The sequence below is a fragment of the Falco cherrug genome, chromosome 1, assembly GCF_023634085.1.
Source record: "Falco cherrug isolate bFalChe1 chromosome 1, bFalChe1.pri, whole genome shotgun sequence".
NCBI classification, from domain to species: domain Eukaryota; kingdom Metazoa; phylum Chordata; class Aves; order Falconiformes; family Falconidae; genus Falco; species Falco cherrug.
In genome coordinates this window covers 126,662,121-127,766,350 of record NC_073697.1, presented here as the reverse complement: position 1 = coordinate 127,766,350, position 1,104,230 = coordinate 126,662,121, and the positions used below count along the sequence as shown (strand labels likewise).

At 52.1% G+C, this 1,104,230-nt stretch overlaps 56 protein-coding genes and 1 long non-coding RNA gene across 155 annotated transcripts in view; 31 read left to right on the top strand and 26 right to left on the bottom strand.

Moving 5' to 3' along the window:
- CCDC57 (coiled-coil domain containing 57) overlaps positions 1-33,286 on the top strand; it is a 42,589-nt gene extending 9,303 nt beyond the window's left edge. Inside the window, exons 3-14 of the mRNA XM_055697822.1 lie at positions 2,731-2,873; positions 4,267-4,467; positions 6,379-6,541; positions 7,449-7,583; positions 11,329-11,515; positions 14,352-14,452; positions 16,682-16,708; positions 18,157-18,382; positions 19,051-19,187; positions 24,809-24,931; positions 25,293-25,515; positions 32,883-33,286. Of these exons, the coding sequence (XP_055553797.1) occupies positions 2,731-2,873; positions 4,267-4,467; positions 6,379-6,541; positions 7,449-7,583; positions 11,329-11,515; positions 14,352-14,452; positions 16,682-16,708; positions 18,157-18,382; positions 19,051-19,187; positions 24,809-24,931; positions 25,293-25,515; positions 32,883-33,106 (1,890 nt within the window). The 3' untranslated portion in view covers positions 33,107-33,286. The remainder of the gene's footprint in view (positions 1-2,730; positions 2,874-4,266; positions 4,468-6,378; positions 6,542-7,448; positions 7,584-11,328; positions 11,516-14,351; positions 14,453-16,681; positions 16,709-18,156; positions 18,383-19,050; positions 19,188-24,808; positions 24,932-25,292; positions 25,516-32,882) is intronic.
- Positions 1-81,452, top strand: part of FASN (fatty acid synthase) — a 101,376-nt gene extending 19,924 nt beyond the window's left edge. The window contains exons 2-44 of the mRNA XM_055697817.1: positions 36,736-36,804; positions 42,519-42,665; positions 43,467-43,619; positions 44,922-45,095; positions 45,911-46,111; positions 46,541-46,663; positions 47,321-47,436; positions 47,690-47,824; positions 50,508-50,967; positions 51,313-51,500; positions 52,262-52,451; positions 53,861-53,955; positions 54,373-54,507; positions 54,798-55,001; positions 56,638-56,753; positions 57,230-57,405; positions 57,758-57,949; positions 58,238-58,318; positions 58,413-58,601; positions 58,916-59,095; positions 59,319-59,522; positions 60,770-61,080; positions 61,231-61,620; positions 63,570-63,734; positions 63,930-64,048; positions 64,150-64,304; positions 64,641-64,844; positions 65,819-65,969; positions 66,469-66,647; positions 67,987-68,106; positions 68,257-68,379; positions 70,423-70,646; positions 70,948-71,149; positions 71,625-71,776; positions 72,263-72,354; positions 72,507-72,658; positions 72,940-73,182; positions 74,657-74,845; positions 75,374-75,601; positions 76,071-76,291; positions 76,868-76,966; positions 77,085-77,336; positions 78,411-81,452. Of these exons, the coding sequence (XP_055553792.1) occupies positions 42,539-42,665; positions 43,467-43,619; positions 44,922-45,095; positions 45,911-46,111; positions 46,541-46,663; positions 47,321-47,436; positions 47,690-47,824; positions 50,508-50,967; positions 51,313-51,500; positions 52,262-52,451; positions 53,861-53,955; positions 54,373-54,507; positions 54,798-55,001; positions 56,638-56,753; positions 57,230-57,405; positions 57,758-57,949; positions 58,238-58,318; positions 58,413-58,601; positions 58,916-59,095; positions 59,319-59,522; positions 60,770-61,080; positions 61,231-61,620; positions 63,570-63,734; positions 63,930-64,048; positions 64,150-64,304; positions 64,641-64,844; positions 65,819-65,969; positions 66,469-66,647; positions 67,987-68,106; positions 68,257-68,379; positions 70,423-70,646; positions 70,948-71,149; positions 71,625-71,776; positions 72,263-72,354; positions 72,507-72,658; positions 72,940-73,182; positions 74,657-74,845; positions 75,374-75,601; positions 76,071-76,291; positions 76,868-76,966; positions 77,085-77,336; positions 78,411-78,548 (7,548 nt within the window). The 5' untranslated portion in view covers positions 36,736-36,804; positions 42,519-42,538 and the 3' untranslated portion in view covers positions 78,549-81,452. The remainder of the gene's footprint in view (positions 1-36,735; positions 36,805-42,518; positions 42,666-43,466; positions 43,620-44,921; positions 45,096-45,910; positions 46,112-46,540; positions 46,664-47,320; positions 47,437-47,689; positions 47,825-50,507; positions 50,968-51,312; positions 51,501-52,261; positions 52,452-53,860; positions 53,956-54,372; positions 54,508-54,797; positions 55,002-56,637; positions 56,754-57,229; positions 57,406-57,757; positions 57,950-58,237; positions 58,319-58,412; positions 58,602-58,915; positions 59,096-59,318; positions 59,523-60,769; positions 61,081-61,230; positions 61,621-63,569; positions 63,735-63,929; positions 64,049-64,149; positions 64,305-64,640; positions 64,845-65,818; positions 65,970-66,468; positions 66,648-67,986; positions 68,107-68,256; positions 68,380-70,422; positions 70,647-70,947; positions 71,150-71,624; positions 71,777-72,262; positions 72,355-72,506; positions 72,659-72,939; positions 73,183-74,656; positions 74,846-75,373; positions 75,602-76,070; positions 76,292-76,867; positions 76,967-77,084; positions 77,337-78,410) is intronic.
- A 1,551-nt stretch (positions 81,453-83,003) lies between these two features.
- On the top strand, positions 83,004-111,942 carry DUS1L (dihydrouridine synthase 1 like). 4 transcript variants are annotated; one of them, XR_008730032.1, is made up of 14 exons: positions 83,004-83,504; positions 85,802-85,910; positions 86,423-86,473; positions 88,208-88,320; positions 89,082-89,164; positions 89,337-89,440; positions 90,422-90,566; positions 91,195-91,291; positions 91,653-91,741; positions 92,485-92,651; positions 93,233-93,270; positions 95,973-96,048; positions 96,218-96,327; positions 111,924-111,942. XR_008730032.1 is itself a non-coding variant. In XM_055697733.1 (13 exons), exons 1-13 carry the CDS (start codon positions 83,268-83,270, stop codon positions 96,528-96,530), a joined length of 1,461 nt encoding a protein of 486 aa, XP_055553708.1. In that variant the 5' UTR covers positions 83,095-83,267; the 3' UTR covers positions 96,531-96,750. The 4 variants fall into 4 exon arrangements, 1 of the variants encoding a protein (XP_055553708.1); XR_008730031.1 differs by lacking the exon at positions 111,924-111,942 and adding an exon at positions 98,192-98,315; XR_008730030.1 differs by lacking the exon at positions 111,924-111,942 and adding an exon at positions 96,429-96,750.
- On the bottom strand, positions 105,208-116,803 carry GPS1 (G protein pathway suppressor 1). Of its 3 annotated transcripts, none has more exons than XM_055697766.1 (14): positions 116,651-116,757; positions 114,058-114,150; positions 111,945-112,126; positions 110,543-110,707; positions 110,226-110,361; positions 109,983-110,060; positions 109,518-109,578; positions 109,036-109,121; positions 108,423-108,517; positions 107,270-107,375; positions 106,848-106,928; positions 106,593-106,730; positions 106,220-106,354; positions 105,208-105,477 (listed from the first exon to the last, which is right to left on the bottom strand). In XM_055697766.1, the coding sequence occupies exons 1-14, from the start codon at positions 116,681-116,683 to the stop codon at positions 105,403-105,405; spliced, it is 1,464 nt and encodes a 487-aa protein (XP_055553741.1). In that variant the 5' UTR covers positions 116,684-116,757; the 3' UTR covers positions 105,208-105,402. The 3 variants fall into 3 exon arrangements, with proteins under 3 accessions (XP_055553741.1, XP_027657128.1, XP_055553752.1); XM_027801327.2 differs by lacking the exon at positions 116,651-116,757 and adding an exon at positions 116,334-116,472; XM_055697777.1 differs by lacking the exon at positions 109,983-110,060 and having other exon boundaries at positions 116,651-116,803.
- A 59-nt stretch (positions 116,804-116,862) lies between these two features.
- On the top strand, positions 116,863-125,042 carry RFNG (RFNG O-fucosylpeptide 3-beta-N-acetylglucosaminyltransferase). Its single transcript, XM_027801282.2, has 8 exons — positions 116,863-117,477; positions 118,216-118,264; positions 118,783-118,885; positions 119,273-119,426; positions 120,405-120,493; positions 120,584-120,749; positions 122,130-122,215; positions 122,431-125,042. Exons 1-8 carry the CDS (start codon positions 117,085-117,087, stop codon positions 122,495-122,497), a joined length of 1,107 nt encoding a protein of 368 aa, XP_027657083.2. The 5' UTR covers positions 116,863-117,084; the 3' UTR covers positions 122,498-125,042.
- Positions 125,043-125,710: 668 nt separating this feature from the next.
- DCXR (dicarbonyl and L-xylulose reductase) lies at positions 125,711-129,101 on the top strand. Its single transcript, XM_055697796.1, has 8 exons — positions 125,711-125,847; positions 125,915-126,012; positions 126,152-126,306; positions 127,405-127,447; positions 127,774-127,873; positions 128,038-128,102; positions 128,207-128,324; positions 128,809-129,101. The coding sequence occupies exons 1-8, from the start codon at positions 125,790-125,792 to the stop codon at positions 128,910-128,912; spliced, it is 741 nt and encodes a 246-aa protein (XP_055553771.1). The 5' UTR covers positions 125,711-125,789; the 3' UTR covers positions 128,913-129,101.
- Positions 129,098-134,537, bottom strand: RAC3 (Rac family small GTPase 3). The gene is made up of 6 exons (XM_055697806.1): positions 134,379-134,537; positions 132,107-132,178; positions 131,712-131,829; positions 131,019-131,081; positions 130,334-130,493; positions 129,098-130,216 (listed from the first exon to the last, which is right to left on the bottom strand). The coding sequence occupies exons 1-6, from the start codon at positions 134,411-134,413 to the stop codon at positions 130,086-130,088; spliced, it is 579 nt and encodes a 192-aa protein (XP_055553781.1). The 5' UTR covers positions 134,414-134,537; the 3' UTR covers positions 129,098-130,085.
- Positions 134,538-136,079: 1,542 nt separating this feature from the next.
- Positions 136,080-146,652, bottom strand: LRRC45 (leucine rich repeat containing 45). Of its 3 annotated transcripts, none has more exons than XM_055697715.1 (17): positions 146,433-146,652; positions 145,930-145,991; positions 144,989-145,059; positions 144,491-144,669; positions 143,642-143,773; positions 142,980-143,092; positions 142,364-142,422; positions 142,162-142,239; positions 140,951-141,086; positions 140,568-140,645; positions 140,283-140,394; positions 140,046-140,116; positions 139,065-139,157; positions 138,366-138,458; positions 137,317-137,490; positions 137,080-137,227; positions 136,080-136,686 (listed from the first exon to the last, which is right to left on the bottom strand). In XM_055697715.1, the coding sequence occupies exons 1-17, from the start codon at positions 146,650-146,652 to the stop codon at positions 136,490-136,492; spliced, it is 2,016 nt and encodes a 671-aa protein (XP_055553690.1). In that variant the 3' UTR covers positions 136,080-136,489. The 3 variants fall into 3 exon arrangements, with proteins under 3 accessions (XP_055553690.1, XP_055553696.1, XP_055553703.1); XM_055697721.1 differs by having other exon boundaries at positions 143,642-143,770; XM_055697728.1 differs by lacking the exon at positions 142,162-142,239.
- On the top strand, positions 146,641-148,101 carry CENPX (centromere protein X). Its single transcript, XM_055697809.1, has 5 exons — positions 146,641-146,764; positions 146,862-146,913; positions 146,980-147,033; positions 147,229-147,317; positions 147,404-148,101. The coding sequence occupies exons 1-5, from the start codon at positions 146,651-146,653 to the stop codon at positions 147,416-147,418; spliced, it is 324 nt and encodes a 107-aa protein (XP_055553784.1). The 5' UTR covers positions 146,641-146,650; the 3' UTR covers positions 147,419-148,101.
- Positions 148,102-150,413: 2,312 nt separating this feature from the next.
- On the bottom strand, positions 150,414-199,221 carry ASPSCR1 (ASPSCR1 tether for SLC2A4, UBX domain containing). 2 transcript variants are annotated; one of them, XM_055697751.1, is made up of 16 exons: positions 199,074-199,221; positions 198,933-198,988; positions 198,025-198,136; positions 193,279-193,379; positions 185,580-185,637; positions 184,692-184,765; positions 183,409-183,847; positions 176,558-176,697; positions 174,021-174,102; positions 173,073-173,139; positions 172,098-172,160; positions 171,732-171,784; positions 154,199-154,250; positions 153,441-153,510; positions 152,925-153,115; positions 150,414-151,562 (listed from the first exon to the last, which is right to left on the bottom strand). In XM_055697751.1, the coding sequence occupies exons 1-16, from the start codon at positions 199,191-199,193 to the stop codon at positions 151,549-151,551; spliced, it is 1,692 nt and encodes a 563-aa protein (XP_055553726.1). In that variant the 5' UTR covers positions 199,194-199,221; the 3' UTR covers positions 150,414-151,548. The 2 variants fall into 2 exon arrangements, 1 of the variants encoding a protein (XP_055553726.1); XR_008730033.1 differs by lacking the exons at positions 150,414-151,562; positions 152,925-153,115 and adding an exon at positions 159,410-159,534 and having other exon boundaries at positions 153,435-153,510.
- A 6,693-nt stretch (positions 199,222-205,914) lies between these two features.
- Positions 205,915-214,410, top strand: NOTUM (notum, palmitoleoyl-protein carboxylesterase). Its single transcript, XM_055700600.1, has 11 exons — positions 205,915-206,740; positions 207,035-207,087; positions 207,194-207,289; positions 208,169-208,229; positions 209,119-209,177; positions 210,639-210,741; positions 211,512-211,703; positions 212,050-212,150; positions 212,249-212,396; positions 213,007-213,054; positions 213,166-214,410. The coding sequence occupies exons 1-11, from the start codon at positions 206,025-206,027 to the stop codon at positions 213,470-213,472; spliced, it is 1,884 nt and encodes a 627-aa protein (XP_055556575.1). The 5' UTR covers positions 205,915-206,024; the 3' UTR covers positions 213,473-214,410.
- A 5,233-nt stretch (positions 214,411-219,643) lies between these two features.
- LOC129735265 (uncharacterized) lies at positions 219,644-224,435 on the bottom strand. The gene is made up of 2 exons (XR_008730687.1): positions 223,276-224,435; positions 219,644-220,059 (listed from the first exon to the last, which is right to left on the bottom strand). It is a non-coding gene; the product is annotated as an uncharacterized LOC129735265 (long non-coding RNA).
- On the top strand, positions 220,054-223,285 carry MYADML2 (myeloid associated differentiation marker like 2). Its single transcript, XM_027801332.2, has one exon. It carries the CDS (start codon positions 220,626-220,628, stop codon positions 221,532-221,534), a length of 909 nt encoding a protein of 302 aa, XP_027657133.2. The 5' UTR covers positions 220,054-220,625; the 3' UTR covers positions 221,535-223,285.
- Positions 224,436-225,761: 1,326 nt separating the features above from the next.
- On the top strand, positions 225,762-232,098 carry PYCR1 (pyrroline-5-carboxylate reductase 1). The gene is made up of 7 exons (XM_055697684.1): positions 225,762-225,924; positions 225,996-226,066; positions 226,165-226,344; positions 227,234-227,455; positions 227,932-228,024; positions 228,430-228,593; positions 228,694-232,098. The coding sequence occupies exons 1-7, from the start codon at positions 225,858-225,860 to the stop codon at positions 228,851-228,853; spliced, it is 957 nt and encodes a 318-aa protein (XP_055553659.1). The 5' UTR covers positions 225,762-225,857; the 3' UTR covers positions 228,854-232,098.
- A 1,630-nt stretch (positions 232,099-233,728) lies between these two features.
- Positions 233,729-239,748, top strand: MAFG (MAF bZIP transcription factor G). 7 transcript variants are annotated; one of them, XM_055697666.1, is made up of 4 exons: positions 233,729-233,752; positions 238,102-238,163; positions 238,251-238,646; positions 239,231-239,748. In XM_055697666.1, the coding sequence occupies exons 2-4, from the start codon at positions 238,128-238,130 to the stop codon at positions 239,288-239,290; spliced, it is 492 nt and encodes a 163-aa protein (XP_055553641.1). In that variant the 5' UTR covers positions 233,729-233,752; positions 238,102-238,127; the 3' UTR covers positions 239,291-239,748. The 7 variants fall into 7 exon arrangements, with proteins under 7 accessions (XP_055553641.1, XP_055553615.1, XP_055553649.1 ...); XM_055697640.1 differs by lacking the exon at positions 233,729-233,752 and adding an exon at positions 233,788-233,928; XM_055697652.1 differs by lacking the exon at positions 233,729-233,752 and adding an exon at positions 234,513-234,733.
- Positions 239,749-242,598: 2,850 nt separating this feature from the next.
- Positions 242,599-259,158, top strand: LOC102059738 (ethanolamine-phosphate cytidylyltransferase). 7 transcript variants are annotated; one of them, XM_055697553.1, is made up of 21 exons: positions 242,617-242,773; positions 242,844-242,981; positions 243,513-243,617; positions 245,542-245,612; positions 245,712-245,784; positions 246,266-246,364; positions 246,816-247,052; positions 247,296-247,376; positions 247,495-247,659; positions 247,757-248,171; positions 249,349-249,510; positions 251,399-251,465; positions 251,956-252,040; positions 253,071-253,115; positions 254,526-254,664; positions 255,299-255,381; positions 255,531-255,608; positions 256,235-256,300; positions 256,563-256,628; positions 257,113-257,201; positions 257,883-259,158. In XM_055697553.1, exons 1-21 carry the CDS (start codon positions 242,678-242,680, stop codon positions 257,971-257,973), a joined length of 2,451 nt encoding a protein of 816 aa, XP_055553528.1. In that variant the 5' UTR covers positions 242,617-242,677; the 3' UTR covers positions 257,974-259,158. The 7 variants fall into 7 exon arrangements, with proteins under 7 accessions (XP_055553549.1, XP_055553528.1, XP_055553521.1 ...); XM_055697546.1 differs by having other exon boundaries at positions 255,531-255,623; XM_055697566.1 differs by lacking the exon at positions 253,071-253,115.
- Positions 259,159-259,233: 75 nt separating this feature from the next.
- Positions 259,234-260,938, bottom strand: ANAPC11 (anaphase promoting complex subunit 11). Of its 2 annotated transcripts, none has more exons than XM_055697610.1 (2): positions 260,730-260,938; positions 259,234-260,549 (listed from the first exon to the last, which is right to left on the bottom strand). In XM_055697610.1, the coding sequence occupies exons 1-2, from the start codon at positions 260,836-260,838 to the stop codon at positions 259,960-259,962; spliced, it is 699 nt and encodes a 232-aa protein (XP_055553585.1). In that variant the 5' UTR covers positions 260,839-260,938; the 3' UTR covers positions 259,234-259,959. The 2 variants fall into 2 exon arrangements, with proteins under 2 accessions (XP_055553585.1, XP_055553591.1); XM_055697616.1 differs by having other exon boundaries at positions 260,409-260,641; positions 260,730-260,887.
- On the top strand, positions 260,902-265,872 carry ALYREF (Aly/REF export factor). Its single transcript, XM_055697596.1, has 6 exons — positions 260,902-261,231; positions 261,489-261,620; positions 264,164-264,311; positions 264,415-264,478; positions 264,650-264,830; positions 265,592-265,872. Exons 1-6 carry the CDS (start codon positions 260,998-261,000, stop codon positions 265,604-265,606), a joined length of 774 nt encoding a protein of 257 aa, XP_055553571.1. The 5' UTR covers positions 260,902-260,997; the 3' UTR covers positions 265,607-265,872.
- A 153-nt stretch (positions 265,873-266,025) lies between these two features.
- ARHGDIA (Rho GDP dissociation inhibitor alpha) lies at positions 266,026-276,486 on the top strand. Its single transcript, XM_055697624.1, has 6 exons — positions 266,026-266,166; positions 272,660-272,869; positions 273,283-273,366; positions 273,972-274,048; positions 274,228-274,291; positions 274,751-276,486. Exons 2-6 carry the CDS (start codon positions 272,680-272,682, stop codon positions 274,948-274,950), a joined length of 615 nt encoding a protein of 204 aa, XP_055553599.1. The 5' UTR covers positions 266,026-266,166; positions 272,660-272,679; the 3' UTR covers positions 274,951-276,486.
- A 3,748-nt stretch (positions 276,487-280,234) lies between these two features.
- P4HB (prolyl 4-hydroxylase subunit beta) lies at positions 280,235-289,692 on the top strand. Its single transcript, XM_055697425.1, has 11 exons — positions 280,235-280,445; positions 280,756-280,962; positions 281,755-281,888; positions 282,108-282,245; positions 285,171-285,275; positions 285,561-285,686; positions 286,132-286,332; positions 286,994-287,114; positions 287,332-287,513; positions 287,963-288,049; positions 288,630-289,692. Exons 1-11 carry the CDS (start codon positions 280,289-280,291, stop codon positions 288,714-288,716), a joined length of 1,545 nt encoding a protein of 514 aa, XP_055553400.1. The 5' UTR covers positions 280,235-280,288; the 3' UTR covers positions 288,717-289,692.
- A 2,440-nt stretch (positions 289,693-292,132) lies between these two features.
- On the top strand, positions 292,133-294,454 carry PPP1R27 (protein phosphatase 1 regulatory subunit 27). Its single transcript, XM_027801328.2, has 3 exons — positions 292,133-292,623; positions 293,743-293,893; positions 294,154-294,454. The coding sequence occupies exons 1-3, from the start codon at positions 292,437-292,439 to the stop codon at positions 294,275-294,277; spliced, it is 462 nt and encodes a 153-aa protein (XP_027657129.2). The 5' UTR covers positions 292,133-292,436; the 3' UTR covers positions 294,278-294,454.
- Positions 294,455-294,574: 120 nt separating this feature from the next.
- Positions 294,575-296,745, top strand: MCRIP1 (MAPK regulated corepressor interacting protein 1). The gene is made up of 5 exons (XM_055697436.1): positions 294,575-294,651; positions 294,739-294,792; positions 294,862-294,980; positions 295,068-295,166; positions 295,281-296,745. Exons 2-5 carry the CDS (start codon positions 294,785-294,787, stop codon positions 295,343-295,345), a joined length of 291 nt encoding a protein of 96 aa, XP_055553411.1. The 5' UTR covers positions 294,575-294,651; positions 294,739-294,784; the 3' UTR covers positions 295,346-296,745.
- A 4,943-nt stretch (positions 296,746-301,688) lies between these two features.
- GCGR (glucagon receptor) lies at positions 301,689-312,273 on the bottom strand. 2 transcript variants are annotated; one of them, XM_055700185.1, is made up of 14 exons: positions 311,949-312,273; positions 305,319-305,480; positions 304,920-305,016; positions 304,670-304,777; positions 304,324-304,445; positions 304,129-304,235; positions 303,798-303,951; positions 303,574-303,694; positions 303,431-303,491; positions 303,117-303,186; positions 302,866-302,954; positions 302,632-302,770; positions 302,470-302,511; positions 301,689-302,377 (listed from the first exon to the last, which is right to left on the bottom strand). In XM_055700185.1, exons 1-14 carry the CDS (start codon positions 312,249-312,251, stop codon positions 302,081-302,083), a joined length of 1,872 nt encoding a protein of 623 aa, XP_055556160.1. In that variant the 5' UTR covers positions 312,252-312,273; the 3' UTR covers positions 301,689-302,080. The 2 variants fall into 2 exon arrangements, with proteins under 2 accessions (XP_055556160.1, XP_055556155.1); XM_055700180.1 differs by having other exon boundaries at positions 303,574-303,733; positions 311,949-312,266.
- Positions 312,274-314,230: 1,957 nt separating this feature from the next.
- Positions 314,231-321,457, bottom strand: SLC25A10 (solute carrier family 25 member 10). The gene is made up of 11 exons (XM_055697387.1): positions 321,325-321,457; positions 318,869-318,988; positions 318,585-318,699; positions 318,454-318,502; positions 318,033-318,074; positions 317,539-317,582; positions 317,002-317,072; positions 316,805-316,897; positions 316,467-316,544; positions 316,321-316,377; positions 314,231-315,491 (listed from the first exon to the last, which is right to left on the bottom strand). Exons 1-11 carry the CDS (start codon positions 321,412-321,414, stop codon positions 315,390-315,392), a joined length of 861 nt encoding a protein of 286 aa, XP_055553362.1. The 5' UTR covers positions 321,415-321,457; the 3' UTR covers positions 314,231-315,389.
- A 258-nt stretch (positions 321,458-321,715) lies between these two features.
- MRPL12 (mitochondrial ribosomal protein L12) lies at positions 321,716-325,645 on the bottom strand. The gene is made up of 4 exons (XM_055697397.1): positions 325,274-325,645; positions 325,103-325,186; positions 324,847-324,978; positions 321,716-322,088 (listed from the first exon to the last, which is right to left on the bottom strand). Exons 1-4 carry the CDS (start codon positions 325,628-325,630, stop codon positions 321,972-321,974), a joined length of 690 nt encoding a protein of 229 aa, XP_055553372.1. The 5' UTR covers positions 325,631-325,645; the 3' UTR covers positions 321,716-321,971.
- Positions 325,646-325,737: 92 nt separating this feature from the next.
- HGS (hepatocyte growth factor-regulated tyrosine kinase substrate) lies at positions 325,738-336,589 on the bottom strand. 3 transcript variants are annotated; one of them, XM_055697365.1, is made up of 21 exons: positions 336,464-336,589; positions 335,948-336,032; positions 335,466-335,541; positions 334,818-334,910; positions 332,741-332,864; positions 331,294-331,346; positions 330,662-330,730; positions 330,350-330,474; positions 330,033-330,111; positions 329,847-329,945; positions 329,379-329,474; positions 328,979-329,017; positions 328,751-328,894; positions 328,391-328,604; positions 328,036-328,208; positions 327,738-327,878; positions 327,482-327,659; positions 327,269-327,402; positions 326,841-326,957; positions 326,395-326,490; positions 325,738-326,317 (listed from the first exon to the last, which is right to left on the bottom strand). In XM_055697365.1, the coding sequence occupies exons 1-21, from the start codon at positions 336,498-336,500 to the stop codon at positions 326,210-326,212; spliced, it is 2,280 nt and encodes a 759-aa protein (XP_055553340.1). In that variant the 5' UTR covers positions 336,501-336,589; the 3' UTR covers positions 325,738-326,209. The 3 variants fall into 3 exon arrangements, with proteins under 3 accessions (XP_055553340.1, XP_055553347.1, XP_055553355.1); XM_055697372.1 differs by having other exon boundaries at positions 328,391-328,601; XM_055697380.1 differs by lacking the exon at positions 325,738-326,317 and having other exon boundaries at positions 326,465-326,585.
- ARL16 (ADP ribosylation factor like GTPase 16) lies at positions 336,589-338,131 on the top strand. 2 transcript variants are annotated; one of them, XM_055697408.1, is made up of 5 exons: positions 336,589-336,711; positions 336,882-336,939; positions 337,036-337,149; positions 337,442-337,557; positions 337,785-338,131. In XM_055697408.1, the coding sequence occupies exons 1-5, from the start codon at positions 336,623-336,625 to the stop codon at positions 337,954-337,956; spliced, it is 549 nt and encodes a 182-aa protein (XP_055553383.1). In that variant the 5' UTR covers positions 336,589-336,622; the 3' UTR covers positions 337,957-338,131. The 2 variants fall into 2 exon arrangements, with proteins under 2 accessions (XP_055553383.1, XP_055553388.1); XM_055697413.1 differs by having other exon boundaries at positions 336,590-336,711; positions 337,472-337,557.
- Positions 338,132-339,071: 940 nt separating this feature from the next.
- TMC6 (transmembrane channel like 6) lies at positions 339,072-347,831 on the bottom strand. Of its 12 annotated transcripts, none has more exons than XM_055697230.1 (21): positions 347,628-347,831; positions 347,314-347,432; positions 346,906-347,037; positions 346,640-346,798; positions 346,417-346,522; positions 346,223-346,319; positions 345,878-346,147; positions 345,373-345,563; positions 345,140-345,284; positions 344,720-344,875; positions 344,356-344,531; positions 344,132-344,213; positions 342,919-343,016; positions 342,642-342,735; positions 342,284-342,408; positions 341,775-341,850; positions 341,384-341,517; positions 340,820-340,996; positions 340,554-340,632; positions 340,299-340,377; positions 339,072-339,795 (listed from the first exon to the last, which is right to left on the bottom strand). In XM_055697230.1, exons 1-20 carry the CDS (start codon positions 347,681-347,683, stop codon positions 340,306-340,308), a joined length of 2,544 nt encoding a protein of 847 aa, XP_055553205.1. In that variant the 5' UTR covers positions 347,684-347,831; the 3' UTR covers positions 339,072-339,795; positions 340,299-340,305. The 12 variants fall into 12 exon arrangements, 9 of the variants coding, with proteins under 9 accessions (XP_055553205.1, XP_055553211.1, XP_055553219.1 ...); XM_055697236.1 differs by having other exon boundaries at positions 339,072-339,339; XM_055697244.1 differs by having other exon boundaries at positions 345,878-346,132.
- A 988-nt stretch (positions 347,832-348,819) lies between these two features.
- On the top strand, positions 348,820-351,179 carry SYNGR2 (synaptogyrin 2). Its single transcript, XM_055697346.1, has 4 exons — positions 348,820-348,987; positions 349,243-349,480; positions 349,743-349,882; positions 349,990-351,179. The coding sequence occupies exons 1-4, from the start codon at positions 348,880-348,882 to the stop codon at positions 350,185-350,187; spliced, it is 684 nt and encodes a 227-aa protein (XP_055553321.1). The 5' UTR covers positions 348,820-348,879; the 3' UTR covers positions 350,188-351,179.
- Positions 351,180-351,498: 319 nt separating this feature from the next.
- Positions 351,499-354,673, bottom strand: TK1 (thymidine kinase 1). The gene is made up of 7 exons (XM_055697357.1): positions 354,574-354,673; positions 354,205-354,236; positions 354,025-354,138; positions 353,845-353,938; positions 353,411-353,500; positions 353,212-353,331; positions 351,499-353,091 (listed from the first exon to the last, which is right to left on the bottom strand). The coding sequence occupies exons 1-7, from the start codon at positions 354,637-354,639 to the stop codon at positions 352,933-352,935; spliced, it is 675 nt and encodes a 224-aa protein (XP_055553332.1). The 5' UTR covers positions 354,640-354,673; the 3' UTR covers positions 351,499-352,932.
- Positions 354,674-354,675: 2 nt separating this feature from the next.
- On the top strand, positions 354,676-358,208 carry AFMID (arylformamidase). Of its 3 annotated transcripts, none has more exons than XM_055697331.1 (11): positions 354,676-355,123; positions 355,233-355,323; positions 355,413-355,517; positions 355,592-355,640; positions 355,805-355,890; positions 355,964-356,036; positions 356,378-356,475; positions 356,795-356,873; positions 357,161-357,249; positions 357,489-357,593; positions 357,770-358,208. In XM_055697331.1, the coding sequence occupies exons 1-10, from the start codon at positions 354,803-354,805 to the stop codon at positions 357,548-357,550; spliced, it is 1,053 nt and encodes a 350-aa protein (XP_055553306.1). In that variant the 5' UTR covers positions 354,676-354,802; the 3' UTR covers positions 357,551-357,593; positions 357,770-358,208. The 3 variants fall into 3 exon arrangements, with proteins under 3 accessions (XP_055553306.1, XP_055553313.1, XP_055553300.1); XM_055697325.1 differs by having other exon boundaries at positions 354,788-355,123; positions 357,114-357,249; XM_055697338.1 differs by lacking the exons at positions 355,964-356,036; positions 356,378-356,475 and having other exon boundaries at positions 357,114-357,249.
- Positions 358,209-358,660: 452 nt separating this feature from the next.
- Positions 358,661-362,648, bottom strand: LOC102052250 (uncharacterized). Of its 3 annotated transcripts, XM_055697304.1 has the most exons (8): positions 362,389-362,648; positions 362,096-362,179; positions 361,314-361,687; positions 360,683-360,868; positions 360,390-360,527; positions 360,047-360,239; positions 359,543-359,610; positions 358,661-358,874 (listed from the first exon to the last, which is right to left on the bottom strand). In XM_055697304.1, exons 1-8 carry the CDS (start codon positions 362,618-362,620, stop codon positions 358,680-358,682), a joined length of 1,470 nt encoding a protein of 489 aa, XP_055553279.1. In that variant the 5' UTR covers positions 362,621-362,648; the 3' UTR covers positions 358,661-358,679. The 3 variants fall into 3 exon arrangements, with proteins under 3 accessions (XP_055553279.1, XP_055553269.1, XP_055553287.1); XM_055697294.1 differs by having other exon boundaries at positions 358,725-359,610; XM_055697312.1 differs by having other exon boundaries at positions 358,725-359,610; positions 361,314-361,402.
- Positions 362,649-378,903: 16,255 nt separating this feature from the next.
- On the bottom strand, positions 378,904-381,407 carry SOCS3 (suppressor of cytokine signaling 3). Its single transcript, XM_055700914.1, has 2 exons — positions 381,312-381,407; positions 378,904-380,829 (listed from the first exon to the last, which is right to left on the bottom strand). The coding sequence occupies exon 2, from the start codon at positions 380,760-380,762 to the stop codon at positions 380,133-380,135; it is 630 nt and encodes a 209-aa protein (XP_055556889.1). The 5' UTR covers positions 380,763-380,829; positions 381,312-381,407; the 3' UTR covers positions 378,904-380,132.
- Positions 381,408-382,811: 1,404 nt separating this feature from the next.
- Positions 382,812-417,138, top strand: PGS1 (phosphatidylglycerophosphate synthase 1). 8 transcript variants are annotated; one of them, XR_008729955.1, is made up of 11 exons: positions 382,817-383,572; positions 388,342-388,531; positions 389,658-389,735; positions 390,841-390,940; positions 391,656-391,845; positions 392,205-392,383; positions 393,302-393,835; positions 398,066-398,214; positions 400,551-400,693; positions 401,149-401,276; positions 402,516-404,171. XR_008729955.1 is itself a non-coding variant. In XM_055697185.1 (10 exons), the coding sequence occupies exons 1-9, from the start codon at positions 383,211-383,213 to the stop codon at positions 400,668-400,670; spliced, it is 1,809 nt and encodes a 602-aa protein (XP_055553160.1). In that variant the 5' UTR covers positions 382,814-383,210; the 3' UTR covers positions 400,671-400,693; positions 402,516-404,171. The 8 variants fall into 8 exon arrangements, 4 of the variants coding, with proteins under 4 accessions (XP_055553160.1, XP_055553154.1, XP_055553145.1 ...); XM_055697185.1 differs by lacking the exon at positions 401,149-401,276 and having other exon boundaries at positions 382,814-383,572; positions 391,656-391,810; positions 392,263-392,383; XM_055697179.1 differs by lacking the exons at positions 401,149-401,276; positions 402,516-404,171 and adding an exon at positions 417,005-417,138.
- On the bottom strand, positions 402,320-440,863 carry DNAH17 (dynein axonemal heavy chain 17). 2 transcript variants are annotated; one of them, XM_055697201.1, is made up of 80 exons: positions 440,508-440,863; positions 439,559-439,752; positions 439,100-439,292; positions 438,914-439,013; positions 438,736-438,821; positions 438,443-438,568; positions 437,980-438,135; positions 437,816-437,899; positions 437,245-437,433; positions 436,895-437,011; positions 436,408-436,676; positions 436,095-436,290; positions 435,807-435,953; positions 435,357-435,465; positions 435,026-435,129; positions 434,782-434,922; positions 434,221-434,364; positions 433,789-433,971; positions 433,428-433,685; positions 433,166-433,335; positions 432,681-432,903; positions 432,486-432,602; positions 432,278-432,364; positions 431,881-432,033; positions 431,075-431,323; positions 430,725-430,847; positions 430,149-430,496; positions 429,980-430,071; positions 429,673-429,799; positions 429,297-429,449; positions 428,706-428,831; positions 428,432-428,539; positions 428,159-428,290; positions 427,509-427,669; positions 427,244-427,400; positions 426,718-426,822; positions 426,054-426,211; positions 425,336-425,474; positions 424,618-424,845; positions 424,320-424,457; positions 422,938-423,070; positions 422,565-422,692; positions 422,293-422,441; positions 421,829-422,111; positions 421,499-421,672; positions 420,306-420,513; positions 420,044-420,209; positions 419,379-419,496; positions 419,091-419,238; positions 418,634-418,725; positions 418,292-418,453; positions 417,975-418,139; positions 417,622-417,813; positions 416,894-417,160; positions 416,188-416,349; positions 415,382-415,615; positions 415,034-415,198; positions 414,826-414,921; positions 414,516-414,733; positions 414,089-414,296; positions 413,662-413,777; positions 413,111-413,303; positions 412,759-412,994; positions 412,334-412,456; positions 411,376-411,580; positions 410,845-411,009; positions 410,557-410,697; positions 410,237-410,407; positions 409,924-410,046; positions 409,494-409,687; positions 409,234-409,382; positions 408,950-409,077; positions 408,065-408,292; positions 407,307-407,498; positions 406,413-406,592; positions 405,888-406,070; positions 404,640-404,822; positions 404,245-404,388; positions 403,484-403,709; positions 402,320-402,697 (listed from the first exon to the last, which is right to left on the bottom strand). In XM_055697201.1, exons 1-80 carry the CDS (start codon positions 440,847-440,849, stop codon positions 402,450-402,452), a joined length of 13,428 nt encoding a protein of 4,475 aa, XP_055553176.1. In that variant the 5' UTR covers positions 440,850-440,863; the 3' UTR covers positions 402,320-402,449. The 2 variants fall into 2 exon arrangements, with proteins under 2 accessions (XP_055553176.1, XP_055553184.1); XM_055697209.1 differs by having other exon boundaries at positions 437,245-437,412.
- Positions 440,864-442,611: 1,748 nt separating this feature from the next.
- CYTH1 (cytohesin 1) lies at positions 442,612-461,047 on the bottom strand. 5 transcript variants are annotated; one of them, XM_055697146.1, is made up of 13 exons: positions 460,972-461,047; positions 451,565-451,647; positions 450,439-450,503; positions 449,598-449,664; positions 449,270-449,388; positions 448,837-448,917; positions 448,596-448,708; positions 448,374-448,522; positions 448,161-448,272; positions 445,110-445,186; positions 444,723-444,794; positions 444,192-444,346; positions 442,612-443,978 (listed from the first exon to the last, which is right to left on the bottom strand). In XM_055697146.1, the coding sequence occupies exons 1-13, from the start codon at positions 460,991-460,993 to the stop codon at positions 443,900-443,902; spliced, it is 1,194 nt and encodes a 397-aa protein (XP_055553121.1). In that variant the 5' UTR covers positions 460,994-461,047; the 3' UTR covers positions 442,612-443,899. The 5 variants fall into 5 exon arrangements, with proteins under 5 accessions (XP_055553121.1, XP_055553113.1, XP_055553128.1 ...); XM_055697138.1 differs by lacking the exon at positions 460,972-461,047 and adding an exon at positions 456,552-456,914; XM_055697153.1 differs by lacking the exon at positions 460,972-461,047 and adding an exon at positions 453,632-453,656 and having other exon boundaries at positions 445,110-445,188; positions 448,160-448,272.
- A 77-nt stretch (positions 461,048-461,124) lies between these two features.
- USP36 (ubiquitin specific peptidase 36) lies at positions 461,125-472,057 on the bottom strand. 3 transcript variants are annotated; one of them, XM_055697112.1, is made up of 19 exons: positions 471,846-472,057; positions 471,244-471,526; positions 470,936-471,157; positions 470,067-470,177; positions 469,713-469,812; positions 469,008-469,075; positions 468,518-468,588; positions 468,024-468,106; positions 467,580-467,691; positions 467,140-467,280; positions 466,720-466,820; positions 466,287-466,425; positions 465,338-466,018; positions 464,543-464,670; positions 463,465-463,824; positions 463,024-463,193; positions 462,496-462,666; positions 462,116-462,231; positions 461,125-461,822 (listed from the first exon to the last, which is right to left on the bottom strand). In XM_055697112.1, exons 1-19 carry the CDS (start codon positions 471,846-471,848, stop codon positions 461,499-461,501), a joined length of 3,384 nt encoding a protein of 1,127 aa, XP_055553087.1. In that variant the 5' UTR covers positions 471,849-472,057; the 3' UTR covers positions 461,125-461,498. The 3 variants fall into 3 exon arrangements, with proteins under 3 accessions (XP_055553087.1, XP_027657045.2, XP_055553073.1); XM_027801244.2 differs by lacking the exon at positions 471,846-472,057 and adding an exon at positions 461,897-462,024 and having other exon boundaries at positions 471,244-471,838; XM_055697098.1 differs by lacking the exon at positions 471,846-472,057 and having other exon boundaries at positions 471,244-471,838.
- Positions 472,058-473,260: 1,203 nt separating this feature from the next.
- Positions 473,261-484,505, bottom strand: TIMP2 (TIMP metallopeptidase inhibitor 2). The gene is made up of 5 exons (XM_055698951.1): positions 484,072-484,505; positions 476,076-476,176; positions 475,883-475,991; positions 475,409-475,533; positions 473,261-474,986 (listed from the first exon to the last, which is right to left on the bottom strand). Exons 1-5 carry the CDS (start codon positions 484,196-484,198, stop codon positions 474,786-474,788), a joined length of 663 nt encoding a protein of 220 aa, XP_055554926.1. The 5' UTR covers positions 484,199-484,505; the 3' UTR covers positions 473,261-474,785.
- Positions 476,208-484,061, bottom strand: LOC129734703 (uncharacterized). Its single transcript, XM_055698940.1, has one exon. The coding sequence runs from the start codon at positions 481,569-481,571 to the stop codon at positions 480,258-480,260; it is 1,314 nt and encodes a 437-aa protein (XP_055554915.1). The 5' UTR covers positions 481,572-484,061; the 3' UTR covers positions 476,208-480,257.
- Positions 484,506-488,975: 4,470 nt separating the features above from the next.
- On the bottom strand, positions 488,976-492,814 carry CANT1 (calcium activated nucleotidase 1). Its single transcript, XM_055699727.1, has 4 exons — positions 492,717-492,814; positions 490,430-491,069; positions 489,982-490,185; positions 488,976-489,519 (listed from the first exon to the last, which is right to left on the bottom strand). Exons 2-4 carry the CDS (start codon positions 491,046-491,048, stop codon positions 489,149-489,151), a joined length of 1,194 nt encoding a protein of 397 aa, XP_055555702.1. The 5' UTR covers positions 491,049-491,069; positions 492,717-492,814; the 3' UTR covers positions 488,976-489,148.
- An 86-nt stretch (positions 492,815-492,900) lies between these two features.
- On the top strand, positions 492,901-499,206 carry C1QTNF1 (C1q and TNF related 1). Of its 2 annotated transcripts, XM_055697057.1 has the most exons (5): positions 492,903-493,343; positions 493,461-493,629; positions 496,991-497,147; positions 497,244-497,389; positions 497,782-499,206. In XM_055697057.1, the coding sequence occupies exons 3-5, from the start codon at positions 497,005-497,007 to the stop codon at positions 498,330-498,332; spliced, it is 840 nt and encodes a 279-aa protein (XP_055553032.1). In that variant the 5' UTR covers positions 492,903-493,343; positions 493,461-493,629; positions 496,991-497,004; the 3' UTR covers positions 498,333-499,206. The 2 variants fall into 2 exon arrangements, with proteins under 2 accessions (XP_027657093.1, XP_055553032.1); XM_027801292.2 differs by having other exon boundaries at positions 492,901-493,629; positions 497,935-499,206.
- Positions 499,207-500,489: 1,283 nt separating this feature from the next.
- Positions 500,490-505,010, top strand: ENGASE (endo-beta-N-acetylglucosaminidase). Of its 2 annotated transcripts, none has more exons than XM_055696936.1 (14): positions 500,490-500,679; positions 500,879-500,955; positions 501,057-501,258; positions 501,513-501,661; positions 501,778-501,935; positions 502,045-502,193; positions 502,376-502,541; positions 502,973-503,076; positions 503,301-503,409; positions 503,613-503,686; positions 503,892-504,046; positions 504,148-504,250; positions 504,344-504,458; positions 504,590-505,010. In XM_055696936.1, the coding sequence occupies exons 1-14, from the start codon at positions 500,573-500,575 to the stop codon at positions 504,992-504,994; spliced, it is 2,073 nt and encodes a 690-aa protein (XP_055552911.1). In that variant the 5' UTR covers positions 500,490-500,572; the 3' UTR covers positions 504,995-505,010. The 2 variants fall into 2 exon arrangements, with proteins under 2 accessions (XP_055552911.1, XP_055552905.1); XM_055696930.1 differs by having other exon boundaries at positions 500,491-500,679; positions 503,514-503,686.
- A 950-nt stretch (positions 505,011-505,960) lies between these two features.
- RBFOX3 (RNA binding fox-1 homolog 3) lies at positions 505,961-694,680 on the bottom strand. Of its 16 annotated transcripts, XM_027801296.2 has the most exons (16): positions 693,492-693,654; positions 664,161-664,304; positions 609,073-609,189; positions 545,276-545,320; positions 530,978-531,459; positions 515,194-515,445; positions 513,875-514,012; positions 513,319-513,372; positions 512,731-512,823; positions 511,514-511,574; positions 511,190-511,243; positions 510,765-510,897; positions 510,155-510,194; positions 509,505-509,566; positions 509,105-509,183; positions 505,961-508,068 (listed from the first exon to the last, which is right to left on the bottom strand). In XM_027801296.2, exons 5-16 carry the CDS (start codon positions 531,077-531,079, stop codon positions 508,024-508,026), a joined length of 1,113 nt encoding a protein of 370 aa, XP_027657097.2. In that variant the 5' UTR covers positions 531,080-531,459; positions 545,276-545,320; positions 609,073-609,189; positions 664,161-664,304; positions 693,492-693,654; the 3' UTR covers positions 505,961-508,023. The 16 variants fall into 16 exon arrangements, with proteins under 16 accessions (XP_027657097.2, XP_055552951.1, XP_055552942.1 ...); XM_055696976.1 differs by lacking the exons at positions 664,161-664,304; positions 693,492-693,654 and adding an exon at positions 694,663-694,680; XM_055696967.1 differs by lacking the exon at positions 664,161-664,304.
- On the top strand, positions 681,741-690,068 carry ENPP7 (ectonucleotide pyrophosphatase/phosphodiesterase 7). The gene is made up of 7 exons (XM_055706311.1): positions 681,741-681,981; positions 683,089-683,234; positions 684,093-684,713; positions 685,521-685,734; positions 687,043-687,111; positions 687,736-687,827; positions 689,898-690,068. Exons 1-7 carry the CDS (start codon positions 681,741-681,743, stop codon positions 690,066-690,068), a joined length of 1,554 nt encoding a protein of 517 aa, XP_055562286.1.
- CBX2 (chromobox 2) lies at positions 694,390-699,813 on the top strand. The gene is made up of 5 exons (XM_055697071.1): positions 694,390-694,561; positions 694,648-694,691; positions 695,256-695,321; positions 697,162-697,231; positions 697,706-699,813. Exons 1-5 carry the CDS (start codon positions 694,490-694,492, stop codon positions 699,053-699,055), a joined length of 1,602 nt encoding a protein of 533 aa, XP_055553046.1. The 5' UTR covers positions 694,390-694,489; the 3' UTR covers positions 699,056-699,813.
- Positions 699,814-706,552: 6,739 nt separating this feature from the next.
- On the bottom strand, positions 706,553-709,375 carry CBX8 (chromobox 8). Of its 2 annotated transcripts, none has more exons than XM_055700569.1 (5): positions 709,223-709,375; positions 708,774-708,817; positions 708,508-708,573; positions 708,343-708,433; positions 706,553-708,160 (listed from the first exon to the last, which is right to left on the bottom strand). In XM_055700569.1, exons 1-5 carry the CDS (start codon positions 709,289-709,291, stop codon positions 707,321-707,323), a joined length of 1,110 nt encoding a protein of 369 aa, XP_055556544.1. In that variant the 5' UTR covers positions 709,292-709,375; the 3' UTR covers positions 706,553-707,320. The 2 variants fall into 2 exon arrangements, with proteins under 2 accessions (XP_055556544.1, XP_055556545.1); XM_055700570.1 differs by having other exon boundaries at positions 708,343-708,409.
- A 19,967-nt stretch (positions 709,376-729,342) lies between these two features.
- CBX4 (chromobox 4) lies at positions 729,343-734,135 on the bottom strand. The gene is made up of 5 exons (XM_055700469.1): positions 733,852-734,135; positions 733,724-733,767; positions 732,857-732,922; positions 732,112-732,178; positions 729,343-731,577 (listed from the first exon to the last, which is right to left on the bottom strand). Exons 1-5 carry the CDS (start codon positions 733,918-733,920, stop codon positions 730,252-730,254), a joined length of 1,572 nt encoding a protein of 523 aa, XP_055556444.1. The 5' UTR covers positions 733,921-734,135; the 3' UTR covers positions 729,343-730,251.
- Positions 734,136-755,400: 21,265 nt separating this feature from the next.
- Positions 755,401-789,062, bottom strand: TBC1D16 (TBC1 domain family member 16). Of its 10 annotated transcripts, none has more exons than XM_055696701.1 (13): positions 788,929-789,045; positions 781,702-781,840; positions 781,403-781,612; positions 779,718-780,345; positions 765,462-765,659; positions 764,486-764,633; positions 763,251-763,418; positions 762,409-762,557; positions 761,551-761,685; positions 760,247-760,433; positions 758,931-759,110; positions 758,244-758,390; positions 755,401-757,622 (listed from the first exon to the last, which is right to left on the bottom strand). In XM_055696701.1, exons 3-13 carry the CDS (start codon positions 781,578-781,580, stop codon positions 757,377-757,379), a joined length of 2,364 nt encoding a protein of 787 aa, XP_055552676.1. In that variant the 5' UTR covers positions 781,581-781,612; positions 781,702-781,840; positions 788,929-789,045; the 3' UTR covers positions 755,401-757,376. The 10 variants fall into 10 exon arrangements, with proteins under 10 accessions (XP_055552676.1, XP_055552685.1, XP_055552640.1 ...); XM_055696710.1 differs by lacking the exon at positions 788,929-789,045 and adding an exon at positions 788,654-788,869; XM_055696665.1 differs by lacking the exon at positions 781,702-781,840 and having other exon boundaries at positions 781,403-781,641; positions 788,929-789,062.
- Positions 789,052-802,473, top strand: CCDC40 (coiled-coil domain containing 40). The gene is made up of 20 exons (XM_055696652.1): positions 789,052-789,190; positions 789,477-789,602; positions 790,311-790,424; positions 790,894-791,062; positions 791,264-791,418; positions 791,918-792,001; positions 792,090-792,309; positions 793,146-793,303; positions 794,145-794,267; positions 794,651-794,772; positions 795,516-795,759; positions 795,867-796,049; positions 797,353-797,598; positions 798,354-798,567; positions 799,144-799,313; positions 799,437-799,528; positions 800,108-800,228; positions 800,885-801,073; positions 801,321-801,479; positions 802,095-802,473. The coding sequence occupies exons 2-20, from the start codon at positions 789,504-789,506 to the stop codon at positions 802,338-802,340; spliced, it is 3,108 nt and encodes a 1,035-aa protein (XP_055552627.1). The 5' UTR covers positions 789,052-789,190; positions 789,477-789,503; the 3' UTR covers positions 802,341-802,473.
- Positions 802,474-803,050: 577 nt separating this feature from the next.
- On the top strand, positions 803,051-810,273 carry GAA (alpha glucosidase). 2 transcript variants are annotated; one of them, XM_055696495.1, is made up of 19 exons: positions 803,051-803,441; positions 803,820-803,965; positions 804,323-804,488; positions 804,887-804,983; positions 805,066-805,185; positions 805,339-805,457; positions 805,596-805,727; positions 805,887-805,997; positions 806,174-806,287; positions 806,421-806,505; positions 806,629-806,746; positions 807,097-807,230; positions 807,349-807,500; positions 807,753-807,901; positions 808,010-808,151; positions 808,368-808,466; positions 808,648-808,812; positions 809,275-809,427; positions 809,892-810,273. In XM_055696495.1, the coding sequence occupies exons 1-19, from the start codon at positions 803,067-803,069 to the stop codon at positions 809,949-809,951; spliced, it is 2,637 nt and encodes an 878-aa protein (XP_055552470.1). In that variant the 5' UTR covers positions 803,051-803,066; the 3' UTR covers positions 809,952-810,273. The 2 variants fall into 2 exon arrangements, with proteins under 2 accessions (XP_055552470.1, XP_055552478.1); XM_055696503.1 differs by lacking the exons at positions 807,753-807,901; positions 808,010-808,151.
- Positions 810,274-810,756: 483 nt separating this feature from the next.
- SGSH (N-sulfoglucosamine sulfohydrolase) lies at positions 810,757-814,501 on the bottom strand. 2 transcript variants are annotated; one of them, XM_055696546.1, is made up of 8 exons: positions 814,373-814,501; positions 813,960-814,120; positions 813,624-813,729; positions 812,927-813,077; positions 812,505-812,661; positions 812,190-812,271; positions 811,901-812,104; positions 810,757-811,558 (listed from the first exon to the last, which is right to left on the bottom strand). In XM_055696546.1, the coding sequence occupies exons 1-8, from the start codon at positions 814,458-814,460 to the stop codon at positions 810,999-811,001; spliced, it is 1,509 nt and encodes a 502-aa protein (XP_055552521.1). In that variant the 5' UTR covers positions 814,461-814,501; the 3' UTR covers positions 810,757-810,998. The 2 variants fall into 2 exon arrangements, with proteins under 2 accessions (XP_055552521.1, XP_055552529.1); XM_055696554.1 differs by having other exon boundaries at positions 813,960-814,117; positions 814,373-814,495.
- On the top strand, positions 814,459-822,777 carry SLC26A11 (solute carrier family 26 member 11). 4 transcript variants are annotated; one of them, XM_055696524.1, is made up of 16 exons: positions 814,459-814,920; positions 815,142-815,334; positions 815,524-815,609; positions 816,523-816,602; positions 817,430-817,572; positions 817,854-818,029; positions 818,184-818,256; positions 818,633-818,683; positions 819,031-819,091; positions 819,462-819,517; positions 819,624-819,764; positions 819,891-820,018; positions 820,445-820,544; positions 820,833-820,966; positions 821,315-821,387; positions 822,184-822,777. In XM_055696524.1, exons 1-16 carry the CDS (start codon positions 814,459-814,461, stop codon positions 822,276-822,278), a joined length of 2,052 nt encoding a protein of 683 aa, XP_055552499.1. In that variant the 3' UTR covers positions 822,279-822,777. The 4 variants fall into 4 exon arrangements, with proteins under 4 accessions (XP_055552499.1, XP_055552491.1, XP_055552506.1 ...); XM_055696516.1 differs by having other exon boundaries at positions 820,830-820,966; XM_055696531.1 differs by lacking the exons at positions 817,430-817,572; positions 818,184-818,256 and having other exon boundaries at positions 820,830-820,966.
- A 621-nt stretch (positions 822,778-823,398) lies between these two features.
- RNF213 (ring finger protein 213) lies at positions 823,399-878,445 on the top strand. Of its 5 annotated transcripts, none has more exons than XM_055696481.1 (66): positions 823,399-823,729; positions 828,565-828,893; positions 829,423-830,109; positions 830,751-830,920; positions 831,639-831,797; positions 832,073-832,266; positions 832,479-832,759; positions 833,926-834,197; positions 835,256-835,444; positions 835,974-836,172; positions 836,873-836,928; positions 837,219-837,372; positions 837,865-838,020; positions 838,665-838,763; positions 839,574-839,696; positions 840,081-840,261; positions 840,870-841,043; positions 841,324-841,482; positions 841,772-842,367; positions 842,661-842,826; positions 843,456-843,673; positions 844,238-844,378; positions 844,585-844,746; positions 845,204-846,344; positions 848,055-848,248; positions 848,642-848,794; positions 849,488-853,072; positions 853,522-853,658; positions 853,981-854,076; positions 854,534-854,652; positions 855,230-855,352; positions 856,070-856,155; positions 856,952-857,099; positions 857,487-857,622; positions 858,053-858,241; positions 858,705-858,844; positions 859,248-859,402; positions 859,745-859,957; positions 860,344-860,525; positions 861,310-861,430; positions 861,541-861,641; positions 861,910-862,089; positions 862,664-862,827; positions 862,923-863,025; positions 863,735-863,849; positions 864,734-864,944; positions 866,216-866,406; positions 866,718-866,846; positions 867,667-867,777; positions 868,021-868,263; positions 868,925-869,006; positions 869,617-869,651; positions 869,969-870,063; positions 870,795-870,954; positions 871,271-871,451; positions 872,268-872,362; positions 872,933-873,184; positions 873,496-873,628; positions 874,332-874,415; positions 874,792-874,972; positions 875,097-875,298; positions 875,446-875,523; positions 875,830-876,027; positions 876,847-876,936; positions 877,043-877,221; positions 877,747-878,445. In XM_055696481.1, the coding sequence occupies exons 2-66, from the start codon at positions 828,690-828,692 to the stop codon at positions 877,898-877,900; spliced, it is 15,405 nt and encodes a 5,134-aa protein (XP_055552456.1). In that variant the 5' UTR covers positions 823,399-823,729; positions 828,565-828,689; the 3' UTR covers positions 877,901-878,445. The 5 variants fall into 5 exon arrangements, 3 of the variants coding, with proteins under 3 accessions (XP_055552456.1, XP_055552448.1, XP_055552460.1); XM_055696473.1 differs by lacking the exon at positions 823,399-823,729 and adding an exon at positions 826,021-826,126; XR_008729856.1 differs by lacking the exons at positions 823,399-823,729; positions 870,795-870,954; positions 871,271-871,451; ... (9 more) ...; positions 877,043-877,221; positions 877,747-878,445 and adding an exon at positions 826,021-826,126 and having other exon boundaries at positions 868,925-869,116; positions 869,969-870,062.
- A 6-nt stretch (positions 878,446-878,451) lies between these two features.
- Positions 878,452-890,256, top strand: ENDOV (endonuclease V). Of its 6 annotated transcripts, none has more exons than XM_055696606.1 (9): positions 878,452-878,587; positions 879,053-879,224; positions 880,409-880,543; positions 881,025-881,064; positions 881,167-881,279; positions 881,390-881,458; positions 882,114-882,239; positions 888,826-888,902; positions 889,950-890,256. In XM_055696606.1, the coding sequence occupies exons 1-9, from the start codon at positions 878,544-878,546 to the stop codon at positions 889,975-889,977; spliced, it is 804 nt and encodes a 267-aa protein (XP_055552581.1). In that variant the 5' UTR covers positions 878,452-878,543; the 3' UTR covers positions 889,978-890,256. The 6 variants fall into 6 exon arrangements, with proteins under 6 accessions (XP_055552581.1, XP_055552573.1, XP_055552563.1 ...); XM_055696598.1 differs by having other exon boundaries at positions 889,947-890,256; XM_027801295.2 differs by lacking the exon at positions 878,452-878,587 and having other exon boundaries at positions 878,618-879,224.
- A 16,288-nt stretch (positions 890,257-906,544) lies between these two features.
- Positions 906,545-910,396, bottom strand: NPTX1 (neuronal pentraxin 1). The gene is made up of 5 exons (XM_055700839.1): positions 909,893-910,396; positions 909,606-909,813; positions 909,073-909,317; positions 908,780-908,959; positions 906,545-908,637 (listed from the first exon to the last, which is right to left on the bottom strand). The coding sequence occupies exons 1-5, from the start codon at positions 910,337-910,339 to the stop codon at positions 908,416-908,418; spliced, it is 1,302 nt and encodes a 433-aa protein (XP_055556814.1). The 5' UTR covers positions 910,340-910,396; the 3' UTR covers positions 906,545-908,415.
- Positions 910,397-925,958: 15,562 nt separating this feature from the next.
- On the top strand, positions 925,959-1,085,229 carry RPTOR (regulatory associated protein of MTOR complex 1). 4 transcript variants are annotated; one of them, XM_055696290.1, is made up of 35 exons: positions 925,959-926,663; positions 940,634-940,736; positions 943,939-944,021; positions 970,458-970,616; positions 977,147-977,293; positions 984,573-984,748; positions 991,370-991,429; positions 1,002,056-1,002,156; positions 1,003,094-1,003,238; positions 1,012,882-1,012,957; positions 1,016,678-1,016,779; positions 1,020,504-1,020,587; positions 1,022,019-1,022,129; positions 1,027,345-1,027,419; positions 1,028,037-1,028,102; positions 1,028,734-1,028,925; positions 1,030,185-1,030,325; positions 1,032,305-1,032,422; positions 1,033,832-1,033,972; positions 1,034,418-1,034,576; positions 1,041,258-1,041,376; positions 1,047,530-1,047,633; positions 1,048,619-1,048,802; positions 1,050,618-1,050,728; positions 1,059,153-1,059,258; positions 1,061,637-1,061,751; positions 1,062,211-1,062,335; positions 1,063,631-1,063,735; positions 1,067,754-1,067,801; positions 1,074,399-1,074,505; positions 1,077,447-1,077,574; positions 1,077,660-1,077,746; positions 1,080,324-1,080,440; positions 1,081,022-1,081,151; positions 1,082,689-1,085,229. In XM_055696290.1, the coding sequence occupies exons 1-35, from the start codon at positions 926,502-926,504 to the stop codon at positions 1,082,755-1,082,757; spliced, it is 4,056 nt and encodes a 1,351-aa protein (XP_055552265.1). In that variant the 5' UTR covers positions 925,959-926,501; the 3' UTR covers positions 1,082,758-1,085,229. The 4 variants fall into 4 exon arrangements, with proteins under 4 accessions (XP_055552265.1, XP_055552274.1, XP_055552282.1 ...); XM_055696299.1 differs by lacking the exon at positions 1,067,754-1,067,801; XM_055696307.1 differs by lacking the exons at positions 925,959-926,663; positions 940,634-940,736; positions 943,939-944,021 and adding exons at positions 953,228-953,480; positions 954,047-954,186.
- A 1,310-nt stretch (positions 1,085,230-1,086,539) lies between these two features.
- Positions 1,086,540-1,091,841, top strand: CHMP6 (charged multivesicular body protein 6). The gene is made up of 8 exons (XM_055696277.1): positions 1,086,540-1,086,673; positions 1,086,996-1,087,105; positions 1,087,950-1,088,037; positions 1,088,624-1,088,710; positions 1,088,826-1,088,891; positions 1,089,156-1,089,236; positions 1,089,949-1,090,003; positions 1,091,524-1,091,841. The coding sequence occupies exons 1-8, from the start codon at positions 1,086,611-1,086,613 to the stop codon at positions 1,091,574-1,091,576; spliced, it is 603 nt and encodes a 200-aa protein (XP_055552252.1). The 5' UTR covers positions 1,086,540-1,086,610; the 3' UTR covers positions 1,091,577-1,091,841.
- Positions 1,091,842-1,104,230: the final 12,389 nt, after the last annotated feature.

The window sequence follows — 1,104,230 nt, the reverse complement described above, 5'->3', positions numbered from 1 at the left end:
GGAATCTGATCTTATTTTGCAAAGGATGCCATTTGGCTGACGTGTTTCTTTAAATTTCCCTTTTGCTGTACAAGTTGTGTTAGGGGGACCTACCACAGGCCAGATGATAGGTTTCATTCAGCGCCTTTTCATCCTCATTAGAGCAAAGAAAGGTTATGCAAGGATTAAACTCCTTGTATCGCGTTTAAAAAAGCCTGTGACAATACAGTGTTTCCATCAGTACCATTGTACTAGTGTTACCTATATCCCCTTGTAGGAACTGCTAGCTGAATTTGATGCAGAAATTAAAAAGAGAGAATGTAAGTTTCAAAAGCAGACAATTTAAATGAGTGACTTAGTTCTGTCCCATGAAGTTAGGGTAACTCATTTTTAAACTGTTACCCTTTACTCATAGAATGAATGTGGTTATTATAATACCAAGTCACTCCTGTGTGAAACACATGAAGAGATGACTCTGTTGTTATTGCTGTTTTTCCTTCACTTATGTATTGAGCTAATTGTTTCCAGGATAGCAGGAAGCAGGGGTATTTGTGTTATGCATCTTAATTCATAGTGACTGGCTTTTTTCCTATACAACCAAAAACTATATATAGGTCTTTGAAAGGCTTGTCTCATACTTGTAAGGCTAGTAATGAGTAATTCACTCTTCCAAAAGCTGTATTCTCTGCTTGTACTGTCTTTGCTAAACATCGTCTGACATTACTTGGATGGTTCTCTGGTGCCTGTGTTCGCTTGCTTCAGCAGTGGTTTAACTGATAATTCAACAAACCGAGGTGTATAGGTAGAGGGGGAAAACCTCTCACATGAAACGAACTGATAGCACTGGGAGAAGCAGACTGGCTTTCAGAAAGGGGGCTGGTATGCCTAAAAGATTGGCAAGTTTGTGGACCGATGGGCCGAAGCCAGTTGTGTGAGGTTCAACACTGCTCAGTGCCGGGTCCTGCCCGTGGGTCACACCAGCGCTACGGGCTGGGGGCGCAGCGGCCGGGACGCTGCCTGGCCGGAAAGAACCTAGGGATGCTGGCTGACTGCGGCTGAGTATGAGCCAGCGGTGTCCCCAGGTGGCCAAGGTGGCCAAGAGCATCCTGGCTTCTATCCTAAACTGTGTGGCCAGCAGGACCAGGGCAGTGACCGTCTCCCTGTGCTCGGCACTGGTGAGACCACACCTCGAATCCCGGGTGCAGTTTTGGGCCCCTCACTAGGAGAGGGACACTGAGGTGCTGGAGCGAGTCCAGAGACGGGCAGTAAGGCCGGGGAAGGGGCTGGAGCACAAGTCTGGTGGGGAGTGGCCGGGGGAGCTGAGGTTGTTCAGCCTGGAGAGGAGGAGGCTCAGGGGGTGGGGGTGTAGGTGGGGGTTGGTCATCTCCCAGATAACAAGTGATAGGACAAGAGGAAATGGCCTCAAGTTGTGCCACAGGAAGTTTAGATTGGATATTGGGAAAAAAATTTCTTCACTGAAAAGGTGGTCAGGCATTGGAACAGGCTGCCCAGGGAGGTAGTGGAGTGACCATCCCTGGAGGTATTTAAAAAACATGTAGATGCAGTGCTTAGAGACATGATCTAGTGGTGGGCTTGGCAGTGCTAGGTTAATGGTTGGACTTGATAATGTTAAAGGTCTTTTCCAGCCTAAATAATTCTATGATTTTTGTCTAATAAAATAAATTACTTCTGCCTACTTCACCTTGCCAAAGGCTTACTAGGGTAGCAAAAGGTTGACTGGCCATCAGTGTTATCCATGGGTTCTTGCATCTTGAAAGTTGACACAACTGGAGTTTAGTTTCTGGTTTTGTTATCTTGTCTTCTTGATCCTTCTTTAAAGGATGCTGCTGTAGCAATGGATGTAAAAACACTGTCATCTTGCAGTCTTCACTATAAAGATAGCATGAACAACTGCTGATGGCTCAGTATGAACAAAGGAACCACAACTGCATTATACTTACTAAATGTAAATTTGCACATATTGCTTACTCTGTGAGATGCAGTGTAACTCTGATAGTACTTCATAAGAAACCTTTAATCTTTCAAATTTTCAGACCTGAGTGCTTGATTAGGTATCTCTGTTTCAGTTTCCAATGCTGCTTGCAGCTGTATCTGCATGTAATAGCTCTCAGTAGGCCTTATGTGCTAGAAACTATTATCTTTTTCTTTCTTTCTGAAACATACTATCTATATTGAGTTGTGTATTTTGTGTGTGTGTGTATATATGTATTATTTGCACCTGAATTGGTGGTGGAGGTGTTAAGCAAGGGAAGGAGAGGTCATACACAGTCATTTCCCCTGTGTATTAGTGAGGCCAGCTGCTGGGGAAACCAAGAAGTGACTGAATAAAAAACTATAAAAGGAACTTTAGGCAGAGATAGGAAGGGGTAGTGTGCAGGTTTAATGTTAATGTAGGTGATAGGTGAGGACAGGAATACAAAATGAATGTTTAGCAGTAATGTGGGAGTAGAAACATAAATAACAGCAGATGTTATAGCTTATGGGGAAGGTGTTTTAAAGTGCTTTGTTGATGTAATGCTTATACCATGCAAAATGTTAATTACAAATTTTAAAAAAAACCCCACAAACAAAAGAACCACCCAAAAAAAAATCTACACAACTTTATTATTTTGTTTGATTCTGGAGCTGATGTTGTCACTTCAACTGTATAAGGGCTCCGGATCTTTTAAAAAATTAGGTTATATCAGGCTGTCATTAGAATTCTTAATTCTTATTTTCCTCCTTTCTAAGGTGAAGCTGCTGACCAGAGAACAGGAGGCCCTCAAAGAGACTGGAGTGCAAACACCAGAATCACAGCAAACAGCAGAATGTTTTTATTCAAGACTGGAGGAAGAAAATAAGTTCAATGATTTTGTTGCTGTGAAAGATACTTGGTATTGTACACTTTTGATTATGATCAAAATAAACTGCTTTTTACAGACTCTACCACTCCATAACACTTTCAGTTTACTTTTCCACACATACTCTAATTTTAGCAACAGCTTGGGATAGTGTACGTGAATTAATTGATCTAGTAATATATATTGTTATGACAGAAAGAGGTAGCAGTTTGTATGAAATATTTCCAAAGTTGCATGGATCCAGGATAATTCTGCTACACTTTTTCTGGATGTAACCTGTCTCACTTTAAAAATAGAATTTTATCTTAGAATTTTTAATGGTTCAGTGGTACCTTCTGCCTTTACTGCAAAAAGGAGTAAATATAATGAAAAAATTAGTTCATCCCACTTCTAGAGTGTGCAGCTGGTTTTGGGATGTCATATTCCACATACTTGGCTTGCATCCTGTAAGTCCAGTTGCTTCAGTCACAACTTCATACTTTCTCAAGCTTCTACAAACAGGTTGTAAATATAGTGACTGAAAATAACTCATTCAAATGAGAGTATTATTGGGGGTTTTATCTTTTATGTTTTTACTCATGGCTAATTCAACCTTAAGAAACAAGACTTACTCATAGTTCAATTTCTGTTTCTTCTGTTTTATTTTAATCCTTTATATCCAAAAATTTGGTTATATTTTGAAAATTTACATGTGGGTCAATTTCATAGAATAAGAGCATTATACAGCTATTACTTGCATGTCTCCTTTTTTATTTACTCTTAGCTTTGAGTTTTCTATAGGTGCTATTCAGTGGCTTTTTTTCTAGTAAGTTGCTTCTGTCTGATTTTAAACCTGGCCTTTGTTTTTGTGTGAGTGCATGCTCAGGAAATTAATCTGTGAATGGAAACTGAACATTCAAGGAAGCATTTTTGTTCCATGGATTCGTACAGTCTCATACCTGGGCCATAGCTGTCTTTCAGTTGTTCAATTACTGTGAAGAGTATTTTCAGTATGGCAAAAAAAGTGTGTTGAATAGAGTAGCTCACCTATTAAAATATGAGTAATCCTAAAAAATCTTCAACCTAAATTTTTAGGATCACCCTTATCCCATAATTAGGTGAAATACTGTTCTTCTTTGTGCTAATCACAAACTTAAAGTTCTGTGATAAATTGGAGTTAAACTCTCTGCAGTGGTATAAGAAAGATTCAGCTCTGGTTCTAAGTCCAACTAAATAGTGGCATTCTTAGTTTGAAAAACAACTGCAAAAGACCTCCTCACAACCTGTTCCACTGACAAGCGGATATTGATTTCTGTTTCCACTGTTTCTGACAACGATTCTTTGAATTTGCTCAAACCAAGCTAATAAAGTAAATCAACAGTACTAAAAAATAATGTGCTTGTGTGGCTTGAAACCTCACTTGATTTTGTCTCTCTGCATACTCTAGGCATGAAGAACTAGCTCGTGCTGCCAAGGAAAAAGATGTGATGCCAGCTTCAGTGAAAGAAGCCCAAGTCAGTCAATTTAAAAAGTTGAAGAAGCAGATTAGAGAACTGCAGATGAGACATAAAAGTCTGGAAGTTGAGCTGTGCAGAAGAGAATGGAGTCATAATGCTTGTTTAAGAGAGAAAGATGCTCTTATTAGACAGTGAGTAACTTGAGTTATCTTGTTTCATAAGCTGCGATGAAAGAAATTCAGAAAATTATACTTACTGGTTTTGTGCCCAACTTAGGTGAAAAGTTCACAGTAATTCATGGTTAAACATACCACACCTGGAGTACTGTGTCCAGTTCTGTCCTTGCAATTGAAAAAAGACACGGACCAACTGGAGAGAGCCACAAAGATAATCAGAGGGCTGGAGAAACCTGCCCTATGAAGAAAGCCTGAAGGAGTTTGCTCTTTTCTCCCTGGACAAGGTTCAGGGGGACCTCTTTACAGTTTTCTACTACATACAGATGGCTACAAAGAGGATAGAGGCACTTGTTTCACAAGGAGCGATGTGGAGATGACAAGGGTCCATGGGTACACGTTGCACTGGGAGAGGCTTCATCTCAATGTAAAAAAGAATTTATTTTTTGTTACAGTGAGAACATCTGCCCCAGGGACATGGCAGAGTCCTCATCACTAGAGGTTTTCAAGACACAATTGGACAGAGTACTAGATAATCTCATCTAGGCTCCCTTTCCCCTGAAAGTTTGGACCAGATGATCTTTCCAACTTGGGCTGTTCTGTGTTCTATATATATTAGTAGTAGTGCAAGAAAATTTGTAGAAAAATGTCAATATATGCATATAAACATTAGTTGTATGATTGACATTATCAAGAAACATCTCCTCAAGGTTTAACAAGAAAATGAGGTCACATGGAAGAGAAAGTATCTGAGAACCTAGAGGAGCAGCAACACACCATAAGAAAAGAGCTTATTCATGACCAGCCTGGAGGGAGGCAGCTGCCAGTCCAAGGCGGGCACTGGAAACTAAAGAATTGCTTAGGTGGCCTGCATTTTGTATGGGTGGAAATGCGAGGTTTGCAATATGCATTTGGATCATGAAAAAGTCCCTCTGAGCTCCTAATTTAAAAGGAAAAAAAAAGTTATTGAACAGTTTTATATCCAAGATTGCATCATGTGCTTTGTTAATTGTCTTAAACAAGTATGTATTAACATGGGAATGGGGTTGTTCTTGTATGTAGACTTCAAGAAGAAATTATAGCACTAAACCCAGGCCAAGATTCTCATCTGATCAAGATTTCTACGGAGTCTGCCTCTAAAGAATTCCAAATTCAATCAATGCATAGACAGGAAGAGAAGTTGAGGCACAGCTGGCCAAATTTCAGAAAGATGCAGAATGGTAAAGAAGGCTAAGACTTTTGTCTAAAGTAATTTACAACCAATCATAAGACTATCCTGAAGTCCTGACAGCTTTGTGTTTTAAAAGCTCAGCCATGTAACAATTTAACCTGTCCTGAAAGCCCTTACATTCTGAATATGAGGTTTGTCTCATTCTGTGCACCTCCTGTCTCATCTCTTTTTCCACAGTGTGTTTTCAATGTATGTATATGCAGCAGCCTTTGATCTTAGGAATTTTACCCTGACAATCCAACAACTTTAGTTCCTAGCTCTTTGTATCTCATTTCCTTTATCAGCAAATTGGAAACATGCTGTGGATGGTATTGCTGAGAGTGGAATTGGTGTTGAAGAGCAGCTCATGCTGCTTGAACTGAGGGGACCTCCAAAGCTGATTCTAAATACCCATACAGATGAACCCTAGGAGACTGCTGAGCTCTAAGCAATTAAAATGCTTTTGTCCAATAAAATACTTGAGTGTGATAGGATAGAATAGGTATTTGGAGAACAGAACAAGGAAAGAAGATGAGGACAGCAAATGAGGCTGAGATTAAAAAAAAAAACAAAAACAAAACCCAAACCAAAAACCTCAAAGCAAAATGAACACCACCACCAAAAAAACAAACCAACCAACAAACAAAAAAAACCCAGCCCAAACCATCCTCAGTATTTATCCTGCTGAAATCTCAACAGCTTTGCTCTGTGTATTATAGATATCAACAACAACTGTCTCTGGCAGCTGAGCAAGAATGGATTCTGGAACACAGTAAAATGCAAACAGAACTGGACTGGCAGCAGCTTTGTGAGAATGTTGGAAGTAATCTGTATCAGAAATCAGAGGAGCTAACCCAAAGCCTGTCTTCAGCAAGAGAGCAGGTAAGAATTTGAAGTTAACACTGCTTAGGAACTATCTGTTGCATAAAGACCTATGGAGTTTTTCCATCATGGTGTTTCTCAGGGGAGGCATGACTTCAGTCATCTTCAAAAATCTGTAAAACAGTAACTCTGGATTGTGCATAGCAGTTTTCTGTATTGTGCACAGCAGTTCATCAAATATATTTGATCAGAGATCAGATTAATTTTCATGGACAGTCTCTAACAGCAGCATTTTCTCCCTTGTAATGAAGTCAAGTCAGCTTGAGGGGTGCCACTGCTTTTCTCTTGGCATTGTAGCAGAAGAAAGCTCTCTCTGAGGAGGCCCAAAAAAGAGTTTCAGATCACAGTACCACTTGAATTCTATCAAGGGAACTATATTAGTCCTGGAAAACTCAGAGTAGTTTTGCATGGAAAAAAAAATATTCTTAATTTGTGAAGTGTACAAGCTTCTGTTTCTGAAAAATGAAATACATGCTTATTGTTCAAGACTGTTACACAATGGGCTAACAATAATTCCGAATGACTAGTTGCCTAGTAAAGTCATGGGTGCAGAGGAAACACTTGTTTATTAAGTTCAGAATGGAGGCATTTACTCTGGTGTTTTATTTTACCATTGTCTTCCCAAAATGATTCATAAGCATCAGTAGGTGTAGCATAGGAGCACATCTGAAAGATGAATTGACATTGTCCATTTTACATAGAGAAGATGAGACAATGAAGCCAAATGATTTTTTCTGTGAAGGTGTTTTTTGTCAGAGCCAAAACGGATATGCTTTAAGTCCTTGTCCTGTGATTTAAAATATCTGTTTATTTCCTTCCTTTCTTTCCTTTTTTTTTTTTTTTTTTTTGATCTCTACACCCTTTGTCCTTGAGATACTGATGTCCTGTGCTTTCTCTCCCTTCCTAGGTTGAAGCTGATCCACAGAAAACAGACCACAGGTTGCATGAAGTGAAGACTGTTCTTTCTGCTTTGACTGCTGAGAGAGAACAGGCAATACATGCATCCTTTAATCACAGTACTTTACCTGAAGGGGAGAAACAGGTTAGGCAACACTTAATATCTTGACTTGAATTAATTCACTTTGAGATGACAACTTTATGGGGCTTGTTTCCACTGGACTTTTTGTAAGCAGTTCATGTGTTTCATATGTTTAAATCAAAATATAGACATATCTAGCCTGGAATCCACATAGATCAGGTGTTACAGGCTTCATTATGGCCCTGATCCATTCCTCACTGGCAAAAGGAGCAAGCTGGATGTAGACATTTGCTCCAAAACAGGATAATGTACTGTACTGTCATGGCACGTCAGAATGGGAAGAATTAATTTCTAGAATGTTCCTGAGGAAATTTAGGGTAGATTTTAAAGTTGTAAAGTTAAAATTTTGAGGCAGTGCTTCAAAATATCAATTTGCCAGATGGTAAAATAATGTCTTTTATTTTACTATCACAAACTAGTTTTCCTTTCATTGCTGCTTATTAAAATGCATTTATTTTTAAAAGCCATTCAAAATTGCAAACGTAATGCTGGTTTGAAGCCGTGCAGAAGGATAATTAATTGCCAGTAGAAAATTGTCTTTAGTAAAGGAATGAAAGTAGAGACTGTCCTGCAGTGCACCCTACTGGGCAGCTAGATGCTCAACGGTGAGCTGTTAAAAAGAGTTGTTAGCAGACCTTGCTGGTAAGAAAAAAGCAGTATCAAGCAAGCCTAGTGGTTTCTGAATGCAGAAGGTGTTGTATTCAGAAGGATACTTCCTGAAAACAATTTTTATAATAAGTTAGCCAAAAGTAGACTGCTAGCAAAAACTTACTGTGGAGCAAGTTGTTTTTCAAATTTCAGTTCAAACTGGACTGATTTGCATATTGATTGTTGACATACCAAGAGAATCAGGGTGGGAGAGGGTTTCTTCCTTTACTGTTCACCTTCACTGTTGTCTTCCACTGTTACTGCCTGTACTATTCTTGGCCAGACTTTGTTTTCATTGTTACAGTTTTCTTTGTGTTAATATACTCTGCCTCTGTTTTGCGCTTTTGGCCTGTAGGATAAGCAGTACCGATCTCAGCAAAATCATTTTTGTCTCCAGTTTTTGTGAAGGGCCATTGTTTAAAAAACAAACAACAACAAAAAAACCTATTATTCTTACCAGAACCTTTTCTCTTAATTTTTCTGTACAAAATGAATTGTTAACAAACAGAGGGGGGAAGTGATTACAAGTTTAAAATAGATTCCTTAAAGAAGGAATAGTATGTTGTCTAGCTTCTGGTTTAGACAACTGAGGCAAGAAAGATTAAAGTTTAAATATACCCTGGTACAGTATCTTGAGCATGCAGGTCCTTTCTTCACATTGGTCTGGGACCCCATCAGGGTGCTAGAAGTATTGCAGTAGTATTACTTGGCCTTTAATTAAGCTTTAATTAAGCAACAGAGATATGAAACACACCAGCCTGGAAAATCTTGCTTGTATGACTCGCATTTTGAATATGACTTAGGTCATGTCTGCGTAAGTGGAGCATGCTAATACCATACAAGTGCACAGATAGGAAAAGATTGCTTACGGTAATTCTGGATGATTATGCAGTCTTCTGTCTAGACCCTTTTCCACTAGCAAAAATCTGGAACAGTTATATTTCTCATGTTCATGTGTGTGTTGCAGGTTGAGATCAGGTTCTGGGCCCCAAAATTCAGACAGGCTTGGGTGATGCTTCACACCTTTTCAATCTCCCTTTTCCCTCTCCTCACCTTAACAGCCTTGGACAGATTGTAAAAGTTGAATAAAGATTATCCTCATCTTCTGCATACTGTGTTCTGTTAGGGTAGAAGGAGCCACAGCAGAAAGAGGCTGTAGGGCAGCTATTGTTTTTACGACAGAGGAATTTAATTTGAAGGCCAGTTAGTATTCCAGATCACAAGCACAGAATAGACTTATGACTGGCAAAAAAAAAGAGGACTGAAGAAAGTGGGGAATGATGGAGAAAACAGAAAAGGAGTAGTGTTTGAGGCTGTGCAAGGCATAAATGTTGAGACTGAAGTATTTTGCTGACACGTCCTATGCCCAGGGCCTCATGGATTGCCTTTCCCTCTCAAGAGGCAGAACTGCTGCTTTGCAACAGTTTAAGGTTAGGGTTGAATACAAAGAAACAATATTGGGGCTCAGAAACATGAACTAGCAACATTTGATACAAATATTCCAGACACATTAGATGGTCTTTTCCTTCTCAAAAACATCTGGTCTGGATGGTCTGCCAATTAGGATTGATTTAGTGTATATGCCACATTTGCAGGGCTTTCTAGTGTTCCTGTACCAAATAGTATCTGCATCTCTTAAATGGCTAATGACAAATGTTTCCATCAGCTAAAGAGGGTTTTACAAGGGTGGAATCTAAACTCTGCATTCTTTCTTTGGATGAAACCACAGTTAGATTAGACTGATGGCAGTGTAGTGTAACTTCTTTAAAAACATTTGCAGTCATGCTTCGAATGAAGAAATGGCAGAAGGAAATAATGTCAGGACCCTAAAATCCTGGTCTTTATATCCTATTGGTTCTGCTAGATTTTTTTCCTCAAGATTGTACTAGAAGTTCAAGTGACCAGTGTTCTTGAATCAATGTCTGGGTGTTTGTGGTTTTTTAGTCATATTTGTTTTTCTTTTTCTTCCCTCCCCAAAGTTGCAAATTTGGAAATTAAGGAGGCACTTGAGAGGAAGCGTTTCTGTATTTGTCCCTTTCACTTTATTTTTCCTAAACATATGTTGCAGACCGTTGTCAAGAATTGGATTCTGGAGCTAGCAACCTTTGTTGTAACAGAATAAAGCAGTTCTTAACATGTGGTCTAGAACGTTTCCCATTCTTGTCCTGATTAGGCCATCACTTCATTCACGCAGGAAATGTTTAGTTTTCCAAACTAAAACTTCAAGATAATCTTTAAGGCTGTGTGCAACCCATGAAGAAAACACTGAGTAATTTCAAAAATTTGAGGAAAAGACTGCTTCTGGGACGCATTACTCTACAAGCGAGCTGCTCATATTTTACTAATATAAATTTATTTTTTTTTACAGTAGTTAAAGCAGCTTTGGCAACATGGATTTTTTCAGCCTCTTCAGTTCTGGAATAAGAATGTGTCTGCTCATCAATTCATACTTCCACCAATATAATTCCAAAAGTCAGTCTTCAAGGCCTTTGTGAAGGCAGAGCTTCAGTCATTTTCTGACGAACATTCCACTTACACTGTTTGCTGTTAGCTTATCTGTAACTAATGTGCAAAAGGAAGACACTGCTACTTATTTTAGAATTGAAGTGCTTAGGGGTTTTCTAGATGTTGTCCATTGCCTGGGCTGTCTAGATGTAATCCATACACTCCTTCCCCTTTTCCACATTAGCGAAGGATGTCCAGCCTCTTTATGTTCTTGTGAACAAATTATTTCCAATGACGCTTTCAAGAATTTGGCAGGTGAGAAAGAGGACTTCTGTTGAGCCAGTAAGTTCTTTAAGAAGATGAGTTACCCACGTGTGGTGGAGAGAGAGACACAGCATGCTTCAGAGAGCAACACTGGTAAGGCAGAGCCACCTCTGTGGCGTGCCTTCTCCCCCATCTTAGATTCTCATCATAGCAACTTTTTCCCTGGCAAATCCCCAGAATAATCAGATTTCTTTCTTTTCTTCCTATGGTTCTTTTCTCCCAAGTCTGTTCGTGGATTGAAAGTATTAGGATCTCTGTGTTATGTTGTGGAGAGAATGTGTGTTGCTCATTAATGAAGGGTTGTTATTGTGTTGTACTTTTTATTTTACAGATACTTCAGTATGATGGTGAAAGTTCTCTGAGCAAAGAGATTCCTAATTTGGAAATAAAAAAGCTGCAGGAGCAGAATGCCAACCTTCGGGCTGCTATTGCACAAATGAGGAAAGAAATGGAGAGTCTTGATGAGCAGACGTTGTCCTCTCATCCTCCAACAGAAAACAGACAGCTTGCAGAGCAAGGTGACAGCTCTTGCCACAGAACTCTTAAGTTCAGTTAAGGAAGTGTAGCAGTCGTGGTCACAACCTATGAGGGCTACCCATTCCATGGGTGTGTAAAGATCATGATTGTGTGGTTCTCAGGATTCCGCAATACACAAGTACATAGAAGTCTGAGATTCTAAGAATTCCTTTATTACAAATTACTACAAAGCTATTATTAACAAAACCAAATACACACACACACACACAGAGTAAGTCACTACAAAATTACCACTAGGAAAGCAAATGTCTCCCTCTCTCTCTCTCTCTCTCTCTCTCTCTATATATATATATATATATTGAAAGAGTAAAGCAAATATGTGTATATTACAAGTATTACAGAATTCTAACTAGTGAAGCAAGTAGTTGGAATCATAGAATCACGGAAGGGTTTGGGTCGGAAGGGACCTTAAAAAGTCCATCTCGTCCCAACCCCCCTGCCACGGGCAGGGACGTCTTTCACTAGACCAGGTTGCTTCATGCCCTGAACAGCCTAGCCTGGAACACTCCCAGGGTTGGAGCATCCACAGCTTCTCTAGGCACCCTGTCCCAGTACCTCACCATCCTCATTGTAAAAGATTTTCATAGGAGAGGTACTTGAGCCCTCTGGTCATTTTCATGGCCCCCCCTCTTTAACAGGTCCATGTCTGTCTTACCTGTGCTTATGCCTATAAATATATTATGTGAGATGTTACTGGTATGACATTCACCCAGCTGCTCCCAGAAGTGGGGCTAATTGATGATGGGGGGGAAAAAAGGTCTCACTTCAAAGATGGTCCACATCACTGAATCCAGAGACAGCCCAGAGTCCCCAGTCAGGGTCTGGTCTGTCTGGGAGATTGCATGCAGAGTAGGTCTTGCAGAGGGGCTCGTTTTGCATAGGTAGTGAGTTAACTTTTTATACCTTTTTGGTGTAGATATGTAAGTGGGCATAGGGCATCAGTTCCAGGTACAGTTTTTGCCACCCTTTGTTTTCCTGGAAGAAAGTTCAGTTGTCACAGTTTCTTTGTCCTGCCTACTATGGCTGAGTGCTAAGGAGATAACCTTCTTTGATAGCATGTTTACTGAGCGGCATCTACGTTGGCTCTGTCAGGAAAGTAGAAATTAAAAAACACCTTATTATTAAAAATATGTAAGGCTTTCAAATGAATCCCTTTATCAGATACTGTCACACATTAGGTGATTTTTAGCATCTCTTAGAAATGTTTCAGCATATCGTGTCTTGCACTCGCATTTTTACTTTTTTTCATTATCCTTCATGGGAAAGTCGAAGCTGATAACATAAAAAAACTCAGCCCAAAACTGCAGTAGGTATGTCTATTACAACTAGATACGTTTTGTAGTAAATTTCTGAAAATTTAAGTATGGTTTTGATTGGATCTCATGCAGGCCTGTTTAGAAACAAAACTGGATTTTTTCTTCATAAACATTCTTGTGACTTTTGGAGATCTGGAGAGGAGAGGAAAGGATATCGGCTGTAACTTGGCAATGAAGTAATCGGCTCTGATTTGTTTTGCGTTTTTAAAAGAAGAAAAGGCAAGGTATAGCTTTTTCAAGGAGATTTTTTCTTCTGTGGAACGAGTAGCCCTGTGTTTAGCACCTTTTACAAGTTATATAAGTGCAGGTAGATAGCTGCTTTATATATCTCTGTGCCTCATCCATGTAAACATTTAATTTCTAATTGCTTCAAACTATTCTGGAGCCACCATGCATTGTTTTCTGTATTTCAGAAAAAATAAGATGGGTTTGTTGAAAGCCATTTTGTTGTACCAATTGTTCTGCTGTCATTATGCTTCTCTATTTTCATTATGCAGTGAGACTGATCTGTGTGTTACCAGTTTGCAGAATTAGTTTTAAACTGTTACTTGTACAGTAGAGTGAAATCACAAGCTGATTAAGTGTGCAGGCGTTTTTAGTAAATATAGGTGTATTCTAGTTTTGTTGATAATGAGACATTAATAACCAATTAAAGCAAGACCTCTGTTAATTTTAAAGAAAAAAACAAATTCAAGCATGTTTTTTTGTCACAGGCAGATAAAGTTAGTCCACTGTTTTTTGAAGACATTACAGTCCAGTAAGTAAAAGATTTATTGCTGCTAGAGTTTAGCAGCGTCCAAGAGAAGCAATAATCTTTGTCACCTGAAAAATGTAAGTTTTCAGAAATGTATCATCCTGTTTTTTTTATGGCTGAAATAGTTTATTCAACTAAAATAGTCTTTCTTATATTCTTTTAGAAAATGTATGGAGATTATGTTCAATCACTAAAAGAGATTATAATGTTAAATCTGAAATTTTTAAGATATAAACTTGGAGGGGCACTTCTAGTTTCTAGCAAGTCATCTGTTCTTTCCCCTGACTTGTCCATATACATCAGTATGTTCAAACTCACATTTTTACTGGAACTAAAAGAAGATTTTTTCAGGATTAACTTCCATTTATTGCTGATTTTTTTTCAACTGTGATTGAAAGAAGCTACTGTGTCTTAATTATTCTTGTTATACTCAGTATTGCCAGTTTCCCAAGAATGATTAAATAATGCAGTATTGGGAGAAATAAAAACTTCTCTGTGCTCCTTACCCATGAATCAACCTTTGTAATGCGTCTTCTCTAGTCACTTCTGTATTTCGTAGCTGGCTGATGTTTGCATATGGTGAGACTGTACTATTTTTTCCGTTTCTTCAGCTCTGTTTACAATATATCTACTGAAGTGGTATACATGTATATTAATGAGACAAAGTTTTGAAGGAGCTGTTGCTATGAAAGCCTAAACTCTGTATAAATACATATATATTCATATTATACTTTTCTTCTCTTTTAGGTTCATTGTGCACAAACAAAATTTCAGCTGGAACCACTCTGAGCAGTATCAAAGTTGGCTCAGCTAACCTGGATTGTACAGAAAACCCAGACACAGAAAAGGTATGGAGAGGTTTAAACTACCTACAATATCTGTATGCATATGTATGTGTAATTAAATACACTGCATATTATTTTTGATTGAATAAATATTAGAAACTGAAGCAATAAATGCTTATGTGGTCAATTAGTAATGAGTATAAGTTAGATAAGATCCAGCAACGTGGTTTTTTTCGGCCAAACTTATGCTCATTCTTTCTAGGGAATAAATTTTGACTAGTCATTCCCTGGCACAAGTCACTCCCGATATTTCAAAGCCCTTCTTGATTTTTTTCTTTTCCCCCTCCGCTTAAATTGCTAAACTGCTGTGTATCACCTCGTCGAGTTTTCCATTGCAAACCAAATTTAGTCTTTTTTAAAAATACCATTAATCCTTCGATACGCCTTGTAATCAGGTGGATGGCGATGAAGCTGCAGATGCCGTGTCATTGCTGGGTTCTGACGAGAAGGTCCTGCCAAGCCTGGGCTGAGATGGACGCGCAAGCGGCACCGCTCGCCGGCCCGGGGAGGGGGGGGGGGGGGGCGCCGCTAGGGGGCGCCGCAGCTTCGCCGGCCCCGGGCCCCGCGGAGGCGCCGATCCGCGGGGTCCCGCCAGGCACGAGGGGACACTCCCTTGCTCTGGGAACGTTTTTACTCCGTTCCAGGTTTTACAGGTGTTGTTGAAAGGGTAGGAACGGTATCGGCATTAAAGTGTGATGGAGGCGTCTCTCGGAAAAATAATAAAGGAATTGAAAACAGGGACAAATATCTCATGCTACAGATGTGCTGCCCTTCCAGTTTCCCAGCAACTTTATGGTGTCATAAACAGAGTCTGAAGTAAGACAGGTTAAAGTACAATTAAAAAATAAGGGGTTTCTAATTTTCAACTAATCTCTAAAATCTATCAATATCTGTTTCATGCCTGAATCTTACTGTTAAGACACACCAGTGGCTATCTAAGTTAAAGAAAATTTAAATAAAGCTAAGTAATAAATAAAGATGAGAGGTGCTGACTACATTAAAAGCTAAGAGCTTTAAGAACTGAAGCGATATCAACGTTTAAATAAAACTTTGGAGCCTTGGGAACCTTGTGTGGAAACGTGCACAACCCACCAGGCACAGAATAATTTTTAATCTTAGCTGTATCTTTTTGCTGAATATAGAAGATTTGTTTGTTCCTGGTGTCAAATCATATTTAGGAAACCATTGCGTGCCAGTATAGACCACACAGATTTATTTTTTCTCTTTGGCCACTTCCAGAAGTAGGTGAAAACTGTATTTTATACCAACTATACTTTTCTGTTGCAGAAAATGTTTTACAAACTACTGCCCAAGATGCATCTCATTTTCTTCGTGTTTCTTTAAGTGGAGATGGAGCCTTAAAAGAAAAAGTAGAAAGTGGCTTTGCCTTGGAGACAGTAAGATAGGAACTGAACATTCTTTGTGCCAGAGGTTACTCCTTTGCTGCATAATGCTAAAATGTAATTCAATGCTCAGGGCTGAGTATTGAGAACAAGAACGTTTTTCAGGCAGTGATATGCATCTTCAGTGTGAAATGCTCAATTACTTGTTCTTTAAATGTATAGGCACATAGGAAATAGCAGATGTGCAGGCCAAAACTTGAACATAATGGTGGGAGCTGTAGTTACTGCTATCTTCAGTGATGTTGAACTATCATTTCCTGTCTGTTTCTGCTGTCTGCTTTGTTCCTTCTTCCTTGGTACATAACAAGCCTTCTTAGGCACAGACCAGCAGCTGGAAACAGCCCTGAGAATATCTAACAAACAACAGGCAAAACTTCATTAGAATTCCTTACTGGATTTTCAAAGTGCTTATCTTTTAATGTTGTTCTACACTGTCTATGTGCTTCTTACATTTATTAATTGCATGGTAAGGATGTACTTAAGGCCACGATGAATTACAGTCAAAAATATTTCTAACTTGGGGAGTTCAGAGTCTGTTGAGCAAAAATGATAACTAAACATGGGGATGTAGATGTGAAGTCAATAGAGAGCCATAGTGATAGTTTTCTTTTTTCCATTTAATGTAACAGTGATTCTGGGACCATAACCTCAAAAAGATAGACTCCACAGCTAAAATTTAGCTAAAGAACAAGAGGAAAGCTTACAGTGGAAACTAGTAAAATAGGCATGTAGACTTTTGCATGTATGTGTATCAGCTCTGAGGAGAGTTTTTCCTCCCACCTTCTTTTAGTCCCTGTTGTTTCTGTGTTTTCTCTATTTTGTATTGTAGGGTTTTACTCTGGACATGGATCTAAAGGTAAAAAGATTTCTGGCTTCCACTCCTAACTCTACACTTTATAATCTGTCACCTGAAAAAAAAAAAAAAACTTCTAATGCTCTTGAATGCTTTTCTGAAAAGTTCAGGAAAAAATGAAGTTTAAGCAAATGGTATTCCTGCCGCAGCCACGTGATGTGCTTTTGCCTCTTGGTACAGTGAAGATGGTACATAGTGCAACACCCCATGGTGCCATAACTGGTCATTTGCCTTGACCTCTCCTTATGTTAAGCCTCATTGGGTTACTTTCACTGTTCATATGATGAGGGTAGAATGTAATATTTGGGGGCTGCTTATATTAATTGCTTTGATACAAATTGCTCTATGTACACCATTTTTTCTTCCACGTTGTTGTCTTTCTTCATATTTTTAGATTCTAGTTCTGCACTAATTTCTCCACCTTTATCCTCCATAGTGTTTGTAGACCTGTATGCTTTCTGCGCATGCTCTCAAGGACCTCCTCTTTTATGATAAAACTATCCAAATAAATAAGAGAACAGGAGTTGCATGACACACTAAGGCAATGGTGGCTGGTTTTTTTGTCAGTATAGGTAGCGCTGTTCAATATATACTTCTTGAATCACAGTGTTCAGGGTGATCTAGTTGAAAACTGATTGAGATTGCGCAGTTACAGTATAGTTAGTGCACTTCTAACTAGTTTGTTTATAAAAGAGTAAACATACAGATAAGCAATAGTTTTGTAAAATTATTTTAATGTATGTGTCATATTTAGATACTTGTGGCGATGCATAGTATTTTCAAAGTCTATGGGGAGATGATTTGTTCAGTGAATGCTGAGTATTTAAATGGATATTGAAAAATCTCTGTAGTAAATGGGCTGAAAGATGACATATAGCTCTTGAAGAATATATAGAGTATGTAGCTCTTGAAAAACAAGGATGTGATCTATTGGGTAAATACTTTATCATCATGCATATGTGCCAGTGGACTCAGGTTTGCAGAGACAAAACCCATTGTAGAATCTTTACTTTTTATTCTGCAGCCTTTCTCTTTTAAAGCAATGTTTTAAGTCCTATCTGCCCCATATGTGCGTATGCACATGATGATTAGATAAAGAAGGGTTTGTGGTAGCTTGCTATCTGTTGTAAAGTTGGGTTTTCCACATTTTGTCTTAAAATTAATTGCTCTCTAGTTTACAGTTGTATGGTGGTTATTCTATGTATTATTTTACACTTAGAGTTTACAATATGTGTGGGAACATCCCAGGCTATTATAGTGTTTTATTCCATGGTTTAATTTGCCCTGTATTGCTAACAAAATCTTGAAAATGTACCCTCAAAAATGGGCTGTAGACTTCAACTTCACACTTTTTCTTCAACAGGCTTCTAATGTGTGTTTGTACAAATTTCTAAACCTGCAGACCACACTTTCAAAATATTCTTTATAAGGGGCTATCTGGTTCTTTTCAGGGGCCAAAACACAAAATTCTTGAAGAAAAGATAAATCTTGGACAACAGTTACCTGATACAGGTCCTGGTGTTGGTTTTCAATATTGTGTCAGCTGCACTGTGCAAGGAACACAAAATAAACTGAAGGAAGCAGTGAAAAACATCTCAGTTCTGAGCCAAGAAAAGCAGCAGCTGATTGAAATGGGAAACAAACTCAGGGCAGAACTCAGAACAATAGCAAAAGAAGGTAAATTTATTCTACAGAAGAGTGCTAGCTTATATATTTAGAATAAAACCTGGGTACGAGTTCATCCTTTGAGCTGGAGAGAGCTGGGCTTCAGTATGAAAACAAAGTGCTGGACCTTACTGATCCCTGATCTGCATCGTTTGAGTGAGACTGTGGTGCTAATTGTTGCAAGTAAGATTACCCTGTGGCAGGAGGTACTAACATAGAACAATGAGAGTCTGTAGGCAGTAACTTTTTGTTGATTAATGTTTTAGGTGGACTCCTTAGTGCTTAGATGTCAGTGTGGGAACTGGAAGTCAAACTAAACCACCTTTAAAGAGCAGAAAAGAGGTAGTTTATCTCTTGGAATAAAAACAAATGCTTTATAAAAGTGGAAGAGAAAGCAAAATAAGCTTACTATAGAGTAAACTTGAATCGGGAGTGTATATATAATGTAAGAAGATTTCACTGTGGACATTTAAGTTCCATGCAACAGTTGCTCTGGCAATGAAGCAAAGGGAAAAACACGAGGCCTGTTTCCGCATAGTATTGAATCCCTCTGCAGTGAGAAGGCCTGTGTTCTGTGGTTCATTTATATCCACTGTAAGTGCTTGCTGGGAATGTAATATTGATGACAGAACAACAAAACAACAGAGAATGCTTTCCTCAGTATTTTCTCTCCTTTGTAGGACTTTGGCATCCTGTTAGCTCTAAGCGCTGCACGATTTGTATTGACTCTGGTAGTCTTTTTCCAAGAGAGCTTGTCGAAAGAATACAGTGTCAGCTGTCAGCTTTAAAGCTTCTACAGCACAGGCTTACAACACAGGTAATGGTATGCTGTCTGAGCTCTAGTGATAATGAGCAGTTAAGCCAGTTCTGATTCCATGAATATAACTTTCTTTAAAATTCTGAATTTAATTGTCTTCTACTGATTTTAGCTCAAATCTTCTTTGGTACCTTGGAAGATTGCAGAGAATAATAGAATAACCTGAGCTGGAAGGGAGCCATGAGGCTCTTCGAATCCTGACTCCACAGAGGGTAAACTGAAAGTCAAACCATGTATCTAAGAGCGTTGTCCAAATGCTTCTTAAACACTGACAGGCTTGGAGCCATGACCACTCCCTGTGAAGCTTGTTCCAGGGCTTGACCCCCCTCTCAGGGAAGAACTTCTTCCTAATAGTGAGCCTGAATTTTGCCTGATGCAGCTTTAATGCCTTTCCCTCACATCTTATCACCATACCAGACAGCAGAAAGAAGAACATCAGCTCTTCCCTCTCTCCTCCCTGTAAGTGCAAACTTACTTAGTGTGCACTCAACTGTGTCCAGGTCATTGATAAAAATCAGAACTGGACCTAAAATGGAGCCCTGGTGAGCACCACTAGTGACTGGCTGTCAGCCAGACATTGCCCCGTTTACTCAAAGGGCTGACTTCAGAATTAACCTTTTTAAACATGATTTTCATCCAAGGAATTTCAGAAACACTTGTTTTAATGCAGCATAAATGTGCAATCCTGAATTACGAGTTTCATAAAGCTTAGTTTTAAATGGGTAAGATAGACAGTTTGAAGGATTTGCAGTATGTTCTAAGATAAACTTGACAATGATTGATCAGTGAGCATATTTCCAAATATCCCCAGTGGTGGGGTTTTAAAGCACCCTTGTCCAAATTATTGTAATAGCACATTTTCCATATATGAAAGCAGGATATATAATTAATCTTTCTCTTATCTTTTGTAATTAAAACTCAACTTTTAATAGTTATTGCAGCTTTCATCAGAGACAAGTGGATAAATCCTGGCTCCCCTGGTAGTTAGTGGCAGACCTCCCAGTGACTTTAACAGTCAGGATTTCACTATGTACTTTGCTTAATTGATCAGCAGATTTGTTCCTGTGAGGATTGAGTCAGAGCAGCTGATTGTCGTTGTAGTTCTGAGGGCAGTAAACAATGTTCTTTTGGAAAAGGTGGGGTTGTTGCTCCAAGGTATAAAACTCCAGTGGAATTATTAACCAAGTTCAGTTGGGGAAATACTTCCTCTGGGCAACTTATTCCAGTGTCCGAGTACCCTCCCAGTAAGGAAGGTTGGGGGTTGGGGTTCCCCCCCCCCGCCCCGACCATAATGCTTAAGTGGAGTGTCCTGTGCTTCAGTTTCTGCCTGTTGCTTCTCATTCTGCCACTGCATACCACTGAGAAGAGTCTGGCACAGTCATCTTTACCTCCTTCCACCATCCCCATCAGGTGCTTATACGTGTTGAAAAGGTCACTCCTGACCCCTCTCTTCTGGAGGCTAACAAGGCCAGCTTACCCAGCCTCTCCTCCTATGTCAGATGCTCCAGTTTGTTGATCATCTTTATGGCTGTTTCCTGGGCTTGTGCCAGTATGTCCATGTCTTTCTTGTACTGGGGAGCCCAAAAGTGGACATGGTATTCTGAATGTGGTTGCACCAGTGCTTGGTAGAGGGAAATAATCCCCTCCCTTGACCTGCTGGCAGTGCTTTTCCTGAGGCAGCCCAGGATGCTGTTGGCCAAAGGGCTCATGAATGCATTGCTACCTCATGTTCAACCTGTAGTCCACCAGGTTTCTTCTTTCTTTTCTGCTGAGCTGCTTTCTGAGCAGTCAGCCTCCAGCCTGCTAGATTGAAACTGCAATATCCTCTGATTTTGGGGAAAAATCAATTGAATTAAAGCTAATCTCCTTTGGAAGATCCTGTTTATTTTTAATTCTCTCTTTATGCATTCTTATTTCTCTGAACTGAAATCAAGAACAGATTGAGAGCCTTTTTGTGAATTACTAAGGTTCATCCAGGAATATGTAGGAGATTGAAGTTTGATGTTTCTCTTTTTACATACTAAGAAGTGTGTTATATGAAACTACACAGGAGATAATCCTATCGTGCTGTCAGGTTGCACTAAGAAATTGCACCTGTCAGTCATTTACTTGAAAATTTTACCATCTGAACACATTCTAAAAACATCTTAAATGTTTTTATATCCAGACACATTCAACAAAGATAACACGTATACATTTCGAGTGTGCGATCCTGTGGTTTTCTGAGCCTTAAATTATCACTGATTTCTTCAGATGTTATCTGGCTGGCCTAGATGTATTACAAAAAAAATGAAAAAGTGACCCATCTGGCCAGACAGTTTGAATGCCAATGGTGAGCTTCTTAAAAGAGCCAATGGAAGTAAATTCTAATAAATATTTCATTTTTCTTACGGTTAAGAATGGTTGTAAGAAAAAAACCCCACATATTAACCTCTGTAGTTGCTTAGAATAAGTGCCACAAATTAGGTAAATGAAGGTTAAGTGATGCAGCTGGTACCAATTTAACCAGTTGTATATCTGGGGATGATGCACTTTCAATTTGCAATCTATTTTCTGCTGAAAATAGATTGTTTTTTTCCTGTGAAGTAAAACAGCGTTGCAGATTAGCCATGTAATTATACCCATCAGGGTTGTTAGCTAGACTAATTACAAAAACTTCGGGATCAGTAAATTTAAGAAAATAGTGTAAAATGTTGAAGTGCAAAGATCATCCAGCAATTAAATTTGAGGACAAGTGTTGACAGGTTCAAGTTCATTGTTCTGCTATCAGGTCTTTAAGCAGACAGTTAACCAGCTGCTGCACAGGATTGCTATTCTCTCGAAGAAGGAATAGCAGTCAAAACAAGTAGTACTTGTTTGGAGGCCTCAAACATTTGAATATGAAAGGAAAAAGCTCTCTAAGCATCCACAGTATGCAGCAGTATTTGGGCCAGTAAAGGCATCTATTTGGGGAAGAAAATGGGTATACATGTTTCTTAGCTAGGGTGAATCTACCAGATTGAATCTATGACAACATTTTGGAATATATTCTAAGGGAACCTGGCAGGGAAGAACTTTGTGTTTGGACATCCTATCACAGGTGCTTGAATTTATCTCAGCTTGCTCCTAGCAGAAGATACTCAACAGGAGGGGCGCTCCTGTGTGATAGAGAAAGGTTGCCTGAAGTCCAAAAGGCTAGGCTGTGAGAGTCAATTAGAACCAAATTTGAACAGATTGCTGGAGTGAAAATAAGTCCCTGTTCTTCTTTACTCCCAGTAGTCAGGGAAGAAGTTTTAAAGGTTGCAGTATGAGCAAACATTGTAAACCATCCATCAGACCGTGATAAACTGAGAATGCCATCTGCTGTACCTTTACAGAGCTGAGGGAGACTTACTCTTCCTTAAATAAGCAAATAATCTAAGATAACAGAAACTGAGAACTGAGACAGGTCCGTCAGGTAAGTACATGAGCTGGAGAATCTGGTATATTTTACCAGATTTATATAATCAAGTCCTTTTGACACCAAAATACTAATTAGGGCATACCATACTGAAAGCCACCTGGGTTCCAAGGCTAGGAGGGCTCAAATTATTTGAGCTCTGTGAGAACAGGTCTGGGAACGCAATGTTATTTTGCAACTCTTCATTGACAGTCTGAGAACCTGATCAAGACCTGCCACAGCAGCACTGTCAGAAGAAGTATTAACATCTTGTGGTAGCATGAGAAAGGTCCTCAGAGAAAAAAAAATGGGGAGCATTAAATAAATAGCCTCACTGGCATGTCAGTGATACATCTAGGGACAATGATGTGGGCTACTTCTGGAGCAGACCTTAAACTTCTTGTAAAACTCCAAGGTGAAGAGGTCAGTTTTGGTCCTGGGTGACAGTCCTGAGCACATGATCCTGATCTCCCTCTCGTGGGGTTTCAGAAGGAAATAAGTAAGACAGCTAGTAAAGTGTGCAGGAAGCCTAGGAAGTGGTCTGCTAACAGGTGTGGGACACCTCAGAGTGCTTGTGTGTCTACAATGTAATTTGTGGGTATATAGATATACTTGTGGATATATATGTGTGTGTGTGTGGATAGATACGTAATTTATTCAGGATGCTTTTGAACATCTTATTAAAGTCACAAGCTTGGCATGCTTTGTTCACTTGAACTTTCTGTTCGATGAATTGTTTCTTAAGCTCCTAAACTCCAACACTGGGAATAATATTTACAAAGCAGATTAGGGTCCAGCAAAGCATTTGAGTAGAGCTTTTGTAGCCTGCTTGATTCATCTGTGCACTCTTGGATCAAGGTCTGAAAAGGATTAGCTAAATGCTTGAACTAAACTTATGTAAAAGTGATTTCCAGATCTGGGCAAAACTGCCAAATTCAAATGCACATTTTCCACAATTTTTTTTTCCTTCTTCACCTCTTTAGATGAGTTGTGAAAGAAAGTTAGCTGACTTTTAAACCAAGATCAGTAAATATTCATTGCCCATCCATCCCAGTCTTCCCTTGCCTTATTTTTAATGAGCTAAGTACTGTTTGCTGTTTTTCTGACATCTCATGCCTGCCATAATCTTTTTAAAATCATTAAAGGTTGTTCTTGCTTTTGTAAGCCTAGATAGATTTTGAAAATATGTGTCCAGGGTTCTTGAAGAGGCAGCATTTGACTGTGAGTTTCCAGATGGTGTGCTAAACTCCAGGAGTAGTTCAACCACTTTAGCTCATGGATTGCTTGGAGTTCATGGTTGAAGTGGCTATCACTGAGGATCTTTCCAGCTCTGGAACCTTTGGGATCATCCCTGTTACTGCTGGAATTTGTCCAGACTGGAAAGAAGGATAGCTCTTCTTATGTGTAAGCTGTTCATCTTCTATAGTCTCATTTCAGTCTGCTCTTTACTCGGATCCTACCTGCTGAGTCTTCAGCTCCTGTGCTGAAGCTGAGCTCCTGGCTTGAGCTTCCAAACACTGCTATGCAAGTTTGGGTGTTTTCTTCTAGGTAATCACTCTTTCTAGCCAGGCTACATTTGCTTCTGTGTTCAAGATTATGACCCTTACCAAAAACTGAGAGAAATTATAAATACCTAAAAGAATTTCAGTTACTTTATATGATGGGCTTATGGTTTGTTTCTTTAGTCTTAAATATGTAGCAGAAGACTCTGATGTCTATTTTCACCTCCTTTTAAAGGGCTGAAGCAGTTCACTTTTCATCAAGTCTCACTTTAATTAGTAAATGTTGAAAGCTAGTGAAACTTTGTGGGGTAATTAGGGGTTTTTTAGTTGCTGACAAATTACTTTTCAATAGCTGCTTTATTTTGTTTTTTTAGGACTTCCTTGGAAGTTTTTCTTATGTAATCTAGTAATGGGAAAAGACAAAAGTGAAGAATGACCCTGACGATATAAAATAGAGTAACAAGCAGGATGGTAGTCACAGCAGCAAGAAATGTGGATTTTGAACAGATTTAGTAAGAGGTTTATTAGGAGGATATTTTGCCTGTTTGACCCTGTTGTTGATCTGAATGGAATATAATTTTGTTTAATATTATTTCTAACTGGTTATTTTAAATCTAGCAGGGTAACAGCAAACTGAGCTATAAATATATTCTTTTTAGAGACCATGAGGTTTTTTGTGTTAATCTGATATTTCATATTAGGAGCTGCAGTATGCAAAGCAACAGCACCCCTCAAAGATCTGTTCTCTAACTGCCTGCCCTAACTTAAAGAGAGAAAAAGCTCCCAGCAGCTGTGGGGGAGAAACAGAATTACCATCCACGGAGGTACAGTGCAGTTTTATCATCAGTGTAATTTGCTTTCAGTTGGATTTTTCAATTGCAGCTGCTCAACAGTCATCTCCTGAAAGACTTAATAATATATTTAAGTTATGCATTGTTGCCATACGGAACAGTATTTGTTCACACTTTATAAACTAGAGTTTCTCAATCACTTTCATGATGTTGTAATTAATCTTTTTGTGCGACCTTTCAAAATGAAAAATAATGATTTTCTTTTGTCTTGCATCTTGCTGAAACCTTCTATCTTTCCAAGACCAAGGCACTACTATGAGATTTAACCAATTTTCAGATGCCTTTGATGTTAAAAGTATTGTATCTCTGTAAGATTGTGCTTGAATTTGAACAGGTTCAGCTGGATTTCTCTATTGAAAATCATGGGCCAGAACAACGAAAGGCAGATACATCCTCAAAGGTAGTTCAAAGTCAGCCACTCAGACAGAGTCCTAGTCAAGCCCAGCAGGTCCAGCTTTCTTCATCTACAGCACGTCATTTCTGCCAAGGTATTTGGCAAACTTTACAAATGGGATCAAGCCCTTCTATTCTCAGTCCTCAAGAGAACACTGACCAAGGTAAGCATGCTTTGTAAAGCAGTTGCAGTATTTCACTCTTCTGGAAGAACCAAAGTATGGTAGTGGATTCTGCCTCCTTCCACTAAACTGCTACTGTTGTTGCAGTCCTGTAATCAGAATCTGAAAGATCTTAATGAATTACTTGAAGGGAGTTTCATTGTTGCCAGCAGGAGTGAGAATTAACAGGAATGCCTACATGGTGCTCTGGTTTTAATGCCATTGTTGCAAATACTTCTCCCCTTTTATTGAATACTCCCAGAAAATGCAAAATACCGTTCTGTTTTGACATAGTCTAAAACTTATCTGGGGCAGATATGAAAGTGTCTGTCTGAGAATTGCATGCTTCATGTGTTGCCAAGTGACAGTTAGATCAAATTATAATTTAGCAAATCATTGCTTAATCATTATTTTTGTGGCAGGTTAATACCTACAGTACTGCTTGGTGTCGTAAGACCTAAAGGCCAAAAGTGAGATCATGGGCATAATGTGGTATATGTTGTGGGCACACAGGGAACTAGGTATTGTTATTCACTAGAATTTTATAGTTCAGTGCAGCAAGTTGTAACAGAAAATAATAAAAGCAGAGAAAAATTCTTATATGCAAGACAGCATCCTGATCTTACATGTCAGTATCAGGGTTAGGATGAGAGGAGAAGGTGAAACCTAGGCCATAGACTGAACATTAATCAATGTTATACTTCTACAAAAAAGCACCACATGTTCTTGGAAACTTTAGCAGGAGCAGCATTTGTAAGATACGAGCAGTGAAGTGTAGCCTCCTCACAGGTGAATTGTAAAGGAGCTTTTTAATGGTAGCCATTATGTTGAGTGTGTATTGCAGATGAATGTTACGTCTCCCAGACTGTTGGCCTGTTTATGAAGTAATTCTTCATCAGCAAAACTTTGGAAAACTGTACTAACACCTGCTGTGGATGGGACAAAAACTAATGGCCTCAAATTATAATACTGAAAAAAACTTTAGGAATGGCTAATAATGGAGTATGCTCCCCAGGACTGTAGGTTTTTCTGTATTAAATGTCTCTATAGACAAACATTTCTCCAGAATGTTCCAAGTAAAGGTGATGTTTATTTTTTAGTAAGTAGTGTAGCTTTCAGTAAATTATTTCTAACAGTGTTGTGGGGCTCTTGTGAGTTGTCTGTCTTTTGGTTTTGATATTACTTTTATCACCATCATTATTACTGAGATCTGATGGCAGCTGTGGGGTAATATGGCAGCCATTTAGCCTTTTCAAATGAGCTTTGTATTAATAGTGACCTGTTACCATTACATAGATACTCGTGTGCTGTTAACCACATACCAGACTGCAGGAGCAAGAATGCAACCAGTGGGTTAAGGGAAGTGGTTTGTTCCCTTCTATCTGGTACTTGTGCGGCCAAATCTGGAGTACTGTTTCCAGTTTTGGACCTTCTGGTTTGACAAACTGTGAGTCCAGCGCGGAGCTACTAAGATGGCTGGGGCACTGGAATGTGTTACATGACAAGAGGTTTAGAGAGCTGGCTTGTTCAGTGTGGAAGAGAAAGAGTCAATGGGTGGTCTGATTGCTGCTTTTTAACTACCCAGTGAGGGATTTTGGAGAAGGCAGAGCCAGACTCTTAAAGGTGCACAGTGAAAATAGAAGAGGCAATGGACACAAGTTGTGTCAACATACATTTGCAGCAGGGAGCAATGAGCACTGTGACATTTCACCCAGAGGTTCTTTCCAACCCACATTACAAATATTTTTAAATCAGTGTATAGACGCAATGAACCATATTAAGCAGCACACAAGAAAAAAAAATATTTAAAAGGGCTTCCAAAATGAAGAATGGATTATAAGTGTATTTATTCACAACAGCAGTGCATTGCAGGGACAAAGCAATGTGCGTTGACAGACCTGTAGGACTGGAATGGACATAGTGCTGACAGTCATGATTCAGTGCTTTTTTCGTGGGGCTGGAACTGAAATAGGAAGAGTATTTCAGGTCAGGCCTATATTGACAGGATAAGCAAAAGGATGTCTTTGAAACATTACTGATAGTGCCATGTGGTTTCATGCTGCTGTATGCATGATGCAACACCACTGGCAGCCTTACAAGGACACTAGTTTCTTAATGTCTAGAAATTTCCAGCCACCATTGCAAAACTTACTGTACAGTTTTGGGGATCTAGAGAATAACAAAAGGGAAAGATAATACTGCCAATGTGAAGCAAGTGAAACATCAATAGGGGGTGATATTTTCCTGAGAACAGCTTTAATTTGATCTCTGCATCCAGATTTATCATAAGAACACTGGAGCGGAGCTTTCTTACTTAAACATACAGGCCCTGAAATACTGCGTTGCAAGAATATTACTTGTAAAAACTTTTATGTTGTTTAGCTTTTCCCTCCAGAAAACCATCCAAATGGTCTCCTTAATTCTACCAGACTGAATTCTGCATTTCAGAAAAGAAGAATGTGAAAGCAAAATCTTTCCATTTTTGGAAGAAAGTCACCTCAGAGCAGAATATACAAGATTTTCAAGGAGTTCTGCTTCAGATTTTTAGCACAGGCTTGCGTTATTTTTCATGCCTGAGCTATGGAAAAATAATTACATCTTGCCTGTTTAAAACAACTCACTTGAATTTAATACATCCATCAAATACATGGTTACAGTGGGCTGAACTGTCATTAAGACGGAGTGACTCAGTACAGGGCTTTCAGATATGTGACGCGCACATAGATTCGAAAGCTCAGTAATAAAAAATGATTTGCAATAAAGCCAGCAAGTTAGCTTACTTATTCAAACATTTCTTTTGCAAGTTCAGCTATGTACAAATCTGTCACACCAGTAGCTGTGTTCTATGTGTATTTCTGGTGAAACAAACTACTGTAGTGTGAGAATGATTTTCTAAACCTGTTGAACAGCTTATTTTTTTTTTTCATGTACCAAGCAGCCTATCGGGACTTAAAATGCCTGGCATGTCAAGTAAGCCCTGCAGTTTGCTGTGTTTCCAACATGCAACACAGTTCAATGACTTAATATGTTTTGGAGTGTTTATGATGACACGTTAACACTGAATTACTGAAGTGGACTGTTATATACTTTATTCATTTCACCATCGAATTCAGAACTTGTGGAACTTCCAAGCAAGTCAGAAGGCTGTGAGATATTTTAATTTTCTCTCTCCTTACTGTACCTGCTGATTTTTAGTTTGTACTGCAGGAATGAGATGGATTTAATAATTTCTATGTTAATTAGAAAGAAAGGGGTTAAAAGGAACACAGGTTCCTTTTTAAGGTGTTTTTACTATTCTGTATAATTGAAAGAAAAAGGTACTGCTGCAGAGGTAGATGGGTACAAACCACAAAGATATTAAAAGCATCAGTGTTGCATAGACTGTACTAGTTACACAGGTTGCATAGCTACATAGACTGTACTAGTAAAAAATACACTTCTGTATTTCTTCCCTTTTTATATGCCCTGTCCCAGAGGTTAAGGGCAGGTGGTAGACTTTGGCTGGTGATCCATGTCATATGCACCTTGAATGTTGATGACAGAGCATCCTCAAAGAAAAGCTGCTTGTCAGAATAGTATTGTGCTTTGCTTTGAAACTCATGACACACGTATACAACTGTGTGATTAGCTTCTGTACATGCTGCCCGGTATCTCCATTAACCCGTGGGCTATAGGGCCTTTTTTGATTTAAGAATAAATGTTAGGCAGCAGGAGGGGAAGCTTTGTAGAACATTTAGAAAACTGGAATTTATTTTTCTTCAAGTAATTTAGCTTAATGAAGGTTGTGCTTGCTATTTGAGACTCTAGTTTTTCTGGAGAGAAAGGCAAACATCACCTATTACAGTTCGACTGTAAGGCTGCATTTAGAGTGAAGCCAGTACTGTGAAGGGTGCCTTGTCCTACCGTGTGAAAAGCTCCTGATCAGCCTCTTGTCTCCTTGAGTCAACAGAGGCTGGGGTCAGTGCAGAGCGAGTAAGAGCATAAGGCAAGCTGTATCTGCACTTAGAATGTCCCTGCTAGTCACTTGTTTTATACACTTTTGTGGGGTGGATGGAATGTATTTTCTGTGCCAGAGGAGGGCTCAAGCTGTGGTGGATGGTCCCACTGGACAATTTGAGAAACCCCACCTCCACAGATACTCAGGACTGTCCTGGGCATATTAATTTGAGTGTACATTGTAGCCTAACAAAGAATGAAATTGAGCTGCTTTGAAGCAAAGTAACTTTTCTGGTTTACTATTTGAACTTAGAGAGGGGAGTTTCTTTTGCTATATTTCTTGTTACTTGCAAAAGCTCTGTGGTCTGAAATTCTACACTTTATGGATCAAAAGTTATCTTAAGTGTTTCCACACTAGACAGAATTTCAACAGCTTTGACATCACTGACAGTTCTAAGAACAATCCATGTGGGTAAAAGGCTGGCCAGAGAAAGAATCTGGTAAAATATTAACAAACAAGAAGAGTGCTCTGGCTCTGGCTTCATTCTGGCTCCAGTCAGAAAAAGACTCATGATTTCTTTTCTGTGTTACATAAAACTTCATCTTTGAAGTGCTTCACAAATATTAACTAATCCCCTAGTTAAATTTTCTTCACTTAAATGTTCTTCTGCTGAATAGGAACTTGTTTGAGTTGGTGTTCCTTCAGAAGCACTGTTAGCTGGAAGGAAATATCCAGTGACAAGTTTCTTAAATGAAATTTTCCATCTGGGGAAATTCCAGTTTGCTCATACAGTATGTCTACCTGTATCTCTCTAGTTCTGAAAAAAACTATCTGTGAATATTAATTTATGACTGTAGTTAACACACATCAAATAAAAGATATGTTAAGCATTTCAATACACTAAAGGTCCATTTTCAAAAGCAGCTTAGGCTCTTAGCTGTGATCTTACCAGCTCTTGTTGCCGAGGTCACTTCTGAAAGTTAAGTTATAGGCTTGTAAATTAGGTGTGCTTTTTCGTTGTTTGTTTGTGAAAACCAAGTTACTGCATTTAAATTTTACTGCATAGTGCATATTCCTGCTGATTTTATTTAAAGTGCTTCACACCTGTGAACAGTTCCATGCAGAACATATGCAGGTCCTTATTCAGTGTTCCCTTAGAATATTTCACTTTAAATAGCATTTCTAATACTGAAGTGTTGGTTCTTCATCTTTTTCTATTTTGTAGAGCTAAGTCTACAAGTTTGCAATTTCATGGGCTTAAATTTCTGTGTTAACACGGATTTTTGACACTCCAAAACCTTGCAACAACCATATAGGATGCTTGTGTTCTGTGGTATTGTTCCAAACACCTAAGTAGCCTTTACTAGTTGTAACTGTAGTGTCTCTACTAATGCCAAGAGCAAGCATACAGAAGACTTCAGAGAAAGGGACACATGTGATGCATTGGTGCTTGGTTACTTTGCCTTCAGATCTACAGGATTAGGGCCTCCGTCATTATTTCTGAAAGTCATCCCCTTGGTGAATACAAAAGACCCTTCCAAACCGAGGGAGTATTTAACAAAACAGACTGTCTGTGTGTTGACTGTATGCTATTTGTGGATCTGCTCATTGCTGTTACTTCGACCACAAACAAGAGGTAATCCTGTTCTGCTGTGGCTCCTGTTCAAGCAAAATGCTCTTTGAGGCCATATCCAGTACCTTTCAGACACTGCTGCCTCCATTGTTCTAAACTGGTGATGTTGTGAAATTCTGCTTCATTATCTGCTAGATGTGGTAGAGGTCTAGGGTAATGCATGCTAATGGTTAAAGTCCTTTTTCCAGGCAGGAAAATACACGCAAAGGTCTTCCATGGGCTCTAGCATCCTGTCATACCTTCTACATCTGTAGGTAGCCACTAGGTGGCAAGCTGAACAACGGGATCTCGCATCAATGGCACAGGAGTCCACTGAGCTTTTGCCACCTGTGGTAACAGATGCCACTAGGCTGACTCGGGCAGATTTTGCACACACGTGAGTGAGCAGCTGGTCCAAGCTAAGCCTGAACATAAAAACTATTTTGAACATTGTCGTGTTTTGACACTAGCCATGCTTTGCATAGAGATATAAACTCTCAATAGATCATTCCATAGTTCAAGAATATTTTGTATTTCCTGCCATGCAGAATTCTGTTTGGACTTTCTACCGTGTTCTGTTGACTGTGGAAATTTTACTTATCCTACGAATAACTTATCTTTATCAATTTTTATACCTTATATTCTTGCTCTGTGACTGGGACTGGGACCTGGGACTGAAGCCTGCCTGTCATACTCAAAAAATTCAGCTAGTACGGAGTGCTGTATGTATGTGTATGAATGTAGTATGTGTTATCGCATGTATATTATGACTACTTCTGCTGTCTGCTTTGGCTCTCCATATAAAATCTAAAGCTAAAAGCTCAATGCCTTGAAAAATAAGGATTAAGTGCCTGGAGCCAAACACCCATACATACTACCTATAGCTTACAGTAAATACTGTGATAGACCAATTCCACTTATCTTACCTAATGAAACTTGTAGTAAGACTGAAGTTCAGTTAGTTGGAGATAGTGGTTTTCAGACAATTATGTGAGAAGCTGCAAAATGGACTCTTGATTGGCATTAAGACCAGTCTCCCTGCTTCCCAACCAAAGGTATTACTTTTTGAGTTAGTCCTGTCCAATACACATGGATATTTTGGGCAACAAAAACGAGGATTTCCACAGTAGATAAATGCCTGCCTTTGTGAGAGAGGATAAAAAAAAAAACAAACCCAAAAAATGATGATAATAGTAGTACAGCTTTGTCAAGCCCACAGAATTGCCTTTGGGCCCTTTGGATCATGCATATCCAAACACGTTTTACTGCAGCTTTTATGGCTGCTGGTGATGTCTTGAAACTGATCAAACTATTGCAGCCAACTACTTTATCACTGTTTCACAATATGGGAACAGGTAGGCCTAACTCTGTGTTGTGTTGTCCAGTGTGTTGGTATTGCCTTGGTTGATATGTATCTTCTCTCACAATGGAGAGCAGGGTAAACTTGTAAAATGTGGTGTTTAAAAACAGCTGAACAGACAAGTAGTGTTTGCCTTGAACGGTTACACCAGCCCCCCAGCTGTCTTCTTTTCTCCTCTTTTAAGCAGCCTGGTGCTAACGGAGAATGAACAGGTACAGGTGAAGCGAGGATTGAGCAGGAGATGCTGCTATGTTTTATACCACCAGCGTAGCAAGCCTTAGTGGACAGTTCTGTGCCTCCTATGTACAGAAATGGTTCTGTTAATATAAGACTTCCACAATGTGGCACTATGGCAACAATGTATTTAGAGAAAAAGAGTAAACCAGTTCTCTTCAACTATTCAGTCTCATAATTAAACACAAACATAAGTATGAAGTATTTTTCTTTCTTTTTTTCATCAGTGAAGTTTGCAGTTATACATTCAACTGAGCGATCTGAAGAATCTCAGCAAAATATCAAAGCCAAGGATAAACTTGAAATGCCAGCTGCAGATTTGACAGTCAGAGGAACCAGGCTGGAAGTTCAGCAGAAGCTAAAATCCAGGAATTTATCTTGTGCTCATCCCATAAACCCCAAAATCTCTTCTAACATGGCAAAAATCCGCAACTATAATATTAAAGACTGATATCTTTCTTGGCAGCAAGTTCCAGGTCCATGCCTGCTGTTAACCTACTTCAAAATCCATGAATCTGATCTAAATATAGGCTTCATTTTTGTGTGTTGAGTTGGGACAGTTGCAGCCAGAAGAAAGAACAAATACCCTGTTTCATACTGTAAACCCTAAAATACAGGGTTAATCCATGTACATCGTGAGATTAGTCGTCACTGCTAATACTGATTGATTTTAATTATATATGTTAAATATTGCTTGCATCATGGATTTAGAAATGCCCAGTTAATACATATGTAAAGCCTTGTGCCTTTAGGCAGGGCTTGCAGGTCTTTAGCAAATATTTTGTTGAGAAACTGTAGATGTGATTTAAGCTTAGAAGTGGGATGCCTCAACCAACTTGTTTACTTATAATTAACAATGCAACCGTTAATCCTGTGCAGCTATCTTTCTACTTGAAAGAAAGGGGTTTGAAGAGATTACACCTGAATCTATATTTGATTGTCATCTTCCATAGCTCTTTCCACTTGTTCAGACAGCATGAGAGAGTATAAAAATAAGCTTCTATTGTCACACCAGTAATTTTTCTTTGACAAGAGATTGTGTAGAGTTTAAAGCAGTGGAAAACACATTAGTTAGAAACATTTGGAATCATACAGAAGCACTGTAAGAAATAAGTCTTACAACAGATCAAACTAAAAGAAAACCTGAATGAGTTGTGATCTAACAAGGGATGTCTATGTAACTGAATGCGTCAGGACACTGAAGCAAGTAATCAGTGTATTTTTGTAACATTTCCAGTAATGCTGAGCTGTCTTGGGATATTACAATTAGGAACTCCACCTATGAAAAACGTGAGAAGAAACTTTTTTACTGGGAGGATGGTCAAGCCCTGGAACAGATTGCTCGGAGAGGTTACAGTCCCCATCTGCGGAGATACTCAAACCCCAACTAGACGTGGTCCTGGGAGCTGTCTCTCCTTGGGTTGAGGGTGATCTTGGACTAGGTGATCTCAAGAGGGCCCTTCCAACCTAAGTGATTTTCTGATTCTGTGGGTGGTATCACTGAAGTGAACAATACCGTTCAGTTGCTGCTAAAAATGTGTAAGATCTAAACAGGATTAATGAGGGAAGAGAGCTGTTTGCCCATGAGCGCTCTTTTTCTGGAGCGCTTTTCTTTTTAGAAATGCTTTCCTGGTGCTTTTTGCGAACAGCTGCTGTCTTTGGTATCTGCCAGTGTGGTAATAATCATTGTGAGAATTTGAATAATCATTTTTCTAGTCCCTGCTGAAAATGTTTTACTTCAGTGCAGAGGTGCTATGACACTATAATCGGATGCTAAATCTGCAGTAAATTTCATTGTGATGTTACCAAGCCAATATGAGGCCTGAGAGACCTTGTGAGCTTCTAAATCATTTAATTACTTGAAAATCCTGTTATTGGATTCAACATTTAACATTGTTCATGAGCCGGAACAACATGATGCATTCCCCTGAACCAGGCCCTGAATGGGCTCTTTCTGTAGCTTAGAGCATAGTGGTTTCTAACAAGAACAGGAATTTTGGCCCAGATCATACCAGTTACAGCTCTCTCTGGTTATTTCTAGAACACAACGTGTAAATTCCAAAGTTCTTAATAGCTGTATATTGTCTTGAAAAATATTTTTAAAATTTTCAGTTCTGTTTTCAATATTGTACTGTGGAGATGTGCTATATTTCAGTGCTGTGAGATTCTGTGCATGTACAGGTACTGGAAGCAGTGTTGCCTTGGAAAGCGCGTGGTGTGTTCAGTCATGTTTGTAATGCTGCATCTGAGCCCAGAAACTATTACTTTTTATTCCCTGTATTGTGGGTATAAGCTCATGGGCTGCAGGCTTCAGAAATGCCTTTGTGTAGGTTTCTTTGCAGGGTTTTAGTTTTTTGTTTGCTTATTTGAGGGGTTTTGTTTTTTGGTGGTGGTGGGGTTTTTTTCTGTGGTTGTTTGGTGTGTGTGTCCATCTTCTCTTTCCCCCCCCCTCCGCCCCAGTATGTGTGTCACCTGGCATGCCCGGTCATGCAGCCCTCTTGCCAGAAACACAACTTTAATTTATTCAGTTTCCCTGAGAAACAGGTTTCCTTAAGGCAACTGTAGGTAAGGGAAGATGATAACTCTTGATTGTTTCATCTGCTTTACTTGGGATAGGAAAAAAAATTAGTAGTTCAATCATTGTACCTTTGTTTCAGAGTAACTAGAAGAACGCAGTGTACCAGTAGGCTGAAAATTAACAGTGTGGCTGTTAACAACGGGTAACAGGGACACGCTGCCTGGATCCTGTGTCCTGTGGGGGGAGGTTGTGCTCGGTGCGTACAAAATACAGGGGGGATATGGGGGCATATTAAGACCAACGTGTTCAGCTAATTGGGGCGCTTTCCGAGGGAGGCGGTGGCGAGTCGGCCGCGGCTGGGTTGCACGGAGCTGCGGCCCGTGCCGGTCGTGGTCGTTACCGCGGGGTTAAACAGCTGCGACAGCGCCGAGGAACGCTCGGGTAAAGGCGCAAGTTGCGCGCAGGGGTCGCGCTGCCGCCGCACCGCAGCCCGGGCACCGGGGGCGCAGCGGGAGATGGACCTGGGCGGAGTGCGACTGCGCCCCGGGCCCGCGGCTGCCGGCGGGGGGTGGGTTTGAAGGTTTTTTAATATTTTTTTTAGTAGCAGCCGAGGGTAACACGGAACAAAATTCAGATGTGTTCGCTGCTCCGCTTTAACGCAAGGCGTGCGAGTTACCGAGAAGGTGGAAGCGCGGCACCCGCGCACGGAGCGACCTCTCCGCCGTCCTGAGGCGGGGTGGGTGCACCGCGGAGCGCAGGCCCACCCCCTGCGTCGGCCCGCCCAGGCCTCGCTCCGCCGCCGCCAGTGACGTCGGCGCGACGGGCCGGGGCACGGGGCAGCTCATCCGCGGCCGGCGTGCCCGCTGCCCGGGGGTAACCCCGGCCCCGCGGGCCGCCGGGGTGAACGACCGTGGCCGCCGTGAAGCGCGGCGCGCTGCACCCGCCTCCGGCCCCTCATCGCCTCATCGCCTAGCAACGCCCCACGGGCCACGCCATTGGCGGCGCCGCGCCCCCGCCTACACGCCGCCGCCTCCGGATTGGGCGCCGGGCCGGGCTGCGCGACCAGCCCCGCGCCCCGGCCCTTTGTTAGCGGCGGCCACCGCCCCCTCCCGACGGGCCGCGTCACCACCCCCACCCCCCCCACCCCCCCCGTGCGCGCACACGCGGGACGACGGGAACGCAGAACGGTCCGTGTCCGCGGCGGGTGGGCGCCCCCCGGCTTCCCCCCCCACCTCCCCCCTTCTCCGGGCAGGCCCGCCCAGCGCCAGGCACCCCCCGCAGAGCGCGGCCTCCGGGGCGGGGCGGGGCGCGAGGGCTTGGCCCGGTGCCGCGGGCAAAGGGGCCCGCCCCGGCCCGGCCAGAGCCCCCTCCTCCTCGTGAAGCTGCTTCGGCGGGCAGGGGCTGGCATCACCCCGGGGCCGGCTCGGGGCGGCCCTGCCCCGGCTCTCATTGGACTGCGGCAAGGAGTAAACTATCAGCCCATGTGGCGTGGCCGCTGGAGGTGGCGACTGCTTAAATAGCGCTGGGAGCTAGAGGGAGACAGTGAGAGGGGAGCGCGGAGCACCGGCCACCGCAGCAGCCCGGCTCGGCGCCAGAGTCTTCTCGGCACGAAGCCTTCCGCCCTTGCGCAGGTACCGGCGGGCAGTGGGACAGCCGCAGCCTCCGTGGGCCGCTGCGGCCGGCAGGCGCACCGGGGAGGGTCCCTCTTGCGCCGTGCGGGGCCTCGCAGGGGTTCCGCGGCCAGGCCCGTGTCTGCCGCACGTTCTGCGGCCCGGCGTCGTGGCCGCCGTGGGTTCCCTGCTGTGGCTCAGCGCGGCCGCGCCGAGGCGAGCCCCCCCCGCTTCCTGGCGGTGTGTATCGGGTTCCAGCCTCCCGCTCCGCCAGCCCAGCGCGGAGCGAGCCTGAGCAGCTACGTTGTGGTGCTGGTGCTCGGCCATCTTGGCGGCGGGCGGGGACCACGCCGCCGCGACCCCTCATCGCCGGGCCGGGGCCGTCGCGGCCGCCGGGAGCCCTTCCCCGGCGGGGGGCGGCCCCGCGCTGCCGCAGCCCGGGCGCCGAGCAGCAGCGGGGAGCAAGGGGCCGCGCTGGCCTGGCAGCGGGGCCACGGCGCTACGCCGCCCGTCGGGCCGGGGGGGGGCAGGGGAGGGGGTGCGGCGTTGGCTGTGGCTGGGGTGGTTCGTCGGTGGGCGCTGGGGAGCCGTCTCCGAAGCGGTGCCCCTGTACTGCTGAGCTTCCTTCTTTCATCTGGATGTAAAGCAGTCGCCCACGCGAGGTAGCGCATCGACCGGGCCCCGGCCTGGGTCCGTTGTGCTCCGCCGGGAGCGGGACCGGCACCCCCGCGGCCGTGTTTGCGCGCGGAGGGGGGGGTGTCCCCACTCCCTCCCTGGGGGGGCCTTCGGGGGTGCCGGCCGCGGCGCTCCCCGGCCGAAAGCTGCGCTGTGTACGAGGTGGGCAGCGCTGCGGCGGCGGGTGTCAGCCCGCGGGGGGGGGGGGGGGGGGAGGCTCGGGGGCGTCCCTTGTAAAACCAGAGGGGAGGAGAAGCCCCGGCTCTCGAGGTTTGCATTTCCCTGCCGGCCCCGCGCTCCCTGGAGCGGGCGGGGGTTAGCGGTGCGGTGGGGGCGGCTGTGCGGGAGGCGGGCGGGCACGGGCACGTTGCGGACACGATGCAGCAGTACTGAGGGCTTCAGTGTTCGTATAAATCGGTTGTGGCCATTTGGGAGCCGGCCGAGCTGCCTTGGTTCCAGGAGCAGCATCTAACCTACTTCTCTGGGATAACGGCGCTGCACCCTGCTGCGTCCCCAGACCAGCAGGGCGCTGTAAACGCGAAAACAGGCACCGGTTTTCATTTCTTCTGCGGCCAGTGGGACAAAACCAGCTTGAAACAGAAAGAGGCAGTTAAGAAGTCTTCGTTAAAGCCGAACTATAGCATGTAGATCAACGGTAGCCAAATGCTTTTGTTTAAAAAAAAAAAAAAAAAAGCAGCCTGTGTTTGCCTGCCTTGTAAAAAGGGCTTTCGGAGGCAGGTGTTACCTCTCTGTACAAATGAAGTGAAGATGTAATGATAGTTTTAACTACAAATTTCAGAAATTACAGAAATTAGGAAACCTGGATTATGACGTTGTCATACTGAAAAACCAAGAAAGCAATCCTCGTTCCTGTGCTGGAAGGATGCTACGGAGGAGTCATGGATGTTTCATTTTACAATAAGGGGACTTTCAAAAATGGTAAAGATTTAGACTGCCTAGAAAGAGCATCAGAGTTGGCTTTGAGGATTCTATCCCACCATGATGACAGCTATCAAAATAACAGTGAAATAAACGTTGTGCTCCTGTCTGAAAAGGAAAAGTGTACATCAGGCAAAACAAGATTTGGGTTTTATTTGTTGTTTCTTCTTCTCTTCCTCTCCTCCTCCTTTCCTCACAGAACTTCAGGTGGACATAGGTACAGTAGAATAAGAAAAGCATTCTCTTATGTGGTTGGCGAGTTGGGTATGAGTGGGAGAGGAAATCTGATTTTACCTTTGCTTTTTTGTTTTTCTTGTCTCTTTTTCTTTCCCCCTCTAAAAGCTCACAAGCTTAATGGACACAGAGATATTTTTGTAGGGAAACAGTAGATTAAAAGTTTTGTTTAAAAAAATTATATGTACAGCTGCCAGGTGTGGTGGAAAACTCATTAATACTTTTTGTCTTGATAACGTTTTTGGTGCTGGATTAGTGAGGTACTGAAAGACAATTGTTTTAAATGCAGTGGAGAGCAGTATTTCAACAAGGGTAACCTTGGTAACAGCATTAAGCTAACATCACACCAATAGGTATCTAGTACACAGAGAAAAAGATTAAGAAGGTGTAATGTGATTGGAGAAAGGAAATTGTATCAATAAACAAACCAACCTTGTCAGATGGCTAATGTGGGAGGCAGATAACCAGAGCACAGGTATGAAGTGATGAAAGTTGTTACTAGTCAATAATACCAGAAGGGATTGTTAGTTATTACCGGTCACAGACTGAATGAGTCAGCAGTGCAATATTATTGCTAAAAAATATTGTGTAAATCCAGTGAGGTGGTAGTTTACGCTTATCTGGGGTGTCTGTCAGACTGATGGGTGTGTGGGGGGTGTTGCTTCTCTCCCCCCACAGTTAAAAATATAGGCTGTCTGAGAAGGATTCACAGAGTTCAAGCCATGCAAAACCATGGGGAAGCAGGGGAAAAAGGATGCTGGATCCAGCAAAATACAGCCTTAAGAAATCTGAGAATCCTGCTTGTCCCTTTCTGTCGTCTTTGTCTCCTTTTTTGACCTGTTGCTTGTGATCACCTTGCTCATCAAATGTAGTAGGAACAATCTCTTCTGTGTATTTGCTGTACTCCAATCTCCTTTAAAACCTCTGTAGAAACAATTTTTTTTCCTCTATCTGTGCTATGTCTTATACTTAAAAATGTCAGTGTGCTGTGTGTAGTCTAAAAATGCTCTACAGGAAAAATGAGTCTCATAATATGTGAAATACTGTAATATGCCATTTGGAGGTAAAGTAAATCAACTCTAAAATGGTTTACGTACTTACTTCCTGTCAAAGAAGAGCAAGGGCATTGTTCGTAGCCGTAACATCTACTTTAAGTCATCCTGGAATAAAAAGTGATTAATATTAATGATTTTTTTTTCTCTTTTCACTCTTGTTTCCACAGCAAATCATTGCTGCTGTCTGCTGCTAGATCTGTGTTATCTTAGACGTAGGCATTTGGAGCTCTTTCTGTAAAGTCTAAATCTCTCGAGTTCTTTGTGCATAAAAATTCTTAAGTTGTGACTCTTCTTTACCCGTCCACCCAGCTAAAATTAACTTCTTGGCTCTTGTTCTAAATTTTGATTACTGCAGCATCTTTCTCTCCACATTTGACACAGTCTTGCTCAACTATGTTCACAACATGTTGGCAAAAACTGCTTTGCTGATAAATTCCATTATTTCACTGCCTCAGAAGAACGTTTTGTCAAGGTTGGCTGTACCTGGATGGAGTTTTTCTGATACTCCAGGGAAAGATGTGGGGCAGGAAGGAACAATCCAGGAAGTGACATTTTGGTCCCCTGAAATATGAATTACATTGCTTTCCCTAGAGATCATTGGCCACATAGCTGAGTTGAATCATTTTAACATTATCCCCCTGTGGGTCTCTTGTCTGACACTGGGACTGCAAGCCCCATGCCCGAACTGTTCTCTGTCCCGTGCACGGGGCTCCCACGAGCATGGCCATGCCGTGGCCCTCGCTTAGCGATGGCAGTGGCAAAATTGACTTGGCCCAGGCTGGTGGGTGGCACTGAGAGGCGTCCCTTCAGAGCAGCGTGGGCCTGGCACGTTGCTGCCAGCTTCAGTTTTGGGGAATGGCTCCTTGGCGAGGGCCTTGTATGCTTGGCTCCTGGTGTTTCCTTTCCTAAATGCATAACCCGCTTGGAACACGAGTGCTCTGGTCTGGGTGTTTGGCAGGAGACTGGGAAATCCAGAACATCCTTTTGGGAGCACTTGTGTGCCTGCTCCCAGAGGGATGGACTGGGTGAGGCAATCTGCTCTTCTGCTCCAGTCTTGCATAAGTCTGGAGTTACCCCGCAGATGTGGCGGGTGACAGCTGCAGAGAGGAAGGGTAGGGGGAACCGGGGCGTCGTGGCAGGGCAGTGCTGGTGGCTCTGCACCCCACTGGCAGGAGGGCCCTGTGCCTGGGCAGGGTGTGCATGGGGAGGCCTGGTTCTTGCTCGGAAGCATCAGGAACTCCTGAAAGAGGCCGAAAAACAATGCAGAAATTAAATGTCTTGGGTTGGAGAAACAAGTACAAAGCTAAGAGTATCCGTTGGAGCTGTTTTGTGGAGGAGATGGTCGAGCAACAGCAGCAGTGCTTGAGCAAGGCACCTGCGCCATGGCACTGAGGAGCATGGTGTGTGGTGAGGGCAAACATTGGGTCTTTTGTGGCAAAGTTTCTCCTTAAAGTTTAAGGCAGACTTTTAGCTACTTGAATAGCCAGTTTTCTCTGTGGTTTTCACTGGTTAAAATGCCACACATTAACCCTAAAGAATGTTTTGCCTCTGCTTACCAGAAGAATTATTGAAGGAGCTACTATGAATGCTTGCTACCTCTTCTGTTCATGCAACCACTTTTATTTATTTATATTTTTATATATATATAAATTAACCCATATATATACACAAATATATATAAAAATAACCCATATATATGTGTGTGTGTATATATATATGGGGGCTTCCCCCTCTGCCCTTAACTTGTCTACTTAGGATCTGCAAACTATAATTTGAATTTAATGGAGACGTCAGGTTAATTTGCTTTCTCTCTGCTTCATTGTTAACATTTTTTGTGTTATAGAAAATAAATGAGTGTGACTCATAGACTAGTGTCTCTTGGTGTTGTGATCTGTATGGATGGCCCGTGATGCCACATTATGCAGCATGATGTTGTCTTGTGGTGTTTGAGATTGGTGTCTTAGAATGCAGATTCCTTGGGACAACAGATAAGGTTTTTCATCCTGTCTGGAAACCAGATCGGTTCTGCCAACTCGTAGGTTAAAGCCCCACTCTCTATCACATACACTCGGTTCCCCCTTCCCAGTCCTCTACACATGTGGCAGTGCAGGGTCCAGTTGGGAAACACTTTACAAGTAGAACTTACTTCTTGTTTCATGTATTTAAAATGATGGTAACTTCCATTGTAATCTTCGGGCTTTTGTGTGGGTTTTTGCTTGTGTGTATGTTCTTTGGGTTTTTTTTTTGAGGGGGTGGTGGTGGTGGGTCATTTGGGGTGTTTTGTGTGTGTTTGGTTGGTTGGTTTTTGTGGGTTTTTGTTAATGGGGTGTTGGTTTTTTTTCCTTTCCTTCCAACAAATGTTCTGATTATTGATTCTTAAGTTAGCATTTAACTTTGGAATGATTGTAGAACTTGTTTGGCTACCTGTTAGGTTTGCCTTGTAATTACGTATTTTACTATATGTATTTCATAATTTCTCCACCCACCTCTGCTCCAGCATGTTCATCTTCTCTGCTGACTTCAGAGGCTCTGCATTTAGCAGAGCTAGACCTGTTCACTCTCTAGTTGTCATGTAGAAACTGGTGGTTCTCGGAGCCCAGTGATCCATTGAGGATCAGTTTTTCTCATCCTCACTGACCCCATGTATCTTACAGTTGATTTGGTTAGTTGGGATGTCTGTCTCTCTTAGTAGAAACTCCAAGGGCTGTTCCCGTGTGGGTGTTTCTGCTGCAAATATGCCTGTTTGTCACAACATGTCAGGAAGACAAGAGACACGTGTACTCACCTTCTCTGTGTGAAATCTTACTAGTCTTACTGCTTTGTGGATCTCAGCGACAGGGAGAAGTTCAAAGATGGAGGACGTGGTGATTGCAGGCATAGCAGGAAAGCTGCCAGAATCGGAGAACTTGCAAGAGTTTTGGGAGAACCTGCTTAATGGAGTCGATATGGTCACAGAGGATGATCGGAGGTGGAAGCCAGGTGAGTGCTTATTGTCTCTGCTTTTGGAGCTCCACGTCCTGAGTGTTTCAGAGGAATTATTCTGTGAAAGGAAAGGATTCATCAGATGCAAAACCCTGCCAGAGCTTCTGAATTCACTTCTGACAGATCATAAAGAAATTCAGGAACAGAATGCTTTTATGAAGTTCTCAGACAGTGTGTTTTATAACGTCATGTCCTATGCAGTACTAGCTTATAGATTAATATGTAGCTTGCTCCCAAACAGAAGAATACTGTGACAGGGCAGCTAGGCAAGGTTAATCCTGTACCTGCTGTTGATAGCTGTGGCAGTAAGATGGCTCTGATGCTTTTCTGGGTTCAGAAGTAGCACAGGGACTCCAGTCCTGTGGTTTATGGCTTTTTACAATGTTATTTTCTGTCTGATTGTCTTTCTGAAGTGTTCAGCGCATGTATGTCAGTTCAAGCTAGTGATTTGCAGAAGTGAAAAGTAGCTTTTGTTTTCCTTCTCACTGGTGAGTGACTGGAACCGCTGATTTGGACTCTCTTTATGTGCTTGGTACAACTTTCCCAAGCAAAAATGCTTAAACCAGATAGATGTCTTTTGCTGCCATATCCAGGAGAGTCTTACAAATGACAGTTGTTTTTGTTAATGCAGCATTCTCATTTCCAAATGAGGTTCAGAGTTTGGTAGGCAGATATCTGTGCAGTGGTCTGGGTACTGCAACAAGAAATTGGCTGTGGTTGTTCTGTGCTTTTGTGTCATCTGGTGGCTGCTTCAGAACTGATGTATTGTGTGATGCAGTGTTGAATTTTTCTTCACAGGAATTTATGGACTGCCCAAGAGAAATGGAAAGCTCAAGGATATAAGCAAATTTGATGCATCCTTTTTTGGGGTTCACCCCAAACAAGCTCATACGATGGATCCTCAGCTTCGCTTGCTGTTGGAAGTTTCTTTTGAAGCTATTTTGGATGGAGGTAAGCAGCTGGACGACTGAAGAGGGAGAACTGTGCTGTATTGTCTCTGTGCAGCAGGTGCAGACATGTGCTTGTGTGATGAGATCTCTAATTAAAGAGAAAGCCATCGCATTAGAGAGCAGGCCATGGAACTGGTACGGTGTTTAGAAGAAAACTGTTCTCTAGAACTCAAAGTAGGAAATCTGTGTTGACTGCCAGCAAATCTCTACCTGTATCATATAGTCCAGTCAGTACAACAGAAACATTTAAACAGTTAACAGTTCTAGAGCTTTTGTGTGTTTTGCTCTGATCTAATATTCTGTAATAGATCCTGTTGTTAAAGGCATGGCTGTAGTGCAAAAGGAAGATGTCTCTGTTAGAATTCTCATCCATGTTCTAAAAGAATGGCAGATAGCCTGATGTATTCCTGTCTGTTGGCCAGGTTCATAGAAAAAATTTGGCATTTGATGTGCTTCTATAGAAGGTTTGCCCAGGAAGCGTGCTTTCAGAAATTGGAGCCTCTTTCCTCCGTTGCTACCAGTGTTCTGGGCTTTTGAGTTCTTTACCTGCAGAACCAAAAAGTTTGTTCTTTATGTTAATCAGTTTCATGTCTGAACATAAGAAGCACATGGGAAAAAGTTGGAACCACCTCACTGGTACTGACTTACTAAAATTAACACTTGCTCCTCTGCTGCTGAGCCTCAGTCTGGAGGCTTGAATATTCTGCTTGTCTCTAGGACTCCTGAAGCACAGAGAGGAACCAGCAGAGACGGCTGCAAGCTGAGCTTGCTATGCAGTTTTTTAGAGTTCTTTCTTGTTCTGGTTGTTCGCTTTTGTGCTTAAGAATTTTCCCTTCTGTCTTGTACTTCAGATCTGGGCTTTGTCTGTGGTTACAGGTAGATACTTATGTGCTCACATGACATTCCAGGTGCTGTGATTTTTCTCCCCTTTGGTCTGCTCCTTTTCTCTGCACTGGAAGTCAGCTTTTAGCTTCTCTGATCAGTGTTTCTGTCTTTCATGGTCCATATGCTTTTTGACGCAAGACTAGCAATGCTCAGCGAAGCTGAAAAGCTGTCTCTGGTCACAGTATGTCTTTGCCAAAAGGCAGCACCAAAATTCTGGTGGCCTCTTGCAGTAAGGCTTGTAAGGTCTGCAGCTGAAACAGATAGAAGATAACTGTAGGTAAGGGAAAAGTACTGCAGGCCAGCCGAAAGAGACAGTAAGTAGTATTTCATGAGCTGGTGCCAGCGTACTTGGCGTTTCCCCAGTTTGCCCCTTACTATAAGTTTGTCGGCTGTAATCTACCTTCCAATATCCCCACAGGTATTGATCCAGCCACCCTCCGTGGCACAGATGCAGGTGTATGGATTGGTGCCAGTGGGTCAGAAGCTGGTGAAGCCCTTAGTCAAGATCCAGAAGAGCTTTTAGGATACAGTATGACTGGCTGCCAGCGTGCTATGTTTGCCAACAGGATTTCCTACTTCTATGACTTAACAGGTAAGTGCCCCCAAAACTGTTGATGCAATTTGAGCATGATTGTACCGTGGTTTCTGTAGAGGAGTGGGATGGATATGATGTTGTAGACCCTTTTGGGATGAGAAAGTAGCATGTAACTACTGTAAGGAGGCATATGAGAAGCAGAAAACTTAACTGTGATAACACTCACTGTAAGGCTTTGTCTTAGTTTCTGGGCATAGCTAGCATTCATCTGAAAGGTGATGATGTCAGGAGGCCTCCATAAAAAGGCCTAGGTCCTTTTCAGACCTTAGACTGCTGTTTGGTGTCAAGCTATGCAGAAGTCTGCTAGCCCAGAGACAAACTTACTGGAACAGTTGGCTTTTTTTTGAGTGAAGTGGGAGAGCCACCAGAATGATGTGACTGAAGGCATAGACGTGGCATTGAAGAGAGCAGAGGAGGGTGGGCCTTGTTCCCAAGAGCAGCAGAGAACAGAGATAATGGCAAGGGTGGGACCAGGGAGGGGGAGGGATATTTGTTGCTGAGAATGGGGAAATGAGCGAGACCTGCATGTGAAGCTACAATACCTCTTTTTGATGGAGACAGAATTTTAGAAATACCCTTAAAGCCACACTTTACATTTTTCCCCTCCATACTTTTCTCATCCCTTGTTAGCTGGTAAATAGGCAGAGATGGTGATTCTTTTCTCCCCTTGTATCAGGATTACCTGTTATGTTCTGAAGCAACTCTTACTTAATTTTTTAAAAATATGTTTCTCTCGTGATCCCATCCTGTAGCAACTCTAGGAAATAAAAGCTGGTTTTTACCGGTTTTGTTTTCACTTTCTGTTCTGTAAGGACCAAGCATAACTATTGACACAGCCTGCTCCTCTAGTCTTGTGGCTCTGGAAAATGCTTATAAGGCAATTCGTCATGGACAGTGCAGTGCAGCCCTGGTAGGGGGGGTCAACCTTCTGCTGAAACCCAACACTTCTGTGCAGTTCATGAAGCTGGGTATGCTTAGCCCTGATGGTGCCTGCAAGGCTTTCGATGTTTCAGGTAAGGCATTAGAACAAAAGGTGGTCATGTTGTCTGAGAGGAACTTACTGTGGAGTCTGTGACCAGATACTTTTGTAATACAGCAAAGAGCCAGTCTTGTAACGGTCCTTAGGCGCAGTGTTTGGGACGTACCCTGGGCCTGATCTGTGGTGCATGCTCCACTGAACCTGGAAAACTAACTGTGGGGAAGAAACTGTGTGGTTCATCCCTTAGCCATTGGGGAAAGGAAATAGCTGTCTCCTGATGGAAACTTTCTGTCATAATTTGTGATGAGCAGTGATCCTTTCTAGGACATTAATTTTTTTTGAAGAACTGGCTGTGTCATACTCTTAAGTGGTTTGCTGTAAGTCATATCTCAGGAATGAGAACGTTACTGCATGGTGTTCTGCCACTTTATTCAAAAGTGACTTGTTCGTTCTCTGATCTCAGGAAATGGATATTGTCGCTCTGAAGCTGTTGTTGTCATTCTTTTGACCAAGAGATCTATGGCTAAGCGCATCTATGCCACAATAGTCAATGCTGGAAGTAACACTGATGGCTTCAAGGAGCAAGGTAGGCCTTGAGCCTCTGAAAAGTGACATGTACAGAACTGTTCAGTCTAGAGTCTTTGTCATCAAAAACGGGCTGTTGTGGGGTACTACTGAAGTGTGAAGGTTTTTTTACTGGTTGATTTTTCTTTTTCTTCTTTGGTAATACAAAGTTCAGGACCCCATTTTGTAAAGAAGTTGAAGGAGACAAGTGGTGGTTTCAACTGTACCAAGTAACAGGAATGTCCTGTTGTTAGTTTAGCCTTCCTCTGGACATCTCTGCAGTAATTTCTGCACTGATGTTAGGAATGTAGGTGGTTTTATGACTGTAAGGCTCTTTCCCTACTGCTGTCCCACTTTTCCCACTCTCCAGTTACGGAAACACCAAGTTCATATGTGCTGCTTGATCTAGACATGTCCTAGTATTCTGTTAACCCGTGTCTTTCCACACTGGTCTAGCCCATTGCTTCAGGTCCGTTTCTGGTTCCTCTGCTTTTCCAAAGAGCCTGGGAGGTTTATTGTGTTTGGTGCTAAGGACATTGGTGTAAATCCTGAAAAAGTCTAGCTTTGGGTTTTGGTTTTTTTGGACCTGGTAGCCCCAAGCAGTTGAAAGGGTGCTAAAAAGGGTGCTAACATGAAATATCTGATGGGAGAGAGGAATTGACAGCAATTTTGGTCCTAGGTGTGACATTCCCATCTGGAGAGATGCAGCAGAAGTTGGTCAGATCTTTGTACAAGGAATGTGGTATCAACCCTGCAGAAGTGGAATATGTTGAAGCTCATGGGACAGGCACCAAGGTCAGCATGGCCCCTTTGGGTTTGGAGGGGTTTCATCTCCCTTATTCCCTTTGCATCGCTTGACATGCTTTTCCATCACATTATTCTTTGTTTTTCCAAAAGGAGCTGTATGTCTCCCATCTGTCAGTTACTACAATATGTACTACTTTACCACTTTTGGATTTTGCCAAACATCTTAATCTTTCCAGGTTTCTCTTTTGTAGTGTGTTTTGGAAGCGCTGGCTAACAGCCTTTCTGATCCTCTTTCTGCTAGGTTGGAGATCCACAGGAAGTAAATGGCATTGTGAATGTTTTCTGTCAATGTGAGAGAGAGCCGCTGTTGATTGGGTCAACCAAGTCAAACATGGGTCATCCAGAGCCTGCCTCTGGGCTTGCTGCATTAGCCAAGGTAATGAGTGGCTTGAGAAGGAAAACTGGGGGGGTGGAACATGACAGTGTGTGGGTTATTTAATGTCTGTTTTAAGGAAAATTTGCACTGATCCAGGGTAAATATGTTCACTAGTAATGAGAAGAACTTGGGTGATTCTCATTAATTATCTACTTCTTGCTTCACCTGTAAATACTTTTAAAAGCTCAGGTGGCTGTTCTGCAAGCTGGACACAGATGCCCAGGTGGCCTTCTGCTGCGTGTGTGCAGAAGTGTGCACGTGCACTCACACAAACCTTAGTTCCCCCTTCCTACTGAATTCTACAGGAGCATAACTCTGCTTAGAATAAAGGCTTTGGGGTCACTGTTGGTTATCCTTACACTGCGCCTTCCAGCAGAGCTCTGCTGTAAGTCATCTGGGTTTTGAGGAGCGTACAAGTAGAGGGACTTAAAACATTTGGAGTAGTCAGTGATGACCAAAGATAAAAGGCAGAGTGGGCTGTCCATGCCAGTAGGGTAGCTGATCCTTCTGGCTGTTTGTCAGGGGTATATCATTTCTTTCTCTTCACTTTTATGCTGGCAGGAACACAGGTGAGTTCTTGGGGAGCTTGAGTAACTGGTTGTCTTGGCAACCAGCCTGCTCACTACTGCTGTGGGCAGACCATCGGATTGGCTCTGGCTGCTAAACTGCTTAGCAGAGCGCTAGTTAATGTTCACACTTGGTTGTAAGCCTATTACTGACAGCCTTAGGACCATGCAAATTGAAGTCACGTACACTGTCACTGCTAGAATTTTAGGCTCTTTAAAATGGTTATTATGACCTGAATAGATACAACTTGCTGTGAATAGTATCACCTACAAATAAATCACAGAGGCAGCAGTGTCTGTCTCCCTGTAGAGGAAAGTTTTACTTTTTTGAGCACCACATGTCTCTGACTGACACCTTCTTAGAAGGAATGATAACCGAGTCACAAAATAAACCTCTTCATGCATACAGTGTTGTACATTGTAAACAGTTTTAGTGCAGTTCTGCCGTGATCTGTCAGGACAGGATCATAACTTTGAGATACTGTTTCCCTATCTGTGTTTCTTAGAGGATGCAGAACTCCAAAACCAAGGACCACAATCTCTTTTTGAAGACTTCTCTGACACCATGTTTTCTGGTTGTTTTTTTTAAATCAGTTTTCTTACTTTGTACTGGAAGTTACAGCTGCAGGCAAGACCCTATGGCACCCATCATACCTGCTAGAGTACAGTTCTGCTATGCTTTTGTTAAACTGTGTTAGGTCTCGTTTCCAGGCCCCTGAAGCTTTGGGAGGATGTTAGAAGCTCTGTCTCTGTTCTCGATTCTTTGGAAGTTGTGCAGTACTTGGTATTTTAAGATTGGGAAGTTGATCAGAGTGGCAGATCAGGCGTCCTTGAGACCAAGCCAGAAACTACACTAAGCCCACTGTCGCTTAAACAGTAACTGTCTCGAAGTCTGCTGTTTTCATAAATGTTTTCTTTTGAAATTCCATGAAATCCTCTTATATTTGAGATATCAGTTAGGAAAATAGATCTTGAAAGTATCTGATTTCAAACTTGAGGAGAATCCATTAATTATGTTGATAGGTAGGAAAGAAACCAGGTCTTGCTAAGGCCACTTTAGTTAAATTCTGGTATGGGAGGGAAAATTCACCTGCACCTTTGAACTGCTCAGCCTAATAACTTGCTGACTGTGCTGTACTCTCTTAACTTGTGTTACAAACCATGGCAGGCTTAAAAGTATGAATATGTATGCTGTGTAAAGCAACAGCAAGTTTGTAGTGCATAGTATTGTAGGTGTAGGACAGCGTGCATGAAAACATTTAGACTGCAACTTTAAGCGTGCTGGCTGGAGTTGAAGTAATGCGTTTATGCTGGTTGTTCTTCCAGGTAGGCTGTCATGTCTGATAGTCAACTTGAAAGAACAGTTGCCCAACCAGTATGTTTCTCTGACCATTTCGGGGTGATGAAGGAACTGCCAGATGTAGAGAGCGCAGGGTGTTGGCAACTGACTTTGTAGTCTGTGATTTGCTGGACTTGTGCTTCAGAGGAGTATGGGCTTGGTGTCGTGGGCTGTTTGTAGGATGCTGCTGAGGGAAGGGAGCTCCTCTTTTTTTTGACACAGCTGTTCTAACTCTCATCCTGCTTCTGTACTTCCCTTTGGCTCTGCCAGTTCTCACCATTCTGTTCTTCCTGCTTTTTTGGGTCAGGAAGACAACAAATGGGTGCAAAGCAGCAAGCAAACTCCTTTACCAATGCTTCAACTTGGCTCTTCTCCAGCAAAGGCAGAAACAGAAGCATTTGTTGTGATAAGGAAGAGCATGTGTGGTGTTGTGTGACTGGGCAGAGATGAAGCAGAGTGTAATGAAGGGACAGGAATCTAAAAGGGGAGAAGGAAGATGTGATACTTACAGTAGCCAGGCTGCTTTACCAGCAAAACTGCATGGCTTTGCAGTTAGAAAGGGTCTGAACGCTGAACTTAAAGCTACCACCCTGACCACTGCTGACTTTCCTGCAAGGAGTTAGGGTTTGCCTAGATGAACATCAGTAATGCTATTCTCTGAAGTGTCCCTTAGAGAGCTGCTTTAGTGTATTCTATGTGGTCATTTGTAGTAAAACAGTAACAAAAGAATGTTTGTTACAAGGAAATGCAGAGCACAGAACACTGCTTTTTCTTCCAGGTCATTCTCTCTCTGGAACATGGGCTATGGGCTCCAAATCTTCATTTCAATACCCCAAATCCAGATATTCCTGCCTTACAAGATGGCACTTTGGAGGTGGTTTGTAAACCAACACCAGTGAAAGGTGGCCTTGCCAGTATCAACTCTTTTGGCTTTGGAGGTGCTAATGCCCATGTCATTCTGAGGCCGAATGAGAACAAACACCAGCCTCTTGAGACTTGTAACGTGCCAAGACTGGTTCAGTTTTGTGGCAGAACCCAGGAAGCTGTGGAAGTACTAATTCAAGAGAGCAGAAAACATGGAGGATGCAGCCCATTTGTAAGCCTGCTCACCGATATCTCTGTGGTTCCTGTGTCCTCCATGCCCTACAGGGGCTATGCGCTAGTTGGCACTGAGAGTGACATACAAGAGGTTCAGCAAGTTCAAGCGTCTGGTAGACCGCTCTGGTACATCTGCTCAGGTAGGTGTGCAGTGGGTCCAAGCTTCTGCATTCCTCTGGATCTGGGGCTTGGGCAGTTGCATTCTGTGCTGTAATGTAGTTTTCACTATAGCATGAGGAAATATCTTGCAGCCCTGTGATATGTCTAGGAGATTCATGTTTCTTGTATTTTTATCTGATCTTCCAACTTTGCTATCTTCTGGTGATAGTAAAGTCCAGGAGAATAAAAAACAGTGCCTAATTTAGGGGATAATAGAAATGTCAGTGTTCTGCTCTTGGATAGAATTCTTTCACTGCCAGAGCAAGTGTGTGATGTCCTTTTGTGGAGTGTTACTGAAGCTCCCTTTCTCCCTCCTTATTCTGCAGGCATGGGGACGCAGTGGACAGGTATGGGCCTGAGCCTTATGAAGCTGGATTTGTTTCGCCAGTCTATATTGCGCTCAGACGAGGCTTTGAAGAACACAGGCCTAAAGGTCTCAGACCTGCTTCTGCAAGCAGATGAAAACACTTTCGATGACACTGTCCATGCATTTGTTGGACTAGCTGCTATCCAGGTAAGACTCGGATGGCTGGTGGAGGTCGTTATGGACTCAATCCACATAGGCGTACTCTTCTAGTGTGCCTGGCCCTTAACGCTTTATACCAATTAATGAAGCTTGTTCTGTGTAATCAGCAAATGGCAGCTGTTAGAAATACCTCTCTGATAGGAGGGAGCGTGTTGCACCCTTAGCAGTTCAGGGCTCTGCCACCTGGAAGATGCTTCGACAAATACTGAGCTAAACTGATGTGTGTGTGTATATCTGCATGGGGCATTTTCTCCTTTTAAGACACTAAGGAATGTCTTTAAGTTTTATGAAGGTGTTTGTGCCAAGAACAAGGTTTCGCTGAATGCCTTCTAAAATTTGTTCTGCAAGTGAACTAAAAGATGCCAAAGGAAGTCTCCTAATTCTGAGTGTCAATGTGGGATTCGTTGTTTCTTGATAAAGTATAGAGGTAGAGCTTTAAAGGTCATCTGGAAGCTGGTCTTGCCTCTTGCTTTGTACAGACATGCTCTTGACAACCTCCTGTTGTTTGAAATAGCTTCTTAGTGGAAAGCTGCATAGTGGAGAGGCCCAGACAGTACTGGAGTCACACAGTGATTCTTGGAATTGCTTTGAAATGAGGCTGGGGGGAAAAAACCGCAGTGAGGCCAAGAAGAATGTACCAAAAAGACCTTTTGCAATGTACTCACTGCTGCTGTGTGCAATATACTCACTTTGGGGCCCGATAGCTGCTTACACTGGCATGGAATCACTAATCCTACTTTTCCTTGCAGATTGCCCAGATTGATCTGCTGAAGGCTGCAGGTCTGCAGCCTGATGGGATTTTGGGCCACTCAGTGGGTGAACTAGCTTGTGGCTATGCAGATAACTCCTTAAGTCATGAAGAAGCTATTCTTGCTGCTTATTGGCGGGGACGATGCGTTAAAGAGGCCAAATTGCCGCCGGGAGGAATGGCTGCTGTGGGTAGGTATACCCTTTCCAGAAGAGTGTACATCCGATCTCTGTATAGCATTGGGGTAAAACTGGGCTCTGAAATGTGTTGGCAGAGACAGTCACGTCTGTAAAATTTTGGCTACTGTTGCCTCTTTCTTTTGATGTGGAAAACATTATTAAATATTGAAGTTGATATAATAGTACTAATTTCTGACTGGAATGCAGCAGAATTTTGGTAATCCATCCAAAACTAAGTGGAAACAGAGATTTATTGATGGGTGACCAATGACAGAGGCCTGATAAGTAATCTCCTTGAAAAGAGAGGTGAAAAACTTAAGGCTCTTGTTTTTGCTCTTGAGAGAGATATGTGTGTGCACATGCACACATTATATATACATATTTGCATTATTTTAAAAAAAAAATAATCTGATTGTCTGCAAGAGTAGTGAGATGCAAAAGCAGTAATCCACTATTATGTAGTGGGCAACTGGCTAGTGGTATTTAATACTGGTAGAACTTAGATGAGCCTAATTGCACTTAGGCAGAAGCTTTCTCCTGAACAAGCTTAGCTCAGTGTTTCTGTAAGTGATACAGCTTTGCCCACTATGGAGTGAAATTTTGAACTTTGGACCCAGCAGGTTTTCTTTGTGGTGTAGCTTCATTGGTAGCATTACTATTTTTGTGTTTCTTAGTGTTGGATGCAGTGGTCAGTTAAAAACTGAAATACTTAAGGGAAAAGCTGTTGTAGGTCTAATGCTGTGTGTTTGACTAGGTCACTTGTTACAGTCTGAGACTTCTTACTTTTAACTAATGCTGTAAAGGACTACCTACCTAATTTAGCTTTTTTTCTCCTTTATATTAAATACATGACAAGCTTATCGCAGAACTTACCTTGGAGTGCTGCATATAATACGTTTTTCATAATCTGATGTTTGATTCAAATTCTTCCTATTGTATCCATTTAATACATGACGGGATGCTGCATGGGTTAACCTAGTTTAAGCCACTAGATTTGTCAATTTCTATGGTTATTTTGTGGCTCTCAGCTTCCGTGAGTCAAGCTCATGTGTTGTCTCTCCTGTTCTAGCTCAGGTTGCTAAGGTCAAGATGAGGTAACCGATTCTATAGCTTCTTTGAAAGCATGTGGGCTTTCCCCTGCCCCATCCCTTAATGGGCTGGTACAAAGATTCAGTCATCTGTTCTTGTTCTCATTCAATAGAACAGTGATAAATGGCATGTTGAAGCCCTGAGATAAGTATCCTTAGCTCTTGCAGAATCACTTTTGGGGACAAGAGTGGATCTCTGTCTCTCTCTTAAGAACCTTTGCCAGTTTTGCAAAACGCTGAATTAAGCACAGTGATTCTGTGGTTAAGATTGCCTCCTGTTACGAGGCTCGCTGCTAGAAATGCTTGTGTTATCCTGAGGGCTTCCTTCTGCAGGTCTGACATGGGAGGAATGTAAGCAACGCTGTCCTCCCAATGTGGTACCAGCCTGTCACAACTCTGAAGATACTGTCACTGTTTCGGGGCCGCTGGTGAGCAAGGAGCTGATACGGTGCATACGGAAGTGATTGGGACCCATGAAGTTTGGGTTTGAAGAAAGCATGAAGCTGAGTTAAAACTCAGCTACTCGCAAGGGGGAGCAGGACTGAAGGACGGGAGGGGACATGGTGCTTGCGTAAACGCTCAAATGTTCTGTGAGAGGACATGATGTTAGTGCCTCAGTAAGCTAGTAATAGAAGATCTCTTACACTGAATAGTCTTACAAGTCTTACAGCCATGAGTGTGATGAGTGATAAATTACAATGCTGAGATAACCTCATCCCAGATATGATTCCCCTTAGTGGCAAGTGATGAAGGGCGTGGCCGGGGGGAAGGAGTGCAGTGACTCATACAGGTCCCAAATACATTGTGAGCTTTCATTTTGAGTTCACTTATGTTCCCCTTCTTAGGACTCTGTGACTGAGTTTGTCACCAAACTGAAAAAGGATGGTGTATTCGCAAAGGAGGTGCGCAGCGCTGGAGTGGCATTTCATTCCTATTACATGGCATCTATTGCGCCGGTGCTGCTTAGTGCCCTGCAGAAGGTAAAGCTGCCAAACTGTGGCTCACATGGTTGCGCTCGGGCACCTGGATTTGAGTATAGGTGATGTTGAGCTCAGGAGGGTCTCTCTCTTTAGGGGGACAAGGAAGTACCTTAAGCATGTAGACCTCTGTGAGACCTAAGGTTTGAAGTCCTGTGGCCTCAAGGAGAAGGATGTCTTGAGTAATCAAGCTGAGAAAAATGGCCTGTGAAAAGGAGGGGCTGCTTGCTTTTGCCTGCCTTTTCTGTGACATGTAACTCTTCCTCCTGTGCCGCCTCCTTGTCTGTCTGTAGATCATTCCACACCCTAAACCTCGTTCAGCACGATGGATCAGTACATCAATCCCTGAATCTCAGTGGCAGAGTGAACTGGCTAGGAATTCCTCTGCAGAGTATCATGTGAACAACCTAGTGAATCCGGTGCTGTTCCACGAAGGTCTCAAGCATGTTCCGGAGAACGCTGTTGTAGTAGAGATTGCTCCACATGCTCTTCTACAGGTATTATGTTTGATTGTGTCAGCGTAATATTATATTGATACGCTGCTGTAGGAAGGAGATTGAGGGCCCAAGGACTAGGGAACAGTGCTGCATTTTTTCGGTTTTGTGTTTTAGGTGGGTTTTTTTTTTCTTCCCCCTTCTTTGTTCTGAAAATGCTTTCTCCCTCCAGTACTTTTGAGTCTCTCCCAGTTTTAGCATTTTATTGATGGGGTTTTTTTGTGTGAATTTTCATTTGGTTTGGGCTTTTTTTGGGGGTGGTGTATGTTAATCTTAAAATCAAAGCAAAACAGAAAACCCAAAACCCCAACATACTACTGCTTCCCCATCCAAATATTCACATTGTTGCCTTTATTCATTGCCATGCACACAGCAGAGTCGGCTCTCTGGACTGTGCGATGAGTAAGAAAAGCATTTCACTGGATCTAATGGATAGTGTATGTGAAACTTGGGATGGGGGGAGATATTCAAGACTAACAGGTTTACTCTATGAAAAAACTGTTATCACCATCTATCAGCTGATTTGGTTTGAGGTTTTTGTCTTAGAAGGTGGTGTCTGGTAGTGGTGGTTCCCCATCTTCTCCTAGCCCAAGTAGCCTGAGACCACAGGAGCTTGCTTTCTTCATGAACTCCTTTCTCCTTATGATCATTTTGCCTTTCTCCCCACCTCATAAGAAATGATCTTTGTGGAATTAGGTCCATAATAGGGAATGCAGAACAGGAGGTATATTAGGATGCACTTGCTTAGCAAGGTCAGTGCTGCGGTTTTGTGCCTGTCCCTGAAGTCTCAAGGACTAGTCTTTACTTGGTTTGTGGCATGCAAGAGGAGGAAAGTCTTAAAAAGAATCATAGTTACTTCTGAATCAAGTTGAAGAGTTATACAGTGCTGCTGAGTTACAATCCAGTGTATATTTATTGTGTTATGTTAGTCTTATTTATGCTTTGAAATTGATGTGAAGGGAGAATCAGAGCAGAGCTTTTAAATTAGGCAGATATTTTTCTTAATAAAAAGATAATGTTAAAACCATTGTACAATTCTGGGTTCTAATGCAAGTGACTAAAGACTTTATCAGCTGGGTGTGAAAGTGTTCTGGTTTTCTCTTCCCTCCCTTCTCCCATTTAAAGATGGTGGGATCAAATTGAAGAGGAGATACAAGATGGGTCAGACATTTTTTGATTTAATAGCTGTTACTTAGAAAATGCGCTGGGATGCTTCAGGCCAAAAGGGGCTGCTCCTGGAGTAAGGGCCTAAGCTGTGTGTGTGCGTGTGTGCACGTGCGCACAAGTGGGAGGCTTGAGAGGGTGATTTTGCAGTTCTTGAATTTGATTTTGCAGCATTGATTGAATTGCAGCATTTGATTCCATTTGACAGTCTTGCTTGGGAAAGGGAGACTTGTGTGTTGGCAGAACTGTATTAATATTACGAAGGTTCCGCTTTACCAGATGCGCAACTTCTTGGTTTGCTGGAATGGTATTGTGCTGTTCTTCTTCTTACCTGTTAAAAGCGTACATTCTAGCACCTTAACACAGAACTCTTGGCACAGAAACAGAAGTGGCTTGAGATCTACAGAGAAAAATTCAGAGACAAAGTAGTAAGTAATGCCTTCCTCCAGTGATTTATGGACTCTTATCTGACCAGGCTATCTTGAGGAGAACTTTGAAACCAACTTGCACCATTCTACCTTTGATGAAAAAAGAGCACAAAAATAATTTGGAGTTCTTCCTTATGCAGACTGGAAAGATTCATTTAACTGGGTAAGGAGACTAAGGGGAGAGGGTGAGTGGGGTATCAGTTAGGAGATAATTCAAGTCTCTTCTCTAGTATGCAGGATTGAAATACTCCTTCAATAAACCTGGAAAAATTTTATGGGCTTTACATCTGTGCTTTACATATTTAACATGCTCACTTATGAAATGTTGCCTTTGGTTAGAGACTGTTCAGTCTGGGAAGGTGCCCTTTAAAGAGGCGTCCCGTTTTAGAAGGCCTAGGAACCTGGAACTAGCTCTTGGAAATAAACTTTGCATCAGAATTCTAGACTGTTAGAATTACAAATTTGGCTGCAATAAGTGTTTGTGGTACTCCTGGAGAAATCTGACGTGGAGCCCAAGGCCAGTTACTGTCTGACCTCTAAGTGTTATGTTCAATTCCCGCCCCGCCCTCCCCCCCCCCCCCTTTTTTTTTTTCTACTCCCCTGCCTCCCTCATTGTCTTGATCTTTTTTGTCTTCCTAGGATAAATGTTCTTGGAAATAACTTGTTCCCACTTGTGAAATACCCTGTTCCAGTGGGAACACCCCTTATATCTCCATACATCAAATGGGACCACAACCAGGACTGGGATGTTCCAAAAGCTGAAGACTTTCCAGCAGGTTCCAAAGGCTCTGCATCTGCTTCAGTCTACAATATTGGTGTGTTTGCCTGTTTGGGGGTTTTTGTTGGTCTATCTCTTTCCTGCTTTACCTCTGCATTTCCTTTTTTTTAAAACTAGGAAAAGGATAGTCAAAGCCGTATCCTTGAAGCCACTTCCTGAAGCTTAATGTTTGGATTGAAAAAGACTGGACCTGATTCTGAAATGGGATGAGAGAGTGTGAACAGAGCAGGAACTGTCTTGGTTCAGACTCACAGTAGTTTTGGGAAGTGTGCGTTGCCAGGCAGGGTAGTTGGGGAAACAACTGGAACCTCTTACAGACATCAAGGGGGGAAAACCTTTTTTATTAGGGTGTTCCTGGTATTTTTATTCTGCTCTTTATTCTTTGACAGATGTGAGTCCTGAGTCTCCTGACCACTACTTGGTTGGTCACTGTATTGATGGCAGAGTCCTGTACCCAGCGACTGGGTACCTCGTACTGGCTTGGCGAACTCTGGCACGGTCTCTGGGTATGGCTGTGGAGCGAACAACTGTTATGCTTGAAGAAGTCACAATTCATCAGGCGACTATCCTTCCCAAAAAGGGTGAGTGAGGAGTGCTGGTATAACTGCAAAACTGCATAATGAAGATGAAGGGAGTGGGAGGAAAGAAGTGTGAGGGGAAAATTAGGAGGAACATGGGAGAAAGAATATAAAGAAGAGAGTGACACGACTGAACAAAGAGGTTAATTCATACAGTCAAGTAGCACGTGTTATAGTCATCTTCATTACGTGTTGTGCACAGTGAGTCTGGAGATGGTGAAAGAAAGCTCTGCTTGCAGATGGTAGCAATGAATGACCTCACAGTCCCTTCTTCTGCAATGTTTCTTGCAGGATCAATACAGCTGGAAGTCAGACTGATGCCTGCTTCCCACTGCTTTGAGGTGTCAGGGAATGGGAATCTGGCTGTGAGTGGTAAGAGAAAGAAGAGTATGTGTATGCACTGTCATGCTAAAATCCGTTATTTATGGACACTGATGATTCTTATTCTTGCCACTGTGCCCATCAGGGAAGATTTCCCTCCTAGAAAACAACACTGATCTGAAGAACTTCCACAACCAGACAGTGGACTTCCGGACTCAAGTAGACATGAGCTCAGACTCTGGCCTCTTGAAAGAAGACATTTACCAAGAGCTGCATCTGCGTGGCTATAATTATGGACCAACTTTCCAGGGTGTTCTGGAATGCAACAGTGAAGGTGAATTTACTTTCTATAGAAGAGTGATACGCATGGTTATTGTAATGATTAAATATTTGACCTTTTAATTCCATTTGTGTTGACAGTCCACCTGATTGTCAATTTGTGTGGTAACTTTACTTTGTGTGATAATGGAGAGCAGCTACAAGTTCTGACAGGGCATTGGGAAAGCTGTTATCCCCAGTGTAGAACTGACTGTTGGGAGTTTACAGGGGGAGCTGGGTACATGCAGCAGACTTTGCATTTGATAAGCAGTGGCTTCTGGCATCTGCTGAATAACAGAATCAGTGAGGCTTCCTCTTCTTCTTCTGCAGCAAGCAGAGGGAAAGTTCTGTGGAATGGGAACTGGGTGACCTTCCTTGACACCCTGCTGCATGTGATAATCTTGGCTGAGACTGGGCGCAGTCTGCGCTTACCCACCAGGATTCGCTCAGTGTGTATTGACCCAGTGCTGCATCAAGAGCTGGTGTGCCAATACCAGGACAACGTAGAAGGTAACGTCTCTCATGCTTGGGCTTTTTCTAGTTGCTTTGACTGCTGTGTGGATGAATGTATGACTTCTAAGGAAGAAGGATGGACTTTGGAGGGCCCTCTTAGAGTCTCCAAGCTGTTCTGCAGCTTCTGTAACAGTCTGACATAGCACTGTTCATCTGATCACCTTGAATAAAATACTTACAGTGTTTTGATACAAACTTACTCTTCTTTCTTATCTTTCAGCTTGTGATGTTGTTGTGGACCACTGTCTTAATAGCCTCAGAGCAGGAGGTGTTCAGATCAATGGTCTTCATGCTTCTGTGGCACCACGACGACAACAGGAACGGATCCCTCCCACCCTGGAAAAATTCTGCTTTGTGCCCTATACTGAAAGTGACTGTTTGTCTTCCAGTGTCCATCTTCATACCTATCTGGAGCACTGCAAAGGTAAAGTGGAATTGTTTTCTTGTCACATGAGGGGAATCTTCCAGCCTGACAGGAATGTCTGAGGGAAGCTGTTCATACTACTTCAGAGCATCCAAGAAATAAAGTATTGGTCTCTGTAGAGGACTTCAGCAGGAGTCTTGTGTCTGTACGCTTGCTAGAAGCTAAGAGCTACTTCTGCCTGAGGTATCTCTAGAGTGTGCGTAGGAGTAAAGCCATGAGGAGGGGCATCTACCCTTCTATAGCAGTCAGTGCAGTGTTGGATGGCACAACCTGCTCTGCAAGCAGAGAGGCATAAATCATAAGGGGAAATCCAGCTTGATGGCTACAAACACTTGACAGGAGAGCCGACTTCCTCAAGTCTTTAGCTTTCTTGTTTTGTTTTCCCCTGTGAGCTGCCAAGATGGGTAAGCTGACATGTCTGTTCCCATTTGGTTGTGGGCACAAGACCATATCCAAGGAGGGGAAAGTGTTTTAGTGAGACATGCAAAAAAAAATCGGTGTTTGCTGCAAGAATAGGATAGGAGGGCTTAGTCTATTGTGAAACTGGTAGCCTAGTACAGTGCTCTTTGGATGGGAAGATACCCACTCAGCTCATCGCTTTAAGTGCCTTTTCATCAAAGGGAAAGGAATTACTGTTTTTTGAAAGTTTTTACTCCAGTGATGAATTTTGCTCTATCTTGAGACAGCAGTTTTGTCATTCTACATTGGTAAAGTGTCTTCACACTCATCCGTTGATTTGATAATAGATTTTAAAGGTATCTGTTCTTCTGCAGTGTCCCAGTACTGTCTCCTGAAAGTTTTTTACATATGCTGTAGTGGGATTTTATTTTTCATAATGCTGTTTCTGATTGCAGCCAGGATGAACTATTTTCCTTCTGGTTATAAAGCAAAAAAGCACGGTAATACTTTTGTATCTGCGGAATCTTACAATTTCCCTCCACAACTCCCTAAATCAGTCAGAAGTTTTCTGTTAGTTGCCTTCTTCCAGTCAGTCTTGCCACAGGTTATTTGGGTGGTTTAGACTGTCTTGCCACAAAGCCCACTTGTTTGGGGGCTGCAGCTGCTGCACAGAACGTAGTCACATGAATGTACAGGAGCGTGTACGATATCTTTGTGGCTATGCTAATGATAGGAGATTCTGTAATTTGTGGTGCTGATCAGCTGATGTAGCAAATGGAGGCAAAACCGAAAAGAATCATCTTTGGGAAAATCTGACTCTTCCTTTCATTTCCCCTTCTATTCCACAGATCTGATCCAGAACTTACAAGCTAAGGTGGCAGTGCATGGGGTCAAATTAGTCATCCCTGGACTAGAAACTGCAGTGCCTGCTGCAGAGTTCTCACCCATACAGAAGGGTCTTCAGCATATCCTTGCTGAAATCTGCCGTCTGGAACTGAATGGAAACCTCTATTCCGAGCTGGAACAGATCGTAACTCAAGAGAAAATGCACTTCCAGGACGACCCTCTTCTCAATGGATTGCTAGATTCTTCAGAGTTGAAGACTTGCCTGGATGTGGCATTGGAGAACACGATCAGTCACAGGATGAAGATAGTAGAGGTTAGCTGGAAGCCCAAGATGGGACCACAGCTAGTGTTTCTAGGCCTTCCTCTAACCTGATCACATACTTCTATTGTTCAAGTTATAATTTTGGATATCGTTCATGTTTCAACTTGGTTTCCTCTTTTCCTTCCCCTTCTTTTCTCACAGGCTCTTGCAGGAAGTGGACATCTGTTCTCTCGTGTCAAAAGTATTCTGAATACTCAGCCCTTGTTGCAGTTGGAGTACATTGCCACTGACCACAACCTGAAAAGTCTTTCAGCTAGTGAAACAGAGCTACAGGATGCTGGAATCTTCTTTAGCCAGTGGGATCCATCTAGCCTTCCCTCTGGAAATCTGACCAATGCTGACCTGGTGGTATACAACTGTTCCACAAGTGTTTCAGGGAACACCACTGAAATTCTCTCTAATTTGGCAGCTGCAGTGAAAGAAGGAGGGTTTGTTTTGGTACACACCCTCCTTAAAGGAGAAACTCTTGGAGAACTTGTCAGTTTCCTTACAAACCCAGATCTACAGCAGAAACACAGCTTCTTGAGTGAGGTAAGCCTCCTGGAAGGGACAAATACTTTATATTCCGGAGAGTGCTGTTTGCAGATGCTCTTGTTGAGCAGACATCACTTATATTGCTTTCCACTGAGACCCTATGCAGGAATATGTAATAAAGAGCTCTTCAGAAGAGAAGAATTGTGGATTTCCACATATTAGGTTGGGGGAGTGAACTGTGAGTTCAGTCAGGAAAGCCTTTCTTAATGCATTGGAAATTATTCATTGTTGTTTGTATATCTACGTAATCTGTATGAAAATACTGAATAGGATAATTCCTTTATAGCTAAAACGTGCTGCATTGTTGGGTAGGGCACAGCTTTATCGCTGTAGGATCCTAAAATGCTTGAGTATCAGAATCTCTCTCTTCCTTTTGATATCACTGCTGGGAGTGAGACTTTACAAACTAGTTAAGTTCTTCTAACATTGAAGTGCTCCCTGAAAGGCAGGCTTTTCTCTTGTAGTCTTTCGTCCTCCTTCCTTCCCTTCCTCCACACTTTATCTGATCCCATAATGACATACAACAAAACAAGCCCTCAGAAGGGGCAGGGGAGCAGGGTATCTGCCTTATCTGCAAACCAGTATATTGTACAGATGAACTAATGCCAATGCTGACACAAGAGGAGGAGAGTGAGTGGCTAGGGTAAGGATGTGAACTAGGACATCACCTTCTCTTGGCAGCTGTTAGACTAAGCAGTAATGGGAGGCTGCCCCGCTACAGAACATAGGCATTCCTCCTGATCTGAGGGGCTGTAGCCTCTCGGCTCTTTTTTTGGAATAAGAAGAGAGCAGCACTTCTAATGGCTAAACTTCTTTGTTTATAATTCCGGAGTATGGTGGGGTTGGATTTTGAATTCTGCAATTATATGGATTCTAGCTCTTCACCTTCTGCAGAGATTTTTTTTTTTTTTTAAAGGGTATTTAAGAAGAAAGGATGAGTCTTCGGCTTTGCATCTGAATGCTACTGAAGCTGATGGCTTAAAACCTAGATCTTTCATAAGTGTCAGTAGCCTGGTATTAGCAAATGCCTTGGAGAAGATACATGCAAGTTGAATGCACCTGCTTTAAAGAAAACAATATGACACGGGCAAGAGTAGGCAGGACTTCATATAGTTTTTAAAGTTTTCTAGGCAGGGATACTGTCCCTAGTTCCCAATATAAGGTATCATGCTGTAAATTGCAATGGAATTGTTTCGTGCCTGGCATAAAAAACAAATGGATTTTTCTGAGAGCCTGCAGCCATCTTTATTTCATGCAGACTGTAGAGCCTGTTTCTGGGTATGCCATACATGCACATTAGTTCTCTTGTTCTTCTGAAATGCTGTTGCACCTGTACATGTAAGTTACAATGATTCTTCCCTGCTAGTGTTTGCTGCTGCTTCTCAGCCCCCTGCAGCTGAAGGATTTGGGTGACTTGGTTTTTCATGTTTCTTCTGTCCCACTTTACTTTTGCAGACAGGGCTCATGTGACATAAACTGATAACATCTAAACTCTGTGTTTCCACTTCCATTATTTTCTGTGTTGGCATCTGTATGTTGTGTTTGTGGAGTTGTGCCTTACCACTGGAATTAAGTTCTAGACACGTTCAAGTACGCTGTGGGATTGCCAGCATGATCACTGCTGGTTTTTGCACACCTGGTAGTGTGGTGAGACTAGTTCCCTAACCAGGGCTTCAAGATAATTGTTCTGCTGCTTTCTGAAGGTCCTTTAGGGAGGAAGGAATAATCTAGACATAGATAAAATACTGCTAATCAAATATACTTCTACTGAAACAATACAGAACAGATGCCAAGATTTCAAGCAAAAGCAAGAAAGAGGTGGGACAGTGCCTGTTGTTCCTGGTGAAGCCATATTTGAGGAGACTCAACATGAAGTATAGACGTGACTTGTATTTTCATTTGACTTTGGACTTTTCTGTTAACTGTTGTTTTACCTGATTTGACAGGCACAGTGGGAAGGCTTATTCAGCAAAGCCTCAATGAATCTGGTTGCCATGAAGAAATCATTCTTTGGCTCAGTTATTTTCCTATGTCGCCGGCAAGCCCCTGTCAAAACACCCGTTTTTCTGCCAGTAGATGACACCAATTTTAAGTGGGTTGAATCCTTAAAGGTGAGAATTCCTGTGTCCTGGATACCTGCATTTCCAAATCACTACACTTTCTAAATGAGATATATTTAGCAGTGTTGAAAGAAGTGTGTGTGTGTTTAGTTTTCTTAAAATACAAGTTTTTCATCTCTGCCGTGCCGTAAGGATACAAGGGCTATTTCCTTTCTGTGGTTTATAGTAAAACAGTTTGTCCTGTAGGAGGTCTTGGCTGACACATCGGAGCAGCCTGTGTGGTTGACTGCCACCAGTTGTGGGAACTCAGGAATTCTGGGAATGGTGAACTGCCTTCGCCTTGAAGCAGAAGGCCACAGAATCAGGTATGTAAGCATGCCCTTGAGTCACAGTTGGAGATGAGATACTTCTGTGATAGGCCTGAAAAGAAGCTATAGTAAAACAAACAAAATGACAACTCTTCTAGGTGTGTGTTCATTTCCAACTTGAACCCTTCATCAGCTGTTCCACCCATCAGTCTTTCTTCCCTGGAGATGCAGAAGATGGTTCAGAGGGACCTGGTGACGAATGTCTATCGTGATGGAAAGTGGGGCTCCTTCAGGCATCTCATGGTGCAGCAAGGTAACGCCTTTGAGGTCTGAGGATCGCTTACAGGGTCTTGAGTCTGAATGGACTTCAAATAGAAAATGAGTAGCTATCATTCCTACGATTATTTTTTTTATTATTTTTAATAGACAATTTGGAATTCTCCTGCTCCAGCTCACAGTGAACAGTAGCATGCTCTAGTGCCAGCAGAAGGAATGAGCTATTAGAATATGGGTAGTAGTATAGGGTAAGAAAGGTCTTTCTGGAGAGAAAGTTGGGGAGGAGGCAGCAAATACACAAGGAATTTACTCATTCTGGAAAGTGTGTGCCTGTGTTAATGTGTGTAACGTTCTTTTATTGTTCCTTCTGCAGCACAGCCTCAGGAGCTGACAGAATACGCCTATGTAAATGTGTTGACTCGTGGAGACCTCTCATCTCTTCGCTGGATTGTCTCCCCACTTCGACACTTCCACACAACTAATCCTGATGTTCAGCTCTGCAAAGTCTATTATGCATCTCTTAACTTCCGTGACATTATGCTGGCTACAGGAAAGCTTTCTCCAGATGCTATCCCTGGTGAGTTACATTTTCCTCTAGTGTGATTTTATTTATGTATTGCTGATCTAGAATTTATTCACATAATCTCCTGAATGTTAGTTATGCACTGGATAAAGTGTATACAGGTTGATTTAGCAAGAAAGCATACTTTTGGAACAGTAGTATAGCCCTGCTGCAGGGCTGTATTGCCAAAACTTGTAAAAGCTCTATTTCCAGTTGCAGTCCCATTTCCCATATGGCAAAATTAATAAACCTTGCTGTGAGGAGACATTACTAGCCCCATTGCATAGATATCAACTGTGAGGTGAAACAACTTGATTGATGTTCCAGAGGTGGGCAAGGCATGTGCCAAAGTGAGAATGTCAAAAGTCTCACGCTGCCGTGCTACTGGACATGCTTGGCTTTTAGGGGAGAAAAATGCAAGGTAAAGTAGTCTCCTGCCTACAAAATGGAGGTGATAATATCTTGTCTCATAGTGAGTTAAGAATTAACGTAATGTCTATTAAATGGTTTTAAAGCATATTAAAATGGTTTTAAAGGAGAGAGAGGGTGGAGCATGTAAGTAGTGCGTTTGGAGATTCTTACGGGGCTGGGTTTTGCTTCATGACTGAGATTAGTCTCTGCCAAAAATGGGCATTTGCAAAAACGAAGGTTTCAGAGTGTGTTTCCCTGTGATCACCCTTTGAAAAAGAATGATATATAAACTAGGAAGAGGAACAAAATCACCTCTGAAACAAGATGTTTCCATGAAATTTCACAGTTGAAAATTAGAAACTAAAGCAATATCATCAAGAATAAAGAGTAAGATTAATGAGACAAAGTCCTTTTCCACTATTCTTGTAGCAAGAAATTAACTGTGGGGACTTACGAACTGTGTACGTAGTAGACAAATCCCAGCACATTTTCTGTCTCTGGGGTTCTAACTTTCAAGGACTACTTGCAGTAAATTCTTGACCAAGGAATTTTAGTGAAAAATGCTAACATTCTTTCAGGTAACTGGGCTTTGCAGCAGTGCATGCTGGGCATGGAGTTCTCAGGACGGGACCTGGCTGGAAGAAGAGTGATGGGATTGCTGCCAGCAAAGGGTCTAGCTACAGTGGTAGACTGTGACAAGAGGTTTCTATGGGAGGTGCCTAAAAGCTGGTAAGTCAGTTCTCTTTCCTGGTTTGTGTGTGTGAAGATTTGCCTTCCTGCTCAAGTCCTGCCAGCCCTGATCTGACCAGAGTACTGCACAATGGGTAGCTTCCCTTCTGGGAAACAATAACAGAGCTATAGTCTTACAAGCAGCTGTAGGATTTGGTTTAGATTTGCTGCAGGAGTTGAGCACTAGTTTTTCTACAGCAGCTTGCACAAGGTTCTCGTCTTTTTCTTGGGCTCTTAGCTCCATGTGGTTCAGTGTACACTGGGATTTTGGTATTGTTTATGTCACTGGTTAGTTATGGACATATTTTTGTGGAAGGATGAAACTCTTGGGTGTGCTTGGCATCTGTGGTGGTCTGCTGTATGATTGGGAACCACTTACACTTTTGGTCTATCTTGGCAGTTTAACCTTTCCATTGCAGAAAAGCAAATTTCATCAGGAGAATGTAGTAGTCTTTTTTGAAGGCTAGAAATACCTTCTCTCTTTCACTTTGCTTCTTAGGACTCTGGAAGAAGCAGCTTCAGTGCCTGTGGTTTATGCAACTGCTTATTATGCTTTGGTGGTTCGAGGTGGCATGAAGAAGGGCGAGAGTATCCTTATTCACTCTGGCTCAGGAGGTGTGGGCCAAGCAGCCATCGCCATTGCCCTGAGCATGGGCTGCCATGTCTTTGCTACTGTAGGTGAGTACTGAGTGCCCAAAATTACAGGAAAAAAATAAATGATTCCATGATTCTTTAAATGCATATTTTAGGCTGGAAAAGACCCTTGAGTTCATCAGGTCCAAGCGTTAATCCAGGACTGCCAAGCCCACCACTAAATCATGTTCCTAAGCATCACATCTACGCATTTGTTGGTTTTTTTTCAACACATCCAGGGATGGTCACTCCACCACCTCCCTGGGCAGCCTGTTTCAATGCTTGACCACCTTTTCAGTGAAGAAATTTTTCCTGATATGCAATGTAAACCTCCCCTGGCACAACTTGAGGCAGTTTACTCTTGTCCTGTTGCTCGTTACCTGGGAGGAGAGACCGACCCCCACCTGCCTACCACCTCTTTCCAGGCAGTTGCAGAGAAGTGGTAAGGTCCCCCCTGAGCCTCCTCCTCTCCAAGCTAAACACCCTCAGCTCCCCCAGGCAGTCCCCACCAGACTTGTGCTCCAGCCCCTTCCCTGGCCTTGCTGCCTGTCTCTGGACTTGCTCCAGCACCTCAGTGTCCCTCTTGTAGTGAGGGGCCCAAAACTGAACCTGGGATTCGAGGTGTGGTCTCACCAGTGCCGAGCAAAGGGGGACGGTCACTGCCCTGGTCCTACTGGCCACACAGTTTGGGATAGAAGCCAGGATGCTGTTGGCCACCTTGACCACCTGGGCACCCTGCTGGCTCATATTCAGCAGCTGTCAGCTAGGCCCTTTCCTGCCAGGCAGCTTCCTAGCTGCTCTTCACCATGCCTGCAGCGTTACATGGGGTTGCTGTGACCCACATGAAGGACCCGGTACTGAGTCTTAATATATGCAATCTGCTTTAATAAACAGAGGAAACGTGTGCATATTTATATATAAAAATATGTGTTTGTGTAGAAACATTTTGGTTTTTTCCAGTATGATCTCTTGTAACTTTGATCTAGCTTCTAGACTGAGGATGGTAAATACAGTTACTGGCTATGTGCTTGAAACTTCCACAGCACAGACAAATTTATCTACCCTTGTACACTATGTAATCAGAAGTATGGAAGAAGATCAAGGCTTCTTCATTTTAAATTCAGTAATGTGACCAAAGAATGCTTATCCATTTTAAGGCTTGTTCTGTTCATGGTTCTTTTTCTAGCTTATAAATGATCAGTAACAACTAGGCAGCCTTTGTCCTAAGGCATGATGCCTTTTGAAACAAGTGCTTGATGGCTGCTCAACCTCACAGTCCTTGGGAAAAGATGTGCAGAGGAAAATGAGCTGTTTCATCATTTGAAGGGCTGGGGGGGCGCAGGGAAAAGTACTGGCATCATTCAACCTGTCTTCTACTTAACAGGTTCTACTGAGAAACGTGAATATCTCCAAGCAAGGTTCCCACAGCTGGATGCTGATAGCTTTGCCAGCTCCCGAAATACTACCTTTGAGCAACACATACTGAGAGTTACACATGGAAAAGGTAAGTTCAAGGACTATTTTTTCCTTCTTTTGTCAAGTTATGCCACATTATGCAGTTGCACTTCCTAAAGACAAAAAGAGTCGCTGGAAAATAGGGTTAGGCTCTCAGCAGATTGAGTTTATGAAATAGTTGCTTCTCCTTTCGTTGCAGGTGTCAACCTCGTGTTAAATTCCTTGGCAGAAGAGAAGCTGCAAGCCAGTTTGCGCTGTCTTGCTCGACATGGGCGCTTTTTGGAAATAGGCAAATTTGATCTGTCTAACAACAGTCAGCTTGGTAAGATGGGGCAGGCATTGGGAAATACATCTCATTAGGTTTAAGCAAGCATGACAGCACAACCTGTATGCTGTCTTAACACAGGCTAGTCTTCAAATTCCAGCTTTTAGCTGGAATACTTGTTCCACTTTTATCACTAACAACTATGTAGTCTTTTCAACAAATGCTTTCTTGGAGAAGCATGGCACTCAGTATTTTTCTGGAAGCCTGCATAAAACACACAAAATATGTAAGCTGTCTTTCTTTAGAATCAGTGTACGATATCTTGCCCACAAAGTGTTCAGATAGTAAGGTAGTAAGAAGCAGCATTCATTTCACATGGTACTGTTTGCCACTGAGTCTGTTAGCTTGCAGATTCCATAGATGTGTTGGACTTGACTTAAAAACTTTTTGGGATATAACACATGCATTCGTAATAGATGAATGCACTGTAAAACTCAGCAAATGAAGTTCATAGCTGTACAAGCTGCGGTTTTCCCCTCTGTTCTGGGTAAACTTGATCATTAGTAGAGTGAAAATAACTGGAATTTTTCAGATAACTACGGAGAACCTGATCTTGAGAGAACCTTAATCTGTTGTTTCACTAAATATCTGTGCCATTTTGAATAGGATGTGATGGTTCCAGTTGGAAGGGACCTGCAATAATAGTCTAGTCCAGCTGCCTGACCACTTTAGGGCTGACCAAAACCTGAAGCATATTAAAGGCATTTTCCAAATGCCAGGTAAACATGGATAGGCATGGTGCATCAACGACCTCTCTAAGGAGGTCTGTTTCAGTGTTTGATCACCCTTTTGGTAAAGAAATGTTTCCTAATACCGAGTCTGAACCTCCCCTGACGCAGCTTTGAGCCATTTCCTTGCGTCCTATGGCTGGATGCTAGGAAGAAGAGATCAGCACCTCTCCCTCGAAATCCCCTCCTCAGTAAGCTGCAGAGAGCAATGAGGTGGCCGCTCAGCCTCCTCTTCTCCAAACCAGAAAAACCCAAAGTCTTTAGTAGCTGCTCGTAGGACATGCTTCCCAGCCCCTTCACCAGCTTTGCCATCCTAGATGTGTTCAAGGACCTTCACACTGTTTTTAAATTGAATGGCCCAGAACAGTACCCGGTACTTCAGGTGAGGCCAAACCAGCGCTGAGCATAGCACGACAGTCCCCTCTCCTGACCAGTTGGTGATGCTGGGTTTGATGCACCCCCAGCTATGGTTTGTCCTTTTGGTGCCACGTCTCACTGCTGGCTTCTCTTGAGCTGCTGCCCACCAGCACCCCCAGATCTCTTTCTGCAGGGCTACTCTCCAGCCACTCCTCTCGCAGTTTATACCTGTGTCTGGCATTACTCAGTCACATGTGCAGAATCTAGCATTTATTCTTGCTAAATTTCATGTCATTGATGATTGCCCAGTGTACCAGTCTGTCAGGACCCCTCTGCAAGGCCCTTGTCCCTTGAGAGTCAACAGCACCTCCCATTTTTTGATGGCATGGGAAAGATTAACCTGATTTCTCTTGGGTGGAAAAACCCGTGGTTTTGAATGTTATGACATGATGTGTTAGTGAAAAATGACAAAAATGTCCTCCTGCTGTACAATGATTGCGTATAGCAAGTGTTGGCAGTCTCCTTTCTCATTCTGATTAAATTCCAAAAGATCCTAGCATCATGAAAAACTTCCTACAAGGAAGAGTTGCCTGTGGAGTTGGACAGGAGATGCACGAGATTCTAGCTCCTGTGTGACTCTTAACCCAGCTATCACTAGACACAAAATGTCCTTTTTAGTGTCAGACTGACCATGTTATAGGTTGTCCTCTTAACACACAGTTCTCATTTGTGGAGTTTGTTAAACTGGTCTGATTGATTATAAGAGAACAACCTAATACAGCATTTAGAGAGTACATGCAAGAATGAGTTTGCAAAATGTAGAATTCTAGCAACTAAAGACTGTTTTACTCCTCAGTCTATGCTACTGACCTACACAGAAATGTTTCTGAAGCAGAAGATAACTCTCCTCTGAAATGTCAGCAGCATCCGATCATAACCAAGTTGCTTTTTCTAGGAATGGCTCTCTTCCTCAAGAACGTGGCGTTTCATGGGATCCTGCTAGATGCAATCTTTGAGGAAGGAAACAGAGAGTGGGAAGCAGTATCAGCGTTGTTGACCAAAGGCATAGAAGATGGTGTAGTGAAGCCCCTGAGGAGTACAGTGTTCAGCAAAGAGGAGGTAGAAGCTGCCTTCAGGTTCATGGCACAAGGAAAGCACATTGGCAAAGTTATGATCAAGGTAATGAGATAATGACTTTGATTCTCTGATGCACCTGTCATCTTCTGTAGGTTGGATAATTAGATCCAGTTCAAGTTGAAGTTGCATAACTAGGGCAGTACAGAGTTACCGTTTTTACCGTTGACATTGTAATAAATGTAACTGTCAAGTCCGTCACTCTGATTCTACAAGGGTCATTCCCATTGGCTGGAGAAGCATAGCATGGAAAGATAAGAAATGCATTGTGTATCTGATCTTAACTGCTTTTTTCTTTTTTTTTTTTCTTTTCTTTTTCTTTTTTTTTTTTCTTTGTGGTGGGAAGGTCCAGGAAGAAGAAAAGGAACATCACTTAAGAAAGTCTGAACCAGTTAAAATCTCTGCTGTCTCCCGAACCTCCTGTCCACCTACCAAGTCTTACATCATCACAGGGGGCCTAGGAGGATTTGGGCTTGAGTTGGCTCAGTGGCTAGTTGAGAGAGGAGCACAGAAGCTTGTACTGACATCTCGTTCTGGCATACGAACTGGTAAGCAAAAGTCATAAAGGAACAGGGAACGTGACTGTCTTTCAACATGCCTCAATTTGTAGTTTTCATTTTAAAGTGTCCTGTCAGCAAATAATAATGTCATGATCCCTTCTTTCCTCTCATGTACTCTCACTTCAGACAAGTGTTGTCACCTTTATTCTAAAGGAGGAAGTATCTTTTAATTTGACCTTCACTACTGTACTTTTTTTTTCTCCCTCTCCATTCTCTTGACTCCATCTTGATCTGTTTATGGTATTTATGAAACTCTGGTGATTTCTATCTACTATTCAAGTTTTGTCCAATTTTTCTCTTATAGCTGAGTGAGGAACTATTTGGCTATTTGGTCCCTATCTAGTCAGAACAGCATAAGGAGCAGGTTACCCAAACCTTTATGGTTTGAATGCTTCATCCCAGGCACTGTTCACCCCTTTTTTTTTTTCTTCTTTTTTTTTCTGTTTTTGGTTGGTTTTTGTAGGCTACCAAGCTAAACGTGTTGGAGAGTGGAAGAGACTGGGAATCCAAGTGTTGGTATCTACCAGTGATATTGGAACACTAGAAGGAACACAGCTATTGATAGAAGAAGCTTTGCAGCTTGGCCCAGTTGGAGGCGTCTTTAATTTGGCTGTGGTAAGTGACAAAAATGCTTAGGACTTATAAGAGGTGGCAGCCATTCAAGTGGCTTTTTTACTGAAAGCAGTCAGGCTTCATACAGTTTTAGATTGCCTCTCTGTGTTTCAAAGGACACTTTTCTTTGGCCTTACCTGGTGACTAAAGGCTTACAGATCTGGCCCCTTGACCTGGGAAGCAACAGTATGTGGCTAGCAAGCTCAGTTCTGGGAGAAGATAAAAGTTGCCCAAGGGCCCTGGTGAAGAGAAAAATCCCATACAGAACTTCCCAGTTGAAGGCTGCAGTGGCAGTGCTGAAAAGAGCAGACTTGCCAAAAGCCATGTTGTTCTTGTCATATTTCAGGATATTCAGAAATGCATTGTGTAGCGATATCCTCTCATATCTCAAACCATGTAGCAACTTTAAATGGAGAAACTGGAGATACTGAAACTGCACCTTTTTTTTTCTTTTTTTCCTTCTCTTTTTCTCTACCTGCTCCCCAATAGGTTCTTAGAGATGGCATGATTGAAAATCAAACCCCGGAGTTATTCTGGGAGGTCAACAAGCCCAAGTATTCAGGCACCCTTCACTTGGACTGGTAGGTGTCTGTAGAACGGACAGATACAAACTGCTCTTACGGTCCCAGAGCTGATCAAACTTGGTCGTTTTAGTCTTGCAGTAGCCTTTCACAGTAACACATAATTCGCAGGTTTTTTCTGATGGGGTTTCTCTCTCCCGCTCTGCTCCAAGGGTGACTCGTAAGAAGTGTCCAGACCTGGACTATTTTGTTGTGTTCTCCTCTGTAAGCTGTGGAAGAGGAAATGCTGGGCAAAGTAATTACGGCTTTGCCAATTCTACCATGGAGCGTATCTGTGAGCAGCGACATCATGATGGACTCCCAGGTAAGATGACTTCACACACTGTGCAGAATAACCAGTCTTGCCAAACGTGCAGAGAAGAATCGGCTAACCAGAAATTTGTGTACTTGTCTGGAATGATAATGAATGTTGAAGGCTGTTTCCTCTCCTAGCTGTTACCCTGAGTCATTAATGTGTGAGTGAACGCTGACCATTTAGCAGTACAAAGGAAATACAGGCCTTCACTTCGCTGTTTAACTCTTCTGTTGCTGCCATGTGCTTTAGTTAGTTGCCTTGTATGTTCTTTCTTCTGATTTCTGCTCCAGGCCTGGCAATCCAGTGGGGAGCCATTGGTGATGTGGGCATCCTTCTGAAGACAATGGGCAACAAAGAGATTGTCGTGGGGGGAACCATTCCCCAGCAAATCAGCTCATGCCTGGAGGTGCTTGATACCTTCCTGAATCAACCTCATCCTGTCATGTCCAGTTTTGTCCTAGCAGAGAAGGTCTCTGTGAAAACTGAAGGAGGCAATCAACGGGATCTTGTAGAAGCTGTTGCTCACATCCTGGGTAAGTGCTCTCTGACAAGCACTGCTAGGCAGTGTCTACTGTCCCAGTGCCTTTGGAAAGCAGTGGTGCTGCCATAGGCACTCTGTTCAGCATCTCCTCCTGATTTCCTGTGGGGGGGTGGTGGTAGTGGGGGTAGTTTGGGTTTTTGTTTGTTTTTTTCCCCCTTTACACTGCTCCCTATCTCCAATAATTGATTTGTTTCTTCAGTATGGGCTTTTCTGCCTTGGTGTGTTTACATACAAGTGCACACACATAGACTTCAGTGTCTTGGGTTTTGGTTAGAGTGAGCTGGTGCCTTTCTCCAGCTGGAGAATCAACAGGAACGGCCCCCAAGAGCAAAAATCTGGAACAGCGCGTAACAGGGCAAATATGTGGCTGACTTTCCAAGTACTATTCCAACTTCAAAACGTTCACCTTAGGATGTCCCCATGCCACAAAAAGTAGCTTTTGTGTGCTTAGTGACTAACTAGCAGTGGATTTTCTTACCAGCTCTGTTTGTCATCCCATGTGAAATTTAACCATAGCTTAACTGTGTGTTACAAGAGGTGCTGTGTCCTGTCTTGTTTTGAATCTGTTTCCTTTTACCATTGTGTCCCCTGTTCTTGTGTTGAAAGTGTCAACTCTACTATGTCCCACTTCATTTGTCTCTTTGCAGACAGAAGTATCTACTGATCCTTTGTTTTCTACAAAAAGAGTTACTGATAAATTAAAGACAGTCTCCTGAGTATTACTTAAGGAATTGTGTGTGTGGTAACTGGTGGCAGACCTGACCTCAGAGAACAGATGTGGCTTTTAGAAGTCACAGGAAAGTGTCTAGAAAATTGTACCAGCTGTAGGGTTAGTTTGGAAGGAGAGCTTGTGTGAAGATGACAAAGGGATAAGCTGGTAAGAAGCCTGATGGTGGGAAGGGTGGCAACACCGGGGCAGCACAAGGTGGAGGAGGGAAGGAAGAGCTGTAGATGCAGGTGTTATTATGAGAGGGCTTTTACAGGTATGGAAAGGGTGAGTGACTTGAACAGTGTGAAGATTGAAGGGTAAGAGGCAATGAAGACTTGAGGAATTGCCTCTTCCTCTAACGTGATAGACTGTTTCATCTCGTAGCTGAGGATTAGTTACATTAGTTACATGCGGTCTAAGACCGCAGTTTCAGTTAGAGCCTCCAGTATGTGAAATTCCTTTAGCTGATTATTTTGGACTTGGTCTAGAGCTGAAGTGATGATGTTCTGGGACTTAGGTGTATCCCCCTGTCATAAAGGTGTGCACGTTTAACTTGTACTCTTAAGATTTGATTCAATATGACCAGATGTGTTGAAGAGGTGAATTCTGAAATCATTAGATGATCTTAAAAGGTAATTCCCCGTAGCTGCAGTTTATTTGGGTTTTAGGAGAAAGAAGAAAATTGAGAAGACTGCTGGAGTGTCTGGAGCTGAAAAGAAATTGGCCTTTTGTTAGTGTGCTTGGTTTTTTTTCTCAGGTGTCCGTGACGTGAGTAGTCTGAATGCGGAGAGTTCCTTGGCAGACTTGGGCTTGGATTCCTTGATGGGAGTGGAGGTGCGCCAGACACTGGAGAGAGACTATGACATCGTTATGACCATGAGAGAAATCAGACTCCTTACAATCAACAAACTGCATGAACTTTCTTCCAAGTCTGGGACAGCAGAGGGTATAGTGTCTGCATTAGGGTTGCTTCCAGTCACCTGAGTCCAAATAATTAAGCTCCCAATCTGTTGCTTTCATCTCTAGTGACATAAGCCTCTATCAGATCATGAAATAAGGTTACAGCTGAAAAGCTTTTCAGTGACAGACAAGTCACTGCAGTGCATTGGTGACTAGGACAGGCCCATCAGTTCTGGGGGCGGGATGTAAGAAAAAGTGTGAAAGTGGCTTTCTTGCCTGGCTAATACCTGCCTGCACGAGTACTCCTGTGCAGCTGTGTGCAGGGTTTTATTCAAGACCTTTTCCCTGTCAGAGGAATAAACCATGTAATGTCATGCTTGTTGTAAGCTAAAAGCACATGCGGTTGCTGCAGAGCAGCTGACAATAGGGAGATCTCTCTGTCTGTGCCCTGATGATTTAGTGAGCCAGTGGGCTTATCCAGAGCAGCCCTGAGGTTCTCCTTTAGGACTTGGGCTGCATGGCCGTGACTGATCCTGAATCTAATTGTGTCTGTCTGGTGTGCTTTCCTTCAAAGAGATGAAGCCATCCCAACTGATGAAGACAGGCCTGGGTGAACCTCCAAAACTAGATTTGAACAACTTGTTGGTGAACCCAGAAGGGCCAACGGTCACCCGTCTCAATAATGTGCAGAGCAACGAGCGCCCTCTTTTCCTTGTTCACCCCATTGAAGGATCCATTGCAGTTTTCTACACTCTTGCCTCTAGACTTCATATGCCCTGCTATGGGCTCCAGTGCACAAAAGGTATCCCAGTTCTTTAGCATCTTGAATTCATAAACGTAACGTTCTGAGTTGTAGTTGCCTTGGACAGAGAGAGCTTTGTTTCTAGATTCTTAAACTCTGTGGATCAGCATCAGTACCTACAGTCTGCGCCAGGGTCATGTCAAAGATCCGCAGGTAATGAGAAGTACTGGGTTAGGCTGAAGAGCTTGTGTATGTGGAAACTGAACAACTGGATGTTGCTGTCAGTCAGAGGGCATGGAGTCCCTGCCATCTGATAAGCATGCAGGAGAAAAAAGGCATGCTGTTCTACCTGTCTTTGCAAAGCAGGAACATTCCTTGTCCAAAATGTAGTTGCTAACTATAATTGAGACACTTACCTTCAAAATAAACCGAATGTTTCCAGCAGGGTTGTTTCTGAGTTCATGAAAATGTAGTTGTCTCTGCTAGTGCCTTTTCACCGGGGTCTTTCTAACTTGCTTCCATGTTGTAGCTGCTCCCTTGGACAGCATACAGAGCCTAGCAGCCTACTACATCGACTGTATGAAACAGATACAGCCTGAAGGACCTTACCGCATTGCTGGATACTCTTTTGGTGCCTGTGTAGCCTTTGAGATGTGCTCCCAACTGCAAGTACAACAAAATGCTTCCCATGTACTCAACAGTCTGTTCCTCTTTGATGGGTCTCATTCCTTTGTGGCAGCATACACTCAGGTAAGAGATACAAAGAAAATCATCTGTCTGGGGCCCGTCCTGTGTCATCAGGGCTCATGTTCTGGGAGCTTATTATTTTAGACATGAATTGTCAGAAAAGCTGACAAATGTTTCTTGACAGAGGATTTGGGAGACGGTTGCAGACAGTGGTTACTTAGTGATGGCTGAAGGGTGGAAGCATATGGGTGGCGGTGGTCTTCATTAACTGGCAAGGGCTAGGACACAAATGTTGCTCTTTCTATGACAGATCATACTAATGTGTCTTCTGGAAGATCCTGGAGCCTGCAAGACAAGATCCTCATGTAGGGGTGCTAGGAAACCTTGCTTAAGCCTTCCTTTCCACTTTTGTTGTACTTTCTAGAGGATGCTAGGCTCTTGGCAATTGCCATCTGTGGATTTGCTTTTACATCTGCCCTCAAGGGATCTTCCTCCCCCACCCCAAGCTTCAGTCTGTCTTTTTTTCTTCCCCACCCCTCCCTTTTCCCAGTTCAGAGGCCTTTGTTACGTAATTTTTATATCTAATATTCAAGATCAGGCATATCCCTCTCATTCACATTTTATTCTTTTCTTTTCCAGAGCTACAGAGCCAAGCTGAGCCAAGGAAATGAGGCTGCATTGGAGACTGAAGCATTGTGTGTCTTTGTTCAGCAATTTACAGGCATTGAATACAATAAGGTAATGTTTCCTTTTTAAAATCTCTTTGTTGCACAAGAGGTGTGTGCATTTTTTGTTTGACGGAGACTGACTCTCAGATACTGAGACTAATGGGGGAAAAAAATTTTAATATTTCCAGCTGCTGGAGGTTCTTCTGCCCTTGAAAGATCTGGAGGCTCGTGTGAATGCTGCTGCAGACCTGATAACTCAAATATATACAAACATCAATCGTGAAGCACTCAGATTTGCTGCTGCTTCCTTTTACCATAAACTGAAGGCTGCTGACAAGTACATACCAGAGTCCAAGTATCATGGGAACGTGACGCTGATGCGGGCAAAGTCTCAGAGTGAATATGAAGAAGGTCTGGGTGGAGACTACAGACTCTCTGAGGTCAGTCTGAGATCCACTGGTGACTGTTCAGGTTCCCCTGATATCTGGGGGAGCAAAAGGAAAGCATGGAAAAAATCATCCTTACTGAGGGAGAAGGGACAAAACCTACCTAAAAGAAGTTACCATTCTATAGCTATTGTGCTCTAACAAGAACTAAAAGTCCCGGAAAGCAAATGAGTTGATTGGTTCCAGGCATTTTCTCAGGGCAGTAAGGGTCAGGAGAAGGTCTAGTCTCTATATTGGAATAAGTAAGCATTTTCTGTAGCTGATTCTTGCAGCTCTCTAGATAGACTTTAGATAATAAAGATGTCAAAAGGTAGTAACTTGACAGAAGTAACTTTTAGCCTCCTTCTTTCACTGTCTTTAGGGGTCTCCCTAAAGTTTGTCCACTGCATGAGGGCAGACTTCTGAAGAGCAAGAGTCAGCCCTCTGACAATAGAGGCGGCTTTTTCTTAGTTACCTTTTGTGGATCACTTAGAAGTTAGTATGTGGGTTTCTTGTTGGCCTAAAAAATGTTAGCCCCTGTTAACGTAAAAGGGTTAAGTGTCTTGCATTATGATACAGATACTAGGGAAAGGGAAGTGATTTTCAGAATTACCTTCCTGCTTCTGGCATCTCCTGTCCCTTAGGACTTTTAACTTACATTCATTATTGATACCAGGCTAACTTGTATGTTATTAAATTTACATAATGACCTTAAAGGAAGATTCATGGTGGTGGGAAAAAAGATTAGGTGGAGGGGAGCATTATTTGGTTTTCTGAAGGGCTTGGAAGTAGCTACTGTATTGTTCATTCTTTGATATTGTAGGTAAATTCTGTTAGTATCAGGTTGATTGGCTTCCTGCCAGGCTGTCAAACCTATCATGCTTTAGTAGTACACTGGTTCCAAATAATACCCTGCAGCTGGTCTGTGAAAATGTATCAGAGTAAAACTGGTGCTGTTATCAGCTGAACTTGATAGAGACAGTGGTGTAAACTATAAGTAACTTAAGACTGACAAATCCAAAACAGCTAGATGACCAGCTGGTTGTAAATTGTGAATGTAATTTTTATTTCTTACTTGTATTTATGCAGGTATGTGATGGGAAAGTATCTGTCCATATTGTTGAAGGCGATCACCGCACCTTATTGGAGGGAGATGGCGTTGAATCAATTATTGGGATCATCCACAGCTCACTGGCAGAGCCACGTGTCAGTGTCAGAGAGGGTTAACTTCTGATTACTGTCAATGGTGAAGAAAATGCCAACAACATTCCTTGTTATGACAGACCCCAAGGAACTCTTCCTGTTGTTCAACATCTCATCTGCTCTGCTGCCAGAACTGGGAAGTCTAGCTGAACTTCATTGGTCTTTTCTCTCTCTTCCTTGCTCACCTCTTCCTTTTCCACCTTGTATGGATTCTTTCTCCTCCTTCCCTTCCCATGCCTTGTTTTCCCCTCGTATCCCTGTCCATGTTATGCTAGTGCTGTGACTCTCACTGCACTGCTGTGAGCCCACTGATAGTTGCTTCCTACACCCTTGGCAGTATGAAATACTTAGGAGTAGATTTCTCGTGCTCAATATTGTTTTGTCTTAACAGTATTCCAAAGGGTATGTGATAGCACTTGTTGACCAAGCCCAGTGAGCGGAGAGAGGAACTGCAGCTGATTTCGGAGATAGCTTTTGTCTGTGAAGAATCTGTCTGTAGTTAGGTCAGAAAGAGAATTCCATTGAGGCTTTTGTAACTATATTTTTTAATTTGATATATTCTAAGTATTTATTGTGTCAAACCAGAGACTTCTTACTTGGTTTTAATTTATCGTGGGTTATAGGAGAAAAGAATCATCCCTTTTTGAGGGGAAGGTTTATTCTACAAGGGGAAGTTGCACATTTGTTAAACCAAAGTGCATCTTTGGAACAGTCTGGTTTCTTTTGGTTTGGGTTGGGTTTTTTTCTTTCTGTTGCTCCCAGTTCCCTGCCCTGTTCAGAAAGGAAAAGGCAGAAGGGAGGGTTGTTGCCATCACCCACTCTTTTGAGGAGAAAGGGGGTGGAGGGGAAGTGTGGATGGTTTGGCAGATACGACTGTATTGGACAGGCTTAACTTGGGTGTGATAGAAACAAGCAAAGCTGTCCCTGGGCGAGTACTTTGTTTATATTTGTGCAAGGTTCTGTGCTCTGCTGTATCAGAACCTCAGTAAAGTATTAAGACTACTGCTTTACTTATTCTCTCCCACCTCCAGTCTCACCACCCAACCAGACATTTGGAATGGGGGCAGGAATAGAATTCCTGAAGGATAACTGAACAAATCCTCCTACCCTTGCTCTCCCATAACCAAAGCTCAGGCAAACCTATAAGCATCTGCCCAAAGCCCCTGTATATTTTGATTAGCACAGGCTTGCTTAAGCCTTGTGTATTTGTTTTCTTTCTCCATTCTTCCTTCCTCCATTTCTCTCAGTAATGAGACTGGAGAGCCCACGTAAGTTAGCCAAGTAATCAGTTTGATGGTATGATTTTAAGATACAGTACCTTTTTAAGGGAAACTTGCATAAAATTCAATTAAAAAATTTCTTGCCTTTGCTATGCTGGATCTGTCCTTTCCAAAATCAGTAAATCCTTGCTACACTTATGATACAGAGGAGACCTGGGTAGCTCAAAGCACCGACTAGGAGGAGCTATTGTGCCTCTCAGAACTGCTGTAAAACCCCAGTTCTCTCCATCTTTATCCCCCAGTGAAGTATCCTGGTATTACAGGAGCATTCCAGTGACAGGAATGGGTGGTTCTTCACTGCAGGTTCTGACCTAGTGTCTTTTGCTTATACTACCCTCTGTTGATAGTGGCTGGGTTAACTGGTTTTAGCCTTATAAAGTATTTCTTTTGTGAAATCTGAAATAAAACCAACATAATGTCAGCTTAAAGCATTTCCAAAATAAGTCTTGTTGTTTTGGGGTTTTTTTAATACTTTTTGGTCTGAAGAGTGTCTCTTTTTTTTTTTTTTCTCATTGGCTTTCCTAGTATTAAACACAATTGGTCACTGGTTGGCTTTTTGTCTTATTCTCTACCACCACTACTTAATCCTGTGTTTCATCTGGAATCTCTCATTTCTTGGTATAAAGCAAAAACTGCTGCTGGCATATCTGATTTGGAGTCTGTAAAAATAATAATAAAGAAGACTTACTATTCTGGAGCATGGCTTCTTGGTTGCCATGGTTTTGGTACCTTAGATACAACCAAACCACACACCCACAAGATTGAAGTGGAAACTCAAATTCTAATTCTGGCTCCATTGTTGCAGTTTTGGACAAGCCATTAATGTTACTGCCTCAGTTTCCCCGTCTGTAAAATGGGACTAATAGCATCTACCTCAAGGTTGTTGAGAGTGTTAGATAGGCAATGGGTATAAATGCTATTACATTGTTAGGTGTGATGACTAGGTGTTAGGTGGTAACAGAAGAAGGGAAGTGGGTAATGTGTGAGGGTGAGCTGCCTCACAGCGGCAAAGACTCCCATACTGGAGAGTGGCTATGTGAGCTGAGCTGGGCATATGTGCATACTGTGGGACTGCATTAGATCTACTGTATGCTATCCATGCACATCCTAGCATAGAATACTACATAAAACAAGTGTGGTCTGGTTGGTTGGTTTGGTTTAAATTTAACTACTGGCAGTTGTAGTGAGCATGAAAAAAAAAGTTGAAAGAATCCTACTTGCCTTGGTTGTATTAAAAAACGAGAAGGAAAAAGAAAGGGTTGATTAAACTTTAGCACAGAACTATTGTACCTGTTTGCTTAAACTGTTTAACAAGTCTGAATGGGCTATATTGAGGGAGCAAGGACTGATGCTGTTCCAGCGGTCAAAGCAGAAGTTGGACGAGTTCTCTGTGTAAACATAAATGTGCATGGTCTCATCTAAGCAAAACTTGAAGATACTGGTTTAGTAATAAAAGTTCCTCAAGAATTACTTACAGCCTATATGCTCTCAATGTTCTTGTGGTTGTTATTTGAAAAGCAGAAGATAGTTTTGGTGTTTTTTTTTTCCCCATTAACTGTCTTAATTATGAGCTGCTGCCCTGTAACCCATTATGTAACTGGCTGCTGAATACAGTGTGCCAAAAATAAAAACCTTGTTAGTGCTGGTACTGGTTGTTGTTTCTCAGTAGTCCATCAGATAGACATAGGTAGAACAATAATACCATAATGCAAAATCAAATACTGCAGCTGCCTGTGTGAGAAGGCAAGGGCAGAAGCAAAGTCCTTCACATCTGCCCTTCCGTGTGAAACTGAAGTGGGAGTCGCTTGTCAATCACTGCTTTCCATCCTTCTGCTCAGCTAGCTCCTTAACAGCTTATCTGCACCATGCTGCTCTTAATCCTGAAACTGAAAAACACACTCCCCTGTTGGCCCTATAAACTTATTCAGGGTCACAAACTCACATTGCTGTTCTGAAATGGTGTGCAGTACATCTTACATCTGCAATACAGCCTTAATAGGAAGAGTAAGGTCATAAGGCACATAGCACACGGTCATCAGCATTACAGCTATTATTTTCTTTATTCTACTACCTTCCTGAGGGGAAAGAAATATGTCAAGAGCTAAAAAAATAGAAGAAGGATCACAGTTTAACAGAATGGGTGACTTTTAAACAGCACTACCAGACAGCAGAAATAGAGAAGCTTTCTGGTGCTGAGACAGAGGTCACGTAAAACCCAAAAGATTTAAGGTAGAATAGCAATAAATGAAGCAGGTGTTTGTTTCTCTTGTAATTAGTTAAGTTACCATAAGTTAAGATCAGACACCTTGCTAGCAAATCAAGGTCAAAAGACGGAAGAAACTCAGTCTGGAGCAGTGGTGTAATTGGAAAGGGGAGTGTTGGCGGTGGGCTGGGGAGGCTGCTTGTTTCAAATGGCCCAGCTGGTGGTTTAGTCCTCTGGGAGGGCATGGGATATTGAAGAGAATCAGAAGAGCTTGAAACTTGGTACTCTTTCTTGCAACAGGGGTCATCACAGCCATGGGAGCTAGATTGCTGGGGCGGGGAAACGCCAGCTTTTACAGTGAGCTGGAGCTGTGACTGCTGCTAGGGGCCAGGCTCGCACAGGTGTGCTGAATGGCTGGACTGTACATGCAACCCTGCCTGCTGCTTGTGCATAGTAAGTTTTTCCATTTTGAAAAAAAAAAGCCTAAGCCCCTTATGACTAAAGTCACGTCGATGCTCTGACCACAGCCGAGACAGAGGATTTTTGCCGTCCTGAGCGGCAGCGGCCGATGCAGAGGACCCCGCCCCGAGCGCGGCCCGGCGGCGACCAGGGCCTTTATGGAACAGCACGGCCCCTTCCCACCCCTCTGCCTTGCGTTGTACCGGCAGTCCCCTCGGTCCTGGCTCCCGGGCCACTCACCGGCCAGGGGATGGTGTGGGCGACCCGGAGCCCTCCCGGGGCCGGGGGAGCTCGGGGCCGGTTTGGCCGATGCTGCATAGGCCGCACGCCCCGGCTGGGGCCTCCTCTGCCGGCTGAGGCCCGTGGGGCGGCCCACGCACCGCGCCGTGTCCGTCGCATCGGCGCGGCGCGGGTCTGCAGGGCCTTGAACCGGGACCGGTGCGGGGGATGGGGGTCCGGGCACCCGCAGGCGCCGCGGAAGGAGCCTGTAACGTCCCAGTCCGAGGCCGCCGCCGCGGCGGGGAAGCGGGGGAGCGCGGCCTCCCCGTCCGCACGCCAGACCCGCCGCTGCCCGGCCACTCCCGCCCGCGGCCGCCGCCGGCCGCGCCGCGGTTTCCGGGGGGGACGGTGCGCAGCTGCACCGCCGGGCCGGCCGGAGCGGGATGGCGGTGGCACCGTCCGGCCGCTCGGTGCCCCGCCAGGGCCTGGCCATCGCGCCCGCCTCCGGGCCTCAGGCGGCGGCTGGCAGCCCCGGGACGGCGGCGCGGGGCGTCGGATGCCGCGGCGCTGCGCGGGCGGGCGATGCCGAAGCTGCGCGGGGAGGCCTTCTGGAGGGAGACACTGCGGAGCGCCCACTACGTGGTGGCGCCCATGGTGGACCAGAGCGAGCTGGCCTGGAGGCTGCTGAGCCGCCGGCACGGTGCCCAGCTCTGCTACACGCCGATGCTGCACGCCCAGGTCTTCCTCAGGGACGCCAACTACCGCCGCGAGAACCTCTACGGCGAGGCCTGTCCCGAGGACCGGCCGCTCATCGTGCAGGTGAGCGCTGGGACCCCCGGGGAGCGGCCCCGGCCCGGCCCGGTCAGCCCCGGCGGGGCAGCGGCGGCCGGGGGGAGCTCCCCGCTACCGGGTGGCGCTGCAGAGGCCCGACGGCAGTGCCAGCCGTGCCCGCCGCCGCCCCGTCCCGGTGAGCAAACCCGAGCGTTTCCACCTGCGCCAGGTGAGGTTTCCAAATGAGTTCAAGCTGGTCGACCTCACCTAGACTTTAAAGTGGTTATACGCAATGGCAGAAATCTCATTTTTTGCACCCAGGTACTGCTAGCAGTGCTTGGCTCATGAGGATAAGTGTGTTTTTCTGTCTATCCCTTGTCTGGCAAAGAGAATTTGGTGTCTTAACCGCAGGGGCCTGGGGCACTGGACTTCTCACAGAGTGTCAGTCCACTTTTTTTTGAGTCCCATCTTTTGAGATAGATGGCAGCTGCTCTTCTAGAGTCAGGGATTCTTCCAGGTCTGATACTACTCTGGGAGCACTGCAGCTGAGTAGTTTTCTAGAACCATGGGCTCAGTACTTAGCTATAGAAAAAGGAAGTTAAGACACACTTTTAAAACTTGCGTTGCTTCTGCTTCTTGAGTACAGTGTGAGGTTCAGGTACTTCCCTCCACTCGTCCCAAAGAGGGAGAGGAGCCTGTGGGGCTGGAGAATAATGCAGGGAAAGGCAGTTGGCACAAGCAGAGGAATGGTGTGGTTTCCACATGTGGAGCAGTGAAATGGATGAGGACTCTACCCTCAAAGAGATGGTCTCCCCTGGCAGAGGGGAGAGATGAGAGAAGTCTGTGAATACGATTGGCTTGAAGATGACAAATGGGATACGAGTGTTAAGTGCAGTGATAGTTATAAACTGCAGAATTCATTACTGTGGGATGTACTGGATACTGAAAGATTACAAGAGTTAGAAAGCAAATGGAGAAGAACTCTAGTGAGGGTCATTAGGTGCAGGAAACGCCACTTCTGCTTTCAGAGGCCTTGAAGATGCTTTGCAGCTTCTGCTGTGCCCTAGATATCTGATGTTGACTGTTGTTAGAGGAGGATGACATAGACTGTCTCAGTAAGACATAGTCTGTCTCGGTACAGCTTTGTGTGTTCTCCTTTTTCCGTGGGAGGTAGTTTCTTTTGCACAGAAAAATAGAGGTAGCAGAAATTTAAATAGTCTTAGAAAGCTATTGAGTCTTTTGAACACAGATCTTCAGTAAGCTGTGTGTTCTGGGTGAGCCTGCCTGAAGAGCCTGAGTTTCTGTGAGCTTGCTGTGTTACCCTTCATCCTGCTGGCTACTAGCACAGAACTAACTAGATTAATCTTTGGATTGACCCAGTACTGCAGTCATTACTGAGTTCTGCAGTGTTTCTGGGTAGGCTTGGGGTTTGGTCACAGACTCTTGGAAATAGAATCTGAGTCCAGCCTGCTCCAAGGGCTTTGTTTACTATGTAAAAATCCTCACTGATGGGGCTTGGTTGGAGGCTCACTATTGTTTCAGTCATCTCAGAGAAAGCAGATGCCTTTTTCTGGATTTAGTTGGTGTCAGCCATTATGAATGTGGTGCTCTAGGGTTTAAGTAACACCACCTGCTCGCATGTTTAAGTCCGTATTATTTAAAAAATGTGAGGGAGTTGGTTTTGTTAATATGAATTTTAGAAAATCTGTTCAAAAACATAAATGAGAAGAATAGACTGACTCTGTCCTCTTCAACAAAGCAGTATCATATTAACCTAATTCTTCTTAATAAATTGATTTTTGCACTGGCCTTTAAATATAATATTAATTATATTTAAGACTGAGTGTTTGACTAACAGCCCAATGTGTCTATTTCACACTCCACTAATGTGAATCCATTTTGGAGGCAGTGGTTCTTACTGGTATATACAAAGTTTAAATTGTCTGAGGACCCAGAGACAGCACAGGTAATTCTTCTGCACCGCCTTTGTGTATTAAAAAGCTACAGCTGTTTGTTCTACAGGGGATTCTAAGAGTTGTTCCCTCTTATTCTTGGGTACTACATGTAAAATACAAATATTTCTTTGCCTCTTGAATGCTCATCTTTCTCATTTTATTATTTGAAGGCTGGGGATCTTTAGCTGGTGTTGTTTAGCTTTTTTTTTTGTTTAGCTTTTGCTTGTTGGTTTTGGGGGTTTTTTGAGAAATGATGTTTGCTCTTATTAATGGTGCATATTATGCCTGTTTTCTGTAGCAAGCAGTTGTGTCATAACGATGTCATAATGTGTTGTCAGTACTTGAAGGAAAACACTGCCTGATTATTCCACTTTTCTTTGTCTTTCTCAGTTCTGTGCCAATGACCCTGAAGTGTTTGTCCAAGCAGCACTGTTGGCTCAGGATTATTGTGATGCCATAGACCTAAATTTGGGTTGCCCCCAAATGATTGCAAAGAGAGGTGCGTGCAAATAGGAACCCTGACTAAACAGAGAAATAGCATGTTTCAAGTGTGAATGCTGACAGTAAAACATCAGGAGGACCAAATTAAGCCTTGGAGGGGGGAGCGGGGGCTGCAGTGCTGGTGAAGTCAGACTTAGTTACGCGAACAAGTAATGCTTTGTAGTACCTAAAGCAAAAATTAGATACACTAATAACTAATTCCAAATTCTCTTGAGTGGCAGTTCTTGTGTCTAGAATGTCCTTCAGAAGAAGTATTTTTAGCTGTCAGTGGCAATGTACCAGCCTTTGGGAGTAGCAGTGAAAGTAGGGTGTGGGGATTCATTGTTTATCCTGTAAATCTGGGGTGGCATGGGCAACAGAATGATCCAACTCTCCCAGTTTGGGCAGGACAGAGCAACTCTGTTTCTGTCAGTGAGGCATGACTGTCTGGATCTTTGTATGTGAACGTTTATGAAAGCTGTATAATTCAGAATCTTCTGTACAAGTCTGTTGTATGCTTTTTTATTATAGGTCACTATGGAGCATTTCTGCAAGAGGAGTGGGATCTTCTTCAGAGAATGAGTAAGTCTTTAGAAAGGCCTCACTTCAGAGAGGTTTCACTTTGAGAGGGAATGGGATGAACTCATCGTTGAGAGGAGGTTTAGGGATTTTGGGGGAAAGGAGGTGCAGCATGTTTCTTTGAGGAGGGTTGTGTTTGGGTTGGTTTTTTTTCTTACTGTATTCCAGTGGCACCCTCAAGATACTTGGTGGTATCCCACTACAGACTCATGCTAGATCTGCTCAAAGGCTGCAGTACCTGCAACAGACTGCAGGTGAAAGGGGGTCAATTAAGTCCTAATCTAATGATGGTTTAGTGGCTCTCCAGCTCTAGAAACACTAGAACTTGCAGTGCCTTACTTCTTCACTTTGAAGTTCTCGGGTGCCGGGAGTTATGTTCCTGCTTGAAGCCACAGTTGCCCTTTTCTGAACAACTCAGCATACTCTTCCTGTCCACACCACAGCAAGTTACACCTCCCTTCTCCAAATTTGTGTAGGATGTTTTCAGACTATTGGTAGCAGTTGTGAATAGTATCGTGTTTTTTTTTAAGATATACATTTAGAACTGATTTAAAAAGCAAGGGCTTGGTTGTGGTGTGGAGCTGAGAATGTGCATTCACCCCACTTCAAAGGAAGTGTCTGAACCATGAAGTTAGAGAGTCTGTTTGCGTTCCCTGTGGTCCAGGGAATCTTGAATTATGTTTGGCACAAAGACACTGCTGAGAACCTGGAAAGGTAGACAGTGCTTCCCTGCCCAGCACATAATGTGGTTGTTAGGGTGCTCTTAGGAGTGAAAGATGCAAATCGGGACAGCCTCAAGGTGAGAAGGGAACCCAGATCATCTAGTTGGGCGAGAACCCAGGCTGTCTAGTAAGAGAGTTGTCTTACTAGGCTGTTGTCTAAAAAGAGAGCAAAGCTTCCTCTTCCTCCTTCTCCCCCAGCCTCATTTAAAATGATGGAGTACTGTTTTCTGCTTGCACCTGTATACACCTTGTTTGCTCCTTTGAAAGTGTGATAGGAGCTACCTATCATTATTGCTTCTAGGATTTGGATTAGAAGACAGCAGGAACTTCCTACATTATACATCCAGGCTCTGGAAGAGAAAAGAATTTCAGGCATGCTATTGCTCAGTGTTTTCCTGTTGGCTGTCTTTGTTAGCTCTCTTTTTAGTAGTTTTCCAATTCTATGCACTGTGTAAAGACTGGGAGTTTAACATGTTCTAGATTTCACCCTGACTCTGTAACCTACATTTACTACTTAACTGGGTCCACAGCCTACCTCAGTTGATAAGCCTCTGCTTGCCATGACAAGACTGTACTTGTCATGGTTATTTGGGTGATAATTTGGAAAGAAGCAAAGCATCTTTTGTAGGAAAGGTGGACAAGTGAGTGTTAATGTTGTTGGCAGAGTAGGAGAGTACAATAGCCTGTGTCGAAAGTAAACCTGTTTCAATGATTAAGATTTGAGGGGGGTTGGTCCTTGAAAGTGAAGGTTTGATGCACTGCAAATATTAGGGCTATTAAATGCTGACTATTTTATGCCTTATTAGAATGTGGATTTTGTGTTTCATCTTTTACTGTTACTTGATTAACCTATGCAATAAGGATTGCAGAGGACATTGCTGATTGTTTAAGCTGTGAGAACTGCATAGCATTAACTTTTCAGGCTTTTTCCAAACCCAGTATCAGATCTTGAGGAGAGCAGGCACTTTTCATAGCATTGTGCAGCCCACTTACCTGTCTTTTCAATCTTTCCCAGTTTTACTGGCTAACGAGAAGCTCTCTGTTCCCATCACATGCAAAATCCGCGTTTTCCCAGAAATTGACAAGACAGTGAAGTATGCACAGATGCTGGAGAAAGCTGGCTGCCAGGTAAGGAGGCAGCTGCTCCCTGTACTGTTGCATTGGACACATGTCTCTGTAAAGCATCTGATGACCAGATCCTGGTATACTGTGGAGGTGAATAGGCTACATTGTTTTACAGACACAGAAAAAGGGATGCAGAGAGATTGTGTGTATCTGCAATCATAGGCAGCAGTTTAATAGTATGATATGGAAGATAACGTGATTTCAGAGTCTTTCTTGTAATCAGTGCATGGTGCAGCATCCTTCACTGTGGTTGAGCATCTCAGTCTAACATAGTGCTGCAAGAGGCAGTGTGAATGTGTGAAACCCACAGGGCTATAGAAAAAAACAGTATCAAAGATGACCACCACTAGTGAAGAAATAGGCAGCCTTCTAGGATTTAACTCCAGCTAAACTGGAAGAGACAGTCTGTAGTTAGGGCTAGTGCAGACAGTATTCAGGCCTTCTGCTGAGGACCAAGCCAGATCAATGTATCACAAATTCCAAAGTGAGTCACAAATGTGAGCCAATGCAATAAGAGATCTGTATGTTCTCCCAAAACACAATCTTGTCATGCTGTGGAATAGCAAGCTGAAAGAAGCCCAAAACCATGCCATGGTAGGTGAGCTGCTGGTATCTTCCTGTGATACCAAAGTCCCTGCACTGTTGAAATAACAGTGGGAATTCAGTGACATCCATGAAGTGTATGGGGTCAAAGGAAATTTTTGTCAGTGGATTTGTTCCAGTGGTTCATACACATGGAAAGTAAATGTAACTTTCTGTTCTAGCTGTTGACTGTGCACGGCCGTACTAAAGAACAGAAAGGACCACTTGCTGGTGTGGCATCTTGGGAGCACATTCAAGCTGTCAGGTTAGTGAGCAGTACCAATCTTTGTGGATTTCTGCTAACATGCTGTGAAGGTAGATTTTAAGTGGAGTGTGCAGCGGCATTGAAGAGCAAACAGACCTGTATGAGAGGAGTAGAATTTCTGGGTTGACTCTTAACTCTCATTTTTATGCATCTGTTTTGTTCACTGGTATAGAAAAGCTGTAAGCATTCCTGTCTTTGCAAATGGAAACATCCAGTGTCTCAGTGATGTGGAAGAATGTATCCGTAAGACAGGAGTGCACGGTGTCATGAGTGCAGGTAAAGAAAATGAACTTTTACTTAAAATATATGAAAATACCAACAGTTTCTTACTCTCCTAGCAGCCCCATATACATTTATTAAAAGCTTATGTCAGACTGACTTGAAACAACAGCTTTGATTGAAAGCTGAGTAGCCATTCTCTGTCCTCATATACTGGCCATCTCTTACCAGGACCAGGCATTACTTAAGATTTGTAAGAATTGTTATGTTGGACTTGTAGTATCATTGAGTGGACAGCTCAAATCTAATTATTTGACAAAGGCGTATGGGACTCCTGTTGTCCTGGAATATTTTCATGACATCTATTAATCAATGGAATGTTTTTCGAATAGATCTTGCAGCAGTAAGTGTGTCCGCTAATTAGTATTCCTGCACATGGTTCATGTGGAATGGGACAAGAAAGAATTGGCATAACTTCCTACAGGAAGAGCTAGGATAGACATCAGAAGAAGCTTCCAATCACTCGCACAGTTAAAGCAATGAAACATTTTTTTTGGGGGGGGGAGGGGATTGTAGAGTCTTATTTTTAGAGAATACTTGTTAACAAAAGCCTTGTGAAGCTAGTAGAGAAAAGCATAGTGAGAAGCAGTGTCTGTAAACTTAAACCAGAAACTGTGATTACAGACATAAGGTAAGACACCCATTGCCCAAGTATTTAACTATTAGGCAACAAAAGCAGCGATTTATCTATTTATTAATTTTTTTACTGTCTTGTGTCAAGATTGGATGCCTTTCTGACAAATGTGCTTTAGTTAGATATGAGCTGTTTGGCTCAATTAAGAATTGTATAGTGAAATATAGTATCCTGAGATCAGGCTAGAGTTCAGTGGACCCCGTGTTCCTCTTTGTGAGTACATGGGTTATGTGTCTGTGTCAGGCTGGTAGAATCATAACAGAGCTGATAAGTTCCAGAGCCTAGATTTTGTTTTCTGTTTCAATCCTGAAATGAAAGTTTGAGTATTTCTTTTCATTCCCTAGAAGGTAATCTTCATAACCCAGCTTTGTTTGAGGGCCGAAACCCATTGGTGTGGGAGATGGCTGAGGAGTATCTGGAGATAGTGCAGAAGTACCCTTGTCCATTGTCTTATGTTAGGGCTCATCTCTTCAAGCTCTGGCATCACACGTGAGTATCTCCAGAGAACTCTTAATGTTTTCAGGGCTCATCCTGCTAAGCAAGTGTCTGACTTTTCTGGACAAGGATTTGTTTGGCCAGAATTAGTATGCCACAAGTTTTCTTTTCTGGACCTGGCTGGAGAGAATGCGGGCTGAGGCCTTTACCCTTCACTGTTTATCTGGGAAACAGGGCATGGGGAATTAATAAGTTACCACAGGATAAGCTAGGGTGGGAGCTCACAGCACGTCAGCTACTATGTAGTAATTGTCCATATGCACACATGCACTTCATGGCAAACATGAGTTAACGAACTCCTTGTTCATTGTGAGGCAAGCTGTCTTGCATTTATTGTGGAGTAAGAGCATGGCCATGGGCAGTTACTGAGGAGCAGCTGATGCGCTGTACATTCGTGTTAGCTTATCTCAAAGTACCTTGGTTGTGTGCCAGGTATTTCTTTGGAAAAGAGGAGCAGGTATGTGTGCTTTTCTGTGGACTTACAAGAAAGAAGATAAGCTTCTACCAAAGGCAAGTGCAGCAAGAAACATCTATAAAAAGCTTTTATAAAGACATTTTTAGTTGATCTCCTCAGTCTAGCAATAATGAATAAATCTGATTTGATGTTTGGGATTTGCCTCAGGCTTCAAGTTTACCAGCAGCTGCGTGAAGAATTAGCAAAAGTCAAGACTCTAGAGGGCATTGTAGATGTCAACAGGGAGCTGAAACTGCGATGCCAGGTACCAAGATGGGCTCTAATCTCCCAGAACAATACTGTCCATGCTTGATGGGAACTTGCCATGTATGTCATGCAGTTGATGTCTATTAATCACTTCATGGGAACTTTGTGGCTTACCAACCTTGGTATTGGTAGTTTACTACAGTAGCAGCCTCCTAAGCCTGAATGGCTTTACGTGGGAGAAAGCTGATTTAGAAGTTAGAAATCTGCTTCAGTTCATCTGTCTTAGAGGTTTTTTGCCTATAGTTAACTGTCAGTAACTGTTAGTTTAAATTCCAGTTTGTGGTGTCCTGGAGTTTGAGGTATTATTTGGAGTATTTCCTGAGAACTCCAAGAAAACTGACTGTAACTCTGTGCTGCAGGAAGAAATGGCTAATCAGAAGGAAGGAGAAAAGCCAAAAGAAGGGTTGCCTTTTTTCCACTGGATCTGTCAGCCATACATCAGGCCAGGGTGAGTTACTTTAACATGGACAGATACCTGTGGGCCTTTCCCACCTATAGTATCAGTACAGAGCCATCCAGCCCTGTTTAGGAGTTTACATTCATTTGAAAATAAGTGAAGACTTCTTTCCTGGTTATTGCTTTGTCATGGAGATGTTGCTTATTATATTCATCTCCTTTAGATCCTCCTCAGATTTTTCTCTCTCTGGAAAGTAAAACCCAAGAATTCCATTGCAGATCAGAAAGAGAACCTGATGTGCAAGAAATATGCTTCCTGACAGTACTTTATTGTTATATGTAGCACAAATGTTGCTGGTAACTGCCCAGGGTAGCAAAGATGGGAAATAAATTGTATTCTGTAAAGGATGCATGTGTTGTATGGACAGCCTTTTCAGATAGGTTATTCCCTTTCTGTTGTGAAAATTGGGCTGAAGAAGAGAACGAGGGTGTCAAGATTGGTATTTAAGTAAAACCTGGGAATAATGGGTTAACAGGTGCCTAACTAATTTAACTGACCAACTTTCATTGACTTTCCAACCAATATATCTGACAGCGTGTCTGTTATTAGCAGCCAATGTCAACCAAAATGTTAGGTTTTTCTGTTCCACTTCTCTAAGGGCAATGACACTTCCTTGTAATTTAGCCATGATGTAAAAGTTTACAGTTTACCTGGATTTCTGTAAACCAGAATAGTGGCCAGGGAGCACCTGCTTCCTCCCTTCAGCCAACCTACAATGATATTCATTGTTTCAGGCCAAAGGAGAGATGTAAGGAGAATGGAGCCAGTGGGACTGAAAAAGGCGTGCGAGGGAAACGTGCTCTGGAAGAGGAGGAAGATGGAAATTCTGAGCTTCTGTCAAAGAATAAACAAAAAAAGAAGTTAAGAAATCCAAATAAAAGCTTTGATCCATCTTTAAAACGTAAGTTACATTTATTGGCATAAATGCATGGAAAGTTGCTGATACCACATTTGACATAAATTGCCACTATTTGTTTTCCTCATTCGTGTAGTTGTAGAAACCTCTTTAAAAAGAGGGGGGATTATTGGGAAATTTCAGTAGTAGGCAATGTGATTCAAATTATCTTAATTAGTAAAGAAAGGATCAAAGTAGTAGGTCACTGATCCACTATAAGCATCTTTTTAAGATCAAAATGCTTTACAGACTAAATTGTAGATGTCACTAGTATTTGAAATTGAAATTTCCTAAGCATTTCAAGCAGATGTCCTCCTCTTTTACACTTGGCTTGAGGATTAAAATTTTCTGTTTGGATTTAGCTTAGAGGCACTTCATAACATCACAGTATCTTTACCTTTGCACTGTTCTTTGAGGTACTGTATTTTTGTTTCAAAAAGAGTCTCTCTCTGGCTAGAAAAGACCCAAGCTTTGTCTGAGCCTGGGTTTTTGTGGGGTTTTTTTGTTGCTTTGGAGGTTTTTTTTTTATTTTTCCACATAAAAATAGCATTGCTGAAATCAGGTCTCTGTTTCTTTCTCTTTTCCAGCCAAATATGCAAAATGTGATCAGTGTGGGAACCCTAAGGTAAGTCAGTGCCAGTGTCCATTAAAGTATTTCCATTAAATGGAAATTAAATGACCATGTAGTGGTCAATGGCTCAATGGAGATGATCAGTCAATGATGGAGATCAGTGACGAGTGGTGTCTGTTGGGTCTGTAGTGGGACCAGTATGGTTTACTACCTTCATCAATGACCTAGCGGGATCAAGTGCACCCTCAGCAAGCTCACAGAGGACACAAAGCTGAGTGGTGCAGTTGACATGCCTGAGGGACAGGAAGCCATTCAGAGGGATCTGGACAAGCTCGAGAAGTGGGCCACTGTGAACCTTATGAGGTTCAACAAAACCAAGCGCAAGGTCCTGCATGTGGGTCAGGGCAGCCCCAGTATCAGTACAGATTGGGGTACAAAGGGCTTGAGAGCAGCCCTGCGGAGAAGGGCTTGGGGGTCCTGGTGGGTGAAAAGCAAGACATGAGCTGGCAATGAGGGCTCGCAGCCCAGAAAACCCACTGCAACCTGGGCTGCATCGAAAGCAGCGTGGCCAGCAGTTCAACGGAGGGAATTCTGCCCCTCTGCTCTGCTCTGGTGAGACCCCCCTGTCAGAGCAGTGTGTCTGGCTCTGGAGTCTTCAGCACAGGCAAGACACGGACCTGTTGGAGTGGGTCCAGAGGAAGCCACAACAGTGATCAGAGGGCTGGAGCCCCTATTCTATGAGGACAAGCTGAGAGAGTTGGCATTGTTCAGCCTGGGGAAGCGATGGCTCCGGGGAGACCGTATTGCAGCCTTTCAGTACTTGAAGGGGCCTTATATGAAAGACAAATGTTTTGAGCAGGGCCTGTTGGCCATACTTGGGCAAAAGCCTCTTAACTATTAACTGTAACCAATCTTTGAGGTGAAGGTGCTGCATAAGAATCACTAACATGAGGTTCTTTGAGATCATTTGCCTGCCTTTCCAAAAAAAATGTGCCGTCTTACTGCTGCTGAGGGTATTTATTGCCAAGACAGTTGAGTAAGCTAGATGAACTTCCTGAGATCTCTTGGAAACAAATCTCCAAACTTCCAGTGATTTCACATGTATATTCTACTGTGAAATTAAAAGCAAAATCCCTCTTTACTGGGGTTAGTGGGGGTGGTGGTTTTCTGCAAGAATTCAGAATCTGAGTAACTGGCGTGGTGATTGGTGTACTAATAGAAATACTTTAAACAGCATCGCAGTATAGTCTGTACTGAGCATTGAGCAGCAATCTGCAGCTCTCTTTTTTTGTTGGGTTTGGATCTCTGCCCTGAATCAGAACAAGCTTGAGTACCTAGTCGTTCTCAGCTCTAGTTCTGCTAGCAGATTAACACCAACTTTCATCATTAGCAATGTTAAACAAGGCAGCTCTTTTCCAGGTTGTGTATAGCATATATATTTGACAATTTATATATGAAACTTTAAATATTTGATATTTGAAGAGAGTTCATTGGGGTTTTTTTATTAGGGTTTTTTTGGTTTCTATTGGGGAACACAACTGTTTCCTTGACAGGGAGATATTACTGAGCTCAGTGAGCAGAGTGTGTTTATTGCTGCTAATATATACCTGTACACACAGACATACAAGCAGCGTGTAAGATGCAAGGAGTAATTTTTGTGTTGTAGCTGAAAGATCAGCATTACAGCTATGGGGTGGGGAGACAGGGACACAGCATGTGGTGTTGCTCTCTTTTGTAACATTTGCAGCACCTTAGAAATAGGCTGGGGCTCAGTTTGGAGCTGCAGTTACAGAAGAAAATATTTTTCTTGCTGTGTTCATTATTGGGAAAATGGAGCATTCACCTGGCTGGCTTTCAAAGCCCTCCTGTTTCATACCTAATCCAGGTGACACAGCTTGGTGTGTCAACCATGCTGGCTGAAGGTGGGCTTAGTCTCTCTCTTGTTTTGCTCTTGCATCATTGTGATGTTGCAGGCAGCCCTTGAAATCTTGTGCCTGGGCCTATATTTTATTTTTTTTATTTTCCAAGCTAAGCTATGTCGTAGAATGGGGAGAGAACAAAAAGAAGCAAAAAAAAAAAAAAAATTCAGCCAAGGACTCCCTAAACATGAAGGATTTTTTAATTGGGCTGGAGGGAGACACGCCTAACAAAACTTGCTTCTCCAGATCGCGAAGCATGTGTGAGCCAAAGCACCACAGACACCCAGTACAGTATAGCCAAGTTGTCAGCTCTCCCAAGGCTCAAATGCTGCTGTCCACTAAGGGTCTTATATTGTATTTTAATATATATTCAGGTATATTTTATGCTGCAAGTAGGGAAGTAATTGCTGTGGTAACATTTGTTTTAGGCATAGTTACAGATGATCGCAAGCATGTCAGGCACTGTTTCACATACTGCTTTTGCAGAGAACTACAGCACACTCACACTTGTTCCAGAGCACTTACGGCACTTGCCTGCTTGTGTTGTGTAACTTGGGCTGCCCCACAGATTACTGATGTGCAGAAGTGGAATGTGGAATTTGTTTGCTTGTTTGCAGTTTTTGTTCTCAATGTACAGTTGATAGCTGGGGCTCCCCCCGCCATGTGCCATCAACTCTGTCATCTTCATTAGACCAAGGTGTGACTGCCTAATCTACGAGTTCATGGGGCTTTTTTTCTGTAGGTCTGAATGTGCAGAGCTGTATTGTTGCTTATTATAGTAAACAATAATTCAATTTTCACCAATACAAGCTTCTTTACACCCCAATTTCAACCCAGGGCAGTAAATGTGTATTTAACATGTGCCGAGGATGCTGTAAGAAACAAGCATTCAAGGAGACAGCAGACTGTCCAGGTGAGTGCAGCTCTCCTCACAAGCCACTGAGCAAATGTCTCATCTCCCATGTATATTCAGTACCTTAATCTTTGGTTTAGGGGGGAGTGTGTGTTAAATTCAACTTACACAGCTATCTCAAACTTCATAGTACATTTTTAAAATCTGCTTTTCCTTCTATGTATGGTAGTTCTTCTGCTTCCAAACCCTTGGGATGCATAGTTTCCAGCCTATGAGGACCCCTTCTTTGTAACTAAGGAATAAGCTGTTCTGTTTACCAGTGCGGTCATCTCATTTCAGGTTCGTGTTTTGTTTTGTTCCCCCCCCCCCCCCCCATCCTTGCTTCTTCAGGTCATGGATTACTTTTTAAGACCAAATATGAAAAATCCCTTTCCTGGCAGAGTAGTCAAAGAGTAACTCAAAACCCAGAGATCAGTCGGAGAGGAGATGTAGATGTGGGGGACACTGCTGTACTGAAGGAGGCTGGTGACAGTGCAGTGTGAAGCTTTGGAAGTGAATAGTTAAAGAGCTCCTGCCAGGCCTCTGCTTCCCTGGGCCAAAGAACATGCCATCTCCAGCTCACCATCAGCTGTGTGAACTTGTTCCACAGGTTTATTTTAAGTTCTGGAAAAGTTTTATTTAAGTAAAAAGCTGCTTACTCAGGGAATTACCTGCATTTGAAATAAAAAGGATGCAATTAAATTTCTCATGCTGTGTTTTCAAGACTGACAGTGCTGCATTTTTGGGTGGGGGGCAACCTGTAGAAGCTGCCATCACAATCAGCCTCTTGTATGTTCATTAACCCTTTATGTCCTGTTTTTAATACTGGGGAAACAATTTCTTGTATTAGAACAGCCTTCTGGTACACTAAAAATAGGGATGTCAAAGACTTCTCTAATAGAAAACGTCATGTTTCTCCGAGTTTCAGTAGGCCATGTTTTCAACGCAGGAAGCAATCTACAGCACTTTGAAAAAGTGAATGTAAAACTATAAGCTTTTGCTATAACCACATGGTTAATACACAATTATTTGTTTTAACACAGTATGACAAAGCTTTACAGTCTTCCATGAGCCAAAGGTTGGGGGAAAATGGAAACTCTTATTTTAATAGAGGGTTGTCTGAATTTATATGCCAAGTTAGAACCAAGTTCACGAACCTCTCCCTTGACAAAGACTTGTACTTAATTATATCATCATTCTTTCTCCTTCCCACCTGATATATTCTGTGAGCCATGTCAAAACCACATGCAGGTTTACACATGCAAGACCCCTGCCTGGCTTTTACCCTCTTCCCTGTGGGCTTTGTGTGTCTCCTAAGCACTCAGTCAGTGTAGCTTGCCAGCATGCAGTATGCTGTACAGAATGCCAGCAGCAAAAAAGAAAAAAAAAATAATCAATCAATCAGCACTGGTATGCAGCTGTTCAATAGACTGAAGAAATGGAAGCCAAGCCACCCCAGGCTTAAGCTAGAACAAATAAAAGTTTAGCTTGCTTTGACAATTTACCTCCCTCTGGCATTTACTTCACTGCATGCTTAGTGACTGTGCTGCAGAGCATGCGGCTGTTCCCTGCAGAGGACCTGTGCTGCAGCCTGCCCTCGCCCCTTAGCACCATGAGGGCAGCAGGTCTCTTCACACTGCCTTGTCACATGGAGCCTGCTGAGGGGAGCAAGGTGATGATGCACTGTGGGGCCAGTACAACAGTCTGGCTGTGCCTAGTCTGGCAAAGCTAGCATGTTGTGAACAAGCCCTGTGTAGGACCAAAGCCTTTAACTCTAAAATTAGCAGGTCTTTTAAACTACTGTTCCTCCAAAGGGAATGGAGGCAGCAGGGGGAAGCTCAGGGGGTGGGGGGAAATGAGTAGGAGAAGGAAGAAACAGCAGTTATGTGCCTGGGTCCTGAGGAACCACTCCAGCCCATCTAAGCCGGCTTGCCTGCTACTGAGAGCCAGGTCTGAGGGCTGTGGGTCCCAGCTGTGCCACTGCCCAAGGACCTGCTTCCAGCCCACCAAACCACTGCTTCACACAGGAAGATGTGGCACATGCTTAGAAGCGCGGTCTGCTTGCTAGACTACACCAGCCTGTTTTAAGCCAGTAAGTTTGCCTCCATGGAGGCAGGTTTTATTCATAACTGGTCTTAATTATTTTTTTTTTAATTTATTCCAGGCTGGTGCATAGCCCAACGTTTTTCTAACAGCCTACTGTAGCACTGTACTGGCAGTAACAAGAAACTATGTTGTGGTCTAGCTGTCAGTTTTATAATGAAATAAAGCAAGCAAAATGCCAACACCATGTCTAGCAAGGTGACCATCTTATAGTATGTAATGTATTCTGAGTGGATACTCCGTGTTACCACTTTCTGGTCTATAGTTCTGACCCACTGATGGTTTGAGGGTTTGCTGGGCGAAGGGCTGCTTCATTTCACAAGCAAAACAGCTTATCCTATTTCAGCTGGTGCTATGTGTTCTTGCATTCAGCCTGTGCAACACAACACCTACAGACTGGCGCCGATTTGGTGTACCTTGCCCAAATGTAAAATAAAAATAGATCATTTGGCATCAATGCTGGACATGGTATAGCTGTTTTGAACACAACTGGGAGGACAGGAGCCAGAACACTTTTATATTCTTTCCTTGATGCCTCATCTGGCTGACATTTATTTTCCTAGAATCCCAATGGCAGATATTCCCTTTTGGAAGTTACGCTGGGTCTGAAAGGAAATGAGCAGGAAGCCCAGCACAGCAGGTGTGCATAAAGCGCTGGCAAGGTGTCTTCTCAGTGCATAAGGGCTCTTGCCATGGAAAAGAAAGATTACTGAACTGTAATAAATCATAACCCAAAAGTGCCCCCACAGTCAGGAAACCATGCATTTCTGAAAATAGGGAAGACCTTTCCCTGCCCCACCCCCAATCAAGAGAGGGGCTCAAGACTTTTTTTTTTTTTTAATGACAGAAACACAGCATTTTAAGGAATCGGGAGATAACAGCATGCCCTGATTATTTTATAAACAACTTTTAACATGTTTGTTTTGATGGCTCAATAACCAATCCCCATGTGTGTGTCTGTGTGTGTGCATGCATACAGATGTACACATGCACCCTTGAGCCCTGGCAAGATCATTTCCTAACCTGCATTACAAACTATGCTATAGTTTACAGTCATAAGCTCATACATGGACTGGAACAGTATGCTCACAAAACACCCGTAACTACTAGTAGCTGTAGACTTACTTAATCCATGGAGAAATGTTCTCAAAGCATTAATAACAGAGAGCCCATGAGCAAGATTAACAGATCACTAAGCGGAGCACCATATGTGAAGCAGAGGCTGTGGCCTGCCCTTACATCAATCACCCTTGTGCTCACTTTCTCCCATTCTGAGTTCACCATTTCCATGCTGTTTCTTCAGGCACCCTCCCTGTCACATGACCACCTGCATCTTAATTTGTCCATTTTTGGCCATTTGTCTACATGTAGCTAGCTTCTATCTCGCCATTCCCATTAATTCACACCAAGTCCTCTAGAAGGGCCACAAGAGGCAAGAACTTCATACTCATTTGGAGGCCAGACTCAAATGCTGCCTAACATCTAGCTATGGCTTTCTACAGATAATGACAATAAAAGTAGTTCAAACTCTCGTACTGAGTCTTCCCATTTCATTTGCTTGCTACTTTAACAAAATATTTTCCATGATGTTCTCGGAATAGCATCTTCCAACTTTAATCAGCTTGTTAACCAAGACTTTCATCAGCTTTCATAATTTCTAACCACCCTTGTATTCAGATCAAGTTTAGACGCTAAGCTGGGTAGGTGTTACTCTAGCTCACCTTGTGAATTGGAACTAGCACAGAAACCGAGGGGGAGGAAAAGGGTGTGGCATTTACCAAACAGTCCAGTGATTAGTGTGGGAGAACCAAGTTTACAAATGCTTCTCTGCCTTATTTAAAGATGGAAGCTTGAAACCACATCTCCTGCCTCCTGCGGAAACGGACCACTTCTTCCCTTGCACTGGCATACACTTTAAAACTGTCAAATAATTCAGAGTTCCCTGGTCTGTTTGAAAAGCTGCTCCTCTAATGAAAAGCTAGATGTTCATTACCATGGAATTTCAGACTGCTTACCTGACCCATTCCCGTTTACAGTTTCCCAGAAACATCAGAAAGCTCAGCCATTCTCCTGCTCACTGCGCCAGAGAAAATTTACAAAGTCAGAAAAGGCATCTGCATGAGAAACATCCACTGTTAGAACGCAGTAGTGGACTGGTGCTGTGTGAGAGATTTGGGTTATGTTCTTGACCACACAGTGGGATTTTAGAACACATCTCTCGAGTACAGAATCACTTACCACTGTGAAGAAAGAATCAGGCTGGCTTTAGGCTCCTAAGTTCAGGAATGGCCTTATATTTGGGAATGCTGATTGGACACATTTCTATACAGAATCAGTGTTTAAAGCATATTCGTCCCCACCCCCTCTCCCAAGGCACTGATTAATAGGCAATGCAGATAGATACATGCTTGTCTTGTTAGCTTCTGTCCCATGACGTGGCAGAAGACTGCAGCGCTCCTAATGCAGGACTGGAATACTGTTCAGTCAGGCACTGCAACACAAAACTCCCTTTATGCATCTAGCTACAAGTCACCATGCTAATGGAAAAAAAAGTTTCAACCTGAACTTTCAACAGACATTCTAGAATATTATAACCTTGGTAAAGATGACCACTATATCAGTTTCTTAATAAACAGTGCTTGTGAATGAGGAGGCACTATTGCAACATGAGCAAAGCCAAGCCATTTGCCATTCATGCTGGGCACACCTGCACCTACACTACCTAGGGATTACTTTCAGGCTAGGCAATATACTAATTATCCTGTTTATCTCTAATAAAAAAAATTGTAGCCTGCCAATTCAGCAATGTAATGTCCTATTTTGTTTGTTTCACAGGCCCTCAAGAAGATATACATTATTTAATTGTAATGGGAGTAGCGGGAGGAAAGGCAGTGCTCTGCACATAGAATGATGGTGAAAATGATCCTCAGTCTCGAGGTTTGAGGGAGGTTAGATTCTTGTATCTAAATCCATTTTCAGAGGCACACAAGAAGAATTAGTAGTAGTTCACCTAACAAAAAGAAAACCAATGGCCTTTATTTGGCAAAGAGCTTATAAGATGAGATAGCAGAGAATTTTTTTTTTTAAAAAAAACCAAAAAGTACATCCAAACAAAGATTGAAAACCCTGGATCTCAGCACATATTTACAGGGTACAAACTTTATGTACACATAGACTTCACAGTTAAACTACAGGCACATGGAGTATAATCATCAAAGCTATAGCTGCGCAAGTATTAAAGGACTGAAACAGCTGTATCTATGGGATCAAGGACAAGAAGATTACCTAGCCTGATCTACCACGTAAGACAGATTTTCAGATCTTGCCATTTGAATTCTTGTTTGAATGAGACCATCTCTTGCTAATGCAGCTACCCTTCAGTCTGTAGCTTTTAGTAAGTCTGCTGAAGGCTAAGCTTGAATTCTTTCTCTGTCATCAAGAAATTGTCTTAACTTGCATTATGACTTTGTACCAAACTTCTAACTACTGAATCTCATATATTTCTTAGAGGTTGACATAACCTATTAGCCAGTTTCTGTTCCCTATCTAGTTAATTTAGCCTGATCAAGTTATCCTATAAGGTAATCTTAAGCTAGGTTTTTCTATCAGAACCTATGAAATGTTGAACGGAATTCAGATCCATAGAACAGAGAAGCCAAATTACTATCAGTTGAAGTACAAAGCTCATTTGCAAAGCACAGAGTAATTCATCCCTTACACCCTGACAGCATCAGAGATAAGCTGAAGTCAGTTCCATACCAATTTGGTATTTTTCACCCTACTGCAAATTCAGCTGATGGACTATTGAAAAAAATGAAATGCTGACTTGTATTAGTCTCAGCTCTCACAAGGGGGTAGCACAGAAAATACTAAGAGCACTGCCCTGTGGAGCACACTGCTCCCCAATTGTCATCTGCTTCACAGAAAAAGTAATGAAGGAGATTGCATAAGAACCTTGAATAGCCAAATTAAGTTGGCTGAGACTTTACTCTTAAAAAAAATAATTTAAAAATGCTTGACCAGTCTATGCATAATGAGTCTTTGTCAGAAGCATCGTTGCCATTAACATTTCCTCATTTGTTTTTCTAAGAGTTTATATTACATCGCACATATCAGAAATAATACATTATTCAGCGGCAGATTTGGGAGTTGTCCAGAGGATGGAACAATGCTGAAGATTTCAACTAAGTTAGGAAGTAACGCTGAGACCATCATGGCAGAGTCCCAGATACCAACACACAGATCGTACATGCATGGCACAGGGCAAAGACAGAATTCTATTACTTTCTCCCTCATCCACTGAAGTCTCTCAGATGACAGTAGCCCATAGATGCTGCTGCACCCAGTGACAATCCAAGCCACAATGTGATCTCCCCTTCTTATAGGCCTCCCTCTACAAATCTTAGCAATACAGACCACTATGTTGGCCAAGTTTTGGCCAAATATTCACCAATTGTCCCCAACTACTCCAACACAAATCTCACAGTGGCAGTTTTTACATTACCGCTAAAGCTAGTTGTGCTAGTTAAAACTGCCTTCACCAAAAGAACCAGGTTCTTTCCAACTGTTTTTCCTTTATCCCTAGCCAGGTCAGGTGTATGATTTCCACTGCATGACGACACCATCAGTTAGGGCCTACCACCACCATCTCCTTCCTTGTCAACAAAATGGTGCAGCATAAGTTAAAGAAATCCACTTAAGTTCCTCTGAACATATCCTAGACATACCAACACACAACTTCATCCACTGCATTACCTTGCTGGTTACAGGGAATCACAATTCATTCATCACTATCTTCCCATTTATTACTTGGGAAATTACCTAGAAATTTAAGGTAAGAATAATATTTCATTGGAGGAAAATGCTTATCAATGCAAGTTACAAAGAACTATACCTGTGCTGTCTTTTATTTCCTAACTTTTGGACTGGTGGGTAGTTAGGACTGAAGCAGGCATTGAACAATGTCTAAAAGAAATATGACTGGACAGGCCTGACTCACATCTACAAGCAACAGTAGCTTATTTCACAGGCTAAAGGAAAGAATTACATGCCGATAATTCCATACAAAAGCATACACTATGCTTGAACAGTGCCTATGAACTAAGCAATAAAAGACAAATGCCCTATCTGTCCAAAAGAGGTTGTAAGCATTGTCTGGAGAGACAAAACTCATCGCCTTTGCCCCAGCTACGGCACTGCCTCGGGCCACAGCAAGAGCTGGAAACTACTGTTGCCACCTCGTGGGCTCCATGCTGACTGCTAAAGGATACTCTCTTCCAGCCACCTCCCACGAGCAGGCAAGCACTAACTAGTAACTGGCAGAGCAGACTCTCAAGTCAGCATGCTGCAGACATCCATTTACAACTGAGGATTCCTCCAGCAGAAAGCCTCTAGGAAGGAACAGAAGTAATCTAATAAAATCAAGAGTGTGGAAGCTGTGTGTAAGCAAAGATAGCCGGCTTACATGGTGCACCTAACTGGGTTGCAAAACGATCTTAACAAGAGCAGAGCATAAGATCTTATCCTTAGAAATGGTGTCAGCAGCCCATTTTAGGGAAGAAAGTACGTTTAAGTAGTATTACCAGGGCTGGATGACTTTCCTTCAGCATGAGCAGAAGGCATCGAAGTGACTTTCCCAGCATTTCTACAGGGATGTCCAGGACTCATCTTGCCTTTCTCACTAAACTGGCCATCAGCGATACCTGACTCAAAGTTCTTAATTAACTAGCTCTCTCCTTTCTCCCCTCAAAAATGGGTTTCTTCTTCCATGCCAAACAGAAGACATTTAACCAAAGACCTCACAGGAGCTACTGCTTCCATTTTCAGCACCTAAGTCATAAAAAGCATGGAAAGCCAGAGGGAAAGAGTACTGTTGCAATTTAACAGCTGTGCAAACACAGTCCAGGAACTTTGCTGTTAGAATGTTCCCTCAAATTGCACTTTCTTCACAGTTCATCCAAGCCACATCTCCAACCAGATCAGAAAACAAAATACAATTGCCTACAAAATGTCATCAAGCTTAGCAAAAAATGAATGGCTTGAGATCAAAATACCTAAACCCCAACTTTAACACAAAGCTCAAAATACTCAGAAGCTTTTTAATCCTGCTATTTAATGCACTAGACATAACAACTTACTAACAAAGTAAAAGGCGGGGAGGGGGGGCACGGGGCAAAGCATTAACACATTAACAGTAACATCTGTAGTCAGTTGCCAGACCAGCCAGGGCTGGAACAAAATTCTTAAGTTTGCCTTATGAACTAGATGAATGCAAGGCTGCAGTGACTTCAGAAAATTCAGTGCGTATCTCCTTTCATTAACAAAGAACACACACATCTGGGCTGCCACCTTTAACCCCTTTATAAAAGAAAAAGCAGAATAAATGCATCTGGAGAGCGGGCACCTAGACTGGCTGCTTTCAGCTCTTCCACAGGACTTGAGTAGTATTTTATGTCATTTATCCATGCTACCAGAAGCAACTGCTGCACATGTTGGGAAGCCATCACACACTACGGCAGTAAGACTGGACAAACAGCAATATTTGCATGAAGTAGAGATTTACTGCTATGGTAACACTGAACCCCAAAGCCAGGTCACGCACAAGTGGGAAACACATCAGGGAACAGGTCTTTGAAAAGAGATCAGAGAGAAAGAACCTGGATCCAGGTAAACATAACACCCTAAAATAAAGGCCTGTGACTGCATGGAAGCACTGCCATGTTTTCTGGTGTAGGTGAAAAATCATTAAGAGTTTCTCACAGGAAATCTCTCCTATCAGAACTCTACCTCCATAATTGAGAGCAATGCACTTGTAGGTTTATCTGGAATAAACAGAAAGCTAAGCATTGCTCAGAATCAAGGCAGTATTTTCAGGCCAGCAAAACTCATCTTAGATCATGCCTGTCCATTCAGCTTAACACTATTTTTGCAGCTTTGAAACGAAAAACGAGTAGCAGCTGAAAAACTCTCAAATCAGCATCTGTATGAATAACCTGACAGCTCTTTCAAGTGGTGGAAGAAGGAGAATAGAGAGAGATGTTCTACCAAAATTGAAATGACGACCCATTGCAGGGATGCTGTTTTTAGAAAGAATTTCTTTTCAAGGAGAATTGAAGTTATTGGAATATTCATATTATCCACCATCAGCCCTGACCCTCTCAATCCGAGCAAGAAGTGAGGGAGACAGGGACAGTTTGTGAAGCTCAGCAGTTAGTGGGTGAAACACTGGGTAGTCCTGGAGGGACCATTTCTTTTGGTAGTGCTTGAAGTTTTTCACATGTTGGTGCTCATCCTGGACTGGCTGTTAGCTGGAGTAAGCTCCCCTTGGCTACCTTCTCTTGGAGGAGACTGCAACAAGACCAAAACACATCCTAGTTAGTGATGTGTAAATATGCTGCACAGTGCTTCCTGAGAGACCAAATGAAGCACAGCAGGATAGCAGCAGGGGGAGAGCATACCCCCAACTCATAAATAATGATGGCTTTGCAAAAGTGTTGTGTTTACAACTTCTGTAGTTACAGTTCATGAGAATTGTTCCTAAAAAAGTAAAACCGGAACTTCTAAGCCACTCTATTTACCATGTACAAGGTGCTGTTGGCCCCAGAAGTGGAATCCTATCTGGCATGTAGTGACCACAGAGATTAATACACTACAGAATTTAACACATTCTGTAGCAGATGGCCTATCCTCCCCTAAGGGCATTCTTTTGGAACTGCATCATGGAAGGAATACTCCAAGCAATTCATGCATTTTTTACTTCCTCTACTAAAAATAATCACTTCAAACAATCTTTCTTTTGATAAGAGATACGTGTATCAAGAATTAGTTGGAATGCATTAGTTAGAATCAACCCAAGCAGATAAACTTCAAAGGACATTCTGTGTTGTACAAGCAGGTCAATGTATTAGCTAGAAACACTTGTTCCTTATATATTCAGTATTTACTACTGTGAGAATTTGTCCAGTCGTGGGCACGCCAAATCCATTCCCCTCCAGAATCTTCAATTAAACAACTTCTATAGTTTCAGGTTTTTTTAAAAAAAATTAAAACCTTAACACTGTGTCAAAGCCCACATTTAACATGCCCATACCTTGACATGTATCTGGTTGCGGAGGACTGCAGCTCGCAGAATCATAGCTTTGGCACGTCGCTGAAACTCTTTGCCCATTAGTAAAGATTTCTCAAAAGTTGTGCTGCGCTGATCTACATCTCGAGCATAAAGAATCTGTAACCAACACAGAGAACTGTACACAGGAGCTAGGACAGGGTTGCACAGTGGGAAGCCCCTTCTGCACAAGGGAACAAAGCTGAGGTATCACGGAACCTGAGTTTACACACAGATCAGCCCTACTGAGAATACGAGTCACAACAGATGAATGCAATTTTGAAGCGTCCCAGGAATGGAGAGTTTCTGATCTTAGTACAGCTGTCCAGTCTATAATCTGCGGCTCAGATGCACTCACCTTACTGTGTGAGTCTATTCTGGCATTGATCAGTCCCTCCAGGATCAGCTGAGTAAGTTCATCTTCCAGAGCAGCCACTGTGGTATTAAAAGCAGTGGCCATCTTGCGCATATCTGCCGATACGTAGGGGCTGAAGTACTAGGAAGAAGAAAGTATTAAGTTGCCAAAGGTACTCCCTGCTCTCCAAAAAACCATAGAAAAAGCAATTACAAAGAGATGGCCTGTCTCACTGCTCAGGATTACAGGAACAATTACCTGGATAAGGGCACGATTTCGAATCTGAGTATAAAGTGTCCTGACATGAGGTGCAAGGTACATATCCAGCAGCAGGTTGTCCTGTGCAAAAAAACCCACATCAGAACCCGAGAAGCAGCCTTGAAAAATATATATTCCTATGTTCTGAAACATCTATGTGTATATACTTAAAACTTAAGGATATTACGCTACAGCAAGACAATACCATAAAACAAGACTGAATACAAGAACTAGCAGTATATTAAAATATTTACTTCTCCCCACCCTCCACTGCTAAATTACTCCCAATTTCCATTCATCACATCAGGAGACAGAAAACACAGAAGAGCTTCATAGCTACTTTTAACAGTCACTGCTTCTTACAACAGGCTAGGCAAAGGGAACTTTTAGGGTCTGTTCTGCACTGCTCCCTTGCAGCTCACCTTCATCTCATCCAGCATCTTCAGGCATGAAGCATATTTAGATTCGTAGAACTTGAAGATGATGTCGCGAACCTGTGGCTCCAGCTCCAAAAACAATTTGAAGGAGCTACAGATAAAGATGATAGTAATCAGACACTGGAACCCACCACTTAAATACTCCGCAACCTCATCACTCCAAGTTGCAAGGTTACAAACTCTCACTGTCATTTGAAGATTCCAAGAATTTACTCTCCAACAGGCCAGCTAGCCCATTTTCAGCAGGGCTGGTAAAACAGCAAGATGCAGCACAGCATCAGAGCTGTGGTGAAAGAAGGCAAAAGACTTTTGATAAACCAAGCACTAGAAATGTTTGTCCACACAAAACAAAAAAATGAGGTGGAATAGGGCAAAATCAGGATCTACCAGAAAACATAGGTCACATCCATGAATGCACTGTAGTCTGTGCTGGCCAGCTTTGTGTTCCCTTTCACAGCCTTCACAAAGTACAGCATGCCATAGGTAGGTTAGGCATGCAACTGTCTTGGCGCTCTCCCAATTCTCCACCACAGATTTCTGAACCTTGGGATCTCACTCCATGAATCAGCCAATACAAGTCAGGCTAACAACCCTTTTTCCACATAAATTTAAAATCTGTGCTTCCACACACTTAGCTGACAAGAATTCAGTATCATTGTAATTCAATCTGTGACACACAAATATCCATTTTCTTCCAAAGACTAATTCTCTTAACCTTGTATATATCATATTAAGCTGCAAGTTGTATTAACAATTATTACATTTTATTAATATGATTAACGTACACCAGAACAAGTGGTAACATGAAGACATGTTATCTTACAGCTGCCTTCCGTAGAGCTCTTACCCTCTGATTTAATATCTGGTATGGACTGCTGATGGAGACAGAAAATTGGGCTATGTTGATGCTGGATTTGACCCAGGTTGGAAACTTCTGTTATGCTACCAAAATTTCAGCTGTGATTAACCACTGTGTTTTAGACAGTGAAACATCACTTAATGCTAAAGCCAAACTAGGGCTCAGTGATTCTTCCTCTGCTATATGAGAAAGCTATTACGGCCACCAGAATCCACTCTCAACCAAAATCCCATGTCCCAAAAGATGTCCAGTACAAACTCCCCTCAAGGCATCGCCTACCTGCTGGAGATAACATTTCGTTGCAGTTCCTGACGGTCAAAGGTAGCAAGGGCACAGAGACCACCATACACAGCCACATTGCTAGGAGACAGCAGCTGGGAGGGTGGCAGGAGAGAGAGGGGGAGGGGGGGGTGGCGAGAGGCGGGGGGGGGGGGGGTGGCGAGAGAGAGAGAGTGCAGGGGTGGGAGAAAGAGGTTGGGATTAAGTATTATACCCCAGTCTCTCATGCAGTGACAAGATTAGCCCTTGTTAAATTTAGTGGAACCACTCAGTGTGCTCTCAGGCCTTCACCCAGAGCCTGAGGAGTGACTGATCACTGCTAAGAGAGCAGAAACCAATTCCAACCAACAGCCAGTCTTTTGATTGAGCTACACAGATATATAAATCTCACCGGTAATTCCTACGTGATCTATAGTAGATCATTTAAAGAACCCAAGAAGAGAGACTTTTAAAAAAAATAATATAAAAAAACCCCCAACCACTCGGTTCACAGCACCACCAAAATACACAGGAGCACTGTGAAAATAACTACAATATCTGACTTTAACAACCTAGTACTGAGAAGAATTACATCCCCTCCAAGACTTGCACACAGCTCCCTCTTGGTCCTCACCTCAGGGAAATCACAGTGATCAAATGATGCCAACAAGAAACACTTTGCTGCCTGTTTGTACTTCCGAGCAGCTAGTTCGGCCAAGCCTAGGAACCAGAAAAAGTTAGTCCTTAGTTTGTGATAGCATACAAATCAGGAGAAATTGTAAGATCTGGAGAGTAGGACAGGCCTCCAAACAGTCGCTAGTGCCTTCACTATTGAAGCGAAATAAGATTCTCTGACTCCTATCTAGTGTCCATTGAACTACGCTGACTCACACTGGCATCCTCTCTGAAGAAACTTGGGGAGAAGAAAGAAATGGCAAAAAAAAGTCAGCAGTTCCATCTCATCAGCTTTATTAAATTTTGCATTTCTGATGAGAAAATACAAAGTCCGTCAAACCTGAGAGAAAAAAATAAACCAAGCACACACTGTTGTCAACGAGCCCTACAGACAGCTAACAGGCAGGGCAGACAATACAGGAAGCTGAAGGATTCACTCACCTGCTGCACATTTCAGTTTCGTGAGAATTGCTTGTGTCTGGCTGTCTCTTTCTCCTCTTTGCTAAAGGATAAGGAAAAGCAGTAGTGAGCAAGCAACATAAACCCCATTTTGATTATAACTGTCCTTGGGATACTACATCCTAATAATTAACTTGCAAATCTCAACAGAAAGATAACTTCATCTTATTTGTTTTGGGAAAGAATATGGCAAGAATTGAGGATGGGAATTCTCTCTGATTTAATAGTGAGTCATATTTCCTGCACTCATATCGTGAGAGAAAAGCAACAATGAATCGCCACAGAAATAGTATAGCAGCCAAGGAGGCTGGATTAGAGGAAGAACAGACTGTTAGATGGAGTCTTACAGGGAGCAAGTTGTAAAGAGGGAAAGGAATAAACTGTCTCACAAATTTTGGAGACAGAAAACAAGGGAAAACTCATGCAAGTTAAAAAGCAGGACCTTACTTCTGCGATTTCTGGTGTAGACTCAGCCTTGCTTACATAGCTCAGAACATGAGACCAATTCTGGAGGTAGACACTGACCTGTAGAGAGCCAGAAACAGTGTAGAATATGCATGGATAAATGGTGTTACTTAGATAAGCAGCATCATTGCAGACACAAAAGGTGTAACCAGAGCAAAGTACAGGTGGACTTTACAGCAGGTATCAGAAAACACCAAGTACTATTTTTCCTGCAAACCTTCCTACCTTGATAACATTGAGGCACATGTTGATAACATGTTTAGCACTGGTGCAGTAATCACGGGCTCGCGAGTAACACTTGAGAGCATTGCTGAGGTCCCCACAGTCAAGGTAATGATCACCTAAGTCATCGTGGCCTCTCCTGGAGCACAGGAATTAAAATACCAATGAACTGTGTGCTCAGAAAAGGACACTGTCAGTTTGTTCCAAACAAGTAACTCAACGCACTGACCTAAGGCACTCAATGCAGTTGACATCCTGTGTAAGGTGCCTGGAGGAGCAAAATGCTCTTCCTTGCTCCAGCAGAGCCTTCTGCATCTCACCTGATACTCTCCTTGATGGAGTTCCCTTTGTAATTTTTCAGATCTGTGTCGAGTTTCTCCAGTTTAAGAAGAGCTTTTTTGCGTGTAGCTTCAACCCAAGCTGTGTCAAGAGGAGGGGGTTCAATTCCACTATCAGGGACAGCATCAGGTGTATTCTGCAGTTCTCTGAAAGAAAAGAGTTTAAAGGGGGCTATTATGCTGCAAACTTTTCAAAACAGAGGTCTGTTAAAGCACCTGGCCCTGTTACCCTAACAAACAGTACTGCATACACAAAATAGACCAAGGAGAAAACAAGGATGGTGGGGAAAAAAGATGATGACTGCTAGGATTTCCAGTAAGAACAGCAACATAAGCATCACAGATGTCTACAGATCTTCTCAAAATTATCCTACTGAACTTCTGCAGGTATTTTATTAACAAGTCAGTCATTGCTAGTTTTAAAGAAACAACCTGCTCTATAAATCCATTGAAAGTAAGTTACTAACAGTGCTGCAATGAAATATTACATTCTATAAAAGTATTTAATAACTCTAAAGAGTCATTGAATCCAGTCAAACATCTGTACACGCAACACAGGGTGCACATGTTCATGAGTTCTCTCCCCAGCTGTACTGCAATGGCTTCATAGCAAAGCTATACTGTACAGATACTATTCAACTTCATTTTCCATTCCGCTCAGGTCAACGTATCTGCTTACATTGAGCTCACTTTCTAATATTGTAAATGGAAAGATATATTCTGAGTTTTATTGTTTTGTGGGTGGGTTTTCTTGGGTTTGTGTTTGTTTTTTTTTTACCAACAGTTCTTTTCACATATAAGAAAACAATGAACAAACATACTGTCACACATAAGTGGTAAAGACTCCCAAGGCAAAACAGAAAAGCAATCAACAAATATGCATAGCAACAAAAATAACACAAAGATAGAAAGTAGGGATGGATAAGTAAAGTATCACAGGCTACCTTTAACAGCAAACCTCTTGTCAGCGGGGGTGGGAGGGGGAGGGGGGGAAAAATACCAAGGCAAGGCAAACAGTTAGGTAAGGTTTTCATTTATGAACACAAAAGCATCTAGAAGAGGCTTTGTGTCCATAATCTACTAAAAAAGGACAACCATGTTCATTAATATTTGAAGCAGTCACAAGGACTAAACTCTCCTCAGTATCTAACTGTAGCCTTTTAAAACACTGAGACTTCAGAATCAGATAATGTCTTCTGTGTTTAATCTTTTAAAAAAGATTAAACCTTAGGCCTGAATACACACATTTCATTGCTATCAAATAAGGGCAAAGGCAAGTTGCATAATGAACACGCTAGCAATACACATGCACCATCCCCCACTGTGGCACACTAGTCTTAACTCAAACAAAAACTCTCCCCAGGTTCCCATGATCTCTTAGTACCTGGTGGCCTCAGACAACTTTCTGTGGATTTCTTCATACACATCAACATTGAAAGTTCTCTGGACAAATGACAGTGCCATCTTGAGAGCTTCCACCCGTAGCTGTGGGCAGTGATCAGCAATAAATTGTAGCCGTTCAATTCGCATCAGACCACTGTAGCTGGATGCATACTGCTCCAAATCCTGCAAACAAAACCTGGTCTTAGAAGGAAAAGATGGCAACACTAAATCAGGCTACAGCACCGTGACCTGCAAAGTGTTTCCTGCAGTCCTGACCCCTTCATGGAGGGCAACATGGCTCAGACAAATAAAAAAGCAGGTAAGATTATTCCATTTCTGCTTTCTTCAAACATTAGCAACTTCCTCAGAAATATGCAGTACATTACAATTTACATATTTTTTTATTTCAGTTGTGATGCTGTCCATTAAAGCTAATCAGCTCACCCACTTTAAGCACCCGTTACATTGCCTGTTAATAATTGTGTCAAGATTCCATCATTTGAGCCAAAATTTCCTAAATCAGAAAACCATTCCAGATGGTTTTTACTTGAAAAATAGCTTCCATATGACAATTTGCGTTCTTTTGCTCATACTAATTTCTTACAACATCTTATTTGAGAACAAATAGGGTCTCTTACTCTTGAGGAAGGATCTGAGGTTTAAATTCTGAACACTTAACAGATTTTAAGCCTTGTCTGGGGGTGGAGAAGAGAAGCACAAAATGTCTAGTAAAGATACCATACCGCACTGCAGGGAGATCTCCTGAAGACAGAAGTACATGTGCAAACTACTGTAGCAGAATGTTCAGGGCAAAGTCAGGCAGGAAGAAAACATTAGATTCAGGCTGCCTGTCCACACTTAATATGCATCCTGTGTCATGTCTGACTCCCTGACCCTCATACGTCTAAATTAAGATATGACTACAAATGTCACAGTAGCATTTCCTAACGTGATTGTTGCCTGATTCTGTGCAAGAACAATCTTGCTCTGAGATTGATACAGGACTGTGCACACTGAAAATCTGTATTTAGGATTCGTGCTTATTTGCTACAGAACTTGAAAAATACAAAGGCAGGAACATTCTTTCTTCCACAGTTTCATGCCTGACGGTGCACAATACTCCTGAAAATCACGGAGTAATTTCATTTTACTCCTCAGCTCTTTGAATGTCAAAAGGGAATTATGGTCCTTCACATCAGTTAGGGTGAAAAGAAAGTCACTAATTTTTGTGGCAGACTTAGATAACATAGTAATAACAGAGGCGTAAAGGTCACAATATAATTGCTTCCTCACTCTAGTTTCAGAACAGAATTGAAATGCAATGAAATCAAACAAGGTATCAGGTCATACGCTGGAAAAAAACAAAACCAACCAAAAAAAACCCCAAACCAAACAAAACAACAACAACAAAAAAAGGGCTCTGCAGTAAACACAATTAACCGTGTGACAACTGTTAGAAGGCACAGGGACAAGAGGAACAAATTAAAGCTTCAGAGGTTATGTGAGATCCAGAGCTTCCCAACAACGCTTTATTTTGCAATTCTAATGTTGCTTTAACTTTTTCCAATTAACATATTTGTTCTCTTCTGCAGCACCTACCTCTCACTGTTACAGAGATGACATATAAAAATTGGCCAAAATCTCAAATCATTAACTCAAAATTGAAGAAACTGCTATAAGTAAATAGTCTTCTGTAACTCTGTGCCTCTACAGGGTTTTAGCCAGTCTCCGGAGGATTGAACAATGAAAGAATTCTGTACTTAAAACACCTGAGCCTTGCTCCTCAAAGAACAAGCCTCAAAATAAAGGAACGATGTCTCCGCAAACAATGAAAGATGTACAAACTATTTCAGAACAAAAGCTGTCAAACAGGCAGCACACAGCAAGTCACAGAACAGCAATTCCTCTCTCATCTCGGGAGGTGCAGTAGAGGTCAGTACGTGACAAGGAACTACAGAAAAGATCACTGCTATTCTTACCCCACCTTGCTTTAAAGAGAATCAATCTCTAAATCACAATTTGACAAGGAGTAAAATGAGAGAGCTTCTCAAAAGCCTTAAAGGAAGAGGCCATGCCCAAGAAAGGTAACCCACTAGCCCCCACCCAGCACATACCAGAGTGGGGTTCTCCACCACATAGTTGATATCAGGTGCATTTTGCTGATCTTCTTGTGGATCTACATCAATCTGCATGGGCTCTACTGCACCCTGAAACAGCAAAACGAGGTCAAAAGTAGCTTACTACACTTGAGCAGGAAACAAGCATGTGATTCAATCTATTAAGGACTTGCTTAAATACAGATTAAATGTTAAAAATTAAAAAACATTCCTCAGTCTTCAGATGTGTTTAGGACCTTTCTCTAGCAACACCAGTACTCAGCATGATGTTTTGTCTAAAACAAGCTGCACTAAGGCTCACCATTCGCACAGAGCATTTTATTTTGTTTGGTACATTATCAAGCAAGAAAGTGAAAGGGTCAATAAATCTGATTCCGCAAAGTATCCTGAGCATGCACGCTAAATTCCAAATGACTTTCCATTTCTCTCCCTTGAGCAAGAGCAGACATTAATACTCCACTCAAGAAGCTCCCAAAGTAAAAAAGTACCCAAAAAGCTCACCAGAACTTTTCAAAGCTACTTTAATGCTTAAAAGTAGTATTTGGGGGAGGGAAGACAACAACAATTTTTAGAAGTATTAAAAAAAGTAAAGAACAGAATGAAGAATGGCAATTCCACACTTTCTACCAAACACTGGGAAAAAATTTATCTGCACTAGAAAAAGTTACCATTAGTTGAACTATCCTACTATAGCTATCCGAGTCCAACTGTTTAGGGAGATTCCCTTTTTCAGGAACAACAGAATTTTATTCTCCCAGTATAACTTGCACTGCTTTGACCCACATGAGGAATCATACCAGTAGAGTGACCTCAGTACAACTGCATCAATTCAATACCTGCACAGGTTCCCATTTAAGACCAATTTACTATGCAGTCCCACAAACAAAGTTGGTATGCTAGCACAAAATACTTCTCCTCCTCCTGGTCAAAAGTGTGCTGAACATTCCCCCTCGGTGTTACCAATTCAACCTCAGGAAAACCAAGTTGAATGTCTTCTTATAAAATGCCAAATACACACAGATATTACCTGTTTGGGGTAAATTGCATAAGTGGACCTTAGAAAGGACAAAAATGACAACACCTTGCCCCCACCAACACCAAATTATTTCCATGTTTTTATTGAATTTGCTGTCTGTTAAGCAATCAAAGATTGAGGGGTTTGCATGTTGGGTTGGTGGGGTTTTTTGGGTTTTTTTTTTGATGAGGAGGAACAGGGCAGACCCAAATTTCCTAACTCTAAAAATTGATGCATCTTGTATTCACCCATGGCCTATTTATTCTTTCACTGACTGGTGCGTACCAAACACACACATATTTCAACAATGGCTTGAAATCTCCCAAAACCTGAAGCAAAAGCAAGCATACAAAAGTACATTCCCTAGTTTGTTACTCTCTGCATGAAGGAAAGGGAGGGAGGGTGCAAAGAAGAGTTTGATTGTCCAGATCACCACTCAGGAAAACTGCATAAAAAACATTTAAGTCACCATATATTGAGACCATTACTTTTTTCATTTTTATCTACTTTATCTCTTTTCTTACATCAGAAACACTGTGTTGGGGTTGCTTTTTTTTTTAGGTTGTTTGCCTTCCATAATAAAAACCTCATAGGGACTCCTTAGAAATCAGCGTTACAGAAACTAACAGCAACTCCAGCTGGTGGAACAAAATTATTTGTGCCCTGCTACACTGGTAGGCTGTAGTCTGCACTTCTCTCAACTCCCAGACATGGCAAAACACAAGGGGGCTGGAATTCCCACCAAGACATGCCAAGTTCTGACATTTTCAAGACAACTATTTTTGAAGCAAGATGCAAGGTTTACTTAAGAGCTACTCATAAAGCAAATAAAACAGTGCTCACTCCCCAACATTCTCTGAGCCCTGCTGGAAGGTACTTTATAAGGCCTCATACAAGCTGACAAGCTGGCACTCAGCACTCAGGCTGAAGTCTCCTGCTGTACTCGGGAGTGACCTACTGCTGGAAGGGATGCAGTACGGATCTGTTACTGATCAAAAAGCTGAGCTGGATGCTGAACTACCCCACATCCTACCCCGAGTTTCCACAACCCCACGCACTGACAAAGAACCCTCTGGCTACTAAAGGTAAGACAGGCAGTCAACTCGCAAAGGGATCACCTGTGCGGCTACTTAAGGTCCGGGCTCAGCATATCAACCGACCCGCTGTGGGCTCCTGCGCCTTTTCCCCCGTGCTGCAGACCCTCGGCTCTTCTTCATCCGCCACCTCGTTACACCCCGCTCCGCTACCCAAGCCCTACCTACGGCACACGTAGAACTCGAGAACCACGCAAGAGGGCCGCCGCGGCGGCGGGGGACGCTCGGCTGGGCGCTGCCCCTCCTGAACGGCGGCCGGAGCGACGCAGGCCCGGCGAAAGGGCGAGCCCGGGCCGGCCGAGAGCGGCTCCCTCCCCACAGGGGAGAGGCGGGCGCGGAGCCGAGGGGCAGGCCGCACCGCGCCACCCGAAGGCCACGGCGGGGCCGGGCCGTGCTACTAGACACAGCGCGGGAAGGAGGTCAAGCGCGGCCGCAGCAGCCCCCAGCGAAACAGAGGTGGCGGGAGGCAACGGCCCCGTACCTGCAAGTTAAAGACCTGGACGGGCAGCGGCATCCTTCCCCTCCCCGCCGCCGCTTCCGGTTGACCTCCCCACCTCTCCCCCCTTCCGCGGCTTCCACTTCCGGGTCGCGCGCGCCGCGAGCCCGCATCCGACAGGTGAAACCCTTAAAGGGGCCGCGGCCCGTCTCCCCTGCTGTCGGCGCACCGGTTGGCGGTGTGGGCGGGGTGGGACTGCGGGGCTCTCGCCGCCTGTGGGGCCCGGCCGCGCTCGCTGGGGCGGCCTCCCCCGCGGGTCAGTGCTGCCCGGGTGCGGCCGCCGCCGCCTTCCGGAGCGCGGCGGCCGCCACCGGCCGCTGCGGCGCGGGGAGAGGGCGGCCGGGCTCCCGGAGCCGCTCGGCTGCCCGCGGGGCCATGAGGCGGCCGCGCAGTGCGGCGGGGGCCGGCAGGGCTGCAGCATGAGCGGCTCCTGCCTGGGGCTGCGCAGGGCCTGCTTCCTACTGTCCCTCGGCGCCGCCGCCCTCCTGCTGTTGCTGCTGCCGCGGGGTCAGCCCCCCGCCGCGCCCCGCCGCCGCCCGCCGCGCCCCGCTGGGCCTAGCGGGCCGCCGCGGGCGGCCACCGGGGGCAGCGGCCTGCCCGGCACACGGGCGGGCTCCCGCGGGGGGCCGGGGACCGGCGGCCGCGGCGGGGGCCTGGGCGGCAGCCCCCAACCTGCGCGGAGAGGCCGCCCGACGGCCCGGGAGAGCCTGGAGCTGAAGGACATCTTCATTGCCGTGAAGACCACGCGGAAGTACCACCGCAGCCGGCTGGACCTGCTGCTGCAAACCTGGATCTCCCGGGCCAGGGGGCAGGTGAGGCCTCGGCGGCAGGCCGGGGGCTGCGGACCTGGGTCTGGGCCTTGCCTCCCAGGAAGCTCACGGCCGCCTGAGCTAGTCAGTGGCCGGCAGGGCTCAGTGGTCCCAGCAGAAGGTTTGCTGGCTTTTGTGTCACTGGAAAATAGTATGTGGTACTGAAAGAGCCCCTGTGCTGATGCGTCTAAGCCAGTGTTTTGGTGCAAGTAGTTTGGCAACTTTAGGTTTTTTTCCACAAAACACCATAGAACTCATTCCCTTGTTTGGGAATTTCAGTCTGTCCAAGCATGTTAACACAATTTTGTCCAGCAGCTGGGACAAGGCAGTGTTACCACATGGCACTTCCCACTGGCTTTTATTCTTTCCTTCTAGCTTGCTTGACAGCTTGGAGGACTCCTAGCCAGGGAGAAGAGTTGAAGCTGCAGGGGGAGGTACTCTGAGAAAGACAGTCGTTCCTGTCTGGAGATTGGTTGACTGTACCCTGAGATGAGGAGAGTAAAATCTTGGATGCTTTACTGAGTTGAGGCTCTCCTGGTTTGCAATACGAAACCTTATCAAATAAGGCAAGGGCTGAAGTTGCTGGGGTTCTGTCCACCACCAATCCCTACCCTACTCCCAGCAGCTACTGTGAAATAAACTAGCCAGACAGAACATTCAGAATTCTGACTGCAACTGAGCAAAATCAAAATTAGTTTCTGAAATTCCTAAATGTGAACACACTGCTTTTGTCTCCCACAGACGTTTATATTCACAGACTGGGAGGATCGGGAGCTACGCCTGAAAGCAGGTAAGCTGTGTACCATAGGCACATACTGTGTCTTATAACTGAGGTTTGTTTCTGTTGTGCTTTCCCTAGAAATCCTTATTTCATGCTGTACAAGCAGTTAGGGAAGTTAAGGTGGAGGAAACGGAGAAAACTTCTCCTTTCACAGGAGAATATGCTGTTCCTATTACCACCTGGACAAGATGCCTGGAACTTCCTGAATACAGGGTTCACCTACTTCCTTCTCATTAGTAAGCTTAAGTCTATCTGGTCCAAAGTTATATTAGGTGTTTCCTTTGCATACAGTCTCATGGCACTATTTATATACCCTGCACTCACACATTTGTATGTACTCTACAGCTTGCATGCCATATGCATAACCCATGAGCCCTGCCTGTCCTACAGTTTGCTCTTACATGTGTGCACCATATGCACTTCAGATGTACAGTATTAGTGCCAAATATGCACTTCTTTGTAGTCTCTTTTTTTTGGACTACACATGCTTCTCAAACCTGAAAGGGATGATCTTTGTATTTTTCTAGGGGATCATATGATCAACACCAACTGTTCTGCTGTCCATACCCGGCAAGCTCTCTGCTGCAAGATGTCTGTGGAATATGATAAATTCCTGGAATCTGGGCAAAAGTAGGTGAAACACATTGTTCTGATTGACTTTGTTTCTTCCACTTCTGTGTTCGCAGGAAACTTGAGTAACCTCCTCTGCTCCAGTAAGGGATGCAATATTAGCTAAAATGTGGTGACAAGCATGGGGAAGGGAGCACAGCATGAAGCAGAGTTGATAAATAAGTATCATCTGAGAGGTGGAAAGGATGATCACCTAAAGGGGACTGTTAATTTCAGCTTCTTTCCAAAATTAGGATCTGTGGGTGCTTTCAGCTTCCAAATTCTGTCATTCAGGACAATTGGGAAATACATTCTGCTCCAAGGCTGAAAGACTGAGGCTCAGCTGTAAACATGTAACTCATTTTTTTGTCACTGCTCTGCACTAACTTTCTTAATTTTTGTTTGAAGATGGTTTTGCCATGTGGATGATGACAACTACGTCAACCCTCAGACTCTTCTGCATCTCTTATCTGCCTTCTCACACAGCCAGGATGTTTATGTGGGACGACCGAGTCTGGACCATCCCATTGAAGCAGCTGACCATGTCCAAAGTGATGGATCAGTAAGCAAACTTTGCAGTTAGTCTGAGACATGCTGACCACCTAAGCTTTTAAAACCTTGAGAGTTCATAGGATTCCCCCCGAGAAACAAGTGATTTAATCTGCAGACAATGAACCTGGCACTGATCACTTTCAGAGACAGGGTGCTGGGTTAAATGAACCTTTGATCTACCTCATATGCATATGTACAACAGAATTTGTCTGTTTCTTGTCCTTTACTTACCTGTGTTGGTGATCTCCCTCATGGTAAGGTGAGTAGGGCCTCCCCGCCTTGACTCTTCCTTTTCCTTTAGTGGTTTTGGTGGAAGTGTTCCTTGTTTTGGGTTTGGTTTGTTTTGAGAGTGGTATCACAGTGTCAGCATCTTGAACCAACCTCAGATGGGTGACAAAAGCTTTCTTGGTATATAAAGCATTTCCAGTACTGAGTGGTTACTAGGTTTTCAAGAAGTGGAAGCAAATATACCTCTGTCATGCTAAAGGACAAGTTCTCACTAGGCTGCCTGTACTGACAGGCCTAAAGAGAAATCAGTTCACTGGCCAGCAAGTCAGTTACAAAGCAGCGTGTTAGGGAAGACTGCACAACAAAGTAGTCTTCTTGGTCCATTAGTTGGTTTGGCTCCATGTCCACCTTTGATTTCCACAGGAACACTGAGCTGGCTGTGACCTTTGGCTAGAATGACCAGGGGACAGATGGAATTGGGTAGGAGTAGGACTGTAGTGTTACGTTTCATGTGTGCTGCCTCAGTTGTGCTAATGTGATGGTTCACCTGGTGTCATTTCCAGGATAGAGTTTCATTTGGGAGAAAAGCTAGGTGGGCTTTCAGCAGCCTAAAGAAATAGGAATTAATCTGTAATCTTGTTCTGACTCAAGTGCAGTATGTGATATCCAGTAGAACCTCAAGTTTCCTTCCCTACCCAGCCAAATGGAAAAAGCTGATTATCAGTAACTACTATGTGTTTTTTTTCTTGTTGCTCTTCAGAAGACAACCGTGAAATTCTGGTTTGCCACAGGTGGAGCAGGGTTCTGTATCAGCAGAGGTCTTGCCCTGAAGATGAGTCCCTGGGCCAGGTAAACACTTTTCCTAGCTAAACTCCACCAATATGTGTTTGGTAGTCTTTAAAGCATATTTCGTCTTGTCTCCTATGCTCTGTCTCACAGCCTGGGCAACTTCATCAGTACGGCAGAAAGAGTGCGTCTTCCTGATGACTGCACTATCGGCTATATCATTGAAGGGCTGCTGGAGGTAAAGCTGCTGCACAGCCCTTTGTTCCATTCCCACCTGGAAAATCTGCAGAGACTACAAGGCGAGTCTGTGCTGCAGCAGGTAGGCCTAAGGCTCATGTTCAGTTCCTGAAATTACACATCAGTCTGATCAGAAAGAGTACTCCCCTTAGACTTAGCGCTCTTCAGCAAAGAAGGATGTCTACAGAGTTGCTCAGAGCTGTGTCCTGTCCAGTTCCTTCATTTAGGTAAAAAGTGTACTTTCTGCTCTAGCCAGTTAGGTCCTATAGCTGTCCCCTCCTTTGGGGACACATTCTGCTATGTTAAGGTGGTGTTCCCCATCTCCTTCTAAACTCTGACTTTCTATGAGTCCCTGTAGCAGCAAGTGTAGGAGGCAGTATTTAGTTTGCCTGCCATGCAGGAAAGTATTTCTATCTTTGCCCAGGAGTCTCAGTCTTAATTCGTGCTGTTCAAAGACTAGTTTCACAGCTATAGCAAGTACCCCTTCAATAACTAAGACACAGTTTAAATGTTTGATCATTTTTAAGATTAACTTGTCTGAATCTCCAGAAACTTAATCAATGTTTCTTAGGAAAAATCAAGTAGTTTTTTAATTGCTGGGATACCTTTTTACTTACGGGCAGTAGATGGAGCCATAAGGCTATCCGGAAGCTTTGTCTGCACTTCTTGAAAAACAAGTGCGGTTTTGCCCCTACAAACTGTTTGGTTATATTTCCTGGCAATTCTATTAGGCAGCAGAATTGTACGCTTAGGGCCAAATTCCAGTGTGATGTAATCTCCTTCATGTCAGTGAATGTAACTGTAGGCTGAACACAGCCTTTCAGGGGTGATCATTGTGTCCCTGAGACTGTAACAGCTAACCCAAAATCTACAATTAGAAAGAACTTATATTTTCTTTTATATTTTCTTTTTTATTTTATCTTGTACCTGGCACCTGAAAATTTCTTAATACAGTGCTTGTGTGGAAGAATAACAGAGAGTTGGAGTTCCAGGGGTCTAAATTTTGTTGCCGGGTTTGTCACCTGGCAGTACTTTGCATGCTGTCTAACATCCAAACGTTTCTGCTTTCTCTCTGTGCTAAGACACTACTCTTGCAGACTTCAGGCAATGGCTGGTGAGGATGAACATATGTCATTTAGTGAAGGTACAGACTTTAACAGGATTAATGCCTTTACAAAGCTTACAGTTGTAACTCATCTTGTCCTTCAGGGCAATGCAACTTTCAGCTCCTTCATTTATTCTTCCACATTGCCTTTAGATGAGCAGCGGTCCATTTGATAGCTACTATTCAGTGCCAATACTGCTTATGTAAAAACTAACCACAGTTTTTCAGATGTGATCCACTGTTCAGATTAGACAGGGTCCTTGAAGTCTTTCTGCATACCTCATTAATAGTCCTGCTATCCCCGCGCTCTTTTCTGCACTAGTGTTACAATTTCTGAATATTTATTTGCTTTTACAGGTAACCTTGAGTTACGGGGACCCTGAGAACAAACACAATGTTGTGAGTGTGGGAGGAGTGTTTGGCCTTCAGCAAGATCCAACGCGGTGAGTGTCCACTTCCAAAACAAGATCTCCCTACCTTGTTCGTGTTTATCAACTGCAGAATGATCAAACACACTAATGGGGATATTTTCTCATGTCACTGTGCCAGAGGCAGGTAGACCCACTCTCTCAGCTCCACTAGACTGCTGTACATCCAATGCCAGTATGTTCCTTGTATGGAGAATTCTAGTCTTAACTTTTTTTTTTCTTCTTCATAGATTTAAATCTGTCCATTGTCTGCTCTATCCTGACACTATTTGGTGCCCTGCTAAGAAGATGTCCTAACTCTTGACTGGTTGTTGACGCCTGTATCTTATCTCGTTTGTGTAAGACAGGAGTTGTTGTGGACTTTTGGGTTTGGGTTTGGTTTTTTTTTTTTTTTTCCTTTTCTGGGAGACAACCAGAGGCATCTACAAAGGAGGCAGACTCTATTTACAAAAACAGAGGTGTGGTTTGTTCAGCTGCAGCCTGGGGCATTCCAAGAAGAATCTTTGTTCTTTTGTCCAGTGGCTCTTTGTAAAACGACTGCAGTCATACTTGTGTAAGTCACTTTACGCTTTCGTCTGTCATGTGAATCTGTGCTTGGATACATCCTAGGCAAATGCAGCGCTGGGAATGACAGCATTCTTACTGCTGTTAGAGGCCATTGTCTTGAAGCTGGAGTGCCGTAGAAGACTGTAGTCCCCATGGTGACAAGAGAGGGGAAGTTTTCATTCACCTTTCTTGGGAACAGTATTACTTAAGAGCTTCTGTGGCCTGCCATATTAAAACCCCACCTGTGGGCCAGAATAGGGTCTGTTTGGAAACACCAGAAATCCTGGAATCACTAGGGTAAACGAGGCTGAAAGCCTTTGTCATGGGGAAAACCCTGTGTTAAGGGTAAGCTCATTCAGGACTGGATAAGTTGCTTACAGTGTGCATTCTCTCCTGTAGTCCATGTGTACCTCCCATGGAGGTGTTTGTCAGACTTGGTGCTCTTACCAGCTGAATTGCAGTAGCTGTTGATTATAATGGTGGTCTGCCAGGTCCAAGACTGTTCCCTTGATATTTGATACTGAAGAAATATTTGCCAGACTAGATGGTAATCATTTCTCCTGCTTTGCCCACAGCAGGTAGTATGAGCCAGAGCATGCTCACTGGTCAATGAAATGTGCCCTGTGTCTGAAGTTGTGCTGTATCTTTTGCTGCCTGTGAGGCAGGAGGAATGCTAGATAGCTGTAATGCCCCAAGGAAGTTTTCAATGGTATAATTTGAGGACCTTTAATTGTATGATTGTGGTTACTCCACTTCAGCTTCTTCAGATAAACTTATGATTACCTTAAGGACTAGATCAGTGGTTATTTTTACTCTACTTCTTCACGTTTCAGTAAATAGTTCACCCCATCAGTAAAATGCAGACTGCACACTCACACAAAGGCAGAAGTTCAATGCTGTAGCAGTATCACCTGCTGCTGCTTTTTAAATAAGCTTAGTTTTGAAAGTGGAAGAAATGGGGCTCCATACACTTCCTTTCCTGTTAGCCCAAATTTCGGCCATATGCAATCCCTACCTGACATGAAGAACAGCATAAAAAAAAACAACTTTGCAAAACCACTCTTTCACAAAGTCTTCAGCAAATACTTGCTGGTTTAGTGCTAAAGTCTGAGACGGAATTAAGAGGAGAATAATAGAGTGACATTGCATAACCTGGAATGATGATTAATGGCTAGAATGTGGACCTAGAAAAAGTTTCAGATTTCTAAATAGCTGTGCTGAGCTGTACTGTGGACTTCAGCTAGTTGCTTAACTTCCTGCTGTTTGAAAAGTGGTGTAATGTAAGCAAATGCCTGCAGTGTATTCAAGTATGAAATTTAGCAGAGGTGTCAGCCTCCTGAAACACACTGTTCCCCGCACTCTATTTTTAACACAAACCTTTCAGCATTTACCTGGGTACACTGTTCTCTCTGCATGATTCTAGTGAATTCCAGTGAGAAGCAAACAAGCTGAGTGCTACTTACTGCAGCTCGTTCTTAAATTTCTCCTTTCCTTCTTATCTACTGAAGTGGCTATGAGGTACGGGAATAAGAATGTGCAGGCAATTGGATCTAAGTCCAGCTAGTACAGTGGCTGTTCTGTGACAAGTACACCTGTAACACAGACAGCCTGTTACAGAAAACAGGGGGACTTGTGGAACAGTGGGTTGTGGTATGTTCTACCTCTGTATTGGGTCTTCTGCTCACTAGAGCTGAGGCATCCTATGGTTTAATGATTTGTTGTTAATTGCTCTGGAGATTCCTGGTATCTATATAAGTACTTTAAAAACAAAACAAGAACACTGGTTATGCTCTTGTTTTCAACCTCCTGTAGCAGAAAGCTGTGAAACTTCATGAGTTCTTGATGAGATTTTTGTCTTCGAACACTGATAGTGAGCTATCCTCTTGGAGCTTTTCTTCCCCTTTCACTAGTAGCAGCCCCTTGTAAGGTACCATAGACAGCATGGACTGGGCAGTGATTATGTGGCAAACTGCAGTTCAAAAAGGACACTGCTTTTTATGGATGGTAGCAAAACCAAGTAGTAGAAAGTTTCACACTGTAGTCACTGGTCACCCAAACTAGGTGTGCCAAAGAGGCAGTATGCTCTGAGTTGGCAGGGCATTTACTAAACTGGAAAAGGACTACATTCTCCTGCATGGCAATAGGGAACCGTTCCATGTGTCCAAGCTTCTTTTTAAGGTTTCTTGTGTTGACAATGCAGTAGGCTGTGTGGATATATCAGGATGCAGCTTTTTAATCAAGCTACAGTTTCACACTTAAAGTGATTCTATAAAATAAATATTTAAATATGTCAAAAGCTGTGTTTTGTCATGTTATGGACCATAAACCTTCCTGTCAGGCTGTTGTGATGCCAAATGGCCAAAACCCACATGTGTTACATGACTTTACTGTTCAGGGGAACAAATATGGATGTGATGGATCATTGCAGATGATGACTTAAGAGTGAAGTAGAAGAACTAAAATAAGGAGTAAGTTAATTGTTGTTAACTTGTCTTAGCACTTCTGTTTCTGCACTTACTAAATGTGCCATAGAAGCTCTTAAATTTAGGAAAAGCAGTAGTGGGCTGGGCTGGGTAGCAGCACAGACAGGCCTGTTGGCAGGGGGCTGCCCTGGCCTTGTGCAGTGCCGTTACCGGTGGCCCCGGGCTACCCCTGCCCCGTTCCGTCGAGCCTTCCAGCGCAGGGCCGCGAGCAGGCGGGGCCGGCTGCCGATGTGCCAGGCACCGACGGAGCAGGGCGGCCGGCGGGCTCCAGCAGTCGCCATCAGGGCCTCCAGCAGCCGCCAGGGCCGGTCTTGCCCCCCGCGGTGAACAGCCAGGTCGCCGTGGCCTCCCGCTTCGGCCCTTCGGTGAGACTCGGAGCCCGGAAAATTAACCTCTACGTGCCCGCCCCTGGCCGGGGAACCGGGGCGGCTTCTCGCCGCGACCCCCAGGGAGGCCCAAGCCCACTCCTCCCGGCAGGTGTCTCAGTCGAGGAGCAGCGCCCAGGCCCCGCCGCTAGGCCCGCCCCGCTCCCGGGCACCGCCCAGCCCGCAGCCCGCAGCATGGAGTCGCACCTCAGCTTCCGCGGCCGCCGGGCCCTGGTGACTGGGGCCGGCAAAGGTGGGCGGCCGGGGGGGACCAGGCCGGGCCGGGCCGGGGGGCCGGGGCTGACGCCGTCTTCCCGCAGGGATCGGGCGCGCCGTGGCCGTGGCGCTGAGCAAGGCCGGGGCCCGCGTCACCGCGCTGAGCCGCACCGCGGCGGACCTGGAGAGCCTCGTGCGAGAGGTACCGGCCGCCCCGGCCCGACCCCGGGGCGCCCGGCAGTGACCTCCCCTGCCCCCTCCCTCCCCCCCCCCCCCCCCCCGGTAACCCTCAGCCGGGCCCCCTCCGGCGCCCCGCCCCACGGAGGCCGCCCTCCCCGCAGTTCCCCGGCATCGAGGCCCTCTGCCTGGACCTGGCCGACTGGGAGGCCACGGCGGCGGCGCTGGGCGCGGCGGGGCCCTTCGAGCTGCTGGTGAACAACGCGGCCGTGGCCGTGCTGCAGCCCTTCCTGGAGGTGACGCGGACGGCCCTGCAGCGGTGAGTTCCCGGCCCGCGGAGAGGCGCGGGCTGCTGCGCCTTGGCAGAGCCGTGGCCGCCGAGCCCGCGGCGGAGCCTCCCAAAACCTGGTCTCCCAGGAGAGGAAAGGGAGCGGGCAGCGGCGCCCACCGTTCCACTCGCGGCTGTGTGCTGGTCTCTGCGCCCTGTTCACCCTGTCACCGCCCCAGGAGAGCGCGCCCAGCGCTGGCCATTGCGGTAACGGCATAACCAGAGCCTGCCCATCTGTGGGGCAGAGGTGAGGGGCACAGGCCACCCAGCCGCCACAGCACAGAGGGGCTTTTTGCTGCTCCTCACACCGGGCTCCCCATCTGGCCCCGACTCGGTCTCTGCTAAGTTGAGAGACCGTTGTCAGACAAATCGGATATAGAGAAGATGAAGCCAGGTAAGGCAGTAAAAAACTGTCACGGTGGGAAATTAAATTTGCTTACTGCAACAACATGATATTTTTTTTTCTCTCAGAAGACCTGTAGTTCCAGTTCAGGGGGTAAACTTTAGGATACAGGATATGGTGAGTCTCCTTCCTCTGAGAAGGTGGGTCATGCTTTGACCCTACATCAAGAATGGCTGTTGTGGGTCTATAATAAGGGATTCATTTGTGACTAGAACGTAAAATGTACGGATTCTACTAAGGCTGTTCCACAGAACTAGCAGGTAAAAGCCTGACCAAGGAAGGAAGGATGATGTGGCAGAGGAAGAAAAGCTGCTTCTACCTATCTTACAGCTACTTTAAAACTGCATGAAAAGTTTGATTGACTGAAGAGTCACTGGCCAAGGCCCAGGGGTTACTGTTTAATAGAGGAATTATGTTAGTCTGCTAAAGAACAGAGTCCTGCTAGAAATGTGATGATACACGAGTGCACCTGCAAATCCCCCCTGCACACTAAACTAGCTTTTATTGCCAAAAGCATGCCTAGCCATTCCTGCTAGCCAGTTGGCTTGGTGTTTCTGTCCACATTCTAGAGTATCACCAGTGTTTCCAGGATAACAGCAGCACTTGTCCTCTGCTGCCTTCCAAAACAACTGCTCTCTGGCCTGGCCTCCAACCATCCGTAACTTTTAAATTTGATTTATTTGTAGGTCTTTTGATGTGAATTTTGGAGCTGTGCTTCACATTTCCCAGGTGAGGAAGAATTGTCATTGCAGTTGTCTCCTCGAGCACCAGTGACTGCATTGTTCTGCACAGCAGAGATAAGTGTCTCTGTGGGGGCTAAAGGGACTGCAATCCAGAGTTAACCTGACAATTTGTATGTACGGCCCCTCCGCTCTCTGGCTTTGACTCACTCTTCTAAGTGGGAGGCAGTGAGGACTTACCTCCTCTGGATGTTTTTGATCTTTTGGCTACCATAACACCCCAGCAAGATTCCTGCTGAATGAAATGATGATTTCTCCTATTAAGATTCTGGCATCCCTTTTTTGTTTGTTTGCTCCCCACCCTGTCCCCCCCAGATTGTTGCTCGACAGATGATTGCACACGGGGTGCCAGGTGCTATCGTAAACGTCTCTAGCCAGGCATCTCAGCGTGCTCTGCAGAATCATGCTGTTTACTGTAAGTATGTGTAGCTTTAGCAGTGCTCCTCTTGTTTTTGACTAGCCAGAGACCCACAGCCACCAAAGCTGCCAGCTGCCAGTTCTGGGCAGTGAAATACTTCTGTGCGTTCCAGATCAGGTGCTATGCACTTACATGCCTCCTGTTCTTCCCTTCTCTTGAAGGTTCCACAAAAAGTGCTTTGGATATGCTGAGCAAGGTAATGGCAATGGAACTGGGACCCCACAAGGTAGGATTCTTGCTGAGAGAGAGAAAAGCATCAAAGCTGAACCTCTTAGAGTGCATTTCCTCTCAGAGCAGTCTAGTTAGATTGTTTGCTGCTCTTGGTCCCAGATTAGGGTGAACACTGTGAACCCCACAGTGGTTATGACTGACATGGGGAGAATTAACTGGAGTGACCCTCAGAAATCTGCTGCCATGATTAATCGGATTCCACTGGGAAAGTTTGCAGGTCAGTGGTGTAAATTTGTTGCCAGCCTGGTCTCTTTCGTCATATCCAAGCCTTACCTCTAACTGCCATCACAGCCACAAATACCTTGCTGCTTTTGTGGGCAGTCACAGCTCTGCTGAATGGCTGTGACTGAATTCCCAAGGGATTTGTTGAGGACAGGGGAAGAAGTCAACCTCATCTGCCCCCTTCTACAGCCTTCTCATCTTAGGACAACTGAAATGCACTTACTGTACTGTTCATAAATATGACTGGGAGGGGACCATAGGTGCTTGCTGTGAACTAAGTATCATTTGATCACAACAAGGACTTTCTGATGTCTAGTTCCCAGCCACACTGTCCTGTGCACTGCATCAAGCGGAGTTTGGGGGCAGAGATTTTTCCCTGCTCCAATTACACATAGAGGTCAAAGGCATACCTTTGGGGATGCTTGTTTTTCTAGTATGATTTGAGGGGTGCATTAGATGTTCTCTGTGTTTGATTCCAGAGGTGGATGATGTGGTGAACAGCATTCTCTTCCTGCTGAGTGATAAGAGTGCTATGACAACTGGCAGCTCACTGATGGTTGATGGGGGATTTCTTGTCTCCTAAGATGACATCTGTATTTCACACCTGGCCTTGTCATACTAGTACTGCATAGATGTAAACTCAATAGAAAACAGTGACACAGACCCAGTCCTGCTGGAGAAGAGGGACAGCAGGGCTGGAACCTGTATGAGAAGTGAGGCAGAAAATTACCTTTAGAAGGCTGCTATGTAATAAAGCTCACATACGCCGTCATGGAGAATGTTTATTGCACCAAATAAGGTTTTATCTCGTCACTCTACATGATGATTAGAAATTGGACCTGTCTTTCTTCCAACCCTGTTCCCCCCCCACAACCCTTCAGAAGCTCTCCCTATTCCATCCAAATCTATAGAGCCCACCTGCACTTTAAGTGGGAAGGGAAAGAAGAAGTTAGCAGACTCCTCATTGCTTCCTTTGCTGTCTTTAGTAGAAAAAAAACAAAACAGAGGCAACAACCACAGCCCTGCTCTGCAGAGACTGGATCTGGGGGGGAGGGGGGAGGCGCTGCTAAGGACTGATGCGGGGGAGCAGCACCACGCTGTCCTAGGGTTTGCACACACGAAAAGGCAAATACATTGATTGCACAGAGCTGTTTCACTCACAGAATTTGGCTAGTACTCAGTAAAGCACCTAATGATTAGTTCTTCAGCTTTGTATCTCACTTACTTCCACCCCTTCCGGGGCTGGTTATGATTTCTTTTAACAGTCTCAGGCACGTATCTGCTAGAGCACCAGTTTGTTTACTATTAGCCACAGTAGGCTGGGCAAGGAGACCCTACCAGTCTCCCACGGCTCTTGTCATTCAGCACCACTCATACTAGCTCCCACCCCACTCCCACAAGGATCTCCACCACCTGTTTCACCTGCAGGTTGAAACCAGGTGTTTCCAGGACAGAATGAATGTCTCAGCCCTTTCAGCTCTGAGTTCAGGAGAGCCAAAACAGCCTGTTGCCCAAAGGAGCTACCTTGCCTTCCCCATAGTACCTCCCCTGGGGGCTGCACAGCCCCCAGCTAGTCTCCTGCCCCCGCTGCCCCTTCACATCAACACTGACGTTAAATCAAAGAGACATTTAAAAAACACTGACTTCGTACATGATGAAGGGCCCTACACATCCCAGCCCCCTCCAGAAACACCCAGCTAATATGCAATCTGTCAGAGGACGACAACATGCTGAGCCAGCACCTAGGCCACAGCCCTCAAAACACGGTACACTTTTTGCCAGGCTTCTTCACAGGCGGTGGGCAGAGCACAGCCCGGATGGCTTCATCAAACACCGTCTTCAAGCCCCGCTGTGTCAGGGCAGAGCACTCGAGGTACTTTACCGACCCTAGGGGAAAGAGAGCTCCAGCTCAACCACTCTGGTACTACCAGGACACGCTGTCCCTCACCCACTCCAAAACAAAAAGCTCAATGCCATAGAGATCTGCCAGCACATGAGACTCACCAATCTCCCGAGCCATGGCTAAACCTTGAGGGTAGGTGATGGGGGCCAGTTTCTTATCACGTAACCTTTCAATGGTGTCCTTATCATCCCTTAAGTCCAGCTTGGTGCCAACCAGGATGATAGGTGTATTTGGGCAATGGTGTCGGACCTCAGGGTACCACTGAAACAGAGAGGTGTGGTAAGAAAAGTAGCTGTAGCAGTAGATGCAACCACGAGGATGCATTTACTATCAGGAACAAGGATTTTGCTACTGTCTGACATGGTGGCAACACCTAAACAGGAGGCTTCCACCTACAGTTCTGAGTATGCTCTGCAGAATGAGCATATTATTATGTAATTATATTACATATTAATATGTAATATTATTATGTAATAATAAAGGCACTGAGACATGGAATCATGACAGACAGTGCCAGCCAACTCTGCACACAGCACTTCCCTTAACTGTATTTTAGCTTCTAGGACATACCTTACCTCCTTTAAGATGCAGACTCAAAAAGGCAAAAACATAGGCCACAGAAGCCATGAATGAAAAGTAGGCCCCTCTTAAAACCTGCAGACTATGACCCTCCCTTATCAAAACAGGACTGCTAGAAATTTTGGGCTTGTAGGTGTGGTGCTGGGTGGGGCAGGGGACTTCACTGGTTCCTCCCTTCCACTCTCATCCAGAAGGAGAATACTTTACCTTGGCTCTGACATTCTCAAAGGAGGCTGGACTCACAAGGGAGAAGCAGATCAAGAAAACATCCTGTGCGGAAAAAAAGAGGGTCAGCCGTGTAGAGAGAAACAGCTAGACATAATGGAGGGAGGGTGGAGAGGGAGCCTTATAGAGGTCAACCTCCTCACACAAGCAAGGACTGTGGCTGTTAAATTCTTCCCCATTAACAGTGCTAAACCAGAGGAGGGAGGAACAGACTTTGAGCATATGACTTCTTCTTTTACAGTACTGGGGGCTCTGCATGTGAAGAGCCTGCGACCACAAATACCTTAACAGTGCTATACGCTTCACCCCTGGTAGGGGGGCCACGTAAGAATTGCTACAGCCAAGGAAATGCTGCTAGTGCAGCCCAACAGCAAGCTGTGCTGCTGAGAGAATGGGAATATGGAACATGGCTCGGCTGCATGGCAGCCCCACACCATTCCTTTCACTTGAGTCTCCCTATGGCACACATACATGTTCAAACACTTGTTATGAAGCAGGGACTAGAACAGGACCATCTCTTAGGAGAAATCCAGCTGTGACACTTCTTAACCAGAATAATGGCTGCAGCTGCAGGAAGTTAAGACTTTCCTCAAAGGAAAGAAGCCTGGCTGTCCTTGGGAGCCTCCGTGTCTCCAAGAGGGAGCAGTTACAAGCCAGTCCAAGCCCAGCACTCACCGTCTGTGGATAGGAAAGAGGCCGCAGTCGGTCATAATCCTCTTGCCCTGCTGTATCCCAGAGGCCTAGGTTCACTGGCTTTCCATCTACCATGACATTGGCAGAATAGTTATCAAACCTGCCAAGGAAGAGTCCCTATCAGTGACAGCCTTGTTGTGACCCACACATCTCTTTATACAAAATCCAATGGAGTGGTGAATCAGGAGAGGACACTGCCACACAGCTCCGGTAGGAACAGTCTGCCCTGGTCACATACACAGCCATACCACTAGCATCCTTCTCCTCTGTGAAGTCCACAGTCTGATCTGGGACAGCCTTCTCCTCACCTATAAAACCAGCTTTTACACACACATACATAGAGCAAAAAGCAACTGAAGCTCAAGGCTGTTACTCACACAGTGGGGATGTATTCTCCAGGAAAGGCATTTGTGGTGTAACTGATCAGCAAGCAGGTCTTCCCTACAGCTCTGCAGAGGATAAGAGCGAAAGGTGTAAAGAAGGGTACAGCAGGAAACACTGAGGCAGTAAAACTCGTCCCCCCACCCAAAAAAGCGATTAGCTGAAAAGTTATCCCATGAGAAAATGAACCTGTAGCAGGCTGGAATCCTCCAGCTGTCAGGAACCAGGCCTAAACTCACAATGTGCACCCTGCCTGAGCACTTACCTGATCCTGCTCTCTCCCACTACCACCGCCCCCCTCCCCGCCTCAGCCTCAGCAAAACATCAGGCAAAATATAGCTGTTCCAGGAACCAAAAGAGAGAAAGTAAGTTAGGATTCTGTGCTGGGCTCAACACATCCATAGTAACTTAGCAAAATGGGTAAACAACGAGGTGACAAAAAACCGTAGTGACATGGAATTATTCAAGCTTCTTCAGACATGGGAATTCAACATCAATAAATACAAAGGTGGAAAAATAAGTATCCATGAACAAAAATGAACTTTCAAATGGACCACTGTCAGTCTGGAAAGTGATCAATGTAGATCGCTCAAAATACCAGCTCAGGGCTTTGCTGAAAGCAGGTGGGATTGGTCAGTGCAGTGTTGGCAGCCGGCAGGGGTTGGGCCTGCCTGGCAATGGTGTAAGCATATCAACTTTAGTTAGCCCTATAGCATAAGGGAAAAGCTTAGTTATAAGAACAGAGGAGCATAAAAAACCTCTTTATCCCTGTGAAAGTTGCGAACTGCAGACAACCTTCCAGAGAAACAGATCGCAAGTGCCAGTGACAGGGCAAGCAGTTAGGTGCCTGAGGGAAGCTGTATAGCCACCAAAGATATGTACTCTCTACCAAAGCCTGTAACAGTGACATAAGGAAAGACTTCAGGAGTAAGCAAGAGGCCCCAGGGGACCCCGCAGTACTGCACCAGGCTGACTGATACAAAGCACAGTGAGAACCGCTATAGTAATCCACACAGCTTTTCCCCTGGACCAGATCCTCTCTTTTGGAGAACAAGGAGGTTGTACAAGGAACCGCACGCTGACCAGACCGACTTTCCTCCTGATCAGCAATCCCCCTACCACCAAACACAGAAGTCACGCAATTCACAAAAAAGACACACATCTATGAAGCAGTGTTTCAGTATCAGAGTTCATTTAGCCTCTGCACTGTCAATTTGATCTTATAGCCAAAGACCGGACTGCAAACGTTCAGCCGAAGCCCATCTCCAACATGCTGCGCTCCCAGTCATTGCTCTCCCCTCCTCAGTATGGCTGTGCTGTTTTGGTGGGTGGCTCTTTCTCCCGCTCCCCTCTGTACCCCCACAGGCTAGCACCTGGAAGGCCTTGCTCCAAATGTGTACTTGAGGGGGTGGCAAGCATGGGAAGATGGAAAGACCAGTTGCTGCCTAAGACCGCTTCACATTCAGTTCTCTGAATCTCATCTCTGTGCTTGCTGTGGCAATCAGAAAAGCAAATAGGAATTGTGAGGAAAAATACACAGGATAAGCTAGAAGTTACGAAGCATCATAAATCTACTGCATGCCTGCATCTTGCATGCAGACGTGTTCCCAGAAAAAGGCACATAGGAAAAGCCTACAGACAGCAAACAGGATGACAAGAGGCACACGGTGCAACCAGAAACAGCATCGTGTGTCAACTCAGAGCACAAACAACAAAAGGAGATGTAAGAGAACCCTGCGAACGTCTAGGCTTTGAGGGAGGGTTTTGTAGAGGGCCACACTCGGATGACGAAAAATAGCGGGGCACGGGCACCACAGGCAGCAAGGGGGCAGGCCGCGGCCTCCACGAAGCGGCGACGGTTCCCAGAGTTTACCAACTTGAGGAGGGGGAGGGACGCGCCGGCCGCCGCCACAGCCCGCCCGGGCCCGGGCCGGCTCTCCTCTGCTAGGAGTCGCCGGCGCCAGCCGGGCCTCGCCTCGCCGCCCCGACAGCCGCCCACCCCGGCTCCTCGCCCGCCGCCGGTGAGGGCTCGCAGCCTGGGCCCCCGCGGCGCCGCCGAGCGCCGCCCCCCCTGAGCCCCGCGACGCTCCGGGCCGGGCCGCGCCTCCCGCCGGCGGAGCTCGTCCCCCGGGCCGCGGGGCGGGGCCGCGCCGCGCCCTCCCTCCCCGCCGCACCGCTGGGCCCGGCCCGGCCCGGCCCCGCTTTGTGTGGCCCGCGGAAGCCCGGGGCCGCCCTGCCGCCCCCCGCGGCCGCCGCGCGCGCACTCACCCGTCGCCCACCACCACACACTTGATTGCCTGCATCTGCCCGCGATGGCGGCGCCGCCGCGACTCCGCCGCAGTGACAGCCCGCGCGGGCGGGGCGGGGCCGAGCCAAGCCGAGCCCAGCCGAGCGCGGCCGAGCCCAGCCGAGTCCTGCGGCGGGGGCGGGGCCACCGTGGCGTCGGGCGGGGTCTGCCGCCGGCCCGGCTCCGCGCCCGCCCCCGGGGGCCGCCGCAGCCCCACGGCAGCCTCATGGCCGCGGCCGGCGGGACCCCCCCGCGAAGGGCGCTGGGAGGGAAAGGCGCAGCGCGAGTGTAGCGCCGTCCTGCCCACCTCCCCGCTGCAGCCAATCCCCCCTGCTCCTCCCGGCCCGAGCAGCCATCGGCCCGCTCCGGGGCCCGGCCGCTGGGCGCGCTGCGACGGCACCGCGGCGCTGCTCGGAAACTCGCACCCGCCAGGACGAGGCTTCGAAACCCGGCTGCATCTCACCTGCCCCGAGCTGCTGAGCAGCGAAGATACAGCAGCAAAACCCTGCACACGGGAGGCTTTTGGGTGCCGCCTCCTCTCCCGGTGCTCCGCCAGGGACAGCGACAACTCGTGTCGCGAGGAACAGGCTTTGCTCTTCCCTCCCCTGCTGCCCAGCACCCGCAGACCGCCGCGCTCAACACCGGCTCCCTCCTCCCCGTGACTGCGCGCAGGTCCCCGGCTCTGTCGCCGCGGAGCCGCCACCTGCAGCCACACGCCGCACCCCCCTGTAACCACCCCCCAGTTCCAGGACAGACGCGGGACCTTCCTGAGAGCAAGCAGCGGGAGGCCCTCCCTCTACACCAAGCCAAACATCCAGCTTTTTACAGCCCAGTGTTACGGCAAAATGCAGCAGCTCTTTATTAAAAAAGCAGAGCAAAACCCAGTATGAAAAATCACAAACATAAACCAACCAGTTCACTCAAAAGTTCATTTTCCAGTTGCCTCTTAAACCATGTACCACAAGTTCATCTCCCCCACCACACTCTCACTGGAGAAACTAGCAGGAGGCTCTTATTGTGCTGCCCTGACAGAGGCCTCAGCTGCCCCCCATTCAGACCTTCACATCCCTTCCCTTTCTCAGGCCACGTGAGGACTCGTGGTGCTGGGAAAAGGAAGCACCTTCTCCCCTTTGCGCTCTGAGAAGCAGCTCCCCAGCGGTGAGTCACAAGCACCTTCTCCTGGGTAAGGCCCAGAAAATGGCACTGTCTGCTCCACAATCCTGAGAAGCCAGCAGGACATTTTTGCCATCTGTCATACCGGAATGAAATTCGAATGCATTTTAGCCACAAGAACTCCAGCCAATGGTTGCAGTTCACAGTGAGGAAGCACAGATGCTGACCCCCAACATCCCACCCCACCCTTTCCATGCCAGTCAGTGTGGTATAGGCTTGAACCATGGCCAAAGCCCAGCTGCCCAACATGGATACGGACAGCCACTGCACAGCAGTCTCCCTCTGCGTAGCTGTTTCCATACATAACAAATGCGCATCTACCACCCATTGCTGCAGCCAGAGCTGTGGAAGGTAAAAGAGCCAAAGTGTGCCCAGCCAGCTGCTGCTTCCATCTGTAAGCAATGGGTATGAAAGCACAGCTGGGTAAGATCTGGTGTTTGCAGCAGCTTCAGGACCCCATAGGCAAAGGAAATGGCACCCACCTACACAGAACTGTAAACACTGGTGTCTGTCATTCATCAGGTTTCACTGTTAACAGCCCTGGCATCCAGACAAAAGACTTCAGAAGGAGCGCTGCCCAGGGAACATACAACCCCCGGTAACACAACAGGGCATGCCGACAAAAGAGTGGTGCTGTATAAAAGGACACAGAAACTAGTTCAAATGCAGTAGCAGTGCAGGGGAAGGGCCCCACATAATGAACTCAGATCCACGAGCCTCTATCCTAGCCCTGGATGGTTGTTTCCTCCTCTCCTTTATGTGGCTGGGAGCAAGAGTTCGGAAGAGTAAGAACAATTTTCTGTGTTTTCAAGCCTTTGTGTCACCCCACTCTGACAAACTGTCCCACTTAGAAGAGGCTGTACCCGAGTTGCTCACCCTCTTCCTGACAGCAGATATCTGGATCCCTTAAGCCACACTCTTATTTCCTAGAACTGTGGGTTCCCAAGGAGGAGCCCTGAACATATGCCATGATGGCATTCTGCAAGAAACTTGCTCGCTGGGCCTCTTCTTCCCTCATCCTGGAGATGTCAGCCTCTTTCGTTCTCAGCTTCTCCAGCAGCACAGAGATTTCACTTTCTTTGTCCAGCAGTGCCTCACGGTGAATACTTGATAGGGCTGTGAAATAAGAGCAGCATTCGAAAATTAGGGTGCCCTAGAATAGACAGAACATGTTACAGGCAAAGGCAACAGAAGCAGGATGATCACAGGCACACGAGAGAAGCTGTATGAGACAGCATGAGAGGTTTTGCCACAAAGAAGATGTTACACTTGACTGTGCAGGAAATCCAAACACTTTGCTTGCTGTGCAGCTCTGGGTAGTTATCTGAGTCTTGCTCTCTATAAAGTGAGGACAAGAGTCCCTGCAGATACATCAGGATGGAGGGTACAATTCACAACTGTACGCACAGGCAGGAAGCACTGCTGTCACCACCTGTAAGTGCAGCTCACTTCCAGGCCCAATGCTGGATAACTCAGCGTTACCACTTGAAGCATGAAAAGATCCATCACCTTTCAGCTGTCTTTCCAGGGCTGCAATCTTCTCTCTCAGCCCATCCTGTGCTGTGCGTTCAGCTTGCAGGTGTCCAATGTGCTCTTGTAATTCCACTTTCACTTTATTCACTTCTGTCACTTTCTCCTCTTCCTTACTCTTTAGGTCCTGACACACAAAGGAAAGCCCATGAATAACCAAACAACTTCAGCAACTTGGCCCTGCGGTGACTGCATCTCTACTCCAGTCCAAATTACCTGCTGAAGTTCCTCTAGCCGCCTTCTGAGTCCATCAGCATGCAGGCTCAACTGATTGGCTTTGGCTTGGGCTTCAGCAATCATTTGTTTTTGCTTAATGCAGCAGTACTGAGCTTCATTTCGTGACTCAGTCATCAGCCGCAGCTTCTCTTCTAGGTGTTCTAGCTGTTGCCGCTGTAACACACAAAGGAAAATAGATCAGTTCCATTCCATTCCTGCAAAGGGACTCTCAGCTTTTTGTTGTCAACTGAGCAAACCCTTGGTTGAGTCAACTGGCACTGAAGAACAAGCACAGGACTTAGCCATAACAGATAAGGCACTTCGCCCTTGCATTCAGGGGTAAATCTAAGCTGCTTTCTGTTGCCAGTGAAAACATTCTGGTGGAGACGCTGCAAGGCCAATTCACTCACTGAGAAACAGAGGCATGTCCTTGGCAGAAGCACCAACGCCACTGCCAACGGTTACAACTAATGCTCTACCTTCACTTCCTCTGTATCCCAAATGGCTCTGAAGCACTGCTACACGCAGCTAGGCAACTGCTGTGTCCCACCACACACAAAGCAGCTTTTATACATTTGTAGCTCAGTAAAGCATTTTCTTTTGTGATGTTACATGTAAGTAAACACTTTAATAGCTTTGGTGTATTTTCCTTACGCCTTGTTCCCTTTCACAGGATGTTGACTTCATTGCCATTTTCACAAAGTTCGGTTCTACAGTGACTTTTAAATCCGGCAGCAGAGAAATTTCTGCAGGTGGCTACTAAATCCAGGGAAAGGAGCAGCCCATGAGAGCTGCTGTTAAATAGAAGGATTCACATCAGTTCTGTTACTACTGGGAAGCACGGAGCAGGTGGGGACAGTGGTTATGTTCTGGAGACAATTCAAAGCAGCCTTTTCAGAACTCCTTCCTCAGAAATCACACTACTTGCAGGCCAGTGAAACCCAGAGCAGGGAGTTACTCATCAGTTCCCCAAGACAAAAACATAGGCTAGGCAGACAAATTCACTCCTTCCCACAGAGGCAGTGTCCACAGACAGGTCTTGTTCTTACCTCCTCCAGCCGTGCCTGATTCCGGACTTTCATTAACTCCTCTTCGGCATGGCCTCGCTCAGCAAGTGCAGCTGCTTTGACTTGGTTCAGCTCCTGCCACAGAAACATGAAAGATAATTCCAGGCAAGAGAACCTGCATCCCTGCAACACTGACCAGAAAACATTAGCAGCTTCCCATTGCAGACAACAATGTAACACAGCTGTCTCTCTCACTCAGGGGCAGAGAAAACAAACGTAGGCTACATAACCTCTTCTCGCCCCAAGACTGACATCTAAACTCAATGAGAATTTCAGTTATATGAGGGCAAGTAATGGGTCAAGCTTTCCAAAGACAGGGGAATAGGAGAAGGCAGTGCTGGATCTAGCTGGGGGACAGATAAGGAAAACCAGGCTACACTACTGGGAACCACATGGGAAACCCATGAAGTCAAATCCTGGTAAGAATCTGACCATGTTCAATGGGATCTTCAGTTTTGTTCAATCAGATTCTAGAAATGTCTCCTTGGAACCTTCTCCTTCCTTAGTCCAAAGCAGTGAAAAATAATTTTAGCTGGTGAACTGCTATTTCCTGTTCCTCCCTACAGCACATGACAATCTTTACATAGGCCAGCTATGGAAGATTCCACAAACCTCCTCTGGAAGCCTTCTCCTGCCACTGCTACCTGAGCATTCCAAGATGCCTGGAGCATCCATTCTCACCTCCTCCAGAGCTATCCTGATGGCCTCCAGCCTCTGGATCCTGTCCTGCATGGAACGTTCACTGGTCTCAATGTGCTGTGTCATATGACCCACCTGCAAAGCAATAGAAACCATTTAAGCAAGTGCCAGAAACCCACTTGTCTCTCCAGGCATAGCAGCACGGCCATTTGGCATGAGATAGAGCATCCTCTCAGTAACCCATCTCCCACCAAAGAAGAACTCTTACCTCCCTCAGAGATCCACTAGGAAACTGTCATGCAGATAGAATCTGCCCTCTAGAAACTAGGAACTTCAGACAGAGATCCCTTCCAGGCCAAGAGGAAAGGTACAGAGTCCAAGCTCTGATCTTCAAGTGGTATTGAAACACCAGAGGTGCATTTTCTAGTTGTGTCTAAAATCTTCCTGGCCTATGTCTTTTCTTACAAGATTTCAAAATCTTCAGAAAAATCTATACGTATAACTTTATTTTTGAGAGATTCTACACGTCAATAGACACTCCAAAAGAGAATTGATCACAGCCTCTTGTCCTGTCCACACTCAGACAGAATCCCCCTGAAACATAACAGAGAAGGAACTGGCAAGCTGAACCCTGTTAAAGGACTGGTTGCATACAGCATGTATGCCTCAATTTCCTCTATTAAGGCATCTTTGTCAGCGAGCACCACAGGACTGCTTATTCAGAATTACCTCTATGCATCGCAAGCCTGATGCAAGGGCCAGCCTCCAAGCCTCTTTTGTAGAATCATGTACCACTCTGGTCCATACTCTTGCAAGCTACAAAATCTTACTAGCTAGTAGAATGTCTTGTCATCTCTTCAGCTAGGCTTTGGTTGTAAAAATGGCCTATTATCCCCACAGTTAAGACCAAGTCCACTAATTTTTAAACTTGTTTAAGAGTAGCTGACAGCAATGACCTCCAGTTGCACCTGCATGTCTGGATCAAAGACTAACCTCAGTGTGCTGCAGAATGCCCATTCTTACCTCTTTTACCCGAAGGGATTCCATGTCTTCAAGGCTTTGTTTAAATCTTTTCTTCTCCATTTCCAGGTGTTCTGCAGATTAAAAGCAGGCATATTGCAATTACAGCATTCATGCCACGCAGGCTATGTCTATACTCTATCACAAACACTTCTACCCATTCTCCTTGGCTGCCTTGCACCCATGGACAGCAATCCCAACCCATAGATGTCCATGTGCCGTTTCTGCTCCTCCACTCACCCTCAGCCCGCATGGCCCGCAGCTTCAGCTCTGCTGTTCTGTTTGTCAGGTCTTGTTTTACCTGGAACAGCTGATCCTGCTGAACTTTGCATTTCTTCTCCAACTCATCCACCTACAAGGGAATTACCACCACAAAGGATTTTCTCTTCCTATTAGCAGAGAAAGTTGGCTGTACAGAAAAATCAGCAGACACACAAACAAGGATCAAAGTAAAGAATGTATAAACAGAGCAGAAGTAAACCATGTCCAAACTCCCGCTTCTCAGCCTTGGACTTGCTTTCCTACCTGGTTTCTAAGAAGCAGATTTTTCTCACTGGCAGCAGACAACTCATGCAAAAACTTGCCTTCCCGAACAGCACCTTCCTGCAAACAGAGTCAAAATTAAGAACCTGTACTCACCTTAGTTCTTGCACTGCCAACCTACTCCATTCAACACCACATCCAGCTAAATCCCACCTACCCCATAAACACCATGGCTCCTCTTCACACCTAGCACTCACCTATCTCATCCACACAAGAATTTTTGTCATGGTAGCTGTGGTTAACCGGCTACCTGATGGTTGTAAAAGTCATGCTTGCCTACCCCATTCAGCATCCCCCAAATCTACACAAACCAGGCATGACCTGGCACCCTACTCTCAAACCTGACCAGGACTTTTCCAGCTGACCTGCTTCTGCTGCTGGAGCTCCATAAAGTGGCACTCAGCCATGCTGGCTTGTTCCTGTTTTACAGCATTCAGAAGTTCTCCCAAGTTGTGCACCTTCTGCTCAGACAGAGCCAGGGCAGCTTCAGTCATCTGCAGCCTATACAGAGAAACACTTTCCAGAGCCCTTTATAAAGGAGACGCTTCCAGTGAGCTCTCTGTGCCACACAGTACATGATGTTAATGCATATTTGGCAGTGGATGCCATCAGGCTTGCTAAATGAGGTATTTTAATTCCTGCTAGTGGAAGGTATCCCTGCCCATGGCATGGGGGTGGAATTAGATGATCTTTAAGGTCCCTTACAACCCAAACCATTCTGTGATTATTTTTTTTTGTTGCCCCTGGGAAAAAGACACTGCATATCTCTGCGCCCAACAGCCCCTGCAAACCACAAGTGACCTGGGACTTCTCAGAGCCTGGTGATCTGGTGCCTTGTTGCATTTTCCCCATGTTGTCTTCCATGAGCTGTTTTCCACACCTGGACCACTCCAGGATTTGCCCACTCTCACAGGAAAACAAAGCTAGCTACTTTACACCACTACAAGGTTGTTTACAATTAGGGATAGAATTTTAAACACAGGTAGCAGGAGTGATTTGCTTAATCTGTACATGAGGGACATGACCACACTGAGGCATGGCATGATGGAACTACCTTTACCCAACAGAACAGAACAAGCCAGGCTCATCGATGTTTGAAGTCTAATCACTGTCATGTGCACATGGCTTTACACAACCTAACACTTTTCAGGCAGCTCGACCTCATTTTTTCTAAGTGTACAGTCTTACTGGTCAGGTTCCTCCATAGCTGCAGTGGTTCTCAGAGGATATTGCCAACTGCCAGAGGAAGCAGGTACATACTCTTGCCAGGCTGTGAACTGTACAAGGAACATGTCCCCATCCCCACAATCCTTTTTTTTTTTTTTAAATCTTTTCACCCTCTGTAATTCACTTGCTTTTACACCAGTGCACTGTAATTTTACTTAAAAGCAAGCTAAATATCTAGCACGGCAAACCCAAAGGCCTGATCTGACCATAATTTCTGGATGCTACTGCAGAACTAAGCGAAATAGTAAGCCAGGCGCTCTACAAGATTATCCCTTTTCTGAACGGTTCTGCTCAGCATTGCCTATACAGCACAGAACAGAGGGAAGGCTAAGGTTTTTCTCCTCCATACTTGGCTTTCAGTGAGTTCATAACAGAGTGCTGCTCATCCAATGCTTCCTGCAGCTGGCTGACTCGTGCTGCAGATATCCTGCATTTGGGGGGAAAAAAGAAAAGAAAGAAGGGAGGGGAAACCCAAACAGGTAATTTTTACCAGGAAATGGAGAGGACCCAGTTCTTTCAAAGAGCAGAAAGCATTCAGAAATACAACTCACCTGCCACTCCTGGCTATTTCTTCTCTCTGCTTATCTATAGTGTCCATCAAATCCAAGAACTGTGAACAAGGCAAACATCAGTAAGAAAACTAACTGCATCAGCTTGAAGCATTTACATTTCTCATCTTTCTCTTCCTAGTGACAGCTGAAGACAGGTCAAGCTGCTCTACTGAAAGCAAGCAAACTAGAGGTTTAATGGGTTCATCAGCATATCTGACTGAGGTAATCAACTATAGGTACTCTGCACCATTAAGTGTCAGAAGAAAAGCAGATATATTTCAAGGTTTTTACCACTTTGAAAACATCAAACCAGTTGCATAAGAACATAAAGCACAAACATGGATGAAAAAATCACTAGAACTCCTCCAGAATCCAGAGCGAATATGCTCAGCAGGGCATGTTTCCATACCCATACTGCTACAGATTTGATTCCTGGGCAACCTAGCTCAGAGGAAGGACCCAATTTACTAAACTATGCTGTGTGCCCACCCATAAAGATGCACCTGCAACTTCAAGTGCACAATAATCCTGTCACTGAGTGTTTCATGGGGACACTGAGGGAAAGCGTGGGATTCCAGCTGCCCCATTTGAACTGCCAATGTGTAAGATTGCTGACCTGCTTGGTCTTCTCATCCTTCAGACTCAAAACCTCCTTGCCGAGTACGTATGTTCGGTTCTGGGTCTCATTCAGGATAGTCTCACGGTCTTGGTTGTGATTCATGGCTTGTTCTGATGCAGAGAGAGCAGGAGAGCATGCACATGTTTCTAATACAACAGAGCAGCAGGCACTGCTGGAAGATGTAGCACTCGGGATAACACCTGGCTATCAGAAGCACGAGGACAGCAGCCCTTCTCAGGCTGGCCCAGGTAGAGAGACTGCTCCCACCTTACAGACACAAGGTGGGGCGGGTAGAACCAAAGAGAACAGTGTATATGGGGTTGTCAAGACCTCAGCCTCAGGAGAGCCATTCAACTCCACCGTAGGTAGGACAACAAAGGACATGCTGCACTGACCATATCCAAACTTGGCTACTCAGAGGCAAACTAGAGTCTCAAGTTCTCCCACATTCACATGACACAATAATCTCTAGTTCAATCCAAATTATTTTTTACCTCTTGCTGGTTAAAAGTAACGCTTCCAACTTAACACCATGTAAATGCTGTTGAGAAAGGGAGGGGAAGAGAGCTAGCTCTCTTCTGGAGCAGCAAGTGTCCTAAATCCCTCAAGTGGTGAAATGGCAGTTACTGATTCTTTCCTGTGCAATAAGTAATACTTACCGACAGCTTTCAGGATGTCACTAGGAACGTTGTTCCCAGCCAGCTCCAGCCTCTTCAGGGTCTTGTTGCTGTGCAGACAGTTCAGCAAAGCTCGGCCACCCAGAAGCCCAATATTATTCCAACGCAAATCTACTAAGACAGCAAACTTTCACCCCGGTAGCCACACATCTGCTGAAAAGCACAGGGCTCGAGAGAAACCATGCTCCCAATACATCTACAAGCATAGCAAACTGATCCCAGATGGTCTCAGCACAAACACAGATGAACACTATCTCCCTTTTCAAGATGCATGAGTGAGAGAGAACAACAGACAAAGCAGGAAAGGCAAGGATGAATCTTAAGTGCAGTGAAGCGCAGGAAGCCATCACAGTTCAAAAAGTACACAGATTAGCCTCTTTTCATCTCTTGAGCCTTCCTTCCACCACCAGAATCTCCCGATGAGAAAGAACTGGCACCAAGAACTGTGTTTTCCTCAAGGAAATTCTGGCAAAGTTCCTTACTAAGGGCAAAGCAAGTGTGAAATCTGAGTCTGGCATGAGGCACACCAGCAGCACCCATACATGGTAATGAACCCATTCCCTCCTCCACCAAGAACTGTTCTTCTCCAAGCACACAATTCTTCGTCTGCCAGTGTGGTTCCAGAGACTCCAGTTACAGTTCCCACTCTCCAAAGGCCATGGGGATGTGACCTTCTCCCTGCATAAAGCCTGCAAAGCACTCCAGACTGACAGGAATTGGGAATGACACTGACCAGCTAGCAGAGATCAGGGCAGGCTGCAACAAATCTGAAGATGTATGCATGTGCACACACATATATATGTAGGTGGGCAAAGAACTAGTCACTCTTACCCAGCTCCTGAAGGCTGGCATTTTGTTTCAGTGCCATGGCCAGATCTCCAGCCCCTTGATGGTTGATCTGGTTATTGCGCAGGTCTAGTTGCTGAAGAAAGTTGTTTGCTCCCAGTCCTTGGCAGAAAAAGGAGAATCCCTCCTCCCACACACCAAGGCTGTTCCATTCCAAGATGAGGCTAGGGAAAATCAGACAGGATGGGAGTTCAAGGAGTAAACAGACAGTTGCAAGAGGTCAAAGGACACCTGGATCACAGTACACATTTGAACATCCAGCTCTGCTAACTGACCCAGTTTCAAAGAGCAGGATGGTGCTAGGGCCTTGCATCCTCTAAAATGGCACCTCTAGTTCTCACTCCTTAACCTGTCCCATCCCTTAGAAGAAATAGCACCACTTGACATTCCTACTACCCCAACAAAAAACACCCTCGGCCCTTTTCTAACGTTGTGCACCATCTGGCAGGAATAACAGAAAGACAGGTAGATACAAGTTTTTACCTCCTGATGGATTTGTTCTGCCTAAGAAGTTTTCCCAAAGCCTCAGCTCCCACGTTTCGCAGGTTATTTCCCTGAAACAAAAGTCCCAGGTGGTCAGTAGGCTACGCCCTGCCCCAGTCCAGCTATCCCATCAAACACCACCAGCTGCACCCCAGCTATAATGCTGATTTCAACCTGCCAAAGATAGTTTACATAACACTTGTTTAATGTATCAGTCAGCTTTCCAGAAAATGAAAGACCCCGGGGGGAACGGTGAATACATACACCGCTAGTCTTACGAGGCATCACGACTGGGAGCTCACAAAAATCACAGAATAGCACAGGATCTGCACAGCCCACGATGGGATGGAAAATGCTGATTCTAGGTAAGCAGAACCACTTCAACACAAGCCATTAAAAAGGGCTCAGCTAGCACCAGCACAGATGGGAAAGAAAGGTGTAGTTTGGGACCGTAGATTCAAGGGAATAGCTATGTGCCAGAGGCATACAGACAGGAAGTCACTCTTGCAGTAGAGTGATCATCATTTCTGAAAGTGGGTGCTTAGTTCCAAGCCCAGAGTACCTGAAAGACGCAGGCAAGCTGGATAAACTCTACAGAAGTGCAAATCAAACAACTAGTAACTCACTGATTACTGCAGAGACCCAAAGGAAAGTGTACATGCGCCTCATTTGACCAAGGGATAACCATCAAAAACATATACGGTCATAACTTCCTATCAAAACAGAGTAACTAAATTAAAACGGGTAAAGACGAGCCACAAAGTAACTTTGGAAAGTCACAACATGGTGTTAAGGAGGCCAGGACTGAGTTACTCGGGAACAAGAGCTTTGCAGAAGGTACGTCTGCAGAACGCCCTGCAGCAGGGCCGCCTCAATTGGGACCCAGCTCCCGCTCCTGCTGCCTTCCCGCCTCCGCCTCCACTCTGTTCGAACAGACTCACCTTCAGATCCAAAGATTTGACTGAGGTGTTGGAGCACAGACCATGCAACAGAAGTTTTACACCTGAGTAGAAAAAAAAATAACCTGCGGGTTGCTGCTCCCGCCTGGGCACCGCCTGCGCGCGCTGCGGAGGGAGCGGCTCCCGGCGGGGCGGGGCGCGGCTCCGGTCCGGGCAGCGGCGCCGGGGGGAGCGCAGGTCACCGGCACCTCCCGGCGGCCCACGGCCGCACACCCCCGCCCCCTCGGGGTCGCCCCTCGCACTTCCGACGTGTAGCGGCCCGGTGCCCAGGTCCGGCCGGCTGTCGCCCACACCTCCCTGCACCGGCGGCCGCCGCCAGCCCTGGCCGCCCCGGCCCAGCAGCGGTGGGCGTGGGGAGGGCAGCTCCGGGGGTCGCCGCCCGGCGCAGAGGCCCTTCCCCCGGCCGTGCCCGGACCCCCCTCGGTCCCCCCACCTAGCCCGGCGTGAGGGGGCCGTCCGCCGGGGGAAGAAGCCACCGCGCCCACCTTCCTCGCAGAGGCCGCAGTCGCCGAGCGCCACCTCAGCGAAGGGCGCGGCGCCGGGCAGCAGCCGGCCCAGCGCGCCGCACGTCTCCAGCGAGAGGCTCTGCGCTGCCAGGTCCAGGCGGCCGCGGCCCGGCGCCGCGCCGAGCTCCCGCAGCCGCCGCAGGACGGCCTCCTGGGGGGCCACGCAGAGCCGCGCGTAGGCCCGCCGGAACTCCTCCATGGCCGGCGGCGGGCCGGCGGCGCCGCTCCGCCCCCGCGCCACGCGCTTCCGGGAGGCGGGGACCGGCGGCGCCATGGCTGAGCGGGGCGCCCGCGCCGATGGCTTCAGGAAGGTGCGGGGGAGGCGCTCAGCCGCGGGCGGCGTGGCGGGGGGGAACGCTCGGCCCCAGGCTGCCCCCGCCCCGCTCATCCTCTCGCTTCTCGGCGCAGGAGACCGTGGACCGGCTGCTCCGCCTGCACTTCCGCGACGGGAGGACCCGAGGTACCGGGGCGGCGGCGGGCGGGGCGGGTAGGGCCCCCGCCCCCACTGAGAGCTTTGTCGTTGCAGTTAACGGCGACGCGCAGCTGCTGATGGCGGAGATGCTGAACGTTTTCGTCCGAGGTGAGCGCGCCGCACCCGGGGCCAGCCTGAGCAGCCGGCGGTGCCGGTCCCGCCCCATCCCCCCCCACCCGCACCGGGGCTGCCCCCCCCACACACACAGCCCGGCCCGCCGGGCTCCAGTTCTGCCCCGCGGCCGCGCTCCCGAGGACCCGGCCCCCGAGGGACCCGCATGACAACGACACCCCCCCCCCCCAGAGGCGGCGGCCCGGGCAGTGCGGCAGGCGAAGGCACAGGAGCTGGAGCAGGTGGACATCGAGCACCTGGAGAAGGTGCTGCCCCAGCTGGTAGGTGGCTGCAGGGCCCCCCTCCTCGGGAGAGGCGGTGGGGGGGGGCCGGTGATGGTGAGCCGCCTGCGGGTCTCCCCTTACAGCTGCTGGATTTCTAGCGGCCCCCGGTGTACGTGCAGCTTGCCAGCGGAAGATCCGGGCCTGACAGTGAACATCAGGCTCATCCTCAGAGTCTAGCTCTGGGAAGAACAGTCTCGACTTTTTCTCTCCCTGCTGTTTTGCCTCCCTCTCCTCTCTCCTTTACCAAGCACGACAGAGCACCAGGCAACCGCGCTGTCCGCTGTCGGTTGTGAAAAGAGGCTGCCGCACACTTTTTTCGGCCGGCTGAGCATGTCAGTGCCTTCTGCCTTGCTGCCTTCCTTCTTTCACAGTAGCCTGCACATTGCAGCTTGGTGAGATGCTGTTGCTTTTTTAGCTAATGTGAGAAATGGGTGCTTCTTCAGAGATGCATGGAAAGAGCTAATGGGTGGAAACATCCAAACTTCAGGATCTCATCGCCTCAGCAGGCAGCTGTGGCAGAACCTTTAGGTCCAGCTCCAAGCCTGTCTAATGAATAGGTTAACAGGAGCTCAGTCACGGGCTCTTGCCAAAGGCAGGTAACTGATATTTATTTTATAAATAAACAGTGCCTGTCCCTCACTACCTTCCAGTATTTCTCCAGGGCTGTGACATCAAAGAATGCTCAGAACCTTTTAACTATTTGATAATTCTCAGAAGCTGCTTCCCCTCTGCTATAAATTTGTTCTCACAAAGAAACATCAATAAATTAAAACAGAGTCTCCCTCCCTTGTGTAGGCTTTTTGCTGCAATTAATCATCGAAAGTCAAGTTGCTTCAAAGACTTGCAAAGTTTCCCCCTTACCCACCCTCTTCTCTAAATCTTTGTGGGACGAAAGGAAAAAGGACAGAATAACAAACAGCATGTGTGAGAATCCCACATCATGGGACAGCCTGGCCCCACAGTCAGCTGGGGGGCCAGGGTGGGGGGGAAGCTGTGAAATAAGAAACCTTACACATGTAGGCAGGACCCACACAACTGAACCAGCTTTGTTGGGAAATATATAGCTGGCTGCATGAAAAGCAGCTGACACCAGTCTGTCTTAAGGATCACACACTCTGATGCCGGCTATCCATAGTCTTTATGATTAGTAATAGCCATTTTTTCCCCACATTGACAGCTGTAGCCAGCAGTGGCTCAGTAGGTCACTGTACTCTTTCAGCCAAGAGCTATCAAGGTCATTGCTTGGGACGCCAGCCACTTGGAAACTTCAACTAAAACTACAATTTAATACACATTCTGATGACAGTACCAGCTTAAGCAGTGCCCCATCCCTCTGCACTGCAGCTTCTTTGCCAAGACAGCTGTTTGTGCAGCTGTACAAAGAAACCAATGAAGGAACTGACCTAGTTCAGCCTTCAGCCCCACAACCATATGGTAAAAGACAGCAACAGCAAAAAAATGCAAGTAATACTACCTCTGAATGCCCCAAAACCCCAGGGACGAGTTCAGCTACTACAGCAGAAGTGACAGTGAAAGAAATCCAGTTCATGAGGTATCTGCATGTACTGTTCCATTGCAGGATAGGAATCCTTGAGGCAGCTACCTTGGTGAAAAGTCTGCAGTTTTAAATATTGGAGCACCTTGTCCCTCTTAAAGAATTTACTCCTACTTTCTTGCCTTTTCCAGATTTCGAATCCTCGTATCTCCCCCCATTCTGACTCCTACTGACACACAGGTCTCTGAAAACTGCTGCCCTAAAAAGGCTAGAGTTCACTTCCCTGACATACCTGGTCCATACACAACCATTCTTGACTGAAGAGGATCACCAATGTGAGTGTTAGTAGCAAAGCAGCATTTTAATAGCAGCAGCAGCTAAAACTAACTTTTCTTTGCAGAGGGAAAGGGGAATAAGACCTCTAGTCTAGCTACTGAAGGTACCAAATTTTCATTCTCTTGAAAGAGAAGTAGATTAAATCGGGTTTGATGCATAGCTGAATTACACAAGGGACAAGCACGAGCAGAACTCACTGAGATAGTGCACATTGTTAGCAACAGAAGTCTCCTAATCCTCAGCCCTGTACTTAAACCATGAAACTACCCCAGTAATAATGCTGCTGCTTGTGTCCCTAACCTTTTCCTTCTGTTTTCCCATATCAGGTACTTGCAGACAATAGTTATGGTCAAAACTGGTGGAATCAAAGTAGCTAAAAAAATCACTACTATTTGATGTCTATTTGATGTTGCCTGTGCTCTTAAAAAAAAAAAAACAACAAAAAAAAACCTAGTACATCTGAAAGCACATTACAACTTCCTACCAACCAGACTGCTTCTGTTTATTGTAACACTGCAAATCAACAACACTAGCACAAGCATATCATCACCTATCATTAACCATGGCTATAAGCTGCCCCCTGATATATCCTGCATAAATTCTGTGAAATTAATAAGCCTGGAATAGCACTCAAACCAAGATACAGATAGTCCTATGGAGCATAGGCTCACCCCACACTTCATCCACTGAAGTAATAAACTTTAAACATTATTTTTAATATGTTTTGTTTTGCTGTAGCATGTCTTTTATAGCCTGTCAAGTGCTGGAAGGGCTTGCTTTCCACAGTAAGGATTTAGAGCAGCAGCTGTACATAGTGCTTCTGCATTCTTCACTGGCAGCAGCCGCACACATTCCCTGTTTATGTTTGGGTGTCATATAAGAAATCCATCAACAGTTTTGCTAAAGCATTCTGCTCCCTCTACTCTGAGTCTCCTTTTTCCTCTTCCACCTTTCTTTCATGCCTCCCCCTCCCTCTGAGTTTCTTCAAAGCATCTGGGAGCATTTGGAAGTAATTAGACCTGAAGGGAAATGTTGGCCAGGCTGGGAGACAATGACAAGTGCCAGGAACCCTGGGTGCCCTTTCTAGCCACTTTGAAGTTCATTCAGATGGTACAAAGCTCCATTTTACTTTGTTGAAAAAAAAATGGGAGGAAGGGAATGAGGCATGACAGGCCCATTGAAAAGGGAGCAGGTTCCTGTGAACTGACAGAGAAACTGAGTACTGGGGGAAGAAACATATCAAAGAGACCGACAAAAAGGCCTCCTATGGCCACTCTGCTTTATTACATCTACAAACTGTGCAGATGCACATGTAGTTCAGGCAACAGTTGTATATACAGGGAAAATGGAAAACATGTTATTACCGTAACATGGAACCCCAGCTGTCCAATGTGAATCACTGATCCATGGAGAAGACTTCAAATAAAATACAGCACCATGGCTACTGTGGCACTATAGAGTTCATCTCCAGTAAAAGCACAATTCTAACCAACAATATTCATCCCCATACAACATCTGCAGGAGGCGAAGATCTGGACTAGGGCTTCCCTCTGTACGCTAATTGCAGTGCAGAGAACAGCTGCTCCACTGTTGAAACATTCAGACCATAGAAGTCCATAGATGGAAGGTCACATGAAAAGACCCTTTTACTGGTTGTTTTTTTTCCCTTGCTGTAACTGTAATTACTGATGTTAATTACATGTAGTGAAAACAAAACACAGAGCTTGGGGCAGAAACAAACTCCACATGCATTCCATTAACAGATACCTGTGCTCTTCGTTAACAAGATTCTGGTGATTGAAAACAATACAAGTGCAGCAGACGAAGAGGTTCACAGGAAAAGCCTATTTGAACTGTTTTAAGTGACTTAAGCACTTCCTCTTCACTCACCTTCCAGCCACCTATGCTCAGAATTATCAGTAGCACTAACCCCAGCCAGCAATAAGCAGAGAGAAGTCTTGCTCTAGACAGCACTTAACTATTCAGTTTTACCTATTGGATTGTATCTTTCTGCTAGAATTCAAGCAGCCAGACTCAAGTTATGTCTGAAAGTAAAACTGGGAAGATTCGAATTTAAAAATATGGATAGAAACAAAGTCCTTCATAGAAAGAATATAGGAATTTTTTCCCCCTTAATTCTCTGGTCATATTATTTGCATGCAACAAACCTTAAATTTAACCTCTAACCTTGCTTCTGTAGTCACAAAGACCACAAATAGGACTTCCACTCCTCCAAAAGGCGCAACTGGCATCTGAAATAGCAATTTTCTATTTATAACTGATGTTCATACAGATTAGATCTCTCCAGCACCACCAACAATTTCTTACGTATTCTAAGTAGGTTCATCAGAAAAGGGGCACAGCTGACTGCTCACTGCTCCAGCAGCCCAGAATGTTTCATCTCTTTCCACCTACAAAACAAACATAAGAGCATTAAAACACTTAACCATGTAATTTGCACTGTATTGTTTCTCAATAACATGATCTGGTTGCTGAGGGTTCTATACACCTGTGCTCAGGCAACAGTTGGGTAGCGCATAGGAGCACTTCTTAGAGAAATGGAATAATGAATTTTGGAGTGGGGAATTTCATCCTACATGTTATTAACATGCATGTTAGAGCATGTTATTAACCTTCCATACCACCTATTAACAGGTAACCTGCACAGGTAGCTGAGAGTTATTTCATACTTTATCCACATAATCTTTACTTGGGAAAGAAAGTTCTACGCATAAGTGAAATGCTTTGAGCATACTGGAAACGGGAAACAGTAAAGATACTGTTTCCTGCATGATCTGCATCAGTATCCTGATACCAGTTCTAAACCAGACCGGCCACAGCAGGGAAACACACCAACCTACTGGTCACAGCCTTCCAGCGATCATTTCATACCTTATGCTATGCTTGCTGGAGCTGATGGCCCTACAGTACCTTCCACAATCAAATACTAAAATTCTCATTCAGGAAGTTAACATTTGGCATTATTAGCCAGGGAATTCCACATAATTCTTCCTAGTTTTATTGCCATTAAGGGGGTTGACTCGACATGGGATGTGGGGTTGGTTTCTTTTTCTGTTTGTTTTTTCCCTCCTCTGCACTGCATCAAAAAATTAATATTGCCAATTGTTTAATTCCTGAATCTTTATCTAGTTACTTTGAATTTTGTATGAATTCTCATATAAAACCACACATAAGCTATTGGTTCTGAGACTAAAAATAAGGTTGCAGTTTTCCAGTCATGGGTAACCAAGAAAAAATTCATAATGGAAACTTGTTGCAGTCTTAACTATGGAAGACCACTACTGGTTTGCAGCAAAGGTCAAAATCAGAAAGATCGACTAAAGAAAAAAAAAAAATAATCAAGAGAAAGCAAAGCACTAAGACTATACCAGCAAAGGGAAAATAACAAGAGATTTAACAGATGACATGGGCCCTTGGTAAGTAGAGTATCAAGCCTATTAGTATTGGAACTACAGCAGCAGAGTTAAGAATGCAGCATGTGAAACCCATGACACAGTTAAGACTGCTGCAAGCACATGGATTAGACATCAGACTCAATGATGTCCAGATCCTGCATTCAGATACTTCTCCAGTGAGAGCTGAGGTTTAAGTCACAAACTGTTTTGTGATTGACAAGCATCAAACCCAATGTCCTCCAAACTTTACGTTGACATCTTCAAGAATATTGTCAGCATCCAACACATTTGGCACAGAGAAGCCTGCCTTTCTGGGGAGTTCAATATGAGAAGAGCTCTCCTCTGTTTTTATGATACCTGACAGCTTCAGCCATTTGGGTATTTTCCCAGGGGCCCTTCTCAACACCTGTGAAGAAGCTTCATGCACACTTGCTGGTTCTGGCTGCTCACTGGTCTTCCTGTCACTTCCCACTTTTGGTTCAGATTTGGATGGAATTGCTGATTCTAAAGATGACGAGGCAGAAGGAACTAACGATTTGGACAGACATCTGAGGAAGAAAATAAGCAAGTAGAAATAAGCTTGATTTTTTCATAATAGCCATAATAGTACCACCACCGCTTAAACTTTTAAAGTCAGATTGAAAAGGCTCTTCGTTTTCATTATCAAAGCCCTACGATTCACTTGATTTAGTCACCGAAATCCTACTTTGCAAAGAACTCGCAAAGCTATGAAGTTAAATATGACAGTATGACTGTTTCAGGAGAAGTCCTTGTATCTTCAGAGCATGTTTCGTTGTAGCAAGACGGGCTCGTTTCATGCTTCCCATCCCTGAAACACTCACCCATTTGCAACTCTATTCAGTCCCAGCGTACCTGGCTACTAATAAATCAGCTGCGGAAGGGGAAACTGCAGAGCTCAGCAGGTCCGATTTCAGGTAACAATCTGTTTAAAAATTAAACCCAAACACTTGTTTGGTAACAGAGACACATCACTCACCACAGAATCATGTAGCTTTCGGCTCAGCAAATACTATAGTAAATCTCCACCACCTTCCCCCAGCTGAGACAGGACACTTTTAAACTATGACAGTTTCTTTCACAACTCAAGGTGCCCTATTTCATCATTCAGACCTCAAGATCTTGACTTTTTCTTTCAGTGCGCACTGCATCTCAGAAACTTTCTGTGAAGCCAGAGCACGGGAGAAACAGAGATTCTAAGCATATCTTAGAAGTGTCAAAGAATCAGAGATTCAGATCTGTTGTCCCATCTCCAGCCAGTCCACTACAAGAGGAGGTCTGTTTCATAGTGTTTCATAGTCATTTGTCTAGTTAACATTTTGAACAACAGAATTTCCTTCTACAGAGTTGTTATTCTATCATTCTTGTCCCCATAATAGACGCCTACTCCATAGCCTAACAAGTCTCAGAAGAAAGGTGCTATGTTTGCATTTGTGCTCAAGCTAACTGACCCAGCTAGCTCTGAAGAGCTTCAGCCATTCAGAACGGGAACATTCACCACTTCTTGAGGACCACATCTTTTGTCGGAGGAACTCTGAACTTAGGAACAGAATTGTTTTGGGTGTACTATAGGAGCTATACAGTCAGCTGAAGAAGAGAATAAATTCACTCACCCCTGCTCTCCTCAGATCCAAAATGAATTACAGCAGTTGGAAACAGATTAGCCTGCAGCAAAAGAGGAAAAGAAGGGATCACTGATTGTAGATGCTTTCACAGTTCACTGTGAACATCAGAGACAGGTTAGACAGCTACGTACAAATTCACAGAGTTCAAGCTGAGGTCACCGAACCACCTATAATTCAGAAAAAGCTAAAGTTGTATAGAGCACAGGGCACCTGGAATAAGACAGGAAGCAAAATTCTATGATCTATTCAATTACATACAGATGACGAGACCTGTACAGCAAGTGCTCATTGAGCTGATGACCTGTCATTTGTTTTCCTCTGTCCCCGTATCTCAGGCCATTATATTTCACCCACATTCTCCACTGCTGAGCAGATAACGTAAGTACGATTAAGAATCTTCCAAGACCCGAGTGGCTGATAGCAAGAGAAGGAAAACCTAGCTACATCCTCAGAAATCTAGTCTAGATTACTCTATTACATTTACACCCTGTCTCTAGTTGGAATTAGTCTAATTTTAAGACCTTTCTAAGATGCAGTCTATCTTTTTATAAGTCCAGCCTGAATTCCTAGTTCCTACTTGTCAGAATAATTACCATATTCAAACTTTTTTTTCATCCATTTAGCTCATTATGTGACCTAGCTAACTGTAGGACTGCCTTTTTCATGTCTGCATTTGTCAGTCTGATGATATTTATTTCATCTGTAAATGTTATTAATTATTATTTTGTATTTATATATCTACCTCCAAACCAAATAAAAATAATGAACAGTGTGGCCAGAATTAATAGCAGCCAAACACCAGCCTAAGTGATCTATGTTTTTCAGCAATTCCTCAGACTATTATTTGAGATGTCAGCCAGCCAAATCATAATTTAGCATGTGCTTTAATTACACTGTATGGCACACCTTAAAACCGCCGCCCCCCCTCCCAGGACATGAAGCACTGAATCGAGTGAAAGTAAGTTAAAAGTATGTGAATTGAGTCTGTGATCTTGTAAGTACTACCTCCATACAGAAAGACCTATGATAAAAGGATAGTGCCACAGTGCCTTGGCTGACCACATCAATGGAGAGATGGGAGACGCTGCCTGTCTCATTGGGAATAGCCCCAGAAAGGCATGCACCGCACTACCTTCAGCCTTATCTCTTTGCCTACCTCTTCAGCACTCAACAACAAGCAGCAATTTCTGGCCAAACACATACACAAAAAAAGCCCCATTAAACAGAGTTCCCATTAGCTCAACCTAAGAGAACAAATTCTTCCTTCTGCAACTCAGAAGTGCAATAAAGCCAGAGTCAGCTTTTGCCACTGCACCATTAACTATCACTCCAGAGAGAAGACAGACTCTGCAGGGGGATGCAGGGGAGAAAAAAAACAAACAAAAAACCAGGGAAAAAATAAAAAAAGAAAAGGAAGGAAAAGGGGCAATGTCTACAGTCCTAATCAGCAGGCCTGGTTCCTCTTTCAACCTGTTTGTACATTTACCACATTGCTTTACACTTCAGTTTCCCCCATTCTAAGGTGTATATCCATCACACAGGAAGAATGAGATGGCAACTGATGTCTCTCAAGTTATTCAAATGTAATGCACCAGATAGTGGCTGGCTTGTTGCAGTTCACTTGTTATTCTCTGATAACAAATAGCAACAAATCAAAATGATGAAGCTTTGTGTTATGCTTTTAATTATGCCTAAATACTCAACACAACCCAAAGCTTCATTGCTTTACACTCAAGTCTCTTATGTCATGGCTAAATAGCTTTATTCAACTACCTCTGCATAAATATATACTGAATAAAAGACAATACAAATATGAATTATGTTCAACATACTACCACATTAAATGACATTATACTGTGGAGAAGTAATTTGTCAGTAGCTCAAATCATGAATAATTCTAAACATAAAAGAAATTATGTTCAACTAGCCCTAAATAATATACAGGATCAGATTCAAGCCAGTAAGAAACAATGATCACAATGTAATAAAATTCAACACCATAAGAAATGAAGATTCATGAACAATTAACACAGACATAAAACAGCTGTATTGTAGAAAGAAAGAGTTTAAGCATGCCAATTAGAGACCTGGCTGTCAGAGGAAATTGAAGTAAAATCCTTAGCTATTGAATCCTTAGATGCTGAATAAACATTACTTGGGAAAATGGAGTCTTAGAAATGCCATGCAGCCCTAAGTAAAAAAAGCAAGCAGGAAAGCAAGCATTAAAGCAAACTAGCAAATGTTGACATTTACCCAGAATTAAAAAAATAACAAAGATCTTTCAACTTCGGTAGTTAATATTTCTAAGGTCAATAATAAGGAATGAAGGGTTTAGAGAAGGAAACTCAGAGATCTAAAATACAATTCAAGGATTAAACCAACAAAAGTTACAATAAGAAGTTCAGATAAAGGAAGTCCCTAAAATAATTAATTGGGCAACCCATTATTAAGATCAAGGAATCCAATTAAAGGAGAGAATTTCAATGACTTCTTTGGATCAGTTTTAACATCAGGGAGACTTGGAGAAGGGCAACTGTTCTCGATCTGTAACAAACCACAACGCGGGTAAGACCCTAAGCAGCTAAAAGGACAGAAATACCGAGCCATGTCAGTCATTGCCACCACTGAATCACTGACCAGCTGGGGGTGGAAATAACACCTGAAGATTGCCTAGTCCAAATCCCTCTGCTCTGCGCAGGGCCAGGGAGATCAGGTTTCTTTGGACTCACAGTCCCACTGGTTCAACTGAGGAATCACAAAAGCAACTGCAGGTGAGCGAGGAGGGTACCTACCTACAGAGCTTGCTCTGCCACTTACAGCAATTACAGCATGACACCACACCCTCAAAGAAATTAAAGCACCAGAAAAACTGGTGCTGGAACTAAGCAATACCTTAACAAGCACTACATCACCATGTCCAGATGGTACATCCAAGTGTTCTCAAGGGACTGCAGAGTAAGAGATTGAAAGCTTCATGCTAAAAAGAGACACTGCAGCAAGCACGGGCTTGTATTTTTAAAAGGGTTTGAAGGTGATATGTAGAAGATTAATATAATATCGTGTAACCAGCTGTATCAGTAAGGATTCTGAAAGAAAAGTATCATACTTATTACTGGAATACCATCAGTATAATATACATAAAGAAAAACTAGTCGAAACAATTATTTTAAGCTTTTGGAAGGCCTTATACTAAGAGACTGGTAAAGAAACCAAATCATCATAGTGTAAAAGTAGTAAGTACTGTCATAGCCAGAAACTGTACAGAAAGTGTTGATTAATGGTCTGCATTTACCCTGGCAAAACAGTAACACTAAATTTCTCACCTTAATCCAATAAACAAATAAATAGCTAAATGCAAGCAACTGCCCCTCTTTGTATCATCATTAATGCATACTTAGGAATTGTGCAAGGCAGACTGCCTGCTCCTGAGTTTTCCTGAACCTCTGTTGCCACCATCAGCACAGTCAGGATACTGTAATGACTGTCCTTGGACCGGATCCAGCCAGCAATTACTAGAACTCAAAGGAAATCTGATCTTCACAGAGTTGTCTGTGGATTGCTACCTAATACAGAGACCAATAAAACCGTATTAACGGGAGGCAAAATGAAACAGCTTCACCTATCTTCCTGACTACAAACTTAAAATGAGTATGCGGTATTAAAAATGTTTTGACACTAATCCAAAGGCTGTAGGAGCCTTTCACATACAGTACGGCCTACATCATATTAGGCTGCTGGAGCATGAGACATTCATCAGTCTACTCCAAGTCTCAACTCCTGCTAAAGTACCCAGGCATCTTCACATCCTTGAACTGACATTTTAGCAGAAATCATTATTTATTAGGTCTTTTAACATTTCATTCCTCAATCAACATGGCCTAAGGTTGCCTGCTCCAATCACAAAGACAGCTCTCCATAAACTTTTTTAATTAAAAAGTACCAGACACTGTTTAGAAACCCCAGAGAAAACTCTTGCAAGAGCTTTGATGTTTCCGCTGCATTCGTCTGAAGGGATCCCTCTATTTTGGAAATGGGTGCCTTAAATAGCTCAGCTCCCCCCCCCCACACACACACACAGTTACACTCAAGCCCTTTTACACACAACATCCTTTTCATGCCAGCTGCAAGTTGGAAAATGAGGTTTTTGTAGTGTGTTAGTGTTGGAATTTTTTAATAACCTCCCCTCTCTTTTTTTCCCCTCCCAACCAATTATCTTGGTAAATAATTAACATTCTGAAGGAGATAAGTAAGCATAGCATCTCAGAGCTCAAAGCCCTTTAGTTCAAAGCCCTGCCCTTTTCTCGTTTCCCTGCTGCCACCACTGAAACTTCCTTGTCAATCAAGCTCTGGGCACACACATCAAAGCTTCATGTGGGAATGGCCCCAAGGGGTCAGAGAAAATTCATGGCAGGGCCTGCAAGAGGCACAAAGAGAAAAAGAGAGTGAGAAACAGAGCAAGAGCTAGACAGACACACTCAACCACACAAACGCACAGACAGAATGTGCCCCAATATAAACATCTACCCTATTTACTCACAGGTTGACAAATAACCATAGTTCCAAGTTTCAGGATCCACATCCACAACCATTTCCCACTGCTGGCAAAACTTCAGTCCAAATGTTTCAGTTCAAAAATCTTTACATTGAAAGAAACTTAAAGGAACTAGACAGCAGCTCACCAGTATACAGAATGCAGCCTCCCTCCCGTGGCTCATTTCCCTGCATCCCTACCCTTTCCTGGGGTCAGCCAACACAGGGTACCATCTTGCCAAATTTACATCTAGTAAGTCCTTTTTCTTCAATTCAAACAGACTACTGGCTCATTCATACAACCCTTTGTCTAGCTTCCTTTGTGCAGAATTCTCAGGTACCATCCCAGTTTCAGTACTTACTGAGGGCTTAGTACAGAAAGCAGCTCGCTACATCTCACCCATCACCCCAGGAATTCTCTGGCCAGTCACTGGCAGGACATAAAACTGTCTGAGATTTTTTGGTAACAAAAGTATTTAAATCAGCACCAATTTCACATTTTAAAAAAAGCCAGTGGAATGATCCCACTGGCCAAGGAATGTCTTGGCACAAAGATGAGAAAGCTTTATTAGCTACAGTCCAGGAAAACATACAAACCCAAAGTTGGAGCCTTTAGTATTCTCTAACACTGCTAAGAACGCAAGGATCAAACACTGGGCAGACCAATACCTGAAAACTATACTGTCAAGTCAGCTGGTATTTCCTCATTTGTGGTTGTTCCAACGCATATATCAGTCTCTCTAGAAGAACTCTGCAGTTCTTAACCTCACTGTACAGGATTCTTGTAAGAGTATCTGTGAATCAAACCAGATTTAGAAACCTCTTAGACTCAAACTGAGCCTGTCAGGTTGACCAAAAGAATCATACGCTGTTTGAAACAAATATTCAAAAAACTCCATTCAGTTATATGTGAAGAATTACTACAATATGAGTGAGTCAACAACTAGTTACTATACTCAAATATCCAGCATTTCTCTTCCTTACTCCTTTGATTTCCAGCCAAAGATATGATGCCATTCTGACTAGGAAAACAGATGCTATAAATCTATCAAATTATAATGTTCAAATCACACTCTGTATGGCAGATTTATGAGATACAGTTAAGATTATCATTTTTATTGCAATAGCACCTAGAAATCCAATTGAACATGGTGTCCCATTGTGCAATTAAATGTATGTAATAAGCAGCAACACGCAATATAAATAAAAGTGTAAGACAGTATGAGGTTTTGGGGTTTGGGGGTGGGGTGGTACAGATGAAAAGCTGAGACCTAAAGAGATTAAATAACTTATTCAAAGTCGCACAGGACGGCAAGTAGCAGAAACGAGAACTAAGCATATAAGTCTCCAGAGTCCCATCCAAGGCCTTAATCACAGGACAGCTTTCTTCTGCAGGGATCAGAAAGTCACTGATGAGGCAAGAAGTGGAGGAAGCCAATGTCCTCCTTATTGTCCTCCCCATTTAAGAAGCATCACTGCAAATGACCAGCTCCTCAGATTTTAAAAAGATCTAAGTAACACAGCTTCATCAATTTACTTAGTTACAGTTGCTGAAGTTTAAATGAATGCTTTCCATTTCTGAAATCTGAAGACCAGCCTGTTACTCAAAGCCACATCTAGTCTGAAACTATGCAACTAAGTAACTGAAAGTTTTATTTCAGACAAGCACAGTGCAGTTGCTCAGACACCATAGCGGTGAGCGTGGTTTATAACAGCAGGGCATCCTGGCTGTAGAGTGGTATACTGGGGCTACTGCATCTTGCATTCCATGATAAAAATATCTACACTAGAACAACATTCCCCTGTGAATCCAGCTGCGATACACCAAGAGAAACATTTCTGCTTTGTTTTACTGCATGTTTTAGTAACTTGTTCTCTAGAGCACAGAAAAGATTTCAGGCAGGACCCTCCCCAAACAACGTCTCAATACGTCCTCCTTCACTAGGTATCTCCAGACATACATATTCAAAAATATGCTAGAGTACTACAAAATACATACACTATTACTAGGCAGTTATTCTGTTCACTGACAGAGTGACACTTTCAGACCAGACAGAGACTGCTGTCTAAGGGGAACTTGCAGCTGCCAGATTGAGAAGCATTCTTTCCGTTACATGATCTGAAAAGATTAGAGTGCCACAGGTCTGCTGTTAGTTTGATGTTAAAAGATGAATAAGAAAATAAGCACTTCAAAGGAACACGCGCATGGAAGGAGAAACACAAGCTACCAACATGAAATACTGCATAGTACACACACCCCAAACACATAAACTAGCTCTTGGAAAATTCAATCGGAAAGCTGGTGGATCAAAAGCTTCTCCAGCAACACTGCAGAGCATCGCTGAAACAGAAATAAACACTACAGTCATGGTGAAAGGGGCAAACTGACTTAGTGGTTCGTGTTTATAACCTGAGAACAAAGCTGCTCAATGTGGACTGCAACTGCCAAAGATGATGGATATTCTGCAGCCAATACGGAGGAGGTCTGACCCAGCTAGAGCAGGGGGCCTTTAAAATTCATCAGGCAAAGATAAGATTTGAAAGCACTACTCTGAGCAAGCTACTTATGAAGGAATCCAGGTATAAAGATCATTCACCGAGCCCCTGAGCTGTGATCAGCAAGATCTGGCCTCCCAAACTGACAGTAGAAAACATTTTGGGCAGAATTTCCGCTCTAAACCCAGTCACACAAGGCAGGCGCTCATCTGAAGCACCTAGCCTTACTCGAAGTCAGCAAGAGAAGCAAGTATGGACAGACTCTGCAAGCACAGTTAACAGACCCCACAAGACAAACAGGAGGTAAGATTGCTACCAAAGTCTAGCCAAATGAAAAAATCCTGAATGGCTAAGTAAAGGGCTAAGCCTTCATACAGGAAAGGAGAATGCCATCCTCTGGGCTGGATGAATTTCACTATTAATTACAATTTTCTTTGCTAGTGAGTGGAATAACCACAAGGCTTGCCACTGGAAATACCTCCGACGGACTGACTCTGATGAAGTAGTTTTTCCTGAAATTGCATTCAGACTCTTGCCAAAAGCAGAGAAGGCTTCACACTGCTCAATTCGTAGCTGCCTTTGCTGAACAAGCGTGCCAGATGTATTGCCCAAACTGGCATTAACAAATAGGATATGGAAACAGAACCAAAGGCAAAGAAAGGAACAAACAGCTCCTCTGGATTTCTGCCCCACAGTATACGCCAGAGGAAACACTCGGTGCACTCTAAGATCTAATTAGAAGATCTAAATATTTATGTGGAAGCCTGTGGATTCCTTTAGCTCCTCTGAAGACAGATGATGGCCTTCTGCCCTCTTTGCTGCCTTGACTTTTCCACTGGCTGGTATTCTTACTTCCTGCTAACTCTTTCCTAGCATTAACTCAGCAATCAATAATTTTTTTCCACTAACACACCCCAGATACGCACTAAACAAGTGCCTGTTTCTGGGAGGAGAAAGAAGCAAAGAAGCAACTCTGAACAGCTCAGCTAGCCTAGAAAAACACAAACAAGCAACTAGAGCTACAAGGAACCCAAAGCCAAGTGCTACAACAGGGAAGCCTGCAGCTGATCAGTTCTGGAGAGCACAACATTATAAAACACCTCAAGGGACATGAGGATAAGCAAGCCAGCAAAAACAGCAATAACAAAAAAAAAATCAAAGCAATGCCTTGAAGTCTTTATGGGTTCCAAAAACTCCACATCGCTGCCAATCTCTGTGCTCACTATACTGTAAATACACACATATTTTGAGAGAATTCACTTCAGACAGTTCCTTCAGCCCAAGTATCTTGGCAAGCAAGTTGACAATATTTGTCTTTTTTCCTGTTTTTGATTGCAACGTAAAGGTTTTCCCTTCATTGTAAGCAATCAAATTTAATGACTGTGGTTCCAATCTTATCAGCTTGAATTGATTGAGAGGGTGGAGAGCACAAGTGTTGATAATATGGTACTCCACCATCTGCAGTGACTCCTGTTATTGGCTTCAGCACAAGTTTCAGTCATTTATAAATATTTGAATGCTCAAATGTGCTCACATTACTGCCTCAGACACTATCCACTTTTTCTTATAGACAGCACCAAGGCAGCCTACAGAGTGGAGGATAGCCTTCTCCTAACTTAAGACCTGGAAAGCTAGGAACAATTCTGTGATTCCTGTCTGACATTGGACAAGCAATCGCAAATAACCAACGCCCAACCATATCACAGGAGAAGCAACTCTACCCTCTATGCTAGCAGAGGGTGGGGTTGTGATACCATCAGAAATCGTGCTGTCTCCATGACAATAAGTTCCTAAAGGATCCAGGCTGGCAGTGGTCAACATCCAGAGCACTGTGCCTGACCTCAAACAGGCTTTGCCTCTGACAGTCTCTGCAAAGACTGTAAGTTTCTAGAAAATACCTTTGAAGTTCATCAAGAGAATTCCCATATCCTTGGAGGATGCTGCTAAAACTCCTTATGTACCAGGGCATTTCTCAAAGAAAAGGAGAAAACAGAAGGCAATTAAGTAGCCCGTGAATAAACTGAAGGGAATAAATAATTGGATGCTTCTCTGCCACAGTCTTACTTAAAAGTAATAACAACAGTCCACTTAGGTTTTGACATGACAGCCTCACATATTTACGGAAGTTATGAGGTAACCTAGAAAACCAGGACTGCACCATGCAGAAACCATGAGGCAACCTCTACTCCTTTACTCTTTAGTTTTCTTAACTATTTCTCATTTTCTGTTTCTCAGGAGTTTAAGTACCATATTTGGGGGACAAAAATGTGAAAAGCCCCTGAGAGCAAAAGGAGTACAAAACACATTAAAAAACGGAAAAGCATTTACAGAACAGGGTAATTGGAAAAAAATCTCATGTTTGAAAGTTAGGAATTCTAAGGCCCATACAATTTCAATTATAACTCACAGTTATCACTGATATAATTAGATTTCAGTTCAATCTTCCTTATGATTGCCTTTGCTTCCTCTGAAAGTCACTTTATTCCTGAATAATGAACACAACACTCCAGAGGCGTTCTACAAAGTGCCTACAGTCTACCTCTATGTTATCTTCTGCTCAGGTAAGATGTGCATGAAAGAGTGAACAGCCTGATAATATGAAAGTTAATGTTGAAAAATCCAGAACAGTGTAGAACATGGTGGTACCTGTTTTAGAAGACCTGTTTTGAAGAGAAACACAGGCTTCTAGTCATTTAAGAAATATCCCATTAAAATCAAGTGTCAGGTTACATGCAGGCATCTTTGCAAGGGAACCACTCAGGTGCAAAGCATTCCAGCAGGCTATTGCTAATACTAATGACACAGAGCACCTGGCACAAAAGCTGTAAATTTTGGTAGTTACATAATATAACCTGACAGCCTTGAAGAGCTGTACTACTAATAAAGGTAACCTCCCTCCTCAACCTTTCACATGTCCTCCAAAAAAAAAAAAAAACCCACCCAACAAAACCACCTAAAACCACCCCCAAAAAAACCACCAAACCTCAGAAAAGCTTGAGAAATTAGCTGCTCTATTATTTTACCCATGCTCCCTTTTCCCTACGATGTCCACAAGAACTGCACACTCCACTGCACTTAATTCACATTTGCATCCTATGTACCAAAACACAACATTATTCCAGAACAAGCTCTCACACTATGGAGATGCTGAGTAGTGGAAGGTCACCTTAGCAAAAAAACTCCTCTTCCACCAGCCCGAAAGCCACACGTTTTATGAAATACCTTAACCATATGCCTCCTCTCTTTACAAAGCAGCTGTCTTTTCATCTCTTTCCTTCCAGATAATGGGAACAGAAGGGCAACTCTGTCTAGGGTACAAAAGGATTCCCTTCCACAGACCACATGATGCCTGAAAGGGGCAAAGTCTTCACCTAACCCACCCATACAGAGCCTGACCCCAGCCACTGTGGGACCACGCACCAGAGCCAGCTATGCACCCCCAGCTCAGCAGTGAGCGCAGATACTGACCCACCTGGGCTTATTCCCAGATGGAAGATTTCATAGTTTGGAAGGTGATGCTAGAGAGCAAGTGAGAAGCGGTGAGCAAGTCCTGTCCCGATATCAGAAATACCACCTCTCTTACTCTGGTCTGGGCCAGCGACATTTGTACTGAGGCTCAGGCAAAGCAGCCCTATTAGTAACAGCCGCCTACAAAAAGGGCATCCAACAATAACACAGTTGCCAGGGGCACGAAAGCCAAGGCAGCTTCCGCACCCATGTCTTCCCGGAGAAGAAAGCCCCCTTCAGCCACTGCCAAGCACTCAGATCTGCAGCAGCAGAAGGCGAAGCCTCACCAAGCAGGAGACGCGATGGCATGGGGCCTTCACTGACTCAAGGCAAAAATTAAAGATGAAAAAGGATTTACACTGGTAATGGGGAGCAAAGCTTCACCCAGAATCAGCCGACCTAAACTGGGGTAAGGCACCATCCTAGTAAGTTAGAGCACTGTGGTCTCGGACAAGCAGTACGGGTAATCAGAATGGTATGACAAGTTCTCGGCAGGAATTGTTTTTTTCCTGTTTGATGCTTCATCCAAATAAAATGTTTATAAACACACAGAATCATTCCTGCCAAAACAGACCATGACCTAAAAGGGCTGAAGGGCGCCAGGCTACACAGCCACTGGCATTAAACAGAGCTCTTGCAATCTGCAAGCTCTTTTTACATAATAGCCATTTTACACCCAGCTGCATCAAAGGCTTCAATGCACATGCTGGTGTGCCCTTCCCCCAGCACACATTCCTGGCAGCACAGAAGCCACTACCCCACAAATCTAAGACTTTAAACAGACAGTGAAACACAGCCTCGTCCAGGCACACATTTCTTTCTGCTCTCTCTCTTCACCCCGCTTTATCCTTCCAAGTCACCTCAGCACCTTGCAGCCTTGTTCCATCTTACACTTCACCCTGAATCTCTTTGCTCCTCAAAGCATTTTCCCTGCTGTTTCTTGCCAATCTAGTGACACATGTCTTCCCTTATTGCTAAACCTCTACTCTGCTCACCTCATTAGTGTTGTTAACCTCAAGCATTTGGGTAAAATCATGCACTCATTTCCAGTGCCCTAGGGCCCTGCAGCCAAGGCTAAAGACTCCCTGAATATAATTTGATTAAAAATACGTATTTAAAAAAAAACAAAAAACAATGGATTACAAAAATGCTTTGGTTCTTTCACCATCAACTCAGTTTTGCAAGTCAGCTGTGATGAATTGGATGGATTTCCTTAATTCTGGGAATAAACTTTTGAAAACAATAGCATTTGGGAATGTCACACCACATGTACAGCAAAAAAATCTGTAAGGTTAAATATCTATAGCTGCATACACACTTCCAACCATCTGAGCTTATCCCCATAGATGGGCTATGAGAACAGGCTACAAGTATACTACAAGTATAAACTTTGTAAAGTTTATATACTCAGCTGCAGAAGGGAAAAAAATACAAAACTCAAAAGTGAGTTCTTTATAAACTCACCATGAACTTCAGCAAGGTCTCCTCCAAAAAGAGTTTGCTTGGGTCCATTGGCATAACTGCATCAGCAAACTGTTGTACAGTGTGCACAACATATGTGAACAAAACCTTTACTTTCACGATGCTGCCCTTCCAGCTCAAACTACATCCCTGAAAGGTTATTTTCTTCAGCCCATCACTACCACCCATTACAAGATATTACCAACCACTTCAATTTGCATGTTATGAAACTCTAATCCACTTCAGTGAAGACACCTGTGCCTGCAAATGCCCGTTATTTAAAATGTTTTTGTTTATCCAAGCCATGTAGAATGGAATAGATAGCAGCCCAGGTGACAGATGTGAGAACAACTGAGGCAGCAGTCTCTTCAGCTGACTCAGCTGTAACCAGCAGCTATGCACCCACTGTCTAAATTACTCAGATTAAGTTCCTTTAAAAGAACATCTACCTTAAGGTTTTCAGCAGAAATGTCTCAAGAAAGAACAAAAATTAGTACACAAAAAAAAAGCTTCTGCAAGACACCTGGTTAGGAGGAGTTTGCAGTGCCCTTATTGTTTCACATACTCATTTTCCATTGCCTATATGTGTCACCACTTGCACAGTATAGAAGAACACATCTCATACTTCGCATCTTTTTTTCCACACATGTGAAATGCTACACAGGATGTCACATAGCAGAGGAAAATCTAACTAATTCCACTGATCTTATCAGCTGTTTTCTCCAGAACTCTGAGGCTCATACAGTCTGTTTTTTTTCTTTTTTTTTTTCCTCCTTAAGATTAGAAGAATTATATATAAAATAGTTCTACTAATGAAATCATAAAGCTGAAAAAAGCCCAAAAACTTAAACATGTAACAGGCAGTAAAGTCACAAAGGCTTAATTATTCCAGGATATTCAAAGAAACAAGTCATATACACCAGTTCAAACCCTCTGCTACACATGAAATTTTGTGTACCATTTCATGTGTATTAGTCCATTATCATTCAAACTATAGGGTAGTTGAGTCCACATAGGAATTGTTGTTGGGTCCAGTACACTGCCAAGTTAGCCTGGTCAGTCCACTTCCAGCAAGACACAAGGACATGAGAACAATTGTACGTGGACCAAAAGCCCATTCAGCCCAGCCAGTATCCTGTTTTTAACAGTGAGCAGATGCACAGAAAAAAGCATCCTTGCTCTTTGCTTATAGGTGATATTTTCCCCTAATACTATGAGGTAGCAATGATTTTCAGTTCAAAAGCTTCCTGACATGGTTTCTGTAAATTTAGAAAGTCTCTCAAGTAGATATTTTCCTTGAACTCATCCAAATTTCTCTGGAACCAGTATATACTTTCAGTATATAGCACCCTGTGATAAGGAATTCCATACTTCAGTTTTCTGTTGCACGAACAACTACCTACTTCCATCTATTCTAGTTCCTGCTTGCCTCACTTGATGCCCCTGTCTTGTACTGGAGAGACTAAGAAATCAACCCCTTCCAGCATTTCCTTGATACGTTCTTTCTTTTCCAGTCATGCCTTTTGCAGGCTGACAAGCCCTAGCCTACTTGCCTTTCTTTATGCAGGAACCATTCCAGATCTCTGATGAGCCTTATTACCCTATTCTGCACCTTTATCAGTTCCTTTTTAAGGTGAGAGACCAGATCTGCACACATTATTCAAGATGTGAGCAAACCCTGGTTTCATAAAATGTCACAGTGATGTTCTTTGTTTCATTACCCATTTCATTCTGAAAACTTTGCGGGATGGAAAGGAGGTCATTTGGGGTTTGACTACAATTCAGTAATGAGCTGATGATTTCATCACCTTAAGACTTTGCTTCAGAGCAGTGACAATCAACCCAAGAGCTCACTGAGATACATATGAAGTTCAAATTCTTTTTCTTTGCACACATCACCACATTTACCTACGCTGAACACTGGTTAAGAAGAAAATGCCAAGTCATGCAACTGTTAAGCAATGTGATTAATAATCTCTTCATAATGTCATTTTACAATCCCTAAAAATACTTCAAGCATGAGATTTTACTTGCTTTCCACATTTGGCAAATAATTGTAGTGATTCTGTATACTTAAGATTATCCTTAAAAAAAATCCATTTTTATTTACTTATGCCCAAATTCACAATCACTTTCAAATTACAGTTTAATTAGATGACACTGATTACATGCATTTAAAAAAGAATTCTTAAATCAGGTATGGAATTGCCACCCTTAATCTTAATTGGATGTTGTTGTGATTTTGTATTGACACAGAGGAAGTGAGAAATGAGAAAAGTGATTCCTTAGAACAGCCAGTTTGCAGGAGAATTCCCAGCTTTTGAGCACCATATCCTGAACAGTCACAGTTTCATACTGATGTCAAGGCTTTGCACCTTTGCTCTGTGACACAGCAAGCACTTCAATCTCAGGGAAGCCACTACAAATTGAAGATGTTCAACACAAAAATTGACCAGGTTCTTCATCAAGTTGTGGTTTCTGAAGGAGTCTAAAACACCAGGCTGTAAGGCACCTCGAAGTCTTTACAGAGCACTAATTTAACACATTTTTATGTTTCAGGTTGCTGCCGTGAGGAATGAATTCCACAGTAAATGTCACAACTAGGAAACTGGGAAATTGCCACATGTGTAACAAGCACAAGCAATGGTGCCAGGTACAGAACAAAGACTTTAACACACCAAATTAAAATTCCTGCCATAAAGTTTCTGATTCAAAGACAGGGAGATGTTGTTTATTTCTGTGGTGTCTCACTGAACAACTTATGTCCCAGGAGACATCAAGAGAAATATTAGATGTATGATGAGAAAGATAAAATAGAAGAACAGTATTGTGGGGCAGGCAGGGGGTAGGCAACAAGGGGCAAATACAGGTAAGCAAAGGATTTTGAACTTTATTTAGAAGATAAACCAAAGCTAACAGTGGAGACCAGGACAGCATCAGAGGTCAGATCAATAGGAAGCAGATGTAGGTCAGCAAAAAGAGTGCTGCATTCAAGTCCACTGAAAAGGCAGAGAAACCTCCTTTTCTTTGTGGAAATAGCATGGTATGCAAAGGATTTAGAACCTAACTGAAAAAGAAGAAAAGAATGGTCACAGGAGATTTTAAGGTGGTACAGACAGGCACATGAGCGGACAGGGTATTTTTCAACAGTGGCAGAAAACAATGGAAGAAAGCAGTGTCAGAAAGGTAAGTACCTGGAATTCAAAGAAGTCACAAAATATCCAATAGAAAATGAATGGAAAATAGGACAAAGGTTCATTACAGAGGCAGATTTTGAGTCTCCAGCACCTAGGGTGTACTTAAAACAAAAAAAAGTGCCCATCTTAAAAAAAAATTAAGTAGTACCAAAATTTGGAAGTCCATGAGATTCTAGAGGAAGATGTGGCATATGGGGTGGGGGAGAATATCACTTCCCACAGAGACACTCTAAAGAAATCAGGACATTTTGTAGGGACAAGTCTGAAGGCTGAGACAGGAAATATGAGAACACATCTCAGCCAAATCTTAGAAGACAGAAAACCACTCATTTTATGCAGGGGACCTCTGTTGGCAAGAGCTACAGAGACACCATGCTTTGGAATGATGAAAAAAGCTTTTCAAAAAGCATGTTAGAAAATGTGTATAAAGGAACTCTAGGTGAGGGATGTGCTCAGACATGACAGCTTAGGAGGAAAAAAAAAGGGGGGGGGGGGGGCGGGAGGAAAAACAAACACCCCCCCCAAGACAGAGAAAGGCTGAGAGTAGCATGCACGTGCCATGCCAGACCAGTCTGTGCTAGTCACACAGGCTGCTTCCCTTGCCTCAGAACTGCTAACAAGTACAGAACATTTTTTATTATCTGCTGTTCCTCTGAATGTTTTCCACATGTATCACTAGCAGTGCAACCATGGCCAGTTTCCCCTTCATGGGATTTCTCAGAAATCTAAAGACAGGATTTGTCCCTTGCATTTCCCAGCATGGTTACCGTGTGTGCCTTCAGACAGTGTTTTGCATGGCAGACATGGGTGAGATGGCAGTCAGAGGAAGCTGGGAGAATAACCTTCATGCCCAAACAGCAAAAATCTCCCAGCTTAAAGACACAAAGTGCTTTCCACTGGTGTTTTCATTATTAATTGAAATATACAAAATGGCTTTGAAAATAAAAATCATTCTCCCCACCCACAATGACATCATGTCTTACCAACACATACACTGTCCCATTCCTGCCAATGGGAGATGCACAGCCACACACACCACACATGCAAACAGAGGCCATGGTCAAGTAGGGAGTAGGAAGGCTGACAGAGCAGTCCTCAGGCTGTGAAGCTGGGTGGAGGCCAAGAGCTACTGCACAGCAACCCCTGAACCACAGAATAAAACAGGGCCATGATCCCCAAGAGGCACAGGACTCCCTAGGAAGCTAAACCTGTCACAGGCATGGTGACAACACAAGGAACTCCAACATCAACAAAACCGCTCCCAAAACTTCAAATTTCAACAAAGAATTCTTAGCAGGGTATTAGGAAGGGGAAAGACTTCCCACTGTGAATACAGAGATCCACACTTTGCTTCCCTGAACATTCAATAGTCTAAAAGCAGCTGCACGTGAATCTCTTCCACATGGCCTGATCAGGAAGTTGTGGAATTTGGAAAGCTCCATTACAAACAACTTCAGAGGCATGCTAATCCCTACCTAATTCACTGTGCTGCCTGAAAAGTCCCTTTCTCTATCCCTCTCCCTGCCGCAGCCCTTCTGCTCCCTTGAGGGCATCAAGCAAAAACTCTCACTACAGTCTGCTTGACCCTTTACCCTTCAAATGATTTCAGTGCATCATTCCAAAAACATCCATGAAGTTCTGAATAACAGCACATTTTGAAGAGGGTGAGTCTGGGGCAAAGACACTGGCAAAATCACTCAATCAGTCTCTTAACACGTGTGTGATTTACACAGCCAAGAGCCTCTGGCCAGAGACTTCAAGACCACCTTATCTGACATTTGTAAAAAATCTCCAGGAATCCAGGAATCCAGATCTGAAACTAAATTTCAGCCTTTGAGAAAAGTTACACATAAGGAGTACATACTCCTCAATGCACAAGCTGGCTTAAAATAAATTCTCATATAGTGATTATCAAAAAGGTCAGATTTTTGTCTAATATGGCCTCTAGCTCCTGCTGTAGAACTTGAAAGCAGTTACTTGTCCAAACCCAGTCTCACATCTCTTACTATACTAGTCCAACTAGACATGTAATAAACTCACATTAGTTCAGCACCTGTAATAATGTTTCAAGGTGAAATACAGTTCAGATTTTGTAAGGCACTGAGTGCATGCATGAAACAATGTGAACCCCCCAACCCTGCCACAATATGCCAGTGCATATTGTTGCACAAGGTGGACCTCTTCTGGTGAAGAGCTTGTGCTCCAAAACACCTGGTTCCATTAGTCTTGGCTAAGCAGAAGCCTACAGGGATCACAACATTACACAGCTTCATTTAAGAAGGTGAAGGGGAGCAGCAAGTCAGAATCACAGAGCACATATGAGTCCTTACCTCAAAGAGCGTCAAACTTTCATCGTTCAAGATGATTCTGGGAGGTGCAATAACTGAAGTTAAAAAACAAGTTACAAAACAGGACCACCCAGCAACCAAAACAATAAATACAGCAGGTATGTGAGGGATTACTGCTCTTTAAAGGAGTGACACATTCACAGTGCCCACACACAGGCTTCTTATTAGGTAGAAACATAATGTGGCTGAACGAGCAGGTTACACCTTCTCTGTGCTCCGAGGCTGTATTTAGGGAAGGAATTCCTCCCCAGGTCATACATACCTCGTGGCATCACAAGATCCCATATGCACCACAGCTAGGAATCAGCTTTGTAAAGTAAGGCCAAATATTACCAACAGCACACTCACACAAGTAAAACGGCAGGTCTGTATCTGCAAGGTGGCTTCTTACAAAGTCTCTCAAGATGCCAACTATGAAAAAAGGGAGAAAGGTTTGCTGAATTACATTTGTTTCTCCAGACAACAGGGAAAAGGCTAACTTGTAACAGCAGAACTGCTCTCTACAATGTCTGTAGGCTGTCTTTTCCTCAAAAGAACACTGTTACTATTACAAATATCCTGAAGAAAACCCAAACAAACAAAAACCACTTAGACATGCTGGTGGTCCCTTAGCAACATCTAAGGATGCCAGTGAAGTTCTTTCTAGGAAATCCAATAGCAGCTGCAAGATTTGCAGAGACCAGCCAGGTGAGATCTGGTAACCAGTTATTAGTTCTTGTTCCATACAAAAGTATCAAAAAACTTGTGTGGGTAACCATCACAGGCAGCCGAGAGTAACAGGATCTCCATTAACAAGAGTAAGGGCTACTTGGCACATGGTCTGACCGCCTTTTGTGGACTGACAAAGGCAGAAAGGTTCGTCCCCTGTTATTACAGTAGGTAAAGCTTCTTTTCCTTCTTCCTGGTTTTGTTTTGGATTGGGGAGGGTGGGGGTGGGGGGTTTTCCCCAAGCCTTTTTAAGCATTAACATAGAAGTGTTCAAATTTGTCTCAGTAACATGCCATTTGGACACAAACAATAGGATATCTAATGGGACAGTTTCCTGAGTACAATTATTTTGCCATCAAGGAGCCTGCCAGTTTCTGTCAAGTAGTCCTGGAAATAAACTCCCCTTAACTAAGTTAATTACCCCAGATTCTTTACTCGTCCCATTCAGGGGCCCTACAAAGACAGTGTAACTAGCTACTGCTGCTTTTTCAGAGCAGTGTTACTTCCTTGGACAAAAGAAAGATCTGTCCAGAGCCCTCTTTTCTGTCATGCAACTAACTGATGATGAGAGAGGTCAGCTGCAGCTAAGCAGACTGAGGCGGAGGATGCTCTTACCAGTTTCAGTAGGACAGAAGAACCCCTGTAGAACATGACGGTCTGGAAAATGGACTCTCAACACCACCTAAGTCAAAGGCAAAGTACATTAGGTCAATTGTTTATGACTGTTCTGTAACACCTGTCCTTGGCTCAGGATTTGTGAGCAAGTTTGGTGGGTTTTTTTCAAATGGGAAGATTTGAGGTATTAACTCTACAGGAGTAGAATAGCACACTGGCTAACAATTACTGCGCAGCTCCTCAGAAAACACGGGCTCTCTGGCTTTCAAAGGCTGTAAGAGAGTTGATCTTATAGAAATAGCCTGATGCACAATGCAGCAGCACTTACTGAGAGAGCAGGAGCTCCCTGTGCTAAGTGATACACAAGCAAAGCAGAAAGTCACCCATGGACAGGTACAGACAGTGTATCAGCACCCTGAAGTGTCCACAGCAGCAGCAATCCTTCTGCCATATGTCAGAAGCAACTCATACCATTCTATTTCCAGCACTGGTCAGAAAGCACTTAACCTGGGAACTTTCCCTGCTCCCTGCCCCCAAGTCACCAAAGACAAAAACTGCATTAGAATCATATTTACAAAGCAAGATCTCCAAACTGTAACACCTTATCATTTAAATTGTAATGAGATACTATCAAAATGTACGAGTCTACAGAGGAGAGGCAGATAGGAAAGGTCAGTCATACAGACCAATGTGTGCACAACATAAGGGTTTTGAAACATCTGGAACAGAACAGGAGGAACCATATTGCCTGCTACTCAACCATATCATTACAGGACAGCTGATTTTACATGGTACAGCTGTTATGCAAGTCCCACAAACAATTAACAGGGACAGGAATTTGCTAAGTCTTCCGTAGCTCAAGACCCTGTGGACCACAACTGATTCCCGAAGTTACTCAACCCCCGAGTCTGGGCTAGCCAGAAGGACTGGAAAAAGAACAAAGGTTACCTTTGAGTAACGCTCTATTTTTTCCTTCAGCTGAGCCTCCCTCAAAGATTTTGTCATTAGTGAAGCTTCTTCCAGGCGTTTCCTAGATACACAGGAAGAAGACAAGCTGTCACTTCTGTAATTTTAAGTTTTTATTTTATTAAGAAAACAAAAGGTCCAAGAGGGGCTGATGGGAAATGTTCAATTGTTCAAAGTATCCATCACAGCATTTTCCCTACCTCCTGTGGTTCCTACGCCAAAATCTCATATACGGAACTATTGAGTATCAGTAATAATACTGTATAAAATTACTCTTCTTGTACAAGTTTAAAAATAAACTCACTATAGCAGATGCTAGAAAAGATACTAAGAAGAGCAGGGGGATGTTTGTTTAGACTACTCAAGAAGAGATGGACTTATTAATCCAATAAAACAGATATTAAAGTTGGACATGATTACTCCAGAGAGAGAGAAGAGTTACTGAAGCTGAAAAACAATGCTGCCACAAGAAATTAATGGGTATTAATTAGCAACAGGGAAACAAAACAAAAATTATATGTTTCAGATCATTCAAGAACAGGCACTGTAGACTGGTGTTTTAAAATGAGTAGTGGATGCAAAATAAAAAATAATCTACCTGCATTTATGATGAAAAATTCAAGAAAAGTTACATATATGTTTTTCTGCAAGTAAACAAATAAGCTTAGATCCAAAAGAGCCCATGTTCAGCTTTAGTCCCTTTTCCTTGTTTGCACTTAATTTTGAATAACAGACGTACCAGGCTAGATTTCTGGTGAAAAATTTGATCATGTAATTCTGCACAACTATTTGCAAGTTAATCTCTTATGCTTATACTTTGAAGGATCTCTTTCTATTTTTAAGAATCATCAAGGTGTCTCAGGAGCAGCTGGTGAATGAAACCACTACAGGCTTATTCACCAACTGTACCCAGAACTGTCAGCTGGTTACATCACATTCCAAGATGCTGTGGAAGTGCCAATTCATTCTGAAAAGCAAACACACAAAACTAACCCGCTCCATTCCTTCTTTGTGTACCAACTGCTGATTGATACCAATTCTCAGCTCTTCATGAAGTCAGAATTAAATTTTAATTGCATCTAAAATATTGCATTGTATGCAGCTAGTTTTTGGTAAGATTCACCAGCTGAGATCAGAAGCCAACTGGTATCAGTTTCAAGTGAAACTTGCCTTTATTTTTATCCCTGGCTGTGAGGGGAAAAAGGATAACAAGCATCAGCAAATTTGGAAATTAGGTCTTCTTGTGAGGGGGCTGTATTCCAGTAACCCCCAACCAAATGATCCTACATTTGTACCACTAAATACTCCAGACCCACAAGCAGCAGAGCAATTTTCAGGCCAATCTGTGTACTCATGTGGATTTCAGTGGCCTGTGGGGGAAAAAAAAAAAAAAAAAATCAGCTCTAAGTAAATGGTTCAACTCTGGCTTGGTTACAGTGTAAAGTAGGCTGTTCCACAGTCTCCAAGAATGCTTGTAATGTTTAAAGAAACGTTACGATCCACTTAAAGGAATTTAATTTCATGATAGTTTCAAGGAACATACAAGACAGCAAAACGCTGCCGTGATAGGGAGGCTACCTGAATTTTTAGTTCAGAACTGGCATAAGAGTACAGTAGAAACATTAATTTGACAGCAAGCTACTTGAACAGTGAGACGCATAGTTACTCCAGCTTCCTATACTTCTTCCCCTCTTTGTGTGTGTTCCAATGAAATCATGTCTTGATTTGTGGCTAAGCTGGATTTTGCTTTATTTCCATTCGGAAAATATCTCCAAGTTGGCCTTTTCTGATGAGGTCTAATAGAAGGTTAATTCTGTTACTTAAAATATAAGGTGTTTCCTACTGGCTGAAAATGCTACTGGATACTATTGAAGTCAGTGGGAGTTACTCTTATGAAGCTGGCAAATTGCATTCATATATTTGTCCATCACAAGTTACAAATTGCATCCATTCAATTCCTAATAGTTAACATGAAATCAGATCAAAACAGGTAGCAAGAGCTCACTGCTTACTTTGGGCCTCTAGCAAATAAGAGCAGATCTAACACAAAGGCTGTGGCTTCTCTTTCAGAAGAGAGGACAAGGAAAGAAAGAGAAAGAGGTGGGGTGTTAAGTGGTTTTGAATAACTCCCTGAAATGCAGAACGTGGGAAGGAAACTTTCTCTTAATCCTTTTTCAGTGAGAGCCCACCTCTGACTAGCTTGAGGGTCTCAGATAAACTTACCACCACACAGGCATCACAGACACTTCGTGATGAAATTTTCAACGTCCAAATGAAACCATTATCCCATGCACAAATGCTCAACCCACTCACGCAAAAACATAGGTTCTGTCACAGAAACAGGATATAGCCCCTGAACTCAAATGGTACAAAGGGTAGAGATTTCCAGTGCCAATCATTAATTCCACACCCAGTAACATATCTACAATCCAGAGATCACAGCCAGCTAGTGCATAGTGTCACTATGCTCCACAAAAGGATAGGGAGCAATCTCAGCTGCCAGCAAAAAGGGAACTTGCCTCTCATTCTGCAGCTGTGCCAAACGTTTCCGTACATCATCCACTGTGACTTCAAAAAACTCATCAGGAAGCTCTTCTGGGTCAGCAGGAAGCGGTTCTAGCAGGTCTAGGTGACATACAAGTGGTTCTCGTTCTACAAGCTTTGGCATAAAAATAAGCTTTGGTTAATTTTACATGCATTGCTTTGCTTATGCTATAAGGTTCCTGAAAAAAGTAAAAGGACAGTATCTGCAAACTGGAATGCAATCACTAGTGTGAAATTCATGTCACTAAGATCAGAGTAATGATATAGAGGTTGTCAGTGTTGTCATTCTTTTAAGCTGAAAAAGCTTGGGACACAATTCCTCCCAACAAGCAGTAGGAATCCACATTGTCGGATGAGCTGCTCTCCACTGTCCATATAGCCGTATAGGAAGCCCCGGATGATAACCTCAGCAGTTATCTAACTTAAGGAGAGAGAACTCCTTTCCAGGCAGTGCCTGTGGAATCTCGTCACTTACAATTCAATGATACTTTGCAGATGAGCCATATTTCATAGCTAGTAACATAGCTGTTACGAGCTTGTTACAAGTACTCAGAAATTACTCCTATCCCAAGACCACAACCTACCTCTCTCTGCTCTGCTCCAAACCTCTCTAGGTATGTAACCACTTCCTTACCATTCCACAGGCAGCATACAACTTACACAGGTGCTGCTCTTCATACTACAGACTATAAACTGCCCTTTAAGTTCTTCAGCTGCCACGCACTCCTGGCTCATATCATATCTTCTGTTCTCTTTGCTCCACATTTGCTTGTCACAGAACAAACGGCACTAGTTCCCAACCAGGGCTCTCTCCATTTCTTCTTACTCTAGAGAGCAATCCTGTTTTGGTATGGTAGTTTCTGACCTGTTGAGTTCTCTGAACTGAGCCACTGCAGGGTTTCATTGTATGCATTTCAAATTTTTAACCTGGCTTCTGGTGTGCAGAAAGCTCCCTTAGTGAAAAACTCTTGTTTTGCACTCACAAAGTACGGAGCACTGAAATCAGCCTTTGTTGCAGGCAAAGCAGACAGAAGTGAGGGAAGCAGTTCACTGTATGCCTTTTAGCTGCTATAAAGGTACTTAATACATTTATTTGCAACTTTCCCTCCACCCCAGATGCTGAGGATAGGCCGTTCAAGCAGCACATAGACCTCAAACAGCCAACACACTCCTCTCACCTGCACAGCTGGGCACAGGCAGCCTGGCCGCTCTGCTCCCCCTGCCTCCAGAGCCCAAAACTGGGAGCTGGGTCTCATGATGGCAAACCTTCCAGCACAATTGTGTCCTGGTCCACAACTCTGGTTGCAGTTATTAAAAAACAAAAAACCAAAACCTAACAAACCAACACCAAAACCCCCAACCCCCCCAGCCTATTAGACAAACAGCATTTGCTGTGTCTGAAGGGAGGATGACATTATGTATCCCTCCCAATTTAGAAAAAGTTAGATACTGGCTATCTTCCCTCACATCAAAAGCAGCAGCTGTATCAGTATGTGAATATAAACCGCCACTAGAGTCAAATGCACAAGAGGCAGTTACACCTATTGGCTCTTGAACAATTCAAACTTCTTAACTCACAGAAATGTTTAAACGCACAAAGCCTGAAAACAACAGAACTGTGTACTGCAGGCTACAGGAGATGCCAGGGGTGGGGGGAAGCAGTCCATGGCTGAAGAGCCCCATGAGAACAGAAACTTTGATAATGCAGTATTCCTTTAGTCTGCTGTCAGCCTAACACAGCTCTAGGCTCTGTGAACAAACCTGATGCCCATTTCTTCTCCCCTTATTCCCTCATATACTCTTTCTGATCCTAATTAATGCCCAGATGTCCTCCCCTTCATCTGTTCCATCCCTTCTCCCTTCCCCCAGGCACAGGCCCCTTGGGAACAGCAGTCTGCCTCAATTGTCAAAAGCGACAACACAAATTACAAGGCAATGTTCACTCTGCTTGTGGGCACTAAAGGGTAATTTGGGAAATTAAAAGAGCGAGGTTGTGTGGGTGGGACCCTTGGCTACTTTTAGAAAGTTGAGCAGGGTCAGCTCTAACTAGCGGGTGAAGGAGCCTGATTGCAGCTTTCCTGGGGCACAGGGGGAGGAATGCCTAGCACTGCAGGAGTGATCCTGAGTGTGCAGAGCCACCCTCTGGGAAAGGGTCTGTTGCACAGTGGTCCAAACTGGTGCCCGCAGCTGGACTGATAAGGTCAGACTGATGTCAGAGACTACAGGAGAATTAATCAGGCCTCCCAATAACCAGGTATACTTCCATTTCCTTGAACAGGATTGCATTTCATTTCATTCTAAACACACACATACTGAATATAGACTTCTTCCAAAAAAAAAAAATCCAACACCCAAAACCAAGAAGAATGAGCAGGCATACCCTATGGCACGTTGTAAAGGGTGCTGGGATACAATGGAGAGAATTCCAATGTCTGCATTAGCAAATCCTAAACTCAATGTTTTGTATTGGCTCAAGCAAGCACTTCAGCTAATCCTAACAGTAGCTGGATTGCACAGGGAAAGCAACCGTCACTGCCCAAACTGTGCTAGTAGCAAAATACTTCAGCCAAGACGTCAGAAATCATGAGACAGCAGAAAGCAGACATATATTCCAGTCCTTAGTTTTCACCTCTCTGCTCCAGACTGTTGTACGTTAGAACTGTTGTTCAAGCATTGCTTTCCTGACATCTTCATTCAAAAAAATGGGTCTCCATTACCAACAAAGTACTGCAAATGGGCAGTCAGGAACTTCCCCTCTAAAGCTGTTCCCCAGCCTACCAGAGCCACCTACATGATGCAATACAAAATTCACTACTTCCCAGACATAAATGCCTTATTCTTGACCTCCAACTTACATCCAGTCAAGATGTTCCCATTTAATTCTCTGCAGCATACCTGTACTGGCCCCCTACAGACACACAGCTACCTTTTAGCTCCTGAATCTATAATTTTACCTGTTTCCCCAACTGACACTGAATGCTGAGTATTTTAACTTCCAAACTAAGACACATTACTTAGCTACTACTTAACAGGAAGAAACACACTTTTCCACACAGAAGAAGGAGCAGATGTATGTATGTCTAACAAGACTGCAAAAATACACAATTAGAATAAGAATTCTGTAATATTACATTTTCAACTAACTCCCACCAACAGAGTGAGAACTCTGGAGAGAGCCGTAATGAGCAAGCTTTTGTGAAACATAATTCAGGTGGTTTAGACTTGTTTTTCAGAGTCTCTGCAACTCAATTCCTGAATTGCACAACAAGGTCTGATATAAGAGAAGGGCAGCACAAGGTGTCTACTATGCACTGTTTAGCAACCAAAAGACATCCAGCATTTTGCCTCTGAGGATGCAAAGACTGCCACATCATAACAATATCATAATATCTCTGCTGCCATGTGTTTAAAACCCCATGGAATCAACCATACATCTTGCCTCCTTACAGGCATAAGAAACACCCTTCAGAGAGAAAGAAGTATCCATTCTGGTTGCTCTACCAATTCTCTCTTCCCCCAGAGACCAGCAATCATCCTGTTCCTCTTTCTTCATCCATTACCATTTGCTCACTTAGACATTCCAATCAGGCATCTCTCAATCGGAGTACTCTCAATATAGCCTATTGTGTCACCAACAATCCCAAAGCACAGACAGAATGCAAACACTACCCTTCCACGGCAATTTACCAAAAGGAGGCTACCAGGTATACCAACTCGCTTCCCAGAGCGCCACACGTCTAGTATTTTCTGCAATTGTGACAAAAGGTAACTATCTCCTGTAATAATAAATGGCCACCATATGGCAGTTTCTACCTCCCATTACCTAAGTCTGAAGGAAAGCAAGCTGTGCATTTTGCTGTCATATTTCTGTCAGCGATACCTTTCAGATGCTGCACTATGGTTTGTCCCCTTCATTCTTCAAAGTCGCTACTTCTGCTACCAAAGCTGAGATGTTAGGCACTTTTCACCACCAGGCTGAAGCCATCTATTCACAGCAGTGTCTACTAGGCAGCTACGTAACTGCAGTCTATGTGATAAAGCCAGGTGTCAGGAAGAATGCAGTTCACTCCGTGGTCAACACCCCAGACCTCAACATGCAGGTAAGCTGAGGAAAACTTTTATTTCATTTTAAGTGAAGTAGTGGCTATGGTGCTTTCCAAGCAGCGAGCTCTGCCTGGAGACCCACCTCCTCCCCACCACCTCAGGGAGCTCTAATCTCATGGGGAATCTGGTGTAAAGTTACCTTCTAATAATTAATGTTCTGACATCAAAGTCAGCATGCAGCTGTCTGTAAGCCATCTTTAGCCCAAGAAACGAAGGGACGCCGGCACAGATTTTATCCAGCCTCTCTTCAGCTTCAAAAACCACACACAGGCAAAGCATTAATGGGAAGATTCTTTTACAAAAATGGACCTTTGATGTTTAAAAATAATTTGTTTTGTTTTGGGTTTTTTCCTCAGGACTGAAAAGGGACAAAAAGCAGATGCCATGTGGCTAGCCCTGCTCTGCTGTTGCTGCTGAGAGCAAGGAAAGCGGAGGATGGCAGGAATGGAGGAGGGAACAAAATGTAATCAATCAGCAGCAAAAGCACCAGAGATCAAAGGGCTTGAAAGCAGCCGTCAAAATCACATGCTGTTTAACACAAGGGCTGACCCCCCCCCAACGAAATCTGCAGCTGCTTCCAAAGCTGCTCTCAAACTGGAAGGGAGGCTGGCTCCAGAAGTGCCTCTGAGTGGTTTGAACTGGACTGCAGTTCTGAGAAAGATGCCGCACCATGAGAGTCCCCAGACCACCACTGCTCAGCTCTGTGCCCAACAGCACAGCTTCACATTAAGCTGTAGCCAATAAAATGATAAAACCAGTTCTGTCTCTCCAGCCAGCACACGGAGAAGTGCAAACAGGACTGGTGAAGAATACCACCACAAGCCCTCACACTTGCTTCCTTCCTTCTTTTTCAAACCAAATTGAAACTCCTCCTATTCAAAATCCTCATAGGTGAGAGTGTGATTGATGCAACATGTTAGGCTGGACAAATCACCAAGCTTACTGTTTAGTTCTCCATGCTCAGGGTCTGTTCCAAAAGGTTAAACAACACTGATTACATGGACCCAAACATGTTTATAATATAACAAAATATTCACCACTAGGTTGGCACAGTCTCTTTCTGCTATGTTTGCAACTGCTCCAGAGTCCTTCCAGGGTCTGGCTTCTGCTCCTAAACAATTCAGAAACTCATCAAGAATGGACTGCAACCACAAAGAAGTCGACCAAGACAGAACCTCTACATCAATGTGGGAGCATACACATAGTCTTGCTAAATTCCTCCTGAACTGAGCTCCCTTTAAATCTCATCAGGCATCCTTTCTTTCTACTACACAGCTAGATCAGAACCAGTGATAAACACAAAACCCCAACTTCAGGAGGTACTAAAGAGTGGGAAGCAATGAAGGGGAGCTCTGATCTTTTCTTTCCATACACAAAGTATATTTACCATCATTCACAGGCCATCTTATGATGGTGTCACAGCATTCTTGAGCCATCAGTTCTGGTATCTCTACACGGGCTAAAGCATTTTTAATTTTAACCAATACAGTCTGACTTCAGAAACGTCAACAATCATGACAGATGTTCAATTTGTCTTTCTGGGAAAAGGGTTAGAGAGAGGTAGACTTTCTTTAAGAAGCAGGATATTTTAAGAGCAAGACAGAAAATATTTCTATATGCAAGCAGAAATAACAGAAGAAAATGGATGGTTTCTGCTTCATCTGCAATACTAAGAAAATTAAGACTCAGAAGGGATGGGACTATACTGAAAGGAAGAGGTCCAGACCTGTTTTGTTTTGGGGTGGTTGGTTGTTTTTTTTTCAAGTATCAAACTCTTGGCAAGGAAGATGCAACTGTAGCTGAAAAACTGCTTTCCTTGATCTATACCCCATACATTCTACCACCCATGCCACCAAAAGAGTTAAACTGTAAATCAGAGTGAGCACAGGCAGAAGGAACTCTGAGGAAGCAGATGTCAACTACCACTAGCATGGGACACTGCTTTTACAATAGCTCTACTATGGAGTTCCACATTCCACAGAAAGGCTAAGATGAGAAATCCGAGCACACCTTACAACCTAAGAGTTAAAAATTCTGACAGTCTTTCTCAGATCTTGGAAGCCATAAGATCAAGTTGCAACAAACCTATTAAGACTGCTTCTGCTCCTATGACAATCCTACAATAAGCTAGCAAAGTTATCCCTTTCCATATGTAAAGCTCTACCAAGCTTATACCTTCTGTTTGATCTGGGAGAGAAGTCAGTCACAAGAAGCAGTAAACACCTTCAGAGTATTATAAAACACGTCTGACCAAACTCTGCTCATCTTTAGCAAAACTACACAGCAGACAGCAATTTTTTAGGAGAAGGACAAGTACCCAGGGCTTAGGTGACAAAACAGCCATCTGTTAATAATGAAAGTTGCATGGAATTTGAGGCACAGAGGTTGAGGCTCTTCTGGACTGTGCTTTCAATGCAGTTGTGTTGCCTCCACTAGCACCATTCATCAAGGATACCGAGATTCAAAGCTTTGCTCGCCTCTGGACAGCAAATTCTCTGATTCCCGTCCTTCATATTTCCTATAGTAAACTGTTCAAAACGCAGTACTTCATAACTGAACTCTTGGCAGTACTGTATGTCACCAAGGCACCCAACCCTATATTATGGGGGAAAAAAAAAAGTCTTAAATATGGAAATATCCTTCTCCTTGTAGGAGCTCAGCATCAGTCAAGGCATGATAAAAAAAAAAAAAAAGTCTTCATTGCAAACAATTTTTCCCTTACCTGTTCTTGCTCCTTTTGCAGTTCTTGGCTGTTCTTAGACTTCTTTGGCTTAGAAGGGCCTCCAGGGCTGGAAAAAATTGTTGGCAGCTTTGAAGATGGCATATCTAACCCAAAAGATGGTGCAGCTACAGAAGAGTCCCCCAGATGCTGTCCATCTCCAGAAAAAGGGACAAATGGGGTAGACTCAGGCTCTGAGGAAGGCTGCAGCTCCTCCAAGCTGGCATCAGATTCTCTAATCGTGTCTTGCTTGTCTGTGCAGCTGTTTAAAGACATGGCCACATCCCTGTGGTCCAAGTCCTTTGGGAATGTGTTTGCTTGAGGTACAGGCACATCCACTGCTCCTTCAGTAGAGCCTGGCCTTGCTGGCAGCTCATTACACTGCACCATGGCACCCACAGCTTCCTCCTGACCAGATGAACTGCATTTCTTCATGACAACTCTTAAAGACGACACCAAAAGGAATAAAAATAAAATCATTCATCCTAACAGTACTGCCCTCCCCATTCTCAACGTGACCATGACACAAGACGACAGCTAGACTCAAATATATCCCTAATTTAATTATCTGCTTCTTCCAGACACTCCCGAAGAACAAGCTCCAGTTGCTCTGAAGCTAGGGGTGGGGGGTCGGGGGCTTGTGCAAAAAAATACTGAACAGGAACTACCCGCTCCACAGGAAGAAAACTGCCTTGCAGGAAAAAACAGCAGTCAGTTGTAAAGCACAGCTCCTAATCACTCCTGCCTTCTGTATATACTGCAAAGAACTGGCTAGAAGATCACAGAAAGGCTGTCATTGTCCCCCACCTCACCCACCCAAACAGTCAGCAGGAGGTACTGCAGGGATTGGGAGTTCAACATCTGAAATCCAAAGCAAGTAAGAATGAAGTGGTAGATGATCATCCTCTCAGACTTTTAATTGTCTGTTTCACTCACAGGGGGAGAAAGAAGAGGGGAAGAAAAGATGGGGGCAAAAGAAAAGAGGAGGGGGGGGCCAAGAAGAAAGAGAAAAGGGGCAAGAGAAAAGACAAAAGGAGGGGGAAACAAAGAAGCCCCTTTAATGTACACATGACCAGTCAGTGCCAGCATCTGCAGCTGTGGAAAGCACATCTGGGCAGCAGTTTCAGATAAACAGGCAAATGCAATAATTACTGAGTGCCACGATGTTTGTGTTTTTGAACTTTTTTCATGCCTTTTTTTTTTTGTTGTTGGTATTTGAAACAAGACAAATTCACCACCAGAGTGGAAAGGAAAAATAAACGAGTTCCAACTTTGCTCCTCCCAACCTGATGATGGCACTGCCTCCAGTCAGGCCAAGTGACTTCAGTGTTGTCTTCTCTAGGGCATCTCTTCCCGATATCTGAAACAAAAACAGAGGAAACTAATTATGACAATTGCCTTCCTTGGAGAGGATTTAAAGTGCTCTTTCTAGAAAGAAGCCTGTTAAAAAAACAGACCACACAACACCACAAACAGCTGAAAACACACTCCACAGTTGGAAATGAGACCTGAGTCCATCTGTATTCACCTGTACTGCTTTACCAAATTGACTGCTTACCGAATGATCTCAAGGGAACATGCTGTACATGTATTTCCATCCCATACACACATCCAAATCAAATCCAACCTCAGCAAAGCATTATTTTTATGTCAGAAGTTAAATCACAGGCAACATCTCAGAGCTGAAAGATGGCTGATTTTATTACATACACCTTCCATCTGCTTGTAATGACCCGTTCCAGAATAAAGATGATCTGTCCACAGAGGTCAGTGGAAAGTGAACGGGACAGCTAGGGAGAGCAAATTCCATAATACGCACATACAAAATATCAGACAAAACATTAATAGCAAAAGATCAAAACAGAGAGAAAAGCAAATATTTATTAAAATGAAACCACTGTTTTGACTCGAGCTTTAAAAGAAGTTGGAAAGAAAAACACAAACAGGTCATTGAGCTCATTTTATGGGCTCAGAGGTCTAAACGGCCCAGGGTTATGTTCCAAGAGAGCTTTTTTCCATACAGACACGTCATGCTTTGAAAAGACCAGCATTTTTCTACTTCCCTTCTCAAGAAAGTTCAAAGGAAACACTTTCCAGGTTGGACAGCAGAGCTGAGTTTCTTATTTTTTAGGGACAGAGGAGAAGAGACAGTTAAGACGACTTTGCTAACTTACCTCATCTCGCATGTAAATACAGACTGGAGAGAATTCACCATGCTGTTCCATAAACTCCCTGCAATAAAGAGCAAAATACTGCAGCATCTGTAGAACAGCCTACCCCCTCCAAAACCAATGTAGAGCAACAGGAAGAAGTAAAATTAGCTAGCAACACTGTCCTCCATATTCCTCCAGTAATAATCATTACACAGTTCACAGAACTGGTATTAAGACATTAGGTAAAGAATTTGCTCTAATGCATTCACTGTTCCTTAAGCACAGACCTGAAAGTTTGAAAACAGAAGAGAAATAATTAAAGTTAATTCTGAAATTAGTTGATCTTACTAGATATATTTGACCACATCATTATTCATATGCTCAGTACCCGATCCAGAACATGATTTAGTAACACTTGGTCTTTTTAATCCCTTATCTAAATTAGTTTATTACAGTTCAGACTGTACTTTCCTTGGGGACAGGTCAGTTTCTTTCCATGTATGGACAGCAACAAACACAACAAAATACTGCTCTAAAGCAAATAATCTGAGGACAAAGAAACTGCCTGCCTTAGTATCAGACATATTAAAAAAGAGGGAAAAAAACAAACAGCAGAAACTCTCAGATTCTGGAGACCAGGGACTAAAAGCCAAAGGAAAGGCTGCTGCAAACAAAGTGAAGATCAACCCACATCTAAGCATTACAGTGAGGCAGAGCATACATCAGCAATGACGCAAACTGCTGACTGTCCATCTGCAGAGGAAGACATAAGTGAAAGACTCTAGCACAGAGAAGGGGGAAAAAACAGTAAGATGCTACTCTTCCCATTTTCCTCTAGATAAACAACTCTTGTGGCATTCAAGTAATAGAGAAGCTTTATTACATACTCACTTGCTCAAACACAGAAAACAGGCATGGAAAAGACAATCACTGCCTGTCACAGCAAGTCTCGGTTCTCTTCCAACCAAGATCATGCCATTTCAAAAGAGAGCACATATGGAAAACCCTACCACAGGGTGTTCTTAATGGAAAAATAAAAACCAACCAAACAAACAAAAACAAGGACTAACTTTTAGCAAGCAAACCTCAGATGTCTGTAGAAAAGCAAAAAGCCTTAAAGAATTAACCAGTACCTTACACTGAAGCACTGAAGTCAGTGAATTAGATTCAACAGCAGAAGAAACTCTGTTTCATGTTGGTCTTCGCTTCAGCAGCCAAAGTGAAACGCAAACCAAAATCAGCTGAGAATGTGGTAAAACATGAGATTAAAGAGAAGAATAGTTTGCTTCTCCCCGCCAAGCACACCAACTGCAAAAGGTGATCAGGAGAACACTCTATCCTGAGACAGCGGTGGTTAGGAAAGATGACTGGCTGAAGACTCACAAGCATTTTTTTTCAAAAGTTTTAGATTCAAAGTTTCAGACCAATTTAGCAGGGGAAACTATAAAACAAAAGGTGAGAAAGTTGGCCCAGAATACTGCCTATCAATACAATGAGAACTGATGAAATTTATCCTTCTTTGTGACACTCCGGTAGCTCTTGTTAGCGTGTTCTGTCCTGAGCTCTCCGTCACTGCAGTTGTACCAGGACATCCCTTGGTAAGGAGCTGAATATACCATCTGTGCTGCAACAGCTGTTTTATCTTCAAAAGCAAAACAGCTTAAATTCTTCCTCATGGTAAACTCCTTGATCTTCATGTTCTCTGGAGTCCAGTCTTGATGGGGCAGTAATGGCTTTCCCCTTTGCCTCACCTCACCCAGAAACAATCACCCATCACCTGTTACTTGAAGAGAAGCCACCTCTCTGCAAATCAGCTAATCCAACCCACCTGAAGCCCAGTAAAGCAATACATACTTGCTCATCTCCTGAGGCCTCTGACAGCAGAGGCTGAAGCAAGTCCTTGAAGTCAGCTTGTCATTTCAGGTACAATTACACTGGTGTTGGCTCGTGAACTCATGAGGAGCCTTGCAGATGACTGACTTACAGGGTTATGTGAACACTCGCGCTTAACTGCCTCTTCAGTCACCAGATTCTAGTCTCTACAACGAACTTCACAGGAAAAAACAAAACCCACAGGACCCTGGCATACTGAAAAAAAATCCAGTATTTTTCACTGGAAAGTTTTGGAAAGATAGTTCTACTTCATTTATCTGCATTGTTTGTAACTCTGCAGTAGCAGTCAGCCACACATTCTCCTAACTGTATTTGCAAGACATTCATCAACTTGGTCTCCAAGTGTCACAAAATTTAAGCAGGAACTCAAACTACTTACATCTAGTGCACCACTTACACCTATAGCTATCACTTGTACCTTCAGGAACCCATCCTTCATCTTGTGCTTTGATTTATGAGCGTCATCCCTGGGGGACGGAACAGGGAATGACTATGAGAAAAGGATGTCAGTGACCCAGGCTGGGTTCATTCTGACTTTTCCTGGAAAGGTGCTCAATGAATGGAGTTCCACTACTGAAAACATTCTGCTTTCAGCATCATGTAACTTAAACATAAGTATTTTGGGATGCAGAATTACCAGACACAAAGTTACCTCCAGGGTTTATGTAGAAAAAGATCCCTTAAGTAACAGTCAAAATCCATTCAGTCAACCAAGCACCTAATTCTGAAGTGACTATGTACGTTACCTAGTATGTCTCTACTGTGGCCACACGAACTACTGCGGTTAGCAAGTCTTCTACTTCACAGCTGGAGCCCACAAATAGGCATGCAATAACCCAACCATTATGGAGAAGCCACCTTAAGGCAGGGATAACATTTTCTCTTTAGATAAGAAGGAAAGAAAATAACCCTTGACACTTTAGCAATCTGCTTGCACAGCAGAAGGGTCTGCATACCCAAATGCTTCTTACTACTTTCAACGCAGCAGTTCCAATAATCTTAAGTAGCATCATAGCGCTCAAAGTTACCTAACAACAGCAGCTTTGCCGGTATTATCTTACGCAGTCTTTCTATTATGTCCAAAATAAGTCACAGAAGAGCAGCCTAGAAGAACATATATACAATCAATGTATTATATTTTTACATGAATCTGTTTAGCACAGCACAAAGTGACAAAACAAACTGAACAGGGAAGAAGTCAACCAGCCTACAGAGTAGAAAATGAAGGGGAAGAGCCATTAAGTTCTGGGAAAATTCATCAAGCACATTTACCTTTAGACTGAAAACTCAGCTCCAATGAAATGTAAGTGAAATAGCTAGAACCAGAAGTCACTCAGGATTGAGAGCACCACCTGGAAAATTATGATGCTTAATCCTTCAGTAATCCTCAAAAGCAAGACGCATCAAAGATTTCTAGCTAGAGGATGTGGGGGAGCAAACCTGTTAGGCACAGACCAGAACCAAGACTTCTGTCTGGTTTAATTGTAACAGTCTATCTCCCATCTTGATCAAAAGGTTAAAACCTAAGCCTTTCTAAATAAAGTACACAACAGCACGGTGATATGGGACAAGGTGAGTCACAATGAAACCAATGAAACCAAGAAGCTCCACTCAATAAGGTTAGCAAATCCAGAGTAACCTGTAAAACCAGTCCTGAGGGTCAGGGGTCTGGTTTGAGGAAGTCAGGGACTGAGAACTACTTCCAGACCAGCTGCAACAGATCACAAGGGGTTTGTAGTCCTGAGGTACCATTCTCTCAGAACGCTTCTCCAGCCACCACAACAAATCCCATTGTGCTGAAAGCAACAGGCATACCCAGAGCACTCAAATTATTACATTCAAGCTTCATATTATGAAACACAGTTAACTTCCTAACTCAAGATGAGCAACCAAAACAACACTAGACAAATAGTCTGCCACTATTTGTGTTTCTGCAATTAGTTATTATCTCTCAAGGACAGAAAGCCATGCACAATGCTCTGCAGGAATCAAGAAATTAAGTTCCTAATATAGAATGAGCATAATTTTGTGATTCAAGGCCCAGGCTCTGACCTCCCTCACTCCTTTTGCATCATTAACCGAGTAAGCTCTAAAGGCCAATGCTTGATGAGGAAAGGCAGAAAAAAAAATTCTTGTCTCTTGACTGGAAGATCGGAAAAAAAAGCACCTAAGAGACTACCCTTAGCACACCACAGCAGGCTATGCGCACTCAGACTCTTCCAGACAATCCAGGGGAACTAGTCATCCCTACCTTGTTGTCAATGGTTTTTGCTTCCACTCAGGATCAGCTATATCCCTACAGAAATCCTGAACAGAAGTGCACAGAAGATAAAGGACTGCTGAGACATGGAGAAAACAGCCCAGAATCACAGAAAAGGCAGACGAAACAGCCCAGAAGAATAAAAAGCTTGAACCTCAAGCTGGCTGCCTATCAGGAAAGGTGGATGGCCACCATTTAGGAGGAGAGAAACCAAAGCACAATGGAACACATACCCATAAGAGAGGAAATCAATTTGACTTACACAACCCAGTTTCATTCACCTTTCCAAAACTGCTTTCCACTTCAAACCAAGCAACTCTTTGGATTGAAGAGTCTTCTAAAAATGTATGGAAAATATCTGAATTTAATGAATGATACCACAAAAGTAGCAGAGTCACAGTCATTGTCAAAATTGTCTTCAAGTGTCCAAACTACAATCACTTCTATGTAAAACAGTCTACGAAGCTGCTGAAGCTGCCAGACAGGCAAGAGTGGGAGACAGAACAGCAACAGTTCTCCCAGGCCTCATGCTAAAAGGGTATACGATGCTTGTGCCCTCAGCCAGTCTCTGCAGAACAGACTCCAAGCAAAGATCCCCCAGAGACTTATTTTTGTATAACTCTTGGAAGCCAGCAGGCTCCTCCTCCAGCTGCTGTTAATCCATTACATGCATTCACTGAGGCAAGCACACACATCAAACAAACTGTCATTTCTTTGATGTGCTGTTCTTCAGAAGGGGAACGGCAAGCAGATTAGATTCCTTCATGTAGTGATCTGACAGGGCCTGTAAACATCTTGTGCAAGGACTGCCTCACGCTGAGAGGAGGAGCAGCCTTTCAATAGCTTCCAGGCTTCTTTAGACCCAATTAGCCAAGATGGACGCTGGAAACCCAGGGGAAATTCCAGTGGATTTAGAATACTTCCCCTCACGCACTTAGAGCAGCTGAGCATTCCAGGAAAACATCTCCAGTTGGAAAGTCAAAGGAAGGATTCAGCAAAAGTCAACAACTAGCCAACTAGTTAGTCAACTGAGTCAATACACACCAAAAAGCAGCACAGCCCATGAAATCTATATGGACGGCTATAGGTCCAGCTTGTTTTGTAAGTCACACAGCCTCTTTGCTGCTTGTTGAACTTCATCAAAAGTTTGCAAAGTCCATCCAAACATCTGAGCTCAGCTTCCAGAGGGCAGAACAGCTGTGCCTTATGAACTGAGTTAACAATGCTCAGCACACTGTAGCAGTCAGAAGCTTAAAAAGAGCAGCATGTACATTAACTATTAGTATTACTGTGACCTGTAACAAATAAAACCACTCCAAATGAGAAATATATAAAAAGCTCAAAATTTAAACCGAAGAACTAACTATCTAATGTGTGAGAAAGCCACACAAAGTCTATGTGTCACTATCCATAATTGCCACCCCCACCAGTCTAGCAATTCCCAAACTGCAACAGGCACTCTTCTCCTCCCAGAGGGCACTAAGAATATAGTAAGGTATGAGAGGGGCCCTAAAACACCTAGGAAAATTATACCTAAATTTTCCTGCCTACCTCTTTCCTCTATCAAAAGAACAATAATTATTTTCTCTCTAATATTTACATGAAGACTGTCCCTTTGGACTTCAGGGTAAATGCCACAGTGTAGACCTTGTCCCTGGACCACTGAAGATGAAAATAGAATGATAAGTAAGACTCATTCCTATAGCTTTAGAGTTACTACACTACCTCAAGCATTTCCTCAAGCTATGGTTTGATGACACAACATGTTGAGTAGAAAAACTGACATATGCCATTCCTACCCATCCATGGCTTCCTCTTTTGGATCCTTGTTTCTAGACATGCTACACTTCTTGTCGTAACTGCCTATGAGAGACAACCCTTAACTGGGCTAGGAAACCTATCTACCTGAAAGATAACCTAGAGAAAATACTATTTTTCAGTTGAATCAACTACTTAAGCCAATTCCCCACAAAGCTGCATAGAAAGTAGGAGGGAAGTTAGACAGGAGGGCAGGAAGTGAGCATGAACTGTTCAATCCCCTACTGTAACATGGAAGATGCCCCCGATCCAGATTTGCTCCCTGGGGCCAACATTAGTCACTCCTTCGATCTTGCTATGGGCCAGTCAGGGAGCGAAGCCAGCAGAAAACTAACAGCACATCATTGGGAGGCTGGAAGACTTAGTTCCTTCACCCTGGAAACAGCTCCAGAGCAACTCCAGTCACACAGTTCAACTGTGCAACCCTGACTTAATGAGATAACAGCCAACTCAACCCCAGAACCATGCTGCTTAAGCTATTTCAGTTGCAGAGAGGAACAAGCAACTTTAAACTTCAGTTAAAATAATTTATGCTGGTACACATTAGTCTAGTACTAACACAGACCCATAACCAGTACAGTCCATCATTTCGCATTCTATAACTGTACCCTAAAAGGTTAAGCTTGTCTGAATGCTACTGCACCATCACCCTTACTACTGACTACTCATTTCACAGCTTTTCTAGGACCACAGCCTTGGAGACTTGAAAAGTTTTGACACAGAAAGCTACTGTCTCCTTAGATGAGTATTTAATTGGTTTGAGAAATTAACAACAGTTCCTATTTGCACAATACCTTGCACAGCATCTGTACAGATGAGCAAGAGATTCAAATGTGACACAGGAACTAGCAGAAGGTGAGGAATGTAAAAGAAAGAACAAGCTAGAAATATAGGATCTGAAAAAAAAATTGTCAAGAGAAAGGTAAAGACAACGACAATAGAAAAAATGAAATTTGGAAATTTGTTCAGAACTGAACGGCTGTCACAGCTTTAAGGCTTCATCTTTTAAGCTATGACAAAAAAGCACTGTCTTTGGAGAAAAGTTTATTAGTTTGACATTTCAAAACAATATAGTAATTTTAAGTCAAAACTAAACACAAAAGTAAGCACTGAACGTAGACTGGACTAAAATAATAAGATTTCTAACCCATATATATTCAATGAATGTAGGACCAGAAATTCCTCCACTTAAACAGGATCTAATCAGTCTTTTCAAGATTCCACACTGGAGCTCTCAGCAGGCTAGATTTCCTTAAAGAACTTGCACAACAGCAAGCCTCCCAACCAACAGCAACTTGCTTAAGAACGAACCCTCTCCACCACATGGAACCACAGCACAGAAATACTGGTGATCCAAGATAATCTAGGCTACCATCTCAACTCTGGCAGTAACTTGACTTCAAACAAGTCTGTGTAAAAGACAGGTGCAGTAATATATCCAACTATAGTTTCTTCCTAGCCTTAAAAGTTTGTTATCAATTTATGCCCTGAACCAGGAGTGCTACCCCGGGATTAAAAAATAACAATGAAAACTACAGTATCTGAAAGAGCAAGAAAAAGGCAAACATCTGTGTTGTAAAGGAAAAGCCAGTGTCAAATAAATGCAAATTCTACAAATCTGCAGGATTTAATTGGATCACCAATTAATTAATTACAATACAATTAAATTACAATTAAATTAGTAACAACAACTAATTACTGTCATGTAGAGATCCACCCAAACAAGTATTTTTTCACTGCATTGCTCACCTGATCTTCGCAAAATGGTCAAGAAGTTCCCACAAGGTCTTTTGACAGAGAAAGGTGTCCTGTAAACGGGAACCATCATCTAATTGTAAGGCAATCCGAACCTATAGGAAATACACACTGATTTAGTCTGAGAATTACATGAAAACTCTTTTTTCTTCACAACTTCTTTTAATCTTTCAATGGTTTCTAGAACTTGCTATCCAAAAAAACATTACTTCCTTCTAAACACTTGCTGCAAATTATTACATTAGTCAAAAATGCAGAGGGGTATTCAAATTATTATTTTAGAAGTAAATATTTAGAATAGTTCTATTCTGCTGTGATTGTGAGTATTATATATGAGGATCTTTGTAGAGACTGTGTCAAAGGCCTTACTGAAGTCCAGGTAGACAATATCCACTGCTCTCTGCTTACCTACCAGGACAGTCATTTTATCATAGAAGCTTATCAATTTCGTCAAGCACAATCTCCCCCTTGATGAATCCATGTTGGCTACTTCTGACAATTTTCCTGTTGTTCATGTGCCTGGAAACGGTTCCCAGGATTAGCTGTTCCATTACCTTCCCAGGCATTGAGGTGAGACTGACCCACCTGCAGTTCCCAGTGTCGTCCTCCTTGAAGACAGGAGTGACATTTGCTTTCCTCCTGTCTTCAGGCATTTCTCCCATTTGCCATGATTGATCAACAACTATCAAGAGTAGCCTTGCAGTGACATCTGCCAGCTCCCTCATCACTCGTGGGTGCATCCATGAGGGCCCATGGACTTACATATGTCCAGTTTGCTCACATACTCCCTGACATGATCCTCTTCCACCAAGGGTACATCTTCCTTGCTTTAGCCTTTCTCTCTGGGACCTGGGATTCCCAAAAGCCAGTTTTGCTAGTAAAGACTGAGGTAAAGGTGGCATTCAGCCTTTTCCATGTCCTGTGTAACCAAGTCCCCTGCCTTGTTGAGCAACAGGTTCACATTTTCCCTAGTCTTCCTTTTGCTGCCTAGACCTTCTTGTTGTCTTTGATGTCCCTGGCCGGATTCAATTCCAGTTGGGCTTAAGCTTTCCTCACTTCATCCTTGGATGTTTGAACAGGGTTTCTCTAATCCTCCCAGGTTACCATCCTTGCTTTTACCCTCTGTATGCTTCCTTTTTGTGTCCAAGTTTGGCCAGGAGTTCCTTGTTCATCCATGCAGGCATTCTGGCATTTCTGCCTGACTTCCCCTTCACAGGAATGGACCGCTCCTGAGTGTGCAGGAGGTGATCCTTGAATATTAACCAGCTTTCTTGAGCCCTGCTTCCCTGCCATATCCTGAACTGAAACATACTCAGAAAAAAGCCAGAAAAAAGCTAATGTCCCAAATAACATGTTATCACAAGCAATCAAGATGTTCCGTTTCACACTAGCTGAAACTTTACAGTAAGGGTCTTTGCTGCTATATAAAATGAATTCAAATTACCCAGACAGGATTGATGCAGCTGCATAAACTAAAACACCAACACAGAGCTCTGTCTACGTAAGCATCAATTTGCAGAACTTCCCTGGGGCAGAACAAACAGCATACTTGCACATCAACACAGAGAAACAACAAACACAATCCAAATCTATCTGTGAGTTACTAAAGACCTAACCAACTGTCATCAGTCCAAAGAGACTACATGTGTAACTTGCAACTCTCTAATCCTTCCTAACCACCAAATTCTGACATACAATTTAAGAGAGAATTAATCAAAAATCTCAAAAATAATTCCAGATGTTCTGTTATCAAGTTCTTAAACACCTGCAGAAAAGGGCAAAGGACAGCTAGCTGACTATTCTAATAGTCCTTTTCCAACTTGGAATACAAATGTTCACATTCATTAGCAGGTGCTCATGTAGATCCTACATGTTCTTCAGACAACTGCTCCCCCCCTCCCTCCCCCCCCCCCCCAAAAAAAAAAAAATTAAATCCAAGGCATTTCTAAAATGAACATATGCTGAAGATGGTCCTGAAGAACTTCAAAATCCTGATGGTCCCAAGGGAAAAAATCTAGTAGCTGCCCAAGAGATGGAGAATGGCAGAGCACTTCAGGTGTTATCTTTTAGAGAATATGCAACCTTCTTTTTCAGTGTCTAACTCTTAAGTTTTCCCAATTAGCTTACCCATACAAAGAAAAGCTGAAAAAAAAAAATCTCCATTAGATAGCATCTAGTATCTCTAGTCAACCGTGGTTTTCTGAAGCGCACAGAAATTGGCCTTAATCAAAAAGTCTGAGAAGGACATAAAGCTAGGACATCAACATGAAGCTTGCTTTAACTCTGGATTTTTATGCATCCCTCCCAACAATCTCAGTGTATCCTTGATGCACATGTGAGCATGGTAGCAGGGAGAGAGAAAGAGAGAGAGAGAGAGATGGGGAAAAAAAAGACACTACAATGAACTGCGATTTCCTTGGAGGAAGTGTTTGTCATCTGTCTCCACTCCGACGAGTCCTTGCAGGACTGCAAACTGTGATCTGCTGGAGACAAGAAATTTTCTACACAGAGGAAACAGTGGCATCATCAACAACTAGCCAACAGAACCAAGTCATTTCATCACACCGCTAACACAGCGTCCTGGTTTCTCCCACACTGGAGACAAGCCTTAGATTATTCTCAGCTACAGCGGAGTGATGACAGCTGACATCACCATTCTATAAGAATCCAGCCCAGAAATTCAGACTACCAGTTGCATCAGTTTTTGGGCAACAGTTCAAAGCTAAGCATGTCACGAAAGTCCTATTCAGTCAATTAGAAAAGTCTTTGTAAAACTCCCAGGCTCTATATAAAATAATAGAGACACCAGTGCCAATTATCTTCTAAGTTTACAAACATATAAACCATAGGCTAACAACTTTAACACTAGAACTGTATTGATGGTACCCCTAGATCACCTGACATCACAAGGGGAATTTATTAAATATTTCACTGAAGACCTGTCTTACAGGAATCAATGACTTTTACATGTGAAAGCAAACCCAAAAGCATTCTATTTTTGAAGTATCAGATTCACTGAACAAACTTGTGATTTATTGAAACCCATGTTCTGTCTCTAGGGGTAGCTGCTGCCAACACACCCCAGGAAAGCACACCTACTTCCACGCATGTTATCTCAACAAAAGAGACAATTACAAAAGGCACAGAACCAAATTCATCCCAACATTACTGCAGCCAGCCTGTATGATTTAAATCTGCAACTGCTACTATATTAGAGCTTAATGCTAGCATCAGTTCTAGTCACAGTTACCCAGCTACTTTAAACTTCCTACAGTATTTGACACTAGTTCGCTGTGGCAGGGAATTCTTTTGGTCAGTTGTTGTGTACAAAGTATTTTCTTATACTGCCTATAAAATTCTTCCAAGTGAAATCTCTGCTCTCAGTTTATGGGACAGAAACTCCATTTAGCCTGCACTTTTCACAAGCATATTTGCTTTATCTTCTCAACTCTGTAAAATAGCAATGAGCACTCCAAAGGAAGCCTCACTTCTGTAGATTCTTCTGTTGAAATACAACTAAAATGGTAACAACTTAAAAAAACTAATGAAAGTTTCTTTTGTGATCTAAAGTAGTGATTCCATGTTATAACCCCTCCCCTACAGTGCAAGGTCCTTCTCACCCTTTCTGGTATGCCACATACTACCTTTGTGGAGAAAAAAATAAAACATCATCACTGGTTTCCTTCAGTACAATACCTCCCAAACTGGATGCAAATGTCAGATACCATTCTAATAGAAACGCTTCCCTTTGGAAGACAAACTCCATGCCATTACAACTTCTTTTAACTGAACATTTTAAGCAGGTGCTACCAGCTTGTGGTATTTTTTTAACTAAATACACTATTTGGAGCACAAACTTCTTTCTACCACAAAGTCAGAAAAAAATCATTAGTGCCAAAACAAAGCACATGGAGGTTTTACAGGGAAAAACATGGACATCAGTGACTCCCAAAACTATGTTGCACATCCACAGTGAACTAGAGCAGAGATTCCAAAACCTTCTCACGCTACAAAGTTTACTTTTCAATGTATAGACAAAGTTTCATTACCAGGCTACTTAAATAAGATCATACCTCATTTTTACCACATTAAATGTTCACGCTCATTAACAGCTATGCACCATTTTTTAAATTATGCTTCCAGCTCTTATAATGACATGCATAAAAGATTTTTAAATCTCCTAAATGTGACAATAATTTCTACAGAACACTGCATCTGTAAGCCCTTTACAAATTATACTACATAGGGACATGCAGCAACTGCTGAACACAGCACATGTCACAGAAAATTCTGAAGCTGGGCAAACAGCTTTGCTGTGAGCAGCAATGCTGGGAAAAAAGCAAAAGAGAATCCTCTTAAGAATTTGAGATTTAGTCAAAATCCAGAGGCAGAAAACAGCAACTGAAATCAAAATTACAAAAGGGAACTGAGTTAGTAGCTCAACTGCTGAGCAGTCATCAGTGATATCTAACTTCTTATATGCTCATGACTACTTCTTTTTCAGAAAGATCTGCCCATTCTCCAGCACGCAGCTGGAACTCCACCATGGCACAGGCTGTAGGCAAAGACTTCGAGCTACCACGTTACCACGTACCATGAACACCTCAACCAATCTTTGGGTGGTTTTCTGCTCAAACATTGGCCAAGCCTAACCATGCTCTTGCTCATTAGATCTGACAAGATTGTATCCAGCACAACCAATACCTGAACAAATCAGGTCACACTGCGAAATGAACATACCGTGTTTCCAGTTCCCACTCTGTTACAGACTGGCACCATCTCCAGCTTGGCATTGTTGGGCAGTCTGGCAAATCTCCACTGTAAAGAGAGATCCAACACACTCCTCTGAAACCTGAAGAAGAACGGAGCCCATGAGGACACCGGGAACCATCCCATGCCATTCCCAGATACTTCAGGGACTGGCAACAACACAAAGTCCAGGTATTGAACAAAAGAATTCCCCACAGGCTGACTAGAGGCCACAGGGCTCTGATTCAACAACGCACAACTGGTAACGTAGAAAACAGTCACTGATAAAAATTGTGCCACATATCAAAAAAACCTGCAGTTCGTAGAGGTCACAGGTAGATACTAAAATATACGTTCCCCCTCAGGCCTTAGGAGGTAAACAGCGACCGAACGCATACCCAGACCTGGTGTTCACCACTAAATCAGAAGGTACTTTTCTTTACTGCCACTCAAACACCATCTTGACCACAACGCCGTAGCAGCCCCCGGCCCGAAGCGCAGCCCCGCAGGAGCGCATGTGGGGACGGGCACCGGCCGCGGGAGCCGCTCGGGGCCGCGGCGCCTGTCCCAAGGCGAGCGGGCCGGGTCACGGGGCACTGGGAGACTCGTTTGCACAGAACACCTTTGCGGGGAGCCACCTGCGCCGAGCGCGGCCGCGGGCCCTCGCCCCCGGCAGGGCCACCAGGAACCTCCCCGCGCGGCGGGCGGCCCGGCCACGGCTGAACCGCGGAGCTGCCCTGGGCGGCGCGCCGGGACCGCGGGCAGGCCGCGGGCAGCAGGCGCGCACGGCCCCGAGGAGACGTCGCGGCCGGGCCTGGCGGGTCCTCTGCCACCGGCGGCGCGGCCTGCGGGAGGGCCCGGGGCCGGTGGGGCAGAGAAGGCCCCGCGGTGAGACTCACTTCAGGCCGTACTCGCCGGGGCTGCCGCCCTGCTTCCTGCAGACCTCCTCGAGGATCTGCGGAAAGAACAGAGGCGTTATGGGCCGGCCCGCGGCCCTGCTGCCGCGCCGCCGGCCGCGGCCGCCCCCGCCCCGGACCCACCTGGAGCAGCACCGTGCCGGGCCCCACCCGCACCGTGACCCAGCGCCCGCTGGGAGCCAGCACCGACACCACAGCACCCCCCCCACCCGCCGCCGCCGCCGCCGCCGCCACCGCCGCCATCTTCCCGCCCGCCGCCGCCGCGCCGGCCCCCGCGCGGCCGGGGCGGAGCTAGGCCCCGGGCCGCCCCCGCCCGCAGGCCGCGCCCCGCCCCGCCCCCACCCACCCCCCGCCACAGGGCGCACCGGAGCGGCGCGGCGGGCGGCTGCGGAGGTGGAGCGGCGCCGGCCAGTCCCGGCCTGCCGGGGCTGCGGCGGGATCTGCATGCCCGCGGCAGCCCGGCCTGCGCGTTTCGGCGGGCGCGAACGGGCCGTGTAGCAGCACCGGCGCTTGCGGGAGCGGGGCGCCGGGCGGGCGAGGCAGCGTACGGCTGAGGGCGGCCGCCGCGTCCCCGGCTGCGGGAGCGGGGCGGGGCCGGGGCCGCTCCCAGCCCCGTGGGGAGAGCGGCCGGCGGCCCCGGCCGTGCGCGGCGCGCTGCGGCCCCTCGGTGGTACGGGGCTGTGCACACCCGCCCGGCCACGGAGGAGATAAAATGCGTTTCTCCGTCGTACATGGACTTTGTCTGGCAACGCACGGAGCCATCCCCCGGTGTGAGCCCGCCGATCCCGCGAAGGCAGCAGGGCCCCGGTGCCCCAGTACCCCAGTACACAGCGGGGCCTCGGTACACAGCGGGGCCCAGCGCACAGCAAGGGCCTGGTACACAGCGAGGCCCCAGTACCCTGGTATACAGCAAGGCCTGGTGCACAGCAAGGCCCTAGTACCCCAGTACACAGCAGGCCATGTAGGCACCCACCTGTGGGGCTGAGCACTCAATGTGATAGATTATGGCAAGAAGTCTCTTCTGCGGATTTAAGCTCTTGCGTCTTTACCAGGTAGTGATGTCATTGAATAATAACTCTGAAAATATCTACAGGAAAGGTACTCCCCAGAAAAACAAAAGCTATTGCAACAACCATGTCTCAGAGGGAAGAGGGGAGTATCTGACTACGTTTCTGCTGTCAGATGAGTGTCTAGACAGTGTCACAATCAGGACACCACTGGTAAAGTAAATTATAGCATCCTTCAAAAGCTGTTTCTTCTGGCCAAAAAAAAAAAAGAAAGGAATAATGTTGATTTGGGCGTGTTGTGATTAGTGTTGTAATCTGGGCCATTCGGATGAGGCTAGGCAACGGGGGAACCAAGATTATGTTAAATTTTACCTCACAAAATGTCTCAGAGACTTTATTACATTATGAGCTTCCCCTTCACTCTCAGCACCGCCTTTCCAGTGTTGAGGGCGCTCTCAGAGATTCAGCTACAGTCTGTTTTGTGTGCTATCATTAAAAAACTTTTAGTTTGGGTAACCACTGGAATTTATTTAGCCTAAGCTGTTACCACATGCCAAATACTTTCTCTACTTCTATATTTATCATATATGTTAAGTCCCCACCGCCACCCCCAGCACCCACAAAAATGTCTGCTTTGCTTGGCTTATAAAGGAAAAAGACCCTTTTAAGGAAAGACATTTCTGTAAAAGATAACACTTGCTCATTTTTACAATATGAGCAGTGAGAGGGAAGGGAGGAAAAAAAGAGAGGATGGGAATTTTAATGATGGAGAGACATCCCCTTGCTCATGCATGTGGATTCCTAAGCCCACCCAACACTGTAACCGCTCAATAAGATGTAGCAATAGTAATAAAGGATGTCCTGGTAGATAATGCATTGTTTAAAAATATCACTTTAAGATGCCTTTACATTTGTCCTTTCCATTCCACTGGGAAGTATCATTGTCATATCAGTTATGCAGCTACAGCGTTCACAATGTTGGCATCCCAGTCCCTATCTGTAATTCCTAAACACATTCAAATGGTTTAAGTCAATGTGTTTTATTTTTGGAGCTGGGATGAACAAGGGGTACATATGGCCAATTACCACAGAACAGCTGATTGGTAACTTGTCAGTCCACGTCAGCTCAATGACTTTCAATCATATGTCAATACCCTGTAAGTTGTCTGTGTGCTCTTTTTTTGTTCTATTTTAGCTAATCAGCTATGGAACTTTCTGAATATAAACATGATAGTTACATATACAGAGGTATTACCACCATCCTTGTGTTGCTTTTCAGTTCTCAGCTTATGTAGTGAACTTTGTTCATACTCTGACATTCAGCATTGCACAAGGAGGTTATGAATTACTGTCCTCTCGAGGATGCTCTTTACTAGGAGAGAGGCCCACATCTTAGGACAGCTTTTTAATAAAAACGGCTGCACTGGCTCACACTTAGGTAATCAGAACACTACCTCTGATGGCAACTGGGAACAGCAGTAGAGCAGGAGACTGTGATTATATTTTTGCCGGTATTGACTTCCAGTTTTCAGCAATCTTCATCTAGACTTGACAAGTCAGAGGTGGTGTTTTTACATCTAATCGTATCTGCTGGATCTTTCTTACATGTTTTGAGCCTATCTGAGCTTTTGACATCTGCAGGATCATGGGGCAATGGATGCCACAGTTAAATTGTGTTGTATGATAAAAGTACTTAATTTTGTTTGGTTTAGAACTTCTTCCTTGGTGTTCTCCAGCTCTTATTAAGAAACAATCACTAATTAGTCTCTGTTACCATCTCTGTAATATTCACAAGTCTAGAAACATACCTCTTACAATTCCCTATCTTTTTAATCGTCTTTTGCTGTCAAATATGTGAAGAGGCATGAGGACTCAAGGGCAAGATTGTTCCAAAAGTTGACACACTTGCCTACAAAAGGGTGCAACAAGTATCTATGGTGTGCAAGTTCTTATTGGTCTTTAAAACAGGGTAGAGATCCAAAGCTCTGCAAGTATCTCACACAGAATTAAGATATCCTGTCCTTCCACTCATTAATATGTATGAAGAAGAAGAAACAGTTACAATGGCCACCTTAATGCCAGTGATTATTCAGCTGCTGAGCTGGTGAAGCAGCCATTCAGTTTCAAAAGATAGATTTTGGGTTTCATGGAGCCCAAAAAATGGGTCTTGTTTCTGGATGGGTGGTAGCTCCTATTTGATGTCTGAAGCAGGCAGCTGTTTCCTATTTTGCATATGGAAGTGACACATCCCTTAAAGAAATACTGCTCCTGTTAAAAAGACACTGATGTAATTCAAGCTGAACATTTCCAAGTTGCAGGATTAGAGAGATGAATCTAGTTTTTAATGGTATGTCATAATCAGAAAGTTGCATGGAGGTTAAGGGTCACATTTCATAGCCAGAGCCACTTCTAATCTCAAATATTTATCTGAAATTAGAAGCACCAGGAGAGAAAGAAGGGGGAGGTAGCTACAACCTGGAGTTCATTAAAGTGCTACAAAGAAAGAGGAACTTATTAGGGAATAGCTGAAAATACCCATAACAATTTGATTTCTGACACTGTCAGGACCAAGAGGATGCCTACAAATCTGCCAGATAAGCCTCAGCAAAACAACACCCACCATACTAAAACTTTTCAAAAATTGCATTTTATTAGTGATTACAGTGAACAAACTGTAGAATGACCTTTCCCTAAAATCACCTTTAGGCAGCTAGTGCTTTGCCTTAGATACATATCCCTGGCATTACACACATTCGCATTCTGTAACACACGCACACAGAGAATAATGCATAAATTTGCTTCTCGATAAACCATGAAACCCCACACACACACCCTTTTAATTTTCTTTCAAATGGATAGGAAATTAACTGTGAACATCTAGAAATATGTTATAACGAGTTCCAAAATATCATACAGAGCAATAGTTGCTTATCACAGTAACGACAATTCTGAACAGTATTTCCTCCCACCTGTACCAGCGGTGCATGCTACTGATCATGCCTAGTCCTGGGGACGTTCAAGAGGGTGGTTCCTACCAGAGCATCACCCAGCACACGTTAGGTTGGTACAAAGGATACAGACAAGCTCTGTCGCCCTACCAGAGTTCCTATACCTCCACACACCAGTGAAGCTGGAAGAGATGGCGGTAGGCCGACTGTGCAAAAGCAGGATTGTATCTGTTGGTGAGTGCTCTTCTGTGAGGTAACTCACACCACATGCACACACACCCATTTGATCAACACAAGACCCCAGAAGCAAGCCAGGGAACTTCAGCTCAGCCAGGGCTGCAGAGCTGCTTAAATCAGGCATGAGAGGTAGCTACAAAGGGAAGACATACCTGTGGCACAAGCCCTTGCACAGAACTCTGGGTGTAATCCTCTCGTTTTCTGAGAGGGAAACATCAAAAGGGAAAGTCCTGGAGCCACCTTGGTCCTGGCAGAGCACTAGGGAATTCCAGAACCATCTCATTTACTATTGTATGGCATAGTCCAATGTACTTCAACATACAGAACCACATTAGGACATACTGGAACGTATTATGTGGGATATTTCATTTTAAAAGGTATTAAATTACAACTCCTCCTTTAACATCTCCTTTAACATCATCCCCAGTCCTTAAAAAAGCCTCCTACGTGTCTTACTCCTACCAATAAAAATGTCCAATCTTCAGTGCCTGGCCTGAAGTCCAGAAAGAATTTGGAGTCCAATTCTTTCTCAGCTTTCTCTGAGCTTCCTTCCACACTGAGCCCAAACCAATGCAATCCGGTGGCTCTTAGCGAAACAGGAAAACTTAGTGAACTTCTCAGGCTGAAGGACAGTATTACAAAATTCTTTAAAATCTGCATGCACTTGGATGTTCTCTCGAGTTCAGTATGACAAAAAGTTGAACTGTACCAGATTTAAATGTCTAAAAGTAAAAAAGCAGTCTGTCATGCTGTAACTCACACAGCCTTACTGCTTAACAGCCCCCTTACCCCTTTGTGACAGGTAACGCAAACATTTTGCTGGGCTTTGGAAGGATGACAAGTAGGAGTGCTCTGAAAGGAACCCTTCTCAATTACCTGAACCAGGAGAAGTAAGAAAGCTGAAGGGGGCTCAGTAAAGCCAAGACAGGCAGAAATTTAAATTTCTTTGCTTCACCTCTTTCGACAAAGGCCCAAAGATCTGCAACTTTAACATGCCACATTCGGTCACCCCTTAGTGCATCACCTGGTAGTACCAGCTGGTACAAGGTGTTACAGAGTCCAGTGACCGCAGACCTCCCCAAAGGGAAGGGGCGCAGCAGCCAGGAGGAGCACACGCCTGTCAGCGAGGAACAGCAGCCTTCTGGCTGAGGTAGGGTGGGGTTCAGCAATCTTACCTGTCCTGTTTTCTTGCTGTAGCCAGAGTTGTTTATGCCGACTGTTCCAGGGATCCTAGAGCACTCCTGCGGACTTACTGATTCACCCATTCAGACTTTGCGCAAACTACTTGGTTTCCAGCTGCACCTCTGCTCCAGCAGCCGGGCACACTCTCTGACTTGCTGTAACCAGCCCTAGTGATCAAGCGCTCATACCTGTCCCCATCAGCGAGGAAGGGATGTTTAGGCCAGTGCAGAAAGAGATACGACAGTGCAAAATTGTGCCAGGACCAAAAACACATCAGGGGGTGAATGTAGTGTGTGTGTGGAGGAGCATGTTCAGTTTAGTGGCTTTTCCCAGCTTAAAGATACTATTGGTATTATCAGCACTTACATAAAACATTTGGAAGTAAAAATCTGAGGACAGAGCTAAGATCAAGACTACACAAGAGTAGCTGAAAGATTGGAAAAAAAACCCAAACCAACATGGCAAGCAAATGGCAAAACCACAAGCTGTGTACATAGGAAATTCAGAGCTGAGGATACACTTAAAAAGGTACATGCTATGGTCAAAACGTAGTTGCAGCAGCTGTGCAGCCTTAACTCTTGCTCTACAAAAAACGTTCTCCATTTACTATTTTAACATCATACTGTTTTCACCTTTTCTGTTCACAGATCAGTTACATTCCCCAGTAAAGATCGACCGTTTCCTTCTCTGGAGGGCTGTCGAGGGGCGTGAGCCGTCTATTTTGGTATCTAAAGGAAGACGGAATTATTCAAAACGTGGCGTTTTCTCTGGTTTTCCTTGTTTTTTAACACCGAGGTCTGCGGTAAGGAAGCATTTCTGTGACATTCCTCGCTCTCGCAGACGATGGGCACTGTGGCAGCAGGGACTTCACACCGCTTTCCCCGGCGTTCTTCCCGCCGGCAGCGGGCACGTCCCACCGCAGGGGACTCGGTGGGGGCTGCCGGGCGTCAGCCTCGCGGGCTGCGGCGCACCCCGAGGCGCGGAGTCTGCGACCCCGGGGGGCTGCGGGCGGGGCGAGGGGCTGCCGCTCCTGGCAGGAACGGAGCCCGGGGCGCACCCGCCGTCCCCCGCTGCCGGTGTTGCCTCCACGGGCAGACGGGGGCCACCGCGTCCCCCCGCCCGCCCCGCTCACCCTCGGGCGCTTGGCGGGCCGGCGCCGGTGCCGTGGCCCAAGCGACTGCCTGCCGCCTTTCCACGGCTCCCGCGGGCCGGGGCCCGGCACGGCGGGGCAGTCCTCCCGCCCCGCCCCGAGGGGCTCCTCCGTCACTCCCGGGCCGGTCCCGCGATCCCGGCCCCGCTCGGTGCGGCCCGAGGGGGGGGGGGGGCGCAGGCGCACCGAGCGGGGCCGGGGTCGCGGGACCGAGTGCTGCCCTGGGGTGGCACGGCCCGCGAGTGGGGCGGGCGGCACCGCCCACGTGGAGCCGGGGAGGAGCCGCCGTCGGGGACGGGGCAGGGGGGAGGATGGGGGGGACAGGGACTGGGGGCGCCGGCGCGCGGGGGGGGGCGCCGGCGCGCGAGGGGTGGCGATGGCGCGCGGGGGGGAGGCGGCGGCGCGGGGGCTGCCACGTGCGAGTCGTCGCGCCCGCGCGGCCTGGACCCCGCCGCCGGCCCCGGCGAGAGGCCACTCCGCGTCCCCGCCGCGCTGCGGGCGAAGCTGGCGGGCGCCATCGGCCGCGGCCCCGGCGCCGGCAGGGGCGGCGATGGCGGCGCCGGCGGCTGGGGGCGTGCGGCGCACCCCGACGGAGCGGCCCGCCGTGCCGGTGCGGCGCGGCGCAGACCCCCCGCTCCCTCCGCCTCGCTCCGAGGGGGCGGAGGGCAGGGCGGGGGCTGGCCGGCTGCTGCCCCACGCGGCGCCCGGGCTGGCGGCGCCCCCGGCGCGCTCCACGCGCACTCCGTGCCCCTCTGTCATGCTCGCCGCCTGGGAGCGGGCGGCGGGCTCCTGCGCCGGCAGCCGCACCGCCGAGCCCGCGCCGCCGGCGCTGTCCTCGCCGCCCACCGCCGACCCCCGGCCCCGCGGGCGGCGCGGCGGGGCGCGGCGGAGCACGGGCGGCGCTGCCCGCCGCCGGGGGCTGGCTGCCACCGCAGCGAGCGGCGGGTGGCGGCGGGCGGCGATGGGCACGGCGGCCGTGCACCTTCTGCTGCTGCTGGGGCTGCTGCACGCCGGGCCCGGCGGCGAGGGCAGGAAGGGCTGGCGGCGGCGGGGCCCGGCGGCCCGCGAGCGCGGCGAGGCGGCGGCGGGCGAGAGCTTTCCGCTGGACTTCACCGCCGTGGAGGGCAACATGGACAGCTTCATGGCGCAGGTCAAGAGCCTGGCGCAGTCGCTGTACCCCTGCTCGGCCCAGGCGCTGCCGCACGACCTGCGTCTGCACCTCCTGCACAACGCCTCGGTCACCTGCAACGACGGCAGCCCGGCCGGGTGAGTCCCCGCGCCCCGCCGCCCCCCGGCTCCGCCGCCGCTCCCCGGCTCCGCCGCCCCGGCCCGGCCCCGAGGGCTGCGGCGCCACCGCGCGGCGGCGCGCGGCGCGGCGGCGACAGGTGCAGCGAGGCCTCCCGGGCGGCGGCGGCGGCGGCCCCGCGCTCGGCCCGGCCGGGCTGGGCTGGGCTGGGCGGGAGCGAGCGCCGCCGCCCGTTCCGCCTCCGGCCCTGCGCTCTGCCCCGGCACGGCACGGCCCCGTTAACGCCGCGCTGCCGCCTGTTTGTCTGTCCGCAGCTACTACCTCAAGGAGTCCAAGGGCAGCCGGCGGTGGCTGCTGTTCCTGGAAGGTGAGCCCCTGCGACGGGAGGCGCCCCCCGCCCGCCCCGCCGCACAGCGGCCCCGCGGGGGCTGCGGGCGGCGGGCGGCGCGGCTGACCGCGCTCCCCCCCGCCAGGAGGGTGGTACTGCTTCAACAGGGAGAACTGCGACACCCGCTACGACACCATGCGGAGGCTCATGAGCTCCAGGGAGTGGCCCGCCACACGAGTGGGTGAGTCGCCCCGACGGCAGCGGAGCCAGCCAGGCCAGGGCCGCTGCCCGCGGCACCTGCACCCTCGCAGGCACGCGGTTGCTGCCCTGCGGCCACTGGCACAACCTCGCGGGTGCGGTGGGGCTGCAGCTCCTGCTCCTGCTCTGCTGCTGCGTGCCCTAAGCAGGCCAGGAAAGCAAAGATGCACAGGTGGGGCCGGGTGTGCGGCTCCTGCTGGCAGCAGCACCAGCTCTCTGTTGAATGCATGCGTGTACTCGCAAACCGGCTGGATCTTCAGAGTTGTGGTTTAGGTTTTTTGGTTTTGAAAGAGACTTTGTGTTTCTCTTGATCCGTTTTGGGCCTCTTAATCACCTTGTCAGGACTGAGACACTTTATCACATGCTGCACTGCTGTGGGTGTGTTTGCCTGGAGTGGGACTGACCTTGCGTGCACAGGGAGAAATGGCATTAACTGTCTAGGCTTTTACCTGGAGCTGCCTGGTTCCACCTTTTCCCCATTTACAAATGCATTGCTTAACCAACCACAGCGCTTCTCTGTGTAAAAGCATACATTCGGTCCTTATAAATGTGTATTTTGGAATTTACCTGCTAGGATTTGGTTTTTTGGGAAGTGCTTAATTTTAAGTATGTGTCACAGGTTCTTTTCTGTACTACAAGAGACTTCTACACAGGCTTCATCTCTAGCATGAATGAAATTCTGAAAGTCACATCTGCCTGAGGGCAAATTTAGAAATACTCCTTCCGCTTCCCTTACCAATGTTTTTTCATCGTGGATGTTGGTTTTCTGTGTGGTCAGATCCTGCATGAGGCTCATAACGGTTTCTCTGAAGTCCTAGACTTGTCATCTGTACATTTCTTGTTTCTTTGTGCCCATCTGCAGGAACTGGGATCCTGTCGTCACAGCCAGAAGAAAATCCCCATTGGTGGAATGCAAACATGGTGTAAGGAGGGGCAACGAAGGGAAACAGGTTTATACCTAAACAGCATCTCCTGTCTTTCAGGCTAGCAGGAATGCTGCAAAGACTGATTAAGGCTGACATTTGCGGGAGGAAATTGTGTTTCCTCATTTGTCCTAGTTCAGCTCTCTAACAGGTAGTGCTGGCAAGGCCTGGAGAAACTTAAGTCCAGTCTCCTTGGAGTTGTGGGGTGATCTAACGAAGTAAAACGGGGGATACTGTAGAGAGCCTTCTCAGCTGAAGCGGCAAATACTGTTGGGAATGGTGGGCTGATAGTATGTTACACATTTGCCAGTTGTAGAGGAATGCAGAGCAGCTTTCTAGTTCAAGGAAGAGAAATGAGAAAGACATCAGTTTATATATGGATTTATATAGGAGGGAAAAGCAGAAGCAAAGGGTGTGAATTTGCCTTCTGCAAGCCGGAGACAAAAATGGGAAGGTAACTTAATTTCTGCAAAAACCTCCAGAGGTTGCAGTCAGCATTTACACTGCATTGACAAGGTCTTCTCATTTTTCATGTGAAAAACTGAAGCACAGAGAGTTTCCCTGTGGCAGGCTGTCCACATATCAATGGGACAGCTAAGAGCAAAATCTCGGCCCATCGTTCTGTCCACTGGGGTCAGTGCTTTAGTTACATTGATAAAACCCACATTATTTATTGATTTAACTCAGTAAAACTACCAGTGTTCAGGAGAAAAATCAAGACAGTTATAGTTGTCAGTTGGTGTGTGAGAAGGTAAGTTGTCTGACTGGACAAGAAACCCTTCCCTTTTCCCTTCCCCATGGTTTAATTTTCTTCCAGTTACTTGACCCTGTACTCACCCCTCCTGGCATGTCAAAGGAACATCAGTACTCACACAGCTCTCTTTTACAGATTCATCCCTTATTGCTCAAGTGATGTTTGGAGTGGTGCCTCTTCCAAGTCTGAGAAAAGTGAGTGTTGCTGATGGGTTGTTGCTGCCCCAGACATCACACATTAAAGGATATGGCCAGACTTCTGTGAAATTACGTGAACCAACAACAGGCTTTTTCTTGCTGAAGGGCAGGAAAGAATATCAAGCTACTTCCAGATAAAACATCCTGATCTTTTCAGCTCAGGCTGTTTTGACATAGTTCAGAGCCACTGCTTGCAGAGATGTTACACTGATGCAGTATGCAAGGATTAGAGGAACAGAATTCCTTTTAGATGAATCTTCAGGTTCCCGCACACAGCAAATTAAATGGTGTAGCTGAGGAACCATGGTTTGTTGCATGCGACTTAGGCTTTGCTGCTCTGAGAGGCAAGTGCAGTGCATTTAGTTTCAGACTTCTGTCGGGAGGACATTTGGCCTCTGAAAGGAGCCGTCATGTGTCAGGCAAAAGCTGTCTGCAGGTTTCTTTGGGAAGCAAAAAATAGTTCGTCTTAATACATGCATTGCCACTGGCTGTCATTTTCATGATGACGGAACTCTGGGAGTCTGCTTAAAGGAGTCCTCTTCCAGATAGAGCTGGATTTCATGCAGATGAGTGTGTACTTCCCTGGGTTTCCCTACTTAAGCAGGATTGGTGTCTGGGTGCAGTAATATCTATGGAAATGCTGGAGGCTTAGTTTTCCTCCTGTCTGTTTAGGAAGAGTTCTTTTTGACCGGCATGGAATTACTGTTGATAACACGCTGCTGTAAACAAAAGAATTTGGCCTAAGATGCTGTGTGATGTGGCACTGAAGAGGCCCAAGGCTAACACTTTTCTTTGAGCTGCTCTGTGAGTTCTGGCCTTACACCAGGCGTTGTGCCACTTGATGTCTCTTTTCACTAACTCTTATACTGGGAACTGACCGCTCACAGATGCTACAGATACATGTTTTGTCGCAGTACGGGACCTTTTTACTTCATCACAGCTGCTTATGATCATTCCTATGAAGCAGTTACACTTCAGCAAATGTGGCTGCCTTTCGGTGATGCTGAGGAAGTCGCGGTCTGCATAGGTGTAATGTTTTGTGAAACATTGCTTCTCTGAATTGGCTTTATGAATTGGCAAAAAAAGGGCTGCAGTAAGCTGGAACTGAGATTCCAGGTGGTGAGAAGGTGTGTTTATTCCTTATGTATAGAGAAAGGGTCTCAGCACCTGCCGCCTTGTTTTCCTTCTCTAAGTTTACCAGTTCTTAAGCACTGTTGTGGGAAGGTGTGCCTGTGTTTCTGTGTGTTCTGTTCACTCCGTGTTCACTTCCTCTCAGGGAAGCTCCTTTTATACGAGGCACTGTATCTCTTATTAGAAGTACCTGATACAGATAGAGAGAATGGGTCTGGTTTTAGGTTCATAAACCCTTCATAAGGTTCACAAGCATTTGTGGAGAGGAAGCAAAAATCTTAGCCTGTACAGGAAACAGTTTTGTTGATACTGAGCTATCTCTTCCAGATGAATATGCCTTCATGGGAGCACTGATCATTCAGGAGGTTATAAAGGAGCTGGTGGGAAAAGGTCTTGGCACTGCAAAAGTGTTGCTGCTAGCAGGGAGCAGGTAGGTATATACAAAATTTCCTGTGGTGAAGACAGAAGATTTCCACAGGAGAGGGCTGTTAGGGAGGAGGTGTCAGCAGCTCCTGAAAAATCTCTCCTAGGGGTACAGTAAAACTAACACCACAAACCTTGTATCTCTTTACAGTTTTCTCCTTTAAGTGGTACAACAGGGGATGATACAATATTAATTCCTCGACTTTTGGTCCAGGTACACTTAGGAGAAAATAACAAGGTAAAAGCTTTGCTAGAGCGAGGGAGTGTGTTCATTCTTCCCTGCATCAAAAACGCTGGCTTCTGTTGCATGCCTCTTGAGAATAGATTCGGGACATCTGAATTAAAAAATCAGACTCACCTGGTGCAGTTGTTCCGAATTGTGCTATGTTGTGCAAGGTTATGGTACGCTCAGCATGTGTTACACAGGGGTGTAATACAGAAGTTGCAAAGGGTCGATTTGTCTCACTTCAGATTCTTTCAGGTTTTGAGCAGCCAAATCGCTTGCAAATGGTATAAAACATACATAGCTCCCAGAGGAAAGAGTGAGAATAGGATTTGGTGTCTGAAGTATCACACTGTTACTCAGCACTGGCTTTATCGCTGAGCATTTTGTAAAGCAAGGAAATAACTCAGTGACTACCAAGGCAGTAGTGGATTGTCCTGTGGATAGATGAGGTTGTTTATAGGGTGTCGCTGCTGTGAGGGGATGTGTGTGCTAGCCAGGCATTTAACAGCTGTGTGTGCTTGCCGACTGCAGTATTAACATTGCTCTTGCAGTGCTGGAGGGACGGGAGTGCTCCTCAATGTGGATCGAGTGGCAGAGCAGCTGGAGGAGATGGGTTATCAAGGGATTCAGGTTCGAGGCTTGGCAGACTCTGGATGGTTCCTGGATAATAAACAGTATCGCAGAACTGACTGTATTGATACCATAACATGTGCTCCAACAGAAGCCATCAGAAGAGGAATAAGGTACAATCAGATGCTCCAAAGTACACTTTCATAAAGGGGTTAGAGTGTGGGAGATCTCCTCCTCCTTTGTCTTCCTTCATTTTGATACTTAGAAGACTATTTGTCATCTACATCACTTGTTTTTCAATGATTTTATTGGAAAAGACAGTAACTTAAAATTAGACGTGCAAAAGAATGTGTGCAAATGTAGATGCTCTAAAATGTGTTGATGGGACAATGTAGCCAAGAAAGAACTCTGGTGTCAATAGGTTGGAACTATGATCAGAACAGGAATAGACTGGAATATGGAAAGGCTGTCATTAAGATTGTGCTGTGCCTTTCATTCTGTTAGTGCTTTATCTTCTAGGTATTGGAATGGTATTGTTCCTGAACGCTGTAAGCTGCAGTTTAAAGAGGGAGAGGAGTGGAATTGCTTTTTTGGATATAAGATTTACCCCACTCTTCGATGTAAGTATCAGAGGAGAGAGATAAAATGGTTTCTAGGGTTTCTTCTGTATGCTCAGCTAACTTAGAGCAATCCCTTTTCCAAATGTTTTGTCTTCTAGGTCCAGTCTTTGTTGTCCAGTGGCTCTTTGATGAGGCCCAGCTTACTGTAGACAATGTACACCTCACTGGCCAGCCTGTTCAGGAGGGGCAGTGGCTCTACATCCAGAATCTGGGTAGGGAGCTGAGAAGCACCTTGAAGGATGTGACGTAAGTATTTTAGTGGGGAAAACCTGGCACATTTATTTATAAGAGACATTCTTACCCAGCATCCTGGTAGCATTTCACAGATCCCTCTGCAGAAACAAGTGTGGTAAATTTGGTAACTGTTAGTTCGTCTGCATTAAGAATCTTGCCTTTTTCATTTCTGGATAAGTGCAAAGTAATTTATCAGCTAGCCTTTGTTATCAATAGGAATGTGGATTTTTTTCCTTCCTGCCTCCAAGGTGAGGTCTGAGACTCCTTGCCATTGTATAGCCATTAACCTCACAGGGATGTTTTGAAAAGCACTGATCATAAAACGTGCAGAGAGTTGATGAGACAAGAGGAGGAACCATTAATGCGCCTTACTTCCTCCATGCAAGAGCAGGCATTCAGGAGTCTCTTGTTGCAAATGTGCAGTGTTAGGCAGGGTGGAACCCCTTTTCTTCTGGGTGGTTTCTGGTCCAGTCGAGTTTTATATCACGGTAGTCATCGCTGTTTCTAAAAATCTTGCAAGCGGCAGCAGAAATTCCACCCTCTACCTAGTGCAGAAGGTTCTGTTTAGTAGGAGTTACTTTGTCCTTCGAAGACCTAATCCATGTTTCCTTTTTTCCTTTAGTGCTAGCTTTGCTCCTGCCTGTTTGTCTCATGAGATCATTACACGCAAGTGAGTGCTTTTGCAGATTCTATGAAAGACCAACAGGGAAAACAGTACGGGAATTAACCAGCTGTGGCAGCCTGACCCCTCTGATACAATCTGTACGGTTTGTCTTTTCAGTCACTGGACAGACATCCAGGTGAAGGGGACATCATTACCCCGGGCCCTGCACTGTTGGGATCGGAGCCTACATGAGAGCAACAAAAATGGGAAGGCACCTCTGAAAGGCTGCCCAATTCATCTGATTGACAGCTGTCCGTGGCCTCACTGCAACCCCTCGTGCCCCACTATCAGGGACCAGTTCACAGGACAGGAGATGAATGTGATTCAGTTCCTCATGCACATGGGTTTTGATGTTCAGAAGATGGCACAGCAACAGGGCCTGGAGCCCAGTAAACTCCTGGGGATGCTTAGCAGTGGTAACTAGGAAGGGGCCTTCAGAGGGGCAGAGAGATTAGCTCAGGAGGAGACTCTAAGCCCTTCTCCCACACTTTCTAATCTTCTTCCTTACGCTCATGCAGGCAGATGCAAGCTCACACCCATGCATGCTCAAACCTGTACATACCCACGTGCTCCCACACTCTTGCACACTTAGGATGTGTCAAGAAAAAAAAAAAGGCAAGTTCTTGGTTACAATATTTGACTGGAACTCGTTACCTCCAAACTCCAGGGCTCAGTTTTGGCCATTCACATCCTCTTCCTGCGTTACACAAGGCAATCTGATACAGGGAGTAGCAAAGCCATAAATAGCAGCAATGAGAACCTTCCCCAGATCTAGGACTTCTTCCCTTGCCATGAATTTTACATCACAGACTTGATACAAGTGATGAAAAAAGCAAGCACTGGATTTCTTTTGTCCAACTAGAAGTGAAGGGATGATTACATGACTTCCTGGAGGCCAGCATCTCATGATGAGTCAGAACATACAAACCCAGGACACATGCTAGGGATGGACACTCTTGTACTCAATTTACTTTCGTATTATTTTATAAAATAATGACTTTTTTATTACTTTTTCTAAACTAAGCAAGAAATATAAATGATGTTGTTTTGTAACGTATTTTTTTTAAATAACGAAGAAACCTCTTGCTACTTTGGCAATGTGGACATATTTATTTTAATATGTAAAACGCTATTTATAAGGGCTGACCAGAGAACCATACTTACGTCTTTGTAAAGTTGTATATGCTGCTCATATGGATGGGTTGTCCTTATGATCACTTGTGCCTGGGAGAGGGCTGAGGGTGGTACTGACATTTTGTATTAATTAGACTTCTGTGTTCCCCTTGCAGTATGCTTTGTCATTGTTTCTCTGATGAAGAGGTTGTAATATGAGGTCTAAGTACAGAGATTTTTCACCCAGCATCTGATGTCTGCGTACTTGCACAGCATTTTTAGCTTGACTGTGATTTGCTAGGTATTCCAGGACATTGCATTTTAAGATGCAGGGAGATCTGTTTCTGCAGCAAAGGCCTCTGCTCTAGTGAGGGGAACATTTGATCGGACCATGTGGGCTGCCTTAAGATGGGGAGCATTTGGAACATGAAAGGCAAGAGAACACAAGACAAGCACCAACATATTTCTATTCTTCTAGTCATTCGCGAACACACCCACCTCAAAGCATGGAGAATCCCCTTGGATGGTCAGGGGAGGAGAAAGGAGGGACCAGGAATGTGTGACTGAAGCTGGAGAGAGCGAGGGACAGCTCTTCGGGGGGAAGGCACGCAGGCAGTTGCAGAGAAGCTGTGCACTGCAGCATCTTGCAGCTGCGTAGACAAACCTGCACAAGGAGCGTGATGTACAGCCGTTCAGCACACGTTCTGGATACCCACTTTCGCATTTGCTTGCACTTGTATAACTGGTTACACAGTGTGTAGGCCACAGAAAATGAGGGCCTCGTTTTAGAAAACTTCCCTGCGCTTTCAAGATAGGTCTTGCCAGGTTAAAACGGTGGTGCCATTTGTAAGATCCATTGTCTTAGGTGAGTAAATGCAAAAGTGAACAAAACCGCAACCATTTGGTTACTTTTTGTGGATTTTAGCAAAGAGTTGAGCCGTACCACAGAGGAAATGAGCCATCCTGCTGTGCTGCGTGGGTTTAGTACACATTTAAGGTAAAAAAAGTAGCTAAAGAGAAAAGGAGCAGTGCTCCCAGGAGAACTGAAATGCAGGAAAATTATCAGTGGAGTTGTCCTATGATCAGTCTAGGGATTACTGATACCCTTTATGTTTTGATGACAGATATAAAAGTAAAATTGCTCTGATTAAATTTTTCATGGCACTAGGTTGAGAGGCTTTTTTGGTACAGATGATGTTTGGAAAGGCATACAGGAAGCTGGGATTCCTTTGAGGGCTGGAGTCACATGGAGTCAGTCAAAGCGCCGGTACTTGTGCAGGTGCTGGAATTTCTGCCACACGCTAGTTGATCGGTTGGGACTGCCAAGGGGAACTGCTGTGCCTACCGGTTGTTCATGGGATGGTGACACACGCGACGATGCACCTGTAGATGTGGCAAGTCCCCCAGGCTGTGCCCAGTGATGCATTGCTGCTAGGAAACAGTACAGTATAAATACCAGTTTTGAATTTGGAATACTTTTTGCAGAGCTGGTTACCTGTATATCTAAAACATTCATTCAAAGGTTAATTTCTAAAAGGCAAGGAATGTTTGGAGGGGATCTTTTCCTTGGAAGTACAGGAGAAAGTCCCTGGGAGTCAGGGATCGTTCTTCTAGATTAGTATGCCTCTGCAATGGCCTTTTATAACAGGTAACAGGGAGAGGTCTCAGAAATATTTTAAAGGAGGAACTTGGCTAATTTATTAGAAAAATTATACAATGTGGTTGCAAGTCATGGCTGGAAACTGGAATCTGTAACCGAGGAAATAATTTCCAGTTCTATACTTCTTGTACTTGTGCAATAAATACAATTTTCCCAAGCCTCTGTAAAACTGGCACTTGTCAGTTTATCCCCAGTGACATCTGCAGTGTGGAAGGCAGCGGCCAAAAGGGCAAGACTGGAAGAATTCAGTACTGTGTGTTTGTACTCTCAGATCTTATGACGAGATGTGATGCTTTCCCTCTGAGAGGGAAAAATTGTCTCCAAATGCATCGAATGGTTGAGCTAGAATTAAAATGCAACCAGGAAGTCAGCAGCTGGCAGCAGGATGTACGGACCTGCGCTGCACGGCTACCGGCCCAGGCACGGGCATTGAGCCATGCCAGCAGTTTCAGCCCTGAGCCAGAGGGCAGGTGCTGGGTCTCTGCTCACTGCGGGGATCACTGCTGACACAGCGCCTGAGAGACACTGGCTCTCGCCCTGCTGCCCCGCACATTAGCCCTCGTGCAGGAGGACCACCAATCTGATTGAGTAATGCACACCAAACCCAGCCGTGACACAGTGAGGTCTGTGGACAATTCCATTCTGCTGGTCCCACCACCTGGAGCCCCAAGCTGGACTGGGGGCAGTGGCAAGGGGAAAGTGCCACCCACGCTGGCGAGATGGCTGCTCTGAGGAAAGGTGTCTGTGGAGGCTGCTCATGGGGACAGGTTCCTTGGACAAGCAACTGGAATCAGCATTAGTACTGTGAAAACATAGCAAGAGGATGGTAGCAGCAGTGGGACAGCATTGCTGCTGCCTCAGTTCTGCAGTGCCTGCTGCAGCCATGCAGCAGATGATGAGGCTCTTGTTCCCCACACTAGCCCCTGCTACTGTGTCCTGCTGGCAGTGCACCTCCTGCATGGAACCCAGGCTAAACATCTGGCCAGTTCTGTAGCCGTGGTTTCTTCTGCGCCAATCAATGTCTTGCTTTGTAAGATGCTGTGACTTACCCTTTAGGAGGCACTGGTCTGATGCATGGGCATGTACAGGGCTTCTCAGTGTTCATCTGAATTGCAGAGCTGCCACGCCATTCACCAGCAGATGTCTGTGGTTATGGGTCTCCTGTCAGAACAAACCTTAAACTGTGTCAGGATCTCGAAGGAGTACCATAACTGCTGAGGTGATGGGGTGCAAGAAGTGGTGGTTTCTAATTCATGACCTTCCACCTGATAACCTGCTTACATGTTTCTAAAGTGAAAAGAGAATTTAAGTGCTTTGGCAGCACACCTGTGTGATGCTGGGAAATGAGCCTGCTGGCAGCACCTGAAGGGTCTGGGCACCCACAGAGGCCGGAGACCTGCGCATTCAAATTCAACACTCACACAGATGGTAGCAGTCCCTCTGGTGCACCACTCCTGCCCACTCTTCATTCCGGGAACCGTTGCCCTCAGCTGATGCCACCTCCCGGTGCTGAGGGCTCTCTGGAGTGCTGCTGTTTCTCATGGGAAGCGAAAGCCCAGCAGCAGGGCCAGCTGCTCGGAGTCTAGGCACCACCGATGGGCCACAGGGCAGCTGGGGGTGTCATGACCATCCAGCCCATGGCACCAGGACCTTGCAAGCAGTCGTCCTCAAGCATGTCTTGACAGGGAGCATCCCCTTGCTTTCTGCTCATGAGTGCATTGGTCCCTTGGTCAGGCAGGAGGTGATGCAGCAAGTTTCAGCATAAGCAAGAACACAGTGGGCTATAAACTGTAAAACTGTTCTTCTTCCATGACTGTGGAGTTCAGTGCAATGCCTGACTGACTGCCAGAATGCAAGTACCGAATAAACTTTTCCTCACTGACCCCACGTAGCCAGCGTGGTACGCTGCAGCCCAGTGCTGCAATGGGGGGTGTTGCAGGGGGATCAAAAGGGGCATCCTGCTAGGGCTTAAAGCGAAAAATTATGAGTGTCATCTCAGCTGTGTTTAGGTGCAGCAGAGCATCACTGATGGAATGCTGAGTCTACACAGGGGCAGCAAAGCAGTGTCCCCACACAGGATGGGTCAGAGTCCAACAGCAGCCACAGCTTTGCCTTGTAATGCAGCCCCCCTGTTTCGCAGGACGTGTGGCAATACAGACAGGGACACACTGCTGCTAAAGTCTGGAAAACTTCTGCTAGAGGTGAAGGATTAACATCACAGAGAGTCAAGAAGGGCAAGACCTCAGGGTGAGAGCACATTCACCTGGATCTCCTTGGTTCTTGCTGCATTTCCTGGCTGTTGTGATGTTAATTGTGCAGCTTGCACCCCAAATGAATGCAGGTCTTCTACCTTTAGCACCAGAGGTCATTTTAAGGAACATGGGAGCGATATTCATGAAAGAGACATCGAGGTTACAAGATGGTGACAAACCTGAAGGTAGGCACATTTTATCTTAACATCCACAGAATTTGTACTGTTCTGGTGCGAATCATTCCGTAAAGTTATGCCTGGCCTACAAAACGCTGACTGTGAGCTGCTGGAGTGCTGTAGCCACTGCTTTCCACCGTAAGCAATCCTGCTGTAACCCGTGTCTGTCTCCATTTGTCTCTTGTCTTAAGCCACAGCTGGATCACAAGTGACTTGCAGCAGCAATATGAGCTTAAATAGTTCTCGTCCAATCCCTCAGCCCTGGCTGCTCTGTCAGTGGTGCTGCTGCATGGGTACAACTGTGCACATCTGCAGCATAAATCAGACCAGCAATGGTTCCAGGTTAAAAATAATCCCTGTCAGGTGCATGTTTTCTGCTGTTCCTTTTTTTAAATCTGAGATTAGTGTCCTGATCCAGCCTGCAGAACAGTTGTGTAGGCAAGAGGTATAAGAGCAAGGGAGGGATGGGAAGAAGCAGCCAGAAAACAGACATGCTGCGTCACCTCCAAAGCTGATTTTATCCAAGCAGAGACTCACGTAAAGGCAGCGTGAGCTGCTGTGGTCGCACGTCCCAGGTGGTGGTCCTGCCTGCCAGCAGCACTGGTGCCAGCAGACCGTGCAGGCAGTGCATTGCTGAGAATGTGTGCTCTTCCAGGGGGTCCGGGAGCTTTCAGCTGCTTGAGCTCCCCAAGCTGGCCCATCTGAGTCCCCAGCTGCAGCACAAGGACGGGTCATGGGAGAAGGAGGAGCAGTGTCCTTCACCTGGACAAACCAGGCTGCCCCTGAACTGCATGCTAAGTTTATAAATTGGAGCAGACACTCTCTTTTGTCAGCTCTTTATAGTGTCTGTCACCACGTGTGGCAATTCATTGGCAGGTCACACATCATTATGCTAACATACAAATAAGAAACAATGATATTAAGCAATTATTACTGTTACCAAGCATGAGGGTCGATTATAATTCCCAGTTGGGAAGTTGCAGACTTTTTATCAGCACAGCTGATGACTACCTTGAACTGCTGAGAACAGTTTTAGGGCTCTGGGCTGAGCTGGCCCTCAGTCGTGCTGACTCCCTGCACCTGCCCAGGGCTCCTGGGATGATCCTGCTTCCATTCTGGGACCAGCTGCAGGTGAGGAGTCAGCAATGCTGCCATGAGGTAAGTAAGGAATTTTTCTACTGGGCTGTGTTTTTCATTTTTCCCATTCTGAAACTACATCAGAAATTTTCTTTGGGGCTTTTAGAGTTAGAATTAAGAGACTTCTGGGCAGAGACCCAGTTGGGGGAAATGTATAGCAAAAACGGCTACCTGGGAAAGCTTTGATCCAACAAGAGGGAGGGTTTGACACTGTGCATTGAAATCTGTGTTCCAAAACAAAGTTAAGCATATCAAAGCATTTTTTTTAAATTTATTTCAGTTGTGTTTGGTTTCAGCATTCAGAGATACAAGAATAACTGTTTCCCATACAAGTAAAACAGATACAGGAAAAACTTTAAGGAGATAGTGAGGACTGGCACTCGAAATCTTGACAGCCGCTTGCTCTTACAAGTGCTCAGGACACAGCATGGCCTTTCACAGCAGGTGAACAAATGGAGCAAAGTGAGTCAGCTTTTATTGTAGCCTCTGGCCTAAACCCTTTTATAGGGCTTGTGATGCCTCTGGGCTTGCACCCTGGCTCAGGGGGCTTGGGGTCTGCAGCACTGGGCTCCTGCTTGTGCAGCATGGCTGGATCACAGCCCGCTCCCACGGGCAGCCCCATGGCACGGGGCAGCTGCTGGGGGAACAGCAGCATTCTGGTGACCAAGTGCACCTAGAGGAACAGCAGAAGGATAATCAAGGGCCTCTGGTGGAGCTCACAGTTTCAGTGTTAAATAACATCGGCTTGCAGCAGTTGGGGGGGCAGGACTCATTCCAGCACTATTAATATAGCCCCTATTTATACTCCTAGACTCCTGCAAACGGCACAGCAGAGAGCTACAGCTGCAGAGCTAAAATGGAATAAATGTCAGCCTCCAGGGAGAAAGCAATCCTTTCAGCCATCATGCAGGAAAGGAGATGGTGAAAGGACAGAAGCTGGGGCAGGTTTCAGACCTGAGAAAGAGGAGCAAGCTGATCAAAGCACCCTGAGTTTGCAGCCAGTGGGCAGAGCCAGCCAGCAGCCTCCCTGCAGCCAGCAAGTCTGTGCGGAGAGGCTGCCAGGAACACATGCGCAGCCTCACAGGCAGCCCCTACAGTGCTGGTGGAGACAAGGTGGGGGTTTGGGCTGCTGCTCTACGGATCCGGTACCAGGTGTGACTCAGGGACAAAGGAGCAGAAGCCTGGAAGGACATTTGGTGGGGGGGAGGCATTAAGTGCATTGTCTGCTGGGCTGGGAAGATGATGGAGAGCACAGGAGGGCCATATCTGAACACCGCTGCCTTGACATCCCCTGTGGGAATAGCTCGTTTGCTGCAGATGACGTTTGGATGTACCACGTTCAGCCTGGTAGTCCATCAGGGGGGATTCAGCGCGGCCTACGGCACTTTCTGCATGTTTGTCTGGACCTTCTGTTTTGCTGTCACTGTCTTCATCATCACCTGCGAATTCACACATCTGCACAGCTGCCTGAGTATTTCCTGGGGAAACTTCACCGCTGCTTTTGCCATGCTCGCCACGCTCATGTCCATCACGGCTGCAGTGATCTACCCACTTTACTTTGTCCAGCTGGGCTGTTACCCCATCGGCTGTGAGGTGAGAGACTTTCGCATTGCAGCCAGTGTCTTTGCGGGCCTCCTGTTCATTGCATACACCACCGAGGTGTTCTTAACCAGGGCAAAACCAGGACAAGTCACCAGCTACATGGCCACCATCTCTGGGCTCCTGAAAATTGTGCAGGCCTTCGTGGCCTGCATCATCTTCGGGGCGCTGGTGAACGACAGCCAGTACAGCAAATACGTGGCAACGCAGTGGTGCGTGGCTGTCTACAGCTTTTGCTTCGTGGTGACGGTGGTGGTTGTGGCCTTCAGTGTCACAGGTAAGACTGCCTTGCTGTGGTTCCCCTTTGAGCGCTCTGTGGTCGTCTACACCTTCGCGGCCGTGCTGCTGTATGTGAGCGCAGCGGTCATCTGGCCGGTGTTCTGCTTTGACAGCAAGTACGGCTCCCCCCAGCGCCCCAGCCTCTGTGCCAAGGGCAAGTGCCCCTGGGACAGCCAGCTGGTGATTGCCATTTTCACCTACGTGAACCTGCTGCTCTATGTCGTGGACCTGGCATACTCCCAGCGCATCCGCTTTGTCTCCCACCTCTGAGATGCAGGTCTCCTGCTGCTGAGCCATCCCAGCACCATCAGCAACAGCAGTCGGGGATGCAGTGGGAGATGGGATGTGGGGAAGGGAGGTGCTGAGCAGGCATGTGCGCAAGAACCATCAACCAAACTTCAAGGTTAAGACTGACTGGACCAGCAAACTATCGACCTGTTGTGGGTGTGCTGCAGCTGATGCTGGGAAAAACCCATTCCATGTTGCTCATCATCTGCCTCAGCCACCCGCTGCCAGCGCAAAGAAACAACACGACTCCAAGTATGCAAAATGGCCTTTCATCTCCAGGTGGCAGAAGTGCTTGCCGCTGCAACAGCAGGTCTGCAGACTACCAGATTACTGAGCCAAATATTAGGAAAGACACCAAGGATTTTGAAACTGTTACCAGCGCTTAACCGTAATCAAGTGACTACCCAGGAAGTGGGAAAGTTAAAAGCTGCATCAAGGAACATCAGTTCTGGAGATGAAAAACAGTCCCTCAGAGTTTGGGTTAGTTTGGGCTATGTGGTGAGACACAAAGTGCTTGCAAGCGTGGGAAATTCCAGTCAGGATGTTTCTGAGAAGAACATCATAGTTGTAATAGCATTGCGAAGATTACCAGTCCTTCCCCTTCCTCTCCTCTCCTTAGCTGTTTAGCCCAAAAAAGAATATCCTCAAGCATGCACCTTGTGGGGAAGCATGGGATACTCCTATTTAGCAAACACGGAGTCACTACATAAGTGAAAATTTGCAAAATTGGGGCTCTTCTGCCAAGAACCAGGGTGCAGAACAGAGCCAAACTGCCAAATAGCCGTGTGTAACTCGACATCTTTGCTTGAGCAGGACCTGAAGGTACCTTGGCATGTGCTTTGCCCCAGTTCATATGCCACTGTTTCTGTATACTGATGTCAAGAATTTGTTTTTTTCTGGAAGCTTAAAGATAAATTCTGGAGGGAGGGAGGAAGGTCATGCAGAGATGGACTGATCTTGCAGCGCTGCACAAAAGATCAAACTGGGCCAGGGGGGCACAGACGGGACAGGGTGCAACAAAACTTGCATATGACGGTAAGGCACTGGGAGCGCTGCCCCAGAGCAGATCAGGCATTAGGATTTCTGAGCTCTTTGTGTCACCAACCAGCTGCATTTCTGTGACCTGTCCCTGACAAAACACACACTTTGAAGTCCCACATTGCATAGCTCAGATTTCAGGCTTAATTGGGAGAAATGTTCTTCATTTCTGATCCAGCGAAAACCAAAGCAGTCTGAGTACTTGTGCAGAAAGCATACAGACTAGATAGGTTTGATTAAAATTGAAAGTAGCTGTCTTATTTTTATTAGCCGATTTATTTTTAACCAAATTAAAATAAAGCTGAATGGCACTTACATACTACATCTCCAAAGATTTGTATACTTTTGTCTTGCTCTCTGCACAGCTTTTCTTTCCCCAGACGCAGCTCTTCAGCTTTCTGCCAGAAAGCACAGCTCAATTTATTTTGGTTATGAAGCCTGAATCCAGCCCCAAAAAAGTATATACACAGGATGGCTGAGACCTCTGGCTGACATTCTTTGTAGCAGAGTCACTCAGGAAAAAGGAAGGAAACTTACTTTTCATCAGTGCTTTGTATGGGGTTTGAAAACCAAAGGGAAAAATTGTTGGGACAGAATGCGTTGGCTAATTCTGCTACCAGGTAAGAACCAGCCTTTAGCAGTGAGAATTATTAGCCAGAACCAGTATCCAGCATAAAATACCTACCAAACAGCCTTCCAAGGGCGGGGGGGGGGGTGTCTCCCCTGAAAGTCCCCATCAAGGGCAGGAGGTCTGGAAAAGAATGGTCCAGCAGGAGCTTGCCTAGCTTGTCCTAGGGTAAGCCCCAAGCCTTTCTACTGTACATATAAACCAGGACATTAGAGAGCTTTATTTCTTGCCACACAAACAATTTGAGCAGTTGTACAAATAAGAAATGCTGACTTGGGAAAAGGAATCCATTTGTATTGGAGGTGGTGGTGTACAAAGAGAGCAATTGCACACAAAAGGCACCTTGAGCATTTATGATGTATTCTTTTTAAACCCATCAACCTGGACAAATTAAACTGTTTCACACTTGAAAATTACTTAATTTTTGTTATTACAGAGCAGTAAAAATCCAACAGGTGACTGTGAACCATTATGAATTCTGTTCTAAAATTCCAACCTGCAAATGCAGGAATATTGCTTTACGAAAGCACCTTCCTATGGGCTCTGGGGGGCTCTGAGGGGTTGCTGGGTGCCAGGGTGAGGAACGTGGATGGCAGGTATCCCCAGGCAGGGCTGCTCATCCCCAGAGATGGCTCTGCAGGTCTTTTGGGCAGCGAGGTCTGCCAGAACGCCCCTCAGCTGGTTAACGCTTTTTTCAGCTGTGCATTTGCTTGCTTTTTGCTGTGAAGATTTTGCAAAGTAGGAGCAACTAGTGGGAATGTGGTATCTGCTCATGGCACAAGCTGATGCCACTCACACGCTGTCAGGGATGAAGAGAAAGGCCCAAGGCAAACAGGTAACTGGGAAACAATGGGGGTAAAATGGAGTGCCTTCACAACGAGAAGTAAACAGAATTTAACATGGAAATCATGATACCACTGACTGGAAGAGTGGAAAGACAAGTCATTGCCAAGAACAGTGTGTTCAGATTTAGCTTTCTCATCTGCCAGCCAAAGACTGAGCAAAAAATGTTAGCATGGTCAAAATGGCAAAAAATGATTGTGTGGACAACAATCCACTCTTTTAGGAGAGAAAGAAAAAAAAAAAACCAACCTCATGCTTCAGTGGTTAAAACACTCACTAACCATTGGAAACTATGAGATTACCCAATCTAGGACGGAGATCATCAGATACCTGCTTAATACGATTTTAACAACCAACCCTGTAACGATTCAGTTAATTAAGAAAGAGAGAGATTTCTATTTCCAGAGCTCTCTATTTCCAGAGCTTTTCTTTCCCCTTAATAAATCATGATCAAGTAACTTGCCATGAAACAGGCGCCAACGTTCTCACTGTTTTGGTGAAGCGGTGGCAGAACGTGCAGGCATTCATTTGGAATTGCAGGTTTGTGCTGCGGGTTTGTGCTGCAGTCGGTGCAAAGGCCTCCAGGGGATCCCGGCCCGACAGAGAGAGAAAAGACCTGGATTTAGAACGGGTTGGGGTCTGGTTTGGTTTGGTTGGGGTTCCCCCCCTTCTCTTTCTGAAGACTTGGGTTCAGCATTCCCCAAAGACAACCTTTAAGAGCACTTATCCGCAGGAGTTACACCGAGATTTTTTTGTCAATAAAGGAGTAAGGAAAAAGCCAAACGGGGGGATGGGGACAGGGACAGGAGGCAAGAAAAAGAAACCAGCGCAGTAAGTCGACATTAGGAAAAGATACGCGCTGCCTGGTGCCCGCGGTCTATAGCGACGTGTTTCAACGCATCTTTGCCTCTGCACAGCCGGTCCCTGAGGGAGTGCGGCCGCGGCCATGCGGGACCGTGCCCGGGGCCGTGCAGGGCTGTGACCGGGGCTATGCGGGACCGTGACCGGGGACGTTACGGGGGCGCGCCCCGCCCGCCCCCTCCCGCAACCGCGGACCCGCCCGTTGCGCTGACACGACTTGCCCGGTTATCGGGCCACCAAAGCCCCGTCCCGGGGCAGCGGCTGCCCGGGCGGGGGGAATGGGGCCGGGGCCGCTTCCCGGAGAGGCACCCCCGGAGCCCCTCCCCGCCTGCTGCTGGCCCAGGAGGCGGCGGCGGCGGGAGGACACGACGAGGACCGAGGACCCCTTCCCGCACCTGCCGCGACCGCGCGGCGCTGGAGGGGCCGCGGCATCGCGGGAACGTCCGGGGGAGCAGCTGGGGGGCCCGCCCCGCCCTCCCCGCCCTCCCCGCCCTCCCCGCTGCCGACAGGCACGGCGGGCACGGCGGCCCGGGAAACGGGGGGCGCTGCTGGGGGGCAGCCGGGAGCTGGCGGTCCAGCCCCCCCGCCCCGGCCGGCCCCCCCCGCGGCGGTGCCCGAACCTTCCAGAACGGCGCGCGCCACCAGCCAGCGGCTGCGGCGGGAGGACAGCGCCCCCTAGCGCCGCGGCGCGGCACCGAGCGGACACCGGCGGCGGTGAATGATGCAATACCCGCTGCCGGTTGCCCCAATAGCTGGCGAGAGCCGCGCTGGTGTCCCCGCCCCTCGCCCCTGAGTGGCGGAGAGCCGGAGCGGCCCCGCCCCGCCCCTCGCCGATTTGCTGCGCGCCGGCGCCCGGCGCTGCTCCCCCTGCGGCCCCACCTCCCTGCGCGGTGCGCGGCCACGTGGCCGGTGGCCGGCGGCGGCGGGGCTGAGCCATGAGCGTGGGCTTCATCGGCGCCGGGCAGCTCGCCTTCGCCCTGGCTAGGGGCTTCACGGCGGCAGGTGGGCGCAGGGTGCGGCGGGCGGGAGGGGGGCGCGGAGCCGCCCGGGCTGACGCGCGGTGCTGTCCGCAGGGGTCCTGGCCGCGCACAAGATCACGGCGAGCTCCCCGGACACCGAGCTGCCCACCGTCAGCGGGCTGCGGGTGAGTGCGGGCGGCGGGCGGGCGGGCGGCGGCGCGACCCCGGCGGGCCGCCCCCGTGACGGCGCTCCCGCTTCTCCCCTCCCCCGCCCCCGCTGCAGAAAATTGGTGTGAACTTCACGGTGAGCAACAAGGACACGGTGAAGAGCAGCGATGTCCTGTTCCTGGCCGTCAAGCCGCCCATCATCCCCTTCATCCTGGAGGAGGTGGGCCCCGACATCGAGGCCCGGCACATCGTGGTCTCCTGCGCGGCCGGCGTCACCATTAGCTCCATCGAGAAGGTGAGGGGCTGCGGGGGCCGGGGGCCCGCCGGGGTCAGAGCCGGTGCGTGCGGGAGCCGGCGCGGAGCCCCCGCAGCCGCCCCGCAGCGGCATGGGGCACGGGCCTCGCTCGGCCCACAGCGGTGCTGCAGCTGCCCGGCTGCTTCGGGGCCCCGTTGCCCGCCCTCGTCAGAACAAGCTGTGAGAGCCTTGGCGCCAACTCTCCCCGCCCGAGGTGTTGTCAAGTCCCTTTCCGCTCAGCAGCGTTGGGCTGTCTCCCAGGAATTTCTGCAGACGTTGTGCTAAGTCTCTGCGGGAGCTGGTGTGGGAGAGAGTGGCACAGGTTGTCGCTCCCAGCTACAGCCTTGCCCACCTTCCTGTTTGTTGGTACTGCCTAAGACTTGACACTTAAGTTTTGGCCGCATCAGCTTAAAGGAGGACGTTTGGAATATGGGAGACTGTTTTTCCTCTGCATGTGTTGTTGGTCTTGCACATGGGGAGCCCCTTCCTAGACAGCCTGTTTGGTATGCCAGATATGCACTGAAGCTTGTTTTTCTCTCTTCTTTCTTTGTTTCTCTCTCTCTTTCGCTCTCTCTCTTTCGCTCTCTCTCTTTCGCTCTCTCTCTTTCGCTCTCTCTCTTTCGCTCTCTCTCTTTCGCGCTCTCTCTCGCTCGCTCTCTCGCTCGCTCTCTCGCTCGCTCTCTCGCTCGCTCTCTCGCTCGCTCTCTCGCTCGCTCTCTCGCTCGCTCTCTCTCGCTCGCTCTCTCTCGCTCGCTCTCTCTCGCTCGCTCTCTCTCGCTCGCTCTCTCTCGCTCGCTCTCTCTCGCTCGCTCTCTTTCGCTCGCTCTCTTTCGCTCGCTCTCTTTCGCTCGCTCTCTTCTTTCTGTCTCAAATAATTTTCTGCCCTAAGAAACTCTCTGCCTTCTGCCCCACACCAAAAGTGATCAGGTGCATGACCAACACGCCAGTGATTGTCCGGGAAGGTGCTACAGTCTATGCCACCGGGACTCACGCGGATGTGGAGGATGGGAAGCTCCTGGAACAACTGATGGCCAGTGTAGGCTTCTGCACTGAGGTGGAAGAGGACCTGATAGATGCTGTAACAGGGCTCAGTGGCAGTGGCCCTGCGTATGTATGTGCTGCTTTCTCAGCTTGTGGCGGTCTTGGGGAGAGCAGTAGGCTTTGCATATGGTGAAAGTCTATGTGACTTCAGTTTGTCATTTCTTGTTTTTTTCATCACTCACATTCATGACAGGACAGGTAATTCTGGTATCCCATTTATAAATGCTTTGGGTCAACAACAAAAGTCCATTACCAGTCAGACAAGTCTGAAGTCCATAGCCAGCATGCATTGTCCACATGTCCGTGTTGCAAAACGTGGGACTGTAGTTAGTACAATGCAAAAGCTGAATTTCTCCCATTCCCCCACCCCTGAGCTGGAACTCGTGGGAGGGAAGCCTGGTGTGGCCCCCATGCAGTAAAGGGGGACGTTTTTGTCAAGTGATAGGAGTCACGGTGTAATCCTGGAGGTCTGGATTCTCTGCTCACTGAGACTATCAGTCTTGGAGTAGAGCCTTTCGGTCACCCTCTTCCTCTGTCTGGTTTCAGGCGTTCACTGCCCTGGATGCTCTTGCAGATGGGGGAGTGAAAATGGGACTTCCCCGCAGGCTGGCTGTTCGACTTGGAGCGCAGGCTTTGCTGGTCAGTGTTTCCTACTCCAGAACATGTTTGAGTCTATGCCTGCTCTGTGCAGAGTATTCTGCATGTCACAATTTGAAATTATCTCAGTCATTTTACTGAATCTACTTTAAAAAACCTGTTTGCTTTGACTGCACGCAGTTTCCCAGTGAGGGGATGTGGGAAGTGTCTGCAGCAATCTGCTGGTGCTGATGGTGTAGGAGCTGGGGCCTGGGGAACCGTGACTCCTCTGTAGGCCTTTTCAGCTCTGAAAAGTGTTTTAGCAGCCTGCTGATGGCTCTTGGGCAGGAGCCCCAGTTTTGCCCACTGTGAGTGTTAGGTGCCGCTTTGTGCAGTGGAGAACAGGAGTATTTGACAGCCAGTTCCTCAGTCAGAGCTCTGTCAGATGTTTTCTCTTCCTCGCTACAGGGTGCTGCCAAAATGCTGTTAGAATCTGAGCAGCATCCTGGTCAGCTGAAGGACAACGTCTGCTCACCTGGGGGAGCCACCATCCATGCCCTGCACTTCCTGGAGAGTGGTGGCTTTCGCTCACTCCTAATCAATGCTGTGGAGGCTTCCTGCATCCGGACAAGGTGGGTGCCTAGGAAGTCCTAAAGAGCCTGAAAAACTTGCGCTCCATACTCCCTGTCTCTTCCTTTTGCTATGTCTTTCTTTCTCACCACCCCATTGCAGGGAGCTGCAGCATCTGGCAGACCAAGAGAAGATCTCTGCAGCAGCCATAAAGAAGACCTTGTTGGATAAGGTGAAGCTGGAGTCTCCTTCTCTGTCTGTGGCACCTGCCAGCAAAGTCAGCCTGTTTACCAATAGGAGCTCCAGCAGCAAGAAGAACTGACCAGACCACGGTAGTCTGGCCATGCTGAACATGAGCCTCCTCCATGCCCTTTCCTTCTTGTCTAAGGAAAAATGCTTACTCTGAATGTTGGTGTCCCCCATACTCAGCACTTGGCTTACAGCAGCTGTGGAGCAGTGCAACGCTGTAGAGGAGGGTCTTTAACCTGTAGTGGGGTCAGTGCAAACTGTTCCTGGCATTGCTGTTCTCTGTTGGGCAGGGGTGTACCATCATTGGAGCTTCGTCAAGGGCATTGTTTGTCCAGAAGGCTTGCATAATTCTAGGACTCAGGCAGTGTTCAAGGTGTCCCGTGCAGAAATGGTTGCTAATAGGATTTTAAGAGGTTTCAGAATGCCTTTTGGTTTCAAAGGTTTGAACCAGGCCTGGATCTCTCTTGCTTCATCTTGCATCTGGTGTCAGAGCTTGTGTCTTGTTGCTGTCTTTCTTTGCTAGAGCAGATGCTGCCACACAAAAGCAGTGCTGGGTGTTACACTAGAGGCTGGGCCCTAAAGCGTCTCTCATAAGGGACCAAAGTGCCTCTGCCCCATCTCCCATCTTGCTTGACTTTGAGACAGATGGTGTGAACCTCTGGACCGCACTCTGTTTCTCTCTTTGGTGGCTGCTCTGTCTGGTTTGGGGAACCATGAGCTGCTCTCACTGTTCCTCCTTCACTGCTAGCCTTGCTTGGGTGTTTGGCCAGGTGGTGGGGTGGGTGGTCAGTGCTCCCTTTTTGCTCTCTGACACCTCTTCGTGCTCTCCATGGGCAGAATCTGTTCCCATGTGCCTATGGATATCTCTCAGTGTCACTGTGCACTGCGATGCTCTCCCTGCTCTTTTCACTGCTCCTGGGGCAGCTGGGAGCAGAGCTGAAATCAAGGACAACCTCCTCCAAAGAAAGTCAACTTCTTTACCGTTTCCTTAGACTCAGGAAGGGTTTTTTACCTTGGTGCTGAGCTGCTGTGTGGTAGCAGGGCTCTTCCTCAGCACCCTTCCTTGCATCAGGCTGTACCTCCTTGGACTGCAGTGTTGATGCCTGTTGACAGCGGCTGCTTCAGCTTGTGCAATCCAGCCGTGTTGTGGTGGACTGACTGTCCCTCCACAACAGCATTTCTCCCAGCAAAGCCCCTGGGCTGGTGAAATCTCCAGCACAGCAGCCAGCCCTCTGTGTCACTTTATATTGGCACAGTTATGTCTCTGGTATTTTCTAGACAGTTTCTTTTTCGTTACTGTTTTTCTGAAGGTGTTGCACTGCTAATAGCTAGAAGGGGAAAACACCTAGAAAAAAGTTCAGGGCTGCTTCATGCAGTTGTGTCCCTAGTTCTTTAGAACAGAAGACTGAAGGGAAACACTGAGTCATCTGATGTGACTTGTGGCTCAGATCTTGTCCCATGTCACCTAGCTTGTCCTGCATGAGACCTCGGAGGAAAATCAGTTCCAGCTTGGCACAAAAGAAGCTCAGGAAGGACTTCAGAATGCCTGATGCCTGTCCAACAACAAGCACTTGCTTGGTGAAACATGCAAATGACTACACTTGTGCAGAGGAGAAAGACCCTTGCTTTTCTGGTCTGGAGAATTTCCCATCTGACTTAAGTTTGTGAGCAAGAAACAGCAGTGAAGGATGGGGGGTAGGAGCAGTGCCTTCTGCCCCTGCAGCTCTACTTGTGAGGGAGCTAATCTGGCCAGGGCTGTGGTAGCAGCAGGTGGAGGGTGGCCCTGCTCAACCCTTCCTGCTGGCTAGCACAGCCCCGAGTGCCAGGCCAGGCGTGAGCTGGCACTGTGCAGTGTCAGGACAACATGGCACTTCCCTTCCCTGGGCCCACCAGGGAAAGGAATCGGGGAGGGTTGCAGACAAAGGGCAGAAGGAACCAACGCTCTGATCAGACAGAAGGCAGATTGCAGCCTGTCACCCGGAAGGCCAGTTAACCGTTCCTTCAGGCACAGTCTTGGAAGCCAGCCCCAGAACAGCAGCAAAGAGAAGGTTGTATCTACTGTTTTCTATGGTATCTTTATAGCCAATGTCCCTGCGTGGCTTCCGTGCCTCTCCACATTTCTCCCACAGCCTGAGTCCATTTCCAAGCCAGAAAACTGCCCAAGGTGTGCAAGCTGCCACAGCTCTTCAGCAGGGCTGCCATGGGAACAGCATGCTGCAGGGGGTGGGATGGACTTGGGTGGGTAACTTGTACTGTGCTCCACCTTGGGGTGTAATGCAGGAGGGATGATAAAAGGGGGATGTTTAAGATGGGCTTATTGTCTCCTGAGGAATCCTGGATGTGCAGGCGATGCACAAAAAGCATTTTGGTATTGATGCAGAGGCTGCCAAAGACCACCTGGAAAAAAAACCCAATCTAACACCAAGGAAAGCTTGGAAGGGTGTGAACAACAGTAGGGAAACAACTCGTTAAGGGAGTAGGGGGTGGAGGTCCCCTGAGCCGAGGGTCTCCAACACTCAAGGAATGTTGGACACTGGCGAGATCAAACGAAAGGTTAGTTTGTATGAACTAAAGACTGGTAAGAGGGAGCAGCCTGCTGAGGGGTGAGTAATGGCCCCGGAAGCAGCAGAGTCAGCAGGAATCTGCAGTAACTGGGGGACAGGGAAACATGCAGGGGGAGATTGCACCCGCTGACTCAGTTCAAGGTCAGAGGCTTGCCCCTCCGTGCTTGTAAGGAGCATGTGTGCAAATTTACACGGCAAACGAGTCTGACTTTAATAAGGGGTGGTCTGCACTGAAGGATAAGAATAAAAGAGGAAAGCAAGTGCCATTTTAGGAGGGAATAAGAAAAAAAGCAGAAGGGACTTCTGGATGAGTGCTCCTACAAGAAATACCCCGTTGGCAGGCCCAATGCTGGATCCAGGACTTGTGATGTCTCTCTCCCCCTCTACCTCCACTGCCACCCCCCTGCCCCCTTCTCTTATTCTTTTACCTTTTTTTAGTAAGTAATGCAAGGCATAAAACTACATGCACAGCAAGTGATAAGCATTTCTGCTGCTCGGTTATCTACCAGTGAGCCTGACTATGGAATACAAAGTCTTTGTTTACCTGTGGTATTGTGTATACTCTGTTCCAACCAAGAAAATCGGTGAATCTGAGTCACTCCTCCCTCCTTGGCAGGATGTGACACAAAGGTGCTAGTGATGTTAAAGCATTTTTAGTGTTAGGCTTTTGGCTGGTAGCAGGGTACGACCCTATAGGCATGTCAGATGCTTACTCCTCTTCCCTCTTTATATAATAAACCGCTTCTCTGACAGAGTGCTGCGTTTGGTCTGGGTATGTCTCTTGCCCCTGGTAGCAGGCGTTGGGTCCTTGCTGCCTGCAGTGAGTGTGCTCAAGGCTCTGAGGATGGTTTGTCTGGGTGTGGGACTGGGAAGTGCACTGGCCTGTTTCTCCTTGTCATCCAGGGTCCCTAAGCAACAACACAGAAGTTGTTCTAGGGCCCTGTGTGACCAGTTTGCAGAGATTTAAAGGGAGGGGAGAAAGCCCAAGAATCCTAACCCTTTAGGCTTTCTAGTGGTTCTGCCACTGCATGCAAATTCCATGGGGGGTGAGTGGATGCTGCATGTTCCTCCCTTTCCCATGTCCGAGGCTGTGAATACCCTGCACAGGCAGGCCAAGCTAGAAGTGAGATGGCTTAACTACTGGCTGATGCAAAACAAAAGGGTGCATTGCAGAAAGACTTTCCACTTGGCTGATAAAAGTGTGATGCAGAATAAAAGGTAGGGTGGCTAAGCCTGAGCCCTTATGCAAGGGAGGCTTATGGGCTGCCCCAGCATATCCCCAGAGAGGCAGAGCTATAGGCGAACTTCCCAGATGCTTGTAGACCTGTAACAGCTGGCTGCCACAGCAGATGGCAAAGCCAGCCTGCCAAGGGCCACAGGAGCCCCACAGAAAGAAAGTTTACATCTCCTGCAAGAATGGCAGAGCTGTTGCTGAATACCCAGGGCCCAGCCTATTTTCTCCTAAGGAGCACGCTTTTGCCGTTATGCTACCATAACTCCTGTATACCCACTTCCATTTCTGCACCTTCCACTTGTCCCTTGTCCTCTGCTGTACTCATCAGCCCTGCTTTGCTTGTGCACAGCAGTAAATGCAGCAGGCGCCAGTATCGCCGTGTTACGGACTCACAGCCGGAGCCGCACAGATGGGAGCGCCCAGAGCAGGGCGGGGGGCGGGCAGGGAGCACTGACAGCAGAGGAGCCAGCCCCGGTCTTAACACTTTTCAGCCAGCGCTTGCTTCGGCACTGGCACCAGGGCCCCGAGAGCGGCTGCAAAGCGCTCTAAGCGTTTTCGGCGGAGACTTTGCTACTCCTCCGTGCGGTTTCAGCAGCTCTAAGAAACTGTGGATGCAGCAAAGAGGGAGCGCAGGCTCTCCTGGGGGCGAGGACGCCTGTGTGCTGCTGGCTGCGCCGGGGCGGGAGCGGGAAGCGGGAGCGGGGAGCCGCGCTCTCCTCTGCGCTGGAGCCAAGTTAAACCGCAGGACGCGGAGTACCGAGCACACCCCTGTGGGGACAAGCACCCCCTGCTCCTGATGCGCGGCTGCTCCTCGCAGTGCACCACAACACGCGTGGGTGCCCGAGGAAGGGAGCTACACACCCCCGCTACCTCGACAGGTGCCCGGGACGCCGGTTCCGCCGCGGCAGGACGTCTGGCAGCGCGCCAGGCGGGCAGCCACTGCCAGAGGTGCCCAGAAGCCCCCGCCCCGCAACCGGTGTACCGGCGCTTTAGTGGGGCAGCGGGCGCGGCGGCTGTGTCAGGGCCCGCCCCGGCCCCGGAACTGCTCCGCGCACGGCTGAGGGAGAGGCACGGCCGGGGCCAGGGAGTCCCCGCGGCTCCGGGCTGGACACCACCCCGCCGCCGCCGCCCCTTTAAGACGCCGCCCCCGACAGAAACGTGCGTCCCCCTTAAGGTATGTGGCCGCTGCGCCGGGCGCTTCATGAATGGAGCCATGTGACCCAAATATCACGTGACGCGTCCGTGAGCGGCGGCGGTGGCGGCTCGCGGCGTCCCGTGGATCCTGGTCCCTCCCAGCGCGGCCTCCCCGCCCGGCCCGGCCCGGCCCGGCCCCGGCGGCTCCGTGAGGAGGTGAGCGGCACCGCTGGCGGCTGCGGCGGCGGCGGGCGGCGGCGGGCGCGGCCCGGGCGGCGGGCGCGGCCCTGGCACCGGGCGGGGCGGGGCGGCGGGCCGGTCCCCGGGGGCGGGCCGGGGCGGGCGCGGCGGGCCCGGGGATGCTAGCCGGGGCTGGCGCGGGGCGGCAAGGCCGCAGCCGCCGCTGACTCACGGCGGGGGTTCCGGGCCGCGGCCGCTCCGGCGCCGCCCGTCGCGCCGCCCGCCCCTGTCCCCCGCCCCGCCCGATTCCCCCGGGCAACAGGTGCGCGGCTCCGCCGGCCCGGGGCCCGGCCCCGCCCGCCGGCGCGTCCCGCCCCTCCCGCCGGCCTCGGTCGCCGCGCGGGCTGGCTGCCCCCGGGCTGGGCCTGCCCCGCCCCTCCCGGCCGCTCCGCCCCGGCTCCGGCGCGGCCCCGGACTCGCTCCCGCAGGGGGCACAGGCGCAGCCGCGGGCGGGTGCGAGGGCCTGGCCGGGCAGGCGGCCCCGCGGGGGTCCGCAGCCCCCGGCCGCCGCGCCCTGCTCCCGCCGCCTGCTGGCCGCTTGCTGCGCGACTTTCGTCCCGACCAGGGGGGCCGGGGGCTCGGGAGCCACCAAGGCGTCTCAGCCGTCCCCGCGCGGCGGGACAGCCGCCTTTCCGCTGCCGTCGCCGTTGCCGGCGGGGAGAAGGCTGGCGGCCGAGGGGCCACCCCGTCGCCGGAGCCCCGATGGGTGCGAGCCGAGGCTGGGGGTCTGCCCGCTGCCGCAGCGCCCGCGGAGTGGAGCAGGGTGGGCTCTGCCGTGGAAGTGAGCCCTGCAGTGGGGCTGCGGGGCGGGCTGCGGGGCGGGCTGCGGCGCCGGGCTGGCATCGAGCGTCGGAGCGTCGGTGTGCGTGTGTGTCTTGCTGCCCAGAGCTGGGGGTCTTGGCGGCCCGGGTTGCGTGGTTTTGAGCTGCACGGTTGGAGGAAGGGGAGGCTGGAAGGGGGCTCTGAGTGCCAGCTCTGAACAGCACTAAAAGCAGGTGGGTGGGCAGCTGCCTGGAGCGAGGAATTGCTGTCAGAGTGCCCTGGGTCGGTGCGAGCTCACTAGGGACTCGAGGGGAGACGGGGGCACAGGAGAAGTGCTGTCCTGACTTCGTAGGTAACTGGGGGAGTCACCTGACTCATCGGGATTCCTGGGAGGGCTGTGTGAGCTCATTTGCCAGAAAGCAAATAAGCAGAGTGTGACATCCACAGCGGGAGCATGAGTCCTGGTGCAGTGTGCTTGACTGTTGCCAGCAGACCACCCTCCTCCGCCTGCCGGGTACTGTGGGGCCTGTTGGGGAGCGCAGCCCCTTCCTCTCCCTCCCAGTCCCTCCCTCTCTCCCTCCCTCTCTCCCAGCATGATCTCTGGACCAGCCAGCGCTGGAACGGGTGACGTCACCGTGTTTACATGGGGCTCGTGGCATGGTTCTGCCATCAGGAATGTGGAGAATGGGGCCTGCGTTGAATCATGCACGGTGCTGTCAGCTCCCTTGTGCTGCCTGTGAGCTGAGGAGAGAATTGGCTGTGTTTGTGCTGAGTTCAGGCCTTTTGAGCTCTGGGGAAATATGTTGAGGTTGCATTTTCTTCATTGCAGTCATCGCGTTTGACACTTTTCAGCGTGATCTTTCTTCAGGAAGCTATCGACAGTGAGCAGTCGGCAGTCTGGAGAGTTAGGCCAAGTATGGTCTCTGTCTTGGTGCCAGTTCTCTGGGTGTCCTCTCTGTAAAGCTGCCAAACAGCTCTGTCTCTGATCCTTCAAATGGGACCCAGACAGTAGCCAACTAGTCTCTGGGTTGTTCTTCCCATTCTGCTGACTTATGTGTTGCTGTGTCTCATTTTGATCCCCTCAGGAAGGGGGACGAGGAGAGGTAGGATCACCAGGTGCTTTTGGGGATGGTCCTGTTACAGCTTCGAAGGTTGTTGTGGGAGGCTTCTGCCTGAGGATGTTGGACTCCTCTGGGTAAAAATGCTTGACTCTTTAAAGTTCAAGAGAAGTTAAATTGCTGTTGTCAGGGTCTGGGGCCAGCCTCTTCTCTTGCCTGCTGATAGCTCTCTCACCCCTGTCTCTCAGCTTTGGCAGAAGTCATGGTGAAAGGCAGGGATGAGTCGGTGCCTTCACAGCGTCTGGACAGCGTGAGCAGCCCTGCTGGTTCCTGAGCCCACCCCAAGGAGCTCTCTTCCCAGTGCAGTGCCTGATGCAGCACATTTGTTGCCTTGTTTTGTTTCAGCTCTGCTGTAACAAAGGAAGTTGAATGCTTGCCAGGCAGCTGGAAATTCTTTAGTGCCACAAGGCAAACAAATTTCTCTGGTCCCTCTGACCGTACCTGCTCTTGGTTCCCTGCACTCACCACAGAACAGTGGAGAGAGGTGCTGCCGGGCTGATGTCACTGGTGTCCCCAGCTATTCCCTTCCTTCTCCCCTTTTCCCAGGAGCCATGTTGTTTGCCCGGTAGGAGCAGAGGAAAGAAATACAACAGTATGGAAGAGTGAAGGCTTGATTTTATGAAGCAGTTGCTTATGTGCTTCACTGCAGCTACCTTCCTTGGATGGCAAAGTGACCCTTTCTATGCAGCCAGCACTGTCAGGTTGTAGCAGGCATCTCATTGGAAGGAGCATTGTCCTCTGGGTATAAATAGCCTGGCTCCTGGCAGGCTGGAGGCTTTGGGGACGTCTCTGCTGGTGTCCTGGGGAATGCTGACCCCGTTCACCTCTAATAGGTGGTGGATGCATTGCGGGGAGCCTGCACCACCGCTGCTAGAAGAGTGTAAATTTGTATTTGCTGAGTTGTGCATCTGATTCTTGGCTGTAACTGTACATCAGTGCCTCTTGTATTTAGCAAAGCAGCAGCAAACTAAATTGTTGTTGACTGGCACTGAAGAGACGAAAGGTACAGAGGTGTTTGTGGACTGTACTTGCGTGGGAATGCTTGCCTTGCTAAGGAGCTGTGTGGTTCCTGGCTGTTCAAGGTGCAGCAGTGTCTGTTGGGCAGTATCTGAGCAGATTAATTCACTGGGCAGTGTAGCAGCACTCTGAACTAAAGCCTGAGGGGAGGAGGTACACAGGGATGGAAACAGGAGTTTGGGTATGAGTCACTGTAAAACCAGGCCTGGGAATTGCTCTTAACCAGTTCTGAGGTCCTGTCTTCTGTGGCAGTGAGGGTGTCCACTCTCCTCTGGTTCTCTTCTCTGTTTTCTTATGACATACCTTTGCTCTGAAGATAAGGGAGGGAGAAGGTGGTTCTGGGCCCTGGCACTGCCAGGTACCAGGCAGGACTTTGTGACAGAAAAGACCTACAGCTGGGCTCAGCTTTGTGTGACCGGGAGGGGTGACGGCTGCTGAGGCATCAACCCATTTGTGATGGGATTCCAGCATGCCCAAATGCTTCCTTGTGCTGCAGTATCGGGTTGTTCTGTTCCTTGGGAAAGGTTGGATGCAGAACCTTGACTTGAACCTGGATGTGCTGGCTTTCCTGGGAAGCAGAAAAAGTTTGGAGAGGCGTGAGCACAGCAGTAGTGTTCTCCCATCCTGCAGGCTGCCCAGTGAGGCATGTTGTGGAGGCAGAGGCTTCACCTGCACTCCTTGCCCAGGGTCGCCTGTTCTTGAGCTGTACTGGTTGCCTAGGATGTGGTAGGACTCTTGTCCTGGGGAGTTTCTGGGCTGTGCTTGGGCACCTGTTGGAAGGGTGTGTCGGAGAGACAGGCTGCCTTGCTCTGCTTGGGAGTGACAAGGATGAGGCTGGGAGCAAGAGGCGCAGAGTGCCAGCATGCTGAGTCAGCATGACTGGCCCGGAGCAGCCATGCTCTGGACCCAGCCTTCTGCCTGCCAGGCTATTTTTGAAAATGTGGCTTCCGTGTATTCTGACTCCTCCTAGTTTTTTTAATTTCCCCCACCCCAAGTAAAAAAACCCAAACAACCCAGCATTGCCACAAAGTGTCTGTGGGAGCAGAGGTGTGGAAGGGCAGCAGTTTCTGTGCAGGGACAGAATCTGCTGCTTGTGAGTCCAGCTCAGCTGGGTGCTTGTGAAGCCTCCTCTGGGGAAGGAGGGGAGTGGGATGTGCAGCAGCACGGGGCGTTGCTGCTGGACTCTGCCACAGGAATGTCGCAGGCTCTGCTGTGTCCTGGGGGGGCTAACCTGACCTTCCTTCCCTTCCAGAACCTGATTGACAAGGCTGTCGTGTTATGACGACCCCCAACAAAGGAAACAAGGCCTTGAAGGTAAAGCAGCAGGTGGAGGAGAGGTGCGGGTGGTGGGTGCAGGCACCCGCTCCAGGTTTCACAAGCGTGTGCTGCCTTCTTTTCCAGGTGAAGCGGGAGCCAGGTGAGAATGGGACCAGCTTGACAGATGAGGAGCTGGTGACCATGTCTGTGCGGGAGCTGAACCAGCATCTACGGGGCCTGTCGAAGGAGGAGATCATCCAGCTGAAGCAGCGTCGGCGCACATTGAAGAACCGGGGCTACGCAGCCAGCTGCAGAGTCAAGCGTGTTACCCAGAAGGAGGAACTGGAGAAGCAGAAGGCAGAGCTGCAGCAAGAGGTGGAGAAGCTGGCCTCTGAGAATGCCAGCATGAAAATGGAACTCGATGCTCTCCGCTCCAAATATGAGGCTCTCCAGAACTTCGCCAGAACCGTGGCCCGGAGCCCTGTGACCCCGGCACGGGGGCCTCTCACCTCCAGTATGGGGCCCCTCATCCCTGGCAAGGTTGCTACTACTAGTGTCATCACAATAGTGAAATCCAAAACGGACGCCCGGTCTTAGTGAAGCGAGCATTGCCTGAGCTTGTCTGTGCAGGGCAATTAGGCACAAAACCAGCCTGGAATCCCCAAAGCACAAACCCTCCCCACATGGGTCCGGGTTCCTTCTACTTGGCCCAGGACTGGCCTGCTGATCACTCCAGTTTTATCTTGTTGTGTCCAGATTGATATGAGCAGTGGTGATGCGTCCCTTGTCCTGTGCAGACAGAACCTCCCACCCAGCGGTCTGTAGCCCTCGGGCACCCTTGGGACAGACTGTGAGATCTTGGTTTTCTAGCCAAAGAAAGTCTGTGCAGCGTGGCCGATGGCAGGGCAACAGAAGGGCTTGGGAAGGTCCAGAGGGAGGCTTTCTTCTGGGGGCTGGGAACCCTAATTTTTCCGGTCACTTCCAAAGGCTTTATTTCATTACTTTTCAAGGTGGTGCATCTCGGTGCCTGACTGCCAGGTGCCTGAACCTGCTGCTTTTGTCTCATTTGGTGCCCGTAGTTGCAGTTGGGGTGTTCTGTGTAATAGGTTTTTATTCCTTTCTAGGTGTGCCTCTGTGCCCTAGCAGTGGGTTTCCTTCAGACGTCTGTTGTGTTAGCTGTGTGAACTAGCGGTGGTGGAAAGGAAGATGCTGTTGTGCCCTGTTGCCTCTGCCCCAGCGATGAGGAAGGAGCCAGGACAGGGCCCTTGCAGGGGCCCAGCACCCCAGGGGAGGGGGGGAAGGTACCGTGTTGACTGCAGGCCGGTTTTGTGCCTAATGTGTTGCACCGAACAAGACCAAAATCACTAGTTGTTCCCGTGTTTTGAGGGTATCAAGTGTCTCTAGTGTGATGGTTTACACAACCAGTTTATGTGGTTAAATAGCCCTTTATTTAAAGAGAGAAACATCATTTTAAGAGTTATTAAATTATCTAAGTTTAAAATTAAAATCGGACAGAAGAGAGAGCGTATTTATAATCAGCTTTTTTATCTGAGAGGGCGAGAATATTTGACCATACAAATGGGGAAATATTCTCGGAGACTTTGCTAGTTAAAAGTTAATAAATAAATAATTTTAAAGTTTCTCATGAACCTCCCGCAAACTGTTTGTGGCTCTGAGGTTAGTTTTTATAAAGAGTTACCAGACTTTATTTATAAAACTTAGAAAAAGACAAAAAAAGAGGCAAGTCCTGTTTGATATCTTTTTGCAATTGTACCAAAAGTGACTTATTCTTGACCTTGCTGGCTGCCGTTGTGTCCCCTTGTGTTGCACTCTCTGTGCTCTCTGAGCTCTTGCGTGGCGCTGTGGTGTGGTGGTGCCAGTGGCTGCCTTTTCCATGTGCTGTCGTTTCATGCTGCTGTCATTTTCCCTAAGCTCGACTGAGAGATTGAGTTGGAATCTCTCTGAATTCTGCAGAAGGATTCTGGCACACAGGCAAAGGTGCTACCATTCCTGAAGGCAAAAACGCATGTCTGGTGCAACAAAGTAGTGATGCCTGCCCAGAAAATGCTTCTCTGCAGGGGCACGCTGCAGGAGCAGGGGCAGCTTGGGCCTCTTGCTGAGCAGCTGACACCGGCTAACTCAGTTACGTGAATGGGGAAAACGTTGCGCTTTCCTTCCTCCAGCAAATCTGGTAGAGAAGTAACACAAAGGAGAATTGTCCAAGTTTAGGAGGAGGCTGATGGGATTTAACTCTGAAATGGGATTCTGTGGTCAGAACTTGTGTTGCTGTTGCAGCTTATCTGACGGGGGGCAAGCCTGCCTGCCTTCCGGGCAGCATGGGGCCAGCGCTAGTCCTTAGTGTCTGCATATTACTGAAAATTAAGCTGTGGCATGGTTACTGTCTTTCCTGGTGCAGCTTCTGTCTATGGATGTTGGAAGAGTGCTTAGATTTACAGCTGTGTGACACAGCTGAGAAGTTATTTGTGGCCAGGCTCCATTTCCACAAACACTTTGGTCCCCCTCTCCCCTACCCAAAGATCTGAGCTGATTACTGAGTTGTTTTAGAGAGCAAGACATGGGGGTGAAGTCCCTGTGATCTGGCTGCTGAAAGTCTCCTGAACAGAGAGGACAGACCAGGATGGCACAGTCTTGTGGGGAGGTGTGGTTTGCCATACCGGGTGGTTTTTTGTGATGTGTTTCTCACATAGTTGAGCTGATACTGCTGTCTTCTGGGCTGAGCTGCAGGTAAACCTGCTGAAGGCTGCAGTGTGGCAGGAGAGGAGCAGATAGCTGGTGGGGATTTCTTTTCGCAGGGTGGAGACTGGCTTTGCTCTGAGTGAGAGTTTAAGGAGGAACTGTTTGGGATGCTTTTCCCAGTGAACTTCCTGAACCAGAGGCAGGTTAGAATATTGACTCCAGGCTTCCCCCTCCCAGCCCTGGGTTGTCTCTCCTCTGAGCTGAAGTGTCTGACATGCTGCTTCCCAGCCATTCACTGGGTGGGCTACAACACTGAGCAGCACTTGGCACAGAGCTCTGGACTCTAACCTCTGTCTTCCAGCTGGTGACATGGTGCCTGGAAGAGGTGAGATGCTCCAAAATGCAGAAACCTGTGGTTGGTTGGGGTGTCAGTCCCAGCCCTGTCCTTCCTGGAGCCAGCCTGAGATCGAACCTGGCTAGAACACCATTCTGAGCCCAGCCAGAGGCCCGACCTCAGCAGGGTGAGCAGCCAAGGTTTTGTGCATGGGGCTGGCCAGGAACTGAGCTCTAGAGGCTGAAGGCTGCGGTGTGAGGAGGGCCCCATCAACAGGGCAGGCAATGACAGGCATGGTGAACTTGCTTCCGCTGTACTCTGCAGCCAGGAATGTCCCTGTCCTTCCCTTCCTGCTGGGTGGCAGCTGTGCGGTTGCTGCTAAGAGGCCACACTGCTTTGGAGACGGTGAGTCAGGAGGATGGAGCAGGTGGCAGCACTGACTCCACCAGATGTTAATGATGATTCTTCTCCCCTGCGCTGTGCTCACTAGCTTGTGGCCTCAGCCTGCTCTGAGTGGCCGAGCGTGTTTGAGATGTGGTGTAGGGGGGGCAGGTGCAAAGCCATTGCTGAAGGGCACCTGCGTGGTACACAAGCTCCGCGGGTGCCAGGCTGGAGGTCCGCAGGGATGTGGTCCCCAGTCGTGAGTGCTGCTTTCCCACGCTAGCGCGTTGGTTTTGTTCTCAGTGATGTGTTGGACCCCCAAGTGATGTATTTCTGCGGTGTCCAAGGAGAGTCCCGTCCTGCTCCAAGAGCTGGTCCCCTGCCAGCGGCTTCCCGTGCCCACGAGGTGGCCCCTGCCCCGCGCCGCCACGCTGACCCCTCTCTCGTGTATAGTGTTCTGGAGTGTGATAGTTCTTGTTCCCGAGGTGCTCGTCCGTTTGGTTTCCTGCTGTGAAGGGTGTCGTGTTTTCTTTCTCCTTTTCCTGGTGCCCTCACTGTGGTGGCTGGGGGGTCCCGGCCCCAGCCTGCGCCCGGGCCCGGTGTGTCCTGTGGTGAATCGTGTGAAGGTGCCGCGGCTGCTCCCGGGCTGGGCGAGGGCCGGGCGGGCCGGGGGCCCGAGCGGGCGACTGGGTGGAGGGACGCGGCCCGGCCCCTCCGGGTCCCCTGCCCGCCTGCCGCGGCGGGGGAGGCCCGGGCCGCTGGCGGCCCCCCCCGGGCTCGCCCCGGGGGAGGTTTGCTGGCGGCTCAGCCCCGGGCCCGGTGGGGCGGCCGGGCCCGGCCCGGGGCTCCGGGGACTGGGCGGGGCGGGCGGGCGGTATTTATTGCTAAGTTATTGCCCGGGGCGGCGGGCCGGGCGGGCGTTATTTATTGCTGTACATAGTGTCCGTCCGCGGCCGCCGCTGTTTTGTACGTGACAATAAACCGCTTTCAAACAGCCGCCGCCTGGCGCTTCCTTGGGGCGCGGTCCGCCGTGGCGCGGGGGGGCGCTGCCGCACGTGGGGCGGTGGCGCCGGAAGTGGCGCACGAGCTCTCTGGCCGGCTAGCGGAAGCGGCGCGGCCCCGGGGCGGCAGGCGGCGGAAGCGGGGTGCTTCTGGGGTGATGGCGGCCGGCGGCAGCCTTAGCCGCTCGGAGCGGAAGGCAGCGGCGCGCGCCGAAATACTTCAGCAGGAGGAGCAGCGTGACCGGCGGAGACAGGTATGGCCTGGCCCGGCCCGGCCCGCCCCGCCGCCGCGGGCCGCCGTGACCACCCGTGTGTACCGGACAGGTGTCCCGCATCTGGAGGAAGCCGCCGGCGGAGCGCAGCCCCGAGGAGTGCCAGGTGCTGGCCGAGAGCGAGGACATCGTCCGGGAGCTGGAGCGGCGCCGCAAGCGGCGCGAGCGGCTGCGCCGGCGGCAGGAGGAGGTGGGCGGCTGGGGGAACAGCGGGCGCGGGGCCGCCGCTCGTCGCTGTGGGAAGCGGGGAGCAGGCCGCGGGCGGGGAGGGGAGCCCCACGCTCCGGGCGGGGCCGAGGCCACCGGGCTGGCGGCAGCGGGGCCTCGGTGAAACGCTGCTGCGGCATGTTATCGGGAGCGCCTCTGACCTGCGAGGCTGTGGCCTCCCGAGCCTGCTCTGCGCTTGTCCCCGCAGCAGTCGCGCTTCCAGCGGTTGCCAGATGCGCGTGTGTCCCGAACACGTGCGGTTTTCTGTATGTGTGCTGTGTGGGCACGGCACCTGGCAGGATGGGTCTGCACATTCTGCCATCCAGGAAGCTCTCCCTTGATCTTCTATGGGCAGCCCCCACCTTCTTTTATTTAGAAACCACTTCTGATAATGTTTCCACTGCTGTTTCTGGCAAGGCCCGTATTAAAACTTCCAGGGATCTTCCTGTGCCTTCCAATTCAGTGACGCATTGTATCTCAGAAACATGTGAACTTTCTCAGTTGTATTTTCTAGGTATGTGATGAGCCAGAGGAGTTAAAGAGAAAGGCTACTGAGCTGGCTGCTGCTGTTCGGAATGCCAAGCACCTTGTCATCTATACAGGAGCTGGGATCAGTACGGTAGGATTCTTTGGGGGTGAGCAGCTGTAGCTTTGGGAGCTCCTTCAGGAGTGTAGCAATGTTGTTTGGACTATTTTTATGATTTCCAAATGACTACATGATGTGTGTTACGAGTCTGGGATGCCGTGTTAACACTGCTGCACTGCAAACTGCAACGAAGACAACTGCTAGTTTGCATCTTGGGGTTGTGCCTGCTGCCTGAGAGATTCTGAGGCTGTGCCACCTCTGTGACTCTCTGAAGAATGTGCTTCTAAAAAAAGATTGCTAGTCTTACTTCATTCCAGTTAAATCCAGTTGGCAGCCAGTTATAGGTGGTGTTGCCCAGGGCTCAGTACTGAGGCCGGTTCTGTTCCGTATCTTTATCAATGATCTGGACAAGTGGATTGAGTGCACCCTCACTAAGTTTGCAGATGACACCAAGTTGGGGGGGAATGTTGATCTACTTGAGGGCAGGAAGGCTCTGCAGAGGGGTCTGGGCAGGCTGGACCGATGGGCTGAGGTCAGTTGTGTGAGGTTCAACAAGGCTCAGTGCTGGGTCCTGCCCATGGGTCACAACAACCCCATGTGATGCTGTGGGCTTGGGGAAGTGTGGCTGCAAAGCTGCGCAACAGGAAAGAGGCTGGGGGTGTCAGTCAGCAGTCGACTGAAGATGAGCTGGCAGTGTGCCCAGGTTGCCATGGAGGCCAACAGCATCCTGGCTTGTATCCTGGCCAGCAGGACCTGGGCAGTGATCCGTCTGCTGTGCTCAGCACTGGTGAGACCACACCTTGAATCCTGTGTTCAGTTTTGGGCCCCTCACTACAAGAAAGACATTGAGGTGCTGGAGCACAGCCAAAGAAGGGCAATGGAGCTGGTAAAGGGTCTGGAGCACAAGTCTTATGAGGAGCGGCTGAGGGAACTGGGAACTGGAGAAGAGGAGGCTAAGGGGAGACCTCTACAGCTACTTTCAAGGAGGTTGTGGCTAAGCGGGCATCAGTCTCTTCCCCCAAGTAACAAGCAATAGGACAGGAGCAAACAGCATCAAGTTGCACCTGGGGACATTTATATTGGATATTAGGAGAAATTTCTTCACTGCAGGGGTTGTCAGGCACTGGAAGAGGCTGCCCAGGGAGGTGGTTGGGTCATCATCCCTGGAGGTGTTTAAATGACGTGTAGACGCGGTTTAGTGGTGGGCTTGGCAGTGCTGGGTTAACGGTTGGACTCAATGATCTTAAAGGTCTTTTCCAATCTAAATGATTCTATGATTTTGTTCTGTGATTCAAGTCTCTTCAACTACTTTTGGTGTAAAACCTAAAACCAATTTAGCTAATTAATGTTGTCTGTGTTAATGGACAGGTAGGAGTATCTGATGGTTATCAGAACTTATGACAGTTTAAGAAATGTTTGGTTTCGGTGGCCTCTGGGAAAGTGGAAACCTGGTTCTGCCTCTTGTCACATGATAAACTTTGTCTGAACTCTGAGATGGGAACCTTATTTTCCTTTTTCTTCCTGCTAATACGGAGCAGGGTGTATGCGTACGACAAGTATTTTTGCTAAAGAATGCTGAGTGCAAGGTACCAGAAATCAGAGTCTAGGGAAAATAAGGAAAGGTTCAAGAATCGAGTTTTGTGTAGGGAAATGGGAAGTACCAAGGGTCAAGAGTTCTGGAGGGAATCCCTCGTGGTAAAATTTGAGAAAATAAATACTGGAGGTGAAAATGAGAGCTGCAAGGTAGAAGAGGTGCTAGAGAGAGGGAAAAAAAACATACGAAAAAGTTTTCCTGTGATTAGAGAGCTGCTGCATTAGAAAACTTGAAGTGAATGAAAAAGCATGTGTGAACGAGGTGTATCTGGCTCTCCTGAGTGAGACTGGGTTGATGTGTTTGTAGACAAGAGGTATGAACCATCCCATCAGGCATTGGTATTTTTCTGTCCTGGTAACACAGGCAGCTTCAATCCCAGACTACAGAGGCCCTAATGGCATATGGACGTTGCTGCAGAAGGGCAGGAGCATCAGGTAAGGAGACAAATTCTGATCTGTGTAGCAGAGAGCTGATACTGAAAGAGAGACTAACGGCAATTCCACCTTTCCCCCCCCGCCCTTGCTTCTTGTCAGGGCTACAGATCTGAGTGAGGCAGAGCCCACACTCACTCATATGAGCATTGCCTGCCTACACAAGCACAATCTGGTAAGATATTTTTTTTTCCACACATCACTTGTGTTCCTCTAAGTATAATAAGTAAAACCCAGCAGGGGAAAAAACCTTTTAGTGATATTGCCTAACCACTCTTTTTAGTTGGGTAGCTACATACCCTTGTGGGGGAAAAACATCTGTGCTCACGTGCAGCTTCATGAGGCTAGCTCCACACCATCGCTCTGGTAGTTTCTCCCCTGCTGCCTTTTCTTTAATACCTTGTATTTGCTTCCTGGTGAGGCTGGTCTGGGGACTTGGCTGTAAAGTCAGCCAGACCTCATAAAGCTCTGTGTAGCAGGTGGAGTCTTTTCATTTAGTTTTTGTAAAGGTCTGTTTTCCACACTTCCCTTCTGTTGGTTCTGCTCTGATGTACGGGGCTGTTTGGTGTGTACAGGGACATGTGCATCACCTGCATTTGAGTAATAACTTTTGGTCTTCTGTGTGTGTGTTAGCTCAATTTTTTATTATCTTCAAGGTGCAGCATGTGGTGTCTCAAAACTGTGATGGGCTGCATCTGAGGAGTGGGTTACCCCGAGCAGCAATATCTGAGCTTCATGGAAACATGTACATAGAGGTGAGTGGCCAGAACAGGATAAAGTTACTGTCTAGTGGCCTCACAAGAAGATAACAAACTATTTATGTATTGCTAGCTCCAGAAGAATTAGTACAAGGGCTAGCCTCTGCTTTGTTCCTATCTTCAGGCCATCAGGTTCGCAAGCAAAGTGTTCTGTTCAGCTCTGTAGCTTTTTCTCTACTTGCTAGAGCCTTCTGCTTCTGACTGCTCTTCCCCAGACCTCTGAAATCCCTTCTATCACATAGCCAACAGGCTCCCTGTAATTCCACTTGCTAGTCAAGGTTTTCCAAACTTCTCCAGCTTACCATCTGGTCCCTGATGATGCCTTCTGCTTCCAGTTTATTGTCTCCCAAAAGTGGTGGTTTTCTTCTGAGAGAAGTGGCTGGCTCCTGGCCTTTCACAGGCTAGATGCTAATGATATAACGGGTTTTTTATTTTTGTCCTGCACCAGGTCTGCACTTCCTGTACACCCAACAGAGAGTACGTGCGAGTATTTGATGTGACAGAGCGCACAGCCCTGCACAGGCATCACACTGGCAGGATGTGCCACAAGTGTGGGGCACAGTTGAGAGATACAATCGTCCACTTTGGGGAGAAGGGGACGTTGAGACAGCCCCTGAACTGGGAAGCAGCAACAGAAGCTGCAAGCAAAGCAGATGTGATTCTTTGTCTGGGTTCCAGCTTAAAGGTAACTTTAGAGACTCGGTGAAGATTGTTAGCAGCATTCCCTCTTGGTGATACACCTTGGTGCTGAGCAGTCTCCTCCCAAACAGACAACTGTAAACTCTGGTGTCAGGATTCGCCCACCATCTGTGGTAGTCTCTCTTCCTCCCTCTTTCCCCTCCTGGTAATACATTCCTTTTCCTCTCGCTGATACAGTTCGCAGTTATGCGTACCTTTGGCTGTACTGACAGCCTCTGTTCTGTGGCAGGTCTTGAAAAAATACCCACGTCTTTGGTGCATGAGCAAGCCACCCACCCGTCGTCCAAAGCTCTATATTGTGAACCTACAGGTGAGAGCCTTTTGCCCGGGGTTGGAAGGGTTTGGGCTGAACGGCTGCTGCTGTGCGGTGAGCCTGGCTGCCTGGGAGCATGCAGGGGCCCCAGGGCGGCGTCTGGGGTTCCGGCCAGGGGGCTGCTGGCCCGTGCGCAAGACGCCCACAGCAGCGGCACTGGTGTCACCCTGCAGTGGACCCCCAAGGACGACCTGGCTGCCCTGAAGCTGCACGGCCGCTGCGACGACGTCATGCGGCTGCTGATGGCCGAGCTGGGGCTGCAGATCCCGCGCTACGACCGGTGAGCGGCGCGGGGCCACCTGCCCGGCGGCGGCCGGCCCGGGGGGTGGCCCGGGGCCGCCCGGCAGCTGCCGCCACACTCGCCCCTGTCTCCGCAGGGCGCAGGACCCCATCTTCGCGCTGGCCCAGCCGCTGCGGCCGGGGGAGGAAGGCACGCACTCACGGAAGCCGGTGGCCCCACCGCCGGGCGCCGAGCCGCCGCCGCGGGAGGAGCCGCCGCGGGAGGAGCCGCCGCCGCCCACTTGCCCCGGGGGCTGGCTGGGCCGCGGCTGCGCCAAGGGCGCCCGGCGGAGGAAGAGCCACTGAGGGCGGGCGGGGCCGCGGCCCAAGATGGCGGCGGGGGCGGGCGCGGGGCGGGGCGAGGCGGGCGGCGGCCCCGCTCGCTCGGCTGCGGGCGGGCGGCGCCGCCGGTGACAGCGCGGCCATGCTGCGCAACGGGGCGGCGGGCGGCGGCGGCCCCGCGGCGGGCGGAGCGGCGGTGCCGCGGCCCGTGCGCGTCTGGTGCGACGGCTGGTGAGTGGGCCGGGCGCCGGGGCCGGGCGGGCTGTCGCGCTGGCCGGGGAAATAAACGCTGTTGGCTGCGCTGGTGCCTCCGGCTCCTCTGTGATCGCGGCGGGCCGGGCCGGTGCCCGGGCCCTACCGCCGAGCGCCGTCGGGCAGGGCGCGAGGTCGGGCCAGGCGCCTCGAGGCGGCGGCGGGGAGCGCGGTCACCGGGGTGGCGGCGGGGCCGGCGGAGAGCGGCGCGGTCCCGGGCCCGCGGGAAGGTCACCCCCTGCAGCTGCGCGGCCCGGCGGCCCCCTGGGCTGAAGCGGGGCCGTTGTCTTTCTAGCTATGACATGGTGCATTATGGCCACTCGAACCAGCTGCGCCAGGCGCGGGCCATGGGGGATTACCTGATTGTCGGAGTCCACACGGATGGTAAGAGGTTTCCTCAGCTTCTCCCCCCGCACTGCCTGTAGAGCTGCACGGCACCGTGACCCCCGGGAGCACAGGGACGCCCCGGCACCCCCAGGCTGCCTCCTGCCTCCCTGCCAGGCGTGGGGGCTCGGAACGAGAACCGTGTCTTTCCCGGGGCTGCCCCTTCCGCGCTGTCCGGGACGAGGGTTGAGGCTTTGGAGCTGGCAGCTGTTGCCTCAGGGGCGATCCATACTCCAAACCGGCTGAAAGTCGGTCTGGTTTTGTGGGTGTGAGCTGCAGAGCTGACACTCTGAAACAGGTTGCAGTGTGGAGAAAACTCTTTTGAAGCCCATCTGGAAGTTCAGTGCTGGGAACAGACTCGTGCGCATGAAGGTGGATTTTAAATGGGTTGTCGGATGCGTGTTTTCTACCGTGAACCAAGAGTAGCATGAAGCTGCTGTTTATAAGGGGAATTTCCCCTTGGGGGCTGCTGGGAGGCCCAGGTGGTCCCGTTGCCCCCCACCCCACAGGAGGTGTCGGCGCAGGGAGGCACTAGCGCCTTGTGCTTTGCGAGTGCGTTCCAGGGCCCTTGTTACATGCTTAGGAAATGTAACAGAATTAAAATTTTTTCTGATCTATTTGGGGTTTCCTTTTCTACCACAAACCAATTCCAATCTGAGAGTAAGCCTGCAGTGAAGTTCACCCACCTGTGAAATGAGTGAGGCTCCTGTAGGTGAGAGTCTTTGTAGCTGCAGTACATGCTTCTAACCGGGTTTTTCTGTTTCTTGCCCAGAGGAGATTGCCAAGCACAAGGGCCCCCCTGTCTTTACACAGGAAGAGAGGTACAAAATGGTGCAAGCCATCAAGTGGGTGGATGAGATTGCTCCAGGAGCTCCCTATGTCACCACACTGGAAACCCTGGACAAATATAACTGTGACTTCTGTGTGCATGGTGGTGAGTGGTATTCTGAGGTGATAGTTGTATTAACACAGTACCCCTGGGGCTTGTGTGCTCTTCATTTCCCTGCTGCAAACCAAGGAGCGTTCTGGCTAGGGTTAGCCATCAGGGCTACTTGGTGTGCACAGAGATCTGTCTTGCCAAACGCCTACACTGGGCAGTACGGCTACTTCTGCTCTTGTATTCTGGAGAAATGCTTCTGTGTGCTAGGCACCCTAAAAGCATCCAGATCCCTCAGTTTTAACTATCCCTTTCGCTTACAAAGGTGAAATGCATTGTCTGATGGTTATCCTGAGGCTGCCCTTAGCACTAGCAGGAATTGTGCACAGGGGAAAGTCATTACAAAACTTAAATGTGAAAATGCTGTTAAAAAGGTAAGTGTGCAGAAATACAATCATGTTTATATCTGCTTATCCTGGGATGAGATCAGATCTGAAAAGCTTCTCTCTCTTTATCCAGCTGATAAGCTGTTTGAGGGCTTAGCTGACTGTGTGGTCAGAGACCTAGTTCTTATTATGAACACATTTCAGTTTACAGTCACGGAAGAGCACCAGTGTTCTGAGGAAACATTCTTGCTTTTGTACTCTGTCCCTTTCTGGGACTGCTGCTTGTGTTCGTGCAGCCTCAGCCCCTCCTCCCTAGCCCTCTGAAGGTATTTTATTAGTTTAATCAGGAGTAGTCTTTGCACCCATTTCACGTATCGTTCCTCATCTGATCCCAGCCACCTGTTATCGATACGCCAAGTATTTCATTAAATGTAAATAAATCGTTAATCTTCTGTAAGATAGATAGGCTTTTTCACGTGGATGGGGTAATTATCGAATTCCTTGGTAACTGCCTGCTCTGAATGTGTTTGAGGTATGTGACCCCTTACCAGACTTGGTGAGAGATTATGGCAACAGAGAAGTGCTCGTGGCCTTTACTCCAGTTGCCCTGCATTTATCCCCTCTGCCAAATCATTCAGTGCTTCTCCCTGAATAATGCCCTTGCGTGCTGTAGTTTTGCCAGGCTGTGTTAGTGCAAAAGACAAGTTTTGAAATAGCTAAGCTTAACCGGGAAGGTGACAGGCAGCAAGCCTGCTGTTTCTGGCTCTCTCCTGGTGCACAGAGCCATGCTTGCAGGATGTTTTCTGTCCCTGTGCCCTGCGATGAGGGTATGGGGTTTTAGAAGAACTCCACTGCTTCCCTGAGCATGCCACCCGGCTATGAGAGAGGGTGAGCTTGTGAGCTGCCACCTGCGCTGTAAACTGGGTCTTCTGGTAAGCAAAAGCCAGCTTAGGTTTTCACTTGCGAAGATTTCATGCTATCACTAAAAGTATGTGAGAGGTGGTGTTAATAGAGTGAGCTGGGAACTGTGCCAAAGATGAACAGGAATTAACTCTGTAGAAGGGTGCTTGGTGTCACTGCAGAAGTGCCATCACTGAGGGGAAGAACTGGCTGTTGGAGGACTGTTTAATTGACTGAAAAAGTTGTAACAACGTAAACCAAGAGCTAAAACCAGTTCTAGAGAAGTTAAGGTGCTTTTTAACACCAAGGGTGATGGTAGCTGTTAACTGTCATTCAGACAATAATTCATTCATGCCTGCTGCTGGATTCACTACAAGGGCAACTGGCTCAGATTTTCGGGACTGTCTAAAAAGTGGACCAGATGGCTAATGGTGTTTAGCATCCAGGAATGTGCCTGTCTCCACAGACAGGGTAGTCTTGCAAACCCCTGGTGTTTCCATGGGTTGTGGGATGTATCCCTGTGTATGTGCAGGGATTTGGATTGCAGGAGTTCTCATCTGGTTTATGTGCCAGACATGTTCAGCTGCTGCTGTCGTTCTAAAATGGCTTTCATGCAGGAAGGCTTGGAGTGCAGTTCTGAGGCTTTTCTCTCTCTGTAGATGACATCACCTTAACGATAGATGGCAAGGATACCTATGAGGAAGTGAAGACAGCAGGGCGATACAGGTAACAGTTTACCTTCTTATCCTGTTTTGGACAGAGCTTCTGGGAGTTTGTGCCCTGAAGGGAAGTCAGGTGAAACACAGCTATATTCAGGTCACACTTCTAATTTTGCTGTAACGTGTGTCAGAACTTCAGTTGCTCCCACTGTTTTGGCTTTGGGAAGTGTTGCAGACCAGCAGCTGACTGGCAGGGCCTTCCTGCTCCTGGCAGATGCTGGCTCTGGTCTTGAAGCCTCCCTGGGAGTTAGCTCTGTTGGGAAGTATGTGCAAGGTAAGTTTTCCTCGCATGAGCAGTTGCTAAGGCATGAAGAAGATGCAGAGGCTCTGCAAATGAAAGCTGTACTTGATTATATCAAGAGCAGGTAGAAGGAGGACTTTCTCAGGACTGCCCCTGGTTTGGATTTATCAGGTGTTGCAGGTGTTCCTGTGGTAATGGTGGGAAGAGGCACATGCTTCTGTGGCTTCTGCTTTATCCTTTGCTTGTCTCCCTGCAGGGAATGCAAACGCACCCAAGGTGTGTCCACTACCGACCTCGTTGGCCGCATGCTGCTCATGACTAAGGCTCACCACAGCAACATAGTGAGTCAGAGGCTTTGGGTGGGAGTTTGAAGTCCAGGGCATATGCCAGCTCTTCCCTTTTGCTGTCCCAAATGGCAGTAGAGCTCCTGGGTCTGGCTCCTGGGTGCACAGAGAAGTGACAAGCTGATTACAGGCAGTGGCAGCAAAACAACCTGCTTATGTTTGCTTAAGCCTGTGTGAGATTGCAGTGTGATCTCAGCCCATGCTGCTTCGGAAAGGTGTGGAGGGATAAAAGCTTTGATCCCTTGTGACTGGCGTGGGCTTCAGGAACATTATGGGTACTACAGGCGAGCCTATGGCTTCTCCCAGGGTGAAACTATGTAGTACAGCCACGTTGATCTGTTGGCCCTGTGCTGCCAGAATTGGAAAGTCCTCTTCCTTCCCACTGAGCTGCATGCTTCTGCCTTCTGCTGTCTCTAGTCTTACCAGACCTTTCTTGAATCTCCTCAGCTCACTACCTGGTAGATAGCTAACCTAACTAAAGGAAAATAAAATAAGTAGTTTGATGTTGGTTAATGAGTTGAATTGGCTTGATAAACAAGCAACCTAGTGGACGGAGTCACCTAGATAACAGCTGGGATGAGACAAGGGGCCCACAAGAGAATTCAGGAGTTGAGGGATATCTTTTAATGTGCTGAGCTGTTATACCAGCTTAGCTGTAATATCTAAGTTCACGTCAAGGTCTGGCACAGTGCTACTAGTTGTCTGCAGAGATCTGAGCCTGGCTCTAGTGGAGTGTCTTTGGAAGAAGGAGGGACGCTGTCCAGGCAGGGGTTACATAGTTGAGAGAGGATGTAGGTATGCAAGAACCACAGCTGCTGTGCGTTGCCAGACTGGGATCAGATAGGGGCACGTTTCATCTGACTCATGCTGGGACATGACTGGTTTAGATATTAACTGGTTTGTCAGCATTCAGTGCCAGGGATCAATGGTGTGCAGTCTGAGCCTGGGCTTCCTAGCACTTCTGCCATATGCAAGCATGTTCTTGGTTGGATGAGCTTAAACATTTTGACTCTTTATCTCCCTTCAGGATGAGGACCTAGACTATCGGAAGCACACTGACAACTTTGGGAAGGTAATGTGAGTTCTGGTTGTGGACGTCTGGTTGTTGTCCTGTCTGAGAAGGATTCCCGATGTGTTTTCTGGCCTGTGTTGCAGGCTTGGGTTTTTTCCCCTCACATTTAGTAGTAACGTCAGTAAATGTCTGCTGCCCCTGTGAAGTAGCTGCCTTAGTCAGTCAATAGACAGGTGTGGCCACACAGGGCCAGCGAGTGAACTGTCCTTCAGCGGCACCACAGGGCTGCTGCACCCACTGAGACTTTGCTGTTTTTCTAGCTTGCTTGTAAATTATTGCTGCTTTCTTTGGGACCCAAGTGCCCATAGTTCCAGCCTAGGAAGAGCCTCCGTGGATGCTCCTTTTAGTGCTGATGTTTTTAAAGGTGTTGCATTAGGTCTGGGAAGCATTCACATAGCAGGCACGTAGCTAGCATGCTGTACTGCAGATTTCACGTGGTTGATCTTCAAGTAGCAGAGCAGTCCTCCTGGGGTTCTCTGCTGTCGTGTCCAGCTTGTATCTTGGGCTCTCTCTACAGAGCTATCGGCCCCTGGGCAGGGGTTGCTTGTTGTTCGTTTTTTTTTTCTCCCTGGCTGTTGCATTGTCCCTCAGTGAGCACCTGGACCTACAGCTTGAGTAAGTCCTTTTTTACACACAGGGGCTTTGCTCACCAGGCTGAATCATCCTCTCTGTTCCCCACCATGTTGGGTTTTTTGAGCAGGCTTTATGGGGCTTGTTGGTCTGGCGTGGCTGTTTCCTGGTGCTTGGCTTTGGGGAGAGTGTCTGGGCACCAGGTACCCTGCATGACCCCTGCCAGCTGAGCCCCCTTCTGCATGCTGCCGTGTGTATGGCTTGCCCTGGTCGAGTTGCCTTTGTTCTTTCAAGGCTGGTAGACCAGCTAGTTTTAGGGGAGCAAAGCAGGTGCCGGAGCGGCTGACTCGGTGGCTGTTTCCAAAACTGCCACGTGGTGGGGATAAAGCTCCGTTTTCTGTTTCTCCGGCGCTGGGATCTGGCCCTTGCTGGGGGTGTGGGCGATCCCCTCCCGGCTAGGCACCCGTCAGCCAGGTCAGTGGGTAGCTGCCTGAAGGCTTGAGAAGAGTGTAGGTAGGTTGTGTGTTGTCTCCCTTAGTAAGCCTTGCCTCTCCTGGAACTTCGAGACTGCCCTGTTGCCTTCCTCCTTCCTGAGCTTTCTTCTCAGCATCTCCTTAGCTGGCTGTTGAGGGGACTATTTAGACTGTTTGGCAGAACAAAAAGGGGGTTTGTGAGATCACATAAATGTCTGGTGCCAGGAATTTAGAAGGTCCAAGCTGCTAAGAGTTGTGATACTTGGTAGCAAATTAAGGCTAGAAATTGCCTGCAGCAGTGTTCTGTGTGTTGGCTAAACCCCTTCCCAGAGCCTGAAAAGGAAAAGTGTGGCGTGTGTTTTCCCAGGGGCCAAAAGGGCACAGTCCCTGGACTGGTGTCTCACAGTTCCTACAGACATCTCAGAAGATAATCCAGTTTGCATCAGGGAAGGAACCACAGCCAGGGGACACGATCATCTACGTGGCTGGAGCCTTCGACCTGTTCCGTATCCTTGACTCTTGTTTTGTCAGGAAAGTAGTTGTTTGATGTTTTTGTGTTTTGAGGCAGCAGATTAAGATATTTGCCTCTCTCCCCTCCCCCCCCCCCCCTTCTTTTTTTCCCTGTATTTCTCTCTGTATGTGAGGGAGGACACAGGAGTTCTTACTGTCAGTTTCTCAGTCACAGGACACTGAGAAAGGAGCTATAGCTCCTCTCTAGAGAGATTTGTGGCTTTGCAGGGTTTCAGGAAGACAGTTGGACATCTCCATGCTCTAGTGATCACACTGTAGTCCCTCTTGAGGACTGGCTGTCGTAGAAGAGTGACTGCACAGGGCAACTGGAGCAGACACTTTGTCCCTGCGACAGTCTTTGAGTCCTTGTGCCAGAACACCCGAAACAAGTAGAAATTCTGGACAGAGGCAAAGTTGAGTCCCTATAAGGTGGAGCTGAAAAGATGTCTGGCTTTGCCCTGAACCTCCAGAAAGTGGAGCCCAAGAAGGAAGAAAGGCCATAGGCAGAGAGTAACACAAAAATAAAGTCCTTGGGATTCCTGTCTCCCACTGTCGTTTTTCGGTGCATCTGTCTGTGTCTTCTTTTCCCTCTTTTCAGTGTTAGCTTCAGTTCCTTAAATAGGTCTACAGATATTGGGCATGTAGATTTCCTGGAGAAGGTTCACCAGCTGGCAGAGAAACCCTACATCATTGCTGGGCTGCATTTTGATCAGGTCTGTATATAACATGGTCCAAAGACAGAGCAGCTTGGCCCCTGTTCTTTCTGAAACAAGCAAGCTGTGCTTGTCAAAACAGGGTTTTCATGTTGGGAGAAGGGCATTGCTTTGTGTCTCTTCTGATTGTGCCTGGTGCTTTGCTTTAGGAAGTAAATCGCTACAAAGGGAAGAACTATCCCATCATGAACATCCATGAGAGAACACTCAGTGTCTTGGCCTGTAGGGTAAGAGTCTGTCGGGTAGGTGCCTCTGTGCTGTTCCAGAAATTGCCCGGAGCTGTGTGGCGTTCACCTGAAGCCAACAATTTTGCATGAGTTCTTTGGCATGCACTGAGAAGGCAAAGACAAGGGTGATCGTTTTGGCTACCAGAGGTGCTGGCGTGCTCTTGGGAAGGATTGCTAGGCTCCTCTCATCCTGGCTGACCTGAGCTGTTGAACTTTTCCATCTCCGTTCCACTGGCACTGAAGAGGCAGGATGCCTTGCAGAGCACTGCTCTATTTGTGCAAAGACAGATATGTTGTAGAAAACTCTCTGCTACCTGCATCAGGGGAGAAAATACCTGGGAATGAAATGTGGGGAGGCCCAGGAATGTGTGCCCTGAGAAACTAACTTTTGGGTTTGCTTATAGATGCACTACCAGAAAGCTTATACTTTAGTGGAGAAAAAAGATGCTGTGTGACAAGCAGTGACTACTAAACCCACTTTCCTGTTCCCTTATTTGAGTTCTGAACTCTATAATCAGCTGACCTGCTCAGGTCTGTTTGGGAAGCAGGCTGGCCTCTGTTTTGGGGTTGTGTTTTTGTAGGTTTTGGGGTTTTTAAATCTGGACTCTACCTGGTTTCTTTTCTAGTATGTCTCGGAAGTGGTGATTGGAGCCCCATACGCTGTCACTGCTGATCTGCTGGATCACTTCAGGGTGAGAGTCTTGGCATATAGATGGACGTGAAGGTGTTGCTGTGTGATGTGCTTAGGGAGCTAAAGTGGTGCAGGAAAACACAGGGATGTAGAAGAGAGATGGTCCTGCTCAGCTGGATTACAGGGAGTTCCAGATGCCCTGCCAAGCCTGGTACAGGAGAGGTGGCTTTGCTCGTCTCCAGGCTGTGCAGCAGTGAGGGCAACACAGGGAAAGTTCCTGTCATCTTTTTGGATCCTGTCAGTGACTTTATGTCCTTCTCCAGGTAACACTTGTATGTCACGGGATGACTGAGGTGGTGCCAGACAAGGACGGTTCTGATCCATACGAGGTAAGCTACTAGCTGATGTTGTCTGTGCTTCTTTGTCAGTATTTCATAGATACAGCATGCTTGGCTTTGTGTTCCTGAGCTGAGAATTTGTATTGCAGAGGATGCTACCCAAGCAAGTCCTTGGCAGGTGATGCTGGTTTTCATCCACCCCTGCCTGAGGGCAGCTACTTGGAGCAAAGCTTGTAAATTATTCAGCACAGCTCTGTTTTTAGTCACTGTTTTATTTTGCCTGTTTCTGATGCTTTTATGTCAGAGTGAGAAGCCCTGTAATCTTTGCTCTATGCCAGTCCTGGGCAGCTCCCATATACATTAAGCTTTGCTTTCAGTAATTATTTATTCTGCCTCCTAGGAGATCATTTTGTATTGTGCCTGGCCAGGTGCCCACAGGGACCTGCCGTGACTTCTGCTCAGCTTTCACTACTGAGCTGTAGACCCAGAGGTCCTGCGTGTTTTTCACAGCTGAGTTTGCTGTGTTTGTTCACAGGAACCGAAGAGACGTAGCATCTTCCAGCTGGTGGACAGTGGCAGCAACCTCACCACAGATTTGATTGTGCAAAGAATCATCAAGAACAGGTTGGCTTTCTTCTTCATCTTCCACTTCTGTTGCATACTGTTCCATCCAGCTTGGCGGAGGACTAATTAATAGGACAGGAAGAGAAGGGGTTATCTAAAGGCACAGAGTCAGTTAACTGGTCCTTCATCTTTCATAGTTTGGGCAGGTTACTTAGATGTGGATGTACTGGACTCTACAGGAAAAGGAACAGCTAAACTCTGCTGTCAGAATGCGCTTTGGAGCACGTTTTATTTTTCTTCCTTCTCTATTATTGATAACATTTCCTTGATGTATTCTTGGGGAAGGAAGCATGTTGCTTCTTTCAGAGCTTTGCTCTTTTAGGCCTGAGCCCTTCACCTGCAGTGACCTTGGCTCAGGTCAGCAATAAACTAGATTTTGCTATTACGGCACTAAGTGGTCTGTCCCAGGACAGACCAAGCTCAGAACAGCAGCATCTTCCACAGGGGGAGAAACAGGTGTCTGACCAGTGTGGGAGCCTGGAACTTCAGAGTGACGGTAACAGCCGTGGGAAGCTCTGGGTACTGACTCTTGAAGAGGAGTCCAGGGGTTACTGGTGAGGTTTCTGAAGTACTCTTAGGACAAAGCAGCGTAGGAGGAACCAGTGCTCCCATGCTCCAGGTGCTTTTAGTCTACTAGAGATGGATGGATGAGAATCATGTGGCATTTTGTGATTGATGCAGGCTGGAATTTGAAGCTAGGAACCAGAAGAAGGAAGCAAAAGAGCTGGCTGTGCTGGAGGCCATGAAAAGACTGGAAGACGAGAAGCACTAGGCCAGCAGAGTGGACACATGGGTCACAGAGTGCTGCAGCCTCACCCTTTTGAGAAGCAGACAGCTCTCTGAGGGGGGACCCCGAATGGGGACACTGCTGCTGGCATGCAGGATGTGCTGTCCTACCCTTTTCTGTCCTAGCTCCTCCTGCACTAATTATGCAGCTATAATGAGTTGGGATCCTGCTGCCTAGTTTTTCCTCAGTTAATCAGCGCCCATCCCCTTTCCCAGGAGAAGAGTTGGCAAAAGAAAAAAAAAAAAGCAGTTTTAATTATAACTAATGTTTTAACATGTTGATGTGCTTTTACCTTCTGCCATTTCTGGCTTTTAGTAGGAGGGAAACGGAGCAGCTGCCCAGGCCCTCTGGCCCTCCACCTTTGGCTGTCCTGACCAGTCTGCATTCCAGGGTGGCCCTTTGGGCAGTGGTGTAGGGTGGCTGGACAGGCTGGGAAGAGTGGCCTCGGCCTTCCCAGGGAAAGGACATGGCACCTGCAGTTCCTCCTGTGAGTTTTCGGTTAGGGACACCAGGCCATCGGTGTGCTGGCTGCTGCAGGTCCTGACGGGTCCTGTGCTTGGGGGTTCGCTGTGCCGCCTCTCCCAGCTGCTGCCTCTGCACAGATACCAGACCCAAAGCTACTTTGGGTTTAGCTGGATAAAGCCTCTCTCCGCTGTCACTGGGGCCAGCAAATTGTTTGCTGCCCCAGTAACAAGCAGCAGTATGGCACCTGGCAGCACAGGGACCCTCGATTTTGTGCTTTCCCTGGTGGGTTGAGGCGTTCCTCTGCACAAGAGGAGTGGGAACTCTGTGGGCTTTTGCCAAAGGCTGTTCCTGTTGTGAGGCAGTAGTGCCAGGTGTTGCATGTAGGCCTTGCTCGGAGCTCTGCTTGCTGCTGCTGCCAGAGCCCAGCTTGTGCCTGACGGTTACCCAAGGGAGGGACCTTGTCAGCTGAAGTCTCATGGTGGCTCATGAGGGCTGACATGCAGCACACATGCCCCTGTGGGGAGGTGCGGGGCCTGAAGAAATGGGTGCTGGGCTGAGCCCCTTTCTGCCTCTTACATTCCAGGGTGCTGTGGTGGGTGTCCTGGGCCGCTCCCTGCGCCATGTTGTACAGTCTTTCCGTGCCGGTTCTGTTGTCCTCTCTGTTGTAAACTTATGTTGCTGATCACTAATAAAATGTTGAAGAGTTTTGTGTGTTGGTCTCTTTGGGGCTTGAGCCTGGGTAGCAGAAGGGGGGCAGACCCCCCGCTGGAGATTCTTCAAGCAGCAGCTTTTCCCTGGAGCTGTGGGTGGGAGCCAGGAAGACACTGCTGTGCCCACAGAACAAGCATGTTGGCTTTGGAAAGCCCAGTCTGAGCGCTGGGGCATGTTGGGTTTGTTCTGGTACAGGGGATAGGGATCACTCTGGCTAGAAGCCATTTGTTCTCCTTGTGGGAGGAGGTTTTTTCCTGAATCCTCTAGAAAATTGGTCTAGACAGTGTGAGGGAGGCCTTAGCTTTACTGTGTTTTGGCGTTTTATGCTTTCTGGATTCTAAAACAGCAGCACAATTGGCACTGGAAAGGTGAGTGTCTCAGCAGTTCACCAGGCAGGTGACCATGGTGCGTGCAGAGGGTGGAGGTGACCTGAATTCTGCTGCTGGCTTCATGTATGCCAAAGCAGTGTCTGCGAGCAGTTGTGGTGGGTCTGTCCTGCTGCCTGGAGGGGCTGCAGTGGGGTCTGATCAGCTGTGGAGTGTGGGGTCTCATGGCTGCGTAGTTGCTAATCCCAGAGCCTGTGTTCATTACCGAAATGCCAGTACACTGATGTGTTATCTGTGACGAGCCAAGACACCCACCCATTGGGGAGCACTCCCTGCCGAGCACCAGGCTGGAGTGACTGCAGAACCTGGAGCCTCCTGCCCTCCTTGATGGAGCCCCTCGGGTGCCTGCGGCAGGAACGGCAGCCCCATCCCCACGATGTGGTGAGCACAGGCGATACTGCGTGTCTGCTCATCCAAGGCTCCTCACAGACGGTTGCCCCTGCAGGCCCAGGCAAGCCCTTGCTGCTGCTGCTGCTCTGCTGCTGTGTAGAGGCTGCTTCACTGCATCTCCAGGCAGGACCAGGGTTTTGCCCTCCCTGACCTCCCACTGCTGTTGGGCAGCTCGGGGACCTGCCCCAACCAAACCGGGCTGGCAGGACCGCAGCGCTCCGGGGCCACCGCCTCCATCGCCAGGCGGAGGCCCTGCCCTCTCGGGGCGGTGGCGCCCGCGGGGAAAGAGCCGCTCGCTGCCCGGGCCGCCAAGGGGCTCTGCCCGCCGGGACCGGGTAAGACTCGGGGCGCGCCCTGGCATGGACCCTCCCGCGCCCCGCAGAGCCGTCCTCCGCCGCCGCGTCCCCCCCGCCGCGAGCACCGACCCCGACCGCAGCGGGACACGGGACACCGGAGAGGCGGTCGCACGTTTATTGAGGGCGGCCCAGCCGGGAGCGCGGCCGGCGGCGGGAACCGGCGCCAGCCCCCCTCGCCGCCGGCTGGTGTAACGGGCCATCACTCCTTGAACTTCCACTCCTGCCGGCACATGGGGCAGTGCTGCTGGACCTGCTGCGAGTTCAGCCACTTGAGGATGCAGTGCATGTGGAAGCAGTGCGAGCACTGCCCCCACACCAGCGGGCAGTCGTCGCCGGGCACCTTGCCTGCGGCATGGACAGGCCGTCAGGCCCGGCGCGGACGGACCGCTAGGCCCGCCCGCCCGCCCGCCCGCCCGCCCGGCGCCGCACTCACAGTCGGGGCAGCAGCCGTTGAAGGCCATCCGGCAGATCCCGCAGTTCTCGTCGTTGGCCACCCACAGCCAGGAGGCCACGCCGTGCCAGGTCCGCACGCGCACCCGCATCGCGCTGCCACCGCCCCGCCGGAAATCCCGCCCCCGCCCCCAAGGCCCAGCGCACAAGCGCGCGCGGCTGCCGCGCCTTTGCCGCTGGCCCCGCCTTTTCCGCTTCCGGCGTCGGCACAGCGCGGCCGGAAGTGCAGGCCCCGGAGCGGAGCCGCCATCATGGCCGACAAGATGGACATGTCCCTGGACGATATCATTAAGCTCAACCGGAGCCAGCGAGGGGCTGGCCGGGGCGGTGGCCGGGGCGGCCGGGGCAGGGGTGGCGCCACCCGCGGGGGCGGGCCCGGCCGGGGCGGCGTGGGAGCCGGGCGAGCGGGAGGCGGCGGCCCCGTGCGGAACAGGCCGGTGATGGCCCGGGGCGGCGGCAGGAACCGGCCCGCGCCCTACAGCCGGGTAGGGAGCGCGGCGGGGCGGGTGGGGAACGTGGTCGCTCGACGGGCTTGGCGGCGGGCTGGGGAACCAGGCCCGGGCCGAGCGTTCGGCGCGGCGGGGCGGGCGGCGGTGGGCTGGGGCGGGGGGACCGCGGGGTGGGGGGCGGGCCCGGCCGGCGGCCCTTTGTCCGCTCCTGGTGGGGGGTGCGGCGTGGCCGGCGGCGGCCTGTGGCCCGCGGTGCCCCGGCGCCAGTCACCGAGGTCCTGGTTTCGTTGCAGCCGAAGCAGCTCCCCGAGAAGTGGCAGCACGACCTGTTCGACAGTGGCTTCGGGGCGGGGGCCGGCGTGGAGACCGGCGGGAAGCTGCTCGTCTCGAACCTGGACTTCGGTGTCTCAGACGCAGACATCCAGGTAGGGGCTGGGGAGCAGCACCGCTGGGTACGTGGGGGCGGTTCGCCGGGGGTTTCATTCATAGCGTCGGGGTGGGGCACACATGGCGCCCGCGGGAGCTCCGCAGGTCCCGCTGCTTTGTGTGCCCGTAACGGAAGATCCTCGAGTGAACTAGCTCTGCAGGCGTGATGGGTTTGTGCCACCAGTGTCTGTCCTGCAGCGGTTCTGGTCATCCTGAGGGGGCTGCGATTTAGAAAAACTGCTGTCTTCTGCAGAGCGGCAGCCAATTACATTGTGAGTGACTCTGCCGCAGCGCACGCAGGAAGGTGCTGCTGTTTGTCTGCATCCAGCTGTGACTGGAGAATTTACAGTGAACTGTGTGAACTCTTAGGTCTGCATAGTTGCAGAAGTTTGTAACTGCACCGTGTGTATACCTATGTGCTCTGCATTTATGGGATCCACTCTCACAGCATTGTTAAGGTCATGTTCTGCTGAGCATTGAGGTGTTCCTGTGGATGCATCCATTGGTATAGCTGGGAAGATTTATTTGTGGGGGAGAGCTCGCTTGCCTGGTGTTGTGAGTGGTTTAGTCACTTAAAGAGTGACCCAGGGAAGGGGGCGAGATGCACCATCACACCTAAGCTGCAGCATCTGTGGTACCTGGTGCATTAAGTCTTCTAGCCAAGTTACTTGTGGTCGTATCCCTTGTTTCAGGGATCCTTGGGTGAGAACCTGCTGGATTCTTTCAGTTGGGTGTACGGTACCATCCGTCTCTGTGGCTGCGCAGGTCGGGAGGGGTTGAGGCATGGTGCTCCCACCTGGCCGTGAGGACATGGTTACGAGTGGGCAGCAAGTTGTGCAGAAATAAACGTTTGCAAATACCAGGTGCGTTCCCACTGAGGGCTCTGCTGGCGTGGTTATGCTGCAAAATGCTTCGTTTTAAATCAGCTTCTGGTCCTTGCCAGGGAAAACCAAACAACTTTTATGCTTTCTTCATTGGTTAATTCATTCCAATTCCTCTACGTGCTGCGCTGGCTGCGCCTGGGGAATTGGAAGTGAGCTTTTTCAGGTCACCTAGTTACTGGGTAATATGCTTAAAACCACCTCTTTTCCTCATATAAGTTCAGATTTGGTTTAAATAAGTTTTTTTGTTGTAGTCAGGCCCTGATGTTAAAAAAAAAAAAACAACAACAAAAAAAACCCACCTCAGTTTAACCAGCTCCTGCACTTTGTGCAGCAGTTGGGATTCACTTTTCCACTGCTGGCTTGGGCTGAGGTATGGACAAAACCTCCACCTATGATTTATTTAGCAGCAAAGCTGACCTAATGACTTTGCACCTATTTGTTACTACCCATCACATAATTTAGTGCTGCCTCAGATGTGGTGATTGCTTTCTTTGTTTCTATGCTAATTGCGTCATTAACATGGTACATCGCAGCTTCAGTGGTGTACAGGCAGGAACCAGTGGCTGGAAGGAACTTTGAATGCACGTTGCTCTTGGAGGAGCTGTGCAGCATCTCTCCCTGGGCATTCACTGCTGCTTGGGGGGAACCCATGTCACCTGCAGGGCCAAGAGAAGCTGGCTCTGGAAAAATGGCTGAGCACCACCTCACCTGTGCTGCGCCCTGTTCCAGAAAGCTTCTATTGAGTGCCATGTAACATTTACCTCTGCTGAATAAGCACAAGGGAGGAGCTGGCCTGCAGCCCTGCCTGATACACTTCTTGCTTAGGAAGTGGGAGAACATGCATTGTGCTCCATCAGATGCTTGGGGCAGTAGTTCACAGAGACAGCTGCGTGGCAGTCGGGCTTTGCAGCAGATACTGTAGAAGGTGGCCTGTCCCTCTGGGCACTCGGCAGCTCTGGTGTAGGTGTGGAGCTTCTGAGGCATGGGGTATAGCAGAAACTGGCAAAGGCAAGGTGTCCTTGTTGACTTTGCAAATGCAGCACCAGTGAAACAAAATTGATGGCTCCATTGCTGCCTTTTCACTTCCATCCTTTGTGAAGGTAAATGACATACTTCAGTAGAGGACTTTCCTAACCTCAATTTTTGGGTATATTCCTCATGGGCTGTGTTTTTAAATTGCACCTTGTCTAATGAAGATTTAAAAGACAAAAAATAGAAATGCACAGCACAATGAAACTGTGATCATCTCATGAATCCCTGTGTTCACACAGATCATTTCTCCTCTATGAAGTGGATTAGGGTCTGGATTATTTTTAAATAGTCACCCCATTGACTCAACCTCAACAAAAAGACCTACAGTTTCCCTGGGAAATGAAACAGGTCAGCATCCCTTAAGCCTGCTTCGCTGGCTATGAATGTGCACCATGCAAGTGATGAAGTCCTGCCTGTTTTTGCCACCTGTGGCAACTTTCTGGAACACTTCTGATGGGCTTGTGCTCTCCTCTTTCATCAGCGCTTTTCCTGAGTTGTCAATGATGTTTTTGAAAGGCACCTGCAGTTGCTGAGACTGGCTGTGTATGGGGAGCGGCCAGCGCTGTCTCTTGGCTGTGCACTGTTTGCAGTGCTGATAGATGTGTACGCTCTTCTCCCTCTCTTAGGAGCTCTTTGCAGAGTTTGGGACCTTGAAGAAGGCAGCTGTGCACTATGATAGGTCTGGCCGCAGTCTAGGGACAGCAGACGTGCATTTCGAAAGGAAGGCAGATGCTCTGAAAGCAATGAAGCAGTATAATGGAGTCCCCTTGGATGGTGAGTCCATGTGGCCATCCCCATAACGCGCTTTGCTGGCTGGCTGGAGCAGCCCGTGTGCCCATGTCCCCGCGCACAGGCTCACAGGCTGCTCTTCCTCCAGGGCGTCCCATGAACATTCAGCTGGTCACATCACAGATCGACACACAGAGGAGACCAGCACAGAGGTGAGATGCCGTATGGCCATGGGAGTCACTGTGCCTGGTCGGCGTGGGGTGGGAACATACTGAGCCCCTCTCTGTGCAGGAAGCATGGATCCCTCTCCTGTTCAGCAAACTTCTGCCTCCTGTGTGGGTTAACTGGAACGTGCTAAACCAGTCGCTTTTTAAAAATCACAGTGTAAACAGAGGTGGCATGACCAGAAACCGTGGTGGTTCAGGAGGATTTGGTGGTGGAGGAGGCAACAGGCGAGGTACTCGTGGTGGAAACAGAGGGAGAGGCAGAGGAGCTGGAAGAACTTCCAAACAGCAGCTCTCCGCAGAAGAACTAGATGCACAGCTGGATGCTTACAATGCCAGGGTAAGTGCTGTGTGGGTGCTGTCTGCAGGCTCCCCACAGCATCTCATTCTGGGAAACACTGGCAGCCTGGAGCCAGCCGGAAAGAGAAAGCATTTTCTCCAGGTCACTGGAATAAAACAGTCTCCCTCTAAAGCTGAGCAGTACCTGGGTCCAGTAGTTGGCTTTACTTTTCAGAACACTTTGTCAACTGCTGTTACTGACAGCCAAGAAACAGCCCCTTCCCCAGCTCCCTGGGGCCGGTGTAGGGCAGGCTGTTTCAGCACCGCAGAGATAATGGGGTGCAGAAAGGGGAAAACAAAGAAAAACCCTGGGGTGCTAGTGGAGGCAAGGCCAGTGACACTGGTGGCAGATACAAGTCCTTACATGTGGAGCCATGTGCATTGTTTGCTGCTTTCAGAAGCAGCTCAGATGTCTCTGCCATGGCCAGATTAAAATTTCAGTAGAGGACCCAGGTCACGTGTATGCGACAGCAGTGGGGTCTGTGTCATAGGAATAGGATAGAAGGGAGGTGAGAGATGGAAGAAACGGAATGAGCAGAATTTCAGAACAAGATCGCATGGGGAGGGGAAGTGCAGTGGGGCAGTTCGCAGTTGCACCTCTGTGTGCTGTGGGGGGGTCAGCTGTGCCCAGGCTGGCACCAGAACGGGCTGTGGCCCGATGCGCCGTCCCTGGTGGGCAATGGCTGTGGTCTGTGGCAGTGTGAGGGCTGGCTGGGCGGATGGCGTTGTGGGGTGTGCGGTGACGGCTGCTCTCTCTTCCAGATGGATACCAGCTAAAGCAGCGGGCACCGTGCGCAGGGAAGGACTCCGATCTCGCTCCACGCTCCCTGGCAGGGGCCGCGGCTGTAGCTACTAATACTGAGGACGGGATTTGTTTTACTTTTACGTTCTGGGATAGGTTTTAAACTCCTGTAAAGGTTTTTTTTAATTCTGAAGCAGACCTGTTTTGTACCGAGTTATTTTTGGGATAAATTTTACTGGTTGACTGTTGGGCCGAGGTGGCTTTTACACCTTTGCCGTAATAAAATAGAACCGTGTCTAGAGCTGTGGACGCCTGCTCCGCGCCGCCCTGCCCGGCCCGGCCCGGCCCGCGCGCGCCTTCCCGCGCCCCGCCCCGCGGCGCTCTGCCCCTCCGCCCCCGCGCTACCGTCCGGCCCACCAGCGCGCGCGGGTGCCCCTCGCCAATCAGCGCGCCGCGCCGCCGGCGGAAGTGAGGCGCGGGGCTCTGCCTGGGATAACGGGAAGTGACGGGCGTGTCCCGGAAGTGCGGGGGTGCGCGGGCGGCTAGGCGGATCCCGGCGGCGTTGTCACCGCAGCGCGGAGAGCGAACAGGGCCGGTAGGGCGGGGGCAGCGGGCGGCTCAGGGGGGCGCGGAGGCCCGGCGGGGGGAAGGGTTCGGACGGCGGGGCCCGGCCGCGTCGCGGCCGCGGGGTCCCGAGCGGCCTTGCGCGACCTTCTGAGGGCCGGAGGCAGCCGTTGTCCCCGGCGGGGGCCGCAGCGGTGCGGAGCACTCGGGCTTGAGGCCGCAGCTGGGACGAAACACGGGCGGCTGGGGTCGACCCGCGCTCCTCGGAGGAGCCGGGGCTGCTCCGCGCCCGCCCCCGGGTTTCCACCATTGCTCGGGCTGCGGGGGGCGGCAGGAGTGAACGGTGGGCCCTTTTCACTTTCTAGGCGTCGGGAGGTGCGAGCGCTCTCGTTCATCTCGAACAATTTTTCCATAAATAGTTTCTAGTTATGAAATGAGGAACATGGAAGTAACTTCCTCGGGGTCGATTTCCTTCTGTGTCAGAGTAATTAAGGCGCCCGGTTTATCCCCCTTAATGCTGTAGGGTGCATGTTAAAGCAGTTGAGGCAACGTGCGCAGAGACTGCAGCTTGGTTCTTGCAGGAGGTATCACTTCTTTCCTTCCTTCGCAGCCCTGCTAGAAGGATGGTGATGCTTTCCCTGGCCCCACAGGCTCTTTGCAACAAGTCTAAAAGTTGGAACTTCCTTTTCGTAAGAGAGAAGAACTCCCGGTTACAGAAAGTGGTCAAATGGTCGCCTTGAGGGTTTCGGGACTGGACCAGTGCTTTGTTGCTCTGGACGTCCAAGTGTCCTTCCAGTGCAGGTGTTCTTGTCTCGTAACTGCTGAGCAGAGATGGTTTTGTTGTAGTGTTCTGCTATGGGGATGCATGGCAGTATGTACTGATGGGTCACACTTTAGGTGGCACCCACAACTGCAGCACCAGGGTCACCACACAGATGGCAACTGCAGCCAGGCTGTGGTCTCTTCACCCATGTAACTCGTGTGCATCCTGGGTGTAGGACTGCAAGAACTTCTAAAATTTCTGAAGTTAGGAGCATATGAAACTATCTGGTCATGCCTTTGTTTGGTTTTGCTCTTGGCGGTTAATGCCTTGTAGGTGAACTGCAGTGAGGGTTATATCACGAGGCCTTCCCTCCCCCCCCCCCCAAAAAAAAAAACCCCACAAAACAAACAAAAAAAACCCAGAAAACACCACCAAAACACTCATTTTTTCAAAGTGCCTGAAAGGCAGCAGGCTGTTTCCAGAGTCCATCCCCAGCGCTGTGAGCAAGTGGCAGGGATCAGGCAAGACAAGAGTTCTCTGGGATGGTGTTACAAAGCATCTGGTGCAGGGGCGTTATCTGGACATCCCCTCAGCTCTGCGTTCCCAGGCAGTGTCAGAGGGCAGCACTCGGCCTAAGGACTGTCAGTCACCAGTTCCTCCTTTGCCGCTGATGTGCCCCCCTCCCCACCGCTGCCCTGGGAACCATCCGAGCCTGGTTTCTCTCTGATTCAGCCTCCCAGGCTGCTGTTGTACATGTGGAGCAACAGCACAGCCTGAGCCGGTTTAAGCACTGCTGGCTCCCTGTCCTTGCAGCGTAGCAGCATTTGTAGCTACATAGTGAACTAGCTACATCAGCGAACTGATCTGGCTGGAAAATAACCCTGCAGAAATGCTTATTAACTGGATCAAATTCCAACAGAGTTTGCTGCGCAGCTGCAGCAGCTTTCCCTTGCGCCATAGGGGAAGAAGGAAGGGTGGGGACCGCTCGAATTGGCACTGATGAGTGTCCACGGCTGCGCTGTGGCCTGAGGGACATCCGAAGCCAATTAGCTCATCAGAAGAGATTGACTAACTGGTTTCACTAGAGACGTGGGATCTTCATCCTGGGGTATGAAGAAGTTGCTGTTTACCGCTGTCTGCCTGAAAAGTTATGTTTCTAGCAGTTTTTCTGTCTGGCGGAAGGTGGGGCTCTTGCATTTACTGCTGCTGGCTCCGCGGTCATGCATGAAAAATGCTGAGAAAATCCAGGAGGAACTGCTGACTTGAGGAAGCAGTGAAGACAGCTGAGTGCAAATTCCCAGGCAGCAAGTGATTCGGCCTCCCGCTGTCACCTGCAGGCTGATCTGCAAGGATCTGAGAGGAGCCCCGGGCTGTTTCCCTAGATGTCTGCATGGCTGGGGACCCTGCCTTTCCGTTAACTTGCTTTCAGGCAGAGTGTGGGCTCTGCCAGTGATGGCAGAGTTCACAGCAGTTCTGTGCTGTCTCACAGAGCAGCGGGCCTCCCAGGAGCCACGGATGCACCAGCTCCAGTGTTCTGCGACTCAACTGAGTCTTGAGAGCCAGAGAGATGCCAGGCAGAGGTGCTGGGCAGAGCACCCAAGTGTCAAAAGGAACTGAAGAGGAATTTCCTTCCAAACAGCTCAGAGCAATGCCTGAGGTCTAAGGTGTTGAGCTCCGGTAAGGAGCCCGGCTGTGGGTCAGCAGTGTAGTGGGAAGGCTTCTGTTAAGGAGCTGAGCCCTTTGGAGGGCTGTGTTGCACGTCCCTGCTCCTCTGCGTCTTGGTGTGTGCTTGCTGGAGGTCTCAGCATGGTGCAGATGGAGTATGTGAGGGCAGTTCTCTCCGGCAGTTCACATGCGATCGAGTTCCTTGGCTTTGCTTTGTCTGGCAGTGTGATGGCTGGTTTCTCAAGCACCTGGAAAAGCTCTGGTTTGCTAATCAATCATGAGCTGAAATACACGCTTCATCTTGAGAAGCCTGAAGGGCAAGGTTGAGGCCCTGGTAAAACTTTTGATGCGATGCGGAACCTCCTTCCTCTCTGGCTGTGTGTTTGGAGCAGGATCCACAGCAATGTGACCTGCGGTGATGAAATGCAGCGCTCTGTGTGGGAGGGGGTGGCCAGCCTCAGCCTGGCTACACTGCTGGCTGTGTCACAGGGTGCCTGTCGACCCCCACGGCTGGCTGGGGCGCAGGGACCCACTCACCTCAAGCGCTGCAGCAATGGTTTTGGCACAGCCTGGTCAGAGATGTTCTTCTGACTGCTGCTCCTGAGGCAGCCTCTGGGAAGAGGTGAAGTGGTGTTTCACCTGAGCTTCCTTGGAGAGCTGAACCCTGGCATGGCCTGAGTGGCTGGTTGGAACAGTGCATTGTGTTGGTCTGAAGAGCTGTTTTCCATCTTCAGTGAGCTGCCATTGTTTTAGAGATCCTGTAAAGACTGGGGTAGTTCTTGATTAATTTGTGTGGTGGTGTGCATGATTGTTTCTTTTGCTCTGGATCACAGGATTGAGGCTAGAGGCATAGGAACGCAACCGAGGAGCTGGGAGTTTGGTTTTTTGGTTGGCGGGTTTTTGTTGTGGTTTTTTTTCCCCTGTGCCCTCTATGGCATAGTTGTTGCTAAATATCTGTGGAAGCTGTTACTGTAACAGAGCTGAGGAGGACTGGGTGTTGGTGATGTGGGGGAGGAAACTGTTGCCCTGTCTGTTGCATCTGGAAGTTGGTTGCCAATGAGTGGTAGCTCTATACTTGGCTGAGACCAAACTAATGGATTTCTGAACTGCTCAGGATAGGATGCCTGGTCCTGGAAATGGGCTGCTATTTCAGCTACTAGAAGTCACAGAATCATGGAGTGGTCAGGGTTGGAAGGGACCTCTGGAGATCATGTAGTCCAACTCCCTGCTAAAGCAGAATTAGTACTGTTTAACACTAAGGCTGCTCCTGTGCGGAGTGGAGAGATCTTCCAGGCTGGACCCTGCTGTTGGGAGTAGCACTGTGGCTGGCACTGCCCTGTTCACCTTGCAGTGCTGATCCTTCACCTTCTGCACAGTGGTTTTGGTGAGCTTTGGTTGTTCGAGGGGAGGCTGCCTGGCAGCCTGTTGCTTGCAGGTGCTGATCAGGCCATTTGTTAGAAGTTTTGTCTGTGCTTGGTCTGAAAGCTGGAAAGTGGGGTATGCACACCCATGGATGTTAATGCCGCAGAAAGGGACCTGACACCATTGAGGATATACATGGTTACTGGTGGATTGTCCGCTGTATGTGCATCTGTTTATTATATTCATGCTTTCAAAGCAGGCTCAGTCACAGAGGGTTTGGGAGTCAACAGAAGTCAGTGACTTGGGACTTCAGTTCTTTAATGCTCTCACTGAAAGTCTGTCAATTCCATTTCCTGAAAGCTACAGGTGTCTGAGGAGGAAGGTTCACGAGTTCATCAGCGTAGGGAGAGAACGACCTGTAGTGCTTGGGAGGTGAAATTAGCCTGGAGGTAAGGCACTGCAGTAAGGGGATCAAGCAGTAGAACAAATGTTTGAGTGAGTGTTCAGCGCTCCTGGGAGTCTTCAAGGTTGGAGGCTTTTTCAGGCAGGAGCCCAAAGGAAGTGACTGGGTTTGATATGGAGGTACCAGGGTGAAATCTAGTCAGTTGTTCATGTATGACATGAAATTAAATGGCCTTTTGAATACACATTTCCATGATATTCAGCACCAGGATATTGGAGAAGGCTATGCAGAAGGGCCAGCTGTTTGTTATAAAGTGGAGGGGTCAGTACTGGAAGTTGTTGGGAGTTGTAAGTGCGAAGGTACAATGGGAAAGCTCCCCTGCATGGGCACGTTCGTGCCATGCAGGGACAAAGCCCTTGTAACAACCCCAAAGTGTCCCCCCTACCTTTGTCTGGTGATAAATCTCAGTCAAGCCTTAGTACCCAGGAATACTGCTTGCATCCACTGCAAGTACCCTACCCCCAGGACACCCTGGGAGCCTTGCCAGCCTCTCTGGGGAAGCGCTGCCGGCCCAGGCAAGGCAGCAAGTCCATTCTCAGGTTTGAGAGTGGGCAGGGAGTGGGTCCCGATGGGGACTTGGCAGCAGCTCAGTCTCAGCACTGGCTCCCTGGGAGCTGGGGCCAGCACATTACCCAGGAATGCCGGCAGGTGGGCTGGTCACCAGTTCTCGCTCCTCCTTTCTTTTTCTGTCCTCTGTGTATTCACTGACAGGTCTACTGTAGCCTTCTCTTCTGGCGGAGGTGTGCAAAATTTCACTTTCTGTTTCTGTCTCTTTTGCCCTGTTCCCCAACAAATTGTTCATAATATTTATGGCTAAAAATATTAGTGGACCCTGGGTGACACCTCCACTGTTCTGCTCTTACAGCCGTTGCCAGGCTCAAACTGGCCATGGAGCCGGACTGGCTCTGGCATCTGCAGAATTGACCTTGCGTCACTGGAAAACGTGCTCTGTAAACTGTGTGTGATTAATGTCAGCGCTGAGGTCTTTCCCAGTCTGGGTAGAAATGGAATAACTGAATTGTGTGCTATCATGTCAGTTAAATACAGGCTTAATTATGATCTACAAGAACCTAAAACTTCTGCTACAGGTTATACTAAGTGAGCTAACCACCATCCGTTCTTTTCGTCTTTGAGCTAAGTGCATTGTCTGTGTTTTGTTGTATTTGTAGCAAATGTTGTCGTTCTTGATTTATTTGGATAGTAGATGCCAGAGCAGAGAACGCAGTTCTGCAGTTGGTTGTGAATCGTGTGTGCTAGCACAGAGCTCCAGGTGAGAATATTGAACAGGATGCAGGAATGCCAGATAATGACAGAAACACCTGGATCCACCAGCTGATCATTTGTGAAAGATTCTGCTTGTACAAAAAGCCTTTCAAAAGTGGTTGCTGAAAGAGGGTTTTGAGTCTTAAGAGAGTCCAAGTTGATACATGCCATAGGATGACCCTTAGAACAGCACACCCTGTGAAATATCAGGAATTACTGAGGATGTTGTTGGCTTTTATGGAGGTTTTTAGTGGGGTGTTGGCATCATCTGTCACCAGCCTCAGTGTGCAGCTGGATGTTTCCTGGTTAGTCTTGGACAGCTGAGCCAAACTCCGTGCATGTTTAATCCATTATCTGTTTCACTGTCTGTGTGTGATACAGATCTTTGAAAAGGACTAAGTGTGAGATCAGCTGAGCCAGGTGTCTCATTCCACTCCTTCAAGGCACCAGAGCAAATTGATCTGAATGTGTTACTGCAAGCTCCAGATTGCAGCAGGGGCTCCTGGCTTTTGTGCCCCAGCCTATTCTTAGTTAGAATTGTACGCTGGAAGAGCAGAGCTGAGTTGAGTTTATTCTGGGCTCAGGTTTATTATGAGTGAAAGCTTCCCCTGGTTGATCTTGTGGGGGAGGGTGTTTTTTCTGGGCTTGGGGTGTAACCTGTTCCGGCTTATGAGTAAAGCAGTGAGGCTGAATTTTTCCTCCCTCTGGCATGGCCCTCCATGGGCTGAATAAGAGACCTGGCCTACTGGAGCAGTCTGCAGGGGCTGCGGGCCCTAGGCAGCATTGTGTCCCCTCAAGGCCCCCCAAGGACAGCCCACGAAGGGCCCAAGTGAGAGAGGGAGTCCACGGGAGTCATGGCAGAGCACTTCAGGGGAAGCCTGGTTGGTACTGACGTGCTGCGCTGTGGGAAGAAGCCTGCAGAGAGAGATTGTATTGGGGCTGAAGTATATTCAGCACACATTTCCGTGGAGTAGGTAGGTGCAGTTACACTTCTCCTCCTCACTTCAGTATAACTCGCGTGTGTGAGGATGGCGGAGCAGGAGCCGACAGCAGAGCAGCTGGCCCAGATTGCAGCTGAGAATGAGGAGGATGAACACTCCGTCAACTATAAGCCACCTGCCCAGAAGAGCATCCAGGAGATCCAGGAGCTGGACAAGGATGATGAGAGCCTGCGCAAGTACAAGGAGGCGCTGCTCGGTGCCGTCACTGTGACTGCCGGTGAGCCCTAGGATGTGACTGTGCCTTGCTCAAGCCAGAGCTCCACTGGTCACCCCCAGCCTTGCCCCTGCTCCCACGTGGGAGCTTTTCTCCTCCCAGCTTTTTGTCCTTGGGCAGGAGCACAGTCAGGAGCATAAAGGCATGTGTCATTGCTCCCCCCACCCCACCCCACCCCCGATCTCTGGCCCTTGGAGTAAGGTGCAGGGACAGAGGGGTGGCACTCTGCCTTCAGAAGGGGATGCTCCTGGGGAGATTGTGGGCTGGGCCTAACACAGCAGGGAGCCCAGACCTTCACGGAGGGGTGGTGTTCTCACTGCTTTTCTTGCTTTTCAAGAAGTGCCCTGGAAGGAAAAGGAGTTGTGTTGGTTGGTGTTAGGGATGGGTGCTGAACAGCCTTTTCACTTGTCTTTTAGATCCCAACGCTCCAAATGTGGTGGTGACCAAACTGACTTTGGTCTGTGCTACTGCTCCTGGCCCTCTGGAGCTGGACCTGACAGGTGAGCTAGGAAAGAGCTCTAGCCCTTCTCCCAGATCAAAGCTGGCTCAGTATGGAGCCTGGCAAAAGGCCCCACAGGAGCTCCGCTGGCGTGGTGGGCAAGCCCTCCTGTGTCAGAAATGCCCCTGTGCTGGATGCAGAGTGAGGCGCTTGGGTCCCTGGAGGGTTCTGTACTCTCAGCCCAGCAGCTCTGTCTCAGCACCCCTGTCACAGCAGAGACCTTTCCTTGCTGGCCCTAGCTCTGTAGAGGTGTGAGCTGCTGGGCCGGGCAGCCAGCTGTCCTCAAGCCTGCGCAACGGTGCTGATGGCAGCTTCGCCATGGTGACACCCTCAGAGCAAACATATATGAAGGAACATTCTTGAATTAACTGCATTGCTGCACTGTGGTGTCATTTCACAGGGCAGTGCTCGCCTGCCTTGGGTAGCATGGGCAGTGCAGCAAGGAGGGTCCTGTCATGCAAAAATGAAAGGATGAGCTGCGTGCTGTCCAGGCAGTAAGGGTCATCCCCTGCTACTGCAGATACTGCCTGATCACCTCTTGCAACTTACATTTTTCCCCCAGAGCAATACAAAGGAACTCTGAACAACCCTCTCCCTTCTTTTTAGGTGACCTGGAGAGCTACAAGAAGCAAGCATTTGTGCTGAAGGAGGGTGTGGAATACCGAATAAAAATCTCCTTTAGGGTAAGAATTCAGATCTGAAAACTGAAGAACGAGTGGAATGCCAGGCTGCAGCAATCCCAGCATTGGGAATACCTGAGCCCTGAAAAGTGGTGTGGCGGTGGACATTGTCTACTGCTGTGGGTGGGGTGGGCAGTGTGTCTAGGAGATGCCTGCTACAGTCCTTGCTTGTGTCTCCGCAGGTTAACAGGGAGATTGTGTCAGGGTTGAAGTACATTCAGCACACATTCCGGAAAGGTGTGAAAAGTAAGTGCTTCTCTGTGACACGGGTACTGCGCTGTGTGAGGGCTTTCTGCTCCTTCCACTGTGGTGCCCCCACAGTCCACCATGGGAGGAGTCAGTCCTCAGGCATCCCTGTGCTGCCAAGCCCGCAGCGATCTGTAGAGGCTTCTGGGTCTGCTGTGGGGTGGCAGCCTGTGGTGCCGACTGCACCTGCACCTCCGGGCTGAACACGTAATCCCCGCCAGAGCGCGGTGGTGAACAGGCCGCTGCTGACAGTGGTGCTAAGGTGGGGGGACCGTTCCCCACAGGAGGACTGAACAGTTCCTGGAGCAAATGGAGCTGTTAATGTGGGTGACGTTTTTGTTCTCACAGCTCCTCTGTGGGTTGTTGTAGCAGTTACAGACCTTTCATTTGCTTTATCCTTGCCCCAAGTGCAGGGGAGGCTCTTACACAGCCTCCATACACCTCTTTTTCTCCTTGTAGTTGACAAGACTGAATACATGGTTGGGAGCTATGGCCCCCGAGCAGAGGAGTATGAGTTTCTGACCCCCATGGAAGAAGCCCCTAAGGGCATGCTGGCGCGGGGCAGCTACAACATCAAATCCAAGTTCACAGATGATGATAAGACTGACCACCTGTCCTGGGAGTGGAACCTGACCATCAAGAAGGATTGGAAGGACTAGCCCTTCCCAAGGCCAAACCCCAGAGAGCGTGAATCAGACAGTGGCTACCGTAGAAATCCCCCCCTGTACCAAAGTGCTGACATTGGAACCCTCTTACCTTTCACCCCCCATTATAATTTGACCAGATTGCTCAGTTGTGTAATGTGTCCCCTCCCCAGAGAATTGCTGAGTGCATTGACCAAACCGTGCTGTCTGCATCTGGTCTCCAGCTGCCCGCCCCAGGGCCGTGCCAGGATGCCCTCCCAACGCAGAGGTGGGAGCGCTCGCTCCCACCCCAGGCCCTTTGCTGCTTCTCACCTTCCTTTTCTCTGGCAGGTGCTGAAGGGGAGAGACTCCTGTGTTCTGCGTGGGGTCCTGTGCTTGGCTTTTCTGTGCACAGCTCAGGGTAGCTACTGTCTCCAAGTAGCTGAAGAACTTTGATGCCAGGCAGCTATTGAATCCGTTTGTTGGCTAAAATCATGTCTGGCCTGCCTCTCTCCCACCCAGTCAGTGTCCTGGGAGTACTGGCAGCTTCATTTGTGGATGTTCCCTGTAACCATGATGCCTTAATGTGTAACACGTATCCTCTAGGGAGGGGGCCCTGCCCTTGTTACACTTTTTAAATGCCACCCACCTTCCCCGTTTGTTGGCATGGCACTCATCTTGGTCACACCCCTCCATGGGTTATTAGGAAAGATTCACAACTTCCCGCTTTGCTGCTGGTCCGTTCTTCACCCGAGACAGGACGTCTCCAGAGGGAAGGGTGGTGTGACATCCCAGGTGATGCCTGGCCACCCTTCCCGGTGTCCAGGGAGCTGGCGTGGCAGGACCTTGGCCCCCTTTGCATAGGGCTCCAAACTCTCTGGCAGCCTCAGCACCTCTGAGGAAAAGAAGGGGCTGCAAGGCAGGTGGGTGCAGTAGTCACCGGTGTTGCCATCACTTCACACTTCTTATCGCAGCCAACGTAGCTGCAAAGCACTGAAATTCCAGGACAGCACCTGCCCTCCTGGCTGTTTTGGGCTGAGGATGGACTAGTCTGTTTCTGCAGCTGCTCTCCTGAGGCAATCAACAAAGAGCTTGCAATGGACAAGTATTCAGAAGCGATTAATGCCTTATGTATCTGTTCTGCCTTTAAAATCTGTGCCTGGCCTGTCAGTATTTATTGCCTTGACACTCGACTCCCCCTGCCCCGCTGTGCCCATCGCAGACCCCCGCAGCATGCCAGCCTGCCAGCCAGGGCTGCACTGACACGGCCCTCAGGGCAAAGGAGCCCTTGGGGCCCGTCAGCCCCTGAGGGCTGGGCAGGCATGTTCCAGCTCCGCAGCCCTCTTATCTGGATCCTACCACATTGAGGTCGTATTAGAACTGGGACCAAGTACATGTGGCTTTCTTGTAGCTACGTCTTTGCCTCTAACTCTCCCTTGCCCTGCCCCTAGAGAGGTTTTTGTTAATTTGATTTGGTGCATATTGTCTGTAAATCCTAGACCCGGGTTAACAGGTTTGGAATCATCGTCTGCTTCTCCTTTTATGACAGTTAAATAAAAACTTCGAACTGACCATCCACTCTCTGTTCTGGTTCTGTTCTGGAAATTCCTGGCTCTGGGTCTTTGGCAGGAAGCAGCAGAACTTCTGTTCCACAGGGAATTTTTGCCAGCAGCTGGGGTGGGAGAAGAGCAGAATTGCTGGGCTTGCAGAGCTGTGGAACGGGGTATCTGGGGCAGCCTGTGCCACAGAAGAGGTAAGAGCCCCCTGTCGCTGTGTTTGTCTTCAGGACCTATCCCTCGCTGTTCACGCTGTTGCATTCCATGCAACTACGAGGGAACAGAAGGGTGTGGGGCAGCGAAGACAGTGGGTCTCTGAGCCTTGGCCTGCCTGTGTCGCACCTGCTTCAGCTGCAAGCGCAAAGTGGAATTCCTGTGCATCCAGAGGAATGAGGGAGGCGACTGGAGGGGAACAGTATGCAGGAGAGGCAATGTGCGATAAGAGCCTGCAGATGTTTACAGTGTCAGGCATGTTTGTGTTAAGGGTAAGAACAACGTAGCTGAGAAAAGCTTTTACAGAACATACTGCACTAGAGAAGCTGTGGAGGAGATGGCTTGGGTGCTCCTGATCTAAAATACTCATGACAGTAATGGAGAATTCTGAATACCAGAGGGAACCTATGGAGCCAACAGCACAGGCCCCCTTTCTTCTCAGTCCCAGGAAAGTTGCTGCACGTCCTAGGTGCTGCTGCTAAAGTAAAGGACACAACTCAGAAACTGCAAGAAAGTGCAAGGGCTGGGATGAAGCCCCCTCAGCTGGGCAGGAGCCACCAGCACACCCGGGCAAGGAGCAGGCGTGTGGCCTGCTGTGAGCTGTGCCCAGTTGCCTGCCTGCATGGCCCTCCCTGTGGCATGAACACAAGGGCAGCACGAAAGCAGGAGCCCGGGGCAGGCGTCACCCTCTGTCATTTCAGTTAAGAGTAAGCCCAGATGTGCTGATAAGTGAACAAAGGCTCTCCTTGTGCTGGCCCCCAACAGCCGCTCTGAGGGCAGTGGCTGTCAGAGTGAGATCCCGTCTGATGCAACTGCCAGCTCTTTGGCAAGTCTTTCCAAACACTGCATACAGTGCTTCTGTTAGATCGTTTGTGTGATAGTGGGATGCCTTGGGAGGGGTACGCAGGACAGCTGAGACCTGCTGTAACTCCAAGGACTGAGGGGCTACAGCAATCATTTGCTGCCCATGTTTTCTGCAGAACACGGTCCTGCTGTGGAACAGGCCGGGCTCTCCTGCCTGGCAGCTGGGCCCATGAGCACACACTGGCACCAGCAACCCAAGGGATGCCCAGCTGCACTCTGGCTGGATGAGTCTCACCCGTTATGGCTTCCAAGCAAAAGCCTCAGCCCCTTCCAGGCAATGCACCTGTAAACCTCCCATTGGAGCTTGTGAAGGAGGGATCCGCACCACTTTTCTAGTTGGGCAACTGTTTGCACTGCAGAAGCTTGGTCTGATACAGCTGCCTCAAAGAAGCAGAACTGCAGCTCCACAAGCACAGCAACTTTCACCTGCATGTGCTGAAGGGCAGCTTGGGAGAACCATGGCCAAGGGGAAGGGGAGAACTTGTGAATTGATGCTGTGTGCTGCTGCAGAGCCCCGGGTGTGGGCCTGGACCTGCTTGTACTGGCAGCTGGTAGGTATGGAAGTCAAGTGAAATGCTGCCCCAGCTGACAGGCCCAGCAGGGAGCAAGACACCAGAGGAGAGGTGCTGCCACCACAGAGGGCAGGCAGTGCCCTGTTCATGACCTTTCCTTTGGCAGACACCGCAGCACAGGGATATTTAAAGAAAACAAGAGAATTGTGCTCTGTTTGTGGGGTGCCAGAAGGCAGGCAGGATCCCCAAACAGCACCAAAAATGAGGGGAGTTGCAGCAGCTGCAAGGCATCAGCGAGCACTGCCAACTGTGCTAAAGTTGCCGAGCACATCTACTGGTGGCCCAGAACCATGCTGGGCCCCGCTGCCCCTGCTGAGATGTGGCAATGTGGCAAGACAGCTCACCACCTTCGGCCTCAGAAACCTGCTGGCAGCAGGATGTGCCACTTCCCCTTGGCTGCTGGCTCAGCCTGCCTCTGCCAGCATGTCAGGCAAGGGTTTTCTGGCAGGAGCTGCACTGGCACAGGGTCTGGCCCTTTCAGTGGAGTGTGTCGCTGCCGAGCCCCTCTGGCAGGGCAGTAAGTCAGCTCGCTCAGGGCTGTGGCTCCCAAGCACTCCCTCACCTCTGGAACCACACAGGCTTCAAGGTGGCCGAGCATGAACGCAGAATCTTGTTCTGCCAGCAGCTGATTCCCCGCCCTGGCAGCCCAACACACCTGTGCAGCCCCGGGCAGCGGCAATTGGGCAGTGGCCACTGCACACACGCTGCTTCACTCAGTGCAGCTTTGCCATCTACAGTCTCACTGGGCACTTTCTGGGCTTGAGTAAGGTGCCTGATTCTGCACGTAGCCAAAGCTCCTGAACGGACAACCGCTCCTCATAGCACTTGGGACAACCAGGTTACCTGTGGCAAACTGGCAGTGCACCTCACTCTGAACACCACTGGCCTAGGGCCAGCCCCCGCAAGGGGAAGGTGAAGAGAGCAAAGAGCAGCAGCTGTGCTTTGCAGGCAGCCACTGAGCTGGCAAAATCAGCAGGGTGTGGCCAGGGAGCCCGGAGGGAGTGAGGCCCTGCTCCAGCACTTACCCGGCAGGCAGCCTGTGCATACAGGAGGTGCCTGCAGCAGCCCCACCACCACCGCCACCGTTGCAGCGCAAAGCTGCAGGCAGTCAAAACCCAGCTGTCTTCTGCCCGGGGGCACAGGGGCACCCCTTCCCCTGCCCAGCTTTGGGAGCAGCCAGGACCTGACCACCGACCCTTGCGCTGCACCAGGAGGTGCCAGAGCAAAGCAGGGAGAGTTGTGCCATGGGGCATCCCCCTGCCACGGTCACGAGACTCGCTCCTCGTGGGTACCTGAGCAGACACTGCATAGAGCCACATGCTCTGAATGGGAGCCCTCTTGCCACGGGCTCCTGCTCGATCCTGGGGGGACGAGGTGATACCCGCGCCCTGCCTCGAGCGCGCCACCGCATGGCTGGCCTCTCTGAAAGGGTGGGTGTGCCGCGAGCCCCCGGTGGGGCCGAAACACCCGCCTTGAGCTCCCCCCGCTCTCCACCTCTGGGGCAGCTGCACAAAACGCGGTGAGGCTGCCCGGTACTTTACGCCAGGCTGGGACCGGGCCGGGGGCGCGGGGCCGGGGCACATACGCGGGGCAGCGCCGCGCGGCTGTGGGGCTGGGCCCGGGCCCGGCCCTGAGCGCCGGCCGGTGCCCGTGGAGGCGGGGCGGCCGCGACGTGTCCCGCAGCGTCATGTGCCCCGTGTACTTTCCCTCCGCAGGCACCGGAAGAACCGCTTCCCCTTCCGGGCCGGGTCAAAGGGCGGCGGACGCGGCCCAGTCAGAATCCACCACGCGCATCTGGCCGCGCTCATGCGCACTGCCCGCCCGTCGGGGCCGCCCGAGTGCCACGTTCGAGGGCAGGCGGCCGCGTGAGGCGGTGGCGCCGACCAATTGCGGGCGACGCAGAGCGGAACGAGGCCAATGGCGACGCGCGGGAGAGGAGCGAGGCCGACGGCCAACCCGCGGCGGTGGGGGGCGGGTGTACCCCGATCTCTGGCGAATAGGAGCCGCGCGGCGGCCGGGGCTGCGGGCTGAGCCAATGGTGGGCGGCGGCGGCGCGGCGCGGCTGGGCCAATGGGACGCGGCGGCGGCCGGGGGAGGCGGGTTTATAAGCGGAGGTGGTGCCGCGACGGCACGCCTGCCTCGTCCTGTTCCGTCCCGCCGCCATCAGCCATGGCGGGAATCCGCGCCGTCCTGGCGCTGCTCTGCCTGCTCCTGCCGCCGCCCGCCTGCGCCGCCGCCCCCGAGGAGGAGGACGGCGTCCTGGTGCTGCGCGCCGCCTCCTTCGAGCAGGCGCTGGCAGCTCACCGCTACCTGCTCGTCGAGTTCTGTGAGCGCCGCGGGGCGGGCGGGCGGCGGCTCCGGGAGGACCGAGGGGCCGGGGCGGGGGCGGCAGGAGGTGCTGAGGGACCAGCTTTCCCCGGGGTGGGGGGGGCGGCCGTGCGAGCACGGGTTGGGCTGGACTGGGCGGGAAGGCCGCCGGGGCGCTGGGCCGGGAGGGGGCCTGCCCGGGGCGGGGGGGTCGGCGCTTCCCTGGGCCCTGCCCCGTGCCTGCTCGCGGTGCGCACCCGGGCGGGCCGCCGGGGCGTCGGGCCTGGGAGCGAGGGGACTCCGGCCGGTGCTGATGCCCCGTCCCGCAGATGCCCCGTGGTGCGGGCACTGCAAAGCACTGGCCCCTGAATACGCGAAGGCGGCGGCGAAGCTGAAGGCAGAGGGCTCGGAGATCCGGCTGGCCAAGGTGGATGCCACAGAGGAGTCAGAGCTGGCGCAGCAGTTCGGCGTGCGTGGCTACCCCACCATCAAGTTCTTCAGGAACGGTGACAAGGCCGCTCCCAAGGAGTACACAGGTGAGCGGGGTGGCTGGCCCTGCGCCTGGGTGCAGAGGGCAGCGACGTGGCGGCAGGCCCTTGCACCTGGCCCTGTGCTGCTGTGGCTGGACAAGGTCCACTGTGACAGCAACCCAGGGAGTGGCACTACAGCAGGCAGGCTCTGGGTGGGTGTTGCACTTGGGGTGGTGAGGATCAATTCTGCCTTTAACAGGCTTTCTCACCTAAAGCTGGGGAAATTCCTAATAATGAGATAAAGCAGATGGAATTGGTTTTGTGTAGAAAAGCAAAGCAATCCAAGCATCGTTTTTTGCTTAGCTTGACTTCACTTGAGCTGTGTAGCACCCAGAATGGAAAAAATGCTTCGGCAGTTGAGTAAAAGGGAAAAATCAAGATGTGAGATAGAGGTGCGAGGAAGACAAAGACAAGCAGAACTCAGTTAAACCAAGCCATGTTGTGCTGGATGCTGAGAATAACATCCAGAAAACTGATTTTGAAAGGAAAAGGTGATATATTTGCAGGGGAAATATTAGCATCTTTGAGAAGTGCTGTATTGCTGGTCAAAGTTTAAGAATGTGCCTGGGCTAGGAGCAAGAGAAGAATGGATTCCTGGGAGCCCCTTGTACCTTGACTTAACAATTGGGGATTAGCTTAATTACACTAGGAGTGAAAGTAAGAGAGTTGCATAAGTGATATCTGTATTTCTGACCTCTCAACCAGCTGCTGAACAGTCTATCCCAAAGCTTAGGGGTTTTGTGTTCTTAAACTTAGTTAGGGTGAAAGTGAATCAGTGTTCTTATCTTTCTGGTGTAGCTGGCAGAGAAGCAGATGATATTGTCAGCTGGCTGAAGAAGCGCACAGGCCCGGCTGCAACTACCCTGACAGATGCTGCTGCAGCGGAGACATTAGTGGATTCCAGTGAAGTGGTTGTGATTGGTTTCTTTAAGGTAGGGTTCATGTTTCTGTTTGAGACGCTCTTGTACATGTCTAGGGACTTCCCTGCTTTCTGCCCCATGGGGACCTGACAGCTGGGGAAGGCTCTCCATGAGTTATGAAACACTTGCTGTCCTGCCTTACTTGATCTTCCAGTTCTTTGGCTGGTAAGCCCTGGGATGTTTGTTTCAGTGTGACGTGTCCCACATGAGACACCTTTCTTAATTCTTCAGGATTTGATGTCAGAGGCTGCAAAAGAGTTCTTGTTGGCAGCAGAAGCTGTGGATGACATTCCTTTTGGGATTTCCTCCAGTGTCGATGTCTTCACCAAGTACCAACTTAGCAAGGATGGCGTGGTTCTCTTCAAGAAGGTTGGTGCAAAGCATGAGCACCATGCTTGAGTCTTCTGCCTCTTCTTACCTTTTCTCTCAATTACTCAGAGTGAAATGAGGGCAGCCCTGGATGAAGCAGCAAGAGATCCTGTGCTGTCAGTCTGATTGTTTCCAAGCCTCAGAGCCTGGTGGGAGAAGGGGAGGGAGCCTCCAGGCCCTTTGAAGTGTTGGATCCCCAGGGCCCACAGTCGGCAGAGGGCAGGCTCATCAGTCTCCTGGCCCAGTGCTGCCCTCCCAAAGACACTGGGTGCAAACTGTTGCCTCACTCACTTCCCCATTTCTAATATCTAGCTGCAGTGCAGTAATGCTCAGCACAATCTTTAAAATATTCATGGCTGTAACTTGTGAGGCTTCCTGTGCCCCTCCCCAGACTTTAAAGGTCTTAAACAGAACAGTAGCCAAGTTCTTGATGGCTTGCCATGATGCTCTGTGTTTGATTGTCTTAGCAAAGTTGCTTTTAAACATACCCAGTGTTGAGTTGACCTCTGCTGCAGTCAGCTGCTGGCTGCATCCAAGAGTTCTTCAGTCTTAGTGCTGTGGGTTCTGTGGTGCAGTGATTCCAGCAAAGTTACTAAGAGGATTTGCTGTTCCAGCTGACTCGGCTGAGGCAGTTGGATTGTGTGCAGGGGAATGCTGGCCATCTACAAAATCAGAAATAAACTTACTGGTGTCTTTTACTATTAAAATCAAAGTCATTTCATCCAAGGGATGAAATTCTAGGTTTGAGAAGGCAAGCGGAGGTTCCTTAGACTTGGTGGTGCTGCACACTGCTGCAGTGAGGCAGGACAGAAATCTGCTTTGGGTTCATACTTAATAAATCTATAATCAGTCATTGGTCTGACCAATGTAACCCAAGACAGGCTGAAAAGTTGAATGAATTCTTACTTCAGTCTTCCATTGTTCAGCTAAAATAGCATATTTTTATCCCAGTACAGCTCTGAAATTGTAGTTATTTTTATGATGCTAGAAGCTTGTAGACTTAAATTTTAAGTCGGAGGTCCCTCAGATCAGTATGGCTGAAGGTGCAAGTAAATTATCTGGCTGATGAGTTCAAAATGCTAGGGTTTTGCAACTAGAAAAGTTGGGGTGGGTAAAGTGAGCAGTATTTTGTTCTTGGCTGTCTTACTACCTGTATCTTGTTCTTGCCACCTGTGTAGCTTTATGTAGTCTTTCTGTATACTCTATTCATGGCTACTACTAGGCTGAAATTGCTGTTTGCGGGGGGGGGGTTTCACAGCTTTTGTTCATGTTGTTTGGCAAACAGCGAAGTCCAAATAGAAATGCTCCTCTAAAACTGACCATCTCTTTGGGGCTGTGGGGAGTACCATTGGGCTGCGAGCAGGTCCGTGTATGAGGGTGCTTTGAAATGGCTAGGTTTCAGCTAGGGCTTCCAGCACTGACAAGTCATTACCCTGGGTTACTTCTACACTTTCTCATGATTAGCTGTCTGTAGAATGGACTTGTATTGATTTGATCTGAAACTATCTTTAACCCTTAAGTCCTGTGAGCTCTGTTAACGTTTCCTCCACTTCGGAAGAACCAGGGCCGTGGCAGGACCAGTCTTTAGCAGTAAAGGAGTTTTCAAGATATTTTCCATAATCAACTTGGGTACATCTGGAATGAAAAGCAATTCTGTACCTGGCAGCTTCTGTCAGGTGTGTTAGGAGTGAGAGGAACCTTGGTCTGAAAGGCAGCTCATGAGCTGCTGGGGTGCTGCAGAAGAGCTCTCCTTTACATGGAATAAGGAAGGTGAGATGCCTTTCAGCTTGTGAAGGTTGTCTCTGTTTTGATGCAATGTCATTGTAGTGCTGTGGACTTTCAGATATGTCCACTCCAAACCCAGGTGGAAATGAGGACCAATGGTAACTGAATACCAGGGCATGAGTACCAGATAATTTTACCAACAATTATGTGTTTGGAGTTTGGCTCAGCTTCCTGCAGTTAGTTGGGTCTAAATGGACAGGGTTTGTTAGCTAGGAGTTCTCATCTTGCTCTTTATGTGAGTTCTTCAGGCTTGCAAAGACCCTCAAAACTGTTCTGAAGGTGCTAAGGCAATGTTCAATACACTTTTAATTTCCAGTATTAAGTGTTTTGCTCAGCTTTTCTGCTGAGACTGGTATGCTTCCTGTAACAGAAGGTTATCTGAGTGCACACTTGCTTCTGCCAGTAACTTGAGTGTTGCCATGCCATGGGACTGCTGTTATCCTGCACATCCTGTCTTTAACCTTGATGGTCCTCTACAGCTGTTCCTTTTTGAGGCTGCCAGAGAGGGTTCCAAGAATCCTGGTCAGGGATACAGGTGATGCCCTAATATAAAAAGGGATCTGGCACATCTAGTGTGATGTGTGCATTAAACATGTGCTGCTGTCTCTAACAATAGAGACTGAAACAACCCTGCACTGCTGAGTAAATTATTGTTTACTTGCAGTGGATATAGTGGGCTTTGTCAGGCTTCTTTCATAGTGCTGGTTAAAGTGTGTGCATCTGCCTCAACACTGCTAATTCCTGCAGAGCAGAAAGCTGCAGGTGCTCTGGTAGCTTCTTGCTGGTCTGCCTTATGCCTCCTACAGAGCTGTAAGGCAGCTCTTAAAAGTCCTTGGTGACCTGTTTCACAAATGGCTTCATGATTGTGCAGAACAATTGCAGGATCTAAGCTGATTCTCCTGTTGCCGCTCACCTTGTGCTGCTAGGGGGTGATTTAAGGCTTTGCTTGCCAGGAAGACAAACGCCTTGATCCAGATTTTATGTGAACTTGTGACCTTGTTGAGAGGTGGAAGTCTGCTCTGAACAAGTGCAACTGAGATCCACTGGGGGAGTGATGCTGGTGCAAATGCATCTTATTTCTTGGGAGATATTTGTATGGGGTATGGGAGTGTTCTAATGCAAGAATATCTGTTTTTGCAGTTTGATGAAGGCCGTAACAACTTTGAAGGGGAGCTCACAAAAGATAATTTACTGAACTTCATAAAGTCTAATGCCTTGCCTCTGGTCATAGAGTTCACTGAACAGGTAGGTCTTTAGGTACTTGATAAGGCCTCTTCCTGCAGCTGCTGTATGGATATAAGAAAGCTTAAAGTGTAGATTGTACGGTCATGTTCTATCTTGGAGCTGACACTAGTTTAGGGGTATGGAGAAGTGTGAAGAACACAAGGAAAAAGAGGCATAAGCTTGCTGTTCAAAGCAGTCCTGTAGTATTGGAGGCTCCTGTGGTCTAGTCAGAATAGCAGAGCCAAGCTGGTCTTGGCACCAATTTACCTCTTTTCCAAAAATAAAGTTTTATTTTCTGCTCCTCAGACTGCTCCTAAAATCTTCGGAGGAGAGATCAAGACTCATATTCTGCTGTTCCTACCAAAAAGTGTGTCTGACTATCAAGAGAAACTGGACAACTTCAAGAGTGCAGCTGGAAACTTCAAAGGAAAGGTGAGAAGGATTTCTGGGATGATGAATTGAGTGACCACCTCCTGCAGAGAAGTGTAGCACTGTATCTACATCCACTTAACAGCTCAGGAGGAGGACTTGAAGCTAGCTCTCTCTCTACCTGTGTCTCTTGATAATAGGCGACTGAATCACTTACTGGCTTACACACTGGCTTGCACAGCTGTTGAAGGAATGGCAGTTAACTCCTGACTTTCCTTTGTGTGTATATAAATCTGATTCTGCCTTAACATCAGTGCCAGGTCTGTGTGCATGCTGCTTGAACTGCTGTGGCTCCAGCATGTGTGCTCTGACAGGGTGCCCTCATGGTGGGCTTGGAGAGAGGAACAGGGGCTAGTTCAGCTACTACTTGTGCAAGTCTGTGTGTAAAGTATTGATAGCCAAGAGGTACTCTTCTTCACCATACTGCCTTTGACTTTTTCTTCCAAAGATCCTGTTCATCTTCATAGACAGTGACCACAGTGACAACCAGAGGATTTTGGAGTTTTTTGGCCTCAAGAAAGAAGAATGTCCAGCTGTACGTCTGATCACACTGGAGGAAGAAATGACAAAATACAAACCTGAATCAGATGACCTCACAGCAGACAAGATCAAAGAGTTCTGTAATAAGTTTCTGGAGGGCAAGATCAAGGTAATGAAGATAAATGCTGCTGGTGGTAAACCTAGCTAAATAAGTGTTAAAAAAAGAAATCCTCCCTGTGGGGAGCTGTGTGAATTAACTGGAGAAAAACCTCTAAACTAATTTACGGAATATCTAGCTGGCTTTGTGCTGAGAAATAAAATGCAAAACTACTGGGGCACGAAGCCTGTGGGAAATACAGCTGTGTACTGGCACCTTGAGCAGTCAGAGCCTGCTCTTCCTGCTGCTTATGGTAACTGTGCTGTTTATCCAGTTGCTCTTCCTGCCAACAATCTGTGAAAAGTGTGAATGTGTGGCACAGTTTAAAGAGCTTTCAGCCCTAATCTGCTGGAGGTAGCTGTGTGCAACTTACTCCAGTAGTGACCATTTAGCTAAACTCAGTCCCGTGGGAAGGATACTGTCAGTGATAGTTTCCTTCCTACAGAGCTCCATTGCAGTTCTCTCTGCACAACAGCACCTGTTATTTCTACTTGGTCAGGGTTGGAAGGAAACTTTAAGCAGAAGAGGAAGTGACTGATTCATCTGATTGCTCATAACCTATGACTGAGGCACTGAGGGGGGTAGTTAAACTTTGATTTTCCAGGATATGTGATTGCATGCATGTTCCAAGCAGCTGTGTAGCAATCTCTCTGATTTTTACTTGTTACTCCAGCCCCACCTGATGAGTCAAGATCTCCCTGAAGACTGGGACAAGCAGCCTGTCAAAGTTCTAGTTGGGAAGAACTTTGAAGAAGTTGCTTTTGATGAGAATAAGAATGTCTTTGTAGAGTTCTGTAAGTATCTTTCAACAGCTTATTCTAAGTAACTGGTGTGAAAGGAGTGCCAAAATACTGCATGACCAAAATTAGGGAGGAAGCATCTTACAGAACCTAACTGCAAAGGTAGTGCCTCAGTTGAAAAGATGTGTGAACTGTCTGGTGTGGGGGCTGAGGGGGAGCGATAGCAACTTGTTAGGTTGTTGGTGCTAGCTGTGTTTTTTGTAATTAACAGATGCCCCCTGGTGTGGTCACTGTAAGCAGCTGGCTCCTATCTGGGACAAGCTGGGAGAGACCTACAGGGACCATGAGAACATTGTCATTGCCAAGATGGATTCTACAGCCAATGAAGTAGAGGCAGTGAAAATCCACAGCTTCCCCACACTCAAGTTCTTCCCTGCAGGCTCTGGCAGAAATGTAAGAAGGCAGCTGGCCTTTATACAAACTGCATAACAAGGGAGCACTGGAAATGCTTAAGCTGCCTGCTGGAGTTCTGTTTCAGACAAGGTCTTTGGGAGGGCTCCCCACTTGATAGGGATGGAACACATAGAATCTACAGGACATCTGAGACCCTTTTTGGGGGCTGGGCTGTAGGAAAGGGTTTGGTGGGGGTGGGAAGTGGGAATGGGGAAAAGAGGGAGCATAGCAGAGGACAGTGTGCTCATCTGCAGGCTATTCTTCCCTCGCAGTGATGTCTGAAGTCTAGTGGATGAGCTGTTTTCCTTCGTCTCATATGGGTGAAGGTGAATTTTCAAATTCCGTTTTGCTTGGCATGTTAACTCTTGCTTAGAAAGAATTCTCCTCTCCAGGGTTGTGGTTCTGTAGGTGCCCATAACAATTATCTTCATACTTTTTTTCCTGTGTAGGTAATTGATTATAATGGGGAGAGGACACTAGAAGGCTTCAAGAAATTCTTGGAGAGTGGTGGTCAGGATGGGGCAGCAGCAGATGATGTGAGTAATATGAATGCAGTACTCTGGGCCTTCAGAATATGGTGTGTGAGTCAGATCTGATGCTGTGCTTGAACCCTCAGTCCTAAGATCCTGGGTTATGTGGCAGGGAAGGATATTGTTGGTAAACAAAAGTGCCCACACCACAAAGTGTGACCCATTCAGTTGCACCTGGCTGGCTATTGGCCTGTAATGAACTCCTCTTAGTGAGAACACTTCAGCTAGGTGTGAAATCAATGTTCTTGGGAGGCTTAAATGCAAATGCATGGAAACTGTTAATGTTACAACCTCTGAACTTGCACAGGCCAGCACCTGGGGCTTAAGCAGTGTGAGGAACATTACATATGCACTATATCTAGTTGGAAGCTCCTCACCTGCTGGGGGTGGAGGGTGTTGCAGGTGCAGGTACCAGCTTCCAGGGGTTCCTAATCCTTAATGTCCTTAAGAGCTCTTGGTAGAAGTCTCTGGATGTTTTGTTAATGTGGCAGCAGAGAATAGCAAACAGATTAGTGGTACTGCTCTGTGCTTGGTTTTGGACCTGCCTAATGTGCCAGAAACCAGTAGCTGTCTCTAACCTATACAGGATCTGGAGGACCTGGAGACAGATGAAGAAACCGACCTAGAGGAAGGTGATGACGATGATCAGAAAATCCAGAAGGATGAGTTGTAAAGAGAAGGCTGTACATCACCCAAAAAAATCAGACACTAAATTGGCTGCTGTTATGCAGCCCAGTGAGTCAGAAACCCATTAAGATTTAAAGCAGAAGGTGAATGACTGGAAATCCAGGGATTGGCTTTTAAAGTAACACTTTACCCTCATGTGGCTGTACACTTTGACTTGATCTTTTCTTTTCTTTTCCCTTTTGAGAAGGGATCTGTCACTAGGTAGCCAGCCCAGCCAGCTGGGCTTTTTTTTTATTGTGATGTACTTTTTTTGTACACAGCTTTTGTTTGAAGTATTCTGTTCTGGGTAGAAGCAGATTGTGAAGCGGTAGCATGAGTTCAACAGCCCAACATTCTGGAGCCTTGCCACTAAGATCTTCCAAGAAAGCTCCCCACCCCTTTTTTCTTTGAAAACTAAAGCCCATAGTTGATTTCTGCACCTGGCAGGGTCCTTAATGGACTCTGCTGTTCTTCCCTGGAATCAGCCTTCAGTATATGCAGGGGAAGAGGCAGTAAGCCTAGGCATCACCCTGGTGGAGGCTGTATATGAAGGTGCTTCTTTCATGCTGGCCAGATGTTTCCTTTCCCCTCTGCTTTAAGACACTTGGAAATGACTATTTCAAACACCTGGAAGGGTGGAGTACTGTGTGCACTGGCTGTGGCAGGCTCTGAGGGTGGAGGTGATCACTGGCTCACCAGTTTAAACCAAGACCTAGCTGTGTTGCCATCCCTTTGATCAAATGCAAGACTGTTTTGCAGTCACTTTCCATACATTATTTTGAGTGGGTTGGCCAGGCAGGTGGTGTGGGAGGGCCTGATAGAACAGATCAAACAGGACATTTGCAATTACTGGGTTTTGGTGAGGAACTTGAACAGGGGAGTGCCTCAAAGGCCTGAGCTGCATCAGGCTGGTTCTTAGCATTCTGCTACAATAATATTGGAACTGAATTTGTTGGCCAAATAAAATTGAGATTTTAATACTATTATGTTTGTTTAACTTATATTCGTTCTACACTGATAAATTTGAACTTGACCTAAAAGAAGGCCAGAGTTCTAAGGTGATTCTCAAGGCAGTCTGCCAGAACGACAAAGCTGACAAACACACACCAAACTTTTATTAAATACCACTTTTCTTGAGAGAAAACATATTTTCTGAATGCTTTGAGTTTAGCAGGTGGCTTCTGGTACCTTAACCTGAGTAAATTTTGTGTTGCATAACCTGTAAAGGAAAAATGTGAAGATGACCATGTCCTGACCAGATTAAATTGGCTTGTGCAGGCAGACAACCAGCAGCTCTATTAGCAGTGAGGGGACAGATGCTTGAGCTCTGGGAATAAGTAGCTCCCCTTGCCAGCTGGCTTGGGGCAAGAGGACCTCATTGCTCTTGAGCAGTTAACCAAGGAATTTGCCTACAGGGAAACCTGGGGTAGCCTGTAGCTCTGCTAGTCAGGCTCACATGATCCAGTGAGCTACACTGCTATTTCCAAGCCAGTCACTTACTGCTGAAAATATTTCTGTAAGAAAATATGCTATAAATGTCACATGGGGTGGTCTGGTGAAGCTAGAGGGCAACGCTGGAGGCTATAGGTGTCTGTCACTGAACATGGGTGCACTGGGTTTGTAGCACAGGAGTGCTGCATGACATGTCTGCAGCTCCAGCCTCCTCCTGTGGTTGCTTTGAGAGCAGAGCCCTGGCCCAGTGCACACAAACCTGTGCAGCAGTGCTGGGGCTGAACAGGCAATTGCTGACCATGGGATCGGGAAACAGTGCCTGCTAATCACAGGCAGTAGTGCAGTTGTGTTGTGTTTGTGTCTGTTACCTGCAGTTATGTGGAGAAGGGTCTTTGAAGATGCCTCCCTCCAAGGCTGTGACCTCACATGTCTGAAGGCAGTCAGGGGACTTGTCCTTAGTGTGCCGGCATTGCTGTGCCCAAACAGAGCAGGCAGCGCTAGTGGCTGGTGTCAGGGCTCATTAGTGGGAGCTACCTTGCATTTTGGGATGGGGAGGAAGAGAGCATTGCTGGTAAGGAGTTCCCCTGGAAGGTAGTGGCTAGGACTCAGCTCAGAGATTCATTTTGTGTAGCCAGTTGAAGTGTAAACAAGGCTGAGCTCTGCAGTGGTTCTCTGTGTATGGTCTAAGACCTGCCTTGCTCAGCTCAGAGGAGGGGGACTTCTCTCATACACTAAGGCTCCTCCTGGCAGAGCAGGACTCTATCAGTCATCTTGTGTACACAGTTAATTGCTGTTCCAAGAAAGCAGGCTAAAAGCATTCTGTCTTTGCAGCAGATAGCTCAGCCTCCTGTCATGTGGTATTCTGTCTGATGTAACCCTGAGCAGAGATGTTCAGCAAAAAGATCAATACGTTTGCCAGAAGATAAACAAGTGCAGGCAGTTCTCAGGTGTGTGGCTGACTGAGTGAACTGGAAGGGGTTCAGGACAAGGGTCTGCTATAGTAGGGGCAGAATTAAATCTCTGTGACTCCTAATGCAGGACAGGGATTTTTCCTGACACTTGCCTGGACAATCCCTGCCAGCACAAAACAGAGCATGATATGATCACATATCTGAAATGACCAAATTTTGATGGGAAAAATCATGGAGGTGCAGTTGTTGCTTGCATCCTTGATGGATCTGAAAGATTTCTCTGTGGTAGATGATCCATTTGAGGCCTTATGATGGCTACAGCTGGAGAGTAACAAATGCAGGAATTGTCTGGTGGTGGTGCTATTCTGCAGCTATTCTGAGGCTGTTCTGCAGAAGCCGGCCCTTACATAGCAGCTGGTTCCACGTTTGAAGTAGGATGACAGGTATTGTAGGCTCCTGGTTCTGCACTGGTATCAGGAGCACCAGCAGCACCTCTGTCCTCGCAAGGGCACAGATGATATCTGACATGCTGGTGGTGTTCTCCATGCTTAGCTGTATGCTGTCTCGCAGTTGTGCTGGACACCACAGCTCATTCTGCTCCTCTCGGGTTGAATGATGCAACTACAGGAAAGTGACTTAGCGCTGAACGTATTTGGCACCACAGCTCTGACATGTCTGCATTGTGCTGGCTGGTTGGTACATAAGTGGCTGGTTCCTCTTGCTGGGTGATTGTGCTTGTGTCTTTTCCCTGGTGCCTGTGTGTGTGAGAGGGCTCACTGCTGGGAAGTTCTGCTTTCAGGCCCTTGGGCTCCTTTGAAGGGCTATCCATGCAAAAGCAAGAGTAGATCTGACCCCTTGGACGGGAATATCAACAGGTGGATGGTAAGATGAGACACCAGCTCCTGCCCAAAAGTGGGAGGCTGCAGGCTTGGGCAGCTCAATTACGAAGTATCATGGCAAATAGCATGAGCTGCATGTCCTCAAAATAGCCCACAGGAGCCTATATAATGCAACGCCCCTGGAGAACGATCAGTCCTGGGCCAACGGTCTGTGGGTGAACGGCGTGCACCCAGTGCCACCTTCTGCATGTGGCATGGGAGTGTAGGGAGAGCCCGGCGGCCACTGCTTCCCTGCCACCGAGAGGGACTCCCACCCACTGTGGACACAGACACAGGCGCAGAGGGAGTGCAGTGGTGTGGGTGCCATCACATCTCTGTAGCAAGGAGGGACCTGACAGGCAGAAGAGGAGAAAGCAACGCTTTGAGGCCAGCAAGTGGCAGGGGCAAGCACTGAGCAACTCCAGCTGCTCCTACAGCCCCCATGCCTCTGCTCTTCCTCTGCAGCGTCTGAAGGCTGTGATCAGCATGAAGGACTATTACACAGTCTCAATGCCCCGGTACAGTCGGTACGCCCAGAGACTGAGAGCCTCACGCACTGTGCACTTCCCCAATGACATCGTCTTTCAGGACCACATCAGGCAGGGGGACCTGGAGCAGGTGGGCAGATTCATACGTGCCAGGAAGGTGACACTGGATACCATCTACCCTTCTGGTGAGTGCTGCCAGTGTTGGCATAGCTGGAATCTGTGTGGTGGCACAGCTCAGACGGGCCATGAGGGAGATGAGTGAGCTGTGCAGCCAAAGCTAGGATGTGGGCCACCTTCAGCAGGTTGATGCGTTGGAATCCAGTTGTTTTCCTCCCTAGGGAGGAGTAGTGTCCCCAGTATTGCCAAGCAGGGTCCAAGAGAGCCCTGTGCCAGTATGCCAACATCTTCCCCTCAACAGTGTGGTCAGCATATGCTGCAGGAAGGGAGGGAGCTTGCCCCCTGGGTCATTTCAAGGCAACAATGTACCTGAAGTGTGATGGGACCTAGAAAAGCAGCAGTGAGCACAGGCTGATCCATGGAGCTCTGAATGGGACAGCTGGACTCCTGCCTTCCACCTCGGTTTGGGGGAAGAGTAGGGAGAAACAAGGCTCTGCATTTTGTTCCTGCTCTGTCCACTTCCCACAAACACTGTTCTCTCTTGCACGTCCGGATCCTGTGGACTTGCGGCATGTTTGTTTGTGTGGAAGGTGTTGTTATATTTGCACCCAAACTCACTAGCAACTGTTTATGGAATGCCTTGACCCATACTGGCTGGTGCAGAGCCCACTTTTGTCCCTTTCCTGTGCTTGGCTTCAGCTTCTGGTGTCACATGGCCACAGAGATAGAATCTCAAATGACCCTGCACTTCCTCCTATCCATACTGATTGCTTCATTACTTGCTCTGTAAGGAGGTTCCAAAACTTGGACAGAGCAGGGCCCTGGAGACACTCCTCTTGTGTCCCGATGCAAGTCCTGGCCAGGACTCTAGGCAGGTTACTGGCTGGCAGCTCTGCAGGAGAGGGCAGCTCCTCCTCCCTTAACCTGTCCTGTCTGGCCCGGTGGGGAGGTGGGTCCTACACCATCTTAAGTAGGGTATTTATGCTGTAGAAGGGGAACAGAAACCTGTGGCAGCTCCTCTTGCTTCCTCAGTCTTTGTTTCATTCCCCAAACTCATCTTCCTGATAATGAGGGTTTGCTGGCACCTTTCTTTCCTGGGCTGTACTGGTAAGCTCAGCATTATGAGTCCTACCCGAGTCCAGGGCTAACAAATCCTTTTCCAGGGTTAACAAATCCTTTCTTTCTAGGCATGGCAGCCCTCCATGAAGCTGTGCTTACTGGAAACTTGGACTGTGTCAAGCTCCTGGTTAAATACGGTGCTGACATCCACCAAAAAGATGAGAATGGCTGGACACCCCTGCACATGGCCTGCAGTGACGGCTATGCTGACATAGCCAGGTAAGGAGCACCTGGCCTGGGCTGCGACAAAACACCTCAGCACTGCAGAGCCCAGAGAACCACAGCCGGCAGTGACAGGGCTGGAGCAGGCTGCGGGTGTCACCTCCTAGGAGGGTGCCCAGTACCTGCAGTGCATGGGGTACTCCCAGGGTCTTACAGGACCTGAACATCCCAGCAGTGGGGTTTGCAGGGCCCTGTGAGCTGAGAGGGGCTGCCTGGCAGGCTGTGGCCCTGCTGGCTCAGCTCCCTGTCTCCTGCAGGTATCTCATCTCCCTTGGGGCCAGCCTGGAGGCTACTACTGATGCTGGGGAGAAGCCTTCAGACCTCATCGACCCTGAGTACAAGGACCTGTTGGAGCTCTTCCAAGCCACCACGATGGACTGAGGCGGGGCACGACGAGGAGCGGGTCTCGAGGGCCTCAACGGGCCGGGGCAGCAGGGCTGCACCGGGCCTGAGCGCCAGGCCTGGGCTGGGCCTGGGCCGGCGGCCGGGCGGGGACTCGCTCGGCACAGCGCCTCGGGAACCACTTTGTACTTGTCCATTAAAGGATCTGGGACACCGCCTCCGTCGGTCCTTGCGCCGGGGCCGGGGACCTGGGAGCTGAGGCTGCGCCTGGGGCCGGGGCTGGGCGGCGGGTGACGTGGGGCCAGGCGCACAGCGGGGGCGGGGCCATTGTGGCGCTGGGGCGGGGCCGCGCCTGCGCGCTACGGCGCTTCCGTCGCGGCCCGAGGGCGAGCGGAGGCGGGAGCCGGGCCCAGGTGAGGGGCGCGCGTTGCCATGGTGACGGGCGGGGGGCGGCCCGCGGCCTAGCCCCGGCCTGGCCGCCCTCTCCTTTCTCCCCGCAGCCGCGCCGAGTCGAGCCGCCGCCGCCGCCGCCGCTGCCCCGCCGCCATGGCCAGGTGAGCCCTGCCCGGCCCCGGGCCCAGCCGTGGCCCCGGGCCTGGCTCAGCCCCGCGCTTCGCTTTCAGCTCCCCCGTGTCCCGCGTGGTCTACAACGGCAAGCGGAGCGGCGGCCCGCGCTCCCCCGGCGCCGGCAGCGAGATCTTCACGCCGGCCCACGAGGAGAACGTGCGCTTCATCTACGAGGGTGAGCGAGTCAGGGGCCGCGGGGCTCGGCGGGAGCCGGGGGGCTGGCGCCACCTGGGCCGAGCAGGCTCTCACCGTGTCCCCGCAGCCTGGCAGTGCGTGGAGCGTGACCTGCGCAGCCAGATGGGCTCTGAGCGTGGCCTCGTCGAGGAGTACGTGGAGAAGATGCCGAACCCTAGCCTCAAAGGTGAGGGGGTGGGGGCACCCGGCCCCAGGGGTCGCCGGTCCGGGGAGCCCGTGGGGCCGGGAGGGTGCTGCTGTGCAGCCTCTGCCGCCAAAGTCTCTCCTGTCTTCCCTGTAGCGTTTAAACCTGTCGATCTGGGTGATCTGAAGAGGAGGAACACACAGGATGCAAAGAAGTCCTAAGGCGGGTCCTCCCTGCAGATCGGCCAGTCTCCTAAGGTCCTCAAGCAGATTTAATTTGAGATTTTTGTGTTGATTTCCTCCTCTGGTCTGTACTCCCAAAAGCCTGTGGGAGAGCCAGTCAGCTTTGGGGCTGGCTCTGAAGCTACCTGAAATCAAAGATGCTCAGGGGCTTGCTGAGGATGCCCAGAGCCTGTTGCAAAGGATTCCAGTCCCCCACTCATACCTTCGTCTGGCCTCAAGCTGTCCTTCCCCACTTCACACTGGTCTCACAGATCTCCCATTCTCTTTCCATCTCTGCCCCTGGTGCGCTGAGTATGTGGGCTCCCTGGGCTCTGGTGTGCAGCAGGGCAGAGCAGAGCGGTGGCTTGTGTTGTCAGTAGAGGCAGCGCTAGTTCTCCACTCCCTTCTGTGCACCAAGGATCCACAAGCAGCACAAGGGTGGGCCAAGGGGAGAAGGAAGGAGAGTTGGTTCTGCCCTTTGCCTTGGGACAGGCAGGCAGCTCTGGTTCAACACCCTTCACGCAGGTCACACTCTGGCTGTTCCTTGCTCCCTTGTGGGAGAGCTTAATTTGTACCTGGGCTGCTAGTGCTTAGGATTCACTAATGCTGCCAGAGCTCTTCAGTCTGTATCCGAGGCTGGATTTTCTTTGTGCTTAGATTGGGCCAGGTCCCTGTGGTGCTGGAAGTGGAGCTGCTCCTTTCACCCTGCACATGGAGAGAGACAGGGTGTCAGCATTGGCTGCAGCCCTGTGAGGTGGTGGGGAGGGTGCTGGGCTGCATTCAGCCACCCCCCAGCCTCAGTGCTTGGGCAGCTCCACGGGAGGTAGCAGCAGTGGGGGGTAGCAGTTGCTGACTGTGTGGAAAGAAGCTCATTGGCATCCTTGGCTGAGCAGCACTGTGCTGGTTTATACTAACACCATTTTCCAGTTGTACACCCTTGGAAGAGATCTGGCCTCCACAGCTGGCAGAAACATCGCTGTACGGGGGGCTGCCATAGTCCGTGGAACTTATATTGGGGCAGGGGGCTTTTTTGGGACCCTCACTTCTGGCAAGGCTTGGGTGGTTTCTGCATCATGGCCTCTGAGCAAGGGAGAACGACTGTGCCATCCTCACCCATCTGAGCAGAGCAACCGTGCAGGCTGTGGGGCTGCTCTGTGTCCCCAGAAAACCGTGGGGGAGCGGTGGGAGTAGCCCCCTGCCTGCCTGTGCTCTGAGCTGGCAGGAGGGGGGCTGCTGGGAGCTCTGCCCAGTGCAGTGGGCTTTGGGAGGGGTGCAGGGGGAGTTGTGGCTGCCATTACCTTTCCTTTGTTTTGTCGTTGAGCTATACTGTTCCCTTTTTTTTGTTTTTCCTGTTGTCTGTCACTTGAGGAGTGTTGTAAATAAAAACTGGTGTCCTTTTGGGTCTGCGTCTGTGTGATGCTGCCTGTCACAGCCCCTGCTCTGTGGCTGCCTTGGCCAGGTGCACAGCTGACCCCTTCTCTGTTTGCTGCAGGGATTGTGTCCGGCAGTGGAGCAGCATGCAGGATGCTGCCCGTCTGCTCCTGATGGTGCTGGTGTGCTGTGCATGGCACTACAGTGGCCCGGGAGAGAGCTGTCTCAGCTGCCGTGTCCCAGCGAGCTGTTCCCTGCCCAATTCCCCCCTTGGTTCCTTGGCTGCCTGTGCCTGCTGCTCCATCGGCGCTGGCCTGTGTGCACCTGCTGCCTTGCTGGTGCAGGGCCCTTGTTCTTCCCTTTTTTAGACTTCAAAAACGTTCCTATTTTATTGTTGAAGCCCTGCGTTTTCCATTTTAGATTTCAGTCCTGGCAAGAAAGTCCAGGGCTTTCCATGCCTTTTCAGGCCTGACCAAATCCTAAGAAGTAACAGAGAGCAGGAGCTGCCTCTTACTTTTATTGCTCTTTTTTTTTTTTCTTTCTTTTTTTTTTTTTCCCAGAAGTCATCTTGCACTTGCTCTGGGCTCTTAATTTCACCGCAGGCATGTGCAGCCTGGCGCTGTGTCCTGGTAGCACAATGCCCTTGGGCTCTGGCAGCCCTCCTGCGAGCCAGCATCCTAGGAGCTGTCGCTGGACCAAAGATTTAAATGTTGAGACTATTAATACACTCGTATCCTTTTCCCTCCTCTGCTTTAATGGCATTTAAACTATACTTAGCATTGCTAGAATTTCTTCTCAAGTGCATCTCTACACTTAGCCACGACCCTGTTTACCTCCCATCACCAAAACATTCCTGGGGCATGCAGTGTGCCGTCTGGTTCTGGCACAACGGGACAGTGCCTCAGCTCCTGTTGCTGCCAACTCTGTCAGAGCCACCCCTGGGCCCGGTCCCTTGTCCTGGTGCTGCCAGGCCCCACTTCCCAGTGGCTGGTGGGAAGTGAGTGCCCTTGGGGAAGCAGGGGCAAAAGGTGATGGTTACCACTGGCTGTTCCCGTTCTTCTTCGACTTTTCCGGCAGGACGGGCCCCGTGGTGTGCCCCATGTCTGAGCAGCATGGCAGATGAGTGTGGCTGAACTGGCTTGAACCCCTGAGCACATCCGGAGCTGTGTGTCCTGAGGGGATGGGAAGGGGCTCCAGTGGGACCGGCAGTGCCGGAGGAAAGTGCCCCATCCCAGCCAGCTGGCTGGGGGACCCCTGTGGTGCAGTGCCCGGGGGGGGGGGGGGGGGGGGGCGAGCAGGACGGGGCTGCACACATCGGCAAGAGCTGCCCAGACATGCCGGGAGCTGGCCCTGCGCTGCTGGCACAGCCGAACCGCAGCAGCCCCTGAGCAGCTTGTCTGCAGGTTGTGCCCCTGGGCTCCAGCACGTAGAGCTGCAGTGGGCTGGCTCAGTGCTCCGATGCCGGGCAGAGCCGTCTCTGCCTGTGCCTGGCCAGGCTCACAGCCTGGTGTGGGACAGGCTCTGCGGTGCCCCTCTCCCTCTCCAGGCCAGGCAGGCTGTTGGCCAGCTGCTGCAGAACCCGGCACTGTTCCCTGCGGCTGCACCCATGCTGCAGATCTCTGCTAGGGCTGTCCTGGGAGCTGCAGCAGTATTCCCGACCCCCCAAGGCATGTACCGGGGTTCCTGCAGCCCGACCCCGCCGACCTCTGCCTTGTTTTTCTGTTGGCTTGGGCACTGTAAAGCTGGAGACAAAGCAGTAGCTCAAACTCTAATGAAATGTCATACAAAAATCATTCTATAAACAGGCAATTTTTATGAAGACTAATAACAAACCAGTGGTGAGGGTTGTGAGGTGGCGCACAAGTGTGGAAGTCAGGTGGCGGTGGGGTGCCCCTGCAAGAGGGGGAGGCTGCAGGCCAGAGAAATCAGGCTGTTTACCTATAAAAATCAAACTCGACAAGGGATTATTTTCCCTGTGACTCGGATATGGTGCTTATCATTAGATTAAATGGTGGGAGGAAGAGAGGTATGTGTTGTATCATTGAATTAAGCAGTGGGAAGAGGGAATGGCAGCAGGCAGAATCTACTTAGAAGACCAATTTGTGGTGCTCAATTCCCTTGATAAAGTGGGAGTAATCCTGTGAGGCGCGGTGGCCCCAGGGCGCCTGGCTGCAGCCACGGGCAGGCCAGGTCGGGCAGTGGGTGGCGATTTATTGCTCCAGCCCCATTCTGTGCCTTGGGTTTAGCCCCACAGCCAGGGACTCGCACTGCAGCTGAGTCTGGCCTCAGCCCCCCCCAGGCACCTCTAAGAAAAACAATTTTTGTGCTGAGGGTGGTGCAGCACTGGCACAGGCTGCCCAGAGAGGTGGTAGATGCCCCATCCCTGGAGACATTCGAGGTCACGTTGGACAGGGCTCTGAGCAACCTGATCCAGTTGAAGATGTCCCTGCTTGTGTCAGGGGTTGGACTGGATGACCTTTAAATGTCCCTTCCAACCCAACCCATTCTGTGATTCAGTGAGTCTCTGCCTAGGGCATGTGGGCTGGTGGCAGCGTCTTCATTCCACCGGTCACTGGGACCAGGCGGCTCCCACCAGACAGCTGAGATCTGTGCCCGTGTGTGTGCGCATTGTGCAGGCTGTGCACCCCAGGGTGCTGTCAGGGTGCACGCAGAGGTGACGGCCACCGTGGGCAGTGACAGGCCACAGCAGGAAGGGGTCCCCCAGCCCCAGTTTTCACTGTGGCCCCAGCAGGGTCCCCGGGGCAAGGGGCACAGACAGCTTCTTCCACCCCCGTGTGTCCTGGGGGGTCCATATATGCTGGGGAGCCACTGGCCACAGGTCGGAGCTGCTAGCCGGAGCACTGAGGGGACAACCAGGGCACAGGGGCTGCAGGCTCAGCCCTGTGGCATAGGCAGTGCCCCAGCTTCGGGGTGGCAGCCAGGCTGGCAGCAGGTGCTGCAGGGATGTGCTCCAATGGGCCCTGGCACGGGCAGACATCTGGTGCTTGCACGAGGCTGCTGCCCACCGGCAGACACCGTCCCTGCTTGGGGCTGTGCCTGGTGCTGCCAGCTCTGACCCCCGGCCAGCCCCAACAAGGACAGGGATGGGGATGGGGATCTGCTGCCACCAACACAGACCCCTTGGGGTGCCAGACCCAACCTGCGGGCAGGATGGCAGGGCACGACAAGGGGCTGTGTGGGGGACAGGGGGCCATGGGGCTGTGGGGCACAGCCACAGAGGACACAGGGACACCCTGCAGGCTGGCCAGGGGTCCCCATCACACTGTGGTGCATGTGGGACCCTGGCACTGCACATCAGCCCTCCTGGGCAGGGTCTGGGCGTCTGGTGCCTTTGATGCTGTGGGGCCAGCCTGGCTCCGGCAGGGTGTCACGGGAGATGACAGTGGGGTGTTTCCATGGCAACACTGCAGCAACAGGCGCAGGGCCCGGCGCCGGGCGATGACCATATTTACCTTCCCAGAAACCGCTTCGTGCTCTAGCAATTTGCCTCAATTAGGCTCGTTACCACTTCAGGAGGCCGCAGTGACGGCAGCGGGCCGTGGGGGCCAGCAGCTCCGTGGGGGCTGCCCTGGCCAGCTCCAGCACGGTGGCTCTGGGCAGGGTCTGTCCCTGTCCCCATCCCCATCCCAGTCCCTGCACCTGGGGGCCCAGGCAGACCCCGACCCCTGCGCTCCCCTCTCCTTGCCTGCTCAGCCCCACAGCAGTGCGCTGCCCCACGGCACTGCTGCCACAGCCTCGCAGCTCCCGTCCCCGTGGCCAGACCCCTCCGTCCCACGTCCTCGCTGCCTGCAAGCACTGGCCCCCAGATGCCGGCTCCCCACTCGGCTGGGGCAGGCGGCGAGTTGTCAAGTAAACAGAGGAAAATTACTGCGTGCTTGGTGTGGCGCTGAGCAGCCAGGGCCGGCACTGTGGGCATGCCCTCCTGGTGCCATGGCCAGCCTCACTGACGCCCTCGCAGTGGTCTGGGACCACCCACCCCCCAGACAGACAGTGTGGCTGCTGCTGTCCCTCATGCCATCCTGCGTGGGTGGGCATGCCTGGAGCCATGACAGTGCAAGTGATGCTGGGACAGGGTAGGATTTGGTGGGCAGCCCAGCGCTACTGTTTACTGCATGGGGCTGCCGATGGCTGCTGGGGCACGGCTCCAAGTGTTCGCCCCGCTCATCACATACCCTGTGCCAGGCTGCGCATGAGGTCCAGACAGCCAGGACTCATCATCTGCTTGGGGCCGGGCAGGGCTGGCTGCTCTGGGTGACAGGCAGTGTCCTGACCCAGGGCCCATGGGTGGCAGGGGGTCACAGCAGGGTGGCTGGCTGTCAGCTAGGGTGTCCCCTGCTGGGGACATGCACATGCCTAATCCCTGCACACCAGATGATTGTGGTGCCCAAAGCCGCGGCATCCGGGCTTAGCATTCATGTGCGCAGCACAAGCCTCTTAGGGTGCTGGCTCGCCCAGCTCCCTCCCCACCACGGGCAGCCAAGCGGTGGGCCTGCGGCACAGGGGCACCCACGGCCCCGCACCCCATGGTGCTGCTCACACTGGGCAGAGCTGCCAGCAGCGGCTGCCCAGCCGGTGGCCTGGGCCAGCTCCCAGGAGAGCTGGGGTGCCAGCGGGCAGAGCCAAATGATTTAATTAAGGGCTGCTGGCAGTGAGAGGACAGAGCCAATTAGCAGCCAGAGGAGAGTGTGTGCTGGCGGGGAGCTGGAGCCCCGGCAGCACGGCAGTGGCTGCTGCCTCACTCACCTGCGTGGGGCTGTGGGGCAGGCAGCAGCAGGCAGCAGGGCAGGCAGCAGGGCTGTGGGGCAGGCAGCAGAACTGTCTTCTGGTGCAGCCCATCCATGCCGGGTGGCCCAGCTCCCCATGCATACCCATGGGTGCTTGGGGGCGCAGTCTGGGGCCACAGCATCCCTGGTCCCCACACCCCAGACAGAGAGGCACACACAGGCAGAGCTGGCCCTGCAGCCCAGCACGGGCCCACACCTATTTACAGTTACAACAGATAAATTACAGCACTGCGCAAAGGGTCTCAAAGGCGCATGAGGGCAGCACCACAGGATGAACCCCCACCCCCCACCCCCACACAGATTCCCCCCACCCCACAGATCCCCTCCCCACAGCAGTCCAGGTCCTGCTCGCCATGCCTCACCCGCAGCTGGCCCAGCTGCATCCATTGTCCCGTGCACATCTGGCACGGCACAGCATCCTCACCGGGGTGGGCAGGGTCCCACACAGCCTGCGCAGTGCCCAGAGGAGGACGGGGCTGGGGAGGGAGGCAGTGGCTGCCCCAGCCAGCTTGGCCTGTGGCAGTGGGGCTGGCACAGCGCTCCCACTCTGTCTGTGGGCTCAGAAGTGGCTCTCGGCCGTGGTCTCAGGGAACTCGTAGCAGTGGTGCCGGTCCCCCAGTGGGAGGTGCTCAGCGGTGCTACGGCCGGTCCTCTCGAGGTAGCGGGTGCCGGGGTGCGCAGGTACTGGGCTGCGCCCCAGCCCGTTAGCACAGCCGCTCACCAGCTGGTGCTTCTCGCAGGCGCTGCCGGCGCCATTGCGGGCACTGGGTGCATGGCTGTAGGTGTGCTTGTACTCCTCCGCCAGGTCCTTCCCCAGCTTCCACCGCTGCCACCTCTTCAGCAGTTCTGCCTGCACCTGTGGGCAGCCGCTGTCAGTGTGGCCCCGTGCTCACTGGCTGCCCGAGGCCTCCCCCCACCAGCTACCCACTCGCACACCATCCTGCTCACCTCCTTGTTGACGAAGCAGTAGAGGATGGCCACCAGCATCCCCTGGGCAGGGGGAGGAGAGGTGTGATGTGCATGGCCAGACCCTGACCCCAGCCCTGGTCTGGTCCCTCCTGAGACAGAGGGTCTCTGCAGAGGGCCAGTCCCGCGTGGGGCTGGGCTTACCTGGAAGGAGCTCAGAAAGAGGTCAAAGAAGAGCTTGACGTAGCGCAGTGTGCCCTGGGCATGCTCATCCGTGACAAAGGCAAAGACCACTTCATGGATGCCCAGCAGCGGGATCAGTGTCAGGGTGGACTTGGCCAGCCTGTGTAGAGGGGTCCTGTCAGCATGAAGGTATACACACACGCCCCAGCGCAGGCACCACAGGCCTGCAGGGCGGGGGCTGTGCCCACAGCCCACCTGAACTTGTAGTCAGTGTAGCGCATTTGGTGCGCACGGAGCTTGGAGACGAGGATCTGGATGATGCGGATGAAGATGAAGAAGTTGATCTACAATGGAGTGGTGAGCCATGAAGGGCAGAGCTAGGCAGGGCAGGGGCAGGCAGGCCAGCTCAGCCCCAGCCCAGGGCAGCCCCCCTGGCAGCAGGCTTGGGGCCCTGGCAGATGCTGCGTGAGGAGCTGTGGTGGGCAGAGCTGCAGCCCCAGACTCACCAAGATGGCCAAGAACACAGGGAAGCGAAGGATCCACCAGAAGCCCATGTTGTTGTTGGTGGTCCAGCACCTGCAGAGGGGAGGGATGGGGACTGCTGGGCAGCCTTTTGTCTGGGCAGCTGCTAGAGCCTGGCCTGGCATCAGCAGCCCCAGGTGAGCAAATGCCATGGCTTGGCAACCTGCTCCTTGCATGGGGTGATGGTGTGGAGCCTCTCCGGGGCTGTCACACCATCCCCACCATGCCTCAGTGTGTCCCACGTGCACCCACCCCTGCCCTGCACACTTGCAGACCTGCTGCATGGGCTGGTACTCACTGGATGTTTTCATAGAGGAACTTCACGATGACCCAGGGGATGAGGAACAGCATGGGCGCTCCTGGAGGGGAGGCGGGCAAGGGGCAGGTGAGGCACGGTGGGGACAGGGTCAGGGGACAGGGAGCCAGCCTGCCTGCACTCACCCCAGCCAATGCACAGGTAGAGGGTGAAGTAGCTCCTCTCAGAGAAGACGGCCACCACCAGGAGGTTGTGCAGGTAGATGCCCTCCACCAGCAACCAGCAGTAGTTGGCCACGATGCCATACTGCATGAAGACCGTGGCCGCCCGGCAGCCTGCAGCTGCCTGTGGGCAGCGTCAGGGCTGACGCACAGCCCATGCCCCCGGCCCCACCAGCCCCGCCACTCACTTCGTCGCTCAGCCAGATGTGCACGTTGTAGTCGTCAATCTTGTCGCTGTAGTGGGTCTTGAGGAGGGCGTCGATGACCAGCACGGAGACACCCTTCAGGATGAAGGAGGCGAAGAGGTTCATGTGGATGTAGTTCCTCATGCAGTGCAGCTTGCTGCAGACACGGGGAGCTGCTGTCAGTGTCTGTGCCCAGACCCTGGCCATGGCCCCCACCTGCCCCCCATCTCCTGCCCCTGGGCTCCTAGCACAGGTTCTACCGGCCCCCCAACTCCTGCCCCCTGGAATGGCACGCACCTGCCCCCCAGCTGGGCAGCCATGCCCACACCCCTACCTGAAGCCCAGCAGCAGGGCCAGGGCGAGGAGCAGTGCACACAGTGACACTGAGTACCCCACAGTGTACATCACCTTGAAGCTGCCGTAGGTCTTGGCAAAGTTTTCCTGGAGAGGGAGGGAGAAAGTGAGGGCAGGGCAAGGCAGGGCAGGCAGGGCAAGGAGCCCCACACTGGCTGCCCTCCAGCTCACCCACCTGCACCTTCAGATCCTCTGCGTCCAGCTCGCACTGCGTGGCATTGCGCAGGGACTGTCCCTGGGGGCCCATTACCCACTGCCCATCTGGCCCACAGGTCTTGAAGACATGTCTGTGCTTCACTGCGAGAGGAGCAGGCAATAGGGTGTGCTGGGCCCCACAGCCACCACTGGCATGGTGTGCTGCCTGGCTGTGACCGCCTGGAGCAGTACATGCACACATGTGTGTGCACACAACATACAGGCACACCCACACGCATGCACACTGACGCACATGCACACCCACACACATGCACACTGACCCACATGCACACCCCCATGCACACACGCACCACCTCGACCGTTACCTTTCTGGTACCAGGGCAGGAACCAGGGGCAGGGGACACTGGCAGTCCTGTTGGGCAGTGTGTCGGGCCAGCAGGAGAACTTGTCGAAGGTGCGGTTACAGACCAGCTCTGCGGAGGGACAGGACACGGTGCCACCTACGCGGTGCCACCCTCGGCCTCACGACACCCACGAAGGGAGCCAGGAGCCAGACCCCATGCCGGCCCCTCTGGCCCTGGTCCCTGTCCCACAGGGACCCGCACTGGCTCTCACCTGTGGGTGTGGGCAGGCGGCTCATGTTGCGCTGGCACTCCTCACTGTACGCCTTCCAGCTCTCAAAGAGGTAATCTGTGATCTGGGCAGAGGGGCCCTGGGGGCACAGGGGAGCATCACTGCACCCTGCCCCCCAGCTCCAGGACGCTCCAGGACAGGCATGGGTGAGTGCAGGCTGACACGCCGTGCAGTGCCTTGCCATGCAGTGCCATGCTGTGCTGTGCCATGCTGTGCCATGCCATGTGGATGGCAGGGCAGGCAGGAGAGGGCACCGGCTGCTGCACCACATGCCGTGGTGAGGAGCTGCTGCAGGCAAGGGTGGCCCACCGGCAGCTCAGGGGTTGGCAGCAGACCGGGTGGTGGGACAGAGCCCCATCATGTGGGACGTCACATCCTTACCTGGCAGCAGAGCAGCAGCAGCAGGAAGCTGAGGAGACGTGGCCGGGACATCCCTCCACCGGGCTGCAAGCTGCATGGGGAGCAGTACAGGGCACCTGCCTTCCTACCAGCCCTCAGCAGCTCCTCTGCCCTGGCAGCGAGGGCCATGGAGCACGGGTGACCCTGCACGAGACACCAGGTCATGGGGGCGCAGGCGACAGGACCTGTCCAGGGCTGAGCCAGGGCACGCATGGCCTGGTGCAGGCGGGCATTGGAAGGGAGGCCACCCCGGCACAGAGCCGGCCCTGGTCACAGAGCCATGCTCCTGTCCCCGTCCTCACCCGACCCTGACTGGCTTTACCGTTCAGCTGTTTGTTTGTGCGTTTTCCCGCGAGGCAGATCAGCTGCTGAGTACCTGCCGTTCGCTCCCCAGGACAGCACTGGAACTGTGGCCATGCCACACCTCTGCCCACTAAGCCAAACACCCCAGCTCCTGCTTGGCCAGAACACAGCCACATGCAGGACACCACCCCTGCACAGGGCAGACCCTCGCACCTCCCTAAGGCAACATCGCCCCTGACGTCCTTGTGCACAGACCCAGGTAGGGGGTCACCCCACGCTGGTGCTGGTGCTCAGCTGCACATGGGTGCTGATCCCTGAGACCCCAGGACCCCTGGTGGCCAGCAGGACCCCTCCTCATGCCTAAGCATCTTCTTAGGGCAAGGGCTGGTGCCTGGGCTGCCTCCCCTCCCCACTGCCTCCACGCCGCTGCCGCTTGGGCAGCACCGATTTCAGATCTGCTTCCAGTGGTGGAAGGAGCCTGGTCCTGGCCCTGCAGGTCTCGCCGGTGGTGGCACCCACCCAGGGATGGAGGTGGCCAGGGAGCTGACAGCAGCCCCACCAGGCAGGGACAGGGATGGCTGCCAGCCCTGCAGCAGTTAACCATTAACCCGCAGGGATCCCTGGCTCAGCCCGCGGGGCTGCCATGGCCCCAGGACCAGCTCTGCCTGGCCCTGCCACTGTGGCTCCATCACCCCCAGCTCAGGCGAGCAACATGGTGCCTCGTCTGACACGGTGCCCGGGAACTCCCACACAAAGCCTGGCTCACGAGGAGCTGTAATTCCCTCCATCCCCCTAAGCCGGTTATGGGGCTCCTGAGCAGGATTTCAGCTCTTCCGACAAGGGGCCATTCTGGTGGCAGCCCCATGGCACGGCCATGTGGGGTGCCAGCAGCTGAGCTGCGGGGACGGGACAGGACAGACAGCAGTGCTAGTGCCACTACAGACACTACAGCATCATTCCCCCAGCTTCCCCACCAGGCACCCGCCGGAGCGCCACGCGCCCCAGCCAGCCACTGCTCCCAGGGCTCGCCGCTCTGCCCATGCCTATTTTTATCCCTGGGAAAGTCGTGTTTCCTCCATGCAGACCCACTCACCATGTCGCAAGCAGCTGCCTGAGAAGCTCATTAATCAGTGTGGGGCTCCAGATGCAGCTCCTGGAGCTGGACCTGCCGACGCGTGCCTTATTTAGACACTCCTAGGACAGAAGGAACTGTCTCCTGGGACAGTCCTCACTGGGTGGGCTCTGGGAACAGGGACCTTCAGTAGGAGCCCACTGGCCACCTGCCCACACCAGCATCCCTGTCCTTGTTACCCCACTAACCCCACACTAGCATCCCTGTCCTTGTCACCCCACCAGTCCCATGCCAGCATCCCTGTCCTCGTCCCCATGCCAGCCCCACACAGCATCCCTGTCCTTGTCACCCCACCAGTCCCATGCCAGCATCCCTGTCCTCGTCCCCATGCCAGCCCCACGTCAGCATCCCTCTCCTTTGTCACCCCACCAGCCCCACACAGCATCCCCACCTGCCCCATCCTGCCGCCACCCACCACCCAGCCCTGTGGGAAGGCCCCGGTGCCCGGCCCCTGCCCTGAGCATCCTGGCCCAAGAGGCAGTGCTGCTCCTGGCATGGTGGGTCAGCAGCGATTCGCTGCCAGCCCCTCTGTGCAGCCCAGGAGTCAGCTCTGGGGCAGAGGTGTCGCTATTTTTAGCTGCCTGCGATGGGATTTAGCAGTGGGGAGGCCTCTGCCCCAGACTCCCCCCGGGCTGGCAGCAGCTCCCCCGGCCCCCGGGCCCTGCTGCAGCCAAGCTGGGCAGGCTGCACTGGGTGAGGGGTCCTGGCACATGCGGCCGTCACGCTCCTGGCCTCCAGCACGGGGCTCCCCCCGGCACAGCGGGGCCCTGCCTAGGCCCTTTGCCCCAGCTGCCCACAGCCGCAGCCCCGCACCAGCCCCCCCACTCCTGTGATGCAAGGAACCCCCGGCAGCATGGCCAGCCCATGGCACGCTCTCAGCGATGCAGGCTATTTCCAGCAGACACGTGGGCGTGCAGGAGTAGCTGTGGACCACTTGTCCCTGGTTCGCCACAGATGGGCAGTAGCAGGGAAGGAGTGGGGGCCCTCCACAGTGGCAATGGTGAGGTCTGGGGTGGCTTGGACCACCAGCAGCACTGAGCACCTCCCTGGGAGCTGGCACTGCCCAGCATCAGTGCCTGCAGTGCTCAGAGTAGTGGTCGCTGCTGGCTGGAGATGCCATGGCCACTGGTGCCAGAGCCCCTCTCAGCCATGCCCACTGCCAGAGGCAGCACCTTTGGGGTGCCTCGACTCCATGTCACCACCTCCCCTCACCCTGGTGTGCCCGACCAGCTCCCGGTGCCACATTTTCCTGCCCTGGCACCCAGCACCCAGCTGGGCCAGGCTTTGGGGGGCCTCCCTGCCACGCTGAGCCGTAGGCACTGAGTAGAGGTTGCCCAGCATGCAAGTGGGTGCATCTGCTGGGGCTGTGCCATGCTGCAGTGGGTGCACAGGGGACTTTTGCCCCACGCTGGCATTAGGCAATGTGATGTGTTCCTGTGTCACAGCTCTGCGGCTGCTGACTCCCACGGAGGCTGGGCTCCAAACACCCAGCGCTGCTCCACTGCTGCAGCCACAAAGGGGAGACCTCACGCCTGTGACGGGAGAGGAAGAAAGAGGAATCGGCCCCTGGACAGCTGCACCTACACAGGGAAGGGGTCAATGCCAGCAGCCCTAGTGCTGGGGGTCCAGAGGTGTCAGACATAAGCCCCATCATCTACCCTTGTGTAGGGGGAGTGGGGAGGTCACTGGTGCCTGTGTTTGTGCGCTGAGCCCTTCCCAAGCCAGTGGTGCCAACTCCTGCAGTGGTGGGGGCAAAGCAAGAACCCGCTCTCCCCCCTGACCAGCTTCCCTGTGGCCCCTGGCCCTGCGGCAGCCATCGGCCCAGGGTGTGCTGGCAGGTAGGGGGCTGGGTGCACAGCCTGGGGGGGGGTGATGGGGTGAGCTGAGCACCAGGGCATGCTGCACTGTTGGGCTGCTGCCACTGCTGCGGCATCGTACCAAGCCATAGGGAATGGATGGGAACAGGTTTGTGTCAGGATTTTGTCCCCCCACCCATGGGTATGCAGCCTCTGTGCTGTCTGACAGCAGCTCTGTGCTGGCGTGGACCCCCATGGACAACTGAGTGCCCAACCCTGCCTGGGGGAGAGGCGCTCTCCTCCTCCCGTCCAGGTCGGCTTCCCCTGGGGATTTTGCTGCCCTGGCCCCTCCGGCTGGCACCCAGCTCTAGCTGCCATCACACGTGCAAGGGAATGAGATCCACATCTGGGATCACTGCGGCTGATTGCCACATGGATCAGCAGCTCGGCGAATCCTCCGTGGGGACACTCATGGGCATATGCAACGTGACCCAGAAGCACCCGGGCACAGCCATAGCACTGCACAAGTGCCGGGAAGCTGGCACAGCCCAAGGCAGCCTGGTCCCTCCACGGAACTGGGCTGGGAGCATGGACTCCCTGTAAGCGCAGCCCTGCGCCCAACACACCACTTGCGGGAGGTGGTGCGGGGGGCTGCATGCCCTCCAGACACAGGGGTTAGCCCCCAGTGCACTAATGCAGTGCTTTCCACGGCTGGCTTTGGCTTTGAGCTCAGAGCTACAAGCCAGCACGGCAGGGGCTTCGGCACTTGGCAAGGGAGGGGACGGTGCAGGGCCAGAGCTGATGCAATGCCAGAGCGAGCCTGGCCCTGCAGATGCTGCTCCACTTTCCACCCAGGACCACAGCAAGCAGGGCAAGTGGTGGGGGGAGATGGCGGCAGTAGGGAGGCCTGGGAGGTCTGATCCACACCCTACGCTGTGTCCCTGTCCCGAGCTCGGGATGCCTCCCGCGACCCACCTGTGACCCACGACTGCTCCAGTCCTCCCCCGTGAAACGAGTACCAGGAACTTTGGCAGCAGAGGAACAGCTGAACTGCCTGGAGCAGCCCTCATGCTGCAAGACCGCAGCTCGTTTGCACAGTTACATGATTATGGAAATGCTGAGCAGTGGTACACGGATAGAGCCGACGTCACCAGGCACCAACAATGTCAGATTCTGTGTCACTTTGGACCAAGAAAACCTAAACCAACCCCGACAGCATTTTCGTCAACAGCAACACAGGATGCAAACAGGACAAACTCTTTGCATCATCTCCATGACTGCCTTGCTACCGAAAGGGATGGCCAAGAACACCTTCCACAGCTGCCCAGTACCAAAGAGGGAATGCCGTCTGCAAGCACAGCTGAGTAGGGGTCAAATAACCTTGCTGCCTGGCAGGCTCTGGCAAGGGGATGCTGAGCCACACAGCACCTCAGTCCTGGCTTGGGGAAAGGGGTTTTTCTTGTTCACTTTGCACAAAAATCCATGAAGCACAGGAGGATGGTACAGGAGACAAGGCATGACACGTGTGGTTAGCATGTCACAGGGGAAGCACAGGACTGGGAAAAGCCAAGGAAAAGGTCAGCACAGACAGGCGTGTGTGCATGCATGCATGGACTGGGAGCTCAGCACCCGCCTCCCCAGAACAGCTCATGTTGCAAATGAATGCTGTGGTCATCATGGAGCTGGGGACAACCTCCCGGTACCCCACCAGGCAGCAAGCCCAAAGCTGACGCTGCTGAGGTGCAGATGTGCAAGGGACATTGCACACAGCAGCTCATCCTGGAAAGGGTCCTGGCATGGTCCCTCCCTGTCCCGAGGCTCCCGCAGCACCTGGGCATGGCCAGCCACCAGCTGTGCCGGAGGCAGGAGGTGCCATGGGGTGGCACTTGTGCCCAGCCGTCCACTGGTGCCTGCTGCTTGCAGCCATGTTCCTCAGAGCTCCTGAGCTGGGGTAAACAAGGACGGGGCTCTGGCCAGGGCAGGGCCAGGGCCAGGACAGGACTCAGGACAGGGCAGATACAATGGAGGAGCACAGGGGGACAGAGCAGAGTGACCACCACATACCCCCTGCATCTGGCTTGCCCAGATCCTGCCCCTGCCCGGCACAGCAAGGTGCATGGAGCAGTGCTGTGCTTGGTGGCTGGTCTCAGCCCTGCACTGCTGATTAGGGCTTATGGTCACATTTTTTCATTAAGTATTTTTAATCCACATTTTGCCTTTTTTCTGTTCAGCCTTCTCTCTTTTCCCCTCTCCAGGCAACAGAACATTAAAAAAAATCTGCACCGCAGCATGCAGAACAGAGCAGGGATTGGTGGGAAGGGACAGAGCTGGCAGCTAGGGCAGCACTAACATGCCGAGGAGGGGTCCTGCAGGTCCTAAATTTTCCTGCTGATGCACAGATAAAGCCAAGGAAATCACAGGGGCAAGCACTGAATTTGGCATGGGTCAGGACACCCACAACACGTGCTGCTGAGCGCTGTGTGGGGCAAGGCGGCTGAATTACAGGGTGCGGACGCATGCTCGGCAGCGTTGGCTGGGCAGCAGCAGAATGCCCCGTCCCCTGCCCGTCCAGCCACCGCAGCTCGAGGGGAGCTGCCCTGACGTCGGCGTGCCCCCCTCTCCTTTGCCACCCTGAGGGAGCAGCCGGGCTGGGAAGCACAGCGCCAGGCAGAGGGGATCGCGGCAGCTGCTTTGGAGATGCGCTTGCAACGACGAGGGCGGCAAGGTCACATACCCAACATGTCCTGGTTAAACAAAGCCATTTACCAACACCGTGTTGACACAGCAGAGCTTGGGACAGAGTCACAAAGGGCACTCGCAATGGGCTCCTGCAACACCCGGAGAGCTTGGGGAGTGCTGGGAAGGCTGGAAAAGCGTCCCCTGCTTCTGCCCCTCGAAAAGAAACCTGCAGGCACTGCTGTGCCCGCGGCAGGGAGACCCAGCGGGCACCATCCCAGCGAGGGGCTTCTCCAGGAGATGCTCCCAGTGCGCCAGAGCCCGGCTGGTATCACTTGCCTGGGGCTCACAACAGCCACGGCAGCATCCGGGGGTGCCGTGATGCCCAAGGCCAGAGCCCCTCCCCAGGGACGCCCGAGGCAGCGGCTCAGGGGGGAACGGGCACAGCCCAGCTGGGACCTCCCCGGCCCAGGACACCCCTTGCCGAGGGGCTCAGCCCCACCGCGGCCAACGCCCAGCACCGGGCGGCTCCGGGAGCTGCTGCCCCGGACTCCCGGGGGATCCAGCCGCGGCCCCGGGGATGCGCAGCTGCGACCCGGCTCCACATCCAACGCGACGGGGCGGGCGGCATCCCGCCGGACGGGGAGCCCCGAGACCGCGGGGACAGGCGCTCCACTCCCCCCAACCCCCCCTCCTTCCCCATACCTGTCGGGGCTGGGCTCGCGGCGGCTCCCGGGCGCATCTCGGTGCTGACGGGGACCGGGACCGGCGCGCTCGGCCGCTCCGGCGAAAACTTTTGCCGGAGCCGCGGTGGCGGTGGCTGTGGCGGCTGGAGGGGAGGGACCGGCGCGGGGGGAGGGACCGCGGGCGAGGAGCCGCGTCCCGCCGGCCCGCTCCTCCCGTCAGCCCGGGGGGGGCGCAGCCCGGTGACCCCCGCCCCACCCGTAGCCGCCGGTCCCGGGTGCTCGGCGCTGGGCACGGCGCGGCGTTGCCCCTGCGGCACCGCATCACCGGCGGCCGCACCCGGGAGCTGCGTGGCCGCCGCCGCTTGCCCCCGCCACTGGCTTCTCCGCCCCGCGCCCGGCCACCGGCTCGGCTCGCCGGCGGGGACGGGGTGGGCGGAACGGTGCGTGCAGCCGGCCCGCACCGACCCCCCAAAGGAGCGGGACGGGGGTTCCCGCGGCTCCGGGGTTCCGCTGCAGCCCCTGCTGGGTGCCGGCGGGATCCCCCGGCGCCAGCGAGGCGGCGGGGCCCCGGGGCTCCCCGGCGGTCCCGGGGGGGTTCCCCGGAGTCGTTTCCCGGCGTCATCTCCCCGCTCCGGCCGCGGGAGCGGGGCTCGCCCCGCTCGCGCGCCCGGGCAAACTGCAGCCACGCAGCCGGGAGCCGCCGCCACCCCCTCGGTCCGGCCAGCGGTGGCGAGTCCGTGTCAGCCGCGGGCAGTCCCGCCGCTGCACGGTCGGGCACGCGCACACCCGGCAGCTAGCGCCCTGGGCCCCGCCCCCGCCCCCCGGGTGTGGGGCTGAAGCGTGGCCTGGGCAGGTCTCCCGGCCGCGGGGGTGCCAGCAGCCCACCTGTGGGCCGACGGCCGTGGCGGCTGTGCGGGCGGTGGCAGCTCAGGGACACCGAGCATCCTCCCACCCGGACCCCCCGCACCAGGTTCCTGCTCCGCTCAGCCACCCGTGCGCTGGATGTCCCGTGGGTGCAGACAGAGGGTCTGGGCCACCTAGGCACACACTGGGGCTTGCAGGTGCCCTGCCAGCACCAAGAGGGGGTCAGACCCACGGCTGCCCCCTGGAGACAGCCCTCACACCCCTCTGGGTCAGGAGGCGGCTGTGGCGGTGGGAAGGATCAGAGGCCCCCAGCCCTGCCTGGTGTGGGCAAAGGGATGACCTGTGGGGAGCCCCCCGAGGCAGCAGGGCCTGGGGCTTGGCATGCTACCCCGGGGCGGGGGACAGGCCTGGGCCAGAGGGCAGGATGAGCTCAGGAGGGGCCAGCCAGCTACTCGAGTGCAAACACCACTGGCAACAGGCTGCCGATAGTCCTGAGGCCTCTCGTTTTCCGATGCTCAGAGATAAGAAATGTGCCCGAACTGTGCAGCTGCCGGACGCTCTGTGCTCCAGGCTGTGTCTGGCACATGCTATCCTGCTGGCGCAGCTGTGGCACAGTTCAGCTGCTATAAGGGACATGGGAAAAGCACATGCAAGTACCAGAAGTGCAGCAGCTCAGGGAGATGGTGGCTCAGCTGGAACATCCCTGCTGCTGGCTGGCACAGGGCTGAGCAGGGCTCCATGTTGCTGGAGGGCAATGGCTGGCTGGCCGGGGCAGGGCCCTGCAGCTCCACCGCTCTCCTGCTCCATGCTGGGTGCCTGTGAGGGCACCAAGCAGTGCCCGTTGGCCCTGGGAGCAGGGCTGGGGTGGCTGGGGGCATGGCCACCACAGCCTGGCAGCCCCCAGCCCCTCACAAGGAAAGCAGGCTCAGCTCTCCCCATGCTCACCTGCCCGTGGCTCTCACATGGGGCCAGGCACAGGAACAAAGCAGTGATGCCAGCCAGCATCATTAGACTTCGTTAAGGTGACGAGCTTTCACTCCTCTGCTGTCCCAGGCTGGCTCTGTTCCACCTGCTAGAGCCCAATTAGCATCACATCCAGGAGGCAGCTCCTGCCAAGAGGCAGAGGCTGGCACCCTCGGCATGGCTCTGCCCTGGTGCTGCCCACACAGCCGAGGCTGGGCACAGCTCAGAGCAGGGCTGGTGTGGGAGCCCGGCCTGCAGCTCCCCACCGCACAGGGCTGGGAGGCACTGGGCACATGTGCCCTCGGGGCTGGGGACATAGAACAGGGTGAAGACCTCCCTGCTTGGCATGGTGCAGAAGGGGATGAGCCTTGCTCTCCTCCCTCCACTCCCGGAGAGCTCAGCCTGAGCCCTTGTGCAATGGCAGGGAGCACAGCATCCTCCCTCCCACCGCCCCCCAAGCAGGACACCAGGCCCTGGACTTGCACTACTGTTTATTATAATACATATTAAGGTCACAGATATTCCAGTTCTTTGATCCCTTGGGGCGACCACGCACAGAGAGTGGTGCACAGGGCAGAAGGGCTGGTGCCTGCAGCCCCCACAGGCAGGATGGTGCAGGGTGAGGGAGGGCCATAAGGCAGCCTTGACACACTCAGGGGCTGGGGGTCTGCCCCAATGTGAGGGGCTGAGGAGGGGGTGAGGCTGCAGCACAGTGCTGGATGGACACCCTCACTCAAGGCCAGGGCTGGGGGCCGGGGTGAGTGTGCTGTGGGTGAGTGCCAGGTCCTCGAGCAGGTGCTGCCTGGCCCTGGCTGGGGTGGGGGTCAGCGGCACAGCTGCCAGCCTTGCCCTGGGCAAGGGCAGGCCAGGAGAGAAGGGCTCCAGCCTGCACCTGGCCAGCAGCGCAGAGTGGCCCAAGGGCTGCCACTCCCCCCTGGGGTCCGTTCTCTGTCATCATTGGTACGAGGCACAATCCCTGAAGAGCCCAGCAGCCGTTGGGCGCTGGTGAGTTTTGGCTGAGCTGAAGCAGGCGGTGGTGGGGGAGGCCAGGAAGGAAGCAGAGCGGGGATGCCAGGTTGTGCTGATCCCAGTGGAGGAGCACACAGGGCCAGAGGCACTGAGGGAGGACAGGCCCTCACAGCGCTAAACCTATGTCTCCCCCTCCTGCTTGCATGAGGGGCTGGGAACCCGCCAGCTGCCCTGCTTCCCCCAGCGTGTGGGGGACACTGCAGCGTGGTTGCTGGCCCACCAGCCCCATAGGCTCTGTGACCAGGCAGAGAGGCAGAAGGGCAGATCCTCTGTTCCCGGAGGTGCACAAGGAACAGGGAAGAGGGAGGTAAAGACAGAACTTGTGGCCAGGAGGGCACAAGGAAGATAGCAAAAAAAACCCAAACCAACAGTGCAGAGGGGACAAGGGGCCCAAGACTATACCAGAGGTAACAGATGCTGAGAATAGGGGTGACAGGAAAAGGGAGTCTGGGACTGCCTGGCCACAGACACTGGCAAGGCACAGGAGTGGGGATGAGGGGTAAAGGAGCAGCACTGGCCTTAGACAGTAGAGAGGGGTTCTGGGATCTCAGCAGTGACCTGTATGCTCACCCCCCTGGGGTGAAGCAGGGTCTGTCCCTCCTACTCAGGTGATCACTTTGATCCCAAAATATTTGCGCAGCTGTTCCAGGAAGACAAAGGTGAGGATGGTGTGAGGAACTAGCCGGATGGCAGCAGGAACAAAGCCCTGGAAGGGGACAGCAAGAACGGGGAGAGTCAGCGTGTGCCTAGCCCTGGGCTTCCCCATCAGGGCCAAGGGTGCCCGGCAGCCCAACCCACAGGGAGCAGCAGGAGCTTGCAAGCACCAGGGAGTGGTTCGCTGGGCATGCAGCATGGAGCTGGGGCCTTGGTGGCAGGCAGAGACTACCACGGCAGTGAGGGAGGCACTGCAGCCATTGCTGTGCACACAGATCTCAGCATCATGCATCACCCCTCTGCCCCCAAACACATCAGTGCCAGCATCACCACTACGTAGACAGAATCTTGGTAGAAGCCTGGGTCAGATCCCACAGCCCCCAGTGCAGAAGGGGGTTGGACGCTGCCTGGGGAAGATGAGCAGACAGGCTGTAACAGGGAAAATGCCTGACTGGCAGCATCTGGAAGAAACTTCAGGCGTGAAACCCTTTTCCAGGAGCCCTACCAGCAGTGAGACTGGACACACAGGTGACTGCACCAAGCCCAGGTGCGTAGGGTGCAAGAGCTGACCAGTGTCTGCTGGTCAGTAACATCCAGCGAGTGCTGGAGCACTGCTGCCTATACCTGCATTCCTGTTTGGGAGCCCAATGGGTACAAGAGGGCAGCTGCTGCAGTGCGCAGACCCAGGCTGCAAGCCCAGAAGAGGCCATGGCTCTTAATGCCCCAGGGCCAAGGCAGGGGCTGGCAGATGAAGGCTGCCAGCAGCAGAGTGTGGAAGACTCCTGCCCCAGAGCTGTTCTGGGCCTTAAACTCTGCTCCCAGCCCAGCCCAGCCCAGTCTCCTCCGGCTCCACCCCATCCCACACAGCCCCAGCTAGGTACCTTGTAGAAGGCGAGGGGTCCGAGCTTGGCAGTTTCCATGGCACAGTGGGTAACACCCTGGAGTGAGAGAGACAGAGATGAGGTGGTGCTGGGAGGCAGAGGCCAGTGTGCGAAGGGAGCGGAGGTGGGCAGGATGGGCTGCTCACCCGGTACTCTCCCTGAGAGTTCATGAGGCGGGTCTTGAGCACATCCAGGGGCTGGCACAGGAAAGTGGCACATCCGCCCTGGGGAGAGTCAAAGAGGGTCAAGCAGCTCTGGCTCACAGAGCAGACCCAGGTGCCAGCAACTGCCACTGTCACTGGAGAGACCCAGAGCCCTGCCTGGGACCAGCTCCAGGCTGGGAGCCCCACAGGAGCCTCTGAGCCCAGCTCTGCTTAATCAGAGCCCTAAGAAGCACCTCTGGCAGCCTCAGCCTGGGGGACCTGAGCCTGGCTGCAGGCAAACCCCATCCCAGTCCTGCCTCCCCGCACCCAGCCCTGCTCACAGCGATGAAGCTGGCCAGGAAGTGAGTGAAGATGTTGTCCGACAGCAACCCAGTTGTGAGAACCAGCTGCTTGGCCTGGTCGTAACAGGACAGCTGTGGAGACACAGTGTATTAGTGAAATGTCGCCACTCCTCGCCATGCCAGGAACTACCCCTGTCCTTACCCCAGGCACCTACCGCCCAGCAGAGCTGTCCTACCTGCCCAACAGTGACTAGGGCCCCTCGGCTGGATGCCATCGTAGCTCCGGAGAAAAGTTTCTTTAAGCCCTCTGTGGACAGACAGATTGGGATCAGCAGAGTCCTGGGACATTACTCACACTCCCTCCTCCCGGAAGCCTCCTTCCCTGCCTGGTCTGTGTCCTGGACTCCTCACAGAACAGCAAATAAGCTGCAGGAAAGAAAAAACCTTCAGCACAGCCCTGCCTCCTCCCTGCTGCTGTTCATTCCCCTTCCCACCTGCTCCCACCCTCTTGTGCTTCTTCACAGCAGCTCCTGCAGGCCTCTCTTTTTTTTCCCCACTGGTGTACGGGCAGGCTGCCAAGCTCTGCCTGGCCCATGCCCCAGCCAGATGCATAGCCCTCGGCTCCCCTGGAGTCACGGGCCCCACGGCCACCCTTCCATCCCCTCTCCCTGCCCCAGCTGAGCAAGCACCCGCGGGCACCCCAGCCACGGCTCCCCACTGCCAGCAACGAGGCAGCAGGCAGGCTCACCCTGCCCTGGCTGGCACAGCCTCACCTTCCTGGAGGACGCGGTACATGCCGTCCAGGGCATGAGAATAGCTGGAAGGAGCGAGAGGGGAGGATGTCAGGGTCGGAGGCTCCCCAGCACCGGCAGCTCCGAGCAGGCAGCGGCGGCTCCCGGGGCTGCGGCCTGGACCCCGGCCCCGCCGCCCCCGGGCACGGGGCTGTGCTGCCGGTGCGGTGCTGCCCCCCCGCGGCCACACGGACCCCCGGGGAACCCGGACGCCCTGCCCCGCCGCGGCCACACGGACCCCGGGACCCCAGACCCCTCCCCGACCTGCTGCCCCGGCCCCCTGAGAACCCCCACCCCTCCCGACCTCCCGCTGCTGCCCTGGCCCTCCCGGGAGCCCTGGCCCCTGACTGCACTGCCCGAGGCCCCCCGCTCCACTGTCCTGACCACCCACCCCGGGAGCCCAGGCCCCCCACCCCACTGTCCTGGCCTTCCCAGGAACCTGAGCCCCCCAGTCTACTGTCCTGGACCCCACTCACTTGCGGCGCAGTGAGGGCGGCTGCTTCATGTCGTTCTGCATCCTGGAAGGCAGAGCACCACGGGCTGAGGCAGAGGTCAGTGCCCTGCTGCCCCCCTCAGCCCCAGGGACCTGGGGCAGGGCTGCCCCTGCTCAGGGCAGTGGCCAGAGGCCCAGCAGATGGATTGTGTTGCCTGTTTGCAAAGGGACCAGAAAGCTGCCTCCAGCCCCATGCCCCCCCAGACGGCCATGCAGTGGCTGGGGGCTGTCACATCAAATGGCAGAAAACAACTGGGTACAGAGCTCCCCGCCAGGACCAGGCACTAACCAGTGGCAGCCTGGTCAGGAGAGCAGTCCGTAGCCTGGGGAGCACCCCACCATCCCCATCGCTGCCACCTGCCAGCCACAAGCCTTCTTTTTTACCAGCAGCACCCAGAACTGACCTGACATTCACCATGTCTGCTGGGGTCCCCACGAACCCGCCGGTGAAACCTAGGGGCAAAGAAGACCTGGGGTCAGTGGGCTCCTCCAGCCCAAATGAGCCTGGGGCTGAGGGACCCTCTCCCTCACTCACCTCCCACTGCACCCAGCAGCACTTTCTGGTAGAAGGGGGGAGGGCCCTGGCTGCCCTGGCCCAAGTGGTCCCTCGCGGTCTCGTAGATGGCAAAGCGAGTCAAGGAATACGTCATCTGGAGGAGGGAGAATGAGCTGCTGTGTCCCGCTGGGCACCAGTCCCTGTGGCTCAGGGCAGCCTGTCAGCTCCAGCCCAGCTGCCAGACAGTGAGGGCAGTGCTGCACAGCAGGAGCTCCACGCTGGCCCTGGGGGACCAGAGACTGTCAGGGCATGGTGGCACTCACCTGCCGGCACAGTGAGGCACTGAGCCCGTTGTAGAGAGCCAGGAAGCCGTCGGTGCGGATCACACGCACTGCCATCCCCATCATCCGCATCTTCACCTCCTGCTGGGTCTGCAGGTGGACCTGGGGCAGAGTCCAGCAGCATCAGCACACCAGCCCAGTGCTGGGGCTGGGTAGAAATGGGACAACACAGGGCAGCAGAGCAGCGATGGCTGCTCGAGTGCTCATCAGGATAACTTGTCAGCACTCGCACAGGAGATTCTGTGCAAACAGCAATAGCTCCAGGCTCTCCACGCCTAAGCAGTACTTGGGAACTGGCCCAGCCCAGCACCAGAGGGGTGGAGGCTGGCAGGAGAAGGGGCAGTGCTGTGGAACCTGCCCTCAGTCCCTCCCAGGTGCTTGCCCGCCTCAGTGGCCTCAGCAGCACGCCCCAACATGAAGTGGTAGCCCCGGGCCACATCGGGGCAGGGAGGATCCAGAAGCACGTGAGCAAGCAAGCAACTAGTGTGGGTTTGCTTGATGGGACCACAACAGGATGAGTTAATTCAGGACCTCTTGATGGCCTACAACCTTGTCATGTGAAATGGCAGGCCTCTAGAAGCAGCTTCCCCTCCTCCCAAGCCACAGGAATTGCACAGGCAGGAAAACAACCCCGTAGCTCTGAAGCACTCCTGGCCACAGCCTGGGCATTCAGGTGCTCCCCTGCCCAACCCCAGCAACCCAACACTTCCCACCACCACCAGAGGAAGTGATAGTGGGACTGCGAGGGCTGTCCGGGACAGAGGAGCTGTGCTGGCTGGTGCCAGAGCACGTTCTGAGCATAACCACCTAGCCCCACACTGCGAAGATCACATGTGAGTCAAAGGCCCCAGGAGATAAGGAGAACAAAGGGCCGCTGGCCAGGGACCAGGCCTGGCTCCCATTAGAGAAGCCCCAGCATGGTCAGAGCGTGGGACACACAGCGGGACGCTGGGAACAGCCTCTGCCTCCTGTGCAGGGCAGCAGTGGGGGGCAGGGAAGGGGCCTGCCTTTAGCCCCAGCAGGTGGATTTTGGATGTCGGAGACCAGAGCTTGTGACATGCTGGGAGCTGGGTGAGCAGCTGCCAGGCAGCGCAGGGCAGGGGGACCAGGCAGGCAGGGCACAGCTATGCCAGAAGTGCTCTGCTGCCTGGCCACCCCAGGGCTGCAGGCAGGCGGACAGGGGAGGAGCTGGTCAGTGCTGTGGTCACTGCCGCAGGGCAGGCAGTCCCTGTGGGCGGCCAGTGGCTGCATCCTACAGCCGGGCTGGCTGGGGCCTCCCGCCGGGGCCAAGGTCCAGAGGTACAGCAAAGCGCCCTTGGCCCCGTGCCCTGCCAGACCCCGAGGCCCCTTGTGCTTCCCCATGCCTGGCACCAGTCCCCACTGTGGGCGAGCTCTGGGCCAAAGGCAGGTCTGTGTTCAATACTCAGGTGCAAACCCTCGGGCAAAACCAGATGACTGGCCTGGGCTCAAAGCCACCGAGCACATGGGGGCTACGCATCCACAGGGGACAGTGCATGGGGACACTGCCCCAAAGTCAAACCCATCACACTGGCTTGGAGACAGAGGCAGACCTGGCGGCATATGCCAGCCTAATTCCCCTTCTTAGTGCCTTGCCAGGCCGTGCTACACAAGCCCCCACGGGCTGCCAGCCACCTCCGATGGGCAGCCGTGGCCAGCCGGGCACGGCAACACGCCGAGCACCGGGACGCGGCGTCCCCCCGTGCCAGCGCTGGCTCCTCCGCTGGGCCCGCGCCCAGCGCGGCTTCCCCTCCCTCGGTGCCGTGCGGTGGGCAGGGGTGCCTGTCCCGAGCCCGTCCCGCAGGCAGGGCAGGCCCCGGCCCGGGCTCGCTACCCCCGCAGCCCGCCCGGCCGCCCCGCCCGTTGTGCCCGGCTGCGCGCGGCGCCCGTGGTGCGGGAGCAGGATGCCGGGCCGCCCGCCGCGCCCCGCCGGCACCTTGGCCGGAGGACACGGATCCAGCGGGCCCGCGTCCAGCGCCGCGCAGGGCTGGCCCGGGCGTCCTCCACAGCCCCGCACCGCACAGCTCGTGGGGCCGGCACCCCGGGCTCCCACAGCCCCGGGCCGTATCCCCTCAGCCCCACACCCGGCCCCGGGCCCCCCAGCGCTGTGCCCCGGCGCCCCAAGTCGCCTGCTCACGCGCCCCCGCACCCCCCCCACCCCCCAGCCCAGGGCTGCTCCTCGCGCGCTCCGGCCCCTCACAGCCACAAACCGGCCGCCCGGCAGCCGTTTCTCCTGTTCTCCACCGCCGTTCCCGCCCTCCAGAGCCACCCCCGGCTCCTCAGAGCCGTTCCCGGCCCCCAGCCTCTCAGAGCCGCGTCCCCCCGGCCGCTCCCCTGCCCCTAGGCGAGATTCTCCGGCTCCCCCGAGTGGCTCATCCATCCACCCGGAGCCACTCCGGCCGCCCCCCGCCCCCCCGCACCTTGAGCAGGTCCAGCGGGTGGGTGCAGCACGCAGCCCCGCACGACGCGAGGCCGCCGAAGTACCAGCGCGACACGCGCCGCTCCGCCATCGGCGCCGCTCTGCACGCGGCCCCGCCCCTCAGCCCCGCCCCCCCCCCTCCCCACTACCGGCGGGGGATCGCGGCACCGCGGCTGCCCCCGGGCTCCGAAGAGCCGGTTCCCGCTCCGCAGACCGCGGAAGACGCCTCCCCCCGCTAACGGCCGGGGCTGCCAGAGCTCCCCGGGGGGGGCGACACCAGAACGCGGCTCGAGGCGGCGGCAGCGCGGCGCGGCGGGCGTCAGCAGCGCTGGTACCGGCTGCGTGCGCGGGGGCCCGGCAGCATCAGGCAGAGCTGATTCTGGAGAGATTAATCGTTTTACAGCGTGGTTTTTTTTACATTTATGAAGGTAGAGTTCATTGCGATGCCAGAACTAGGCAGCAGCCCCGCCAAACCGTATGGCATTCTTGCAGCGGATCACTGCTAGAGAGCATTCCCACCGCACAGCCAGGGGATGCCTCACACTCAGAAGCACCGGACCCCGGCTCCGGCAGCAGCCAGTGCCTGGGCAGGTGGCAGCGAGGAAGGCTGCCATTGCGCCAGTCCCTCAGTGATGAGACAGGGGCCATCTACTCTAGAACCACAGTCCCTCCAGCTGCCTCCAGCGCTGCTTTAATCTTCTCTGCTTCGTCCTTGGAGGCATTAGCCTTGATCTCCTGCGGAAGGGACTCCACCAGCTTCTTTGCCTGCAGGAAAGACAAAGTACGAGACTTGTAAACTAGCTTTCACTAACTGGATTAACAGATTTAGAGCCATGAGCCTGACTTTTGCATAAGCAGGGAAACTCACTGACTGGTCCCAAAGCCAAGACTTTTTACTTTAACTACAGCACATCCTGCTGGAAGATGTCTAAACCCAACTGTAAGTGGGGGCCCATCCACTTTAGTCCTGGAAGGCCTTTTTCAGCCAATGATTGCCCACCAATTCCTCCTACCACAGGCATGGTGCATCCAGATGCACAGCCCCAGTCTGAGGAGCCTGGGACACACAGAGCCACTGCAGCAACCTGCTAAGGCAGCTACTGGCCTGCCTTGGCTCGCCTTTTTTCAGAGCGAATGTTTTGGGTTGCATATTTTTGCCAGCAGGGAGGAGAGGCTGTCTCAGGGTTTGTACACAGCTGTGCAGGAATGTGCTGCACTGGGTAAAAAAAAAAAAAAATAAAAAAAAAAATTTCCCATATGGACTATGCTTAACAACACAATCTTGATACTTTGACTTTTTATACAAAACTATCGATACTATGCAGTACTGCAAAATTTAAGGCAAGCTGAGAAGCTGTTGAACTGATTTAAAGGGACTTCGGGGAGTACTGCTGCAAAAAAGGGAAGGGAGCCCAGGAGGATAAACCCTGCTGCAGTCAGATGCGCTCTCTCTCACAACCCAGCAGCAGCAAAGCTATTTGGCTCCTTAAAAAAAAAACCCAGGGAGGCTCCTACAGTAAAAAGCTGCTGCCAGCTGTCTGCCATGTGGCACTGCAGGTATTTTAGCACCCAACAGATTGACCATTGCTGACAGAAAGAAGGTTTTATTGTTTTAATTCACGTTGGGCTCAGTGACTATGTATCCATGGTGGCAGGAAACACTTTTTCCACTAGGGATGAGAAGGTGTAGCTGTGCTGGCAAAGCTCAGCAGGGCAGGCATGCCTTCACTCCCCAGAGCCCAGGACAGCGTCCGGAAAGGAGCTTTTCTGGCTTGCCAAGATGAGGACAGGCAACACAATCAAAGTTATTCATTTAAGAACCTTGCTCACTAATGTGTAACTTCTGTTCTAAAGCAGCCACAGTCAAAGGCAACAGCTGCTCACAACACCCAGCAGGAGGAAGAGCAGGGCCAGAGCCAAGCTGGACCCACGCAGGAACACCCACTGGGCAGAGAGGCAACGCACTTCCAACCCCAGCTGGACTGTATGGGAATGAAGATGCGAGGCAAGTATCTATTGGGCCAGCTCTGAACAAGTGTCCAGAGGTGCAAATGGACTCGAGTCCAGCTTGTGCTGACAACACGCCTGTCTCATCAAGCGGTCGTTTCTGCAGGACTAACCTGTTTGAGTCACATCAGCACCCAACGTCCCAAGATTTTACTAGCAATGCCTTTTTGCAAATCATTTACAGCCCTACAGGACAAGAACAGATTCCCTGCAGATCTCATTAAAATCACCTCAGTTGGATAGCAATAAAATCTATAATAAAAACATTATCACCTACATTTTGAATACAACCCCTGTAGACAAAACCAACTGTCAGGAGCAGTTTTGCGTGTCTGTGTGTGTGTATTTTACCAACAAAATATCAGGTCGGGTAAGTCACGCTTGACAAAGTTTATCCGCAATAACCTGCATCTACCAACCTTTTAACTGCATCAGAACTGTAGCCAGGTTGTCTGACAGGTTCCACATGCTAAGCCAAGTTGATTTAGTATTAGTTCTGCAGACAGCTTTTAATTACCTGATCGTGTCCGCTACAGGGTTTTGGTATTTTAATGTTTGCTTGGGACTGATAACGGATCAACAACTGTGAGACTAACCAAACTGACAGTTAGTTATCCCAGCAGGCCAACGAAACTCATGTCTCTGCTACCAGAGTTTCTCTGTTACCGAATTGTCTGCTTTGCAATATATCAATACAAATGTGTCAGAAGATTTTCTGCAATTCCTTCTGATATCCCAGGCTTCAAATAAGAGCAGATCTACAATGCTCAACATTTCTTCCTTGCAACTACGTAAACAGACAGCTACTATTATCCCCAAGATATGAAAGCATCACCCGAGGAGAACCAAAGTGTGTTAAATACTTCTGCAGTAGCAGCTCTATCACCCATTCTTTGTTCTAAACCTATATCATGGTTCAAGGGCATGAGCTCAGATGCTGCACAAAACTGTGAAAGGCCCGTCTCATCCGAGGAAAAAGAGGCATCACCTACAAAAAGAAGAGCTCTGAAAAAGACTGGAAGTGTGGATTGCAAGACACGTGAATTGCAGTAAATCATCTAAATTCAGAAACGTATTGGCCTTCAAAAAAGCCAAGGAGAAGGCAAGCCAAATCTGTCTGTAGCAAGGAATCCTGGCTACTCCCAAATTCTACAAGAACGCTCACAGAAGCTCCTGAGTTTGGAGATGCTGAAGCTGGCTGGCACAAGGCACTCTGAGGTCATTGCCTCCTTCACCGCTTCTGCTAGGGGCTCACTTGGTGGCCATGCAGCAGAGCAGGGAGGGAACAGCAGTCTCTAAAAAAACCAGGCAAACAGATGCGACCGATCCCTGCTCTACACCTCATCCACATCTTTGCACTGAGGCGTGTGCACTGGCAGACTGTTCTAAACGCAGAAATCCAGGCTTCCCTTCAAACAGAAAATTGAGGCTGCCGCTTGCTACACGCTTCGGGACCCATCTGGGCCTGGGGGCGATGCAGTAGGGTGGCCAGAGCCTCGGGCAGCCCACTCCTCACCTGCACGAGGTTCACTCCTGGCACGAAGTTCTTCACCTCCTTGATCAGCTTCACCTTGTCAGCAGGCTTCAGCTCTGTCAGCCGGACAGTGAAATGTGTTTTCTCTTTCTTGAGCGGGACACCTTCCTCCTCCTGGAAGCAGCCAGAACTCGGTGAAAGTCCAACAGCCCTCCCCCCCCCCGCGCGTGGGGACCCACCAAGCCGACTCGGAGCCCCTGAAGCCCAACTCCCGACCCCTCCCCGCAGAGCCCGGTACCTGCGGAGCTGCTTGGGCGCGCTGGAAAGGAGCAGCAGCAGCCGCCGCCGGCATCACCCCCACGTCCGGGATCTTCAGCGTCTCCTGCGGGAAGAGCAGCGGCACCGGCGGCCAGTGAGGCGGCGCACGCGGGCCGGGCCAGGCCGGTATGAGGCGGGCCGGGCCACCCACCTTGAGGAGCGCGTTGAGGTCGGCCACCTCCAGCAGCGTCAGCCCCGCGATGTCCTGCACCAGCTGCCGCACCTTGGGCGAGTACTCCTTGGTGGCCGTGTCCAGCGGCGCCTCGGCCAGCACCTCCGAGCGCCGTGCGCGGCCCGTGCCCAGCGCCCGCAGGCCAGCGGCGGGTGGCCGGGCCGCGGCCCAGCGCAAGGCGGGCGACAGGCGGCGGGGCAGGCGCGGCGGCAGCGCGCGGGCGGCGGGCAGCATGGCGGCCGCAGAGGACACGGCGGCGCTCTGCCCCGCGCTCGATGGTCCCGGCAGCCCCCGCGCCGCGTCGGGCCGCTCTAGGCCGCAGCGTCGCGCCTCCATGGTTGCGGCGAGGCGGCGAGCAGACGGCGCTCTAGCCGCCAGGTCCGCCAGGACTCGTTCGCCCCGCCAGGCCGCGACCCTCGCGCCCCCAGCACACCAGGCCGCAGTTCGTTCCCAACACTTTATTATCGCCGTTCGCGCTCGGACTGCCCCGTGCGGAGCGAGGGAGCGGCCGTGCCGCGGGGACAGGGCCTGGGCCCGGGGAGATGGCGCTGGCGGGGAGGGGGCTCAGCTGGGGCGGGGTGGGGCGAAGCGGGGCTCTGCAGCACAGCCCCACCGGGCCCGCGGCAAGGGGGCCGCAGGCCGCACTACCCCCTGGCTCCTCCTGGCACGGGGGTCCGCGGGCTGGCAGGGCAGGGCGGGCAGGGCCAGGGGGCAGCCCCAGGCCGCGGTGCCGGAGAGCTGCTCCGCTGCGGCCTCCCTGGCCCGGAGCCGGCGGCTGGAGCCCCACAGGCCCAGGGGAGCTGCGCAGGGCGCGGGGCGGGGAGGGCGCGGTGAGCGGCTGGGGTACAGAAGTGTTCGGCGTGAAGAGTAGTGTTACGCGGGACACCCCCTCCCCCCCGCACCCTGCGGCGGGGATCAGTCAAACGAGATAAGCTGTGCCTCTCCGCTGCCCGGCGGCTGCTGCACAGGGGCGGCCACCGGCGGGGGCTGTTGCTGCGGGGGGGCCCCTCCAGCAGGTGCCATCTGGAACAGATAAAGTGGCTTCATCAGCGGACATGCCGCCCCGGGGCCCCAACCCTGCCGGGGCTGGTGGCACTCACCTGTTGGTAGAGGGGCTGCTGCCCAGGCAGGTAGGACTGCTGGGCTGGCAGGCTGCTCAGTGTGGCTTCCTGCGCCGGCAGGGCAGACAGGAGGCTCTGCAGGAGCGAGGGGGTGGCCGTCAGAAGGGCTGGGGGATGTGGGGCGGCCACAGGGCAGGAGGTGGAGGCCCACAGCCTTCAGCCTGCCTCCCCTTTTCACAGGATCGCAGAATGGTCAGGGTGGGAAGGGACCACTGGAGATCACCCATTCCAACCCCTGGCTAAAGCAGGTTCACCCACAGCAGGTTGCAGTGTTGCATCCAGGCAGGTTTTGAATGCCTCCAGAGAAGGAGACTCTTCCCCACCCCTGGCAGTGCATGCCTTGAAAGGCTCCATGGGCTGAAGACCACTCACACCTCATCCCCCCCAGCACCCAAGAAGGGGCCTGTGTAGCAGGGGGTGCTCACCTGCATGCCATAGGGCTGGTAGCCCATGGAGACTGACTGGCTGCCCATGTAGCCCACAGCACCCGACTGGGGGGCCTGAGAGATGGCCGGGATGCTCTGCGACTGCGAGGCTGCGCTCTGGGGAGGAGAGGCCAGTGAGAGGTGGTGCAGGCAGCGATGGCTTGTCTCAAACCAATGCCCCAGCACCACTCTCCCCACTCCACTGGAACCAGGGTGTCTTCCTCCCTCTGCACCACGGGAAGCTCTGAACTGGCTCTGGCCCCAGCCCCAACCCACTCCCACAGCGAGAGCAGCCGCAGAGCCAGAGATCTGGGACCACCCAGCCCTTTCTCCCTCCCGCTCAGAAATTCCATTGCCGGGATGGAGCGAGTTGCACCAAGCCCTGCAGAACGCCACAGCCAGCCACGAGCTGCTCTGCCCTCGCTTGCCTGGTAGCCCTGTGTTGGAGTTGGCTGGTAGGATGAGTACGCCGGGGTGGTGGTGGGCACCGCCTGCCCCTGCTGAGCCGCCTGCCCACTGCCTGTTCCCGGCTGGTACATGTAAGCGTTCACCATGCTGGGATCTGGGGTGGAGAGGTCAGAGATAGAAGCAACCACCTTGCCCTCAGCTCCCACCCACGTGGGAGCAACTGGGTGACGTACCTGTTCCCGTGACGGGCATTGCGGTGTATGGCCCCGTGCCCCCTTGTGCTGCCTGGTTCATATATACACTGTGCATGGGAGAGCCCTCCACGGAGCCAGCCGGGCTGAAGGTGCCAGGGAAGCTGGTGGGCCCGGAGGGCTGGTAGATCACCCCACTGGCTGCGGGCATGGCCTGGAGCTGTTGAGGGAAGAAAAGGAAGCTTTAGGCCACATCCCCTGGGACCTGGCAGGAGGGTCTCTGGCCCAGCAGCCGCACCTGGGCATAAGGCAGTGAAAAAGCTGGCATCTGGGCTCTCATCTGGATGGTCTGCTTCTGCTGTTCCAGGCGCATCTGCCTCTCCTTCTCCTGCTCCTGGAGTCGCTGGATGGCCAGCTGACGCTGCATCTCCAGGTACTCCTGTGGGAAGAGGGCCATGACAACTAGAAGCCAGGACACCACAGCATCCGCTCCTGCCAGGGCAGCTGCCCCTGCCAGTCCTGGGCTCGCCCAAGGTGCAGGCAGGCCTGCTGGCTGACGCAGACCCAGATACCCTGGAAACTCTTCCCTGCCTCACCTGCTTCTTCTGCCTCATGATCTCCAGCTTCTGGGCCAGCTGGATCTGGCGCTGGCGCTCTGCCTCCTCTGCTGCACGACGCAGCTTCTCCTGATGCTCCTCCCGCAGCGCGTTCAGAGCCCCACGTGCATCCCGGATCTGAGCCAGTTTGTCCTGCAGGCCTTCGTAGTACACTGGGGAGGGAAAAGCCAGTCTCAGGGACCCTCTCAGGCCACAGCAGTCGGACCACCTCTCCCTGCACACTGGCTTCTCTCCAGAGAGACCGTGTCACGGGAATGCCAAACCCTGGCCCTGGGGAAAGCCCTGGCAATCAACCGCTCCTCCCCACGCCCACAGCTGGGCAGCTCCCACATACGCCTGCGCTCATCCAGCTGGTTGAGCAGCTCCAGCAGCTGGGGGTGCATGTTGTTGATGGACTGGAAGAGGGACAATACAGCCGAGTCATTGGTGATGCTGCGGCCCCGCATGTGGTTACTCTTCATGCGGTTGACAAATGTGGTGACCGCATTCTGCAGTGCCTTCAGGAACTGCTCGTGGTTCTCCTCAGACTCGCCATTCTGGTATTGCTGCTGGAAGGACAGGGAAACCAGTCAGCCTCAACTCTCCCATGCTGTGAGCCACCAGCAAGCCTGCAGAACTGCGTGTCAGGGCCAAGGGAAGCATTTGTGCACTTCTCACCCCTCAGAAGCTGCCATAGTGCCAGGCCCCCTCTTACCTCAACAACACCAAGTGGGGCAGGGTGGGCTTCCCCAGGCTGAGCGGCTGGCTCTGTGAGGGACAGAGGTGCTGATGGGGTGGGGCTCTTGCGAACTTCCTCTTGTTTCTTCTCCCAGTAGTTGCGGTTCAGGTACCGAGCCAGCTGCCAGAAAGAGCAGGAAGATGAGCATCACAGCCCCGCGGGGAGTGAGCCTGTGCCATGGACTAGTAAGGCCTGAATCCTTACCTCTGGGTCAATGTCCTCAGCCAAGGGAGCAGAGGAATTCTGGAAAAAGACAAACAGGGAAATCTGGTTCAGAGAAACCAGAGACCCACAGCTCGCACACAGACGTGATGCTCAGACCTGGTTACACACAACCACCAGTGCCGAGCATCAGCAAGAGCCTGAAAGGGGACAGCCCTCTCCTTCAGCCAAACACATGCTGCAGCTACTGGAAGCAGCAGAGGTACCTAAATGCCAGCTGAATACAGACCTTCTTGCTGAAAATGCAGCAGTGCTGCGAAAGAGCAAGGGATTGAACGAGACAAATCTCTCAGAACAGGAATTAAATCTGACGCGGAAGACTCAGGCTAGGAAACTGGCCTGTGTCCAGCCACTTCGTGTTCAGGGGCTCCCATGAACGTACCACAGATGGGGAATAGAGCGTGCTGACTGGGGGAGCTGATGACGTGACAGGTGTGGGCTCAGCCTTCGGGTACATGGAGTAGGTAGTTTTCTGCCTCTGCAAAAGAGGGAAAAAACAGTCAACTCGGGGACTGTCCAGACCCCTCTAAATCACCCAGTCAGCAACAGCCTGGGTAGATGAGGTTCCTAGCGACGGCCAGGCATGGCCGGCAGACCCAGCCTCACACTTTGTGTGGTTCCCGCAGGCCAGCATGCCCAGGGCTTGCAGCTTGGGCACAGCCTGCTTCCAAGATCCGCAACTGCAACGCAGCATGTGCCGGGCTCCACTTCCACCCTCTCATTCCACAGGCCCTGCAACTTGCTCACACCAGGGCAGGCCTAGAGATCTGTTACTGGAGAGCAAGGAGATGCCCAGCACATCTGGGCTGTATGGCAACAACCACTCCCAGATGCCAAGCAGGGCACAAACCATTCTCTCCTTCTCCTCAGCCTCTGACTGAGACAAGGCAATAGCTAGTTGGAGCTCTTCCTCCTCTTGCAGAGCTGTCTCATCACGCTTTGGGGGAAGCTGCAAGTGGAATGATGATGAGGTGGTCAGTAAAGGGATTAACAAGCTGGTCAGGATCACTGGATCACCTACAGGGCAGCCACTCACCTGGGACTGCTGAGAGAGGGGGCTGGTCAGGTACTCAGGGGGCAGTTCAGAGGTGGCAGCAGCTTTACCCTCAGCTTTCCTGTAGTCAGAAAGAGGTGACAGTGCAGACTGAATGCTCCTTCCTCCGCACTGGAGCCCCAGCTCTGCACAACACTACAGCTGTAAACCCCATTCCCAGGAAGAAAGGGAACCCAGCCCTGCCTGCGCAGCTTGGGAAACCCTAGCTCAGGTCTGCAGAAAGGTGGCTCCACACCAAGCTTCTCCCCTCACAGTCCCAGCTGTTGGAGGCAAAGAAACACACCACAAAGGGTACTGACTTGTTGAGATGCTCGTAACAGGGCTCGCACACTCTCACTTCCTTCTCAATCCCAAACTTGGGGATGGTGGAATACTTGGAGGAACATTTGCCACAGAATATCTGCCCACAGGCCCTGCAATGATGCTGCAAAGGATGGGAGACATCAGTGCGGTAGCAAGACACTTCTTCACCATTAGACAGCATCTCTCAGACACTCCTGGTGTTTCCCTGCCAGTGGCCAGGGAACACAGCCCAGCACCAACACACTTCCATGCAGGCTCAGCGGGACGTGCAGGACCAGGGAATCCAGAGGGGCAGCAGTGGCACCCACCTTCCGTGTCACAACGCCAAACTGCACTCGACATCTGTGACACTCCTCAGCATCGACCCAGTCTGGAGCCTGTCAGGGTTAAGGAAAATTGCATAAGAAGGGGAAAAGATGACTCAAGGAGAGTCTCCACAGAGCCTTTCAGGAGCTCCTACAGCTAACCAAGGTATTCTTATGAATGGGGGAGACTGGAAGCATTTGCAGCTCAACAGGAACTATGAATTTCCACAAGTTATTTCCACTCACATTCCTAGAGACTGTGACGCTTTCCTAGTCAGCAAGAGATTTTCTAGGAACATATCTGCACAGCAATCACTTTAGCAATGCCCTGCTGCCATGTTCAGACTGCCATGCTGGGGGAAGGCCACCAAAGTAGGGTAAGATGTCTCTTATAGATACACAGAGAGAACTCCCTGTCCTGGTCAGTTCTCCCCCTCCATGTGGTAGTTTTAGGTTAACTTGCTGTGCACCACCCCAAAACTGCCCACATGACAGCTGGGAGCAGTATGTACCCAGTAAGGCCACTAATCTGCATGAAATGGAAGAATGCAAGAATGGAAGGCTCAGTAGGAAGGGGACAGGAGATGGAAGGTCTGTCCTGCAGTGCCGACTCCCTCCCCACTACCAGAGCTCACCCTTTCAGCAGCGAACATGGCATCGCTCTCTTTGAATTCCGGGAACACGTGACCTGCAGGAGAAGTGACAGTGTCCTGTGTGAAAGGGCTCCTCCGGCACCAGAAGGCCGTGGTGCCTACAGCCTCATGCCACAGGTCTCAGCCACACTCATATCCAGCTCAGCTCACCTACCCTGACCATTATCTTACTCTGACATAACTGGCAACAATCTTCCTGCTGCAGGAGGCCAGAGGCCAGTGCTCACACAGTCTGGCTCTCAGCCACGCTCTCAAATCACAGAATGGTTGGGGTTGGAAGGGACCTCTGGAGATCATCTAGTCCAAGCCCCCCTGCTAAAGCAGGTTCACCTACAGCAGGTTGCACAGAATTGCATCCAGTTGGGTTTTGAATGCCTCCAGAGAAGCAGACTCCACGACTTCTCTGGGCAGCCTGTTCCAGTGCTCTGTGTCACCCTCAAAGAAAAGAAGTGTTTCCTTACATTCAGATGGAACTTCCTGTGCTGCAGGTTGTGCCCTTTGCCCCTGGTCCTGTCGCTGGGCACCACTGCAAAGAGCTTGGCCCCATCCTCTTGACACTTGCCCTTAAGATATTTGTATAAAGTGACAAGATCCCCTCTCAGTCTTCCGCAGGCTAAACAGGCCCAGCTCCCTCAGCCTTTCCTCATGAGGGAGGTGCTCCGGTCCCCTCACCATCTTCATGGCCCTAATGGGGACATGCCCCATTGATTTCCCTTATACACCTGTAAGGGACATCAGGGCCCCTTGGATAAGGCTTATTTCTCAAGACCTTGAGCTGACGATGGGGGAAGAAAAGGCCGCTGCGTGGGCAGGCAGGGCTCTGAGGCCCATCCCCTATGAACAGCAAGAGCGTAGCAACACCAGCTCCGTGGGCGATGGAGACCTCCAGGCTTTCCCACTGCCCGTGGAGGTTCTGGTGCAGAGAAAAGCAGAGACGGCAGCACGTCCCTTCCCTCACAGGAAACGCTGCCATCCCAGGACAAGAGAGAAAGTGCCATGCTGACACTGTCAGAAAGCAGGAGCATGGACCCATCCCAGGAGGACTAATGAAAGGCTGGGAGGAAGGAACCACCCTGCTGTAAATTCCTTCCCAAAGGACACGCTGATTTGCTGCCAGTTTCCTGAAGAACATTTGCAGCTCCTGCTTTTCAGGTCTCACTGCCAACCCTTAGCTGCTAGCAGGGCTGGAGGCCCACAGCAAGGCAGCCCCCAGTCCTGGGACAACAGGGCTGTCCTCTCTCTGCAGCAGGATTCAGTCACTCCAAGAAGTTAATTGGGTATCGGGCACCAAGAAAAAGTTCAGTATTGTAAGTCCAGATTTTGCTGATGCCAGGCAGGGTCCTGACACCCATTCCTGCTCCTGCAAGGCTCCTCCAGAGCATAGCTGCTCGGCCAATTGTCCACCCACCTTTTCCCACAGAGTCCTCACCTTCAACCTTCATTATCTGATAGGTGTCCTGCACCACCTTGTACTTGGGCTCATTGCGGAAGGCATGAGCCCAGGCCTGGATAAGGTACAGGATCTTACTGCGGACACTTGTCTCCACTTGTCTCTGTGCAGAAAGGGAGGAGAAAAAAAAAATCTGAGAAAAAGATCCCGAAACCCCAAGGATGGTGTGAATCCCCTAGAAGAGAAGCCAGAAATACCATTCAGGGGAAGAGAAACTTTAGAGCACTTGTGCAAGGTAAGAGCTGTCAGAAAGCTGCCATAAGGACAATTCACAACAAGGATGACATACTCCTTCAGCTTCCCCACTTCTGCCCTCCAGCACAAACAAGAAAACTTCCTTCAGAGCAGCATGGAGAAACTCAAAAAGGGGTGTGGTTATGATGCTTTGAGAAAACACCCACAAAGACTTGCACAGCTGCTCCCCAGGGCAGACACAAACACTGGCCTGCACAACATCTTTGTTCACCTCCTCACAAAAGTTGCTCGTTCTGCACTTGTAAAACTGTGGGACCTACAGCTACCCAGCTGGGCAGAACAGCAACAGTCTGCCTCACCCGAGGACTGACAGGGCACCACAAGCTCACAGCCGGAGGGTGTTGGTGCCAGACTGTCAATACCTCCAGCCTGGGAATACCCAACACTACTCAGGATGTGACACAGTACAGACAGCTGGGAAGCCTGCCCTTTGGAGGCAGGGGTGGTTGTATCACAGTTCAAGGAGGTGGAGGAAACTTGGCAAGCCTGTTCAGATCCCAGCCAGCCTCCGAGAGCAACCCTGTCATCAGCTGACCAAATCATCACACGTTCACATGACTGGCTGCTCCAGAAATCCCCCAGGAAGCAGAGGAGCATTGTCAAGCTCCAATTTCAGCCAAGAGCTCAGCCCACACAGCATGACTTACTGACAGTTCCTGGAGCTCCCAAATTCTAGAAGATCTGGCAAAATCCTGCATTCCACAAGTCACAACCCTGAACCTCATCAGAACTAAGACCATGTTACCAGCACTAGGCATTCACAAGCAGCAAAGTTCCATGTGTAGGAGGAGAATGGATCTGTGGCAGTTATGAAACTACCAAGGCAAACTGGAGAGAACCACAAAATCTCTGGATCTGATCTCCTCAGCGCCTGGAATAGCTGCACCTAGCCATCACATTACGACAGCACTCCTATCTGAACAGAAGACCCTGCATGGAGACTGAAGCCAGCCCTAACAGGAAGGTCACAGGAGAGAGACACCCTACTACAGTGTACAAGATGATGGGACTCGCACAGCTCATTCACCAAATAATCTGGGTCATCTGGTTGTCTGCTTCTGGCAGAAGACAGAGGCTGTAAGGAAGGAACAGCACTGCTCTAACAAGCTCTTGTCTGGGCATTGCTGTTCTGGGGCTGGGAGCTGGAGACAGAAGTTCCCATTTCCACTTCAGTTGTGGAAGTGTCCAGAGCAAGGACTTACAGAGCTCTTACAGGTATGTTATATCAAACCTGCAAGTGATAGCTTCTGGCAACAGCTTGTCAGTGAAAACAGCCAGGTTTACATCCTGCAAAGCTCCTCAAACAATTCCACAGGCCAATGAAATGGCCATGATAAAGGGGAAGCTTCTGCCAGTTTTTACCTGGTGCTCTACCTTCCTGTGCGTGTCTCGCTGTGCTATGGGAAGGCGATTTGCCTCACTGCTGCTTAGGTCCTTGGTGAAACTGCCAGACCATCACCTCTCTTTTTCCTTTGCTGTCTCAAGCCAAGCAAAGCGTTGCACCCAAGAGCATTTACCATGAAATGGTCTAGGCCTTTGCAGCGTATTCCTACCCCACTTCACAATACAGCCAAACGTGACCTCTGCTCTCACATCTTCTCTCCCTCACAGGCACTCCTTAGTTCCCTACGCTCCTTCACATCATGCAATACAGTTTGCTCTTTTCTGAAACACATTTCCCAACACCTTCCCTTCTGCTCTTTACGCAGAGGGAACGAAAGAGAGGACACATGCATTTTCTCCTTCTTCTGCTTCTTTTCCAACCTCATTCAAAATCAGTAGTAAACCAAGATACATTTACCTTGAGTATTTCCTTCAGTTCCTCCATAGTCTGTTTATTGGCCACCTCATCATGGACTGTTTGGCCACAGTTTTTAACCACCGACTCCATGACCTACAAAGGGCAAAGGACACCGTTAGCCCACCACCTTCTTCCTTCTCTGTGGCCTGTGGTGAGTCCTAGCACACGTTACAGGTCACTGCAGCCAGCACACCAAGATGGGGGCACTATTTAAGCTCTGAGTTGCAGCAGCCAGCACACCAAGATGGGGGCACTATTTAAGCTCTGAGTTGCATTAGGGCAGTGTCAGTCAAGCCAGAGAAGTCCACATCGCCATGCTGGAGAATAAGCTACCCTTCAACTTCATGGTGGCCTTTGTACCTCTTCTACGTGGAGACAGACCCCCAGGGACAGTATCTCAACTTCCAGCTTTGCATATTCCTAACACTGAGGTGGAATTAAAGAATGAAGACCATGGGCTGCTGATCGGTCACAAAACCTCTCTGCTAGAGCCAGGAGGAGGCAAACTCCAAGCTGCAACTCCGATGCTCCATAGGCAGGGAACACTGTGCAGACTGCGCAGCCCAGAAGGCAGGTTTATAAAAGATGGGAAGTTCCCTGGCCTGTGAGCCAGGCCCCTGCAGTGCTCACGGTTTAGGCTGACGTTACCTCCAGTGCATAGAGTGCCACATGGGGATTCTTATCGTTGACTTTCTTCTTGATAGCGTTGACAGCATATTTTGCTCTGGGTAAGGAAAGAGAGTACACGTCCTCAGGCAATCAAGAATCCCAGGGGAGATTTCAGCTGCTGCTGAACGCCTGCCAACCCCCACCCTAACAAAGGGTAGAGTTAGCTCATGGTCTACGAGATTCCCCCAAGGCAAACCCCCCCCAAGGGAAGAGAAGGAATGAGCGCATTCAAGCTTCAGTTTCTCTGAGGATTTCAGGCCAGAGGTAACCTGCAACTCCTGAGGTCAGGGAAGTATGTCAGCATATCTGGTGGCACCATACTGCCTTTCCAACATTTTTCTGAAAGGCAGTAACAAGATGCATGCTACTGCAGGCTGACCAGTCTGAGACTCTCATGCTTCACCTTGTGAAGCCAAGGAGGGCTGTGCTTATAGTGCATCCAACAGCCAAAGAGCACTTACTGGGTATCTCCCTGACGGATCATGTCACAGATCTGCAGGATAGATTCCCAGTCTGTCTCCAGCAGAAGCTGGCTCGTAGCCTTATCTGCAAGGAACGAAACCATTAGGCTGCTTTAGGCAGTACTGCATATCTCGGCTCTGCTCCACCGCTGCCGATGTGCTCCCGGGACAGCTCCCACAGACTCCGGCGATGCCCCAGACGCGAGCACTCGAGGATAAAAATCCCGATTTTTCGCGGAACGCGCCAGCTCTTCCCCTTCCGACACCCCAGGGCACCCGGTAATCTCGGACCCGCCGCCCCGGTTCCTGCGGGCCGCGGGCCCCGTACCGCCCGCCCGGGCAGCACTGAGCCTCGGTACCGGCCCGGGCAGCGCTGCGCGCGCCGGCGGCACGCAGCCCCGGGCCCGCCCGGCTGCCCAGGCTGAGGGCTGCGGCTCCCGGCCACGCCGAGAGGCAGCGTCCCCCAGCCCAGCCCCCGTCCCACCCGCCGCGCCGAGGCGAGGCCGCGGCCGGTACCGAGGAGCCGCTCGAAGGTGCCGCCGCCGCGCCCCATGGCGTCCCGCCACCGCCGTCGCCGCCGGCCTGGCCTGGCCCACCGCCCCTCCGCGGAGCGCTTCCGCTTCCGGCTTCCGGCGCGGGGGGGGGGCTCTTTCCGGCGGGCCGGGCCGCGGCGGGATGGCGGCGGCGGGGAAGCCAGTGCCCACGTGCCTGCTGCTGGGGGCGGCGGGTGGCGGCAAGAGCCTCCTGGCCAGGCGGCTCCGCCATATCCAGCGGGGCAGGGGGCCCGGCGGGGCGGGGGGGGTCTGGGGGGTGGGCGTCCGGCCCGAGGGGGCCCGGCGGGGCGGGGCGGGGCGGGGGACCCGGGCGGGCAGCGGGCCGCGGCCCTGTCCCCTTCCCCTTCCCAGGTACCGTCGTGTCCTTAACCCGCGGCACAGCTGAGCGTCGAGGAGGCGGCCGCGGAGCTGGGCGAGCCCCCGGCCACACAGCCCACGGTAGGCAGAGCCCGGCGGGGGCCGTGAGGCAGCCGGCAGCCCCGGGGCGGCCGAAGGGCTCTGTGGCACGCCCGTACCGAGCCCCTGTCCCGGCAGGTGGGCACCAACCTGACCGACCTGCGGCTGCCGCGGAGGGTGACGGTGCGGGAGCTGGGCGGCTGCATGGGCCCCATCTGGCCCAGCTACTACGGCGAGTGCAGCGCTCTCCTGGTGAGCGGCGGCACCGGTACCCCACGCCCGGGCGGCAGCTGAGGGGGGCCCCGTGGCTGCGCTGCAGCCACCCTGTCCTGAGCCACAGCCTCGAGGGACAAACCGGGCCGGGCAGGACATGTGTGCAGGGAAAGGGGCACCCCGTGGCTGGGGTGGGGGCTGCCCCAGCTCTGCTGCAGGGAGTCGGGCCCCTCAGTTTCGCCCCGGTTGTGCGATTTCCCTCCTCTGTGCCCTGATCCAGCACAGGGCACCCTCGGGCACACCTGCACCGCTGCTCTCCCTTCTCCTCCAGTTCGTGGTTGATGCCGGTAACCCCACCCAGGTGTCATCGTCCTGCATCCAGCTGCTGTCCGTCCTCTCTGCAGCGCAGCTCGCCTCTGTGCCGGTGCTGGTCCTCTTCAATAAGATGTGAGGAGGGGGCTCAGCCTGGAGGGTGGGGGGCATGCTGAGGGGCTGCAGTGGCTCCCGCATTGCTTCCATCGGGTGATGCCCAAGGAAGTCTGCTGCATCCTGGGGAGCAGCAGCTGGCCCCCCCAGGCTGGCTGGGCCTGTGGAGACCCCCCAAGCCGGGGGCTGGGCCAGGCAGGAGAGCCGTTGCAGTAGCCTAACACAGCCCCCCCTCCTCCCAACTGCAGTGACCTGCCCTGCTACATGTCACGGGTGGAGATGAAGTCGCTGTTCCGCATGCAGGACATCATCTCCTGGGCCACACAGCCCATCACGATATTGGAGACCAGCGCCCGTGATGGCACTGGTTTGGCTGACGTCCTGCAGTGGCTTCGGGCCACGCTCGGAGATCCCCGCTGACCCAACCCTGCCTGGTTGTCTGTGGCAGCCCAGGCAAGTCTTGTCACCAAAGGAGGTGGCCAGTGAACAGCTGCCCAATGTGGGGCTGGGCACGGGGCCCACATGGTGTCACAGGCCGGTGGCAGACAGAAGCCCTGTGGGACTTCACAGTAAAACTTCCACAGTACTGTCCAGATTGGTGGCTGCCCTGTGCTTGGATAGAAACGCCAGCCTTTCAGGGAAGGGATGAGCAGGAGCCTTAGAGGCCAGACTGTACTGGTACCTCTAGGGACAGGGGGGATGGTCATGGGGCTCAGGGCGGGGGGGGGGGGGGGGCGGGGCTGTAGCAGTGCCTGGACTGGGCTAGGCAGGACTGGGGCTGGTAATGCCTCCTGGCTTGGAAGCCAAGTGCAAGTGGGGCTCCTGACGGCAGCTTTTGCCTCAGTGGCCTCGTGCCAGCCAAGGCACAGCAGGGTGACCTGGGGGAAGACAGTGGGGGGCCTGGGTGGGTGTCAGGAGCTGGGGCAGGCTGTGCTGCAGGGATGCCTCTGTCAGGGACATCTCATGAAGTGCAGCACTGTGCAGCTGCTCTCTGGCAATTGCTTAGGTTTGAAGCACGGCTGGGTCCGCACAGAGAACCTGGCCCGTGCCTGCACCAACAACACGTGCCTGTCCACACCGATAGCCCACACTGGCAGCCCAGCCCGGTGCCCAGCCGGCTGGCAGCTCCTCCCCTGGCGGCACGAGTGCCAAGTCAGAGGGTTACTTGTGGCTGCCTGGGCCAGGCGCAGGCTGCAACGCAACCCTCTCTGGCTCTGTTGTGCCACAGGGGCACAAACGGCTTTCCAGGGCCAGGCCTCCTGCCAGCATGCCGTGGTGGAAAGCAGCTCTCAGTGCTGGGGGCTGTAGCCACGGCACAATGGCGAGTGGCTCCCAGGGCCAGATGCCATGAGATGGCAGTAGTCCTCACTCCTTCGGCATGGGCTGAGCTGGGCTCTTCCCGGGGCAGCCCATCGGCAGTGTGGAGAAGCCCGAGCACACACTGCCGAGTCACCACCCCTAACAAACACTGATGATAGCATGCCAAACCTGCTTGCCTGCTTCCAGCCCAACTGGTCCAGGCACAGGCGGGGAGCTCTCCCGAACAGCTACACTTTAATGGGCCATGTCAGCCTGCAGTGGGGGAGACAGAGCCTTCAGGTTCCTCTGCCCAGCTCGGCACTGTGCTGGTTTCTCCAAGCCTGTCCCGCTGGCAAGCGCAGTGTGCTGTAGGGCTGCTGGGCTGGGGCAGGCTGGGTGGCCTCGTTCATGGGGAAGGTTATCAGCCAGCAGTATCTCGGTGAGCCAGGCACTGGGCTGGAGCTGGGTCGGTGCTGGCAGCTCCCAGCTCTGGCCTTGCTGCTCCTGGGGAGCACAAAGGGGGCTTCAGGTTCTCTCCAGCTGGAAAAGCTTCACTGTCCCCAAGGGCTTCTGAAAACGGCCTAAAGCTGTTGTCAGCACTGGCTGGGGCGTTCACAGAAGGGAGCGTTGTTCTCTGCTAACAGTAACCACCCACGGTGAAGGGCTGTGCTGGCAAGCCAGCCCTGCACAGAACCATGCCCTGGGACGTGACAGCAGTCCTGGCCCTGGTCCTGCTGCGCCTGTCATGTCCCGAGCAGCTGCAGGCAGTGGGAGCATCCCCATGGAGCTTCTGGACAGCGTGCCTCAACGGATCCTTGACCCCTGCAGTCTGGAGCAAAGGATCTTCCCCAGCACCCCACAGTCCTGCTGATCCAACACCACGCTGCGATGGCTCAGAAAGCTGGATATGGTCCCTGGCTGTGAGCCGTCCTGTCCTGTTTCTTCCTTGGGCATCTGACACTAAGAGGGCAGATGCAGTCCTTGAGACCCCCAAGTGTCTGCTGCCAGGGGCAGACAGCACTGCCCCACGCTGAAAGGGGAGTGGAGGCTCTCTAATGCTCCATGCCCCTCCTGTTCCCTGTCCCAGTCCTGCCCCCGTCCCCTTCCTTGTCCCTGTGCTGGCTCTGCTGGCAGCAGTGCCATGCCTGCACCACAGTAGCGCCAGGGATCCAGCATCCCCTGGGACAGACCAGGTACTGGGGCAGCCCAGCCATCTCCCCACCACGCTCATCCCTGCATCCCCAGATGCTGGCTGAGCAGATGAGAGCGAGAAGTGAGACGCCTGGCTCACCCCATCATCTCCTGCACCTTCCCGCTCCCGGGCACATGACATTCTGCTGCAGCAGGGCTGGTCCTGGCAGTGCCACTCCCGCCAGCCCAGCTCCAGCAGGGAGCAATGTCCATGCACCCTGCCAAGCTCTGAGCACCCTGGCAGCCCCCTCTCCCCTTCATGCATGCCTCACCTGGCACTCAGGCGTGTCGCCCTCTCTGCTCATAAATGGAGTGAAGCTTCTGAATGAGAAATACTTTATCTTCTCCTTCCTGCAACAGCAAAGACATTGCAGTGAGCAGCTGTGGGATGTGTTCTTGCCTGTCCAAGGTCAAAGCGCTGTTGGGGCTAAAGCCTGAATCCAGCAATCCCGAGGCTGGACCAGGGAGTGGAGCAGCTGGGACTGCCAGGATGGACCAGCCAGGGGGAGCAGAGAGAGCTCACGCACGTTGGCAATCTGCTCCTTCAGCAGGCGCATGATCCTCTGCTGGCCTCTCACCACCTGGATGTTGAAGTAGGTCACAGCTCTGCAATAACAGGCAGGATGGGATGGTGGCAGCTAGAGTGGGAAGCTGGGGGATGCTGTGCTCCCGGCACCAGGCCAGGGCACAGGGCTCTGAAGTGACACCCCTGTTCCCAGCACCCTGCTTGGGGCTGTGACAGCAGGACCCTCAAGGCACAGGGTCGAGGGTTCAGGCTCAGGTCTATACTCACAGCAGGACCCCAGACACAAAGAACAGGAGGAAGGGGTTCTCCACCAGGTGCTGGAGGACCCAGGCGAGCCAGGTAATGTTTGGGTTGGACTTCTCCAGCACTTGCACCCAGGTCTTCCCTGACTTGTAGATTGTTTCCAGCCCCTGGAAGGGACCACAGGTTTCTGACGGCTGAACCCTGAGTAGACAGACCGATGGGGCAGTCAGAGGGATGGGCAGCCCAGCAGCCCCTGGGCCCAGGGTACTGCCTGGCCCCAGAGATCCAGCCCTCTGGGCACAAAGCCTTGCCTGCCCCACCCATCCCCAGTGGCTGGATGAGGGAGTCCTCATCTTGTCCTGCATCAGGAACACCGGGAACAGCTAGCAGAATTAGGCACAGGCCAACCGCTGCTACACTCTGTGCAACGACCAGCAGCTGGGCAGCATCACCCTGCCTGGGGCACCACTGCACAGCCCTGCGCTGGGCACAGTGTGCTCCATGTGCTGTCAGGGCTGGGAGGCACGGTCCTCCTCGCCATGCAGCCAGCGGTTCTGTGCCCCCAGCTGTGCTCTGGCAGGTACTCACGACCAGATGGTGTAGGAGAGGAAGATAGCTGCACCCAGGAAGGATGGGAAGCACAGCAGCGTGATGAAGATGGTACTCATGTGAGATGCTTGCCAGGGCTTGCTGGGGGACTGGCAGTTCTGCATCAGGCTGGTCTGCAGACAGGGAGCAGATTCCTGCATGCCGCCTTTCTCCTGGGAAGCAGCCCCCACCCTCCTGTCCCATCCCTCCCATCCACCCGGAGCTGATGAGCTTGGGGACACCCTGTCCCCACACCTCTTCCCTCCCACAAGGACAGCACCACGCTTTGCACAGTGCAGCACCTCTGCTGTGGCAGGGCACAGCATGCCCACAGGGCTGCCCGTCACCGGGATGCATGGGGAGCTGCAGGGTAGGGGTGGGCCACTCATACCTTTTTGATATAGAACAGCAGCAGCAGCTTCAGTGTCTGCACAGCCGGCAGGAGTGGTGCAAAGAGAACACCCAGCCTGGGAGAGAAGGGGGAAGACGAGGTCATCCCAGGTCTGAGCCCTGCAGGAGCCTGCGGTAGGCAGAGCTGGGGGAAGTTGCAGGGCACCAACACCAGCTGTGCTCAGGCTTTTGGAAAGCAAAAAGCAAATGCCTGATGCCCTGTGCCAGGTTTGCTGTGCAGCCTGGGCTGGGGCTGGGCAGTGGCTGAGATCTCCCCAACCCCTGGGGTGGTTGTTCCAGCTCCCAGGTGTGTTGTGAGTGGGAACACAGCAGCACACACAGGGGTCCCCTCCCTAGGCAGGGGGGGTGCAAGGCCAGGGGCTGCAGAAAGGCAGCGATGGAGGTGGCAAAGCAGGGGTCTAGCAGCCAAGCAGACAGGCTGGAGGGGAGCAGCTCCCCTTGGAGCAGCAAGTGCCATTATGGTCTGGAAAAACAAACGGCTGCACGTACACCGGGGCCTGCTCCTTCCCCAGAGCTTTGGAGGGGACTAGCTGGGTGGGGAACACTGGACTGGTGCTGGGATGCTCTGCTGCTGATCCCCCCGTGGCTCTCACCATGCTGCCAAAGCCAGACCACCCGGGCCAGCATGTGGGTTGTGGCTGTAAGGTGCCAGAAGGAGGCACTGTGACTGCCAGGCCACCCATCTCCCTCATCCCACCCATGCAGGGCTGGGTGTGGCAGGGGTCCTCCCACAACCCGGCTCAGAGAAACATGCAGCTCCCCGGGCCTGGTCCCCGCCAGCACCTGGGAACCATGAGGCATTTGCCAGCAGAGGAACGAGCCATGACAGGTAGGAGACCTCTCACCAGGTCAGGGTCTGCCCGTAGATCAGCTCCAGCACGTTTCGGGCAATGTCAAACTCGGGTCTCTGCTTCCTCTTCAGCCTCTTCTCCAAGATCAACCTGGGAAGGAAGCACAGTTCTGCTCCAATGCTGCTGCTGGGGGGGGGGCACTTGGCACCCCATCTTCCCCCTCAGATGGTGGCAGAGCCTGGCGCACCAGGGCAGCACCATCCAGGCAGCGGAGAGCTGAGGCCGTGCTGGGGATGCCATGCTGGTGGGGGGACACCTCCTGGGGCATGTTACCTCCAGACCAGCTCCCCGAAGAGCATGTCCAGCAGGGTGAATATGAAGTCCATCACCACAAAGCGATACAGGTCCTGCCCCACGCATGTCTCCCAGCACTGGGGAGACAAGTAAAGGCGGCACAGAATCACAGAATGGGTTGGGTTGGGTTGGGAGGCACCTTACTTAGTCCCAAACCCTGTGCCATGGGCAGAGACACTTTCCATTAGACCAGGTTGCTTCAAGCCCCATCCAGCCTGGCCTTGAACCCTCCCAGGGATGGGGCATCCACAGCTTCTCTGGGCAATGTGTGCCAGTGCCTCACAGCGAAGAATTTCTTCCTTATATCTGATCTAAATGTACCCTCTTTCAGCTTAAAGCCATCTCCCCTTGTCCTATCACTACACACCCTTTAGGTCTCCCCAGAGCTTTCTCTTCTCCAGGCTGAACAACTCCGCCTCTCTCAGCCTGTCTCCATAGAAGAGATGCTCCAGCCCCCTGAGCATCTTGGCCTCCTCTGGACTCGCTCCAACAGGTCCATGTTCTCGTTTTGGGAGCCCCAGAGCTGAACACAGTACTGCAGGTGGGGTCTCACGAGAGCAGAGGGGGGGACCTGCTGGCTCTGCTGCTTTGGATGCAGCCCAGGATACAGTTGGCTTTCTGGGCTGCAAGCACACGTTGCCGGGTCAGGTTGAGCTTCCTGTCAACAACCACCCCAAAAGTCCTTCTCAGGGCTGCTCTCAATCCATTCCCTTCCTAGCATGCATTTGTGCTTCGAATTGCCCTGACCCTGTGCAGTACCTTGCTTGGCTGTGTGGAACTTCATGAGGTTGTCACAGGACCACCTTTTGAGCCTGTCATGGCATTCAGCAGGCAACAAGGTCTCTCCACCCCCATGACTTTCCTGTGGACCCCATGGGGTGTAGGGGCTGTGGGACCTTTTCCTCCCCTGCATCCCTTTCCCCAGCTACCCAACATCTGGGGTGCTCCTGGCTGGCTGGTGCCCCCCTCTCCCCAGCAAAGGAGCAGATGGTGCCTGCAGTGCTGTCTGGCAGACCCCCAGCTGTCAGACCCCTTCCACTGCTGCCCACTGGTGCCATGACCACAGCCTTGGCTTTGCTCCATGCTCCCTGGGCAAGGGATGTGGATGGCATGGCCCAGCCGGCTCATGCTGGCGCTGCGTGTTCCTCGCACTGAGCCATGCAGAGCCCAGCCCCAGCATGGCAGTGCTGACCTCCTCCATCGAGCAGACAACTTTCCGGCTGAGCCACTGGTAGCAGAGCAGACCGAGGACCACCATCTTCAGAATGAGGTTCCTGGGGAGCAGGAGCAGGGCCAGGAGCCCCTGAGTCCTGGGGACAGAGGGGCTGACCCCATGGATGGGGTGTCTGGCCCCAAAGCCTCTCCCCACACTGCAGCTGGGGGTGTAGGACATTCCCTCGACCCCAGCCAGCCTACCTGCAGATTGCCACATAGACCTGTGCCACAGGGGAGTCCTGCTTCTCCCACATCGCCAGCAAGTTGTACAGGTGGGGCATCAGCATGTTGAGGAGAGACACCACAAGGGGCAGGACCAGCAGGATGGCTTCCTTCTGCTGCTTGCTGCTGCCTTGTGCTTGTTGATTCTGCTGAACCTGTTGAGTGGGTACCAGGGTGAGCACATGGCCGCTGTACCCGGCACCCTCAGGGAGGGCAGCAAACGCTGAGGCCAGGGGAGGAGCTGCAGTGGGGCTGCCCCTACCCCCTGGGGCTGCTCTGGTCAACCTCCCCATAACCCAGCCCCTCAGCAGCAGGGCAGGAGATCCCAAGGGGCAGCACTCACCACGTGCATGTGCTCTGAGAAGTAGAACACAGCCAGCACGCAGCCCAGCACAGTGCTCAGCGAGAGGGCCCAGGCCAGGAGAAGCACAGCGGAGTGCCTCAGGCGCTGGCAGAGGCTCAGGGAGTGGGAGTGGGACCGCTGCTCTGCGAGCAGCTCCTGCAAGAAAGCAGTGCCAGTGCTCCTGTGCATGCTCCAGGTCCAGAGCAAGGGTTTGTCCCACTGCACCGAGATGGGACCCCAGAGGGCTGATGGAAAAAGCACTGGTGCAGGGTTGGTGTCAGGGCATATTTGCAGCTGCAGGGCTCCCCTGTGCAGTGGGGAGGAGAGGGGTGCTGAGCCCTGGGGTCTGGACTGGCTCTTGTGAATGCCTTCACCTGCCCACTGCATGGTGCAGGGGCCAGCTCCAGCCAAGGTCCTCACCTTCAGCTGTGTGCAGATGTTCTCACACTGCAGCTTCACCGAGCGCTTCTGGATCACCTTGAAGTCCCAGGCACAGAAGACTTTGACAGCCAGGTCCCCCGTGGAGCTGCCCACACGGTAGCTCTCCCCAAAGGAATGGGACATGCTGCAGTGATGGGGAGGGTATCAGGGGGTGCCTAGGGGCTGAGCGATGGGGGGGATGACTGGCAGAGCCAGAGGTGCTGCTGACCCACCTGTACACTAGCAGGATGCAGGTGATGAGGAAGCAGACCCCAATGCTGAACACGTAGGCCAGAGGCATGTTGTATGGGAGTGGAGGGTCTGTGAGAGGGCATGCACTGCTATTGGGGCTGGAGGTGCAGGGGTTGTTGAGGGTGGCGTTGCTGTAGTAGCCATAGTAGAGCAGTGAGTGAGTGAAGTAGCCCTGTGGGAAAGTGCACAATGGGGCCCACAGTGATCTTGCCGGTGCCCATGGCTCCATGCCCAGCCTAGCACATCTGTGTCAGCTGCTGGAACATAGGGCCCTGGGCTGGGACAGCACCAGGCACCCCCTTCTGCACCCACAGCATGGTGGTCCCAGGGACCTGGCTGTGCGAGGGCAGGATCCGGGGCATTGCCATGGCAGGGGATGTAGGGCAGGAACCAGGGCATCACTGTAGTGGGGATGCAGGGCTGGGCCCCAGGCTTGGAGCTCCTGGCCCAGTGCTGTGCTGGCACTGGTGTGCTGACAGTGCTTACCGCTCCTGTGAGAAGCTCGAGGCTGGTGAAGGGCTGGGGGCTGGCTGAGGCAGGGGGATATGCAGCCTGCAGGGCTACCACGAACACCAGGAGGATGAGGAATGAGATGATGTTGAACATAAGGAGTGTCTTGAGGAAGAGGAAGTAGGAGAGGACACTGGAGCCAAAGCGTCCACTGATCTGCTTCAGGGCATAGCGCCAGGGCTGCACAGCAGCGAGCAGGGAGAGGAGCCTGTACCAGAGGCCTCGGCAGCACTGGGGAGAGAGAGCCTGGGAGAGCACCAGCGCCAGAGCCTGTACCAGAGCCCCTGACAGCTGATGTGCAGACCCGTGCCCCAGACTTACAAGGACAACATAGTCCTTGGACCATCCACAGGGAGAGAAGGAGGCCCGGTGCTGGGTGCACTGCCGCAGGAGGCCCCTCTGCCCGCTCAGCTCCTGCCTGCCCAGCAGAGAGGGATGTTGGAGGGTGGAACAGTCCGGGCACGGCTCTGGCTGTGGGAACCCTGCCTGGCTGAGACCAGTGGGAAGGGACCTACCGGAGGGTGCGTTTCTCTGCCAGGCTGAGGGGCACGGTCAGCAGCATGTGGCCGCGCTGGCTGGGCGAGAGGCTCAGCAGCTCTTTCACCAGCAGGCTCTGCTTGTCTGGGAGCACAAAGGGCTCAGTGGGATGCAGCCAGCCAGGACACAGCATGCCTGTCCCAAACACAGTGCGGGGACAGTGCCTGACACTGCCTGCTCCTGCTCCCAGGGGACCCTCACCTTCCAGTGTGGCCCTGGCAGGGTCAGTCTCCAGGTCATACTGCCGAAGGCTGGGCCGTGCCGCATGGCAGAGCTGCTGCAGCGGTGGGCGGCTGCTCCGGCGCCGCAGCCGGGCCGTGCGGTTGTAGTACTTGGAAATGATGGCCCCGCGGCTGCGCCCTGTGGGTGAGAACAGGGCAGGGGTTGGGTGCTCCCACGAGAGCAAGGCAGATGGGAGAGCTCTCCCGAGCGGCTCCTGGGCCTGGGGAAGGGCAGCTGGCAGCTACCGATGGTGCGGCTGGGCATGTTGGCGAGGATCCGCAGGGAAGCGGAGGAGTAGCTGAGCTGCTGCTCGCCCTGCTCAGGCTCCAGGCAGGCTGTGGCACAGGCGTCTGGGGGAGCCAGGAGGGCTGGGTGCTCTGGCAGAGGGAAGGCAGGACGCAAAGCAGTGAGAACTGGAGCACCCATGGCTCCAGTCCCTGCAGCCCCGCTCCAGTGTGCACTCCTCCAGAGCATCCCCTTCTCCAGGGACGCTCTCTGTGTCCCCAGGGGCAGGTCTACCCTGCTGCCTGCACTGCCAAAGGTGTCAGCGGGCTCCTGTATGTGCTTTGGCTCAGGCAGGGTCTGGGACAGGAGATGGCCCTGGGCACACATGCTGTCCCTGTCCCACCCCACCTGCAGCCGCAGTGCTTCACCTCTGCCCCTTGCCTGCATCTCCAGCTCCAGACCCGCCTCCACCAAGCTGCTCTGCTCCTGGATGAGTTGGTGGAAGGAGGTGTGCAGGGCTCCCTCGTTGTCCGGGCTTGGCTCCTGCCTGCAAGGACAGACTCACTCCCCTAGGGCTGCGCTAGGCACAGGGGCCCGAAGCCCACCTGGGCCTCCCTGCGGCTTGAGGGCTGCTGCCCCCCCGCGGCGAATCCCCAGCCTCATGCCACTGGGGCTGCAGCATCCTGGGGGCCGTGCATGCGGGGGCACGGCACGGGCAGCAGCAGGGCAGACCCACACTCACCCATCGCTCTCGGTGTCCTCGGTGACGTGAAGGGCAAAGCAGGGCGGCTGGGACATCGTGCTGGGGCCGAGCGCTCCCTCCAACCGGCCACCGTGCCACAGGGAGTAGGCGTCAGCCGTGGACCCTCCGGGCACCCCGACTCTCCCGGGGCCCACGGGGTGCTGCCCACCGCCGGGGCGGGGACGCCAGGGGCCGCGGGTCTACACCCAGCACCAAGCCCGGGACTAACGGCGAGGCCCCCGCGGCCGGGCGCTGCGGGGCAGGAAGGAAGCGCGGGCGGATGGGGGCGCGACGCCGGCTGCGAGCGGGTCCTGCCCGCGCTGGGGGGGGGGGGGGGGGGGGGCCGCTAACCGGGGCAGGGCGGGGACGGAGCCGTTCCGCGGCACCGGCAGACCCCGCAGCCCCGGGCTGGGTGAGGTCGCCCCTTCCCGGCCCTGCGGCAGCCCCGAGGGGCTCGAAGTGGCCCCGGGAGCAGGGAGACACCGGGGAGGAGACCTCTGTGTGTCCCCCTGCCAGCGCCGCCCGGGGCCACGCGCCCGGCTCCCAACCGCCTGCTCCTTCCTCCCCTCCCTCGTCCTCCTCCGCCGCCCCGCGACTACAGCTGCTCCGGGCAGGCGACGGCCCCGGCGGGACTCCCGGCCCGGCCCCCACCACCCCGGGGCTCGCCCGCCCGCCCCGGTACTGAGAACCGACAGAGCCACGTCCCGGGGCTCCCACCGCCTCCACCCGCTCCTGGCACCGGGCAAGCGCTGCGGCTCGGCGCGGGTGCGGGGCCTGGCCCCGGCCCCCAGCGGGACGGGCGGGGAGCACCGAGCACCGACACCCACCCCCCCCACCCCGCCCCGCCTTCCTGCCGCCTCCCGGTGCCGGGCGAGGGGCGACGGCAGCGAACCCCGTAGAATCCCCCCTTCCCCTCCGGTCGCGCTCACCGGGACCTGCCGCAGGCCGGGCCGTGGGGCTGCGACCCGCGGGCTCCGGGGCTGGACCTGACCCGTCCCACGGCGCTGCCCGGGACACCACAGCCACCGCACCGGGGGGAGCGGGGTGGCTGTCGGCCTCCCCCTCTGCGGGGCAACGGCGGCACCGGAGGGGCGCGAGCAGGGGTCGGCGCTGCGTTCTAGCCCGGGCGGGGCGGCCCCGGTCCCGCCGGCCTGAGCCAGCCCCGCTCCGCCCCGGCAGGAGGGACCGCCCGGCCCGCTCCGGGGCGGTGCCGCGCAGGAGCAGCGGGGTGCGCGACGGCGCGTCCGACGCGATGGAGGGTGGCAGCGGCGGCGCGTACGGGGCGGCCAAGGCCGGCGGGGCATTCGACCTGGGCCGCTTCGTGCAGCAGCCGCAGGTCCTGGCGCGGATCGTCAGCGCGGTGAGTCGGGCCGGGCCAAGCGAGCTGCGCGGGGCTGCAGCGGGCCCCGGCCTGGGCCTGGCCTTCCCCTCCGTTCTGCCCGCCCGGCCTGGCCTTCCCCCCCGCTCACGCCCGCCCTGGGACCTGGCGGCCCGGCCCGGCCCGGCCTTCCCCTCCCACCCAGCAGCTCGGCTCCGCCCGCCGGGCACGGGCAACCCTAGAAGGGGCCCCGCCGGCCCGGTGCCGCCCGCCAGACACCCGCTCCCACCCCTGCAGGTCTTCGCCCTGGTCGTCTTCTCCTGCCTGGTCGGGGAGGGCTATACCAACATCCCCAGCTCCTCGCAGCTCTTCTGCATCTTCAACCACAACGAGGACGCCTGCCGCTACGGCATCGGCATCAGCATCCTTGCCCTCCTCGCCTGCATCTTCTTCTTCATGGTGGACATCTACTTCCCCCAGATCAGCAACACCACTGACCGCAAGTACCTGGTCCTGGCAGATCTCGGCTTCTCAGGTACCAGCGGTTGCGGGGCAGGGCTGCACCTTCTGCAGCTGCTACAATGGCTGCCTTTGCCCCGTGACGTGGCTGCCAGTGCCTGGTGAAGGGCGTTGCTCCTGCCTGGCACACTGCCTGCAGGCCACGTGCTGCCAGCTGAAAACCCTCCAGGCCGGGTGCCTGCACTGGCATCTGGCCCCCCACCGAGGGCAGCAGGACCTGCCCTGGGGACCAGCTGGGAGCAGCAGGTCGCAGCCCTCACGCCACCTTCCTCCTGCAGGCCTCTGGACGTTCCTGTGGTTCATTGGCTTTTGTTTCTTGACCAACCAGTGGGCCTGGACGCAAGCCAAGGATGTGTACGTAGGGGCTGACTCGGCCCGCGCTGCCATCACCTTCAGCTTCTTCTCCATCTTCACCTGGGTGAGTGAAGCCACAGTGGCACCCAGCCTGGCCCTGCCCGGCTCTGGAGGGAGTGTGGAGGGGTTCCCAGGGCAGCCCTGACATGGCCGGTCCCCTTGTCTCTCTAGGGCCTCCTGATCGCCTTCGCTTACAAAAGGTACAAAATGGGGGTGGAGGACTTTGCTCACAACTATGTCGACCCCACCCCAGAAGTTTCGACTCCCTACTCCAGCTACCCCAACATCAGCCACGAGAGCTACCAGCAGCCACCTTTCACCCACACGGCAGAAGCCCCAGAGGGTTACCAGCCCCCACCGGTGTACTGAGCCCCTGCCCGGTGCCCCGGCAGGGATGGCTGTACCAGTGCAATTCTCTTCTGTCGGGTGGGAAGGGAAGGATCAGTGACTGGAAGGGGGAAGGTGGGGTGGGAGGGTGGCAGCTGCTTTGTGTGAAGGCCACCAGGTCTTGGTGCTGGGGCGCACAGGAGGGGCCTGGTTCTGGTGGTGGAGCTGAGCTCTCTGCTACTGGGATCCAAAGCCTGGTGTGTGGTGGGTGCTTCAGCACGTAGCGGGTGATTTGCAACTGCTGAGTGCAGCCCTGTGGCTTTGGAGAGGGTAGGGGTGCAGGGCTGGCCTCAGTGGGGCTGAGCTCCAGGCCTGGCCATTGCACCCTTGGGGAAGCAGCGGGCTGGGAGGGTGGTTTGTACTCCCCAGCTCTGGCCTGTCCTGGTATCAGTGCCTTTCCAGCCCCGCCAGCTGCAACCCTTCCAGTGGCAGCTCTTGCTGCCATAGCACAGCCAGGTGGTCCAGCTCCTGCCTGCTGCAGGTTGCCCGTGCCTTCCTCCCTCAGCTGCTGCTGGGTGAGCTTGATGCCAAAGCCATCTTCTGACTATAAACTCCTGTGCTGCGCCTTCCCACAGCCTGCACTTGAGCTGCTGGTGCTTGGATGACACTGTTTGGGATCCACAGGAGCAGCAAGTGCTGCGATCTCTCAGCAGGGCTATAGCTGCTCCAGCTGCCTGAGGAAGGTTCCAGAGTGCTTTCCCTGCAACTTAGTACTCCTCGCTTGCACTAGCCTCTGCAGAAGCGAGGCCACCATCCCACATCCTGCCCGCTGCTCTCAGCAGCACCTCTTGCAGCCCATGCTCCCAGGTGACCCCGGCTGCCTGTGCAGGCTGGCTGACTCAGGTTGTGTTTGCTGCTGCACCTGTCATGAAGCTCTTCCCAGCAGCTGTGTGTGGTATGTGAGCTGTTGCTGCTGGGGCTGGCGTTCAGATAGTTCCTTGTCACTGTAGAGATGGAATAAACTTTTTCACCTAGCCTCCATGTGCCTTTTGTCTTTGGGAAAGCAAAATGGGGTTCCTCCTCTCTCCCCAAGGGGTGGGGGGGTTCCAGGCAGGGAAGTGGCAGAGCAGCCCTAGCCAACTGCTGCATGGCAAACAGCACGCTCGTGCCGGTGGCTATTTTTAGGCCAGCCCTCCTGCTCCTCACAGTCTGCGAGGTTGGGGCAGAGAGCTCTGACACCACCCTTGTGACCAGCCATCCAGTGCAGGCTGCCATTGCAAGCGATAAGCCTGAACTGTTTGCACACTGTTCACTACAGGGAAGCGTTTTTGGAGGGTATAACACACACACAGACAATTTTATTAAGTTTTTATTAAACTAAACCTGTAACAGCGCTGCCTTCCCTGTACCTAAGGGGAAAGCCGAGGCCTGAGAGTCAAGCACTTGTGAGTACTACAACTGTTATCACACCAAGTAACATGGAAGGAGCAGGAATTTTCAGATGGCTTTTTTAACCTTCTAGGGAGGTGCTTCCTCCCAGCTGGAGGGTGTAGGCAAACAGAGCACTGTATCTGCACATGGAGATCTGTGCCAGAACTAAGAGCTGCTGCTTGGAGCTTGCAGACATTGGCTTACAGGGAAAAGCACTTTTGCAAGAAGGAAAAAAACCCAACAATAAAAATCCAACCACTTTCTAGAAGCCAAGTCAAGCAAAGCGGGAAGAGGATCCTTCTGTCAACTTATGACAGGAAGAATCAGCCTTGAGAATTTTTGGAAGGCTCGAGAGGGAGCAAGATACATGACTAGAGCTGAGAACCATCCACTGACAACAGAGACCCTTTTCCAAGTAGCTGCATCTTCACACAGTAGCCCAAACCTTTACAGATTAAGTCCTGAGCCTCCAAACCCTTCACAGGTAACTAAGCATTGAAGCTTGGACCTGAGCAAAAACATCCCAATTTTGGAGACAAGGCCCTTCCTGGAGTCAAGTCTAGTTCTTCCAAAAGGACTCTGTCTTAATGCAGAGACTACTACTAGACTACTGCTAGCCCTTTTAAAATTCAAAAGCTAGGAAGAGCCTACTGTCAGGCCATCAAGTCAAACCTTCCTTTCCTCCTCTTTGTTTCAACAAAAATTTACAAGACAGTTAACACAAGTAAGTGTAACAGCAAACAGACAATTTTCACACACAATTGTTCAAAGGGGCTGCTGAGGGCCAGGGTGCTGCTACGTGCGTCAGTTGAAAAGTTGTGCCACAGCTCTATGACAAGGGATGGGTTCCCTCCTCAAACTCCGTTATAAAAGGAAGTGGGTTTAACACACTAAGTTACTGTACATTGTCTTAAGAAACCTGGAATTTAGCAACAGCGCACAAGAGATAAAGGGTTGCATTCACAGGCAAGTGAACCAGCCGCTGGTGCAGTCCTGAACATACACAGACCAGAACAATGGTCAGCGATGGAAGCCCCCCAGCCTGTCTCGCTGTAACAGTTTTCCAGGGCCTGTTTGCATGGCAGCATCAGTAACTACAACTGTCTCTCACATGTTCTGAGAGAGGAACTCACTTTCAGTCATGCTCCTGCTTTCAGCTCCCCTGCCCCCGGCATCAGGTCCAGTTGATACTCCTTTTTACTGGCACTTGGTGCAGAGGAACAGTGGCTTGGTTTGACAGGTAGAGCTAAGACACTTAACAGTTTTGCTAAAAGCAGAGGAAGCCAGATCTGGCATCTGGGAGCCACAGCATTTACCTTCCTTCCTCTCATGTTTCCCCATGCGGGAGCCCAGCAGTCAAGAAGCAAAGATCTTCCAGGAGGCCGCCATATCCAGTTGCTTCACCCCCATAGGCATGTTCTCCTTGTTTTCCAACCCAGGCTGCTGAGGCCTCTTGCAGAAGTAGCAGGTTCGGCAGACAGAGTGGTACTTGTCTGCTCCTCCAATCACTTCAACCTGGCAAGAAAATCGGGGGAGTCACTCTGCAGAGTTCAGTTCCCCTGAAGGGATCCCTCTAGACTAGCTGGGGTGACATGGTGAAGCTACTGAAGTGCTTTCTGTTCCAAGGGAACTCACCTCCCTCTCTGCTCCCAGCCTCTTTGTGTAGGAGGCTTCTCTGTAGCACTCCATGCACACGGCGTTCAGCTTCACCACGCTCTCTGCCAGCGGCACCAGGTTCAGGATGCTCCCAAAGGCCTGTGCCAAGACAGCAGGGGTGGGTGGATGGATATGAGGATCCTAAAGCAGCTGCTGTACTGAAAAATAAGTGTTTTACCTTTCTCTGAAAAGTCCCATCAAGAGCAGCAACAATGACAGTTTTCCCAGCATTGGCCATCATCTCACAGAACTCCACGATGTCTGGGAACTAGAAGAGGTACAGAAACAGCGTCAGGAGGAAGAAGGGGCAGTGCTTCCCTCAGGATCCAGCAGCACACACCCAGATAGCGGCATAGGGCACAAAGAAAATTAGAGCCATGTTGCCTATCCATGAAACTCACTCCAGTCCCACTGTCCTCAGCCTGCAGGGACTCAAGAAAGGGAACGGTTTGACTATACAGGCATAGTCCAGCAGCATCAAACTGCCCTAGGGTATTTCCTTGCCCCGCTGCCACCCTCTTGCAAAGGATTCAGACCTTCATCTGCACAGAGTGCTCTGAAGAGACTGCATCCTGCAGAGCCCCCCAGGACCTGACTTAGCCATGCACTTACAAACTGGCCCTCATCAATGCCAATGACCGCAGAGCTCAGTGCCTCCTGGTACACGTCCTTGAGAAGGCAGGCTGGCAGGGCCTCCATGATGTTCCTGCGGGGAAGGGAAAACCAGAGGGTGAGCCAGGCAGCCCAGCTGCTGGGCCTGCAGGTGTAGGTCCTCCCAGCCCACGGACTCACTTGTCGTGTGTAGAGACGCCAGAGCTGCAGTAGCGTGTGTCCTTGGTGTACTTCACCAGCAGGCATCGGTGCTGAGCGAGCTGGAACCGACGCACCCGCCGCATGAGCTCCGTGCTGCAAGAGACCACAGTCAGTGGGCTGCGGGCCCCAGCCCCCTCCTTGCCCCCTCCCCCGGCCTACCTCTTCCCAGAGAACATGGGTCCGAAGATCACCTGGGGGCAGAACCACGGGCGTCAGCGGGCAGAGCACAGCCTGACAGGGGCACCGGCCGGGCGGCCCCTGGGGCACTAGCCCGGCCATCACCCTGCCCAGCTCAGCACCAGTTCTGGGAGCCCCAGCACCCCACCCGGTGCCGCTGCAGCCCCTCGGCGTCCCCGCAGCCCGGCCCCACACCAGCCCGCCCGGCAACCACTCCGCACAGCCCAGACACCGCCGCCCCACTACCGGCCCAGGCATCGCAGCCCCGGCGCCCCACTCAATGCCAGTGCCTCGGCGCCCACCGCAGCCATAGGGCGCCCGCCCGGTGCCGGTATGAGGCCGCCACGGTACCTGGATCTGCCCGCGCGGGCGGCTGGGCGAGCCGGGGTGGACGCCGGGCACCGTGAGACAGTTCATGGCTCCGACCAACCGACCGACTGACTGACTGACTGACTGCCTGCCCGCCCGCGCGCGCGCGCCGGCCCGCCGCGCAGCCCAATCGGAGGAGGGCTCGCGCCCACGCGCCCACGCGCCGTCCAATCGGAGGAGGGCTCGCGCCGCCGCGCCACCGCGCTGGCTAATGGGGGCACAGGCGCGAAAATTCTTATTTCCCTCCACGTACCGGACCGCGCTGCTTTCCCGGCGTGCACCGCGCGCCCGCCTGCTCACCGGCACGTCCCCCAGGTATCGCCCAGTCAGCCAGCCAGGTGGCCCCGCCTCAGCCCCGCCCTTTGGGAGGCCAATGGAGGCGTGGCGGCTCCGCCTCCGCCTCGCCCCCGGAGCAGCCAATGGGAGCAGGGCAGCGCGGGGCAGCCGCGGCGGGATCGGGATCGGGGTCGGGGTCGCGATCGGGATCGGGCCCGGGCGCAGCATGGGGGGATGGCGGGACATGCCGGCGGAGGTAGGGGCCGCGGGGCGGGCGGGGCGTGGTTCCCGCCCGGGCGGCGGGGCTGGGGGGCCTCGGCCGACACCGGAGCCGCCCCCCGACGTAGCCCCGGTGCCCCCCGCAGGCGCTGGAGGAGCAGTACTCCCCTAGCCGCTGGTCCCCCCGTCTGGGCACGGACGCCGTCATCCAGGCCCACCTGGCGGCGACGGCGGCAGGTGAGGGGCGGGCGGCCCCGGGGAGCACGGGGCCGGGAGCTGCCGCTCGGCCCCCCGGCCGTGCCTCAGGGGCCGTGTCCCTCCCACAGGAACGCAGCGGGCCCGGGACGGTGCGCAGACCTCGCTGCACGTCCCCTACGGCGACGGGGAGGGGGAGAAACTGGACATCTATTTTCCTATGGAACCTTCTGGAAGTAGGTGCTGGGCAGGTGGGGGTGGGGGCAGGCAGGGGCCTGCCCCCCTGCTTACCCCGGGCTGTGCTGCGCAGCCTTCCCGGTCCTGGTCTACATCCACGGCGGATACTGGCAGTGCCTGAGGTGAGGTGGGCTGTGGGCAAGGGGATCCCCTACGAGGGAGCCCCCTGCCCGCTTTCACCACCTCCCATCTCACGACACCTGCACTTGCCCTGGGCATGCTGGGTCTGATAGGCCTCCCAGTACCGGGAGACCCCAGCCCCTGGCTAGCTTCTGTTCCTCCCCAGTAAAGAGGAGTCGGGGTTCATGGTCCCCCCACTGGTGTCGCAGGGTGTGGCGGTGGTGGCGGTGGGTTATGACATAGCCCCCAAAGGTAAGTGTTGCCCGGCAGACATTGCAACTGCCTGTGCTGGCCCGGCACACTCCTGACTCTGCCCTCTGCCCAGGCCGCATGGACACCATGGTGCTGCAGGTGCGGCGCAGCCTTGCCTTCCTGGTGGAGCAGTACCCCGGCATCAGGTGGGCTGCAGGCACCTCCCAGGATCCCTCTGCCCCACCACTACAGCTGCTGCCAGGCCTTCTAGGCAAACTGTTCCCCGCCCACCTCACTCCCTGGGAGGTCTGGTGTGTGGGTATGGCTGTGGTGGCAACAGCAGGGGGCACATGAGCCCTGTGCTGCGACAAAGGCTTCAATGTCTGGGTCCAAGCACCGGGCAATGCCTGTAGCTCCCTTGTTACTGTGTGAGATGTCAGTTGATGGGCTGGCAGATGTGTCCCAGCTGCCATGTTTAGGGTGCGGCGCAGAGCAGCGTGTCCCCAGGCAGCAGGCTCTGTACTGGCTCACGGCTCCTTCTCTCCAGAGGCATTTACCTGTGCGGACACTCAGCAGGGGCACACCTGGCAGCCATGGTGCTGTCCACGGACTGGATGGAATATGGAGTGGTGCTGGATATCAAAGGTAGCGCCGCTGTGTCCAGGCGCGGGAGCTGAAGGATAACTGGTGTCTGCACCTGGGACGAGCCCGTCTCTGCTGCCCGTACGGGGCTGCAGGGCTGTAGAGCCGAGGGAGAGGAGTTGCCCCAGCCGACTGCAGCCCATGTGCTGGCAGTGCAAGACTCTGGGCTGCTGGCCGAGCTGCCCTGGGGATATGCATGTCCTGCGCCCACAGCTGCTCGCTGAGGCCTGGGGATGTGGGTGCCAAGAGCGTTCCCAGGCACGGGGCTGTGAGAGCAGCCTGAGCTGCAGGCCCCCTCACCCACTGGCACCTCTGCCTCTAGGAGCTGTGCTGGTGAGCGGTGTGTACGACCTGGAGCCCATCCTGCACACCTATGTCAATGATGTGCTGAACATGAGCTGGTGAGCCTGCACGCTGTGGGGACAGTGTCCAGGAAAGGGCACAGGTGGGCTGCACACACACGTGCCTTTGGCCAGTGCCTCTGCAGCCCACTCTGCCCCTGCCCGCACAACCTGCCTGCTCAGTGGGGCACTGCGCAGTGGGTGTGCACCACCCAGGACGCGGGTGCTCTGCAGGCAAAGACACCCTCTCCCTCTCTGAGTAAGAGGCTGCGTCAGCTTCCACTGTGGTGTCTCCTCCAGGGAGGTTGCCCAGAGGAACAGCCCTATGCTGTACATTGCTCCACCAGGGCCTGCAGCTGCGGCCTGCGAGGTGCTCGTGGCTGTGGCCCAGCACGACTCGCCGGAGTTTCGCAGGCAGTCACAGGAGTACGGCCAGGTGAGCTGCAGGCACTGCCCTGCCCAGCTCCACAGGGATGCTGCTCCAGCTGGCCTGCTCAGACTGGCTCAGCTGGGATGGCGAGCTCATGTGCTGTATCAGAGCAGTATTTCTGCTGCTGTTGAAGATGAAAGCAGCTCAGGGGAGGACGCTAGTCCTTGCTGAGCCATCATTCCTGCTGCCCTGTCTGAGGCAGACGAGGGTTGGGGTCCCTCCTGCCAGCACCACTCTGTCCACAGGCCCTGCGTGCAGCCGGCTGGTCTGTCTCCCTGCTGGATCTTGCCGGCATGGATCACTTTGACATCATTGAGAAGCTGTCAGAGGACAGCTATGTTCTCACGCAGGTAGGGGAAGAGCTCCCATCCTCCCTTCACTCACCAAGCACAGCTGGGGTCAGCAGCCTGGGAGGGCTGTGCCGAGCCAAGCTTCCCCCGCGCAGCAGCTTTGGGGCTGGCTGTCATCGCCAGGAGTGGAGAAGTGTGGCCAGGCACCACTCACAGGGCTCGGTTCCTCATCCCAGGTGATTCTGAATATGATTTCAAGAGCTTGAGATGGCACTTCAGGAGCAAACCAAGATGTGAGCCACAGCCCTGCATGGCAGCAACAGGCAGCCTGCGTGCACCCTGCCCTACTGCCCTCCTTGCTCCAGCCGGCTGGGTCTTCTGCGGCATGGGGAAGCTGCTACCTCTAGACACCCTCTGTGCCCCCTCCAGCCCAGCCAGCCAGGCAGGGGGGCACAGAGCAGGGGCCACCAGGTATTGGTGATTATCACCAGGGCTAGCATTCCGTTGTGAGGGTGTTTCTGCCAGTCTGGGACACAGGGGGCTGGCAGGCCTGAAGGGCTCTGGCTGGATGACTGGGTGATGAAGTTTGTTCCCTCTGTGTCCTGGTTTCAGCTGGGATAGTTATTTCCTTTAAACTGCTTATTGCCAATACAAAATAAAATGGGAATAACTGCTGCCTGGGTGTAATCTGCTTCCCAGGGAGCTGGGGCTGTGCTAAGCTGGCGAGTACACATCAGCCATGGCTGCTTGCAGAGACAATTTCCCCTTCCAGTGCCAAGCTCCCATCCTGCAGCTGGGCTCTTCCATGCCAGCAGTGGGGAGTGTGCCACTGAGCTCGGCCTAGCTCTTTGTGTGAGTAATGCTGGGGGCTTCCAGACCCAGAACGTGGCAGGCTTGGCAGGCAGGAGAGCCTGGGGAGCTCACCTGCAGCTGCAGGGAGGCTGCAAGGGCTCAGGGTGATGGAGGAGCGGCTGGCAAGCTGTCTGGGCCAAGTGGGGCTCATGCCCTGGGACGTCCTGGCCACACACAAACTTCAGTGCTGCTATGTGGTGGCCCCAGTCCTGTGGCTGAGATGCTCCCATGTCCTTGGGAGCAGTTGTCCCTCAATGGGGACTGCTTGGCTGTGATAATGTCCCTGCTGCACAGTCAGGAGAGGAGCATGCTTAGGAGAAAACATCCTGCACAGCCACAGCACTGCCAGAACATGTTTATTTTGTGCCCCGACCATCCCTCAGGATCAGTCTCCCCACTGCTGCATCCTTGCACATGTGGTGCCCATAGGCCAAGCACAGCAGGTGGCCTTTGGGGCTGGGGGTGTCTGGCTCTGCTTTTGGGTGCTCCCTGTGGGAAGTTAAGAAGCAGAGCTTCTGTAGAGGACCAGAGGATGCTCTGAGGATGTGTTTGCTGGGTGACTAGTGAGGCAGGGATGCTGTCTCAGAGGGGTCCAAGTGGTGGTGTGAGATGTGGGCTCCCCTCTGTCCCTCTGGGTATGTTCTGGGAGGTGCATGCTCCTGCTGCAGGGGTGGGCTGGAGCCTCCCCGGGGCTGGGCTCACACTGGTTTGTGGGGATGGATGTTATGCTGCAGCCAGCTGGGAACATGCCTGGAGCATGCTGTGACTGGTACCAGCCCCCTTGCTGCTGACTGCCAGGACAGGGCTGGGACAGCTGCTCCAGCCTGCCAGCTTGCCTGCAGCACCCAGGGGAGGCAGCTGCCCTGGGGCTGGGGCTGGGAGGATGCTCAGGCTCCCCCTGCGCTCGGAGAAGTTGGCCACAGTCCCCGGGCCAGCTTCTCCTGGCACTTTCTGGCCACAAACTCCAGCTTGTTCTTTGCGAGCTCAGTGTCACGGGCCGAGACATCGTGGTGCCAGACCGCACGCACAGTGCGTGCTGACCAGGGGAACAGCAGGACACTGACAGCTTGGCCAGTCTCGGCCACCTCCTCCTCACTTACTGCCCGCAGCTGCTCGCAGAGCTCTGCAGGGGACGGCCAGTCCCCCCTGATGCTCACCATCACAATGTTTGTCTCCACCGCCTTGAGGTTGATGGAGCAGAGGGGTGAGTTCAGCTCCTGGATGCCTGAGGGGAGGCAGGGGCAGTAGGTAGGCTGTGAGCACAGCACCCAGCTACCCAGGAGAGGAGGCTGCAGCACAGCCCAAGCCCTGCCCCAGGTCCCAGCTGAAAGAGGTGCCCTTGGCCCACCCTGTGCAGCCCCAGGCTCACTGTGGGCTCTGCGGGGACAGGCATGGCATCATCCCTGCACTCCACCCAGGCAGGGACCCCAGCGGCATCCTGGCCTCGCTGCAGATCCAGCACAGCTGCTTGGGGAAGATGCCTGCACCGCTGTTACCCCGGCAGCGCTGGGAGCTGTGAGCCCAGGGGCCGTGGGGCAGCAGTTCAGGCCGGGCCCCACCCCCGAGCTGTTGGGCAGGGCAGGGCTTGGCTGTGCAGCAGCTGCCGGGCAGAGTGTGGTGTCAGGCTGTGAGCACTGGTGTGCCAAGGGGCCCCAAGATACCTTCAGCAAAGCGTCGGGCGTTGTTGTGGTCTCTGCGCAGTGTTGCCTCCATGTGCCCCAGTCCAACGCGGGCAGCGGCTGCCAGCACGCCTGCCTGCCGCATGCCCCCACCCAGCAGCTTCCGTGCACGCCAGGCCTCATCGACGAACTCCCTGCGTCCAGCCAGCACCGCACCAGCCGGGGCACCCAGGCCCTGCAGAGCCATCAGAGCAGTGACTGGAGCAGCTCCGGGAGGCTGCCCCTTTTGCCCAGGGGTGCCCCCACCAGTAAGGTGGGTGCTCAGTCCCCAAATGAGGGCCAGGCCCCAGTGGGCCCTGGGGACTCCCTCCCTGTGTGAGCACACCTTGGAGAAGCACAGGGACACAGAGTCACAGTGCTGGGTGATGTGAGCTGGCTCCACGTCCTGAGCCACTGCCGCGTTCATCAGCCGTGCCCCGTCCATGTGCACCCGTAGCCCATAGCAGTCAGCAAGCCCACGGACCTGGGGGGAAGCAGAGGAGCAGCTGGGCTGGGAGGGACACCCTGGTGTGGCTGGTGCCAACATGAGCCACACTCAGAGCTCCTCAGCAAGGCGTTGGCATCACTCTGGTGCCATCCTGCCACCTGGCAGCCCAGCTGCTAGCTGGGGGGCCCTACCTGCTGGAGGTAGGTGAGGGGCAGGACCCGGCCCCCCGCCGAGCTGTGCGTGTTCTCCAGGCAGATGAGCTCGGGACGCAGGTGGTACCGGCTGCCATGGGCCTCGCGGATGGTCAGCTCCAGCTGGTCCAGGTCGAAGGTGCCATCTGGCAGGTCCGGCAGTGCCTGGGAGTGGACGCCAGCAACCTGTGCATAGGGCAGGGCAGAGAGCACAGCTGATGGCGGACAGTGGTGGTATACAGGGGTACAGTGGTGGTGCATGGGGGAACAGTGATGGTGCACAGGGGACTGTGGTTGTGAATGGGGGGATGGCAGTGGTGCATGGGGGTACAGTGGTGGTGCATGGAGGGACAGCAGTGGTGCATGGGGGAGATGGTGGCAGTGTGTGTGGACATGGCGGTGGTGCATGGGGGACAGTGGCTGTGCACAGAAGTCCCGGCCATCATCCCCTCCATCCCTCGCACCGGGTGGGCTCAGCCCCCACTCGTGCCCCAGGCTGTGGCTCGGGGCGTCAGCAGCCGGGCAAGGGACCCTGCGCCCAGCCCGGCGCCGGCAGCCAGCGGAGGGCAGCAGCAAGCCGCCCTGCCGGTGCCGCCACAGCCCGCCCCCCCCGCCCGCCCGCGGCACCCACCTGCGCGGCCCCGCCGTGCTCGTAGAGGTGCAGGTGGGCGTCCCGGCCCAGGAGCAGCTGCCCCCCCCGGCGCTGGCAGTGGCACATCACTGGGAGGGAGAGGGGCCGTGAGGGAGGGGGCACTGCGGGCAGCACGTGCAGGAGCCCAGGCAGGCTCAGCCAGGGGCCCACGGGCTGCCCGCGCTGGTCGCTCCGATGCAGGAAGGCTGGGCACGCAGCAGCGCGGCCTCCTGCGGGCACGGGGCGCCCGCTCTGTCCCAGAGGTGCTGGGAGTGTCGGCTGGGGGCTGCCCGCAGCGGCTGGGGGGCACGGCCTGCCCTCCCTGGTGCATGCACACGGCAGGTCCCATGCAGCACACAGCATGCAGCAGACCCCTGCTCACAGGAAGGCAGGGATGCAAACCGGGTGAAGGTTAGCAGAGCAGAGGCTGAGTGTGCAATGGGGTCAAGCAGGCCCAAGAGGGGGTTGCTCTGCAGCAGCAGCAAGTGGGGAGCAGCTCCAGGGTCTGAGCGGGGTCGTGCTGCTTCAGATTTGAGGTGGAGGGGGCTGAGGAAGGCGCAAGGAGACGCACCTGGGTCAGAAAGGGCTTGCTGCCCACAGCTCTCCCCTGCCCCGGGCAGCTTCCTGAGCAGAAGCGGGGTGCTCCCTGGGACCCCAGGGAGAAGCGGGGCTGTTCTTGCCCCCTGCACCCTCCATGGGATGGGGACATAGACCTGTCCCCAGGTGGTGGGCTGGCCGCCCCAGGGTGTGGGGAAGGAGGGCTGGCAGCCCTAGGCACTCACCGGCAATGAGGTTTGCCATCGTGACCGTAGGCACAAAAAGAGCCTCCTCCATCCCCAGGATCCCTGCGGCCAGGCGCTGCAGCTCTGCAGGGGGAAGAAGCAGGGGGGGTGTCTTCATGGGGGGCGTGCCGGGGGGCTCGGTCGGAACCCTGCAGGCCCAGGCTGCCGCCCCCAGCCCCTGCTCTGGGCTTCCCCATCCCGGAGGGGCTGGGGGCAGCTACAGGTGGGGACCCCACCGGGGGTGGGGGGGCGGCCCTCCATCTCTGCCGGGGAGGTCCGACCCCGCCGCCCACCGTTGACTGCTGGGTCCTCCCCGTAGTCATCGTCGCCCACGGCGGCGCGGGCCATGGCGCGGCGCATCCCCGCGCTGGGCCGGGTCACCGTGTCGCTCCGCAGGTCCACGGCGAGCGGCGGGGGGCAGCGGGGCCAGGGGGGGAGCCCGGCTGCACGGCCCCAGCCCCGGCCCCCGCCGCAGGCAACCGGCCCCCGCCGCAGCGCCGCGCCCGCGCCCCGCACCGCCAGCATGCCCGGGACCGCCCCGCCGCAAGGGCTCCCGGGCGCGGTATGCGGGGGGCGGGCTCGACCGCCGGTCCCGGGGCTACGGCTGCTGCTGCCCCTGAGACCCTCCCCGTCTCTCCACCTCGTGCCTCTGCCCCCCCACCCACAGTACAGGGACCGGCGGAGGTGCTGGGGCACACGGGTGGGTGCTGCCCCAGGCCCCCCAGGTCCCCCACCACCCCTCGCTCTGCCAGGAGCGCCCACCCTGCCCGTGCTGCTGGAGGAAGTGCCAGCGTGAGGCTGCCCGTGCCCACTTGGCCAAGGATCTGCAACCATGGTACCGCATGCCCAACAGTGGTGGCTCCTGCCACACTGCTCCCACTGCTGGCAGGAACAGCACGGGGTGACCTCGCTGCTAGGAATCAGCTCAGACTTCTGGGTGCATCTACCCTGGAAACAGCTAACGCGCTGTCCTGTTGTACTGCAGGCAGGCATGTGCTGCAGCAGTGCTGGTGTTGCCCATGGGCAGCTGCGTAGCTCTTGGCACTCTGTGCCTGCACCAGCTCCAGGGGCAGGGGGGCACATGCCCAGTGTAGCAGTAAGACCCCCTGCCTTGCCCCTTGTTGGGCTAGACCAGACGGAGGCCGGTGATGCTCTGCGGGGCAGACCAGGCCCACAGCCATAGGGATCTGCTGGGAGAGCCTGGGCCATGCCCCTCGTGCTGCAGGTGGGGAGGGGGACACAGCGCTGCAGCACTCTGCACCTTCCCTGGCACGTGCAGGGGGAGTGGTGGGGCAGGTGCGTTCTGGTGCCCTCCTTCCCTCGAGGGCCCCGTGCTGCCCACCCCTGCCCACTTGGTGCATGTGCTGTGCTGCTGCCTCCACACACACACAGCCACCCTGACAGCCTCAGTCCAGCCGCCTGCACCATGGCCCTGCTATGCTGCTGTCTTCTTCCTCCCTCCACCACGTGCCACCACATGGCCTCGGCCCCCCAAGCCCTCCCCCCATGTGACACCACCCTGCAGCTGCCCCGGCTGGCTGCCTGTGTGCCTGCCGCCCTGCCTGTGCCCCTGCATGCAGGGCCTCATTGTCAGCTCCTGCTGCAGCCTGTGTTGTCAGTCCTGCAGATGGGTGAGCCATAAACAGCCCTTTACAGAAATGTTTTTCACACGCAGGGCCACATGTTAACAGTTTTTCTTTATTTACTGCCTCCATTTCCTCTTTGTTCCAGGAACTTGTCCTCCAACTTCAAGCTGCTCATGATTAGGCAAAAAGGCCTCTAATCTCCCCGATCTGATTTACCGTCACTGAGAGCAGGCGCTTCCCGTTACTGGCCCTGGACCTGGGAGCATGGACAGCCGAGCTCTGCCGGCTGCTGAGCCGAGCCTCTCCTCCCCAAAGCTGCCCCGCTGCACGCGCTGCCTTCCCAGCAGCTTCCTCTTCCAGTAAGCGCTGGGCAGCCCAGCCGGTTACACCTCAGGTGAAGGGCTAGTGGGGAAGTGCAGCCATGGGGCCCTGGGCTGGGGACCCCACCATGTCTGGGGCAGCTGCCCTGAGGCAGGGCAGGCTCCGGAGCTGCTCTCTCTGCTCCCTCAGGAAGGGGCAGCCAGCTGGAGCATCCCTCAGCCATGGCCTCCCCAGCTGCTCATGGCAGGGGCAGCTGGGTGGCCATGGGGTGCCCTATGGAGCTGCCAGGCCAGCTGCTGTGCAGTGCCTGGTGTGGGGACAGCGCCCGTGCTGGCCTGTTTCAGAGGCCTGATGGGGGTGGCTCAGGGCTTTGCACTGCGCAGCCCCCCCACCAGCCCCGGGAAGGGTCAGGAGTCCATGCAGGGGGCTCCTTCACTGGCAGGCAGCCACATCCCTCGCAGGACCTTGCAGCATGGCATGGCCTCCTCTGCAGAGCCCCACATTGCCAGCCCCACGCCTTTCCCCTGGGGGGCCAGGCTAGGACCTGGCTCAGGGGTCTCCCGGGCCATGGTGGAGGCTTGGTGGGGCCAGGTCTGGGGCCTGTGGAAGGGCTGATGGCCACGTGTGGGGCTGGCCGAGCCATGGCTGCAGGCGCGTGGGCAGCGGGAAGGCAGTGCTAGCACCTGGCCGGCGGCTGGGTGGGGGCTTGGCCAGCGCCGGGGGGCTCGCCCAGGGCCGTACTGAGCCACGGCTCCCACGGCTGCCACCTGCCCGTGCCGGCCCCACCGAACGTGCCGCTGCGGTGGGCTGAGCTCATGCTCCAGCCGTGCCTCCCCAGGGCTAAAATTAGCAGCGAAGCCTGGCCGGGGAGCGGCGCCCGGGCCCTGCCGCGGCAGATCGGGTTTCCCCCCTCCCTGCCACAAGCCTGGCAGCGGCCAGGGCGATTCCCGGAGCCGGACGGGCTCCCCCTGCCCCCGGCCCCACCGGCAGCCCTGTGCGCAGCCGCTGCCCGGCCCTGCCTGCTCACCCCGCCAGCCTGACCCCCAGCCCTGCGGCTCAGTCCGGGTGCGCGTCCCCTCTGCGGGCACCCAGGAGAGGCTGTGGCTGGGGGGAGGCACGGTGGGCAGCACCAGCGTGGCAGTGGCCCCTCGGCCATCGCTGGGCTGGGGCGAGCTGCCTGTGCCCTGGCACACGTGGCTGCCTCTGCACTGGTGGCTGACACTGCTCCCCCATCCCGGCAGAGCCAGCATGCTGCTGGCTGGGCCGGGCAGGGGCTGCGGGTGCAGGAGTGTGGGTGGTGCAAGTGGTGCCCTGGGTGTCCTGTGCTGGCTGCTGGCTGCAGGGCTGCCAGCGACCCTGAAGTGTTCTCCATGAGCTCAGGGGTGTTTTCCTGCCAGGCTGCCTTGACCCTGTGGCTGTGCTGCTGGCACTGCCTGCGCTGTGGGCTGCCATAGCTTGTCCGTGTGGGCTGGGGCTGGCTGGCCTAGAGGGCCCTGCTCCCATCTGGGCAGGGGGGAGCCACCATCAGTCATCCCCGGAGGGGTGGGAGCTGCGGAGCCAAGTGATTTCCTACTGTTGGGAATTGTGGAGCAACGCCTGGAAGTGCTGGGATGTGCTGGGCTCCTGGCTCAGCCTGCCCAGGGGCACAAGCCAGGCCCCCAGCGTGCTGTGCTGTGCCATGGCCAGTGCCAGGCTGTGCTGGAGGTGGAGGCAGCACCGAGGCACCGGTGCTGCCCTCTCTACCGGCCCCAGTCCGCTACCGTTGCAGTGTAATGGTGCTGTTGACATGCTGGGCTGGGCTCCCTGGGGCACATGCCAGTGGCTGCTCCCACACACAGCATCGAAGTGAGTCCAAGCCCAGAAGGAACCCTTGATGGCCCTGCCAGGACACAGCCGGTGGGCACTGACCCAGTGGGTGGCACTGCCCGGAGGAGGGCTGGCAGGGCTTGCCAGCACGGTGTGAGGGTTGGCAGCACCGGCAGCATCACCATCACTGCAGCCCAGGGCCAGCTGTGCCCCACCAGGCACGGTGGGCACAGCCCAGGGCAAGCAGCAGCTGGTGGCCTTGGTTTCTGGGCTGCCCGGGGCTGCTCCGGGGGGGGCCGGCAGGGCACCGGGGGTCTGGCAGCGGGGACGAGCTGAATGCCACGTCCCGCCGGGCCAGCAGCGAGCCCCGCATGGGCCGGCGGAGTGCCCGCAGCCCAGTGGATGCTGCCGGCCCCGGGCAGCTGGTGGGAGGCGCGGTACCGGCCGGTTCCCCCGTCCTCAACCTGCCGGCTGCTGGGGTGACCCCTCCCTCCGCCGGCAACAACTTTTCCAGTAAAACCACCACAGAAATCCCGGCTTCCCGACAGGCCCGCCCCTCAGCCGCCGGGGGGGCGCGGGCCGCCCTTAACCCTTCCCGGCCCGGCCCTGCAGCCGCCCCGGGCCCCCTGCGCTGCCCCGGCCGGTGCCTCCGAGCCCGGCGCCGGGCGCCCCGCGGAGCCGCGCAGGGGGCTCTGGCCACCCGGCCCGGGTCAGCGATGCCCCCGCTCACGGCAGGGCTGGGGGGGCCCGGCGGGAGGCAGGATGGCGGTGCTAGAGCGGCCTGACCCGCCGTGCACAGGCAAGCAGGGCAGGAAGAGAGCTGTCACGGCCACGGCCACGGCCCCGGGGAACTGCTGCACCCCATCCTGCCCCAGTGTGGTCCGGCTGCTGCATGGGAAGGGACCCCCCGAGCTCATGGTGTCAGCGGAGCAGCGGGCTGCCTTCCCAAGGTGCAGCTGACGCAGTGGGAGCAGGACTCAACCCCGCCGAGGGGCTGGAGGAGCATGCGGAGGGCCAAGGAGCCGAGAACCTTCTGGGAAAAAAGCCGCCCTCCAAGGGGCACCCCAGCACGGCCCGGTCCGGCCCCTGGGGCCACGGGGCAGAGGGGCAGCCAGGGGATTGTGTCCTCAGGTGGGATGGGGTCCTGCCCGTGCCTGGCTGAGCAGGACAGACATGCTGGGTGATGCTGGAGCTGGCTTGGGGAGCATGCAACCTGAGCCCCACTCACAGCAGGCGCCCACAGGTGGCCCTGGCGATGGCTTGGAGGTGCATGTCCCTGGGCAGAGGTGCGGGGACGGCTGGGCTACTCAAGAAGGACGGGGAGAGGAGACACTGCAGGTGGGTGGTGAGGAGGGAGCAAAGTGTTCTCAGTGCATGGGGCACAGTGGCTTTGGCTGAGTGTGGGCAGATTGGGGTGCCATTGCACCCCATGGGGTGCACCCCGCAGCAAGGAGCCGTGCAGGAGCCTGGGGGGTCCCCTCGCTCCTGAGCCCTGGTACTGGGAGCAGCTTTTGGGGGCAGCCTGGGAGAGCACTGCTGCCGGTGACGGCCCTGGGCCGGTGGCTGTGCCTGCTCCGCAGGGCTGCTCCTGCCAGGTGGCAGACCCAAGGCTGGCTGGGCACCGGGAGCTGGGGTCCGTGCTGGGAGCTGTACCGGGCTGTCCCCAGCTGTACCCTGCCTGCCGCCAGCCCTGGCCCCACACTGGCTGCTGCACTGGCTGAGCCAGGGCTGAGGTAAGTGCTGTAATTGTTTTCTCTGTGGCCCAAGATGAATAATTGAGAGGTCTTTGAGGAGAATTAATTAGCCCGTTTATTGGCAGTAAATGCTTTTCTCTAGATGATGAAATAGATCCTGAACCACACATGGGGCAGGCAGATGCAGGTCGCTGAGGCTGCTCTGGAGCTCGCTGGTGCCAGGTCCGTGGGCCAGCCAAGCTGGTGCCCTGTTTGCAGTTTGCAGCCGTGAATACCTCTGGAACAGCCCCCGGCCAGAGCTCTGCCCACAGCACCATGTAGCACAGAGGGGCTGGCTGGTGGCTGGAGGCAGAGGGGCAGGAGTGAGCCACAGAGCCCTTTGGCTGCCTGAAGCTGTCAGCTGAGCAGTGCTGCCCTTCTGAGCCAGCCCTCAGTCACCATTGCTGCTACTCCAGTGTCCCCTTGTCCCCACCAATTACTGTGGTGGTGCAATAAGAGCAGACCCCAGCACTGCAGTGTGGGAGCCCTCTGCCCCACACCATGCCCCGTGGCTTCCCGCTCCCTCCCGGCTCATAGCCTGTCCTGGGTGCTCCCTCCTTGTGCAGACCCTGCTACATCTCCTTCCTTGTGGCTGCCAATGTGGTGCCAGCTTAGGGCTTGTGGACTGCACCTCCTCCGCCCCCTCCTTCTCCTCCTCCTCCTCCTCCTCCTCCTCCTCCTCCCCCTCCTCCCCCAGGGATGAGGTGAAGGGCCCTGCATGGCCAGAAATGCTTAAACAAGGATTTCCTTGTTGCTGCACGAGCTGTTTGCCTTGCTCCCAGGCCAGCCGTTAATGAGGCTTGGCAGGAGGCACTGGCAGCCCCAGCCATTGGATTTCTATAAATCAACCTGGTGCTAATGCATGGGGCTTGCTGGGATGGAGCTGCTCAGCTTTGGTGCACGGGACCGCAGCCTGCAGGCTTGCCAGCACTGCGTGCAGCAGAGCAGGGGCCGAGCATGGGCATCCTACCCTGTGGGGCTGGGGTTGCTCTGCAACATGGAGGCATGAACGTCACCCCAGTCTCAGGGCAGTTGGATGAGCAGTTCCTGGGCTTGGAGTGCCACAGCCCAGTGGGGGCCATGGGAGCCCCTCTGGTCTTGAAACAGCTCCTCAGGCAGTAGCAGGCAGCATCCTGGGCATGGAGCATCGTGGCAGGGTGGAGAGAGGTGGGGGCTGAGGGGGCTGCAGCTGCTTCACAACAGGCAGGTCGGAGTGGCCCCTCCAGCTGTTTGTTTCCAGGAATGGCGGAAAGTGTAAAGCAAAATAAAGCAGCTCTCCACAGCCAAGGTCCTGCTGTGTCCTGATCCTTCCCCACGCCCCCACTCTCTTTCCCCAGACCTGGAGGGTGCTCAGCACGCTGGGGTGGCTTTGCCTTGGGGTTGGGGGCCAAGGCTGTGTCCCCTGCACCGGGTATGCTGCACGCCCAGCGTCCCCCTGCCCTGGGGCAGCTTCAGGCATGCAAAGCAGAGCAGGCAAATAGGCAAATTACCCAGCCCTCTGGGAATCATCGCTACAGCTGTGGCTGGTGACTACCGAAGGCAGGGCAGCTGGCCCCTGCCGGGAAGCAGGACCATGGTGGCAAAGCTGGCATGTGGGCCCTTTGCACCGAAGCTGCCTGCAGCAGATGTGCCCAGCTGCTGCTGGCACAGGGAGGCTGCACTGGCTGCGAGTCGTGCAGCCCCCAAGTAGCGTTGGGCTGCCCTGCCCAGAGCAGCTACCCCTTCCCAGCCAGGGACACAGGCTGTGTAGGGCTGTGCACAGCTGGGACCCTTGCTGGGGTGCTTGGATCATGGCATCGAGGAGATTTATATCGAGAAGGACCTCCTGGCAATGGGGTCTCTCATGTTTTGCTGCCAGCAGCCCTGTGTCCAGGAAAGGAGGTGCCAGGAAGTAGGACCTGTTATCTCTGTTTTCCCACAGAGATGTGCTCACCTTGCCAGGGCTGGCCCTGGGGGCCGTGGGCAGCCAGGCTGTTTGCTCCCTCACCTGCAAATGGTTTGTTTGGGGCAAGCCTGTCGCCCCCACGCTGCCTCGCCGAAGGGCAGCTGCAGCGGCCACAGCCTGGGCTGGGGCTCACTTTCACTCACAGTGGTTCCTGCTGGCTTTGTCTGCCCGATGGATTTGTCTGATCAGACCCCATCACCTCTCCCGTATGCCAGCCACTGTGTACCCCCACTCCAGCCCCCAGGGCCAGCCCTGGCGAGCTGGCAGAGCCTGAGGCAGAGCCCCCAGGGGGCAGCGGGCTGGCTGGGCAGCAGAGGCTTTGAGCAAAGGGGGTGTGTGGGGCTCAGCTCAGCTCTGCCCCAGCTATAGGGATCAGTGGGGCTGAGGCTCTGGGGAGGCTGTTACAGGGGGGATGTGGGTCTGTGCGGGCAGGGGCAGCAGCGGGATGCTGGAGAGAGCAGTCCTGGAGCATATGCTGGGTCCTGGCAGGCCGGGCTGGGTGTTTGGCAGGGGCAGCCCTCCTCCGGCAGCCCCCTTTACTGGAAAGTTTCCCAGAGAGGAGGCTGCGCCGGGTGGCTGGCTCTGGGAAGAGCCGCCAGTCTAAAAGGTGATGTTTCAGTTCCTGCTCTGTGTGCTTCCCCCTTATCAAGAAACCCCTCTGCTCTCACTCTGAGAGTTTCTGCAGCGTGTGGAAACCGAGAGAAGCCCCAGCCCTGGCACAGCCCCGCCGACTGGCTGGGCTCCTTTGGGGTCACTGCCAGCTACTGGGAAAGTCCTGGCCCCCCAGTCCCCTCCTTGCCTCCCCTCCAGCTGTAGCCTGGCTCTGGGGCTAGAGCAGCACATGCTGAGGCAGGCCCCTGGCCGGTGGTGTCCCCCCAGGTCAGCAGTGTCCCCCTGCAGTGACACCCCAGCAGGATGGCACCATGATGGTGGACACAGCAGGTGGGTGCTTGCCAGGAGCTGCTCTTCTGTCCATGGCCACATGCCTCTGCTCTGCCAGCACACCCCACTCTGCTCCTGACAGCCTGGGGTGCTGCCAGCGCTAATGGGGGAGGGATGTGCCCGGTTGTGGCAGAGGGAAGATGCTGCTGCTGAGATGGTGCACCCACTGTGGCTGGGACCCACCACTTCCCCTCTGTTGGCACCTGTTTGTGGGTGCGACTGCAGCTGGGGCTCCAAACCGCAGCCGACCAGACCACCGGTGACAGCCCAGCAGCAGCTGCGTCACACAGTGCTGAGCACAGCCGGCACTGGCGAGACCACAGCCCCGTGTGCCATGTGCTGGGACTTGCTTGTAGCTGGGGCAGCCGTGCGGGGCACCAGGGTGCACAGCTCTGTGGGTCGGGGCATCTGTGCCACGCTGAAAACCCAGGCTGGTACTGGCCCCCTTGCCGGCTCTGGCAGCTCACAGGGCTTTTCTCAATGCCGTGGGCAGGGACCCTCCCCACCAGGGTGCCTGTGCCCCTTGGCAGCTGCTGCGGCAGGGCCAGGGCTGGCAGCAGGAGCCCCGGCAGCAGGCTGTGCAAGGAGAAGGGACCTGCATGGCTGGGAGGGCATGGTGGCCATTCCATACCATTCCAGAAAAGCCCCCGGGGCAGAATTCTTGGCAGGGATGATTCATCATCCACTGGATGCGATTACTTGGTCTATCCAGTAAACCCTCTTCAGCCAAGCAAACCAAAGGGGCAGCAAGTACCACTGGGCCCTTGCCGCCACCAGCACTTGCTGTGGGGTGACAGGGCCACCCTGAGCCCTGCAGGCAGCACCGGCGGTGCCAGCTGAGCCAAGGAGGGCCAGTGGCAGTGGTCAGATGAGAGCTGCCGGGCAGTGGGGAGGTGGGTGCCAGGCATGGAATTGCCTCCCTGGCTCCTGTCCCTGCAGGGGCCTCCCTTGCCCCGGCTGCCACCCAAACCTGGCACAGGCCAGGGCTGCGGCCAGGTGCTTTGGGGGCACCGTCCCCCACCAGCGAGGGCATGTGGGACAGCCCTTTCCAGGAAGCGCATGTGAGGGCAGCCAGGCTGCAGAGTTCCCGACAGCAGCTCTGGTTTTAATAACAGCAAATCAATGGATGCCCGATTCCGGCCAGAGCAAACTCCAGCGCTTCCTTCCCTGGCCTCCCTGGCCCCTGCCTTCTCTGCAGGGCAGAAAGGACCAGGATGGGAGATCCGACCTGGTTGACTGCATGTGCATTTCTGAGTGCTGATGGCCCTGCACCTGTCTGCCCTGTCTGCTTCACCCTGTCCCAGCTGTGCTGCCTGCACCCCGGCATTGCCTGGCTTGGCTGCATTGCATGGGAGGGGATAGGAGGGGATGTTGGGGGTCCTCGCTGCCCCTGCCCAGCCCCTGTCTGTGCCCATCATGTGCAGGTGCTGCTTGCAGGGCTGCTCTGTGGCTGGGCATTCCCAGCTGCTCCCAGCTGCTCGCTTCCCCCAGCCCCATGCAGTGATTCAGCCCCCCTTCCCCACGGGGTTTGCACAAACCTCCCTGCTCTCTTTGTGCTTGTTTTGAGAACAGATTAGTCATGGCTCTTAGCTGGCTTCCAGCAAACTGCACAACAGCACCATGGAAAAACGAGAACAGCAAAGTGATGACTCAGCAGGGCTCACACTCCTGTGTCCCCTGGGTACCAACTGTCCCCTGCTCCTGCATGGCCCTGGGCACTGGTGGAGACCAGCCAGTGGATGCAGCAGCTGGGCCAAGGCAGAGGGGCGATGCAGGGAAAGAGAGCCCCAGGGCAGTGCCTGCCTGGAAGCAGCAACGAGCAGGGGCTTGGGGCGGGGCGGGGGGGGGGGCGGGGGGGGCGGGGGTGCTGGCTGGCCAGGTCCATGGGTGTGATTGAGTGCAGCCTCCACCTTGTCCCCAAACCCCCTCCTGTGGAGGGTCCCCCCCAGCCAGCCAGCATCTCACCGCTCCAAGTTCTCCCTGCCACTTGGGTGGCTGGAGCATCCTGGTGCCAGCAGCTCCAGCTCAGCACCCCAGGAAGGCTGTGTGGGTGCAGGGGCTACCACGGTGCAGAGAGGCTTCTGAGTGCCTGCCAGGCTGCAGCTCCACTCCCTGGAGCTACATGGCTGGGGATCCCCAGTGCTGCGGGCTCAGCAGGCACCCCCAGGCACCAGGGCCCTTGTGGCCACACCTGTGTGCCAGGCTGTGCCAGTGACAGGAACTCCTGGGGCGGGCCCTTACCGTACCTCACACCTCGCTCTGCAGCCCTTTATTGCCCTGCCTTGGCTGGCTGCCCGGCAGCACGGTGTGCTGCCAAGTCTTCATGCCAGGTGGTTTATCGTGATCCCATGGCGCTGGACACCAACTGGTGTTGGCTGCCAAGGATGAACAATGTAATTGCTGGAATTACAGTAAAGTGCTCCCATTCCCACTCATTAAATGCTGAATCGGGGCCCTTGGGTCCTTGCAGGGAACATCTGCTCCAGCTGTGCCCTCTGCCAGCCACACGCCCTGTCCTTGCCCAGCATGGTGCTGCCTCCACCCATTGCCCCCAGCCTGGCCGGCTCAGGCTGGAGCTGCTCTCTGCTGATGGGCCCTGGGAGCTGTGGGACAGCCCCACCAGGCTTATGGGGACATTTGGGGCCCCTGGCATCGTGCAGCGGTGGGGAGGGGGAAGGCACGCAGGGCTGGACTGGGAGCAGCAGCGCCAGCCCCATGGATGCAGAGTCCCACATCCAGCAACCCTATCCCCAGCTGCGTGTGCAGTGTTGCCACCGCCTGCTCCTGCACTGGGGCCGAGGCCAGGGCTGATGCGAGGCCAAGGGATGCTTCAGGGCTGGGGTTTGGCACCTGCCCACAGCTGCTCTGCCAGGGTCATCCAAGGACTCTGCACTATGCTGGGCAAACACACCAAAGGCAGCTGGCAGCCTGCTGCCCGGAGCACCCATGGGGACCTCCCATGACATGCCATCGGCATGCCTGTGCCCAGCGGTGACCACAGCCAGCAGCAGGTGCCTTGCCACTCCCTGCAAATGCAGGTGCAAGAGCAGTGCGGGCCAGGGCCTGGGTCACTGGTCAGGGAGCAGGAGACGGCTGACCCAGGGGAGGGTGCAGGATGGCGTCTGCCCATGTGCCAGCATTCTCAGCCCACCCTGGACATGGCCCTCCTGGGATGACACTGGTGGCGCTTGGCAGTGGGACCTTCCAGCTCCGGTGCAGGGGCACATCTGGGGCTGCAGGACATGGCCCACTGCTGTCCACCCACCCGGCAGCCCCGGCGCTGGGCTGCTGCTTCCTCTGCCTTGGCTGTGTACCCAGCTGCGGGACGGAGCAGGGGGGTCTGTGGCTGCCATTGCCACAGCAACGCGGCTTTGTTTGAAACCTTCCTCTGAAATGTCAAGCTTTTGGGTTCCAGCTGCTGCTGCTGGGATGAAAACTTCCTCTCAGGCTGTGGAAACACACTGGGGTGGGTGTTTCCACTCTGAGCATCTGCCTCCATGTGAGCAGCAAGATCTGTGCCCTGTGCCGTGGCTGGTGGCTGTAGGGCACCGGGCTGAGACCTGGGCAGGCGCTGGAGTGGGCAGGGGCAGCGGGGTTGTGGGAGAGGCTCGTTCCTTGCAGGGTCCTGGGGTGAAGGGTCTGCATCTCTCAGTGCTGGCTGGGAGGGCAGCAGGACCCCCGGCCCAGCTGATGGGTGAGGGGGAGTGATGGGCTGGTGGATGTGGCTGCTGGGTGGTGGGGCCAGGGCAGCGCAGCCTCGCAGAGCTGCTGATGGAAGAAGTGAGGAATCGGCAGCTGCTGGCTCCCTCTGAGCTGACTTTGGATCTGGCTGGAGAAGCAGCAACAGAGAGGGGTTTCCATGGGGACGTACACAGGCATCCCAAAATACACCCTGGCTAGGGCATGGGGGTCCCACTGCAGCCCTGCACTCCCCGCCTGCTCACAGCCCTGCTGGGGCAGGGAAGAGCCAGGGGCCAAGCCAGGCATGCAATGAAGGGGCTCAGGGCAGCCCCCGTGCCTCCACCAGCCACCAAGGCTCTGCCTCCTTTGTGCCAGTGGATGGGTGACCGCTGGCTGAGCTCCTGCCACGGCCAGGGATCTCATGCCACCCCACAGGGCCAGGCTGTGTGCACCTGCCCGGGGCAGAGGGGCAAGACCAGGGGATGCTGTGGGACCAGGGGACTTCCATGGGCCCCGGGGATGTCAGACTGCAGGGCTGCACATCCTTGCCTCTCCTCCAGTGCGGGCAGCCATCACTTGTCCCAAGCCTGCAGCCAGGGCAGCCGGTGCCAGCCTTGGTCTGTGCCGCAGATCCTGAGCTTGTTCTTCCCGGCAGCATGCTGGAGAGCAGATGTCTCAGTCCCTGTTCCCAGCCATCCCCCTGGCCCACAGAGGAATTGCCATGTAGGAAGCAGGTGGTGCCATTTACAGTAAGTCCCCAGCTGCTGCACAGCCCTTTCCTGCATCCTACTGGGAAACGTGGCAGTGGATGTGGGAACGTCCTGGCGTTGTAGAGCTGAGGCAGGAGGAAGTGGGCGAGGGGTGTGCCACGAGGTCGGGGTGTTTGTGCTGAGCTCCCTGCCTAGTTCTGCCACTGTGGCAGCTGTTGGTGCTGCTGCTCACTGCCACCTTCCTCGGGTGGCGGCCGAGTCCTGGGTGCAAGGACAAGAGAGGCTGGTGGGTGACCAGCCCCTCGGGTGACAGCCCAGCCAGCCCAAGGGGACACCCATCGGGTGCCCCATGGGGTGCCACCTCCCTCCCACTGAAGACTGTGGGTCATGCCTGTCCCCACGGCCAACTGGTCCCATGGGATCTCTTGGATGGGCCAGCACGGGGCCAGCGCCTGCACTGCAGCCTGCCCTGCCTGCACATCCTGCCTGCAGGGAGCCGGCAAGGCCCAGGTGGGACAAGAGCGTTCCAAGCTGGAAGGTCCCCTCCTGGCATCGCTACTGCTCCTGTGAGGGGACGGGGCTGCTCTCCACACACTAGTGGCTGAGGACAGGCTGCTGGTCCCAGTGTGGGACTGGGGTGCCCTCGTGAGTCTGTGCTGCTCCCCAGGGATGGCCTCTGGCTGTGCCCGGCCGGGCTTCGCCGCACAGCTGGGGTCCCTGCAGCAGAGCAGTGGTGCCCTGCTGGCCTTGCCGGCTGCCGTTCTGCCTGCCCCCCTGGGGCTCTCTGCCTGCCACAATCACAGGCTGCACTTGTTTCCTGTTTTTGGGTCTGCAGATGCTGGTACGCAGCAGAGCAGGTTTCCTGCACCCCCTGACCCCGCAGCATTCGGGTTTGCCACCCTGGCGGACACTTTCTTCTCATGCCAGTGATGCGCCAGCAGTGTGGTGGGAAGCATTGGTGGCTGCCCTGTGCCCCTGTGGGGAGGATCTGGGCAGGGCAGGGGGTTCCACAGGCAGCAGGGGAGCTGCCTGTCCCTGCCTGACCACCCTCCTGTGCCTCAGTACCTTGGTGGGCTTTCGTGTGGCCCTGTTCATGCTTGCCTTGCTCCACACAGCCACCATCGCAGTGTGGAGGAGGTGGTGGCACTGGGGACAGGCTGTGCTTACAGCTGCTGTGAGTTCTGCTGGTTTTCAGCCTGTGGCTCCCATGCTGCCTGGAGAGGTTTGTGAGCCAGAGGTCTCCCCACCTGGGAGGCAGCTGGGAATGAGCCAGATCCCACAAGCTGGTCATGCATGGGTGCACAGGGCTGCAGTCACCTAAAGGTGTAGTCACACCAGGTTTGGGTTGTTTGTGCTCAGAGCAGGTGAGCGGAGCTTTTGGCTGACCTGACCCATCCCATGCCATGCCATGCCATCCCATCTCATGCTATCCCATGCCATGTCATGCCATGCCATGCCATGCCATCCCTTCCTATTCTGTCCTGTCCCATCCTTTCCTTGCTGGTGCCAGCTCAGCCCCAACACAGAGGAAAGCCTGTAGGTGGCTTCAGCCTCCAGCTGTGTGCTGCCCGTCCAGCGCCGGGAGGACAGGGCCCACGGCCACTGCCCGGCACAGGGTGTTGTGCCAGTGCCAGTGCCTGTGCTGACACTGGTGCCTGTGTGGTGCCTGGTCCATCCCAGTGCTGGTGTGGCACAGCAAGGAGACTAGATGCCCTACTTAGCTGCTGGGTTACCTGGCTTGGCTCACCGTGGCTGCCTCTGTGCTCGCTGCCAGCTGGTCCTCAAGCTGCCCCAAGTCCCCCATTGGGGGTGCTAGCTGACTGCCGGAGTGCTCCTGGCCAGGCGGGTGGGAGCTGGGGCCTCAGGGTGAGCAGGGCTGCAGCACCTGCTCAGCCCCAGCTCAGTGGGCAGCCTCACTACACCTGCTTGGTGCCCGACCCCAGGAGACATGGAGTGGACGGAGCTGTGGGACAGCAGTGTCCTAGTCCCGCTCTTGTTGCCCCATTTGCTGTCCAGCTCCGGGCACTGCCATGCAACGTAAAGGTCTAACCACAGCTGAGAATGCCTTCCCCATCCAGGAAGCCTCTGTGGGGGTGAGCTCAGCTGGCCCCGGCCCCAGCCGCAGGGCAGAGGGGAACTGGCTGCCTGTGACATGCTCGATCGGCCACTTACGAAACATGGGGCCAAGTCCGCTCGGCTTTTCTGGAGAAGGCGAGAGGTTTGTGAAACCTTCAGCAGGGATTTGCCCACTGGCCGCCGCGTCACTGCTGCTGCAAGGTTGGGTTTATTCCAAGAAACCCGTGGGGTTGGCGGAGCTTCCCGGACTCTCAACTCAGCAGTGGGTTGCAGCATCGCTGCGGCCTGAGCAGGAGGGAAGAGGCCCCCGAACAGCAGCGCAGACACCCGGGGCCCTTTTGGGAAGCGGCAAACCAGAGCTGCTCCCACAGGGATGGGGGAGCTGGGCTCTGACCGGGGGTGCTGGGCAGGGCTGCTGCAGGCACCCTGCTCTGCCCCACCGTGTGGCGCTGCAAGCCCCCTCACTCTGCCAGGGGGTGCTGGGGTGCTGAGCCCCCCCAGCCCCCGGTTCTCCATCCCCTCCTGTGCCTTGTTCTGCCCTGCGAGGCTCCAGGCGCCTCCCTGGGTGCTGTGAGCGCTGCAGGGGCAATGCTCCCTGCCTGCCGGGGGCTGCTCTGCCCCGCGGTGCTGCTCCCACCCAGTTCCCTGGCATGGGGCTGGGAGTCACCGGTGCTGCCAGGAGCCCTGACGTCGGGGATGTGCCTCGGCAAGGCCTGGCGGGTGGCCACCCGCGCACATGGACATTCTTCACATAGCTCTGGCGGGTGCCTGGGCAGGCTGCATGGCGCTTCCTGGCAGCCTGTGAGCCACAGCCCCAGAGAGCAGCACCAAAATAGATGCTGGGACCATGCCGTGCCTGTGGCCTGAGTGGGCACATTTGCCATCCCTCTGCTCCAGGGTGAATCCTAAGGGAAGCCTTTCCCTAGCAGCTGGGGTTCCCTGGGCCCGAGCACAGTGCGTGATGCCTGGCACAATGCCTGACACAGTGTGGGGCTGGGGGTGCTGTGCTGGAGGGGCTGTGCAGCACAGGGTGCCTGGGCACAGCCTGCTCCTCGCTGCCCGGGGCTCTGTGGGGTTGCAGGGGGCTGGACCTCTCCCAGGAGTTTCCCCTACTCCCCCTGAATGCAGCTCTCCAGCCAGGCACCTCATTCCCCTCCAGGCAGCCTGAACTGCAGGTTCATTCCCATGGCTGGTCCACTCTGAAGAAGGCAAGAGTAGTGGGCCAGGTGCTCCTGGGGGCTGGAAGACCCCTGGGGGAAATCCTCTCCCTCCTCCTCCTTTTGTACCCTTGGGCATCTGCTCCGGTCCTGGCTGGGGTCTGATGGGTGGGGGTCTGCACAGGACAGCCCTGGGACAGAGCTTTTGACTCTGTATTATGCAGGTGAGCAGGACCTCAGCTTCCCTGCTTAACCCTCTCTGCATTCCAGCTTAACCCCTCCTCCCGAGCCTGCTGCACCTGCAGCAGAAGCGCCACAAACCCTTTTCTACCCCAGTGCCTCTCAGTGTCCTGTTCGCGCAGCTCTTCACTCATCATGCACCACCTCCACCTTCCCCTCCTGAAAGTGGGCTGGGGGCAGGAGGGGCACGCTGCAGAGCATGGCATGCGTGCTGAGAGGGCTGCACTCTGAGCTATGCCACGGGCCAGTCTTGGCCACCAACTTGGCTCCTCCAGGCCCAGGGCGATGGGCCGTGTCCCACCATCCAGGGACCATTTGCAGCTGCACCATGCTCCTGAAGCCAGGAGCAGAACCCATCCCCGCAGTGCCTTGTGGCTTGGCCCGGTAAGCAACTTGCAGGGCTTAGACATACCTGAGCGCTGGGACAGTGCTTATGCACGCCGGGCTGTGAGTCACTGCGGTGGGATCACCCTGGCACAGCGAGCAGCTCCAGGAAGCCAGTGCTTATGTGGTGTAAACACTGTCCCGGCGTTGCAGCAAGGGCAGCATCCAGGGAGAGACATGTATTATTGCCAGGGGTCTCAAGCAACCTCAGGGGTGCAAGGGAGAAAACAAACCAGATCTGAGGTTTTTAATTAAAAAATAGTGCTCTTTATTATAAATTATGGAAACATCTCCCTTTTGAATATAAATATAAATAATATGTGCAAAGTTTCATCTGAGTTTTGTTTTGGTTGAATTTTCAAGCATGTTTTTGCTCAGCCCTCGAGGCTGGAGGTGAAGATGGAATCTTTATAAAAGACAGTGATTCACGTTGGCCTGTAAACATCCCTTCGGTTAAAAAAGAAATAAAACTTTAAAAAGCCAGAAAAACCCAACCACTTCTCCAGGCAGACGCAGAAAAGCACTTGCAAGACGATGTGCTCCAGGGGATATTCCTGCCACGTTCCTGCAGGAATCGGTGCCCCCACAGAGCAGTGTGGCCAGGGTCTGTGGGAAGCAGCCAGGCAGAGGAGGGGTGCAACGCTCGGGGTAATGGTCCAGCAGCAGCACCAGGTCCTCAGGGTGTGCCTTGCAAACGTAGTCTTGCTGGACTTTCAGCAGTGATGGGACACGCTGTTTCCCCTCTGGCTTCATGACTTGTCACCGGACTGTTATCACTCAACGTCACCAAATGATGTGCAGTGACCCAGACCATAGGGCAGGGAGAATATTAAGGCTAAGTCCCCTGGAAAATAGCAACGAGGGGGAAAGGCAGCGACCTGGTGTGAAAGGAGCTTCCACCCACAAGGAGGCAGCAAGAGGTAAAGTACAGTACGGGCAAAAAACACTTTCCCCTTAAAACTGAGGAAAAGCGATCAGGCACTAGCTGGACTCAAGTGCTTTCCATTCTCTAGTGGTAGAAGGGGCTCTTGCCAGGACACTCCCCAGGTGTGGTCCCACCGCAGCAGCGGGGATGTGGCTGCCGGGGTGCATATCGCTCTGCGCCACGGGTGCCATCCTGGCTGCCCCAGCCCACGGGGGCTTTGCCAATGGGCTCTCCCCGGCCGTGACGGGGAGGCCTCTGCACTGGGTGCACTGTAACATCCACAGCCCGACCGGAACAGTCTCCTTCCCCATGGAGAGGGCATGTCACGCTTCCTCAGGGGGTCTCCCCCCAGCACCAAGGGTGCCAGGCAGTGCTGGCTGCAGCCACAGCCCATGGTGGCTCGCTCCAGTCCCCCTCTCCCTTTGCCAGAGGGAGAGGCTTGGCGAGCCCTGTGAGTTCCCGTGCTGGTGGGGTGTTGTGCCTGTCCCCTGCTCTTGTGCTTGTAGCGTGTAATCTCGCTCCGCTGGTCCCTTAGAGAGGGGCATCGTACTGGTCCAGGAACTCCTTAATGGGAGCCGGCAGCTGAGTCATCTTCTCGTAGGAGTCCAGGTGCCCGTTGACAGTCTTGCGGCAGAGGTGCTGGAGGGTGGAGACGCTGGAGGAGAGCGGGCGGCTCAACACCAAGGGGATCTTCTCACCACCCGAGTAGATGTAGTAGGTGCGCTTGGGGTGCAGGCCCCCCCCTGGCTGCTCGGGGACTGCACAGGGTGCGGGTGGCATGTAGTGATGTACCAGCTTGAGCACGCAGTCGAAGCGGGGCACGGGCTGGCTGCTGCGAGGGTCGCTCTGCAAGGAGAAGCTGCCTCCCTCGCACTGGATGCGCAGGTTCTTGGTGCCAGACTCTGTCTTGACGCTGAGGGTGAAGAAGTGCCGCTGGTCCGAGCTGTCCCTGATGAGGAAGGTGCCGGCCGGCTCGGTGCTCAGCAGCAGGTTGGCCTCACCGCCCGTCACCGTGCTCCAGTAGAAACCGCTCTCCTGCAGCTTGCGCACAGTGTTCACCACCAGCTGGTACTCGCTCTTGGAGCTGAACGTCTTGAGGCGCAGGCTGGTGTCGAGGGGGCGGCTCATCCCGGCGGCGGGGAACTTGCTGTGGGTGACCATGGCGCAGGGAGCCAGCTTTGCGCGCTCGGGGTGCTGCTGCCGGGAGCAGCTGCTGCTACACCATCACCTGCGGCGGAGACGGCAGTGAGCCACGGCACCCCCGGAGCCCGCCTCTCCCCTCCCGGGAGCGCCGGCACCCCCGCTCCCTGGCTATTGCCCTCCTGGGGGCACTGGTATCCTCGGTCCCGGGCCACCACGCTCCCGCACGGGGCACCGGCATCCCCCGAGCCTGGCTCTCCTCTCGCCGGGCAGCACTGCCTCCGCCGGTCCCCGGCTGTCTCACTCCCTGCGGGGACACTGGCATTCCCGGCCCCCAGCTATTGCCCTCCCAGGGCACCGGTATCCCCGGCTACCACCCTCTCCAGGGAGCGCCGCACCCCCCGCTTCTCGGCTGTTGCTCTCCCGGAGCACCGGCATCACCGGCTATCCCACTCCCCGGGGAGCACCGGCATCCCCGGTGCCGGGCTACCCCTCCCGGTGGGACAACCCGGTCCCGCTTCCCGCTCTCGGCGTCCTGTCCCGTCCCTCCCACCGCGGGCAGCGCCGTACCTGGGGCGCGGGTGCCGGAGCCGGCCTCGGCGGCGGCAGTACAGTGGGGCCAGTGCACGGGGGCGGACGGGCGGCGGAGCTGCCAGGGCCGCCCGGGGAGGCTTCTTATAGCGGGCGCAGAGCCCGCCCTCGGGTTCCTGGAACTGCGCGGCTTCTTGTAACGCTCCCCGGCGCCCTGCCGCCGCCCCGCCCGGCCCGGCCCGCCGCCAGCCACCGCCGGCCCATTCCGGGCAGCGCGGCCGCCCCCTCCCGCTCCCCTTCACGCTCTTTCCTTCTAAGAAGAGGAGAGTCCCGGCCGGCCCGGCCGTGCCCCCCCCCGCCCTCCCCGCCGGGAGAACCGGCTTCGGCTTGGCTGGGCTGCCCCGAGCCGGGCTGCGGGCCCCCCCCGGCAGAAGGGCTGCAGCCCCCGGGGCCGCGGGACACTCGCATCGGGGTGGGAGTGCTGCCGGCGGGTGGCCACCGCAGAGGGCGGCAGCTGGGGAGCGGGAGTGCCCCGGGAGGTCACTGCAAAGCTGCCCCTGCCTCTGCTGGGGGGCACCCGGATCCCATCCAGGCAGAAGCACGGGCTTGCCCCGACAGGGTGGCTTGGGCCTGGCTGGCAGCGTGCACCAGAAGGGGGCTGCCGCGATATGCAGTGGGGCAGTGGGTTCAGCATCCTCACATCATGGGCCTTTATTTCGAGTACAACACGCCAGGCTGCTGCCAGCATCTTTGGAGCCCTGCTCCCGGGCAGCCATGACCCATGAGGGTGGCAAGGGACAGTGGTGGCAGTGGCTCCAGCGGTGCCTGTGGCCAGCAGCTGGGGACCGCACTGGCTCTGAGAGCAATGGGATGGTCCATGCGCTTGGGGCTTTGGCACTGGGCATGGCAGAGGGCAGGGGCCGAGGCGCCTGTCTGCAGAGCCGTTGCATGTTGGTGGGCAGCTGCTGCAAGGTCGAGAAGCCGGGGCCCTCCTTCCCCTGGCTGGGTGCCCTCCAGGCGGGTGCGGGCTCTGTCCCGCAGGGATTTCCTCATCCCTTTGCCCTGCCTTGGGTCTGGCAGCTGGAGCTGGCAGCCACGGTGCCAGTGCCCTGGGAGTGCAGCGTGTCTGGCCTAGCTGAATGGGCAGAGATGGGGGACCGGGGCCCCCCTTCCCCACCTGGTTTCTCTGCATTTTCGTTTGGCAATTGTTAAGTTTCAACCTCAAAACCAAACCACACTTTGTCAGTGGATTTTATTTTAAATAGTTTAATTTGCCCTGGAGGAGCTGCCACCGCCGCTGCTGCCTCTGCCAGTCAGGAATAAACACCAGAAGAGCAGTTCTGGGAAGTGAGGCTGCGGTGAACCAGCTGGTCTGAAATGCAAACGAGCTCTGGAGCTCTGCCTGAGGCAGGAGTGGTAAAACCCGGGGGAAGGGACGGGGAGGGAGGCTCCGGCCGGGGGGCGGCGGCTTCGTGCCCACCCCCCCCCCACCCCCCCCATCCCCCCGCAGCGGGACGGGCTTCCCGCAGCCGGGGCTGGGCGGCAGCACTGCGGCTCTGCCGGCCACAGCGGCGGGATCCCCCCCGGGGCTCCGCCTCGCCCTGCCCGGTGCGGGAAGCCACGGGGACACGGCGGGGACCCTGTAGCTGTAGTCCCCGGGCCGGGGGAGAGGCTGCCGGGACGGCGAATAGCGGTTCCGCCGCGGGAAGGAGCCGTGCCCTTCCCGTGGGAGTCGGCCGGGGCCGGGGATGAGGCGAGGGAGTCGCGGGGGGGCTGACGCTGCCGGGACGGCGGTCAGGTTCGCGGGGCTCGGGCAGCGCCTTCCCCAGCGAGGACGTCCCACGTGGGCGTGGGGAGACCCTGGCCAGTGAGCCCCCCCCAGCCCTCTCCCGCGCCCCCGCTGGCAGCACCCTTTGCCTTGGGAGCCGCCTCGACACGATGGGGACCGGCAGCCGCGGCGAAGCACGGCGGCCTGGGCGCGGCGGACACGGCGCTGGGCCGGTGGCCGCGCCGGGGCACCCCGGCAGCAGCGGCCTCGGGCCGGGTCAGGCCGCCTCGCTAGAGGGTCCCGGCCAGGGGACGGCCGCGGGCGGCCCGGAAGCGGAAGCGCGGGGCGGGCGCGTTGCCATGGCAGCGGCCGGAAGCGGAATACCCACGGGGCTGATGGCGGCGGCGGCGGGGGGCGCGGCCCTGTGGCGGCGGCTCTCGGCCTGGCTGCCCCGGGGCCGCCTGGGCCTGGCCGCGCTACTCGGCCGCCTCTCCGACCGCTTGTCCCGCGGCCGCGACCGCCGTGCCCGCAGGTAAGAGCAGCGCCGAACCCAGCCCGGTCCTCCCGGCGCGGCGGGCGGGGGGGGGGGCGCGGGCGCTCCCGTGGCTGCGGCCGGGCCGCGGCGGGCGGGAGGCCGCGACCGCCTCCGCTGTCGGCCTTGCGTTATCCGGAAAGGCCCGGGCGGGAAGCGCGCTGTCCCCTCGCTCGTCGCTTCTCCTTTCTGGGCGCGGTGCTGCCCGGGGGGGTTCTGCTCCCTCTGTGTCCGACCAGCCCCGTTGAAAAGGCAGCTGAGGCGCGGGAAGCGCTGTCCCTGCCGGTAAGGGACCCCTCGGCTTCCCCCGGGCCCGGCGGTTTCGCAGAAGCAGTTGCCATTTTCCACAGTGAATCAGCTGCGGAAGAGGCTGGTCAGGGTTGCGGCTCATCCTGCTCCTGAAGCTTGCGTTAGGCTGGCACTCTGCTCTAGCTGTCTGTTTGCCCATGGGACAAGAGGTGGACTTGATCGCTGCCTTTTTTTTTTTTTTTTTTAATTTACTTTAGTCTTTCTTTCAGGTGCTGAACGATGTTATGCATTTGCTAGGCATCACTTTCCACCTCAGCTATGGCAGGTGCCGGTCAGCTGCCAGAGTGGCATTGGCGGGGTTTTGGGTGTTAGGCAGAACCCACCCCAATGGGTGACCGTCCATGGATGGCGAGATCCCCCCCCACTCCCCATCAGAAGAGAGATGAGAACAGTTCTCAGTCCCATCTGTGCTGGGGCTGCATCTGGCATGAGAGAGGTGTGGGGGGAAGAGGGCTGTGCTTTCCTGAGGCAGTCACCATTAACGCTGGAGCAGGTGAATGATCAAACTGTGTGCAGAGGGTGTTTTCACCCTCGTTTTAAACTAATCTGAGTGGGCTGTTGCAGGAAGGAACGGGCCTTCATTCCTCTTCCTGACATCCCCCTTGGGCAGCCGCACAGTGAGGCACAGTGAGTGGGATCCAGGAGCTGACTCTGAAAATTGCTCAAACTCCCCTTCCTTTCTGTCCTTCCCCGAGGTGCAGAAAGGATGGGGAATGCGCAGCTGCAGGGGGGTGGGTCTGCCCTTCTTGATGCCAGACCAGGCGTGTGCTGTGCCAAAGGGAATGCACAGCTGCAGCCTCGGACTGTGGTTCCTCCAGTCAGTCGTTCCGTAGCTGTGCTCCCCTGAACAGCTTCTCCTCTCCTGATTTTTGCCACTGCGCTGCTGCCTTGGTTTCGCTGGTGCTGCTACTTTTTTGGGGCTGTGCGATCAGGCATGCAGTTCTGCTAAAGACAAAACATTGAAACTGGAGATTATTATCTTTCTGTAGAACCGTGCCCTGATCGGAACTGTGTCGGAAGTGATCAAACAAAATGCTTCAAAGGAGTCTTCAAAAACAAGTTTTTCCCCCCTGGTCTTTAGGCATCACTTTGCATTGTACTTGGTAAGAGAGCACTGGAAGGATTCTGTGTTTTGTTTTAGCTAGTACAGTGCCTCATACAATCTTCTGCATGAGTTAAACTTATTTTTGTAAAGGTGGCATCTCTTGTATCATGGCATGCCTTCACTCTCCTTTTCCCTCTGGATGGTAGATGTGCTGTTGTCTCAGAGCCCTGCGTTAGCCCATGTTCTGCTGCATGTTCTGGCTTAAGCCAAGGAAATTATTTTCAAAACTTCTCATTTGTCAGTGTTTTTAGCATAGGTAAATTCCTAGACTGAGCCCTGGAAAGAGACAACAGAATTAAAAGACCAGCAATCTGTAATCCCCCTGTGTGGGTGACGTATGCGTGGGTGAAAGGACGGCACTGTATCCTGCAGTTTCACTTCGCCTCTGGTTCTGCAGATGAGGTTTTACAGTGAGTAAGAGTGTTTCAGCTCCATCATGAGCATCATGAGTTTGTGGACCAAAACCACAAGTTTTAAAAATAGAACAACAAAAAAAATCCCTTGTTTATATTTAGGGTCAACTTTTTTATGCAGGAAAGATTTGAGGTAGTTCCTTCTAGTTCTTTTTTCTCTTTCTGGTTAATTTGATGACGTGGAGTACATGAGAAGGATCTCCCACCCCCCCACCCCGCCTTCTGTTTCTCTGAAAGCTGGTTTGTCAAAGTATGGAATTTTGATGATTTCTTCGTAATGTTACATGGTTTCTGATTGTTGTGTGTGCACAGTTGAAAGGATTCTGTTGTGCTTGGGTACTCGCTTGAGCTATTTTCGGTTACTGGTGGGTAGAAGCTGCTGCTTCGATAGGTGATTGCTGTGCCATTGTTAATGTTATTTGGAGCAAAATACTGATTTATTTGATAATTATAAAAACCTTAGGCTATCAACACTAAATAAGCTCTGAAAGTTCAGTATTGAATTAAAAGATCAAACAGTGTAGATACACTGTAAATTGCATAGGCAATAAAAAATCCAGAGTATAGAAATTGTGGATATCAATACAAGCATAGAATTGATCTGAAGGCTCAAACCAAATAGCGCTGATGACGCAGATTGGTTTTGCTCCCTCAGCAGCACCAGGAAAGAACCGCTTGAATAGCGCCTAGTCTAATCCATAAGCCTGAAACGTTCAACCACATAGAGTGAGGATGCAGTTTAACTTGCAGTTTTCATGCTCTGCCAGAAAGTGGTTTCTTGGAATCATGTTTCTGGAAAGTGGCTTCTCGGCCACTGTACTGGCTTCTGGAGGTATAATTGGCCAGGATTGACCAATGGAACAAATATGGAAAATACTTATCTCCTCTTGCTGATAAATTGTTAACATAAAATGCATAAAATTTGCCACTGTTCCTTCACTGGGACTAATTCCAGAGAATGTAATTTGTAATCTGCAGGGCTAGGTTGCAGCCCCAACTTTGTTATTGCTCTGCAAGCTGTATACGTTGTTGTTTTTTAAAAAAGTATTTTTGGGTGCTAGTCTGAATTCACATAGCTCGATCTTCCTTGTTCTGTTTTGCTATGCTCACTTGGTGGTAACATAGCAGTGGGTCTCCGCTCCCTGTGTGCGGCTTGTGCCTTGAGATGGCAGTTGAGCAAAGATGCACAAAGGTCCTGCTCAGGTTCTGTAAAGATGGGCTATAATGTGCTTGAAAAACAGATTTCTTATATTTTTCTACTTTGACTTTTTAATTTTTTAAACATCTTCTATGGAGTATTTCAATTGTTTTTAACAGCCTTCTATCGGTAATTTGTATAACTTCTGGGTACCAGGTCTTAGCCTGGTCTACATGATCTGTTGAAACCCGCCATCCTAGGAATTCTTGCACAGATTGACTCAGATTTCTGTTGTGATGAATAGTCGGTGACAAGTTAGTGGATTTTCCAGGAAATGCAACTGCCAACTTTTTGGCTTCTGCGTAAGGGTATTCAGAAACCTTGTGAAGATCCAGTGTTTTATCATGAAGCAAATAAGTGAAATCATCTTCCTGGAATCCGTGGTCGTTTGAGCTTTGGATTGTGGTAAAACCTAAAAGTTCCTCATAACAAATTCTGGTAAAGGTCATAATTGAGTTACTTCATGGTACGTGGCAGTGGCAGAATGCATCAGGATTGGTCACAAGATGGTGGCTGCCTGTTGGCCCGAGGGACCTGGTGTTCCTCTGGGAGGAGACCAGCCACCTTGATTCTGTCCTGACAGCAAGTCTGACTCCTGTGAGTAGAATTTGCAGACCGGGACGTTTTCTGTCCAGTTTGGGGATGTAGTTCAGTCCCTTGCTCGTCTGCTCCTGGATCTCACGGGAGTTGCTACTGCTAATTGTGCTGAAATGTGGTTTTGTCATGTGGACAAACTCCTACCAGGAGTTATTGTATGACTTGATGAATTTGCATGCATGAAATCTCCAGGGAAGAGATGCCATTTGCTTCTTGACACCCCCCTAAGCATGACTGTTAGCAGTAAAATGGTTTCTTCCCTGAGTGACTTAAAAGGAATTAAGTTTGTTCTGAAATTTCTTTTTTAAAGCATGAGCTTCCTGCTGTTTCCCTTACAGTTACTTTGAAGTTAGTAAGAGAAGTCTTGACCTTCTTGTAGTGCTTGTGCAGAATGCAAGTGGCATTGTTGTGGAGGGCTACCTCGTATTTCTCAGTTGTGGTTCTTGGCATGTACCTGTTGAAACACACTCAATCCTTTGGTAGCTCGTTCTGTGGGTATGACTTCATTGCTTTTGCTAGGACTTGCACTCCAGCACTGTGTGTTGTAGGTCTTTTTTTGGGTAAGTTTGAGGGGTTTGGTCATTTTTCTGTTTTGTTAGGGAACGTGTTTCCTGCAGCTGTGCTTTTTAAAACATCTTTACCTGAAACAGAAACAACTAATCTTTAGCCCAGCTGAGAACTAAGCTGGATGTGAAAGTGACTGTTGGCTGTGGCAAAGTGGCTGCATGTGATAGACACTTCACAAGTAACTGATTACAGGTGTAGCTGGTATTGCAGCAGCAGTGCCAGGCATCTGAACTGCGGGTGTTTGGGAGAGTTCCATCCTCAGTTTCTTCAGCTTCCAGCATGTTTCTTCTCCTGTGTTCCTGTTCTGATTAAAGTTATTTCCTCTCACCTCCTCTGCCAGCTAGGGGAAGGAGCTGATGGTGTTAAGATCTGCTCTTCCACCTTCTGCCTGTGTTTTTTCTATTTATAGGTTTGGCTTTGGTGATTCAGCTGGGATTAAGGAAAGGGAAAGGCATTTCTGCCATTGTGGATCCTTACAACGTATTGGCTCTGGTGGCAGCTTGCTCTTTACCTGCTTGGAGACTGCTTTTGGGAAGCAAAGGTTCCACTATAAATAATTCCTCTGTCTTTCTTTTCACAGATCATCATGGCTTCTTCTAGCCCCATTGCTTACCCCTCCTGTTCCTGTGATCACAGCCCCACCATGTTTGCTCTGTCCCGAAGGAGCACACAGGTTCCAGTGGATCAGGAACCTGGTTCCAGAGTTTGGAATCTCCAGCTCGCATGTCAAGGTGCTTTCATCCCCAGCTGAATTCTATGAACTCTTGAAGGTAAATTGTGGGTTCCAGGTTGTGGGAATGGGTTTTGGGGGCTGAGAGCTGCAGTGGTTATGGAGAATCATAGACAAGTTGTTAGGAAGGAGCATCTGCAGGTTACTAGTCCAACCTTCTACCTGAAACATGATTGTTGTCAACACCAGGTCAGGCAGGCTTTGTCTAGCTGAGTCTTGAAACTGGCTGAGGATGGAGGTTCTGCCTCTGGGCGAGCAGTTCCAGTGCTGCGCCATCTTAGTAGTTTACAATTTTCTTTCTGTCAGACCTGAACTTTCCAAAGCTGTTTGTGGCTGCTGCTCGGCTGTAACTACCAAGAAGAGTTTGGCTCCGTCATCTTTGTAACTACTCTTCAAGTAGTTGCAGGCTGCAGATCACACCCCCTCAGCCTTCCCTTTGCAATGTGAAACAAGCTCAGCTCCCTTGGTCCCTCCCAAAGGTTTCTTAGGTTGCTACAGCATGAATCCTGTAATACTGCATCTCTTAGGGTAAGTAGTAGGGCTGTGGTGAGAATTTCTTTGTTTAGCTCAGTCACTTCAGTCTTTTCACAATGCATATTTAAAGCAAGTTCCAGTACTTTTGAAACATGATTTTAGATCACCGTGGTGAGCTGTTGGAGAACAAGGCTTGGGTGGGCTACGAAGGCAGCAGCTACCACCCCTTGCGGTGTCAGTGGTGAACACAGGGGAAAGAAGGAGAGTTCTGTAGGCAAAGGTCTCTAGTTCACAGGATGTGATACAAAGGATTAAAGCAGTTGCAGAATGAAAGCTGAGATTGCCAGTACTGATACAATGCCAATGTTGCAGCTACTGCATGGTAACTGCTCTTGTATGTGATAGTTTTAGCTGCAGGGAACGTGTTCCTCAGCTTTCCGGAAAACATTGATTTCTTCCTATATTTTTGGATGCAGCAGTGGTGCTGATGTTGCTCTGTAAGACCTGTGCGTTTTGCATCTTTGCTGTCGGTGTGTTACCCTGTGTCTTCCCTTCTAGAAGGCAAGGGAGACAATGCTATGATTTGGCTAAAGTGATTCTCCTTGGGGGAACCAGTGCTCCTCTGTGGTCTGGATAATTAGCTCGTCACAGAGACTGAGGATGAAGCTGAACTTATTTTCTGCTACTCTCAGGTGCAGATAAAAACAGCCAAGCAGCGAGTGGTCATGGCTTCACTGTACCTGGGGACGGGTCTCCTTGAACAGGAGCTGGTGAGTGTGGAAAGGGTTTGGGAAGGGGAGAACGTGAATGCAGAAGGGAAAGGCCTGCCTTTGCAAAAACCATCCTGTTCCTGCAGGTGCAAGGGGTATGTGTGAGGTGCAATTTGTGAGCTTGTAACCTCCTTAAAGCCTTCCTATAGGGATTCACTTTACATGTGTTTTCTCCTCCCCTTGGGAGTTTTCTCCAGGTTCCTGGCTGCATTTGTGTACTTGCACATAGAGTGGGGGAGGGAGGGATTTGGAAGGGGGGTGCATGGAGTTTTTCTTTAAGCCTAGTACAGAGCCATGGAACTACTGAACTTTTTCATGGGATGAGCCTGGATCTTTCAGACTGTTAGAGGTTACTGGTGTAGTGTTCAAAGGGATTTTGTAGAACTGGGATTACAGGTAATTTTTTTTTCTGGCATTTTTCTTGAACATGATTAAAGTTGTATGTATGTAGTGCTATGTTTTTGTCCTCCATGTACAGTATGCAGATTCAGTATTAGCTTTCTGCCTTTAAGACGGTGGTCAGTTTTGCTTCATGTTGTTTGCCTTTTCTGTTTCTTGTTCTTGCCTCTAGAAGCAAAAGCACTACCGAAGACCTTTAGAGAGAAGCCTGACCTTGGCCAATTTCTTATGTTAGAATGCAAATTTCACAGTAGAATAAAGATGGACAGTGTCCTGTGCAGGGTTTTGCTGGCTTTGTCTGGGCTTGTACACAAGATTTGAATTTGCATGTGACAGACAGCCTTGTAGTTAAGCAATAAAACTGCCTCTGCATCATTTATGAACTCCTACCAAGGTTTTTCTTTGGTAATGCAGGTCTGTGACTTGGGAATGATGTTCAGACTTCTGCTAATATTAATTGCTATTCAGAGGTCTGAAGAATGTGCACTTGTAAAATTGATGCCCTTTCATCTGTTGCTTTTGGCTGATAGGGTAGGATGCCAGTCTGACGGATGCAAAGTCTAAACTAGCAGTGTTTTGCGTGAGTAGGAAAGACTCATACTAGGGTATAGAAGCTTTCATGGCCACCAGTCTCCTGGCTGCTGAATAATTTCCTTATAAAGCTTTATTTGCTTTCTGTAATGAGTAGAGAAATCTGTGTCTGCAGGTGGATTGCTTAGAAGAAACACTGGAGAAATCACTGCAAACAAAAGGATCGTCGAACCTCAGAGTTTCCATTCTTCTTGACTACACCAGGGGATCTCGGGGTAGATATTACGATGCCTTGCTTTCTTCAGAGTCTTAATTTGACAGTTTGGCTGGATAAACTGTTCTTTTTCAGAGAGAGGCTGTCTTGACCAATTGGACCTACTTGCTTAAATCATACACTTTTCGAAACTGGCCTTTTGTATACCAGTTACTACTTGTTCCCAGAAAATCTTCAAGCTGAGCAGCTTGTCTTTGGAAAATAGGTGGTGGGAACAAGAAGAGCTGAACCCTACTCTGTGCAACTTGTGCTTTCTTGCTTAGTTCACTTGTCAGTTCATTTGCCCTTATCCATCATGCTCTCTCATACTTTAATTTTTAAAGGAAAGTGGGATTTGTTGGAAGTAGCAGTAAACTTACTCAGAAACTTTTGGGGTGACTCTTTGTAGAATGTGTTACTAGTGCTAGGTGTGGCTTGATTAAGAAGCTTGAATGGTGTCAGACTTGCTCAGCAACTGTTTCCAAGGCCTATTTATCAGTGAACTTACAGTTCTGGATGTTGATTTCAATATTGACATAGTGCAAATGAAAGAGATTAAAAAAAAAAAAAAAAAGAAAAAGAAAAAAAAAACAAAAAAGGAAAACACGCTGAGTGCTAGCAGATGAGGTGGATGCTCATTCTGTAACCAGCTTCTAGCTGAGGAGCTGTGGTGCCATGCCATGATGCATTCCCTGTCTGGTGTGATCCTGAGTTGTGAAACTCCTCTTGTCTCCCAGGTAGGAAAAATTCTCGGACAATGCTGATTCCGCTGCTGCAGCGATTTCCTGATCAAGTCCGTGTGTCCCTCTTCCATACCCCAAACCTGCGTGGACTTCTCAGGCTCCTGATTCCAGAGCGTTTTAATGAGACCATTGGACTGCAACATATCAAGGTCTATCTCTTTGATGATAATGTGATCCTGAGCGGGTGAGTCCTGCCTCTTCAGGCCCTTGTACAGTTCATTTAGCTGAGGTTGTGAGGCAAGGTATGCATGCTACCAGTGTTGTCTGAACTTAATTATTTGCATCTGGTCTTTCTGTAGTGATCATATCAGTGCTTTTCTGAGATGGAAGAGCAATGACAGCTCTTCCACATGAGATTCCCACATGAAAGAGAGTCTTTCTCAAAAAGAAAAAAAGAAAGATTTCTTGAGATTCAAAAGGAAATGGCAGATTTGTACTTTAATCTAGTTATATGCAGAGTGAGTTCTCTAACTTGGGCTGGAGTGTTCAGGATCATATGCCTATGCTCTGTCCTGGAACTGAACTCTTCCTCTTTTCTCCTAGCGCAAACCTGAGTGATTTGTACTTCACCAATCGTCAGGACCGCTATGTTCTCCTGCAGGACTCTCCCGAGATTGCAGACTTCTTCACAGAGCTAGTGGATGCAATTGGAGATGTGTCTCTGCAATTACAGCGAGATGATACGGTCCAGATGATGGAGGGGATGGTACATCCGTACCAAGGTAGGAGCAAGTTGTCGTATGTGGTTGGCTGATACGATCCAACAGAGAAGAGCGATAACCGGAGTTAAGGATGACTGTCTGACCATTGTTTACAGACTGTGCAGTGTCCCATTTATGTGCCATCCATTATTGTAATCAAGATTGCTAGAGTTTTGAGTCTGGATCTATTGGAGTGTTCCTGGCACACCGACTATCTATCACTAGCTAATCTGTATCTGGCAGAGTGTGCAAAGGCTAGAAGTTCCTCTGTAACTGTCTCATTGCTTCTTCGTAATTCTGCGCTTATGACCTTAAACAAGAACTTAAATTCCTTGAGAGAGGTTCTTTCTATTTTTTATATTAATGGCTATAATTCTAGGTGTTGTGTGTGTGCGTATTCTGAAAGTTTCATGGATGTAGTGCTGTTTTTGGTAATTAATATTCTGTAGCTGAGTATTCTGGGAATCAAGTGAATATTGGATTAGGAAGACGAGAACAAGCAAGTGTTGGAAGTGGGCAGTGAAGGGCATCTGTCTGTCAGGCTGATTGCATCATAAGTTTTTGTTCTGGCCTTGTGCACTGCTGTGTGATGTAAACTTAGACTGTGGGCAGTAGTTTTATTTTGCATGTTCCAGTTCATTTTTGGTTACCATTTTAGCTTTGCTCTGGTCTTCTCATTGCTCAGTGGATTTTGCAAGCTACTGTTTTCTAAGTTTCTTACCCCTCTTAAAGCTGAATATTTTTCTTCTGCAGTGTAGCTTTTCTAACCTTAAAACATCTGTTTTTGACACTTAGGGAAGAAAGTTGTGTGGTCTTTGTGTTAGCTCCTTTTTGTTCTCTTATTGGTGCGCTGTCAGTTGTTTTTCCTGCTACATAATAGGTGGTGCATAGTTCTCTACCTTTAGGTCTCAAACACAATCTTTTGTGGTTTTCCTGCAGGAGACAAGACTGCTTACTGTGAGATAGCAAATCAAAGAGTCATGGAGGTGATCAACTCTGCCAGGACACGACAAGAACTCCTTCATGCAAAGACTTTCCATAGCAGCCAGCAAGGCAGCTCCCTGTTATCCCAGCAAGGCTCTCAAGCATCTGGGGGTCTGAAACCAGAACCTGACACCTGGATCTATCCCTTAATCCAAATGAAACCTTTTGGGATTCAAATAGATGAGATGGTCACAGAGACACTGCTGACAGAGGCCGAACGGGATGCCAGGATATACCTTACCACTGGCTACTTCAACCTGACACAAGCTTACATGGACCTCATTCTGGGCACTAGGGCTGAGTATCGGATTCTTCTGGCCTCACCGGAGGTGAATGGGTTTTTTGGTGCCAAAGGGGTGGCAGGTGCCATCCCTGCTGCCTATGTTTACATTGAACACCAATTTTACAGTGAGGTCTGCTACCTCCACCAACAGGAGAGGGTCCAACTGCAGGAGTATTCTAGGGCTGGGTGGACTTTCCACGCTAAAGGTAAGATGTCCATTTCCCAAGAGGTCTTGTTCAGAAGGTGTTTGAGACTTGCATATATTTGGATTGTGCAACTAGTTAGGGGATGGCTGGGTGCAGTGTCTAGACTTTCAACTTCCAAAATACTCATCCAAGGTTCAAACAGTTTCTGTAAACCTGGAAGGTATGGAACACTTAGGGGACAGTTGTGCAAAGTTGTGTCTTACCTCTAGATTTCTGATCCTGAATATAGTCCCAGACATTATACAAGAATTGTGTCTGTGGTGATAGTGAGGCAGTGTCTTGATGTGAAACTTGATGTGAAAGAAAAGGAAGCATCTGGATGTATTTATGATCACATTAACAGTTGCGATGCAGTTTCTTGTGTCTGTCTTGCCAGTTTAAGCAATAAGAAGCAATGACTGTGCCAGAGACCCCAGGGCAGCATCTGCAGCAGGAGCAGGAAGGGAGCTTGCTTGTGGTGGCTCCCCAGTGGTCTTGGACACCGCGTTCTCTTGGCAGCAGATCTTGTGAGGATGATGCAGGTGTTGAGGAATGTGTCTAGCTTCTGTTTATGGCATACAGGAAAGTGCAGCATAGTGAATAATGGCACCCATGTGCCTTCTGGTAGCTGGAGGGGAAGTTGCTGAGAAATGAATATTGCTTAACAAGTGTAGCTAATAATAAACAAAAATAATTAATACTGCCATCATAGTCTTCTGCAGAAGACCCCTGATTCTGTCTTGCTTGATAGACTGTGTACAACTGTCACAAGATTCATGCCACCTTGACCAAAGCATGCATGTTTTCCCCTGACTGGTTGCTGCTGGCTGTGTCTCTTAAGTTTTCCTTCAAGAAAATGCACTCCTTGGCAATTATGTTCTGTTTTATACACAATAGTAAGTATTTGATTGCTCAGTAGTAGATTTTGTTAATGCAGATAGCTTAGGAAGTCTACTTAATTGAGGATATTTTTTTTTGAGGACTCGATGCATGTGACACTTCATAAATATCGAGGTTCTTACCGTCTTCCCATGCAGAGGTGCACTAGTGCAGCACCTCACAGAATGACTTGATCTCATGGTCAGGCATGGCGCTCAGCTGAGCTGAGATGGCTTTGCCATGTTCCACAGCATCTTCTGTTAATCTAATCTGCAAGCAGAGCTCTGCACCAGGTCACTGTGTCACTTCCTGTGATGGCTCACAGGTCCCCTAGGACAGCTCTATTCCTGTAAGCAGTACCCAATCTGGCACTAATTAACATGCAAGTTTCCCCAGCCAGGTTTGCAGTCTGCTGAGGGGCATTTCCATTGTTTGCAGCACGTGTCTGATTTGAATGCTGGAAGGATGCAGCCCCTGGGACTCCTGCCTGTTCCTGTTCCAGAGTTCTCCCGTTGATTGTTTAAGGAGACTAGCTGTTAATGATTGTGGGAATGCCTCTATCTGGCCTGCTTCCTGCAGGGCTGTTTGAAAGAAGGTTCAGAGGTGGTAGGGAGAGAAAGTTGCTGAGTAGGCCTTGTCTTGACTGAAGAAAACACACGAGTGTTACTAGGCTGCCTCTATGTCGAAACTACAAACCTTTCTAACAAGTGTTGTACCTCTCCTGTGGTAAGATCGGTAACTCTAGTGCATTAAAGACCTTATCTCAATCCAGGGCAGCTTGAAGGAGGTGCCTGCCTGGCTGGGAAGTCCTGTGTGGCCTGTCTTCCAGGAAGCATGTGCTCAAGCGATGCGTGGTTTGCAGGTTCCCCCTCTTGCTGGGTACTCTTGACTCTGAGTGGGATTTTGTGGTTTGGCATGGATGGAGCTGGAAGGCATAGGCTGCTTTTCCAAGCTACCAAAGCGCATGTGGCAGTCAGTCCCGTTTTGGGTCAGCTGTGCCTTCTAGTGGCAGTGCTTTGGCTACTGTGTGCTCTATGGTGTTCTTTTTGGGAGAGGGACGCAAGACCTGAGCTGTTCAGCAGCTCCCGTGCTCGGCAGGAGGGACAGTCAGAGATGTTTGCTGCCTTCTTTCCATTTCCTCTTCAGAGCGCTGGAAGGATCAGCTTGTAGCTCCTTTCTCTGGCATGCTTTGCCCTTTGGCACATGTTTGATTCACCCGGTTTCCTTCTGCAGGAGTCATCACACTGTGTGTGAGAGGACAGGACAGAAGAGGGAAAAGGGGGAAGCTTTGGAGACAGATGAAGGGCAGTTGTGTACGGAGTCCAGCTCCTGGAAGAGGACATGAGATCCCTGGCAGCAAATAGTGCCCATTAATACCTCCTTCTCAGGCTAAGACAAAAGACACCCTTCAGTCTCCTGTAGGATCTAGCTGATTTACACAAAACACCGTGACTGTTTTGTAAACCCTTCCAGCTCCTTTTGAAACATTTTGTATCCTCATGCACAACTTCCTGCAGTGTGCATTCCCACCAGGGCTACAACTGTCCTTAGGTTTGTTCAGTGCCAGAGCAGTCATAGCAGGGTGCTGTGCAGCCATTGTGCATGTGCGAGTAGGAAACGCAAACCTTTTCAGTGGGAGAGGTGTTTGTGGGTGTAACATCATGAAGCCTACCTGCAGCAGTGCACATCTGTCTTCTGCTGCGTTTCTGGGTGTGGTGGTGTCGGTGACGTGGGGGGTCCCTTCCATGGAGGTGTTGGGTGACAGAATGCCGGGCGGGCAGGTAGCTGTTTGCCCCAAGATAAACCTGCATTACTGCTATTGAATGCTGGCTGGGAAACTGCGCTTCCCCTTTCTGGAAAGGTGAGTCACTGTTTGAGCAGGTCCTGCCAGGTGGCCATAAAGCCAGAGACACTGTAAAGGCTTTAGGGCTGCTGCATGTATGCTTACAAGGAGCGAGGGAGTGTGTTCCTGTAGCTGCTGCCCAGGCAGAGCTGTGGCCCGCTGTTGAGAGCCTTGTGCTGGGGCTGGGCTGGGGCACCAGGCAGCCCCTGGCAGCTGTCCTGTTTGGTAGCTCTCCAAATCTCTGTGCCACTTGGGTGCTTTTTTACTGCTCCTGGAGCCCCACCCTGTGTCGGCGAGCCTGCGGAGGAGCCAGTGGTGCCACTGAGCAATGCCAGCTCTGAGCTGGGACCTGTAACTGAAAGTGGGAGTGAAGCTGCTGAGTGTGTGCGATGTGGGGGTGGGGAGGAGGTTACAGGAACCAGTGGTGAATAGGCAGCTTCTTACTCAAGGCATTCTTGGAACTGCTCTGGGGTTGAGTTAGGAAACCTGCTTCTATTTTAAGGACTAGGTGGTTTTTATGCTACGGTTTCTTTGTTGTAGTCTTTGTGTGACTTGCAGCAGGGATAAGCCTGGGACCTGCTCAGCACTGTTCTAAGTGCTTGTGCTGTGCTAAGTGGAGAGCAAACACTTCTTGGATCCATTTATACATTGGGAATGGCTGTATAGACTCTTTGGCAATAGTCCTGGCTCTCCTGTGGTATCCCTGTTCTTTCCTGCTGTGCTACATGGGTGTGCCTGAGAACAGTACAGTGCTTCTATCTTGTGCTTGAAAAAAAGTCTTGGGTTGTATCATGCTTGCTTTTGTTGTTGCACTGGCAAAGTTATGTGTGAGCTGCAGTTGTGAGTGGAGTCTTGCATCCCAGCAAGTTTGATTTCATCTTTGGGTGGCTCCTCAGGAAGTGAGTGGGTGTAATAATTTGCACTTCTCTTACGAGTCTTATTTCATGTGAATTCACCTGTCAGAGCAGGGAGATGCCTTTTTATGTCACTGTCCTGCATAGTCTCGGGAAAGGGCTGGCTTACTGTGCAACTGAGCTGCTTCCAGTTCCGGAATTGACTGGTCAAGGCCTGGCTTGTCTGCTGGGTGCTCTGGTGCTTGGTATAGGTTTTCCTTTATTGGAAAATCTGTTTGTCTTATTTCAGTGTTTCTGAGATACGCTGTAGTGCAGAACCAACCTCTAACTTGGTGATAGTGACTCACTTGGAATTATTTTTGGGCCCCTCCATGCAGTGTATTTAAAATGTTAAGAATGTGTCCCTAGGGTGGCACTGAGCATGCTGCAGCTCCCCTCTTAGGAGCACACAAGGCTGGACAATGCAAGCTCTGCAAGGGTACCCCAAGATTCATACAAAGCTTTACAAGACATGCTAGACCATCTGCGAGGAAGCTTGCTTTGTGTTGTGTGTGATCTTTTATAGTTCCTGTAATCTAGCATGTTTAATTCATTCTAAGTGAAGTGATGGTGTGAGGCTACCCTGCTCATTTCCTTTGTCTGCCACGCTTCCTTTCTCCTCCTGTTTTCCTGCAGGCCTCTGGCTGTACCTGGCAGGAAGCAATCTTCCCTGCCTAACTCTGATTGGGTCTCCTAATTTTGGATATCGATCAGTTCATCGTGACTTGGAAGCTCAGGTTGCGATAGTGACAGAAAATACAGCTTTGCAGCAGCAACTCCATCAGGTAAGTGGCTGAGTACAGGAGTTTACATGGATGTTGTGCTTCTTGGTCACATAGGGAATGCTGATGACGCAGTTGCAATAAAAACCTACAGCCACAATAATTCAAAACCTTCTTGAGCACAGGAAGCCTCAAGGAGCTGTCAGTTAAGTGACTATTGATGAGATGCCTTCTGCAAATGCCTGTTTCTGGGAAATGGAGGCCATAATGGGAAAGAACATGTGTCCCCAGTGAACTCGAGTATCGGGCGTGCTCAGGCTCTGGATGCTGAGAGGCATAGTATTCAGAGAGGATCTGCTGGCTCTCCTTTACTCACTTATCATACAGCACGTTCTTAAGCCTTGTCCCCAGTATTTGGGCCTTGCCAAGGTCACACCATGCTCTTAGGATAATGAAGTCAGGCCCTTTGAATCACTGATCTTGGACTTCTGGAGGAATTTGCTTCTCAGGTATTTGTAGGAATGCAAGTGTTGATTGGTTAGCTTTTGGGTGGCTGCCCACAGGCTGAGCAGGTGAACAGAGGTGGGTATCTTAGTGTAGTTTCTACAAGAGGAGGATTTCTGGGCTGGTTGGATTGCCCATGAAGTTATATGACATAACATAATCTTGAATAGACACAAACATTTTTCAGTGGTTTAATGTTCGGTGTCCCGCTTGTTTGGTTTGGTTGGTTTTTTCTTTTTAATTAGGCAGCTTGGACTGCTCAGCACTTTTGCCACTTCTTTAAATCCTGTCTGGTTCCCCAGCTGTCTCAACTCTGAATCTTCTGCTGGAACTGACTGTCCCAATTAGTTTCTCATGTAGTGCTCTGATAGAAAGCAGATTGGTTTGGTGCCTCTGTGTGTGACTTAGGGATCTCAAAAATGTGTTCTTTAAGCCGAGTCCTGGCATAAGAAGGCACAGTTGTCTTTAAGATCAATGGGAATTGCCCTGTTGCATCAGGGCTCTTCCACAGGATGAGTCAGAGTATATCTAATCAAAAACGGTTCTATTACTGGAAGAGTTGGTTGAATATTTCAATTCATATCTTGCCTCTGCTTGTTTCTAATGGAAGGGGAGAATCAATGAAAATATGACAAAGGAATTCTCTCAAACAGTGCTGCAGGGATCTTATTTAAAGGGCTTTAATCCATTGCCATTTGCTGGAAGCTGATTTTGAGATTGGCTGTTTGTTTACTGTTCTGTGATCTTTCTTCAGAAGACTTAATACATTACTGGTATGCTGCCATGAAATCACTTTGGCTATGTAACATTCAGTTCCATTTTAAAAATGTGTGATGAGATTTGGGAAGAAATTTGAGTGGCCTGGGTATCTTTGGATGCTCCACTGAATGAACTGAACTTCAGATAACTGGTCTCTCTTCAGTGATTAGACAACTTCGCTGTATCAGATGATCACGGTGCAGAATCTTCATAGCATGGCTGACTGTAGCTCTTGGAGCATTGGGGTTTCTAAAATTAGACTGATTTGGCACAACAAATGTCTTCCTTCTGTTGTTGGTTCATCTTTTTGGTGTTACTTTCCAGTGCTTGGCTCCTGCTTCCCTGTTGCACCCTGAATTTAAACAGTGAAGAGTATTTTCTGTTGTTTGTGACAGCTTAGCTAATGAAAAAAAAATTATGAACAGACTTACAGTACATGGTCTGCCCCTTGTTTGCCTGCAAATCTAGAAACCTGACTGGCTTTGGTAAGAAAACCACTTCTACCTTTGATCAAACAGCTGCTTTCAGGTGCAACTTGAGCATGTATTATCATCATCATCATGACGGTTCATTTCCTCCTTCAGCAGTATTGTGTACACAGTGGAGAAGCCTAAGTGTTTCTGGTAACTTAGTTGAAATTGTGACTGCATATTCATTTCAAAACACAGTGCTTGAGCTATGTCTAGAAAGAGCTGCATAAGTCAGTCTCTTGCCATTATGGTAAGGTTTCCTTTTCTGGCAATTACAGCGAGGGATTCAGGATTTTTCTGAAACCAAAGCTTGGCTCTATTGCAACCGTGGGGCACAAAAAGGCAAAACCTTCTACCTTTGCTCTTTGTAGAGTTTGAATTGCCAGCACTTGAGGCTCAGTTACTGAGCGCACTGATCATCACCAAAAGGTGGAGTGCTGCAGCATGCAGGTGTGGACAGATCCTGTTGTAGCTCCTTGGTGGCTTAGTTGCTCTGTGAATTGCGCTGTATGGAATGCAACTCTTACATTCAGGCATGTGGCAGAAATGATGCATCCTTTTGGTAGGATCCATGGCCAGTTTTATCTGAGAATTTGCTTTTCTTAAAGGCTATTATATAATGTAACACTTAGGATTTACTGGGATAATGTTTCTTTCCCTGTATAGGAGCAGGAGCAGCTTTACCTCTGCTCGGGTGTAGTCTCATCATCAACATTTGAGCAGCCAAATCGTTATGTGAAACTGTGGGTGAAGCTGGTAACACCTCTGATCAAGAATTTTTTTTGAAAGAAGAAAAATTGCTGCTTTTGGTGAGTTTTCAGCCATTCTTATGGGGAATTTATATTGCACTGATGGCATTTACTAAGTGCAGTACTCTCTGTCATGTGGAAGAAATAGATGATGGAAACATAGATGATGTGGGGAAAAAACCAGGCATCTCTCTTCTTCTGGGATGCTTGCCACTGACTAGAATCATTGCTCAAGGCCTATATTGGGTTTCATCTACTAGAATTTCTGGAAGGGTCAATGAAAAAGAACCCATACAAGGGTATTTCCCGTGCACAGAAAAAACCCTTCTGTTTCTGAAATGTCCCTTTCAGAGTTTTGTGGAGAGGGATGGTGTTTATTTTATCTTGACCAGCTAATAGAAAACGTTGTTGGAATATTTAAAATGTTTTGTCATCTTTTTATCTGATCAGTGCTTTGCTTTAACCTTGTAGATGTTGGCTAACAGGGACGGTTGGTTTTTTTCTGCTTTGTACAGTGTCCTGGATTTGCCTGGCTGTTCAACTGCCTGGTAACTGGAGCCCCTTCTGAGCTTCATGGAATTGCTCTTAGATTATTAATTTTTTTTTCTGTGCTGCGCACATAGCCCATGCAGTTGACACCCAAGTATGTGCCCTTGATGCTGAGTGTTCACACATCCATTTTATTTACATAAACATGGCCCCCATCTCTGGGGTTGTGTATCTGACCTTTTCATATTAAGATGTGTTATTAGTGTCTTCCATGAATTGTGGAGAGAGCATGAGAGGACTTTTGGGTGCTAATGTGATTTTTGGATGTTACTTGCTGAAAGCTGGAGGTTCAAACCATAACATGTCCTGCAAAGGTGTTGATTGGGAAGTCAGATAAAAATGTATTAGAATGCAGGCTCAGGCTACCCTGTGAGTTTAGCTAGTGGAGTGTGTGCAGGGTGTTCCGATATTGTATTGCCAGATTTCAGGCATCTGAAAAGGCTAAAAGTAAGTGTGAAGCTTAATGGGAATTTATTCTAAATGCTACTAGTTTATAAAGAAACAAAGAGCTCTACTTGCCTCCCCTTGTGGCTTTTCTTAACACTAGCTATGAGGGAAGTTTTATGCAACTGTATTTTAGAACTAATTGTTCAGATATTTCATGGGGTGTGATTTTGGTGAATTATTTTATGCTAAAGGGGGCATTGGCTTCCATCTGTTGTCCAGAGCAGATCTAATCACCCTAATAGGTGTTAACTGCAGATACACATTATTTGTTGTGAAAGAAGGGGCAGAGTATAACCTAGAAACAGAAAGAAACACACCTTAGATACTGGTCTGTTTGCAGCTGGAATTTCTTGTGAGTTGTGCAGGTTGAGGTGTTGGTGAACTGGGCCAAAACTGCACCTTTTGCCTTCCATCTGGTCTAAACAGATACATGCTTCCATGCAGGAATGTGTCATGCACACAGCTTGATGAATTTCTGCTCACAGTTAGTACTGAGCAATCAGACAAACAGCTGTGGAAAGAGAGCTATGAGAAGGAAAGGAATCCAGAGAGTTGCATGCAATTGTTGCGTTTGGCTTCCTTTGGCGGTCTGGCTCTCAACCAGCACTGTATCAGAAATCACCAATTGAAAACCAGTATCCGTCATGAGAAACTCCATGTATTGTAGGGGCATGACAGCAATTCCAGCAGTGTTTTTATTTTGTTTATTGATAATTTGTGCTAAAACAGTTCTGGTACAATCAAACTTAGACTAAGTTACACAACTTGGAGAGTTTTTTGCAAGTAAAAGCATTTGCCATTTTCCATAGTCCTTAAAAGTTTAGATCTGTAAGAGCAGAGCAACAGCAGCCAGGATCCACTTAGCAGCTTTTTCTTTTGTTTTTAGGTTAAAGGTCCAGATGTAGGTGGGACCTCGCATCCGTGTCTGATAGACAGGACATTCATAGATGTTCTTGGTGTCCATGCAGTCCACAGGGATGGCTCTGATGAAGATGACTGGCATCATGGGCGTCAGTTCCTTCAGTTGAGCATCTGTGATCACACCAGAAAGGATGTCCCATCGAGCACCTGCAAGATTATGAAATTGTCAGGGTACCAGTTCCCCAGTGGCTTTTTCACTTGGAGGGGGCTGTTTGCATAACTGCTAATGAGTGGGAAGGAGTTGCTCTAGCAGCACAGTTGAGGATGGAGTGTGAAGGTTGGGTAGCCATGGCTTAGTAGTCATTAGGGCTAACATGTTATCATCTCACTGTGACTCATGAATGCATTTTGCCTTACTGTGTGTGGGATGTCTAAATACATTCTGTCTCCTTTCCTCCCTTCAGCATGGGTTTGCATGAAAGTTGCGCAGCTGAAGGTAGAACTTAGGCCGTGGTGGGAACTACAATAAGCTGTCCTAGGTGGTCTGTGTTCTCATTTAAGTGGACCCTGTCAGTGCTCTTCTGATACTGCCATCTCATTCCCCCTAATTTTTTAGCAGTAATTATTTTAGGTTCTGAGTTTCCTGATTTGTCTTACTCATACATTGAATAAGACCATAATGTGTTTATTCACTAGAACCATGTAGCTTCTGACAACCCAGGCCTCATGTTCACGATAGCAGTCTGAATTTCCAAAAAAACCCCAGTTTCTGGTTTGTGAAACTCTGCTTGTAAACTGGATGGGTGCTGCCCTCAGCTGGTGTGTGTCTGATGTTAGTGAGGAATAAAGGCTGCGATGCTTGGAGCTTTTGCAACATGTACAAATTCAGATAAGCCAATGAGTACTAACACATGCTCTGTTTGCAAGAATTTTAAAGGCTGAAATGGGCTTTCTCCATGTCTGAAACATCTCATAAAAGATGCGGGTTTTTACCTTCCATGAATAATCCATGCACATAGGAGCCTTCTTTGGGTGGAGCTGTTATATCCTCACGGTTTTTCTTGGTCACTTCCACTGAAAGACACATCTTGTCCAGTGACCATTTGTTTTTTCTGGCTGTGGACTGCATGATAGCAGTGAGGAAGGACTGGGGATTGAAGAATCCTGCCAGCCACACTGCTGCAGGCAGCACAAAGTCTGTTGTCCAGACTTCCAGTTCCTGGAAAATAAAAACAGCAAAGTAATTTAGAGTGGGGCATGGCCTTTGAGTGGCAGAATACTGCTTTGAGATAGGATGTGACAAAAAGCTGATGCTTCGCTGTGCCTAACACAAGGTTCAGGTAATCTTCTAGATAGGGAGATTAGGATGGAGGCAGTCTGTGATGAATAAATAGATTCCACTGCAGCAATGAAACTTAAAATTTGGATTGCAGTAAATACTGCTGCTATTTTTTTAACAAAGCCAAGCTTTAAATAGATGGTTTTATTAAATATTTTTTTTTCTTCTAAGACATACAAAGTTACGATGGGGTTAGCTAATGTTATTTTGAAACTGTGATGTACTCTAATGGTGAACCCATTTCAAACTTCTGCTCTTGTTCTTGGGGTAACAGGCCGTTTCAGGTACTTCAAACTGCTTAAATTAATATTGAAAAATAAATGAGTTATCACCTCCATCATGTACAGTGGTTTCCTGGTCTTCTGTGGTATCCACTTGCTCCCTAAGCTTTAACTTTCACAAGAAATCTGCTCACCTTAATCCGAAGGAGCAGGTCTGCAAACCAGGCTCCTAAACTAAGAAGAGAGGGATAGGCATAACGTGTCCAGGATTCAGGAACATTGCTGTGGAAGAGAGCGTTTGCCAGCTCTTCCATATCCGATGTAATTGTTAGCTCTCCCTTTAAAAAAAGAGAAAAATCTGGGCAGTTTTATCTGCAGAAAACAAGACTTATGGAACTATTTGATTTCACACTTAGTATGAGGCAGGAGGCTGGTACTGTCTGGCCATACACAGCACAGGGGGGTCTGTAAGAGTCACGAGCAAGGGTAGCCAGGTGCTTTGTACAAGACAAGGTTTGGAATGAGCAACAGCCATTTGCAAATCATTTAGCAGGGAGAGGTGCTTTCTAGGCAGCTACCTAATATATACCTTTAGTCCTAAATCTAACTCTTCCAAAGAGCGCCTGATTTCCTGGATCAAGATATTCATTCTTTCACATTCCTGCAAGGCAACTACAACGTATGGAGTCTTGTTCACCGCTTTTGCCATGATCTCCACCATATTGAATGGCTCCGGCAGCCTTTCAATAATCTCGCCTAGAACTGACTTCACCTGGAAAAAATATGCCATAGAACTGCTCTTACCTAAGGAAAAATGCTGTGGGTTAACAATTAATCAACTTGGTAAGATTTTTTTCTTTTTCTGCCTTCGTGTTTTCCTGTGCTTCTTCCTCTGTTACTAATACTCTGTTATTTTCCTAACTGCTCTTGGAACTTAAAAAGCCGCAGCTCTTTTTCAATTGCCAAGAAGTAAGAACTGAAGCCACAGGGGGCTGTGAAATTAAAGTGTAAAATCTAGGGAGTCAGGAGGAGGACTTTTTTTTCTTTTAAAAAAAAAATTATCTGTATTTTTAGTAGTTGCCATCCTGAATGGAAGTTACTAAACATGTTCCATCTGCTGAGGATGCAGCATGTGAGCCACGTTTTGCCATTGGCACATCTCGACCCCATCCAAGAGTAACGTTTCTGAGCAGTGCTGACTTTTGTAACTGCACCATACGTCAGGATGGAGCAAACACAAATGGCCAGGGCAACATTTCAGCTTCTACCCTTTGGGTTTCTCTGAGCTGCTGGAGGGGTGCAGCTAATGGAATGGTCTTATGATCTGCATGACCAGCTGCCTGCTTGTCTGGGATCTAGATTGATGCAAGAGCAGGGAAGAGGGGAGAGCACTGCAGCTGGGATAGGGACAGAGGCAGCTGTGGCCTGTGCTCTGCCTGCCCTGGGCTGCAGTGGCAGCGCTGCCTTCTCAGCGGCTGGAGAGCGGTGAGGCATTTGCTCATGTTCAATTACATTACCAATGCCAAAGACTGGAAAGAGCCCGGTCACAGAGAAACCAAGCACAAATACACTTAAATAAAAACTTGACAGGCGTGTCCATCTGAGCAGAACCTGCAGTGTTTCTTGTGAGCTCTGTGTTAGCAGCTCCCCCTTCTCCAGGCTGATAGCTTGTAGCGGTAAGTTACTGGGCTAGAACCACGTCTCTGTGCATTCTGCTAAGAAGTCAGTTTTTGCTACAGGTCGTATTTTCCTATCCATTGTGTGTGGGCTCATATCTGTTCTACCCATCTGGCCTCTGAATTGTTCATTACTGTAAAGAGGCAGAAACAATACTTGCCTTTTCCTCTTGGGAGACAGCTGAGCCTCCTCCAGCATCTAATTCTTTGGGTTGCAGTTCCAAAAGTGTCTGAAAAAGCCTGTCCGAAGTGACAGTCAGGAAGCCGATTTCTGCATTGGGGTGAAGGCCGTACAAGCAGGGGCTCTCTGGTGGCAGGTTGTCATTGATGTATTCGTGGTAACCCTAAGCGCAGGGCAAGTGCTGATGTTAGTTTAGCAACTATGTACAAAGGAGTGAGAGTTTTGCTCTCAACCTTGAAAATGTCATTGCTTTTTGGTGGTGGCGCTTCACAGCTAGCTGGCATTGCTTATTCAAGATGTTATTTTACTCATGTCTTACCTAAGTTTTTCCCTTACTACCCTGGCCACAGGAACTGTTTTTGCAGTGATTCTGCATGTTTCCACAGGATTGAAACTTTTTGTTCCCCTATGTTTTGCCTTGGTTAGCATGAGGGAACTCTGACTAGTGAGCATTTATTCAGAGTGGTGGTTTTCCATAGCAAATTGCAATGTTAATCTTCTTTACCTTGTAATCCAAACTGGGAGGGATCAAAAACCCTGGAGCTAAGTACACTTCCCCTTCCAGCATCTCCGCACAGATGTATTCGCTCAGGTAAGTCCGACACAGCCGGTGGTCCCAGTCATCTGTGATGTGCCCTCCATACGTGATTTCACCAAAGAGGTACCGGAGATCATCCCATTGTACCTACAGGGAGAGGCTCACTGTGGGGTTTCTGTGTGGCTCCCCAGAAGTCCCCTGCAGCCTGGGGCAGCTGTGCATGCCTGTAGAGCTGCAGGGCCATGGGGCAATGGATCCTGGGTTGACCTGCCCAGCGTCCAGGGAAATGACAGACCCTGGACCTGCAGAGGCCTGGTGACAGAGTGAAGGGGTGCAAGACAGGGGACCTTGTCTCAAGGTTGTTGTGCATTTGTCCACAGACTTCACCTTGTCCCAGTATGGACACAGCCATCCATACTTTGAACCCCTGTCATCCCGTCTTTACTCAGATCAGCGCTGGTCATGTCTGTAAGGCCAGGTGGAAGCAGGACTCTCCTAAGGGTGAGACCTCAATCCTACTCATTGCCTCTTCATTCTTGGGGTAGGCTTTGCCTTTTAGGTGGAAAGTAATGTAAAAACAACCCAACAAAACACCGAGGCATGAGCCAGAGCAGGCACTTGTCCCAGCCTGGTGCTAAACGCTGCCTTTCCACCCAGCTCAGCCATACTGAGGACTCTGCGCCTTCACCTGCCACAGCGTGCAGGCAGCTCCCTGGGGAGGAGGGGAAGAACTACCGGCAAAGCTGCGTTTCCTCAAGGGAAGGCATTTGTGCAGCAAAATGATGATGATTTTTTTTTTTTAAAGTTTGATTGTCGCAGCATGTATTATACTGAGGTATGGTCACTTTATAAGTCTCTTACCTTGGAGTTCACCTCCAGATAGTTGTACAGGATGTTAATTGATATGGTCAGGTCACCGTTATTAAAGGGATAAGATCGGTTCCAGCCCTGAGTGCCAAACTTGCGCCGCTCAGCCACCACTGTGTGGAAGTAACAGAGTGCAAACAAGATGCATTTGAACTCGATTTCTTGGCTGCACATCTCTAACGTGTCCTGCAGTGGAATAAAAATGAGAGTGGGTTTGCCAGTGAATGAATGAATATCGTTATTAGCCATCCCTCTATTGGAGGAAATTAACAGAAGATGGCAAAGAAGAACTGAAGGTTTTTGTTTTGTTTTGTTTTTTAATAAAGGCATAAAGTTATCTTTTGAAGATTTGCTACTTGGTTAATTTTTGCACTTACCTGTTTGTAAAAAGATTAGGAATACACACACACACACACACACAAACAGCCCGCTGACAGTCGAGGTGGCTTGTTTGGGCACCAAGCTGCCGCAGCTTGACCTTCAGCTTTGGGGAAAAGTGCCCGTAATTCAGCACCCTCCCTGGTTCAGGAGTGCTCGGGCACCTTGGTTACCCCTAAAGCACATCTGGACAAGCGGGGGCTCTGGGCACCCTCTGGAGGATGTGCCTAGGAGGGGGCACAGTGTGCCTGGCTGCAGTGACGCCCCCAAAGATGCTCAGCCCGGGGGGTGAGCCCAGTGGGCTGACCCAAACGGTTGAAAGGGACCAAGGGTGGCTGGCAGCGGGGGAGCGCAGCATGGTGGGCTGAGGGTACCTGGGTGAAGAGGTCGAGAGCTTTGTGCAGGTTGGTATGCATGCCCATTGGCGGCTCGTTGGTGATTTTGATGGCATTTTCCAGCAGTCCCTGCGGGATGATGTGTTCCTCGGGGCTGAGGGCTGGCTCTGCACTCATGAACAGCCGGTAGTCGGCGTGGCTGCCCAGGCTGTACTGCTCCACCAGCTTCTCCAGTGTGCCCAGCCACCGGGCCACGAGGTGGATGTTCTGCAACAGAAACCCCTCCTGTACTGCTTGGGCTGAAGTACAGCCTTGGGAATTGCTTGTTCCCCCTCAAACTGCTGTGGTGGCTCCACACAGAGCAGATGCAGCACAAGGCACCCAGCTAACCCTGGCAGTGTCACTGCCACCACATGGGGTACACCATGAAAAACTGTGCCCCCATTGCAGGGCCACCATCCTCTTTGGACGGCCTCCCACACTTTTGCCCTCCATTTGCTGTTGCCGCCTCTTACTCAGGGGCCCATCTCCAGTTCCCTTGGCATAGGCCAGCAGTGTCTGGTGCACACCGAAGGTCTGTCTGTCCCGCATGCCCCTGCGCCTCCTGCCTTGCCCGTGGCAGCGCAGTGATGGTAAAGGGGCCATTGTAGCCCAGCCCTTGCTGCTGGCAATGCGCCCTGGTGCACTCAGTTGCTGGTAGGGCCCCGTGCGCCCCGAGGGGCGTCCCAGTGTGCCCAGTTGCTGGCTGGGTGGTGTGCCCCGTGGTGTGCCCGGTTGCTGGCAGGGCCATGCGGTGTGCTCAGTTGCCGCCAGGGCCATGTACCCCAGTGTGCCTGGTTGCTGGCAGGGTTGTGCACCCCATGGTGTGCCCAGTTGCCAGCAGGGCTGTGCACATCGCAGTGCACCCCAGCGTTCCCCACGCACCTGCAAGATGACCCAGTGCCCCTGCACAGCTGCCACCTCCAGTGCCTGTTCTGCCACAGGCTCCTGGCTCTGCCCCAGCAACACATTGTGGATCTTCCCGTTGTCGATGGTGAAGTTAAGCTTTCTGCCTGGGGAAAGGAGGAAACCGGCACAGCTTGAGATGCCTTTTTCGTTACATTAGTACAAAGATGGGGCTGTGCAGCTCTGGCCATTTGCTGCTCAAATGAGCAGCAGCACACAGCCATCATGGGCTGGTGCCAGCTGAGGAGAGGGCAGCATCTCACCCAGGGCCTCCACTTCTTTCAGGGGGTCAACACCAGGGGAGAGAATGAAGAACAGGGGCGTGGAAGGACTGCTCTCCTTGTACACCTTGGAGAGCTCAATGCTTCTTCCTTCTACAAACTTGCTCCCCATTTTCTCTTCCACAAAGTTCCTACAGAAAAATAAAACCATAACGTGAGTTGGGAGCAAACACAGTCACTGGGCACAGCTGGCTCTTGCTAGGGAGGAGCTGTGCTGCACACTTCGGGCAGGCACTGTGCACCTGATGGCATAGGTCATCCTGTCCGGCCGCATGCACCGCAGCATGCACAGCTTCTGCAGGGCCGACTTGTTCTTCCACTCCATGGGGAACACCTCCTTCTCCGGTGCCTTGGACTCCACAAACTTTCTCCATCTCTTTGCTGAGCCCTTGATGTCACTGTCCAGGTTCTTGAACTCTTCCATTTCCGAGAGCACCTTCAGGTCCCGCAGAGAAGGGCTAAATCATTGCTGGGCTCTGCTTGCCCTCAGGGACCCCCAGGTTGCGGGGGGTCCCCACAGAGCTGTGTGCACACAGGGACGGTGCTGTGCTACAGCCAAGCCCTGAGGGGTCCTGCAGCCCTGCTGCACTGGCCAGGCAGGCTGTCAGCCTTGCCCTCTGCTGGGGGCTGCGCTGCCATCGCCTCACACAGCGGGCAGCTGCGCGGACCAACCTTTATGCCACCCCAACCTTGGGGCTGCAGGAAGTCCACGGGGGACGTGACGCCAGCCTTGGATGGGAAGCGCAGAAGAAAGTCCAGCTCCGCTGGGTTCACTTCTTCCTTGATTGCCAGGACCTGGCAAATTGAGAGCACAGCGTCACAGCTGCCCCAGCACACACAGCCTCGGTGTGAGGGTCTGTGCTCCGGGCAAGAAGCTACTGAGCTTGCAGCAGCAGCACAGAAGCAAGAGAACAACCCATCTAAACCAATGTAAACTCACACACAGTATTGTATAACAGCAGCCCTGAACATTTGTGTGCATTACCTGGAAGGCAACCTGGGCCAGGAAAATGAGTTTGTCTCTCTCCAAGAGTCCCTGTGCGGTATACGTATAGACTGAGTAGGTGATCTCATCCATCAAGCTGATCACCCTTTGCTTGATGTCATTGTTGGGGGCCGTGTGCTGAATGGCTTTCTCGAAGACCCTGTTGAATGCCTGCAGAAGATCCAGGCCAGCAGCTCAGTGCCTGGGCTGCTGGGCATCTTGTGAGTTAGCAGCATAAATGTTGAAACACTGAATCTCTGAGATCCCCCTGCAGCCTGTCCTGCTCGTACAAACCAATTCCCTCTTTGGTCCGCGTCTACCTTGAGTGAGAACTGGTAGATGGGGTTGATCTTGTTGAGGTCACTCAGCATGAAGTACAGCAGGGATGCTCGCTCTGCCACTGGCCTGTAGTTTTCTCTAGTGACATTTATTTGCACTTCGGTGACTTTAGCTTCTTTCACCTAGATGCACGTGAGAGTGGGTGTTATCCTGGCACGTGCCAAAGCAGCACCCCACCTCCTGTTGCACACCAGGTGCCCAGTGTGGTCAGGGAGAGCTCTCCCTCTGCCTGCAGCATGGCAGCACCAGCGCTGGGGCAGCTTGCTTACTTTTTCCTCAATTTCCATGGCTGTGCACTTCATTGTTTCCAGGTTCTCCAGCAGTGCCATGTCCTCTAGGAACTCCCCCGTGGCAGCAGACAGCTGGGTGAGCAGGGAGTCCTCCAGCTCCTTCAGCTTGATCTTGAACTTGTTCTGGCTCTTTGTGAGGTTTGCCTACAACACCAGCACCCCAGGGAGAGACACGTGTCATTCCAGAGACCGTGGTGAAACTCTGATATCAATTGCTATCTTTTTCATACTGTCATCGAAGCAATGCAAAAGGAGGGTGGATGTGGCCTCTCCCGGGATGTGCCGTCGCCCCTAAGCAGCAAGCGTGCCTGTGGCAGCGCCAGGGTGCACAAGGCAATGGTGGTCCCACAGCCCCGCCCATGCAGACAGCAGCTCTGATAGGGACTCACTCAGCTCTCGATAAACAGCAGTGAGCTCACTGAGGTGAGACCTCCCTGCTCCCGGCCAGCAAGGCCTCCGCAGGCCCCCTGGGCCCCTCTGCTACTGCCTTGCCGGCAGCCTGGTTTGTACCTTCAGGGTCTCCAGGTCTGGCCGCTCTTTGGCCACCACAGCAGCCAGGAGCTGGTCCTCCAGTCTCTCTCGGGTCACCAAGAAGTTGATCAGGGTGCACTGTGCCTGCACCTCTGGCTTGTAGTGAGCATTGGAATATTTGGTGTGCAGAATCAGGCGGAAGCGTGGGTGATATTCCACTTCTTTATCTCCTATCCTAATGTATCTGTGTAGTTAATTAAATAAATTAATTTCTGGACACCTGGCTGTAATTCATCACAGACAGCTCTCAACCCATGTGCTATTCCCGGCTGCTTAATATTGTATTTCTCTGGTCGGGAAAAGGTGCAGCAAGGGCAGAAGTGCCAAAACAGCCCTGGCAGGACAAAAGCTGGAGGAGCAGGAGTGGAGGGTGCCCTGGCCGCAGTTCCCTGCTGGCTCCTGGGCTGATGCTCCTTGCAGGCTCCATGCCTCAAAGCCAGGGGAGGGGAGCGTGGGTCCCCCCTGGCAGCCCCAGAGCCCATCCCTGCAGCCCCAGGGGACCCCCCCCTCGCCAAAAGTGGGGATGTGGCCAGGAGGGTTGGTGGTGTCCAGGGAAGGCAGCACTGCTGGTGACCAGGCTTGCAGTACCGAGTGGGGTGGGGAGATGGGGCAGGGCATTCTCAGCAACGATCCCATCATGGCATACGCTTTCATGTCTGCCAAGAAAACCCTTCTTATTGCAGGTGCACCAGGGAATGTGTTCTTAAATCACTAAACAAACTGTACTCTGTTTTGTTCCAGAACAGTCCAAAACATCACATCAACTACAGGTGTCCCCACTGATACTGGAGAAAACTGGGAGATGTGGCCAGAAGCCAGGGGAAGGATCAGGCCCCAGCTGCTGTCACACAAAGGGGCATAAATCAGTATTTTTGAGCAGTAGCAGTTGCTCAGAGCAGGTGAAACGCCTCGGCACCAGAGAACAGGGTGTGCTGACCTGCCCTTCTTGGTAGTGTTCCTCCCCAACAAGTGGTCCAGCACTGGCTCCACCGTCTCACCAACATCCTCTATCAGCAGCATCTGTCCTTGGGAAACTGCCTGCTCAATGATGTCCAGATAGCTGTGGCCAAGAGGGGAGGGAGGCTCAGTGCGGGGCAAGCGTGTGCACGCTGTGGGGAGCTCGGGCAAATGCCCTCCAGCCGCTGCACCCCGGTGGGACCCCTGCGGTTCTCTGCCAGCCCTGGTCCCTGCAGAGCCCATGGAGGTGGCATGTGTCCCCATCAGTGCTGCTGCCCTCAGGTACCCCATGTCTGATGAGGGACGTGGGTGCCCTGGCTCGCAGCACCCCACGCCGCTCCAATGGCAGGGGAAGCAGGACTGGTCCAGCCCGAGCCTGCAGCCATGCTTCACCACCCAACCCACCTCCTCTGGCCATGGCGGATGACCCGCAGCTCCTCCCCATATTTGTTCTTGATCCACTTGATGCCCTGGAGCTGGGCATCCACAAGCAGGGGGCACTGCTGGGTGTTGCAGAGGATGGTGGCATTCTCGGTGGACGTGCGGTCACTGGGCAGCCCCTGGCTGCTCCAGGCAGACACGTCAGCAGCGTCAGTGAGGAGGCTGAGGGGGTCCAGCCCTGGGGTGATGGGGATGGGCACCTGCCAGGGAGGGATCGTTGGTTACCTGGCCGCAGGGGAGCGGGAGCCCATCCGTGCTGGTGAGCATGGGGGGAAGGAGCCCCAGGCACCTTGGGACAGGAGCTGTGGCCACTCACCGCCAGCCTGCTGAGGAAGGGGATCCAGTACTTCTCCAGCAGCTCAGCCCTGTACTTCTTGGTGAAGTAGCCAACGTAAGAAACAAAGGCGGAGACCAGCAGCACATCTCCGCACAGTGTCTTCTCCTGCTCTCTGAGTGTCTTCACCGACTCAGCCCAGCGGATGTTTTCAGATGCCAGGCCCCTGATAAGCCTGGTGGGGAGTAGAGGAGATGGTGGCTGCTGTGGTGCCACCGCTCCCGGTGCCGTGTATGTGCAGTGGGGGTTCGGCTGTGGTGCCCCAGGATGGCTGTGACCAAATGCCCTTGGGATTAACCCACCTCTGCTTGGGTGGTGGGCTGCCCTCACCTGGGGTGCACAGCTCCACAGCTGCACATAACCCCCCAGCCCTGCCCCGGAATTTCTGGCTCAATTCATACTCAGGATTTTTTAATTTGGGGAGGGCATGGGGGGACTCTGGTGCTTCCACAACCCCTCTGTCATTGTCACCAGGCAATGCCAGGGAGCAGCAGACGGCGCCAGTGCTTCTGGAGCCAGCATTTGCATGGTACCTGTTTGACAATGTGATGACTCTGTTGGTTGCATCAGCCTCCTGCTGGCATTTGATTTTTTCAGCTGTAGCTTTCTCAAATTCTGCAGTGAGAGCTGCCAAATTGGTGTTCAGGTCCTTCAAAAGACAACACATCTATGGTTACCTCCTCCACACGGCGCAGCTGCAGCAAGCTGCCGGGCCAGCAGAGAGCTCTGCAGCCCTGAAGGAGCTTTGCAGCAGCCCCTGTCTTGGCAACACAGCTCTCACACCTGGGCTCCAGGTTATATGAATTATAAGCATCTTCCTCGCTCATTTTTGGCTTCTGGCCGTGACCCACAGCTGAATTGCTGGTGGCTGATGGGGTCATGGTGGGCGCCAGCCAAGTGAAACAGCAGCTGCGGCAGCTGCGGGGAGGGGGGCATGCAGGGAGGGTGGCACGCACTTACTGTGATTTTGTTCTTAATGCAACGGAGCTTTTCTTGTGCCTCTGCCAGTTCGGCGTTGGCCTCTTCCAGTGCCCGTCTCTCGGGTTCCGCCTCGCAGAACATCTCGTAGAAGTTAACAACGTTCAGGCACCAGGAGCACAGACTTGCGGCGGCGGTTGACTTTGGCTTTATGATGTCTGGATGAAAACTGGGGTCTGACCGGTAGGGCCTGGAACGGGACAACGTGCTGCGGCTGCCAGTGGCCCCGTCCTGCTCCCCCCAGGGCTTGGGCCAGCCAATAGACGGCTAGGCAGGAGAGCAGAGCTAACGCCTGGATCCCACTCCTGCCCCTTGAACCTCTGCACTCAGTGGTCTCTCCTGGATGCCCTGCCCAGGGAAGCCCAGCAGTGGGGGGCTGGGAGGGGGCAGGAACTGGCCATGGACTCACTGAAATGCCTTGAGACAGGCCTTGGGGATGTGCTCCTTGTCAAACTTTTTCAAGGCATCCAGGAAAGTGTCTACTTTTCCCATCATGACTTTTGCTGCCTTCCAGCTCTTATCCCTTGGTATCTTGCCCTCAGGGGCCATCAGAACCATCACAGCTGCCATCACATTCACCACCAGTTGAGGCGGGGACATGAAGGACTTCAGGTCAGTCAGGTTGTTCTGGGGAGGGACCACGGGGCTGCTAAGCATTGCCCCAGTGTGGAGACACCAGCACCAGCCAGGGAACTGCTTCCCATGGAGGGGTTGCCCACCTTGTTAAGTGTGTTGAGGGCCTCCTGGGTAGCTACGAGCGCTGGCTCTGCTTTTGCCAGGTCAAGCTCGCAGGCTCGCTGCTTCTCAGCCACGTTCTGGGGAGGTGAGGGGATAGGATGGGGTGAGTGGCCAGAGCTGATAAGAGCTTGTGCTGCCCTGTCCTGTGTTGGACCCTGGTGTGATGGGTACCAACTCAGCACCACGCACCATGTTGATGGCCTGGACCTTCAGCTCCTCCTCATCAGCAATGGCTTTCTCTCTGCTGACCTTCTCCATCTCAGTTCCCACTGCATGGATCAGTTTATCTGCATCCTCGTTCTTCTGCTTCAGCTCTGCCTCCTGCACTGCCAGCTTGGCTTTCAGGCCATCCACCTTGATAGGGGCAGAAATGGAGCAGATCAGAGGGTTGACCCTGCCAAGCTCTGCCCAGCCTTGCAGCGGTGGCTCAGTACGGCTCGGGGAGCTTGCAGCCACCGTGACTGCCCTGCAAGGCCATGCCTCACCCCGCTGCATTGAAGTGGCAGCAGGTGTGATGCATAAGCTATGGGCAGGCACCTGCAATGCTGTGCTCTGCAGCTTCATCAGCCCTTTCTCCAGCCTCTCAAGCCTCATGGTGATCTCGCTCCTTTTTTTCGACAGCAGGTTTTGGTAGAGCTTTATCTGCTCCAGGAAGGTCTTTGGAGTGGTGTAATTATAGCGTTTCTCCATGGCCAGGTAGGTCTTGGACACCTCCTTAACGCTCATGTGGACGTAGGACATGAATTGGCTTATGGAGACCTTGACCTTGGGCTGCACCAGGAACACAGACAGTGAGTCACTGCACTGTGGGGACATGGTGAAATGCTGAGGTGGAACCAAACCTTCCCGCAGCGTCGGTTCCACAGCCAGCCACAGAGGCTGGGAAGCAAAGTGCTTTTCATTAAACAGCATAATGTGTGGCTGAGAATTGTAGGTGATCACAGCACTAACATCACTGGTTCTTAAGCCCAGCTCTGATGCTGATCCCTCAGATTAACTGGGGCTGCACTGGGAAAAAGCTGCTCTTTCCAGGCTGGTTTTTTGGTGGTGTTTTAAGGACAAAAGGAAAATGAGGAAAGGTTTGTCCCCACCTGCACAGTGTGGGGCTGCAGGCTCTGAGCCTGGAGCCAGCTGTGAGCTTACTCCAGCCCCCAGCCCAGGCTCACTGCCTCTAGCACCCCTAAGTCACACCAGACGCCCAGCCCTGGCACGCTGCAACAAGGAGAGCAGCAGAGGTGCAGGTCATTCCCTAAAGCAGCGTCATTTCCCCAGCCCCCCAGGACAAACGGCTGTGCACAGGCATGATGTGACATGACATGCACTGAGCAGGGGTCCCAGCTCACCTCAATGTCCCCTGTTTCCTCCAGGAACCTTCTGCTGACAGACATGAGCGCATCCTCTGGCCACTCGTGGAACCAGTCGATGGCTGTGCACTTGACCACAGCAGGGAACCTCCTCGCCCGCACCCGCAGGGTTGATCCCATAGGGGAGAAGCAGAGTATGACCTGGGGCAGAGCACCACTGCTGAGCAGGATGTCCCCTCTGCCAGGGGCCGAGCTCACTCGTGGGGCAGCAGGACCGTCACTGTGGGTTTCACATCACTGCAGATGTTCTGCTGGAGATCAGGACTTTGCCTCTCTCCCATTAATTCCCTTTCCCAGTATGCAAGAGATGGTCTGTGACTCTGCATCTTCTGCCCCTCAGCGGGGCTTGGGTCAGCACTGGACCCCCTTTGGTGGCTGCAGTCAGCTGCTGAGCATGGTACCCACACTGGCATCCCTGCAAGCGCCCAGTGCAGGCCAGCACTGGCTCGTGGCCGTGGAGGCTGCTCACCCCCCGCTACCCTAAGGGAAGTAAATACATGGGTGCGAAGAGCTGTTCCCCCGGGGCTGGGGCTGCACTGTTGGCTGGGGAGCCTTTGAAAACATCTTCCGCCCAAAGCCACCACCATGTAATGAAACCGCAGTTTTCTGTGTCCTGTCTGCAAATGGGTTTTGGATTAGGCAAGTCAGGAGTGCTGACAAAACACCCTGTTGAGTAAACACCCACCTTTAAGTGGCGCCTGACTTTTTCTATAAATAATTTCCAGCAGTTTTCCCTTGTATCTTGCAATCCAAGGAACTTCACTTGGGGCTTCATGGCACTGATGATGTTTTCCAGGTCATCATCTTGAAAGAGCCCCAGCACCTCCCCGGACGCCAAGAAATCATTAATTAGGACCAGGAATGATTCTTCAGCAACCTGGGAGTCTGTCATCAGAAACACGATGGGAATGTTCTTCATGGCTGCCTTGATGTACAGGGAGGCAAGATCCAGCTGGGACAGGGGAGAGAAACCATCACCTGCCAGTTCAACCCCCAACCTGAGCTGTTCTCCAAAGTGACAGATGTGGTGCAGACCGGTGCCCCTGGGCCACCCTGGGAAATCAGGAGGGTGCCTTTGGGAAGGAGCCTTTGGGAAGGTGCCCGGTGCCAGCTGCTCTGCTTGGAGACGGGGCCAGCTGCGGGGCTGCCTGCACGCCACCTGCCTCACGAACGGCTCCTGCCTATCCCTGCCCAGGGAAACGCTGCGGCCCCTTGGGGCAGGACTCATGGCTGTGCAGAAAGCACTGAGTGGATCACACAGTGCACAGATGCAGGGATAAGAGGAGAGCAGAGACCTGCGTGCCCAGCCCAGCCACTGGAGCCACTGCAGGGCTTGGCATGGCGCCGTGTTTGCAGGATCCCTCCCGCAGCAGGCGGCACTGGCCCAGGGGGCTGGGGGAAAGCTGCTCTCACCTTCAGGTCCGGGATGCCATAGCCTTTCTGCAGCGTAATCTGAAACACACTCATATTGCTGATATAAGCTGCCAGCCGTGCCAGACTCTGCTTCCCGCTGCCTCCCACCCCCACCAGCAGCGCGTTGCCCCGGGGAGACTCTAAGATCCGACTAATTCTGCAAACATGAGACACTGCGTCTTCAAAGAGCACCTGAAAAAAAGCAGGAGGGGAAGGTTTGATATTTTGAATCACAACAGCAAAAGCAGCAAACACCCCATAATGTACAAAACCAAGTGAGAGCAACGCTACAGTTGCATCTTCATGGTGCAAGCACTGCCCTGGCACAGAGCTGCCCACAGCAGGGCACTCACCAGGCTCATTGCTGTGTTCACCTCATTGTAGTTGTCCAAGGCTTCCTCCAGCAGCTTGTTCAGGGCCAGCCAGCTGGGCACTGGCAGGTACTTGGGCTCCCCCATGCCCTGGGTGAAGTGCCAGTAGATGTTTGGCTTGGTAAACACCAGGTCTTTGCTGAGTTCCTGGAAAAGGCAATGCCAGCTGTGGGGTACAGCTGTGGGGCACACAGCAGGTAACGCTGCCCATGCCACTGCCGAGCCTGTGCCAGGGAGCTCAGTCTGGCAGTGCAGGCCCACCAGGTTGGGGCACTCCTGCATTTTCCAGCACAACTTACATCAAAGAACTTTTTGCAGGTGTCTGCCAGCATCTTCCTGAAGTCTTTTTGATCCGTTTCATCTACAAGCCTGTCTCCATACACCCTCCCAGCTTCGTGGAGCCAGAGATGCACCAAGTCGACGGGACTTTTCAGGCATTCAGGTGTGGAGAACAACAGACCCTGACAAACACACGAATCCCTCAGTCCTCGGGGGTTATTTTACTGCTGCTCAGAGCTGAGTTTGGAGGTTGGTTTTGGGGAGAGGTCATGGTATTTTCAGGGACACAGTGCACTGCAAGGTTGCATGATTAAGGAAAGGAAGGAACAAAGTTGTTTTAGAGGAAACAGCCCTCCCACTACCTGGAATATGTTGGAGAGGTCCCGGAGGTTGAAGAGGTAGTGGAACTTGAAGGCTGTTGGCAAGAAGGTGGAAGCAACCTTCTGGTGGAGGGCTGTTGGCAGAAACCAGGGGTGAGCAGGCGGGCAGGTCCACAGAGACTGCTGCAGCTGCTGGTGGCATCCCTGAGCCCGGCTTGCACTCCCCTCCATAACCTTCAGCAGGTGGGACAAGCCTGAGGTTTTACTCTGATGATTTCTACAGGCATGATGCTGCGTTTTAAACATGAACAGTAGAGAAGGCAGAACTGAGGTTTCGTTGGAACAGTGCTGTGATGTGGAGGTGCAGCACGGGGCTCCCAGAGCACTGGGTGGTTGTGGGGTGGTTGGGTTTCCTGGTGCTGGTGGGCATGGGTGCATAACCCAGGGGGCTGATGCTGGTGTATGCCGCCTTCCCACCCACAGTGTGGTAGGGGCTCACCCAGCGCTGCTGCCACCAGCTGGGACTGCAGCTTCTCGACAGCTGGTGGCATCCTCTGCAGGGCCAGGTGCTGCGCGAGGATGGTGCCATACACGGTCAGCAGAGCCTCCTGGCCAGGAAAGCTCATGGCGAAGACACAGAAGTGACGCTGCGGCAAGGGACAAAAATTCAGGTGCGAGCTTTGCTCTGAAGGGGCTGATGCAGCCAGCCAGGACCATGAAGTCCCATCCCACCTCACCCAGGCTCTGGTCCCAGGAGAGTGAACACGTGGGGCACAGCCCCAGCCACATGGATCCTGCCTATCTGCAGCCTGGAGTCGATGGTAAAGGACCCTGCGGTTGGGTTCATGCAGGCCACATACTGGCAGTTGTGAATGTCCTTCAGGGTCAGCTTGTTCCTGTCGTACCTGTGCAGGGACCGGGACCATGACGCTTTCCCCAGGGACGGGTTCCTCCAGTTGGGCTGTGCCCCACCAGCCCCATGGAGCTCAGTTGGGGGGATGTGGGAGCAGGGGTCCCCATTTCTGTGGTGCTCAGCAAAGCCTGGCACCACCTTCGGCAATGCTGTGTGTGGCCCTTCTTGTGCCCCATGGCCACACCTGGCCTCAAACCCCCTCATGACAGCCGGCACTCATCACCTCTTCCCCCCTTCCCAAGTGAGCCCTCCCCGCTGCTTGCGCTGCATGCCCCGCCAGCACTGGTGATGGGGCCATTTCCCTTGGACGGGGTGTGGAGTCACCAGCAAAGAGTTTCCCCATTCCTCTGCCAAAGTCTTCCCACAGCTCTGGGAGGAAGCAGGCAGCTCAGCTCTGCCAGAAGCACGTGCAGGAGGCAGCATGGGCAGGGCACGGCTGCAGTTCTCCACCGGGGTGGGAGAGGTACCGGTGCAGCACAGGTTTGCCAGGCAGAGGGTCACCGAGGTCCCACAGTGGGGGCCACCTGCCAGGCACTCACCAGTGTCCACGGTCCATGTGCTGCCGTATGAGTGTGTGCGGTGCCACGGTGCCGTACTTGTCTACCTCTGGCATGTTCATGTCATCGATGAAGTAGATAAGCCTCCTGGTCCCCGGTGGGCCGTAGTTCCTTCCTGACTTCTTCTCCAGGGACTTCTCAAAGGCAGCTGAAGCAAGAGGAGCTGGTGGGCCACCGGGCAGCACCATGGGGCTGTGTGGCACAGCTTGGCACAGGGCCAGCTGCTGGCTTGAGCCAGCCTTACCCTGCAGCATGGCTGAGGTGGTGTAGAAGTTGAAGGGCACAGACTGCACAAGGTATTCATCTGCATGGAGCGCTTCAAGCTTGTCCCATGTCAGGATGGATTTTCCCGTCCCCGTGTTCCCCACCAGCATCACCGGCCTCTGCTTCTCCATCAGCAGGTCCATGAAGTAGCGAATGCGGATGGTCTCTGTTGTGTGCACCATGGAGGCCTGAGGAAATCACACTGTCAGTCCTCAAAGCTTGCTTCCTGCTGCCAGAGTTGACGTTTGCCCAGAGGTGGGATCTACTGCTAGGGCAGCAGGCAGCATGCCAGCAGCCTGCCTGGCTTTCCCGGCAGTGCCAGCTGGTGAAGTGGCAGATGCTCTCTCTCTGTACAAACCTGATCCCTCTCTAAAGCAGAAAGTCTCAGATGCTTGGTTATTCTAAAGACTTTCTGAACACTAGGAGCTGTCAGAAAACTGAGTTATTAAAACAGAACAACACAGCACAGCTCCCGAAACTGTCCCCAGTGTCTTTGTTCAGCCAATGCAAGGGCCAAATTCAGCCATGGCACCTCTCCCTCTCCCTACGTAAAATCACAGAATGGTTTGGGTGTGAAGGGACCCTAAAGACCATCTAGTTCCATGCCCCTGCCATGGGCCAGGACCCTTCCCACCAGCCCAGGTCACTCCAAGCCCCGTCCAGCCTGGCCTTGGACACTGCCAGGGATGGGGCACCCACAGCTGCTCTGGGCAGCCTGGGCCAGCACCTCGCTGCCGTCACAGTGAAGAATTTCTTCCTTATATCCAATCTAAATCTACCCTCTTTCAGTTTAAAAATCTTTGACACCCCTCCCCTTCCTCAGGACAGCATTTCAAAAGACATGCAAATAAAGTTTTGAAGTACAGTTTTGCATTTGGGCCATAGTTGCAATTATTTCATGAGAATCTACAAAACCCCAGGTTAATCAGAAATCAAAAAAGAAGAGTTGCCACCTGCAGCTCTCACTGAGGTTTCTTCAGGGTAAAGCAGAACCACAGAAATCCACAGGGTTTGCCAGGTGCCACCAGCCTGTGCGGTGGTGTGTCAGAGCCACTCCAAATCCCTGCACTGCTCCAGGCACAGGGTCTTGCCCCATTGCTCAGGATCATGGAGCAATAAACAAATAAAACATAAACACAGACAGCTTGTGTAAATACCTGTAAAAAAAAATACCTGTAAAGGGACTTCAGGATCGAGTTCAAATTTTGGCACTTTTTCAGTCCAGGGCATGAATTTCTTTGTTTCTGGATCAATGTAATAATCAAATATAGTCCCCTGCGAAGGAAACTTGATGGTTTTAAATTCTTTCACCCACCACTTGCCGAACTCCAGGCGGTAATCCACGAGCTGGGAGGAACCAAACGGAGAAAAACTGAGGAACTGGCCAGTGCCGCTGCTTTAGTGTTTTCCAAAGGGCTGCAGCTGAGGGACAAGGCTGGCCAGGAGGCTCTGGCAAGCTGGCAGCTGTGGGCAGGTGCCGAGTGGTTGGTCCCACAGCCGTACCTGATCCTGGGACAGGGCCCCACCAAAGGCCCAGGCACAGGCGAAGACGAAGTAGAGCTCGTATAGCTCCCAGGGCGAGTCTGGCGGGGTGGTCTGTGGCGTCAGGAAGCACTCCAGCAGGTACAGCACCGTTTGTATCACCGTCACCTCAGGGACAGGGGTGATCTTCTTGAATCCAGACTTGAGCTTCTCTAGGCACACTGGCAGGTACTTGTCAAAGAGGATCATCAAATTGGTCTTCTCAGACTGCACTGTTCTCGTCTCAATCCAGCTGGTCACAATGCTGCAGGAGGGATGGGTAGGGCTGCAGGAGAGTGCATGGGGGGCCAGTGCCCGTCCCATCCCATTCCACCCTCACCCCATCCCATTTTGTCCCATCCCATCCTGTCCCATCTTGTCCCACCTCATCCCATGCCATTCTGTCCCATCATGTTCCACCCCTCCACCTCCCTCCCTGGGCTCACGGGTTCCAGCCCAGGTCTGTGTGGTTGACATAGAGGATTCCTGCCCGGGACACAGTTGCTGGCGTGGCAGTCCGCAAGTGGCTGATCTCGAAGAGGAGCCGCATGGTGGGGTTGAGAGGGATGCGCTCGCTGCTGGCCAAGGTGAGAACCTGGGGGAAGTGGCCCATCATGGGGGCATGCCCTGATCTTGGGGCCCAGGCACGAACACAAGCTGATCACCTCGAGTAAATATAAACGAGTGAGCAAAGCTCCTGGTGTGTGATGGCACCGACCTTATTATCATCCATGACTGTGTTCAGGGACTCGATCCACACAGGGTCAACATCTCCATCAAGGATGATCCACTTGGGCCCCTTATGTGTGATGTTGGCCAGGTCACGCATTGCTGAAGAAAACAGACCTGCTCCATAGAGACATGTGGGTTTGTCCTTTCCATGCATGGCACGTTTGCTGGGGGAACATGTGGGACTGGGTGCTTCCCTGAAACATGTTCCTCCTCCCTCCCACTCCAGTAAAAAGCCCCAGGGAAAGGTCTTCCCATTCCATCACTGCATCACAAGTGTTTACAGAGACACAATTTATGAAGGCATTTTCCTATGCACCAGCCACTGCTGAAGCGTGGTTTGGGCCATGTTGGTGTCTCACCGTCCTTCCAGTCTCGTGTGGATGGATGAATAAACCCAAACAGCTCATCGCAGGTCACAGCCTTTGGGTCAAGGTCCACGGTGACTGGCTTCCGCTTCATGTTTTGGTACGTCTTGTTGAGTGACCTCAGCACCTGTGAAGAGGGGAGCCACGCACCTGCCACAGCGGCTCCTGTTACAGATTTGCTAATAAGTTAAGATTGATTGACTTTATTTGATTATTTGATTGTATAAAATCAATTATGTAATAGAAATATAGAAGGATAAGAAATATATTTTAATGAAACTTATATAGTAAAAGCTGCTATAAAAATCCTCTGTACAGCCCCGTACTAAGGCCAGAGGTATTGGTCAGAATCACCTAGTAGGAATGTTTAGAACTTAGATAACAGACTTAAGATTTGAGATGATTGTTTATGTGTAACCTAGGAGAATGCACTAAAATGTCAAAATGAGAATTAATGTGAACTGGGGAGAGTCGAGTGAAGCAACCCATAGTTGCCGGCCAAGAAACAGTTACCTTAAGTGAAAGGTAATTCCGGCAGGGGGAGATTGAGACCACCAACTCATATACCACCTACCCAAATCGTACCCCAGACCCATTTCCGGACCTTTCTAAGCTTTACTGCGCAGAATTGGATATGGGAGGAGAGCATGTTAATGATTTATGGAAAATATTATGATTATGCATGAATACTTAATGAATATGTATGAATGAGTTATATAAAAGGTGTATGATTTTGAACCATGGTGTGCGTTGATCGTGAGAGGACTCACTCACGCACCCGGCCGTTAATAAAGAAGTGTCTGCTTATCTACATCACATTGGTGTCAATAAGTTCTTCATTCCGAGATTTCGGTAACATTCCTACAAGGGTGTTCGCAGCCTTCGGCAGCCTTTGCCCACAGTGGGGGCACAGAACCTTGCTCCCACCCACTGCAGAGCACCCATGCCTGGACAGCTGCTGGGAGGCTCTGGACTTCCCTCTGCAGAGCCGGCTCCTGGCCAGGGTCTTGTGGGAGCACAGAGACCCCCCAGCAAGCACCGTCTGGCCTGCCCTCCGGCACTGCAGCATGCAGGGCGTTGAGAGACTGTGCCTCTGCCTGCTCTGTGCCTCATCCCCGCTCTGCTCATGGGTGTCCTGGGCAGCCTCTTCACTGTGCATCCCAAACCTGTTCAGCTCCATGGGCTGAGCCTGGCACGCGTGGTGCTAGAGGACCAGCATGGCTGGGCACTGGCCCCTACCCAGCCACTGCTGCTGTCTGTATGGCCAGCTGAGGCCAACCACAACATCCTTGCCGAGAGGACAGAGACGGCTGTGCGATGTGCTTGGATGGGGGCAGGAGGGGGACCTGTGTCCATGGGGATGGTTTGGCCACTACCTGGGACTTGCCGCAGCCGGCATTGCCGACGATGAAGACAGAGTGTCTCACTTGCAGCAGCTCCTCCAGCTGCACCACCTTGAGCACGAAGCTCTCCTCTGCCTGCAGCTTCAGCTCCAGCACGGACTGCCTGATGATCTGGGAGGAAGAGTGAGCGCTGACCACGGGCAGCCGTCACATCCTTGGCAAGGCCCCAGAGATGAGCCGGCCACCCCAGAAGGGCTGAATGGACCTTCAGCCTCTGCACCCTGCTGGGGCTGGGATGTCTCTGGCACTGGTGCCGTGCCTGGGCTCGCACCTTCTCAAAGTTGAGGTCCCTCTTCCTGGGGACATCCAGGGATGGGAACAGGTCTCTGATCAGCCCCATGAAGATGGGCAAGTCATCTGTCACGATCTTGGGGATGTTAATGTCTCGTAAAGCTCTCATCAGAACTTGGTCCTCGGCAAGGCCAGGGTCCCCTCTCTTCATGGAGCCCGCTACCACCAGCACAGACTTGATAGCTCGCAGACCCCAGTCATAGTGGTCCTGCCAACAGGCAGCAAAATATTACAGCTTCATTTTGGAGAGGGAGAACTGCTTTAAACAACTCAACAAAGGAACATCCTGTCCATCGCCCCACACCCAGGTTGTCCAGGCTGTGTCCAGCAGACTGGACTTAAAGTGAGATTATTTAAAATACATGTCCCAGCCAGTCACGAGGAGAACAGCAGTCTGACTTGCTTCCTGGAAGCACATTTTTATTGTAAATCACTTCTGCTGAGATGAATAATATAGGGATGCTCTCATCTTAACTGTCTGTATTCTCTTCTATTTTTGGACTTTATTATTTCTTCCATAAGGCAGAAATATGCCATATGATGCACCAGCATGGAAGTGGAATTTATCCAGCTCTAGACGTGAACTATGCAGAACATCAGCCAACAAGATACTACCATGAATCCTACTATAATCTGTCAGGTTTCAAATTCAAATAAACTCTTTCATCTTAATGAACCATGCAATATTGTTAAATTACCTGTTTAGACAGTAGATCCTTGCAGAGTTTATACAGAGTAATGAACTTTCTTGCTAGAAGCTTAGCATCAATAAAACCTTCTGCAACAAGCATGATTTCACAGATCAGTTCAAAATCGGGGACCACCATGGCACAGGGTCTGGAGAAGAGTGGCAGTGGGTTAGGAGGGCTGTGCACAGATGTCCACACACACCTCACCCTCCCACAGCCAGCATGAGTTTGCACCCAGGTATCCAATATAAATTGTTCCCTGCTCATCAGAGAATTGGGCAGTAATTTACACTGGCTGGGGTCTCTGTTCCAAGCAGGGCTCATGTCACAGCTGGATCAGGTCACCCTGCACCTTCTGCAGGCACAGTTTGAGTTCCTCCATGGACAGAGATCCCACAGCATCCCTGGGCCACCCCTTCCAGTGCTTGACCACCTTTTTTTCTTATTCTCAACTGGAGTTTTAGCTGAAGGTGGTAATTAGACATGCCAAGCATCCTCTTCCCCAGGCTAAGCAGCCCAGCTCTCCCAGCCCTGACCATCTCGGGGTCTTTGAGCAAGGCTGTCCTAGGGTGCCAAGGTCTTTCTCTGACACAAGGGCCACCAGTACACACAAATATCTTCATTTGCACTAACAAAGGCTTAGATCACATTAGCACACGAGCGTTACTGCAGACGTAAATGCTGTAACAACTGCCAGTTACACAGTGATCCATCTGCCTATGGGTACCTGAACAGAGCTTTTAAATTTTCAGGCAGTTCTGTCCATCCTGTGTAGCCAGGATTCATGGTTATGAACAGCCCAGCCGATGGAATCAAAGCAATCGTCTCTCCAAGGAAATTGAATGTTTTCTTCTTGGCACGAATTGCATCTTGAACACATTTCACCTGGCAGGCAGGCAGAGGTGTCAGTGTCGACAGCCCCGTGGCTCCCTGCCCTGCGCCCCTGGCTCACCCTCGCCGCCTGCCCATGGAAAGTGAGCCTGGAGGGTTGTTCATGCTATCAGTAATGCCAGATACAACGCTGAGGGCTTGCCAAAGCCATGGCGGCACAGCCATCCCCACTCAGGAGAGCTGGCCTTAAATCAGCTTCTTCCCAGACACTGCAACACCCTGTCTCCAGGCAATGGCAGAGCTGGCAGGGGGTGGGGTGGGGGGTGGGTGACAGGTCACTGGGATGGGACACATGGGCTGGGTGGTCTTAAATGTGCCCCAAGCCCCTATACTGCTGTGATTCCCCTCCACTTGCATCCCAGCATGGCACAGTGGAAATAACAGCAGCAAACCGTCCCTTTGAAAGTCAGGCTTAACAGAAACATTCGCACATGAACTGGAAAGTCTCTTCCAGTCCCTATGGCACTATGCTGCCACCAGTTTGTATGAAGAGCACGCACCTGCACAGCAATCACGGACAAAACCTCCACCGAAATGCTGTTGAACTCATCAAAACATCCCCAAGTGCCGGTCTGAGCAAGCCCCTTGTAGGTATTGCCGCAGGACTGGACAGAAAGCACCAGAGACAGGCTTCAGACACCAAACTTTTACACAGAGGCTGCAGCGTGGGGATTTGTTAAGAAAGTCCAAGGGCTGGGAGCTGCTGTTGTTTGTGCTGTTCCTTAGGGAAATGCCCTGCAGCATCACAGCCCCCCTGGGCTCCCCTGGGGCTTCCAGGGACACGAGCTGGCCAGAGCCACGGTGGGAGTGAGCAGCACAGAATGGCACCAGGGCTGCTGCTGGACCCACATGTCTCTCGTTGGCTGTTGAGTTGGGGAGAGGAAAGCAGCATCAGTGATGGATGCTGCAGCCAAACACAGGGGCTGCATGCTGGAGTGGTGCCTCCTGAAAGAGGGTCCCCCCTAGCTTTGGTGGACATCTCATGGCTCTCACGTTGGTGCCACTGTCCCACTCCCCCGTGCCTACCTTGTAGTCCATCTGCTTGGAGCAGCTGAAGATGTAGACCATCATGCCCACTGCCCGGCCCAGGTCCTTGACGGTCTCTGTCTTCCCAGTGCCTGTGGGGCCGATGGGGGCCCCCCCCATGAAGAGGTGGAGGGACTGCATCAGGGTAATGTAGCACCTGTGGAGGGGAGGACATCAGGGCTGAGCAGTGCCAGCAGCGCAGCACAGCCACGGAGCCGATGTTATCGGCGTGGGCAGTGGGAGGTGCAGGGACCCGAGCCCGTACCGATCTGTCAGGGGGGTGATGACCAGCCGGGGGGTGTTCCCCAGGTACTCGTAGAAGTACTGGAGCTGAGCATCACAGATGTTGATGTAGCAGTGCCTCCTCTCCTCGTCCCAGCAGTGCCGGAGCTGGGACTGCCAGGTGAACGCCTGGGCACTCTCCACCTGTGGGGCAGCTGGCTGTAGGGGGCAGGCAGGTGCCAGTGCTGCCCACTCCAACCCGCTGGCACCACAGTGAGTGCCCACACACGCCTGGTCAGGACCCTTTCTGACCTCAGTAAATGAGGACAGAGTCAAACAGGTCCCAGTGCAATGCTGGGGTGGCTGAGAACCATCCCTCCCTGTGGCCCAGCCCACCCCATGCTGACTGTGGTGCACAGTCCTGCACCGTGGCTCATGGCTCCCACTGAGCATGGCAGCAACCAGCACAACCGCTCCTTGACCTGGCTCTGACCAAGACCCAGCCCGGTCTTGTCTGACCCCGGCTGTGCTGTCACCTCCCTGGCTCCTGTGCATCCCTCTACCACCCCACATGTGGTTTCCTCACGTAATCAGGATACTTTGAAAATATTGGAAAGCAATAAAATAACAGGAAATCTGTGCTCAGAAGTGCCAAGACATAAAGCAGTAAAAATATCCTCATGTAACGAATACCTTCTCAAGGTTCATCTTGGCCACAACATCCCTGGCATGGATATCAATGGTACAGATTGTCATGATCTTCATCCTGTCTCTGGCAGTTAGGTTTCCAGTGAGTAGTGAAATCAGTGCATTTAGCTGAGTAATCTGAGGAAGAAAAGAAACGATGAACAGAAAAATGATATCAGCATTTGCCAAGCCCCTGGTGCCCCCCAGGACTGGACCTCGCCTCTTCCGAGCAGAGAGGGGCTGCAGGACAACTCCAGGGCAGGTCCAAGGGATGCCAACCTGCTTTTTGTTGTAATTCCTCATCGCATTCTCATAGCCTTCCTCCAGCCTTGAAAAGGCAATGCCAACTTCTGTGGTCCACCAGATCTGGGTGCATGTCAGAGCAACCTGCAGCAAACCACAGAGACAAAAAGTGGCCATAAAGGGAAATACGCCATCCCCGCAAAGACACAGGGCAAGTGCCTGCACCTCCCAGGGCTCTCTGCTTGCTTCTCCTCTCGGACCTCGGCTCACACAGCCACTGGCCAGCCTGGCCCCGTGTGGCAGCTCCCACCTGTGCCGGGTAGTCAAACACCCACTGCTCCCGTGGCTTCTCCTCGTAGGTCACCATGGCCTCGGGGATCAGGTGCCGCAGGGTGGAGTGCATGCTCACCAGCACTCGGCTCAGCCAAACCTCCACCTAGAGGGTCACATCCAGCAAATCCTGAGCAAGCGGTTCCTAACCCAGATGTGTCCAGTCTGGCTGCACGACCCTGTGACAGCACACAGGCATCTCCCTGCTGCTCTGCATGGCAAGCTTCTCCTGCGCACTGTGATAAGCTGCAAAGACAACCCCAGCACCCAGCCCCGCAGGGCACTTCCCATGGCAGCTTATGGAACATGGTCTGAGGGCAAACAACAGAGAGGGGAAAAACCCACCGCGAGCGCCTGAGGGGCTGCAGGGCTGGGGCAGGTTTGATATTGCTGCTGTGTTGTTCTACAGCCCTAACACAGATCCCATTTCTGGATTTTTTTTGGCTGAAAGGCTTCAAGATTGTATTTTAAAACTGCTGCCAGGCTGTTAGTGCACAACAAAGGCTCATCCCCACCCTGAGCCTGCCCACCCCTGCCCCTGCAAGCAGAGGCTCCACGAAGCTCAGCTGACCTGGCCGGACAAGCTGCAGTCTGCTCTGAAGGGCACGTACTCCTCATCCCTACTGAACAGCCCCAGGCCAACCTTCAGGGGCTTTTTGTCCGGACTCATCTTGAACTTCAATTTAGCCAGACTGTCGAACAGCTTCAGCAGATGACGGGACACCTGAAAACAGAGGCATGGCAAAGGTCAGGGTCTGCGTCACACAGAGGTGTGATCGCCGCTTGGATTAACTCCCGCACAGCTCTCAGGGCAGTGCAGCCCTGAGAAGGGGGATGCTGGGGATGGTGTTCTGTCCCTTAGGATGAAAAATATTTTTAAGCTGCTATAACAAGTTTGCATGCTAGAGACATGGGACTTGTCTCCACGCTTTATGCACAACTTATACCTCAACTGGCTCATTCCCATTAGATAAAATATCAAGCAGGTCTGCAGAGGAAACAAAGTAGAATCTGGGAAAAGCCAGTCTTTTGGTCTCAAGGTATTCAGCCAAAGCCTTCTCACAGAGCACCAATCTAACAGAAAACAAAGAAAAAACCCTGCAGTTAAACTCCCGCATTTTAGTTTTCACTCTTTGCTAAGTCCTTGTCATGTTGAGACAGATGCCACTTTGGAGAAATCAAACTCTTCCTTGGCCTTAGGCCAGCCAGCACAGGCCTCTTGGTAATGCCTCACCAGGACAACTCCAACCTTACCTTTTCTGCAACGCTTCTAGCTTGTTGTAGAGACCAGGCTTGTTTGTAGCTTCAATCACATTGGGAGTTTTTACTGCATCAGCCAATAAGTCCTGCAAGAGGAAAATGATTCAGCCCTACCCAAACCAGCGGCGAGCTCTCAGGCACCTGGTGGGGACAGGCTTCGCACTTTGAATTCTTGATCGACATCATGAAAATGCTTCGAGTCCTCCAGCAGGTGACTGTGGATATCTTCGGAGCCGATGAAGATGCTTTCCAGGTGACTCCACATCCTTTGCACCTCAGACCAGATGCTGATAATGGAGTCAGTGGTTGACAGCTTCTGCTGCCAGCCCGACACCTCCTGAAGGAAAAAGGCGAGGTGCTTGGAGGTCATCAGGTTCTGCAGCTGCACTTGGTTGTCCTCTAGCGTCTCGATGAGCACCTCATCTGCCTTGAGTAGCATGATGCCAGTCCTGGTGTGGGGCTCATGCTTGAACTGCATTGTTGCCCAGGTAGTATCCAAGGTGTTCAGCACCTACAGACAGGGTGTGAGAAATGGGCTGGACTCTGTGGTGCTGGGTCCCAGACACTGCAGAAAGGCAAGGCAGTGACAGGAATGCTTCCCCCATGGCATGAGATCCATGGGTGCTGCACTGCGTGTGGACTTCAGCTCCCAGAAGCAGGAACACAAGCACTAACAGCCACACAGATACACCGGAGCAGAGCTCTCAGCAAAGGAGGGTAGGAACCAAGCCCCATTCACCTTCTCGATCCCCAGTTCTTTCGTGGCTTTCTCCACGATGCCATGAACCTCATCCTCAAACTTGTGCAGGTTCAGCTGAAGTAGATCTGCGAGGGTTGTGTCCTTGGACATGGTGAAGTTCACCTGGAGCAGAACCAGCACTGTCAGGGCAGGGACGCCCCTGCAGGGAGAGGCAGCCCAGCAGCTCACCCAAATAAGCTCATTAACACCCACGTTTAAAGACACTACACAAATATGTGTATATGGCCAGCTTTTAAAACAGATTGCATGCTTCCCCCAATGGATGCAAATCTCAAGAGCCTCCTAGGCCAGGGGTTGGAGCCAGGGAAGGGCGGGAAGGCAGGGAGCACCTTGGTTGCCTGCATGAGCTCCTGCCAGTGCCGGTCCCTGATGGCCAGGTTCTGCAGCTCATTTATGGGGCGCAGGGATGTTATCATGTTCTTCACGCTGTTGTCCAGCCCTATGAATGCATCCCAGCTTCTCATCTCCTTATCCAAGCTCTGAATGTCTTCAGCAAATTTCTGACAATTGATATCCATCTGCTCAACGCTGATATCCTTCCACTTCGTGGTCTTCCAGTTATCAATGCTTGTGTTAACCTGAATTCAGGAATACATTTTTACAGGACATGTAATTAGCAGAAGCATTCTTGCCTAGGATGAAGAGCAGCATGCCCAGTGCCAGCACACCCCACGTACCCATGTTGAGGTGCGCAGCCTCCACACCAGCAGACCTGCTCTAATGCTGTGACAACCCGCCCCGTGTCTCATCCCACCTCTCATGGCAACGAGACTCTCAGAGGAGCTAACCTGACCTTGCACCCTTGGCTGGCAGTGCCCAGCTGGCACAGGGAGGTCACACCAGGTGCCCCATGCCTGCTGACAGCACTCTGCTGTCAAGCCCTTGCTTGGAGGCAGTGTTGGGCATTGTGCCCTGGTGCAGGGGCCAGCACCGAGCCCAGGGGTCCTGATCACTCTGCTTGACCACAGATGGCTACCAGCAGCCACCATCTGCAGATACAGCTCATCACAGCCTCAGAAACTTCAGAGCTGTGAGGGCCAGCCCAGCACACCCCAGAAGCCTGTTCTACACACCCCAGTGCTCCTGCCTCACCCTGCCCTCCCCAGCATGCTGGCTCATAGACCGCGGCACGTACCAGGACAATCATGTCCCAGAGCTCCTTCAGCAAGCGCACCTCCCTGTGGCACGCTTTGAGCTGTTTGTATTCTGGGACCGACACTTCAAATAGCCTGGCTGACTTGGACAGGGCTGCCATGTCACTCTCCATGGCAGCGATGCTCTTCTGTTGCTGGCCGGAGACAAAGAAAAGGTCTCAGCTGGGGACCGTGTGCCAGGGACATGTCTCCTACCCTGGTGATGGCTCTGTCCCCACTGCCACAGGGCCAGATTCCCCCCATTGGGCTGGGAGCTGGAGCCAGAGCAGTTGCCCCTCCCCAGCCCTGCTGTGTAGTAGCACCTGGTGCATGAGGCTGGGGGTGACCGGGCAGTGCTGGTGGGGACAGTGGTGGCCCTGGTGTCCTCCCCTTCCTTACCTCATTCAAGGACTTGTAGGGGTCTGGGTCAGTGTATGAAAAGGGAGCTTCTCCCTGGAAGGTCTCCCAGAAGGCATGCTGCCGGGCCTGTGGGGGACGACAGGGCTCAGCGGGGCAGCTGGGAGCTGGCAGCCGGGGAGAGCAGTGTGGTCATCCTGCAGTTGCTGAGAAGCAGCTCACTTGCCCCCCCAAGCCCCAAGGCAGGTACCTTGAACTGCTGGCACTTCCTGCAGATGAGATTGACCTTATTGGCTTGCAGGGGCGCCATGTTCTGCTTGACACGCAGGCAGAGCTTCTTGGTGCTGTCCCAGTGCTCAGGAAGGTCCTGTGGCAAGTACTGCATGATGTTGGCAGCCCGGCCCCAGGAGCCTCTGCTTAGCCCCCTGCACCCCCAGCAGCTCACATTGAGCTGTAGGTAGATCTTCTCCGGCATCTCCTCTCCATAAGTGCTGAGCAGGGCAACTGTCTCCTTCAAGGGCTCAAACATGCTGTCAGTCGCTGCCTGCCTCTCCTTGACCCTCATCAGGTGTCCCGTCACCTCCACCAGCCCTTCATAGTCTCCCTCCTCCAGAGGTTTACTCAAGCTGGTGTTTGCCTCTTGGATGAAATCTTCCAGCTCCTGGAGACTGGGAGGAAGGTGGTGGTGCTCACCGGGCATTCCCAACAGGGTTCACAGCTGCCCCAGTGCTTGCTCAGGGCTCGCTCTGCAGGGCATGCCCCCCCAGGGACTCACCCCCACAGGGATGCCTGGCACGTTTGCCCACATCTCCACAGCTCCATCCCTTGGGGACAGCCTGCCCCGGCACACTGTGGCCTTTGCCACAGCACAGCTGTGCTCCAACCACCAGGAGTTCCCCATCCCCATGCCAGGGCTCACCAAGCCCTTACCTGGTGGTAACGTGGCTGGTGAGGTGCTGCCGGAGCACCAGACCCCGTCTCCTGACAACGCTCAGCAGCGCCTGCTTGAAGGTGCGGCAGTCGCTCTGAAGCCACCCCCCAAACACCTTCATGTTCGCTAACCCCAGCACCTCCTCGCACAGCGCCTTGCAGGCGTCAATCTGGGGACAAGAGCTGGTCACTGCCCATGGCCGGCACCTCCCTGGGCACCCAGTGTCCTCCTGGGAACCCGGTACCTCCCCAGGCACTGTACCTCCTGCTGAAAGAGCTGGAGGGATGGGGTGCCATGAGCTGGGGGTTCCTCTGGCCGCAGCTCCACCTCCTCAGCGTCAGGGGCACTGCCCAAGGCAAGGAAGCGCTGCAGGAACTCCTTGGGGTCCTCCAGCCACAGGTGGCTAGCTAGCTCCTCGAAGCTGGCACTGTACTCCTTGGCTTCCATCATGGCACTGACTGTCAGTGACACCACCTCCTCCCGCATCCTGCTGAGGTCCGTCTGCTCTTCCAGGGTGGTCTGAAGGGACAGGCAGAGCTCTTGCAGACTGGCTGAGGGGACTGGGCATCCTTGCCCACCTCCATCTGGAGGTGCTGGGAGGTGCTGCCTGCCATGGACTGACCTTGTAGCTCAGCTTTCCCTCCAGCAACCGAGGAATGCATGCCGTGGATGCGTAGATATCGCTGAGCAGGCTCTCCATCAGCTGCAAGAAGTTGTTGTCGTCTCCCATCTCCAGCGAGGGATGGTACTGCACTCTGCCATCGCACAGCTCCATGCACACCTCGAACAATGGGGCCATGTCAGCCTGAAACAGGTCAGCACCCCACATGGTGATTCACATTCCGTGTCCCCCCAGCCCCCAGCCCCGTGGTCCCCCTGCAGCAGGAACAAGGGAGGACATCGGCACCTCCAGCGCTCGCTGCATGGGTGTGCCAGTGAGCACCGGGACGGGTACATTTGGCCACTAAACAAATGCCTGAAGAAAGGTGAGCCGTGGGACATGCCAAGCACAGGCAGAGCAGGGCACTGTGCCACAGGGCAAACCTGGACCTACATCAGGGGCCATGTTGGTGAGCAGCAGCTGCAGAGATTTGTGGATAAGTCTGAAGAGTCCATCCAGTATAATTCTGTCTATGTGTCCCATGTAGTCCAGCCATTTCTGTGATGACTTCTCAGCCTTGAACAGATCTGCATTCTCCTGTAAGCAGGAAAAAACAATTGCTATTTGTCAATAAATACAGATACCCAGCAAACATCCCAGTTCCCAACACTGTGAGTGAATGAGTCTTCTCTCGTGGTCCCTGTGGGTTTGTCCTGCCTGGCTGTCACATGCATCCTGCATTGTTCTTTCCCTCTCAGCTGTATGACACCACAAGTTGCAGCCCTGACCTCATCCGAGAGGGCAGTGGATTTCTGGAGTCCATGTGCAGTGTTCAATGGTCTTTCACTGGAGCCTTGTCTCAGCAGAGACCACAGGACTGAACCCCAGGTCAGAGTCCCCCGCTTGCAGTTACAAAACAGGGGACACCAGTGGGTTCAGAGCATCACAGCACGCGAGGGACAGACAATTCTTGTTAAACCAATTCTGACTGACGTGTCCTGGGACCCATCTCACCTCCACCAAGTCCTGGATCTTTACGCCTGCGTCCCTAATGGCAGCACAGCGCTTGGTTAAGGTGTTTGCTTTCCCATCCAGGTCCAAGAGTGCTGCCTCCTTGTTGCCTTTCCTTTCAAACACGGGAGTGGCTGAGCACTCCTGCAGGGAGAAGATGACAGGGCTGCTCCACTATGCTGGGGAAGGGTGAATCCCTGCAGGAGGCTTCCCCGGAAGGTACTTGCAAAGCACCAGCAAAAGCTACCTCCATCAGCTGGGTGATATTTTCCATGTTTAACTTTGCTTTCTGGACCCTGGTCTGCAAGCCATGCAAGGTCTCTCTCATCTCTCGGATATACTCCATGACGCCTGGGAGGAAAACACACGTCCAAACTTGACAGGTTACACAGATACCTCCAAGGCAGCAAGCTGTGGTTGGGGCACTTCGGGGCTATTCACCATGTTTAGCCCTCCACCTCACCCACCCATGTCTGCAGGACAGGGGTCCATGTTTTGGGTGTGATGGCTGAGGGGACCCGAGGCAGGATGGTGCCACGGGCGAAATGCACAGAGAGGATCTCTGGGTGGGTTCGTACCTTCATGGTGCCAAAGCAGGGTGTGCTCTGCACTGGCCAGCTGGCTGTCCACGGCCTCCAGCTGCCCTGCCACCAGCGGGAGCTCCACGGGCAACAGCTTCTGCTTCACCTGGGGAGCCAGCACGTCCGCAGGTGAGTGCTGCAGGCACTGCTCCAGCTGAGACGCACTCCCTGGGGCACTGCTTTTACACCTGGGAATGGTGTCCCCACCCCAATGACACCAAGCTTGTGGGGCGGAAAGAGGCTGGTGTGGCAGCAGTAGCAGCAGCTTGGCTCAGTCATGGGATGGGCAGGGACCAGGGGTGCCAGTGATATGCCTGCTGTAACCCCCCGAGGCTTCAAGGACCCATCTTGGAGGAGCCTCTCTCAGGGGGCTCCCCAGCCAGCCTCAGCCTGGCCAGCGTGTGGGGTATGGAAAAGCAGCTGGATTGTCCCCCATTTGCAACCTGCCTCATTGTACCAGCCAACGATGAGATTCAGGTTGTCCACAAACTTTTGGAAAGTCTCATTTTGAGCGAAGAGGCTCTTGGCACTGCCCGGGATGTCCTCCTGCTGCTGGAAGTTCAAGTACTTCACCTCCCGCAGAACAGCGATGAGCTGCGAGACACAATCGCCGGAGAAAAGGCTCGTTAGTAAAACATGAAATGTCTCACCACAGCCTCTGCGACAGATTTATGTTCAGGTGAGGGACCACTGTCCTCCCCCTGTGCCAGGCTGGCTGCCCACCCCAGCACTGACCTCTCTGCTGAAGTTCACGCTTAGCAGGGAAGAGCCAGGGTCCCTCAGGATCAAGGGCTGCTCCAGGCTGAAGTGGCACTCCTGGCCGGCTCCACATACCCACTCCTCATAGACCTCCTTGCGGTAACCCTGCAGCAGCCCCATCATTTCTTTGTACTTCGCAGACACCAGTTTAGCTTCAGCACTGACCATCACACTGTCAAGGTCATGATAAAGCAGCAGCTGCTGCAGCAGGACACAGGAGGAAACACATGCCAGGCCAGATCCTGCCCTGGCTGCTGCCCCACATCCCCGTGGGGTGACCCACACATACGGGTGGCTGATGACGAACAAGTCCCTGTATGGTCCCTCCAGCCGCTGCTGAACCTCCAGAGCCCACTTCAGCTGTCCGGCCACCGGTGGCATGTTTTTGTGGGTGACCGGCCCCCCCTGGCATGGTGGTGGGGAAGTGGTCTGGGTGTCATACAGCACCTTCACGCTCTCCAGCTCAGCTTCAAACATTCTCAGCAGGGCTGAACAACAGTGAGAAACCTCCACCTTTATCAAAGGTCGCTCCAGCAGGGGGGCAAACATCTGCACCAACTGTAGGAGAAAGAGGTGTTGGCTTCTGTGCTCCAGAGCATCACTGCAGTGACCTGGTGACACCCCCACTGTCACTCCCAGGCACGGGTGTGGCATGCCAGGCTGCAGGCAGTGTCCCTGCTGCCAGCCTCTGGCGCTCAGGCAAGGATGCCCGGTGCCCAAGGGCAGGACCCGTCGAGTCGGGGGGGGGGGGGGGGGGGGGGGGGGGGCACGTATACCTTCACAGCAGATGTCAGGCAGTTGCAGTCATCAAAGCCTCGGCAGAAGATGGTGGCCAGCCGCCTGTCCATATCCTGAATCATCTTCTGCAACTCTGCAAAGTCTTTGTCCAATTGCTGCCAGTAAAAGCAAAATGATTTAAGCTGACACAGTCTCTGCACTTTCTTCCCAAATCTTTCCTGAAGGATTTGCTGGACCCGGACAGCCCAGCACCATATGACCTGCTGCAATGCGAGCACACGTGCTGCTACGGGACAGTTTTACATGCAGCTCTTCTTCCAGCATGTTCTGACAAACAATATTTTTTCATTTAGCAAATGCTTTCCCTTCCATACCAGCATTTACTCACCTCTTCTGTGGGCTCTAAGGGATTGTATTTGCAATCAGCAAAACTCTTGATGATTTCAGAGACCTCCTCGTAGATCTGAAACATCTGGCTCCTGAGGATGTTTCCTCTCAGTCCTCCCAGCTCTACCTTCTCCAGCTTCAGAAACTCGATAGCTGTTTGGTACAGCTCCTGGTGAGCACAAACCATCATCTCATCCAGTTCCTCTTGGTGGCAAACCCCAGCTCCCCATGCCGTGGCCCCGTGGGTGCAGAAGCTGCAGCACCAGCACAGGGCTACACCTTGCAAGTTCACCGCTCCCCAAGAGCATCCTTCCCAGGGATGCTTTGCAGCCTGACTGGGGGTGCTTGTCTGGCCCTGGGGGTGTGGGGACATGGGTGTTGTGCTGGGAACAATGGCACTGTGCTGCCAGCAGTACACCGCTGCTGGGCTCCAGCCTGCACCAGCAGCCCCAGCCCACCCCAAGGCTGAAACAGAATTTACTCCCATGCTGTCCTCAGGGGACCACCCCAGCATCTCCGGGGCAGGGGAGCCTGCATGGGACTGGTGCTGCTCCAAAATGCTGGGCTCTCACCTTGATGGTCTTGAGCCTGTGCAAGAAGGAGTCCATTCTCGTAAGGACAAGGGAGGGAGGGAACTCCCAGAGCTGCAGCTCCTCCTGGAAGAGGAGAGGGGCTGTCAGCAAGTAGAGCTGGCATGGATGGGGCCAGGCAGACCTGCACTGTCCCCTGCACCCACCGGGAATGATGTGGGCAGCAGGCCGGAGCAGTAAGTGCTGTAGGACTGGAAGACCTTCTCTGTGGTGGAAATGCTCAGTCTGATTGCTTCTAAGATCTCTTCAGTTTTTCCTTGCAGCCCCTTCATCACATCCTTGGGGCCCAGGAATTTTTGGGTCTAGAACAGGCAGATGCAGGCAGTGGCCATTGGCAGAGGGGCCCGCAGGAGGCTCCTCCTGCCCCCATCCACCCACCAGCCCCACGGGCTCTCTGGTGGTTGCCTGCAACCCACACCTGCCCCAAACCCTCTCCAGCCCTATGTGAGGTCTTTGCTGGTCCCTTGATTGGGGTGTGTCTACATCACCCCAGCTGTGCTCCCCACACCTGCCCTGTGTCATCCCTCCTGCCAACAGTCCCACAGCAGGACAGCTGGAGGAAATGGTGGTGGCTTGATGCTGGAGCCACCGCCAGCCCCAGGGCTCTACCATCTCAATGAAGAGGTTGCAGGTCTCCTGCAGGATGACGATGACGCGGGTGGGTGAGCTGTAGTGCTGGCAGTAAGCCTGGAGGAGGCGGATGGTGCACAGCACCCTGTCTACATAGGGCTGCAGCTGTGGAAGCAGAGAGCATTAGTGTGGGGCCATGGCCACACTAATGAGGGTTGGGCAGAGCCAGGGTGAATCCATACCCACACACAGCTTCTGATGTGCAGCACCCTGGCCTCTCCCAGGATGAGGAAGCCAGACGGTACCTGGTTATTTTACCATGTATAACTTACTTGGGAATAATCCACTTGTTCCATCTCTTCCAGCAGGATCTGAAGCGGTTGCAGGTGGAGGCTGATGTCTTTGGCTTCCTCCAGGCCTGGACCAGAGGAAAAACTCAGCGTCGGGGAGGGGGAAGCCTTGCCAGAGGGGTGAGAGGCAGTTGTCCATCACATCGCTGGGGGGGCTTACCGGCACTGACATCCCTGAACATGCTCTGGAGTGGCGACCAGTAGCAGCTGTTGGCCTTCTCCAGCATCATGGCCAGCACCGTCACTTGGGGTGAAAGCAGCTGGCAGGGGAGAGGCGGCGGGCTCAGCACCAGGGGCTCAGTGCCAGTGACACATGGCTGCTGGCCACCTATGGGCAAGGCAGTACCTGGCTGTTGATGCATTCCAGGTTGACCATCCTGGTGTGCCAGAACTTGAACTCAGTCCTGGGCAGGGGGTGCAGGCCCTCCAGCAGTGGCTGTGCCGAGTCCTTGTTCAGGATGTCTCTGATCTGGTGGGACCACTTGATGACGATGGTCTCAATGGCGTGCAGCTTCAAAATATCCACAGTCTCCACTGGGCTGAAAGGCAGCCAGGTTATGCTCCAGCACCAGGACTGGCCCCAGACCACCCCAGGGGAGCCCTGCATGCCTGTTTGTGGCCACCGTAGCCAGCACAGCAGCCTGGCATGAGCCTTTTGAAGGTGCTCTGCTGCTGAGGGATGGTTGTGACCAAAGATGCTCAGAGGTTGAGCCAGTCTCCCAGCTTCTGTCCCTCCCAGAGGGCTCATGATGCCCTGGGCCCCTGCCAGGCTTTGCTGGTGCCAAGCAGTACTGGCCGAACCCACCAGTCCAGGATGGTGCTGGAGCCATCATGGCTGGCCAGATGCTCTGGAAGCAGGAGCAGTGGCTTCCCCTGGATCTTCCTGCCCATCATGAACATCTCATTCTTCAGCTGGTGGGTTTGTTGCATGACGTCCTCCACCACCACCTTGGGCCAGCCCGCCACATTCTCCTTGCTCAGGAGCAGGGGGGACACGACCTGGAGGAGAGGGCTTGGTTGGATGCTCAGTAGGGTCTCCCAGTGCAGAGGGCAGCATGCAGCTGCACTGGTTTGCACAGCATCCCCTCCTGATGCCCACCCACGCTCCCAGCTCAGCCACAGCTCTGGCAGCGCCGATGGATTTTGCTGATTTTTTCTTGTCAGCATGACCATGAGTCCCCTCACCCTGTGGTGGATTTCCAGCTCTCATGGGCTGGACAGTGCTGGGAGCAGTGCAGTGAGCGTGCCCAGTGGGGTCAGGGGCTGGCGCACAAGCAAAAGCCCCTGGCACCGAGGACGAGGAATCTCAGGGGCTTGACCCAGCTTTTGGGTGCTCTGGGGCGGCAGCCCTCTGAGTGGGAATATTTCTGGCAAGTTTGAGAGAAATCCATTCAGACATTCCCCAGCTGCGGGGCTCAGGGAAGGGGGAATTATGCTGAGTTTTTAAAACCACAGAGGAAGCAATCCAGCTGGGGCCCAGCAGAGAACCAGGCTTGTGACCTTCACCCGGCTGTGTGTGCTGGTGGGGCTGGGTCAGCCCACCACACAGCAGGGTTGGTGGTCGGGAGCCATCCCAAGGCCAGCGCTAGCGCCTGGGGTGATTTTTCTTCTACTAATTTAGTTTGAGCCCTCCTAAAGTTCTGACTACAGCAGCCCACAGAAGGTGTTTGGACAGCAGCGGTGTGGGCAGGGACCTTGGCTCGTCCCACTTGCCCCAAGCTTGTACCTGGTACCCACCTGTGTGGACAACCCACCTCCTCCACCACGGTCACGAGCTGCTCCACGGGCGAGAGGCCAATGTCTCCCACCAGCAGCTGGCTCCGGCATTTCTCCCAGCTGATGTTCTCCCTCTTCTTCACAAAGTAGATGCCCTTACCCCTGAGGGTGGGTGGGAAGTGGGTGGTTGGCAGGAGCTGCCTGGCAGGGTCCAGCTCCAGCACCAGCTCCAGCATGTCCTGCTGTTTGAAGAACTTGTCCAGCATGGCCATGGCCCCCTCACTGCCCACAAACTCGCTCCACTTGTCCGGCTGGACCCGCAGCAGCACCGTGGCGAAGCTCTCCAGGAAGCCAAGCCACTTGTCCAGCATGGCTGACATCCCACCAGCACCGGGCTCGCCTGGGCAGGGGGCAGACAAAGCCCTGCTCAGCCAGCAGCTATGCAGACCCCACACCCCAACCCCTCCGCACTCCCCTCGCCACCCGCCCTGCCACTGCCCTCAGCCTCCCCTTTGTACACCATGGTCTCACCAGGAGCTGCTGGCCCCAACCGTGCCTGGCCCCACCACCCTCAACTGGCCCCATCCCTGCCCAGCCCCATTGCCCCCCCCCCCAGCTCCAGCACCCCCAGCTTGCCCCAATCCTGCCCGGCTGCACCACTCCCCCACCTGTCGCACCTCTCAGCCCTCCAGCAGCCTCCAGCCACTTCCAGTTGGACTGGCACCAGCCCTGGCCCCAACCGGCACCAGCACCGGCACCAGCCCCAACCGACACCAGCCCCAACCGGCACTGGCCCCAACCGACACCGACACCAGCCCCAACCAACACCAGCCCCAACCGACACCGGCCCGGCCCCAACCGGCACTGGCCCCAACCGACACCGGCCCCAACCGACACCGGCCCCAACCGGCACTGGCCCCAACCGACACCGACACCAGCCCCAACCAACACCAGCCTCAACCGACACCGGCCCGGCCCCAACCGGCACTGGCCCCAACCGACACCGGCCCCAACCGACACCGGCCCCAACCGGCACTGGCCCCAACCGACACCGACACCAGCCCCAACCAACACCAGCCCCAACCGACACCGGCCCGGCCCCAACCGGCACTGGCCCCAACCGACACCGGCCCCAACTGACACCGACACCGGCCCCAACCGACACCTGCCCCAACCGACACTGACACCAGCCCCAACCGACACTGACACTGGCCCCAACAGACTCCATCACCAGCCCCAACTGGCCCCAGCCCCAACTGACGCTGGCCCCGACCAGCACCAGCCCCAACCGACACTGGCCTCTACTGACACCAGCACCACCCCAGTTGCTTCGTAACAGCAGAGCTGCCCTCTCCCCCCTGCATCCCCGCCTGGCACCCCTTGGCTAGGTCTGCTTGCCCACATATCCTCCACTTTTGCTGGGGTCTCGACACAGTGCCAAGGGTTGCCCCATCTGAGGCATGGGGCCTTTTGCTCACATTCCATTTACAGCTGGTACCACCTGGGTACAACCTGCCCCCCCAGCTCCACTGCCGGCAGGGCTGGGCTGCTCTCCTCCCTGGTGCTCAGCCATCTGGCAGAGCTAGGACGTGAGGGTACCCATGGCGGTGCCCCACCAACCCATTGTCCCAGGCCCCTCTCACCAGTGCAATGCATGCCGCTGTGCAGCCGGAGGGTCCAGCACTGCATGGTCCAGCCTGCAGGTCGCTGCGGGTTGGCAGCCACCCCCTGCTCAGCTGAGCTTGCTGCCAGCCCCACTGCACACTGAGTGGGTGGCAGGAGCCATCCTGCCCCAGCACTGCCACCCTGCACCCTATGGTGAGGTCCTTAAGGCACACTGCTGGTGGCCAGGGCAAGCTGAGGGGAGCTGGTGAGGGCACAAGGCACACAAACACCTCCCTGTGCACCAAGAAACGAGAGGCTGTGGATGGGAACAGGTCGAGGCTCAAACCAGGACCATGCTGGCTGCAGCACTGCCAGTTTCATCCAGCATGGTATTGCTGCGGTGCCAGGCACCGAAATCTTGGCACCAGCAGAAGCTGAACCTGGTTGCAAAGCTGGGGCACAGGGCAGGAGCTGGCAGTGCAGAGCTGGGGGCTCCTGCCCGTCCTGAGACACACACAGACCACAGGAGGCAGAGGCTGAGCGCAGTTCAGTGTTTATTTGCTGCCGGTCCTCAGCACTAGTTTACAAGGTCATGGCAAAAAAAAAAAAAAAAAAAAGTTAGAATAAAAAATCCTGCCACCCCCCCACCCTCTGGAGAGGCCTCTGCACAGAACGACCTGCCATACAAAATAATCTAAAAGGAGAAAACTATACAGGAGTATTTACACCTCTGATAAATAGACTAATACTGATCCAGGTGCCTCCCTCCAGACCATGCATGGTGGCTGGGGAAACAGGACAAGACACAGGTGTTTGCAAGGCAGAGGCAGGGGGGCTGCAGACCCTGGCCCAGCCAGACCCCACCCCCCCACCCCCTGACAGCAGCTGTCCCTGGTGCAGGCCCTGGGCATGTCCCACCACCCGCTCTGGAGCAATGGCTTGTGCTTCAGGAGACCATGGCCACCCCTAGACCACGGCCACCCCTGGCAGAGCCTCCCCTGCCCCTTGCCGAGGGGACTGCTGCAGGCATGTGCTGGGGGGCAATGCCACACGCCAGACAGGGCCCTCACCCACACTCCAACACCTCACGGCTTGGCAAAGACATATACGTGCTCCCTGTGGCAGCACTGCACACTGTGATGGTGACAACCACCTGCCCCTCAGCCCTCCTGGTGCCCATGGGGACCATCTCTAGTGCAGCGGACAGCTGGGAGGGTCCAAGGCAGCAGCGTGGGGAAGCCCAGGACAGACCCAAGCCCACTACAACGCGGGCCAGGAGTCATGCCTCCGCAGGGCCCCCCAGCTCCCCTGGGGCAGCTGCCCTTCACCCTGGTGCCTGCAGCAACCCAAAACCCCCAGCTGCTAACCACCAGCCACCACCCTTCCCAGTGGGACGTCCCAAGTACTTCAGGAGATGGGTGCTGTGGGGATCCAGAGGCATGTGTCACTTCTCAGAGGCACGCTTGCTGGTGGGATCAAGAGCAGAGAGCCCATGGAGCCCTGCTCTGGCTGCTGAGCAGGAGGCGAGGATGGCGCACACATGGCGCTTCCCACCTCACAGCGGAGCCTGGGGCAGGATGGGGCTCCCTCCGCCCAGGGGTGCTGGTGTCCCAGCTCAAACCTGTGAAGATGCTGTCCTGGAGATGAGGCAGTGATGGTGGGGGGAAAGAGCCACGGAGATGCCCATGCCCCCTCAGTAAAGACACTGTGAAGCTGAAGCTGGGTCCTGTGCTCTGAGGGCCAGGCTGCAGCACGGCAGCCCCCTGGGGAGTGGGGACGCTCCGGCTGCCAGGGCATACCAGCCTTGCAGGGCCAGTGGTGGCTGCTAGTGTCTCTTAGTGGAGGAGACCTTCTTCTTCCTTGCGGCCAGCATCTCATAGAAAGGGTCCCGGCTGATTGCTGCCCTGGCAGGGGAACGAGGGCTCGGGTTAGCTGTACAGCCAGCTGAAAACTGCTGTAGGGCTGGGTCTGACCTATGTGGGTGGGTGCCCCTGGAAAAGCTTGTTGTCTCCCCATCCTTGCAGGGTGCCCCAGGAAGCAGACAGGTCCCTGCTGTGCCCCTGCCCAGCACCATGTCCCCGACCAGCACCCTGCCACCCACTCCTCTAAGCACTCACTTAATGCACTTTATCCACTCCTCCTTCTCCTCGGGCGTGGGGGCAGAGATGCGGTACACTGTGTGGTTCCCCTCCACCACGCGCCCATCTGCCTCTGTCTTGCAGGCCTTGATCACCTGGTCCTTGTTGTCAGGGATGTAGAGCTCAAAGCAGTTCTGGGAGGGAAGAGACCATTCAGAGGTAGTTCCCACTTCCAAAGGGGACCTCAGGCTGGGAGGGATGAGGCAGCACACTGGGTCCCTGGCACAGCCACCCCCAATGCAGCAGAGAGGGATGGACACACTGTGATCATCACCCCATAGACCCCCATGTGCACGGCCACCAGCCCTGGACACCATGGTGACCAGCACAAGGTCTGTGCCCAGCTGCTGTGATGAGTGGAGCAAGCAACCACTACGGGACCCCCCCACCTCTCCCTGGGCCATCCCTCAGGGGCTGTAACACCTCCCAGCTTTCCCTGCCCAGCTCCTGCCCCAAGCAGAGCACCTGGGCTGCCCCTCAAGCCCCAGGGGACACTGCTGCAGCACTCACGGGCTTCTTCGAGTCCTCCACCTCACGGATGCTCAGGTTCTCCAGGGGGATGATGCCACGGGGCTCTTTATCCTGGTGGGGCCAAGCAGAGGCTTCAGCTGCAGGCTGGGCACCACCAAATCCCACCTGCATGCCCCCAGCAGGGCTGGATGCTGCTAAGAGCCCCCTCCCCAACACCCCCCTGTGCAGGCATCAAGTGCTACCCAGCCTGAGGGTCACATCCTGCACCCTGACAGTCACCAGCACCCCAGCACAGCAAGAGGCAGGCCGCCAGCCCCGCGCTAGTATGCTGTGCCCAGGCTGTGCCACGAAGGCACGTAAGCACGGGGCTGGATCCGGCAGCCTTCCCTGCCCCAGCTCAGCACACCCCAAAAAAAGGTCACTGACCGTCGTGTACTCAAAGTAGTAAAGGCAGTTGTCGGTCAGAATGAACCAGCGTCTCTTCCACGTCTTCACCCTGCCTCCTGGAAGTGGAAAGAAACAGGTTGTGTGCAGCCCCAGCAGAGCGCAGCCTGGGCACGTGCCTGGAGGCTCGTGGCACGCAGAGGCTACGGCAGTGCTGGAGCCCATGCGGACACACACAGACAAGCACTGGGCGCCGGGGTGCAAGCAGAGCCAGGCAGCCCGGCGGGCGCCGGGCACAGCAGTAGCAGGCAGCACACACCACGCCGGGCAGGGCACGAGCAGGAGCGGAAAGCAGATGGATGAGGATGGAGGCGGAAGGTGGTGGGGGTGCCGGGTCAGGAGCGCTGCGTGCCCATTCCCACCCAAAACACTGATTCAGCATGGCCAGAGGATGCTGCAGCCAGGCAGCTCTCGGGGGATGCAGAGACTTTCTGTTCACACTGATCACAGTCCCGCTGCATTCCAGCCAGTGCAGCCCGGTGCTGGGGCAAGGCATGAGCCCAAGGCCGTGGCTCACAGACTCTTGGCCAGAGCGAGTCTCACAGCTGCCACCACAGACAGAGAACCTGCTCCCTGGGCTCAGGGGTTGCTTGCCCTTGGGCCCAGCTCCCCCTCCACCGTGCCAGTGTGCTCTGGCCATCACAGCAGGGCCAGCTGTGCTGCCACCCATGGGATGAGCACCAAGGCCATGTGCCCAGGTCCAGCATGGATATGAGGAGGCACTGTGTGCACAGGGGGCCGTGCTCATCTCCTCCACCCTGCTGAGAAGGCCCCGTGCCTCCCTGCTCCCCCATGCCAGCTGGCTGTCCACCCCAGCCCCTGCCCCTGAGCCAGGCTGGGGCCAGTGCTTCCTAGAAGAAAAAGCCCCTCTGTTTCCCTCCAGCCAAGCCCACCCCAAAATCTGGGACTTGACCCTCTCCAGCCCCCGGCATTCCTCAGGGCCACCTCCTCTCCCGGGGCTGTTGGTGGGAAGAGGCTATGTGCCAAGGCAGGGTGCCATGGCACGGGGAGTGCAGGAGCCTGGCGTTTAGGGCCCACAGGGGTGTGGGGCCAGGTAGGACCTGGGGGCAGCACAGCCCCAGCTGGGAGCACTGATGCTCCTCGGCACCCCAGGGCTGCAGGCGAAGGACCTGGGGCATTGCCAGTGCCCAGCACAGGGACTGCTGTGAGCCCTCAGCACGGCACAGGGCACGGCGCAGATGGCTCCTGCCTGCTCCCATCCAGCTTCAGGCACTCAGCACCCACCGACCCCCCCCCCCCCCCCAAGGTTGAGACCCTTCCCGAGGACACCCCAAAACAGTCCCCATCCCTCGGGGCACCAGACGTGGAGGCCCACTGCGGCCAGGATGAGCTGCCCACGGACAGGGCATAGCATGGATGGGCAGGCAGCCCCTGCCAGCAGCTGGGCAAGGAGCAGCCATGGCCCCATCCAACCGTGGGGCGCACTGGGGCAGTAGAGAGGGCCAGCAGGCCTTGGGGAGTGGTCGGTATCAGCAGAGTTGGTACCCCATGTCCCTGCCCTGGTGGTGGTGGGGCTGTCCCCTCGGCAGGCGAGGTCCCCGGAGCAGTGCGGGTGGTTAGCAGCAGCAGCAATGAGACTAATCACCAGCAATTAAAAACAAAAAGGAAACGAAGCCCCAGCAGCGTGAGCAGAGCAGGGGAGAGGGGTACGTACCTCCTGGAGTTGGGGGCAAGGAAAGGAAGAGCCAAATCATGGAAACATACAAATGAGGGAGAAAAGAAAATTAAAAAAAAAGGAAAAAAAATAAAAAGACGAAACACCAAAGAACCCCCCTTGCCCTGTGCAGGTCAGTGGGACAGGGCTGCAGCAGGGAAGCTGTGAGGGGCCAGGCTGGCAGCACTGCCGCGGGTGCTGACCTGCCCTGGCTCACTGTGGCTCTGTGGGATGGATCTCCTCGGCTGGGGGGTTGCAGGGCCTGGCTCCCCCCACCCCCTGGCCTCTCCACAGGGTCCCTCCCAGCCCCATGAGTGGGCTGAGCCACAGCAGCCAAGCTGGTGCCCACAGCCGCCTCTCTGCACTACCAGCCACCCACGGCCCCATGGCAGCGGGTGACAACCTGCTGTGCATGCAACTCTTCCAACAGCAGGGCACTGGGCTTGCTTAGGGACAGGGGAAGCAGGTCTGGGGCTCTCCCCCGTGTTCCCCAGAGCCAGGGGGCAGATGGCTCTTGCTCAGCCCCAGGCCAGGCTCTGCCCTCGTCAGGGCATGGGGTGGGAGTATGGCCCCCTTCCCATCCTGAGGGGGTGACAGTATGGCAGAAACATACCCTGGAGAGTGGACAGAGTCCGGAACCCAGCAACAGCCTGAGGGAAAGGCCCCCACCAGACCCTGGTCCTGACAGCACCCTGTCCCCCCCTCGCTGAACCTGGGCACAGGATTCCCCAGAGCTGCCGAGGAGAAGCCACAGGAGCCAGGGCGTGGGATGAGCTCACCGGCCGCCAGAGCCGGGCTGTGCAGCAGGGCTGCGGGGATGCCATGCACGCTGCCTGCATGTGGAGCCGGGATGCAGTGATAATGCTGTGGGAAGGTGAGGCAGGGACTCGTCTGTGGCATGGAGGGGGGGATGCACGCAGCTTGCCGCTCACTCCTGGGGGCTTGCTCCAATGGGACCCGCTCCAATGGGACCCTGCTGTGACTCAGTGATGAGGAGGGCCTCACGGTCTCCATGCTCCAACACCAGGCTCTGCTACTAGCTCTGTAGGCCAGGCCTTGCCCAACCTAGAGGCAGGAGTCCCTGGGATGCCCACCCAGCTGCACCGCAGGGCCTTGTCAGCTGTGAATCTGCTCCTGCCGCCCAGCCAAGGGAAGATGGAGGGCTGCTGGATGTATGGACGCCTTCCCCACGGGGGGGCTGTGTCCCTCTCTGCACTCTCCTGCCCTTCCACAGGGTCACACTCTGAGGAGCCAGGCCAGCAGGCGAGGTGTAGGCAGGCCAAGGCCATCGCACCCATAGCCCAGCTCTGTCCCTGGGGAGAACCTGCACTCCCCAGGCCACGGCTGCCAGCACTCACCTAACTTCAGGAGCCAGCCCTCCCGGTCGGGGTTGAAGAAGGTGTGGGTGAGGTCATTGCCGTCATCCTCAGGGATTTTGAAGGGCTCATTCTTGATGCTTTCATAGAGATTCTGGTACAATGATACATGGTGTCAGCTCTGCTCCACCCAGGAACCCTGTGATGGGCCAGCTCTGCAGTCCAGCCCTGGTGCCTCCATATCCCATCCCTCACCCGAAGCAGCTCCTCGGGTAGGTCCCCCCCATCGTTGATGCCACGGTTCATGGCAATGAAGCGCTCTGCCGTGGGTTTGTCCTTGACATTGGGGTTGTGCAGACTGGTGTTCAGCATGATGATAGCGAAGGAGAGCACGTAGCAGGTGTCTACAGGGGCAGAGGGGAAAGTCAGCTGTGAGGCAGGATGGCCAGTGAAAGGGGCGCCAGGTCAGGTACTCACCTGTGGACTGGAAGACGCCAGGGTTGCACTGGCAGTATCGCTGGGCAAAGGCCTCCATCATCCGGTCGATCTTTTGTGCCTCCCCAGGCAGTCGGAAGCTCCACAGGAACTGCCTGTGAAGAGCATGGTGTTGCACTGCTTTGAGGGCTCCACGTGCCCTCCAGCCACACTCACATTGCTACAGCCCTCCGCCCATCTCCCCTGATGGGGCACAGCTCAGCTCCTGGCCCCCTTCACTCACCGCAAGGCCTGCACGAGGTTAAGGTCAGTGAACTCGTGCAGCTCCACAAAGGCATGCAGGACTTGGATGTTGAACTCATCCCTGCGGGAACAAAGCCAGAGCATGAGGGATGCATGAGCAGCATGTCCTGTGACTGCCGAGTGGCGTTGTGTCTCCCTGCCCGGCTCCAGACTCTGCTTTTATTTGTGGGGGGAAATCTGAAGCTATGTGCCCCCAACTTGAGTCCTGGGCTGGTTTACACACACCGGCCTCTTGCAAGTGCCAGCCACGGATCAAACAGCCCCCCAGCTGGCCCTAACACTCAGGGTGCCTGGCCCCCTGTGTGGCCCCACTCAGCCGCCCTGTAAGTTCAAAGAGCTGCAGTGTCCCATCTCTCAGGGGCTGAGAGCCCAGGGCACCCTCAGGAGACCTGAGCTGTCCCAGGCTAGCGTACCTCTCACCCAGGTAGTCACCGATGGCTGTCTTGTTGAGGCCCTCTCCCTTGTAAAGGAACTGAGCAATATCCTCGCACGTGTTCTTCAGCAGGTCATTTTCGATCAGGAACTGGATGCCCTGGAATGGTGCAAGAGAAGCTGCTCTGGGGCTTGCTGCTGACCCTGCCAGCCTGCCCACTGCCTCCCCAGCCCCTGCCCTGGGTGCTGGCTCTGCCCTGGTCCCTGTGGGCAGCCAGGCACCTGCAATGTGAGGTGGCAGAGCCCAGCATGGCCCCAGACAGGCTGGTGAACTGCTGCACTCCTGACCCAGCCCACACCCCACAGTACCTTCTTGGGATCCATGTTGAACTTCTTCCGGCCCATGGCCACCTGCTTGTTTCTCTGCATGTTTTTCCTGAAAGGCACAAAGCAGCTCTTAGTACCCAGGAGGGACCTGGCTGCCTCCTGCCCTCCCTCGCCCCTTGGGCAGAGCTCTGTGGTGTCAGCGTGGACCGAACTGGAGCTGAGCAACTCTGGGCCAGGCCCCCTGTGCTGAACCTGCATGGGACGAAGCTGGCACACTGCTTCGTGTCTCTGCCCCACTCTGTGCCAGAGCAGCATGGGGCTGCTCTTGGCCTGCCATGCCCCATCCATGGGGTCACCCCATGCAGAAGGGGTGCTGGGTATAGCAACCTGGCAGGTCACCTCTGCCTGGGGGAAGACTAGGTCAAGCTGGGTGCAGCGGGGCTCTGGGGAGAGCAGCCTTCAGGCCCCAGTGGGGCCAGCGTGAGGGTGACAGCCTTCATGCCCCAGTGGGTGACTGGAAAAAACACAGGGAGTCAGCTCCCATCGGCTGCCAGGATCCCCTAATCCCAGGCTGGCACTGCCTGCACCAGCTCAGAATAACAAAGTCAGACAGTCGCTGTGGCCAGACAGAGGGGCTGAGGCTTAGAAAAACAGACCTTTGCAGGCAGCAGTTCAGACTGCGATCCTGCTGCCGCTCCAAGGAATTCAGAGCACCCGGAAAAGCCACCTGCACCAGCCAGCACCCACGGGATGTGGCTGCACAGCTCAACCGCCACTGGCCACCACACAGTGTGAGCGAGCCGGCATCCAGCACTGGATGGCCTCGCCACAGGGGAGGGGGCTCAGCAGAGGCCCTGGGCTGCTGCAACAGCAGAGGACTCACCTCTCCTCCGTGGACCCCAGGTTCTCAATCTCATTCGTCACTTCTGCTATCTCATCTTTCAGCCGCTGAGCGGAGAGAAAGCACTGAGACAGGAGGCTCCTGCCTTCCTCCCTCCCAAACCCTCCAGCCCCCCAGCCCTGACGGTAGCCCTGGGGCTATTCCCCGAGGGGGCCCCAGAAGCCACTCCTTCCCTCCCCCCTTCCCACCCGCGGGCTGCCCTGGGACTGAGCCAGCTCGGGGAGGGGGGGGGGCACTTGCAGAGGGGCTGGCTGCACCTGGCTGCTAATCCCCCTGCACCTTCGCCATGCTCTGAGTGTACAGGAAGGAAGAGATTCAGAGGTTAACAAAATTACCCCCTAATCCCTTTAGATCATGCCCAGCATATGGCAATAATTAGCCTTTGCTGCCTTAATCAGGGACATGACTGACGAGTGTCCCAGATGAGCACTGACCTCGCAGTCGCTGGCCAGGGCAGTGGCCTGGCCCTGAAACACAGTCCCTGCCTGTGCCAGGGAGGGGCTGGCACGGAGACGCCGGTGCCCCAGTCCACGGGGAACGGCAAAAGCACACAGGGCACAAGGAGAAGCCATGGCTGCAGGGCAGGTCAGCTGCCAGCCCAAGCCCACATGCCCCACTGGGACCTTCTCCCCAGCCCTGGGGCCCTGCAGAGGCAGCACCACTGGGCAAGCAGGTCATGGGCTCCCCGCAGCAGCCGCAGGCGTTCACCCCGTCGGCCCAGCCCACCCTGCCCTGCAGGTCCAGTAGCTCTATATTCTGCCCCACAAGGTCCATGAGAGCCCCCATGGGATGCGAGGAGCCAGGGGCTGGCAAGGAAAGGGGACGGGAGCACAAACCCGACCCACAGCCCTGCCTGGGCTTGCTCCTGCACAGGCTCTGCAGGTCTGCAGTGCTGCACCCCAATCCCATGGCTGTTACAGACAGCCCCAGCCAGGGCAGCCTCTCCTCCCTGCCTCACCTTTCCTACAGCGGGGCAAGGGACCCTGGATAGGGCTGCAGGGACCCTGCCTAGTGACACAGGCAGGGAGATTGTCCCCTCCCTCCCAGGGGACAGCTGCGTTCAGGACAGGGGGATTGCACGTGCGGGCAGTGGCCCTCAGCATCACACCTGTATGTCGGCCAGCAGTTCCTGCTTGCGGCGTCGGATGTTCTCCAGCTCCTGGCACTCCTCTGGGGTCAGGTCACTGGGCACTGAGCAGAGACATGGTCAGGTCAGCATGCGTGGCCATGGGAATTGTCCCTGCCAGGCTCCAGGCACAGTCTCTGCTCCCGGCCAGCAGCCTGGGGCCTGTCAGGAGCTGGGATATGGAGCTGCTGGGTACCCAGTGGAGCAGGGCTGGCGATCAGCATCCCTGGCCCCACGCAGCAGCTAAGTGCCACCGATGGCATGCGAGGAATGCGAGAGCCAGGGCATCGCCCCGCCAAGCAGTGGCTGCAGTGGGGTAACTGGGCAGTGGAGTAACTGGGCACCGCCAGTTCCAGCTGATTCAGCCCAAGGCAGCTGGGTAGTTCAGGCAGAGAGGACCAGCATGGCCCCTGGACCAGCTCCAGCGATCCTCCTGCCGGCCCTGGCCCTGCCAAGTCCTGTTTAACTCCACTCTACCCTGGCTGGACTGGTGCTGTTGTCTGTCCCAGTCCCTGCTGTGGCAGAGTAGCTCTGCTGTGCCCCGTGGCATGAGTTCCACATAGATCTGGAGGGTTGCTCTGTTGCACCGGGTCAGTCCCAAACAAAAAACAGCTCCTGGCTGTCCTTACAGCCCCCTCTGCGCTCAATCCATCTTTCCAAGCCAGCGCCCATAGCTGGCACATCCTCTTGATAAACCTTGCCTGTGTGCCATGACATCTACACCTCCCTGTCATGCTGCGGGAGCCAGGCACACCCTCCCAAGGATCAAGCCTGGGGCCACCACATGCCCCTCCTTGCTCCCCGAGTCCCACAGCTCCTGCAACATTCCCAGTGCATGACCTCCCACTCTGCAGTAACATGGCATCCCATTCCTGTTCCCTCCTGTCCCCAGGGTTACCCACATTCACTCCAGCAGCGCTGCCAGCCCTTGCCTACTGCCTGCGCCTCACACCTCTGCCAGTGGGTCCCACCAGCTCCCTTGCACACAACTCCAAGGTCACCCATGAGAACACCAAAGCACTGTCCCTCCAGAGCACTCTCCCCAAGGGAGGTGGCAGCAGCAGCTGCTGGCTCGGCCCTCAGGCTGCCTCCTACCCACACACCCCGTGGTGCTGGGGACAGGCACTGCCACTGCCCTCTCCTTCCCCAAACGTTCCCGCTCCATTCTGCCAAGGCCCTGCGTGCCACCATGACCATGGACTCCAAGCCACCACTGCCACCAGTCCAGACTCACCCAGAGTGTCCCCAGCATGGCTGCCTGCCCCATACCAGCACCCAGGGACAAAGCATGCCTTCAGACTAGCACTGTCCTCAACCATGCACGGTTCCTCCCAGAGCTGCTGCTGCCTCCTCAGTGGGAGCTGCACGTGCCCCTGGGGCAATGGTGACCACGTGAACCAAATCTCTGGACTCAGCACTTCCCTGGCTCCGCTCAGGCTTTCTGACAAGTTTCCTCCTTCACAAAGTTCCCCCACTGCCAAGGTTGGAGCAACCTTGGCTTGCGACACCATATCTTCAGACACGACAGCAACACTTCCCAATCTTTTCAGTCTCTGACACCAGCAAGTACGAACCAGACAACCCCGCTCATGGCACCAGGGCTAAAAGTTATGTAAACTTGAAATACCAGAGGCCTTGCCTTATCAATACATCCAAGCACCATATGCACACCCCAGTGCCGTCCCCGCAGGTGCCCGGCCCCTCCTGCCCGGCACCCAGGACACACTGCAAGCCCGGGCTTGCTGCAGGAGGGCCAAGCTGCATCGCAAGCCCATTGCCAGACACAAAACCTCCAAATCCTCAAGCTGCAGCATGTGCTGCAGGACCCTCCCAACACTGCGGCCGCAGGGAAGGTGAAATTCAGTGCCAAGGTTGGACATGCCCTGAGGCAAGCCGGCCTCGGGCGGAACCAGAGCAAAGCGAGCCCAGGCAGGAGCAGCGCTGCCTCCCACTGCCCAGCTGCGAGCGGGCAGGGGTCTCGGCAGGCCCCAGGGCAGGTGTAGCAGAGGATGAGATTCTGCAGGGCAGAGGTGGTCAGCGGGTCTGTACCGGAGCCTGGGAAGGTCCCTCCTAGCCTGCGCTGCTGCGGGGAAGGGCAAGCACTCGTGACACCGGCCCAGCCATGTCAGCAGCAGCCAGAGGAAGAGAAACCCCAGACGCAAGAGCTTTTCTGGGAAAGGAAGAGGGCGTTAACCCTTCCCTGGCACTCCACACAGCACCCGCCTCGCCGTGCCGAGCAGAGCCTGCGCGGATCCCAAGAGGCTGGCGAGACTCACGGCAGCAGAGTGGTGCTGCGGGGATGGGGAGGCTGAGGCAGGCGCTTGGCTGCTCTGGCTTCAGCCTGGCGCTGGAGCTGGGGCACAGCGACCCACCGCATGCTGATCCCAGTGCTGGCGTATGCTCCCTGTTAGCATGGGGTCCCGGTGCAGGGGGCCGGGAAGCAGCAGCAGCAGGAGGGCAGCAAGGGGCACCGGCAGGATTTGTCCATCCGTCCCAGGCTCCCTGGGGTCTGTGGCAACTGGGAGCAGCAGCACTTCCCCCTCTCCCACCATACCCAAAGCAAAGCACCCTGTGATACACGGAAGCCATGCTCGCCCCCTCTGCTTCCCACCCCACTGCCCTAAGACAAGCTAGCACAGTGGGTGACACAGGAGTGGGGCAGCATGGAGCTGCCCCCCTGCCTCCCCCTCATCCTGGCCCCACTAGCCTCCTTGAACTCCTGGGCTGAGCTCACCGTTGCCCTCTGCCCTGAGCACCATCCTGGCAGGCCCTGTCAGCCATGCCCCTGCTGCCCATGGCTCCAGAGAGGTGCTGCTGTTTCAGGGCGCAGACACCTGCCCACCCGGGTGCTTCCTGGGCTGTGCCAGGGCCATGCCAGGCCAATGAGCTCCAGGGCTGCTTGGGCATCATCCTGGCCTCAGCAGGAGCCTCAACTCCCTGCTCCTGTCACCACCAGCCCAGGGCTGCCAGCACCTTAATTCCTCTGCTCCCAGCCAGGAGGGGAAACACACTGCTCCCCCTTCTCGGCCCCAGGGTCAGGGGACATGATGTGTTGGGGTCCCAGCCAGGCAGGTACTGGGGGCTGGCTCTGTCATTCCTTCCTTGGAGGCTGCCAGGACACTTGACCCAGCACATCTTGAGCTCACTGCAACATTGGGGTCCCTTCCCCTTCACCAGCTGGGGTCACCCCCTCCCAGCAGAGCCCCGGCCCTGCCCCGCAGCTCCCCTGGAGATCTGCCAGAATCCCCCACTGCAGGTCCAGGTCGTGCTCAGGCTGTAAGGACTGAGCTCCAGGCAGGACTGGGAGGGCTGTGAGGACCACCAGTGCCAGCTGCCCTCTGCAGACTCCACAGCAGCTCACACTGGCGGATGGGACCACAACTGGGACCAGGGGTGATGCTGGTCCTCATGGGAAGTTGCTCCCCACTACCTTGGCCCTTTGCTCTGGGTGCCTGTACAGACCCCACTGCTCAGTACAGGACCACTGTGCGGCACAGTCTGGGGCTTGCAAGACCATGCCTGCAGCAGGAGCAAAACCCCAGCACATCCCTGTCCCGCTGTCAGCTGCCTGGAGAGGCTGCATGAGCCTCGGCCACCTTGACTCAGCTAAATCTTGCTCAGCAGCACGAGATGGAGAAGCAGCACCCAGAACACTGGCAATGGAGCAAAGGGAGGGAGAGCTTTGGAAGTCTCACGTTGTCTTTGGCCCACAGCTGTGCTGCAGCAGTAACCAGTCCTCCCACCAGCCCACGCTGCACTTGCACCCGGCTGCGCTCGAGGGGCAAAGGGCAGAGTTTAGGTAGACCATGGGGATGAGCCCAGGGTGCTGCCAGCGGCTGCTGCTGGGCTCTGCTGTGGGGTACCACTGCCTGCTCCCACTATGCCCCATGGCTGGGGGGCCCATGGGGCCCTCAGAAGCTTCCTGCCCGTCTCAGCGCGCCACATCCTGTTTTCACCATGTTGTGTGTGCATCCTGGGTTGCGTTAGCCCCATCCTTCCCTACCGACAGCTGAGGTGTGTCAGGAGAAGAGTTTGGGGACAGACACTTCCAGCAAAGACCCTCCCAGGTAGCTGGACCCTGCATCCAGAGCCAGCCAGGGGCCTCGTCCTGTTTCCGTGCAGCCCTGCCTGTCAGCCCTGCTCCCTGTTCACAGAGCCTGGCAGGGAACCCTCATCCACAGCTGCTGCCTCACTTCCTGGCAGCTCCAGGCTGCCATGCTCCCCATGCACAGACCCCTGACCCACAGTGCAGCTGGGCGAGCACTGGCTCAGCCACATGCACACACATTGAGCGCTGTGCTGGTGCTGGGAGCACAGCCTGGCGGGGACCTTGCTTGCTCTCCACTCCGCTCACTGTGCTGGGCCTCAGGAGGAACAATGCCCACGGCACAGGGCTGGCCACAGAAGGTCTCACAGCCCCATGCCCCACCACACAGCCACACCTAGTCCCATGCTCAGGCAGGAACTCACAGACAGCAGCATTTCACACAGGCGGCCAACCCTCAACAGCATCGCCAGTGCAGCAGGCACTGGGCTTTCCCACACAGATCTCCATTTGACAATGCTGCCCTGAGCTGCCCTTACAGCAGCGAGGGTGGCCAAGTGCTCACGCATCGCCCAGGGCAGGAAGACAAGGGGCAAGGTAAGGACCAGGCTGCGTGCAACCTCCCAGCCGCTGCTGCCACCAGTTCCCAAGCACCCCCCACCCCAGCATGGCACCTGGCACCGGTGCAGGGCAATGCCACGCAAGGTAGCCCAGTGCTCAGCTGTCCTGCTGGGGCTCAGTGCTTGCAGAGGCCTGAGCCTGGGTAGGCTGGTAGTGTGCGGGGGACAGAGGTGGCGAGACAGCGAGGACTCTCTGTGCCACTGCCAGCAAGAACCATATGGAGCTGGAGCCACAGGCACTGCCGTGACTTCCAGGGGGATGGGGACCCTGCAGTGAGCAGAGGGAAGGGCATGAAGCACCTACCTGCCTTGGCAGCCACTGAGGGGCAAAGGAAGGCCTGGAAGCTGGAGGCACAGAGCTCGCTGACCGTCCCCATGCTGCGGAGGTCCCGTGCAGGACACCAGCAGCTCCAGCAGGGCAGGCAGGAGCAGGCAGAGGCCCGGTAGGTGCCGTGTGGCTGAGCAGCAGGCTCCCCCGTGTCGGGGCCCGCGGGCAGGGTGCAGGCAGGGGAGCCGGAGGACTCCCCACTCCGGCTGGAGCCAGGGAAGGCGGCTCTGGCAGGGGAGCTCCAGCTGCGGGAGCCCACGCAGCAGCCCCAGCCAATCCCCGCCGCTCCCTGCCTGCACACCAGCCCGCTCCGCTCCCGATGCTCCGCTCCGGCCGGCGGCTCAAAGCCACTTAGAGGACAAGGAGTTTGGGAACTCCCCAGCAGCCCTCCCGCCCCGGGCTGCCTGCCCCCAGCAGCCCCCTTGCCCCCGCGGAGGGCCAGCAGCGGGGTATTTTTAGAGCTGTTTTATCTCTCCGTATTAGAGCATTAAGCATCGGGAGCCGACGGTCGCGTAGCAACCAGCACTGCATAAAGGAAGGTGCACCAAGAGACAAGGCGGCTCTGGCGAGGCCTGGGGAGCAGGAGGTGCTGCCACGGCTCCCACTTGTGGGGTGCAGGGCCCGGGCACCAGTCCCGGCACAGCTCCGACAGGCTCAGCCTGCCCCGCGTGCTGTGCACGGGCAAGCCTGCTGCGCCTTCTGCCAGTCCCCCGGCAATGCCGGTCAGATGGCTGGGCTCCAGGCATGCCCTGGTGGCAATGGAGATACCTCACGCTCTGATGCAGTCCTGGGGTCTGGGAACTGGGGAAGTCCTGCCCCAGGATCCCAGCCTCGGACCCAGCTGTGGAGCGGGGGGGAAGGCACAGCCCTCTTGCCCTGCAGCACCTGTGTTCCCCAGCCCCACAGGTGCTGAGTGAATCCAAACCGGACTGACAGCTCTTTCCCTTAAAGCAGGAGCAATCCCGGAGTGTAGGGCATGGCCATGAGTAACAAACCCTAGAGCCTGCTGGGGCACGAGGCAGCACCCCACGGACAGCTTGGCTGCCAACTCTTGGTTGCTAGGAGCCAGCAAGCTCTGCTCACCTGCGCTGGCAAGCACGGGGACGTGCTGAGCTAGGAGAAACCCAAGCCAGGCAGGCAAGAGCCCTGATGAGGCAGGCAGCAGGGAAGGGCGCCCTGGGAGGAAGCCGCCCTGGCAGGCAGGAGGGTGCAAGGCAGAAGGGGACCTTGGTGCCCACAAGCCATATAACTGGAGACAGGAGGAAAGATGGAGAAGGGCAGCTCTCAGGCTCACGAGGGCAGCCAGGCACTCTCTGCTGACGTGACCGACCTTCTGGTTTGGATGCTACTTCCCCTTTGCCAGGGGCTGAAGTGGTGATTGCTGCATTGCCAGGAAGCAAAAGAGCAGGCGAGAGGAGCCAGGGAGGCTGATCTGGGCACGTGATGTGGCAAGCACCTGCCCAGGCCTGAACCAACCCCCACGTGGCAAGGGCACCCATGGGTGCTCCAGCCACCCTGAAGCAGGGCCAGGCAGCACGTCCCATGTTAAGCGACCTGGACGTGCAGCTTGATCTTCACACCCTGCTCAGGTCAGGCAGAGTGTTCACAAACACCCTGGGGTCACCTTAACCATGGCTCTGAGCCCTGATCTTTTGCGTGCCAGAAAGCAGGGCCCCAGAGAGCAGCCTCCCTCCAGCCTCAGGCCCAGAGCAGAAATGTCCGACCCCAGCCCTACTGCCCAGCACACAGATGGGCTGAAACAGCCACTCCAGGAGATGCAGGCCCTGCTGCGTCCCTGAAGTGTAACTGCTGAGTGTCAGCAATATGACTGATCATTCTCTGCTCCCAAACATCTCAGCAGAGGAATGGGGTAATTGCCTCTGCTCAGTGCTGCACTGCCTGAGCCCTGCCGGCCCGGGCCCCTGGCTCTGCTCTCCAGGCCCACTGCTATCACCACACTGTCCCTATGTCTTTAACCTGGGAGCCTCCTGCTCCGCGGAAGAGCTGCCCCCCAAGATGGGCCCAGTGACTTGCCCCAGCTCACCCCATACCACACCAGAGAAAGGGCTGGTGCGTCACCAGCAGCTCCCCTGGCAGCATGCCTCCCGGCCCTGGTCCCCTTGGTGCACACGGCAGTCCCAAGCTGCCTCCAAAACAGCTGATTCCATGCCCAGGGGCCTGCCAGGGCCTGCTGGCAGAACAGGGCTGTGCAGGCTGGCAGCAAGGAGAGGGCAGGGATTCCCCCCGGGCGGTGACCCCCAGCCTGCCAGGGGACCTGACAGCATACCCTCCTTTGGGGATCTCCCACACCTCACATGGACCACCCCACCCCGTGGCACTGGCCATCCTGCCCCAGACAGCGAGGCCCCCCCAGGCACAAGCTGCTTTGCAGGAGGCTGCATCAACCCAGCTTAGAGAAATCCCTTAATCCCCCAAGACAGAGTGAGCAGTAATCCCTTGGGTGCAGCAGGATTACCAGTGCTGCCCAATCCCCCTCACCCAGGGGCCAGGTCTGAGCCAACACAGGGCCCAGCACAGGAGGTAGTGCTGGGATGGGATTCTGCTCCCCACAGCTGCTCACTGGTGCTGCAGCTCAGCATGTCAAGAGCAGCTGGGCTGGTTCCCCAATGCAACACCACTGCCCTGCCATTCAGAGGCCTTTGCCCCTGCACCACCGTGCTTGGTCAGCTCCAATCCAGGTATGGGTTCAGTCCCCACAAGGAGATGGGGGGAAGGGGGCGGAAGCGTGGGGCCACACCCCGGCAGGAGTGGGGGGAGCCCACATCTGTGCCACCAGCTGCTCACCCTGGGATTTGCTCTCTGCTGATGCAGATGGCTGGAGAGGGGCCACGTATTGTGGGGCAGGCACTGGCATCAGCGCAATCCCACCAGCAACAGCCTCCCCATCAGGCTCCCACCACGCCAAGGCCTCAGCAGACTGTCCTCTGCAAAACCAACAGAGCTCAAGGGCTTCAGAACAGCTGCAGATTGCAATGACCCTGCAACAGGGACAGTGGCAGGGATTTGGAGATGGCTGTGCTGCCCATCCTGCAGCTGCCCTGTGGCCCCTGCAGCATGGTGATCAGGCAATTTCTGATGCTGACAGACAACCCAGGACATCTTCCAGGCAATTCTAGGAAGCAGCGAGAGGCTGCTTGCAGAATCACTCCTTGCAGTACTCTCCTGCTAATGGGCTGCATCTGACAACACCCATGCTGGGCCGCACACCAGCGGGGCCAAGCACTTGCACCTTATCTTGCACAGTCAACTGCTGTGCAAAGTCACTTCTGGGGTGTAACGGCAGCCACCTAATCAGCTGCACTGCACAACTGTGGCAGGCAGGAAGCTGGCCCATGAACCAGCATTGCTAGCAACAGTGGCTTCATTGGCACCAGCAGTGCCTGAGTGACCTCAGCACTCAGGAAGAATGGTTGCCAGTAAAGCTTGCAGTATCCAAACCTTGGTTTCAGATCTCAGCCAGACAGGCTTCAGCCACCTGCTCGGCAAAGCTCAAGGAAAACCCACCTGCTGACCCACAGGAACCTGCCTCAGAGGGCTGAGGCAGAGGCAGCACCTTCCTGCCCAGTCCTGTTCCTCAGCACTGGAACACTCTGCAGACACGGTGGATGGAAGAAAGCAGGAAAGCAAACTGCATGTGCACGAGAAAGGGGACCTGCAGCCCCTGAGCTGTGCTGCCCTGCTTGGCCCACCCTGGCAGCGGACCCTGGGCACACACCAGGCGCTTCTGCGCCAGGCAGATGCGCTCCGGAGCCAGGGTCCTGGCGAGCCACTCAACGGATGCCACCGGCACAAGCCTGCCCTACAGATCTGCGGAGCCTCAACTCAGACAGTGCTCAGAGGCAGCAGCTGAATACAAAGTGAGAGTGGCGCAGGGAAGGCGTGCAGGCAGCCGGTCCCAGAGCCCGGCAGCACCGGCCCCGCGGGCGGCCCGTGAGCTGTGGCAGCGCGGCGCCGGCAGTGCGGAGCCGCTGGGGCTGAGCCCCAGGCAGGATGAGGCCGCGCCGGGGCCACCGGGTCAGGCCCCAGCAGCTCGCCCCGCTCCCCGCGGGCGCCGGTTTCCTCCCGGCGCTTCCTCCACCGCCGCCTCGGCCCCGCCCGGCCGATGCCGCGAAGGCCGCGGCCACGCGTGGGCGAGCGGCCGCTCCGTCACCTGCGGGCGCAGTTCCCACCGCCCCCGCCCGCCCGGCCCCACACCTGGGAGCGGCCCGGCCCGAACACGCCGCCCGCCCGGCAGAGCCGCCCCTGCTCCACCGGGGAACCCCCCCACCTCCCCGCGGCCCACCGCGGCCCCGTGCACCGGAGCGTGCCCCGCCGCGGCCCGGCCCAGGTGGGGCAGGGGGGGGTCCCAGCGGCGCAACCCCAGCCCCGCACTGACCGTAGCCGCCCTCCTCCTCCATCCCGCCGCCGCCTCTCCGGACCCGCCCGCCTGACGAGGCCGCCGACGCCGCCACGGGCAGCGTCACGTGACGCGGGAACTGCCGCGGCCAGCCCCCCCGGTGCCCCGCCCCCGAGCCGAGCCGAGCCGAGCCATAAACACCACGAATTTATAGTCTGCGGTCCCGGCCGCAGTACCCGTCCCGCGGCCAGCGCGAGCGCGAGGGGGAAGGGAAAGGGGGGGGCCGGGCAGGGAGGAGGAGGGGGAGGAGGAGGTGGTGGTGGTGGTGGTGGTGGTGGTGTCCAGAGGAAGGGCAGGAGGGGCTGGAGCCGGGCCGGGCCACGGCCGGGAGACGAACCCCAGCCCCGGTGCTCCCAGCTCTTCAGCGTGGGCTGGCGTCCCCCTGCACAGGGGCACGTTAACCCGGAGCAGCAGGGGTAATTGCAGGCACGAGTCTAACTCCAGGCTGGCTGGGAGAAGAGGCTGCTGGCACAGAGGAGCTGGCGGAGGAGCCTGGACAAGGCAGGTCACAGCTGAACAGGCTCCTCCTCAGCTGGAGGGAAGCAGCCCCAGCCCACAGGGACCCTGGGGGCTGCAGGGACAGCAGCTCCCAGAGAGGGAAGGAATGGAGGAGAAGGCAAGGAAGACAGGAAGACAAGGAAGATGGGAAGACAGGGGGCCCCAGCTACAGCATGATCCCCAGGGCTAAGGCCCTGGGTATAATGCAGGACCAGCGCCCCCGACCCTCCCTTCCTGCAGCAAGGTCCACCAGCAGCTCCCAGGATAGTTTTCTCCACAAGCCCCTGATCCAAGACTGCTCTGGGTGCTAGTTGGTGGATGCAGATCATAACCTGGGAGGAGAGGAACAGCATTAGCACCCCTACCAGCAGCTGACCCCGCTCCCTGCCACACTGGCTTCACTCACCAAGGTGACATGTGGTTGGCCATCTTGACAGAAGCCACCCCCGACGTGCAGCTGTGCTTGTTCTCCCGCTGCTGAAAGGGATTGAATTGTCTCCTCTGCTCCCACCTTACTTCCCTAATCTTCTTTACCTGGGCAGAGGCAGAAAGGCTTTTGAGGTGAGAGCACAGAGTCCCCTACCGCCTCCCACCTGCTCCCACCCAAGACACAGCCAGGACTCACCTTCCCTCTGTCAAACTCCTTGTCCCACTCATCGATGACAGTCTCACTCTGGGCCAGCACTGTGTCCTGGATGGCATCCTGGCTGACAGCCGAGATCTCACCCTCCCAGGTCAAGACTGCGGGAGCAGTGCAGTCAGCAGGGAGCACCACGCTGTGCTCTGCTGCACCCGCCTGCACACGGCCCCCACCCTGGACCAGAGGCTGGAGCCCCTCACTCCAGCACCCCCAACAGCCCCTCAGCTGGGTGCATCTGCCTAGCTCCAAGACCCTCCCCCCCGATGGTGCTGGGGGGAGCTCAGGCCCTGGCAGAGCACAGAGGGCTCTGCCCACATCCAGAGCTCAAGGCAGGGGAGCTGCCAACCCAGGTGAGAAGTGATTACCTTCTTTGCCATAAGCCTTGTCCAAGGAGTTCCTGAGCAGCTCTTTCACCACACCGAACTCCTCCTGGCTCCTGGGTGCTGTGCCAGCTCCATAGCTGGGCTCAGGGCTCAGGGCAGCTGGGTAGTACCTGCACCCATTTGCAGCCTGGCTGTCCTTGGTGCATGCTGGCACTGCAAAAACAGGTGGGGTGATGACAAGCCAGAGGAAGCTCCCGCACTGCTTCATCTCCAAGGCAAATCTCTCCCCAGAAGACACTGTCAGGACTAACAAGGTCCGGACAGCACAGGGTGTTTGGGCACACTGGCGCCTGTCCTGGACAGGGAGGATCTGAGGATAAATCTTCACCCCTCAAGGGACCCATCCCCACAAGACTGGAGAGGAGCACCCCCTCAGCCAAGGTGGGTCAGGAGACAGGCACCACCAGACAGCTGCAAGGACCAGCAAGCTCCAGGGTCTGCACACCAGTGAGGGTCTGCATGGGCAGAGAAGCAGCCAGCACCAGGCATGGTGGAGGCACACAGTCATACCTGGTGCGTCATCTACAGTGCAGGTGACAACACCACCCAGCTGGTTCATGGCTAGACCACGCTGCTGTGCTGTCCTCCACTTGTACTTGCGGTGCTCATTCTCTCCAGCCCTAGCCTCCACGATCCACGGCTGCTGTGTCCTCTGAGGCTCCATCTCAGATCTCCTAGAGCTGGGGAAGTCAGAAGGGGTCAGCTCGCTCTGGCCAGACCAGAGTGGGGAAAAGTTCGAGCTCCCTGCACGCCAACAGGATACAGGGACACTCAGACCCCAGTGCTGCACTTGGGGAGGGGTGAAATCACTCCCAGCAAGCTGGCACTCCAGTTGGCTCCATGGCAAGACTTGTCCCACTGGCAGAAAGACAAGAGGCACCTGACCACCACCCAGGGAGCCTGACTTCAGGCAGAGCACGGGTGTGTTCTCGCATGACCCTAGCCCCTCACCTGTCAGAGGTCAGCATCCCAGAGCAGGGCTCTTCTATCTCCTCTACAGTCCTCTTCCTCTTCTTGGAGGAGATGGGCTCCATGTCCAGGCAAATACTGCGGCCTGACACTTGCTGCTTGGGCCTCTTCTCCAGATCCTGGCAGCTTGGCCCCTCTTGGCCACCACTGGGACCCTCACTTGCCTCCTTCCATGTGAAGGACATCAAGCCCTTCCCAGAGAAACTCTTCTTCCTCTTCTTCCTGGGGGGGCTGGAGTCTTCATCCGTGCCCTTCACAGCCAGAGCACGAGAGCTGCCACGGGCTCCAAAACGCCGCTTTCTGGAAGAACCAGTGGTGGCCTGGCCGGGCCCCATCCCCCTGCTGCAGGGAGGAAGGTGGTGTGAAGGGCAGGCAGTGGAACCATTAGTCAGGAGGGAGGCTGGGAGCTGAGAAGCTGAGTAGAGGCTGAAGCTGAAGGCAGGCTTTTCAGGATTTGACATTTTGAGGGGACATGAGGACAGCCTGAAGGACAATAAGAGGCTGACATGATCTGAAAGCCACCAGGTCAGGAGTGGGAGCCCCTCTCTTCCTCCACACCTCTAGATGCATGAGCACAACATCCAACTGCTACCATCTCATGCAGGAAATCTGAGTCAGACCCTGCTCTCAGAGCAGCAGCTGCAAGTGCATACAGTGACCCTGCACCTGCCCAGCACCAGCCATGCACAGGGCACACACTTTCCCATGGCGGATTAGGACAGAGCAAGTGTTGCTGCAGCACATGCCAATGGTGGTTACATACAAGGGAGACCCAGAGTAAGATCTAGACCAGGGTGGTTCCTCCTGATCCCACGGGACACTAGTATGTGGTCAGAGCCTGCAAAGCTCCCTCTGGCCTTGTGCCGACAGTCAGAGAAACTGCCCTGCTTCTAGGATCCAGAGCAAGCCATACCAGCCCAGCAGAACAGGAGAGCCAGCTGACAAAGTCACTCCCCGCCCCAGCCAGCTTCGATGCCAGACAGTTGCCTCGTGGAGTAGCCCAAGGCTGCTACTGGCCTTGTTGCCATGCAGGAGCCTGGGAGTGACTGGCACTGCTTACCTCAACTTGCCAAAAGGCAAGGGAGTAGACTCAGGGTGGGTGGTGTTCGTGAGGTTGGTGGGGTCAGCAGATTGTGGGTGAGGTTGTGCGTGACAGTCACTTCTGCTCATCTTCTGCGGGGTGTTGCCCTGTAGTTATTGACATAAATAAAAGCTTGGTGGTCTAAAGAAAAGAGGTTTCCATGAGTCAAGAGGAAAAAATTAAAAGGGGAGCCAAGAGAAAGGGGAGGGGAACAGACACAGATGGGGGGGAGGAAGTGGGGAGGTGGTAGAAGAAGAATCAGAAGTGTTTTCAGTTAGAAGCACAAAGGAAAAAAAAGAAGGTAGGAAATTTAAAGAACAGAAATCCCACTGCACCATCCTGAGTCCTGGCTGCACAACAGTGCCCAGAGGGCAAGTCCCATGCCACTGCCCAAGGAGGAAGCAACCCCACAGCCCTCCAGCTGTTGCATCACCTGCTCCCACTTGCCCCAGGTGACACAGTACCCCAAGGAGGCTGGCGAGGCTACCCCACTGCAGGGACTGGCACAGCCACCCCTCTGTCCTGAGCAAAAAGGCAGGAGCCATTAATTCTGCATCACTTAGGGATGTGAACAACAGCGGGGGCCTGGCCCCATGCCCCAACCCAGATGGAAGGCAGAGCAACTGCTACAGCCCTGGGGCTAGGGGGCTCTCCCCACCTACCTCCAGCTTAGCAAGACAGACAGCATTAGCTCTGTACTTGCCTCCAAAACAAGCCCCTGTTCAGAAGGCATGAGGCACCTACTGAAGTCTCCAGGCAGGGGCTCAGACTCACCTTTTTGGGAGAGAGTGCCAGCTTCTTGGCAGGTCGTGGTGATGTGGTGCTGCCTGGCTCCAGAGCAGTGATGGTCAATGGGCAGGATTTCAGTTTTGCTGTCTTGGAGTCTTCAGGGACAGCTGGCTCAGCACCAGGGCCAGCAGGGAGGCGTGTGTCACAGTTCATTTCTTGAAAGGTGCAGAAGCTGGTAGTTCTGCTCTTGCCTTCCTGGGACCCTATGGCTTGCTCCTCCACTGTGCCATGCACTGGGCTGGCAGCACTGCTGGCACAGGAGCCCCTCTGCTGGGTCCCAGCAACGTCCCCACTGCCCCCGGGCTGCTGTCTGGGCTCCAGCAGCAGCTTGGATGAGGTAGGTGGCTGCTTGCTCTTGGAGGAGCTCTGCTGGGACAGCTCCACTTTGTCACTGCTTGCATTGCTGGTGTTGCAGAAACCCTGAACTGCTTTGGGTGTGGGAAGCAGCTGCCGGAAGGAGCATGGCTTCTTGAACCTCTGGGCCCCATCACCTGGCAACACTGAGTTGGCTTTATGGGGCAGTTTGGGGGATGGGGACCTAACACGCAGCTTCAGACTACCAGTTCCGTTCGATGGCTTTGGCCCCATCTTAACCATGCCACGAGCCACAGGGACTCCAACCTCCTTCAGCCCTAGCCACTTCTTCACTGGCTGCACATCTGGTTTCTAGACAAAAAGAAAGAGAGAAGTTCAGCAAGGAGAGAATTCGAGTAGCCAAGGACACAGAGTGATACTGCCCTCCCAGTCCCTCCCCAGGCCCACACAGGGACCCTTGGCTGAGCAGGATTCCTCCTGGAAACCGTCCTGCCTTGTGCCTGCCCATCCAGAGCAGTGTACCCACCTCCCTGCGAAGCTGTGGTCTGCCTGCCCTCATAGAGTGGCAGCAGCTCTCAGCTTCTGGGAGCACTAGCCAAGGACAGCTTTCAGGACTCACCTGTCTCATCAGTGGTGAAGACAGGGGCTTACTGGTCACGCTTTTCTTGACCTTATCAGAGGTGCCACCAGTGTTGGCACACAGGGCGGAGGCAGCTTTGGCAATGGGCCACTCTGGGTTCTTGCTGGCATTCGGGGTTCTGGGCAAGGCAGAGAAGTGCATGTTAACTGCAAGGGTTTGAGCGACTGGAACGCTCATCCGTGATGCACACAGGAAACAGGAGCCAGAAGCTCTGAGGAGGCGAGGTCATACAGCAAAACCATGACAAGGGACTGGACCTCTCCCTGCCACCCTCCTCCGAGTCAGAGCATGTACATGGGCATTGCGGCAGCTTGGGCCAAGCTCCTTTCTACCCCCACGCACATGCTACCGGCCCCCTCCCAAATGCTGAGAGCGGGGGGCAGAGGGGCTGGGCGGCAGAGGGCGCTCTCACCTCAGGTAGAACAGCAAGTAGGCCTGCTGGTTGAGGACCACTTTGATGTTGCTGCTGCGGACCAGGTTATCGTTCATTTGATACCACTGCCCATTGCTAGCCTGTGGAAGAAGAGAGAACAGGGTCGGGGCTGTGTCCGAGGACCCCTGTGGCCTGAAGAGCAGCAGGTACAGTGTCTGTTGGCAGAGCTTCTCTCCCCAAAATCCACAGATGGCCCGGGGCAGGCAAGGGGGCTCTGCGAGAGCAGAGCTCCATGCTTCCTGCAGCAGAGCACAGCCTGTATCCCCCCCCACCCCCCTAGTCCAGTGCTCCACACTGCGCACACCTACTGATAACCCTCCTTTCTGCGCACTACAGAGACCCATGAGCGCACACAGCCCACAGCCCAGAGGGGGTGCCAAGAGATCGCCCTGGGCTCACCTTCACGTAGCAGTAGTAGTGCCCTGAGTGGCAGCTGTACCCAGAATGCACCAGCACTGCATAGAGTTTGTACAAGACAGGATGCCCGTTGCTCTGACTCAGGTAAGGACGGATGTTCAAGATCTCAGGGTACTCCACATCCTGCAAGGAGAAGGTGCCTCAGGAGCCTGCACAGCAGACAGCTTTCTTGCTACAGCAAGAGCAGCTCAGCTGTCCTGTGAGTCCCATCTCTCAAGGGAGGGGGACCTGCTCTCCCAGGCAGAGATCACTGTGAGGAAGATGCCAAGATGAGGCAAACTCCCACTGCACTGCACAGCTGGGGAAGGGCTGCAGGACAGTGGCAGAGCTTGCACTGCACACAGGACTACGTCCCACCCTGCTCTGGGCAGCAGGGCCTGCGGCCAAGAGACAGCCCAAGCTCTGGATTGCCGAACACTCACCTTGGTGATTTTGACTCCATGAAAATCCGCAAAGCGTTTCAGGGAGATTGTGAGAACATTGGAAGGTCGGTGGATGGTGAATTGTTTGCTGGCCAACACTTTCTTCTTGCATCTGCACAGGAAGAGCTCGAGCTATTCAAGCTGTTCTACCACCCAAATGATTGCCAGCCCTGGCCAAACCACAAACCCCACAGAAATGACCCTGCTGACAACAGGCACCGCTCCAGGGCACCTGCCCACAGCCATGTCTTCTGGCCCAGGTGTTCCTCATGGGAGGACTGGCATGGAGGAGTGGCAGGCTTCATCACAGGCTTTCATGGCCACATACCTCACAGTTTAGCTAGAAGCAGGTAGAGAAGCCCTCCCCTGTTGCAGCAGGCTTTCCACCTTCTTCCCACCAGCAGACCCACAGGACCCTTCCCACCCACAGCCCTACACACTCACTTGTCACACATGTAGGCATTCTCCCCACCCAGCATGTCTGGCTGCACATACAGCTCTAGCGCCTGCGTTATGTCTGTGACTTCCTGCAAGGGCAGAGGAGAGGTCAGGGCACAAGTGGCCTGTCCACATGACAGCCCAGATCCCTGCTGAGACACTGGCTCCGAGAGGTAACACAGAGCACAAGCACAGGGTCACAGACTACACCAAACTCATGAACCCGCCACCAGCTAGGCACTGCCCAGCACGCTACGAGGGATGGCTGCGCTGCACCCCAACACCATAGAGCCTCAACAGAGGAGTCATGGTCCACACTCAGGCGACGGGCACTGTCTGCCAGAGAAGGCAGCACAGCAACAGAAGCTGCTTCCCCTCTTGTCTGCACCATGCCTTTGATGCTGGCAGGTTAAGGAGCCTCGAGAGCAGTAACGATGCAATTGCAGGAATATCTCCCATGAGAGCAGAGCTCCTCCCCATCCCCAGCCCTGCTGCAGTACCATGATCTCCAGCGACAAGTCCAAGAAAGGGTCATAGGTGTCCGACACGCTCTTGCACTCCAAGCACCTCACTGCAAAAGAAAGAGCAATGAGCACACCCTGGCACAACACTTGCACCCACCACCACCCCAGCATAGCACAGGCAGTTGCAGTGTTACTCCTCTCTGAGTTTGGGCTCTGGGATGTGAGCACCAAGATTCACCGCCTGACAAGGAGGAAGGCTGGCAATTCCACTATGTGCTAGGACAGCAAGTATTGCTACACAGCTGGCAACACAGGTCCCTTTTCTGGTGGCAATGAGCCAGAGACCCTCAGACAGCAGCTTTTTCCACCACCACAACAGGGGTCATGACCCACAAGACTGACCAGCTGCAGCTCTGGATAATTTGCACATGCAGTAAAAATATTTTGGGAAAATTGCTAAGCCTGGCTCTGAGAGAAAGAGCACCCCTGGGAGTCACAGGCCCAGGACCTGGAAGCCAGCACTCACCACAGGACCGCAGGTAACCACCATAGATCTGGTGAATCAGTGTCGTGGCCTGGGTCTGGCGATCCAACCTAGAGACAGCAGCATTGGATCTCACACCACCCCTTCACACCAGCCACCCCCGCGGGCCACCACTGTGTCCTCGGGACAGCTCCCCTGCGTGCTCCAGCTAGCAGACGGGCTGCAGAACTCCAGGGGCAGAGAGAAGTTGCAGCCCCTGCCAGTTTGCTCTCCCAGTGCCAAAACTGAAAGGGTGGCACCAGGCTCTGATGCACACCCTCCTCTAGGAGCAGAAACCCTGGGGCAGAGCTCAGAGCTAGGCACTGCAGAGAGAGGCAACGAAAACTTCCTGGGACAGAGAGCCGAGGGGAAAGCTGCTCACCCACAGCCACAGCACTGGGGCTGAACTAGCAAGCAGGCCTGGATTCCTTGGCAATTGGGAAAAGATCCAGACCCATAGCAGCCTCAGAACTTGGGGACAGGACCACAGCTATACTGGCATAGAGGAGTCAGGAGAAAGCAGACAACAGTCCAGAGCTGTGTCAGAGAGGGGCAGAGTTGGGCCAACCACCTGAGGCCCCTGGAGTCAGTACCTCCCTCTACAAGTCTAACCTGGGGGACACATTCACCCCAAAGACCCCTCACATGGGTACAGGGGACAAGCGAAGGGACAGCAGAGAGCAGTGATGGGCCAGAAGCCTCACATACTTGGTACAGCCATTCAGGCAGGCCTTCTGCATGGCATCAATGGTGTAACGCAGGAACTCATGCGCATCCTCCTGCCTGCCGAAGATGTTCTGGGTAAAATCTGCAAAAAAGGGAGGAGTCAGCCTCAGCATGTGCTGCAACAGAAGCAGCCTGCCCTCCCTCCCTCCCCTGAGACAGGAACTCTGGGGTTTGAGCCCCCTCAACCCAAACCAGACATCAGACTTATGCTGGATATGGGGGAAGCCCCTACATAGCCCAGGAAGTCATAAGCCCCTGGCAGTCTCAAAGGTTCTCCTCCCGCATTAGTCCCTGCTCTCCTGCATGGCTACAGGAAGGGAGGGGAGCCATCCTTACTCTTGAGGTTTTGGATGAAGGACACTGGCTTTATTACGTTGCCACTGTTGGTAAAAGCCTGGATCACATGGCTCTGCATAACGCACATCATGCAAAAGCCTTCTTGGTGACCTGGAGCAGAAGAGGAGAAAACAGGATGTTAGGGTCAAATCCAGGAGAGCTGGAGGCAGGACAGGGGACAGGGGATCTCTGGCCCAACACAGCTCAGCCACGCTTAGCTGTCCCTATGAGCTCTGTGCTACAGTATAGCTTTGGGGCACCCTGGGCACACAGAGACCATGGCTGGCACAGTCCCAGCCACTGCAACCCACCCAGACAGAACAGCATCCATGTGGATAGAAAACAGGTCACAGCTACTCACTGGACCCCACAGGTCAGCCCTGAGGGGCAGATCCCACCAGAGCCCTATGGATGAGGTTGCAAGGCCCATGATGCTCCTTGTGGTCACAGCTTGGAGCTGTGCCCACTGGACTCCCTTTCAAAGCCACCCAGAAAGGGCACCTGCTGCCCTACTTTCATGCAGTCCCCACAGCCAGGGGCTGTTTGGGACCCCCAGCTCAGTCCCCAGGAAGCCAACGGACCACATTGGACCCATCTTAGTCCTGCCCACATGCAGCAGAAACAAAGCCTCCCCAGACACAAGGAACTCAGGAACACCACTACGACCAGGAAAAGTGCTGTATGCTCTTGATGGAGAAACAGGCAGGAGGGAGTAGAGAATGCGCATCCTGACACCCACACACCCCTGGCTAGAGCCATGTGCAGAGGTGCCGAGCCCAGCACTGGGAGCAGGACAGGCAGGCACTCCTTGTCCTGCCCATGCAGCTGCCCTGGCCCTGCTGCCCACCAAGCCAGGCCTCCCCACTCACAGTTGTGGGAGTGCTCCTTGGAGAGCAGGTAGTTGGTGAGCGGTGGTGTGTAGGTCAGGCACTGAAGAACAGAGTTCAGGAAGCAGGTGTTCCCTAGGTTGCACAGTCCGGCACCGATGCGGTAGTTCTGCTCCCACTTCATGGAGAGCCGCTCCATCGGGAAGAGCACCTTCTGGGGCATGGGGATCCCGTCCCCCTGGCCTTCGGGGGTATCGTCCCTGCCTACAGGGAGAGAGGTGGTGAGCAGCGGAGAGAGAGGTGGTGAGCAGCGGGGACGCAGACGCGAGGAGGGCCCCCTCACCACCTACCCCGCTTGCTGGGTGGCGTCTTCTCCGGGCTGCCGTGGTGGTCGGCGGCCGTGTCCCCGCCGTTGAGCACCACGTACTTCCCGCGCAGCAGCTCCAGCTGGCTGGAGAGGTCGCGGCTGGCGGGTTCGAACTCGACTTTCTCCAGCAGCACCCTCTTGGCCGAGGCGGCCAGCAGCTGGCCCAGATCCCCATCCTCGCTCGGCCTCCGCCGGTTCTGCTTCAGCACCTCCCTCAGCTTCCCCTGGATCGTCATGGCGCCGTCGGATGGCCCCGGCTGCGGGGACTGGGCGGGCGGATGAGCGGATGAGCGGGAGGGCGCCGGCCCGTTCCCCCTCGCTCCCGGCGCAACCGGCCGCGGCCTAGGCCCGCCGCAGGCCGGTCCCCGCCGCCGCGCTGCCCGCAGGCCCCATCGGCCCCGCCGTCGCCACCGCACTGCCGGCCTGCCCGCCGCCGCCCGCGACCTTGAGCGCCGCCGCACGGCCACGTGCGCACCGCCCGGTACCGGCGCCCCGCCGCGCCCGCCCCGCGGCCGGCCCCGCCGGCGGAGCAAGAGAGCGCGGCGCAGCTGGGCCCCCCCCATCCCGGCCAGCGGCGGTACTCACCATCCGGGTCTCCGCGCCGCACGCACGTGTCACTGCCTGGCTCCGGGGGCGGGGACGTGTCCGCTGCCGGCTCGCCGGTCTTCCGCGACTGCCCACCGCGGGGGTGGGCTCAGCGGGGGGCGGGCTCAGCGCCGGCCGCTGTGCCCGCCCTCTCCCGCCAGGGCCGCCATAGCGGGGCGCTAGGCTGTACCGGGGGCTGCCCGCTCTCGCGGAGGGTGCTGCCCGCTCCCGCTGATCACACTGGGGGCACTGCCTGCTCCCCCTGAGGGCACCTGCACTGACCGCTCTTCAGGGCACGCCTACTGAGGGCAGCGATCACTCCCAATGAGGGCAGTAATCACTCCCAGTGAGGGCAGTGACCACTCCCAGTGAGGGCAGCGATCGCTCCCAGTGAGGGCAGTAATCACTCCCAGTGAGGGCAGTGACCACTCCCAGTGAGGGCAGCGATCGCTCCCAGTGAGGGCAGTAACCACTCCCAATGAGGGCAGCGATCACTCCCAGTGAGGGCAGTAATCACTCCCAGTGAGGGCAGTGACCACTCCCAGTGAGGGCAGCGATCGCTCCCAGTGAGGGCAGTAACCACTCCCAATGAGGGCAGCGATCGCTCCCAGTGAGGGCAGTAACCACTCCCAATGAGGGCAGCGATCACTCCCAGTGAGGGCAGTATCACTCCCAATGAGGGCAGTAACCACTCCCAGTGAGGGCAGTGACCACCTCCAATGAGGGCACTGACCACCCCCAATGAGGGCAGTGATCACCCCCAGTGAGGGCAGTGATCACCCCCAGTGAGGGCAGTGACGACTCCTACTGAGGGCAGTAACCACTCCCAATGAGGGTTGTGACCACCCCCAATGAGGACAGTGACAAGTCCCGCTGAGGGCAGGGACCACTCCCAGTGAGGGCACTCACCACTCCCCCTGAAGGGCACTGACCGCTGCCACTGACAACGCGAGCACTGACAGCACTGCCTCTCGCTCACTAACACCACCGCACGCCTCTCGCGTCCGCCCAGTTCAGAGTCCTGTAGCGGAGTGACGGGCAGTGGCACCTGCGCGACCTTAGCAACGCCACGGGTCGCGTTCTAAAGCCTGTGACGTACATGGGGTTCGGCCCAGTCACCTGGGTAACCGCCCCTGGGTAACCGCCCCGCCCGCTCTGGCCCCGCCCCGCCGGGGCTGCCCGCAGGGGCCAGACGCGGTCTTGCCGCCGCTGCTCCCCGCGCCAGCCCCGGGTTAACAGCGCCCAGCGGGGACCCCTCCTCTCGTCGGCTGGTCAGGGGCCCGGCCGAGCCGGAGAGCGGCCCCCGCCCCCGCCGGCCCCGTCTGGCAGCTGCCGGTACAGACACCCCGCACGAAACCGGTGCGACTCCAGCGCCTGACGAGGAGAGACGGAAATTACAGCACAGGGACCACACAGCCGGTGGCAAAACAAGTGGAAATATTAAACTCAAAGATAGACTACCAGCAGAGACAGGAGTAAATGGCACATTTGATATAACCATACAGTAAGCGAACGGGAGTCGTATATGGGATTGATTAGAGGTTGGGTGGGGGGTTTTTTCTTTCTTTTTAATTTTTCTCTTTAATATGTTGAAATTGCCCAGACTGGTCCAGTACGACATCTTAAACCTTACAGGGATGCACAGCATGAAAAAGCCCCCAGAGCAGGGCTGCAGGGATTGTTCCCAGCACGCTCACGCAACTGCGGTAAGGGCCAGCGGGCACACCAGACAGTGCCACCCGCATCGCAGCTGGGCAGCTCCGTAGCATGCACCAGCGCCGCTGCAACAATGTGGGAATGGCTCAGAGAAAGCGGGGCCCGAGGTGTGTGGGAGGGTTCACCGGAGGGAATGGGTTTTCCTGCAGCCACGGTGCTGCCTGCACCCAGCTGGGTGCCGGGCTCCGTCCTCGCCACCGCAGAGAAGGGAGCTCAACCGGCCACAATGCTGCAGTGGTGCCGAAGGCCGCAGTGCAGCTCAGCCAACAGCTGTATGAGGTGATGACAAACACCCTGCACCCGTGCAGTTGAAGCTCCTGCCTCGGTGCCCTGCCAAGCCCTCCTGCCTGCCTGCCTGCAAGGGCTGGTGGGTCTAAGGCTGTCCAGCAGAAGGGTCCAGCAGCAGGTCTCTGCCCATGCAGCAGGTTGTCATGGGAACGGACCCCTCTGTGATGCTGGGGAAGATGGTGAACCCCAGCACTTGCCTCTGTGTCCCCATGGGGAGAGGAGCGTGTGGAGAGAGGGGCTGCAGTGCCCAGGTGCATGCAGGGGGGCCACCCCAGCCATGCTAACATGTCCCTCCAGCTTCTTAGGACAAGGCACCTGCTCAGAAGCCATCCAGCCCTGCAAAAGACCCATAGCCCCTCGCACACAGCTGGGGGCTCTGCCACATGGTAAAGCCCCCCAGAGCCCCTGCCTGGAAGGCTGTACCCTTACTGCACCCCCAAAAGGAGGGACGGGTGGTGGGTGGGGAGGGGGACAGCAGGGTCCCCAGTGCTGGAGGGTGGCCAGGGATGCTGCAGTGGGGAGGGCTGCCTGACAAGAGCTGCTGGGGCGGCTACCCCGTGGCAGGGTCACTGGTAGACCTGCTACGCAGATGGGGCAGCTCCCGCCACTCACGAGGGTTCAATTCTTTCACAGCTGCCAGGGTGCTGGGGCCGAGTGTGGCTAGGCAGGGACATGGCCCCAGCAGGGGGGTCCCCTCACACCCTGCTCAGCCCTGCCACAAGAGCAGGAGCACCCAGCATGGCCACGGGCTGCTGGGTGCCTGTGACAGAGCAGGTCCCCATTTCTGCCCTCTGCACACGTGTGGCAGCCACCACAGCATGGGGAGCCCCGCAGCCAAGTGGATTTTCATGCTGTCTCCAGGAATTGATATCAGCGTGGACCAGTCTAACATCTTGCAGGTTTTTTCTACTGGCTACTGGAATGCGCTCATTTGGCTTAGGGGTCCTCGATGTCGAGAAACTCTTGCTTGGGGGGGGCCATGCCACGGTACCAGGCGCATGAGCCATCGCTCCTCTTGATGCAAGCGTAGTGCTTTGCCTGCCGCCCATCCACATTGTTCTTCTCCATTGCCCAGTCTGTCCAGAGACACTCATCCGAGGAAGAGACGAAGCAGGGGATGGAGAGGCAGCGTGAGATCTGCACATAACAGAGACCGTCAGAGACCCAAGGGTCGCTCCTCGGGGTGGGAGGAAGCAGCATGGGGCAGCTGTGACTGGTGATTCTCCACAGCCCTGCTTCATCCACCCCCCCAGCTCTGGACCAGGGATGCCAGGCTACCCTTTCCCTGCAGGGCACAGGGACGTAACACTGATGCAGGGGGACTGAGGGAGCCCCTGGGTGTGGGTCCCAGGGCTGGTTGGTTCCCAGCCAGAGAGAGCCAGAGGCTCAGCCATCCTTCCCATATCCCTAGCTGCATGCTGTGCCCCCTGCACAGTATCATCCTTGAAGGACAGGGAAAAGCATCTCGCCGCAGAGCCCGTGCCTGCCTCAGGGCTGCAGACCCCATTGGTGTGGGGAGTGGGGCGCAGCCCATGCTCTGGGGCAGCCCGGCTGCTCACCTTGCACTCGCAGCCCATCTGGTACCGCTGGTTTAGGCTCTTCTTCTGGGTCGGGCTCAGTGAGTCCCAGGTGGAGACCAAGTCGCAGAGCGTGATGTGCATCTTGCCATTGCCCTCTGACTTGCCTGGGGAGAGGCCAGAGAGACCGATCAGAGGGTCCCCTCCAGGCGCCCCGGCACCCGACTTTGGTTTGGGGTGCCCGGGTCTCAGCCCAGCCTGGGGGGCTGGAGGCCACTGCAAACCAGCCACTCTTGCCATATACTGTCCCTGGTGGACCCCTGGGAACAAAGGCTTGTCCCACAGCCACCTCTGCCACAGCTGGGGGGGTCCATGGAAGGCTGGTGGTGGAAGCAGGACAGGATACAACACACACACGTGGGCACACATGTCACAGGCATCTTGGGAAGCACATGAGGCAGCAGGGTCATCAGTGCCACCAAAAACCCCCAAGAGCCCTCTGTCACAGCCACCCACCTGCAATGAGATACTCCTTCTTCCCGCCAGTGTCCAGCAGCCGGCCACACACAGCAGTGGACGGAGCAGTGTAGATGAACTCTATGTCCTTGTCAGGGCCCTTAAACATCTGGCGAGAAGGAGCAGGGGTGAGTGGCCAGTACAGAGGCTGCCCCATCCCTCCCAGTCTCCTGCCCTGAAAGTGCCCCATTACCTTGATCTGCTTGATTTCATACTGGATTCGTTTGATCGGATTCCCATATATATCATTCCCCGAATCCACCTCTTTCGCAGAGACAGCCTTTGCTCGGATCACTGCAATGGAGGGGTGTCAAGATCAGCAGGGGTGGCCAAGGACTGGAGGTGTTGCCTGCACCACACAGTGCTGCCCTGGCTGGACAGTCCCACTTAGCCTCCCCATCCCACAGGGAGTCCCACCCTCCATGGGGCTGGCTACCTGCAGCCAGCCCCAGTGTCCTCCCCACAGACATCCAGCTGCCTGCAGAGCTGGTTGTCACACGCTGTCCCCGAAGGGACAGGGCTCTGACATGTGCAGGACAGCAACGGGTAGCACTGCAGCAGCAACCTCACGGTGGCCAATAAGGAAAGGTCACCCCAGGGTCACCCAGCCCCACCACTGCCAGCTGTGCTGGACCAGTTGCACTTGGCCAGCACTGGCTTGGTCTCTGCCCAGCTCCTGTCAGCGTTGTGGGTGCAGGCTGGCCCTGCCTGGGCTCGTGCCTGTCACCCAGATGGCACTGAGTCAGCTAAAACCTGCCAGCAGCGTCCTGGGAGCACCACGGTATTTGTCCCACTGTCATTAATTAAACCAGTTTCTGACGAGGGCCCCAGCCAAATGCCTGTGTGGCCTGGCAGGGCTGGAGGGGGAAAGGGCATGGGGGAGCTATTTGGAGGGTCACCTTCGGGTGCAGAGGAAGGTGGGAGCTGCATCCCCGTGGCACCATCCTGGCTGCCTGCCACGGCCAGCACGGGCACCAGCGATGCTCACCAAGTGCCTGCACAGGCAGCTCATGCTGGGGTCCCTGGCACGCCCTGAGACCCCTGCCAGCCCCTCTGCACCACCATGCCAGGGGAGTGGGTGTCCCTGGACCAGGCTGCCTTCACACCCCACAGCTGAAGCATGGGGTCCCTGTCCCACCAGGGAAGGGTCCCAGCTGCCACGGGGCAATGCTCTGGCTGCTGGCTCCCCGCCAGACCTCAGCTACCGCCACATGGAGCCTCACACCATGCAGGTGCAAACATCGCATTCTCTCGGGGCCAGGGGCTGCAGGGTGTTGATCCCTGCCCCTGCTGCCAGAAAAAATAACCTGGGGACACCAAGGGCTGGGCAGTGAAAAAACACAGCCCGGTGAGGAGAGGCAGCAAGTTCCCCAGCCAGCACCCTGGAGCAGCCCAGCCACAGGCAAAAGCCCTCCCGGTTCTGCACAGCCCTGGGGCAGTTCCAGTGCTTGGTGCCAAGAGACAAGGTCAGGTGCCCCAGGATCATTGAGGTCACAGCACCCTGGAGCCTGGGGACAGCTCTGCGGTGGAAGGGTCCCTGTGGTGAGCTGCCAGCACAGCCTGGGGATACATGAACAAGCATGTGAGTGCTCTGCACGTGGCAGTGCCCTGCAGGGCACTCGGGGCGGGCAGGGCAGGCAGGAAGCAGGCAGCCAGCTCACCCTTACTCACTGGCTCGGGACACGGCAGCTGGTTCAGTGCTGCGCTGCGCAGGTTACAGCTGCCTGTGATGAATGCAGCCACACAGGCATGCAAGGCCAGGGCTGCGGTGCTGAGAGCTGTGGCTCCCAGCCCTGCCTGGTTCTCTCCATCAGCGTGAGAACGGGAGCTCCTGGCTGGCCCTAGGCAGCACCGGGGACGCTGATGGCACAGGGGGCAGTGGCATCCCCAAAGCTGCAGCTCCTGCTCAGCACCCTCACAGCTGGAGCTGAGGAGGGGGCCTGGCTGCAGGGCAGGGGCTCACAGGGCTCTCCACTCTGCTGGGGGTACTGCCATCCCACGGGGAGGCCAGATCCCCATCTCTCGGGGGACCTGCCAGCCCCGTGCCCCGTGCATGCTGCAGGGTACGGGATGGGGTCCATGCTTTGGCCAGGGTGGCAGAAGAGCAAGCAACAGCCAAGCTGGAGATCTAGCTTGTGTCCCCCCCGAAAGGTGCTGGGGTGGGAGCAGCTGGGGACACGCAGGGCTCACCAGCCCAGCACAGATGAGCTTGCCTTCTTTCATTTGGCACAGCAAGGAGAAGGAATCTGACCACGCTCTATAAATACTAATGGGGCGTGGGGGCATGTGGATGGGCTATTTAAGCTGAAGGTCAGGGGGGCACAGCCCCACATGGGCACTGGTAAGGGCCAGCTGAGTTTACTCTGGAAAAGGGAGGGTGGCCACCAGCAGGACCAGGGGCCAGGGAAGAGACTTTCAAAAACAGACACCCCTGGTCAATGTGGGCACTCACTCGGTGCAGGCCAGAGGGATGCAACGCATATCAGTACCAGGGCTGCACCGAGGGCTTTCCCAGCCCTGCTCCCCTTCCCTGGGGAAAGGCCAGGCTGCCCTGGCACACTGGTAGCACATGCAGCATCTTGGCCATGCAGGAAGCCCCAGCCTCCTGGCCTGCAGTAGGCAGCAGGGCAAGTCCCTCGGCACAGCCCCCCATCCCAGTCCCCAACCCAGGCTGCAGGAGCTCAGCTTGCCACATGCAGACTCAGTCCCTGCCTGCTGCCAGGGCCTGCTCCTCTGCCAGCAGCATGCCTGGGTCACCGCTGGCACAGGCTACCCCTCACCCCCCGACCCAGCTGCTGCGTGCCCCCACATGCCAGGCCCTTCGCTGCTCTGCGCACATCTGCGGTGTAACTTGGGTGCAACCAAGCTGGAGAGCGCGCACCCGACTCCGGTGCAGTGGCTCCAAGCGCAGGGAACGGTTACTGGTTCAGGGGCTCCAGCCTTTTCCATTCACGTGCTGATGAATCACTTGACAAAAATGCAGCCCAATTCTAGGCGGATTTGTTCTGAACAGTGCGGCTTTGTGGAGGGGATGGCTGCGCTGCGCTTTCCCCGCCAAGACCCCAGCAGCGCAGCCAAGCTGCTCTGTGCCAGCCAGGAACCAGAGCAGTGAGGAGGGCAAGCTGCAGGGATTGTGGAGGGGAGCCCCAGAGGAGAGCCCAGCTGAGAGCCCTGGGATGAGGAGGCAGGGCTGAGGGATGGAGGAAGGCCCCAGGTACTCAGAGGCCGGCACTCAGCCCTCCCCAAATGCCACCACTCCTGCCACCAGCCTGGAGAGCCATCAGCAGCAGGAGCCCACACCCTCTGTGAAGCTGAGCTGAGGCTCTCCCAAGGCACACGGCAGGCACAGCACACCACCAGCACTGGACAACTGAGTCTGACCAGGACAATGCTGGGAACACTCCTTCCCAGGGCAGGACAAGCCGTGGCAAGAAGATGCACTGTGGGAGCCCCACCAGTGACAGCCCCTGTGCTGGCCCCCTGGGCTGCAGGCCATGGCCACCCTGTAACGAGGACCCTGGAGCCCTCTGAGGGCAGACCCTGGCAAGGCAGCGAGTTCCCTCGCAGCCCTCTGCCATAGGGGTCGGTCCCACCACCCTGGCAGGGCAGGAGAGCTAGCCCCCACGCCGAGGCTGCCGGCTGGCCTCTTCCTGCCTCTGCACTGGGAGAAACGCCAGCGTTCGCCTTTTAACTCCGCACAGAAGCTGATGCATGACAAGGGCTGCACTCACAGCCGGGGCCTTCGGAGCCCCCTAGTCCGTGCCCGCTGAGCGGGGCTGCCCTTGAGCCTGCCACCCTGGGGGACTCAGGGCTGGGGGCTGTTCCGAGAGCTTTCGATAACCCCCCAGCTCGCTGCAGCTGCCCTGGCATGGCCCACAGCCACCTTCTAGCACTGCTCCCTGCTGCCTCATCCTCCTGCCCAAGGCAGGATCCAGGAACAAGCACAAGGGTAAGCAGAGAGAGGGCTGTCGGCCCCCAGCTGCAGAGAGGTGGGGGTCCGTGGGGAGCTGGTGACCTCCCACCCTGACCAGCCAGGGCTGGCCGGGGCAGAGCGGCCGGGGAGTCCTGGGCATCCCACAGTAGAGTGGTCCCCACACTGCAGTGGGCAACAGTGCCACAAGGAAGGGCCCTGTGCTGGGGCCCAGCTGACCCTCTACCACTCCCTCTGGCTGTGCGACAAGCACACAACCAGCTGGGACAGACTGGGGCTGCAGTGCAGCTCCAGGAGCAAAGCTGGGGGCAAAGAGAGTCACCCAGTGCCACAAACCCACTGGGATGTCCCTCTGTGCTTGCCAGCCAGTGGGATGCTGTCATCTCTGGCCCCTGCCACACGGCTGCCCCAGCTCAGGGGCTGCACCCTGTGTGTTTCATACTGCTAAGTGAGGCTGCTGCTGCAGACAGTTACCATCGCAGCAGGAGCCACCATGGGCAGCCGGCAGGGAGATGCTGCAGCCCCAGGTCCTCTCTGGGGAAGAAAAGGGGGTTTGGAAGTGGTGACCTGCCTTGATGAGACCTGCCAAGAAGAGAAGCTGCAGCCAAGGTAGGTCCTGCCTTTGCCCAACCCAGCTTGAGGGAGCTGCTGGAAAGTGCTGTGCCTGCCTGCGTGTGCCCCACGGGCTGAGGGGCAGCACAAGGAGCCTCTGCTCTGGGACTCCCCTCCCGGCCAGAGACATGCCAAATGGCTGCCCCTTCCTCCACCACCCCACTCCAAACCCCACTGTATGGCCCCACCAGCACCCGCCTGCAGCTGCCCAGGAAGCGCTGGTGCCCGCAGAGCATGGGGGCCGCTGCTGGGCTGAATGGCCAGGGAACAAAGCTGCCTTCTCTGGGGCTGCTGGCAGCCGGCTGAGCAAAGGGGCCAGCTGCCAGTGCCAGCACTGCCCACTGCCCACCCAGCACCACCAGCCTGGGCACCCATCCCCACAGCAGGGGCAGCCCTGGGGTCACTCCAACTCTGCTTGAGGCTGGCAGAGCCAGGGATCCAGCAAAACACCCCCGGGAGGGACTCCTGCACCCTGGCACGCAGGCAACAACCAGCCCCCAGGTGCTTGCTCGCACCCCGGCAGGGGGAGCGGAGCAGGGCACCCCCGCTCCGGCACAGTGGCAGGGTGCTTCTGGGGGTGTGGAGGCTGGGGGAATGTGGAGCTGAGCACAGCAGCCCCACAGCGGAGAGGCAGCAGGAGGCCATGGGGGCTCCCCTGGAGCACGGCGGTGCCCACGGGGAGGTGGGAAGCACCAGGCCCCACTCACCCGCCGGCCTGTGCGGGAGCCACGGGTTAAGTGCTGCCATGGCCGCGTGCGTCATCCCAGCCCTCTGACGGGAACAGGACGGGGCCCAATCAGCAGCAGCACCAGCAGTCAGCCCACAGCCCTCCGCACCCGCAGCATGGCAAAGGGGCTCCGACCACCACAGCACGGCAGCTCCTCTGCCCCAGCGGGGCTTGCCAGGGCCAGCCGGGCTTCCCCCAGCAGCCCTCAGCGGGGGCTGCTCCCACCTCTCTCTCCAAACCCTCTTCTCTGCCTGGTCCCTGCCAGCAGCTCCCGCTGTTCCTCCCCTGCCTCCATGGTCCCTGCTCCCCATCCCAAGGAACCATGTGCTGGGACACATGGGATCGGCACAAGGCTGCCAGGGGCCGCATCCAAGGTGCCCCCATCCCATGTGGCACAGCAAGCCCCTGCACTGACCCATCGACCCCTCCTGGAGCCCTCAGTGCCATACAAGGCCAAAGCCATGGCCATGCCCAGAAGGGCTGAGCATCACCTCCCTCATCCCCCACATCCACATGCTGCTCCAGAGGACACCAAGCACAAGGCAGGGTCTCCTGCTGTGGCCCCTAGCCCAGCCATATCCCCACCTGACAGACGAGCATCTCCTGCTGCTGAGCAGCCCCAGCAGAGCAACCCCCCAGGCAGGCAGAACACAGCTGCCAGCCTCTGCTGCCTAGGCACAACCCCAGTGAGGAATGGCAGATGGAGAAGCCCTGAGCCCTTGGGCCCTGCAGCAAACTTCTGCCCATCTTATGGGCCAGGAAGCACAAGCACAGACAGGCCAGGTCACTTGTTCCAAGTCACTGGCTCTGGTGACACGACTCCCAGCCCCTCCATGGCCCCCAGCCCCAAGGGCACCCCATGCCCAAGGCAAAGTTGCATCTGCTCCCCCTGCACTGCCTGGAAATGCAGCCCTGGGCTCTGAGTGCTCCAGCCCAGCTCCTAGGGAGAGCCAGCTGAAGGGTGCTAGAAGGGCGGAGAGGCTGTGGGGATGTACAGATGGATGTGGCAGGCACTCTCCATGCTACAAAGCGGGGACCCCAGCCCCACAGGGCCAGGGCCCTGCATTGCGCTCATCCAGCTTTCCCCTCCAAAGGGCTGAGCACAAGCTCTGGGGCTCATCAGCTGCCCTGGGTGTGCCCAGCACCACAGCACATCAGCCACCACCACATCTCCACCAAGGGCACAGCCTGGACACAGGCTGCTTCATCTGCAGCAGCTGGGGAAGGACCCGGCAGCACCTGGTGTCCCAGGCTCTCCCTGGGCTCTGCATGACCGTAGAGAGGGAGGTGGCCAAGGAGCCTTCCAGCTCCAGAGAGCATCTGGGGGGAAGACGAGAAGCAAGACAACCAGGGATCACAGGCTGCATGAGACAGACCCATGCTGCATGGGAAGAGAAGGCTGGGCAGCTCATCCCAGGATGAACCCTGCTCCCCAGAGCCCAGCACTGTCCCCAGCTGTGCTCCCACAAGGCAAGACTGATCCACATGAGCCGCACAAGGGACTCGGGCTGGGAGTCAGAAGGTGCCAACACTGTGGGAAGCACAGCACAGTGGGAAGCTGCCTTGGCAGGACAGGCTCCGGGCACCCACAGGACCAGCACCTGCCGAGGACAGCCCTACCCGCAGGGACCACCGCCTGGCCATGCTGTGCCCTCTCAGGGGACAGCTCAGACAGCTGCAGCCACCAAGACAGACAGTGACTCAGCAGCTGAGTCACGGCTGAGCCAGCACCCCGGGACTGAGTCACAAGTGCCCAGGAAAGCTGATCCTGACAAGAGCGTGATGGGAAGCCACAGTCCCTCTCCCAGAGTAGGCACGGGGGATCCTGCGGTCCAGGGGCACCGGCTTGAGCAAAGCTCCAAAATTCAGTGCTCCATTTTGTCTAAAAACCTCCCTGTCCCCAACACCCCTCGTGGTGTTCTGCGCTGAGCAGCAAGGCCAGGCAGAGCCGGGGCCATGGGGCAGCTGCCAGATGCTGCGGGAGTTGCCCTCACCGAGAAGAAACGCCGGGAGCAAGGTCTGGAAGGGATGAGGGGAGCCTGGGAATCCATCAGAAGCATCCTGTCTCAGGAGCTGGGGACAGGGCAGGGCCGTCCAGAGATTGGGGCTGCTTAAGTGTTTGGGAATGTTACCTCTCCAGCTGAGCCTGGGAAAGGCCCCACAAAGGAGAGCGTCAGGAAATGGGCCTGGTCTGTTTGTATAATATGTTAAAATTTAATAAGGGCATTATTCATAGAAAGAGGAATCCAGATCCCGGCGCTGCCAACCCCTCCCTTTCAGCAGCATCCAAGCCGAACAAAGTGGGACAGGGGAGAGGAAATGCCTGGAAATAAGGAACAGACAGGAGGTGACCGAGCCTGCCGCAGCTGGCCCGGTGGGGCTGGGGGCTGCGGGGCTGGCCCGGCGCTCGGGGCCGGTGCCGTGCGAGAGGCAGCCGCGCTCGCAGGGCCCTGGCCGCCCCCGGGGCCGCCACGTCCCACCGCGGTTTAAGCAAAGTTGGAAGAGGCCGGGCGCACCCGCGGCACCGGGGCTGCGCGGCGGGGAGCCGGACCCCGGCCCGGCGGCGGGGGTAGAGCCGCGGCTCCGGCGGCTCCTCGGATCGCCCCGGGAGCGACGCCGGGCGCGGCCCCGAGGGTCCCCCCGAGCCGGCGAGAGGCGCCGGGAGGGCCGGCCACAGCCCGGGCGGACGGACCGGCCGCGCCTCCGCCGCCACACCCCCGGGCCGGGCAGCCCGCAGGGCGCGGGACCGCGGGCAGGTGCTGGGGGCCGGGGCGGCTCTGCCCGCTCCCCGCCCGCCCGGGCCGGCCGCTCCGCGCCAACTTTCCGCCCCTTCCCCCCGCCGGGAAGTTGGCGCGGGCCGGGCCGGGGCGGCGGGGCCGCTGCCGGGGACAAAGCGCGGGGGCGGCGGGCGGCGCTCACCTACGTCGGCGTTGCAGAAGGCCTGTTGCGGGTGGATGGGCGAGCAGCTGCAGGCGTCGGCCGGGCGGGCCCTGCCGAGCAGCAGCACCGCCAGCCAGGCCAGCAGGCTGGGCAGCGCGGCGGGCATCTTGCGGCGGGGCTGCAGGCTCAGCGACCCGGCCGAGAAAGCCGCATCCACCGCCGGGCCCGGCCGAGCCGCCGCCGGAAAGTTTGGCTCCGGCAGCCGCGGCCCCTGCGCGGCGTTGTGGACGCTGCTGTGGCCGCTCCTCCGCTGCCTTCTATGGAGGTGTTTTCTTCCTTCCCCGGCTGCCGCTCAGCCTCGCTTTTTAACGTGCTCCGGGGATTTGCTGCTCCTCCTCTGCAAGACGCGGGGCCTGGGCTGCTCCCGCCCCTCCGCAGGATGCGGCTCCGCGCCGCGCTCGGCCCCCCCGGCCCGGCCCCCGCCGCGGGCACCGGGCGCCCCCCCCGCCCCAGCCGATCCCCGGCGCGTCCCGGCCGCCCCCGCCCTGCCGCCTCGGGACCCGCCGCCCCTTGGCCCGGGCGGGGCCTGGCGGCAGCGGGCCGAACCGGGCAACGGCGGGGGAAGGCGCCGGGGCCGGCCCCGGAGCCCGGCTCGCAGAGCTGGCGGCCGGCCCGCGCCCAGCGGAGCGGCGGTTGCAGGGGAGGGCTGCGAGCGTGGCCGTTCCCAGGCACCTCCTCACCTCGCCGGCTCCGCCAGCTCGGCTCATCCCACTACTCGTGCCCCCTCGCCCACTGCCGCTCCGTGCCCGTGGCCCGGCCGGCTATGGCCGCGCTCGCCCGCCGGTCCTGCGCCGCCGCGATGTGCGCGCCAGACGGGGGCCTCTCCCCCTCGACCCGCAGCGCGTCCCCCGAAACCCCCTCCCCGCCCCCGCCCTGGCTGCGCGGCGCGGTAGGACCCGGCCGGCACCCGGCCCATGCTGCCACTCGCTCTCTCCCTCCCGGGGGGGAAACTCCTTCGTCGAGATAAAAACAGTTTAATAGGTAAAGTCGTGCGCACAAGCAAAGCAAAACAAGGAATTCCTTCACTGCTTCCCTCAGAAGGCAAGTGCTCAGCCATCACCAGGACAGCCGGGCTCCATCACGCATGACGGGGACTTTGGAAGACAAATGCCATCACGCCCAGTGTCCCCCCCTTTCCTTCTTCTTCCCCTGGCCCTATATGCGGAGCATGGTGTCATGGTCTGGAATATCCCTCGAGTCAGTTGGGGTCAGCTGTGTCCCGCCCCCCAGCTCCTTGTGCCCCTCAGCCCGCTTGCTGTGGGGTGGGGTGAGGAGCAGAAAAGGCCTTGGTGCTGTGTAAGCGTGGCTCTGTAATAGGGAAAACATCCCTGTGTTATCAACACTGGTTTCAGCACAAATCCAAAACACAGCCCCATACAGCTACTATGGAAAAAATTAACTCTATCCCAGCCCAAACCAGCACATTGTATCACTGTGGAGGGCATTGGGGTGCTGTTGGTCTCTGTGCCAGTACTCCCGTGCCCAGCCCAGGCGGCTGCACAAGCGTACTTCATTCCTCCAGCGGTGCCCTTGTCCCAGCGAAGCAGCCGTGAGCCCAGCTCTGCCTCTGGGCAGGGACATGGCTTCTGAGCACAGCTGAGCTGGGTGCTACGGGCATGTGTTGGCAGGGGCAGCCACCACCATGGCCACAAAATCTGCTCCTGAGCCAGCCTCTCACCACAGAGCTGCCCTGCCATGGCTACTCACGTTTGAGGGAGGTGCCAGAGCTGCTTGCCCTCTAGGATGCGAAGAAACAGCAGAAATGTGGGCGGCTGAAGCCAGTCCAAGCCCCACTAGAGCCTGCAGGGAAGCTGTGGGAGGGGACTGCATCCACAGTGCTGGCATGGTGGGTGAAACCTGGTGATGAGGCTCCAGGTCCCCAACTCTGCTGCGGGGCATGCTGCAGATGCTTCAGCAGCAGCCACCAGGAGTCCTGCTGGCCTGGCTGCCCAAGGTGCCAGTTGCTGCCTCATGTCCTGGTATTGCTGGTCGCTTGTGCTGCTCCAAGGGCACCACAGGGCCAAGGGTTGGGAGGCCTAGGGATGCTTCAGCCCAGTCCTGTTTGTGGCGAGGCAGGGGCTGCGGTCCTGTTGCCCACGCTGCACCACTGCCCCAGGCCCTGACAGCCTCACAGGCCCCTGACATCCTGCCTGCATGAGGAGGGGGAAGATGGGGTCAAGCCAGATCACTAGGAAAAGGGCCAGCATGGGCAGGCAGGGCAGCTGGTGGAATGGTCTGGGGGTGCAGAGGGACATGGTACAGGAAGGCCCCGCTTCCCAGTGGAGTGCAGAGCTCCCTGCCTGGCTGAGTCCAGGGGACAAGAAGGGGCCACAGAGCAGTGACAGCCACCAGGACAGCTGTGGGGCCAAGACAGGTGCTGTGGAGTCACCAGCCCCGGGCCAGGAGGGTGAGCAAGGCCATTAATGCCTGTGCCAAGTGGAGTGCAGGCAAAGGCAAAGTGGCCAATGTGGCCCATGGCCAGCCGGCACCCAGCGCAGGCTGGGGGGGCACCCTGGGGCAGGTGCTGCATGGCCCCCGAGGCCACATGCACGGGCTGAGGCCAGCTCTGCCCGTGGTGCTGGGGACAGGTCTGTGGCCGGGGTAGGGCTGCCCTGCAGAGACGAGCGTGTCCACTTGCAGCACAGCGCCAGCGTGAGTCATTTTCTGGGCTAAACGAAAACACGTGTCCAGCCTTGTATGCACTCCTCACTCGGCTCACAGAGGTGCTGGACACTGTAAACAGGGGGTGGGGGGGCAGCCTGGCTGGGCTCTTGGGAGGGCCTGTCCCTGCCAGCTCTCTGCACCGTGGGTCCTCCCACCCAACTGCGGCCCAGACACTGTATCAACAGGCCCCCTCCTTCCCCCAGGCAGGGCCGGTCCCCACAGCAGGGCAGTGTCAGGGCAGGCAGGGGAGGTATGGGAGCCAAGCCCACCCCTGAATGGTGGCAGCCAGTCCCAGGTTATCTAAAGCCCACCCTTTTGGCAGGGCTGTCCAAGGGGCAGGGTGTAACAGGGTCCCCTGGCTGCAGGGAGACACTTGGACAGCCCAAACTCATGTTGGTGTCAGCTGTGTCTTGTGCCCAGAGCTACAAGGCAGCTGCTTATGGAGCTGTGCCTGCTGGGTCCCTCTGACAGTGGCTCCACTGGTGGCATCCTCACAGGCACCAACTGCTGCGAGGTTGCCCCGGCATTGCACTGGGCCCATCCCCAGGGGTCCTGACCACAGCCTTGCTCTGGTGGGGAGGGAGGTCCCACTCCCACAGCCAGGGTAGTGGAAGGTCCTGGCACCGCAGTCACCTCGTTCCTTGCCAGCTGCCCTGTGCCCACAGCTCTTTGCTGCCAAATTGGGGGGCAACACAGAGCCAACCATGAGCCCCAGCACCTCACTGGTGTGAAGAACTGCTGCCCTGCCAACTAGGGCAGGGGCTGAGGCAGGGGAGCACAGGCCAGGCCAGGAGCTGCATTCTTGTGGTTAGTGGGGTGGGAAGGAGGCCCCGGGGGCCAGCAGATGCCCATGTTTCACACTTTCGGCTCCCAAGAACTGTGCAAGTTCCTCCTGAGGGGCCACAGGCTGCTGCCATGATTTCACAACACTGCTGGCAAGCTTGGGAAGGGCTCCCTGGCCAGCAAAGCCTGGGGCTGCTGTGAATGCTTCCCAGCTGCTGCAGGCCCCAGGAAGCTAAGCTGGTGCTTCTGGCTCTCCCTCCTATACCAAACATGGAAGCCCTTGGAGCAGGCATGGCTATCTTTTCTGACAGCTCCTGGTGGCTTCTGTCCAGGTCCTGCATCTTCCTGGAGCTGACAGCTTTGGGTCTAGAGGCACCTCTGGGGCCCAAGCCAGCAAAACCACGTACCTCCTTTGGGGTGCGGGCTGGGAATGGCACAGGGCCACGCACAGGGATGTGCCCACATTACAACTGGCTATGGCTGTTGGACCCACCAGTCACCTGGGACCACGCTTGCTTCCCCCAGCCCCATGGGCAGAGCCACCATACCGGTACAGCAGTGCCAGCAGCAGCCCCAGCTGCTGCTACTTGAGACCGCTAAAAGCCCCAGCCCTGGTGCTACTGGTGATGCAGGAACAGCTGCATCCCCCTCAGTGACCGGGCCAGAGGGACACCACCACCGTCCCCCTCCCACGTGGGACCTTCCCCAGAAAAGTGCCCAGGGCTGCCCATCACCGCAGCCATCACCTCACCCAGCTTACAGTAAAAAGGGAAGGAAAATGACCTTCTGGGAAAAAGTCTGATGAAATCCCCCGCAGCTATGACACCATAGATGGCCCTTGCCTGCCCTGGCTGGGACACCATGCCATGCCCCTATCCCCAGCTAGCCACTCTGACCCCAGGAGGGTTAGGAATGGGGCAGGATCTGGTCAATTGCACCCTCAAGGATGCTCCTCCCTATAGGGATGCTTGTCCTCATGTCTCCAGTATATTCCCAGTCAGGTGCTGGGGACACAGATTGGAGGTTCTCCTGCAGGGTGGCCCCAGGACACATTGCCAGCATGGCTAGACCCCAGCGCCTGGCTCAGACCTGCTCCTCCAGGTACTGGGACAGGCCCAGTGCTCCAGCTGGTCACCCCCTCCTCCATTGGGGGAGCACCGCAGCACAGCAGGACACCAGGCAGAGCAGCAGAGCTGGGGCTCAGGCTCCTCCTCAGCTGCAAACCCAGAGCCCAGATGTCAACACAGCCACCGACTCACCGCAAAGGGTTTCTGTCGCAGTTAGGGGCTGGGTGCTAATGGCTGCAGCTCAGGGCCTGCGCAGGGAACTGGCACATCTGGACCACTGTCTGTTTCCTGGACTGGGGCTCACAGCACCCTGTGGTGGCAGTCCCTTGCCACCAGGTGCCACTGCCAAAACACCCACACCACACCTCCTGCAGCAGAGCCAATGCTTTACCAGAGATGCCAAGGCCAACTACAGAGCTGGGAGTGCTGCCCAGCATCCCTCGGGCAAGCCTGGGGCATGTGCCTGGCTTGGAGCATGCTAGCAGGGCCTGCCCCAGCGCCCCTCAGCCTCCCTTGCCCCTCCAGTCCAGTTGAAAAGTCGGTTAAATAAACTCAATGCCCTCGTATTTCACACTGCCAATCCTGGTCTCAGGCAGAAGGAAGCGCCCGTCCAGTGTGAAGGCCATGATGTAGCTAGCAATCTTGCCGTTGTCCTCTTCCGATTTCAGCGCCACAATGATCTGGTCGTCTGTGTCCGGGATGAACTTGAAGGAAGAGAAGCCGTGGGTAGGGACTACCTCACCCACACGTCCCACTGTCACATCCCCAAAGTCCTGAGTAGAGCTCAGCAGCAGGTTGGTGCCTCGCCGCTCATCTGCCTTCTCATTGTATCGCTCATGGCTGGCACGGCGCGGCAGGAAGAACCAGCGCTGCAGGGTGTCACTCCAGGAGACCGACTCGTGGATCAGGTAACCTGCGGCAAGGAGTGGTGTCTGACGGCATGAGGCAGAGAGCACCCACCAGGCTGGGGTGGGTCTGCTCCCCACTTCAAAGGACACCACAGCTGGGGAGGTTGCAGCCCCCAGAGGCAACTGCTGTAAATGTTTCTGCCTTCTCCTGCCCCACTGCCCATGCAGCAGCCCCCCCAGTCCCTCCCGGAGCTGGGCAGGGGCACCCTGGCACAGCCTCCTCTGCCCAGGGGGCCTGGCTGCCAGGCACAGCACCAGCTAAGTGAACCTCCCACTGCTTGTGGCAGACAGGAGAAAACTGGCCAGGGTCAGCTCTGGCCTCTCTGCCAGGACAGGAGGAGGTCTCTGGCCTCCAGCATCCTTTAAGTCTCACTCCAGTCCCAGTATCTATGGGGAGGGAGACCTCAGCCCTGGGGCCTGCTGAGGGTGTGGGACACAAGGTGGCAGAAGGGAGCCTCACTCAGTACCTGGGGGTCGGATCCCTGCCGCAGCCCTCAGTGCGTTGTAGTTCACCACCCAGTTCTCATGGCCCACGTCGCCCTTGTAGCCGATGACCTTCACCCACTCGGGGTTCTCGTTCACCACCTCCCCCGTTGTTGTGGTCCATTCCTTGCCCAGTCCCCCCACGTAGAGGTGCTCATCCTTCACTGCCAGCCACTCTGCCTTGAAGCCTGCAGTGGAGAGAATGGCATGAGCCAGGGCTCAGCCAGCACAAACATCAGACTGGCCACACTCCCCTGAACACCACACCAGACACCCAGATCCTGGGCACAGCCTCCCAAGTCCCTGGGCAGGATTGCCCCTGTCCCACCCAGGCTTACGGAGTCACAGAAATGGTGCACCCCACCCCAGCGAGCCACAAAGAGCCAAGGGCTTCACTGCTCTGCATCTGCAGGGCAGACTGGTGGAGCTCACCTTTCCCTACTGTGCCATCCCCATCTGGGAGGATCACCCAGGGCACCACCTTGTTGCCTTCAATCTGGTAGACCACTCCTGTCCGGTCATCCACAGCGTACAGCTTCCCATTGAAGACGACCAGCTCTGAGAGCTCCATGCCCCTGCCCTTCTCAGCCAGGTGGGACTGCAGCACGCTCTCGTCTTTGTCCCACTCCACTGTCACGCTGTCCCCACTGTCTGACAGCACCAGGTAGCCCTTCTTCAGGTAACTGAACCAGGTGTGCTCCTCAGAGCCCCGGGACTGCATGTCCAGGTCCGCAATGACTCCGATGCGGTAGCGCACACCCTCGGAGTTTCTCTGGGGTGGGGACAGCGGGTAGGTGTCATTGTAGCGGTCCCCTGTGTGCAGGCTGAGCTGCCAGTTGTGAGGATTGGGTGGACCATGCCGCGCTGGTGAGGACCGGTGCAGGCAGAAGAGCAGCAGCACAATCCCCACACAAGCTGATGACAGCACGATGGCCTTCCAGCGCAGTCGAAAGCGGGGATCAGCACCCTTGGTCATGGACGCGAGGACAGGTAGACCACCCACGCTGATCCGGAGGGGGCTCATAGACTCATGGCAGGGCGGGATGGGCATCAGACTTGGGGCAAGGAGAACCTGGTGGAAAAAAGGGAGGAAGCAGGTCAGGGAGCTGGAGCCTGGTGCTGCACTGAGCTCAGGGGGCTGCAGGGCATGGCCACAAGGGAGAGGTGAGGGACCTCACCCCCTCTCCTGCAGCAGGAGAAGGTGCTGCTGCCTCAAGCAGGGAAGGGGGCTGCTTTGCTGCTGAGGGCACTCTCAGCCCCTTCCCACCTCAACCCTGCTCTGCCCTCCCAGACCAGAACAAGCCACAAGCCCCAAAGTGTTGGCAGGCATGCATGACCTGCTCAGCACCTCTACCTGCCCCAGGGTCCATAGTAACCCTGGGCGAGTCCCCAGGACCTGTACTTGGGTGTCCTGCTGAGCAGCGTTCCTGCACAGCCCCAGGAGGGAGTTCCCCTCCAGCAGCAAGAACAACCCTTGGTGTCTATGGAGTGGCTAGCCGGCCTGTCCCAGCTCCCACAGCCCCCAGGAACCAGCCCTGCTGCTGAGCAGTAGGCATGTCCCCAGGCCCCACAGAGACACCAGGAGACACGTGGCAGCTCCGCCCGAGCAGGATGCCAATGCTTGAGCAGGAAGTGCAGCACCTGGGTTCAAGGGACAAACACCAGAACTTGCCGAGCCTTGAAGCTGCAGTAGCCTCTACCAGGTCTGCCCACTGTCATGGTGTCTCCTCTGGGCATGACTCATATGTGGGTACCCTCAGCCCACCCTGTGCTGTGCCCACCCACAGGGCCAAGGTGCCAGAGCAGTGCCTCTCCCTGCAGCACAGGGGATGTGGCAGCTCCCTGGGCTCCTGCAGATGGACTATACCAGGCTGTGCAGGGAGCGAGCAGCCCCCAGGCACTGGAAGCTGCCCCATCACCCCGTGCCATGCAGCACAGGGCAAGGACCCCCAGCCTGGGGCAAGGCAGAGGGGTGCCCAGCTGCCAGCCCAGGCCTGTCACCGGCTGTGGTGGGGCCCCGGGCCTGGCGCTGGGCACGGGCCGTGCTCCCCACAAGCAGCCATGACACGGGGCTCTCAATGTGCCTTTCAGCAGCCAGAGGGGTGAACAGAGGCTGCATTGAGCATGGGAGGCCGAGCCCGGGCAGGCGGGTGTGCTCCTGGCCACGGCCGGGACACAGAGGAGCCCACGAGGGACGGCTGCTCGCCCCGGGGCGCCGCCACAGCGGGGTAAAAACCCTGCAGGGGAGGGGGGGCAGTGCTCCTCCGTTCTGCTACGATCCCGGAGCACCGCCCTCGGCAGGGCCCTGGGGACCCCGCTCAGTGCACTGGTCCCCACTGTGGCTGTAGGGACGCCAGCACCTGCCCTGAGCACAGCTACGTGGCCCTCTCCCCCCGGGCATGGCCACGGGGACGCCCCCAGCCGGCACGGACACGGGGACCCTCGGGCCCTCCGGGCACGGGGACCCCCGAACCCCCTACTCGGAGCGAGCTGCCGGGAAGCCGATGCCCCGCCCGGCCTGAGCGGGGCCTTAAGGGCCTCCGCGCCCCCTGGACCCTCTGCCGCGGGGCACAGCCTCGGCGCCTCCGGTGTTCCCCCCGAGCAGAGTGCTCTGTGCCCGCGGTGCTCCCGCCCCAGCCCGGCGGGCCCCCTCCCCACAGGCCCGGCCCCGAGGCCCCGCAGCGCGGTTCGCGCCCCCCACCCCGGTGTCCCCACTCACCGCGGCGCCGCCCGAGCGTAGCCGCCCGCCCCCCGCACAGCCACCGCCTACGGCTCCCGGCAGCCCCCGCGCGCCGCCACGGCGGCCGGCAGCGGCCAAATCACTGCGGCCGCAGCGGAACGACAACTCCCATCAGCCCTCGCGCGTCAGTGCCGCGCTGCGCCGCGGGGGCTGCTGGGAGCTGCAGTCCACCCCGCGGCCTGCTTCGTGCCCGAACCGGGCCGGGCACGGCGACAAAGGACCGGTCAGCCCCGACCGGCCCCGGCCCCCCGCACACGTGCTGTTGGAACCCAGCGATGGGCGGGGGGGCCGCAGGGCGCGGGCTGAGCCGGCTCTGCGGAGTGGTGTCTCCTGCGGCCCAGCCTCGGGTGGGCATGTCCCCGGGTGCAGCCCCCGGTGCAGGCAGGCCCCAGCCCGCGGCTCCTGACACACCAGCGTTAACTGGGACGGGCCCCGTGTCCCCCCAGCACTTGGGGTGCAGGGAGTGGGGCCAGGTCCTGCCCAGCGCTGTGGGACACGTGTGTGTGTCTGGCTGTCTGCGAAAGGTCCCAGCGAAGCCCCTGGCATGTGCTGCTGCCATTCCCTGACCTTGGGCCAGCGCTGGTCATGGCTGCAGGCCCGGTGCTGGTAGGCGCTGGGAGCACACATGGTTAACGCCAGCCGCCCGCGCTGCTGGGCTCACATCTGGCAGTGGGAGGGCTGCACGCCTGGTCCTGCTCCTCTGCTGCCTCCTTTACTTTCTAGAAAGTGCATTTCCGCCCAGGCCAGAGGAGGAGAAGAGGCTGCTGGAGTGGGAGGCAGCCGATCCGCTGCAGGCAGGCTCTGCCCCGTGCCGGGGGGCTGGCAGGGCAGCACAGAGGGATGCTCTAGGGAAGGCAAGGCAGCACCAGGAGGGAGCAACTCTGCCCCGGAGGTAGGTAGGGGGCAGGTTTGGGGGAGGGCCCTGCAGGCCTAGGACCAGCACCTTATTGTGTACCCATTTGCAGGTGCTGTCAGGGCACAGCAGCACTGGTGTGGATTCACTCATGAGGTGGCTCCACCTCACTGGTCGAATGGGTGCCCTGGGGCATGTCCAGCAGCGGTGACCAGGGTCCCCCCTATCCAGTCCGGTCAGTTGAGTGAGGACCCTGCCCTGCCTGCGAAGGGGTGGTGGGGACCACAGGGCTGAACCCCACAGTCTGGGGTCACAGCCTGACCCACAGCAGCTTGGCAAGGACAGACGCTGGGAGGTGGTTAGTGCTGGAACTTGCAGCACAGGCTTGACCCAGCACAGATCCACCGCAGCTCCCCCAGCCCTGTGCCCCAAAAAACAGACCCTATGAGCACATAAAACCCAGGGCCAGGCTGTCCCCAGGCATGTGCAGGGGACAGGGACGTGGTAGCTGCTGGGGTCCCTAGGACAGCATCTGGCTGGTGCTGCAGGAGCTGGAAGGCTGCAACCACCCTGCTGGTCCTTCACCACAGCTGCTCCACACAGCTCCCACGCTGCTGCCTGCTGGGTCTGTGCTGCTCTGGGGGCACAAACAGCTCTGCAGCCATTCCAGCTGCTGCACCAAAAGGCAGGGGGAAGCCATCCCACCAGCATGACCCCAGAGGCAACGCAGCTCCAGCTGCTGCAGCTTGGGGAGGGCTCTATCCACCACCCTGAGCCAGTAGGATGAGGTGAGTGTGTAGGTCCTGCTGCCTCCATGCCGCCCACTGCTCTGAGCCCCTTCAACCCCTCCCAAGGGTTTGCTTGTTTCATTCTTGTCTTTATCACCATCTAGGATGTATTTCAGGATGTTTTGACTTGCAGTCACAAAGCTTTAGCAGCCACTTAATTTAAATCTCCAAACGGCTCCTGGAAAGCATCCAATCCTGACAGGAAAAACACCATCCCTTCAGCAGGGCTGTATATGCCTGTGCATACATAGGCACCTCCTGCCCGGTGCGCCTGCGGACATGTGTTCAGGGGCCCAGTGAGCCCTGCATGCTGCTGCTGGGTGCACCATGCCACTGACAGCACTCTGTGTGCACAGGACACTCGCCTCCATTTCCAGCCCTATGACAGCCTGGGAAGCATGCTGCCTTTCTCAGTGGGAATTTTCTGGTGAAGGATTTCTTCTCCTTGTGGAGCAGTTCCCTACAAAGCTGCATTTTCCCTAGGGTTGAGCCTGCTTTGGGTCTCAGGGAAAACGTCTGGTTTGATGGTCCCAGAGCTGAGGGAAAGCCATGGGTTTCCCAAAACACCAGCAGGCTGTGTGCCATGCTCTCTGGCATGTGGCTGGCATAACTGGAGGCCAAGCAGGGTGAAGAGAGCCAGGGCCAAGGCTCTCCTGGATGATATCTGCTCACAAGCCCCTGACTGGCCTCCTCCTTGCTTCTATCCATGGATCCGCTTCTCCCCTGACAACAGAGCTGAGCATGGGCAGGCACCAGGCCAGGGCACAGAGGATGCGGTGCCAGGCTGCCCACACACAGTGCCCACAGCCCTGCCTCTCCCCATAGCCGGCAGCACAGCAGGACTTGGGCAGAGATAACAGGGCGAGAGACAGAGCAGGGAGGGACACAAGCTGGGACACAGACACCGAGAAAAGTGTGTGAGGGAACAGGCCCTCTGCAAAGGATTGAAGCAGTAGGAAAGCCCTTTGGAGCCTTCCCCCATCCCTCCACCTAGTCCCAGTGAAGGTGACTCACAAGCCAGGCATCCATCCTGGCCTCAAACACCCTCTGCTGGAGCATGCCTGCCCAGTCTCCTGTTCCCACCGGTCCTCTGACCCCACCAGCCCCTGTGCTCGGGGGACAACAGTCTGCCTGGGGGCTGGCTCAGTGATCGCTGACTGAGGACCCTGGTGTTTGGAAAGCGGGTGTTCACCAAAACAACAGGATTCTGCCCCAGAATCCTTCCCCTTGGCCTGGCCCACCCCCAGGACGAAGGGCTGTGCTGTGTGGGGCCCTTTGCCCCTTGGGGCAGGGGATCTAGAATCCCTGCAGAACCTGGAGAGCACAGCCAGGTAGTGCAGGGGGAGGCTGTTTGGGGAGGGGAGAAAGGCAAAGGATGTGCCACTTCGGGGAGGCACCTGACAGTACAGGAGTCAGCAGCCTTCTCCATCCCAGCGCTGCAAGGCCCCATCATGGCAGGGTGTGGGACCAGGCAGCCCACACCTGCAGCCCTGTGCCAGCCAGCTGTGCCCCAGCACCACCTCAGACCCCGCGGTTGCACGATGCCAAGCAGCCGGGCAGTGCTGCACATGTGTTTGGTCGTGACCATCCTGGCGCCTTCAGAGCCACAGGGCCAGGTGTGGGGTGTGCCCAACCCCACATCTCCAGCAGATAAGGCTGTGATAAGATGAGGAAGGGCAGCAGGGCTGCCTGGGCTGGGCCATGGTGCCACCAGCTACTGCAAATATTAGCTTTGGCCCCATGCAGGAATCGGGGGTGCCAGGAAGTTTTCTCCCTGTTGCAACTGGCTCCCAGCTGGGGCTGCCAGCCCACATCCACATCTCCAGAGAAGTGGGTCTGGCCTCCTTGCAAGCCCTCACACTGAGGACCAAGAGATGGCAGCTCCTGGGGCACAGAAGCCCCTTTCCTGGGGTCTGTGCAGCCTGTGCTGCAGGCATCCTTGCAAGCTGTGGTGTAGGAGGGATGCAGGCACCCTCCCCAGGCAGGGCTGGGGTTCCCCCACAATAGGCAGGGCTGCACCCTGACATTTGCCCTGTGGCACCTGGAGCTACCTGTAATTTTTTTGGGTGCTGAGACCCCAAGTTGCCATTTTTGGGCATCCTTGGGAGGCAGCTAAAGCCAGGCTGAGTAGGAGCAGCTATGTTTGGCCCAGGGCTTAGACAGTCAGCCAGAGGCTGCTGCTCTGCTCTGCCCTTGGCTCCCCGGGTAATTTTTTCTTCCATGCATGCCAGGGCTCTGGGGGCTGCACAGCCCCATCTCTTAGCAGGACCAGAGCCCCTGCACTGCTCCAAACTTGGGTCTCCCCAGGCACTCACTGGAGTGTCACCAAGGCACACAGCCTAGGTAGAAGCAGCTATTTAGGTACAGATGGTCCCTGCAGTTGGAAGAGATGCACATGCCCATGCTGCGGGCTCTGCTGGGGAAGGGTTGCTGCAAGAGCAGCTTTTTGGGGCTGGAAACACATCTGTGCCCTGTCTGGGGCCGCATAGTGCATCAGGTCCTGTCCTGGGGACAGTGCAGGGCACTGCCAGGCTAGTGTGGCAGGGCATCTCTGAATCTTCCAGCTCTGCCAGGCCTTGCTGTCCCCCTCAGCTATCCCTGGCATCTCACAGGGCACTGCCACAGCATGGAGGGGCTTTGGGCGCCCAGTGTCCTGCTGCTTTCCTGCCTGCTGCTGCCCTCTTCTGCAGGGAGCCAGCTCATCCCCAGCCCCGACCAGCGTTTGCAGATGGACCCCAAGGAGACACCGCCCCAGCACCATGCTGCCAGGTGAGGGGACCCCGGGGCCAGGGCAGCTGTGACACCCCCAAGGGCCTCAGCCCCCACCCGTAGCTCCCTGTTGCGCTTTGCTTTCTGCCCTCCTAGGGCCATCCAGGAGCAGAAGGCTGGCAGTGCCCAGGAGGGGCTGCCCCCACAGCCCCGCTGTGTTCGCTGCTGTGAGCCGGCCGACCAGCGCTTCTCCTACACCCAGTACCAGCCCCTGCCTCAAATCAACATGACCATCCTGAAAGGTGAGAGCTGTCAGGGCCCCACACTGCAGCAATGCTCATGGCCAAACCTGCAGCCCCGGCACTCCATCAGCCTGCCTGGTCTGCCAGCATCCTCCCAAGGCCAGCACAAAGCTGGGCTCCCAGTGCTGGCTCTCTGGGATGCCAGTCTTGCACGAACTGGGAGCAAGAAGCAGAGGCTGGTGCCTGTGGTCCAGCACCCTGCACAGACAAAGGGGCAGTGGGCAGGAGCCATTGTGGGGTGTGAGCTGCTCCTGTGCTGGTGGGCTCTGGGCAGGGCTGGTGGGGGGGGCGTCCCTGCTGTCTCCATCCTTTTCTGCCAGGCAAAGGGGTTTCCAGGGTTCAGACATGGCACCCGCCTCTGACAGTGCAACTCTCCCTCCTGCTTTGCCCAGGCGAGAAAGGGGACCGCGGTGAGCGAGGCATGCAGGGCAAGTTTGGCAAGACAGGGGTGGCCGGCAGCCGAGGCCACGCAGGGCCCAAGGGACAGAAGGGCAGCATGGGCGCCCCAGGGGAACGCTGCAAGAGCCACTACGCTGCCTTTTCAGTGGGCCGCAAGAAGCCCCTGCACAGCAATGACTACTACCAGACCCTCATCTTCGACACACAGTTTGTCAACCTCTACGAGCACTTCAACATGTTCACGGGCAAGTTCTACTGCTACGTCCCTGGGATCTACTACTTCAGCCTCAACGTGCACACCTGGAACCAGAAAGAGACGTACCTGCACATCATGCGCAATGGGGCAGAGATGGTCATCCTTTATGCCCAGGTGAGTGACCGCAGCATCATGCAGAGCCAAAGCGTCATGTTGGAGCTGCAGGAGCAGGATGAGGTCTGGGTGCGGCTCTACAAGGGCGAGCGTGAGAATGCCATCTTCAGCGATGAGTATGACACTTACATCACCTTCAGCGGCCACCTCATCAAGTACAGCGGGGACCCCTGAGCACCTGGTCCACCCTGCTCCTCCTCCCCTGGGGCAGATGTCTGAGGAGCCCCAGCTGCCCTCTTGCCCCAGGCATGCCACCCACCATTAAGCTGTTAGCCCTTCTACATGCTACTACTGCCAGCAGCTGCACCAGTGTGTGAATGCCCCCATGCCCAGCTCCTCGAGGCTGAGCCTATGTACCTGGAAGAGTCAGAGCCATTTCCAGCCTCTGCTGCATTTGTGACCTGGCAAGCAGTCACTCGCCTGGGGCAGGTAGGGAACTCATCCCCACCTGTGCCTGTGTCAGAGCTGGGTTTGCTGGGGCACAGTCAGTTGTGGCAATGGCTGTGAGCTTGTGTTTGGGGTTTGCTTGGCAGCGCCCTGGTGAGAGGCAGCGCAGATACACACACCGTCTTTTTCCCTTGCCCCCCCTTGCACCATGCCATGTGCGGCAGGCTCCTTCTGCAAAAGAGCAGAGGGTGCTCAGCACCCAGCAGGAAAGGCAGTAAAACCACTAAGGGCCCCTCTCTCTGCAGAGCTGGGTCCCAACAGCACAGATATTGCAGCACAATGGTGGGTACCCTCTGTGCTGAGCCTCCCCAAGTGCTCCCATGGGGGAGCAGATTGTATCTGTTCCCCTTTGCAAGTCCCTATTGCAGTTCCCTCCGCCGCAGCCTCTGCTGGGTGCCGATGCTACCAAGGAGGGGTTGGCACCTTGCCGGCAGCCCTGGGTGCGAGGCCTCAGCTGCTTCCTCTTCAGTTAAATTATCTGCTGGCTAGGCTTTGTATTTTTTGTAGATGCAATAGCAAAGCAGGGCCTGGGACAGTGTGCTGCCCACCACTCTCTGTACAGCTTGTGACCACATTAAACACCCCACAACTTTAAATCCTACTCACACTTTCAGTGTCCTCTTGTGTTGTGTGTGCAGAGGCTCTGTGCAGCTTAGGGCAGGTTCCCACTGCCAGGGTGTGGGGGCTCCCCAAGAGCTACAGGCTGGCACCGTACTGCCCAGCCAGTGGTGGGAAGGGAAGGGCAGCTGGTCCCAGGAGAGCCAGGGAGACCTGAGCCAGGCCTGCAAAGGCCAGCAGCTCCCTAAGGGTGGGGAGCTGAGTGCAGTAACAGACCCATCAGCCTGTGAGCAGGGTGGGCTGTGGGTGGTGACCAGGTTTACCAAGAGTCCTGATCATCCAGCAAGTCCACAGTGATGAAATGGGCCTGAGATCAAGCTGGGAAGCCTGTGGTCAGAGGCTGGATTGGTGGGTCTGTGACTGGGCAGAGCAGGGCTGTAGCTGCAGGGCTGTGGCTGTGGCTGTAGCTGCAGAGCAGCATCCCATCCACCCAGCACAACAGGGAGAGCTCAGGGCTGAGCTTAAAGTGACCTCATGGTGGGTGGAGGGTGGGCGGATGGTGGGTGGTGAGGCTGGTCAGGCTGTCTGGAGCTGGTGGTGCCTGCAGGGCCCCTGTCCTGCTGTCCCCGCAGGGCTGGTCCCAGGGACCCAGCAGGACAGCGGGAGGCAGCCTGGCCCCCCCTCCCAGCCACAGGGTGAGGGCAAAGTCCCACGGCAGCCTCCAGCCCCACGGATGGCAGGCAGGGCTGGGGCTGCTGGCAGGTGGCATGAGTTGAGGGGGCTGCCTCCTTGGGGTGGCCGCCAGCCTGGGAACCAGCTGTGTCCCAGTCTGCCCAGCAGGGCCTGTCCAGGGACACACATCACATCCCAGCACACATGTCCCATCCCACCACACACAGTCCATTCTGGGACATGTGGCCCCATCCCAGGGCATGCAGCATGTCCCATCCTGGGAGACATGTCCCCATCCCAGAACACATGTCCCATCCTGGGAAATACATCCCCCATCCTGGGGCACACAGTCCATCCCAGGACATATGGCCCCATCCCAGGGCATGCAGCCCATCTCAGGACACATGTTCCATCCCGGAACACAACCCCATTCCAGGACACATATCCCTGTCCCAGGACACACATCCCCATCCCGGGACACACGTCCCATCCCAGGACACGTGGCCCTGTCCCAGGGCACGCAGCCCATCTCGAGACACATTTCCCACCCTGGAAGACACGTCCTCACCCTAGAACACGTCCCACCCCGGGACTCCAGGCGCAGGCGGCGGCGGCGGGGCGGGCACTGGGGGCGGTGCGGGGCCGGGCCGGGGCTGGCGGAGCTCCGGGGCGGTGCCCCCGGCCGGGGCGGGCCGTGCGGTGCCGGCGCCGTCGGAGCGGGCAGCGGCGGCAGCGCCATGGCGGCGGCGGCGGCGCAGGAGGGCCCGGCACGGCGCGGGAAGCGGGCCGGGACTGAGGCGCCAGCGGAGGCCGAGGCGGAGCGGGCCGAGCGGCGGCGGCGGAGGTGGGCGGCGGGCGGCGCGCCGGGGCCGGGGCCGGGGCCGGGGCCGGGGCCGGGGCCGGGGCCGGGGCCGGGGCCGGGGCCGGGGCCGGGCTGGGCTGGGCTGGGCTGGGCGGCGCTGGCCGCGGTGCTGGCCCGGCGCCGGGGGCAGGGGGCCTACGGGACAGGGGGCTGCCCGGCCGTCACCCCGCTCCCCGGGCAGCTTCCAGCCGGCGGCGGAGCCCCGGGGAACCACCGTCCTGCACGACACCGTCAGCGCCCGCCCGCAGCCCCTGCCAGGTGAGGCACGGCGGGAACGGTGCCCCCGGGTCCCCCCGGCCCTCCCCGGGCCGGTGCTGAGCCGCACGGGTTCCCCGCTGACCAAGTCCCCCCTGACCCAGCGAGGCACTTCGATACCAGCACGACAGAGCCCATCAGCTTCTCCTTGTCCGGCCTGGAGGAGCTGCTCTCCTGGCAGCCCGACAGCAACGACGACTTCAACGTCTCCGCTGTGCCGCTGGCAGAGCGCCAGCCCCCGCTGGGCAGCCAGAGGCCCCGGACGCTGGTGTGCCACGACATGCGCGGCGGGTACCTGGAGGACAGGTACGTGCTGAGCAAAAGGGAGATGTGGCAGCAGAGCTCAACATCTCAAATCCCAAACCCCTTTGGCTTCTGCTTGATTTGTTCCCTGCCGGCTTAGCCGGAGAATGGTGGCCTTGCCCAGGCCAGCCCTGGCTGGGGTCTGCGGGGGTGGCTTAGTGCCACAGCTGGGCGTGAGTCATGCCCCTTCCCAGCCCCACAGCCGTCTGCTAGTGTTCTTTCCGCATTGCCCAACTTGCCTCTTTCTGCCGCTGCAGGTTCATCCAGGGCTCAGCCACACGCAACCCCTACGTCTTCTACCACTGGCGGTACATTGATGTCTTCATCTACTTCAGCCACCACACTGTCACCATCCCGCCCGTGTGCTGGACCAATGCGGCGCACAGGAATGGTGTCACTGTGCTGGGTGAGGGCAGGACCAGCTGCAGGGCTGGGGGCTGCAGGACTGGGCTGGGGAGAGCCCCAGGAGCATGGGGGGTTTGCCAGGGCACGTGGCTGACACTGCTCTCACCGCCTGCCCAGGCACATTCATCACGGAGTGGACGGATGGGGAGAAGCTGTGTGAGTCATTCCTGGCTGGTGGGGAGGAGGCGTACCACGCTGTGAGCGAGCAGCTGGCCCGCATTGCCCAGCACTACCGCTTCGACGGCTGGCTGGTCAACATAGAGAACATGCTGAGTGTGAGCATTTGCACCCTGCCCTCCCTGCCTCCTCCCCTGCCCTCACGCTGCTCTTGTGCAGGACCCCTTGCCTGCCCCATGCCAACCTGTCCCTGCTGTCCCCTGGCAGGCAGCAGCGGCGAGGAACCTGCCCGCCTTCCTGCGGCACCTGACGGTGCAGGTGCACAGCGCCATGCCAGGGGGGCTGGTGATCTGGTATGACAGCGTCCTGCAGAACGGCACGCTGAGATGGCAGAATGAGCTGAACGAGGAGAATAGGTGAGGCTGGGCCCTGTCCCATCACCTTGCCCAGGCAAAACTGGCCCTGGGTAGAGGTGGTGTGAGCCCACCCCAAACCCAGCTCTTGAGGGTGCTCAGGGCATGGCCTGCACAGCCCTTGGTGGGGTGGTCTGTAGGGACAGCCACAGTATCTGTCCTGCCACCCTCACCCTCGTTCCCAGGGTGTTCTTCGACGCCTGTGATGGGCTGTTCACCAACTACAACTGGAAGGAGGAGCACCTGGAGCGCACATGCGGGCTGGCTGGGCCACGCCGCACCGATGTCTATGTTGGCATTGATGTCTTTGCCCGTGGGGACGTGGTCGGTGGTGGCTTCGACACTGACAAGGTGGGTGTGCCAGGACCGGGCTGTTGTGACGGAGGGAAGTCTGCTGATCACTCATATTGAGTGACTGTGTCTTCCCTCCGTCGCGACACCGGGCCAGAGTGGGACCCTGGGCCTCCCTCCAGTGCAAGGCTCTGAGCCCCAACCAATGGCCATGCCGTGCCATGCTGTGCCGTGCCGCACTACACCACTAACCTGGGGTCATAGAGGCAAGGAGCAGGGGAACCTGGAGCCACTGGGCTGCCAGCCATGCATGGAGAGGGAGCCAGGGGATCCCAGTGCTGCAGTCCCTGGGGTGGGAGATGCCGCAGCACATCCCCATGGTGTTGTCCTGCCTCACCACGGGGCCAGTGGGACCTGGGGGAGTGGGGACATGACAGGTTACAAGGTGACTGCCTTGCCCAGCCCATGCTGCTCACTGCTCATCTCTGCAGTCCCTGCGCCTGATCCGCCAGCATGGCCTCTCTGCAGCCATCTTTGCTCCTGGCTGGGTCTACGAGCACCTGGGGGAGGAAAACTTCCTGCACAACGAGAACAAGTGAGGGCGGCTCAGTGGAGCTGGGGCTGTTGGGGGGAGAATGGGCCAGGAGCTCCCCAGGCCCGGAGGGCTGTGGGGCAGTGGGACAGGGCTGTTGGGCGACTGTGGCTGCTGGCCAGGGCCAGGCTGGCCCTGCTCTGCCCCAGCTCAAGTGATGCCCGAGGCCGTGCTGGGGCAGTGGCTGTAGCAGGGGTCTCAGCTCTGACACCCACCTTTTCCTCCAGGTTCTGGGGCTCGCTGTCTGAGTACCTGCCCACGCACAGCATCTGCACACTGCCCCTCACCACCTCCTTCAGCCTGGGCATGGGCACCAGCAGGTTCCTGGCTGGGATGGTGAGTGTGGGGTGATGGCTCAGCTGCAGCTGGGCAGGGGTGGGCTGGGCAGGGGGGTCCCTGCTCCTGGCTGCCTGCCTGGCCCAGCTCGCCCTGTCCTGCAGGAGGAAGAGGCTGGCCCCTGGTATGACCTGAGTGCGCAAGAGATCCAGCCGCTCTACCCAGAGCACAAGGGCCGGCTGAGCACCAGCTGTTGTCTGCAGGATGCCTGGTGCGGGGGCAGCTCCCTGAGGCTGCAGGGGACCATCCCTGCTGGCGAGGAGCGTGTGGCCATCCGGTGAGTTGGGGTGAAGCCCCCTTGCCATCTCCTCAGTGCTGGGCTGGCATCGTGCTGGCCAGGCAGGGCTGTGTGGCCCTGGGACCTCGTGGTGAGTGTGCCATGGGGCTCGCTGCCCGCACCACCCAGCAGATCTAACCTGATCCATCTTCTTTTTCTCTCCTCTCTCTCTCTCTTTCTTTCTGGGTGGATTTGGGGTCATCAGCCTTTTCTCTTTGCAGATGCTGGCACCCCCGAAGCTCCTCCTGACCATGGTCTACAAGCTGGAGGGGCCGCACCCTGATGAACTGATGGTTGCGCTGGAGCTCACCACCTGGGACTCGCGTACCTGCCACGAGGGCAACATCACCTCCCTGCCGGGTGAGGCCCCTACCCCCTCTGTGCTCTCTGCAGTAAGCACCTACTGCAGGGCATGGGACCAGCTCAGCCCCTTGCCCCCCTGACCCTACTTCTTCTGGCAGAGCCCAACAGCCGCCATCACCCCCGGCTCCTCCCGGCACCCCCACCCCGCCTCGCCGAGCTGCTTGCTGCCTGCGACCGCAGCTCCCATGGCTGGACTGGCCGGTGAGTGCCCTGCTGGCTCTCTGTGCCCATGGGAAGGTGTGGGTGCCTTGGGGCCCCCCCAGCACTGTGCCCGCTCTGCCCCTTCACTCTCAGGTGCTACGAGCTGGACCTGCAGGACTGCAGCCTGCGAGACCTCTCCCTGCTCTTGTCCTGCCACCAGCCCAGCCTGCAGGAGACCCCCTTCACATGCCTCCTCGGAGAGATCCGGGTGAGTGCCCACCACTGCCGGTTGGGAGCCATCCATCCCGGTGCTGCCCCACGCTGCCCCGCGCTGGGAGGGTGGGTGGGCACCCACTGCTTTTGGTCCCAGCCCCCATGGTTCTGTGGTTCCCTCGGCAGGTGCTGGATGCAGCCAGTGTGGTGGCCTCCCCGCCACAGGTGCAGAGCCTGACAGCCTCGCAGCTCTGGTGGCAGGAGGGCCCAGAGGCGAAGCAGCTCTCTCTCAGCCTCACCCTCCGCTGGGCATTCCCACCCAACCGCGCCAGCTGCTTCCGCATCCTCAGCCAGGGTGCCCGGTGCCGCGAGGGCCAGACGCCGCTGCAGTTCCTGGGGCTGGCGCACGCCTGCCTGTACCGTGTTGTGGGCCTGGTGGTGCCGCAGCCAGCGGCCGGCCAGTCCTGCCGGCTAGAGCTGCTGGTGGAGCCGGTGCTGCGTGATGAACTGCCCGTGGACCCCGACCGCTGGGGGCGGCTGGTGCTGGTCTACTCTGAGCCGGCCAGCAGCACCAGCCGAGACGGGCATTAAAGGCAAGCGTGGTGCAGCCCCGCATCCTTGTCTCTTCCATGCTGGCGGGTGGGCTGTGTGCAGGGGGCTTCAAGAGTGGAGGCTGCATTTCATCATCCTGCTTTGGTGGGTCCCTCTCTTCTCCCACCACTGTGGCTGGGCTCAGCCCTCACTGTGGGGACCCACTGGGTGCTGGCCAGGGCCCTGCGACAGGCTGCCTGGGGACTCCCCCAGCTCCTGCAGCCCTCACTGCCTGCAAGCTGCATGCAGCCAGGCTGGCAGTGCCTGCCCTGAGATGTCCCCCATCTGGTGCTCAGTGCAGGTGCAGAGATGCGCTCTGCCTCAGCGCTCACCCCTGAGGGGCAGCCCAGCGCTGCCCTCTCCCTAGGGCTGGCAGGCAGTGGCTGCACCCGGGCTACCTCGCCTGGATCTCTTATGCATGGAAGGAGAGAAAATTTATAGCAGCAATTATTTTCTCACAGTCTGGTGAGCAAGCAATTAGCAGGCAGGGAGGCAGGCAAGCGCGCCACGCAGCGGGGTCACCCAGCCCCAGCTCCCTCCAAGTGCCAGCCCCAGTCCCACAAACAACACTGGCTCCCAGTCAGGAAAATTAATATGTCAGCAGTTAAGCTGCTGCTCCTCCGGCGGGGGACTCAGTCTGAAATGAATTATCTGACAGTTTGAAAAATGAAAAGCTTGGCAGAGCCAGGGGAGGACTCTTGCCGTGCCAGCACCCCGCTCCCTTGCTATGGGGGCCTCAGCATGTTCCCCCTGCCTTTGCCTGCTGCAGGCTGCAGCCCCCTGCCCAGAGGTGTGCCAGGACGGTCAGATACACCATGCCAGCCATGGCCCCATGCCAATGCCCCAGTCAAAACCTGAGGCGCCCTGGTTGAAGAAAGAAATCTTTATTAATAATTTCAATAATAATAATAATCCTTGTAATAATAATAATAATAATAATAATAATAATAATAATAATAATAATAATAATAATAATACTGTTTATTAGAATGGTCACACCTTTTGAAGCATACAGGATGGGCCAGTGCCAGCCTGCGCGCCGGCAGCCGGCGCAGGGGGGGTGCTGTAAGGAAGAAGCCAGTACAGCGATGGAAGGAGCTTTGTACAGGGGCAGGGGTGCGGGGCTGGGGTGGCCGGGGCTATGTACACCGGGAATAGAAAAGGGGGAGCTCATTGCTGGAGCATCGGGGGCATCTGCAGACTATAAAGTGAGGTTTGAGGAGTGGCGGAGCCACGCGGGGCAGGGGGCTGAACGCGAGGCGACCCTGCGGGACAGGGCTGTGCCCCGGGGTGCGCTCCGCAGCGCCTGTGCTGCCGGGCACCGGACCCGGCATGCCGGCTGCTGAAGACCGACCCCGGGGCTCGGGCTGGTCCCTGCAGGCGATGCCAGCCCCCAGTCCTGGGCGATGCAATGGCTGAGACCACAGCGCCAAGGGTGCGCCAAGGGCTGGTGGGGTCCCGCTGTCTCGGGCAGGGACGGGTGGCCGTGAGCATGTCCTGCGCCGTGGAGCAGGTAGGAGCAGGAGCAGGATCGGGGCAGTCCCCGTTCCAGCTCAGTGCAGGGGACCGCAAGCAGCGTTGGTCAGGGCTGCTCCCTGCGGGGTGGGAGCCCCGGGTGTGTCAGGGGATGGAGAGGAGGGAGGGGAAAGGGATTGCAAGCGAGTTGCAAGCTCCTCTTAACAAAAATTCCCTTTAAAAGGCAGAGGCTCATCCCCCTGCAACGCCCAGCGCCTCAGCAAAGCGGCTGCGCCGCCACCCCGGCTCCACAGAGCCGGGGCCTCGCACACTTGATGCGCTGATGACCGGCAAGCGCCGGAGCTCAGGAAACACGAAGCCAGGTTCCCACCCCGGTGCCCAGCCCTCAGAGCTGGGGAGGGGGCGGCGTGCCGCAGCGCTCTGCCGGCACCCCCAGCGCTGCCGCGCCGGGGCTGAAAGGAAGACGTGGTGCCCAGGTCCTGGGCAGGCGGAGGCCCCTCCGGACGCCCCCACGCTCGGCGGCATGCCGGCTCTCCCTCCCTGCCACGGGCTGCGGGGCCGGGGCGGAGAGGGGCTCCTCTTGGCGCGTCCGGCCGGTCCGTGCTTGCCACGGCGCTCCTCCGGGACTCGCTCACTCGGTGCGTGTGTGGACAGTATGGGACTTTCACTTGGCTGTTGCCGCTTTGCTTTTTTTTTTTTTTTTTTTTTTGTTGCTTTGCTTTTGATTTTTTTATTTTTTTTGTGTGTGTGTGTGTGTGGATTTTTTTGCCCTTCCTGGTCCCAGAAGGAAACGGCCACGGTTTCACTACAACAGAAACAAAGAGGCAGGTCTTTCACTGGCACAGCATGCGGGGCAGCCTGGCCAAGCCGTGGGCCAGGGGATACACAGGTGTCACCCCAGCCCCCCGAGCCCCACACTGCGCCCCATGCCATCCGCACCAGAGCTCCTCCGCCAAGCAACGCAGTCAGCCCTGAGAAGCGCTACTGCCAGGGGGGCTGGCCCCGGGCTCCTGCACACACCCCCAGCCCAGCTCCATCCCCAGAGCTCACAGCAGCCCCCGCTGGCTCCTCTCTCTCCTATGGGAGGGCAGAGGGGCTGCTCCGGGGCTACCGTCGGCACCGTGCCTGCGGGCAGAGCACCCCCCTCCTGCCTCGCAGGGGGTCGAGCCCCCTGCACCCCCAGCAAGGGCAGTGCCCGCTGTGGAGCTGCGCTAGGACCCCGTGACCCAGTTCTGGGAACAGGGTGCCACTGGGGCTGAGCCCTGCTCCCCACGGTCCCCCAGGGATGCTCGGCAGCACCGAGGCGCAGGGCTGCGCCGGGGCAGGCGGACGGTGCAGGAGACGCGGGCGGGCGGCGGGACGGAGCAGCTTGAGGTAACCCTACGGGTGTGGGCTGCCGCAGCTCGGCGGAGCCCAGCCTGAGCCCCAGCCCCAGCCCGCCCGGGCAGGGCCCGCGGTTCCTCCAGAGGCTCGGCCTCGGCTCTGTCTGCCTGGTTTGGTTTGGTGCTAGTGAGCAGTCAGTGTTAGTGGTGGGAGGGGCTGTGTCTGTCTTGCTAGTAGGGAGTGAAGCGGCTGTACCCTCCTCGGTATAGACTAGCCTGCAACATCAAAGATGAAAAAAAAGCCAATCAGTATTTGAGAGAGGCACAAAGCCCAGTTCTTCCCTTTTTTTTTTTTTTTTCCTCTTTTTTTTTTTTTCTCTCTCTTTTTTCTCTTTAAAATGACACTGAATCCTTGGGACATGAGGGGCCAGCAGAGCTGGAGGGTGCCCAAGGCTGTCCCGGCTCTGTGACAGTCATAGGTGCTGCCTTGTGGCCATGGCACGGGCCAGGGGCTACAGGGTGCCCCGAGCCCTGGTGCCCCTGGCATGGCACAACCAGTGCCACAGTTAACACAGAGGAGCCTGTCCCCATTCCCGCTGCAGCGCTGGGCTGTAACCCCCTTGCCCATCCCCACGGGACGGAGGGGCCATGGCCCCTTGCTAGCACCTGCCTGGGGCTAGGGGTGCCGAGGGGCACTTGGCAGCCAGGACCCGTGTCAGGGGGTTAAAAAAAGGAAGAAAAAGACGGGTTGGCTTTGAGATCCTGCCCATGAGTGGGATTTTTCATCTTTGATGCTGGTTGTGAAGATAGCTAAGAGCCGCAGTGTGCGGGTTGGCTGCAGGCGCCGGCATGCACACGTGTGCTCCCTGTGTGTGGCTGCGTGCTGGGCCCTGGGGACACGCCCCACACCCACCAGGGACAAGAAAGGGGGTCTCGGTCCCCAGCCAGGGCCCTGGGGTGCTGCCAGGCAGCCAGCGCAGGTGGCAGCCAGGTTCCCAGCAAGTAGCATACATAGTCTGGACTGTGTGGGGCTTCTGCCGCAGGGCGTAATGGACCATGTGGGATGAAGGCATGGCAGGGGGAGGGCTCCTCTCTTGCCTGCCTGTGGACAGAGCTAGGCAGGGGCTGCGCTGCTCCTGCCGCCACCACCTCCTGGCTCCCCCTCCCACAGCCCCCACATGCAGGGCTGCCCCATGCCCCTTGCCTGCCCTGCACCCCACAGGGTCCCCGGGCTGCTGTGCCGGCCTCCCCTCCCTGGGCTGCCTGCAGCTCATGCCAGGAAGCAAAGAAAGGCCGCGGGGGCTGCTCTTACCATGGTGCCGATGCTGTATGTGGCAGCAGGGCCGATGGTGTGGTGGTATGGGTCTGCCGCTGCATACACTCTGCCATAACTAGGAGCAAACACAGCAGTGGGCATTAACAACCACGGTTGGGGTCCCGCCTCCCCTCAGCATCCCCCCTGACCAGCCACTGCTCCCCCCTGCTGCACCTGGGAGCCCCCTGAGATGTCCCTGCTTCTCCCTGCCTGGGCACCCAGTCCTTTTCAGAACAAGCCCAAGTGGAGGGCAAGGGCCCCTTGTTTGCAGGACACCCTCATCATACCTGGCTCCATCCTCATCCCGTGGGCACAAAAGCTGCGGTGTGTTGGACTGGGCAGTGCAGGGGGTGAAACAGGGCTTCCCCCTCTCAGGAGCGATGCCTGCAGTGCTTACCTGTCACTGTATGCTGCCGCTGCTGCTGCCGGCTGGGCGTATCTGTAGGCGGCATAGCCCCCCTGCAGCGGAGGAGAGATGGCCATCAGGGAGGGGTGCAGTACCTACCGGGGGAGGCTCAGGGGGCTGGGGCAGCTGGGCACTCCACGGGCACTGCCACAGAGCAGTGGTGGGACCCTGGGGGGAGCTGGTGCCTGTGCCACCAGGCACACACCAGCCTCATTACCATTCCCCAGGGGCTTTCACAAACATTAACCTTAAAAAATTAAATTTCCAGAGGAGAGAATGTCACCTCCCTGATCGCTTTAATGAGGTGTCACATTAGATAAATCCTTCAGCCACCCGCCTGAAATATCGCCAATGGCTTCTTAAATATGGAGGTTAAATGCTGGTGTAAGACAGTGCATCGGCGCTTGTCAAGGCCGTAAATCCCATGCAGCACTGGCCCTGCGAGGGGCCTGGCTGGGGACACGGGACACTGCGTGGTGCCACCCTGCTGCCGTCCACACTGTGCCTGGGCTCCAGCTGCCTTCCCCAGGGGACCGGGCTGGCAGGGGCAGAGCCCAACACACAGCCACCTGGTGCCACTCGCCCCCTGCCCCAGCACAGGGTCCCCGGTGTGTCCCAGACGCAGGCGCAGTGGCACTTACGTAGATCTCTGCTCCATAGAACCCATCCTGGTAGACGACCCTGAAAATGAGGTGGAGGTGTCAGAGCCTGGCCCATGTCACTGGCAGAGAGGGATCAGGTTGAAGCGGGTGAACTGGGGGAGCTGCTTCCAGCAGTGCAGCCGACAGGTGAGGAACAGCCATCCAGACAGCCCGCAGGCACATCTCGGGCTGGGACTCCTGGCAGGGAGGGCAGGGATGTGGGGACAGGCAGAGGGCACAGCCAAGGGCCAGGGTGCCACAGGGATGGAGGAGCTTGAGGCACGATCACCGCTGAGAGCAACTGAGCGGCCAGGTTGCCACAGCCGTGCCTGACACCAGAGCAGCCGCGTGTGCTGGGAGAGAGCATTTCCATTAACCAACCAACACAGCTGGAACAACGGTCCATGCTTTGGGGCGCAGGAGGCTGGTGAGCACTGGGGTCACCCTGAGGGGCAGCAGCCTGGGGGGTTTCACAGAGCCTGAGGCCAGGCAGGTGCTGGGGGAGCTGCAGTCCATTCCTGAAGTGTGAGAGCCTGGCAATGCCGATGCTGATGGCAGCAGAATTGGAGCAATGTGGCAGAAAACAGCCCTGCACTGCCCAGGTACTCACGCGCCGTAGGTGGGGATGGGCGGTGGCGGCGGCGCGGCTCGGAAGGTGTTGTAGACGGCGCGTCCTCGTCCCCGTAAGTGTGCCCCTCGGTAGGCTACAGCTGTACCCGTGGTGGGGTACGGGAACCCCGTTACTGCAGGAGGGAGGGGACAAACGTGGGCTTACCTCAGAAGCTCCCCACACAGCATGGCTGGGACCCCCGCAGTCACCGTGGGGCATCCCATGCCAAAGCCTGCCTCCATGCCCTGGCCCCGTAGGGATGCTGGGGCAGCGGGCCAAGGTGAGGGGAACTGGGCATGCAGGGCTGCAGGATGGGGAGAGGGGCTGGGGGCTGCTCGCTACTTCGAGCGGCGGTGGGGTCAGACACGGTGCAGAGCTGACATTCAGGGGGACCTGTGGCAAGGCTGGCCCTGACCCCATGTTACCTGCGTAGAACTCGGGGCCGTAGACCGCTCCCACTACCGGGTTCAGCTTCCAGCCTGCGGGCAGGGAGAGCCAGTGAGGCCGGGGGCACCCTTCCCACAGCACTTCCCCCCACCTCCCGGCTGGACTCCAAGAGGCCACAGCTCCCATCCCTGGGGCGCCTGGGAGGGCTGCACCCCCACACTGGGCAGGGAGCAGCTGCTCTCCCGTCTGCCCAAGGGCACGGAGGGGGTTTGCTGCAGGAGCTCAGCAGCAGCTGGGCAGCGATGGTGCCTGGGGATGCCCCTGCCTGCTGCAGCTCCATCTCTGCTCGCACTGACCCTTACCGTTGGTGTAGGGGTTGGTAACCTTCTTGTTCGTCATGACCCGGGCCGTGGCGTTGTTCACCTGTGGAGAGAGTGGACGGGAGCTCAGCGCCTGTGGGCAGTGGGGCTGGCGAGGCTGCAGTCCAGGGCCCGCTCGGATGTACTTGGCGCGTGTTGCTGCTGCTTCAGATACTGGAGCAAAGGATGCCAGCTGCACGGGGAGATGCGGTACGAGTCTCTGTCTGCAGCCACCCCGCCGTGATGCAGTCCTGCCTGTACCCCTGGCCAGCCCAGGCCTCCTGGCTCCAGTGACAAGTGTCAGTTGGGCTGCTGGCTGATGCCCTGACCACTGTGGTGCCATGTGCAGGCTGAGCCCCAGCGTGCTGCCACCAGGCTCGGCCGCCTCCTGTCCCCACCCTGTCTGACCCAGCCTGCAGGAAGGATGCTTGCAGCAGGAGCCTGGGTCACTGCAGCAAGCACCCGCAAACTCCTGCCCAGCTTTGTTGGACCATGTTCTCTGACAGGCAGGGCGCATCCTGCCAGGCTGCCCTTCCCTGCTCTCAGAATTGCTGGGGACATTTGCGTCCCACTCCCTCTGCTGTGTGCTGCCCCACTTCCCACCACTAGTCAGTAAGGTGCTGCCAATGCACAGGCAGAGCCTGATCCCTCTGCCTGGCTTAAAGAAATAAAAGTCTTGGGAGCTGGGCATTGCAGCAGTTGCCTGCACAGCAGGAGCGGGAGCCCTGTGCAGCATCCTTCCCTCCCAGGCACAGGGAAGGTGGAGATGGCATGTGGAGCAGAGAGCCCCTCTCCTCCCTGCAGAGCTTGGGGTGGCTTTGTGGTGGGCATAGGGACTGCAGGCAGCTGGGGTCTGTCAGACCCCTCTGTAACCAGCAAAACTCAGCCAGAGCCTGGACCAATGCCCCAGCTCTCCCCACACGCAGAAGGTTCGTTTGAATGGGACACTCCTTGCGCCAAGTGACAACCTTCCCAGCAGCCGGCACACATGCTCCTGTGCCGCATTCATGGATGCATGCACGCGCCAGGCAAACCTCCCCTGGGGCATGGGGATGGGACCTGGAGCTGCCCCAAAGCATCCCCTGCCCCAGCTTTCCCCTGCCCGTGGCCCCTGGGCAGCTCTGACCTGCCTGCAGCCCCCTGGCAGGAGAAAGCCCCCAGGTAGGGCGGAGGGGACGCACGTACACACAGGCATGGCACTAGCACACTTATCTGAGCACCTCAATCTTCCGGCCCTCTACGATGGTGCCATTCAGCTTCTCCCGTGCCCGGTCGGCATCTGTGCTAGTTTCAAAAGTTACAAACCCAAAACCCTGTGAGCAGAGGAGAAAAGGAGAAAGAAAGAGACAGAGAGAGACAGAGAGAGGGTGCGGGGACAGAGAGAGAGAGGGAGTGAATCAGGAGAGCTGGCGCAGGAGATGAGGCTGCCATAGTGCAGAGATGGAGAGCCTGGGCTGGGGCCCCCACTGGGTCCGGGGGTCCCAGCTGAGGCCCCAGCATTGCCCGTGAGCTGGGAGAAGAGTTTGGGAGAGGTGCACAGAAAGCAGGGAAGATACAACAGAGACATCCACACACAGAGGGACACAAGCTGCCTGTGCAGGAGGGGGCAGAGCGAGCCCTCCTCTCCCTCCAGTGCTCAGGGTGCAGGGACCCATGCAGCCCCCCCAGCCAGTGCAGGGCAGCAGGACAGGGCTGCCCTGGGTCCCACGGGGCAGGAGAGCAGGCAGTGGAGCTTCTGGGCATCCCAGCTCTGCCTGGCCCCCTCCCCAGGGCTTGCCGTAATGGCGCCAGCCACGGGTAGCACCCACCTTGGAGCCCCGCTCATTGAAAATGATCTCCACATCCAGGATCTTCCCGAATTGCTGCAAACAGAGAGACAAGAGGTGTGAACACCACAGAGCTCCCAGCCCTGTGCCCGCACCTGGGGCTGCTGGCACAGGGCTTCGCGCTCAGCCAGGCCAGGGACAGGCAGGGGGCTGCCTTGGGGGCCAGCCCACTGGACCCTCGGTGCCATGCAGGGGAAAGCCCTGTTGCTCCCATGGCACCTGCTCTTCCAGGACTTGAGGAGCATCACCCAAAATCTCATCAGCCTGCACTGCTCTGAATTCTAGTGGGGGCTGGGAAGGGAACAAGGGGAGAGGGACAAGGGCTCTGTGTTACTGCCCCCTTCACACATGGACCTTGGTCCAACAGCCTGGCTGTTAAGCAGGGTGCCCATCCTGCATGCCGCCGCTCCCGGCCAGCAGTGGCATGGAGGTAGCACAGGCCTTTGGGATGGGACAGTCCTAGGGTTTCTGTGGTGCCATGGGGCAGCACCTGAGTGGAGAGCAGGGCACGCGGGTGGCTGGATGGGGCTGGACTCACCCCAAACATTTGCCGCAGGTCAGGGTCCCGGAATCGGAAGGGGATGTTGGAGACGTGTAACCTCTTGGGCTGCTGCTTGTCTGTGTTGTCTGAGGAGTGTAGCTGCTGGCTGTCTGTCTGTGCCGCCTCATCTGTCTGCTGTGGGAAGCGCCGCCGGCCATCAGCTCCCAGCCTTGCCAGCCCCATGTCCCCTGGCAGGGGTCCAGGCTTGGGCACTGTCCCCTTCCCCTCTGCTTGATGCTACTTGGCCCCAGGGACACCCTGGACCCTGTGGTCCCCAAGCTCTGGGCAGCATCCCGTGGGCCTCCCTGCAGCCTGGCAAGTCAGGGTGATGCCAGAGGAGAACTCTGCCTCTGGGGAGTCGGGGAATGCCCAGCCTGGGGAACCAGCCACCAGCCCTGCCTGCACCCTTCCACCTCAGCCAGTGCTGACAGTGGGGTCAGGGGATCACCCATGCCATGAGTGGTGCCAGGGACATGGGGTGCTGAGAGCTGGGGGGACACAGGGAGTGCATCCCAGGGAGGGAGAGGCCTGGGAGACAGGGGGGTGGGGGTGTGTGTGGGTGGGTGGGGGTGTGGGGGGGGGTGTGGGTGTGGGGGTGTGGGGGTGTGGGTGTGGGGGTGGGTGGGGGTGGGTGGGGGTGGGTGGGTGTGGGGGTGTGTGTGTGGGGGGGTGTGGGTGGGTGTGGGGGGGTGTGGGGGTGTGTGTGGGGGTGTGGGTGTGGGGGTGTGTGTGTGGGGGTGTGGGTGGGTGTGGGTGTGTGGGTGTGGGTGTGTGGGGGTGTGTGGGGGTGTGTGGGGGTGTGGGGGTGTGGGGGTGTGTTGTGGGTGGGTGGGTGGGTGTGTGTGTGTGTGAGTGTGAGCGTGAGTGTGACCCACTGCAAGGAGCCAGCCAGCATCACGTGGCCCTGCACTGGCCTCCGTCCCCACTCAGTCAGCCCAGCTGCACAGTGCCCAGGGCCCGTGGCTGTGGCAGACGGGTGTGCGGCGGGGGCGGGGCAGCAGATCCCACACGCAGGGCTGCTGTAGCTGGACTGGGAAGTGCTCAGCTCAGCACTTTCCCCGGTGCTGCATTACAACCCCATAATTGAAGCTATCTGGTGGGAAGGCAGCCAAGCAGGTAGATTACAAGTGATTAGAAATGATGGGGGGACAGGACAGGACAGGACTGCAAGGGAGAGAGCCAGTGGCTGTGGTGGGGACACACAGCCCAGTGCCCTGAGGGACCACAGCCAGGCCAGCACCACTGCCCTGGTACCTCTCCTGGCAGCTCCGATGCTGCCCTCAGACCCCCCCGCACCCCCGACACCACTCCCTTACCGGTACCGTCTGTGTCCCTGCTATGGACTGTGTGCTGGCATCGGTGCCCGGCTGCTCGGCATGGCTCTGTGCTGGTGTGTAGAGGGTCATGGCGTGCTCTGGTACTGTGCTTTGTCCCGAGTAGTCCTGCGTGGGGTGGGGGTGCGGCGGCGCATACTCTGCGGGGATCCCATTCTGGGGGGGTGGGGGATACTGGGCCGGGGGGTAGGGCTGAGCCATCGCGTCTGGCGGAGCCGTGGCGTCCTGGTTACCCTGCCAAGACAGCGGCACCGACCCCCTTACCCACTGGTCTCCCCGGGGTGCCTGGGCTGCATCCTGCCCTGGGGAGGGGTCCTGGTCACTGCGGCCAGACCCAGGCCCCTCAGGCCCACCATGCCCCAGCCTTTGGTGTGTGTCCCCCCAGACCCTGGGCTGTCACCGTGCCACGGCAGCTCTTGGGTTCCATCGTACACAGCCAAGCCTCCATCCTCTCCTGCTCTGGGGCCCTGCCTGCCCCATGTGCTGGGGCTTGGGCAGCAGGAGAGCAGAGCAAACGCCCCTGTGGGGCTTACCTATGGAAGCCTGCACATTGCCATCTCCTTGGGGAAGGAAACCAGGGCAGCCCTCAGTTTGGAGCCCAACATGGGGCAAAGCAAAGCCAGGCTGGCAACGTTCCTCTTGCAGGGGACGGTACAGCATCAGCGCCTGCTGGCAGCAAACCTGGCATCCCAATGATGGTGATGGCAGCAAACAGTAGCACGGCCATGGAGGCATGGAGGGGCGGTCAGGCAGGAATGCTGATAGCCCCTTGGCCAACAACAGATCAATTAACTGCTAAATATTTGATTAGGCCCCTTGCTCTAATTCTGCCCACCTGACCACCTCAGTCAAACAGAGTGAGCTGCACATGTGCTACGGACCAAGGGCTGCCTATTGCCTGCTGGGGGGGCTGGCCTGAGGGGCTAGCATGGGGCTGCCAGCCTGCATCTCTCTTGCACACCCCACCCACCCACCCATCCACCATCCATCCATCATCCATCCATCCTCACAGCCCTATGTGCACCCACAGGCTCTGCCCTGTGGCACACGTGTGTGCTGCACGTACCACCACACACAGATGCCCGTTGTGGTGCACGGCAGCAGCCTCCGCCAGCAGCCAAGAGGCTGAGAATGCCTAAACCAGCACGCAGGGCAGTGCCAGCAGCCCCTCAGATGCTTTACAACCCGCCATGGCAGCCTCTCACCCATGAAATACATCTGTGGCTCAGCCTGTGGAGACAAGCTCCTTAATTGTGTGTGGCCAATTTATGGTACGGAGGGGTGGTGGGGTGCAGATGGGGGGGCCGCGCTGCCAGCCACCGTCCCCCAGCAAGCAGGGCCGTCGTGCCTGTGAGGGAGGCAATGGAGCCCGCACCAGAGGCACGGTGGGACCACATGCAAACCCAGCGTAAATAATCCCGCTACAGATCTGCAAGTCATTGGCAGGCTTGCCAGTGCCTTCCTGTGCTGACTCAGCTGCGCAGGGACACGCCAGCCAGATACACCTGCCAGTGCGGCCCGGGGCTGCCGATGCTGCAGGATGGTAGAGCCCCATCCCTGGCACTGCCCCTGAGCTGGGCATCCAGGGCAACGCTCCTGCCTACACCGCAGGTGCAAACCCCACCTCGCAGACGTGAGGGTTTCCACCCTGTGCTCAGCCTGGCCCCAGCACCTGAGCCTGCTCCAGGGAGCAGGCAGACACCAGTCACAACAGTCATGGTCCCAGTGCCTGACTCTCTCTCCCCACATCCCTGATGCTCAGTGCCTGACATTCCCTGCATCGCTGATCCCAGTGCCTGACCTTCCCTGCATCCCTGATGCCCAGTGCCTGACCCTCCCTGCCTCCGTGAACAGAGCCAGCAGCAGGAGCAGCCTGTAGCACTCCTGCGTGCTCTGTGCTGGACACTCAGTTTTGCTGTCACCATAGCCAGGCTCAGCCACCATCACAGCAGGGATGGGCACTTCTGCCCAGGCAGGAACAGTGAACAGGCAGGGGGATGCAGACAGGGGTTGGGGGAGGGGCTGTCCCCACCTGCCCAGGTCTTGGGCCCAACTGGCTCCTTGCCAGCCTGCCCTGACAGCCACGTTCATATATGTTATTAATTAGGGCTGTCGCAGTGCTAGTCAGCCCAAGTATTATTTCATTCAGGGACCATTAAGTTCCCCTGTTTTGCTCACCATTGCTGGGGCTGCTGGTGCTGCAGAGGAGCAGATCTACAGCTCCCAGCACCTCTCTCCTGTGCGCGCTGCCCGTCCGTGCGGACGAGGCTGCTCGGCTCAGTGGCTGGGGGCTGCCGGGGGTGAGAGCCCCGCGGGGAGGGGGATGGCGACAGGTTTGGCTGTGCGATGCCCATTGATGTCATGGGCAAGTGGCTGCTGCTCAGCCCCGCACCACGCACTGCCGGCATCCTCCCTTGCCGGCTGCTCTGGGCTGCCTGCAGTGTGGGAATAGCCCCGTCTGCAGGCAGCCCCAGGCAGTGAGGAAGCCCCCCTGCTCCTCCCAGAGGGGAGGCCCTGGCCCCACAGCCACCCCTGAGCCTGCACCAGGAGCAGCCCCTTCCCGGGGTCCCTCTCTGCGCTGAGTGCCTGGAGTGGGTCCTGGGGACCCACCTCTGCACCTCAGGGGAGGCAGCCAGACGGCACCGGCCTGCAGCCAGGTGGTGCTCCCAGCTCGGAGTGCCCAGCCGTGACTGGAGACCATGGCATGGTGCCAGGGCCAGGGGGCTCCAACAGGTGCCTCTTGCTCACACACTGCATGTCCTTCTAGGGGCATCATGGGGGATGCTCCCGCAAGGTGCTTTGTGGGGCAGCTTTCTGCACTTGCATTGAAAGAAATTCTGACTATTAACCACCCGTGGCCCTCATTTAGTAAACAAGAGAGGAGCTTAGTGCAGCACCCAAGGCCAAGGGTGGAGCAAACCTGTCGGTATTTAACAGAGCACAGGGAGCATGAGCAGCACCCATCACCTCTGCTCCCCATGCTGCCCACCTGCTCAGGCAAGATACCGGCACAGCTGTGGCATAGCCCTGTGCCGTAACACCACAGCCCTGGGGACAGCAGCAGAGGGCTGGGATGGGGAGCTGAGGCCTTCGCTGTCAAGGGCAGAAGCAGCTCTGGGAAGCGCAGCACATGCCGCTGCATCCTCTGGGCTGGCGGGTGTCCTGCTGCCTCCTGGCTCCTTGGCAGAGCACTGTGCTGAGGAGTCCAGGGCCAGGGGAGCCCCCTGAGAGCGGCTCTGTCCAGCCAGCTGCAGGATGCTGCTCCCCAAGGCCAGCCCTGGAAGGCAGAGCTGGTGGGACCCTGAGGTCCCCTGTGTGGTGTCCCCTGTGCAGCGGCGGCTCCTGCCCTGCTCATAGCTCAGCCTCGCAGCACCAGCCCTGCGCAGTGGCTGCCACAGCAGGCAGGGGGTAGATATCATCTTTAGCTGATTAAATGTCCCTCATTAACGAGTTTCTTTAATTAATGAAGTTTTTTTTGTTTGCTCCACTTGCTTTCTCCCCACCGCACTCTGCCTCCTCAGCACAATCCAGGCCATTTCCTTTCAAGTCATTTAGCGCGTGGGGCCGGTTCCTGCAGACGCCGCACTTTGGTGATTGTGCCTGTCAGCTTGGGGCTGACGACGCCATTTTTAACATTTGCTCCTTTTTAAGAAAATAACACACCAGGAGCCCCTGAACACAAGGGACATGTCTGAGCAATTAGCTGAGCACAGAGTGCCTGCACTACCGACAGGCCACCCACCCGCTAGCACCCTGCGGCACACCTAGCCCATGATGGGCATCCTGCTGGCATGGCACGAAGGTGCAGCACGCCAGCTCCCCAGAGTTACTGACTGCTTTCGAGCAACTATTACCTGCTGCCACCCACCTCCAGCTGCAGATGGACAGTGCGGCGGGTCCGCAAGGCCAGCCAGCAGGCCATGCCCAGACTCAGCCGGAGCCTCTGCTTGCACACACAGTCACGATTTATAACTGGGCAGCAGCCTGTCCTGGGGCTGCTCCCCTCGCCTGCGGCCGACACAAACACGCACAGAGTTTCCACCAAAGCCTCATGACCATCCCACTGCCTCGGCCAGGCCCTGCTCTCATCTCCAGCCCAGGGCAACCCCAACCTGGACAGCTCTGCCTGTGGGTGTCCTCTTCGTGCGCGCTGCACTCAGGCCAGTGCTGCTGGTGCAGGGGCAGCATGGCACCCCCTGGTTATGGCACAGCACCGCCTTGTCATGGCACATGTAGCCTGGCTGGATGCCAGCATGCTGAGCCCCAGAGCGGCTGGGGAGGGGGCACAGTCCTGTCACCATGCACCTCTCCACCACCAGCAAGAAGGGAGCCCTGAGAGCAGCATGCACCAAGGAGCCTGCAGCCACAGGTGTCAAAGAAGCAAAGGCAGCATGGATCTGCAGGCAGCTATGGGCAGCCAGCCCAGCTGTGGTCCCCAATGCCTGTGGCTGTCCCGCTCTTTCCACTGGGAACCAGCCACCTGCTGATGGGTGCTGCGAGGGGCTGGGGTCCTAGCCCCACCACAGCATCCAAGGAGGCCACTAAGATGTTCCTCCAAGCTGCAGAGCCTCAGCGGGCAGCATATCCTACAGGCAGAGCAGGCAGTGCAGGCGGCAAGCATGTTACTCTCACCCAGACTGGCTCCTGCTTGCTCGGTTGCTGTCAGGGCATCCCCTTGCTGCACTGCGAGACAGCCTGAGGTCAGAGCCGAGTGCAGGGAAGGGTGTTGAGCAATTCCCTGAGGGCACCCCTGCCCGCTCCTCTGCCTGTGCCAGGGCAGCTGCTTGCTGCTGCAACAGGTCTGCAGCACATTGCTGCAGCAGGACCTGTCGTGCCCGCCAGCAGCACATGTAGCTGGGGACAAACCAGGGCAGCAGACAGGGAAGCTGATGGGAGCATCCACTCCTCTGCCTGCTGCCTCAGAGCAAGGCAGCACAGCAGCCCTGCGCTGTGCTGAGCACTGAGAGACCGGCTCAGCAAATGCCCCGGCAGCAGCAGGAGGGTCCTCACACGGCCCCATGCCCCCCCCCAGGCACGCAGGGGCCACGTGGTGATGCTGTCATCGCAGGCTGCTGCGAGGCCATGCCCCGCACGGCTCATCTGCGTGACAGCCACAATGTCCCTCCTTCGATCCAGCTGCTCGCTCATGCTAATGACTGTCAACATGAAACAGAGGCCGTGAAGGGGAAGAAAATTACTCCCTGAAAAGGAATTGACTGATCCCCGTCATTTCTCAAGGAATCACTGACCTGTGAATATTTCATTACCCAAAATGCCGCGCCATCCATACAAAGCAGCATGCCCAGCCCCGAGCAGGCACCAGCCACAGAGCCCTGGGCTGCACCTGGGGAGTGAGGTCGGGGTGCTCACTGCAGGGATGTCCCTGGCCCCAGGAGGGACAAGCCCTGCCCACCATGGGAGCCAGTGGGAGATGGCAGCGGGTTGCTTCTCCTCTCCTCCCCACAACTGGGGCCATCGTGGCCCCACAGAGAGCTGGGGAAATCACCCCCAGACAATGGGGGAATCACCCCCCTGGGAAGGAACTGTGAAAGGAGGTGGGGAGCTGCGGAGGCTGGAGGTAGCAGCAGCCGTGCTTAATGTCTTCATTAAGGAGGAGGCAGGGGAGGGGTGAGAGCCGGCTAACAGCATCTGCCAGGGATGCTCAAGTGGGAAGCGGGGCTGGAGAGAACAGGCAGGACCCAAGGGGCTGGAGCGACTGCGTGAGACAAGGAGAAGGAGGAGGAGGAACAACAACAACAGCAGCAGGGGGTAAGGCAGGGCAGCCTGCTGGCAGGGGAAAAAGAGCATTTTTCTGGGCTGCCACACACCTGCCCCTTCTGCCCCAACTTCCCTGCACCAGGACCCTGCAAGGGGGGAGCTGCCCCTTGCCGGCCCAGGGCAGCAGGGCCAGATCCTGCCCTCAGCTCCATGAGCCCATTCTGACAGAGCCTGGCTGCTGCGGCACAGCCAGGGATGGACGCTGCTAGCCCTCTGCCCATGGGAGCCCAGGGAGGAAGGACATGGTGGCTGGCAGGCATGCAATAGCCAGCAGGAGGGGGGATAAGACACGAGACCAGGTGCCAGCACAAAGCTACCTGCGCATCCCCATCACCCCCTGTGCCGGGCAGGCAGGGAGCGGGGTCCAGCCCCAGGTCCTGGCTCCACCAGCTGGAAACTTCATTCGGAGCTGAGGCTGCATGAAATATTCATGAAGTAAATGGTGCAATTTCATCTGCATTCAGCCAACTTCATGTATATTTCAGAGTATTATGAAATGATAATGTTGTGTAACCGAGGCGAGATGGGGGTGCTTGGGGGGGCTCCCGGCTGTCCCCCACGTGTGCGCAGCTGACATCTCCCAGGCTCGCATGTACCTGTGCCACTGCATCAGGGAGCGACCAGGCTGCGTCACTGCCGGAGACATGACAGGATCAGGTCCGCAGTGAGCGGGAGGACAGCAGCTCTGGGACGCGTGGTGCTCCCTCCTGAGCAGGGCCTGGCACTGGTGGCAGTGACACAGGTCACCTGCAGCAGCTTCCAGCATCACCAGCAGTGCCAGGGCTCACTCGTAGCAGTTCCCGGCATCGCTGGTGTTGCTGGGGCTCATGCACAGCAGCTCCCAGCCCTGAGCAGATGCTGCTGGAGGGCAACAGCCAGGCTGGCAACACAGACCCAGCGTACACAGTGCTGGCCAGAATTCCCAGCAGTGCTTGGTCCCCAGCAGTCACCGAAGGGTTTGGGACAGGCAGGCACATGAGGCACAAGCTTGGCTGCAGAGCCTGGGGACCAGGACAGGCTGTAGAGGACCCAAGTCCTCAGCAGTGTACACCTGAGCTACCTGCTCCTCTGGAGCCCTGCAGACACCGGAGAATCGGATGTGGGTGCCTACGCACTGCATGGCTCTGCATACCAGAGTGTCTAAGCCATGCCAGAGGCTGGTGTGGCTGCTGCTGCCAGTGGTTCGGAGGGGCAGCCACTGTCTCCCCACTGCTGGCAGGGGCTGGGGGCTCTGGAGAGCAGCTGCTCTGGGAAGGGCTGCAGGGTGCCTCATCCCCAGTGCACCCAGCAGAGAGGCACTGAGCACCTTCAGGTGTCCCAGCCCACACTGCCGAGCCATGGCATGTGGGTGGCTGTTAGAGCCCAGGCAGAGAGGGGCAGGGCCCAGAGAGGAGCAGGTATCTTCCTCCAGTGGGGCCACACGCCAGCAGGTCTACGGTCCCTCCCAGGGTCCCATAGCAGGCAGGCCCCCAGCAGCCACAGCCCTTGTGCGGTGCTGCTGGAGTTACCTGCAGCTAAGTCCAGCCCAGCTGGATCCAGACAGCTCAGGACACAGCGCATAGCAGGATGAAGGGCCACATCCACCAGCCTCATGCCTCTCCCACAAGCACCACGCCGGCTCCAGCCACCATCTCAGCACCCTGCCCCACAGCTCGCAGGTCCTTGAGGAGCCCAGCCAGCACTGCCCAGACCCTGGTGCCACTCCTGCAAAGCTCTTCGCACCCAGGAGCCCACCCATGGCGCCCCATCACTGTCACACCGCCTCTGTGCTGGGGCTCTGGCACAGTTGCATGTGGCACTTGCTCACACGCAGCCTCTGAAGCGTGCGCATGCTCTCACCAGCCAACGTGGGCACTCGGGGAACCACGGACCTGCGTGTGCACCCGGACAAGCTGTCTCGCACAGTCCTCTCTAATAAGCAGTCAGGAGCATAATTTTTCCTCTAATTACATATTCAGCACTTCTGAGAAAATGAGATTTTGGTAATTCAATTGGACTGAGAAGCAGGGCTATAATAAAATGAAATTTGTAACAATCGCGCAGTTAAATTAGTTAAATGGAGAGGAAGGAGCTGTGGAAAATTGACCCCTTGATCTCCTAAAGACTAATCAGACATTTGAACCAAGTTGTGCTAAAAAAGCCCCCAGGGTGTTGCGTTGGTAGAGTGAGGGGGAAACCAGAGATGCCATGAGGGAAGAGCTGGAAAACAGTCAGGACCGCACAGTGCCACAGAGGGGACCGCCCCCCAGCCCCGCTCTGCACCCAGCATGGGATGGGTTTGGTGGGGAGGGTGCCAGGGTACAATGCCAGGTCCTGATGATAGCCGGTGCTGTGGAGGCCACTGCCTCTGCCACTGCCGTGCCCTGCCATGGGACCAGCCCTGAGTGAGGACAGCCATCACAAGGACACCAGGACAGGGATACGCATAGCACACTGCATCGAGCAGCACACTGGTTGAGAGAGGGATGTCCCATGAGCTGGGGGGCGCTCTGCAGCAGGTACAAAGTAATTAGCCTCAATATTTATCTTGTTGTTTTTTATTTTTTCTTGTGAAAGAAAAGGAGAAAAAGATGAGTTTCTCATTTGCAAGTTAATCAGTCTAATTACCTCTAATTAAGAGCTCCCCACACAATGCAGATCACAAATAAGCTGCCACTGTCGCCTGCTCCCACTCTTCTCTCCCCATTTCTGATTTTATACAAGAGCTGTTTGAAAGCTGCGGCTGGTGCCGTGGCGGGGAGATGCTGAGCAGACACAGCCAGGGGGAGCAGATGTGGGATCCCCCCAGGCTGGGGGCTGCTCCCCTCCACAGCCAGTGGCAGAGCTCTGCTGGACACGCTCAGGGAGGCCCCACTGCTGCTCCCCTGGGGGACCGTGTCCCAGAGCCAGGGCTCAGCTCATCCCGGCCTCTCTGACCCCTGCACTGAAGCATGACCTGCATGTCCTTCCCCTGCTTCCCTCCCTGGGCAGCTCCTGCCTGCACGAGGGACTTTGCCCTCATGCCCTGACCGGCCTCGCTGCTGGGGTACAAGGTGGCCACACACATGGTACCCGCAGGCAGCCGGAGCGGGGATGCAGCCAGCATGGCCCCAGCTCGCAGCCCAGACCCCAAGGCTTGGGCTCTGGCCCCACCAGCACTGCACAGCCCCAGCCAGCCTGGGTGAAGGGACAGGGACAGGAATCTGCTGGTAAACACTGGCCTCACCCAGCCCAAAAGCTGCTGAAGGGGTGCTGACGGTCGGGCAGCCACATGGTGCCAGTGGCTCCCCAGCCCTGCAGAGAGCTGCAGGAGGCTGCGGGGATGCAGGGCAGCAGCATGATCCCCAGTATGGGTGCTGGGCATGGAGCAGGGGAGGAATTGAGCAGCTGGGGCAGGCTGGGGCACGTGGGCAGCTGGGCACAGTGCTCTGTTGCTCAGCCTTGCTAACATAGTGCCTCAGCACCACCGGTCCCCTCCTCTCCCTGGCTCTGCCACAGCTGGCTGGAGGGGGACACAACAGCAGCGGGGAGCACAGGGTGAGGAGCTGAGGGCCAGGCAGCATGCCACCCACCCTGCCTGCCCCTCTGTGCAACCAGGGAAAGTACCCCACGTGGCGCTGGGAGCTGTGGCAATCATGTCAGCTTATATGTCATTTTCTATTCAGGTAATGTGAGCAGTGAGGGATCACTGCTCGGAGATGAGGGGAAAATCATGATAAAGTGCTGCAAGCCCAGCGCTCCAGTGAGGGAGAGCAGGAGCGGCCAAACCTGTCTCGTCCCCCCACCATGGGGACGCTGCCGGGCATACCCCTATATCCCACAGCAAGCTCCACCACCAGCATGGCCCTGCGGGCATGCACCAGCCACCGGCCACAGGGACCCAGTGGGCACATGGCCACCCTGGCTCTGCGGACGTGCTCCAGCCCCAGCACCCATTTCATGCTGGCGGGACCAGGGCACAGCAGCCTCCCAGCTCTGATAGCAGAGGAATGGCTGAAATCCCCGCTTATAGGAGCAGGACCCGGCTCTGCAGACGCTGACCCTGACACATCTCCAAACCACCTGCCTTCCCTGGCAGCACCAGCCTGTCCCACACACCAAAACCCTGGCAGCACCAGCGTGGAGGCGGGGGCTGCCTGACTCCTGCTCCCAGCACCATCCCTGCAAACTGCCTCCTCCAGCTGGGTCTCCTTCCAGCACTTGTCTCACTCTGTTTAATAGGTTATTGCTGCCAGGGATCACATCTCAGCAGTGCTGCTCACACAGGGGCTGGAGCAAATCCTGCTGATGCTGTGCAAACTCTCTCTGTAAGATCCGTGCAGTGCAGCCAGGACACCAAGGCCTCTGGGGTGGGGGCTCTACTGTGGGAGGTGCTGCGGCTGCCAACTGCTGGAGCTGGCTGGATGCTCAGGAAGGTGCCAGGGGGACAGAAGTGAGAACCTGGGTAGGGGAACACAGGCTGGGGACAGTGGGGCTTGTAGAGGATTTGGGAACCGCACCTGAACCCCTGCAGGCAATGTCTGCAGCCCTGGGGGATGTCTGTCTTCAGCAGCCACCACAAACCTGTCACCTTCTTGGACATGGCCTTTTGTCCCTCCCTGGACAGACTCTTGCCTATGCCAGGGCCTCCCCCAACCTGCAGCCTACCCTGCTTGGGTCAGAGGGGTCTGCTCCCCAAGTGGCCAGCTGGGCTGCACTGCCAGCAGTGCCACCACTGCTGTGGCCATCGCCCCAGGGAGTGAGGGAGGATGTCTGCTCCCACCTGGCCGGATGAATGCCAGGTAAGGTGGCACAGGTCAAAGCCCTGCTGGTACGGCCATGCTTGCCTGCGGGCAGTGCAGGTGTGAGGCCCTGCAGGCAGCCTGGAGCGCCGAGCCTGCCCAATGGCAGCAGCACTGCACTGGGCCAGTAGTCACGGCATGGCCAGGGCTGCAGAGCCCCCTAGTCACACACTTCTGGGCTCAGACTGGGGCTTGCACTGGTACAGCGGGGCTCACCAGGTGATAGCCGTTGCCGCAGGGAGCAGCCTCAGTGTGCTAAGGTCCTGGCACAAGCAGGGATGTGCCCGCACTGCCTTGAAGCCATGCCCAGCACATGGCTGCACTACACTGGGGGGCTCGTGCCCATGTTCACTCTGCACCTCCAGGCTTTCACTGGGGGCTGCCGTTTACCCGCAGCACTGCCCTAAGTCCGGCTCCTGCCCCCCCTACCCCACTACTCAGCTGGATGAGGCTGGGGTGGCCCAGCTGCTGTGACCCCGGCAGGAATGTTGAAGTCGCAGCTTCCCACAGGCTTGGAGCCTCCTCTGCCCAACTGCCCCAGCCTGGGTGTCCCAGCACTGGGAAGAGGCAGCTCTTTCCTCAGATGTTTCATTCTCTCCTGTGCCAAAGCACCTTGTCCAGCATTCCCCAAGGCCGGCACTTCCCCAAGGCATCCTGCAGCCCAGTCCCATGCCTGCCTGGTGTGCCTGCTTGCCAATACCAGCTGCACCAGGGGACTAATGCCCTTTCTGGAGGGGCTGTGGTGCCCCTTGGTGCCCCTGCCGCTCACCAGCTCCACCGCTGAATCCAGTTACTTCACAGATGCAAGCCCTGGGGACAGGGCAGCATTGCTCCTGCTGCCCGCGGAGCCACCACACTCATGCCGGGGCAGGTGCCGGCAAAGCCCCCGCTGCCAGGGTCCCTCTGCTGCAACAGATGCCATGCACCTGCACGTGGGGGTCCTGCCCAGGGCCGGCAGCAGGACCTGGGCAGGAGCTGGTGGCAGCGCTCGCCCTGTGGAGAGAGCCACCGGGAGCCAAGTCACTGCCGTGACTCTGCAGATCCCCGGAGGAGTGAGGAGCCCCGGGTGCTTGGTCCCAGCACCCAGCATCCCGCCCAGCCCTGGCTGCAGACCCTGGAGCTGTCCTGGCCCTGGGGCAGCACAGGAAAGTCTGGATTCAAATGCACTTTCCTATTTGGACGTTGGGCCCTGAGCAAGGGCGGCTTTGGGCCGGGGGCAGCCAGGGGCCGGGGGCAGTGGGAGCCAGTGTGGGCAGCCTGCGCCTGCTCTCCTAATTAGCCTTTCTGCTTTGTTAAACCATACCCCTCCACTGCCTGCCTGTAATGCTTTAAAGAATGATAGATACTAAATCTAATTTAATCTACTCATTCACCCATCACTATAGTACTAAAATAGGAATGTACCTATAAAAAGAGCATCGCCAGGCAGTGTAGGCCTAAATTACAGCTATTGTGGGAAAACCAGCTTTGCAAAGATAAAATTAATGTCAGTGTTTTCAATATATTGAAAAAAAAAAAGCAAATAATATTTTTTTGCGGCTTTAAAGCCTGTCCTGCGCCATGCAAGCAAGGTGGCCGCTGCAGTGCGGGCGCTCGGCCGGAGCCGGGAGCCGCTGTGCTGGGTCTTGCATCCGTGCAACACACAAGCAGGAGGGAGAAACCAGGTTTGAAACGAACCCACTGCTGCAACACACTACAATATTGCTCGGAATAGACTTGCTCCCTAAAAATATAATATGCTAAACTTGGCAGCAGCCCTTTTGGAAAGGAATTTTCCAAGCAGCCTTTTGCAGAGGCTGTTTCCCAGCGGGCCAGGCGCTGCTCAGCCAAGTCTCCTGCACTGTGGGCTGGGCAGCGCGGTGCGACCGCAGGCACCAGGGATGCCCCTGGTGAGTGGCACCTCGGGGGCAGCTCTGCAGCGGTTTTCAGCCCACCTGTACATCAACCTGTGCTCGTGTCCAGCCCTGCACGCACATCACTGCCCACACTGGGGTCTGTGACATGTTCTGACGCCGATGCTGAGCCTCAGAGCTCGGGTCTGTTTCGGGTCAGCACTGTGCCTTGTCCTGGAGCAATTAGCTGCTCACTTATAGTGAAGACACTTTTTAAGCGGCAACTGATTCCTCCGTTAATGAAGCGAAGCCACCAAAGTCTCCCTCTGCACCCAGGTCCTCGCTGAGCAAGAGCTAAATCTTACTGCCAAGCCCCACTGAAGGACACGGCGTTCCTGCCTGCTCCACCAGCGTGGGCAGCTCAGCCGTGGGCACACACTCACCCTCCCACCAGCCACACTGCAGCCCCCTCACCTCCTTCCCCCTGGGAGCCCTGCTCCTGCCCAGGTGCTGGATCATGGCAGGGCCCAAGGGGGGATTCCTGTATGCAGTGTGGCTGCACCATGCAGAGTGCTGTGCATCAGGGCTCCCATGGCTAGGGCCAGGGCAGCCATGCAGCTGCATGGGGGCAGCTGAGCTGCACGAGCTGCAAGGTGCCCGCAGCCACTTTGATGAGCCATTCACAGTGCCAGAGCCTGTGGGCAACTGTTTTTTTCCTGGCACTGAGCTAATCAAAGTTTTGCAGACAACTTAATTTCTTGGTCATTCCTTCAAATGTCAGGGAGCTACAAAATACAAGCAGCCTTCTTTGGGAAGAAATGCAGCAAATGCCAACGAGCTCCTTGAAGGGAGAGCACATGCCTGAAGGGGATACTGCGCGCAGAACCCATGGCCCCCCAGCTCCTGCCCCCCCTGGCCAGCCCAGCCAGATTCACATCCGTCCTGGCACAGGAGGAGTGGCGACCAGCACGGGCCCCTGCAGCCGTGGGACTCAGGCACCACCTGTGCCTATGTGTCCTCCCCAGCTCCGATGCAAAGACATTTGCCTCCCTATGTACACTCACACTCCAGCCAGGGAACCGTAACCTACAGGGTCTAAATCGAGCCCCTGGCAGACCCCACAGTCACAACAACTTTGGGGAGAGTTGGTTAAACCCCTCCAGGCATTTCTGGCACAGGTGAGTTGTGCTGGCTGGCAAGCTCCGTGGCAGGCACGTTCCCATAGGCAAAGGCATCATTGGCCCCTGCGCACCCCTCTAGCGCAGGTGTGCTGAAGGTGCATATGTCCAAAATCCAGAGCGAATTGAGGGCTGAAACACAAGGTACCAGGCAAGCCCATTGCTCAGCCAAGCAGGATGAGGAGCCTGTCAGTAGCATGTGCCCTGTGCCCCTTCCCCATGTGACGACTGCCAGCGATGTCCCTCTGCCTGATGCCTTGTTTCGACACGCACCAGGAACACCCTGTCCTCAAGTGCTGGGTGCAGAACCTCAGCAAGGGACAAGCCCTGGGAAGAGAATGGAGATTTTGGCCTTCATCGTGCTCATTAGCCGGGTGAAAATCCAACTCCAAATCTCTTAATAAAACCCTCCTTCCTGGCTCGTGAGTCCAGATCTGCTGCCAAGGAGCAAGAGGCTTCTGGGAGACCAGGGAGGAAGAGGCACTAAACATGACAGTCAAATTAAAACAAACAGGGCAATGGGGGAACCAGGAGCTGCTGAGTGCAGAGACCGGTGCATTGGGAAAGGTTTCTCCCTCCCAGGGACCCCAAACCCCACTCACGCACAGCCCAGCTGGGTGCTGGCAGCAGGCAGCCCGTGCCTGCCCGCAGTGCTGCCAGCCCCTGCTGCCTCCAGCCGCAGCCCCGGGAGCCGGCAGGCAGTGCAGCTGGTCCATGCCAGAGCGCTCCGCAGGGCCAGTGGCACAACCAAGCCCCTCATGGTGGCCGTGGGACTGGGGGATCCCAGCTGGAGAGGGAAATCCTCCACACTGCCACCCGCTCCCAACAGAGTCTCTGGGCCCCATGCTGGCTGCTGGTTCAAAGCATCCACACGCTCCCTTCAGAGGGACAGAAAACCTCCCTGGCAATGGGTGGGGGCTTGGGGGTGGTTTCTGCTTGGTGTCAGACATGCCCAGGCAGCCAAGCAGCAGCCACCGGGACCTTGGCTCAGCCTGGAAAAGCTGAGACCAAAATCCAGCCCAGCCCCAGCTCTCGCAGCCTCTGCCTGCAGGAGGGTGCAACAAATCATGCACTGGTCTTGGCCGGCCTCTGCAGCAGCCCCGCGTGAGCCCTGGCCCTGTGTGCACCCCATGGCTGCCACTGCACTTGTATAACCAGTGGCAGCACCAGCTTTGTCAGTCCCATCTCTAGTGCACCAGATGGAGTGACCCTGGGCCTTGCCATCCCCACCACCAGCACGGCCACTGTCCGGCCACAAGCCCGCTCGGACACAGGCTACGGACATCCCGAGGGACCGAAATGCTCCCCAGCCCTTGCTCGCTGGGGCAGGAGGGTTTGCACCTGCGCCGCCTGTCCTCAGCTGCCGGGTGAGCCACACAGGCCATGCCGAGCACGGTGAGGATGCTATGAATTTTTAAACCCCTGAAAGCACAAATGGAGCAGTTTGCCTGGCTGGGAGACGGGATTTCCGACGCAGCAAAGAGGCTTTTGAAGAAAACGATGCCTCTCCCGAGCTGCACTTCCCCTGGGACAACGAGCCCGGAAAGCCAGCGCGCTGGGTCCAGTGTGGGACCCAAGGACAGTCCCGCAGGACAGCACACCCTGGCCAGAAGTTAAGGACCAAACCGATGGCCCAGGCACCCTCTGGCCGGGCTGCCCAGACCTGGGGCTCACCAGGACCCGCCGTCCCCTCTGCAGCACCTTCCTGTCAACAGCAAGACAAACCCACGCACGCTCAACCCCTCGGCCTGGCTGCAGATGCGCACAACGTGACGGCATACACACACATACATGCACACGCGTGTGCATGCACAAGCGCATCACCTTCCCTTCTCCCCGGCGGCTGCTCAGGCCATGCCGGAGCCTCATTCATTTATCCGAGCATCCATCACCACCCTCCGCCTGTGCCGAACAGCAGCAGCGCTGAGGCAGGAAAGCACCGGAGCCTTGCCGGCAGCTCTGCCTGCCGCACTGCCCGCGCCTCAGCCCGCTCCCGGGCGCCTCGGCCGCAAACCCGGCGGCAGCCCCAGCGGAACCGCAGCCAGGGACCGGGAGTGGCCGCCGCCGCCGCACACCTCGGCGCCGCCGCGGGGCAGGTGCCGGAGGCCCCGCGGCCGGGGAGGAAGCAGTTAAGCTCCGACCCTCCGCCGAGAGGGAACCGGCGAAAAACACGTGTGAACCGGAAAGCAAAAAAAATCCCCCGGAGAGGGTGACTTACCTGTTGGAGGTAGAGGAAGGCTGGAGGACAGGGGAGAGAGTGAGGAAGCATGCCTGAGTTGGAGACAAGGAGGCAGCCCGAGTTAGCCATGGAGCACAGCATGTGTCGACAGGTAGCCGTGAAGCTGCTCGCGGGTCCGTCCTCTTCCGCACACCGCTATCCTCGTCTTCCCGGCTCGCCCCTCGGGCTCTCCCCTGCTCGGCCGTCCCTCCCGACCCCTCGGCGCTAGTTAGGAGGGATGCATCTGCGGCAGGCCGGCTGCGCCCGCGCCCCGGGAGCAGCGCTCGGCTGTTCACTTCGGTGCCATTAGACACTGGCACTGAGCGCACGGTCTGCAAAGGGTGTGTGTGAGCCAGAGCGGGAGCGGGGAGAGAGAAAGGAAGGGGAGGAGGAAGGGAGAGAGGGCTCGGGAGCGAAATAAAAGGGGTGGGAGTTGGAGGAGGAGGGGGAGTCCCCTGTGCATTCAGACATCAAACAGAGCTCTGTATAAAACGAAGAGAATCCGTAATGACATGAGAACAGCTGATCCCGCACTTAACCCCTCCGCCGCCGCTCGCAGATGGCTTCCCCGCCGCCCCTCGCAGCCCCCGGCCACACTCTGCTGCGCTGGGGAAGCAGGCGGGCAGGATGGGGCTGAGCGGGCAGAACCGTCTCCCTTCCCGGTGCTGGCTCCCAAGGGATGAAGGGTCTTACCGGGAGTTCTGGTGATGCAACACGGGCGCCCCGGGAAGCCGTGCAGAGCAGCCGGCACTTCCAGCCGCGCAGACCCCGCAATGGCAGTGCCGCGCCACGCTGGGCAGCCGCGGGAGTCCCCCACGCACACACAGCCGGACACGTGCACACGCACCACGCTCTCCTTGGGAGACACACACGCAGACAGGGACGGGCAGGGAGCCATGCAGCAGACCCAGCTCCGCCTCCCTGGAGAGAGGCACATACCTGCTCACGCCTGCAGCCCCGCAGCACGCACGGCACCGGCACCAGTAGCCCCGCGCCGCGCCGCCATGGGCTCACGGCACGGCGGGCAGGGCCGGCAGCTTGCCGGCTGCCCCTGCGAGAGGAGCCATGGCGGCAGCCGCGGCCCCGCCTGCACACCCTGGGCGCCGGCAGCTCGGCCCTGACAAATGCAAAGGCATGTGAGCCCCAGGCAGGGCCTGCTCCCAGCAGCCTGCGACCCTCCCCCCCCCACCTGCCTGCCAGCCCCCGGGGAGCCCGGCACCCTGGGGTGACACCGAGGTGCCCTGCCTGCCGGCATCGGCTTCCCCACATTCCTCGGAGCACTGGGGACACCCTGCCCTGAGCACCTTCCGTGGGCAATGGGCAGGGGGCTGGCACCCGCAGAGCTTGAGAGGCTTTTTGGCATTTCAGGCTGGCCTGCCGGTGCTGCCAGCATCCCTGACGCATCAACACCATGCACACCTCTGTCACAGCTGCCATGGCAATAGCCTATGTGCCAGTGCCCATGAGGGACACTGGTGCGGGCACGCATGTGTGCTTGTTGGCTCCCTGGTCCCACCTTGCGCCTCCTCCTAACGTGGCCCCGCGGCAGCCCCAGCACCCTCTGGTGCTGCACAGCTCAGGGCTGGCACGGGTGTCCCTGCCCCAGCACCCCACACCACCAGCGCTGCATCACTCCTGAGTTCAGAGCCGTGGCCAGCAATGAAGTAGCCGGGACGGCATTGTGCTTGGGTATGTGGGAAACAAAACCTGGGCTCAGTTCAGTTTCCATCTTGGCCAAATGTGATGCACAAAGGCAGGTCTGTGCCAGCAGCTGCTGATGCTCCGTCTCCGCCGGAGCCTCCAGCACACGACCAACCCTATTTGGAGGCTGGGATTTTCCACAGTATCCCCAGACATAGCGACATGCTGCAGTGTCCTGGTACACTCGCAGCGGTTCCCGTTTCTGCTGCAGATACACAACAGCAGCGGTGTGTGGCACGGCTGGCCTGGAGGCACCGGGCAAACCTGGCGGAAACAAACAGCTTTGGGAAAAGCTGTCCTGAAGAAGCTGCACCTGGGGCAGAGGGGGTGCCAGCCTCCCGCGTGGGGTCCTGCTACTGGGGTGACCATACTCTAAAGTGACCACAAGGTGCCAAATTGGGGGGGAGGGGGATGCCAGACCAGGAAAAGGGTTTCTCATCACCACCACCCCATGGTACTGAGAGCCGAAAAAAGTCTGGCAGCGACATCTGCTACCAACAGTATCCTCCAGCTGCTGCTCCTTGCAAGGAGCGTGGGCTGCAGTGAGCTCCTGTGTCCCACCACAACCACGCGCCCTCCAACTCCCAAGGGACCACAGCAGACCCTGATGCAGCAGCCTGTCCTGCACACCTCAGTGCTCAGACCCCACGCTCGTCACTCGCCTCCTGCTCCCGTTCCCCAGGGACTCCTGTGGCCCTGGTGCTGCACTCTCCTGCATGCTCCAGCGCCCAGGGCAGGACATGGGACAGCTTTGCAGCGGCTGGGTGACAAGCATGCCCTCCCACAGCCCCTCAGACAGCTGTGGGGAGAGGGGCCCCACCCGGCACCTGCATGTACCTGAGCACTGCACAGCACCCTGGCACAGGGCGAGGGATGCCCTGGGCAAGGTGATGGGCAACTCCAAAGGCCCTGGGCCGGTCTGGCTCCAGCACGGTTCCTGCACTGCTCTCAGGCAAAGGTGAAAAGGGAAGGGCATGGCCTGATGCTCTGAGCTTGCAGTGCCCAACCAAGACAACCACGTGAGGCAAGGGCTGGCTCCAGGCTGAGGTAATCTGCCTGTTCTTCCCCGCGCCAGAGCCTGGCTCCGGGCAGGGTGACTCAAAGGCGCTCCTGGCTGGGGGCAGCGACACGAGCCCTGGCATTGCCCCGAGCCAGCAGCCCACGTCGCGGAAAGGTCCAGGCTGGCTCCAGCCACAGGCTGTCCTGCAGGGAGAGCACACAGAGTGATGTGCTGGGCTGATACCCTGGCCTCAAACCCACTGGTGTAGACCCTCTGCACCACTGGCTGTGTTTCTGCAGGATAAACAGCTTGGCAGTGGGGGAACTGGGCATGGCTCTGGGAGCTGAGGAGCCTTCAAGTCTCCTCTCTCCTTCCTTCAGCCATCACCAACACCTACCTGGTGGCAGAGATGCCCCCACAGCAGCAGGAGCCCCTGCGGGACACCAGCACAACAGGGCGGTACCAACCCACTGGCCTGCTCCAGCATGGGGAACACGTCCCCGGCCACCACCAGCTGACGTCCTTCACCCTGCTGTTCCCAGCTGCCCCAGCACTGATGCTGTGCTGCAGCCCCAGCCAACAGCACCAGCACCAGGGCTCTACCAGGGCAGTCCTTTGGTGCCCAGGCCTGAGGACCCCCAGGCAGGGCTGCCCAGCCCTGCAGAGCTGCAGCCCTGGAGGAACCCCTCCAAAACTCAAGTCTCCTGGAATGAAAGTTTATTTATCTGTTTAATTAAGATGTGTTCACCAGGCGCACAGACCCCGTTCCATCTGTCTCACTTACAGCCGCATCCCAGTAAAATTAAACCTAATAAATATCAGACGAGGGAAAGCAAAGGGCACATGTAAGATATATGATCAAAGGCAGAAGTTGCACAGGGCTGCAGTTCTAAGCACATCTTTCTCTCTGCCCTTCGGGGATGGGTTGGTGATGCGCTCCCATGCACAGGATGGGGTTGGCTTTCCTTCAAATCAGCACTATTTTCGTTTTTTATTTATTTTAAATGAACCCTCGAGGGCTCCTTCGTTTTGTTTTCTGGAAGGGGGAGAATAACGTGGCACCAGGACAGAAGCAGCCTCGGCCACTGGTTTGGAACCCAGTGGGGCACCAGGGCTGAGAGGCAGAGCCTGTGCTGGGATGCCTGATGGGCACGCACCCCCTGAACTGCCAAGGGAACTCGTTGGGGAAAGCGTGATGCTCTGCACTGCTCTCAGGCAGCTGTGATGTACTGGCCATGCATGGCTGGGAGCTGGCCCAGCGGCAGATAGCTGCTGGGAGGTGCCCAAGGCAGCCGGTGCAGTGCTGCTGGTGCAGTGCTGCCGGCTCCCGCTCCTGGGGAGATGCCAGAACTGCTGGGTGCTCAGCTCCCCTCTGAGGCACACTAGCCTCCACCATTTGGAAACTCTACCCAGCAGAAATGAGGGCTCCGAGGTCTGCCCCTGAGCCTGCCTGAGCATGTGGTACTGTGCAGATTGGCAACGTGGCACGGCTGCGGCATGTCCCACACATCCGAGGGCCCCCCGCACACATTGCACCAAGCCTGAGCACATGTCAGAGCCGCTGCCTGCCAAGGGCTGCCCCCGGCACCATGTCCAGACCGTGGCCCACTCCCCACACGGGATGCGATAGGAAATCACAGCCCCCAGCACTGCAGTCCTCATTGGGATGCCATCCCACATCCTCTCCTGGCAGAGTGGGATGACGCAGTGGTCCATGGATCTGCCATGAGGCCGCAATGCACAACCACAGGTGGGCCAGATGCCTCAGGCGCTGCAACTGTTTAACAGGACCCCATCACATCCCCCAGCACGCTCCCACAGCACAAAGCTGAGGCACAAGCCCAGATGCTGCTGCTCAGGAGAGCTGCCAAGAGGGGATGCAGGTCAGGCTGAGGCGCAGTCGCTGCTGTGAGGACCAGCAAGGCTGGGTGCTCCCAGCCTCCTGGGCGTCAGCCTGTGAATGCAATACCAGCAGTCCTGCAGCACCCAGCAAGCAGGGCACCCATCTAGTCCTCTCCTCCCACCCACTCCAGAATGCCCCCAAGCCATGGCATTCATTAATTAAAAGCTCATTAGCAGTTAGTCATAGACATAAAGCGATTAGATGAAGGCGCTGATGGATCTAGGCTGCTGTGAAGCAAGGGGAAGATCTTGCACCCCTGTTGGCTCAGCTGCAGGGAGCACCCCAGTGCTGGGCACAGATCAGGACAACAAAAAGGAACCAACAGAGGTGACAGGTGAGAGCACCATGTGCCAGCAGGCTCTGCCTCGCAGAGAGGTCCCTACCCACCACCCCAGCCACCTCCACGCCATCACTGTGCTGCTGCTCCCTCTGCCTGAGACCAAGGTGCTCCTGGCCCCTCTGTGCAGGGGCAGCATCCAGATTTGCTGGGACTGGACTGGGACAGGGATGCCTCTCCCACTGCCAAGGAGAGTGGGAGGAGCAGGAGGCTATGGAGGCTGTGCACCCTGAGCGTTCCCAGGCAGGGTCGCCCGACCATGGGACTTGCTGGCACAGAGCACCCAACACTGGCAACAGCACAAACCAAAATGCTTCCTCCTGCCACCAGCATCGCCAGCCCTGGCCATGTCACAGTTCCTGCTCATACTGTCCCAGCACCACGTGCTGCCCTGAATCCCCACACACTCACTCCCCTATCTCTGGAGACAGCATGTGGGAAAGTCACCTTGAGGGGGGGAATTAGAGAAAAATTGGGTCCTAATAGAAGTGTAGTATTACAGAAAGCTTTTTAGGGTAAAATACAGCTATCGCCTTCAGGACAGTTGGCATGCACGGAATCTACATCACCGCAGTTCCCCAAGTGACACAACCTGCTGTCCTAGAGAAGCAGTGGAGGGTGGAGCGGAGACACTGAGGCCAGGCTCTGCCGTGCTCCCTGCAGGACTGGGAACATGATGGTACCAAACAGCTGATAAGCTGCACAGCGGCTGTAAAATATATGAGAAGGTGTCTGTTGCTGGGCCAACAACTGTGGCGACGACCAAGCAAGAGCCTTATTATCTGCGACAGAAGGTCCCGAACTAGGCCCCCTCAGCACTTCCAAAGCCTTCTGACGAGGATGTGCTGACTGCTAAAAGAAAACAAACTGCTGAAGAGAGAAAATTCAAGGATGCTAGGGTAAAATAATTATGGTAGGGGGAGATCGTGATCTCCTACTCAAATGGTCCCACTGACAAGAATGAATCCCCCCTTGGGGAGCATGTGCAGTAAATTTAAAATGAACTCTACCTTTAAATGAAAGCAAGAGAACTTTACACCCATCATAATGAAGGAATGTATGACTAGAGTCGCCCAAGCTCCACCTGAGAGCAAAGAGAAGTATAAAAAGTGAATGAATGAGGGGACAAGGGGGGAAGACACCACTGAGAACAAGTGAAGGGAAGACACCACCGAGACGGACTCCTGGGACCGGCCGACGGGCTGAGCTTTGCTTCTCCCCCCCTTGGGACACCTCAGGTGACACCTGGACTAATGCTTCCTCGGGAGACTTAGAAATATCTCCAGAGAGTTACTTTTTAATATTTGTAGCCAGGCTGTATCGTTGTAACTTTTCTGTGTGTTTTATACTTCGTAACATTTTATTTGCATGTGCCCTTTGCAGACAGTCACTGTCACCGGCAATCCAAAAAACTGTCTCATCTGTTGCACAAATAAACCTGCCCTGTTAAGGCAACCAAACCCTAGAGCGTGGCCATGCTAGTTCATGAGCGTGGCTGGACTGGCAGTGCAGGTGCTATCAGTGTATCCAGAACCGTGGTAGTTAAACGTGACTGGACTGATAGGGGTGCATTGGAAACCTAGCCCACCTAACCTCCTACATCCCTGAGGAGAGTTGGAAGGCAGGGTGGGGTGCGGGTGGGGTTATTTTCTGCTAAATTACTCCATCCCCTTTAATGCAACACAGCCACACAGCCACCTTCAGAACGCTGGTTTCTTCATCTCTGAAAGACAGAGTTTAAACTAACTGCAGGTGCATTGGAACCCAATACGGACATTGCAATCAGGGTGCAAGGACCTCCAGGAAGCACAGGTGGGATGTTGGGGAGAATGCCCCAGTCTGGCCAAGCTCCTCTGCACCCAGTTAAACCGCCTTTCCATCTTCCCCTGCTCCTTCTCCTCCAGTGGCTCTCGAGGTGTCAGTGCCTGAACTCCCAAAGAAGCCGGAGACTGTACTGAAAATCCCCACTCTGTGGCTTCCCAGCACTCTCACTGCTGCTGTCCCAGACCCTGCCTTTGCCCCAGCTGCCACCTCCCCGCCTGCCACAGCGGCCATGAGGTCACAGATCGCAGGCAGGGGTGGTGACGTCAGCACCCAGGTATGATGTCACCAAGTGAGGAGGGAACTGTGACCAACACACAGCAAGTATCTGAGAGCTGTAGCAGCCAGGAGGGGAGCAGAAATGCAGAGAAAGCACATGAAAGTTTAATGGGATCTAGGAAAAAACAGCACCTCACTGAAACTTTCCTCACCCACTGAGGGGGGGGTGGGAGGGGGTCCTGGGGACACTTCAACCTCTGACCAGAGCTGCCAGCACCATGCAGAGCAGGAGAGCGGCTGGGCCAGCACCCAGGGACATACTGCTGCCCCTTGTGCCATCCCTCCACTGCCCTTCAGCCCATGCAGGCAGTGCCTCAGGACCCTTGGTGCTCGCCACTGAGCGGAGCCCAGGTTGCAGCTATCCTGCAAGACGTGTGAGGAGGGAGGCCAGTGCCCCTGTCATGCGGCACAAGCAAACAGTGCACAGGCACCTACCAGTGTCCCATCACATCTGAGCTCTGAGCCCACTGAGGGACACGCAGCGGCTCCCACAGGGACAGGGTTTACACCCGTGTTTGAGCAGGACAAGCAGGAGCTTGTCACCACAGCGGTGAGAGAGCCTGGCTTCTCGCCTTCAGTCAGCATGGCCCTTCCTAAAGCCCTTTCACTTGACAAAATATTTACATGAAATAGCAATTAGGCTCCCTAGATTTAATGAGAATTAACATGCAGGCAGAAGAACTGTGGCGGAACAGATGCTGCTGAGCACCTCAAGCTCATGGGCTGCGTGGACAGTGCCAGCAGAGCTGCAGCAGGTAAAACAACTGCGCTGAACTCGGCAGGGTGTGCCACACCAGCACTGCCAGGGCCAGAGCCATGGCCACCACAGGGCCCAGTGTGGGGTGGAGGATGATGCAGGAATGATGGAGGGTTATGCAAAGAACAAGCAACTGCAGATGTGGGGACCTGAAACGCTGCATTCCCAGAGTCCCGTGCTTCCCTGAGATCAGACCCACTGCCTGACAAGGGGTTCCCAAGAAAACGCATCCCCTGAGCTGGTCCAATGCCGCACGCTGGCCTTGCAGACTGCAGCTGGGGACTTTGGCAGCAGCCCATGGGACACCAGTGCAAGGGGCAGGATGGGACAGTTGAGGCTGCCCAGAGGGTTAGAGCATCTCCAAGCATGGGTGACAGCAGGGGCATGTGGGGCACTGCTGGTTCTGGGCACGGGGAAGCCTGTCCTGAAATGCCACCAGGAGGGGCAGACAGGTGATGTGGGCAGTGGGAGAGCACCAGGCAGGAGGTGGTCTGGAAGCAGACACTCAGTCCTCATTATAAGGCTTTTTAAATGCACAGACAGGATATTAGCGTTTAAACAGGCTGTAGGACTCCAGGGCAAACTTTAAAAATCATAATATTTATAGAACCGTCTTTCCACTCGCCCCACATGCTCTTTATTTCGCTGGCAATTACTGCTAATTTGAAGACATTTTGCTTTGGCATCTCAGCCTGTTGCAGTGTCGATTACCAAGCCACCCGCTGCCGCCTGCCACCGCAGCGCTCCCCGCAGTGCTCCTGACGGCGGCCACGCTCCCGCCGCACAGGCAAAGCAAACCCCTCTGCTTCCTCCCATGCTTGCAAGGGAAAGATGTCCATGATGCCAAGAAATGACGTTCAGCCGCTCCACTGGGAGCAGAGCCCTCGCCCAGCCTCTCTCCCAGCGGGAATGCCACTGTGCCCCGCATGATGTTGAGACCCAGCCATCCTGGGCTTGCTGGCCACATGCACCACGCAGAATAGGGAAGGGGGACCCTTGAGCACTGTCCCAGACAGAAAACACATTGCAGGGAGCTGTGCTTGAAGCTCCCATGGGGACAGGCACCTCAGTGCTGCTGCCCCACGCTTTGCACCACCTGGAACTCTGTAAAGTCATGTGGCACCTATGAAGCTGCAAGTGGAAACTCTAGAGCAGTTTGCTTTCACAGCCGTGGTGGCTCATTAAGTCCCTAGGCAGAATTAATGCCCTAGCAGAAGGCAGCTCTGCAAGCCCCAATGGGCTCCTGACCGGCAGGAATCAGTGGCTGCACCGAGATCTCTCATGACAAAGCACCTTATGCCTGAAAGCTGCTTCCCTGAGAAACAATGAATTTGCATTACCTTCCTCCTCCCCATAATCTCCTTCCCCCAAACGCCCCTTCACCCAGCTCTGCTCTGCTCCCTGCTCCGAAATCCAGGGGCATGCAGCTCCCCAGAGCATGTAACCCCCAAGGGCTGCCACAGCCCACCAGCCCCCTGCCAGCTCGGCCAGCGCTCGGGGAGTGGGAGCATGAAAGGGGCTGGGAAGCCACGGGAAGCCCCTTGGGATGGTGCAGAGCCCAACACTCAGCCCAGCTCCTGCACCTTAGGGGAGGATATGAAGCCCCTGGGAGGCTGCGGGCCTCTGTCCCCTTCCCCTCTGCTCACTGTCACAGCCCCACCAGGAGAGGAGCTCACATCCATGTTCAGCATCCCATCCCTGAGCGAAGTGCCTGGGCAGACCCCATCACATTCCCCTCCTCCCCGTCCCTGCTCCAAGCCCTTGAGATGGCCATGGGTGGTCTCAGCTGGTCCCCCACCAGCCGTCAACCCTGCATGGCTTGACAGCTCAACTAGCGCAGGGAGAGCCAGAGCTCCAGCAGAGCCCAGCCCTCCCACCCATGCCCCTCACCTCCATGGGGCACAACCAGACAGAACCTGGCGGCTCCGTGGGCTCCAAACTGTCCGAACAGGGACTGCGCTGCTGCGGAGGGGCCTCAGAGTCCCCAGAGGGCTCTCAGCAGCCTCAGCCACCAACCTCAAGCTTGGGATATAAGTGTGGGGGCTGCCCCATGAATGACTTTCCAAATCTTGGGTGGGCACCTGTGGGAGACAGCAGATCCCCAGGCCATAGAGGCTGGCTGATGCTCTGGCTCTGCACAGACCCATCACCTGGACACCCTGCTGCTACCACATCCCCTCCAGCATAGACCCCCAGGGCAGGCTCCAGAGCCCCTGCCCACCAACCCAGCACAGCCAAGGGGGGACAGTCAGGGAAGTGTTTCTGAGCAGCCTCTGGTCACCCTGGGCAGGTGAGGGGGCTGCTGCCTGTGGCCAGCACTGTGGGGAGCCCAGAGGGAGCAGACGGGAGGCAGGACTGGGGTTTGGGGTGCCCTCAGGCAGTGATGAGGCTGCAGTGCCCAGGCAGGGACCCCTGCCTGCCTCTGCTGCTTGCCTCTTCCTCCCCAACGCCAGGCCTTCCTCCAGCATCACAGCCTGTCCCCTGCCTGTAAGCTGTAGGCAGCGAGTGCCTTGCTGGAGGAGGAGGAAAGCTCTCTGTGGCCAGCGGCTCAGCTGGGAAAGGACAACAGCAAGAAACGACCCCGACCCTGAGCAAAACCCTGGCAGAGAGGGCGGGGAAATCCCACCCTTGGTGGTAGTACCTACCCAAATATACATCATCATGTTGGCAGCAGGGTGCCGAGGAGCTCCGTAGGATTGGTGGGAGGGTGGTGGGCTGCTCGCTGAAGCCGGCTGTGCTGAGTGCCGCTCCTCCTCCGTGGGCTCTCTCCCCTTGGGTGCTCGCTGTCTGGCTCCAGCGCCAAGGGCTGGCGTGGGCAGATGCCCTGTGTGCTCGCCTCCCTCCCCAGCGCAGCGTGGGTGCTCGCCGCGGGCCACGCTTCAGAGCCAGCTGCCCGCGTCCGACATGCTGCTGCTGGGCGGGCTGGAGAGCAGGGACCAGAGGACTGATGTGGGGACAGCCCTGGGCATGCAGCGGGGCAGGGGCTTACTCGTCCCAAGGAAAAAAAAAAACCAAAACCAAAAACGGTGAGAGGGAGGGATAAAAATTAAATCCTCTCTGGCGTTTTTAAGAGCAAAGGAAAGGGTAAGCGCATGAGGGGAAGCCACCTGGAGTGCCTGGGCGGGGGCTGGGGCCAGGCGGCCAGGCTGGGTGTTGGGGGGCAGTGGCAGTGGCAGCGTGTGCGCTCGGCACAGCGTGGGCTCCCGCGCTGACACTCGGAGGAGCTGATGACCTGCCTCAGCATTTTTCAGGCTACCCTGTCAATAAGGGAATCCGCTGCTCTCGCGGTTAACCTGCGAGGTGCCAGCCGGTTTGCACGGCCATCTGCTGCCCATCTCTACTCCTGGCCGGTAGGGATGTTCGCCCGTGGTCCAGCAGGTCCTGCTGGGACGGGCTGTCTTGGGGACCCCAGCATTGCCTACTTTGCAGGATGCAGCTAAGCTGTGGCCTGAGGTGGGGCAGAGCCAGCAGCGCCCAGTCCCCACATGCGGGAGCAACGAGGGTGGTCCCTGCACAAGCCGGCTGCCCTGCAGCCCAGGATGTGGCTGCCGCAGTCTGCATGAGAAGGGCACCCAGAAGTTCCTACCAACACTGGGGCAGCAGCCGTCCCTCCATCCCCAGCATCACACCCCAGTAGACCCCTGGAACAGAAGCTAGGTGGAGACCCCGTCCCTCAGGGGAGAGTCGCTGCAGGGTGGGCCGTAGGGACAAGCCCTGCTCTGGCTTTGCCTGCAGTGGGGCTCCAGGGGCAGGACGGACCTTCCCACAGGGCGCGAGCTCCCAGCCGCCTGCGGCACAGGCTGCAGGCATGGCTCAGCAGCAGGGCAGCACCGCTTGTCAGGCAATAAATCTCCGGTCCTTCTGGGGCACCACTCGGCAGAGGAGAGTGAGGGGATTGTGTGCACTGAACCAGACGCGGGAGCAAGGGAATAAATAAGAATAAGGGAAGGTGCAGGAGCGAGAGGGGTGGCAGATCGGTCTCTGGGGCCCAGCTGGCTCTGACATCTCCAGCCCCATAATCATATTCAAAGCAGAGCCAGGCTGAGGCATTTCTCCTCCAGCACAGCAATAAAAGAAAGCAACACTCTCAATAATTCAGCACCAGCAGAGGGTGATAAAGCAGAGGAGCCACCACTGCAGGCAGCTGGGGCGGGAAGCTTCCCACTCCCTCTTATATCTTGGTGATCAAAACCATCTCCTCTTTCTCTGTGCCCTGCCAATGCAGCCGTGGCCATGGCCTGGGGCCCCACAGCCTGCTGGATGCCCATGTTGTTGCATGGCATGTGCTCTTGGTATGTGTCGGCTGCATGGAGACCTGGGGCAGAGGGGCCCAACGCAGCAGAATAAACCCCCTCCACCAACATGCAAGCCAAAAGCTGGAGGGGTCCTGGGCATGGAGGCAGCACCATCCTGGAGCCAGGGCAGCACGGGCAGTGGGAGTGCTTCCTGAGCTCAGCTCCCTGGCTCAGCTCTCTTCCCAATGCTGTTTCACCTTCTCTCACTTCAGCATCCCCAGTCCCACATCCACACACTCCTCACCCTAAGGCACCTTTGCAAACAGCAGCCCATCACCCCGCAGCCATGTCCCAGCTCTCCCATCCAAACTGGATGCCAGGGCTGCTTTGGCTGCAGGACATCAACCCCACTGTCACCTCCCCTTGCTGCAAGGGCACATCTCTCCAGACACAACTGTCCAGCCACAGCTTGGAGTGCTGCAGGCCTCTGCAGCCCACTGCAGCCCCAGGGACTGACCTGAGTGCCACCTATCCCCCATACGCAGCTGGACACCGGGAGGGAGCAAAGCCTTCACTTTGGCACAGGGAGCAAGTTGCAAAGACATCAGTACAGACATGAATAAATGCCATAGATGCGGTGCTTAGGGACATGGTTTAGTGATGGACTTGGCAGCACTGGGTTAATGGTTGGACTTGATGATCTTAAAGGTCTTTTCCAACCTAGATGATTCTATGAATGTCAGAGGTGGAGGCAAGCCCTGGGCCCACAGAGAGCTCCCTACCCATCCTGTTGCCCAGCCCAACAATCACCTGTGCCTGCCTGCTCTAGCTGTGCTGCACCAGGGCTGCCGCGTTTTGCCGAACAGCCCAGCACAGAGCCAGCCAAAACTCAGACTCTCACCCCCACACAGCAGACCCAGCACCCTGCGCCCCAGCCCCACAGCCCACGCCACTGCTGCTGACCAGTACATTCCCTCCCCAGGCTCACAGCTGTGGCCCAGCCTGGGTCACGTTACCTGCAAACCCAGCTCCCACCCCAGCCTTCCCACTCCTCACAGCTCCTTTTCCACATTTCTCATGCCATCTCAGGACCCTTCCGGACCACGGCCCCCTCCCAGTAGGTCACTTTCATCCTTGTCCTGCCGACGACAAGAGACAAGAGCAATTCCCCGCCCCGCCCCCCCCCAAACACCTCTTTCCTCCGTCACTTTTGCATGGCGACAGATCCCCAGTGCCCATCACCACTGCCTCAGCCACCACCCTGCCTTGGTCCCACTGCTGCATGGACACCTCTACACCAAAGCTGGGGCACAGAGGGATGGATGCATCAGCATCCTTATCCCCAGACCCTTGTCTTACCTTTCCTCCTCTACTTTGCTGGCTTAGACCGGGGGGAGCACAGATGTGTGCTGTACCCAGCAGGATGGACCTTTGGGGGGCACTTTGGGCTCCCCACCCTGTGATGGGATCAGTCTACGGCCATGAAGCCCAGCAACACGAGGTTATGATGGGAGGAGCCATCCTCATTGCCCAGTGAGCACCGGGCTGGCAGGCGGCACCCAGCCTGGTCCCCCCTTTCACATGTACGAGCCATCACCTGCCCAAGCTGGGTCTCAGCCCAGGAGACATCATGAGCTGGTGTGACATGTCACAGCATGGGCTGCAGGACAAACATCCCCTGCAGTGGACAACTGCCAGGCCAGGGCCAGGACCTGGGGCTGGAGGTACCACCCTGGTAAGGGCAGAGTCTCCTTAACGGGCTTCCCCAGGGACTGCTTCCCAGAGCGGCACAGAGCACAGACAGACAGACAGCAAGGTCAGCACACGCAGACAGCTCACAGACACTGCAGCCCTTGGCCCTCCTCAGCCGAGACTCACGCCACTCATGTCACACCTGTGTGGGGGCTCAGCGCCCAGTGGGTGCCAGGGGCTGCTGGTGGAGAGGAGCGGGCAGCCTTCCTCTGGCCCTCCCTGGTGCACAGGTCTGTGCCTGCCCACCTGCCCCTGCCGGACCCCAGAGCCGTGGGCAGAGGGTGCTGCCATGCCCCACCCAGCCCCGTGCAGCTCAGACAGCAGCACCCATCACCTGCCCCTCAACATGCAGGGTTTAGCATGCAGCTGTTAGCGTGGACCCTAGAGAGACCCTGGGTACTGAGAGCAGCAGCTCAGGCTGTGCAGCACGGCCAAGGGGGCCCAGGAGCCGCTGCCCAAGCCGCAGAGCATCTCCTCACCTCTCTGACCCGTCAGAAATAAACGCCTCTGTACCTTTTATTCAGCCCAGCTCCTCCTGCGGTGCTCACGCTGGGCTCTCTAAGAAAAGACAAGAAAGAGGAGGAAGAATTAAAATCAATTATCATCATCACTAACCTGCTTACAGTCAATGCTAGTTGCTCATTGATTGCAAAATATTCAAATACAAGTATGAGCATGAGCATTATCTCCCCGTGTGTGCTGGGAAACCTGCGCTGGGTAAGAGCCGCAGCCAGGCTGGGGGCTCAGCCTGGGGCGGCTGAATCCCAGCACCGAGCAGCAGCAGCACCTGCCTGCACACTGCACGGGGTGATGGGAGCATGACCCCTGCCTCCAGCTCTGCCAGCACACCTCAAACCTCACCCACCTCATACTGATGTGGGCCCCTTCCTCACCTTCCCCAGGACTCGGCAAACTCAGCCCTGGCCCAACACACAGCCCGCAGCTCAGCAGGACACAGCTATCGCAAAGTGCTGGACACACAGCCAGTTCAGTGTGCCCCAAGCCCTCTGCCCACCCCAGCTCACTGCATGCACCCAAGGATGCTCCCCTGTTTCTCCCCTCCCAGCAGTGTCCATGTCTGCCCCTTGCTCTCTGGCACAGTGCCATGCTCCTGCGAGGAGCGAACCCTGCAGCACATGGCTCTGCTGCTGCCATCCCAGCTCCGGGCACTTCTTGGAGAATATCGCCAAATTTCAAAGAAAACTTCCTGAAAGCTGCACTTCAACTAATTGGCTTTTGCAACATTGCCAACGCAAATGTTCATAAATCATGTCAGACCCTCAAAAATAATGAGAACAGCTTATACATCACAAGAGTTTTTTAAAAGAGGAAAAGAGGGCTGTTTCTGTTAACCACTTCTTTGGGGACCTGGAGGTGTTGAGTCCTGCAACATCTCCCCACTGACCCAGGTGGGCAGCAACAGCTCTACTTTTAAACACTGGAGCTGCGATGCTCCTCTGCCCCTCCTCCTCAGAGGACGGCACCTCAAGACAAGGCAGCTCTGGGAGCACAAGCGTGGCTGTAGGGACCCTGTGCCTGGGGCCAGGTGAGCGGCCACTGCTCCAAACCCACGGCTGGATCCCTGCGAGTGTGTGACCCACAGACAGTCTGGAGGCCCAGGCACGCAGCAGTGGCTCAGGAAGAGCAAAGGGTTCCCAGGCACTTCTGTTAGCAAACACTGCTCTTAGCCGCACAGCAGGATAATCAATTATGGTAATTCCTGCCTCAATGAATCAGATTCATGGAGGAGCACAGCTCATTAGGCTGGTGCTGACTTCCATTAGTGCTCTTATGATAAAAACCCTCCAGAAAGCTCTCACCCAGCTAGACATGTTTTCCAGGTTTGGGGGTCTCCCCTCACCGGCGCCTCCATGCCGGGGCAGACTCAGCTGTGAGACACAGGTGCCCTAAAAAAGTTGGTTGGGAACTCCCCAGTCCCCAGCAGCAAGGGGACACCACGACGCAGCCGTGAGCCCGGCAAAGCCTCCTGTCTCGCAGCAACCGCTCCCGAGGTCTTCCTTGCCAGGAAAGCGCTCACCAGGATCCCCGGCTGGGGAAGGCAGGAGACAGCAAAGCAGGAGCAGAGAACTCCAGCATGTGCTACAGTAGGTTTGGGTGTGCTGGAAACCCAGACAGCCTGTTTGGCAATGAATAATTGAAGGGTGCTCACTCTCCTCGGGGAGGTACAGTGATGGGTAAAATCTCATTTCCCAAACACATTTCCCAAGGAAGGCGCCTTCTGAGAAATACCCACGGCAGCTTGGGGCCCTGGCAGTTGGGATGCGCTGCGCTTGCCTGTGCGGGTGGGGAGCTGGCTGAGCCCAGCACTAGCCCAGGCAAAAATCTCAGGTGGTCCCAGGCACCACAGGGACCAGGATGCTCAGCCAAAACCTCCCTGTCCTGCCATATGTACCAAAGTAGAAGAGGAAAACCTCTGGCAGAACACTGATGGGAGGTGGGCTAGGAGCAGCTCTGGGTGATCAGGTGAATGCTCTTACTGGGGGGGATCTTGCCCCTGCTTTTCTGGCAAAGCTCCAGGCTGATGAGCCCCAGCTGGAGCCCTGACCAGAACAGATGAGCCCAAGGCAGGCTAGCTCACAAGCAAAACCCCGCCCAGCTAAAACCACTTGGATCCAAATCAGGGTGTCTGCACAGGGCCCCCTGGAAATGCAACCTGTTTCACCCAGCCCAGCAGCTGCACGGGCCCCCATGGACACGGGCACCCCAACAACTTCCATCCCCACTTTGCAGCCATGGAGCAAACCCTGCAGCAGGCCTGGGCTAGCCACCCCACTCCGCTCTGCTGGGAAACTTCTCAGTAGTTTTTCAAAGTACGTTTTGACCCCCCGTTCTCTCCACCAAAAATCCTAAATTAATTTTGCTTTTAATTAAATTCATTAGCAAAGATTATCTGGCTGAGGAAAAATAATATCCTGCCCCTCCCCCAGCATCCCTCTCTATTTATATCCCCTATATACATAAGCAGCAGCGAATATTTCTTTATGGGCCATTAAAGGTTTAATGTTTAATTTATAACCACGTTCTCTGGCGGGCGGGATGGCCAGGCACAATGTCAACACTTTTAATTAAATGAGAAGGATTTTTTTTTTTAACTGGGAAAGATAAAACGCCCAGTTCCCAGCAGCTCCTGGAGGTGCGTGGCAGGAGCGGGTAGGGGGCTAGGGCATGGGGCTCGCTCTCGGGACAGGTTTCACTACCATCTGGCTCTGCCCGGCTGCAGCACCAGGCTGTGCTGCACTGCCAGCCAAAAGCTGCAGGCAGGAGATGCTCAGGCAGCGCCCAGAGGAGCCCCGGCTCTCATGGCTGTCACCCCGACAGCTTTAGGGCTGAGCCCTCCAACCAGCAGCTCTGGTCCAGAAAGCACAGCTACTTCCTGGGGACAGTGACAACACAGGGCGCTGCCCCCTCTTTGGTAACCCTCTTCCAAATACCACAACCAGCCAATTCCTGCCTGCCCAGGGATCTGCTTGCTCTGCCTGGCCGAGCCCAGCCGCAGGCAGGGTGTGCAGGTGGAGCAGGATGCGCTCTGCTCGCTCCTTCCCAGGGATGGGCAGGGTCCTGGCACAGGGCTGACCGTCAGCTCCAGCTGCAGGTCCCTTGTGAGCAGAGGGAGAGTGTCACACCGCAGGGCAAGGGCTGCTGTGGGCATGGGAGATGCTGAGCATCCTGGAGCTCCCTCCGCCAAGGGAGAACCATGTCCTTTGGCAAGAGACAACCAGTGCCCATCAGACCCAGGAAGCTCACTCGCTCAGCACTGCCTAGCATCACCAGTCCTAACTCTAGTCACCAAAACACCATCCTGAGTAACTGCTGTGAACCTTTTAACCAAAATTCTTGCTGCAAACTTCTGCTTGTTCCCTGACGCTTCCTCCTGCCCAATGACTGTGGCTCTTGCAGTATCACCACCACCTCCTCCCTCCCAGCACACTGGACTCCTGAGAAGGATGAAGTGCGTCCAACACATGTCGTCCATGAAACCCGCAGCAGAGCCATGTGGCACCCACTCGCACAGCAGGCACCACCAGCGGAGTCTGGCATTCCCAGCTTATCCCACTGGTATCCCTCCCCCAGTCCCTTGTCCCACTCCACATCAGACGCTGGGGCACAGGAGTGAAGGGGAAACGTGTCCAGCCATACAGCTGGCCCATGCGGGGCTGAGCCCCCTGGGCCATTCCCAGTGCTCTCCCAGCAGCCGCAGCCTCAGCTCCTTGCGGTGGGAGAGTGCAGCCCTTCCTGCCTGGCACACAGAGAGGGGTGGCTCTGAGTAGGCAGGTTCCCATTAATGGAGTATTTTATCTTACAGGAGAGATTAAATCTCTGTACAGAGAAGTGCAAAAGAGCTGAATCAGCAGCTGGCTGGGGGTGGCAGGTTCAGCCATAAGCATTTGGCTCTAGCACAGCACTTCACTGCTTCACCCTCCTGCAGTCATGCTTCGCCGGGCAGCGTCCAGCCCCGAGCACCTGGCACGCATCCCTCTCCCTGCCCCAGCGAGTGCCGGGGCGGCCGGCGGAGCCGCAAGCAGCATGGGTGATGGATGGGACCAGCCCTGACCCCCTCGTACCGCCTGGCAGCCCCACTGCCAGGCTGTCAGGCACCAGGCAAGCCGAGTGCCCCGTGGCACCAGTGGACTGCCTTCTTCCCTCCCTTGTCATCCTTAGCACAGCATGGATGGGTTGGCAGGAGGTGTCCTGTGGTGTGGCTGCTGTGACCACAGGAGTGTGCCAGGGCACCAGGGTCCAGACCTCATCCTGGGCACAGCCCTCAGCAGGCAGCAAAGGTCACCAGCCCACCCCTCCCTGGAGGGCTCTGCTGCCTGTCTACACTGTGACAGGTGCCCCTTGCAAAGCTGTACCCACGTCTGTGCTCCTACAGACATGGCTCTCATGTCCAGCGCAGGTCTGCATTGGCTACGAAGCCAAGAGGCAGAGAGGCCACTTGCTGCTCACACACAGGGCCGCACACACATGCACGCGAGGAACATGCATGCGAGGACTGGCCACCACTGTTGTGAGCCAGGGAACAGAGTGGTGATGGCACTGTGCCGCTCACTAAAAGCATGAGTGTCACTAAATCAATAATTCATTTACTTTAATGAGATAAGTACTTTGAAAACTAATTGCAAACCTGCTCCATTTACTCCAGCCTGTTATAGCCTTTAATGTAAATGGCAGAAACACTGCTGGAGGAAGGGGAAGGGCTTTTGGCGGGAGATAGTGTCTCGTCCTTCCCTCTTCTAAGAAAGAGAAATATCAGGCCTAAACAGGGATGGTGGAAACCAAAGTAACTGGCTGAATCATGGCATGGAAGTGCTGATGGCAGAGTGAGGGGATGCCTCAGCCTGCCCTTCCAGGGCCACCACTGTCCCTCTGCACATGCTGCCACCACAGAGGGGCCCACCAAGAAACCACCCCCAAAGGACTGTCACCAGCACCAGGGAGACGACCAAGAGGAAGAAAATACACCTGGCATGCAGAGGTGCCAAGTTCCAGCAGGGTGCCGAGAGCACACACCACGGCTGGGAGCTGCTCTGCCCAAGGCTCTGATCAGCCTGTGTGTAATTAGCAGAGCTGATGGGCTGCCAGGCAGAGAGAGAAACCACATTTGGAGCACAGACTCGGGTGTGGTGGGAAGCACTTCCCCAGCCTGCTGCCATCGCTGCTGCCCTGGCAGCGCCAGGACTCACAGCTCTGCCTTAGATGAGACCCACCAGTGCCTCCTGGTGCTGCCCCTCCTGGCATTGGGGCAGCAGAGGGGATGGTGCAGCAGACGGGATGGGGCATCAGTCTTCCCCTGAGCAGCAGACCCCCCAGCCAGACCACAAGCTGGCTGCAGCACACACTGCAGGTGGTCACTATAACGATTCACAGCTCGTTATAAAAACCACCGCCATATCGCTGGCACAGCACCCTCCAAGGCCAGCCAGCAGCTGCCAGCTCCTCCTGCCTCAGCAGGAGCTGCCCCTTCCCACCCCTCCAGCACCTGCAGCCAGAGCCCCAACCATGCAGGCAGGGGGGGAGCGGCACAGCCCCTGCGTGCCCGGCATGCTCCAGTGTGGCTGGGGAGCAGAGGTGGGCAGGGGTGTCCTGCCAGGCCTGGGCACTGTTCCTGAAAAGGAGTGAGCGGCTCCCGGCAGTGATGCCGATGTGTTCCTGAACGGCAGCCGGAGCGGAAGCTGGACGCTAAGGGCTCTCTTCTCGCTTGCTGGAGCAAATGGCAGGTCATAAAAAGGAACCGTGACAGAAGAGAAAATGTTCCAGAGTCCACAAGGACCAGTCCAGGGTAAATCCATCTGCTCAGCAATTTAGCTAGAAAATCCTTTCCAATCATCCATGCTGTAGGTCCTTCACCCCCAACGCACGGCTCTGGGCAAAGCGTTTCACACCCTGGCAGCTGCCAGCAGCTCACGCAGGGGCCTCAGCAGTCAGTGATCCCACAGCAGCTCCGGTGGGGACACTTGGTGAGGGGGTCATTGCTGCCCCTTGCAGTGCACCCAGGCCAAGCCCACACTCCAGGGACCCTCTTGCTGGCACTACTGCACCCAGTGGCAAAGAAGGACGTAAAGGGTGTGCCTGTAAGCAGGAGGGACGGTGTCCAGGCAAGCAGCAGGCCAGGACCTTGGGCAGAGGGCAGGCAGGTCTGGACAGAGGGACCAACAGCAGCACCAGTTATGTGGGCTCTTCACAGAGCTGCCGGTTCACTCGGGAGGAGTGCGCTGTCCCTCTTGGGGTCCCAGGTCCACCGCATCATTTATGGGATGCAGGAGGACGCCTGGGAAGCCTAAATCCCACCTGGACCTCGGTGACCAGCCCTGTGGCGCCTGGCCCTCGCCCTCTCCTGCAGACAGAGGCAGGGAGGCAGCCCCGCAGCAGCCGGGCCCAGGAGCCACGGCAGAGAAGAGATGGGATAATCCCCACCTGGCAGAGCACTCACTGATGCCACAGCACAAACAGACCCGGAGTTCTCCCTGCAGGCATCCCTGTGAATCCCACCTCAGCTGCTCCTGTCTCATGGAAAAATCAATGACAAGCATCTCAATTAATCACACCGGGGGCAAATTGATTAGGAGCCTAAATAAGGTCAACATGGTTGTCTGCTTATAGGGTAGGACCCCTTAATCATCATTTTATCTGCAATAGGCTACGGAACCTGCAATCACACCGTCTTTGGGAGCACAGAGTGATTTTTTCACTTATCTCCTGCAATTGCTAGGGCCAGCAGAATAGGAGCCATGGCTCTGCCACAAAGGACCTAAATTCCAGCAGGCAGCAGCTGCCCAGCCACACACAGCTGAGACCTGAACATAAGACCCTGTGGCCCACCAAGCCCAGCTGTCTCCTCTGGTTCAGAGGAAGACAAAAGCAATTAAGCACTGCTGCTCTAGGTGCAGTACATTCCCTCCTGACCCCAAAACCAACAGCTTATGCTGGAGATTTGATTAGCCTTGTCATTATCCTAGATTGCACACCTGAAAATATTGTTAGTGGTCACAATGGCATTGAACCTTTGCAGAAATCCAGCCACAGGTCTCCTCTCAGCTGCCCTCAGCATCTGGAAATCCCCCGAGCTGCTTTTCTGCTCCTTGAAGTGCTGTGCTCTTGCCTCTCAGAAAAACCTGCTGTGCCCAGAGCAGAGAGCAGCCTGCTGCTCCGGCGCAAAGGAGCTTTACAGCCTGACCGACCCCTCCATGGCAGCAGGGTATTTTATCTGGTCCCACGTACCTGACAGGTGCTCTGCATGGTGAGCAGTGCCATGGGCTGGGGTTGGGACCCCCCCAGTTGCCCCAGGGAGCTCACTGGGGCAGTGCGGTGGGCACAGCAGTCTGCCAGGTGGCCCCAGAACCCGCAGCATGGGGGGACCAGTTGCCTCCCTGTTGCCAACTATGGCTTGCACCCTGCACAGACTGTGCTCAGCCTGAGCACTGGAGGGGCCGGACCACCCCCAGAGGGGGCTTACGAGGCTCTCCAGACCCCACTACTGGGGCTGCTGGCATGGCTTGACAATGGAGCATGGGACAGAAAGCAACCCGGGGCTAGCAGAGCTTGTCCTCCCTGCAGGTCACCAGTTAGCTGGATATTGCACCCTTAAACCCAGCAGATGATTCCTTCCCACTCTGGTTTTGAGAAAAAAAAGCCCCTCAAGGCAGTGTGGGCACAACTGCGCAGCACAGGCAGGGCCCCCGCAGCAGAGCATCCCTGCAGCATGCTCCTCAGAGGAGCATTCACTCAGCTCATTACGGGCGGATAACACTGTTTGCTTCGCCAATAGACTTTCCAATTGCAAGTGAAATCAATTCAATTGGGTGTTTTACTCAGTGGGGACTCTGCTAACAGCAGCCGATTTCCCTACCCATCTCCCTCGGTGGCTGCTGAGAGCTGCAGTCAATCGCGCCCTGCCAGGGCAAACAGGACTCTTCCCTCTTCCTCCATGGGAAACGCGTGGGGCAGTGGGAGCTCAGAGCCACTCACCAGGATGCCGGGCCTGACGTGAGCTGCACAGCACCCACAGGCAGAGGAATGAGCAGAAGTCAGCATTCCCCTGCTCCAGCTCAGCACTGGCCAGGACCCATCCCCCTCCAGCTGGGGCAGGGTGGGCTCCCCTGCTGCGGGGGGATGCTCTGGGCAAACCATTTCTCTGGTCCCCGTGAGCCACCATGTGCTGCCCATGGACCCTCTGGCACCAGTACACCCCTCACCAAAGCCCCAGCAACATGCCGCTCCCTTTTGTTGTAAATACAGTTATAAATATTATAATTTGGTTTAATAATTAATATATTCAGGTTAAATAAGCATTCCCAGCCCCATAAATAATCATTAATGGAGGGTTCTAATTGTGCTGTTGGGATCCTGCTTCATGACTTATTTAGAGGGCAGATGCTATTCCCATCCTCTGCTCCCCCGTACACCATAAATTAACCTGCGGCTCAACCTCTTCAGTGAGAACCTGATGGGACATGACAAAAGGAGACGGCTCCACTCTGGGGATGACCACCGCCAAGATCACTTGGTGTGGAGCAAGGGAGGGATGTAGCGGCCAGGAGGATGGCCAGGACCGGAGACGCTAGAGGAGCCTGCAGGAACACCAAGCAGCCTGCAGCAGCTGCAGCACCTACGAGCGGGGTCAGACCATGGAAGAGCCGTGCGTATCAGGGCATCCTCAGCTGTAGACCCACGGGCACGGGGCAAGCCCCAGAGCAGAGGTAGGTGACCCACAGGCAAGGGGCAGCCACCTCGCACAGGGTCTCTGCTCAGTCCCCACTGCTCCCAGGCTGCATCAGCACAAGTGCAGGGGCACAAAATGCACCAGGGCAAGTGGGGGACAGGGGAGGCTTTTATCCTAAATACAAGCCTACTGTAAAATTGATTGGAAACAATAGCACCAAAAAATCCAGAGCGCATGGGGAACTGGCCAGGGGCGAGCGTTTTGAAAGCAGAGAACTGAGACACGGAGGACAACTAAAGTGCAGGAAAACCTCCATGTGAGTGTTTTCCCCTTAAGGGATGCATTGATGCATTGCTTTAAAAAAAGGTTTGGGTTTTGCTCTCAGCAGATTAATTTGTGAAATGAAAAACTACAGAAGTAAATGGAAACAGCCCTCTCCACGAGCCTGGACAGCCACCTCGCAGCCACTGGGCTGATTTCGCTGGAAATGCAGGCACCCTCTGCCCTGTGCCCGGGCAGGGATGATCCCTCAAGATGGCGAGGAGGGCACTGGGGGAGCAGCTCTGCGTGCTCAGTTCTAGATGGATATGCTGCCATAACCTGGGAGGAGCGGGGATGCTGGCCCGAGTGAAATCCGGACGCTGTCCTGCTCCCCAGGTGCTTTGGGCTGTTCCTGCTCACCTGCCCTGCTCCCTGCTGCTGTGGTCAGGGATAGTCACACTCAGGGGTCTGTCCCCAGAGGGCATCCCACACCCTCCGGCCACGCGGGTGGTGGCGCAGCCCCCCAAGGTGGGCATGCCGGCAGCACTCCTCCCACCCCCAACAGCAATGCCTCCCCCCAGGCCCCGGGACCAGTGCAGCACGGGCAGTGAGTGTGTTAGCATCGATCCCTCTGGCTGGGATTGAGTTTCCATCGAGTGAGCGGGCTGGGGTAGCGACTGAGCTGGGAGGGAGCCTGGGGTTTCCATTTCATCTCTGCACTACTTTCTCCTGCTCAATTCAGTGCATTAATCAAAGAGATTGGCCAGGTATTAACACTAATGAAAGCAGCAGCAGCAGGGCTCTCACAGGGTGGGGGAGCCCCCCTGCAGCACCAGGCACCAATGCTGAGGGCAGAGGCAAGGGGGAGCTCAGCCCTGCCGAGGGGCTTCCACCAGACTGGGGAGGGGGCATGGAGGCTGGGACAGCATCTCAGCACAGCATCACTGCTGGCCACATACAAAAGCCTGAGTCCTCCCTGCAAGCAGCTGGCTGCAGACCTCCAGCCTATGGTGAGCACCACCCAGCACAGCCCAAGAGGGCCTCAGGACCCCACAGCAGCATCTCCAGTAGGTCACGCAGACAGCGCACACTGAGCAGTAACACAGATGTCAGACAGACAGGATGCTTGCAGGTGTCAGACTGACATACACACACTTTTTCCAACCCTGCCCCCTGTTTGCTATCAGCAGCAGCTCAGAACCTTACAAAGTTGGCTGGGAGGAGAGTAGGATCCTAGGCAGTGAAGCATGGACATATCCTCAGGAGGCTTCCCAGACCCAGGGAGGGACACAGCAGAGGGGACACATGGGACGCTGGGGTGGCAGCCCCTCTGGAGCAGTTTTTGTGTCTCTAGCACATTTGCTCCAGGCCCCGCTCAGCCCAGCACATTCTTCCCAGCAGAACCAGGGGATCCTCCCCAAGACACGTGTGTGCAGGGTGGCCCCAGCCAGTGCCAGCCCTGGACTCTGGGCTGCAGCACTATGGAAAATTATGTATTTTATCTTTATGTGTCAGGATTTATATAAAAAGGGGATAGTTCAGCTCTAAATGTAATGAGTTGGAAGAACAGCCCTCCAGTGGCTTCCTCTAGCTAGCACGGCATCAATAACATCGATTGCTAAAAATAACTAATAACCCTGGCCTGGCATGGCTGGGGAGCGCTCCCCTGCACAGGGTCCTGAAACCACCCCCATGCACCCCACACACGGCGAGCCTGGGTCTGACTGGTGGCAGCTCCGGCAGGACAAGGGTGAGGATGAGGATGGACACAGCCCCACCAGTGCAGGAGGGTGACTGGTCCAAGCACCATTGGAGGGACACGGTGAGCAGAGGGGATGGCAGCACACAGGCCCTGGGCTCAGGGCTGGCAGGAGGGAAAAACCAGAAGAGGAGTCGGAGAAGATGCTGCTGGGAAAGGATTAAGGCAGAGGGATGGGGAGGGAGGCAGAAACTTCCCTTTCAGATTCAGAAAACCCCTCCCACATTCACACGCACGAGCTCAGGGTCTCATCAGGGCTGGTCCAGTCCCAGCACTGTCACATCACCCTTATCCTGCCCGAACCACACAGAACAAAGGCACAGGCACTCGCTCTGCAGGAGGTAGCGACTGATGGGACAGGAGGACCGGCATGCTGGTGTCTATCATCGCTCTCTGCACATACAGACCTACCAGACCAGGGCCCCTCCCTGCGTAGAGCCATCGCTCAGGACTGTAAATCCTGGGAAGCCACTACAAGGCATGATCCCTCCAGACTCTGGAAATGGATGAAAGGAGATTTGTAAAGTCCCCATGTCCAATTTCTCCAACCTTTTCTATCATAGCACATTTCCAAAGAGGCACAGGGATGCATCACTGTATCCTCCAGAGGAAATAAGGTGAGAGCTGCCTGTCTGCTGGGATTCCCTAGGATCACCCGGACAGGTAACACCAGCACAGCACTCTCCTCTTTCCATCTTGCTGAGCTTCCCAGAAAGGGAACAAAAACTAAATAGGGAAGGAAACAATAAAACACCAGCCTGCAGTTAGGGAGAGAGAGTTATTTAGTCTGTTGGAAATGAGTCTAACTTAATAGAGAAGAAATAAAGTGTTTTAAAATTAATGACATAAATGTCAGCCCAGATCGCGAGGTTATTAAACTATATGGTTATTTGACTGCCTTCTGCAAAGTTACCTCTCTCGCACATGCCCGAATCAGAGCAAGCCTGAACACTGCTGTGCGTCAGGGTGGCACCACAAAACGCTGCCCCTGCCCAAAAGGCAGCCCCAGCACGTCTCTTGAGCTGCGCCCCCATGGCAGTGCCAGCCCACCCAGCATGAGCCTCCCCCCTGCTCAACTGCTCTGCAAACCATCCACCCAAGGGTGCACAGTGCCAGGCAGCTGCCACGCAGCCACCCACCATCACCAGCTGGTGCTCCCCAGGGCCAGCAGCCACTACCAAGAACACAAAACCACTCCTTGCAGCCTGTCAGGCTCAGGTATGGGCTGCAGGCCACTCCACCCCCCCGCCCCCCACTCTCTCCAGGCACACATCCCCCTCGGCCCAGCAAGCAATGGGCATTGGGCACAAGCCTGGTCAGTTCCAGTGGCTGAGCAGCAGCACCCAGCCCCTCATGCACTGAAAAAGTCCTTACAAAACCCATCCAGGCACAGAGAAACACACGCTGTTCCTGTAAAAGTAATTTTAAACCCCCAAAGACTCTTGCCCTCACGCTGGCAGGGACTCTGCCAAAAACTGCCATTGAAAACAAATTAGTCTGTGGACCACGGTCCTCTGCAAGTGAGGTTACTGCGGTGAGCAGGTCAGTGCTGCCACAGTGAGCATCACGGCTCACTCACACGGCTCCTGTAACCCTCTGCCTCAGCAAAACCATTTCCCAAAGCCCCATGGGAGCTGGAGCGATGTGCAGGTGCCTGGAGGCTGATGGACTCTGGGAGCATGTGTGGGCACGCATGTGACAGCAGCAGGAGGGAGCACACATGCGTGGACAGGGCAGCGCGTGCAGCACACCAAGAGCACAGTTATTTGTAAATAATCCTTAATTAATGAGATTCTCAGTAATAGATGGCTCAGTGTTATTCCAGGCAGGGACGATGGCAATCTCCATTCTTCCACTTTTCAATTATGTCTTCAGGGAGAGAAGCAGAAACTGGCCAGGGTGAATTAAAGAGACTTCCGTCACGTTTAATATCAATTCATTTTGCAGACTGCTGACGCAGCAGGATTTCACAGCTCGGAATTTATGGTTCTTTTGAGAGACATGCGCAAAAAAGGGGGGGAAAATACCCTGCCATCAGCACAAAAACACACTCTACTGGGAATGAGCAGGGGTCTTGGGGGACCCCTTGGGGGAGCAGACCTCGGCACAGCTGGGTCCACAGCACCCAGTTCCTCACATTCAGAAGGAGCACACCGAAGCCTCCCAGGAGATTCAGAGCTGCCCCTTGACCAGGGTACCTGTGTCCCACAGCCACCATCTCCCGGGTCCCTGCCCATGCTGCCAGCAGCTCTCGAGCAGAGGCACTGGCAATAACGGAGCCGTTATTACGCAGTGTTATTCAGCCCCAAGGGGGTTTTATGCAAAATGACACACAATATAAATGACTGTTGTAAACAGAGAATTTAATAAAGGGCTGTGGGCGAATTTACAGCCTCCCCAAGGATAATTAAAATTATTTATCTACTTACCTAGCTAGCCGCTGGAGCAGTCTATTAATTATTATCTATTATACACGGCCTGCTTTGCATGCTGCCAGTGCATTGCCTATCACCACCACCCCACATGGATGCACTGCAGCACAGGGAGAGCTGTGGGCAGCGCTGCTGCCGTGCTCTCAGGGTGCTGCTGGGCTGCCTGGCCCCTCGCAAACCCACGGGGAGCATGAGGCATCCGTGCCTCAGGATCCAGTGTTTTTACACCAGCCTGGAGCCAGGGAGACCCTGCCTGGTTTTATAAAGCAACAGCTCTGTGCCACCAGCACAGCCCAGCCACAGCATTAGGAGCAGAATAGCCCCAGGTGTGGTGTGAGACCACACTCTGCCAGCCCGGCTCCAGCATGGCGCAGCCACATGCACCAGGGGACTGGTGGAGGGAGATGCCACCAGCATCCTGAGCTGCGCAGCCCTCGGGGGCTGGGCAGCTTCTGCCGCTCCACTCCCTGCCTACCAAGAGGGGACATGGAGGTGCTCCACAGGGTGCCCAAGCAGCAGCATAGCAGTACATCAGGAGAGACAAATGCACATCCCCCTGAGCCCAGTGCTGGCGGGAGGTGCAGCAGCCGCCCTGCAGCCTGGCGCAGTGCTACCTGCTCCTCTCTATTTATTAGCGTGACAGAGCAATCATCAGTGCAGAGGCACTGGGATCCCCCGGCTCCTCTCTGCACATAAAGAGACCTCAGGGGGCTCCAGTGTGCGGATACTTAACATTGTTTTATTAGCTTAATAAACCCAGCCGATGCTGCCAGAATCTCCAAACCAGCTGCAAGCCCTGCTCACCGCAGCAGTGGGCAGGAGCAGGGAGAGCTGCTGCGGCATGGGCTGTCGGCATGGCTCCAGTAGCCTGGCTGGCATCAAGAGCCCACGCGGGGCTGCCCTCAGCGGGACATGGCCCCAGTAGTGCAGGGGGCTTGGAACAGCTTGTTGGGAGCAGAGGATCCAACTGCTCATTGCCACCATGGGCACTGCGAGCTGTCAGCTCCTGCCAGCGGGCCATTAATCACTGCTGCAATTGCTCTCCCTACCCCGTCCTGCCTGGCTCCCAGCGCTGCCCTTGGCGGCCCCAATGCTGGCGTGCACAGGGCTACAGCGGCAACCAGTGCTGCTGCCAGCACCAGTGCTGCAGGGGGCCCGTGGCCCCTGGAGACACACTGGGACAGGCTGTGTCATCAGGCACTGCACAGCCATCAGGACCTTCCCCCTCAGCTCACCAAGTCCCAGCAGGTCTGACCCCTGGTACAGAGGTGCTGGCTGCTGGCACTGGGCAGTACCTACCCAAGGGGCTGGTGGTAGAGAGGCACACCATCCTCCAGCAGCCACCAAGGCAGCAGGGCTGCACATGCCCGCTGGAGCAGGAGAGCAGCTGCATCATTAGAAACTCAAACCCCTTTAGCAGGCTGTTGGGTTGTTTTAATCTGTTGAAGTGGCTGGCAGTGAAGGGCTCCTCTCCCTCAGCCCTGCAGGTCCCAGCTCACAGCAGCGCCTGCTTTGCTTTGATCCCGTACAGTTACACTTCCAGTCTCACAATCTAATCAAAGCTTCATGATCAAATTCCAGGTCATTACTCAAGGAAAGAGACCCCTTCACGGCCGGCAGCAAGAGCTTCAAACCACTTAAAGCGAGCCTAGTGCTCCTGCCTGCCACACGTGGGTCTCGGCGGGCCCAGGTTTGCAATAAGCAAGATGCAAAAATGTTAGTGGAAGTGCTTAAAGGCCATGCCAGGGGGATTCTTGTAAATAAGGGCACTCGGCAAGGCAGGGGCAGCTTCTCAGGCTCAGCTGTAAAGGCAGCACCAATAAAAGGCTGCTCTGAGCTCCAGATCAGTCTAGGACAAGCTTCTAGGAGAAAAGCTTGTTTCCTCCTAAAACCCCTGGCAAGTACCCCTGCCTGCAGGCAGCCCAGGGTGGAGGAACGGAGTGAGGAGCCAGGCTTCTGGGGTTCTTGGCCCTGGGTCTGCTCTTCTGCCTGCTCCCAGGACCACTGGCATAGGGACAAATCTGCCCCTGGGAGAGGGCTTGGTGACAGTCACCATGCAAGGAGCAAGGTCCTCAGCACCAGCCCAGGGAATCCCAGCCTGGCTCTGAGCAAGCACACTGCGGTCTACCTGCATCCCCAACACTCACAGGCACAGACATACAAGTTTCAGATATTAAATACCAAATAGAATCACTGTAACCAAGCTGGAATTGACACTGGTGGGAGAGTCGATACAGACATTTAGCACCACAGCTGGGTATCGCTGGCTTCCCGTGTCATGGCCGTCAGCATCAATATGTCGATGCAGGTCTCCCGCAGGGATGGGCAGAGCCCGGGCGGCATGGCAGGGATGGGGACAGTATCGACAGTCAGGGCTGAAGCCAGCAAGAAACTTCTAGGGACCTGGGGACAGAGAGCTCAGAGGCCGGGCAAGACAGCCCATGCTCATGGGCAGCAACAGGGTGAAGGGAGGACAAGTCCCAGGGAGGTTCTGTGGACCTGCTCTGATGTAGGCAGTGCAGGCAGGTCCCTGACAACTGCCGAGGATCCTGCTGACACAGTGGGCACCAGTCAGAGCTGCAAAACCCCACCAGGCTCCTGCCTGGATGGCACAGCTGCCGAGGCCCTGCCCGGAGGAGCACAGGCAGTCAACACTCAGCAGCAAGGGCAAGGCACCCTGGGGGGTTGTTGAGCCAAGCCTCAAGCACAGCCATCACCAGATCAAGTTTTCTGCGTGCATGCTACCAGGGCTCTGCCAGCCCACAGCTCAGGAGGAGCTGACTCCTGCACCCCCAGCAGAGAGCACTGCCACGGGACAGAGCCTGAGCCCTGGGCAGGAGCTCTGTGCTGCTCAGCCACCAGCACGCATTGCCCACTGGCACATGGTGGGGACTCAGATAAGGCAGCACCAACAGCACATCAAACCATGTGGGAAAGGACATCACCAGAAACACCTGTAACATGCCATAGGCTCTGCTCTGTGTGCAGGGGGAAGGGGCTGCCCTGCCTATGCACAGGTTGTAAGCTGCCCGTTTGGAAGCAGCAGCAGCTTTTTGCTCAGCCCAGTTCATCCCAGGCAGAGAGGGAACACCTGCACCACAGGGCTGGCACTGCTGCAGAGAAGAGCACAGCACAGCATGCTGCACCTCGCAGCAGCCAAGCGCAGAGACCCACAACGGCAGGAGCAGGGATGATGTGCAGGGCTTGTCCAGAGCCCCACACTGCCCATGTGCAAGGCAGCAGCTCCCTGCCACACTGCCCAGGCTCCTGCCTGCAGAGGGGCTACGCCAGCACAGCAGTCCCCTCCTGCCTACCACAGCCTCAGGAGCCTGGACGGACGCTGCCGGGAGCTGGCATTATTCCCAGGCAGAGTCAGAAGGAACCAGGGCCACAGGCACCATGCAGCTGGGATTTCTGCTGCTGCTCCTGCCCCACGCACTGGTGCAGAGAGGAGAACGGGGTAGCAGCCTTTAGAAAGCCCCCCCTGAGCATCCACCTCACCAGGGGTCACACCACATTTGCCAGAGCAGACAGGGCACTGCACAAGTACACCCCTGGCCCTGCTACCTTCCCCTCCCACTGCTGCTTACAGCCCCAACCTCCAGGATATTTATTGTTCGTTCCCTCCTAAATCACGGCTGACGGCGGGGCTGCTCACACTCCATTACAGAGAGAGCTCACGCTGCAGTTCCGTTTAGCTTGCAGAAAAAGCAGCCTCAGAGGAGAAACCCACCCTGGTGCTGCCCAGCGCTCTGCTTGGGATGATGGACGATTATGGACCATCTGCACTTTCAGAAGGGGATAGATTTATGAGTGGCACAGACAGCTAGAAGAGTGTCCATTACTATAACTCACTGGCCTCTTCAGAGATATTGTAATCAGGCCCTCTGCTGCTGCAGTGGGAAAGTCCAGGTTAAGCGCTGGCAGAAAAGAAAATCAATTATGTTTTTTTAATACAGTGCTGACAGCAGGCAGGGGAGAGCAGCCTGGGAACCCCTGTGCAGCACAGCAGAGAAGGGCCGTGCTGCTGGAATGTGGCACCGAGGACCTGGGGTCCTGACTGCCCTGGCCCCACTATCCCATGCTCAAGCAACTGTATGCAAACTGCTGGGACTCTTCACGGCCCCGCTCATCCACCTGTGATACGGACAGTGGCGTTGGCTTGGCTTTGCCGGAAAGGGCTGCGCAGACGCCTCCAGGCTGCCAGCACGGGTGAGGCTGATCCATCCTGCAGAGGTGCCAATGCGCGGGTGCCGGCAGCGCACAGAGCACGGCAGCAGCAGCTCAGCCACAAAGTGCCACGATTCCCCTCTGCCACGAGCCCCGCTGGCACAGCACCTGGCTCCCCAGGGCAGAGGCAGGGGGGCAGCTCCCACCTCAGCCTGTATGTACCAGCCCACCAGAGCTAGGACCTGCACCAGGAACATAAGCAGGCCCAGGCTACAGGAGTCGAGTGGAGACAGGTACGATGAAACACCCCTAGCAGTTCCACTGGCTTAAGGGTCTCAGCTGCGACTTACAGAGGACCCGGGCCACCTGCGCCCCCCAGCAGCAGCATCTATGGTCGCCTTTTGCTTTCACTGGGGACAGCACACGGAAGGGAACTGGGAAGCAAGCCGTGGTACTTGAACGCAGGAGAGAACCAGGGGAACAAACCAGTAATTTCAGATAACCACAGTCACGCAGTCTGCAGGGGCCTTGTGGCTCTCACCCCCACAACAGGTCTGGGGGCTCCTGCCGTGGCACAGGAGCCACACTTCCTCCATGTCCCCTTGGCAGCCAAGAGCTCCCCTGATCAATGCATCCTGCCATGGCAGCCAGCACCATTATTTTTCACACAACCAAAATTAAAAAAAAAAAAAAGAGAGACAAATCGTTGCTTAGGAGAGTGTGAGCAAGAACTGCTCAGAGAAGTGGCCAAGCCCACTGCTCCTGCCCAGCCTCCACCGCTGGCAGGGAGTGGCTGGGAAGGCAGCAGGGTCCCACGGAGCAAGGGCTACTCTACTCCTCCTCCTCGTGACTGGCAAACATGAGGTCTGGAGCACGTGGTCAGGTCCTGCACCCCTTTGGAGCATCCTGCCCCAGCGAGGAGAAGGATGCAGATGCCATATATGAGCATGGCAGTACATGCCTCCTCTGTACCCCAGCACCCAGCGTGGCACAGAGTTGCAAGCTCAGAAGAGAAAAAGCTTTGCAAAACCTTTATCCAACATGAAAAGCAATTTCCCAAACTGTATTTTGCATCTGCAGAGCAGCAGGCAGCTGAGGACTAGGGGGGGTGGCTTGCCACTGCTCAGGTTGCATTCAGCTCCTGTTCCAAGACACAGCAAGAACGGCCTAGCCTTTCATTCTGCAGGAGACTGTGAGCACCGAGTAAGTACCATCCCCAGGACTGACGATGAGAGCTGCCCACAGCCCCGCTCGGCAAAACACTGGGATCTGAAAACATCTGCCCTGCAGCTCATGGCAAATGCAGAGGATGCCATGGCATGGAGGAGGCTGGCATGCCACCCCAGGGACAGAGAGAGGTCCCAACTCAGATGGCCTCAGGGGAGGAGACTTCCCACACCCTGCTCTAGCTGGGACCTACATTTCCATGTGCATGCTCCCAGGAACAGCAAGCACTGGCCCTGCATCCCCGTAGGCCAGGGAGGAGGCCACACCAGCTGTGCCACCTGTAAGTACCAGGGTTCCCAGCCACCCGCACAGCTTCACCCCAACAGCCCCAGCCCTCTCCCTGAAGCCCCCGGGGCTCCTGCCAGCAGCAGAGGATGCCACCGCAGCCCACTGTGTTTTCCCTTACTGGCACCCACCGCTTCCACTGAGAAGAGGAGGTTTCCACCAGCAAGACCAAGTGCACAGCAGCCGCGTGCTCAGCGCTGGCCAGCGTGCATCCCAGGAGTGAGCGGGGTGGAAGAAGGCAGCAGATGGGATCTCTGAGCGGCAGCAGAGAGGAGAGATATACATGTTGAATAACAATGGTGAATTCCCCTGAGCTTTGGTGTTTTTAATGGTGGATTAGACTGTCAGGCAGCAATTAAATGGTGTAATAAAACCCTAAGTGCTCATATTTCAAGGTTCCTGCCTCCTGCTCAGCAGGGAGGTGCAGGGCAGGGGGTTGCTCCGGCTCCCCACGGGGTCCAGCCTGGGGTTTCTGAGGAAGAGCAGAGGAACTTTTCAAAGGAGGCTTGCCACAGTTTACACAGAGTCTGCCAAATGTGGGATTACAGTGCATAAATCCGTGCACACCTCCTTCTGCAGTCTTTGAATGTGTGGCTTTTGAACGAAACACTTCTTGTGTTGTCCATGGCCTGCTGTTCAGAGACATGGAGGGATCTCCACAAAGTCACTGCCCTACAGTCGCTTCCCAAGGAGCCTTGCTTATCTTTTTCTTAAATTGGGTGGAGAGAAGGAAAGGCAAACGTTTCCAAAAGTTAAAGGCAGATGAAGCTGGGGGGATCCCAGCGCTGTGCATCAAGCTCTGCCCAAGCCTTACCACCACTACACACCCTCCAGCAAAGCGTCCAGACCAATGGCTTCAGCTGCCCCCAGACTCTTGGCTGTCCACTGTCACAGAGGGGACTTGATCCTGCCCATCACCCAGAGCAGGCAGGAGGGCCATGGCACATCCTTGGGAGGAGCTGAGACCACGGTGCCCCAGCACACACCTCCCAGCCCCAGGGCTGAGGTAGCCAGCACTAACCCTGACCTGCTGGTGTTTACGGCTCCAAGGACCATTGACACTTCCCTTTCCTCCTCTCTCTCCACCAGGAGCTGCTGCTCCACCCAGAGCCCTCCTCCTCCACCTCCTCCTCCTCCTCCTCCTCCTCCTCTCCCTAGGCTTGGACCCACAGTGGAAGAGGTGTTTTCCCCAGGGGAACACTGTCTGTCACCACTGGCTCCTCACAGGGGCTGGGTGGGAGCAGCTGCCCACCGCTGAGCCCCCCACCAACAGGGGCTGGGCCAGGCAAGGGGCTTCATGGCTGCACTGAGCCCCTGACATTCCCTGGGCAGGGAAAGCAATGTGATACTTCCCTTACTGGACTGCAAAGAGTTTCAGAGGGATTGTGGGGATATGGAATAACAACTCTGCAACAGTTTCAAAACGGCATTAATACCCATGGCAACACCTCTTCTGACACCCTCTCCTGATCCGGCAGAGAGCTTTGTTTAGTAAATGTTTACTCTGTTTACACCATGCTTCTGCAGCTTCACACAGCCCACACCGGTTTAAGGGTGGGCACATGGAGCAACCACCCAACCCCAGGGCACTGCAGACCCCACCACTGTCTGTCCCTGTGCCAGGGCAGTGACAGAGCTGGCACACAGCTCATCTCCCTCAGCGGTGGCTGGTACCCCCAGGGCACACATCAGTGCTCTGGCAACTCTTGGAGGAGCACACCAGCACCAGGAGCCCCAGCCCCAGCCAGGCTCTGACTCGCTGTAACCTGGAGAAGGGGTTTTCCCCTGAAGCACTGCTGCCCTGACCCAGAGATACACTGGGGCATGGAGAAACCACCACACGGAGATGGGGACTGTCCTCCTACACTGGCATCACCAGGGGCATTGCACCATGGCCTGAACCACAAAACAAACACTGCAATAACCCCTAGCACAACCAGCACCCACACGTGGCTGCAGAAAGAAGACACCCTTAAACATAATTCCAAAACATGGGAACTTCATCTTTGAAGACACTCGTTATGATTGCAGCCTTCATAATTCACTACTTGTTCTCAAAACCAATATATCCAAGAGACATTTCATGCCGAGAAACACAACAGCAGCAGATGTCCCTCCAATGCCAGCAGCACCCCAGGCTCCTCTCTTCACACCTGCACCCCCATCAGCTGCCTTCAGCAAGGCCAGGGCTGTGGGGCTGAGCCCACCTCCACTGTCTGGACCCCAGGGGGTGGGTGCTGCAGGGCCACGACGGCAGGGACAGCCCAGCAGTGCTGACAGTGAAGCCCTGGCAAACCCATGGCCAGAGAAAAGATGGTGAGGAAACATGGTGCATGAGGGACTTGCCCACACCTCACCCAGCTCAGCCCTGAGCCTCACCATCCTGCAGCACCCTATAGGAACTGCAAACCCCAGGGCTTTTTAGGGCCAGAGAGACTCTAGGAAACCCCACAGGGGAGATCCCAAAGAAGCACAGACATTTCACAGCCAGGAAACACTCCAGGTACAGACCATGGCGGCCAGGATCTTGCTTCAAAGGCTCCCAGGCAGGGCTGGGAGCATCTCTGCAGCCCCTTGATCCCTTTCCTCTGCCCCAGGCCAGGGGCTGCACCTGGCCCTGCCCACACTGCCTGTCCTGGTGGAGGGTGGAGGTGTGTGGCCACGAGTGGAACCAGCTCAGCCTGTCGAACCTCTCCTCTATCCCCAGGGGATCAAAAGCATCCCCACAGGTGGCTTCCCCCTCCCACCCTGCCGCTCACCTCCCTAGCCTGCCATGCAGGATTAGATGTAATGAAAACCATGTGCTTTTCTAACCTCATTGTGCATCTCATGTTTAGGGCCCTTGCTTTATCAGTTTTTATCCTGTGTAATATTCATCACACTGGTTTATTTATGGTCCCCCTCTTCGGGAAGGTATTTTTCAGGCCTGGTGAATAAAACATAAGCCTTTGCTGCCTGTCAGAGCGAATGCGGCTCCTCTGATGTCAGCCTGACTAACGGCCTTTAGTTTTCTCCGACGACTGCACTTTGAGAGAAATTTATTTGTATTTGGGTTCACGTTGGTCGGAGAGATGTGAATTCTTTTCCCTTCAGAATAAATGAAGCTTCAGCTCTACAGCAAGGGGTGGGAGCAGGACAGGCTGGTGCGGACGCTCGTTCCTGGACGGCAGTGTGGGAATGGGACCCCAGAGCACACAGCCCCTCCCAGACCCCCTCCAGCAGCCATCCTGCAGGTGGGAGACACGTAGGACAGGACTGAAGCCACAAGCCTGGCTCTTAGTGCTGCTCCTGCCACTGGAAAAGCTCCTGTCCAGAGCCCAGAACACACTGGCTGGTTTCCCCTGCGCTGCTGTGGAGCCCAGACCCTTCCCCTGCACCTCTGCATGCCAAACACCCCTCCTTTAGGAACTCCATGCCCCAGGAGCTCTGCACCCAGCAGTGGGTGCTCCCCAGGCTCAGAGCAAACAGAAAAATGTGCAATTAGCTCCTTTCCTGTGACAGTATCTCCACTCTGGAGTCAGGAAACACACGCTCCCTCTGCTCATAGGGATTCCTCTCTGCCTTCAGCCTCCCTCCCACCCAGGGCTCTCTGGCCATCAGCACATTGGCACTGGCCAGGCAGGAGCCTCATGCCCCCAGCACGGGCACTGCCAGAGCCCAGGCAGGACATGCAGTGAGGAAGGCTCCTGCCTCAGCCACGCTCTCAGAAACACATGTTAGAAAAGATGATTTCCTGGATTGCAGCTGCCCTGACTGCTCCTGGCTGCAGGCAGGGATGGCAGGCATATGCTCACGAGTGGAGCAATTAAACCCATCCCAGCTGGCCGCTGCAATTTCCCCATGCTTGCGCAGTGCCTCAACTTCACAACCAACTCTGTTTACTGGCAGGTAGGCAGCAGGGTTTGGTCCTTCCCCTGCTACATGCTGGGGGATGGTGAATGCCACCATGTGCACTCCATGCTGGCAGCATCTCATACGTGCTCTGCAGATAATGAGACAAATGATGCCCAAGAAGCCATCATCCCACACTGGCAGCACAAGCTGCTGTGGGTAGTTCCGTAGCAGCAAGCAAAAGGAGGCAGAACCCTCCTTTGCATCAGAGACATTGCAAACAAGCCCCAGTTGCAGCAGACACCAGCAACAGGCTACAGCCTCCGCGACCTGCTGAGCATCCCTGCTGCAGCAGGATCACCTGCCCACATTACAGCTGAGCCTTGTCTCACTGCCCAGCACATCTGCTCCCATAGGGAAAGTGTGCTCAAAGCACCCCACAAAGGCTGTCTCGCTGCACAGAGCAACAATCACCAGAGTACCCTCGAAGCCAAGGTGCATTTACATCCTCCCACCTGCTCAGTGCCATGTCTCCCCTCGCAGGGATGCAGTGGTGTGCAGACACGCATGCCTGCACACTGCCAGAACCAACGTGTTTCTGCTCCCATGTGCAGCCAAAGGTCGGTGCTGGCCCGTGCACATGCACAGCCCTGCCCAGCACATGGCACAGCACCACAGAACCAGGTGACCACCACCACACTGTGGGGCAAACCCTTCCCTTCGCTGGTTAAGGAATTCCTGGCTGTGACCCAAAACTCCTATTAACAAATCAAACTATAAAAACTAACAGAAGCAGCCAGGAGATTTCCCTCCATCATCTGCTAATTTATAGGGTTACTGGTGTCAGCAGTTTAAAAGAAGCAAAATTCTATCAAAGAGCCACTAAAACCCGGCACTGTGCGCTTTAAAACAATCACAAACATTCATCTGAAAAGACTGCTTAGGATATAACTCCTTGATGTTTAATTATTAATATTCCAGGCAAACTAGTTAAATTCTACTGAAAAGAAGGAGAAGCAATCACAGTTAAAAGTTAGCTGAAACAGTATCATAAATCATTCTGGGGAGTGTTTTGCAGAAGTCCCACTGGAGCAGCCTGTGTCGAAAAGGAAGAGGGGGTCTGCCGGTGCCCCAGGAAACCCAAAAGGGAGGAGAGAGAACAGGCTACACATGATGCCTCCAAGACACGGAAAAGCTGCAAAGCATTTTCCAAAGCAACATGGATCTCCGCTCCCCAGACAGACAGGAGCAGGCAGGGACTAGCGCAGCAGCTTCATCCATCACAGGAGGTGGCTGCGGCTCTGACCTCCCGCACAGTCCGGGCAGCAGCTCTCCCACACCACTGCACTCTGCCATCAGCATCCCAGCACATGCCACGGCCCTGCTCAGTCCATACGCTGACTCTTTTGTCAATACATCTCTCTGACGCTGACTGATGCGCCTCATCGCCCTCAGTACCAGATAAGCTCCTCTTAATACAGGCGTTTCTGTAGCCTGTAATACCTGCAGACATCTTGCTGGCCTCCCAGCTCCCTTCTCTCTGCCTGCTCAGGGCCCCCAAACCCTGCATGCAGGATCCTGGGGCTCGACCTGACACAAAGCCAAAGCCAGCACTTGGTGTACAACTGCAGGTCTTGGGGTGATGCCTAAAACTCCTATCCATGCTCTGAACAAAGACTTCCCTCCGTGGGATCAGCTCCAGCCCTGACACCACAGTACATCACCTCCATGCCCATGTGTCCTGGCACTGCAGCTGCCTGCCCACCCCTCCCCTCCACCAGCACCATCCCCACCGCAGGCTTCTCAGACAGGGCTCTGCACCACCCGCATTACCTGGGGAGATCCAACAGCCCCGTCACCCATGCTCAAGCCATCTGCCATCTCCTCACCGGCTGCCCTGGCTCACCCACAGCCTCTGCTGGGCAAACCCCCTCCCCTCCTCAGAGCAGACCAAGCCCCCAGCCCTGCAGGCAGCACAGCACTTGCTGCCTGTACAAATTATGGGTCCAGATCCATGCTTTTCTACTTTTTTTTTCAGTTTCCAATTTCTTTTCCAATATGCTTTCAGAAATCCCTCCAAATCCCCCGGCACAGCTCAGAGGGGAGGACAACAGAGAGCTCTGCTGAGCCTGCGTCTTACTGGGTTCACAGAAACCACATACTGGGGTCTCCCAGTTCCCAGATCATGCACTATAGTTTTCTTCCCCCTCTCCTCTCCCTTCTTTGCAGCTTTGTTTTACTTATCTAGCAGAAAATGAGAGAAGCCAAGGCTTCTTGCTGCTTCATCTTGATTCAGTCAGTTTTATATCTCACAAATGCATATGCAGATATTCTCTGCTTCTTTATTTGTTCATTAAGACTTCAATAAAAATGTTATAAAAATGCCCCTTTTTTTGTTGTTAATTGCACTTTCTGTTTTAATATGCAAGTTGTGCTGGCTCTCCTCAGAGACTCCCTGAACCTCTCTGTAAATAATACAGCCGCCCCAGCCTGATGCAAGTTGCCTGCTGCGTATTTACACGGCTATCAGAGCCCAGCCAGGGTGGCAGCTGTGCGGCGCCTTCGCCAGACCAGCTTCTCCTCCACCACACCAAGCACTGTGCATTCGGCAGAGCTCCCTCTGCCCCTGCAATGCATTCCCTGTGGGGACCCTAAGCCCTGAGCAGCAGGGCAGAAAGACCCCCCAAGTCCATAGCATCCCCATCCAGCCCTGCAGGATCCCTGGTGTCGCAGGCAGCACCGCAGCCTCAGCTGGGACAGCAAGGAGAGCGCTGCTGGAAGGTGCTGCAGGTGCCAGATAAGGCCAGGAGCAAGGTCTGCTGAGGCTGCAAATGCTCCACTGCATGCAGGGTCATGCAGTAAGGGATGAGGAAGATTTGCAGCCCACGTGGATGTGACCTGGGTGGTCGGTGCCAGTGCAGAGTTCCCAAAGGTCACATCCACCTGCAAGGGACTCTGCTGAAGCCTGGAAAGATGCCAGGGATGCAGGCAGCCCATTCATCTCCAAGTTGCTATAAGGCTTTATAGATTGCAGTGCCACCATTCAGCGATTCCCCAACACTTTAAAAAGCCCTATTATCACTTGCCTGTGTCTTTGTGCAATGCAAGTCATTTCGCTCTCATGTTTCCCATATTGAGCATCTGCCTCAGGCTGAAATTTTGAGGGAAGTTTTAGTGAGAACAGTTCAAACATTTCCAAGAACAAGGCTATGGAAAAATGCTGTTTTGACACATTGGGGGGGGGGGGGGGGGCAGTGTTCTACAACTCTAACGCTCACAAACTACACCTTCCTGCAGCAGGAACAGGGCAGGAGGCAGTGGGTGCCCCCAGTTCCCACTCCCCCCCCAAGCCCCTGCCTGCCCAAAGCTCCGGTGCTCCCCTGCCACCCACGCCCAGCACCCACTGCTTCTCCTGCACTTCCCTTCCCCACAGAGTTAGGGAATAAGTAAAAAAAAAAAAAATGCTTAAGCTGCAAAGCACCAACAAGAGCCCCAGGACAAGGCACTGACGCACAGCCCAGCTCCCGTGCTCCCCCAGCCCCTCTGTGTGAAAGGGCCCGATCCTGCAGGACAGCCAATTACCCATCACATCCCTTCTGGTATATTTAACATGTGCAGTGTAACAGCACTCCCCCACTGTTTTTACCAACAGCTGGGTTGATTGGCATGTGGCTAGCTTACCCCAAGCCAGACCTGAGCAGAACCAGGGCTGGGTAGCCTCCACAGCTGGGACATCCCCAGGGAGCAGAGATAGCTCCCCAGCAGGATAGCTGCTCACCTGCCTAACTCGGGAAAGTTATTTACACCTGAGCCAAGACAGCAGAGGCCGGCAGAAGGGCTGGGAACACATCGTGCTTGTGCTGGAGTAACATAAGTGCATCGATAAGAACCTATGAGTATCATATGAAATAAAAAGGGGCATGGCCATCAAACACAGGAAAATGAAGCTGTTAAAGACTCAAACTCATTAAATGGCTGTGATAACACTTTATTTTAATGGTACATTTAATTCATACTTAATTCCAGGGGAGCTTCAACAGAAGCCCCTATGGCACGAAGAGCAGATAAATGGGTTGTACTTAGTGCTGAGACAACGAGCACCCGACAACTCCGGCACAGTCGCACATGAGAAATGTGTTAGCAGAAAATATATCCTGTGACATGTATCACTGGCATATTTGATAACACATCCTCAAGAACCAGATTCAGAAGGACGGATAGCTCTTCCGTATCCTGACAACAGGGATTAACAGATACACACAGGGTCTACGCCTGCAATTTCTACCTCCCCTCACACCTGCAAAATTCACAAGCACAAGGAGGACCGGGAGAGCAGGGGGGCATGAAGAGACCACAGTCTGGAAGACCAACAATAACACGGCAGCAGAGTGGGTGCTCGCTTGCAAAAAAAAATATTTGGTAACTGGCAGCCAGAAACTCCAACTTCACGAGCGAAAACAGCTCCTGCCAGCGCTGCTGCAGTGGCAAAACGCAGCAAAATGAACCCAGGAATTAGCTTTGTGTAACTACCTCTAACAGCCTACCAGTCAGCAGTAAAATCAACTTTCTGCTTGCTAATTCTGGACAATTGAACTGCAGAAAGCTTAAAATTTCTTTATGCCATCATTTTTCAGTCTCAAAAAAAGTCAAGAAAATGTTGGGCTCTTGTGGCAAATGCCTGTTTTGGAAGCAAGTGCTCTTGTATATCATGCTGTTCTGGTACCGCATCACAATCTATCAAAGTCAGAGTCCCCAGAGCAAGAGAAATCAAAACATCATGAATAAAGTGCAACTTTAAAATCCAGTAGTCTGACAGTGTTAGACTAAGCCTCCTAACATGCAGCGTTGTATTGATGCTTTCCCCTAATAAAGTCAATGCTGGCCTAGCTTCACTGCCTACAGCGCGTTTGCTCAATTAGAGGAGAACAAATAAGGCAACAAGCCAAGATGGAAGTGGTAAACACTGCACCGAGCTCACAGGGGCTGCTGCACCCAAACCACAGGCAGCTGCAGGTGCCCACTTTGAACCTGCTCTCTGCCTGCACGCTGCTGGCCCCAGGGCTGGGATGAAGGATATCCGCACCTCTCCCCTTGATCCTCTTGCCCCAGTGCTGCTGGGTCTGCAGGGCTGAGCACACACCCCAGTGGGCACGGCACCTGCTGTGGGACCTCGTGGATCAGGACAATGATGCCATGGTGTGTTACCCAGACATAGCATCAGCTCTGCAGACGCTTCAGGACCTGCACCTTCCCAAACTGGGACCACCACTCATCAGGACAGGGATACAAACACAGCACAGGTTTTCACTGCTGTCCCTCCTAGCCTTGCAGACACACCCAAGTCCCGTCTGCACACAAGCTGCCAGCACTGCTTTTAAGCACAGTTCATATAGGACTCAGCTCCTCTGGGCCACCGGCGCCTGATCCCAGCACCCAGTGCGGCAGCATGCTCCAGCATCCTCAGGGGCATCCCACTGCACGGGCTCATCGCGTGTCCCCAGAGTGGGTAGATCCTCCCCATCTCCTGCAGGCAGAGGTTCCCTGGATGCTGTGGGCAGTGGTGTTTTCTTGCCCTCACATGGTGCCTCTGGCTCGCAGTTGGCATTTTCAAAGACAATTGGAACAGCCTTAGCAGAAAGATATGTCAGCTCTGGCTCCAGCAGCCAAGCTGTGCAGGAGGGTCACGCTGTCACATTGCTGCCCACCTCAGTGCAGGGGCTGGGGGAAAGCCCCAGGGAACTGAGTGAGAGGGAAGAGGCAGATCAATACCCAATTCACCCACACAGCCCTGGGCAGACAGGCAGGGCACCCATTTCACAGGTGGAAACATACGCTGCAGCATCGCAAGCTGCCGAGGCTGCAGCAATGCAAGCTGGCTGAGCACCCAGCCCCACTGGGAATGCACAAAGGGCCTCTGGGACCCCCCACCTCCCACTCTGCCTAGGGCACCCTGGAGCAGGGCTCAACCTCCCACAGCAGACACTGAGCATCCCCCAGTGGGTTCCTGTCCTCCTACTGCCATCTGCACCGGCACCAAGCACTGCCATTTCGAGTGCAGGATGGAGGCACCCAAAGGAACCCCCACACACAACAAGAGCAAGCAGGAGAGCCAGGAGAGCTGGGCAGCCACAGGGCAGGAGAGCTCAGTGCACAGTTAACTGGATGGAGTCAGGCTGGTCAATACAGAAAACAGCAGGAGATAAGGGCATGTCTAGCAAGAGCTGCAGCAGGTCTTGGGGGAGCCAAGTAGATGGCAATGCAGGATGGGGGAACAGAGACAAAGGCTGAGGCAAAAGGGACAGCAAAGGGCAGAGAGAAGAGGGGCCACGGGCAAGACTGGCTACCTCATGCTCCAGACAAGGAAATCCAATTCAAACCAGCCCTGTTGCTCACTCCCCAGCCTGTCACCACAGGGGAAGGGCAAGGGCTGCAAAGGCTCTGCCAGCCCTCGTGGGGAAGGAGACCTTTGCTGCCCAGAAGCAACCAGCAGAGCCTACTGCCAGCCCGGGGCACCAGCACAGAGCTCGTGCCAGGCTCCATGAATGGCCCATCAGTGCAGAGAGCACAGGAATTAAAAAGCCTCCTGCATGGCCAAGTCCATCCTCTCTCAGAGCTGTGCTCTTCTGGGCTGGCAAGTGGAAGAGTGAGATTGTAATAGAAAATCTCTCTGTGGCTCCATCCAGTCTAAGAAGAATTAGATCAGAACAGCTGAAATCCTCCTGTGCCAAGAGCTCCCAGCCTTGCCACTGGTGCCGAGCCCAGGGAGAGGTGTGGGCAGGGCATACAGGCAGTTCACGGTACCACAGGTTCCGAAAACACCAAGACCTTAGAGCCCCTCCCCCTCCCTGCCAAGGGCAGTGCAGAGCACTGCAGGAGCCAGTGTGCTCCCAGCGAGGCTGACACGAACCCAGGGAGAGGAAGGACGGTGCTCAACTCAGCAGGCACCCCACGTCAAACCAGCCCGCAGCTCTGAGCAGAGCTGGGACACAGCCCTGCCAGCAGCACCACAAAAGCAGAAGGGCCCCAGCCAGAGCCCAGCCCTGGTGAGCTGCAGCATCAACAGTCCCACACTCCTTGCCTGTGTCCTCTCCTCTTGCACAGCTCCCACTGCCAGGGCTGAACGCTATGCAATGCTGTGGCTGCAGCACACAGACCTCCCGTGATTCCTCATAAAGCTCTTTCTCACTGTGATGGCCTTTCTCTGCTCCCACCCAGAGAGGCGCATAGACTTTTTTTGCACATTTTAAAGCTCTGTCACATCCCACTGAGCTCCTTCTCTCACCACCAGCTCTAAATGCGCAACCCCAACTGCGGGATTTCCACCTGGCCACCGCCAGCGCAGTGGGGATGGATTAGGGCACCTCAGCTCAGCAGCAGAGATAATCCTCCGCTTTACCAGTGCGGGGAGCAGCTGGCAAGAAGCATGGCTGGAGCTCACAGGGACCCAAATGCCCGCACTGCCCACCCCGGCTCCCAGCAGCTGGAGGGAGCTCCTGCGGCAAACCTGCTCCAGCCACTGCACCAAACCCAGCTGCCAGCAAACCCAGCTTTTCACACAATTGCAGCCCTGCAGGTCAGGGCTTTACCCCCAAGAGATCTGGGCTGGCAGGGCAATGGGACAGCCCTGGGGTGTGGGGACTGAGCAGGTGCAGAGCCACCTCCTGCATTGATGCAATTAGTTACAGTAGTTAAACCACAACTCCATGTCAGTGCTAAATGAGTAGTGTTTGCTACGACAGATGCTCCTCACCCCTGCACTCCTGTCACGCCTGTCAGGCACTCACACTCCCCTTAGTCGTCTTCCCCTCTGACCCCCCCAGCACATTTCATCTCTGCGGCCCTGTAAACTCCCCACCCAGCCTGCCCTATTGCTGGGAACGCACAGGGCACCAGTACAGCAGAAGGATTTAATTGCATGTCAAAATTAAATCTCTTTTGATGAAAAACAATTCAACTACGGCTCTGCCTAATCAAATTAACAAAGTCTTTTTTGATTTTCAATTATCTTCTTCACTGGAATGCTTTATCTGGTCCTCCTCTGATACAGCTGACAAGCACCATCTAACAACTGAGGTGTTTTGCTGCACTTCAGCAAGGCAGGGTGACTATGGGAGCCCTCCTCACTGAGCCTGGAAACAGCTGGAGCAGACACGCAAGGTTAAGTAACTCTGTTAGCAGTAGAGCTGGACCCCTGTCTCCATGGCTAGGGACAGACCAGTCCCTCGCCTTGCCAGGATGCTGCCATAACAGGCCCAGTGGAAGGGCTGCACCAGGACTATCCCACCCATAGCACCCATACTAGCTCTGCTGTAACACCTTCCTGGAGACTGGAAGGGCTGACAGCCTGAAACACCCTAACCACCACGCCAGACCAGGAACCCAGAGACCTGGGAACTGCCAGCAGGGAGGCCAGTCCTGCCACACCATGCCCCATCAGTGGCAACAGGGAGAGGGGACCTGAGGGAGCCCACCCACGAGCTGGTGGCAGCTGCAGCACCCTCCTCAGGAGAAAACCATGTAGACACAAGCACTTATTGCTGCCCACCTCCCCAGGGCGCCCGGACCTGCAGCACCCATGTGCTCCCCAGCCCACTGGAGTGTGCCCTCCCAAGCCAGAGCACACCAAAGGGGAGCCCAGCAGGACAGAGACTCATCCTGCCAGGGCCTTGCATTCACTGCTAGCCAATCATCACTCAGGCATCACACTTAAAGGTCACTTAAAGAAGAGAATTGACTTGTGTGAAAATGTCAATAGAGAGTCTAGTGCATCCATTACAGGGCACAGAGGGCCTGCCTGGCCCTGGCAGAGGATGCAGCAGTGCCCACAGTGCAGACCACTGGTGCTGACCAGCCTGCCTGCCCCCCATCTCCAAGGGGAGCAGCCAGGTAGGGGTGAGAAGGGCAGGAGATGTGCTAGCCTGGCTGACCACGGCAGTGGGCACCATGCCTGGCAGATAACAGGCAGATCCTGAAAATTTGCAGGCAGCAGAGGCTGCCCTGGAGCTTCCAGGGATGACTCTATCCCCTTCCCCCCCTACCAGGGACATCAAACACCTGGTGAGGATGGAGCTCCTTGTGCTCCCCCTCCTGACAGACCCCAAGGACCTGCAGGTGATAACAGATGGGACACAGCGCCAGGACAAGGCTTACCCTGCACCCTGTCTGATGCCAGCTCACCCACACACCCCTATGCCAGCATGGCTGTGCGCACACACCACGGGCCCTGGAAGAGCTCTGAGCTCCCTGCAGCTGGAAAAACATTAAGCCGTGATAGCAGGACAAAATGTATTAAAAGATGCTAATTTAATTAAAAGTACACGACAGTGGCTAAATTAGCAAGCAAAGGAGAACACCTATCTGTAATAAGGGCACAAGAGCAGAGGGATGCGGCAGGCCCCGTGGCAGAGGCACGGGCTGAGCTTCCCCACGGCACAGGACAGGGTTCAAAGGACCGTCTCACCTCCCCATCCGGCTGCAGATGCTCAGCGCATGCAGGCAAGCACACAAGACTCTTCCCCTGGATTATCCTCCAACTTGCAGCCTTCTCCCCGCCACCGCAGGCATGCTGGGTAGCCTCCAGCAGTTCCTCCTCCTCCTCCCTAGCACAGTTTCTGCTCCCAAACACAAGCTACAGCATCTAATCCTACTGCAAGGTCTCTGGGGCAGGGAATGGGTTTTTATTGGTACCTTCCAATGTGTTTAAGCAGCAGCCAAGCAGAGCTGTCATCTCCCCGCAGTGCTGGGGGAGCACAGCCTGCGCCGCTGCAAGCGGGGAGAAGGGGGGACTGCACCGCTGCAAGCAGGGAGAAGGGGGGACCCCCCCGCAGCCGCTGCTGCCCATCCCCAGCCAGCTTCCCTGGCAGCTGCCCAGCGCCAGCTCTGGCCCGCAGCGCGCAGAGGGCTGAGCACGGCTTTATCGCCTTTTTCGCTTTATTAAGCTGTTTTCAAGGGAAACCATCTTAATTTGTATCGATCTCTGGTTGAGCAGTGCCCCTGCCTGCGAGCTGGCAGCCGCCCCAGCGCGTCCCCCTCCTCCGTGCGGCCACCGCTGCCCCACAACACCGGGGGTAGCCCCCTGCCAGGGGGCTACAGCCCACGGGGCGCCCGGCCACGCGTGTGCCCCCCGGCAGCGGCGGGACCCCGGCGAGGAGGATGAAAGCCCGGGCGGCCAGCGCACCAGGCACTGGAGCCCCCCGGAGCGCCCGGCTCTGCCCCGCGTCTCCCTCCCGGACCCGGGCCCGGGCCCAGCCCCAGCCTCAGCCCCGGGCCGCCAGCCCGCTCCCCGCGGCGACCCCGGCCCAGCGCGGGCAGCAGCTGCCACCTGCCGGCAGCCCGGCCCCGCCAGAGGGAGCCGCCGCCGGCGTCCGCCCGTCCGCCCCGCTGGGGGAGCCGGCCCCCGCCGCTAACACCCACCGGGGGGAGGCTGCCCCATCCCCCCGCAGCGGCAGCCTGTCCCCCGGTGTCACACGAACCAGCGCACCCTCTCCCACCGACAGTGCCACACGCCGTCTGTCACTAACGGTCCCGCTGCAGCCCCCCGACGGCACGCTCCCCTCCGAGGGCTGTACTCCCGTGGATGCTGCAGCTGGCGGCGGGACGCCCCCGCACAGACGCTGCTCCCCGCGCCCTGTGCCCCTTGTGACGGGATCGCAGCACGGGGGCACCCGCACGCGGCTGCGTGCCCGATAGTCACGCACCTTCTGCAGCACAGAGCGCAGCGAGAGCACAGGAGGGCTCGCAGGACTGGCAGCAAGGCCTGGAGGCCGGGCTGGTTCGGTGCCAGGATCCCCAAGCCCTGCCAGCGCCGGCAGAGTGCCCCGGCTGTCCCGGCACAGGAGGAGGGGGCTGAGCAGCGGGGCCAGGTGCCCTGGGAGCCCACCCGGTTCTGCAGCACAGGGAGGGGGACACCGCAGCCTCAGACAGGACAAGGTGCCCCAATTTTAGGGCTCTGCTTACCCTTGGGGTGACCTGGGCTGGTGGACCAGGAGCAGCAGCCCCATCCCTCCTCCTGCCATTGCTGGGTACAGTGGCGAGTGCGCAGAGGGGCCGGAGGGACATGTGGATGCTGCTCCTCCACAACTTCAACTGCTTCCAAAGAGAATATTTGGTTCCCTTTTCATGGATGAAGGAATGGGCTCCCATCCCCGGGTCTCTCCACTTCCACTCCCTTTTGTGCATTTTTCCAAAGGGGGTTGATCACATCCTGGCAGATGCTGGGAGCAGACGCCTAATGGAGGCCATCTGCCACATTTCACAGGGAAAATTATTCAAACTCACAAGGACTTTAATTTAATCAGCTGGCGCTGAAGTGGGCAGTGGGCTTTCATGTGAGCAGGTGTGAGCACAAATCGGCAAAGGCAAGCGCTTCATCCCTGTTCACTGAGCCCACAGAATAGGAGTTAATGGCCCTGCGTGGCCAGCGTGTCCACCCGCACTTTTCACCGGCGTAAAGGCACACTCGCACCATGTCTCGAGCACTCTGATATGAGGAACACTTCCATTAGGAAAGCTCCCCAAGTAGTCCCAGCATTCGGGAACCACAGTGCACAGGGAAGATTCATTGCAGATTACATGAGACCAGACGGGGCATCAGCTGCAAGTGGAAGAAGTATGCTGGCCTCGCTCGCAGGCAGTCATCCCCACCAGCGTCCCTGCAGACCCGGAGCACTGCTAACCTGAGGCCGAGCTGTTCAGAGGGAAGAGCAGGAGGGAGCTGTCCCCAGTGACCCAGCAGCTTCATTCAGAGCTGGTACAGGTGCATGGAGCTCACCTGCCTTCCCAGCCCCTTCCCACCCTGGATGAAACCATCCTACTCTCGCTCCCCCAAAATGGTTCCCATATGTGAAGTGACAGATCGATTTACTGCAAAGAGGGGGAAGCACCAGCCTGGCACTTAGAAAAGGGGATAGGAGGAAAGGTGCCATCTGTGCTGCATCCTCCAGAATCACTGCCTTACCCAAACGTGAGGCAACTTCCCTGAGCCCAGTGGCTCTCAGCTCAGACACTCCTGTGCACACACTTACCCTCAAGAAGAGATAAAACCCACGTCCGAATAAGAAAGGAGAGCAGAGGCTATGCCGTGTTAGTTGAGGTATCCGCACAGAGATCTGGGATCTCTCCAAGTGAATGGTGTCTCCTCACTGCCTCCATCACAGGCCACAGGGATGTGCAGAAGCATCCCACCATGGCTTTCCCACACACCAGGGGCCCATAAGCGTGCAGTGAGCTCCTGCCACAGAGTAAAAGCGGAAATGACAAGTGCAACACAGTACGGGAGGGGAGATGGTGGACTGAGATCCTGGAAACAGCTCATTAATGTCCTCATTTGATCACCTTAAGCACAACCCACCTGCACTGCAGAAAAGGACAAAGCCTCCAGCAACCCCCAGGCTAATATGACCTAGAGGAAAATTCCTCCTGACCCCAGATCTGGGGGCACATTTACACCCAAAGCCAGTAATTATGTCATATCACGCAAACACAAGGTATTTGCCACATTCTCTCCCATCAATTGTATCACTTTCTCTCCAGCATTACACCATATTCAGACAACTAAAACATGTTTTATCAAACAAACTCACCAGTGATGGCCCCACACAGACCTGCAGGCTGGGGATGCCGGTGGATCTGCCACACTGCTGGTTAATGCACAGCTAAAGCCCCACAGGCACCAGCTCCTGCTCCACCACCCCCTTCCTCCCCACCAGCCTCCACAGCCACTCCAGCTGGTGCGTTCCTATTGACACCTGACGTGAACAGCATTATCTGCATTTTGCAGCAGCCATCCAGAAGCCTGGTACTAGGGGTACGTTGACTACCGCAGGCAGGTCTGCTGTTTGCCCGTAGCATGCCACCACACACCCCTCATCAGCTCAGGGGCTGGCTCCATGGGACTGCTTGTCTGCACAGTACAAGCCCATGCCCAGACAGAGCTCCCTTCCCTGGCAGGATGCTGCCACAGTCAGAATGCAGGGTGAGCAGCCAGCGCCTGTCCCTTCAGCACACATCCCGCGCAGGGCAGTGGGAAGGGGCAAACCCAGGTTCTCTCATCCCTGGGGGCTACCAGGAAACTTCACTCGCCTGCCTGCTTAGGACCTTTCCAAAAGGCCGTGGTCCAGCTTAGCTGGAAAATCCATGGAGCTAGAATGAAATCGGGCAGGGAGGGAACAGGGATAACTTGGCAGCTGCTCACATTTAGTTTGCACCTTCTTTGCCAGTGTAGAAGGAAACAAACGACCTGTGAAGGGAATGGAGTGCAGTGATTCATTACCCCTGATGTGTGATGATGGCTTAATTATTTTTCTAACTGGGGAGAGACGCTTTCTGACAGCAGGTGCAAATTAATTCTCCACTGTTTTAAGGAGCGATCGGCCCAGGACAAGCAGAAAACTGGAAAACCTAATTAAATCAGGAGCTGGGTGGAATAAATGGAGCAGGGAGTTTGTTTGCACGGTGCTGATGGATATTAACGGTTGCTGGTGAAGGCACCAGGGCTCCCAGCAGGAAAGTGGAGCTGTCTTAGTGGCTTCATGCGCCCAGCCAGGTTTTGACAATCTTGGGCAGGCGATGTCGCGATAGTCACAGCACATGCTACTACTGTGCACAGACAGGGAAAAAACAGATCTCTCCCTTGGGAGAGGCAGCTACTGCTCTGCACGTGTTGAACAGAGCAGGATGCCTTAGCAGGCTGCCAGCCAGATGTGCAGCACCAGGGATCCCCGAGTCCCTCCAAGGCTTCACATCCCAAGGACAACAGGAGCCAGCACCCAGTGACAGAGCCACAGGCAAGAAGTCTGTCCCATTTCTGTGCTACCAGAGCAAGGGCAGATTAAACATCTTTGGAGGAGCCCGTGCTGGGCCTCCAAACCTCGAGCCCAGGCCTCCAAAAGCAAGAGAGGATCTAACGTGTCCCTTCCCAGCCCAGCTCCGGCAGTGCCGCCTTCCACCGCTGCAGAGCAGCGCCTGCTCACGGTGCCAGCACTGTCCGCTCCTGCGAAAGAGCATGAAAAATAACAACTCCTGAAGGGTTTTGCCACGGGGGGGAGCAGCCCAGGACTGATCGGTTTGTTCCATAATCAGGGAGGAAAGAGTTTATGTTGAACAGTTGCCATGGAAACACTATTTATACTTTCCCGCAGCTCCAGATCTCAGCTCTCCCAGCCCAACTCCCTGACCCTAGCCTGGCCACCGCTCAGACCCGCTGCCCCAGCCCTCACAGAGGCCAGGGTCTCCATCACCCCCTCCCTCCACTTGCACTTCAGCCCCTGGGGGCACAAGCCCCTCCGCAATTGCCAGCAAGATCCCCACAGCCTTGGACAGCTGAGCCAGCAGCTGCACTGCAGGGCTGCTCCCCATTCCAGAGCATCTCCAGGGATCTTAAAGGGAAAGGGGTGCCTGGAGCCTGCCCCACCCCATGCAGATGCCGCAGCCCAAGACCACCCACCACCCCTCTGAAGGGCCATCGGGCTGCCCTGTGCCCAGCAGACCCACAGTCAGGAGAGCACTCAAGAGTTCAACATTTGCAGAGTTGCTTGAGAAGAGCCAGGCAGGCCCACAGCAGAGATCGCTGTTCCCCGGCACATGTGCCTGCCTCTATAGCATCTGAGTCGTCTGTTTTCAGCTTTGCATCATCTGAGCTGGGATACCAGCTGTATCAGGAGGTTAAATGGGTGTCCTGGTCTCCCTGCTCATCCTCCTGCCCAGGGATGCTGCTGCTGGAGGAGTTTGCACCTGCCTGTGGCTCTCAGCCCCACTCATCCCCACCACCACCCTCGTGGGGCCCACCCACTGCCCCCCCAGACTGCTGAGCCTGCCTGCTGGGCTGCTCTACCAGTCACCCCCTCACTCCAGTACACCAGAAATGCTGAGAAAAAAAGCCGTAATTGCTTTTTGTTTTTCTGCTTCTCCCATCATTAAATCCCTTCTTCATCCCTAATAGTTTGGGATTATATGAAGGTTAATATGTTTCAGGTTCCACACAAGTACAGCTAATTAACAAACAGTCCCCTCAATTCCCTTTAATGCCTACACATGTAATGCAATCACTGCAATTACCTGCTTCCCAAAGCCATTACAAACCACAGAAAATTAGCTGGAACAGGTGATAAAAACGTTCTTTTATTGGTTCATAAAAGGAGCTGATCTCCAGGCAGCAGCTCCCCACCGTGCAGCTGGAAGGGGCCAACACCACCCCAGGCAGGCTGGCTGGGATCACCTGTGCTCCCAAAAAGCCCTCAAAACACCATTTACTCCACCCCTGAGCTTCACCTTCCCTTGGGTGGTTAAACCCAGACTTGCTGCTTCAGGCCACAGCACGAGCTAAGAGCCAACCTTGCTTTCCTGCAGTTGGAAATAAAACCCACCCAGCAGCTGGGGGTACCCCAGGTGACATACCAGAGAGCACAGCTCTGCTCTCAAGGGACACCCTCACATAGTCATGCAGGGTGAGAGCAGAGCCAAAGCCAGTCCTGACCCAGCATCCTTGGGCTGGCACATTTGTCACCATCCTGAAGTAGAGCTGAGCCCCCATCCCTAGAGATGCACAGATAAAGGGGGCAGGTACAGGGAAGGGCAGAGGGTTGTTCACCTGGAAGAAAATGCAGAGAGAACCTCAAAAAGCTGAAGACCCCCTATCTGTCTTCTCATCCTCCCAGAGAAAGAACATCCTCCAGACATCAGGAAGGGATCATGGACAAACCCCCTTTGCCCTCACTTAGCCCTGTCCGGCGCTCTCTGCCTAGGGAGCTGAGCTATTCCTGCAGCAATGTGAATGCTCGCAGTTGAACTACTTCACGTCTGCTTTCAGAAGCCACAGAGGGAGAGACCCAGTGCCAAGGAACACAATGAGCTCCCAGCAAATTGCTCCATTGGTCTATTAGCCCTCGTTAAAAACCTGTACCTATCAGGCAAGTTTCAATTTCCAGCTACTGTATCTTGTTGTGCCTGCGCCTGCCAGATGAAAGAGCTCTCTAATAATCAGCGTCTCCGCTGCTCCATTATTTACACTGCAGCAGCTATATGTGGGCTCTCTCCAGTGCCTGTGACCCCGAGGAAGCACCAGCTGCAGACCCCAGCCAGGCACAAGGCTTCTCCATCGCCCGTGCCCAGGGCAAGCTGCAGCCCAGGCAGGTGACAGCAGCAGTGCAGGTAGAGCAGCCAGTCCTGCCCTCCTCTCCCCAGCACACAGGTCCTGGTACAGCAGGGAAACCAATCTGGCTGCTCAGAGCAAACAGGTTGGCTCAGCAGACACAAGGGACCCCCGGCCCAGCCCAGCAGGGTGTCATGGCACAGCCCTCCTGTGCACAGCCCAGGTATCCCCCCAGCAGCCAGCATCCCCCCAATTTATGCAGGGGCTCAGCTCCCAGCTCCTCCAGTACCAGCACAGATACAGCCTTCCCAAGAGAATGATGCTGCAGCTCGTGCCTGACAGAGGCAGGGTCCCTGTGCCAGCAGGTCCATGCACCAGCCAGCAGGGTCACCTTTCAGCTCCTGAAAGCAGATGTAAACCTGAAAGTCTTAAACTGGTTTATCTGTGTCACACAGCCACCAGAGCTGCACACAGCCCAGCCCAGGCGACAGTGGGGATGCCACAGTCAGGGCATGATGCCCAGGCAGGTGCCTGGCTCTCAAGGGTCCTGCTCATCACACCCCATCCCACAAGTGCCAGTCAGCCTCTCCACAACTGCATCTTATCTTCTCAGCATCCTCCCCAAGTGCCCAGAGCACCCTCCAGTGATGGACCTCCTATGCAAGAGCTTCTTATAAATGTAAATTGGGAACAGCCTCACAGCACAGGAGGAAAATCACTGTAAACAAAATATCCGTTGCTGTGGAAACCATTAAAAATAGATTCCCCACGCTCCCCCTTTTGTGCTGGGTATTATACAGCTGGGTTCCTTCATTCCACATTATTATTGCTTTTTAATTATGAATAATTTCCTCCCTTCTATAGGAAGATGGAGTAAAAAACAGAACTTTCCAAACAAGGGGCCTTTAGGATATGTTTCAATATGCAAATGAAGGCAAACATGCATTCTGTAGTGTTTACGCCACAGGGTAAAAATCTTTCTGCATTAACCCTTCTCATGCCATGTTCCCCATTTTCTCCTCTTTCCTTCAGCCAGCAAGGCCAGGGTGCCCTCGGTCCTGCAGACGGCTGGCTCAAGGATGAAGGCAAAGAGCATCAGTGCAGACACATGGGATAACACTTCATCCTTGGTGAGGGGCTGCAGTGCTTCCCTGCCAGCCCTGCTGCGCTGGGGCAGACCGGCCGCTGCCGTGCTTGCCTGCCCACAGTCCTAGGACACCACGTGACAGATGCTCTTGTGGCAGGGACCAGCTTTGCCTTCAATGAGCAGTCCTTGATGCACAGAAACATTAAGACCAGCACAACTTCTGCTGCGGAGCAACCCACAAGCATCGGGCAAGCAGCACAGGCAGGGAGAGAGGGGGCACATCGCCCCACAGCGGTGAGGCATGAGTCCCTGCCTCACTGAGAAGTGACAGAAATACCACTTAACACCACTTGTCCTGTGACACTCCCCCCTCTGATACAGGATTTGGTCTCTGAACAGAGGAAAGATTTAAAATTATTTGGAAAAATATGGTACCTGGGAAGATGGTCCCATTCCAGAGTCTGACTCAGTCACTATTTGCAGCCCTAATCAGCAGGAGAGGATGCTCCTCCATCAAGAACGCGGTCAGCCACCAGCACCATGCCGGGTGCCAGCTGAGGACCTGGCAGCAACGCACTGCAGGCAGCTCCTGCCCAGGCCTGCCAGCAAGCAGACGCCTACGTCCCCCAGCACGCGCAGGCCAGGTGGAAGGCTCCTGAGCAGGCTGGCCCCGGCCCGTGGCCATTGGTTTGCTGGCTCTGCACAAATTTCACGCTGCCGTGGAGGAGCAGATGGATGGCCCTGGGAACCCTCCCAACACACGCTGAGTGAATGTCCTACCTGCTCTGACAATGTGCTGCCCGGTTCCGCATGAGCTGATGGCGGAGGTCAGACCCCCGTGCCTGCCCGGGATGCTGCTGAGCACAGAGCACACAGGGCTGCGGGACAGACAGCTGCCTGTTCGTCCATGGTGACATGGCTCAGGAGAAGGAACCACACAAGCAACAGCCAACACTGATGTGTCAAGGACACTTCAGTCTAATTTCCTTCCCCCAGAAGGTAACCAGGTCTCTCGATACAGGAGGGAACACAGCTTTAACTTCAGAAAAGTTTCCGAGATCCCGTTACACAGCACTTGTAAATAAAGCAGAGCAGCATGGTCTAACCAGAAGCATTACAGCTTGGGCACAAAAAATGGGCTGGAAACCCACAAACAGGCCTGTCTTTGGAGTGTCTGAGTTTCATAATTAAGAACAGAAAGTTTTCTTTTGTTTCCTGCAGATATCAAACAGGGACAGGGCTAGAACTGGGTTGGGGCTGCAGGGGAGGCAGCAGAGGCTGCCCTGCAGCAGGCAGGAACTGCAACCAGCATGCACCAGGGAGGGGGTACCCAGGTAACAGGCAGCCTTTTGGGGAGACAACGAGTATTTATTGTAGATCCAAAGACAAAAATGAGCAAGCCCTGATATGCTACATGGGGGAAAGGCCAACAACATGCTAAGATGTGCAGACAGAGCATCACCTTGTAAGACACGCAGAGCAACTCTGCCCATTGCTGGCTGCATGTTGGCTGCAGAGCAGAGTCTGGCTGCAGCTCTGCAACCCCTGCAGCAGCACCAACCCACAACCACACACCGCATGTCCCAGAGACAGAACCAACCCTTTCCAGATGAGAGGGACAAGGCAGCTGCTGGCCCCCTCCCCACCACCTCCCGGGGGTATACACAGGCATACCTGGAGCATGAGCAGGCAGCTGCCTAAGCCTAAAACCTCCTGGGAAGCAGCCCTCTGCCAGAGCTTGTTTCCAGCAGAGGCTCCCAGGGTGCTCCAGCAGCAAAGCCCTCATGCCAGCCTATGGCATTGTTCACTTTCTTCTTACCCAACTCAAGGGCTACTTTAGCACATTGCCACCTCCTTCTCAAAATCCCCAGAGAAAACAAGATTCCTTCCCTAGAGCAACAAGCTCTCCCAGTTACCATTTGAGTGCTTTAGTGCTTAGTCTCTCCTGCCATAACCTAAATTTTAACCTACCTCCAAGTATCAACACCGAACGTTATTGCTTATTACAGCTTAGGGCCAGAAGGGCCATTAGACCTAGCAAGCACAGCGCCCAAGAACATGGACCGAAGACTGCCATGCTCTAATCCCATGTTCATTCAAGCTACTGCCTCCCTGCCAGACAGATATCCGGGTTTGATCCAGAGATGTCAAGCAATGGAGAATCCCCCACAGGCTTAAGCTGTTCCAGTGGTTAATTACCTTCCCTGATAAAAATATGCACTTCATTTCTAGTCAAAATTTGTCTAGCTGGAGCTTTCACTGCCTGGATTTTGTTATGTCTTTTCCCTGCTAAATTAGAGCACTCTGTACCCACAGAAATCTCTTGATCACAGCCTAAAACGACCTACGTCACAAAGCCACCTCTTAAACTTCTCTTGGATGAAAAGTTCAACCTACTTAGGCTACATCTCCTGCAGCAGAGCAGATTTTCCAGACCGTGAACCATTTCTGTAGCTCTTTTCTGCACATTTCCTATGCCATCAGTGTTTTTTCCAGCACAGACACCAAGAGCAGTCCGAGCATCCTGATGATGCTGCAGGCACTCCGACCACACATACACCTTTCCTCACCCGCAAGCTCACTGCACAGCTACGGGAAGCCTTTCAATCGAGCCATTAGCAGATTGCAGCCACAATGACCCTAATGCAGAGAAGGGATGTTTAGCATCCGCCCAGGTGCTGCAGGGGAAAAAGAGCCACAGAGAGCTGCCACCCGCCTGCTCCCACTCTCCTCTGGCCAGCTCGGTTTCCAAGCAGGACAGTCCCCAAGCCCCTTTGCCCAGCCAGCAAGCTGTGTCCAGGCCAAGGGGACAGATGAAGCCATTACCACCCCAGTGCTGCTTCCTCCAGGCTCAGCAGGTCCAAGTCACAGGTTTGTCATCACCGCCCCAGGCAGAGGAAACCGCCTCTCAGGGAGCAAAGCTCCAAGTGCCTTAAAAACACCCTGGGAGCTTGCCTTGGACGGTGGAGGGTACTCAGGGGAGAGCCTGGGCAGGTCTCCCATACAGCACCCAGAACCTGGGGGGCACCTGGGTTTCTGCCAGCCCTCCTGGTGCCACCTGAAAAGTCACCAAGTAGCACTCAGCCTCTGCTCCCCACCCTGCCAGGCAGCTCCACAGTGCCTGAGCCCCCAGCCAAGCCAGGATGCACCCCACGCCACAGGGCTGCCAGTATGGACACATTGTGGGAACCAGCACGGGGCTGCAGGAAGGGCAGAAGCCAGGAGGAACAGGCTACAAGCAGCGGGAAAGCAGCCTACCGAGGCAAAAACTTCATCACACTGACCTACGTCTGAGGAACGGCCCAGCAAACTGGCTGCATGCGGGGACCAGCTGCTGCAAATGCACTCATCAAGTAAAATAAACCCAGGGCAGTCCCTGGCCCCAGGACCAAAGCTGAGAGAGGAGATAAACCAGTAGATCATTGGGAATACTCACAGGCTGCCTGGCTCCTGTCAGCACATCCACTCCAGTCAGACCAGCCAAGAGAGAGGGTGGGAAGGTCTGCGCTGGGGATGCGGCGATGCACAGAAACCCCCAAAATCCTCCCCCGCTCCAGGCCAGCGGCAGCCTCCCTCCCCACTGGCACGGGGTGGCAGGGAGCAGCCCGGGGAGACACAACTTTGTGCTCTCCGTCAGGCGAGGTCCTGCTCCATCCACAACTGCATCCTTATTTAATTCACAGCAATTATACTCACATTCTGCTAGACAAATAGATTTTACAAGCCCTCAGTTAAATGTGGATAATTACGGCTGCCTGCACCAGGGGACAGCCCTGCCCGGGCTCAGGAGGAAGAATCTCATCCCGATTCCACGAATGCTGTAAATTAGCAAGGAGCATCCCAATGGCAGCAGAGTAATTACCAGCTATTGCATCCCCCCCTTCCTGTGGGCTGCTGCTCCTGCACTCCCCCCACTCTGCATCTTCCTCCCTCGCAGTACGTGTGTGTTTTCAGGCATATGCTGCTGTTAATGGGGCTTCTGTCACTTCAGCTGCTGGCAGAGATTATTTTATCTCGGGAACCCTCTCCCAGTGCCAGAGCACAGGCTTTCAGCTCTAAATCATCCACAAGGGAACTCACAGGTGCGGGGGAACAGTAGATGAAACCATCAACTTTCTGGTCACAGCGGTTTTGCTGGGCAGGCACTGATACAAAGGCTCTGACAGTGACAGGCAGGAGGGGGAACCTAGCAGGGTGAGCCCCCTGCAGACCCCTGGGAACGCACCAAAGCCCAGCAGGCAGAGGGGGCACCGGGGAGCAAGGGAGGAAAGAGGGGGCATAACCACCAGACAAGAGCAGAAAAGACTACTTAGTCCCCAGCTAGCACTGGGGGCTGACAGAAGAGCCCCAGGGCAGGGGACAGGCTCCTGCCTCACCAGGGCACCCAACAGCAAATGCAGGCTACACTGCACAGTATGCAAGAGGATGTTACATCTGACCTCCATTTGACAGCTAAGTAAACCAAGCCACAAGGTAGAAAAAGAAAAATTTTAAAAAACCATCAAGAGACCAAAACAAGCACAAAATTCCCTCCATGACCCCACTAAGCTTCTCCTTCTCCATCTCCTCTCCATGCTGCTGCACTTGCAGGCTAGGAGCAGAGCTCCAAAGCAGCCCTCCCACAAACAACAACCCCTGTCCCTCCCTGGGGGGCTCTTACAGGGAGGCAGCATCGCTCCCCTCCCCTAGCCCCCATTGCTCCAACCGCCCATAGATGTGCCTGACGAGGGAGAAAGCCTTCTGCAGAAAACGAGGGAAGCCTCGTTCCAGGCAGCTGCCAGCTTTCACTGCCGATGCTGTCAATGACTCTTGTGCAGTCCCAAGCCCTGCTGAAGGTGATGGGTGACAAGAGTGCACTGGGCAATGCCCCAGGGAGCCTGTCCTGTGCTGGGGACCCAGCTAGGGACAACCCCCGCCAGCTGGCATGACTGCAAGCGAGCTGCGCTGTACAGAGTCCCTGCTCCTCTCTCCCCACCTGCAGCTGCTGCAGCAGAATCAAAGATAAATAAGAAAACCAGAATGAAAACACCACACTTCAAATCGATCTGTCAAAGCGAACCCATGCAATCCAGCCTCATGTGGCCTCACAGCACTGCTGCTGCTGTCCAGCACTGGGCAGAGCCACCTCTTGCCAGCCCTGCCACGCACCCAGCTCAGCTGCACCACACACGTTCAGACACCAAGACCGCACATGCTGCCTGCAGAGACGTGTGGAGCCGTGGGTCATTCACAATGATTTATTGCGGTACCACCCGGGTGGAGGGAGGAAGATGTAGAGTGGTGTCACTCCCCTCCCGGTGCGAGCAGCACACGGGAGGAGAACAGGGCACAGGCTGTCCTGCAATGGGGATGCTGAAGGAAGTGGGGCCACCTCTGAACCCCCATCCAACTGCAGAGAACCAGCTCAACCCCTTCAAACCTCCTAAGGTCGCAGCTCAAGCTCTTTTGGTGCCTGAAGACAGACCAGGCAGCAGCTCTATGACCCCCTGGAGAGCTCCAAAACCAGGACTCAGAGAGATTCCATGTCTCCCCACAGCTCCCCAACTTGTCAGACCTCCTCAGTACCTGGGCACTGGCTAAGACACTTCAGAGCCTGTGTGTAAGCAGGGCTTAGGCTGGGGGTGCCTAGGGGGACAGAGTGCACTTCATTAAAATAGTTTAAGGTAGATGGGAAGAGAAGAGCAGAGAGGTGAAGGTGAGCAGTGCTCCTTGTGTTCAGTGCTGGCTGCTGGAGTCTTGCATGGGAGATTGGACCTGACAGCCACAGCGATGGACAAGCGTGCAAGTGCGGATTGACCCAGCATGACAAGCATGCATCCTCAACTCATGCTGCATTCTTCCTCGCAGCCTGCTCACAGCCTCTGCTGTGGATCCATGTGATGAAGCTGGGAATACTCCTGCTCTGGGAAAGAAGGCCAAGCAATAGGCAGGCAGCACTGATGGCAGTGCGGCAACACTGCAGAGCACAGGGCACCACAAGTGGCTCATGGTCACGCTCCAGTCCCCAGCCCCAGAAGCACTGTGGGCTCTGCCCAGCACTGCCATTGCATGCTGGAGCACTGCCGACAGTCCTGGTGCCCGGGCACTGTGCTTGCATCCCCTGAGGAGAGGGGGGCACCGCTCCACGGCTGGCATGGCAGTCACTACCATACGGAGGCTCTGCAAGGCTCCTGCCAGGGAAAGCTCATGCACTTTACCACTGCTGAGAAGCTTCTGTGTTCCTGAAATATCATCTTCCCCTGGGCAACTTCATATGTGAGTCTTGGGACTTGCCGGAGCATTAAACTGACATCTAGGTCAGAGTAAGGAATAGCTCAACGCCTCCAGGAAAAAGGGTTTTCCTTTCATATCCCAGTGCCGCCTCCGCTGCTCAATACCCAGACTAGAAGCAAGCACTTAACATGGGTGACCACTTCAAGCCTAGCGTGAAGCAGGCTGTGGGGGTGGAAAAGGGATTAAAAAAATTTCTGAGACCTGGTCTAGAGATAAGCTGCCATTTCTGGAGTCCTCTTGGCTCTTTATGGTCCCCAGAGCAGCACCTCTGCAAGAAAAGGCATCTGCAGAATTTAAAGCCCTAGGGGAGCCTGGCTGGACATGGACAGACCGCCCAGACCTGAGCCAGGGCCGGCAAACAGACTCTCACCATATTTAGCATGGCAGATGCCATGTGTAAGAACCAATGTGGCCCACAAAGATACGTCCCGGCCAGCAATAGCTGTGACCTTGGTTGAACAGCCTCCCCTGCCTCACAGTGCAAGCTCCAACCCTGCCCGCAGCTCCCTGGATGCTGTGTTTATTGATGGGGCTCCTGGTGAGGGGTACAGAGGAGGGACACATCACGCTCTGGCAGCACGGACTGCACAGTACATGGCACAGCCCAGTGTGCCTAGAGCGGCCACAGCCCCTCCATCTCTCAGGAGGGAGCATCCAGCCACCGGCAGCCCATGGCACAGTCTGACCCCCCAGGGCTGCCCCAGCCCTCACAGAGCCCTGCAGCATCCCCAGTGCCTGCACCGCGTGGGGCACCACTGCCTGGGGGTCTCACAGGCTCCGGTGCTCAGCTGGCAGCTGCCTGCCCACATATCCGTAACACAGCAGCTCGCATGCACCAGCCCTGCTCCTCCAGAAATACAAAAAGCCAATTAAATAAGGAATTCTTGCTTGGGGAGCAGAGAGCCCTGGGGTCCTGCGGGCAGCAGCTGCCAGCCACTGCCACCCTCAACCCCCTTGGCACTGGGGAAGGGCCCAGCTGGCATGGCAGGTGGGGAAGGAGACCCTGCCTTGTTATTTTAACACCATCACGCACGCTTCCCTCTGCAGGAACTGGCGACAACGAGGCAGGAGTTTGCCTGACAAACTCCTTGGCTTTGCACAACATGCACAGCAACAGCAGAGCATGATAGATCATAGGAATAAAACCAGGAGAAGAGTGAGACAAGCAATCAGCAGAGACCGGCCGTAAATCTTGGTGCTGATGGAGCTGGAGATGGGCTGGCTGGCTTTTGAGTGGGGCAAGCAGCAGAGAGAAGAGGATGATAACAAGAGCCATGAGCAGTGCCAGACCCCGCATCCCAGCTGATGCAGTGGCCTGGCTGTCAAGGAGACAAAGTGGGACCGCTCAAGTGCATCATTGATTTTTAATAAAAGCAGGTAACACTCTGCAAATCCAGAACTCAGCCCTGTTTTCTCTTCCCTGGTTGCCCCATCGCCCCCCAGCCCCAGCTCACTCTGCCCGCCAGCATTGCCCTGGGGATTCAGCACAGACCCTGCTCCTGCGGGATAGCCTGATGCGGCTCTGCTGCCTGCACAGTTCTCCGCTGCCCATCCCCAATAGATGGTTGCAGAGACTTGCATCGACCCTGCCAGACCTGGAGCAGGTGCTGCCCGTGGCAGAGCTGTTGGATGTTGTCTCCATGCTGTCACTCTGCCAGAGATGAGCGCCCTGCTCTGCCATGGCAACTGAACCCTGCCAGAGAGGTTGTCTTGTTAAACACCGGCAGTTGCACCAGTGAGAACTGGGCAGATGCGGGGAAGCCCAGGCTGCGGGACAGGCAGTGGGGATGGCTAGGGGCACGTGTGCCCACCCAGGGACAGGAGCTGCAGGAAGGCAGTGCTGGCCCCACTCTCCTGCAGGAAAGCTCGGTGTACGGCAGCACGTGCACCTCTCCCCCGGCGTGTCACGATGATTGAGTGCAGGATGCAGGCACCGTAATGGTTTCATCAACTTAGCTACTTTTTATGAGAAATTTGTTCCAATACCTACCCTTTCCCTAGCTGCTGTCACCTTAACAGATGCCAGACCAGAAAGAATAATAATCCTGGCAGGAAACTTTGAACCAGAACGAGTGGCTTCCCAGGGAAAGGGCATGAGGCGGGAGAAAACTCATTTTTGCAGGAGCTCAGGACCACTCAGAGCTGCCCCAGTCTGACACCACCAGTTGGAATATTTGCTTGTGCCCTCCTCTTCCTCCTCAGGGGGAAATTGCCTGATGCAGATGTGCTGTAGTGCTGGTGAAACAGCTTTGGACACGAGCCCTTCAGCCCCTGCGCCATCCGTCCTGCCTCCCTGCCTGCTGGACAGACCCCCCGCCCCAGTAAGCACCTAAACCACCTAAAAGGTGCCTCCTCCCTCCCTGACACAATTCCCGCACCTACTTCTGTCCCTGACACCTCTCACCCTCCCCTGTCCCTCTGCCCACTCCCCCAGCCCCGAGCACCCCACACGCTGCGCTGCTGAACAGTGCTGGCTGGCAAAGCACCTGACCTCCCGCTCCCCTTGCCCACGCTCTGCTGGGGCGCTGAGCTATGCCCCTGAGCACCCGGCCACTCACTCCTTCCACCCACAACCTTCCCAATTAACTCCAGCACCCGCCTGCCACTTCTTGTCTGCTCCAGCCAGGCAACAACCTGCTGCAGCCTGCGCTGGTCAGGGGTCTCAGGAGATGCACACGGAGCCCTGACCAGGTTTGAGATGCTGTCTTCAGCAATGGTAGACTGTATTATGGGCTAGGCACAGCCACGGGGTCCCTCATCCAGCTACACCTGATGCTCTGCCAAAGTGCAGGCACCAAGGCTGCTCGCCCAGCACCGGCAGCCCCACAGTGATGGACAACAGAGCATCACCACGGCTGCAGTGCACAGCACGGCATAGGAGTTACTCTGCCAGCCGGCCCTCCCCTTCTTCCCCTTCCCCAGTCTATGGAGGGTTTTACACCAACAAGGAGCTAAAGCAAACAGTGCTTGAGCAGCCTGCAGGCCACTCTGCCCATTAGGAGGATGGGCAACAGTGCAGGCACAGACCTGCAGGGCACACAGTTGCTTCCCAGAAGGTGTAACCCAACGGGCAGTGGGACAGTCCCCACTGATGCAACGTTTCCATTACCCAGCCCCTGGCAGCTCCTTCAAGCTGAGGCTGCCCCAGTCCTTGCCCAGGCTACAGCTCCCTACCGAGGGCTGGACAGGGGACTCCCCCAGGTCCCCCACATCTCCCCACCACTGCTTCCTGCCCGCATCTCCTCCCTTTCCTTTTCTTTCCACATCACAGTGCTGGTCTCGCCATGTGCCAGGAGCCACAACACTGGTGTGCTCCCACTAACAGCACCTGCGAGATCCCCCTCACCCACCTGCACCACTCCTGCCTTCCCCTCGGTCTGCCAGCCACCCCGGGCACAGGGGACTCCTGCCACCCTTTGGCACCTCTAATAACAATTCATAAATTATTACTGTGCTTGCAGACACCGGCCAGCCATGTCTGGGTACGCTGGCTTGCACACAGCCACACACTGAGCAGAGCCATTACCATGCTGCTAGCCTGCATTTCTTCACCATGGCATGTAGAGGACTTTTCCTTCCCTTTGGGAAATGAAAAACTAAGAAGCTTCATCAATCTCACTGCAGGGGCAGAGATCCTTTCCCCAGGAGGCCCAGCCAAATGTTTGGCGCTTGATAACAAACTGCAGCCATGTGCAAACTATGTCCCCATCTTGTGCAGAAGAGCCTGGTCCGAGTCCCTGCCTGCCCAGGCAGACGAGCGGAAGCTCCCTGCAGCCCACCAGCCTCCCTTTGGTCCCCCAGCACTCACCAGCTGCAGACAGGTACACGTCGGCTCAGCAACACCGTCCCTTCGATGCACATCTGCATCTGCCTGCATAACAAGTAGCCCAGCACCGCACCTCCCGGATGCTCCGCGCAGGGTTGCAGTTGTGTAGCACTTTGACTGGCACCAAGTTGTTTCCATGACACATGATTAGCTCTTCCCTGGAGCCACATCTGCCCACAGCACAGCTACAGAGCAGCACGACTGAGGACCAGTGCAAGCAAAGAGCTAGCACCAGACAGAACAGGCACAGATGCAGAAGGGAAAAAGCCAGATTTTATCATGCCCCACGTCCTGCTGCCAGATCCCCCTGGCCACCACTTGGCAAGGCTGGACACAGGTAGCCTGCTTGGTGATACATCACTCCCTTGGTTCACCGCAGCCTCACGCTCTGGGAGCACATCCCATCCCCAGCTGTAACACTGCAAGCACCAGGAGACAGTGCAGGCAGGAGGCAGCGGCACGGTGCCACTCGGGCTGCACCGCGGCACAGGTGGGTGGGCAGCCACAGGCAGCACGGTCACCTCCTGCCACTCCTGGCCAGGCAGGGATGGGCCTGCAGGCTCCCCTGGTGTCCAGGGGACACCCCAGACCATGCTGGGGGATCTGATCCCTGTACCCAGTCCCTGGGCATCAGTGACAGCCTGAGCAGGCAGAGAATGCGGGATGGGCAGGAGAGGAACCAGAGTAGCTTCCCCTGAGCGCAGCAAAGCACCAGGAGCCAATATGGGGATTCCCAAGGCTGTGAGTGCCAGACCTGCCCTCGTGCCTGCCTTCTCCTGCTAGGAGCTGCTGCTTTGATATGAGTCATCGCTGGAAGACGAATTCTATTTAAAGGACATTATTCGCAGAAAATTGAGTTTTAATAACAGGGCATCAAACGAGGAGAAAATACCAAACTTCCAAGCGGAGCTAAGTTTCTGTATGTTAATTTATACAGCACATTCACTGCTTGAAGGAATAAAAATCATGCAGAGAGCTCCTCTCTCTGACAAAGCAGCGAAGGGAGCCCTCTCTGGCTCCCTGGTCCTGTCGCACCAGAGCATCTCCTGGCCACGGAGAGCAGGAGATGGGACCGGCCACCCCAGCCACAGCTACTGCCGCCGGCACAGCCTGGGGAGAGAAGGCTTCAGGCTCGCAAGCTGCCCTGCACTGCTGCCGCTCTCCCAAGAGCCTTCAGGCTTAGTTTAGCCTGCTGGTGGGAGGGCGGGAGGAGACAGTGCTGAGCTCACTTTAAAAATAGATCAAACCCTCTGCTACAGAGCCATTTTATTAGAGCAGCACAAGCTGTCGGGCTGGTGACACCTATGCGAACACTTGGGTAAGTTTTCCCAGGTGAATTTGTAAAGCAAGTGAGGGGAAGAATGGCAAATACAGCAAAGCAGACTTTTTTTCCAACCAAAAAAAAAGACAGGGTGGGAGAAGCCTGCCCACACTTGTAGCCCCTCGCCCCGTACGCAGCCCACATCCCTGGTGGAGTACCCGGCACTCTGGGACCAGCTCTGCAGTGAGGTCTGAACTCACTTGGAGCAGGGTGAGGCTTTGGCTTGTCCCAAAGCTGCCCACTGCCCACTGGCTCCTCTGCCCACTGCCCACCGGCTCCTCTGCCTGACATGGTGGTTCCCATGACCCCCCTCCTTGCCACACACCAAGCCTGACTCTGGCCAGGACCAACATCTCATTTAAAGGGGAGAGAGATGTGCCTTTGGGTTTTCCAGTGCCGAGCAGCAGCTGAGCCTCACCCCACCTGGTCCAGCTGCCCCAGAGTCTTTCCAGGGCTGATCCCAAACCCTGGCAGTGCCACGTGGCAGCCACAGTGCAGGGGTGCTGCCAGGTGCCAAACCTGACAAGAACATGGACAAACGAAGCAATCCCACAGCTCTGAACTTACACCAGAGCTCCCCAGTTTGCCGGGCTACTGGCTGCAGCCATGGTAGCTGCGGGGTCCTGGGGTGTACACCCGCTTCCCGGGCTGTGCCAGTGCAGACCCCAGCCCCTTTGCCATCAGCAGCCAGGCTGCTGCAGCCAGAGAAGCACCTGGTGATGGCAGCTGATAAACCTTTCCAACCTGGCCCTGAGTCAATCCATCACCTGATTTATTCGACTGCCCCCAGCCTCTCCTCCCCCGCCAACACACAGCTCTGCCTCTGAGGGGGAAACAACTGGGCCAGAGTCCAGCTCTGCCAGAATTTAAAAAGTAATCAGTAACAGGGGTCACCTTTCCCTGGGTGTGGCTCACTCCATTCCCACTGCCATGAACATTGGATATGGGCATGTAAAAAAAGCCAAAGGGTGAATGTGCTGGCTACCAGTCAGTATTGATGGGACAGAGCACATGGGCTAAAGCAGAGGCTTGTCCCTGCCCGGAGAGCAGCACAGCCTGGCTGCCAACCTGAGAAAACACCAGCTTGGTGTCTGGGGACATGGCGGGCTCTGCGGGGCAGGAAAGCGGAGAGGGAGATGCAGAGTGGAGCCTGAATCCTGAGCAGGATAGGCTGCTAGAACATTGCTGCTGGTTCACCCCTGCAGCCCCAGCAGCACCCAGGGGTGCAAGGGTACTGCCCGTCATGTCGGTAGAGGCAGGGTCATGCTCCAGGCAGTGGCAGGGAGATGCCAGGGGGATCTGGGAAGCAGAGGACACCAGGGCTCTCCAGGGTCCCAAGCCTCCGCAGTGCCTCTCATCGCCACACCAGCAACAGCAAGCACAGCTCTGCCTCAGCTCCCGTCGATGCACTGGCCAGCACGGTTCCCCCACAAGGCTGCCCAGAATGCGGGTCCCAGGGCTCAGCAAGGCTGAAGGGTTCAGCTCATGATGTAGAGGCTCTTCCTAGCTGGGCACATCAGAGGGAAACCCCAGACACTGAACTGGGGGACCAGGCTCACTTGCTTTCCCCAAGCCCAGCAAAGCCTCTCCAAGCTGGAGCAGCCGAGTGCCAAGGACAGGATTTATTTCAGCAGAGCTCTGCAGCTCACAGCATCCAGCCCAGGCTCCCAGTATTCCCCTTTGTGCACACTACAATTGGCTCATGTTTTTAAAAGGAAAATTGGGAGGGGGAGAGGGAAAGAAAAAATACAGAAATGCCTCAGAATCAAACCTCAGAGAAAGCGTGGGAGCTCTCCAGAGAGGAGGAAAGCACTTTCTATATAATTCACCTTTTGTCATTTAATCACCACCCCTCTTGCTGCCGGCAGCCTAGCGGTACGGCCGGGTAATGGTCGTGCGCTGGGAAATCCATGGTGAGGCCTGGGGAACACTTGCTCCCACCGGTGAGCAGGTTCCTGCCCTGGACGCTGAGCTGCATCAGAAAACTTCCATCCCCTGGCCCAGTTTGCCAAGGAGATGAGCTGATTTCCTCCCCTCCGAAGCAGCTTACAAAGCAGATGGCAGAATGCCAGGGTCTTTTTAGAGAAATGTTAATGATGCCCAGGGAAGAGCTAATCATGTGTCATGGAAACAACTTTGTGCCAGTCAAAGTGCTACACGGCCCCAGCCCCGCGTGGAGCAGCCGGGGGATGCAGTCTCCGCAGGTGAGGAGAGAACCAGGGCTCCTCTCTGTGGTGGCACCACAGGGATGCTGTGGGTCAGCTGCTGGTGTCAGGCAATGGCCCCCATGCATGGGTTTAGCACCTGCAGCTCCCAGGGGTGACAGGGGCAGATCCCTCCTGGCCCCACCAGACCCAGGTGAGAGCATCATCTGCTGCCGGTCCACCCCAGCGAGCACTGGGGCATGTGGAGTACCTGGTCCAGCCCAGCATGGTTGGGGACACAACTGAGTGCTACCAAGAGCCTCCCAGCTCCCTCCCGCAGCTAGGGGCAGGCAGCAGCCATCTACTCTCCCAGGGAGTATCACCCATATTACAGCATTGCAACAAACAGCAGAGAGCAGGATAACAGAAATAGCTGGGACATGCTACAGACAGAGGAGCTCTCCCAGGAAGGACAAAACCCAAAGGAACCAGTGGGGAATGTCACGCACTGATGGGCAAGGGACAGGCAAGAGCCAGGGGGAGCCATGCCCCACCTGCACCGGTGACCAGCACCTCTGCCCGGCCACAGCACCCAGCACCTTGCGCCTTGCCAGCTCCCCAAAGCCTCGCATCACCTTCTGGATGCCCCCACACCGCATTGGCACACCCCAGGGAACCGAGCACCCGCCTGCCAGATCACCCAGGGTCAGTCTCCTCATCAGGCACAATTTAAGGGAAAAGAGCTCAGATTTCTGTTTTCCCTCCAGCGCCTTTTCAAGCTGACTTGTCCTCTAGGAAATAACAAACTCCTTCATTTACATGGGGACCTCCATGGCGTGGTCTCGCTCCTGGCACCTTGCATCAGCCCTGCACACATGCCAGCGGGATGTCCCGAGCCCAGCTAAGGAAGCCTCTCCCAGATGAGCAAACAGATTCGGGGGGAACTGCTGGTTCCTCTAGACCAGACTCCCTGCCCCTGCAACTCTGTCTTCCTTCTGAGAGGAATCAGCAACGACACTAACATTTTGCAAACCACATCTCTCGAGTTTTTCATCATTTTGCATCCATTTATATTTTAGCTTCTCCCCTGACGGGTGCATGACTTCCAGCAGGAATCTTTTTCATGCCTTGATGGCAGTTTGCAGCTTACAATAAAGGGCATCGTCTGCACCTCTCTGGAAGCCTGACATCTCCAGGAACAGTGTGGGGCTTCCACAGACTGTCCTCCTGCCACACAAAGGGCCTGGCACAGACACGGAACAGGAGGAATGGCTGCAGAAAAAAACCTTGGCTCAGATGGCCACATGTTGAGTCACGATAGCAAACAAAAATATATCTGTACCTCACAGCTAGCTCCAAGAGTAAAGACAAGAGGACCTAAGAGGCTGCAGCCTTTCAGCTGTAAGGCCAGCAGAGTTTTATTTAATGCAGGAGAAGTAAATAAAGTCCTCAGCAAGCAGAAGAAAGCTCCCAGAGAACAAACCCAGAGCTGAGCGGGTAAATAACCCGGCTGGTGGGGCCTGACCCGAACGAAGGGAGCCTGCAAGGGATGGGGGGTGGGGGGAGGCAGCAGCAGCAGCACAGAAAACCTCGTGTGCCAGGCAGCACAGGGCAGAGTGAGGATTGCCGGGGGTGCTGAATGAGATGCTCTGGCAAAATAGTAAAAGGTTCATTAGTTATGTAAATAAAAAGATAATACAGAAAAAAGTGAGGCTGCTACACAGCATGGATGAGTAGAGATAAAACTAACATAGGTGTTGTCTGAAAATTGATTGAACAATTAGCTTGAGCTTTCAGAAGGGATTGTGATCAACACACTGCTGTCTGCAGGCTGCTTTACAGAACAGAGGAACAGAAACTGAAGCTATAGTCTCCAAAGCAGGAGCAAAACTCAAAGCATCCAGTGAATTCAGATCAGAGGAACGAGGAAATCTCCATCCCAGAAACCCAACAGAACTGGCCCAACTCACAGCCCAGCCACAGACATGTTGAGCTGCAACAGGGCACAGCACTGGAAAAGAGCAGCACGGAGCCACAAAAGGAGCCAGGGGCAGGGAGAGACCCCCCAGAGCCCCCCAACCTCCCCAATGTGCAGAACAGCAGCTCAGTGGAAAACAAGGTGGAAATACTTGACAAACAGGTAAGATGTAACATTGCCTTACCAAACGCAGCTCATACCAGAAAAAGGTGGTATCTTCCTTCAGACAAGGGGAACGCAAGTGGCTTGGCCAGCAGCAGCAGCACCCCAATGAGCTGGGCCAGCGAGGGCCAAGGGAGGCATTTGCTGTGCAAGAGGAGAGGTTTCAGCCCAGGGAGGCTGGCAGACCTTGAGCCCGGAGCGACCAAACAGCCCAAAGTTCAAAATGCTGAACATAAGGACTACGCGAGAACGTCTGCTCTAACCTGGAAAAACACACAGAGAAACATCTAGGTATATTACTCAGTTACAAGCTGACTATGAGTCACATCTCCTGCATCTGTGAAAAAAGCAAGTGTGTTTCTAGGCTGCCTGGCGAAGAGATTTCCAGGAGAAAGCAGGCAGCAGCCACGCCGCTGAGCAATGCTCTGCTGGGGCTGGATCCATACAGCTGGATGATCATGTGTGAGAGGGATCAGGATGGAGGAGCAGGGCAGGGCTGCCCAGGGGACAGAGAGCTGCTCCAGGGAGTGGATAGAATGACAGAAGGACAGAGGAGCTTGTCCAGGTCCAGCCAAGGCTTCTTCTCTGTAAATATGAGTAGGGAGTAGGCACTGGGGAGGGAGAGGAGCTACTCAAGCTAAAGGACAGTTGGCACAAGTATAAATGGGTGTAAAAGACTGCAAATAAAAGGAGGCAGGAAGGAAATCAGGAGGTTGCTGTGCATGGGGAGGGACAGGCACCATCCAGGTGAAAAAGGGGCTGTGGCTGGGACCACCTGGACAGCTGGGACCGGGCTTGGGGGTCTGAGCATCTTCCTAAAGCAAGCCTTTAAACTCAAATGGCACTCGAATGTTTCACCGTTTCTGTCACTGTAACTGCCAAGCGGTGGCTCACAGCTGAGCAGCCCTTTCCCCCGCAGAGCAGCAACTGCCTGCTGCGGGGAGCAAGCGGAGAACAGCGGGTTCACCCACAGCTGCCTGCTGCTGCACCAGAGCCCCTTCCCACTGCAGCCCTGGAAAAATGCAGGACAGGTGCCCCTGCTCCACGCACTGTCCAGATTGCTTCCCTAACTCCATGCAGAAATCCAGGCTGCTAATCAGATGGAAAGTTTCCATCCCATAATAAACAGTGTACTATTTATAAACCTGAAAACGTCTTTATTATTATTATTTTCCCTCAGAAAAAAAAAAACCCAAAACCACACACCCTTGCACAATACTGTTAAATACACCCCACCAAGGACTCGCAGGTCTGCGGCGCTGGTGTCGCTTCCCCAGGCAGTGCCCAGTGGAACAGATGGCAGTGTGGGCGTTAGGTACCAGCCTCCTGGCAATCTGAACATCTGTTACCGTTAGAAAATGCTAATTGCCATCAATCAGGACAGCACCTACCCACATTTACATGCAAGCACAAAAAAATTACGTCTAAATTTCTCCGAGTACAACACTTGCTGCATGTTAAGTAACTGGAGCTGCTCAGATGCTGCAAGGCAGCCTGGCACTGGCGGCTGTGGGCAATGCACCACATGTGAGCACCCAGCAGCACCCGGCCTTCCCCAGCAGCACCCGCAGCGCCAGGGGCAGGGGACCCAGTAGGGCCCATCCCTCCTCCCACCCTCGGGGCAGAGCCCTCTGGCCACAGCCACCCCTCTCCCCACAGCCACCCCTGTCCTCACAGGCAGCTCTCCTGCCTGGGAGCGTTGCCACCAGCACGGGGCACCCTGGGGAGGACAGTCCCCATCCCCTCTGCAGACACTGCAGGGTACATGCATCCTTCTGTTCTGTGCAATGCTCCCACCTCACCTGGACATGAAGCAGGAGCACTTTACCCCCAGAACAGCTTTGGGTCCCACACCCCGACCTGCTGCACTCTGAGACCTGTGAGACTCCCACTGCTCCCCTCTGCCCTGCCACAGTCCCACATCCCAGCTTGGAGAGGCTGCCAGGCAGGAGCTGCCCTCTCCATGCAGTCCCCGAGCACGGCCCAGCTGGGCCAGCAGCATTTCATCCCATGGGACACTACGACAGACCACTTGAATCCAGCTGGGAATTGCCCAGCCCAGGCTGGTCCTTGTGGTCTGTGCTATGGAGACATGAGACGCTCTCCATCCCCAGAGTGCACAGGAACAGGTGGGAACAGCAATAGCCCCGCTGTGGTTTACCAGAATACGTTACAGGAATTGTACGGAAAGGTTTGGAGAAGCCTGTGCTGTATTGACGTGGGCAGCTTCCTCCTGACGGCCCCTGTCAGCCCCAGGGGACACATGACACGGTCCCCCCTTGCCCCAGCAGCCCACTGGCTCTGCAAGAGCAGCTGAGCTGGGACCACGCTTGAGGCATCTTCCCTCGGAGGCAAAGGGAGGTGCTGAGGCAGAGGCTGCTGAAGTGAGATGGCAACTCCCATTTTGAAGAAGCAGAGGTGCAAATCTTGGATGGCAAACTTGGACACAAAGTTGAGGCAGAAAAGCACAAAAACATGAAACCTGGAGCACCGTGAAGCCCCCTCCACAGCAGTCCCAAGGGATGCTCAAACAGCTGGAGCTGGTGTGCCAGCCATGCTCCTCACCCCGAGGTGCTGCCGGGGCCCCCGCCTCCCTCGCAGCAGGGAGCTGCGCCTGAATGCAAATGATGCTCCGGGTTGGTGCCAAGATCTCCTTGTTCCTTCCTCAATATAGGACACCTCTTGGTGCTGCAGCCTTCAGGCAGCTGGTGGGTAGCTGCAAGGGTGTCAAAGGAGCATGCTAAGGCTCTCCCAGGAGCAACTCTTCTTCAATGGCAAAGATGACCCTCAGAAGTGCTGTTCTACCCATGCTTAGGTCATTTCTCTTAGGATGGCAGTCCTAGATCGTAGCTGTGAGGCAAACTTCACCCTGCAAAAGCCTTTCTACCTGCTGCGCTCTCAGCTGTCTTCGCCTTCTGGCTTGCAGAGGCAGCACCCACACAGTGGACGCAGACCTTCAGACACCATCCCCGCAGATTTTGGGGCTCAAATTTCCTGGTCGGGGTGACCTCCCACAGGGGGGTCCAGTGGCTGAATGGCCCCAGCCCTGGGGGCAGGCAAGCTCTGCCCACTGCTGCTCTGCTGCAGTGATGCCAGACCCAGCCTCCTGCCACGCTGATGGGGAGGGGGGTGTGGACAGTGAACTCTGCACTGCACTCCCGGGCGAGCAGAGAGCCCCACTTCTCACGGGGGGTACATCCCACGCTCCACCTTAATCTGCTGGGTTGGGGCCAAGGCAGAGCAGAGCAGAGCAGGGGGGGCTTGCCTCGCTGCTGCAGACCCGCCCCAGTGCTGGGGGGGCTGCACTGTCCATCCCTGCCCTTGGGTCTCAGCATCCCCAGCAGCACCCAGCGCACTCACCAAGCAGCTCAACCCTCGCAGGCATAACCCGGCCTCCCACCCAGTGTGCCACCACTCACCCTCTTCCCGCAGGGCTCAGCACTACCCTGCAGCACCTGCCATGGCAGCAGCTCAGGGCCTTCCCCAGCACCTGGCCCCAGCCGTGCCCACAGGCACTGCTGCCTCAGCTCTCGGAGAAAGCTCAGACTCTTCCCAAAGAAGAGCAAGAGGAACGAGGAGGAGCAATTTCACTGCCAAGGCAAAGGAGACGGGGGCATGGGATGGAAGAGCTGTCAGGAAGCGTCAGAAGAGCCTCACCAGACACACTGCTCTCTTCCCACGGCCAAGGGGAGTGGGGGATCATGGTGCACATTTCATTTCCTCGCAGCCATTACATCATGGTTGTTGGGCTTTGGCTCCATCCCATGGTTCACCCCACATCCCTTCCCAGCCCTGGCTCCCTGACAAACTCCCACCAGCACGAGCAGGTTGCAGCACCACTGCTCGCTTCCCGCAGCTCCCACCATTACTCAGCAGCCAAGGGAATCACTCAGAGCTACAAGGTCACTCAAAAACACCATCTGTCCAAGAACTGCTCCTCACCCTGGAGAGAGCAGGAAAGAAATTATTCCAACATGCTGAAGGCCACCATCCTCCCCTCCACTGCCCCGGCTGCATGCCAGCATCTTGCGGCATTCACCCAGCCCCAGCTGCAGTGAGGAGAGGACCGCAGCATCCCAGTCCAGAGACACCCCAGTCTGTTGCACTGGCGAGGCAGCCCTGGGCAATCAGCACATGGGCTCAGGTGTCCTCCCACACTGGGGAGCAGAAAGGCTCCACACCACAAGGGCACCCAAAGCCTCCAGGAGCTGATGGGAAAACCTCCCAGAGCCCCCAGCCACAGGGCGAGGGGTTTGGTGCTGAGGAGTCTACAGCTATAAATACAACCACCCCATGCAGGCAAACATGCCGAGGCTGCCAAGATAAAATACATTCGCTCAAGCCAACAAGCTGGTTGCAGGTCACTGCCTGGGCAGCAGACGAGCGAGGAGGTACGTGCCCGGCAAGCGGCACGGGAACGGCACCCAGCCAGCCCCATCACCTGCACCTGCCAGAGGCCACCGCCACCTCCCCAGCCCCTGGCTGGTGGCCCCTTCCAATGCAATGGGGTGAGGTGTGACGGTAGGTGCAGTGGTGGGGGTGTGACTTACCTTGTGCAGGGGGACCAGACACAGAAGCGCCACAACAGCCCCCAGGAACTGGCTGCTTCAGGCCTCCTCCCTCCAGCACCGCCTGGGGACTATTTATGGGGAGCTGAAGTCACTTGCACTCGGGCTCTGAAGTCACATTCGTCTCTGCTTGTGCTACTTCTGCTGCGCTTCAAAGTGTCATAACACAGGCGCTATCTTTATTGAGGCGGTTGTCCCCCACACGCTGTGTCCCAGATGCACTTCTGTAGCTGCTCACAGCCAGGCACTTTCCCAGCCCCGTTTTCTCGCCAGGAAAGGCACGGTGTGGCACAGGGCTGCCAACAACGGCTGGGAGCCGAGCGGAGGGACTCTGACTCACACCCAGCCCAGCCAATAAATAAATATTTGACTTGAGTTCATTTGCAAACTTAATAACGGGGAGCATGTCCAAGGCACTCAAGCGGTGGTTGGAGCTGCATCCCCCACGCTCGGGGCAGCGCGGCCGCCTCTGTCAAGGGGACAGGAGCAGTGCCTAGCTGCTGCCCCTGGCTGCAAGCATCCCCACAGCTATTTCACCACCAGACCCCATGGCTCTATTCCACCTCTGCAAGGCCCTCGGCTGCGGCGCTGATGGCAGAGGCAGATGCTGCCCCCAGGTCTGCACCGCAGTGGGGTTGCCCACCAGCTCCCCGCACCTCAGTGACCCCAGGACCCCACGCTGGCCCCAGTGCCCGCAGGCTGGTCCCCATGATCCTGCAGCAAGCCCTGCTGTGCGTGAGATCCTTTCCATATGGGAGCAGCCAGCAGAGCTGCCAGCTCCCAGCTCCAGTGCTTGCCACTACATCTGGAAACTCTTCTCACCCTTAATTGTTCTTAATGCTTTAACACACGGAGTGACTAATAAGACACTAATTGGGCGGCGTTAGCAGCAAGAGACAGAGTGGGGAGCGCGGCTGGCAGTGCCCTCTGTGCCGAGCCAGCGCTCTCCCAGCCGCTTAGCTGCCGGCATGCTGCAAGTATCATAAATCACGACAAACCCAAGCGCTTTTCCCTTCCTGGCCTCTCCCAGAGCAGTGGGAAACCCGCCTCCAGCAGCAGGGAGAGCAAAGAGTGGCAGATTTTAGCTCTGTCTCACAGCCACCTGTGGCCTGGGAGCAAGGGAAGAGAGGACACAAGGTCCTCCCTGGCAGGGATGTCCCGCACACTTTGCCTGCCTCAAGCAGAAAGGCACCCAGTGGCCCCCCGTCCCCCACATTGCTCCCCTCTGGCACCGAGCCCTGGGCTTCTGATCCTCACACTGCCACTGCTGCCGGCATCGCCTGCCCACGGCTTGCACACCGTGCACCGCCGGGACGGGCTCCCACTTGACACTGCTCACATCGAGCCGATGCGAGAAGACAAGTGATGAACGGCCACAGGGAATGCACCCACTCCTGGGTGATTTATGGCAGTGGCTGCTGCTGTCAGGGAGCTGGGGCAGAGGACATCGCGTCTGGGACACTCCTGCGCCCCGCAGAGCCGTGGGGTGACAGCCCCCAAAGCTGGGGCCGCCCGGCCCTAGGGGCCAACCCCCTCTCCCCGGGGAGCTCCCGCGGGGCTGCCAGCCCTGCCTGCGCAACTGCCGGCAGCACTGCGCTCACTGGAGCTGCTCGACAGCAGGAAATAGGCACAAATCTTGTTACACACTGGCTAAGCCTCCCTGGACATGTTTTCTATAAGTCTCCTGGAATTTATTATATGATAACTAGCCTGGAAAAGCTAAATTAAATCCACAGCCAAGAAACTGACTTTCAAGTGTGACCTAATTTACTTGCTCAGAGGGGAGGGAGGGAGTGGGGATCCCCGTGCCAGTTGTTCCCAGGATGACCTCCCCATGCAGCCGCACACCCCCCATCCTCCTCCTCGCCATGACTTTGGGGACGGAGCTGCGCAGCCTTTCATGTCTGAGCGGATCTCGCACTCCCACTCACTGGAACAAAAGCGCCTCGAGGGCTCCCCTGTCAGATGTTTCTCCATTGCTCATCTTCAAGCCTTCCTTTAAGGAGCGCTCTCCTCCCGGGGTGGGGGGGTCTGGCGGCTTTGGAGATGATGGGGAAAGTCATCGCAGGGGTTCTGCATCAGCGTGTTCTTCTGTGCTCCCAGGTTACTCCCTACCACCCCAGTAAGCCCTGTGCATGCCATCAGCACCCTTGTTTGCAGTTCACAGCCAGCAACCCAAAGCCTTCCTGCAAGGCCCCAGCGAGGGAGACAGCTCTCAGGAGGGAGGTTTAAGGGCAGAGAAGAATGCAGCACGGAGAAAATCTGGCTGGGGAAGAGCATGAGCGAGCCCACCTCTGCTCCAGTGCCCAGAGTCAGTCCCGGCAGCCACGGCTGCACCAGCCCAGCCAGACAAGGTTCATCCCCCCAGGATGGGCTCCTCCCTCCCCACACAGTGGCATGATGCACGTCACCACCAGGTAACAACCTGACTCCAAACCCCCACGAAAAGCAGCACAGCCCCAGCCCGAGACCAATACATGCCCCAGCACACCGCAAGGTCCCAGAAGAAACTCCCTATGCCCCTGCTCCGGACAGGGCTCATGACAGGACAGCTCTGGCACACCACGGTGCCGTGGGGCAGCCCCACACAGACCCTCTTCCCACGACCAGCTCAGGGCACAGCCTCAGACTTCACCCTCCAGCAGAGGTGGGCAGGATGAGACTGTGCATCCCCCTCGCCCCGCTGTCCGTGCCCACCTGATGGGCTCACGTCTCTCTGCAGGAGTGCAGTGTGGGCAGCGCAGGCTGGGCCCACAGCAAGGGCAACGTGGGCAGAGTGGGACCACGGTGCTCTGGCAGACCCGGGGGTGGGCTCGGGGCTGGCACGCGGGCGCGTGCTGTTGTTCTGGAACGGAGTGCACTGGCAGAGCGGCATGTGGGAAGCTTGCATAATAGTGCCAGCCCACACTACGCCTGCTCCTTCCCAGCATGATCAGCCCCTCGCTTTCATGAGCAATAACATCCACCCAAAGTTTTCTAAAAGACAAAAAAAAGCTTCAAGGTGATACACAGAGCTCAGCTGCCTTTGCTGCCTTCAAACTGATTAATGCAGCTAGGGAAATCCATCTGCACGGCCTCCTTGCAGCGGCGAGTCTTCTCTAATCCCCTGCTCAGGATGACCTCTGCCCCAGCCGAGGGACAAGGATGCTCAAAATCTCACTCCCTATTTGATGATTTCTGAGCAGGCACTTGGGACTGGGGCAGAGCAGAGGACCTGGCATGCAGCGAGCAGCACTGCGAGGCAGCAATGCACAGCTCCCCAGAGCTGGTACCTCTGCAGGGGCTGTGCGTGCATCACACTTGCATGCTCTCCTGCCTGTGCAGAGGGACCACCAAGGTCCCACGTGCTCCGGGACCCCCATGCTCCTGTAGCAAGCAGGAGGGAGATGGGCAGGACCGATGCCCGTAGAGCAGCGGGGAGCCCTGCCCACGGGGCAGAACTAGACCCCCGTCCCCATCCCACAGGGACCAGAGCAGCTGTGGCTTCTCCCCACAATGCTCCCCTTTGGCAGGTCATCTCACGAGAGCCCAGACCTCAGGTACTTGTGCCACCATGGGTGGGCATGGGATCTGTACCCAGTGCTGGTGCAAAGCACATGATGGGCTGAATCGAGGGCTGGTGTGCCAGGCATGGCCCGTGGGAAGCAGCAGCTTCATCCTCAACCAAAACTTTCTCCACACACCCCCCTACCTGGGCTGCTCAGTGAGAGCAACATACCTGGAGGCCAAGAGCAGGTACCTTGTGCTGCGGTCGTAGGCAGGAGCTCACGCTCGCCTTCGCCCCCCAGAGCTGTCAGGAAGAGCCGCTGGGGTCTCACAGCAGCAGCTTCTCAGCCTGAAAGAGAGAGGGAAAAGCTCCAGTCCTGTCCCTGCGTAGGCATCGCTGCTAATAACGGAGGAGGACGCCGCAGAGCTCAGCGCCTCTGAACACCACAGCTTCCAGGGACTCACACGCTGCTTGTCCCACTCTTTTAACAGCACAATTATCTCACGGCTGGAGAGCAGATTTGGAGTGTGGCCCAGCTGCCCGGCATGCACAGAGGCAGCCTGGCAGGCAGGACCCTGCCCACTGACAAAGCCCCCAGAGAGGGGGAAGCGTGTCTGGCCCTGGGGAATGGGGCTTGGCTGCAAGGGGTGCACAGAGGCTCCTCAACTCAGGGGTCCCCAGTGGGACCATGTCCTGGTCTCTGCACTGATGCAGGACACTGAGGCTGGTCTTCTACCCCCAGGATCACAAGCCCTAGCCTCAGCAGAGTGCATGGGATGGAGACAAGGAAAGGCAAAGCCTTCTTCCCACGGGAAAAAATACCCACCGACCCAACCATTCCCCCCCGCAAAGGCTCCTCGGAGGCAGCCTGCAGTCCCACATCACTCTCAGCAGGTCTGGTTTGGTTTTCCCCCCACCCAGGTTGAATGGGAGATAATTTAGCAGCTTGTCCCCCATTGTAATGGGACTTTTTTCCCTGCTCCCCCTGGGCAGCCCATCCATCACAGCGTGGAGCGGCGATGTCCACCCCATGACCTCCGCCAGGCAGCCCCCCCACCCGTCGTGAGTTATGACGCCTGCACCATGCGGTGGGATGGGCTCAGCGTGCTGGCTCTGCACCGGGAGCCAAGATTTATCCCCTCAGCGGAATAGGGGGCAGAGGCCGGGAGATAAGTCACAGCAAAGCTGCAGGAACATCTCTCAAGGTCCTCCAAGGTTGGCTCATTAAAAAGCAAGAAGAGGAAGGAGAAAAAACCCAAAATGCCCGCAGTGGTGTGGCTCACGAATCACCCTCCTGCCTTCAAATCAGCCAAAACCAAGAGGGAAATAGAAAGGGAGCTGGGACCCCCCCAAGGCCGGTTCTGTAGTGATCCCCAGGGGCTGCTGCTGGCTGGGGCCATGCGAAGCCACCATCATCCCCCAAACACCCATCCCAGCAGCATCCCCACAAACAAAGTGGCACAGTGCCCAGGCAGGGATGCCACTTCCCAGTGGTGCAGGAGCACAGCAGCCCTGGGGAAGCAGCAAGAGTAAGCAGCCTGTGGGCAGCCCACAGAGGCTCTCAGATGCTGGCCAGGGGAGGATGCAGAAGAAGATGGACAGAGGGATCCCAAACACAGCACACATCTGCCCCTGCAGCTCCCTGGCCCCCTAAGAGAGGAGACAGCCAGGGGTGCCAGGTGGGCAACCTCCTGCGGCCATCTCAATCGGGTGCAGAAAGCAGGCAGGCATGTAGCTTGAGGCTTGATGATCAGCAGGTGCTCTCAGCCCCACACTGTCACCCTTTCCTAGCCCCATGGTGACATCCATCTCCTGTCTTCAGGCTCCAGCATCCCTGGCTGCCAACTGGGGATGGACACCTCTGGTGGCACATGCCCCTCAGGCCCCAGGAGCAGGCTGGAGCACGCAGACATGCTGGGACCGGTGCCTGCAGTCTCCTGGCCCTGGGATGCAGCCATCAGGCTCTGCTGTGAAACCCAGGCATGCCAAGCATGCTGCCAGGAGTGGGCACCATCCCCATGACAGGCACTCATCACTGCTTTTGGGGAGAGACTACTGAAAACCCCCAGAGAAACGGTGAACAGCACAGGAACTCCCCAGCCTCCCCAAACTTGCTGGAATTCCCCTTCTGCTTCATTAGTCCTGCTCATTAGGCTTTGCTCCTGATTAGCACAAGCACACAGAGCTAGAGCACAGCTCAGCACTTCACACCCCGCAGCCCAGTCCCCTTTAACGTCGATCTGTGACAGCCCGATCCCCTAGCCCCCCCAGCGCAGGAGTGCCCTTGCTGTCCCCTCCTGAAGGCAGTTGCCATCACAGCCCCTCTTCTACCCACCTTGGGTTATTTGTATGTTACCAGAAACCTTCAGAAAAGCTCCCGAAGGGCTTCTTCATCATGCAGGCATCTCCCCTCTGCTCACCCCCAATGCAGCCCCCACTCCGCTTTGCTGGCTGCCCTGGCATGCACCGCCAGCCAGAGAACAGAGCAGGCAGCCAGGATGGGCACCTCGCTGCTGCCCAAGCCAGCGTCAGGCACGCCGCATCCCTGGGAAAGGCAGCCGGTGAGCCCAGCACCGCCAGGGGAGCCAGCCCAAAGCAAGGTGCGTGAGGCACAAGCCGTGTTTAAGCTTGTGAGGGAGCTGGGCACGAGGGCTGGGAAGAACACAAGGATCATCTCCTCTGAGTTCCTGCACCACACAGCACAAAGGACTTCACCCAACAATCCCCGCAATGACAGCTCCTCCCTGAGCCCAGCTTCACTCTCCAATCATTTTCCCTGAGGCTTCATCAAGCAAGAGCCCTCTCCTCAAACCTCAGCCCAGCACTGGGCAGCACCAGAGGCAGCACCCCTAGGTTTCCTCCCCAACACCTTATTTCCAGCACAAACTCATTCAGCTACAGCTTCCACACTCATCTTGCCAGGTTTATCCAAGACCAAAAAAACCCCCATGCACACACAGCGTATGCAGGAGACAATAAACACAGGGAAAACCCAACAGCATCCCTAAAACAAGCTGAATGCAGTAATATTTTTTCAGCACCTTCTATTTTCAAAAGCAAACCCACATGTGAGCAGGGGGACAGGGCTGGTGTGGGACCAGCAGGGGCCCAGCAACATCCCTCGCTCCTGCAACATCCCCCCCTCCCCGGCAGGGAAAGCGGTCCAGCCCCAGGAGGGTGTGAAAGCTGATTGCCAATCCCTACGGGGCATCTCCCCCAGGAGCCACTGGGCTTTTACTACAGAATAAAACATTGCAATTAGATCTACAAGCCTTCCCATGGAAGGCTAAGAGGTTTTATCAAAGCCAGCAGAACCCCGGGGAGGAGACAGAATGATAAGGGCAGCTGCCCGCAGCATCCGCAATCCCAGGGCCAGCCCAGTGGCTGCTGCTGCAGTGGGGTGCAGGACTGGGGCTGAGCCTGCTCACTTCCAGGAGACCGACACCCTGCCGCTGTCCCCATGCTCCCAGGAAGATGCTTGGTCCCAGCCCCAGCCCTGCTTAGTCAGGCTTCACCACGGTAGTGGGGCGATGGAGAAATCCCCCTTGGAGGGGACAGCTGGGGGGGCTGTGAAGGCCAACACCTGCAGTGATTTTCCCTTGGTTGCAGAGCAGGGGGGGAGTGGAATTTTCTTTCAGCAAAAAGCGCACTGAAGCAGCACTCTGAACCTGTGCAGCCCAAGATACAGCTCCTGCTCCAGCCCAGATCAGGAGCTATTTCCCACTTATCTGTGCCGAGCCTGATATCTGTGCAGCAGAACACAGCACTTGGTAATAAGATTTTGATGCTGAACAGAAGAGGATTTTTTCCCCGAGTCTCACTTACATCACACCTGGAGGTATCCATGGCCATAGAGGTGACACAGAGGAAGGCTAAAGAGTTTCAACTCTTGCACTGAGGGAGCAAATTCTCCTTTAGCTGCAAAACAGCAGAATTAAAGCAATCTAATACTAGCTGCCCACCCCATGCCCCCACTCCAGCACAGTCCCAGGGAGAGGAAGGAGAAGAGCACATCCCTGCTGCAGCATCCCCACAGCACCCCTGACCCCACCAGCCGCAGCTCCTGGCCACAGCCCCCGGTGGGAGCAGGCTGCAGCCCCTGCTGTGCTTTGGGCTGGGGGGAGCCAGTGCCCTGTGGGCAATTCCCTGCTCCCTGTGCTCCCCTGGCCCCAGGCTCCACTGTCAGCTGCATCCTGCGCCGCCGCGGGGACTACCCACACGCAGCGGCAGCAGCAGCACAGAGCCACACTTGGGTGGTGAAGCCACACTCTCAGCTGCCTCAGGGAAAGGGGAGGAAGGCTTGTCACCTCCCTGCCACCCTCCTCCCCATCTGAGCAAGAGGAAGGTCCCACGCACCCCCGCTGCTGGAGCTGGGAAAGTCTCTGCCTGCCACAGACAAAACCAAAGGGATGGGAACCACCCCCACCAGGCGCGGGTGACATCTCACCCATGGGAACGCTGCCGGCGTGGCGTCAGGGCTGTCACCGCCTCCCACGGTACAAACCAAGCAGACGAAGGGCACTTGCAGGAAAGCCACAGGCTGGCAGCTCCGAGCACCCGCAAGTGGTGGTGGGGAGAGGAAAGTCCAGCCAAGGCCAGGCTGCCCGGCAGCGTGCATGGCTGGGCTCCAGCAGGCTGCACCCGCCAGGCCGAGAGCACAGGCACCAAGAGGTGCCCATGGAGTGCACACTGCTTGTGGGGTGCATGCTCACCGTGGGGTGCACCGCAGCACTCAAGAAGCCCTAAACAGGCTGCAAGTGGGTGCCAGCTGAGTGAGCCAGAAGTGCTCGTTAGGAGCAAAGTGGGGAGGCAACTCCAGGCGCTTGGGGAGCACGATGCATCCTTGCTCGCAGAACCTGCATTTTCCTAGCCTAGCTCCAGAGAACAAGGAGTTACCACAGCCTTAGTAAAGCACCCTGCTGTACTAGAGGTGCATTGCTATTAGATAAAAGAGCCAAGAAAGAAGGGAAAGACAGGCAATAAGCGGAAAGAGAAACCATCTTGAACAAAAGGATGAAGAAAACAGTCCTGGAAAGTGCCACAAGGGAGCTGTGGGAAGGAGGATGGAGGGGATCCATCAGCCACTCCCAGTTCCCCCCACCAGCCGGGAAGGCAGCCTGTGGGGCACAACCCCCTCAGGCTTCACAGCTATACAGCCCTCCTGCAATTTTTTTTTCAATTTTGCAGTTAGGAACATCACCCTCTACCTTTTTATTTGTCCCCTGATGCTTGGAGGCAGCATCGTGGCTGTGAGCAGCCGGGATGCTTCAGCACCCACCTGCAGCAGTCAGACCAGGGGTTGAGGCAGGGCTGCCAGCTCCCCAGGGGCAGCCCTGGGAACCCCAGGGGCTGAGGCACAGCTCCCACCAAGCCCAACAACTGCTTTGCAATGCACCCTGCTCCTCTGGCATGGGCAGCGGTGACAGGCCCCAGCATCAGGGGACCCACACCGCCCCAGCGAGCAGCACCAGCACCAGCGGTGATGGCTGGCAGCTCATCCGCACCCAGGGAAACGGGTGCCACACCAGCCCCACTCCAGCTCACTCGGGGAGAGCCGTGGGGAGGAAAGCACGGCATCATGCAGGCGATGCAAAGCAGCGGCACAGCCGAGCTGCCATGGCCCCCATCCCACATGGACCACACTCGGGCAGCGCATGCCCAGAAGCCGGGGCGGCATAAGCATGGGCAGCACCTGCTGAGGGGGGACAGGGATGTCAGGACGATGGTTGCAGTCTGTTTTTCTGCACAAGTGCATTAAGTATTCCGCACAGCACTTTTGCTGTAAATCACTTCCTATTCAGGCTCACTGCTGAGGGTCTCTGAAGGTCGATTTTCCATGGTTATGACAACAAAAACTAAAATTGGGTCAAACCTGAAAGGTATTATCTTCCTCCAAGCTGCTAAATGCACAATAGTAATGAGGTTGGTTAAGCAATTCACCCACAGACTGCATTATTTGCTCTGAAGATGTATTAACCAGTTAAATGAGCGTGATAAGGCAGCTCTGCTTATTTCTCCCACCAGCCGCACAGAAGATCTGAGGTTCTGGGTCTTGGTATCCTGGCTAATAACCAAGACCACAGACACGCCGACAAAGGCAGCCGGCGCCATGCCGCTCCGGGCCAGGCTTTGCCCAGCCTGACCCGCGGGAACACAAAGGGAACTTTAAAGGCATCCAGCAGCTGAAAGCCATTTGAAAAAATAATTATACTTCCTCCCTCCCCTTTCTCTTTCTTCTTCTTAAATGCTCTCCCCCATCCAACCTCCTGATGAAAGAGAACAAACCCGCTGCCCGCCCTGGCAGAGGCAGGTTTTAGCAGCAGCCCTGCCCTGCGATGGGGATTTATCCCCGGCAAACACATGAGGCCAACCTGGCTGCTCAGCAGCTGCTCCTGCTGCTGCTGGGGCACAGGACCAAGGGGTCAAAACCCACAAAACCCACCCACCCATCTCAGGGCACTGCTCCTCGCACACATCGGAGAATGCCTCTGAGCCAGTATCCAATGGATGCTGGAAGCCACCCATGCCCATGGCGGAGGTCTCCATACCCACCACGGCAGCTGAGCAGGGGCTGTCCAGGGCACCCACCTCAGGAGCCTGCACCCCAACAGGGCAGCAGTGCTGGTTGTGGGACACAAAGAACATTTGTTTTTACAGGTCTTCTGCTGTTTTTCCTTAAACAGCCATTAATGTAAATATAACTGATGTAAACAAGCACGACCCTAAAATCCATGTGCAGCTGTATGTAACTGGGGAGAAGGAGGAAGGGAGGAGAAACGTTAATTAATCCCTAAAATGAATGAAATCGAAAAACCGCACAGAAAGCATCTGGTACTGCTTCAGAAAGGGACTGCCCAGGACACAGGGTTGTGCTCTGCCATGTAACACCACCAGTGCCACCAGCTCCCACACTGGCCACCCCACAGCACCAGCCCACCGGTGGGACAGCCATGCAGGGGGAGACCACGGTGGTGCTGGTCCCACATGCTGCAGCCCCGAAGCCCCGGGCTGGGCACACTACAGCCCTGCCTGCCAAGCTGCTGGTTCCCCAGCTCAGCTCTGCTCCAGTGGGAGGCTGATGAAATGGTGTCTCTGTTCCCCTGTCCACCTCCAGGTGGGCAGGAGAGTCTGCCCAGCTCTCCTGGACCCGGTTACCCACAGCCCATGGCCCCATGGTCCTGCCGGGGCATCACCCAGTGCAATTTCAAGGAGTTTGTACAAAAAGGGGCTCAGTGGAGTGTGGGCTCTTATGGGCTGTGGGAGCCAAACCCTCCCACCCCCCTGCCAGGCTGGTTTTCATGGCCCAAACTGATGCTAAGGACAGCTCCTGGGGTAGGGTGTGGGTAGGAGGGAAGAGAGACAAAAAAAAGCTGCAGGGTGACAGCCGTGCCCCTGTGAGCTCTCCGTGGGTCCCTGGCTCCATCCCCAGCACAGGGGGAGTTTTCAGGGCACCGAGGGGGCACATCTGCAGGACCTCCACAGGCAGCCTGCCATCGGAGAAGGGAGACCAAGGGAGGTGACAGGAGGCTTCCACATCCAGCAAGAGGGACCCAGCCACCAGCTGGGGCACACACAGAGGAAGCACGGGGAACGCCTCAGTGTGTCTCTCCCGGTGATCCAGCTGGTGCTTTGCCAGGAGAAAGTAGCTGCATGGAGAAACGCCAGCACTTTCTAGCACAGAAGGATGAAGGTATCCTGAAGTGGGATCTGTGTCGATGGAAGCTCTGGGACCAGCGCTACAACCTCCACAAGCCACCTCCCATGTGACCAAAATATAGCTGCAAAATGGTACCTGAGGAACAAGGGGGAGAGAGACCACGGAGCAGATCCCAGGAGCTCCAAGAAGGGAGGAAAAGGGCTGCTTCATGAGGCTGGCAGGGATCAATCAGAGAGATGACAGCAGATCTGCACAGCATAAAGGGACAGTGGTGGTCCACACGATGAGCTCTTCCAGGCTCTCCCAGGCCTCCACCACAAGCAGCTGGTGCAGCAGGCAGCTCCCTGGGAGCAGCTATTTGAAGCCAAATGCAAATAAAGTTGGATAAACTGCAAAGACAAATTTGGTGCTTCTGCTCTTTTAAGGTCTACAACTCCAGATTGCACATAGGATCTCCTCCTGAGAGCAGAGTGGAGAGATGTAGCTCAGCTTGGAGCATCACCTCCAGAGCTCAGAAGAGGAGCTGCCCCAGGACTCCACCGCACACGGCAAGTGGGAACACGTGGTGCCCACAGCCATGGAAGGAGATCCAGTCTAGTGCACCGGTGCCACAGCCCCTGGCAGAGGGTAGAAGGTACTACAAGACCAAAATGCCACCATACAGAAGGCCCAAGATACAAGCAAGGCGAGACCTGTCTTGCTTCTGCTGGGCTTTGGTCAGGCATCACTCCGGGAGAGCTGTGGGCAGCATTGGCTGGCTTCACTGCCCGCAACACCACCTGCCCGGTGGGGCAAGGAGAAGGAAGAGGGACAGACCACACCTTAGGCCAGAAAGGGCTAAGCCACCTGGCAGTGCACGCATTCCTCCCCCCTGCCCTTCCCAATGCCACCAGTGATGGGAAACTGGTGGCAAAGACCTGAGCTACCCCCCTGGCAAGCCCACCAACTTGCCTGCTCCCAGACCCCCCAGCCCTCAGCCCCCACACCAAGGGCTTGGGACCACACTGCACCGCTGTCCTGGTGGGGAGAGGCAGGAGGACCCGAGCTCTGCCGGCGTTGCCCTCCACAGCACAAGCAGAGGCGTGTTAGCATGCAGCCTGCTAAGCCACGCAAGCTGCCTGTGAATGTTCCCAATTCCAGCAGCCTGCCCATCCGTGGAGCCATGCCTGCACCTCTGCCCTGCCCCTGCCTGCACACACACAGGGCTCTCAAGGTGACACTTGGCTACCCGGGGATGTGCTCATCAGATCCATCCCACTTCTCCTCTCCTTAAGCATCTTAAACCCTGTCCCTCACCATCAGCTACTCACTGGCTATATTTTAGAGAATCTGCCCCATGATCAGCTGCTGGAAATCCCACAGGGCCAGGCACCAGGGAACATGGGAATCCCTCATTCTGGCTCGAGGTGGGCTCTTGACCCTCAGCTGTCCCACGGGGTGGCTGCCACACTTAGCCTAGGCATGCTGGTGGCTTCAACACCATCCCACACATGCGCAGCCAGAGACAGGACTGCAGTCCTGCTGCTCTGGGCCAGCAAGGTCCTGAGGGATCATCCTTGATCCCAAACCAGGAGAGCAAATACACAACACAGCTTCTCTTGGAGCAATGCCAACCACCAGTGTTGCTCCTCTAAGAGCTTCAGCAACTTTCTGGGTTTGCCTGCCAGCTGCGGCCCCAGCACAGCATGAGTTGGCTGCGCTGGCAAAACACAGGCGCATTGCCAGCCCTGGTGCCCACCTATGCCATGGCAGTGGAAGGCCAGCCCGCCTGGCACAGAGCTCTGCTCTGAGAAGTGCCAGCCCCTTGTTCTCTTACCTTGGCGCAGTATTCATGCTGCCGAGGCTTCTCGGCAGCAAAGGCTCCAGGACAGGCGAGTGGGATTATGGCACCCTCCAGACCCAACCAAGCACCAGTGCGTGCACCTCAAGAGCTCTGCACCTCACCAGCCCTCCTGGCCGCCTCACGGATGCACGGTTCCCAGCACTGCCTTTAGAGCCAGCTGCCGCAGCGCATGCATCCTCCCCCCTGCCCTTTCCAATGCTGCCGGTGATGGGAGGGAGTTAGAAATGCCAGGAGAAGCATTCCTCATTTTGAGATGCTGGATCATCTGAAGACTGGCAACAGCCCAAAGCCCCGTGAGACAAGCCCCAGATTTATGACCAGTGTGGACGAAGAGACAGAAGAGCTCTAGTGAACCTGGTTAAGACCCCATGGGAAAACGACAGTAAGAGATCAGGAGTGACCCGGCAACTCCACCTCTCTGTGGGGAAAACAAAAGCAACATGTGAAAGGAGCCCAGCAGCCCCAGGGACCAAGGGGAGGGGGCTGCCAAAGGACAGGGCGCCCAGGGCCAACAGGACACACACCAGGACACTGCACCCTGCTCAGGGAGCGGAGACCTGGCAGCTGCTGGGACAGCAAAGCATCGATGCTAGAGCACCCCGCACTGCCTGCGGCACTGATCCAGCCTCCCCCCCCCCCCCCCCCCCCCCCCTCCTCCTCCAGGGCTTCTTCCTCTCCTTCCCCTCTTTGTCATTCCTCTCAGCTCACGCCTCTTCTCTGCTCTCCTTCAGCTGCTCGCAGCAATAATCCAGGGCACTAACGCCCCGGCAGATTGCTCAGTGCCACTCCCCGGCTGCTACTGACCGGGGTTTTAATGACTCCCCCAGCCGCGGCAGAGGCTGATCCCCACCTCCGCCGGCTGCCAGCAAGGCTCTCCCCACCATTCCTCCTCCGCAAAACACTTGCACCTAATGAGGCCTGGGCACACTGCAGGGATGAGTGAGGAGCATCCATCACCTCCAGGCTCAGCAGGCGCTCAGCCCGGGATCTGCTCACGCCTCGCACCCGAGGTCTCAGCCGTCCTGGCGGCTCACATAATCCCCTCCAAAGCCCCGGCACGACAGGGCTCCCCAGCCCCCCGGGACAGGCGAGCACTGCCAAGGGCACGGATGCAGCGGAGCTGGAGGGGCCGCAGGCTGACGGCATGCCGTATTCCTCGGGGACAGGGAAGGGACTACTGCGGCTCAGTGCTGGTCAGGCGGGTGCTTCTCAAAGCATCACGGCACGGGGCTCTGCAGAGGCAGGGACCAGGCAGAGCACCAGGGCTCTGCACCCTGGGCTTTAGCTGCCCACACACCAGCATCTGCCGACTCTGCCCACAGCCATGAGCACCCTGCTGAGGGCTGAAGCTGCAGCAAGAGCAGTGCAGGGTTCCAGCGTGGGACAGAGAGCGAGGATCTCCCACCCTGCAGCAAGGGCAGGTATTTCGGGGAGTGGAGCTGCCACGCAGGGGGAACCTCATGAAGTTCAGGAAAGAAAACACCGAGCCCTGTCCCCAGAGCAGAGCTACCCATGGCCGGCCAGGCAGGAGCACACTGCTGACGGCAGAGGGATGAGCCAGCAGCATGTCCCCAGCTGGCCCTGCCATCACCCCCCACAAAGCCACATCTGGAGCCTGTGTCCAGCTTTGGGCCCCCCAGTGCAGGGGCGATTAATACACTGGAGCAAGTCTGGCAGAAGGCCACAGTGATGGTCAGAGGCTGGAGCACAGGACAAAGATGCAGAGGGAGGTAGGCTGCTCATCCCAGAGAAGGGGTGGCTCAGGGTCCTTATGTCCTCCCCTATGGGGAGGACAGAGCCAGGGAAGGCAGCAGGGAAGGCATCGGAGCCCCATCTGCAATATCCCATTTCCCCACCAAATCTTGCAATGCACATCAGCAAAGAAATTTTAGAGGCAAGCAGCAGCCACCATTCAGGGAACCACAGAGCAGAGGCAATGCTAATGGCCAGCAACTGGAGCCAGCCGGTCCTCTGCCCAGCATCACTGCCAGTCCCCTGCTCGGTGCCTGCCCCAGCTGCAGGGAGGGGAAGCAGATGAGCCCAGGGGCACAGGGGTTACCCCCCTGCAGCCTCCAGCCTGGCCTGACCCCTCACCGCCAGGCACACCACTCACTGCCAGGCTGCAGGTCCCTGTGTCCCGTCCTTTAATTAGCATTCCACATGTAAAGTTGGGATTGTAATTACTGCAACTGATTAACAGGCCGAAGGTAGCCCGTCTCCGAGGGAGCAGATTAGCAGAGGCTCTCTCAAGCTCCTGCTCTCACCTCGGCACTGCCAGTGCATTTTAAGCAGGGGCCGGATGCCCCTGCAGTCAGTGATTAATGGGTGAGCTGGGCGAGGAGGACATGCAGTGGCTCCGTCCAGCTGGTCTTCCCACACTCCCACTGGGGCAGGATGGGACCAGGCTCCAGCAGCCAGGGGCCATCAGAGGGGAGGATGCTGGATACCAGGCAGTGATTCCCAGAGCCTCCTCTCCTTGCTGCCGGCATGGCCCCTACCCAGGCACTGGCACAGGGTAGGGGGAAGTAGGACACAATTCCCGGGAAGCCCAAGGACTCTGTGCATGGAGAGGAGAGCACCAGCTCAGACCCACAGATCAGAGATAAGATCCTCTGGGAGAGCTCCCTGGCACAAGAGGCAGCAGCATGTGGGCAGGAAGCAACACTGCCAGATCCCTGCCTGTTCTCATGTGCCTGGCCGGGGCAAGATGCTCAAGACCCAGCCAAGCCAGGAGAGCCCCCGCTGCTGCGGCTGTGGCGCAGGGAGCTTACATCTTCCCCACGAAATGCTTCCCTTGACGAGCTATTCCAAAAACTAAGCGGCCAGAGTCAACTCCCCTCACCCTGGCTACTTGTCACCCCAGGATGCCAGTCACTGGTCTGCTCCCACGGTCTGCAGAGCTGTGGGGCCAGGGTGTCCCACAGGACCATGCCCCTAACCTCCCATCCCATCAGGGCTGCTCACAGCACAAGGCAGGGAGTCCAGCCCTGCCCTACAGCAGCCCCCCAGCACCCAGACCTGCTCCACAGCAGCCCCACACTGGGACAGCCTGATGCCTCACCGCCCTCCTGGTTCCTCCTCCGGCTCTGCCCACACTGGTGGTGTCACCTGGCCACCAAGTCCTGTCCCAGGGGTGCCATGGCCACCTCCGCACCAGGCAGAGTCATGCCAGCACTCAGGACATGTGCCACTTCCTCTGTGGGGATAAGCCCAGCCTGAGCCGTGGGTCTCACTGCTACCCACCCCAAGCCAAGCAGCTCCTCAGCTGGGGCCTGGACCCCCACACTTTTTTGATGTGAAAATGCATTAGAACACCCCACATCCCCAGCTCACCCCTTCCTGGCTCACCCACAGCTCCGGCCCTGCACTGCTCATCCATGATCAACCCTGGGCCTGCAAAGAGGAGCCGCCAGCAGGAGCATGCCCAATGCAACTCCAGTAATTACAAGCAGATAAGGCTATCAGCTGTAATTAACCACTATCCACAGGCAGACCGCTTGGCTGCAGAGACTTTCTTCCCTTCTTTTCCCCAAGACTGCAAAATAAATTATCCTGCAAAGTTAGCAGAGGCTGAGCTATGGAAACAATTAAACAAAAATTAAATCTAATTCATTTATACTCTGAGCACAAAGTGGATAATGTGGGGGTTTTCTTCTCTCTTCTCTCTTTGCCTTGGTGTTACAGAGGACTATTATGGGAAATTAATCACGGGGAAAAGCAATGAACGTGATCTATCGCTCTTTAAAAGTGCACTGTAGTGATTATATAAAAATCTATTAGAGGCCAGGAAATAGAAGAGTGACACCATTTAAAAGGAAAAAGGAGACAGGGCTGGTGGCAAAGGGATCGATTTCTTAACAGACGGATCCGTGACAGAGGGAGCAGGAGGAGGTCAGGCCCACGCAGACCCCCGGGGCAGCTGTGAGGATTATACCCAGCCCCTGGACCCGGGACTACACGTGGCCAAATGGCACCCCCAGAAAAAGCAGCCTAATGCCCCACAGCAGGGCTGGGGCTGCCCCCACAGGAAGGGCTGGCCCTGCGGGGTCAGGGCTGGGGGTCCCCACCGAGCATGGTCCCACAGTGCCTGCTGCAAGCATGGGCATGCCGACGCGGTGTACACCTCCATGGTGCTGCACGGGGTCTTCGCCCTGGCACATCCTCCCGTCTCCCAGGGGGCTCCAGTGCTTACTGGGGGCTGCGGGGTGGGGGGAAGGACAAAGCCTGGGTGACAGCCAAGAGTGGTATCAGGGAGAGGCTCTGGGGTGTGAGGATGACCATGGGAAGGAAGGGCACCGCACTGCCTCAGTGTGGCTGTCTGGGCCGTGGCCAGCGGCAGAAGAGAGTGCGGTGCCAGCGACACCGGCAGCAGGTAACTGCCATGCTCGGCACAGCCCCAGTGCCCACCCCAGCCGCAGAGGCTCCTCCACAGCCACAGCCCTGGGCTTCACTGTCCAAACAAGCAGCACTTCAGCCTCTCCTGCCTGCACAAGGATGGCTGCCCCCGTGCAGCTGCAGCATCCCATCACATCCCCTTGCAGCTGGGGGGGATCCCAGCACTGCCCCCCATCCGAGGGGTCTCCAGAAAACTGACCCCATCATTAACGATGATTGCGAGAGCAGACCCTCACTGCACCAGCAGTAAACAAGGCTGGTCCCTGCCCAGCCGCCCCCAGGCGCTCGCTCGTACGGCACGCTCGGCGGTTTAACGGCTGCGATAAAACCTTCCCCGAGGCAGATTCCACCATAAATCCTGGCCTGCAGCGGGGCCGGCCGTACGCCAACCTGATGCTTTAATGACACCATCAATCCCTGAGGAGCACAAGGTGGAGCAGGGAGACACGTGGGCTCCAGCCCCCGCACGTGGCCAGGAAGGGGCCAAACCCCCAGACCCCCAACCCCCCAGGCAAGGGGTCAGTGCTGGCCCCCAGCTCCACAGGGACCTGTCCTGGGGCCAGATCTGCAGCCACCTGGGGAGGGATGGGGCATCACTCTGAGGGGCTGCAGCTCCCCCTGTGCCGCCACAGGCCCCAGCACAGTGCTGGTGGGTGCCGCACTTTGGGGCTGAGGCTGCAGTGAAGCGGCAATTGGCTGCACATCGCTGGGTGCACGATGGGCAACCCCACACCACCATGCAATCCCATGCTGACGGGCTCATCCACAGCCACCGTGGCCTCCCAGGGCCATCACCCTGGAACCAACACTTACAAACAATCCACCAGTTCCACATTAACGCAGGCAAATGCCTTTACATGAATTTAATGGAGGTTTCTCCTCCCCACCAGGCAAATGGAAGCCAAACACACCACTCTCCCTCCAGTGCACCTTTTCAATGATTTAGGGAAAAAAAAAAAATTAAAAAAAAGAGTGGGGGAAAAAAAAAAACCCCTTTGATCTCAGCAGCCCATTTATTTAGCCAAGGCTGGGATTTAATTGAGAAGGGATGTCCTTGAATAAATGTGGAGATGTCCTCGCGCCCTGGGAAGTCTACTGTGAGTTGTACAATCCACTGTATGAGGCCTTCTGCTCATCCAGAGATATTCTGGGACAACGCAGCCCCAGGGCCACTGCCGCATGTTGCCCATCCAGCCCCTGCACTACTCATCACCGAGCACACCAGCGGCAAGCTGGTGAGGGCTGGGTAAGGGAGGCACCGAGCCCCAAGGGATGGGCGCTCCCAGGGCCGAGGGACACTGCTCTGCCCCCATATCCAGCATGAGGCAGAGGTGGGAGGCCGGCTCCCCACAGCCACCAGCGTGGAGGCTGGAGCAGCCATGTGCCCATGACCCAGTGGGATAAGGACTGGGACCAGCTTGGCACTGGCGGAGGGGCTGCAGGTGGGACACATCGCCCCAGAGAAGCCCAGTTACAGCACGACAGAAGGCGAGGGGCAGCCTGTCCCTGAGAGCTGGTGCTCACACCCAGGGTGCCAGCACCGTCCCCTCGCAAATGCCTTCCACACCGCCAGGCTTGGCGAACGAGGAGGAGCCGCAGCAGAGCGCCTGCCAGCCCCAGCAGGGAAGTCGGCATCGCCGGCCGCAGTGGGCAGCTTCCTGCTCATTTCCTCGCAGCCTGCCTGCAGGCTGCCGGCCCCTGCCAACACGGAACACCCCAGTCCCCCCCCATCCCTTTCCTGACAGCTCCCTCCTGGCAAGGGGCAAACTACCCTTCCCGCCCAGCCTGGCTTTTAGCAGCCACAAAGCCTCGAGCTGAGAAAGGGAAGCAGGCCTGGGGATCACCCTGCACCTGCACACCTCCAAGGAGAAATGGAGAGGGGCAACGAAGGTGGGGAGGGGCGTCCCTCAGCAGCAGCACTGCACCCACAGATTTGGGTCTCCTCATCTCCTGCCCCTCCACCCCTGCCCAGCAAAGCCAGTGCCAGGCGCTGATCAGCAGCATCCTCCTCCTCGGCGCAGCCGCGTGGGTGTCTTTTCACCGCGTGGCTCCTGCTGCAAGGCTCCCTAGCTGGGGAAGCGCCGTGCTATTTTAATCCAGCACTCTCCCACCCATCCCAGCGAGCCTGGCTGCAAGTGCAGCCCCCAGGAGAGCTCTGCCCCCAAGCCCCCATGCCATACAGCCTGCCTGGATGGAGAAACACCCCAAGGCTGCACTCAGAGGAGCCAAGCTAAGTGCAGGAGGGCAGCAAACCCAGGGATGGGGCTGGCTGCAGCCCACCCGCCACCACCACGAGAGAAGCTGCAGCTGCAGGCTGGGACGTGTCCCTCTTCTCCTGGAGGCTGGCTGCGTGGGGATGTGGAGCAGGACAGGGTCCTGCTCTTGGTCCCACCAGACAGATGTGATTTTACCCTGGAGGGGAATTAATGGTGATAAAGGTGCGCACAGCACAGGGACCTGCAGGAGAGGATGCAGGGAATTCCCAGCTCATTAAAGTGCTGGCATCTTTCAGCCCATGGTAACAGCAGCTCCTTTTCTCCTCGTCTGTTAAAGTCCTTGTACTCCCCCTCCCAGGAGACCCACACTCAGCTCCGCAGCAGTCCCACTGCCATCCCACCAGCCTGCCAGCCCCGCAGCCAGCCCTGCCAGCAGCCCGTGCCGGCGGCGCAGAGCCATGGGGTGCCGGGTCCCCGCACCGTGCCCGGGCTGCAGCTGCGCCTGGAGAGTGGGGGGCTGCAGGCAGAAGGGGAGCAGGAGAGCTCTCAGCCCCTGGACTCCGCTGCGGCTAAAGGCGAGCTGATTAAAGCAATTAGGATTTTAAATAGTAACATCAGAGTGGCTCATCAGCACTGAAGAGGCAGTCAAATGACAAGTCTGAGGATCCTATTTAGGGATCTCAGTTGGCTGAGGATCCTAAGCAAGGCCTCAAGGCTCCCTTGCAAAGAGAGGGGGCCCAGCGCAAGGGTGTCCCAAGGACCCCACAGCCGCCCCAGCACCTGCCCGGAGCAGCCCACCCAGGGGTGCCAACGGGGGCAGCCCCGTTGCACACATCCAGCTCCATCCCCTGCCCTGCAGCCACAGCCAAGGGAAGTGACCACATGGCAGGGGCACCCTGTGGCACCAGCATCCCGGGCACCCAGCGCTCCCCGCAGCAGCTGTGCTGGTCACAAGGGGCAGCCCGCTGCCCGCTCCTCCCTTTCCTTAAGCTCATTGTTTATTCTCTCTAATAAAGGCTCTGGGAAGAGGAACGTGGAAAGAATTCAGCAGCACTTCTCAAGAGACAGCACCACATACCAGCAACCAAAAAGTACCTCTTGCAACAGATAAAGCACAACACACACATTTTGTCTACTTGGACTCGAAGTCTGATCTGCCAGAGATTTAAAGCAGTCTGGTGGGAAATCCATCTATTTTGGTGTATACAAGTCTCCAATCACAAAGGAATCTGGACACAAATACAGATGCAGGAACAGCATAAGCAGCTGTGAAATGCTCCATACTTTTCCCTCTGCTCTCTCATTTGCCACACTTGCATTTGTTCCTCACTGTTGCTGACTGACGCCAGGGTGCAGATGGATGCAGCACCCAGCCCCAGCGCCTGGGGATGCAGAGACCCCAGGGACAACAGCATTAGTGGGGACACCTGCAAGGAGCTTCCCAGTCCCATTCCGATGGGCCCTGCAGCCCAGGACTGGGCTGTTGCTCCAGACACCCCCCCATACCCACTCCTGAAGCTGCATCCTAGCAGGACAGCATCACCACTGAGCAGCTTGATGTCCCTGGGGTCCCTGGTCCTTGGGATACGTGGCTGAGCAGCACCAGGCATCAAAGGGACATGGCCTGTGCCACACCAGGGTGGCCGTGACAGCTCACCTGCCAGCTGCACAAAAAAGCCATGGCCTTGCAGAGGGGCAGGCAGGGACAGGCAGCACCAGCCAGCATAGGGGAGCACCCACGCAGGGCTGGACCCTCTTGCTCTCAGATGGGGGAAAAGGGATAAAAGGGCAGGAGCAGGAGGGCAGGAGCTGCAGCCTGAGCACAAGACACTCGTCGACTTTCTTGCAAGCTCCGAGATGCTGTAGGAGGGTACTGGCACAGGCATATTACATTTATTTATAGGCATTTCTGTGGCACTCAATTAAACGCTGTGGTGGAGATATTGCAGCGTGAAGAGTATTTAGAGCTGTTTAACGCCTCTTAGTCGGCAAAAGCCCATCTGATTCCTGCAGCGAATTGGGAAAGCGCGCATAGCAAGGGCAAGAGCAAGGAAGACTGCCCTCTCCCAACGCCATCTCCACTTGTGAAGAGAGACAGGATCACTGCACTTGTGGCAGAGCATCCATGAGTCTCGCATGATACTTCACTGTTTCTAGGTCAGCAGGCAAGGGACTGGCGTCCCGCAGCAGGACACGCATCCCCACCCTGCCCAGCTCCAGCAGAGCCACTTCCCTCCAGTTGCTCCTGGGCAGGCAGGTTGCTAAGCCCCCCACACATGATGGCCAGCCCCACTACCCACAGGCATGGCTGGGCTTGGACCCTTGCACTCCCCAGCACCCCCAGGTGCTTCCCATGCCCTGCTAAAGGATGGGACCTGCCCACAGAAGGGCACAGGAATTCCTGATGCTCAGGAAAGGCTCTTCCACAGCCTTTGCTGGGTTTCTATTAACCACTCTGCAAAACCTCACTGCAACTTATCAGGATGGCAAACAGCAGAGCCAATAAATCTCTAGATCTCAGGAAAGCCGCTGGGGGAGAGAGTTCAAAGGAAAGGCTGACAAGTGCATGCCAAGGTTAGCTCTAATTGCACTGCTGCAAATTCACCGGTGGCACTTTCACCCTCTGATCTGTTTGCTCCCCTCTCCCGCTCTGCCTGCAGTGTTTGGCCTGCTCATCCCCTGGCCATGCAGCTCCCAAGTGTGGGGGAAAGACGTGTGACCCTCCAGGGGTACCAGCAACCTCACGGCCCCACCGCTGCTCACCAGCGGCAAGCTCGGGTCACGCGATGGAAGCGAGCAAGGCTGAAACACAGCCACGGGTGATGCCAGAGAAGCACCGCCAGCCCCTGGGGCAGCTGCTGCTGCTGCCACCCCCAAGGAGAAGCCTGCTCCCGTGGGCTCTCCCACCCCATCGCCCTGGCACCAGCAGTCCCAGGTGCAAGACTAGCTGGACCCGAGTCCACTGGCACCCTGGCAGCAGTGACTTTGCTCCAGCCAAGTGTGTACAGGAGCCCATCGCAACCACCCAGTGCTGGGCAGCAACATGGTGCACCTGAATGGGAGATACCCTTCCTTCTGCTCGATGACAGATCTACAGAACCCTAGCAAGCAGCATCCGCCGGGCAGGGGCAGGATGGGGCCAGCGGGCATGGGGTGGCCATGGCTCACCCCAACAGCTGCTCCCGTGCACCCAGGCTTGTGTCACTTGCAAATGGATGCAATTAAGTTGATACTGCAGCAGGACCGTAATTGCTGTTTCCTTAGCTTGGCAACACGACCCCGGAAACCCCCATTATACTAATCACTGTCAAAGGAACACAATCGCAGAACACATAAAAACCTGGTGTACTTCATGGTGAAATATAACACCGCAGAAGGCTGAACCGTGCCATAAATCTGCTTAGCACTTAACACTGCCTGCTAAATGGCCCCGCTTAATTATAGCTCTATAAACATGACTATATAGCAATATCAATACAGTCAAAAATCAATCCTGCTGATGGACAAATGGACAGACTCACATCCTGCTGACCCCGGGGCTGGCCCACCGCTGCTCCCCACAGCATGGGGCAAGCCAGGCTCCACACTCCCAGACTCGGCAGGGATGTTTGCAGATGTGCCGCTCCCAGCAGCTTGGCCCCACTCTGCCATCCCAGGCACACCACGACCCAGGCACTCGTCCTGTGGTTTCCAGCCTGCCTTCGCCCAGTGCTGCTGCCGGCCGCAGACAAGACATTAGCATTACAACCCACACTGATCTTTGTCAATTATGCTACAGTATTTGAGTTCTAACCAGCTTTAAATTGAATCAGGACGAAATCATCAGTATAAAAAGAGCCCACACCAGCCCTTCAATTCCAGCACTGGGAAAAAAAAAAGTTATACATCTCATAATGGCCTTCTACCCCATAATGAACAGGAAAAATAAATTAGATTCCCAGCTAAGGGTATATTTATACAATTTCATTACGTGCCCATGAGCAAGTCTGGTTTTCACCAAGATAAAAATGAGCTCTCAGCAATGCTCGTACTAAATAAATGGAGTGATTTAACAGCTTAACAAGGGCTGCGATAGAGGGGTTAAGGAACAATGTCAAAAATTGAAAATAAAAATAAAAATATTTAAAATGCTCGCGTTTATTGAATGACGCTAGCAATGCCGGGCCGGACTCCACCCGCTGCCTGCACCCAGCAGCACTTGCGGGCTGGAGGGATGAGAGACGGCAGCACTGGGACCACGGGTGCATCCCCAGGCTGTGGGCATACTGCATCCCACCCTGTTTGGAGCAGCACCGGGAAGACACCTTCCTACTGCTTTGTGTTCTGGCTGCTCAATGTACAAGTGATCCTTGTGAACCAAAACCAAAAAATCAGGTCCCTCTCCTTGCCGGCTGTCAGCCGGGCAGGAGCAGGTCCAGCTTGCTCCCACACTGCCACACTGGTTCCATGGATGCCAAGCCATATGTGCTGGCTGCCCGCAAGAGCAGCAAGGGCTTTTGTGGCAGCTTTGGGGCTGGAAAGGGATATTTGCAGCCTGGAAACTGCTCCCAGACTCTGAAACATTCAAGCCAATCAAGGCTCCTCTCCCAGTGCTGCCCAACAGGGAGAAGGACAGTGGTGGCACTGGCCAGCCACCCCGGCAAGCTGCTCACACACCTGGCTGCCAGCACTGCCCTGCTGACAGGCTGCAAAGGTGCAACACGCTTGCCATGGGGAAGGGGCATGGAGGAAGCCGGGAGCTCACCAGGAGCTCACCCTCTCAGCTCCATGGCGGGTCTGCAGACAGTGCTGCGCAACCATGGCACCGAGGCGCAGCAAGTCGCAGGGACGAAGCAGCCCCAGCCCCACGGCCCAACACGTCCAAGCCTCTCTCCTCCAAGCACTGCCACATGTGCAGCCCATGATCCCTTCCAGCCAATTTCCCCAAACCCAGAGGGAAATTCCCAATTCCCTCCTCCCAGCAGAACCTGTTTAATCAACCTCCTGTCACCGAATTCAGCCACAAGCCAAAACCTGGGCTTGCTTTTCTTGCTCTGCTTTCAGCCCTTCTGCCTGTGGAGGCTGCCGCACGTCCCCTGCTCTCCCCCTGAGTGTCCCTCACATGCAGCCAGGAGGGGACCCAGCCAAACCGCCCACGGACGCAGACAGAAGAAGTTGGAGAAGCTTCTCGCCCTTGCAAGGTTATCTGCTCCTGGTGAAGGTTCCTCCATTCCACCTTCTGCTGCTACTGAAAAGAGCGTGTCAGCTCCCCCTGGGCCCCCATCCCGGACCATACATCCATCTGGGCTCAGCATCGTGTGTCTTCTCCAGCACAGTCAGGCTGATCCTAAATCCATAACCCACACTTGAATAGCTCATCCATTTAATGGTAGATAGCTGCCAGCAGGCAAATCTGTCCTCTCAGCAGCAGCAAAGCCAGAGCTAAGCAGTTGCCTTTTTTTTTTCCTTTTTAAATCAATTGTGAGGCCACATGGTCCATTGGAGTGATCTGGAGACCAGGAGCCATCTCCAAGACAGAGCTGGCTGGCTTGGCTGCCTATCACAGCTCTCCTGCCACAAGGTGACATTTCCTCCTCCATCCTCCCTACCCCAGGGAGCCGGGAGGATTAATAGTTCAACAGGGCTTTGGAAATATGTGTGCCGAGAGTTATGAGCCTGATTCATAATAGGAGTTCCCTCCCCTGCTACAGAGATTAATCACCGGTGCAAATGCAAACACCATTTGGGCTCAACCATCCCAAAATGCAGCACAGCTGGAGAGGAGAGGAGCATGCTGCCGGCTCACACCCGCTGATGGGGCTTTGCGACACGTCGTGTTGTCAGAGCCTCTTGCCTGCACCTTTACCTCAAGTATTACAGAAAAATAAATTTATTGTGGAAAGTACCAGTTCAAAGTGATTGAGCACTGCATGCAAACAAGGTGCAAGCCCTGGAGCCTGCCTGTGCTTCCTCTTACTGGGAAGAATTAGTGGGCAGCCCTGAAGCAAGCTCTGCTCCAGCCTGGCACACGGGAGAAACTCAGCCCATACAGGCACCGACTGGTTAACAGCCGACCTGTGCTTAAACACCTTAATAAAAGCAGCAAGAGGCCAAAATCATCTCCAGAGGAGCTGTTCCTCTCCCACCCCCCCCATGGCTGCAGAAGAAGCAGGGCAGCTCCTGGGGAAGATGCTGCCCTGGGTGCCTGCCTGGCTGCTCCCCTGCTCAGAAAACACACAAACCCAGCACCGCTCATCCTGCCCAGCCCCTCGGATGGCGAGGACCACCCCCGCAACGCAAGGTCCTGGCTGCTCTGCAATTAGTTCCTGGTGTCCCTTCAATGTAAATAACGACCAGATAATTTTTAACACACTGTTTTAACCAGCCCCAACCAGAGCAGTTTCCCACGTTGCTGGAATCCTTTACAACCCCCTGAAGGATCAGCAAATGATTTTTCACTTCTTCCTTTCGATTCGAGAGAAGAGGGATCTCGGCTCAATAGTAATTAGAGTGAACTGCAGCTTTTAAGCAGTCAAAGCTCGCGTTACCACTGAGATGCAAGAATGATCTAATCAGGCATCGGGGTCAGATAACAACAAAAAAAAAAATCCTTAAGGAGATGATAACACCTCTCAAGTGTCTGCCCTGAGCTGAGCTGCCTGTCCTGCCTGTGGCCACGGGGCCTGGGGGAGATACAGGATGGGAGCGATGGAAGATGGCACGGCAGCATGGGGACTAAGATACAGCCGCAGAAAATCTGCCCTGCCCTCACCTCTGCACGGTGCTCGGCCTTCCTCCCCAGGATGAAGAGGAGGATGACTCCCGCACCTCCCTGCTGATGTTGGCAAAGGCCAGTCCCCACTGTCCCACCACCCTGGCCGACAGTGGTGGTCTGATGCCAGATCCTCGAGAGGGAGGAACATGGGCCATGTTGGGGGACACCCAGTTTCTTCTTCCAGCTGCTGCTGGCCCAGCCCAGCCCAGCCCCACAGCCCCCCACAGCCCAAAGCTCCCCAGCCAGGGCCAGGGGCCATGGTGCTGGCAGAGGGGCCCCACAGCAGTGCTGGCACCAGAAGGGAAAACAAATCTGCTTTCCCTGGCTGCCCTCAGTCCGCCCCCACCTCACCCTCCTGCTGCCCCCCCTTTGCCCCTCTGCACATTTAATCTGCTCCTCACCCCGAACCAAGGAGGATGCCAGTTCAGTGGGGCTGGATGCTACAGATTAGATTGCATCTGTCTGGGTATAAATAATTTACCGCTTGATGGTCAGAGTGAATTTAATTAGTTCTTGTTCTCCTGATACAATCAGCCCACCGCTGCTAAAGCATTTCACTCCGAATTAGCCTGAAAAGGACTAACAAGGCAGTGCTAATTTTACACACACGACATCCCCCACAGTCTCTGAAAATACAGCTCCATGGAGCACTGTGCACCGCCATCCCCGCGTGAGGCCGGGGAGAGGGACAGCATGGGAGCAACCCGGGGGCCAAGCCTGGGGAAGGAGGGAAGCGGGGTGGCCAGAGACATGCACTGGCTCACCAGCACCCAGCCCTTCTCCTTCTGCTCCTTACTTCCAGCTCCCCAGGGACCTGGGAAGGGGGGCAAGGGGATGGGACCTTGCTGCTGCTGCTGCCTGCCAGGTGCCCCCCTGCCTGGGAAGGGGCTCGCTGCCAGCCCAGCACCCACCTCGCTGCCCCCTGTTTCCCCAGCACATGGGGTCAAGCCAGGCCACTTGCTGCTGGAGGAGAGAAGGCTGCCGCTGCCTTGGAGAAACACCAACACACATCAGTGCTCCCTGGAGATGTGCGTCCAGTCACCTGGAAGGGAGAGGAGGGGAGGGAACAGCGGGGGCAGCTGCAGCTACAGCCCCTGGGTAAGGAGATGGGCACAGAGCCCTCCATGGTCACAGCAGCCCCCAGCCCCAACAGACAGCTCTGGCCCCCACCGCACACCGGGGCCCTGCCATGCTCAGCATCCCATCCGATGCAGGGTGTGCATCAGCCTTGGCCAAGAAAAATCTGGGCTGTTCCAATGGATTTACGTGCAATCTAAGGAACCAAAGGCAGCAGAAATGCCCCTGGCTCCACTGGCTGCAGTCACTGCAGACCCCAAGAAGCACATCGCTCCAGGCTGTGTGCAAACACGTCAAAAAGCAGTCTTGTCCCCCAAAACCCACTGTAGCAGGGAGAGAGCCAGCAGCCAGGGACACAGAGGCAGCATTAGCCGATGCAGCAGGTGAGGACGCCAGAGCCTGTGGCACTGGCTGCGCAGGGTGTCCTGGTGGGCAGTGGGGCATGGGCAAGGCTGCTCCAACAGCAGCTCGGCAGCATAGGGCAGCACTCCCATGGCTGACGTCCCTGTAAAGCATCGCTGCGTGTTTTCCCTTCACTCTGTAATTAGAACCAGGTTTCTCCTCTAAAGATGGAGTCTCATTGACCGCAGTGCTTTACTGGTCCTGCCTCCCTCCTCTGACCTACCCTGTCTCCACCACGATTTATGCTCCACATTAGCAGTCTACCAGAGCTGCTTCCCGCATCACTGAGGTGGCATTGCAGCTGGCTGAGCTGCACTGAGCCCCACCGGCAACCCCAAACCACAGCAAACAGCGTGAGGTGACACCTGCCCCAGGCACAAACCCCTCCGCTGACACAAACCCATTTGTGCCCAAAAGTGAAATTCTGGGGACGTGGGGCCAGCAGAGTAAGGCTGAGTGAGCACTTCCAGCAGCTGCAGGGATGCTCCGGGCTGTGCCAGGGGACTGGGTGTTCCTGGTGATTTCTGCCTGGAGCAGAGGGGCACCTCCACCACAAAATCACCCCCACAGCAGCTCGACCACTACCTTCCCTGCCAGGATGGCCACACTCCTGCACAGTGAACTAACACACTCATTTTCTCCACTCCTAATTGCAGGGCTCTGGCGCTAAGCCTCTAATCCAACACGCAGCATCTCATCAATAAATCACCCCGCACAGGCAAAACGGCCAGCAGCTATCAGCAGCTGTCAGGAGCCCGAGGGCAGAACCCACCCACCAGAGCTCGTGACCTTTCCCTTCGCCCCAACAAATGGCTGCTGGGCCACCGGCGTCGCAGACAGGGATTGTGGCAACACCAGGCGGCACAAGCAGGGCTGGGGTACAGAGACATCCCCAGGGCATGGCAGTGCAGGGGGGAGCAGCATCCCACCCTCCTTGAGCTCGCCCTCCAGGGCCGGCACAGCCCCAGAGTCCCTCTCTCCCTGCCAGGAGCATGCCTGTTTGATCTTGCCCTCTCTCTTGTTCTCATGTAAGCTGGGCTGACAACTCCTCTTCATCACAGTGCCAGAGTCTTCCTCAGAGGCCATGCATCTCAAGCAGGACAGCACCATAAATATTGCATAGGAGGTGTTTCTAATCTAGTTATGGGTTCAGCCTCTCATGCTCTTCCATCAGGGAGCCTTGGATTGAAATTGAAGTGTATTAGTATAATTTTATCAGGTTTTATTAAGCCTAGGGTCTTACATTTTTTATATATAGTTTTAATTAAGTTTTAAGTCAAAGAATGCAGTCGCTCGTATTTTATCTTGCCATGTCACATCAGAGGGAGGCAGTTAATCAGCACGTACAAAAACTTCCCATCGCCAGTGATGAACGTTCTGCCTGCAGAGACCATCTTCCCTCCATCGTTCACAGTGGGAGCCCACAGCCTGACCAACCCCTCTGCCCAGCCCCAGCTCCCCTCGCCTGTGCTCTCGGGTCTCCTGCCCTCCGACACCAGCACTCCTCCAGTAACGCACGCAGGCAGGGAGGGAAAAGCCCCCGGACAAAGAGGGGAAGAGGGAAGGTGGCCCAGAGGCAGCTGGCACCGGGGGCTGCTCCCGCCCGGGCTCAGCAGCAGCAGCAGCTGCCACTGCCAGCAGGAGAGCTGGCAGTGAACCAAGAGCAGGTACTGGCAATGCTGGCAGAGGGACCACCTGCCCACGCTGCCGCCTCGCCAGGTCCTGCAAGGGACAGAGCCATGAGCGATGCTCTGGTTGAGCCTGTTACCCAAAGGCCCCCCACCCGCTTCTACTTCCCCACTGACAGCAGATGGGCAAACCCAGCATCCAGGGCCGGGCACAGCCACCCACTGCATTCACCCAAGAGCCAGCCCATACTGCAGTGGTGAGGAGCAGTGCTGGGTTGGGTGCTCATCTCTCAGCCAAACCCCCCCAGATCTGCAGCACCCCCAGAGCTCTGATGGCTAAAGGGACTTTGCCCCACAGCTCAGCCATGGACCAAAGGGCTCCACCTCAAACCACACAGCATTTTGTGCTCAATTCGCTCCTGCCACAGGCAATCTGCCTCCTCGGCACATGCATGCCAGCCATCCCTGCCCAGGAAATCAGAAACTGGGAATTTCCCCACCAGCGGAGCAGTGCTGCGCCACCCACTCACAGCAAGCCCAGAGCCGGACCCGCTCCTTCCAGGCGAGTCCCTTCTCAGCAGCAGCCATCTCCAGTTTTACAGCTGGGCCCTCCCCAGGCACCCGTACGTCAGCCTGCGGAGAGTTCAGCCACACGCACATTCCAGCTCTGGGCTGGCTCCCAGGGCCAGGATGAATGGTCACCTCTCCCTTGGGGCAAACACTCTGGGCTGAGCCACGTGCCAGAACCAGGGTCCAAGCCTGGATGGTTTCCTCCAACATGAGAAAGGGGAATCCCAGCCCTCAGATGTGGGGACTGCCCTGAGCCCACAGTGGGCACAACAGCCCCCCGGAGAAACAACCTCCAGCAGCTGCCAGCCCCAGCATGGCATCATTGATCAGGGTTCCCAGGAGCATCTCCAGCTGGGCACACCTCTCCTCTAAAAAAAGAGAGGTTTGGGGACAGTGGTATCTGTGCCTATCCGCCAGTGAGAGCAGCAGATGGCATCACAGCTTGTACCACTGCTGCCTTTGGCCTCCATGGCTCCCCAGCCCAGGGAAGGCCTGCTTCTCCCTAAGGACCTGAGGCAATGGTGGTGGCAGATTGCTCACAGGTCCTTGGGAAAGGCTGATTCATCACAGCTGGAAGAAGCTGCAGATGCAAGGCAGAGCAGAGGCTTCCCACCCACCACTCTGCCTGGGCACTGCGACGCACCTGGCTGCAAGCGCACCCTCCCCACGCAGCTGGGGCGACATGGCCCCGGGCACTCATGCCGCATCGGCCCCTGTGCCCCTTCCCCAGCTGCGAGCCAACACAAACCCTCTGCCAGCAGCTCCAGCCAAGCTCAGGTCCCCAGAGATCTGACCCAGAGCATCTCCGCACCCCGCAGCAGTGCCAGCCCAGGCAGCAGAGCTGGGGAGGATGGGAGCTTTGGGGACACACCACCACATCCCATGCACGTGCCAAGCCTCCCCTTAGCTGGGGAGCAGAGATCCTGGAGGATTTCTGGGGATGGAGACAACAACAGTTCAGAAACATTGCAGGTCCTGGAGTTTTTCTTGCACGAGAAGCAGAGGAGCCAAGTGCAGACCTGTCTCTCCAAGCTGAGGTGCTTAAAAATTTATCATCGAACTTGCAGAAATGAACTCAATTAAAAACCATTTTAATGGTATTACATTAAAAAAAAACAACTCTCATCTTTCCCACGTCAATGTTCCTGTCTGTAAGAGCTGCAGAAACCTCCAAGTGTAGCATTACAAATGACGGGGTACGCACTCTGCCAGTAAAAGCTGGTGGCACCAGCCAGTGCACACCCTGCCACACTCCACTGGCAAGGGAAAGACCAACGGAGCAATGCAGCCACGTAACGCCACGAGCACACCCCACAGCGCACCAGCAAGCCTCATGGAGTTTTGCTCCCGGTTTGCTCCAGCAGCACGGTCACAGGAAGGGCTGAGCTCATCCCAACCCTTCACGGGGCTGTAATGAAGCAAAGCCCATTAATATGGTGGGGAAGGTGTGAGGGGGGGCATGGGGTGCCCATCGCTGGAGCAGCCCAAGGCACCAGCCCTGCTCCATCGTGGGATGCTCTGACAAGTCATGCGAGCAGAGACAGGTCTGAGCACTGCTCCTGCCTCACACACCGACTCTGCAGCTACAGCCTCATCCCCGCAGCAGCATGGCCCCCGCTGCCAACACCAGCAGCTTCTGTCTATTTTAGGCTGCTCGTGGAGAGCTCCAGATCCTGCAGGAGGAGGGAACCAAGAGAACCCCGGCTGCTGCACTGCTGCCACCGCTCGCTGTGATTTCAGCCGCCGCTTCCCCAGCTACACAGCCCCCATATCTCTTAGTGGCCCCGACCTCTAACTATTGCTGCTGCCCTTCCCCAACCCCCAGCCCGGGCTGGTGCTGGCCCACAACCCCGAGTCCCGTGGGGTCAGCACTGGCCACAAGACCCCCGCAACACATCCAGGCACAGAAGGAAACAAGGTGGCCCCAGGGAGGGGGTAAAGGACCACGGGAGCTCTTGGTCCTCAAGCAGAACCTGCTCCCCTGTATCCTGCTCCAGCATCCCAGCACTTCTCTGGATAACCACTTCTTGCCCTGGGGAACAGCTGAGCAATGCTCATGACTGGCCCAACAGCATGCAGCTACAATGCCGTCAGCAACAACAGCGACTTCTTTCCAAAGAGGAAGGAGGGAATCCCAGAGTAAGCAGGAATGGTTCTGCTCATCAGCTGCAAGACTGATAGACTGGGCGGGGGGGGGGGGGGAGTGTGTTTTGCATTGTCTTCCTTCTCCTTTGCAAAGAAACAGAGATTCGGGGTTGGATTTTAACTTTATCCAGAAGAAAAGAATTTTCTTTGAAAAGAAAGCAATTGGACTGCTTAACTCTCTCTGTCCCCATATTCCCATTAAAACGGGATTTGAGGCAAAAAGAATAGTTTCAAGCCAAGCAGCCCCACTCCTGCCGAATCAGCAGGCATGTGAGTTACCCTGGGGCTGCACCATCCCCAGCACTGGGGCAGCTGCTCACCCCACCAGCAACGGAGCCAGAGCTCACCAGACAAGGGGGGCTCAGGGCAAATAAGCAGTGGCTGCACCATGGCAGGGGCAGATGGGCCACATCCCAGAGCAACTGTGTTCACAAACCCAGCCGGTGGCAAAGCAAGGATGGGCCATGCTCAGACCCACAGAAGAGGATTCCCAGGGAGACTGGGGTGCATCCTGCCCAAGAGTTCCTGATGCTGCAGTGACTGCGAGCGCATCACCAGCCCTGGGGTGCAGGCTCCCAAGGTATCTTTGCATCAGTTCTCCATTTTACAAGAAAAAGGAAAGAAAGGAAAAAAAAAAGTAAATTCAGGTGCTTTGCTGGGATGGAAGAGTTCTTTGCACTCCAGCACGGTTAGCACTGTTTCCTTGCTGCTGGTGCCCCAGCCCTCTCCCCTCAGCACAGGCACCTCAGCCCCTTGCCTGACAGGCAGGAGCATCCTGCCACCGGCACCCAGGCAGTGGGAAGGACACTTCAGATGGTGCTCAGCTCCAAGGCATTGCACCAGCAAAGGCCTCCCGTGCCCACAGGCTGCAGGCATAAGCTGCCTGCGGTCTCCTGCCTCCCACACTCCCCAGGGATGCTGCTGCCCAGCTGCACCCCACTCCCACAGTGCATGCAGCACCAAGCCCTGTGCTTGCTGCAGCAGCACGCTGTGTGACATGCCAGCTGCCCGCCTCACATCCCCCCACCCACACCAGTGCTGGGCTAGCACAGTGGTGCTGCCGGGAGGGCTGCAAGCGCCTGTGCCGAGGCTGCAGATAAATTTTAACTGGGCAGCAAGAGAGCAGGGGAGAGCAAGCTGGAGAGCGAGCTCACTGCGTGTCATTTCAATGCGTGTATTTATATCCTTCACCAACGCAGCATCCCTTTGTAAAGGCACGGAGCATGTATAGTCAGGGCTGTCAGTTCAGCGGCATGTTACAAGTGTTTGATATGGAGATTTTGGCAGTGGGAATGGATGTACCTCGCTGAGAGGTTTATGTAAAATGACAGCTTCTGGAAAATGAAGCACTCTGATATAAAAAAAAAAAAAAAAAAAAGTACAAACAAAAGGGAAGAGAGGCCTTCCGCTCAGCGAGTCCAAAACAGATTTCTCCTCCCCACCAGCCTGCGAGCATCTCCCCACCACAGCCAGAGGCAGCACGCAGGCAACGCACCAGCTGCACCAGCCCCACCAGCTCAGCTCGACTGGTTCAGGCTTCACACCCACACTCCCCCGCCTCAGACCGCTGCCCCATTTCCATTTCATCACTCCTCCTCTCCCCCTTGTTTACGGGGCTGAGGCTTTTATTGCTGGCTGCGCGTGGGCGTGCGCGGGCAGCTGAGAGGGAGGAGGATGCCTGGAGAGCACTGCTGTCAACAGGCCTGGGGAGATGCTCTGCAACTCCTGCCATCGCAGGACTTGAAAGTGGAAGATGCTCCACAAACAGAGTGAGGCAGTGGCAGGTCCCTCCCGCTGCAGTGCCGTGCCGGGGGACAGATGCTGAGCTCTGGTCGAAGAGTAAGTCCAACACCCATCGGGGAGCCTCTGCCAGCGGACACGGCTGGAGGAAGCCCAGCTGTTGCTGGAGGCATGGCAGGAGAAACAGATGGGATCCCACCCCCAGACAGGACCCCATCAACACCCGCCAGCCCAGGGACCCACCGCCCACCTCCAGCACCCTGCAGTCGTGGCAGCGAGTGAGCCCCCCAGGCAGGTCACCTCAGCCGGGAAGGAAGGTGGCGGCAGTACCCAGCTCTGCAGCGAGGCTGGAGCACCGGCTCGCACCTCCAAAGCTGCATCTGCCTTGGCGTGCTCTGCTGCAGCCAGCTCATTCCTTTGGCTTTACACCCTCCTCCACCACCTCAGAGATGCATACCCATGGCCAGGGTGGCAGCAATTCCTGCTGCAGCTATAGCAATCCATAAAGAAGCTGACTTCTTTCTTACCTCTCCGAAATGAAGGATGATGATTACCCTACATCCCAGTCCACAAAGCTTAATCCAAATTGATGGCCTCCCAGAGACTGTTTCTTTTGCCTATCTCCCAATCCAATACCCGACTCTCCCCTACCCACGCCTACTCAGTAGCAAAACATCAGAGTAACTCACACGGGCTCTGGACAGAAAAACCATTTATCCTGAAGTGAAAGGCTCCTAGAAGAGACATTAAATTAACAGCGTGTTAGGGAGACATGGCAGAGCCAGCCTTGCCTTCCGATGGGCCCCAGGCAGCAGGGCCGAGGTCTGCTTAGACCTCTCCGGGAAGAAGCTCCTCTGCAACCCCCAGGCTGCGCCTCAGAGTCTTTGCAGCAGATTCAGAGGATGGGAGAGGATGAGGATGCTCCCAAAGCCTGTCTGCCCAAACCACACTGTACACCCCAAATTCTAAGTCACATCTCAGGATATATGCAACGCCACACACACACGAGCACATCACCACTTTCACAAGGGCTAAAGCAGAAGTAAACAGCACTCAGGTTCAGACCTGGGTCACGGACTGAAGCATTCCCCTAACGCCGTGGCTCCCCCAGCGCAGAGCAAGCGAGCATCTATGGGCTTCAAAGTCTGCAACAAGAGTTTCCTCACTAAGCTCCCATCAGAGGAGATCACTGCAGGGAAGAGCAAAGCTGTTGCAACAGCACATGCTCTGCAGCGACCACCGTCACAGCCATAGCCACGCACCTACACACCAAGCCAAGCAGCATCCACAAGAAGCTCTCATTTCTAACAGCCCTGCCAGAGCCCTAACACTCAGTGCCCAGCCACCCTGCTCCTCCTGGAGCAGGACAGACCGAATGGCTGCATCGGCCACACAGCAGGATACAGCCACAAGGCACACCAGCATGGGTCTGGAAAGGGGCACCACTGCGCCCACACACACCTTGGGCTCCAAACCCTGTTTGTCTGCTCAAGGGGCAGCAGAGCAGTGACACAGCACCCTGGGGTGGGGTCCCTGCCCCACGCTCCCCTGCCTCCAGCATCAGTACGGCCCATCTCCACCAGCACCCAGATCCCAACCTGACCTAGAACATCTCCCCAGTGCTGTCCCTAAGCAGAAGTCCAGAGGCCCCCACCAGGGCAGCAGCCCCTGCTGCCCTCCCCGGACCGGTGCAGAAGCACTGACGTGCAGAGGGAGCAGCGCCGCCAGGCAGGCACGGGGCTGGGCGCAGCTCTGGCTGGCTATAAATACCCAGGAGCAGAAGTGACAACAAAGGCTATAGCTGAACTGCACACCATAGATCACGGGAACACAGCACAGCTGAACTGAACTGTCCTGCATTTCCCCCCGCACTTGTGTGAGACCTGGGAGAAAACGATCCCCAATGTCCCACCCATTGGCAGGATCCACTGTCACACGTGTATTTGTCCCTCCGGTGCAGCCAGCCCCTTGGCTACCCAAGCAGCAGGGCTCGCCAGTGGCCTGGCAGGCAAGGCAGCAGGGAAGCCTTGGCCACAGGCACCGGGACACAAATCCGCGGGAAGTGGCAGCTCTTTCCCTGGCAGCACCAAGCTCAGGCCACCTGGCTCCACCAGCTCTAGGCATCCTCATTACTGAGAGGCCCCCACTGACCTCAGGCATCACTGAGCAGGAACCCCAGCGTCCCCAGCTGCCAGCAGCCCCCTCCCCTCGGCCAGGCAGTGTTGGGCAGCTCTCCCTCATGCCAGCTGGGCAGCGTGGGTTCCCACAGCCTCGACTTCAGGCAGACAAGCTGATGAACACTCACATATCAGCCCTCCCCTTTCACTGCTTAAGATATCCTCATCTCTACTGCACCACAGGTGTGTGTGGCACTTAGAGCCAGAGAAGCAGCCGAGCTCCCTGCCAGGAGAGCTTACTTTCTAATTAGACAGATAACAGCAAATCATGACAACAGACCACCGTGGGGAATGGCAGGGACTGCTGCTCCAGGGACAGCGGGAGCTCTGGGGCCTTTCTGACAGCTCTTCTGCTTGCTCCACACTCACTCCCCGCAGCCAGCCATGGTAACACATTGGCAGCCCCTGCCGCAGCCACAGCCCTGGAGAAAAAAACAGCAGGATGAAGACAGAGAAAGGGGAGCTGCTGAAGGGCAGCTGGGTCACTTCACCTGCTCCCCACCACAGCCCTCTTCCCTCAGCACCGCAATGTGCTCGGCGGCTCCCCGGGCACAGACGAGAAGTCCCATCTGTGCTCCAAAGAGGCAGGCAGGAGGGAAACACACTCTGTGCAGGATGAGGCCAAAGTCACAGCCAGGCCACGGGTGCTGGTCTGCACTGCAAGACACTGCGAGCCCTGCTTGCATGTACAGGGAGCACCCCTGACAGACAGCACCCACCGCAAGTGCCAGCCGAGGGGTCCGCAGAGCCAGCACGCCTCGCTCCAGGAAGGGATACCCCATCCTGGCTCTCCATGCCGACTCTGGCACCAACCCAGCATCCATCATACCCCAAGGGAAACTTCTGTGGGGAGCAGCCAGAGCAGCCCCACATCCCTCAGGGCTGGCATGGAGCCAAAGAGTCACCAGGGGAGCCCAGGCAGCCTGACTCACTGGCTGTACACCCCGCGCTGGCTGTCATTGCTCACACTGCCGCGGTGGGTGGGTGGCCATGCTGGCAGGGGATGCACAGGGATGCGGGGGGTGCGGGGAGGGTGCCCCCAGAAGAACAAGGAAAACAAACCTAAACCCAAGGGATATTCATGGGGCCGCCCAGGCCACAGAGCGAGCGCAGCCACCAATGTGCCTGCCCAACAGGAGGATCCCAGGCAAATCCACGGGGACCCAAGTGCTGCTCCGCTCCCTTGTCCTCCCCTAAATTCTCCTCAAAACCAGATGTCCCCTCACGGTGCAAGGCTTTGGTGCGTGCATGCATGCGCATGTGTTTTCATCCCAGTCTATAAATGAGGTCTTTGCTGAGAATTTACAATTCCCTCATGGCCTCAATCTTGCAAAGATTGCTTTACTAACACTGTTGGGCTTTAATTCTAATAAGCCTCCTCTTTATTACGGAACCAGGTCACATTGCCTTGACACTGCAAGAAAATCTTTCATCAGGAAGGAAAACGGAAAAGGGAAAAAAGAAAGAAATAAAAGGGAGGGAGGAGGAAGAAAGGGGAGACAAACAAATAGAAGCTGCTCGCTTCATCTGGGGGACTTTTTGAACCAGGCAAACAGCCGGCAGGCCAGCAGCAGGGCTGCCAGGAAGAGGTGCCTTCCCGCAGCGCCGCTCGCACCCCTTAACGCGCAGAATTATTTCTGGTGCGGCTTCACCTCCTACACACACTCCCACCCTCCACTGCTTAAAAATGCCGAGAGGAGCAGGAGGGGAAGCTTGACAAAACTTTGACAGACATAATGGGGACAGAGTTCAGCCCTGCCCTGGACAGATGGCCATTATCCCCACCCAACGCAGGGCTCCTCATTACCTGGCCAGCGCCGCGGGGATGGGAAGCGGCACAGCGGATCAGAGCGGCAGCGCAAAGCACCCGCAAGACCCAAATGCCTCTGCCAGCAGAAATCAAAGCCCTTCGTCGGCAGGAGAAGGCGGCATGGCTTCTCATTCCCATCAAACAACTGCTCAAATATTGATTTTTCGATTCTGGAGGCTCTTCACCCTCCAGCATCCCTCCCAGCACTCAGTCCCTGGGCTGGCTGGGGGCAGTTGCTGCCTTCTCAGCTCCCCAACTTCTTGGGTTTGCCTGGCTCAAGAGCTGTTATCACAAAACATCTCCTGTTGGTGTCTTATGTCACGGCCATCACCACGGAAACTGATCTCATACCCCACTTCAGCTCCCTGGGCCTGCATCCGCAGCCTCCCAGTGCAGGATCAGAAGAGGACTCATTAAACCTCCTGCCTCCATTAACTCCCAGATAGCGAGACCCTTATTAGCCAAAACATACAGCGTGCCAGGACTCCAGGGTGCTGGTCCCTGCTCCCAGTGCCTCCAGACACCTTCCCCCACCTCGCTCAGAGACAAACGGGCAGCCCCGGACCCCCCTGCGCCCCATGAGAGCCCTGTGTCACACAGCAGGGAACTTCCTAGGCTGTGCCAATGCACAGCGGGCGTGCATCCACAGCACATCACAGGAATCTCACATGCAAGCCACTTAATCTTTGTCACCAACAGCTTGCTGCCGCCCGTGGTGGAGCAGCCCTCTTCCCCTGCCTGCACCAAAGGAAAACTCTCCCGCAGCACATGGGGGCTACACAGTGATGGGGGCCCAAGGTGGCACATCCCCTGCAGGAGAAGTGCCTGACCAGCATGTCCCTAGTCCCCAGCTGGCATTGGGGGTAGCTGCAAGGGGGCTCCTGCATGCTACAGGCACTGCAGCATCCCACAACACCCGCTCACAGGGCTGCCAGGGCCCCAAGGGTCACCGAGAAAGTAAAGGAGAAGCCAGAGGCCACCTGCGCTGATGTAGCCACCATGGCACAGCCACCCTGGGCTATCCCAGCAGCCCTGATCTGGGACATGGGCTGCAGCCCTGATCTGGGACATGGGCTGCAGCGTGGGGTGTCCACAGCCACACCTGGACAAAACCACCAGCGTCCTCCCCACCATACCCCTGGCAGCAGCCAAATGCAGTGCAGAAGACTCCAAAACCAGTGCTCCCAGCACTGGTACAAGGGCAGAGGCTGCGCGGCAGAAGGCAGCAGCTCCAGCAGCAGTGAGGTTTCCTCTATCCCGCACAAGGAGCCAGGGCTCCAGCCCTGGTTTTGGACATCAGAGATATGAACAGGGCCATTAACACCGTTTAGCATGCAACAGCGTACACAGAGCAATGGCCACGCGAGGTGCATGGCTGCAGAGGCAGCTCGGGTCAGGGAGCACGAGTGTCTCTTTCCCACACTGACGGGGACCCAAATGCACCCTCCAAATTCCTCCTGCTGTTTGTTTAGCACAGGAAAGGCAAGGCTTTACTAAGCCAAACAGCTCAAGCACAGGAGCTGAAAATGCCTTTTGCAGGGTCGGCATGGCGGAGGCTCCTGAACCGCAGCCTCCCCCTGAGAGCACAGCCAGGATTACAGCAGGGGGAGGCCAGGGCTGCTCCAAATGTAGACGTTTTAATTCTCAACGCTAGCAGCTGCACTTAAGGCAAGAGAAGCAGGGAAGCCATGCACAGGAGTAACCATGGCAACTTCACGGAAGTTAAATAAAAACTTCTTTAAAAAAAGATAACGAGGTCCCTGAATCATGCTTTATCAGCTATGTTGCTATAAAGATCGAGATACAGCCAGCTCAGGATTCCTAATTACTTCTGCAATATACTGTAGATAGCTTTATTTAAAAAAAATCTTGGCTATGTGTATAATGATTTAGGCCTCTCTCCATACCAGGATTTGCATATTCCATGAAGCACCTTCCCAGGCAGATCTGCCTTGCAAAAGCCCTCCCGTGCAATGCCTGCCCACTCGCACTCTGGGGGCTCCTGTGGCTGCACCCCGAGCCCTGCTCTCACACGGGGGGCACGGGAAGACCCCCAGCAGTGCTGCTGCCAGACCACACTAGCACACTGCCAGCATGTCCTCCCACCGTGGCACTGCCAGAGCCTCCCAAGCGCAGCGGAAGCACCCGGCTGTAGCACGGCTCTGGGCGACTGCAGCAGCGATGTGCTGACGTGCAGATTACCTGGGCTGCCTGCAGAGCCCCTCAGCGCAGAGCGATGTTCTCCAGCAGCATCCACCATTTGTATGCACTGAACAGCCACAGCTGCACGCAGAGCCCCACACTGACAGTGCCGCAGCCCCTACCCCACACCTGCCAGAGAGGGGAACGAGCACCAGGACTCTGACACCCCAGCCTTGGGGGTCACCTTCCCAGGGCCCAGAAAGCAGCCAAAAGCAGCATTGCCCCCAGTTCAGCTCACACCAGTTTGATGCCTGCTACAGTGCTACGGCAGAAAGTCCTTCGGTGCCCAGAAACCAAACCACAAGTTGTGAGAGGTCTGTAATCCCTTTTTCCCACAAAACAGGCTCTCAGACAACCCCAGTAACTCCCGGAGGGCAAACAGACCTTCTCAGCCTGCAAACAGACAATGCTTGATCGCATCCACAGCCTGACAGTGCCGCACCCATCAGGTGTTATGGACCCAAATGCTGTTTGGGGAAGTGTCATTAAAACCCACGATTTCCATCAGTCACAGCAGCAAAGATGATCTGCCAGAGCCCAAAGGTTTGTCAGCACTCCCAGTGACCTGGGGCCTCCCAAACCCAGAGATATGGCACACCAGCACTGTCACCACCCAACTGCAACCGCACACCATTTGAGCCCCAAAGAAAAAGGCACCAAAAGCTCCCTGAGCCCAGCTGGGCACACAAACCCAAACCCACCCAGTGGGGACCCAGACATCGCAGTGGCTCTATCAGTCAACACTGCACCACTTCCCAAGAGCACGCAGCACCTTCCCCACTGCCCTGCTCCAGCATTCGCCAAAGGGGATGGGTTTACTGTGACCATCACTGCCTTGGAGCCACTGCTCCCTTCCTCGTCCCCTGCCTGCAGCCTCACGCGGGAGGCAGACCCTCACCCCAGGGCACTGCGGGAAACAGGGCACAGGTGGGATGAGGAGCACGCCTTGACTTCCTCCATCCACCCCAGGGATGTGGGGCAGGGAGTCACCCATCCAGCCACCCCGGGCTGCCCGCAGCGAGGACCAGCACCACTGCTCACCCCAACATCTGCCCTGCAACAGGTAGCACCTGGCCACACCTTCACACAGGGGCCGATTCCAGCTGGCGCTGCTGGCCACGAGGCAAACTCCCTGGCACAGCACTGCCAACTGATGGCATGCTATTGCATTTCCATCTGGACTCTGGTTACTGGCTTAAAATTAATTTCTCTTTCTTACTGGTCAATCTGCAAAGACATCCCATTTAGCAAAAGGATGCCAGGGCTTCTGCCAACAAGAAGGATGTGCCATGTGCAGGTTTAAATAGTGATTTGGATTCTTTATTTTCACAGCTTATGGTAAGAGTAAGTGAATTATATGTATTATTTACTATGTTTTTAAACTCATTTAATTTAAGCTGATTCTGAATGGAAATTAGAATTCAATTAAAATGTGGAGGAAAGGTCAGCATTTTGAAGCAGATTATTAAGTAAGGCTACATTAAACACATTGGAAGTATAAATACCTAGGAACAAGTTCTATAGTTAAAAGTAGATTTATTCAGCAAAGACAGTATCGTCTGTGGACCAGGAATCGAGGAACCAGTTATCAAGGTCAAGATTTTATCAGCAGGTCTCAGATTCTCACATCTATGTTTTACCCAGAGCTTGATTAAGAGTTTAGAAATCTGGAAAAGTCTCCCTTTTTCTCCAGCTCCCTGCTTTAGAATTAATTGTTTATCGATCCGACAAGAGGAAAATATTCTCTCCCGGCTGCAGAGGAGGTGAGCCAGTTGTCAAAAGTTGTTTTATCGCTTCCACAAATTTTAGTTGCAATGACTTCCTCTGGTTCAATAAATCTGTTTTGTCTGAGCACTGGCCATGCACATGCCCTGCTCACAGATTCCTTAAGATGATTTTAGCAGATTACAGAACTGAAGCCATTTTTCAGAAAGTCCAGATTTCCAGTTTCAAGAAATCCGGAATCCACCAGATTGCCCAAAGGGAGCATCAGCAGCTCCACTCAAACCCCAGTGAGTCCAGGTCCTCTTATATATTGAAATACCATTTTCACCTGCCCCCTGCTTGGGTAGAGCCGTGCAGCTGGGAGGGCACATCAGGCACCACAGCACAGCAGGCACCGTGGCACGGCCAGGAGGGGAAGGAACTGGCTGGGGCTCGGCAGCCACCATCCCCACCCAGGCCTTGGGGGGCTGTGGGCAGCATCCCAACACCCCACTGCAGTGCCAGCAGAGATCACAAAAAAGCCTTTTTGGTTGTTGGTTTTTTTAAGTTTCCCAGTTAAAAAAACATCCCTGCAGCAGGGGCGCAGGCAGCCTGGCAGTGCCCACATGAGCATGCGGTTCTTCATTGCTTGGGAAAACCAACAACAAAATGCCGGGAGAAACCAGCTTTTCCCAGCAATGAAACCCTCCAGATCCCTCCCTGCCACTGCAGGGTCCATCCTTGCAGCCCCAAGTGCCCCTGCAAGCAACGAGGGTGCAGCGCAGCAGAGACTGAGCACCGCAGACACCCTCTGCCCAGGAAGCTTACGGGAGCAGAAAGAGTTTCTGAGCAGTAAAGCCAAAAAGCAACAGAAAAAAATGCAACAGCAACACCCATGGCTAAGGCACCAGGCTGCCCCGTTGCCCCTGTGCTCCCCAGCGCTCCCCAGCCGGGGTCCCGTGCGTACCAGCTGTCACACCTCACTGCCAGCGGCACGGCTGTGTGCCACGGCTGCAAATAAAATCACAGCTCTCCTGCCGCAGTGGCCCGAGGAACACAGCAAGAGCCACAGAGGGAAAGCACAGCCTGAAAGGGAGCTCTGGGCAGCAGCGTGGGTGGCACTGGGACAAGGGGGCTTGGCCGGGGGGATGCCCCACAGAGGAGGTTAAAATGGCACGGACCCTGCTGTGCTGCCGAGGCATGCCTGTGGTCTGGGGCTGAGAGGTGAGGTCAGGAGATGCCAATGAGGGAATGGCATCATTCCCAGCAAAGCTTGGGACAGGCATGAGCCACTGGCAGGACAATCCGTGCCAGGCAGCCATGTACGCAGTGGATAAAGAAACATGAAAAAGGATCCCATGCTTGTGTGCTTATTTCTACCCATTAGAAATTCAATCTTGTCTAGTCTGGAAGACACAATGATGCCTGGAGCATCCAAGTGTGAGCTGAGCAAAGGAGAGAGCTAGCTTTAGATTGGTTTATTAAAAATAAAGTTTCAAAAAAAATTTAATCTCAATACATAATGAAATAACGGAGAAGAAAATTTTGCTTCCTCATCTGGTATCTCAGCCTGTCAATTAATTTGCAAGAATGTACATCCCAAAATACCTCAGATGATTCCAGCAGAAGGCCCTGGAACAGCACCGATGACAGGCCCTGCCTGTACTGTGAAAGGTTAGAGAGGAAAAAAGGAGCTGCTGCGGCAGCCCTGAGCATCCCAGCCTGGCAAGGGAAGTAGAATCCTGGTGGAAGGCAGCACCAGAGCTCTCAGCTGGGGCTGCTGCCCTGCCCACTGGCAGGGTGCGATTGCTCCCCAAGGGTCCTGAGAGCAGCAAATCCCCCTGAGCCAACAGCCAGCAGCAGCCGGGGCAGGAGAGGGGCTGGGGCAGGTCACCACGAGCTCTAGGCTGATAAGTGGGAAGCCTGTCAGCTCACACGCTTGCAAGTATGTCTCCTTTCCACTTCACTGTATTCATTGCCAATGAGCAAAAGGCATTTGGACCCACGTGAAAGCAAGCTGCTCTGCAGGTCCCCTTTCAAACCCAGCTGAGACACTGACTCACTCCACAACCTCAAGAAAGGCACCTCAGCCTCCCATACTTTCTTATTTCCAGATGTGCAAAGAGGACAGACGTTGCCAACCGATCCACCCCAGCACCTCTGCAGCAATGCCCAAGGAGCTCCAGGCTCCCAGCACCGCACGGCTGCAGCTGTACCACCTCCAGCTCAACCCCTCTCTGCGAGCTTGGTCTCAAACCTCACCACCAGCTCCCCTTTCTCTTCCGCAGTTGTATGAAAAAAGCAGATCAGTCATAAGAACTAATTATTCAGTGTACTTTCACCCTGTAAGACTGTAAATTAAAAGAGAACTCAAATAAATTAAGGAACTTCTCTCATGCCTTTTATTATCTCAATAACCTTCAGAGGGATTTATCTACCGTCAGCTGATCCATTTAAAAAATTGTGACGACAAACTAATTTAGTAAATGCATACACTTAAAAACCTTTATTTATACACTGAATGAGCAAATACGGCCCATGCTGGACGAGCTGCTTGAGACACTAATCTCATAGGGACACCTGCATCCCCCCTGAGCACCCAAACCCAGCCAGCACATGGCTCCAGCCCCACTCCTGCGCTCCTGTGCGGCTAGGGAGTCTGGGGATCCCTCTCCGGCGTCATGGCAAATGAGCTCAACCATCCCACCCAGGGCAGGAAAGAAGAAACCTGCTCTGCAGGACAGGGAGGCAAAGCATCAGCAACCATCAGCAGCACGGAGAGACGGGCTCCACCACTGGCAAACACAGTGTGCAGCCTGCCCGGCCATCCCACCGCCTGGGACATCAACACCTTAATTAAGGATGACATGTTCTAGTGATGGGAGATGGAGAAATAAGTGCAACTGGGAAAGAGGTCCTTTATTTTGAAAAGAGAGAAAAATCTCAGCCCTTGTCATAAAAGGACTGTAAGCTGGGAACATATGGAGCATGCATGACTGGCCAGGTCTGGGAAAGGAAAGCTGGAGGAGCCAGTTTTCCAAAAGAAGCATCACATGCAACAAAGGTCAGCATCCTAAAAATCATCCTCCCAGCCTGCATAGGTCCCTCTCACTCAGGAACAGTGGGAAGGGAATGGACGGGCACCGCAGCAGCCCTGCGGCTGAGCACAGGAGTACCCACGATCAACACCAGCCTCGCACTCCTGGCAGCGCTGCCTCATGCTGTGCAGGCTCCCGGCACAGATGTCCATCGGTGACAGCTCCTTCAGCACAACCAGCACTGCGACATCTGTCCCCACGCAGTCCCTAAACTGCTGGGAAGGAGTGAGAGCTGCGGCCGCCAGGCTAGGGGTTTCCCAGTCACATCCTGGTCCCTCTGTGCCCCTTTGGGTACCTGGCACTGGGCTCACGGCCACAGCAGCTCACCAGCCAGCTGGCCTGTGGGCTCCAGAGCTCCCCTCTTCAGTGCTCCAAAACCACCCCCTCAGCTCGCTACATGAAATTTGTGCCCATGGCAGGATCACACAGCCGTGCCCCAAAAGCAACTGCCTTAACCCTGGTAAAGGTTTACCTAATGCTGCAGCAAAGCGTTTGTGTGCCCTTGTGCCAAGGCTTTCTGTGGTGCTGAACAATCCCACAGATCACTTCAAAGGAAAGGGGTGAAAAAAAACCCCCACCCTTCTGTGTTTCCTATGAAATAACAAGCAGGGCCTCGCCACAGCTCCCCAGAGCCAAGAACCAGTTCCCAACGACTGGCCAGATCTGGGCAGCCCTGCCAGCCCCAACCCACTGCAATCATCCTTCCACAAAAATTATCAGCTCCAGGCTCTTTCTCCATCTATTATCCAGAAAAATAGCCTTAATTTCTTGCTTTGTGAGGCATTATCACGCCTCAACCATTTTAGCCTGAAACCAGGAAGCTCTTTGGGGAACAGAGTGCCTTCATCTGTGCTTGCACAACACCCAGCACAGCGAGGCCTCCAGACTGGCTGCAGCCTCTGGTACCGCTAGAATGCAAATAACACCAGGGCAGCGGAGTACACCCTCGACACACTGTGAGACACATCATGAGCCCCAGACACCCTGGAGAAGACTGGGCAGAATTAGCAGGCGAAAAAGAGCAAGGTATTCCCCAGCCTTGCAGCCTCCCACAGCACACAGCAACCTGCAGCCACCCTGGGCTGTGCCCCCCAGGACAGAAACCCAGGTGGCAAGAGCCACCCTGCCCGAGGCCAGGCTTCCATGGAGGCAGAGAGCAAGTTTCAAACCTTCATGAAAGGCAACCAAAAATAGTCTGTGTTGTTAATGTCATGCTTACTGGAGTGAAAAGCTGAGAAATCCCTGTTTCCCTGCTCTGCCCCCCACCCCCCGCCATCCCTCCGCCTGCGCACACACAGAGGCACTAACGAAGCAATCCCAGAGTTCTCGAGGCTGCTCCAGCCAGAGGGACAGCTCCGTGCCCCCAGCTCCTGCCAGCCTACTGCCCATCCCCACGCAGGGCCTGCCCAGCTCCTGGGCAGCACAGCTGCTCCCAGACCCCCATGCCACATTTGTTTACTTCAGACATCTGCCTTTAAGCGTGCGGACATGATGCTGTGTGCCGTGCAGCCTCCTGGCACATGCACCGACGGGGGACCACTGGCATAGGGGTGCTGGGTGATGGCACTGTGCATTTTGACACACGACAGAAATAAAGCAGGTGACTCCGAAAGGCCTTCTCCATCCATCCCTCCCCACACATGAGCCCCCCACGCTGGCACTACGAGCTCACCTTGCAATGAAATTCCTGAAGACAGGCTGGAATTCAGGAAAGGACAAGGCCAGGGAAAGCTGCCATGCTCGCCTGGCTCTGCCCGTTGGCAGCGGGGCCAAGCTCTGCGCCTGCGGCTTTGCCCGCTCCCCAAGGCCGGCCACCAAGCGGGAGCCTCTCCTCCGCCTCCTCCTCCCTCACCCTGTCAATCCAGACTCCATGTCACCCAACTTTTTCTTACAATTTACCTTCACCTGGAGGGCGTGATTTTAATTAGCCTGTTAACAACAGCACCTAATTAAGACATCCGTTAAGAATCTACAATGCAAACTTAACGAGAAGTTGGGGCAGCATCCTTCCACAAGCAAAGTACGCAGCCAACCCCAGCCTGAGGAGACGCTACGAACGGGCGGGCTCCGTTACCGGAGCCCAGCTCAGGCTCCCGAACCGGCACCACCCGCTGCAGCGAAACTTCATCCCGGGGCGCAGCGGAGCAGCGGCGCTGGGGAGGGGGCTGCCACCGGGCCCTCCACCCCGCACCCCGCTCCACCCCGCAGCGCCCGGAGCCACCAGCCTTTCCCCGCGATGCGCTCCGCCACCGCGGCTCCCGGTGGAAGCCCTCCGTTCCCCCTAGGGCCACCCCAGCAGAACTTCGCCCGCTCCCCCCCGCCCAGCGCCCCGGCGAGCTCCCCCGCAACCTCCCCGCTCCCCTCCCCGGTGCCACCGGGCGGGGGTGCCGCCGCCCCGGTAACTCACGCTCTCAGAGGTCCCCGCCGCGGAGGCGTAGGGCAGCCGCGGGTCCCCGCCCGCCGAACAGCATCTCCCGAGCAGCGGCGACCGGGGCAGCCCGGCGGCAGGAGGCGGCGCGGCAGCGGGCTGGGCTCGCCTCACCGGGCAGCCTCACACGCGGCTGCGCCCGCGCCGCCGCCGCCCCCGGAGCCGCCGCCGAGCGAGCGCGCCCGCCCCCGGCCGCCGCCGAGCGCCGCGGGGGGGGCACGTGCGACCGCCCCCGGCCCGCCCCGCCCCGCGGCTGCCGCCCCCCGCCTGATCCCCTCCCCCTTCCCTTCCCCCCCACCCGCCGTGGGGCTGGCGAGGCCCGGCGGGGACACCTGTGGGGCGGGGACCGGGGGGGTCTCCCGGGACCGGGTCCCACCTCCCGGCCCCGCGCTCCCCCGGCCCTGCTCCCTCGGCAGCGAGGGGCTCCCGGCCCGGCAGCGGGCTCGGCGGGCGCTCCCACCTCCGGGCCGGAAAGAAAGCCTTTTTTTAACATATTTTTCCCCCCCTCCCCGTTTCTGCCCCGAACACGAAGGTACCGCAGCCGTGGCCAAGCGGGGGTCGCTCCCGCCGGCCCTGGGCCTTCCCTCCGCCGCCCCTGCCTGGCCCCGCGGGTGAGTGAGGAGCGGAGCCCCCGCGCCTGGCGCCGCCCTGACCCCACCGCCGGGCCGTGGGCCGGGGGGATGCCCGGGCCCGGTGCAGCCGCCCCTCGGGACGGCAGCGAGGAAGAGAGTTTCTGCTCCTCCTGCAACTACTGGGAAAACCGAGGCAGTGCCGGCAGCCCCTGGGATGTAGGCTTGCAGCGTACCCCGGGTTCACTAAAGCGCTCTGCGTGTCTCGGCCTCTTACCCTTCCTTCTCTTTACATCTAATTTTAAGGCCCTCTGGGCAGTGGTTCGGGCATTCCCACAGCGGCTGGAAGCTGTAGTCCTTCCTTGAGCGTTATGCAAGAGCAGACCTCTGGCATTCCCAGCTCTCTCCCATTTTTCTGCTGTTTACCTCCCCCCCCAGGAAGCTGGCTGAACATGATGCATGCCCAGATTTTGCAAACCACAGGCTGTCAGAGGTCCTGTTGTTCTGCCCTTTCTCCTGAGCTCGCTAGCGGAGTGCCATCTCCCTGAAACAGCCAGGAGCGGTGGCCGCTCTGGCAGCACGGGTCCCTTGTACCAGGTGCGGCCGAGCTGAGCACACACACACACACCCCAGCCCAGGGGATGTTACACAGCACAGTGGCAGCAAACTGCTCCTTGCAGACCTCCCGGGTTACTGGACGGGGCTCAGCACCTTTGTTTGGCTCAAATGATTTATTTGTGGTTCCCAATAGTTAAGGCTGTGGTGAACCTCTGTAAGTTATAGCTCCTGAGAAATATCTGGAATACCTGCTGCCTGGTTAAGCTATCATTTCCTTCCTGTGAACTTAGCACACGGTCCATCTGTGAGACATTATCAGTATCCTGCAGAGTCCACGTGTGACCCCCTGAAAACAAGCACCGCTCCCCCCCTCCCCCTCCTAACAGTTTGTCTTTCCTCCCAAGGGCTTTGAGGAACGTTTTAGAGAAAATCATCAGAGCTGTACAGAGCTGTATCGTGAATGAGGACTCTAAAATGCACCAAACGCACCTCATACATCTTAACATCCATTTTGTATCATAAATGTACATTTTTAGCCCTCCAGGATGCAGCAAGCACCCAACCCCGAGCCTCACTGCTCTGTCAGAGAACCAGCCCCTGTTCTCACGACCTGCCAGACAAAGGCAGCACTCAGTCAGGATGGCTCCTTGCTATGCCCCGCTGTGCTGTTTTCTCACGGTTCATTGAGGCTGAACATGCTTCAGGCAGCAGATTTGGAGAACAAGGAACTGGGAAGACAGGAGAGCTCAGCTCTGCAAAATTTTCTCTGCATTTCAAGCCTCCGAGCCAGGTCCCTGTTGACACCTATTCCTAGAAATGCAAACTGGTACCTGCTCGGGAGATGCAGCCTTGCAAACCGGGAGGCATGCGCGTGCTAACCCAGAGGAGGAGAGGCGGTGATGCTCGGGATTGCTAGGCAACCTCGCGATGCCCAGCGGGAAGAGGCCAGATCCGAGCAGCATGCCCAGCTGGGGCAACACCAGGAGAGGAATCCACCAGAGGAATCTGCCTGTGGGTCTCCAGGAGGGCTAGCATCTGAAGCCGGCCATGGGAGAGGAGGAGGAGGAGAAGGAGGAGAAGCAGGCAGGGGGTAATGGCAGTGAACGCACAAAAGCAGCAGTGGAGGGAAGAGAAGCAGTCAGAAAAAGCACAAGTCAACAAACCCCTGCCTTTTTGCAAGGCTGTTACATGAACCAGAGGGAACAGCTATTAATCTGGAAAAAATATGTAGTTTTCTTTTTTTCGTAGCTTATTTCACAGTCTATTTGCCATTTAGGGCCTTCATTTGGAGGCAGTCATAGTTGTTAAGTTACTGCTGGTTGGGGTTTTTTTATCCTTAACAACGAGGTTTTCCTTCTCATAATCGTGGCTGGAAGAAAGAGATGACAAGACCTGTTGCAACTCCGTCTTGGGCTTTTCCTGAACGCAGATGCTGTAAACATGGAACACAGCAAAACCCCAGCACGTGGGATCCTCCCAGTCCCCAGGGCCAAGCGTGTCATCCCCATTATTCCCCCTGTGGAGCCCCAGCAAGGACAGTGCCAAGCAGCCAGTCCCTGATCTGCAGACCTCTGCTAGGCAACAGATGCCATTCAGTATCGGGAAAAGACATGAGACCAGGTGGCGGCAGCCCCTCCACGTCCACAACGGCTCCAGCTCTCAGGGGCCCTCGCCTCTGAGACGCCAAACAAGGTCCAGGCCCTCCCCATGACTCTGCCCAAAAAGGGGACATTTGCAGTGTGCTCAGCTCTGACCCAGCACCGGCAGCTCAAGCCTGGCTCTGCCAGGAGGTTCACCTGCACCTACTGGCACCCATCCTACCTGCGTGGGTGGGGGGCCGGCACGGAGCCCCCTGCCCACTGGAAAGCTGGGGGAATGGTGCCAGCTGGAGCTTTCCCCAGAGAGCTGCCAGAACACCGGGTACCTGCACCATCCTTGGCTGCAATGGAGACGGTGGGATGACATGGCAGGACCCAGATATTTTTTTTGGCAAGTGTCAGATGCCCTGACCCAAAAAACCCAAAGCGGAACGTGCAATACCCAGCCAGGAGCTGAATGCACGTCTGGTCATGAACACGCTCAGCCTGCAAAGCACTCTCCAGCACTGGAGAAAGGAGCAGGGAAAGCCAGGCTAATGTGCTCTGAAATAATGCTTTTTTAAATATAATTTACAATAGATGCTAAGCTATGCAACATAATGAGCAAATCTAAAATGCAATTGTCACTGCACATTAACAGCAAAATCCTGAACCTCTATTATACTAACAAACTTATTAGATCAGTGAACATTGCATTGCATCAGTCAATTACTAAAACAATGCCAAGATCAGTAGAACAATCTGGATATCCATTACAGGGGGAGAAGGAGTGAGGGCATGCAACCAGGGCTGCCTGAAGCACGGTGTGTTTTAAAACATTAAATGTATTTATGTCTTCAGTGTAATGCTTCACCTGTTGGGTGTTTTGCAGCCGTGTCCCCTGTTCCAGGAGATGGAGACTAAGGAGCCTGAAGCCATCTCTGTGCTCAGACCTCGAGTCCCTGCCTGGGAGCAGGAGGCTGAGGAGGGAAGCACCACTGGCCTCACTGCTGGGATTTCCCCAATGCCAAGCGATCAAGTCTGCAGCATTAGCTGTGCTCAATGTCAGGAGACACTGCAGAAAGGTAAGTCCTGTAAAAAGCAAAGGAGCCACCACAGTGGGTGCTGCCCAGCCGCTCAGACGCCTGGCTTCCCCCTCCCACGCATGGTGGGTCAGGCCCCATCCCTGCCTCCGCCTCCAGCTTGGTCCCCAGCTGCCCACCCCAAACACCTTCCCAAAGAATCCTTGGAGCAGAACTGTGAACAGCAAGTGGACACAAAATGGCCAGAATTCAGCCATCACGTCGCTGCCACTCTCCAAGGAGCCAGTGTTGGCCAGAGTCTACAGATCTGTGCCCGTGAGCAGAGCTAGCTCTGAGCTCATTCCTGGCTCCAGGACCACAGCCACCTGCTGCAGCACATATTTTCAGGGAAGGGCATTTGCTCCAACACAGTACAGGGCACGCAAAAGCTGGCAGGGGCTTCTCCCTGCAGCCTCCAGGGTCTTGCCTCCCCCTCTGACTCCATGAAATCCCATCAATGCTGATGCTACATCCTTACAGGACTGTTAAACGTGAAATCAGGTGAGCTTGAGTAAACCTGGAAAGATGTCCATGCAAACATCTACAGCAAAGTGTGCCTTGCACCTCAGTGAAGTGATTTGACACAGCACTAATTATGCAAATTAATCATCTTTAAATCAGGTACTTGTTTATTTATTTATTTTGCATTTTGCACAGCAACCAGGCAGGAGGAGCACTGGGAGACAAGAGCTGCTCTATTTCAGCTGAGGAGAAATATTTGGTAACGTGTTGCATGATCCAACTGCCCCACATTATTTTTCAGATTAAATTCTGAATTGATTTGCTGGTATCATACCGCTCATAGCTCTCAATATGTCATGGCAGCTAATGAACCATGCCAGGGACACATTCATAACCCGCTATTAGCTGCTTCCATCAGGGAGGGATTTCTTTTTTTTTTTTTTTTTCCCTCTTTGCTCTGAGGTTCTAGAAGTTAAAAACCCAAACCAGCCCCCACAACCATCACCAGCAAACATTTCTACAGAGAGTCAAGCACCTGTGTGATTTCCATCCCTCCCTGCTTGGGAGCTGGCTCTCAAGTGGCCACAGAAAAGGCCCTGGACAAGTCACCCAAACCCCGCTGATTTTCCCCAGTCCCAGTTTGCCCAGAGCAGGTTCCTCCCTTTCCCCAGACCTTCACCCTCCAGGCACAGAAGCTCACACCATCTTCTGCACAAAGCTGCACCAACACGGTCTACAAAACCCGCCTCAAACCACGTCCCAGAGGGCAGCTGCCAGGAGCTGGACCGGAGAGGAAAGGGCTTCCACACGCCAGCCCACTCCTCCCCACTGCTGCAGCTGGAGCCGGGATCCTGCTCCAAAGGAGCTCCAGCACAGAGCAGGGAGGTGGCGGTAGGGACAGAAATGCAGTGGCCTCCGAGGGTCCGCTCTCCTGGGGCAGCAGCTGCAGTGTGTACACTGCGGGAAGGCAGTGCTTCAAACAGGAGCAGAGTTCCCCTTCGCTCCAAACACAGTGCTTCAGGATTGTGGAGACAACTCTATCAGGGGAACAAGAGCTAATTAAATTTACTGGGATCATTGAAGAGGAAATTATTTAATATTCTGCATGGAATTTAATATCTGAAAGCATGAATGGCCTTGTTTCATCAGAGATCTGTTCCTTCCCAACATTTGACTTTACTTTTCGCAGCCAGCCCTGCCACCAAGGAATGGGCAGGGATGAGGGAGGATGCTGCCTGCAAGGAACCGGAGCTGGATAGAAACAAATAGTGGGAGAGCAGAGCGTTGCTGGAGCCGTGACTGCATCCCCAGGTGCTCCCAACAGAGCAGCAGCTCCACGATCCAGAGGAGAGCAGCCTCCTGAGGGGCTATGCTGGCTCTTCCACAGGAGGATCCTCCCACTCCCATCCACAGCCACTTCCACGTGGGGCTGCCGCTCTGCCAGTGAGCACCCGCATCTGTGTGGGGCCTTCAGTTTACAACCTTACACATGATCCCATTTTAACTGCCTAAATGTTGCAACTTCTTAAATCCCCCCAGTTCGCACCTCCCTTCACAGAGGAGCCTGGGCTGGTCGCACCAGGATCCTGGGACAGGTGGACATTGCCACAGGGAACCTTCGCCTTGGCTGTGCATCCCTCTGGTGCTGCTTATACGAATCAGCCTCTCCACATCAAGCACCTTTTGCACTGCAGGAGGATCCCACCATTTCATTTTCACACGCTCCATGCTTGTGGCTCTTCAGTTTCTCCGGGTTGCAAAGACCTTTCTGGTTCCAAGGGCTGGCAGCCACCTCTGCACTCTCACCAGGCTGTGTCCCTGCACCAGCTGAGTGCCAGCTGGGATGTGGGATGGATTATGCCATCCGGATGCCACCAGGCCACCTTCCCACCCATGCAGGGTGGCGGCTGGGACACCGCAGCAATGATGCCCTCGGCACAGCGAGTTTCTCTGCTGCAGCTCAACCACGCTGCCTGCAGCCACTCATCCAGAACCACTCTGTGCTTGTCCCTACAACCCGACTCCTTCCTTGGATGGTTAATGATTTTCCAGAAGCAAAATATTGAACCCCACTTGCTACTGTTAAGAAAAATCCCGTGATTGCTTCCCAGATGGCTCGCCAGGCTGGCTGCCTGACCGGCAACTGACAGGGGCTGGGTGTCTGCTGGGATGGGCACGGCCTGTTTTGCCTCCCCCAGAGCTAGCAGCAGGGGGGACCTCTTCAGCCCCCCAGGCCTCACTTCAGGGTGGGCGACTCCATCTGCCCCAGCTCCCATCCAGCCAAGCCGTTGCCAGTAATCCACCTTCCCTCAGGACCAAACCCAGCTCCATGGAAGGTACCATTCAGCAGCCCTGGTGCTGTGGGTCTCTCCTGGGACTTTGCCCGCAGAGGTGGACTCAGCCCCACGGCAGAGCCAGCATCTCTTTTTGATGAAGCAGGAGTCACCAGGGCTGGCACAGAGCTGCACCAGCAACACCCCAGCACCACAGTCGCAGGGTCTCTGGCCTCCAGAGCAGAGCCCAGGGATGTACCAGCCTTGTACTGGAGACCCCAGAGCTCCTGCCCCTCTGGCTCCCTGTTTCCTTCTCCTCTTTGTGCCCTGATAATTTCTCTTTCTCTCTTACACACATGAAAGTGATTATAAGCAGCAATAATTTTGCTTCTGTATTTATGTCACCAATACCTTCAGCTAATTCCTGTAACTGCCAGCATGGAAGCACTAATACCTCTGCAAAAGACAAAGCAATTATTTCTAAACATAGCTCCATTTCCTTGCATTGTCACCATCCAAATCACCAAAACCCTGGTCCATTGTCAGCATCTTTGTCTAACTAGCAATGGGAGAAAAGATAATTTTTTTTCAAAAAAAACCCCATATCCAGTGGCATCAAGCAAGCAAAAAGTGTACCTGTACACTCGCCTTCCCCAGCCCTGCAGCACCCCAGCCCACACTTGCCAGAGTAAGTCAGTGTGGGGAGTGATACAAGTCCTGGCTCACAGCTGGAGGGAGGCACAGGAATTGGCCAGGGACAGCCCGGGATGGGGACATCGCCCTGAGGAGGGCTGAGACTCTCCAGTGCCTCAGTCAGGAGAGCTCTGGAGTTGCCCCTCACCTCACAGCACCCATCTCTGCAGCAAACGCCATCTAGGTGACAGGGACCCAGCTGGGCTCAGTGACCCCTTGAAATGGTGCCCATTTTCAGAGGAGGAACAAGGGAAACACTGAGCAGAGAGGCCAGGAGCTGGCTCTCCCACGGGCCCCAGGACATCAGCTCCTGTCCAGCTGCCCAACTTCTCAGGTTCTGCAGAGAAACTCCCTGCTCTTCCCCAGGTGACAAGAACATGCCACCACTTGATCCAGACGCAGGCACATTAGCAGTGCTCCCAGCGTCTCTGTCTGGATGGAGACACAGTGTCTGCCTCGGGACCCTCTGCAGCACCAGACCTTATTATCCTACGGGTCTGCTCTCAAGAAATTAAAACGAGTCATAAAATGACAAGTAAAGTGAAATAAGGAATGTAAAGAGCAGAAAGAATGTAATTTGCGTCATTAGCATATGTACAGCACTTGCAAAGTGCCTGTTCCCCACCGGGACAGCCCAGCCCCTGAGGAGGGGGGGTCCCACACCACCCCGAGATGAGGCAACAGCTCTTCTGCATGGGGGTCCTGGGGGTCCCCTGCCCCAGCCTGGGGGTGCTTCCCTGGCCCCCCTCTCACAGGTGCCCACTCTACGGAGTGGAGTTTAGGGCCCTTGAACAAGACGTGGTACCCCCAGCCCTGCAGATCCCTCCAGGGTTGCACAAAGCCCCCAGACCCACAGGGCCAGCCCCAGCTCCCAGCCAGGCACACCAGTCCCCCCAGCCTCTGACCCAGGACAGGGGGAGGGAGAAGCCACCTCAGAATTAATGAGCAGACACAGGCTCCTCACCAAGGGCTGAAATGAGCTGGTACCTGGAGGCAGCAGCACACCTGGGTGACCTACATATACGTCACTGATGGAATATTTAACGGGCTCTTTTCAATGGATCGTGCATAAAAAACCTCCAGGCACTTGCACGAAGCAAAATGTGCATAACAAAACCTCCTTCTCTGGAGACAAGCCCTGCTGCCCGGCCTCCGCTTTCAGGAAGGTTCAAGGGAACAGATGGAGGCTGAGCAGGGAGATACAGGAATGGTAGCTACACCACTGCACTTGGTTTTTGGCTGGATGCTCGTCAGCATTCCAAATGCTCACACAGCTCCCAGAGCCGGGACCCAACATCCAAGGGGCTTGCAGCCCTGGGCAGGGCACTGGGACCTTGCTTTGACTGTTTCCCATCCCAACAGGGAACCAGGAGGGACATTCTCCATGTCACCCATTGCCTGGGGCTGCCCATGCACCTCCTTCCCCAGCTGCTCCACGGGAAGGTGTCAGGGATGCTCCTGAGCCACCCACACCATGGCCCGGTCCCAGGTGATGGAGCCAGCTCCAGAGAGCAGGCAGCAGGCACTCCAGGGTGCAGTGATGCCATACTGGTGTGTTACACCCACAGCCCCCATCCCAATTCTGCTAGGATATCAGTCCCCATCCCATTTCTATTAGGATATCAGGCCCCCGGGGGGACCCTGACCAAGGGACACACCAGAGACAAGGGAGGCCAGCTTCCCATAAACTGCCCTTAAAAATGTTTTCATAACATTTCATATCCAACCTACAGTACCACCTCCAGTAATTAACAACTAAGTTTTAATTAAACATTGATTAGCAACTAATTAGTCTAATGATTAGTCACCTGAAGGAGACAAAGCAAAATACTGGGGCTGCCAAGACAGGAGCAGGAGAAGGCAAATGATGAAAGATGAGAGTCAGCTTAAATTCCTTCTCTGCTTCCCTCTGGGCCAAATGTTTTCTCTTATTTTGGTCCTTTACAAATGAAGCCTTCGATGTGACTTTTCCTAATTGTGGCAAGTCTGATAGAGTCTCAGGTGAGTGATGTGGAGGACACCAATTTTTTTAATCTTTCCCATCAGATCTCAGCCTGTTAATGCAGCTAAAGAGCATTTCCCTGCTAGAGGAGGCTCAGTCTCTGTTACTGTAACAAAGTCAGTGGGGACTTCTGTGCCTTCCATCCTGCAGCATCCTGATGAGAACACTGCAGAGCACAGGCAGCACATGGGCAGCAGCAGCGCTTCCCTCTGCCTGCAACAGCCTCATGCCCCTCAGACACCACCATGAACTTTACTTTGTTTCTCCCAAAGACCTGGCTTGTTATCTCCTGCCCGGTGGAGAGGTCTCCCAGCACTCTGCTCCCTGTTCCTGATGCAGCCAAGCCTGTCCCTGCACCACAATGAGCAGGGCTCTGTCAGACCAAGCTTATGAGGGGGGGGTGGGGGGTGGAATAGACCCTGGGCTCTGGGATGGAGGGAGAAAACATGCTGGCAGGTGAAGGCAGAGCCCTTGGCAGCAGCTGGCAGGGCACGATATGTCCAGGCTGGTTCCCGGCCCCCTCTCAAGGGATCTGGGCTGGAGACCTGCTCCCTTCTCCCTGCACACGGTCAAGTCCTGGTGCAAGCCCCTCGCCTGGCCAGGCACGTGCTGCTTCAGGTGCAAAGCTCCACAGGTTTGGCACAGGAGCTCATTACCTCTCCAGCAGCCCCAGTGCCTCTGCACAAGTTGCAGTCATGTTTCCAGGCTGGTGAGGACACACAGCACCGAACCCATCATGCAAGGCATCAAGTTCATGTCACACCAAAACACAGACTCATGGTACTCAGTCCTACACTGCGGTGGCTTTGCACTTACAACCAGCTGTAGAGTTGGGCCAGGTCCTGAAAAGCAGCTTCTCTACTTGCCAAGGGCTGCCCCGAAGCGGGTGTTTAACCCTGTCATCCTGGCCAGGCTCTCTGGGCCATGACTCCCTGGTGAAACCACATGGATGGGGCTCTGCTCCTGCTGCTGGCTGTGGGGAAGGCTGCCTGCCCCAGCACCTCCATGGCCCCAGGCATTTACCAGAGCGTTGCTGTTATAAGGATGTTTATTATTTTGCCATTCACTTATGCCTCAGAAAAATCACTTCTATCTGAGGGTTATGGAAGCACTTACAGCCAAGCACCCCCCAGCTCCCTCCCCAGGGGTAAGAGCTCCTAGCTCCTCTTGCCAAGCACCCTCAGGTGTGCCCGGCAGCTCTGCAGCATCACAAGCAGCCCCTTCCCCTCCCTTCTCCTACCCCAAGTTTCCTTCACCCTTCTGCAAGTTTGAGCCTTTTTGAGTCTTTTGGGGTTTTTCCCTTTTGTTTCCTTTCTCCCCATGCTCTTCCCAGGATCCTTTCTGGGATTTTACAGAAAGGTGAAACAATAATGCAGGTGTGTGTAAGGAGGTTGCAAATGGCACAAGGGTCAGGGCAGAGCCTGCACTGGGCCATGACCATCTCTTGGGAGAAGCTGGAGAGGGGTGGGAGGCCACTGCACCTGGGGAGCCCCAGGGCATCATCCCCACTGCTCAGGCATAATCAAATCTCCAAGGGAGGTAACTCAAAGGCAGAGGCTGGCCAGGCTGGTGGTGCACTCGGGTGGGACGGCTCAGCTGGGGAAGTGTGGTCAGAGGGACAAGTGTGATTCAGGAGGCACCCATCTGTCCCCGGGCAGCGCTGGGGCGGTCCAGCCTGGCCAGCAGGACCTGAGCGGGACCCGTGAGCGCTGGGGAGGTGTGGGACCCACAGCAGGGACAGGGAGGGTTAAACACCGTACCCTCATGCCCTGCCTCCCTGCATCCACTTGCAGAGCTGCCAGTATATTGATTGCTTCACACATCTCCTCAGACTTGGATCGTTACAAATCAATGGGGTTAGGTCAGGGAGAGAGGCAGCTGAGTGGATACTGATACCTTCCTCCTCTCACTGGGAATGGCACCCACTGGGAAGCCCCCACAGCTTCCCCAGCTCCTGTGCAGGTGCGTTCTGAGCATCCTTGGGTCTCTTCGCAAACGGGCTTCTTGATCCACCAGGAGAGGTAGAGAAGAGGCAGCAGCCAAGGACCTGGCAGCTGCCTTCTCCTGACAGGAGGGACAGGGCTGGGCTGCCTGCATGGACTGCTTCTGCTGAGCCTGGCCATCCTGCAGACCGGGAGACCTGGGAAAACCAGCTGCATCCAGATGACTAGCCATGGCAGGAAGAGTCCCCACCACCTGTATGCCCCCCCTGGTCTCCCTGTCCTGCCCACTCTCACCCAAACGATCCCACACATACCTGGATCACACACGTGAGCTCCATCCAGCTGAATGCATGAGATCTGTTAGCAGCAGGGAGACAGCAGCTCTGTCTGTGGCTGTTTCACGCTTCTCTACAAAGCAATCTGCTACTTGGGCTCCTCTGTTCTTCCCTCTTATGCAACTGCACAAAACGTAGAGGAAAAAAATCCCCTAGATGCTAATTTATCTGAGGAGCTTGAGCAGGTTTGCGCAAGGCAGCAGTTTCAGCAGGAAAAAAATAAAAGGGAACAGCCATGTCTGAAATGCTGCTTCAGAAGCCTGCCCTCCCTCCCAGGGACTCCATCCCCCCTCCTCCAGCTCCCCACAGGGGTGCTGCCTCTGTCCCTGCCTCCCTCCCACTCTGCCTGCACCCTGGCTCCTCACTCTTTGAGCAAGGCTCTGGAGAAGCAAACTGGGGGTGGAGGGTGCAGTGGGATCACACATCAAACTGACCGCCTGCCCCGGGGTGTTAGGCACTTCTGAGCTGGCAATCCCCAGGGATGCACAAGGGAGAAGACCCCAGCAGTTTGGCCCCAACCTCAGCACCTCTCCCAGGCTGGGACTGGGCTGTCCACGGGAGCCCGGGCACTCGAGGGAGCTTGCCCATGAATTATCCCAGGCTCCACTGCTGTGGCAGGAGCAGAAGAGCTCGGGGCAGGCAGGCAGTCCATCCAGCCCCCCTGGACCCTTCCTCTGGCCTGGGGAGCACAGCCCAAGCCCACCAGCAGCACCACACAGCCAGGCTGCTCTCCTTTCATGGGGTCCTTTGGCAATTATAGGTTTAGTGGTGCAAAACATAGTTTAATAGCAGCCGTGGCTGGTGGGATCGATTTCTTGTTTTGTTTTAAGTGCAGCTAATCTAATAGATAATTTATTTAAATTGATAGGGCAAAGAGAAATTACATTTCTATCTTCTCCGAATAGATTTTACTGTGTCTGGTGACCCAGGCAAGCTGAAGAGCCAGGCTAAGGGCCCTAACATGCCCTGAAATAGCTGCCTTGATCAGCTTGTAATATTTTTCAATTCATTACTGCCATTTTAGCAAACAACTAGTATAGATTTTTTTGTTACAACAGCTCCTAATGTGTTAGTCACATGTAAGCTGGTACCTGCCTTAACTGCTTACAATAAAGCCTTCCCTCCAGAAAACTGACCCACCAAAACCAGCCCACCAGGAAGGGCCTGGGGGTCCCCAGCTAGTCAGGGAAAGGGGGCAAGGTGGCCCTCAGTGTGGGCAGCCCAGCCCAGCAGCTTGTCCTGCCACCAGAGCCCATTCTTGGCCAGAGGCTGCAATTAAAGCGTTTTTCTGGGGATGTGCGTTGCTGACACTTGGAGCTGATCGGCAGTTCACATGCCAGAGCAGCACTCTGCAGCTGAGCGCCGAGAGGAGGGAGCACGCCTGGGCTGCAAATTTTGATCTTATGCCTTCGGGAATCGTCTTTAGTGCTCTCTACGAGATCTCTAGCTGCACTGGAGCACACTGGCTCCCCCCCAACAGCTCCAGCAAAATCCTCGGAGGGTTTTCCCAGCGCAGAGGAAAAATGCTCAGGACAAGCAGGGAAGGAAGGGTTCATTTCCAGTCTGCAGCCCTCTCTCAGGAGGGGAATTTAAAGGTGTCAGGGGCATGGGCACAGGTTTCTGCCATGCCAGGACTGCTCCCGGTTGGGGCACTCACAGCACTGGGGTGTTTCTCTGCCAAAGCCACCGTGGGAATGCAGGTGGGCAGCAGGCGATGGGCAAGAGGTCAAACGGACAACAGCTTCTGTGGCTCACTGAAGCACTTTGTGCTCTGTCCAGGTTTTTCAAGCAGGCAATTAAAAAGGCACCATCTGAGCCCAGAGCGAAGGGCAGGAGCAGCAGCAGAAGGGGGGAACTGGCAAAGCCCAGGTGCCACGCAGGACGACCCTAGTGCTGCAGCAGGAAGGCAGTGCAGTGGGCTGGGCGCAAGAATACAGCGCTCACTTATCTATACGATAACACCCACTCCCCTGGCAGAAAGGCAATGTCTGACCTGCCCACCCCTCCATACTGTGCCCCCCCAAGGCAGAGCAAAGGCCATCATGCTGCACAGCCAGCACCCATAAAGCCAGCACCACGCTCCCACCCCTGCCGCACTCCCGCAGCCGCTGCCATAGCCTTTGCCTTTCACATCCCAGCTCTCCTCCCTGTGATAACTCCAATAAAGAGTAAATCGCTATTATTCTGTACCCAGCTCTTCTGATACATCCTGATGAGGACCTTCCCCTTGCCTCATCAAAGTCCCCAGGTGGAGGGATGCATCCTGCAGGCACAGAGCCCCAGGTGAAGGGGCCAGGCTCTGGGGGGGGCCTCTGGATCCCCCAGGAAGCCCCACAAGCTGTATCTGTGACCCCAATAAGTGGTAATAAATAAAAGGTAGGCTGGTGGCAGGCACAGGAGGGAGTGGCAGGGCTGAGGCAGGTAGTTAAGCCCTTGGTTCCTCGGTGGGTAGAGCAGAGGAGTGCATGGCGGCTGCACTGCCCTCGCTGCTGCATCGCCAGCACTCCTGCAGAGTCCCCAGCCTCGCTCGGCCATTGGCTTCCTGTAAGAGTCAGCACCGTGCCAGATTTATAGCGGATGCTGCTCAGTATTTCATGCCTGCTGCAGGCAATCCCACCACTGCCACTGCGGCTGCACGGAAAGCACTTTGTAGATTTGATTATGCGATAAGGGGCATCAGAAATGTAACTTGTTGCCTATTTCCCAGAGTAATTAATTTCATCTGTATTGAACAAATGACATAATTTGAGGATTTCTGGGTTATGGATTAAGTAAAGACCAGATGAGAGCATCCTCATTGGCTCGGAGATTAATTAACAGTGTGAGGTGAAGCGAGCTCTCTCCTCTGCAGGATTGCCTTGTCGGTGCGTTTTTAATCCACCTGCCCAGCACCATGGCTGCCCCCGAGGTCACCGAGCCACCTGCCGTGGGACAGCAGCACTGCCGATTGATCAGGGCACAAGAGCCCCAGCCAGGACCTGCTCCCACACCAGGATATTAGGGGATGCCAGCAAATAAAGCCAAACTTAAAGCCTTCCTTGAGGCTTCCCACTCCCCCACCTGGGTTAATTATCTGTTCTTGCCAAGTGACAGGCAGGGCAGAGAGAGCCCTTGCTGCCAGGTAAAGCACAGTGAAAGTGTGCAAGGGCTCATTCCCAACTCAGACTTGGGATCCCTTCGCCTGGTGTGCCCCAAGACTGCCCACCCACCTGGTGTGGCTGGGTCCTCAGTCCTTACATCTCACAAAGTGCATTACTCAAAAAATACAAACCCCACACGAATCTCAAGCCTACAACCATTGAGAGGTGAACTGCAGCTGCATACAGAGGAGAGACTTCAGTGCAAGGGATAGGGGGAGGAGGATGGGGATCACTGTAGGGACCCTGACACATCCCACCATCCCCAGACTTCTGCAGGCATGGCTCCTTGCCTCAAAGCCTCTCACAGCAAGGCAGGGCAAAGACCCTGGATGTGCTGAGCAAGGTCTCTGGGAGCAATGGGGATAGCAGAGGACCACAGCAGAGCTCTGGGGAAGCTGGGTGGCTCCTTCATCCCATCCTGATCCCCAGCACCCTGCCAGAGCATGGCAGCCCTGTTCGGGCTTTGCTGTTTGTAACCAAGCCAGCAAGGCTGTCACTGCAACCTACTGCTCCCACCCCAGGGCAGACATCCTGCCCTGCTCCATCTCCTCCTCCTTGCCCTGCTCCTGGGGCACAGGCTCAGGCCAGGGACCTCCCCACATACACCTCAGCCTCACTGAAACATTTCTGCGTGAGGTCAGAAAAATAGAGCTCCGTGCAGCATTTATTCATGAGCCAGGATTTTATTTAATGTGCCTTGCAATGCAGGATCAAAGATCCAGAGCAGCACCTAATTAATTATTTTTCTATTCTTCTGTACCACCCCCTAGTTGAGCACTGAGTCCCAGAATGTAAAAGCCTCCCTTTCAATGACTCTGCATAATGAGATGGATTTGGACTCCAGCAAATTTGTTCAGTTTTATGGAGTATTATATGAAAATGCTGTGAAATTAAGTTCTGTCTTTGCTATCACGCCATGGCCATCAGAGTGCTTTTATGTATGGCACTGAGACTAAAAGATGGGAAAGTGAGTTCTTGCTGCAGTAATGTGGTGAACAGGAGAGGGAGGAGCCGTGCAATGAGGATGACATGGTGGGGGGTTAGACTGGGGGAGATAATGAAGGAAACAAGAAAGCCATGCAGATTAAGAGAGTCACAAGCCAAGAGCCTAGAACTGGAGTGGCGGCAGCCATGAATCGGGGAGGACGAGCGGGGCTCCCTTCTCCCAATTTTACCTCTGCAAAGTGCTCCAGCAGCCCTGCTCACAACACCAAGGAGGCAAATGCTGCCATCCTGGGGGACCTGAGCAGAGCTCCCGAGAGAGGGCGGACAGGTTGACTCATGCCCTGGCACACCCCTGCATGGTCTCGCACTTGGCCATCCTCACTCCTGCTGCCCCAGCACACGCTGAGTGGTGTCAGGACATGTCTGGAAACATCATGTTAGTAGATCCATGGTTTTTAAAACAAAAGAGAGCACCATGGGGAGGAGCTGCCCCAGCCCCGGCATGTTCCCAGCACAAACCCTTTTCCCTTTCTGGGCAGTGTTTCACCCCTCAGTGCCAGGAGAGGTGCCCAGCACAGAAGGTGCCATTTCAGCTTGGAGGCAAGGAGAGCCCCCACATCCCTCCCTGAGCCAGCTCCCTTTGCTGCCTGCTCATCCCTTCCTGTTCATTCTCCCCCCTCATCTCTTCCCATCCCCTGCCTTTCTCCCCCTCCTCTTTACATCAGCCCTGCTCTCCTGCATTTACCCCAGAGTGATCTATTTTTTCCCTTGGCAACTTTATAACCCATTTCCTTGCCTGACAGCAATTAAGTAGATGCTTCACTTCCAATCCCATGGCCCATAAACACTGGAAAAAGAAAATGTTCTAAAGAAAACAATTGAATCTGCACGCAGATGCATGCGCATGTGTACAGACAGAGGGACAAATGCGGAGAGCAGGGTGAAGCTGGGGAAGATGTCTGAGCCCCTTCACTCGTGTCCTGACACACACACCACAGCCTCCTCACTTCCAAATGTGCATGTGGAGGGGAGAGATTCCTATAATCCATGAGAAGGCAAGTTGCATCCATCAATCTCTGCAGCTCATCAGCCCAAACCCTCCTGTGCCCAGGGCCAGCTCTCATGCTGCTGCTCCTCTTCTGCCCCAGTTTTCCTTGCAGCACTCTGGCACTCACAGAAAAATAAAATGGCCAAAAAACCCACCCAAAACAAAAAAAAGGGGATTAGCACCCGCCCCGTGATGTATGGGATTTTCTTGATGCCTGACAGGCCCTGAGCATCTGGGGACCTGCACTGACAAATCGCACCTTTCAGTGTGCCGTGAACATCTTCACTTTCCTGGGCCAGCCGGCAGCTGACACGTCACATCGCAGCCCCAGCCCCAGCGTTGGGGGAGGGACAGTGGCTGCCCACGGAGCCCCGGCCACCCCATGAGAGCTGCTCCCGCACCAGCGCGGCAAGAGGCTCTTTGATGGACAAGTCACCAGGAATACGGAGCCCTGTGCCGAGGAAACTCAGGCAGACACACTTTCTAATTTCCATGACAACTGTAATGGGGTTTTTGCTGGTTTGGGAGTGCCGGAGTGTGCAGGAACACGCTCGGTAGGCACAGAGCAAGATCAGCTGCTTCTGCAAAGCCGCCCCAAGCAGGCAGCAATGCCCCATGTGAGGTCTGTGCCGGCCCTGCACCCCAAGCCGGTGGGCAGGAGCCCGCTGCCCGCAGCCCCTGCCCACACAGCCCCAGCTGGGGCTGCCCAGCCGGGGGAGGCAGCAGGACTGACCCCGGGGAGTGCAGACCGGAGCCGCTTCCCACCCTGCCGTAGCCCAAGGAGCTGCTGCCCATCATCACCCACCTGTGCACCCAGGAAAGGGGTCTGAGGAGGTGACAGGAGCCCCTGCCCAGGCAAACAGAGGCAGAAACATTGCCTGCAGTCAGGACAGGACATGAAAGGGTCAGGGACCAGACCTGAGTGATGGATGAGGGGACATGTGCTGCTGGCTGCAGAGGAGCTGCACTGGGTGCACCATCCTGCATGCCTGCCTAGGAGAGGGACTGAGGAATATCAGTGCAGAGGCAAATACAGCTTGGCTAAAATGAGCTCCTTTCCCATCCTCTGAGGAGCTTAAGCAAAAACTAAGAAGAAAACAGCAACCAGTTAGCAAGAGAGCACGAAATCAAGGCAATCACTGAAAAGCTTTGGACATGGCTGTGAATCCCATGGCTGCCAACAGTATCCCCAAACTATTAAGAGAAAAATCAAGATGTGGACAGAATTAGATTGGCTATAGGTGAAAAATGGCTCAATTATTTCTAGTGCCAGAACTGCAGAAGGACATTTCCCTCTGTTCCTGATCCACAACCTCCCACTAATTAGCAGACCTAGCAGAGAGAAAAATGCTCCAAGCTCCAGAAAGAGCAACAGCTAGAGACCCAACATGCCGCACGCATTTGTATGTGCTGCATAAGCTGGGCACAGAGCACAACCCAGGGAAAAATGACACTGGTCTAGTAGGGATCAGCCATGGGGGGGGTTGAGTTTATTTTTGCCCAGTGGGGAGGACAGGTTGCCAGCCCTTGCCATAGCTGGGCTCCTTGGTGACAAGGACTGTCCTGCCTCCAGACAGGGGTGTCCTGCTCCAACTGCTGCGCCCACGCTGGCTCTTTTACCTGCTCAGACCATGGCCTGGCGTCCTCGCCCGCATGCATGCCAGGACAGGGGTAACGGCCTGCTGGAGCAGAGGATTCAGAAGAAGAAACAGGGATCTGTCATGTTGGGTTCAAGAAGTCCTGAGCCAGGAGAGGCAAGGAGTGGCATGGCAGAGTGAGGCTGACCTGCAAGGGGGGGTGCAGGCCTGGGCAAAGCTCAGAGCAGAATTCAGCCCAGCCCTGCGCTCTCTGGGGACAGGCTAGAGGGCAGAGATAACTGTAGGTGCTAGCTCCTGAGCCTCTCCTCTCTCCTTTTATGCAGGGATCTTTTAAAGCAACCCATGCATAAAACCAAAAAAAAAAGTTAACAGGAGGCCTTGCCCGCTCCCCAACAAACTTTGGAACATGTCATCAAGAAAAATGATGCTGGCAAGAGAGAAATTCCCTGGGGTTGCTGGCAATTTCCCAGGCTCCAGCCCCAATGAGTGTTTATCAATAATTTCAGGATCTGCCCGTCACAGCCACTGACTGGGAGCACCGGCAGGGAGAACATGGACAGGGGAGAAACCATGAAAAGGGAAATCAATTAATGGCTCCTCAGGAACAGGGATTTGCCAGCATTACAGGGAAAGGTCTGTTCACTTGGCTGTAACAGGGAAACACTTAAACAGTCCTCGGTGACACAAAGGCACATCCCAAGCCAGGGCTAGCTGACAACATGGCTAGCTAAGCTCCAGGCAGGGCCAGGGCTGGTGACAGCAGGTTGCCACAGAAGAGGGAATGACAGAGCACAGCAACAGCTACACACACTGAGCTGCTCATGGCCTGGCCCTGGCTATACACTGGGGTCAAAGCCGCTTCAGGCTCTGTCTCTCCTCCCCACTGTCCATGGAGCCACATATCCAACCTGGGAAAGGAAGGGGAGGCCACGCTGGCAGGAGGTGAAGGGGGTCCCAGCTAGGTGGGAGACCAGAGCAAAGCACTGAACCAGGCCCACAGGACCTGCCTGCAGGCTCCGTCATGCCACAAGCTGCCAGGCAGCCATCAACAGCAGATCACTCCTTGTGCTGGGCCTTGCATCTGCACCACCACACTTAATCACTGCTAATGCATCCATCTTCCATGAACTTGCCTAATTGCTTTCTGAACCAGGGGCTGTGGGTCCCTGAACCCCCCTGGGGTGCCAAGTTCCACAGCATAATGAGGCACTGCATGAAAAAAAGAAAATTCTTTTCATCTGTGTTTTAAATGTTGCCTGATTGTTTCATTTGATGCCACCTATCTATGAGAAATAGTGAATATCCATTCCCTATTTCTCACCTTTATATCACTCCTGGATTTATAAAACTCTATCCTATGTCACCTCTATTGTCTCTCTTCTAACCAAGAGAGCCCTACTTTATTAGTTTCTTCTCACACAGAAGCTGTTCAGTGCCTTTGATCAGCCCTGTCATCCTTTGCTTTACCTTTCTCATTCAACTACCTCCTTTTTGTGATTGGGCAACCAAACCCGCACACAGCATTTGCACTGCAGCATGGTGTATTATACATTGGCATAATCCTGCTGCCTGTTTTGTTTTCAGTCTCTTTCCTAATAACTACCAACAAGCAATTTGCTGTATTTGACTGACATCAGGCACTGAGACGACATCTTCACAGAACTACCCACAGCGATGGTGAGGTCTCTTTTCCTGAGCAAGAAATATGAAATTAAAGGCCAGCTTCATGGGTCTGTAGTTAAGAACACATTCTCATCTGCATTAGTTGGACTCAGCAACATGCATCTGCCATTTTGCCACTCAGCCACTCACACCATAAGATTCTCCCACAACCCTGCCTGATCAGCTTTAGATTTAAATTGTCCCAGCTGTTACTGGTAATGGCCAGCAAAGGAGATCAGTGCAGGCAGGTGGGATATTAAATTCACCGCACCCAGCTCTCCCAGGTGGGAGACACAACTTCAGGTGCATCCCCATATCCTCCTCCCAGCACATTGAACTACTTGTTTCTTTATAGGCAGCATGATCACGAGGGCAATGACAGCACACATGCAGGGGAGCAGGGTCTTTTTTTTTTTTTTTTCCTCCTTACCGCAGTGGTGCTCCCAATGTGACTTTTTGCCCACCATGTGCAGTTTTCCCTCCCTCGGAGATACCTTTACACCCTACCCGAGAGAAGGAAAAGCCCATGGATCCCACGAGCGTTTGGGCAGAACTGCAGAGATCGGGCTCACCGGGAGCGCGCAGCTTCCCCGGTCCCCGCCGCCGCCGCCAGCACCGCGGACAGCGCCGGCCCCACGGGCCGGAGGGGTCAGGCCCCCCGCCCGCCACGGTGCGTCCCACAGCGAGGCCTGGCAGCCCCCAGGGTGGGCAGTGTGACACCCCACACCTGGCCGCAGCACATCCTGCACCCAGGGAGCCCCACGCACAGGAGCTACAGCTCCAACCAGGGCACAGCGCAGCCCACTGCCAGGCCCCTGACACGGGCCCTCTCACGGCACCCGCTGAGGGTAGACCCATCCACCCAAATGCCAGCCCACGGCAGGGAAAACTGTGGATGTGCAGCTGGATGCCTTCATATGAGGGATGAACATGTTCACCATCTGACACACACATCTGTTTCTGCGAAAAACATCCCCGATTTCTGGCTTATTCAAGCTCCTAAAAAATCTTTATCCTGTTCTAAGAGCTGTTGTGGACTGCCCGTGCTGCTGCCTGCAGTGGGAAGGGCCCCTTAGCACGCCCAGCCCTCAGCAAGCATCCTCATCCCTCAGGCCAGCATCCCAGGGACCAGCCATTTAGCTGCTGCAGGGAATTTTGTTCCAAGCAGTTGGCCCAGCATCCTAGCTGGGACCAGACTGGGAGCGCTCAGTCCTGCACTTTCTTCTGCCAAGCTTCAGCTGTCCCTTCTGAAAGAACATTTCTTAATTAATATACTCTGCATCATGTCAGAGCTTCTCATGTATTTGTGCTTCCTCCCTAGGCACCTTCCTGTCTGTCCCTCTTCCAGCAGCAAGGTGATTACACAGGCTGGGCCCCTGCTACTGGGTGTTCCTGAGCCACGGTCCTAGTGTAGCTGTAATGGATTGGTGACACCGTTATATTTATGAGTATTTCAAGAGAAAGAAAAAGGCTACTGGATGTTCATATGTTCTTGTTGTATTATTTAAGAGAAGCCATTCGAGAGCACAGGAGAAGCAGTGTCTGCTCCCAAAAGGAGGAAAAATAATGGAGGGGAATATTTGCAAAAAGCTCAGTTAAGTAAATATTTTATGCCCAATAAAGTTATGGCTTTTGAATGATGCATGCAAGAGAGTTGAAAGGAGGTGAGGCAGAGAGTGAGGCAACATACAGTGTGTGGTGAGTGTGAAGGTGTTTCGGCAGGGAGGCAAAAGAGAACACAGTGCCCTGGCTGGTGCCTCTCACCCTGGCTGGGCAGCTGCTGGCAGGGAGAGCACAGCAGGCCAGGGCTGTTCCAGTTGCTGGACTGACAATGCTGTTTTGCTGCAGAAAAGTTAGCAAACCTTACAGGAAGACTGTTCTGCCCCAAGTGGGTGATACCAGCTGACATGTGGACCCATTTCATCCCCTTCTCTCTGTACCAGGCCCAGGGAGTAATGACAAGAGAAAACTGCATCAGGCAGGAGCCCTCTTGCTCTCCAGAAGCTCTAAGCTCTATCTATGCACTCTGTAAGACACATCCAGACCACTCATTGTAAGATTGTACCCTAGGCAGCCAAGATACTGCAGAAAGGCAACATGGCCCTGCATGAGGTGGGCTCTGGCAAGCTGGAGGGATGCTGCAGTGAGCAGCAGGGAGAGGGGCACCACCAGGTTGGAAAGGAGTTTAGTGCAAGGTCCCTGGCAGCTCAGTGGAGGCATCAGTGATATTCGGTAGGAGCCATGCAGAGGCAGGGTATAGGTCAGGGTATCCCAGGAGGCTCGTAGCCCACTTGAAGTGTTGGGAACCATGGCTGCCTCAGTGCTTTGCCTGGGAGAAAAATCAGACTTGCAAGGAGGGCATGGGAGCAGGGACCAAGGAGTAAAGAACTAGAAGACAGAGGGATTGCCCTGGTCCAGGAGGAAGAGGCAGGCAGGGAAAGCAGAATAAAGGCCAGTCAGGCAGAGGGAGAGGGCAGGGGTGGTGACTGAGGGGAGGAGAGCAAGGCCAGCACATAGGGGGAACGATTCTCTGAGCAGAGGAATTCTCCTCCTGGCAGGCAGAAGCACAGGGTGAGCATCTGGCACAAGGTAAGCACAGAAAGGAGTAAAATACCACTAAGTGTAATAAGAAATGTACTTAATCGATGAGCTCTGCAGCTGAGGATCAATGGGAGACAGACACAGCCATTAGCTAAGAAAGCTGAGAAAGAGCCCTAGGCTCTGATGGAGCTCTTCTCCATCTGATGGATGATCTGATGGATGCCGGGTTTAACTGAGCAGCAGAGGAAGGGTCCCAGGTGGAGAGCAGAACCAGGCTGCAGCCATGAGTCAGGGCTGACCCCCTCTGCTCCTCAGGGCACAGACCCCCAACAGGGAGCAGAAAGAAGAGCCCAGGCCATGGTCTGCTGAATAACAGAGTGCTGAGCCCCAGGAAGCACCACGGACTCTGGACCAGACATGAGTATTCAGGAACAGTTGTAAGGGTGTGAGGAGAAATGGGACTGCTGCTGGCAGGGAAGAGAAGGGACTCAAGCCCCATATCATCATTCAGGGACATTATTTGACTGGGGAGAGGAAGGGCCAGGGTTTTAGCCATGAGCCTTTCTCCTGCAGACCAAAGGCTGCACTGAACTTCAGGTGCTGGTCCTTGCCGTGGGACCCAGCCCAGGAGGGTGCAGGTGGCTATGGACATTCAGGGGAGATCAACTGGAGCAGAAGAGACATGCAAAGCCTCACTTGCACCCATGCTGCTTGGCTGACAGCTGCCTCCTCAGCCAAGGGCCAGCTGCAGAGCTGTTTTCCTCACTGCTCTTGTCCCTTTGCCCCTCTCCTCATGCTGAGCGCTGTGCTGGATTGCTCCCCAAGGGCCACCACACAGAAGAAGTTCAAACTGGATGGCAAAGAGGTCACCTTCCCAAGAAGGTGTTGCACAAGCCCAAGTAAATAGAGTTGCTGCAAAGTCAGGGATTGCCCAGGCCTCAACCTTGAGAGATGTCCCAGTGCCCCCCCTCTGACCCAGCATGCTTGGAGCACATCTGGGTGGTGCCAGCTTTCAGCTGAGTCACCAGGCAAGGGGCTTCCTCTCTCCAGAGTCTCGATTTTTAACCCATGAGCACATTTAGTGCCCAGGAAGGCAGACAGCCCCAGGCAGCAAGTGGGCACAACCTCCAGGTCTTACCGACAGCGCTGCAGCTGCCTCAGCCCTGGCTTCCAGACCCTGCCACACTCCTGCCCCAGACTCCATCAAACACCCAGCTCCTCAAGCCAGCCCAACCCCAGCACTGAACTCCAGCTCCGTGCTCCCTTCACATTTCCAAGCCTGTCGCCCTCAATTCTGACCCCTGCTACTCCCCTTCCCACACCTGCTGAAACCTGGTGGCCAAGAGCCTGATCATACCCGAGCCAGCAGAGAGAAGCAGCACTGATGTCCATGCAAGGGAGTCCTCTGGGACCAGGCACATAGCTAGTGATGTCTCAGGAGCATTACAGCCTGAGGGTGTGCTTAAAGCAAAGTTTCTGTACATGGCTGTGAAGAGGAGCAAAGCGGCTGTCCCCAGAGGTCCCTCCCAGGGGATAGGCTCTTTTCTCCCACTGGGGCCAAAATCATAGCCCTGATCCCAGGAGGCTGCTCCTGGTCCTCCTGGAGCACAGGACAGTTGCTCCATCCCTACACACCACTGGATCCTGTCACCGTGGGCTGTGCAAGACACTCCTGCCACTGTCCCCTTTCCCAGACCCCTACAGGGACAGCTGCCCTGTGACCCAGCATGGGCTGGGGTGAGGGGTGTCACAGTGCCGTCTCACCTGCTGCTTTTCAGACTCGAGCGCCGACCGTGGGTAGCTCGGACCAGCTCAGCGCCCCCCGCCACACGCTCCTCCGGACCCAACGCGGCCGCACTCAGCACCGCCCTGGGGGGCAGGTGGGAAATTGCCCGTCCCGGCTGGTAACAGACAACCGGGCAAAGCTGCACACGGGGCGAGGGGCGGGCGGGCGGCGGGACAGGCCCCTTCTACGGCCCGCCTGCCCCTCGCAGACGCTCCCGAGGGGGCCACCGGGTCCGCGCCCCGCCTCGGGCTCCCACCTCCCCCCGGGGATCCCCCGCCAGCCCGCCCCCAGCGGCGGCTGCACAGCGCCACCTGGCGGCCGGGCCCGGCGCATCGGCCGCGCTGCCGGGGGTGTCCCGGGGAACGGCCCCCCCCGCCCCGTGCCGCTACGGGCCCTGCCCAGGCTCGGGGACAGCGATGTATGTGACAGCGGGACACGGCCGGGCACAGCTCCCCGCAGCCTCGGCGCTCTCAGGAGCGCCGAGGGAGCAGTTTCACAGGGGTGATACCCTCCCGGCACAGACACGAGGCCCTGCCAGAGCTCCCCTGCAGCAACCAAAGCCTCTTTTCCAGCCTTTACGAGCTGCTTGGCTGGAGCATCTTCCTCCCTCCATCTGCCTCAGGGCTCACGCCAAGTCCGGGGCTGCTCCTGGCTTTGGATTTCATGCAGCACACCATCGCTGCTGCTCTGCTCCCTATTTGGAGGCCATTATCAGCACTTTCTTCACCTGCATCCCAGTTCCTTGGCCATGCTTGGGATAAAGCAGCTTGAACACCCCCAGACAGCACTGGCTCTCCCGAATGGCAGTGGGTGGGAGCAAACCTGGGTGTCAGCTCTGCCTAGGAACAACCTCCTCTCAAAGAGCTGCCCTTGGCCATGCTCTACAGGTAGCAAAACAGGGTCTGCTGCACACCCGTTAGCTCCCCCAAAGCATCCTGTCCCCAGCAGCTTCCACACAGTCCACAGCTTCATCCAACACCCTGTAGCTCCACGTGCTTCCCCCACAGCCACTCCAGACCCACTCAGCTGCAGAGCTCCTCCTGGGTCTGCCCATCAGGGCAGCGTTATGGCTTTAACCCCAAGGTCCTCCTGGCATGAGATATTTCCATGACACTAATGAGCTTATCTAGGCCCTTGGTGCTCAGGCAGTCATGGGCTGGGAGCGTTGCACTCACCCTGCATCTGGGTTGCACCAAACTGATGAAGGAGGCAGGCTTAGTGTGAAGACCAAACCAGGGCATCTCCAGCTGCTTTGTTCAATTCTCTCCTCACCCTTCTGGCCACCTTCTCTCTCCCTTTTCCCCTTCCTTCACCCTTTTTCCAACAGGCTGCAATATGCAAAAAACACTGGGACAGTGCAACTGACCTACAGAGCAGAGCTGCTCCAGACAGGACAGCGAGGTGAGCAAAAGAAAAACACCTACCTGCTTTCCATCAATTCATCCACTGTCTTATGTCCAAGCACACCATTTGCAGGCTGCAGCAATCCTGCAAGCACCTGGGAAGGGGCTCTCCCCAGGGAGCAGAGAAGGCTGCAGCTCAGCTTGTCTCCAGAGAAAGCAGCCCCCACCCAGAGACACCCACCTCATGCACCCTACCTCTCTTGATGTCGCTCAGATCCAGCTCTCTGCCATCCTTCCACTGCCCAGCATCTTCCTCCCTCTGTGCTCAGGCACAGCAGCATGAGAAGGGCTCTTAGGGGTGGGGAGGGGCTTTTGTATAGTGTCCCAACCCCGCCACCCCCCCCAACCCCCCCTCCAGCCAACCAGTCTCACCTGGGGAGCCCTGCCCAGGCATTGCTCAGCTGTCAGAGCCATCACCAGGGAGCAGCTCATGCCGTGCCAGTAACCGATCCCCACAGAGCCGAGTGACTACTCGTGTGGGACAAAGCGTGACACTCCCGACTAAAATTCAAGTGGTACCCCTGAGAAATTTACAATTTAATTTTTCCTCTAAAAATAAAAAACAAAGAAGGAAAACTGCCCAGCCCCTGCGTGCCCGACCAAGCCACTCCCCCCAGCACAGACCCCTGGCAGCTGCCCAGCACTGCCCATATACATTTGCATGCTGCAGGGGAGCTGCGGTTTTGCCCAAAGGATGCTCAGCATGTCGCTTTTTCCAAAGGCTGGAAACAGGCTGGGCCCCCAGGCAGCATGTTTCAGACAAACAGGGCAGTTCCACTGGTGGATGACTTCTCTGTGTTCACGATTTCTATTTTCTAGCCCCTTCATCTGTCTTCACCCACTTAATTGGTGCAAAAGTGTGGGAAGAGCAGTCTCGGCCCCAACACGCCTTTGGAGGGACCATCTTCCCCAATTAGGTGTTAGGACTGACAACTCATTGCTCACTGTACATTCTCATGTGTGTTTCCAAGGATGCAGGGTAAGTGCCATCAGCAAGGGACCCATGATCTGGAGGGTGTTGAGCAGGGACATGGTGGCCCCAGAGCAGCCACAGCCCCTCAGGCACATTTGCTGTAGGATAAGCGCCTGGGGTGCTGTTAGTGCAAGGTCAACAGCATCGGCCTTTTTAATTGGAGATTGACAGCATCCCCAGGCTGGGTGGCCAAAGGTGATGTTCTTTATCTGTGTCTCATGCTCTTCATGTACAGAATATCAAGATGTGCCTTGGGACACTCATTAAATATTCCCCCAAGATTAGAGCAGTGCTTCCTTCTCTCTAGCCTCTTCCCTCCCAGCAGAGCCGATGAACATGATAACTTATCGGGACCTTCCCCTGCGCTGTAGCAATGGCATAGGGACTTAATTGACCCACCTCAGAACAACATGCTGAATAATTAGGACTTTCCCTGAACTTGGGAAGTGATAACATCTTTATTATGTGAGCCCTTTAAACCCTCAGTGCCTGCCAGGCCCCTCTGTCCTGGCTGAAAGGACAATATCAGACCCAGGATAGCAAGTGCTGATAACAAAACTGTTCCGTGAGTGAGGGCAGTGCCAGGGCTGGCAGAGCAGGTTCCCGACCCGCAGCTCCTCACCACTGCCCAGACAGATGGCACCTACCGGAATGGACAGACACAACCCAGCAGAGCCTGTGCCAGCCTGGCCGAACCCAGGGCATGGTGACACACTGGTCACACTGGCAGCCTCCAGCACCACAGCACCCGGCACAGCCCAGCAGAACCCAGCACAGCCTTGCACAGCACAGTGCAGCCAAGTACAGGTCCAGCACAGCCCCACACAGCCTGGCACAGCCTGGCATAGCCCTGCACAGACCTGCAGAACCTAGCACAGCCCAACACAGCCCTCCACAGCCCCACACAGCCAGCACAGCCCCACAGAGCCCAGCAGATCCCCATACAGCCAGCACAGCCTTGCACAAGCCAGCACAGTCCCACAGAGCCCAGCACAGCCCCACACAGCCTTACAGAGCCCCACAGAGCCCAGCAGGCTCAGCTCCCAGCAAAGGGATTTCCCCTGGGGCTGCCATCAGACCAACACTCACTCCATGCTCTCCATTAGCAGGAGGAAGGGTTGGCACGGGGCTCAGCAGGCTCCATCTCAGCGTAGCTTGGGCTCGTTTCCACTGTCTTGCAAACAAATCACCCAAGGCTGCGCTCCTGGCTTGTGTTGGCCATGAGGTCCCTGGTGGGGTCACTCAGACCTCTTGCAGTATCCTTGCACAATTATCCCATGTCACACTCAGGAAACACAGGCGACTGAGACACCAATGCACCCTCAGGAATCAGTCCAGGCAGAAATACTCAGAGATGCTCAGGTCTACAAAGAGACTGTCATGTGCCAGGAAGGATGAACCATGGCATGTGCATGGGACTTATCTGCCCAGCTCACCCTCGGGAAAGAGATCAAGGAATGATCCCAGACAATGCTGGGGAAACCAGTGGAGACAGCTCTGCTTGGCAAGGGCGGGGATGGCTGGGCAATTAGGAAGCAAAGCATGGAGCAATAAATCTGGAACCTGAGCAGAAGGAGATCAACAAAGACAAAAAGGTTGAGAGTTCAGACCCTGGGGAACCAAGGCAACCTCTGTTATATGTCTACAAAAGCCTTAAACTCAGTTTTGCTGAGAACTGAGTCGTCAGCAATGATTAAACCCCAGAGAAGTCATAAAATCAGCAGATATTGATAAAATGGGACGCTGATACAGTGGAGCTCAGTAGTGCACATGTGAATGAGGGTCATCCACAGCAAGCAGCAGAGCCTGAGCAGTGGGAGCTGGGCTGATGGGACACGGGGGCTTCAGAGCTGGGCTCATCATCTGTAGCATCTCTGAGGGTTGCTGTCATGAGCAAGATCCAGGGAAGAGCCTTCTTCCCCAGTATGTAGCTCCACAAAGCCACCTTGAGAACCTCAAGTAAATCCAGGCTCATTTCCAAGTCTCTGAGCACCCCTCTCAAGGTGGATGAGTGGCCCTAGGAGGTGGGTGAGTTGCCTTTTGAAGCTGAACTGCTGACCAAAGAGCAGGGCACCAAAAGCCAGGAGTGTGGAAAGGACACGGCAACAGGCTTCAGGGAGCCAGCATGGGATGAGAGCCGGCAGTTGGGGCACAGGCTGGTGCAGAGCCAGGTTCTGCACTGCCACAGGAGCAATTCTTCCCATTCCGGAATACTGACATCACACCTGGTGCCGCTGATGGAGAAGGCAGATTCGGTGTTTGAACCAGAAGGAAATCGAAGCTAATCTACTTCAGTTAGGCAAACAACAGAGAAGAGACTCATTCTGATATGAAGTGCTTGCTGAAGCCATGCACCTGATCAGCAACTGCAAGATTAGATAAGAACTGAACTTAGTCCCATCCTGCATGTATTAATTGTGAGCTCTCTGGATGTCTCAGCTATTCCAATTCAAGGCCATGAAGATGTTCGCTTCACTGGGGCTGTTGTTTGCTGCCCTCTCTTTAGCAAGATGTGTCCCTGTGCAGCAGGTACCCGACCACAGCAAAGTCCTCTTGGTGTCCTTTGATGGCTTTCGGTGGAACTATGACCAGGACGTAGACACCCCCAACCTCGACGCTATGGCTGCGGAGGGGGTGAAGGCGCAGTACATGACTCCTGCCTTTATCACCATCACCAGCCCATGTCACTTCACACTGCTGACCGGTGAGTCCCTGCCAGCCCTGGGCCAGATGGAGCAGCACAGGGAAGGGGAAGGGCAAATTTAAGGCTTACGCATCGGTGAAGGACACTAAGTCAAGCAGCCATCCAGCCTCAGTAGCAGGCAAAGCTTTAGAATAGAGGCAAGGCAATAGTTGCAGAAAGTGATGGAACTGAACCTGTATTTATCAAAGGTAAATAGCACCAGACCAACCCGATAGCCTCCTTTCACAAGATAAATTATTTTTTAGACAAGGGAGATGCACTAAATTTAATCTTTCTGGACTTCAGTAATGTATTTGATACAGGGCCACATGGGAAATCATTAGTTAAGATGGAGATGAACATTAGTATAAAATCTCTAACGTGGGGAAGTAATGGGCTACAGGGAAGAGGACAGCAGGTGATGCTGAGAGGAGGTTGTCAAGCTGGAGGGAGGGCAACAGGGGAATTCCTGAAGAATCGATTTTGGAGCCAATCTTATTTAATATTTTAATTAATAACCTTGGCATAAAAGAGTGGAACATGCTAATGAAATCTGCTGATGGGAAAAAGGCAGGGAGGCATTGTCAATACAAGGGAGGACAGGGATATCATGCAGAAGTAACTGTGCAGTCTTCAGGACCATAATAATAAAAATAGCATAAAATGTTAACAGTACAAAGCACAAGCCTTTCATTCCTAACGGGAATTTCTACTGCATGCTGACCTCATGGGTTGTGAATGACAGAGAAAGTGAAATACTAAAGCTATTAAATGCAGGATAACGGGGAACCCTGCCTGCACCAAGAAGGGCAGGAGCAATTGCAGGTGGCACCGGCACCTCCAGGGACAAGGATGCCCCCACTCAGGATGCAAGTGAGACCCACCTGGGATCAGCCCACCCACGTGAGGAGCAGACATCCCTCGAGCATCACACTCCCTGCCCTGAGAAACCCACTTTGTTTGAGGCAGGGGGAGGAAGAAGGCAAAGCAGAGGTGAAGGGAGAGCTGGGAGGGGAAGGAGAAGCTCTCTGCTGACCCAGAGCCAGCCCACTGCCCAGCGAAGGGGCGAGACACCCCCACTCCAGCCGCAGCCTGGCTCACCCCTGGCCCCTCCATCTCTCCTGACAGGGAGATACCTGGAGAACCACGGGGTGATTCACAACATGTGGTTCAACACCAGCACGGGTCAGAAGCTGCCCTACCACAGTACGCAAGGCGTGGACAGCTGGTGGGACAACGGCAGCCTGCCCATCTGGATCACTGCTCAGAGACAGGCAAGTGCAGCAGCCTCCTCTCACGCACAGACGGATCCTGCCTGCAATCATGTAGTAAAAGCTACAGGCAAGCCACGATCTCTAGTGGCCATGAGCTAACATCCTGACTGCAAACGACAGGCTAATTAGACCAGCAAAAAAATTAAATCCCCAGACACCAGCAGGAATAATTATGATCATTCTATTAAAAATAGCAAAAAATAATAGATGCATTTCAGCTTTATTAAGACATTAATAAAACAGGTTATCCTTTTCCTCTTTAAAGAAACTTCAGCTGGTTCCTTAGGGAGCATCATGAGCCCGGGGGTTTCATACACTCTGAGGCACATCCCTCCTTTCTGCAGCCTCACTCAGGATGGTTGAGCAGCACTGTCAGGAGCTGGTCCCATCTGTGCTGGGGACTTCAGCAAGGCCCTCCTAGGTCCCAGTAGGCTTTGAATCTGGCTTTTAGGTGGACCTGAGACCTGGCCCAAGACATGTACCTTTGCCTGTATTTACCTGCCTTATTGGCTTCACTGACTTCAGGGTGAGTGCTTATATGATCAGAGTAAAACACACCTTAATGTCTTGACGGTCAATGGCTGGAGGGTCCATGCAAGGTACAAACAGCTCAGTGTTTCCAAAGTTGTAACTAATGTTACTAACGCAGTGAGAAAGCCAATGTGCAGGAGTTCTGGGAAGGGCAGTGCTTTCAATTAATCACTTTTAATTGGCAATGAGCAAGAAAACCTCATTAGAGACAGAGGTAGACATTAGGGGGGTGAATGAACTAACCACATTAGTAGATGGTTGCACTGACAGATGGAGAGATGCTGCAAAGTGAGTTCAGGTGAGTTTATGCAATGTCTCCATTAACAGGGCTTAAAGACAGGCTCTATCTATTTCCCTGGAGGAAAAGCAAAATATCAAGGGGAAGAAGTGAATATGAAGTTGGTGGAGCCCCTCTTCTTCAACTACAGTAATGAAACCAACTGGAGAGAGAACATTGACACCGCCATGGAATGGTTTACGGTGAACAACCTTGACTTCATTGCCCTCTACTTTGGTGAGCCAGACTCCACAGGACACAAGTACGGCCCCGAATCCCCACAGAGGAAAACCATGATTGAGCAGGTGGACAGAACTGTTGGTTACTTAAGGCAGCGTATCCAGAAAAGCGGCCTGGAATCAAACCTCAACCTCATCATCACATCTGACCATGGCATGGAGACTGTCATAAAGAGCAACGAGATCCACATCAAGGCAGTAGAGAACTTCACATTCAAAGACATCCAGTTTGAACTCTTAGATTATGGACCAAATGGACTACTGGTGCCAAAAGAAGGAAAATTAGAGCATGTGTATTCAGTCCTGAAAAATGCCCACCCAAACTTACACGTGTACAAGAAAGCAGACTTTCCAAGGAGATTCCACTATGCCAACCATACCCGGATCACCCCACTCGTGTTGTACAGCGATCCAGGATACGTGATCCATGGGGTAAGATGTATGCGCAGACATATCTTGCTGTCTTTTGGGGAATCTGCATCTCTCCTCCGCTCCTTCTCATAGCACCCCAGTATCTACCCAGCTTTATGCCTTTGTGTTGATTGGTCTCCCTAAAAACTGATGGAAACTCCATCTTTTTGTAAAGACCTTCTCTGCTGTTTAGGAGATAAAAGGTCCGGAAGTCTTGGAGCAGGACTTGCACAAACACAACATATCTGTTGCAGGATCCTCTCCTAGCCTGGCATTAAGGGAAGGCCCAAAGCCAAGGCCAGCAGGCATCTTCCCATTGTAAAGCTCCTCAGTACAACAAAATCCAGATGCACTGACACTAAGGGAGGGAACTTGCAAGACATAATTGCTGAGAGGTGTGTCTAGGCAGCACCCTCCACTTCTGCAGTTTATTAGGTCAACTCCAAAAACTCAAAGAAACTGAAAGAGGGTATATTTAGATTAGATATAGATATTTACTATGAGGGTGGTGAGGTGCTAGCACAGGTTGCCCAGAGCAGCTGTGGGTGCCCCATCCCTGGCAGTGTCCAAGGCCAGGCTGGACGGGGCTTGGAGCGACCTGGGCTGGTGGGAAGGGTCCTGGCCCATGGCAGGGGCACGGAACTAGATGGTCTTTAAGGTCCCTTCACACCCAAACCATTCTGTGATTTGATGAAACCACACAGCCTGTTAAACTCTGCAGCTGCAGAACACAGCAGGCGAGATGTGCGCTGAGAGGTGGAGGCAGCCAGCAGTACTGTGATGGGGGGGCAGGAGGGACTGGGCACTCACCCCCACTCTCCCCTGCAGAGGTACAAGGTCCAGTTCAACAAGGGGGAGCACGGCTTTGACAACGAGGCCATGAACATGAAAACCATCTTCCGCGCCGTCGGACCGGCCTTCAAGCAGGGGCTGGTGGTCGAGCCGTTTGAAAGCGTCCACGTCTACGCGCTCCTCTGCGAGCTGCTGGGCATCGCCCCCGAGCCCCACGACGGCGCCCTGGCGGCCCTGCGGCCCCTGCTGCGTGAGCGCCGCCCCGCGGGAAGAGCGACACCCGCCGCCCCCGGCCCCGCCGAGCCCTGGCAGGGTCTGCGCGAGCGGACTGTGCGGGGGGCCCTGCCCTGGCTGCCGGCCGCCCACCCAGCCACCCCGGCACCCCCAGCCCCACCCAGCGGACCCGGCGCCCCCTCCTCAGCAGCAAACAGCCAAGGGCTCGTGGGGCGAGATGAGGACGGGGAGATCACACAGCAGTTACTGTTCACGGGCAAAACAGGCTCCATTTGGGGAAATTAGTTTAATTTATTACCATTCACATCAGAGTAGGATGACAAACAAAACCAGAATTTAAAAACACCTTCCCCCCACCCCTCCTTTCTTCCCGGGCTCAACTTCACTCCCAAATTATCCCCCTCCTCACCCCGAGCGGCACAGGGATGGGGACGGGGTCAGTCCCTCACATGCCGTCCCTGCGCTCCTTCCCCCTCACACTCTGCCCGTGCCCCAGTGTGGGTCCCCGCCGTGGGTGCATGCCAGGCACAGCCGCCAGCGTGGGTCCCCGCAGGGTCCTCAGCCCTGCCCCAGCCCAGCTCCGGCTCAGGCTCCTTTTCCCAAGGGGCCACAGGACCTGCCAGGAGCTGGCCCAGGGCGGGCTGCCCACGGGTCACAGCCCCCTGCAGGCACCCCCTGCCCCAGTGTGGGGCCCTCCCCGGGCTGCAGGTGGGGGTCTGCTCTCCTGTGGGTTCTATGGGCTGGGGGCACTGTCTGCCTCGTCGGGGGCTGCCAGGGAACCACTGCTCTGGCCCCTGGAGCCCCTCCTGCCTCCTCCTGCACCGACCTGGGGCGCTGCAGAGCTGGTGCTCTCACACCTCTGTCCAGCTGCAGTTTGTTGTGCAGAGCTTGATCCCCTTCTTAAATACATTATCCCAAAGATATCACCATTGCTGATGGGCTCGGCCTTGGCCAGCAGTGGGTCTGTCTTGGAGCTGGCTGGCATTGGCTCCATCAGACATGGGGGCAGCTTCTAGCAGCTTCTCCTGGAATCCACCCCTGCAGCCCGCCCCCACTACCAAAACCTTGCCACACAAACCCAATACAAGGTGAATAAATGTCCCCAACACCAAAGCAAAGCTCTCAGCCCTTGGCAGGTAGGGGCAAGAGACGCAGAGCGCTGAGGCCAGCAAAGCGTTGTCCCTGGGGGGAGCAGACTGGGTGGCTGTGGGTGCCAAAGCCCCTGCACAAGCTCCCCCATGTCACAGCCTACTGGGGGGACGGGGCTCCTGCTCACCTGGGCAGGAGCTGGACACCAAGCAAACTCCTCCTCTTGGCATTGCAGGTTCAAGTGCTCCTCTCCCTCCTGCCAAGAAGCTGCCGGTGATGCTGGGAATTGCTCTCATTCTGGGATGCTGGGGAGGAAGATACTAACCCCCCCCCATCAGAGGTAACTGACTCTAAGGACATCCAGCAAGCCTCCTGGAAGTGCTCCTAGCACATCCTACCAAACATGCCCCATTTGCTCTTGGTCTCTCTGGGTTTTGTCCATCTGTGAAAGCTTATGCTGCACATTGCCCACCAGCCGCTCCCTGCAAGGCATGGTAGACCCTTTTGCACCAAAGCAGAGGGACCCAATTTCTACTGCCCAGGTCAGCATTGAAAGCACCCAGGGCATTTGCTGGGCTAGAAGGGAGGGCTGGACATCCCTCCTGCCTGCCGCTGCCTAGTCCCTCTGCTCTCCAGCCTCTGTGTGGCTGGGTCCAGGCAGGAGGGCAGTTGTGTGAGCTTCACAAAGGAGGGATGAATGCTTCACTGCCTGCAGCTCTGCATGTGCCTGTCTGTGGCTGTAAGAGAAATAAGGACATAAGTTTGTTGCTTGCCCTTACTGTGCGTATGTGCCTGGAGATCCATAAGGACAAGTAATTCTCAACCTAATTCCCTGGCACTTCCAGCACCCTGTACCCCCAGACGATACCCACAGGCTGCGTGTACATGAAATAAGTAACAGCAGTGCTGTGTTTTCCTGTCTTGGCAGCCTCCGAGTTCCAGGCAACTCTAGCAGAAATGTGTGGCAAGATGAGGAAGGACGTGGCTCATGAAGACAACCAGTCCCAGCCTCAGATAATTGTACAGAGTTCCCAAAATTTCCTCAAATCACTGATCCACGCTCCTCCAGAATGACCAAGTTCTGGAGGGAGATGTCTCTCCCAAGCTTTGGGATGCATGCCGGATGCACTGCTGTGGAAGCTGGCACTGATGTACAGTCTGACCTTGACCAGGTATCCGCATTACCCCAACTTCCCCATCTGCTCAAGGCAGAACAACTCCAACTTAGTTTGGACCAGGGACAGTTAATACATGTTGTGTACCTAAAGCAATTAAAAGTATTTGTTCTGAGTGCACCGGGAGCCTCCTGTAAACGGTGCTGAGCTCTGGCATGGAGTGGGCAGCCTTGACACACTGAGGAGACCGCAAGGCCCGGCTCGTTCCCACTGGCTGCAGGGCTGGGAGAACCAGCTCTGCTCTGGCAAAGGCAGCCACCCGGCCCAGGAGCCTCGGGGGGATCCCAGAGTGTTTGCAGCCCCTTCTCCGAGAGCTCTGTGCGCCCTCGGCACCATTCTGCTTGTCTTTCTGTCCCTTACGGCTGCGGAAAAAAATGGGAAATATGTGCCCCTGAGCTCAAATCCTGCAGACAGGATGGGCCACAGCTGCGCTACTCCACAGCAGCGCTCAGGAGACTCAACCCATCTGCAGCCCTCATTCAGCTCCTGAGAGCTCTGGGAGGGGGCGTTAATCCTTGATGTATTTTGGAGAGACAGAGGATGGGGCAGCGACATGGCCAGGACACCACCCCCCACCCCCAGCTCAAAGCAAACATGCAGGACCCCCCCCCACCCAGCTCAAAGCAAACGTGCAGCCCCACGGCTCCCCAGCCCAGGCCATGCAGAGTGTGTGCCGGCTTGTGCCAGCCCACCGGTACCCGCTCCACGGCGGGGCTGATCCCCCCTGGATGCAAAAGGCCCCTGTAAGAAGCCAAGCGTCTCCCTGCAGGAAGCGGCCCAGGATCCCTCAGCTGGGCTGCAGTTGAGGGGACAGGGAGTGGAACCCGCGGCCCTGCAGCCCCACTCCCAGTCCTTCCAGCGTGGCATTAGCGTGGCAGCTGCCCCGGGCCCCATCCCAGATGTTGAAGTGCTTCTCCCCAACCCTGTGCCTCATCTCGGGCTCGATAAACATCTGTTGCCATAGAGACTTGCTCTTGCTGCCTTCCCTGCATCGGCTTCACCCAACGAGATGAAACAAGAAACGCACTCCACTCAGAAAAACAGGAAGAAAATGTTTGGCTTGAAACTGTGCTGGGGGTGGGGGTCAGGCCGGCAGCATGCAGCGCAAACAGCCCAGCACCAAACAACAGGGAGGCTCCAAAAGGGGAGCTGCACAGGCCAGCTTATTATTATTTAAAATAATAATAGCAGTGCATAGCAACTTTCCCAGTGATGCTGCTGGGGACCTCGGGACTTTCCAAACAGGTTGGCACAACCATGCCCATTTTAGGGACAGAGGCAGCCGGCTCAGTTGTGAAGCTGGTACCACAGAGATACCCACAGAGCTCAACCCAACGCTGCCAGGCTCCGCACACCCTGTGCTGGGTGTCCCCAGCAGTCGGCTGTGGCAGGTACAGAGCAGGATGCTCGCAGGGCTGGTCCCAGTCTAGTTCCCAGACCCACGTAGGCAAACATGGAGTTTATAGTGACCGACATCTGATGTGAATCCTTACCTAACAGCCGATTTTTGCCTCAGCTGTGAACGGGAATTTACCTCCTGATTCAACAGACATTTTGGTGAGACAGGGCTCTGTCAGAAAAATCTCTTGCAAGGTAGATACTGTTCTGGCTGAAGACTGAACTCTTGCCATATCCCTGCTGGGAAGATTTCCACTGCCCCTGAATCGGTTTGTGATTAGACATACCCTGGAGCAGCTATTTTCACTCGGTGTTGGGGGAAAGAAAAAAGAAAGCTCTGACCACAGTACTCCTGCAGTCCACCCGTATTTACAGCACTGAACTTTGTGTGTCTGAGCACCGCAGGAACCGGGAGGATCCCGCCGCCCGGACACGAGCCGGCCTCGCTTCGCCGTCTACCCCGCAGACCCTCTCCCTGTGGCCCCCACAAGCTGCTGCTCCCCTGGCCCCCCCACAGTCGGACCAAACCAGCCGGGACCGGCCCCTGCTCCCCGCGGCCGAGCGGCGCAGCCGAGTCCCGGTGCAGTACCGGCAGCCGCCGGGAGGTGGCTCCCGAGCCGCGCTCACGGCCCGGCGCCCCCGGGGGAGCACGGCGGGGCGGGGCGGGCGCGGGGGCCGCTCCTGGTAAACCCCGTCCTGGAGTATCTTCGTTACGGCTGCCCCGGGGGCATAAATTCCCGCCGGGTCTCGGTGTGAAAGGCTTCGGCGGCTTCCCCGGGGAGGAGTCACCTGCTCGGTGCTGCTCGGTGACAATGCAAAGCTGAAGCTCTCAGCGGCACAAGCTTGGGACCCACCTCTGGCAGCCACTGAGCCCAGGGTGCTCCCCAGCACTCGGCACCCACTGCAGCTCTGCCTGCACCAGAACACGCAGGGTTCCTCCAAGAGATGCCCTGGACATTCACATCACGCACTGACATAAAGCTCCCAGTCCCTTCCTCCCCTCTGACAATGCTGCCCCAGGATGATGGATGCTTCGAAGTCCCTGGCCAGAGGGGTGAGACAGATTCTTCCCCCCAGGGGGGTCAGGAGGTTTAACCCCACAGACACACAGAGCTGTGACAGCCCAAACTGGCTGCTGACCCTCTGCTTCCCCGCTGTGTACTGCATCCCAATTTGCTATGCATTTCCACACCATTTGCTTCCCTTTCTTTTTCCTGCACTAGAAAGATGCTTGCTACCCAGGGGTCCCAACTGCTCCAAGATGGTAACATCACAACAAACATATAGACACGTATTTATTTATGGCATACACACAGTTTGCAGGAAAACTGCTGCCTCTTGAAATGCCTGGTCTGGGGTGGCACATGCCCCTACAAATCCTGCACACAGCCACAGGACCCAGACGATGTGCTCTCTGGTCATCCCATCCTGCAAGCTGCACAGTTCCATACCCGGCTGCACGTGGCTGTGGTGCCCAAATGATATGCAGATCTCTGTGCTTCAATTGGCTGATGCCTTGGGAAAGCAACCACCATTTGCCCACAACAAACATGGCTACCGTGGCCCAGCCGCTCCCCAGGCTGGCCCCAGCTTCATGCTTTGAAGTCCGGAATATTACAGATCCTTGGCATCCCCTCAGAAAACCCCATCACTATTAACCCTGCCCCAGGAAAGCCCCGAGCCTGCAGCGCTGGAGGGAAGCATGGGGCACCCCTGCCAACGCTCCTTCCTCCTGGTGGGTCCAGGCACAAGGACAGAGGCCAAGTGCCCTGTGGAAACAGCCCTGACCCCCACCCTGGACCTCACCAGCCGGGGCTCTTTGCTCTGCAAGCCCCCTGGGAGTGGCCGTGCCCCTCGCAGCTGGTACAGAGCCCGACAGGACGGGCCCCTGGCCCCTGCCTGATGCCCAGCCCCACCAGCAGCCCTGCGATGCCTGCTCCAAACCCTCCGACCCACCAAAAGCACCACCATTTCATCGGAAGGTCTGGTCTTCAGGTGAACACCTTCCTCTGACAGCAAACCTCCACCCCACTGTGGCAGAGCCCCGCTACCAACATAACGCAGCATACAGGGCATTCCAGGGATGTCTGGCATACTTGGGAAGAGCTACAAAATTACGTTCCACCAGATTAGTTCAGGAGTCTGGGTCTCGTTTTTAGGATGCCAAAGGTTTTCTCGATGACTGCTGAGTTTATTGGCTCTGCTGTCACTTAGCTCAGCTGGGGCTGGGGAATGTGGCAGCCAAGCTATTTACTGTGTGTTCCCAAGTTTCTCCAGGAAGACGAAGTCTCTCTCGGGGATGGAGAACACTGAATTCAGCCCAAAGGCACTCGCAGGTGGAGCTGCAACTCGGGCAGTAGGCATCTCCTCCTGCATCTCCCTGGGCAGCTCTGCCGCAGCCAGAGCCAGTGCAGCCTCTGCGGCAGCTCCGGCCAGTGGCCAGGGAAGCGCAGTCACTGGGACAGTCCCCTCTGGCCAACTCAGCAGAAAGGGGACACCCCACTCCGCCAGGACCCGTAACTCCCCTGGGTGTTCCCTCTGCAGCCCCAGCCTTCCTTGCCCTCAGTCCCATCGTGCAGACACCATCCCTGCCCTCCCCAGGGAAGCTGGAGGCAGCAGCACAAGGCAGAAGGGCAGGGGAGAAAGGTACTCATGGACGATTTTTTTTTTCCCCATCACTAAAACATCCTGAAATGCCAAAGAGAAAGCTGGGCAACCCTGGGACAGCACCCCTGCCACTGGGATGGGGCAGGCAGCTATGCTTCAGTAAGATCATTTTATTACGGCTGAGCCCAAGAGCCATCAATCTGAATCACAATGTAAAAAAATCAGGAGATTTTAACATATAAACAAATGTAGGATTTTTTTATTCGCTTCCTGTTTTTGTAAATCTTCAAAGCCACGGGTTCTGGCTTTTTTAATGATTAGAGTGATTTGTTTTCTTTCTTTTCCTTCTTCTTTTCTGAGAAAAAGTGAGATTTTTCATTTAACCACACACTTCCATCACAGCCACCAAATAACAGGAAATCTGTGATCAAACCGAGAAAGCTGCTGCCCCAGTGCAGGGCTTGGTGTGCTTTGCGCCCCAAGGACAGACCAGCTCTGCCCACGGCCATCACACGCAGCTTTCCAACTGCCAAATAACCCACAGCTCCAAACTGGGGGGGACTGGCAAAAAGCACGGAGCCCACCGCAGCCCAGGTGCAGACCAGGGCCAGTTCCCAGTAAAACCCCAGGGATTTATATAAAGGAGATTTCCAGTCCACGGAGCAGCGCAGCTCTTTTCCCCCCAGCAGATGAAGGGGACTCCGCTCCCCACCAAAGTGGAGGTGTGAGAGGGAAAGCGTGTGGCTGTGCAGCATTAAAAAGGCCGTTGCTGGAAGCAACTGCTCAGGGCTCAACGAGGGGTCAGGGACAAAGCTGCCGGCACAGCCCCGCGCCAGGCTCCAGCCTCCGCAGCGCTGCACACACTCAGTCCCCAAAGAGACCCAAGCGCAGAGGGCTGCTCCCGCTTCCCATCCCCGGCCTCCCTCGGTTCATCTCCTGGCGGCATTCAGCTCCCAGCACCGGCGAAGCAGACGCCGGCAGCCCGGCGAGCCCCACGCACTCGCACAGCCGGTCACCGGAGCTGCACACACACCGCCCTCAATGCTGTATTGTGCGTGCACACGGCTCATGCGCGCAGGGATGGAAAGTCGCACACATTTTTTTACTAAAATGTAAAATATGCTGCACACAAAGAGCAGAGCTGGCGAAAGGTAAATTAACTTGGAACAAAGAAAAAGTGCAGCGCTGGGTTATATTTCTGTGTCACCTTTGGTAAAAAAAAGGCTTCTGAGTTCTCCCAGTCAGCGAGCCACCCCAGTAATTGTAAAAAGAAAACAATAAAAAATGATAGCGCTCGACCTAGGACAATGACCCTGTATCAACCCGGCACCCCAGGTGCATCCACCGCCCTACAGACCCTGCATCAGCCCTGTCACGAAGCAGCGATTTTCCCCTTCCATCATACAAGGGCTCCCCAGAAGCGACGTTACTGCCTGCAGCAGGGACAGCCCAACCGCATCAGCCTGGAGCTCAAAAACACTTTTCTAAATCCAGCATCGCTTACCGGAGATGGCACTGCCCGGGCACCGCACGAGGCCCCGCACGGGACACCCCATCGCCCGTCCTGGTCCCGCTCAGGCCCCGCGCGCTGCGGGCACCCAGGCGCTGGGGCCATGGACATTCATCTCCCTCTGGCTCCCGCACAGTTAATGGCAGCTGCGGGCCCTGCTTGTGACCTCCCTGAGGTGCTGACTCATCTCCTTCCATGCCCGTAAAGCACCGTATTTCACTGCTCCACGCCCACAGCGCCCAACCACCCCGTAGTAGCTTCTCACGCCTTGAACGCCCGGGTCCGCGGCGGGGCCGTTCCCGCCACACACTCGTGAGCTCAGCCGCACGCTCGTTACCGCGGCGCGTTCATTAGCACCCCGCGTTCATTGGCACGGCTCGGTGGCAGCACACGGGTGACGGGCCAAGCCGTATCTGGCTGGGAGCCCGCGAGCCGGTACGGCGGGGGTCGCTCGCCCCGCCACCCTCCCAGACAGCGACTCTTTATTCCACCAACCCACCAGCCAGCCCCAAGCCAGCCCGCAGCCGCCTGCTCCGGCCCGGCACGCGGGGGAGGGGGGAGCAGCCGCCCCCAGCCCCCGCTTTGTCCCCCAGGAGCATCACAGCGGGGGGGAGGGGGGGGGTAGCACCCCGGGGCGCTGCCCGGTGAACAAAGCCCGGGGCCGCCCCATTGTCCCCACTCGGCCGGGCCCGCCGACCCCCGCGCGGGCAGGAAGAGGAGGGGTCGCACGCAGACAATGCCCCCCTTCCCCAAACCCCCATCACGCCCCGCCCTCCGCTCCCCATTGGCCAGCGGGGAATTTGGGGGGACTCCCCCTTCGCCCCCCCCCTTACCACCACCACCCCCACCACCCCCCGTGCCGGGGCCGCGCACGCTGTATTGTGCCGGGGGGCGCGCGGGGATGGGGGGGCGGGAGCGCGCGCGGCCGCCGTCGGGGGCGCGCCCAGGGGCTCCCCTTGTGTGTGCGTGTGCGTGCGTGCGGAGCCGGGGCCATGGAGGAACTGAGCAGCGTGGGAGAGCAGGTCTTCGCCGCCGAGTGCATCCTCAGCAAGCGGCTCCGCAAGGTGGGACCCGCCGCGTCCCCCCCTCCCGCCCCGCCGACAACCCCCCCGGCGACCGCTAACACGCCTCTCCCCGTCTCTCTCCGCAGGGCAAGCTGGAGTACCTGGTCAAGTGGCGGGGCTGGTCCTCCAAGTGAGCGGCGCTGCGCGGGGCGGTGCGCGGAGCGGGGCAGTGCGCGGAGCGGGGCGCGGCCGCGGGGGTGCCGCCCGGCCGGCCGGCCGCTTTTGTTCGGGTCGCGCCGCTCCTTTTGTTTACAAATAAGCGCGGCCGCGGCCCGGCCCTCCCCGCCGCCGCGTGGGGCTCCGCTTCCCGCCCCCCAACCCCGAGCCGGGCCGCTCTCCCTCCCCCCCCCCCCCCCAAGCCCACCAACCCCCCGCGGCGAGCACGCACCGGCCCCACACCCCCCGTCCGCTGAGAGCGGAGCTCCCACCCTCCCCCGGGATGCTCGGGGATCGCCTCGCCCCGTGGCATGGCCGCCCCTTCCCCGATCTGCCTCCCCCGGCCCCTTCCCTCCTGCCCACCCCCGCGATGGGGCTGTACTGGCCCCCGACCCGGTCCCCCCGGGGTCCGGCGCCGCGTGCTGAGGCACGAAGGGCCCGTTTGCCCTTGGATGAACTCCCCAGTGCTGGGCCGGTAACAGGGGCGGCGGGGAGCCCCGGCCCCCCGCTTTTGCCCAGTCCATGTCTTCCATTGCAGGCACAACAGCTGGGAGCCCGAGGAGAACATCCTTGATCCAAGACTCCTCCTGGCTTTCCAAAAGAAGTGAGCAAACTAAATATTTCTAAGCGAATGATAAAGTCAATTAACTTCTAATTGGCTGCGCATGCAGTGGAAGTTGTGGAAACAACAGGCTGAAGCTCGCCGTGCCTTTTGTGGCACAGTCCTTTTGTTCATCTCCCGAAACCACAGCTCAGGTCCGCCTAGGACATCTCTCCCCGCACTGGGTACACACGAAGCCACGCTCAGTCCGGGTTTGCACCGGCTGTGCAATGGCAGCGCCCAGCACAGACCTTTGGTTCTCGTTCCCCGAGGGGCGACTGCGGGCCATGGTGGGGTTGGAAGGCACCTGAGGGTACTCCTGGAGGGCACAGCTATGAGAGGGTGGAGGAAGTAACGTGTGGGAGAAAATGGTGTCCTCCGCCAGGGCTACTGCCCAGAGCCGAGCTGGCAACGGCAGTTGTGCTGCAGTGATTACACACCAGGAAATCACGCATGGAGGTAAAAAAGTAGCCAGCTGGCTACAGCAAACACAGCGCTGCCAAATATTTTGGCTCCATATTAATAAAAATCATTAAAGTTTATGATAGGATTTAATTATAACTCGCTTCTGGATCCATTTTTTCAAGAATAGAATCTGGTTAGTGCAGACAGTGCAGCATTTGGTTAGCCATATGTATTACTGCTTAGCACTGTCCCTTGTAAATGGAGACCCATGAAATAGTATAGTGACCCGAAAACATTCCCCGTGCCATGGCCTTGGGCTCTGCGTGGCTGCCAGCCTGGGCCACCATGTCCAGGCCAAGAGGTGCAAGAGAGGTGAAACAAGCTCAGTGAAGGAGACAACTTGCTGAGTTTCCAGGGAAAGCATTTGCTTTTCCTCCACACGGAGGCTGTGCCACTGCCCACCATGAGCAGAGGGGAAGCTCAGCTCTGCAAGGGTGTAACTAAGGTGAGGCTTAGCAGAGACAGGGCAGATGTTTCCCTTTGCTTGATCCTGTTGTACCAGAAAACCTGTAAATCTCACCATGCATTGGAAAAGCCACTGACTGGGGATAGGTAACACCGTGTGGTCCATCACCAGCTGCTAGAAGCTTCTTGCTGGGGGGATGTTATTGTAGCAGACAGATGCTCTCCTGTCACCGCTGGCCTGCCTCAGTTTCCCCAGACACGAGCAGAGCCGGCAGCTGCTCTCAGGGGCAACACTGCGAAACTCAATGCCTCCCTTTGGAAGGCCTGTGACTGGCACCAGTGGGACCAAGGGGCCAGGACTGGGGTGACCAGCAGAAAGGTCTTGCATGGCAAAGGATTTTGGTTCTGTGAGTGGTTTGGTAAATACATTTCAGCCATCCATACAGTTCAATCCCATGCTGTATGCAAGAGAGTTTCTCTTTCCTTTCACCTCTCTGGCAAATCCAGGTAGATACCTGCTGCTGAGCCAGCCAGGCGCCCCGACATCCAGATAGCTGTTCTTGTTCTAAGGCCGCAATTTTTATAACCTTTTCCTCACTTTCTAGTTCTTTTTCTTGCATTGCATTGCATTCATGGTCCAAGTCTTCCAGTGACCTGTCGGGGTCCCACAGGGTAAACGGTCCAGGTGCCACGTGGGGAAGGTTTAACTGCAAGAGTCCTTGGGTTTCCATACAGTTCTTGGGGCTTTTTGGCTGCATGTAACAGCATGGGTTCAAGTGATGTTCTCGGAGCCTGTAAGATCATCACATGTTGGTGGGGGTTAAGGACACTGCTGCTCAGGAGCTGGGATGGGAGCTGAGCCTTCAGCATCCTGAGCGAGGGAGGGTTTTAATGACAGAAGAAAGGGAGGAACCAGGATGACTTTGCATGCTCTTTTCTTCCCTGCAAACATTGTCCTTAATCGTTTTTTCAGGGAACACGAAAAAGAAGTGCAGAATCGGAAGAGGGGCAAGAGGCCCAGGGGCAGGCCCAGGAAACATGTGGTGAGTTCTGGTTGTGGTGGAAATCCACAGCTGTGACAGTGCTGAAGGGGCTTTGGAAGGCACCTGTGAGTGTCTGCCCACAGCACAGGGTGCTAAGCCTCTGGAGGGGGGTGAGGACGCAGCAATACCCGCAGACCCCGGGTTAGGGGCTTTGAAGATTGCACTGATGGGAAGGTGGATGAGGATGCCTGCAAGGAGGATGTCCCTTCTTCGCTGCTCCTGGCAATGGTGTAGAAGGAGACAGAAGAGTTCCCGAGCATCAGGGTCCTGCTTGGTATTTAAGCCTGCTCAGTTTTGTGCTGTATGCTCCCGAATTCATTTCATGCCAGAGGACGAGCAGATCAGCTAACATGGAGAAAGAACCTGTGTGTGTTTGAGGCACCTGGCCAGGCAACACTGAAGGATTTGCAATGCCCATAATGGATCTTTGGTAACTTGTGTTAACTTTCCCTGTCCCTCTCCATTGCTTTGCAGGAACCAGAGATGCCTGCAAAAACTAAGTCAAGTAGCTCCTCTTCCTCCACATCTTCCTCTTCCTCCTCTTCTGATGAAGAGGATGAAAGTGACCTGGAAGCAAAGAGAGGTCCCCGCAGCAGAGAGACTCACCCGGTACCACAGAAGAAAGCTCAGATCCTGGTGGCAAAGCCTGAAATGAAAGACACTTCCAGGAAGAAGCGTGGGCGGAAACCTCTTCCCCCAGAGCAGAAAGCAGCTCGAAGGACCGTGAACCTGACAAAGGTGCTGAAAACCTCCCGGAAGGAGGTGGGTGGCAGCACCAAGCTGATGGGGAAGCTGCAGCCCCAGCACAGCACGCAGGGCTCAGGCATGGCTGCGCTGAAGGACCCGCCAGGCACCTTGGCTGGGCTCAGCTCAGGGGGGTCGTCTGCAGAAAACCTGCCCAACATGACGAAGAGCGGCTCCACGAGCCCAAACCGGGCCATCAGCTGGCAGAGCTCCATTGTGCACTACATGAACAGGATGTCCCAAAGCCAGAACTTGGCAGAGACCTCTCCCCTGGGCAGGCTGGCACTGAAGTCGCAGGCAACCAGTAAGAGTGGCTTAGGGCTGGACTTAAAAATGAGGAACCAGAAAGGATCTGGGGAGCTTGGGCTGAGCATGCAGGGACCCAAGACTGCTAAAGCTCCTAGCAGCGGCGCTGGAGGGGACCAGAAATCGGGGTTTGCTGTGGGAGGCCAGATGTTGCACAACGGCAGCAAGACACCTGCGGGCTCATCCGGGGCCAGTAGCCAGCCAGCTTCCAGCCAGGAGCTGAACCTCCAAGCTCTAAATCTGCAGAGTGTCAAAAATGGGCCAAGTGTGGCCAGCGGGAGCAGCATCCCTCGCCACCTCTGCAGCGCCCTGTCCAAAGGCTCCAGCGGTGGCACAGCAGCAAGCGTGGGTGCCAGCGGCACAAAGGGCAGTGCGGTGGGTGCTGGGTTGAATGCTACCAGCGCCAGTGTGCTCTCAGGGGGGGACAGCAGCAAGAGTGAGAAGCAGGGACACCGGGCAGGTGACAGGGACTTGGCCAAAAGCAGCACAGCTGGCACACAGGAGGGGCACGCAGCCACAGAGAACCACAAGCCTGCTGCCCTTTCCGAAATGAGCACCGGCGAAGAGACCAGCTCAGATTCAGACCGGGATTCGGCTTCCTTCCCGGGTGTGAGTCAGAACATGTCTGTCTCCATCCAGACCAGCCAGGACTGGAAACCCACCCGCAGCCTGATTGAGCACGTCTTTGTCACCGACGTCACCGCTAACCTGATCACAGTGACAGTCAAGGAGTCCCCCACCAGCGTTGGGTTTTTCAACCTGCGGCAATACTGAGCCCAGGTGCATGAGAGGAGGGAGAGGGTCCTTCACCCTCTCCCTCAGCTTTGCCCAGCTCTTCATCAGGTTTTTCTTCCTTCAAGTGAACATGGAGACCTTGTGAGACCTACCAGGACTCATGTCTAGAGAGGCTTGAGAAAGACACAGTGAAACCTGCTCAGAACTGCCAGATGGATCCCTCCCAGCTTCTCTCCATCCTCTTCCGGAGCAGTGCCCCGAGCAGAGGTTGCTGGTGCCATTCTCCGGGAGCAGGGGCACTGGTGCTGCTGGGGGTGACAGGCTGGCAAGTTTTGAGCCAGGCTTCACTGTACACGGGTTTCTTTGCTTTACAGCTTGAAACAGCAGATGACAAGGTCTGCAGCTCTCTGGCAGCAGGGAGAGGACATGGAGCTGCGATGGGCCAGGCTTATACTTGGGAGAGGAAAAGGAGATCCTTTCCTTTCCTCTAGGCTCACCACGAATCTGTCTGTGAGCCGTGGGGAGTCACAAGTCAATCCAAATGAGACAGCCACTGCTCCCAGCCCTTGAGGGCTGCTGGGGGGTGGCTGTATATGGGGTTTTTTCAGGGTACGCTCAGCCCAGCCACCCCTCTGGGCAAGGCCACTTCCAATGATGAAGTCCACGACATTCCTGTTGTGGTTTCCAGCTGATAGGGAAATATTGTTTACATTTTTTTATTAGGGAAAAATCTTTTTCTTTTTTTCTTTTTTTTTTTTTTTTTGAGGGAGGGGAATAAACCCCGTCTAAGGAAGACTGAATCCACTGATGAGGTGGGTGTCCAGGGTGCCTCTTTCAGAGCAAGGGACAGCTGGTAGTGGGTACCTCCTTGCTGCCCAGGGAGGGTCCCGCGTTGGGAGCCAGCAGGAGCTGCTGGCTTCTTTGCAGTGACTTGACTTTCAGAGGAAAGCAAAGCCCAAAGTGCTGTGCAGCCCAGGGAGCCCCAGCACTGCTCCTCTGCCTCATCCCAGCATCTTCCCCTCCCATTCACCAGTTGCCAGGCACTTGCAGGGACTGAGCTGGGGAATATTTTTTAAGTCTTGCAGAACATGAGAACCCTTCCAGCAGCAGCTAGGTTGGTAGCTAGCGTCTGTGAGGTCGGTGCTGCTGTTCAGCCAAAAAGCAGTGCCAGGGGTGGGTGAGCCCTCCCTGCTGGGAGCCAGGCCAGACCCAACTTTGGATGCTCACTGGGTTTGACTCACTCTGATCATCCACGTTTTTCTGCAGCTGGAGGGCTCAGCAGCTGGTCAAGAACACCTGCACGTGTGGTCTGGAGCAGTGGGAAAGAGGAGAGGAGAGAGAGGATGGTCAGGGCCACACAGGGGCAGTGGGTACCTCAGGCTGCTGTTCCCCGAGAAGCCAGAGGGCCTGCAGCAGCCGTTCCCCTTCATCTTGCCATCCTGTGCCAGCAGCCAGGGTGTTCTTTTTGGCTTGTAATTGCAACCAGTAGTGGCTTTTTTACAGAGGTCTTTTTCCCTGCTGTAGAGTACTCTTACAAACCAAAATTAGCAGCAGTAGTTCAGGCAGAGTTTAGTAGCATTCAAGGTCATTTTCATTCCGTTAGTGCTGAACTCCTTTCTCAGAGGAGATGATAAGCCTGCAGCCTGCCAGTGCCTCCAAAGGGCTGTCCTTCGGGTGACTGCTCGGGTCTAGGGTGACTGCTTGGTGTGTGCGTGAACAGGCACCACTTCAGGGGTCACTGCTTGCCAGGCGACTGACTTGGCACCAGGACTGGCATCTTACTTTGCTACAGGCAGGGGCACTTGCAAGTGTCATCACACACATGAGTGTGGAGATAAATGGACCAAACGGGGGGTACAGGTACTTCTGACCCCCCCCCACCGCGACGCATCAGCCCACTGCAGTCGCATTTGCTGCTGCTGGCTGGCGGCAGTGCAATTCTCAGGTGAAATGAAACGCTGGCGCTGGCTGCACGTGCTGCCCAGTTCAAGGGATGGATGGTTGTTCTGTGCACTCAGCTGCAGCCTCCACCGGGGCAGGCTCCTCTGCTCCAGAGGTGCTCCCCCTTCACTTTTGTGTTTAATCCCCAGCTGTCCTCTTGGTCATGGCCTTGAGTTTGTTGTGTTACAGAGCTGAGCACAGCATCCTGTGTGAGCCAGCAACGTGCCAGCAAGCTGGAGCGGGTGGAGGCATACCAATGCCTTGCTGCCGGAGCGATGCAGCAGGCGCCTCGGCGCCAGTGCTGCCCCAGTGCAGCCAGGCAGCCTTGAATGCCAGGTGTCAGGCAGCCTGGGGCAGGGGGTTTGCTGGGGACTGGCGCAGCCTTGCTCTGCTGCTGCCCGCCCAGCCCTGCAATGTGCTGCACGTCATTCTGCAAGGCAAAGGGCCAAGGGGAGAGGAGGGAGTGTTGTCCGCGCAGAAGGTTCCCAAGGACAGAGTTTCTGTTGAGCTCCACGATGCCAAAACGTCAGTCTGCGCTGTTTACCTTCTAGTCTTTAACTTTGCCAAACGAGCTACCGTTGCTTTGAACAGTCCAAGGAAACGTTGGCCTGTGTCAGCAGAAACGAATGCTCCGGACATGGTCTCTCTGCTGGGTGTGCTTTTGTGCTGGGGAAATCAGTGTTTTGGGAGAAGAGTCAAGGAATCTGAGCATGGAGGTAATGCTCTTCCCCACACACTGAATGTTTGCTACTTGGCCTTTGCAAATCCAAACCGAATGACAATGTGCCTTTTGGACCGTCCTTATCTCAGCCTTGTCTGTGACACTGGTCCCACAACAGGTTTGTGCCTATGCAAAGCAAGGTGGTCACAGGGTCTTGGAGACAGCCATGATACTGATGGGGAGAGGTGCCCTGGTCCCCAGCAGGACACCCAGCCGTCGTTCAGAGCCCTGGTGCAGCACTGAAGGCAGCTGAGGGATGCCCACTGAGGGGGAGCCAGCCTAACAGGGATGCTCTTGCCTAGAGCAATAGGATGTGGGGGACTGGTGTCCCTGAGGGGGAAAAAAGCATCTGAGGATGCTCCAAGAAGCAGTCAGGCACCAAGCATCCACGGGGTGCAGGAGACGAGCTGTGACGGCAGGTGCTGTGTTTGCTGCACGCCAGCCCCAAGACGGCTGCTCCCTCCAGAGCCCCCATCAAAGCTCACATGCATTTCTCCATGCAGGGGCTTGCTCCTGCCTCCTGGCCAGGTGAAGGGCTGCTGGGCCCGGGCTTGTACCCAGGGGAACACATATCCCAATGGTGACTGGCTTTCCTCCGTCATTCATTCTTCCCAGGCATGTCTCCTCCCAGTAGCGGCAGGACTCTACTGTCACCACTTGCTATTGTGCCTTTTGCTCACCAGTTGGTTCGATTCCAAAGGTCTAAGGATGGTGAAAATGATAATTGAGAATTTTTTCTGACCTTCATCTCCTCCAGTGTTCCTTCCCCAGCCCCTTCCTGACCTCATGTTTTGGGATCTCGGCTCTCCCAGCAGTGCTGGGGTGTCTGCGAACGGTTCCTGTTGGAGTTTGCCTCTCAAAGGCACATTATGTGAGTGATTTACTGTAATCTTTTGTGGACAGGGGTTGAAAGCCGGTGCAGATCCTGTTTACCAGTCAGTACCATTAGTATTCAAAGTCCACTTTTTTTTTTCTTTTTTTTTTTTTTTTTAGTTTGCTGCTATGGGTTGGAGTGTTCAGCCGTGTGTCAAACAGCCAATTAGTTTGTCACTTGTCATTTTCTAAGGGGTTTCCGATGTGGAAAGTCCTGCAGTATTTGTATATTGAATGGATATTTTCTCCAGGCATAATCTGGTTAAGCATACTTGTTGTTTTCCATTGGACTGGAAGAGGTGGCCAATTCAGCCATCTTCCCTAGAAACTTAGTCTATTTTTATATATATATATTTTGTACCAAAAAAACCTGGAGTTCGTGGAGGGACGGGGATAGTTTAGGGGGTTTGGTTTGCATTGAGTTTCTGAGCTGGGTGTGAAGGGCTCCAGAGCCGGAGAGGTTTTTACTGAAAGAAACTGAGGGATGGGTGAAAATAAACAATTGTTCTTGTAACTTGTGCCAGTCACTGGTCCGATTTGTAATTTGTATGTTTCAATTAAAGAGAGAGCCAAATCGTTCCTGTATGACACTTATAATTGCTTTACACTACAGCTGTTTGTTTGCTTTTATTTTCAGAGAACAAAAGTTGGAGATGTTATTACCCTGGGAAAGCGTAAGGGCTTTGTGGAGCAGGACAGGCACCCAGCCCGCCGAGCAACGTGGGGCTGTGGGCACCGCTCCCCCCGGGGCTCCCGTCGCCTGCCGGGTACCTCACTTGCCTTCGGTGCTGCTGGACACTAACGCTAGTGTGGACCCACGACATCTAGGCTGCTTTTAATTTATTTGCAGGAAAACACTAGGAGAGGGGTACGGGGGGGGGGGGGCGGGGGGGGCGGGGCGCGGCCGGTGGGGGAGCGGTGTATGACTTTTCCACTGCTCTTTTTTAGTATATCAATAAATATTTTTTTTAACTTTCCAGGCTGGTGTGGTCACTGCTCCGGGAGTGGCCCACACACACAGAGAACCCGGGGCAGCCGCTGCTTGTGATACAGCATCCCGCTCCCCCCGGGGGCACCGTGTTGCCCCCTCCCCCCGCCCGGGGCTGCGGGCCCGGGCCGCAGCGGGGCCCCCCGAGCCCGGGCTGGGCGAGGCTGAAGGGGTAGGGGAACCAGCCCCCCCCAGCTTCCCCCGAGCCTCCCGGCGGGACGCGACACCCTCCCGGCCCCGGGCCCCGCTCCTACCGGCAGTGCGCAGTCCACCAGGCTCCGCTGCGGCTGCCGGGGGCGGGGCAGGGTCTCAGGTGTCCCCGCTTAGCGCCAGCCCAGCCCAGGGGCCCCACCCGGCCACCCCCATCAGCGGGACCGGGACCTGCCCAGGGCCGCGCTCGGGCCGGGCCTGCCCTGCGGAGGCTGCGCGGGCGCCGAAGGGCGCGGGCAACGGCGGCTGCCTGGTCCCAGCTGCCGCGGCGGGGCAGGGGGGGCCAAACGCCCTCCCCCCCAGGGCTCCGCCGTCGGGGCTGCCGTCGGCAGGGAGCTGAGCCCCGGGCGGGTGCGCGGAGCCGCCTTGGCACGGGGTAAAGGCGGCGGCTCCTGCAGGCTGCGGCCGGGGGCTTCGCAAACCGCCCCCCGCCGTTCCCACCCCCTCCCTCCGCGCCCGCCCCGCTGGGGGCCCCGCCGCGGCCCGTGTGAAAGGGCCCCCCCGCCGGGCCGGGGGAGAAAGGCGCCATTGTGCGGCCCTTTCTCCCGCTCCTCCTTGACACTCATTTTCCGCGCCCAGCCGCTGACAGCTCCCATAATGCGGGGGTCCGCGCCTTTCACCCGGCGGAGCAGAAAAAGGAGGTTAATGAGGGCACCGCTTAAAAAAAAAAAAAACAAAAAAAAAAAAACCCAAAACCAACACCCACCCCACCCCCGCTCCCCTCCGCCTGCAGATTTGAATACAAAGGCCGGGCTAGCCGCGCAGGGGCGGCCGCCGGGCCCCCACCCGCACCCCCGCTGTACTGCCCGCCCCGTCGGATGGGCGGAGTGCCCGGCCCGGTAACCGGCTGCCTTCCCTCGCGGCAGTCCCGGGGCTGCTCCTCGAAGCGGAGCCGCACACAGTACCCACCGCCAACCGGTCCAGGCACCGCAGGAACCCCCGGGGGGGGGCCGGCCTAGCAGCACCTGTGCCCCATCCCCTCGCCCCTAGCCCCAGCTCCCGGCCCGCCTGTGTGGAGCGGGGACCCGAGGCTGCCCACCCCATGATGCTCCCAGGCTCCCCCCAGCCCTGCGCCCCGCATCACCCCAGGGCTACAAACAGAAAGCAGACACGTTTCTATTTACAAAGTATATATTTAAACTCACATAAAAAGCAGGTCTCATATCGACATTCACGGCTGGCAGAAGACACGTAGTTTAAGCTTCACTTCTGAGACTGAGATGTAGCCAAATTGGTTTTGTACAAGTCTTAATTTAAATAATTCACACACACAGCCCCCCACGCACACACACTCAGTATATATGTCACTATATACATACACACATATACATCCACATGTATGTTTTGCTCCATATACATGTGTGTCAGGATGCACACATATACACATGGCTGGAGCGAAGCACACTAAATCCCAACCGCATCCCGGCAGGGCAGGAGCACGGCTCCGGGCTCTTTTGGAAAGGGAAGCATCCTCCAGCCTTGGCACAGCCGCAGTGGGAGGACGGGCAGCTCAATCCCATCATCGTCCCTCTGACAACACACATCCCACATCGGCTGCCCCTGGCACTGGCACCAGCACATTGGTTCTTCATACAAACCAAGTTAAAAATCTCAATTATACAAAATATGCCTTAAAAAAAAAAAAGAAAACCAACCAAACAAAAAAACCCACCCCAAAACTCACAGACATGGCTCCCCCTGTACAGTCAACACAGCATCCTCCTGCTAGGCCACCTGACAGAAGGTCCCAAAAGGACAGGGAAGGGGACCAAGTGAGGATGCAGCTCAACCCAACAGCAGGAGGCTGCTCCTTGCCCCAGCCCTTTTCCCCATCCCTCAGGCTCCCTGTGCTGCCACCCCCCATGCAGCCCCCCACACCAGGGGCCATCAGGAGGTTGGCTGGGCCAGCCATCAAGGAAGGCCAAAAGTGACACAGCCCTCAGGTGCTGCCAGACAACCTAGTGCTTTCCAACTCCCAGAGATGCTCACCAACATGTTGGGACAGGGGCACCTGCTCCACCTCAACCGACATCACAACACAGGCAAAGGTCCTGCTCCCCACCCAGGTCAGATCATGGACAAGCTGGGGAACAGGAGCAAGCAGAGCAGGGGGCTGTAGCCCCCACACCTCCCCCACATCCACCCAGGGCTGCTGCACTTGGTTGAGAGCCATGAAACCCCATGGCTGTGCCCTGCCCCAGCCCAGGGAGGAAAAACGGCGGGGTCCTACAGAGCCAGGAGAAATACCACAGGCAAACAAACCACAAAAAGCCACCCGAGTCAGCAGGGCTGCTCGTGCATGGGAATATTTTGCCTCTTGGCTATTGTTTAACTAGCGTAAGAAAAGGGAAATATGTATTGTCTTTGAATGCATAAAGGTGGCTCTGGGATTTGTCAGAGATGTGGATATTACAAAACACTATCTGGAGTCTTCCAACAGTCTGAAGTGAACTGTGTTCAGAAAAAAAAAGTAATAACATTTCACTTTCTATAGCAGTATAAAGCATCTAAATATGGGCAGTGACATGCTACCCTCCCAAACCTCTCTGGCATTTCAGGAATGTAAACAGAGGCGGGGGGGGGGGGGGGGGGGGGGGGGGGGGGGCGGTGGCTTTTTTTTTTTTTTGTAGGTGGGTGGGGGAACAGAATCAAGCAGCCAGACAAAATGAAAACAGATTCTCAGCTCAGTCCCATCTCCCACAACTGCTACGACAACTCTATTAAAGTGCATTTCAGTATCACCCCTCTCAGGAACCTTACACACACAAACCTCCTCTTCCTTTGCAAGAAAAGGTAATTCAAGTTAATACTCTGCTAGAACAGTTTTAGCCTTTTTATGGATTTCTGCTTTTCCCCGCCCCGACATAGCAACATATTTTTTGTTAGACTGGAAACACCCCCTCCCCAACAATACTGTAAATTCAAGTGCTTACTTCAACTGTCAAGGGCAACAGTTCTGGATACAGCACACTTGATTGTACAAGCAACACCTTATATCACAATCAAGAAATCAGGGCACTCTGCCCTCTGAGGGAGTAACACCTCCCCCTCCACCATCCATAGCATCATATGAAAAATAATAGTTAAAAAAACCCAGAACATAATTAGCTATGAACATTGTTATGTACACCGGCTCCTGCAACAGATGCATGAACTCCCGTTAGTTCTCAGTTTTATTGTCCTTTCTAAGAGCAACTGAGCAGTCACTGTTGTCTCCATTTAAATAAAACAACTCAGAGTTGAAATATATATATAGATATATATAAGCATTTTTTTCTTAAATAACATATTTACATCTAATAGAAAATATAACTCTAGAGATAATCTTTCCAACGAAATGTAAGACGTGGAAAAAAAAAAAAAAAGAATGAGTTAATGAATTTAGGACAGTTTCTAAATCCTCTCCAGTACAAAAAAAACCACAAAAAACCAAACATCAAAACAAAGAAAAAAGAAAAAAGAAAAAAAAGGAAAAAAAAAAAGGAAAAAAAAAAAAAAAGGTCCACCAAGCTCTAACCAAGCTTTTGTCTGGATCTGACCAAAGAAAACCCCAGCACCACCTCCAACAAACTCATCGCTTCTCTTTAAAGAATCCTTGGTCCGTGCTGCTCTCCTTGATGGTGACGGTCAAAAAGTTAGAGGTCACATCAGTTACCACCACCTTCTCCAGGTTGTTGAGAGAGGGGCTCCAGGACTCTTCCTCTGGGTCCCCAAGGATCCTGGAGACAGGGATCCTGGCAATGAGGGAAGGCCGCCCCGCCTGGCCCCCCATGCCGTCGCGGTACAGGCTGCCCATGGTACCCGGGCTCACCGCACCGTGCAGGAGCTTGGGCCCACCGGGGTCCAGCCCCCCTTGCCCCTTGGGGTCCAGAAAGTCTGCCCGGTGCTTGGCCAGCCGGGGAGGGTAGGTCTCGGCAGCTCCCAGTTTGGCACCCACCTCGGCTCGGTTGGGGCCAGGCAGGGCGCCAGGGAGGTCGGGGTCCGGCCGCCTGGCCAGCTGGATGACACTATGTCCCGAGCCGAACTTGGCCGCCCCTGCTGCCATCTCCTCCATCTTCCTGACCTTCAGGTAGTCCCCCACCTTGTCCCCCGGGTCCCCCAGTTTCCTCTTGGAGGCATCCAGAGTCTCTGCTAGGTCCTTGTACAGCTCCTTCCTGGGCTTCGGGCCTCTCTTTTTGGGGGTCTCCCCAGGTTTCTCCTCCACGCGGATCACCCGGTCCCGGATGCTGTCTCCCTTGGGGGTGCTGGTGCTGGAGCTGCCCTGGGGAGCCAGGGCTATGTTTCTCAGTCCTTCCCTAGCCCGGGACGTGGAGCCCAGCTCCTGGGGGGACCTGCCGGGATATGGCACCCGGATCCCCCTGGAAGAGTCACTGCGGAATTCATAGGTTTTGGCTTTTGCTTTTGCCTGGGCCTGCAAAGAAGAGAAATCAACCAGTGACTTTATTATCCTGCCATCCGGTTGCATAATTACAACTTACAAGACAAGAGGCCACCTTTGTAAGGAACATCCTCCATGGGGGCCAGAGACGGACCCCCGCTCCCTGCTGTGGCATGCAGCCCCGGCCAGCATCAGCACACGTGGGGCCTCCTTACCTTTAGCAGGAAGGTTTTGGGCTTGGGGCCTCGCTTTTTGGGCCCATATAGCTCCATTTCTCGCTCCCTAGAGGTGTTAAAAAAACCAAAGCTTCAATTCAGCATAGCTACAAGACAGCAACATATTTACAAGCTCAAGAGCTACGGCTAGCAAAGGCCTTGTACCTTTCCTCAAAGGCTGCAAGCAGCCGGGCATCCAGGATGTTTTCCTCGGGTTCCCAAGTGCTGTACCTGGGGAGGGGGGGGGGCACAGAGAGAGGGGACAGCATGAGGAGCCAGAAACGGAAAAAAACAAATCAAATTAAAAATATGGGGCATAAAAGGAAGGGACCCAAGTTTCCTCTCTACTACAAAGGGAGAGGGGGGCTGCAGTGAGCCACCTCCTCACGGCTCCCCAGCTGCAGAACCCTACGGACAAACGGCCGACTTACTTCTGAGACCAGCCCTTCCATTTTACGAGATACTCCATGCGCCCCTGCAGATGCAAAGAGAAAAATAAATATGCATGGAGGGAAACCGCGATAAACGCCCGCAACAAAGCTACACCGCGCAATTCCACGCATGCAACAAACACGCGCCCGCGGCGCGTCTCGAAAACGCGCGGGGGGGGGGGGGGGGGGGGGCGAGATGCAACAAAAAAAAATTAATAAAAATTATTAAAAAAATATATAAAGAGGGGCCGCGCAGGCTGCAGCGGCGGAGCACGCCCGCCCCGCCGGCGGGGAGCGCCCGGGCATGCGGCGGGGAGAAAGAGCCGCCCCCAGCGGGCGCCCAGCCGCAACCGGGCCGGGGCCGGCGGGGCCGCGGCGGCGGCGGGGCCCGGGGGAGATGGGGGGGTGCGCGGGGCCGGGGGGGCGGAGGCGAGGGGGGAGCCACTTACTTTGCGGATGCGGCGCTTAAGCAGGGCCTCGGCCGCGAAGACGCGCTCCCCGACGGCCGAGAGCTCCATGTTTACGCGGCCGCTCGCAGCACACAGGCAGCCGCCAGCGCAGCCCAGACCATAATACTCCGCCCGCTGACGTCAGCGCCGCGGCCCCCCCCCGCACTTGTTGCTGGCGGAGCCGGGTGGAATATTCCGCCCGCGCCGCATTGGCCCGCGCCGCCGCCCCGCCCCCCGACGTGCGCCGCGTCCCGATGAGCGCGGGGCGGGGCCGGCGGCGGGGGAGCGAGGCGCCCCGCCCCGCCCCGCCCCGCCCCGCCCCGAGCTGCGGCGGGAGAAGGGGGGGCCATCCCCGGAGGAGGCGGCGGGGCGCGAGCTTTAGGGGGGACGGGGGAGCGGAGCACAAAGGCGCCCCGGGAGCGCGGGGAGGCACGGCCGCCGCCGCCGCCGCCCGCAGCCACCGGGACAGGGAGGGACGGGACTGCTGCCAGCACCTGGACGGGGCGGACCGGGAGGTTGCGGTCGTTCCCCTCGCCGGGGATCTGCGGCCCGGCCCGGCGGCCGGTGACGGGACAAAGGGAACGGTGTCAGAGGCGGGAACGGGAAGGGAACAAACCGCTCTGCCCCGGCGCCCGCGGTGGTGCGGAGCCGCCCACGGAGACACGCGTCCCCGCGGGCCGCTCAGCGCCGTTGCTCCCGCGGGAGAGCGGATCCTGCCCGGCGGCGAGGGACCCCCCAGCTCTGCTCCCCGGGAGGCGGAGGGGTGCCATGGGGCCAGTGGGGAGGCCCCACGCGCAATTTGGAGGCGCATGTCCCCACGTGCTTTCTCTCAGCCAAGCGGCGCGGGAGCGCGGGTGGCACAGCGGGACCGGGACCCCTTCCGGACCCCCTCCCCGGTTCTGCCGCCCTCCCCGCCGCACCGCGGCCCGCCCGGGACGCGTCACCTTCTTCCGCCGCGAGTCAGTCCCCGAGGTGGCCACGGGACATCGAGACACGCGCGTCGGGGACTGGAGGTCCCAAGAAACCGGTCGCCCGCCCGAAGCCGCGTAGGGTCCCGAACCGCCCCCCCCCGCGGCGCCGTTGGGGGGAGGCTCCGGAGGGGCCTGGCAGCGCTTCAGCCCCGTCCAGTCAGTGAAGCCGTTCCCGCGTCCGGGGGCAGCGACGCCGCCCGGGGCTTCCTCGCGAGTGGGAGCCGCAGCACCGCGACCCGGTGCTGGGTGGGCTTCTGCGGCTCCGTCCACGCGAGGTGAGGCCAGGCGAGGCCTCTCGTGGACCCGCCGCCCCCCACCTCCAGCCCTCCTCTGTACGGAGCTCGAAGCCGAGGCCGAGCGGCCGCCGCGCCCACGCGTGGAAGACCCCACGGTGGGCGTGGTCCCGGGGATGCGGCTGCGCGTGCTCCCCGGTGAAGGAGACCGCGGCTGCCTCCTCACGGACGCTGGCCTGGCTGCGGTTTGCCGTCGTGGGGGCGGTGGGTCACCTGTGGCAGGGGCCGCGAGGCCCGCGCGGCTTTGGACCATCTCCCCCCTGCGCCTGCTCGGTGCAGGGGCTACGGGGCGCTTCCCTTCTCCCGGCCCGGGACAGCGCCCGGGGGCAGCCACCGGCCCCGGGGTACGCCGGGACCGGCAGCGGGGGCCGGGGGACACCGGCGTTCTCCCGGTCCCGGGACCCGTTGTCTCCCGGGGCTCCTGCCTGCCGCCGCGGAGCCCTGCCCGGTGCCGCCGCCCGGGCGGGGGGACCTCCGACGGCGGCCACGGGGAAAACAGGTCCCCTGCGGTGGGTGGGGACACGGGTGGGGACCCTGGGGCCCCACGGGGGACTCTCGGGGTGCGTGGGTCGGGTTTCCGCGGGCAGAGCCCTCCTCCTGCCGCCGCTGGCCGAGGTGGAACCGCGCTCACGGGAGGAGGTGGCGGATTCCCACCCCGCGGCTCCCTTGGGCTGCCAGCTCCACGCCACCAACTCCGCGGTCGCGGGAGCCACCGCACCACGCGTGTTTGGTGCGGCGTGCCCGGCGCGGCGCTGGCGTGGAGGGGCCGGGCGGGAGGAGCGCACCCCCCGCGCCCTCCCGGCCCGCGGCGAGCGGCGTCCTGGGGAGATTTTCGTTAATATTGAATTAATCGTTGTTAATTAATGCAGGTCGCGGGGCGGCTCGTGAACTGGTGTGGACGCAGCGGCTCGGATCCCGCTTTCGGGAAGGTGCCGCTCAGAAGGGAGACCCGGGGGCAGGGGCACAAGTCCCGGCCGGGGGGGGCGCGGGGATGGGGGTGGGGGTGTGCGGATCGTCCACCCGGGCCCGACGGTATCGGCGCCGCCGCTTCGTCTGCTGCTCGAGGCTCCCGGGGTAGCGGCCGCGGCAGCGCAGCGGCGTCCATTCCCGCGGCCGTGGGGGTGCTGCAGCCCGCGGAAACGGTGGTTGCCCCCCCTCCTCTTCGCCGCCGGGGTGTCCCGGTGCAGGCAGGAATCTCGGTCCCGGAGCCGAGCCTACTCGCACCGACGCCGCACCGGAGCCCGGAGGGGCCGCGGAGCACCCGGCTGAGCAGCCGCCCCTACCCCGCCGGCTGCGCGGAGCTGCGCGGCCCCGCGGAGCCCCACAGCCACGCGTGGGGGCGAGATGCGCGAGGCCGCGGCTCTAGCTGCCTCCTGCGCGGGCATCAGCGGGGGTGACGGGTCCATCCCCGCCGGGACCAGCGCGGGGCCGGCGCTGGGGCCCCGGTTGCGGGGCGGGGGGGCGGGGAGAAGGCGAGACGCAAACGAGAACGGCGCGGGGAAAGCAGCGGGGAGCGATCGGCGCTGTGTGGGGGTCCGGCCGGAGCCCCCGGGCCGTGGGCGAGCCAGGGCCGGGGCTGCAACTGCTCGTCGGCTCTTGGCCCGGAAGGAGAAGCCGGACGGAGCCTCCCCGGCGCCGCGGGACGAGACAGCGCCGGGCGGGCTCGTCCTCGGCTCTCCCGGGCAGTTCCTCCCGCTGCCGGAGGAGGCCCGGGGACCCCCTCGCCCGGGGCTGGCGGCGCCGCGGGGGCCCCTCCCGCCCGGCCGGGCCACTGGGAGCAGGAGCGGAGGACCGGGCACGGGCCGCCCTCCGCGCTCCCGAGGTCAACGGCAGAAGCTGCCTGGGCGCTCTACGGGCTCTCAGCCGGAGGGGAGCCGCTCGCCCCCGCGCCCCCTCCGCCCCCTCCGCCCCCGGCCAGCCCCGGCGCTGTCCCGGGCTCCCGGGGCTCGGCGCGGACTCGAGGACGGCTCCGGGCCGGCGAGGGCGTGTGCCACCGCGGCAAACCCCCTTTCCGCCCGTTTGAGCCCAAATCCGCCGCTCGGCCGCCGGCTCCCCGCTCCCCCAGCCCCTACTCGTGCTCCTCGGGGCTCAGCGGGCCGCCGCGGGGCAGAGCGCCCGGCTCCCTCCTCGTTTCTCGCTATGCGGGGGCTTCCACGGCTGCGAGCTTTGCAACGAAACCGGGGGGCTGCTGCCCCACCCGGGGCCGCGCGTGGGGGCGGCGGGGCGAGCACGCGTGTCCGAGCGCGGATGGGTCGGGGGCGGCGGCGATGGGAGAGGGAGCTGGCTCCAACCCAACAGCCGGCACGATCGACCCCCGCGCCGCAGCCGGGCTCTTCCCCGCAGCTTCCCGTGCGCGCCGGTGACCGTGCTTCAGAAGCTGCTCCGCCCCACGGACACCCGCACCCGGGACGGCTAGGATCCAGCCCAGCTCCCGGTCCGGTCCGGTTTCCCGGGCGGCCAAGGATGCTGGTGCCGGCCGGAGACCCGGTTAAGCTACAGTCGCGCTCCCCTGTGTCCCCTTCTCCTGGACGACCTGAGCATGGCCCCAACGCTGAGACTGCGGCGGGAAGCGGGAGCAGAGCAAGTCGCCCCTCCGGCGGAGCCCCCAGCGGCTGCTGGTCCCCGAACCGAGTCTGCGGCTGGGCCGCACCTTGCGTCCCGAGAGAGGCGTCGTGCAGCCCGGCCGGGCCGTGGGTACCGCCGAGCCGGGCGGAGCGCGCCCCGGAGCCCCATTCCACGCGAATTCCCTGAGTGCGTGGACAACCCCCAGCACCCTCGGGGCGGCCGGTCCCGGGTTCCCGATCCGCCCAGCCGCACGGTTCGGCTCCGGGCTTCTCCCGACCCGGTCCCATACCCCCATACCCGAGCCGGGCGGGAAAATGATTCCCTCCACCCGTGGCTGAACGGAGCCAGGATGAGCCTAGGGGCAAATTCACGGCTTCCCGGGCCGGTGCCGGGCTGTCCCGGCGGGGCGGGCGCGGACCCGGGGACCCCGCGGCACCGCCGGCCCCGGCCCGGCCCTGGGCTGGGGGGCACCGTCGCCGGCTCGCTGCCTTTTCGTTTCCGAGCAGCTCGGGGCGAAGCGGGGAGGCAGCGACTGGCCCCGGGCTGCGGCACCTGCACCCCACAGGGGAGGGGTCGACCGGGGCAAGAACGGCGCCCCCAGGACTGAGCACGAGCCCGGCGACGGGGTCATACAAGGAGCTGCGGTCACGCGTGGGCTGGCTGCTGGTGGGACTGACCCGCGCGCGTTTCCCACCTCTTTCCCTCGGGCACCGCGCTGCCGTGCGCCCTTGACCCCCCGTTGTCCTCAATGCCACCGGGGCTGCTGCCGCCGGAGCCGCGGAGGCGACCACTGTCCGGAGCGCAGAGGTACCCGGTCGGGGAAGGGGAGATCTCCGGGGGCGCCCGAGCAGTGGTGTCCTCGCGGAGCTCCTCCTTCGCACTCCCCGCAGCCCAGGAATTCCCGTGCCGAAGAATTTTTTTCGTGTCGACTTGTTTAACATCGAATTCAGGTCCGGGCAGGGCTTCCCCGGCGGCTCCGGACGCGCCGGCGCCTAGTGCTGCCGGGGAAAGGCAGCGTGCCCCGGTAGGCATGGATCGGGCCCGGCGGACCCCGGCAGGGCACCGGGCCCGGCTGCTGCCCCTTCTGCTGGGACCGGCGGGGCTGACCGGGACGCTGAGGGCGAGCTCGGCGCGGCCGGACCCAGCGGGAGCAGGGAGGGGGCAGCCAGAAGGGGAGAGTACAGGCAGGTTATGTTTGGTGGGCAGCTGGGACAGGGAGGACCGGGGAGGTTCCACAGGGCAGGCAGCTCCCTTCGGGACAGCCGCCGAGCATCACTCTGCGCGGATGCGGAGCGGTCCGCACTTCGCCCCCCGCGCAGCGGTGCGGCCCCCCGCCCATCCCGGAGCTTTCCCCTGGCCGAGATGCCCCCATCCAGGTGCCCGGCGCTGTTCTTACTCCTCCGGGGCTCGGGATGGAGCCTTCGCGGTAGCGGTCGGTCCCCTGCGGGACACGCTCCGCGGGGCCTCCGTCCCAGGCTGCGATGGCCGCACCACGCCGAGCACCCCGGCCCGGGCTGGGGCAGTGGGTCCTGGGCAGAACCGCTTCTCTCCGCGCAGCTGGTCGTTATTCCCCGCTTAACGGCGCCTTGGCCAGCCGACGAGGTGACCGCACCGGGAAGACGCAGCCCAGCGCCGCAGCCGGGCCGCGCCGCCGCCCGGTACCGAGCCGAGTATCCGCCGGGCAGCCGGGCCCGGGGTGGCGGTGCTGAAGGACAGCAGCGACCCCGCCGACCGGGGCGACCAAGCCCCGGCTGCCGCCCTCCAGCCCGGCCCCGCCCGGGTTCGCCCCCCGGGGGCGGGCGCGGGGAGCGGCGGGCGCGGCGGCGGGCCCGGCCCGGGCTTGTCCCTAGGGTGCCGCACGCAAACGCGATGCTTCCCGGCGCGGCCCCGCCGGCCCGATTAATTCCAGGTGCCTTCCATAGGTGGCACCGTCCTACTGGAAATGGCGGCCGCGGCCGGCGCTCAGCCCTAGGCGCTCCCACCGCCCCCGGAGGGCACTGCCGCTCTCGGGACCCCCACACACACCGCGGGCTTCAGCAGGGTGAAGCGCCCGCAGGAGGCCCCGTGAGCTGAGCCAGGCCCCGGGGCGGTGCGGGGGCTCTCCCTTGTGCGGTCCCCACGGGGGAAAGCAGCCGCCGTCATCTCCCGAATCACACGCCCGCGAACCGTTGGAGAGCCACCCGCGTCGGCCTTGCGCATGGGAGCCTCCCCACGCGTGTCCCCGCAGCCACCGGTGCACCCTCCCCGGTGGGGCCCGCGGGGACGGCGCACCCCAAGCACACCCCCTGCGCCGGCCAGGCTGAGCGGCGGAAGCCCCACGGGGTCCCCCTGCGGGGAGCGCCAACGGGGGACCCCAAGCGCCGACCGCCGAGCGCCCGCTCCCCGCGTCCCAGGCGTGAGCTGCCCGTCGCTTCCGGCCCCGGGGCCGCCCCCTGCAGCCGCGCAGCTCCGCGGGTCTCAGCGCAACCCCCGTGCGAGGAAAGTGCCGCTCCCGGAGGCGGGGCGCGGGGGGGCAGCGCTTTATCGCACCGCTCCAGGCTGCGAGCACTCTGCACAAAAGACCTTTTGTTTCCGGGGTTTCTGAATTTGCTGATTATTTCTAGGAACATAACTACGAGTTGTTTGCAGAGGAGGGCGAAGGAGCAACCGAGCGAGCGCTGCGTCGGGCCAGCAAACCTGAACATTTCGGGGTGTTTCCCCCACCGCTCCCAACCTCCCGTTTAACTGGCGCTACTCCGTCCCACCCGCGCTGCTGCCCACGTCGGTGCCGCGCTGCTCGGCCCGCAAGGACGGCAGAAGGACGAATCTGCTCCCTCGCGGCTCCGGCTGCAGCGGCCACGGAAGCGCCGCGAGTGGGCTGGCACCGTCCGACGGCCCCGCCGTGGCGGAACGGACCGCGGTGCCCGACCGCGCGGGTTCCGCCGGGGGAGAGCTCAGCCAAGGTGTGACAGATGACATGGGGTACGATGCAACTGCTCGGCCTTGCCCCTGCCCCTGTCCTCGACGCTGCCCTGCTCTGTCCCTGCCCGTCCCTGGCTGCCCGCGCTCGGCTCCGCCGCTCCGCTTTTAACAAAAGCAATTAGAGGTGAAGCGCGGTCCATTTGCATTCCACCTAATGACCGCCGGCGGCTTCCCCCGGGCGGGGGGCAGCATCTGCGGCGGCACCCGGCCCGCTGCGGAGGGCAGCGCCGGCCCTGGTCCCCGTCCGCCCCGTCCCGCCGCCACGGTCCCGCCCACACCGCACAAGGTAGATGCTGTATTTAGGTTCATGCCCTTATATGGCGATGAGCGCGGCGCCCCGCGGACGGCGCGCACCATATAAGGAAGCGGTGCCAGAGCCCGGGGTGAGCTGGTGAGCGCTCATTGGCCCGTCGGTATCGCAGCAACCAGCTCTCACGAGTGGAACGGCCCCGCGGGGGGTGGCGAGGGGGCCGCGGGGCCGAGACCCCCCGGGGGCGAGGGGACGGAGCTGACCCCCCCACTCCCACGAGTGACCCCCGCTACACCGGAACTCCGTGCCCCGCCCGGCTCCCCGGTGCTGCCTCACTGCCCCGCCCCGCCCCGGGGCTCCGGGCCGAGCCGGCGGCCGCACACTGCCGGAGGAGGGGGCGCAGCGCCGTCTTCCGTGGGCACCGACGGCAGGAGGGAGCCCACCGTGTTCCCGAAGTGCGGCGGGACCGCCGGTCCCTGCCGTGTCGCCGTAACGCGGGTCACAGAGAAGACCATGTCCGTCCCACCCGCGGCGGCGGAGCGCTCGGCGGGGATGAGGCGGCGGCGGGGCAGAGGGGTCCCAGCGGGGCCGCGGGCCAGCACAGACGGCCGGACGGCGTGGTCCCCGCACAACCCCGTTCCGCGCCGCCGAGCGACGACACGGGGCCATGTGCGGGGCAGGGGAAGCGGGGAGCCGTGGCGCTGCGCGGACACGGGTGACCCGCATACGGGGCACACAGACCGGGGGGCTTCGCTGTGCCTTGCCGCAGCCCGGCGGTGGGCAGCCCTGTGGGGCCGGGCCCCCGCGGAGGTGGACGGGCGGGGCTGAGCCTGGGGGGGACTTTCCCGGTAGGCACCGGCGACCCTCGCACCGTGCGTGGCAGGAACGGCGCTTTCAACGCACGCGGGCTGCGCGCACCCCCGGCGCGGCAAAGCGCTTTCCCACGTCCAGGCGTCCCGGTGCGGGCCGGTCGCGACAGCCCGCCCCGACCCCCCCGCGGCCGCCCTCCCGCGGGGGAAGGACCACCCCGGCCCGGCTTCCCACACGCGTGGTTTTGGGACGACCCGTCGCCCCGCGCGAAAGCCACCGGTGGGGCGCGACCCCCCGGCTGCGCAAGGGAGAGGCAGCGCAGGCGCCCGCCGCGCACCCACGCGTGTCCGCTCGGGCCCCGCGGGCGGGCGCCGGGAGGCCGCCGCCGTGGCGGGCGTGGAGCGGTGAGACGGCGTGGGACCGCGGGTCCGAGTTTTCGTTGCAGCTTCGCTGCGAATCCGGTGCCGTGGCCGAGCCGCGTCCGCGCAACGCCGCGTCCACCCGCCCGCGCTCCCGCCCGGCTTTTATTTTATTTATTTTTATCGTTTCTTTCGGGGTATTTATTTAAGTTTTATTTTAAACTGGGCGCTTCGGGAGTGGCGGCGGGGCACCTCCGGCGAAGCGGGCTCCGGGAGGGTGACCGGACCGCCCCCCCGCTGCGCCGCCCCCGGGCTCGGAGCCGCCCCTGCCCTCCTCCTCGGCGGGCACCGGGCGGGGGCTGCCGGCACGTGCCGTCCCGGCGCCGCGGGGAGTCAGGCGCGATCGGGGCGGGCAGCCCCTCGCCCCCCCACCGTGCCGCAGGTGAGGCCTCACCGGGGAGGCTCCGCTCCAGCCGCCGGGCCCCGCCGTACCGCGGAGCCTCTGGCCGCGCCCCGGGCCGCCTGCCCCGGGGCTCGCCGGGGGGGGGGGCGCGGCCGGCGGGGAGGGCTGCGCTGCTTCCTTGCCGTCGCCGTCGTTCTTTCTCCCCCCGCCACCCCCCCCACCCCCCACCCCCCCCATGGCAGGATTCAGCGGGCTCCGCCGAGCAGCCATTTTCTGCAGCTGCGTCTCCACCGGAGCTCTGCCGGGCGGCGGGGCCGGGCGGCGGCATAGCCCGGGGGGGGCCCCCGCCCTACTGCCTGCCGCCGACACGGACGCCCTGAGCCCGGCTGGACGGTTCCGGGGCCGGGCGGGCTGCGCTGCAGGGCTTGCAGTGACAATCCCACCCTTTCCCCGCCATTTTGTTACCGTGCTGGCGTTTTCCCAAAGCAGAGACAGAGCGAGAGCCTTGGGAACGGGCCCCCGTTGTGTCGGGGCGGGCGGCCCCCCCAGCCCGGGGCCCCGGTTCCCCTCCGCCCCTGCGGCGCCGCACCTGGCAGCGGAGCAGGTCCCGGGACGCCCGGCCGCCGGCGGCTCCTTCCCACTGGGATCGCCCCGCTCCCCTTGGCGCCCCGCGCACGCGGCAGCCACGGGTCGTGGCTGGCTGTGTCCACGCGGTACCCAGTCACGCAGGGCTGGCATCAGTCTCCGGGCCGCGGTCCCCAGGCGAGGGAGCCCGGAGCGCGGTCACCAGCCTCCCTTCCCAATGGGCCGGGGACGCGGGGCTGGTCGCCTCCCTTCACCCGCCCCACGGGCATCGCAAGTGCCCCGACGGCCGGGGGGACACCGTGCCGTCGCGCAGGGGCCGCGCCGAGGCCGAGCCGCCCGGTTCAACGCCCTTTAGCTCTGCTCGGTCCCGGTGGGGGCTCCCCGCGGGACCAGCCCAACCGCCCTCGCGGGAAGCCCGTGGGGACGACGCGGGCCAGTGCGTGCCCCACGCGAGACCGGACGGCCCGGCGGGGCACCCACCCCGGCCAACCCGGCGGGGAGGGCGACGCGGGGGGAGGGAGGCGGCCGGGACGAGCCGCGGAGCTGTGCTGGCGACGCGGGGTCGGGTAGGCAGGACGGCGGATGCCCCGACGGGGCGGGCCGGTCCCTCCACCCGCGCGGCGGTTGATGAACGCCGATGACAGACACCAGCCAGGGGACACAGAGGGTGGGTGCGTGTCCCTCGCCCCACGGCAGCATTCCCGGGCCGGGGGCAGGGGGAAGAGCTCGGTTGTGGCACGACGGGGGAGACCCCAGCGCCCCGACGACTGCAGATGCCTCGTACGAGCGGGAGCGGAGCGCGGCGGGGCCGGTCCGTGCTCCGGGTTGGGCCTCCGGAGCCGAGCGGCAGCGGAGGGCGGAGAAGGGAGCGGGGAAGGAGGGGGCTCCTGCAGTGCTGCAATGCAGCGCCGCGCCGAGAGCCCAGCCCGCCGGCCCGGCAGCGCTCCGCCGCCCCACCACTGCTGCAATGCAGGTGTGAGCCCCGCGCCGCGTCGGGCTGAACCGGGCCGGGCCAGGCGTCCCCTGCCGCGCCGGGCCGCCCCGTGCCGCAACCGGCCCGGGCTTCGGCTCTCCCCCCCTTTCTCGTCCCCGTTTCGTTTTCCTCCCGCTCCTGCCGGGACCGCGGGACGTTTCCTCCCCGGCGGGTGTCCCCGGGACCTCCCGCTCACGCAGTGTTTGCCGAGGGGGAGGGGGGCCCTCATCCCACCCGCGGCGCTGGACGCCCGCGGGCCACGCCAGCAGTCGCCCCGGCCCTCCCAGCTCCCCGGCTTCTCGCTGCGGCTCCCCCCGATGCCGGGACGGCTGCGAAGCTCCCCAGTGCCGCAGCGACTCGGGGCGGGTCCCCGGTCGCTGCCCTGCTCCGCTCCAGCTTCTCCTGGGGAAAACTGTCCCTCTCCCCACCCTACCTCCGGGCCGCCTCCCCGGGGCCCCCCACCCTCACCGTCCCCACTCTGCCCTGCCTGCAGTCCCGCTGCAAAGAGCGCTGCGAGTCCTACACGGGACCCCAGGCATACGCAGGGTCCCACCTCCCCTCCACTTCCCCGCGGCTGGCGTTTGACACTTGGACGCACCACGGGGCCACGCAGCACCGCACATGCGTGTGGGGGCACCCGGGAGGGGGGAGCCCCGCGCTGCAGCCGCCTGCCCCGAGCCGCAGCCGCTCGGGGTGCCCCGACCCCCGCTCCGCTCGGGATGCGCCGCGGCCGGCGCCCGGGGAGGGGCTGCGGGGGGCTGTGTGGCCACGGCTGTCAGCGAAACACTCCAGTGCCCCGGGGAGAAGGAATTAATCTTACAAAAGTCACAGCCGATAAGGGTACAAACCCAGCAGGACAAGGAGGATCACAGGGGTGCATAAAATAACCGGGGCCGTCGGGCACGTTAAAACGGGGGGATCAGTATAAATCCCCCACTGCCCGTCCTTGTCCCGCAGGCTGTGGGTTACACCCCTTGCAATTCTGAATCCTGCCGTAGCAGCCTGGGGCTCAATGGCAGCGCATCTCTCCAAGCGATGCCAAGCAGCCGCGATTTTTGCCCTTCCCACCTGGATTTTTTTTTTTTTTTTTTTTTTCCTGACACCGTGTAGATGGCACCGCATTCCAGCTCCAGCTACTGCTGGTGCGGACTTCAGCCGATGGATCCTGTTGTGTCTTCATTTACTAGATGAAAGCTCGTCTGAGTCTCTCAATGTCTTCCCTGTGTAGTGGTTTTCGGGCTCATCAAAACGTCCTTAACCTTGCCTTCGAGACGCCCAGCAGCCCCACCGCCTCCGGCTTCTGGGGCTCTCCACGCCCTCACGGCATCCCTCTGCCTCTTTTTCCACTCCTCTCCAATATTTCAGTATCTCTTTTAAGCTACCGGAGCCTGTTAACACGGAAAGTGGGCTCACCAGTGCCACACACCGAGGCAGTACCGCCAGCCTGCGCGGCCGCCAGCATCCCCTGCGGACCCGGGGAGCCCGCGGCGCCGGCAGCGCTGGCCCCGGCCCCCCAGTCTCACACGGCCCCGCGACGGGCGCGGCTGCGGCCGGTGCCCGGTGGCACGGCGGGGGCCGAGAGGGCGGCTGTGGGCGATGGCTCTTGCCCCGAAGGTTTGGATTTGAACTTCTCCGGGCAGGCTGATCACCGAAGAGGGATGGATGCGGGTACAGAGCGATCCCTGCCCGCAAACCCCGGCGGTGCCGGCGGGGCAGCGGCTCCCGGCCGGCGCCTCCCAGCCCCCCCAAGGGGGTTCAGCCCCCGGCCCCTCCTGCTCGCGGTCCCTCTCTAGGTGAAGGGTAGCGGGTAGCGCTTTGGGAGCCCACCCCGCACCGGCGGGGAAAGGTCCCCTGCTCCCCCCCCCCCCGGGACGGCTGCATCCCGCAGCCCCGCACCAAACGGCTGCCGGGCTGGTTCTCTGCCACCACCCTCCGGTCATCGCATTCTCTTTTGCAGTTCAGCGCCTCGCAGGACACGCTCCCAGAGCCTCCCACACAGATTCCCCGTCTCTTGGAAAGGTAGCTCGCACCGAGCCGTGCCGGGCTCTCCCCAGCACACCCCCCCGCCGCCCCGGGGGCACGGCTGTTTAGGGCCTCCCCGTGCCACCTCCCGCCTCGGAGCGCCGCTTCGCTGCCTGAGCACAGGCTATGCTGCTGCGGGCAGCAAATTCTCAGTTACGGGGAATGGAGGGTGCACAAGGCAAAGGTAAAATTGCCTTTCCGGGGAAAGAAAAAAAGAGTTAAGCCTCTTAGTCCGAAACCAGAAAAGACAATGCCACGGCCAAGAGTTATTTGTCACATACTCAGGCGAGAGATGGAAGGAATTTCTGTGATAATGCTCTTCTCTACTCAGCCGTTGCTGCTGAACCACAAATTGCTGCTTGCAGCACAAAATATGGAAATGTGATACATTAGATTAGATGTCTTCTTGTTGGGTCTCTCTGCGCTGCGTTTGCTAGGAGTTATTTCTGAGTCCCGAGAGTTAAAGCCTCTTCAAGAAGCAGAGCATCAAACACTGAGAAAGTGGGTCTGCTTCAGGTTGCAGGGGTACAGAAATTAAAACCATCAGGAAAGCAGATACCGTGCAGTGACTGAAGAATTTTTCAAAGCGAAGAGGGACGACCAGGGAGGGCTCTTCCCACCCCTGGTTAAAAATGGCTCAGGGTCAGGTTGAGCCGTTAAACTCAAGATAAGACATCTCATTCCACCAGCCAGCCGGGGAGAGCTGAGGCACCTCTGGTGTCTAAGCGCCACATCGTCTTCTCTGCAGAACCCACGATGAATGTCCCTGTTTTATCTGTTGCCGGTGACTTCATGTGCCAGAAGGACACAGGCGGAGGAAGGATAGTGTCACGGCCGGATCCAATGCGCGCAGTGGGCAGCGGCTGTAAAATACATTCCTGATGTTAAAATGACAGCCTGGCTTGCACCGCACTGCAAAATGGATGGGTACATTCAGGGACAACGTTGCATCCTTCATTTTTCAAGCCATGTGGAATTACTAACATATGTGAAAATAACGTTTACTAGCCTATGTGAAAATTACCATTTAATTTGTGCTTTGAGATGCTCCGGTGCCTCCCCGATACCGAACAAACCTTCCCTCTCCCAAGCTTGTGTTTGGTATTTAAAAGAACCTGACGCTCCGTTTTTTTGTTTTTTTTTTAAGCTAAAATAGAAATTATTTCCTTTCTCAGGTCCTTGTGACTGTGAGCTTTGAGCAGCTCCACCAGCAGTGACTTGTGGAGTGCATCCCCCTCTGCGGCACCAGTCGTGGGAACGGGCGTCCTCCCCTCGGGAAGCAGGAGATGGAGAGACGCCAGCGCCGAGACCCACAAATTCAGTGCCAAGAAGGACAAAAAAAAACAAACCCCAAAACAACCCAACCAAAACCCAAACGCAATCCCCCCCGCCCCATCTTCTGAGATCACGCTGTCCAGGCTTACACAAAGGGCATTTTCCAGCTTTCCTCGCCGCTCCCCCCAGCGCCGGGGCGGGCCGGGGAGCGCTGCCCGCCGCCCGCCGCCCCGGTTCTCCCGGTGCAGTTCTGCCTGCCCCTTTCCCAGCATGCCTGCTGGGGTTAACCCTTGCCGCATGGCAGAGCCCACGCCTGCAGCCGAGCGTGGCCATTTTAGCCCGCAGGCTCGGCCCCCCTCCCCGCGGAGGGCAGCACCGCTCCTCCCTCCCCCCGGGGCCAGCTTCTTGCCCTCCGAGGTGGCTGAGGGCAGATCCTGCCTCGGGGCTGGGTGGTACTGCCCACGCGGTATGACATGGCCCCACGGAGCATCACCCTGGCTGGGCCCTCCAGGAGCCGGGGCTGCCCCGCACACGGCCACCCTGAGCACCGGGCCGCGGGGAAACCCGGAGTCTGAATTTCCACCCTGCCCTCTGCTGCTCTTGGAACAGCTCGTGGGCTGCAGTTTTCCATCTTTAGCTTCAGCCCAGAGGTAACTTTTGAAGTTTGAGTCATCCTGGTTTTCCTATTCTTGTGCTTCACGAATGAGCGCAGCACAGTTCCCACGGGGGCATCAGCGAGGGGGAAAGGGGCAACCCCAGCGACCCAGGGCTCTTCTCTGGACACAGCCCCAGGCGGGGGCAGGTTGTTCCTTCTGGAAGCTCATTTCACAGCTGTTACCCAACACCACCACTCCTCGTGCTGTACATCCCAGGCTCATCCCCACTGCAGAAGACCTGAGTGTCCAGTGGCTTCCCAGGAGACCAGGAGATGTGGCTTTACATTGGCACAACAAGAATTTTTTGCTCAGCCCAGTCTTTATATCCAACATTACATATGCATTTGCTAAAGCTTCCATCAGCTCAGACTCTCCGTTCAGGCTGCCTGCTAATGCATCTTGTGATAATATCTAACCCGTTTTAACTTACTTTCTCTGTCTGTAGGACTTCTTTGCCCTGCCTGCTACAGCACAGCAGCAGTATCTCCTAAAGGTTTAGGTTATTCCCTTTCTCACTTCCAACTAAGCACTTCTGACTGAAGCACGCCTATATCCCAGAAACTGCGTCCACACTTGGGCCATGGCAATGTAGAAACTGTTTGGAAAATGGGAATGCAGCCATACCCCACTTCCCAGTACCTCTCTGGGACAGAGAGCCTGTCACACTAGTGGAGCTCTGCCTTGGCAGCTTTGCTGGGTCAGGATCTGTCATCCCAACTGGTGCCAGTGCCATCCCTTGCATAAGGGTCCTGGTATTTGATGGAGATGCTGGAGGATCTGGCAGCTGATGATTCAGTTTCCTTCTCTCTCCACCCTTAAACCCCATGGGCCCGCTCTCAGCAGGGTCAGCCAGGGATGGCCACGCCGAAGTCATGACTCCTGGGATTCAGGGTGCTTCCTACTAGGCTGCGCTGCATTACACAGTGTGTTTTATATGCCTGCTCGCTCGATAAAAATAAATCTTCATGTTTGCAGTTTGCTTTAAACTACATCAAGGTGTCAGCTGAACTGACGGCTCCCTCTGAGAAACGACTTCAGTAGGTGCCAGCAAATTGCTCCCGGGTGAGCCTGGGATCTTGCCCTGCGATGGGAGGCACTGGCAGGTCCCAGCTCGAGGGCAGGAGACCCTGGCCGCCCTCAGCCCCTGCCAGTGCCTGCCCCGAACTGTCATTGTTACAAAGACCCTCATTTCTCTCGCATTTGCACCCAAAGGTCTGCCACACAGTAATACCCTTCCAGTGTCCATGAGATTCCACACGCCAGCACAGGCCCAGGGATGACTCCGACAAGCAGCTACACCACCAGGGACCCTCCTCCCTTCCAGTCCCTCCCAGCACAGCACCTGGCTGCAGCCACCACGGCCCCTCTCCCACATCATCTGTTCCCCTCCCTGTCACTCCCTGCAGCAATCAGGGGGTCCCTCCCTGGGAGCACAGTGAGGGGGGCCCAGGACCTGAGCCCTCATCTCCTCCATCCAGCACCTTGCTCACACAGTTGGTCTTCCTTGCCACAGTGATGCTGCCCAAGGCTGGGCTATGCTGCAGAGCTGCGTTTCCATCAGACATGGCTGGTGGCAGCCACCTCGTGAACATGTGAACTGCTTCATTTTGTCTTTATTGGGATTCTTGCCAGCTCAGGGTGCAGGCAGGAGCTTTTCTGGGCACAGGGGACCCCTGCAGCTGCTCACCGAGGTTCTGGTAGTGTGTGGAGATGGTTTGGGCTGTGCCTGGCACTATGGAGCCTTTTTCCTCTTCTGGTGCAAACGTAAACAGAGCAGTGTCCTTGCGGTCGTCTCCTCCCAACACAGATCTTGCATGAATCTGGGCTGAATCCAAATGATCTTATCTGTAGAGGAGAGGGAGGATTTCCTAGCGCCAGGCATTTTCTTCAAACTTCAAACCAGAGGCAGCTCTGTGGGATGGGGGAGGTGAGTGGGCTCGGAGATGGGGCAGAACTGGAGGAAGCCCCCTCGCTGGCCCCCTAGCCCAGCTGCCCTGGTTTGGGGGGGTGGGGGGGTGGGCTGCTGCACACTGGTCTCACCCTACTGCAGCTGCTTTCCGAGGTAGAGGGACACCAGCTCCACCAAAAAGCCAGCAGAAAAGCTTTGGTGGCAGGCCTCTGCTGCTGGACCAGTCCCGTTGGATGCAGTTTTAGTTAAAATGGTTTATAGCGGCAAAGGCATGCACGGCCGAGCTGTACAGCTCTCACTGTGCTCCAAGGGATAGGCTGGGAAAAATGCAGCCTGAACAGTGGGCTTCCCCCCCAGCAACGTGACCATGAATGCTTTACCTTGTTGCTGGGTTCTCCAACGGGGGAGAGATGCTGAGGCCACCGCATTCAGCAAAGTGACACAGTCAGCTCCTGACATTGCATAGTGAAATGAGAAAAGAATGGGAAAAATAAAGGAAAGCCATCACGAAATGGATGCAATGACTGCCTGGAGGAGCTGCCCCCCACCCACACATGAGCAAAAGCACTGAGTGCCCCAACTGTGTGGGAAATCCACTGCTTCCCACTGCGTACAGCCACTTACGCCTCCTGCTCTTCTCCAGGGAGGAGCTCCTCCCCCCTTCCCAGTCTGGACCTGGAAGTCTCCCAGTCCCCATGAGGCTGTTTCTTGTTCTGATTAAAACCCATCAGCTCCATGTATTTAACATCCTTCTCCTTAACAGCATCCTCACCCCAGAGATGCAACCTCTTCTACTGAGCCCCAGGGCCCACCCTGCCAACTGCCCCATGGCCATCCCCTGGGGACGGAGTTTCTGTCACCTCCTGTGGAATCACACCACATCTGCTGAAACTACACAGTGCCATGGCAATCGATGGTGATGGAGCTCAGTGAAGGGAGGGCTGGTGGCTGGATTCCACCCAAGCACCAGTGCGGGCACTGGAACCACTGTGTCTGGGGAGGGGAGAACCTGAAAGCAGCTTTACAGCACAAATTTGCTGTCCCTCCTCTCAGCACAACCATGTATATAGATGGATGCATCATACCCTTTCAGAAGAGCTGAAATATGAACACAGATTCTCTTTTTAAATCAGCAAATGTTTGTCTGGAATAAATCCAAACCAAGCAGAGGTTAACGCATTCCTGGGAAATACATTAAATACAGTGCACACCAGTCTTCCTAATGGAGCACGGTGACGCTCCATCTCGTCCTGGATCACTTTGATATCCATTGTAAGTCATAGTGGACTTCACATTAATTTGCTCAGTAACAGGCATTTAGGTTTGATGCACTTAATACGGAAAGAGAGTGGTATGAGTAAGTAATTCATATCCTAAACACTTAATCTTTCCCAGCCAATTGGCACAAAGCAAGGGGAGGGTGTATCTTTTAAACCAGTGACTACTTATCGCACCTTTCACTGCACAGGAAGCTGCTGGAGTTGTGATAAACATGATCAAACTATTAAACTAAGAAATATCTGGCTATGTGGTTTCCGGGAAATGGTGCCTCAAACAAACCACAGCTACTGCCAGCAAAGAATGTTTCAGGTGCTTCCACGGCTCATGGAGCGGCGGTGGGCGCAGAAAGCACACACTCAGAGGAACATTGTTTCCCTAAAAACTGGCAACACAATACAATCAATTTTCAAAAATGTTAACGAGCTAAGCTAACTGTAAACCTGCAACCAGTTATTAATTGCCAAGAGTCTCACCCACCTACAGACTAGAGAAGGAAGCAGCCGAGCCAGCTCACGACAGCAGCAGCGATGCTCAGGCTTTGGCCAGGAGCCTGCAAGCCCACATCTAAATAGACACATCCTACTATTTGTGAGAATCCCTGTTGGTTTCATCTACCTTTGCCTGCCTAAGGAAAAAGTTCTCCTTTTGCAGCCACCCTGCCCCAGAGCAAGCCCATCTGAACAGCCCCACTCCTGGACTGGCTCCTGCCGCTGTCTGTCGAGCGGCACTTCCCCTTTCATAAATTACATTTTGCATTCTGAGCATGCGTCTCCTCTTCCATGCCATTTTTGTTTTCAGATAACCATTAGCTTAATTAATCAAGGGAAATGCATAATTTCTGATTGTCTGCTCTGCCAGCTACGCCTGGGATGGCAGGGAAATGCTTCCCACCAAACCATCCCTGGGCATCCCCCTGGCATGGGCTGGGGTTCACCTGCATAGCCCACAGGTTCCTTCCCTGACATCAGCTCTTCAGCACCCTTCACCACCGCTGCCTCTGCCCGTCACTCACATGGCCCCAACGACATGTAGTGTTGATTAAAATCCTCTTAAGATTCAGCACAGCTCACAGGGAAAATGTTGATTGAGTTCACCTATTTCCGCTTGCTCTCCATGCACGTACAATCAGAGTTTGAGGTCTCCATACAAGCAGGTGAAAATCACAGGCACTACACATATTGCAGAAGTTTCCACTGACTTTGGAGCATCAGCTGAAACAAGAGATAACGGAGCTGTTGGTATTGTCCTTGCCCACACTAACAACTTTAACCAGGTATCTGGGATGGAGCCATCTTTCTGCTGGAAGCTCCCAGAAGCCATTCCTACTACCACATGAGCACACCGAGTAGCAGACCTGAGCTACACCAGACCAAAACCAACATCTGCGACAGTGGTGTCTGCAGTTGGGATTGTTCCACTTGGATACAGGCCTCCACAGCTGCCCCAGCTGAGAAAATAGCATCCACACTTTCAGTGGTTGCGTTTCCTTTGATTTATCCCAACCTGCCTTAGAAAAGTGCTCTGGCTCTGGCACAGGAACATCTGTAGGCAAGGCTTGGGCTGACCCAGCAAACAAGCCCCAGCAGATGAGACCTAGCTGGATGCTGCCCCACCTTTCTGTGGATGCCACATAAATCCTCAGGATTTACAAAGGAACAGTTGCCAAGCTGACTTCTGAAATTTATTTACATAAAATGAAGTCTGGGATAACTAGGTGGCCCAGAAGCGGGCAGCACTAGATGGAGGGGCTTATTTTTGCTTTGGGAATAGCACTGCCACACACCCAGACAGATAGATGCCATGCCACAGCAGCACCCAGGCACAGAGCCCACAGGGTGCTCCCCACCCCCTGGACTCACACACAGCTGGGGCAACTCACCCATGTCTTCAGGTAGCTCCAGTATAACCGCAGGGTCCACCTCACCCAAGCCAATTAATTCTGCTTCTCACAAGCTTGAAGCTCTTGCCCATGCACATTAATGTGCCACCAACAACAGTATTTCAACTAAGATCTTTTCTGGAAGAGAAATCAAAGCAAAAGCCCAACACAAAAAAGGCTGGCAACTGAGCCAGTTTGGCAAGCGTGAGGTTCAGGGGCAGTTACTGTATGAGCACTTGGCTCTGCTTGGGAATGTTACAGAGGATCCCGGGGAAGCGGGGACGGAGCATGGTACCTCAGCCACATGCAGGTGGACTCCACGGACTTGCCGCTAGGCTGCTACTGTTGCGTGAGCCATTTTGTAAAGAATTAGCCCTGCACTGTATTTTCAGTGGACTCTAGCAATTATTAACCTAGTTCAGAGACATCTGCAGGCTTTTTTTGATGAATTTGGACCATCCTCCTTTCTGGAGAAGTTCAACATCTCATTTAACAGCGATCCTGCCCAATGCTGGGGATAACACCACTGGGGGGGCAGCATCAGCGTGAGAGGCAGCCATCGCCCATCCACTGCAGCCACATTCCCAGAAGCCTTCCAGCTTTCTCACCACAGACCTCACGCAGCCTGTTTTGCTCCGGAGAAACCCAGCCCTGCCTTGGCACTGCAGGGAAACACTGAACCACTGGCCCCTACGGCCTTGCCGCCCGCCTGGGTGGCACCAGGAGAAAACAGGGCGCCCTGACACATGGCAGGCAGCAGCACACTCTCACCCAAAGGGAAAAGTCAGAACTTGATGTCATACGCTGCATCTCGGAGCAGATTTTAACCTGCAAGTACCTGCTCTGGGGCACCCCAGCCACAGCCTGCCTGTGCAGGGATGCCTTCTGCGCCGTCCGTAGGCAGTAACAAACGCACTCCAAATCCCGGTAGTTTTTGTAAAGGTTTATAGTCCTTTGCAATGATTGCATGATACATTTCTTCCCCCGTGACACAGCCCTCAGACCAGGAAGCGCCGCTGGCAGCTTGCGCTCCACCTCCCAGCAGCTGGGCTTTGCAATCCGATCTACACTAGCTGCAGAACATCAAATGCACTTTCAACATCTCCATTTAATATTTACATTCAAGCAATTAATAATTGGAAGCTTATAGTTTAGACATTTCTAATAGCAGCAATTTCTATAATAGCTTGTTTAGATAACGATTTTTTTTTTGCACATAGAAACACCACATGTGTACAGTATCAAAAAATATATACCGGGAATGGTCCTGCGGGTTGTAAGGAGGGCAAGGGGACGAGACTAACAAATGCTGAATGGTTAAAAAGGAGAACAGAAAATATTTGTTTGATATAGTTTATAAGGTGATCTAGGGACTCCATAAATCTAGGCTTTATATTTCATTATATAAATACCTACAAATAAATATATTAGCGTGGCCAGAGAGTGACCAGCTTTCAGCTCAAACAATACATTTCAATAACACCACGTACAAACGGGAGCAAGAATCACTTGACAAGTTAGCACTGTTAAAATATAATACTATAACTCTGAGTAACTGGCAGGCCCCATCTTCGGTGTCCCGGTGCCCGCAGGTCCTGGGGCAGCCCACGACCGCAGGGCGGGAGCGGTAGTGAGGACACCCCACGTGGCAGGGACGGCCACCATGCCCAGCCCTGTCCTGGCATCCCCTTGGTGGAGGCGGCGGGCTTGGCTGCTGTGGTGCGGACAGGGGGCACACAGGCTCCAGGGAGGGCACCAGTACCTTAGAGGGAGGCTGTGGGGCCAGTGGCCCTGGGATGGGCAGGCAGCTCCCACGGGGAGCAGCCGCCATCCCACCTCACACCGTCACATACTCCTTGAAGGTCACGGTCAGGCAGTTTGCGGTCACATCTGTGATAATTATATTCCCAAAGAAGGGCTTGAATTCCTGCAGGGACTCGGCCTCCTCCTCCTCCTCCGTGGCCTCCTGGGGCTGTGGAGGTTTCGCGGCCGGTTTCTCAGCTGGTGCCGGCAGCACCTCTGGCTTCACCTGCACCAGGGCCAGCTCACCCTCTGCCCGCGGCTTCACGCAGCGCAAGTCTATGGGCTCGTCCAGGTCCGAATCCAGCAGGATGACCTCCGGCTGGGTGGGGGGCTCCAGCCGCTCTGGGGCCGGGGGGCTGAGGCAGGTGGGGGCACTGATGCTGCGGGAGGTCAGGCGCTTCTTGCCTGGCTCCTGCTCCGTGTGCGGCTCTGACAGGCAGCGCTTGCGCGAGCTGGGGCTGGAGAGGTTCAGTCCCATGGAGGAAGGGCTGTGCTCACAGACGGGACTCAGGGACCAGGGCACGAGGTCTGGCTTGGTGGTGAGCTGCAGGGGCTGCTCTGTTGGAGGGAGGGGCAGCTCCTTGGCCAGTGGAGTCTTTTGGGGACTTTCCTTGAGCTCTGCGGGGGGCTGCCGGCTCTCGCCCTCTGCTTTGCTCAGGGCGTTGCTGCCCACCACCCTCTCCTCCCCTGGCTTCCTCCAAGCCTCCAGCTTCTCCTCCCCACCCTTCTTAGGAGTCCTCTCCTCCGCGGTCCGCTTCCGGGGAGGCTCCCCGGACTTGATCTTCACCGCCTGCATGCCGTTCTCCATGTACTTGCTCATGACAATCACAATGCGCCCGTTCTTGTTTTTGTTCTTGACGATCTTCATCTTGCCCCCGAGGCCGTTGCTGGTCACCCTGTCCCGGGGGGGGGGCCCGGTACCACTGGACAGGTTCTTCTCAGCCCCGTTCTTGCTCTCCGTAGTGAGGTTCTTGACTGGGCTCAGCAGGTTTTTGGCCGGGCCATGAGACCACTTGTCCGGGTGGGTGACCAGGGGGCCCTTGTTACTGTCCAAGCAGGCCTGGCTCTGCGGCTCCTTGCTGCTGGGCTGGTAGTGGGGCTCATACATCTTGGGGTCTGGCTGGTAGTGGTGGTGCTTCTTGCTGTTCAGCTGGTAATAATACTTCCCTTTGCTGTGGGACTGGTGCTTCATGCCACTCTCCTTGCCGTTGGGCTGGTACTGGTGGTGTTTCTTGCTGTTGAGTTCATACTGGTGCTGCTGGCTCTTGCCAGAGGAGCCGAGATCCAGCTTCGGCCTGTTGTCCACAGCGGGGTCCTGCAGCCCCGTGAGGATGTTCGAGCGGCGGGCAAAGGAGGGAAGCTGCAACACAAAGCCAGGGGCCGCAGTCAGCTGGGGCTGGAGAGCAAGGTGTCGGTGCTCCGGCAGGTGCCGAAGGCTCCGGTGAAACCCCCGCCCCTCCAGCAGCTCTTGTTACAGGACGCTGCATTGCGGGGTGCCGTGTCCTCGAGCAGGCAGCCCCAGCCCACTCCAACTTACAGGCTGTGCATTGCTCCAGATTAATGAAGCAATGAAAAGAAGAAAAGCACCCTTCAATCAGCTGTCTGGGAACAGGGGCCAAGCAGGACTGCTGCTGCTGAGCCTGCGAGCAGTGGGCTAATGCCACCCGGCTTTGGGTGCAGCAGGTCTGCCCCGCAGCCCGGAGGGACGGGGGGCTGGGATGGCCTGATGAGCTCGGTGCTGGGGCCTGGGGGTCCCTGGGGCACTGCCAAGCGCCCAGGCTGCGCACAACTCCTCAGCATGATGAAACCTGCTGAAAGCGGCTCCCTGGGGACAGGGCTTTGCTGCAAACAGGCTGCCCGGGCGGTGTGGGGCTCAGCTCCACCACACATTTACCTGCACGACCAGTGGCTTTGGCTTGGGCCCCCGCTTGCGGTATCCCATCAGCTGCTCCTGCCGCTCCCTGCGGGAACACAGTCACGGCAAGGCCTGAGTGGTGGCACACAGACCCCTGGGGTGCCCCCCTCCCTGCACCCCATGCATGCATGGTGGCTCCTGCGGTGCCAACAACCCTACATGGGTGCAGCGAGCTGGTGCGAAGGGGTGGCAGGAGGGGAGCCAGGGTGCAGAGCCGCAGGCTGGGGGTCCCGCAGGAGGCAGCGGGACAGGGGCACAGCTGACATGCTGAGGCAGCAGACACCTGGCAAGGCGAATTCCCCACTCCCGCCTCTCCCTGCTGCAGCGAGGGGCTGAAGTTTACAGTTTGAGCCAAAATACTACAGAAAATAAATGCACAGGAAAAAAAAAAGGGCAGAGGAAAAAAAATAAAAAAAAAAAATAAAAAGCCCGTCCAAGCGCAGCAGCAGCGCCGCCTCCTCCACTCGCAGGCATCAAATCCCCGGGCAGGCAGGAGCGCAAGGCGCGGCGTGGGGGGAGCGCGGCGCGGGGGACCTTGAACCGGAGGCGTCGCCCCGCGGCCCCGCGCCGCCCGCCCCGCCGGGGCCGCGCCCCCGGGCCCCGTCCCGTCCCGCGCCCGTCCCCGCCGCGGCCCCCGGCTCCGTGACGCATCCGCAATTGCCGAAGCGGGCGCGGGGCGCTGGCGCCCGCCGCCCCTCCCGGCCCCCCTCCCGCCACCACTCACCTGTTCTGGAAGGCGATGAGCAGCCGGGGGTCCAGGATGTTCTCCTCCGGCTCCCACGTGTTATATCTTGCGAGAGGGGAGGAGAGCGGCCGTCAGCCGCGGGGCCCCGCCGGGAAGGGGGCCGGGGTCCCGGGCAGGGGAACCCCGCCGCCGGTGGCCGCTGCCGGCCCCGAGCACCGGGCCCGCCTGGGAGCGGGCGTCCGGGACTCGGGTCCCGGGGGAAGGGGATGGGCGGGGAGGGGAGAGGAGGGGGGGGGGGGGGGGGCGGCACGGGGACGGAACTGTTTATTTAGCGCAGTTATTATTCCGGAGGAATTCTAGGCATGTCATGATGAAATTTTCCAAATCCCCTTTCCCGGACCCAGGAAAGCGGCCGCGGCGCGGAGGAGGGGCCCGGCCGCCGAGTCCGGAACAGCGGCGCGGATCCCCCCGCCCCCCCGCCGGCACTGTCATGCAAACCCCAAATACTCCGCAGCCCGCAGCGGCCGCCCTCGCTCCGCGGCCGGTGCCTCCGCCTCGGCGAGCGGCTCTCGGGGGCCGCCCGCCCGCCGCGGGCTGCGGGGCGGCGCGGGTTATTTTTGCGGTTATTCCCCCTTCCCTTCCCCCTCCCCACAGCCGTCCCCCCCCCCCCCCCCCCCCGGTTCTGCAATATGGAGCCCGACTCCCGAGGAGGGAAAGGGGGAAGGAGCCATTTTCTGGTGCACATCAGCCGCCGCCTGCTCGGCTCCCGCCGCCGCCGCCGGGCCCCGCCGCCGCTTCTCGCCGCCCGCCCGCCCGCCGCCCGGGCCGAGGCCCCTTCCCGGGGCGCTGAGCGCGGCGCAGCCCCGCCGCCGGGCCGCCCCGTCCCCATCCCCGCTCGGTACTCACTTGGGCGACCATCCCCTCCATTTCACCAGGTACTCGACTCTGCCCTGCGGAGCGCGGGAGGCAAAGACACGGCGTCAGCTGGACCCGCCGCCCGCCCGGCCGCCCCCCGCCGCCCCCGCCCTCCTCACCTTTCGGATCCGCTTCTTCTCGATGCTCTCCACCGCGAAAACGTGCTCGCCCACCGCCGGCAGCTCCATGCTGCAGCCGGGAGGGGCCGGGCCGGGCGTCCGCGCCCGCCGCTGCAGCCGAGCTGGGCTCCGGCTCCGGCAGCTCCCGCCGCCGACCCGACAGACACTGAGCCGCGGCACCGCAACCCGTGCAAATCCCGGAGCGAGACGTCAGGGAGGCGGTGCCTCCCGGGCCCGGCTGCCCGTCAACGGCGGGGCCGGGGGATTGGCGCAGACCTGCCGGCGAGCGAGGCGGGGAGGGGGCGAGCGAGGCGGGGAGGGGGCGGGCGGGGGCCGGGCAGGAGCGGCGCGGAGGGGGGGTGGGGGGGCGCTGCCCCCCGCCCCACGTGTGACTCAGCACGGCCCCCACGGCAGAGCCCGCGGGGCAGGTGCGCGACACGCGGGGGTCAGGCGTGGGGGTAGGATGCGTGGGGGGTGTGTGTGGGGTGTCCGCGCCGTGCCCCGGGCCGGGAGGCGAACCCACGGGACGGCTCTACGCCGTGGGCTGCCTGGGGGGACAGCGGAACCCCCGGCCCCCCGCACGGCCTGGGCCCGCCGCCTCCTTCCGTGGGGCCCGGCCCGGAGGAGCCCTCGCTCCGCGCCTGGGCCGGCGCTGCGCCGCTCGGTGGGTGCCTGCGGCCGCGGGGAGCCCGGCCCGGGGTCACTGGCGGCGGGGACCCCCCCGTGGCAAGATAGCCGGAGCGGGCCCGGGGCAGGTGGCGGCGAGTTTCCCTCGCCCGGTGCCGGAAGCCGCAAGCGGCGGCGGCGTGCGGGGAGCCCGGGGCGGGAGGCTCCGCGCACTCGCTGCTCCTTGGAGCGGATTTGGGGAGTGGGCTGAGGCCCGCGCGTGTCCGCGCCGACCCTCCGCTCGACAGCGGGGGACCCCCAGCCATGTCTCGCTCTGCTCCGCGAAACGTGGCGGGGCCGGAACGGCAGGCGAGCCCCCCCGGCAGGTGGAGCGGGGCCGGCCGTGCCCGCGGCCGCTCCGAGCCGCGCCAGCAGCCGGGCACCTTCCCGGTGCAGACCCCGGCCGCTCCGCGCGCAGCCCCCACCGTGGGGGCGGGCAGCTCCGGGGCCCCCGCCCGGCACGGGAGGCGCGGCCCCGCGTGGGGCGAGTCCCGGCGGGGCGCTGCCGGAGGGGAGTGGCGTCGCGCGGAGCCCCCAGACACTCCCGGGGGTCTCGGCTGCCGGGGCCGGCCGACCGCGGTCTCCGCAGGTGCCGGGCCGTGGCCCCGGGCCGCCGCCGGGGCAAGGGGACGCGCGGGGAGCCGCGGAGGGCGGTACCGGAGGCCCCGCGCCCGCTGCGCAGCCCCCGCCTGGGTTCAGCCGGCCCACGGACGGGAAGGCCGTTCCCCGCGGAGCCCGGGACTCCCGTGGCCGCGGCCGCCGGCAACTTTCACCCGGGCTGCGGGAGCGGCGAGGCTGAGCCCAAGCGGCACTGGAGCGGCTCCTCTGCAGGGGTCCCGCAGCAGCTCCCGCTCCCCCGAGGATGCTCCCCTTTCTCCCCACCCCACCGGGGCTGGCCCCGCCCCAGCCCGCGGGCTCGCCCGTTCGCCGTCCCCCCGGTGGGGCGGCCCTGGCCGGCAGCCGCCGCCTTCGGGGGCCCTTCCCGGGCCCGGGGGTGCGGGGGCACCGGCGAGGCACCGCTGAATGTCACCGCACCAGAGACCATAACAAAGACGCAGCCGCCGCGATCGTAGAGCCGAGCCAATAAAAATCAAACTGATATTACAATTTTGATTTCCCTGGAGGGCCGAAGGGGCTTAATGTAAGAATTATTATCCATTGTGAACAGCAGCCGAACGAAAGCCCAGACAGGAAGATTTAAATATTTTTTTTTTAACTTAGCGGTTTTCCTAAGAAACATACATTCATTGAAATTTATGCCAGCGGAGTTTGTTAACCCTCCCCTTTGACATTTCAAGCTTCTCCTGTTGCCAGAGGAGACAAGCCGAGCACAGCCCACTAATGCCTGCAATAAACTAAATGCCCAGGGACGAGCGCGATTTGGTGCAATTCGCCTCCGATCCGGGTAAGCTGCGGAGCGCGGCGCCCAGGCCCGGCCCGGCCCTTCCCGGGACACGGCGGGAACGGGGGATGAGGGCAGGGGCTGCCTGGCTGCATATATGCATCTAGATAAAAAAATATATATATTTAAATGTGTGATGACATCCTTGGCATCTCTGTAGAACCTGCCTCAGGAGCAGTATGAGAGGCCACGGATGAAATATAATATTAAAAAAAAAAGTGAAAGCCACACTGAAAACCAACATTAAAAGCATTTTAATCATTGCCTGGCTCGTGGCTCCAGCAGCTCAGCACCAGCTCCCATCCTCTAGGTTTCTGCAGGATGTTCATCTCCTTTCTGTTACTGGGCTGATTGCACATGATTCGCAGTAATGATTGTAATGGTGGTGATTTTCTGTCTCTTACCTTGCTCAGATAGCAGCAGTTCATGAACTGATACATCTTTCCCTTTGTCAATTTGAAAGAAGACACCTTATTTGAACCACATAAAATAGCCTAAATAAGGAAAGCAGGAAATGTTTCCAGCTGCTGCCTCTTCTTGACTGGTTGGGGCATATCACAGGGATGAGAAAAGAGAAAAGGTTTCCAACCAAAAGAAGCAAGAGCCAAGCACTGCCTTTTAAAGCCAAGATAGCAGTTGTTTAATACCATGCGTTTTGTTTATGATTTGCCTGTTTATAAGGCAAGTATGAGGTGCAGATACACATTCTGTGGGTATTCTTACCCTCTGCCACACACCTGTGCAAAAATTCAGGTTCCTCTCTGCAGAGCATCATTGGTAGGTAACTGCTCCCTGCAGCAGGGGGATGCCATCCTGGGCAGAGGTGCGAGGAGCAGGTAGATGGGCAGAGCAAGTGCAGGGGGGCTCTGGTGACCCCCCTCGTGCCTGTGCAGCAGGCGGCCTGGTGAGGGCCTGATCCTTAGCAGGGGCTGCCAGGGTGCAGCTGTAAGACAAAATCCTCTAGCAGCCAGAGACAGATGGGCTTCCTGCAGGTGCTAGGAAACATACCAAGGCAATTTCCCCTCAAATACTTGCTGGCCATGTTCCCTCTTACTACCTGGAGCTGATGTCTGTCTAGGTTTATTCTTTTCATCATTATTTTCAAAGTTCTTGCCTCAGAGACAGAGCCAGCTCTGTGGCAGTGGCTCACTTAGGTTGGGTTCTGCCCCTCCAAAACGTGAAATGCTTCAGTTCTCCTCACCCTTACACCAGTGGCTCCTGCAGACCTGCTGTATGTTTGCTATCAAGCAGCACTGATTACACATGCCATCATTTCTGATGTTGCTCATTAGTCTGTACCATTTTTAGCAATTCAAACCAGCAATTCTTTTTCAGCTGTAATCCTCCAATTCTACCAAGATGACTCCAAGGCTGCAGTTTGGGTGCTTAGCTCTTCCTCCCCTCTGCCCTGGCAGGGCCAACAGTTCCTCCTGGAGCCTGAACAGCTCAGGAGCATGCCACACTAAGCACCAAATAAAAACAGAAAGTTAATTCATTAATAGTTACAGCATTTCCTTCAAGGCCACTCTTGCCAGCGGCCAGGCATGGACTTTGCGACTCTCTTGCATGACAATGTCCTTGGAGGGAGGGGGAAGGCGCTGACCCCATTCATTCCTACCTGGCGGCCTGCAGCCTTGGCCAGCTGGGCTTGTGGATTTGCCCTTCTGCTTTTGTCAGCTCTGACTTGGATTTGAAGTTGTGGCCAGTCTGAAAACCAGATTGTAATATAGCCCTGGCTGAGGTCAACACCATGCTGGCAAAAGGTGAGAAAAGTACGAGTAGGTAGGCTTGGGGAAAAAAAAAAAAAGAAAAAAAAAGAAAAAAAGGAAAAAAAGCAAACCTACTAAACCCAAAACCCACCCACCCACCCACTCAATAGGATGCCATAAGGTAAGATGCAAACAATGAAACCCTGTTCCAGGTTGCCAAGGCAAATCTGTCAATAGAGTATTGAACAAGCAAATCTGACTTGCAATTATAGTCTCCTTCTAAATACAAGCTTCCCCTTTGCCTCACAGTTCAAACCCAGTGCTGGTGCTGAGATCCTCAGTGATTGCTGGCCTCGGCTATTTCAAAATGGTGAGGGAAGTCATCTCTGCTGGAAGCTGGGCTGGAATTTACTCCAGCATGTGCACTGAAAACCCCTGGAGCATCCCCACCACCTTCACTCCAGCAGCTGAAGTGACATCTGCCCTGCCCTCAGTGTAACAGGCTTTCTAAAGCAGCAAAACCCCCTACACAACAAACTGTTTACTCTTCAGAGCTTTCAGTAAAACATACAGGACCATGGAACACACCAAGAGTATTTTCAGATACTGCTGCAGAGAGAAAGCCAGTGCACAGAATGCCCAGCATTTTGTAATGCTCAGGAAAGCACCATAAAGAGTCTGAGCACTCAAGGCTGGGGCTGTCAGTGTGGACCAAGTGTGGTGGCCTTGAAATCAAGCACAGCAGCAGGGTCTGGAGCTGCCACCACCCACCCAGAGGCAGCAGCAGTGGGAAAATCCAGAGGCAAAACCACCCTAAACTGGGTCATCACGTGGAAATTTAAATGGCTTCACAAGTGCATCACTGCAATTGCTGCTGGTGCACATGGGGCCACGTTAGGTGAACTCTTTTTTTCTGGTGTTGCTTCCAGCACAAACCCAGAGAGGCTGTGTGTAAAATCCCCACGAACGAGACACTCATCAGGAGCACACAGTGTGCTTCCACAGCGGTTTAACACAACAGAGCCGAGCCTGCTTTCGTCTAGCCGATGGAGGGGCTGAGATACAGAGTTCGCATGGCACCATTCCCCAGAGCAGTGGTTTTGGGGGCATGGCTGGGCCCCTTCCCCATCACCCCCAGAGTCCCGCATGGATGAGGCAGCAGCCCCCCCTGCAGAGCTGCAGTCAGCATAAGCAGGGAGGGCAGCATCTAACAGTGAGTTCTCAGGTGACTCCATCGCTTGGGGACCCGGGTGGGAATGACCCCCCTTCCCCACTGCCTTTTTCTGTTGTGCTTTCACCCCCAGCCTCAAGCATGGGTGCTGGCAAGGGTGCCTCGGGGACCATCTGTCTTTAATCTTCTTAAGTCGGGCAAGTCGGGAGAAATTCAGAGGAAAAAGGCACGGAAGTCCCTCTGTCCCTGGCCTCCTTCCACAGCACAGGGCTCAGCACCCACCTGGTGAGAGCAGGTCCTGCCTGCCCCACACCCCCTCCAGCAGTGCAGACTGCCTGGGACACCAGACAGCGAGCACCAGGAAGCATTCCCACCCACAAGGGGAGTAGAGGGGCTGTAGGTCTCAGGCAGAGGGAGAAGGGAATCCCTTTCCCTGCACACCGTAGGGAGCCTGGTGCCCATCTGCCTTGTCCTGCCCTGCACCTTCTCCACTGTTCCCCTTGGCTCTGAGAGCGGCCCTGGGGATGGCTGTACTCAGAGCTCTTCTTCCTCCTCTTGTCACTTAAGCTGATGCTGTTCCTTGCCAGCTGAATGTAATTATGAGATTTTCTCCATCAGAAATGGGTCTGCGCATGTGTCTCCCAGTGAGGCTGCAATCCACTGGTGGCAGCAGTGAGGAGCCACTCAGCTGCCCAGCGAGTTGTGAAAGGATTGAGATGTTTTGTGCAAGCTTTTCCAATCTCCTCCATCCACTGGAATCACAAAAACTTCCATCAAAAAATAAGCAGTGCCAACATGCTGCATGCCCCAGACAGCTCAACTTTCAAGCTGCTCCACAAAATCAAACAAGAAGCTACTGGAGTCAGATTTAATTTCAGACACAAAACCTCAAGTAAAACATGTTCAACAAAGGTTCCTCTGCAACAGATGCCACGTGGGGAACACCAAAGTCCCACACAGGGGCCAGGAGCTGGGACGGCTCTGGCTGGCCCTGGCAGAATGATAACAGCCTGGAGGTGGCTCTGGGATTTCTTCTCTCTCCATTCTCTAGGTAGATGGGAACTACTCTGCCACCTGCCCTGCACCCGCTGCAGAGAGCGTGAGAAAGTCGGAGGCTCCAGGACATCTTGCTGAGGAGAGCAGGTTGGGGTGGTGATTAGGGTGGTGGTTTAGAAATACCATTAACAGAGGAACTGGGAAGAAATTATCCTCTGTGGCTCTCCAGGGCTTCCCCCACATGTGATTCTCCAACACACTCAAGAGGAAATAAATTCCCTTTTTCTTAGGAGCCAGGCTGAGAACCTGCAGCTCATTTCACACCAAAGGTGGAAGGACAAAAGCCTCTGGACAGATACTTCCACCATCACAGCAAACAGAAGCCTGGCCTCCGATCGCACTCTTTAATGAGCAAACCCACCATATTACTCTTAATAAAGTGAGCCAAAGCACTTACCTCCGGAAGGGTCCTTATTCCTTCCCAGGAAGGCAGTCCAAGATTTGTATCTAGCGCAAACAGTCCTGACCATGCAGAGGAGTCACCGGGCACAGGGGGTTGCCTTGCATGGTCTGATGGCAGGAGAAGGGCGCACAAGGCAGCTGTGCTGCCGGACAGTTCACTGGACCTTCCAGGGAAACATTTCAGCTGGAGCTTCTCAGGTCTCTCCAGCTCTGAGTGGGCAGCCAGGGAGGCAGCATCACTGGAAGGTCTGTGGTTTTGAAATGCAAAAGTGTTAGCTTGACATTTCAGTAATCAAACTCAGAGATTGGAATGGCTCTACCTGAAGTTTCTGTTAAAAGCATTCACCTTTCAGAGAACATTAAACACAGGGAAAACCAGTCCCAAAAGCATCCTGGGGAGATAAACCACCACCTGAAACTCAGCTATAACACACGCTGCTGGAATTGCCATATGCAGCAAAACCTGATTCCTCCACCTCACACAGCTGCAAAGCCAGCTCTGGCTCTGCCTGTGCCCACAGGGATGCCAGCCCCAGCCTCTGCTCACCCACACAGGGCTGCTCCTCTGACCCACACACTCATCCCACTGGAATGGGCATGGCCCCATGCCTATTCCTCCCCAATGAGCCTCCAGCTGCTCAGTGCCACTTCTCCCTTTCTGGCAGCAGCTGGGCTGAGCCCCAGGAGAAAGGGCTTCAGCCGGGCTTGCTGGGTGCAGGGCACCCAGCACACCCAGAGGTGCAGCCTGGCTGCCTCATCCCATGCAAGGGCTCTTCCAGCTCCCACCCACACAAGCAACTCTTCCTGGGAGGGATAAGCATCCATAAGGCCTTCCCCACCTGCAAAAGAAGCTGAGCTGGTCGTGCCAAGCTATTTAAGTGCAGACATTGATTGATTGATTTGCTAAGATTATAGCTGAAGTGAGTGTGCCTGCACCCAGGTGCTGCCCTGAGCTGCCTGGGAAGGGTAGGGTGGCTGCCCGGCCCCGTGGAGAGCTGCAGTATGGGGCATGGGGAGAAGGGAGAGAAAGGGAAGCATGGAAAGCTGCAGCCTCTCTACGCTGGGACCTGTACCGCAGGTACCATACAGGCTCTGGCTATCAGAGCTTTTACCTCCGTGCCCTGCACTGCGCAGGGGCTCTGGTCCCATGGCCACCTGGCACTGCCAAGCCACAGCTCCGGCTCCCACCCGCTGCTGGGAGCTCCCCTGGCAGCACAATTGGGCACTGCGTGGCACTGATCTAAACTGACACCCTCCCCAGGCAGTGCGGCAACAGGATTGGTAATTGCCCACAGACAGAAGTGGTAATTACTGGTTTGGGCTGGGACAGCTCAGGGAGCTGCAGGAAGAGGAGCAGGCGAGGGCCTTGTCAGCACACGTCCTGCCGCACAGTCTGGGAATGGCACATGGCAGCGGCTGGCACACAGGTGAAGCGCTGGTGGTCGCGGCAGATTGCCCAGCCCTTCCTGAGTGATGCGGTGCTGAGCCCTGGGCCGAGCTGCTGCGAGGACTGCGGGGGTGCTGAGCGCCACTGTGCAGCCAGAGATGGGGCTGTCGGGCCCTGCAGCTCTGGGGGCTGTGAAACACCTGGGGGCCCTTCGGTACCCCCAGGGCTGCAGGGTCCTGGCCAGTGTCCCCAGGCGCTGCGGCTCCCGTGGAGCAGCCATCATGTGGTGTTGTGGCTGTGCAGCAGGTGGGTTTGGGGCTGCTCTCTGGGGTCTCTCCTTATGCAAATGGCAACAAGATCCTTGGTCCAGGCATACCAGTAGTGCCGTGGATGGGGAGACCGTGCAACCACCACTTGACTGAGTGCTGCTGCACAGGAGCAAGGGGCTATGGCCCCTGCGCTTCTCCCTTCTGGCAGATCCATCGCTGGTGTCCGTCAGCCATAAAATGCAGCATTTGACAGAGGTGTCTCGGTTTCAAAAGGGCACTGCTGGCTCACGCCCGAGCAGCGAGGACAGGGAGTCTCGCCTGCCTCGCCTGCCTGCACGGCGCTGCTGTGTGCAGGCAGAGGGAGGAAGCGTGCGCAGCGCTGTGGTCAGGCAGTTTCCATCCTCTCTGCACCTGAGCCGAGGCAGCAGCACAGCTCCCCGGCAGCTCTTCCCTCCGGCTGCCCGCCTCGGGGTACGGCTGGCTTCCTTCCGCCCGCACCGCCCTTCGAGCATCGCCTCAGCAGGTTCAGCCGGAGCCCATGCTGGTTGCGAGACGATTCACCAACCCAGCGATTGCCCTGGCACTTTATCCTCTCAGCAGATTACACCAAGTATTTATGTTTTCAAAGGTTCTGGTAAGATTTACTGGCCGTGCTGTCCGTCCTCTGTGCATTATACTGTCACCAGAGAGCTCCCTGCTATAAAGCTTCTTAGCCCAACCCAAGTCGAGCTACATTAAACCCGTTAGGAAGTGTACACGTTTGCCTGGGGGTGGGAGCCCGTCTGTATTTGCAGGGCAGAAACATGGAGGGTTACGGGCCTTGATCCAAGGCAGCTGCTGGCCATGTGTCACAGTGTGGGGGTCTGCTGCGCATCCCGCTCCTGCCAGCCTGCAGGGCTCAGGCAGTAATTCAGTGCCCGTGCCCAGCATTGGTCCCTGCTGCTGCAGAAAGCCCAGCCCTGGCCCTGGATGCAATTTGCACAGGGTATAAATTCCTTAAACCAAAAGACTGATAATGTGTGAGTCCATTGCACGTGCATGACATAGGGCAGAGCTGGCGCTGGGCTCCTGGCCGGTGGCTGCCGTGGGTGCATCGGCTCACGCCAGGTTTAGGTGACTGGAAACAGCCACACAGGAGCTTGGTGAGCACTGCTGGGGAGACACAGACTGGTCGCTGACTGGTTAGACTGGCTCCTCCAACCTCTGCCCCTCCTTGGACTACCTGTATTTGGTTATATGGAGCCAAGTGTTTGCTAAGTAACTCAAACTGGACTCCTGGGATCCTGCACTACTCATGCCTGGCAGAGCAGTCTGGCCCTGTAGTGACATTGTCCTAGGCTCTGCGGGTGCTGGTGCCTGACCCTCGGATGCTTTCTTCTGCTGCATGTTCAGGTGAAGGTATTGCAGGGAAAAGCTTTGCAATTCACACATGGGAGAGAGTGGCAAAGCAGCATGGTGAGAGCGGGGTGCTTCCAGCTAGAGAGTCCTGCAGCCTGAGAACCCCCCCATCAAGGACTTCTCTGGGCAGGGGAAACCTCTCCACTGAGTCCTTTCCTTTTGCTTGTTGTTCAGTGGGATATTTTAATGAAAATGATGTCTTCTCAGCAGAAGGGTGGCACCTCCATGGGAAGGTTGGGGCCTCCAGGCACAATGTCCCTGGGATGAGCTACCAGGATGGCACAAGCATGCTGAGTCTCACAAACTGGATGCACTGTTCACCTGAGCAAGAGTCCCCCTGGGCCGGAGCAGAGGAGCCCAGCAGGGCTGGCAGGGGCTACCGGAGGCCTCCGGGCAGCGGTGGTGGTGCTGGGAAAGGGGACCCGCACCAGCCACCCAGCAGTGCTGAGTCACCCTTGGTGAAAGGGCAGCAAGTGATTTGGCTGTGGCAAAGGGAGACTTTAGCATGTCCTGGGACACAGTGGGATGCAGGGACTGAGAGGGACAGAAAGATGGAAAGGTGCCTTCCTGCATGAGGCTGAGGGAGGCTGCAGCTGGGCTGGGGGCTGTTCCTTGGAAAGCTGCAGACCATCACCCTTTTCACTTCCCCTTCTCTTGGGTGAGTGCATGTGCCCCTGGCAGCTATTTTTAGGCTGCCGCTCACTGTCTGTTTCCCCTGGGGATGCTGAGCAGGTTCTGGGAACTCCAGCTGTCTCTCGGGCAGTGCAAGAGATGCTTCACTTCCTGAGCATGCTCCTTTGCTCTTCAACACATGCACTAGCTCTGGTGCTCTCCTGCAACTGCCCTGGCATGGGCAAAGTCCCCCACATGCCCCTCACCAGGGCCAGCAGTGCCCTCACAGCTAGGACAGGCAGGATGGCTTCATCCAGGGAGGGGGTGGTTTGAACGTCACCCCATGTGCATTTCCCTGCTCCAGGGATCTTCCAGATTTTGTACTTTGTGGGATGCATGTGAGGGTCCGCTCACTTAATGGATTAAGGAGCTCTCCCAGCCTGGAGGAGCATCCTTCCAGGTTGGCAATGCAGGCTGCTGTCGGGGCTGTGTCACTCCCTTGCTTGATTGCTTGCTGGGATAAACCCCTGGCACCAGACCCTCTGGGCGCTGCGACAGACTCAGGCTTCCAGCAGCTGGGAAGAGTCAGGAAAATCCAAGGAACAAGCCAACCAAAGCAGCTTTGCCACTTTGACCAGCAAGGAGCAGCAGGGCCCTGTGTGAGAGCCCAGGGGACACAGGCGAGTGAGCCTGGGAAGGGCTGCGGCTTCAGCCTGGGTCTGAGGGCTTTGGTGGTGCTGATGATCTGCCCCGGCAGACAGGATCACAGGCTGTGTGGACGACTGCAACGCTGATTCATGGACCTCTGTCATTAAAAACACATCCGCTGTCCTAGTCCCTGAGGATTTACTACTTGTAGCCAGGAAATACAGCAAATGCAGCTGCCTCGTGTTGCGCATGCTGGAGGGGACAGCTGGGAGCCTTGGTGCAACCTGGGACTCAGTCCCAGACTCCCCCTTGCTGCAGCCTTGCCCAGCCACCCTCTTCTGCCCCGACGCCCACGATGAGCCCACGCTGCATTTCCTGGGCCCTGGCACGGCCAGCACCAACCTGTTGGGTCCCACGCATGTCCCAGCCTGTGATGCCCTGTGGTGCAGCCCAGGGCTCAAGCCTGGCTGTGTCTGGAATGGAGGTGAGGAGCTGCTGGAGCCCTGTGGTGACAGGCAGTGAGTCAAACAGGCAGGAGCCCGCTCTCGGGGGGGTGACACCATGGGGACAGTCGAGTCATTTGGTTTCCGACACACCCGTATGGCTTGGTGGGTTGGCGGGGGGCACACTGTCCTCCAACGGCAGCCCAGCTGTTGGGTGAGCCCGGGTACCGGCTGGGAGCAGGGCTCCCGGGGCTGCCAGCGGTGCTCGTCCATCGACCCTCTGCCCGCTGGCAGCTCATTTCTTTGCATCTCTGCCACAGCTTGGTGCAAGCCCTGCTGTGCTGCTCTGGGGGACAGCAGGGCTGCAGGGACAGCGTGGCTTGTGGGGGGCTGGGGAGGTATGAGGTGGCACTGTGCGCACCAGCAGGCTTGCACTGGTGCAGCATGAGGCAGGGCTGCTTGGGGCAGCGATGGGGGCTGCGTGGGGCAGGGATGGGGGCTGAGAGGGGCAGAGGGACAGGCACGCAGAGCTGCAGGGTGCGTGGGGACCCCCCAGGTAAGCGGGGTGCTGCAGCCACAGGGCAGTTTGTTGCTCAGCCCCAGCTCCTGGCACGTGGCTGCCCAGGCTGGGGGGGCTGCCGGGGCAGCCCTTGGCACGTCAGGGCCAGCCCCAGGGAGGCTCCCAGCTTCGCTTTTCCCGCAGCCCATGTTTGGGCCGTGGCTGTAGCAGAGCCATAAAAGGCAGCATGGGGAGGGTGCTGGCGCAGGGCCCGTGGCATCGGGGCGGCTGCGCTGTGGGCATTCTGGGACCTGCCACCACGAATTGGGACTGGGGGCTGGGGCTGCTCCTGGGGCTGTGTGGCTGCCCTGCAGAGGGCATGCTCTGGGCTTCCCCCAGCCTGTTGCTGCCCTACAGAACAGCCCGTGCCCACCCCATCCCCGTGGGCTGCCCCCCCCCCCCCCCCCCCCAGCACCCATGGGTGCCCAGGGTGCTGGGGAGCACTGGTCCTGCGTGGGCATGGGCAGAGCTGCAGCCGTGCTCCGGCTGGTCATGCAGCCCGAGCCAGGGGCTGGCTGACAGTCTCAAGTGCCCTCCCCAGGACCGGGAAGCCAGGCCTGTTCTTATCTAATGTCATCCTTTGTGGAGCAGCAGTGGCAATCCATGGCACAGGGAGGGTGTTTGCTACCGAGTAATTTGGGAGGTGCTGCAGATGCCAAGACATGGGAATCAGAGGGACTAGAGACTGCCACAGGCTGAAAGCACAGAAATGAAATCCAGGCTGAAGTCACACTGCTAATCCACCCTGGGGGATGCTCAGGCTCGGAGGTGTCTCAAGGGGGAGATGAGGGGGCAGGAGCTGAGGCAGAGGGGAAGGAGCAGCAAGCTCGAGAACTCATTACAGATCGGGGTGGCAGATATGGCAGTGGCGAACTCCATGCAAGTGTTTCAGCTGAAGCAAGCTGATGTAGGACTTCTGTACCACAAGCTGAGGACCAGAGCTTGGAGTTGTACAGTGAGCTGAGGTGCAGCAGATGTGCAGTAAATGCAGTCAAACCAGCCAGTTCCAGAGGGCAATAATGGGGAAAAAAGTGGAGGCAGTGAGATTTTGGGGTGATGCGGGAGGACTCCTTCCCTCTGGGGACCTGCTGCAGCTCACCCCAGGGGCGTCCTTACCAGCAGGGACTGAAACACTGAGCAAAGCCCAGCAAGAGCAGCAGAGACAGGCAGATAACAGACCCACCACAGAACAGTGACTAATATATGGGGAAGGCTCGAATGTACCATGGTGCTGCTGGATGGCTGGGGTGGAGTGTGAGCCAACCTGGAGGAATGCGAGGAAGATAAACAGTGAAGGGTGATTCCCCAGGTATTGGGGTGGGCATCGCCGATCAGCAGGGCAAAGTGTGAGGGCTGAAAAGCCGGGGCTGTGCAGCGGGATGTGCTTCCAATGGCACTTATCGGGACCTCTTGAGTTGGGTTGGGCAAAGGCTGGAAGGCTCTCCTGGGATGGAGAGCTGGTGCAGCAGTGCTGCTGGTGCTCCCAGGCAGTGGTCAAGGAGGGCTGTGGTGGCAGCTGTGTCCTTCCCAAGCTTTGCCCCCAGCACAAAGCTCAGACCCCCTGTCCCAACACACCCAGCAGCTTCCTCGCTCCCGCTTCAGCTTGCTAGGGGATTTTGGCAATGCAGACATGTAACACTAAGCCCAGCTGCAGCCATTTTAGACCTGGCATTAGACAAAGCAAAATAAATTCCTGTTAACTGCACCCCCCTGCACCTAAGACCTGGCTGCTGTGGGGGTCTGGGGACTGCAGCTGGCAGGTGCAGGTGAGACTGGCTGCCTGTGCCTGCTCAGCCCTCCCCGTGCTACAGAGGACACAGGGCTGATCCATCTCTTGCCTTGGCTTCTGCTTACGTACGTTCACACTGTTCGTTCCCTGCCTGAATGGCTAAATTAAGCCCAGTAACAATGGGCCATCGATTATCCCATTATATTTCCATCGGGCCTGACTTCACAGCTGGCTCCTGGAGGGGCAGCACACATAGCCTTGGCAGGGGCTCAGTGCAAACAGCCCCTTGATCCTTCTGCTCTCCAGAGCCCTGAGCTCGATGCACCAGGCACTTTGGTAACGCTGGGTCCACGGCCCTGCGTCAGCTGCTGCCCCATCCTCCGTCAGGGATGGCGTGGCAGAACCCACACACCAGCAGCGATGCACCTGCAAGGGAAATGGCCTCTGCTTCAGGGGAACCTCCCCATCCCTGGAGGACTCTCAGGGGCCATCCCCGCTCTGGCAAGCTCAGGGCTTGCTCCAGCCGTTAGCACAGGCCCGGGGGCCGTGTCCTCTCTGCCCGCTGCTTACCGCAGGGCTGTATCCCCTCCCAGGTCCCCCTCTCCCCTTGTTGCTTCCTCCTGGCCAGCCATGGCAGAAGCACTGCCTGCCTCTTCCTCTCATATGTGAAGCCTAGGAGAAGCCAAGTGATGCAGTCCTGCAGATCCCCCCAGCCCACCCCACCACATCCCACCCTGTCCCACCCCATCCCATCCTGTTCTGTCCTGTCCCATCCCATCCTACCCCATCCCATCCTGTTCTGTCCCACAGGGGAACAGCCCCAAGAGCACCAGGTCTTAGTTGGCCGTTTCTTCCTGAAACGTTTCATCCTTGCTCATTCTTTTTATTACCCAAACCACTGACAAAGCGATTTTTCAAGAGCAGAGAGGTCAGCGCATGCAGACCCTCATTGCCTGCCTTGCGGTGCCCACCCTCCTGGCAGGGGTCTGGCTTGGCTCTGCCCCACACCTCCATGATGCCTGTGAGCCTCCAGGTGCCATGGAGCATCCTTCCAGCCGCAATCTGCAGGAGAAGGGATGAGCAGAAGGAGAGGGGCGGGCACCCCGGGGTGGTGCTGGGTGACATGGGCAGTGCTGTGTGGGGTGGCAGCCCAGGGAGGGCCCCCAGTCTCCCTGCGTGGAGCCCATGCTTGCGGGGGGAGCTCCAAAGCAGCACAGCAGGGCGGTGATGATGATGACGCTGCTGTGTCTTACAGGGATGCTTCGCCTGCAGATCTCCTACCTGCGTCAGCAGCTGAATTCCCTGGTTTCATTCCCCACTCTGGCAGCTCCTTAACCCTTTCCTCCCAGCATATGAGGAGGCATGGCTGAGCACACAGGCTTCTTGGAGCTTGCATGGTGGTGGTTGTGACCCTTTGGCTGTGGCAGCCAGGCCTAACCCTGTTCCCACATGCCTGCAGGAAGGGATGCAGGATTTTTCAGCTTGCAGAAGCTGCTCTGCACTCTGCAGATTTCCTGCAACCTTTGCATGGCACCCCTTTAGCATCCTGGTCTGGCTGTACCGCATCCCTGCACTCAGCAAGCAGCCGGTGGTGCTGCTGCTGTCTGGAGCTGGGGCTGGGGGCTGCCGTGGTGTGGGGCTGTGCTGGAGACCAGGGTGCGCTCTCCCTGCTGGCCCCGTCCCTGGGGAGAGCCAGCAGGATGGTGGCTGCTGCTCACTGAGCACCTTCCCAGTGCTCACTGCTGCAGCGCTGGCATTGGGGCAGGTTTATCACCTTGGCAGAAGGTGTTTGGGCTGTTTCCAGGGGTTTCCAGTCACTGCTGGAAGTTTTTCGGTGCCCATCCTCCAGTGCAATATGTGGGAATTGGGTTCCTGGTGCTGGGACCTGGCTGCTGGAGCTGATTTGAGCTGGGCAGCCCTCCCCGGGGCATGAGTAGTACCAAAGAGCTCTCTGCCTTCATCTGCGGCACAGGCTCTGCCCAGTGCTGAGGGCTTGGGGTCACACAGAGGGCTGGGAACACTCTGTGGGGTGTTTGCCATGTCCCCACAACACCTCAGCTCTGGCAGGGCTCCCTGCACCTCCCCTGCACCCCAGGGTGCAGCGAGCTGGAGAGGAAGAACGGCTTGATGCTCCCGGGAGGCCGTTGAGCTTTAGAGGGACGGTGGCTTTGGCATCCCTGGCGTACCCGAAGCATGCCTGCAGAAATGCAGGTGGCTGCAGGCCTGGGCAGCATCACTGTTGCAGAGCCCCAGGTGTGCAGGCTGGCTGCGACAGGCTGGTTTGGGGCTTGTGAAGAGCATTGTGGTGGCCAAGGGGCAGGATTTGAAGGCTGTGCCCACACTGGGTTGTGGTCCCTGGGCAAAGTGGGGTCGATGGGGCTGGCAGTTGGTGGAACTGAGTCTTGAGGGGGAACGCACCCATTCGGAGCCCGGCTGCCGATACAACTCGGGCTCCATGTTGCACAAGGAGCCATTTGGTGGATCTCCAGGTGTCTCTGCAATGCTGCTCTGCCCCCCTCCCGGAGCTGGGAGGCTCCTGGCAGCGGGGCTCAGCAAGGCTCTTCCCAGTGCTGCTCTTGGAATGCTTGATTTAGATTTTAGATTTTCAGACTATTTTTCTATGTTGTATAAGCCTGTGGAAGGCAACATACAATCTTGGCTCAGCACAGGCAGGGCAGAGCAAACCCCCTCCTCTGCCCTGCATGTCTCCGTGGGATGCTGAGCTCTCCCAACACATGAAAGCACCTGAGAAACCTCTGGAGAGCAGATGCCCACTGCCCAGCCCCAGTAGCTGAGCCACCTCCCTGGCTGCCTCTGCCAACACCAAGGTTAGTCAAGTACAGCCGCAGACAGAAGCAGCTTAACTCGTTTGTGGTTCCTGAAAGACAAACACAAGCCAAACAAAACCAAGAGTCTTTAGGCTGCTCCCTCTCTGTGTCCCTGCTGCTGCTTTGCCACATGAAGCAGGAGCTTTGGCAGGGGCTGAACTTGCAGCTGGCTGAATTTGGAGGGACCTGGTGTATCCGGGCATGGTGGAGGAATGGGGGCAGCTGGAGAATCTCTTCCAGTCGGCAAAAAGCACCAATAAAAGTGCCAGCTGATGCCAGGTCCCTTTTACTGGATTGCCTGAGCTGTCACTGTGCTCACTCTGGTGATTTTGGAGCATGCCTGGCATCACTGGGTCAGTTGTGGGCCCCAGGAGACACAGACGGCTCCACACATCCAGCTGGCTGCAGGCAAACCCAAGTCCCATAATGGCAATTTTCCTTTCAAGATGACCTCATACAAGGGCAGCTGCTTGGTTAATTCTGCTTAAAAAAATGCACCTGTAGTAGTGTGGTGATTATCTCATTGGTGTGCACCTCCAACCCCTCAAGTCCAGCAAAACACAGGAGGACATTTCATGGTGCAGCCAGAGCAATAGCAGGGTGGAGCAGGTCCCAGTGTGAAAAGAAATCCTAACCTCGGTGTTCATGCTCATGCATCGTGGCCCTGGGGATGGCCCCAAGGACTTTAACAAGAGGAAGCATTTTGATTTTGCCTTGGGTTTCTGGTTTTTGTACCACTGCACCATGGCGTGGCTCTGCTTATTTATTTATTTGCAGAGATGCCAGCCTGCTGAACAGAACGGAGCAAGCTTGCAAGGGGAAACAGGAAAAAACCCAACCCCCTTTGATAGTCCCTTCCCATGAGACCAGCTGAGGCTTTGTTTTAAAGGTGAGCTGCAGGACGTCAGTTTAAATGACAGCAGCCTGCAGACAATGATGGGCTTGGAAACAAACCACCAAAGCCACAAGGGTGGGCAGGGGTCCCCCTGCTTCCCAGGGGCTGGGGGCCGAGCCCAGCCTTCTGAGAGGGGGAGAAGGGGCTGGGGACAGTCCCTGCCCTGGGGACGGCTCACCCTGATGACAGGCATAGCTCCCACTTCCCTCTCCAAGCCCTGCTCCCCATGCCTGGCTGGCTGCTAGAGAGCTCAAAGTCTTGCATGGCCAAAATCTGCTCTCTGGAGAACCTCTCCAGCACTGACTATTTCTATCAGCTGTATTTACTTTTCAGGTTTCAAGCATAACATTTATTTTAACTACCCCCAGCTGAACCACACGGGTGGCATTTGCCGCCCAGGACTGCTGAGGGATGTTATAGCAACGCTGGTCCACAGACACTGCCCCAGCCTCAACGCCCAGCCCGACAAGGAAAGCCCTGCAGGTCACCTTTAGCAAGTGGCCCAGGCGAGCGCTCAGTGCATTCAAGCATCTTGCCCCAAAACCAAACCAGCCTGCTGAGTCCATTACTGAGACTTGCTTCATGACAGCATTACCCAAATATTTTCTTATTAAAACCAGCAGCATCCAAACGCACTGCTCTCCACCTGGCAGGTGAATGTGCTCTTACAAAACCAGGCTGGAGAAGCCTCTCCAAACCATGGCCTCTTCAGATAGGTCTTAAAATAGAAAACTGTGACTAGCTCACTGGTGGATGGTGGAGGAACCCAGGGCTGAGCCCTGCAGCACCCCACCTGGCTCTGCCCCAGCACCCACCGCAGCCACTGCAGCATCCCCGCGCCCTGCGAGGAACCGGCGTGGCTGGGGAGGGCAATCGCTGTCCTGCAGACCTCGTGCTGCCAGAAAGCAGTCCTATGGGCACATCAACCTGCAGGCAGGTTCAGCACATCAGGTATTTTTAAACCAAAAATTTTGGCATTTTTGACCTGCTTGAACTGGCCCCACGGATATGGGTGCTTGTGGAGCTCGTCTACACACCTGGACACTAGATTTCAACAGCCGAGGTACCACAAATACCACTTGACTGCTGCAATTTCCAGACTAGTGTCAAAATTGCCTAAAAATTGTTTTTTGAAGCCAGAAACCCTACAAAATGCGAGGAGGAGCCTAGTTCCCTGGTGGAATACCTCAGGGGATCGTCCTTGTGCTTGGCTAAGCTTCCTTCTGCCCAGGTTAGATGAGCTGGGGAGGGGGAGCTGCGGGCAGAGGCCACCAATGCAGCAGTGGGGCACAGTGGCCGGGAGCAGTGGTGATGGCCACCGGCTGCGAGGCGTGGGCAGAAGACAAGCTCTGAAAAGATCCTGCTTTTTTCTTAGAAAACTCCAGTCTGCAAAGGAGCAAAGTGAACCAAGACCTCATGCACCCACCGTGAGGGGTGCAGGACACAATAAAAAGCCCAGCTTGGCAGCAGGCATGGCCTGAAGGGAGGCCAGAGGCCAGAGCTCAGCTCTGTGACCTGGAGAGGTTTTGAAGCACGGGAGCCTGGACCTTCACAGCAGAACTATTTTTCAAAGCCCTTTTTAAGCCTGAACTAAGAGACAGTTGCCTGTCATGACTAGAAGAAGAAATGAACTCCATTCAAAGAGCAGCAATTTTTGGGTACTTGGATGATGTTGAAGCTTGGCTGAAGTGCAGACTGCAACAAAATTGGCCACAAAAATATTTAAGGAGCTTCCTCTACATTTCCAGCTTTGCAGTTAGAGCAAGCTGCTTCTGGAGCAGCCTACGGGGAAAGCAGGGGACCTGGCAGCTTTTGGGGTGCAAGTAATTTTGGGAAAGAACTGGGCAGGGGGCTGAGCCATGCCGGAGGAGGGTTTCTCCACCAGTGCTCCGGTGGCCCTGGGATGGGCAGCACCAACCCAGCTGCTCACCCTCGTCGCAGTCACCGGCAGCCCCGTGGCGAGTCCAAGCCAGCACCGCCAGCACAGCTCCCGCTGGCCTCAGCTGGGGCTGCCCCAGCTGCTGCTTTTCGTCCCAGTTGGAAAGAAATTGCACGTTGTGTTTCTAAATGTTTAAATGAGAGAAATAAATGGTGTGCGGAGACTTCCCCAAAGTGCTGAGCACGAGCAGGGCAGGGCTGGGCCCACACCCCGGAGCGGGACGTGACCATGAACTATAGCTGGCCAGACTGGTCTGGTTTTATGACCCAAGCGGAGAGACATGGGGATTAACCAGCCAGCCCACGGGGGACAAGCTAAGTTGAGTTTTAAATTCTTTGGTGCTTGTAATAACTCAGGTGAGTCTCTTTGTTCTTGTGAACTGTAATTTTTCATTTGACAGACAGCGTCCCTTGAACAAAACAGCCAAACAGCCATGTCCAAACACACCCATGCCCAGGAAGTGAGACCAAGCTAACCAGCCGCCTCTTTGCTCCAGTTCAAATGCAAACGTCCCACAAACTGAGACCCTAGCAGCATCTGGCTGCACACGCTGCTCCACGCCTGGTGCTGCTCCAGGGGCCTCAGCTGCTGGCATGGGTAATGCTCAATGCTGAGGACAAACGAAGCCATTTCGCTGATCCCCTCCTGCTCGTGGGGCAGCTGGTCTCCTCCTGGCCCCGGGATGGTGCCGGGCCGTGTTCCCCTCTCCCCATGCCCAACAGCAGCCCAGACATCGCGGCAGGGACATGGCTGGCATGGCCCAGCCTCTGCCCTACGCGGCGCACGCTCTCCTTGGCGTTCCAGATGCAGGCCATCGGGGTTCCCCGCTGGGATCACGAAGCATAGTGTTACCACTACCAGGAGTGAGGACTCGGTTTTCTTTTCTTCCTGTTCCCCTTCCCCCCGGCACCAGGAGGCAGAAGGATATGTCAGCTCAAGGCTGAGTCTAAAGAGGCTTATGCTGACTATTTACCTTTGCAAGGGCCTATTTTTGGCTGCTCAGCTGTAGCTAATGCAATGAACAGGGCAGCGATTCATAAGAGGAGCCACATGAGGGTCATTGTTTCTAGGATCCACTTTGCCCCTTTGTAAGGGCCAGAAGCCTTGCTTTTTTGTTGTTGGTTTTGTTGTGTTTTTTTTTTTTTTTCCCCAGATGACAGATTGTCACAAGGAAAAAAGGGATCTTGGGGACAGGTCAGAAGGACCTTGGAAACCTGCTGCTGTGTCCGATGCAAACACGGACTTGCTGCCTTTCTTCCACTGTGCAGGAAAATCCCAAGGTTGCTCCTGATCTTACCCCAGCTGCTGCCAGAGGGCTCCAGGTCCCCGCGCAAACAAGCTCGGAAGTTTGTGGACATCCAGTGTGAATTTAATAATGGCATCGCAAGTTAACAAACAGGCTGAGACTGGGATCTCACCCAGTCACCCAGGATGCGACTGCTGCTGGTAAGTGGGGAGCAGCTGGGTTATCAGCTCTGTCTCTATTTTCCTGACTATTGTGGAGTGGAGGCTGGTGTGCGACAGGAGCTCAGGGACCTGCTGCAACAGAAGGACACCTGAAATCTGCCAGCAGCAGGACCCGCAGGGGACACCAGGCACAGGAGAGCTGGCCAAGGGGTGGCACGCCACTCCTGGCAATACAATCCCATGTGGCTGAGCATCATTTCAAACAGAAAGAACAGCTTTTTCCATGTGCTGGAAAACTGCAGTGCTGAGTCTATAACTAAACAAATCCTGAGTGATTTCCACATTGCTGAATGACATTTTAATAGCGGAAAAATAATGCTCAAAATTATCCACTTCATCTCTTCCTATTGTCTTTTACTGGCTGGGAACCACTGCTGCAGCAAAAACAGCTCCGGATCTTTTTGTTGGTGGTGTTGGTGCCTCCCAGTCTGCTGCAAGCAGCCAGTGACCCAAGGTGGGGTCTGCCTGCCCCGTGCCCAGCACGCAGAGCCTGGCAGAGCTGCCCTCATGCTGGCCGCTCCTGGCGCAGGGCTCCCAAGGAGGCACCCGGCTGCTCTGGCGCTGCTAGATGAGCCCACAGTGGTGCACAGGCCAGGTGGTGATGCCCATCCTGCACAAGGAGGCAGGTGACAGCGCCTGGCTCCTGCTGTCCCTATGGGGAACTGGCACCTGCCCGTGTGCCACCAAGCTGGGAAGATGCTTCTGGCATTTTCTGACGTGGGTTTTCCGACCCTAATTCAGCCACCGCTGCTTACAGCTTGTGTCTAGATGAACACGTCAAGTGTGGCCACATCTCCCCAGGCTGAAATCAGCAGAGCCTGGGGAGAGCAACACAGACCCAGCACCCAGCATATCTCTTTGCAGGGCTGCAAAAGGAATGGCTCAGGCTGTGGGGACAGTGTCTAGCCAAGTGCTATCCCCCGACTATAAGGTATGGCACCCAGCCTGTAGAGCAACGTACCACACAAATGCCTCACACAAACTTTTATTATTCAGTGAAACATCATAAACCTCAAAGAACTCCCTGTTTTTGCAACAAAGCAGCCACCAGCCCTTATGCAAGGTGTCACCCCCTACAACCCCAGCATGCACCTGCAGCCTTGCAGCCTCAGCACCTCTTGAAGCTGGGCTGTTTTGGAGGTGTGCAATATGCAGTAGGCTTCACCATTGCTCTCATCAAGGGGAAGGTTTTCATCCTCTGAATTAAAGGCACACAAATCAGGAGCCAAACTGTCCTTCTGCCACACCACAGCCAGTCTTTGGCATAGTGCCTGCGTAGGGTCAAGTCTTCTTCCCCTGAGGAATACAGCATGCCCTTGGTTTGTGTTGGTTTCACACAAAGCATCCCAGTTGCCGGCCTTACTTCCCAGCAGGTATGGGGCACGTGGACTCCAGAACAGGCTGTAGGTAAGGCCTTGCAGAAAAATTTTTATAGAGAACTTTGCTTGTCAGATGCAGGTATCTGCTGCAGCACTATGCAGGAGGAAATGGAGTTTTCCACATGTGCTAATAGCACAAGCATGCCTGATAGGCAAAGCTGAAAAGTGAGCATGGACTTCCCCCCCATCAGACGAAGACAGCTGTGTAAGAGAAGCAGTGTGGTTGGGAGTGACAGGGAGTGTGACAACCAGGAAAGGCTGCAAGACTTCACATTCCATGCAGAGGGATGCAGCAAAGCTGGCACAGCCCACTGTCACCTTGTCTCCTTTTTCCTTCTAAGAAGGAAACTACTCCCCTGGCTCTGTTTGGCACAAATGCTGGCTCGGGACACACCTTCTGATGCCACTGAATTTGGTAAGGACATTTGGCAACAGAGCTGTGCTCAAGACCCCAGCTCCACTTCTAGTTGGCAAATTTTATAGAAGACAAGAGGAGAAACATGCTGTCCTTTCAAAAATACTTCAAGGGAAACCTTTACCAGAGATGGAGCTCAGCAAAAATGACTGCAACGAAGTTTCACTTTGGGATGGGGAAGAGGGTGCACTACTGGCACCAACTGAAGAGCCTAAAGCCCACTTGGAGTGTATGTGCTACAGCCTATGGCAAAGACAGGTAAGGACAGTTTATAGTAATTGAGAAGGGCCAAAGGAAACACAATGGGAAACATACTGCAAACAACAGACTTCCATAAACAAGTGTCTGAAGCCTGTAGTTGTCAGCATAAACAGCTTTGCTGTAATGTCATGAAGAAGTAAACTTCAAAAGGTGTCTGTGAAATACCCTGACTACAGCAAAGCAGTGCTTTAAGAACTGTGGCTGTACACTTTCTGTACAAATGGAAAAAAAATCATGCCAGCAAGTATGCTGTATAAAAAAAGGCAAGAGACAAGACCTTTAGGTGACCAGTTCTTCCTTGCCAACAGATACCTTCCCTTCAATCCCCAGTCTGCAGTTTTATTTTTGGCAGATTATAATTAAAATGGTCTTTATGGCTTTAGAGAGAAGCCACTAAGCTGTACGTTTTGGTTGAAGCAGAGGGTGTGTGTGTGTGGTATGCTCTGGATGAAGCGCCATCGCAGAGAAAGGTCTGGCCACAGCTCTGCTTCTTCCACCTGACCCACAAATGCTGCTGGTTGTACTTGGCTCTCTTTAGTGTTCTCATTTCTCATCAGCAAGTGACAAAGTTCTGGTTGCTAACCAGTCCAATCCCAGAGGCAGAATAAAAAGTCCTTGTTAAGATCTAGAAAAAGCATGTTTCTAACAAAATCAAATCCAAACACGTGCAAAAACTGTTCCTGGTTTGATGCATTTTGTTCAGGTTCCACCACCAGTGCACTGGAATTCGCTTCCCTTGTAGAGTGATTTAATTCTTCTTCCATTCTCCACCTTTCAGTCTTCCCAGGAGTCTTGACAAGCTATCCCTCCATTTTTGTCTTCAACATTTTTTCCTGTGCACATCCTTCCTGCCCTTCCTGCTTCCGCTGTCACACCCTGTTCCTCTACAGCTATTTTCGGAAAGCAAAGACGTCCCGTGTTTTCAAGCCTCTCTTGCCTTCGCTTCCTGGTTTAGGAGAAGATACTTCCACCAGTCCCCCATACGGGCAGCTCTCAGACTCCAGGTGATGGCCAGAGCACTCCACAGCAGGGATGAAGCCGCTGTCCCACATTCCTGTCCCACACAGCTTGCACAGGTCATGCAGGCTGCAAGGGATGCAGGGTAACAGGTGGAACTGATAGAGCAGACTCCTCGCCTAGATGGGAGAGAGAGAGAGAGTCGTTCACTCCTCACCAGGGGACGAACATGGAGAGCAGAGATAGCAGGGGCCTCCTGTCCCGTCCTCCCACTTAGCTACCTTAGAAAAGCCAAAGCTTCAGCAAAGGAGCATCCCTCCTGAACACAAACCTGAAGGTTAACTGAGGCACTGGGAACGCTGCCAGGTCACAGCAGCTGCCACACGCTGCGGCGCATCCCACAGCCTGCAGTCACTCCCTGCCTGAGATGGACTGGGGACCGTAGCACAAAGATGAACAGCTGTCTGCCATGTTCCTGTGTGTGTGCAAGGGCCATCCCAACCACTCTACACTCCCAAGCACTCTACAACTACTTCTTCTTTCTGCAAAACTCGTTTCCAGGCAAACAGCAGCATCCTACCCTCCCAGGCTCCAGACAAGTAGGGCCTATAGGATCTGCGAAAGACAGTTTAGTGATGACTTGTCAGTGGTAGGTTTACGGTTGGACACAATGATGGTGAAGGTCTTTTCCAACCTAAACGATTCTATGATTCTATGAAGCATCTGTCCCTGATTTTCTCAATGTTCTGACTCATTTCTTGGACCTAAGACTCAGCCCACATCAGCCCACGGGCATTTACCTTCCTGAGTACAAGTTCTCCGTTCATGTGCATAGCCAGGTTGCCAAAATGCAGCAGCATCTGGTCGGTGGCCAGCTGCTGTTCAATGACATCATCCCCATAAATCACCACGATGGCCACACAGATAAAGAGGTGGAAATAGTCAGTCTGCAATGAGAAAACAGGGGCTGGAGTACAGCAGGTGGAGGCAGAGGTCTGACTTAACTTCCCCACCTCCACAAGCATGTTCTTAGTGAGATATTTTGCTCCCTCCAGTTTTGCTTAGTGCTATACCAAACGTGTGTTACTGGTGAATTCTGAACCACGCTGAATCAAACCCTCTTCCCTTTACAGTGTGGCAGCAAGGTTTGCACCACAGCTTTCAAAGCACTCTAGTGATTTTTGGGAAGACATTTTCTAGCTGTGTAAGAGAAGTCTGAACTTCAGAAGTGCATGTTCAGCACTTTCTGAAAAAAACCTCATTCTGAAGCCCAGACACCCTCAAGTAGGAGAGGCAGGCCTCCATCCTCCTGCTACATACATAAATGTCTTTGGTAGTTACAGACCCTCTGTAACACCTACTCATTTTAGATACTTTGCTAGTAAGAGCCTTTATGGAAATTCTGCAATGCTTGCTGAGATGGTGAGGATTCAGCAACGAACATGCTGCTGCCCCGTGCGTGCTGTGCCCATCGCCAGCTGTCTAACCTGATAGTGAGCCCAGCACGCTTCCCACATGCGCAAAGCCTCAGCATCTGGAAATTCACGTTTAAAACAGAGGAGAATCCAACGGTGACAGAAAAGCATCTGCAGGCCATCCTCTCCCAAGGAAGAAAGGTGCTGGTAGAAGCGTGGGTGCATGAGCCGTAGCAGCTCTCGCAGGTACATCTGGAAAAGATGCTCTGAACTGAGCCGCTGCCTTGTGCACAAGGACCCGCACTGCCCTCACCTGCCATCCCCGGGAGCCCCGCACTGTGTGCCAGACCGGGGCTCCTGCAGAGCTTGCCACAGCTCTCTCCTCTCACAAAGAGCTCCAGCCTGCTGGCCTGTTTATTACAGCACAGCCAGGAGCACACTTGGATCTATCATTAAAGGCCAGGGCTCACAGGCCACGGCAGCTGTTTCACAAGGAAGGATGATGGGTGGAAAGAAAATCCCATGACAGCTACATTGTGAAAAGAAAGAAGGGGAGAGATTCAGGCTGAGGAAAGCAGCTAGAGCCTTAAAAACTAGAGAAAAGAAAGGACATAGCTATCTCTGGTAATATTTCATTTCAGTAGAGGCTGAGCAATATGGAAGTGATTTTGGAAAGCCTGACTATACAGGCACATTACAGTGCATAAATCTGTACGTTAACTAACTGCACCTCACCAGCAGCCTCCCATGAGGTTTCCACCATAAGTTTAAATTGGTGCCATCATGATCCAGGCAGGATTGTTCAGATTTAGAATGGATTTTTCAGGATTTTAACCAGAAAACAGTTGATATTCATGTTAAAATCTAAAAAGTTCCAATTTTTAAACAAGATCACCCTATTTTAAGAAACTCTGTCAGATGTTTAAGGCTTTTCATTTGGACATAATTTAAAAAAGCTATTAAAATTGTTAAGAACTTAAAAAAAAAAAAAAAACACAAAGAAGAGGGCTACAGCTCAGTCAACTCCTCCACATTGTTCACACCAAATGCTCCAGAACCAGGTCAAAAATGAACCAGTGAGTCTTCACTGCCTGAGAGAAGTGCAAAGAAAAAGCAAGCAGCCTCTGGACACATTTGATCATAAAAGGTTCCTTGAACCAGCACCCTTTAGCAGAGCCAGGGTAACTTTACTTGAACAATTTATTGGTTATAACTGCCTCTGGAGTGGCCCAATCACTCAGGATCAATTTTATCCACCAGGTATTTTGTGGCTTTAGTGTGATTCAGCATGGTGGAACCCAACAGCTCAGGTAACTGCTTTATGGTATTCTTCTAATTTGACTGGGGAGAGAAGACAGGGATAAAGGGAGCTCAGCATTCAGCCTCACCAGCTGTTTCTCCATATCCTCATCCCGGGGTGAGCTGATGAAGATTGTGTTCTGCATCAATCCTACAAAGCACCAGAAAGTATCCGACTCATCTAGGACCTCTGTCAGGAGTGGGGCAACCAGGTCAGACATCCCCTGGGAGTATCCAATTGTTGGGTTAAATATTGCATAGTTCAGCAAGATCCTCCTGGAGAAGAGATGCAAATGGAGAAGTGAGACAGAGAGGGCAAGTCACAGCTGAGCACAGTGTCCCTTCCCTCCTCCCCCAACTCCCACCCGACAGGCTAAGTCAGGTGAAGTGTAAAAGAGCAACAGATCACTCCTGCCATCCAGAAGATTAACCTGCAGTTGCACCCGGATGCTTGTGAACTTTTGAACACCTCTGCAGCATGTTGCATCCCACAGAATCGCTTTTGCTAAAACAACTGTATCTAGAAGCATAACAAAGATACACTGACACTATACCTAACTGGAACTCTCATTTTTTTAGGATTACAACGTTTTGCATCAATCCAAAGAGGCTTTTGGATGGATGGGAACTCTGAACAGCACTCAGCAGCCTAAGACAATGGATTTGAACAATGCTCCTTAGGCTCCTGTTTTCCAGCTGCAGTGCAGCCCACTGGGAGCAGTGCAGTAGCAACAAGCAACACAGTTCATCTCAAGTACAAAGACACCCTACGGTAAGGCGCTTTAACACATACAGATAAACCCTGCTGCAAACATCAGTCCAGTGCAATAAACTCCAGGAGAAGGTTTTGCATACACAGACACCAAAATACAAAATGAAAACAAAAATTTAAAAAGACTAAGAGGACAGAAATGAAGGGCCCATGGGAAAAGAGTGATGATGCTTACACACCCATGAGGCTCTAAGCCATACTGCTAGATGAAATCCAACTGTTTTGCAGGCACACATTTACAAGTCACACCCCCACGAAACAGACTCTGGTATACTTGTCCTCCATCCTGTCAGAAGAAACCACAGACCCATAAGCTTGCCACAGCATCCATGACCCTCCCACTGCCACAGAAAGCTCACACATCTTCTGTGCCTGTGAGTGCAGGGAAGCAAGGTGATGGGAGCAGGGTTATTATATCAAGAAGTAAACGACTAAAGCAGCAGTGAAAGCACTGGGGAGGAAGTCCTTGTTTTTGCATGACTTGGTACCGGTCACTGTACGCATGGTGCTCCCCAGCGTTCCCAAGGCAGCGACCTAGGCAGCCTTGGCCGGGGGGCTTACCAAGTTTTCTATACATTCAGTAGGACACGTTGTTTGGACCAGTAGCATCAAACACTTCACCTCATAGTTTCCACATTTGGGTTGTTCTCCCCTCGAAAGAACTGGTTGCTGCGGTCAGTCCTCACAACATCTTTATCTACCGTGAACTGTACTTTACGGCAAAAATCCTTCTGTTCATCCGGAGTCATCGAAAGCCTGAAAATCGAGCAGCAGCAGGAGTATGTTGCCAAGAGAGGAATATGATTTCCACAAGGAACAAAAAGCCCTATTTCAGCTTTAGTTTGCAGAGAAAACCTATTCCTGTAGAGAGTTTTGTCATCACCTGAAAAACAGACCAGCAGGTCTGTCCAGAACTGCAGATTTTCTGTCCAAATTGACTACTAGAAGGAGCCTCCTGAGTTATAAACAGGATGACACGATGTGTTTTCCATGAAAAACTCCACTTCAGAAGCAGTCAGACTCTGGTCTCTGATGCTCCTTGTGGGTGGCATGCCAGAACTCACCACTTCGTTCCAATCGTCTCTTAATTAATACTACTACTAGTCCCTCACCATCTTAAATATACCCACAGTAGTTTACAACATATAGTTCTTGCAGTAATAACTTCCTTGAATTAGATATCCCTTCTTTTTCCCTATTTTTATCTCCAGATACACTTATTAAGAAATAGAAGACCCCAATTTCACCTTGTGTTCTAAACCAAGCGTGCTAAGTTTGTCGTGTTGTCTGTGAGAGAACTTACCTGCATGGTATTAATGAGCCCGTTTCAAGAACCCAAGTGAGATAATACTTGAGCTACACAGTGTTAGTTCCAAACTCTCAAGAGGTCAGCTGTGCCTGATATTCCTCCTTTACCACCTGACTGCGACATCAGGCTTGAGGAGAGATGAGCAGGGGAGGATGAAGCTGGTCTGTTACCTTTTCTCCTGGATCTCAAAGTATTCTTTCCTCTTCTGCAGTCTCAGTGCCTCCCTCTCTTCAGAGGTGGACTCGTAGCTGTAGTAGTGCAGCAGAAAGGGCCACACCTCCCCACGGATGGAAATATCAATCCCACCAAAGAAAATGGCCTGGAAGAAGGAGCAAAAGTTATGACTGGTACAGTTTTAACATTCCCAAAAACAGCAACAAGAAACTGCCCGCTACTATGCTTCGGTGGCTTTGCAGTTCTTTCCTGACAAGTGACGCCTTGATTCAAGCTCCTGCAATTTGCACATGTTTAGAGGGAAAGTGCTGGCCTTCTATTCCCAGACGAGACACAAATCGGGCTCATTTCAATGTCAATAACCCCCCCTGGAGAGGCTCTATGATTAACGTGTTGTTCTCATGTCACGGCTTAATCCCCAATCTTGGAGACACTGCATTTCACTGCAAACTTCTCTCTCAGGACCTGGACCCAGTGCTCCCCTGGAAACCCTGCATTATTTCATACAGTAATCTCAATTTTTCTTTCTTTGATTTGTTCACACTGCGTTTTGCAAACACATCTAGCACTAGATACTTTGGTTTACTAATTCCAACCGGCAGCAGAAGCCAGATGGCTCACGCTCCTCGCTCAGGGAGACACCCTACCATCCTGCCTGTAGCTGACACATCTGCAATCCCAGCAAGACCTCCAGCCGAGCACAATACACCAGTCTTTATGCCCTCAAACACCCAGTTCTTGCCCCAGCATGAAAGCAAACTCTTGCAGCTTCTACCTGGGCACTCGCACTCTGTGGCAGGAGAGGAAGGATCAAAACCGCAGCAGCCAGCCCTCTCACCTTCTGCAGCTTGTACTCCTCTTCCACCTGTCCGGATTCATTCAGGTGATGAAGCCAGGCAGCCACGTCGAGACGCTTGTACGTGTTCTCCTCCGGGTGGGTTTCCGAGGAGGGCAGCTTGGGACGGCGGATGGAGAACTGCATACATGTTTTCTCATCAGTAAGCTGCTGAACGGGGGAAACCAAAACAAAAAACTGGAGGCAGGAGCCAGAGATAGCAGCAGCGTATGAAACCCAGCAATTTTCAGACCAGGAAAACCTTTTTGCATGGTTCATGTAGGATTAAGCACTGAGGCGCTGCACTTGGAGAGGTGTTTTGTTTGTTTATTGGTTTTTTTAAAAATTAGAACCATTACAATAGCAACAGTGGTTAGAATAATTAAAAAAGAGTACCACAAACCAGCTTAATCTTAAAAAAATTGTTTCCATTCCTCCCCCAATCTTATCCCTGACCTGAAAGTGAATTAATGCTGCTTACAGCAAAACTTCACCCTGCCAGGAATGCCTGCAATAAATTACATATGATTGGCCATATACAAAGGGATTGCTGTTAGGCAAGCAGGGAACTGCACTGCCAGGCTCTCTAAGGGCACTCATGATCCCAGTGCAAGACTGCAGCTGACATTTAATTTAAAAATCAAAGGTTGTTCAATGCAAAAAGTGAGCCCATGCGACCATAATAAGAAAAGCAGCAGGGGGCTCTGTGGGAAGGATGGAAATTTAAAAATCACTGTTTCTAATAAGCACATACAGTATCTTAAACAGATAATTAAAGAGCTCTTATCACATTTGTATGTAGATTGAACAAAATATGGCAAGATGCCTTGTCAAAACATTTTCCAAAGCAGTGTGCTACGCTTCACAAAATGGATGAAAGACTCTGACAGAATTTCAGACCTACCACTGCAGATTTCCCAGCCACCTTACATGCCTAAAGCATAGTGCTGACCTGTTGGGTCTAGCAAAGTAACCACCTAAGCAAGTCTTCTGGATTATCTTGTCCCATATTCCACAGGCAGAACAGGAATGGATGGGGAAAGCAAGTACAAGAGAGACCTCACGTCTGACTTGCAGTGGCATCCTGAGAAACATCCAACACCTTGAAGCTTTCTGCCTGACTTGGTGGCATGAACTTACTGCTTCATTTCTCCAACACACTTCCCTGGCTTAAAAAAGTGTGAAACTGCTGGAAAAACCCTTTTTGCCCCATGAACCTTGCTACCTTGCTCAGGTACCTGGTCCTTGAGATGGGTCTCTGTGCAGTACTTCCATTGCTGAAACACCTCGGACAGTTTATCCAGGCCACCATGGTGAAAATGGAAGATCTTGTACTGGCTCTCCCTGCTTGCAACAACCAGTTGTCCACAGGTGCATGCCTCATCGCTGCGGGACAAAACAACAAGGGAGAACAAGCTGCATTTATTGCCCAGCTTAACAAGGGGCCCAGCAGGAATGGGGAACATCAGATGAGAGAGAGTGGAAAGCAAAATGTGAAGAAGAAGTTGTCCCTTAGAACAGGGCACAGCAGTAACTGTTCAGCTCTGGGATTCGATGATCCTTATGGGTCCCTTCCAACTTCAGCTACTGTATGATTCTGTGACATGGCTATAGTGACCATTTTCCCCAAGAAGCTCCACTTGTGCCTGGTAATGGCACTCTTTTACCCTTCCATCACATGAAGGAATTACATTTTGTCTTCCCTGGAGAAAAAAACACAAGAATTCTGCCCCAGCAACATGAAGGCAGTACACAAAGTCAGAATAACAGGACTAAGCAGACTTGGGCACACACAGAATTGTCTAAAGAAGCAGGGAGTGAGAAGCAAAAAGAGGGAGTAAAAATGTTTTTAATAAATTTTTTAATAACTTGAAAGATAAGAGGCTAAAAGCAGCAAGACCCTCGAGAAGCCTTGCTGAGGGGCAGGCAAGGGAGAAGGTACTATAGACATGGAGATGTTTTCCACACCTCCAGGTTATTTGAAACAGTTTTGGTTAGACAGCTAAGAGCCACCTTTATCTTACTAGGGAATAAAATCCTTTAGGTCCCATAACCATGATTCAGAGGCTCTCCTTGGGAAGGCTGGCACTTGCTTTCCTGGAGACAACCATTAAGGAAAGACTTCCAAGGAGGACCACAGAAGCCATCTGCCTCCAGAGCCCAGGGTGCACTGATCCAGAGCTCACACAAATATCACACACCATTATATGTTACCTAAAGAAGAGGCGAAGGGATCTCATTTGTCCCAGGTCCACTCGAAAGACACCACAGACCTGCTCGAGGGCAAATACTTTCTGCTGTTCGTCCCATCTGGTGCTCTGCGTTTGCCCATTACTCTCCTGGAACTGGGCACTGGTGTCGAGGCTGGAGGCAGAGCTGGTGGAGCAGGTCATGCGATTGTCACACGTGTCCCTGCAGACAAGAGTGTGGGGGAAGAAACCCCGCAAGACATCAGCCAAAGGTGACCACAGATACATCCAATAACCACAGATGCTGCATGTTAAAAATCTTTTGTCAGAGCTCTGAAATTGTGACTCAGTGCAGATCTAAGGAGTCAGTAACCAACAGCCCACAGAAGAGAGTAAAGTATTTTTATTTAAATTAATTTCCTAACATCCCCAAAAATGATCTTATTTTTGGTCTGTTCCTAAACTGCACACAGAACTGGGGAGAACCAAAACCTTTCCTCGAAACACTGACTTTTGAGAAGGCAAAATTAAGAAGCCCAGCATGGGAACAGCCCAGGCTCCTCCGCAGAACGGCCTGTCCCCTGCACCTTGGTGCAGCACAAAGACCAGTTTGGGGAGCCAGTACAGCAGGCTCTCCAGTACAGTACAGTACAGTACAGCCTGCTCTCCAGCTCTACGCTGCAGGATCCCTTCCAACCATTATGCCTCTGAGACTGGTGACCCCTTTGGATTGAAAACCTTGGGCCATTGAAAAAACTTGACTGTAGAAGTACAGGTGCTCAACAGGCTGCTCCAGCAGCTCCAGTGGCATGCAGTGAGTAACTCTCCAAGTCACAGAGTTCTTGCCCCACAGCTCAAGCAACCTCCTCAGCATGCAGCCCAGCTGCTCTGCACCGGGCTGGGGACAGCAGGAGTGAGCACATTCAGACGGCAGCATTGACTAGGGATCTCATCTGGCGAATTCCCTCAGTGACCTGTAAGATCCAAAGATATTTCCCCTGAACTCAAGTTTCTCATTACGCCTCTGCAAGTGGACCTGACAAGCCTGGATTCTTGTGTATAAACCTCAGACAAATGGTTTCCGCTTGAAAACTTGAAACTTTGGAGGGTTAAGGAGTGGGAAATTATACATGAGCTCTTTAACCCACCACAAAGTAGAGAAAGTGAAGCTAGGAGCTCACTGCACCCCAGATATTTAAGAGTAAACTGAGTTTAGATTAAAAAAATCCACATGCCCGCCACCAGCCCTGATCCCAAAAGAAAAATATCACTGCTTTGAGAATTAAGTGAATCTGAAACTGTGACCCCTTGATTCTTAAAAAGGCCAATACATGTGAACAGTCTCAGTGCAAGCTCTGAATGGGTTCCGCTGTGAAATCAGGGTTTGCAAAACAAGGCAAGTAGCAGGTATAAAGACAGCCCCCTGCAATGCCACTTTATGCAATGTTTTCTAATCCGCTTATCTAACAATGTAGGCACTGAATGCTGAAAATCACACACTCAGCATGCATCTGCAGCACACCACATCAGTATGCTTTCCAAGCCTGGCTACATTGCCTCTTCCACAGGGACAAGCCTTATTTGCAGCATCTACCCATGGTTCAGGTCATTGCATTCCAATGCACAGATCCCCGGACATCCCAGTTAGCTGTGGGTTAAATTTTTAACCAAGCCCCTGTGAGCCGCCCAGTTCAAATGTATAACTCAAAACCTTAGCGCCCACACGCATGGGAAATAAATCCCTGAGCCCCCTTCTCTAGTTCTGCAGCATTATGTAGATGAGACCAAGTCTGTTTTACTTGCAGCTAAAAGAGCAGCTTTGCTACTCTGTTCATGAAGTTCTGCTGCTCCATTTCTCTGAAAGAAAGCATCAAAGCAAAACTTATATTCAAGCTATTCGGAGGTTGGTCTTAGAAATGACATGGCAATATCGCCATGCGAGCTGGGATCACACAACATACCCAAACTCACTCAAAAAGGAACGATAGCCGTCTTTCTAGGTTAGATGCTGGGATACGTCCAGTCTCAGTCTCAAGCGCTGCTATACACCATGACCTCCACCTTGTGATTTTTTCCACGAAAACTTTACAGGCTTTTGCAAAAAATCAAGCATTACTTCCTGCTAAAACTGCAAAATGTAAGACTTTCTAAAACGTTCAGTATCTCATGTTAATGCAAAAGTAATAGGAGTCCTGGTACAAGACACTTGTGCTGGACTGCTTGCTACAAGCAGCTGGTATTTATGGAGCAACACCTCATAACAGCCACAGCTGGTTACACAGGATTTTCCTGGAAGAGATGACTCAAACTAGCTCAAAGACTAAACAGAGGCAACCAATTTTCTAAAACTCTTGCAAAGATGAGCTGGTCAGTATGACAAAGGGCTGGAAGACGGGTTGACTGTGAGAATCATTGTCCTGTGGTTCCCTCGTCACAGAGGCCAACATGCCCATTCTTCAAGAGCATCATCTCAAATGACCAGTAGCAGAGATGACTGCCAAGAAAGGATAGTTACCAGCAGATCCAGGCAGGCTCGCTTTGATCCCCAGGAATTGTGTAGCTCCTCAGCACACAATGCTATTGCCAGCTGCAGTTCCTCCTGCTACATAACTGAACTCTGCTTCAGCTACACAAGGAGCTCCTCAAAAACTCAAGAGGCCAGAAAGCCCAGTCACAAAGGTGCTGGCAATGTTGTATTTTCTGGAAATGCTTCTTCAAGATGAATATTTACAGTTCACATTTAGCCACTCATCACAAGCTTGCACACACATCCAACATACACAGAAGCAATCTGAAGCAACACGTGTGTTTTACGTTTTTTACCTTTTCTGGGCCACAAAAAGCCAACAACTGTAAGCATGGTGCCTCAGTGTGTGCAGCCCAGGGAAATTCCAACATTTTCACTGATGTAGAAGATGAAATCTGAAAGAGACATCTGTGCACCCCATGCCATTCAGAGAGGTCAATGAACATGTACATTCATACATAGTATAGATGCAGAGAGAGTACTGCCTCATACACTAGTGCATATTTACTCACTGTGGAAATGAAGAAAAAAACCTCACTGTGTTTAGATTTTTTCTGTATATATTGATTGAAAAAATTTTGAGAATATTCTAATCTGTTGGACTACTTAATTTTAATATCGAGATCATTTTGTATGTAAGTAACAACAAGTAGTATGATCAATGCTAATTTTGTGCATTTGGGTGAGTTCTCTAACTACGCGCACAAGATACATACATGCAAGGGAAGAATATATTATTTTCTAGATTACTATACCTGTTAGATGAGGAATTTATACCAGAGTGCCCTACAAAAGCAGGGAGCCGAAGCACTGCAAGGCAAATAGCTGGAGGAACATTCCAGAGAGACTTTGGGTTGTGGGACCCAGGGAAAACAGAGTGCCGGCTAGTATACAGTACTGCTCAGCAAAACAAGATAACAAGTGCAATGGTCCATGGGAATAAAAGGGACAGGGGAAAAAAAATAAGGAGGATTAGCAAAACCTGAGGCAGGAAACCCACGGACATATTCATGTGTTCAGTTTTGGGCCCCTCACTATGAGAGGGATGTAGAGGTGCTGCAGCATGTCCAGGGCTGGGCAGCGGGGCTGGAGCACAAGTCTGATGGGGAGCAGCTGGGGGCACTGGGGGGTTCAGCCTGGAGAAAAGGAGGCTCAAGGGAGACCTCGCTCTCTACAACTAAGTGAAAGGAGGTTGTAGTGGGGTGGGGGGTCAGTCTCTTCTCCCAGGTAACAAGCGACAGGATGAGACGAAACAGTGTCGTTGCGGCAGGGGAGGTTTAGATTTGGTATTAGGAAAAATTTCTTCACCGCAAGGGTTGTCAAGCACTGGAAGAGGCTGCCCAGGGAAGTGGTGGAGTCACCATCCCTGGAGGTATTTAAAAGACGTGTAAATGTGGCACTTATGGACATGGTTTAGTGGTGGGCTTGGCAGTGCTGGGTTAACAGTTGGACTTGACGATCTTAAAGGTCTTTTCCAACCTAGATGATTCTATGATTCCACTTAAGCCTTTTCCACTTGCTCAAGTCCCATCACTCTTTTGTCTCACAACACATCTCATTCTTGCTGGTAAGCAAGACCAGGTGGTGATGTATTTCCTCAACAATCAACTACAGCAATCAACCATATCTACATTCCTCAAGCTTTTGTAGCCCCTAAGAAAGCAAGCGCTTGTATAAGGCAGCCACCGTCCTCCTCCTCCCGCTGCCCAGGAACTCTCTCACATGCCTGACCCGAGGAGGTCAGCCACTCTGCAAGCGAGACTTTCGACGCGCAGTAAAGTAGTAATGGGACCTAACTTACTGTTCAGTCAAAACATCTGTACACACCTACAACATAAAGAGAGGTAAACCCAATTATTATATCTGTTACAGAGCCAGGGTAGAGACCTGCACCAATTACGTGGGAAGACTGTTTCAGCAACAAAGATCTAATAATTCATTTTACAACATGATGTGACAAATGTAATTACAAGAGGGAAAGGGACTGAAGATTATAGCCATGATGTGGCAGTTACCTAAGCTGTCAGTGTGCACCACCCGATTCCCAGAGAGCCTCTTGCAGGAGCCAACCCCTCCCCAGCTGGCTTTCCATCACCCCTGTAGTAAAGCACGCCTTCGCTAATAACAGCTCTCCTTACAGCCCCAGCTACTCCTGTGCGCTGGCTTGTGAAGCATCATTTACAGACAATAAGTATCATCATAATGTATGAGCATCCATGTAATGGGAATTACATGCCCCTTTTCCTCCCCAGGGGTTAGCATTTCTCTGTTTTTCCACTATTCCCCACAGGCCCCAACCTTGTAGGTTCCTCTTCTTTCCAGCAAGGTGAAACAGCTCATGGCAGCACCAGCTACATTAAACGTCTAAGACAGATAGCTTCAAATAAATAATCCATCAATAAAAGTTCAAAGGTATCCTGAAACGCTTAAAAATTTAGTGTAGTGACTGTACAAAGTGAGGTAATATCAGGCAGCTAGATTTTCTATTGTTCTGGCAAAAACCCCCTGTCCTTGACAATACACCTATATTATGAATTGTGAAACATGCTGACTTCAGCGACATATAAAAGATGCACAAAAGGAAACATATGGGTCATTTGGGATTAAAAAAAACAATTGTCAAAATATTTCTGCTCGTTCTGTGTAATGCTGCAGAGAAGGACTGGAAGGACACTTGCAGGATGGCACTGGCTTCCAGAGGAGCGTGGCCATACAGAGCCAGACGCTGACAGTGAAACACTGCAGTCGCGCCAGCTACTCACATCTGATGAGCACAGAAGAGTAACTAGGTTAAGAATTGTGTTAAATTCACCCTTCGGCTGAAAATATTTGGAACTTGAAGTTCCTTTGCCTCAGAGAGCCCAAACGGAATTGATTCATGCTGACCTTGATGAATAGGGAAAAAGGTGTTAGATAGTCTGGATGGAAGCCTAACCAGAATGTCTGCAATTAAGTGTCAGAACATCCTCATGCGGAAGCATATCTATACATCTGCAAACACGCATGGAAACAAATTTAACAGTTCCTCCTATTTGTCAGGGAAACCTGTGAAAAACTGCCCAGGACTTTACAGTACAAAGTACACGAATGTCAACATGGACTTTCCAAAAGCTTGTTCCACAGGCTTTCCATTGATCTGTTTGCTTTCAAAACATAAATTTCCTCACGTTGAACTGCACTAAATGCTATTTAGTAGCTAATTAACTTTCTGTGCTGAAAACCTTCTGTAATTGCACTTCTTTCACCTTTTTTAGCCTGTGTCCTCCAGGGAACCCAAGCTGTCCTACGGCATTTGTTCTGCTCATTTCTATCTCACAGGCACAAGTTCTTTCCTGACACCAGACTGCCAATCACGGCTGCAGAGGTCACTGGAGACCAAATTAGGAGCACTCTGCCTCTGACAAACTTGCTTTGCTTAGCTTGCCGTAAAGGCAAAATAAAAGGTTATAAAAAATAATTGTATCCTTTCATGCTCGACACAAGGAAGCAGATTCAACAGCGCTTCCAAAAGTCTGAGCATTATTGTTAGTCACTCTTCATATTGTTAATGCTATTAACGATACTCAAAGAACAAGCTGTTTACATCTTAAAAGCATTGAAATCCCTCCCTCCCCCTATACAAGGAAAGAGAAGAAGGTGGTTTGTGGTTACCAGCCCTCTACACGTTGGCCACCTCACCAGCACAGGCTGCGGGGAGGGCGGCAACTTCTGCCTTCGCCCTCCAACCTTGGACTGTAACAGCAAGTTCACCATCAGGGACAGGCTCTGAATTAAGATCAACTTGGTGAACACAAGTCTGACAAATAAAACATTTTAACACAACGAAACGAGGGACTCAAGGAAACATGATTATGCAGCTTTGCCTTCTGATCGGTGTAATTGGTTTGTCCTTGAGAAACAAAGATCAAAACAATTTGTTATGCTTTACGGGGCTATAGCAATCCACTTTTAAAGCGCCCTGACTGCCTTCCCAGAGCAGACACAACTACCCAGCACAGGTAGAACACGCAGCATCCACTCCTGCCACCGGCCCATCGTCCCGAATCTCGGCAGACAAAAGCCAACCTGTGCGGCAGTGGCCGGCGCCACGGGATGACCCACCTCTGCAGCAGCACTGAGAGCTGCCTTCCTGCCCCGCTCTGCTGAGGAGGGCGGCAGCTGAGCCAGAAGCCTCACTACACTGGGGGCTTTGTTGCTCCTAATTCATTCCTCCAAGTCTTCGTGGGCTGAACGAAAGCTGAGCAATTTTAGTCATCAAGAGAGGGCATTAGAAAAACAGCCCCGCTTACCTCCAAAGGGTTCACCCCAACTGCTGTGAATTAAACCAAAAGGAAAACAAAATAAACTGAGAATTCTTGAGCTAATTATTTTGAATGTAAATGGGAAGGGAAAAAAAAAAAGAATTCAGAAGTTTGTAGTGAATTAACGTGTGTTTTAATCTCTTTTACCTGAAGTCTGGAACTGATACACAAATACCTTCAGCTAAAAGACAAGCAATCTGTTTTTCATAGATGAGACCTCCAGACAGGTGTAGGCTACTTAGGTAAAACCCAAGCAAGGTTCTTCTCTGTGACTTCTTGTTGCAGTGAGGTAGCGGGGGCAGAATTAGCAGTTAGATGCTTATGAATAAAATACACATAGCTCCCAAGAAGCCAAACACAACAAATCATTTAGAGCTGAGCGTATGTGGCTCAACGATGCAAACGTTACCTTCATTTTAAGGAAGGAAAATATTCCAAAAACTGAATGGCAGATTTTTACAATCCATATAGAGAAGGGGCACCTCATGCCTAGGCTTTAGCTCATTAATAAATCAATCAAAATGCAACACTTAAAAAAAATAATTCCTTAGATGGAAAAAGTGATTTCTCAGCAAAGCCCGAAAAAGAATGTTTGCTTTTCAGCCTATTCCAGACTGGAAAAGGGGACCTTTCTTACCAGTGTTTATTTTATTTTTAAAATCAATGGATTATTTTGCTTTTTTTCCTCTCAGTTCTATCCATGCAAAAATAAAATTCTACACTAATTATGCTAATTATAACCAAGCCTTCAAAACCCTGGTCCCTTGAAAGCCCTGAAGATTACCTTTGTTCTTATATTCTTGGCTCTAAGCAATGAACTGGGAATTTCAGGGAGACTTTTTACTGACAAAGTTAACCAACTCCCTGGACTCTGCACTGCTGCTGACCCAGTATTAGCTGAGCCAACACCACCCAGAGAGAATTTCACTGTTTCCACAATACAATGCAGATTTCCCAAGGGGAGAGCTTTCCTCAAGTAGCAGAAAAGGGAGAGGAAAAAGGAGAGCTGACTAAAAGCATGTTTCAGAGTTATTGTAAATGCTTAATGCTGTTATAATTGCGAGGACTGAGCCAAGAAGACAGAGACTGAAGATTTATTTGCATATACTGTTGGACTTTTAGAGGGGACATGCTCTTTATTTTGATCCAGTTAATGCAATTCTTCCCTCACAAAGCTATGGATACCTGCCAGCACCATTTATCTCCACTTGCAATTAGGATTTCTGGGCGTTACGATCATATAAATAAGTAACAGAAGAAACGCAAGAATACCCTGGGAAAAGGCGCTCCATTGCACTGCCCCCCGGAGCAAAGGGCCGCGCTTCCCCGGCGCTCGGCCGCCCCGCCCGGGGCTTCCACCGCGGCCCCCGCCCACGGGCAGCCCCCCGGCCCCTCACCCATCCCCTCCTCCTCTAGGACAAGCCCCCGCTGTTGATTTTCTGTGAATAACCCCGTTTCGTTGCAATGACACCAGGGAAGGCGGCCGGGAGGGAGCCACCGGCCCTCGGCCCGGGCGCACGGGGGCTGCGCCTGCAGCGGGGGCAAAACCCTGAGGCCACTCTGCTGGCGGCGCGGGGTCCTGGCGGGGCGGCGGGGCGCGGGGCGCGGGGCGGCGGGGCGGCGGGGCGCGGGGCGGCGGGGCGGCGGGGCGCGGGGGCTCAGGCGCCACCAGCCGGGAGGCGAGGGGCTGCCCGGCCCAGGGCACCCGCCGGGCCGCGCCGCTGGGCAGAGCTCGCCCCCTGGCGGCCACGCCGCCCCCCCGGCCCCGGCCCCTTCCCGCGAGCAGCCCAGCGTGGCCGAGGCGGTTCGGAGCGGCCCTTCAGCAAACCCGACCGGCGCCTGGCGCCCCAAACCCGGCGGGCGGGTGCCGGGCGGTCTCGCTCTGCGCCCCCGCCGCTCCCCTCTGCGTGGCCCTGAGATCTTCCCCTGGCAGCACCCGCTCTCTGCTCCTCCCTTGGAAGCCCGAACAAACGGCATCCCGATCGCGGTAGCTACAGTTCCCCATCTCCAGTTAGCTGTCACTATTTTCTTCCACAGAAACCTGGCAGCGAACCAACGGAGGGAAAAAACAAACCTGCTATAATTAATGTTCTTGCTGTTCAAATATTTATATAAAGCAAGATAGAGCCGTATGCCTCTGCAATCTCTTGGATCTGTCCAACCTTCTCAGCTTTGCAGCCAGTAACAACTTTAATTGATTATGCAGCGTTGCTGACGGCAAACAGCTACGGCCAGCTCCTCTTCCCAGGACCCAGCTCCATGTAGACCACCTGAAAGCGCTGCCTTCGGTGAAGTTTACACCCACCCCAGGACTCAAAGAGAAGGGAAAAAGGACTATCCTTCTGATGGAAGAAGGGTTTGGGGATATTTTTCTCCTGGGCATGGGTTTGGGTACAAATGCAATTAGGTGCTTCGGTGTCTTAAATCACAAAACATACTAGTGCAGGCAAGGTCCTGAAACAGAAGCAGCGAGGCACCCCATGTGCTCATCCCCAAAGCTAAAATCAAAAGTAAGATGCTGCAAGAAGTTACAGGAGATTTTGAAGTCTGTGACCAATTCCCTTGGTTCTAAGAATATAATCACTTCTGTTACAACAGCTATGAATCCCCAACCTCTTGATGACTCTAAAGCTCCTGCCAGTTTACACTAATTCCAGCTCATTTCCCCTATAATTTTGCCTCCTGTTTATTCTGCAGAGGTCTGCACAGCACTGAGCCTTTCAGGTGAGCTGCCAAAACAACATGATGCAACACCGCAGGCTCTGTTACCACCCGCTCCTGCAGCTGCTGCCACCCTCCCATAACGCTGTGCCTCCGCTCCTGCTCCCTTGTGAGAAGGTAATTTGCTGATTAGCTCCCTGGGAAGAGGCTTAACAACAGGATGTGCAACACATCTGCAAAAATTGCATCAACTGCAACGCCAAAGGAGTTTTTCCTTGTGTTGTGTTCTTTACCCTAGACCGTCTGTCATAGTTCTGTTACATGAATTCATGACTGCTGAAGAACATGAGAACTATACCATCATTTAGCTCCATTATGAAAAGGTTTAATTATTTTTATCACTGCCTGCTAAAATTATCACCTCCTTATGAAAGATGTTTCCTTCTTGCACTGATAGCCATGACCACATTGGTCACATTGCTTCTGCTTGTTCTTGAAAACAAGTGCTGTGGAAGTGTGATCTGGCATCTATTCCATCACCTGTGGGACCCTTCACAGAGCTCTGACCTCTGGCCAGATGTTGCCCCAAGTTCCCCTCATAGGATTCCACTACCAAGGCTTCTCAGGCCAAATTCTGACTGTATCGATCAACATTCCAACTTGAAGTTAGTCAAGGAACTAATTCCAGCATTTATTTGTCCTCTTCAGCATTTTTGTACAGTGCTTGTCAGGTAACAGCAACTGCAGTTTACTACCAAATTGAAAAGCCTTTAGCAGGCTACCATCCATTGCTAGAGAAAGCTCCTGAAAACCAGGGATCACTCTAGCATGGCACCAAAAAAAAACCAAAAGCCCAAACAACCCAAAACAAACTCTACTTACAGAGCACTAAGTGCTTCTGCAACTGATTGCTATAGATCTGATGTCATGGTCAGTTAAAATAACTTCAGAAGCATCGGCTGAAAGACATTATATAGGTGTCAGATGCTATTTGGTTGCCAGGATGTAACAAAAACCTTTTAGTTTCACTTTACTGATGGGGAAAATGGAAGCTGAGTAATTTACCAGGGTGGCTGCAAGCCAGAGCTGGCTATAGTGTACAGTTGTCCTGAATTAGTGCCCTTCAGACCACAAGGCAAATGTTTCCTGACAGACAGCAAACAACAGTGACAGGGGGTAAAAGGAACAGAATGAAATGATTTTAATTCCAGTATTTCTGCTCTCCTACAGAAATGTAGTCAATGACAAAGCTGCTACCAATACAGGCATTTCCCACATTAGCTACCTCCCTGCAGGAACCACGTACCATGGCAGAAAGGGGCCCCCAGAGTTAACAAGGACACAAAACCCAAGAGAGTAAAGCCACCTTTCCATAAGAGATGACTGCACGATGCAGAAGTGCCATGCTTGTCTAAAAAGAGGAGCAAAAATGTGTATGCTGGTGATGGGACACTCCCATAGCTCCTAGCCTGAGGAATTGTGTAAACGGGAGGAAAAACATCAATCGCTGCATGGGGTCCCTGGCAGCCTGTCAAACAGAGAAGCAAAGAGAGGGAAAAAACCCCAACCAACAACCCCATAAACAATGGATACGTTTTTATTTCCTTATGTTCTACCAGGCGAGTTGTTGACTTAAAAATGACTGACTTGTTGTGCAACTCAAATGCTTGCAAGCCTACCTCCCTCCTTCCTTCCTCTCCCTGTTTTTATGCACCGGTACATTTGTTGGCTCCCTTCTGCCCAGGCCACCTTCTCCATAGATACCCCAAGAGGCACTTTGACTCCTGGTCATATGGATATTTCGGCAAGCAGCTTGCTGAGCCCCTGATTTCATCTGATCCAAGTCTACATGTACATCCTAATTCTTCCACAATGTCACATACAATATTTAATTGCATGGAAAGAAAGCGGGTGGACTGAAACACCGCTGCAACGCACTGCTTCAGCTTCTGAAGCAATCACAGGGAAAAGCACAGTTCCCTTTACAACTCCCCAATGCAGAGGGAAATAACCAGAAACATTCGCTCCTCTTTGCAGGGAGGAGGTGGCGACCAGGAGGTAGGGAGGGGAAAGAGTTGAAACAATCTGCCAGCAGCACAAACTTTGTTCACACTCCAGTTCTGGCTCAGATGGGAAGCAGCCAGCAGAAAAAAAAATAAAAACCTTAAGAAACAAGGAAGCTGTTCTCATGCTTGTAGTGACTTCTGAAACAGCATCCCCCGCCCCCCAAAATGCTGGGATGAACACAGGAAATAAGAGAATTCTTTTTGACAAGACTTTTGCAAAGTATTCAATGCAAAATCTCAGACTCAAACAGTTTGTAAGATCCTGCACATACCATGCAAGGGAGCTCTATGGGGAAGAACAAATTTGGCATAGAAAATGGGCACACTGGACAAAAGCCTTTCAAGTCTGAAGTCTCAAACAATGAAAGGTCTGTTTTATTAATCTGTTGCAAATTATAAGCGCTGCATAACTGTGTAAATCTTCCAGACTGGTGCCAGAGGAGTTAAAAAAAAAAAAGAAAAAAAAGAAAAAAAGAACAGTGTGTTTGCAAAGCCAGGCTCTGCACTGCTGGAGCTGTCAGGCCTTGGGCAGCCGGTGAGAGAAGCCGGCAGAGGGCTCGCCAGAGCCAGGCTGCGAAACAACAGGGAAACACTGCATGACACAGGCAAGGTAGTGAAGATGCAATAAACTGTAGTTCCTTCCTTCCTTGACACTATTAGCAAGCTCAGAGCATTGCAAAACAGTTAAACCACAACGTGCTTTGCCATTTGCTGTGCTGGCACCGCTCCGCACCAGCTCCTCTCCTGGTGCACGCTGTTGGGCACAAAAGCTCTTAAGAGATTGCTGCGTGCCTCGGACAGCACGTGGCCAAGGACTGGGATTTCCCCAGGACATGTTCAATCTGCTGATTTTCAGCAGTTAGGACATTATTCTCAATGTGTCCCCTCACTACTCCTGCCTAACTACTGAAGTGGGGATAATGACCCCTTACTCAGGGTATGTGGGTGAACTGGGACACAGCTGAGACCACGGCTCCCTCACACACATGCCAAAAGACTGAAACATTTTTCTTTTAAGAATATCACTGCTGGAACACAGAAATGTTCACAGAAGCATTTAATTTAAACCTTAATTTAAAAAAATATGCTTAAACATCCCTCACACCCCCAACCTTTTTTCAGTGACAGAGACAGGTCAAACACACAGATTGTCAGTGCTGCTTCAAGGGAAAAAAAATCTGCATGTCTTAAACAGAGGCTTTGGTTGCAGTGGATTTGGGGTTTTTCTGTTTTTTAAGTCAAAGCCAAGAAATTTCTAAACCAATACAACATTCTCTGAAAGTGTACGCAACTCAAGTTTCGACCCCCAAGCAGCAGCCCAGTGTTAGAACACAATCTGAATGGGACAAAAAGCCTAGGAATGAACAAAATAAAGTCAGTTATTAGGAATAATATTTCATTACTCAAAGGCCTCTAAAATTTTTTCAACGTGTGTTTTGTAACATTTATGTCGTTTCCTAAGTCTTCTACATTCCTATGGATACTTGTCAGAAAAGACTGTCAGGCAGAGTATTTAGAGAGCTAAGAGACCCCATGAACAATTTGGAAACCAAAGGCCCACCCTGGGCACCCTGCAGCTGCTTCGCAGTGTCCCTCTGCAGCCAGAGAGAGCTTCAGTGGGATGGGATGGGACACGACAGCCGCGCTGGCTGCGTGGAGGTGCTGCTCAAACCACTGCCCACCCAGCTGCTGCAGAGCTCAAGCCCAGAAATCCCTGTGGGCTCGCAGTTAATTAGAAGCATACTGCTAGGACACGTATCAAATGCAAAGCTGATACAAAGTCGGACACCACTGCACTGAAGTGTTTTGAAATACCCAGAGAGAGCTGAATCAATTAGAATACTTCCTTCACAAACCTTGTTCTTACTGGCATTCTCTGGGCCTGAGATCAGCCCAGAAAAGAGGCAAAAATCTCTTCAAATGTCAAGTCTTAATGTAGTCTGTACATTGCGGATGTGCACAGAGAACTCATTTTTCCTAATTTCAGGTGAGGTTTCAAAGTTGAGCTATATCCTTAAAATCAGCCCCATGGTGCTTCATGAACGCAGCACACCCATCCTCCCCAAGATGGAAATGAGTGATACACGGCACAGACCAGAAAGCCAGAAACATTGTGTGTCAGTACAGTAAGTTATATAGGTATCCTACTGTTCATTATCCCTTTGCCAAGGTGCCCTCTTTCCCCTTTATAGGATTTCCTGCAGACACCATTGAGAAACACTGACATTTAGATAAGCAGTGTTGACTAAAATATCCAGGTTAACATGCAAGAATAAGTATTTATGTGTCTTAAGTGGGACTATGTTATAAGCACCAGCAAAACAAGCTCATACGTGCAGCCTTCATGTCAACACAGTGCCTTGCAGAGGCACCCACAGCTCAGAGGAAGTCAGACACACACTTTGATGTGGCTCTCCACAAGAAGTAACTAGCACATCTCCTCAGCGGAGCAAATTAAACCAACAAAGGGCCTTTTTAATTTAGTAATGCTCCTTCCAGGGCTCAAGACAGTTCACCTGAAAGACTACCCATATAAAGCTCTGAATGTTTGGGGCCAGAGTTCACTGAGCAGAAGCCGGACTCGCTAGAGAACAGTTCCCTGTAAATTATACAAGTATTTGAAGCAAGACAGGATATTCACCCCAATGCCACGGTGAAGCTTCTCCAAGCTCAGCAACCAGCACCCAGCTATTCAACTTAGACACCAGAGAAAAGGATGCACTCACCTGTTTTCATTATCCAGAAACACTGAACTACTGCTTTTCCCAAGGGCTTCACTGATGGGAGAGAGGCAGAAGGGGGAAGAGAAGGCATCGGAATCAGAGTCAAAAGTACTGTCCCTGCTCACGTCATCAGCAGACAGCTCCAAGGAGCCCTCATCCTCCCCTGGCTCTGGCCTGCAGTCCAAACCTTCTTCTGTCCCCTCCACCGACAGCTCTGACCTGTTCTGCTCCTCCTGAGAGCTGATTGTCGATAGGATTCCTGAGTCACTGCGGGCAGGCTGGGGGGACCGGCGGGTGCTGTCTGCCGCAGGGTAGCACTGGGAGAGCTTTTCCCCTTCTGAAGAGGGGGAGCTGATATAAGCCAAATCTTTCACAAGCTGTGACACAGTTAGGATGTCTTCTTTCAGGATCACTGCCCCTTTCTGCTCGGTGGGGGAAGCCTGACGGACAACACCAAACCCCTGAGTGTGGCGGCCACGTTTGCGGGGAGCTTTACGGACCGGGGAGCTCTCAGGAGTGATATAGCGAAGGGCTTCTTCATCCTGCCTCTGAATGCGGGAGTTTGGCACCCAGGCAAGGATAAGCGTGGTTCCGAGTAGCTCATCTTTTTCCATATACAAGCACAAATAGCCTTTGAGAGAGCAAAGGAGCAATCAGTCATGGCATGACACAGATTTATTCTAAGGAAACTGAGCCTCAAATTTGCCCTTCCCCATCTCCCCCATTTACCACCATTGCACATGAGCAAAACAAACCCTTTTATTTACCACTACAGAATTCTGCCAAACTAATTGTGGGGTGCTCAACATTATTCAGTATTTACAAAGAATTTCAAGTCTGCATATGGCTTTTGAATAGTCTAAATTCCATCTGGCCTAAGCAGACATAGAAATGACATGCAAATACTTCAACTTCCTGGATGGATTACTAATAAAGAATAAATTCTGAAATATGTTGCCACATGAAAAACTTCTACTGTTTGTTAGTTAAACAATTTCAAGTGCCAGCTAAACACTTATTTCTCAAGAACATTTACTTTAGTGTAGCTAACGGGCTACAATTTTCATGGAAAGCCAATAGGAGAGGAAAAAAAAAAAAAAAGCCAGACACACAAAAAGGGAAGTGTGAGTCAGTGTTCACAGAATAATTAGTTTTGTGAAGTTAAGCCAGCAGTCACTACTCTCTTTGATGAAAACATGAAAGAACAGAGTCACAGATGACAATAAAGGGACAGAGAAGTGTCCCTTCTTCATTTACTCCAGTGCATGCAGTCACAATCAGGTTTTCTTTCTTTTCCCTTTACCAATGCTTGTTGAGGCCACCCTAGCAATGACAGTTACAAGATGATACTTGGCTTTCCTGAACATAATTGTTCAAGTATATTTGAAAGAGCAACAGAAGTTACTGTCCTCAAATGACAACTGTCAATCTTCGGCCATACGAATGGGCTTAATAAAATAAGTAAAACCATGCTAGAACAGGAGAAATAGCATCAAATTTCCTATTAAAAGAAGAGTTGATGGATCAGCTTGTGGATGGCTTTCCTCAATCTTCTGTAAGACTGCCTTGCCTGGTCCCCCACTGGCATCTTTTCATTCTTTAGAGCCCAAGATGTAGAATTTGATACAAACACACACCCCAGGAGAGAGAAAAAGAGTGAGTGAGCAGTGTCTGCAACACCCTATCACCTGGATGATGCTCCCCGATGCCTTGTAGCAGCTCAGGTGGGTGGACACAGACATTGTTCTTAGAGTAGATAATCTCCCCATCAAGTATGGAAGAGGAACTGCTGCCACCACCAGGATTCAAGGTCAGGAGGTCAGAAGCTTTTGAAGAGGCACGTCGGAGGAGTCGCCCCAGAGACATCGCCAAGGGAATGTTTCCATTATCTGTCAGCTCTAATTAGGAGTCAAATTCAGAAGATCTGCTAAGAAGGTAGAAAGAAGTGCATTGGAACAAATATACTGACAGCACAGCATGTGCCTACCACTGTCTGAGAAGGAAGAGGTCTCCCATCAATTGCTGCACCAATCCTACAACTTAAGCAAGAGCCTCCAAATGCTCTGGATCTGAAACATCACCTCTGTTTTAACGTGCTGAAGTACAGAATCCCAGGATGGTTTTTTCTGCAACAAAGAAATATGAAGGCATCAAAAAACCACATTTTAATAGTAACTGTGGGGAGGAAACAGAAAAGTAATGCTTGTCACTGAAAATCGCCCATTAAGAAAGAGAATGCAGCGATGCAGAGCTGCCCGATGTATCACTGTCCTGGGGATGTCAAAGAGAGTCAGAGTAGACCCTGGGGGATTCCTTCAGCACAGAAAAACTGCTGAGACCATGACATTAAACAAGGGGCTGCCACTTTATCCACAGTAACCACTGATCTCCGAAAAAATATTAATCAAAACAAGTTAATTTTGTGTTATCATTTTTTGGCATATTCCTGTTATGCGCTTGAAGTTTTTGGTTTGGGATTTTCATTTGTTTGTTTTCTTGTTTTGAGCAGTGATGGTTAAGTAGAGCTTTTTCAGAGGTAAGTGGCAAGAGACCCATATTCAACAGAGTGGGCAGTTTCCAACAGCAGAGTACAGCATGTCAACTCAGGACAAACACTTCCTCCACCAATAGGTAACTTTAGCTAACTGTGGAGTATGATCCCCAACCGATCACCAGGTAAGCTCTGTACTCAAATGAGATGTGCTTCTCATTGGGGCTGTGAATCCAGAAGGGTCACCCAAGCTATAAAACTATTTAGGAGACAGATCACAAATTAGACTTAATGTGTGGAAACAACAGTCTGGCACAAAGCAATCCCACAGATAGCCCAATGCAATTCAACGTGGAGCAGGCTCTGCCTGCTGCTGCTGTCCCTAGCTGGGAAGCAGACCATCAGAGGCATGGTAGTTTCTGTTCTGCCAAAAGTACATGAGCAGAGGAAACATCTACTTTTGCTCCTTTGTATTTACACGGCCTTACTTGCTTGTGAACGGGCCGGTCTGACCTAGCACACACCATATATCACCATGGTCCCAGGCCCAGGGGAAGCATGTGGAGATACCAGCTCAGTGTGTTCCCTGTGACAAGTCCCACACCACGGTCTGCTCAGCATGCAATGGGTAGCCAGAAATAAAAAGAAAAGCAGATAGGCCCTGACTTGTACTGTCAGGGGCACTGGATGCAGGAAACATTTAGGGGCCTAAAGCAAGCATCATCAAACATTGAATAGCTCTGATTTCTTTAAGCATGATTTTAATGGTATCTCCAGACACACAAGGAAGCAAGAAGGCAGAAAGGGCAAACAGAACCAGCGTTTCTCAAAGAGCAGAGTGAAAACTGCAGGGAAGAAAAATAGCTGTCCTGATTCTGACAGATTTGTACATACAGAAGACTGCAAATGAGACTGCCAAGTAGTTGACAGAGCCTTCATTAAAGGACAAACTATTGGTTTAACTGGCAATCACTAGATTTGTCAGCTTGAATCACAGCATAAGCAGTTTCTGCATTTCAGTCTTTGCTGGAACTTGACGGAGAAGCTTCAACCCTGCTATGTAATGTGCCCAGCAAGTGTTCTGGAGAAGACAATTACTCTGCAAGTCCTTCGCACTCATGTCTCCTTCTAGCACCAAACACAACATGTATCTTCATGTCTCAGCCCCAAAAAACCAAACACCAATAGAGCCATATGCTCGTTTTTGTCCACATCACCAAAAACCATGGTACACCTTGGAAAAGTAATTTGCCTTGGCCACCGTGAAGAGCCAGTCACCTTTCCTCTCACTGCACCCTGCAAGAATACACAGTAAACTCTGCTGCAACTCCTTCTGACCACCAAGTTACAACACACCATCGTTTCAACACAGAGCGAGGGAGTCTGAAGCTGTGATGTGGAGCAACCTGTATGGCATCAGAAGCCTTGAGCCTCCAGCACATCTGAAGAGGGTCATCTGCTACCACAACATTTTATAGGCAGCACAGTTGGCTCAGCTATGTCCTGTTGCTGTCAAGGCTGAAACCAGCCTGGATATCCAGACCTCAGCTATTTTATCAGAACTCTAAAAGTGCTAAACCTCCACACAGAATCATAGAATGGTGAGGGTTGGAAGGGACTTCTGGAGATCACCTAGTCCAACCCCCTGCTAAAGTAGGTCCACCTACAGCAGGTTGCACAGGATCATGTCCAGGAGAGTTCTGAAAGTCTCCAGAGAAGGAGACTCCACTCTGGGCAGCCTGTTCCAGTGCTTGGTCACCTTCAAGGCAGAGAAATTCTTCCTTGTATTCAGATGGAAGTTCCTGTGCTGCAGTTTGTGCCCATTGCCCCTTGTCCTGTCACTGGGCACCACTGGAAAGAAGCTGGTTCCATCCTCTGACATTGCCCTTAAGATATCTGTATACATTGGTAAGATCCTCTCTCAGTGCTCCCTTCTCCAGCTAAACAGACCCAGCTCTCTCAACCTTCCCTTGTGAGGGACATGTTTCAGTCCCCCCATCATCTTTGTAGCCCTCACACAGAAGGAAAGTGGTACCAGCTAGTTGCTGCTGTTAACTGGGTAATGCTTCCTCAGAAAACACAGGTGAGCTTTTCCTATTAAGGACAGCAGATGGAGATGCATGTATGGAACAAGAGCTTGTGTGATGTTCTACTGCAGCTCTCCAGGGGCTCTCAGGAACTTGGGCAGAGGTGCAGGACTTGTCTGCCAACAGAGGCAACTTATAATTAGCTTTTACACAGCACAGAAAGAACAAAGCAACAGGTAAAGATCAAAAGCTGCTCCCTGGAAAGCAGAGGAATTTAAAGGGAAATATTGCTTTGATCCTGCAGAACACCTGTTGCTTCAGCACTACCTTGGTCTGCAGGTGGAAAGTGCAGCAGATACACACATGCACACACAGGCTGGGAAGAGGAAACAAAACAAAAGACATAAGGTGAAAAATATGGTGTCCTGCCAGCACAGAAATCTAGTCTGTCGCATTTGTTTTGCAGAAGACCTATGCATCAGAAACCAGAAACCACCACAAAGCCGCAAACAAGTAGCCAAATATACTGGGATATGTAAGTATCACCAGCAAGACTCAAATGAAGTATTTCACCATTGCCACAGGCTAGGGAATTCTGTGTAGCTTTGCAGAATTAAAGAAAAACAGATGCAAGTCACTGGACATTTTCTGAGAGAGTGACAAGAGTGATCTGGAGTGTGGAAAGAGATTGCCAAGGGAAGATTAAAGAAAGGGAAATGTATTAAAAGTCTTTGTACATGGGAACTATTAGTGCCATAAAAAGGAAGAGCTGTCAATGGAGGACAGCAGAAGTGGTAAGGCAGTTAAACTGTGGCAAGCATTAACTAGTTTAGTCAATCTAATAGCAGGGACAATGGTGTACCAGGACAGGGCAACCTGAAGAAGCCATTTCCATCACTGAGGGGTTTCAAAGACAGGCCACAGAAATAGATAGGCAGTCAGTCCCAGCTAGGACCAAATGATGGCCTGGACCTCCAAAGGTCATCTAGTCTACCTATACAACCCCCAAAGTCTCTGAAACGGCTTGTGAATGCACCTTTCCTTCCTAAAAGACAGGAGTTCATACAACACAAATCAGCAAATAACAAGGAGACCAAATTTGCAGGGTTTGCTCTATTCTCAGCCCTTGTCTATGTGGGACAACATCTGCATGCACAGTCCATGGGGCCTGGGTCACCAAGGGAAGCAGGTATTGCTGCTGCCTCTTGTGTGAGCTTTGGAAGACAGGCGGGAACTGTCCTGTGGCTAAGGCAGCATTAAATTAGCACCATTCAAAAAAAAAAAGTATTTTTCATATTAATTTTCTATTTATCCCCTGATCTGAAGGGATTCTAATCAATGTGGCAGAGACAACCCAGCTCTCCACAAGCTGAAGCACTGAATTAGCTGATAAGCTCTTGCCGAGTGCCAATATTTATTAAGCACACATACATTTTCTTCTCCCACACATCAACTGTCGCCACTAAAAATCTCTGCTACAGCTACCGAGTCTGTTCACGCAGCCCCTGGCTGCTCTCCCAGTCAATGCCAGCACTTCTCAGCTACACAAGATCTCACTAATGTGCTGGGGAGCCAACTTCTGAAATCACCCCAAGAAATCTTCACAAGAGCCTGACCAGTTCCAGCCAGCAGCATCTCAAGTAACACCGGCTGCTCGCCTCCCTTAGAAATGCCCTTCCCCTTCTCACAAACTGATCAACAAAATCCTGTTTGGCTTGGCAGATGCTGCTGGACCAAATGTTGCTGCCTCCGGTTGCACAAGGTTCCTGTATTCTGGCACAGGAGGGCAATGCAGGGCTCCTGCATGGGCTGACCCAGGCTCCAGCACGTTACTCCTGGTCTGCACAGCACACGCTGACACTGGAGCAGTTTGTGAGCATGCAAGGCAACAAGGCTTCTCTCACAAATAAGTTTAATCTATAGAGGCATATGACAGCTTGCACTTTGGGTTGGCTGCAGCCGACAAGTCACACTGCTGAGCACTTTGTGCCTGGCAGTGGGTCTTGTGGCTCCGAGGGCAAATTTGCTGTGCAAGAGTTTAATAGCTTTACAAGCAAAGTAAGTCGAGTTACAGGGCTCTTGAAACATAAGACCTACAGCATGTCTGGGCACAGAGGAGAAACACAAGCTGTCAAACAACAGCACCAAATTTAAGCATGAAATAGCTTAAGGAAGAAAAACTCCACAGGCTTTTTTTCTTTTTTGCCCTTAATAACTTAATTTTGACTTCACATATTTAAGGACTAAAGTCACTGCACTGGGAAGGGCTCAAATATTGCAGAAGTTCCTGCCTCTTCCTCCCCTTGGGAAAAAAAAATACCAGGTTTGCATCTCTGGTAGCTCAAGCATAGGTTACAGTTTGCTGGAAGGCAGAGCGACCAGAGACCAAGTACAGGAGCCCAGGAGTCAGAACTCACAGTTTCTTTCCAGTCTTCTGACTGGATTTTCTGTGCAACCCTCAGTTAGTCACTCACTTGATCTATACTTCTCTATATATACATGAGAGCCCTTGTAACAACCTTCCCTTTGTATTGCCATACTGCTACATTGGGGGGTGGGGGAAGCTTTCAAAACTACTAGCTATTAGCTGGAGCTATTTAATATGACCTAGCCAAATCAAGGAAAAAAGTTTACCATAGGGAGCCATTCTGAAGTCATCCCATTTCATGGGGAGAATTATGTAGGTCACCAAAAAGTCTTTCATTGCTGACCTGCTGGTGCAGCAGCGGCCCGCTGAGTGCAGAGTAAAGGAAAAGTAACAGCAGTCACCAGCAAAATCCTGACACTCACACAATCCCAATTCCAGTCACTTCAGTGGAACAGATTTCACTCAGATGCATCTCAGCTGAAAAGGTAAAAAAGGGACAGCAGACTAAATACTGCAAGTTTGTGACTCAGAGATAAAAAGGGAAATGAAATGCTGCCTGCTGCTCCCAGCCACACCTGCTTAGGCATAAAAAAGCAAATAAAAAGCTTACCACCTCTCTAGCATTAAGAGTCAAACCACAGCACACAGTTTGGTGCTGAGAAATTATTATTTGTGCCACGTGTTCCTCCATCCTAAGATTAACTTCATTTCATATTACTTAACTGCTGTGTTTGTGCAGTAGGTAACGTTTTAATGGCTTTTTTTTCCCCAGCATCCTGTAGCTGTGGCCTGATAACACTCACAGTACTAGATTCCTAAATATCAGCAGCTGAAAATCTCAGGAACCTGGTTTCAAGGCTGAATTGATAAAGTAATTACGAAGTCTTTTCTTAATACGACAGACATCAAACCACGCATCTCTGACACATTGAAACGGTCTCCTTTTCACCCTGCCACAGGCAGGACTGTGCTGCCCTCCCTTCTTGTATGCCAAACTGAGAAAGCAACACACTGCCCCATCCCAGCTCTCCAGCTTTACACCAAGCAGGCATCGAGACATACAAAACAAACCAAGATATTCAGGAAATACAATGCAGGGTCAGAAAAGCAGCTTTCAGAGACTTCTCTGTTTTTAGCCAATTTATCATCAGAACAAGAATGAACCCCTCTAAGCCTACAAACTTAGAGAAGGCTTCTACAAAAGAAGCAGCAGGCCTGAGGTTTTTACCCTGAGCTGTTCTGGTCTTAACATTTCTACTGTTTTCTCTTAAAAGATCTTTCAGCTTTATTACTTCCTATTCAGAGTGGCGACTAAGAACATAATACCTTTGCGAGCCAAGCTACCAGCCTGAGAACTGAAAAGACGGCAGACCTCCGAGAGGAAGAAGCAGAGTTATTTTACAGAGTGTCAGCAACACCTACAGCAATATATCACCCTGTAATCCCTGCCCTGGAGCGCCTGAAGGCCATACATCAAATAATTGCCAAGGATCCCGACCATCCATCTTCACATCTCTGCTGATAACAGAAGTGAGCGAGTGAAGGGGTAGGTACTGGGGTAATTGGAGAGACCACCTCCCTAAAAGCAAGGAAATCGTTAAAATACCCCAAGTGGTACGAAGCCACTCCAAAACAGCAGAGGATAAAGTCTGGGAACTCCTTTGCATTCCGCTACCTGCCCGCCCCGAGCCGGCCAGGGGGCAGCACCCCGGCCGCCCCCCCGCCGGGCTCTGGCGGGCCCGGGGCAGCGGCGGCGGGGGAGCGCGGGAATGGAGGACAAAGAACGGGATAAATAAAACAAAAATGGACGGAGCGCCAGGGCGCCGGGCAGAGCACCGGGTGCCTCCTCCCCAGGCACGAAACCGGGTGCCAGCCCCACGCGTGGCGAGCAGTGGGCCCGGGTGGGCTGGGGCAGCCGCTGCCAGGGGCAGCCGGGGCCCCGCTGCCGCCCCCCGCCGCGCAGAAGCCCGGCCCCGCCGTTACACGCCGCTCAACGCGCCCGTACCCAGCAACGTCCCCCGCGGCCCCGCCGCTTTTACCGGCAAAGACGAACCTAGGGAAACTTGTCCCGGCTGAGCGGCCCAGCCCCGGGCGGGCCCCCAGCCATCGCCCCCACCGGGCTCCGCTGCCGCCGCCCCACTCCCCCGGCTCGGCTCGGCCCGGCCCGGTGGGGGTGTGCCCGCCCGGCGGCCCCGCCTGCCGCCGCCGCCGCCGTGACCCGCGGCTGCCCGGCAGCCGCCTCAGGGCGGCCTCGGTGAGAGAAGGGCGAAGGGGGACAGCCCCCCCCTCCACCACCAGCACGCCCCGCCCGGCCTCCGGCGCCGTTACCTGCTGCCCCGCACCGGGGCAGGCGCGGCCATGGCGGCCGGGACGCCGCGGGTCTCGCCTGGGCCCAGCGGGCAGCGGCGGGCTGAGGTAGTGTGGCCCGGGGTAGGGCGGCCCGAGCGCGCTGTCCCCCGCCTCCCCCACGGGCTGAGATGGTGCGGCCCCAATCCCCCTCCGCGGGGTGAGGTGGTGCGGCCCACAGCGCTCACGTGACCACGTGTTGACACGTCGCCTGGCAACAGAAAGGTGGTGCTGCCGGCGGCGGGTGAGTGCGGGTCTGGGCCGGCCCTGCCCTGCGGCCCGGTACCGCCCGGCCTGCTACCGTCCGGCCCGGTACCTCCCTGCACAGTACCGCCCGGCCTCGCGGCCCGGTACCGCCTGACCCGGCCCCGCGGCCCGGTACCTCCCTGCCCGATACCGCCCGGCCCCGCGGCCTGCCCGCTCCCTGGCTGCCTGTGCCCAGCCCCCGGCGGAGGGGCGGCCTGCTGGCGGCGGGCCCGAGATGCCGGGCTGCCGCTGACTCTTTCCCCCGCGGGGTGCTCTGGTTGTAGGCATAGGCCAGCCCCAGCCTCAGCCCCATGGAGGAGGCCCCCGGTGCCGCGGCAGAGGGATCCGAGGTGGAATTCGTCTCCACTGAGTGGAATGTTATCAGAGTTCCACCGCATCTTGCTATGGAGGTGATTTCCTTTGAAACGTCAGGGCAGCGTGTTCCCATGGGTTCCTTACAGATCTACCTCTTCATGGAAGCAGTTTCAATAGGAAGAAAAGCAAACAATTATTGCAGTCTTGCCCTGCCTATAAAAAAAGTCACTAAAAAGTAAATCTAGTTACTGTTGTGTCAGCAGCATCTTGAAGTATGAGTTTCTCTCTCTGTTCTTAGATAGCGTATTTCTGCTGTAGACGCATTAAAAAGAAAGCTATTCACATTTCATAGATGTGCATACTTGGGCTCTTTTTTTGAGGTTTGTTGGTGTTTTCTTCTTCCATTGGTATTGCACAATACTTGAATTTGGCAAATGATGATATGGGTTAAAACAATGTCTTTATAAAAAGGAAGAGGAGAATAATTTGGCTACATGTAGTGCAAGCTGGAAGACTTTCTTTAATAAATCCCTAAGGGCTTTTTTTTTTTTTTAATAGATGTGAGCTAGAAATGTGAAATTAGAAGTGGTTTGTAGAATTTTTGTCAGGATCTTTCTGTCTTAACACTAGCTGAGTGACCATTTTTGCGAATGAGATTGAACTTCTAAATTAAACCTTGACAAAAAGTACTTGTTACAATACTGTAGTGTTAACATTAAGCAAACCCCACAACCTGTTGTTAAGCAAACCCCACAACCTGTTATAACCCTGCTATTCTGCTTTTCACCTGCATTGTATACTAGGCAATAGAAGCAGAGAATGGGAACAACAACGAAGAGGAAGAGTCCGTTCCTCTGGAAGACCAAGCAGAAAGAGAGATCTGTGGAGCTACAGAGCTGTTTGTTGGCTCTGCAGAAGTGAGGCACTGTAACAATATATGTAATCTTATTCACAGAACATATGACCAGTATTTGTAACTTAATGTTCTCTGCAGAAGTGAGGCACTGTAACAATGTATATAATCTTATTCACAGAACGTATGACCAGTATTTGTAACTTAATATTCTCCTGGTGCAGTTTTATTACTGCAAACACAAACCCAATCAGAATCGGAATAGAGAGGAGCTAACTGGTCAATCACAAAGTATACAAAAGCTCTGCCAAAACTGGAGAGATTCCTTTGTTGTGCTGTATATGTGTAAAGTGTTTTTTTTAATCAAGAGTGACACAACTTTGCCAGTGTATTTGTGCACTAATTTGAGAAGAAGACCCTCTTGTTGATTCTTTGCATTTTTCATGTCTCATGATGACAAAAATAAGCAGACTTTTAGGTGCAAATAGGGTTAGATTGAAAAGCTGTTTCAGGTGATGGATTTTATCTTTCAGGAAAAATCTCCTGAGACTTTCTCAGACAAAGTAGAGTTTGACAGATGTCCTCCTGAACTGGGTGACATGGAGCAGCCGATAGCAGACAGAGGAAACCCTTCCCTTCCTTCAGGAGCTCCTCTGCAGGCATCTGCAGTGTCAGTGGAGTTGAGCAGCTGCACAGAGTCAGGTATCATTCAGTTCCTTACTAACAGTACAATACTTGATACCATCTGTCAAGCACAGTTTCTAGTTTTCTCCCTTTCTGATCATTGTTAATGCAACTGGAGGCATAATACTGTGAAACCTAAGCCTTTATCTTTTCCCTTTTTTGGGTGGTGGTGGTAGTGGTGTCCAGGTAACATTGGAAAACCCATTTCTCTCTATTCAGAGTCTGCCTTTGAGCAACTCCGTCAGTTTACTAGTGAGAATGGTGACGAAAGAAAGAAAAAGGAGTGCCAGCAGCATGGAGCTGAGGAAGACGAAATAAGCAGAAGTGAGGAAACCGTAGAAAAAACAGAACTGGTTGTCTTGGATCCAGAACATGTGAGAAGCCCTCAAACCTTGTCCTTCGCAGACTTGATATTTTTATTTGTATAAAATGTGTGAGGTAAATTGTAAGCAGTGGCTTAGCTGTGTGCTAAAACTACATGCTTAAAAATCGCTTCTGTGAAAGTACTAACTTCTGACTGTGTCTACTGCCTCAGTATTAACCCTGAAGTTGCAGGTTCAGAAGTGAGCAATGTAGTGGGTAAATCTGATACTCTTCAGTACTCCTGAAAGAGAAGTACTTGCAGCAAGAGTGAGTGTATGGGTTCTCAGATGTAGCTCTTCTGATATGTTTCTGACTTTCAGATATTCTCAGTAGTCACTTTTTGATGTCAACAAATACCAACTGTATAATGCTTCTCACTTGCTCTAGTGAGTGTCTATGGCAGAAAATAAGATGCTTTATTTAATTACTCCCACTGAGTAGCAGTAAAATTTCTTCATAATTTATTTACACAAATATGCTAAAGTTTATCAATGTCATACTTCTTTACAGCCTCTGATGAGAAGATTCCAGGCTACTCTGAAGAATTACCTTACTAAGCAGATAGAAGAAGTGAGCCTAGAGCTTCAGGAACTGGTACATGTCATTCTTTCTTTGCCTTCCCACAGCAGCCCATCCCTGTCCAAGCTGAAGTGAAATGGCTGATTTCCTCTTGTTTTTGCAGAGGACAGCAGTGAAGAAGAGCAAAGTACAGAGGGAAGAGCTTGGGGTGATTCTTTATGGAGAACAGCAGCAGCTGGCCCATCTGCAGATGGAACTGGAGAAGAGCCGTGACCGCTGTTCTCAGATGGCCACAGCGCGTCTGCAGCTGGAAGAGGAACTGGAAGGCCTCAGGCTTACTTATAAGAAGATGTGTCAGAACAGAGATGATGAATGCAAGAAAGGTGACTGAGGCAGTTCTTGCAATATTTCCTAATTCTAGTACTATGTGGAGAAATGAATTTGAATGTAAGTCAAGCATTGGATTGAAAGTCACAGTAAAATTAATCTGGAATAATGCACTCATCAAAAAGTTTCACAGATATTCCTGGTTGCCATATCATTTCTATTGTTTCTAAGACCATGTTGAAATGCTGTACTTTTCTTAGAAGGTCTTTAGGATTAAAACTGTTCTGTCACATAGGCTGTTCTGTGACTTAGCAGGAGGAAAATTCCCGTCGCTCTGTTGCATCTCTGCCAGGGTGTGATGAGACTGAAAAGGCTGTAGGTCATCAGGGGCATCCAGGAGTACGACAGCACTAGCCATGTGGCAGCCCATTCCAGCCAAAGAAATGGACTTGATTAATTCTTTTTGTTGCAGGCATCTGGACAGGAAACAGTAAAACAATTACAATGGCAAGGAGAGCTAAGCATTAAAATAAATTGTTTAGAAAATTTCTGCAGCTTATTAAAAAATTAGAGAAGCATTCAGCAGATTGAGAAAGAGACAGTTCTGTTTTGGGGCAGAGGAGTGGATACATAGCCTCCTGAGGCATCTTCTTTGATTTCCTGGGATTCTGTGTGCTGGGAATCAAGGAATTGCTTACCAAGATTTTTAGCTTTGCTTGTGGAGCTGTACTCCAAAGCTGATGTAAATTCTTATTTCAGGGAGGGCTGATTTATCTGGTAGGTGTGCAGTTTTTGCTTTGGGTGTTTCTGTATTTCTTTCTTTTTTGTCTCTGTTTAAAGTGTATCCTACAAACATACTTCTCTGTAAATATTTTTCCTCCTGCCTCCCCAGTGTCTGCAATGCAGACCCAGGTTGAAAACCTCGCCTTGCGTCTCTTCTACATGCAGAATATGGACCAGGATATGCGTCATAATATTTTACTAATGAAACGGTCAACAAAGAAGGCTGAGGCAGAGAAGGTCCAGGCTGAGGTGGAGAAGAAAAAACAGGTATCAAGTACTGTCTTCTTTAAAATAAATAAATAAATTAATGCAGATGACAGCAGTGAGTCTTGGAGGATGTGCTGCCTTGTCAGAAGGAAGGCTATAGTGACTGAGTCATAGAAGATGTGTGAGGACATTTATCCCAAATAACTGGGGAGGTGGGAACCCACAGTTATTTTGAAAAATTAGAAGGATCCCCATCACCAAGATAGTGGCATGTAGTACCCAAAGGTTTTTGACAAGCCTTTTAATAGAAAATCACTCTTCGCTCAATCAAAGGGGGGTGTGGGGGCAGAAAGGTATTTAGTGAAGAGGTATCATATGTTCAAGTCTTGGAAAATTATTCTGAGTCACAATGAGTTTTAGGATGAACAACGAACTTGGAAAATGTGCTGGAGCTCCCTCTGCTGCCTTCTGCTTGCAGCAGGGCCCAGACTGATTATTGTTAATGCAGAATTGCATGCAAACAGTTGAAATTAGATAGATTTAAATGTTTTTTAACAATGGATTTTAAAACATTAAATGATTAAGATTCCCAGCAGCTGGAGAGGTGGCGCAATATAATCTGTGCTGACAGGAATGACTGCTGCTTCAGATCAAAAGTATCAATTTACTACTGCAAATGGAATAATAAAAAAATCAGCAAAGAAGGTTTCAGTCTCTTGAAAGTTGTCACTGCTGCATTTATGAGCCATTTTTATACTAATGGAAAAGTTTCAGTAGGAATCAAATCTAACCCAGTTGCCAATTTAATTCCTTTTCTAGCCTATGTTATTCTGGTGGAGTGTAGTTGGTTAAGACTGAGATTATATTACTCATCCTGAACTGTTTGGCTCTGACTCTTTAGGATCTTCTATTGGACCACTTAACAAGAAAAGCCTGTGAACTACAAGAACAGATTGTTCTGTTTGAAGCTCAGTTTGTGGCCCAGGCAGAGGACACAAAAGTAATTCGGCAAGCGGTAAATGAGGTAGGAGGGTGCTTTTTTTGCTGCTGGTTAATATTTCCCCCTGGAGGGACTGACCCCTTTGGCTCATGCTCACGTGGTATGTACAATGTAGGCCAGAATTCTACAGTTTGTTCCTGTTTGGGGAAATGAAGACAACTTTTTTTTCTTCCTCTTTTCTTTTCCCTTTGTCCTTAAGAACTGCTTGTAAACCCCACCTTCTCAGTATTTTTTTTTCTTGCAGACCTATGCTCTGTAGTCTGGTGTGACAATAAACCAGACAGCTGTTAGTTGAAGCTGTTCCTGCCCAGCATATTATGAACAGAAAAAAATACTGCATTGTAACAGGTATTTGGGTTTTCAACACAGTGTAGATTCATCCTCTCTACCAACTCTCTCTTCCCTAGGCTCGTATGGAAGCACAGGCTATTAACATGGAGAAAAAGCGACTGATGAACCAGTGGAATAGTAGCTTGGCTGGAATGAAGCAAAGAGATGAAGCCTATGTTGCCACACAAGAGTTGCTGAGGTACAGTATCTGAAACAGCCCCAGGAGAGACCTCGAATAATTTGGATAGGAGGGATTCTTAAAGGAGCAGTATGTCTTCTGTCAAGTTTATCACTGTATGTGCAGGATATGTCAGGCAGAACAAGTTTGCTGCTCTAAGGCACATAATAAGGTTAAAAGATAAGAAGCACAGTTCTTTGTTACTGTTTTCCTTTATCTGAAACACAACTCTCCCTCAAAATGTGTGAAGTTTTTAAAGCTGTTTAGAGTTATTCTATTCATATTTTATTCCTTTAAAAGAGTTCCTTCACCTTTGAAGCATCTCTCAATACAAAAAGTTAGACATCAAGGAGGATTTATCTGTCACTTTCGGTTAGGGTTTTTATGATGCCTTTAGAAATCTTCAGGAAGACCTTCCTATTGTTGCCAAAGGAAATGTTTACTTGGTCTGGAGTCTTAAAGCTTGACTGATTCTCCGAGAACAAACAACATGCTTTTATATGGTGGCATTCTGGTAAGACTGGGGGGTAGGAATAGGACTGAAAGAAGGAATTAATTTTCCTACATACCTTTCCTTTTAAATCTTAATGTCTCCATCCATCTTCTGATGACTCAGCACTGTCACAACAGACTAGCATTTATAAAGATCTTCCTTCTTGACTGTTGTTGCTGCAATAGCATGTTTGAAAAGGGGAATTTGTAGATGACCATTCAGCACACATATCAATCCCTGTGATGATTTTCCATCCTCTTTGCCTCTCTAGTAAGTACAAACATGACCTCGAGCTGCTAGAAACAGACATCCATGCCTGCAGAAAGTTCATCAGGAAAGAGGAGGAGAAGAATGAGTTGCTTGTCACCATCCTGAACCGTTCACAGAGCAATGCCAACACAACAAAGAAACTGATTGCCCAGTGCCTTTCAAGGCAGGAGGCCTTGAAGGTTGAATGTAGCACCTATAGTCGCATTCTCCATGAGACAGAGCAGGCCCTCAGTAGGACCAAGATGGTGAGAAGACTCCATGAAAGAAGAATCTTTTTGAATTGGACATGGGTATTTAATACCCCTCCTCAAACAGTTGTAGTGATCCTGTCTCTGTCTGCCATATTTCTTAGGATCAAGCTACTCATCTGGATGAATTGTTATCCATCAATAAGGATATAGAGAAAGCAACTGATGTCAAAGAACAGATGGAGAATGAAATCTTGGCAAAGCTTCGGGACCAGATGATGTCCAGCAAAGCTACAAAGTACTTCTCACAGCTGACTGCAAAACTTCACAAGAGAAAAACAGATCTGGTATAGTGTCTCTTCTATTTGGGAGGACAGGGGAAGGAAACCACCTGGAGAAGTGTTTCTCAAGTGTGTTTTGTCAGTGTCTTCATTCTGGTTTTTGGTTCTGCAACTGAAGGTCTGTTGGGTTTGTGACTCCAATTTGTTTCTTCCAGCGATCCTATTGCAGGATTCTGGTATATGTGAGAGAGTTTGGCCAAAAAGGCCTGTCACATAACATACTATTCTTTATTTATTAACAAAATACAGCAGAATGATAAATCATGGGAGTATTTACTATAAAGTATTACCAGTTCTTTCGTATTAGAGGAAGACGGTAGATAGGTGGTACTTCTATACTCCACATTAACTCGTACCTCTATACTCCATCACGAAACATGATACAGGCATGCTCTCTGTTCCTAAGTAAGGATTACAATCCAAGGAACAGTCAAACCAGACCCACAGATCTTAATGGCATGATAAGCTGCTCTCTTTGGGAGTGTATAACTGGTACAGATAGAAAAACTAGAAGGTTCAGCATAGTATTTATCATACCAAGTTGTGTGGGCTGGAACTGACACAACACACTCACACCTCTGTATTTCTGTGGGTTACTTCAGCCTGCCCCAGCTTTTTTAAATCAAGGGCATACCTTAAGTAACTGGAGGACTTCCAGTACTGGCTTCCATTGTGAGAAAGGCCCCTTCACCCTCCTTCCCAACAGATACACAAACAAGTGGGTATTTCACGTTGACTCCTATTAGTATCTGTGTTGAATATAGTACAGAGACTATGGACTTGGAAAAGACCAAATTGTAACCTCTCACAGTGTGGTCCAGGCTGCACAGAAGTAGCAGACGGGCTCTTGAAAATTACCGGGTTGTATTCACACTGCACTCAAACAAAAAGGCATGCCCATGCTTTCTGGCTAGTACAGGTGTTGTTAGGTGAGGGATGTGTTTGTCAGGTATGGTGGAGAAAGTACAATAAAGTAATGTCCTACTACTGTTAGCCAGACAACTAGAGATATCTGGGCAGGGAAAGTAATTGCAAAGTGGTGAGTATGGTCTCTTACAGGGTTTTGGGATATTTAGGCTCCTTAATGCTTTTCAACAGCCTATGGCAGAGGTAAATATTGCTATCTCCTGTAAATAGATGGAGAAACAAAGGTACAGAGAGGGTAAGGAGCTTGCTTACAGCTTGTGTGCTACAGACCTGAGAGTAGAATCTAAATCCCCTGATTCCTGTGCTTTGATAAATGGGCATTACAAATCAATGACTTGCTACTGGTGACAGTAATTTGTTTTCTGTCTGTTGATACTCCTAGGAGGTGCGTTTTTCCAAAGTTGAGAATGATATGGCCCAGGTTATTCTGGATGCAACTCATACCAACTGCAGGCTGACAATTCTCCAAAAAACACTCTGTGAGCTGGATGAGGAAGTAAAAAATATCTGTGATTTGATCAGCTGCAGGGAAAGTGAGATTGCAAAGTGCAGTCTCCTGTCTGAGAACAAGCAAGGGATCATCAGCCAGTACAACAAAAGGTTGGAGATGATTCTTTCTCAGCAAGGGGTATGTACTTTTATGTTTGCCCCAAATTTGATTTTCTTCTTTGTGGTGACCACAGATATCCTTGATAAATGTAACTGCAGAAGCATCAGAGAGTTAAAACTTTCAGGCATCAGTATGGTGATTTAAAAGCTGCACTAGTTAATGTAAATGTTTACGTTTGTCAAACAGTTCTTAATGCATGCAAAGAGGAATTGGCATTTGGGAGTTGTGAAATGAGGGTGTGCCTAGCACAGATTTCTGCAGGGAGTTGTCTGCACCCGATGAAAATGTTGCGTGACATCAATACTCTGGGAGTAAATAGAATCTCATTATAAAATCTGCAAAGACTGATGAGGGGAGAATGGAGCAAGCAGAGTGACTTCCATCACTTGATGGTTGGCCCTGCTCAGATGATACCGTGATCTGTCCCTGGCACAGTGAGCCATAAGACCTTTACAGGTACCAGTGTGAAAACGAGTACTACAGCGCACGCTTTTGAGTGTCCGGATGTACCTGTTACAAGAGCTGAGGCAGGCCTTCCGTCACAGTGTCCGAGAACCATCGGGGCTTCTGCTGCATTTATTCCTGTGAGGTCAGGAATGATTAGTCCCATCCAACTCATGGGGAATGGAGGCAGAAAGTAACTGACAAAATAACAGTATAGCTGAAGTATTTAGTAGGCATCTCAGCAGTTGGACCAGCCTTCTGCAGTGATGCTATAAACAAGTGCTCCAGCAGCTTCTGCCTGATTTATCTCAAACCTTGCCCTCATACAGGGGCAAGAATTTGGACCATTGGAAATTTTGATCCATAAGCTGACCAAGCAGATAGAAGAATATGATTCTGAGGTGATGACATTACAGAAGTCCTGGCTCAATCAGCAGAAAGAGCTGGTCAAGTTAACACATGAACGGGAGGAACAAATAGCCTCCTTGGACATGTTAAAGAAACAGATCACAATAATGCAGCAGAAGAAGGTGCACACTGAAAGTAAGTAATTCCCTAACTCTTTCTTAAAATGTTAATCCGTGAATGGAGGAAAAAGTGAGTGAAGGCTTACAGACAGGTAATGCTAGACCTTCACCAAAGAATGCCCTCAGTGCTCCTACATATGTGACCAATAATGCAAACAACCTCAGCACTGCACCGTGGGGCTAAAAGCCAGGCACCTTCTGCTGTTTTGCGTGTTGTTATTTCCTATAAGGATTGATCCTGCTGTCTCAACTGACACAGTTGAATGCTAAGTGACTGCATCACCTGTTATACTTCTTAAATAAAGTTTGCAGGTAGTTCGTAGGTAAATGTCCCCACCAATGATAGCACTTTCCTTGGCTAAAATTAATTCTTTTCCACAGCAGTCTCCTTCAAAACCTTATTTGATTTTTGGGCTTGTGGAAAAATGTTTTGGCTGGGTATGTGGGACACAGGTGGCTCCGCACACAGTGTTGTCTGGTCTAATAGCAGTTTGTCACACCTTGCCTGTATTCCACCCAGTGTTCATGGGGAACGGTAAGACTTTTTTTCCCGTTTTAAGACTTTTTTTTTTTTTTTTACATTAACCTGTAGATGAAATTCAGCAGGAAACTAAAGAACAGAAAGAGATTGAACGTCACATGAAGAACATGTCAAATGACTTGATAAAGTTGAATGTGTTGATCAACAAGAAAAACGGCAGCTGTGAGGAGCTGCAGTATGGCAACATTATTGCAGAGAATGAGTTTGTACGCTCTCTCAAGGTACAGAGGCTTGACATCTCATTTCCAGGTCTTGATCTCCCATGCAGATCAGAGGCAAATAGTGACCCTGTAAAACTTTCTCAGTCTGACAGTCTTGTATTGTTTCACACTTCCCAAATCTAGGCAGCAGAAAAAGAATTAGTTGAGATGCAGGACAGGCACAGTCAACTGACTGAGGAGAAGGAAAGACTCCTGAACAGCCTGTTGGAAGCAGAGTAGGTACCAGAGAGATTCTTGCTTTGTGCCACAGTCTTTGAACTTTAATATTATGTGTCCATGTTGCCTTTCTTCTCCAGTCATCAGACTGAACCAGCACCAGCAGATGTGCTTCTGTCCTTGGAGAAGATGAGTTTAATGAATTTTTGAAATGCAGAAACTGAAAGCGGCTTTAGCTGTCCCTGGAATGAGCAAGAGCCGAGAGGATTTTGGCTTTAACAATCCCAGCATGCTTGCTTATGCTGGATGTTGCCAAGATCTGCATGCTATCTCTTCTGCCAGGAACTCAGAGCCAGTGGGCCACACTGGGCAATTAATTGGGGTCCATCAGCCCCCTGTCAGTCTAGGCATGCCTGTATTTACAGTCATCATGCCATTTTCTAAATTGCCGAGCTTCCTGCCCGATTTCATGCTGCTCTGTTGCTGCCCTTTTACATGTCCCGTTTGCAAATCTTTCGTTGCTGCCAAACCATTCAGCTCTGTGTTCAGAGTTGATCTTGGGAGTGTGCTGCCACTGATGTACAGAGCATCCTTTCTGTTGTTTACAAAGACATTGCTTTCCCTTTCTGTTATTGAAGGCATCAAATCAAGCTATGGGAGAAAAAGATCCAGCTGACAAGAGAGATGCGTGCAGTGGTGGATTCTGAGACAGGGCAAGGCGAAATGCCAGCCATGAGAAGAGAGATTCACAGAATGCAAGTAAGGCACTGGGAAAGAGGACTGAGGAGCTGCACACAATTTATTCAGATTTGGAGTTGCTGAAATGTGAGGCAGGAGATGAGAAACAGGCTGGAGAAGTAGTATCTTTGAGGCCATAGCAGTATTGGAAATCTTACCACCCTGCAGCTAGATTGAATGAAATACATCCAGCACGCATGCACTTTGTGTTCCATGTACATGCTGTGTAATAGGCTGCAGCAGCATCTAGATACACCTGAGAAACCTATTTAAAATGTAGTATGTCTGCCACCTTGTTCTATGACCCCAATTTATAAGCAAAGAAACGTTAATTGCTAAATATTGCATCATCTTAATAAATGGTTAGGGAAGTCTTTCTATCTTCTGGCAAAGCAACTCTTCATTTTCATTCTCAGGATGCTTTTGCTCTTCTGCTATTGCTAACGAGTTCCAGTGAAACATTTTGAAAATTATTTTAGATGAGTTGATACTCCAGCCCTCTGGCTTTCAGATCTGCACAGGGCAAACTAGGTTTGGATTTGGAGCTAGTTTGGCTTGCCAGTGCTCACATGTCACATGTTTCTGGTTTATGTTGATGGAACGTACCACACAGATTTCAGTTAGGTACCACTTGTAAACATTATTTTCAGCCTATTTTGTATCTTGACAAATGGCAGGTTCGCTATGGCCAGCTGATGAAGCAGCAGGAGAAGATGATTCGTGATATGGAGGCATCTGTTTCTCGTAGAGAGGCGATAGTGATTCGTGGAGAGGGTCAGAACAAAACAGATAAGAAACGTATCGTGAAGAGCGACTTCCACCGCAAGAAACAGGAGCTGAAAAAGAAGATCAGTGAAACCCAGAAGGTGAGCAAGTAAAGCAGGGCTGCAAGAATTCACATAACCTGTATTTGCCTTGTAATTAGCACCGGTGAGCAATTAGTATGCGATGTCGGTACACAGACACTGTGCCTGCACAGGTACAGTACCACACAGGGGATAGGTTTTGGAAATTCGTTTTTTTTTTTTAAAAAAAGAATCCTGGGAGTATGGCTGGGAATGCAGCTGAACTGAAGATCCAGAATCTGCCATTTCCTTTTCTTCCATTTACTAGAATGCTCAAGGCTGCAGTGAAACCATCCTGGAGCTGGAGAGCACCCAAGCGTCCCTTAGTGCCGCCTTCTCAGAAAAGCAGCAAGAACTGTGCAGGCTGCAGGCAGAGTGCCATGGCCTTGATTCAGATGCAGAATGTCTTCGGAACAAGAAACGATGGGTGAGCGCATCCGCTTCCTTGCAGCACACGAGCCAAATGGAACATGGAACCTGCTGCTTTCTTCTGTTGCCAGCTCCCTGTCTCTGTGTTGCCACCGTCCTGAACCGGGCATGCTTGGCATGTAATTTTAGAAACACTTTATGTTTACTGAGCACATTTTGAGGGCTCATAGTGGCCCTAAATTGATTCTGCAGCTGCACTTGCGTGAGGCAGCATTCACCTAGGAACATCAGCCTGAAGGACATTGTATCTTGAAAATATCTACTAACAACTATCTTTTGTGAGCGCGAGCTGGCTACTCCTACGTATGTTACAAGTTTGAGAGCCAGCTCAGGGTCTTGAATGACCCCTGGGGAAGTTTTGAAGTCGGTGAAACTCTGCCCTGGCAAGGGTTGCCCTGTATGTGCGGGTGTTTCTTTGATGTGCAGAGTTCTGTGAGCTCAGATGGGGATGCTGTTTGGCTGTCGTTATGGGGACGTCATAGCACTGTCCTTAAGAAGCCCTTCTGTTCCACAGTGTGACAGTTAGAAATCAATGTGATTTGTGTCACAGGTACTTAGTCCTTTTCTGTGTGCAGTCTGCTGCCAAACCAATTCCCGTTGTTGCTCTCCTCAGAACCTTTTGGAGCTTGTGGCCTTACAGACGCGCCAGAAGCATCTGCAGGCGCTGAAGGAAGGGAAGTACGTGCCCCTGTGCCGCACTGAGCAAGCCCTGAGAGACAAGCAGCGGCAGCTGCAGGCCCGGCTCCAGACGATCCGTGCCATCGTCCACCAGGTCCAGCAGGAACATCCTCAGCACCACGGGGCGCTCCAGTGGCTCGCTCACTGCTTGGAATCCCGGCTGGGCCCCCAGGAAGCCTGACAAGACACAGACACCCGCCTGCACTTGCTCTGGGGCTGCAGGCTTGGTAAATAAACATAAAAAAATAAACGTGTAGAGTATAATATTTACCATACAAATGTATTTTATATATATTTATCACACAAATGTATTTTATATATATCACATGAACATATTTTATATATCACATAAATACATAAATATATTTATAATGTGAATATTTTAACATATAAATTATATAGCTGTAATGGATATTAATAGATAAAAATCTATATATAATATATCCCACTATATGTTACATATACTATATCTATTATATACACAATATATATGTAAACACACTGTATATATAATACACTGTGTATATAAAAAACACTGTTATGCACTATATATATAAAACATACATGCTCTACACATACATATGAGACACACTCTCTATATACATGCTATATAACACAGACATGCACTATACATACATACATAACACACACACTACATATATATGTACAGGTACACGCACACGCTCCGGTACACGTGTGCACACCGGTACACGCGCACGCACCGGTCCGCAGCCCGTGTCCGCAGGTGACAGCGGGCCCGGCCCGGGGCGGGGGTGGCCGTGCCGGGGGCCGCGGCGGGGCGGGGGCGGCCCCGGGAAGGGGCGGGCGCTCGCTCGGGGCTGGGGCTGCCCCGCAGCCGGCGCCGTGACGTGGGCCGGGCCCGCGGCGCCTGCTGGGAGTCGGGGCCATGGCGGGGCCGCGGGCGGCTGCGCTGCTGGCGCTGCCGGCGCTGCTGGCGCTGCCGGTCCCCGCTGCGGCGGGAGGCCCCGCAGCCGCCGCCTGCGATGTGCCCCCGGACGGCCGCTTCGACTGCGGCCCCGAGCGGCTGCTGGCGCGGGAGGGCTGCGAGGCGCGGGGCTGCTGCTATGCGCCCGCCGGCCCCGGCCCGCCCTGGTGCTTCTTCCCCCGCGGGTACCGCAGCTACCGGGCGGAGAACCTGACGGTGACGGCGGGCGGCTACACGGCCCGGCTCCGCCGCGTCGTCGCCAGCTTCCTGCCGGGGGACGTGGGCAGCCTGCGGCTGGACGTGGGGCTGGAGACCCCCACCCGTCTGCGCATCACGGTGCGCCCCGGACCTGGACCCCGGTCCCGGTCCCCCCAGACCCGGTCCCCGCGGTTCCCCAGCTCCCTGGCCCCAGACCCCCAGACCCGGTGCCCTGGTCTTTCAGACTGGGACCGTCAGCTCCCCAGAACTGGCCCCCCAGGCCCCTGGACCCCCGGCCCCGTTCCCCCAGCCCTGGTTCCCCTGCTCTCTCAGAGCGGGGCCGCCAGCCCCCCAGCCCTGGCCCCCCAGTCCTCCAGACCCCCAGCCCTGGTTCCCCCCACCCCATTCCCTCTGGACCTGGTACCCCCCGGACCTGGGCCCCCAGCTCCCTGACCCGCCCACCCCCTCCCCCCCCACCAGCCTGCACCCAGCTGACCCCCCTCTCTGCCCCTGCAGCTGCGGGACCCGGCCAGGCCACGCTATGAGGTGCCCCTGGCCGCGCCGCGGGTGGGCGGCCGCGCTGCCACCACGCTCTACGGGGTGCAGGTCAACCAGGATCCCTTCGGCCTTGTCGTCTACCGGCAGCATGGCGGGCAGGTCCTGTGAGTGCCCATCGTGTCTTGAGCTGAGGGAAGGCTCCCCTTCCCTTCCCGAAGGGATTTGGTCTGGAAGCGGGACCTGGCACCAGCCCCAGCGGCGCCGGGGCTGGGAGCAGGGATGGCGCTGGGGATGCTGGTGACGGCAGCAGGTTGGCAGGCAGTGGCTGTGGGGGCTTTGCTTTGACCCCCTCTGCAGTTCAGTGGCTGAGAAGGGATGTGGGAATCCCAGCACTCGGCTGAAACTTGGTTTTGTTTCACATTTTGTTATCCATGTCCCTCCCCAGAGCTGGTGGTCCTCCAGCTTGGTGCCTCCCTCCTCCCCGGCTGCTGTTTGCCAGAGCCTCCCCTTCTCTCCATCAGGGTCAACACCACCGTCGCACCACTCTTCTTCGCAGACCAGTTTCTGCAGATCTCCACCTCCTTGCCCTCCCATTTCATTTCTGGGCTGGGGGAGCACCTGACGCCGCTGGTCCTTGACACGGCGTGGACCAGGGTCACCCTCTGGAATCGGGACATGGCGCCCACGGTAAGGAGCAGGGCTGAGGGAGAGGGAGATGGCTCATCTATGCTTGTGGGGGTGGCCCTGTGGCCTCTTAGATCTTGTCCGGGGCTGGGGAGGGGTGGCTGTGCCAGCTGAGTGCTGGGACCTGGCCTCAGCCCCAGGCAAACCTGTGGTCTATAGGTGACCTTCCCCAGGTCAGGCTTTGTACCCCCTGGGGCTCTGTGCTGCTTGGGAGCCGCTTGCCCCCGGGCAGTCCAGGGCTGTTGCTCAGGGCAGAGCTGTGTGGTGTGGGGGTGTTCGGGGCTGCGAGCCCTAGGTTTGCACCCCAAGCCGTGACGGTGCTCCTGGCTGGAGGCGGGGGGTGGGTGCTGCACTGGGTCTCTGGCAGAGTCTCGCTGGCACCATGTTGTGCTCTGCTGCAGGCCCAGGTCAACCTCTATGGCTCCCACCCTTTCTACCTGGGGATGGAGGACGGTGGTTTGGCCCACGGTGTCTTTCTGCTGAACAGCAATGCAATGGGTGAGTCCCACAAAGGTGCTGGGTGCAGGCTTGGCCCCCCTTCCCATCCTCAGCTTGTTCTTCCAGCGCTTTTGCTTCCCAGATGTGCTGCTGCAGCCCAGCCCGGCCCTGACCTGGCGCACGACAGGCGGGATCCTGGACTTCTATGTCTTCCTGGGCCCCGACCCCAAGAGCGTGGTGCGGCAGTACTTGGATGTTGTTGGTAGGGCTGAGGCACGGCTGCCCCCAGGATGGCTGTGCTGCCATGCTGCAAGTGGTGCAGCGAGGACGGTGTGGTGGGAGCGTGGCTGTGGGGGAGTGTGATGCTGGGCTGTCCTTGTGCCCCCCTGGCCAGCACCCACCCTCCTCCTTCCAGGGTTTCCCTTCATGCCCCCATATTGGGGCTTGGGCTTCCACCTCTGCCGCTGGGGCTACTCCTCCACCGACATCACCCGGCAGGTCGTGGACAACATGACGGCAGCCCGCTTTCCCCTGGTGGGTCTCGGCTGCTCCCTGGAGCCTCTGCCCAAAAGTGGTGATGGGGGGCGGATGGGGACCCCCCCTGGGGCGGGGGTCCTGCAGCAGGGTGCGGGGTCCCTGCTCCTCCCCAAGCACCGGTGCCACCACCCACAGGACGTGCAGTGGAATGACATGGATTACATGGATGCCAAGAGGGATTTCACCTTCAACAAGAAAAGCTTTAAGGACTACCCGGAGATGGTGCGGGACTTCCACCGTCGTGGGCTGAGGTACATCATGATCGTGGTGAGTGACACCCCTGGCGGTGCCGGGGCTCCCGCACAGGTGGGCTGGCACCAGGGTTTCTGGCTGCCCCCAAGGGGGGTGATGGAGCTTCCTCCGAGGAAGGCGGGGGAGGCCATTCCCTGCCCTCGCTGGTGAAGCCCCTGCTTTGTGTCCCACCAGGATCCTGGGATCAGCAGCTCGGGGCCTCCTGGCACCTACAAGCCCTACGACGAGGGACTGAAGCGAGGGGTGTTCATCCAAAATGCCACGGGGCAGCCCCTGATTGGGAAGGTGCATGTGGGGAGCAGCCCTGGTTCCCGTGGGAGGGGGCGTGAGCAGGGCTGTGGGAGCAGGACCCACAGACCTGGAGGGAAATGCTCAGGGCATGGCTGTGGTAGAAAGTGGGGTGACGTGTGGGGGCTGTGGGATACAGCAGGGCTTTGCCCATCACTGCCTCCCTCCCACAGGTCTGGCCGGGCCCGACGGCCTTCCCAGATTTTACCAACCCAGAGACTCACGAGTGGTGGCACGATATGGTGAAGGACTTCCACAACCAAGTGCCCTTCGATGGCATGTGGATTGTGAGTGGTCCTGGCGGAGCTGCCGGCTGCGGCTCCCCAGTTCCTGCCCTGCACCTCTACTGGGCCCGGGTGCAGCAGTGAGGGCGTCCCCTCCCCTCCCCTCCCCTCCCCTTCCCTTCCCTTCCCTCCCCAGGACATGAACGAGCCGTCAAACTTCGTGGAAGGCTCCCAGGATGGCTGCCCCAACAACAGCCTGGAGCAGCCACCCTACGTGCCAGGTACGGGGAGCGGGTACCAGCCCTGCCCAGGGGTGTGGGGAGCCCCAGGAGGAGCCCGGGGGATGCTCCGATCCCAGCCCAGCAGGCTCCAAGCTCTCCCCCACCACTGCCTCTCCCGTGCAGGCGTGTTCGGGGGACGCCTGCAAGCCGGCACCATCTGCGCATCCAGCCAGCAGTACCTGTCCTCCCACTACAACCTGCACAGCCTCTACGGGCTGACTGAGGCCATCGCCTCCCACGAGTAAGCCTGGGGCTCGTGCCGCAGCTCCTGCTGTTCCGGAGGAGTGCCAGAGCTGGGTGGCATGGGCACTTTGGGCATGGGGAAGGGCATTTGGTGGGTGGGCGAGGGTTTGGTTTGTAACACAGTGTGCTGCCTTGCTGCTGCCAGCCTGGTGCTGGAGCTGGTGCAGTGCGGCCGTGCTGGGTCCTGGGCGGGGGGCTCGTGTCCTGAGCACCCTCCCCATGTCACCTCCATGGGCAAGTTGGTGCGGGGCATCTCCCATGGCACGTGCCAGCTCCGCGCTGCTGCCAGGAGCTGCTGAGCTCCTTCCCCAGCCGAGTGGTGCTGAGCAGACCCCATCCTGCCCACAGTGCGCTGCTGAGGGTCAGGGGCAAGCGCCCCTTTGTCATCTCACGCTCGACATTTGCTGGGCATGGGCACTACGCAGGGCACTGGACAGGGGACGTCAGCAGCAACTGGGAGCAGCTCTACTACTCCATACCAGGTAGGCTGTGGGGCACTGGGGCTGGGTCTTGCCCACTTCCCCCAGGGCTCGGGGCTTCTCCGTGGGCTCCCCCTCCCCGGCATCCAGAGCCCCCATGCCCTCTGCACCGCCTTCACAGAGGTGCTGCTCTTCAACCTCTTTGGGGTGCCACTGGTGGGTGCTGACATCTGCGGCTTTGTGGGCAACACATCCGAGGAGCTGTGCGTGCGCTGGACCCAGCTGGGCGCCTTCTACCCCTTCATGAGGAATCACAATGACCATGGTACCCGGGTGAGCACCGGGAGCCCTCACGCTGCTGGGCAGGGGGCAGGGGGCGGCTGGGTGGACGGGGCAGGGGTGGGTGCTCTGAGGTCATGCGAGGGGCTGCCCTGCCTGCGTGGGAGGGTGGCTGGTGCAGCTGCAGGGCTGCGTGCCACCGGTGCTGGGCTCATGCTGGGGGGGAGTCCATCCCGCATCCCTGAGAGGTGCCCACCGTTCCTCCCTGCATGGTCTGAGCATCCCACTTCAGCCTCTCCCCTGCAGCCACAGGAGCCGTACACCTTCAGCCCGGCTGCCCAGGCTGCCATGAGGAACGCTCTCCGTCTCCGCTACTCCCTCCTGCCCTTCCTCTACACCCGCTTCCACCGGGCTCACTCTGCTGGGGAGACGGTGGCGCGGCCCCTCTTCCTCGAGTGAGTGCCAGCCCGGCCAGGGCCGATGGGTGCCGGTGCCTGCTGGGCGCAGCGGGAGGTGGACACAGGGTGTCCTGCCACTGCGCTGCCCTTCCCTTCCTTCCCCAGGTTCCCCAAGGACCCCAACACCTGGGCCGTGGACCGCCAGCTCATGTGGGGGGGGGGCCTGCTCATCACACCCGTGCTGGAGCCAGGAAAGACCAAAGTCAGCGGCTACTTCCCAGCGGGGACGTGGTACAGCCTCGCAGGGGTGTGTGCTCCCTGCTGCACCACGGGGTCTCAAGTGGCTGCACGAGGGCTTTGCTGCGGGGTCCCACATGTGTTCCCGTGCCCCCAGGGCTGTGTTCAGGGCTTGTGCCTCACCTGCCTTTGCTTGTGGCTGTTCGAAGGCCACAGCACTGGGCTGGCACCCCCTTGGGCATGCAGCACCCTGCACCTGTTCTTTCCTCTTTTTGATGTTATTTAGGACTCCACCATCCACAGCAAGGGGCAGTGGATCCTCCTGCCAGCTCCCCTGGACACCATTAATGTCCATGTCCGTGCAGGACACATCCTGCCCTTGCAGGTGAGTCCCCTCCGTGCTGCGGTGACACCACGGTGACCTGCCTGGTCAGCCCTTGCCAGCATGATGGCAGAGCATGGTCACGGGTGGACTGGGTGCTGCCAGACAAGGTGTGAGTGTCCAGCTGGGCTGGGGGAAAGCGGCTTTGGCAGTGCTCGGAGCTAAGCCTGATCCTGCGCCCCAGGAACCTGCATTCAGCACCACTGAGTCCCGCAAGAAAGGGATGGCCTTGGTCGTGGCACTGACCCTGGATGGCTTTGCCAGGGGAGACCTGTTCTGGGACGATGGGGAGAGCTGGCAGACCTTTGAGAGGGGGGACTACACTGAGATCCTCTTCCTGGCCACACACGTGAGTGATGGGGGCTGGCGGGGGGCATCCAGGCATGGGTGCTTGCTGCCATGCACAGGTCCTGGTGCCCCTGGGGCATGTGCGGTCATGGGCAGCACCATGCCCTGCTGCAGCCAAGCTGTGTTGTGCCAGAAGTGCCTGACTGAATGGCTGAAGCACTGTGTGCTGGTGGGGTCCCCTGTGGACTGTAACCCCTGAGGAGCCCCCTTAGGAGCGGGAGAGGCTGTGCCAGGGACCTGGCTGCTCTCTTCGTGCACCCGCAGTGCAAGAAGTGTGCAGCAGTGGATGCTTTCCAGCCCCATCCCTCTGATAAATGGCTTTGCCACTCTCCAGTGATGGCAGAGCACCCATATCCCTGGCCTTGGTGCTCTGCAGACGGGCAGCGCATGTCAAGAAGCCCTGGGTGCATGTCGGGTGGTGGGGCCCCGGGAGCGCAGGGTGACGGTTCCGCTGTCACCGCAGGGCACTGTGCTCAGCCAGCTCCTGCAGGCGAGTGCCCACCTCGATGGGGTCCTGCTGGAGGCTGTGACCGTGCTGGGCGTCACCAGCCCTCCCCGGCAAGTCCTGGCCAATGGTGTCCTCGTGAGCGACTTCTCCTACCGCAGCGACACTCAGGTGAGTGCTTGTTCCCCCGTGGGAGGGGGTGGCGGCAGGGGGGACCTGCTGGCTGGTGGCTGGGAAGGGACCCATGGCTCAGCTGAGGGGTTGGCAGGGTGTGGCTCCAGTACCTGCTTTATAGACACCAAAGAGCATCCAGGGCTGCCCAGCATGGGCTGGGTCACAGCTTGGGGGCTGGGGCAGGATTAGGCCATGCAAGAGGGCAAGGATGGGGAGATGGAGGATGGGAAGGATGCGTGGTGATGGGGCTGGAGCTCTGTGAGGAGCAGTGACACAGCTCAGCTCCTGGGACTGTCTACCCTGGTCACCCTTCCCGGGGGGCTCTGCGGGACCAGGGCCATGCTGGGCTGTGGCTCTGCACTGCACTCCAGTGGGGCAGGACACCCCTCTCAGCTCTGACACCCCCTGGGCTCCATCCTGGCTTGGTTCTCGCTGTGCTGACCCTTCCTTCTCCCCTTCAGGTGCTGAAAGTGCCTGTGTCGCTGCCGATGTGGGAGCAGTTTGTGATCACTTGGTTCTGAGCTGATGCTGGACCTGTGCCACTCGGCGGGGAGAGGCAGTGCTGCTCCCTTTGGCGCTGGGGCCGAATCCATCCCGTCTTTCGCAAACCTGGAGCTGCTGCCGCTCTTCCCACGGGATGCGGCTCCTGGGCTGTGGCTTCCCTTCTGGCTAACGTGAGTTAGCTGGAGATGTGTGCACTGGACTCGCATCGAGGGGGCTTGCACAACTCCTGGGGACAGGGAAACCCTCGTCTTCTTCAGAACAGGGTAAAAAAGACCTCAGTGCCTTGTGAGACAGCAAACCTATTAACATGCTGGACTGGTAGCCTGTGGAGGGACCGCAGGGAGTCTCCTGGCTGTGCTTTTGGGGAGGGGGATCCATGCAGGGCGCAAGGGAGCAGCGCTGTGAATGAAGTTGCTGTTTGCTGGGAGCAGCCCTAGGCCATGTCCGTGCCCCTTTCTGCCACTGCCTGTCCTGAGAGTGCTGCTGAGCCCTGGCCTAGCCCTCTCCCCCCGGCTGGGACCACCCCCCCCCCCCCACCCCCACCCCGGCTCTATCCCTGCCTGAGGGCCTCCAGCGGGATCCTCTCAGGCTTCACCCCATTTCCCAGAGCGGTGAGGGACCCCCAGCTGTTCCCGCAGCTCTGGCCAGGTTGCAGAGCCCCTTGGCCCATCCATCCTGCTGGCTCCAAGCCTGGGGACTGCTGCCTGCCGGGGGCCCCAGCCCTGGCCCCCACCACATGTCTGTGGTTGAGCTGTGGCACCAGGAGCTGCAGCAGCACCGGGAGCTGGCAGGGATGTGCTCAGCCCCAGGTAAAAACAGACCTTTCCTCCTGAGGCTTTATTGAGGAGCAGCCTGGCCCTATGGCTCCTCTGGCCAAAAATAAAGGCATGAGGATCCCTGAGTGCTCCAGGGCCAAGCGGTGTTTGTGGTACAGAGAGCAGAGCCTCGGGGTGTCACCCAGGGATTTGGGACCAGCCCAGCCAGGATCTTGCCCCCACCCCCTCGTGCCCCAGGGCAGCGTGCAGCTGGCCCATGGCAGGGGGGCTACCGGGCAGAGGTGATGTTCACAGCTCGTTGTGCAGCGGCCGGCACTGGGGGCTCAGTTTCTTTTCCAGGACGGCATCGGGGGCGCACACCCAGGGGTCGCTTGTGTCCCACTGCCACTTCAAGAGCTGCGCACGAAGCAGCTGGAAGATGGCGGCATAGCGGGGGTCGGGGGCCAGGTTCTGGCTCTCGGAGGGGTCCTGGCTGCAGTCGAAGAGCTCCCAACGGTCTCTGTAGTAGTACTGGTGCAGGGTCTTGTTCCAGTGGGTTGGCTGCCCGGCCCTGCTGCGGTTGAGCAGGTCTTGGAAGGTGGGCGAGACGTAGAAGTCCTGATCGATGGGAAAGGGCATCTTGTAGTTGAGGTTGTGAATGAGGTGGAACTGTTGGTGCTGGATGGCTCGCATGGGGTAGTACATGGTCACCTCGTGGTGGCTCTGGCTGCTGAAGGTGGTGGCCCAGGGCTGCTCCGACTCCAGCGCTGGCAGCAGAGACTTTCCAGTAAGCTGCACCCGCTTCGTGCCAAAGATGCTGTAAGAAGGGTAGGGGATGGAGAACCAGTCCAGAATGGTTGGCGTCAGATCTGGAGGGGAGGAGAAGGATGAGATGAAGGGCTGGGGCCCATGGGAGGGAGCTCAACCCTGGAGAGGGGCAGAAAGGTCTCTGGGGTCTGCTGCCACATGGGCTGCGGGTGGTCCTGGGACAAGCTGCAGAGCTGAGCCCTGGGATGACATTGCTGCAGGGGACCCTACTGTTCTGTCGTCCCTCCTCTCCTTTCCCAGGCTGGCCGTGCCAGTGCCGAGGGCTGCAGGCTGTCCCCTGGGACAGGACCCTGCGTTTCGGTGTGGGGAGGGTGGGTGCCAGCTCACACCCCCCGGTACAGCTCTGCATGTCTCTGTTCCCTGCCGGGGCCACAGGCTCTTACCCAGGAGGGTGGCAAAGGCCTGGCTGACCTGCCCCCAGCGCTTGGTGTGCTCAGGGGAGGAGATCAGCAGGGGCTCGGCGGTGCCCGACCGGTAGAGGTTGGTCCTGCCGCTGGGGAAGGGGATGCCATTGTCGGAGGTGTAGATCACCAGTGTGCTGTTGTGGAAGCCAGCACGGCGCAGCTCCTCCAGGACCAACCCGATCCCTGTGGATGGAGGGGCAGAGCTGAGGCGCAGGACATGAGGGACCGCAGCGCTCACCAGCACAAGCCTGGTCCCCGCAGGTCCTACCTTGGTCCATGCGCCCGATGGTTGTGTACTGGGCTGCCAGGTCCGCCCGGGCCGCCGGCGTGTCTGGAACAAAGTGAGGGACCTGAACGGAGAAAGGAAAAGTGGCATGTGGCTGCCACGGGGAAGGAGGTCATGGGTACACCGTGGTGGCCTTCGCCAGCTCTTGCTCACAGTGCTGATGGCAGTGACCAAGGCGGGGGCCAGCCCGCAGCTGCCCTGGCTCCGTCGGAGGCTGCTGTCACATGCAGCCCCCATATGGCCCTGCGCAGCCCCATATAGTCCCATATAGCCCCGTGTGGCCCCACAGGCTCCCACCTGCACTTGCTCTGGGCGGTAAAGCTGTGGCTTCCAGTCGGGGATCCAGCCCATGCCAGTCTCTCCATTGCCGAATTTCTCACAGAAGGCTCCGTATTGGGGCTGGGAGTGCCCACAGCGATGGGGGTCATGGAAGGCAACGTAGAGGAAGAAGGGCCTAGAGATGGAAGGGTGGAGGTGGTGTAGCAAAGGGCTGCCCACACTCCCCCAGACCTTTCCTGGGCTGGGCCGGGGTGAGTTGGGGTGGGCAGGAGGACTCCCACCTAATCTGGGCTTCTGGATATGGGGTGACCCAGACACAAGGTGTCCCTTCCTACTTGTGACTCACTGGGACATGGAAACACATCTTCAGTGAAGCCCATTTCCATCTCCTCTCCTGTGCCCCCTCACAGCCTTCCCCAGGGATGTAGGGTCCATCTCACCTCCCATCCTGGCTCTGCAGGAACTGCCGGACGAGCGCTTTGATTCGAGTGATGTTTCTCCCAACCTGCAAGACTGAACTGTTCTCCTCTGTGTAGGCGAAGTCAAAGGGGTAGACAGTCTCGGGCCCAACGTGCTTCTTCCCAATTATCCCTGCAAGAATGCAGACACGCGGTGTGCCGCGAGCAGTGGGGCGCAGGGGCAGGACACTGGCTGCTGCTCTCCACCCTGGGAGCTGATGCAGCTCATCTGCTCCAGCACGGGCTGCGCTCAGCAAACACTGGTGAGAGTGGAAGATGCTGCTGGCCTCTCCAGTCATTTCTGCTGGTTGCAGAGGCACTTCCACATCTGGCCAGAAGATGGGACCCACCCGGGGACCACGCTGCCTCAGGTTGTGGGTAAGCGCTAGAGCAGCTGAGCGGCCTGGGTGGAAGTCTGGGTCAGGCATGAGCCTTGTGTGGACCTGGGAACCAGGAAGGGGCAGGATGAGGAACAGAAGTGAAAGTGAGGTGTAAGGAGGAAGGCAGAGGTGCAGCGGTGGGAGGAAGCAAAGTGAAACCCAGGTGTCAGCACAGAGCACGAGTGCAGTTGCTGCTCTCCAGCTCACAGGCACGTTGGCCGAAAAGCTCTCTCACCTGATGGGGTTCGGTGCACAGAGGGGGGGTTCCCTGCCCGTGTCACCCGCCCTGGGCTCCCTACCTGTCCGGACACGTGCTTGGCTGAGCAGCTGGGGCAGGCTCCGCACGCTGTTGAAGGAGTTGAAGTGGTGCATGTCCTGGTGCAGCCCGTACATCCCGTTCTGGTGCTGCAGGTGGAGGGAGACATCCCAGCTGGACACTGCCTGCCAGCCTGGCCCCAAAACAAGTCCAGCCACGCAGGTGCGTGCATGGGAAGGGGGTCCCAGGGGGCTGGGAAGAGGGTGGGTGAGGGGCATGGGAGGATAGCCAAGTCCTGTGACTGTGCCGTAAGAATGGTCGTCCCCAGTCACCCCCGTGGACTGGCAGCCCCCACCCCGATGCATGGGGGTGCCCCTACCTGGGGTAGGCCGGTCAGGATGCTGGCGCGGCTGGGCGAGCAGCTGCTGACGGAAGTGAAGGCGTTCTGGAAGACCACGCTGCGTCGGGCCAGTGCGTCCAGGTTGGGTGTCCGGATGGCCGAATTGTTGTAGGCACCGCTCTCAAAGCCACCGTCATCTGCTGCAGCGGGGCGGGGGGATGCAGGGTGAGCCCTCGGCCTCACCCTCGGGGTGTCCCTAACCATGCCAGGGCGCAAAGCTCTGGGGACGCCAGTGACACGGGGCGCATGCCTGGGCTGAGGGCAGGTGCTGCAGTGACCGTCCCAGCAGAAGGGATGCACTGGGACCGCCGGGGCCGCCCCCGGGCCGCCCCGAGCCCCGGGCAGGGTCCCGAGTCCCCGGGGGTCTCCACCGGGCCGGCGGCCGCACTCACCCAAGAAAAGCAGCACGTTGCGGGCCGGGGCCGGGGCCCCGCCGATCCGGAGCGCGGCCACCAGCAGCGCCAGCGCCCAGGGCCGCATGGCACCGGCAGGGCACCGGCAGCGGCGGCGTTGGCTCCGGCCGGGCGGCGGCGGGACTCGGCGGCTCCGCCTCTGCCCCGGTCACGTGAGGCGGCCCCGGCGGCTCAGATCCGGCCCGGGCGGAGCCACCGGCCCCGCGGCTGGGAACGGGCTGGCCGCGGTGCTTCCCGGCCCCGCACCCGCTTCTCCGCGGCCCCCGGGCCCCCTCCGCCCCCGGGAGCTCCGCGCACCGTCGGGGAGCGCGGGTGCCGCGGCCCCGGCCATGCCGGTGCCCGGTGGCGGGCAGCGCGGGGGGAGCCGTCGGTGGCCGGGGGTGCGGGCGTGGCTGCCGGTGCTGCGCTGGCTGCCGCGCTATTCCCCGGCCTGGCTGCAGCTCGACGCGATGGCCGGCCTGAGCGTCGGGCTCGCCGCCGTGCCGCAGGCGCTGGCCTACGCCGAGGTGGCCGGGCTGCCTCCGCAGGTGGGTGGCAGCGCCCCGCGGCCGTGGGGGCCCGGGGACATGCCTGCCGGCGGGGGGGCGGCCGTCGGCCGCGGGCTGGTGCTGTGCGGTCGCCCTTTTCCTGGGGTGGGAAGCCAGAGACGCCGTGTGTTCGCCAGGGGCTGGCTGCGGGCTCTGGAGGGACCCGAGGGCGTCTGGCAGCTCCCGGCACCGAGCCTTGTGCTCCTTTTGTCCCCGTGCAGTACGGCCTCTATTCTTCCTTCATGGGCTGCTTTGTCTACTGCTTCCTGGGCACCGCCAAGGACGTGACGCTGGGTCCCACTGCCATCATGTCGCTGCTTGTCTCCTCATACGCGTTCCACGAGCCTGCCTATGCCATCCTGCTCGCCTTCCTCTCCGGCTGCATCCAGCTAGCCATGGGGTTCCTGCGCCTTGGTGAGATGCTCTTGCTGTGCAGGGTGATATTTTTAGAATATTGCTGTTCATCCTGGTGTTGTTCGCCCCCTCCCCTGTCGAGACACTGGGGTTGCCCAGCTAGCGCTTGTGACAGCTCTGTGTGTGTGCAAACACCCTGTGCTCCCCGTTGGGGCCAGCAGCATGCTTACTGCCACCTGTCCCGTGCAGGTTTCCTTCTGGACTTCGTCTCCTGCCCGGTCATTAAAGGGTTTACGTCAGCTGCTTCTGTCACCATTAGTTTCAACCAGATCAAGGTAGGATCTGCTGGTCTCCTCTGGCTGCCTCCCCTGCTCTCTCCTGGAGCCGGCCGTGCTGCAGAGCTGGGATGTTTAGAACAGGGCTGGGCGACACGATCGGTGCAAGAGGAAGGAGCCCTAAAGGGGCCATGAGTCCCCCCTGCCAGTGGTTCTGGTGGGTCCCTGAGTCCTCTGCTCTGAGCAGACCAAGCCGAACACACCCTCAGCCTGTGACCAACTGGTGGCACTCAGGACACCAGTAAAACCAGGGCATTTGATTTGGTCACTTGCAGGAGGTGCTGGGTGATTCTGTGGGCAGGGCACAGCGGGTTTGTGGCGATGGAAGGTCTGGTAGGTTTGCAGCTCTGCCAGTCCATCGCTGGCCTCTCGGAAGGCCCTCTGGCTCCTCTGGAGCTGCAGCAGTTCCTTTGTGGTTAACCAAAATCAGACACTCGCGAGATGGTGTCAGCTCTGTGAGGAACCAGTGGGCCAGTGTTGGGTAATGGCTGTGGTTACAGCAGGGGCCACTGCGAAGGTGCTGGGCGCTCACTGCTGCACCCAGAACAGTGCAGGGGGACGGCGAGGGGCTGCATGGGCTGGGGTGAGGGTCCCACGCTGAGCCCTCTCTCCAGAGCTATGCTGTCATGTGTGCGAGATGGGGTGCGGGCACCTCAGGGCCTGGGAATGGAAAAAAGAAATCAGAGCATCTCTGAGCCCTGCCTGCACGGAGATGTGCAGGGAAAGGGCTGTCCTGGAGCACGTGCAGGAGCACGGGGTGGTTGCTGAGGAGCATTCCCACCAGCAGCGCTGGCACCATGCATGTGCCAGGGCCCTGAGCAGGGCTGAGCTCCGGTGCTCCTGGCAGCCCCTCCATGGCACCTGGCAGCTGAGGTCGTGCTGGGCTTTCACCAGTCTTTGTCTTCCTGCACAGAACATCCTGGGGCTGCAGGGGATCCCTCGGCAGTTTTTCCTGCAGGTGTATGAGATACTGCGGAGGATCGGGGAGACCAGGTCAGCACCATCCCTGCGCCTGCCCTGCTCCCTACCCCTGCAGCTGCGGGGTTTCAGGCTCTGCTGCTTTGCTCCCCATCTCCTTGGTTGCACCTTGGACCGATTTCTTGTCTCTACCCAGCACTGTGACACAAGTGCTTGTTCTCAAGTCATTTCCTTTTGAGCGGGAAATTTGAAGATGCGGGAGCACGTGGGCTCCCAAGCTGCTAAAGGGGAAGGACGGGGCACGCTTGTCCTGTTTTCTGCTTCCATTTAGATACCTGAGGATTTTGCCAGCCCAAAGGCACATCCTTGGGACTGTCCATGTTGAAGTCCTCCTTATGTTTTTGACAGTCCAAGAGGGAGCTTGGGCGTCCCCGTGCTATCTGCCCTCTCCCATTAGCTGCACCCGTGGCTTGGGGTCTATGCTGCAGCCTGGGTTTCGCACACAGCACAGTGACACACAGTGTCAGCTTCATCACAGCTGACAGAAGATGTCCCTGCCTAGCTGTGAGTGGCAGCAGTAGGAGGAGGAGGAGGCAGATTGTGCCACACAGATCCTGCCTGTTGCAGGGGTCCTTCTTCCCTGTTTATGAAGAGCCCACAAACCCATTAGTGTTGTACCGCTGACTGGGGGACACCCCCTCCTCCTTCTGCTGACCCCCCAGGGAGGTGATGCTTTTTGCTGGTGGTACACAGAGGTGCCAGCAGCATCCCTGCGAGCTATGCGCCTCTCTGCAAAGCCACAGCACATGCCCAGGCACATGCTTTTGCTCCCGCAGAGCTCTGGGTTAGTTCTCCCTGTGCTCTGCAGCATGTCTGGGTTGGCATTGATGGGCCTGTTGCAGGGCTGGGGACGCTGTCCTGGGGCTGGCCTGCCTGGCTGCACTGGCAGGGCTCCAGGTGATGAAGAGCCACCTGCCCCGAGTTGCCCATGTGGAGCCGCTGGCTGCCAGGGTTAGCTACCTGATCGTCTGGACCTCCACCACGGGTGCGTTGGCAGTCCCCTGCCCTCTCTCCTCCTGCGGCCGTCCTTCCTGAGCTCTCCTCTCTTCAGGGCAGGGAAGAGTCAGCCTGAAACTGGTAAAGCCCAGGTCGGCAGGAGCTGAGACCTGGAGGTGGATCGGGGAGGACAGAGTCCTAGGGATGGTCCTGCTGCTGTGCATGTCCTTTCCCAAGGCTTAGCTCAGCAGCCTGGGTACCTACCTCCTGCTGTCCCTGCTGCTGCCCTGGGCTCCAGGCAGGTTTTCACAGTTGCTGTTTCCACTGCAGCACGCAATGCCCTTGTAGTCCTGTTTGCTGGCCTGGTTGCTTACTCCTTCCAGATGATGGGCTTCCAGCCACTCACGCTCACCAGCAGCATCCCCCAGGGCCTCCCTGCCTTCCGGCTGCCACCCTTCTCCGTGGCTGCACCCAATGGCACTGTCCCCTTCTGGAGCATGGTGGAGGTGGGTGCAGGCTGGCTGGCAGAGGCTGCGCTCCCTGCGGGCTGCTGTCTCCCTACCCCTGCGTTTTCCAGCTCCCCACGCAGCAGGAGGGGGCTTTGCTGCAGGGTGACCCTCGTTCCTCGGTGGCAGCGCTGACTGTGTCCTTCCCTCCCAGGACATGGGGGTCGGGCTGGCTGTGGTCCCGCTCATGGGCCTGCTGGAGACTGTTGCGATTGCCAAGGCTTTTGGTACGGCTGTGCCAGGCTCCCGCGAGGGGTCTCTGCAGGGTGTTTGAGGTGCTGGGAAGGGTGCTGTTCCCACAGGGGCAGCAGGAAGGACTGGGTGCTGTGCCAAGCCCAGTTCATAGCATGGGCTGGCAGGAGGGGTCCTGCAGTGTGCTGCTGACCCCCTCCCCTGGCCAGGCAGCTTCCCCATGCATGACTGGGGAGTGGGCTTGGGGGTGCCTTTGTTGTGCACAGCCACAGGAGCTGAGCATTGTCTCGGGGTGTTCCTGCACCTGGGGGGTGCTGGGATGGGGCCCACAGCTGTCCCAGGCACTGCTCCATGCACGTGGCGGGTTGTGCCTATGGGAAGCTCGGGGTGATGCCACTCATCTCCTTTCAGCCTCGCAGAACGGTTACAGGATTGACCCCAACCAGGAGCTGCTGGCTATGGGTAAGAGGCTGCTCGGAGCAGGAGGGCAGGGCGTGAGGATGCGACCCAAGAGCTGCCATGTGTCCCACAGCTCCTGAGCTACCAGAGATCCCCATCTTAGCAGTCCTACCTCTATCTGAAATTTTATCTTTCTTGTCTTGCATGCTGCCCCTACCCTGAGCCTTTCTCACAGCTTAGCAATTTCCAGAGCAGCCTGCACCCAGTTCACCGGGCTGAATGGGCTCTGATCTGTCCCTGGGTACCAGTTCGGGGATGGAGGAGGTGATGACAGGGGCACAGACCTCATGGCTCTGGGCAGTGCCTGCCATAGCTGCTGCATCCGCAGCCCCTCTCCTTCCCCACTGCAGGCTTCGCCAACGTCCTGGGCTCCTTCGTCTCAGCGTATCCCATCACGGGCAGCTTTGGCCGGTGGGTAGCAGGAGGGGGAGCAGGGCCTGCAGGATGCTCACTGAGGCTGTGTGCTGAGGGGCCTGTGTGAGATCTTGGGTGGAAGGCTGTGTGGACGCCGGTGGGTCCCTGAGCTCGTGTCCTGGTCTGTAGCTGCCCACCTTGGCTGCCAGGCTATGCATGTGTCCCGCAGCAACCTTCCCTCCCATCTCATGTGTTCTGTGGTCCTGCTGCAGGCTGGGAACTGGAGGCTTGCATGTATTTCTCCCCAGTGGGGTTCGACAGAGTGGGTAGTTTTCCTGGGTGGGGTCTCTGGGCAGCAGGTGGGGGCAGCTGCTGGTCCCGGCCAGCCCCAGCACAGCCTGGGACAGCATGTTGCTTTGCATTTCAGGACAGCGGTGAACGCGCAATCGGGTGTCTGCACCCCTGCAGGAGGGCTCATCACAGGTAGAGTCCCCGACCCTGCCATGGGCTGCTCTGCAGGACCCCATGCCACCCCGGGCACCCTGGGCGTTGGGAGCCCCGTGGCTCAGGTGCTCGCTGTCTTCTGCAGGTGCCCTGGTCCTGCTCTCGCTGGCGTACCTCACCTCGCTCTTCTACTACATCCCCAAAGCAGCGCTGGCTGCCGTCATCATCTCGGCTGTGGTCCCCATGTTTGATGCTGGGATCTTCAGGACGCTATGGCGGGTTAAGAGTGAGGGCTCGAGCAGGGGGCTGTTGATCCCCTGGTGCAGCCTCTGCCTGCAGAGCAGGCGCTGTCCTGGAGGGTCCTGTGGCCCAAGAACAAGGCACAGCTGAGCCTGGGTTGTCTCTCTTGCAGGGCTGGACCTCGTGCCCCTCTGCGTGACGTTCCTGCTCTGCTTCTGGGAGGTCCAGTACGGCATTGTGGCTGGGGTGTTGGTCTCAGGGGTTCTCCTGCTTTACTCCATTGCCAGGCCCCCAGTAAAGGTGGGCTTCACACCTTCCCTTGGGTGCAGCAGGGCCAGCTGGGCTCACCAAGGGAACAGGGAGCTGGGAGAGGGCTCCCTGAGGGGCAGCAGGGTGTTGGGGTACAGAATGCTTCTGTCCTGCTCCTGCCCTCTTCCTTGTCCCCAGCCCACTGTTGGTGCAGCCCCGGGACCCCTCTCAAAGAGTACAAGGAAAGGGGCATTGCAGGAGCTGGGAGCAGGAGAGGGAGGCGTTGCTGTCCCTGTTCCTGTAGATGCTGGGGTGTGCAGGAGCAGGGGTTCCCTGAGGCATGGGAGGTCGTGTGTGTCCCCCTCCAGCCAGGAGGATGGTGCTTTGCTTTGTCACATGGGTGGTTGTCCCCACCTGGGGAAGGTCACAGCCCTGAGCTCCCCGTGACCTGTCCCTCTGCACCCGGATCTCACGCAGGTGTCAAAGGGGGATGTGCTCCTCGTGCAGCCAGGGAGCAGCCTGCACTTCCCAGCCATGGAGTGCCTCAGGGATGCTGTGTGCAGCCATGCTCTGGCAGGTACGGCGCTCCCTGGCCCGCCAGCTTGTCCTGGGGACCTGGCTGTAACCCAGTGCCCACGTGGATCGCTTCTGGCAGGGGTGGCAGGCACTGTCCAGCCCTGCAGGCTGCGGGTGCAAGCAGCGACAGCACAGCTTCCCTGTGTTGGGGACCAGCCCCTGGCTGCTGCTGCTCTCCCGAGGCTGTCTCACCCCTTCCAGCCATGGCTCTGGCTCTAAGGGCTGTGTCCCCTGGGCTGGTCATTTCTGGACTTGCCAGGGGCGTGATTGTATGCTCTTCTTCCAGCAGCATCTCTACCACGCTCTGTCATCCTGGACTGTTGCCATGTCAGCAGCATCGATTACACCGTGGTGGTGGGGCTGGCAGAGCTGCTGCAGGAGCTGCGCAAGCATGGCCTCTCGCTGGCCTTCTGCAGCCTGCAGGTACGTGGGATGCAGCCTTGGCTGGCCCCATGCTGGGTCCTGCCGCTTCTCCCCACACCCAGAGTCAGCCCCACTCCCCAGGGCAGGGTCTGTGCTGATGGGCTCAGCCCAGCTGCCTTCCCACCTGCCGTGAGGATGCTGCTGCCTCTCTTCTTGGAGCAGCGTCATCACCTCAAGTGCCTTCATCTCAAAGAGGTGGAGGCTGCCGCGTCTGAGCCCAGCTGCGGAATGTGGGGCGGTGGGGAAGGACTGCATCCTCTGCCCTGGGCTGGCTGGCTGGTCACAGCCCTGGAGAGGTGGGAAGCAGCCAGCAGCAGGCTCCCCCAGCCCGGGTTTCTCTGCCCTCAGGACCCTGTTCTCCAAGTCCTGCTGTCTGCAGACTTAGAAGGATTCCAGCATTTCCTCAGCCGGGAGGAGGCAGGTGAGGCTCTGGGTGCTCTCCTTGGGCTGGGGTCCCCTAGGCTGCTGCTGAGCGGGGCTCTGGAAGACAAACCTGGGAAATCTGACCTTTGTCAAGCCCCAGAGCTGTAGTGTGGGGGGCTACAGGGGCCTGGCTCCTGGGATGGTGAGCAGGAGCTCCTCCTGAGAACAGGGTCACCCTGGCCTTGGGGATTCATGGTGAGCTGTTGTGGTTTAACCTGGCAGGCAGCTGAACACCCCACAGCCGTTTGCTCACTCCCCCCCCCAGTGGGATAGGGGAGAGAATCAGAAAAAAGGTAAAACTCATGGGTTGAGATAAAGGCAGTTTAATAGGACAGGAAAGGAAAGGAAAATTATAATAATGATAAAAGAATATACAAAACAAGTGGTGCACAATGCAACTGCTCACCACCCACTGACCGGTGCCCAGCCAGTCCCCAAGCAGCAGGCCACCACCCCCGGCCACCCTCCCTTGCTTTTTTGTTCAGCGTGACATCATACGGTAGGGAAATATCCCTTTGGCCACTTTGGGTCAGCTGTCCTGGCTGTGTCCCCTCCCAGCTTCTTGTGCCCCCCAGCCTCCTCGCTGGCAGGGCAGCGTGAGAAGCTGAAAAGTCCTTGACTTGTCATAAACAGCAACAACTAGAACATCAGTGTGTTATCAACATTATTCTCATCTTAAATCCAAAACACAGCACTGTACCAGCTACTGGGAAGAAAAATAACTATCCCAGCCAAAACCAGGACATGGGCCTTGGCTTAACTCTCTGTCCTGTTTCTCTCCCTTCCTGGCTCAGAGAGATGCAGAGGAGCGGAGCCGGGGGATGGCGGGGCAGCCCCCTACACCAGCACCAGCGAGAGCTCATTGCTGCCCACGGGGCTCATCCAGTGAGTCAAGGAACCCCCTGGAACCTCCTCAGGGACACTGTTGCCTTGCCATCTCCTTGCTACTGATTGTGCCAGGGCTGTACATCCTGTGTCACACAGAGCAGCAGCTGTGACATCCAACCTGCATCCTCCACTGGAGCTGCCTGCACCTGCCCTGCCTCCTGGCAGCTGGGTGGGATGCCTGTCGGGGGACTGTCCCCATGTCACATGCAGGGGAGGGCAGAGCAGCACCAGTGCAACCCCACACAGGCTGCATGGGCGGCACGAGGAGAGGGAGTGCTGCTGGAGACACTGGGACCAGGGGTCCGGCTGGTCCCTCACCAGCTCCTCAGCCCCGCCAGAGCTCTGGCTCCTTGCTGGTTCTCTAGACCAAAGACAGGTGGAAGGGATTAGTGGGGCAAAGCCATTCCCCATCATGGTCACTGGGAAAAAGCCATCCCTCCTGCAGGCTTTCCCCATCCTCAAAACTGCTGTCTTTTAAAAATCAGCTATTTTAATTCTGAGACTTTCCTTATTCTGCTTATTCTGCATACCGAACTGTGATGCAGAGCATACTCTTGTCAAAGCAAGTTTTTGTATGCTGGCGCTGCCCTCCAAGCCCATGGGCATGCTGCAGCTCTCGGCCTCGGGGTACTGGGTTGTGAAAGACATCAGTGGTTTTATTGATCCTCGTGGTTTGTGGGGTGTTCTGCCAGACACTCATTGGGTGGGGCTGGGGTCTCCTCCTGGGGGTGCAGCCCCTTGCCTACTCCTTGCCAGGTACCCCAGGGGACAGGCACCGTGACACCAGCTTGTGCCCGCCTTGCTGTGACATGGGTGCAAAAGGCAGCGCTGGCAGGCAGCGGGGCTGGGAGGGGCAGGTGGTGGGAGAAAGCATCTTTCCTGAATTGGCTGACACCCCGTTGGGGAGGGTATAATAAGGCAGTAATTGGAAATGAATCAGTGTGATCTCTGCCTTCCTTGAGGGAAAGCTTTTTCGTTTTGTGTGGGAAGGAAAAATTAAACTCCTAATTTCTGGGCTCTGCTGAGCAAACCAAGGAATAGAAACCGAAACTAAGCTGGGGCTGCCCTGTGGCTCAGGGCCTGAAGGCAGGCTCGGGCACAGCTCCTCCTGCTAAAGCTGTCGCAGGTTTTGCAGGAGTTCAGAGGTGCCCGGGGGCCACAGAGCTCCGGGGCCAGTAGCCGCTGCCGCTGGAAGCTGTGGGAGTGTTTGTTTCTGCAGCGGAGCAGCGCTGGGCGGCGAGTTCTTGCTGCACCGGCAGCGGATAAACATTTGCAGAGCGGGAAGGGCACCGGCGCCCTCTTTTCCTGTCCCCTCCAGCCATGTCGCCGCACAAGGAGTGACCAGGGCCGAGGTGGAGCAGATGTGACCCGCGTCTTTCCACGCCGCGTGAAGAGCAGCCCTGGCTGCCCGAGCTGGTGCTGAGAGCCGGAGCTCGGCAGGAGGGGGCTCAGGTAAGCCCTTGCCCTGGGATGCTGGGAGAAGCGAGAGTAGGAAAAGCAAAGGGTATGGGGGCAAAAAGGGCTGGTCGCGTGTAAATAGCATGCATGCTTGAACCCGTGTGTGCAGGTGAGTGTGGAAGCACTAGCGAAGATTGGGGCTGCAGGGAGCCCATCTTCTGCTCAGTCCCGGTTGGATCTGGGGACAGGGTGACAGCTGTGTCCCCATCTCTGGCTGTGGCATCCAGCAGGATGTTTTCCACTAATGCACTTGCCATCCCCACGGCTGCTGGCAGGCCCTGTCCTGCATCCCTGCACCTGGGGGGGCAACGGGAGAGACAGGTGCCCCACGCCCACCCCGGTCACAGCCCCGCTCCCGCAGCCGGACGGCCTGTTTATGGCCGTTTGCTGCCCGTGCTACCGCAGCACCTCAGAGACCCGACGGGAAGAAGAAATAACCGGGACCAAGAAGCAATTACAGGCGGCCTGCGGGACGCTGCCCGGCAGGCGGCAGGGGGTTGGGTCGGTGCCTCCCCAGCCCAAAGCCGAACGCAGCGGGGCTGGGCCGGCGCTCTGGGGACTCCTGAACCGGGGCTCAGCAGGGCCAGGGGGAGCTGCGCCCCAGCCCATCCCCACAGGGACTGCCCCGCCGGCCCTGGGCAGCTGGAGCGGGTGGTGGGCGCCCAGCTCTGGGCTGGCAGCAGCCCCCCGGAGGGGTGATGGCGCCCCCAAGCCCCCGCAGCGGGCCGGCCCTGGGGGGCCCGTGGGGCACCCCGGGGAGAGCCGAGCACCCGCCGCCTCCCGCCGGAGCAGCCCTTTGCTGCGCCTCCCCGGTGCCCGGGAGGATGCTCGGTGGTCCGGGCCGCTCCCGGTCACCGCTGCCGGCTAGGCCCTCGGCGGGGGCGGACACGGGACCCCCGCCCGGTTCCGGCCGCCGCGGCGGGGCGGGCCCCGGTGAGAGGGGCCGGGCCGGGGGGCGGGCCCGGGTGGCGGCGGTGACGTCCCAGAAACGAAACTCGGCGGCTCCGCGGAAAAGCGAAACTTCACTCGCCGGGAGGCGGCGGCTCAGCTTGGTGGAGCGGCTGCTGCAGGTGCCGGTCCCCGCTCCGGCCCCCGCCCCGACGGTGAGTTGCGTTGTCTTGGCAGGTAGCGGGCCAGGCCGAGCGGCGGTCCGCGGCACCGGGCCTGGGTTTGCGGAGGGCTCCGGTGCGGGCGGCGCTGTGCGGGGGGCTCCCGCCGGGCCCGGGGGGGGCGGTGCGCTGCGGGCTCCGGGCCCCGCTGCAGCCTCCCGGTGCACCCCGACCCTTTCGTGCGCCCCGACCCTCCGGTGCGCCTCGAGCTCCCCGGTGACCTCCGACCCTCCAGTGCACCCCGACCCCGCGGAGCGCCGGACTCTCCGGTGAGCCATAAGCTCCCCGGTGATCCCCGACCGCCTGGCGAGCCTCGACCTCGCGGTGCTGCCAGGCCCTCCGATGCGCCTCGAGCTCGCCGGTAACCACCGACGCGCCGGTGCGTCCGGCTGTCTCCTGAGCACTCTCCTCTTCCTCTGGCCTCCCCGTTCACCCGGGACACCCCTAACACCTTCCTGACCCCGGTCCGGCCCGCAGTGCCTCCCAGTGCCCCCGGCCCCCAGCGCGGGCTGGGGGCTGGGAGCCGCGGGCAGCTCCGCCCCCGCCCCTCCCCTAACGGGCTTCATTTGCTTTCCGTCGCCCCTTCGCCACGCCATTGGCTTAGCCACCCGGTTCATTTGCATATACGCCCGGGAGGCGGTGGGGGTTGGTCCTTCGCCGTGAACGAGCGGCATCTCATTTGCATATATAGGCTCCGCCCAAGGGTCAGTCCCGCCTCCGCCACGGGCGGTGCAGGTGAGGGCGGGGCTGCGGGCCCCGGGGGGACCGGACGCGGCCCCCGCCTGCCTGGAAGCAGCGGCGCCCTGCGGGCGTCCCGGGGGCGGGGAGCGGGGCCGACCCGGAGGCATTACGTGAGGCCTCACGTGAGGCCTCCCGCGTCCAGGCCCGCTGGGTCGCTCTGCCCCGGTGCGTTCCCAGCTGTGTTTAATTGTAGAGAGGGCTTGGCGCGGGGCGGTTGGGGCTGGCCTTACCGATTTTGTACAAGTGCTGGCGGTGTCCCCGCGGCAGGTGGGCCGGTGCCGCTGAAGGGAGCGGCCGTTGGCTTGCCCGCGGGGTGGCTCCCGAAAATAAGAGAGAGGCTGGGCGGAGGGTTCTGTGACAAGGAGTTTGTTCCCGCACGTTAATGCCTGCGTGTGTCTCTGCCCCAATCCCTGTCTCTCCCTCTGTGGCTCCGGAAGGCTCGTGGCTGGGATGAGGTGCCAGCGGTGTCACGCCGGGCCCGGGGGCGGCTTCCCCGGCTCCCGCAGCCAATGCCGGGCCCAGCCGGCCGCCGGGGCCTCAGGCACGGGGGGGCTGGTGGGCATGGCGGGGGGCTGGTTGGGGCACCTGGCCGGAGGCAGCGGGCAGGCACTGGTGCTTATGTAGCTCTGGCCAGGTGTCGTGGTTTAATGGGGAAAATGAACTCTGACCCCAGCTGAAACCAGGCAGCGGGTGGCTGGAGCTGCTCTCCTCTCCAGCATCCCTGGCGCTGCTGGCCGGAGATGGAGTTTTCCTCGCTTTGCAGTGGCTGGCGGGGGATGGAGTGTGGAGCGAGTCAGTCGCTGATGCCTCCTACACATTCTCCATGCTCAAATCTCCAGTGTGGAACTAGTTTCTGTTTTGGCAATGAACTGATGCCGTTTTTATGGAACGCTGTATTACAAAGGCTGATCTAGGCCCTCTTGAACCAGAACTCCCTGTCTTAAGCTCGTTGTTAGGTTTAGAGTTCACTCCTTGAATTTCTGTTTGCCAACACGTTAATCCTGCCCCTACAAACAGTTAACAGAATCAAGTACACAATTAACGCAGTTACACTGGGGGAAATATTTCCTAATCCTGTATTTGCTTAAACAGAGAATGACCGGGGCCACTAGCGTTGCTTTTGGTTTGTTGATATGAAGCAGTAGGATCCTAAAATAGTACACTACGTCAGAACAAGGCTGCTGTAGTCCTGACAAGATCAGTTCTTAGCAAATCCTTCTGCAACCTGGAATGGCAAGGTAACAAATGCAAGATCTCCAGCTCTTAAATGCTGTAGGCAAAACAGCCAAAGCATCTGTTTTTGGTGGTCTGAAAGTTTCGTCCCTGCTTCTGCCAATGATTAAAGTTGGTGGAAGTTGTAGCATTTTGCCAGGTAGATGTGCAGGCTGTCTGGGGGCCCAGGAAGCTTCACTATGTAAATATGTGCAGGTCAGGTCCTGTCAACAGAGTGCCTGAGGAGCAGGGAAGAGCTCAGGAAAGAGTTTAAAGTCTTCAGAGAATGGTGTGCTGGAAAATTGGATGTGAAACAATATTGTGAAGGGTGCCTGTTTCAGGTATGAAACAACCCACTCTCATTAAGCACAGTGCAGCCTTTGGACTGTAATATGCAAAGGAGCTGTGAGCTACCTTCACTGTGATTTTTGTGCTCCTGCTCCCAGAAATACACAGAGGAAATCAATGTCTCTTGGTGTTGGTTGATCTTCACTCAAAGAGGTTAAAAGCTTTTGCTCTCAAAATTGGGGTAGAGGCAGTGCTGAAGAGCCTGCGAAAGAGGTCTGCACAAGGTAGAGATCTGCTCTGACGTCCGACTTGGATCTGAGCTGCCATTTCACAAGTTTTAAGGACTGGATAAAACTGTTGAAGATAAAAAGGGAGTTTCACATGCCTCCATGGACGTGACACTCAGCTGCATGGTAGAGGTCACACAACCAGTCCAGAAGGCTGTGAAAATGCCAGTGTCCTGTCACTGCACGTCTAGGAGGTGGTTGAGCACTTTGACAGGTAGCTGTGGTTCCCAGTGCCTGCTGCTTTGGCCAGTAGCATGTTAGCTGGAGGTAGGATGGGCATAGATTGGTACCTCAATACAGTGGTTTCTTTTAATAATTCTTCTACAGACTTCAGGGGCCCTGGAGAGGAAGGAGGGATGTGCTAGGGAAGGATGGTGTCATTGCTAGTGGTGGCTATTGAACAGCGCTCCTGTGTGGTGTTTATGTCCTGGTTTTGGCTAGGATAGAGTTATCTTTCTTCCCAGTAGCTGGTACAGTGCTGTGTTTTGGATTTAAGATGAGAATAATGTTGATAACACACTGATGTTCTAGTTGTTGCTGTTTATGACAAGTCAAGGACTTTTCAGCTTCTCACGCTGCCCTGCCAGCGAGGAGGCTGGGGGGCACAAGAAGCTGGGAGGGGACACAGCCAGGACAGCTGACCCAAAGTGGCCAAAGGGATATTTCCCTACCGTATGATGTCACGCTGAACAAAAAAGCAAGGGAGGGTGGCCGGGGGTGGTGGCCTGCTGCTTGGGGACTGGCTGGGCACCGGTCAGTGGGTGGTGAGCAGTTGCATTGTGCACCACTTGTTTTGTATATTCTTTTATCATTATTATAATTTTCCTTTCCTTTCCTGTCCTATTAAACTGCCTTTATCTCAACCCATGAGTTTTACCTTTTTTCCCCAATTCTGTCCCCCATTCAGGGGCTTTGAGCAACCTGGTCTAGTGGAAAGTGTCTCTTCCCATGGCAGTGGGGTGGGGATGGAACTAAGTGATATGTAAGGTCCCTTCCAACCCAAACCATTCTGTGATCCCACTCGGGTGGAGGGAGTGCAGGGCTGAGTGTTGTTTAGCTGCCTGCTGTGTTAAACCACAACAGTTCGATTGAAATGTGTAGTCATCAGCAGACCCTGCTTGCTCACCGCCAGCTGAGAACTATTTTCTTTCCTGACTCTCCAGTTTAACAATGAACCTTGCCTCTGTTGCAGAAAGAGAGGTGAAGCTCTCTCCAGTCCCCGATACAGGAGCAGAGCCTGGAGGAGAGGTGAAGGGAGAAGTTGCCGACGGGCATTCTCCCACTGCTGAAACAAAGGAGGTGGAGGGAGGATCGCTGATGGAGAACACAAGAGCTCTGATCAATACCTCAGAGTCCACACCTGACTGCACTGCAGGAGGGCCTCCCTCCTCTACGGAGACACAGGAAGGGTGGGAAGAAGAGGGAGCGTCACTGCTGGAGGATATAACGGCTGCAAGTGATACCTCAGAGACTGCACCTCAGTGCGTGGTTGGTGATTCTTCTGAGAAGTCACTGAAGAGGGTAAGGCTCTTTGTTGGTGTTGAGGAGCAGGAGTAGCTGGTAACCTGTTGCTCTTTTTTTGTAAAGCAATGAGGCTGGGCTGCATTGCCACAAGTCTCTTTGGCCTGCATCTCGATGTTGCTGCCTGTGTTTCCAGGCAAACTGCAGATGTATCTGCTTCCATTAAGTGTTGTGTAGGCAGGCGGCTGATGTGCTGAGTGGTACAGCTCCCCCAGCAGAACCTTTGCTGCATGGAGGGAAATGGTACAGAATTCAGCTCAGTAACTGGTCTGGTCTTGTTAGTGAGCATCAGGCTCAGTGCTGAGAAAGTCTTGAATATTAAAACCAGAATTCTCAAGAGTTTCTTGATCTCAGGAGTTCCGCCTGCTATAGAAGATGGTAGCTGGTCTTGTCCCTTCTCTTCCTGATCATTCTCTGTTAACTCAATGTAGCAGGAAGATGTTGGTACTAGCTGCAATGGAGGAGGTGACAAAGAATTTCTCTTCGACAATGAATAAACAGACATTGTGGTGTTCTTTTTTTTTAATAGAAAAGAAGAAGGAATAGAGCAAAAAAGGGTACTTCCAGCTCCAGGGAGCCCGACTCCCTGCCTCCTCAAAGCACAGCACCAGCTCAAACCACAGCATTGTCTGATACACATGTTATTCCACAAGAGGCACAAACTGTGGGCAGTGAAGTAGACAAACCAGGGGCTGATGTACTTGCTGGTGAGACTGGAAGCACACATGAAAGTGACAGAGCATTGGGTCACTTGGGAAAGGAAGCTGGGAGTCTGGAAGCAATTGCAGAAGGCAGCCACAGCACTGTAGGTGTGATGACCCCACCAAAGCAGAGCAGCACAGACAATGTGGCTGCCCCATCTCCAAGCTCTGCAGCCCCAAAGGAGAAGGTGGAGGGTGGAAGTACCACAGAGTGCAGAGAAGTGGTCAGGAGTAACATGGAAGGGGACAGTCGTGACTGTGACACTGGCCAGCTTCCAGAAACCGGTCCAGATTCCCAGTCCTTGGGTAGCCATAAGAAACTGGCCTCAACAGGGGAGAGAGCAAGCATTTCCTCTGGGTTGTCTCCTGGTACAGGAGCACCTAAAAGCAAGCCTGCAGCTCCTTGTGCTGAGCATCAAAGTCCAGCGAAAAAGACTCCACCTGTGGTCAAAAGCTCACAGGCTAGGAAGAGTGAAGAAGGCTCTAGGCAGAAAGCGAGCTGTTCGACTACCAAGGTAAGCATGTATGCAAACACTCTGGTGAGTATTTGGTTGAGTTGGGAAAAGTTTCCTTAGAACTTGTTTGTGCTGTTAGTAAAGCTGAAGACTACAAGGCTGGAGAAAAATCTGGGAACACTATGACACGGTTTGGGTTTTCTTGAGTTTTGCTCTCCTGCGTGTTCTAGCACTGCTCTTTCACTGAGTGGTTGCTCAGTTACCCCCAGGAGCTGTGACCTTGTCTCCTCTCCAGCCAGCTCTTCCAGGTGTGCTCTTCAGTGAGCTCTTGGATCTCCTCTGAGGAAATCTTCATGCTTTGCAGGTGTTTGTGCTCCACTTAGGGACGGGCCTGTTAAGCTGTAAATTGCTGTTGGTTATCTTTCACTTTCTTTATGCCCCATCCTCTGGGGACCTATGGCTTGTTGGCCTGACTTCTTGCCAATGTATGTGGGCTGTGTTCCTCTTGGAATCATGCAACATTTTTCTTAACCAGTAGCTTTCCTCAGTGGGGAATTAGCATTTCCAGAAGTATGAAGCTAGTTGATATGTTGTGATTTCTGGGTGTCCCCACCCATCTGAAGCAATGTTGGATATTTCTGTGGATTATGTGCTTCCAGGGCCTCCTGTTTAATTGGGTATTGCCCATCTTCCTGTTGCAGAATGAAGACACAAAGGAGAAAAAGACCACCCCAGGTGAAGTCACTGAGAAGGCAAGTCAGACCAAAGGACCTAAGGCTGCTAGAAAGGTCAATGCCTCGGCTGTAACAGACAGTTGCAAGGAGAAAAAGCAACAAAGGAACCAGCAACCTGTGGATAAGGTTATAGAAAGGTCAGAACACCCCTACTGCTACCCAGCATTCTTCACTTACAGGATTTGATGTGAGAAGGACTAGAGAAGTCCAGACTGAGGCAGGGGAGGGACTGAAGTATGAAGATTGGTCTGTATGTATCTTGGATATGTGGAAGTAGAATTGCCTTAAAACTGAGACTACTGCTCGTGCCAAAGAGAGGCAATGTTTGATTGGGAGTTGTAGCACAGGTCATGTACTGGGTAACGTGGTACACTTGGTACTTGAACCTTTTTGGGTATGTGATGATTAAAAAAAAAAAGATAGCCCTTTTATTTCTTATTCTTACAAGCAACATGTGCTTCACACATGCAGCTCTTCAAATTAATGGTGTGAAGTGCTATTTTGATTAGTATAACTTGTTTTGCTTAATCTGTATGTGCTGGGAGAGGTATAAAGTGTAGCTGTTTCAGGTGACTGCTGGGTGAGGTATTTCTGTGGGCTCACCAATGCAGTGACCCAGATACATGTGGCCAGAGCATTTCATGCTGCCTTTAGGAATTCATTTTTCCTTTTTGCACTAGGCTTTACGCCAGGCTTGCTCTGTAGCATCAGTTTGAGTGAGCTGTTGACAGAGCTTATGGGTCTTGTATCCAGTAAGCTAGTGGCTCAAATCTTATTTGTTGTTTATAATGATTTGTGCAATTAAAAAGTAAAAATTGTAATTCTTCTTATTTTCCTTCTAATTATTTCCTGTAGTCCTGTGAGCCGAAGTGAAGGTGTTACAGTATATTTCCATGCCATATTATCCAAAGACTTCAAACTAAACCCAGAGATTCATAAAGTGTTCATCAGGGGTGAAGGCATTTACCCCTACACAGACTGGGAGGATGCTGTTTGTGAGCTGAATTGCACCAAGTACGTACCCTCTTGAGTCACACAGACACACAGGAGTGTTTTGGCTCCTGAGAACAGGATGCAATGTGGTATTTCATCTAATACGTAAGACTGTAGCTATATGCCCATAGGTGCATATTGCTAGAAAGGGTTTTCATAATGGAGATAACTATTCTAAAACTTTCATCATGAAAGAATAATCACCATTCCTGTTACAAAGTGGTGCATAGAAAAGGAGGTGTAGAGATCAGCTGACATGTCGTTTGTCTTCCTTTGCTGTGTTTTGTGTTTCCTAGATGTCTAGAAGAACATGGATACCTCATTGAAGGTGCTGTAACTCTTGCAAAAGTAAATGTGTATAAGCACATTCATTATAAATATTGGGTTACCTGTGGTGAAGGGAGCTACGAATTTATTTACAAGCATTCAGTAGCAAGTAATCCTGTGAATCGCTGCTTATTCATAAGAGGCAACTTGCTCAACAATGGAGGTGAGCTTTTCTGACTGGATCTGCATATTGGGATGATCTCTAACTTCATATGGACTAGCATTGTTATTAGATAGCGCTGTCTGAAGTTGAAAACGTAACGGGTCAGTGGGGTTATTTCTGTGGACAGCTGAGAGAGTGAAGCCATATGCAAATGTGTATGTGTTTGCCAAATGATTGTTTTCCTGTGTTTTCATCTGTGTTGCTTATTCTAGAATGGCATCAGTATGATGATATTGTGTGTGCAAAGCCTTCTGTAATGAAAAACCTCAAGAATATGTTATTTCGTGATGAAAATAAAGGCGTGGTGGATGGGAAGATAATAGCTGCGAATATTATGTTAGAAAGTATCTTCAGCATTCTTGGAACCTGGAGTCCCAACAACCTGAGAAACTGCCTCTTCCAGCTGAGGCAGTTTTGTGTTGTTACAGCAGACCCATGGGTACATGATGGTGTGGAAATGCAATGGACAGAGTTAAACTTTGGCGCGCAGCAGGTAATCTTTCTTCTAACAGGTACCAGAAAACAGATATTGTTACTAAACACACAACTTTCCATTTTGCTGTTGACCTTGTTGGGTTAATTTTGCTTTTCCAGTCAAAAAAAAGTTCAGGTGTGACAGAATGAGCAGGAATCCTTTTTGGGAGAGTGCCCCTGTCTGCCTTGGGAACTTCAGTCACACCTTTGCAATTAGGTGCTGTTCTGAGTATCCCGTGTTGGTCAGCGGCAGAGCTGTGATGTGGTATCTTCTTACTTGAGGGGTTTTGTGTCCAGATATTAATTTTCTAAGCCTGGCCCTTTAGTTCTGCTGCCTGTCACTCTGTTACCAACTTACCTGATCCAGTCTTTGACCCCAAACCTGCCTTTTTTTTTCTTTTTATTTGTTTGAGACAAGCTCCTCCTGGTTCGGTTCTACGCAGTGATGCAGACGGGGCTTCTGGAGTCCCAAGTTTCTTACCTGGTAGAATTATGGAATATGACAGAGTCATGTTGTCTTTGAGTGTTCAGACCGGTGTCAGGGCTGCTTGTTTCTAAGTCTCCCGAGATGGCATGCCGGCCTAGCTTGGCAGAGTCCATGGGTGCTTCAAGTCACTGCTGGTTTTCAGAAGGGTGATTTTTTTTTTTTTTTTTTTTTTTTTTTTTTTTTTTGGTTTCACCAGGCACCACAGTACTATGGACTCCCTGGACATAGTTTCAGAGTAGCTTTTAGGGGCTGTGGGTAAGGACAGAAATCTTTCTTCCTTTGACTCCCAGCCAACCCAGAGTCCACTGGGAAGCTGAAACCTGCTTGTGGCATGTGATGGTGACCTAAGGCAGCCCTGGGTGTCCAACTGCTCAGCTCACTGGCTCCCTTCCTGAGATCTGCCTTGGTCCGTTGACACTCCCCATCTCTGGTGGGCATGGGAAGCTGAAGCACTAGCTGAGTGGTGGGAGCTGGCAGCACAAAGAAGGGGCACCAAGCTGTCACAGGTCCTGGGGTGTTGCTCCTGATGTTCTGGTGGTGGTGTGTGCTTAGATCCTGTTACTGCTGTGGTGCTGCGAGGTGTGCAGGGCTATCAAGTGTCCTTGCTGTAACCAGCAGAAGAAAATGGCTTCAGAAGAAAAAGACTTGTTGGGGAGCTAATGTTGTCGTTGGTTTGTTTCTTCCCTTCTTTATCCTAGGTGAATGACTTACTGCTAAAGTATATGAAGAAAATTGCTCTTCCTTTCCTTGCACCAGAAGGTGCAAAAGCATCATGGGAGGACCTAGTAATAAAAAGTAAACTAGCTCTGGGGCTCACCATTCTCATAGTAGTTGACTTCTTCATGCTTCCAGCATCTAAAAGCGATCTGGTTGACCTGTGTAGCCTCTTGTGCTTGGATAATAAGGTGTCACAACAAGCCATACTGGATGAGATTAATGATATAGAAAAGGCTTTTGCAGGACTTGCTAGGTATGTATGTTACTGGAGCACTTATAAGGTAACTAGCTGGGCTGGTTTTGCTGCAGGTATAGCACCCTGTGATAAAACAATAAGGAATTCAGCGCTCTAGTGTCAGAGAATTGGAAAAAAAACAGATTTGAAGGTACCATTGGAGGTGTCCGTTCCAACGTCCAGCTCAAAGCGGGGCTAATATCTGGGCAAGGTTGCAGTGGAGTTCTAAAAAACTCCAGGGATGAGAACTGCACAACCTGCCTGGGGCTCTCTTACAGTCACATACCTTTCTCTCTGTGAAAAATATTTTCCTTTTGTCCAAACAGGATTTCCCTTACTGCAACTTGTCTCTGTTGCCAGAGTAGCAGATTGAGTTAAAACTATTCGGGTTTTATTTATATATTAAAATCTTATTTGTTATCCCTTTTCTGTCAAGCAGTTTCTAGCTTCTTACATGTTTACTGTTCATACTTACAAACTCCAGGAGTCGGGATCGTCATGTGTTTACTCATTTAAATTTAAATGCCATATTTGGATTCTTCTTGTCTCTCGACATGCATCATTACACATTTTCTGTTGTTTTTTTCCTCAGAGTGCCTACTTATTAAACAGTTAGAAAACAATCTATTTGGCACTCAATTTTCTAGTTCTTCATTTGCACAGCTGCAGCTATGAAATTTCCTTTTGGAGACCTTTTTTAGTACTTCAGCCCAGCCAAGGAGGCAGAGAATTGTCTCTAGAACGGGTGACTCTGCCCGGGTGTCACCCAGTCCCTGGCTGAGCTGGGGCAGCTCACTGGGAAACTAGATAAGAGTATTGGCACTTCCTAGTGCTATATTAGTAGGGTTTGTGTGGGGAGATTTGGGTGAGATTACAGCTTTGAATCTTAAACTTTTACCATATATACACTTCAATAGAGATAAGATTGAGCTAAAATACCAGACGTTATGTGAAGGTACACAGCAAGATTGAGATGTATCCTTCCCTGCTGCAGGACACTTGAGTCCTGGAAAAAGCTGTTTTTTTACTCTGTGTGTATGTGTTGGTATCTTTAACATTTTTTTATTTTTTTTTAGTTTGAAGGTTCACCTGACAAACTTGTGCCAGAGATGCATTGATGAGCAAGTGGAGCAGTGGGTGTGGATTCTTCCTCTTCTGCATTTCCTTGCTGCTCCTTCGCAGCATAACTACTTGCCAATGGAAGAAGATACCTGGGCGAGGCTGGAAGGGCTTCCATTTGCTGAAACAAGGAAGAAGCAAGATACGTGAGTTTTCCAGGATTACTAATTATATCCAGTGCCTTAACACTGCAGTTGGCGGTGATCACCTTACTTTATCTATTTTTTTTTTTTTTTCTCCCTTGTTTTTAAGAAGTAAGAAACATAGCATGTTGATGGTGGGTATTTGGGATACATGAACACATGCATACTGGTTATTCAGAGATTGTAGTGTGTAGCAAAGCTGTGCAATGTATTTCCTTTCAGACACAAACAGCCCTTGATCCTGCAAGCTGTGGAGCAGCTTGCGTGGTTGGTGATGCCGGTATGTTAAAGCAGGTCATGAGAGATGCATTGTGCAGAATCTGAGCAAGACCTGGAGTTTATTTTCCTTGAGTGCTTCTGCTTAGTAGTTTGACACTGCTTCTGTGATCACTGAGTCTCGAGGTCTTCTACTGATCTTCAGCTGTAAATGAACAAAGCACAGAAGTGAGAACAAGAATACTCTGTCAGCTGAACAAACTCTTAGCCTTTTGTACCTTGAAAATGTGAAGATTTTGTTTTGTCTTCCCTCCAGGGGGACCCTACTGCAACTAATGAAAGAAAAGAAGTACTTGATGGAGCTTGATAAGACTCTGGTCAAGTCCTGGATCTCTGTGCTGCCCCTGGAGAGCCTGGCTGAATTTATAGAAGAGTTCTCCAGTGATTTGTTAGTTATTCTTCAAGGTGTTTCTTACAGATTAGAGAATGCTGACCTTTTCTGCAACAGTTCTAAGGTTTGTCTTCTGGAAGCTTTACCCAGCTGCGGTATAAAGGCTGAAACTGGGCTGTAGCATACCTTTTAGCAGGACTGACTGTCACTGGAGGGAACGTGGTTGGTAGCAGGTTGGAGCACAAAGAGCTTCAAATTTAGCTAAAAGCAAAACCAGTTGCCCTGAAGTAGGAGACTCCTAAGAGGAGATGAGATAGTGCATCTGTAGCAAGAAACTTTGTTGATGTTGGTGAGAGAAGGGTCTGCTTATCTGGCTTTGCTCTTAGTCAGTGATGGCCAGTACTTTAACCCTGAGATCCTCAGGTGGCTGCCTGAAACTGTTTTTGCACAGTTCTTGGAGGTATGGGCAAGGTGCTGCTGGTTTGAGAGATTTTCCCGCCTGTTGTGAAAACACTTGTATTTGTGTGAGGACAACAGGAACTGGACATTACAACTAATAATAATAAATTTTAAACCCTTAGATTGTAAGAAGTGCAGGTTTTGTTTGTACAAATAATAGCCACCTATATGTTGACTCTGACATCCAGTAAATAATTTTTGCAATTTTATGGTGTATTTATAAAAGCGTTGGAGAATGTATGGAAGAATAGCGAATTCCCTCTTTCGCAGCATCCCCTCAGCTAATGAGAAACCAGTCTGTAAAATTCCTTCCACAGTTTAATATTTCATTCCATCATTCTTTTAATAATTCTTTCCATTATTAGGTAATAGAGAGTCTTCTAAAGAGACTGCTGCGTACCTTGGATGAGAAACAGGCCAGGTAACTGAAGTGCACTTCTGTGAAAGCATCATCCTTTTTATTTACACTATCCCTGTAGGGGAGGGGTTATATTTCTAGCTTAAATGTATGCATTGGTATCTATATGAATTAGCAAATCTTGTATTTTTATTCCTCTGACAGCAACATTTTTTTAAAAGTCAGCTGAGGGAGAAGGGTGGTTAGTTGCTGTGCTGTATTGAATTTGGTGGGTTTTTTCTTTTCTCTGAACAGAAAAGAAATTCTTCCTCTTTATTCCTTTTTTTAATACTCTATTCCTTTATCCTCTTCAGAGTTCTGGAAGCTCGGTCTTGGCAGTCCTACTTGAACTGCTGCCTCAATCTACACAAGAAGGCCTGCAAGTACACGAAGCTGGGGAAGTGGTTCAGGATTCCTGCCGCTTCTGCCACGATGATTTCGAAGGTTGCCAAACTTCAGCCTACAGAAGTGAGTACCAGAGAAACCATTCATGGGTTGATATGAACAACATATCTAGAAGTATTACAAAAATAGTAAAACAGACTGGTTTTAGATCATACCCATTCTCAGTTTGGAGAACTTAATACTCTAAATTAACTGAGATTGTGGTACTTTCAAGAAGTTGTGAAATCATTTAATGGTTTTGATTCTTCTTACTGACAATAAGGTCAAATGCCTTGGCTGGCTGTCGTGGGTTTTGTTTTATATCTGATTGTTTTTTCCCTTAGACATATGTTGCCTTTACTTCCTGGAATAAGCATTCTTAAGCACAAACTATTTGTAAGCATTGCATTTTCCCAGCCTTCCTCCATCTTTTATTCAAGCAGTAGTGGGTGTCTGTTGGCCATGTTTCTGTTTTGATGCATTTAGGCCTTCTCTCTTAGAAATATTTATTTAAATTAGTTGTACGTTGCTTTCCTGCTTGAATTGTTCTTATTTCTTCTTCTCCTGTGTGTGCAGAAGGTGCCAAGAGATGCTGTGCAGGAAGTTCTAGTGGTAGAAGTATTCAATGAAGCTCTGAGAGAGACTCGAACCTGGTTCAAAAATACTTTAAACCAGAAGTTATTGAAAGAATATGTGGACTATGTGGTGTTCTCATTTTCCTGGGAACCTCGGGTATGTGTCCTTTTCACATGATATGAATAGAAAAAGCATTTTACCATAGCTTAACCATATAGTTTGGAGTTTCATGGCTCTTTGCTGGGAACTGTAGGTGCTGTGGCTGGGTGAGGAATAAGATGGGGACAGGTAGTACAGAGCACTGAGGCTGAGAAGCTGCCTTGTTGGAAACACTATTGGGCTGAAAGACAAAGGGCTGTAATGGGTGCTGCACAGCTCACCTTATTTATCCTCTCTTGGCTGTTCCAAGAGGCACTGCTGGGATGAGGAGCTTCCCCTTGTTGGCATTTAGCTGGAGCTGTGGTCTGGCTCACTCTGTGTGTCCTACTGGCTGTCCTTCAGGCCTTCCAGCAGGCAAAGTGCAGAGCAGCTCCCTACAGTCCGATCCACGCTGCTCCCAGCCCTCCCTGACACGGTTTCCAGCATCAAAGTGGAAGTGGTTCATCCAAACGTCTCCTTTAGCGACTGGGACATTTTGACACTGGGACATTTTGACAACTGGGAGCGCTCTTTTTCCTCTGGATGGAAAAATTTGAAAGGATGGGAGTGGGGGGCCCTCCTCAGCATAGCTCTTGCATTCTGGATTTGAATGTTAAATCTCAGCACTCAGTGTTGTGGGTTTGTCTGCTTCTCACCTGCAGGCCTGGGATGAATTTGTGAAGATCAGCTGTCCAGATGAACAGTTCACCAAGAAGTGGAAGGGGACTTTACTTACAGATCTGAAGAGAAGAATTCAGGAGGTAGGGGGGACGACAGGCAGTGCTAGCGGGCCAGGTTGAGAGCGGAGAGGCAGTCATCCGTGCTGCCTAGAGAATAGCTTCTAGAGCCCTGAATAGGCGCATGAAAACGCTGTAGCTTTGGTCATAAAAATTGCCATTGCTGTTATAAACCATATTTTGGAGGCTCAAAAATTGGACATGGAAATGTACCTGGCTGTGTTCTTGGTGTCAGAGGCTCCAGTAGCCTGCTGGCCTGGCTGTAGTGCTGATCTGTTTCCAGCAGTGAGTGATAGCCTAATGCTTTAAAGGAAATTGCACATTGCAAGCAATTACCATCCATTTAGTTGTAAGATACAGTGGTGTAAAATAAGCACTCGGGGACTTACAGAAGCAAAATTGGTGCTTGTCTCTTTTCATTCATTGTGCAGAAATTGTCATCCAGGCTCCCAAATGTGTAGGTCCCCTCTAAATCGGGCTTGTGGATCATCTTTTCTCCTTTCTACATTAGTTGCAAAATTCTCGAAGGCATTGATTTTCATGGTATAATCAGGAAACAAATATTGTCTGGTGGAAGCTTGGCTTGGAGAGATGCGTATTAAGTAATCACACATTTTAGATGGAAACAGTGAAAAGATTTTCCAGACATTTATTTGTGTTTTGTTTCTCTTCCAGGCCCTGGTAAATGGGCTGGTGCTTGGCTCTACTAGGAAACTTAAATTTTTTTACTTTAGTTCCTTTTTTTGTCTTAATAGCAGCACTCCTTTATGCTTTCAGGAAAAAAACCACTTTGGAAACTTTAAGTTGATAAGAAATTGCCTTTTTGCCCTACAGGAGCTTCCAGTTAACCAAATCTTAGTCTACTGCTGTCAGCACTGCCAATTTACAGAACTTGAGTCTTCCATTGAGTCATGTTTCCGTGATTGTGCCACAGAGGCTGTAACTGCAGCTTGCCAGGTACTGTAATTTCCCCCTCGAGGTAGGAAAAGGAAAAGTCAAATTTTGTGTTGCATGGTATAGGAATGTGCGTTGTGGTTGAAGGAGAGTTGTGCATTGCTCTCATTGCTTGATTTGCTGTGGAATGTTTAAGTTAAACCACGAAAAAAACATTTTGGCAAGAAATCAGGAAATGAGGATGCACTTAAAAGGGTCCGTCAAAAATACTTGTAATGCTTTTGCCATCATGGCTTCTGGCGCCAGTCACATCATACAGCTTTCTTGGAATATGCCTCAGCACTGGAGGTGTGACTTGACATCAGTGCCTGATCCTGAGATGGATGGACACAGTGTAATCCAAAACCCTGATGCATTCTTCCCTGCTGTCTTGTGTGCCTCATGCAGACTCAGATCAATCTCCTCGAGAAGATATCTTCCTACAACGTGGGCCGATTCAGTCAGCTCGTTTCAACCATTATTGTGAAGTCGTGGCCAATCAAGACTGGGCAGTTTGAGGATGATTTTGACAAGATTTTGCACCACGTGCTTACGTGGCCTGACATCAAACATATCTTCAGCTTTAATGGTATGTCTATTAGCTATATTTATAGAAGTCTATAAAAAGCTGTGCTCTGCCTTGCAACTCCCACTTTGCAGAGCAGCAAACAAATACAGAAAAATTGTCCTGCTCTTGTTTTAATCCCCATCTCAAAGCTCAAGTTATTCAGTCTTTGTTTTTGGAGAGGAAAGGCTAAGGAAGAGGGAGCTAGTATTCCTCTTATGCTAATCCACTGCAGCAACTTCAGGACTTGTACTGGATTGCTGAACCTGTAGATCAAGTGGATTTGTGGAATGTAACTTCTTTCTCTGAGAAGTTCTAATAAGTTATTGCTACACAAAAAATGCAAAAGTGTTGGTCGTGTGAATGGATTGGAACTGCTTGTTCCTTCCACAGGTTTTGTGTACGGGCTCTGCATGGGAAGGTTTCTGAATGTGCTCCTGAGATCCTGGCTGTTACTGTTCAGGAAAACATGAGGGGCTGGAGGGTGGTGTGATAAGTTCACAGGCTTTTGGGTAGGGCTTCAAATGGGAAATGGAAGGACTTTGTATCATGACATTGAATAGTTATTGATTCTGTCTATTTTTTGTGAAGCAGGGCTGATCTAGGTTTTACATGCTTTGTTTCTGGAATAGGAACAAACACAAAGCTCCTAGAAGAACTTACGGATGAAGCAAAGAATGTCATGGCCACAGCAGACTCAGTGTTTATGGGTGTCAACAATGACATCCAGAAGGGCTGTATCCTTGTGAAACATCTGGAAGAGATTTTCCAGCATGAGAAGCAGTTCATCTGTATCTGGGAGATAAGTAAGAGCACCCTTCAAAGGTGGCATTGTAGGCTTATGGCATCACTGTAGTGATGGATGGTCTACTGGGTTAACCTACTTCGGTGATCAGTAATGCTGATTAGGTGCTTCAGCAGTTAGCAGTGCTGCCCTTGCCTTTGTCCTTTATACTGAACTCTCAGCTCCTGTTTGTTTGTCTGCATTTCAGTGTGGTGTTTGTGACTCTGAAAATCTAAACCTGAGTTATGGGTGCAGGGGGTGGGAAGTATCTGTCTTGTGATTACACATGAGTTTTCTTTCAGAGCACCAGTGGCTCTTAGGCGAAGACAAAGAACTACTCCAGAGAGAACTGAAAGAATTGCTGCAGAGGAGGCAAGAAGAAGTAACGCTTCTCAAAAAAGAGAAAAAAGCAATCGGAACTTTTCTGAGCATGTGCAGGAAGGTGCAAGCATCTGTGAAAGGTAGTTTTCTGGGGGAGTAATTTGAAAGTAGCAACTCCAGAAAACATAGTTTTCACTAAAGTGACTAGGTTTTGTAAACAGGTTTTATTCTAAACCACAGCAAGGATGAGGAGAGGTGGGGGAAGTAAACCTAGAACATCTGAGGGATCAAGTGAGTGCTTATGCCTCATGTGATATTTGTAAGGGTCCACATGCCCAGCAGCATCTTGCAGCTCGGCAGATTAGATGAAGTAAGCTGGACACAGGCTAGACATCTGATCTGTCTCTGACCTGTCTGTCTGTTTTGAAGTGGATGTAGGTGAAGTAGAATTTCAACACTTGGAAGATCTTAACTCAAAAAGACTAAATACAGTTGTGAACGTGGGAGAGAGACCCCTACAGACCTTCTACAGCTTGAGCCCGAAGCTGAAAGAATTTGCCCAGAAAATGCACTCTTTTAAGGATAGCCTGATCTTCGAGCAGTTCTGGGAGGAAGCAGCACAGAAGGCAGGAGAGGAGTATGAAAATTCAGAAGAGGAGGAGGAGGAAGAGAGAATTGTTTCTGCATTGGACCTTGGTAATGTCTTCAGCAGTCTAATCCACCCTTGCTTTGTGAACTATGAAAAGTTGTATGATGATCTCAGATCTGGAAGTCTCACACTTTCTGCAGTTGATAAAATTTTTCAAGAATTCATAAGTCATCCTGAAGATATCAGAAGTGAACTAAATACTCTGTGTGAGCTTAGACCTGGAGAAGATAGAGATTGGGTTGTTCAGCGATTTCAGCAGATACAGCAATACCATGAAATGCATTTAACTTTTGATGCTGCGAAGATCATTGCCAGTGTCAAAGAGAGTTTAAACCTCTCGGGTGACTTCAGTATCCTGGAGAAGTTGTTGGACATAGTAAGTATCCACTTCAGCTCTGTACTGGCAGGGTGTTGACTAGAAAGCTCAGGTAGATCTGAACCTTTCCACAAGTCTATCCCAGTCTGTCAAGAGCTATTCCCTGTCCCACAATGCTTATTTGAGATAAAAATTAAGTGTTTAAACAAAGTGCTTTTGTGTAATCTTTCTTAAGAGAGGAGATGGTATTCCTCTGTTTGGGGTGTGGCTTTGCAGAGGGCTTTGCTTTCCCCGCTAGAGAATGGATTGTATTCCCATTTTCAGACTGAATGTTTGCACCACTTGCTTTATAGACAGAAAAGCTTGAATCGTACAAGACACAAAAGCTGGATTCAATCAGCCCTGAGCTTATGCAAGCTAAGAGACTGCTGCAGGGGATCACTCTGAACCGTCGTGGGTGTCTGAGAGAGCTGGCTCAGCAGAAGGAGTTTGTCTGCTGGGTCAGAGAAGCGCTGCAAGGTGTGTACTGCTCACCTAGGAATTAGGTAGATAGGTCAGGGATATGGCATTCCTTCTGCCCCCACACAAACTGGCATCCCTTCTAGTACTATCTGCTTTATGCCTTCGCAGCTTCTGGTATTGATGGTTACAAGCATCTCTTATGGGTTTTGGTGTGGGATGTGCTATGAATAGTCCCTTTAAACATGCCTGTGCTGCTGTAGTCTCGTGCAGCGCACAGTAGCTACCCTACCCGATAGCTGGGCTTGGTGTGAAGGGTTGTAACAGCTGCTACTATTCAGCTCAGATTGGTTATTTGAGGGAACAGAAGCCATCCATTTAACAGGATGCCAGCATTCTGATTAGTTGTGTCTGCCCAGCTCAGTTGTCTTACATGCAGACACACACCCCCCTTGCACTGCTCCTGTCCTGGCTGGGTGTTCATGGAATGCGGGGAGAAGGCAGGGCCAAGGATGTCATTCATGTGGATGAATCGCCTAGTAAAGTTGCTGACAGGATGGGTGGAGGGAAGTTGCAGAGGGGGTGCAGTTCAAAGGCATTCCTTCTGCATTTTCTGCAAAAGGTGGTGATGTGGAATTACATTAAAGCCGCCTCATTTGTTGTTCATTCATGTGTTATTTTCATTTAAGATATAAATGAGCTGAAGGTATTTGTAGACTTGGCATCCATCTCTGCTGGGGAGAATGACATGGATGTGGACCGCGTGGCGTGTTTCCATGACAGCGTGCATGGCTACTCTTCCCTGCTCTATGAGCTTAGACAAGATTCGGGGTTTGAGGACTTCATGCACTGCTTGAAGAAGCTGTGGCGAGCCCTGGACAGTGATGAGAGTCTTCCAAAGAAACTGGTGAGTTCTGCTGGACCAGGTCCTCTCTACATCCTCTTGCGTTTCTGCCTTCCAAGAGTGGCTGGAAGATTGCACAGAGCCAGTCACACTTGTGTGGGGACATCACAGCAGCTCTTATTATTAGGAAAAAAAAAAAAAATCATGTTTCTGTGGCACAAAAATTCACCACAGCAACTGCAAGTGGTATAGTATGGATTGCTCCAGATTGCCGCTGAAGCTTTTAAGTGTGACATGGTATAGATTTGCTCTTGCAAGTGTTTGAGTGATGATGCAAAAGAGGGAAGGCGGATGGCTGGGAACTCTGTCTTATTTTTTGCAGCAGGGCACGTTTCTATAGCAAGAGGCATTGAAATGCTGTGGGGCTCTGTTCAGCTTCCTGTGGTGTTGGTAAAGAACAGCTGTGCAGAAGGATCAGGCTGTGGCCAGTAGTCATTCCTTTCTTCTTTCCCCATCCTGAAACTCTTAAGCCAGCCCAAGCTGTTTGTCCTGAACACAGATGGAATCCTGGAAAGAAGTGCCAAGTCAGAGTGATGAGGGCAGTGCCATGTCTTTTTTTCCCCACAGCGTGCTTCAGCTCAACATCTGGAGTGGCTGAAAACAGTGAAAGAGAGCCATGGGTCTGTGGAGCTGTCATCACTGTCACTGGCAGCTGCCATCAACAGCAGAGGAATATATGTTCTCACAGCACCAGCTGATGGCCAAAAGGTGAGGCTGCTTGGCTTTCCCTCCCTCCTGCAGACAATGCCCTGGCATGTCGGTGACTGTCAGAAATGTGCTGTAGCATTTCTCTCACTCTGCATGGTTCTTGTTTTGGGGGCTGCTACCTCCTAAGTGTTCCCCTTGCTGGGCAAACACTACCTCAGGAGTAGAACCTCAGTGCACATCAGTGCTAATAACTTACTCTCTGGCAGGTTTCTCTGGACAGTGTCCTGCGCTTCACCCTGCCAGGGAGCTCTGGGGATAACAAAGCATCATGGAAATACTCTCTGGCAGAGCTCCGTGAACTGCAGAACAAACTGATGCTCATGTCTGCAAAGGGAGAGCAAGGCTTGGAGGTGGAGAAGTTCTCTGAGGTCAGATTTCAGACCCAATGGGTTTCTGATGTTAAGGCCAGGGCTGGATTTTGCCTTGAATGTCAGCTTGTAAGACTGTGATTTACAGCTGAGCTGCTGGGGATGAATGGTAGCACGTAGAGATAGATGCTCTTACCTCTTTGGTTCCTTGTTGAGGTGGAATGATGCTGGAGACTGGAGAGTGGACTGGGACTGTCATTTTGTAGCTGCACTGGGGATGCTTCTGATTGAGATGGTTGCTCTGTGTGTTGTAGTAAGCTTGGGTATTCCTTACTGGCTTCCTGGGCATACTGCTAGTAAAAAGCCACAGAGAATTTTTTGTTACTGTACAAGGCCTGACACACCTGGCTTAGGACCAAAGCCTTTATTTTCACTGAGTCTGTCCTGTGGTATCATGACTGGGACTTATCTTGGTAAATCAGCTCTCTTTTTTTATCTCTCCCCTATCCTCACACAGGTCTTTTTCAATGTCCAAAGACTTGCACAGGCCTTTATAGACCTTTATTCAGCTGGGAACATGCTCTTCCGCTCCTGGCTTGCCCATGTGTATTGTTCACCCAAAAGAGAAGCATGTGTTCTCATAGACTTCTCTTTGGCACCGATCCCAGTGCTAGAAGGGCAAGGAGATATGGCAGCTGTGCTCCCAGACCTCTGCAAGATGGTGGAGAATTTCCTGGAGAGTTGGAAAAGCTTCATGTATGAAAAACGATCCCAGCATTTCTACCTGAACTACTACACTGCTGAGCAGCTGGTCTATTTGTGCATGGAACTGGGGCAGGGGACGCCCAGCCAGCATGCCCTGATGATGCTTTCGTTCCTAAAACACAACTGCACCGAGGAGGATGTCCTTAGAGCCTCCAGGAATGAGGTGCCTCCCAGCTCAAGGAAGGCTATTACTGACTTCCAAGTGATGCTGGATGGGGAGATTGGTCTGAATGCACAGCTGGAGTGCATCTGGAAGTGTTACATGAGCAACATGGGCTTCTTCCTTCCACACTGCCTGGATATTGATACACTTGGTGGGTGGCTGAAGAATCTGGCCAGCTGGGAGAGCGAGCGTGTCACACGACACTTTCCACAGGATTTTCTGCATGTTGGTCAGCCCAACCTCATCACATGCCCTCGCTCTGAGGTGCTCACGTCTGCTCTGGCTATTTACATGAACAGCCTCAACCAGCCCCTTCCCACTTTTGACGAAGTTCTCCTGTGCACTCCTCAGACCACTGCTGAGCAAGTGGGACTCTTTCTCAGGAGGTGCCTCATTCCCTGCAGCAGAGGAGAGAAAATTTACACCATGCTGTATGCAGATGAGCTGAGTTATGATGTCAGCTGCAGGGCAGAGCAGCTGTTCCAGCACCTGCAGCACTACAACAGCACCTATCGCCTTGTCATTCTGTGCAACTGTGAGAGGGAGCACAGTTACATCCCTTCTGTCTTCAGCCAGTACAAAGTGCACATGATACCCCAGAGGCCACTAGCTGAAATCCAGCAATACCTTCAGCACCACTACAGAGTCGCTCAGCCTTCAAGCTCAGCTGCTTCTCTGTTCAAGGACAATATGTGTGTTGGGATTGTGTCTTCCAAAAGAGCTGGTGTGGGTAAGATGTCACATGCAAAGTGGGATCTGCTGAGTGTTGAAAACCCGAGCGGGGTTTGCCTTGTCAAGTTGCGTTTCAAAGTCATAAGCATCTAGTAAAAAAGAGCGATTCAGACTACAGTCAGTGGAGTGAGGTGAAAGCTGTAAGGACATGTAAGGACAAGCTGTCTTGTCCTGAGACAGGCATCTCCAGAGATGGTTCATTTTGCTAATCTGACACCTGTCTTCTTCAACAGACTTACATAATTAACATAAACTAGATAGCAAATGCCAGGTATCATGAATCTGACCTCCTGAGGTTAAAAGATGTCTACAGGAAAATGTATGCGAGATGGGACAAGGGTTGTAAAGCCTGCTTGTCTGTTTTGCATAGGAAATGATTGTTGTCTGTCTCTTAATGCAGAAAGCTAGAGGGCATTAAGTAAAACTACTTGGCAGGCTGAAAAGCAAACAGAAGGTGGTTCTTCAAATAGTGCTTAGTTTTAATTGTGGAACCCAAAGCTTTACATAGGCTTAAAAAGTGATTAGATATAGTCATGAGAGAAGCATCCATCAAGGGCTATTTAAACACAAAGATGCAATGTCTGACATCAGAGCTCCTGAGCTGCAAATCACTGAAAAAATACTGGGAAAGAGTTGCTGTGTCAGGTGTGTTCTTACCCTGTTCCTTGGCTGTTGCCTGCTGTTAGAGGTTGGTGGTCCAGTAAGTGCTTTGGCTGTCCAGGGCTGTGTGAGTTTCTTCTGTAAACTTTTGAGTCTGAATTATTTCTAGTGCACGCATACAGGATTAATGTCAGATCTTGCTTTTTCCTTACCAGCCATTCCTGGGCTTTCATAGAGTACCGCCCCAATGAAAAAGGTCAGGTTCAAAAGGAAAAGTGCTATGATGTTTTCCAGGGATCAATGAGAAAATCTAAACCAGTTTTGGTAACAAATTGCATCCTTTGTCAAACTTCAGAAATCCAGAGCAGCTCTTGGGTGTTATCTGTGAATAGCTGCTGCCTTAGCTTCAGTCTGGAAGGCTATATAAACCTATCTTTTGTGTCGTGCTACAAATCTTTCGTACCACTGAGGATGGGGTTGAACAGTATAAAAGGTTGCGAGAGACAGCTTTACCCAGACATCCATAACTGGGAGGTATTTGTGGAATGGACCTACCACAGCCAGCTTCTGCACTACATACAGCTTAGCGTGATGGGATGTAGCCAGTGGATGTGGAACAGTCTTCCCATTCCCCACGTTAATCTGAGGAACAGCAGATGCAGACTACAGCCAAGTGTAAACAACAAACCAAAGTCATTGCCATTGCCCAAATGCTGGCAAAACTAGTTTCTACAGGATAAGATAGGAAACTTGAGGGTGCTTGTCTATTTGACAGCACCTGCCCCCATTTTTACTTTAGAAACAACCACATAATAAAATAGTTTCAAGTCCTAATAAAAAGTAAAGCCTGCCTTAGGTAGTCCAACCAAAACAAGCTATGTGGATAATGACAGCTTTCAGCAGCCAACAGCAGCAATGGCTTTGATTCCAAGCTGCAGCCGCTCTAACCAGATCTAGGCTTTCGTCTTCTGGAATGTTTTTAGGAAGGTTCAGAGATTTCAGAGGATAGGGTACTTAAACATTCGAGTCCTTTGTTTCTATTATGACCTTAATATAATGTATTCAATATTGATGGCTTTAATTCTTGTGGTGTTTTTTATGGTAACAGGGAAATCTCTGTATGTGAAGAGGCTACATGAGAGACTGCAAGAGGAGTACCCTAACTGTGAAAAACTTCTGAAAACCATCAGATTAATTGAACCAGAAGTGGATGAAGATGTAGTGCTAAAATCTCTTCTGCCTTTTCTGAAAATAAAACACCAGACAAAGCCTATGATATTCCATTTTGATATCACCTCTTCAGTAAGTACATCCCTCCCACAGCTGCCTTGTCCTGGCAGCTCTTTGTGGATCCTTGCAGAAGTTGTTTCTTTAAAACTCTTGTTTCTTAGTAAGCCGTGTCACTAGGACATGTTTTCTAATTGTTGTGTAAGTAACATAAAGAACTCTTCAGCATCAAGGTGGTTGAACTCTGGAACAGGTTGCCCAGAGAAGCTGTAGAGTCTCCAGCCTTGGAGATACTAAAAACCTGGCTAGACGTGGTCTAGGGCAACCTGCTCTAGCTGAGCCTGCTTTGAGCAGGGGGGTTGTGCAAGGTGATTGCCAGAGATCCATTCCACCCTCAACTGTTCTATGATTCTGCAAAGTTATGTTGAATAAATAAAGAAGAAATACCTTTGTGCCTTTTCTTGCTAGGTACAAAGTGGAATTCCAGAGTTTCTATTCAAGCTGCTGGTTTTGCAGTATCTGACAGATAATAATGGAAATATGTGGCTACGACAGAAGTGCCATTTGTATATCATTGAAATCCTTGAGGCGTCACCAGTGCCAAAGAAAGCAGCAAGACGTGTATGTACACAGCATTACTTGATTGCTCTGAATTTCTCAGTCATTTTGCACATGTTTGTGTATAGCTGCACATGAGTTGTAGAGACTAACCGTAAACATAGCACAAGAATTCCCTCTTTGTATCAGGGTGTATTGTGCATCTCCTTTATGAAGTGGTGCCCATGGCGTTGTACAAAGTGCTTTTAAAACCAGAGAGTAAATGACACCGGTTGTGGTTTTCTTGGGTTGGTAATTTCTGAAGGTCTGTTAGTCCAAGCCTTGCTGTCTCCGTTGTAATGTGTGTAGGAAACAAATGCAAAAATCTAATCTTCCTTATGTTACTTTGCATGTTTGAAAGTACTAGAGTATTTATATGCAGCTATAAGACTAGAGTGTAGAAGTGACAGGGATAAATAATAACAGCTTCTGGGTTTAATTTCTTTTTCTTTGAGGTAGCACTGAGAAAGGTCTGGAGGTAACAAGGGACTAATGTTACAGGAAGGAGACTGTAGGATGAAATATTAATTGTTGTGATGCACTTTAAGCAGAAGCGATGCACAGAGGAAAAGATGTCATGGTTGCGTAGGCTAGCCGCTGTTAATCAGTTAGGTCTGTGATTCTAGGCAAGAATACTATTAAGAACAGATTAAACAAACTGAAGAAGATTACGGCTACAGCTTTGCGATAACATTATTTTATTTTCCTCTTCTCCAGATGTCAGTGAGCCAGAAATATAATTTCTTTGATGTGTTCCCTAAAGTAACATGCAAATCTCCCAAGGAAGTGCTAGAAATGGAGACGCTTGGGTCTGGGGATGTTTCAGACCCAGGAATGGATGAGGAGGAATTTTGCAGTGAGGCTTTCCAGAGACCTTTCCAGTATCTGAAAAGATTTGATCAGGGTTACAATCTGGACACATTCTGTTACAAAGCACGCTCTGTGGAAGGGAGCCCAGCAGAATGCCTGCAGCAGTTCCTCCTGCACTGTGGGGTCACAGATCCCTCCTGGTCAGAACTCCGAAACTTTGCGTGGTTTCTCAATGTTCAGTTGAGAGACTGTGAAGCTTCTGTCTTTTGCAACCCTGACTTTGTCCAGGACACTTTGCGAGGCTTCAAAAACTTTGTCGTTACTTTCCTGATTTTAATGGCAAGGGATTTTGCAACACCTTCCCTAAGCATTTCCGATCAAAGTTCAGGAAGGCAGTTCTGCAGCCTGGAGAACGTTGCAGAAGAAGATCTTCTTCCTTTCCGCATTCGGAAAAAGTGGGAGACCGAGCCTCATCCATATTTGTTTTTCAATGAAGATCGTGTGTCCATGACATTCATTGGTTTCCACTTGAAGCCTAATGGGAGAGGTGGTGTCGATGCCATTAATCCTTTGAATGGCAACATTATCAAGAGAAATGTCATGACTTCACAGTTGTACAATGGCTTGTTACTCCAAAGAGTTCCCTTCAATATTGCATTTGATCATTTGCCTCGTCATGAGAAGCTAGAGAAGCTTTGCATGGTTTTGGGAATCCCCTGGGTGATAGACCCTGATGAGACATACGAACTCACAACAGACAATATGCTAAAAATCCTGGCTATTGAGATGCGATTCAGGTGCAACATCCCAGTTGTCATCATGGGAGAAACAGGCTGTGGGAAAACCAGACTTATAAAGTTTCTGTGCAAGCTGCGCAGAAGCTACCTAGAGGTAGAGAACATGAAGCTTGTAAAAGTTCATGGAGGTACTACTGCAGAGATGATTTATGCCAGCATCAAAAAAGCAGAAGCCCTTGCTAAAACTAATAAGCAGCAGCATGGGTTGGACACAGTCCTCTTTTTCGATGAAGCCAACACAACAGAGGCTGTAAGCAGCATCAAGGAAGTCCTGTGTGACCACACAGTAAAGGGGAAGCCTTTGGTCTCTTGCTCTGGCTTGCGGATCATAGCAGCCTGCAACCCTTACCGTAAGCACACACCAAAGGTGATTCAGCGCCTGGAATCAGCTGGATTGGGATACCGTGTCAAAGCAGATGAGACGAAGGATAAGCTTGGGTCTATTCCACTGCGACAGCTTGTGTACCGGGTCCATGCACTCCCACCCAGCATGATCCCATTAGTTTGGGATTTTGGGCAGCTGAACAATTTAACTGAAAAAATGTATATACAGCAGATTGTACAGAGAGTTACTGAACACATCCCAATTAAGCAGTCTGAAGCAGAGGTAATGACAGAAGTGCTCTTTGCTTCCCAGCAATACATGAGGCAGAGGGATGATGAATGCAGCTTTGTCAGCCTGCGGGATGTGGAACGCTGCATGGAAGTTTTCAAGTGGTTTCACAAGCGCAGTAAACTACTGCTGACAGAACTGGAGAAGTTCCTTGCTGAGAAGAGATCTCCAAAGAACACCGTTGAGAGGAACAATGTTATCTGGTCCTTAGTGCTGGCAGTTGGGGTCTGTTATCATGCATCCTTGGAAAACAAGGAGGTGTATAGGAGTACTATCAGCCAGGTCCTTCCAAAACCTTATGATACACAGAAAAAGATTTTGGAAGAAATCTCCCTGATGCAGGACTTATTCCTGAATGGTGTGCACCTCCGAGATACCATAGCAAGAAACTTGGCCTTGAAGGAAAATGTCTTTATGATGGTCATCTGCATTGAATTGAAAATCCCCCTTTTTCTTGTTGGGAAGCCTGGGAGCTCCAAATCCCTTGCAAAAACCATTGTGGCTGACGCTATGCAGGGCCAAGCAGCTCATTCAGATTTGTTCAAGGACCTGAAGCAGATCCATCTGGTGTCTTTTCAGTGCAGCCCCCTCTCCACTCCAGAGGGAATCATAGGCACTTTCAAGCACTGTGCTCGATTCCAGGAAGGGAAGAACTTGGAAGAGTATGTCTCGGTGGTGGTTTTGGATGAGATTGGGCTGGCAGAGGACTCTCCCAAAATGCCCTTAAAGGCTTTGCATCCACTTTTGGAAGATGGCTGCATAGATGATATCCCTCTTCCTCACAAAAAGGTTGGCTTCATCGGGATTTCCAACTGGGCTTTGGATCCTGCTAAGATGAATCGAGGAATCTTTGTCTCACGTGGTGACCCCAGCAAAGAAGAGCTCATAGAAAGTGCAAAGGGGATTTGTTGCTCAGCACGAGGGGCTTTGCAGGTCGAACAGTATTTTTGCCACTTCGCAGATGCATATGAAAATATTTGCAGGGCCCAAGACAGGGAGTTCTTTGGTCTGCGTGATTACTACAGCCTCATAAAGATGTTTTTTGCCTTAGCTAAGAACTCCAAAAGTGAGCCAACACCTCAAGAGATAGCTGAAGTTGTTCTTCGTAACTTTGGTGGCAAAGATGATGTCAATGCCTTGGAAATATTCACCTCACAGTTACCGGAAAAAGGAGAAATACGTGCTCATGATATCAGTAGAATAGAGCTGATACGACAGAATGTTTACAGCAGCGGCCAAGATGGTGATTGTAGGTACCTGCTTGTTTTGACTGAGAATTATGCAGCACTGCAGATCCTTCAACAAGCTTTTTTTACTGCTCGACAACAACCAGAAATTATCTTTGGCTCCAGTTTCCCCAAGGACCAAGAGTATACCCAGATATGCAGGAACATCAACCGTGTGAAGGTCTGCATGGAAACTGGCCAAATGGTTGTCCTCCTCAACTTGCAAAACCTTTATGAAAGCCTCTATGATGCCCTCAATCAATACTACGTGTACCTTGCTGGCCAGAAGTATGTTGATTTGGGGCTGGGCACCCATCGGGTGAAGTGCCGAGTACACCCAAAGTTCCGTTTGATAGTCATTGAGGAGAAAGATGTGGTGTATAAGCACTTTCCCATCCCACTGATCAACAGGCTGGAAAAGCACTACCTGGATATCAGTACCGTCCTGGACAAGGGGCAAAGAGAAGCTGTGAAAGAGCTGGAGAAGTGGGTGCACGAGTTCACTGCAGCCAATACAGAAGAGCACTTCATAAGCAAGCACAAATATAGCCCTTCTGATGTGTTTGTGGGCTACCACTCTAATACCTGTGCCTCAGTGGTCCTGCAGACAACGGAGAGGCTGAAGCCGGTATGTCCTCCTAGTAAACTCGTGTCCTGCGTAAAGAAGGAAGCCCAGCTGGCCCTGCTGAACTGTGCTACCCCAGACTCTGTGATCCGCTTCTGCAACTCAGTGGGTTTGTTTATGGCAGATTCTCTGGCCAATATCTACTTCAAGCAGCAGCAACACACATCTTTTGCAGACTTCCTCCGAGCTCATGTTCACGCTGGCTCTGGGTACCGAACAGTCTTTACAGAGGTGAGTGTCTTGCAGAGTCCTTTCAAAACCCTCCCAACCTGCACTGAGTTTTCCAGTTTACACTACTGGGGCTCTGTTATGGCTACACCTGAGTAAACCTGATAACTACCTTGCTGCTTAGTGCCCAGATACGCAGAGGTGAGTATTTCAGGAGGTGTGTTGTTGTATCCTGAGAAATCTAGTACCTCTGCTGTCTGTGGAACAGTATTTGATTCTTCCTGGCAACTGGGGGTTTTGCGTGAGTTTGAGCAGCTGATGCATCTCTACTTTGAAAGTGGCTCTGTCTTATTTGACCCTTTGCTTACTGGTGGGGCAATTAAATGTGTGTTTTGGGGTGCAGTCCAGCTCTGCAGCCAGTTAGCAGTGTCTGGGAGCATAGATGATAAGGTCTCTGCTGCCTTCCTACTGCATTCCTGAGCAAAGAACAAACCTGCATCTTGCGTTCCCAGGTTACCACCTTCTCAAGGCTTCTCACCAGTGCCGATGCTGCTTGCCTGGAGAGAGAAGTGCAGGGTAAAGCGCAGAGGCCTCAGATCCTGTTCCTGCAGCAGTTTGACACAGAGTACTCATTCCTGAAGGGCATCCGGTGAGTTTGGTCCTGCATTCTCCTGCTCTGCATAGGCTGTCATCTGGGTGGAAGATATGTGGGCAGAACATTGGGAGTAACACATATGGAAAAGAGAGGCAAGAGGCCATGCTGTACTGAGCAGTGGACTGGCTCAGTGCAAACTGTATTAGCCCCATCATACTGGGATGGGTTTTTGAAGTTATATCATCTGTATAGGATGGGTGTTTTAATCTCTCCTTCTGCCTGCAGCAGCCAAAGCTAGGAGTTGACTACTTCTACAGTCTTTAATTTTTTGTTTTTATACTTAATGACTTCTTTTAAACCCCCTTTCACTCTTCAGAGACTTTCTTGATGCCACATCAGGAAATAAAGTCCTTATTATTCAGACAGACTTTGAAGATGGCTCTCAAAATGCCCAGCTCGTCGCCTCAGCCAGGTAAGTCAAATGCGAAGTGGTTCCCAGCTAGCTGTTCTGTTTGGTGACTCCTCGCCACTGTTTGATTATTAGTGCTGTTTTGGGGGCTTTAGAGTCAGGAATGTGTAATCCTCTATTTATTCTGTAGTGGAATGAATCTAGAAGCACTATTCTATTTCCAATAGTTTATAACCCAAGTCAAAGTAAACTAAGATGGGTCAAATTACCAGACAATCCCCTTTGAAGTGTGAAATCTTGCTGTTGGCTGCAGAAGTCATGAAGAGCTGAGGATCAAGGATGTCATTCAAAGCATAGCTAGTGGTGGCAGGCTTGGCACAGCCAGCTGGGAGGAAGGGCTGAGCGAGTTGCTTGTGTCTGTACAGGCACAGAAAATGTGCCCTCTCTTACAGAGGAAAGACGTGTAGCCATGAACTTTTGTCTGTCTTTGATCTGTCAGCAGCATTTCTTTTTGTCATAGATATGCTGTTGTCAATGAAATCAACAAGGTGGACCTGGGAGAAGTCTCTGTCTTTGTTTACTTTATTATGAAGCTTTCCCGGGTGGAAGGAGGAACATCCTATGTGGGATTCCATGGAGGTGGGTCTGGCCATCTCCCTACTCTTGAACTGGCTTCAGGCAACATTTCTCTTGTTCAACTACCTTTTTAATGCTTAAAATCTGGAACCAGTGGGCTGTCAGAGCTGCTTCCCTTACCCACAGAGATGGCCCCTGGGCAGTCGGTACCTTGCAGCCCTAGTCTTTTCTGTGAGAGCACCTTGCCTTGCCCACTGACAGGTGAATCCTTTTTCTAGTCAGCTGGAGAGCAGCAAACACACACGATGCTACCTGCGTTGTCCTGTTGTTCTCCAGGAGACTCCTGAGTACATGCTTACATGTTCTGCTTTCAGCAGCAAGGTTCCTGCTGTGTGTGTTGGGTTCCAAGAGCCTCAGAGGCCCAGTAGCATGTACATCCTGCCAGTCAGGGTAGTGTGCGTTAGCATGTTCAAAGAAATTGCCACTTTCCCTTTCTGCATCAGGAAGTGAGAGTAAGCGAACTCTGAATGTGAACTGCTAGCCCACAGATCCTGGGAGATAATTCTTGGGAAGCTCTTCTAAAAGAGCATGGTGCAGGTGTGAAGCTTTGTTGGGTTTTTTTTCTGCCCTCTGTTTTTAGGACTGTGGCAGTCGGTGCATATAGACGATCTCCGTCGATCCAAGGACATGATCTCTGATATGACTGCCCTGCAGAACCTCACCATCAGCCAGATGTTCTGTGAAGATTCAGGTAAAACCAAAGGTGAGCTGCCTGCTGGCTGTGCCAGCCAGTGGTGTTGATATGCCAGTGGGGAAAAGGGAGGATATGGTCCCAGACTTGGTGCTAATGGAACTTATGCCTAGTACAACATAGGTAATGGTTTTCCCTGCTCAGCATCTGGTGTTTTTTGTGGGGATCACCACAAAGCTACCAACTTGTATTTGTAATTAGTTAGTTACTGCAACTTTAGGTTATTGAATAAGTTAAATTGCTAGTTTTCCCTTTTTCTTTTGGCAAAAATGTGGTATTAGCACTGCTCAGCACCCTGAGTGCTCTGTCTCAGCCCTGGAGGCAGCAGGTGCTGCATGGCAGGGACTACTGACAAGGAGTCGCTCCAGAGAATCTCTCACTTACGTGAATGTAGATCTGTTCACTTAAACCTGTAGGAAGGTTAGAAAAGGCTTTTTCTTTCCCCTTAGTTTTTTGTTATGCTTCTTGCTTTTGCCATGCTGCCTTAAGAAATTCTGGTAGAGTTTAGAATTAGCTCTAAGTGTTGTAGTTCTTCCATTTCTTGCTGCATGAAGCTTGACAGCCCTAGCAGCCGTAGCTGTGTTCAGAGAGGTGGATCTCAGCTATTCATGCAGGTGATGATGAATCTGACAGATGTTCTGCTGCTCTGGGATGCAGTTGCTAAATAAAATCTTGTCTGACAGAAGCAGTACCCTTCTGCACCGTTCTGATAAAAATTCTACACCTCAGTTGCAGCTCTGCCTGTGAATGGTGAAGAACAGGAGCCAAACGAGATGGAGGCTGAAACACCAGTGCCAGAAGCAGATCACTATGAGGTCAGTGGAGAATACATGTGTTTGCTTCTCAGCTGTCCATATGGCACTCTGCTCTGTCATCCATAGGTGCAACGTGCCTTTTTGCATCCCAGTTCCCTTGAAATCCATCAAGAATATTATTTGTATCATGAATGTCAATGATCAGTCACAAAGTCCTCCCCCTGCTGCCTAATCAATATCAGCATTACTAAAGAAACCATTCTAAGAAACCTCTAATTCCTTAGTTGTTTTGTACTTGTAACTTTCAAAAATCAGTTTTAAGAGCTTCTGTTGTCTTTCTACACCCTGAAGCTGAGAACTGTGATTCTGAGCTTGCCACTCCAGCTGTTTGTGCTTTCTGGCTGAGGTGTGCATTCGAAGCTGTGCTGGAGTTGGATGTGGGCTTTGCTGTGCTGCAGCCATATTAAGACTGGCTCACATTCCACTGACAGCATCAGCTGGAGGATGCACAGTACGAGGGTGACTGCATGTGGCTTTTGACCCCCTAGTGCCTAAGTGTCTCCCAGGGAGGGCATGTTTATCATTTCCACGTTTTTTCCCTGAACTGCTAAATTTTTCCCTGTAAGAGTCTTAATACAAATGCTGTGTCGCATGCCAGTTTGAAAGTTGCATTGTATACTCGATAGCAAAAGAACAGCTTAGATTTGCAGCCTGAGATGAGAGGAAAACTTGGAGATGGGATGTCAGGAGGGACAGACCCTTTCTAGAGAACACTATAATCATTTTAAGAGGAAAGTGTTGGGCAAGGGGGTAAAACTGAAAAGTAATGAAATTATTTTCACACTTTTCTGGGAAGGGTGAAATCCTGGACACTACTGTACTTCTGAGGACCTGTGTACAAAGCGCTGTGGGGATGCTACAGGACCAAAATGAAGATCTTAGTCGAAGCAGAAAGCGAATTAATATTCTCCTTGGCCTTCTGTCCAAAGAGGATGACTTGAAAGGTATGTGCTCCCTGGCTGCAGCAGGTAGTGTCCCTGAGCATCTAGGGGACCACCAAAACATGTAAGTTTATTCACTGGGAACCCAAAGGTCAGTGGTGCTTGCTGTAATACAGACAAGGTGGATCTCCCAGGCAATCTCCTGAGAGCATGTGTCTGTGCTCCAGTCTATCACTCGTTTTGATGGCTGTAGGGTTTTTCCTGGAGTTCAGATTGGCTTTTTCTCTGGCTGTGCAAGCTCTGGTGGCTGTATCTTCCACGTTCCCGCCCCCCAGCCCACCTAGTTGGCTAATTATTGAAACAATTGTAAAATGCTGCGCTTGGTGTGATATTTGGGTTTGGATCCAAAAGCCGTGGAAAAGAAAATGCAAGTTCCCTGTTGTTTTCTAGCCTCTTTCCTGAAGATAATAAAGGCTCGTCTCTCCAACCTTTTGAAGAAGCAAGAAGAAAATTCCCTTCACCCAAAAAACTGGGTGCTTCGGGAGGCTTCCAACCTCAGTGCTCTCCAGGAGGCAGGCACCTTCAGGTGAGGATAGCTGCACTACCTTGTAACCTGCAGGCTTCCAGGAAAAATCTGCAAATGACAGCTGTGTGGCAGAGACAGCAGTTTTGTGTAATCTGAACGTTTGCAGTGTCAGTCTCTGCTCTGTGCTGGAAGCTCTCTGAAGGCAGTTTTATCCTCTCTTGGTCCTAAAGGAGAGTGACTTACAGCTGAATGGGCTGTACTGGGACAGGAATGCACAAGCGCTTTGAGTGGAACAGTGGGACTACAGGCAAGCCACAAGTGAGAGAAACGTAGGGGGTTTTGTTGGCAATATTTTTCCCCCCCTTAAAGGCAGGATTAGGACATTCTCGCATACGAATGTCAGCAGTTTTTCAGGATGGCCACCTCCTGATTTGCTGATATCGTTGCTCACCTTCCCTCTGGGTTTCTTGGTTTCTTTCTGCCCCCAAAGGCACACCTTGTGGAAGCGAATCCAGAACGTGATCACTCCATTCCTGGCTCTCCTGATTGCTGTCATAGACAGAAATGGCAATCTGGAGCTGCTGGTCAGGCCGGCAGCTGCGTGGGTGACAAACCTGTGGATGTTCATCTTCAGTGATACAAAACTTCTGACTGTCCCTTACAGTGTGGGTAAGAACAGGTGAGCCACCGGAGAGAGCAGCAGGAGGGCTTGGCTGGCAGCACTGGGACCAGTCCAGCACTGGCTTCAGATCCTTGTGGAAGTTTGCTGGTTGCTCCCTGGTGCTGTGCCAAAGGCAGCAGGACAGTTCTTGGTGACTTCAAAAGTCTGTTCTTTCTATCTTATCTGCAGTATTCCTGGGCTTTGCTCTCTATCTCTTGGCATGCTCACACTTCTTACCCAGCCCCTGGAGCCCACGTGTCCTGCCATTACAGCCCTTTTGCCAGGGAATGCTTACTGAGTAAGTAAGTCCTAATGCTGCACAGTTGACAGGATGGGCTGTATTAAGGAGCCCTTCAGTTCCTTCCTTTTTCCCTCATCTCCTTCTAGGGCTAATTTCTTGCTTTCTGCAGCTTCTTGCCTCCTGCCTGAAAGTGTTTCTCGGGCAAAAGCCCAGTGCATTAATGACCTTTTAATTTCCTAGCTCTCAGCCAGAGATAATTCTGGTGCAGAACAACATGATGGTGTCTGCTGATGCTGGGAATGAGATGCCCTTCAGCTGGAGGATAAAGGAGTACTTGGATGAAATGTGGCTGGAAGCTCAATACATCCAAAACACTGAAGGTGAGAGCCTGGCTTGAGCTCATGACACTGACCGTCTCCATCTGCCTGCCCTATAAACTCTGGTTTGTCACTACCATGCCTTTACCCTCTTGTGACCCTGGCATCGCCTTCCATCCCACTGTGCTCATATGAGCCAGCAGAGCTTTGTGCAACTAGCTTTCCCTTGTGCTTCTCACTATTAGTCTCTCTGGCATATTCTGTGCCAAGAGTTAATGACAAGGTGAGATTCCATAAATACGATACTGGTGCCTGGGCTGAGAAGGCCTGGCTTCAGCTCCCTCTGCATGAGAAGGCTGCTGAATGCATCAGTGATTAATTACGTGTCAGTCTGTTTAGGATAGAAGCTGTGTCAAACCCAGCCTCCTCCTAATATTCAGCTTTTTTCTGCATTCTCATTTTCCAGACCAAGCTGAGAAGTTTGTGGATATCTTCCAGAAGACTGCACTAGGAAAATTTATCTCTGCTCTGACTGAGGAAGAAAGGCAGATGCTCTTCCAGTGCTATATCACAGACTTCATTGTCTTGACCATTGGCGTGTCCTCCGTAGAGGAGCTGCAGGTCAGTGTCTGGAGCAAGAGCTGGAAACCCTTTGGGCGAAGTGGAGTATGATGCCAGTGAACATGCCTTTCTGTATCAATGTTGCTTTCTCAAACAAAATCCCCCTCTGAGACAGACTCATAGTAAGGTAGCTACAAAGCAAATGCATTTTACAGTGGCTGCAGAGATTGCTGAGACCTTACTCAGAAAAGCAGTTCCATAGGAGCACCTATGAGGATTGACACATTTAAGGCTGTATTTGTAAAGTACTAACTCTCTTCTTTCAGAGTTTTCCAGGATTACCAGTACAAAATGAGTTATAAAAGTTCTTTTTTGATTTTGATTTTTTCCCTAAACTTTCAGTGTCTGCGAATTGCATTCTTATCCTGCATAGAGGAATGGAAGGCAACATCGCTCAGAAGAGAAGAGACAGTGCCTTCCGTGCCTTGGGTGCACGTTGGATACAATCGGTTCAGGAGCCGCCTGCAGAACTTTGCTAGGATCCTGGCTGTACATCCCAATGTGGTTGCCTACCTCAATAACCAGGAAGAATACGGAATACCACATTCAGAGATGGTAAAGTCACTACCCCAGGCATTTTGTGGTCCTCAGCCCTAGCAGAGAGCTGTCTTCACTGAATTAGCTAGCGTTCAGTCTCCTTTTGATTTCAGCAACAGTAAAGTGGGAAGCACAAGCTCTGTCAGGGTCCTCAGTATTAGGAATACTCTGCTATGTTATCATTGTTACTAGCAGGTTTTGAAACAGTTTGCCCTGCTTTCGCAGAATCAGTTAATAGGATGTGCTCCAAATCATGACCATGAGAATTCCAGAGCCTAGGATAATCAAGTAGAACATTATTCAGTAGAACATATGCTGTAGCAAACCAGATCAAGAATTCAAGGTTTGTAAATAATTCTGAATGCAACTGTTGTGTTATACTTACACCCTGTGTGTGTATCTAGGTTTTGGATGTGTTGGCTGCAATGGCATGTGCTGAAGAGCTGGAGAGTCAAGTGCAGACAGCCCATCCAGAGAACTGGCTGCAGAAAGTGAAGAATCTTCGTATGCCCATTGAATATATTTGTAAAGACAAGGATTTACAGAGCAGTGGGAGTCGGTGCTGTCAGCTGCTAAAAGAACTCAAGTATGTACCACAGATCTGCTAGCAATCTTGATCTTTTGTCTTGCCTTGTTCTTATTAACAAAGAACATCAGTACACGCTGAAAGCTGGTGCTGCTCTTCTCAGATGGAGATTCTGAAAACCATTCCAGGTTCCTGCTAGACTCAATTACATACCAAGCATCAAGAATCAAATTATTTTTTTCCCCCATCTCTTGTAGATTCTCCCTCTAAATCTGACAGTATCATCCAGTGCATTCCAGCTGGGTTCAGGTGTTATTTAAAACTCTCCTTAGGTTTCTGTTAACCAGCAATGTCTCCTCCCCACTTCGTTCCCTGTATGTAATGACTGAGAGATGGGGAACTTGACTGCATCTAAGGTGGAGTCTTGTCTCTTGGAAGACAAGCCCAGAGAGTTACCCCAGTTTCTCACAGACTTGTTTGGTTTAACCAAAGTGAAGTAAGTGTAGTTAATTGTGATGATTATTTTTTTCATTACTTCCTTGATATAGAAGTCAGAGGTATGAGCAGGTTTTCGCAGCAGTCCTAGTTCTGCTGCAGCTGTCTACAGGACAGGCTCCTATGCTGTAAGCTCACTGTGTTAGGTGCTGTTATGTGTTTTGTCCTTGACCAAAAAGCCAGGGCTGATACTCAAAGGGTAACGCAAGAAGTTGTGTGAGACATGCGCAAATGCTGTAGTGGTGAGCATGGAAATCAGTGAGATGATTAGACTGACCTGGTACTGCACTTCCATTCATGCTGTCAGCTCACAATTGTACTTTTTGAAATCATGCTTTCTTTCACACAGTGTCTGCTGGAACCGGGTTTTCTGCATGTCTATGTTTGTAGAGCACGTGTTGGTTGGCATCAACACTCTGATGCCAGAATTTGAGAATTTAGTGAAAAAACATACTTTGCTTCTTGCCGAGGTAAGCAAAGATATGATTTTACCTCTTCCCTGTTTGCTTCTGCTGATCATGTGAATTTTTGTCTTGGGTATTAGAGCAGAGTCATTTAGCTTTGTCCTTTTCCTCTGCAGTGTTTTCAGCATGATTCAGACATGAAAACTCATCCAACTTTTGTTGCAGTGATGAAAGTCCTGTGCCAATGTAAGGATGAAGTCAGTAACGGGCTATACAGGTACTGACGCTGAGACAAGTCACAAGGTCTGGTAGGAGTATTGCGTATGTTGCCAGCGTATTTCTGGGTGTAAGGCAGTGCTGTATGCAATGCAGTGAAAGCCTAATGAAGAACAATAACTTCAATTTTATTCTACACCCTGAGACTAAGCAGTTAGCCAACTAGTCTTACATTATCTCCTCTTGGTCTAGTTGCAGATGAATGTCTTAAATGCTTTTGGTAAGACAACATGGAAGCCGTTGTTTTCATTGCTATTTCTGAATTACAGATATGGTCTGAAGGCATGTCCGATCTGCCTGGGAGAGCCGAAGGGTCCAGTCTGCCTGCCTTGCTACCATGTGTTCTGCCAGAAGTGCATCAGGACATGGCTAGTACCAGCACAGATGCATTGTCCATACTGCAGAGTTGCCATGGGGGATGTTAATTTAGATATCTCTGTGGAGCTCAGGTACTCAATCCCCTCCAAGGTGGAAGCATTGCAGTGAGGCTAGTTGTGTGAGGAAATGCTGATTTGCAACTCTGAAGTTGTCAACACGTCAGAATGGGTGGAAGGAACTCTGCTACATTCTTTCTGGAGCTGGAACAGGTCCTGTCCGCTTTCTCCTTATTGCTTCAGAGGAAGGGAGGAAGTTGCTTTGGCCCCTGTAAGAAAACTAGTTACAAACCCATGAAAAATCATAGAATGATAGAACCGTTTGGGTTGGAAGGGACCTTTAAAGATCACCTAGTCCCAAGCCCCCCGCCATGGGCAGAGCTTCCTGTCAGTGGGAACTTCACCAGACTGCTACAATTTCTCAGATGTGATGGGTAATGGCATCACATTGCCATTTGTGATCTTAATTGTCAATGTGATACAGCTTTGCACACAATACTACTGAAGTGTTGCACAAATCCAGCTTGCTTCCTGGAAAGCTGGAAAAGGATGTCACCTTGGTGACTTTTTCTTGTGTCTGCTTTGCTTCATCCGTTACTTGTGGTTCTGTATTTGAACATTGTCCTAATGCTTTTTACCCTTCCCCTAGAGAGGCCATAGCAAGAAACGCCCTGTTCCGGCAGAGATGCAATAATTTCTTCATAGATGTGGTCACGACTATGTGCTTCAAGGACAATGAGCCCCCTGAGGCAGAGGTGATCCAAGAGCTCCTTAATCTGCTGTTTGTTCATAGAAGCCTCCCAAAAGGTTCAGGTGAGCTCCCTTTGTCCTGATGCTCAGCCTCATGGAGCTGATTCTCTTGCTACTTTCTCTCACCTGCCAAAGTTATCTCTTTCTTATCTCAACAGATCACCCTGTTATCTACACAAAACTTCTGTCACCATTTAATGATGAAGTGGATGAAACTCCCATCATCCGCTCAGTAATGCTGAAGCTTCTCTTGAAGTACAGGTGAGCACAGTCAGTCAACTGATGGATGTTACTCTGGGGGGTGGTTCAGCTTTGGTTTTCATGACTTCATCAAACCCATCTGATGGTTCTCCTCACTTCCATGTTATTCATTGAATTTAAATAATTACAGGTGAAATTCATCCTGTGCCTGTATTAGTTATGCAGCTTAGCTGGCTTGTATGTAGCTTATTTTAAAGTATCTGACCAGTCTGTGCCAAGGTTTACCTAGCTATTCTTAACGTAAACCTGTGCTGAATGTGGATGGCTTGGGTAGCCTAAAGGCAGCTGACTAGTTGATATGCTCTAGATCAGCAAAGCAGCAGTGCTCATCCACAGATACTTAATCAAGAACGATCTTTTTGTATGCTTACACAGACCTCTCAATTCACACTGGCTCTTCCAGCCTCCCTTTGCAGTCAGCGCACAGAAAGCCATTTCTCAAGTGTGCTTATCTCCTAAATCAGATGCTTAAAATAGGTCAGATGACTTGTGCCCTAGAAATGCTAATTTAGCTTTGTTGATGATAAAAGCCTAGCACAGACTGTGAAGCTAGATGACATCTGGCAAAACATGGCACAATTGTTTTTCCATCTTCCAGATAGATCCAGAGTGACCCTCATGGATGTAACTAGCAGTTTGATCATGATTTAGAATATTAGTAGCTGTCAGTATTGCAGGTGTGACAAGGAGGTGTTTCTCTCTCCCGTAGCTTCAATGAAGTGAAAAATGATGTGCAACACTACCTGTCCCGGGTAGAGCACAATGAGATCCTAGAGAAAAACGATAAAAAAGAACTCTACTTGCTTTTTGTCAACTGCTTAGAGGTAAGGGTGCTGGACAGGTAAGAGCTGGGCAATAAAACTGTTGCAGGAATAAAAGTGTCAATACTAGAAACTCCTCGGCCATTTTAGGCAAGTTTCTTGTGCATGTAACTAGCTGCCCAATTAGAAAGCCCAAAAGAAAGTTAATATCAAATCAGTTGGTCAGAACCTGCTCTCCAGTAATGAGCCTTGCTTTTCGAGCTCAGGCTTGTGTGCATTCGCAGTGTTACATAAATTTTTTTTCTTGGACGCCTTGGGCAAGTGTCTTAAGTGAGGCCCAAGAAGACTCGCTTCAACATAGTGCAGCAGGATGGGATTTCTAGTTTCAGTAGTCCACTGCTGGACTACTGTCTTGTTTTTTGCAGACACTTTTTGTTTGCAGAGCTTGAGATTATTATGCCGTTTGGATTGTTCCCTTTCCTCCCCTTGCATAACTTTTAATGCATTGGACAACTTTAAGCAAACTTGATAGCAGAGTTTCATTTCTTATGGTCTTCATTAAAATGGTGACTTTGTAGATAGCAAGAATACAGATTTTGATCCTCAGGCAAAGATGGGTAGAGGTTGGCATCTTGGAACATGTGATGTGTGTCTCAGCATGTGTGTGGCCAGTCAGCATGCTCATAATACTTGTGCTCAGCTACATGCTTAGGAAATGTGGGAGAGAGCTTGGGTGCATTACTGAAATGGATGTTTGGTGATGTGGCAGATCTCTCTGGTGCTTATCCTAAAGCTCTTGGGGAGGAGCCAATGGCATTGGGGTGGAGGGTGCTGAGAAAGACATGAAAGTTTAATGTGCTTGATGCAGTGGAGATAATGTCCCTTGCAGTGGTACTTTATGATTTAAGCAGTTCTGCTACTCATGCAACATTCTGGCCTATCTTTAGGATTCCATGTGTGAAAAGTCTGAGGGCAGCCTTGGATATGAGCACAGAAACTATCTGCCTAGAGACAGAGGCTTTCCAGAGAACTATTTCCCAATGAACAATCAAGAAACTCTTCAAGAATCATCCGTTGAATATCTGCAGGCAGTAGCCAAAGTTCGCTTGTACCTGAGTAAGGCTGTAGAGCTGCTCTTTGACTTGCATGAGCGCACAGGTAAGTCTTAACTATTCTGCTGTCAAATGGAAATGCTGTATACAGAGCAGAGTCGCTGTGGGAGATGGGCTGGACATGGTATAGACACCTGTGCTGTGCTAGAACTTGTTTTGGTGCATGGCCAAGAATGAGTGCATCAGCTTTCTTCTCTCTTCCATTGGGAATGCCAGTCACTATTTGACCTCTTTACCATGTATTGAAGTGCTCTATAACTAGCAGCAAGGCTGTGGCAGTGACCCCTAGGGTGCAGTTACGTAGCAGTTGTGCCTTTGGAAGGAGATTTATCTTACCCTCCAAGTGCTAACAATGAAATTTTATTTAGAGCCAACTAAAGTGAACTTTAATGAATAAATGAATAAAGCATAAATGATGCTTCAGATATGTGACTGCTTATTGTTTTATATGAAAGAGAGCTTTGTGCAGCTAAAAAGGATGAAGAGATGTAGAGGAATGAAGCTGGGTTAATTAATATTGATAACATACAGCTGTGGGCTGGCTTCAGGGGCGGTGGGTTGGCCGATGTAGATAAGGTGCAGCTGTGGCTGGTTCTGTTAAGTGGTTGGGCAGCCAAGGAAGAGAGAGGAGGAAGAAGTAAAGGGAAGAGAGAGAGAGAGAGAGAGAGAGAGAGTGCCCTGGATGAGGAGAGACTAGGAGAAGGCAGCAGAGGCGCTGGCATGAAGAGTATGTCGGTATGTGATGGTAAAAGACCTTGTTACAGCTGGCTAGTTTTGAGAGTGCTGCAACAATGAGATACTTCAGAAAAAATAAAAGAAGTTTTGAGCTGATTTGCTGACTCAAAGGAGAACTCAAAGCAGTCTCAGATTCTTATGCTGTCCATGAAGCATCAAAGTGTGGTAACATAACTAATTTCAAGGGACTTCAGTGTCCAGCCCCTGCATTGAGGATGTTAGGCTAGCAAAACGCATCCCAGGAGATCACTCTTAAGGAGCACCATCACCTTGGCAGTTGAGATAATGGAAAGCCATTACTGAGCCAAGATGGAAGAGCTCCAAGAATGAGCTACCAGTGAATGGGAAAACTCCTTGAGAGAAGGAAATGGGAGTCATCCTCTGTTGAAGAATGAATTATTGTCTAAAATCTGACTGAGGAAACACTAGATAAGCATCTGAGGAAGAGAAGGCTTTTAAATTCTCCTGTATAATTAGTCAGTACCAGTAAAAGGGGCTTGGTGCTACGGCTAGCACTGACAGAAAAGTTTTACAAAGTAGAATGTGGTTTTGCCTCTTTTCTTTTTTCTTCCCCCGCTCCAGAGCAAGACCAGGTAGAGGAGAAGCAACGTTACCTGGGAAATGTGAGGGTGTTCTGTAGCCTCACCAAAAATGACTGGCATCGTGTTTACCTAGTCCGGAAAATTGCTAGTCAGTATGGGATGGAATTTGCTCAGAAGCTTGTCACAGAGGCGCAGTTTAACTGGGTGTTCCCAGCAGAAATTCTGCAACAGGTAAAGAGGTGTCTCCTTGGAGATGGCTCTGGTTTGTGCTTAGTCTCCAGTTTGTGCTGCTTTGGGGTGTTTCTACTGTTGTGTGGCTTTTGGGGTACTCACTACAGTGGGAGTGGTTGTGAAGATGACTCGTCCTTGCTCTCTATGGAATGGAGTCTAAGGCAGCAAGAAGCCGTTTGGGTTGCCATGCCTGCCTGCTGTCTCTTTGTGAATGCTGAAACACCACAGTTCTTGGGAGGAAGAGGAGGTCCTGCCTTGTCCAATGGTGGTTAATGGTCCACAGTGCCCACCATGGGCTTCTCCCTTTGTAGGTACAGAACAGCCAGTCTAATCACATCGATCGTTACCTGGCATGTGGCGAGAATTACAGAGTCCTGCGTGATGCTGTGGGGAAAGCCATGATTGAGTGCAAGATTGAGGGTCTTCTCAAGGCAGAGAAGGTAGGGCACGCTCTCCTTACCATAATCCTGTTGTGGATTCTGCGTGGTCAGTGTTTAAGCTTTGTGTTTTTGTTGGCAGTGCCTCTTCTAGTAGAGAAGTCTTGGATGCCTTTGTTTGAAAGTTACTGTGGTGGCTGCTGGCACACACACGTTTGCTTTACTTTCTCACCTGTGTTCTAGCATATGACACTTGGGTTATTTCTCATCTTGCTTTTCTCCCTTGTAATCTATTGTAGGAGTTTGTTTTGCAGTATGCAATACAGGCACCTTGTAGCCAGCTGCTGGGAGAGTAGGCAGATAATCAAAGTTGCTTTTTGCCCTCTCTCTGCCTTCCTGTATCTGCCTCACCTTGTACCTTGCCATGCAAAAATCAAAGTGATCTCTGTGTAATTGTAACCTTTTTCCAATATGTATTCTGTGTATGAAAATTTTCAGGAAGAAGTGTGCAAACAATGCACCTTTGAATGTCTCTGTACTATCTATTATCCACTGGTTGTGACTTACTCTTTTTTTTTTCCACTTGCATGTTGATTTGATTTGATTTGCAGGGAAGGCATGTGCAGGCTGCTGCCTAGTGAGATTGCAATTCCAACTGGATGTTAGAAGAATAAAATACTTGAGAGGTTTCTGAGATATAACTCTGTCAGCTTGAGTGCTGGCAGATTACTCGTTTATGGCTTGAACAGCCATTTCTGCATGATGTGCCTTCATTTGTGGGGAGAACTTTTACCACAGACCTGCTGAAGCCTGCACACCCAGTAACTTTAGCTGTGACAGCTATAGCCTGTTCTCTGCCATACCATCAGTTCCTCTTTTCTAGGCATCTAGCAGCTCCCCGGCTGTACAATCTGTCCATCTGCTCCTGGCTATTTTCAGGGAGGTCACTGCCCTGTATGGACTTAGTGACTCGAGTCTTCATCCCAAACAGCAGGTAAGATACTTCACTTTGGAAGCTTGTGACAAACATGCTTCAGGGATAAGGATGAATAAGATTTTAGTCATTGGTGGAAGAGCCTTTTGTTCTTCTGCCCCAAATACAGTTATGTCCTGATCTGAGCAGACTGGAAATATTTTCAAAGCAGGGGCAATGCAGTATGGGAAGCAGCTGATAGTCCTCTTCAGTTTGGTGGGTAATATCATGCTGGCTTGATTTCTTTTAAATATGTGCTTCCAGCAAACGGATGCTATGACTGAGTTCATCCAGAACTCCCAAGTCCTGAATTCTCCAGACCTGCAGCACCTTGCAGGTTCTCTTGTGATGAATGCACTGCCGTTTTTGACGGTGGATCCTCAAAGCTTAATCCGCAATGGAGCACTGATTGAAATGGCTGTTCACACCACTGCTGTCCTGCTGTGCGGGCAGAACCCTGTCCTGCAGCCCCTGAGGAATCTGGCATTCCATCCGCACACCATGGAGGTAAGGAGCTTTAACTGAGAGGACAATTCAGTTTATTTCTGGTTCTTCCATGTATCTTCTGGATCCGCTGTAACCTAACCTTTCTTAACATCAAAAGCACCAACCTGTTGTTTCAGCTGTGAATTACCGATGTATGATTTCTACAGTGTTGTTGGGATTAATTAGCACAGCACAAGCTCTGGACTTGATACCTTTTCAGAGTACCTCTGCATCCTGAGCAGTATCAGGCAAATACTTTGTGTGAGGGAGCAAGTCTGAAAGCAGTTGGCAGGTCACACTGTGGAGACCTGTGTGCTGTAGGGGGTGATGGCTCCTGGAGCCCTGGGCTGAGTCAGGGTGGAGGGATCTGTGCCTCTACTTCTGGCTATCCAAGCTGTAAGGAAAAGTGCTAATACACACCAGGGTACATCAGGCCATCCCCAAGAGGAATCTGGTTCAGGGTGTCTAGAGAGTGCACATGCAAGTCTAAACAATACTGACAATTTTTAAGAGTGGATTTTCAAAGGCAGAATTTGAAAATGTGAATGTATGTCATCTGCATGACCTCTGCTTTCAGATGTCTCTTGTTTCCATTAATGAATCAAGAACCAGTGAGTGACTGCTACAGGAGAGAACTGATTTATAGATTCATTTGTCATCTTTTTTCCTTTTTCCTCCTTAGCACTCTTTTCTGCCTACGATGCCAGAAGATATAGTGGCTCAGGCGAGGGCCTGGGAAGGAGTGGCCACTCTGCGCTGGTACAGTAAGTGCTCCTGGCTGGCTGTAAAAGAAACTGAAGGATAATCCCTGGGTTTTGAATGAAGCTGTTCCGAATGTGAAGACAGACACTCTCCTCAGCATGAGTTATCCTTTGTAAATTAAGATTTGTAGCTATAGTTTATGTGGGTAATGCACCAGAGTGCTTTGAGCTTCTGCACTCTCAAACTTTGTAAACAACTACAAGCTTGAGACTAAACAGAAGACCTGTCCTCTTACTTCTGGCAGTGTTTAAGTGCTGTGAGCAGAAGAGCAGTCCTCTGCCACCTTCAGCTCTGTTTTCCACAGTAGGATCTTACTGCGGACTAGGAATCTGGGTGGGGGAATGTTCACGCTTACCAGCCCATTTGGTACTCAGTAGCAGAATCTTTCAGGCTTCCATTCCTTGTTTCTCAAGGAGAGAAGCACTGAAAAATTCTTTGTGTTCCTACATGGGCCTATTGCTCCTTTTGAGATTTGGGATGTTCAGTGCCTTTGATTAGATCTTGGAGTGTATTTCTTGCTCCAAGATAATGGTCCATGTGAGAGGAATTAACAGGGATTTCATGAATGTCTGTCTTGTAATACTGTCCTGTTTTGTTCCTCTTTCTTGGTAGCATGTCCAAATGGCCACCCCTGCACTGTAGGAGAGGTAAGAATTTGAGACTGATGGGTTTTTAAGCAGGAGGTGTTTTCCACAAACTAGTTTTTTTTACTGGTTTTAATGTTTTATTGCACATTGGTTCATCTTCTAAACTCTATATTACTAATCATTCTGCCATTGTAATGTAAAATTTAGAATAGCTTATACCATAAATGTAGCAAACAGGAAAGGCAGAGGTCCTTTGCAAGTATATGGCAGCTTTTGAGTTAACCAGTTACAGCCTGGATTATTTTTTTTTCATTCTCTTTCTCTGGTGGAGAGGCTCTTAATCTGGAATTCAGTGTTCTCATTTTACCTTTTGCTAGTGTGGCCTCCCAATGGAAACTAGCCGCTGTCTTGATTGTGGTGCTCAGGTTGGAGGGGAACAGCATAAACCACTGTGTGGCTTTCAAGAATTCCGGTATGCTTTCATTCATTAACCTTTTCAGCACTAAATGATGCAGTACTTGCCTGTCATACTTTCAAGGCAAAAGGTACCAACCACTTCATGCTGCTGTCTGAAAGGTGGGATTCCCCGTTGGCTTGGACACTGGTCTCTGTGGGAGAAGAGGCTGAGCTGTTAGGAGTGCTGGTATAATTCTAACTCTGCAGAAACTGGCTTAACATAAGATCTTGTCAAGCTGCTGGTTTAGTTTTTCATTTCCCTGCTCATCCAGGCTGATATAAGTTACGTGGTTTTACACCAACATATAGTGACAGGCAATGCTTTCTTAAATGGATCAGCATGACTGAAGAACTTCTACCAAAGCTCCCCTCCTCCTTGATTGTCTGGATCAATACTTTAATGTTCTTACACAAGGGCTGTAAGTTACTAATTCGAACAGCAGTGGCTTCTCGTCAGTCCAGCATGGAGTTGGCTAATCTCACCCTACAGGGCTGGATGTTGCCTCTTTCCGAGAAAACATATTAGGAAGAGTTGTCGAAGGAAGAGTAATCAGCCAGCAAAACCAAATAAATTGACTTGTTTGTGTACAAAACTTACTGGAAATCCTCATTCCCCTGCAGCACTTCTAACTGGCAGCTTCTATGGCGTTCAAAGAACTTATGGGTCAAAAAGACAGTAGTGGGTATCAAAGACATCTCTTGTGTGTCTTAAGGCAAAAAAAAATCTCTATATATACTTTCCAACAGGAGAAATGAAGACAGAACTCAAACTGGCCATATACTTGGAGATCCACAGCAAAGAAAAACAGTGGGAGTGTCTGATCGAGCCATGTCCCCAGTTGTCTTTGTTCTGATGCGCTTGCTTACACATTTGACAATGTTACTGGGAGCTACAAAAGATCCTCAGGTACCTTCCAATAATAGTGGCTGCATGAAATGTAGTGAAACCTTTGTATGATGCTGGTCCTTTTCATCATATTGCCAAGTAACTAAGGCAGGCTTTTAAGATGCAAGACCCAAATTCACTTCTTTGCTGGGAGTGATTTTGGTTCTTTCATGCACTTGCATGTGTGCAGCTACCCTCGTACCTGCCTTTATTTGTTCAAGTGGTAGGAATCCTCTAGGATGCAGTTGACTTTCTGGTGAGACTGTAGTTCTGTGCGACATGTGCTTGAACTGGGTGTTGCTGGCTATGCTTATTCTTGTCTTTTGTTGCTCTTTAGTCATTGGAAAAGATAATCAAGCCACCAGTGAAGAACTCAGTGCATTTCCTGCAGCAGCATATTCAGGAGGACTTGGCACAGCTGACAATAATTTTGGGGAAGAGTGTGGACGATTCCGTCAACATCTTTCATCTTGTCCTCAGCAGCCTTCTCAAGGACCCCCATCAGCACCCAAGCCAGTGTAAGGAAAGTGACCTGCTATATCATATTTGCAAGCTATATCAGCATTTTAAGGGCAGCACTCATTTACCTTTGCTAACAGGCTGTTTCTAACAAGAAGCAGCTGAGCTGATGAGGAAGATCCATAAGTCTAAGGGTTGTTTCTTACTGTAGGGGGTGAAGAATTTTTGGCTGTTTACTTCTCTTTTGGTCAAGTATTTGAGCTTGCAGGGTTTGGTGTATAATTCTGGAAAGGAATTATTGAATAAATAACCTCATGAAATGTTGACAGAGCTTTCAGCTCACAGCAGAGGTAGCTCATGCTGTGTATGTGTATATACTATACTGCCCTCTGAATGACTACCAAGAAGCTATTTGGTAGAAGAGGGATGGCAGAGTATGGTTCACAGTAGAATCTGGAGTTGAAGTTGATGCGTCATTGTCATAGAGGGATTTATATGTAATAGCCGTGTTTTTAGTGTGTAACAGCACAAATCAGGATTCCAAGTGCTGTTCTTTGATCTGCCACTGATTGTGCTCTGACCTTGGACAACTTGTTTAACCTCTCTGGGATTATGACTGACTTGTACAAATGTCCACATAATTCAAATTGAGTGACTGGACTGAAGCTTCTGAAAACCTGCAATCACTGTGTGCTGTTTTGAATGACACTCTCCAGCTAGACCAGGATGTGCTCATCCAGCTTCTAGGATCTCTGTAAATGGTCTTGCCTTGTCATGCTAACTTGCAAGGATGTCACATCTGGAAACTTGGAGAATCTGTGCTTTCTTTTAGCTGAAATATTGCAGATGTAAGAGTCTAAATATTGCTGTTGCAGGGCCAGTTCAGTTTGATGATGTGCTCTCCACCAAGGAGAAGAGAAACAACTGGGAAAAAGATGTTGCAAACACAATTATTGTTCCTGAATTGGAGGTGAGAAACTTGCTGTATAAAATTTCAGCAGCTGTGTGCAGTTCAAAGTTGACTAACTTGGAAATCTGACCTGCTGTAGAGTATCTGTGCCACACTTTTCTCCCAGCTATTCCTAAAGCCAAGCCATCTATGACACCACTGCAGGTTCACTTCAATTTGTAAGGGTCAACCAACTTTATTCTGTCTGTGGAAATGAGTATCTGAGACTAGAGTTGTGCTATGATGATTTTGTATAGCTGGAAGAGCAGAAGTGTCTCAGCTCAGTTGAATGTATTTGTCCAAGTGAGGATTAATTTGGAACAACTATATGCTATCTGCCTTCCCTGGCACCCACCACCATATACATAATCTCAAGAATGGAAGACCTGTGAGTTGCATGAACTGGAGAACTTTATGGTATAAACAGCTGTCTTGCAGTATGTTTTATATGCCTTTTCTAGGAGTTCATCTTCTGCTTTGACATGCTTGTGTCAATTGGTCATCACAGTGTAAGGGAAATAGACTCTAGTGGAGGTTCAACATGGCAGGACACTGCCAATTCTGATACTTTTTTTTTTTTTTTTAATGCAGGATTTGGATAAGAAACTTCTGAAAATAAATAGACAAATACAAAAGGATGAGAGAATTTCTTCCAATCCAATAGTGAAAATAGTGTATGGCGACCCAGTTGCTTTCCTGTCCCAGCTGCCAAGGGACAGTCACATACATCATTCCAAGATGTGGAGCTGCCGAAAGAGGGTTTCGGTGGAGAACTTGGGCCATGTAGTCCAGCAAAAGAATGCAAAGGACAATGTCCCTCTCCTTTGGAAGTTTCTGCAGAAGGTGAGTGTGACAGAGGGATGAGGGACCACGACGTTCAGAGATCAGTTTGCAGAATCACAGTCTGGTTGAGGTTGGAAGGGAACTCTGGAGGTAGTCTGGTCCAACCCTGCTCAGGCCAGTTGCCCAGGACTAAACCACTGCTGGATTATACAGTGTCCTTGTCCTCATAACTTCCTATAATCTTGAGAACTGCATGTGTAAAATATTTTTTCTTTTAAACATTTAAAAAGTAATTTCATAAAAGTATTCAAAAATGGTTTGTCCAACAACAACCTTACTCATAGACCCCCTTTCCTCTTCTCCTCTTCCAGGAAACAGAATTGAGGCTGGTTAAATTCCTACCAGAGATTTTGGCTCTGCAGAGAGATTTGGTGAGGCAATTTCAGAACACCGCTGATGTCAAACACTGCTCAATCAGAGACTTCCTCAACGAATGCCCCTCAGGTGAGAAGACTGCCAAAACTGTAATTAGTGAAACAAAAAGTGCTGGATAGTCCAGTTGAAAACAAAGGTGAAAACTTCTCTTGATCTTACAATCTTAAGCCCTCATATTTTCCTTTTAACTCCCATCCAAATGAATTGGAGACCTTAACCCTTGAGTTATGCTTGGAAAAGTCATCAGGTGTCTTTAAAGATAATTTAAGCACAGGAAGATTGTTCACAAGGGCTGGGGGCTCTGCTCAGAGATAGGCAAGTTAAATCCCTCAATGCAGCAGTGGGTACGTTGAATTTTCAAGCTCTGCCCTAGATCAGGGCCTGCCTAAAAGGTGGAATAGATGTCCTTCTCTTCCATTCATGAGCAGCACATGGGCATTTTGTGGCAACTCCTTCAATTGCACTTAAGTACAATTACTTACTTTTTTAAGTACTTACAGAAAAGTACTTAAAGGTTATGCAGAATCAGACTGAGGATCTATCTAGCCTTGTCACCTGGGCCAACAGTAGTCAGTAGTGGAAGAATACAAAGAAACAGAGCAAATGACTCTGATACAATTAGAGTGTTTTTAATGTCTGTTTAGTCTCTTTGCATCTCTTTGAGCTGTTGCCTAGAGTTCAGTGGTGTGCTTTGAGAATTCTTGTATTACAGAGAATCATGGTGTTGCCAGTGAAAGGTGTTTCAAGGATTTGTCTTTCTGTTATTCCTCAGATGTGATGAGGGACCTGTTACAGAGGAGAGTGAATGTGTTTCTGTCTGTTTGGAACAAGCTGAGAAGCTCGCTGGACACCAACGGTGAGTAGCTTTCTTTGCCAGCATTTTTTCAAGAGTGATGGAAGCGAGGGCTTGCCAGTTGCTGGACCACGCTCCTCTGCTACTCCTCTTTGATAGTTCACATTCCTCCCGTAAGTGATGCTGAGGCATATCCTCAGAACTGACCTTGGCCATTAAAGGTTTAAGATCTAGGTGCAAATAGAAGAATTTGTTTCCCTCTTATAGTATTCTCACCTGAACTTGCTCCCTTTAGTGCTTATATGTAATGGAAAGAGCACTGCTTTTCTCTCAGGTTCTATACTTTCTCCTGACCTGGGTCAGCTCAAGAGAGGCTTGGTCATCATGGGCTAGCTTTAGGCGGGCCACCTCAGGCAGTCTTCTCTGCCTTTTATTTCAGGGGAAATTAAGCTTCCTAAAGGCTACTGTGATGCTGACCTGACCCTGGACATCAAGCTTGAGGTCCTTCTGCCACGTCGACAGGGGCTGGGTCTCTGTTCCACAGCCTTAGCCAGTTACCTCATTGGTCTGCACAATGACTTTGTCCACTCGGTGAACAAACTCATCAGGGAAGACGATAGGTATGTTGCTATTCCAGCTAGGCATTTCTGGGGGCTCTGTTGTATGACCTGCTACCATGCAATCGGCTTTCCCTCCTTCATAAAGGCTCCTCGCTCTAAGTAGAGGCTCTTTTCTGTTCTGCAGGTACTTGATCAGTCCATCAGAAGTGGCTGACCTGCACTTGATCAGCTATGAAGTTGATAGAGACCTGATCCCTCTGATCTTGTCCAACTGCCAGTACAGCATGGAGAAGGGAGGGGAGACGTTGCAGGACTTTGATCTGGAGAGGATCCAGCAGCAAGTCATCAGCAAGTTCCTGCAGGGGAAGCCGCTCATCACCCTAACGGTAGGACAAGGCAGCTAGCTGTGTGTTCTGTAGACAGCTTCTTGGCTGATGCTGGAGCCCTGCAGAGGTTACTGCAGCTAGGCATGCACTGCAGCAGGGTAAGCGATGTTACCAAAGCTTTACAACCATGTGTTTCCCTCCTGACAGGGAATACCTACCCTTGTGTACAGGCATGATCGCAATTATGAACAGCTGTTTAATGATGTCAGGAATAAGCTGGACCAGGTGAGTTTCTGCATTGGAGGAAACAGGGCAAGCATGTGACCCCTGGCAATCCTGAGAAACGCTGGGTTTGTGTTCTGTCACTTGCCTTGTTCATCTGAAGGCTCATCTGCTAATCTCCCAGCATGCCTTAAGTAAGTACAAACTTGCCTTTTGTCAGTCAGGATTTAATGAGGAAAGGGATATAGTTAAATATTTTCAGCTTCCTAAATCAGGGGCTCTGCCATCTTCTACGACTTTAGCAACTTGAGCAGCAATAAGGACTGGCTCTAGACTAATACTAGCAACTACTTTGGCTTTGGTTTTCAGAGTGCTCTCCCCAGTTCTGTGATGAACATGATCACCGGGGAACTACAGTCCTACAGTGATGTCTGTGATGCTCTGTCTGTTACTGAAATTACCTTGGGATTCCTGTCCATGGCTGGAGAGAATGCCGAAATGCTTCTGACTGACTACATTGAAAATGTTCTGCAGATGGGTGATCAGACGAACCCTCATGTACTGCAGGTGAGTCCTGAGACCAAAGCTCTTGTTCTTACAGGGTAAATTCTACACTGGTTTGTACTAAATCCAGCCAGTCTGATCTCCAAGCTCAGCATTAGTTCAGCTTGAAAAATATATGTGATAGAATTCTCTCTCCACCATATTCATTGGTGAGGGGGAAACAATTTTCCCTTCCCCTGCAACCAGTGTTTGCAAGATGGAGCATCTACTAGCTTGTTGATACTCAATAGGTTCTTGCAAAACCCAACAGAGAAAAGTCAGGTGCAGGGTGAGTGCGGAAGGTGAAACTCTTCTCTGTAGATCCAGGCTCTTCTGTCAGCACCAGGAAGGAGAATTCTCAGTTGAGTGTCAGCATAACTAGTTGCAGTGCTAAAACTCCGAAAAGGGAGAACTTTCAATTATGAGTCAGCTTTCAGTGACACTGGCTTGCCTGGTGCTGAGCAGGATTGAAAATATCCCTTTACCTCTCAGAAGTGGTGTTGGGGGGAAGGTTTTATCTCCTAATGATGTGTGAAAAGAGGTCCTGTACCAGTGGCAGCAAAGGCACTGCGTTATAACAAGCATGTGTGACATAGCCCTATCACTTTCCCACTCTGTTTCGTGATACCAAAAGGATGGATTATTGAAGGCAAAATAAGGAAGAGAAAGAATTCGGTATTGCTTCTCCACCCAGGTTAAAAGGGCTCGGTGAGCTCCCTGCTGAACTCTTTGTGCTTGCATTGCGCTGCAGTTTTGACCTGCATGGGCAGGGCAGGGTGCGGACAGGTTCCTAAATACATCCCTTACATCCAGGTTCACTCCATATATCTGTTTTTCTTTCAGGCTTTCAGACGATGTCACCTAAAGCACAACATAGCACTATGGCAACTTCTCTCTACGCGCAAATCTGAGCAGCTTCTGCGCCTCAAAAGGGTAAGGTGCACTGATGACTTAGTGCCTAATCAGCTGTTTCCTCTTCGCAAAATGAAGTTGCTCAGATGTGTATGGTTGGTTGTTTTTCCCCTCACTGCATTTTTAGGATCCTTTTGTAGATGTCAGTACAGTCTACAAAGCTGAGCTCACTCCAGAGATGGCCAAGCTCCTCAACACCTTCCTTATCCACACAAGGCTGGAAACCTTCCTGCAGGAGCTCCATGAAATTATAATCTTGAAGCTGAGACGTGTCAAAGATGTGGATGAATTAAGACCCACGTGGAGGTAAGTTATGCAGCCCAAACCAAACACAGTTGTTATTAACTTGAGCTTTTCTGTCTCTGAAAATGCTTGTGATGGAAACTGTTCCCTTGGCAAATGACTGTCATGATTGACACAAAGCAGAATCATCAACATTAAGAATATGCAGCTAGTTCCAAGACACACTGCCTGTTTCTGGCACGTATAACTCTTAATCTTACACAAGTTATTTTAGGAACACTGCTGGAATATACCAGGAGCTGCTGTTCATGGGCGCTAAAGATAAATGCAAGCACTTCTGGAGTGGCTCAGATGAGGACACTTGGCTTTCCATGCGCACAGCTTGGCCCTAACAGCTTGGTTCTGACCTGCAGCCTCCCATTTCTGGGTCCTTTAGCCTCTCTCTAAATCTGACTGCCTGTTTAATCTTTCTTATTACAAGAGACACATGTTAAAACTCTGTACTTAATATTAGTGTACAAAATATTATGTGGCAGTTGTAGTTTGCGGTACATTATCTATTAATACTACTTTTGCTCTGTTTTCTAGCCTGAAGGAATCACTTATTCCTTACCTTGACGAAAAAGACTCTGAGTTGGCTACAGAGCTGCAGGAGCTGTTCCCAGATGAGATTCTTCTCTCTCACGCTACTGCTACATGGCGAGCAGCTGCGCTCTTCAAAAGGGAGTGCTGGGAGGTCTAGGGCAGGCCTGCGCGCCCCCCCCCACTGCCGTGGCCCAGGGCCTTTGTGCCACAAACAGAGGGTCTTGGGGCAACTCTGGAACCTGGGCGAGCTGTTTTTTGGGGGTTGGGTGTTTGTTTTGGGCTGTGTTTTTACTGACTCCAGTACCAACAGCATGAGGCAGAGTCTGGGTGCATTCATGCAGTGGAAGGATGGTGGAGGAACAGAAGGCTGCGTGGCAAGGCAGAGACTTTGGAAAAAAACTGCCTGAAAAAGATGAAGGATTTTTTTTTTAAAAAAAAAAGCATCATTCTGTGATCCTGGGAAAGGTGTTTTTTTTTTGTTTTTTTTTTTTTTTTTTTTTTTTTGCAACCTGCATTCATTTTGCCACTGGTTGTCTCGGCCTGGCTCCCCTGGCTGCTGCTGGGGGTCCCCTCTGTCCTGTCGCCGGGGGCTCAGCACCGCTGCGGAATCGGGGCCGAGCTGGCAAAGGGCCGGGGCGCTGCCGCCCCCGGGCTCTCCCTCCCGCCGCCCGGGAGGCGTTTCCTAATAAAGCTGTTTCTCGAGTCTCGTCCCGCCTTGTTCCACGCCGCGCCCGGAACGGCCGTTCGCCGCCTGCGTTCCTGGGGGGGGGGCGCGGCCGCGGGGCCTTCCGCTAGCCGCCATGGCCGAGCCGCCGCCGCCCGCCACGCTCCGCCGCTGGGAACGGTAACGGCGCGGCCTGCGCATGCGCGGGGGCGGTGGCCATGGCAACCGTGCGCGGGGGCGGCCCGCGCCTCCGGCCTGGGCCTGCTGCGGGAGGCCGCGGGGGTCCCCCGTCGCTTCCTCTGGGGGTCGGGCCCGCCGCGGCGGGGTCCCCTGCCCTTCCGCTACCGGGGCAGGCCCGGGGTGCCCTGCAGCCCCACGGCCCCCTTCACCCCGCGGTCCCCTACCCTGCCGCCCCACGGCCCTCATGAGGCGACACGCACAGAGCAAGGGCAGTTGCATCCCCCAGAGGCAGCAGAGGGGTTCCTCTGTCCCCACAAGCCCTGGGGTCGGTTGGGAAGAGCCCCCCGGTCTTCCGCCCCCGCGGTTGGGGCCATGGGGGCAGGGATGGTGCCAGGCCGCGGTGCTGGGCCTGGAGCTGGGGAGGACGGGCACCCTCCTCACGGTGGCTCTGTGGTCTTTCACTAGAGAGCAGGCACGGTTGAAAACCAGCGTGGTAGAGGAGGACACTGAGGAGTGGCAAAAGGATTCACGTTTTACAGGACTGGAGAGAGTGGGAGGTGTGGACTTATCTTATATCAAAGGAGATGACACCAGCGCCTGCGCCTCCCTGGTGGTTCTCAGCTACCCAGCTCTTGAGGTAACAGCACGGGAACAGTTTCACCCCTTCCGTCCAGGTGTGCGATAACAGTTTTTATAGAACACTTAACACAGAGGCTGTTACCTGCTGTGCCTCTGCCTTGCAGGACATCAGTAAGTTATCGCATGTATGTTCAACAAAGCCTCCGACTGTTGGCAAGAAAAATGAACAGAGTAAAAAATACGTTTAAGGATTTGGAGAGAAGTTAAGAAAGATGTGATGCAAATTGCTCCTAATTGCAAGAGGTTTGTAGGATTACTGGGAGTTTACAAGGTGCGGAGAGATAGCTTTAGTATGCGTTCAATTTAGTTGGTAAATCTAAAAATACCGTGATGAGATGTAGTCTGTGGTCAGGCACAAAAGGCTTTAGCTGGTTTAGGTATGTGTTGAAAATAATCAGTCTCACCCACTACCCAGAAGGAGACAAAATGGACCGTTGTTATTCAGTGCTGATTGAGAGGAAATTAAAGCATTTGTAGCACTCAAACAGCAGATGTCTTGTTTGGGAGTTCTTGCTAGGAATCAGCTAATAATATGGGATGTAACATGTAAAAAGCCTTTTCAAAACTGCTGAGAATCTCACATCCAACAGTCATTTTACTTGAATTAATAAAGATTTTTGGTCTCTTTCCCAGCTTTCAAAATGATATAAAAATTGTCTTTCACTGTAAAATCTATAACAAGCAGAGAAATAAAGTTTGATACTGGCTGCTGGGATTTTTATGAACTGAATTTAAAATCCTGCCTTGATTCTTGACTTGTCCTGCACGATTGTTTGGGGTTTTTTTTTTATTGGTCCTGTCTTACAGAGTGTCTTTTGGCCTATCCCTGCACAGAAACAGACACCCTTTGATAGTGCTCTGACTAGGTGAACTCTGAGGTGCCCCCACTGTCTGTTAGAATAGCTGCTCTAATTTTGTTTCAAAGACTTCACTCTCAGGCAGGGTATGATAGGTGATGTCCAGCCCTCTTCTGTCAGCAAGTCCATTATCCATCCACTTCTCTGAGTGAGAGACTGACACAACCCGGTGGCCTTGGCTTTGTGGGAGAGATCCAGAAGCAGAGTATTTTTAAAAAAGATGAGAATAAGGGATATAAACCAGAGGAGATGCCTCTGAAACAGTCAGGATCTAACCAGCAAAGTCCTGAGGGTCATTGTCTCTGCACTGTCTTACTGCTCCCAGGTGCTGTATGAGGATTGCCGGATGGTGGCTGTGAGCGCCCCATACGTGGCAGGATTCTTGGCTTTCCGAGAGGTCCCTTTCCTGGTAGAAGCTGTTCAGAGACTTCAGCAGGAGGAGCCCAAGCTCAGACCTCAGGTGTGACATATTTCTTTGTCCCAAGTTGAGATGTCGTGAGGGTACAGGGTGCTGCTGAAAGGGGTTCTTCTCTCTCCTGAGACTGTGGTATATGGCTGTTTTCCACTGGCAGAGCAGAAAGTGCGATGTCAGAGTTGTGTTGAGGCATCTATTGCCCTTTCCTGAGGGAGCAGGGATACTGAGCCCAGAACAGCCAGGCCTTGACCATGGGAGTCCCATTCTGCCTGCAGCACCAGTGAAAAGCGTTGCCAGCCGCTAAGAGCTCACATTGCTGATCATAAAGATATTTTCCAAGCTAAATGATTCTATGACTGTGATTTAGTCAGCTGTAGACACTACAGGAAGACACTTACAGAGAGGAGTAAAAGAACTGAGAGAGACTTCCTCACAGGGCCAGCATCACTCTTTGCTTATTGGAGTGGCTCTCAGTGCACAGGAAAAAAAGTTGGTTTTTTTCTTTCCTTTTTTTTTTTTTTTTTAGGTGGTACTTGTAGATGGGAATGGCCTGCTCCATCCAAGAGGTAGGACTTTACTGGAGAACCCTGGTCTCCAGGGTCCCTGTACTGCTGCTTGAGATTCCTGTTCTCTAGTGTCCTGCAGTTACAGTGACTTCTTGTTGGCAGGATTTGGTGTGGCCTGTCACCTTGGAGTCCTGACAGATCTACCGTGCATTGGAGTGGCCAAGAACCTCCTGCATGTGGATGGCGTGGTCAGGGATGAGCTGCACAGAGAGCAGGTTAGGCTAGGCTGGGAATTTTATTTCCACTCTTTAATATGTGGCTGTCCCAGTTCTCTTGGGATGTAAGTACTTCCTAACAAACTGATCTTGTGTGTGTTTATCCCTAGATTCGTTCCCTGCAGAGGGGAGGAGATACATTCCCACTGACAGGCACATCAGGGAGAGTCCTGGGCATGGTAAGCTGTGGGAAGTTTCCTATTTGCTTGGCCATCAAGTCTTCCAGCTTTTTGTAGCTGAGAGCACTGGAGAATGTTGTCTCTAAAGTGGGACTGTCTCAGTGATGTTAGTTCAGTGTGAACAGGTATCTGGTAATGCTGCTTTCCCCTTTCTGTGAGCTCAGACATTTGTAGAAGGAGTTGGCAGTTCAGGTGTTGGATACGTTCACGTTCATGGCTATGGCATCTGAGGTGCTGTGCTCCAGCACCCCCGTTCATGAGCCGCAGTCAAGGAGAGGTGCCAGTTCTGTAGCAGCTTGCCAGGATGCAGTATGGGAGCAGCTGGCTCAGAAGTGTGCTGCACAGGAAAGGGGCAGGTGTACGAAAGTTCCTGCGTCTGGTGTTACTTCAACATAGGCTGTATTAGCAAGTCTCTCTGCTTCCCAGAGCAGTGTGAGGCATTTTAGGAGGGGCCACAGTGGTCTGTAAGGGCAAACAGTCCCTATGAGGAGATACTGGGAAGTAGAAGAGGTTCAAGAAGGCTGGGGGTTGCCAAATATGGAGCCACCATCCCACCTTCTGAAGGCAACTGGCTAGCTTATAATTCATCTGCCACTCTGTATTTGTTAAAATAAGCCTCTTAAGTATTTGATTTTTCTTGTTTCTGAACGCACAGGTCCTGCGTAGCTACAACAGCTCTAAGCCGCTTTATATCTCTGTGGGTCACAAGGTGTGCCTGGAGACAGCTGTGCGCCTGGTCAAGTCCTGCTGCAGGTACCGGATCCCAGAGCCCATCCGTCAGGTACAAAAGCAAGGGAGCTGAGGAAGGGGAAGGCAGGCAGTGGAGGGGGCTGTGGTTGCCAAGCCTGTGGTGATATTTTGGAGCCTCAGTTTTCTACTGACTCCAACTGGTGTTCTGCAACTGGCACCCTTGCTGGCCTGTTTTCCCCAGCCTGCTGTGGTGTCATTTACAGGTCCTTCCTTACTTCTTGCTTGTTCTTATGACACAGTGCCCAGAAGCACACGCAGCCCTTACTGCAGACCCAGCCTGCCTGATTTCTTGGTTCCTCTCTGCAGGCAACTTTTGTGATGCTGGTGTTAATACACGGGAGCTGGAAATGCAGTTTTCCTGGGCACTTTGAGCCTAGCACAGACTGCAGTGCTGCTCCTTTGGGCTTTTCCCTGCTACTGCACTCTGTAAGAGCTGCAGCTCTGGGCGGCAGCCAGCCAGTAGGTGACAGCACTGGATCACCGTCAGTGAGCCCAGCTGCCACAAAAGGCTCAGTTTCAAGACTAATTAAATCACAACGGGGCTTGAGGAAAGGATCCGGAGAAGTGTAAAGCCTCTGGGACTTCTGGCCTGACAAGTGCTTCCCTTCTCTCAGGGTCACCCTGCTGTTGGTGGCTCAGGCAGGCCAGACCCAGCGACTGCCCAGGGAGCAGAGCCTGCTCAGATACCCATGTCGGTAACGTTGCCCTGGAACACGCCGTTCGCTTTGCTGCACTGCCTGCTTGTCAGGTGTCTGGCCACCTTTGCTCTGCAGCTCCTCGGCGCAGCACTGAGGTGATCCTGCTGAGGGCCGTTACAGTCTCTGCACACAGGAGCTTCTCATTGGTACTGCAGTGTTTTCTGAAAACAGAGTCTGGAGTCTGTGGTTATAGACCAGACAAAAATCTAACACCTTAAGAGCAAAACAAACCTTGAAGTGTCCATACCAGAACTGGAGTTTCTGATCTCATAAACCACTGCCTGCCAGACGGTAGTAGGCTGATAGATCTTCTTATGTAATCTCTTCCAGCAAGGGACAGATGTCTCTGCAGAGCTCTGAGCTAGCTGTGCATTTTGGCATGTTCAAAGGAAGGGGGAAAAGCACTCCCTTTGGAAACAAAAAGGTGTCTTGGAGCTTTTCATCACCCTCATTTCATTTCAGGCTACCTCCAGTGTTTGTGTTCTGAGACTCTTCCAGTTCTCTGACTGCGACCTTTATTTAGAGTGATGGATTGAATGGTTGTCACTTTCCTTAAAGAGAGAATAAAAATCCAAAAGGGAGTGTGTTTACTATAGAGATAGAGGAACGGCAGGAGATAAAGACACTTAAACGTTTCCATAGGACTTCTCCCTGGCATAGTTCCTCTGTATGGTAACTATCACGGATTCTGACATAGGACAGTGCTGGAAGCCTCAACTCTTGAGCTCTGAAAGCTGGAGTTAGGAAGTAGAAGGCTGTGGAGAATTCTGCCACAGATGGCTGACTTGGCCTTTTTGCTATGTTGTGTCCCCAGAACAAGCTTGCAGACCTGATGGGTAATGTGCTTAGAGCTTTCCCAGTGTTGTCAAAGACTTCTGGATCATGAGCTCTTAGTTTGTGTGTTCTGGTAGTCCTAGAAATATGTTCTTAAGATACCTCAGCTGCCCATACCTTCTTGAGGCTGTGTTTACGGTTTGTATGAAGGCAGTATTATGCTGCAGCGTGTGTAGGTGTAGTGCTGTGCAGCTGTTAGGGGAACTGGCCAGTCTCTGTAGGGTATGCTGTGTTTCTTGGGCATGCAACAGCATCTAGGCAGTGATCAGAAATGGTTTGATTTGCATTCAGCCCACAATGTGGTCGTGCTGCCAAAGGAACTGTGGCTGTGATGCAGGTGAGAGAAGGGATCTTTGAGAGAAAGCAGAGGGAAGTTTGTTGTCACCTACAATCAGTATTTACATCCCACTTAGTCCTTACATCACATGTAAGTGCAAGGGCAACCTGGGAGAATTTTGCTTGCCTGAGGGTGATCTCTGCTGAGCCAGCTTGTGAGATTCTGAGGTTCTTCTGCAGAGATTTTGTCACTTGGAGCTGCCCAGACAGGGTTTGAAGGAGGCAGGAGTTGTCATCCCAGAAAAATAAGCAAAGCATTCAAACTGAGAGGCACTGGAACAATACCAAGCCCTCCTGAGAGCAGCTGCCCTTGCTTACTTCTGGCAGAGGTCAGAACCCCTCTCAGGTGTTTGCCCACGCTTCAAGCCAGCTCACACCCAGGATCCCCATGCACAGCGGGGAAACACAAGCTTTTAGCACTCTCCAGCTGACAAGGACTGCGCTGGGACTGATTCTTCTGCTCTCTCCCTGTTTCAGGTTCCTGGTTGGCTGCACACCAGCCTCCAGCTCGCTTGTTGATCCTTTTAGCTCCAGCTGGCACCTTGCCCAGCTGGTTCCTGCTGGCTCAGGACGTGGCTGATAGGACAGCCTGATGTTGCCTCAGCCCATCAAGAAGGACAGAAGTAGGCCTGCCCAGAGCTGTGAATTTCTGCAGGTCACTTCATGTGAAATACTAAACACTTGCCCATAGGAGAACTGAGAAATAAGCCATCATCCCTCTCCTCAGTGTGCATAGCTCCTGCTGCCCAGCAAGGAAATCAGCAACTGATATCCTGAAACTCTTAAGTCCCTTTGGATGTACCACTAACTGCAAGCTTGCTGTGTACACAGAGATCACCACTGCCCCTCATAAAACAGGCAAAGCAACAGTTCCAGACCCTAATGCCAGCACTAGTCCCCTCTGAAAATAGAAACAATCTGTGAGGATTATTACGGGACAGTTATCCATCTTATTGATTAGCCTCTTGGTTAATACGCTGGGTTAAGCTGTCTCTCAGCAGAACATGGGTGGGGTTTTTCTTCCTTAGAAAAGTGGTTTGAAGATGTGACTCTTGCTACCTTGGTCTCCCAATAGGGACTCTATTGAACAACCTCCTTCCCTTGTTATAAAATACATCACGTAATCTCTTATCCTGGAGTGATCAAAGTTATTTGTCAGTTCAGTTATGAAACTGTCCAATTATAGAGCGAAGGGGAAAAAAATCTCCCAAACAAACCACACCTTGTGTAACTATTTTTCATTCTCGAGCCTGCAGAATCGTTAAGCAGTTGTGGAGCTGCGTTTCCAGTGGTAAGCAGGCAGAGCCTGCACCTGAGAGGTCTGACTAGGAGCAGCAAGGATGGGAGGGGTGGTGGGAAGCTTCTTGAGGTGCGGGAGAGACTCTTCAGAAGTAGCATAGCGATAACAGTAGCAAATGCTTCAAGGACAGTCACTGGGGATGCGTTAACCCACTTTATTAGCATGATCATCATATGCTGTGAAGCTTTTCCAGCTGGGAAGGTCACATACTGCTTTTTAAGTGGAGAGAGACACTCTGCCTTTGAGGTGGGGCACAGCAGCTGTTCTAAAATGTCATAGCATAGCAGTGTTTTTGAGAAAGGTAGTTTCTAAAAAAGAAAAAAAAAACTTTGAGGGAATGTAAAAGTCAACTGCCAGTTCTTAAAAGTTGTCCAAGAGCCCAGGATCTGCATGCTTCTGATAGCATCTAAGTCTTCTGCGAGTATGGTGCAGCACTGGAAAGCTGAACAGTAACACTTGCGGGGGACAAGAACATCCAGTAAATGTCCAGCAACGCTTTCTTCCAGCTCTTAGGATTTCCGTTGCTCTTCTTCCTGCCCCACTCTGGCCACATGTTGTCCTGCGTTGCTGTTAAGACACAGCAATCTAATTTTCCTAGTGAGCTCAGGAGGACTCCTGTCACAGGATAGTGTTATCAGAAGAGGAAGGGAGGAACTGGACACTTGCATGAGGATGACTTTGATGAGGTGATGGCTCCAAGCTCAGTTTCAGATGAGGAGGGCAGTGAATTGTGAATTTTGTAGAGCCTCAATGTTACTCCTTTTGGTTTTGGTACTGGAAAGCAGAGCCTAGCGCATGGATATGGCCTGGCATGTAATTTGCTCCTGTTGTCTTCCTTGTCAGTTTTGCCTTTGGACTGCAATAGAGCCAAGGATGTGTGTCCTGGTTTCGGCTTGGATAGAGTTAATTTTCTTCCTAGTAGCTGGTGCAGTGCCGTGTTCTGGATTTAGTATGAGAATAACTTTGGTAACACGCCGATGTTTTAGTTGTTGCTAAGTAATGCTTACCCCAAGTCAAGGACTTCTCAGTTTCCCATGCTCTGCCAGTGAGGAGGGGCACAAGAAGCTGGGGGGGAGCAGAGCCAGGACAGCCGACCCGCACCAGCCACAGGGATATCCCACACCATAGAGCTCAGTATATAAACTGGGGGAATTGGCTGGGGGCTGCTGATCGCTGCTCAGGGACTGGCTGGGCATTGCTCAGCAGGGGGTGAGTAACTGTTGTGCATCACTTGGTTTTCTTGGGGTTTATTCCTCTCTCTCTTTTTGTTATCTCCTTTTTCATTACAGTTATTATTATTATTACATTTTACTTTATTTCAGTTACTGAACTGTTCTTAACTTCACAGGATGGGTTTTACCTTTTTCCAGTTCTCTTCCCTATCTCACTGGTGGAGGGGAATGAGCTATCCGCTGCATGGTACTTAGTTGCTAGCTGGGGTTAAACCACAACAACGTGCTTGTGTCTTGTCTCTGTTTGCTTTTAGTGGATGTTTTAACCTGCTTTAGCTGCGTAATTACCATCACACAGCCAGCTCATCAGGCACATAGGCAGGATGAGCCAGGCTCTTGCCTAGGGAAAAGGATATGCAGTAGACGCGTGGTGTGGTTCTCCATCTGTTGCTGCATCATAGAACTGCTGGAACAGAGGAAGGAAAGGGATGGGTACAGGAATGGGCAAGGCCAGCTTCTCTCATTTCATCCCATGTGCTCTTGAGAACTTGCCTGCTGGATCACCAGATTCCCAAACTCTTCACAGCCTTCTCAGTGTTCCCCCTCTCCATTTACAGTTTCCTGTGGAGGGCAGAGTCCTGTTTCTCAGCTGATTAGTGACCAGAAAAGTTAATCCTTTGGGAACATCACAGTGTCACAGGTATAAAGACCATGGATGATCTTGGAGTGCTGTGAGCCAGACTGCAGCCTGCACCTGCTTGCAGTGCCAGTGGGAGTCCCTGTTAGCATAGTCCTGGGACACAACTTCTGTTTCACTGAGTATACAGTGAAGGTTATTGCAGCAGTTTCTGGGGCATTCTGCTGCTCTGGGACTTGTCAATAAAATACTCCAGTAGTTCCCCACCTGTTGAGGAGGGATCTATGAGCCACTGTCTCATGCTAAACTGCCTTGCAGTGCCGCAGAGATCTGCGCTCACAACCATATGGTTTTGGCACACCCAACAACTTTTGGGGTACCAGGGGATGTACTGCTTTTGTGCATCATTATATGCTGAAGGATTTTGGTAGCTTTGAGCAAAAGCATTGAAGAATATCACAAGAAATAGAAGAGTGGACAGAGTCCTGGGCTCAAGGGGAGTAATTTTTTTAGGCATCTTTACCTGTGAGCATTTTGCTGATGCACAGGAGCTCCTCAGCGTTACGAAGACCTGCATGTAATCGTGGCATGTGATCCCTTTATGGAGTGAGGGTGGTGGACCAGCACTTCTTGGAATGTCTCCTCTTGAGGGAAGAGTTACCTTGCCCTCAAATTTCTAACAAATCTATCTTTCATCAAATAGTGATGAGCTGTTGCTGGTGAAGGAGCTTAGCTGCTCGTTACATTTTCCTGCACTGCATTTGGACCTGCCTGCATGTGGAAGAACTCATTTGGGTTGGTTCGAAGGATGAAAGCACTAGATCACTCTCAGACTTCCGAGTCTCCTCCAGCCTGGCTCTGCTGCAGGGTTCTTCAAAGGGGTTGCAGTGTAGAGATAAGGCACAATGGAGAAGCAGCCCATCACCACAGCAACTCTCCCTTTGCCAGTGAAACTCTCCCTTTGCTTACTAAGCCTCTGGAAATCCTTACTGTCACTTCCCTGGACGATGAGGAGGGCATCTTAGGAGCTATTGTGCAGTGTAGGTGTAAGGTAAGGGATTCTAGCTGGGTCAGTGCTTGCCAGAAGGCTCACTGCCCTGCTGTGTGTGCTGGAAGCCTGTGCGAGGTCATCCTCTGGGTCCCATAGGAACCCTTGGTGAAGGGTGATGCACTCAGCTGTAGCCGGCACTTGTCGAGGAAGCCCAGTCTAGGTCCTGCTTTGGCTGTTCATCCTGCTGTGTTTGGGGTAGGTCAGGGCTGAGCAGACCTTAGGCAGCAGCTGGCAGGAACTGTCTGTGCCCGCTGCCTCACCTGCTTACTCCTGTGAGAAATGAAGGGGCAGACAGCAAGGGTTCAGCGAATGTCATTTCTGCTTCTGAAAGGGACTGTACTCCAGTATGGCTGGTCCATGACCCTCTTATTTCTTCTTTTTAAGCCTTCATTCTCCCAAGCAGCACGCAGTGAGGCACAGAAACCAAACAAGGAAAGAAGCGTGCAGGTTCCTTTTTGCTACACAGTCATACAAAAGCTGTTTGTGATGTACTGACATCAGGGCATGCAGGGGCATACGGAGATAACAAAGGGGAGGTACCAAGCAGGCTGATCAATCCATTTTCACTCATTTTTCTCCTTAATTCCAGGCTGATATTAGATCAAGGGAGTATATTCGGAAGCAGCTGTGTTCACCGCTGGAGGTCGTATCTTCTGGGCCCGAGAGGTAGGTGTGTGGGCAGCCCAAGCAGCTGCCTCTCCAAAGGGGATCTGCTCATGTAATGATCTTCAGTAATGGCATTAAGTGGACAGACGGGGTAACAAGGTGAGCTCAAGTGACATCAGGACATATGCTGCCTCCATAAAGGGTGATTTCTGGTGATTGTAGCCGTGGTACTTAACACGTTTCTTCCACAGAGCACTGTGTCCTAGGCTGGGGAAGGTCGCTGGGGATTTGGTCTGTTTCCAGTGCCTGCGATAAGCAAAGCACTAACGCCTACAGGTGTGGCATGAGGGTGAACAGAAATATCTTGCAGGGAGCTGGTTCCTGCCCCCAGAAAGCAAGGGGAGGGTCAGACACCCCCACTTTTACATAATGTAGACCAGAGACTGCTCTGTTTGTCGGTTTAAATCCTTAGCAAGTCCACCAAGGCGTAGGAGTTCCATGTGGTGTTGCTCTGCTGCCGTTTCAGCATAGTTCATAGTCTGTTGTAGGATTCCCCCAGACCCACACCAGTACCAGGCTGGACAGATACTAGATAGTCCTGCTGGAAGAGCTGCTTGGGGATGAACAAAAAAGCCCACTCTGCTCTGAGGGTCCTGATGGACCAGAAAGATTGAAGGCAGCTCTTACAGATTCCTTAGGACACCTGGATCGTGCAACTTACCATGCTCTGCTCAGCTCCTCTGTTCTTTGAGTCATTCAGCCAGAAGCAGAAGGGGTTTTCTCTGCTCTTGCAGTGGCAGTTGCACAGCGTGGCCAGGCCATGGGGGTACCCCTGTGCAGTGCCAGACTGAGTGTGCCCCATTTGTGCTAGAGCTTCATCTCTGATACCTTCCTGCCATGGCAGATGCTAAAGCTCACACAAAGGCTAGCAAGTTTGGGGGTCTGTGCAACAGAAAACCCAAACTTATCCATTTACGGCCATATATATCTCATAACCTGCATATCTGAGCCCCTTACCAAGTCACATAGTTATTTGCTCTTCTTGGTTTCTGCTGTTGGTTTTGGTTTTTTAAGTCTGTGACCCTTCCTTGTCTTTGTTTCTAGCAGAAAAAAAGAAGCTGAATTGGATGATTAGTCTGATGCCAGAAGAAGGTGCAGGGCTCCTTTTCACTGGATCCTCTCCTTCACCGAGACTGTGGATCTGTCAAATGCAACAGCCAAGTGCCCCCCCCAGGGGAGAGTAGTGCAAGGCCGTGTCAGTCAGGACAGCACCAGCCACTGTGCGTAGTTCTGGTGGGCTGGCAGAGCAGCTTCTGTTCAAGGATAATGTTTGGAGTTTACTTCTCAGGGCTGATTTTTGAATGTTGTAAAAATGTTTGTGTAAGCAAAGATGTACTTTTAAGTTTGCCGTGACTTTCTTGAGTACTTGGGCAGTTGCAGGAGGTGATGTACAAAGAGATGCTGATGCACTTAACATTGTTACAAACTGTAGAGCTGGCCTTTGGCTCCCACCACACCTCTGTGGCACAGAGACTTCCCTTCTCATCAGTTTTGGAACAGCTTCCACCCAGCCCCTGCAGCCTGTACTCACATCCACAGAAGCCCAGTGCGCAGCTCCGGCTGGTCCTGACAGACGGGCAGAGGATGCTGTGTTTCAGGTGGGCGTGTGACTCACGAGGGAGGGGACGGAGCCAACAGTCTGCTTGTGGATTTTGGAAAAGGCTCGGAGGTCTGAGCTCCAGAACCTGAGAAGATTTCTGTCTCTTTGGTGCCAGTGGCTTCTGTGTGCCTGCTGCCTTGGTGGCAAGCAGTGGCTGCCAGCCCTCGGGTCACTAGCTGTGCTGGGCATGTGGTGCTCTCCCATTGCTGGTCTTGGTGGGGACTTGCTCTGCATTGCCGCTGAAGCACAGCTTGGATGGAAGAGCATTATGGTACCTGGACTCGCTCAGTGTTGCTGTCATGCCCTGTGCAGTGAGGGAGGCAGGGGGCTCAGTGCAGACCAGCTCTTCCTGAAGGAAGGATCATCTCAGGGGAAAGGAGAATTTCCCATCAAGGAGAATGGGGAGGGAGGTCCTTCCTAATATACAAATCAGTACAATCAATACAATCCACAGATCCCAGGCTTGAGGTTTTGAAGGCTGAGTGGACTGGGAGCACTCGTGTTAGGTCAGGAAGAAGCTCTCTGTGCCCAGTACGCTTGGACCAACACCCATTGATTAAGCCATTTGTGAAGCTTTGCTTTAGCAGCAGAGTACAGAACAAACAGTTTCTATCCCTGAATCAATACAGCAAGTCTTGTCCAATTTGCAGGGCTAAAGCTTTTCCTCCAAAGGTGTGGGTTCCTGGTTCTGTTTGGGAGGTCATTCCTGGCTATTTCCAAAGCACAACAGGAGCAGATACAAGAGTTCTTGAACACAGCCAAAACTCTGGCATATTGATTTCAAAAACCATGGCTGTGTGAGATTTTAGCCTGAAGAGAAGGGATGTTTTCCTGGGGTTGGAGAGAGGTGCTCAGGGTCAGGACTCCTGTGGTCTGTTTTAAATGCTGCCAAGCACTTTTGCATAAATTTATCTCACAGCTTTTGTGCTCCTTTCTTGCAGCTACCTTGGTCTTGGTGCTGCTTTGGGTATAGAGGACATTCAGCCCCTTTTGCATGTCTGTGTGGCATCTGCGAGACTGGAGTCTGGACTGGTTCCTCCTTTGGTGCTACGCCCTGAGACCGGGTGGGAGAAAGGGCAGCAGTGCCAGGCTTGGCTCCCCGGGGCCTGGCTGGGGAGCTTTGTCGGGCTGGTCCTTGGGAGTGTTGAAGAGGGGGACGGGTGCTGACAGGGTGCTTCCCAAAAAAACCCTTGCTGATTGATATGTTTTAAAAGACAAAGCCAGAAGCAGCTGCAGTTTTCAAGCCCCGAGAAGGAGCCTGCTGTCTCCTGGGGAACCTCAAAGCCATTTTCACATGGGAGTTTGTTACGTGGGTGGACAGAGACCAGGAAGGGAAAAACGTCGCAGTGAAAGTGTGCTCCTTTGATCCCGGTGATGTGCGTGGGATTGGAGGGGCCGCCTGACAGGCCAGGGTAAGAGGCAGCATTTGGGTTTGTTTCTGACAGGGGCTTTGGCAGGGGACGGGATGCGGGAGGCTGGTGGGCAGCCCTCTCCGGCTGGGGGGACATGAGGGCAGCCGCCTCGCCTGGCTCCCAGTGCCACGGATGCAGCACCTCTTCTGACACTGCCCTGGCCCCCATCTCGAGGGAGCATGTGGAGATGAAGCCTCCTGAAAACCAACCTTGCTGCCAGCTTGAGAAACCAGGGAAACAACCGAACGCCATGAGAACAGCCTCCCCGGTGCTGCCACCTCCTTCATCCACGGCGAAGGCACCCGGAGCGGTCGGGGGGGCAGCGGGAGGCAGCTGAGGTGCCACTTCCCAGCTCCCAGGTGTGATGGGGACAGGACCCCGGCAATGAGCCACAGCCAGAGTGGGTGGCGGGGAGAGCTGCTGCAGCCTGGATGCTGGTGTGAGGGAGGAGAATTAGTCTGGTGATTAGCAGCGGTGGCCCACTCTTCCTGCGTCAGGAAACAGTCTGGCTTAACAAGGAAGGGCCTGCTGCGCTCAGCCCTCTGCATGTGAAAGCGTACTGGGGTGGGAACCCCCACACCCCCTAAAACCCCTCCTCTGCTCCCTGCCTCAGCACATGGCCGGGTGTCTTCAGCTCTGAGCACATACCCAGCCTGTTCTGTTTCTGCCAAAACTGCTGGACTTGGAGTGAGCTCTGCAGGACCCCGAAATGGCAGGAGCAGAGGTATTAACTAGTGAGTTCTTACTGGGAGGAATTGGTTTGGGACCTTTCCCAGCTCTTCCCAGGAGCCATGGGACCGCTGTCAGCTGCACACAGTTCATCCATTTCTCCATTTCTCATTCCAACCACATGTGAAGCAGCAACTTCACTAAACCACGGGGACAGCATCTTCTAAAGCCTGTCACAAATTTAGGCACAAATGACATGCTGTGGGCAGGGGACAGCTGTTTCTTAGATCTCATGGGCAGAACACCAGAGAAATCCATCTTTTCTTTCTTTTTTTTTGTGTTTTGTTTTCTGGTTACCTTGGCCCAGGGAGCAGCCAGCCCATGTTGGGGTGCTGCAGGACCAGCCCAGGCTCACCCCACATTCTGGGTCTCACTGCTCCTGCTGCCAATGTGCCTTGGCTGTGCTGAGGTGCCTCATGCAGCTCAGCTGTGCCAGGGGAAGGGTCTGTGGGGAGCGGGGCAGCTCCTGCTCTGGGATGGCCCTGCTAGAAAAGGAGGTTAAGGGGGTTCCTCAGCAGCTGGGACTGTGGCTCCTGGTCTGGCTGTACAGCTGAAGTGGGTGAGTGCTGCTTTAACTTCTCCTGATATATTGATGATTTTGTGCTTCTGCTTGGTGCTTGGCCACGGGAGGGTTGGGGTGTGCTGGTCAGTAGGGGTTCTGCAGTAAAAGGTGTGAGCTGGGCTGTGCTGCGCCCAGTTTCCCAGGAGGAATGTGAGGCTCCCGCTGCTGTGGGTCTGCAGCTGGGGTGGTCTCTTCCTGCTGGGCTCTCTGGTACATGTAAGGCCTGTGTGCTCTCTGCACAGGGAGCTGGGGCTGGCAGCGCGGCTGTCTTCAGCCGCCCTGTGTGCCACAGGCTGCCTTGCTGTGGGGGGGTACCCCTGCCTGGGGAGCAGGGGGGAAGCTAGTGTTAAAAAAAAAAAAGCCATAAAGCTTCTCCCAGGCATTGCTGCTGCTGCTTCCCTCTGCGTGAGCTGATATGTCTCTGTTCTTATTCTGAGTGCAGGTAAACTCCTGAGATGAGATGACTTGGGATTAAAGTCACCCTTACGGGGCTTGGGTGGAGGATGGGTGTTGCTTTGGTGGTGAGACCTTGCAGCCCTGCTGGAGCGGAGGGCTCGGCACTGCTTGGGTTTGGTATGTGCCTGTACTGTGCGATGCTCTCCCACCCACCACAGCCTGGGGAGGCAGTTAAACAAATGGACTAATCTGCGTGTTTGGTGTCTACTTGTGGCTCTCTGAACACAATAAGGGATTAACTTGGTCTTTATCTAATTGGTTTATAAACTAGGGAAGGGAAAATCGCTTTGTAATGCATGAAACCTGCTCTTAATAGAAACTCAAGAGACTAGAGCTTGAGTGTCCTTCCGAAGTAAATGCATACACCTCTCTTCCTTTTTAGCTGTTTGCTGGAACGTAGCTTTTTTTCTGGTTCCTAACAACTTATTGTTGTATGCTGGTGTATGCTGGCTTGTTATAAAGCCTTGCCTCTTGTTATCACCAAGGTTACTTTTCTCTTTAGCATTTCTCTCTGTGAGGGTTCAGGAGCCTCTGAACGGGTCTCATTGCATGGTAGCTCCTCAGTGCTGCTGGTGAACAGGGCCTGGGGATGGAGCTGTGGGATAACGGCGGCAGTGCCTGCTGCAAGATGCAGCCCTGGCACTCGGAGCAGGGATGTGGCTGTCCAACGATACCTCCTGGGGTGGCAAGCAAGGGCTGCAAGCTGGGGCAGAATTGTTCACAAGCACAAATTGCTAAATATAAGTTGCTAAGGGCTGGTAAAAATCTGGGATGTTGATGGGAGGAAGATGTAGAATGGAGTGAAACCAAAGGGGAAGAAGATGGAGAAATGAAGGAAGGAGATAGAATCCTCTCTTATAGCTAAGCAAGGGCTCTGTAAAAAGGGAGAGGTTGGTCAGGATAGTTCTTAAGCTTCTCACTGCAGTGAAACAGTGTGCTGTTACACAATCCTTGCGCCTCTGCTGCGTGCCTGGAGGGTGGATTAAGGCTGACTACCTTTGATTAAACTAATCTGGCACCTCTGCTGCTTTATCATTCAGCTGGTGCTGCCAGGTGGGGCTGGGCTGTAGCGCTAGCATCCTCCGGCTCTGCTCCCCATGCTGTTGGGATATGTCGTGTGGGCTTGGATTTCCTGACTCCCTGCTGTGCTTTCTGTAAGAGACGGTGGCAAAGAGGCAGCTCTGTGAAATGATTCCTGCTGGAGTTGCACTGGGGGTGTGGCGCGTGCCTAATCCCTCCCCTGAGTAAGAACATGCTGCTGGGAGGGGATGTGTGAGCAGGAAAGCTGTGAAGGATTGCCTGTTCTTGGGAGCGCTTCGATCTGCCTGGCCTGTGCAGCCTCCTGTGCACGGCTTCTGTCTGTGGGGCATGTGGCCGGGTGTCCCCCCGAGCCAGGACAGCAAGGACAGGGCTGCAGTGTCCCCCCGGGCTCTCCACAGCTGCCCCCAGCTCCATCCTCCAGGAAGCTGGTAATTAAAGCAGGAACCGTTTCTTGGCTTCACCGGCAGGGAGGCTGGATGGAGCCGCTCGCCCTGCTGAGATGCACATGTTGGAGAGCCCTTTCTGGCTGGCATGCCTTGGGCTCATCAACAGACACTGCCTGCGCTGGCTTAATTAAACCTGAGCTGCTCCATGCAGAGCCTCCTTGCTGCAGGCTTGGCTTCCACAGGTCAGGCTCAGCCCTGCGTGCAGATAGAGGCAGATCAAAGGCTGCTCAAGAGCTTCTCCGTGCAAACCTGAGCTGGCATAAGGAAACAACCACATTCCCCTTCTGCACCTGGTATTGGTGCCACTCTTCCAGATTGGAGCTTCTCACCAGCCGCCTGAGAGCTCTTATGGCCGCTTGTTTTACAGCTTTGTTTGCCCTCTGAGGATATGAAGGGAGATGGAGGTTTGTGCCAGTCAGATGCTGAATGGTTTGTTCCGCTGTGGGTTGTCAGGATCTGCTTCCTTTACATTTTTTGTGGGCACCTAGAGATCAGGAAAGAAGATCTCAGCTGCTTATCTGGGGTCCCTTGAGAAGGGAGAGAAAATGCTTTAGGATGCAAGTCTGTTTCTTCTCTGATTATTGAGGCAGTCTAGATGAGTAACTTGGTCACAGATGCCTAAGCTGCATGAAATGAATTCCCACCTCCGTGTCTGGAGCTTGTGGTAGGCTAGAAGCTGCCTGTGCAGTTTATATTGCAAGACTGAGCTCTGGTGACTCGAGGTTTGTATTTTGGACGCTCATGCTGAGGACAGGGAAAGTGGTTTTGTTGAGATTTCCCCCCACCCCCCAGTTCTTATTCCTTTTCCCTTTTGACTTGTGCTGGCCAGGTAGATTTTGGAGGGGCTGTTTTCTTCATGCTTCCCCCAAACCAGGTCCATCTGTAGACTGGTACCATCAAGGCAGGAGCTGCAGAGCTCCTGCCACAAGCACTGAGCTTCCCCTCCTGTGTTTCCAGTGCATTTGGCTTCCGCAGCTGGTTGGGGCAGCTGTGTGCCGTTGGCTCTATCCCTCCTGCTCCCCTCACAGCAGGGAGCCTGTTCCCCAGCTTTGAGCCCTGATCTCTGGCTGCAAATGGGCATTTTTAGCGTTGGTCCTCTTTGGGACAGCTGAGCCACATCGGGGCATCCAGAAGCCTCTTGCGCCTCGGATGCACTGGTCGGTGCTAGCAGGCAGTGGCTGTGCGTGCAGAGAGCACTAGTGAGGCTGGGGAAGCATCATAGTCCCCTTGTGCTTGTCTCCTTTTGTCCTGTAAATAGTTCTCCACACCAGTCGCTCTTCCTCTTGTTGGTCTCAATTGAGCCTCCCTAGTACTGATGCAGGTACCTCTTGCCAGAGTCTGCCAGCCCCCTGGCTTTATATTAGGGCTGTATTAATTAAAAGCACATGAGTGGAATTTCTTTTGACATCCAGATTAATAGTAAATGAGATAATTACGAGCTGTGTCATTAGGGTGATGGAGCAGCTTGTACAGGTCTCAGCCCCCTCCCCCCAAAAGGTGGCAGATCTGCAATGCATGCAGATCTCGCCTCTCTGGAGGCAGGGGCTGTGTCTGAGCAGAGCGGAGGCTGTGTCCCCCCCACGAGGTGACTGGGGAGGGTGGGAGGCAGGGGGTGCGTGAACTTTAGGGCAGATGAGAGTAAAGACCTGATTTCTCTGTGGCCGGGTGCTCTGCAGGTCCCCGCACGTGCCAGCTTCCTTCTGTGAGGGCACAGTTGGAGCACTTCTGTCCCCGTTCCGGAGGCCTGATCAGCTTTAAGAACACAAAATAAAGGCCATAAAATCAGCCTGTAATTAATTATTGGTTTAGTTCCCAACTCAAGGGCTCGATGCGGAATGTTTCCTTAGGAACGTGCTTTTTGTTGCTTTTCTTGGACTCGCTGCTTGGCTTGTTGTACCTCTGCCTGCAAACCCCCAGCTGTTCACACTCCGCTGCTGCTGCTTACAAGCTAGTGCATTGATTATTTTTTTTTTAATGTTATGTTTCTTGAGCACTCCTGAGAACCTTGTGCATGGGAGGCCCCTGGTGAATGCGGGGACTCCTGCCTCGTGCCCTGCCTGATGTAGGCAGCTCTGCCGGGGGCACCAGCCTTAGGCCGGCTTATGTTTTGACTGGAGCCGTTTCTCTGGTGTGGAAACAGCCCCCGTTTGTGTGCTGATTAGGAGGATGTGATTAACCAGGCCAGTGGCACGTCTGGAGGGAGGGCTCCATGCCTGCGATAGCAGGCGTGGGAAGGAGATGAAAGGGAGGAGAGGTGGTGCTGTGAGCTAGCCCTGCTCCCGTGTCGTGGCTTGAAAGGGAGATGTCCGTCTTCTTCAAGAAGAGCATTATTGCCCGCTAATAAAATATCAAACAAATTCTTAAGAGAGTGTTTAGGATCTGAAAGCCTGTGATAAATCCAGCAGCTTTGTATCTTGCTCAAAACGATGGTGGGTAGCAATGTGATTAAAGCTCTCTGATTAACACACAAACTGTGTGTTTAATGAGTAGGATTGGGAGGGTTTGGGAAATCCAGCTGGCATCTAACAAGGTTACTCCAACAAATTACTTGGATATCAATTAGTTTGCTAGGTAAATGTCACCTGGTTTCTTTGTTTGCTGTACCTTGGTATCCAATTAATTTGATGCGGTTATTGCTTGTGACTGACACCACTGCGGCCACTACAGCCTCGGGGGCAGGCAGGAGGGGAGTGGGCAGTGGGGTAGGCTCTACCCCACCCGTGGGGCAGCATCAGGGCCAGGGGAACCCCAGCCCCTTGAGGATAATGTCACAGCCCCTCCTGGCACTCCCACGGAGCAGAGTCCCCCTCTGCAGCCCGGGGGTGGGCGCCAGGGGTCGAAGCCCCATGGTCAGGCTGCTCTGTGAAGCCGTCCCTGCAGCTGGCTGGAGCCTCCTCTCTCCTGACTGAAAGCGGATAAATTTCTTTTGGCTGAAAATAACCTCCCCCTGCTGTGCTGCTTGCTGTCCTCCTGCCTCCTTCCCCGAGATTTGCCAGGCTGTGCTTGGACCGTGTGGCTGCGGCGCCTGGAGCAAGGGAGGCAGCAGAGGACGCACAAGCTGCTCCCTGAATGGCACAAGCAGTTGGGTGAAGGAGGGAAGAGCTGCAGCAGGGGCCGGGGGGGGACAGTTCCCCCATTCCAGCCCTTGGGAAGCGTCCTGGGTGCTGGGGGTGCGATGGCTCTGTGAGGTGGATGGGGCTAAGGAAGGGCTGAGGCTGCAGCATCACGGCTGAGGACCTGCAGCCGGGGTGGCCGAGCCCAGTGTTGGAGGGGCTGCGAGCACACGGGGCTCCAGAGCTCTCCTGCTGCTGGAGAGAGCCCGGAGGTGAGCCAGGCAGCCCCGGCTGTCCCTGCGCATCCAGGCTGGCACACCCAGGATCAGTCCCGAGAGCTGTGCCAGGGAGGCCGATGCCCGGGGCTCGGGTCCTAGCCCTGGATGCCCCCAAAGGGCTCACGAACGTTAATGACACCAACATATGGGTGGTCTGGGGGGGAGGAGGAAGGAGCAGAAAGCGTTGCCAGTTGTGAAGCACAACGCAGCCCAAATCTAACATCAGTGCAAGAAGCCAGCCTGGTGTCTGGGGGTGGGGGGGGCGGGGCTGGGGAGAAGAGGCTGCTATGAGCCAGGGCTGGGAGCAGTTGCTCTGGGCTCTGCTGGGGAGTCGGGGTCCTGCTCGCCTCTCAGGAGGGAATGAATCGGCAGAGCCGAGTCCCCGTGGGCGTTTGCCCACCCCGTTGGGGTAGGGGGTGTGAGGCTCGGTGGACAGAGCGTGTGCAGGTGACTGCGGGGAGGCTGCTGGTCCCCGCTTTCACAAGCACAGTCGGCGGTGTAATGGAGCCCTGCATCCTTCCTCTCCCGGTCCCGGTAGGAGGGGATGTGCAGGGGATCCAGGCCTTTGGACCCCTCGGCTGCTCTCTGCCAGCCGGGCTGGGGCCGGCCGCTGGCAGGTCTGACTTGCATAAGAGCCTCGCCAGGATGATAAATGTTGAAATCTGCTGCAGGCTATCACTGACCTAATTTCTAGCATTGCTGTGGATCTTGTCATCTGTTGCTTGCAGCCTGGGTGCAGATGGGCTGACAGTGTGGGAGAGGGTGCGTGGGGACCCCCAGGCTGTGCTGCCCCGGCACTCCCAGCCCTGGCAGTGTGGGGACCCGTATGGCTGTGACCCCGCTCCAGCCCACCCTTTTGTAGGATGAGCCTCCTGCGCCCAGACTGGGGCAAACAAGATAGGTGGGGTCCAGCTGAGCTCCGCTCCCTGCAGATTTCTGCTAAGCAGAAAACAAATGCTAATTACACAGCATAATTAGCAAGATGCTGCATCTATTTTTAATCAGCTTTGGAAGATATATTCTTTCTTCGGCTCTATGCTCACCGGCAGCCTCTCCTGTGGCAGAGTGGCGCTTAGTCGCAGACCCTCCCGTGGGTAATCAGTTGCTCTTCCCCTCCGTGCCCCTGGGATGGGGCTGGGATCCCTCCTGGGATCCCCAGCCAGAGGAGCATCCCACCTACAACTCCTTGGTGGAGTCTGAGCTCCCACTGAGATCCCAGCCCCCCTGTAATCCATCAGGGATGGATGGAAAGGATGGAGGAAATCAGCTCGGTGCTGTCAAGGTGGTGTTTAGCAGCGGCTGGGAAAATCGCAGGAGGAGGAGCCCAGGAATAGGTTGCAAAAATATTCTGAGAAGGCGAGATGGGGGGGCCAGCCCTGCTTTGCCAGCGGCTCCCTGGGCAGGTGTTGGGTGGGGTGGGGTCTACCCTGCTGCTGGGGGATGCCCGGTGCCAGCCCTGGCTGGGGAAGGGTCGCTCAGAGAGAGCTGCAGGGTGCAAAAAGCAAACTTTGCTCTGAAACATTCAGCAGGGGGATGCAAAGGGCCATTTAAAATGAATGTGTGTGTCTGCTGCAGCTGCAGGGGGGCCCAGCCCTGCAGGTTGTGGCACCAGTGGGATTGTGACACATGTAGCCAAAAGTGATGTGTGTGTGGGGGGGTGGGTGTTGATGGGACCCCCTGCAGAGCAGAGCTCTTCTCCTGCAGCTGGCAGCAGCTCGGAAAGATCCAGAATTACCAGGATTCCTCCAAAAATTCTTTAAAACCAATTGTGAAGGGTAAATATATCATTTATCTAATTGAAGAGCTGCATAGAAACAGGCTGATGGCTGGGCGATAAATCTGGATCATTTTGGAGCCCTGGGGTAGGTGTGCGCAGGATCTGGGCCACCAGCAATTTGGCAGGAGCACACTGGGTGGGGATGGTCCGGTTTACCTGGTGGGAGCAGTTTCCCTGTGGCGCCACCAGCTGCTGGGCTGGTCCCCAGCTGCCATCGGAGCTGTCAGGGTCTCGAGCAGCCCGGAGAGCTGGCAGCACCCGGGCAGTGCTGGGGGAGGGTGACATCTCCTTAGCATGGATGTTGCTCAGCCTCTGGGTGAGCTGGCCACCAGCACGTGGGGTACCCCTGGAGCCTGAGCTGCCAGAGATGGGCTGTTTGGTGAGCAGTGCCGGCATGCCCCCGTTTCAATCGCCCCTGTTTCAATCGCCCGGTGCAAACAGCCCTCCTCAACCTCCCTGCTCCATCCTTGCCCATCCCGCCTCCGCTGGCCATGTGCTCAGAGCCGCTGGGGTGGCAGCTGCCTCCCATCCGCTGCTCCGAAGGATTTCCCTGCCGAGCTGTGCCAGCACTGCCGCTAACCCATCGCTCCCGGACAGCAGCGCTGCCCTTTCCCGGTGCTCACCCACCAGGCACCTCCCCGGCTCCGGCAGTGGGCTGCGGCACAGGGATGGCCAGACCCATGTCCCAGCGGGGTAGGAGCCTGTGAGCGGGATGGTGCCGGCTCTTCACACGTCCTGCCACATGGGACATCACGATGCTCATGCAGCAGAACGACCCCCAGCCTTGCCCTGCTGGGGTCTGTGCTTGCCACCACCTCAGCCCCTGTTGCTGGAGGGGGCTCTGCTGGGCCTTGCCAAGGTGGAAAGTGGCAGTGCCAGGGCTTTTAGCTCCACTTGGGACCGAGGGGGCTCTGGTTTAAGGGGGGTGCTGGCATGGTGGGAGTGGGTGAGGTGTACAGGGCTGGAGGGCTGGTGGGATTTGCCGGGGGGCTGTGCCTTGGAGCCAGCTGATGCGTGCCATAGAAGTGCTCTGGGCTGATGTGCCTGATGCTGCCGTGGGGTCCATGGGTTGCAGTGGTGCTGCAGGACCTCTGCAGGGCTCTCTGCCCCTCACCAAGGCTCTTCAACACCTCATGGGTTGGAATAAATCCTGCAGCTGCCAAAAGCTGAACTAAACTGCAGAATCTGGGTTACCGAAGGGAGCCTTTGCCATTGACCCACTGGCTGCAAGCCCCCCCCCAGACCCCGGGGAGCAGAGCAAGCCTGTGCTGCTCCTCTCCCTTGCCTCTACTGACTCAATTGCCCTGCCAGGAGGCTGCAAAGGGGCTGGTGCTCATCAGGCACCCACCACTCCAGGCTGCTGCTGGTCTTAATTTAACCATGGCTGAGCGGTGTGAGATGGTGTTTCGTTTTCCGGTGCCATTTGGGTGAAGGCAGCTTTGTACTGGGGAAGGGGTGTCTGTGGGGATGAGCTGCTGTCCCACTGGGGCAGATATCGACCTGGGGCATTTGGTGTGAGAGCCACATGTGGGTTGTGCTGGCCGTGGCTACGGTGGTGCAGAGATAGGCAGGAGTTCATATCCCAAGTGTCTGGAGACCATGGGGAGGTTCTGCAGCCTGGCTGAGATCTGAGCTGCTGTGGCTGTGCCGGGAGCCGGGGCTGGCTTGCTTGCGGATCTCGGAGCTGTTTTTTTCAGGGAGATTTTTCACGTTGCAGATTCATTACTTCTGCTGTAGGAGCAGTCTCTGCAAGGTCCTAGAAAAGATGATTATATCTGGCAAGGGGCTTGTCTTGCTGTGCTAAACAGATTTTGCCTTCTTCCAGCCCCATGGTGCAGGAAGGCTGTGCTCCATGCGTGCCCAGGGCACCTCTGGCTCCGCTGCAGCAGGACCCCGGCCAGGTCTGGTCGGGTTTCCTAGGGGGAGGAAGGGCTCGAGGAAGCCCCTTCCTCAGCTGTGCCTGGAGAGGATGTCCAGGCAGTGCTGCAGCCGTGCTGCAGAGGTGTGGGGAGATGATGCTCTGCCAGCGAAGGCTCCTGAGCAGTGTTAGAGGGATGTTCTGTCACAGCTGTGACTCACACCTATGACTGGAACAGTCTGTTGGCCTTGACTTCGTGCCTGGGGTCACGTCCAGCCACCCGCAGTGACCCAGTGGGTCCCTGTACTCCCACAGCAGCAGCAGGGCTTGGCTGCGGCACCCGCAGTCCTGGGTGCCCTGCTCGTCCTCCTGCCCTGGCGCTGCGGCGGGGACTGATGCTTTTCCTCCCCACCTTGGGAAATCCCCCCAGCCCTGCCTGGTGCCCTGAAGTGTGGTGTTTGGCTGCCTGCCTCCCTGACTCTTCCTCCTCCTCTGCCTTGCCACACAGCCTGCAAGTCGCTTGCTTGGAGTAGTGTCCCTGGGGGAGCCCAGGGCAGCGTTTGTCAGCCCCCACCGCAGCGGGGAGCAGCTGCAGTGGTGCTCAGCGCCAGCTCTGAGCTCCTCAGCTCCATGCTTGCTACTCGGGGTGTTTATGTGCTGGTTGGAGCTGCTGCCTGAGCCACCAGCACTGCAGGGCTCCCAGCCTCAGGGAGGATGATGCTAGTGCCCGCCCGCCCCCCCCCCCCCCCGGGAGCCGTGTTGGGGAGGATGCTTCAGCCTGCAGGCCCTCTTTCTGTCCCCCTGTCCCCTCCGATTTTTATGAAATGCAGACGAAGGATGTTTTCTGTAGGCATCTGCCAGTGTTTCTGTCGTTTCCCTGAGACAGCCCTCCTAGGCTGGGAGCTGAGCCCCCTCGCTGCTCCTGGGGGCTCTGCCCACCACGTGCCGGCTCCGTGTCTCATGCATATTTCATCCGGGTCTCATGGAGCCATGTGCTCCTAGGCCAGGCATATTGCATGACACACTTGCTACTAATTAATCTAACGGCATGTTATTAAGTGCCTAGCATGCCTTTGGCACTGCATAATGGTGATGCTCTGGGATGTTTCTGGACCCAGTGCTGCAGGCAGCTTTGCTTGCAAGTGGCTGTTGCCCTCCAGGCTGGGGGGTGCGTGCCCCTAGGCCCTCCCGTGCAGGGCAGGGATGCAGGAGAGGCCATCTCAGGACATGCTGTCTCTGGTTTTCATGGGTGTTTTGCTATAAAATACAACCGATTAAATTTTTCATCTAGCCCATCACCTCCTCTTACCTCTTGAAAGCCCTTGGTGGAGCTGACCTGTGCCTGAGGGGTGGGGAGAAAAGGATGGGCACAAGATGCCTGTGTGTAAGAGTGGTTTCTCTTCCATGTGAGTTGCCAGCAAGAAGTCGGATCAGAGCTGTAAATCCCAGCTGTATCCTGCCCTTAAGAACTCTCCCTCGCCCCTGTCAATATTTCTGAGCCACCTCCTGAGTCGTGGGGCCTGTCCTCACGAAGCCCAAGATCCCCATCTGCTCTGCTGCTCTAAAAGCTTCCTGGATTTAGTGCACTCGATGCTGGTGCGAGTAATGCTCTCCCTTACCCCTGTGCGCAGGGGATGCTGGGCTGGCTGTCACCAGCGTCCCTGTGGCAGAGCTGGTGCCACTGAACAGCTTTCAGCTCAGAGCAGCAGTTTCTGGTTGCAGGGCGAGGTGTCAGGATTGGTGCATCTTATTGATGGGCCTGTGCTGTGCATCTCCTCTCGCAGGATCCGCGCTCCCTGCCTGCCTCCCGCAGGAGCTGGCATCGCCGCAGTGGCGCTGAGATGTGCAAGTCGCACGCCTGGAGCTGCTGCTGTCGGCTGAGCTGCCGAGGCAGGGGCAGCCCTGGGGGTGCTCTCACAGCTCGAAATGGCTGCAGGCGTGGGGGGTCTGTACCTACAGGTGCTTGTGGGGCTGCAAGGCAGACCGAGGGTCCCCTCGCGGCCTTGGGGAGCCCAGGAGGTGATGAGCTGGGAGGTTTGTTACTCATCTCTTGGTGCAGGAGTCTGGGCTCTGCCAGCTCCAGCCCCTCAGCCATCACCCACATCCTGCCCTGCTCTTGGCTGCAGCATCCCACCTGCTCTGCCCCAGCTGCGCCACTGCCTCGGGGAGCGAGACAGCCCTGCTTTAATCACAGCAGTGGTTTCCAGCTATGACCAGGAGGAAAAATTAAAAAATATCTGTTAGTGTAATTTTTTTATTGTCGTTTAAATTGTGGCTCAGCGCAAGCCTCCACCTGAGGGTATCATCGCCCTTTCCTGTGGCAGCGGGCAGGTGCTGTAGTTTTGTCTTGGCACCTGGGATGGCTGAGTGTAGCTGAGACACTGCTGTCCCCACAGGGGCCAGGGCCCTGCTCAGAGCTGGGGCCAGGCTGGGGTGGGCTGGCGGCGGCTGAGAGCAATGCAGGAGCTGCCACCCATTCCCTGGGTAAAATAGCATTCCCCTTTGGAAAGATGTAGGCTGTTCCCAGTGACACGAAACCAAACAGCCTGTCCTTGGAGCAGCTGGTTTTCAGGGGTGGGGGGGAAGGGGATGGTATCCGTGTTGCCAGAGAGGGCTGAGCTCTGCTCTGAGGGCTGGGGAAGGAGGTGTGTGTGCTACGGGGTGTCTGGCTGGAGCTCTGCAACCGTGCTGCATTTGTAAGTCTGGCAAGGCACTGAGCTAAATCACTTCTGTGTCTGGGGAGGGGTGTTTGGGGAGACAGGGAGGGGGAAACTCTTGGTTGCACCATCGTCTTCAACACCCCTTCTGTGTCTTCTGGCATCATGCCCCTGCTTTAATTCTTGTGGCTGTGTTACTCCCCATCCTGCCCACCTACAAGCCTTGGCTGAGACTCCCCTGGCAGCCCATCTGTGCCTTCTTGCTAATCACCTGCAGGAGTGACTGATGAGCGGCATGTTACGCTCTCAGCCTGTCCCCCATGGGGCTCAGTAAATTGCCCTAAACCAGTTTTGATATATCATTTTACCTCTTACACCTGGAGGATTCTTGATGCTCATTGTCCCCTGTCAAGGGTACCCAGCGCTTGTAGTTCTGCTTCCGTCTGTGGCTGGCAGCATGGGAAAATGCTCTGGGACCCCAGACCTGCAGCATGGCTTGAGGCATCCTCCCTCTCTCCCTTGCCCTGTTTGCTGTGTTATGATGGTTATGACTTGAGGCATCCTGAAAAGGACCTGGAGCAGTCACAGGAGCAAACCTCCCCAAGGAGAAGAGGCTTGGTTAGGGTGGCAGGTGCTGGGCGAAGTGGAGGGGCCCCGGGTGGCTGCGCTCTGGCAGCTTGAGGTGCGGGAGGTGGCAGGGGACCAGGCAGGGATGCCCTTAGTGGAGGCTGTAGGTGTTGCTTGGGAAGATGCAGCACGAGGACCGTAGGACCCTTGCTCTGGCCCTCGCCAGCCCCCAGAGCCGAGACTCGCTGGCCACAAGCATGGCAGCAGGGAGGGCCCTGCTGACTTATGCTGGCTGCATCCCACCGGGCTGCGTCCCCTTGTCCTTGCTCCCGGGGAGGAGGGAAGGGGAGTGCTGGTGTCACGGGGGGCTGCGCGGTGCCCAAGGCAGCAGCAGCACCGAGCCGGACTGTGCAGCTCCTGCTCCCAGCTGCGGTGGGGTGGGGGTGTCACAGTGTGGGGAGGGGAAGCTGCTTCTGGCTGCTTCGAGGGAGTAGATGGTTTTCCTACTGGTATCTGACTCTAAAAGCAATTTCTCATCTGGGAAGTCTGTTCTGCAGCAGATGTGTAACAAGTAGGAACGTGTAGCAATTACTTTGGAACGGCACAAGCCGTCTGTAGGCGCAGCCCTGCACCATCACATCCCCGTGTGCGGGTGGGCTCCAGCCACGTCGCCCTCCGGGCCGAGTGCCCCCTGCCACCCCCACCCCTGAAATGATGCCTTCCAGGAACCATGTCCGGAGCCGAGCCTGGCCACCCAAGGACGAGTGAAATGCCCCGAGCGGCTCCTGCCTGCAGGGAAGGACCAAGAGCTGCGGCGTCCTGCGGGGTTTGGCAGCAGTGCCCACACCGGAGCATTTGCTGCAGAGAGCTGATGGGCATTGGGGGCTACGGGATGGCATTGTCCCCACCATCACCAGCCTGGCAGAGACAGCCGGAGGGAGCCGAGCTTCCAGCCTGCGTCTTAGGAGAAAAAAAAAAAAAAATCAGTTTGTATGATGGTGTTGGGTAAACAGGGAGAGATGAGGTCTAATGCTACGGGAGCAAGAGAGCGCCTGGCCAGTGCGGCCGAGGCTGGGGGTGCCTGAGCAGGCTCCCAGGGGAACCGGCAGAAATTCCTGCCTTCAACAGGCAAAAACCTTCCTCCACAAAAAGACCAGGTCCCAGGCACTGGCTGCTGAGGGAACTGACACACTTAAGAAAACGCACTGTCTTTCTTCACTCTTTATTGTGTAAAAATAAAGTCAACAATTCATGTAATCTCGGCAAGAAAATGGAAAAAGCATGAGTATCAGTAGAAACAGTGCATTTCCCGAACTGCTGCTGCGGACTGGATGCGTAGTATATCGTAACCCATTCAAAACCCAAAGAGACAGAGAGCAAGGAACAGGAAAAATGTACAGCTTTGGTTAGCAAAATAATGACAAATTAAGATACATTTATTCTCTCCCCTACTATACACTATATACATTATGTTGACATCACACCCTTTTTTTTTTTTTTTTTTTGGCAAATCCAACGCACCTGGGACTGTAGGCGAAGCCTTTCCAGTGGTCTTGTTCTCAGCAGGTTGTGCTTGTCACGTTGCTGATGTGAACAGGTTCTTGGGAGGAACTCAAATTAACTCACCACGGTGGATTATTTTTTTTTCAGTTTTTGTTTTTTTTTTTTTTAAAAAAAAAAAAAAAAAAAGCACAGTTTAAAACATGCTGCCCTGAGCCACAGTTCATACGAAGGTCTCTTGATCTGGGGGTGTGTGTTGCTGCGCCCACTGCTCTTTGGCTGGGCGCTGGTCCCCGAAGCGGCGGTGGCTGGGCCAGCTCTGTGCTCCTGGCCAGGGGCGACCTTGGCCTTGCCTGGCTCCATATGAGCCCCTCCGCTCGGCTCTTTGCCGCAGCGCTGGAATCTGTCAGAGAGGCTCAGGAGCCCTGTGTGAATTCTCTGCCTAATCCTCCGCTGCCACCCTGGGTAGCCCTAGGGGGGTCAGTGGCAGGGCTGGGGGGTGATTTCTGCAATCTGTAGTACAAACCAGGAGTTTAGAAAAGGAAACCATACAAAATGCATGTTATTTCAAAATACACTTCTTTATCTCTTTTTTTCCTGCAGAATCTCAAAGTACTTTTTTCCTCAGGGAGCACTGCTAAATTCTATTTTTTTTATCTTCATAAAAATACCCTTTTTTTTAATTGGTAATAAACTTCCCTTTACAGTAAGAGAAACAACATCGTGTTTTATCAAAAGCAGAAAGGCTTCACACTTTTCAGTGGTAGCTAAACTTCCAGGGGATGGTAAAGGCTATTTTTCACCAGCTATGGCGGGCACGTAGGAGGCCTCGGGGGGGCTGCAGGTGGGGCCGAGGGGGCATACCTGAGTGCGGCAGGTCAGGGAGCGGGGCCGCCGGGTGGGGGGTGTCCCGGCCGCGGGGGTCCCGTCCTGGTGCCCACCGCAGCCCGGGACTATGGCTGTGGTGCTTGGGAGCAGCGCTGGCAGGGGAAAGGGGCTCACCTGGGAACAGATTGGGGGGGGCATCACCCCCTCCTTGGAGTGCTGGCCACCACCGCACCCCTGGGATGGGTGATGGGAGGGATGCTGCAACCTTCCCCCAGCTCCCCAGACATCACTCTCCGGGGGGTGGGGTGGGTGGGGCGCGGGGAGGAGGGGCTTCAGGCTGGGGGGAAAAGAGCCCTGGGGGCCTCCGGTCCAGACCCTGCAGCCTTTTAAGGTGCCAGTGCCCAGGGAATGTGGGGCTGCCCCGGGGGTGGGGGGGAAGGCGGCAAAGCAGGGGCCGGGCTGGAGGAGCGGTGAGAGGGAGCGCAGCCGCGCCAGGCCAAGGCACGCAGGCGTTGAAGGACATTGGCAAGACAGAAACCGGAGGGTTGTGGGGCTCCGGGGGCGGGCGGCCCCGCTGCTGGGACATCCCTACACCTCGGGACAAAATGGGTGGCTTCGTTCTCTGCGTTTTTGTGCAAACAAACAAAAAAAAGGAAGGGGGGGGGGGGGGATGGGACAACGACGACACAACCCAAAACCAAAGAAATAAAAGAACCCAATGAGGAGGTTTCTTTCGCTTGTCCATGGCCCTAGTTGAGCTGGCGACAAGCCTCGAAAGTCCACTTGGTGGCCCCGCCGTAGATGTCGATGTTGGCCTCGGCCCACGCGATGACGTTGCCCGTGAGCGCCTTGGTGCTGCAGGTGGCCAGGCTGTACACCTCGCCGGGGCTCAGCTTCCTGTCCCACACGTTGAAGTGGGCCAGCTCCCCCACGAAGGCTTGTGTGGCATCAAACCCGCCACCCAGTGTGTCCTGCAGAGGAGCCACCATCACGGGGGGCACGCAGCCAGGCTGCCCTGTCCCACCCTGGGAGCACCCAGCACGATCCATCCTCCATCCCCTGGGTGCACCCAGAGAGCAGGGACCCCCACGCTCACACCCCGTCAGCCCTTACCTGCTCCTGGCCCAGGACCAGGACCCCCTGGGGCTTGATGGGGTGGTAGGGTGCCAGGTTCTCACCGCTGCCGGTCTGCGTGCCATCCTGGAAGGCTTCCCACACGCCATCCCGCGTGGTCCAGGTGACACAGATGTGGTGCCACTTGCCATCATTGATGACAAAGGGCAGTTTGGCCACCTGCAGGCAGCGGGTCAGGGCTGTGCGCACGGTGTGTGTGGGTCCCATGCCACCCCCCAAGCCGGTCTGCAGCCCGCCCTGCTCAGCAACCTCCCCACTCCCCAGGGCTGTACCTTGTCATTGATGAGGATCTCCATGGGGTTGTTGCCCCACTCAATGAGCACCAGCTCATTAGCCTGCCCAGGCACAGCATAGGAAAAGGGGGTGCCCATGCCGGGTGAGGCGTTGGACTTCATCCACATGCAGACGCTGAAGGCGTACATCTCTGGCAGGCTCTTCTTCACCTTGGCGTACATGTAGTTGGTGCGCAGCGGGAAGGTGAGCTGGAACCTGTCTGGGGGCCGGTTGTCCTTCTGGCCTGTGGGAGCAGAGGGGCGGTGGGCTCCGGCCGGACACCTTCTCAGTCCGCTTTGGGGGTGTCCGCCCCCACCCCCCGTCCCACCCCCGTTATGCAACGGGCCTTGAGATGGCAGCGAGGAGCAAATCCCTCCGGAGCGCCCAGCTCCCTAATCCCCGGCGCCGGGCAGCGCCCGCAGCATCCCCTGCTCCCGCCGCCGAGCCCGCGGCACCGGCCCCGCGGGGCACAAGGGCCGAGCCTCCCGCCCGGGGCGGGCCGGGGGCCGCGGCGGGCCCGGGGCGCCGGTACCTTTCTCCAGGTCGCTGATGCGCTGGTGCAGCGAGGTGAGGGTGCTCTCGATCTTGCCGCGCTCCTCGGACTCGTTGCGGGGGCTGAACTTGCCCTCCTCCAGGCTGTTCACCCGCGACAGCACCTGCTTCTCCAGGTCGTCGATCTTGCTCTGCAGGATGTCCTTCAGGTTGCTGCTCTGCCCGGAGGAGTTCATCCTGCTGAAGTGCTGCAAGGGGCGAGCGGGGGAGCGGGCTGTTACCGGCCGCCCCGCCGCCGGCGCGGCCCCCCCGGGGCGCAGCGCGTACCTCCAGGTTCTCCAGCCGCGTCTTCAGGGACTGCAGCGTCTGCCCCAGCTGGCTGAGGGTCTCGGCCGCAGGGGCCCGCGACAGGTCGCCCATGGTGTTCTTGGAGAAGCCGGGCTTTCTGCCGCCGCCCTTGGGCTCGCCGGGCGGCTCCAGCACGCTCTGGCTCTCGCAGCGGCCCAACTTGGCCGTCAGCTCGCGGATGGTCTCCTTCTGGTTCATGATGGTCTCCTTCTGCTGCAGCACCGTCTCCCGCAGCTGCAGCACGGTGCTCTTCAGCTCCTCGGCGGAGCCGGCGCCCAGCGCCGAGGCGGCGCACATGTCCCCGTCCAGCGGCACCGAGGTGCAGATGAAGCGCGTCTGCCCGAAGCCCTGCCCGCGGCCGCGCAGGCAGAGCGGCGAGAGCAGCAGGAGCAGCAGCGGGAGGCTGCCGGGGGGCCCCGCGGCCATGGCTGCGCTGCCGGGGCCGGGCCGTGCCGCTCCGCCGGGCCCACTGCGGCACGCGGCCCCTCTTATAGCGCCCGGGCGGGGCCCGCGCCGTGACGTCACGTGCGCGTGGAATCCCGGCCGCGCGGGGCGGGCGTGTGAGTTGGGGGGGGGCGGCCGCGGCGCGCGTGTGTGGGAGACACCGTGCAGCGGAGGGGGGGTGCGTGTGCGGCCAGCGGGTGCGGGCAGGGGTGCGTGTGCACGGGGTGCGTGTGCGGGCAGGCGGGGGGGTGGCGCGGGGGTGCCCCCCGCGGTGCCGTCTCCTCGCGTGGCCCCGTGGCCCGGCCCGGGCTCGGCAAAGCGCCTCCTCGCTCCCCCCGAGCATCCCCGGTCCCGCCCCCCCGCGCAAGGCAGCCCCCGGCTCGGGGGCGCGCAGGCACCCCACGGCGGACGGGGCGGGGGTGGCGCTGGGCGATGCTTGCCCCCTCAGGGCTGGGCTCTGCCCTCCAGCCCCCGCAGCCGGGGGGGCGCAGGGTGAGGGGCTGCACCCCCAGGTGCGCCCCCGGCAGCCGCTGCGTGTCCTCGGGAGCAGGGTGCAGCGAGGCGCTGTGGGTGCCGTTTGCTGTGGGCGTGCGAGGGCGAGCACGGCTTTTTTTCTTCCTTTTTAATCAGGGAAACGAAAGAAAGAAAAAAAAAAAAAGTGCCCAGGTAATACTTGTATCCATCCTTGGTGGAACCAGTTTGCGGCGGTGAGAATTGCCGCTTTTCTCATCCTCAGCGTCCAGCCAAGGCCAATGCCTCCTCAGTCCCAGGGAACTGAGCATGCAGGTTCTCTGGGATTCGTCCCTCACATTCGTTCCTTGGCCGAGGCACAGAGCACCGGCAGGACCACCCCGCCCCAGCACCAGAGCCTCTCCCACCTGTTGGCTTTGTCCTCATCTTCCCTCCACGTGCAGTGTCGTTAGGGGATGCCTGAGCCGCTGCGGCACAGCCAGCAGCTGCGGGATGAACAGGTGTGTTTGGTGTCCCGGTTCCGTCCACTGCCTGCCCTACCTGCCCTGCGCCGCGGCCCACATGGCTGGAGCGGTCACATAATGCCAAGCTAACCTGTGAAATACGAAGCAATTAGTTTTGATTAGTGAAGTGGGTCAGTAAAATACAAAGGCTGAATCGGTCTGTGGTTCTGCAAAAGACGAAGTACTGCCCCTGCGCCGTCTTGTCCCCCTTTTCTCTCCCCTCCGATGCGGGCCTGATGGGTGCTCTCGGGGAGCTGGAGCACACTGAGCTGCTCACAGCAAGCCCTGTGCTGTGTGGCTCAGTGTGATGCCTTTCCTGTTGCAGGTGTTTATCTAGCCCCAAGAGTTTGATGACACACTGCCTTGGCCCTTGGCGTACTGTTTGCTTCTCAGAGCACCCGGGCTGCCTTTGGAAGGCCCCGTCCCACCTGGCCGTGCTCCGTGCTGTGCCACGAGTGCAGCATTTCATGGCCAAACCCAGCGGCTTGGGCTTGTCATCAGGTCCAGCAGAAAGGTTGGCAGGGCTGGCAAAGGCCCCAGTGCGCGGCCCCGGCTGGCTACGGCTGCTGATGCCCAGCCCAGAGAGGCCAGGGCAGCACTGGGACAAAAGTGGCCAAGAAGTCTGGAGATGTGCCCAAGAGCTCAGCACCTCAGCAGCACCTTCACTGGGATCCTGTAGTGCTTTCATTGCTGCCTTCCATCAGAGCTGTCCCGGTGCCTGCGGGGACTGCAGAGACTCGTTATTTGTAGCCTTCCTAAGGTTTCTGGTTCTTCCTGCTGATCCTGCAGGGGGGCAGCAGCTCAGAGCCCCCTGGAACCCATGAGGAGCTCACCTCTGGTGCTATGTGCTTTGAAATTCTGGGGGGAAAATATCTGCATTTCCACTCAGTTCTTCACTTCTGCCTTTATTGCCCTGGTTGCTTTTCCTGCTGTTTGCTCCCTGTGCTGTAGCACGTTTCAGTGCAACAGGAATGGAACAGAGAGGAGTTGCAAGGAGGGGGACAGGCAGGATGTGTTTTACTGGGCAGACTGGTCTCCCTTCCGTGCTGGTTTGGTTTTGGAGTTGTTTTGGTTTTGTTTTGTTGTTTTTTTGTTTTTCAGAGAAGGGACATTATGGAAAGGCTAAAAAGACTGCAGGTCTAATTCTTCTGCCACAGGCAGGAACGCAAACTAAAAATAATGTTACTGCAGGCAATACAATTACACTGGTGTAGAACTGGTCTGAGAGGCAGCTGAATTGGTACCCACTTCTGTTAACATCTGCATGGTATTGACAAAGCTGTTCATGTCACCGAACAAATTTAACTAGGAATCTTTTGTCATCCATGGTACATTATGCTGAGATGAGACCAAGGTGACAGGTGCAATAAAATAAACACTCCAATACTATGGTGATGGAGACCGTATAAATACCTAGATAGGAAAAAACAACAAAGCTGCACTACAGTAGATAAGCAAAATAACCCCCGTGTCTCCTAATGCAAAGAAAGATCTAGAAAATATGATCAAGATTTCAGCTTTCCCAGAATCACTGAATCATGCAGTAGGATCCGTTATTGCTTCTGTAGATTTAGGAGCTGTATAGGTATGATGGAATAATGGAGCCCCTATTATTTTTAACTCTTCTCTTGCCTCTTCCAAAGCGCGCTCTGTAGCTAGCTGATTTATTGCTCTGTAGCCGAAAAAAGCTGAGCACAGCTATCAAGGACCCTTGGAGATGATTTAGTTCTGAACAGGAGCCAGCAGGCACATTTGTATTTGTGATGGACAAGCATGGTTCTGGGCAGTCCAGGGTGCTCCCTCCGGGGACCAGAAGCCCTGGCTCCCGGTACCCTCTGCCACGGCTGGCTGCCCAGCGCAGAGTGAGGTATGTGAATATTCGATCTGTTCAACGCTAACCTCTGTGTGAGAACAAATGCATAAAGGACATTTTTTTAAAGTGGACAAATCTCTTTAATCCTGGGAGCTGGAGCCCTAGGGAGCAGGGACAGAAGCTTTCTCTCCTGTTTGTGCAGCCTGCTGTACATAAAACATCTGTGGGGCAGTGCTGATTCCGCATTTAAGTCTCCTCTGTGGAGTGGGAACAATATGAACCATTATGGGATGGAGACAGCTTTGCCATGGGAAGTAGTAATGGGTAGACCTTACCAAGTGTGTAACCCAGCTCCTTTTGTTTGTGCATCTAGCTGGTACGCAGCTGAGCTGCCGGTTGTGCCTGTGTTGTCTCTGAGGCTCCCAGAAGATGGTCCACTCCAGCCCCTGGCTGCACACCCCCATCCCCAACACGCTTAGAGCAGGACGTGGCAGTGGCTTGGAGGCCGTTTTGTTGGGTTTTTTAATATAAGGGCTTGTTCTCAGAAAGGCTACAGCAAGGACAGGATCTCTGGTCACACTACAGCACGGCTGTTGGTGTGGAGCACATGTCGAGGGAGCAGGATCCTTTCCAAAGTCCTTTGCCTTGTGCAGCCCGACAAGACTTGTGGAACCAGCACACATCTCCGAGCTGCTCCATTGTTAAGTTTGCAGAATAGCATAGATGCAAAATCCTTTTTTTTTTTTTAATGCTTTCTAACATCTACAGCTGTCATTAGAACAGCTTGAGCATGGTGTATAGCTGGTACAAATACAGTGTGTGTAAGGTGGAGTATTCCCTTCTGTAACAAACACTTTGGACTGGAGTTTGGAAATTTGCTGCATTTTGCTGCAGTCTTTCTTTGCAGATCTCTCCCTCTCTGTTTCTCTCCCTCCCTCCCTCCCTCTCTCTCTTTCACTCTCTTCCCTTTTTTCCTTCCCTTTCTTTCATTGTTCCCATCTCAAAAGTCTGTTTCCCTCTAAATTGCCTGACATTTACATCCAGTGAGAATGAGGAGTGTGTTCTTTGTACTAGTAGGTCTCAGTGATGCTATAGGGACACAGATCCTTTCATTACAAATAATTAATTTAGCTATATATTGCATAACATCCTAAAAAGCTTTCTAGGGCAATCTCATGCTAGCTGGATGCACAGTTCCTATCAATATTACATTACATTTGGGTACCACAGTTATGAAGTTTCATTAAAAATTTAATTTGTGGTTTAAAACTGCAGCATTCCCTTAAAAGTGTAGCAGAGAAACCATTTTGGCTGCTTGAGGGCTGATCTTGCATTAGCCAAAATTGCAGGGAGAGCTGCAGAAGGGGCTCGGTGCGGTGGTGATAATTCCCTGCACAGGAATCCACCCAAGAGAGGGAGGGAGCTCAGGCTTGGCGTCTGGCTATACAGTGTCCTGTTGGGCTCCTGCCAGCTGTGAGATGATTTTTTTTTTTGAGTATAGAATTAAACATTAACCTGTGTCTCTGTTTAGCAGCCACACGTGAGCACACAAAAGGCCTTACCCCATTCTCACTGCACCCCACTCCAGCCACACGCTCCGACTGGGGTTAGTTTGTGTGCGAAGAGGACGGTGGCTCCCGAGGAGTGCAGGATGAGGGGGACAGACGTGCTCTGCCCCCAGGAGCTGGTCTGTAACTTGTGCAGGCTCCTGCAGAATTCCGGAATTCGCTCTGAGCCCAGACGTCCCAGAGGAGAGGGTGCTAATGCCTTTGCAGAGAGCACAGACATCCTTCTCAGTGCAAATTAAAAACCTCCTTACCATCAGTGAGGCTGTCCTACAGCAGGAACTGGGAGATGGGAGGAGGAATAGGGGCTGGTATGTTTTGTTAATGAAGTTTTGTTGCGATGCCGCAGCAGCAGATTTGAATGGAGGCAGGTTTAAAACATCCCACATCCGCCTCTCCGTTTCAGAATTGATTTGTACAGCAGTTTCCACCCCTAGCTGCATGCACACACATCAGAAGAACCAACAGCTTTTCCTTCCACACCATCTCTCAAGTCATCTTTCAGCTTTCTCAGGATTTACCGGCTCCAAGAGAAAGCAGGCTGCCAGCTGCTTGATGGGTCCAAGTTCCTTGGCAGGATACGGACCTCCCTGTCCTGCCCAGGCCAGGACCTGCTGCTCCTGCAGGTACAGGTGGTGGGGCTGGCCCCACTGCTGCCCACAGCCTGGGTCCAACACAGGGAAGGTCCATCCCGGCAGCGCAGCACTGCCCTTATGGTCTCTGCAGAGCCTGGCCTCTCAATGAAGCACCCACAAGTGACAAACTGTGACTCTATTTATGATAAAAACCACATTTGTCTTTCCCCTCGCCACCTGTCCAACAAAGGAGGAGAAATTTGTAGCCAGAGCAGGATCTTTCAGAAGTCAGCACCATCCTGGTGTTTGTAGTAGGTCTCAGCAAAAGATCGCTTCCCCTCCCCCCAGAGAGGATAATAATGGGGAGTGGGTTCCTAAATCCCTTAAGCTTCTTTGATAGCTTCAATATTTATCTGTAATCCTGCTAGTGCTGCTGAATAGAAACAGCCCTGTGTCCCTGTTGCCCTGGGGCTTCTTCCCACCTTGCAGCATTCCCTTTCCACAGGAGAAAAGCCAGGGCAGGATGAGAAGGAAACATCAAAAGCCAGTGACACTGTTGGTGCCCTAGTTTTTTCCGTGATTATTTATTATTTTGCACAGTTTCTTGCTCTCTTTCTCCCACGCTCTCTGCTCTATTGTGTTGATGTATTGTGGTGGGCTGACCCTGGCTGGACGTGAGGTGCCCCCAAAGCCGCTCTGTCACTGCCCTCCTCTGCTGGGCAGGGAAGAGAAAACACAGCCAAGGGCTTGTGGGGTGAGATGAGGATGGGGAGATCACACAGCAGTTACTGTTCACGGGCAAAACAGGCTCCATTTGGGGAAATTAGTTTAATTTATTACCATTCACATCAGAGTAGGATGACAAACAAAACCAGAATTTAAAAACACCTTCCCCCCACCCCTCCTTTCTTCCCGGGCTCAACTTCACTCCCAAATTATCCCCCTCCTCACCCCGAGCGGCACAGGGATGGGGACGGGGTCAGTCCCTCACATGCCGTCCCTGCGCTCCTTCCCCCTCACACTCTGCCCGTGCCCCAGTGTGGGTCCCCGCCGTGGGTGCATGCCAGGCACAGCCGCCAGCGTGGGTCCCCGCAGGGTCCCCAGCCGTGCCTGCAGCTGGCTGGCATTGGCCCTGTTGGACACGGGGTAGCTTCTGGCAGTTTCCCACAGAAGCCACCCCTGTAGCCACCCCACTACCAAACCCTTGCCACGCAAGCCCAACGTGTGTCCGTGGAGGCTGGGAATGCCTCCGTGCACACTGTCGTGATGGAGGTGAGGGGAGGATGGGTGTACGGCAGGACAAGTCTGGAGGGAGTTGCAAGCGCGCCCAAGGCAGGCAGACGGCTAGTCTGGGTCAGGCAGACGTGTGCAGGTGCGGGTATAGATGCAAGCCCTGGAGCAGGGAGCTGGGAGCTCCGTGTTGGCACCTGCTCCCAAACAGAGAGAAGCTGGAGCAGAGGCGGTAAGGGCTGGAAAGGCAGAGCTCCCCAGGGAGGGGAACGCTCTGCTCCTTTGTGGTGGGTGAGATCTGATTGTCTGTGCCAATGTCAATTTGTGTTTGTGCTTGTGATGGTTCAGAGTTAAAACACAGCGAGGTTTTAAAGCCAGGATAGCTGAAATTACTGTAATGCAATAGGAATTCATTGCATTTGCCTGCTGCGAGGGCTGCCCCTCACCTAAAGTGTAGCTTTTAGTGGGGGAAAGGGGCTTTTACAGCACTGAAGATTCTTTGCTGGCAAGGATGCCATTAGGACTGGGTGTGTTATTGATTCCTCTTCAAGATGTGAGGCTTAAGAAGCTGCAGATAGTTCAGTGTAACTGGAATGATACAGGAGCTGCTTCCAGGCAGTAAGCGAAGACGAGGACGTTTGGGCTGGTGTGTGGAGCTGGCACTGCCTGAGCTGAAGATGCAGGGAATGAATGGCAAGAGCCCAGAAGGGCTGTCCTAGCCCACTCCAAGCCGGGGCTGGGATGGCAGTGGAAGCCCTGAAAAACCATCTCTTTTCGAGGTGAAAACATGGACTTGCAAAACTCCGGGCTCCTCCACACCTGGAGTGGTGCACATTTATTATTTGTTACAGCATTTTGCACCATTAGAATTGCAGTGCCATGCAATACGTCAGCACTGCTCTGCTTTACTTGTGCATAACAATAATAATGATAATAATAATGATGATGATAATAATAATAACAATAATAATAATAATAATGATGTCAGCATGTGGTCTGTGAGGCTGATTGCCTTATGCTGTTACTTCTTAGGGCTTTTCTGCATGGGAAATGCAAAATAAATTAAATCGTGAATCCAGAATACGCTGGCTATGCTGCGCTGCTTCCAAGGACAGAAACTCTTGGCATGGTCTTTGGAAGTGGAGTAAGCTTCTCAGTCTTGATGCATCCTAACTGTTCAATCAGCAGTTTAATGGGAAGTCATTACTCTACTATAAACTCACACTTTATGTAGTGCTTATTTTACCATGTAGAAAAGCCTTTGCTTTCCAGCTCCCCAGTATGGATGCTCCCCAGTGTAAATGATGGAAAGAGAAGTTTGCGTGTAAGTTTGTCTCACTTCCATTAATTACAATAATACTAGTCGCATTATTTCTTAGAAACCTGCTGAATTTCAGCAGCTAACATGTCAGCCATGAAACCCACCAAGACTCTGAAAATAGATGTTGATCGCTGTGTCACTCTGTATCAAGAATCTGAGTCTGAAATATCCTAGGCGTAAGGAAAGGTCTTTGTTTGATGTATTTCATGGGAATGGGAAAAAGAGGACTTAGAGAAACACGCTGATTCCGTGGGTAAATTACACTTCCTAGGGGTAGGAAGAGATTTTTGGTTTTCTCCACCTAAAACAATGTTAGTAGTTAACACTACATGGGTCAACCCAGGCCGTTATCTTTCCATTCAGGGTTTCCTTTGGTTAGATCCAAGTCTCTTGGTTGTTACCTCTTTTATGACACATCACAAAACCAAACTGTAGTGGTTCTCACTCTGAAGCAACCTCTGCATCGTTGCACAGGCATTTCCAAAGGCTGCTCCATAAAATACTTTCACATTCCCAAGCCTCAGAATGAGACAGTATGAGAACTTCCTGTAAAATGCTGAATTATTCCGTATTAGCCAGTTCAGCTCTGCCTAAAGGGAACGTCAAGTCCTGCCTGCCCGCACGGGAAGGTGCGCTTGGCAAGGTGACTGCAAAGAGATATGCCAGGAAACAGGACGTTTGGTCTGAATGCTTTTGACAGGCTCAGAAGGAGCCAGCAGAGTTCACTTGATTCTATTTCTAGTGTATTGGGGTGGTTTTGTTGCTGAGTCAGGGCTGATACTGATCTATAATAGCTACAGAGTGTTTAAGGAAACATTTCTGCTCTTAATAATGAGAAAAGTAGTGAATATCTGCTGAGGTGACATCTATCATGTGTTTTTAAACACACACAGCCTGATAACCTAGCAAATTACCCAGACTGCAAGGAGACAAAGGGAGATAATGATAACAAATGAGCTTACAGTTATATAACGCCTTTCATTGAGACGGATAGCGAAGTGGTTTGAGAACTCTATTAACAGCTTCTACAAACTATCTAATCTATCGTATCCCCAAATGTATTGAGTGCAGCTTCACTCAGGCTTTATGAGAAAAACATCTCCATTAAGCAACCAATCTTTGCCAGTCTTTGGAGTGGTCATTTAAGTCTCCCCTTGTGCAAGCAGGAGCACAGGAATTTTTTACGTTCATCGGTGAACTAAAGCCACCTTTGGGGTGAAATGCAGCTCTTGCTTCACAGTCTAAATTACTTCTAACTTCTTTACTACCTTGTATTCAAGGATGTCAAATGTACTCGTTAACTAAACTCTACAGCTACTGATTTGTCTAGAAACTTGCCCTTTTGTAGTTCAGTGGTGGCAAAGGGAAAAGATAGAACTCCCAAATTTTCTGCTTCAAACTGCTGCAGCGCCTCTTCTTTCTCTCTCTCCTTTTCCTTGGTGAAAAATTTACCCTGACGCCAAAGCATTTCTTCCACTAAAAAGGCAAGGAGAGATTTCTGACCTGGCATTTATTCTGGCCTTTTCAACAAGAGAAGCGAAGAATCCCTGTCATATTCCTAACGGAGCGGTCCTGACTAAGACACAGCTTTGCAGCCATTTTACGCCTGCCATAATTTTAAAGCAGTCTGAGTGGGTTCATAAGAGCACATCCCATCAGCACCAGGGCCCGGGGGCACTGAAGAACAACTGGCATCTGAAGTGCTCTGGCCACGATCCTCAGCCCTCTCTATGTCCCATTTTCATCTCCTGGTATAAAGTGGCTGCTGGTTTCCTCTGCATCAGCCGTGGGGTAGTCAAATGCAGATGGCGAAGGATTTTCCGAGGGACCCTTGTGTCCTTCCCACTGGGTAGGGAAGTGGCTGCTCTGCAGAGAATGGGGGGTGGCATGGCCTGGTGTTGAGCAGGGTGCTGTGACTGCATCTGTATGGACATGTACTCCCCTGTCTGGAAGCAAAAGTGAGTTGGAATAAAACTCAGCAGCCCTGTGATGGTTTCCTCTGCTTCAGGTTTGGGTCATCTTCTGTGCTGAGTCTTCTCAAGCCAGTTCTTTTCTGGGCAGGGGAAAGCCTCAGATTTTCTGTTCCTCCTAGACATTGCCGCGGTTCCTGTGCTGGAGGTGAACTGCCCAGCGAGCAGAGGCTGCCGCAGCAGTTACTCACAGGACGGTGTTTCACACCGGAGTGCCTTTGCCAGGCAGGTGCTCCATGGCTCAGTGCTAGAGCTGCTCGCGGTGCTGGGGCGCATCTCCCCACCCGTGTCTGCCGAAAGGAAGTGAGTTCGGAAGAGCCTGGCAGGTCTAGGAACAGCCTCATCAGTTCTCTTTCTCGCAGAGGAGGTCACTGGGAATGTTTGTACAAGATGGAGAGTCAATTTTACGAATAATTTTTTGATGTGTATTGGATTTGGCACGTAACAGCAACTGTCCCCTTCTCACCTGCCTCCCGATCCCTTCCTCCCCGGGCTCCAATTCCTGTTTCCAGCCTCAAGTCTTCGATCCACATTTACTGCAAGGAGACAAGCACAGAAGTCTGTGTGCTATACATGCATAAATAATAGCACTGAAATCATACTTAGTTAAAAATAGATATTCTTCCTAATAAATATTTTACCTACTGTCTTTAGGATATAAAGCTCCCCTGACTGAAGTGTTAAAACAAACCTTGTTGTTAGCTCCTAAATGCTCAGAACAACCCTGGGCATGGCTGTACAAATAACGCTTGGCTGAGAGGCTGTGTGTGGGGAAGGTGTGTGTTCACGTGCGAACGCGTACAGCCCAGTACCTCCCCTTAAAGCCTTAGAAAGGGCAGACCTTTGGCTAAGGGCACAGACCTTTGCATCTGACTGACTCATCTGGTGACCTGTGAATTTGACTAATGAAAAGTAGAGATAAAGTCTCTCTTGATATTTATGACTTTCCATATCTTTCTTTCTTCCTGCCCAAGAGTGGAATTAGAATTAGCTGGCTGAATGAGGCAAAACAAAGGACACTGACAGAGCCTGAGATAGGAGAATTTTTCATTAAAAAGAGTGACAGGTGGAAGAATTTGTCCAAGCGTGTTTTTGGAAGATAATCCTTCTGCATTTTGGTTTTTAGGACACTACTTAATGTACCTTACTTGACATGGTGTTTCCACTCCCTAGATTCCCTAGGAACGAGGGTTTTACAGCGCCACTTTAATTGAGAACAGATTTGCTAAACCAGAGCTCAGCTTTATAACAGATAAAACTAGGACTGGAAAACAGTGAGCTGAAACACAGTAAGCTCCCGACATGAGGTGCAGTGGGTAAAGTTCTGTCTATGAGCATGAGTCTCTGCATGTTTTAGGGGGCTGCAAAGCCAGCTAGGCAGTAAGTGCCACAAAGAATTCAATGGGAAGAACTCAGCCCACGGGCAGGCAGATGTAGGAGCGTAATAAACAAATACCAACCAGCTAAAGTACCTCCAAAGGGAGGGGGAGCTGGAGCATCTCCCTGCACTTGCAATAAAAGTTTTTTTGGTGGTGAAATGCATAGGAGAACAAATGAACCAGGCATTTGGCTGTGGGACTCCCAGTCGTATTTTCAGTGTACTGAAATAATTGGCACTGCAGACTGAGTATAGTCATGTTTTGCTCGTTAGGCAGGCAGAGACCTAGTCAATACAGCTAACCAAATTTAGGACACACCTCACTTCAGCCTGTGTTTTTTCAGATGAATTGCACTGCTAAGCTCTGTTGACTGACTTGACTAGATCTTTACCAACTCCAACAGAAGCCCCAGTGCCTTGCTTAGACCCAGGCACCTACCTGACTAACACCTAAGATCATGCAACACTGTCAGTGAATGAAAATGAATAAATTAAATTACAGCAATTTGGATGTTTGGGTTATCAAGGACCCACTGTCAGCATGGAAGGAACAGGATATTCTAGAGATCCATCTGGGGCTGAGAGCTGCCTGGGTAACTGCTGCTGCTGACTTGGACAAGTGATTAGGAAGCATACTAGATTTTCGGATTTAAGCTGAGTGTGCCTAGATCACATCAGAGGATGGGACTGGAACTGAGAAAGGTTTGGACAAACTAGAAAACTTCTAAAAAAAATTCAGTTTCACTTCAGTATGGAGAAATAAGCTGTTTTCTCTGCCCACAGAACATAGGAAAGAAGCACTTCCTTTAATTTTAAGATGGAAATTAGCTGTCAAGGGCACGTTGCCTGGAGAAATTATGTAGTCTCCATCACTGGAGGTCTTAAAAGCCTGTTCATATGTAGAAATATGAACTAAAAATTATAAATAAAAAGATCAGAACATTAAGAAAGCCCACAGGGAGCCCAGCAGGAGCAGCACATACGTAGCCCAGATTCTATACTCTAGTGGCAAGGGGCTTGCCATGGCCTGTGATGTTGAGAAATATTTTGCCTGAGTAAAAGCTGTAGAATTTTCTCTGGCATAAAAGAAATCAGGACCTGACACCGGACCATGGAGTGAAATGAAAGAAGTCCAGGGAATGGCATCGCTTCTAACCGCTATTTTTTATGGAGATATAAATGGAAGATTATTTATGTTTCTCTTTGCTTCTTGCCCTACGGAGACTGAAATAAGGTGAGTTTCTTTGATTAAAGTAAAGAGCTGCACACGATCAGAGAGCCCGTGACCACCATCCTGAAGCTTTTCATTATCAGAGAGGAGGGCCAAGTGCTATTTTTGAACAAATCAATTCATTCTGATTTCCATCAAAACTTGCAAAATTAAGAATTCAAATGGAGACTGATCCCCACTGGCCTGCAGCATGTGTCCTTTAGAAAAGGGTATTTGTGAGGCTTATTCAGAGACCTGATAAAGTGCAGATAATTTTTCATTTGGTATTTACTGGCTCTGGTCAGTTCACAAGTTCCCAAGCACAGATTTCTTAAAACTAAATGTTATGCCCTTTTCATCATGCATTAAAAAATAACATGTATTTAGCATGTAGATGATGTCATCCCAGCCAGGTCTTAGAAAATGTCACAAGAGCAGCCCCCCCTTAGCTGACGTTCAGGGTGCTCTGCCGTGCTGGTCCCTGTGGCCTACGCTGTGCCGGTGGAGGCTGGGGGCACAGTCAGCAACCCGGTGGGCTGGGGGTGGTGGGACCCCTACCCCACAGCAACAGCTGCTTCAGGGCACCGCAGGACCACTCTGTTGTAGGTGCGTAGGTACGCACTGATGATGCCCTGCCTGAGCCCGCTCCTGGCTGAATCGCTGCCTGTGCTGGCAGTATTTCCTGACTGAAGGCTCGGATGGTGTTTTATCACCTGTAGAAATGGCACAGCAGCCTTAGAAAGGCCATAAGGAGTGTGTGAGGTCCCCCTGTCTTTCAGGCAACCAGCCTTTATGATGTTGTTCTTGTTTGGCTCTTCTGCAATGCCCCAACAACACAACCCAAATCCTTGGGGATAGCAAGGGCTCTGTCCTGAACCACCACACAGAAAGTGGAGGAATATTTGTTGTGAAAACTGTGAGAAGAGCCCCTGTGCTCAGCCCCGTTATCTGCATGGGAACTGGCCCTGGGCTTCCTGCTGCACAGACAGGTACTGGTCACACAGCCCAAAGTGGGTGAGTACCTGTGAGCGTCTGTGCCCACAGGCTCCCCCAAAAACACGGCTGGTTTTATTCTTCTGTGGAAAGCACTGTACAGCTTGATCCAGCGCAGCATGAACAAAAAGGTCTGCTAAGCCAGCACTCTGCGCTGCTTTATCCTGAAAGTATAAAGAACCTCTTGCACGTAGGAACCTTCTATCAGCTTGTTATTCTAAGGTGAGAATAATCATAATCCATCAATTTAATCTGTTATTCTGCTCAGAATCTGGGGCCAGAGGGTTGACTTTGCAAGGAAATGGGGGCCCTGATGGCAGCAGTGTGCATCACCACATGCTGCCTTTGGTATGGAGAAGCCAGCAGCACAGGGAGTCCTGGCCAGCAGTGACAAGAAAGGATGCAATGAAACCGGACAGGGTGGATCCACAATGGGAAGAGCAAAGTGGAGAGCCAAAGGTCTGGACTGAGGTCCTCCCAGGAAGTGCATGTCTGTGATAACGGGAGCATTGCAGGTCAGAGCTGATGCATTCAGAGCTGTGTGGGAAGGCTGCTGGCAGCCTGCTCTCGCCGTCTGGTTCTCATCCCAACAGCCAAGCCATCACTTTGGCTCTACTTCGCAGGGTCTTCCTCCGGCCACCTTCCCCATCCCCTTCCCGCTAGAGCACCCACCAGGTGGAACTGAGTGGGGATGCTGGCGTGGAAGGGATGAAAGCACTGGGAGCACTGAGAGTAGGGCAGTGTTGCAGAGAAGTCCCTGAAATCATGGGGGGGGATGTGGGTGCAGGGGGACAGGGGAAACACGTGGCTCTTTCAGCACAGGCCGTGGACTTTGCCTGGATGACTGTGAAAACACAGTCCTTTTCTTAAATAATCACTATTTTAAAGCTGTGTGCATGGGAAGCGAGGCAGATTTGTGTTCTCTGCCTTCTGGCAGCTGTGTCCTTCAAGGGTATTTTTGGCAGCAGCTCCCAAGGCTGCGCAGCAGCACGTTCTGGTGGGGCAGGCGCCGGCTCTGGCACACGCTCCCCAAAGCTGTCGGGAGCTGGGATTAGCGACCTGCGCTGCCCAGAGCGAGGGTCCATCTGTGCAGCTGCAGCACTGGATTAGCTGCCCTGGGCACTCCAGGGCTGTCATTTTTCAGGTGGTGCGCTGGGATTGTTACTCCCATTTTGTGTAGCTGCTGTTGGTACGAGGAATTCATTAAAGGTTAGCAGAAACACAACCATAAGTGCTTTCCATGCCATGGCAATTCATTTCAATAACAATCATATAGTTATGATCAGCTGTCAGCATAAAGCATCGGTAAAACAATGAATCAGCTCAGTCAGTAAATCGAAGGAGCAAAAGCAAACGTTGCCACCCTGGAGCCTCCAAGAAACATTATTTTTCAATCTATTATAGAGAAAGGTCTTTGCATTTAAAATAGTCCATGAATGTAAAACCACTGAAAATATTATTGAAAATTAATATAATTCTATAAATCAAATTATACATGTATTCTTTGATTTCTACTTTGAAATAATTTTTGCATGTTTAAAGTATTAAATATGAATGCAGTTGGACTTGATTACTGCTCAGAGCAAACAGTCTGAGGAACTTCATTAAGTGCAGTGTTTGATATTCATTAACCTCCAGTTTATTTGATAGCAAAGAGGATATATTCCTGAAATTGTACATCTGCTTTTCCTCATGTGGTGTGAGCATAAATCAGACATAATTCTGCTGGAGTCTCTTGCCCTGTTTCACCACTCCCCTGCTCTTTTGGCCCAGTATAAATGACCGTACAACTGAAAGCGAAGTAAGGTCCAAGAACTGGCACTATCGGACTAGTAGCTGTGCCCGTGCCGTGGCAGGGCATGTTTGGGGAAGCCGGGACACACCAGTGCAATGCTCATGCTGCTCAGAGCCAGGAGCTTCGCATCACTGATTTATTTTTCTCTCTGTTTAAGACAAAGATCATCAGAACTATAATTGTAGGACGGGGTGGTCTGCAAGGCTCGGTGACTTGTGCAGCCAGTTCAATGCTGCTTTAAGTGATGGACACCAAAGCCACGTTCATTTTTTTTGTGTATTCATTTTTCGGTACCCCAATGGTGATCAATGAACTTTTCCCTTCAGCACTGCAGGAGGGACAACCCCTGGAGGTAGCAAGGCCACCGTACCCTGAAGAAGCCCGTGGTGGGTACGCAGTGTGGATGGAGCCTTGAGCGGGTGGCATGGATGGAGCTCGCCCTCAGCCTGTGTGCAGCAGCACTGGCCGTGCAGCCCCCGCTCCGGACAAGCCCCCCAGCTGCTGGGGCTCAGCCCCTCGCCCTCCGACCCGGGAGGCCTCTGGGGCCCACTCGGGCCGGATCCCGGCGGGCGCCAGCTCTGCCCTTGGCACGCCTTTTGCCCACAGGCGGTCGCAAACCGGCCCAGGCTGCGGCGCGTCCCTCTCTGGGCGGGTGGCCGCTGCACACCGCCGACATCTTGAGGCCACGCACGGTAGGGGAAGGGCCGCCCTGTAACCATGGTAACCATGGCTGGACCGCCGCAGCCTGGCTTGTCCCACGCGGCGGCCCGTAGCGCGGTGCATTGTGGGCCGGGGGAAGATGGCCGCCTCCTTGGTGTGGTGGTGAGAGGAGTCGGGCTCTCTGGCGCCCCAGGACGAGTCTCCCCTTCTTCCTCCGCCTCCCGCCCGCTCCCGGCCTGCAGCTCGCCGACTCGCTCTCGGCCCGCCGGTGTGTGAGGGAATTGGGAGCCGCGATGGGCCGGGCGCGGCTCCGGCCGCAGAGAGTGCAGGGCCCGCGGGGCTAGAGGCGCCAGTGGAGGCCCGGGGCCCGGGGCCCGCCGGCATCTCGGCCCTCTGCGGGGCCGGGAGGCGCCGCCTTCCTCGGAGCCCGGACGGGACCGCTGTCTGCGGGCTGTGGCGGCGAGCCGCCAGGTGGAAGGCGCTGCTTCCCTCGGGCTCGACCTTACCTGCACGCCTGGGAGCGGAGCCGTCCTCTGCCCTTGCCCCGTCCCCGTCCCCCCGCCAGCCCGCGCCCGCCTGCCGGAGGGGTCGGTCCCTCGGGCTCCGCTGCGTGCTGGGCTGGAGATTGCTGCTCACTTGTTGCCCGGCACTTCCCCTCTGATGGAGTCTGAGATGCTGCAGTCGCCTCTTCTGGGGCTTGGGGAGGAGGATGAGTCGGACCTGACTGACTGGAACTTGCCTCTGGCCTTTATGAAGAAAAGGCATTGCGAGAAGATTGAAGGCTCCAAGTCTTTGGCTCAGAGCTGGAGAATGAAGGACCGGGTAATGCTCAAGGGCAGGACAGGTTTTGGAGGAGGAATGAGGGGGGACTGGTTGTGAAAAGGGAGGAGTAAGTACTCAGAGGGGTGCTGCGCTTCCAGCAGAAGTCAGTTTTCAGATGAAGTGCTGGGTATTTGATCCGATCGTTTTTGTGCCTGTCTATGTGGTAAACATGCAGATGGATCAAAAGTACTAATTTGAAGCTCATGATAATGCGCCTTTTGAGTAGCTCCATCATTTACGATCTTTAAATGAAATTTGGGTACTTGGTGTTTTTCAGGAAAAACAATAACATTAATGAGGTTTTAAAGAGCTCTCTGGATCAGCAGGTTAATGATGTAAGCACAAGGTGCAATAAATGTAGTTATTACAGTTGTCTAGTGGTGAAGATGCACGGAAGCTTTGTGGTTTTTATGCTTGCCACCAGCATGTTATGTGGCATATAAAATTAGGGCATTCATTGTGTGTGGGGAAACAGATGATGTGGTTTTTGGAGGGAGGAAATAGTTGTAAGATGAAACACTTACTGTATTAAAGCAAGTGCTTCTCTTGTGTTTGAATATATGTTGCATGTTATGCTGATAAAGCCAGCTGTGTCAAAGAAAGATTGCTGCCAGGGGGTCTTGAATACTGCACTACGTCTATGTCCCAGCTCAAGTGTTTAAGTTAAAAGCAAACAAACAAAGCAGCTAAGAAATGTTACAGATAATCAGCTCCACTCATTCTGTTCTTGGAATCTGCTTTGGGTTACAGGATTCCGTAGGTCTCAAAGTTACTTTGCCCATAACTTTAGGTTTATGAATATGCGTGAATTTTTTTTGGTGACCAAACTTGTGTTATATTTACAATTTCTCTTGTAATACTATGGAATAACTTGGAAAGTTCATCCTGTATTTTTTTTCCAGAGGCATTATGACCAGGCATGAGGATCCTGTATGTGACTGTAAATGTTCCTAGAAGGTTGTTCACGTAAACGGTTACAGTTCTCAGAAGCTCTGAGGAAGGCCCTGGCTGAACCAGAATCATTTGACTGAGTAGAATCATGTACTGAAAATTTGACTTGGCAGATCATTAATGAATTGAAGTGAGGGTTTTTTGAATGTAATTTGAATGAGCCACAGCACACTACGTTTTGTGGTATGTCTTCTTTAAAGGATTTTGGCAAAGAAGAGATTTTTCTTTAGTAGACTGTAGAAGTGTGATGAGCTTGCTTGTCTATTTTAGTGACCCCTCTGCCTTCCCGCAAAGCTTCCTGTTCACTTATTTCCTGATCTGCAAAGTTGTCTTTTTCTAAATTGGGAATGACATTTACTTGGTCGAGATAATCAATAGGTTGTAGAGCATAAGCATGAGAAAAGTGGTAGTAATCAGCTGTCTACTCCATACTTGTTAAATGTTTCATATGCATGTTACAGCCAGAGAGAATAATTTCAATGAAGAAGAGAGTAGTTACAGAGATCATCACAGTTTCTACCATCATTAACTCCTGTGGAGATGCAGTTTCTTTTAAGAGTTCTCTGCTCTGTGAATAGTGGGCTTTTCACGAAATAGTGTGCTACTCGCTGTGAATGAGCTTAGCGAAATCAGGCCCTGAATCACTTTTGTAAATGAAGAAAATCTGAATTTTTCTGTTTAGTCCTTCTGTTTTCACTGTCAGCTTGAATCAAATAACTTCTTTATATGAGGATCAGTGGTGCTGCTATGTGTCATTTGCATCTGGACAGTTTTACCAGGTATTGTTTGGACAAACTTGCTGTTGTATATAATTACTTTTTGCTTAAGAACAGGTTCATAGGAATATACAGAAAACACATAAAGACCTCTGAGAGAGGAAGAGAAACAGATTCATGAATGCTCAATCTCATTACTTGTAAATCTTAAGTTATTTTTCATGTCTTTTATTGTATTCAGCTTTTTAGCTATCAATGGTTGTCTCCTTATCACATTTGATGTGTTATAACGAACTCATCAGAACATCAAATAGTGAAGGAAGGGGTCTGAAGATGGTGGTATTTAGAATTCTGTATGGAAAAAGACGCTTGTTAAATATTTTCCCCCTGCTAAATCAAGTTAGGTTAATCTTTTGAAACAGTTCATATAGTCATAGAATCTGGTTTGACTTTGTGCTATGTGAACAGAAGGTAGAAGCTTGCTAGTTCATACTGCTGTTGTTTTCACATAGACCAACTGAAAACAGCAGTTTGAGTGTAATGGGTTTGTTCAGCAAACAAAGCACCCTGATAGAAATGCAGGTTTATGGGGGTTTTATTATAAAGCTTTTAGGAATAATAGTGCTAGGGAAGATATGCAGTGATCTGCCAACCTTTACTGTCAGAAAGTATACTGACCTTTTGTTGATATACCCCGCCACCCTTTCCTTTTTTTGATTTCACTTAACTTTTGTTATATGTTCTTATATAAGGCATTATAATTTAATTATTCCTCTCGTTTCCTCTGTTTCTTTTCCCTTGCTTTAGAGCATTATTCCCCAGTGATTAGAATGTTGTGTTGCAGCCATGCTTGTTTTGTTGAGCATTCAAGGCCTCTGATGTCTGTCTATAGCTGCTAATCAAATTAAAAGCAACATGTAGTCACTTCTCTCTGGTCTCAGTCTTACTGTGGGTCTGTTGCACTCCCCAATTTACTTTAGCTTCTTGTCTTTTGCCTCCTTTTTCCAGTAGCCAGATCTGACTGACTTCAGATGTGCTTTGTCTTTGAGATGCTATTGAAAGAGATTTTCTTGTGGGCTGGAGGTGATATACCTCTTGGTGTGAGTATGGAAGGCATTCTGTTATTTTTAATTAGTTAAATTGTCAAAGCTTAGAATGGGAACCATGATCTGTATTTAAACACACCAGCCTATCTCTAAATCAAGAAATTCTCAAAGGTTAATCAAAACAAGTCTCTATTTTCCCAAATTGCAGGTAAATCTGTGGCAATTTTTCACTGTGAATCATGAAAAAACACAGGCAGTGGCAGATTTCTCCCTTATTCATCATCTTGAGCAGTCCTAGGGAGTGATCCTAGCTTTACTATAGTTATAGAAAGTGATTCACTAAGATTTGGGAGTGGAATGACTCCATCTTGCTTCATTGCTCTAAAAAACCCAGAGTTCATATGAACTTGAAGGTTCTTTAGAAGGCAGAACTCTAATAAGAGGGAAAAATCAAATAAGTAATGAGTGGTAACTTAGATAACTGAACATTCACTTGCCCCCCCCCCCTTGCATCCGGAAGGACTGCTCGAAAACATTTAATCCTTCATCTCCTGCTTTCATGGACTACATGTGCCATCAAATTGACACTGCTTTGATCTATTATTTATTTAAAGAATATTTTTAACACAAGGGTTGGAAGTATGCTTTGTGTATTGAATTAAATCTCACAGCAACCAAATCATGAAACTTGATTTAAATAAAAAGATTTCAAATACACCAGGTTTTACTGACAAGTTGCTACTAAATTCAGAGTATTTAAATTAAGATTTTCTGTATTTTAATATTGATTTCTGAAGTAAGCGGAGAGCAACAAAGCTGGTTGTAATAGTTTTACTTTAGTATTTTTTTTTCCTGCTGCCTCATAACTTGCTGAGTGAGAATTAAATCCTGTTTTTATGAGAAGAGGAATACACAATTAAGTTTCTATGGAAATGCAGATTAAAGCAGGACTGCATACCTGCCTGCATGGTAAATGTTTCATGTGTCAAAGGAAATTAATGAAGGATAGTAGCATTGGAAGTTTGTGTGCATTGTTTCAGCTTGGAATGGCTGTTTCAATCTAAGGCAGCTTTGCAGACGCTCTTCCAACGGACGTGGCTTGGCTATTTCTTGCTCTTACAGTGCTGAAGGCTCATCTCCTCCCTCTCTTTTATTTCTAGTTGAGTGTGTTTCTTGTGAGCTGACATGAGGCAGCAGGAATCGTGGTGTGGGGAGAGGGTGGGAGTTTGTGTTTTGGCAGCTTGGCTTTAATTTGACTTATTACATCTTAAATGTTTGTTTTATCTTTGCTTATGCGTGGTCACAGACTTAGCAACTGTGTGCATATTTAGGAAACTCATAACCCAGTAAGTGGTCTGGAATGTAACCCAAATGGTGTATGTAGTTTCTGTGCTTCCCCTGGGAAGAAGATAAACTCCTAGGAAGACTAGCTTGGAGCACTTTGCTTTAATGCTGTAGCGTGGTCCTGAGAATGGGTAATGCTGTGAATCCCTCTCTGTTCTAGGTCAGTGGCTGAAATCCATTTTAGTTCAATAGTTACTAAAAGTGGCAATTGCTGTCCAGTGAGGTGTGGGAATTGGGTGGCAGCACAGGGTACCTGCTGGGTTACAAATGTCTTTAAAAACAAAACTAAAAACCCCAGCTTCTCCCCGAACTGACTCCCTGCTGTAAGTAATGAGCACTGTCATCTAAGTTATAGATTTGTGTCTTCTCTTAATTCAAAATTACCTTTGTTCTAGGTAAGATGGCTGTGTATTGATTGGGTAGAGTTGGGAAGCTTGTACTGTATCTACCACTATCTACAAAGGTTTTTATCTCTAAGCAGAGAAAGGGCTTTGATTAACAGCTCTGAAGAGTACAACTAGCCACATATTTTGAAAGAAACAGATCTTACCTTTATATAGAAGTAGAAAACACTGAAATCTACAAATTATTCCATCTCTTTCTCATTCTATGAATTTTCTCACTTCAGATGATATGTAGGGGATGTAACATGAACACCGTTAGCGAGTGGAATGTCAGAAAATATATCTGTTTCTCCATTCAAAAAAATGCAATGAGAGAATACATATTTATATAATGTGCTTCATTTTTTGCCTTGGAGACTAGGGCAGTCTTGGAGACTGGTGTTGATGTGCTACTGAGCATATGGTATTTGGAGAGGAGTTAGGCAATTACTGCTACTTAAAATCAACATGTGTGTTGTAGTGGGTAGTGACCCTCCTGCACCCCCAGAGTGTCTGTAGAAATTTGCAAGGCCTGTGAATAGCAGACAATGAAAAAATACACCTTGAAAGATACACAAAAGCACTGGACTATTATTGCAAGTTGTATTAAAAATACATATCACTATCTGAGGCTTTTCCTCTAATTTCTCAAGTGTGGCAAATGTTAATAAACATTGGTAGAGCCGTTGTGCAGTGGTAAATTGCCAGATGGGAGCGGGCTGCTTTGCATGAAGCTCTTGTGGTGAAAACTGTGAAACATCTGTTCTGCTGACAACTACCAGTTCTTTATTTTGGCATTGTGTATGTTTTGGTAGTTGAGAGACTGAAGGTTATGTGGAAGTTTTAGAAATGCTTTGTTATTGCTTCTCTGGTGTGTACCGTTTCTTCTCTCTGCCTTTGTGTAGATAGAGAAATTCAAGGGCAACAGGCCTCCTTGGAGTTTCATTTTTGTTTGTCTCCATGGGTTACGTAGGTTTTCTGGGAGGTTTGGGGGGTTTGGTTGTGTTTTCCTCTCTGTTGTTTTAATTGGCTTGCTGCTGTGCTGATCTTCTACCCTTGAACATTTCCAAAGGTGGCTGTTAGCACAGTATGGCCATGGATAACTGAGGGAGGTTATTGATTATTCTCTGTCTAATAGCTTTAACTGGCATTTCCAAGCAAATCTGGTAAACCCAAGATGTTTTTCTTGCTCTTCTATTGTTCTGTAAAGAATGTAGTTTAGACACCTCTTTCAATAAATGATCTAGTTGAAATAGTTCACAAAACCGGATTTGTGCTAATGGCATTCTTTAATAAAAAGTTATGATGTGGGATGCAGTAGGTGACGGGCTCAGTGCCTGCAGAGTTTCTTCTTATCTTTTTGTCCCAGTGGTTCTACCAGTGACACTCTCAGTGGTAATTTTACTTCCGTATTTATATTTATTTACTTATCCTTGCTGTGTTGTGGCAGGGTGATCTATAGCTGGATTAGCTTTTGTGGGGAAGGGGATGAGAGCAGCAGTGTAATTAGTGCTGTACTCTGCTGAACAGAAAAAGGCAGCAGTGCCTCAGAAGGTAAACTGTGGCACAAGTGATCCTTCCATCCCTCTCTATGTAGCCTGCTGTCTGGATATAGCTCAGCGTTTGTCCCTCTGCTTGACCTCCTTGTAGCCTGACGACAAAGCCTCAAGAAGAAGCACAGTCTACACCATGGTTTGCTCTGAGAAGCCTGATGGTCTTCCCTCAGCGACCCCTCCTTTCTCCCTGTGGCACAGCAGCAGTAAGAAATGTGAAGCCCTTCAGTGGTCGGGTGATTGAGCCTTATTACATAGGGGGACAGTGTTCTGTGTCGTATGGCTCTCAAACACAACCACACATCATCGTTCTGTTTCTGATGCTTCAGTTGAAAGGATGGACTTGATTTTGTCCTTACCATTTTCTCTTGCTTGCTCCTGTAAGCTCAGGAAACTTCCTATTTTAAAAAGTTGCTTCAATTTAGTGAAGTTGGCTCTAGCTCAGGGATTCCACTTACACGAGACAGTGTGATTCCTGATCAAATGTACATTGTGTAGCATGCGTTATTGACTTGTTAAAGATCTAAAAGTGTCATCTAGGAATAATTTGAAATAATAGTTTGTAAGGAAGATCTGAAGTCAGTGCATGGGAAGATGGACACCTTTTTAAAGGCAGTGCTAGACAGGAGTGGGAATGTGGTGGAATGATGAAAAGAAGCCTGTACAGAATGCAAAACAGATACTGTTATGCTGAGGTGAGAAGGAAAGCTGTTGTCACAGATCAAATGAGGAGTAACATCTAGACAGTGTCTCTTGTTGATTCTTTTTGCATGTTGGATCAAGATAGCAAAAATCATAGAAGTAAAATATTTGCTTCCTGTTATTTTTCATTATTTTTAAGAAATGCTTAGCAGGGACAAGATAACACCATTTTGGTTATATGCGTCTAAGCAGTGGTTTAAAGGCAGTATTTTGATGCTTTGCTATGGTAGAGTGAATCAGCCTACTTGAGTTTGTAGTTTTTAATCTTAAGAGCTGCTCTGTCATACAGGATTACCTTTGACCTCTGAGGGCACCTTCAGAAGCTGAGGTCACCGGGCCGTAGCATGTCGATTGATATTATTCCCGATCAGACAGAGAAGGTGCATGCTGTTCTCTGAGCAAGTAAATAGAAAGTGTGTATGTCTATCTTGGGTATTGATTGATAGTAGTAATTCATTTACAACCATAAGAAGTGCTTATAAAGTAAATAGTGAAGCCAGCAGTTAAACGTCTGTTTTATGAGGAGCTGTGTTAGTATTACTGACTGCTCTTGAACTTGTGTAGTAGCTGCATTCGCTGGGTAAACGGTCATGTTGGACATAATAAACCTCTGAAGAAAATTCATAGTATTAGTGCAGAATACAGAGGTTAGAAAAGGAAAACAAACATTAAGGAGGAGTTGATCTAGGAATCTAGTGTATGCTGTCACAACAGTCACAGTGAGAACTGACCTTTTGGGCTACAGATGGCTGAAGACTACCTGCAGAGGTGTTGAATTATTAATGTCAACTTGAAGTATTTCTTTGTATTCTACTATTTTTATCCCTGTGAAGAAGCACAGATATTTTTTTCCCCCATAACAAATTTATTTCTCTTAAACTTCATATAAAAAAAACTTCCTTGAAACTGAAAGCTCTACCTTTGTAGACCTTGTGAATGTTACAGGAGAGCTGAAGAGGACTGGCACGTATCTCTTCTTTTGGTATTTGGCCTGCTAAAGGGAAGATCCATTTTAAAAAAATAAATTCTCAATCACCTTGCACAGCATGGTGTGAAATGAGTGTAGAAGGGTACCAAATTAGAGCTTGGTGGTGTGACTGCACAAAGGGCAATGTGTCAAACAGACCCCCTTCCTACCGCAAGGATCTGTATTCCTTCTGCCTGTTCGCAGGGCAGAGAGAAGCCAGGGACAGGTTCTGAGTTGCTCCCTTCAGAAACCTTTCTTTGGTTTTGTGTGTGGTTGTATGATCAAGTGGACATGGAAGTCAAGGTTTTGTCTGCCTGTTCAAAAGTTTTCAGCCCTTTCAACAGCTGATTTGTAAACTGGCATGCCTCAGTGGTGTGTTTTGTGCCTAAGCCCTGGCAACGATGCCTGTGGTGTTAGAGAGCAACCGGACAAAGTGTTGTCACTTGTCACCTCTTAGCAGGATGCTGACGTAGGAAGTTGCCCGAGAGTTCGGGATGTCAGTCTCCTCCAGTGGCTGATCTGCCCTGAATCCTGTCATCCCCAGAAGAATCCCACTCCAGCTCAGCCCGCAGCTTGCTGCAAGAGGCCACCTTGGTGTGAGAAAGCCTCTCAGGTGTGGGCGCTGTGTAGGAAAGCTCCATGCGGCTTGGTTGGGAGAGGGAGAACATGATTTTCTGGTGTTGCAGAATGTTCTCCCTTTGGAGTTTCAGTTACAGTTCAATGTTTCACGTTGCTAAATACTGCTGTTACTACTCAGTGTTTAGAGAGCTCCTTGTTGAAGTATTTAATGGCATGTCTGCAAACCCGGTAGCTGTGGAACACCTAGCTGGTTTTGCCTTTTTGTCAAGAGGCTTGTATTAAATCTGTGTAAATGTGTATAAAGAAAAATGTGCAAAGAAGGTCTTTAGGAAGGGGATTAATTTACTGAACAAGCAGGCAGAATTGTGCCTGCTGACCAGTGAGGGCTTCCAAATGAGATGGATATGAGAATTCCTCAATCTGGAAATCTGCCCCAGTATTTGTATTTAATGCTGGTAGGTTCACCCTCAGCTCTGTAAAATAATGTAGCAGCATATATTTAATGCTTAATGCTGACTTATTCTTGTGTTTGTACTAACTCACAGAAGCAATTTTGACTTACTGGCATAAAACCAGGCAGGTTTATAACAGTTGAGTGTTCATCTGTGTAGTGTTGAAACAGAAAGTTTCCAGCTTGAAAATTGCAGTGTAGAAATAAAATACTTACGGGTTTTAAAATGTCCATTATGAAATGTTAGGTGAGGGTCTTACCACAGAATGCAAAATTTCTCATAAATTGATTGACAGACTGACCCTTGGTATTACTTGAACTAGAAGATAAAACAGTTATATGACTCCTTTCTTAGTTGCTGACCTGTTCTTACTATAGCCTATAACAAATCTATAGCAACTGATAGAATGGGGTGTCTCAGTTTCAGTCTGGACTGGAATTACTTTCAGGTGTGCTACAGTAGAATAAGCTGGGCTACCTGTCATGATAAAACTTCAGGTTTTGAATCAAAACCATTCTTATACAGGTAGTGTAATGTGGTTTTTTTCTAGCTGAAAGTAACTGCAGAAATTGCACTAATTTTGGTTTGAGATATCTATGGGTGATGTTACACTCTCTCGTCTGCCAATCTGTTTTGTCTCAAAATTAAATGAGGTAAATTAGAAATATTTTACAAGTTATCTGATCTTTAGTGTAATAGATATTTTAACATCAAATGCTTTAATAAACATCTTCTAATCTGAATAGACTTGAAACTACCTCTGTTCTCTTACTCCCATTTCTGATGGATTTGGGGTTTGAATGCAATCCCATTACTTCTCAGGAAGAGCTTTTTGGTAGAGTGGATTTTGCAGTTTAAGTATTGCAGGTTCTGACCCAGGGTTATTAAATAATTTTAACTTGCATGCAATGCAGAGTTGTGAATTGTGTCCAATTTTTCTTCCTTTCTTTCTTTCTTTCTTTCTTTTTTTTTTTTTAAACATACAAATTACACTATATAGAGAACAGCCCACACTAAGAGCCTCTATGGTTTTGATCTTGAGCCTTCGCTGGGAAAGTGTTGTGGGTATTGGTTTTCCTAGGAGCTTGCCAAACATTCTTATGTTTCATTTTGTAAATTCTAACAAAAATCTATTGAAATGTATTCTGGTGGCTATATTCCTGAAATGTAAAAAAGAGTATTTCTACTGTCTTAATGACTGATGAGAGTGTCCTAGTACTTCTTGTATTAAGAAGCTTTAAATATGCTACAGAGTTTCTGGTAATGTGTTTCAAAAGAGTTTAGAAATATGAAAAGCATTATTCTGTTTCTTGGGCTTAGGTTTTCTTTTGATCTGTAATGATTCAACATCATAGATGGATGGTGAGTAGGAGTCAGAGGGTAGTATGAGAGAACTGTTAATTCTTACTGAAGATTCTTACTGAAGATGAGCTCTTTATTAGCAGAACAGATAGTCATAAAGTATATAATGCTTTACATCCTTCATGGGGAGGTGGGCAGAGGAGCAGTAACCCCATTTGTCTTTGGGATCAGTTAGACTGTTACTTTTCATTACCAGTTTGTTGTCTGTTTTTGAGAATGCTTTTCTAAAACACTGAACTTGGGAATAGAAAATAAAGATCAGCCTGTTCAGCGTAAGTCACAGATCAGATGCTACTAGTAAAATATTGAAAAATAAATTAGTATTAGAGCACAAATGGGAAACAATAAATAAATGAGATAGAAAATTGTTTGATTGTTTGGCAGGATACTTTCTCTTGAAAAAATGATTTGTATATTTCCCTTCTAATAAGTTATTTTGTCCTGTAGTTTTCTTTGTTTCCTTCTGGGGTTTTAGTGTGTGTTTGCCAGCATGTTATTACTTATGGGGATGTTCATGCTCTTTAACACCCTGCAGCACGTTTTTTGGAGGCTGTGTGAACTGGCAATGGATGTAGTGTACTGAGAAGGTGTCTGTGTGTGCAGGTTAAAGCTCAGTCAATGCAAGTTGTTCTGTAATGGTCAGATGTTTTGTGGTGGGTTTTATTCCCCCTCTCTTTTATTTTCCTTTTTTTTTTTTTTTTTTTCCCTTTCTACCAGACCGTAGTACTGAGCACTAATGTTCTCAGCAAATGTGCATAGTTGGTACATAACACTTCTGTGCTGCTTGAAATAGTAAAGGATTACCTCTCTAATATATTTTATTATATGTGATTAATTTCTTATCTTTGTCTAGTGCATAGGTAGGTCAAGCCAAAAATCTCAACAGGAACTGTGTGCCTCTTACTGTTTTAAACATATTTGATGGGTTTTGGGAAAGGGAAGGCAGGAAAAGATGACACTAAATAATAATCTTGAAAGGTGCTGCTTTCTAAATAAAGTTATTTCTTTATCTTTTGATACCTTCTCGAAAGGAATAGAAAGGTTTCAAATTGCATGTTGTAATAAGTATTTATTGCAATATCGAAGTAACATGATGTTTTCATTGGTGCATGAAATAGGTGAGCAGGAAGAAAGCCAGGTGCGCTTGCTGAGGAAAAATAAGGCATTGAAGTATTGGGTGCCAGACATCTGCTTGACTGGGTAGAAAGCCTGTCCCTTAGGTTTTAAGACTAAAGGGAACTATTTTAATCTATTACCAGTTATGTACAGCAGCCTCCATCATGTAGGAGGCAGTTTGTTCACAGAGACCAGTAACAAGTGTACTGGTGACTTGAAGGTGCATGGAGCTCCCAGGTCATCTCTGGTCAGTCTTAAAAATCAGTCCATTTTTGTAACATACAGATTTTATACTGGGTGAATTGAAAAAGTTTGGAACTATTTTTCTTTTACTAGTGTTGGGTATTATTTTGTGACCTTGCAAATCATAAAATTGTTCAGGTTGGAAAAGTCCAGACATTAACCCAGCACTGCCAAGCCCACCACTAAACCGTGTCTCCAAGTGCCCCATCTACATGTCTTTCAGATACCTCCAGGGATGGTGACTCAACCACTTCCCTGGGCAGCCTGTTCCAGTGCTTGACAACCCTTCTGGTGAAGAAATTTTTCCTAATATCCAATCTAAGCCTCCTCTGATGCAATATGAGGCTGTTTCCTCAATAGATCTATCTCCTGAAATAACTCTTACCATAGCATTGCGCAGTTCTCAGAGTGGGGAAGAAGTCTTGTGTCCTTCTATGTGACTCATGTATTCTCCGTATGTGCTTGCATTGAGAGGTAAATAAGTCAATACTTAGATGTTGAGGTGACTTTTCTTTTAACTGGGTGCACTTCTGGTGAATGTTGTCATGTGTGTCTGGTTGTTGGTGTTTTTGTAAAAAAAAATATTTGTATATTATAATTCATTATTCTAACATTTGTAAATATATTGGGTTTTGGTAGGATGTTTTTATTAGAAGTCTTTATTATAGTGAACCACCAGTGAGATCTTTGTGCTGGATTGTCTAAAACCAGGGCAGCAGTTGCCCTGGGTACAGATGAAATAACCTTCCCTCTCGTTTTTTGCTTGGTTTAGAAAATTGAGTGTGAGCAGCGTGAAAAGCATCAACAATTGCTGGCACAACGTAGTTTTGAGGGTGGCAGTTTGGTGTTGAGAAAATAAGTGAAGGAAGGTGAAGGGGAAAGAGAGGTGAAAGCAAAAGATGAGGGAGGAGGATGGAAAAGGCTTCCAGGGGGTGAGGAATGAGTCGGGCTGGCTGTCAGCACAGCCTCTGTTCTTCCTCCAGAGCCCCCGGGTTCAGTTGCAGGCATCAGTCTTGGTGGGGTTGCCTCGGGGCTACCTGACTGCTCTCAGCTTTGCAGGACCAAGATGCATCTTGCAGCTGATCCTCGTTTTGCCAGTAACTATACTTTTACTATGTATTGTTCTTAGTTTTAATAAAGTACTCTTAGTGTGTGTGTACTTGGTGCTAAACTTCAGCTGTGGACCTTTTCACCCCATCTGTGTGCACTCCTTTGGGAACCCTCGTGAAATGCCAGTGGGGGAATCCCCATTCAGGCTCTCTTTTCATCAGTATTCTGGAAAGTGCTGCTTACTCCTTGTTAACTCATGGGGTTGAGTTACTCCTGAATGACTGCAGGGTTTTGTTAGCAAGAATATAGTTTGGGGTGAAGCCATTAACCAGATTCCGTGCTAATTTTTTTACTCTGGGTTCCCCATCATAGACATGGGAGTGAGCAGATGCTAGAGTTTCTGTCCTGATGTCGAGCCTGTCCCCCTCTTCTTGGTGTCAATAGTGCCTCTTTGCACCAGTTTCTAGTTCCTTTATAAATTACACATTTGTGTGGCTCTAGCTTTTTCTGCAAGTATGAAGTCTGGATTTTATTGTCTCTCCCCCTTTTTTTTCCTTCTTTTTCTTTTCCTTCCTTTTTTTTTTTTCTTTTTGCCTGCTGTTCTGAATTGTAATGAGCACCCTGGGGAAGTGGAGACGCTGCGGGTGGCCTTGCTTCAGACAAGCAAGGGAGTGCTGAGCACTTGATACTGTGAGCCGTGTTACTTCCTTTATTTTCCTTCTCTGGTTGAGATATTGGGGTGAGGGAGATTAGAAAAGAGCATAAAGATGTGCAGTAATAATTTTCAAGCAATATTTTTAACTGGCCATAGTGCTTAGTCATTGGTTTAATGCAGCTTTTTGGCCACAGGTGTCAGTGGATTTGGGATGCCAGTGTTGGTGTTGCCCCCTGTGGCTGCAGAAGCATGTCTGTGTGCTGCCTGCTCGCTCTGGGGGGCTGATGCTGGAGCAGCAGCTACGGGCAAGACCAGGAAGGGGAACCAAGGGGTGATTCCTCCTAAAATAAGGCTATCCAGACTAAGTAGTGTGAAATAAAAATACCAAAAAAATTGAACTAAATGACTTGTTATAGTTTAATTGGTCATGTGGGTGTTTTTCCCTTGCTTTTGGTTTTAATATTAGAGAGAGCATAATATAATATTGATCAGGGACCCTGAATAGCATATCCTTATATTTTAATAATGTATTTCAGTTGGACAATGACTAATTTGAGATGAGTAGCAGAAGTCTGCTGATACCCATTTCTATATGCTGTAAGAGAAGAATGGGTTCTGGAAATAATAATAATAAAAATAGTAACATAAAGTCTAAGTACTGTTCTATTTAAAAAAAAAAAAAAGAAAGAAAATTTAATCAGTCATGCCTTGCTTGAAATAGTTCATGTTAAAGCAGGTAGCAAAGGTTTGTTGAAACACTTCAAAAGTTATAGTAGTGGTAAAATTTCAACACCAGAGAAAACTGATTTTGCTTCTACATTAAGTAAACTTTTTATTGTCTGTCTTTGCAGATGAAGACTGTTAGTGTTGCCTTAGTCTTGTGCCTAAATGTCGGTGTGGACCCTCCTGATGTGGTGAAAACAACTCCTTGTGCCCGTCTGGAGTGTTGGATCGGTAAGTCTTAAGAACTTCCAAGCACCAGCTAATTCTATTTGTCTTACAAACACTGAGTTATAGTATATATAGTAATCTTCAAGTTGTGTGTCTCCTGGACTTAAAACTAGGGTGAGCAAAAGGAAATGGCATCTGATTTCACTCTGTCTAGAATAGAGTTAATTAAGAGTCCAGCAGTAACTGCTGCCATATGTCATCTTGCCTGCTTTGTTCTGAAATGAGATAGCATGGAGAAAAAAAAGCTGTTAATTAGCTACTTAGCTTTCTTTTAATTGTGGTAGACTTATAGATATCTAAGGAGATCTCTGAGCAGTTACATCTTTAGAGTACTGTGATCTGCAAAGGTTTAAAATTACCCTGCCTCATACAATATAGAAATAAGTTTCTGTAAAATGCGTGGTCTCTACTGCATGTCGAAGTAACTGCTCTGGGGCTATTTTAATTGGGATCATGAATTCAGAAGACCTGGAATTACTCCCAAGGATGTCTTGCCAGCAGTTCCAACACCTGGGCTTGTTACTTTGATGCAGTGTTGGACTAAATTCCTAGTTTTTTGTTAAGAAGTGAAATTTTCCCTTGGTTTTGGAGATCAAGTCTGATTATCAAGATGAGACAAATCTGAAGTAATATTAGAAGGAAATACCTTGTTTAAGAAGGCTTTCTGAGAGATTTGGTTTTTTTCTAGGAATTGAAAATGTTCATTCTTCAGTAAGTAGCGCGCAGAGCACTGTAATCCTAAACTCTGGGGCTTGTGATAGTCTGGAAAAGCAAATTATTCATTGCACAAACTGAATTTCTTTAAAAAGTTTCAGAACGCCTTGTTTCGAACGTTGCTTTACCTGCTTTATGAATCATAGCATCTCATTTTTTTTAACCTAAAACTGCTGATGACTTTATAGCAGTTAAAAAGCCATGAGCATGCACTAATAAACAGATCTATTCAGTGGCGAGAACAGCTCTGATTTCTCATTGATACATGAGTAGAGAGCAAAGAGAATGAAAAGCATTGCAGAGTCATTAAAATAAAGTTGTTAGTGACTGTCATCAACAAAAAGAATTTTGAATGCAGTTTTGTAATTAAATTTCAGTGTGTATATATACATAAGTACACATTTCCATTTCTAGGCAACTTTAAATTTTTGAAAAAGGTAATTGCAGAAATAGCTGCTGTTTTTACTTCTATGCAACAGTCCCAAGAGAAGCTAATGGAGTGTATGGTGGAAACATAATGTCTTTGCCAGATGTGCAAGGAAGCGTGGAAATCACTTTGGTGCAATTGCTGCTATTTACAACTGAGCTGAGATCACCAGCTTGTGAACCCTGGTAACAAATGGCCACCCCACTCTCAGACAAAAGCCGCTTGCAGTTCTTACTGTACCTTCTGGGTGCACCCTTAGAACGTCTGAAGTGTTTGGGTTTTCTCTAGAATTAAGCCTTGGCTGGTACCTGTGCTGCAGTGTCAGCCTGGCCCCATTTAAGGCACAGTCTGCATGCGTGATCATACTGAAGGTATCTTGGCCTGTGTGTCTGCTGGCCTTCACTAGCCTTATATATATGCTCAATGAGGGAGGCTGGAAGGTCACGTAATGGCTGTGGTGGTGTGAGCTGTATTTAGGAAAATTAATTTGTTTCTACTTCTTGGCTGTTGGAATGGCACCAGTGTATTTTTGTATAAAGGGTATTTTTAATAATGCTAATTACTCTGAAGATGCTCCAGAGTCTACAGACTACATTCTTCTGCTGGCAGAGTGAATGTAAAGTATTTTTAATTTCTTTTTCTGAACTTCAGTTTGGTCCTTTTGAAGGACTCAGGAAAAATTCTGATGTGTTTATGCTGGTTTTTCATTTCCTTTTTTAAAAAAAATTTGAGCAGTAGCTAATGACATATCAACTAACAAAAGATGATGCAAAGCAGTGTGAATACATTTGGGGGATTACTGTTCAACATCTTAAGGATATCAGCTGGAAACTCAGCTTAAATAGCAAGGGGACTGTTGTAGTTCAGAGCAATAAAGACTTCTGCGATAGATAAGGGGGTTTTTGAACGGTATGTCAGCACGTGCCGAAACTGCAGGGCCCATAGTGGGGAGCAGGCGCTTGTTCCATCCTGGTGATGCTCTGGCAAGGCTTCTGGAACAAAACCTGCACCTGTGCCAAAGACAGACAGGCTTCTCGAAGTCTGAGCAAACAATTTGCCACTCTTTGTTTTGGAAAAACGGAAAGGGTGTACTCGCATTACCTTAAATCTTTCTACAGAAGTGTACTAAAACTCAAATAAGATCCTAGCTTTTATTCCTTTAAGAGAAATAACTCTTTAAATCCTGCTTTCATCCTGCTTTATGTTCTGTTTCTAACAGTACAAGGTTGAATATTGGTAAAGATTAAAAAAAACAACTTCATTGATGTGATTAAATGTTTTTAAAATAATTTTTATTGCATTGCAAAATAATAGCTTTTTGAACCTTGTTAATAGTGTCAATTATATAGCTGTGGTTTTTGAATAAAGCACATAACCTGAAATTGTAGTGGTATGTATGGGTGGTGGTAATTAGTGATAAGATTAACTTAAAAATTACAAATGGCGTATGATCTCTGAAGCAGTAAGCAATGGAAGTAAGTTAAGCAGGATTTGCATTCATCAAGAAAAAATGTTTATCATCAAATATTTAACCAATCTAAATTTTTGTCATTATTTATTACAGAAACCTTTTTTCAATATTAAAAGAAACAATTGTGATGCTTCCCCTGTCTTTCAAAACAAATTGTGTATATTACCTTAGCGAGAGAAATCTTCCAAATTTCATGGTCCATAATGGTGTTTAATTTGTACTTGAGTGAAGAATTTGGGGATAATTTACGCATCCAAGTAAATTCCATGAAGAATGTAACGTTTATGAATCTGAAATTGAATGCATGAAAGGAACCTGCATTAAAATATCATTAAATGATCTCTCTTGCAAGCAGAACACTGGAGAAGGGAAAGTGTGGAAAGCTTTTGGCTGCTTTCTTCTGCAAAGGCAGGTGGTGTTCATGCTTTGATGTAGACTTTGGTCTCCCAGGCTGTAGATCTGGATTTTACAGAAACACAGTGTGGAGCAGCTGAAGGTTTAAAAGCACCTAGAACTGGAAATAATTTCTGCCTCTTGTCAAGCTGAGTGATTCAGTTGTGGTCAAAAATACTCATTTGTGTTATATTTCCTAGATCCTCTGTCAATGGGGCCTCAAAAAGCTCTGGAAACCATTGGTGCAAATTTACAGAAGCAGTATGAAAACTGGCAGCCAAGAGTAAGTATTTCTTGGGCTGCCCTCTGCAGCTATAGATACGATACTTCTTTGTGATAACATTCAATGTAGACTGAAAACTAAGATACGCGTCTGTTATGTGGCATCGTGGTCATGTGTGGCATTTATTGGTTTCTTCATCCATCAGTGTGAATAAATTCTTGCAAGTTGTGAAACTTAATAGCTTTCTAGCAGATGCCCCTCTGGGCTAGCAATTTCTTTGATCACGTCTGGGGTATTTGCTTAAAGTACTAAGTCCCTACATTGTTGTGGTGTTTTAGTTTTTTTTAAATTTAGGTTCCTCTGACTGAGATGTTCTGAAGCGTTTCATTCAGGTTTATAGTTTCTTCGGTTATAAGAATGTGTTTGGCCTCACCTAGTTCAAAACTCTGTTCCAGCACTCATCACTACTGATTTTATCATTTGGAAAAATTGAATGTTGTACAGCTAGAAGCTGAAGAATGCTTTTGGGTTTGTTGTAAAACATCATTTCAGAGCATTGGTAACTACTAACTCTAAATTATAATGTGTGTATATGTTTTTGAAGATGAATGTTTTGGGTAATAGTAATGCAAAGCAGGAGTTCAGGAAGCATGCAAGCAACTGAGTATTTCCTGTTTTGTAACATCTCATGCTTTCACATTGGGGAAGTGTTTTGCTTCTGGCTATTTCAATGTCCATAGTTTCATGTGTCTCAGTAAATAAACTACAGAAAGATCTAAAGAATGAAATTTGAAGTCTGTGGCATTTTCCAAATAGAAAAACTGAACTGTAGAATCATCTTCACTGTTAATGTTCCCCAGTATGTTCCTGTCCTTACCTGTATGCTGTAGGCAGTTTGGGTCAAAATATTCCTCTTCAAAGTACCTGGACTATTGACTACTAAATCATAAATCTATCATTAAAAGTAAATAATGTGTAACCCTAACAGAAACTGCAACTTCACTGAATGAACCTACTTGTAGACTTGCTTTAATTTTTTTTCCCTATGATGTGGCATGCATACCGACCTGGCCTTAATTTTTTACAGAGACATTGTCTCTTCCTTTTAGATTGTCTTCAGTAATAATAATTATGTCAGTAATAATAACAATAATGTTGGTACCAGGACTACATTTGCTGTTTCTAGCATTGCTCGCTATCTTACTTAACATGTAAAAAATCTATGAAATGTCACTGTAATGCCTGTTAGTATGTAGTTTGAAAGTCTATAGTTATGGTTAAGTCTGCAGTTTGGAAAGTTACTGGTGCTTTCCTGTCCTCTGTGCTGGATGACTGGTTGGGAAGGCTTTTGTGTTGGCAGTGCCCTGAAGTATTTTTAATCAGCCCTTATATTTAAACTGTGATGGGTTACATTCATTTACTTGTTTCTTTATAATTTATGAAATCTGTAGATTGCCACTGCTGATGTTTTGTTTGGGTCTGGAACCTAGAAGCTCTGAATGTCCCTGTTTGTACAGGGAGATAGAGAACTTGTGGTTCTTGTTCTTCCCCACCCCCCCAAAGTCTTCCATTCCTTCTTGAAGGGCTAATATATTCAGGTAAAGGTCAAGTGGCTTTGAGATTATCTTTGCAGAAGTAAATATAAACTTTTCTTTTGCCAGACACTGCTGTGAATATTTTTCACCCAAAAAAGGGTTGTTGGCGTATTTATTTTTAAAGGCTGCTGCTGAAGTAGTTTGTTGCATGTGTTCCAAGTCCCTCCTCTACTTTCTAATGCAAACTAGATGGAAATAATATTGTATTCAGAGCAATTTGAATGTAAATGCAGTTTGTACTGCTTCTTTACCTCTTGCCTTTGCGTGATACTTCCCTGCTGCCTTACTCAGGGTTGACTGACTAGAACTGAGTTTGTCTTTCAGTGAAAGCTGAAGGTATTACCTGAAGGAGGCTTACTGGTTTTTAGTGGTGAAATGTCCACGTTACTGAATCTGTGGATAATTGTCTGTGGGTCTGCTTTTTCCTGAGGTGTTTTGTAAGTATATTTATATAAGAAGGACTTGTCTTGAAGCATATATGGGATATGTTTAAGACAAGAGAATTTAGTTTTGCATTTTACCTCTTGGTACATTGACAATTTTTAAAATCCTTCTCTAGCAGCCTGAGAATTTGGCTGAAAATTCAAATAGTGTCTGAAATCAAAGAGGGGAGTAAAACATCTTGACGCAAAGGTGAAAACAAACCTTTTTCTCCACTCTTTAGTAACATAGTCCATATTACTGAGGAATGAGAGACCGGCATCTAGAAGCAGCAGGTACCCTGTGTGGGCTGACCTCACGCTGCCTTGTAGAGTTTGCACAAAACATGAGGCAATTACTGAGCTCAGATGTTTGTGTGCAAGGTGCCTGGTTCTTAGCAGTAAATCACAGCCCTTTGAAACATTGCAAAGCTAAACACGTACCGTTTTATTGCACTCGACAGGGCTCTTGAGTTTTCTGCAGTCATAAAGAGAAGTTGATGTGCCATCTGCAATAAAACAATAGGAACATTATTGAATTTCCTAGACCTTTCATATAAATACTAATACATCTAGTTTTGTCTATTTCTCAATGTTTTGGAATGGTTGAAGAATTGATGGAAGGAAGACAATATGGGGAAAACTAGGCAGTCTGAAAAAAAGACCAAATCATTAAAATCTTCTGAAATAGCCAATATTACCAGGCTGTCAGAGTGGGTCCTTACGCTGGGAAATGGCTGTCATCAACTCTTTGTTGTGAACACACAAACAATACTAACTGTGGGTAAATAGATTGTGTCAGTAATAAAAGCTGTGTGGAAAGTCCTATGACATCACTACCAGTGCAGTCCTTGTCTGAATGGTAGGATGTTGTTCAAATACTTTCCCTTTCTTTTAAATACAAATAGCTTAGATGAAAAAGCTTTACAAGGAGGAAGCATGAAAATTCTTTGTTTCTGGAAGCTCCCTGGCTGCACAGCTGATGCATATTTCCTTCCAGGTCTTATTGAGCCCCTTTCTAAATAATTTATCAGCTTGCCATTGCTTGAAGTATTTGTTCTGATTAAATTTAAGACTTTGCTTTATTGTTTTGTAGCTACATAAATTTGTGTGCTGCAGGAGTAAAAAGCGCTTCAGCTGTTGTTTTATCTGCAAAATACTGCAGTTAAACAATATTCAGTCATTTCATTGCAATTCTCAAATGAAAATTTTAATGAGGAAGAGAGTTGGAGATGACAAAGCTGTAGGTTTTGTCTTTCTAAAGAATTTTCTGAGCAAGACTTCTCACAAGTCGGTGCAAAGATAGTTAAGGTGCTGCTGAAAAAGTGGAAAGAAAACAAAGAGCTCTTCTCTACTATTGAAGCTCATGAGTTTTGAGCTTCGTGGGGCGTGGAAGGGGTTAAACCTGAGGGTAATCTGGAAAGCAGGCTCAATTACAGGGGATAAGAGGGGTTGCTTAAGCAGCTGAGAATGAAAGGAGGAAAAGGTAGTGAACTTAAGAGCACAGGACCCCACAATGCCTGATCAGGGGGAAAAACCTTCCTCGGGACTGTGCTTCTGGCTTTGGGACCTGCAGGCTGGAGGGTTGGAGGGTGGCTGGTGGAGCTGAGCAGGCTTGGGGCATGCTGGTTACAGGGTCTGGGCTAAAGAGTTTGGCAGGCAGTGTCAGGAGAACACGGTGGAAAAGGAGAACCTTTAGCAGGGACAGCACGTTGTATCATCACTTCAATTGCCTGGCATAAAATACCTTACATTTTTATTGGAGATACTTTGCATGCTGTGTATTTAAAACATTTAGATAAGAAATTGATCACATTGATATGGCATTTCTCTGCTTCTGATCCTCATTGATTACCCTTTATATTATATGGATATACTGCCTGTGTTGTAGCGACCAGAGAGAGAACTGGTTTGCTTGTGCTGGCAGTAAGTAGCAAATATTGTTTGTATGCAAATTTGGTTTTCTTGGCAGCATTGCATGTCATGCCATTCACAAGGCAGAACTTTCCTTAGTTTAAAAGTCAACAGACTTTGTTTGAAAATAGGAATAACAGATTGCAAATTCCGAGTGCTGCTGCAGTGAGATGGTTTATGGAGATGCAGTAGCTACTGGGGATTTTTACGACACGTTACTGTTACTTAAGTCCCAGTTTATATCCATTTATCAGCAGAGCCTGGGACTTGGGTTCTTTGCTGTAATGTTGTGCAGAGCTGGAGCAGAGGATGAAGGTGTTGTCCAGCTTTCTACTACTCCTCTGCACAGCACACTGCTCCTTTTCTTGTGGGCTGGTTTGAGAGAGCGTGCTTTTCTGCATCCTCTTGGCTGGAATTCTCTGAACTGAGCTATGGTACTTCTATATAAAAAGCACCAGTTACCCTGTATAAAATGGTCATTGTGTGCGGTATTGTACAGAGCGCTACGAGATGCGGCTGGTCTGTGCTTGCTGGCTTTGTTCTTAGAAGGGTACCAGACTTTTTCTCCCCCCCTGCTTTCTTGTAATGGACGTGTCATTATTTGGCTTCTAGCCTTAATAAAGTTTCCTTCGTTTCCATTCCTGTGTATGCCTTTGAGAATGGAACTGTGTAGCCGAAGGCAGAAGTGTAGGTTGAATGATGCAGTTTACATAATTCAGGATCTGGTATGAAGTAGTCTGGAGCATATGCTTATTAAATTTGCATGAAATTATAGATTATTTTTTTTCTTTTTGTTAGCTATGGCTTTTGACCAGTTTCTTTCTTTAACTGTAATCTGACCAGAAAATTCACAGGACTTATTCTTCCTTTATTTCATCTCTCTCAATAATTTTGATTTCTACTTGTTTTCTGTTGTGATTTCTACTAATCCAACTGAATCCCAATGGTACTGTTCTTTATTCTCTGACAGAAACTTTCCCAGTCCTGCCGATAGAAGGTCAAAGCCTGCTGTTCATAACTCTTCCTGAGTAGAGGTGAGGTTAAGAAGGTGTCTCAGACACTTGCATTTCTCCATTGCTCATGAAGTGCATTCTTAACACTGGAGGAGCAGGACCTTGTCTCAGTGAAAATGAATGTTTTCAATTTTTTAAAGTCTTCCTTTTCTTGAGAGTCTGTGCTATGTGGTGGTCTTTGCACAGCTAGCTGTGAGACCACCGGCAAACAGATGTTTGTGACTCTCTTGGGTGTGTTTGGTAAGATTCCTTTTTTCCTCTCTTTTTTTCCCCCTACTTCTTCCCCAGCTGTGCAGACCACCCCAGCCCCAGTGTTTTGTTTGGGGTTTTTATTATTATTATTATTATTATTATTTGTTCTGGTTTTTTTTTTGTTCGTTTGTTTTGATTTTACTCTTGCAAGACTCAGAAGCCCTAGTCATGGGAGGGTTTGGTTCAGCCAGGTGCTGTACAGATGAAATGAAAACCACTGCTGCACAGCTTGCAGTCTGAAATAAGACTGATGCAAACAAATGGGAGAGTACAAAGAGACAGTAAAACAGTAGCAGTCAGTGTGATAAGAGTCTTTGCATAGCAGAAGCCTGGCTCTAAATGTGCTGGTAGATGTTTCAGTGTGGTACAATATAGAAATAGGAAGTGAGTGGTTATAGGGGAGTTTTGGAAGTGCCATCACCAGGTGGAAGAGCATATACGGAGAGAAATAGATGTGGAGCAATCCAGAGTATAGGGCTGTAGGTAAAATTTGGGTTGCATGTGAGATTACTGAAAGAAATAAGGTTTGGAAGGTGAAAAGAGGAGGAGCAGTAAATGAGCTGGAGGCGAGGATATCTAGAAAGTGATTACAAACAGCATGTTCTTTAAACTGAAGCAGTATGTAATTAGGATGTTCATGAGATCTGCCAAAGAACCTTGACAGCCTTGCTACCAAGCAAAGCCAAGGACTGGAGTGGAACTTTTATTCTTTTAAGCTGGACTGTTATGGAAAATAAAGCTGTAGTTATGGGGCACGGGAGTTAAGGATCATGGATGGGTTAGAAGAAAGTTCACTGCTATATTTAAGGTGGACTGTAGTTGGATGTCTTATTTTGATGTGTGTGGAGGTTTCAGGGGAAGGGGAAGAGCTCTGGAGCCCCTTGTCACAATTTGAATATTTGTTGTCCATCAATTTGTTGCAGTGGCACAATGCTCGTGTCAGCTCCTTGAAAGGAGCCAGCTTACCAGGTGGGTGCTGGGCCCTGGTCTTCAGCAGATTCGGAGATGAGCCAGTGAAAGTGCAGAGGTGCAAAGTGTTCTGAGCCGTTCCGAGATGCTACAATACCGTTCTAGTGGAGACTTGCTTTTGTACAGAGACCTTTACTTCAAGTTGAAGGTCAACTCTTCTGTGGAATTTGGGATTTGTTTACATCCTCTGATAAGTAACTTAATGGAGTGTGAGAGGTTTGTGCCTCTGTCAGATTTAACCACAGCAAGGTCTGTAATTTGTCATCTGAGCATTGCCTGTTTCCCCCACTCCCCCTCCTGTCGTTTCAGGCCAGTAGCTCCAGGGCCTCTGTACTCCAGGCCCCTCCCAGTAACTGACACCAGCAAAGCCAGAGAGCTTTAGATGTTACATCCCAAATAATTTTTTCCCCCTTACTCCGACTTGCCTAAATAAAACAAAGTCAATTACAGTATAGATTTTTCTAATTCAAGTGCTACATTGTTATCTCCCTTTTTCTTCTCTCCGCTTCCTCCTTTTTTGCTAAGGCAGTTATCTTCACTATTTTGATTGTCTGATGGAATTAGTTGTGTTTCATTAACTTGAATGGACATCCCTGGAGCGAAGGAGAACTATGAGCTATGAGAGGGGGCATGAAAATCCCAGATAGGGGAAGAACTGGAGAAATCTAGGGGGCAAGATTAAATAAACTTTTTGAAAGCTTTTGGGAAGGGCTGGGAAAGCTTGAAAGCAAATACCTATATTTGAAAATGCCTGTGTGTAGCACCCCTAGTCACTGAGGATGGTGTGTTAATGATGGTGTGGATGCTGTCACACAGCAATTTTGCTTCTGTTCCTTATGCAGTTTTCTTTTTGTTGTTCCATGACTTACATTAGTGTCACTTATTAAGAGACAGGCAGTAACATATTTGAACTCATTAGTCTGGCAGACCTAGGCATGTTTTAGGTCTTTCCAGCCCATTAAATTTATGTGGTTGTACCCATTTTTTCACTCAGATCAAAGAGGTGACGTAGTCAAGGAGGAGCGACTGCAGCAGTCTTGTATTGAAGTGGGCCTAAGGGAACCGAGAAACTTGGTACTAATCCCAGATCAGCATGCCTGTGACATTAATAGAAATGTTAGTTGAACTGTGGCTATGTATTATATTTTCTCCCCAGTTGCTGGTGCCAGGTTGAGACTTCCAGCAGCATGTGTCCGATTGTGCTAAACTGTACAGATTTTTAAATAAAAGGGTTTTCCTATTTTGTTCTAATCCAGTATCATATCTTGTGTGATGCCTCTTGCAGCTTGCATTCATCAGTGAGTGATGGTCTCTGAGGAGACATCTCATACAATACGGATAGATTATATTTTTTGTGGCAAGCCTTCAAGGAAACAGTGATGCTTTTCCGATCAAACAAGGCTGCTCCTTTCTCTCATCTAGTCTGCTTTCCAACAGTTTTCTCTTAATTTCAAAGGAAGTACAGCCAAGATACTTGAAACAGATAATTTAAAGCCTCTATCTTTTTGTGCATGTTTTCTGTTGTTGTTGCTGTTGTTTCCCTCATTAGATATCTCTGGGCTTTGATACAGTTTCTGAGGTTTCATTCCTTGCATTGCTTCTTTCTGCCTAATTAATTGGTAAGTTGCCTGCTGCACATCAAAGGCTGAGCATTTCCTAAAGAGTAACTAGTTAAGCATGAAAACTAATTGAACACATGACCTAATTATTGGTCTCTCTGTGACTCATACTTTTCCTTTATTTCTGTAGGGTTTTTCTTCTAAAATAACAGCAAATACTAATTGCTCCTGCAAAAGAAATACTGTAGAATTTCTTTTGTAGATGCAGAAAGGGGAAATGTAATGTAGAAAGGGGAAAATTAAAATGGTAAAACTTCCACTTGGTCCCCTTACTCTGCAGATGTAGGAATATATAAAGAAAAAAATGAAGAAGTAAAAAAAACCCAAAACAACAATACACAAACCACAGAACATTGTGACCTTATTTAACGAAACCAGGTTTTCCTAAGAGGACTATGTTTTTTATTTCCCAACAGCCTTCTGAATTTGGCAGCTATTTCAGGCTCTGCAAAATTTTGCTGCATCAATCCTTTGCTGTCTTGTAAAGATCGACTGTCTTCAGCATAAACCAGCATTTTTTTCCAGAAACAAGCAAACAAACAAAAAAAAAAAAGTGACAGAAGAGGGGTTAACAGGTATAATTTCCAAAACCAGTTATTCACATTCTCATACTTTGTGAAAATGTATTGTGGTACCATTCTGAGTTTGACTGTTAGCCTTGTGCTGTTTTTGCAAAATATCTCTCTGGAAGAACTGGTTGTTTAGCCAGAAAAGCACAGATTTTAAGTATAGTAAATGATGAAAGCCACTTTTCTTTGGTCTTGTGAATACAGAGAAAATTAGGGCAAATGAAGCAGTATGTGACTTGCAGTTTTCCTTTTGGTAGTTCTCCAAGAGGTGGTCAGCAACCCAGCCACCCCACTCACCCACAGCGTAGCTTGGCAGGGCAGAGCACAAGACCAGGGTCTCTGTTTAAACCATCAAGAAAGATGCATTACATTGAAGCTGCTCTATTTTGTGCTGAAAAATCTGAACTGGGCCACCTATTTTCTTCCACTGTTGGGGCCCTAAGCATCGGGAGGGAGTCATGATGAATGACTGTGGGGATTTTAGCATCTAAAACCACTGCATAGGTTCCCTGGAGTTTTGTAGCCTGAATTGTAGCAGTGTATCTGTAGGCGCTGCTGCTGTGACTGCCTTCACATGGGAGTAGCTGTACCACCTGTACATAAAAAAAATCTCCTATAGCAATGATAACTAAAGCACCTGGGAATTATCTGTACAAGTGGAAAGCTCTCTACTGCAATTCTGGGGCTCAGCCTAGGTAGAATGCATGTGTTATTTCTTCTGATAGTGAGAAAAAAAATCTGATAATTCTTTAATACACTACTAAAATAAAGTGGAAACTGTGAAATTGCAGCAGTAATGTACGTAATTTCTCTGAGATTCTTAGGGAAAAATGAGGCACAAAAAAGGAGAAATAGTTACAGGCATGAACTGATATGAAGAAGCACAATCAGAGGCTGTTAAAGACAGGGAAGCAGCATTTTAAGCTGTTTTGTGAGCTGAACTGTTCATGCATTGCAGATCAGCAGTGATCTGGCATTCTGGAACTAAGTCAACAAACTTGCAAAATCAGTTTAGTGGGAAAATCCTCTGGGTCTTGCCATCTTGCCGAAATCAGCCTTGAACACTGCAGGCAGGAGTGACCTTGAATGAAGGAGATGGGGCAAAGGGGAAGCTATTGCCAAAGTCTGGAGAGATAAGTTTGAACCGTAATGAAAAGGACATTTAACTTGTAAGTAAACAAAATTTCTTCCCGTTTTATTAAAGTGATGCAGTAATGTGTTAGTGCATCTCTCCGAAAAGTGTCAGTCTTCAAAATCACTGAACTGCTGCTGGGTAATTGGGAAGCTGACCTGCATCGCTGCAGGGCTGAGGCTCCAGAACACCCCACTGCTATTTCTGACATTTTAAAGAGCTCCCCTTGAAAATGCGAAGGTGAACCTGGTAAAATCTCCCAGTGCACATTCCCTAAGGCCTGCTTGGGAAGGAAGCTGCCAAGGGCATAAGGCTACCAAGAACCAGATTCTTGCTTTACCAATTGCCTTCCCCTCCCTGACACACTTTCTCAGTTGCAGAAGCAATGGGCCCCCCTTGATAAGGTGGAACGTCCTGAGAATGCCTCTGAAGTGCTTTTTCTTTGCATTATCACCCAGCATCTGAACGCCTATTAGTTTTGAAATTCTCTATTTGGTTGCAATCGTTCAATGACCATGCTTTCTCATGCTTTGCTTTCCATAGTCTTCAGACAATAAGGTCCATTCACATTTCATACTTCCTCTCTGTTTTTTTTTTATTTAGTCATCAAAATGAGGCCAGAATTGGCAGACAAGCAAGATTTATGTATTCTAGGGTATTTTCATATGGCCATTGTACTCTTAATGTCAGTTTGTCCTAAGATGTGAAGAAGGACCTGATATTGGAAAGGCTTCTTCAAAGAGGTAAGCAGCTCTGCCTTCTCAAATCTGATTAACGTTTTTCTGTAATTACCACCCAGCCTCTGTGTGACCTATTTAGAAATACCTTGTCTTTGTGTTCACGGAGGGTAGTGGATCAGTGACCGTTAGAGACAGGGAGGGGCCTTCTGCAGACCCATTTGCTTGGACCCTGGTGTTCTCTATCTAGTAAATACCACCAGGTATCCCCTGGGCAAAGGTTCAGTCTTTGCAGACTTGGACATGCAAATGATACTGTATCAGGCAACTGAAGCTTCTTTTTGAATAGACATCAGAGTTTTGTGCAAAACTTAATAGCATTAACAAAGAAAACTATTTACATTTTTGTTTAGATCTCTGCTCATCTCTAAGGCAGAATGAGAAAAGCCTGAAATACTTCAGTTTTAACTCTTTCCACATGGATCTTAATAAAGCATAACCTTCTGGTTTTCTTTCTCCTGACTCATTAAGCTGTTAATCTGAATATCACTTCATGAAACAGTGACTGCACTCAGAGGAAAACTTGAAATTACTAAATAATTATTTAGTATTGATAAGGTTAGCTTCTGGTCCTAGGCATAGTAGTTCCTCCTGTTGAGTATGATGCACTTTGACCAGAACAGAAAGACAACCAGTTTGAGGATTCATTTACACACAGGATTGTGATCTGGCAACCTGAACTGAGTTTCCAGTAATATCTAGGTTTATATTTAAGAGACAAGAAGGTGCAGAGTCTGGAACTTTAAAGAGCTCTTAAAATAGAGGTTATAAAGAAGGAATAGTACTAAAATGACACTGTTGCTTAGGAGTTACGTTATTTGACTAAGTAGGTTTTAAAGATGTGTCCTGGTGTGGACTTAAAATCCTGTTACAGCGTTTTGTGGTGTGACCCATCAAAGCCATCAGACTGTCATCAGACTGAGGATAGAGAGCCAGCATGTGAGAAGCAGATTTAAGTCCTTTTAAAATTCCTTTGTCTAAAACCAAACAGTTATTTACGTAGCCATCTCAGAACTTTTATTTTATTTGAACAGATAGGGAGGGATTCTTATCATACAGAGTAGGCTGGTGGGTGGAATTTCTTTAAATCTTGCAGTGAACTTCTAGTATGTAGTAGCTTGCAATTGCTGAAAACCACACCTGTCTCCTGAATCTGTTGTAGCAGATATTCAAGGTTAGTAGTCTTGATTTTTGTCTTCCCTGTCGACATCAGTTCTCATGAACAGACTGCTCAAAGGTATTTTTTTGGAAGTATTATTCAATACTGAATCCACACAATGAGGATTAGGTACTTCAGAATTCATTTCACATTGGACTTAAAAGCAAGGTCAAAGACTCTGCAGAGGAAAGGTAAAGTCACTACACTGCTGACTACAGTGAAGCAAATAAATGTTCCACCCTTATAGCTTAGCTCTAGTAATGCATTTTGTCCTAGACATCCAGCAAATTAAGCTGTTTAAGTCTTGGGCTGTTTGTGAATATATTGGCATCTAGGAGACTGAGATGGATTTTTAAAATGCAACCAAGTATCTACAGAGCACTTGCTTAAGACTTGCAAGAGTCTTCCTTGTGGCTCAGTTTAGCATTTAAACTTAAGTATCTGTAAGTTATAGTACGCCTCCACTGTATTTAATACTTTTCAGGTTGCAATAACTAGTAAATTTATTGGAAACATTTTTTCATGGCCTGCATTAACCAGGTTAAGCTGTTGGTGTGTAACTTGTGTAACCAGCATACTCCCTTGTACTTAAATAGGCAGGTTTTTATTATCTTTGATTAATCCTCATGAATTTACATGAGGGTAATTTCATGTGCCCACAACCTAAAATTAAAACACCTAAAAGGTGTTGTGATTTTTTTTTTTTAAAAAAAAAATAAATAGCCTGGAGTCTGTGGATATGGTTCAGAATAATTTGTATTTGCATGCATGTGTCTAACCCAAGAGTTATTGTGGTCATATCAGCTTGGGCTTACAGGCAATTGAATTTACAATTGATTGGTAGTAGGTATAAATTGAAATCACTTCTTACATTGCTGAATTGATCTCTGAAGTTATCTCATAACATGCTCTTGCAGCTGTTTACTTCTCTGCTACCCATGTTTTGCAGCCTGACCTAGTGCAGCAAAATCCTGCTCTGACACTCACATTTGCAAGCGTAAGGAAATGAACAGCAAAGTTGCATCAGTGCAAATGTTGAGAAATTCAGAAAATGCTCTCTGAGACTGCAGGCGTCCTGCCAGGTTCTGTGCTAAACAGTTTACCAGGTACTTGAGGACAAACTTGTCATACCACTAGCCTTTCCAGGCTCGACAGCAAACTGGGAGTGACTACAAGGTCATGTTCTGCCTGTAAAGGTTTTCTGTCTTACTCAGATTTTGCTGCTGTTTTCTTTGTTTGGGGTGAATGTGGAAAACAGCTGCACAAGTTCGAGTCCATTGCTTTTGGATAAAATGTCAGATACACTTTGTAGAAAAGGAACCAGATTTATTACAAGATGTACTTTTTATTGAATGTAGTAAGGGTTATTTTAAACAAACAGTTGTAATGGGGTAGTGCAGAACATATTGCTACATGAATTCCAAAGATTGAATGTATTTTTGACTGATTTCCTGAGGAAGCCAGGCTTTTAAAATAAAACCATGCACTGCGTGGTTGCATCTTGCACCCACTGTATGTTCCAGCAACATTAACACACCACATGCCATTTTTAAAACTCTTGAGAATTGGGAATTTAAATTTGTCCTAAACATTTTGTGAAAATAGCTGGATGGAGGTAGGGGACAGACTGTGTGTTGTTACTCTCCTGGTCAGGTAAGGAACAGGCTGCAGCCTGAGCAGCATATCTCTTACCGGACTATAACAGCTACATGTTGGGGAGGGGAGGAGAGAAACCTCCATTAACACCCAACCCTTCAGAAAGAGATTGCATCCAGTAAAGTGACAGAAAATCCAAAACTGAGCAGAAGTTGGGAAAACTTTGGCTTGGTTCTGCTGCTTGTGAAAGAATTCTCTTCCATGTAAATTGTTCATTTGTTGTGAAATTGTGCAAAAATAGAAGTGTTCTTGTACAGTTCTAAGTTTGTCTATCCTTTGTGTTTCCAAAGCCAGCGTAAATTCAGGATCTTAAATCTTGCTTTGATGTAAGAAAAAAGATGTGGTTTAGTAAGTATTAAAATTAAATCACAGTAAATCACAGGACAGAGGTATTAGTAATGGTTTTGAATAAACCAAAGAACAACATACTGTTGTTTTGAATGAAATATGTAGTTTTTCACTAAAACCACTTCAACATCAGAAGGCTTGGAAGGAGGCCAACTTAATGTCATATATAGAAAAGGAAGAAAAGCGTGGGTGTAACAACATTGGGGAAAGTCCATAGTAATTAAGTTAATTGAAAAGACATTAGTGGGTATAAAGCATCTAGTAGTGAAAATTATGAGGAACTTGAACTGTTAGTGTGTTTTGGAAGGAATGGCTTAGAGAAATTGCTTGAGATGTAGACCCTCAGAGGTCTTTGTGGATGCTTGGTCTCCGAGGAGAGGTTTGTACCTTAGATTAGTTCTAGCACCGTCCCTGCCAAGACTGTAGCAACTGAGCAAAGGTAAGTAATGAAGCAGTGATTAAAAGATCTCTGTGTGGGTGACTGGACTGGACCAACTGGGCTGTACTGGAGAACAGGAGCAGTGGAGCTGTGTTGGTTCTGATCCAGGCCCCTGGCTGGTTCCCTGGCCAACTGCAGATGTGTGAAAACATGGCACACGGAGAACCTGAGGGTGTATCTTACGCTCTTGACGGCTTTCTGAGCTGGAGGTGGAGGCTTGGTACTTACTGTCCTGTTCTTCCAGGAGTTTGTGAATGCTGAAAAGTTCAAAATGATTTAAAGAAGTGATCGAACGGTGCTGTCCTGTGGCAAGGACACCATTGTCTCTACGACATTTAGTTAAACTGTGTGCCACTGTTCTTTTGCTCTAAATGTGTCAGTGGGAATTTTAATTTTAGTTTACCTAGTTCTAGTGTTGGAAGAGATAATAGCTAGCCATGAGGCAATGAATAAAATGTAATTGGTTCTCATTTTACAGCCCACTGTTATATACAGCTTCTGTATCATTTCTCCTGGCAGATGAGTCCTTGGCCATTTAATCGTTCCTCATCTAAAAGCCATTGCACACATAAAAAAACCCACCAGACCATCTTCAAGATACGGGTGTTTGCTGGGTCTCTGCAGTGGATTAGTGGTTTGGGGGCTGCTTTCTTGCTTTCCTAATGATTTTTAACTCTGTGCTTGCTTTTATGACTGCTGGTGGGCTGTCATTTATGCAGAGCAGCTCCTTACGCTCCCGAGATCTTGCTTCTGAGTGCTAGTATGTAGTTCAAGGCTAATTGTTCTCTGTGTAAAATTGGAATGGTGTTTCTTCTTGCACAACTTTTAAATCTCTTTATTGGTTATCCTTTTCCATACTGCTGCTGAGACACTCCCTAGCACAGGGCCCCCCTGCAGCCATTCTGAATAACCCTCTGTCATCAACAGACCGTTGTATTTCTGCTCACTCCCTTTTCAGTAGTATTTATTGATGTGTTGGGTGATAGGGCTACAAAACCGGTCCCCTTGTAACTTCATAGCGGCTTTCTTCCATGGACAAAATTAATGATTCTTCCCACACCTGCCTGTTTATAAGCAAGTCTTTATATACGGACTTACCTCCAGACCTCATGTTAAGATCTTGCTGAATGTCTTCTGGGAATCAAAATGAGTTTATATCAAAAAGGTAACTTTGACATCTCCATGCTCTTTGATTTCTTTAAAAAACTCTAGAAGTTAAGTGTTTGATTAAAAAAAAGAGTATGACGCCTCATTATAGATGCTAAATGGACTATTCTCCAAGGTGTTTATTTGTGTTTCTGTTTGTTTATTATTCTTCCTACCAATGTGCTCAGCACAAATGTCAGACTACTCTGGATTTCCTCGGATTCATTTAAAAAAATTGTCGTGCTTACCGCTTTCACATTTCCTAATAACCAGGCAGTTTTAAACTGAGGTTACCCTCCACAGTGAAAGTACAGTAATTTAATACTTCAGTCAATTTAGTTTACACTTTTTGTTCCATAACTCCTGGGGATGCAGTAGGGATGTGGAAGGTCTGGTGATCTCATTGCTTGTAACTGACTGTGGTGGATGATGGCCGTGGCGGCTCTGTAGCTGCGAGCTGTCTCTTCCAGCAAGTTAAACCTGCAGCATATGCTTTCCAGAGCTGTTGGAACCACTACTCATGCTGTGCATTAGGTTCCTCCACATGGTTCTGCTAGTCCCTGTGTATCTTGTAATTATTTTTTTTAATTCTCTGGAGCCCACCTTACAGATATAATTATTGGTAGCTGGAGTATAGATCTGAATGTTGTTTCATCGGAAGTGTTTTATGGCAGTCAGTCTTAAGTACTGCTTATGTTTTGTGATAGAATAACTTTCATTTGAAAACCTTCCTAAGGAGAAGAAAACTCTCGGGCTCGGAGAAACACCACTCACCCCTCAACCAAAAAAACTCCAGGGCACAGTGATGCCTTGCAGTCACAGCTAGTGTACAGTTTTTACTCTGTGTTTCTCAAACTTTGATTGCAGCAAACCAGAGCAAATCTTCAGCAGAGGCTTGGCTGTGCTTAAACATTTTTTATTTTAATCAATTTTTTCCAACTAGGTAGAGGAAATTAGAAGGGTCTTTAGGAAATGGTGAATCCAGTGTTTGCTAGATGTACAGTGTACTATTTCCTCATACAATTTAACTTAATTTTATAAATACAAAAATACTTTGTGGTCTGTATTCATCACACTTTTTTTAACTTGGTGCAAGATAATAGTGATGGATCATGGAGCCCTTGCACACACCTATACAGTTCTGTCATATTACTTGTGGTTTATCAGTTCTTCAGATAACTACCCAGATTCCGTGCGTATATGAGCTTGTCTGCATGTTCCGACTCATTTTGGAGCTTTAGGTTTTTTTCTTCTTTCTGCTCAACATCAAAAAGTTCCCTAACAAAAGACTGGAGGTGATTGCAAAGAATTTCTGAATATGCAGAGAAAAAATCTGATGTGACCTTTAGAGAAATGGAAACAAGGGTGAATTTTAGCATCCCGTCAAGAACAATAAAATTGAAGTTCCAGTCCTTATAAGGATGAAAAAGATGGCACAAGTCACTGCGCTTCCTTTATTCTGCACTAGAACATGATTTAAGCCTTTTGAGAAGCTTACTGAATTTTTTTGATGCTGTTTTTTATTTTCCTGCATGTCATTACAAGATGTTTTCATAGAATGCTTTAAAAATAAATAAATAAAATTATGGTAATACTATTCTTTTCTAATTTATCTAAGCTATTCCTATTGTATTTTCATTTGCTAATGTGCAAGTATAAATGCTGCTGTTCCCCTGCTGCTTCTTTATTAAGTGAAGATTTGTGTTTGAGGAATGCTTTAAAACAAAATGAAAGCTTATCTGTGGGGTGTATGCTTAAAATGGCCTGTCTTAATTTTTCTCTATTATGTGCAACAGCTATTTTAGTCTTCTCTTTTTCCATACTTTTGGTCTTAATAATTAAAAAAAAATATATACTTGAAATCACTTAAGCCCAGATTTTCCAGAACTTTGTAGCCTCAATGAGTAGAGGTCCGAAAGAGAATTTGTTACTGTGTGAAACCAAATTAAATGCACATTTGATTCTTGGAGCTTGTTTTCCCAGGCTGTGTGGGAGATGATTGGGAACCACAGCAGGTCGTGATACTGGGGATCCAGTGCTGGCTGTAACCAGACTGGCCAGGTCCTGCTCCTCAGCTGCTGTCGTAAGGAGGGTGTGATTTAGGTGTACCTAGAACTTACTATCTCTGTCAGTGCCACTGTGGGTAATTTTTCTTTACACTAATCTGCTATATATTTATGCCATCCTTATGAAGAATTTTTTTTGTTTGAAGTCTTTTAATAAGCCCTCAGCAAGGCTGATGGTAACACAGTGTTCCCACCCCATCGCTGTAAAAATCCAGTGTCCTTACAAAGTCTGGCTCATGTTGCCTTTTTCTGAGGGTTTTGTTGAGCCTGTGTGCTATTCTCTACTACTAATGGGATAGTTACCGCTCTGCGATACTGCTGGCATAGTAAGTAAAGCCTGGAGCCACGCTCAGAGTTCAGAATTGCTTTTTCCTGTGCCATAATTCAGAGTCAGACTTTAACATGCTGGTTACTCAATTAAAAAGGACTTATTTCAGTTTTTCCTAACATAGCTATTTTATTCCACATTGTGAAAGTCACAGGATAAGAAAGCACAAGGGTTTTCATTGTGTAGTTTAACTGGCATATATCTCATTCAGTGCTGAGCATCCTGAAAAACACTGTAAACATGCATTGTTGCTCCGTAATTGATCATTATTATCTAATAAAAATATAGAAAAGAAAACAAACAAATGAAGATGTTTTGATTCTGTCAGGAGTTAAATTGTAACAATGATGATACGTTAAGGTAGTCCTCCTGGTGAATAGCTCTAAAATAGTAAAAAAGAAATGTTCCTCATCTCTCCACTTTGTGATGGAGACACAGCTTAGCAGAGTTCTTAGGCAAGGCTGAAAATCAAGCCAGAAGCACATGTGTGTAGGTGGGGTAGAGGTTTAAATTTCTCCCGTAATCTCCAGTGTTTTCTCCATAATTCATTTTCCTACACACACACATTCCTGGACCTTTTAATTTTCTGAATGGTTATATTACTCAAAATTTCTATTTAAATATGTTAAGCTAAATAAAGTAACTGTAACATCAGTCTTTGAATGGATTATGTTTTGCTTGGGCAGACTAGTGCTGTCATTTTGGCAGTGCTGTTTTTCATTGTTTTGTGTGCTTCCAGTGCATTAAACAGTTCAAAAAAAGTAAATCTTCTGTGATGCTGCTTTGCTGTGTAGCATAATGTGGTCATCCAGTTCTATGGCTGTGAAACTGTTTGACATATATATGTCTATTTTTTATGTCTAAGCCAGAGTTTGTTCCAGACATTCAGAGGAACATGTTGCATCAAACTGGCAGTTGCCCAGTAAAAGGTGGGATCTGAATTAATTCAGTTTTATGTTTTTCACTTAAAGGATGACTAATTCCAGGATTTTTAGTGTTCATCATTAACAGGTCTTCAGACATCTGAGAAACATCTCCGGATGCAATTGTTTGTTTTTTTAAATTATTCTTTCCATATAAGATACTGATCTGAATTCTCTTACTGTGAAAATGGTAGTTAATGTGCTGTAACACCTAAGCTTTTGCACTGCCCTGTGTTGCAGAGTGGCTGTCGTGCATGTTGGTGTTGCTGGTAGAGGTTGTGGCCATCAGGTTTAACCATGGGATGGTTCGCACAGTTGCAGTCCTGGGGACTTGCTGAGATTCTCCTGTAGTGAAGAGGTGGCAGTGAGGAACTCGGAAATGCAGAGACGGGGGTGGTGTAATCAATCCCTGGAGCACCCTACCCTGAATTGGGTAAATTATTTTGTCTGTTGTAGAAATAATCTGTTTCTGAGGTTAGTGTGCTGCTGTGTTAGAATGGAGCTGAAGGAAGCAGCGTGGATTTGCTTCTTTCCAGGGCCAGCTTCACACGGAACCTCTGCCATGCCTTTGAGAAAGTTTTAACCTTCAGCAGTCAGTTTGATGTAACTGACTACAGAAGTTCTGTAACAATTTTCCTTTCATTTTAAAACCTGCTATTAGGTCTCTTCTCTCCCCCCTCCCCCCCCCCCCCCCCCCCCCCCCCGCCCCCCGGTTGTTCTGCTCCCTCCATTCTCACAAACCATGCCAGCTAAACTGGCTCGTGGAGCAACAATAATGATTTTGAGCAGTGACCTTGATCCCTTGAGCGGTAGCAAAGTGGTTTGTGCGCTGGACTGGAGGCTCCGGTGTGCCCACAGCCAAGAGGGGTGGTGTGAAACCTGTACATCTTCGGCCCTTGAAACTGCTGGTTTCGTTACTCTTGTTTTTTTGTAACTTGTTTCTTTGTAAGGCTTTTTATATATCTGTTTTTCAAATTTGGGCATTGTTCCAAAAAACATTCTCTTGGAATAATTAGATTGCTTTGATTCCTTTTAATTAAATCATGTTAAGAAGGCTGTGTGCATGGCAAAGTCTTGGGTTTAATGTGTTTTCTGCATTTGGAAACTGGGGTTCAAATCTGATCCGAGTCACGGTGCAGCAGCTGCACGCATCCTGTGATGTCCCATTTCTGCAGAGGTTCACCTTGAACAGTAGAGTTGCTTTGAAGAATAGAGCAGAAAACATTATAAATCATTCTGAGGAAGAATTGGGCTATGTTGGGAAAAAATGTTTATACTGAAAAGGGAAATGCAGCACTTGCCAAGGCTTTGGGGTATCTGCCATGGAAAGGCTTTAACGCAGGTTAGATGATCAGTTGTCAGGAAGGGTGTGGAGGCAGTTGATTCTGCATCAGAATAACGGATAGGGTTAGATTTACTTCATGAAATACAGCCCAGCCTTGCTTTCTGAGATTATATGGGGCTAAACAATGAGATGACAGGGCACACAATAGGAAACCTTTCAGTTCATTGTATTGTATGTATCCTGCGTATCAACTGACAGTTCTATTGTGAACTTTCAAAATTTAAATGCTACAACTATATTGATTTGATTTTGTTTATTTTATCTGTGGCAGTAACTCTGAAACGGTGGGTTTTTTGCTTTGTGTATGCTGTTTTGCATGTGGAATTCTTTGCCACCCCAACAGCTGTTGTAACAACAAAACAAAACAAATATTCAGCAAAATAAAACTTAATTGTAGATTGTAGGTGGGATCATGCATGTGGCTGCTTCTTATGTAAAAGACAGTTCCAGTATAAAATACTGAACTTTGGAGTAATTTCTTCTGTTGATGAATTTGGAACATACCTGCAGGTGCTAAGTGGAGCGGCAGTGCCAGTGAGTCTCTCAAGAAGAGCAGACCTGCTCCTGTTTGGGGGAATCTTTTACCTGACAGTGTGTCAGATGGTAAGGGTGGTTTTGATCCCTTCAAAGAGAGGTGGGAGTGAGGGGAGGGCAGATATGAACAGAAACAGACCTGTGATTTCATGGAGAGCTTCCTCAGTCCTTACACAGTGAATTTCAAGCCGTTCCACGCTGTTTGCCAGCATAATTTTATCCCCTAGCCACTTCTCTCATGACGTTTCTTGCTGGTGCCCTGTGGCTCCACTCCAGTCAGTCTTGTAGAGCTTAATCTGCAAAATGCTGTCTGAGGGCCTTAAATCCTGCTTAACCAAGTTATGTCTGACCATTTCTTAACTTTTAAGTGTGAGCCCCTGACCTTGTGCAGATGATGCCTTTTCTCCACTCAGATGAGCACAATTTTTCCCTCTTTACCTTCCTTGCAGCCGTACGCACTAGTTAATGTCTCTTTGTAGCAGCTGGGGAAATCACTGGCATAGTGATGTCCTTCAGCCTGGACTCACCAAAAGCATCACCCCTCAGCATATGAAGTTACTAGGGAAAGCAATTTGGGGATATGTGCCAATATGAGTTGTAAGTAGTGAAGTATGAATTTATTTTTATGGAAGCTGTGCCCATCAGGCTTAGTAAGGTATTTTAGTGAGTGACTTTAGGCTTTTGTTATGCAGAATGAAAAGAGGGCAGTATTATCACTTGTAAATAGCAAAGGTTATGAATGCCAACAGATACATTTTTCATATAGTCCATATCTGCTGTGCTGGGTGTTGCTGTTTTGGCATAGAATCGCACACATGCTGTGGTCTGTCATGTGGAGACTTTCTGGAACCAAGACTGAGGTCTCAGGCTGCAGGGATATAAAAGATCAAGAGTTGAATTTTATAACTTTAATGGGAAAATAGGTTTATCCTTGGATTTTTTAAGAGGAGAAGAATTCATCTCCCTGATGAAAATGCTGTAGGGCTCTAGCATGCATATGTCACCTTGCTGGGCTGAGCGCCAGCGAGGATGGAAACCTGGCCCGGCTTCCAAAGCTCTTTTTCTCCCCATTGCCCATTAATGGTTAAGCAACATCAGCAACTTAAATCACTTATTCTCAAATTGTCACCTTTAGCACTCCACATTTCTTCCTTTTTATAGGACCTAATCCTGAGGTGAGTTTCCTGAACTCAGCATCTGGCAGGGTTGAGCACACCAGCGTTTGGAAGGCGGGTAATGAGTCAGGTTCTGGTGTCTTGAATGACAGCAAAAGCACTTTGTCACAGAATTGCTGAGCCTCTGCAGCCCCTGCTCTTTTGAGCATCGCTTGGTGATAGCCTGGGAAATGGGCCTGTAACTTTGACTTTTCCCCGTTGAGTTATGTTTTGGCCCCATTTGAAGTAAAAGAAAAAACCTGTCATTAGGTGATGTTTCCAAAGCACAGCCAGTAATTTAAACGCAAAATCCACAGAACTGTGGGAAATACTTTATGTAGCCAATACATACTGACATTTCCCAGTGGGATAGAAGTTGATGAACACAGTGAATTGGTTTTCCCCCTCCAGACAGACTTGTCTTGGAGAGGTTACTGCTATCACCTGCTAATCAGTAATCATGTGGGTGTTTTATTTATCCTTTGAAAGAAAGAAATCCCTCCTGAAACAAATGGGACAATGTCTGTGCTTTATTGCTGCTGCTTTTTGTGTTGGAGCCCTGGTGTCGCCAGCACAGCCCCTCTGGTGAGGCTGGGTTAGGAGCTGACTAATTCAGCTGTAACTCGGCTTTATTTGCCCACTGACTGTTTTCCTCTGGTGTTTGTTCTCCCAGCCCTGCTTGTTACACCGGTAGTGCCAGCCCTGCACTGCTGGCTCCCTTGGACCTTGCTCACTCATCCTGGTGACAATGACACTGAGCCGGTATAGATCCTCGTAACAGTTTCAAAACCATATAGCCAGAATGTTGCACTTGTCTTGAGGAAGAAGATGATACGGTTTTGATAGATTGCATCTTTAGAGAATCCCCATTTTCTCTATTAAAGTTGATCGCTTTGATTTTATTGTGATAGGAAATTTGGAAATAATTTGGAAAGTAATTCTGAGGGAGCATGTCAATAGGCAATCAGCATAACTGCTTTAGAGTAAAACTGTCTCACTTTACATTTCAGCGTTAAGCATGGTTAATGCTAATGTCTACAGCAAAAACATCTGACTAATACATTTGGTATTCAGCCCCAAACTGTTTTCTTTTCCTGTTCTGGGTGCCAGAACTCTTGTCGACTGAAACTCCTCCTGTTTCCTGCAAGTTTGTCAATACACTGTTTTGTCAATCCAGAAGTTTCTGGCACACTGAAAATTGAAATGTCTTAAAATTAACATAATAACTGTATTTTTAAACAAGTATACAGGAAAAAAGGTTGGATGAACCAATGAGTGTATTTCATAAAATGTGTGGCAATATTACATAAACAAGCAAAACTTTTAATTTTGCCTGTGTGAGCAGAATAATGACGATGGTCTGGGTCAGGCTGCCACAAAGTTACTGCTTTTGACAGGAGCTCTTCAGTGAGACACTGAGGTGATCAGAAAATCAAATTCACACCAAAAAGCCAGCTGACATCACCATCAGCACTTTCATGCTTGTCCATCATGCTCTGGTCAGGCTTTTTTGACAGTTCTAATGCTACAATTGCAACATCAGCTGGGAGCAACAGATACAGCTGGGCATCATCTGCAGAGGAATCGAAGTCTAGATTGTCTTGTCTGATAATTGCATCAGGAAACACAGACTTCTTGCCAAACACCATAAAATATCAGTCATCAACACATAATAGAAGGCAGGGAAGGCCAGCATGGTCTTCAGATGCAGTAACAATCCGAAACTGGTCAATAGCTCATGAAACCAAAGGGAAAACAAAACATAAAGCCTTGTTTGTGTCCGTGTGATTTCAACAGAAGCTTCTGAGGTTAAGCCCAGCAGACCTTTTGAGGGTTTCGGTTAGGAGCTCTGTTACCTTTTGTGCTAACTGCTGCTTGAAAGGATCTGTCTGGAAATGGAAGGGAAGGAATACAGCGTGCTGCCAGGGAAGACAAATGAACAATGATGGAAGAAAATAAAGGAGGGTGACGAAAGGAAACTATTCATCAAAAGGGTGGTGATGCTAAAGTGCAAAGAGCTCATATGAGAACTAAACCTGTGTTTAAAAAATGCTTCTTCATACTGTAAAAGGAAAGATAAAATTGTTGAATTGGTGAATCCTCCTGGACTTCAGCTCATCTGGGTGTCAGCCGTGATGAGCGTGATGGGACACTGTAGAGCTGGTCATCAGTAGTGTGCTTTCTGCTGCTGGGTAGGAGTGGCAGCCCATGGCTTAGCAAGGTTTTTATGCTGTTTCTCTATGTCCTTCTTGAAGACCTTCTGTTTCTGTAATTCTGTTCTGGAAGGAGGCCTTATTGGTTTTTAACAGTTATTAAAGATAACACTCTGTCCCACAGAACATCACATAAACCAGTAAGCTCCTCCTCTTCCCCCACCACTAACTCCCCATACCCCAGTCAGATGCACAACATGTCTTGTAACAACTGTATTTACTTTCCTGGAGTTTTTTGCATACCAATGAAGAAAGTCTTTTTAGGGGGAGCGAGGGGGGAAAGAAGAAAAAAAGACACCACCTGGTCTAGTCTGTTACTCAGATGCCTGTTTCTTATATGCGCATGAATGATGTGTAATAAACACATGCCTGAAAGTCCTGAGCTTACAGGTAGGACTAAGACTGTTGGCATATTTACAGGCTCCCTTCTGTCCTTTTTATTCTTCTCAGCCTTGTGTTTCTTAGTGTGCAAATGATATGTTTACAGTTTGGATCTTTAGGTCTACATGCTTTAGTTTTAGAGTATGAGTTCACCTCCATTAATTGCGAGTTGTATTTAATATTTATGCTGAAAGGACGTGAGAATTGTTCAGATGAGTGTGTTCTCCTCTGAAAAAAAGGAGCTGAAAAAATTACCAACCACTCTGGTTATAGTATCTTGTAAAGATGCCAGCAGGCAGAATGTAATTACGGTGCACATTTTTGCAAATCAGCACCTTCATAACAACACTGAAAGGAGAGAGAAAAAGGTGTGGGGGGTTCTGTGTTAAGATCAATATAGCCTCTTATCTTTACTTAATGCGCAAGTTCCCAAAAAGGATGAGTGTGTCAGATCGTTGGTTCTTTCTTAATATTTTTTTCTCCTTTTCACTTGCTTTGCTTCATTGTTGTAATCATGTAAATGATGCCATTCCTTGTATCTGTCTTGCCTATTGGCTTGAGATGCTGAATGTTAATTGAGCAGCATGATATCTGTTTTTCAAGCTTCATAGATAAGCAAACCATTTTTATATAGAAGTGCTTCATCCTCTTTTACTATGTCATTTTAAGACTTTCTTATCTTTGCCTGTCATAGAAGAAAACCTAAAAAGCCCAAACTTCTGAGACCTCAATCTAGTTTGTAAACAGGCTTTCAACAGCAGATATTTGTAGAGGCATGCAGTTGTCCTGCTCTTAAACTTGGTTCTTTATTTCAATATATTGACTTCAATTTTTTTAAGCCCTTGTGATTCTGGATTCTCAGTCTCTCTCTGCAGTTCTGGAGAAGAGAGGAAGAAACAGGCTTTTGTCTTTCAAAGGACAGTTGAAAGACTTTTTGTTATTATTTGGCCTTCAAGAAAATGCACGTTTGAGTATGACAAACTAGCTACTACATAGGCATCATGAACTTAGTGGAGTAAAAATGTTTTCAAAGTATTGAGGGTTTAACGGTTTGTTTTCTTTTTTTCTCCAACACAGAAATGTGCTCTGATTTATATGCTTGTAGAGTTGTATAGCTAGGAATGATAATGTAGTACCTACAGCCAAAGCTGTGATGATATTGAATATAAAATTTTTCTAAAGCAAGGGCTGGTTGCCAAGGGCTCTCAATCAACTTTCCTTCTTTTTACCCAGCTGCGTGAATATCAAATTCCTGGGACTTTTGTGCACTTTTATCTTGATAGTGGTGTTACTTAAAAGTGTAAGCTGGTTGAGGTGAAGTTATGAAATATAGTTATATTCATAACTCTTCTTTAGGCTGGGGGGTGCAGTAGTGTCTGGGTAACCTGGTGCCTGATCTTAACTGCTAATAGTTAGTAAGTTAACTTAAAGTATGTTAGTGTTATGCTAGTTTGCTTTGATTTTTCCCCGTTTTTGTCTATCACTGGATGTTGAATGAAATTGTCATGTACTCGCTTTTTGCACATGTATTAATTTTTCTGTAATTCTGTAGGTTTCTGTAGTCATCTAGTATCTGGAAGTCTACTTTTAGTGTTACTTTTAGTATTTACTTTTAAAACAGCTGTACATTTAGTGCGGTCTTCTCTCTGACCCTTACATGTGAAGAGCAGACAAAACTGTTGACCCATAGTTACATTTCTGTTCTGGTCTGATGGAACCAGTAGTGATGATGAGTTGCTGGGATGGAGAGATCTACAAGTTCAAAGTAAACTCGTTACTGAAAATGAGTACGCCTGTGGTGAATGTAGTATAGCTGCAAGAAATTGGCGGTGCTTCTTTTTGAAGAGAAGCTCTTTGCTGTAAAATTTTTCACTGTATCTGCTGTGGGTCCATCTGGAAAAGGCAAGGCTCCATCTAGGTTTAGCATGCTTGCTGGTGTGTTGGGCAGGTTTCTTTTATATCTGTCTTATTAGTAAAAGGGGAGCTAACTAGTTGGGGCTGAGGAAGAGAATGAGGCTGCTGCTATTCTCACTCCATGAAGGGACAGCTGTCTGAACTTCTTCCCTAGCCTTCGGTCTGGTACTCTTGTTCCTTTTAAGACTTGAGGCAAGAGCTGTGTCCCTTTTCCTGATGGGAGGGGAGAGGCATTTCAGAATGAGATTTGAGGTTTACAGAACATGTGATTTATACAATTTTCTGTTGTTAAGAAGGAATTTTGTTCAGTGGGAGATGTACAGGCTATGAATTTGAGGATCAAGAGAATTGTGCGGGGTAATTTTTGAGGCTGGCTAATGTTGAAAACATATTTGACCTTCCTAAGGCTTTTAGAATGTCAATAATCCCCGAGTGAAACCTAATGGAGTTCAGAGATGCAATAAACTCACTCAAACCTGAGTTGTTACTGTATGTGTATGTGCAGTCCCACACACCAGACAGATTTTGTTTATTTAGCTCTACAGTAAATATTTTGTGTTTTCTTTTTCTGAAGTAACCCGTTTATATACATGCTTCTGACTTAACTAGGTGCCTGCATCTTAAGTAGATTTGTTTCTATGCTTAAAATGATTGTCTTACCTTTTATCTAGGCAAGGTACAAGCAGAGTCTTGATCCTACGGTGGATGAAGTTAAGAAACTCTGCACATCTTTGCGTCGAAATGCCAAGGAAGAGCGGGTACTTTTCCACTACAACGGACATGGTGTCCCCAGGCCAACAGTAAATGGGGAGATCTGGGTCTTCAATAAGGTAACGTCTTTGCGAAGCACTGCTGAACAGCTGAATCTTTTTCACTGCTGTGTAAATTATTGACGTGTTCTGTTAGAGCACAACTGTATTTTCAGGGTTTAAAATGGGTTCACAGGTATTTGTTTGGTTCCCTGCTGACAGCTGCTTGCTTGCTTCATGTTCTTGAAGTTCTCTGAGACCAAAGAGGTTGTCCCTCACCTCCCAGCAGGGCAGGAGGGTCTTCTCTCAGATGCACTAAAGCTCATTTGCAAAACACTGAAAAGCTAGCTACTTCCACTTGCTTTGTTTACTTTTCAGAGGTAGCATGCCAGCTCTGTCGGGAGGCTCCCCAGCGGGCTTGCCTGTGCTGCTGTATGTCACTGACTGATTATTAAGTTCTTACCATGAAGTTTATGCTTCAACTGTCTACTGACTCTGAACAGTCACTGATCAAACTACCTAGAGATACTGTATGAGGACAATAAACCATATGGCTAGTTCTGCTTCCACAGCAGAGTACTGAAGAGCCTCTGAGTATAATATAATAGGTATATTTTATTTTTTAAAAAGATTTTTGTTACTCCTGCTTAGCTATGGTTTGTACAGCTATGTAGATCACATGCAGTGCCCTTCGAGTGATTCCAAGTGTGACCTAAATGTACTTCGCTTTCCCTTTAGTTAAGCTATTTAGTGTCTTTTAAGGGTAACTGATTTAGAATGGAGTCTTAGGAAATTGAGAGATACTGCTGAATAGTACATTCAGCTGACATAAGACTTGCATTCATTATTATGGATACACTCCTATTTTGGGGGGGGGGGCTTATTGAGCTTCTTTTCTCATACTTCACATGTATTATTTTTATAATTGAATGATTGTTCACTGGTAGTTTGAAAGAGCAGAGTGGAAGGGAAAGGGAGAAAGTGCAAGAGGGCATCACTTTATTCTGGTACGTATTGGAGACTTGATTAGTATTCAGACTAATAAACAATTGGTCTGAATACTAATTAATTTTGATGCTGAATTTGGTGTTTAAAAATAAGTAGGAGTGACCTTCTTCTTACTTAACAGCCAATGGGTAATAATTAAGCCAGAAAGAATGCTGGGCAGAATGTGTTACACATGGAAGAAGAGGAAATTACTGCTCAATGAAGAAGTTGTGCGTTGTGCCAGATGCGTTATTAGGAGCTTACTGGGTATTTGCCAGTTTGCCTGCAGTATCAGCTGGGGTAACGTGGTGTGGGTGCTACTGGTCATTAGGAGCTGAGGTGTCTCTGACTTACCTTACAGATAGTGGGGAAAAAAAATTGTCCCAGAAGTTGAATTCTTCAACTTCAAAAAAAGGGGAAAGTTGAAACTTAGTAATTTTTGCACCATGTTACCAAATACTGGCTTTTTTAAGAAAGAAACAATCAGGAGTGGAAGTTTTCTTTCAAGCAAAGGATTAAGTTTAAGGAAATACTGGAGGGGGAAAAAAGATCAGCAGTGTTTAGAAATCAGTCCAAAGGAATTCAGTCTCACATCTAAGCAGAAGGCCTGATGAGACTCCGTATTATAGCCCTCTTGAATTGAAATAGTAGAGGTACTGAAATTTGACTGTGCTGACATTTTAAAATTAGATTTAAGATGCCCATGCATGCATTTGAATTCTTGGTTATAAGAGCATGAAGGCAGAGCTGAAAGGGACCTTGAGATCGTCCCAGTGAAAGGCCAAAAAGAATGAAACAGGCCTTGCTTGTGGATACAGGCTGACCTGTGTTTGGCAAAGCAAATGAATTTTTTTTGGATTTATGGTGACTTCCCGTGGGGTGAGGTTGAGTATCTTTCTCCTGTTCCCCAGGGCATGTGGTTCTGGTGAGGCTCATCAGGCTCGAGCGAGGGTTTGGTGTGGGACTGCAGGGGAGCAGGGGGCAGCGGGGGCAGACAGGGGGTGTTGACATCTGTTTCACTTCAAGGAGAGGAGACAACAATGGCATTTTAAGAGTCTATCAAATACTTCAATATGCTTTTGTTCTCGGTGTGTAGGTGCTCATTCTTCCTTTCCCTTTTTTTTTCTCCCATAAAATTGGGGTGCAGCCATTACGGGGCTGATGACGGAGGTGGTGGCAGAGAGGACTTCTCCCACTGCGTTTGAGCAGCCGGCGCTTCCCTGCGCTCCTGCAGCCCAGCCTGCACGCAGCACGGGCTGCCAGAGCTTTCTGGGGTGCGCAGGCTGGCAGACCCAGTGCCTCTTCCTCTCTGCCGGCTTCCTGGGAGGGGAGGAGAAGTGAAGCAGCTTTGCAGTGCTGTTGGTAGCGACTATTGGAGAGCCTGGAAGGACTTGGTACCTGTTCAGATTTTTCTTTTTCACCCATGCCCCCTGTAACAACCAGCCATCTTTGGAAATCTGCTTCTGCTGTCACAACACTTAGGTTGGTTTGTTACTTGTGTTTTGTGAGAGGTGGTGGCTTTCAGCTCTTTGTGAAGCGTGTGGTGCCAAGAGTGTCACAGTGTTGTCAGAATATCCCAAGCAATTCTTTGTTTGGGGTTGGAGGAGGTATGCTGCGGCTGGGCGAAAAGGACGTGGCTGTTCATGAGCATCTCTCCTGTAGCACCACAGATTATTTAAATCTCCCAGCGTGTGCCAGCAAGCTATCGGAGACAGCAAACAGAGGCAGTGGTGTAGGAGCACATTGTAATGATGCTGGAGAAAGTTCATAGTGTTAGATCTTCATTAATATCTTCCCCTTAATTTCTCAGGAGTTGTTATTTTAAAATTAATTTAGACCTCTGCCCTTGCACAGTTGGTGCTCTGTCTGAACTGATGTTTTTAAAATGGTAATTATAAGGAGAATGCTTCTCTCATATGCTTTATTATCTGCTCCTCTGAAAAACTGTCTGCTTATGTAGCTGATTGAATTAATTGACAAAGGGCCTGGCAGATGGACTGATGTATTCTTGAAGGCATCCCAGGAACACCTAGCTGGGTACCCCTGCTCTGGTTCCGTGATGGCAGGGTTGGTGCTGCCCAAGCATTGTCCCCCTGCCCTGCTGGGGGGAGACCCCTGAATTTGCAGCTGACCTCTGCACTGTAAGAAGACTTCCTTGCGTGGCAGTAGCGTATGCAGGTGAGATGAAGGATGGTATATTTTGATGTGTAGATTAAAAAGATAAAACCTTCAGGAAGTAGCACATGGCATGATGCACTTCAGCTGCACATCTCGGCCACTTTGTTCAGTTAACAGGGTTCAAATGCTGCCGGAGGAGCGTGTGAAAGGGGAAGTAGTGTGGTGTGATTTGGATAAGGCGCTTGGAAAGCTAGTAGCTAAACCAGCTTGGTATTTAAAAACCAAGCCTGCCTTGTCTCTCTCCTACAGACAGGTTTTCCTCGAGTTTAACTTTTATAGATTTTGGCAAGTTGTGCTTGCTGTAGTATAAATACCTCTGGTTACCTTCACCTTTCAGTGTTCACCTATGAAGCAGGCCTTTCCTTCTGATATTTAATCCAGCTTGACAGTTGAAGAGGACAGTAGTAAATAAATAAGCGGATACTCATCTGCATTAATTTTACTGGAATTTAAACCTGACCTTCTATATACACTTTGTAAAAAAGGAGACTGTAGCAAGGACTGTCTCTGGCTGCGTTGCCTTGCAGCACAGCGTGAGGTGCCTGCTCCTCTTCCCCATGCCCTTCCTCCAGCTCCGTAACTCCGTGGGGTCAGAGACAGCATTAAGGGAGGCAGAAAGTATTTTTAGTTGTAATTTTTTTTCCCCTAGCTTTTAATCATAGCTGCCCAGTGAATGCAGTGCTGCTCCAAGGCAGCATGTCAGGGAATTTATAGTGGTTTAGTTTGTTAATTTTTGCTTTGCAGCTCAACAAAACGTTCCTGAGCACTTTCTGTTAGAGAGATAATAAGATTTGTAGAAAGAACTGTGGATGGATTCCTGTAGGTTCATTGCCACAAGGTTCATTTTCCGAGATTTCTGATGGATTCCGTGAAGTTCAGAAATCCCAGGACAGAAGCTGAACACAGCAACCTTCTGAGGAAGCTTTTTAGCTTTACAGAAATCTCTCTAGAGAATACTCTTCAAGCAGTGTTTCATCTTTGATAGGAAACGGAAGGAGAAATTGCACCATGCTTTGGAAAGAACGATTATTTTGAAAATGCCATTTTCCTGGGTCTGTTATGTCTTTATTGTTGTACAGAAAGATGTGAAATGTGTGCATTTCGGAAGCAAATTCTGCTGCTGATGTGAGAATACGAAACACAAAATGTGCATTATCATTCTGTTCGTATCAAGTCCTTTTATCACTCATCCTGTCCGCAGCTCTGTTGGAACATTCTCCATTTGACCAAATAAGGGCCAGAAGCTGGAGTTCTTCGTGCTGTTGTAGGTGGCCGTGGCTGCTTGCTTTAACTGGCTGCTCTTGTTGACGGGCCTTACAAGCCAGTACTGACTTACGGAATTGTACGTTATTTTACTGTAGGCTTCCTGCTCTGCCTTGCTGTGCAGCATTGGTGTACAAAGGAAGGGTTGAGACAGACCGTGTGAACAGGTTAATTTGGCATTATCTGGTGTTTTGCGAGAATTTGAAGATGCAACAACATGCTTTTTGTATATTTATTGTGAGCGCTGCTGTATTAATAAGCAGCAGTCTTCCTAGTTTTGCTTGCTACTGTTTTCTGAGAAAATCACCATGTGGTTTCAAAAAGGTAAAAATCAATCAAACATGTTAATTCTGAAGTTCTGGGGAACTTCTCTGCAAAACCTGAAGAATGTGTTTGGGTTTTTTTAAATATGAGTTGTTTGTTAAGCAATTGGTTGTGAAATCTGTTCAAAATCAGTTTCTAGTTTAGTTGTTTGTTGTGTCACTCCTTTAAAGAATCACAGAGAGATGGCGGGAGCTGTGTTAACCGAGCAGAAACTTTCTTGCTAAAAACCAAAGACAATACTGAGAAAACAAAACATATGGACAGGTTCTTTCATACTCACAGCCCCAGCACGGCAGAGGCAAGATGAGCAAGCATCAAAAGATCACTCTGAGCAACCATGCTAGAAAACTATTATTTAACACCCCTTTCTTCTTCAAACTGTCTCATTTACATATCATTAGCAAATTTGATAAATTATATATGACCCCTCCACGTAAAGTTGGAACATAAAATTCTGGTTGGAAATAGCACAGTATTAATCAGAGCTATAATCCAATCTTGACTGTAGCAGTATGTATTATAAAGTTAAAACAATGCATGCCCATAAAATCTTGTTCATTATATGTGTCAGAGCAGGTTTTTTTATATGTAACTTACTGCAGCTGGAATATGCTTGAACTGAGTGATGTCCCTAAAAAAGGTCTGGGCCAAGGGTTAGTTGTTCATGTATCGCTCCATCCTGCAACAATTTGCAAAGCTCGTAACTCCCTAAAACTTTGATTTTTATAAACAGTTTTTCCTATTAATTTTAATGAAGCAGCCTAAACTTTTATATATGGGCAAAACTGAATTTTGAAATGACTTACTATTTCCTACCTTATCTAACATATGGTTTATGATCACTTCTGCCTTTATATATGCTGATACGTGTCCTTGAAAATCTGTTTTTTGTAAAAGTTTACTGGTTTTATTACAGCTATTTTAAGTCTATTGAATTTAAATGGGAGTTATGATCCCATCCATCATTCTGCTGATGTTAATAGGAACATCACAGCTTTTACGGGAGATTTTGGGTGGACACGAGGAGGTTGCCCTCTGGCTGCAGATGGGAAGGGTTATGCAGTCAGCCACTGTCTGCTTGGTAGTGACTCTTTGCAGACTTAAATGGCAGAAATCGGCTTTGGTTTGTATTTTCAGTTCTGCTACTTAGTTTAGGGGGTGGCCCTTCACAGCTAATTTTAAATGTCTGTTTTTTGATCCTCCTTGGATTTGAAGAAGCTCTTGCCTCCAGTTATCTGGGGGTGTTAAGGTAGAAGGCAAGGAACAAAATACTTCATATCTACAGAAACTGAATTGTTGGTACCTCACTTTGTTGAAGGCAGGGTTTGTTGGTTTTAATTTTAGTGGATAATTTTGAAAGTTGCACAGAAGTTAAAGGCTGTCATAAAATCATGAAGCATCTCGTTAAACTAAGATGGGGTAGCTGCTGATGGGCCACATAGTCTTAATTATCAATCTTGATTTATTGGTGGAGTTTTCAGTTGCAGACGTTTGATGTTAAATTGAAGACAGCTGGTTCACATCCTTTATCAGTGCTGCAGAAATTTGAGATAAAATTGGACTTTGGGGTTGTTAGCACATATCAAAGCACTGCTGAGTTTTAGAATTTTAGTTTAGGGTTTAGTGTTTCAAGCAATACCACAATAAAATCTACTTGTCATTTGTGTTGGAGTTGGGTTCATAGTCCTCATTATTAGTAGATGTTGATTGGTATTTGTATTGATTAGTATGCCAATGTTCAATCTAGGCTTGATTTTCAGAATTGGGATCTTTTTTGGTGGGCATTTTATTATCTCACCCAGGAAAGTTCTGTTGCTTCTGTCTCTTTATAACTCTGTGTGGTTTTTTTCTTGTTACAGAACTATACTCAGTATATTCCTCTCTCCATATATGACCTGCAGACTTGGATGGGCAGTCCTTCCATTTTCGTCTATGATTGCTCTAATGCTGGCCTTATTGTCAAGTCATTCAAACAATTTGCACTACAGAGGGAGCAAGAGTTGGAGGTGAGATCACAGTCTATTGCGAAGGTTTCATTTGTGTTTGTGTTGCAGGGTTAAATTTAAGCTTCCTTTGCTATATACAGCTGAAAAATGTGTTTAAAACTATGTTGGAAGGCAAATTAATTTGCAAATAATTTTGCCACTCTGGTCTTTCTGCTTCAGTTTGCGATCCTATTAAACCTGGAACAATTTTTAATACAAGTGCTAATTAAATGGTAATGTTAATAGTATCAGTTTGTGCCCTAATGGTCTTTTCTGCTGAGACAAATGCAGAGGTGAACTAGACATATTTATTTTAGTTGCAAAAGTCTAGTATCTGGGTATGTATTTGAATGCAGTTAGAGTTTTGTGCTGTTGAAATGTATGTGAAAATGTGAAACAAAGTAAAATAAACCTGATTCACAGCGGGATTGTCACTGGTGGTTTCAGTTTCACAGAGTGCTTAAGTTGAATGTGTTTCTAATGAAAAGCTGTCTTCCGTTGCAAATGTAATTACTAATAAATTTATTGAAGGAAATCTGAAATGCAAAGTGGAAGGTAAGTCAGGATTCTTTGTGCAGCAACTTGGATTGGCAAGGCTCCCTACTGCCAGAAATTCCTGCTAGCTTTAGCTTACATAGAAAGCACATTTTTTTAAAGGTTAGCTTCTTACACTCTCACACTGTATTTAAAATAATAAAAAAAACCCAACCAAAACAACATCAAGGAAGGAATATTAATTAATCAGGCAACTGACTGTCACCAATACAACCTTCAAGTAGATATTAACAGTATCCCTAGCTATAATGCCTTACATTCCAAATTCCAGTTTTTGGAGTGGTGACTCTTTTGGCAGGTGGAAATTCCATTCTACAGAGAGAAAACAGTCTAATAGCTTGAGATATGTAGATTATTTTCATTATTCCTTCTCTTCAACTGGTGATAATGCCACATTTTGTAAAGATAAGAAACTTCCCAAAATCTGTGGCTTGGGCGGAACACAAAACTGCCAGACACAGATCAAGAGATGCCTTTTGAAGCTTACCATCTTTTTAAGTCAAGGAAACTGTCTGGCGATCACATTCTGTTCTGCTTTTCCAAGTTTTCCTATCAGCCTGCAACTTTCATCATGATATTTTTTCAGGGTCTCTCTTGTTCATACAATGCACTCTTCTGGATTTGTTTTGTTTTCTCATTCTGTAGTCAGCCTAACTTTACCTTCCCTTTCCCTGCTTTCTTCATGAATTTCCTTTTTTCCTTGGCTCTTGCTGAGTTCTAGAATGACTTTGAAGCTGTTTTGGAAGGCAGGCAGCCGCGGGGGTGTCTGTTGGTTTCTGCTGTGAGACAGATAAATTGCTGAGGGCAAGCTTGTGCAGGAAAAGCTTCTCTCTGCAACTGAGACAAACCGGACTGTCTGCACACAAGGGCGGTTGGTTACAATGGGAAAGATGAGCTCAAGTAACCATGTCAGTCTTTATTTCACCAAAAGTACTAAATTCCATTTCCTCTGTTGTTTTTTTTTTTTTATTATTCTGTGAAATATGTGAAGTTACGTGGGAAAACTGCTTTTGCATTTCTTCTCTTTGCAACACAGGTTAAAACTATGAGCTAATTTGATTATGAAAATACTTTCAGGCTTCTAGGTTATCTTTCCTTTCTGTATCTTTAGATTTCATTAGCTACTGACGATTTACTGAGATAACTGCTTATTACTAGTAGAAAGCAGAAGACTTGGTAACAGCGCTAGGAAGGTGCTTACAGTGTCATACAAAGCATGGACAAGAATTCATTTGGAAAACTATAAATCATTGAATTGTTCAAATTCATGAAAAGTGAAGTAAAGCTGGAACTGGTACTCAGTGCTAGAGTGATCAAGATAATTGTTAGCCCATCTTACTGAAAGGAGATTAGAGGAGCTTGCTCTTCTCTTAATCTGACTGAATGAAGGCTGAGGGAAGCCATGGCTGGTTGGTTTTGGTGGTGGGTTTTTTGGGGTGTGTGTCTCTGTTTTCTGTGGATAGTGCAGAGCACTGGCCATGTGCCATCAGATTATATGTAGTTCCACCAGAAACAGAAAAATTAATTATAACGTATTTATAGGTATGTTTGCAACCCCATTATATTGGGATTTTGGGCTGGTACTCTTTCTTAATGTAAAATCTCAGTCTTGTTCAGCCTCCAAAGAGAGGAAGCACACAAATTGATGACAACTTGGGGGTGATAGAAAAGCAGTTAACACTTCTCTAAGATACCTGAGAAAAAATAATGTAGCACTGCATGGTATATTGTCTTCTTTAGAGAGCTGCCTCCACAACAGCACTTGAATAGTAAATATTTCTTTTTTTGTTGTTAATAAATTTGTTTTGTTAATAAATAAATAAATAATAAATAATGTTAATGTTAATAAATAATGTTAATAAATAATAAATAAATGTTGTTTTGTTAATAAAGTATGGGTAGTGAATGTGAGTGAAAATCTGTGTAGATAGAAGTATATCAATTTCAGTAAGAGGCAGGAATCTGTCATATCTGATCCTGGTGGACAGATTGCCATTGAAAATATTTTTTATCTTTGGCATGACTGCTTCTCTGAGGGAGGCGAGGGTGAAGGCTGAAGATGCCAGAGCCAGTTCAGCTGTAACTGGTTTTTGGTGTGATGGGGAATGGGCAGAGGAGGAGGTAATTTTGTCATTTGATTATAGCTTTATATTATGTAATTATAGGGCAGCAATTAAGCTAATAAAGTCTGCCTGTCCCCACCATGCTTAATATGTTACTGTGTTTCCAGACTTTTAAATTAAATGCTGTTGATAGAAGGACTGGGGGTTTCCCTGGACTGTTGAAACTTGACTGTTTCAGAGAACTATCTGTGAATTGTTTGAATCGTCAACTGGATGGGAAGTTAAGGGTTTGGTTTAATATCTAGCTAAACAAAAGTACATATTTTGCAGATAAGAAGCATCCATTTAGCAACATCACGTGGTGTGAGATGGCATGGCATAGTATTAAGTGTGATAAATTAGTAATTTTTTCCATTTGATCCTGTTTTCGTTTTGCCCGGTATTAGTAATAGAAGGCTATTGTTTTCCAAAAGACATTTTTCAGACCTGGAAACTGGTCCAGCTTTTAGAAACTGGAAATCCTGCTGTTGCTTTCCTGGTTATTGACCTGTTTGGCATCACTAAGCAGGGTGGCATTAAGGCCAGTGTGAATACGGGTGGCAAAAGAGGGTGCAGAGGGCTGCCTGGCAGGCACTGGACCTCATGCCGCTGTAAGAAAATGGCAAGTGGAAGGATCTGCAGAGCAGGCGGTTACCTGGTTAGAAAACACCTTGCTGTGCCTGCCTTGGAGCTCTGAGCCCTGCTTGTGTGTGGAGTGGAAGTGATGGTGCTGGATGCTCCTAGACGTGCTTTGCTGCATGAGATACAACTTTCTGCTTTTCAACTTTTTTGAATTTTTCAACAGCATACCTTACAGCTGCATACTAACTTGCTTTGTTCTTTGTCTGGGTAGGAGTTCGGTGTTGCAGTGGGAGTGCCTGTTCATTTTCCCTTCTAGCAGGGTGTATGACTAACCAGTCCTTATGGGAGCTGAGGAACTCACAGTTTTTATTTTTCCATCTTCAACATTAGTTCTCAAAAAATTAGCTTAATGACAGCACAGCAGAATGCTAGCTGGCATTAGCATCGTGTCTGGGGGGAGAATTTTTCTCATCCACCATCTGCTGGGAGAGGAACATCTCCTTTTCGGTAGCTGCCTTAATGTCTTCCACAGGGGAAGAGGATTCTCACAGCAGAAGTTGTGGGAAGCTGGTAGGTCTGGTCAGCACTTGAAACAACAACTCCTAGTTTCTGTCTTGGGGCAAGTTCCAGCCAGGTTTACCTTGAACATGTCCGTTAATTCAAAAAAGGCTTGGTTTTCTATCACGTCCTTGTTTCTCAGTCTAATTATATAGGTACATAAATGTTTTCAGTAACAGTGGTTTAAAATATATAGATTGTTTCTGTTAATTACAAGTGGCAATACTTGGAAATCTGTTAGCTCTTCCTCTGGGTAGAGGGAGGGCTTGCAAAGTAGCAAACCTGAGTGCTTTTTAGCTTGGGCAGCTACAATTTCTTTTCAGAACAAATTAATTACAACAATCTTACAGGAATGATATTTTATTTCAGTATAATTAGTAAATTAATATTACCGCTATTATTTTGACTGAAAAGGTGTGTATTGTCAGTTGCCCTGAAATAACAATAAGTAACACAATACATACTCCATTGATACTAAGGAATCTTTTACTTACAAAGCTTGCGCAGGAAATTATGCATCGCTATGCCTTCAGATTGTTTCTGTTGAAAGAAATTGTGAGTTAGTTATGGTCTGCTGCAAGGTCTACACCTAACTGATTGCTTACAGAAATTGTTGACATATTTCAGAAAAACAATTAAAGATTATAGATAAATACATATTGATAACTTTGATAACCTTTCACATGTGGTAACTTTACATAGTTTTACTATTCTTACAGTTGCGGGTGAGTATGCTTTTGCCACTTTGTGGGTTTTAATCTTTCTTTAGTCTTCTACTTACTCAGTATCTTGCCCTAGTAAAAGCTACGTTTATGAGGAAACCAAGCAATCTAGAAAGTGACTTCAGTGGATGTTCTAAGGATGGAAAAATAAATGTTCGTAGTGGGCTTTACTTGACCACACCTCCCCCTCCTTTCTCTTACGTGTAAAAGAATGTTTTGCTACATTATCCCTAGAAATCTGACAAGATCTGTAATTACTAGCTGGTATTGTATGTTCATTTTATGGTTGATAGTAGTTTATCCCTTAATGGACAAATATTTACAATGCATGTGTCACAGCTGCTCTAGTTCATCTTACTGTGTAGAAGGCAAGAGTTGAGCAGGTCTTGTAGTATGAGCTACTTCACCGTCAGAACCAAGGGGCACTACCAGACCATGACAAATGTCAAGTCGTCAGCATTTCACAATATTCAGAAAGCAGAAAATCCATCTAAATGTACTTCCCACCTACAGAGCCCATTTATGAGGATGCCCAGAGGGCAAGTCTTTCTTTAGGAAATGAATAGCCATAGCTAAGCAGTTTGACTGACTTATATTTATAGATCTGTGAAGAACTAATTCTTTTCCACACTCTCTCATGCCTTTCTCCTCAAATAAAACATCTTTTCAGTATTTTAATTACCCTCTTTTTTTTTGTTTGTTTGGGTTTTTTTGGTTTGGTTTGGTTGGTTTTTTGTTAGTAGCATACAGCTTAAGTTTTATTGAACATAAATACCACTAGAGGACAAGTGATGGCTTGAGGGTAGGTTCATTTCCACCCAAAGTATGGCACAAATCTTTGCTGAAAGCACCACAGCTCATCTGAGAGCAAGGACAAGTCTTAGCTAATTCAGACAATCTGAAAAAGCCAAAGTATGTCACTGCCACCTCTGGGATTAGAATGGAAAAAAACAATGTGTAAAGAATCAAAAAACTTAATGGGTTGCAGAATTTGTGCAAGATCATCTAAAACTTCTGCATAGCTTATCAGGTTACTTTGCCGGACAATGACTGTGCCAGGCTCTGCGTTTTGTAACACAAGTATTCTGTTCCCCATCGATCCTTGTGAGACACCAAATGGATCTCCTCTTCAGATGCACAGAATTTTTCACGTATAAAGATGGTAAAAATGAGATTATTAGTCAAATGTATCACCTTACTGAGGTACCAAAAAAAAACCAAAACCCTGTCTGAAGTGTTAGTCTTTGAAAGAATGTACTTCTGTTAACTTTGGTAACACAGCGTATCGATCACTTTGATGGGTCTTTGCTTTCTTACGTGAAAGGGCAATGAAGACACCGCATGTGTTACATTTCTTTCCCCTATTCCTTTAAGAACCTTTGAGTACCATAGATCAAAATTTTGCGTGGCTGAAGTGTTTATTTTGTTTACCTGTTTCAGAAAGGCACTGCAGATTATCTATGGTTTTCATTCTGTGAATTATTTGGCTCAAAAATCATAGTCTTAATCAAAATTTTAATTGGGAAAATCACTGTGGTTTTGAAAAATGACAATATTGGTATATACAGTATTTCTGCTTTATAGACTGATGTTTGGACAGAACAATTGATGGCTGTAGTGCAGGTCAGAATCTTAGAAACTTAACTCTTTCACAGCAGCCTTGACCCAGATTTTAAGAAAGTGCTGACTCTGCTACTGTAAGTGTCTGCTCTGTTTCCCATTCTTTCTTGCCTTTGGAAAACTGATCTACAATATGTGGAATGAAAGAGTTGAATAACATTTCTGCAAAGCTGGTTCTTGTCTACAGATGCACAAATGCCGTAGGACCAGTGCACTCCAGCAGGTCATGGCTAGCATGCAGTCTGCACTGACATGTCTCTCAGTTCTGTTTTAAACAGGTGGTCATGCCCAATTAAATATAAACTTACCAAGGCTTGGAAAATGATGTCATATTAGAGCAGTTCTAGATCTTGAGATGCAAAGACCTTTAGAGTTTTTTTTCAGTGTAACATTCACTGCTTACAGCAGAAATTACCATGTTTTTTCCATCCAGAGGAACATGTATGAGGACCTTGAACCCTTTTCCTAAAGCATTAATTAAAACTTATATCTGCTGATATGTTTACATTTGCATTGCAGATGGCAGTGCACATCTTTTTTTTTTTTCTTTTTTTTTTTTTTTTTTTTTGTTCGAAGAGAGCCCCTCTGCTTATGTGCGGTAATTTTCTCTCTTCCTTTTTCCAGCCTGATATTTTTGCTCTAGTGAAGTAGAAAGGTGTATGGGGAGAAACCCAGGGCGTTCATTATTCTTCTGGCTTACCAACAAGAGCCATCTTTATGCTCCGTGGCAGGAAATGCTGCTGAGTATAGCCCAGTGAATTGCGTTTTTCCATTTGAAGCTATTCTGCCATCTGTGGTGAATGGTTATGAGCCACAGGAAGGATGGGTTTTGCTTAAATGTGAAAGAAAGAATAATCAGCCCAACTTGCTTCTGCAGTGCTTGATTCCAAGCTGGCAGATGTGAACTGAAGACTGAAGTGGTGATCACAGTTCAGTCTGTTGCAAGTTGCTGGTTTTGGTGTGTGTACTGTTATGGTAAATACACTGAAATACTGTTAATTATATGTAAGTTAAAACTATGGCTGGTGCTCCCATAGCTGTAATTTCTACAAATCCAGAGTGCCATCGAACTTTGACATCTCTTCATTGGTTATTTTCACAATGGTATAGAAATTAACTGTACTGAGTTCACCACCTGAGTGATTTCCTCCATCTCTGCAGGTGGCTGCAATTAACCCAAACCATCCACTTGCTCAAATGCCTTTGCCACCCTCGATGAAGAACTGCATTCAGCTGGCAGCATGTGAAGCCAATGAGTTGCTACCCATGATTCCTGATCTGCCAGCTGACCTTTTCACATCATGCCTTACTACACCGATCAAAATTGCTCTGAGATGGTGAGTATCTTCCCTGTTATTGAAGGCAAGTGCGTAGTTTGTGTAGCTTGCTTGTTGAAATGATAGATTTGTTAATCCAAATGCTTAATCTAACATAAAGTTTCTCTGCAATATTGAATTACAGGATTTGAACTATGCATTTGGGACAGCATTTTATTAATCAGAACTAGAAAGGTGAAAATATTGTTATCTTCTACTTATTACATTTTAGATTCCAGCTCAATATCTAAGTTTGCTCAGATTAAGGGATTTACTGTTCTGGGAATTAAATATCTGCTTCTTCAGAGAGCAGAAATAGTATGTAGTGCAATACAACTTTTTGTAAATTGTCCTTTGTACAAATCATATTCCAAATATTGCAGTTGCTGTAAATAATACAGTAGCATTAAGTAATGCTGTAGTGAAAGAAATTGAGCGATAAACCAGAGAAAGATGTTAGGGAATGACATATTAAGTTAATTAGGCATAAAGTTATAAAAGACTGCTAGAGATAGCAGGAGCTTTTGAAGACCAGTATTTTTACCCAACAGCAGAGAGGTTCGTGAACAATTGTGGTGCCAGTTGAGGACAAGGCATGAGGAATCTGGCGTGTGCACCTGGGTAGTACGTAGCTCTGTTGATTCACTCCTGTCTGCATGTTTCACTCGATCCTCTCAAGGTTATGTGTAGTCCAGAATGAAAAACTTCAGGTCGTTTGCTAGACTAGATTAAAACAGGTGAAAGCCTATAGATGTTGCAGGCAGTGGTAAGCAGTTGAGTCACCACAGCTTCAAGAGTTCTTAGCTGTCTTTTGGAGATACTTGTCATAACGTATGATTCTTAAACTCTCTCTGACTTAAGTAAGCCATAGACAGAGTTAATTTGACCAGGTTCTGCTTTAGATACATAGTGCCTTTGACTGATACCTTTTGCTCATGTGAGGGACGGTGCAAGATCCATTTAATTTTTTGTCCCGTTTTTGATTTTGTGAGCTTACAAGGTATTTTCTCACAGAACAGTGTCACAGCTTGTAAACACTGGCAGAAGTTTTGGATGATTTTGAAAAGCAGGGATTCAGTGACATTAGAAATATTTTCAAGGCTAGGTTTTGAGAGAGCTAGGGAGAAAATAATTTTTCTGATGGAGGCGTCATGGACCAGGAGTCTGAAATAATGGGAGGCTAGCCTAGGGTTTCAGCCAAGGAATGGCAAACCTCTGAATTAGGGACGTGTGTGCTCCTCTTATAGATGAAAAGGATTTTAAAGCTTGCTTTTTCCTTCTGCTGTTGTACAAATGAAACATCATGCTGTTTTTCTGCAATACTGGTCTGGTTGCTATACTAACCACTCACAAGTGAGCACTTGCAGGTGTGCAACAGGACTGAGCCAGAGACATTTAATCCTATCTAATCCTGAGAGAATGATGTGTGCTTCCCTTCTGAGACAGGTGAAAGGAAAAAGGAGGTGAACTTCCAATATAGCTGTTACTGTGACAGCTCTTCTGGTGAAGTGACTGTCTTGGTGTGGGGCTTTGCTGCCTTGCTGGTCATGCTGATGTGGCAGCGGTAGGCTGGCTCGGAACTCTGCCTGCTGTTTGAAAATTCTCCTAGATCCTTCCGCATAAATCCTGCTCTTTAAAAGCTAAAGAAAGTTACTATGTGGCAAAATTCCTTCAGGGGAGCTGAGAGAAATACTGTGGTTTATAACTAGGAAAACAGGGTTGCAGGGAGCTCCTTTGGTCATGTGGAACACTGCTATCCACATGTGAAGTTCAGATTTCTGCCGGTTTTGTCTGTGGAGGAAGGCTTTGAAATACAACTGAATGTTCCACCTGATTAGCTCAAGGCTAGCAGCAGATGACAATGGATGCAACCTGATAAATACAAATGGTGGTTTTTTAAGAATTTAATTTTTAAAATTTTTAATTTTGAACTTGTTGAATGGAGTCCACAACCAATAAATAAAATGACACAGGATTCAGCAAATGGAGGTTTAAGTTCAAGTTTTAGGGAGAATGTTTTCACCAAAACAGTATCTTACTGTGGAAAGAAGAGTGAAACTGTTGCTTTTCAGGGTGGGTACACTGAGGCTTGCAGTTGTTCTGAGTAACTCATTATTGTGCCTGTTAAATGAACACGGTGTGGACACAGTGACACCACTGAATTTCTGTTGCTTTCACTGATTCAGTAAATCTCTGTGAGAATGCCTAGCATGGGCTTTGATGCCTATCGAAGATTAACTGGTTTCTAGCAAACTGAAGCTTCATAGAGTGAAGTGAAAGCTATTGGCATTGGGACTTCAGGGTTCTCCTTCCTTTGCAATTATCAGAACCATATTTCACAGTTTGTGGCATATTTACAGTGAAAATGCTGAGGCTCTGTAAGAGCATTTTTTTGGTTCTTGGTGGAATGTTTTGTTTTGTAATATACTGAGAAAGGAGTTTTGGTTTGGGTTTTGAGTTGGGTTTTTTTTTGTTTGTTTTGTTTTATGATCTGTTTAGGAATTTTCTGTTACTTCATCTCCATAGGAATGTGGCTGAGGGGGTGATCAAGGCAGATTCTCAGGCAGAGCTACACTTGGCATAAGCATGAGATACTCGGAGTTGTGTCTTATTTGTGTTTGATGGGATATGTGTTTGTAAAAATGCAGCTCAGGGGAAGGATTTAAAATATTAACCTCAGCTGTTCATGGGGTTGATGCTGGTAGATGTCATGCAAACTCCTGGATAGTAAAACATTTCCTACTGCATCTGATCGAATGATTATGGGTGTTGCTTACTGCACACAAAAAAATTATCCTCTGTTCTCTGATTAAGATTATGCTCTTTTCATATTCTGTATTGATTAGCATTATTACAGTTGTGTTTTTATTGTGCAAGCCTGTAAATAAGAAGTGCTTGCTTGCAGAGCATTGTTATTCTGTCCTGTTAAACGTAATAGAAAGCCGGACCCTCCTCCTGTATTGACACAAACCGTATATTGGTGTCCTGAAGCAGACAGATAACTGAAAATAAAGGTGTAAACCTTTGTCATTAAAACTTCTATTTTACTTCAGTGTAGCCCTTTTAATAAAGCTGATCCAGAACCCTGCAGAATTGCTTTTGAAATATAACATTTTTGCAATATTGACAGGCTAATGAGGTTTCATGTACTGAATTTATGGGCAAATAAAAATTTGATGAACAAACTTCTGTACATCCCATTTTGTGCGATGTATTTTAAGTAAACAACTGATGGACAAAATGACATCAAATGGGGCTGCAGCTGCATCCACTTCAGTCTAATTTCAGGGGAGGAAAAACTGATGCTGGCAGGAGAAACACAGGTTGGTTGTGCCCTTCCGAATGTGGTACCTGAGACCCTCAATGCCAGTCTGACAGTTCCAGGAATGCAGGGTGTGAATTCTGGCTATCTTGGTACTTGCTGTCTTCGTGACTGTTGTGAGCTGATGTATTCCAAATACATGTTGTAACTATATCTAGCTATATATGAGGCAAGCTTAGGGATAAGCTCTATGGATTGTTAATCTTGACTAATATGCACTGATCAGGAAGTAGACGCAGCTATTGCAGAAACAGGCAGAAATTAGTAAGTTTGGTGTGCTATTTTACGCAGATCTCAGTTTCTCACGCTGCCTAAAGCAAAATGCTTTATTGGAAGTTGTGATTGGTAGTGTGTCATATGCTTATATTATCATCAGTCCTTTAAGACGTAAGCAAGCTGCAATTATATGTTCAGGACTTTACACATCAGAGAGAAGGCTGTGCTTGTCTAAATTGTCTTAAGGACCTTGTGGCTTTGAACTGTGAAGTACCACTCATAAAAAAGTAATACGGCTCCTGAAAAGTGCTGGAAAGCCCCCAAAGCAAAAAGAAACAAAAAGTCTGGCAACTGCTCAGACTCAGGAATTTCAGATATGCAGTTTGAACAGCAGAACGCTAATACAGCAAGCTTCTAAGTGCATGGAAAAACAGCTTGACCTGTGACAGCTGACTTTTAGGGTCAGTTAAAACAAATGTTTGAAGTGTTTGTTTGTTTTCTAATATATTTATTTTGCATTTCTCCTTGAGACCTTGGGGGCTTAACTGAGACAACTCTCTATCCCAAATTTATTTAGAGAAACTAAACTGAATTTCAAAATACTCCTGTGGTATCCAAGCAGAACCCAACTGAGCACTATTTTTGTGTATTTCTGGTTTATTTCCTTATTGCCTGGCATTTATTGGTATGTTTACATGCAGCTCTAACATATTTCACCTGGAGTTTGTGATGATGACACCAACCATCACTTGATTCCTTGCATTTAGAGAGCATTGGTGTTATGAAAAGGGGTTACAGATACAGGATGAGGAACATCTTGTTTACAAGTACATTTTCTTGGCAATCAGTGGTGGTTAGAGAGGAAATGCAAATAGTCTGGTGCAAGTTCAATGGGGTTTCAATGAACGGATCTCTTTCAGAATATTCAGGGCAGTGGTGGGGCCTTTTACTGTAACAGGCCCAGTATACACAAAAGCAGTAACGCTTGCTGCTTTACTCCCGTTCTGGTGAATATCACACAGATCCATGGTCGGGGCAGGAAGGATGGTTGTTCCCTAGTCAAATACAATCTGGTTTTATTTTGTCATCTTTGAGGGGCTGTGAGCTCAAATGAAATAACTGACATCTAAGCTTATTTACACGTTGCCCACAGTGCGATATTAGCAGCTCCCTAAGGAAGTGCCAAGTGATGCATTTATATGTGAAAAATATATTTTTTTCCACATTCATATGTGAAAACACCTGTTTATAGTTGACCCTCAAAGGTGTGCTTGTCCGTTGTTGTGGAAGTTACAGGAAATGCTTGGCACAGTGGCATTTCTCCTGTTGTGTGTCCTGAATGCGTGGGGTGAGCTTTCTGCCTCTAATCCAACAAGCTGTAATCAAAAGCCTTGTGCTTAGAAGAAATCCTTGCAAACAGGAGGTTGATGTATTTGTTTGCCCTGTGGCGAATGGGCTCTGCTGCCTGAAATCATACCTTGGATGGGAGGCTTCCAAAGTAAATACAAAATACCGTGTGACATGGGAATAAGTGGGACTCTTCTTTGTAGAGGGCAAGTGTGTAATGGTACAGGGTCGTGCTGTCTCTGTTATGATCCTCTTTCAGATACATCATAATGTAAAGGCATTGAGCAGAGAAATTAGAGAGTCTTTTGGCATCCTGAGTCTGTAGGGAGACTCCAGCCTGATTCCAGTGACCTAATTCTGCCGTGCTGAATTCCGCCTGCAGGTTTTGTTTGAGAGGGGTATTTTCCTGTGTGGTTCTGTAAAGCAGTGTTGTAAGATTTTTTTATATTTTAACAGACTGTATAGGGATCCTGCTGTAATGTTCACAGATAGCTTTATGACTTTTTTTTGATTGTTTTTCTTATGATGGATGGCGCACACATCAGAAAAGCAGCCTGGAGACCACTTAGCTTTTCAGATCCCATCCCTGTCCTTGGCAGTAGTGGATCTCCTGCAGGCAGGGGATGCTACAAGAAAACTGGAGGGACCTCAAGATTTCAGAAATGGGTTCTGCACATCTTGTCTTTAAAGAACTAATTGTTCTCCCCTTTACCTGGGGGAGAGCCTTTTGGATGTGAATAATATGGCTCTGGTGAAAGGAGGGGCTTCAGCTGCAGTGACTCCAGCCGCTGCCGGGTGCGGGAGGTGGGATTCCTGGGCAGCCAAGCCCCCTGGTCCCACACTGCCCGTGCAGCGTGCTGCTGCAGTGCAGGGAGGGGTAGGGGCTGAGTATCAACTTACATTACACTGATGTGTAAATTCTTTCAGCAGAGAGTGTATTTCTGAAGTACAGGGAAAACAGGCTGGGAATATAGTGATATCTCTTGAGGAAGTAATTTCTCAAGCTGAATTTGCTGGTTTTTCTTCCCAGATCTATAGTTTCCCACTTCTGCCCTCTGGGCCACAAAGTGTGTCCCTGAGAGTTTGGGGGGAGGGAGACGAGCCCTCGGAAACCGTGCTGGCAGTTGTCTTGTCTTCCCACACTTGCTTGGGTTTAGCAGCTTGGGATTCTCTAGGCACGGTGAGTGGTAGTGCCAACAGGACTCCGCGTTTGCCAGGGCAGGGCTCCTGGAGTAGTGATATTTGTAATGCTGAGGAAATGGAGTCAGCATTTTTTTTAATTAAAAGACGGAGGTGTTTGAACTTGACACATCCCTCTCGTTCCTTCCCTTTCTCACTTTCCTGCCTGCAGCGCCAAATCTCTTCAGGGAAACCCAGCCAATGCTAATCATTATTCCAGAAGCATACGCCTCCTCTGCTGTCGTGTCGTCTTGCTCCTCCCAGGAGACTGTTCTAGATGACTACAAGCCCTTTTCACCCCACCCCCCCTCCCGCTATGTGCTGGAAAACTTGTCACTGTGACAGTTACAATACCCCAGTTTTGACACCTGACGATGGAAATCGCCGCATAATCATGAGTGTGACAAATATTGAGGGCCTTGTTTGATTCTTATTATGCTGTGGCAAAGTTTTCTACCCAAGCACCATTTTAAAAGCAGAAGCACTGTAATAAAGAAACCTCCTTCCATATTCTTTCCACAGAACCTTGTCATTAAATAGTCAATTAGTGTGTTTTATTTTTATTCTCTCCTCCACAGGTTCTGTATGCAGAAGAGTGTCAGACTGGTGCCAGGAGTCACACTGGATTTAATAGAGAAGTAAGCCAAATTTTATGATTTTTTTTCCCCTGTTGCTGTTAATTTCCTCGTTATTTCTAGCATTTTTCTTATTTGTCTGTGAGGAAGTTTCTTTGGAAAGCTTTTCATAGAGTCTGCGCCTACAGTATTTGTCGTTTCTTGCCTTACTGTGTGCTGCTGAAATAAGCAGTGGCTGTAAAAGGGAGCAGCGCTGCAGGGGGGGTCCGGCTGTGCTGGGGCTCCGCTCAGCTTGGCAAGGTGGGTCCTGTAGCTCCTGCCACTTGTGCTGTCACCCCAGACCAGCCAGAGAAATGCAACTGCAGACACAGTGTGGCCACGTTCCTGGAAGTGCAGCGCTGCAAAGCTGTGCGTGGGGCTGCTTTTGGTGTGGGTTTTGACCCACTGTTTGACCCAGTGCTCCCAATGGTGGGAGCATTGACAGAGGAGAGGTGCTTGCAGCCCTGTGAGCTGTATGCCCTGCGTCACCAAAACCAGGGAACAAACAGAGAAGCAGTTAACCAAAAATGCCATTTGTCACTTCATCGCTATGCTGTCCTACTGTTCTTTGTCTGATAGTGTTGTTATATTTCAGACTTAACACCATTGAAACATATTTTAATCCTTTTATACAAGCAATATTTGAGCGTAATTACTGGTTGGCAGGCAGCTGAGGCAAACTGATTAACAAAGACAACTATTCTTTAAATTCTGTTTCAGTTTATACAAACAAGGTAGGCTTTGAAATAATAATTGTCCGCTGTATCTCTGCCGTTTAAGATTGTTTAAAAAATATTTTTAAAAAGGGAAGCGTGTTCTTAAAGACAGTGCAGTAGATGCTCGCAGCCACTAGACACAGCAGTTCTGTGCTCCCTGCAGACTGTTTTTGAATGCCCTGTTCTTGGAACATTGATACACACACACAAACTGTCTGGGAGTGATTAATTAAAGATCATTCATTCAATTTCTTAGAAATTCTGACTCTAGAAATACTGTTGTTGAGATTAGTTAGAACTCTTCCGACACATGGACACCCAGAGTCCAGTTACCTTTTGTCTGAGATGAAAATTGTAGAATTGAAGGGCATCCTGAAAGGGGCTAGGAGAACAGGAATCTGGGTAATAAGCATGAATTCTTGGTAGAAATATATTATCATACTTCCTTGTTTTTTAATAAGCTTCTGCATGGTGTAGCAAAGTGCAGCAATCTTTCATCGCGCATGCTGCCAATAGCGAATTACCTGTTATAGCAGAAGCAATGAGGCTAAGATTGCATCAGCTAGAATTTCTTGTTCAGTTTTTGCTTTAGTAAATCATTCCACGTTAACTTGCATGTTTTACATTCAGATGAGATTAAAAATGCTTCTCAATGGTACTACCTCTTCCACAATACATACATTAGAGTAGTCAGGCTCAGTAGTATTTAGGTATTCAATCATGCTAATTTTATATGTGCAAATTTGATTATTGTATCTCTTCTCAGTTGGGGAAGCTAAGCAATGATTCCTGTAAAGCTGTATTTCAGAGGCACTAATCTTACCAAAATATTTTTTTTCCAGTTTACAACTAAAATAATAGAGACAGGACCCCATCTATCAAAGGAAGTGTTAGAGCAGTTTTCAGATATGTCAGTCTAGGAAAAGATCTGCCACTGGATACTGTTTTCTCTGAAAACCATTGTGAAAATGTGGTGGGGTTTGGTTTTCTTCTGGTTTTAAGGAGATGAGAAGCAGGAGGGAAATCTACCCAGGGCATAACCTTGCTGTGCCTGCATACTCAGAGGTGTACTAACACATTTTTTTGGTGTGAGGAGAACTGATGGGCTCATCATCAGCGTGGACTGAGATCACCTCAGGCCACTAAATAAATGTGTTCCAGAACAGTGACTATATTATGTTAATTGCAGTTAACATATTGCTATGAGAGTGTATCTAACCAAAGAACATATGGTGAGGGTCAGTGAAGGTCTGAGCCAGGTAGCTCAAGAGTCAGCTTCACTGAACGCTCAGATGTGCTGCTGAGTGTTGAATAAATGATGGTGTACTGGCAAAAAAAATAATTTCTTTAGTGTTCTTGTTGGTTAATACTACAGCACACTACGTTCTTTAAAAGCTGTCTTCACAGAGAATGTGCCAGAAGTAGGTTCCTGGTGGATATCAGATATTTAAACCTCATCATCTTAACCTGCTACATATATCAATAACAGAAAACACATGGTTTTTATTACAGTCTTGAGATAGGCCTAGAATGCTTCCTGGATTGCCAGTGTGTATATTGTAGTTTATAATTTAGTTGTCTTTAAAACTGGGGAAAGAGTTTGTATTGCAATTAAGCTGCAGACTTTGAGACTAAATTAGGCTGTACCTTCTTCGAAGGTCTCAGATTTCTAATTATCTAGGCTAAACCAGCATCCTGATGAATAAACGTGTGGTGTATCCTGATGTGCATTTATATTACAGAGCTTCTGAGATGAAGCCAAATTAATCCCTAGCATAGAAATAAAGATCTTTACTGGAGCCAGACAGTAAAATGCAAAGAAAAAAAGGAAGGAAAATTATGTTGCTGAAGCACTAGGAATTTAGGAACCTCTGGCTGCCACTTCATAAGACTTTTCAGTGGCAACATCAATGTCAGGCATTCCTACTGCCTTGTTTGGTCTTTTCTGTTTGATCACGAGCCAACACGTCATCTGTGCTGGGGCAACTGGTTGCGTGGCTGCTGAGTGAAGTGAACTGGGGCTTTGTTCTGCTCTTTAAAAATTTTGGAAAAAATCCTAAGGAATGGTTTAACTTGATGGAGGGTTGGACTACAAAGCTGGGTGCCAAGAATCAGGGATGTACAAGAATGCTTTAATCTATACTGCTGCATTAGGCTCCCTCTCCTCAAATCCCATTCTCAGGCATGTGTGAATGGTGTATTGCTTTCCTGGGATTTTTTCCCCTGGGTCCATTTTGCAGAAGGACGAAATTCTCTAAACAAAAATCCCCGTGATCTGAGAGCTGTTCGTGCTTCTGATGGAGCCACTTAGAAGACAGTGTTTTCAAATGGCCATGTGAATATGGTACCACAACTCACTTTTACAAGTGGAAGGGAGCCTAGTCCCTTGCTGTCAGGGTTTTGTGACAAAGGACCTTTTCTGAATGTCAGCTCTGCGTCACGTAGGCAGGAGCAGTGTGGGAGAAATTTGTCTTGCTGCAGCGTGTGCTGTTGCTGTTCCGAGAGCAGAGAGCCCATCTCTAGGCTGTCATTCACCAGCACAAAATCCATTTCTAAAAATCACTATAAATAACGTATTTGAGACTAGAATTAATTTTTGTTTCCACTTTAAGTATGTTGAGCATCATGGACTGGAAATTATTAGTGTTTCAATGTGCATTGTTTATTGATAAGCAATGGTTCAGTAGGAGCCCATTTAAAATAGGAAAAATAAAATCTCAAGATATCACACGGCAGAAGAAGTGTAATTGGAGAAAACACAGAAATTATACTGTAATGTAACAAATGCCCTTGGTGCATGCTCTCAGAACTTAGCTAAGTTACTTTCAGGATGGTAAATTGGAGGGCAGGTGAAGGAGAGCAGCTGGTTAGTATCATGGTTTTTTGAGTTTCTTTTTGTTCCCCCAGGTGATTCTAGTAGCAAATACCAGCTACTCCCATCCCTTTTAGTAAATTGTCCTCTGCCAGGCTGGCATGTGTGTTGTGGCTGAGGGGTCTGAGTTAACATTGCCCTGAGGCTGGACCAGCATGACCCAGAGCAGCAGGTCAGGCTGAGTGTGTTGGGGAAATGGGGAAGCCCCGGGCACTGCCTGGGGCTAAAGGAGTATTGCTTTAGCACTTTCCCTCAACGTATAACACAAACAGCAGCTTTTTGCTAACTTTTTGAAGTTGAGCACATCAGTCTCCGAAAAGAGTTTGTTGTGTGGGAGGTCCCTGGAAATGATAGTTTGTCTGGAAAAGTAAGGAGGACAGAAACTGTTGAAGCATGGCAGCAACCTTACAGACTGTGCTTGTGTTTAAATAAAATTGTTGTTGCTGTGTAAGCACATGAGGCCAAATGCTAAATCTAAATGGTATCTCCACCAAGATAAAATATTGTCTTCTAAAATACACTGCCTGCCTGATGCGAGGAAATACTGTCAGAGCTGCTGGTGTTTAGGGTTGGCAGAAATCAGCAAGATTCATAACTAGATGGAGAAAGACATTTGATTAAAATAAAGAAGTTCTCTTGGTTTCAGCAGTATTAGGCAGGGGGAAATACTGTTACTTCTTGGCCAGGCGGCTGAAGGCAGAATGCTGGTTCTGATGTTGACAGGACTGTGTTCTCTCTCTAGCAGGTCCGTGTCATCACAGCTGCCACAACTTAAGATGTCTTTGCAGAGGTGTAACCAACCAAGTGCTAGTCCAAGTTCTGAAATACTGCAGCCTGTTTGGGTTTTTTTTTAATATTTATTATTTTATTTATAGGGGAAAACTATAATTTGTAGTTTGCCTTTAGACCTAGGTTAGGCAGCTTTCAGCCCCTTTATTTTCTCCTAGAAAATTCAATAGAAGGCGTTAGAGCAGATTTCAGAATGTGCTTCAGTAAGTATTACTAGCCACAGTATAACAGGGATGCTGTGCCATGCTACCGGTTGGTAATATATCACTCATTAGTACTTGAGTTGAGGAAGAAGTTTGGTTTTGAAGATGTTATCCTGAAAAGTTTCTCTTCCATGATAAATCTGCTTTTATTGAAATGGAGTATTTAATTTTATTATCATTGTTACAGAGTATCAGTCTGTAGTGTAGGCAAAGCCTATTGTAAATACAAATTGAAGTTCATACTCAAAAGGATGGTTTTCATAGCAACACTTCTTTCATATCTTTGTACAGACAGATGACAGGCTTGAACACTGGTCTACAAAGCTTTACAGCACTCTCAAACAAATAATTTAAGACAAAACGTTTGAGGTGCTGAAGTAGTTTGCCAAGGTTTCAGGAGCCCAGTGATGGCACGCCTGTATCACTCATGTTGTTTTGTGGTGAGTACGTGTTGGTTTTGAGCACGTTCACTCTGTTGATCCTGCCTAAGATCCAGCTCTTGCCAGTTCAAGATTTTCACAGCATGTATCCTGCCTGCATTGCTGCTACACCATTCGCTATGGTATATGCTGTCCCGTTTTTTTTCCTTGGGAGAGTGAAAAGTGAAATATATTTATGTTATTTTCTTTCCCAAAACTAAAATTACTGTGAACGTTCGCAGGTATATGTCAGTACCAAAGCGTCTTGTTTTCTGAAGTTTGATACTCATATCCCAATGTTACACATTATTATATTCCAAAGGTAGAGATAATGATGGAGCCCATCCGAAGGGAAAACCTTGCATCCTTTGAGGTAAATGTTTCCCCTGTAATTAAAGTGATTCATGGGATTTTGCTAAATTTCTGACAAGGACATTGATGGTTACACCTAGCGTGAGCTCTTTAGTGACCCTGACATTTTGTAGTCCTTGCTTTTCACAATAGACTGCCGTGATTTAGGTCTCTGTGAAGGCGTCTGTCAGGAAGTTGATGGAAGAAGCAGTTGAGAGTCCAGAGATGTTAAATTGCAGCAAGCAGCTGAGACGACTGCCCGTTTTTCCTTTTCTTCCTCTCCCTCAAAAACAGTTTTCACAAATGAGGTCTGTTTTGTCCTTACTGTCAAAGGCTCTCGCTGATTATCAAAGCTTAATGTGAAAATCGTTAGGAGAAGTGATACCAAGAAGACAGCAATATTCCTTGTGGGGAAAAATACTTTCTGGAATCATGTGATGTTCTGGTAGTATAGATGCACGCCCAAATAGAAACTAAAAGAAGCTTTAGTTTATAGCTGCAGGATGGATTTGAAAGAGCACATTGTATGAGGGAAATGTACTCACCCCAAAATATTTTATCTGATAAATGACGTTAAGTGAATTTCTGTAGTGGAACTCTACAAAAATAACAAAAGGAAAGTGACCTCTACTTCAAGAGCGGTATAGAGGATGGTGGAGTGGGGTGGGGGTGGGGTGGAGCATAACTGATTATTTCAAGTAAATCTGTAACAGTGTGAAGAAACAAATAGGACTTTGCCATATGTGTCTCTTGGGACTTTCTCATGTAGGTTGGTGGTGGTTATTTGAACACAGTGCTGCAGTGCAGCTCTCCTAGCTGGGCTGGGAGGTTGGTACCTCTGAGTTCAAGTGTGTGGAGATGGAATTCATTCGAGGTGTTTAGCTGATGGTCGGCTGATTCGCTGTCCCTATCATGAGCATGTTTGAATGCCATCTGAGAGTTAAGAATCGTTCTTCTGTTGCCTTTGGAAGCTTAAACTTTAATTCCCAAAGGATTAACATCTACTGTTGTTGAATAATACTGTGTTAAAAATCCCTTCCTCGGATCGCTTGGCTTGTCGTTTGAGTATTACAAACTGTCCTCCAGTTTCTGGGATGAGAGTTTGAGCAGTCCCGTGTAGGAACAGAAAATACATTGTGTTTATTTTCATCTGCCGATTTATAGTGCTGACTGTTCCAACTTTAATTGATTCCTGCGTGCAGCATCGAGAACAGCCCTGCTGCCAGTTTCCTTCTAATGGCTGCTTTCTAGTGCCAGTTCAAAATCTGAAAGCTCTGGTAGGGTTTTGGGCAGTTATGGAAATGTATTGCCTTTCATTCTTCTGCTATTCCCCACGCTCTCTCTGCCCTCACCATTAACACCTAATGCATAGGTTTCAAAGTGCTGAACAGTGTTAATCTTCACAGTGCTGGAGCTAGGTACAAAATTAGTATCTTCCTGACTATATATGAGGGCAGAAAGAAAATGAACTTACCTGATGCCACATAAGATGTGAGACTGACATCCTGTTACGTTTCTGCTCCTTGATTGCAGTCCCTCTTAGGTAGCGGTATTTTCTATAAGTCTTGCAGCCAGCCAGCTTAGAAAGGACACTCGTATGGTGAAAAAAATACCAAATGCATTTAAAAAGCCAAAATGGAATCTATACTATGCTAATGAGTAGAAGTCTATAAATACAAAAATGAGAAGCATACCTTGTTGCCCAAGAAAGTAAATATTCAAGTCGCAAGGAGTTTCTAATGTTGGGCTGCTAGCAGCTGCTTTGGATTTCAGCCTGTCGTTCCTGCGTAATACCATCAGTAAGATGTGTATCAGTTCATGATCTGCATTTAATAAAAGAGAATTTAGTATGAACTGTGTGCAGAACTCTCCATCTGGCATAAAGATTCAAACTCTACCATGAAACACCCTGTTTCTGTTTCTACTGAAAACTGGCTTGAAAGTGGCTATCAAATGGCTTAAGCTCAGCATTTGGCTTGCTAGGGAATCTCAGCAAGGATCACTTTAGTTTCTAATTAATAACATTCTGACTTATGAAATACTGCTATTTTGCTGCAGAGGGTGTTCTGCAATGCAAATATTTATGTGAAATCCTCACAAGAGCAGTTGTGTGGCCTTGTGTTCCCTCTGTTTGCTCTGGGGGATCAGTTAACAAATGCGGTTTCAGAGATGTATATTTTTCCTCTGCTATCAAGACAGACAGGAATTTTTTAATAAGCTGTTAATTTCCAGCTGGTTTAGAAACTGTATTTATACAAGGGAACATGCTTCATCTGAACCTGCATGGAAACAATACTGCTATGCATATCGGAAGAGTAAGTTGCCATAGAGAAAGCACTTGCATGGTGTAGTTTGATTATTGTAATAATTGAAAACTTGTTAGAGAAGGGAAGCTGGGGTGCATTAAAGCCATAGGATGTCTTACCAGGCTGGGGGCATCCCCACTCCCATCCCATTTCGGGTATTTTCTCAGGGGGACTGAAGTTGGGTGAGAGTGCCAGGTTGTGTTTGTGGATTTGAGTATCTCAGTACTAACAAGACAGGCCAGGACCAAATCTGTTGGTCTTTTTTTTTTATGAGACTCAAATAAGCATTAGAAAGCATATTTAAGAAAGCTGATCAGGATGGAGGCAGAAGCTGAGAGATACTGAAGAACAGTTTACAGCCACTTTTCTTCCTTTAAGTAGCGTTGTGCCTGCGTTGACCTTGAGGCATCGTAGACTCTCGTTTGGTCTCTTCAATCACAGAAACCAGATCGCGTGTCAGTTCTACAGTTTCTTTGGGCCTCGTGTCTTATCTCACATCTTATTACAGATGAACAAACACAATAGGAGATTTTCATTCAGCTCCTGGATGAAATATATTTGAATGACTTTTTTCAGACTACAAAAAGCAAGATCCTGGACCCTGGATTCTGGCTTTCCTAAGTAAACTGGTGTTTCTTTGGAGTGGGTTGGGTTTTGTTTGTGGTTTTTACTACTTGATTCATCTTCATGCAACATGGAAATTCTACATTTCACAAATGCAGAACGAAAGAGTTCCTTTTACCTGTAGATATCACTGTTAAAAACTTCGTGAATGTATTGCTGTAAAACGTCAGAATCCGAGATTTAAGGGACCTGCGTACTGCTGCCAGTGCTTTTCAAAGAGAGGTTAATAGCTCAGGTTTTCTTAGAATCTTCCAGTAAATGCAGGTTGTCTTATAGCTAAAATATACACGTGCACACACACTCACACACACGTGTGTGTGTGTGTTCATGCATGGGTATAGTCATAGAGAGGCTTGCACTGTGACACACCAAGACATTCCATCAGTCCCAGACTGCTTGTGTATACAACAATAACCCTCTGGCTTTAAGGGAGTGCGCTTAAAAGCATTTATTAAATGCTCATGTAGCACGCAGCAGGATTATCCCAACAGAATCACTGGTTGGCCCTCCACTTTTTTCTTTGTTTGAGGAAGGGGATGCCTCTATGAATATTTCAGGTTTGTGCATGATCTGTGTTATTTTCTCCTATATAAAATATAATCTTAAAAAACCCCAAAGCCAAACCCAATCCTTTGCTCGCTTTCACTGCATATCCTAAGTATGAGCAGGGACAAGAGTAGATCTCTATTTGGAAAGCTGCCATCCCTGGTATTGATTAGTGACACTACTTTAAATTATTTAATAAAATTAGCAATTGGACTCAGTGTTTTTAGTACCTTACTACACCAAAAATAGACTCCTGATACGTATTGCTGACATGATTTTGATGTTCTTAGGGGTGAAACTACATCTGCAGTCACAGGCTGGGTAGATAGGCGTATTGACCCAGTGGAGGAAGACTACGCGATGCTGAGGGTGGCAGGACAGCTTGCAGCAGTGGCAGTGCCTGCTGTCTGCTTCCCTCGCACGCTGCGCTGCCGGTCCCCTGACTCGATAGGGGAGAGGAATTCATCCTCTTTGGAAGCGGTGGGGAGAACACAATCAAAAGAAAATAATTTTAGCTTATTATTTTATAGGCATGTAGGTGCTGTGATGGTGCAGATGGGTGAGATCATGAAGTGACTACACACAGGGTGTGTAGAGTACCTCTGTGCAGAAACCTGGATTAAGTAAATACTTCTTCCTGGACAAGCATCAAATCTTGCATATAGCCAGCGAGGGATAAAGTGTGGAGCCTCAGTTTGTGCTGTGGCTTCGCGATGGGAGGGCTCCAGAGCGCAGCATTCAGCAGCATTTTGGTTTGTTAGAAGGTGCTTTTCAAAGTCATCTGTTTCACTCTGGATTTAATAATGCCTGATTCACAGAACTGAGAAAGAATATGTCTTTTGTTGCTGGGCTTCTGTGGGGTACTATGTTAAATTAGGTTAAGGAACTGACATTCGAGTGACTGATTTCCATGAATGCCTGTGTGTTTATTGGAAAGTTCTTAATTGCAGAAAACATCTCCTATTTGAATGAAAAGCTGCTGATCATGCTCAAGACGTTTTTAGCAAGATACTGTTTTTGCACCTGCATGCAGTACCGATGGCGATGAACAAATCTGTAGACAGCTAAGCACTAAAGTCATTAATTCAAGTTTTCAAAGAACCTACTGGGTAAAAAACTGTGTGTCTTTGTAAGAAACTGCAAACATGCTCCTTGGAAACAAGCAGCTACCACGTGTAGCAGGCACGTGCATGCTCTGATCTAGACTTAAAAGATAGCTTAGCTGGAATGATAAGGTGAGCTTGCTGGGTCGTGTGTCTTCACGAACAGCCAGTACTTCACAGCAACAGGGAGCTGTGACGTACGTGCATTACTATTAGACAGTTTTTAACAGAAGAACTGTGTTTTCTGGCTGTTCAGAGCTTTTTTGCGGTTTAAAAACTAATAATTGTTTTGTTCTGGAATATGATCACTCAGTAGTTCTTACAAAGGGATTGTGAGCATACAGTTTGTAATGTAAATTGTATTTATTATTAAATATTTCAGCAAGAAGTGAATAATAGATAAAATGAAACAGAGTGGCGTTTGCATGCCAGAAAAAGGTATTTCCATTGCTTCTCAGAAATCTACATCATCTCTGTATCTTCCCAGATATTTTCCTTTAGCTCAGTTATACATAAACAATTTCTTGTTTATCATCCTTTATCTGGCAATTCATCTCGCAAACAAATACTAATGTAATAGATATTGGATAAGGAAAGTTTGTCTTGGTTAAGAATTAAGGTTCTGGAAATACTGTCTTTTGTGAGCCTTGAAGGTGTGCATGTGTGTGTGCCTCAAGAAACCTGTGGGTTTTAATACTTGGGGTTTTTTCCCCACTTGTAGGATTCCTGGAAGACTGAATGACAGGAGAACTCCCCTGGGAGAGCTGAATTGGATCTTCACCGCTATCACAGACACTATTGCATGGAATGTCTTGCCTAGAGGTAGGACTTGAGCAGGTGAATCAAGTTTTCATCAGAAGTGAGCATTGCTTATTCAAAGTAGAAGGATGAAGAGTAAGATAAATGAGACACTGAAATAAGGAGAAAATTAAAGCCTGATATTGAAAGAACAGATGAGACTGGATTTAAGGCTAGTTAAATTTTTTAAATTCACTCTTTTTACCAGAAGCGTTTGAGCAACCTGATCATTAGAAACCAGAAAGCTTTTTTTCTGGTGCTAACGTGATTCCTTTAGCTTGAATCATTTTCTTTCTTAATGTATTTGTAAAAAAGCATTCTGTCTTCTTCCAGCCTTTGTTAGTATCATAAATAAAGGGATTTTTCCTCTTTGCTGATAAGGAGGTCTGTGCTTCCCATGAGTAACTTCATCCCATTTCTCTACCTGTGTTCCAGAAGTACGAATATGGGTGCGCATATTTGTAAACAGTTTTCCAATTATGCTCTTTCTAATGCTTAGTACAACGTAAATTCTTCTTTGTGGCTATAGAAGATAGCACATTGCAATCTTTCAGGATTCATTTTGGCTTCTCATAAGCACATCAAACTGCCAGTTAACAGGTGTATAGTTCTTGATTAAATGGTACACAGAGGTCCCTTTTTCCCTCAGTAATTTCCAAAAACTTACTCAAGCTGAGTTCAAGTGAAACACCAAGAGGGGAATTTTATCCAGAGAAGGCAAAAAGGAACCCAAGGTAGAAGGTGTTTAATTCTGTTTATGTAAAATGGAGAGTAACTGCAATGCTGTAAGGGAACTCAGAAGGCAGGATTTCCTTTTAATAGTTGTCATATCATGTCACTGCAAAACTGCTGTAGATTCCTTGTTACTGGAATAGAATATTAACATGTTTTAAATTATTTTTGCATGTTACCTAAGGTACACAAAGATGTGCATCTAGTAATTCATGCAATCTCTTGGCAGATCTTTTCCAGAAGCTCTTCAGGCAAGACCTGCTTGTGGCCAGTTTATTTCGTAATTTTCTCTTGGCAGAAAGAATTATGAGATCTTACAACTGTACCCCCGTCAGCAGCCCTCGTCTACCTCCAACGTACATGCACGCGATGTGGTAAGTCCCAGCCAACAGGCTACCCTTGCACCAAGGCTGTGCGCTGGCGCCTTAAGGGAACTTCAGGCGCTGTAGTCAGGAAAGATTGTTACTACTTACATCTATGCAGTGCTTTACTGATTGAGTCGGTGGATCAAAAATGAAACTGCATGTGGCAGCATAATACCCACCTCCAAATGTGTTTTTTTCTCTGTGCATACATAATTATATTGTGATTCTGTAATGCAGAAGAGTCAGGTCAGCCATGTAACCTTCCACTCCAAATAGAAAAGAAATTGGGTGTTTGCTACCCTTATTTCCACAGAGTAAAGCTAGGCGCCTGTGATCGTGAAGGGTGGGGAGGGCTCAGCGCCTGAGGGAAAAAATCTTCAGTTGCATTGTTGAAGTAGAAGATTATTTTTTTCTGCAGAGTTTATCTACTTTTACTATTGCTTTTAAGATGATTAATGGAAGCGGAAGTGGCACAGTTATCGAAAAGCTCTTAAATATGGTTTTGACTATGAAACAAATGTCCCACGAATAATAGTAGTAAAAATAATAATAACAGAAATGCGCACTTTCATTCTTTTATTCAGTATGAATAAGAACAGGACAGTTCGAAATTTGGCTAAGTACAAACCCAGTACAGACAGGCTAACTTGGCTCCTGTAGGAGAAGACAATCGCTGGGTAACTTGCTAAAAGGCTGATGAAATGACCGGTAAAGGTGGCTGAGTGGCCTTAATTTGCCTGTGTTTTCAAAATCCTTTTGATAAGTTTCCCCAATAAAATTGGGGAGGAAAATAAATTGTAGAGGAGGTATGAAGTGATATGATCAGTGCAAAACTTGCTAGCAGCATCAGTGAGTTCAAATTATATGGCGTGGTTTCTCTAAGAAGTGGAAGCAAGCTAACAGCAGGGAGCCCTGCCAGTATTTGCAGGTGCAAGCAGTCATCAAGGAGTCATTTGCTGGTAATACAACTTTGCTTTAATTATTGAAAAGCATGGAGGCAAGAGGAGAGGCTTTGGATGGAATTATTAGCATTTGGGCAGCCTTGCTGAATGTACTGTGTGTTCGTACGTGGCAAACAATGTTCTTATGTGCTTTGGATTAGCAACTTTTGAGGAAAATTGTTTTAGTCATTTGTAAATATGGTGAATTGTTTTATCATTGTGTCACATGAGGGACTAGGATGTTTGTAAGTGAAGAGTAGGAACAAACACCAGAGTTCCCATGGTGTCTTTCAGATGCTGCTGCTGCTAAATGTGGCAGAGCTTGAGCCATAGAACTGTGCTTTTCCAGTTGCCATAGCGTGGAACATGTTTTTGCAGAAATATTGAAATTAACCCAGTAAATTTGTGGAGTTATTTATAGTTTGCTTCTTTCCAGCGTATTAAAAACTTCTATTTCCAGTTCTTTATGGGAATAGAATTCATGCTTGTTGCCAGCCTATTAGAAGCCTGTATTTCTCATTTCTTATGGGAGTATGACTTGGAATTGGTGTTGCCATCCATGTGCTGAGCCACAGGAATTAAACTAAGATGACCTGGATCCCATTCTGTACCTCTTAGACCTGCATGGTAGCAGGATGGATTCTAGAAACACATTCTCTTTGCTTGTATTGTAGTTCTTCTGGTACAAAATGGTGCTGTTAATACCTTTGTGAATCCCCTCAGACTGTACCATAGGATAATGGCATTGTTGCTGCTATTTAGGATTTGCAGGGAAGAAGAAATTCCTTAAGAAAAGTCACGTGCAGGGCTTTTTTCCTTGTGAATCCCAAACACTAGCAAGGTAGACGGCAAGCGAGCAGAAAATCCCTTGACACACTTTATTCAGTGTCCTCCAAAAAATGTGCAGTTTGAAGCAAATCTAGCAAAGGGGAAAATTCCAATTTTGTCAGAGGTGGCTCAGTTCATTATTATGAACTTTTAGTAAGCACAAATTTAGAAACTAATTTAGAGCGCGTTTAAATATTTTTCTAAAAATAATCATCTGCACTTATCTGTCTCCTTTCATTCAAGAATTTTCTAATGGATCCCTGATCTGAAAAACCTCCAAACCCATTTTACTGTTTAGATAAACTAGGTAATGTGACTGGAGGGCAGGAGAGTTGGCCAGAGGAGTGTTGAAAAGAATGGAAACTTCAAACAATGTGATCTGACGATCACGTTGGCTCTACATCTGCATTGTTAGTGGTGCATGAGACAGCAAGTTTTTCCTCTTTGCTGTTTGATTGAGACTTTTCACAGATTTTTCATACCCAGCATGTTGGACAGTGTTTTGGGGAGTGAGTCCTGGCTGCCACGTTGTCAGCACTAGCTTGATCTGCCAGCAGTGGGTGAGAAGCTCCAGGGTTCTTTCCTACAGTGTGAAAAACATGTAATTAATCCAAATAGTGGCTCTGGTGTATATCAGCCAGTGTTCCTCAAGGATCTGACTTCAGACTTTGAGGGACTTCTCTGCCCCTTGTCATCTTCCTCCCCTCCTCTGTGCTCTTTGGCCTTTATCTATCTGCGTGGCTTCAGGACCTCATGCACTGTGGACCTGTGTGCATCGGGTGTGCGTCCCTGGCTCAGGGTTTGGTCTATTCCTTGCAGCCAAAGTGGTGGTGTGATGTCGTACCTTCTCCAGTATACATATGCATTATTCTCCTCTCTTTTATTACCCTCTGGATGCTCATCTGGCTTCCTGGGCTTTGCTCCTCCGTTCGCAAAGGTAACGCAAGAGGAGCGTGTTCCCTGCTGTTACGGACACAAGCTGCGCGTTCGCAGCCAGTGACTAAAAATGGGACCTACAGGCAGATGTAACTCATATCCCAGCAGAAGGCTGACTTGAGAAGCAAGTTGTTCATTTTATGTCCGTACATTTTTTGCACCATCTTTTGCAGAAGAGGCATAAGTAAATGTCAGCATTTCAGGGACTGCAGCCACATACACACTGTCTCTTCTGAACTTTGCATACAGTGCCCTCATCTCCCTCCTCATCACAGCAGAGCTGTGAATTTGTGCTCGTGGTGCTCTGCGCCAGCCTTGCAACTCTTACTGGGAACATCTTGCAGTCAGTAGAGAGGGGAAAAAGCAGAAACAGCTCCTGCCTCATGGATGCAGATGGGCTCCTGAGGTCAGAGCACGATGTTGCTGCCTCCCACTTTGCTGTCTGCAGCAGGACGAGGGAGCTCAGCTGGGTCCTGGGGGAAGCTGTGCAAGAGCCGAGCGAGGCGGTGGTGTGCCGGAGGGGTGGGCTGGCACTGCAGCATGTTCCTTATGCTTGACTTAAGCATCAGTTCACCTCATGAATAATTACAACTGCCCCTTTTCGGACATCAAATCTGATCCATTTGCTCTTTATCTTTTTTGCTTACCTTTGTCCCTGCTTGTTCGATAACTTTCCCTAAGTCACACTCAGATGTCTCGTGATTTGCACATCTGGTACGGTTGTAATAGAAGCACTGAGCTTGCTTCTGCTGCTTTTGGTTTAGCCTTTTGAAAACAATTTTTTAAATTTCAGACCTATTAAGTTGTTCTAGTTGGTTCGTTTGGGAGACCACTGTTAACCTCTTCTGTTAATTATCCTTTTTACCTGAAGAATTGGGGAAAAGTGAAAACTTCTTTTTTTAGGGAAAATTTGACCCACAAGCTGTCAAGTCTTTATTTCAACAAGAAGGGCACCATATTTAGGAATCAGGAGAGCTGATCTCTGTGACCTTGCCCTGGCTGGTATGCTTTGACATGTTACTTCATTCCTTCGTGTCTTTCTTTTATTGCCTTTCTCAGTTTTACCTGCCTACATGTAAACCCTTCTGGGCACGGGCTGTTTGTATTTGTGTGGTGCCTCACACTGTAGGTTTGGCTGCTGCAGACGCTACTATAATAAAAGTATTAATATTAATATGTATTGATTGACTGGCTGTGCTATTCAACTTTGAGAGTCGTTCAGTCTATTGTGCAGTAGGAATAGGAGGCCTGATGCTCTGTCAGCATCTTGATCTCTGTTGTGATGGATTATGGCTTATACATTACTGCTGTTGCCAGCAAGTTATATTCGTGGCCTTTGAAAAGACCTAATAACGCGTTTGGAAATATTTCCTAACATAGGTCATATATTAAAAATGAAGTACCTTAATTATGCTTTGGAAGAGCTATGATTTGTCCATAATAGAAATTATTGCAATAGTGTATACACAGACCATGAAATTCTAGTTGAAAGTAAGTCATAATGTACTGCAAATAAAATAAGGCTGAAATTCTAGCTGAAAAGAAAACCATAATATGCAACCCAATTACAGGTAAGAGAGGAGCTGGAGCCTTTGAACACTGTGGGAGTGTTGCAGAAATGGATGCAGGTCGGCTCGCTGATTTTTCAAAGAAATGAGTCTCCTTGAGCTACACAGAAAGACTTAGTTTCTTAGTAGTGTTTGAAAGGGTATTTGGAACTGTTTGATATTTGCAGGATTAGATTAATTCAGATTACACTGTTGATTTAACCAGATTCTTTTTTGTATGTGTGTGTGTCTATCTGTTAGTCTTAACTTCTCCAAGACCCATTAATGGGCTATAGATAGTTTAATGGAGAGAAATGTAGGCTGAAAATAGCAAAGCTTGTGCTTTAAGTTGTGGCTAGGGGAGGGGAATGCACTGGCAGAAGAAAGAAGGATTTCATAGTTTTAACAAATATTCATAGCAATAAATATTTTTTTAAAATAGCCGTGTCTGAGCAGCTTCCCAGCTGTCTCCCCTAAAGCAGGCTTATGGAGTTCACAGTGTCACTGTGGAGCAGGTGAATTCAGGCTGGAATCTGAAAATTCAATCAAACAGGGTATGTTACAGTCGCAGAAAAAAACAAACATGGAAAATCTTGCCCACCATACTTGATAAAGCCTGAAATATTTAACAGTTCCAGAAGTACAATTCAAAACAAGCAGGTGCCCTGGTGCCTGAGCCCCAAGAGTGCAGATGGCTTCAACTCCTCTTTAGCTGCTCCTCAGCATGGCTGTCCCAGTAAGAAATACTCATTTGCGCTAGTACTGTTTGTGGTGTGATGTAATACAAACTATTCCCAGAAGAGATAATGTTCAAAGACATCAGTAATACATTATAAAATGTGACGTGAAAATTAAAAGCGTTAGAGTTTGACTCGGCCCAGAAAATCTGAGCGTAAGAAAATCTGCCTTCATGACCCGCCAGCTAACACCACAGGACGTGTGGATGAGGAAAGGCTGAGGCGCGTCTCTAACCTGTTCCGTTTGTGCTGTTCAAGGAGCACAGTGCGACTGCCCAGCGTTTCGTGGATTCACAGAATAAAACGGTCCTTGAGTGAAGCTGGAATTCTCGGCCTTCTGTTCTTTGCTTAAAAGTTCAAACTTTGAGCACCTCTGGAAAACAAAGGCAGCTGGATGATTTCATGTTAAATTATTAAAAGTTTAAATAGTCCTACTGTAATGAAAGCGGGTGTTGGACCAAGGGGCGGAGATAAATGGAGTCTAGGGAGGGCTATGAATAGGGACTTTGTCCTGAAGAGCTAAGAAAAATTGAAACTGAAATACAAAGACAAATACGAGTATTTCTGTTGTGGGAGAAGAGAGTTAATGACACAATTCAGGGGAGCTCTTTCCCTGTTTAATTTTTACTGTAGAATTACGGAGGAGCAATGCCTTTTCACTTTTAATTTTCATGTGTTCTGAAATGCAGTATCCTTTTGCAGGATGATGGCTTGCATCTTGTCTGTTGAGTACCCTGTTGGACTGATTGATCAGTGCAGAGGGAGAGGCAGGCATTGTTGGCTTGTTTTCGTTGCAGACTGTTTCTGTTGGCATGCTGCATTGCTTTGCTTGTTTTGGATAAACAAAAGCACTTTCTTGCCTGTTTTTTGACTGAGTCAATCTTCCAATTGAGGAGAGCATTTAATATATATTTCTTCTGAAATATATATGGGAAATACATGAGACTGTTTTCTCTGTACCTGAACCTAAGGAGTGCCCCATCCTAACATAGCTGATAGTCTGTGAGTCTGACCTTTTTCTTTAATGAGAGTATTGCATGGCATGGAGCACTGTAAAAGGTTTTTGCCTTTTTTGAGATGTGATGCTACAAAAGTTGCCAGGTCTCAGAACAGGCACAAGGGTGAGTATAGCCATGCTGGGTTTTTGATTGCCTATAAAAAATTTCTGAACTTGTGGTTTGAGGGCTGGTGGGCAGCTTGAGCTTCACCTCCTGTAGTGCCTCTTTCCAGGTTCTCCCTAGTTACTGCCTCAGACATGCTGGGTTTAGACCACCTACAAACAGCCATCCTGTGGTAGGTGGGGTATGGTGGAAATCCTTTGGACTGCATCAAGTCACTCGCTGCATGGGATTGCTTGTTGTTATTGCCCTTTGGGGGGAGGCAACAGGAATGTGTATATTAGGTATATAATAGCTTCTAACTTAACTGAGGTGTACAAAGAGAAGGTGTCCTCTCTTATGCAAGTGCTCTATCAATTTGCTGTATATGTAGAGCGTTTAGGACAGCATAGTATAAAAAAAATCAACACATTCTGTAGTAGCATAATGAGGTTGGAACAGTGCAATATTTCAGTAGGTTATCACCCAGCAGATACATCATAGTGTCGTCGTGCTGCAGCGGGGGGATCTGGTGTTATTGGAAGAATATGGTAAGGAGGGATGAAAGAACAGTGCTGGGGTATTATCAAGCTCTTTTTATAACTAATGTAGTGACACAAATCTTCCAAAGCCCTTTGCAAACAGCAGTCTCCACAAAGAAGGAAGAGAAGTAGTGATCTCTTGGGTTGGCTTTCATAAACCACTTCTAGGATGCAACGCCACTCATCCTTGTTCCCCTGCTGCTCCCTAATTTATCTCTTGTTTGTGTGCTGAAGCGTAATATTAGTTCAGTGAGCATATACACAGTTTGCCCACCTTTCTAGTTCTCTTTGGCATATTAAAACAGTCAATCACTGCTCCTCCACCCTACCACCGACAGCCATTATTTTCACCATGACTGTAACAAGTATTTTCCCCCATCTGTTTTTCTTCACGTGCTCCATGGCATTAGTCCTTTACCATTCATTTGTGGCTTGCTTTGAATCTTTTAATTACTGTAATGCCTGTTTAATGCCGTCGTCTGTTGTGCCAACGCAGTGAGTTAGCTAAGTGGCAGCTCATGTGCAGCCTGAAGTCTTGCAAGCAGCGTGTAGCTGTTCTAGTAGTTGGAAATAGTGAAGTTTTACCTCGGGCAAAACTGCTGTTTGCTCACGTGTCTTCTTGGGTGGGAGGTTGTCAGTTTCCTGCAGAGAGTGAGCAGCAGCAGTGTGTTGGGCTAGTTTGGAGAGGCAGGGGAATCGTTTGGAGTATTTGAATTTATTAGAATATCTTACATAGTTGATGTTAATCAGCAGCTCTCTAGGTTGTGATGAGTGGTAATGTTAAAATTTTATGTTGGTGGTTACTCTTTTGAAAGATTGAGTAACATTGGCTGTGTGGCTACACTGATTTTTAATGGCCTGTTTTTAGAAGCATAAAAAGAGATTTTTGTTTTAATCTACTGAAAACTATTTAATTTTTTGTTCTTTCTGCTTTAATCTACTAAAAACTCTTTAATTTTTTTGTTCTTTCTGCTGACATTTAGCACCTTTGAGATTCGACCTTGCAGGGCTGCCTTGGACATTTTTATGGTAATGTTAGTGCTTCTTACCTAAAATTACTTTGAGGAGCTCAGCATCTTAGCTCTGTGCTTCTGCAGTGTAATGCTCCATGCAGAATCCTTTTTATAGGCAGCCAATATAAGACTAAGTTGTCTCTGATCTCTAAACCATTTTTTCTCCCGCATAGTAAAACTTCTCTCAAAAGCACTATGTATTGACACTTTCTAATGTTTGAAAATGGCTTTAAGTGGTATTGCCCATTCCTCCAAGAAACCTGAAAGTCAGGAATATTCCTTCTTTGCTTGATGTAAAATTATCTTTACATTTGCACTAACTTGACTTTGCTTCTGCCTCAACCAGGAATAAATACCTCTCATCAGCTTTGTGTAAACACTTTGTCTCTAGCATGGGTCTTTATTGAGCATGTGGGAAGTGTTTGTTCCCTGTGCTTTGATTATCTCTTGATTACCTCTTAATTATATTGGCAGCATATTGTCAAGTGGAAGGTGAATGCTGTAAAGCAGGGGGATGAGGTCTGGGCGACTAAAACAAGCTGCATTTCTTGAATCCATAGAAAAAATGCAAGAGCCTTATAGTTTATTTTTTCATCTAATTGGAGAGATTGTTTTCAGTTGAGACAGCTCCCAGTTAGGCAAATGGGATAGATTTTGCTCAGCACTTGTTCTAATGGAAGGCTTTGTTTGACTCAAAACAGGGTGATTTAAGAACTTATTAGAGCAGGTAACTAAAATAAACTGTATTGATTATCACCTATGGCCTTGTGTCTGCAAATGTTCCTAGGAGAAGAAAAATTGCTTAGCCTATTGATGTTTACACATGATGGCCACAAGCCATGGAAGAGCAAATGTGTCTGGAGAGTAAATTAGTTTCTTTTGTGTAAGAAACACAGTGGGTGGTGGTTTAACTCACTAGCCTTTCGGAGTGCATAAATTCGTATGTTAAAATGTAAAATGCATGGAACGCCTGTGGATAGAGAGGGCTAATAGTTTCTGGGGTGAAGAGTAACTGTTTCACTTTTTTAGAGGTGTTTTAGGAACTTTGGAACCAAATGCATTTTATTTTAGTTTGGTCTTTTTTTACTTTGTGAGCGTTTGGAAGCAGACTGTTTGCACGTTTTGTTTGCACTGGATCAGCTACAAGAGGTTCCTTGGCCACTGTATGTAACTTATGTCCCGTTATAGCTGTTACACTAAATTATTGTAAGTTACAATGCTTTAGCCATTAAATAGTATAGTATATAAGTGTAAAAACTGAAATCTTTAAATACTTTCTCTTCTAGTTTAGTGTACCTCACTCCATCCTTAAGGGTGAGTCACATAGAACTGATCTTTCTGAACAAGGTTGCCCCACAAAACCCAACTCACGGTTAGATTAATGGAGACTGAGTTACTGTGTCACTGCACACGTCCCTGAGAAAACTAGCTCTCTCGAGGATGAGGAAGAGGAGAGTGAGTGTGTTGGGGCAGGTGTATCCATGAACTGTGAGTTGGAGGGCTTCTCAGCAGGATCATCTTCCCGAGCTGTTCTGATGGACTTGAATACAGAGTGAGCGAGGGTTCAGATGCATGTAGAGGTGTGTGTTGAAGGATTATGGTTTGGAGGCAACCCAGGATTGAGTTCATTTTTCTAGTTTAAAAAAAAAAAAAGTTACTAGTTTTTGCGTGAGCACAGGTATATAACAAGACTTCAGTCCACTCTGGCTTCTTTCTGTGTTAGGGGGAGGAACAGTTTCTGTGAACTTCAGCTGGGGATTTTTTACCTCACTCACATTTTATTAGTCAGCCTGATAGGGTGCTGGACTAGACCTTCTCACTGTTTTTCTGCATAGTTTTCATATATTATGCTTGCCTTTTAAAGAAAGGGAATATTAAGCGTTTCTAAGCCAGTCGGACAATGCTGCTGTGTCCACATACTTATATGATTAGAATTTAAATTGACCTTGATACGCTTACAGATAACTTTGTAATGACTTTTCTTTCCTCTTTCTTTCCCCTTTTTCTCTAGGCAAGCATGGGACCTTGCAGTTGATATTTGCCTTTCCCAGTTACCTACAATTATAGAGGAAGGAACTGCCTTTAGGGTAAGTTGGATAGTATCTTGAGCTGTTGTGTGCCCAGTTTAACCATTATTTGGAACCTCAGTTTAGCTCATCGCTTTTGCTTGTTGAGTCCGGAATTGTTGCAGTTTAAGGGTTTACTGGAACATTGTAAAAGTCTATTCGCCTCACTTATAGGGATAACTGGAAAATCAACTTTCTTCACTGTTGTATGAGATGTCTGATTCAGCCTGTGCTGTTGGTGAGGGGGAAACTCCTACCAGTAGCAGTGATGCCTGAGACCTGACTCAAAAGTTCAGAGTGCTCAGTCCTGGCTAACAGTATTATCACACACAAAAAAATAAATCCCAGCATACCAGCATTAGTTCTGAAATGAATAACTTTCAATGTGAAAATAACTCTATGAAAAGATAATTTTCAAATAAACATAAAATAGAGGTTGAGGATATGTCTAAAGAGTTTTCTTAAGCATAGTATCATTAATATGAGTCACTGGGGGTTTTTTCCTACTTTATTTAATCTCAGAGAGCAAAAAAAATATTTTTTTAATATTATATTTGGCTTAAATTCCTCTAGTCAGAATGCATTTTTCTTTATATTCCTTATATTTCATGAGCGGAGCCTTCAATAATTACTGTACAGTCTTGGGTACCTGTTCCACTGTGGTGTTCTCTCTAATTTTACAGTAACATTCCTGCATTTTATTTATGTTTCCAAGCTTTCAAAAGGTTTTCTGGCTGTGATTGCAGGCAGTCTCCAAAGAGCCAAGTACAGGAGGAGAGAACTGTGGGCTTCTGTGAGGCTAGAGGTTGATAAAGATGCCTGAAGGCTTTTATCCTCCCACCCCTTTCTTTCCTCTCTGTATGTGCTGTATATTAAAATTTAAACAAATATAATTTTTCCTCTCCTAGATCATGTTCGTTTTTATTTCAGGTCTCTAACAATGTCAGTGGGTGCTTTTTGATTAGTCTTAGACCTCATCTGGGCATTCAGTGTCAAGGGAGTTGAAATTTAGCAAATTTCTGTGTATTTGGGGGATGAGAGGAGGCACATATTTGTGAAGGATTAAATGAGATCAGCAAGTAAGAGTGGTCATTCTCAACTAGCAGTTGATTCAAGATAAGGTGGAAACAATTTACAAGCAGGTTTTCAAGCCTGACAAGTGTAATTTCTTGCATATTTTGGGTAGAACTTGAGGTGGGTAGAGCTATCGATGTGTAGTCAACAGCTGGGAGCCTGAATGCTGTGACTTTCCAAGCTAGCCTGGCCACTAGATTTAAAGGCAGGCTCAAGTTCTCTTCTGAGCTGTTCCTTACGCTTGCACTTAAAATCCAGCATGATTAATAGTGTGTAGGTTTGTGCCTGCTTTGTGAAGAGGGGACAGACCTCTAATCCGCTCTCGTGAGACCCCCCCCTGCAGTACTGTGTTCAGCTCTGGGGCTCCCAACATAAGAACATGGACCTGCTGGAGCAAGTCCGGAGGAGGCCAAGATGCTCAGAGGGCTGGAGCATCTCTTCTATGGAGACAGGCTGAGAGAGGTGGGTTGTTCAGCCTGGGGAAGAGGAAGTTCTGGGGCGACCTTATAGCACCTCCCAGTACCTGGAAATGCTTAAAGCCAGGTTGGACAGGGCTTGGAGCAGCCCAGTTGTGTGGGAGGTGTCTCTGCCTGTGGCGGGGGGCTCGGGACTAGGTGATCTTTAAGGTCCCTTCCAACCCCAACCTCTCTGTGATTCTATATTAACCTGGTGATGTCTCTGTGAGACACCTACAGGAGCAGGAGACTTGGCTGTTAGGTTGGGGGAGTGGAAGAGGCTTAGCTCTATGCCGTGACAAATGGTTGGAGCAGGCAGACAGTTGCACATCTCTGATCTATTCCTTGTGTTCTAATCAACTTTTTTCCCTCAAACCTCTAGATTTATGCCCAGCGAGCAGTGCTGTATATCAGAGAAGGTTAGCTGCTGCTGGCCAGCAGTAATCCTGGGAGGAATTGCTGCTCAGTCCAGCGTGGGGGGAAGGGGCGTTGCGGAGCCCAGGCAGCCTGTTCCAGAACTAGGCTGGCAGGATCAGCCACTGGTGTCTGGGCTGATGCCCGGGTGAGTCACAGGGGTTACTTGCTGCCAGTCCTTCAGGGCCGTGCTGGCTGCTGCCGTTGCAGGTCCAGCCTAGCCCTGGATAAAGCAATGGATCATCTCCTCAGGGCTGTTTTGTTTCAGCAGCACTTTATAAACCACCAGTGTCTGACTTCTGCTTGTTCTGTAGGTGTTCTTTCCTGGTCAGGCCTGGAAAATAGGATAACCTGATGGAGAAGGGCCTGCAGGCTCGCAGTGCTCGTGCAGGGGATGGCAGGGGAGCAGCTGTGCTTCTGGCGGGTTTGGGTGGGTTTACTCTCCTTCCTCCCACCCCTTCCCTACCTCCTTCTCCCTTGACTGCTGTTTCCCTGTAAAATTCAAACTGGAAGCTGCTGTGTGCTTTGGTCAGTACTTTCTCGTACCATGCTTGGTGTGATCGATGGCAAAAGGAGTGCTTCTCCTGCGCTGCTGTGCCCAGGGGCTGCCCGAGCGTGCGCCGCGGAGCAGAGCGCTGGGGGCATACGCTGCAGATGGTGGGGCAGCCCCCACTGGTGTCGGGAGACAAGAGTTCTCTGCACACTTGGGCAGGCTCCGGGGACTTAATATGTACTGTGGGATGTCACATCTCACCAAGGACACTTTGGATGTCATCAGCCGGTGTGGTGCACCCCCAGACAAACACATCTTGTTAGAATAAGACCATAGTTACGTCATATGTTTTTCAAAGTACGTGGTATTTTCTCTTTGCCGTCCCCTAAACCAGATTCCTTTATGCCTAGAGATCCTAGGAGCTAGCATCCTCTGTATTTACTGGATGCCATTCAGGTGCATTTTGTAAAATAACACATGATTTTACTGTCTTCAGTACTACTAGCACAACTGATGGGTGTTAGCTGATGGGAGTTAGCCCATGCCTCGTGTCTTTAGTAGGACACTAGTGTGAGGTCTATTAAATACTGTAGCACTCTGCACGTTATTTTTGTGCTCATTTACCTGCACTACCAGGATACCGCTAATTAAATGGGTGGATTCAATATCTTACGTAAATCTTCTAATTTTTGTTTACCTATATGAAGTCCTTTTACTGTGTTACGGGTGTCAGAAGTGATGGATCACTAAGTAAAAGGCTTGAATTAAAAACCTGATAAATAGGAGGGGCAGCCTTCTTACAGCCCAAACCAGCGCACATCTGAATTGCCACCTGTTTGTAGGAGAGGTTTATTGCAGCCAGGGAAGACTGAGATGTGGATGGACATATTTTTCATTGTTGTTGGATTGTATTCTCAGTGGACTGTGCAGAGGTAGCACTGTGTGTGCTGCTACAGGAGTGAAACTATCCCTGCAGAGCAGATAGAACAGCAGTGGATTTATCTGCTTCTCATGTGAAAAAGATCTACCAGATTTGCCTAAGACCTTTTGTGATATCTTTTCCTGTTTCTCTACTCTTTCCTTCTTTTTTCCAAATGCTTATATTGGAGAATGCCAGCATATTTAAAGAGAATTGTATCTGGTCAGTCTTTGGAACATTTTTATACATTTAAAAAGACTCAGACAAACGTGTGTCAATTAAAAAGTATAGGTTCTGGAAACAATAAACTGTGTGAGTCCATAGGTGCCAAAACTATTTGCTGCTTTTTTTTAACCGAACTTGCATTCCTGTTCTTGCTCCAACAGCACAGTCCCTTCTTTGCAGAGCAGCTGACAGCTTTCCAGGTGTGGCTGACCATGGGTGTGGAGAACCGCAACCCCCCGGAGCAGCTTCCCATTGTTCTGCAGGTGAGCAGCCAGGGGCTCAGCACCGCCGAGGCTGCCAGGAGCTCGGCCGCAGCAGACACTGGGTGTCTGTGCACGCCTCTCCCTGCCCGCAGAGTGCTGTGCTGTCAACCAGATGGCGTTTGGGTACATAAATTACGTGGGCTCCTTCGGGATTAATTAGAGCTGATTGCATGTTTACTAGACCTGTGCAGATGAAGACAAAGTGCTTTTCTTCCCCCATACCTTCACTCTCTGTTGAGCAAAACTTCCCACTGTAGTCCATTTGCAGCTTCAACAGTATCAGGCTCTGCTGCTTCCTCTTTTGCTCTGAAGTAGCAAGACTTTTTCACAGAGTAGCACATCTTTGTTGTTTTCTGCTGTAGTATCTCCTTTTATATGCCAGCTCTGTCAGGCAGAGACTTTTATCTTCTCTCTGTTTTCAGAAAGTGGAAGTTACTGCAGTGTAAATAGTTCGGAAATGGCTTCTTTGTCTGTCTGGTACTGCCTGGAAAGTGTTCCCTTTAATGTGATGCTGAAATTTTGCTGCAAGAATGTAGAAACAAGTCTCTGAACACCATGCCTGGAAGGAATGTAGAATTCTGGTAGGCATTTGCTCAGACTAGACAAAGTTCATATGTATAAAGGAGAAGTAAACCTAGGAGAAACATAACACTTCATTTCAAGTAATGTTTTATGGCAAGGCACATATTGCAGTTGTGATCTGCTTTTGCCCTCTCCTCCCCAGGAGTTTGTATTGGCAGAAATATAAACCCTCATCAAGGTAGCTGTGGTCTCTTCTCTACCAGGCAGCAAAATTTAAAGTCTTTCTGTTTAAAAGAACATAGGTCCAGTCACTTGTATAAGGATATGTGATTTCATTCACTAAATGTGAGAAGACTCACCTTCCCTGTTAGCTACCAGCTTGTTTTGTGACTGACGGCACCGTCGATCTGTGTAAGACCAAATCGTAATTTCCCTGAGCCTCCCAAGCCCTGGGACATTGGTTGGATAAGCAGGTGTACTGTTTATCTCTGTCACTGCAATAGGAGAAGGCAGGCTTCTACTTTAGAACCAACTTTGCTGCTTTCCAGTGAATTATTTGGCACCAGAGGGCTCTGCAGGTAGCTTAACCTTGCAGTGGAACTGAGAGGTCACCTGGCGAAGGAACCTGCTTTCCTTCCTGGAGCAAAAATGAGCTAGGACAACGTAATAATTCTTGTAATTAAAGCATATTAATTGTGTAGTGGAGTAAGATTGCTTGTTAACAGATTTGAGATACTTTGAATCGGAGACCAACTGATTACAAGAGGCAAAGAAATGTGTTTCAGACCCCTTTTGAGTGTCTTTTTGCTTTGTTCCCTTGGGATTGCTTAGACTACACTGCTGTAGCCTAACAAACGCTGATTCTGTTTTCCCATTTTAGATGTGTCCCTGGGGAAGGAAAGTATTTGAGTGCCAGGGCCACGATGCCAGCCATGCAAAGCTTGGATTTGTCAAGGACAGGGAAATGGTCCTTTGTAAATGGCTTTGTAATTGTCTTCAAGAAGTTGCTTTCCATTTCGAATTCTTGCTGTGCATGGGGTATATTGGACATGGGTGGCTTCCTGGTGCAGAGAAGAGAGAAGTCAGCATACACACAGCTTGCACGAGCCTGAGCAGCAGATGCTCGATCCTTGTGGAGGTACCTCCTGCCATGCCACCTCCAGTGCCTGTAGACAAGAGTCACACTTACTCCACAGAAGGCCATGGGAGACCACTGCTGCAGTCCCCTCCTTCCATCCTGCATGTGTTAGGAGATTCCTGCTAAAATGTAGACTGTAACTTCTAAATTACCTTCTTGTATCCTGGTTAATCTCTAATTTGCGTGCGTGGACATAATTAGCTTCTCTGTCTTTTGTTTCAGAATAATGATAGACAAATGTCAGAGAGGGATGTTTTTGCAGTGCTGTGTGCATATAGTGGCACAGTGTAGCAATTTCATAATTTCATTAAAAGTTCATAAATTGTGCATAGACTCCCCATATCCTCATCCAAGTCTCTAGAATTTGTGTCATTTTTTGCTTCAGGTTATTGTGCAAATCAATTAGGGAAGTGGAATATGAAAACCTGAGAGAGAGCGATGGCATTTTTGGTTTCTGAAAATAATGAAACCAAGCTTTTAAAGTAAGACACAATTTGATTTGGTTAAAGGTCCTTGTGGGATGCTAGCAGTGTTGAGATGTGGGTTTGTATCTTCACCTGGAAATCCTTTTCAATTACAATTTCCCTGGCTATGACAGAATTTGTGGATTTACTTAAGTTTTTTTCTGAGGTCAGATAACAGCAGCACTGTCCAATCTGTACACCTCCCATTGTCCATGCAAGCACCCTGTTCCTCACATGTTCCTGTCTGTTGTTTCAGCCCTGGCCCAGCTTCCACCTTGCCCTGGTTTCTATTACTGCTTTAATCTCAAACAGCTGCCCCTGTTATTCCTGTGATGGGCATCTTTAAAGCACATTGTTAATCGTGCCAGGTTCTGTAGTAAATTTATGGAATAGGCTGGTGCCAACTAGGGCAGGATGACCTGTCCTGAGATCTGAGCCCTGATATTCAGAGGTGAAATGATTGGAGCAGTTAATGCATCCTCCTGTTGTTGTCTTCTGGACTTTTTCTGCACAACCTCAGTATCTAATATAAGTCATCTGTAGTATGAGACATGAGCCAAGTAATTCAGTTATTCTTCAGTATTAAACATGAAAAATAATTTAATTTGAATATGCAGTGTGGAGAAAAACTGAGAAAAGGATGGAATAGGGAGCTAAATCAACGAGTCTCTTTCCCTGAGACCTATGCTTGAGGGATGTTACTCAATTTAAACTGAGGATTAAACATTGCATTCCAATATCTTACATCTGTTAAGGAGATTAAGAACTGAAAGTCTGCCTGTTAATATTTCACACCAGGGTAGGTATAAGCCAGTAAACTACCACCTCATTATCCTTGTCAGACTCTGTTTTAATGAGATTTTTATTAATGACTAATGTGACCTTTTGCTTCCCTCTTAAGTCTCTTATATCGATTTGCCAAGGAAAGCAAAGCCTCTTTTTCTGCTTCTGAGCAGTTTTGAGTAATGGGAGCCTGGGCGTTTTGCTCACCTCTGAATCCTTCCTGCAGCCACAGCCGTGTTCCTGCTTTCCTGGAGGAAGGGCAGGTGGGGCAATGAGAGTATTTGAAATCCATAGGGGCTGCTTCCATCTAGCAGAGCTATACTGCATAGGAACCACTGGGGTTTTCAGCAGAACAGGATGCAGCGGAGCAGTGATGTGGAGACTGAGTATAACTGCTTTCCTTCAGAAACAGTTGTAAGTGCGTGCCCAAAGCAGCTGTGGGTGCCCCATCCCTGGCAGGTTCAAGGCCATGTTGGATGGGGCTTGGAGCAACCTGGGCTGGCGGGAGGGGTCCCTGCCCATGGCAGGGGGTTGGACTCGGTGATCTTTAAGGTCCCTTCCAGCCCAGACCATTCTGTGATTCTATGTGTCTGCAGAAACTTCCTGAAGAGCGTTACCAGGAGGGGCATTAACCCATTGCTGACACTGTTCAGTGGGGGGAATGTTTACAGCAGCCAGGGTTTGTCTTCCAGCTTTTTTGTTTAGGCCAATAGTTTGTTTAAAGCGATGCAACGATCCTGAGGTGCGTTTAACCTTTGCTCTGCAATCACAAAGATCTTTGTTCTTTTTAGCAATAACCGTTACCTCTCTCCTGCAGGTGCTGCTGAGCCAGGTACATCGGCTGCGAGCGCTTGATTTGCTGGGAAGATTTTTGGACCTGGGTCCCTGGGCAGTTAGCTTGGTGCGTGGATGTTGCGTATTGTCTTGTGAAAGGTGAAAGTATCTCAGTATAGGCAATAAATACAAATGATGATTTATGGAAGGAAGGTGTGGAAGATACTCCGCAGATTTGACAAACGACCAGTGTTTTTTGTGTTCATGTGTGTGAAATGGAGCAAGCAGGAAAAAAGAAAAGCGGTTTGTATTAATCAAAATGGCCGAATAGCTGTTCGTTTGCATTACAACAGAGAGTTCCTTGGGAATAGTTTAGTGTAAAATATTGTAAGGGACAAAACAGGAGGAAATATCTGGGACAAATAAGAAGTTTTGTCACGTAAAATAAATACAGAAAAATAGCATGTATGTTTATCATCTGTTCTCTCAGCCTACTGGCTGCATCATTCTCTTTAACTGTTTGGTCTCTGGATTTTATAAGCTATTCTGAGAAGGTGGCAGCTGCCTTCTGTGTTTTGGAGTGTGGCTAGCACAGTGCACATAATAAAAAAGAATTAAACAGAGGAGCAGTTTAAAACACTCTTGTAAATGCAGCTATTTGTTGATAAAAGTGATGAAGAGGAACACCAGCTGGTTGTGGAATAGCTCAGTAATGGGGCTTTTTAGTGGGTTTCTTTACCTTCCTCCTTCATCTCAGCCAAGACTCCCTTCTGCAGGCCTTCCCGGACAGCTTAGCCCTCAGTGGTAGGAAGAAAGTATGCATTAAAGGTAATTATAATCCAGGGTGGGTCTTAAAAACTTCGAGGATGAAAACATAGCTGCAGGTCAGCCGCAGCAGCCTTTGCTCTGGCTGTTACGTGTTTTATAAAGGTAGCTGGCCATATCCCTGGGTGATGCTCGGCTGCTGCCCGGCTGTGTGGGTGGTAACCCTCTGAGACCCAGCACTGCAAGTGCAGTCCCCTGCCATACGTTTCCTTTACGTTGTGCTTTGGAAGGGTATCGGCAATCACAGTGGGATTCTCAAAGACTTCACGTGTTGCACGTCCTCCTGTTAGCGTAGTCTCTAATCCCATGGAAACGGCTTGGTAGCAAGTCTGTGTAAGGCAAAAGGCCTATTTAATTTCCAGTGGGAGGGCTGTAATTATTGAGCTTTTGCAATATGTTTATTTGTGAGAGCAAATGGCCCCATCTGAGAAGAGCACAACATATCATGAAGCGTAAAATAGCACAGGCTGTAAGGAGTAAAAGCTAGTGCTAGATTAACTCTGAGTCTCCACGGACCAAATGAGTCTGAAAATACCTGGTGACATCCAAGATTAAAATGAACAATAGACTAGTACACAGGGATCCCCTTTTTACTAGAAACGTATGAAATTGTTTTGTACCAGATTTCTCATCTGTGTCATTAAATACGCTGCATCTTCTCGGAGCGCTTGGTTCTGCCCCTGCGCACAGCTGAGCTGCTCTTGAGGCTTTGCTGTTCCCTCTGGCTCCCCAGGCCCTGTCTGTCGGCATTTTCCCGTATGTGCTGAAGCTACTTCAGAGTTCAGCTCGTGAGCTGAGACCACTCCTTGTCTTCATCTGGGCCAAAATTCTGGCAGTGGACAGTGTGAGTACTTCTGAACTTGGCTGTGTCTTTTGGGTTTCAGCAACACGCCTTCCCCGCCCCCGCTCCTTCCCCCCTTCATGCTTTATCCTGGAGTACTTCAAAAACATGCTGCATTAACTGGAGACCGGCGTATCATCTCATTAATTGATGTGACTTGCATGAAAGCTAGCTTCTGAAACTCTGTGGTGGGGATGCCCCGTCAGGGTGCCGGCCCTGGGTGGTTGGCTGGCTGTCAATGCTGCACGTCACGTTAACGTCGCAGTTCCTGGTTCCAGGGTGTTTGGTGGTCTAGGTAAAAGCCCTCCGACCTCACTGATACCTTTACTGGGGAAGGTACTGCTTTCCTTGCTGAAGGGTCTTAACGTGCACTCCTGTTTTCTGTCTGATGCTTCCAGGTGAGAGCATGCTTGCACACACTCGTACTCACCCTCAACTTGTTCGCTTTAGATTGTGATCAAACTGGGTTTGTCCAAGACCGTTCCCATCCGTTGTCAAACCAGGCTGTGGGTAATCTTCAGACACAGAATTTTTCTAGAAATAAATTTAAAGTAGGTTTTGGTGGCTTTAACTTATACATCCTACTCCGAGCCTAACACATGCACTGATGCACTGCAGATGGTTGGCACAGAAGTATTAAACCCCACAAAGGACAGGTTATTCCCATCGTGGGTCCGTGATTCTCTACAGTAGTTTGGCACCTTCTGAGATAAGGTTTTGAAACTGGGCCCTGGTTTTTAAAGATGCCCTTAGCCAAAGCTATAGTTTGTGAGGGTTAAAATAAATAATTAAGCAGGTAAGTAATTGCAGATAAATTTGTGTAGTCATATATACGACTCTGTGGTTTTGTGGGTGCAATTAGTTGAGCAAAATAAAATTATTAGGAGTGGTATGCACAGTTAATCGCAGGTACGATTATACGCCAATACGAAATTGTTTGAACTGCTTGTAGAAGTTGGATCTTGTCTATTTGGGTGTTTATTTTTGCTTTATCTCTTCCATTTCAGTATGGAGAATAATACTGAATTTGTTGGAATTTTCCCCCACTGTTGGTCTAGTATTGTCAGGTTTAGTTTTATAAATATATTTTCATTAACATCCTAAGAGGATTTTGGAAAGCAAAGAAAATGAAAACTATTCATCTTAAAGCTACTCTTGAAAAGCTTATTTTTGATGCATGCCTCTCTATGGCTGATGCTTCAGCCCCGGGTACATTTCAGAGTAGGCTCATGTATAATTTACAGGGAGTGTCATGCCATCCTTCACTCTGTCCACCAGTCTGGGTGGGCTCCTTGCACCATACCTGCTCCTGCCACCGTTGTATTGCTCCCTCCCATGCTCTGTTGTCTCACTCATTTGTTAGGCTGTGCTTTACAACAAAACAACAGAAAAAAGTGTCTTTTAAATTTTGTGGTTTGATTTCTTTCTGCTGTTTCACTCACTGGCTCCAAAACCAGGTGGTGCACATGAGGAGGGAGGAGAGAGCAGCCTCAGCAGGAAAGCACAGTGAATGATGCTGAGGGAGGGGACAGGCAGTAGCTCGAGTTGTCACACCATAAAGGGAACAAACATGTCATCATATCAGAAGCTAAAGTAATACTTTCTTGTAACATACTAAATACCAGTACAGATATGTCCTTTCCCCCCTCTGCTGGCGCAAAGTTTGGCCATGTATGTTTGAAACAAATGGAGTTTCAAACAAAGTTTAACAAAAACTATTACTACAGCGTGAATGTGGCGTGGGTTCCAAGTTCTCTTTAACGCTACAGCCTGCTCCACTTCCCCGACCCTCTGCATTTCCAGGTAAATGTGTCTAAACAATTCACAAGACCGCTATCTGCATACTCCAGGACAAGAGATGGTCTTTTAGCGTTTAGTTGATGCAGCGGTGCGGTGGTTTGAGCTGAGCTGTGGAGAGCACGCCTTGCTGTGCGGCGGCGGCGCTTTCTCCGAGGTGGCCTTTTACAAGGCTCTGAGCGGGATGACAACTGCAGGGGCATACTCTGTGGGCAGGCAGGCAGGCAGATGCTGAGTGAAGGGTAGACGCAGTAATTAATTGTGAGGCTGCGTGGAATCTCTGTAGCGTTCGTGCTGCCCGTGGGGCGGGTGTGTGGCTCTGCCTGTGCTAGGGCACCTACCTGGCTCAGCTCTGGTCTGAGTGGGTGCTGCCTCTGTCGCCCAGGCAGAAGCCGTGGCCCTAGCAGGTGAGAGCATGTTTATTTTCAAACATTCTGCCAGATGATCTTCATCCTCGCAATAATTGTACAGTGCTGCCTCCCTCCTTCATGTGCTGTCCACTGTATGTGTATTTTATTCGGTTTCAGGAGGCTGTAGCTGATGAAATTACTTTGATTAGCATTAGAGTTCAGCTGATTGCTCATTCCTCTTTGCATTTGGATGTGACTGAGAACTAGTTATGTAAGACTTGCTAGCGCCCTGGAGAGCAGAACATCCTGTGAAGATAATGCTTCTGTTCTGGTCCCTGCCTCCCTTTGGGCAGGGAGACAGAAGGAAGGTGTTCCAATGTGAGGCAGCAGCGTAGCATGCCATGTGTCCGTTCAGACGATACCTTCAGTAAGCATGGTATGCTGTGAAGAATTGTGTTTTGTTATAAAAATTGCAGGATAAAACCACAGTATTACAGAAACATTGCACCTCAGACAGAATTGTTTATATGTGATCTATAGGTGCCTCTAATAAACACTGGCATATTTAGATTAATCTGCTTTAATTCTGTGTATAATCAGATGATTTTTCATAGGATATTCGTTGAGGACTCTAGTCATCTCTGCCTGAAGCCAGCTGGAGTATTTCTAGGCAATCCACCTGCAGAGCTACATAGCAAGTGATGGTTCAAGGCTGCCTGCTGTAGGTATCTGCCAGATATAGGTTGGTCTAGAAATAGTCATGTGTGCTGCCACATGGAGATGGCTGCAATGCTTGCAAATACAGTTTAGGTCAAGAATTCCCTACGTGCTACATTGATAATGTTTGGTAAACAGCATCTTCTTTATCTTAAATACTTGAATTTAAAGGGAAGAAAAAATCCACACACCCCTCATAGCAAGGATTATATTCAGGAATTTAAGCAAGACAAAAAAAACCCTGCACATTAAACAGTATTGAAATGTGAATATTACTAAAGTGGGACAGCAAAAAAAAAAGGATCTTGCTACTCCAGAGAATTGGCTGAAAGCAATAGAAGGCAAACATTTCTCGAACTTTTTAAAGGAATGGAGTGATATAAACAGGATGCTTACTTTCCAGATGTGCCCTTTGTTAGCAGGATTGTGACTACCATTTCTCATTTTATCATTAATACAGATGTTCAAGTAAAGTGTTCCCTGAGGATAATTTTGTGAAAGCACTCACGTGGGGGGCGAGAGCTCACTGACCGCCATGGTCACCCAGGACTCCCCTGAGCTGTGGCAGTGCTGCTGTTTTCCAGGAACTCATGAGATTTTTAGGGCTAAGTTACATAGCCCATATATTATGTTAAAGAGAAAGAGGAGATCTGTGCTCTAGTCCTTCCCCAGCACTAGGAACTTCACATTTTATATAAGTTCTGAAGCTTCACAACAAACCTGCAGCTTGATTTGGTCATGTTGTATTATTATTCACAAGTATAGCTGCTTATTCCTTGGGGAGGAGGAGGCGTTGCTGATGCTGGATTTCCATATTGTTCACAGGATCTGAGCAGGGAGGGTTTGAGCAAGTGTGCTGGTGTGGTAGAAGTTGCCTCCCTCCCTCGAGCCTCAGGTATTTGGGTAACAGTGGCAGCACAATAAATGCGGTGTGAGGATGAGCAGCTTCTCTTTGTTGGTGTCTGCCTACACAGTGAAGAGATTGGTTTTGTAAGGAACAGAAAGTATTCACGTTGAGAATGAAGAGAGGGGAAAGAAGGAAGCCTGGGGTTTTGTGCAGCATTACACAGAAGTCAGGAAAGCCTCTCGTAGCTGCAGCTTGGCATCCCTCTGCTCTTTGGTCTGCCAAACCCAGCATCTTTACCTCTGTCAGCAATAAAATATTCTGTTGCAACTCTCTTGCCATCCCCTCTCCTTTCAACAATTAGTTCCCTCCTTCACCTTCTACGCCTGATAAAAAATACATGATTCTGTCTCTGGCATGAAGCATAGAATAGAATAACAGTCAACAGGGGAAACATTGCTAAGTCAGTATTTCCTCCCTAAAAAATTTTCACTTTCGTAGTATGTATTCTTCTGATTTGTCCCTAATATGGCTGCTTGAAGCCGGAGTTGGTATGTTAGCAAAATCATGGTGCACACCATGTGTTTCACTGCTGCTACTACCCCAGGAAAACCTGCATTATTCTCCTTACAGGCTTTTAAAGACAGTGGAGTTGCTCTGTGGTTTCTGATTGTATGTAGCAGGAGGCTGTGCTACTACATGCTACAGTTGTACCGATTTAATACGCGGTAGCCCTTGACCAAGTAACACAGCGATTAGTCTTGTTTGTGTACGTGAGTTGAAATCTGGAGTCCCGAGGGTAAGACAGGGTGGGCAGTCGGGGGAAGAGGAAGGACCCCCAGGAGCATCTGCAGCAGCCCGTGCCACAGGCTGGGCAGGCAGGAGCATGTGAGCATGCAGCTTTTGGTAGCTGCTGTGTGACCCTCAGGTTCCCTGGAGGGAACAGTCGGGGCACGTACTCCCTGCCTGAGGAGGAACGTTCCAGATTTGACCCTAGTTAGACAGATACCTCACTGTACAACTAGAAGATGGGGAACAGCAATTACCAGCAGACCTGATCTATGGTGAGCTAATTCTTGATGTGGGATTGGAAATCAAGTACTAGGGGCTTTCAGAAGATGTAATCTTAAATAATTTTTGCTCTGTTAAGTGTGAAAACCCCCCAACAAACAACACCCAAAAACCAACAAAAAAATTTGATTCCTCCTTGGTTTTGCTTTTGGTGGCTCACAAACACTGATGAAGGTTTAATGTGGGACAGAGCAATGTCAGTTTAACTCTTCTCCTAAGCAGGAGGGTGGCAGGGGCCTCCTTGCTTCAGACCCCACTTCTCCTGCAGGGGTGGATGTCTGGTAGCGGCCCAATGGAGGGCTGGCGCTTTATTTTGCTTCTCAAATGAAAATGAGAGTTGAGAAAAATGATTAAGACATGAAATATTCATACATCATTGGAGGAAAAAAATCTTTTTATGTAACAGTACTCATTGTGTTTTTCTTTGTCTCTTTTTCAGTCCTGCCAAGCTGACCTTGTGAAGGACAACGGTCACAAGTATTTCCTTTCAGTTCTGGCAGATCCTTATATGCCAGTAAGGACAAGTCATCTTTATTCAGTCTTATAGCATTTGCTTAGCTTGCCTTAGCTTCTCTGTTGCTGTTCTGGTGCAGCTGGTGGTAACGTAGGACTGCCTCCCGCCTCCGTCTCCTGTGGCACCCGCTGCTCTGCTGCAGAGAGTCATTGACCAGGGGCATCAGAAATGCTTCTGCCCCGTTACGTGATACAGCCAAACCAAACAAAAATTTGGAAACTTGTTTAAAGTTATATAAGTGCAGATTACTCAGTGGTGACGATGGGAGCTGCAAGCTCCTGGGGGCTGGGTGCAGAGGCAGTCTAATTGCACTGTAACTTCATAATTCCCTCTTCAAAAATGTTTTGTGGTTTCCTGTAATAGGTATTTGTGTGCCTCCTCCAGGGCAATATACGGAGGTTGGTGGGGAGGATCATATTGGCAGTCTGATGAGGTGTCTCAGGTGTAAGTAGTGACAGGACTGGATGACGAGAAAATTCTATCTTGCTTTCCCCTCTCTTGTTCTTTCAACATGATACAGACTGCACTTAGAATAATCTCATGTTTCAGAAAGCATGCGATAGAGTTGTTCTCTGACCTGTTTTCTAGATAACAATTTGGTTGTATATTGTTTTAAGGCTGAACACAGGACAATGACGGCTTTTATCCTGGCTGTAATTGTTAACAACTACAACACTGGACAGGTGAGCCCCAGCATCCTTTTTCCTTTCATTCTCTCCTACCTCTGCTCTGCGTTGTGCCTTCACTATGATCAAAGTGTCCTGGCTTGCGTTAAAGCACAACCCTGAACTGGGAAACAGAAGATTGCTTTACGTTATTTTTGTGTGGATTAGAAGAAAAATTGACCCGGAGGTGTAACAAACACATTATGTACCTGGCAGCTGGAAGTGGAGGTTCAGGACACAAGTCACTCACCAGCTGCCCCCCAGGCAGCGCACTGACGTACTACTACAGAAATAGTGCCTAGTTCCTGTCAAGTGGAAACTTGATGGCTGTGATAAAGTTCTTGGGAAGGATATATGGAATGAGCCATAAACCTTGGGGCTCTGACAGGTGCAAGGAATATTTCCAATGAGGAAGAAATAGGCTTTATGCATTACAGAAAGCATTTCTAATGCTCAGCTACTTAGCTGTAGTGGTGTGTAGTTGACCTTCCCTTCGCACTGCTTCCAAACAATATTTTGTAACAAAATCAGTGTATAACCACCGAATAATTTTCTCTTGATTTCCTGTCTATTTGAGAAATAATTCTCTTTTCTGATGATGAGGCGGGAAGCCGTCATCCAAAATAAATTGCATTGATTTGTGTTTCAGGAAGCCTGCCTTCAAGGAAACCTGATTGCTATTTGCTTGGAGCAGTTAAATGATCCACATCCTCTTCTGCGTCAGTGGGTGGCCATTTGTTTAGGACGTATTTGGCAGAACTTTGACTCAGCCAGGTGGTGTGGTGTGAGAGACAGTGCTCATGAAAAGCTCTATAGTCTCCTCTCGGATCCAATCCCAGAGGTAAAAATCCAACTTTTTAAGTCAATGCCAGTTGAATTGTCGGTGTTCTGGCAGAGGGCTATAGAAATACTCACAAAGCCAGGGCCGTCAAGAGCTTTGCGATTGTGTCTGGTTCAGAGAAAGATCTTAGCGCTTGTGCTTCAAGGTGATGTAAATCATACGTGCCCTGCAAGAGGAGTAACCAAAGAAATGCAGGGGGAGTTCATACAGCTTGAAGCCCTGGAATCTTGGCACTGGAGTTAGGAGACACCACGTTTTTTTGCTTGCTTCCATATCAGAAGCTTGTTAAAAATGTGGTCTCAAAACTGACTGTGTGTTGCAAAAAATGCTCTGCTCTTTTTGACCAAGTATGAAAGCCATTCTCTTCCTGGTAGGTGTGAAAATACATCTTAAATTGAATGTGTTTTACCTTTGTGACAAACTCTCCAAGACAGAAGTGGTTCTTGTACAGAACCTGGCTGTGATTGACAGAGCCTGTCAGACCCCAGTGAAATTACATCACGTGGGAGAAGTAAGCCTGGAGATAAACACCATTGCTAACATGCAGTGCTTAAAGATTAGACTCCCCTTTACATTCAGCCTCTCTGTCATGCATCCTCCACCTCCTTTCTCTGGCCCCATCTTTCCCCGTTTTATAAGCAGGGTTTGCCTGGGCTGCCCTTGCGGCACGCCCGCACCTCTCGCTGGGAAGCCCAAGTGAGCATTCCTACTTTGTGAAGCGCATCCTGCAGTCACCAATTGCACCGTATCCCCACTGTTTGCATTCTCTGCCAAGGCAAGCTGTAAGGTTACTAAGCCATCTGATCCCTCTGCTCTTTGTGTGATCTGGCAAAGTTTACCCTGATTTGGGCTGCTGTCTTTTCTCCTTTTCTTTTTTTCCATCATCTTCTACCTTTCTGTAAGCCCTTACCCAAAGACTGTAGTTCAACAGTCTTTATTAAAGAGATTCACATCCCAACAGTAACTCCCTGTGTACCTTATTCCTGTTAATTAATATTCTAGGCAACATCAACTGGAAAAATCACCCATGGGAAGGTCACTGAGTGTTCTGGGAAATTAAATATACTCCTGCATCTGTGAATACTTAAAACTCAGTGCTTTGTTGAATCTGTTTTGGTTTTTACTCTCCATGGGCTTCCCTTTAACCCTTACTGTTTACCTGACACGGTAGTCCAGGTTTCCAGAGATGCAATTCGTGGGGATAAAAAAATCCCACTGGCAACAAGAGGAAAATAATAATGAATGTTTGTGTCTCACAGGTTCGCTGTGCTGCAGTCTTTGCACTGGGAACATTTGTGGGCAACTCTGCTGAACGGACTGATCACTCCACCACCATCGATCACAATGTAGCTATGATGTTGGCCCAGCTCATCAATGATGGCAGCCCCATGGTGAGGAAGGTACGGAACGGCTGGCAGCACAGAAGTGTGGCAGATTCATGCCAGTGAGCTCTGTGCTATGCCTAATCGGAGCGTGCATTATTTAATAGACTTTTCAATGAATTTGACTCATTTGGAAGTATCTGTTTCCTTGTGAAGTCTTTTAACTTCAGTTCCTGCTGAGAAGAAAAACATGCAAACGGCGACACCGGTGAAAATAGCAGCCTACTGCTGCAGCTGAAGGCTCGGTGCTGAGCCGTGCGCTGCATGCTCAGGCTGGTCACATGCAGTGGCATTCTGGGATGCTGGTTTATCCACTTGCCCTTTTTTTCAATGCATGTGTTCCAACACTTAATTTACTCGGCAATATAAGGAGCCTACTGCCAGGAGTATTGTATGAGTGTAGTATGTCACGGTATCCAGGTGCTGACAGGACTGTTGTTCAGATCAAAATGTTTCTGCTGTTTAACAGTGGATCTCTGGTTTAGCTCATGTATTCCACTAAGCAAATGACTGAGATAGGAGTAACAATCTCAGGGGGTTGTGGGAATTTTTGTATCCTGGTTCTTTAATTTAAAGAGAATGTGAAGACAGGGATAAGTAGGAGAGGAATTACATTAAAGTCTTTTTCAGGTGCACAAAACATTGAGAATTCTTGCTGGGCTACTCTTCTGCTAATGCTCTTCTGTTGATTACTGTTTTGATTGCAATATTTTACATTACAGGATCTCAGGTTTTAAATGAAATAGTAATGTGTTGCTAGAAACGTGGGAGTATGTGGCAGTCCTAGTGGGGAGGAAGAGGAGAGGGAGTAAGAGTGCTGTGGAGAGAACATGAGCTCTGTTCAGTGAAAAGATCTTGCTGCTTTTAGAAACCACAGTGACAAATGACAGACTGTTTCAAAGTAATTCTCCAGGTTTTGGAGATTTACAGTTTCTGATGCACCATTGTACATCAATAGTACAATAAATAGTTTTTGATGTTCTGGATTGTTCTTGATGGGTGCACTTAGGTGTTCTAATGCTGGTGTTTACTTAACTGGAACATCAACACCCTGACAGTTGTCACCAGCATTGTGAGGATTAATTTCTGTTGTCTTGTTCCAGCATTTAATCAGTTTAATTCAAGAGAGAGCTGCATGTCACACTGTATGCTCTTAGAGATTCATGAATCTCTCTTGAAGATTAGTTCACTGAACAGACAACAGCAACCAAAGCCAGCTCTCCACCTCTCCTGTTTGCCGTTTCCAAGTGCCTAGCAAGTGGTACCTAATTGAGGGTCTGAACTTCATCTTCTCTGCCCTCCCTGCCCCACCTCGGTTGTTCAGGTTCTCAGCTGCAGCTGTGAGAATGAACGGGCGGGTGGTCTCTGCTGGGTGGGCAGCACCGTGCTCACGTTGGCTGCTGACGCTGCGGGTTAGTATGAGACGGTGCGGTTCAGCGTAGGGTCCGGGCACCGGAGCTGTGCAGGGAAGAGCTGAGCCATGTCCCCAGGCGCCTCTCACCAGGTTCTGTTTCCTTCAGCTCAGAGCAGATGTAGGACAGGCTGCAGGGCGAGAGCTCTGCTCCATGCACGTGTGTGCACTGAGGCAGAGGGCCAGGCTGTGCCACGGGGGCTGAGGGCACAGACCCTCGGCACAGCTCGTCGCTGCTCTGAGAGACCTGCTCGTGGGCCAGGCTGCGCGTGCGCAGGAGTGGAGGGAGGTGGGTGCCAGTCACCAGTTCGGTACTTTCTGCCATACTGCGCCAGTTTGGCAGCGCTGGGCAGCATCAGAGTAGTGGGAGCCTGTTCAGGTCTAAAAGACTTGCGAGGAATCAGACTTGAAGCAGCGTGCTCTGGCTTTCTTCAGTTCAGCCCTGTGGAGTGAAGGGAGAGTCGCTAGTCTGGATGGCCACCCAGTAATACCAACAGTAATGACGTAGTGTTCTGTGTTTCCCTTTGGTCTGCTGTTTCTGACCTAGGTAACCATGAAACCCCTGTTTCTTCTGCTCTTTCCGTAGGAGCTGGTGGTGGCTTTAAGTCACCTGGTGGTCCAGTACGAGAGCAATTTCTGCACCGTTGCCTTGCAGTTCATGGAAGAAGAGAAGAATTACCCTCTCCCTTCTCCAGCAGCCACAGGTGAGTGTTTGTGTGGGCAGGAAATGTATAGCCTGAAAGCTCTTGGGAGCTTTTATTTAAGGAGTTTGCCTAACACGATGAAATTCTTGCTGGTGGTGATTTATCAAACGGCACTGTGGCTACAAAGTTGAGTGGCATGGTGGGTGCCTCTGATGTCTGTTTAGTGCTGTAATATTTTCTCATGAGAAAGTGCATCCTCCGCTGAGTCTCCATCTAAAGCAGCTATAGCTCACCAGCAAGGCGTAGAGACTGAACACCCTGTGAGATCCAAAGGGATCCCCTTCAGGTCAAGATGGAAGTGTATCTGTCAAGGCAGTACACAGGCTTGCAAGACTTTCCCCCCTTAAATTATACCTGAGCCTTCTGTGTCGTGTTGACATAGTGGAAGCCTCAACCACAGAGCAGTGAACTGCCCGTGCTCTGGACTTGGCAAGACGCAGTGGTGCACTTCATGCTTTGTGCCTGTGGTCTCATCCCTTTTGTTGTGTCTGTTGCTTTATGTGAGGAATGAAAAATCCTAGTGAAATTGTTGCTAACCTTGCGTTTTCTTTGGAGTCAAAGTACACTGGAAATCTTGAAGGATAACAGAACTGTTGCAACAGAAGCGTGGAGCCAAGGCCATGTGCTGTCTCTGCAACGAGCAGTTTAATCTCCCTATTGTCTGAATAACTAAACCATATTGGAAAACAAGCTTCTCCCCATTTGTCCTTTTTGCTGCAGGAAATAAACATTTCATGCAGTTTGGAATAGTGCTTTTCCTTACCAAAAGATTTTTGAAGTATTTTTCAGTAGGGTGCAGTGGAAGCATTGGTCCCACCACCATAAGGCAGCCACCTCTGTAGTGAAATCAAATAGCTATGGTACAGTGTGTGTACTAAGGAATGAAAATAAGAAACTTTTAAAAATTGTGTCCAGGTTATGGGTGAAATATGAATTGAAACTAGACCTGAAATTTGATCAGGAAACCAGAATTGTCATGACTCTTTATAATGAGAAAAATGTATTTGATTTTTAATGAGCAGAAGTAGACAGAAGCCTGCAAATGCTGCCTACTAAATGGTGTCTGCTGTAGCAGCGTGCCCTAGCACAGTGTCCGGACATGGCCCAGCATCGACCTTGGAGAGAAGATTCATCATGCCTCCCTGGGTAGTCTGCAGGCACTGGCAAGGCTCAGCTCACCCAGTTTTATTGGATGTAACAAAATCACAGCCTAAACAGCAGAGACACATGGTCCTTGCTGATGATGTATGGAGGGCCCTTTGTCGTACCTCATTCTGTTTTAGCCTAACAGGCAATGACTAAATTCTCTTCGTGTTGGTACGTGGTTTAGTTGCATATTTGCTGTGAAATAACCAAAAGGCTTTAACTGCTTTGGTTACATCTAGAATTGCTTAATTTTGCACCTGCAGAGGGTGGGAGTTTGACACCGGTGCGAGATGGTCCATGTACACCGAGGCTGCGGTCTGTCAGCTCTTACGGGAACATCCGAGCAGTTACCACAGCTAGGAACTTGAACAAGTCCCTGCAGAACCTCAGCCTGAATGAAGAATGTAAGAGATCTCAAAATTCTTTCATCTTTCTTTGCCTCTTCTTCCCCCCTTCCCCTCATGCAAGCCGGGAAATACCACGTGCAAGGCAACATGAGCTGAAACTAGCACTTTAGCCCAGATTATCCAGTGGCCAGCTCCAAGGGCTTAGATGAGAAGGCCCTTTGTAATTAATTTCAATTTTCTGGTCATTTGTATTGATTTTTCTGAGTGTTTGGGGACCAAAAAGGTGCCTTCCAACTTCCTGACGTACATGGATTTTTTTAACTGAATCTTTTCTGACTCCTTGATGTTTACTCTGTATTTAAACATTCAGTATTTAAAAGGGGATGTTGTGGATTTGCCTAATCTTTGTGTTGCAGGACTTAGAATAGGGCTGTTATGCCTGGGTAAAAATTGTTCTCTCACCAGTTCTTGTTTCAGCCTCTGCCCTCTTTTCTCTTGGCAGCTGGAAGCTCTGTTGCATTTTCTCCTGGGAATCTCAGCACCAGCAGCAGCGCCAGCAGCACCTTGGGCAGCCCTGAGAATGAAGAGTATATCCTGTCATTTGAGACTATTGACAAGATGAGACGAGTCAGCTCTTACTCTTCTCTGAATTCACTAATAGGTGAGTAAAGACTCCCCTACCCTTCCTTTCCTTGCTTCACATGCTTTTGTGGAAAGTTTGTATCTTGGCTCCTGCTAGGTCTTAACTCCAACAAAATTTCTCCTAACAGTAGAAGTGCTGCTCTTAGTTAGGCTACCTGCAGAGCGGTCAGTCCTGCTCTGATGGAGGGACTGGAAGTGAGAGCTGCTGGCTCCAGCTGTAAGCTTCACTGCGATGGATGACAGTCCTGTTACGAATTTAAGGACAAAAATGCCACATATACAGGAATTTCACTTCCACTGTGGTTTCATTGGCTAGAGAATGAAAGCGAGGACCCCCTGTCCCATGGACACAGCAGCTGGGCAGACCAGCACTAACTGCTTCCAATCACTGTTTTTATGTGGGTTGCATTTCTATACAGCGCAGCCACTTCAGTGTGTTACTCATCCAAGGAAGCCTTCGCTGGCTAATTTCCTGCGCAGGTTTATATGTACATTATTAAAACAAGACTTTAAAATGAAGAAATCCCAGGCTGTGTCTTAAAAGCAAAAAGACTGCTTCACAGAAATCTGCTTTTGTGCAAAAAGTTCCATGGCTGATCCTGCCGCCTCCAGTCCCCTCTCCATTATTTCCTCACAGATAAGCAGCTCTAAGAACACTAACAGCACTGAACTTCTTAACACCACTCAGCTGTGCCTTTCTCTCCTGGTGTTGCACTCTCTGGGAAACGTACAGAACTTTGCAGAGCAAAATGCTATAGCACAGTAGAAGGGGAATTTTACTTGTATTTATGCAGCGCGTGGCTGATTCATGTGTGATGGATTATTTGCATTTCTTTTATAGAACAAAACCGGAATGTTTATATTAAGCTAGTTAAACTTAGTTGTTTTTCAAGTAATCTTCCCAGTTGTATCTGACTACTACAACAGCATTGCTTTAAACTAGCTGCAGTTTTTCGAACAGTCCAAACCGTGTTGGGATGGTGACACAACACGAGAAGGACCTGGCTTTGCAATGGCCGCCTTCCAGGGAGCGGGGAAGGCAGCACGCAGCAGAGAAATGCTGGTGTCTCATTTTCTTTGTAATCAGTAAATGTGCCCATATTTTTCTAGCTTTCAAAAATGAGTGAAAAGAGAGTGGTGTAACTCAGAGAGGAGTCCACCTGAGTGATAGACTTGCCTTGACTGAAGAAGCGTTTTGCTCTACTCAGTTTTCAGGAAGAAGTAATGGTGATTTGGCTCTCATGAGTTGAAAGATTCCAGGGTTGTAATTCCCCTGTGGCAGTTTAAAATCAGGTGTTCATTAGAAACTTGATCAATTAATTTGCTTTTGTAGGTAATGAAATTGAGTCTTCTAAAGCATGACAGGATTGTTAGGAAATTTCCCTCTGTCTTAAGCTAGAACTTGAGTTTTCTCATTTCCACTGGTGCACACTGGCGTCTGCTCGATGGCTTGCGCGTGTCTCACAAGAGCTTTTCAGCACAGTTGGAAAAAAATCTAGAGATGAGTGAGGGAGTCCTAGGAAAACAAAAAGAGCAGTTCTCCAAAGCCTCCCTCATTCCTATTCAATCAGAAGAGCTCATATCCAGCTGGAAATGACAGAGCTTATAGAAGTGTTTAAAATTCATAACTCACACAGAATCCCATTACCTTCAGCATTTGCCTGCTGAAAGCCAGGCTTTTTTCATTTCTGCTGAAGGATCACCATCTTCCAGCCTGCTCTCTCCTGCTCCCCGAGGGAAGAGTTTTCAAAATGCCATCAGCTCCAGCCACCCTCAGTCGTGCTGCAGCTGCCGCACAGCCAGCCTGAGCTCAGGTTAACCCCTTTCTTTGAAGCTTTAGTGTGCAATAAAATACTGCTATGCAGCTAGCAAGAGTGGGGTAACTTGGGGAGGAGTCCACCTGGGTGGTAGACTTGTCTTGACTGAAGAAATGTTTTGCTCTGTCTTCTGGGAGAAGTAATGGTGATTTGGCTGTGCAATAGTGACTCTGCCAAGGGTTTGAGACAGGCAGAGCAGTAAAAAGGATGCTTTGAGCACATGGGTAGACTCAAACCAAGGCAGAAATCTAGTCTGTAATAACAAAAGTAGAAATTTTCAACCACAGTTTAATCCTGTGTTCTATACTGTGCATTCCCTAGGTTGATTCACTGATGTTCAGGGCTTTCTTCCTCTCTTGCAATTTTAGGAACTTGGTACTAGAGGGATTATTCTATCTACTTTACTGACACTGCAGCATCGTACAATGTACTCCTTCCCATAAACTTGAGGAAAACCTCTCCATTCCTTCTTGTGCCATTTTACAAACAGCTTCTTAGCCAGCTATCGGCCACGTGCCCCCATGTAGTGCCCTCACCAAATGCAACGTGTACTTTGACTCTAGGTATGCTCTTTCCGGGCAGGCTGGTCCTTGGCCAGGCAGTCCTGTTACCAGAAGAGACATTTATTTCTGGCCCATGTTTTCAAGCTGGCAAGATGCAGGTTTTGGTGTCAACACAGACATCAGTTTGGATGGGAAGCTAAGCCTTCCTGCTTTTTCCATACAACTAGTCATTAATCTTGGTGTCCTGGAAACTTTTAGTTTAGTTTCAAGATAGGAAAAGGGAAGGAATCAAGATGGGTGTTTTGCATACCTTGGGGCTGATTATTCATCTCCAAACTGCATGATTAAAGTCTTTGTCCTACAGAGAGCATTACTGGAAAGATTATGTTACAGAATGATCAAAGGAGGAAGAAAGTAAATCTTGGAACGATGAAATGCTGGGGAACAGTTCCCTTTTCCAGCAGGAGAGGCTGGAGGCAGAAAACTATTAGCCATGTCACAGGATCCATCCTGAAGAGCTGCCTTGAAGTAACACAGCAGGAGATTACTGCAGTGAGGATGAGGAGAGCAAGAGATGTAGGTAGACATGGACAGTGAGCTGCAGCAAATAAGAGAGCGGGCGTTGTGGCAGGTAGGGCCTTCTTCTCTGCCACTAGGCAATATATTTAAAAGCACAGACATAATGAGGAGTAACCGGTCAGTCAGCAGAATTTATAAATAGTAACTTGCGTAGCAGCAAAATGCAGGGATCCGAGTGGGTTTTGGGAATGGAAGCTTGATGTAGAGGCTGGGCATGGTGGGCTGCTTTCATGTTGGCTATGACAGCCCTGGTCCAGGGGAAGTACCTGCTCTGAGGGAACATACTTTTTCCCAATGAGCTGCTTCTGGTTTCTGCTGAAACATTAGAAAGCTCGTGCTTTGTTTGAATCACTCCCAGGGACTGGGCTGTGCAGGAACCCCTTTGCGTGGCCCTGTGCAAAGAGGCCGGCTTGCAGACTGTCAGGTCTGTGCAAGAAACGCTGATTTGCCGTTTCTGTAGGGGCAGGCTGCCGTCCACGTTTGTCAAAGCAGAGTTTGGAGAGCGATCAGCATTTCAGGTGTTCTCTTCATCCGAGTAGCTCTCACCGGACCTTCTATGTCACTCACAGGGAGAGGAGGGACTTGTGGGGTGCACGCGTACAGAGCTGGGAGGGTAGCGTTGATGGGAGGCAGATACCCCAGCCCTCGGGTGCTGTTCAGTTTGAAGTATTTCAGCTGTGTGTTTCATCGCGTGCCTTTCCCGCAGGCACGCGGGATGTGCAGGCGCAGGGGCTGTCTCTGGTCCAGGCGCAGCAGTGCCGGGGCAGCTATTGGTCAGGTTTTGCTGCTGTGTGGGGTGGGGAGTGGACTGCACCTTCTTCTGGAGATCAAACCACTGCAGCAATTTTTACAGGGGATGGGAAAGAAACCCTGTCGAAGCGTGGCAAATCAAAAGGAAGAAATAAAAACATTAGCATTTATTTTTGCATCCCGCGTGGTTCTGCCCTTCATGGGCTCAGTGACCTGGCTGCAGGACCTCAGCTGGGTCCCTTCCTCGGGGCCGTTGCATGGTGCTTGCTGATGAATTGAGCTAAGAGTCATACAAGTGCAAAGAAAATCAAAGTCGTCAGTAAAGGCAGGCAATTTATTTTTGACAGTCTTAGTAGAGAGGAATCATTTTGTAAATGTAAATCTGTACTGCAAGGTCCATTTAACTGGCTTTGAATCAGTCTGACTAATTACAGAGCTGTCTGCTTAGATTAACACCCCATCCCCCTTGCTCAGCTCTTTGTTTGCATCTTCGGGATATTTTTTGCATTTTAGTCCATTACATGAAATCAAGCTGCTGTTCAGCCTGCCACCTCTGCTGCCTTCCATTATCCCACTGACTTGGCGCTCAGGTTTTTACAAGGAGCTGTGTCAGAAGTGTCACTCGATTGAATCAGTGCAATGAACAACACTAACATGGGCAGGGGGGTGGGTGGCAGAAGAAGGGACTGGCCCTTTGAGCACCAGCTCTGAGCCTGAGATGCCTTTGTAGAAATTCCCTCTGTTCTTTTCAAAGGCTGCTGAGTGAATGAGGAATTGCACTGGCACAGTTCTGTTTTAAATTTGTTTTTTCATGATGCTTAGATGTATAAAAAATGTCATTGGGTTTTTTCTTTATGACTGTGTCATGAATGAGGTGGTTATCAGAGAAACACTGGAAAATCTGATGGGTGCCCTCTCGCTCTCCTTTTCTCTCCCTTTCCTTTTACTGTCTTTCAAGGGCTTTAAAAGAAATCAAGCCATCCAGATTTACCATCAGTCCTGACAGAACTTCTGCGCAGGACCAAATGTAGGAGCTAGAGCTCCAAGCAGACTTCAGGCAGCATTACCTGGCTGGCTGCTTCGGGAGCTGGGGCGCTTTTTCCCTCCCGCAGCTTGTAGCACTTTGTCTCTCCCCCTCTCTTGTTCTTTATCCTTCCCCCTCCCCTTTTTCTTTCCCTGGTAATAGGAGCTTCCAGGATGAACGTGGCAATTGCAGAAAGCAAAGCCTAGTCAGAAGCCTGGAGAAGGCAGACAAGCGTTGTGTCACCGTCTTTTGCTGGGTGGCCTAACTTCCTTCCAAGCTTGGTCTGACTTTATTGTGTATGGAGATTTTCGTTATTTAACCGTTATTTAAGCTTCTGAAAAAGGCAGTGGGTTTTGCCTGTTACGACCAAAGCCAAAACCTGAACTTGGATCTGCACCGTTCGGTTCCGCTCAACTCGTGCGTGTCTTGCTCACGTGTTCCTGCATTCTGTGGGCCCTGGGCTCTGTCCTCGGCTGACACAAACCAAATGCGGCCAACCAGTGCCCGTGGGCTCTGCCCCATCTGGCAGTACGGCTTTCTCACATTACCGGCTTTGGTTTTCCTGGGTGGATTTAACACTGCTGTGTATTTGTCAGGCTCTGTATCCTTCCCTGTCCTGGAAGGGTTAGGATTAGCTGCAGGAGTCTGTTGCATAGGTCGCCCCCAGCACATGGGCAGCGCTGTCCATGTCGCACTGTCATAAATATTGGTGACATTTCTGCAAGAAACTCTGCAAGCAGGCACTACTTGGAAAATCTTTGGACATCGGCTGAGTAAGAGACCCTTTTCTTTGCAGGTCAGATGAGAGGATGGAGTTAGATTATTGCCTTCGCGTTTTGCAGAATGTTTTGTCACATGCTAGAGAATTTTTCTGGCAGAAGAAAGATTCCCTTGGCTAGCACAGACAAGCGTATGAAGTGCAGCGTGCGTACTCCTGAAGCTTATTGCCGTGTGCTACTTGCCTTCTTCAGCCAAAGTTCAGAGCTGGACTGTCCAAATCTGTTTTCTGTTGGTTTGAGTATCAGGTTTAACAGCTATGGAAGGTGAGAAGCTGCTTGTTGACCAAGGAACCCTTTCTTCCTAACTTAACACTTTATATTTAGATGCCTCCAGAAGCACGAAAGGAAATGCAGTAACAGCTTGATCTGTCATTTAGCATTGATTGTGACTCATCTGAAATCCCTATTTTAGTTCCTTTTTTTTGTTAGTGCAATGACTTTAATATTGTCCAAATGTCTCAGCTCCCAAACAACGGTGTTACAACTATTAGACATTGTGAGGGTTAGAAAAAAGAAAAACAAGTTAAAAGATTTGCCTAAAAGCAGCAAAATAAAATGGTCACAGAATTGTGTCAGTTCTTGCAGATGCTTATTAATTTGATTTGTACTTTGAATCTGTCAGTCCCTTCTGCTGAAATACCAAACAGCAGATATTCTCATTAAATAACAAATTGGCAACTGGGGAATTGATACAAATGTCAGTAGGCAAGAATGAGTTAGATGTACTGCTTCACAAAGGTACAGGTCCAAAAGCTTTATTTTTAACATTTAGGATGTTTGGTAAACCTCGTAGACTATATAAACTCCTGAACATTCAAGCTGAGTATTAATGCCTAAAACAGTGATACAAATAACCTTAATAAAAGTATAAGCCAGTAACTGTGGTTTTATACCATTTAGTATTTTAGCTTAGGAAATCCAAGGACATGATCTATTTGGCCTTCCCAGATTATTTGCTTCAGGAACCTAGAAAATGAGCAGCTTGACTGAAGCTTATTTAGAGAGTCTTTAATGTGGTTTGCTTTCTCCCACTTTCATTTTGCAAGCCCTTGCAGAGTTCACAAAGACAGACAAAATGAAGACAAAATGCCCGCATGGGGTGTTTCTGAGCTCTTCTCTTGATGTTTTCTTAGATGTCATTGTGATGTTCGGCGTTCTAATGAATTTTGTCACATAACATCAAAGAGTTTGTGTTGATGGATCGTCACGTGCTGTGGGGCTTTTCTGTTTTGTTTTTTATTATTTTAGGTGTGAGTTTCAACAGCGTTTATACCCAGATTTGGAGAGTACTCCTGCACCTAGCTGCCGACCCCTATCCTGACGTCTCTGACTTGGCTATGAAAGTTCTCAACAGTATTGCCTATAAGGTACGCCTTTCTGTTTGTGTGTGTCTGTCCGGTCTTTGTATGTTAATTTTTTTTTCATGCTTAGGCAAGGTGTAGGCAGACTGAACTGAATAGGTCCATTGGAGGGCTCTGCCACGTTCAGTCTGGATCTATCGCAGAAGGAGCTTTTAATGTTTTGAGATGATAAACACTCATGTGAACTCTTGATCAGGTAAAATAAACAGATGGGGGAGGGCCTGGGACTGTTTTAAGATATGAATTAGGTGCAGACCTTAGACAGTAGGTCTTGTTTAGAAGTCTACTTACCTAGATCAGTCCCTGGGAGAAACCTTAAATATACTTCATTAAATTATCCGTTTGCAAACTGATTTAGATTATGCAAGTGGGACTGGCCTGCAGACTGAAGCCACAACGGCTCTCCAACCCAGGTGAACTAGTACATGTGAGTCAGCATGCAGACACCCCCGCCACTACTCACCTCTTCAACCCAGGCCTAATCCGCCTAAACCACCATCCTCATCACATTTCATCCTCCAAGGGTGGCAAGATGTCCCTGGAGGCTGCCATCACTGCTGATTCAGAATTGCCAGCTTGAGGAGCTGTAGAAGCACCCTCACCTTCCACCTGAAAGGAAGCCCCAGGCCACCCCAGAACATCTTCTCACCACCTGCCTTCCTCCTCCTGCCCGGGCGGCGGTGTCAGAAAGCTGTCTGAACGCAGTCCTTCCCACGTGCTTTCTAGTTGCTCTAGCATCAAGACCATGAGCCATTGCAATGCAAGATGACGTCTCTTACTGACGATTTCCAGTGAATGATCCTAAACCTTCAGACTTAGGCTTCCGAGCTAAAGTTGCAGTAAGAGATGCCAGCATTGTGCACTACCATTTTAATGCCTTAGAGATTTCTTGCTTTTAAACCTGATTTTCTATTGAGAAAATAGTTATTTGTTTGAACTTTTTTATTTGTTTTAAGTATACATATCAGTGAATGGTAAAGTCTGGGGTGTGGGACAGAGAATTACTTTGACAGTGGGGACAAGGAGGTCAGCCTTGCTATGGGTGTGCAGCAAATTATGGTCAGGATGGAGGTGCCAAACTAAGGTGAATAAGAAAAGGAAAAGGTGAAAGATTTCCCTTTCTCTGCCTCAGATGCATGAAACTAATTCAGTTATTTATCTTGGAAGGCTCTTTGGAAAATAAAATGTTACTCCTACTATGGGATTAAAAGGGATATGATGAGGAACGAGATCTCCTTTTTGTGTCTTAAATATATTTTCAGGACTAACTCCCTTGCTAGTGGAAGGAGATGTATCAGTATTAATACAGATGCTGCTGTGCCCTGCAGATGCCTTTGCTGGCACTGCTGTGGATCTGCTTAGCCGGCAGGAATTCTGAGCATTATGTTGTGATATCAGTAATGAATGTTATGACTGGTTTGGTAAATTCTGTGTCAATTCTGACAAGTTTGGTCCTAAATGTCCTGGTACTGAATGGATTCCAAAAGCTCAAGTGGATGGGTATCATGCATCTCATGCTCTGCTTCTCAGACAGCTGCTCTGTCCCTGGCTTTCTAAGGCAATGGCTTTTCAAATGGTTTTGCAAAACAGTAAAAGAGGCATTCCTGTTTACAAGGATTTTTATCTGGGGATGCTTCCGTGAACAAAACGTATTTGGTCTTCTTTGCCTTAGCCATAAGATCCATAAGGAAAGTATTCAAACATGCAATTTGTCCAGTAGTTCGGGCTGCCTGTATAGTGGGCTGATTGCTGTGCACTTTGTGGTACTGTGGGCTTTACTTTTGCCAGTACCACCTGGCTTAGGTGGCTCCTAAAAAGGCTTTTGTTATTAAAAAAACCCAACCAAACAAAAAACCACCAAACCAAAGTAAATATTAAAAAACAAACAAACAAAAAGAAAACAAACCCAAAACCAACAAACCTATTAACAGCCCACCAAAATGGAAGTTAAGGCTTCAGGTCTGGGGTTATGATCTGGCCTTTATTCATTTCATTATGGATAAAGCTCCTGCTGTGAGCAGTTCTGCCAGGATTTACAGCCTGAACTCTCTGTCTCTGCCGGTGTGAGCTCAGACAGATTATAGGAGTTGTCTGATGTGTAATGCAAATTAGTAACAATTAAATTTTTGCTAACCGTATCCTGAGATCTTGCCTTGGTGCTAACGGAGCTTTGTTGGACGTAAAAGGGAGCTGCCTGGATGCTGCCCACAGGCCCTTTGGTCCTTCCGAGTATGCGCAAACAATGCATTTTCTATTTTATCCTTTGAATTTTATCACTGAATGAAAACAAGAGTTGATTTTCTTGCTTGAACAAAAATGCTGCTTCAGGTGAAGTAAAGCACTTGAATATTCTAGGGGGTTTAGGTTCTAATCCTTTTGTTCCAATTAATACAACATTCAGGGAACAAGAGGCTTCATTTTGGAACTTGGACACCTAAAGTTTTCTTACATTAACACAACTATGCAAAACACTGCGATCTGTACGACATCGCCTGTTGCCATTGGGCTGCTTGGCTGAAAGACCTGAGCAAATGAGCCATGGGCTTATGCTTCTGGGTGGATTTGGTGAATGCATCCTCATTTTTGGTGAACTATTTAGCCTCAGAATGTTGCCAAGCTCTGTGCTTTAAGTATTTATGATTTTTTTAAACATATTTTGTACCAGGCAGGTGTTAATCACATAACTCGGTTGCCCTGATGGCTGATCAGACAACACATTAGGAGGAGTGTGGTTGGAGAGCTCAGAAGTCAATATTGCTATGCTTTATAATCCCCTGCAGTAAAACATGGGGCCAGTACTGTGAGGTTTGTGACTCTGCAAATGTTCAGATTAGGAGTCTGAATTTGTAAAATAGTTATTTGCAAGGCACCGCGTGAATTTAAAGCAGAATTTTTGTTTTCCAATGAGACTGGTCCTATTCAGTCTTTTTAACGGAGCCATGAATGTAGATCTTTATCTACAGGAGAACTCCAGTGGTCTTTAAATAGGGTGATGTCTTTCTGAGCAGCCGGTGAGTAGGTTGAACAGACGTGCATCGTTCCTGGATGTGAAATAGGCAGTTTTATTTCATGGGCTGATTAGACATTGCTAGTTCTCACACAGATTGCGGCTGTGTTGAGATTTATACTTATGATGCAGATGGGAATGGTACAACTCTCATTCCCAGCCTGATCTTTAAAAAAAAAAAATCCAAACCCCGCTTTTTGCATGTACCAAAATAAACAAAAAGGACCCAGTAATCAGTGTTGGCCTTTTAAGACTTTGAAATCACAGTTAATTAGGGAAAGTTTGCTTCCTTCCAGGTTGCTTCATCCAGCTGTTTTTAATGGAAGGCTTGAGGCTGGATTATAGAATCATATAGGTTGGAAAAGACCTTTAAGATCATCGAGTCCAGCCATTAACCCAGCACTGCCAAGCCCACCACTAAACCGCGTCCACCAGTGCCACAGCTACACGTCTGTTAAATACCTCCAGGGATGGCGACTCCACCACTTCCCTGGGCAGCCTCTTCCAGTGCTTGACAACCCTTGCGGTGAAGAAATTTTCCCTAATACCCGATGTAACCTGCCCTGGCGCAGCTTGAGGCTGTTTCCTCTCATCCCATTGCTTGTTACCTGGGAGCAGAGACCGACCCCCTCGCTGCAGCCTCCTGTCAGGCAGCTGCAGGGAGCGATCAGGTCTCCCCTGAGCCTCCTTTTCTCCAGGCTGAACACCCACAGTGCTCCCAGCCACTCCTCATAGCACTTGTGCTCCAGCCCCTTCCCCAGCCCCGCTGCCCGGCCCTGGACTCGCTCCAGCCCCTCCACGTCTGTCTTGAGAGCGAGGGGCCCGACACTGACCTCAGGACTGGAGGTGCAGCCCCACCAGCGCTGAGCACTGGGGATGGTCACAGCGTGGCCAGCACAACTGGGGCAGTTTCTGACACAGCCAGGAGGTTGTTCCTCCATGACACCGCTCCTCGGTACAGGCTTTTCTGTGCATGAGCAAGTAATTCTGATAGTGTGCCTTTTTTTTTTTTTTTTTTTTTTCTTTTCAACTTGGAGTCAATTTGCAAAATTGCCATCTCCCCTCCCAAAAAGAGATGACATGACTGGCAGAGGAGCAAAGCCCTGGGAAATGGGGAGCTGCTGCCTCCAGCAAAGTACGCTGTCGTATCACTGGACTGTGGCCCTCGTGCTGCTCGCTGCCTTCAGAAAAGAAATCGCTCTTTTGTTTTTCCCAGGAAAAGGCAGGCTGCCTGTCGCACTGATCTGTGTACCCCTTGAGCAAATTATCGTTCGCTGACCTTGTCCCTCTGCTGTGAAATGAGGTGACCTGACCTGCTTCAGGTGACAGACACCTGACTGTGAGAATCTTAAAACGAAGCCTTCTGTGACTAATTAAAATTAGTTATGAATAATAATATGTCACTAGTTGCTAAATTGTTTCTACTTTCCTTCCATTCTCATGGTGCAATTGCCTGCCCCAGCCCTGGGTGGTAACATCTGCTCACTGGGGACCCCACTGCCTTCCTGAGTGATGGAGAGATGCGTGGCCTCAGGACCTCTCCCACCCCCGCACCAGAAGGAGGAAAATAACACCTCAAATGAGCCCGTCTTGTAGGAGGCGGCTGGCGCGGGGGACAGCCAGGCTAACCGGAGGCCATGGTACTTGCCGTCCCAGCCGAGGCAATCTGTCCCTTCCTGTGGTGGAGGTGGGCTGTGTGGGGACGGTTGTCACCGCTCCGAGGCTTTGGAGCTGAACCGGTGACGCTCAGGAGGTCTTGAACCCTGTGGAAGCGAGGGAGAGGAGACCTCACCGGGTGGCTGGAGGCAGGGAGAGGTGGAGGTCATCTCCAAGGGCCCTTGGGCTCCGGCAAGGAGTGGGCAGGGTGTCACCCACGCAGCAGTGCCTCCCTTTCCTCTCCGCAACAGATGCATGTGGGCTCAGAGCGCAAAGACACGCTGCTGTTGATGATGGTTGTCAGTTCTGCCTTGTAAAGGCATTAACTTACAAAAGGCTCGTTAGCTCTCTGGGCTGCAGAAGACCACGCATGCAGTTTTTCTTTCTGAGCACTCTGCATGTCCGTAGCAGCCTGTCTGACCTTGCTGAGCTTGGTTTCAGCTGGATGCACGCTGCCGTGCCGCCTCAGCACCCCACTTGGCCGCTGTGCCAAGGTGGGAGTTCCTTAGTGTTCGAGGAGATGGTGGAAGGCCCCGTGCCTGTGGGATTAGCTGTATTTGTTCCTCCAGGGTTTTTTTTTATGCCAATCTGGGGCTTCCCTGGAAAGTTATTTGAATCTGTGAGAAATTTCAAATGTTTCACAGGAGGCGGGGTGATGTGGAGAGGAGGAAAGGAGTCTGTGAGCGATGGAAGACGTCTCCCTTCTGAAGGGGAGGCTTGTTTGCATGGTGTGAGCAGCACGCTCAGCCTGGAGGGTGCGAGGCGGTGATGTAGCTGTCTGTGCACCTCTCGCTGCCTTTCCCCTGCCCTGCTCTAAGGTCTTCCCCAGGAGTGAGGACAACGATGCCTCAGGCTCTTTCGGAAACAGCCGAGTGCCAGGGTACCGCCTTGCAGAGCTGAGAGCAGCCCGGCTATGTAACCCCTGCCTTCCCCCAAAAGGGCATCCTCTAACGAGCTTGGGAAGGCTCGGCAATCCTCAGGGGAGACCAGAGCAGCATCAGGAGGTGGTTGGAGGCAGCTGCCGGGTTCTACGAGGGAAGTTCTGACTCAAGTGTGGAATCAGGGTCAGGATGTGTGCTTGGATTCTGGTTGTGGCAAGGACAGTAGTCCTCTGGCAAGGTGGGAGGGAAAGGCTGGCTGCTGAAGGGGAACACCAGCTGCCTGCCCAGCGGCAGCTTGTTTCAGTGCTGGTATAGGTTGTAGGCTGCAGCTGGTTTAGGGAGAAGGTTTAGGTGTTAGTCAAAGCTGTTTCCCTGTAAGTAACAGAAGGGCACTTTCTGGTAAGTGTTTTCTGACTCAAAAAGTAGTAAAACCATCTTATGTGTTGGGAACTGCAGAGGGACTTTTTTTCATATAAATTTTTAAACACCCACACACACTGATAGAGAGCTTAACTTCATTTAACCCCAGGTGTACAATTGTATTGGATAACAAACAGCTGTGGTTGGTGTTTTGCAGTCTTGGCTGTTCAGGACTCTGTTTTGTGTTTTCTCTAGGCAACAGTAAATGCTCGCCCCCAGCGCATCCTCGACACCTCCTCGCTGACTCAGTCTGCCCCCGCCAGCCCCACCAACAAGGGCATGCACATCCACCAAGTCGGGTAAGCACTGATGGCGCTTTCTAGCACTTTTGCCATAGTGTGTTTAGGGGCTCCCTGCTGCTCACCACTCGAGCATCCATCCCAATTAACTATACCAGAAAGAGCAAACATGCCGAGGGCTCAGTAGCTTCTTGGTTTAGCACTAGTAAGGTGTTCAGAAACAAAAGCTCTGGGAAAAGATGGGGAGCTTCTTCCTTTTTCTAGGACAAAGAGAAACAAAAAGCACTAATTATCTAAAGATGAATTGAACGAAGAGCTAACTGTTGCTGGTTTTACTAATGCACTCTGGCCTGACCTGTGCGGTTATTCAAATTTCCCATTGAAGTCTGATCTGTATTTTCTGTGTTTTCAGCTGGCAAAAGCCAGGCTTATCTGATGATCAACAAGCCATGCCTAAACTGCAGGGAAATTGAGATAATGGTATGGGCAAAGCTAGAATTTGAAAGTTTGCTTATTTCCCAAAATATCCTTTCCAAGAGAACACACCATGCTTTAGATCTAGTGGTCCCAGAATCTTGGAATGGAGGGCCCAGAACTGCACAGTGATGGTTTTTTTAATGTTTTCTGATAGCATAACGTAACCGTGCAGTAAGGTAAATCTCAGTTTACATGTAAATTAACATGCATTTTCAGTGGGATGACAGGACTTCCCATTTCCCTATTGGAATACAGTGGCTAGTTGGTGTGCCCTACGTCAGACATGGTGCCCTGCGGGTGTGTGACTGTTGGACCTGCAGGTTCCCAAAATGTTAGTTTTCTTATTCTTAGTCTGGGGTTGGCACAGTCAAGGTTCACTCTTGTTTTGGGGTTCTTATGCCTTTTGAAGGGGGTGGGGGCATTGGGTTCTTTTGGTTTTGTAGAGGAAGCACAGCAGTGAAGTGTAAGTCTTGTAAGAAAGAAACAAAGTGAAAGTAACGTAATTCGCTTGCAGGAGTCTCATGTCCAGTAATACCTAAATCCTTTCCCTCTTTTTTTTGATCTCTAGAGGGTCACCTCCAACCACTAGTACAAGCAGTTCCAGCCTGACAAATGATGTGACAAAACAGCCAGTCAGTCGGGACATTGCATCTGTAAGACCTGCCAATGTCAGCAACATGGGGGTGCAGTATACTCCCCACTCCCACCAGTTCCCCAGGACAAGAAAAATGTTTGACAAGGGGCCAGAACAGGTACAGAGCCTTTCCTTTCAGATCTGACTACTTCCCCACTCCACTGGGTTTGGTTACACATTCTGCTCTTTGTGTTTTATTTCTACATATCTTTTGTTTGCTTCTAGCTGCTGGTAACTCCAAATTGGTTTCATCTAACCAGTAAAAAAAATGGATTCGGGTTTTTTTTTTCTTCAGGATAAATTTTGTTTTATGGTTTTTGATAGGGCATTATTCACTTCCGCTAGTAAGAAGCATTTAATCAGAGTTGATTGCTTACTCATTCGTAAACATTTGTCTGCCTGAGTGATAACGCAGTCAGAACTGTGACCCTTGGATGCTTTGTCTCCAACCCCAGCAAAGCAGAGACCAAGGAGGAAAAAGGAGAGATTCCTCTTCCTTTAACATACAAACTGGCATTCCTCTTGACAGACTGATGGGTGCTGCTGCGCCAGAATATTCACCTTCTTTCCAGCAGCCCATACCCACTCTGCGCGTGGCAGCATCTGTGCTGCGCACAAGGGAGGATGTAAGCCTAGACTGTTCCTGGGGAGACCAAAGCTCATTGCAGGTCACAGTGAGAGTTGTCACTTCAGGGCTGCAAGGACCTCGGGAGGAGTGGCAGTGACTCCTCTTTTCAGCATGCAAGCAAGCCAACAAGGGGTTTGCATACGTTTTAGCATTTTAAGGACAGTCATCAGGTGCTGGGCATTTCTCCATTTACAGAAGCATGAAGGACTGATGTGGTGCCAAGCAGAGCAGTCAGATTTCAACATGCACAAAGGATGCTGAGTGTCACCCTCAGATGAGCCGTGTCAGGTGAATATAGTTGAGTCCAAGCACACTTGGCTGTTCTTTTGGCCATCCCTTGAAGGCAGAGACTATGACTTATCAATGGTTAGTGTTCTTCGGGATTCAGCCATCTGGCAGTAGTTTTGTGTCTACCTCTCCCCTTACTTCAACGCATTTCCAGGATTTTTCTGGTGCTGGCTCTGTGGATGAGAGGAGGCTGACAAGGCAGGGGGTGTGCTCTGCTGCCTGTCCTAATGCACAAAGCGTGATGGAAGGGGAATGTTTACCCTCCTTTTCTCCCTTCTGGTGCTGTGAAAGGGAAGGATTCTTCCATCTGATGCTGTGAAGTGCGTGCATCGACAGCTTTCGGGTGTTCTGACTGCTGGGAAGAAACTGCCCTTCACTTAACTTGGCTTTTCTGCCATTCTTTAGTGAAGAACCTCACAAAAGCTTCTGGAGGTAGAGAGTTAATTCTTCTGTGTAATTACGAGAAAAAAATGTTGGAGCCTTAGCAGGAACACCTTCCCTTCTCATGGGGATGGCAGTGCTAGCCTGGATCATATTTCTGAAAAAATGGCTGAAACCCAAGTGAACGGAGTGGTCTTTCTGTTTTCTTTTTGGGTGTCTTGTGCTTCTTAACAGATAATCCATATTTGCCCTTGGCCTGACACTGTGTCTGGCTGTGCTTTATCCCAGATCATCTTCACTGCTCCCCTCTTTCTCATGCCAGATTCTTGGGAGACCATGAGAAAACTCATCCTGGGACTTCATTTTGATGATAGACTGATGCCTCAGCCCTGATTCATACGGTAGCCTGACTATGTCTTGTGCTGTGCAGAAGAGGGAATTTGCACATTTCCAAAGAGTTAACATAATGACAGTGATCTTAAAGCTAGATGTAAAAAAATACCATATCCTTAGCAATGTGTTAGAGCTTTTTTCTGCCTGGTGGTGTGTTGAAGGCAATCTGGGTATCACTGTGTGCGCATCTTGCCCACGTGAAGGGGAGGGACATGGTTAACATCCTCTTCTCTTTCTGCACAGACTACTGACGATGCCGATGATACCGTTGGACACAAAAGTTTCATTTCGGCCACAGTGCAGACGGGGTTTTGTGACTGGAGCGCGAAGTATTTTGCTCAGCCAGTCATGAAGGTAATGCTTTCTCTCTGCATGCTTTCTGAGTCACGGCGCTGCAGCTCTTGGCAAGTGCCACTGTCCTGAGCATACATTAGGGGCTTCCCCTGTTCTTTTTCCCTTCATTTTTGTTCAGTCTGGGGAGGGAAAGGGGTGGATTTACTTGCATCATGCTGCTCGGGGGAGCTGTGTGACCATGGTGCTTGTAAAGTAAGAGGGAAGAAATCATCAGAGGGAGCAGGAAAGTTAGTGGCAGAGGGGACAGAGGCATATGACTTAAGAAGGAACACCGAACAAAAGCCCGGCACCCCACGGAGTGTGTTCAAGAAAGAATGTAAAAATGTGGAATGGTTCTGTACTTGGTGCAGTTCCACCAGTTTTGCACTGCTGCAGGGTGCATTGCAGAGTTGGTTTATTTTAAATGTTGTGGTTTTCAATATATATTGAAAATTGTGTTATAGTAAAAATTAATTGGGGGGTGGGGGGTGTGCTTTTACATATATATATATATATATAAAAAATAAATATACTAAGGAAGATCCTTTATTCCAGAAAGGGCTGTGAGAGGCTGGAGAAAGAGGGGGGTTCTTTCTGACATCCTAGCTGAATTGTCTGTCTGTGGTGATACTAAAACAAGCAGAGAAGTGATGGAGGCTGCTGCCCTGGGTAAAGACAATGTCACCACAGTGGCAGTAGCACATGGCCTGTGCTTGAGGTTAGGCTTGGTCGTGTGACTGCAGAGCTGTGGTCTGCCTAGGGACACCCTATACAGATGCCTTTAACTTAGAAAAGAGAAAGTGATGATAGTGACTGGACATCCACATAACTGCCTGGGGGAAACTTGGGAAGCATCGTTGTTGGTTTTGGAAGTTTAAAAAAAGAAAAAGTTCTATTATGGCAAAGAATGAGGGTGGAAATGACAAATCTCCACTGCGATCTTTTTAGGAGTGTGTGTATTCTGGTAACTAAGTTGGCTTTATGTGAAGTGAGAGATGCACTGAAGACTTGCTCTAGGAATAAAAACCAAAACAGAATTCTTAAGAGGCGGGCAAAGATCGTCAATGACTGGAAAGGGAAACTGTTAAGTTCCCAGAATCTTTTAGCCAAAGATCAGGTTTCGATTTTCAGTGTGAAATCAAAACAAGCGGTAAATCCCTCCTTTATAATAAGCAAACACGATAAGGCAAGCCTCCAGGTGCTTTGGGAGTCAAGCGGCACAAACTGTAACAGAATTTTCACTTAATTTCATGGAGGTATTGCGATTTCTGTGAATAATAATGCACAGTCTGTATTAATGCCGTTACCTGAGCAACTCTACAACAGATGTTTGTATCCAACTACTGATACTTAATAATGAAGAAATTGTACATTTTCTGTGCTGTCTCATCCCAGAATTGCCACTGAGCCATTCGTCACTGCTCCTTCCAGTCTTTAGGCATGTTACATTGTTTGATGATGAGGTGAGGTAATTGCCCCCAAGTTTAAGGATATCAGAAAAGTAGTTACATGGCAGCCAGTTTGTGTGAAGCTTTGATTTCTTCAGAGAATCACCAGGAGGAAAAGCTGGGTGGTGAGGTGATTGCCTGACTCTTCCTCAGCTGCTAGTGAAATTAACTTTCTTCAGATATCATTAGCAGAATAATTCATTAGGACATACATCTGGCCTGTGGGGCTTGCTTGCTCGGTCAAGCTTTAAACCAGGGTTTTCTCTCATCAAGATGAGTTTTGGTGTCTTGATTCAAGTCCAGAAGAGAGTACAGGAAGAGGAGGAGGATGTTCCATCTCTTAGTTCTTATTAAAAACATTTGTCTGCTTTTTAAGGAAAGGTCTTCCCAGTGAAGAGGGGTATCTATATTAATAAAATAAATCATGGTAGGCAGCCAATCAACGGCAGGTTCAGTGGGTAGATGAGGAGCTCTGTGTGTGTGTTGGGGGAGGGCGGGTTTACTACTTCATGTGCATAAAATAGAGGAAATTAACTTTAGGAGAGAGAATAAAAATCATGGAGCATTCCTGTACAATTTTTCAGAAGCCAGGGAGGGGGAGTCATGGAAATGGAGGGCTTCCCTGCACCCCGCTGAGTCGCAGAGCGTTCCGTGTCTCGCCATGAGAACTGAGGTGCTGCAGGGTGTACCCCGTGCGCGGTGCTCTGCCGCTGCAGCCTCTACGAGCATAGCAGGAGCAGCAGCGTGTCTGACAGTGGTGGCTCTTTTAATCATTTCCTAAGTGTTTTCGTTTGGAAATACTCACTGACTGGGCTCGAGTTTTCTGAGCACGGGCTGTCCTCAACAGCCACGTTTCAGCTACAGTTTGAGCGAAAAAAACCCTCTTTCCTAACAGAACAAGGAAGATAATTGATTTCCCCGTTACTTCTGCAAAGCATCTTTAAAAGGCCGGGCAGAGGGTTTCTGCAGGCAAACACATGTGTAATCTTGTCCTAACAGGGAATGATGCGTAACTTTGTATCGAGTGGGCGGCCTGTGCAGGGGACAAGAAGTCCCTTGCAAGGATGCTCTGTGGCTGCTGGTGTAAGGAGGCAGGACTGGCCGTGCATAGCGCCGTGCTGGCCGAGCGCTCCTTTCCCAGAATGGCTGTTCCTGCAGCAACAAGGAACAAACAGCCCTGGCTGGTGGCTGCTCTCTTTAGGGAACTTCAGCCTCATGAAAAAGGCAAAGAGTAAAGTCTAGCAGGTACTGATGGAAAAAGATGACATTGATGTTTAATTCCAAGACTTCATTTGGAGATTGGCTGCCTACCATCGTAAACAGGGAAAGACAAGACAACTATTCCTGTAATGAATAAACATAAAATGACTGTGAGTGCGTCTTAGTCATATTTAATTTATGAATTTAGTTTTGCTTCACAGACCTTGCTCTGAGAATGCTTTCACTGGAAAGATTGAGGGATTAATTTCCAGTGTAAATCACTGGCTTGGTTTCAAGCCATCATACCGAATTTGATTTATTGATTACCTAATCAAATAAATGGAGAAAGAAGATACTGCATTATGAATTCTCAGTGTGCCAGGAAAAACAGATACCTACCCTAGCTCTGATCTCTACAAAAGTCTTCCTTCCTGAAAACTCTTGTGGCAAAAGGCTGTTCTGCTAACCACAGGCGGTCTTGGACTGAGAGGCACAGGAAAGACTTGTTGCCAGCTGTCAGGAAGCCCTGAGTCAAGGAGAGCGGGAGCCAGCATCTGTTATTGCCAGGACTGGCAGAACATGCAGGCAGGAGCTGGTAAGGATCCTGGAAGGTGAGAATTACATAAGGAATCCTTCCTGATGAGTCCCTGCCTTAACTTCAGCACTGTGTCTTGGCTGTTGTTCAGCCCTGGTGGAGAAAGTGAGCCTTCTGCGTGATTGCTGAGGAACGCTAACCAGGGAAAAACCGTATTTACTACTGGAGCCATCTGCTGAACCCTTCCCGTGCCCTGCAATGCCGACTGCTGTGTCGGGAGGGGGAGGCGAAGTGGGAAAGTGAAAAACTTTGCTGGCTTTCAGATGGCCCTGCTCGGTGGGAGGTTTCAGAAGTGTTGGTTTCTGTCCGAGTGGAGGCTCAGAGATGTCAGGCACCGGTGGGGGGTGTGACCCTGCCCGTGCAGCGCTGTGTGACTGGCCTGTGCCACCGGGAGCTGCGCGACTGCCTGATGCTTAAATGGGAGCTGGCTGGGAGGGAGACAAAGACATAAATGATAAGCCTCAATAGTTAATTATTTTGAATAGCAATACCTGCTTTTCCAGCCAGCAGCAGCTGGGCTAGAGGTCGTGACTGTCTGCTACACACACTCCCTGGTACTCCACGGTGGTTTGTCACCAGAAGCTCCCTTGAGATGTGCTCTGTGGGGTTCCAGTTTTCACAGACAAATGCTCTCTCCTGACAAGATCACCCGTACAGCTCTGTCCTGCAGAGGAGAGGTCTGCGTTTTGCCAGTGTGCTCTGACTCTTTCTGCCGTCGCAGTGATGGTCTGAGGGCTCGGCCGGCCCATCCTTGCCTGCTTGGTGCAAGAACACTGTTGCCTGTGTCGCACTTCACTAGTATAGAGCGTCCCTGCTAGATGATGGTGATTTGCAACAACAGTTAAGGATAAGTTGAGTTCAACAGAGTCTATTTCATTAAGGGTATTGTACGTTTACTCTCTGATAACACTTCAGAAGGACACACAGGGATTTTTCTGCGTTATTCTTGCTGGTTTTTTTCTCTCAAAGCTCCATGAGCCTCCCGCAGAACTGCAGAATTGTGCCAGGCTTTTTTTCTGTGCAGGCTCAGGCCCCGTTACTTTCTCTTTTTAACATGGGTGTTCACCAGATTCCAACCAGCATCAGTCAGCTTAATGATAACACTGAGACTAGTGAGACCCGGGGCATGGATCAGAAGTGGAGCCACCTAGAGTGAGTATCTGGTGCTCAGCGAGTGTATTTTGGGCATTTTCAGCTGCGATCCCAGCTGGACCTGGGGGAAGCTAGTGGACACACACAGATCGTGGCGGAAGCATCTTTGCAGGAACCTCCCTTACAAATTCCAAGGTGATGACATCCCCCGTCTGCAGAGTCTTTGGCACAGAATATGGTTGGTTAAGTCAACTGTACCAAAGCCAAGACTCCAGCATATGCCCTTAGTGTTCTCCTACTACAAGGAGCTGGATTGCATCTTAAAGCGATACACAGGTGTAACCCCTTCACAACACAGCAATCCTCTGGGTGAACATCTGCGGCTCCCTTTTGCTCACACCTTCAGAGGAGGAGGAGGAAGACAAAGATGGCAAACCTGGTTGTGGGAGCAGGGGCTGCCCCCAAGCGTGCGCAGGTTGCAGGTGCTGCAGGGAGATGCCCAGGCGCTGCCAGTGCAACGGGGCAGGTAAAGGCATCATCTGTCCTTCACTGTTCTGGGCGAGGAAGGGCTTTTGCTGGTGGTGTCCAGCTTTCAGCTTCGTCACGTTCAAGCAACACAGCAGCAGTGCGGATGCAAATGGGAACAAAACTGAAACGCAGCTGATTAGGTGGGATTCCATGTAGGATAATCAGGGCAGGGCCTTTCTCTGTCCTCATCAGTTGATGCCTCACTTGTGCATTGAATCTGGGTCATGTGCTGGGGATGTGAGGCAGTGAAATAATCTCTTCCTGATGTGTCCACAGGGTCACCTGTGACTGCTGCCCTGCCCTAGAGCCCAGGGTATCTGCAGGGGGGAGGCGTGCGCAGCAGCGGCGACAGGTTGTTTGGTTTCTGCGAAGAAACACTTTTGCTGACCTGGCATAGCACAGATCACTGTTATATCACTCAGCGCAAGTGTCTCCGGAGTGGTCAAAGCAATCAGAGATCCCATCTAACAAGATATAAAAGGATTTTCTCATTGTCAGTTCTGTCCGGACAGTAGAGGGGAAAGCCTTAAGCAGTGGGCAGTGAGGATGCCTTTACTCCCACCTCAGGAAATGGTAATAACCATTTTAATTCCTTTTTTAAGGACCTGCAGATGAATGCAGGACTCAAGGATTCAGCAGGATGCCACAGTTCAAAGGACAGTAAATGTGCTCCAGAGACTAAAGACTGCAAAAAAAGAGACGAGGTTTCAGTGAGGAGAAGGGACGTGTAGTGTGTGTGACTGGTGGGGTGGTGCTGGGCCATCCCTGCTGGCCGTTGAGAGAGGAGGAGTGCAGGAACCAGTGCAGGTGCATGGGCACAAGCACCTGCATCCTCCTGCACCTCGGGAGAGCGCGCAGAGCAGCCCGCTCTCAGGGGGGACACACGCCTGTTGGAGAGCTTGGCTTGCACACTGCAGCTTCTTGGGAACATCCGCTGCAGGGCCAGTGGTGCCACATGAGCAGTGCATCATTGCACGCAGTTTTAAAAGGGTCCATATGTCCATTTTCAGAAGTAAATGTTTTGGTGTTGTGGGAGAGGAGGAGTTTTACTCTTTGTACAATAAAATCTTGTGCTCTTGCTGCGTTCATCATGCAGGTCTTCGCTTGCACTTCGCTTGCCAGGTGTGTGTGGGCTTTGGGTTGTTTGTGATCAGACCTTTCATGGTTGGACATTTGGAGGTTTATTGTCTCCAAAGCAATGAATATGCCTGGTTTCAACCTAACAAGGAGCACTGGAGATTTCTCACAAGCCAGCCTGCCAGAACTTCCCCAGAGATTTGTCGTCCCATCAGTGACAAGCTGTAGGTGGCACTGGCCATGCTTTTGTCTTGGTTTCTTGCTCAGCTCTGTCTGCCATCTGCTCCTCCGCTCGCAGACGGCATGCAAGACACACCAGGCAAGTGGGTGTTTGAATGGAAAGACCACTTCTGCCACCAAAACCCACTCGCTGCTGTTCAAGCAGTGGCCAAGGCAGAAGGTCTCCTCGCGAGCCTGGGAGGACAGGCAGCCACCGAGCAGCACAGGTGCAGGGTGCTGGCTGGGCTGGAGGAGCTCGGCGTGACTGGCCTGGCCTGCCTGCGTCATTTTCGCATCACTGTTTCTGTTGATTGGAGACACTTGTCTCCCTCCCATCAGTACTTCACACTGCAATGCTGGCACTGAGCATACTCCCAGCCACGTCTGAGGCTTGTCTTGCCATACGCGGCTGCTGCTGCTGCTATAGCGTCTGGGGACCGTACCCTGAGAGACCTCGTTATAGGAGGAATCGTTGCTACTGATACCGGATGATAAAAACAACTGCCTGCTCAGCCTCCTTGGAAGAGTTATTTTTCTTCAGACCTGAAAAGCCCAGCAGCTCCTTTAATCTGATATTCTTTATCTGCTAGAATGAGTGCTTTGCTCAACTGCATAACTGTGCACGTCTTGGCTCTAAACTGTGAAAGCCGCTGGGTGCCTGTACGAGAATTTACCATTCTGCTTGTTCCCTTCCCTTCCCCGGCTGTTTAGGGCTAACTTTAATTTATTCCCAGAGAATCTGGGTTTTCATTAAGGTGTAGGTGTAATCTCTCCAGTCTTAAATCTCCCTTGATATATTTTTATCTTAGGTTTGTTTGTTGCTTTACTTAATTGGTCGTTTGTCATTGCCTTTCTAATAGATGTTGTATTCTTGAAGAATTGAAATAGTAGCGCTTTTTTTTGGCCAGGAGAGGTGGAGGGGAGGCTTCTTATCTTTTATTTATTTTAAAGAAGCAGAAATTCAGCTTAGTAATAGTTGTTTTCCAAAGTATAGTGCATTTTGTAGACAGTATATATAATAGGAACAGACAATTAAAGTACTTTCTTACTGGGGGAAAAGCAAGTGTGTGTTAGTGGGGAATGGGGAAGGAGTGAAGGGACTTTGTGGTATCTCCCTTCTTCAGGAGTTACTCCTTTTGGAACAGCCGTGATCAAAAGACACTGGAGTCCTGTAGCTCAGCCCCTTAATTGATCCAGGGATGTTTCTGGAGCTTTGGTGTTACTAGTCTGGGATAATTGTTTAAGCATTCAATAAAAGACATGGCCCATGTAACTGCTGCGGTGGTTTCATGGATGAGGTCATGAGTCTATTCCTTTTGATCCTGTACACTGAGGGCAGGAGCAGCCCTGATGGCCGCCTCTCCCGAGGGGCAGCACCTTCGCTTCCCCGGTACCTGGCAGGAGCTGCCAGCAGTGCTGCTGCAGAATCCCAACCCAGCCCTCTGCCTCGGGGACGGATTTTGCAGGAAAGCCATGGAGTGTGCTGAAGCTTGGAGCAATGGGGTGTGAATAAACATAATAAAGTAGATCAGCATGACTGCATATACTGCTCCAGTTTCAGGTGGAGGTTTGTGTGTAATCAAACCAAGATGACACGGGGGCATCGTTTTCTTGCAGCCAAGTCTGATATAGGAAACCGAAGCAGTTGCTGTTACTCGTAAATGTGATGCTGGTAACTTCAGCATCTCAGGATCTGAAAATAAAGTAATGCCTTTCTTGGCCTTCAGTCATCTGTTAGCAAGGAAAGAAAGATTTTTAATGTATCCTGAGCTTTCTGTCTGTATCAAAGCTGTGTTCTCTCTTCAGCCTCAGGATTGCTACATAATGTTTTTCAGCATGTTAGGCACAGTAATCTGTATTGCACTGAAACGGGACTTGTTGCAGGAGGAAAGGCATTAGGGTGACTGTACGGGAGGAAGAGGCTCCTCACCAACCCGTCACATGCGTTTGGAGACCAGAATGTGCTTGGCTCTTCAGAAACCCCGTGGCGTTCCCTTTGGAGAAATGCCTATGATTTAAAGACAAAATAAAATGTAGGACAGCAAAAGGAAAGGGGAAGAGATTACAGATGATGGGGAAGATTTAGATTAGAAAGATGCTCAAGTATTTAATAACATGAGCTTCTCCATAACGTGAGCTCCTCCGTTTACTGCCTGAAGCTGGAGACCGTATAATTTATGGCTTAGTCTGATGTGCATGTGTATGAGCGTGTGTTACGGAAGTAATTTCATGGAGTTTTGATGGCTACTGTTGTCTTGTGTTGTGAATATGTTGATACACTGAAAGATCCCAGAAGAGCATGACTTGGAGAGCCAGATTCGCAAGGAGAGAGAGTGGCGGTTTCTGCGCAATGCTCGTGTCAGGAAGCAAGCCCAGAAGATCATCCAGAAGGGTGAGTGATTTCCCTCTTGCCCAGCTGCAGGCATCTTCCTGGAGCTCAGGGCACTGTGCTTCGTGGGGACGCCAGACTGTGAAGCCCCAGTTAACACGGCCCTGTGCCGGCTCTCGGACGGGAGAGGTGCCAGCGCTTTCGGGCTGCCGGCAGGGTGATGCTGCTGTAGGGTGTTTCACTGACAGTCGCCCACCTTCCCGTTCTCAGCTGCTGGTTTGGATTGCCAGGCTGGGGGGAGCGACTACTTAAAGCATCAGATGGCTGCCTTCCCCTCTGCAAACCGAACGGCAGCACCATGGTAGATGATGTCATGGCTGGTCACCAGCAGGGTGCTGAGCCGGAGCGTAGTGCCAGGCTGGCCAACCTGCGGAGTCCGGCCTGGGAGGGCAGGAGCGGAGGAGCAAAGACTCCTGTGCAGGAGCGGGGCGCTGGCCCCACAGAGGAGCGGGGCGCTGGCCGTGGAGGCAGCTGCCATCTGTGCTAGAATTGACAGAGCATCCCATTTCCGACGCGATGTTGGCTCCTGGCCCACGGCTGAGCGACAGCAGCTGAGCTCTTCAGCCGTGTGCGCTATCGCAGCCAGTGCCTCCGCCAGAGCCAGAGCAGCCAGCACCAGGTCGAGAATCCAGGGAACCTTAACGGCTGCTATCGATTTACCGTTTGGGCTTTTCCTCTGTGTCCTGTAAAGTTCACGAGGATACTGTAGGTTATGTTTTCAAAGGGACAGAAGGCAGAACATTGTAGGGTAAACTTCAGAGGCACCGCATGGCCAGGAAGGCTCTGACAGCGTTTGACATGTGACAGACGGGCTGGCCACAGCGACCCAGCCCCACCGAGAGGCTGCGTGTCCGCTGCGTGCTCGGAAGGCATCTCGGCATGATCTTTCACATTCCCCACTCTGCCGAGCTCTGTAAATGATTACTTTCTCCTTACATCCCATTAAGTTTTTAACACTTGTACGTTTGGCTCTACATGTGCTGCTTACACATTTCCCAAACGTGCCTCAGGTCCCCATGGCATTAGCGCCCGCTCCCCAGAAAGCTGATGCTGCTTTTGTTTGCGATTCTCTCTGCCTTTCCATGCAGTGGTTGGGCCAGACTCTTACATTCCCGCGCTGTTTGAACATAGTGGAACCCCACGAAGTTTTGTCAGGAATTTGCATGTGTCCATTACTCCTGCTCATGTGCCTCGGACAGTGGCAGCTGGGGAGCAGTGTTTATGGGAGCCCTTCTCCAGGCATCCTCCCAGCAGCATTCCTGGGGGCAGAACTGCGCGGGTGGGAGCTGTCCTATCCTGGGATGCTCGCTGAGGCACGTGGAGCTGGAAATAATGATTTGCTGAATGAAGAACTGCCCAAGGCTCAGCCTCCTGCATGCACCTCATTGCCCAGAGGTTTGCTGGGCTCCAGTCAGCACAATGGGCAGCTTAATGTTGTGAAAGTGCAGAATATCATAAACCAGAGTAATACAGAAATGAAACTGAAGCCCAGGAGATGGCTTGGGAGATCTTTCTGAATACAAAGGGGGGGATTTTTCATGCCTACCTGAAGAAGTTAAATCTTTTTCTAGATAGTGTTCATATTCGGTTGCTTGACCTGAGCGACTAAAATGTCAGTATTCATTTAAAAAAAAAGAAAATGTGAAATATTAAAAAGAATTAAAGTAGACTTACAATCTTTTAATGAAAATTAGATTAAATAGATGCATTCTAAAACAAACAAGAGCTGAGTAAATGTCTCCTGGGCTTACAGCTTTATGTGATGAATTCATACTGTGCCAAAAAATTGCAGTGTCAGGGGTACCAAAACCGTTTGTGAATAGCAAATCATTCTGAGGAAATGATGGGAAAGGTCTTTAACCATCGTTTTAATGTCTCCCCGGAAAATATATTTCTCATTTTCAAATTAACCTAAAATTTAAAAGAACTGAAATGGATGGTTAAATAAATAATCCACAAGCTAAATTGAAATACTGTATTTTAAGTTGAAAAAAAGCATTTTCATTTTTTATGTTGAAAAAAAATAGCATTGATTTTTGTGTCAACACAAACTAGTATTTCTCTGGGCTTTGTTGTGCTTGCCTGCTGTGTTCTCCTCCATCACCAGAGGAGAGGACCCCCTGCTGCATCACAGCTTTTAGTTTGTACTGTAAGATGTGAGACGATCAGTATGGAGGGGTCGGGGCTGTCGAAGCTCTGGGATCTGAGAAAGTTCTTGAAGGAGGAAAGTGTCGGGGGGGTGTCTGTGGGTGAGAACGGGGGTGGAGTGGAGGAGGAGAGCGGTGAGCTGTGGCACTGGGAAGCAGGGGGGGTCCGAGCCTCGTCCCTCGGGCGGGATGTTCCCAGGCACTGAGCCCTGGCTGTCGCCTGTCCCCCTGCAGGTATTTCCCGGCTGGATGATCAGATCTTCCTCAACAGGAACCCGGGCGTCCCTTCTGTGGTGAAGTTCCACCCGTTCACGCCCTGCATCGCGGTGGCTGACAAGGACAGCATCTGGTGAGAGCTCCCGCGGGCCCCAGAGCGCCTGCTGCGCCGCGGCTCCAGGCGCAGTGGGTTATCGTGGGGCAGTTCTGCCCGGGGGCTCTCCCTCTTCCTTGCCCCCCTCCCCTCTGTGGCCACCCCTCCCTCCCTGAGGGCAGGGAGATGGGCAGAGTCCTCCCGGAGTGCAGCGCCGTCGCTGTGAGCATCGCACCAAGTCCTCTTCTGCAGGAGGTGCTGGGTTCAAGGGCTGCAGGTGAATCCTGACAGATTTATAGTACAGCTGGGCTTTTATCCCATTTCCTTCACAGAGGGTTGGCATATATTATTAATAAAATGATGCTGAATACCAGAGGAGAAAAACAAATTGAACTGGTATCCGATACATATAACTTTTGGTTTCGCTGTAATGAGTAGATCTCTTTACAGCTTGCACAGAGAACCAAGAGCTGACTTCATATTTTTTTCCTCCCACAGTTTTTGGGACTGGGAGAAAGGGGAGAAGCTGGACTATTTCCACAATGGGAATCCTCGATACACCAGGATCACTGCAATGGAGTATCTGAACGGGCAGGACTGCTCCTTGCTGCTGACTGCCACAGGTAATTAACACATTTTCCCATGCATGAGGGACGGAATGGGGGAACCTTTTACAGAATTCAAGTCCATGTGAGCTGTCCTGGACCTCTTGCTCTCCCATCTATGGGTTCAGCCCAACCTGACCCTTCCCTCCCTGTGGCTTCCCTGCCCCGTCCCATCTGAGGAGGCATTTCCAGGATCAAACCTGAAAGTTGTCTCTGGCAGTACTGAAATCTCTTAACTGCTTAAGTAGGTGCTGCAAAGATGTTTCAAGTGACTAAAAAGTCAAACACTTGCTGGAACCATTTCCAATTGCAGCTTTATTTGTTACATCGTTCTGAGTCTTCACCTGTCACTGTGAGTTCATGATGACCTCCTCCCGTTCCGTACCTCGGGCAGTGTGATTTGCGTTGGCTAAAAGCTGCTGTCCCGAGCTGGAAAGGAAATTGTGCAACTGCCAAAGTATAAGAAATCAAAATCTGTTATTGGTGCTGTTTCAAGTCTAGAGCAGGTGGGGCTTATTTTAAGCACTAAACTTCTCAAACAGCTCTGACTTTCTCTCCAGTCCATGTATCTCCCCTAGGAGAAACAGTCCTCTGGAACACCCTGCAGCATCGCGCAGGGTAGCATGGAGAGCTTTTCCCCATTCATGGCTCTGTAAAGCTGTGGGTAAGATCTGCTTCTCTCCCGAGGAGCCATTCTAAACCTGTCAGTCCAAGTGTTTTCAATAGCTTTTCAAACTTGTACAGGATTGTACAGTGTACAGGTTGGGTATAATTAAGAGAGGTGGAAGAGGAGACGAGAGGGCCTTTAGAACATTTTTCTTTCAATTTATTGATTCTTAGCACAGAAGTTTCACAGATGGGGAACAAATTGAAAAAATACATTATGTTCTTGAAAGATTTGCTGCTGATGGGCTGGGCTTTACTTCAGCTGCTTCTGTGGGGTTGTATTTTGTATTTAATAGGGTACTTTTGTGGCTCTTGGCACCAATAGCAAGGAGGATGGAGACGAATCCTAGAGAAAATGAATGGGTCAAAGAAATGGAGTGACATCTAATCTCAGGTGTTGTCCAAGGGAAGTAGAAAAGCTCTTCCAGAACAATTCCCAGTAGAGCAATTCTTTGGGTTTGATGGATGTACCATTAGAGAGGAAAAACAACTGTAATAAAAAGGATTAAGTTCAAGCGACACCCTTGGTTTTGGAGTTTGTACGACTACAGTTCTGCTCCTCTTCTTCCTTTGTTGTGCACAAGTAATTATGAGAGCTGCATCTGCAGTGACATTGCATCGTGTTCTCTTTTTCTGTGCTCCCCAAGATGATGGTGCCATCAGAGTGTGGAAGAACTTCGCAGACCTGGAAAAGAACCCAGAGATGGTAACTGCCTGGCAGGGTCTCTCAGACATGCTGCCAACTACACGAGGTGGGTCCTCACTCAGTTTTGGGGGGGGGGGGCAGGACTGTAAAAATAATTTGTCATGGTAAAGCTTTTTCTGGAGATGGGGAGATTAAAATGGGTTCGTCAGCTTCAGCCATCGGTAACATCCTTGTTCAACAGTCTCTGCCTTCTGGAATGGCCAGGTCTTGGTCAGGAATTACTTTCCCAGTTCTCACAAAACAAACCAACAAAACCGAAAGCCCAACACAGCAGTCTCACAGACACTGAAGAACAAGCAGAGCAGCCTCTTGCTGGGGAGCAGAAGGGTACAAAGTCCTTTGCCAGCTTCACAGCAGCTGGCTTGCCCAAGCGTTCTTCTTATCTGTGTTCCGAAGTAGAGAACTGTAGAACAACGGTGGAACTGGGCACTGCTCTGCTCCTTGCTTGTTGTGGCAGGAGGTTATTCTTCCCCTTTGGGTGAAGTATTAGCTCACGTATTGCCTCTCTCCTTCTGATGGGCTGCTCAGCCTTTGTACAGCTTTGCATGTTGCACCTGTGATCTCCTTTAGCCTCAGCTCAAATTTTAGCGTTCATTCTTCACTGTTTTGTTATGGGTCAGGAGGTGGCAAGAGAATATGCGAACTGAATCGGACACGTGCAGAAGGACAGCACAGTTAGACATTGACCTTCTTTGAATGGTAGAAAAGTTGGATAGAAAAAGATGTAAAAAAGCAACACGGGCATCCAGCCATGCATAGGGAGAAGCCAGAAGACCAGCTTGAGTAACCCTGAAGTTTGTTTTAGGACATTAAAGGAGGTGGACGTTTCGTCCTTCTGAGACCTGGTAATGTACTAATGCTCTGATGGTGATTTTCTGTCACTGGAATATTTTTAACCAAGGCTACAAGTTTTTCTAAACATGCGGTAGTTCAATCAGCACTTGTGGGATTGATGCAGGAATTGCTGGGTGAGGCTCTCCCTGGCTTGTGCTATGCAAAAGGTCGGATGAGATGACCATCATAATTCATCCTGACCTTAAAATCTGACAGTTCTCATTTCTGAGCCTATGTGGTTCATCACAGGAGCCTGACACAGCTCTTTTAGCTATTCATTGGATTTTATTAGTGCTGCCTTGTGCTGGTATCTGTTATGTTTTCCTTAACACCTCATGGTTCGTCGCTGGTGTTCGAGGCAAGAGGAACTGTATTTAAGGTAACTTCAGGCTCTGTGCCTCGCTGCGGTATATGCGCAAAACTGATTATAAGCTGCTGGAAGTTTGCAGCCTACTGTGAAAATTGCCATGGTCAAAACCTGCTGTTCCAGAGATGTCATTAAAAGCAGGAGGAAGCCGGTGGCAGTGCACCGAGTGCTGGAAGCCCTGGGTCTCCTTAGGGAGAGAGGAAGGTGTCCAGTAGTCATCTCCAGTTGCCCTTTGTAGTGTTGTTTGGTCTGTATTTCTTCTTGTCAACAGCGGCTTCCCTGAAGGATGCTGGCTGATGTTTACCATCCCTGGATTCAGGATTTGCTTCCTTGGTGTTGGTAGCAGACTCGCCCAGACTGCTGTGACCATTGGCTTCTTGCCGCATCCTCAGCCGTGTTCAGGGAGGGTGCTGACAGCTGTCGCCTGAGCTCCTTCAGGCTAATTCCATTCTCCTGCCTCACTTTCTGCGCACGCCTTACCAGAGCATAGCATTTGCTGACTGTACCTTACTCTCTGCAGGCCCTTAATGCAGCAGAAAGGATTGCTAGCATCAGTGTTTGACATTGCAAAATAGTTAAGAGCTGAGGCAAGAGCTGATTTAGCTCTAAGAGTTGAATGGTTAACTTGCCAAAACAGGAGTATTGAAACTTTTAAGTCTGTTCTCTTTCTGATAGTCTGGGGGGGGGGTTTGCCCCCTTTTTCCCCCCCTTATGGTCTTAAGAAGTCTGACTCCTTTTTTCTTTGCTTTTCACCTTTGGAGCAATAGAAGTAGGTTTGGAAGGACAGATTTCTTTGTGGAGAGAGAAATAAATGTAGTCACTTCAAAAGATCTATGTGGATCAAGTCCCCTTGGAAATGAGACTCTCTTCAACAGTTATCTTGCTGCCAAGAGCATAGTTGTGGTCCAGCACTGCCTCATAAAACTGAAGATGCATCTTTGAAGCTGCAGAGCTCAGGAGTTCTACTGGAGTGAGTTTGCTCCTACTATTGATTTCATTCTCTCCTCTCCCACCCTTTCCCATGTGTTACATCATCTCTGAATTCAATAGCTGTCTTGACAGCAACCAGAATACTGACTTTTCTAGACAGTTTTCCCACTTACAAAAGCAGAGAGGAATATGCCATATCTAAATACATCCTTTGGAAGCTTGAAAAGCATCCCTGGATTGTCTGAGCAATGGGAGGTCAATGATAACGTGCTCCGGGGCTGCCTGGGAGTGGGGAACAGACCAGCGTGAGGCACAGAACTTTAACATTCTGCAAAGGACCTGTTCGTGGTGTGAGCTGAGGTGAGAGAAATGAGCTGGTACGGCCAAGTTAGTGTGTTCAACTTGGCCCCAGTTCATTGCACTTAATAGCTGGTTGAGAGTCGGGGTAGGTGAGTCTTAATTTAAACACTGGCAAACCGCCATGTGGGCACCCTCGTTTTTTCTGTAGAAGATTGTTTTTTATTATTTTTATTTTGATCTTGTTTAGTTCTGCACTCACAATGCACCACAAAAGTCTCTTTCAGTCGGAATTGGGGAGTTTAAAGCCACGTTGGTACCAGGTGCTCTGGTGTACGGCGGTGCCTGCAGACCTCTGGCGTGAGAGGTGGGGGTCTGAGGGGAGGGCAAAGCCCCGCTGTTAGTAGCCAAGTGTGTCAGGAGAGGCAGGAGAACCGGCATTCTCTGTTGGGCAGCGCAGGAAGAACATAAACCTGATGTGCACTGAAGCTGTGATTTCACAGCAGGAGACTTTGGGCATTACGGCAGTTTCTCTAGAGAGGGGCGGTGGTCGGCGGTGGGCTGTGCGAGCGGTGCGAGCCTGGGAGCAGCACAGCCCCTCGGCTGGGGGCCGCGCTGGGTCGGGGCCCTGCGGCGCTCGCGCTTCTCTTCCCGCACGTGGCCATGCTCGTGGCTCTGAGCGAATCTGACATAGTCTGTATTGTTTCTTTGTGACAAAGGGAAACAAGCCACAGCTCCCCAGTCAGAATGGCTTTGCCCTTGAAAGCAGCATAGTTCTGGAATTTGGAAAAATACCGAAGTGTAACCAGCTGCTTCACAATTGCCGAATGCCGCCTGTGCAGCTGTTCTCTCCCCAGCCGTGTGTGTGCTCTCTGCAGATGCCTGCATTGTTCTCCCTTCTCCAGTCCAGCAAAGAGAACCGGTAGATTGCCTCCAAAGGGCAAGGGCTGAGCTGGCCAGGTCTCTTCCCAAACCCTGTGCAGGGTTTCCCAGGGTTACCCCAAGCTGCCTCTCACCTCCCCGTTTGCTGCCATGCTGTCTTGTTGCCTGGGGTTTTACAGTGGCTAGAAACTAGTCTGTGTCGGGGGCTAACTTGCTGTTTGAGTTGCATAAACAGAGCACCCATAAATCGTTTGCCCTCTCTGTGCCGGTCAGCTGTCTGTCCACTGAAGTGGGGCAGAGGAGCCCCTGGTACCGCGGCACTCACTATGGGGAGCCCAGACCTTCTGGGCAGAAGCCTCGTGTTCCATGCTTGGTTTGCTTTGTACAGATGCCATGAGTTATTTGGATTTCCGTCTGTCACTTCCTGATGCATTTTACTGCAGAACAGGGACCAGATCATGCAAAGGATAGTCTCCTTGTTCAAGAAGAAATGTCAAATCTGTGCTGTTGGCAGCCAGCCAGAATACTCACTTCACACATGACAAGCGCTGCCATTGATGGCTTCCCAGGGAATGCTGTGATTGAAGCTGCTCGCTGGATGGAGGCATGTGCTGCTCTTGGTGCTTCTGCTTCTCCTTTGTGTTCTTTCCTTTAATTTAAGTTGCTTTTTCTAATCCTTTTTTAAGGTTTATTTTTGCTCTGGCTGACCAACACTACCCTTAGCATCAACCCCTTAATCCCTGTCTTCTCACAGGTCTGGCCCGAAGGGTTTCAATCTATCTTGACAGAAGTAAACAGGGAGGTGAGTGCTTTCTTTCCTGTTACTACAATCAGCTGGGGTGGGAAGGACCTCCTCGCCTGGCTTCGGGTTGGTTGACTGGTTGTTTGGTTGGTTTTCTTGGCATTGTTTGAATGACTGCTGGGTCCTTGTGGTTCCTGGAAAGCTTTGCTTCTACCTCTCCCATTCCTTGCCTTGTTTCTGTGTCCGTAAGAGCCGTGGGAAGTGCAGGAGGGTGTCTGTGTTCTGTAGGTACGCGTAGCCAGCCGCTGGGAGAAGGGCATCTTGTCATGCTCTCTGCAGGGAGAGGAGGTGTGGGTGGGGTATGCAAGGCGCTCTTTTTCCAGGAAGATTTCAAAGCGTCCCTGAACAAAAGTGCTTGAATGACATTTGCAAACATGAACCACCATTAAGCTAATGTGGATTTTACAGGGGTTTATTTGTAATACACTTTTGCTATAATGAACATGTGTAAAGGAGAAGCTGATGAATCTTTCCCAGGAGGCTTAGAATAGCAGGCTTTTGGCAAGGATATGCCTAATAAATTTTCTAAACTCTGTCCTTTCACATGGAAGGAAGGCAGGTGAAGTCACCAGCCTCCATCTGTAGAAGCCAGGACTGTGCAGTGTCTGCATTGCTCTGGAGCCTGGCCCCTTCCTCTGCTGCTGGGGTCTTCAGGGGAAACAGATGGCTGATGTGTCAGGGCATCACCGTGTGTATGCACGTCCACGGATGTTAATGTGCACGTAGTCATCTTGGGTTATTCATCAATTATTAGTACTTGCTGACTGATACGAGCTGAATGTGTCTGCAATGATTAATAGGACAAAGATGATTGCAGTGGTGTGTGATTAGGAGCTCTTTAGCTTGAGGTCTTTGCAAATCTCTCTTACTCTTCAGAGACAGAGTGCGGGGACAGGAATTAGCAAAGCTGATGTGTTGCTGTTAGCTGCCTGGCTCTGCGTTTCACTCAAAAATCCACTGGCAAACGGAAAGGCTAAAATTAGCAAGACTTGCCTGCAGGGAATTCCCCACTCAGTAAACCAGGCATCCAAACAGTTTAAGGAAATACCGGCCGCTCCCTTGCTGGATCGATACGGCTGATGCCAAGCAATTGTGCTCTGTCCCAAGCACACAAATAACTGTGAATCAATAAAAAGCATTCATCAGCGTTTTCTGGCCAGGTGTTCTCCTAACGAAAAATACAGCAAAAGGATTCCTTCTCTCCTGCTGAAGAAGTCTTAAAAATGGATGAGATTAGCTGTTTGCCTGACAGCAAAATGCATCAGCAATGTTTAGATAAAATATACTAGTTTTGTCACTAAAGCACAGAAAATCTATTCTTGTTGCTTGGGCTTCTGTGAGGAATTTTTAACTGAAGAGAGGTAGGAGAGTGTCTGCTTGTTCTCACATCGCTGGGTGCTGGTATTAGGTAGGAATCACCAGGCACTGCTGTGTTGCAGATCAGTGGTGAATTAGAGAAACACCAATGGCTTGATGGTCCAGGTCACGTCCAGCCGCTGTGCAAGTCACCCGGAATCCTCAAGTTCGTGTGAGCACAGAGTCCGCAGCTGGCGTGTCGAGCATGGTGAAGGCAGCTGAGCTCACAGGAGTCTCCTGATGAATCAGCGCGACCCTCTGCCCAGGCTGCATCACCTTCTGCTCCATCACAGCTCTTCTGGGGCGTCTCAGCACGCCACTGCGTTACCTCCCATTGGCGGAACCGAACGAGCAATACAAAGGAGACAGTGTTAACAAGAGAATATCCATCTGACCTGTGCTTGCCTCTGTCCATCGCTGCCTTGGGGGGCTTCTTGGTGCTGATACATTAACAGCCGTGATCTGTCTTACCCCAGGAAAATTTATACTGATGCCACGCAAGAAAACATCAGCACATACTTGCCAGTTCCCTGCTTCCTTCCTGCTCCTGAGGCTCCTGAAACAAAGTGAAAGACATCAAATTACCTGCTCTGCAGAAAAACAGGACCTTGCCCTCTGGAGTCCCTGCTTTGCTTTGAATACTGCTGACTCTTCTGGCAGTCAGTCAGTGATCCAGATGGGAGAGAGTGGAGAGGCAGCCTTGGAGCATTCTTAGAAATTTAGCAGCTTACTGAAAGGGAAAAATCCTGGGAAGCTGCAGGGCTCCCAAGGTGTGTGGGGAGCCTGTGGCAGCGAGGAGCCTGGGCAGAGGGAAGGCTCTAACCTGCAAAAGGAGCTGATCAAATGATCAAACTCAAGTGGAGCTTATGCTGGAGAACAAGAGGGAGAGAGGAAAGCAGAGTGAGTCTTGTCACATCTCCCTGGGGTGTGGTATCTTGTCCTTTAGGAATAGGAAGTGTGGGAGAAGCACCTTATTTTTGGTCAGATTTTTTTTTTTTATGGCAATAAAATAATCTTGAGAAATTGCAGCTCCAGGGGTTTGTGTTCTTTTAATTGGATTCACAGCATCACAGCTACTCTTCCCCCTTGCTGCGCATAGTCCTTGGCATAAGAAGAGTGACACTTTTTGAAAGGCTGTTGTAGAAATTAATGATGAGTGAGGTCATACAACCCTCCCACTGCTTCCTGGAAATTAAAACAGTGATGCGCCTCATTGCTCAACCAGGAAAGCCCATGATTAAAAAAATCACCAGTCAGAATCCGAGATGCTTTTATGTTGTGTTCTATATAGGTATTCCTGATTTCATTGAAATGCCAAGTACAGGTTGGCCACGTTCCAGTGACGTTAAAAGTAAGTGCAGACACTCAGAATGCAGCTGCTTTCAACACCAGTGTTATTTATTGAAATTTATACAAAGAGCTATCCCATCCAGACAAATATCTGTTGCTCAGGGGGAATCCTGGGGGAACAGCCATAGAAAGTTACAGCTTGCAGAATGCCTGTTGGTATGTGTTGCCTCGTACATAAACTCACCTCATACAGAATTGCAAGTACTTGTGTTAAAAGACTCAAACAACAACAAAAGCAAGCAAACAAACAAAAACCACCACAAACCTTTAAAAATTTCTTTTCCTGAGCTGTGGAAGATTTTTTGCTCATTATCTGGGAACATAATGTTCCTTATGGGAAAACTGCAATCTTAGCTAATGATGCATTAGAAGTGTATTGCTAGGATGCCCGTTTCTGCAGTTCCTTGGCTTCTGAGGGAACCACAGTTTCACTGCTGGTCTTTATCCGATAGTTGCATTGGTGTCACAGCATTGCCACTGTTTACTGTTTCTGTAGGTAGGTGGGAGCTTGGACGCAGTGGGGCAGGTAATGTAAAACCTGGCTCAGTGGCCCAGGGGGGAGCGGAGGTGGCACAGGTTTGCAGAGGACATTACCTTTTTGCCAGAATGAGGCTGAGAAGCATCTTAGATGCCAGACGTGCAAGCCAAAACCCAGCAGGTGAGCTGCAGTCTCAGTTGTAACATCCTGGAGAAGGACCTCTGTTAATTAAAAAGGAAATGATAATTAGTGTTAAGTCCCACGTTTGCTTCTCATCCCAAAATACTAGGAATTTAACATATAAACACGAGCCAGTACTGTATCATTTGTACCCTAAAAACTTTTGCTCTTCCATAGAAATAGTTCAGCTATTTAGGTCTCAGCTTGTACTGGGAGCGTCATCTTTGAATTTAACATTTTGCAGCCAGAGGAAGCTTTCCTTCCCTTGTGTACGACTTAAATTTATGTACAAAGGCTTTTCTTCTTTTCAAACACATTTGAATTCTGGTTTAGTATTCCCAGTTGCATCCTGGGGTCCCCTTTCCTTCACCTGCTTCTTTGACATGGCGTTGCCTGGGCTGCAGCGGGAGCAGAGCCCCCCAGGCTGGTGCTCGGCATCGTCCCCTGCAGCCAGGACCTGCCACTGTTCAGCTGCAGGTGGAGCCAGCCCCATCTCCCAGCAAGAAGGTGCCAGGAGTTCTCCTCAACCGCGGCTTTTATGCAAATACTCCGTTATTTCTGGCGCCCGTGTTGTGTGGTGCAATATGAGCATCGTGTACCCTGAGGCTGCTGCAGCCGCCCGCGAGCACTGTGCGTGAGAAACAACAGCAGCGATATTGTGTGTTTTTCTGCGAGAATAAGGTGGCTGACAGAAGAAAGGGACGATCCCTCGTTATGGGATGATCAAAATGCTGCCCTTCTCTCTTCTGGCGGGCAGGGGTTCTCGCTTACAGGGACTATTTAAGTTTTATAAGAACAGCAGGAGCTGCACTGACTGCTTGGAAGACCGCGAGCCACACCGCGCAGCAGCATCACCTCCCTCCTGTCCTTCTGCCCCTGGGCTCTCTGTCAGCTCCTGCTTCGGGGCGAGCCCTTCTTTCTGGCTGGTGCTCTCTCGTGGGAGCTCTCAGTGCCGTTTCACGTGAAGGGAAACAGTTCTGGAGCTTCTTTCCTCGGTGAAGCTTTCCCTAGCCATTGCGACGCCATCGCTGCATATCTTCAGCGCTTAATTTCCTGACAGGTACACCAAGATAAGCGCCAGTCACTGCTCCAAATTCACCGTCTCTATCCCCTCCATAGAGAAGACACCTGGAACCACCACAGGCTGGGGACTTGCTACCCATCAGACTGAAGAAAAACATTGTCTTCAAACTAGGGAATGTAACTGGAAAATCGGGAGCTTTAAAACCGCCTAAGAGCACATTGCCTACTTAACTCCATCAGTGATGGTAATGGCGATATCTGTCTCAGCCTGCCAGGTTTATCTTGTCACATGGGCCATAAACAAGATGACAAATGAAAATGCTTCAGTGATGTTTATCATCTAAATCACTGCCTGCTTGTTTGCCTTGGATCCCTAGCAGCCCTCTCAGTTGCCAGGCAATCTGAAGCAACAATCAATTTGACTCGCAAGATAAAGATACAAGCTCTCAGCTTAGCTGAGAGTCCCAAATTTCCTGCAGTAAGATGACAGACTGTCAATAAACGTCACTAATCTCCTCAGTGGTATGCAGCAAGATCAGGAAGCGGCTTGGATGCAATGCTTAGGAAGGGGAGATGAGTAAAATGTTTTATCTGGATCTGTGCAAAACAAGGTCGTTTCATCATCTTTGAAGAAAACTGTGTGTTTGTAGGATACCTCTGTTGTTTCCTTTGTGCCCTTTGTAAAAGTGTTCGGTCCGGTAAAAAGTACTTATGGCCCTTTGGTGACCAAGAGCATGTTGAGGTAGGTTTAAATTTCCTGCTGGGGCTAATTCCTAGCAGTAAATCGAGACAAAATCACATTTGTACCTTCTGGACAAGCGAGACAGGGATCCCACTGAAGACGGCTGCAAATGGCTCGGAGCAGCAGCCTGCAGCCCTGGTGCATTGCAGAGCGCTGCCTGGCTCTGGGTTCGTGTGTGATAAAAGGCTGCTCAGCACCACAGTGTTTGGCGTGGATGAGGGGGCAAAATGCTGCTCTGCAAGGCAAGGATGCTGCTTCTGCCAAGGGGAGAGGCCTGCCCGAGGAGATGAAAACAAAGACAAAAAGCGGAGTTCTGGTCTGGTTCCCTCGTGCAGTGCTCCTGGGGGTTTTGTTTGTGTTGTAATGTATGAATGAGAGTCTCCAGGGAAAACCCATAGCTTTGGGGTTGGTCAGCCTCTGCTCTAAGCAAAGCGTTTCTGTACAGTGTAGGCGGCACACAGGTACAAAGAACTCCCTTCTAATTAAATGTACAAGAATTGTTCCTCAGAGACGTCCCCTGCCAAATCGGGGGTTTCATTACCAGCTATTTCCCAAACCCCAGTCTCTGGTTTGTTCTGATGCTTGTGTGGCTCTGTGCTTAGGAGAGCTGGCTCACTCGATGGCTTTTGGACATTTAATTCCTCCAGCTGGGAAAGGAGGTGACATACATTTATTCTTCTCTGGAAATTGTCATACCGGCAAAGTTCATACAGCCCAGCAACCTGTCTGTAGGCAAGTGCACATGTCAGGCGTTTTGGGGATGGAAAATCCCTTGTAATGCTCTTACAGCATGGATGGGATGTTTTTCTAAGCTTCACCTAGCAATCAGTTTATGCCCCCAAAGATGAGGAGCAAAAGCTCTCGTAAACGTGTTTTAGCTAGTGTAATTGCAGAATGCTCCTCTCCTTATCTGTCTGTGTAGCAAATTGGTTTCTGTCCTACCAAGCTGTTTAATTCAGTGTCTTGCAGCAATGACTTCGCTGTTCCTTGTTTAGAAGCATCTCCCCTCAGCCACGTATTCCTATTAGAATGAGGAGTCGCGGTAATCCAGAGGCTCACAGGTCTTGCTCTGTGTGTTGTCACCAGTTTAGTCTGCTTCCATCACCATTTTATCTGGTGTTCTCAAAGTGGTGGATAATTTATTAAGACCCCCCTTGGAAGTCCACAGCAGCTCAGCCGTCCAGGGATGCTGCCACATTCACCTGCCCGAGGGGCCAGCTGCGCCTCAGCTTTTCTAAGCCCTTAAGCTAAGCAAGGGGTCAAAGGTGTATTTTGGACTCAAATCCAGGCCCAGCTGATTTGATCCCATTTGGAGGATGTATGGATGTGTGTGCCTGTAATTTTACATTTCCTTAATAATAACGGTTTCTGTCACATGAGGTCACAGAAGGTGGTGTGCTAATTAGCACAGCTCCACCTGCGCTGATGTGGAGAGTAATTTGCACACCCTGCTTGTGTTTTTTCTTAGGAGCAGGAATGGTGGTTGACTGGGAACAAGAAACCGGGCTCCTGATGACATCGGGAGATGTGAGGATAATCCGGATCTGGGACACGGATCGGGAAATGAAAGTGCAGGTAACAGCTGCGTGTTCGTCCCGCTCACTGTTCCCCTCCCACAGCACATCCCGGGCAGCGGGTTACCCCACACATGGCCGGAGCACCGGGAACTGTGCTGTGAAGAGCTGACAGGCTCTGGAGCTGCTGCTCCCCCCTCAGATACACAAAAACATGCACAGACTTGGTCTGTCAGGTCTGTCTTGGAAGCTGTGCAGCAGCATTTGGGAGAGGTGAGGCTGTGAAATCCAGAGGCAGGCACCAGGATGCAGATAGGATTTCCTAATTAGCACGTAATTGAAATAGAGTAAAAATTCTTGAGGAAATACAGCGGTGAGGTGGGTTGGCAGTGGAGCATTCGGACTCACCGCCACCACCCCTGCTCCCCTGGTAGGCAGCCAGAGCTAACTGCAGACCAGCGTTGCGCCCGTGGCTGCCAGCCGGAGAAGCTTTTGGGAAAGTTGCACCCGCGCGGGGAGGGGAGCACCCCCATAGCTGCCCCATCCGCTCCCCATCGGCACCCGGGTGCTCGGCAGGACAGGGACACAGGCACTGCCTGGCCGTGCCCTGGTGGCACGCAGCCCTGCGACTGCTGCTGGCCTGGGCCAGCCTGACTCGGGTCAGTTGGCCCCGCATTGGCCCAGGTGACAAAGGATGGAGGTGCCGGTGACCTGCTGTGCCCCTGCGGCATTCCGGTGCCTCCCGGGGCACTCGGGGTCCGCAGCTCCCCGCTGACAGCAGTCACGCCTGTGCACCACTGCATGCTGCAGCAGCAAGGAGGAGCTGCAGGCGCGCCTGTCGGTCGTAATCAAGTGAAAGTTTCTCACAAATTATAAGGAGAAGCAGCTAGTCTGTGAGAATGGAGTCACCATGCTGGAGAAAAAAGGAAATCTGGTTTTCAAAGCTTCTCGAAATTAATTACCCTTGGATGAACATTAATTATGACACTTCGACCCTGCAATGCAGAATAATTAAGCCTATGTTAATCTTAATTACTTTCTTTTTTTTTTCTTTGTAAATTAGGGAACAGCAAAATTAGGGGGTGAAAATCTTTTAAATTGGGATGATTAACGATTGCACTGAAAGTATCTGAAAACATGTTGTTTCTTTTTTAATTGCAAAGATTGGTTGTGTTGAAATTGAAGTGATTGGAACTTCCTGACTCAGGAACAGTGGAAAAGTGAAATTCAGCACAAAGAGCAGCAAAGCTATGTCATCCAAGCTCATAAAGGTGCCTTCCCACTCTTTGAACTACAGAAAGCGTACCTCTGGAAGCACTTGGGATGTCGCTGAAGAAACAAGTGCTTCATTTTCACTTTGCTGGTTGCTCCTGCTTCACAGGCAGGACCTGGGTCCGGCAGCTGGAGCAGCCCCAAGGCTGGTGCCTCCAGCCAGCAGCTCCGCGCGGCTGAGGCTGGGGAAGGTGAACGGAACCAAAAATAGCACTGAACTGTGACGTTAGCTAACGCAGCTCTAAAGTGTCTCCTGATTGTTATCCTACTTTTTCCGTGCTGCTTAGCTTTTTTACCTGTTGTGATTGAAAATGTTTTTCCTCATAACAGGCGGAGCTATTATTCCAAGCAATTCTTTTGCTAACAGCATGTAAAAAGGGGGAAAGTAGCAGCGTTAGAGTAAGGGGGCACCCCGTATTCCCAGCATAGCTGTCCTCGCAAGCTCCAGCCTCTGTTTTCTGTGTCACTTGTCTTACTACGCACAGTATCTGGTGTCTGATGAGGTAACCTGGATCTCCTCGTTACATGTCCTAGAGCAGGCACCGGTAGGTGGCACGGCGCTGGCTCGCGTTATCTTGCGTAAGTGGTTCTCCAGCAGTGTAGTCAGCAGCTCACCGTGTTGTCAAAGGCTTGCGTGTCACACTGACGCTGCTGAAGAGCCCAGGGCTGTGTCACTGCCGCTTGCTGCCGCGGCTGCCTGGTGCGGGGGAAGGTCACGCTCAGGCTCTCCAGCCGCAGCCTGCTTCGCCTGGCCGGACTGCGACGGCCAGCAGCCACCGCACAAGTGCAGCCGCGATCCTGAGGACAAAAGGAGGAAGAGCGCCAAGTGTTTAAAAAAGAAAATAAAAAGAAACAGAAAGAAATGGACTTCATTAGTGATAACTGGAGCCATTCTGGGTAGAGGGAACTGCCTTCTGGCAAAATCATGTTATGGTTTCCAGGGGCCAGATACGTTTCTTTGTCTGGTACAGGCAGGAAAAAAAAAAAAAAAAAAAAGCTTATTTTATGCAGGGCATTTAAGTAACTTCCTAGAACTCACTCAGGTGTTGATACGATGCATAAAAAGGGTTAATACCTTGCAGCTTTGTACCTAACACCCTGCAGCTTTGTTGTGCCTCTTTTTTGCGTGGGTGCTATTACCTATGGCATACTATATGTTTGGCTTTATATGTGGTGTTAGATATATGAGGTTTTGCTTTCTACAGGTATGTTTGTCTTAGGTGACTCTTCTTCAAACAGATACTGTCCATCCTGCCATTCCTATGGCATTTACAACTTGTACGCAACAGAGATCGTTTATGGAGAAATAACTCCTCTGGCCATTTATTTTAACTAGTTAGATATTCCTAGTAGAGAATAGTATTGATTCTTCCTTCCCAAAACCGACCTTGTCTTCATCTGGGCATATAAAGCTGAGTGATTTGCAAAAGCTGGTTTTGCTGGAAATTCCTCCTCGGGGCCTGGCTCTTTGGGCTGAACTGTGGGACATGTGGCTCAGCACAGGGCAGCAGCAATGGCCATCATCCCGAGTCACCACCCCCTTGTCCCTGGTGGCATCCAGAGAGCCCAAAGGAAAGTGTCACACCAATGTAGTGCCGTAGCGTTCTGAGTGACAGAATGGGGAAAGGAAGCGGGGGAGGACGTTGGGTCCTTCTGGTTTAGGACCTTGACTGTCGTGACTTGAAGACTTGTCGTGGTCTCAGCTTGGCTTTTGTGTGCTTTCTCCTCAGGATATCCCCACTGGAGCTGACAGCTGTGTGACCAGCCTCTCGTGTGATTCTCATCGTTCGTTAATTGTGGCAGGGCTGGGTGATGGCTCCATCCGCGTGTTTGACAGGAGGATGGCTCTGAGTGAATGGTAACTGCCCGTCCTTCCCAGGCTCGGTGGGATCCTCGTGTTTCCTCCTCCTCCCCTTCAAAACATTTCTCTGCTTGCTCCTCAGCCGTGTCATGACCTACCGGGAGCACACAGCCTGGGTGGTGAAAGCGTACTTGCAGAAACATCCCGAAGGCAATATCATGAGCGTCAGGTAAGAGAGGTTTGAGCTGTTTTCGCTTCAACACACTTTATTTTTGTATTTAAATTCTGCCTCTGTTTTTTCAAGAGCTAAGAGGGTAAAGCTCTTTAGTTTGACATTTGCTTTAGTAATTAACTCCTGCTCCAAACTTGATGGAGAGAAGGCAAAAAGAAACTTGAAGCTTTCCTTGGAAGCCTGTTAGCGTGGTTTGAGAGTAAACAAGAAGGCATCTGCTGAAATCACTGTCACGAGGCATGTGAGGGAGGAATCGAGTGAACCAGAAACCTAAGCTAGATATAGTATATCTTATGGTGGTTGTTCTTTATTGCCAACATCTCCGTGGGGTCATTTGAGAGAGAACAAGAGAAGGAAGGTTGCTGTTGCATCTGTTGGGCATATTGCTGTGCAGGATTACTTTGCTGTCTAGCAATTTTCTACACATAAATCCATTTCTGCTGCCTGGTAAATACTGCAGAGAGAGCAGCATATACTTATTTGGCCATTAAAGAACAGCAGAATATAATTTATTGTCACAAAGCCACTGTTTGCACACAAAGAGGCTCTCTTTCTTGATTACAAAATGGAAACAAAACATAATTTTCTGGGATTCAGAACATTCCTGAGGTGGGAGATGGGCCAGCAAAAATGTATTAAGATTTTCAGAAAGGGGATTATGTGATGCAGCTACCAGATTTGTCGAGCTCACATATTACAGTTTTTAATCTCCCTTTCTGTAATCTCCTTCAGCAATCCCAGGGGTCAGGCCTGTCTGCTTGGCCGGCTGGGTCTGAGGGCTTGTTTTTCCCCTCTCCTCGGTGCCCTTCTCAGCATGTGGTGCTTTCTCTTGGGATTGAAGAGGTAGGAGAAAATGTGCTTCAAAAGACAGGTCTGGTCTCATCCCAGAGGAACTCGGTTTGTTGAGACAAGCCACCTAGCTTTTGATTTCTCCCACTTCACTCTCTTCAGTTGACAGCAAGATCCAAAGAAACCCAAATGTTAGGACATAGCGGGGTCTCGGTGTAACTATTTCCTGAAAAACTCACAGGCACTGCACTGCTTGTGGAGCGGGTCGCTGAGCCTCGGTGGAGGCAGGAGTCTGTGGGACAGGGCTGGTGATGGAGCCAGCACCTGCAACTCCCCATTGCCCCGTGCTGGTTCCCCACGCCACTGTGCTCAGCCACGTTGGTCTGCGTGCTGGTGCTGCCGCGGGGCTTCTCGTTAGCCAGCAGGTCTGCACGGCGCCACTGGGAAAGGTCCTTGAACACCCTCTGAATGTTCTGGTTGAGCAGCTTCGCTGCTGTTGACTTGTTGCCTGCTGTTGCTCCGCTGGGATGTGTTTGCCCATGTAGTTACTCATCACAGAACTTGACTTGCTTTTTAAAGCTCTTGCGTGGTCTTCCAATACATTCAGAACCATTTTCAAGTCTTATAAAGCTTTAAATGAATTTACTGTATATTTGATCTTTCTCAAACAGTCTTTCTATCTAGTCTTTAGAATCTAAATCAACCTCAGGTTTAATTTGTCTTGAATTTAATTACGTGACGTCTGGAGTTGGAGTTTCTTATAATGATATAAGTAATTCTGTATAACAGCCTTTTGATCGCGATCAGATATTCCAGAGGTAAAGAAACTGAAGGTAACATGCTTCTTAATGCTTTCGTTGTTCTTAACTCTGTAGGGCAATTCACAGTTTTATGGCCATCAGTGACTTGGAAAAAATAACTCTTTAAAAGTTGTGGTGCCAAAAGCCTTATTTCTGCTGCCAGCAGAATAAGATCAGATGAGTTGATTTTTAATTTCATTTCTGTAAGAGATTTTTCTGTTTGTCTGTCTCTGCGCCAACTGACGGTCTCTTACAAGGAGCCCAGAAGAGTGGGTGTTCCATAGCAAAGTCCTCAGTCCTTGGTCCCCTGCCTGTAGGAGAAGATGCCCCCTCTTCACATCTAACAGACATGATTCTGCCGATGTATTTCAGGGACATCACATAACAGAAACAAATCGTTTCTGTTTGAAAAGTCCCAGTCTACTACTAAGCACAGTATTTTGCCACTGCCACTATTGCTTTTCTCATTCTCTCTTCCCTGATAAAGTCATTAATAGGATTGACACGTCACCAGAGCATTAGCAGGGTTTGTTACGCCTGGTCCACAGAGTACTTTGGACAGTGAGGACGTGTGCATCTGTGTCCAGACATTTGGTGTAATGGATGGAAATAGCAGATCCCATCTGGTTAGAGTTTTCTAATACAATATCCTACTGTGAAAAGGAGAAGAAATTTGGGTCTGACATGCAGCTTGGTGTGTTGAGTATGACATAACAGTAAAGACACTTATACTCAGCAATGAGCTGTAAGCGATAAAAGTAATGATGGATCACTCCTGAGGGCAGAGCTTTTTGCACAGTACTTAATGCATTGTGGGTGATACCAAATATAAGTGACATCAGTGGGGATTTAGCCGTGCATGTCTTCTCCATCCTAATTTTCTGATGGAGGTGGTAAGCTCACAGACAGACATACGGCTTGATTTCCTGGGCTTTAGGATCGGGTTTGGGTACAGCCTGACGTTGTGAAACTCATGTTTTGGCAGTGTAAATGGAGACGTGCGGTTCTTTGACCCCCGGATGCCAGAGTCCATGAAGGTCCTTCAGATAGTCAAAGGGCTGACAGCCCTTGACATTCACCCACAAGCCAACCTCTTTGCATGGTAAGTTCTAGTTTCATCTCTTGCATCCCAGAATGGACAGAGAGGACAGTTTGTCTCTGCAAGCATCATTTGCGGAGTTGTGTTGGTTTTGTTGTTTGTTTGAACCTCACCACGAACAGTGCAGCTTCTTTCCCATGTCTGCAGCTCAGGAATTTTGTCCCTTGCACAGGCGTTAGTGAAAACTGTGCACTGGTGGCTTGGAGGGATGGTGTACAGTCTTACACTCCTGTGTCAGATCCCTGTTCAGAGTCAGCACATGTATCTGTGGGCTCTGAGTGGGGACCAGCCACTGCTCCACAGCCCCATGTCCTAGAGGTTGTTGGTGGATCCACTTTCAGTCTGTGGGTGCATCAGCTTTTCAGGCTTTTATGTCTCGGCGTAACAGGTCACTGTGGTTCCCACCTTTCTGTAAATCTCTCTGCACTGAGGTTGCCACAGTGCAGTTAAAGTCAGTCCCCCCACTTCCAAGAACTCATTGCCCACAGCTCACGTCAGCACAGCTGGAAAGGGGGCTGCAGGCAGTGATGTTGTTGGTACCACAGCTTTCTCGGTGACACTGCATTCTCTTGATTCCCTTCCAGTGGCTCAATGAATCAGTTCACTGCAATCTACAATGGAAACGGGGAGCTGATCAACAATATTAAATACTACGATGGTTTTATGGGGCAAAGAGTTGGAGCCATCAGCTGCCTGGCTTTCCATCCTCACTGGGTCTGTATTCTCTCTTTTGGATGTTGGAATTTGCATTTTGTAGTTATGTCTGTGTTGGAAAAGAGGAAGGAGCAGACACCTCTAGCACAGCCTTAGGGGGCTGTGAGGATGCTTTGAGCCTGACTCGTGGCCCGGGTCCTCAGTGCTTGTGGGTCACAGACAACCAAGCTGGCAATGCCACTGCTTTATGCTGTGCACCTGAGGCTGGGGCAGGAATCCCAGTGGCTGAGCCCTTCTCACTTGCAGATCGACTCAATAGGCTGTCCCCGTTTCTCCCCATCGCTTTGGGGCTGCAGCCTGGCTCAGCTCTGTAGTTCTTGCCACAGAAGTTGTCCAAGGTGAATTTGCCAGGAGCTGACTGGAAAGGTGCAGCCTCTCACTTCCAGCATGCAGAATTCTCTGTACTTATTTATTCCGTGCCGCTTCTCTTGCAGACGGTAGGCTTGCCCTCTGAGTCTCTGGGGCTGCTTTTCCACCGCCTTACGTAAGGGTTTGGGAAGACCTAACGCTGTGCAGTAGAAAAACTGCACATCAGAAAAATGAGAGAACTGCAAAAATTAAAGGCATAAGCTGCTAAAATCTAGAAAGAATCAGAGCAAAGAGGAGAATTCAGAATGTGTCACAGCTGAGGTGGCTCTGCAGTAGTTGTCAGAGAGAGAATCTGGTTGCTACTTAATTAGGAGGCAGGTGCCCATCTGCATTAGGGACCGTGGCTCACCCAGAGACACGAATAAATGAAGGAGACCGAAAGCCTAAGAAAACAATGTGCATAGATAGGAAAAACAGCAGAAGGTTAAAGGTGGCATTTAGACGGAGGGTTATTTTAGAAACCTGCGAATCAGAGCACAAATATTTGACATGTAATGGGAAAGAGCAGTGGGAACGGTAAAGGGCCTAGAGGAGAGGAGGGAAGAGCTGTGCTGCCCTGTGATGATTTGTTTTATTAGCAAGGGGGTGGGGGGGTTGGGGAATGCCGTTCTCCCGCCTGGGTTATGTGCATTTTGCATCCTGGAGATGGCCAGGTTAAAGGAAGGCTCATCTCCTCGGCTGTGAAAAGCCGCTTTGCAAAAAGCTAAAGAGCGGTTTTGCTGTCCTACAGTTTGGGGGATGGAGAAAGAAGTGGCCAATTATTTGAAACATTCTGCTCTTTAAATAAGCCAAGAAATGGAGCTCTGTCCAGCCCAGGTCTTCACGGCTGGGGTTGTTCCGGGCCTCACAGCGGAGGGAATGCTAATTTTCAGTCCAGGCAACTGTTCCTAACTAGCAGTTTTGCAGTCATTTAGAAAAATTATGTTAGCAGTTGGCAACTAATAGTTGCCATAATTTTTCCCTCTGGCTGAAATGGGCATATAACTCCCTGGGATGATGTAGGTGCTGGCAGAAATGTCGTCAGAGCTGCATTGGCAGATGCACTTAAGAGCCTTCGAGCATCTGGGCGTTCCTGCTGGAAATGTCGACCGTTACCCTTTTGCCTGTGGTGTGCCTCTCTTTACCGCATGACACCTGTACGTTTATCCCCGATCTGCTCTTCCCGCAGCCTCATCTGGCAGTCGGAAGCAATGACTACTACATCTCGGTGTACTCAGTGGAGAAGCGGATCAGATAACGGCTCGTGGCAGCGGCACCGGAGAAGGGAGTCCCAGCGGGCAGGGCCGTGTCTCACCCATAATGTACATAGTGAAATTATCGACTTGAATGTTTAGTGTTGGCTGCTGCTGCAACCCATAACTTGAACATTTTTTTTCTGACTTAGCTACTGATGATTTTGACAAGGGGAAGAGAGACAATCTCCTTTGTTTGGTTGGGGGTGTTTGTTTGTTTATTTGTTTTCCAGCTATATCCTCTAAAAGCTACAGAAAAGGAACATTTTATTTTTATTTCCAGTGGTTGGCTTCTCTGTTAGAAACACGGCTCCTGAGCTTGGAAAGACCGGAGGAGGCAATACCCTTGAAAAAAGGGCTTTCTGTTTTAGTCTTTGTTTCTTTGTTTTGCTGGAGCGTAGGTTGCTTTAAGGACTGAAGTCAGGACTCACCTACAGCTCTGTGCATTTGACCGGACCACGGGACCCCTCCAGCTGCTGCCTACCCCGTGCCAAACAGTAATTCCTCTGACAGGGCAGCGAGACCTGAGCTGTCCTTCTGCAGAACAACGTATGTGCTCCTGCGCTGCCTGAGCATGGGCAAGGGAGGCAGGGAAGTGTCTCCTCTGCATGAACCTGGTCCTCTCTGCAGCATCCTCTCCAGCGGAAGCAAAGAGAGAAGGTGACTTGGTGGCAAGGGGAGGCAGAGATCCTGAGGAAAGGGGCTTGAGGACATGACAAGAGCAGGGCAGGATGCCACCATACCATAAGGCTGCACATACAGGAAGAAGAGGGAAGAAAGAGAACAAATGTCTCTTAATATCCCAGCAAGCCCGGAGCAAGTCACTCACGTAACCACTTTCCACGCAAGCACACAGCGCTCATGGGTGGGAAGGTCTGGGGTGTCTCAGTCACTGTTACTTCTGCAGCCACTGCCCTTCTGCCCACAGTGAACTCCACAAACACGTTTGGTAGCCTGGGAGTTCTGCCCAGCCAGTGCGGGAGGCTCCAGGGTCAAGCCACAGGCTTTCTTTGCTCCAATCACTTGCAGCAAAGTGATGGTTAGGAAAATTTGCACACTTGCTGCTGTGTGTACACAGCTGCACAGGTTGTGTGGATGTGGCTGCGGCTTGTCTGTCCCTGCAGCACTGGGCACGTAACCACACATGGTCTGAGCACAAAAGAGAATCGCTAAAGAGGAGGAAGACGGCAGGTCGTCCTGCTTCGAGCAAAACAGCTTTGTCCCAGCTATCTAGGGGAAAGCCTGCTCCATCTTCCACACCTTCCATGTCCAAGTAATGAATGTTTCTGTCCCTTGAAATCTGTGATTGGTCTGGAGATGGGTGTGGGAACTGGGTAGGCAAAGCCAAAGGACAAGTTTCTTTCAAGTGCTGCTGAGGTGCAATTTAGCTGGCAAAGAACAGAACTTGCGCTGTGCAAAAATCACTGCGGCAACAAAGGCTAAGTCCAGAAGTTCCTGGTTTTTCTTCCAGCTGCTATCACAGGGTCTGCAGGCTCCCAGCAAACTCTGCCAGCGGTGGGGCTGACAGTGAAGGAAACACTAAGGAGGGAAGGGGTGAGAAACATTCTCTCCCTGCACAGGTGGAGGCTTCACCTCTGCCATGGCACCTGCAGAGTGTGTCTGACCTGTCACTGCTCCTTATACACCAGATAATCTTGTTCCCTGTACCTGTGGAGGAAGTGGGACCACGTGGGGGTCACAGAGGTGGCCGGGTGGCCATCCCGGGCTCGCTGCGGGGAGGCCGAATGCAAAGTGCTGTACTCGTGTCTGGGTGCCGGCTTCGGCCAGGGCGCTTGGACCGTGGAGGTGGAGCAGATGCCCAAGGCTGGGCGCTGCGTCCTTACCCACAGCGCTTTTGCTGCCTCCCCTGTAGCAGCGAGGTCAAGGGCCACTTCACAGGATGATGAATCAAAGGCTTTAAACTTCAGAAAAACTACCTGTAAGTCCCACTTTTAAGTTACCAAAAGTTAATTATGGTCTAACAGAGAGCTGTGCCTCTTCCCGATGTGCTCCCATGCTGTTCCAGCAACACGCATCTCCTGCACCCTGCCTGTGCTGGGGGCCGGCGAGCATGGGGCCAGAGTTTGGGATCTACATGTAACCAATTAACATACACAGCTTTAAAAAAAAAAAAAAAATTTAACTTAATATCAGTCTATACATTAAATGAACAAGAAACACCTGGCAAAGTGCAAAGGTGCATGGTGGGCAGCTGGCCCCTGCGTGGGGGGTGGGTTTGTCAGTAAGGGCCGGTTCAGCCTCATCCGAGCATGCGTGGGCCGTTTGCACAGGTCCGATGCAGAGATTCAATCATGAAGTTTAACCAAGGATCCAGAGCGTCCTACCTAAAAGTTCACTTATCTCTATTTATTTTAAAAAAATAAATAAAAAAATATTAAAAAAACCACACGATTGTAATGTAAGAGTAAAACAATTACAGACAAATAAATGGTTAATAAAAAATAAATGCAGAAACACTTTGGGTCTGAGGATCGTTTCCTGGGGCAGGAGCCAGGTTCAGTCCCGGGGGCTGCCTGCGTGGGGGGGCCGGGGGCCGGGCCCGGGTCGCTGCTGCTGAGCGCGGCGGCGTTCCCGCTTCCCGCTGTGGGTCCCGGAGCGTTACTGCGGCCCGAGCCGGCCGACCGCGCCGCCACCGCCGTCCGGGGCCCCGCGTCCCCCCGGTGCCGCCGGCGGGAGTGCTGGGGTCCCTGCGGGCCGGGGTCCCTCCGGCCGCACCCCCGGGACAGGAGCTGTCGGGGTGACCACCAAAGCCACCGAGAAGCGGCGGGTGGCCCCGCGGCGTGGCGGCCACGGTAGCGCTGGGCGCCTGGGTGGGCACGGGCGGCCGGGGGGCCGACGGGGCCGGGGCACCGCGGGCACCTTCGCGGGCTTCGGTTCTGCCGTTTCTGCTATTTCTGCCCTGGGCACAGCCGCGGCGCTGGCGGCCGTGGGCGTCGGTACCGGTCCCTGGGCGCGGGCGCCGCCGGCAGCGGCCGGACCGTGCTCGGGCGGGGGCGGCGCGGGGCGGGCGGGGGGCGGCAGGCGGGGGCAGGGAAGGGGCGTTTCGTGCCCTGCCTGGCGGGCCCTGTTGGCTGCGGCGGGCTTCGGCCGCTGCGGGTGCCTGGGCTGTGGAACGGGACGGGAAGGGAGAGCGGGAACTCCCGGGATGCGGGAGCAGGGCTCCCGCCCTGGGGACGAAAGGCTCGTGCACCCCGCGGAGCACGCGCGCCCCCACCCCCGGGCCCGGTGCGGGGAGGCGGCAGCCCCGGTCTGCCCGGCCCCGGCTGCAGGGGCAGGTGGGACGGGGGTCTCCGTTCGTCACCGCGCTCCAGCCCTGCAGCTGTTCCGGCCCCACCGCGTCCCCTGCGGTGCCACCAGTGCCGCGTGCTCTGCCCCCAGCACCCCCGTACCCCCGTCCTCTATGGCCCGCAACCCCTACAAACCCACTCCCCTATACCGCCCTACACCTCCTTATAGCCCCATCCCCTATATCCCCCTCCCCATGACCCCTATACCCCCGTCCCCTATATCCCACTATTCGCCCATCCCCCATCCCCTACACTCCCATCCCTTGTACCCCCTATAAGGTGTATAAGCCCTTGATACGCCCTGTACTCGCTATACCCCAATCCTCTATACCCCCCTCCCCTCCACCCCTCACGAGCCGTGCGCTCGCGCCCGTTCCCGGCCGTTCCCTCCGCGCCCCCACAGCGCCCCCCGGCGGCTCCCGTCCGCCGTTGCGCCGCGCTCGCCTTCGCGTTGTGCCGGGCCGGGCCCCGCGCGGCCGCCGTCGAGGGGCGGGGGGGGCGGGGCGGCCGCGCCGCCCGGGGCTGGGGCAGCGGCGGCGGCGGAGGGGCCATGGGGAACCTCTTCGGGCGGAAGCGGCGGAGCCGCGTCACCGAGCAGGACAAGGCGGTGCTGGTGAGCGCGGCGGGGGGGCCTCGCCGCGGGGCGGGGCTGGGGCCGGGCCGGGCCTTTCCCCGCGCAGGGAGCGGCAGAGCCGCGGGCCTGGCCGGTGCCGCTGCCGGCCCCGGACCGCGCTCCCGCCGTCGGGGGGGTCCCGGTGGCTGCTGAGACCGGGCCGGTGTTTGTGCTGCCGGGGGCACGGCGGGGAGCGGCCGGGCCCTTCGCGGGGGCTGGGGTCGTCGGGGCTGCGCTTGTGACCCCCGCGCCCGGCCCTGTGTCCTGTGCCCTCTCCCCGTCCCTGCACCTATCCCTGTGCCCGTCCCTCTCGCCCCTGTAGCAACTGAAGCAGCAGCGGGACAAGCTGAAGCAGTACCAGAAGCGGATAAGCCTGAACCTGGAGCGGGAGCGAGCCCTGGCCCGGCAGCTTCTCCGAGAGGGCAGGAAAGAGTGAGTGGGGGAGCCGGTGCCACCTGGGCTGGCAGTGGCCGCAGGGCGAAATGAAGGGCTGTTTTCCAGGAAAGGAAAAGTTATGGAATTGTAGGTATCGAGGAGCTGTGGAGACAGCTACAGGTTCTTCTTTCAGAACATAAGTTTAGGGTTTTATACTTAAACCCGAGGGAAGCTGCCTGTGCTGCAGCTGGTGTTACACAGGCCCTCAGAAAGCCCTTCTCGTTCTTTACCGCAGTGTCGGTGGCACGTATGGGGCCGCCTCAGTGATCATCTTGTGTGTCTTGTTTTCAGTGCATATCACAAGCCTTTTGCACAAGGACCTTATTTGACATTGCTACAGCATGACTAGCCCAAATACACATAAACTTTCAGGTGTGAAATTATCACAGAATCAGAGAGGGGTTTGGGTTGGAAGGGACCTTAAAGACCATCTAGTTCCATGCCCCTGCCATGGGCCAGGACCCTTCCCACCAGTCCAGATTGCCCCCAGCCCCGTCCAGCCTGGCCTTGGACACTGCCAGGGATGGGGCACCCACAGCTGCTCTGGGCAGCCTGGGCCAGCGCCTCACCACCCTCACAGTAAATATCTACATCTGCCTCTTTCAGTTCAAAGCCATTCCCACTTGTCCTACTCTACAGGCCCTACTGAAAAAATAGCAAACTTATGATTAATTTGCTCATCCGTATGCTTCCCAGGAACATTTCAGAGTTGTCATTTAATTTGCACGTGGCTTTGTCCTCTCATGGAAAAGGCACAAAACAAATACAGCTTTGGTGTGACTGCTCTAGGCTTCTTTGCTTTCATCTGTATTGAGTTTTTCCTCCTCCTGTTTTCCTTCAGAAAAGCTATGCTCTTGCTAAAGAAGAAGCGTTACCAAGAGCAACTTCTAGATAAAACAGAAAACCAAATCAGCAACCTGGAGCGGATGGTAAGTGAGACTCGGTCACTGTAGGCTGCGAGTGGTCCGCTGTGTGTGCTTGGTATAAGTCTTTTGTTTCTGAGATGGGTGTTCCTTTTGACTGTGTGGAATTGCACTTGAACTGTCAAGTCCTGTTGGGGGTTTAGTCCTCTGTCCGAAGGTGGATGTCTCTGAAATTGCACACATGCCGTGACCCTTACCTAAAGAACCAAGTGGGGAGTTGTGAGTCCGTAGTGCAGGTTATATGTTAAATGGGTGTAGTGTGGACAGATGCCGCAGAAAATTCCTCGGGCTTGCCTCAGTGCCTTGATTTCAGAAAAGGTGTGTTTGTTCTGGGGTAGCCCTGGAAACTATGGCTTTGGCTTAGACTGTCAGCTAGGAATTGAGTTCAAGACTGTTGGCTATGCTTTTGCAGCTGCCTGTGCTAAGGCTTTTTGTGTGCGTGTTTCTTACTACTGAATTTAATCCTCTGCTGGAGAAAGGGCTTTTGACTGATTTCCCCTCGCAGCTTCTCTGGGGATCTTGGCAGTCTGTACCTGGCTGGCAATGGGAATGTGACAGCCTGTGACGTTTCCCCTTTTCCTTTCTGTTTCAGGTTCAGGATATTGAATTCACTCAGATTGAAATGAAGGTCATTGAGGGTCTGAAAATAGGCAATGAATGTCTGAACAAAATGCACCAGGTATGTATGACCGAGTCAGCTGAGCACACTTTTGCCTTGGACTGGGCAGAGTCCTGACTGTTTGTAGCTGTTTCCCTGCAGACCTCACTCATGCATTTTGGCTTTTTTTTTTCAGGTTATGTCAATAGAAGAAGTGGAAAGAATAATAGGTGAAACCCAAGATGCTGTGGAGTACCAGAGGGTACGTACTGTGTGCGTTGTATGGCAGGCAGTCTCTGCTCACAGAGTTTCGCTGATATGCACTGCGTTCCCAGTCTTACTTAAGAAGCAATCAGATTGGGAATTAAATCTCAGTTGCCTGCAGAAAGATTAGCTCTGTTAGCTCTTGAGTACCCCTTCACCCCTTGTTTCCATTGCTTTCCCATGTGTGTGTACCATGCTACAGGCCATAGAGCTTCTTCTGCTGCGCTGTTGACTGGAATGTGTCTTTTCCTTCCTTTTGTAGCAAATAGATGAGATACTGGCTGGTAGCCTGACTGAGGAAGATGAAGATGCCATTCTAGAAGAATTAAATGCTATTACTCAGGTAGGACTGATGTTCTTGTAATTGCTTTAAATCCACATTTTCAGGAAGCTGTTTCTGATGGGGAGAAGCTATCTTTTTCCCACTTTTGGTAGTTAATCGATATCTCTGGCAGAATAAGATATTACCTGTTTATGCCCAATTATTGTGTCATCAAAGATCAAGCTAATCGCTCCACACACCAGGGTCATTTTTAAATGGGATGCTTTTAAGGGTTGTACTTTATTTGGTGTCTGTTACAGTCAGTTGCTCTCTCTTCTTACTGAATATCTATTCCACTTCACCACGTGAAGATCCTGAAAGTCCTGGATCATGCTCAGATAACAGAAATCTGTGTGTTATTGTCCCCACCTGGCTCTGTGGCTCTTCCAAACAAGGGCTCAGCTTAGCTTCACTGTAGGAAGCGTGCAGCTGGTGGAGACTGAGGTGGAGAGGATCTTCATTGATGTGAGGAGACTCAAAGCCAACACAGGGTCCTATTAAGTCTCCCTTCATAATTAAAAAAAAAAAAAAACCAAACCCACCCTTGTACTCATTTACTGGGCAGTACTGAAGCCTGTACTGACTTCCCACAGTTCTAGGGGCAGGTGTCAGTTTGTGTGTGAAATCTCTTACATTATTACTTCCAGACAGTCACAAAACCGTGGTGCAAGGTCTGTGACTGCTGCCTGGTACGTGGGGTATGTGTCATGTGTTACCTTTAATGTTCTTGCAGGAACAGATGGAGCTTCCAGAAGTTCCCTCTGAGCCGCTCCCAGAAAAGATCCCAGGTACACTTTCTTTGCTCCGCAGCTTTGGCTTCTCATACTTCTTCTCAGTTCCATGCAGTAGCTGGAACCCTCTCCTATTGTAAGTGTTGTCCTAGCAAATGTGAAGGAATAAAACCTTACTGGTTTAAAGCCCTGCTGAACTGGGTTGTGCAGGCTTCCCCCACGTGGCTCTGAGACAAACCCAGCTGACCCTGTACCATCAGGGGACCCAGGGCTCTAGTCTCTTTGTTCGGTTGGCATCTAGTCCTTCTTCTTGAAGAGTTCCTTCTTGTTACATCTCCTGTTCTTAAGTCACGCTTTGTACCTGCTGCGAGACTGCCAGCTGCCTTGAAACACCCAGTGTGTGTTCCCTGAGGAGCTCTTTCCTTGGCTCTCTGCTTGACCCAGGCAAGGCTTCTCTCACACAGCACCCAAGCCGCTCCCCTGCGTGTCATCGCAACGTGCTGCTACTCCAGGGCCAGTTTTTGTGACCGTGGTTATTTGCATTCACACCGCGCAGAACTGGATTTCACTGAAGTCCAGGAGAACTCGTAGCTCTTGTGACCTTGCTTCAGGTAACAGTGGTCATTTTGAACTGGCTGGGTGAGGAACCGCTGGAGTCCCACAATCCCAGGGCTGTTGGAGCGCGAGCTCTGCACAGCTGATGCTACACGTGTGTTTGCTCCTGAGCAATCCAAGACCTCAGTGGCAGGGTTTGTGCAGCTGGGTGTGGAGAGGGAAATGGGAAAGAGCTCATGAAGCAGAAAGACCGAGTGGGCACTGTTGGCCTCTTGCCTGGTGAGGAAGGAGTCTTTGCAGAGCGTTACCAGATGTCTGTCCGTGCTGAAGAACCGAAGGTGGAGCCTGCCCTTCAGGCAGCCCGCGAAATCAAGCTGTACTCACTGGATGCCAGAAGGCTGACTGGTGAAGGGTCCATCTCCTGGGACGGAACACCAAATCATGGGCCACAGAAGCTGGACTTCCCTGCTTGTGGCAACCAGGAGCTGTAAGAAGCAGCTTCCTCCTTGTGGAATCTACCCATGAGAAACCCAAGATGTGGGGGACAGGGCTGCTTTCTTTTATAGTGCTTGTTTACCGGTAAACAGGGAGATCAGATGTCATCTCTGTATGCAGGCAGCTGCAGGATGGTCAGATAAAATAGAAGCTGCCCCTGCTGCCTGCAGCTGGCTGAGCCTCATTGAGACTCATGTTGTCAGATCGAAGGGGGGGGGGGGTAAGCTTGAGCACCCACCGCCCTCCGAGAAATCACTCGCTGCCCTAGAACTCTGTCACTGGACTAGCGGCTTACTAAGGTTGTGTTGGGTATGTTCTGAAACTTTTAACTCCTCAAGTGTTTTTTTAAAAAAGGGGAAAACTGGATGTGTGGAATTATTTATAATGAACTTCTCTTAGTTCAGGTGCTGCGCAGGCATTTGTTGCTCTACAGAGGAGTGGATAATGAGTCCTAGTTCTTCCACAGGAGATGACTGGAGGTTACTTGCGTTCTATGTTTCTGTAACAAGTTTCTTTTTCTTCCACAGAAGCATCACCCATCAAGAACAGGCCAAAACCAGAACTGGTTGCAGCATCTTAACTCCCACTTCTGGGGATTCCGCCACATAACTTTCACCCAGGACAGTTTGCCATCCCAGCACATGCTGGGAACAAGCAATGCCTTGGCAGCATCCCAGCTGTGCTGGGCAGATTGTGGAGCAGGATTCCCTGTGCAGGGTGGGGAACCTCAGCTAATTATTGCTCTTGTATCAAGATTATTTTCTAGTGCTTTCTTTTTTTGTAACTTAAATTCTAAACTCACTCAGCTGCGCTGTCTCCGGATTAAACAACAACTCTAAAACTTCCGAAGCCAAATGCTTTCTTTAGGCTCAATGTCAGTGGTAAATCTGCCTCTGCTCTGGCTGAGTCCCCAGGAAGTCCCACACTCGGAACGATTGTGTGTTTGAAAGGGCTGTCCTGGGCATTGCGCTGGGCGAGGGGGAGCCGCTGCCCTGGGGAGCCTCGCAGACCGCGCTGGTGTCCGCTTCCCACTTGGTCCCTTTGCTTTTCCTCTTCTGATCCTGTTTGTGGCAGGGCTGCCGCTGTCTCTTGTCCATGTGTAAATCGCCTGCCTGGCACACTCGAAGGCTCTGCAGGGGCGTGGGCAGCCTGGGAGCGGGCAGCAAGCCTGAGCTTCCGCAGGCAGTGACACTTTGTGCTGTGGGTTGAGCACGGTCCTGTCAGTCTTGTGTAAAACCGGCTTATGTGCAAGGGTGTTTCATTTGAGCAAAGTTCAGAGTGATTGCTTGTCTTCGCATCTGCTGGCAGTGGCGCTCATGGCAGGGAAAGCCCGATCTCTGTGCAGGGCGAAGGGCTGGCCTCTGGCTGGGCAGTCAGTAACTTCCCATTCAGATCCTGCTCTGCCTGCCTGCCTCCAGTAACCCGTGGTGCTGAGCAAGACCTGGGATGACAGAAATCTAATGAGCCTCTTAAAATTGCAGCAAGGAGTCTTCTGTCTGTGTAATGAGCCACAAGTCATCTGATGCCCATCATCAGAGTTCACCTGTGCGATGTTCAGATGGGCTGAGATCAATTCTGCCTCCAGTTGTCAGCTCGTGTTAGATATTTCCTCGAAGGGTCGGAGACAGGAAAGGTCAAGCTGGGGTAAATGTGAGGCTCGTTCTGTACCAGACATGAGGCATGAAGCTGCTTAAATCAACACTCCAAAGACTCTACTCAATAAGTAGTGAGAGGGGAGACCAGTTCCGTGCTGCGGAGGATGGTCTGGTGCTTAGCGTGGTGTAGCGGGGCACTCGGGTCGGCACGGATGACAAAGTGTTTGGAAAGCTGCCTGGCCAGCCAGGTGGCGGGCAGATTTAGCTGTTCTTGGAAGCAAGCTTACTTGCCAGCTTGCAGATGCTCTTCAGGACACTGCAGGTCTTTATTTATTATGTTCTTGAAGCCACAACCCTTAATCCCTGTTTCTGTGGCAGCAGAAAAAGGACCAGAGGGTCCTTGGAGACTTCTAGCAACTGCCTTTGGGGTTACGTGATCTGGTGCTAGACAATAATATGTAGTCCCAGAGACTGCGCTGCTCTCCACGTGGTGATGGGCCAGCAGCCGCTCTGGTTTCGAGTCACGCTTCCCGTGTTGTCGCCATTTGTTACGTTCCAAAGACTGGCTGGGGCATCCTCATCCTCCCGCACGCATGTGTCTTCAAGGCAGCATGCACCGTGGAGTTGCCCTGTTCTCAATTCCACCGCGCTCTGTCCCTTAATTAATGTTTTGTTAACAAAGCTGGGGTCCCGCAAGCAGGGGACCCGTGTTCGCTAACCAGCGCACCTTCAGCGAGCAGCTCTCCCTGGAGTGGGCAGCGTGGGTTTAACCCGACCCTTGTGCCTCTGCTGGGGGCCGGTTGCTGCCGCCGGTGCTCGGAACAGCCAAACCTGTCGCCAGCTTTCACCGCCCAGCAGAGGGGCCGGGGCTGCATCCTCTTCCTCACTCCCGTGACGTTTTTTTTCCTCTTGGCCAGGCCGTTGCTCTCGGTGCAGCGCCCTGGCTCTCCTGCAGTGCACGCTATTTCCACCAGAGGGCGCCTTGTCTTCATCATCACGGCGGTGCCGGTAGCATTTTTCGTGCAACGTTTGTTGGTTGATGGTTTTTTGTTTTTTTTTTTTTCTTCAAGGCTCCTTCAGTCCGTTGCTTGCCTGCTGTCGCCTTGTTTAATTTTACCCTATCTAATTTGTAATTCATAGGAGTGAGCGCTGGACTCTCCCGATGAGGTCAGGAAGGGACTTTTCCTGGTAGCGTGGCTTTGGCTGCTGGCGCTGTGCTTAACGCTGCTCACTGCTCAGTGGGGCTGGCGGCGAGGAGGGAGGGTGCACCCAGGCCCTGTGCTCCGGATTTCTTTCCCACGAATGTCCTGGCAGCCAGAGAGGCACGAGCCACCCATCCCCAGGGCAGGCAGTGGCGTGGCTGTGCCAGGTCCCGGTGATGGCCAGCCGAGGAGCTGGGGTGGAAGCCGGGGCAGGGCAGTGGGTCAGTGCGGAGCAGGTTCACGCAGCTCCTTGCGTTTAACGGAGTAAAGAGGCCGTTTACTGAGCTAACGGGAAAGTTTGGAGCAGATTGCCAACAGCTTCCTCTGCTAATCCCTGCACGAAACAGATTGTACTGTGTCTCCTTGAGAGGAAGAGCCAGGAGTGGTGTGTGACCTCTGTGTGTGCCGTAACAATAAACTGTTTCTAATGGTTTCACCGACTCCTCTTCCAGCCTTGTATTTTCACAGTAAATGTTTTGGATGAGCAAGAGTTGCCTTCCTCCTCCCTCCCCTTCTTACTCCCTGGTCTTGGGAGAGATGTGGGCAGGAAATTTCAGAACAGGCTCCATGTGTAATAGAAAAACAATCCTGTTTGCCTGGATGGTCTGGGAAGGCTGGTCCGTAACCGAGCACAGCGGTGCCTCGGCAGCCCCAGCACGGCCATGAGCCCATACAGGTGAGCTGGGGGTGCTGCAGGGAGCTGGGGTGTTATATTGTGGCTGCAAAAGTAGAGCAACCCCTGCCTGTGCTGCGGTAGAGTGCCTGTCCCTTGTCACCCGCAGCCAGGTGTTGGGCAGGCTGCCTGGGGGCTCCCTGGAGAAACGGCTTCCAAGGGAAAAGGGCTCTCCTGGGGGGCAGGAGTAATGAGCCGCATCCCAAGATGGGGTTGGGGAGTGTTTGGAATGGCAGCTCTCCTGCCCTTGGCTTTGCAATGAAGCTAACGGGGTTTGGGGTTTTTTGGCAATAATTTTTCTGGAATTTAGCAATGAACTGCCTGCACCTGGATGCTGGACTCACAGGGGGCGTTTGGCTTTGTCCAGGTCACAGTAGTGGTGGCCGTGTTGTTCCTGCCCCTGGCTTGGCTCACATCCCATTTCCCCTCCCTCGGCAGGATTTTCTGCTTCCAGCTCAGTGGGGATGTCCGACTGCCCCAAGCAGCCGGCGTAGGACCTCCTGTGTGTGACCGTCACCCGTCTGAAACGCACACAGGTCCTGAGGGCCCCGTTGTTTGCGGGAGCAGTGCCGTGGTGCGGGAGCACTTCCACGCTTGGTCCTTGAGAGCGGCACCGTGAGTGCAGGACAAGGGCCCTCACCAGGGGCTTGTCCAAGCCACCTTGAGCCTCTTTGTTTTGGGTTTGTGTCTCTCCTGATGGAGGCGGTGGGATGCCTCCGGGTCTGTCCCGCCGGGGCCAGCCGGACCCTTGGCGGTAGCTCAGCCCCCTCTATTGCAGAGGAGGTGCCAGGGGCTCCCGGGTCCCTGAGAAGCAGCTGCACTGTGTTTAATTAACACTCCCTCGTACCCACTCAGCCGTGGCAGTGGGGTGGGAGCTGGCACCCTGCAGTGCGAGCTGAGCATGGAGCTCTTCCAGCTGTGTTTTAGTTGGCCAGATGTTTAGTTAAATAGAGGAGTGTTCTCCCTCAAAGAAAGGCGTTGAGGCAACTTTGCTCCTTGCTAATTAAACCCTGGAGAATAGCAGCCACCTCGCACTGCTTCTTCTGCTGCCTCCCCGGTGCCCCCAGCCCTGGGATGGCCGCGGCTCCTGGCCGGAGGCACCGGGGAGGCTGGAGCCACCAGACAAACACCACAGCAAACCTGCGCGTCACAGGCAGAGTGCGCGTGAAGGTGACAGTGAATTTCAGTCCCTAAACGTTTCCAGGAGCAAGTGATTTGTCACTCCTTCCCGGAGCGGCTGTCAGGGCTTGCTGGTATTTCCAACACGCCGCTTGGTGCCACATCCAGCCACCGTGGCATTTAACGTGACTTGTGTGGCAATGTAGGATCACTGCCCACGCGGGAGGCAGCGGCTGGGGGAAGGGAGGAGCTGTGCTGGGGGATGGTGCTGCCTGCTCCCCACTGCCCTCACGCAGAGGGTCCCGGTCCCCGTCCTGCGGGTGCTGCTGGCGGTGGCCCCTGTCCCGTGGGCTCTGCCTGCGCAGAGCCAGCGTCCCTGGGAGCAGCGTGAGGCTGTGGGGGAGAGGGAATTACTGCTGCCGTTATGCAAGCGGCAGTGCCTTTAAATAGACTCTTATTCAATGTTGTCCAGGAGGCAGCGGAGCCGCTGAACATCAGCGCTGGTCAGTCGTTCACTGGGGCTGGTTCTGGTTCTGCAGCCCATCCTTGTGATGCTCTGGAAGTTGGTCTGGAAGCTGGTTTGGGGCAAAGGCCTCCTCGCCCCCCCCCCCCCCCGATGGCCTGGGAGCTTCTCCCCTGCTTCATTAAAAGGCAGCAGCCCTTTCACTTGGTGTTTAATTGAATCGTGTAAGGCAGCGATGCGGTGGCAGAGCCCTGGCAGTTTCTATGTCAACACAGCTGGATGGCGGCAGAGCCTGGGGAGGCAGGGGGGCTGCCTGCGCCGGGGGGCATGGCAGCACACCCCCCAAAGCGGCTGCGCACCCCCAAAATGGCCACAGCTGCAGCCCCAATGCAGCTGCACACCCCAACATGGCTGCACACCCCCAAAATAGCTGCACACCCCCACAGGGGTGCACACCCCCAAAACAGCTGCACGCCCCTAAAACAACTGCACCACCCCAACACAGCTGCACGCCCCAACATGGGTACCCCACCCTGACATGGCAGAGGACCCCCAACACAGCTGCACACCCCGACACGGCTGCATGCCCCTGCTGCCTCAAATGTTTCCTGAAACACCCATGTTAAAAAACCTGGTGAGATGAAAATGCCAGTGGCAGGTGCTTTGCCGGCCTCTTGCCTGGGTGCTGCCGTGTTTTGGCCCGAGCACGCTCAGGGCTGTGGCTGGGACGCTGTGCACGGGGGGCACGGTGCCCCGGGGTCTGCAGCCCTGCTCCGTGCCCCCAGCAGCATCTCCCAGCTCTCACTGGGCTGGGAACAACTTCGCCACGTCCTTTGTCCTCCACCCTCCTTGGCAAACACCAAGTCAGGGCCAGGCACTGCTTTGCAGAGGTTTCAGGGGGCGTCTTCTATTTCCCTTCTCCTTCAGCACTGCGCACCCCAGGCATGCCTGCCCTGCACAGGGGGCTGAGCCCATGGCGCAGGGTGCTGCCTGCACTGGGGGGTAGCACTGGGGGCGGTGTGCTTTGCACTCAAAGCCTTGTTAATGCCAACCCCCCCAGCTGCACACTCAGAACCACAGGGAATCGGCCGCTGGCTCCTTCCTTTTCCCTGTTCACATATTTTAAGTGGCCTGGTGTCACGCTGAGTCATCAGCAGAGAGATGGAAGAGGCTTTGGCAGAGAACAAGCCTGAGTTTTGATAGTTCAACTGTGGGGGGAAAAAAAATCAGCGCAATTTCCTAATTAGAGCAGCAATGGGAACAAAGCAGATTTGTTAGAGAGCTGCGCGGCTGAGTTCGGGAATGTGACCTTTGCTGGCTCTTAGTGCTAGATGGGAGCTTTCGGTGTACGGTGGTGCTTGGCAGCAGCTGAAATGCTTCAGCAGTGGCTGCTCTGACACAGGAGAGCCAGAACTTCACCTCTGGGGGAAGCCAGACCCACTGCCAGGTGGGTGGAACGAGCAGTGGGAAATGGCAGTTGCCCCCGGGTCACCCACTTGTGCCATTCCCCCCGAACATGGGCTGGCTTCCCCACCCCGCAGCGGGACATGGCTCCTCAAGTCATAGGTGAAGCCATGGACGCGCGCCGGGTGTCCACGCCAGGCCAGCGCTGCAGCGTGACCAGCAGTCCCCAGCCCTTGGCTGCCACTCGGCCATGGGAGAGCTGGTGCCATGTTGCACCCAGGGCTGGAAGGGGTCACAGCCTGACAGTGCAGGATTAATTAGCAAGAGGAGGAAACAAGTGGAAACTGGTCCCAGGGCTGTACCTCTGCCTTTGAATCAGGAGGGGACAATGCTCCTGCATGAGCCCACCTGTGCAGAAAGGCTGGAGATGCCACGTGAGGAGCTGGCCAGCCTCAGGACTGGAAAAGGAGCAGTGGGAATTCAGCATCGTCTGCTTCAACCCCAAGAACCAGTGTTTCTGCTGCAGCCTGAGAGCTGGTCAGGGCCGCAGCTGTCTGTCAGACATGGCCACGGAACAAGCAAGCTTGACCAAGGGTGCTGTGTGGCTGGGGTCTCATACCAGCCCAGAGCAGTGCTGGCTTGATGGAAAGGAAGAGGTGACACTGGGCAGGCGATGGCAGCAGGGCCTGATCCTGCCCCTTCAGCCTCCTCTCTGTGAGCCTCCCCGCTGCAACCGACTGGTCCTTCTCAGGCAGGCAGGGGACGGACAGGGTGAGGAGGCAGCACCCAAAGGTCCCTACAGCACCCAGTGTCCCCGTGCAGCGTGTTGGCTGGAGGCACTGCCCCATACACTTCCCCGAGTTCAGCAACGTGATGCCAAATCCCATCATGCCAATTATGCAAATCACATAAACTATTCCTGTTATTCAGAAGTATCCCCAGAGATCTCCTTAGCGAGCTGTAACACAGCATTACTCACTCATGAAAGCAAGAGCTGGGGCAGACGAGGAGGGAGAGGGGCTCTGGGCTGCTCAGCACCCGGGAGTGAGGGGCAGCTGCGGACCCCAGCGCATTTCAGGGCTCCTGCGGAGCACACAGCCCCGCTCCCCCAGCCGTTCCCATGCCAGCGTGGCTCGGCGGAGGCTGGGTTTGCTGTTTGCTTTGAAGCCAAGGTTTCTCCCTTCCAAGCCTCCCCTGGTCCCTGAGGACGGCAGCATGGCTGGGGACCCGTCTGGCTCTCCCACGGCTGGTGCCAGCCAGCCCCTTCCCCTCCTCTAGCAGCGACCACCCACTCGGTGCCTCGGCTCCCTCCATCTTGCCGGTCCCCATCACAGCTCTCTGCATCCGCAGCGCTTTGTTCTCCCACCCACTCCCTCTTCCCTCGTCACTGGGCTCCTCCCTGCGCTTGCTCTCCCCAGGAGCCTCCCGGGAGAGCCGAGGCTCCCCCACGCCGCCGGCTCCACCAGCACAGCCTGGCCTGTGCCACCCCTGCCAGAGTGGGTTGGGGCTGGCATCACCCCAGGAGCCGGGAAGGCCACAGGGGTCTGCAGGGGAAATGCAGGCAGCTCCCCGCCCCCCCAGCCAGGACCCCAGAGCTGCCAGAGCCACACTCCTGGCACGCTGCCGCCTTGCCGGCTTTAGTTTGACTGCACATGCCAGCTTTGATGTGGGCAAGAGCATCCCAGTCACCGATGAACAAAACTCTGCCTTGTGCATCCCACTCTCTCAGTGGATGCAGGAGTGGGAGTGGGGGTCCTGGGGTCCAGCCCAGTGCTCTGCTGGTGACTCCCCCCAGCCCACGCTCCCCCGACAAGGGCCACCACTTACTGCCATTAGCGACCCCAGTGATGAGACCCGAGCCCGGCCACAGCACCCAGCCCAGGCTCCGTGCAGGTGATGGAAGGGGCAGTGATGGCAGAGCTGCTTCCGGCCCGGCAGTGACCCTCGCTGCCGGTGGGGCCATGTGCTCCAACGCAGAGAGCAGCAAGGACAAGGAGCTGCTGCGTCACACCAGTGAGCAAAGCAGTTCCCGGTATACAAACACCTGGGAACAGCAACTTGCACTGCTGGCAGTCTTGTTCAGATGCTGCTTCCAACAGGATTAGGGAAAACCTGCTTGGGATGATGGGGGGCCAGTTTCACTGCCGTGCCTCAGTTCCCTCCTTTGTGAAATAATCCTGACCTGCTTTGTAAACCGCAGTGAGTCCTGCATGGCGAAGTGCGAGGCAGGAGCTGGAAATCACTGTTGCCGCTGTTTCCAGCTCTGCGCTGGCTTTCAGTGCTGCAGCTCCCGCCCGGTAAAATAAGAGCCTGAATTGTTCATCCTTTGCTAATCCTCAATAAATGTCTTTACTTGATTTTCTGGTTGTGCTCGTGGGGGATTTAACCGGTGGAGAGCTGCCAGCACATGTGGGGAATCTCCAGTTTTGTGACAACTTTGAAGTCCCGACCCTACAAAACGGAAGGTGTAAACTCACTCGTGTGTGCATCCAGGTAGCACAGTGAGCAACATGCTGGGAGCAGCACACTCAACATTGCACAAAACGTTGCACACACAATGTTACACACTCAATGTTGCACACAACGTCGCACACTCACCATTGTACACTCGTTGCAGACTCAACATTGCACACAGTATTGCACACTCAGGGGCCGTGGCACCCATGGGGGTGGAGGGACCAGCTCTCACTGGCACAAGGCACTGCTGCCACCCCTGCCAGCACCGCGATGAGCAACCACCACGCTGCAAAGGGAAGAGCGAAGCTGTGTTTGGGTGGGTGGCTCTGAGACCCGGGCGCTGGCATGGGGTTTGTTGCCCCAGCTCCTGCAGAAGTTAATGAGGTCCTTAAAAAAAAAAGTGGGGGACAGCTGGGTGTTGAGGAGGGGCCCCCCACTGGCTTGGCAACCAGCCAGGGGGCAGGAGTCTGAGCTGAGCAAGGTGGATGGGGAAAAGCATGTCCTGTGCTTGCAGCTGCGTTGGTTTTGCTCAAACCTGTCAGGCGGATTCCCCGGTGACCCCCTCCCAGATGTCAGAAAAATCACATATAAATTGTTTCAGAAATAAATAACTCCAGGCGCAGCGTGGAGAGGGCTCACAGCTGACTGCGCGGCAGCAGCATGTTGGGACTCTGATGGGGAAGCCATCTGCCTGAGACAGAAAGTCAGAAATTTCCTGGTAATCTCATTAACAAATTGACACCTGCAGGTAGGCACCTGCCCTGAGCCGGGCTGCTCTCAAGGGTCATGGGGGGGGTGCCGGAGTTGATCCTTCCCTTTCAGTACCTGTCAAAAAGGAGGAAAAGAGCAAGAAGGGCACAGGGGGGCTGTCAGCCTGAGGTGTGGTGGGTGGTACAGGGAGCAGGGCAGCCTCTGCCCTTGGCCCTCCCCATGGGACCGTGTGGGACAAGCAGGTGAGTTAGAGATGGAGACAGCTTCTTCAGCCTGGCCCAGCTGCTGGTGAAGGTACCATGTTCCCTGCACCGTCTCTCCTGCTCTGACATCATCCATCTGCTGTCGAGGTGCTGAGGAGCAAGCAGCAACCACCCGGAGCCGTTCCTGGTGGCTGCTCACCCACCCATGCCCGTGCCCCTCGGCAGAAGCGCCATGGGAGCAGGCTGTACCCCTCTTTGCTCCTCTCTGTATCGGCCGGTGGCATGTCGCATTTGAAGCCATGAGGGATTGTAACCCGTCTTTATTTTTTTGTCTCTCTCCTGTGTCACAGGAGGCTTTCCTGAGGTGCTGAGGACACGGCAGCGCCCGCTGACCCCACACAGCATCATTTTCCCCACCCTGGGCAGCTATGCCACCCTGCAGCCACCCTGCTCCATCCCTGCCCGGGGAACCACCGCACCCCCAGCAGAGGCATCCTGCTGAGCAGTGGACATGTGTCCACCCAGCTGGTGACCCAGGGAGCCACTGGCCTCGATGGTCCCTCCAGGCAGTTGCTGCCCGCAGCCATCGCCACCGCAGCACAGCGCTCCATCGCTGTGCCAGGGCGCGCGACCTGGCTGGTGGAGCTGGCATGATGCCACACTGGTAATTAAGGAGGAACCTAATGAAACTTCAAAAATAGCACAATTTCCTCCCCACACCTGCAGCCGAGCGGGGTGGATTACATAAATCGGTGTTGCCACAGCAACTTCACTCCACCCGGGGCTGGAGGTGGCCGGTGCCGCCTGTGCCGATGTGCCAGCACCCTGGGGAGAGACCCCCATCTTGCGAAGGGGTGGGATGGCTGCAGGGATGGCGCCAGCTCCAGGGCTCATGAGGCCACCAGGCAAGGCTGCTGCCCCTTTGGCCACTGGTGTTAAAGGTTTGGGGTGGTGGGTTCTCCACATTGCACCCCCCAGGTTTTGCTCCTCCAGCTCAGCCCCTGCGGTGGGGGGTCCTGGGCTTTCCAAAAGGGCCTGTGCAAAGTGCTGGGAGGTGCCGCGGGGTTTAGGTAACCCGTGAGGGACTCTGCCACCATGGTTACCCTGGGCACGCTCCAGCTGCCGCCAGCCCTGGGGAGTGAATCACCCTGACAAAAAGACAGCTAGCAACGCCACAAAACAAAAAAAGGCAATCAAAGCAAATGTTACGGCACACAAGGCAAGGGCAGGTTTTTCCTGCCATGGACTCCCAGGGTGCTCCCAGAGGCTGCAGGGCGGCAGCTCTGCCTTGGGCTCCAGCACAACCCCATGGGGCACAGGCAGCAGGGGCAGCACGGGCAGTGTGGGCAGCACATGCAGCAGGGGCAGTATGAGCAGCACAAGGTGGTAGTTGCCAGTCGAGAGTTGGTGACACGCGAAAAGCCAGGGGCAATGATAATTTGCTAAATCTGTCTTTTAAGGTGAGAATAAGAAATCACTGGCTGCTTCCAGCTGAAGACTCACTTTGGGAGCAGGTGGGTATGAGGGAGAAAGGTTTTTGGTCCTTACATTTCCTGGGGATAAGGAGAAGCGGAGGATGGGAGGAAAGTGGAGCGGCTGTCTGAGAGCAGGCCTAGATGTGAGAGATTCTCTGAGGGTCGTCCCAAAAGGCCTCTTTTATTATGAGAAATTACAAATCCTTTTATCTTCCCCACCAGAGGAACAGCTTGTTTGAATTGCTGGGCTGTCACACTGGAATTAGATGCAAGAACCCCCCACATCCATGACGTAGCGAAGAACTTACATAACGTAACTAAAAATAAGGTGATGGAGATGCAGAGAGGCATTCTCTTCCCGGACACTTGATCTGAAATCCTTCACCAACACTGGAGAGCCAGTGAGGCACCAGTGTCCAGCTGAGGGAGCGGCATCCTGCCGGAGCCAACACAGTCTGGCCGTGGGATGGGGCGGGGAAGGGGCACCACAAGGTCCCTGCATGGATGCAGGCAGCCGGGCATCCCTCCTGGGAACATCTCCCGCAGCAGCCTTGTTCCCAGGTCCCCCCAATATGTCCCACTGCTGTTTCTTAGCCCCAGTGGGAAAGGGTTAACAGGCCACTCCAGCAAAATGAAAAATCCCTTCTCAGGGGTCATAAATTCTTTCCTAGCCTTTGGAGTGTGAAAGCTCTGAGGAGGTGGAAGCCAAAATGGGACCCAAACATGGCCAGAGTGAGTGGTCACCTTCGGTGCCCCCCCTGCTCCTGGCCGGGGCTGGGATGGAGGGTGGGAGGCAGCAACGGGAACAAAGCCAGGAGGTCTGGGGCCAAGGTATCGACCTGGGCTGCTTGGGCTTCTGATTCTCAGAACTGACAGAGGAGATGAGGGGAAAGATGCGCTGAGCTGCTTAACTGTTTCACTGCATCTTGCAGACAGGAGGGAGAGGAAGGAGAGGAAGGCTTGGCCCGAGGGCCAGGGCAGTTTGTGCCTGGTGCCCTCCAGATGTTCCTCCTCTGTATGGCCACAGGGACACGGGGACAGCCCCGGCTATGCACAGCTGCCTTTTAACTGGATCACCCTGCAGGGCAGGGGACATGGGGCACAGCCATGCTCCTCCTGTCCCTCAGAAGCAGTGCAGAAGTGGCTGCCACTGGCCTGAGGGACGGGAAGGATGGGGAACCACAGCTTCACTGTCCCTTGGGGACCTTGCAGCTGGGGAGGCTGGCAAGGGTCTCCCAGGGAATCCCGGTGTGTGCAGGGTGACAAGGTGCAAGCCCAGCTCTCCTGTCTGGCTGGGTGGTGGGACAGCGTGGGGACAGCGAGGGGATGGGCAGGCAGGGGCTGCCTGCCCTCCTGCCTGGGCTGGTCTCCCCAGGCCCAGCACTGCTCCAGGCTGAGGACAAGCACCGTGGGGCACGCAGTGCAGGGCTGGCCATGCACCGCGGGCACCACTCATCCCACCGCCGCTCTCCTGGCCTTCCTGGAGGGCCTCCACTGTCTTTCCCTGTATAAAACCAACACCCTGAACACCGCTGGCTGCTCTTTCCACTCCAGCTGCTCCCAGCCCATCTACCCTGTGCTGCGCAGCTGGGAAGTGGAGCACAGCACCAGGCGTGTGGGTACCACCACGTGTGGGGTACAGCAGGGGCTGCTGAGTGAGGCATCTCAGGGATTAGGGGCACAGCAAGAGGCAGAGGATGGGGTAAAGCAGGGGTGTGGTATGGGGTACCATGATCTATGGTGTGATGTATAACAGGGCGGGTAGGGTAGGTTATGGGGTGTATTGTGGGGGTATGGGGTGGGGAATGGGGTAGAGGGATGGCATGGGATGGGGAATGGGACATTGGATAGGATACAGGGCATGGGGTGGGGAATGGTGTATAGATGGACTATGGGGCATGGGATACAGGGATGGGGTATGGGGCATGGGAG

Coding starts and splice junctions, on each gene's coding strand:
- SOCS3 (XM_055700914.1), bottom strand. CDS start 380,762: ATGGTCACCCACAGCAAGTTCCCCGCCGCCGGGATGAGCCGCCCCCTC.
- ALYREF (XM_055697596.1), top strand. CDS start 260,998: ATGGCCGACAAGATGGACATGTCCCTGGACGATATCATTAAGCTCAAC. Junction 264,312..264,414: donor TAATGGAGTCCCCTTGGATG/GTGAGTCCATGT, acceptor CTCTTCCTCCAG/GGCGTCCCATGAACATTCAG. Junction 264,479..264,649: donor CAGAGGAGACCAGCACAGAG/GTGAGATGCCGT, acceptor TAAAAATCACAG/TGTAAACAGAGGTGGCATGA.
- CENPX (XM_055697809.1), top strand. CDS start 146,651: ATGGCCGGCGGCGGGCCGGCGGCGCCGCTCCGCCCCCGCGCCACGCGC. Junction 146,765..146,861: donor GCGCCGATGGCTTCAGGAAG/GTGCGGGGGAGG, acceptor TTCTCGGCGCAG/GAGACCGTGGACCGGCTGCT. Junction 147,034..147,228: donor GCTGAACGTTTTCGTCCGAG/GTGAGCGCGCCG, acceptor CCCCCCCCCCAG/AGGCGGCGGCCCGGGCAGTG.
- ARHGDIA (XM_055697624.1), top strand. CDS start 272,680: ATGGCGGAGCAGGAGCCGACAGCAGAGCAGCTGGCCCAGATTGCAGCT. Junction 272,870..273,282: donor TGCCGTCACTGTGACTGCCG/GTGAGCCCTAGG, acceptor CTTGTCTTTTAG/ATCCCAACGCTCCAAATGTG. Junction 274,292..274,750: donor ATTCCGGAAAGGTGTGAAAA/GTAAGTGCTTCT, acceptor TTCTCCTTGTAG/TTGACAAGACTGAATACATG.
- USP36 (XM_055697098.1), bottom strand. CDS start 471,823: ATGGGGGGGGCCCAGCTGCGCCGCGCTCTCTTGCTCCGCCGGCGGGGC. Junction 470,178..470,935: donor CAAGGAGCACTCCCACAACT/GTGAGTGGGGAG, acceptor CTTCTGCTCCAG/GTCACCAAGAAGGCTTTTGC. Junction 468,589..469,007: donor TGGTTACCTGCGGTCCTGTG/GTGAGTGCTGGC, acceptor TTTCTTTTGCAG/TGAGGTGCTTGGAGTGCAAG.
- PPP1R27 (XM_027801328.2), top strand. CDS start 292,437: ATGAAGGACTATTACACAGTCTCAATGCCCCGGTACAGTCGGTACGCC. Junction 292,624..293,742: donor GGATACCATCTACCCTTCTG/GTGAGTGCTGCC, acceptor CTTTCTTTCTAG/GCATGGCAGCCCTCCATGAA. Junction 293,894..294,153: donor GGCTATGCTGACATAGCCAG/GTAAGGAGCACC, acceptor TGTCTCCTGCAG/GTATCTCATCTCCCTTGGGG.
- PYCR1 (XM_055697684.1), top strand. CDS start 225,858: ATGAGCGTGGGCTTCATCGGCGCCGGGCAGCTCGCCTTCGCCCTGGCT. Junction 226,345..227,233: donor CCATTAGCTCCATCGAGAAG/GTGAGGGGCTGC, acceptor TTCTGCCCTAAG/AAACTCTCTGCCTTCTGCCC. Junction 228,025..228,429: donor TTGGAGCGCAGGCTTTGCTG/GTCAGTGTTTCC, acceptor TCCTCGCTACAG/GGTGCTGCCAAAATGCTGTT.
- TMC6 (XM_055697230.1), bottom strand. CDS start 347,683: ATGTCCCAGCCGCCCTGCTTTGCCCTTCACGTCACCGAGGACACCGAG. Junction 342,409..342,641: donor TCTACGGGCAGACCCTGACC/TGGTGAGAGGTC, acceptor TGCTGGCCCGGG/TGGTCTGGCTTTGGCAGCAT. Junction 340,997..341,383: donor CTCTCCTACACCATCTGGTC/GTGAGTACCTGC, acceptor CTGTCTACTCAG/GGTTCAGCCGTCAGAAACCT.
- SLC26A11 (XM_055696516.1), top strand. CDS start 814,459: ATGGCACCGGCAGGGCACCGGCAGCGGCGGCGTTGGCTCCGGCCGGGC. Junction 816,603..817,429: donor CGGAGGATCGGGGAGACCAG/GTCAGCACCATC, acceptor GGCCTGTTGCAG/GGCTGGGGACGCTGTCCTGG. Junction 821,388..822,183: donor CCTCAGCCGGGAGGAGGCAG/GTGAGGCTCTGG, acceptor TTCCTGGCTCAG/AGAGATGCAGAGGAGCGGAG.
- RFNG (XM_027801282.2), top strand. CDS start 117,085: ATGAGCGGCTCCTGCCTGGGGCTGCGCAGGGCCTGCTTCCTACTGTCC. Junction 118,265..118,782: donor GGAGCTACGCCTGAAAGCAG/GTAAGCTGTGTA, acceptor GTATTTTTCTAG/GGGATCATATGATCAACACC. Junction 118,886..119,272: donor TTCCTGGAATCTGGGCAAAA/GTAGGTGAAACA, acceptor TTTTGTTTGAAG/ATGGTTTTGCCATGTGGATG.
- RAC3 (XM_055697806.1), bottom strand. CDS start 134,413: ATGCAGGCAATCAAGTGTGTGGTGGTGGGCGACGG. Junction 132,179..134,378: donor TGTGTGGTGGTGGGCGACGG/GTGAGTGCGCGC, acceptor TATCCTCTGCAG/AGCTGTAGGGAAGACCTGCT. Junction 130,494..131,018: donor TTGAGAATGTCAGAGCCAAG/GTAAAGTATTCT, acceptor TCTCTGTTTCAG/TGGTACCCTGAGGTCCGACA.
- CBX2 (XM_055697071.1), top strand. CDS start 694,490: ATGGAGGAACTGAGCAGCGTGGGAGAGCAGGTCTTCGCCGCCGAGTGC. Junction 694,692..695,255: donor TGGCGGGGCTGGTCCTCCAA/GTGAGCGGCGCT, acceptor CTTCCATTGCAG/GCACAACAGCTGGGAGCCCG. Junction 695,322..697,161: donor CTCCTGGCTTTCCAAAAGAA/GTGAGCAAACTA, acceptor TCGTTTTTTCAG/GGAACACGAAAAAGAAGTGC.
- C1QTNF1 (XM_055697057.1), top strand. CDS start 497,005: ATGGAGGGGCTTTGGGCGCCCAGTGTCCTGCTGCTTTCCTGCCTGCTG. Junction 497,148..497,243: donor CCCCAGCACCATGCTGCCAG/GTGAGGGGACCC, acceptor CTGCCCTCCTAG/GGCCATCCAGGAGCAGAAGG. Junction 497,390..497,781: donor CAACATGACCATCCTGAAAG/GTGAGAGCTGTC, acceptor TGCTTTGCCCAG/GCGAGAAAGGGGACCGCGGT.
- SLC25A10 (XM_055697387.1), bottom strand. CDS start 321,414: ATGGCGGAGCGGCGCGTGTCGCGCTGGTACTTCGGCGGCCTCGCGTCG. Junction 318,503..318,584: donor GCTGCTGGGTGCAGTGGGAG/GTGAGTGAGGGA, acceptor CTTTGCCCCTAG/GTTTCACCGGCGGGTTCGTG. Junction 318,075..318,453: donor GCAGACATGGTGAATGTCAG/GTCAGTTCTGGG, acceptor TCTGCCTTCCAG/GATGCAGAACGACATGAAGC.
- GAA (XM_055696495.1), top strand. CDS start 803,067: ATGGCGGGGCCGCGGGCGGCTGCGCTGCTGGCGCTGCCGGCGCTGCTG. Junction 804,984..805,065: donor GCTGAACAGCAATGCAATGG/GTGAGTCCCACA, acceptor TTTGCTTCCCAG/ATGTGCTGCTGCAGCCCAGC. Junction 808,813..809,274: donor TCCTCTTCCTGGCCACACAC/GTGAGTGATGGG, acceptor CTGTCACCGCAG/GGCACTGTGCTCAGCCAGCT.
- P4HB (XM_055697425.1), top strand. CDS start 280,289: ATGGCGGGAATCCGCGCCGTCCTGGCGCTGCTCTGCCTGCTCCTGCCG. Junction 281,889..282,107: donor TTGTGATTGGTTTCTTTAAG/GTAGGGTTCATG, acceptor TTAATTCTTCAG/GATTTGATGTCAGAGGCTGC. Junction 287,514..287,962: donor CTGCAGGCTCTGGCAGAAAT/GTAAGAAGGCAG, acceptor TTTCCTGTGTAG/GTAATTGATTATAATGGGGA.
- RPTOR (XM_055696290.1), top strand. CDS start 926,502: ATGGAGTCTGAGATGCTGCAGTCGCCTCTTCTGGGGCTTGGGGAGGAG. Junction 1,027,420..1,028,036: donor TGGCAGATCCTTATATGCCA/GTAAGGACAAGT, acceptor TATTGTTTTAAG/GCTGAACACAGGACAATGAC. Junction 1,034,577..1,041,257: donor TTCTCTGAATTCACTAATAG/GTGAGTAAAGAC, acceptor TTATTATTTTAG/GTGTGAGTTTCAACAGCGTT.
- ENGASE (XM_055696930.1), top strand. CDS start 500,573: ATGGCGGCGGCGGCGGCGCAGGAGGGCCCGGCACGGCGCGGGAAGCGG. Junction 500,956..501,056: donor CCGCCCGCAGCCCCTGCCAG/GTGAGGCACGGC, acceptor CCCCTGACCCAG/CGAGGCACTTCGATACCAGC. Junction 502,542..502,972: donor GTGGCTTCGACACTGACAAG/GTGGGTGTGCCA, acceptor TCATCTCTGCAG/TCCCTGCGCCTGATCCGCCA.
- ENPP7 (XM_055706311.1), top strand. CDS start 681,741: ATGTTCGCTTCACTGGGGCTGTTGTTTGCTGCCCTCTCTTTAGCAAGA. Junction 684,714..685,520: donor CAGGATACGTGATCCATGGG/GTAAGATGTATG, acceptor TCTCCCCTGCAG/AGGTACAAGGTCCAGTTCAA. Junction 685,735..687,042: donor GGCCCTGCGGCCCCTGCTGC/GTGAGCGCCGCC, acceptor TTGGCATTGCAG/GTTCAAGTGCTCCTCTCCCT.
- AFMID (XM_055697325.1), top strand. CDS start 354,803: ATGGGGGCACAGGCGCGAAAATTCTTATTTCCCTCCACGTACCGGACC. Junction 355,324..355,412: donor CCTGGCGGCGACGGCGGCAG/GTGAGGGGCGGG, acceptor TCCCTCCCACAG/GAACGCAGCGGGCCCGGGAC. Junction 355,891..355,963: donor TTATGACATAGCCCCCAAAG/GTAAGTGTTGCC, acceptor CCCTCTGCCCAG/GCCGCATGGACACCATGGTG.
- ENDOV (XM_014277648.3), top strand. CDS start 878,832: ATGAGGCGACACGCACAGAGCAAGGGCAGTTGCATCCCCCAGAGGCAG. Junction 879,225..880,408: donor TCAGCTACCCAGCTCTTGAG/GTAACAGCACGG, acceptor TACTGCTCCCAG/GTGCTGTATGAGGATTGCCG. Junction 881,065..881,166: donor TGGCCTGCTCCATCCAAGAG/GTAGGACTTTAC, acceptor TCTTGTTGGCAG/GATTTGGTGTGGCCTGTCAC.
- PGS1 (XM_055697179.1), top strand. CDS start 383,211: ATGGGGACCGGCAGCCGCGGCGAAGCACGGCGGCCTGGGCGCGGCGGA. Junction 392,384..393,301: donor GATGGTACATCCGTACCAAG/GTAGGAGCAAGT, acceptor GTTTTCCTGCAG/GAGACAAGACTGCTTACTGT. Junction 393,836..398,065: donor GTGGACTTTCCACGCTAAAG/GTAAGATGTCCA, acceptor GTTTTCCTGCAG/GCCTCTGGCTGTACCTGGCA.
- MYADML2 (XM_027801332.2), top strand. CDS start 220,626: ATGATGGAGAGCACAGGAGGGCCATATCTGAACACCGCTGCCTTGACA.
- TBC1D16 (XM_055696665.1), bottom strand. CDS start 781,580: ATGTCTCTGGGGCGACTCCTCCGACGTGCCTCTTCAAAAGCTTCTGAC. Junction 764,634..765,461: donor TCCCTTCGCCTCTTCTTTAG/GTAACATATAAT, acceptor TTTGTCCCGCAG/CGATGAGGCATGCACCTGTG. Junction 763,419..764,485: donor AGACCCATCTCAAGGACCAG/GTACCTGAGCAA, acceptor TCCCCCGTTCAG/CAGCTTACTGATGAGAAAAC.
- RNF213 (XM_055696473.1), top strand. CDS start 826,036: ATGAGGTGCCAGCGGTGTCACGCCGGGCCCGGGGGCGGCTTCCCCGGC. Junction 862,828..862,922: donor AAGCCTCCCAAAAGGTTCAG/GTGAGCTCCCTT, acceptor TTATCTCAACAG/ATCACCCTGTTATCTACACA. Junction 871,452..872,267: donor CCATCAGCACCCAAGCCAGT/GTAAGGAAAGTG, acceptor TTGCTGTTGCAG/GGCCAGTTCAGTTTGATGAT.
- MRPL12 (XM_055697397.1), bottom strand. CDS start 325,630: ATGGAGGCGCGACGCTGCGGCCTAGAGCGGCCCGACGCGGCGCGGGGG. Junction 324,979..325,102: donor GCGCCCAAGCAGCTCCGCAG/GTACCGGGCTCT, acceptor GGCTGCTTCCAG/GAGGAGGAAGGTGTCCCGCT. Junction 322,089..324,846: donor CAGGAGTGAACCTCGTGCAG/GTGAGGAGTGGG, acceptor TCTTTCCTGCAG/GCAAAGAAGCTGGTGGAGTC.
- SYNGR2 (XM_055697346.1), top strand. CDS start 348,880: ATGGAGGGTGGCAGCGGCGGCGCGTACGGGGCGGCCAAGGCCGGCGGG. Junction 348,988..349,242: donor TGGCGCGGATCGTCAGCGCG/GTGAGTCGGGCC, acceptor CCACCCCTGCAG/GTCTTCGCCCTGGTCGTCTT. Junction 349,481..349,742: donor GGCAGATCTCGGCTTCTCAG/GTACCAGCGGTT, acceptor TTCCTCCTGCAG/GCCTCTGGACGTTCCTGTGG.
- CYTH1 (XM_014277697.3), bottom strand. CDS start 453,093: ATGGTGTCGCAAGCCAAGGTTGCTCCAACCTTGGCAGTGGGGGAACTT. Junction 450,504..451,564: donor AACTGCTGGCCGACATACAG/GTGTGATGCTGA, acceptor CTCTCCGCTCAG/CGGCTGAAAGATGAGATAGC. Junction 444,795..445,109: donor ACTACTTTGAGTACACGACG/GTCAGTGACCTT, acceptor TGGCCCCACCAG/GATAAAGAGCCCCGTGGCAT.
- TK1 (XM_055697357.1), bottom strand. CDS start 354,639: ATGAACTGTCTCACGGTGCCCGGCGTCCACCCCGGCTCGCCCAGCCGC. Junction 353,939..354,024: donor GGCGTCTCTACACACGACAA/GTGAGTCCGTGG, acceptor CCTTCCCCGCAG/GAACATCATGGAGGCCCTGC. Junction 353,501..353,844: donor GCATTGATGAGGGCCAGTTT/GTAAGTGCATGG, acceptor TACCTCTTCTAG/TTCCCAGACATCGTGGAGTT.
- MCRIP1 (XM_055697436.1), top strand. Junction 294,981..295,067: donor CGTGCGCTTCATCTACGAGG/GTGAGCGAGTCA, acceptor GTGTCCCCGCAG/CCTGGCAGTGCGTGGAGCGT. Junction 295,167..295,280: donor GCCGAACCCTAGCCTCAAAG/GTGAGGGGGTGG, acceptor TCTTCCCTGTAG/CGTTTAAACCTGTCGATCTG.
- LRRC45 (XM_055697715.1), bottom strand. CDS start 146,652: ATGGAGGAGTTCCGGCGGGCCTACGCGCGGCTCTGCGTGGCCCCCCAG. Junction 137,491..138,365: donor ATCAGGCACGGCTGGAGGAG/GTAAGAACAAGA, acceptor TGTGTGTTACAG/CGGCAACAGCTAGAACACCT. Junction 136,687..137,079: donor CCTGGAAAGACAGCTGAAAG/GTGATGGATCTT, acceptor CTTATTTCACAG/CCCTATCAAGTATTCACCGT.
- NOTUM (XM_055700600.1), top strand. CDS start 206,025: ATGGCGGCGCCGGCGGCTGGGGGCGTGCGGCGCACCCCGACGGAGCGG. Junction 210,742..211,511: donor TTGCTGCTAGCAGGGAGCAG/GTAGGTATATAC, acceptor TTGCTCTTGCAG/TGCTGGAGGGACGGGAGTGC. Junction 213,055..213,165: donor CATGAGATCATTACACGCAA/GTGAGTGCTTTT, acceptor TTGTCTTTTCAG/TCACTGGACAGACATCCAGG.
- RBFOX3 (XM_055696976.1), bottom strand. CDS start 531,079: ATGCTGTGCTCCATGGCTAACTCGGGCTGCCTCCTTGTCTCCAACTCA. Junction 512,824..513,318: donor TCAATGAGCGGGGCTCCAAG/GTGGGTGCTACC, acceptor CTCTGCTCACAG/GGTTTTGGGTTTGTAACTTT. Junction 510,898..511,189: donor CGGCCCCGAGTTCTACGCAG/GTAACATGGGGT, acceptor TCCCTCCTGCAG/TAACGGGGTTCCCGTACCCC.
- NPTX1 (XM_055700839.1), bottom strand. CDS start 910,339: ATGGCCGCGGGGCCCCCCGGCAGCCTCCCGCTGCTGCTCCTGCTGCTC. Junction 909,814..909,892: donor CGCGGCTGGAGAACCTGGAG/GTACGCGCTGCG, acceptor CGCCCCTTGCAG/CACTTCAGCAGGATGAACTC. Junction 908,960..909,072: donor AGATCCTCATCAATGACAAG/GTACAGCCCTGG, acceptor CGCTGCCTGCAG/GTGGCCAAACTGCCCTTTGT.
- ARL16 (XM_055697408.1), top strand. CDS start 336,623: ATGGCGGCGGCGGGGAAGCCAGTGCCCACGTGCCTGCTGCTGGGGGCG. Junction 337,150..337,441: donor GCGAGTGCAGCGCTCTCCTG/GTGAGCGGCGGC, acceptor CTTCTCCTCCAG/TTCGTGGTTGATGCCGGTAA. Junction 337,558..337,784: donor CTGGTCCTCTTCAATAAGAT/GTGAGGAGGGGG, acceptor TCCCAACTGCAG/TGACCTGCCCTGCTACATGT.
- CCDC40 (XM_055696652.1), top strand. CDS start 789,504: ATGGAGGAGGCCCCCGGTGCCGCGGCAGAGGGATCCGAGGTGGAATTC. Junction 791,419..791,917: donor TTGTCTTGGATCCAGAACAT/GTGAGAAGCCCT, acceptor ACTTCTTTACAG/CCTCTGATGAGAAGATTCCA. Junction 800,229..800,884: donor GAGAGATTCACAGAATGCAA/GTAAGGCACTGG, acceptor GACAAATGGCAG/GTTCGCTATGGCCAGCTGAT.
- DUS1L (XM_055697733.1), top strand. CDS start 83,268: ATGCCGAAGCTGCGCGGGGAGGCCTTCTGGAGGGAGACACTGCGGAGC. Junction 83,505..85,801: donor ACCGGCCGCTCATCGTGCAG/GTGAGCGCTGGG, acceptor TGTCTTTCTCAG/TTCTGTGCCAATGACCCTGA. Junction 88,321..89,081: donor TGGAGAAAGCTGGCTGCCAG/GTAAGGAGGCAG, acceptor TTTCTGTTCTAG/CTGTTGACTGTGCACGGCCG.
- HGS (XM_055697365.1), bottom strand. CDS start 336,500: ATGGGGCGCGGCGGCGGCACCTTCGAGCGGCTCCTCG. Junction 336,033..336,463: donor CACCTTCGAGCGGCTCCTCG/GTACCGGCCGCG, acceptor CGTTCCTTGCAG/ATAAGGCTACGAGCCAGCTT. Junction 332,865..334,817: donor AACTGAAGGAAATACTCAAG/GTAAATGTATCT, acceptor CTTTCTGCACAG/AGACAAGTGGAGACAAGTGT.
- SGSH (XM_055696546.1), bottom strand. CDS start 814,460: ATGCGGCCCTGGGCGCTGGCGCTGCTGGTGGCCGCGCTCCGGATCGGC. Junction 812,272..812,504: donor ACCGCCCAGAGCAAGTGCAG/GTGGGAGCCTGT, acceptor TTCTCCGTTCAG/GTCCCTCACTTTGTTCCAGA. Junction 812,105..812,189: donor CATCGGGCGCATGGACCAAG/GTAGGACCTGCG, acceptor CTCCATCCACAG/GGATCGGGTTGGTCCTGGAG.
- LOC102052250 (XM_055697294.1), bottom strand. CDS start 362,620: ATGCTGGCGGTGCGGGGCGCGGGCGCGGCGCTGCGGCGGGGGCCGGTT. Junction 360,240..360,389: donor TGTCCCTGTGCTTCTCCAAG/GTGTGCTCACAC, acceptor ATGGCTCTGCAG/GGCCTGGGTGCCCCGGCTGG. Junction 359,611..360,046: donor CGCCCGACGCTTTGCTGAAG/GTATCTTGGGGC, acceptor GCCTCCCCTCAG/GCATCCAGGAGCTGAACTCA.
- ASPSCR1 (XM_055697751.1), bottom strand. CDS start 199,193: ATGGCGGCGGTGGCGGCGGCGGCGGCGGCGGCGGGTGGGGGGGGTGCT. Junction 198,137..198,932: donor CCCGGCGAGTACGGCCTGAA/GTGAGTCTCACC, acceptor GTTCTTCTTCAG/GTTTCAGAGGAGTGTGTTGG. Junction 171,785..172,097: donor AGACCTGCCGTTTTACTTGT/GTGAGTGTGCTG, acceptor TTTTAACTTCAG/TTATTGCACCTCCCAGAATC.
- DNAH17 (XM_055697201.1), bottom strand. CDS start 440,849: ATGTCAGCCATGCTGGACAAGTGGCTTGGCTTCCTGGAGAGCTTCGCC. Junction 433,972..434,220: donor TCACCAACATGGCCCCTGAT/GTAGGTCCAGGT, acceptor GACCTGTTTCAG/GCTGACATGGCCCCATTGTT. Junction 411,581..412,333: donor AACACTACCAAGAAGGGCAG/GTCAGCACACCC, acceptor TTAACTACACAG/ATACATTAGGATAGGAGATA.
- LOC102059738 (XM_055697546.1), top strand. CDS start 242,678: ATGGCGGCCGGCGGCAGCCTTAGCCGCTCGGAGCGGAAGGCAGCGGCG. Junction 243,618..245,541: donor CAGGAGCTGGGATCAGTACG/GTAGGATTCTTT, acceptor CTGGTAACACAG/GCAGCTTCAATCCCAGACTA. Junction 247,660..247,756: donor CAGATCCCGCGCTACGACCG/GTGAGCGGCGCG, acceptor CTGTCTCCGCAG/GGCGCAGGACCCCATCTTCG.
- LOC129734703 (XM_055698940.1), bottom strand. CDS start 481,571: ATGGGTCAGTGCAGGGGCTTGCTGTGCCACATGGGATGGGGGCACCTT.
- DCXR (XM_055697796.1), top strand. CDS start 125,790: ATGGAGTCGCACCTCAGCTTCCGCGGCCGCCGGGCCCTGGTGACTGGG. Junction 125,848..125,914: donor GGTGACTGGGGCCGGCAAAG/GTGGGCGGCCGG, acceptor GTCTTCCCGCAG/GGATCGGGCGCGCCGTGGCC. Junction 127,874..128,037: donor GCAGAATCATGCTGTTTACT/GTAAGTATGTGT, acceptor CTTCTCTTGAAG/GTTCCACAAAAAGTGCTTTG.
- TIMP2 (XM_055698951.1), bottom strand. CDS start 484,198: ATGCCCGCCGCGCTGCCCAGCCTGCTGGCCTGGCTGGCGGTGCTGCTG. Junction 476,177..484,071: donor CTTCTGCAACGCCGACGTAG/GTGAGCGCCGCC, acceptor CCTCCATTGCAG/TGATCCGAGCAAAGGCTGTC. Junction 474,987..475,408: donor AGATGGGCTGCGAGTGCAAG/GTGAGCAGCCGG, acceptor TGTTATGTGCAG/ATCTCACGCTGCCTCTCCAT.
- MAFG (XM_055697666.1), top strand. CDS start 238,128: ATGACGACCCCCAACAAAGGAAACAAGGCCTTGAAG. Junction 238,164..238,250: donor AAGGAAACAAGGCCTTGAAG/GTAAAGCAGCAG, acceptor CTTCTTTTCCAG/GTGAAGCGGGAGCCAGGTGA. Junction 238,647..239,230: donor GGCCCCTCATCCCTGGCAAG/GTTGCTACTACT, acceptor ATTCCTTTCTAG/GTGTGCCTCTGTGCCCTAGC.
- GCGR (XM_055700180.1), bottom strand. CDS start 312,251: ATGCGGTGCCGCAGGGGCAACGCCGCGCCGTGCCCAGCGCCGAGCACC. Junction 305,481..311,948: donor CGCGAGCCCAGCCCCGACAG/GTATGGGGAAGG, acceptor TGTCTCGTGCAG/GGTCACCCGTGCTCCATGGC. Junction 303,734..303,797: donor ACATCTGGCTGAGCGACGAA/GTGAGTGGCGGG, acceptor CGCTGCCCACAG/GCAGCTGCAGGCTGCCGGGC.
- CANT1 (XM_055699727.1), bottom strand. CDS start 491,048: ATGCCCATCCCGCCCTGCCATGAGTCTATGAGCCCCCTCCGGATCAGC. Junction 490,186..490,429: donor GGATGGCACAGTAGGGAAAG/GTGAGCTCCACC, acceptor TCTCCACTGCAG/GCTTCAAGGCAGAGTGGCTG. Junction 489,520..489,981: donor GGCAGGGATCCGACCCCCAG/GTACTGAGTGAG, acceptor TCCTTGCCGCAG/GTTACCTGATCCACGAGTCG.
- ANAPC11 (XM_055697610.1), bottom strand. CDS start 260,838: ATGCGGGTGCGCGTGCGGACCTGGCACGGCGTGGCCTCCTGGCTGTGG. Junction 260,550..260,729: donor CAACGGCTGCTGCCCCGACT/GTGAGTGCGGCG, acceptor CTGAACTCGCAG/CAGGTCCAGCAGCACTGCCC.
- CBX8 (XM_055700569.1), bottom strand. CDS start 709,291: ATGGAGCTCTCGGCCGTCGGGGAGCGCGTCTTCGCGGCCGAGGCCCTG. Junction 708,574..708,773: donor TGGAAGGGCTGGTCTCAGAA/GTAAGTCGGCCG, acceptor CCCCCTCCCCAG/GTACAGCACTTGGGAACCCG. Junction 708,434..708,507: donor CTTGCAGCCTTTGAGGAAAG/GTACAAGGCCTT, acceptor GCTGAATTGAAG/CTTTGGTTTTTTTAACACCT.
- CHMP6 (XM_055696277.1), top strand. CDS start 1,086,611: ATGGGGAACCTCTTCGGGCGGAAGCGGCGGAGCCGCGTCACCGAGCAG. Junction 1,088,892..1,089,155: donor ATGCTGTGGAGTACCAGAGG/GTACGTACTGTG, acceptor TTCCTTTTGTAG/CAAATAGATGAGATACTGGC. Junction 1,090,004..1,091,523: donor GCTCCCAGAAAAGATCCCAG/GTACACTTTCTT, acceptor TTTCTTCCACAG/AAGCATCACCCATCAAGAAC.
- GPS1 (XM_055697766.1), bottom strand. CDS start 116,683: ATGCCGCTGCCCGTCCAGGTCTTTAACTTGCAG. Junction 114,151..116,650: donor TCCAGGTCTTTAACTTGCAG/GTACGGGGCCGT, acceptor TTGCTGTTTCAG/GGTGCAGTAGAGCCCATGCA. Junction 105,478..106,219: donor GCAACCAGATACATGTCAAG/GTATGGGCATGT, acceptor GTCTTGTTGCAG/TCTCCTCCAAGAGAAGGTAG.
- CBX4 (XM_055700469.1), bottom strand. CDS start 733,920: ATGGAGCTGCCGGCGGTGGGCGAGCACGTTTTCGCGGTGGAGAGCATC. Junction 732,923..733,723: donor TGGAGGGGATGGTCGCCCAA/GTGAGTACCGAG, acceptor CCCTCTCGCAAG/ATATAACACGTGGGAGCCGG. Junction 732,179..732,856: donor CTCATCGCCTTCCAGAACAG/GTGAGTGGTGGC, acceptor GTGTTCCCGCAG/GGAGCGGCAGGAGCAGCTGA.